We start from the raw sequence: 1,153,433 nt of genomic DNA on the forward strand, positions 1-1,153,433 counted from the left end.
TCAGCTTAAGAACCAGCCTGCACGTTCAGCCGATGATCTATGGACACGCTGCGAGGTTATGTGGGAACGCATACCCAGAAGCGAATGCCGTAAGCTCATCGGCGATATGGCCAAACGCTGTAAGGAAGTGATAGCGAATAACGGTCACCACATTGACCGTTAGAATGTGTTTTCGCTCTGTGGAACACCGCAACACCTCCTCCCAACAACCACTTAAACAGTCCTTTTCAGGGCTACCAAATATTTCTGACAAGAACTATGTCTTTCGGTCACAGAAAAAAGTTCCTATTTTTATGTCCAATTTGAAAATGAAATCTAAAAATTTCATTCTCTTTGTCTGTCGGGTAAGCTTTAACCGTCGACAGCGAGATTCAAATTCAAATTTAACCCTACCCGCAAATTTCCGTTAAATGCCTTCTAATCGCCTTGTAATCGCCGGCGAATTGAAGGCGATCAGCAGTGCATTTAGCAGTAATTAAATGCCTTTGAAATATGTCAATGAAAAAATTCGATTTTAATTTCAAATTTGAAATTGCAACTGTTAAAAGAAAACCTTACAAGCGTCTTCAGCATTGCACTGTTGTAGTGTTTCCAGATATGAGGGTGAGATTCGATAGCACGATTTCCTTGTTATGTTCTCTTGCGTTAAGCTCTGAGCTATATCACTTTATTAAAGATGGTCTGCATTGTTCGATTGTTAAAGACCAACCCGTTGAAAGGTATTAATATATCAAACTCATTTCGATAACTCTAATAAAAGGAGAAATGAGATACATATTTCCCCCATCCTGATAATCAAGGGTGAAGATCGAGTAATTATTATGTTGTTTGAAAAGGTATTATTTTTATTTTGCTTCACATAAATTTTGTTTGTATTAATTATAGCAAAAAAAATATTAATTTAAAAAGAAATAAACAAAGAAAAAATCACAAAAATCAGGATTTGAACACACGCTTTCTCAGTTTGGAACCAAAAGCGTTGTCACTGCTCTATTTGGCAGTTACATTGGTGAGGGTGCCAAACCAGTATATAAACAAGCTGAGAAGGCGGCAAGCTATCTGTTCTCGTTGAATCAAAAAGTTGAAAGATTTCGAAGAGAACCCGTTACAGCCGTGAAAGTTTCGGTTGAAATCTTTATTCGCCTTCTAAGGCGACTAAGGCCTTAAATGCCTTCTGAATGCCTTCAAAGCCGTTTAATGCTGGTAGGGAAATGACTTTCTTTGACGAGAAATTTTCGGAATCCACGCAACTGACATTTTCTACTTATTATGAACATTAAATTTTAACGGATAAAAAGTGCCAGGCAAACAAACTTGCATCAGCGCGTTAAGTAACAAATGTGGTTAACAATCCTTGAAATAGCATCCCAAGCGCCACAGATTAAGCTTAAACGACAAATATAACAAAATAACAAACAAATATCTGTGATTTTCGGTAGGATAAATGGAAAATCGGTAGTTTTAGGGCGGTCATCTGTGCATCGGTAGGCATATAAAAAATCGGTAGGAATACAGATAAATCGGTATTTCTGGTCACTCTGTTTCCATCGAAAAGCTTTGTTTACGTTTTTTCGCGTGCACACGATACAACAAATCCATCCCCAGTTTTCTGTACGTTTTCCCTTATTTTATTCCATCCGAAGCACATGCCGTTTATCGTCTGAAACACCGACCTCGTCAATCACAACCACCACAGTGTTGCTGTACAAAAATGTTAGAAGAGATGCGGTACATAAAGCTGCCGGCGAAAACGTACCGCACGATAGCGAACACAAACAAGCTGCACTTCAGCCTGGACGGGCTGGGGGCCCCGAAGCGCCACTTTGTGAAGGTGAACGTGGCGGAGTTTGTGAGCGAAATCAAGAAGCGCCCGATCCTGTACAACACCACCCACCAGGACTATCGGCGCATCAGCCTGCGGAACGACGCCTGGATCGAGGTGGCGCTGGCCATGAACCTGTCCGAGCAGGAGTGCAAGAAGCGGTGGCGCAGCATGCGCGACGCATTCATCAAAACGGTGCGCAACAAGAACGAGACGGAGCGGAAGGCGTGGATACACTACCGGCTGCTGGAGTTTATGCTGCCGTACCTGTCCTCCAGGAAGGAGTGAGTAGAAGGGGGGGTGGTGCGATTTTGCGAAACGGTATTATTACAGTCATGTTTGTCCCCCTTTGCAGAGACTTTGAGGCGAGCAACGAGTGCAGTCAGTGTATAGAGAATGACGAGGAAATCGATTACCTTGAGGTCGACAGTGACGACGAGCTGTTCGATGGAACGATCGCCGTCTCGTACGTAACGCACGACGGGAAGGAGGTGTTCCAAGTAATGCACGCACCCATCAAGCAGGAAATGCCCGTTGAGGACGAAACGATGCAGCAAGACACGGAAGAAGAGATTGAGGATGGCAATGAGGAGGAGGAGGAAGAGCAGGAGCAGCTGCAACCACTGCCGTACAGTCCACTGCCCGGCCCGGAGTATCTGCTCGCGACCACCACGGACGACGAAGCCGAGCAAGACGAAGTGGAGCTGTACGAAGAGCAACAGCCACAGCACAACGATTACCCGCTCGAGTGGCACACGGAGCACCTGGAAAGCGACGGGCGAGAAATGGACGACGATGCGGAGCTGAACGAATCTCTACCAAGCAAGCGTTTGAAGACCGAACTTCCCTCGGCGTCGGTTTCGATCGCTTCATCGTCCTCTCCCTCCCCGGTAACGGTGCAGCAGGAAGCAACTGTTCCACCTTTAGCACAGCAACAACCATCGCCGCCACCGCCACCGCCTCCACCGGTCCAGCAGGAGGAAAGCAAAGAGTCCGACGCACGGTTAGGCATTACCGATCCGGACGAGCGGTTTCTACTGTCCTGTGCACCGATCCTGCGAAGGCTACCGAACAAGAAGAACCTGCTGGCGCGGTTACGAATACAGCAGCTGCTGTTCGAGCTCGAGTACGACGAGAAGTACTGCTACGAGGGTACGTAAATGGCGGGGGTTTGGGGTTTAGCGCTGTGGTGGAAGAGAGACGTCCCTTCCAATTTCACCTTCAAGGCTGATAGGTTTGTGCACACACACACACACATTCGAAGGATATTTTGTAAAATAAATTATTAAACTTAGAACTACATATATGAGACGCTCTTGCTAATTTCAGTTGGTAGTTCACACCAATTTGATTCAATATTTTCTGAATATATGTTCTTAAATTACTGTTTTTTTTATTATTTAAGTTGTTTTTTATGTTTAAATTGAATCGAAATGACAAATTTACGCGTTCAGTAGAGCTCGAATACGATAGTGATGGAAGAATGTGTTAATGAATGAAGTGATTGATGATACCGTTGTTGACACGTTCCGATGCGGATCCCTACGACTGGCTGGTGAGACTTGCCATCAGGAACTCCATTTTATTGTGGAAATTCTTGCCCTCCATCTTATCAAACCGGACCTGCGAATAAAAAAATCACGAAATGCATTCAATAACATACACTTTCAAACCCCCAAAATTGCGCATTCCCCAACCGCACCTCCTTAAAATGTCCACCCAAATGCTCCCAGTGGCGGCCCTGCACCAACGAACCGGGGAAAAAGTCCTTCGCCGGGCTCTGGGCAATAAACACCTTCACGTCGATCTGCGAATCGCACCGCACCTGTACCGCAATCAGCCGATCACTGTTCGGCGACGCCAGCACGCACGAGCTCGCATTGCCGAGCGGTTCCACCGACCCAATGCCCAGATGGCTGCTGCTGGACAGTATCTGCCACGCCATGCATTTGGCCAGATTCTGCAAACACACGATCTGGTGCTGGCTAATCTGGCAGAGGATCAGATCGCGCAGCTCCTGCGGCTCGTACGACATGTGCATGATGCGCCCGTCGCGACAGATACACTTCAGCGAGCGCTCCTTCACGTGGATTACGAGCGAGGTGCGCAGGTTCGCATCGTACCCGTGCGAGGTGATGTTAATCTTGACGCACGACATCGTCGGACTGTTCATCGCGTTCCAGTGCGAGGTAATCATCGGGTCCTTCACGTCCCGCGCCACCGTATCGAGCACGTACTGCGTGCGGCGGCGCGTGAAAATGTGCTGCGCCTGGGCAATGATCTGCTCGAGCAGCGTTTGCGATTTCGTCATCTCGAGCAGCTCGTGCCGATCGTACGCCGAGGGCCCGGCCAGCATACGCTTCTTGCTCGGGCCCAGCGGCCCGCTGGCCGGGTGCGGGAACGGGTGGTGCGTGTTTTTGTGGTGAAACTCGCGCAGCAGCTGGTGCAAACTGTGCTCCAGCACGTGGTCGTGATCTTTGATCGGTTCCGAGCTGTTGTTCGAATCGGAGGACGTCGAGTGGCACAGGCTGATGATGAGCTGGATGCCCGGGAGCAGCGTCGCCCGGATCTGGTTGCCCACGACGACGTGCGGGATCGGTGCCTGCAGCTGGACCGCTTCCCGGGCCAGCTGGTTGAACAGCTCCTTGCAGAACAGCACGTTCTGGGCGTACTCGAGCGTCTGCTGCCAGGCGCCGGCCTGCGGTACCAGCTGCGTCGAGCCCATCATGTTGACCGTGGCGGTGCAGAGATCTTCCTGGTCCTTCTGCGTGATGACCTTGATGAACGCCACACCCTGCAGCTCGGTCGGCACGTTCACGCGCAGCGCCGAGTTGATCTTCGGGCAGGCGACCGTCCCGGCGGCCCCCGACCCGGACGGGCTGGCCGGCGGCGAACCGGACTCTTCATCCTCCGCCTTCGTCACCTCGAACATGCCCGGGTGCATAAACTTCGAGCCAGCCGTCCGGTAGCTCAAATCTCCGATGATAGTGTTGGAAACCTTCTTCAGCCTCCAGTTGCGCCGCAACCGCAGCAGCTCGATGTGAAAATCGGTCGAGTTGGAGCGGCTTACACCCTGGTCGCTCTGGACCGCTTTCAGCCGCTCCACCCCACTTTGCAGTATGTTGGCCGCACTGGCCAGCGCTTTCTTGCGTGCGTACACCAGTACCATCTGCTTCACTTCCGGCGGTTCTTGCGGAATCGGATCCAGCACCATGTAGCGCTTTTCCTTGGCAATGTTTAGTACGTCCGACAGTACGCACACTTCCGTCAGCGCTTCCTTCAGCTTGTTGCGTACCGAGTCCCAGGGCCACAGGCTCGACTGGAACTGTTCCTTCGGGTCTTTCGATTCTTCCTCCTTCTTTTCATCCTCCTTTTTGATTGATTGCTGCAGCAGATCGATATCGCTGGAGGTTTTGCTGAAGTCGATCTTGGTGGCACACTTTGCCAGATGTTCCGAGAGGGTCGGCGGACTACGTAGAGGAGTGGGGAAATGAGAAGCACGGTAATACGAGCGCGGGTTGTGTGTGGATTGGTCGCCGCACGTCTACTTACAGCTGGTAAATCTCTGTACCATCGTAGGCTATCTCCTGTATTTGATTTTCTATCGGTGCCTCGACACTTATATTCGCCGAGAGCGACATTTTGAAGCTGAAATGTTAGTAATTTTCCCCTTAAATTGATTCTAATTGTTTCCGGACTGTCCTCGTACACAAAATGCAAGCTATTTTGTTTTGCGGTTTTTGACAGCACCAACTCTACACAAAATGGAATTGACAGTTCACGCGTTTAGGAGAAGTAAGCAATTTTTTGAAAAGTAGCTCAGTTCTTCTAGTAAATTCCGTTGATGTTTTCAAATTGAATTCATCTTGACGAATTTCCTTGCCTTTTAAACAAAGGTAATTGGCATACCAATAAATAATAAATAACCGTACGTATGCGTGAGGTACAGATTGCCAGTAGCCGACCCATCGAACTTCTGGATAAAAAGTATATGGAGTTGAGGGTACGATTATATATTACCAGTACTCACATACGCCCCTGAGACATGGACACTGTCCAACGCTGACGAAACCCTCTTAGCCTCGGTCGAGAAGAAGATGCACAGAAGGATCCTTGGCCTCGTATGTGTGGAAGGACAATGGAGGAAACGTTATATCGACGAGCTATACGAGATGAACGGCGACCTAACCGTCGTAAAACGTATCATGCTCTCCAGGCTCCAGTGAGCTGACCATTTTTTACGGATGGAAACGGACGAACCAGCCTGTAAAGCATTTTAAGACAGTCCACAAGGACAGAGGAGGTGTGGTAGACCCAAATTAAGATGGCAGGATGGTTTGGAGGCGTTCGCCATAAGGGCCGTGTCTGTGCTCGATAGCATACGATTTTATCGCACGTACTCTCAAACGTTTTTTCGATTCATACTGCTAGTATTTGAATGATTTTAATAGTTTAATAATCATAAAAAAGTAATTTCAGTTTGTTGCTTCAAAACCTGATTGGTGCTACAAACAATTAGTTTGACAAATAAAATTGGATGCGGCGTCCGACGAAGTAAAAAATTTGATTCCGTTGAACGACGAAATCGAACGTCCGCCGTTATCTGTCAAATCCCATATAAAATTTTGACTGGCCTTCCGATAAAATCGTATCCGATGAAGCACAGACACGGGCTTAAGGCTGGGATAATGAATTGGCAGACGAAGGCGCGAGACGTGAGCGGTTTCGGACACTCCTGAGGCAGGCCAAGGCTGCATAGCAGTTGTAGCGCCGGATAAGTATGTAAGTAAATAATTGCCGTGTAGGGATCGAGAGCAGGAAGGAAAATAAATATATATCATAGATTCGAATAGTGCAAGTAACAACCATTTCATGATGATCAGATAATCAGATAATCAGATAGGAACATACAAATATAAGTTTATTAAGTAGAAGATGAAAACAGTTACGATAGAATAGCGATTAACGAAAAGTATCGGCGCATTCAAAATAAAAATCAAGTTAATCGCAGAGAGAGTGAGATAGCGAGATGCGATACATCCGTTCGTACGGAAGTGTCAAAATAGGAGGCTTTTCGAGGAGAGGAAGAAAATCGTCAGTCTTGTAATTGATCTTAGCAAGGATGGATACAACTACTAGATTGGACAAAATAAAAAGCTGTTATTAATAAAAGTAATATTTCGGAAATCACCACATGCCGCACAATTAAATTGTTTATCACGTCACAATTAAGTTAAATATTTGCAACCGGTGCTCAACAAATTTTGCTCAGTTTTGATACGCTCGGCAAGGTGCAACGTGTAGCGTGCACTTCAGCAGATTAGACAGCTCCGTCGCTGTGTAGAGTTGCTGTTGAAGCGACGCCCTTGACAGTGTAGACTTTCCTTCTCACTTGCCAAACAAGAGGGCAAGCGTTCGGTCGACGTTCAGAAGTGCTCCGTTCGTTTCAAGTGAAAAAGTGCATTGAAAACCATTTGCCATCGAGTAAAAGCAGTGAATACTCTCAAAATCCACCTCGAAACGTTTTAAAACCAGTTCGTGCTGTACCGCAGCTCACACCGACCCTGCTCAGTGTGCTAAAATTTGAAGCAGAGAAAAGTGAACACTCACGGGTAGCCCAAAGCAAAGCATCGCCATCTTTTTTTTCACACACTTTGTGGTGGTGGTGGTGCGCATTATCGATTTTTCACCACACATCGGATCAGCACGAAAAGGAAAAAGAACCCACCCGCACAGCGGGGGTTATTGAACGAACAATAGAACAAACTGTTTTGTCCGGAACTGTCCGGAACTCATCGCACCTGCCGCCCAGACTCCGTTTCTTCTTCGGCCGCTTCCGACGACATCGAACGTATTGCTCCGCTGCGCTCCACCTACACACATCCACCCTTCTACGCGCGCCATTAAGCCGTGCCCCGTGCGCCCGCCCGCTCGTCGACGATAATCGCCCAACCTACGACGACGGTAACCATTTCCACCACCACAAAAAAAACGCAAAATCTAGTTTTTCTCTTCGTTCGAAACGCCCAGCCAAAAAAATACCACCCGAACACCAGAAAACTACTATCCTCTGTATGATTTTGTCCGTTCCCGTCCGTTCCTCGATTAAAAGCGCTCTAACGACAGGAGAAAAGACGAACGAACAGGCCAAATGCAACCTACCTCTCCTCCGTGTCCCGATTGGCAATCACCACCTCGCCCTCCCATACTCACACCCACTGCGCGTGCTTGCTGTAACGATATTGAATTTTTGGGGAGAAAAATATTGATTCGATAATACCCCGAAAGCGCTGCCCAAGGACGAAGGGAAAATTATTTTTCAAATGACAATTCCTGAAATGGAACATTTTTGGTTAGATTTTTGTATCATTCGGTCGCAGCTGCTGAGTTGACGTGACTTAGCAGCAACACTCTACCGGGTGTTGGTTCTTAAAATAACGGTCTTTCGTGGTGTGTATGTGTGCTCACTCGCCCCCGGGTCACACATGCAATTTTTCATAACGCCTCCCGCGAGGGCTTAGGCCTGACACTCCCCCCTCCACCCATTGCTTCAATCTATTTTTTACCCCCTTTGCTGCTAATGCGTTTTGCAGCGCATTTGCGGCGAAAATCTGTGTGAGATTTGTGCGCAAGCGCCGCACGCCACACACCACTATCACAAACGACCTCCTTCCTACCCCTTTCGCCCCTAACTATTCGAACACAGCTCGTGATGAGGAAGTTCGTGCGGCGAATGAAATAATATTCGGTCTTTTCCCTTTTTTGCTTGGTTTTTCTCATTGCATTTCCATTGCATTTAATTTCCTTTCGTTCCTTTTTGGTTCGTCTATTCGCTTTACCTATTGCGTGTGATAAACTGGTCTGTCTGACCGGTTTCCTTCCTGTGTACAACATTTGGAGAGTTGTTTAATGGTTGGCATCTGCCACCAGAAGCTTTCCAACCAGGTCTCGGGCTGTGCGCTCTGATGACCAGAGCAAGAAATCTATTTTCGAACGTGTACGTCTCCCTGCCCTGCCTACTATGTGTTACTTTGGCGCAGTTTCGACACAGATGATTGAACACTGTTCGTTTACAGCGCACTACCTTTACTGGCACTTCTTCAAGCATTTGACTCCCGTTGGAAAGCAACAAGCTACGAAACCATTCGGGAAAAATCTTCTCTGGAATATACAGCATCCTAAAACTGATTGGAGAATTCTTCGAACCACTAGAACGATACCCACGAAAGAGCATGCCTTGACTGTGTGCGTGGTAGACACGTGATAAACTTCAAGTGAATAGCCAAAAAGAAAAAAAAAACAAACCACCGCCTGCTTGTCTGCTGTCCTATCGTTTTATCGTTTTTTTACGGCGCTATACCCTCCGAGTGTTGCTATACCGCTTCTCTTCAATGCTTCCTTTCTCCTGCTGAATGGGCACTGCAAAGACACTTCCCAGCTGTAAGCGAAGAGATTAAAATGCGTAATTGTTCCCGCTGCTACTACTATTACTACTACTGTTTTGGGCAGTCGTGCCGACCCCTGGACTTACTTCTTATACTACTATACTACGATTTTTTGGTAGCTTTCCTTCGCTTCCGCCACATCTCCCTCCAGAGCACATTCGACAAGAGATCCTACCATCCTACCGTCGTGCGCGTGTGTGTGTGTGTGACCGTCTCTTCTACATCGCATCTAACTTTCGTTCGTTCCGTTTCGTTACCGTTTATGCATCGAGTATAGTTTTGTTTTGCGTTTAATTTACCCGTGACCCGCAAACGACGAACCCCCCGACGTTCGATAAGGATGACATGAGGCCCCCGCCAGAACGACGACATATTAAAACACAACGTTCCAATCCTCTGACCGTCAAACTCAACAACAATGCATGGTGTTGGAGAACGAGCAAGCCGCTTGTGCACAATTAGAACCGCGTTCCTCCTATCTTCCTCGTAGAATGCAAGTCAACAAACACTCACTCACACACAAACACAAAACGACGATGCAACCAAACGCCAAAAAAAAAAAAACAACAACAACTGCCCACCGCTCATATTCATCCATCACTGCGCCGAGTACCGAGAAATCGAAATACACCCAGTTCAGTTTGTTGCAGTTTAGTTCTGGACGAACATTTCAAGCAAACAATCTCCAAATATTGCGCGCCATGCTCCAAACACCATTGCATTATCCTTCTGATGATGCAATGAAAATTCTCTTCAGAAAAACAGATTCCGACAAAAGCTTGACCAAACTGGCCTTCTGGTTGGCGCAGATGTTCCTGCTGTTGTGCTTATCTCGCTCCTGGAACCGTGTACAAATACCGCGCTCGCGCATAATTCTTCATTTATGGTCTCAACAGCACACAATCGCATTGCTCTCGCCCAACCAACAATCCGTTTTTTATCCGCGTGATCGGCTGCTTGCTTTCTGTAACGATAAAAAAGACCCCCCTTGGAGAAGATGCTACAACAACAGGAGTACTGCGCACCTACGATAACGCCTACAAGCGCGCTCTATCCGACTCTCTCTCAATCTCTCTCTCTTTCTCTTCTACCACCGCATAATCTTCAGTTTTCGTTCGACGTATTGGTTTATCTACGCAAATTATACTACAGCGCTTGCACCATGAAACTCATCACGAAACTTCCATCTTCTGTGATTTCTACGTTCTACGTCCTCTAGATAGTGTTTGCGTTCCTATCCTTAAACACGGAAAAGCTTATCATCATGTATCATTATTCGTTATCTATCCCTGTAAAGCACATCATTTTAATCTATTCAGAAGACGTGTTACCGTTCGCATGTTAATAGACAGAGAGATTCCATTTGTAAGATTTGCGTTTGAAGAAAAATTCCAATTTTTGTTTGAGTAGTTTATCGTTTATCTGTGTCGATATGTTTTCCATTAAATTTTGCAAAAAAGTGTCATTAAAAAAGAATGCACCAGGTCATTTAAAAATAGCCGTAATATCGTATGGTATATGGTAACTCTGTGTGCTGCATGCTTGATAATAAGACCTATTATCTGTATGAGAAGAGATTTGATAAGAGTTATAGATAGCGTCAAATTGGAATGTACTCAGTGCCTAGCTTTTTCGTAACGCTCCCTTCATAATTTGCAATGCATTTGTAACTTCCCTACATTACTTTTGATCCCTCGTTTATCTCAACTGATCTGTAAACATTACCTTTGCCGTTCAGAATTGGCGTGATACGAATTGATGTCGAAATCCGCAACCTGCTCGTCTTTTATCACACGTATTGACATTGCTTTTAAACCTAGAAAATTGAACTCTAAAAGCTACCCGCCCAATATACCCAACCAACAATCAAATCTAAAACCAAACAAACAAACAAACAAACAAAAATCTCATCATCTCTACCACTACTACCTTAGCCATTGTCTTACAAGTAATCTATTTCGCTACGAACCACTATTCTGATCAATTTCACAGTCAAACACGTCGACGAACTACTACTGCGCTACTACTACTACTTCCTACCACACGCAAAGTGCAGGGCGCTGTGCATTTGCATCGACGCGCAGTTGGCAGTGTGACCTCAACCTGTCCCTCTGTGCCCTCCCTGTGCGCGTGTGCGCTACGACGTTCTTCGAAGGAAGAAAGGAAGAGAGAGAGAGAGCGAGTGCTCTAGAGCAAGTAGTTAACGGCGCTATCTTCTGCGACAGCTTCTTCGAGCAACAGCAACAGTTGCATCGTCGACAAAGAGAGAGATAGAGAGAGAGGCAGATAAGAGAGCGTGCGATACGGAACACTCCTCACAGTCCTCATCGTCCTCGTCAACGCATCTTCCAGAGCCATCGTCTGCGATCCTGTAGCGTGTAAGCAAACCTTACTAGCGACTTACAAAGCTCTTATCCTCTACACCTAGTAGACGATACGTATTGTCTGTGTGTCTCTGTTTTGGGAGGGGTGGGAATTACTGAGTCAGAGAGAAGGCGAAATTTTGGGCGAAGCATAGGGAACTGTCTAACAAACCAAACCAAACAAAAACCACACACTGTTTGATTTGATTTAAACAGCGTTCAGCGACGAACCCCGGTACACACGCGAGCACAAGCAGCAGCGGATAGCGGAAGGCGAGAGCAGCAACCCTCTTCCCCGTAAAAACAGCAAGGGCAAATAACGATGGGCGATTCGAAGGGCACGCGCGTCTACGTCGGCAACCTGACCGATAAAGTGAAGAAGGAGGATCTCGAGGGCGAATTCACCAAGTACGGTAAATTGAACTCTGTCTGGGTAGCTTTCAATCCACCAGGTTTCGCGTTCATTGAGTTCGAAAACAAGGAGGAGGCGGAAACGGCCTGCGACAATCTGAACGGCCAGGACATACTCGGCTCGAAGCTGCGCGTCGAAATCTCGAAGGGCCGGCGCAACCCGCGCGGCGCTTCGCGTGGCTTCCGCGGGCCGCCGGGCCGCAACGGGGGCAGCGGTGGCGGCAGTATCGGTGGCAGTGGCGGTGGCAGTAGCTTCCGGAATGGGTCGCGCGGTGGCTTCCGGGACGGTGGCGGCTCGAGCTACCGGAGCGGCAGTAGTGGCGGCGGCGGTAGCAGCTTCCGTGGCGGGAGCCGTAGCTCCGGCCGGTTTGACGGCGGGTACGGTAGCAGTGGCGGCGGTGGTGGACGCTCGAGCGGTTACAGTCGGGATGGGGGCCGCGACGGTGGCTACGGCAGCAGTGGCGGCAGCTTCGGAGGCGGTGGCGGTTATGGTGGTGGTCGTAGCAGTGGCGGCGGCGGCGGTGGTGGTGGCGGTGGCGGACGTTTCCGTTCACGGTCGCCGGTTGGTGGTCGTGGTCGGTATTAAGGCGGAACCGGACCGACGACCGGCGGTTGGGCGCTTGGTGGTTCAAAGTTCTCCCTTAAAACTGTTTGCCAGCCACAGGCTCATGTGTGTGTGTGTGGAAGACAAGAAAAGGCCAATGATGATGAACTAAAGAGAAATAACTTCAATTAGCATTTAAGCCAAACTAATGGAACTGTTGTGTATATGGTTTGACAAGTGGCATCACAAAGGCCACACACAAATGAGAGCCTACCCCACAGTAGCACGACCCTATTCTAGATATATATGTGGATCTTTGGTTGTATGTTTTAAGTTCAAACTAAAAAGGGGTATGCGAAGGATAGCAGTAGAAGCCAAACTATGCGATGATTCAGTTTCGAAAGGAGATTAAGGATTTTAAAAGTGACAATTTTAGCTACAAACGAAGCGCTACACCAGCAGATCTTTAGATATTATTTGTAAAGCCAAGCGTTCAGAAGTGAACGGAAATAGCCTGACCGGCATGCTCTACTACAAACACCAGTATCTATTCCTCTTCGCCCCACATGTCTCGACGAAGCCATTTAGGCAATGAGTCTGTGTTTAGTGAACCTACCCCAATTAACAAAGTGTCTCGAAGCTGGGAGGCAATGAACAAGCCACAGAACGTGCGAAGCGAATATATATTAGCAATGTAAGCAACTTTCATTTTTGTAAACATTTGTCATAAGCGCCACAAAATGTGAACTACACACACCCATCGTATGGACAACAAATACTGTTGTACTCTCCTCCCCCATTTGTAATTACAATTATCGGACTCATACTCTGAATTATATAGAATGAAATTATCCTTACGCACTAGGAAAAGGTGTGAAACCTACGTTTACTAATTGGCTCGAATGTTTAGACCACTTGTTTTAGTCGAATTACGTTCAATTGATGTGTATCCCACAGGGTGTGTAGATCATCGTCACGAGGAGTTTGTTCCTTAGTCAATCCTTCGCCAGAGCAATAGGATATTCTCCTGAAAAATATAGATTGGCATGTGTGTTTTATTGTGAAGAAGCAAATGTAACACACCGTTTGGCTATGGCAGTCACAAAATCCGATTAAAGGAAGGGGAAAAAAGTAAAGCAATAGCAAAACAGCAGTAAAGTGTGGTGCGTGTGTGTATATTCGCATCGATAATCTTATAACAGTTTTAGGTTAAATTATTTATGTTGTGTGATCTAAATCTCCCATCCCCTACTCATCACCACTCGTTGCGGGTGGTGCGCACTCGAGGAGAGTTTTCTTGCTGCCAGCTGGATCTCAATACAAAAAGAGAGGAAGAAAGTGCTGATAAAACCACCGCCTCCGACACGTGTAATGTGAAAGAGCGATAGTTTGAGGGAAATAAGTAGGAAAATTGTCCTCGTTTCACAAACTCTTGCGTACAACGGTCGTACAAAGCAGAAGACGAAGAAGAAGGAGGTGAAATGGTGTTACACACAGTGGCTTCCCCTCTTGCACTAGTTGTGGACAAAAAAAACAGATAATCTCTCGTACTTTTTAGTGCATCATCCACACTTCCTGAGTAAAAACAAAAATGCAACAAAAATTTATGAAAAAAAGATAAATAAAAACATAATACCTAGAAATAGAATAGAATCTGCTGATTGGTGACCTTACTTTTATACAGGAATAACAATGGAAACGAAAGAAATGTGGCAATTTGAGAAATAGGAGCCAATCATGGATTATGTGACGTTAAAAAGGACATCTTTAGACACAAATCATCAAACCGGGAAGTAATCGATGTTCAAGAAACCTCCCCAGAAACGGACAATGATGTCACGAATTCATTGCGTAGAATCTCTGAAATTAAATTTTAACTGAAACACGAACAATGAAGAGATTTTGAGCTTAATTTAACGTTTTTTTTTATTAAATTTACAACGCCCTCTCTCTAGAAAACTAATCCTTCACTCTAGAAAACGTCACGATTCGCTTCCCTAAAAGCGTTACGTAATTTATGGATGGTCCTATTACCCAAATAAAAACGTTCCAAATATGGTATGAATAAGGGGTTTGACACCGCTGGATTCTATTTTCGAACCAGCCGCTGTCGCCGCCGCCGCAGTTGGTCGTTTCGGTTGACCTCATTTGAACCTTCCTTTACAACGGCGAGCCACAGCGACGACGCTGAGCGCAACCACACACACCTGTGAAAAGGAGAAGGACATCATATTTACATTCCGCTTTGGGGTTTTCCTTCGCCGTAGACGTTTTGTTTGTGGACTCGCGTTTGTGTGCGCATGGCGCAGGCGGGAAACATTAATAAAGGTATGCCTTTCATTAATGACGACCCGGGACGACGATGGCAGAGGCCCATCCGAGCGTGTGCCGTGTAGACAACACGTTGTGGTGCGACGTTTGCAACTGAATTTCCACTTCCGAAAATTGTGTTTTGCAGGGAATTAAAAGCAGTTTTGTGTAAGTATTAAAATGCTTTATATTGTTTGCCATACACTGTTTCAGGGTTTTGTGGGCCCGGGTGTAATTTGTTTTGTAGCGTACTGTACTGGCGGGCACAACTGCAACAGACAGCGATGACGTGATCCAAACGCTTGCTGTGGTTTTCAACCCATCCCCCCATGCACCCCAACTTCGTTCACGAAACACACACACACATACATACACATATGTGCTCTCCTCTCTTTTGTTTTTCGCTTCGCTCTGTTTTTCTAAACCCCAACAAAACTCCCATACACACAACATGCCGTGTCTCGCCGTGGCTTAAGCCCCCGAGCAGTGGAGGGTTGAAAACAAAAAGCCTCCCCTTTGACTGGAAAAAAGAGAGAAAGAGAGAAAGAGAGCGGGAGCACGGAGAGCACACGAACGACGCTCATCATCCCCTTCCTAGAAGCCGTGTAAGCCGTGGGTCCGTGTGCAGTACGTAGCGTAACGTAACGTTATTTCAGTTGCTTCAGCGAAGCGGTGCGTACGTACCTGCGGATCTCGTTCCTCCTTGTGACTTTGTAGACCGCGTGTGTGTGTGTCAGTGCCAAGACGCGCATTTGTTCTGTTTGTTTCACCCTTGCCACTTGCCTTCGCTGGTTGTTGCTGTTTTGATGACGACGACCGCACCCACAACGCACAACTGCACGCCGTTTTAGTGACACGCGGTAACTAGGGGCAAAGGTGACAGTAGTGTACCCAGACAGGGGCTACTACGATTTGTGTGTGGAGGATAGCTCAGAAGACGCAAGTGGGCTTGTTTAAGCCATAATTAAAAAGAAAAAAAAGGGTGGAAAAATTCAAATTGACAAAAGTAACGAGCAGTAACTAAAGTGAGTGATCAAACGTGTTCTTCGCAATTCATAAAGCAGGGAACGGAAAGTAAGTGCACAACGCCGTCTACAACTTGATCCTCCATCTTTAAACGATATTCCACCAAAGAAAAAGAGGGGAGGGGATGGCTGGAAAGATGGGAAGAAATGGGGTGGAATGAAAGCATCATCTTGGCGTTTGCCGGGGATAGTTTTGTGGGTGAGGAGTGGTATGTGGGCTTGAAGTGTGAAAGGGTGTTGCTTTTATATTGTGTTCCCTCCCGATACCTGTGTGTGTGTGTGTGCTTTTTTGCGGTCAGTTACGAAGGTGGCTCTCTTTCTTCTATTCAACCCCCCCGTCGATGGCGATAGAGCGAGACAGGACCAGAACAGGTTTTCCAGTGTTGTTCGGAATGTTGTGGTGATCCAACCGTCCAGCATGTTTTGGATCCCTTCAGAAGATCTTGGTTGCTGTGGCTCTAAGTGTGTATGTGTGTGCTTTTCTGTTGGAGATGCAGTAAAGATTAAAGTGTGGGGGGGGGTGGGGGGGGGGGGGGAAGTAAAAGAAGAAATCTAAGCTCAGCAAAAGAACACCACCAGTGATGCCAAACATGTGTGAGTGTGTGCGTCTTCTTCCAAAACGGGTTGAATAAAGTGTGTCTCCAAAAATAATCCAAGACGGCTGTGTGAGTTTGTGGAGTTGAAAAAAAGCTTCCAATGGGTTACAAACATATTTTACCGAGGTTCGTCGCTTACTGTCTACCATGTCTACCGGATTAAACCTCCCGTGTCGCTTAGTGTCAGTGTTGTAGCTTTATTAGCAGCGTGTGTCTTTTTTTTTAAGCGTGCTTTCGCAACCAACCATCATCAGACAAAGCCCTTTTTCGGATTCTGTACAACCGCGAGTAATGTTCGCGCCCCACCACCCCTAAAAAAACCTCACAGTCCGACCGCACCCCAAAACACGTTGCAAACCGTGCAATCGTCAGTGCCTGCAGTGATTTATACGTCATGCCAGCAACGTATTAAGGTCGTATGCCTGGGAGTGTTTCTTTCCACATTCCACTCTTACCGTGCCTTTGTCCCGCTGTTGTGATGCCCCCGACAGTCCTGACCTTGGTGGCGCCAATCTTGGATCGATGGTGTCGCGCGGTGTGTGAGTCAGAGCCACACGACATATACTATGCGCGCGGTAAAGCATCACAGTTGTCTACGTCGACAACGACGACGACGTTCGGATAGTAAGGGAGTTATTGAGGGTTACTATGGAGATGTGAACGAATCTAGGTCGTTGCGCATTGAATGTCCAGCAGACACACACAAAAAATCAATAACGACGTAATTATCTACGGGGAATGTCATGGTGTGTTTACAGCTGATTTGAAATGTTGAATGGAAGTTGAAGCAAATGTTGAATGGAAGAAATGTTGTATAAGGATTGTGGTGTGGTTTCTCCAAGAAGTAGTATTAGACGCTTTATATTCGTAATTTTAATTGAAATATCGAATCTCAAAACAGAATACGATATAAATGCTATAAAAGTCTCTGACATCTTCTCATAGTTATTGCTGGAAACTCATGGCTTACAGAGGCCATTATTTGCCATCAAAGTTTTGGATCTTTGTTATCTCTTAGTTAATCTATCATGTGTTGTGATACACATCAACCCATGTGCCTCATATATAGCGTGTATTCTTATCAAAGTACAGAGACATCAAGACAATATTGTTGGAAGAACAAGGACTATAATATGGCCTCAGCTGATACAACAAAATGTTTCAACATATATATCTAGTGATCAATTAAGTACTTGGCTAATGATTGATTAGTATTTGGCAGAATAAGTCTCATATTTGGATTCTGGCCGTTTATGTGTCTAGGGACTAAGAAGTTCTGAGTATTGGGGGCCAAAATTTTGTGAATTCAAGCACATTGGGCCTAGTAAGAGTCTACTTAGGCTCAAGATAACCACGTTGTCTCGCGATTGCGTTAAGTCCTGGCTATCCCTCTGAACCTTGAACGGCAAATAAAAATAGATTCCTCAGCAAATGCATTCAGTGCTGTCAGGTTGTTTTGGAGACACCACTACCCGATGCCACCGGCTTTCCCTTTTCCTTCAGCTCTTTCCCATAGAGCCGCAAACCTTTTCACTCCCTAGAAACAAAAACAAAGGCCTCCCTTTAACACCCACCAGCCTCCCCAAAAAAAAAAGCGGCAAGGTTTTACCATTGCACACGGGGGAAGTAGCTTTCATCAGTCTGTGTGTGTGTTAGATTATGTGTTCAACGGAAATGGGTATTGTTTTGGCATTTTCCCGTTGCTTTTCTGCCCCGATGCGAGCGACCAGTTGTTGGGCCAGCCCTACAGTCGTCCACGGTAAACGACCGGCTGCAATGCAGAATGGCGATGGCCGCCAGTTCTTTGTACACATTTAACGATGTTATGAAAGCACTGGCACAAACAACCACCATTTACTGTCCTTCGCTTTCTATGCTTAGCGTAAATTTCCATGCAAACAAAATAACAAAAGCCAAACAAATGTAGAGTGAGTTTGAAGAAGCATGAAGGCTTTTCTATATAAGGGTGTTTACCAATTATTTTTAGTAACCCGAAATCATTAACCGATCATTATTGAGCATCGAGCGATTGTGGTAAACAAAGCAAAAACCATTTAACCTTCCAGCCAAGGGCCTTAGATGCCATCCGGAGTGTTCCGAGCGGGCATCGGTCAAATCGGTTCTAATCGGACAGTATCCTAACGGACATAATGACGGCACCGCAGGCAATTTAAAACAAGTTTGTGCGCGGGCGCACGTTCGTAATTGCGCATGCAAAGTGTGAGCCTCTTGGGCAACCCGTTCCTTCACAACACGCCTCAAGCCCCGGATGGCGTACAGGCAAGCTTTGTGTGTGGATGCAACCAACGTTCGAACCACCAAGCAGGGCAGGGAATGGTCAACGTCCAAGTCCGTCGCTTGAAAACACGTTTCCAGAACGTCCCGTCTCCCTTTGTTGTGGCCTTCGCATAACTTGTTTCCCTCTTGACCGTTTCGTGTTTCTCTTTCACGCTCCCTTCGCACCAAGAAAGCGTCCTATATCAAGCTTCTTACGAGCGTTTCTTTCATTCTCGTTGCTTCTTAGATGCTCTGTAAGGAACGAACATGTTTGCAACGCGGGAATACATTAATTTGAATGTTCGTAACCGAAACATTGCAATAACCGTTGCCGATCGGCGCGTGTTGTGGGAGATCCGTTGATGTATTTTTTTGTTTTTGCACAAACTTGCCAGCAATGCCTGGAATGTGTCTGGTGCAAATGGTGATCCGAATTGTTTAGGTGGGACTAAATATTTAGAGAATAAATTGCAAATGTTTGCTCCGTGTCAATAAGACGTTAATTTTCGTAGCATCCAATACAATTGCCACAAGCTGTAGGTACGATCGTGAGACATTTGTTCGTTTCACTGTTCGCCCTCCCTACCAGACATCCGATGTACGAAGTCGTCGAGGTCATTGGTGTCAGTTTTTAATTCCATCATGTAGGAATAGGCCCTCCCCGCTATACCAAGGCACGTCCCACGGAGGTTGATTCATCCCTTTCGTGCAGTGTTGAGCGTTCAGACATTCGGGCTGTCGATGAAATACGAGTGAGGGAAGAAGCGATACTATTACGGAATGAAGCGTTGCACTGCGTAGACACATGGCACGGGACTTATTACTCATACGCGCCCTATGTCCACGTCTACGTTAGGGCGGAACAGTGGCAAAGGTGAATGTATGTTATATCTCGTTGTAGCAATGTAGCTTTTACTGTAGCTGATAGAGCTCAAAAGCGCGTCTGTCCCCGAGGCATAAAGAACTTCTGAAATGATAACATTCCATCACGCGCACCCAACAGACACTCGTCAGTTCGGTCTACTGTTGGTGGGTGAGAGTGTTACAAAGTCAACGTCTTCTGTCTTTCCAATATCTTATGGAGACGGACACCACGAGACCGCGTTGGGTGTGGTTTTCTGATCGTGTGTCTTCCTGTGGGGGAAACGGTGACCCACACAGGCAGGAAAGAAGAAATTGTACAAATTCGTTACCGGACGCACGGCCCGCAGCCGTTCGTCGTTGCGTGCGTGAGAAGAAACATGATCCACCGCCTTGGTCCCAGTCAGGCATCCGTTTCCTTTGACTGGATCGAGTTTTTATGGCTCCATCCAGTGTAGGGGACGCACGTACCTACATATCGTCGAATGCAAATCGAATTGTTTACGGGGAAACACTAATAACCCCCCCCCCCCCCCTCTCCTTCATTTGGATGACTTTCCCTACGCGAGCGACGAAAAGAAGACGCAAGCGAAGCTAATTTGCTGCGGAAATTATGCTAAATTTTCAACCACTTTCCGGAATGGTTTCGAATGAAACGTTCCAAGAAATTTACAAAAAAACTGCATATCTACATTTCTTTTTCGTTGAAAAGTTGTTTTTAAAAGTAAAGCTTCCTTTCCTTCATTCAAGATTAGATCACGCGCACTTCCACGTAGAGTCGTCTTCCACATTTTAAAACGTTGTGTTGTGAAGGGCTTTCAAGCATTTAGTTGCAATCTTTTCCTCCATCTACTGTGTCGGCAAACGCTGCTTCAGCTTTCATCGTTTTCAGTTTTTCGTGCCGAAAACACTCCCCCGTCCCATACGCCCCGGTAGCTTTTCATTAGCTCATTGTACGGATTTTTGTAAGCGCGCTCACGATCGCGCACGCTCTTCATTGCAACGCTGTTGCTGCTCGATTTTTCGCCTTTGTTTCTATTGCGGATAGTGATAATCGTGATGAATACATCGAGCGGTGGTAATGTGCATTTGTTGGTGCACTGTGTTTGCTTTCTTTTTGCAAAGCCAAAGTTGGCAAGATCACCGGTGTGGAGGATGGAAACTGGAGAAAGAAATGATTTCATTCGCCCGAGAGTGTCAGCTGTTGTGACTGTTACCAGCCGACTTTCTTTCGGCTTAGGCTAAAGTTCATGAGTTTAACACGATTTTCTGGTTTGTGGCTTTTTCTTAGTTTCCCACCAAATCACCGTTTCTTTCCATCTCGTATCATGATCGTATGGCATTGTGTGGTGGTCTTCGCTGAAGCTGAAAGTGCATTGAAGTCGTCGAAAGCGAAACAACCCCGAAATGGAGCCCCGTGTGGAAGTACTTCGAATTGATTTTTCACCGTCAATGGTCACTAAAATGAATAGGATGGCATTTTCGTTAGGTCGAAAGCATACGCTCACACTTTTTGCTTATCACCTTTACCACGGGTTCGTTAGCGGGCATGATTGTCATACTACTGTCAACAATACTTCACTCATGCTTCCAGAAAAGCACATCACGGACCACGGACGATCTCTTCTCCGAAAGCTTAATCAATTTTGGTTAGGTTTTGCCTGCGGTTAGTTAAATTGGTTCACAGACTGAGTTACGGCAAGACATTACGCAGGATGAGTGTGAAAGCGTGATGGTGGTGATCTCCAATGCGGTTTCACAATCACTTTACCCAAAAAGCTTCACGCGAGATTCCTCAATATTTATCCATTTGCTTCAGACTTATCCACTCACATGCCCATTTTCTTCGACCGATCGTATTTAGCGCCTCACCAGAAAGCACAACAAAATGGAAGGCTAAGATGGTTTACCACGCCACACCATGCATATATTGCGGGAGTAGAGTTGTTTTTCTTTCACTCCACAGAGACCACAGAAATCTCCCAACCTTCCACAAAACGCCTGGGATCTGGGAAATGATATTTCTGTGCCACTAACGCCACTCGGCATGCGCGCCCGATATTATTGCGTTAAAATTTCATGGCCATTATCAATTTTCCACACGGGTTTCTACACTCCCTTTCCTTTCACCCCGTCTCGATCTCGACGTCAGATCTGATCGGATGGAATCAGGTCAAGCTGACACCACCCTGCCCTGGAATAACTGGAAACGAATGTTTTGGGTTTCGGTTGCGCTATCCCCCTCTTCGGAAGAGAGGAAGCTTTTGAAGTGCATCTCAGCACAAATACCAACTTTGCCTGGGTTTCACGTAACCTAGAAAGCAAGAAAAAGGTGACGAAGATCTCAATATTCATCAACAAACAAACACATAGTTGCGTTCCACCACGTGGCCTGAAGGTGTTCCGACTCGCTACCCTCGCTCGTTTGGAAGATCTCATTAGAGACCGAAACCGGAGAGGCGATTCTCGAGCTCCGGGGCGTCAATCGTGCCGTCCATCATCATAATCTTCTCCGCAACAACAGTCGCAATTAGCAAAGCGTACGAAGCGTCGCCATCAGAGTGGAGGGATTTTTGTGGTGACAAAGTGAAGTCTGCCAGCAGGGAGCACAACCGATGGATGGATGGATAACGGATTGGTGACGGAATGGCAAAACGATGATCTACATTGAGTCTGCGGTCTGGTCGGTTGGCTGGTTAACCGTGTTTGCTTCCACTTCAAGGGCTAATTATTTTTGTCGCACATCGGAGCACATTAGTGCAGAGCGTGGGGAAGGAGTGTTATTTAGCTGCTTTAGGTTGAGGGGTTGGTAAACAGTGATCGTTAGCTGTTCGTTTTTATTTGCTGAAGGTAAGACGAGATCACATTTTCACGTATAGGAAGATATGTCACAAAAATTTTTTGCATAGACTTTTAAAAGGTTCAATAAATCTTTTCGAGTTCATTCTGTATCTTAGGCAGCACTAGTAGTAGTCTCAGTTTTTTTAAGGATCTTACCAATTATTTTAACAATGACAGATGTTCACTCCGTCTTTCAATGGAAAATATGACCAGATCACGCCAGATCTATTAAGGTTCTCCAACGTTTTTCTTCTATTATTGGAAAATTTGGTCAAAATCCAAGTTCAATATCATTATGGACGTGTCTAAGTTACCAAACATAAATGTTTGTCATTTTGTATGAGTGGGATTGAACCATTACTTTAAACATTCAGATTATTGAATGCACCAGGTGATCGATAATACTTAGGTCTATTTGTCGTTTTGACGTTACCTGTATGTTTTAAGAACCTGCACCTGTTTTACCTAATGTAAGGATTTTAATCATTTACTCTTATTACTAGTGTAAACTCTAGATTCAGCTACATTCCAAAAGGTCAGAAACAAACATAAAAACTCAACAACAAACATATAAACTCATGATCATGGTTAGAATCCAGTCCAATTTAATTGAATTCGCCCTGTCTTTCTCTATAACCTAGTTTAATCCACACCAGAGCGTATACCGATCCGTTTAAGGATTGATCTACGACAATTGTTGTAAGAGCTGGTGCATCTGTCTCTACACCATTGGTCCATTCTTGGCATGAGGCGATCGTTGCATATATAAAAAGAGAATTTTCAGAGAAAACAATAATACTCACCATGGATTGAAATTTCTTATGGGTTCTTGGAGTGAAATGAGTCAATTAACTTCATAATTTAATCCATTTACGTTTCATCATCACTGTCAATGAAGGGTCTTAATATATTATAATGACAATGCAATATCCGTTCAATGGATCCTTTATTTGGCTTTTCCTACGCCGTACCTTAATGCATTCATTTCTATCTGCATCTTCATCAGAAATCTGACAAAAACGCACACATTCTCACATCTTCCAGCTATATAATTTATACTGTAAACACAGCGCGCTACCGGTATTCCGGTTTCCGGTGTGGGCGCGGGTGAGAGTAAATTATGAAATCACTTCACTCATTACACCTTTCGCCCTGCAAAGCAAAGGGTACCGTAAAAGGGAGCTTGATGTTGGTTTTTTCTACGATTCATATGGACGCTTTTCACCCTCACCGTCAGCATCTTACCGGTGAACCGGTTTTGGTTATTTCTTACTCGCTTTCCCGATCGACACGCTTTACATCTTCACCCCGTCTTGGCTGATGTGCGTTGAAGGTGGTGGTAGGCTTTGGTTGTAATGGAAGTGGCACGGTCTTGCATCATAACCATAGCCAACAACACCTCACCAGCACAGGCGCATAATGTGGCACACATCCACGATTGAGAGCCGCCGTTTTGGGGTGTATGTCCGCGTGCAATCCATAGCCTAGCCCAGGGTGTGTTTGTTTCTTTATCGTGCTCTGGAATAGAGAGGGTTGTGCCGCAACTTATCGTGGCACCAAAGGGGGGGTTAAACGTGTGTTGTTCTACTGTTACTACTACTACTGCTACGTTATCGAAACGGTGTGTGCGAGATCTATGTGTGTCTCTAATTTCTGTTCCATCTCTTTTCTTTCCTTTCCAGGCCACCAACACACCCTACACGGATACAGGTGTGTGCGTGTGGGTTGATTACTACGATTTGATGAGTGTTCCCGGAGTGATGACGCTCCAAGGGTAGTGTGCTTTTCTGTGCCTTACAGTGAGGTTAGCAGATTTTGTGCCAGTGCGATGCGATCTCGAATCCCGTGGGAATGTTGCCAGTGAGCGCAGAGCCTGTTCAGTGGGTGTTCAATCAATAGTTGGTGTGTTTTGCGTACCTCGCAGGTGAAACAGTGTTACATTTCTCGTCGCTTTTTGCAGTTGAAAGAGGGTACCGCAGTTGCCTCTATGTGCGTGTGCCGATAGTGTGATAGTGCGATAGTGGTGAATAGAGTGCTCAATACACAACCCCCCCTCAAAATGAAGAGCCACAGCCGCACGCGGACTGTGAAACAGTGGAAAAATCGTCTAAAATATCGATCGGCGATGATGATCGGCAAGTTGCTGCCAGTGTTGTTGGTGGTGCTATACGCAAGTGTTCTTGTGCTACCGGGTCAGTGTCAGGTGGAGGATGTGGATGACTTCGGCGACCAGCTGCATCATCCCGATCGGGATGTGGAGCATGTGCCAGCGCCGAGTAGTAAAGAAATCATCACGAATCACATCGTAACCGACCACAGTGACGGGGAGGGAATGGGTGTTGGTGATTCACACTATCAAGACGGCGAGAATGGTGTGGACGGACCGGGCGGACGGTACACCGAAATTGGCGGAGATGTGGTGCTGGGCGAGAAGATTCTCCGTGCCTCGGAAAGCCCGTACTCGATGCGGACGGATCTGGAGGTGGAACGGCGTGCGCGACTCATCATCGAGGCCGGCGTTACGATCCACTTTGCACCGATGGTCGGCATTACGGTGCGCGGCTCGGTAGTGGCAATGGTAAGGGCCGATCAACCTTTCAACACAACGCTCTTCCTCTGTTATCTTATCTGCTTATCGCTGACTGAGTCGTGGACCGCTGGGACCCTGGGCTATGTGGGAAGCTCGTACACACGTCTCGTTGCGTTTGGTGAGGCGGTTGAGCAATGTTTGATTAATTCCACCTGTTTCGTTTACCTTTTCCGATTACGAAACCTCGGGTGCTTCCTCAACAGTGAGCGTGTTATCAGAGACTTTACACACAAACATGTTCCGTTTTTTTATCGTATACGATCGCTAAACTTACCCGAAATAGAATAAGGAAGGGTCGGAATGCAGTCCCTTTCATTGGTCACAACTTGCGAGCGTTTTATCATGATTTTCCTACGTATTTACACACAAACAAACGAACAGGTTGTACGCAAATAAAGCCCTTTTGCTGTGGGACGTGCCACTTTTCCTTATCCGAGAAGTAGCAAAGCGGACAATTGAAAGGAAAGGGAAAGGTTCACGAAATGTGTCATCGATGGTTCTGTACAAATATTGTTGAACTGATCTATTCCAATAAGACGTTATCAGTTCCATCTTTGATTGGTATATTAAACCAGTAGAATTATGGCTAGCTTTCGTTACTACAGAACAACTCTTGGATGTTCTGAGCTTGTTCTGAGCAGTTTCATGACACATAACTTGATTGAATTATTTTAGTTCAAAATACTAGATGTTGATGTTTACATCCGGAGAATGGAGATAAAAAACCATATAGCCAAGAACCATAACGAACCACATTCTTAGTTTGATTATGTCTGATCAAGCTGCTGGAATAACTTACACTGAACTCAGATTTCGTCGTTAGGTTATGATTTATTTGCTTTCTTGATATGACTTTTTCACAGAAAGGATGCCCCATTGAGTTCTACAGTCTTTTACTGCTAGGTTGGTTGAAAACCACCACCCTAAGCGATCTTTATAAGCAGTATCTGTTTATAAGAATTGACGTAGATTTAACTTAATTCAAGCTACTTTGCACAATATCATTGAACCTTACATTACAATTCGAGGGAAAACTTATTCCGTAACATACTCTTACTTCATCATCATTAAAATGTATGATCCAATTCAGTTCTCCAGAAAATCACTGCAGCGTAAACAGAATTTATGTCACCTCATGGGCTAGAATACGGCCAGGTGGTTTCGGAACTGTGCACCAACGGTGTGCAGTCACTCATCCCTACCGAAGAACCTATGCCCCATTTCCTTTGCCGGTGGGCGGTGGTGCAGTTAATCAGCTCACCGTCACGCGTCGATCCACTTTCGGCGCAGGCTTCCGGCACAGTGACACGACGCGCAGTTCACACAATTTTGCACGGCGCGGTGTTGTGCCGGTCAAAATAAAGTTCAACATTCTTGAGCACACGCGTTTCGCGCGGCTGTTTCAGACGATGACGATGGAAGAACTCTCGAAAAAAAAGACGTCCATCTATTACGATCGTTTCGGGCAACGTTCCATGAATGATTCTCAGCATTGTGGAACGATCCCATCGCCAGAGGGGGGAAACATTCGTAAATTCTGGTACAATTTCACTTCAACGTTGAGACAAGTGCCTTACGATTCCATCGCTGTAGAGTTCTGCGCACGAAGCAAAGCATGAAATTATTCACACTCTGCCCAGCGAGCAGGCACGTGCGTACCAAGTAAAAAAACAATCCATTGCTTCAAATGCGAGCTATCCTTTGGTATTGTCAGTTGACTATCCCATGGAGCTTGCTCGTAAAACGGTGGAGTGATATGCGCGGGGTAAATGAATTCGGAATTATAAAATTAATTAATTAGCCCCTGGCTGGAAGATGACTTCCAGGCGAGTTCGTTCGCATTCGTTCGCATCTAGCACGCGCACGGCAACACAAACACGATATCATATTTAGAAAAAAAAAACAGATGTGCTTCTTGCGAAACTTTCGTTCCTCTGTGGCCGAAGGACAGAAATGTGATCTTTTACTGTGGCGGTGGTGATTATTAGATTAAAAATGGTCCACCCGGTTAACCCTTGGGGTTAAATAATTGTTGGCGGTAATCGAGAGCAATCCTTTGAAGGAAGCGCGACACTTTCATATAGCGACACCAAAATCTTTTGTTATAAGGGAATCACTTGTAGGGTATTTACATGTGCTATTTTCAGAATTAAATTTAATGACGTAACGGTGTAAAAAAATTAATACAATTGCAGTTTTTCGCATAATTTAAGGTACATAATAAAATCAAATGTGTATCTTATAAAACCAGAGTATACTACATATAAAAGTTGAAGTAGAAGCTTTAATTTCTTTCCATAAGTTATTATTAAACTTGTTTATTACATTGAAGAGATTTTTTTATAAGAAAAGCTAGCAATAAAAAAAACTTTTACTCATTTTTATTATCTAATGAAATTCAAATTCAAGCTCGCTTTTCAACATCATCTAAAAGCCTTTTTGTATAGTAAAATCGAACTACATTAACCAGCGCTTCCGCGTTTCACATCTGGTATGTGAAATTTAATCTACTGCAAAGCGAAAAAAAACAACCGTGATTAAGTGCGAACTTCTCCGCGGCCGATTTATGCTGTGCTACCGCGGAAACAATGCCCCGCAGGGGCTTAAAACCTTTACCGGCGAGCCAGCCGGTGTCGATTTTTCGCGCATTTTTTGCCTTCTTTCTCTGATCGCCGTAATCGCGAATGAGAGTTTGTGAGGCGGTTGCGAAGATGACGAGCGTAAAGGAAAGTGCGCACAAGCTTTTTCGTACGCTCGCTTTCGATTGCCTGCTGACAAGATTTGGTAACGATGATTACCTCCGGAGCATTGTTCCATTCTTTCGGGAAGAAGCGCATGGGGGTAAGTGGTGCAAAATTATGTAATTTGTAGGAGTGTATTTATTTGGAAAATCTATATATAAACTCTACACGATGCTATAAAGTATAGTATCATCGCTTTATGGAAGCCCGTTTCCTGTCCAGTAACAGCGGTTCGTTCACGTCTGAGTAAATGACACACTTGTTCACACACGATAGGTGAGGGTTTGGATTTTCATTCATAAAAATGTTCAGTGTTTACGCCTTGCTGTAGTCGTAGTAGTAAATGGAAGTTCGTGCAATAGCCGCTGTTAATCAATTAACCCCTATCGCACGACCTTTCCGAGGGTGTGTGGCAGCAATGCCAGCTAATTCGTCGATCGGCAAGGGAGGATGATCACACGCATACGACAACGACGACAACAGCACGAGAACAGATTCTTGGAGAAGACAGACAAATGATTGAATTCATTGAAGGCGTCGCTCTGTAGGGCTTATCAAATGGGGCGTAGTTTGGAACGAAATGGTCATCTAATTGCCTGTTGCTGTGGTTACTCGAAGCGAGATAAAAGGGCAAACCGGTTGCTTAATTATATCCAACGAGGTTCACAATGGTCAAGGGTCGTTAATTAAGATCGAAACCTTTTCCTCTTTCTCTGGCAAATGCGGTGCATATTTTTCACTTTAATTCTCACTGTTTTGGCGGATGTTTGGTGGAACATTCACGAGAGGAAAAGGCACATAAAGACTGTTTTTTTACCTCCCAAAAAGCAAACACAATGGGAAAAGTATAGTCCATTTTGCAGTTGTTTCTCGTTCACAAACCATTGTTTTCCAAATTCCACCCCCTCCACCCCCCCCCCCCCCCCCCCGTATTTTGACCTGTTCCTGCAGCGGACCGCAGCACTGAACTGCACCTCTTTGCCAGACAGGTGATGACGCCCCATCGTGCGGAGGTTGTTCACCTGAGGTTCACCATCGCCAGACATTTGGCTACCACGATTGTGCATTAACTACATAAAAAATGGGCAACAGATGATGATCACTGGTGCGTAACTCGCGTGCCTCCGAATAAAACGACCCATTGAAGCGGGTTTGGCTGCGAACACGGTGCCATAAACACATCATCATTCGAAACGGAAAATTGACAATCGTACTACAATAAAGCTCCATAAGCCCCATAAGACAGCTGATTCTGGCGACTGTCCGTTCAGGTCAATTAGGCGTTGGCCTAGTCAGGCTGATCGTTCCATAGGCGGACCAGTCAATGGAGCTATTAGTTCGAACACCTTCGCAGCGGAAATGATCGTCATCGGGTCAGCGTTAGTCATCCGCAGTGAGGAGATGCCATGATTCATCCCTCCCCACCCAAAACAAGTGGCTTTTGAAGTTTGTTTGAATGAATGATGGTGCACACTACACAGTGTGTACTATGTGTGTTGATTCATTGCTTCAATTCGTGGAAAAAGCTCAGTTTTGTGGTAATCTAATCTCGCGCAGGAGGTTTTAGTAGTAGTTGTGAAGATGTTGAATATGATTTGAGTCTCTCTTTCAAATCTTTCTCTCTATCTTCTCTTATACAAGTAGGTTAGTTTGTTTTCCCACTCCTAAACGTCACCGCCTTACTGCATTCTATTCCGTCGTGACATGGATGCGTGGCGCCATATGGTTTCGATGCATATTTATGCTCAATGTCTGTGTCACTACACTAACACACCAGCCACAGGCAGCATTTGTATTGCATTAGAGCCGACGCAAAACCGCTCACTAAGCGGAGAACCGGTTTTTAGGTGCGAGTGCGTGTGCTTTGTAGCATAAATACAGGTTTTCCGCCGGGTGTGCCACCTGTTGCAGCACTTGAAGCACTCTTTGCTATAGAGTGTTTGTGTGCATTCTGCTATGTCTGATGGCTGATGTATGCATGTCAGTAAGGTTTGTTGGCGTCCCTACTGTGAGATTGTGGTTTTTTGTGGTGATAAAAAACGATGCCGCTTTGTACTATATGTTTTAAGCTACAACATCATGCTGAAAGAAAGCAGAAATGAACGTTTCAAATTACATTTGTTTTGTGGGATGAACCATATTTCTAATAAATAATTGGATAGGCTTTCTATTTCTCTATTTCCCTGTAGAGATACCCCTGCTGGTGATTGATGGGTTCACATTTGTCTTTTCTGTGATATGCGAGCAAACTGATCATACCAATTTAACCCATTTGGCCTCTGTTTTTTTTATCATTTCCCTTTCCTTGTACATGCTTTTTTTGCTATTTGTTAATGAGATACAGCGAGCAGGGTTTATCATTACACGCTAAATTGGAAACAATCATAGCCAAGTCATTATGCTGGTTGAGCGCAACGCATATGCCGCCCCCTTCAGCTTGGTTCGCGAAACGCTTAAGGTAATGGGGGTAAAAAATCACCACAAATAATTCACCGTCGTACCAGCATTTACACAACAAAAAAACAATTGCCTCCCGGTTTCCTCCGTTCGGTATACGGCATGCAATAAATGTACCGCTTTTTGCTTGCGTGACGCCCGTAAAGGCGGATCTTCGTTCTGTGGCTTGCCTAATAGTTCTTGATCTTTCACACTTAAATGGTTAAACAGTTTGCGGTAGTGGCAAAAAACAAAACGAAACACGGTTCAACAAAAAGCGAAAAGGTACTGTTACCCAAAACATTCAGCGAAGCCGCACTATTCTCATGCCAACAAAAAACTTCTGTCTGAAGCGGTTAAAGCTCTGCACGCCGACTATATGTACTTGCCAAACGACCCGTTTGCCGAGAGATGTGAAGCATTACCTCAGCGAAAGGGGCAACATACACCATTTGCGGCTGCATGGCGCCGGAATACGTTTTACGGTGGTATCGTTTTACAGCGTTCTCCACTGACCTACATTAACGCGCTTGTGTGCCGCAGAGAGCCGTGTTTGGTGCGCTGCCGAGACGCCGCAATTCGAACCGAACCGATGGGAAGCACGTTGGTAATAGAATTGTTCGGAATGTGCTGTACGCGGCTCCATGTACCACTGTACATGGAGGGAGGGATTTTCCTACGGCTGAAGGTTTGAGAGTGAAAATTAGTACCCGATTGCAGCTACGTGGTAGGGGATGGTGCAACATAAACAGTAGCTTAGATGCATTATGGACAGGGGAAGGTGTGAGTTGCAATTATTCAGGCAGCTTTAGCGTACAACTGAAAAGCTTGTTAACAAACTTGTTTATGTCCTAAGCGGGGGCAGATATTTCGCTAGTTGACTTTCTTTTTGGTTTGAATTGCAGTTGCTGCAGTAATTACAGTGGTAGGAGTAGTTGTGTGTTTATTGGAATAAAATAATAATAATAAAAAAATCATTACAAAGATTAAAATGAAGAGTTGGGTGATTCTTTACTTTATAATAAGTTTTATAATTTATTCTTTTATAATTTTACCTCAAACATCGGAATAATGATTTTTTTAATTTGTTTAGTACATCATAATTCATGAATTTAATTACACCTCCCTAGAACAGATCTGTTTTACAACAATTATTGATAAAATCATAATACTCTTAAAAGTTCTACTCTCTTCCTGTCTGATCGCAAAACTGATTCCCCTAATTTTCAGACACCGGCATTCCCACCGGAATAGCTCCCACTGACCAGTACCGTTTCTGACACCCTTTCAACTTGAATGGCAACGGAACCATCGTCTGTTTATGGTTTTTTTTTGCATTTGAAGCACAATAATTTGCCCGTTTTCATTATGCAACTGCGTGAGCGCGCGACGCGTGACGATGGTGGCAGTGCGCATTATGATCGGCAACCCCCTACTCGTTGTGCGCAAACGGAACTGACTCATACTGGCGCGCATCAAATGAAAAAGAAATGGCAAAAGGGGGTGTTGCAGGTGTTTGTGTTGGGTAAAATAGGAATAAAAAAGGAACGATGTAAGGCATATTTGATTCGATGCCCGTTTTGCATTCTTTTTGTTTTTTTTTTTTTGCTTCAACTTTTCCAACACATTGTTTTGTATGTTCAGTGAGTTTTAATTGCGTTTGTATGTCTGTCAGACATATAATTATGTTCTTCGGATAAACAAAAAAGGGACAGAGGGACATTTATTCACACTTTACAAACAAATGCTCGTGACGGTGTTGTGACTACAGTAGACTTTTATGGAATAATTCTTTCTTTTCGTTAACAAAAGGCTGTTCCTTTTTTCAGTAAAATAATACAAATGAACAATACTAATTGGTGCTTTGCGGTCTTGTTCCACAGGGTAATGCGGAGAATAAAATTACACTCACCACAATGCCCAACACGGGCTACAAGGATGTGCCTTCCGATCCCAGGGAAGCCGGCGTGAGATTGGTCGATGGTCCCAGCCCACTCGCTGGACGTCTGCAGCTGCTCAACAACGGCAAATGGCGATCCGTTTGTTCCAACTCCAAGAAGTAAGTTCCTTTCATTTATCCACAACAGATGCAAGATTCTCATTGCCATGTTCTTCATTTTAGCTGGACCATTGCGGACTATGAAACGACCTGCCGGCAGCTGGGCTTCAAGGGCGGTCGCTTCTGGAACTGGATGGACCGCATTGCCAACTACGAACCGCGCCTACTGTACGAGGAGCCTCGCTGTCTCGGTACGGAAGGTTCGCTCTTCGATTGTGCCTGGCCGTCGAGGCAGGTCGGATCGGGCGTTTGCGACTACCACAGTGACATTGGCGTGCAGTGTTTGCCACTGTTTGACCAGGTGACGCCTCACTGGCGCGGGCTGAAGTTCGAGAATGCCGAAAGCAAAGAGACGCTGTCCTACAATCACGTGCTGTACGATTCCATTTCTCTGTCCCAGCTGCGGCATGTGGACATTGTGCGTGCTGGCACAGGGCGTGGAGGATCGGCCGAAGCAGCGATCAGTGTGATGGGTGTCCCGCCGGTACTGGAGTTTGTCACGATCGATCACTCGTCCTACACCGGGATCAATGTGACGCGTCACGATGCTGCCTTCAGCTTCCGCAATGTAACGGTACGCCGGAGCCGTGGATTCGGTATCTTCATGAACTCAAGCTACGGATCGGCCCATCTGGAGGGTGTTACGGTGGCGGAGAATGGTGCGGACGGTATACGGTACGTGGGGCACGATTTGCGCGCCGACGAACGGACCGATCGTAGCAAGGTGTTTGATTTCTGTACGCTCACCTCAACGGCGTGGCAGATCTATCCGCTGCAACTGTCCTTCGAGCAGTCACCGTTCGCACTGTCGGCGAAGGAGTGCGCCCGGTCGTTCGAAACCGCGTACGGGTACGTGCTGACGATGCACTTCGTGTACTTCGAGCTGGCCCGGAACGAGTCCGCCCAGATCTCGGTGTACGATGGGATGTCGGAAAGTGATCGGTTGCTGGCTTCGTGGGATGTGAGGAATCAAACGCGCCCGCAGAGTGTTACCAGCACGCGGGAAAAGCTGTTCATCAAGCTGCGGGCTGAGCCCAGATCGGCTGTGCTGGCCCACTTCCGTGTAACGTCTGGCGTTACGAAGGCGTACGATTTGAACGTAACGCAGGGTACGATCGTGGATAATGGTGGGCGTGGCATTGCGGTGGATAATTTAAGATCCCAGGTGCATGTGCACGAGACGACGATCAGCAACAATCGGCATGCGGCTGGGCTGCACGTTACGAGCGGTGCCGGTGACGTTAACGTAACGCACTCGACGATCAACTACAATCAAGGCGATGGCATTAACATCACGTACTACGGTGGCAATAGGAACGTTTCGCGCAGCACGATTGAATCGAACCGCGGGCATGGGTTTGCCGTGTGGCTCAATCAAACGACGAAGGAGAGGCGCGAATTTTTGGAATTCAATCAAACAACTACGATCGAGTACTCGCACATCGTGCGCAATCTAGAGATAGGGGTGCTGCACGGTAATTTCTGCGGAGATTCTTGGGTGAACGTGACGGGGAATCTGTTCAACGACAGTGTGAGCGATGCGGTAGACATTCAGTCTTGCTGGTTTGAAACGCCGGACGGAAGACGGATGAGGTTGCAGATAGGACATAACAACTTCGAGCACTCTCAGCGGATTGCGGTCGTGCTTAACCCGATCCTGAATCTGGATGGGAGGATCGAGTTCAATCATTTCACCCGCGGACGATACGGTGCACTGTTGACGCGCAACAAACCACTGGAGGAGTTCCGACCGTTGCCGGTACGGTTGATCGTGCAGCACAATCACTTTATGAATAATGAGGGCATCTACGTGGCATCGTTGGGGTTGTCACCGAACACGGACAGCAAAACGCAGTGGATGCTGTTTACGCGCAACTTTGTGAAGGGAAATCGCGTTAAGGAAGCGTTCGGACCGTTGGAAGATGAAGGCGAAGGACTTGGAGGAGAGGGACGATTGAATCCACGATCGCGCGTTGCCGCACCGGTGGTAATTTCCTCCAACAATGTAGATGTGTTCCGAAACATCATCTCGAACCAGGAGTCCCGGTACGAGGTCGGTTCGCAGCTGTCCGACCAGAGCAAGGCACTGAACGTGACGTACAACTGGTTGGGCAATCAGGACGAGGAAAAGATCTACGACCGGCTGTTCCATCGGAAGGATCGGTATGATCTGGCAAAGATTGAGTACTTCCCGTATCTGTTGCACCACTCCAACCCGGGCACGCAGACGATCGCACAGTATCAAAAGTTTGTGCCGTTCTTCCACAAGGAGGGCAGCGAGCGGATTGGAGGTGAAGTTGATGGGCAGGAGATACTGCCCGCAGGGAGTTACACGGTGGAGCGGGACATTAATGTGAGACCCGGTGGTAAGTTGATCCTCAACTCGGGAGTAATCCTGAACTTTGCACCGAGCGTCGGTATGATGGTGACGGGTAAACTAGAAGCTAGAGGACGCGCTCCAGACGATATTCTGTTCACGCTGAAGCGAGAAGCGGTAATGCTGGAGAATGAAACGACCGAAGCGATCGTAGATGATCAAGAGTTTGCGATGGATATCGAGACGGAATCGATCGTGGAAAAGGTACCGCACGAACCACAAACTCCGAAAGTCCCCGTCCGACTCGTCGGTGGTGCTAACGACCACGAAGGTCGGTTGCAGGTGTACACCGAGGGTGTCTGGGGTACGGTGTGTGACTACGGGTGGACCATCACAAATGCGGCATTGGTTTGTCATCAGCTTGGATTGGCGTTAAATCCGATGGATTGGAGATTACAACGCTCCGAAGTTCCTGGTGCTGGTACGACGGAAGATGTTCTACTGTCGAATGTACGCTGTACCGAGCATGATATCGACATTACAAAGTGTCGTGCCGAGCGTGCATCGCAAGGGGACTTTGAGAACTCGTGCGGACATGAGAATGACGTCGGCGTAAGATGCTACGAAGGTGCCTGGGCTGGTCTTCGGTTCGGTGTGCTGGCAGAACGGGCGGACCTACAGTATGTTACGATCGAGAAGGCCGGTCTGTTCGATTACGTGACCAACACGTTCAAGCCCGCACTGCAGATGGATCTGGCTCGCCACAATCTGGACAGTGTGCGCGTAGTGGAGAACCTTCAGGACGGGCTGGGCATCATCTACTCCGACATCTACGCCGGATCGTCGGTGAACAATGTGAAGAATTCGGAATTTTCCGCTAACCGTGGCAACGGGATCAGCATCAAGCAGCTCGGCCTCAAGGTGCAAGGTAGCATCATCAAGGACAACCGCGGATCGGGCATCAATCACGATCAGGTGGTGTCATCGCTGGAGCAGCGCGAAATCACTAGCTGGTTTAATATGGTGCCCGACTTTAACGTGGACGATTCGGACTACCGACCGATACTGGTGCCGGAAGGTGGAACCACCAACATCGACATCGACCAGTGGCAGATCAAGCATCTGATCACTACGCCGGTACGCACGAGCGAACCGGTCGAACGGAATATCATAATCCAGTGTCAGCCGGGGTACGTAATCGGCGTTCAGCTGCTGAACCCGATCGAGAACCGATCGACGGAGAACATTTGGATACACGATTCGCTCACGGGCAGTACCGAGTCGGACATCTGGCAGGTGAAGCGTGATCTGTCGGTGTTCCCGCTGACGACGAGCAGCTACGGTGCGATCTTGCAGTATCGCAGCGGTACGAACGCGCTCGGTGGTGCCGTTTTAGTGCTTCGCTCGATCCAAGCGCCGATACAAAACATTTACAACCGTATTGTGCGTGGCCCGGTTCCAACGCTTCAGATAACGTCTACGAAGATACAGCGCAACTTCCGCGGTATTACGGGCACGTACTACAATCGCTATCTGGGCGAGTCGGGCGAACTGTATCTCCGAAAGGCAAACGAATCGATCAAGCTAATCAACTGCGAGATCAGTCACAACCGGGAGGAGGCCGTGTTTATCCATTCACCGTTCTGGGATGTGCACGTGAGTAACATTTCCGAGATAACGGTGCACATCAACAACAGTCTGGTGCGGGACAATGGGCGTGGCATACGGCAATTCTCGAAGGATTTGCGCTCGTCCAACAATCTGTTCCACTACGTGCTGCAGGACACGACGGTCGAGAGCAACTCGTACGGTGGGTTGGAACTCAGCCTACCTTATGTGTGGCAGTACAACGAAAACTTTACGCATTCCGTGTTTCTGGGTAATGATACGTGGGCCCGCAATCGGAAGTTTGGCATCCTGATCGATGGCCACTATGCGGCGGTTAACATCTCTTCGAACATCTTCACGGAGAACGTGTGTGCGCAGGGTGTGATCGGTTTCCGGGGGATGGAGAAGAAGATGAGGATTGATAACAATCGGATCACGAGGAACTATGGCAGCTATATGGTGGAGTTCCGGTCGGACAGTCAGAGCGAGATTCTGGGCGAGATACCGGCCCTGTTGGCATTCAATCAGATCGAAAGCAATGAGGAGCTGAAAGACACGCGATCCTCGATGCGCAACTTCATCCGGGGCGAACGTAACAATGCAAACGATCCGACGTGTGTGATCGGGTTTGGAGGAGTGCAGAAGGTACAGATCTATCGCAATGTGATCTCGAACAATCAGCAGGATTACGATTTGATTGCGGGCGTGAAGTCGGCCCGGTTGAGGAACTATCTGGATGCGCGAGAGAATTGGTGGGGTAGTGCGGACGAGTTGCACATTCGTAGGCGGATCTTTGACTTTGACGATTGGAACAATCACGCGGAGGCACTGTACCGGCCGTACCTGATCGAGGACATTATCGATGGCAGTGTGTCGGTGAGTGAGGGTCCGAGTCCGCCGGTCGATTTGAATGCGCTTGGTGGTCGAATTTTGGAGGATCTATCGATCTTCCGGCGGGAGTTGCCGTATGTCATTCGCTCGGACATTACCGTTATGCCCGGGGTGACATTAAGCATCTTCCCCGGCGTTGTGATGGAGTTTGCACCAAATGTGGGTATTCTGGTGCTTGGAACACTGCTAGCCCGTGGTACCAGTGATGCAGAAATTGTGATGAAACCAATCGAAAGTGCCTCGGAAGGAATGCACCGTGTGGAACGATCGTTGGAGAACATGGTCAACTACGATTCGATCCGTCTCTGCACCAACCGGAACTGCTCACAAGGTGAGGGCGAAAGCGAGCGGGCAAAGGAAGGCTTCCTGGAGTACTACAATCACACCACACTGCAATGGATTCCGATCTGTGATCGGCGGTTTACGGAGCGCAATGCACAGGTCGTCTGTCGAGAGCTTGGATACGATCCGCTGGATGTATTCTTCGGGCACGATCGGAGGATTGAGTTCCACACGAACTCGCTGACCCGCATCTGGTCGTGGGTGGAACCGATGGAGTGTCATGGCGACGAGCTGCGACTCGAGGAGTGTCCCGAGCGGTTAAACGGTCAGCTTTACGGCCGCCGTCACGAATGCCAGTGGGATTCGGAGTTTGTCTTCATTAGCTGCAATGGAGAGTCAGAGCAGCGCAACTACTGGGGAGGAGTACGCTTCGCCAATCAAGATTTCGAAGCGAGCATGTACGAACATCGCCTACACGATACGCACACCCACACGACGGCACGGCCAGTCGAGAGCGTGATGGACTTTGTGCGCATCCAGCGAGCGGGACTGCTGCACGGTGAGAAGTCACCGGCGATTCAGACGATAGCCAAGAACCCCAGCATCAGCTCGGTTTCGATCAGGGACAGTGCACATCACGGCGTGAATCTGATCTCGCCGACCAATGCTATCCATCTGAACCATCTGCAGATCTTGCGCAGTCTCGGACAGGGCATCAATGCGATTTCGCTGACGGGTGAGGGTCGCGAGAGTGACGAATCGAGCTACAGCCCGCTGAAGGATCTCGATCTGCCGTACAATCTGTTCTCGCTGGTGGACATCTGCGACACGAACAAGGAAATTACGCTCGAGGAGCGCGTGCTGGTGTACTACAAGTATGATAACAATCCAGTTAATTGTGTGAAGATCTTTAAGAGTGCGTACAGGGTGAAGCCGTTAGGCTTTCGGTTGCTGCAGTCCAATCTGTTCAACCACTCGAAGGAGTATGGACGGCGGGACATGATCCAGCTGATGGATGGTGATATCTATAATGTGTCTGCGCGCATTATAGGGACGGTCGATGCGGATTCGGACAATCAGAAGCGACTGTTCCGCACGAGGGAACCGGCGCTGAGCGTGCGGCTAATTGCTAGTGGAGCACCGGCACGGCATGGATTCATTGCGGAGGTGGTAACGCTTCCAATTTCAGCCATTGGATTCAGTAAGTAGAGCCTTCTTAAGATCATTAGGATAATGTTAGTAAACCGCCTTGCTTGTTCTTACAGATCGTGACGCACAGCACAACATTTCCAACACGGAGATACAGGGCTGTGTCGGTGGTGCGCTGCAGTACACGTCCGTTGGTGAGGTGTCCCCAATACTGACGCTGGAACGGAACCGAATTATGAACAACTGTCGACAGCTGTACGGTAACTTCTCTTCTTGCGAGTCTGCCATCAGGATCGATGTTCAGAACATGCAATCATTACATTTCAGGGTAGGTCCTCTTCAAAGCCATTTATTTCTCTGAGGCACTAAAGGATGACTTCTTTTTTTCAGAACAATTTAATCCAAGCCAATCAAGGAGGTCTCTCCATTCGGGCCGATTCTCGCGGCTCAGCTACATCGCTGCGTGGCTGGATCCATCACAACCTGTTCGCCCGCAACCGCAACCGACCGGCGATCTACGTCGATGGACGGCAGTCCTCCCCTTACCAGGAGGTGATCATACACAACAACTACATCACACAGAACGATGCCACCTTCCGGGATGTGGTGGTCCTGCGCCAGGTCGTCTCCAACTTCACCTACAACTACGTGCACCGGAACCGGGGACTGCGGATCGTGCAGGTGTCCGGGTTCGATCGTGTACGGCTGCCCATTTACCAAACGACGACACACAACGGATTTTATGAGTAAGTTAAACAGATCCAATAGGATGTTTTGCGGATGAGTACTGACAAAATATTCTCCCTTTTTTTTAGTAACGTGGCCACCGATTGGGAAGGACGGGCAACGATCGTCGCTGGTACGGCCGGGCAGCACTACGTGGACAATATTTTCGCCAACCCGGACAACGACTACGAAATCATCACCGTCAATCGTTCGATGTAAGTAATAGGCCAGTCCACTACGCCCAAATCTGACCTCAAACCCAACTAACCAGAGTAGCCAGAAGCAATTGTGAGATAGAGAGGAGTAGTAAGTAGTAGCGGTATACAGATGCGATGCACTAGCAAGTCGGAAGTGCCTCAGTTTTGGCGTTTGTTTGTTTGTATTTATTTGTTCCAAATTTGCATGCTATTTTGATGATCGTTATTTCTCTTACTCCTTCCCTGTCTGTATTTCTCTAAAAAAAAAAACAAAACCTCCAACCCACTCCTGCAACTGCTGCAACTCTGCGCTAACCGTGCGTCAATCGTGCGTCCTGGCAGAATTGACTTCCAGTACTGGAATAGGTAAGGTGCAGTTGTGTATATTTACTGTTTTTTGTTTGTTTCGCTCATTCGCAAATTGGTGTTGGCTCGCTTACTTCATAGTTTCTTAGCAATCGTGTGTGTATTTAGACGTAAATTAATCAAAATCACAATTACTAAACGCATTACTGCACCCCTCTCAACAGCACGCTGGACGTGTGGAAGACGAAAATCGACGCCCGGCACAACTACTGGAGCTACAACGAAACGCTCGCGGTTAGCTCGCGCATCCGCGATCGCTTCGACGATCCGCAGCTGCTGGAGGTGTCCTTCCTGCCGCTGCACATGAACAATCTGACGGTGCTGGACGGGAAGTGCCCGCCCGGCTGGACACTGCTCATCGATACCTGCTACATGTACGTCGGTGCACCGATGAGCTTCCGGGAGGCGCGTGACTTCTGCCGATCGGACAATGCCTCGCTGCCGTTCATCAGTGGCGATGCCAACGCGCTGTGGATGTTTATCGAGCAGCAGTCACGCTATCTGCGCAACTATGAGCGGGTTTGGGTGCAGGATGCGAACTACATCGATCGCTGCACCTCCTTCCTGTACCAGAGCGTGGAGGTGGAGGAGTGCCACAATCGGCACGCGTTCCTGTGCGAAATCGATCCAAAGGTAGGGATGGGATGGCAGCAGCGTTTAAGCAAAAAAGGATCCAAAGCTAACTGAACTCTTCCTTTCGCTTTCCAGGTGGAGATTGATCCACTGCACTGGACGGCCAGCATCGAGGTGATCGGAATCATTGTCGCGCTGGCGCTGGTCATTGTGCTGATCTGCATCGTGTGTGTTTGCTGGTGCCAGAAGTCACGCTACCGCCAGGCGCAACGGCTGCAGCGACGCAACAGCATTCGCCAGAGCATGCGCAGCCTGAACAGTATTGATCCGCAGGGGTCGCTTCGCAGAAGAAATTATGTAAGTAGTGCTTTATCGTGCCGGGAGCAGTGTTGTGGGGATTTTCAGCCACTTTAAGACAATTCATGGTCGGTGTGTGGACGTCTAAGAATGCTAATTTATATCACTAAACTCATTTTTGTTTTTGCTCAAACGGTGGTGTAGCCAACAGCAGTTTAACGTTTGTCGTAAGTGAATGGTTTTGTGTTTTGCTGTGCAAATGTTGTTCGTCTTACGGCTTTGCTGTTATTATGGAATGTTTGCGCGTGTTTTTACTGTTTTGCTTGTTCGTTTGTTTCCCCATTAGGAGGTTTAAAATGCCTATAATTGCTCAACATTTCTTATACTTTATCTGTGCTTTTGCACCTCTCCCCGTTTCTCTACCAGGCAATGTCACGATCGACCGACACACTGCGAACAGCCACAACGAACGACTACAAACGGATGGCCTCGAACGGTTCGATCGAGTCCGTCGACAAGAGCGTGCTCAGCACCGAAACCAGCTACGACGTGTACGATCAAAAGCAGAAGCAGCAGTACAGCAACGAGTACGCCGAGCAGCTGAAAAGCCAGCTCGGTTACAGCGAAAGCAACGGCGCCCCATCGGAGTACATCCAGGCGAGCCAGGCGAACGGTGCCGCCCCGGCCAAAACCAAAGTGTACGGTTTGCCCGAGTACAGCAGCCACGGGGGTAGCATCGCGCTGGAGCTTGCCTTCCGCAACGAAGGCTTCCGGGACACGTCCACCACCTACTCGGGCGTGACGCGCCAAAACTCGCTCAGCACTGCCATCAACGAGGAGTCGCCCATCATCCATGCGCCGGGCGGCGAGGAGGAGATGCTGGAAGAGACCGGCTCCGACTACTACGGCAACTCGAGCACACTGCCAATGCGCGTGCAGGACAAGCTTTCCTTCCTGCACGAGCTGAAGCAGCATCTGCCCGAATACGAACCGCCGACCGCTTCCGTCAGCCACAGCAGCTTTCAGCCTGCCCGCAGCTCGCAAACCGAATCACTGGTCGGCGGTGTGAACGGTGCCGCCATCCCGTACAGTGTGCAGCGAAGCCCACCGGCAAGGCCAGCGCCGCCAGTCGTCCCACCGATGGGTCACGTGTACCAGCAACCGTCGATACAGGTGCGCCGGCCAGCACCGCCCGAGCCGGAGCAGATGCGCCGGCCGGATTCGTACATCAAGGCGGTCAAGAAGTACGCCACACCGGGCCGGGAGCGTGACTCCATACTGCCACCGCCACGCACCGACAGCCAGCAGCAGCAGCGGCCCAAGACACTGTACGAATCGTCCGGCGAACAGCTGGACCCAGCGCCATCGATGCCACCGGCCGGCGGGTCGCGGTCGAACTACGCACGGTCCAAATCGGAAGCGCTGCTCGAGACGAACTTCGACGGTACGCCCGGTGTCGACGGGCAGCCGGTGCTGAGTGCGGACAGTCGCAGCTACTCGCAACCACTCGAAACTGCAATGTAAGACAGACAGATGTGTGCATTAGTTTGCAAATGCTGCTTTCTATTTTTTGTTTTGTAAACGAAACTGTACAGGATTAGCTTTGTAAGGTAACGAACGATTTAGCGAATCAAAAACGAACCCAAGCGAACAAAGTGGTTAGCACAAAATGAGGATTCAAAGAGAGAAAGAGAGGGGTTATAGTGACTTTGGAGGTGCTTTTATACGTAAGCAGCTTGAGCCGTTGTGTTTGAAAACGTTTATAGAAAGGTAAGGGATAATGCGAGAGGATCAGTGCATATACATTCTCTCTATCTCTCAGTAGGACAATCGTGATATGGACAGGGAAATCCCTAATGCGTAATGCACCAGCAAAGTGACTGCTGTGTGGTGCCTTAATGTTTCATACTGCACAAATATACTACTGCCCCTTCATATCGTAGGGGTTCATGTTAGGTTCCATGACCAATGAAGGCAAAACACAAACCCTTTCAACCGTTTCACATCGAGATAAGCGATGTGGTATCATCTGCGTGATAGAGAAGGCGTGTGTTCAATAGGAGCATGTGTTTTTGTTCAAAAGTTTTTAAAAGTGGAAAATTGATTTTAAGTACGTGTTAATGTTCTGATTAACTAAATGACAATCGATCGTCAAGTGACAAAAGCATACACCACAACACGATAAACGGAATTACGGTAGAACAAATCATCGAAACACTGTTGTGTTTGAATGCGTTTCTTTTTTTAAACTCTTCGTGTTTTAGGTTAATGTAGTCTAATGGAATGATTTTATGTTCAGCGCAATAAAACCAAGCAACATAGCCAAGAGGAGTATGTTGGATGATGAATGTTTAAGCACGTGTTTTAACTGTTATAGTTAAGTATCAAGTATACTCGAGTTTTCAGCTCTACAAATTCAATAATTCCTAATGATTGGCTTCAGCTCGACACAGCCAGTTCAACGAAACATTACATTTCGCATGCAAATTGTGTGTGTGTGCTTCGATGACACAATGTCGCTCTCTGATGATGAGACTGCCAGACTGCGCCAAACCGCCTTGAATTAGATCATCGACACTGCTGAAATGTGCGAATGTTTTAAAGACGAAAACTTGATTTTTTGTTTCTTTTCGAATTCGGTTGTTATTGTCGTTCGATCGTTTGTGACCGTCTTTTTTTTTGTTTTTAGGAATTATTATCCCACAGCATCCCACGAAGAAGAGATCTGCGCTCCAATCTGCCAGAAATGTTAATATTAGCCTTTTCTGGTGATTGCGAAAACAACACCACTGCTGCCCTCAAGGTCGACAACGTATGCAAAAGAGGTGTTTTTTTTTTGCTGGTGTTATGCCAAGTGTTTTGGTTTTCAGGAAATGAAGCAACCAAAGGAGACACGGGCCCCCGCGTGCAGTGATTATTATTTCAAATTCCGTTTTTATCCACTTCTTCTGAATTCTTTATGCAAATTCGACACCACCACAATACGGGGGGCACGCACGTGTATCGTGATTAGAAAATAAAATTGTGAAATGATTCGATTGCTAGCCGAAACAATTCGATTGGGAGGACAGGGAAATAGGGTTTTTGTTTGTCGAAGGGGTTGTTTATTTTGCCCTGTTCGATCAATTTCACGCGAAGCCGGTGCTCGCTTCTTACAGTGTGTGTGTGTGTAAACAAATGACTTGCAAAGTGATGCGGTGTGCGAACAAACAAATCTCACTTGGGTTGGCGTGTGTAATGTTCACACCAATTAGTGAAATGTAAATGTTTAAGCGTTTGATCAAGATTTTCTCAATCGAAAAAAATTGTGTGTTTTAAGCCCCGAATTTCATTCATATTTTTCTGACGAGCCAGAATTTAGTGGTAGACACACCGGTTTTTAGTACAACTATAAGCGAATCGTAAAAAAAACCCAAACGTCTTCAGGTAGCATGAATTGTATATGCAGACTGAAAAAAAGTTTGATAATATTGTACAGGACAGCAAAGGCTATACGGCTGTCTAGGTCGCGGCTCTTTAACCTTCATAAACTTCTTTGAATTTTGACACATTTTAACTAATTTGGCTCTTTACAAGTATTTTTTGTAGAATTTGGCGCTTCTGGTCGCAAAATGTGCCGACCCCTGGTATAGGATATGCAATCGGGCGTCTGCCATACTGGCAATACCTGATGTAACAGCCATCCCACTGGCAGTAATAAATTGATAATGTAGCTCGTCATTACAACTTGTATAGTTTTAAGACTACATTCCTCTGCAATACGTCTTAAAGGGAAGTTTCTTCATTCGATTTAGAGGCCCAGGCCATGTCTCATTGTACTGTTTGAAGACAATCTGAATGATCTCTGCTTCGATATTGGCAGTTGCCGTATGATCATTAGGCCATAGGTCACCTAAATTCTGCTGATAACAACAAAGAGCCACTACTGGACCTACTCTTCTGAACAATGCACTTAGCTCGTTATCGTTCTAGCTTCCCAATACCAATTGATTCCCAAAAGCAAAGCTACCATCTTTTAGATCCGAATGATGGACCGAGCAAGAGAACAATTACATACCTCTGATGTCTCTCATTGGCCGGATCTCGTACTTTTTGTCGCTGAACATTAAGTCAGTTCTTCAGCAAATTTTCTTTTTTTCTTCTCGTTCTATTGGCGTTGTGAAAGCATAACAAAGTTGGGAAGCATCTTGTGCAGTAGTTGGTGTTCATGAGCTCCCTCGTAGCAAGTGGTGTCCGATTTCTGTATCTTGCTCGGCCGTAGCTCTCTATCTCTCTTGCTGGCTTGCTCACGATAGAGCACGTCGGTGTGACATGGACCGGTCAACAATCATTCTTCAGAATGCTCGGTCCCTGGCTGCAGCCTCCCATCCATGTAGACACCCGATCTTCGACAGGTCTCGTTTCACCTGATTCAGCCATCGAGTTCGCTGTGCTCCTCTGCGCCGTATGCTGATATGGGGATCGCTGTCGAACACCTTATTGATGGGGCATAAGTGTGGCATCCTCATAACATGCCCCAGCCTTGGCCACCGTTGGGATGCTCGGTTCGCCGTACAGCTCAGCAAGCTCGTGGTTCATCCCTCTCCTCCACGCTCCATACTCGAACACACCGCCAAAGATGCACCAGAGGATGTGTGGCTCAAAACACACCCAGAGCGTTTGCATCCTCCGCTCGGATGGTCCAATACTCGTGTCCGTAGAGAACCACCGGTCGGTGAAGCCCATAGCATGTACGGTTCCCCTGCACAATGCGTCTCCGGATGTATGCTGCTGAAGTCGTTGTCCGAAGTAACGACCGTCCCGAGCTAGCAGAACTCCTTTACTACCTCGAGATTGTCGCCGTCAACTAATACACTGCTTCCCAGATGGTCTGAGTCACCGGCAAGCAGCTACTTCGTTGCATTGATTCTCAATCCAATTCTTGCTGCTTTGCGTTTGAGTCGGGTGTACGCCTCACACACCTTCACTGTTGTCCTGCCGATGATGTCGATGTCATCCGTGAAGCCAAGAAATTGGGGAAACCGGTAAAGGTTCGTGCCACGGATGTCGTTGTCTAGCCCCGCGCTTCGAATTTGTTGAAGAATTTGTTATGTGCCCACTCGTAGCAAGTGGTGTCCGATTTCTGTATCTTGCTCGGCCGTAGCTTACCACCCTGAAACCAAAACACATAATAAAAGATACTTTACAACAAGCACAAATCTAACAGCAAAACAACAAACTTACCTTACAGTAGATAGCATGCTTTACTGATAAGAGAGTACGTGCGAAAAGTTTAAAAGAAATGAGTCCGAACTTGCCCCGTACGCATCCCGTACGCGTATGTAAACAAATCGAAATTTTGACGTTTTCATTTGATGACGCACGCACACAGACACAGCCAGCCGTACGGGTTTAGCTGGTCGTGTTCAGTACTCATGCCAGTCCTTTGTCAATGCTTTATTTATTTTGACCAATCGTGAAGCGTTTCTAGGGATGGCAAGGGGTGAAGAAGAGGGAGGGCAAGCACGATTTATGTTAAAAAGCATTCAACAACAATATTGTGTTGTAAGTGTTTGATTTGTGATACCTTTTTGTGGAGCGCGCACACATCAGTACGGTAGTGTTTGTATTATGCACATACACACACATATACACACTTGCAGACAGCCTCCCATTCCCCAAATAATACATAGACGGTACACCCTGTCAGACCACCACCCCCTGTGCACCCTCGACACCCGTACCGTGTACATAAGCATGCTCATAGCACACACCACACGCAGAGCGGAGCATAGCCGCGTTTGCTTCGCGTTCGCGTTACTCAGAATTTGTTGAATAGCAGCAGCGTGAGGAAGTGTGTCCGGCCCGTGGCGTTTGTTGTATTTTGCCCGTTTGCCGTTTGGTGTGTGTGTGTGTGTGCTCCACCGTGCGTGTGAGGAGTAGTAGTGGCTGGTGGTTGGTGTTTTCGGCGGGCGGGGGTTGTGCGTTTTTGTTGTGCTCTGTTGTGGGTAAAGTGAAGTGAAGAAGTTGCGCGGGAGCACCGTGGTTGGTGGGTCAGTTTTGTCGTGCTGGATTGATGGATTGATGGACTAGGAAGCACCACCAAGGGTGGTAGGTGGTCATAGTGAGTAGGGGGGGAACTCGGGCGCGGTGGAAATTCTAGTTTTTACGGGCCATGGGGAAAAGGGAAAAAATGGGAGAAATAAGATTGCTTCATTTCGCCGTCAACATAAACCTTCTCCCCATTTTGCTCCGCTCCTACTCCGTCCGTTGCCCCAGGCAACAGTCAAACTTTTGTCAATGCCTTCCCCGTTGCCTTTCTCTTCGCGTTCTCCTTCCGAATCCTATCGCGGACACAAAACAGGCTCGATCTTGTTTCGGGTGGGGGAGAGGGAGGCAAACCTGTTCTAACCAGTAGTGGTGATGGTAGTAGCACCTTTTACCAGATTAATCCCACCAAAACGGACCGCGCGGTAGTTTTTCTTGCTGTGGTGAGGTGACTTACCAACATTGGGGCAACATGCGAATTTATTGTTCGCCCAAACATCCCTCCCTCCTAAAGCACACAATAAGCGAAAGAGTGCAATGGCCGTGACAGTGCCGTGCGTGGGGTGGTTCAGGAATTGGGACGGTCGGTCGTGTGTTGTGAACTCCTCCACCTCCGTCGATGGCCAGATTGCATTGATTGGTAGTGAGGGTGACGTGTTATTGGTGTTGTTGTTGTTGTTGCTACTGTTGCATTCTAATGACGAGCAAAGGCAGAGCGAGAGAGAGAGAGTGTGTGTGTGTGTGCTTTTAGAGTGGACATAGAAATACACACACACAGACACACCGTTAGATCAGGAAGCGCATCGAGAATGAAGTTTTTCGGGGGAGAGAGTGACAGAGCTGTCAAATGCAATTCGGTGTAATCTCTGTGTGTAATTGGCGTTATCTTATCGCACACACACACACACACGCGCGAACGCATACCGTGTTGTGCACGCGTAGAATGTTTTTGGTGTTTTCCAAATTCCGATTACAGTAATTCACAATCTTCCCAACAACAACCCCTCCCTCTCTCTCTCTGACTCAAACTCCAAAGTACAACGTGTATAGCGGTGGATTTATGGATTTCTCGAGCAAGGGAGGTGGGGTGGGAAGGAGAGGTAGTAAAATTTGGTTCTTGGCCGCCCCGCACGTGTGCGCGTGTGCGCAAAGTGAAATTATGTTGAGAAAGTCCTGATAAAAAAGGGGGGTGAGTGGTGGGGGTGTTGCTTCCTTATCTTATCCCCTCCCTATCTCACCAGTCCCAAGAATGCCAACATGTGCAACATGGAGCATATTTATCAAATGCACACACACACGCACACATCGTAGTGAGCCGTGAGAACCGCAGCAGCAGCAGCAGCAACTGTGTGCGCGAGCTTTGCGCGTGAGAAAGCTCTCCGGTGGGGCCCGTGCGTGAGAATGGGAAAATGAAGATGGGAAAAAAAAACGAACCGCTTCGTCTTCCGTCTCCGGTCACAAGGAAGTGTGTATTGAGCAAGTAAGGACACAAGCGCGCACACACACACACATACACACCCATTAGTCTGACCGAGCTTGGTAATAAAATATATGCTCCAAATGGTGTAGTGGCTGCAGCAGTGTTTTGACGGCGCGGCGTGCGGTGGCTGCTTTCGTGTGGTGTGTGGCCTGTGTGGCCCTTTTGTGTTGTTGCCGTTGTTGTTGGTGGTAGTGGTGGTCTCTCGCGGTGGCGTGGTTTTTCCGGATAGCGCACACGTTCAGTAGGCTTTTTGGCAGGGTGGTGATGTGTGTCGTAGGTTGTGTAGGTGATTGGAATTGGAAGTTTTCGGAACAAAAACCGGGACGAAATCGGGCTTAATTATCGCCTGTCCTGAGGCGTGTGTGTGTGTGTGTGTGTTTGGAAAAGTTGGAAGCTGGACGAAGCATCCAAGTACGCGTAGACGGTTGTTTCCCCGGACGATTTCCAGCGCTTACTTGATAGTTTAATCGCTGCTTCAAGCATTGCAGCGCATTCGTGTTCATTTTAAGCGAGAAAGATTATATTTTCCATAAAGTGGCATTTTTTTAGTCAACCCCGCTTCCCCTCCCCTGTAAAAAAGAATCAGTGACAGAGTGCCTAACAATCCCCTTGGTTGGCTTTTGCTCCTTTAACCGGTGCTTAATTTTGTGTGTAAGCAAAACAGGAGAAAAGCAAATGCTCTCCTTTTAATTCCGCGCTGCGAAATTTTTCCACCCAACGCGCTGTCGATAAATCAAACGGCTCGGGTTGCAGCAAAGCGCAGCGCCTGCACCACCAGAGCACATCTTGGCGTAGGAAAATTGAAAAATCGATAACATTTTATTGCAACTTGCCTACGCCATGCACACGCACACACAGATAGACACGCTCCAAGAGCAAAAGGCTCGGCTCTAGGCCGGCTTGTGAAACGGCTTTTGTGCAAATGTGGGTTGCGGCATGAGGGAGCGTGGAGAGGGATGTGAGTGAGTAAGTGAGAAGCGAGAGAAAGTCCGTAGTACAAATGCTACTAACACGGCTAGAGCAAGCGAGAGCAGGTTACTATGGTGTCGCTGGCGTATCCTTTTTCGGCCCGTTTGTGTGTGTGTGTGTGTGCTAGAGACAAAGAGCGAGAGAGAGAGAGGACACGCAATTTTGGAGAATATTCGTACATTAGCAGCAGCAGCAGCAGCAGCAGCCAACAGTTTGTTCTTTTCTTCCTTGAGAATTGCAAAAAAGAAAGAAAGGAGAATAAAACGTTGTTGCTCTGTTGCTAGTTGCAATTTTGGAAATGCCTTTTTCCCGGAATATCTTTTCGCGCTTTGTTTGAACCTTGTTGCCATTTTGTTTGTTTTTTTCTTTTTTGGATTTTTTATGTTCTTTTGTCGAGGGCACACAGAAAGCAATTGAAATGGAGTCACACAGTGACAGCACACGGGAGCTGTCAGGATAGCGATTGACGTTTTTTTTGTTATTTGTTTAAGGTAAAGGGGAGCAGTTGTTCTCCGCAGGTTGGGGGGGAGTTTACCTGTGCAAGAAAACATTTTCCACCGGAAATGGGTGTACAACGATGGTGGGGGGGGGGGGGGTGGCGTTGATGCAGTTGTCAAACTCTGTTGTGGGGCGTCACAGTCACGGCGTAACTGTCACAAAAGGCAGGGGGGGAGATATGATCCTAGATGGCGTGCTGTGTTACCATGGTTCCAACCATCTTCTTTTCCCTCCTTGTAGAGTGCGCTAGTGAGCAGCAATCGTTCGGAGCGACGGTGAAGTGTTGTTGGTAGTAGCGCGTGATGAAGGAGTTGCCGGAAATGCACAGATTGTGGCAGTTCGCGTAACCCCTTACTCTAGCCGGTGCCATCAGAAACTTTTCGCAATCGTATCCCTCTTCCTGTCCCTCGTGCAGAGCTTGAGAGAGGAAAAGAGAGAGAGAGAGCGAGCGCGCGTGTGTGTGTATGTGCAGTGAGCGCGGCCATCGTAGTCGCCGTCGTCGTCGTCGTCGTGGCTGTCTTATGATCCTGGAGCACGCTCGTCTGGTTTGCCGGTGGTCGTCGTCGTCGTCTTCGTACAGTGTAAAGTTCCACCGCACCGCGGGTGTGTGAGCGAAGCTGTGGCCGTGCAGTGTTTGGCAACCGTGGAAGTGGAAGGCACACGGAAAAGCGAGAAGCAACAGCAGCAGCAGCAGCGTGTTCGCGTTCGCCGGCACAAGGAAGGACGGTCAAAGTGTATCTTCACCGTGCAGGACTTTGGCGGTCTCGGCGCCCGCGAGCAAGGAAGCGTTGGCGGTGACGGAAGTGCGACGGCCGGTGAGGTAGCAGCAGGTGGAGGAGGGGCACAGCGAGGCACAGCGAGATCGGCGAGGCGGCGGTGCAAGGTGGCGTCGGGCAAGCGGTCAGCAGCGAACCAAACTATGCTCAAGTATCTCACGCACAAGCTCCGCACACAATCAATCAACGATGAGAATCAGGTCAATGAGAAGGTAAGTGGAGTTCGTAGTGCTATTTGCATGCTTCTAGCGATAATATAGCGATATGGCATATTGTAATCTAGATACATCCTCCGTTTAGGTTAGAAATGACATTTCACTGATTCATGGATGAAGTTCACCTTTCCGCTAAGTGAAAATTCGCCCCCTCCTTCATCATTTGCACCCATTAATGCAACCGGTTTGGTACACGGGGTCATGGTCTCTCGCTATCCTGCCCCTCTATCTATCTGCGTGAGTTATGAGATTGCACTCCAATTGCAATCTCAGCTCTCGGTTACAACTGCTCTCATTTCTCACCCAGCTCGCCGTACGGGACAGCGCGCTTGTCCGATTGGCACCGGTGCCGATCGGTTTTGCTCACCGGTTTTCTAACCAGCAGCACTGGACCGGAATATGCAATAGCGTGGGCAGTCAACATGTGCACTGTCATGTGCCTCTCCGAGGGAAGTGGGTCTCGTACTACGGCGGACTCTCTCTCTCTCTTTCTCTCTATTGCTGGAAAAAGATCCATACCATTCTGAGTACGACAACAAATCCGGTCCCATCTGTCCCCCAATAAAGAGAGCCGGTTGTAGATTTGTGCGTAATTCATGGAAGTGTGCTACGGGAAGGTTATTATTACTTCGGGCGCTAGGGTTACATTTGGAGCATCGGAATATTGTATGGGTGGTTTGATTCATGGAGTGTGTATCCGCGATGGGAGAACAAAGGAATATGGTTTCAATATATGGAAGGTTAGAGTGCTTTTTTCGGGACTGTTTGTCGGTTGCTGAATTTATTTGATACATAATTGAAGAACATTATTGAATTATTTATTTAGATATTTAATATGGGACCCTTTTGATAAAAGATTTGTATGGCTGTAGATGTGGTGTTATAGATTTCGGGTTGCTAATCTCTTACGAAACCCCGTATTGTTACTGGTTATGGAAAATCCAGAGTTGAGTCGTGGAGCCATTTTGATTTCGGCTTTGAAAAACTGAATCCGACTTTGAATCAATATCGGATTCCTTAGACGACTCCAAAAGACTTGTCAAGAGACGTTCGGGGTCGTCTGCAGTCGTCAGGAGTTGTTCGGAGTTGTCTGGAGTTGTCAGAAGTTGTCTGGAGTTGTCAGGAGTTGTCTGGAGTTGTCAGGAGTTGTTTGGAGTTGTCAGGAGTTGTCTGGAGTTGTCAGGAGTTGTCTGGAGACGTCTTTTGGAGTCGTTAAGGGGTCATTTTTAGTCGCTTGGAGTGGTTAAAAGTCGTTGAGAATCGTTGGGAGTCGTACAGCATCAACCGAAGTTGTCGAAAGTTATTACGAGAACGGAGTCGTCCGGATTCATTATGAGTCGTCTGGAGTCGTCCGAAGTCGTTGCGTTCAAACGACTCCAGACTAGTCCGAACGAGTGCAAAATTAGACTTTTCCGAATCAATTCGCACTCTTCTTCCCACGCTGTCAAAAGCCTTAGTAATTCCGACTCCAACATGGACCGAAATCGGATCAATCCCACTCCGGAAAAATTTATCGTTAGACCATCAGTAATTGCCGTTTCGCACTATAGTTTAGTAGGCCTAAACGTGCCTTTGTACACCGTCACTAGTGAGTTTGATTCTCTTCTATGCCTGGCTTGTCATGGCTTTAACAGTAGATTCTAGGTAATGTTCATGAAGGTTAGAGGCCGTATTGACTTAGAAAAGAGCAAAGCGAATCGATTCCTATCAGAGGGGCCTTTCTCTTCAGACACACTCACTGAGGATTCATTCTTTTTATGCTTTTTGGATAGAAATATGTGATGTGATAAAAATATATCTATGCATTATGCTGAGATAGACAGAAGTTGACTTTACATTATTTTGAATGATTTTCGATACTGCCAAGTGATCCTTCCAGATTTATATCGCCTACAGATTATGTCTTAACAACACAAAACTCGTCCACAACTAGGCAAGAACCTTGTTTCCAGTAAATTTACTCCCATTTTGTGAATCTGTTTGCTTCTCGCTAACAACTTCATCGGAAGCGGGCTCCATTTGCAATGGACACCTTCCAATTAACGAGTGGCAAATAGTCACTAGAAACCTTTTGTGCAAACTGGCAAAAAACGTTCGAGGAAACCTTTGGTACACCCTTAGCATATCCTACGGGCCAGCCAGTAACCTTCGGTGCAAAAATAACACCTAGCCACCAACACACACACACACATGGAGCGACACCCATCGTGAATGCCATTGTTGGCCTTCAATTTTGTTGCGTTAGTTGTTGCTGTTGTTCGTGTGCACAAGGACGAGCCCCGTCTGAGCTACACGCTTTGTAGCTTCGGCTGTGTGTCCTGGCAAGTTGTGCATATTACACAATGACTGCTGCGAGAGTTCGCAATAGCGAATCCTTGAAATCGAATCCTATTCCGCTGTTGCCCTCCACTACCTACACCTTCCATGTTTAGTGCGTGTGTGTGTATGTGTTTTCCCTAGACAATCGAACCAGTTGTTCGTGCTTTCTGGTTGGCTATGGAACCGAAAAACGGAGGTCCTTCCCGTGGTGAGTGAGTTACTTTGTGTCCTTTGTGTGTCCGGTCGATGGAGCTCGATATATTGGTACGTGCGTGGACCGGGAAGGGCGAAGGGTCGGACACTGACTTGTGAGGAGTGAAAGTGGCGAACAGCTTTCGGTTGGAGGTGCGTTTCATTCAATCACGTTACGCGACGGCAGGCTACACCGCATACGCGCATGACCCAAGTGTAATACCCAACAAAGAAGGGAAAAGCTACAACAAAAAAACACGAACACACACACTGGATCATTGCTCTGATGAGTGGGTGGTTTAGCGGGGGGCGAGGGGAACAAAACTACGAACTACTACTGTGGAAGATTTCCCTTCCTGATGTCCGCCCCTGTTCCGGACAGCTATCAGCTCCCGTGGCAAACACCGAAGCTCGGAAAAGCTCCGGCTCCGGGAAATGGCAATTTTGCAACAATATATTACACTGGTTTCGCTCGGCGTTTTACCGTATTGGTGGCGCGATTGAGTTATGTTCGCTGGATGCTACAGAGTGAGACGGAAAACGTTAGCTTGCTCTGTTACTCTTGGTCTCCCTCGCTCTCTGTCTCTCGTTTATGTCAGGATCGTTACAGCACACCCTGAGTATCGAGTTTCTGCCTTCCGGAAATAAACGTCCCTTCGTTTCCCATTCACCGGAACCGCTGTCCCCCTCCGCACTCAACGACGAAAAGCAATTCCTGTAACAAAGGACACTCGCGAGTGGCATCAACGGCGCCCCGCGCGCCTGTGTCCTTGTGCAGCACACGGGGGTGCTTTACGCTTCAAGAGTGTCAAAACGGTGATGCCGCGAGCTTAAAGCTCGCACGCACGGTGAGTGACAAAGTCACTGACCACTCACAGGACCTCCGTCGTGCGGGGGGAGGGGATGGTGCTCAAAAAGTGGCGTTGAAGAAGCGGGAAGAGTGCCGGAGTGGTGCACCGAACCCGACCACGGTGAGTGACCGATAAAAATGTTGAATGAGCAAGGACAAAACGGACGAGCGTAGAGAAAGCGGACTAACACACACACACACACACACGCACATACTCATGAAACTCGAAAAAAGGAAGCAAAAAAAACGGAAACACCAAAAGCTAACCGTACCAGAATGAGAGTGTATATCTCGCCGCGTATCTCTCAGGGGCTGTTTTGGGGGAATGGTGGGAGCTGCCGTGTAATGGTAGCGGACAGAAATAACTGGTAGAAAAGAGAGAGAGATAGAGAGAGAGAGCGAGCCTCCCTCAGTAAATGGATTGAGGGACGTAGTCGTCCTCGTCCTCGTCGTCGTCGTACGTCGTTTTGGTAGCAGCAATTGACGACAATGATTTGGGTGTTCGTCCTTCCAGTATGGTCCGGACCGTTCAACGGGAAAGCATCCCCGGAACCGAAGAAACTTGAAGCTTTTTTATTAAGAGCAACACAATATAGAAATATAGAAACGGGCACCGTTTTTTCTCCGTGGACGACGCCGTCTGTGTTCTGTTCCCGTGCTGCAGAAAAAACAGAAGAGACAGAATTCTTGATCGTTTATTTCGCTTCTCCGGTGCGGCGGCGAGCGCGTGCAGTGTGCAAGCGGGTTTGTAGCACCAAGAAATCCGGTTGCTATAAAGGAAAACCCTGACATACACACATACATAAGAACGGGAGGGTGAGACGACCCTTTTGTACAATCGTGCTGGGTAGAATATCGATGGCATCAACTCGACTCGGCTGGTTTCTGCCTTCATCGCTCGCTGGGCCCGGTGGCTCCGTGGGCTCGCGTACGCTGTCAGTCGTGTGCCGAGAACTCGTGCAGTGCGGTGTGCTCGTGTAGAGGGAACCTACCTATCGCTCAGACTCAGCCGATTGCACACCAACCGCCCGTCTGTCCTGCCAGGTTTGCCAGGTGTGCCGGGACAGGAAACCATTCTCTAGACCGCGCGTAGAGAGTGCAACCTGGCGAAAGATATGTGTGTATATGTGTGTGTGTGTGTGCATCTCGTAAAGTATGCTGACTAGTAGCTGACGCTGCTGCAACACTAGCCCTATACCGAGTGCCTTTGCGTGTGCGTTGGTGGCGTGTTATCATCCTCCACAGAAGTTCCTAAGCGTAGCAGGGTGAGCAGCAAGTTCCCGATCGATGTCGAATTTCCGATAGCATTCCTGCCTCAAGCACTCCCCCAGGCCCTATACTACCCGCTTTTTTCCGGGATTATTGTGTATGATTACTCGGTGTGTGTGTGCGGCTGGCTGCGGAGGTCATCCAGTGTGAGTTGCTGATGATCGAAAGCGAAAGTGTCAAATCCGCCGCCGAGAGATGTACGCAGGAGAATCGTCGGGTTCTAGGTTTGTACGAGCATGAGCGATAGAGAGTGGGAGAGAGAGAGCGTTGTAGAAGTTCGTAATGCGTGTGTGAGAAAAAGAGCACGAACACGAGCGATAGATACTGACATCGGGACACATTACCGTTGGTGAGCAAAAGGAACCGTGCTTTCCATCCCTCAAACCAGGTCTCGAGGAAGATGTCGTTTGGAAGTCTTTGAAGAAACCATCACCAGGCCTGGCAGCGGTCGATTCGAATGCCTGAGAACGATGGGGGCACGATATTTTACTCTGAGTGGATATCCGGAAAATTGACGCGTGAATTCTAAGTCTATTACACCCGTGCTATGAAGGGCTTTACTCTGCGGCGTATCCTGCTCTAATGTGTGTCAGCTGTGAGTTTGCTGTCTAGTGTGTCCAATTCTCCTTGCTCCAGGAAGTGTGTGTGAGTAGGTGCGCAATTCCTGCGTAGGGATTACTTTGTAAGAATTGGAAAGGATCGACCAGCAATAGTAGCAAACCGTGCTCTCTAGTGTATATTTGGTGATGATGGACAAAGAAAAAGAGAATGCTAGAGAATAGCACGGTACTACTACTACTGCTACACACACACTCCCGAGAATCACCTTCCCGTGTTGCTCGCGGTACAGGAAAATCGAAGAGCGTGTTTGGTGACTGGTGAGCGTGCAGTGAGAACAAACTCCTACTATTCTTTGTTGTTTGCCGAAGGTGACTTTGGAAGTGTCGAGTCTGTGCCTGTGTGTGTTTGTGAGTGTGTGTATTATAGCACACATATACACATACCGGTGTTTTACTAAAGCGCTCCCTCCAGCCTTCCGGCCCCGAAACTACTTGCTCCTGAGAGGGGGGCTGAAGCAAATCTGTGGTTGCAAAATGCCTGGCCTGTTCCCATCGCGGAGGGTAAGTATAGGGCACTTTGGAAGAGGTCCCAATGTTGTCCCGAGGTGTGGGATACCCTTCAAAACAACTCAAATGTCCAAATCTAATCAAACGGGCTCAAAGGTGCTGCGTAGAAGAAGACGTTCACCTTTTCCCGGAGAACATCTCGCGATATCTTGACTGCGACGGAGTTACCCGGAGTTCGTTACCTTTTGCCCGAAAAGTGTGTGACATTGGAGGAGTGAAATCTTCATGCAATAACCGGAGGTACATTAGAACACACTTAGCTTTTTTGTGATGGGACGTACGTGTGTGTGTGTGTGTGCGTATGTGCGTCGTCTGAGGCCCCTTCGTCAATGTCACTTACAAACGAAGCTTGCAAGCGTTTGGTTAATGGAGGCTGAGATACGGACCGAGCACTGCCTACGCAAAACAAATACGGCCGACCGCTTGCAGTTGTGCAAATTCGCTGTAGAAGAATGATATCTACATCGACTCCGGGAAGCAGGAACATGGTTACAAGTAATTGGGTATAATTTGAAGCCTCTAGATTGCCTGGAAAACATCTCGCACTGCAAGCGACCCTGCTTTGAAAGTCACTTCCAAGTATCGATCACGGCTTTGATGTATGTGCGTGTGTCTGTGTGCTGCAGCTGCTTGATGCTGAACACGAACCAAACAAGAGGGGATGATGAGAGGAGATTCATGTTCTGCACGGTGACCTTGTAGCTAGAAGACCACCGCCAGGAACGATTTCATTGGAGATCTCCGCGAATTCTTGCATCACGACCAGAATTGGAGAATCTTACTGTGGTTACCTCCAGCTCTAGGGACGCTTCACGGTGATTTTGTCTGTGAAATAGGGGTGAAAGAATGAGCAGCATTGTGGGGAGGTTCGGGGATTGCGGCGGCAGCCGCGAAGATTAGAGCCGTACCTGGGTCGCACAGCTCCCAGGAACAAGTGGAGAGTAGTGAGCGGAGCGGTGTAGCATTTCCACATCGAATGTTCGAATCTTGTGCTCTTGAACACGTTCCTTCAAGCCTTCAAGCTGTTGGGCGGGTGTGGACGAGCTGCCGGGGGTTATAGATGTAAGAAAAGGATCTTTCATCGGCCTGAACCCTGGGAGGCATTCCACCTTCGCCACACTCGGTGTGTGTGTGTCCGTGTATGTCGCAAGACGTTCTCGTGTTCGACTATTTTGTTCGCAAGAGAAATTCGAGTACATTTTCCGGCATCTTCTCGGCGTACTTGGTGTGTGTGCATGTGGGGGGGGGGGGGGGGGGGGGGGGGCGATAGATCTGAAATACGCGGATGAGTCAGAGCGAAAGAGAGAAAAGGAGAGTTTGTGAAGAACGGGGGGTGATCGATGGCAGGTTAGTTGGTAGTGCGGCGTTGGCCCTTTACCCCCGTTCGTGGCCAACCATCAAGCACGTGTAGCGTAGAGTAAGAAGCGTAGCGTAAAGCGTACGACACGACGAACGCCCAGAGAAAGGTTCGAGGTGGGAACAACCTCTCCAGGAGACTTCAAAGTCATCCCCGTCGTACTACACACGTACACACAAACACACACTCTGCCCGATGTTTCGGGGTTCGGGTTCTCGGGCGTTCGGCTGCTGCTGCTGCGCTTTGCGCATACTACGCGATGGCGTAGAAAATGTTATTTCAGCATTAGACGACGACTCCATTCCGGGAGCGAACAAGAACCTGGTGGAATGGTGGTGGTGGTGGCCGTTCTTCTTTTTGTACAACCAACACACACACACACACACCCTTTCCCGGAACCCTCCCGCTGAGTGTGTGCGCGCGCGGTGGTGGTTGTGCTGCGTGGCTCCCAGTTCATTCACGGACCACTCCAGCCGTAATGCTCTAGTTCCGTAGAGCGTAGTTTTTCCTTTTTATGAATCGACCCGTCCACAACACCGAGTGTATGTGTATGGTCCGACTGGTGGAAAATTTTGGAACTGACTCTCTCGTACGACTCTCTCTCTCTCTCTCTCTCTTTCTGGGAGGGTGTCTCCCTCTCTTTCTGCTGGAATACTCTTTCTTGCAAGACGTTAGTTTTCTTCGGTTGTACGTTACGTATTTGGTTGTTTGGAGGATGTTGTTTTTTTGCTCCACACGGAGATCCACACACAGTAGTAATGGACTCGCCGAGCGTGTGTTATTCTGATGCACGTTGTTCTTTTCCAGATTGATCGTTGTACACTCCTCTTTGATTGTCTGTGTGTGAGTTTAGAAACATGGAAATAGAGGTTTTTGGGCGAGCAACGTAGTACCCCACCAGAAGATGGTTTTGTGGTGCAGGAATAGTCTTAAAAGGGAAACATGCTTTTACAATGAAAATGTCACATTAGTAAGGTGTAGTATATATAACACATAAAATGTAACGCTTGATGGCACTGTCTGTGGTAGAGATGGAATGTTTAGAAATAAAAAAAGCTAACGTTACTAAATACTAGTGATGGAAACTCCGGATTGGATTCGTGAATCCACTCCGACTCTGACATTCTTAATCCGGATCCGACTCCGACATAAATATGGCTTCGAATTCGGCTGCTCCGAACGAATACAGATTCAATTGGCTTCGATTGAATCCGGATTACTCCGATCGAATACAAAAGGCTCCTATTGAATCCGTTTCTACACCGTGCTTAATTCGTAGAGAAAAAATATTTAAAGTACACTACAAAAGAAAGCTTGCAAGCAATCCTAGCTCCTAACATTTCATAGCAGATAGTGCAGATAAAGGAATGTAAATTAAGAAGTGTAGGTATGAGTTAATGGTGTTGAATAATTGGCTAGGGATGGTGAAATTTACCCAACAACTTAAAAAAGGCTGAACATTGCTTGGGCTGAATTATTCCATCCCAAACAACCCTCCCTCCCACTAACACCGGAGTTGATCCGGAATCGTATCCGAAAGCAGTCCGAATCGGAACAACCCAAATCCGACTACAGACCCATTTTGCTCATCACTACTAGATTCTTTTCCACGATAAGCTCACCAAACGGCACGTCGGTAAGATGTCGGTAGATAACGGAGCGCATGACTCAAAGTAACAAACTAAAATAACGATTTACCGGTAACTAGTTACAGCTGGTTACATGTAACTCGCCCTTGTTTTGAAATGAAATAAAAGGATTAAACTAACTTGATATAACATGTAAACTTATAACTAGTTATCTATTACTAGTTACTAATGATTCATCAAAAGTAACTGGTCGTGGTGCTGCACTTTTCCAACCAAAGAAAGGTAAAATTAAACAGTAAAAATAACTTCTTAGTCTGATCACTTGTTGTTGACGTTCTACGAATTTGATCAGAGTTTGAGAAGCTAATGTAGAAAAAGTAACTCGATAGTTTTACCAGTAACGGTTGAATTACATCTCTAGCTGTGTAGTTAAATGTTGTATTATTCATGTGTTCGAGCTTTTGATGGATAAAAGATACCAAGTGATCCGACAAGTCCGTTATACAGTAAGAAGTACTCAACAGCTCTACAAATCTGAAGTCCTGAGGATCCTACATTGTAAAGCTTACAAAAAAGACATTTTAAATGCACACCTTTCGGCTCTACATTACGTCAATTTTGCAATCGTTCCTTTACATGCTTAATATCCTCTTCATCCTTTTTCGCAGAAATGTTTCGACAGCTCAAAAATTAATCACTCTGCTTCGCAGCTAAGCCTCCAAGTGTTGGCCGCTGTGGCGCCAGTACTGAGTGAAGCCCCGGTGCCGTCCCTTCCCGTGGTGCACAACCATGCGTATTGGGAACGAGCATGGAACCGCTCGCTCGCGCGTACGCCAGGGTTTGGATGGATACTTTTTCCGATCCGATGTAACATACACCTCCTGAAATCCTCCCCCTTCTGTTGGCACGCATTGTAACACTCGGCCGGTGCCCCCTGTCAGACGACATTTAAGCTAATCCCTGTCCGGAGTAATATTAGGAAAACGGGATAATCCTCCCCGTATGGGGTGGTCTTTTCTCTCACGCTGCAAAAAATCTATGTAGAAAAGCTGAGCTTAATGCACGTCGCAGTAACGCTGCTAAATGTGAACATGTTCCACGAGGAAGAGAGAAAAAAAACACACACACACACACACACATTTACCCAAACACGCCCACGTAAGCGCAGGGAAAGAAAATTAAAAGGGAACGAAGTACGACAACAACAAAAACATCGACCAACGACAAGAAAGTTTACAGGAAATTTAACTTCACTCGTGATTACCGTACCGTGAATGTCACGGGTTTTTGGAGCTTTCTCCCCACCCCCCCCCCCCCAGTTCGGCAGGAGTGGTTGGACCGACGCAGGGGGGGCTTTTTTACGCTCGCCGTCTCCAGCTGTCCGTGTCCTGGTTGGGTCCGTCCGGAGGTCCCCAAAACTTGCCCTTTTTTTTCTCCTCTGTCCGCTTGGTAACATAATCGTTTATTACACTGCCACCCACTACTACTGCTGCTGCTGGGAGTTGCCTTCTGCTCAAACGGTCAGCAGTTATTGGCACCAGGCTCCAATAACGTGCATCTATGCTGCTGTTGCCTCTCTCTCTCCCTCTCTGTCCCACGTTTCGGAAGGTCGGAAGGTACGGACACGTGGCGAGCTTCTATGTTTCTCTCCTAAAAGGGGATCGATTTTTGTCGCCCTTGAAGAAGGAAGAGAGTATCGGAAGTGGGTGGAGTTTGCAGAAGACGAACCAGTAACATGGACGGCTTTTTTTGCACAGTCAACGAGGGAGTGGGTACCTCGGTGTGGACGGACAAGCGGTGGTTTACAGAAGCCCGGTCGGAAATTTGATCGTGTTTCGATCGAGCACAAATCGGACCCTAAGGAGCAAACAGTGTGAGGGGGTCCGTGTGTGCACAAGGGGAACAGAGTGGTGGGCTCCCGTTGTAAAGGATACTTACTGTCCATTGGCAACAGCGAGGGCATGGGGGATGGATGAGTGTATGTGTTTTAAACGCTCTTGCTCTCTCCTCAGTGTTTGCAAGCGACATCAAGCCTATCTTTTAGTACGGTTAATTAATTTTAATAACCGACCTTTTCTTTTTTGTTGTTATTATTACAGCACACCCCACCGATTGACGAAAAGGGAAGGGGAACAGGGTGCGAATCGAACTGCGGAGAGGGCTGGTGGGAGATCGATAGGTGGTGTGGCAGGGGTTGTTATTTTTTTGCGTTTTTATCACAAAATTCGCGTTTGATAATATTTTCCACTTTGATGTGCCAGGCCGGGGGGGGGGGGGGGGGGGGGAAAGCGAGAAAGGATGGAGTATGCTCGATGCTTTGAAGAAGTGTGCGATAAAAAGCGTACCATTCGATCGTGCTTGCACACCGGACCTGTAATTAATGATGCTTGGCTGGTGGGTTGGTGGGAGGGGGCAGTCAATGTTTCTCATGCTGTTATGCTTTTTTTTTATTGATCGCTGCTTAGCGTGTGGTGCAATTAGTTTGTGGTTTAATTTTCCCCACAAGCAACGCCCTTGCATGTGTGTGTAAAAGGGAATAATGAACGCACAGCAGCAGCGGCAGCAGCGGCGGCGGCGGTTGTGTGGAAAAAGTGTCATAAAGTTAATAAGCCAATAAATTGTTTGAAACATTTCGTCCCCCCCCCCCCCCCCCCAAACCAAAGCAAAGAAAGAGAGGGAGAGAATGAAAATTACGTCCGTGCACGCTTTGATGTAGCTGTTGCGGGGCAGCAGTAACCATTCGATATGGTTTGGTTTGAGCCATTGCTTAATGCAAGCATAAAATATGCGCGCATGCATTCCGGTTTGTGGCAGAACGGCTCGGTCGAAGCTTGACTCGCGCTCGCTTGGCTTCTTCCGCGGTACGCTGTGCCACGGGTTTGATGATTTTTTTTTTTGAGCAGTAGGACAACATTTAGGGGAAGGTGGCCCTTTTCGGGTGGCCAGTGTCGAGGCAAACCGGACAAAAACCCAGAACCGGATCGTAACAATTTCGGGCCCAAAAGAATGTGAAAACTACTTTCAGCGTGTATGTATGTATGCATGTGCGTGCGCACCTACCGCAAATGGTCTTTGCAATCTCTCTCTCTCTCTCTGTTCCTTCTATCGCACTCTGCGCGCGGAAGACGAGCAGTAAGCAACGAACCTGACACTGTGTGTGTGTGCTTTTATACGGGAATGGAAGACGGTGCGTGGGTTTTCCTTATAGCCCGATTGTCTGATTAAGTACCCGGCAATCCATCGCCGATACGCGCACACGGCTGCCAACACCATACTCCCAGCCAGTAAAGGACGAAGAAAGGTTAAACCCCAAAGCTCTCAATCAAATCAAAGCGCACCGTGTTCGTGAGCATTTCCATCCAACCGCGAGGTAAGCGGCGGAACGCATTGTTAGTGCCCGGGCCCGTCTTTTTCGTTCCATTACGCGCTTGCTGTCTGTACGTCTCTCCGATTCCTCGCACTGGTTGGTGGTTGGTAAATGCTGCAATTTTCATTCCGCCGTTTTCCGTTTCTGCGGGGCCGGGTACGTTCTTACGCGCCTACTCCAGCGGTTGGCTTACTACGCGAGCCCCAAGAAACCGGTTACGCTGGCAGCGGCTGGCTTCGAATAATTCTCGTCCACTGCTTTTGCCTCGGTGTGTATCGGTTTCACCCTACACTAGACACTTTGGCCGCGGGCGGATCTAATTCGCGGCCAAACACACACACTCCGTCCGAAGAACACACGCACGCGGACAGCAGCAGGGAAGACGGTGGAGAGGACTCTTTTTACAACTAGATCCGTTCCTTTTCGTTAGGAAGAGAGAAGTTGCAAAATGTTGGACGCTGCTCTACAACCCTTTTAAGGGGGGGTGGGTGAGGAGGGTGGTTTACGTGTGCACACACACACGTAGCACATAATCGTGACCGCGTACGGGTTCTACCTAACCTCGAAATCTCGCACACCCCTTAACGAGCCCGGTCTCCCTCGGAGTGGAGGGCGTTCAATTGTCGAACGAGTTAAACCAGAAAATCAACCAAAGACGGCTTGCTGCTGCTGCTCCTTGCCTTCCCGGTTTTTGCTCCACTCCGGGCTCGTTTGCTTAAGCTGCCCCGCTCAGCTCTGCTGACTGTCGCTGGCTGGCTGCGGCTGTACGCGAATATCTTTTTGCGTCACGACAATGAGCGTAGGGAAGGGAAACGAAAATACCAAAACGAACGTCGAGTGGAGCACAACATTAAGCGAAGCAGCGAAAAAACGGCTGTGCGATGTTGGAAGGGGGGGGGGGGGGGGGCAGAAGGGGGAGCATTCTGGTGGCACGTCAGATCGCTGCCACCCAGTTGTGGTGTACCCCGGGTATCGGTAACCACACACACACACACACACACACACACACACACACACAAACTCACACAGGAAAAGGCAGAGAGAGACCGACAGAGTTTGGAGCAAGTAGAATAGGATGTAAGAAGGGGTGGGGTGGGGACTGGGCTGGGTTCTAGCGGAGGTTTTTCGTTGCAAGTTTTTCCCTCTCTCTGGAACGCCCTTCCCTCGTGGAAAGAAGAAAGGGTTTGCGAAGGGCTCAGGGAGATTGAGTTCATGATTTATGCGTTTTACACCGCTTCTCGGATTCCTGTGCCCTGTGGTTGTGTATTACGGTTTGTGGTTGGTATGGTCCGTATAGGGATTGCCTCTTGAAAGGGTGGAGGGGGGGGGGGGGGAGAGGACGTGGCCATTATTTCTTCTTGCGATTTTTTTCGTTCTGCGGTCGGCAAACGTGTTGCCGGTTGGTACTCCCGTGTTGTACTCCTACAGTCGCCACAGTTGCCTCCATCGTCCAATGGGTCCTCGTGGTACGACCGTGTAGTCATGCGTTCTTGCGTTAAGATCCTGTTTTTTTGTTCGCTTCATGTTCTGGTGTGCACGCTTTCTCGCGTGAGAGCAATCCCGCGCGTACACACGACGTACCTTCCAGAAAAGTCGGGGTAGTACGACTACGACGATTGCAATAACTGTGCCAGAGGAGCGTCTGGATCGGTTTCGGCATTGTGTGGAGTGGATTAGGTGTGGTGGTGCCAGTGAATATCCTGTAGTCCCAAGCTATTGCCAAGTTGGGCTGGCAGAGCATTAAACGATCAGGTAATCTACTGTGTGTAGAGCACGTTCCGGGTGCTGCTTTGCTTGAGCGGTTACACGTTTACAAGCTTGCCTGCACACGACGGAGGTCGATAACGTGGAGTAGTTTCAATCGACACCCAAAACCTGCACCGGATCAGGTTCTGCAAGGGGTTGTGCATGTTTTCATTTCATTTGCAAAAACCGGTACTTCTGGTGGGGTTACTGAAAGAGCAGCAGACCTCATAGCGCTACTGTTAACCGTATACGACTTCTGACCTATTTTGAGGCAGTAAAATCTTTAAACATCACTTACCAGAGCTGTCAGAATAGGGGAGGGGTCGTAAGACCTTCTGTATTGCTCAGCTTCTTAACCATATTCAAGAAGGTTTTATTTACAGCCGCACCGCAATGTAATCAGCACTGGTCTTGATCAGCTTCCAAGGATCGCTAGCTCTCTCCATCGTGTTTTGGCACCGGCCGTTCTGTCACGTTTCCATCCTCCTGCACACAGTCCAGGTGTGAGTCCCCAAACCCAGACGCTTGTACGTCGACTTGTAAATGCACGCTTGGCTTTCGGGCTAATGTTCAGAATTTCAAATTCTTTTCACCAAACCGTCGACCGATGAATAATAGTGAAGTGTGTGTGTGTGTTTTTGTGTGTTTGTGTACGGGTTCGGCAAGTTGTCCGATCAATGAATGATGCATTTGGGGAACCCGCCGAGTTGTGAAGGGTTTTGAGATCATCACGTACAAGGCAGCACCCTTAGGTTAGCTGCCCCTTCGGGCGGTGGTGGTGATGCCTCTCTCGTGCTTGATCACGATGAATAAATGGTAAGGTGACCTTAACTTTACCATGCGTTAAGTGCGTGCTTCTGTGTTTGTGTGTGCATGATGGAGGAGCGTAATCGATGCAGACTTTTTGACGGTGAACTAACAAACGCGCGTGACCGGTGTTGAGATCGTTCGCTGGTTTCGCGCTTCGCTATCGCTTCTCCGTTTTGCGATCTTGTCGATACACGAACCACCGGTGGTGGAATCTTCTGGAATGTTCTTACGGTACCGATGGCTGACGTTTGTGCGTGGGGCTATTAAACATGTTACATAAGCTGTTAAATTCGTGTAAACGATTGACAGTATTGATTCGAGACGATTTTGTTTCTTTACATACATTCAGTGTTGTTAATTGTCGACATCTTTTTATGATATTCGCATTAAGCGGGTTTCAAAATCATTTTTTGATCATGATATTCATGGTTACCATGACACGACTTTCCAAAAGCGACAATCATTTGTGCATTAACAATCAATGCTTTTGCGATGACATGATTGCAAAAAATGTAGAATGAATGTCATTTGACATTTTTCATGAGACGCCAGAACTGCTTAATCATGCATTAATCGATACTTAGCCATTAGACCACTTGATATTTTCACTCAGTCAACCAGGAAAATGATGTTTTCTTACAAGAGTATAGAAATTCACGCGAAAACAAGAAAAACGACCTATTTTCGATGAAGATCTAGTTCACTTGAGCTACGGGAAAATCAAAAAGTCAAATGATTGTAGCAGAAAAATATCATGAAACGATGATATTTTGATATTTTTCCCGTGATTGTCGAATGAATGCGTGGATCTAGAATGCGATGCTTCTAAAAGAATCATTTTGTAAAATTTTATGTCGACGACAATCACCGTTCGCAACACTGCATACATTTTCAAAAATACAAATAATTACTCAACCTTATTTTATGCCTTAAAGAAAGGATAGATTAGCTGCTCTTTTAATTATTATTTTTTCAATAAATGAAATAATTTCGATAATGGATGAAGAAATAAAAACATTGATAATAATACACGATATGCAGCACAAAATGATGGAGTAGTTCAACCGTTTCGAATAATGTTTTAATTGATTAGGGGAATCACACAAGCATACAGTGGATATTAAAGTTCTTCTATGATTTTTCGACGAAAACAGCTCCAAAGTGGTACTGGTGCTGCTTTCTAAAAAAACCATAACTTTAAGTAGTTATCCCGTGACATACATATGTGTACATGATAAACTAAACAAATCCTGCAGCAAAGTTTTAATGAAATACTACTATTGATTCATTAGTAAAATTAATTTAAAATGGTGTTGGCTGCTAGTACCGTCTACCACAGTCAACTGCAAAGCCCCACAGCCAATTGGCAAAATTCCCCTATTCGTTTGACACATTGCATTATATCATTGCAAACTTCTACAGTATGCTTGCACAAACGGCTAAACGTTTGCCATAATAATCGTATAAATACAAGAAATGAAATAATAATTGGTTCTTAAATTCAACAAAACATTACGAAAGTAATGTTTTCAGTAATTTTTTTTTTGCACAATAATTACGTAACAGCTCAATCACAGTTCTACATAATGACAAATATTATTAAAAAAAAAACAACATTTTAATAAAGAATGTCCAGTCCAATGACACCTGTACATGCTTTTGATAATTATTTTCTTTTTTTTTGTCGCAAGAAAATTGTTAGTTTTTAACATGTTAAATGTAACATTGCAAAAGGGGTTTTAAACTCCTCCATCAATCATTGCATGTATTTTGCCCAAATCAAAAAAGTAATCTAAAGAAGGGCTTAAAAAAACTTTTTCAAAATGAAAAAAAAACTATATTGAACGCAGTCAAAAATCACACAAGGGCACAGAATTGTCACCAAGCAATGCTTGGCAACAACAACGACAGTACTGATAGCACCCTTTAGCACATTAGCAGTTCCTATTTCACAACCTTGACACGTGCCCCGAGCCGTTTTCAAAAATCATATCGGCGTGGGAAATCGGAAGCGTCTTAATCGGTCCAAGCAGACGCTTCTAAATCGCTCCCGCCCCGTCCCGCTTCCCCACTGGATCGCTCGAAAGAGTTCGAAAAAATCGAGAGAAAAAAAAATCATATCTTATCGGCAGCCCACTTATCGCTCGTTAATGAACATAAGCTCACACACCGCTCTCGGGGGCTCATAAAACATCATTCCAACACCACGATGATGATGGGTGCACGGGGTACGCCGATAAAGCCGATCACCCGCACGGCCCGGCCATATCGTTCCGCTGCGATCCCGTGCGATGAGACACGCTGGGGCAGCTCGTCGTGCCCGTGTGTGATTTTGCTCCTCGCAGTCTCGCAGTGCAGTAAAGCTGACGCAACCCCACGGCGGGGCAGAACAACAAGCACCACAACATGTGCTCGAAATGTGTTTCACGCATGTGTTTGCGTCTGATTCCGCCGGTTCCGCTGGACGGATGGTCGGGCGAGTTTGGGCCACCCGGGAATATGGAGCTGAATGGGTGGAAAGTAATTAGAGAGAGAGAGAGAGAGAGAGAGAGAGAGAGAGAGAGAGAGAGAGAGAGAGAGAGAGAGAGAGAGAGAGAGAGATAGAGAGAGAGAGAGAGAGAGAGAGAGAGAGATAGAGAGAGAGGAAAATCGCAACATTATCAAAGCACACACGCAGCAAAAATGGTTCGATATGACCGAGAGGGCGTGATTGATATGTTGATGGAACTTGGAGAGCCGATAGCAAAGCACAAGAGGGTGTGTGAAACTCCACTTTAGCAGCTTGAATGAATTGAAGCAAACGAAAGAGGCGATGTATGATGCAAGATGAAACATATTTACACATCGTACAATAATCGCCCGAAACAAAAGGCAACAAGACAACAAACAAACAAACAAACAACCCCCTTTCCGAGCTGCTCCGGTGAGTCCGTTTTACCATGCAGCAGTACACCCCAAGGCATGGGTTTGTTTGCCTTATTTGGTGTGCCATGGTAGGCTTGGGAGGGGGGGGGGGGGGATGAAACTGTGTTATTTTTGCTTCGCACACTCGAAAAGGGCAGGTTCCTTTCCCCGCCGTGTGTCTCGTTCTCGTTCCCACAAATCGCTGCAAAACGGCCCAGTTCCGCGCCGGGCCGGGCGAGACACAAGCCCTGATCCATCATGTGTGTGTGGAGCTGCTGGTGTGTGAATCAAACCTGGATGGGATGGAGCAAATAAAACACCAGCAACGCTCTTTCAGTTGGGCAGAATGAGAATGAGAAGTAAAGAGGCATTAATTACCGTTTTAAAAAATCGTAACATTCGCGTAACAATGCACTCTTCACCGCATAACATCAACAACAACGGAGGAAAAGAAAACCTGGTAGGGTTTTTTTTTTTTTTTTTTTTTTTTTTTGAGAGAAGGAATGTGGAACTGTGAAGAAAAAAAACGAAACTAACCGCATATGAATGGCGAGATGTGGGATTGAAGAACGATCGTGTAAAAGACAGTTCGAGTGGCGAGCATGTAGCAAAGTGGGCAGTGCATGGCAAGGAGAGAATGATGGAATAATAAATAAAAACTTATCATCACTTAGAAGACGCAAAACTGAGTTCTCTTTCATGCCTCTTCCGAGTTGTTACAAAGGCGAACCGGGTGAGAAGTCGAACGGCTGCGTGAGGTTGTTCTGTATGCTTTATTTCTTTACCAACTGCACCGAAGAGACACAGCGAGTTGTGGGCCTTCGGTTGGGTTGGGTGGACGTAAAGTGCCTTCACGCACGTCCCCCTTCACATGCCCCATTAACAGTCTGCACTGCGTGAGGGCAAAACGTACGGTAAGCTTGCCGGTACTTCCCTTCGGTGTGTTACTTCTGCTCTTCCGAAGGTACACCACCATGTTGTGTGACAGTTGAATGGTTTGTCACAAACGCTCCGATGACTCTTGGTAGATACCACCGCAGTCAGAGCAGCAGCAGCAGAAGAAGGGCAAAAAAGCAAAACAGAGCGACAGAACGAATTGCTCCTTCCATCCGGGAGGGGTTTTTTTTGTTTGCTTCGGAATCGTTTCTGACACGAAAATGCATCGTTAGAGAGTAAATCCATCACACCCAGCGGATCGTTTCGTTCCCCGTTTCGTGGTGTTGGTCGGTCGGTCGGTGCATTGATAAGCGGATTGCTGCACTTTCTTGATGCATCCTTTCATGTTTGTGCAAACGTAAAGCATTGACAGGAGAGAGAGAGAGAGATAGCGAACGAGAAAGATTGCCGTGATGCATCATCGTTAGGGGTGTTGATACAGATCGGACGGCGGGTGTTGTTTATGTGTGTGCATTGTGTAATAAATGCAATTGTGAATGCGATTCAATTGTCGGCGTGCGTGTGTTAAGTGCTGTACCGTACGTTCGTTTCCTGCAGACAGAGAAAGGTTGATTTGAATGGTATAGGCATATTTAGTTGTAGCGGGAAAGCGGGGCAAAATGGCTCTGTTAAAGATTTTCGGCTCTGTTCCTCATTAGGTAAACCACTTTACACTGATATTTTGTCGGCAAACAGTATTAATCGTATTAACAACAAATATAAATGTATGAAATGAAATTAAAAAAAAAATCATTAAAGATCATAAAAATTTATTGTGCGGGGTAAAATGGTCTCGCTATGGGGTAAAATGGACCACAACATTGTACTTCGTGCTTTGGTTTAAGCCCTTAAGCATCTAGGTGAAATTGTAAGTGTAGAGAATTATGTTTTGCATGTAAGTGTAGAGAATTATGTTTTGCAAAACATACGGATCAGTTTGCCCCAAGCTGGAGCGACTGTTTTGTCCCAAGATAATTTTTTTAAAAGCTGTACATTTAAATTAAAATGCTTGTTTTTTTCACGAAAATTATAGATGAATGCCATGTGCCTGGATACGTCATGCGCGCATCCTTTTTATGAAATCTTATTATCGAGATGATCAAAAACACATAGTTCAATCACTAGAAGTCATTATAAACGCGTTACTTTGCTAATAATGCATCTAACCATTTTGCCCCACTTTCCCCTACAAATATTGATGCGCAAATGTATAGAAAAATAAACAAAAAAGGTGTTTATCTTTTGCCTGCTACAATTGTGTTTGTTTTTTGTTTTACGAATTCATTCTGTTTACGTTTCATGTTTTTAAATGCCCTTAGTTCCGAGTGAAATATTTCAATTGCGTTATTTGCATATGCGTTTCACCGATAAACGAAACGATTGACAGGTGCTGTTTTTGTGTGTATTGGTAGGGAATTAGATCGCGGGAATAAGCTGCCATAATGATATTCGTTCTTGTAACCGACCACGAAGGAGAAACGGCTCTCGACAGCGCGCGTTAAATAAAGTATGTAAAATTGTGAAAGCGTGTTCTGGTTTTCTTAAAAATATAACACAACGTAGGGATTTGCGCGATCATAAATTGGTGCCGTGACCAGGATTGCTGCGGAAATTTAATTACATAACTTTTGTGCCTGTTTGTCCGTTTATTTGGTGCTCCGTCCCTTCACAGTACCGTCTTTCTGTGAACATTTGTGACACTACTTTCTCCTTCGTGATTTGTGAACATTCTTTTCGGTTAAATCGTGGACCTTACACATCGTTATTTCGCTAGTTGCTGATTCGCGTTTTTTGGTTTAAAGTGTTTGTGCGCCCGTGTTTTGTCCTGCTACGTCTGTACGTTTGCTGCGTAGCAATTGCGACAGTTTTTCGGCCACACCTTTTTTGGACACCATTTTCAAAAATCAGGACTAAGATTTGTGCGTTACGTTTTCCGTGAGTGTTTGATTTATTCGTCGTGTAAATCGTCTTCTACGTTAGGATACGATTCTTTGAACATTTACGCGTTCGTGTTGTAACCCCGTCCCGCGTTCCGCGTCTCGCGTCCGATATTTCCGTATTCTACACGTCGGTTAAAGTGTCGAGTGGTTTCGCGCGCAAAATCGTCATCTTAGTTCATCGTCCTCAGCGCATCAAAAATGGCCAACATGGAGCTCCTGCTTTCCCGCCGCTTAACCCTGGAAGAGAAATTGAACCGAGCATCTGTTTTCGTGTCGAACTACGTTCCTGCTAGAGACTTCTCCCAAGTACCGTTTCGAATTGCGGAACTTGAGAATCTGGCGGCCGAATTCGACAATGTTCAGCAGCATATCGAAAACTTGGCAACATCAGAGTTACGTGGAGAAGAAGGCCAAGTTCGTGCTGCCATCGAAGAGAAGCTGTACGTCACGAGAGCATCGTTAAGTGCGCTTTTGCCGCACGCGTCCTCCGCTACTTCATCTGCCAGCAGCGTGGCAGTGTCCGGCATAAAACTGCCTACCATTGCCCTACCGGAGTTTAGTGGAGACGACATGCATTGGGCTGCTTTTCGTGACACGTTCGAAGCGCTTATACACAACAATTCCGAAGTAATGGAAATTCAAAAATTCCATTATCTTCGCGCTGCATTAAAGGGTGAAGCTGCGAAGCTCATTGAATCGGTTCCATTATGCGCAGGAAATTATCAGATAGCTTGGAAGTCTTTGGTGGATCGCTACGCTAATGACTATCTGCAAAAGAAAAGACACCTGCAGTCAATATTTTGTATGGCCCGTGTAACTAGGGAATCTAATGTGGCCCTGCATAAGCTCGTGGACGATTTTGATCGTCATGTAAAAATGCTGCAGCAACTCGGTGAGAAAACGGAGCATTGGAGCACCATGCTAGAGTATGTGCTGTGCACCAAGCTGCCAGAAGAGACCCTAAAAACGTGGGAAGATCATGCCTCCACATTAGAAACGCCTGACTACAATACTTTGATCGAGTTCCTGCAACGAAAAATGAGAATACTTGAGTCAATCTCCATGAACCATCAATCGAGCAGAGAGCCTACCTACCCACAGATGAGACGAACGCCAACGCATCTTTCTTCTTACTCGTCTGTTGCGAGTACTACGAGAAAATGCCCACACTGCCAACATGACCATCTGCTGGGAAACTGTTACAAGTTTATCCGCCTTCCGCTGTCTGAACGTATGCAGATAGTCCATACGAAGAGGGTATGTAACAATTGTTTAAAGGTAGGACATGTAGTACGTAGCTGCCCTGCGGTACATAATTGTAGACATTGTGGAGAGAGGCATCATTCTTTGTTGCATCGCGGTTCGAATAGCGCACCCGAAAGCCGAACGGAATCTAGTATGGCGATGTCAGCCTCTCCCGGTCCTCACAAAGCCATAAATGAAACTGTCGTGCACAGCCAAAATGCCGCTGGAGACATCGAGATAAATGAGCATGTTTTTCTTCTCACTGTGCGATTAGTTATTGTTGACGCATTTGGCCAGGAACATCCGGTTCGCGCTTTGCTGGATAGCGCGTCGCAGCCGAACTTAATGACCAAAAGGCTCGCATGTTTACTTCAACTACCACGAGAGAGAGCGAATGTAAAAATCAACGGTGCTGGCAGTTGTACATCTCATGCTCGAGAAGCGGTCGTAGCTGAAGTGGTGTCGAAGAAGCAACCATTTAGTTGCACAATGAAGTTTTTGTTGATGGACAAGTTAACTGCTAACCTTCCTGCTCAAGACGTATCTATCGCTGATTGGAAAATACCAGAAGGAATCGTGTTAGCAGATCCTCAATTCAATAAAGCGCAGCCAGTTGACTTGATCATAGGGGCTAAACACTATTACTCTTTGTTCCCCTCCTCTGCGCGTTTGCAGTTATCTGATCAACTTCCGTGGCTGATTGAGAGTGTATTTGGTTGGATCGTAGCCGGCTCAGCAACTGCACAATTTCCTCCTCATTCTCCTGTGTCACAAGTATCTGCAGCCGTGTGCATGTTATCGCTGGAAGAAAGTATGGAGCGGTTTTGGAAGATCGAATCGCTGCAAAATAAAGATGGATACTCTCCCGAAGAAAAGAGGTGTGAAGAGCTGTACCAGAAGACGACGGAGAGAAATGAAGAAGGTCGATATATCGTACACATGCCACGTCATCCTGACTTTGGACTGAGGCTTGGCGAATCTAAGTCAGGAGCACAGCGCAGATTTCACCTTCTGGAGAAAAGGTTTGAACGCGATTCAAAAGTGAAGGAGGAGTATCACGCGTTCATGAGAGAGTATCTGGATCTTGGGCACATGACTGCAGTACGTAAAGGAACGCCGGAACCTACAGAATGTTATTATTTGCCACACCACCCTGTATTTAAAGAAACAAGTACCACGACCAAAATACGGGTAGTATTTGATGGCTCGGCGAAAACCACAAGTGGCTTCTCTCTTAATGAATCGCTTTGCGTTGGCCCAGTGGTGCAAGATGATTTGCTGGATCAATTGTTGCGTTTTCGCACATACCGTGTTGCATTAGTTGGAGACATTGCCAAGATGTATAGGCAAGTGTTACTGCACCCTGATGATCGGGCTCTTGTACGCATTTTGTATAGATTCTCACCACAACACCCTTTGCAAGAATATGAGCTGAATACCGTAACGTATGGACTGGCTCCTTCTTCGTTTCTTGCGACACGAACGTTAGTGCAATTGGCAGAGGATGAAGGTGCTGGCTACGCTCTTGCTGGATCCGCGCTGAAGAAGAATTTTTATGTCGACGATTTTATCGGTGGAGCGCAATCCATCGAAGCTGCCATCCAGTTGCGGAAAGAGTTGAGCGTTCTACTGAGCAAAGGAGGTTTCGAGCTGCGAAAATGGACGTCCAATCGTCTAGAGGTGCTTGAGGGTTTGGATGATTCGCAGATCGGTACAAAATCATCGTTGTGTTTCGCTACCCATGAAACGGTGAAAACCCTTGGCATCAGCTGGCAGCCTCAAGAAGATGTGTTGCAATTTGATTGCATGATACAGCCAGACAGTGCAGTCGCAACAAAACGGTCAGTACTTTCCACTATAGCTAAAATGTATGACCCTTTAGGAATGATGGCTCCAATAATCATTCGCGCCAAAATCATCATGCAGGAGATGTGGGTGTCTTCGTGCGATTGGGACGATCCTTTGCCTGATTGTATTGTTGCTAAATGGAAGCAGTTTCAACGCGAGGTATCTTCTTTGACCAATTGTAGCATGGATCGCTATGTGTTGCTTCCTAATGTAACCAAAATGGAACTGCACACGTTTGCTGATGCGTCCATCGCTGCGTACGGAGCATGTACTTATGTGCGGTCGGAGGAAGCTGGTGTTGTTCGTGTTGTGCTACTGGCATCGAAGAGCAAAGTAGCGCCACTGAAGCGGTTATCCATCGCTCGACTTGAGCTGTGTGCCTGCGTCCTTGCTGCGCACTTACATAACCGCATTAAGCGTGCTATCGACATGAGGATAGATGGATCGTGGTTTTGGACCGATTCGTCAATTTGTCTAAATTGGTTAAAGATGCCGCCGAATACATGGAAGACATTTGTTGCCAATAGAGTTTCCGAGATACAGCATTTTACCGCCGGATGCAAATGGAAACACGTTGCTGGAATTGAGAACCCAGCTGATTTAGTATCTCGTGGTATGTCAGTTGCTGATTTTAACGAGAGTCGATCGTGGAAACATGGGCCTTCGTGGCTCGCGCTCTCAGAGAAGTTTTGGCCCGTATCCGATCCTTCTGAAGGAGATGATGAAGAGAGAGCGCTGAAGGTGTTGCAGACATCGATTCATACGGCGCCGAGTTACAATTGGTTTTTCCTGCGTTGGTCATCGTATACTCGCCTTGTAAATGTTGTTGCATATTGTTTACGATTTGCCACGTACCTTCGGCAACTTGTTCAGCAAAAAAGGAGCAACAATTCTGCGGATATTTCGACGAATGAAGTGAATGAGGATGCAATCTCTGCAGAAGTGCTCACCGTTCAAGAGCGAGTAGAAGCCGTCAACGTTTTAGTCCGTCTTGCGCAGCGTGAAGTATTCGCCGAAGAATTACGGGATCTAAAAGAACGAAAGCAAGTGAGAAAACGTTCGGTTTTAAATCGACTTACCCCGTTCCTTGACGAAAAGGAAATCATCCGAGTAGGCGGTAGGCTAAACTTTGCGCAACTGCCCTTCCAAACCAAGCATCCTGCGGTTCTCCCAAAACATCACCCGTTGGCTCGTTTGATTGCTGAACATGAGCATCGTGTATTGCTGCATGGTGGAGGTCGTGTATTACTTTCACACATCCGTGAGGAGTTTTGGCCGATGAATGGACGAATGCTTGTCAAAAGCGTTGTGAGAAGCTGTTATCGATGCAATCGTTACCAACCTGCACTTGTGGAGCAGCAAACTGGTCAGCTGCCATCCGGAAGAGTGCAGCCGAGTCGACCATTTGCAGTTACTGGGGTTGATTATGCTGGACCGTTCTACTTGAAACCAGTACATCGTCGTGCCGCATCGTTGAAGGCGTACCTGTGCGTGTTTGTCTGCTTTGCTACAAAGGCAGTCCATTTGGAACTTGTTGGTGATTTGTCCACGCAAGGGTTTTTAGCTGCCCTAAGAAGATTCTGTGCAAGGAGAGGCTTACCAGAGCATTTGCACTCAGACAACGGGAAGAACTTTGAAGGAGCTAGGAACGAATTGAAGGAGTTATTCGAGCGGCTGTCCAATGAGGCCGAGATGGGCGCCATCGCAAAATCATGTGCTGAGCAAGGTATCCGATGGCACATGATACCACCGCGAGCACCACACTTTGGCGGTCTCTGGGAGGCTGCCGTGAAGACTGCAAAACGTCATCTGTTTCGTCACCTTGGGAGCACACGCCTTTCCTTCGAGGGCTACTATACGGTGCTGCATCAGATCGAGGCTGCCATGAATTCTCGTCCTCTATTGCCGGTATCTGATGATCCTAATGATTTAGCTGCACTAACCCCGTCTCATTTTTTAATAGGCACGTCCATGGTTGCCTTGCCAGATCCCGATTTCCAACACGTACCTATGAACACTTACGAGCACCTGCAGAAGCTTCAACTACTAGTGCAGAAGTTTTGGAAGCACTGGCAGAAGGAGTATCTCCAGGAAATGCAGAAGGTCCCGCGATCGAACGCACGAGCTGATGACATCCAGCCTGGAAGGATGGTGATTGTGGTCGACGAGCTACTCCCTACCACACGTTGGCCGTTAGCGCGTATAACTGATACTCACCCCGGACTGGACGGACTTGTACGAGTTGTAACGTTGCGTACCGCCAAGGGAACGATTAAGCGTCCGATTACAAAAATTTGCGTTTTACCAACTAGTAATCACACAGTTTAGAGAACGTTTAGCGGAGAGCACATGTTTATTAGCAGCGGAGCCGCCTTGACAGGTGAAAGTTTGTTATTGTTTTGCTGTTGATGTCCCATCAAGGCGGGGAGTATGTTTACGTTTCATGTTTTTAAATGCCCTTAGTTCCGAGTGAAATATTTCAATTGCGTTATTTGCATATGCGTTTCACCGATAAACGAAACGATTGACAGGTGCTGTTTTTGTGTGTATTGGTAGGGAATTAGATCGCGGGAATAAGCTGCCATAATGATATTCGTTCTTGTAACCGACCACGAAGGAGAAACGGCTCTCGACAGCGCGCGTTAAATAAAGTATGTAAAATTGTGAAAGCGTGTTCTGGTTTTCTTAAAAATATAACACAACGTAGGGATTTGCGCGATCACATTCTTTTTTCAAAACGTTTTCATTGAAGAAAAAAAAAAAGATTTTTTCGGATGAATATACAAAAATAATTCACATAATTGAACATAAACAACCTCTGAAAGGCAATTATTTAAGTTTACTTGTCAAAATAAATCCACGTCTCTGGGCTATCTTCGAAAATTGTTCGAGTAAGGCCTTTGCATCATGTTGTCGTCATTGCTTGCCGCTGCGAAATTAGTGGACGCTTAATAGTGTATATGTTTAAGTTTCACAGGTACTTTTTAACTTTTTCACCGGTTGCATCGACCTCCCGGTTGCATTGATCTTCAGCTTCCTTGGGTGCTTATTGTCACTCAGGGTCGTCGGCCATTCGGAACTTGGCTTTCCTCTGATGGAGATGGTGCCTTTCTTTGATAGTGGACGCTGCTAAACGAAGTTGCTTCACTTGTTAGGCTATCATTATTGAAAGTGCAATTAACGTTTTGATAGTACGGGTGAAGCTAAACGACAGTTTTTGTCTATTTTTTTAGTGCAACGTTTACCATCTTTTCATGAATACGAACAATTGTTATCATATTACACACAACATTACTTCTACTTAACACAATCGCGCCCTCCCCCCGGAAACACATCGCTTCGGCTATGAGCTCTTCAATCAAGCCAAACGAACCGTACGTACAGCTGTGTTTCCACCCCGACCGTGTATCGTCATGTAACATAATTACCTGTCAGTTGCCGGCTATTTTCTGTTCCCCCATGTTCGGCCCCACCAGCTTTTCTCGCGCTTTCGCTCAATCTCTACGCCCCGGCTGTAGACGAAGAAGCGAGTGCGCACGGTTTTTTTTTTTTTTGCGTGAACGCCGGTTGCGTGAGCGATGATCGTTTTCGGAACGCGGCCGAATGGATACGTGCCAAACGAAGCAGCAGCAGCAGCATCATAGCGTGGTATAGTAGTAGTATCAGCAGTCGTAGTAAATGGTGGCAAAGAAGCAGAAAACCTCCGCGGCAAAGTAGAATTCCGTAGCAGCATTCCGATCAAATGACTATAATACACGAATCTCCGTGGTGGATGAGACGGAGGAGGCTCCGATGGTTTCGTCGTCGTCTCGCCGCTGCTGCATAATGATACACAGAGCCTCGTCGGGATTTTTTTTTGCACGATCGTGTACAGATGATCATCATATCAGTCGATTAAGTGGACCGACATGCCGGCACGTAAATAAAAATTGCGTACGTACCAGCCCGCAAGCCATTGAGTTATACACCGGTACACGGTGAAGCGTGTGTGTGCGGCTGGTCTCATCCGCACACAGCCAGTTAAGAACTGTCGAACCATCGTGCACAATCGCATCCAACGGGGGTGGCCACTCCCCTGCAAAGGGTAGGACGGCGAGAGGGAGCGATCTATTGTTGTACATTTTACATCGATGCTGCTGCTGCCCCCACTGGGACCGGGTGTGGTGCTCTGACACGAGTTGTGGTAAAAGTTGCCAATCTACATACTCCTCCTGCTGGTGTATGACCGCTCTTCTACCCCTTTTTTCTTGTTTGTCTGCTCGGGACTTCAGCCCGGTCACGCTGTGCTGGACGAGAAAAATGACCCGCATTTCCCGTAAGCAGGCAAGAGCGAAGCTCTATTACGTATCGCTGTGCTTGTGTGCTCAGCATGTAGCCGAGAGTTACTGCGGAGCAACATGGAACATGCACACACCGTCTCACAGCGAAGCGAACAAACAAACAAGCAAGAAAAAAGGGTCAGCCGTGCCAAAACGCGCATTAACCTTGACCCCTGTGCAGTGCTGGACTGCACGGGATGCATGCAGTTTGTCGCTTTATACATGAACGCGGTCGGTTTGTGAAAGGGTGCACGCGTTGCATTACTTGTTAAGGAATGAAAATGGAGTTATGCTTTTGTGCGAGTTTTTGGTGGTGTACCATTTAAATGGTGCTGTGCACCGAACTGTCCTTGGGAAGGAAGTTAATTGTCTGGGAGTGGTACAGCGATGTAATAGTTAATGTAAGCGAGCAATTGGACTTTTTCGTAGCAAAACTGGAGCTTTCACAGTGCAAAATTATGAACACTCTTGAAACAATTAACAAAAAAAGGAAGAAATATAACGAAAGGGAGAAAAGGGTAAAGTAAAGTAAAAGTAAAGATGGAATTTGAAAGGAAAATATGTAATAATATGTGTCAATTATGCGAACAAATAAAAAATGAATTTAATACCAGTATAAAAGAACATAAAAAAGTTTCAATTTAAGTTCATACATTAAAAACCTCTGCATAAATAAGATACATATAAAAAGATTAAAAAACGTTGAAGTGCTAAAAGAAGTTTAAAAACGTGAAAGTAAACGAAATAAACAATAAGTTAAGCTAAAAATCAACAAAGAATAGAAGTAACCAAAATGAAGGATAAGCAATATACGGATAGTAAGAAGCTAGTTTAATAGAACAGAATATCGCTTTGAATGGTGGGGAATTTATGCAAGTTAAAGTGACTAATATTCGCGAAAAAAAGTTATTTAAATATTAATACTTATCTAAACCCTCAAGATCTAATAGAAAAAAAAATCCCAGTCCACTCGGGATACTATGTGTTGTTATTTAAAAAAAAAAGGAAATAATACTAAATAATAATACTAAATAATACTGTTACCTCTTATGGCAACAGCTCAAGCAGACACGGTAGGCACCTTCTGGTAGCACCTTGCGCCAAGCGAAAACAGTAATTTACTGTTTGACATTGTTAAAATATCAACCCCACATAGCGGTAGGAGACCAGTTCCTCCCCCCAGGTTCACAGCCCATGCAAACCGTAACAACCGACAGACAGCGTACATTCATCTTCGTCGTGCAGAAGCAACCGGCCTTACTTGAATGCTCACCGAGCTGAGGTTGGTACACTTGGAACGGTTGCTTCCACTGTCTATCGTTTCGTCCATTGCGCCGTCGTTCTTCTCCTTTTCCAATGGACGTCATACGACGCTTCTGTCATACGACGGGGGGGGGGGGGGGGGGGGGGGGGGGGGCGATAGTGGGGTTTTGGTGCGGTTGACTTCTCGAACGGCGACACTACTGCCTCCCACTAGCAAACGTAAGGCCTCGCGTCGAGAACCTACCGCGCGGATGCTGAGCCGGTACACTGCAGCGTCGTCGGTACGAGTGTGCGCTAAACGAACGAACAGATGATTGTGCTTGCGAGAGTTGTTGGTTCGCGTTTTTTTTTCTTGGTACGGCAGTCTTTCCTATATCTTACCAGTCTGATCAGTTCTGTGTGTGTGTGTGTGTGTATGTTTTTGTTACTGTCTTCGTCTCCGGCAAAGTTTCACAGTGAACTCGGCGCAGTGTTCGGTTTGTAAGGCCAGCCAACTTACATTCCATTGCTGTAGTAATAGTGGTCGGGGGTCGTAGTAAAAACAAGCCGTCCAAAGTACAACCAAAGCGAGAGTAGTACGTGGGTTTCGGAGCACAATTCCACTGCGAGTAGCACACTCGAAAGCGGTTCTGTTCCGTTCTGGAGGAACGCGAGCCGTTCTGCTCGCTTCGCGAAATGGAAAAGGTGAAATAGAAGTCACTCGAGTGAGCAGTAGCAGCAGCAGGCTGGTGGAGTGAAGGAGAGAGCGTTAGGTGAAAAGTGGCGATAGCAAGGAAACAAAAGCCCATAAGAACTGCTGTGCCGTGCAGGTGGTGCTGGGGGGGAGCTGCTTTCCCCGTCGTTTGTTGCAGCGCGTAAGTCGTAATGACGCGAACCGGCGAGAGCAAAACCGCGAACGCCTCGAACTGGTTCTTTGCCCAAAAAAATACACGAGTCAACCTTGCGATTCAGTTTTTTTGTACTTTCCGTTCATGCCATTCTATATCTCTATCTCTCTCTTTCTGTCTCTTTCGCTCTCTCTCTCTTCACCCTTATTGGCGTATTCCCCGGCAAAGGGAAAGGTTGATCGTGCCAAACCGTAGGTTTTTGCTGTTCTTGGAGCGTTGTAAAGACAGTTGAGAGCGACAACCGGCTTTGGCGTTTTGTTTCTGTGTGTGTCTGTGCAGCGGTGTTGGGTCCGTAAGTAAATAAACCGTGACGACTCAAAATGAAATATAAATACGGGGCAATATAATGTATTCCGTTACTGCATCGGGAATGATAGTCAAACACTTGAGCACCGGGAATGTGTAATCGGCCACCATCTTCTCGCCCCGTGTTCCGTGTCTCGTGGTGGACAAGAGCATCGTGTTGAACATTTTGAGTATCTTGGAAGTGAGGAGGCTCCAGGTCCAAGTGGGCCTGTCCGGCAATGCTCAAATAGCTGTGGCATGTCGTTCCTTGGCCGCATGCCCTGCACTAGAGATGATGACGGTGTTTGCGGTTTTAAAGTTTGGAGTTCCCTGGGACCCTTTGGAATTCGCAGGCATCCCACCCTCTCCACGGGTTTGTCGATCGATCTTTGCGAAAACTGGAGGAATTATTCCCGCAAACGAGAAGGTGTTCTTTTGCATACAGTTCTTATCTAGCAAGCAGACTCCCGGGGAGTGGATGTGTGTGTGTGTGTAATCCAAGGTGCTTGGAGATTAAGCTTACCCAGTGAGAGGAAACTTTACGTAACTTTTGTCGGAACGGATCTTCGGAGGTGTGGTGTGAAGGAGAATCAAGAGATACACAAAAACCGAAGGACAAAGTCGTCCCCTCGCGCGCCGGTTGTGTTGCATCACTCGACGGCTAATGCTGTAAAGGCGAAATATTACACCGCCTCATGATTACAATTGTCCCTGGCAGTGCTCCAGCTGGCGGCAGCGATGCACGAGCCAAGAATGGAGCGATTACCACCCCACTATGCTTCAGTTAAAGTAATGCGCTTCCTCGTTTGGCATTTACTTCCATGCTCACGTACCCCAGGTGCTGGCAGCATTACTGCTGCTGATGCTGCTGCTGCTGCCGCTGTCTGCTTAAAAGCCCGCCCGCGTTCAGGACAATAACTAACACGTTCTTCTCTTTTTTTTCTTTCTTCTACTCCCTCTCCCCCAACAGATTGACGGTCACGACTCGGGCACCGAGTCGGACGGTGACCTGGAGCAGGAAGACGACCTGATACAGGAGCACGAGATGGAGCTAAGTAAGTAGTTGCAGCGTCGGTGCTTTTTTTTACATCATTGTTTTTTTCCCCCGCCTCTCGCCTTCTTATTCTCTCTCTTTCTCTCTTTGATCGTCCCTGTGTGAAAATTCCCTCCAACTGCCGTCGTGTGTAGGCAGACACACCAGGCAGCATCAAACTTTTCTGGTCCGGTTTAAGTTGCTTCAGTTTTACGACGACTGCAACGTTTTGTCGTAGCGTGCCCCGTTTCCGTTTGCTTTGCTCCGGGGGAGGAGGAGAAAAGCTCTGGCAGGCTTTTGGCCCCGTCGTTTGTGTGCCGCTGTTTGTGTGTGTGTGTGCGGTGCTGTGTGTCCTTTGGCGTAACTTTGCCCGGCACATTTTTATGGCACGTGCTTGGGAATACAATTTGGCAGGATGTAATAAGGCGCATGAATTGTATGTGCCTTGCCGTACAAACCCCAAAAGAAAATTTCTCCACCAAGGGAAGGGTGCTGTGTAAGGTGTGTAAGGGCTTTTGGGGAGGTAATGTTAGCAAAAATGAAAAAAAACCGTTAGTAATATGTAATTTTGAAATTTATGCATCCAAGCAGCAGGGAAGAACGATGAAAAGTATGAGCCATTTCGCTAGGGACGTGATTCTCCACTGTAAAGGTGAATATAGATGTGATTAGGATTTTTGTTTGTTTGTTTGACTCGTTGCTGATGGCTCTGTTTTTTTCTTCTATTTTTGATTCGAGCTTTCAGTATGCTAACAGAACTATTTGGATGATACAAATTTGCACCGGCGAAACAAGGCTAGACGGGGCATAATTAACGTTCCGCTAACATATGAATGACTTTGGATGATTTGGAAATCATTATTCTGTTTTTATTTGGTCTGTGACACATCATAAAAAGTGTTAATTTTGTTACGGTGAGTTAAACTTGTCACTAATATGATTACCAAACCATGCCTGTGCTTGGTTTGAATGTGGTGTGATTCGACCGGATGATACGAGGCACCGTTTTTGTTTTTGTGCCAGTCATTGTGATAATGATGCGTTTGCCAGTAAAATTCCCATTAAAAAAAACGTGGGTCAATGAGATTCTGATGTTACCACTAACCTGCAAAATAAATCTTGTTAGTTTGTCAGACAAAAAAAAGACAACCCCACATCTCACGACTACCGACTAAACAGTTGGCTCGCGATGTTTTGTGACACGAACAAAACACGCTCTGTCGATAAAAAGTGCTGACCGAAAACTCTAGCAAAATCATCCTCCACGTCACAAGGGGTGTGGCGGTTAAGGCTGTTACCACAAAATTGCCTGCGCCCGATATGAGCACACGTCGTCGCGGCTGTTCGGCATTGGGTTGGCCTATACCGCCACACGTTGAAATTGCACACTTGCTGAGCTGCATCTGCATCAGCTGTGTCCCAAAAGAGGCCAAAAGAGTGCCACTTTTGTTACGCCACCATGGTGCCGAACAGGAGGGAAAGGGAATGGGTCCGGGGAAGTAAAACGATACAAACCAAAACAAAAAGCATGCCACTTTTGCTGAGGCTTCAAGGCGGAAGATCCATGCCCCCGGTCCCGGTTGGCGCGTGTGAATTACTCTTGCTCTAGGCAGCGAGCGCCACACTCGCGAGGTCTTCTAACGGTGTCAGAGTTTTGGGTTGATTCTTTTCCAATGGGCCTTCATTTACCCTTTTCAGTCAACCACTCGAAATTGAATGAGACAAATGGAACGGGGGAGCGGTGGTGTTGTTGGCGATGGAATTGTGGTGAATTGAAAGAAGTAGATATTATTTGCAATCATTTGCAGTTATTTTTAACGAGCCAGCACGCCAGTGCTGTCGTCGTCATTGTTTTGCGGGAGTTTTTTTTTCAAATGGAATGGCTTTGCATCAACTGACACTGCGCCAAATGCTGCGTCACCCACACTGCGCTTGTGGATTGTGCGAAATCGCTAGCTTGCTCAAATTTTGACGCTCTCAAAAGTGTTGGATAATTTGGTATAGCAGCTGCTGATATTTAGTGGAGCGGGATCATGTTTTGTTAGCGGTTGTGCAAATGTGCAAACACCACACGTGATTCAAACGCTCGTGTGATGTGGATAGGCTTTAGTAAGTAACTGTACTAGAAGGTCAATGGCAAGATGTGTTAATTGTTCAATTCGAATCGAAATAGGTTGTTAAGATCAAATCCCGCTCTCTGTTTAGGATTTGATCTTAATGTCCTTATCATGCGTATTCTTTTTGTACTTACCCTTGAATTTGAGAGGAGATAGTTTCTAGTTTATTAGATATAGTGCTGAACAACTATACAAGTATTCATCATTTCTTGGAGCATAGCACTGGCAGATTTCTGAATATTGGACAATCCGCCTCATATCAGTACCTATTGAATGGGCTCAGATCTAAAGATCTAAAGGGCTAGACTGTCCGATTGTGTGGAATATCTGATTAGTCTTAGAAGCCTTGTCTGGGAGCTCTTTTACCCTCTTTTATCTTTTTTACTGGATACTTCTTAGTACCATCATGCATTTTGATGTTGAGTTTATCAATTTGGGGTTTTACAAGGAACATGGAGCTGGTAGTTGAAGATAATTAGTCATTGTTCAATCAATATTTTAGATCAGTGTACTGAAATTGATGGAATTGACGATAATTGAGCGTTGTGTGTATTGCCAAATAGTATTTAAAAAATCGTTTGTAAAGAATGAAGCATCTCACATCCGGTTTGATTTGCGTCTTCAGTAGCAAACGGATATTTGAACGAGTATCATTTCTTTCATAAACAGCACACGTGTTCTGGAACTTCTGGAAAGAAAACGAATTGTACAATCGTATACGTACATTCTTGTGTTGGTCTCACATGTTTGGTCCTTCGAACCGGATTTGAACAGGGCTATAACATGTTTATGATATTGTTTTTCAGTTTTTAATCTTTCTTGAAGAAAACTATACAAAATCTAGAATCACAACCTTTTTTGGAGTGTTGAAATATTGTTAGTATTCAAAAATCAAACTTCACATAAAATACTAGTTGGAATCGTAAAAAAAAAATATTGCGAAAAATATCAAATAACTTCTGTTTACTGCCATCCTCAAACTATCTTCGGTCCAGTTTGTGACATTGAAATTGCGCGACAGTGGCCAAGCGGAAAGATTTACTCGTTGCATAACACCCATTCCAGAGCGACTGCTCGTACGCGAATTCGGACTGCAATTTGGCACTTACTGTTTAATAAATCGAGCAGACAGGGGAAGCTCTAGCATGCAACAGAGAGACGCGCATGTCCTGCTGGTTTTGTCCACTAGAAATGTAAAATTCATTCCCTCTCAACTTCTCAGCATCGCATGACGCAGCTGTCATAAAAACATGCACGAAAAATGGTGCTCTTTTCAAAGTTTTGTAGGATCAGAGCTCTGCAAAGCGCCAATACGCTTCGGTCATTTTTGTGGCTGTGTGTGGGAAGTTTCCATTGCACGCGGGGTTTTGCGAACTACACATCTTCCCCCCCCCCCCTCGAACCTTACTAACTTAGGACCGGGGCGACTCTGCAGTCCGAGCAGTCTGCTCTCAAAATTATTAACCTTCTTCCGCCAGGGCTGCCTCCCCGCAATCAGCCCGCCCGCTGGCGCAATCTCCACTTCACAAACACTCACGAGCGCCGGCAGCCCCCAACGGCGCGGCGCCTCAATAAACAAACTCATCTTGGCGGTAATTGTTGCTAATGGTTGGCGAAACAATTTGTGCTTCGGACCGCTTCCCCATTTTCCCCCAGCAGCAGCATCAGTATTTCCCCCGATTGGTGGGGCTTCTTAACGGAAGCGTGAAAATTGCAATGCAGTACGCCATTTCTCTTTTGGAGCGTGGTGAATGAACGAGGGGGTGAGGGCTGTGGAACGGGGGCATCAGAATCTCCCGTACCGGCCAACTGTCCCCGGATGTGTTTGACATTCAGCGGAAAATCGTTGGGAAACCCTCTTGCGCAGTCGTTCCGCTGTGAGGTTCTCGCTGCCGCCCCCCCCCGGCCTTTTCCGATAGGCGCCAACGGGTCGAGTGAGTTTGAAGTTGATTTGCTGCAATTAAAGCAAACGTCCAAAACACACACACATATCCAGTGGCACACACACACATATCCAGTGGCACACACACACATACGCTAACAATTTCTGCCCAGTGTATCTGGCTGTGGCCATTCCGAAGGCTGGGATGGGGATGATTACAGCTGCAGTAGCAGCAGCAGTGCCTAAGCTTGCTTTCTAAGACTCTCTGTCCACCCCGAGGGAGCTTGTGTGGTCAAGCTGTGTGTCGATATGTGTGTGTGTCTGTGTGAAAAATCTCTTTTCCGGGCAGTTTCGCTCAAGACTAAAAAGGCAAGGAAAGTAGCGAATGTTTGTTCCAACGGCTGGGACAGGCAACTTCTTCGAAAAGTCGCCATGGTTTTCATCACGAAGGATCTCCCGTCAGCAGAGGCAGTGTGCGCTTATATGTGTCCAGCATTTTGTGACGCCTTTGTTGCCTTTGTCGTTAGCCTTTGCTAAAAGAAACGGAAGCGGAAAACCGTTTGTTCGTAATTAAGATTTGTGTACGCGAGCTGTGGCCGCCGTAGTTGGGCCGGCGGGCACTATGTGCTGTGTCTGTTTCCGGTGGCAATCCTGGCTGGCAGTGTGAGGCTGAGACTGTGTGTGTCTGTGTGTGCAGTCCAGAATAAAGATTTCTTACGCCGCCGCCCCGTTTCACACAGACAGTGTGTCGAGAGTGTTAGCATGCGTTGGCGAAAGGAAAATGCCACATTTTCATTGCCCCATCGTACGAACTGCTGCTGAGGAAATAGAAACGGTCCACGGTCGGTGGCACACGCTTGTAGCGCACAATTTGTTTAGCGTCCTGTGCTGCCCCGTGCTACCCCGTGTTGTCCGGTACCACAGTTTGCGCCTGTGATCGTTTCCCGTTTTTGCTTGGGTTGAACAACAAAAAAAAAGAAACAAAACAGACAGAAGGTGTGGAAGGAATTCTACCCTTAACGATGAGGGAAAAACTGAGCGCACTTTGAGTGTACGAAGAAGGAAGAAAACACGCGAGAGGTGAGGACGCAGATCGCATTCTTTTGACTGTGAAATAACTCCCTTTAATTATGATATATTTTCCTCTTTACGGTTGCGAAGGTGTTTTCCAAGAAAATAATCCTTTTCCATCCGTTGTCCTCGCCGTCTCGCCGTTGTCGTCGTCGCTCGGTACCTCGGTGCGCTGTGTGTTGGGGCCTGTCTGTATTTGGGGCCCGAGAAACCGTGTGCGTTGCGAAGGCAGTGCCGGTGCTGAAGCGCTGGAAATGGATTTTTCATTGTAGCAGAACAAATGGCTGTGTGGGTTGGGTAGTATTTTATACCGAGCAAGAGTGTACCGGTAGCAGCAGTAGCAGCAACAGCAACCAGGAGGAGGAGACAGCAGTAAAAGCCTTTTGTTAGCCTTCAGCATACTCCGAGCAAGTAGCGAAATGCGGCTCACGGGTTGGCTGGCAGGTGGGACTTCTACTACTTCTTTTAATTTGTCATCTGTAGAGTATCCTTTGCTGCCCTCGCTCTCTCTCTCTCTCTCTCGCCGCTGAATTGTGATCCCTCGTTAAGTACACCGTTTACTTTGGCCCGACTACCGCCCCATTATACCTTTCGCTGGGCCCGAGCAGCATTCCGATCAGTGCGTGTGCATCGATTGTACGCAGCAGCGGCAGAGACACGACAGGTTTACGGATTAAAAGACATTTCGGTTGTTGTTGTGTAAAAAGGCTATATAGCCTTTTGTTTTACAGCACTTACCTTACCAGCAAAGATGATGGGTAGATGTAGGCAGACAGCTCCACTGGGGAGGCAGCTAAGCGGGGGGAAAAGGGTTTTGGTTGAAAGAATGATATTCTCTCAAAAGCTCCCCTTTCCCCGTGAGCCCTAATGATTCTCGTTGCCTTTTTTTTTGCTTTTGTTTCTTCGGGGTAGGTTACCGGTTTTTGTTTTCTGGAAAAATACTGTGAAGCTATAGTCGGGTGGGGATAGAACCTTGAAAGGACACTCGAAGGACAACCGGTACCGAAAACGGACCGACGGGGTGTGTTGCCGGATGACTGACTTACTCTCTCCGCCCCCTTGCGGCCCGCCGAAAAACGACGGTTCAAATCATATCATTAGGCGCACAAGGAAGGTCGAGGATGGAAGAAGTGTATATCTTTTTGTCTGTATTTTTGCTTTTGCAGCGACGGGTGATTTGCTATTATGGGTACCATAATCCGCAATGCAATATAGTTGAAATTAATGGCCGCCGGAGCAAAGGGTAAAACCCGGCTCCCTTGCAAATCGCATCTCATTTTTATTACATTTTATTACAACACACAACAGTTCGTCCTCGGTGTAGGTATACGCTTCTCTAATGCTGTGCTGGCCCGGGGGTTGACGTCCTTTTCTAACTGCTCTAGGGCGGGTGGTATATTCAAAATTGTTGTGAAAAAGGTAAAAATATAGGAAGGAGAGGCATTTAAAAAACGGTAACTTTATGATTGCACGTTTAAGAAGGGTTACGGGTGCTAATGATGATCATGATCGATTTGGAGAAGGAGATAAAGTTATGATAGATAAAGATTGTTTTTACACCTAACTTAATCGCCAAATCAGGTGAATGAGCACAATCAACTTCGTGCTTTTGCAACATGCGTTCTCTACTTTGCATTGACGAGTGTTTATGATTGTGCGTTTGCTTGCAAATACCTTTACGCAAAGGCCCGTGTTTGTTTCCTCGACTGCTTCTCGAGCCGCGTGTACGACGCGTAGTCTTTAGTGTGCGCAACAAGCAAACGATGCAAATAGATGGATTGATTCGATTGCTTTGCCGGCAGGTAGGATATTAATAGAACTCTACCGGATGGGAGGAAGTAGGCTGTTGGTAGGTGTTCTTATTTGTGCTGATTAGTGCATGATGTAACGCGATCGTTGCGTTTGAGTGCTCTCTTTTCTGGCGCGATAATGGGTGAGCGTATTTAGCAAATATTTAGATTCATTCAATTGATTGCAGGGCGAGTTGTAGTATGAAAACATGTGTACTCTTTGGGATTGTATGAAATACAACCAACAGGGACGTTAATTGGCCAACTTAATTATTGAATGCAACTTGAATTTTATGTGTTTGAACTAGTGATGGGTAACTTTAGCAAGCTTCTACTCAGATCCTACTCCAATAATTTCGGAACCGACTCCGGAAGGTAGGTCCGCTCAGCATTATCCGGAGTCGTTTGGAATCGTATGGAGCTATTTTGAATCGCCCTGAGTCGTCCGGAGTCGCCTGTAGTTTATCGGAGTAGCTCGGAGTAGCCCGGAGTCGGAGTCATCCGTAGTCGTCTGGAGTCGTCCGGGGTCTCCCAGAGTCGGAGTCATCCGGAGTCGTACGTAGTCGTCCGTAGTCGTCCGTAGTCGTCCGGAGTCGTCTGGAGTAATCCGGAGTCGTTAGGAGTCGTCCGGAATTGCCCAGAGTCGTCCGAAGTCGTCTGGAAGTCGGAATCGTACTAACAATAGGGGGAGTCGGATCGGAGTCGTGGGTACGCTCCAGAGAGCACATCTCTAGTTTGAACAATCTAGACATAAAAAAATGTTATGTAGCTCTAACACATCACAGATCAAATTGAAACAATTTTGATCTTGCTAAAAGAATTGTTTCTTTTTAGTAGTCTAACAATGACCCTGGTTCCACGTTAGCCGACATACAGATTTGTAGATGTATGTAATGGACTCCCAATTACTTAACTCCGATAGTATATCTGATACTTACTGTCAATTTTCAATGTAACACACTCAAATCAATAAAAATGTAACCAGTATTTCTGATGTCCAGATAATCAGATGACAGTAAATTTATCAGATTGCATGTATTCTTACATTACTCCACCTCAAATTTGTATTTGCATTCATCAAATTTTCGTACAACTGCCATCTCTTATGATCTTACAAGTCCTGCAGTTCAGTTCATGATCGTTGGATTTACTTACGTTCAATCTCCTCATCAATTTGGCACTATTTTTAGGAAAAAATCATTTATCTTAATCTGAGTTTCATAAGACATCATAAAGCCTAAAAGGCATTAAAGTTGAAACACTTTTGCTAAAATACCTATTCCTTACCAAAAACATCTTCGCCATATCCTTTCTGTGGGACCTATTATGACAACTTCTAACTGAGGAAAATCGAAATAAGACGTACCATGAGGATGTTCACACGAGCAAAGCGTGTGGCTCTAAAGCAATTCTCTCGCTCTCTGTGAGCATTACCATCACAAAAGGAATGAAAAATCCACCAAGAAAGGAGCGCACATTTACGCTAAGAAAAACACTACAATTTCTCTGACGCACGCCAGCGACCACCATCACCGCTACCAGGTCTCACACACCTCCTCGTCACAACCGTGACCGTGGCCCCGGCTATGGGGCACCCCGGCCATCCATCCAACGGTAACCTCCGTGTAAAAGGGCGTACGATCGTAAAAAGGAGCACTCACAGTTCGGTGGGAGCTTGCCGTGTGTTGTACCCTATTTTTTTTTGTATTAAAAGTACTACACCTGACCACTCTGCTCTGGTATACCAGATCGTGCTGAGTGGTGGCACTCGCCGCCACACTCGCAGGCCCGAGCTGAGTGACGCGAGTTACCGCGCAGTGTGTTAGAGATGCCAACACCAAAGTTCATTGATAGTGTGTGGCCGGTTGTGTGAGAGGCTGGGGTCGGTGTTGTACAACAACCCCCACGACGGGGTTGTTTTTTGCTGGCGGAATTGGGAGTGGTGGGACGGGGGAGCTGTGCTCGAAGGTTGCCCCTCACAGTTCCCTACACCCTGTTTCCTTCGATGCTGTGAACCTCACGAGAGAGCGTGTGCCTCGGCTGCAGTGAGAGCGCACCGTGGAAGCGTCTAAGCAAAAACTACTCTTTATGCATGAGCGTCGTCCGTACACCGGAGAGAGCGGAGTGTGGGGGTTCGTGGCGTGAAAGTGCGGTGGAAGAGGAGGAGAAGGGGGAGGAAGAGGGGGTTTGCGATATCGTAAAATTCCTCCGTGCTCGTAGCTGTACGGTCGCGCACCCGGGGGCGCATGCGTCCGCTCGTTCATTCACATTTCTCCACACCGGCTTTTTTGAGGGCAGCGCTCGGGGTGGGAGGGAGTGGAGGCATGTTAGAGGGGGAGGTGGTGGTAAGCTCTGCTACTGCTTTGCCGAAGGTATGGCCGTCGTAGGGCCATTACGATGAAATTATACGCGCAGGCGCAGGTTTTTGGTTTTTGCGAAACGAGACGTTGGGTGCATTAATGGGAGGGGGGGGGGGGGGGAATGGAATGGTTAGGGGGGAGGTAGTAATAGGGATTCCCGAAAACCGAAGAAATTGTACACCACATACACATACACACACACACATAGTCCATTGCCGTACAAGTCCGAATTTCCGTACGTTTCGCAATGCTGCTCTCATTTTTCTCTCTGTCTATTTTATCGTTCTCTCTCTCTCTCGCTCACACGGCCATCTACATCCTGCTGACGCCGTGGAAACGTTGAACGGGAAGCTTGCTTTTATTGGTATTTTCGCGTAATATTATCGTAAACACATTCCTTCGCCCTTAGGTGTCGAAAAGAGGCAGCGCAAAAAGAGAACCTTTCGTGCGGTGTTTGAGAGAGAAAGAATGATTAGGAAAGGAAAAAAAGGTCAAACAAATGTATTCTAGTAGATACACTCACACACATATATAAACACACGCGTACACATACACACGTACGAAGTACACAAACAGCTCGCGATGAGCAAGCACTTTTGTGAAACGATTTGCGAAACCTCCACCCCAGCCCGGACGGGAGGCAGAAGAAAAGGCTTCTTTGCAGCTAGGAAAAGGCGATAGAAAAGAAAACAAAAATTCCTCGTCCCAATCGTCCCCAGCATCTCCTCTCCGTTGGGCAATCGCGTTTCCTGCCGTTGCGTCGGCGGCTAACCTTCAAAACCGATCCCTCCGGCGATGACTCCCGGGTGATGCTGTTTGGAATGGATTTGTTTGCTCGATCTCTCTCTCTCTTTGCCTCTTTCCATCTCTCTGGGCTGAGCTTGTGGCATTCAGTGAGGAGTGACCCCCCCCCCCCCCAAATCCCCCTCCGAAGGAAGCCAGAACTCTGCCCAACTGCGATTGTTTGTGAATGTGTGTGTGTGTGTTTGTTCATCTAAAAATAGAATTGATATTCCGGGAAGCGGGCAAAGACGCTGGGACGGCGAAAGACATTTACTCTAAAGTTCTCGGTTTTTTTTTCACAAATTTAAGATTTTCTTTTCGCTCTCTGGGTTACCTCGGTTCAGGTAAATGAACATTACGGTGCAGTGAAGAGATGCTTTTTTCCCTAAAGGTGAATGGTTGGTTTTAAGGTTTTCCGACCTCTTCCATTACTCGTTCCCCCAAAAAAATCTCAACCCGTAATGGTGGGCTTACAATAACAAGCATCATTATCAAGTGTTTGTACTGCGAATGATTCAGGTTACAGCTTTTTTTTCGATTCAGTTACACCGATCAATTGCGAAACGCAGCATATTTTCCACTTATTTTTGTGTGAAGGGCCAGGCGTCTCCATCGAATTTTCTTACGCAACGCAGCAAAACGCAAATAATTTAAAAAAAGTCTTCAGAGAATCTACTTTCGGAAAAAATCTATACACCTTTTTATAAAGTGTAGATTTATTATCAATTTTATGAAATCGAAGCTATTACGCAGTTATAGCTTATCAATTATGCAAACTTCTTTTGCTGGAAAATCAAAATAGATAAATTCATTCCTTCCTAATCTCATAATGCTTTTTGAAATATCACAAAACTTAATTAAAATCACTCACCCTATGAGCGCTCGATGTTCGTTTAGCTAAACGATTTAGTGCTGCATCGTTATTAAGCGAGTAATGGAAATTATCTCTCTATGCACGGAACAGAAAGCAAACAAACCCATTGGAAACCATTGCCAGCAGAAGGTAAGGAGGAAAATGGTTTTGAAAAAATAAAAAAAAAAAACGAATGAAGACAACCCCAACAAACAAAACCTTTGATCGATCAAATTGAAGCGCAACTAAGCGGCTAATATTTATTACGAATAATTACATTACGACGCTCCTAACCGCCCATACCGAACATCGAATGGCTTCTTCACCATCGGTTCGGTGAGGGCTGTGTGCGCTTTCGCTATAGAAATGTGCACCGGACCCGGAGAACCATCATCACCATGTGTTTTCCTCGGGGGTACGTACCCCTCGCCCACGTTGGATGACAGCATTATTTCGCCCGTTTTGCTTTTAGCGGTTTTGCAGGCAACGGTGGTGACTAAATTATTCAATTAACATCAATTATATGCTTTCGCTTGTTTCGCGTTAGTTGACTTTTTTTTATCGTTTCTCAACTGCCGCCATCGCCGCCGCACCGCTGATGGTGGTGGTGTCCCGATGTGCATTTTGGTTTGCTCCGCCACCGTTGCTGGGTTAGTAGGAGTGAGCTGTAGTAGTGGAACGCTCGCTCCGTTTCCTGCACTGGAATGGACAGCAGCTGGAATGGAAATTTTATTTTCCACAGCCTTTTTATCGCCGAGCAAACAACACACGGATCCACTTGGGTCTGCTCGGGTCTTTGATCTTCCAACGTGGGAAAGGGACACCACCCAGCACGCCATGGATTGAAGTGTGGAGCGCAACGCTGGCATCCGTTGCACCCTTGCACACCAAACGGCCAGCGATCAGGGTTTGTGCTGTGTGTCTGGGTAATATGGGTCTGGAAAAAGGACATTTGCCATTGCATAATTAAAAGCAACTGTTGTTAAATTCATTCATTTAAGGATTTTGCTGTGGAAAGTTTACGCCGCCACCATTACCGACGTACGAAAGCATATGTATTGGTTTTATTTCATCTTATTTGTTTAAGTAATCTTAGCAGTAGTTTGATTTTTACATCAGGCTTTGATGAAACTTTGATCCTTTTCCTGGTCTGTTTTATATGTTCCCACCATCGATTGCTAGCCGGAAGTTCGATGTTGGGGCGTGTACGGCACACACCATCATCTTGCCCGCCCGCCAGGCTTTTGCCCGATGGGCGGTGTCCTGGCATGGCGTGGAAACTGTTCTGGTCAAGGACTTAACCGAAAGTTAATTAAATTTCCGCCAACTCACTCACACCACCGCTGTGGTTACTCCGGCCGCGGGGATGGGGCGGTAAGACAGGGAAGATTCCCTTTCGGCTGTTATGTATTTTTCTTCCGTCGGTCGGCTTCCAGCACATTCTTTGGCCGAAAACTTCGCTTCGATATTGCGGCTCGGTGGCAATTGCTGCTTTTTGCGACTCGATTCAAGACAAGCTTCAGACGAGTAAACTTTTCCACCGGGTGCGTAAATGTGCCTGTTTGTGTTTGTGTGTGCCCGGCAACATATAAGCCGGTTAGGGGAAGGAAATAGGAAAATCCTCCTGCCCAAGCATACCTAATGCCCGATTTGGATGTGGTTGTTGTTGTTGTTGTTGCTGATCGACAGCGAACGAAAGAATTGATGCCTAGAAAGGTTTTGCCAGCTCAGAGGCGCTTGGCTTGATCCATCGGTGATGCATTGGCGGAGGCTCAGCTTAATGAAGAAGCAAACGGTGCGAAATCTTTATTGGAAAATCCCATTCGGCTTTCCGGTGCGATTTCCAAGCCAAGCTCTCTAAACTGCGTGTCGTCCGGCGCGGCGGCAAAGCGGTAAAAAGTTTATGGGCAAATTTTTATCGCTCCTTTACTCGGCAAAGCTTTCTTCCTGTTCTGCCTGCTGTGGAAAGGTGAACAGAAAAAAAGAAGCTTGGCAAAGATTTGGCCCAGGGTCAAAGATTATCGAGTCGTACTCACGCGAAATTCACGGCTCATAAAAAATATCCACTTTGTGTTGTTTGCGTGTGTCTGTATTTTGTAAGAAACTCTCGTGGAAGGTAAGCTGTGTGTGCGTCAAATAGCTTTAGACACGATTTTTTTTGTGTTTGCTTGCATGCAAACGAACGTGTGCGTCTTTCCAGAAGCCTCTTTCATTCACTCTCTCTCTCTCTCTCTCTCTCTCTCTCTCTCTCACACTCTCTCTCTATCTCTATCTCTCTCTCTCTTCGGTCGCGATCGATGGCATTAGTTGGATGCGATTTTTATCCGTTTGAAATTTAATGTCAATCCTAAACATCATTTCAGAGTTGGAGTTAGAGTGGTAATGGTATTGCGGAACGATACCGACCAAAGGACGCGCGTAATGACATTGACTTGACTTGTGGGAGGGGGGAGGTCTTTTAGGCGGGGAGGCCCGAACGACAGCCCGAGCACCGGGAAGTTTACGGGGACTGATTGACTGGAGAATTACCGGCTGAAAGTTTGATGAGCAAATCAAACTGTAAAATTTGGACCGTCTAATGACAGAACGGCGCTCCCTCCAAATCAGTTTCGTGTGCGCCGCACCCTGGTGACATTGTTGCAGACAGCCGGCACAGACCCGAAAGGGCGCTCGGTGTAGCAGCAAACCCGGCAAGCGAAGGGAAAATGATTGCGCAATCATGCCGAAAGTGAAGCGTTTTGTTTGTTGGTACAATGTTGCCACTAAACGCAACCAGGCTGCAGGATCGAAAGCGGATGTATTCGCTTCATTTGATTATCCGCGGTGAGAGGGACTGGCAAATGTCTGGCAAGGGTATTTGTGAGCAGTGCTTGAAGTTGTTCAATCATTCCTACCGTTCTACCGTAATGAATTTCTTCGAATGGGGGCAGGAACATTTACTTTCGAACAATCTGTTTCCGTTCGGTTTTATATCCATAGTCCCTTACGCTTGGCGCAGGTGGGCGATGATAAATGATGCTAGACGGACGTCAGTCCGTGCTACAATTTAATAATCTATTAGTCGGATTGATTACCTTGGTTGTGTGTTGCACGGGACATTAAGAATAGTGTAGAAGAGGTTTTCATGCAATGCTTTTATTTCGATTCTTCTTGCCTTTTCAAGGATTTCATTAAGAAAATACAAGAATTCATTCATGATACTGTAAAATGTATCTACTAAAGCATCCTAACCCGACAACAACGTTCACGAGAATCGTTCCATTAGCTGACTGAAAGGACGACTTCGAAGTGACTTCCAAGATTTGCAATCAATTTGTTCGTCCCTTTTTATGCAGAAAATTAACGGTAATTGCTTCTTATCTGCCAGCTGATGTAGCTTTCGCATAAGCAGGGGTTGGACACGTTGGAGAAGCTGAAAAGTTTTAGAGAGCTTGAGATAGAAGAAGAATCGGACGTTGTACGCATTCGATTTACGACAGCTCTAGCTAGAAACTTCTAACTCGTTTGCAAATACGAATTCAAATGAAAGGTGGAGTTGAGCGGTATTCCAGGCATAAGGGTCCAAAATGTTTTGAAAGGTCTGACAAGAATGTTTATACAAGAGAAAGGATTCCGAATTTAGAGCATCCAGATTAGAAAGATGACATCTGTAGTTAGCATATTGAAATCTGTAATTACTGTACGAGGTTTCTTGGTATCCAAGGTTTGATTATGTATCACAAGACGGTGGCAGCGTTATTCCAGTCATTCAGAACTCATGACTCAAAACATCAAATTATTATAAGTTTGAACTGAATACATTCTATAACAACAACTGGTTAAACCTAGATTCTAGATCTTTGGTGTGGCCGGATCATTCAATAGTAGCTGAACTTGCTCAAATAACGGCCAACAGTTTCATTTTGTTGCTAAACATATTTACTGTTTTTCATATAACATTTCATATAACATTAGAACATCTTTCGATAGTTCTATGGTTCCATAGATTCTAGAACAAACAATGTAGAAATAAATTTCACTTTATCCTCCACAACTTTACAAAACTTTTCCTCCAATCATCGGCCTCGAAACCGATCCGAAACTGAATTTCACACGCATGATGCGTGTGTGGGTATTTGATGTATGTGCATGCATGTAATCTTATCAGATGGGACGGTATTCTACACTTGACCACCCAATTACATTTGTTGCAAAAGAGATCGCCCCGGTTCCGAAACCATTGCCTGCCGCTCGATTAAGCAATCAATCAAGCGCAAGCCCGTAGGCGTCGAGCAGCGTTTCCTCCGATGCGACCTATCGAGGGTTCGGTTTTATGTTCCTGGTCTATGCATATTTCTTTTCTTTTTGTTTTGTTTGCTGCTATTCCTCCTTGCTGTATATTTTGTTTGCCATTGTCTTGGCAACTTTTGCTCGCACAACCGTAAACTCTCTGACATACGCACCACAGGAGAACGCAGGCAGAAGGAAAGAAACTCCCGAAGACGAGGTTACTGTCTGGCGAAAGACGGGTATTGAAGGATATCGCCCTCTGCCGCCGCTGTTACAATTCATGTCCCTCGGATTATGCAAAACTGTGCCCGCCGCTCCAAGCACGCACACTCTCCCGCTGTAGCTCTCACTTCCCTGGGCGAGTAAGGCGTGGGCGTTAAATTTCTTCTCCCCTTGCCTTCCCGCACAGAAGCGCCACCCCGTAGTCGCCGACGCCGTCGTCGTCGTTGCCGTCTGTCTAATTGGAATAAAAATGTGAGCTGATGAAATATGTATGCGTCCGCTTTGCCCGCTCCGTCGCGCCCCGGTGCCTCGGTGGTGGTCCTCCGATTTTGGGTCGCTTGTCGTACTGAATGAACCGAAGGTCCTCCCTGGTGTCCTGGCCAGTCCATTAGGGCAACGTATGAGGCAAGCAGACAGTGTTGAGAGGGGAAAAAGAGATTCGCATGAAGGGCGGAGGCTTTCATTCTGTGCTTTTTGAAGTAGTTCCTGGTGGTTGTATCGATGGTGCAGACGGGCTAGTTCCAACCGCAAAACACAAAGAGACATGAGGTTGAAGTCTACCACAGGAGGGGATGGGTGGCTTTTTTCGCCATCCCGGTACAGAACAACGACTTCCGACAACGGACAACAAAGTTGCAGCTTATGCATTGTATATGCACCGAATCGAATCGAACCGGACAAGCGTGTCCTCTATCATAATAAAACTCGTCCGATCCCTGTGGCAAAAGTTGTCGGCTGGCGAAAGGGGGTAACACTTTCGTAATGGCTCTTAGGAGCGTTGTCCTTTTGCTGGCAGCTTCGAGTGCGAATTAATAATGAATCGTTCCGTTCGGTTTGAAGTGCAATGTTGGACAGGTTCGGGGTACTACCGTGCGAAGCTGCTTGTTGCACATTACCACCGCGGAGGAACCTGATCCAGCACGGCTGCTTCAGCTGGTAGCTGGTCCGGATGGCTTCTCCTTTTTTGCGTTTAATTGAACTAATTACCCGAACAAGGTGCACGGCCGTCATTACTGTGGCAATAGAGTACGATTGCATTCTCGGCACCCGATAGCGATCGCGGCGCTAGGATCGTTTCATATTCAATGGCAATTCCCCTCCATCCGAATATGTGGTGCTGGAAGACTCAATCTCATTAAATCCGAAGGCGGCTTCACGCATATCCGGCCTCATGATGGCGCGATCGGGGTGAATCCTCCGTCCGCCTGTGTCGATGTCGCTGTGCATGTGCGCCTTTATTTGCAAATGATGTCGTTTCAAATTAACCTTATGCAAATTTCTGCCAATGGTTCGCGTTGTGTGCGCTGTGTGTGCTCAGAAGAAAAAAAAATGTAGTCCCTTTTGCACCACGATTGCATTATTCAAATTTTGCCATAACAGCAAATATAAAACTTTCAATCTCTTCGGCTGGTGGATGGTGGATGGGTGGCCGGTTGCCGTGCCTCTCTCGCGCAACGACACTTATCATAATGAATGTCGAAATCGTGGATTAATCACTTATGGGGCGCATAATCGGATAAGCGGCCCCGGATATCTCTCACTCTCGCCGCGTGCACGGTAAATCATTGGATGGGTTTGGCTATTTTTTGTTTCTGCACGCCGATCCGCGGTTTCAGCATTTCATTAACAAATGAAGCCCCAACCTTTGTCTACCAGGAGCAGCAACAATAATAAAAAAATATAGATGCCAATACCTTTTAAAGAACGCACAAGGATGGCACAGACAACCAGAAATGCAGTAGGGGGGGGGGGGGGGGGGGGGGGTGGGGGAGGGGGGAGTTTGGGGCGGCGTTTTTCGACGGCCATCCATCGTGATTACACACACACACACCCACACGACGGAATCGGAAATCGAACAAGCAGCAAAGCACCCCATTAAAGTCCTCCCAGGGTGTACAGAGGATGCGTTCGGTGGAGTAATTTCACTACAGAAAGGGGGAGACAAAGAGTTCATAGGAGGGGCGAATAAAATTACCGACCACTTGGTGTGTGTGTGTGTGTGTGTGTGCCTGCCCGGTTGCTACGGGGGGGGAGCCCATTAATTTCGTGGTCAATAGCTACAAAGTATTGTTGCGAGTAGTATGCGCGAGCTGCGAATGGGCCGGAAAAAGACGGATCCATTCCGTGAGAGGTGATGCCAGTTGCGGCCATCGATAAATTGTGTTCAACTTCTGTCTGTATGTGTGTGTATGTTTGTGCCGAACAATAGGAAGCATTCATTTCCTGCTGCAAGGGTGATGTTTCTTTTTATGAGCTTTTTTTCAGGTGGATTATTTGTAGTCAGGAATCAGGCTTTTCCGAGCTCAAATAATGGGGTTTACTGGCTTGATGCGCAAGCTTGCGAAAATTTCTTTCCCATTCTCTGTGCTGTGTATTTTAAATCAATTGGCCAAAAGTCCAATAGTACGAGACATTAATTGCCCCATTTCTCCCTTATCCTTTACAAAAGCGCGCAACAAATACACGAATGATGGTAAAATTTGCTGTTAATACAATAGTTAACAGTATATTGCATACCTTCAGGCGCTAAGTAAGGCAAAGGCAACAAATTCCTTCAGGAAGTAGTGATTAAATGGATGCTTTCTAATAAACTCTATCATTCGTAACTTTATAACATTCGAGAAGGCCAAGTCGTTTACAGGGTATCATTTGATAGGAATGATGTAAATGTACAGGGAATTCAATCACTTCTTAATCTTTGATCTTAGTCTGGACAATGTACTTTATATTTTAACATGTGTTTAGAAACAAACAAAAACATGCTAGTTTAATTTTCACACTACCTCTATTTGCAGCTTAAGCAAGATCAAAAAGCAAAGTTAAACGACTTACTTTGACAACTAGATTGATAAAAGGTTGACAAGAGAACCGCAGTACGTGATCAGTTCTATTACAAATGAATGATCTGATCTGGTTCTTCCCCTATAAATAATTGTAAACACTCTCATGCAAGACCAATCCTGTGCCAAAATGCGATAACGGTATGGATTTGGTAAAAAAATAATCTTCAAAGCTCGCTCATTTCCTTAACATTCTTTATAAGAACACTAAAATGTATTTTGAAACCTATTTATAAAACCGTAATCTGGGAAAATGTATTACTATCATCAGCCCATCTAGTAGTAATTACAATAGATCCGCTCCGATAGACATCTGATTAATCTGAGCAGAGAGGAAGGTATGGCCAGTTTTACGATGGAGTAGCAGTAGACATTTTCTAAACTAAACATTCCAACGGATTAGTACTTCCGAGTAATCGCTCCCTGAAGGTTTATTGATGTACATTAAATCGCTTCAGCGTAAACACAGAAGGTTTGCCATCGGTGGTACTGCCTATGCGTAAAACCTCGTCTGTTACTAACGCTTCCGATTTGTTGGGTCGATTAAATATTTACGCGTCCATTAAAACTTTCGGATGGATTTAAAGCTTAACAAACACTCGTCCAAGGAGCTAACTATCGCTTCTTTTCCCTTCCAGTAATGAAGCTAATCTTGATGCTTTTGTAACGTTAAACACATCAGTTGTGATAACCTATTGTTCAGTTCATTCTATTCTGGAGTATCCGTTGCATATATGCCTACACACTCATTGCGAATAATTCTATTTCCCTAAATAAAAAGGTTTCCTTTCAAAGAGGTGATCGGAGCGGTGTATAATTAAAAACAGAAACCGGTTCTTCGGTTAATAATAGCCCGGCCGCAACCATTAGCCGGTGACAATGAATGAACGAGCCTGTAAATCAAACGGCCTAGCTATGCTAATAATGCATATTTGAATGCACAAATCTTGGGCATTCGCACGTACTGCTCGCACTCGTACCCCGTTGGCTCCATTTCGAGCTACATTTCAGCGGCATTGCCGGTTATGACTCGGCAGCTGACGGGGGTTGATGGAACGACGAGTGATTTGAGTTTGAGAAATTGCTTTTAAAATACACTTTGAACACACAGCTCCCACCGCGGTATGATGTGCCGGTGGTGCACCGAACGAACATATACAGTTTGGTGCCGCCAACACCACCGGTCACCACCAGGGCGCCCCCCCAGCTCGTCACCTTATACAGCTGTATGCGGCTTGGTGTTTTGTTGGTCTATAAATACCGTTTTATGACGCTATTGCAATAGGTGTTTACGCGTTTTACGATAATAAGGAAGGAAACCCCGGGGCCTGGCAGGGTGCTAACTTCTAATGCTTACTTTGCCTTTAGCACACTTCCTCGCAAGTTTGTGTGCGCCATCCCCTCCAACCACCCCAGCTGTGTGTGTGTACCGATTAATTCTCTCCTTCTGCTTCAGTGCGGTTCACGCGGTGTGCGATGGTTTCCGCGTGTGTGTGTGTATGGACCAGCGAAAATCAGCTGTTTTTGATAAGCGGTGACGTGCGTGTTTGTACACTCGCTACAATTTCCTGTCCCATTTTGCAAAAACAAACGTCTTTTGAACATGAGTGATCGTGTTCATGAGCGAGGGATGGGTTTATTGTCTGGCTAATATTTATTGTAGGCTGTGTTGGTGCTTTACGCCTGCTTTGGTGCTGGGCAGTGGTGGCATGGAAGGTTAGAAAGCGGCTCCATCACGCTCCCGTTTGACGATCATCATGCGTCGCGTGTGTGCGATCGGGCAAAGCGCGAAGGCGGCTGTTGTTATTTAACCTCGGGGCTGGAAGTCGTTTTTTTTCTTTCTTTTCTTGTCGTGTTGTTTGGCTGTTTGTTTGTTTGATTTAATGCAGCTTAGACAGACAGAAAATGTACTCCACTCTCTCAAGACGCACAGAAAGATTGCATCAATTTTAACGACGATGTTGTTGGTGGTGTTTGTACGCGAAGCCGCCACTACTCACTACAGGAGGTCAACCAAATATGTAATCCAATCATCCCCCCATGGATGGTGATGATAAGCAGACGTGAGTTGTAGGAGGAGATGCATCGCCCGAGCGCTGGGGGATCCAACAGAAGTGGAGCTATCGCCTACTTCCTATCACAACCGCCATAACTCACGCGATAAGTGGACGAACGACAACAAACAAGGGTTATGATTTATCTGTCAATTCACACCCGTCAACGGGTAGCCCGTTGGCACGAATCGTGGTTGACCAGTTTGGAAGCAATTACTCTTGTGCCGATTGGGAGAGTCGCTTTGTTGATCCGAGAGAAGCAGAGGGTACCCTTCGACCTCCCTTCTTTCTTTGTGCCAAAAATATATACTTCGATAAAGATGCAGATTACACGACGGGGCTGTACCGCGAGCCACGTACGGGAGACTACCATGTCCACATCGCGACTCGGGGGGCCCGTCTTAAAGTTGTGCTAGGCCAGGTTCAAGGAAACTGGTGGGCTCATGTCGTCCGCCCCATTATCGTACGGTCCCGGGACGGGGTCGGGCGAGTTACACACGCTGTTTACTCGCGCCGAATCGTAAACAACTTCACCGGCAGTGGCCGGTGGAGTACGTTACCACCTTATCTGCCGGGCCGGGCCTGTCCACTGCGCTTACCCGCTGTGTGTATCGCGAGATTTGATTTCGCACGCAAACACAGCACCAAACACACATCAAAGCTGCGCTGATAAGATTACGATTGCTGGTGATTAGAAAGCGTTTGTGCCTGTGTTCGCCGTAGCACGGTTTGGGTAGACATCTTCATCGTTGAACCAACACAAAAAACCCCTCGTCCGATTCTAAGTGTTGTTTGTGCCCTCTTCGCAGCAGCTTCTCCCGGAATATTGCTTGCGCGAGGAACTGCCCATGCCTGTTTTGAATGATACATCCCCGAAGACGCCGCCGTAAGAGTGATCGGATGCGTTTAAGCCCCGTTCTCTCCTTCTCGCTTTCCCGTTCGTTGCTGTTCGTTGCGTTAAAAGCAAGATAAGACATACGACGAGGTGCTCGCTTCAGACGCGCGGCGCACGGAACAGCTGATGAAATTGGTGTACAAATTTTCAGCACAACCCATAGTCCTCGGCCCTGTGCAGCTGATAAGCCGGGCCCGATGCCGCATGCCGCTTCAAAACTGGGGAAAGGAAAATTCCATCGTAAGATGATGAGCCGAGCCGAAATTCGGCTGAATCTTCTGGAGTTCTTGTTTTTCGGACATTCGATTAGAGCCTGAGGTTCTTGCTGAAGTTTGTAGAAGAAGACACCGAGAGCTGGTAGAGGAAATCAGGGATGGACACATCGTGTTTTTTTGCCTTTGTCTGGTGTTGTCTGTGGCTCACTGTATGTGTAACCCGTCTGGCGGGTTATTAGATAATGGTTAAATAATCGTGATAATCGTGGCGCGACATCTCTCGAAGCTTCCCAGTTCCTGTTTGCAGGTATTTACACATTACACACAGATACACAAAGCTCGCTCTCTCGGCAGGAGGTATAGTGTGCAGCGATTGCACATTACACGCTGATGCATTCTAGTAGGGTGTGAGTGACGTGTACACATCCCCCCCCGTTTGGCCGTTACTATTTACTATCTCCGCTCCACGGTTGCGGCTGGTTGGAGTGGAGCGCCATCTTCTTTCACGCCTGTGTTTGTCGCTGTTTTGGAGTGTTTTACGTCATTCCGCGTCGTACTACAGAGTTGCAGTAGGAAATTCATAGAGAGTGGGAAGCAAGGGATGTGTGTACTCTTGGCTGCTATGCTCTATCTCTCTCTCTCTTTCTCTCGGACACTAGGCAAGAAGGTGGGCGATAGTTTTTTGCGAAAAGTTAACCTTGAACGGGTACGTAAACCTCTCCCTCACCCAAACCTGCAGCAATAGCATCAGCATGGAGAGGGGAGAGACGAGCTCTGGGCAAAAAAAAAAGGGAATATCGCAGTCCGTAGGCGACGCGCGCCGTATCTCCGTAGCAAAAATTTGCATACATCGATAAACAAGATTCCAATGGCGAGAGTGAGTGCGTGGGGTTAGGTAGGAATGGTGCGGAGAGCGTGTTGAGCCGGTGTTGCAATATTTGCATGCATTCACTGTTGCTGTTAGCATTAGCAGCCGCTGATGGCTGACGGGGAAGGGTAGGTTTAGGCTAGGCTTCTTCTGACATATCGCCGCAAGTGTGCGTGGGTCGTTGGGTGGAGTTGACCAGCTGTGACATTGAATTAGGCCTGGTTAGGCCTTTCCCCGGTTTCAGGCGAGAAAGGACACAATTTCTAGGGAATTCAGTTTGAGATAGGTCTGATGTGTTGGGTACTCGTTTGTTCCCCTTTTCCCCTATTTCTATGATGGACCAAGCACAGAGGCACCAGTCTCGATTGTTCGGACGATTATTCTTCCAAGCTTTGCACACGCCGTGTTATAAATTTGGAATTCCCAGAATGTACTAGCGCGCTAGCCCTAACCTTGAGCGCAGGATCTACAGCAGGAAGACACGCAGGTCCTAGAAGCGACACCACCTTCCTACCGTCCAGGTTCTCCCACGGGAGAGGGTAAACCTTTTGCCGAACACTTTCACTGTCGGACGGGTCGGGACTGATCTCCATCTCCAGCGCAGGCCGCCGGTAGATTCTGTGGCGTGAGGCACGTTGTGTGTGTGTTGCGCCGTTTTCCAGTCCAGCGCGCTTGCTCCGGTTCCCAATGGCAATGGGGCAAAAGGGCGAAAAATGGAAATTTTTCAGTTTCCAGTCTGCTGCCATAGCTACTAACACACAAACAGACACACACACCAATGGCAGTGGCGGGTCAGGGATGGTTTCGGCTGGCGTTGCCTCGCCCTCGGCGCACCATTCGATCGCGTATGCATTGTGCGAGGCGATGAAATGGAAAATGAAGCCTCCAGTGGTGCTAGAGCATCGCTTTTCGCCAACGGGCTTTGGTTGGTTGGTTGGTTCCAAAAATGTATTCCATCGTTCACTTTGTAGCTCAGTTTTTTGCTGTTGTCGTTGCTTTCGCCATTTCGCCTTTTCTCCGGCCAAGAATTGATCTCGTCACGTAGGACTCCCAGAGACTCAGTCGTCCCCTGAAAGCGAGATATAAATACTTTGACATTTGAATACGATTGCTATTTTGATGGGGGTTTCGGTAGGACACACCACGCGCGCGCGCCTCCAAAACGAGCGATCCGTTTGGTTTGGCTATTATTCAAGAAATAAAAAGCTTCTTTCACTCTCCTCCTCATTCGCTTTCGCTGTGTGCCCCATTGTGGATGTGTGTGGAGGGCTGAGGATATAGAAAAAGCAGTTTTATGGCCACGGTTTGTGGCAGCTAGGGGAAAGCGGGGCAAAATGGGCATGTGGGGCAAAATGGGCACCCTCTATTTAAGCATTATTTGACTACAAAGATACTTTCCAATGCTCAAAATGTATTCATTAGAGTGTTCTATGAACACCATGTAAGTTTCATAACCCTTACATAACAAATAACTAAGAAAAATGCAAAATAAGGTTTAGCAGCATATTGTTGTAATTTTTGCCACTTCGAAAATAAGCTTAAACTTATGTCACAGGGATGCGTTGAAGTTTTTAATGATATATTTTTAAAGATATGATATTTCTTTACAATTTGTCTGAAGCAATCAAGGCGATTGAATTCGTATTTTTACTAATATAACAAAAAATACAAAAATGCTACACGTGGGGCAAAATGGGCAGTTACTCTTGGGGCAAAATGGGCAGATGCTTTTGACATACGGCGCTTGGTGAGGCTATGGTGTTGTATTTGTCGCCTCAATAATGATAACAGGCACAGCTTCAAAACATTCGATTTTGTAGATTTAAACGTGTAAAAACTGTTATAATTTTGATAACATATTTTTGGAAGAATTTTAAGGGCTTTTCTGACCAGCAAATCAAAAGAAAGAACGAAAAATACATTTCACGAAACGTGCGCAAAAGCATAGACCATTACCTAAGCGCAGTTGTTGTGGCCCATATTGCCCCAGTGTTTTGACGTTTCACAGTTTGTTTACATATGCCCATTTTGCCCCAGGGCTATGCCCATTTTACCCCGTGTGTCAAAATAGCTTCTCGTAAAACATCAACTTTTATTTTACATTATTTTATTGTTTTTAAGTTGTTTTCATTCTATGTGGCAATTTTAATCCATAGATAAATGGTGGAGGCATACAATAATGAAAGAAAAATTGTGTTTTGTGGCATATTCAAAGGAATATTCAGTAAACTGCTTAACATGCCCATTTTGCCCCGCTTTCCCCTACTTCACGTTCGATGGTTCGACATGCGCCGATTTCGGTGTAGTGCGGTTATACCGAGAGATTGGACGGCTTCTTCATCCATGCGTCGTCGTCGTCGTCGTCTGCCGAACGAGAGATGATGGTGGTGGGCGCTGGTTATTCACAAAATAGCAACTAAATATTCTACCGGCGTGTGCTTCTCGTCGGTGTGCCGCTTGTCCAACAGCCTTCTCCACAATGGCACTGGGTGGTTCTCGACCTTGGGGCGCGCCTCGAGGACGACGGTGCTTATTTCGGTGTTTGGTGTGTTCACTCTCCCACCATTCCCCCCCCCCCCCAAAAAAAAACAAGTTAAGAGGACACAACAGACGTCCAATAAAATAAAAAAATAGATAGTTGATTATAGCAACAGGTGTGTGTGTGTGGCAGCGGCACAAGCACCACAACCACACCCGCTAGACGATTGTTATTCTCCGTTTTGGCACCGATTTTAACGACCGTTTTTGCAAATTTAGACAGGCGGTGGAGCGTATCGCCCCACCTAGGCTCATCTCATTTCAGGTTTGTTGTTTTGGTCTGTTTCATTTCTTTTTTGTGTATACAGATTGTTTTTTTTTCTGTTATCATTTTCAAACACGTTCTTATCTCTTTAAGGAAGTGCGATTTATACAATAAAAAGCGTTTCCATATCTTTGCCCGATTCCAACCAACCAAAAACACGCTCCTTCGTAGTCCCACTGCAAAAATGGTTTTGCATCGAGACGCCGTAACTGTCATCCATTAAAAGGGTGCCTCTATTTAAGTGACTAATAAAGTGTCCATTGGTGTGTTTGTGTGCCCCTGACCCCTCGGCCCCTGCCGTCCTGGTTCGATGGGGTGCGATGATCTCACCAAAGGGATGAATTATGAAACAAACTACACAAACTGTGGCCTCGGGCCGCCTGCTCGCTGCGCTTTGTTTTAATCGGGCAGCCCCCCTCTGTTCCCGATTGCTCATAGCACTCCGGCAAAGCACTATACATGCCACTAACCTGTGTGTTTGTGTGTGTGTGGGTAGGATATTATAAAATTAGATCGATCGATGCACCCGGCTCGATGATGCAATGCGCCCGAGCGCAAGTGCAGGAATATCGGGAAGATCGCGATCGCGTCAAATGAATGATTGGGAATATAATCTTTCCATTGGTCGGTTGGTAGAAAGCACACAGACACACTCATGTAACGCCCATTCTCGGTCTATTTCGAGTTTGCTTCGAAAGGGACCACTTCCTTCCTGTGGCTGTGGCCCTCCGTCAAGCTGCCCAACTCACATGTCTTGCTTCAGGTGTCGCCACACGTGAGGTGGGAACGCCTGCCTGCCTGCTGGGAGTGGGAAATCTAATCATCATCATCGTCGATAGATACTGTCCACCACCAGCAAAATGCATCTTTGTATGGATGTAGGCGCACTACACACTACCGTACGGTCCCGTTCAGTAATGTTCCCGTGGGAGCGGCGAGATCACTGCTACAGCTGCAAAATGGTTTCTCGTTTTTTCCCATTCTCCCTAACCTACACTATTTATAATCGCTTTATCGACTACATCCACTGCCACCGCACTTGGACAGCTGCTTTTTGCGGGGGGGGGGGGGGGGGGGGGAATGGGGAGCGTCGTCTGACTAAGTAAACTAATCAACGGAATGATTGCACACACAAACGAAGGCCACTTTTACTCAGGCGTGCGGTGGCGGCGGCAAAAATCACGTTGACATGGTACACTCATTGTGCCCGCGCCAGATGGAGCGTTGTAACCTGTAACACTGCCACCCATCCCTCCGCCCAACGCTCAAACCCATACAAGGGAGAAACGGACGGGTGATGCGGGGCGCAGCTTAGATGCAACAATGTAGTGACACCACCGAGCGTTAGTTATAGCGCTAGAAAAGGCACTGCACTCGTTCAAGGTCAGCCGGACAGTCGCTCGACGAACATCCCTTTTTACAGTGGCGGCAGTAGCAGAGGTAGGGAAGCGAGCGATGCAACACAGTAGTGTGCAGCAAAGTGCAGTGTCCACCAACACACACACACTCATTCGTGCTGCAGTGGCGGCCGCAGCAGCACCGGAAGGGAAAGTGACATATTCGCACGTCTATTGCACGCACACTGTACACTACTGTACAACGGGGCAGTGTAGTTTGTGTTGGTTTTGCATTCGCCGGCTGCTGCTTCAAGTGCAGCACACACCCCGACACAAGGAAGAAGGGGGCTCGTCGTCTTGTGCCTCGCGCTGGGGAGGACCGGCGGCAATCCTCCCAGGTCGCGTGAGGCACACACGGCGGGCGGGGGCGAACTAATTGATTGGGATTGATTTTCAGAACTCGACGGACGACGACGTCGTTATGCGCGTTACATCATCCCCCGGCTCTTGTGATGTGTGTGTCTTGTGTAGTACATGTGTACATACATACACACTCGCTAATGGGTTTGCTTTAATAGAGGAGATTGCAAGAATATGACCTACCTCCCCCTCGCCACACACTACTTAGTATTGTCTCTTTATTCCTGGAGCGAACAACAATGTCAATGTACAACAATGGAGAGTGCACACACCAAGAAAAACACCTTTCCTTTCATTATTTTCCAATTAATCCATTCGCGGCTGTAATTGAGACGTGGAATCGATGTCGTGCGCGTCGTGTCGCAGGCAGGTGTGCGTTGCACGCTTACCAACTGCTCTATTCTGCCCACCGTCCCGTGGCTCCCTTAAAAGCCATTCTTATTCGAAGTGACACAAAGTGATGTTTGTTTGTTGAGGTTCATCGAAGCGTTTTCCATTTTTTTTTCGTCTGCTCAGACAGGCTCTCGCTGTTAATAAAGCACTGTTCCATCATTCTGCAGCACAAATTCACACACGCTTCCCATGTCATGGAGAAGCGAACAGACTCCCCACAACCCCGATGGGCGCTTACGACGCCCCATGACACACGCACATGTCAAACCGTTTTCGCCTAAAATCATTCCACAAATGCACCAGACACATGGGTACATTTACAGCAAGTGTCCCCCGTATGCACGTATGGGCACAGTTTTAGCACGCATCACGTGGTAACATTCCAGCGCACCGAGTGCAGCAAATTGGGAAAATGTGGGCCCGGTGACAGTTAAAGCGGTAGCACAAAAAAACCCCGCTCAAAAGCGCATGGCACGCATCGGGAGCAATCGGCAACGAACCGTGGCCCAGACAGACAGCATGCAGCGGGGAGGTCGTTTTTGATGCAGTCGTTGCAACATTGTTGCAACACACGAATTGTGATCCTCCAACGGCGTTACTATCTTTCCGCGGGGATGCGGAAAAATTCCCCCTTTTCCGGCACTGCTCCCAGTCAATCATTCGGGCGGGTCACGCAAACTTGCCGCCGCTTGCCGTTTCCTACTGGGTGTGTGTGTGTATGGAAATGCAAACGAAGTGTGGCGGATAAAAAGCGTGGTTCGCTGTCGGCCCGTTACTGTGATTTTGTCCGTTTTGCAACAAAGTGTAAGTCGGGTGATTTGCCCAGCTACACCATCCTTTGCAAAGTAATCGCAAAAATGGCACACGACAGAGAGCAGAAGAGAAGGAGTTTGTGAGGGCTGTGGATTCTCTCCGGTACATTATACTGCTGCGTTACTGCGTGCATGCAAATGCATTTCCCCACTGCTGTTGGACAGTGGAAAGTGGTGTTTGGAGTTTTCGGTTACCTTACATATTTCGGGTTCGTTGATATCGGCCACCCGGACCTGACCTGCCGTCCTGATGCAATAGGAAACCTACTGGTGCTCCATGGGTAATACTATGCTTTAGAATTTTCCTACCTGAACATGTCTTCCGGCGTGGCACGCGATTGTGCTCGCGTGACCCCGCCGAAACGCTGCCCGCGTTGGGTGTTGGGAGAGATTCTGACTCGCCCCCCTTTCTATACTGTGCAGCAGCACCATGCCACCGTTATTTACTCAAATGGTTCGTCTTTTTCTCGTTTCGTCTTCTCCACTGTTAGTTGTTTCAGTTTGCAAATGGTGTGTGTGTGTGTGTGTGTATTGTCGCTCCATATCAGAACACTGGCAATGCAAAACAATTTCAGTTACACCGATGTGTTGGACAGACGGCGGGCGATTTTTATGAGTTGAGTGGTTCCGTTACTGCGAGCTTTCATGTTGTTTTAATGGTTCTGTCACGGAAAAAGAACGGGAAGCTCAAAACACACACACACACACACACAGCACAGGAAAGGGAGGAAGGGAGAAAAACGTGTAAAGAGCGAAAATCGTTCTGCCACGCTCTAATTGGGTGGCAAATAGAAGAAAAAGAAACAAGAAATTTGAAGTTATGATGAATGCTATACTTGTGTATGCACACATTAGAAGAGGGCAAGCACACACACACACACACAAGCAGAAAAGGAACCGAGGAATGGTGTTGTTTGCTACAAAGTTGCACCAGCACTTCCAGCAGTGGTGGGGAGCAGCATGTTTGTTTGTTTATTTGATTTTTTGTTAGACGGAAAGAGGAAGGCAAGCGAGTGAATCAAACAAAATGCGTCAAAATGTAAGCTCGGGATAAGCTCTGATGCTAATTGTGTAAGTCAATATCCCTTCCGTTGATACGAAGAGGAATGGTGGGGATGCATTCTTCCTAACGTGTCACAGTAAGTATCGTTCCTGGTACTCGCTGTCTCGCTATCTTTGCCCTTCCCTTTTGGGCAGTAAATCACTTCAGGCAGAGGGCTCTGGCAAAAAGCAAAAATACCGTCCCTGAATGGTGGTTTGGCGATAAAGATAAGCGGCGAACCCAATTTTAATCGATAATTGTGTGTTTCTAGAAGAAGATGAAGAAGAACGCAGTCGGGGTGTGTATAAAAATAGTATCGTCTGAAGGTGGAAAAGGGAAAAAAGGGCCCCGAGACCTTATGGCGCGACCCGAGAGGCGCTTCCTTTGTTAAAGGGGTACTACCAGCTATGTAATGCGACTCTTCGTCCTCTCTTTTCCTCTCTCTCTCTCCCCCTCTCTCTTTGTGCTCTGATAAGTGTCGTTATAAATTTCATTCTACGAGTGCCGGGACGCGTCACCGCCGCCGCCACCTCGACATTGCGATAGTTGGGCCGCGGCCGGCCGGCCGGCCCTCGCGCGTCGTGACTCTTTTCACTGTCAGCTGTTTCGGCAAAGGGGGGGTGGTGAAAGGCAGAGAGAGGTTTATACGTGTAATCGCCGCCCAACACACCAACACATACGCACACACTACCGTCTTACGTGTGACAATTATCATCATCATCATCATCGGTGCACCCTGCGCCGAACGAATACAGCCTCGCGATCCCTCCAACCCCATTAGAAACACGCACACACAGACACGCACACATCCACTATGCACAAAAAGGGCAGTAGTGTGTATTTTCTAACACATGCCGCCGTCTACACGTTTTGGGGCGTTGTTGCGCTTGTCGTCGTACCATTTCGCGCATTTGCGTTGGGCCGCTTTCTGTGGTGGTGGTAGTGGTCGTTGCGGACCGATCCCACGGGCGCACACACCGCGCTTTTGCCACACAGATGATGTGTGTTCACATCTATAAAAGCAGTACGGCCGCACGTTCCGAAGGCGACAAATGGTCTACACGACGCCGGTAACGCATCGCGCTCCTCCATCGCGTGTGAGTGTTCGGTAACGTAACGCAGCGCTCTCGATCGAACGAGTTTTGGGAGGCCGTTGTGAGGCCCCAACCGCCGTCGGTTTTTGGAGGATGAAGTGAGCAGTGCGTTTGTTTTGGAAGCCAATTTCTGTGTCGCCTCAGATCTCAAAACGACAAACAAATTTGTGTGCCACAGAGGGACAAAGAAGTTACTCTGTAAGAAAGTGGCTGTGTGTTTAGAAAAAAAAACTACGTAAGACGACTCAGTGTGTGTTAGTGGCTCAATTGCTGCTGTGTGATCTCGTGCTGGAAGGAAAAATCTAGTGACTTCTAACAGCACGGTCATCTCTCTAAAGATTCTCTCTCTCTTGGTCTGCTGTGTGTCTCTCAGTTCTCCCTAAACCCTACAGCAATGCCACCGCAGCGCAGCATGTGGGACGAGGTGTTAACAAGTAAATTATCGTTCCCGACTTATCTCCCTTATCTGCACGTTTTGTGTTCCGTGTGTGTACTATCTGTGTGTGTGTCCGTTTGCATCCCCCCCTCAACAAACCATCCAAACCGACGGGAACTGGATTTTAGTGTCCAGCCGGACTTTAAAAAAAGACGCGATTAGTAAATGGCGTCCTAAGCCCCGAGCGTGTCGAACATGTGCCGGAACCTCTGTGTGTTGGATGCATACGCGTCGAGGCACACGCGCGCTTGGGACATTTGCGCACCAGAAGATTTGCGCATATTCAAATACAAACTAGCGTGCTTGATTGAGTGACGTATGTTGACGACGACTTACTTATCACCTTTTTTGTGTGTGTGTTTCTTTTCGCCCTTCTGCTAGGTTTAAGCTCCCGGCAGGACACGGTTTCGCCGACCGATACGGCCTGCTCGTCCGAATCGCCCGCCTTTCTCGGGCCGCCCTCCTCCTCCTCCCACCTGCTGGCGTACGATCAGAACAGCTCGGAGGAGGAGCTGGAGGTGATCAATGGAGGTGGCGGGTCCGCGGGCTGCGATCTCGTCGAGGTGGGCAGCGTGAGCGGTGTGCCGAGCCGGCTGAGCGGGCTGCCCATCCTAAGCAACCCCCACACGGACGAGGAGACTGAGGAGGAGGAAGAGGAGGAGGAGGAGGAAGAAGATGATGTGACCGAAGGTATCGTGGACGAGGTGGAGGAGGAGGAGGAGGATTACGTGGCGACACCTGGAGCAGCACCGGCGGGAACAACGGCAGCAGCGACAATCAGCGAAAGTACGGCGGGCCAGTGCGGTGGCCCCGGCGCCATGGACACGAGCGGCAGTATTGTGCGGGGCCGGGAGTTCATGGTGATCGGGGCGTGCGGCGCTGACGAGGACGACGGTGAGGCGGAGCCGCTGGACGATTTTGCCGAGGAGCTGTCGAGTCTGACGGCGATCCCCCAGACGATGGCGGCGGCGGCGGCGACGACAGTGGTGCCGCTTGCACCGGCACCGTTAGCGACCAAACTGATCTCATCGGCGGCGACCGCCGGCAAGCGGTTGGGAAGTGTGAGCAGCTTTCTGGAGAAGCGCAAACGTTCCCTGGCGCACAATTCGGATGATGAGGTAAGATGTTCGCAGTGATAAAAGGAATGTTGGGTAAAGTTGGCAAAAATCCTGGGTCGACTCCGAGAAATAGGCAACCGACTCCGGAAAGTAGGTCCGTCCAGCATTATCTAGAACGAAATCGTACGAAATCGTATGCTTCCGTTTTGAGTCGGCCGGAGTCATCCGGAGTCATCCGAAGTCATCCAGAGTCATGCGGAGTCGCCTGGACTTGTCCCAAGTCGTCCAGAGTCATCTGGAGTCATCCGGAGTCATCAGGAGTCGTCCTAAGACGAAGTCATCCGGAGTCGTCCGGAGTCATCCGGAGTCATCCGGAGTCATCTGGAGTCATCCGGAGTCGTCCGGAGTCATTTGGAGTCATCCGGAATCATCCGGAGTCGTCCTAAGACGAAGTCATCCGGAGTCGTCCGGAGTCGTCCGAAGTCATTCGAAATCGTCCGAAGTTATCCGGAGTTGTCTGGAGTCGGCCGGAGTCGCCTGGAGTTTTCGGGAGTCGGAGGAGCTAGTGGTTCTGATTTTGCCGGAGACGAAATCGGACTAAAAATAGTCAAAATTGGATCGGAGTCGGGGATGCGCTCCAGAGAGCACACCACTAAAAAGAAGCTTCAACTGACTCTAACCGTGTTCTTCTTGTATTTCAGGTACGCTATCTGCTGGAACAGCAACAACCACCGAACCAGCAGCAGCAGCAGCAACAACCGACCCATCATCATCATCATCCACTCGCGCATCAATATCATCATACGTTGCGCCACCATCACCACCACCACCACCACCTGCAGCACCAACAGCAGCAGGAGGAGCTCCAGCCGGAGGAGGCGGCGCCCCTGTCGGCGCCGGTCAACTTCCGCACATCGCCACCACTAGAAGCTTTAAAACCACACCGTGGCCATATACTGCAGCGCTCGACGACCCCGCTAGTGCTGGGCGAGGGGTGCGGTGCGGCCGGTGTTGCTCCGACCGCACCGAGCGGGCTTCGGCCCTCGTCCGGGTCGTCGCTGTCGTCGCTCGGCGGTGGCACCACCGGCATTAGCGGTTTCTACGGCACCGGTAGCAACAGTAGCTGCAGCGGTAGCAACACTAGTACGACCGTAGGAAGTTGTGTTGGTGGTGGTGGTGGTGCCGGTGGCCTTCGTTTCGGTCTCGGCCGACGCCCCATTGGCTGTGATAGTCCATTGACTGCGGTGTGCCATCGCAACAGCACCAATCCGCCACCACACCACGGCGGTGGCACCGGCAGCCTTGGATCCGGGCTTAGTACAACAACCACTCGAACGTCATCATCATCATCATCGGGGGCGGCGGCGTCCCTGTCGTCGGCACCGGCTTCGCTAGTACGGCTCGGGGCGGGCAGCAGCCCGGAACCGGCCGGCGGCGGCGGCGGCAGTATCACCACCACCACCCCCCTAGTAACTAGTATGGACGTGAGCCGGTCCGTTAGTCCACCGGCGAAGATGTTCCACTGTGCCGTGTCGCCGCGCCGGCGACAGCCCCGCCACCAGCAGCAGCGGCTGCAGCGTCCCCACAGGCCCTGCCTAGACTTTGACAAGATGCAACAGGTACGGATTGGAGCGTTTGGTCCAACAATCCCCTTTTTACTAACGGATGTTTTTTTTTTCCTTTTTTAGCTGAAGGCACGCTCCGTCACCACCTGGCGGCACAGCAACGAGCACTCGGGCGAGCTGTCCGTCTTCTGCTGGTGATGATGAGTGAAGGACAGTCTCCGCCGGGCGTGGCCGTCAGCCGCCAGCATTGCCACCGCCATCATCCTGAGCGCGGTGGACTGTCTGTGCCGTGGGCTGTCCGTGCCACCAGCAGCAGGAGTTGTCATGCGGAAAGCGGAACAACACGAGCGCGTGTTTGCATCGAACCGACCCGACGTGGGGTCGGCGATGGTTTTATTACTGGAGAAGGACGGGCGGCGCTGTCCAATCCTGGCTGTGGCTGTGGTGTGTTTCCTGTAGTTTCCAGCCGCCTTTTGCGACGACGCGACACGATGACGACGAGTTTGCGGCACGCGCGAAGCGGCAGAGTCAGGTCGCTGCGTGTGGGGCGGGGGCTTTTATTTGTTAGTGAGCGTGATAGTACAAGCGTTTCTTTGTTTCAATTTTGTACTCGGAAAGGAGTAGCAAAAAAGGATTCGCTCCGTTGATTTGTCCCCTTGGCTGCGTGCGGCTCAAACAGTTTTAGATATTAGTTTCGAAGGAGCAGGCCCCAAACACGGCCGGGCAAACCGTGTTCTTCTTCGACGAATCGTCTCACACACACACACAGCGTGCGACGTGTGTTTATGTGTGTGTATAAGTGCACATTAAGCGATAATGTGTTTGTGTGTGTGTGTGTTTTGTTTGTTTGTTTTTTAAAACTATCTTTACACTTAATGACATTTTCAAAGCAATTTTGTGATTTTAATCGTTAGCAATATCGTGTATTAAGTTTGATCGTTTGATAGATGTACTTTCCAATTTCCTCTCAGTTTGGACGAAAGGCCAATGCGGCGCTATGAACCCTTGTTTTCCGTTCTTCCTTTTCTGCAACAGTTGTGCGGGAAGCATGGTAAGGAACTAGCGTTACTACTGTGTGTGCGTGTTTGTTTTGTTTTTTTTTTTGGAAAAGTCAATCTGGAAACAAACTGGATTCAATCAAACCAGTGTACCAGTAAGGAGATTAGGACGATAGACACAGCGAGAGAAAGAGAGAGAGAGAGAGCGAGCTAGTTCTTCTCAGGGACATACACATACGAAACACGCACACACACACACGCACGCTAATAAATGGCGGAAGGATATGCAATTGGGTAGGACAGAGGAGCGAACGTTTGGGAAGTGTTAGAATTGGCAGCTGGCGCTAGGTGAATAGAACCGAACGCTACCAAAGAACGGGCGCCGCGCAAGCAATCCTGGCGCGGGAGGATGGGCGAGTGAAAGAGCACCTGCTTGAAGCAAGCAAAACAAACATAGTGCAACATAGGACAATAGGGCAAAACAAACAAACAAAAATCATCATCCGGAGGCACATGCAACAAGCGCGCTGTAGTAGCGCTGGATAATGCGCTAAGCGTTGCAGCTCCATTTTTAACCGTTTTCCTTCCGCTGGTTGGGGGAAAAAGCACAGGCTAGTGTAAACATCGATGTGTTTGTATCGATCGGACAGGACAGGGGTAGGAGCAGTCATTCAATTAACCACATAAGACATCCATTTACAAACACAATACACACAAAGAAGAAAAAAAACAATACCTGCCATGGTCCTTGTCCGCGTGCGCGTAATAATAACAAAACCCCAAACATACAACAAATCTCAAACGTACTCCAACGTACGCTAGTAGAACATCAATCAATAGAAAAATATAGAGAAACATAAAACAGCAGGAAGAAAAGAAAACAGAACAAACCCGTTGCGTTAGCCGTCTCAGGTGGTAAGGCGGGCGGATCGGCACCTTTAGGCAAAACAAAGCAAAACAAACCACTTACAAAACAAAAATGTGTTCGCCGATTCGACCCAGCACAAGCCCCGGACCACACTGGGGACGGCAAAACTAGAGAAAGTAATAGCAAAAACCAACCTACACTCTCGCCATCGCGCCACGTTGCCGTATGTGCCGTGGGATCGTCACCATCAACCATCAACCATCTGCATGATCGTGTACTGCAGCAACCAGCAGCAACACGTTGTTGTAAATCTGTGTGCATGTATAAAGAAGTATATTAAAATGCTACAAACAGACACCCATTTATTGAAAACGGCGTTACAATAATTCATCTGGTAAAAAACGGGGGAAATAAAACATACCACAAGCCATAATACTGCCGCCAAATGTGCGAAATCACGAACCCGACTTCACCGGTTAGCTCCGTTCGTTCATACCCGTTTGTGTGGTCATCGTGCCGAACAGTGTTCCTTTGTACACAACTGCGAGAAGAAAGGGCAAAAAACAATTCCACAACACACCGTACACCAGGACGGTTCTTTGCGTGAGCGGAAAAACGGTTCCAACGCGTCCAGTTAACCTACAGTTATTGTTATGTTCTATTTCGATTGTGGTTCCTGTTTTTTTCTTTCTTGTACACGAGAGAAGGACATAGACATTGTGCACAGAAAAGAGGAAGAAAGCTCGTTTAACATCAACTACTGCCATCCCACCCCGGCCGCAGGTTCGCTAGAAGCAAAACAGTAAAGATCATCGTCGCCCGGCGAGAAAGTGCATTTTAAGGTACCAATCTTAGTCGGAAAGGGCAAGCAAGCATCTCATTTGAAAAGAGGATTCCAATTTGGAAAGATTTGAAAAAAAAACACGGAAAAAGGGAAACGAAACTGAGCAGACCCAGTTAGAACCAGCGAGAAAACGAAAGCAGAGGGAAGAAGGATATCAAACTAGCATTTTACAATTAACTAGTACGCAAAACAATAACAAAACATACGAACACAAAACCATTGTAGAAGTACATTTTTTTTCTACCGAAACGCGCAACAATTAGCATGCAAATACGAAACTTAGATACAGCAAAGATAAATTAAAAAAAAGCGCACCCAACATTGGCAGTAAGGAAAAAGCAACCAATCCTCCCAATTGGAAAAGGAGAACAAACACACACAAAAAAAAAACGATGAGAAATGGAGACTTGTTTGGAATTCGGTGAAACTAGCAGCGAGCGTAGCGAGCTTTACGTTTTGTTGTGTCGTACGCCTACATATATAAATAGTGACAAATTAATTAAGGTAACGTGTTTAAACCATTATTCAACCATTTAAGAAATGATGATGATGATGAATAGTAGCGCGCAACACGTGATGTGTGGTGGGCAGTGTGCCAATAATGGAATAGGGGGCCTGGAGCATGATATGGTGGCTCTGTCTGTAGTGTGTGAGTGTGGTGTGTCATTAGTAGCGTTTAAAATGATGGCTTAAACAGGGATAGGAAAGGAACGAATCGTTTAAAAAGCTTTTGTCATTTCCCCTCATTACTTTGTAATGCTGTTGTTTGAGCTGTTTTTTTTTTGTTTTACTTTATTAATGTTTATTGAAACGAGGAAACTTATGACCGTAAAGAAGGCTTATGTTTCCCCCTATAAGTCACGTGATTCTGAACGTGTGTGTGTGTTTGATGGGCCAATCTTTACATCGATGTGGCTGGGTAGTAATCGATTTAGCATGCTGATTTAATCCCCGATTTGGGTGAGGCTGGACAAACACACGCAGTGCGTAGCGATGGACAGGACAGGTTTTACAAATTTGTATCATACGCTAAACTAAACTAACAAATTAAGAAAATAAATTTAGATAAAATCGACCCGGCTCGATTGTTTGTGCAAACGGGTAGGGCAGTTTTGGAGAAAGAGAGAGAGAGCGAAAAACGCGCCTACCAACCAGGTGTGCTTTAAGAAGCATTCATGTGGTGAAGGGATACAAACAGAAGGGATACAAAAAACAAACAAACCATTGACTGTGCAAACACACCTACACAACACGTTTCGTCTCGTCCTTCTCACACTTTTGAGAGGGGCAAACGATAGAACAAACGACTTTTCTTCTACAGCGCGAAACAAACTCCCCCGCGACACTAACTAGCATCATCCAGGCAACAAACCGACAAAGCAAACAGAAATTGGAGTGTGCATCATTACACGAAGGTTAATTAAACATTAAGATTGTAAGTTAAGTAGCAGAACAAAACAATTAATTGCTGAAGCCCCAGGGAGAGTGGAGAGTGCCGATTGTTGTTCTCGGTGGGGGACTGTGTTTGTGAACATATTAATCAAATCGAATAATGGGCAGAACGGTGATGAAAGACTCTCTACACCACATGGGCACACATACAAACACACACACAGACATAGACAAAACCGAATAAAAAAAACCATAAGCATAAGTAGTAAAGCAAAGAAAAGGGCGTGAAAGTAGAGAAAGTCATCGTGCAACACGATCACTCTAATCACTAGAAGGAAGCATTATTTGGTAGTAGCAGCGACGTTTGGAAGGAGCAGTCATCGAAGGTTGTTTTCCTTCTTTATTTTTTTTTACAAAATATTCTCTTATATGTTTTAGTAGTGCCCGATACAATTGGAGATTGGTGAGGTTGGTTCTGGGGTTTTCACTTCTTTTTTTTACTACCCCCACTCAAAAAGAAGCCACCCATTACTGTGAATGTGAACTGATTGAAGCGGCGCCGTACATGGGCGAACAGTGGTATTGAGAAAGAGGAGGAGTATTTGAAATACAAAAAGAAAAAAACACGCGAAAGCTCCATTTTAACCGTGCGCTTTTCTCTGCACGGCAAATGTACATATTAATGATAGCAACAACAACAACAAAAAAAACAAACATTTGGTAAAGATAAGGATAGGAGGTGAGCATTAAAAGGAAAGAGAAAGCGGAGGAACGAAATGCACAGGAACAGGAGGGAGCACAAGAAAACGCTGCAGGACGTGTGATGTGTGAACACTTAAAGGAGACGAAAACGAACGAGAAAGGGGAAGCGGATAAACGTAATGGACGTGCATTTTGAAATGGATTTTTTGTAGAATTTTCGAAACTGAATTAATAAACCAATCACCAAATGAGCGGTGTAAAATCGGTCAATCGGTGAGGTAAATAATGAAATAGAACAGCAAACACACATACATACACACAAACACACAAACACGAACAAAGAGAAGTGAAGGTAAAAGGAGCTAATACTGTGTAACACAATTAAGTAAACTATTGGACTGGATTTAAAATGGCCACAAAAGCAAGAATAGCGGAATAGAAGGAAGGAAGGCGATTGAGTTACTGGATGAGGTTTTTTTTTATTTGTTGTTTACTTTTCCGTTGTCATTGGCTGTATTGTACGAAGGAGTTTTGTCCCTTATTGTAGGAAGTTTGATGAAGTTTATTGAACGGTAGTTGATAATGTGAAATTTGTCGTTAAACACTCTACACACACACACGTAATGCTAAACCTCAAAAAAGGTATGTGAGTTTGTTTGAATTAAATTACAAACAAATTATGAAACAAAACAGAGAAAAAATCAGCAAAAAAGAAAATCCGACTTTCATCAAGTGGATTAAGTGATATGATTTGTTTTGTAACACTACTATAGGCAAACAAGCTGTGAAGCGAATTGTGCTTTTGTTGCCTCAAACTGCAACTGAGTTTGTAACGAATTTAACGAAGTTTTTGTTTTGCTAATTTTGTCCCCATCGGAGAAGATGTAAAGTTATCTCAAACTCAATAGAAGGGAGAGGAAAAAACACAAACGAATAAAACACACACATTTGTAACTAATAAAGACGGACGGAACGAAATGAAGTGAATCACGAAAGTGGAAAACAATTGATGGAACAGTTTGCATCATACTTCTAATGGCAGTATATCAACACACAACACATAAGCGAAACGTGAACACAACACTAACAAACAACAAACAATGGTCAAATTTAACGAGCAAGTGTGTAAAGAAGAGGGTCAAACCTGGAACTGAACGAACAAAACTAATGGATACAAATACAAGAAGAAGAAGATGCAGAAAAGAAGGGGAGAGAGAAGTAAACAGTGCAGCAAATAAGTAGTGAAACAAACAAAAAACGAAACAAGAAAAATGAAAACGAAAAACAAAGGTAAAAAATAAAACAAAAGTGAATTAAAAAAAACTTGCACATTCTGTATTTTCACTTTGTGATTTCTGAACCATTTGATAGTTTTTTCTTTTATAAAATGGTGGGTTTTTCCTGAATTGGAAACGTCATTGAGGGAGGAAGATTCCCTCTCCTCTTATCACGTCATTCCGTGCTTGTATGCGTGCGTTTTGTTACACTCTTATCAGCACATTCGTTCAATAGTCGTGTGCAAAACAGTGGCAAGTTGCAAGCACGGCTCAGTTATGTGTGAACATCCTCAGAAGGAAGTGTACAATCTTTGAAGCAACATGAAACATACAATCATTCTCATCAGCACGCTGTTTCTAGTAGCGATAACTGTATCAAGTGATCCGATTGAATCAGCATGCAAACAGTTCAACCGACAGATAAGTATCTATCGTCCCCAAGGAGTGGTGGTAAATCAACGCGTCAGAAGAAATTTAGTTGGCCTCGAGATGGAGGTGTACATTAATCAAGAGGAACGATCAAACCCGATGTGTGACCTTTGCGCCAATGCTACGATGTCGGGTCGACGAAGAAAGCTGCTGCAGATTAACAAGCCACATGTGCTGGTGCTTCCGGGCGATAACTTTCAGTACACGGTTACCAAACGCTACCGTAATGGGCCTCCGGCCCAATTGAGCTGTAAATTTAGAGTTAGTGGTGAGTTTGTTTTGGTGTTGAATCGATTCGCAGCAGCTAATGATACTCGTCTCGTCGTTATTTCAGGTGATCGGATGATACATTCGCATCCAGCAGTACGCCATTGTCCAGAGAATGCTCCGCGGAGCAATGTAGTCCGTGAAATCAATTATGCCGCTGAAAAGCGTTTACTAGAGGACACAATTAACGAACTGCTAACAGCCTGTGAGGCTGCTGGAACAACCAAAATGCTCATCCTGCTCGGTAACTACCAGGACATTGAGTCGGAAAAGGCTCTGAAACGTTATGTGATAGGTCGGCTAGAATCTCTGCTTCCCTCGGTCGAATGGGACGGTACGGTAGAGAACGTGTACCGCTCAAATGGACGGTTCGTTTTTGAAGTTAAAACGACACTGATGAAGCTGAAAATACTTCACCTCGTACGAGGTGCTGAGGCAGCCGCAAGCATCGTGGATTATGACAAACAGGCCCGTTCGACATACGATCGTGACGACTATTTTGATGAGGATTACGACGAGCATGAGAGTACGACGGGCGTAGTTGAAGTGATGTTTTAAGGCAGCAATAAAGTAGAGTAGGAAGGCAATGCAAAAAAATGTATGAGTTTTGTCGTGATTTTGAGACACTCGAATATTTTTCTCTAATTCTTTTACATGATTATAGTAGTAAGGCAACGTTTTCATTTTTCAATTTTTTTCTTAGAAATTGTTCCTGCGAAATTAGTCCTGTATAACGAAACTGTTCAAAGGATCCACTGTTACGCCTGGTTGTATGCAATCTGCTGTACAATTTCTTCGTTCACTGTCTTTTCCCCTGGTGGTATGCAACGCACATTATTTACACCGATGGAGCACGTTCGCAAAGCACGTGAAGGAGGCCGGCGACTCGCTTTCGTTGAGTTGAGTTCCTTCTGAATGTATTTTCGTTCTATTAAGGATTTTGGTTTGAAAAATGCATTTAACACGAAAACATAGTACAAAAAAAATCCCATAATAATGCTCCTTGTAAGTCCAATGATAGAAAATGTTATACATATATTGTTATTACAGAATTACAGCTTCAAAATTATGTTTTGTAGAATTGCTTCTAGAGTGGTTTTTGGTACGCACAGATATGCGCATTAAATTTTCCCAACAGTCGTTGTACGTCAATAACTGAGTCATCGAGGTTTACCCACCACTGATATGCTGAAGCTTGTTCACGATGACTCGTCGTTTGATTATATTTGTTCCGCGATTTGTACAATAGGAAGCGGTTTCATTGCTGCACAAGGTAATCTGTACGGAAGATGCCACCACTACAGCCTCACACGTTCGATCGGTTCTAGAAATCCCCATCATCTCCGTGCTCTTATCAGCCACCGGTCAAACAAACACCACTCTCTCCAATCTCTCGTAATCGTCACACAAACCGCCTGATCAAGCCAGACCGATCGCTCGCACCTCATCCGCGCCAGTAACAGTGATCAGCTCGTACCGTGAAGATGGCTGGAGTAAACCGTAAGCATCATCTACTAGCAACGATTGCCCTGCTATGGCTGGTGGCCGCCAGCTGCCTGCTCGAGTCGGTCGACGCTCGCAAAAGCCGGGGCAGCTCGAAGCGTTCCTCGCGCCGACCCAAGGGCGTCAATATTGAGATCTACCATCCGAAGGGTGTGATGGTGTGGTACCCGTACCGTGCCGGCATGGAACTGTTCGGCATCGAGATTTTCATCAACAAGGCAAACCAACCGTCGTCGTCGGGCGACTCGAGTGAGGAAGAGTCCACACCGCCGGTGTGTGATATCTGTCTCAACACGACCGAAGTGTCGTACGGCAAGTTTATACTGCGCAGCGAGGACGCCGTGATCCGCAGCCGGGACCACGTGTACTACAATGCGATCGTGAAGAAAACCAGCGGCAAGGCGTACGTGTCCCGATCGAACGATTTCTACGTGTCGGGTAAGTGAAAATAAATGTGCCATCTTGAAGGGGAGAGTCGTTCTAACGCGCCATTTTGCTCTCATTCCACAATAGAAAGTCGCATTCTGCTGGGTGATATGACCGAAAAGGCTAGCTCGTGCAATGGTACTACCGCCGTTGCAAACCTTTCCGACAACGATAAGCGGCTGGCGGATGAGATTAAGCTGCTGGAAGCGATTCTGCTCGAGGTCAGTGATCAGTGCCAGGCCAATCGTACCAAGCAGTTGCTGCTGAGTGCGGAAACACCGACCCGGTACGATGCCAAGCAGCTGTACCAGTATGTGGCAGGGCAGCTGGAACAGAAGCTGCCCGCGATCGACTGGAACCGGACGCTGGTGGATGCGTTTTACGCCACGAACGGTATTGGGTTTGAGGTGGCTTCCACCATCGACAAGCTGAAGGTGTTGAAGTTGGCCAAGGCGCTGCCGGACCATCCCATTACCGATCTGGACAGCTTCCAGACGGAGGATATGACGAATGATATTGATTCGTGGATGTAATGCGTGGATCCCGCGTTTGTGATTTGGAATATTTTTAAACTAAATGTGGCTTTTACCCAGATGATAACTTTCGTTGACCATGCTCGGTGTGAGAGTATGTGTGTGTATGTGTGTAATAAATTGTTTGTTTTGTATGATTGATAGCAATTTGTTTACTTTTCCAATCTGTGGAGGGAATTTCCCAGCTGTCTTCGTTATCATGCTTCGATGGTTTGCGTGTTCAAGTTAAGACTCGTTTATACGGCAACAAAGAATAAGGAAGACATTCAAACAGGATTTCGAAGTAGTTTTGTAGACTTCAGAATGTTATCGCCTCCATTCATAACGATCACATTGTGCGTTTCTTGAATGAATGTTCCGTATTCCTCCAGAAGGAATATGATCACTTTAACTGATAAAATGAAAGTGATCGCTATCATTCCCATCGCTTCCTCAAGAAACGTTTCTCACCCATCGATACTTCTCACTGTCCTTTCTTCATGAACAGCATAAGCAAACCATTCTCTATCCTTTCACAATTTCAATAAAAACCAATCCCATCAGCCTAGGTGCAAGTGGCTAGCTAATGCACTTTGCGCTCGACTGCGCTGACCTTTAAGGTACTTTGCCACTTTAGCATACTGGCTCTCTCGTTCTCTCTCTCTCTCTACCGATGCCCGTTGATATTATAATCCTTTTCTTTGGTGATCTTTTCCTTCGACGTACAATGGGTGCTTTCTTGTACCCTGGGCCTTGCCTTTTTCGGTCTTTTCTTGCAGTGAACAGAAGTTTCGTAGTCTTCCACAGCCGCCCGACTAGGCTGCATAGAAATAATAAACAGATTTTACCGATGTTCCTAAGCTTGCGAGCGGTTTGTGCTCGGTAAACGGCAGGGCAGGTGATTTGCGTCTTCTCCCATCTTTGCCCGTGAATGAGGTTAAAGGATTTGCGCCTAAGAACTTAATGAAGAACAAACAGCTTTATCGTGCTGTTGAGCGTGTGAGTGCTCAGGTTCCACAAACGACAATCGGTCCCAAAGGTTAGCTCAATCGACGAGTGTGGTTGGCAATGCACTCCTTCCCTTTGCGAGCTAAGCGGCACCACAAGGGGACCGGGGGCACCTTAAACTGGGCTCTTTAATTTTAATGAGATCAAAATATTTAAATACTTTCACCTTACGGGGCGAAGCTTATAAGCACGGAGAGGAGATAGCGTTGAGCAGGGCAGCGTGTTGAAGCCGCTGATCACTTGTCGAAGGGATCATCGAAGGTTGGTTGGTTGGATGGATGACAAACCCCGGACCCAAGGGCCAAGGAGCGATGATCCCATTTGGGTTTTCGTTATCGAGTTACCGAGAGCCACTTTTTCCTGCCCCAGGGATAAAAGGTTAGTCCTTTAAAGCCTTTTCTAATGCTATTTAGGCGGTAAAGATGAACCCATTACCACGGTGTAAAGCACATCAGCGGCGGCATTGGCTGAGCAGGCACGATTTGATGTCGGGCAGCTCCGGGAGATGCACTGGCAGTGTGACATTACTATTTTGAAATATAAATTGGGACTCAAAGTTTTAGCACATCATATGTAAGGCTACCCTAGCCGAGAATCGTTGCAGTTTCAATAAGCCACATTCGGACAAATAATATGAGGCTTGGACATAGTTTGTATTGAATAGTATAATTTATCGACAGCTTTATAAAGCCTAAAAGATCTATTAGAGACATGTTCTGATGGACACTTCATTTGCCTTAATCGAGGTCTAACTTGTCTTGCATAATAAACAACGCGGCACCATGACGATTAGGTACTGTTTCAATAATTTCAGATTTCTTTCGACCGGCCTATCTTTCTGAGTTAGAATACCTGAAGCTCTTTCCCATAGAAATATAACTCTAGTTGCTTTAAAATCAATTTCATTTTTCAATACAACAATGCAATGATATCTTCATACAAAAAAACAAGATCACTTTACAAATAACTTCGCTCCAGTCCTGGCTAGTGATTCTCACCCACAACTTGCTGATCATACTGCATCATACAAGCGCATGCGAGCTCTAAATAAATAAACGATCTTTCCACAAACTTCATCACCTTGAGGACAACATAAATTACCAAGCCACACGAATGCCGCTTTTCCCATGGTTCGATTGTGTATCTCTCCCCTTAAAAGGCATCACTTAAACACTGTGTCACACGCCCGCCATCCATATGGCGCTCGTCAACTTCAACGTCTGCTCGCACAAAGCTTAATCCTGTCTGTCTGGTGGTTTATCTGGTTTTGCTTGCTACCAGAAAAACTCCGTAAACCATTAGACGATGTTTTATTGCCTAGCGATAGTTTGCTTCCTTCTTCCGCTCCACAGAACGCTAGCGTTAGGGAGTCGCATTTCTCTGTTTGATTTATCGTTATGTGCTCATAGATCCAGCATGGCATCTAGATCTAGATTTCTCCTGCTTCGCTATTTGCTATTGAGCCAACAAATTTTCCAAATATTTTCCACCTTCCAGCTAACTTTGAGGGGAGCAAAAGGAAGAGAAGAAAACGGTGGTACTATTTATGTTTATATCGGTTTGGGGAGTGTTCTTGGCCAGATTGTGTGTCAATGATCGTGTCACGCTAATCCTTGTCATAATTAAGATCTACGCGAGTGCGTTGACAAGTTGCATAAGGTAGCTTCAACGTTAAGCCACGCATTGTATGTGGAAACTGGGAAGCTTGCCATCTCTTTCCTAGAGAGACACTTGGTTTTGTGTTCAATTATTTACACAACACTGACTGTGAGCTTCTAGAATGTTTTGCAGAAAGGTCACAAGTCTCCGTGGTAACCGCTTTCTGAATGGACAGCTGAGCTATAAACTGCCTGGGGCCTTTGAATCGATTCCTTCATCCTTTTTTTCCTTCTCCCTTTTCCCTGTATCAATCAGGGACTCGCGCTAATGTTTCGTTTATTGCACCTCTCACGGTACAATTTGCATCGATTATTCCCTCCCCCAAACCGGAGGTGGTCTTTGTTTGGCACTGTCTTCAAGGCTGACACGACTCAACTCTCGCTCTCTCCATGGTGATAGCATGCTTCAATAGGAAATCGACACCGTGGTTGAGGTGAACCAATTGGTGGAGGGAGACAAATAAATCTCCTATTTAGCTAGTGATCCGTATGTCTGTCAGGTCACGTAGAGCAGCATTCCACCACTCGTGATGTGGTGCCGTTGATCTGCCCGCATAAACCCGGAGTTACGAGCTACGAGAACACGCGGAGAAAAGAAACGTTGTTTTATGTTTTTCTATTTTTTTTACCTTCTACACAAGGACTGGCAAGAAAAACACACACACACACACAAATCACTGGGAAAATTGTGCTGACTTCGATGAAGTTGATGGGTTTTTGGGAGGGGTTGCCCATTAAGCACGAATTGCCCACAGATGGGACCCACATCACGATCGAACGAACGAGACGGGGAGGGAGTGAGTGGGAGGGACGACACCCAGCGTGAAAACTGTTGGAAAATGTTGTCAGACAGTTAGGAAACAGTTTGTGCTAACATTGAGCATAACAACAACACGGCACGGCACGGAGGATGGGGATAGGGATGGGCGAATATGACGCCCTGTCCTCATTAAAATCTGCCACCAGCGTGTGCCTGGCGTTTTGCGAGTAGGTCACGTAGTTGTTCGGTGGAAAATGTGCATAACGAGCAGTTTTTTTTTTTAATTTTATTGTTGCTTTCTTCTGTTGTTGATGGTTGTTTGGGCAAGCACTTTTTGTGGTGAAAGTGAATATACGAGCGTACACGTTGTATTGATCGAGAATTGAGGATGCTAAATAACAGTGTTTACTATTCGTAATTTACAATAGTCTTTTTATATACTTTCGATTACAGTTGTGTTGTTTTTGCGGGCTTTATCAAGTGTCATTACTGTAATTGTTGTCATTGTTTTATGGCTAGTTTAGTGTTAAACAGCCTGACGGACATTTGCTATATTTAGTTCAGTTGCTTTATTGAAGTTCAAAGTTTATTATGTTTAAGTTTGGGTTTTTTTTCGATTTCAAATCGACAGTTCTATCGATTGTTTATTGTTTGAATCGCTATATTCCCTCCATTTTACAACATTTTGATGAATTTAAGCATATAATTTTATCTATAAGTCTTAGAATTTTAATAACAACTTTTCGTGATGTTAGAAATACAGGGTTTTCGAGGATTATATAGACATGTTCAGCGAGTTGTAGATTCGTTCAGGCATATAATAGACTCTTTCAGCGAGATATAGAATTGTTCGAAAGTATGCGTAGACATGTTCAGCGATTCTGTAGAGCTGTCATTTGTTTTGTTTACACACTGTGCCGCAGGGTTCAATTTTTCATTCTTAAAAGTCCTAAAAGTAGCTAATAATCATTCCCCAAGCTGTTTAATACATAAATTAGTTGAAAATAGCTTTTTTTTTCGAAAACTGTTTGTTTATCTCCTGATGAGAATGATCCAAGCTGCAGTCCAAGGGGCACGAAAGTGACAGCTCTACAGTATAACCGAACATGTCTACACCTACTTCCGAACAATTCTATATCTCGCTGAAAGAGTCTGTTATATGCCTGAACGAATCTACAACTCGCTGAACATGTCTATATAATCCTCGAAAACCCTGTATGTTTCAAAAGTAATGATCCTACAGAATCTAAAATCCAAATAAGTTATCCAATTTTGACCATCACCGTACATCCATTTCGTCCACCGTACCCAAATCACTTCCCAATCACTGATAACACAAAAAAAAGTGTTGCCTCTGTTGATACTGCGCCAGCACAAACTGTTTCTATAACGCTGCTGTAAGTGTTGGGAAACAGAGTTTTCCCCCGCCTGATGTACCCTTCCCCCCTCCCCTCCTTTTCCGGGCAAAAGCCCTGGGGTTTGCATTTTTATCCACCCCAGTTTTGCCTCCCCCATTGGCGTTGGTTTCCCGGTTTGGTGGCGCGCAACTCTTCGCTCGAGTTTTGTTTAGCCATCTCGAGAAAAGCTCCACCCACCATCAGCATCATCATCATCATCGCCATCATCATCGTCATCGGTGTGCAATGTACTACTCTCTCACACGCCAACCCGGGATGGGAATGGGTCTTGTTAAGGGTTGATACTACACGGGCGGGAAGGTTGGCAAGGATAAACGATAAATATTGTTCGTTCGCGATAGGGAAACAACTCTTTGCTTGTTTTGCAAAAGAACAACACAAAAAATAAAACGGACCGATAAATGGGGACAGTTTGAGAGAGAGAGAGAGCGAGAGAATGGGAGCTTCCATGGATCCCCCTCTTTTTTCCGCCTCCCCGTCCTGAAAAAAAGGACGTGACTTGCGCCGTTCGGTTTTCCGCGGCTGCATAGCTGCTTGCCACCCATGCCATTGCGGATGCGTGTTTATGCGTCAATTGAAGCAATTACGCTGTCACTAGGACTGGGATTGGACCCAGTCTAACCGTTGTGTTGCAGCATGGGGAGGCTGTGAGTGTGTGCCCGAAACCAACGTTCTTCGCAATAATTCATCAACAGCGAATTGGAACACGAAGTCCGACCGAAAAATGAATCACTTCACAGCAAGGGCTTCATCGATGCAGCGTTTTAATTGAAGCCGTTCCTCTTTCCCGTACGACACAAACAAAAAGGACAATGTTGGCGTTTATATTTTTGAAAAACACTAAAACAATGTACCGTAACAGAGGCATCATAAATAAAGGAGTAAAAGCATACTGGAGCATTCGATTCTTCACTTTATGGGGCAAAGGTTTGTTTATTTTCGCTCTCTCAAAATGGGTTGCTTTTGTACGGTTTATTGGAGCATTTATTGCACTTGTTACATGTTTGTTACACATTCCGTACCGAAACGAGATCATGTGAAAGGGTTGCACTTGAAATTGCACCATCTCGTTGGGACGTCGTAACGGAACTCCGGGTGCAAAAGCATGGAACGTCATTAAATATTGAAAAAAATGATCAATTTTTGTCAACTTTACAGCTTCTAAATAATTTTTTATTGTATTTCTGTGACACAAAAAGGCTTGCTAGGCCAAGTTGGGGGGGGTTAACGTTTCTTTAATAAAAACAAAGCACAAACGTACTCATTTATGGTACCTACGCTCCCATAAAAGTCCCAAACAAAAACAAAAAATAGGATTGCACCATAAAAAACCAACTTACTCTACATTACAGTGACTCGATCTGATTTTGTTGTTACAGTTTTCGTCCCTTTTTTGTTGGTGACAATACACACACACACACACCCAAAAAAGGACAATTTAATGCATCCACCTGAACGCAAACGGGAACTACGACATATGACATGTCTAGCTATGATGCTAAACTTAAATAATGAAGCCCTTTTCTTCCCATCGCTACGGCCCATCGGCTTCCTCAATAAACCACTAAATGTGTAAAACAATCAGCTCTGATCTGATTTTATTGGCCCTTTCGGGTGTGGGTGCTAGTTCGTGGCGTTCGTTCGTTCGTGTGATGCGTACGCAGATCGTACGCCCAAGCAACGAGTCACAAGACTGCAGTCACGCGAATACGGTTCCACACGAGCCACACACGCTGGACGGGCGAAACGCGCGTGGAGTTAATGCAGGAATTATCATTTTTATGGAAGTAAGATACATTTTATTTCTTACATTTGCAACACACGCTGCATTTGGAGGGTGTAAAGGATGCCAACACCTCTACTCACTTCGTGCAGTGTCCTTGTGTTCAAGTAAATACCGTTGCCCGAAGGGATCGGCCAAAAAAACAGGCAATTCTCTTCGACGGGATCTATTGGTTGGTCCTCAGTGTCCTTTATCCTTCATAGTTCGGCTGTTGGAACCATTTATGGTACCCAATAATCGTCACACACATCGGGTCGGGTCAAGGGCAACATGTACCGAAGGATCTTTCGGGACGAGCAATTACTAATTACTGCTCTGTTAATGGTTTGTTTTCATTGTAAATCGATAAAAACATTATGGTGTGCTGGCGGGAGTGGCCTCTTCCGCTTTGGCCTCTCACTGACTGACTGGCTCTGTCTCTGTTTCCTTGGACCAGGACGAGGAAAAATGTCTGCCAATTGGTTCTATCGCCCGGTGGGGTTCATACTAGAAACCTGGAACATGCTCAACCAATTCCTTTAGGTCATCTCATCCCATCAGGAAGATGATCGATGAAGGACGTATCGTGGCAGGAGATAGATAGATGCTCATTCTAAACCGCATTGCAGGAGGTTTTGGTTTTTCAAGCAAAAATGTAAAATTTCACAACCTCGAACATAATCGATTCACAACTGTCCATTTACCCATGCAGTAACCCCGAGGGGAGGCTGACCTCAATGCGTAAGGGCAAGCAAAAAAGGATCGTTTCATCGCATGCCCACTGGCCCCAGGAGGGGGGTGAGGTTTCCGCAAGATTAAGCTGCAAAACCTCCAAACCAAAAGCCGGCGGGTATCACCCGGGTATATTCGTAACGCCATGGCCTTTTAAAGAATGCACAGCAAACCTCATCAATTGAGAAATGTTAACAAAAAGGGCCAACACTCTCATCTGGCGCTGGGTGTGATAGGGAGAACTGAGCTGAGAACAATACCTACAAAAAAAAAGCGCGCCAAAACCCTGGAAGCAGCAACAGCGTCGACTTTGAAGTGGAAAATAGTTGGTGGAAAACAACCATACAAGAACAATCAATAGCGAAAACAAAACACAGAATGAGGAGAAGAAAAAAAGAGCTGCAAATAATGCATTTCTCAATTCAAACATTCGGCCTGGCTGTTAGCTAGACCTCATCAAAGGCAGAATCCCTGAGGAATCTGGCCTAGGTGCCCTGTTTTTCCCCCTAATTCGCCAAAGGGCAATGGTGGAAACACTGCACCAAAAAACAATTGAAATGCACTCCCAAAAGCGAAACAACAGACCACAGAATGCTGTATTAATATCAAATCGATTGTGTTGCCAGCAGTTTTCGGTCAGATTTTCCCAAACGGGGGCACGGGTGTATGTACGCAAACAAACGGCCTATTTCAAAAAAAAAGTCAAAGCCGAACGAAACCGACGAAAGGGTCACCAATTGGCGCAAACGTACGATATCGGGTATGCAACACAATGGGGAGTTTTCCCGTAACCAGCAGGGAATGCCCCGGCCGACAATCGGGGTTGGAAAAACCGCGAAACACCCGGTAACACCCGGAAGAAGTCATCAGCGCCCCGAGCGCAATCACAATGGGAAATTGTGTGTGTGGTCTGTTTCTGTGGTGCCTCTGGTGGATTGTATGGTGTGCGTATGCATGCATTGTTCGCTGCCTTTCGCTGCTACCAAGCAAGCAAGCAAGCAAGCAAATTGGTGGATTAATTAACTCCGTTTTCGCGCTCACTGCTGGCACATTTTGGTGCCCCGGTCTTTGGTTTTGGTCGTCGATGTTGGTAAAAAGGCGTTAGAAGAAGTCAAGACGAGGTAAAAAATAACAACAATCCTGTTCAATTGTGTTGACGCTCCGGCAGCAACGGTTGGAAACAATCGACACGCTAAAAGTACGCTTCTGATGGGGAGAAACTGTTTAATTAATTGACAAAATATTGGCAAGCACTTCAGCTGCTTGCGCTCAGGCTGTTTGGCGCAATTTTTTTGATGTGCTTTGGACGTTCTTTGAAGAGAGGTGGGCAATGGGTGAGGTAGCGATTTGGTGCAATCAATCGGTTGGTATGGAAATTTGATTTCAATCCTTGAGGTTTAATGTCAATGGCAAAGGCTCAAGTAGGTTTCAATGCAATACGTTTGACTCTATTGCTAGTACAAGCAAATTGAAGGACGTCTTGCTAAGAGGGTTAAGGCTCTAGCATATAACATTGTTACTTTTGATCCTAACATTTTAGTTGATGAATGAGTTGAATTCATTTTAAATCGTTTTTAATGTCTTTCAAGGTTCTTTCAATAAAAGATAAATGAACAGTCAATTTTAATAGAAATTGATATTTAGTAAAGATTTTCTGAAATCAGAAACTATAAGCTTCTTTGATTGATTTAAATTACTTGGGTCAGCTTACTTGCGTCGGGCAATTGTACTCGAGTCTAGACCTCCCTTGAGCTATTATAAGGTTTGATTGACTATCTGATTGACTATGCCAATTCAGTTCATTTGTTTGGTCATCATGGATTTGTGCCTAAACCGAGTATGATGTTAAGCTAGTCCTACCCAGAATGAGCGTTTAAGAACTCTTTACTGTACCTCATTACCTCTCGAAATGCATACACAACTCACTCAATCCATGATTCATCCTCGTCCTATACGCAGTAGTTTCAAGAATCAATTTACTGATTATTAAGACAAGCCACTTTGTAAACTGGTTTCGCTCCTATTAAATTACTCGTAATACTAACAAACACCAATCATTCTGCTACCAAACATCCCCCACCAAACAACGGATGTTGTCAATGATCTTGTAAGCAGCTAGCAAAACATCAAAATTCCCCAACACAGTCAGAGATGCCTCTTAGAGCGTCTAGTAGTTACGCGTGGGCTCTCTTAGGTCATGTATTGGTTAGGTTTTCCCTAACGCATACACACAAAGGAAGACAATCAGAACTGGCAGACTGAGGGTCGAATGATTCACTCAAGACCGCGAGGGAACCATGGCTGTGAGTTTAGATGCTGCTGAAGCGTATCATCTTTGAAAACAACCACACAAACGACGATCGATGGCGGTGGTGGTGCTGGTAGTGGTTGTAGTGGTGGTGATGAAGCATAAATAAACAGCAAACACCGTCAGCAAAACTGTCAACGGTCTTGCTACACGGTATCGATTTACCGTGGCCCGTGGGTAGGGACCGCGAACAAGCTGGAACAATTTCCTAGCTAAGGATCAACTTCCGCCGTCCGCTCGGATTAGTGCTGGAACGTTTTGACAGGACTTGTGATAAGAAACATAAGGTAAGGGTATCGTGTGATCGTAGAAGCAGTATCGGTAATTAGAAACATATTGGTGAGATGGTTTTTTTTTAAATGTTGAGTTGTGACATTTGAGGAAAGAAAGAAAGAAGAGACTAGCAGAGGGAAGTAATTGCTGACTTTAATGAGCCGCTGGTGGCAGTAAGACGTACAAATTACCTTAATTGAAGACATCCAATGGTCTTAATGGCTTTAATTGTTGAAATTTGAAATAAAAAAGGCAATTTTTGTTCCTTTAAGCAATTCCGTAGGAGTTATTAGTTTATAATTTTACACCACTAAAAAAAGCACACTCAACTCAATCCACACTTTGAAGGATGTAAATTTTGTAAAAGTTGTTTTCCATGCTCGCATGCTCTCTTTTCACCACCGGAAGCTGCGCTCAAGTGTTGCACTTCTCCTGTTTCCGGGCCCATCCCTCTTCAAACAAGGTATCAGCAAAAAGTGTCCTTCTGGGGGACACACACCAGCATGTCAGTGCAGCCGATTCGATGACACTTTGCGGTGTGGTACAGACACACACACATAAAAAGCCCGCGTTGACGAACCGTCCCTTGCAACCGTGCGCACGTGCGCTTCGATTGGATAGAATTTACATTGTTAAGCACGAACTGCACCAGAAGCACCGATTTTCCCGCTGGTGGTAGCCTGCTTTGGTGCGATAGAAAATACACGTACCCGTGTTCCGAAGCGCAACCATCGGGAAAGTGCCAGCAAAACGCCAACTTACAGTGAAGTCACTGACTCTCCCACTCGAAACAAAACAAATTCCGCTTCCAGCATTTTATGTGGTGTTTCGCAGAAATGAAGTTTAGTTCAGAGGGACGAAAAAACGAACAAACCGCACCAAAGTACACCACTTCCGAAATATCCGCTGATGCATCCTGCACGAAACAGGAGACACGGGGAAAGATTGGAAAAGGCAGCAGGCCAACAAAGATTGGAACAAAATATTGATCTTCTCATTGCCGCCCGGGATCGAGGAGACGATTTGTCTGGCAAAGCCGGGAGATGCTTTTCTCTTCTGCTTTGTTTGGTACCACAAATACAGCAGCTACACACCGGAGTACACTCGAGCGCGCATCGACAGAGCCACTTCAAATGTTCCCGATCCGAGCACTGGGAATTCCCGGAAGGGAAGAACATCAAACGAAGCACCGATTTGTTTCCTGCTCTTTTTTGTTCCATGTGCTTTTGGAGAATGTGAAATCAATCCACCTCGTTCACCTGCTGTCACGCGGAATAAACACGATTAATAAGCAATCTTTAAAGTGTGCCGCAATCGCCTAAAAACGGGACTGATGTTGGCCTAGACCACCGCCACCGCCGGTCGGTAGGGAGTCTCTCAAACGCACACGCCCGTTCGGTATGTTGTTTGTTTAACCTTCAACATGCCACTCGGTTTTCCTGGAACGGGAGAAAGTAACCCACCCGCAGCAGAGGGTGGAAAACGTGACGGAAGAAAAACACTTCCACCGGCGACTCCCGGAAGATCAATCCTGTCAGCAGGGCTTTGGCTGTGGCCGTTGCATTCGGGCGCGTACTACCGTTGCCAGTTCCAGCGTCCTGGTGGAAAGTGGTAATTTGTTTGATTGGAATGTTAAAATAAATCATTTGTAACTGGCACTCTGGCCGGTTGCCTGTGCCTGTGCCTCTGTGTATCGATACCGTGGAAATGGGTGTGTATTTCAAAATCGGTATCGAAACAACAAATAAAAATATCGGCAAAAGGAGTGCCTCCTCGTTTTCTGTGAACGTGAAATGTTTGTTTAAATACGGGGTTCGGGAACGCGTCTCGTACACGCTCATTACTGGCGGTATGTTGCTGTTGAGTGTTAACTGTCGATTAGGTTCGATGCTTAGTCGTTTGATGATGATCCACTCAACCCCAGGCAAGACCTTGGAAGCTAGATGATTTATTATCCCGCGGGATAAAGGCAGCACAAAACGTGTGATTATAAATATTGAGCCGGGTTTTTTTTCCAGAGAATAGCCTAGAATGTTGCGATAGATGGGGGTAGCTACTACTCATTATCGGCTGACATTGAACGGGTGTTGTGTGGAGGTGATATTGATTGCAATCTATTTCTTATGAATGATTTGATCAAGCACGTTGAAGAGAAAGGCATATTAAAAGAGAATCTCCTTATTGAAATTAAAAACTAACTATTTATGTTATTGATGTTTAAGTTTCATTCTACTAATACTGGACAAAACGTCCCAGGCAATCTACTACATCATCACATCGAGATAAGGTATCTCATTTAATTCCATGTAAAATACTGAAGACTCTAAAGACTCAATATCATATCTAAGAAGCTAGAGAAAGTGAGCCAAATGTTATGTGAAAGTTACACAATCATTTTGGTTATGTTTGTCTCTTTATTTCAGACATGGCGTAATATGGCTCAGACTACAACAATTCGGTAGCGCGTCCGATTCCTGTCTGCAACTTCACATTATTGTAGGCTCTCCGAAAGAGAATACTTCACTTAGTTCTTTTCAAATGTTCTAACCTTTTAATGCTTTATGCATCCAACGAGAGATCATATACTTCTCCAAAAAGTAAACTTAATTTCCAATTAAATTAATGTGACTTTTATGATTAATTTCATTCTTCGTAAATTCCATACAAAACTCGGAGTAACAATCATAAATATGAGTGATAAAGAGCTCAATTTGATTATAAATTATTATTGTCATTTGAAGAACTCAAATAGTTCACGTATGATCTGTAAAGTTTCATAGGTCAGCCCGTTTTGTTATAAATACATGTAAGACATTATCTAAATTTTCACGTTTTAACTAAGCCACTGGTAACCAAAGCTTAAGCAAAAGGTAATATTGGAAAAGACATAGCATTATTATATTGTAGATAATATTTGAACAATATTTATTAATTTTAAGTTTAATAACCACACCGTTCAAGTAAATCGACCGTTAAGAATTGTGCATAAGAAGCAAACCACCACTAGTTCACCTTTGCCACCTAGGCCATCTGCTTTTAACTACTTATTGTATAGAAGGCTATAAACGTTGTGTCTAGTGCACCATTCACGTTCTCAAAATTACCACAGAGCTGTCAATAATAAAAACTTAACGACAATCAAACATGAATAAGCTTGTAAAACCAACGCATCGCCTCGTAATTTGTACAATCAATAAAAGTCCCAACGTGTGTTTGCTGCCTTTGCAGCTCTTACCACCATCAGCCTACCATCATTAGAAATAACTGTAACATGGTGCACACTTAGTACATACAACCCATTAAATGAGGTAGGGCCCCCTCTGTTAACAAAAAAAACCCTTTACCATCGCTTCACATTTGCTGCATTACGTCCGGCAACAAATAAACGTAACGATGTGATCACGTTTTGCTTGTGCGCCTTCTCTACGCCAAAGACACATGCCTCTTCTACAAAAGCAAACAGCAAACAATTGTATTTAATGGTTCACGACTGCCTGGGAAAGTAGTTACTAATTTTTACGATTGAAGCTGTGAGCTTTGTGAAATTTATTAACGTCGCCGATGAGCTACAGGCGCCTTAAGCTGAAAGCGGCAAACAAAAAGAACGCATCAAACAATAATAGCTGAAAAAATGAATAGAAAATAATGACAGTTTGCCATAAAGTTAACCATCGGACACGGCAGCATTGACATGTTAACGGCAATCATCAAACACACGGAGGTAAAACAGAGGTGCTCCAAATTAAAACCCAACTTCGGGCATATTTAATAGAGCCATTACCGGCGTGACCGAGCGAACCAGGTCCAGCACGGGTTCTGGTTGGCGATATGTTTTATGTTGATATTTTTCATACACCGTGAGAGGTAAGGTGTGAGATCAACTCTTCGTACACCAGTGCCGCAAGTATCGCATCAGGCCTGTCGGTTCTTCCCGAAAGGGAGTATTAACGCCCATTAACGATTGTAATAAAACGCCCTAGTCTGGCATCGTCAAGGTGAAAAAGACACATCGGTATTAAAAATTCGATAGATTTTACGAGATTTTAACGAGCCAAAACGGACCAACGTATTTTTTTCTGTTTGCTCTGGATGTGGTAGCGATTCCGAAAGGGGTTGAGCGCTGACTGTGAACCATTCCGGGGTGGCGCCCCAAAAATTGTGTGCCGCCGCGGCATTAAAATCGTGTGAAAATCGATGCTCTTACCTCTTTGGGCGTTACTTTGGAGGTTTGATCGTAAAACCGATTTACATGGGTTTTTGTTAATGTTGATGTTAGGAACTTGGTTGGTAGACTTTGATGCAGCTTTCAACAGTTACAGTTCGGTGAAGATCACAAAAAAACAACTGACATGGGTCAGCAGATGTAAATTGAGTCGTTTACCTTCTTCCTTTCCAACGCTTGAAGCCGAACGATCCAGCCGGCAAGGACTTCATTAGGCTTAAGTCTCCTGCGGGCACCTTCTGCAACCTTCCAACGAAAGCGTCCCGTGGGGTGAAGCTGAAAGCCAAATCATTAACTATTTCTTATTTCGATTCATTCCACTTTTGGTTCAATGTTCAACCTCTCCTTTAGAGGCCGAGAGGCATTTGATGTCCTTGGGCAGCTCCGGTACTCCTGAAAAAAACTGAAATAGAAACGTCAACTAACCACCACAACACAAACGCACAAACGTCAAACTTGCCTTCCGTCGCTGTGCTACTATCTAGGCTACTATGATCCAAGCACACCGTCGGGGGTTTCTTTACCCCGTCGGGATATCCAACCCGGGATCAACAGCGCACAAAACAATGCACCGGTGTGTGTGCATGTTGGGTGCACAGGATACGTTGAAACCTGCTGGAAAGCTGCACGCCTCCCGCCGGCAAGCATTTGGTTTGTGAAAAAAAATAGTACGGCTGCCAATCGGCCATTTCGGGCGTCCCAGAACAATCGAACCAGCGGCGTTCCGATCATTGTTGTACCGTCGTTCATATTCCAGCTAAATTAAGTATTCAGCTTCACCCTCAAATCCTGGGGTGAACAAATGAACACAGTGCGTTGTTGTTGTTCTCTTTGCTTGTACACCAGCAGCAGCAAACACCGGTAAAACGAACAAACAACACTGGGATTACACAAAAGTGAGCGAGAGTGAGGGCGCAGAAAAAAAGGACAACTACTGGCGTGGTACGTACCGGGAAGTCACTGGCAGTTGGGTTGCGCTAATGTCCCATCATTATTTCCCTGTGCGCCGCCACAATGGTGAAAAGAGAACTTTGGTGCAGAGGGAGTGTAGGACGCAATCACAGCAGATCAAACACAGAGGAAAAGTAGGGACACCATACGCACCACAAACAACAGCTTCACCAAAAAAAGGAACGAACGCATTATCGATTGTTCTTTAACGATTGTTTAAAGCACTGCCGTGATTTGTTTCCCGAAATGTCAGCAAATTTCTGACCAGACAAAGCGCACACACACGTGCGCCCCACGACCGCTCTGTGTCACTGGACCTAGCCGACCGTTTGTCAACTGACGTATGGCTAACGTCGGCTCAATTTCACTCCGACAAGGATGAAAACCTCATCCAAGACGGCCTCGCTTTCACGCCCCGGTAAAAAGGATAAATGTCTCGTTTGTCGGGAAGTAAATTAAGTTGGCTTTGAATTGCGCTCGGGGAGTGTGTTTCATTATTGTTGTCGTTGTTTGCTTCTCCAGAAGGACCTAAACACAGCCCTGCGGCAAGAATGGATGTTGTTTTGCATCCTGCGGAGAAGGTACCGCCGCGCAGGTGGGTGAATTGGATCAGTTACAGCAGTGAAGCAAGCTGGCCAAAGGAAAAGGTGTGTTGTGGCATCTGTTCACAAGAAAGCAATGTGAGCTGTTAGGGGGCATGTTGTGTGCCTTCTTTCAATAGCTTGTTCTATCAACATCAATTTGGTTGGTACAATTGAATAAAACTCTATCTACAAACATCCTCATCATTACTCAATTAACACCGAGCTGCTGTTTCCAAGTTTTCGGTGCTCAACTGGTACACATATCATTACCAACATCTTACTGACCTCAATTGGTGTACTTGCGTGTTTGTGGGGATGACATTTCACCGAGCAACCCGGAAGACACTTTTTCCCACTTCACTTGAGCCTTCCCATTCCTTGCTGCAAAATTATTACGTCCCACTGCGGGGGGGATTATCTTCCAGCGAAGAGAGTGAGTCCCTATCTTCCAGTTGCTCAACAACAAGTGTCGATGCTGAAGTACACATATGCGACATACACAAATTAAGATTCCCACCGAAAGATAGCCAAGACCTTGAAGACGCACCGCCCGGAGAAGGGGTTTGCTTCCTTTTGTGGGAGACAAATCCCTCATAATATCACTCGTCACTTGTTTTCGGGCGTGACGTTCACAGTGGAGGATTAAGTACAGCCAATTTACCCAACAACCCAAGAATTAAACAAAAAGGGTACAATAAATTACACATCTCACTTGCTTGCGGTCCCATCAAAACGAGCTCCGCAGAGCACTTTGGCTTTGCTCTGTGCGATCAACAACTTGCTCGGGAAGATTCTTCCCCAAGACACATAAGTACCATGTAAAACAACCGATTAAATTTATTTATAGTTTTATGAAAGTCTTATAAGGCAAACTACATCTCTCTATCTCCCTCCCTTTCCCAATGGCTCAGGCAAAGGGACCATCAGGTCTGAAGAAGCATGCTCTTCTCGTGTCGTTACATACCGCTCGAGGGTGTTCCAAAAATGACGCGTAGAAACACTTTTGGGATGATGAAGAAGTTAATTATTTTAGACCCTCCAGCTCGACACTCCTCCACCGAAGGAGAACAGAGAGAGAAAAAACAATAACATAAATATGTTTTACCATCGTCACTGCTCCAGGGCTGGGACACATGGAACCGTCACCGCCACGGAAGAGTTTAGCCACGCGCCAAGGCATGGTGGGGAGAGTTGGATGTTGTACTCTTAGTATCCACTCGGTAGCACCAATTCCAGTCTTTGAGCGGGGGCATGTGGAGTGTTCCCTTCAGCCAGAGTGAGCTTGCGGTGTGGGTTCATTTATCAAATTGTTTACGATGGTGTTAATTGGATGTTAATTAGGCGCTGCACTACAACCACTTTGTGTGGTTTTCTATTTTCGAGGAGTGCGGTTAAAAGGTCATTTGCTCGAGGGTGGTGATGTTGCGCTGGAATTGGGCGGTGTCTCGTTAGCTAGGTGACAAGCATAAATTTGTAAGATCAGTTTGGATCAGCAAAGTGATGATGGGCTTTTGGGCTGGGCGCGATGGGATGTCTCTAAACCGTTTGATCAATGATCATGCTTGTTATCTTGATGGTGCTATAACGTGATGAGCGCGCGTTATTGAGAGACACTACCATTAAATCATTATGCTGGAACTCTCCAATTCAAAAAGACCCAAAAGTGCGGGATGTAAAATTCCCCCATGCTTTGTGCTGATAGGAATGTTTGTTCCATTCAATCCTTCCTGAGAACTTTTCCCTACCGTTGTTTAGCGTCATATTTCGCGATCATAAACCATCCGTTTCCTTGGCAACGCATGATCTTCTCGCTGTGGGAGCCACACTGTCTGGCGTGAGGGATTTACGCTGCCTACATAAGGCAAAGGAACAAAAAGCAAGCAAGCTCTTTTCGAACAACGTCGGCGAAAGGACACTGTTCTGGGAAAAAATGTGGCAGAACAAGTGGTTTTTCCATTGCGTTGCGCCCCGTTTTAGTATGTGAAGGTTGCCTTGTTAAGTTTTACAGCATCATATTTCGGCGTAAGCGTCACACTGTCTGGCTGTGTGTGCAGACGCGCGCTGCAGTTTTTTGTGCATTGTTGAATCCTGGAAACGGGTTTTGAGATAAATTATGAGCCTGTAAAAACGCTACAATCTTGCTAGTTGTGAGATAAGTTTACGATCTAGAACCTGGAAAGAGACCATTTCCCCCAATGCACCAGAATAAATTCCAGCGTGAAGGGTGTGAAGGCAATAAATTAATTAAAAGTGTATCACTATTAAACGAACGCGTTACGCGTTTACAATCTGACAAAAAAAAACAACCGGACCTCCCCTGATCGTCCGTCCCGTTCCGCCCCGTCCGTGTGCTAAACGGTTTAGGCTGGTGGGAAAATTTAAACTTCAAATAAAAATCTTCTATTTCATCGGTTTTATGATGCGTGTAAACACCCCACGCGGGCCAGCAAACCGCGATCCTGTGTTCGATCTTCGATTGCGGCCGGGAAAACTGCGTACTGCTTTGTGTACATTACGGCGGGCCCAACCGACACTCCCCATCACTTGAAGCAATCAATCTCATGGGTATGGGTTTTCAAATAAACTTGCTTGCGTGGGAGCGTCTGGGCAATATCACACCGAAACGCCTCTCCGTACGCTCCGAGCACAGGGAAAATAATCAATGAACACGATTGTGCTGTTGATGTTTCGCTTCGTTTCGGGGTGTAGTTGTTTTCACTTCGCTTACGATTGGGTTGCGAGCGCGCGTCGTGGTGTTGGGGCAACGGATTGTTTGTTTAAAAAATAGTAAAACAATTAAAGAAAATTTAATTACTTGAGTTTAATGGAGAGAACGATGCTTTAATACACACAACAAAGAAACACAGTGAATGTCCCCTGTAATAGAGCCGATCATCTAGATCCATCTACCTTTGTTTGTACGAATGCACGCGAAAGGTGTTAATAAATTTGTTCAAATAAATAAACCATTAGCATCAAAGTGGATTGCTTCCCCGAAATGATTACATCCCAAGTTCGATCGGTCATCTTGACACTTCGGATCCGCATCAAAGAAAATCCGCTATCTGCCGCTGGAGTTTTTGTTTATCGCCTTCCGCACACGATCGATGTTTACCAATGTTGTTCACAAATCAAAAAACTACCGCCTTTCGCCGAATCGCTTACAGTGTGGGTTACACATATTCCACTTGAAGTACGGCGCTCCACGACTTCTTGTATGAGACCAAGGAAAAATTAAGGTCCTACACCAATCTCGGTTACGAAAATGATCTCCACAAAAGTGAGATCTGCCCCAGCATCGAATGTTCGTTGCTTTGATCAGCTGACACTTGGTGGCGGCCTCTTTGGAGTTTGGAGATCCATGCGGTGCAATTTATGAGTGCTCACACATGGGCCCAACCGTTCCCTGGCCTACGGCCCAATACGGGTAAAATATTGCTCCCGATTGTTTGTTGATGAATCGATGTTTCCCCCGGGTTTCCACTGCACTTTCTTTCTTTTTCTCTCAGCATCTGGTATGTGGAGCTGTGAAGGTTTCTTGCTCGATGAAAGCTGAAACGCACTCGAGTGCTCGTTAAATGTGACGCAAATGGGACGGCAGAATAATTGGGTAGCGTTTAAACCGATTGCCGTGTTCAACCTAATGTTCTATGCAGGGAGAATTGATTTTGTATGAGCTTTTCCAATGCTTAGAGTGTGGAGAGTGGAGTGATCTTTAGTAACTATTAGTTTTTAATAAGCAAGGGAACCCAGTCACAGCGAGAGCCCGTCTTGGATGAAAGAGTGGCGCCTAAGAAATTAATTCCCAAATCAAGCACATCTTTACGACCACCATTTGCTGCGCCACTTCATTACCGTGAGATGAACATCGCCCCCAGCGGGGTGTTAAGGCGTTAAGAGTTAATCGTCACAGTTTCAGAGTCAAATGTGATCGGTCGGAACCCTTTCGTCGGTGCTCGGATATCAAGTAACATGCGCTGGGACATCCCGACATGCCGGCAATCAGCACAACACATGCTGGCCAGTGGACGTTTGCATGTGACAAGGAACAGGGCTGTGATTCTTTCGATATGGGAACCCGCCATTACCGCGAGTGTCTTGATGGAATTCTCAATTAAAAATCTGTAATTCGATTCCGTGGTGACTGTGTGGTGTTGTCGTGGTTGCCCTTCTTGCGGCTAATGATCGAATCAAACGGTGGTCCGAAAACGGCCGTATGAGGCTTCGTCCGATACCCGTTCCGTGTACTGCGTGCACCATGGGCAGAGAGCCACAATATGATTGTAATTGGAAAAATAAACACCATCACCGTCAGCTCGGTCCCTCGGTTTCCGCTAATGAACCCGCATCATTAGACGAACCTTAGGGCAAGAAGGGGGGAAACTGAATGTTTCAGTGAGGTTTCAAAGGGACGTTGTCCGAAAGAAAGTTCACTTAGAAATAGACGATGGTCATTTGTTTGGTTTGTTATTATTGTACTTTAATTCATATTGATGTGTTTAAATCTCTTGGCTCTACATGCAGGTCCTGCCTTTCAGTGCGTCGAGGGAGTGTGTTCTGGTGTGCTTCAAGGCATAAGGGTACCACCGGAGGACGTTCTGCTGGCTTTGCAGGGGTTTTTGAGAGGTTTCCACTTCCAGGCACCAGAATGCACTGTCATTGCCATATTGAAGGGAGTGTGTTTTAAAAATGTTTGCGGTTCCACTTTCTTGTTAGCATGAATCTTCCTCGCGCTAGCTGACTCGGGGGTTAATAGATACTTAATGAGTATGAATTGGAGTTTTTGAACGATGGCATCAAATTGACAACATGTTCCCCAGTGTTTCATTTAACGCTTGTTACACATACCGGTTAACGGTCGTTCAATTTGTGGATGTGTGGATTTGTACAAATGTAGGTCAAATTTTGGAGCCAAGTTAAGTAATGAAGACATCATGACAACGAGCACGAAAATTGATTTTATCCTGAAACAATAATATCACTGAAATTCAACCATATGTAGAAGTCCTAGTTAGTTGCTGGTCGGAAAATGTCCTTTGATCAAGTGACACATTCACAGCCCACAGCAACCATCAACAAATATTCGATCCTGTCCATTTCCAACTTGTGGTCGTAAAACTGACAGCCAGACGGACAACTCTCGCCCATCGATGCGTGAAACGAGAAATTCAATTCCGTGTATCAGAAACTGCTACATCCTCAGAGTCTCAGAAGCACCACAAAAGAAAGGACTTTTCCCCCAAGAGAGTGTAATAGCATCTTCCACAAACCCTAACTAGCAGACACACAAAATTATCCTACAAAATCATTGGAATCCTGTTGTCGCGCCTCCCGAACATCCTTAGAAATGTACCGATCTAATCATAGAAAGAAAAACACACACACATCAAGAAAAACCAGCAATGTCCTGCGCGACTCGTTTGACCCGACTCCTTGCATTTGGGCCGAAAGGTTCGAACGTTGTCTAGCGAGCGTAGAAGGACCCGCCGTTTGTCAGCAATCTCACATTTGTCACCCGGGAACGGGAATCGAATTTCTCGACTACTGAAGGGAGAAAAAAAAAGCCCAATCCCTGGTCCATTTCGTGGAAGCCGTTTTCGTGGTCCAGTGCGAGAGTGTCCCCGCAAGGAGAGATGATTAGGAGCGCAAAGGAGCGCGCGCGCACGTCTCAAATGTCGCCAGCCAGGAACAGAAGCGAAATGTAATTAATATCACAACTACAGGTTCGAACTGTGGCCAGCAGCAGTAAAAGGTTGGATTGGTTTGGGGCGATCATATTGAATAAGCATTTCGTTTGCTTTCCCTTTTGCGAGTGAAGAAATGCGCGTGTTTGTAATTCGACCACCGGTTTCGAAAACAAGTTTGCTCAACACATTTAATGGTCGCTAGGAGAGCGGGCAGCTTCTTCGGCTCGGGCTACGATAATTTAGTGTCCCTGCGCGACCAATCAGACGGACAATTGCTCTATGAACCTGAGCTGCTGGAACGCTGGTGCGGTATCTCGTTAAGGATAATGTGTGAAAACGAGTACAGTGGACAGGTTCAACAGGTTTGGTTTGGCGATGGACGTCATGCATATAGAGAACAGGCAAGGATAACTCTGTGGCTTTTGGAATCAATGTGTTCGTACATTACTTTCAAAGTCAATAAATTTAAATAATGATTTTATGATACTACAAATTGTATGCAAAATATCATTCAAAGGACAACACTTCCAAGTGTAATAAACGCACAAACTGACATTGAACTGGGAACGTGTGTGTGTGAGGGGAAATATTACCGTATCGTGTGGCCTTGCTAAATTATGAGCAAATTATACAGCCAAAAATCGTTCAACTTTCACGTGTTTTTGAGGAATTTTCAACAGAAATTGCTCAACCAAATGCGACAAAAGTCCTCTCTTTATCGTTTTATTGTGGCTCTCTTTTCGTTTGCAATGGATCATTATCCCACAACTCTTATTTCCCAATGCGCACACGCCAACAGCATAAAAAGTGCTCAATTTCTGCAGAGACCATACCCACACACGAGCCCTTTTCTCATGTTGTCTCAGGTGCGTTAGGGCCAATTAAATCAAGCACTGGCTGAAATAAGTTCATTATCGCTGAACTCAAACTTCAGCACCATTCACACCTGCCTCAAAAAGAACGGTGGTGTTCTCCAGGTGCTTCACGACATTCAAATGCAGAGTGCAATATTTTTCTTCAATAAATTCATTATTTGCTTTTCATCAACTCCCACCCTAAGGTTGATTATTTAGTCCAACACACAAAGCTCGGCGTGTTGAAATAAAATGCTCGACTTAATTGAACGGTCCCACTACCTGCCGTCCACTGGGCAAATATTTGCATGTAAAACCGAAAAGAACACAAAAAAGTGTCCAAAATTTTACGAAAAAAATGAAGAACTGAAAACACGACACAAAAAGGAAATACGGGGACAAGGGATTATAGGTTGCACTTCCGAAATTTTACAGGCTCTCACAACAGCAACCGGAAACAAACCAGTTCGAAGGATTAACCGAACCGCAATGGAATTGGGATTTGAAAATTGATTTTCAATTAACTGCCCACAACTCTCACGGTTATTGTGCCCGGTTTCGGTTTGCGGAACTGCGGAACCTTTTGCTTTGCTTGCCTCCTGCCGATCGGTTTCTTAAACAATTTATCCCAAAAACAATCAACTGCCAAATGCGTGTGGAAAGGGATTTTCGTTTTTTTCTTCGGTAGCTTCGGGGTGGGAGGAGACAAACAAAAAAAAAATCCCTCCACAAAGTGTTGACCGAAGAAAGACAGCCGGGCGTCATGACCCAACCGAAACCTTTCGTACATTAATTAATCTGTTCCGGTTCAATTAAATTACATCACGCATTGTGTATGTGGTCACGTTGCGTCCCGTTCTGTTACGGTGGCACACTGGGGGCGCAGACTTGTGATTGCTGGGACGCAAAAAATAAACCCAAAGAGAGAGTCGAGACCAAAAAAAAAAAACGCTTCAAAGACGAAGATGGCAAGCAAAATGTCGCGGCCGAGTACAATTACTTTTAATTGAGATTAATAAGAAACTATTGCAAACGGGAAAGGTTTCGTTTGCCTTCGCCGCTTCGTTTGCTGTTTCTGCTCTTTCTCTCTCTCTCAGCGCAGCATCGCAACCTAACATTACGATTCCCTTTTTCGGGTTGTAGGGGTAGTGTGGCACCGTTCTGCTTCCCTTATGAATGAACTACGCTTTCCCGCAGTGTGGGGTGAAAGATTTGCGTAAGACATAAAACACGCACACAGCAAAAGGGCCTGTTGGAGGGGGGGGTGTGCGATGGAGTGCATTGATCACATTTGCTGTGTGTCGTGTCGTGTGACGTGATAACTCAGTTGACTTCTCAACTTCCCGTCCCAATTGACCGGCGACCGGGTCAGCGAGACAATTCCACTGTACACTGTACGGGTTTGGTTCGTTCATTCAAGAAATGAACGCGTCGTTGGCGATGACGAAGATGATGAGACACGGTGTCGGATACGTGTGGTATCCGACACAACCAAGACGCGGGCGGACGGTTTTGTGAATGGAACGGCCAAACGCCAAAGTGTAATTGAAGAGAATTTTACGAAACGCGTTCTCCGCGTGTTTCAGTTACACAGCCACCAGGAGTCTCGACAAATTGCCGGTCTGAAAATGGTAATAAATTTAAATAATGCTTTTGGTGGTTCCATTTTTCCAACCGGGCAGGGCCACGCTGCAGCATGCTTTCACGATTAATGTTTTGTGGTTTTCCACGAAGACATTCAAACAACTTGTTGCACTTATCACTTACTCATGCGTGTAGAAAAAAAGGTTTGTTTCAAAAAATCAATAATTTTTCTCTCGCAACGTGCAACAGCTTCATTTGAACTGTTAAATAAATTACTCTAAGAACCTGTTAAAAAGCTAAAAAGAGTTGCACACATTGTTTACTTTGTCCAGGGTCGTATTACAACATGGGTTTTCGTGCTTCTGGCATGCTGCTACCCTTAGTAGCGAAGCAGGTCCTACCAAGAACATACCCTTTTCTTGGAAGTGAAAGTACGCGACATCGTACATCGTCTGTTTTATACATTTTTCTCGCTCCCTTTCTTTAGCTACTGTCCCATAGCGAAAGTTTCCAACATTCGATCAAATTTCACACCAAAATCAGCACAAACGTTGCTCCTGTTGCCATGCTTGTTCTGAGGGGTTTGTTACAACGGGTCGACACATGATGCACTTTTATGATCCAACTGTAAATGTGTGTTTTTCATGTAACAGTTCTGCGAAAAGAAAGTAAACCACAGAGCAGAAGGAAATGCCACCTCTTGCTTTCTCTCTCTCTCTCGCTGCAGCACGCATTAAATCATCCCCCGACACTTTGATGATAAAAATCTCGAATTGAAAATCATCAACACCCTTTTGATACGCGTTTTATGTGCGTGTGCGGACGGGGAGGACGTGCGCGTGACCGGAGCAGTTAATTACGCGACACTTCTGCGGCCGTGCTGCGGGTCAGACGCTTATGCTTTATCACAAGCCCATTAACACGTTGCGTTGCATTTTGATGAACTCGCGCGGGGTGGGGAAAGGAATGGGAAGGATGATGGGCCTGTAGTAGTGCACCAGCCGTTCATTACGCATCACCCTTTAATAATCCGTTCGAAGCCATCCGTCGTGGCGCGAGACATCGTTAGGTTTAATAATGCTCAATTAAACGCAAACGTAACGTTCGGCCGGAACTGCCAGTCGGTTACTGTGCGGCGGTCTGGGGGGCCGAGAAGCTGGAGAGGATGGAGAAATTGTGTTTTAAAGATAAGAAAGTACAGTGGAACATATGTGGAAGGGCTTAACAAAGTCTGTTTCTAAGTACAATTTTGGTTTGATTTTGCCATTCTAGAAGGCAAAGAAAGAACAATATGTCTTTTTTTTGTTGAAAATACAATATATTTGGAATTGGAATTGTTTGTTAGCAATTTTATTGAAAACACTAATATAGAATAAGAAATGCTTAAAAGTGGAGTTTTAGAAGTAATTTTTACCGTTTTTTATCAATTAAAACATACCTCACATACTAGCTACTCACATATAACGTTTACGTTTGCGTGCTACGTTTTAAATTAATTTCTTTCTTTTATGTTACTACAATTGATTTTAATTCATCTTTTATTTGTTTGTTTTCTTGCACACGAAAGCAAACAATTTGTAAGTAAAGAGAACAAAACAGCACGCTTTATGAGCGTTCACATCAAAAACCCGCTTATCGATCGAGCACCCGTTAAACAGATAAACGGCGTACTTAAGTGAGTCATTTCAATGGAGAGATATCTTCCCCAAGCAAGCGAACAAAAAAAAAAAGCGGATAGGCAAATGTTTCACCAAGTGTGTCACGATCAATCTCCGCTCCGCTGCCGCGGCCGGTTACCAAATGCCGCGTGAAAACACGAACACCGGTGCTTGTTGGTTAAACACCGCGATAAGCACGTGCGGCGAGCTGGGAAGCAGGCGTTTGTTATCATTAAGCCCAGCATCGCAGTGCATCGTGACTGATTTGTGGGAGAAAGGGAGTTTTTGTGTGTTTGTTAGTGCCATCCCGGAAGCTGGCAACCCCTTTCAATTGCTGTGCTCCCTCTCTAGCCACCATCATTCAAGGCCACCCGCAGTCGTGGCACGAGCCGCACGCGTATCCTTAAAAGCGCACAGGAATAATATTGCAACATAAATATTACTCCTCATCAGCAGCATCCAAATTGAAGGCACGAACAAGAACATAGGAAGAACAAAAGCAACCAACCGGAAGAAAAACCACCCCGAAACGGCACGAAACAAAAGGGGTGGCGGACAAGTGGATGAGCTGTGCGTGCTCACAAAAAAAACCAAAGCCAAGGGGAACTGGGAACGCAAAAAAAAAACACAGGCACGGACCACGCACATCACCGTTAGGACCACCAGCAATCACGGGAACGGTACGGCACGCCAAGCAGGAGAACAAGGAAAATACAACACTGGGGAGGGGGAGAAGCGATTTTGGGTGGGCAGCAAGGAAGAAGAACACAAAAGGGATGGAAAGTTTTGCAGGAAGTGGGCCACAGCATCTCGAGTGGCCGCACCGCCGTGCTGTTTCCCCCTCGGAGCGTTTTGTGTTCGCCAATAAGCGATCAACGGTGTCAAACAAGCGATGAATACAAATCAGGACACGTGCACGTGACGCCACAACGGCTGAGCTGTGGCCTTTTTAGCAGGGCACAGGCAGGAAGATAGGAGGTAGTGGGATGTAAGTGATGTTTTTTTCATGAAGGAGCATGGAATTATTGAACGATTGTAGGATGCAGAGGTTAAACGGTTATTACATGATTGATTTGATGCAGTGATTTATAATCAAAATGTGTGTTTGGTCCGATCATGAGTTAATTATTCCATATTGTCATTGAAACAGAACTCCTTTAAAATGATTTGATACAATTGCACATTCAAACAAACGAAAGATATTGCTGCATTTTCCAGAACTTCATATGTATTCCTTTGACGCATAATAATCCTGAACCAAAGTCTGTTTAATGACGATATCTAGCAAGGGAAGGATTGAAGGCTATGGTCACAAAACCCTTCAAATTGACAACCCCTTACGTTCCTCAGTAGTGGACACACTTGTGCAGTGGACCAAAAACAACACTACGAGCTTGTTAAACCCAAATCAAACTTCTGAACGCATTAGGGGATGTCGTCCAACAAGCACCGAATGACAGTACACGTGACTCTGTACTTGTTACTCTTCCAATGAAACACACGAAAACAACCACTCACTCTGGAGAATTCAATCAAACGGAAGTGAAACAGCGCTCAACCAAATAAACAACTCCAACAACTCACCCCCTTAGTTTGAGACCCTTCAGTATCGTCCACCTTCATCGGACTGCTTTTCCACTGTTCCAAGAATTGACATCACTTTGCTGAAATGAATCGCGCAAAACATCTTCGTCCCCAGCATCGCAAACTGTGCTGTAACTATGGGCAGCAGCATCTTCACCGAGACCGCACCACACCACATCAACCATCTGACGGATGATAGTGCGCTTGCGATGAGCAATCAAATTTATTCCATTATTTCAATTACCGTCAATTAACGGAACCTCGCGCACTAGTTGAGGTTAAATATTGTGACTTTTTGCTGGTGCCGGCGTGGAAGAGTGAGACGGGGACGTTGGGACAAATCTTCGGAGCGTGAAGATGGAAAGACTCCGACTTTTTTTTGGTGGGAAGGAAATTGATTCACCCGTGTGCACATTCACGTTGGATGCAGTTGATGTAAGTGATGCTCACGAGTTCCCAGGAATTGGAAACGAGCAAATGATTCGTTGCACACACTTCTTGCAAATAGATGTTTAGACTTCCGGTGGAGAGTCAAGTGTATACATCATTATACAACTGTTGGGAAAGCACATGTCGACTGCTTTTAATTTGACAGTGGGGAAGAACAATAATTCATATAAACTCCTTAGAAAATCAGCCCTCAGTCCATGCACCCAAACAATTGCCAAAGAAACGCCCCATCAATCATCATCAAATTCCAAGCTATATTCCGAGTGTAGTATAGTCACCTAGGACGCAACATTAAATGAGTATGTCTGTCTTTGAGTCAATTTGAGATTAATTTTAAGATGGCATTGTCAATGTACACAAGTACATGATCACTTACATCTATCTACGAGATCTATGTGTTTCGATTTCTATGACAAGACGTATTACCAACTTACTCCTTATGTCCTCCAACAGAGCCGGTGACATCTTAAACTCATCCTTGGCATAAAGTCCTCTCCCCAAGTTTCTCTCACACACACCGCCCGCATACGTTAATCGGATCGACAGCCTTTTGTAGCGTCTGCCGGCAGTGATCGTTTGCCGAAGCAAGATCACGCACCTTCGCACACTTACCGCCGCCGGTTGATCTTTTTATGTGATTAAAAGGTTGTAAATCATCCCATCAACGGAAACTGGATTACAACTCAGCTCGAGAGTGTCCCTTTCAGGCGAGCAGTGGCCGGATAAGTTCGCCGGCACGCACGCTGCCGGCCGACCTTTGAATCTTGTTCCCGCAAATTTGCTTACCGGGCCGGGCCGATAATTGAGATTTAATTAAACACATTACGGCCGGATTAACTTAGGCAGTGCAGGGAAGCTGCTCGATGCCCCTGCACCAAAAAGGGTCAAAGCCTCTGCCCCCCCGAAAAGGGGCCAATTGGGTCTGGTGGCCTGGTGTGGTGCGTGGCCGGTAAGCCTCCAGAGCGAAAGTGATCGCACACTACCGTAACCCGAAAACCGGATCGGGCAGGATTTTCGACACTTAATCTCGGGTCACAGTGGCCCGACACGACGGGCGGTGGGCTGGCTGGTCGCTAAAAACTAGAAGGCTCCCCCCCAGGAAACAAACTGTCGCAAAGATCGCTTTGTTCCCGTTGTTCCCGAGCTGTCCTTGTGTTTCGCTCTTCTTTCTGCTCCGCTTTGAAGCCCGTTTTGTTATAAAGGTTGTGCACTGTTTCGCCACTCCCGGGTGATCGGGTCGTCGGGATTTGCCCTTTAGAAAAACAAATAATCTCTTAAGCGGCCTCACCCGGTACACATCGTGGGCCTGTGGGGGCCAATGCTCGTGACAAAGGCACTGAAGAAATCGCTCTTGCCTCGCTGTTGCACGGCTCAAAACTGCACAAAGCCAACCTGCGACACAGTGACCGCCATTTGGGCCGGACACAAAAAGCGGATTATTAATCCCGATAATTGGCTCTGAAATGTACACCCTTCAAAGGTAAATTGGTCAAAATATTGTAGCACTCGGTAGAGGTTTGTTGTGTGGACAAGGATTTTTTTGTGTTGTTTCCATCGGACAGGATAGCCAGCAGCGCGCGCATTTACGGACACGATCTTGTGCGATCCTGATGGTTGGTTGCTGTGCGTGATTCTCTGACCGGCCGTATCGTTTTCGTGGCTGGGATGATTGGCTGCTGCTCTTGTTGCTGGCGATTATGGTGGGCAGAGTATGGCAAACAGTGGTCATAATTAACGAACAACACAGCCTACGCATTGTAAGCTATGGGGAATGCTTTGTGTGGAATGCTGTCGAAGTTGATTGTTTGTGACGCGCAGGTAAGCTGAAATTTGATCCTGTCCGTTGTAACTGATTCGAAGCTAAAGGAATGTTTAGTTGGGTAGGATAAAAACGGAGACAAGCAAAGCATGTGATTAAACACGTGACGAGAGGTCGATCATAGCCATTTTAGTGATCAACGGACAATCGTATATTAGGCTATTCCATAAATATGCCTTATTGATACTTCAAATGTCTGGTTTATTGGCCTTGATTAAGAGAGATTTTTTTTTAATGTTTGAGTTTCTTTACAAGTTCTTGAATGTATTGAAACTGCTCTGCATATTTATCCATTATCACTTATTTCTGTACGTAGAACAGATGTTTATTATTACGCTTTGGCTTCAGGCTTAAGCTATTCAAATCTATTATTCATCTTTGAAGATTCATACAAAAACATACCACACTAATCCTGCACCATGTTGTAGTGACTGAACAATTCATCTCTTTTTCTGATTCTTCGTAGCAACTAGCAACCCAGTTTTTTTGCAATTGAACTCATTTACACTCTCTTCTGACTAGTACTACACGTTTATGTCATTCAATTCACCCTCTGAATCGATAATGCTCGAATATATGTGGATCTCTCTCATCACAAATAATATTCTAAAATTTCAATTTTGACTAACGGAGACACATCTTGCACTGAGTCACAATGTATTCAATCGAAACAAACGCAAGCAAGTTGTCAAACCCCTCGAGTGGAATGTTTTGTCTGCTTAAACGATTTATTTACCTTCATTTATCGTGGAGCAGGTGAATTGAAAAGGCAATATTTTATTCTTCTTTCACGAGTTAGCACCACGGCAACGACATCGACATTCATGGCACGACACAATAGAAAGCTGTTATCCCTTCGGCACCGAACTTTTCATTCGCCTCAGTAACTCCACACAGCCAGGACTCGATAACCAGCCCAAACCCTGGCCCTGATTGAACGCGCAACACGTTCATTAAAACGGACTTCTTCACCCGGGGGCGCGTGATCTCATGTGGCGCAACACCGGGTGACATTCATACATACATATGCGCCCAATGTGCCGCGTACAAATCCAAGGCCCCGGGATCCCGGGCGAACCCCTTTTTCCCTATCTCTCGTCCTGTGTGCTGCTCCCTAACGATGTCCCGCTGAGATGCGTAACGTTCAGTTGTTGTCACAGGACGCGATGGGTGAAAGTAGGAGTTATTAATGTTGTTCAGCGGGTGTGTTGTTGTTGTTGTCGTTTTTTTGTGTATCCAAAGTGATGTGATTTGCCGTACGTGCGCGAGTTTGTTACTTGTCGCCGCTGGTTTGTTCCCGAGCCCGGGAATTCGGGGTGTTTTAATTGTTGGGAAAACGTGAGAATCATAATTATATAAACAACGACCCCGATGCAGTTATCCCCGCAGCCAATGAAACATCTTTTTTTTGTAATCAGGGAAACGTTCGAGTTTGCTGCAAGATACAGGAAAGCAACGGACAATGTTTGAGAGGGTGGACCCATTTTTTGTGTATCCTTCTGGGCGACCCGTGGACTTGATCGTCGTTCGCGCTGCGTGTGCTTAAGGATTAACACCTCACGTTGGCGATAATTGATGGTTCGTTTTGAGCTGGGAACCGCTGGGAAAAGTGTTTGTTAGTTTGTTGTTTGTACCGTCCCCCGCAAACAGGACACTGTATTTGCTTTTGTTTTTGGGAAGGTGAAAATTCTGCCCTTTTTCTGGAAAAATGAGCGGTTTGACCTTGGTTAATTGTACGATGCTTCATCGGCACTGAGTGACGAGAAATTGTAAACTCATTATCACACGATAGGTGAAAGAAGGATGGTGCAAGAAAAAGGAGACGACACAATCGACAAGGACATTTTGTGAGCAATCTCTTTTACATGTTCTTGTACTTGATGCATGCAAAACTGAGCACTATCGTTGCTTGTAGACCAACAAACCAAGACAAATTCAAGGGCTGGTGTTTCGTATGAGGTTTGCCTTGGAAGAATCGATTTTGCTGGAACGAACCATTTGGCCTCGATCATATCTGGGAATCAATTTACCCTGAGTTAGTCATGGCTGTTGGCTTGCGCTCTTTATCTACAACCCCTAGGACAAGGACTCCCCAGGACTTGTGGCTTTAGACGTGGTCTCTGCTCCCCGTGGTCTCGATTATGTTTGCACTTTATGTGCGTAGTGTAGTGCAAATGAGCAGTTTCATTGCCAAATGGCGAACCATATACTACATGCGCCTTGTGGCGAAGATTATTGAGCCATCATGGTTTCGACGGAGAATGATCTCCCGTAGGAGAAGGAACCAAGAAAACTATGTTAATTTCTTGCAGCTGGATGAAGCAGGGAAGAACGAACTGGTGCTGGGCACAAAATGTGAGCGATTCACTTAAACGGTTAGAGCTCAAACAAGGTCCAAATCCAAATGTAATCCACACCTTCCATCCTTGCCCAGCGTACCGTCTAAAGTGTTCCGTGTGTTTTGCTCTTTTGCTCGGCATGTTTTTACATAATAAAACGTATATGAGCAATTTAAAAGCGAGCCGCATTACCTTTTTTCTGCTCAACGCCAACGGATTAGTTCCGTTTGCTTAAATCGACCGGAATGAAGCTTTGTTTTTTGTTGTTTGTCGGCAGCCGTCGCTGAAAATCCTTGCTGAAACTAGAATCCCTGCATTAGCATTAGCTCACACATACACATACACACATACACAAACGCACATTGTCCTGATGGAAGATTACGCACGAACGCACAATCGTACCCGGGGCTCGGTAATCGATATGCATGTCGCTGTAGCAGGATACCAAAAAAAGCCTGTGCAAAGCAAAAGTGCAACCGATCGGATGCATTCTCCCGGGCGGTCGGTGCGTTTTTTGTTCTTCATGTTTTTGGCTGGCGTGACGAAAGTTGGCAGGTTTTCTAGCTCACGGTCCACATTTGCTCTGCTTTTTTTATGTTTAAGATTAATGTCCGGTTGAGGTCTTAGGACCCAAAAAGAGATTTCAAAGATCGATTTTTCATTTTGTGTGTGTTTTTGCGTGTATGTGAACCGTGGAAAAGATGCAAAATATAATATTACCAAGGCCAGGATTATGCATAATTATTGATGCACACGTTTGGGAGGTTTACCGTATCGGTGTCTAGCGGATCAATGACGGTACGAGGACAATGGTCGCTAACCTCATTACAACTGACGAGGATTCTGTGTGACATGATCGTTGGAGCTGGAAGACAGGGAAGCGTTCGATTGTTTCATTAGAATTTTGTGGATAGTCTTATGTTGTTTGTATCTAGATTTAAGAAAAAGATACATTCTAAATTGTGCAAAACATACAAAGATCTTTTGTTAAAGGATGTACAATAAACGATACATCGAGGGTGTCAAATGTGATCAGTGGAAGGCACATTTTTTCATTATTTGACGCACCAATTGTATTGAGTAGAGGTAGTTTCTATCAAGCTTACCATCTTCGGCAAATTGGAATATGTTCGTGGTAATAGAAGCAAAATTTGTTTGTATTATTCGATGCTAAATCATCTTCCACTAGATCTCAGAATCCGATGCATCCCCTAGTTATTAAACGATTAAATTATTTCTCCAGAATTACTCTGGCCTATTCTTCTTTCATTTTGATGCGATCTTACTTGAGAAAGGAACTTCAAATTGAACTTTTGCATACACATACCAATCAAATGCCGATGCCTTGTGATTGGAATCTCGGCATCATCTACCCCGTATACAAGAAGGGAGACAGGTTGGACTGCAACAACTACAGGGGTATTACGGTGTTGAATACTGCCTATAAAATATTCTCCCTGATCCTTCAGGATCGCCTTGTCCCGCACGTCGAAGAGATAGTCGGAAACTATCAAAGAGGATTCCGAAACGGAAAATCAACCACTGATCAGATCTTCACCATGCGGCAGATCTTGGAGAAGATGGCTGAATACAGAAACGACACATACCATCTCTTCATTGACTTCAAAGCCGCATACGATAGCATAGCCAGGGTAAAACTGTACGACGCTATGAGCTCATTTGGAATCCCGGCCAAACTGATAAGGCTAGTTAGAATGACTATGACCAACGTCACATGCCAGGTGAGGGTGGATGGAGAACTCTCAGGACCTTTTGCTACCACCAAGGGTCTGCGCCAGGGGGACGGGCTTGCCTGTCTCCTATTCAACTTGGCGCTAGAGAGGGCCATCCGCGACTCGGGGGTGGAGACTACGGGAACCATCTTCTATAAGTCAACCCAGATCCTGGCATACGCTGATGATATAGACATCATTGGTCTGCGGCTCTCCTATGTAGCAGAAGCCTACCAAGGGATTGAGCAGGCGGCAGAGAACCTCGGATTGCAGATAAACGAGGCAAAGACCAAACTGATGGTGGCAACATCAGCGGACCTACCAATAAATAATCCGAATCTACGTAGGCGTGATGTACAGATAGATGAACGCACTTTTGAAGTCGTCCCAGAATTCACCTATCTTGGGTCAAAGGTCAGCAGCGACAACAGTATGGAAGATGAGTTGCGCGCAAGGATGCTGGCTGCCAACCGGTCATTCTACAGCCTGAAAAAGCAGTTCACCTCAAAGATCCTGTCGCGACGGACGAAGCTGGGACTATATAGTACCTATATAGTACCAGTACTCACATACGCCTCTGAGACATGGACACTGTCCAAATCTGACGAAACCCTCTTAGCCGCGTTCGAGAGGAAGATGCTCAGAAGGATACTTGGCCCCGTATGTGTGGAAGGACAATGGAGGAGCCGTTATAATGACGAGCTATACGAGATGTACGGCGACCTCACTGTCGTACAGCGTATTAAGCTCGCCAGGCTCCGGTGGGCTGGCCATGTTGTACGCATGGAAACGGACGACCCAGCCCGTAAAGTCTTTTTAGGCCGTCCACAAGGACAGAGGAGACGTGGTAGGCCCAAATTGAGGTGGCAAGATGGCGTGGAGGCGTCCGCCATTAAGGCCGGGATAACGGACTGGCAGACGAAGGCGCGAGACCGTGAGCGGTTTCGGACACAGGCAGGCCAAGACCAGCCAGGCCAGTTGAGGCAGGCCAAGACCGCAAAGCGGTTGTAGCGCCGGATAAGTAAAGTAAGTAGTACCAATCAAATTGATATCTTAATACCTCCAACAAGATTAAAACAAAAGTCCATAAATTGATTTACATCAATAAACCTTGTCCAATATTTAGCCAAAATTAAAAGAAATCCGATTGAGATGAACGTTCCATTCCACATATGCCATGCCCTGTCTTTATAATCTTGTTTGTTTCAAGGCATGCGGCGTCACATCCTTAAGAAAACTTTGAAGAATATTAATATGACAAATGATCTACCGTACAAAACATTTCCCCGAAAGGCTGGGCATTGTTTCCTTTTCCTCTTAAAATTATTAACCATATTTGCTTTCTATTTACCACCAACAACGCCACTGCCACTGGTTTTACATTTCCCTGCGCTTCGGCCGTCCGGAGGGAAAACTAAAACAACGCTTTCACTCCCTGCCGCCCCTTTCAGAGGAAACTGTCCCGAAGGAGTGAACTGCGCCCGCACAATGGGCGTCCTTGGCACCGTACTTTTGCTACAGGATCGTGCTCAAGTGTTCAAGTGCGAGCGCGAATACGAAACCTGGCCACCCTGCAACGAGCCACAATTTCTCCTGAGACAGCGCATCCTCACGAATGGTTTTTTTCCCCCGAGAAAAGTCCCCGCCACGACACAGGACATTCGATGCCTTGCTGCTGGCAAAGGATTGCCCGTCTTCAAACATTGGCCCGCGGTGGCAAAGTGGCAAAGAGCGAAGAAGACATTTTCTATTGAACCAAGCATTGCTGACGCTGATGATGATGTTGTCCAGTCCAACGGAGACAGCGCTCTCTCCTGCCTTTGATGCCGCACCGACCGTGCAATCTTGACTCGGTCGCTGAAGAAAGAAAAACAATGTAACCATCATTACCACCAGCGGGACGTCGGCGGGGACGTGGTGTTGCAGTGGCTTCGGCACGGACCCGGGCCGGAGTAATTGATACACGGGACGAGGGGCTGGGCTCGTACTAAGGGGCTAGTTAGCCGCCTGGGACCGTGCCGGGCGATGAAGCGCAAAAAATTAACTTCCCGAAAAAAAAGAAAAGGACACAGCCAAATCACTTTAAATGACAAAATTTCCAGCAAAAAGACAAACAGCAAATCCCCGATTCCGTGACCGAGGGCCCGAGGATCAAACGGTGCCGCACGATCGGGCAACGCCTTCGGTTGCACATTCCATTTGCTTGTTTGGACGCTTTGTGTGTGTGTGTGTGTGTCTGTTGTTGGTTGTTGTTGTGTCCATTCTCCATTTCCATTACCGGTCGGCAATTTGTTTGGTCCGGGATGGTTCCGATCCGGCCCTCCTGATCCTATCGATCCGATGACAGGCGAAGAAAAAGCTTAAGGGAAACCGGAGCCAAGTGACAACACACGGCCTGAAGATTGCTGGACTGCTGGACAAACGCGTCTACCCTTGTCCCTTCTCTACCCTCCCGGGAACAACCCCATTTGCTGACGTGAGTAATGATCCTCCCTCCCAACGGGGTCTCCTGCACTGTTTGAAACAAGTATCGTTCTACATTTTTTGACCAATTTTTGTTTTTTGTTTCTGTTCTTTACCGATGATGCTGCACAACTGCGCGGCGGTAGAAGATGTCTTTTCATGTCCTTTGCCTACGTCCCTGCGATTGTCCTGTACACGTTTGCCAATCGGTACCGCGTGCGCGTATCCTGGTAGTCGGTACACACATCCCGGAAGGCTTTTATTTATTTATTTTGTCCCGAAAAAGAAGCCTCGATCGTGTGTTTGTGTGCATGTGTGTGTGTGTGTGTGCTTGGGGTTGATGTGACGATAGCTCTATTATCACAACATAACGACGTGCACTCATCATAATAGTTGGGAAGGTTTTTTTTTTGGTTCTTCTTCTTCGTCTTCGTTGGCGACTAAACGAAGGCACCAACAAAAAAGGGCAAATGCCGCCAAGAGCCTGGGTGTTGTTGAAGCACAACAATAACTCGGATAAAAAATCAACATTGACAGTGTGATTTTTGTTTCCCGGGAATCGGAGCAACATAACTTAGCCACCAGTGTTAGTGTGTGCTTTTCTGGCTTTTGAAGATAAACCGACTGGCACTGACTGTCCCGAAAGTTCGAACTACTGGAATTGAGTATTTCCTTGAAATGGGCCCATGCAAGCGGTCTGTTTGTGTTGGCGGTGTTTTTACACTTGTTCACTTGTGCACGGCATACGTGAGCAAACTTTTGTTATTTGTCGTACGTTTTTCGAGCATGACATTATTACGTTATTTGTGCGCTGGTGAGCTGAAAATTGGGAAGTCAATGTTTTGCTAAGTATTTGTGTAAACTGAAACATGATTCAAATGTTAGACTGTGTTTCCTAGAGGAAACAACATTAATCGCTTCATTGCAAACGAGAACATGTTTATGACTTTATGATCTTTATTCAAAAGGAAGTGACTGATGTTAATTTACTCACTACATTATCTAAAAAGTCTAAGAATCTGAAGTCTAAGGTCCTTATCCTAAGACTTTAACTCTTGTACAAAATCTTACATTACTGATTGACCCAAGAAGAAATCATTAATTTAGCTTCCACGATAGGATATCACTTTGGAATACAATGATAACAAATGTGATAAAAAATCCAAAATCACAACAGGAATTTAATCCGAACCTAATCAACCATGCAACGCGGCAGGCATACTGCATTCGGTTTCCACTTTTGGATAGAAACAACTATATCAAATCTTTCCCATCCTCCCAGTTCCATCTGTTGATCGACTTAAGCGTTTCACACATACGATCCCCCTGGTTCAACCTTTATTTTCTCACCTCAACCACACGGGCCCGCGGGGTTCAGACACTTGCCTAATTTTCACACGAACCGATTGTAAAACACTTTATTCGCTTCACAGCTTCACACTCGCTGCCGCACTGACAAATCACAACAATGCAGCTTTGAACGACGGTTGTCCGGGTTTTTTTTTATTGAGTGCTACAAGGATCAACCCACGACTATCACGCCGGCAAGATCGTACGACTTGGTCAACTCCTTTCCAATTCCACGTTTGATTTCTTTCTCCAGTTGAGTCCTTTTTTGTAACAGAGAGTAGGAGAGTGAAAAAAAAACACATCAAACGATCATAAAAAACGAAAACATCTCAATCAAGGCTCATAAATTGCTGTATTATGTTCGGTTCGGTTCTTTTCATCTTTCTTCACTTGGCTCGATCGACTTTGAGCATCGGGCGGCCGATGTCCTTTTTTCATTTTGTTGACTGTGTCCAATACTTTGTACAGGTCATCCCTTGGGATTGATCAGTGGATCAAAACCAGGAAGGAAAAAAACACACTTGAATCTACTTCACCATAAACCAAGCACCTTACGCAACGCAATACGGCAAGCGTAAGAAGGTAGCCAAAGAAAGTAATAAAATGCATCTGAAGCGAAGTGATCCCAGAGTGCTGGGAGTGAAAGAAGAAAAGGTCGTCAAGAGTGTGATGAGTTTAAGATGTCTCCTTCATTGATGTGTGAAAAGATCGTGCCTAAAATCTTGTATTAGGTGTGAAACTGTGAGCAAAACAGTTATTTTTAACTCAATCTCCAGTCTATTGTGTAGACATGTTACTACAAAATACACTGTCACACATTATGTCCTTTTATACACTGCCCGATGCACTATATCCTTTTATACGAACTGATGCGTTACATGGTTTCACATAAATACGTGTTATGGCCCTTAGAATACGTAATACTTAATAGAAAATTTGTATTATTCAATTAAGTAAAAATTTACACATCTCAAGATTATTTCACCAAAAGGGAGAATATTAGAGAGCATTTGTATGTGCAAACATCACGTACAATCATGTCCCTTCGCCTTAACGATTCAGGTAACTAGACAGTGCAGTGTACAGTGTCGCTTCCTTCACTACGCTTCTCATTACCATAAAAAGCTGTATCCGTGTACGTTAAGCACCCTCAAACGTCTAAGCATAACTTTCGTTTTCACTTTTCCTGAGACACTTTCTCCGTGCTGTAAAACCTGATGCAAAAAAACGACTAAATAAAACAACTGCCTTAATTATTCTCCCAAACAATAGGCTTCATTCGATCCTGTTCCAGTTTATTCGTTTGCGTCCCGATGTTTATCTAGTACATGATGGTATTGTAGGTACAGCTCAAAAAATACATTAGAATTCTATTGCACTTGTACGGACTTGCAATTGGTGCAATAGAGAGAACCCTTTGGCCGTAGACGGTCCATAAAACGACATTTAAAACGAAACAAATTTAATAAAATAAACGCACTTCTTCCTTTCAATGCTAACGGGTTCTGCAAACGTTTCGTTCCGGGTGGGTTGAACACATTGCACTACATTACAGTGTTGCCTTTCTTTCATTCACTTTCACCCTCTCCAGACTCGGGTGACTCGGGTTTGGAGAATGTAGAGTAATATTTTCAGTGCAATAGGCACTGGCAAATAAAATGTTTTACAACTTCTAACGGCACAGACGGTCTGTGCAAAGGAGCAAACCGGGGCCCCGATGCAATCCAGAATCCGACGCCATTTGAACTAGAAATGCACCGAAGCTGAAATACCGTTAACCAACAAACATATACACACACACATACACACATGGTATGGTTGTTTTGTTTTCAAAACAGGCCATAAATGGTAACTTAATTGGGCTCTCCAAACTCCCGCCAGTTTAAGTTTTTGGCAGTTTGTGCAGTATTTCGGTAGCGTTTGTTCTACGGAAAGCGGGCAATAAAAAATAAATGGTGCAACGAAGTAACGGTATCGTGACGCATTTCTTAGATATGATATGCAAACGACGATCAGTCGATCGCTAACACCGATAACATGTTCGTTCAAGCCACCATTGTCTTGTTTCGACAGTCGTTTTGGCCCAGCCTCAAAACAGCAGCAGCTTAACGAAGCTCAAAACATAAGCTCACCATAGAAGACTGTCCCTACCATGCACCATAAAAGTGGGTGATTCCCGCCTATCCATTCCCATTTCGCTTTGCTCGTCCATTAAACGCTCGTCCACTCGATTGAAGGTGCAATAAAAGTATTAAACGTTGGATTGCAACCGAACCGCTATTTAACCCTTTCTTCGGTTTTGAACCGATCCTTGATTCCAGCACACTGCAGGCTTGGGGTGTAGTGTAACCCTTTTTGCGGTAAAAATAACGTCACAAACACTGCCTGCCCGGGCGATGATTGTCATAAATGTATGTGTTTCAATGTGCCTTTCCCTCCGATCGTTCCAGTGTTCGAGAATGAACCTTTTCCATCCGCTTTGAGCGCTCCCAGCAACTAAGAACCGTGCGTTAAAGGGTTAAGCGCAATGTTAAGGCTTGTGTGCGTCGTAATTGACGGCTCAAACTGGCCGAAAGGGACATATTTGCCACTTTTATTGCACCTACACTGTCCCGTTCGCTCTGGTTTGCCCATTAAAAGGACCCGTTGGACAGTTCTTTCACGTTGTTGTCGTGGTTCGGCTCGGTACAATGAGGGAATGCATCTCGCAGCATCTTTTCACCTCAACTCATTCGGTAGGAGGTGTAGAAGGGATTAGGAGTAGTGAAAACAAATTTTTATTGCTTCCTTTGTTTTTGTCCTTCTACTGCCCTGCCATATCCACGCCAAACCCGGGCGGGGTAAGGAACGGAATGCTGGGACGAAAAGGGTTAGCGCGGCAAAAGCACACTGGACACCGGGAGACACACTGGCCGATGGGGTCCGTCCTCGGGGGCGGAATTTCCACAAAATATTGTCCGTATTTAACGCTAAATTATAAGCATTACACACACACAGCGGTGAGCGCTTTCGCTACCGTATTGTCCTGTTCGATTTCCCGTTTTTACGATCCATGGAAACCTCAACATCGGCTCCAATCGGTTACCCCACACCGGACGACCTGGCGCAGAGAATCCTGCGCATCGAACAGGATCAACGAAAATCGGTTTTACTAGCTACGCACTGCGTGCAGGCTTTTGCCAATCCGTGATCCGTGATCGTGATCGTGATTTATGGAGGCAGATAATGGTTTTATCATCGATCCATGACGGGGGTCTATGGGCCGCATATTAAACGGTCGGTTTGACGGATTTTAAACGGACCGATCCGCCAACGGACCAGATGGTTCCAGCCATGGCTTTCTCTAGCAGGATCCTTACCAGCGATGGAGGGAAATTTTGTACGGGCAATATAAGCACGGTTATGGAAACAAACAAACATCACCTGCCCGTGCTGGTAAGCTTCGAAGGATAAAGATGTCTTGCGGCAGCTTCGTATATAAAAATTCGCTAGTCATCAGGGGGGTGCAGTGTCATCGTGCTGTAATTTATCAACTCTATGGCCACGGCTTTCCTGGGATCCTGCTTTCCTGGGACCTTGCTATCCTGCAATGAGATTAATGAAGCGAGCACGCGCGCGGACGCGATGAAACCAACGATTGATATCCTCTTTGCTGGAGAAGCCTCCTGCCTCACGTACCTTGGGGAATAGTAAACATCTTTATTGGAAACTGTGTTTTTGGGTTTGGGTAAGGCATCTGTATTCCCGAAAACAAACAACAAATCGACAGCTGAATGTTTTGCCGTTTTGTGGGTATTTCTCTTGTAAAACATGTTTTGTTGTGGTTAGTTTGTGTGGTAAGAGTTAATTGATTAAATCGGTGGGTGGTAGAAATGGTGGTTCTGGGAGACGAGGATAAAAAAAGCAATAATCATGGTAGCTTTGAAACAAACAAAAAACAGAAAGGGATCTCTGACTATCTTTTCATTTCACTTGTTTGGCTTTATTCAGATTGTATTTTTATTGGTTTTGAGTGAGTGTCTCATATTAATTCATTTGTTTAAAATATTTTGAGCTTATATAAGATTCCCCAATATTTTATAACTCCTTCAACACTTATACCTAGACATCGTTTTTATTTCCCTACCCGTGTCGCTTCAGCATCCGCGATCAGTTACAAACGGTAGCAGCACGATCGCACAAACTTTCCGTTCAATAAAATCTAGCCCCCCCCCCAATAAAAACAGAACAATGCAAAAGTCAACTGTCCGTATCCACCCTCGAGCCAACCCACCATTTCCAGCGCATCACTGTATACAAGCTGGCTGCATCGAGAGCAGCAATAAAACAGTAATATTCGCAGTGCCGGCCAGGCAACCAGAAGAGGGAGAAAACAAAACCACTACCCACTACCAAAACTGCACCGATCCTGCTTATGATGCTGCTGCGTACACAACACATGTACGCCCCGTCCCATCACAGTGAGCTTACTTACCCTGCTACACGGCATCTCATCATCGCTCCGTAACCGTTAATGAAATTCAAATATTTATTCAGAAAGGTCGAGGATCTGTTGCTGTCGCATGAGCAAATCTTTCAATCAAGATCATCCTACAGCTTGGTCGGGAAATGTGCCCCGATGGCGATCCTCCGCCGTTCGTGCTTTGCTAATGACACTCGATTTGTCCCTGGCCGGCCCTTACATCGTTGCTGCAGAGGGAAAGGATATTTAGGAAGATAAAAGGGGTAACACTACGATTAAGTCAGTTTCAAGGCCATGAAGATAATGGGAAAGCAATGGTTGGTGGGTAGCGAAAATTACGATGTAGGATGACATTCTTGAAAAGTCAATTTTCTCTCAATTGAACATACAAACAGGGGCATTGGGTTTGACATACCTAACGATGCATCTTGGATCGCCGGGTACGATCGGACAGGGTAGCAGTGACCTCACGATCATGATCATCATGTTTGGACACTGTGCAGGGTAAGGCTGGCCGAAGGGATAGCCAACGATCGAGGGAACATCAACAAACAACGCTCGTTTTGAAGCGTTTAATTCTTAAAGTTCGTTAGATCGCTAAACAGAACTGATGCCAAGTGTACGTACCTGTGAAAATTTGAAAATTGAAGTTAAAAAAGCAACCAGGAATCAATTTTTGACACTGTACCTTGGTTTGAAATTTTGAAAGATGTGTTAATCTATATTACCCTACGGAAACTTGTATATCTTGAATGTAATGCTTAGGTAACATACCTTAACTGTACTAAGGAAATGAAAGTTACTGTTAAGGATGTGCAAGATTCTAAGACATTGAAAAAAACAGGAACTATACTGGAAGTAATATATTTAATACCTGAAGGACGAATTAAGTTCTAGTAATTCAAAATTTGGAATCCAAAATTAAACAAACGTTGCACAATAAATTTGACAAATCTTCATTAGACAACATACAAAAAATCACTTATTGGCGACACAAATCCTTTATGATAACCTCACTTAAGGTCTCAAGAAGACCCACCAATTTGAATGTTTAATTATGCACACAGCACCCAGTACCTCTATTAATAAATTACTTCAATTACCCTTAACTCTTTCACCAATAATGTATTCCTCCCCCTAGTACGGACTTGTTCCCTTTCCTTTCCTTAACTCCATCATTAACACGTCCCACCGAAGAAGCTCCCGCTGTCATCACGCTCAGTGTGCTCGGCTGCCGCTTGTTCCCCCGGTTGCCCACTTGCATTTCGGACGCTCATTATTGTGGATTATCGCATCAAAGTGTCACTGCCCCAGGGGAGAACACAATCGGGCAGCTTCTGACAGCTTTAGTCTTTGCACAGCTCAATTCATTACATCCCTGGCGGTCCAGCTATCTGTAGGACGAGTAAGAATTCGAAAAAAACCCAGTGGGAAACCAATCCATTGCATTATGCAGTTGCTTAAGAACGTCTTCACATCCATCTCTCCTGCTGGTACAGCTCGGTCCGAACATCCGACTTAGAGTATCGTCTCGCCCTAGCTGTAGGGCTGGACCACACCCTGACGACTGGTTGCTGGTTTCGCAAATTGATTTGTCACAAAAAGTGTTCACTGCGTATTCACTGCGTTTCCCTTCCACGGGTAGGTTCAGATTTTCACAGCCAAAATGAAAAAAAAGTAAATTTGATGGTTCTTTTTTTCTTGTTCGCCGCATCACACTTTTGTTCCAACCCCCCTCAGGCTGGTCCGGCCCGAGACACGCAACACGGTGATAATATTGTCATAAAACCTAATTAGATACGGTGTCCCTTTCGTGCGTCCCTTTTCTCCGTTTTCTGCCGCTTAGCTTTACTTGCTCATTCCCTGTTTTTCCAAAACTGACTTTCATAGCTGGTCTAACAGTAACAAAAAGGCTGTTCCACTCTGCCAGGGCAAACCAGCACATATAATCCAACGACCCAAGAAGAAAAAAAGAGGAAAAAAAAACGTCCAAAAGCGGGAAGGAAATATTTGTGCTGAAAATTGAAATGTTTTATTAAAATAAAGTCAAGAAATCTCCGCACCGCCGTAATGAGCGTAACGAACAGCGCGTTTAAGGCGGTTTACGGCGGGGCGGTATGGGTTTCCTTTAGTTGTTTTTTTTTCCTTTTCCAATCGATGATCTGTTCATTTTGACTTTCAGTTCGTTCCTACTTCTACGTTCTTTTATGTTGTACCGCTCTGCTGTCACGATTGCGTCCCTAAAACGTTGGCAAACCCGTCAACGGCGGCCCAAAACACAGAGCAGGAAAATGGCATTATTGAGAAGTAAATTGAATGGTTAGTTCCTTTTTTCTTTGCTGCATTAACTTATTTAGAGACACATATTACCTTCTCCCACGCCATGATCTCCCATGATCGATAACTAATCGTATCGAATGCGTTTATGACAACCCGGTGGAAGGATAATTGAACTGTTTGCTAGTCTGTGGAACGTTGCTAGGTAACAACACCAAAAAAATCCTGCTGGGTGAATTATTAGAATACGGTTTTGCAGTCCCCGTCCCATCACGACCGACTGTGACTAACGCGTTCCTTCTGTGTGCGCAAAAGATGCCTCTAAAAAGTCGACTCTAACACACTCTCCCGGAGGTCCTTTTTGGGAAGCACGGTTCTTCGTTCTATCCCAAAATGTCCCTTTTCACGGTACATAAGCGACAATAATGGCACACTATTGTGGGGACCTCCAGGAGTCATGCGGGTGGCTGCTTTCGGAGCAAGATCCTTTCAAAAGTAGCTGCACGGTAAAAAGATCAACAGCGATGCAAATTGATTTTCCAGTGCATTGGCACTGCTTGGTCTACGGGACATTCACCGATCAATGCACGAAGGCTCTGGTGTGGTCTCCGGGTTTCGAGCTCCGGGATTGTTAGTTAAAGACTGTCCAAGATCGGTTGATTTAATATTTCGTTCCAACTGGTTCCGATACACCTCCATCGAGGGTAAATATCAAGGACAGAACTGATCACTCAATCGAAGGACAAGCATGTGGCCTGAGGCTGTTGGATGTCGCACCAGGAATCGATGTTAACTGTGGCTAAGGTCACGTTTGAAGGATTTGATCGGTGTGGTTTGTTGCATTTTCAGCTCAAGGCTGTGTGGTTTAAGTAATTGTTTTTAAGCTTTGTGGAAATGATTCGTTTTTACGCTACGAGTCTTTCTAGTCGATGACAGCTTTTGGCCACAAATGGCCTTGCTGTGAAATGAAGAATGGATCAGGGTCAAGTTTCTCTGCACAACTGCTGCATTGTAGCTGGTCACTTCATAGTAAACAAGTAATTTTCAGCTAAATGAAGTACAGTGCAAAGAGGATTGTGTTTTAAACAATTGAGAACAATCGTTTGCTGTATTCGCAATTTTGTAACAAAACCAAAACAAGTATTCAATGTGACGGGGATTCATTTCAATCAAACTTAATTCAGTAATGTCCCTGTGGCATTTCACCCTAGGCTTTATTCGAAATTGTAACTTTTTGCAATGAATTGCCTAATTTCCAGCATGAAAATACACATTAAAAATGGGGTTAAGCCAACAGTTGCCCGGTAGTTAGATAAACAACTTACAACGACTTAATTTTCCTCTTATTTCCTCTTTTATCTCATGTTTCAAAAGTATGGTTACAAAAACCTAGGTGAAAAAACGCATTCCTTTGCTCTTTCGCGCACACCCAATGCACTAATATTGCTACCACATTGGATATCCGGGTAAATCAATAAAAAAAACAATCGACAACAATTAGAAAAGTCAATCACTTTCATTTGTCTCACGCGTGTTCGGGTGCTACGTGCCATGTGCACGTCATTCCATCCTGGGCAGGCAGGCAACTTTCAAATCACCGTGAATTGCCAACTTGCCCTGTAAATGTTTGCTGCATCGATACGATCATTCGCTTTCTCTCTCTCTCTCGCGCACTCGCTCCGTATGATCCCAGCCCAAGTGTCATAAAACCACGGTTAAACCACGGCCATTAACGGGTTCCAATTTTGAGTTGGCACTGTTTAGCTTGATTGCTACTGCAAAAACGGGGGAAAATCTTACTACCCTACCGAGGGATCGTATATTGTGCCGTTGTGATCGTGTATTGGACTGTTGGTTGATGTGGAAAACATTTTGACACGAAGCAGCGTACACACTACGCGGGCAAACCCCTCCGAGCCCAGCTGCGATCAAGGCCAACACGGCCTGGCCATGTGGACAGAACAATAGCAAGAAATTAACTTTAAAATTGTCGATCAACACCTCCTCGTTTGGTTGAACTTCTTTTCGTTGTGGGGTAGTTTTTGCTAAAAGGCTGAATCGGGAGGGCACTGAGGTACAAAAGCTGAGACACTAAATGTGTTGTTATGAAAGGCTCATTAACTTTTGAAGCAAAATTTGTTAAACAATTTCAGCTGATTAACACTACGTTCTTTAAAATATGAGGTAGAAAAAGATGCCTTGTAACGTATGCTTTTTTCCATACATTAGAAATGAAGATTCGTTGCTTTTCACCAAACAAGAAAGATCCTAGGCATCTTTCCTTAGCGTAAAAAGTTTTCAAAACTACTACATTTACATATGAAGAAAATGATATCTTCGACACGATAATATGTCATTGTTATTTGGAATCCGTTATCTATTTTGAATTAGTAGAATTTAGTTTTCAAACTTTTGTACAGTATTTACTGGTCTGGTTACATAGTTAAGTATATTTCAATGTACAGGATGCAGCAAAATATCTTATAAATAAACATTGTCCCACAAAATCAACCCAAAAATCTTCTAAAAATAATCTTTAGTCCAATAACAAGGATTTTTTTTGTTTTTAGCCACGTTATTTCTATTTCAACCACAAATGTACAACAGAATCCTATTTAAGACAAAAAATTTCATCGCTTCATTCTATTAATGGATATTTGCAATGTGTAGAAGGTCAAATTACAAAAATGTAGGTATATTGATTGTGTATTGATAGCCGGTCCCGTAGTACAGTCGTCAACTCGTACGACTTAATAACATGCCCATCATGGGTTCAATCCCCAAATAGACCGTGCCACCATACGTAGGATCGACTATCCTGCTATGGGGGGAAATAAATTAGTCACTGAAAGCCAAGCCCACAAGTGGTACAGGCAGGCCTTGACCGACAACGGTTGTTGAGCCAAAGAAGAAGAAGAAGAAGGTATATTGATAAAAAGACATATTTAAGAAAATAAATAGAAAAAAACAAAGGACAAATTTGTCTCTATAGTTTAAAAAATATTTACTTTGTTCCCTTCATTGAATGGAATGGAATGTCCAGTTAACAGTGTCCAGTTGCCACCTAAATCATTAGCCTAATATTACATCGAAATCAATCCCAAAAACAAAACAGAACAAATCATCACACAACATTAAAAACACAAGCTGTATTTTGCAGTCGAAAATACGCCATAAAATAAAGCAATTAATTTAAATAATATTTATATGCGCAAGGACAGTCATAGGCTGTTTTTAGTCACGCCATAAATATTCAGATCCTTGGCAAATCGCATTGCGACCCTCGTCAAATCAAGCATCTACCTACTTCAAATCAAACGATATTGTATTGTAAAAAAAACCCGATCTCATAATCAAATTGAAATCATCAAAAACAAAAAAAAAACAACGCCGCACAGTTTATGCGTATGAGTGTGTACATTAATAAAAAATACAATATTTTCCAAACAATGTTTCAGCTGGTGCTGTATTGTGGTTTGATTTGCCGCTGTCCGACACATTTGTTGCGGCACCATTTTGCACGGCGAGAAAGAAAAATACAAACAGCATCAACAGAAAAAAAAACAGTCGCATTAAAGCAACCCCTAAACCGTGCCCGCGATAAAGCGAGTGAAACGAACAACCGAATGAGAGAGCGAAACAGCCAGCCACACGCACACGCAGCAGCATTACACGCATACGCTCACACGCTCATACCTCACACTGAAACTATTCCCCCTCTGCACAACCCCCGCCTGTTGGCAAACCGACCCTACAAAGTTTGCAAATAAAATTGCATTTATTTATTTACGCTTCCATCCGCTTCTTGTTGTGAAGCAAGATGTGTAAACAAATTGTACATCTCGCGCGTTTACAAACTGGTTCGACTGCTATTTGCCCAACAGAGGAGCGCTCGCTCGCTCACTCACACGCACGCGCGCTAGCTTGCTTGCTCGCTTCTCCCCACTCCCGCAAATCGGGCCGCAAGGGCGGAGTCTGGTGAACGAGTCTGCACTCACGCACACTGCTTGTGCACATGGCTGCTGTGTTTGTTTGGTGAAAATTGTGCACACGCACACAGTTTTCTCCATTTCCACAGCAGATGCACTTTCCATGCACTCTGGATGCATTTTCCATCAACATTCTTTCAATGTACCAGTAGGACTCGCTCTCTTTCTCTCTCTATTATGCTCGTCCTGTACATCCTGAAAACTGTTTACCTACCTATACAGCGAGAATGAATTTGACTTCTTGCCCTCCCACAACACCCCCTCACAGTGCCCCTCTTCCTGCAATTGCTACCCTCTCAACATCCCCCTCACACTCATTACCTCCTCACGATCAGCAGAGTGAGTGAGATGAAGCATGGACGAAATGAAACTTTTCAATGTAAACTTTCAGGCTCGCTACCTGCATCCCAAGGACCAAGGACCTTCTGGTGCATCTTCTGGGTACCTGGCTCGGCTAAGGCAACGATTGCCCGTACATACCCACCGTACAGACCCCTTGGGCCAAAAAGGGGTGTGCTTCTCAAAACGCCCTCATTCAACCCTCCCTTACACTTCTTCTCTTACCCACCATCACCACCACCACCACCAACAACGAGCCAACCTGACCATGCGCCTTATGAACGAACCTTTTTGGCCCAGCTTCCTCACGATTGGTAGAAAAGTCACCCCTCTCGCCACGGCCAGGGCTGACGTTCAATGAACGTCGTGGTGTGTGTGCGTTCGAAACCCATTGGCCGGACGGGGCCGTATAAATACGTCCGGGAGGGGAAGCAGTGCCTCAGAACGACCTTAGCTCGCAAACGTGTCACATCACGAACCCTCGTACCGCGCTCCGAAATTGAACAGTAAATGAGTGTTTGCAGCGCCTTTTACTCGGATTGATTTTGTGATTTAAGAAAAGGCCATGGTGCAGAGAACGCTTTTAGTGAAGTGAAACAAAACAAAGAGAGAGATTGTGTGTGTGGAATTTGAAAACGAAATAGTGTGTGGAATTTTCGTTTGCTACTTGGATTATAAGCAAGCAATCAAGTGTGATCACGCCAACTAGATTGTGCACATGAAAAAAGAGATTCTGTGATTTGAAGACGAACAACAACGTGCCGAGCGATCAGCTCGCTGAAGTGTGAAGAAGAGTTTTGCAGTAGTTACAGTTGTGCAGTGAACCCGGTTCAGCGAATGCTTTTTGATGGTCGTTGAAAGTATGGTTAAAATCGAGCCCACCATGATGAACGGTCAGACGATGTTCGGCGTGGCGCGGGCACCGCTCAAGTCCAACTTCTCCATTAACTCGATCCTGCCCGAAACGATGAAGTCCTCCCCGTCGCCCACACCGTCCCCGACACTGCACTCCTGCCCATCGCCGATCGGTTCGGAGGAGCAGGATCACGATCTCACCGACACGGAAAGCGATCTGGACGTGACGGGCACACCGCCCCCGATGGATTGCAGCAGCAAGGACAAATCGGACGAGACGGAGGGCGATGGCGCGAGCGGTAGCGGCAGTCCCTCATCCAGCCCGGCCAAGGACGGCGAGAAGAAGGGCAACGAAAAGCCACCGTACAGCTACAACGCCCTGATCATGATGGCCATCCGGCAGAGCGCCGAAAAGCGGCTCACGCTGAACGGCATCTACGAGTACATCATGCGCAACTTCCCGTACTACCGCGACAACAAGCAGGGCTGGCAGAACTCGATCCGCCACAACCTCAGCCTGAACAAGTGCTTCGTGAAGGTGCCGCGCCACTACGACGACCCCGGCAAGGGCAACTACTGGATGCTGGACCCGTCGGCGGAGGATGTGTTCATCGGAGGATCGACCGGAAAGTTGCGCCGCCGTTCGACGGCCGCTTCGCGTAGTCGGTTGGCCGCGTTCAAGCGATCGCTCGTTGGTCCAATGTTCCCCGCCCTCGGCTACCCCCAGTTCGGCCAGTTCCTGTATCCTTCCCATGCGGCCCAAGCCCAGACGGCACTGCTTGCCGCCCAGATGTACCGATACTCGCCGTACGCACCGAGCATGGCGCCGAAACCGCCAACGATCCCGCTGCCCCTGCCGCTCGGTGCCGTCGGGACCGGGTTCGGCATGGACCGGCTGCTGGGGGCTACGGCGGCAGCCGCCGCCCAGATGCACCCCCAGTCCCCGATGGCCAACAGCCAGCAGGCGCAGCAGGCCGAGATCTACCAAAGACTCCAGTACCATCAGCATCTGCTGCAGCAGCACGCGGCCGCGCAGCAGGCGGCGGCAGCCGCCCAAGCCCACCATCAAGCAGCCGCCGCCGCCCATCATCAGCTTCAGCAGCAGCAGCAGCACCAGCAGCAGCAGCTAAGTCCCACCGCCAGCGAAGGAACGCATCCCGGTTCACCGCACCATCCGCATCAGCACCCGCAGCACTCGCCCCTTGGCTCGCTGCCATCGCAGGGCTCGCCGACCGGGCACGGGTCACCGACGGGCCCCGGGCCGATGATCTTCAAACCGATCACGCTCGTGTCGCGCCAAAGCTAGGACGCGCCAAGTGCAACACACAAACATACACACACAAAAAGGGTGGCAAACGCCTGACCAGTGATAGTAGCAATTCGTTAGATTTTGTTTTTCGTTAAGCAAGGTAAGATAGAGATCGGCGAGCGTAATTGTTTCTGTTAAGAAAGCTTAATGTGGCCCCTTTAGAGATGGCAAACCCTGCCCCCGCTCTTAAATGCTGTGACTTAATGCGCTGAAGCTGTGGTGGTACCGATCGGATTCGACGATGTATACCGGGTACCGTGGGGGTGGGGAGAAGGAAGCCAGTTGTTTTTCATGTTTTAGTTAATTTTAATTTAGTTTGCAAGCAAGTAGGGACACAAACGTTTACCAAAAGTGTTAGGGGCGGTCAAGCAGAAACGAAACAAACCTTGAAAGTATTAGAACAAATCTGTAAGCTTCGGTTCGGAAGCAGAAGAAAGATTTTGTCTTGCCTGTACAGATCGTTACACTTAAGAATTGTTTGTTTGTAAGCGACAAATTGTACATAGATAGCGCAGTTAGGGAGATAAATTATAAAAGAAAATCGCAGTCGAAGCGGAGGTTGGAGATGAAAACAGAAAATATAGTAAAAAGTGCAACCGGTCCTCCGGTTGCATTCTTGATCCGTCAGCCCTGTTTGCGTGATCACGCGGCAACGGCTTATCGGTGAGAAAATTTAAATCCTTTTTTTGTCTTTATTTCTTTACTTTAACGTTTCAATTTACAGTGAAAAACAGTTGATGAGAAAAAAAAACGAAAGGGAAAATGGAAAAGCCGTCGGTGTAGGTTCCTCTTCACATTGGAAAACTGTTCATCATTTTGTAGGACAAATTGATTGTCGTTCTCCCCTTGGTGCGATGCCGTTACTCCCCTAAATGACCCACATTTGCGGGTGGCAAACAAGTGGCAGGAAAAAGCCTTACAACTCTGGTCGTGGGAAAATTCGTTCCCACTGCTCCAAATGTCTCCACCCTTGTCTCTACTAGCGCGCAGTCAAATGCTATTTTCTCGCTCATTTAACCAAGGATTAGAGGGTCGGGTTTGGCGGAGTTTCGCTGAGGTGCTGGAGGAGCGTGTGGAGAAGCGTGTTCAACCATAAAAACGGAGGGTGATTCCTCCTTCGTGCTCCCTGTTCATCCTGTACGCCCCACCAAATGGCAGTTAAAGCTGCAGCCCGCGGGAGGAAAACCGAGTCCTTTGCTCGGTTTGTGAATTATCCTTTCCGCTTTTTGTGTTTGTGTTTCGACCAGCCAAAGCGACTCGTTTCGTCCTTTCCTTATCCGGTTTTTGGGGGCATGAATTTGCGTACTTTTGTACGGTTTTGTGTGCTTTGTGCCGCGAAACATCCGCAGCGTTTGTGTGTGTGTGTGTGTGTGTGTGTGTGGAGTGTGAAGTATTTTGACAGGAAGCATACGCAACCTCCCTTCCAGTTTCAATTAACACACGGCCCACGGAGTACAAAATGAATCCATTCAGATGCACGCTGGCAGAAACGTTCTTTCTCGACCTTCGGTTTTTTTTGTTGTGTTGCACTGGCCTTACTTTTTTCCGGACTTTATACTCTTCATACTAACCTTGTCGCTTGTTTTTACAACCAATTTATTGCCAACATATCACGTTGTGTTGTGTGGATGGTGTGGTTTTGCGCACCGTTTTCGGATATGCAGATTTTATGGCACCGTTGTACCGGCATTTGTCGGTACATGGTGTGTGTCTTTGGCTTTGTACAGCAAGTTTCAATGCGGTTTTTTGCTGTTTTTTTGTGCTCATGCAGAGCGCGTTGGCGTGAAGTTTTATTAGGTGAAACATTTGTTTTTGTGAAAGGTACAACAAACACAGGCAACGCAAAAACTCTGTCATCGTCATGGTTGATGTAGTTTCAGTTAAAACAGCGGAGTTAGTGTTAAATAATTAATAGTTTCCTTTTCACCTTGAGTTGTCCCCGGTGTGTGTGTGGCTTGAGTGATTGAATTGCATTGTTTCATCGTGAATGTTGAATTTGTTGTGTATTGTGTAGTGTATGAACGATCAAACACATAACACACAACACACAAGCAAATGATTCGTCATTTTCTGTAATTGATTATTTGTGTTTTTCACACCAATTTAAGGTTTGTTAAGTCATTGGAATGGTAAAAATGAACTAAACATATTGACTTTGCAAGATTTGTTAATAAGATGTCTTTTTGTCCTAGCTAAGTTTTACGTCATTATTTCAACTGAACTGTTTGATTCTGATTGTACAATCATGTTATTGCTTTACCTATATTCAAATTCTGTTCATGTCCTTTCCACGTCTTCCGCCTACCTCCAAGAACAAAGTACGAACACGATGTCTTTCTCATGATCCTTGCCAAACACACACACACACAAACAAACACACATACCATCAAGCGTTCGTTCAAGTTGTTCCGATTTCCACTCCGTTCCTTGCATCATGTTTGCATAAAAGACGATTCAAATGAATTAGCGATTCCAACAGCCTGTTCTAATAACGAGTACATTCTGGACGAAACGGATGAGTCCTGCTCGTTCGAGTTTGCTCGATTTGTCGACGAATGAAGATGAGGAAAGAACCCAAAAGATGGATTGGATTGCCTTCCTACAGGATGAAGGATTTTGATTATTCCTTTTGTTTTCTTCGTTGTGATCGTTGTTGGTATTATTTAGCCGCAACAAGGAAATAGAAGAAAAATCTCTACTTCCTGCCGTAAGGTTACTTTGTTTACACCGTTAAACACTAGGGTGAATTTAAAACGGGGATGTTGCGTTTGAAATATTATGACATTTGACCAGCAGTGCTGTGACTGTACGAGCTGAACGTCTGTACGACTGTACGTTAAGGAAGAGGGCGGTTAAGAAGCACAGGTATACATCCGGCCGAAAAAAGATTAATTCCCTTTAGGATTTATTTCGAGAGGTTCCAAGAGACTCTCGTCGTTCAAGCAGATCCTTTTATAATTATTTTTTTGACTGTTTCAGGACAACACAGCAAGGTGGGAGGTGATCAATTTTAACTACAACCTCAAACTTCCTACTCAAATCAAAAGGAATTAAGTTATTATTTTGATGAACTACTTAATTACGTTCCAGCCCACAAATGAGGGCATTCTTTGGAGGAATTCTGTCTAAAAATAAGGATGAAGTTGCACCGTTATCCTTACGACGGTAAGATCCGTAATTAAAGCATCAATATTGACATCTCCGTAATAGTCGGTTGTCGGCTTCCTTTCCAAGTCTGCCCTGGGAAGGAAAGGAAATATAAATCTCACCCAACTCGAGACAACTCAATTGAAACTGCAGCAACAGCTTTCATGTTCAGGTGTTTCTTTATCAGCTGTACCGAAATATTACCCTTAAGATTTCCTATCCACAACGTGGCCACGTGCTGCGTGGCCTTAAAATAGCAACGCTGCCGCCACGATCATCTCACAATCATCGCTGATCGCGCACAGAAGGCAAAAACGCCACTGTTTTAGAGCGTCATTAGATGAATTTAAATTTATTGAATTGTTTTCATGCGAAAATATTATGATCCATCTGGTGGCGGGCCGACCCGGAGGCCCAGGCGCGATAAGCACGTGCTGCGCTGTGTTGCGCCACACAGCAGGCCGGATTGTGCAAAGCTGATAACACGCCTTCCCCATCGTCCGCTTTTCCCACCCTTTTTGACTTTTCGGCCTGCCAGCTGTTTGGCCAGATTGATGCTTTCTGTGTTGCTGTGTTTTGTTTTGTTTTTGCGCAAGGCCGATAATTTGATGGGTCTGGGTGGATCATTTTTCAGGCCACAGTTTCACTTCATCCAGCGCCGCGCCATCAACGCTGATCATTTGTCGCAGCTGTCGGTGGACGCATTGTGCACTGCGAAATAGATTATGGGCACACACAATTTCGGGGCACACACACACACACAGTTTCGCACAGTTTTACCATAGAGTGGTCAATTTTTACGTCTGGTTGGAGTGATGCTTCGCAGATACTATCGCACAGTTGTGTTGGCTGTTTTTTTTGTATTTGGTTCAAGCTTAATTTATTGTGTATGCAAACAAACGAAGAAAGTGGACCGTACCCGGGCCCGTCATTATTCAATTTAAGTGTCGTTGGATCAGAGGCGTTGACAAGGGCGTAAAGAGAGAAAAAGTCAGCGCAACGTTTGACGGCTTGACGCAGTAAGCCTCCAAGGGGGGAGGACAATTTTCGTGCTCAATTGTAAGCCCACGGGGGGAGCCGAAGAGAGAATGAGAGAGACAGTTACTTGAGTCACTTGTGGCCCGGCGTAAACAAACCACGCAGAAGCACTTAATCTGCTTTACAATTTTCTTATTAAGTCGATCGAAGAACGAGGGAACCAACCTGAAGTTGCCGCTCGCCGGTGCAAGAGCAGAGACCTCATTTAGCGTGCATTTTATGGGCACCGCAATTGAAAAGTGTACTCTTGTTTTCGTGACAGGAGAAAGGAATTTTGTGATGATTTGTTTTACCCCTTGTCACGGCACTTTATACGGCGACATATTGCACAACTTGAGTCAGCTTGTTTTTGATGTTTAAAAATTCAAAAATTAAACCAAACCCATCGCTGGCGGATTTTAGGGATGCAATCCATTACAAAGAGCTTAGCGTCTGGGCCAGTGTCTGGGCCGGAAGATTCACGTACGCTCGGGGGACAAAACGTCCCACCGCCGACTTAATTGAAACGGATGATTCCATTTCACGGTTCTGCACCACGCATCTACATAAAGCAAAAGGGAGCACCAGGGAGGAGAAAGACATGCCGTTTTGATGCAATAACGGGCAAGCCTACGCGTACCGGGAAGCGTGGAGAATCACCCGCGACCGCTCGGTCAGTGACGTGCGATGAGCCGATTAATGCTTAGGAGGCAAATCTCGCCGGTCGCTGGATGTAATCGGTGGTAAGGGCTTCCTGTGTTGGGGCGGTGGCGCGTGCTAACGTTGGGTAGAATTGTTTGAGTTTTTGGCGTGCGGTGCCGCGAGAGTTAACGAAGGAAACCGTCTCTCATAATAATCGTCGTCGTAGTCGTAGGGCAATGAGTGCTTCCTTCATTTGGTGGTAAGATGAAAAAAAAAAACGCGAGAGACGATTTGCTAGAGACGTTGATTGCTTGTGGTAGGTAAACAAATAACAGAGGCTTTCCCTGGATGTTGCTATCGTGTGTGAAGAAGGAATTCAAGTATTTCGGAAGAACATGATGTCTCCAATAGGATTGGTCCATCTTCTCCTATAAAATAGAAATAGAAGTAAGTGAATATACGTGTAAATAAAGCATGACAATTCATAGCAAACTTAACATAACATTGTTTAAGTCAAGGATTAAGTATAAATTCAGATAATCTTCCAGGATTTTAGTCGTTATTCCTAAATTTAGCCTGTGATATACCGATTTTTTATATTTCAGATCAATATTTTTTGCCTTGAAATAATCTATTTCTGCCCGATCGTAAATTCTCAATGTATTTTAAGATCCTTGTATGTCTTCATTCATTATTTTTCGTAAAAAATCTTAATTTATGCGATGCTCTGTACCTCAAAACTCTAAACCAGGGGTCTCCAAACTACGGCCCTCAAGAGCTTATAATGCGGTCCACGATGACTTTGCGAGAATTAAAATAAATATTACGTTATTTTGATTTTTTCAAATAAAATTGTATTTATACTTTTCTTAGACAAAAATCAAGCTTTAGTAACACGAAGCTCAACAAGTATCGTTAGTATTTTGTTATAAAAACGAGATTTAAACGTTTACTCATCGGTTAAAGGAAGCGTCAAATAGCCCGCAATCATAGTTATTTTTGAACCAATACGGCCCGCGAGCTGAAAAGTTTGAAGGCCCCTGGTCTAAACCAACTGCTAGTTAGGGCATTCGCAATCTTCATAATAATGATAACATTTGACGTAATTTTATTTATACGACTTAACTTGATGAATATTAGGCTATACAGTTTCAGAAACCATGAAAAACATGGCTAGATTGACTTATAATGGCAAAACTGACGTTTTAGAAGGAATTATTGCGAAACGCTGCTTAAACTTGGGGCATTAGACACAACATTTGATTAATTTTAAAGTAAATTTAACAACAACTGAATTTTTACTTATTGATTTATTAACAACTGAACAAAAAATCATTTTACTGTATTAAACTACGATGTATGGGTTGAAACTATTTTACAATAAACACTAAAATATTTCAATTTTGTTTTCACACACAAACACACACACTCTCAACAACTCCCTGTGCGAAGGGTACAATATTTTCCAACAAATTCCTCCACTCGAGTGGCGCACTGTGGCGCGGGAAAAGCTGCTGGTCGCGCGAATGTTGCGTCTTGTTGCGTCTCACGCCACTTCACCACGCTTTCCGATCGCTTCCTTCTGCGATGGTCGCCCGGAGTGAGATCCTAATTTAGGTGGCGTTAAGATGCGACAATTTCTCGAACACATACACAAACACATACACAAATCCAAAGCCAAAGAAATTCGTAACCGTATGGTGAGCGGTGGATTTCTTTCCCGCGGAACCCCTCGCGTGTAATATGTGTCCTCCTGCTGCGGGGTGACTTACGGTAAGTGATACTTGAATCTGGTGCCCGGAGAAACCCTGCAGCCCAGTTTTCCTACCGCCGTATCGTACGCCGCGTGCGGTCCGCCGATTCCCAGTTCCTTGTGCGTTCCCTCGGTTTTGCGGCACACGGAACCTCGTGGCACTTGTAAGTGACCTGCTGTGCACAAACGCGTGGAGGAAAATCGCCCGCAGAATTAGTTGGCAGTAAGAGGAAAGAAAAAAAGAAAGATATGAAGAAAAAAGAGAGAGAGAGAGAGAGAGAGAGAGAGAGAGAGTAACGTGCTTGATTTAAGGGTTTATACAATCCCGAGAAAAAACAACCCTCGCTCAAGGAAAAGTGACGTGAGAAACGTGCCAATCAATGATCATCCTCATTCGGAATGCATTCGTCGTAGGTAGATGCAGAGCAAACGATTGGCACGGTTTGAAGTAGTTGTTGGGCTGCAGTTGATTTATGAGAAAAATAAAAGACACAAAAACAATTGATGTCACCCTTATGTCAGGCCGTCCTGTGCCGTCACACATTTACGAGCTCCAACAAACCATTACCCGCTGTACTTCAGCACTTCTCGGCACTGATCAACGCGCCACGCGACACTCTACGCTCTGCGCTGACCTACTAAGCCTACTAACTGGTCACACATGACACTTGGAGGCATTGTCCCATAATGCCTGCACTTGCCCACGGTACCTGCTGCTACTCGTGTTTGTGTGCGAACGCAACGTGTACATTCGCGGAGTACGTTGATGCGTAAATTGCAGTCGCGATTAATTTAAAGAGAATCCAAATGTGGCTATACAAAAACATATATCCCCACCGGCCAGTGCGTCAAGATTGTGACCGATACGGCCGCTGCGGTGCAGATAAGAGCATAAGCATGGTAAGAAAAGGTCAAATTATTCAATTGACCGACTGATTCGTGTAAGTTCATGCCACACAGGGAAGACCCAAGGAACCCGTAACGAACGCGCTTCCTCAAGTACAAGCACGACCAAGCACCGACCTGATAATGCTTAACCCTACTTTACATCTTCGTCCCACGGTGTTGACGGAAGTTGGGCGAGTTTGTTGGGTGGCCAACGTCTCTCTTTATTTTTTCTCACCAACCGGCCAGGAAGCATTCAAGACGGGCGACCAATCAATTTCTTCCGTCTTGAAGATCAGTGCCAACTTGGCAGTTGTCTGGCCGCCGACGACTATTGACAGATTCGACACGGCGGACACACCATTCGCACACTCTGGAATTGAGAGCAGCCACCAGCAAGCAATGTCTTCGTCTGGATGCGCAAATAAGGAAATCGCAAGGTCAAACGGGATGTTATTGTGGTTGCTGTGTGGGATTGTGCGTTTTTTTCGGGACACACAGGACAGGAAGCCGCTTATGCAAATGAACGGCATAATTGAGCCGTGTTGCAATACACGAAACGAAACGACTGCAAACACGCGGGAGTTAACTGCCGTTTGCGAGAAGTGCGTGTGTTGGACTTGTCCGGAGCCCATACGATCGGAGCTCCATAAAGTCTAGCGAGGGACACATTTTGGGGAAGAATTAATTGTGAGTTGCTCCGTTCTGGTGCACGAGACGATCACACAGTTCCGTTCCGTTCTGTTGCGGACACAGTTTTGATTAAGTGAGATTTTCTTTTTCGGGGTTTGCTTTTTGATGAGCTCGGGAAGAAAGGCAAGGAACACTTAATCTAGATCGAGACGCATGAATGCATTCATAAGTTAATTCTTCAATTGTTGATGAAACATGTGATCGTGGTTGTTGGATGGCTCGCAGAAGAGTAGTCTTTCAACCACGAAAAGGCAACGATAAACATCCGGTCACTGCAACGAGGAGTGAATGGAGAAGTTGAGCTTTGGCTTGTGATTTGTATATCATGCGTTGAGATCAAGTATAAGGCACTAAAGCAATGTCTTTTTAAGAAATTTTACATCAGATACATTGAACTAGCAATATTTTTTGCTATTGATTGCCAAATTCATCTGAGAACCCAAGATTTTCGATACACATACACAAATTAATTTGTAATGATCACTGCACTATTCATATTTTTTTTTCTAAAGGCATCAGATATGAATGCTTTATGTTTTCCGAGCTCTAAGAGAAATTTAAAAAGCCCCAAACAAAGCAACAGGAATCTGCTTCACCAGATGGTTTTAAAGGGCATTTAAATTTCTACAATAGAAAATCTGTAAATGCTTGTCTTACGATAAAAATAATTGGTTGAATAAGCGAATCGTTGTAGTCAATTAAAGCCCTCCCTAGGTTACACCTCAATTCTTAGATTGTTTTGCAATCGTCGCCATTCATTCCGTCCTTTCCTCCAAGGAAATATAAACCATCTGATGTCTCCCTAGCAGTACGATTTCCTTATTGTTTGAGAATTGGCGCGCGAATACCACAATTCTTTCTTCCTTAAACTACCCAAATAAAGACAAATTTCCACCACACTTCTTGTTGTTATTAAATCCAACATCTGACTCCCAAGAACGCCCGGTGCTGCGCTTCCGGTAAATTGATCCAGACGAGTGGCAGTGCCTGTGTCTCCCTCTTGGGATTATTAATTTAAAAACCCTCAGCCAGCGAACAATCTTTCTCTCTCGCCGATCATCGGAGCTCAACGGCTCGCGAAAACAATGGACAATTGATTTAAAAAACACTTCTAAAGGCACGGTATAAGATCGGCTAAGAAGGGAACCGACGTCCTTTTGAAAGAAGTGCATTCTGGGAGGGTTCGTTTTTTGTTGTTGTTGTACAATTCTTTGGTCCTGGCCAGCCTGGGAACTACCCTTGCGGACGATTAATTTGGCTTCCGTGTGCGTCAAATTTAAATCACCCATCGATTCACGTTTGTTTTTAACAAAAAAAGGATGCTTCTATTGAAAGGCGGCAATCATTGAAAGCAATTCAAGCGAACGAAGTGCAATGGGCAATGAGTCCCAACAAGACGACGTCCGCCCGGTGGAGTGTGTAAGCATTTCGATTGAATTAGAAGAGGCTATTGCAGTGTTCGCGAAAAAAAAATCAATTAGTCAACAAATCATGCGCCCAAAACCGAATCCAACCGCGAATGCGAATGGAAAGAAAACGGGGGAAACAGCCTCACACAGTGGTCTGCAGTTTATTTATCGTGTGAACGTTTACCGTACAAGGGAGCAAAAACAATTCAACATTTGGAAATGCAGTTGCACTTTTCACGATGCACCGAAACACGCACATGTAAATCAGAATGCTTCTCTCTTTTTCTCTCTCTTTCTCTTTTTTCTCTCTCTATCTTAAACCCAGAATGGTTCCAGCGACATCACATGTCAATGATTTCCGAGTCTCGTTTGTGTGCAGCATCACGGCAGGTTGCTCGTCAGATCAAACACCCAAACCACTACTGCCGGCACAACTTTACCCATCTTTTACATCGACGATAACGCTCCTGCCCTTCCCTCTCCCTCCCTTCTCTTCTTTAAGATACAAAAAGAGGGCGTCTTATTTATGTTTCCAAACGCCGGCCGGAGTGTATTTTGCAGTGTTTAACGTTCTGCTCGACATGGAAGCGCGGCATGTTTTGCTTTCCTAGATGCGATCTTCGACCGCTTCATGCACGCTGCTCGTGTGTGTGTGTGTGTACGCTCGCCCATCTCTCATGCCTTCAACCCGCGTGCCTGTCACGTTTTTCGATCGCGATCATCGCGATCGGAAATCAATCTGAAGTTCGAACGCGCACTCCCGATGCTCTTCCCCCACCCCAGCTGGAACCCGCTGACTCAGCAGCTTCTTTTGAGCGCGGGCATATGTTTGGCACACAGGGAAGCGGCTGGATGGATGGATGGCAGGGGTTAAAAGTTTTGAGTCGGGAGTTTTTGATGCCGACTACTAACTACCTTACCGACACCCTTTCACCGGTGCGGGTTGGGCTTGGGGAAATGATGGGTACCCCACCCGGTGTGAGTGTACGCATAAACAATCCCGAACGATGGTGATCAAGATTGACATCAATATTTATCGATCGGTCAGTCTGAAGAGTAAGCATGGTCATTCAGAGCTGAACGATTATTGGTTGGTTATTGGTATAGATTATTGGTAACTCCTCCAACCAGTTTAAAGTTATTTGTAGCAAGTTTTACTTACCTCCATGAAGGATGAGTTTAATTCAAACTGTAAGAAATTGAATTAGAAACAGACTATAAATTTTATTTAAAATCTGTTTATATCCAAAGCCATGATAAGTTAAGTAAGCTGACATTCACCTTCAAATCTTGGAATCTTCCAATCTTGATAAACATGTAATAATATCTGGTTGATAACAAGTTTAAATGTTGCATACTGATTGCACAATTAGTGTAGTCATGATCCACTTTCTACTCCCTATACACTTGCCAACATACACCTGACAGACAGACAAGAACTTTTCTTTAATCGAACACATTCAGCATGCCCTTTACGTATGCTTCAAAGCTAACGACTATCCTCTCTCCCCTTGGCACAAACCGTTCACAAGACTCGTGTATATTTCACAGTCGCATTTTGCTTTTCGCCCAGCAAACCCCCACCCACCAACCTACCAGTAGGGGGGAGGGAATGGTGCCCTTTTACGCATAACAGACCGCAGGATCGTTCGCAAGTTTAGATTAATTGATATCAGATCAAAAGATGAAAATGAGAAATTAATCGTGCGCCCGATCGCGGGAGCTAAATGAAAACAAACTCGAGGGTTGGCGCACCCGACCAGGTTTGGAGGAGGGCGTGCCACCGGGCGGTGGAAATGATTTGAAATTGAACAAGTTTCGCGTCACTACCTGCCGGTGCTTCCCGGTGCTTCCCCCATGCTGTATCACGACCCCGCAAAACCATTGGATCGAGGATCACCCGCGAGAAGGTCGCCCGGCATTCGGCGGTGGAGAAAAGGAATTGGATGCTTCCGTCCGAGAGGCAAGTGAAATGTTGCGAAGATGTTACATTTACGTCTGCCCAAATATCAGTTCCCCGAGAACCGGGTGGAATGGTGTAAAAGCAAGAAACTTGACTCCCTTACCCACCTACGCTCAAACTGCTACAAACTGGCATGCAAAACTGCCCTGGCAGCAATGCGAGAGACGCCAGCGAACACCGTCCCATTTGAAGAAGCCGCCACGGGCCTTGCTTTCATCTTCTGTTTGGCGGGTTGTCGCTGATGATACTTTGATTTTCGTTTTCATTTCATTTGTCGATCGATCCGTATCTCGGGGACGGGTTCTGCTTGCGGCAGGGAAAGACGGTGAGTGATTGCTTGCCTGGTGAATGTGAGGGCCGAAAGGTGGAGGTTGAATTTCGAGCGCAGAAGTTTGAGCGCACACAATCGCACAAAACAGTTTGTGAATTAATTTTTATCGCCGATCGATCCAAAATCGAGAAATGGGTTTGAGATTTTCATGAGAAATAATTACACAACGGTTGGTGCATTGCAGGATTTAAACTGAGAATTTCTCAGGCAACTTGTTAGTTTTCCTTAAGAATATAGCAACAAAGCCCTACTGAAGCTATACATCTAATAACATATGCACTATAGACAAACATTCATAATAATAAATGTTATCATTTTGATCGGCAGTTTGTAATGAATTGAAAACATAAACAATTGATACCACCAATCATTGATTCACTTTAATATAGTATATATATATATAGTTATAGTTTTAGTTCACAAACTTCTACTTTAAAAAGGATCATGATTTCAAATCGTTTTTATGTATAGAGTTTGGCGTATTACGCTTTTTCATAGAACTGTCACCCTAGTGAACTAGTCAACGAGTCAACTAGTGAAAAACCAGCTTAAGAGCATGCCAACTATGGGGCCCTTCACGATTCTAATTAGTTTTTTTGTATGGAGTTTGACAGTTGGAGGCTGAAATCATGTAAACACTCAATACAAAATCACGTACAAAACTAGCCTGCAATTTTCAGTCTAGATTATTCTAGCCTCAAAGTTAGAATTAGATTCGAGTACCTGCTCGAAAAATGGCAAAACTAGGTGTAGTTTACATTCACCCCAAGGTGCATTAAAGAGGTCTCGTGGTGGAATCTAGAATCAAAGTGTATGTAGTCCAGGTGCTCTCATAGTATGTTATTAAAAACCAAATTTGAATATCACTTTTGAACAGGATGGGTGAAAACTTTTGTTCAAACAAACTTTCTAGAAGCTTCACGGATACTCAAAACACTCTTAAAATCTTCATTCAGAAGCAGAAGCGATAAAAATCAGCCTTGTCAATTCATACACCTTGGGATAAGCCCACCTGTACATTATACCCACTTAGATAGCTGCTCGAAAACTGCCATACAATGCAAACAGCTAACAGGCTGAAATTTCAGCCTACGAACTTACAACGGAAAGGGCCACTATAACGGATTTAACTATTGAATTCCGACTCTAGTTTTATTGGTTACCGAAGTATTTCTTCATTTGGTTGACTGATAGTGCATTTAAAAAATAATAATAATAATCATAATAATAATAATAAAAATAATAATAATAAACTGTCAATAAACATTTGACATCTGTTTGTGACATCTGTCAACCCCAGTGTGACATTTTTAGTAAATGTATAACTGATTTGTGGCATAAATGTGGAATAAAAATTTAATATTTTCGAAGTTTCTTGATAAAACATGACATAATTTCAATACTTTTGTGGTAAAAATATTAATAAAAAAATGCTCGTTCATTCTTTTTGTCTCTGTCTAACAACTATAATATGTTCATTATTTTGTTTTGTTTCTTCACAACTACCACATCCACATCAATAAACCTGTATGTAACCGTTTCATTTTGAAGTAAACCGGCGTATCATCTAGCCACAAACAGAAGACCTTTCAGTGACGACAGCACGGCAATTACATCAAACCAGCAATGAATAGCTTTTAATCGATCAATAATCGTCTAAAAGGGAACAGGACGTGTTTCCCATGGAAAGTAGTTCATACAATCACCACTAAAACAGACAGGTTGACCATTTGATCCACCCGTGCAGGACATCAAACATCAAACAATGTCTTCCTCACTATATTTTTGAGTCTATCACTATAAAACAAGTGGAATCCAATTGCCCCACGACCATCGGCAAAGAAAATAGGGACGAAATTGCATCCCATTCACTCCTCGTTGCGGTCGACCAACTGTCCTCATGCGTAAAAGGGTGCATAAGGAACCACACAAATAGTGGCAATTTGGGTGAAAAAAAAAAACATCACGGAACGCACCTAGACGGGACAGCACGTCACGACCACCTACGCCTATGTTTGGTAACAAAATATTAACGAAGCCAGGTAATTACAGTGCTGCGGGTGCTGGAAAATTGATTGTTCGAAGAAAGAGCCTCCCCATTAAATATGTACGATCAGCTTGCGCTGTCTTCCGCGGCGCGTGTGTGGCTGTGTTTTGTGTCCTCGGCTCATGTCCTGTTCCGCTGTGTATGTAAATATTTTTTCAAACAAACCATCCGTTTGTATGGTCCTGTGTGGATATAATTGGTGAGAATCTGTGCAGATGTTTGCGCGGCCGTGTAGTTTTTGTGCCACATCGTGCTGTGCTAGTTGCAACAAGCGTCGTTCGATTGACTTTGTGATCAGTTTAATTTATGATGAGCGGAAGTTTCACTATTATTATGATTGTGGTTCACTTGACCGTAATTATAGTGCTCGTCTGTCTAAGACGTTGCTGTCATGTTGCTTGAAACCACAATATAGTTCATCTACTGTAATCCTCGTACACTTTAACGGAAGTTTTCGTCTTCTCTTCTTGTTTCACTTAAATATTTATCTTTCCTAACTATCCGACATCAACTAAAAACCACATTTCCCTCCACACCGGGTGCGTGATGAAACTCATTTTAATTCACTTTTCACCCCCCCTTTGCCACGGTCAAACTTTCCACCGATGGTTGTTAATTTCGCCCCAGGACTCCAGGAATCGATCGATCCCCGCGATCGGCCCCGCATACTCTGATCGATCATACTGCGCGCGCGCACACACAGCGCTTTCCATCTCGCGTGCCCAGAAGCTTCTAGTCGCGACTAACTGGCTACTGGGCGCTTTCGAAACGAAATTACATTTCACACCACGCGAGCCATTTCACGCCTCGTAAGCTTGCAGGTTCTTGCTCGGCCAGCTTGCGTGGTTATTTACTTTGCCCTGCACAACAAATTGAAAGCCGGGCTTGTGGAAAAGCCTACCAGAGCGGCCATGCGGAACGCACTGCGATAAATCATCGGTTCGATCGGCACAACATGACGTGCGCCAAGCGCGGGAAGCCCGGGAATGCAGCAAATCAGGGTCAGTCGCTAAAAAACACGATCGTGCCCAATCGAAACAGCACGCCACCGGCGGCAAAACCATCTGTGGCTCGGTGTTCCGAGTTTTGAAAGAGTTAGAAATGCGTGCCAAAAAAAAATAGATTGTTTCCTACCGGCCATCCGTTACCACCCGAGAGCCGAGAAATTGCCGTTAGAATCGATTAGCGCTTCTTCCAGATGGTAATTTTAAGAGTGTTTTTTTAGGTTACTGTGGTTACACGGCACTAGGAAACGTCCTAGATTATGGAAACATCCACTTCCTAGAATCAGTGCATTCTTGGGCTTCTTTGTGTGGCTCAAGAATTACGATCGGTACACCTTTCCGGGTGGCATGACCTTCGACGCGGAACTACAGGGGAAAAAAATTAAAAGCAAAATCTGTCAATCTGCGCTCCTAGACGAGCCACTGCACGTGACAAAAACTTGTGCCGGCGTCACTAGTCGCTCCTAGATCGATTAGATAACGGTAATAGAAAGAGTCAACTGTCATAGATCGATCGGCCGTCGGGACCGCCCATTAAATTAGGGAGAAGAAACCCACTCAAACATAAGCAATTACCCAAATGAGGGCAAGCATTTAGAGCCTTCTGGGCCGTCTCGTGGTATCGAATCGAAAGGTGGGGGTGAACGAAGAAAGATCTTATGAGGTAACCCACGGTAACACGATACTTCTCGACCCGTTCACTCCGAAAACATTGGTCAGTTGCGTCGGGACGTGTGTCAATCCGAATCTAACCCAGAATTTTTCTCCATCAAGCACACAAAAACTAAACTCGAAGGCTCAATGCCATCTCCAAAATAGACAAAAAGCTCTGGAGCGTATCTAGGCGGGATCGATTCTAGGATGTCCGCTGTAGGTTCTACTTTGTAGCAAAAACAAACGTCAGGGTACGTGCCTCAGTGGCTCGCGCGCTACCAACACGAACGGTATCCAATTTCGGACGGCGGTGTCTGTTGTTTTATCCCATTTTTTGTACTCACTGTCTGAGAGATCGCATGTATCGAGGAGTGTATAGTTTTTAGACAGCGTTATGTAAGGTGCCTAAAATTGTCCTTTTGTGCCGCCCTACATCACAAAGAAGCTCAAGATTCCACCTATTTCTAACGGTCACTATATAGTGTTTGCACTACAAGAAGACAAAACTTTCACGCACGCGGGAATAGCCGACCAGCATCACAGTACATTCGCTCAATCAACGAAAACGGCTACTTTCATTTCGTAGCATGCTGATCCAAACTGCTCATAATTAATCACCCACCTTCGCTTCCCAAAAAAGCAAGTGATCAAAGGGCTTGCCGGCAAACGCAAGCTACCGGCCAAAGGATTGGGGACTGGGTTTCCTGGGGTTACTACATTCCACCATTACCCAGCACCAGCGCCCGATCGATCGAATGGATGGGAACTCGTCGAATGGGAGGCACTCGTCGGTTGAGCTGAGGTCGTCACTAGGCAGGTTATAAATCATGCCCCGATCCATGGGAATTGGGTTGATGCTGCTGTCATCAGCTTAATCTGGGAATATGGAAAATATTGAATAAATAGTATAGAATATCTGAGCTTCTGTTTCATGTTTAAACGATGTCTATCATTCAAATGAACCTTAACATACAGTATACAATAAAAAAATGTTGTACTATTGAAGAGAATTACAAAAAATACCGTGGCATACTGTGGCTCGTCTCCATCAACATCCGTACAGTACATCCCACTAGCAAAGTGCAAATCAAAAGCAAATAAAACAACACTAGACCACAACACACAAGTCAACAATTACTCAATTACTCGATTGACATGCTGACCTAACCCTGAGTCCGATCGGTTCACTACCTCCACGCACTCCGTCTGCCCTCAGACTGCCACCAGACTAAAGTCTATCGCGTAACGAATGTTGCCCAACAGTGGAACCAAAACCTCCAAACACTCCCATCTCGAGGCATACGTTGCCGTTGCCGTTGGAACACTTCTAACTCAAGTTTCTATTCCGCACCGTACAGTGCAATTAAATTTAATTAATCCCCTTCTTCCTTCCTCCGATCTGTTTTCCCAATCATTCATGGCCATGGGACAGTTGACACAGTGGCGAATGGAGCTTCTTGCCGAAGAAGAATCACACATCGGAGTGCAACAGAGGCACAGGGGTATCATCACTCCGGTCCGATTCTGCTGGACCATTATCAATCTCGTTGATGTATGGCGATTACTTGGCCCCAGGGTAGGCATGCAGGAACCATAACGACCGAATCAACTTATTCCACACACAGACGCTAGTCAGGCAAGTGTCAAGACACACACGCGCACTCGCTGAAGCACTCTTACCGAGGTACCGCGACCGGGGTTTGCATGTGTAGTACTTTACCGTGCGTAGCATCTTCGCATCGTCGCCGGTGATCGGCCGGTCCGAGAATTAGTCCACAATTGAAACCCACGTACAACAGGCTGATTGAGTTAAGGGTCAAGTGGTAAATATTTTGACCTCAGAATCATTAGAATCAAACGCGGCAAAGCGTGGTAGCGGCTGTGCTTGGATGCGCCAGAGAGAGAAAGAGAGAGGAAGAGCGATCAGATCTGATGTTGTCCACTCTCTGGCCGGACATAGGCACACCACCGTACCAGCATAATGTAGCATTTCTTCGATGTGCGATGCGGGGCCCCCGTCATCTAGCATAATAGAAACCACCGTAAACTACCACTGATCAGATTCAGTTGTGGCTGTTTGCCGTGCACGTTAGGTCGGTCAATGGAAATTCAATTAGCTGATTGTTGTGGCCAAAAGTGCTTCGATCAAGAAAATGTGCCTAGAGTGTGGGCCAGTATGATAGGAAGTTGGTTAGAAATGACGGTGATTCGATTTGGTCGAGCAGAGGTCAACAGACAAACGGACGACTGGGGACCAAAATCACGGGGTAGCATAAAATCTTATTGATTTCTCTCTGTACAGAGTAATGGCTTGATGCGATATGAAGGAAGTGCATCGAAAAAAAGTCTCTATTGTTGAAGCTAAAAGACCCAGATAATTATCGGTATATCACATTTCGTCTGCACACCAGGGTTCTTGTCTATGTAAAACATGTATTTAAAAATCTCTTACTTGTAAAGAGACGTCTACAGATAGTGAATTAAAGTAGAAACATTTATTAAACGCAATTTGAGGATGAATAGTTATCAAGTAAAATAACTGTAAAAGTAAAATTAAAAAAATGAATTTTTGGGTTTCTAACATTTTCATGATAAAACAGATTCTAAATATATAACATTAATTCTAATATACTTGTTTTTTACGAATTTACATTATTAGAATCTAAACATAACTTAACATCCACGAGGTAACGTGAATTGCAAGGGCGATATGCCTTTAAAATGCAGAATGTTAAAAGTTGAGTAGATTGAAAGACGTGAATATATTAGGTACGTTCAAAGTTTCTAAAAAAAAGAAACATACATCAATCAAGACATTTAACAATTTCTCTCTCAAAATGACAGAGTTCAAAAAACCCTTTCCTGTCCCAAAACCAAGCAACCGTAAATGATAGCTACACGATCAACAAATTACAAACATAAACAAAGTGGCGTCTTGCCGCGGAATCCAGCCCGCGATTGCAATTCCAACTGTGCGCAGAGTGATCAGTCATGTGAGGTGGTGCGTGCGTTTAAACTGCGAAAGGTTTAACAGATTCACGCCTAGCGTCGGGCGCGTTCGATGCTGTTATGCTTTCCGGCAACCCGAAGGTGCCGAGCGGCAAGTAGCAGGCAATGGAAGCTTAAAGCAACAAATTAAAGCACGGGGGAAAAATCCACCCAACAACGTTACGACATGTTTATGGGATTAGAAGTTATGAAATTAAGATCGCAATCCTGCACTGTGCAGAGTGCGGCTTTCCACTTTTTCCAGTGTAAGCAGCCCTGACAACACAGCACGCTGGATGCATGCAGAGGCTTAATAATACATAAAACCAGTTTCCATGTTTCACACCAAACAGTTTTGGCGACGACGTGGAACAGAGCGTTTTGAAAAACACTTCACAAAATACTTCCCCCAACGCACGAAATCAAACTTTCATGAGCAGTAAAACGTTATTGTACCGTAACACGTGCGCATAGGGGGTTATTTTGAGGGAGGCTAGGATGTTGTTACTATTGAGCAAATAAATACAACTCTGTTTTCGGTTGTTGGTTGTTGATTTGCCACAAATAAACCACGGCAAATTGTTTCGAGAAGTAAGCTGTACGCTTCGAAGAAAGAGAAGCTGAGCTGAGAAAAACACAATCTATTTCCGCTTTTAATTTATTGCAAACATGTGCCGTGTTGGTGCAAACTGCGATTAACCACTGTTGCTGAGGGGTTTGATGCCAGCGCTTTGTTTTGTTGCTTGTACGATCACACCGGACATGGAAGCTTCCTTGTGTTCGCTTGCAATATACATTCATACCGATCGGCTGCGGCGTAATCCGCCTGCCAACATCAGCGACATCTTTCATCGCGTCCATGTCATACCAGCCGAGGATCGGACACGATTGGAGTTGGTTGGTGATTGAATTAATTTATTTACCATCCGTACCGTGTCTTCAGTACGGCCTCGTAAGCACAACCGTCTGACAGTTGCATCGCTACCAAATGCGTTCAACGGGCAAGCCGCGTAGTAACTTGAAACTCCAATCTACGGCCAGAGCTGGCGAAGCAATCCTACCCAGAACGTAAACACACACACACACAAAATCCTCAAACCTGTCCATCGAAACACCGCCCGACGCTGGGAACCGTAACCGTGTCCTCGATAACTCGGGCGGGTGATGAAAAGCGAACGGGAAGGATCATCAGGGCGACGTCTCTTTAGCTTCATACCGAAACAAATTAAAGTCGAAGAAAAGAAACAATTAGATCCATCAAATCCACATCCCCACCTCCAAACCACCGGCGTATGTCCTTATCTGCATTACATGCAAACCTCTCGAACGGGAACGGGCTTCCCCACCCGGTTTTGTTTGGCTGCTTTTTTATCAAAGGCACTCCGATCCGACCAGGAACATCCAACCCCAAAACGGGGCAAGTCTTGTGACAACAAGGAACGGCGTAGGAGGGAAGAAAGGAAAGAGACGGAGCGGGGGACGTGTACGTCAGGCGGAATTAAGTCGAATTATAATCCACTCAATTTGAGAAACAGATTAAACTGCCTTGCCCAACTCGCTCACCGCGCCGAGACGGTCCTGTGACGATCTTTCCGAAGATCGATTCCAGCACACAAAGACAGGAGCAGCACTGGCAACGTTTTCTGAGTGAGTGTGGCTCTCCTACAGCGTCCCCAGCCGGGGGATGAAAAATATTCCAACATGATATTCCAACCCCAGTCTGCCAGTTGCCCTGATCCGATCGGCTGAACGACAGCAAAGCGGGAATTAGGTGAGTACCAGCGGGGTCGTACGGGACGGGACCAGGAAGGTGCAGAGCGGCAAAGCTTATCACGAAACAAAAATGTCAACATAAATATTTGAATGTCCCTCGGCGGGACTCGTGTTCATGACATATTTTAGTATAAATAATAGATTACCGATACAGCGATCGCGGCTCCGAAAACTCGACGCGATATCGATCGCGCGTTGCTCGTAGGACAGGGAGAGAGAGGGACCGAAGGGCGAGAGGAGGCTTGGGATTGGGCTGGCAAGTGTGACAGGCGGCAATCCGGCCTTTGATGCCCCTCCTGGTAGTGGATGGTGGAAGGAGATTTCTTGCTTTGCTTGCTTTATGCCGCTGTTCGAAGCTTCCGCCCCTCAGACGCTCAGTGCACGATATCGGATTTATTGGTGTGTATTGCTGGGGCTTTTGTGTGCCGCTGCTCGCTACAAGCAGTTAAGCAACGAGATGAGCTTTCTTTGGACCGCTGTAGATTATCGACAACCGGTGGAAGGTGGAAGGCTGTGAGCTGTTGATGAAGGTGATAAGGCGATGGGTGAACGCATTTTACATAGACGCAAATGGGTACTGGTGGCACGTAAGCTTAATCGGGGGAGTCAAATTACACCGCTGGTTTATCTTTTACATGATATGATTGAGACGTTTGGAGATTAATTTTATTAATGTTACGATGTGTAATTATGTAAATATTTCCTTTTTGAATGCAATTTACATTTTTCGGGCATTTCTTCAATGCTCGTACAAACATTTTGGGAGATATCTGTCCTTGGAAAGGCGATTGAAAAGGAAACTATAGAATTATTGATCAGTTCAAGCTTTTAATATATATTATTTTTTAATATAAAAACTTCTCCCATTTCCAGCAGCCATAAAGCTCTTTTATCAGACCCAACCTATATGTATTACACTGTTTTAAAATGTCTTAGTCTGATAAATCTAAACAAAAAGTTCTACAAAACAGGCGTATATATGAAATCTAGATAGTCAAAATAGTGAAATCTAGATCTATGGCCGGTCTGGTGGTACAGTCGTCAACTCGTACGACGTAACAACATGCCCGTCATGGGTTCAAGTCCCGAATAGACCACGTCCCCATACGTCCCCATTGGACTGACTATTCTGTTATGGTAACAATAAGTCTCTGAAAGCAAAACTCACTTCACCAGTGGGCTTGGGCTCTGAAAGCCAAGCACATGCCTGTGGCTTTGACCGACAGCGGTTGTTGTGCCAAAGAAGAAGAAGAAGATAGTCAAAAGCGCTATAAAACTTCCTATAAACCAATATGAACTGACTTTCATGTAAAGACTTTGAAACATTGTGTATTCATGGCTCTAATTTTGGTCGTAATCATGGTTATGGTTTGATATTGATATTGAAACTTTGTATTTATAGCTCAATACTTTGCATAAAACCGCCCTCTCTCTGACTGTGAAAGTACTCTCGACCTGTACCATCCTTACTTTCAATTCCTTACTTTCAAATCTGTTCTAGCCTACTGTAAAATAATAATTCTAATGAATCCAAACCAATAGTTCCTTAATTTTACGGACAAAAAAAAAGCAGTAGCGAGAAAAATCCAGTTTACCAAAGCGATATTATCACTCTTGTGAATGTCACACCTAACTACAACCAGCACAGCACTACAGAAAAATTATACTCATAAAAATCCTCCAAAACTATCCGATCAAAGGGTGTATCGCGCATTGCACCGCCAACAGCTCAAAACAACACGAAACCAAATCAAAACCCACCGGACACCGCCCATTATCGGTAGTCGCAACCGGAAAGCAGTTCGAAAATGTAATCTCATTATACGAAACAACCTTTTAATAACAAATTTCCATAAATAATTCCTCGAAAAACTGCCTCCTGGCTGCCAGCCTGCCTGCTGCAGTGAAGATGTTCACCAGCAGACAGCGAACTGGATTTAAAAACTTTTCCCTTTTCTCTCGATTTAAAGATGCATTTGCCGGCTGGAAGACGCATTGCAGCGCGGCACAATGTTGCTTTGAACGGAACCCGTTGTCACCGGTTGTGGAATTAATTTGTCTCCTTCTGGTTGTGCAGAGTCAGTCGCCCGAGTATCTCAACACACGGCGGCACAAGGCTCGGGTGCGCAAAGTTAACAAATAAATAAACCGCACCAAGAGGCCAAATCAAAACGTTGCCGCTCCGCATGTACGTACGTAGTGCAAGGGTGGAAATTTATACTGCCCCATTGCATATCGTGCCTAATTATAATTATCGCTCCACCGTCTTTAGCGACGCGGTGCGTTGCTGCCGAATTCGGCGATTATTCGGCATACAGCCCGAGCTGTGCTGTTTTCGCTCATCGAGCTGAAGAAATGTTTACCAAATAAAACGAAGCCGCTGAGCAAAAGCAAAAGCATCCGAAACAAGTATCGCGCTCTTTGTCGTGGGTCATTCTGTCCCAATCGGAAACGATAGCGAGAATTAACTCCGACTGGATTGTGGCACCGGGAAGACAAATTCGATTAGCATCCTGCCAACCGTTGGCACGTTTGCGGAACGGATTTTCGTGCCTGTGTGTGTGTGTGCGGAGTTATTTTTGAACGGCTTAAAGCTGTGCCGAGGCAAAGCGAACCGAAGCGAGGCGAGTGGTCCGAACACTCGGGGCGGGTGGTTTGCGATTTGCATAAAATTAATTTACGGTTTGTTATACTCATTAAACCATTCTGGCCCGTTTTTATTGGACCGTGTGATCTGTCGTGCCTGGAGGATGGTTGCCATACCGCGTTGGCAAGAACCATTCAGTGCCTAATATATTGATCTGTGCCGAGCGGCGGGAAAACAAATGAACCCGTTGCACCGAACACAATGAACTGAACGCGCGCTACATGATCGAGAGCGAACAAAACATAGTACCAATTTGTTCCACACCGATTTCAATGTGGACGAATTAATTAGACGAAAGGTAGGTATGGACGGTGTCTACTTTGGTGATTTAACGATCCAAATGTGGATCGCTGCTTTTCTTATCCTCCATATACCGTATTAATTGATTGCAGAATGCTGGTTTGGAAAAGGTTTTCAACACAAAACGACACGATCATCACATCACATCACATGATCACGTTTTGTACATTTAAAACGCATAACCTCACTCCCAGCACGTGCTGCCTAGCGTATCACAATCACGCCCGCAAAGTCAAATTGATAGATTCATTACTAATTGCATCCATTAACTAACAGCGATCGATCGTCCCATTTCGAAGATCATCATTCATCGGCGCAGCACCGTACCGAATAGGCGACAAATTCGATTCAATTTACCTATCGACAAGATCCACTTAGGCGAAAATGGGGATGGGATCATCCAAGCAACCAAAAAAAAAATACATTCATCCTATCCAGCCGCTTACCGCGATCAATTGGATCGCATTACATCGCCGATACACCCAACGCAGCTGCAAAGGATAGAGAAATCAATTAGCCTCCAGCCACCACCTCGTGAGCTTACCGAGGTGCAGATAGGCTGAAGAGGAGGGCAGAGAGGAATAGGACTTTAAAGCATCACCATCCGTTCAAAGGACACACAAAACGGACCGAAAAGCGCCCAAAGCCAGCAAAGAATTGAGGCAATAGCAGTGATCGGTGGAAGACCGCGAAGACGCAAAAGAGGAAAAGGCTTCACGATATTCAATCAGTTAAAAACCGGACCGCGTTCCCTGTGAACGTGGACGCCTCAAACACCCAACCAACCCCGCCCGGCATGAAGGGAAGATCAGATCCAAACCTAATTGATTTGTTACCATCAATAAAACATACCATCAACGTCATGTTTTGATTTCATCATCATCACCCGAAATGAGATACGATAGAAATATACATAAATTTTTGGTCGTTCACGTTGTCGGAGCCTTTTTTTCTCTCTCCACTCTCGTCTTCCGCCTTCTCATTATCCCCCTCGCACACACGCATGCTTCTTCTTTTTTTTGGTGGATGAGTCTTCCTTTGCTTTTGCTTCTTCTTTTCGGTTTGGTTCGAGATTGAATTGCCGATTTTCGTTGCCGAACAGGAAGGTTCGTCGCTTACGGTCGCGGCTCCATCAATCGGAGTCGCTTCTCCCACACGGCTTTCCTCCATCGTGCGGACCGCGCATGCGTACATTGTGTTGTCCGTCAAGTCTTTAAAACCGTTCAACACGCTTCTCATTTTTTAAATTCCACCGAGTTATGCACACGGCACTGGCTGGATGTGAGCCAGGGCGCACAACTGAGTTATCGAGGTTATCGGTGTGCGTCCCGCAGCTTGTCGGTAAGCTTTTTGGGCTGGCTCGTGTTTTATTGGCGTGTGGTGTGCCGGTCCAACCACCTTGACGACATGGTCCTTTGGAAATGGTCCAGCCCCATCACTCTGCAACGCACAGCACATTACTTATCTGCATGTTTGGTGCGTTTAAACCGCACAAAAAAAAAATCGGTTCGATCGCGCTCACGTTAACCAAATGGAGAGCATCTTTCGGTAGGACCCGCATCGTTGAGACATCGGCCCCCAAAAAAACACACACAGTTTACCGCCCCATCAAGCAAGGTTATCTTAATCTTCTGTGTCGTTTTATTCGATTTTATTCCTCTCTGGCGGCACGGCGCGCGCGCTTTCAGTGTCCAATAAAATAAAGAATCCAATCGTGACAGTGATCAATCACTGGAGCTGTGCGGACCATTTTACTTCTTCGTCGAGGCATACGGCTATGTTTTGCTGGCTTCCACGGAAGGCATACCGGGGAGCTGCCTGATCTGTTTCTTCAACAAATCTGTTCGGAGGTTTGAAACGTTCTGCCAAGCGAGCCCGTTTCGATGGAACGGTTCGGAATTTGGAAGGATCAAACGATGAGGAATTCTGGAGAGGAGAGATCGAGATTAAGACATCTCTGAAGTAAGAGACAGCGTTACCAAATATTTACCAGATAATCGGGATAAGTTACATTCAAGATGCGATGCTTCTTGCGATACAGTCAAGAGAGAATTTCTAGGAGGGCTTCGAGGAATGAAGATTTTTGTTTTGGGAGTTTTGGGGAGAAACACCGAGTATTGGTTACAAATCCATGCATTCGGGATAAGGTAGATAATAGTAGTGATGCTTCTTTTATTTATATTTGAAGCAAAAGAAAGGGAAATTTCAAAGTAGGAAAAGAAAATTTTTAATTTAATTTACCTCAAAGGCTAGAAAACACTTAATACATTGAAAATCAGAGACAACATCTGTAGATTACACTTAACTTGAACAGGTCTATACAATATTTCTGAACATTTTCTATTTTTTATCCTTGTGTTTGGGAATTGCTCGACAGACCAATTGCTAGGTTTTTATTGTGAATCTCTACATCTCTATTGCGGTAAAATATAAGTATTTAGAATATTACAATTAAACCCGTTGTCGAGTGACACTATTGCTAATATCTAATAACATAAATTAAAAAAATCTCCTTATTTTCCAAACGTCCGACGAATCTTCAAAAAGAATCGTAAAAAGCAAAAATATTAAGTCATTAAGTTATATGTTTCCACTCTTCTCCTGTTCATCTCAAACCAAAAGTGATCGATATAAAAAAGAAACAACCTTTCCACACATCTGCAACTGCAGTCCCGGTTTTGGTGGCAGCTGCCACGGCCCAGGCCCGCCCAACAATGTGGCGCAATGTGTACCTTATCTGCGCTGCTCGTTGTACCTATTAGTGACGGTTGCATTGATAATACTTGCCGCATAAATTGATAAACAGCCAAACAGCGCTCGCCCATGAAAGATCGTTCCGTTCGGTGCAGCCGCACTCTCATTCTTATCTGCCCAACAGCCAGCCAAAACAACGATCCGTAATGCGTAATGCGTCCGGCTACACCCTAGCTCCCCGACTGCACAGCTAACGATGGCCCGTGGCTAATGGAAACAATAAAAAACAAGGAAGGAAAAACCTGCCTGGCGCGCACGAGTTGCGTACCATATGCTAAAATCCTGCCTGCACGTGAGCCACACATGAAGAAGCTTCATGACCCGATCCCGGGCTGGAAGTGTATGTGTGTGTGTGGTATAAGTGGCTATCGAGTTTCGGGACATCATCTAACGATCGAACATTCTTTCCTGGAGGAAATTGATACCCTTTGCCTTCGCTTTTTTTTCCTACGCCCGATTGATGTGACAACGGCATGCGTACTCGATTAGTAACGCCCTGCTATTTTGTTCTCCCTTCCGTCTCGTAATGATGAAATGGTTGATCAAGCGTTCTAAAAACAAAGCCAAAAGCCGACGTCACTGCACAGGAAGGAAGAAAGCACGATCGTACGAAAGAAAACCCACTTCAAACGGAGGAGGAAAAGGATATTCCCAGCGATAAGAAATGGAAGCGACAAACGGACCACAGGACACACAGGACGCAGACACAACCCATTGGAGAAAAAGAACATAAATTACTCTATTACTTCGAGTGTTCGTGTTGTGCCACGGTTCTGAACTCTTGATGGCCAATCGACACGGCCATTCGGGCGGCACATCGACAAAGCAGTGAACTGGCCACCGTTGACGTTCTGGCTGAAGTAACACAAGAACGACGAACAATCGAGTGAAGACGGCAGTAAAGTAAGGAAAAAAGTTTAATCCAATCAACCTCCACGGGTTCGTCGCTTAACGACACGCTTTCGACCTTTTCGCCTGTTTTTGACCTATTTTTCGACTTTTTTCGCCGTCATTTCCATGGCGTCCATCGGAAAGCGTGATGTGATGTTTGGTGATGTTTTAATTTACGAGAAACAAGAGCCCGCTCAGTCGCCCTGTCTTTCTCTTGCCTTACCACCGACCCGGTCACGAATGAGTGCGATCGCGTCTAAGGGATGCAGACTCGTAAAAGCATTAGCCGAGTCTAATTGCCCCGGTTTACACTGTGTGGTCCGCAGTACAAGGGCGCCATCCGCCTTACCGCGCCAGTAAAGAAGACGTTTTTGGTTCCCACTCACCCACTCTCTCTCTCTCGCTCTCTCCCCGAAAAAGGAAACAGAAAGCGTTCTCCTGCAGGGCAAAACACGGGTCGGGACGTGCAATGATAGGGAAAGGAAAATGGCGTTCGATCGGGTGGGATACAGTGTGGGTTGGTGGTACATGAATGCAGCAGCAACAGCCACAAAAAAACGCTCTCACACACACGCAAAACGAGCGCAAAAACGGAAGCTACGAAAGTGACGAACGGTTCGTCGCTTTCGACCATTTTTTTGCTTGTTTTACACCAAACGGTGCACGGCACGCGATCACGCGATCAAGCGATCAGCCCGGTTTATGCGGCTCTGTGTCTTTTATTTATTTTTTTATTATTTTGCCTTAAGTTTTGTTTCACATTTTGCCCACAGTGCACGAGGTGGATGAAAATCGCAAAAAAAACTGTCCTGCACCACGAACGTTGGCCGTGTAGCCCTGGAGGAAAGGTAGTTGCATTTTTAATTAAACTACCAGATGAACACCACCGCCAGCGATCGTGCTGAAACGCTTTTCGAGACGCACAGTGGCAAATTGCAGTCCCATAAATTCTGTTTTCCCTCCCATGGTAGAGTTCTTGTTTTTTTTTTTGTTCACCCCTACCCAAACGCACTTGTGTCGAAAGTGCGCTTGTGACTAGTTTCCCGCTTGCACATATTTAGCAGGCAGGCAAAAGCTCCGTTAATTTTTGCACTCCATGCTGCACACGGCAGAACGCGTGAAATGCTGCCCGGCACGGTATGGGCGCCTCTGACATGTTTATAGACGTTCTCGTTTCATTTTCGCTATGAGCGGGCGTCTTTGCATTTTTGTTTAGATTAAAAACATGCGCCAAACAGCACTAAACACTGGCTGGGCGTAAAATGTAGCAAACGGCACTGCTGGCGAGTTTTTCTTCTTGCGATGGGAGCACAAAATGGGCGCATTTAATGGTGCGCACGATCACGGGCAGAAGCCATGAGGAAAATAAAGTTGTCTAGTCGTACATTATCACAGGAAAAAACGGTCGCCGAGAGCAGATTTCCTTTCAAGTGTCAATGTATTCCTGGGTGAAGTTTTATTGCGTACCTTTCCTTCCAATTTGTAGCAACCAACACCTTTCCCATTGAATATGCATTCGTCATTCCGGTATTTCCTCTCAGCAGCACTTATTGCTGAAACGTACGAATGCAATAGAAAATGGCGCACACCGAAAGCTTCGCAGTGCTCTATCGTAGACAGCAGCTTGATTTACGAGCTTCCACCTACCCACCCCAAGCAAATGTTAGAGCGTTTTGGGAAAACAAAAACTGCGAAAACATTTCCACTCGCTCGTGCTCTAATGGATGAAGAATAATTAATAAAGTATGAAACAAAACCTACACCCCCCACACAGACAGCACTCGGTTGCAGCTCCATTTTGTTGGGTCATCTCCTCAAAATAACAAAAAAATAATAGAAGAAGATTCAAACAATAAACAAAACCGTCACGCGCGTTGAAGATGCAAGAGTAATGCGCCCGCTATCGGACCACCGGTTGGATCGACATCATTTATTCATCATTTTGTTTGGCTGGCTCTAGGCACGGTGGCACCACAACGTTTTTATGTTCGTTTTTGCTTCCCTCGGCCACACCGACTCCAACCAGATTGCGTTCCGGGGGCTATTTATACCAAAACATTTTACCGAAACAACTAATTAAGCATAATATTTATACAAATCCCGCTCCTCCCGTACCAACCGGCACAGACGATTCATCTTACGCTCGGGTTGAGGTGTCTTTCTTTTTCCAAAAATTTACACTTTGCCACATCTGCTCGGAGAGCTTTAATACTCACTGTCCCCCCCGTCAAACAGAAGCAACCACTCTCGATCAACGCAGGCCAACACTTACCGCCCTTGCGGCGCCTAAAAAAAGCTCAAAGCCTCCAACACAACTCGCTTCCTTCTCGCTCCGGGACGGTTAGCGTAAATTAGATCTTATCTCTAATTTAATTCAATCTTTCCTTCCATCAGCTAATTTTACTGCACCCCGCGGGTCTTCTCCACTGCGCACGATCGGCTTACCCAGCCACCCTCGCTCGCGAGCTAACAACTTTCAAAACATTAAAAGAAAGAAGATAAACGCATAAAACCGCGAAACCCCCACCGGTACGGCGTGCAGAGCACTTCTTTCTTATCAGTCAAAAAATAAGCCGTCATACAACGGGACAAACGGTGGTTGGGAACTAAATAGGTGCATACAGCCACATGCAGGAAGCTGCTGCATAAAATGTACTTTTTTATTAATAACATTATTACACGATGCGGAGAAGGAAGTGGGGGAGGATGAGCAACGAGACCCGTGGAGGGGTGAAGGCATTCATAATTTCTCAATTAGGAGTAGCTTTAGAATGGAGTTATAAATGCACTGCCCCGCACTAAAGCGATGCGGGTGTAAAGGGGAAGCACCAAACGAAATTGTGACGGCTGCAAGCAAACAGATAGATGTATGCAAATACAGTAAAACAAAGGCCAATGAGATGGAGTGCTTGCGAGAGGTTTCACTTCCCACAGCAGACAATAATTCATTAACCAATAAATGACAAAAGGATGCCTTTGTCGCTTCGCTATTGCGAGAATTTATTGTTGGTTTCAGGAATTTCTTCTTCCACTGCCTTCATAACATTTAAACAAACTAAACTGAATTAATGAATAGGGCTCCAACGTGTATCTTAAAGTTTCAGTGTTGCTTTTTAAACTTTATGATAACAGAAAAGCTTCAAATATTAGTTAAGTTTAAAGGGCAGTGTGCAGTTATGTACTATTAATATTGCAACGATTACTTCATTTATTTAAGAAATTCGATGTTGATGCGACTTCTATTACAATTTCAACTAAACTAAAATCCCTAAAGGATCTTTTAGATACAAAACTTCAACAACTTTACTTCGAAATACATCTTGGTTATGGTACAAACACGTCTAATATATTGGAGCTACATTAAAAAAAGACGAAACAACAGGACCTAACTTTATAATACGCCAATGACACTCCGGAACTTCATAAGTGCCTGCAATTCACGTAAAGCAATTATTAGTAAGGTAGTTGTTATTTAATTTGTACTAAAACTATGTCCAATGCATGTATATTCAATTTCCTTCTATCTCATAATAATACAGACATTCCACCATCAACCACGACAACGACGGCTGGAAGAAGCTACTGTCGGTGATGTTTCCTGCTCGAGTTGACTAATTGGGTTGTATTTCGCACGTTTAATCTGGCTGCTGCTGCTGCTGCTGCCTTTAACGCACCGTAAACTTAAACCCATTGGCTAAAACCTCGGGAATCCCTGCAGCTCTCAGCCACCATATAAAGATGATATCTTCCTGCATAAAACAGCCCAAAAACTCCGGCCCCGTTGCGAAGACGGAAAAGCGATAGTTTGTAATAAAGACATAAATTATTTAAATATAAATCTCACCCATCCCCGGTGCAACTCACTGGGAAGGGCAGAGATCAGAGCAATGGAGGGAGGAGGGAAACAGACAGCCCAAACCCCAACATGATGACAGGGACACTGAACCGGGCTTGTAAATGGCTTTCCGCGAGCTTCATTTCTAATCGGCACCATTCGCCGTCAGCCAAATGCAGCGATTTAGATCGGTATCGCCAGGGCGAGTTGACCGGCCCGAACCCCATGGATCTAAATGTTTGACCATTTAAGTCGAATCAAAACATTTCTCAACACATTCCTGCCACATTGTGTGTGTCTGATTATGGCTATGTTTTTTTTTTTTTCTTTCGAATTCCCGCACCGTCTGTATCTCACTCGCACGGCCCAACCGAAATCTGATAACTATAAATCAGCCTAGGCGCGCAGCCGGGCAGCAATTATCGACGCTAAAAACCCATCCTCTGCACGGACCGAACGGTTTCGGACACCTGGACACCACGGAAAGGATGGTCCAAAATTGGGGACGCACGGTCGCCGTCACCTTAGGGGTCCAATGGGGGTCGCTCCCCGTACTCGAATGATCAAGCCCGCTGGCCGTTGCAGGATGCGGATCATTAGTAGACCCGATTTTTATCTCACTCTAATTTGCTTGCGTAGTAAATTTTCGTTCGGGGTTGCTAGCTTATAACGCGCTCCCAATCGGTGTTTGGTGGAGGCATTTTTTTTTAAATTATTGTTTTAGTGGTGAACGCAAAAGCACATGCCTCCCCAAACCAGCACCAGCACCTTAGGATCGATTTCGTTTCGTTTTGCTTCCACGGCCGACAGAGAATAGATTGGGGTCCCGAGCCCACAAAACGCGCTCCAGCTAGCCTTCGTATGTAATTAATAAATCAAACCAATAAATCTAAACATTTATAAATATTTCATTAAACGTGTCAGAATGTTAAGTCAGATTCATGCCGCACGGTGCGCAGGCATACGAGGGGTGAGGGGGCAGACAAGAGACCGTGTATGAGTGCGTGAGAAGGTATTAACATTGTGTTTCCCTTCGCTTCACGCCGTCTCGAGCTCCGAAATCGGATTGAGATAGCAAACGGTGGGTGAAGCAAGGATTGAAACGTTCACGCATTTTGAGCTTCAAGCACGGCCCCGTCTATTTGGGAAACCATTACTAATGAAGATCCTTTTGTGTGATCATCGCACTGCTGGAGCGCTCTGGAAGATATTGTAAGTGGAGCCCGTGAAGCGTTTCCGCAAACAATCCACGGAAAACGGCCACAACATCAAAACAACAGGGCTCAAAATACACACACACACACACACACACACACACAAAATCGAAACCAGCAAAGCTGCCCCTCACGTGTACCCACTTCCTCTTTTCGTGTGACGTGTACGTTCCGACGCATTTCTGGAGTAAACAGAATTGACAGCTATAAATTTCCGGATTAGTTTCGCTTTGCACGTCCCAGTGTGAGGTTTTTTGTGTGGCCGTTGTTGTTGTTCGTAGTGATCACACATTAACCTTACCGGTGTATGAGCCCACTCCTTAGTGGATCTCTGCACATTGTGTGTGTGTGTGTGTGCGGCTTGTTGTGACTGGCGGTTTTACTAATTTAGATAACACATGCTGATAAGGTTAAGAGGTTTGCGAAAAATACAACAAAAAACAGGTAATTTATTTAGCCTCGCGATAAACTGAAGCCACCAACATAACGCTACAACCCGCATATGCATCAGCCGGGCGGCTTGTGGGGAGGGTTGACGGTGATTTAGTTTTGGTATTTAAATTTTTTCCAACGATATGGTTTTTTTTTTTTGTTGTCGGAAAACATTTCGTTCTTAATTTCCAATGCTGATGGCTAAAAGTTTCCACGTCGTTCGTCGTTCAAAGAGATGTGTTTGCGTCATTCGTAAAAAACGGAGCCTTTTATGGTGAAACCGTAAGTTTATTGGATTCAGAGCGTAAACATTTCGCATAAATTTCCACAATGTATATTAAATAACGTCGTATTAGTTCGTGATGCGATAAAGTAATGATTTATTTGCGTTTCTTAGATTTATTGACATCTCTAAAACATGTATGTTAGTATGAACTTGTTAGCTTATCACAAGAATGGGTTTGATAGTATCTTTATCTAGCTCATAAACTCTTAGCTCTAGTTTTGTGAATATTTTTAGTTTTTTTTTATTCCCTGGACAGTAAAGTCTCGATAAATTTTCTTATTTTGATAAGCTAAAATGGAAAACATAAAATTTGATAAAAGCTATCCCTTTGTTGTAATGAACATCCGAAGAATAACAACCAAATAAATATTATTGAATACTGTGCCTATCTTCTAGTCATACCTGGGAACTAGGATGACCACAATCAAGATCTAAAATATTGTCTTCTCTCGAGATTAAATGTATTTCATACTTTGCATGAACCACTTTTAAACAAATTTTATTCACGTATAGGCTTTGTTAAGGACAGAACCAGATTTACCGAGTGCTAAATTGCTGCTTTTATTCGAGAGCCAATCACATTCTCTTGTATGGTATCAGTTCATCCTGTCAGCATTTTGATATAAATCTATGTTTTAGTATTCAAATGCAGAATTCTAGGCCTTTTTTGTAGGGATTCAGATGGGATCGGAATCAAGCTAATCCAAATCGATCTAAATTTCAGCTTATCTAGAGCTAAACTTATCGAGGGCTAAGTTAGATGTAATTAGAATTAAGTCAGGAAGTAAGAAAGTATAAACTATCTCTTTGATCGACAAACCACCGAGTAGTACGGTTGACTGTGTGAAGTTTCCATAATTTCTTCGCTTAAACTACTGACAAGTTCTAATGCCAAGTGTAAAACTATACCTCGTCCTCACTGGTTATCACTGATTAGAGTACATTTAATGTGAGAGTAACACTATTTCATCGATTGAATAACTATGAACAGAAAAAACAAATAAAAGTAACAATTCAACTTTCATTCCATTTAATGCTAATCAAGCACAATAAAACACATATCTTAATAAATTGAAGTTGCCGTTTAAGCTAAACAATAATAACGATTGTATTTTGCAAATATCTCTTTATTATTAACCATCCCGCACCATAGCTGTAGCCCGTCTTTGGTCATTAAATTAAGCCTTACATATTTTACACATTTGTTTTTCTTTCCCTCCTCCTCCCCCTCAATAGAATCTCATCCACATTCGTCCGATCGCATACGAATGCCGCCAAAGTGAAGCGTTCCGCGTCTCATGTCTTATTCAAAATTATAATCCCAATCTGTTGAGAGTCTGAATGATCGTGGTAAATATCGTATTCTCCTCGGATTGCAGTTTGCACTAATGAGTCACCTTGCCCCCTGCTCCTTCCCCTCACCAGAATCTGCGACCTCAAAAGGCACCACCAGCTCTACCGAGCACCCTTACCGAAACGAAATGGAGCCCAGTGGCTGCTGCTTACACCGCGTTACCGGTAGTACCGATAGAAGATGGACTTTGAGTCAAGTTGTTTGGCGGCGTATAATTTTGATATATGAACACGGTCCCATTCCCGCCGCTGTCCCCGGGCATCCCAGCATCCGAGTTTTTCGTTCGCTTGCATCCGCGTCCCGAGCATGTGGAAAGAATTTATCTCCACCAGTGACAAGCGGTAAGCGATATCAAAGCCTCTTCTTTCTCTCTCTCTCTCTCTCTCTCTCTCTCTCTCTCTCTCTCTCTCTCTCTCTTCCATAAGCTTGAACACTTCACACTCGCTCCACAAAACATGGCTGTAGGCAACACAGTGAAAGGCGAAATAAAAAGCTCATAAGCTTCATTAAGTAACCTCTACCGGTTGCACTTTTTTTTTCATTCTCGTTGTGCCCGTTGCAGTCGGTATGCAAATCGGCACGAAAGAGGAAGGAAACAACCGGCAACAAGCAACGCACCAGTTTAGTGCCATAGACAACTTAATTGACCCAATCGAAGGCAGCACATCGTAATCACAACACTGCTAACCGCAACCAATTTGGCGGCAGCGGCGACCCAGACCCAAACGATATGCCGCCATATGCCCGCACGGGATCAAGTTGCGGAAGCTGCTCAACCTAACGGCGTTGATCTCTTTCCCCTGTTTACCATTCCCTCCATCCGCCCCCATCTACTCCATGGCAGGGCAGCAAAATCACCTTCCCTCTAGCCTCGTTTGAATCGCCTTGCTTTTTTTTTCTCTTATTCGTAAAATATTTCCGAACCGGTTCGTCGCTTGTGCACGCTAGAGTCTTTCTCTCTGAACGCTCATTCCGTCGCCATCAGATCGCAATGGATTTTGGCACGGTCGGGAGCCAAAGCACGCAGCAAAACATGCCTCCCCCGCCCTCAGCCCATGTGGTAGGGATTGTGCTTCCCTTCCCATCGTCTCGTTTGTCTTCTTCTCCATGTGCTTCACGCTTAATTTAGCGAGCTCTTGTAAAGTTTGTACTTTATTCCATATTTTCATCAATAAATAATGCGACGAAGCAAACGCGGCCTCGAAAGCGCAGATAATTCAGTGACGCATCCTGCGGTTTTGTGGTTGTCTTTGCTGGGTACGGTATTTCCTTCCTTGGCAGTGCAGTTGCCTTTGGTTTTGATGCATTTCCGCAGCGGGAAGGGACCTAGGGACGATAATCATGCCAGGTTGGTTGGAACAGCTTTATTAATCTGGCCAGAAACGGGACCTTTCCGTGTTCGCCAACAGTTTGCTGCATGATGATTCGAAACAGTTTTCTGTAATTTTACATTGTCGCTTAAAAGAAGTAACAACATTTGAGAGCGACAAAGATACAAAAAGTAAATAAAGTTAATTGTAAATAAAAGTTAATTGTAAGCAACAGTTTGACATCAAACTAAAACTAAATTTATCTTATTTAAGTGACAAAAAACAGAATTTTATTTATCATTTAGAAAAGATGGAGGAACAATATTATGAAAATAAATTAATAAAAAAATAAATGAATGTATAAATAAATAAATAAATAAAGAAATAATAGTCATAACGCATTATTCGCTTAATAGCCTAGTTTCTAATAAGTTTTGATTCCACAAATATTACAGGGCATCAAATTATTTAAATATTAACTATCATTTTTTACCTTTTGATAAAACTCTTTAAAAGATTAAGTCAACTGCTCTAGACACTTCAAACTACCCCAAAGCTACTCAAAACAATTTAGCACATTATTTCACTTTATTAAAAACATCCTCATCCTCCTCGCTACATCGAATCGGCCCTTCAAAGACGATATCTTCCTGCTTTAACAGCATACAGTGGTCGAATGCATTCCACTACATGCATTTTCACGAGCGGCAGACAAACATAATTGGTTAACAAATCTCCCGCTGATCGGTACAGAATTTATACGCAAAATAAGAGATAATTCAAATCCTCTCTTTACCGAGTGAAGCAAACCGAGAAGAATATGAACGAAACACATCGCACAACGTGATAAAATGTGGAAAGGATCGGATGATTTTAATGCTTAGTGTGTAATGCGTTGTAACTTTTAGAATCATTAAAACAAATAGTCTGTACATAATTAGTAACAACATATTAAGTGCAATATACCTACTACATCTTTGTGATACTGATACTATTAATCTGTTTAAACCTTTTTTCCCCCTCCATTTTGGAACGAAATTGGCCTTAATTAGTCAACGTCCGCAAACGAAAACTGTCATCGAGCATGACTCGAGTGGACGGCAAGGATTGGCAGCGCTCCCAAAATACGATCGACATATCAATCGGCTCACAGCGAATGATTGGCCATAGCATTCAGTCTCTAATGGATTTATGCCAACCTTCCCCCCGCATTAGCGACTGCTACCCTTCTCGCCAGCAACTGCTTTATCAATCTTGAGCCACCGCCGCCGTCACCGTTATCGGAGATCAGACGGGATATAGGATTAACAAATTTATGAATTGTGTGAATATGTTTTGTCAGTTTCTCAGTTTATGTTCCACCTCCACACCTCCAACTGTTGTGTATCCACACGGGAAAGGCAAATCCACTCATGCGTCCGTCTGCCAAATAACGGCTGCCAACAACAACAGTAACAACAGAAAAGGAGATCGATCGAGTCGCGATCATTCGGCGAGTGGAGTTTTGGGAACGGTTTTATTTTATTTAAATTTTTCATTTTTCGCTCTCCATCTCTCTGTCTTTCTCTCCTTATTTCTCTCTTCCTCTCTCTCTATTTTACTGTTGAATAAGGGGTCGGTTCCGTTGTCTCTTGTGGCTTGTGGCGGTGGTGGCATTTAAACTCGGCGTTTTCGGTTTGTTTCGGAGCACTTAGAGCTTTGATCCGTGAGCGTTTTGACAGCTTCGGTCGGCAGTTTTCTTCGGGGGCAGGGGTGCAGAAAGCTGGAAGGCAACAAGAACAACAACAACAACAAAACGAGGGAACAGACGGACAGAGAACAACAACAAAAAAACCTCCCGCCCGTAACTCGAGCCGCGCGCCAGAAACGCGAGCACCTTCTTTATGTATGGCAATGATGATGTTATTAGCTGTTTATATGGATGTCCACATTTACATACGCATTGACCCGCGACCGTTTTCGGCCAATCGTTTGTGTATCAACGCGGCCAGGTTGGGGATGGCTCGGGGGCGAACGTTCCAGCGATCCATTTCCATTCCGATTCGATTCGGATCGCCATGAGTTTAATGCACACATACACACTCACCCGGTAATGGGTCATTTTTTAAACCATTTTATTTCCCCCAAAAAAGAACGCCGGCTCGGCATCTTTTCACTCGAGATGGGCCTATTGTTTCCCTTTTGTACTGGTCGGCCGAAGCACAAAGGAGCAACATGCTTTTTGATCACCCAACAAATGGCTCCCGGTGGAACGTGTTCGAGGCTTTAATCCCGATCAACGACGAGCGAACACATAAAAATATAGCAAAATTAAATATAAACCACCAAAACCGATCCGATCAAATGTAACGATCACGAACGCTGCCTAACCGGACCCAGCAGGTGTTGAAGGATGTTTATCCCTTCCAAAACAGAGCAACAATTTCACACCGCACGATGGTGGTTTTGCGTTTAAGCTAAGCATCCAAGGATAAACAAGCGAACGATGAAGACAAAGTAAGGCTGTGACTTTGTGAAAACAAAAGGCACGACCATTCGCATCTTCTTGGCCGCGTATCGCAAACGAAAGACTCACCCGTCAAGCGACGAACTGGCTGCATCTGCATAGAAATTGCTAACACTGCGCGATAAGCTTCATCCGCTTGCCGTGGCCTACATTAAGGCCTACTTCTCGCTTTAATGTTTCGCGCACATAAACAAACGCGACAACATTTCAAGGCAGAGGGAAGAGCAACAACAACAAAATCACAATGATAATCCACTTATCTTTGCACATCCCGCGGCTCCAAATGGTGTGCCGGGCCTGGGACTTGAGGCCGAACGGGGAAGTTGTCGTTGTCTACGGGTAAATAAATAATACAATTAATTAATTGAATTCCATTTCTGCGCATACGCAGCCGGTAAGCGTAAGCAGGAGCTGAGTATCTTTGCTTTGAAAAAAAAAACCATTTGCTGTTGCCACTGAACTCATCTCTTATCAGCTGCTGTTACCGGCTGGGAGTGGAAATATCGCGTAAATAGTAGTAAAACTGTCGCTGTTGTGAAGCTTGTGTGTGCGAGAAGCAAGTCGCGGTTTTTGTTTGTGCTCTTTGTTCTTATTTGCATAGTCTGCTTTAAAAGGATAATAAAATTGTTCAATGAACGTGCCTCTGTCACTTAGTATCTCTCAATTAGTGAAGCATTTTATATGCGATGGTAAAACAAATGGTTTGATTTCTTCGCCGATGGCATAGAACTTCTTTTAGTTCGAAAGGTAGCTGCTTTTTGTATTCGATCGCTTGATGCTTTCAATACAGTGTACTAAAAGCTTACTAAAAGATTATAATCTAAACTGAAATTAGAAAGCACTCAGACGTTGCGCTCGTCAATCTAAAATAGTTCATTATTTTAGTTATCCTTCTAGTTCATTTGCACTTTAAAGTGCTACTTATAAACTACTACCAATTACAATAAACATCAACAAATCACAGATAGTCATCTAATATTGTCAACTATGTGTTGTACGCTTCTCAAATATTATGATTTCTCCTACAGAATGTTTGCCAAGTTTTATAAGTTATTTATTTCAAAAAATGATTCAATAATGCCAATCAATCGTGGGAAAGTATCGAAAATATCAAGTATCAAGTGAAAAAATCATGAGAAATTATCAAAAAATCCTTGGAAATCCCTTTTAAGTGCATTCTACGCCTGTGCTAACGAAATATAATTCATTCAATCCGCTTGTAATGGCCATAGTTTTTAGGGTTAACTGAGTATCTTTAGTTAAATATAACAACAATAATTAAACGACGTACAAAAAATCAACTATTTTAAAAAATATAGACTAATCAAATCGTAAACTTCTATATACAGAAAGAAAATAGAAGGAAGCAAATAAAGAGATCCGAAAGGCGGACTCGCTAATTAGATCCCAAAACTGTACAAACTTACAAAAACTTAACAAATTTTGTATAATTTCTACCGCAGTACTGTGTCTCAACATAAACGTCTTTACAACACAATTAAAAACAACTAAAACAAGCACAACTAAATAATCATAGACGAAATTGAACAATATATAATATAAGAATAATCAATACAGCGCAAATTTCAATAACCAAAACAAGGGTAGTTTCATACCATAAGATTGTTATATTACATAACGAAACGAGTTCCATGCCATTCTTTTTCTGTTGTTTCTGTGAAGAACAAAAAAAACACAAAATGCATTCACTTCTGCACTGTGCTATCCAATGGCCGCACCGATCGCCGCGGATGATGATGGATTTCTGCCCCGAGGACAACGCAACGCAAAACAGATGCCCGGATGCTGTCCATTTTGGTTAACACATGGGTCCCGGGTTTGAAATCGCACGCACGCGTTCCGCTTCCGTGGCCAGGGCGAAGCTGCAAAACAAACAGCAAAGAGCCAGCACAACGCAACTGCACGCCCATGCCGTCGGCAAAATTAAATTGAAACAAACGATGTGATAAGAACTCGCCCTGGGTTTTTTTCATCTCTCTCTCCTGTTCAACATATAGCGCTAAAGGGTGGAAGCTAAACGAAGCGAATTGGGTGCACCGTCGTATGTTCTCAAGACAGTTTCGAGAGGCGGGATCATTTAACTCGGTGGTTTGTGTTTTTTTGCCTGTGCACCCTCGTTGCACGCTTTTCATCGCCCAAAGGAATTAAGATTATAATGGAAAGGAAGCGGATTGTGTATTTTTTTTGTTTTTGTTTTGTGTGTACATCGAAAAGGATGCACTCTGAAAAGATCGCACACATATTAAGAACCATTTTTTATGTTTAAAAAAACGCCTCGAAGGGTTAGGCGCCTCGCGAAAGGATTTCTCAAAGCTGTAAGTGATCACCCTGCGATCGGTGCGATCTTCTCATTGTTTCTTACATTTACCCCTTACAGAAAAGACCATCGAAAAAAGGACCCAAAATGGATGGGGCAATTGTTCAGCGCAGCGTGTACTTCCAACCACCAGAACCATTTCTAGCGAGCCGTGGAAAACTGGTAGCGCACAGGAGCAAACAATCCGAGGACCACTACAAAAAAAAAAAAACAACACGACGCAAGAAGTGCAAAGAAAAGCACAACGGGTTTGGAGTGCGAAAGTGAACCACAATCCTTGCCCCTGCTTTCAAGTGAGTCCAACTGAAACGAATGTCTTTCAATAGCGATCGAATAAAGGCACCTCGTTTGCTCCTGTAAAAGTGTTTTTTTCTGCTCTCTTCTAGTGAGGATCTTCGCAAACTGATCAAACTGATACGCTGTTTTCCGTTGTTCTTGTGCGACCTGAGCTCCCACCCAAAAGGATCATCTTTCTTCGTCCGGTGTGGGTGCACGCTGGAAAAGGATATTATTTTTGCTGCCTTTCTTCTGTTCACTGCCGCTCAGGTGTGCAATTTTGTCTTTCGGCAACTGGCACTCAATCCTCGATTTTGTTGTTTTTATTTCGATCCTTCGATTGCATTTCATCTTCTGCGACCGATCGCACCCCAATAAACTGGAGTGCAACGCACAAAATCACACAATTTTCTGGGGATTTTTTTTTGTTTTCTTTTAAAACATTGTGTGGCTTCTGTTTTTGCACAAAATAAAACTAGGCTTTTTGTAATGGAGTGGTGGGAAGCCTTCTCTTGTTTGTGTGAAACAGATGCCGATGGAGGATAGAGCTAAGAAAACACACACACGGTAGAAAGGAACACTGCTCACCACAAGCCAACCGCGAATTTGGCTACAAATGGCCTGGATGTAAGGATCTTGCACGTTTTGGATCGATGCGTATGAAAAGAACGCTGATGAAGTTTTGCGATAAAGGATGAAGGAGATTTTTGTAGGTCTCGATCGTCTTGCTAATGCATTCTGTACGTATACGATCATTTAAAACTACTCAAAAAAGAGTCAAAAGCTATTGCAAGTTTTTCCCTTTAAGGTGTGTTTTATAGCACACACTAATGTTTAAAAACTAATAGCTAATGCCTGGAGGCGTTGAGCAAAATTCAGCGATGTGCTGAGTCTCACCACACCTCCAATTCGTTACGGTTACGGATGGATGAAAAACGATCGATGTAAATCACGCTCCAGCAGCAGCCAACCGGCGCCCTTTTTGCCAGCCATATTTTATTCATTAGCTACAAACGCGACACACCAACCACGCGGTCACCTAACCTAGCCGCGAAAGCTAGCCACTTAACCACGCTTTTCTATGCCGATTCTGTATGTCTGTGTGTGTGTGTGCACGCGTTTGACTGTGGGTAAGTAAACGGCGGTAGAACGGGGAAAAAAGTTCAGTTGCTGCATCTGTTGCTTCGGTTGGCAAGTAATTGCATTCACCTGGAATTAACCCCGAACTAAACCCCCCCCCCCCTTCGCGGACCCCAATCAGCCACCGAAACCACCGTACCGAACCGAACCGGACACGCTCAAACAACTGTTGACAGCTCATCTTTCTCTCGCGGCGACGGGGCAGGCGGCCCTTACTCTTCGTTCTACCGTCTTTATTTACTTCCAATCGAAGAAACAGATAAATAACAATGGCACTACAACGGACACGCTGTACGGACAACATGAAGCTGTTTAACGTTATTTTTTAAGCCCTTCTGTCCGTGCGCTAACTTTTTTTTCCAGAAGCCGATCCCGGTTAGTGCTGTTCTGCTACCTCACTCGCTCGCAAAACGGGCGAGGAGCGACGCGATCGAAATCGAAACAAGATAATTTAAATGTTTACACGCAAATTTACACCACATGTGTGTAGTTTGATTTGATTGGATTTTATTATTTATGCTTACCTTCTCACCAACGCACGCACACGGGATGCGTTTGCTGGTAAAAGCTCCCTCCGTAGCTGCCATTCATGCCGACCCTGCTGGCTGCTGTTTGCTGCACTCTCCCGTGATAAATCGTTTTAATGAGTTTTCATTATCCACACGGTTTTGGGTTCCGTGGTTGCTCGCTTGTCCGCTGGCACGAAATCACCGCCACACTCAACACGGGAAGCGCCCTTTCGACGGTGATCACAGGTAGTCTAGGCCTGCCCCATTCCTCCTACACTACGCGCGTCCAAGCAAGCCCTTAAAGTTCAACCAGTTGCCGCCAGGTTTATAATGCACCAGCTCGAGCCCGGTTGGGGTGAAAATTGTTTCCATTGCCTGTGGTGCCCCATCCCGTGGGCACGTTTAAGAGCTCTGGGGACTTTTTTGTGTTGCTGTGCCTCCTCTCTCGCTCTCTAGATGATCAATATTTTCAACAACGGCACGCAAACCGCCCTTCGTTTGCCATCTGTTTTTGCGCACAAGTGAAGTCGGTGGAGCCGCACGCAGCACGAAACGGAATCGTGTGGATTATGATGACAAGTGCATGAATTATAGCATATTTGAAAAAAATATCGTTACCCAGCGCTAAAACTAAAGGGGTGAGCGTGCTATTCCGCAAACGAAACTCTCTTCTACCGGTTGTTGATGGGAAGAGTAGGGTTACTTGCTGAAGGAAAATAATGTCTTAATTGCAAAAGCGCGGTTGTATTTATTTACATGCTTGATTTTTTTTTATTTTGAAATGTCGTTTAGTACTCAATAGCTTATTTCGCTTGTGAAACAAAACTTAGACTTTCAAAGATTGTCTAGAGCGCTCACGATGATACCAACATTTTACACAGTTATGTATTTTTGAAACGATTTGATAAATTTAACGATAAAAGCATGTGTTTTCGCCATTTCGATCTCAAAGAATTGTTTATTTCTAAATTGGTTCAGACGACTTAGACATTTACTAGAAATCAGATCCTATAAACACCCTTTTCGTAGAAAAATTGAATAATTTACTGGTTACTGCACAGGAACGGTGGAAATAGGAATTGAAGAACGGTCCGGATTGTTTAGAAGTTAGTCTTTAGGATCGTTTATTTGTTCGACTACAGAGCAACTCGTCATAGCATTGAGTTCGACACTAACATATTGACACCAAATTGAACCACGAAGGTTCCACGAAAAGAACAAGAAAAGCAAATACAGGTACAGGTCCTCGAGACATGCGGTACTTCTTATATGTGGTTTGGAGACACAAATTTGACAGTTCTTTTAACAAATTATACTGATTCGACACATAAATTGTGAGATGCAAAATAATTTCCCTTTTTAATCGAATTTCTAAAATCATGCGAAAAGGTTTCAATTTGTAATATTCCGTCGCAATCAAAACTTGTATTAATTGAATGGCTAAAACCACATCCTACATGCAAAATTAAATGTCTGAAACGGTATCGAGGATTCGGAAATTCGAGATACGCGGACAACCTGTACATCAAATCTCATCAACATTTGTATTCTCGTCATTCTCGTCACTGTACAAAAATCTCATCATATTTAGCAAAGAAGAAATCAATTCGCATGAATCGAGGTTGCAAGCTGTTTCTGGATTATCTTATTATCCAAAAATCACTTCGGTGAGCTTTTACGAACGGTAATGAAAGTGTCCAACAAACACCTTTACGACCAGATTTGCTCCAAACCATAAAGCTCCATTATCGAGAGTTTTGCTTTAAAGAAACGCATGTTTCCCCCCCCCCCCCCCCCCTTAACAACCACCGTTCCAAATACCACCCCACCTAATGACACACACCGAGGATCGGGGGCCACATGGGAGCAGAACGGTGAGCGATGCTTTCATTTTTTCCAAATATTCGCCAGCTTGCTATTTCGCTACAGGCTGCCACTACAGAGTCCACTATCGCGGTCAATCTAGCTAACTGGCTTCCCATTACACCCCGGCTCGCTGACGCTGACAGCTCGGTTGGCAAATAAAGTCATAAATCCGTTGCTGAGATCTCAATCAGTGCCGGGCAGTACCGAATACGTATGAGGTGAGCTTAATCCTCCACCCTCCACGGTGGTACGGTGCTACACAATCAAGTTTCCCCGTACACCCCCGGGAGCCACTAATGACCGGGGTCGCGTTCGCGAGCGGACCGTTTGCAACCGGTGGAAAGCCCGCTACAAAGTAATTCAGCAGCCAATTCGATCGCAGTCAACACGGGGCTAGATGCTCATAAATTTTCACCCATACGATGTCAAAATAATAACAAGCAACCAATAACGCGCCGTGCGCGATCGTAAAAAAAGCCCCTGGCCGTCGAATACTTTTCAATTCGCCAAACGCGGATCGGTGGGATGGAAATATGGCTGCCACGGGGCCAGCGGGGACAGGACCTGCTCGCGGGGGTATCATAAAAACAAATCAAGCCATCGATCGCTCGCAATCGGAATAACTTCATTTACAACAATTTTTATTAGCACCGAAACGATCTGACGACTGATCGCGACTTCAATTTTTGCACTGCGCAGAGCTGGTTTTCTTCTTCGCTCTATTTTTTTGTTGCCTCGTTTCATTTCCCTCGGCGACTTTAATCCTTCAGAATCCTGTAGCACGAGCCGAACCAGTCTGAAGGCTTGTCTGACACAACATATATACACATACATACGTTCAAACGGAAGCCGATCGCAAGACTGGCTTACTCGAGGTGGGAGGGGGGGGGGGGGGTTAAAAGTGTGGTATGGGGAGTGAAAATTTATTTCGATTTACATAAAATAAATAACAATAAAATGGTATAAAAATTCCACCTTCTTTCACGCACGCACCTCCAGCACATTCCAACATCGAGTCGAGCGCTTGATCATTTCGATACCGTGGAGTGTGATTTTTTGACGGTTCCATGTTTTATAACACCACCCGATTGGTGCTTCCTTGGTTCGTATTCTACGAGTTTTCTGTTCGTTTATGTCGCTGATTTGAATTGAATTTTAACCGTTTTTTGTCTTTGAAATTCATCCTGCTTTCAAATTCAATATCGGAATAAATGCATGGAATATACTCTGGCATTTTATTACGCGTTTAACATTCAAATTCAAATGTCTTAAAAAATGTAGAAATAAAAAAACGACCTATTTTCTATTCAATTGCTACCAACAACACTTTTCAATGCACCCAATATTTACCAGAATTATGACGGCCTACCACTACCCATCTGCGCTATTGAACACTTTTCCAGCTGTACATTCGCACCGGCAAAAACACGAGGCGAGTGCACGGAGAGCAAAACTTGAACCATTCAGCGATTTAATCCTACCTCACCAACGCTTCTCCCGTCTCGCGCTCGACAACCGATCGACAGCTTTCCCGATCACCGGGATCGTAACATCAGAAGTTTTGCTACAAATTAAGAGGTGCGTTTGTGTAACTTAATACACTTACCCATTCAACCCGCCCCTGTGCACTGCCTGTATCGCCTGTTTGCCCATACATACAGATGCAGCCAGTCATACTTTTAGCCATAATTTGAAGCACCTCTACACCGAGGCTACCGAGCCGCCCGGAGGGAGAGCACTAAATGCTGCACAAATTGATATAGAAATATCTTGCACCCCTTGCACCCTCACACTCAACTCCTTTATTGGGTTACAAAGGGAACGGGAGAGAGAGAGCGAGAGAAAAAAGTGGAAATGTTTTAATAATAAAATTGCAATTATAATCAAGCGTCAGCTCACAACGGGCCCCAAGAAAGTTGCTACCTGTTGCGAATTGCACCCGCGGCTTGGGAAGCTCTTTTCGCAACATATATATTTTTTACGATTCCTTCCTTCAATCAACTGCCGCATCCAAACGCGCTGCTGGGATGCAATCCCCTTTTCCGTTCGGTTTGATGATTCTCGATGGTTAAACGACGATGAGACGATTAAAGTTAATGCGAGCCTGCGATGCAGATGAGATGGGATGGCTGTCGCGACTGCCTGGCCGTGCCAAACAGAAGAGGGGCGACTTATAAATGTTGTTGCCATTGTTGATGATTGCATTTATGCTTCCACGGAGTTCCACCGTTCGGCTAATCGTTCGGTGGTACAATGCCGGTTGCAATTCTCGTTTGAAAACAGCATGAAAAAACAAAATACGAACACTACGGGCCGTTTAACCGGGTGCTTTGCGGGGGAAATCGTAAACCGGCACAACAACACGGAAGCAACAGCGGCTGTGCGCGTTATCATATCGCGCTGGAAGCCTTTTTGTCAATATCTGTTTCGTGCCCCGAGGGAATCATTACAGCGCATTCTCGCGCTTGCTTCTCTGTTGTGAGGCTAAAGGCGCAACGAACGATAAAGTTGTCAGAATTCAAATGAAAAACTGGAGGCAAAAGGCAAGGAAAGTTTTGCTCACACCGAGGAGAGGTAAAGGTTGAGCGCCCTTGCTTGCGGTTTTGACCCATTCGACACGAGAGAGAATATCTTAATGTAGGTGCCCCATTCGATTCCTCAACCCCAGCCCATCCGTACTCCGGGCCACAGCAACTGTGGTTGCATTAAGGAAATGGATTAATTTATTCCATCCTTTCAGATCACCGCTCGTGAAGCCGAGTCCCCGTGTCTGTTGTTGAAGGTAAGCATCGCAAGCTGGACCAACAAAAAAAAAAACAGACACAAACATGCATACACCCCCTAGCAACCGGACCGCTGAATGGTTTCTCCCCGCCAAGATTCCGCACCATGTTGGCATGTTGCCACAACAAGGACCGGGGGCTGCATTGATCAACACAGTTCCTCCAGCACGGACACGGGCGGAGAGGGCGGGAAAAGGCTGACGGCAAGTCGAAGGTTGCGCCCAAGGTGCGATTAATATTTTTCTCAGCTTCGCCTAATAACAGAGGCCTTCCAGAATGCATCGCTCTCAGCAGCAGAAGTACAGTGCTCTTCTACAGTCGCTTAAGTAAGTGGCGCGCAGAAGCAACACATATAAAGTGACCGCAACAGCAACCGCGACAACACGACACGACAAAGGCAACCGCACCGCCAGCCACCCTCTCGCCGGCGTGATGACGAAAGGGTGGAGTTGATAGTTTATGATGCATAGAAATTGTTTGAAATTACCAGCCCCGTTGCAAAACAACGTTCGTGTGATTCCGCCTCCGCCCGGCCCGGGTGCAATCAAAGTGACCGATGCATAATGATTGCAATGCACGGACTGTTGTTGTGTTCTCTCTGCTGCCGCGTTCAGAATGCAATGCGCATCAGGAGAAAGGAAACCCTTGGATGGTAACGATTTTTTTCTCAATTCTCGCAGGTGATTTTGACGCGGTTTTTATCAAGGAAGGAATAGATGTAACTGTATTTAAGACAATTACAGATGGACTTTCAACATTTACGTTTGTCTCGATTTCGGAATGGTTGTATAAGCTACGATTAATTTCCATGATTGTTACAAACGTTTCACAAGGATGATCGATTTTCAACACGTGTCACGGTTTTTAATGTATATTAATGATACACTCTAATATTCAACCGGACAAAAGAACTAAAGAAAGGCGTACGAAAATTGTTTCATGTATTGATACCAATCTAATGATGGATAGATACAATAGTTTGCATTTGTTCCGAACACAAAAAGATGGTTCCGTAGAAGCGTAAACTGCGCTAGAAAGAAGTGCAGACAAAACGGGCTTTAAGGGCTCATGAAAACCGTTACAAATTGCATACACCTGTTATAGTGTTTTGTTAATGTTCATTTTTTCATTGATGAAAGACGAAGTTTGTCGAATAATATTTAAAATAAAACAGAAAATAGTAATCGAAGTTAATTTCTATAAACTGAAACATATTATACGGAAAAAAGAAGAATTAAACTAAAAAACTAATACCATAGAGATTAATGTAATCATAATGTAAAAGCAAATCAGTGATAAATTCATTTACTATAAACTTAAAAAAAGAAAAAAAATTAAAACACTTTTTAAAGGTAAATTTTATTTTATTTTAGTACATTAAAAACGTATTCTATTTTTCTTTTTTTTGTATTATATCTGATCTATCTTTTCTTATCTAAATATTTTAATATATCTCGCAAAACCCAGCAATGTGGTGAGCATTACATTTTCATACCCAAATAAGCGACTTCAATGAAAAGTCTATGACCTAGTACTAAAAAGAATTAGAAAAAATTAAAATACTATGTAAAGCACTAAACACAAACAAATATCCTCGAAAATAAGACTAATTGATTGAACTGAACTAAATGAATTGAAAAACATAACAAAATCATTTAAATGACTGTGTTAAAAAATCGCAAAGAACCATAAAAAGTACATTGTACAACAAGTCTACAAAGTAAGCCTATTAACAGCCTCAAACGGTATTTACTGCACTGTCCCGTCAAGTGCATGTATTTAACATCTCATCGGGTTTTATTTTTATAATTTATCTTTATTTACATGTTTTTTGTTCTCCTTGTTACTCCCACCGTTCTGTTCCAATCACGCTTTATAATGTTTTTTTTTTTCTTCTTCTTGTTTCTTTATGGCCAATCACGCAATCATCCTCACGATGAAATACCATATTATACCGTTTTTCCCGGTAGCATTCCTGCTCAATCTCTCAAACCCTCCCCCAACATACAGACACACACACACACAATCCACTCACCATACCAGCATCCACTCCCAACCAGCAGCAGCCGTGGCCCGGTGCTGTGAGTGCGTAAAAACGTGCCGCTGACGGGTGACGTTTATTAATCTGGAAGTTGATGCTGATTTCGTGAGCGTTATTTGATCACCTCGCGCGATGAAAGTTTACCTTCAAACTATTCCCTACCCTTCCTACTCCCTCTTGCAAGGGCGCATCTTACAAAACCGACCCTAAAAAAGATCGGAGACTGCAGCCCACGGAACACGTCAGCCAGCGGCCGGCACAGGCGGGACAACAGGAAGGCATCAAAACCCCTCGGTCGGATGTCCCGCTGAGTGCCGCGTTTGCTGCGCTGTGCGAAGGCATTTGGCTGGTTCGGATAAATCATGCGCAAGCTTAAGCCGACAACAAACCCCCCTTCTGCTGCGTCTTGTCGTGCCACCGAAACAGCTCAATCGGGCTGGACCGGGGCGGTCGGTCACGGTATTTTCCAAAGTCGTCCCATGCCGACGTCAAATGCTCTACCGAAACCGGCCAGAGGCCAAGAATCTTCCGCCCGGGTTCGGGCCGGTTTCTCGTTTAGGATTCGATCTGCCCCATCCTGCCAGGGCAGTGGAGTCGTCCGCGAATTGCTCGGAAGGGTTCAACTGGGAGACGCAAACTGAAATGTTCATAGAATATTTAGAATGTATTTGAATTTCTATCAATTTAATGCAGTATCTTTGCTTAATATTTTACTTTGTAACATAGTCTCTGCATATTATCCGTCACTCTCGAGCTGTCAATCAATTTTGATGGTTATTTCGTACCAAACACTTCTCAATCAGCACTTCTTAATCAGGAATTCGGTTTTGCGGTTACCTGGCTCACCTGGTAACTCTCAGCTCCCCCATCCCGCCACTCCTTCCCAAAACGGAAAGGGTTGTTTTGTTTTCAATTTCCATCTATTCCGATTAGATTATGGTTTCCGACGGCTCGGGAGCGCTGCCACCCGACCCCGAAACCGATGATGCCGACATTTTATCTAAATATTTTTATCTGTTTATAGGCTACAAGTTAATTTCCTTCCACCCTTGGGCCGGACCCGTCCATCCAAAAGGAGGTGGGGGAGGGGGAGGTTTCAGGTTATGATCACCTCTTCCCGTGGTGCGAGTGATTTCGTGCCCAATTCCGAACCCTTCCACCTCACCCGAGCGGGCGTTCTTTTATAACGAATCGATCGCTACACATCGCACATCGGTGGAGTTGGCTTTCAGGCCCGACCCTTCGACCGACCATAATCATAGACCCCGCTAAGCATATTGCTCATTTACATATCCTTCCAAGCGTGCCGCTCGGGGGTTCCTCTTGTTGTTTTACCGTGCCGTCTCTCAGAGCCAGAAGTGTTGCCCGATGGTGATATCTTTATCACACCGTGAGTTTATGGCAGTTGTTTTGCTACCTTGCCCCAATAACTGCCTTTGATTGCTCCGAGAGGCAACAGCAGGCTGGATAGGAAGGGACGGAAAGAATTTGGTTCTGGATAATATGTTGCCTTCCGAGATTGAAAGCCGATGTATATGCATGGAGCATTGATGAGGCTTTCGTTTAATCGATCAATGAACCTTAGCGAATTGGATTCGGATGAGTTTTGACGTTGTTTTTTGCCGATTTCCATAAATCAAAGTGGTTTACGTAGACTTATAATACAGTCTATGATACACAAAATAAATTGGTGATTTTTTTTATACTCTTTTTTATACGATTACTCAATCTACAAAATTCCTCCATCTGGTTCAATCATTTTCACCCGATTCGCTTCACCGGTACCGTACAAAAACACACTCACATTCTAACCTCAATGTCTGCTAAACATGGCGCACACCCACCGCAACAACGTGTCCCTCTTTTTACGTCTGCCGACAATCTGCCCGTGTAATCGGAACTGCCCATTTTACCATTTCCCCCTTTTGCGAGTCGACAGAAACAAAAAGAAAGAAAAAACTCGACAACAAGCACGTAAGAAAAATCCTTTTCCGCTCGTTGCATTTCTCCGATCTGATAACGGACAACAAAACATCTTCATTACGGCACACACAAAGCACAGGTCACACAGCACAGCATATACGGAGCAAAGACGGCAAAACAGTCCTCGGACGTAATAGGAGATTTATGTCGAAAACATGTTCCCGCTGCTTGGCTGGCTTTGCGCCACTTAAAGGATGTTTCCTGACGAGTCGTTCCACGTAATAACCAGAAGCTGCACAGGGCAGTGAAAGCAAAATATCAGATATCAATCTATCAGAACCTACGCTTCAATCCTTACGTCTCCGCACAACCCATCAGTCCCGGGGATAGTTATTACCAGGGAAAGACACAATTTCAAACAAACCTAAAGCACAAATGCCGCCCGTTCTTGGGTCCTGGATCTAAGATTCCTTTCGGTTTGTTTATCCTTTCTACCTCCGTGGAATGCACTCCGATGTTAGTGACAACACACAGGAAAAAGGAGTCATCAGGATGCGCCAAAACGGTAGCCCTGAACAAATAGTGGCAACCTACCGCTCGTTATCAGGTTGATCGTGTTGAAGCTAATGCACGGTATAGAGGACAAACAAAAATGAACCGGTGGTCACCAACAAATCTCTTACGCTACTTCGCGGTGGGAAATTCATTCCAGACGGCAGCTCAACGACCCTTTTCCCAATTCCTTAAGAATGCCATTTAGATTAAGCGACCCAACCTTAAGGGATTGGTGATTCCGATTCCGGAGATGAGTGTGAGTCATCAGTTGATTGTTCGGGTAGGTGTTTTCCGTAGAACCCACACCTTGTGGTGTGTTAGTAGGGGTGCTGCGAGACCTCACGACTGGTGGTAATTAATGTTTGAACCGATCAAGGAAGCTCTAGATAACAGCTCATCTTAACTGGTCGTTTATGAGCGTGGATGAGCTGCATCGTTTAGCGTTTCTGGGTGGTAAAACTGTACAGGTGGTCATTGAATGTATCTAGCCACTGGAACCGTTTTGGATGAACATATCAAAGTATAAATATATTGTGTGACTCATTTGAGATGTTTTGGAGATTACTTATTTCAATTGGATGAAGAATTATATCTGAATTATTGTCGTTGTACAAATGAGTTAAAATTAATAGTAAAAGAGTAGTTCATAATTTCAAGAGTTGATATTCGTTTTTCTCTGTAATGCTCTGGATGCAAAGATCTAGTAACTGTCTATCGCGCGTTGATCAAGCAAAGAAGGATGATCTTCAATTCAGGAAATCCAACTTTAATCATATCTCACTAGGCAACGAAAAATCTTTACGTCACAAAAAAAATACTCTCCATTCATGATCCATTCTTTTGCTTCGTTTTCCTCCCAAAAACTCCCACAATAGCGGTACTGCCAAAGAACCCCTGCCCCACCGCTGACGCACCGTTTAATTACCGACACCATGTGCTGTGCTGTGCTGTGCAGTAGCGCAACATAATTGCATACCGCTGCAATGTTTCAATTACTGACCCCACGGATTCATTCACTTGCGTATTCATTTCACCGTTTCACCGGTACCGGCAGGGCAAATCTTATTCACACGCAAACCCCATTCAGCGTAAACATACACAAATACACACGCCTAAAGCAAAGGGCGGCTCACCGCCACCGCGTAATGTCAGAACATAACATTGTCTTCTTTGCTGTACCGCCCAACAGAAAGAAGAGAGGGGAGGAAAACACACACACACACGCTCCACCCGAAAAGAGAGCCGCCGTGTTTGTTGTTTGAGTCCGTGCCAACGTCTTAGCGCCATCTTTCCGCGCTGGGTCGGTGTGCTTTGGGTGTGCGCCACCGCCACCGCCCCTACGCTGCTGCTGCCATGCTTGTGTGCCCTCTTAATTAGTCTATAATTTGTATCAGAGCGCCACAGTCCCTTCCCCGTACCCACAGAACCACCCTTAAACTGGGCTGAAACGGATCGAGGAAGCAACCCCGGACAGCAAAAGCATCCGACTCATCCTCGCTAATCTCGCTCTGCGTTCTCAAAACGCTTGCAGTCGAGAAACCCGGGGTCCGCTGGAGCAACTAAACTAACGGACACGGAGTGACGATAAACATGCTGGCCCCGGAGTTTGGGTGGATTTCCAACCCTCCTTCCTACCACTCGGAACTACTTCGATCTTTTCGAAGTTTTCGAGCCGCGGTTCAACGATCAAACGCGGTGCGCGATCGGCTCGAAGCGAGGGATTGATTATTTTGTTGTAACGTTGCTCCTGAATCATGTAAATTAATGACCATAAACCGAATGCAATTTAGTACAATCAGGCGATATGGAATGGGCGAGGCGGGTGGAGAAAGAATAAGGCCATCTCTTCGATGTTCAAGGTGTGCAGCGCGAAGCCAGGACAGGAAAGCGATTTGTTTCATGCTTCATTAAATGAACTGTTTTCATTTGTTATTCATTAACAACGATTCAGTTTACTTGGGAATTGGAAAGTAAGGCTACAGGAACAGCTTCTATTCTTGTTTATATATTTCAGCTACAAAAAGGTATGGCTACTGGAGATTCACATAAAATCTTACAGAAGAGGAGATAAGTCGTCGTTCAACGATTGTTATAAACTTACATTTAATTACTCGAGTCATGACATCATTGTTACGAGGTCCAGATAAGTAAAAACTGTCAAAAGGCTTGATCAAAACTATGCTATAGAAGAATCCCACACGTGGAAGGGTATAAAACCGAGAAGAATCCTAAAAAAAACTCATCATAGTAGAAAAAATACATTTTTCTTCCAATTACGAGCTCACGTCACAGCATGATCGATGTCGTCCAACAAGCTTAACATCGAGCTATATAAATTACCACCAAGCCGGAAGCTAGCCTTCACCATCCCGTATCAACATGTCAAGCCCTCGCTTGACTCGATCGTTTTTGATCCTCCATTTCCGTCCGTTCGGTGCAATAAAATTGCTTCTCGAAACAAGCGTCCCATCAGCTGTTGTAGCAGTGCACACCTATCATGGACATACATTTCAAGGACATTCTCCCGGAACATTGTCACCATTCGGGTTAATCCGCCTGAATTGATGTTTACTGTCTCGTACCGGGAAGCTTTGTTAGGACAGCTTTATTTGGACAAAGCTTAACTTTTCGCCGAACTGATATGTCCACCGATTAGTTTGTAGTTTGCAGAACGGATCTAAAGGGAAGCTACTGAGGAAAGCGATTCTCAGCAATGGCTCTATACGTACGGTTGTTTGACTTTCCGAAACTTTTGTCCCACCAATGTAACGAACATTGCAAACAGCAGCAGCAACTTACTTTCTGAGCTACGCCTTACATCTACTTCATCTACCTTGTTTCCTCCGTTTGCTTTCTAACACTGCGAGAAAAACCTACCGAATCCGACAATCTGTTTGATCAACAAATTGTCAATAATTCGATCTCATTTGGCTCTCACCCGGCTGCCAACGTCCGTGGGTCGGGTTGGTAACCATTTATCATTATTATATTACCTTTTAATATTGATTCCGATCACCGCTCGTTCCCTTGGTGGCCCTTAGTCCGCACCACCGAACCTAAGCTCGACCATTCTTTTCTACTTCTCCCGGGGCTTTAATGCTGGGTTTCAATGACAATTCGCTCAGCAAGCTTGAAACGTTTCTATTAGGACTTGTTTTTTGTGTGTGTGTTTCCATCCCTTGCTCTCACTTTCACGTTAATCCTGGACGCATTTTCCCCTGGTTTGTGTGTGCAGCGTGTATACAGCTTACCCCTTTTTAATTCGCTATATCCTTTTCCCGATCGAGCTCTAAATACCCTTTCCCCGATGGTAACAAACAAAAAACGCGCTCCGTTGCAGCCTATCCCAGCAGGTCCTACCGTAGACACCTTTTCTGTTAAGCCGCCGTCATTACACCTTTCCACGGACGGGTGTGATACAGTGGAACCACCGCTTCCCTTCGGTATGGTTTAACACGTTTTTAATTCTTGTTTCAAACTTGTTAAATGCTTCAACTTTTTATCCCTCTCAATATTTCATCGCACCGTGAACGATCATCATAACGAGCCGCAAGCCGGTGGATAGGATTTTAAAAGCGATCATCATCTCCTTCCATACACTAACTCTGTAAGCTCAAAAAATGCAGTTTAAAAAGTTTTAATAGCTTAATATTCTTATCCATCCATTCAAGTCTGAAGTGCAGACAGAGAAGACAGGCACACACACACACACACACACACCTCAGGCTGCCACTCCAATGCCATCTGCCGCAATAAAACCCTGCAGCAGCGCAAAAATCGAACATTTCAGGTTCTAAAGCCAGCACCTCTTTGACCATAATCCGTACACCTAAACTGCTCGACCTACTCGAGGAGCGAAATTCCACCGCTTGAGGCGATGGTTTTGGTTTTGGTCACCAAAATCGGACGGGGTTGTGTTTAGTGGGCTTTCGTCATGCTGTTGCACACAGGGATACGGTTTAACCTTCACAGCACAGTGTCCCGACCACGCTCAGCACCAAAGGACACAAATTTCTTTGGGAAAAAAACAAACCCGCATTCGCAACTGCGTACTCTAACGAGCCCAATTGAGGTTCGTAATCGATTCTCAATTGGATTCTTCACGTCACGGCGTCACGGCCAACATCTTTGCGACGGAGGGCGCACGGGCACATTCAAGTGCAAACCTGCAGAACGGCATACCAGCTGTAATGGCTCAGCAGTCAGCCAGCTAATCAGCCGACTGAAGATGTCATAAAAACAACTTAAAATGCAATCCCAAAACCCAAACGTTCCTTAACGGCACTCACTGACAGGGCAGTGTCTTCTTGGAACACGCGGGGAAATGTCCTTACGGCCCGCACCCAACACATAATGTGCTAATCCATTCTCAATGACCCCGTGTGTGCGTGTGTTGTGTTTTCCTTCCAATTGCCAACAATTGCCCTGATTTTGCGGGCCAAACTTTCAACGTCCCAACAGAAGAAAAAACATCCTCACAAAAACCGTTAATACTTTGGGGTGTTGTGCAACGAGCTTACGCGAAACGTGTATTCAAATGGTGAGGTACAGAGTGGTAGCCCAACATAAAAATCGTTACAGTAAAGTGGTTTACGTGGAAGAGAATGCGGGTTGTTTATGGTGTAGTTTGGTGGTGTGCGCTGTTCCTGTACCTCACAATGCTGCTTTAATCCCTTAAACCTTGGTAAATACCCATGCGACAGTACTTCAATATTGAAGGAGATTATGTTATTGAATTAATGTGAGAAGTTTGTGTAATAAAAACGAAAACTAACAGCCCTGCATCTGTGCTTGAGTCTGCTGTGGCTCATTCACTGCATAGTGTAAACATTTCAGATCTGTTTCTAATTAAACTGTTTGGATTTAAATTAATTACGTTGAAATAAAATCATAAATATTTACTCAAACTTCTCATTGTGCGCACAGAAAAGGTAGCAAAAAAAAGCATAAAATAATTTCATGCAAAACGCCACAAAAGTACTGCCACCACGCAACGGGCGTGCAAACGGAAACGGATGTGCACGGATTTTATTTTGCTCCAACTTCAATTGCTCTGCGCACGAATCGTCCCATCACCAGCACGGTCGGCCCCATTATTCTTGACCCGTACCTGTCATTGCTACTGCTTCCGCCTTCAAACACCCCGCCGACACAGGGCCGGCCATTGTTGAAAACGGCAAAAAGTAGTGCTATAGCTCTTCTTTTTCTGCATGCTAATGCCGTTCAAATTGCAATACCATCCGACGATTGCAGTGGTTTAGTGCAGGGCAAATAGCGCAAAGAGAAAATAGCGTGTTTTGCGGGCACACAAAACACATCGCAAACGGGCGAAGATCGTGCAGTCGGCGAAAGAAAAGCCCCATGACAAAGGCTTATTTATTTACGGTTGTGGGGCGCGGGAAATGTTGCTTTACGGTGTAAGCTCGCTGCGGAAAGCAAGATGGTGGAAGGAGTGGAAGGAAAAGGGAGCTTTTGCCCGTACGCTCCCCCAGGCGTAAAGGTGCGATGACAAATGGCGGCTCTGGACGGGACAAAACTGCGACACCTTAGAATATGCAAGCGAGTCACACACACACACACACACACACACACACACACACAAAAAGAACGCAAAAGAAAGAAAAATAAAACAATTCCAAACGCAATCGGACCATCTTGAACCGTGGCGCAAAGAACGGAAGAATAGAAAACCGAATAAAAAACGAACTTACCTAAAGACGGGTGGAGCGGGGGGCCTCTTCCGATTGGTGGTGGTGATGGCAGCCATGTGTGTGTGTGTCGGTGTTGTGAGAGAAAATATTTTCATCTAAATTTACATACATTTTCACAGCCTACTGCGGTTCGCGTTTTGTGCGCTCTGTCGGTACGCTCTTTGGCGAAACAGGAAGTCCTGTCGAGGGGGGTGGTTTTGCGTTGGCATCGGTTTACACGCTAACGCTCGAATTAATGAGGATTTGTGGCTTGACCAAAGTCCCGTCCCGTCCCGTCCCGTACCGTCCTGTCCTGTCGTCCCAGTCGCTCTTTATTCATAACCGACACACCGTGCCGTGAGGCTGAATGCGGTCGAGCATAAATTTATGAATCGAAACACGGGACCTCGATGTAAGTACGTTTTGGCGCTGCTTTTGTTCCCCTGCTGGTACTGTGGGTTGTTCCATTTGGGACACACTCACGCTCGGACGTCAGCAGAATAACACTTTGCGCACACAAAAAGATGTTGATAAATAAACAAACAATAAAAATATGCAAATATAATGTCCGCAAGCTTCACCCACAGGCCAACTGTCGGTTGGATGGTACGGGGAACGAAAACAACGACCTTTCATACTTGTTTAGCCTTCTTGTTATTTTAGTCGTACTTGACACGATTAATTTTATGAACTCGAAAACTGTTCACACTTAGCGACCTAGAGGGTGAAAACGAGTCACCAGAACCCGTTTATAGCCCCTTTCCAGTAAGGACTTTGCTCGTACTTTCCTTCCTTCCAATCAAGGACTTTAGTGCTACAAATCGCTCTAGCTTCCCTTGGCAAAAGCAGTTCATTTTATGAGCGACATTGACACAGGTGTTAAACTGCGTCACAACAACCATTGCTAGACTTAGGATTCTATGTTTATTTGCATGTTTGAATAACTACAACACGCTTGACGCCATTTTGCTTCGTGTCATTGTGGGGGTACGCATATAAAACTAACGCCTTTCAACATTGCCTCGCTTGTCACGCGTTTCATGTTTAACACGGAAAAGTAAAGAAAAAGAGCCACAAAATAAAACGACAAAGCAGCAGTACAAAATCAAAGATGCGATTTGATTTCATTTGTTATGGGGCCAACAAAATCGTTCCCCCGAAAACAGCAGTGAAACAAAACACACACACACATTGGGGACACTGTAAGAAACAACAACACAAGTGAAAAGCAGACCGCAACGGTCAGTGGACGAAATAGGCGGCAGAAAGCGGTACAGCGACAAATAGCCATTGTTTGATGAACAAACACAAAACATAATTCAAACAAAGAAACACGACAGAACGAATTAAAACGAACCTGCGGGGACAGCGACGGATGTTTGCCGGGTGTTTGCAACCTGTTCTTTACCGCGCGTTGGAACGAATCGCGCCTGTTGGCCATTTTCTTCCCGGTGGTGGAAGAAAAGAAAACACTCAATCAAAACGTAGCGTCAACGATCAAAACCGCAGCCGAAACAACCGGCCAACGGGATCAACAAATACAGGACGCCCGCCTCCGGAAGTCGCACTGCTGTGCTGCGTTGGGCTGATTGCTTGCTCTTCCTGCTAGTTTTCCCCAATCTTTACTACCATCTCAGGTGTTTTGGGAAGTGGACTGGATTCGTTCAGAGAGCATAACACAATATAATGAAGAGAAAAAAACCTTTGCTCCATAAAATGGTTTCCCCGTCTCGGACGAATAATGACAACCAGGTCCAGCTTTTATCCCTAAATGGAGCTCGTTTTAATGAACGATTGTCCTGCTTTACTACGCCGCTTTTGTTCCTGGAGGTCAAGTGATAGTGAGCATTTACATTTCTCGACCGGAACTGCTGGATGCCGGATGCCTGGACTCGAATTAATTACTTCCTGCATCCTTTCTGCGTGTGTTTTTGCTGCCCGATGAAGTTTCACACATCACAAACACAAAGGAGCGACCGACTGGAAGGCTTTTCCTTCCCGGTTGAGGGAATAATATTTGGCACTTTGGTAAATTTGGGTTGAACTAGATTTTTTTTGTAGCTAAATGGATGACTGAATGCATTTGACGTTGATTTTTTCCCCTTGAAAACAATTTATCATGCATTGTCGCGGGAAATTTATCGAATGCGCAGTAACGAAGGACTCCTCCCTTCAAACCACCATCATTACTCATAAAAATACTTCGTGTTTTTAACCTTTTTCAATCCAAGAAAGAAGAATATAACTACAATCTGTTCAAATTTCCTTCCTTTTTCCGATAAAAAAAAGTTTTAAAATGTGTGCAATAAAACCCACACACAATGCATTTCGCACACCCGTCGCTACCGCACGGCCGAATCAGTATCGATAGTTCCTCTTATCGCCACCAACCCAGCAAAAGCACGTGGCCATGAAAAACGACCGTGTTACACTGTTCATAGTACGGCAGTTTTTTTTTTCTCCTCACTTTCCCGTTTTACTCACAAAACTAATAAAATTACCCGATAAATAAGCCATCAAATGCAACGAATGTCATCAATGCAGTGAAAATGGGATGAAACGATTCCCCCAAACCACAGCGTCGGTGCACTTTGTTTGCACACCACGAAAAACGGCAAAACCTGGGGGGGGGGGGGGGAGGGAAGACGGCAAAACACGCCCGTTAATCTTCAAACAGGAACGGTTTGCAGTGCTGCGTATGGTACCGCACATGCGGATGCAGCAAACGATCGAAGTTGTGTCAGCTCGCAGCGAAAACGCATTTCGCAAATAAAAGTGTTCCCGTAATGGCGTACACATTTGTTACCGTTCGATTTAGTTGTTGTCCTTGGCACCGATGGCTTACGGTTTGGTGCCACTAACTTATCAACTTACCAGGACAAACACACGCACGAAGGATTTCCCCCTCTGCATTGGATCTTCGCGGTTCGTGTGTGTGTGTGTCCCTGTAAGCCCTCGAATTATGACACACCGTGTAGCCGATACATACGGAGGATTTCGAGGTCGGCCTTGTCGGGTGAAAACTACGCTCCCTTTTCCCTTCCCCTACTTTACTGTTGCCACTATTTTTCTCTCGCTCCCTATTCCAGCACCAAAATGCTGTTGATCTTTCCAGCCGAACGCTGTGACACTGCGCAACGACGCACCTTCCATTTAACATCTTAATCCGAACCTCGAACCGGAGGGAATTTGACTGATAATGGCCGCACTACATTCGCTACAGCTTCGTGGTTAACTGTTTGCCATTATGGAAGGTCCTTATTGTTTCCTTTTGATCGGCTGTAGGGCACACACCGACACGCACAGACACACAGACAGTACACAAACAACACAGGATTTCGGGCAAAAGCCAAGGGCAAATCGGGAAAACGCATCATAAATTACTATTATCATCAACAGTCGGGCCGTTATTGTCACCAGTTTTCCCATACGATCGGAAGCGATTGGCACAAATACACACCCGATTTTTGGGTCGAAAACCCCCGATTTATGTTTCACGCGGATACATCCCTACATTTTTTTTTCGTTCAATGTACAGACAATAAAGGAAACAAATTTACACAAAATATTTCCCCGTTTCGTACCCCCGAGCTGGTTGAAGTGCATTCGCATGTCCGTGCCAACGTGGCAGGGTGTTGTTTGTCCGGAACCGTTGCAAATTCGCGAAATTAATTTTTCTCGTTTTTCATTCCATGTTCACCGGGATGGAAGGCATAGAAGAGGGATGCCATACGGTTGTTTTGCAAGCCATTTCTAGGGCACGTTGCAGAAAAATTAAACGACGAATCGTAACTAATGATAGTTTTGAGCGAATGTTGTGTGACACTGATGGGTTTGTGGGTAATTTGCATACAATTCATAGACTTTTGGAGGGACATAAATTACTGCTAATTGTTGGTAGTCCATTTCCGATGTAGAAACTGTTTCATTACACAGCAACTTCAATCCATGTTACTTTCTTTACTTAAATTTATTAGGTAAGAAGGCCTTCCTGTGGTCTTTTGAATATAGTCACAATAATACATTCAATCAATATTATAAAAAATATATAAATTATGTGTAAAAGTGTGTGAAAACGTCAAAAAGACGTCAATATTAGCTTCTTCATAAATCCAATAGCTTCCATCACTATGCATCCTGGCACTCAACCGACTCACCAAAAGCCACCGAATGATATCTTCATTATTGATACAAACAACAAAAGCTGTCCTCAACCCGTGGCCCGTGGCCACAACATCCGCACTGAAGGCATTCCTCCCCGCAGCAAAACACAAACAAAGCAAGAAAGAACGCACGACAAAAACCCCTCTCTAAATCACACACCAAACGATCGATCGATCGAGCTTTACGGCAGCGACCTTCACCCGACCCGAATCGACACGGTGCGGTGTCGGAGACGATTAATCATTAGAGCCAATGCATCCTGGAGGATGTTCTGGTTGTCAACGATAGCCGCACAGCCAATAGCCGTGAACATGTGTGTCCGGTGGCCAATTCGGTAGCCATTGTTCCACGGCCACAAGAAGAAACCGTGTCGGTCTGCCGCGCTGCCTGACGCTTGCGGTCTCAATTCTCTCCTGGAGCCCTCGAGGCAGACACCGCCGCTTTTGCTGTATTTGTTTCGCTTCGGTGTTTAAGGCATTGAGGGCCTGCATTTAGTTTCATTCTATATTGCTCTATCTTTTTTTTTCTTCTTTTTGTTTCCTGCGGCACTGGCGGACGGCTGCACTGAGCAAACGACTGCACTAGGAAGCCTCTGGGGCCGGGCGATACATATAATATTGATACAAAATGGCGCAGCATGCACCTCGGGGCTGTTCGGGTGCATGTGTGTATAATGCTGGCAGGAGTCGGTAGCAAGGCGACAGCTGCATCCGTGAGGTGCGAGAAGCAAAGGCAAAGAAATCGCCATCCAGATACATCTTTTGTGGTTAGAGACTGTGAAAAAAGGGGTCTATTTGTTAATGTAGATTCTACAAATCGATCAATAGCTTAAGATCTTTGCTTTAAACATGAAAAGAGTTGGACTGAAAACCAGTCTGCCCAGCTACTTTTATGTAGTTCTTTAAATTTATAATGCTAACTTAAATATCATTTTCATGAAGATAATCAGACGTATCAAAACTTTAAAAAAAACTTATGCTAAAACTATTTATAGTAAAACTTTGATAACATTTGGTACTTTTACCGTGATTTGTTTGAATTTGATCACATCAAATGTTTGGGATTTGTTATGATCTGCATTTAATGAAACTATAAAATTACTCCTCGCTTTAACCTCAAACTATAACCGTCTATCTGTACGTAGCGTTAAACTTTCTTGAAATACAGTAGCTCATAAAGATAATTCTGCATTAAAGCTCTAGATCAGCAACTATGCGAACAGTTCTAGATCATTCTTCTCTATTGATTTTTCCTATTAACTTCACACTAACCACTATCGAGCTTTCCGATCTTCGTGAGAAGAAGAAACAATCCTAGATCGTAACACGATAAACAGCTCGGACGCACACCTTCAGTAGCTTCTATTGATTTAGACACTTCAATGCTGCTACTTCCACAGCTTCCAACTTCCACCGCTGCACTGCACACGATAAGACCCCTTCTTGCATGGTCATTTTGCACTGCTGCGAACTCTTGCATGAGAGCCGGTACCTTCCGGCTTAACTTTCAGCTCACCAGAAGCCCTAATTTTATCACACTTGAACCACTCGACGCTGGCTAATGCCATAGCGCAGGCACCCGCAACCTGGTTACGGAAGCACGAAAAAATAACAGACCACAGGCACCCACGGTCGGGAGGCGGGAGTAATTATCTAATTATTTGCAACTACTACGGTACTGCTCATCCTCCTCGGTGCTCCTAATCCTTCGCGCAAGCTCAAATTATCATCCTTTCAACCTAGCAGCTCGTCTTTCAACCTGGTAACTACCGGTAACGACAGGCCGTAGGGATTCACAATTATCAGCTTACCTCAAGTGGCGCTGCTGCTGACTGGCCACTTCGGGTCAAAGGGAAAAACTGGTGCAGGGCGTAGAGCGAAATAGAATCGTCAACTCATTGCTTCTGGACACAGCTTCTCAAGGCGAAACCAAGAAATCAGAAGCAAAGTATCATGTTGTCCCCGAAGAGCCCCTGGTCGGTGGCTTATCGGTGCGATACGATCTAAATCCGTTCCACGAAGCCTAACCGTTGCACGTTTCCCTATCGGTCCATCTTCCAGCGCTTGGGATGATCCAGAAAAAACACGGTAATTATGGCCGTTTGCTACCAGTCCAGGTTTAATGATGCGTTGAGCTCACCTTCACCAGGTGGATTAGTTGGCGAAAAAACAACACCAGACCATATTGTACAATCTTGTTATGCTTTCCGAAGAGTGCAAGCGACGAACGTGAGCTAGAGAAAAGCAAAACAACGCAACCACAACTGACCGTAGACGTAAATTGAGCGTCTTCATGAACAATATGGTGGCTGCTGCCACGAGTCCTTCGAGAGGTCTGGCGAGCTCGTTTAGTCTTTTGCAGCATTCACCGCAGTGCCGCGCTTAGTGCGTCACTTTGCGCATGTAATTTTATACTCTAGAAAACTAACAACAACGCCTTTGGTACCGTTCCGTTCCCGAAAAGGGCTCTTTGCAATAATGGGAAAATTGAATAATTGCGTCGGAGCTTCTTTTCTGCGCCGAGTGGAGGCTTTGCATTTTGCTCGGTATACAATTAAAACACACACACACAATTGACGAATACAAACTGCTCCAAAATGGAGCAAAAAAGGAAGAAGCGCACATCGTTCCCGGCCCTGTGTCGTGCCAGTGTGCATGCGTCAAAACAGTTCGCAGCTGGAGGGTCGTGCCGATGCCGCGGTACGCTACAAACGAAATTCACGCACACAAAACCTCCGCTGGACATCTCAGTCTTTCAGGGCCAGACGCTGTTTTTTTTTTGTTGTTGGTTGGTGAAACCTGATCCGCGCTGGTCAATAGAATTAGAAACGACGGGGTTCGTCGTTTGTGTCTACGATTTGCGTTGCTGTCACTGGAGAAGCTGCCGCGTCGCTTAGCGCGCTTGCTTTGCGGCAAACAGTGGTGGAACAGGGGACACGGAAGCAAAGTAATCGCAAAACGCAAAACAAGCAACACCAAACAAACTAAGCCGCCTGGGAAAAGGATCTTTGTTGTCTTATTTTTATCATTCTTAAGCTTGCGTTGCGAATGCTTCTATAGAAATACTACAAATGAATACAATTTAACACATCCAATGTACGCCATTATGCTTTTGCTTCGTGTTACAGCGTGTCCACGGTGTATTGTTTCACTGGAACAACCCCCCCGATATGGTAACATTTCCGAACCAAACGGCACACCACAGGACCACCTCCTTATTTTGCTCTGTTGACATACAAACTAATTTTCGACACATTCTTCTCACACACAAACATCTACTCTGCTCTGCTTCCGTTAATGTGATCCGCGTTTCCCGCGTGGTGTATCGCCTGGAGGGGGAAGCACAGTGTGACATCAACATGATATCATAATTTGCCCATCCTTCTCCAGCAGGCTGCTCGCGCAAGCTGATGAGGTAATTTTACCTCATTAATTATGCCCCCGTTGTGGAACATGTGGACCAGAGGAACGTATAAGCAAAAAAACACCGCCCAACAAACACCCCAAAAGGTTCGAACAATGCTTACCCACCGATTAGCCCCGGGGCTTGTTTCGTATTCGCGTGTGTTTCGTTTTTACTTTGTCATTGTGGTATTGTGGCTGTGGTTTACCATCTCCCAAGCTAGCCACGCGAGAATTCCCGGCCCCGCACAAAATGTTTCCCGCGCGCAGCAATGCTCTTTTGCGCTACCGGGCCGCTTTTCCCGCAACCAAACACTACCGCTGGTTGTAATTTCAAACCGCAAAACATTGTGACTACGGTGCCACAAACTTACTCCGCCCGTTCTGTTCTGGTACGGGAAAATTCGCCTTAAGGCATCCAGGCGACATCAGGTCCTCTTACGGACTAACGACTCTTCACAGCAAGATGTTGCGCGGGAAGGTTAAATCTGTCATCATTTTGTTTTCACCATTCCATTCATTAGCTGATAAACCGTTCTCCGACATCGATGGTCCCTGCGTTTGGCCAATTTCCAATAACAGCCAACGGGATAACCTCTGCAGCCCATTGCATCCGATTGCGCCAGATGAGCTGAAATCTGAGCGGAAAGTGTACGGAAATTCTTCAGAATTATCTCCGAAATTGGAACCTCGGAACAAACAAAGCTCTCGGAATACATCCACTCCTGCTGTGGTAGATTATCCCGCACTTCCTGGACCACAATTGTGTGTGTATGTGTGTGTGTGTGTGTGTGTGTTTGTATGCCATTTGTTGGGTAAAGCTAGGAAAACGAACATTCTGACATGTACTTGGTCTGATGCGCTGATGCTTATCGGGCAAAGCAAACGACCAACGTCGCAAAGGCATAGCGGGTACCGACTTCGTAAATGGATCGTGAACAAGCGTCCAAATGGTGATGATTATCTCATACGGTCATAACCGCAAACGTGCACCGAATGACACGTTTCACCCTATTTTTTTCCTTGCAACGATACCATTGAACATTCATTGCAGTTTGCATTTTGCACGTGTCAGGCCGGGGCGGAGTAGTACAAGTGACCGTCTTTACAGTGCGTCTGACTTTGGCAAACGATCTATCACCATCGCACTGGTGCGCGTCACGCGTTCTGTTTGTCGATAGTGCCGATATGATGCGGCCAATAACGATAAATATCGCGAGTGTGTGATATCGTGCTGTGAGTGTGAAACGCATTCAGAAAAGGGCAGTAACGAGAATGTCTACGCGAATTGGCAAAATCAATAAGCGATGGTGTATGAAAAGGTTGACAGGGATTGGCATTGAATGTTTCTATACACGATAGGATTACGATTTTTGCGTCTCTAATGCTTAGTGTGCTACACCCTGCACAACTTCAACATATTCCAGTAGTTGCACACATAAGCTAACATCTTCCAAGCATCTTTTTCTTATCTCCAATGCTCACTCTCAATCGTTTGATCAAAATGATCATAAAGATCCTATCTGGCTGGCTAACAGGAACTCACCTCAACATCATCCCGATCGATCACCGCAAGATCGATGAAGATATTGAAAAGCAATGCCATTCAACAAACAAACAACAGACGCGTAAATGTACATCGGAATGAAATCGATCAACCAACAATACATTCCCATCGCTCACCAAACACTCCACTTGACCAGTAACATCGGTGCCAGTGCATACAACCCGAACTCGATCACTTCCTCGATCATTCAGTCCGAGCGAAGTCCTTCCGCGAACGCGTTTCGGCACACTTTTCACCCCGTTTGCGTTGCTGATGCGACGATCGATCGTGTCTCTGCCGAGGAAGAAAGACACAGTTTGATATCTGTTCACATTCATCATACGCACATCTCGCACACTCTGACCCACAGGTCTGGGCTCTCTTGGGTGACCTTGCAGCCGGGACCGTGGCACCCTGTGCCTCAGACGATCCTTATTTGGCTGCGGACGTCCATCCAGGTCCAGGTTCTTGGCATAGTGACTCGAGATGATTCTCGATAACTACCAGTTAACATGGTACGTGTGCTGCTCTGCTGGCTGCTCCTATGGTGCCCGAAACAAGACGTTGGAACTTACGGCGCAAATGAGAATGGAAGCCTCCCGCGGGCTATCATGTGGCGTTCTTAACCCAGAACAGCCACCTCCCGGTGAAGGAAGATGTCTTTCAGGAGAGTTTCTTTTTTTTTGAGAACCTTTGGTGCCAGAAACATGATGTTCGCACCGCCAGAGCTCTGGAGTGTGACGATAAAGAGGAAACGACGACAGCAACCCAATGCATTGCATCGTTCAAATCGAATGAATGAAGGATTCATCATCCGGCTGTCAAAACTATCCATTGTTTTGTCTCTTTCCTTCAATTCTCTTCAACCGTCCGAAGATTCTCTTGACATGTTTATCTTCTCGCAAAGAGCAATACAACGTTTGGTGCGAGACAACAAGGCAGACGCGTTGCTCTTTTCTACCGAACGGATGTCACCACGCATCGGGCGGTCCCAGTACGGGCCTGTGTCCCCGTTCGGCGGGGGTTCGTCAGCTTTTGCAAACCACGCTTGCCTACTTTCACCTAAATAAACATGAAATTGGCTAAGGCAGTGAGTGTAGCTCGTCAGCAGTAGCTCCCGAGGATGACCCACGAGTTTTGTTTACCCGACCGCCCGCTGCTCGTCACTGCTTCACTGTCACTGGCTCTCTTTCCTTCTTTCATGATTGCCAGTTTGGGCTATCCACAGGGACCTACACAGGGAAGCATCGTCAACGGATCCGTTGACACGTCACACATTACGCGCCTTGATCGTGCAGAGTATCTGTCGGGTGATAAGAACGGTTGACTTCTTTGGAACGGAATTGCGAAGGTGCAAATGCAAATTGGTGCTACACCCAAACTGGGCACCAAACCGGGTGGTCGGTTGTATTTCAGAGGAATTTCACGGAATAGTTTTCTGCTCGTGTGGTGCAGGAACTGCAGCTCCAACTGTGAAGGCGTGTGGCCAACACCGAGCACCGAGCAGCACACAAAACACTTCCAAGTAAAGTTGTAAAACCTTGCACAGAGAAAGTTTATACCCGTCCGACCACAGTTTGCTAAACAACGTTGTGTGTACATTTTATTGACGAAACGAACGGTTTAGTGTGTAACTCGAGAACTTGCAGAGAACGAACATTCAAAACGCATGCAAAAGTATCGATATGCTTGAATGTTACATTTCCCACCGGAACAATAAGCATACGTTAACGAAATTTGAATCCATTTTTGTTTCAAAATCGGCTCGTTATCTTAGATTAGATTTGCATCAGCAATCCAGAGCCAGAGCAATAAACAATGGCTCACATAAATCAGAAACAATTACACAGCACACAACCTCGCCAGGACACCACGGTAGAGCGGCAAAACCAAAACTAAAACCCCTCTTTAAAAACGGATCGATATCACGTACAGTGCAAATACACTGTTGCAATTTTTATTTACGATCAAGCTGATGTAATTTGATCTGTCTGACAAACCGAGTGGTGAGAGCGAAACAGGCCATCTTGACATTTCTAGGTGAATGCTTACTGGTCAAACAATCGATACGTTCAGCAAATCCGTACAATCCATTAAGCTTTTTACACGATTTTATCAATTGTAGAGATCATTGTAGCATGGTTCTTTAAAACATAACCCTCCTGGGGAATACTTTCAATCGTAAAAGCGACTAGACCCATATGTTTCAATCGAAGCGAACAAGGATCAAAGAAGTTATATAAAAAAAAGAGAAATATATATAAAGAGAAATATATATTCTCTTATATAAAAAGAGAAAAGAGAAGAGTCAGTTTGAGGTGCAAAATTGATAAAGTGCATATTTAAAAAACCTTGCTGTTTGGTGGTGGAAAAAATGTCCCTGGAGATGCTGGGTATCGATCCCAGTACCTCTCACATGCTAAGCGAGCGCTCTACCATCTGAGCTACACCCCCTTGGTGAAGGGCAGGCGATAGACAGCAAACAGATACACGTGTACAGCGCTCAGAATCAATAGTATGTTCAAGTTTTCCAATAAACCATAAAAATAAGACAACCTTTGCATAACATTTGAAAGCAATGTTTGAAAGAAAGAGTAATTTCAAGATTTAATTCAATTTTAGCTACTTTGTCGTGCTTTCTTTGCCTATATTCGTCAGCTTTTGTGCTTTTAAAACACACGTACAATTTGTTTTGAAAGTTATGTTTATATAGTGCATGAAATATATCGATGCTACCGAATTCGATGAACCAGAATTTCATATATTTACAATTACAAACTAAATCCAACCAAAACCATAGCTTCAATAAACATATTTCACAACAGCTCAATTTACCGTTGTGACCCAACAGTCTGCTACCTCGCTTGCCCTATATCTTGAGCCAGCCATCTAGATACGCAACCAATCCTGCCCCCGTTTGGCTCTAGCAAACATCAAACATTCATGTACGATTTGTTTCATGGTCGCCATTATTACCCTAACCGTTGCCCTTGGATTATCGGCCAAGATAAACTGGCCCCTCCTGATTGAAATCCGATACCCGGTCCAATTGTGTTTGTTTTTGTCCACTCGGCTACCAAATCCGTTGCAACCCTCCATTTCGTCACCATAAATTTAACGTAACGATTCAACATCCCGAAAGCAAACGTTACCGTGCGAGCGGGAAGGGAAAAACTCGCCCCGTAATCAGCTACTTTGTATCAAACTTTCTATTTATTATTCTAACAACCGTCCCGGAATGGCCTTACGCCAATGTCAACAAGGACATGATAACTGTTCTCTAGCCTGTAGCTGTTCGGGAGGGACTTCCAATCCTGAAGCAGTTTGTTTCGTTGCTAACTGAACATCACAAATTAATAACATTGTCACGAGACATCATACGCTCATGCCGTTACCCCGCTCGTATGACACAAATTCGGCTACAAAAAAGGACATAAAACACACCGAAAACAAATCGAGAAAAACTCGTTCCGGAAGTAGCGGCAAACGGTTCCGGAGTAGAGAGATGGCGCACCGCGCCATCAGTTGGCGGCATGAGCGCCTTTTGTCGTCCCTTGTTGCTGCCGGTGGGATAGTTTTGCCGCACGCAGGGTGACACAATTCGGCAAAACATGAAAGCAAACGCCGGCACCAGAAACGCATCCCGCCGTATGCGTGCGACATCCGAGCACGATCGAGACATTACAAAGTATCGCATTACGTGGAGGGAATGTGTTTCTTCCTGTTTTTTTTTGCGCGGGACACAATCCGTTCGCAGTCCAATTTCCGTGCTTTGGTGTGTGATTTGTCCTGGCGAAAGGACGAATGTTTTCGATGTGTACGTTGGAGGCAAAAAAGAGCGAAAGAGGCGTTGTATTTTAAACCGATGTTTTGCATCATTCGTTCCGTTGAATTCGATACTTTCTAGCTGTACCTTAAGAATGGTAAGAAACACGTTTTTAGTGTATTGTTAAAACCATCGGTATTGAAACAAGACAGCAAAAAATATAATTATTTGTTTGTCTTATCATCATGATCTTTGCAACGGCCTAAGCTGTTTGTAAATATACTTCTTACGATTTTATTACCCTTCCTTCAGCACAAAACGCTTGCATGAATAGCCTCTAAATTGTTCCATTTCATCAGCCCTCTTTCCAGCGACGAATTTGAACAACTGTGCCACAAAGACATGGGAATTAATTCATCAAAAAACTCCTTTGTACCGTGTTACAATTTTTTGTTCAACCACAGTGTTGGTCGGAAGCCTCGGGAAGCTCGGGCTCAAAATCTTGTTGCAAACGATCGTTTTATAACCCCTCCAATCATAGCCTTTTGCAGAACACTCGACACAGTGCAGCATAAATCTTTAGATCCTTAGGATACACGTCACAGCATGACCCACAGTGCAACACGTAGCTGTACTGTCCTGTAAGTCCTTCCGGTACCACGGTGACACCCTCAATTTATGATGGGGTCAATTACATCGCAGGAAGCCCAACACCAATCAAACAAACAAACGATCGTTCGTCAAGCCTCGGCAACGAAGAAAATAGGAATACGCCTGGCTTTGGCTATAATTCCTTCCAAAGAAATTCCTAAGAAATGCACCACAACAGCAAATATTTGTTCAAATGTATTCCGTTTCACTCGAAATCACAATGGCGCGAAAGCTCGTGTTTTATGATCGTGTTGGGTAAAGGAAAGGAATCCGGTAAGAAAACACTGACGAGACGAGTCACACCTCGACGCTGGAATTGCATTGTTTCGGACATAACATAACAGATGCATTTACCCAGAGGTTTAGACATAGTTGCCATGGTAATGTATGATTGAAAAGAGGACTTTTAAAACCCCAGTAAGACATGAGATCAGCACTCGGTTGAAAAAAGAGCGCCCTCTGTGTAGAAAAAAAGCAAAACAACGCAAACGTACTTTCTTGTGAACGATCATCTGTCATTTGACCAAACAAACAAACACGCGTAAACAGTATTCCCTGTAGCAGCGCAGATTATGGATGACCTTCCTTTAACTAAAGTCAAACTAAAAGCTTCACCGTACGGGTAAAGCAATGTTGAGTGATGGAGAAACTATTAGGTTCCTGGTAGAAAGAAGACCAAACAGCTCCAAATATCAAATTGTTCCCCCAATGCCCCTGAAGGCCGTCGAAAAGAAAAGCCTTCCTCTTCGGTAATCTTTTGATTGCAAGCGTAGTAACGCTACACAATATCCACAATTTTGACGCTTCACACGCAAGAAAAATGATGATTGAAACATCAAACAGGCTCAGGCCGGTGGGTGTGTGTGTGTGTGTATGCGTCGTCCCATCGTTACCGAGCCCTGCCGTCGTCAGTGTACACCGTCGTTGAAATGACGAAATGAGAAATTGAAATAAAAACGCCATATATTATGACATATCGCTATTGTATGGCTTAATATTTATGATGTGTAATTTATCTTGCCTCTCTACCTCGCTACCTCCATCCCATCCCCGATCACCCGGGTTGTGGGTGAATCGGGTATAGATTTGTTTGTGCTTCCTTCAGCTTTCTTGCGTCTTCTTTCCGACGACCGGCACCGGACTTTTATTGATAACTGATGGGGTGTCGTTCGTCTCCCGTTCGATGACGTGCCGGTGCTGTTGTTGTTGTTGTTGTTATGGGGCGAATATCTCGCCCCGGGGAATAAAAGAAAACGTTCGTCGTTCTATTCAGAACAAGCTTCAGAATTGCTTCACCGAGGGTGCACAGCGTGTTGCTTCGTTCTCGCGCAACGGCTAAGACGTTGGACGTTCCTTTCGACGCTAAGAATAGCTAAATGCAACAGGTTGCCATGGAGATGGCTCGGCATGGGAACGGTTTTCCGTTCCCGAAAGGTAAGGAATTCTGTTGAGATTTATGACGCGTTGCGTGTAATTAGATTTGTGTCGCAGGGAAGCTTTCCGGAGAGAATTATGAGTCGCGAGGTGCACGAATAGAATTCCAGGAGCAGGTCGATGAAAAGGGCATACCGTTTTATTACAATAAAACTTTTGTGATGCATCACGATCAATCCAGTGATCTGAAAAAAAGTTCTCAATACTCGATCATTAAATTAATCATTCTTGGGAATTTTCGGTACTAAAAAAATTAACAGTCTCTTTATTAAATTGCTTCATGCTTTTGTTATTTATGGATTTCAATTTAAGGAATTTCTGCTACAAATTCCACCTCCTTGTCCGGTGCTTCTCTGAAATGATCTAAATATTTACTTCATTAGATCTCCTCCTTAACAATTTCCGCTCCATCAACGCTGCACGTGTTCTTTGCTACGCGAAGTGTTCCATCATCCGTTTGTCATGCATTGCCACAAGAAACTGCATCCAGTTTGCGCATCACAAAGCGGTAGCAACATTCAGCCCCGTTCGAAAACCGTTCCAAACGCAACACGACAACCCAATCAGTCCGTGCTCAATCATGTGTCTCAACAAATCAGTTCCTCCATTCAATGCACTCATCCAGAAGGGAAAACAAAAACCACAAAACCCGTCGATCGGAAGCTGCATTGCATTGCACCTCGAGCTTTGCGTTGCTGCATTCTGCCCGTGCAAAGTACGTCCATCCGTCAAAGCGAGATATCCCCGTCAAACGTCTCGATCATGTTTGCTCGCTTCGATACCAATTTCACTCGAGGCACACCCGGCACACCGAATCCCGCTTCTTGCGAAACCACCTTTTGCAGGCCCAGGTCCACAGTCCGGCTGCGAAAACCGGTGTATTAGCAAATGGAGAAGGACAAAACAAAACCCGCCCAACTACAACAAACTCTCGCCTACTTGGCGAAGTAGGGGCTGGCAGACAAAACATAGGGAGAGGCTTTATTATTATGGTAATGGAAGCAAATGCACCCGAAAGCGATGCATCATCTGGATCGATCGCATTCAAACACCGGGGTGCATTCCCCGGATTGGTGACAAGCGTACAAATAGCATGGAAGCGTACCACTGGGCAAAACCGTCATCGAATCCACTAATCCATACGTGTGCATGTGGATAGGTCAAATTGCTCACTATGACAGAGTACAGGGACAGGATGGGGTAGGTGAAGTTGTCAGGCTTCGTTCCACTTGCTTCCAATCAACGCCAGGAAGCACATTGAAATGTCGCTCTTTTTTAACATGCAAAATCGATCCTTCTCAAGCACCAAGCGTTTGTCTTCTTCGAGCAAGTGAGAAATCTTCAGGTCTCACTGCTAATTATCCCTCTCTCGCTCTGTCTCTCTTTCTCTATCGCTCTCCGGATTGTGTGTATGTATCGCAAGATGTATCGCAAGTCCCCGGGGAAGGGCACACGGATTGAAGTCATCCCTGCCGGGCGAACGAATGATGACGGACGCCCGGTCCCGGCCGGGATCGGGCAAGCTGAGTTCTCGGTAGCAACGCATTGTTTACCTGTCATGTCAATGCAAATTGCCAATGCGATGACCGGGAACGTAGATGATTGAGTGCTCTCCGATGCATTTGCGACGCAAAACGATGCCGGATGCGTTGATTTTTCAATCGGTTTGAAATTGACTCACCTTGACGGGGCTGAGCTGAGGTAGTATTACGGGAGCACGATGAGTTGTGTGTAATTGATGTGTATGAGAACATATTTTATTGAACTTCAACGATCATCTGAATATCTCCGTTGCTGCAAGCTAACTTGGCCCACTATTTATGCCCTCCTTTCTTTTCACATTCATCATCCCCAAAAGAGCGCTCGGATCTCGCGGTGTCGAATTTCCTTTGATCTCATGCGGCAGCTACGATGACGGCTCATTGATCCTACGCAATTGGCATTTATTTTCGGGCCCCGATTGATGTACCGCCGCACTTAATGCATACTTATCAAGCATGAAAGTAGGAGCAACTTGTGGTGCTATTATTGTATCATGGCTAACGGAACTGTTTGCTGCTTCTTTAGTAACATTTTCGAAATAGAAACAGAGAAACTAAGTGCAAACAGTTCTAGAATTTGCTCACAGATGGCGCTTAAAGCTACTATACTTGTTGAGTGATCTTTTAATGAAGACAGCATTCAGTTTTTTCGTTGCGTTTTTCACCAATGTTAACATCAAAGTTGAACTCCCCAATTAATGAGACAGAATTTTGACTTCTCGAACAATCTCCAACGTTCGTCAAACATCAAAAGAAATTGCTTCGTGGCGCCATCATGAAAGCAAAAATCGCGCCGCCATCGCCGATAATTATCAATATTTTCACAACAACGTAAACCCATTCAAAGGTACATTGGGGCTGTCGATTTCCTCCACGATCCAGCCCGTTCCTCCCCTCCGTTCGGCGAAACACCTTTTCATTGAACCACACGCCGCACCCGAAAGATCATCGGCAACGCCGCACAGGAAAGGGCTTCAAAAACCAACTAACCAACGAACGCAAACACAAGCTCCCGGGACGGTAGTGAGTGTAGGAAACAATTGTTCGACCATTCATTCACCGGGCCTTCTGTGTTTTGCTGCCGAAAAACCGCTCACTAATTTGAGTGGTAAGGTAGGAGAGGGGTGCTGTAGCAGATTGTTAGCCCCTGGCCGGCCCAAAACCCACAATGATCCGTTTGGACATCGCATCATCGTACGCTACTATCGGTTTCTCATCGCGAAGCTTCGGGCCAGTTTTTCATTCATCAGCAGCAGCACAATGGATCCATTACAAAAGGGAAATTGCTACGAATGTGTGAAGCAGCAAGACGGGCAACAAAACCGCACCGCATACGATATAACAGAAAATTACATACCGAAAGTGTTATACGCCATTTTCAAAACATTAATGCCATATAACAACAAAAAGATGCTGAAGCAAAACAACCGTCCACGGGAGTCGGCGAGCGGAGCGAAGGGGATGAAGAAATTGCAACTCCGCAACCGAATGAGCATGGCGGGGCGTGCGGGTTGTGCGTACCGGGTAGTCCCGGTTGATGGGGAGGGAAGATCAGTGCTGACAATCTGTAATCTAGCGCGATCTGCCGCCACTACCGATGGCTCCAGGCGCTAGAAAGTAAGCTGTACGCCCACTCTGCGAGGGAAGTCTCTAAGCTGGCGCACTGGATAACTGGTTTGATCCACACTGGGTGGACAGGCAATAGTGCCCCCTGCTCCCCCGGTAGGTCGACCGAAAGTGGGAACGTCCATTGAGACCGTTGACCGTTTGCGCTGGTTCGGTGGTGCGATGCGAGATGGTTCATTAAGTAATGGATCTTATGATTAGGACCAGCGTCCACCAAACGCGGCCAGGCTTTTGCGTCTGCCCAAGTTGCCAATAAGTGCACCAAGCAGCTACACTCCTGTGCCTGCCATCGCCAACTGTTGCTATTCATCAATGAAGCTTCACAATTCCGTGTTGTGAAAGGGGTTCGGCGAGTTCGTCGGTTGCGGGCTTGATCGATACCGTTCGATCGACACAATTCCACGTACGATACTTTCCACCGGACTGTGTTGTAAGCGTACGAAAGTTTGTTATAAATATAGCTCACCCTTCGGTCGGTACATACGCGGCGAATGATTAGCATGACGCTAAGTTTACTCTAAATGAGTGCACCAGTTGCATCGATGCCCAAAGTACGCGATCGCTGCCGTGTCGGATAATTGTCGAAAGTTGCTTCGCCAGCTCGCTAATGATGAGTGAGTTATGACACCGTTTCTCATGCTCATGCAGGGAGTTGATTTTCACTCCCCTCCGATAGGGCACAAATCGTTGTTCCCATTGCTGGGCTGGCTCAACCGACTGGGAGGGCATGCAATTGGCGACGCGAAACGATCACACTCATGTACAACAATTATCTGACAGACTTGCATAAACAACGAAGGCATGTTGGATGCCATGTTCCTCAGGTCTTATAACTCTTTGTGCGGTGTCTCTCCCGCGCGTAGTCATTTTACAGTTATTATTTGTCTGTAATTTGCCAACACCTTCTGGTGGTTAGGTCATTCGTAGTGATTATTTGGAAAAGGGTGTTTTTTCTTCTATTCAATGTCTTGGCATTAGTGACGGGAAAGGGTAATTTATATTATTAGCTAGCGGGCACTATTTCGACAGCTCCTCAAGGTGTGGACAAATGGGACGTACAACGTTGACATGATGGCAACATAAATTGCCATCCAAGATGTTGACGGTAATGAAGTTTTTTCCAGCAAATTTCGCAAGTTATAACTGAAAATCTATATCAGTCCACACAATCTCTGAAATTAGTTTTCCTTATCTATTTAGAAAGGAACGATCTGTCTACATAAAACTAAGTACAGTAAATTCCCTTATCAATCCAAAGACCGTAAAAATAAATAAATCACAAATTTGCTACTTATTTCCAACGCTAAAGGCAAGCTTGTAAATGGAAGTTTTTTAAGTTTCAATCAAAAAATATCCTTGAAAAAACAATTCTTAAAAATCGGCATTCACTAAAATAACTAAAATCAAATCTTCAAACGATTGTCCCTGAAATAAAAAGAAACAAATTACATTAATTTCAACTGTACGATTGCTTGGTGGTTTATTTACGTTCAATACGTGATTAAACAGTCTAAAGTGCTTACAGCATTTTGCTCTCAACTCTCAAAACTCCATTTCTTGACACCCAACCGAGCTGCATCGTCTCGATATCCCTGGATGCAGTTTAAAATTCGTAAAAATTTCCCATACACTCTCAAGTGCATCGTCAAGATGGCTTATGCGTTCGATCTCCCATGGGCAGCGTTTAATTGCACGCACACATATCCGGCAAACTACACGGAGTTTTTTTTTCATAAATAATCAAATAAAACCAGCATACCCTATCCCACGAGCACGATCGATTCGATTGATCCTTTCCGATTGGTGGCCGGTGTTCCGTTCCTTGCGCCCGTTCCCAGGAAACTACTCATCCACGACCTCCCACCGGGCCCACCCGAGCTGGTCGGGCGCGGCCCAATAAAGCAGCCACTTAAGCGCAGCTTCTAGCCACGTCGTTCAGGTGAGGGAACGACACCGAGCGCGTCCCGGCGTCAGGAATAAGGGGGTTCGCACTCGCACGCTTTCCCGCGATTCCTTCGTCTTCTTGTGTTTGTGAGAGATTTTTTTTGTTTGGCGCCCCCCATCGTGTCGGCGACTTGTCTCCGCCGTGGACGAGAAAACTTTCCCCAGGACGGATTTTATTGCTCACAGCCGGCACAGCGGGGACACCCTTTTCCGGTGATCCTTGATTTCTCCGTTTGCCGCTCAAGTGTTGACAAAACCAATTGACTTCTCAACGACACGCGTTTCTTCGTTCGCGATGCTGCGGAGCCGTGTGACGGGCGACGTCTAAATCGTTCTTCTGCGTTTTCTCCCTATTGTTAAGGTAGTATGGTAGGGAGATCTCAATCACAAGCACACTCTTTTGAATCGATCACTGGGAAATGGAAATGGAAAATTGTTTCCATACACTCTTTCTTCAGCGTTTGAAATATATTTAAATCTAATTGCTCAAAAATTATGTATATTCTGCTCTACAGCAACCCTCAAATCCTTACATGTCGAAAGCCTCAATTAGTTAAGCGTCACATCACACACACACATCAGCCGCCTATAATTACCCGTTCAAAAGCGTGTGCGCGCAAAAGGAAGCAACATTTGACGTTGGAAATTGTACCTTAACAAACCCTGGGTCAATTGCTTATAGAAAGAAAAAACTTAAACCATGCACTATGTAATTTGCAACCACCAGTACAGGATCACCGGTACAGGACGTGTGGGCTAGAAAAATAGGACTTTTGTCTACGCCGACTACCAGCACCTTTCTCTTGTTTGACACTGGACTGACGCTATCCTTTCTCTATGCCCAACTCGAACGACTCGAACGCCCCAAAACACCGTCCCGGGGCCGCTTGAAACTCCTTCCCATACTCCTCAGCACTCCTGTCTTAGCTGACCAAACGGCCCGGCCACCGTTCTCGGCCCGGAAGAGGGCCTGGGGCAAAAAGGAGAGTCCGACAGCCCAAAACACAATAGAAACATACTTCAAGTTGGCCGCCACTTCTTTCTTAACCGTCACCCCGTGTCGGCTTCCCATGTTGAGCTCTCCAAAACCCATGTTTTGGAGGTACCTTTGGGTTTAACAAAAGAGACCGCCACGGACCGATTCTATCGCGCGAACAGATTCGCCGGTAAACGCCAACAGTCTCCGCTAGCTTCCGAACAGCAAGTGAAGAGCGCGGGAATGGTTGAATCGAAAAAATAGAAGGTGTTTATTTATGCACCCAACCGGATGGTGGCGATTCCAGGGAACAATGGCGCCGCTGGCCGCTAGGAACACGACGGAACACGGGAGGAATTGCAACCCACCGAACGGAGCGTCATACACTCACAAAAAAAGCAAAGCAGCACAGAAAACTGACCAGTCACACACATACAGTGCGCCAGGAAGCCAACCGTTCAGGGCGGCTATGCCGGTGGGACGGGCCCCGAACATCATCCCGGCTGTCAGCCAGCCCGAGCGCTTGACTCTTTTGACTTTGTGGCCGGCGCAACCCGAATGGGACTGGGAATGGAGGGTGGGGGAAAAAGGCGCCCCGTCATCTTGTTTAATTCGCACCTGTACTTATCTTGTGCGGGTTTTCCTTAAGTTTTGTTTACCTAAACGTGTTATTAGGCTGATACGTGGTTTTGTTTTCCTTCTCATTGTTGTCAGCAGTGGGAGTGTTGCCGGGGGAAGAAGGCTGCTGTTTTCTGTTTTTTTTTGTGAGTTTTTTTTTTATATTTTCATATTGTTTTTCTTCGTGCGTGACTGCACACGCAATCGAGCTTGATGTGTGTTTCAGGAAAGGAGACGTTGAATCACGACGGTAGCTTTGAAGTGTATTGAGCAGCAACCATTTGAAGCGTGCTTGTGCCTACCTATACTTTCAATATTGCCGTAATAAAACGTTGATTGCATTGGCTGAAAGGTGGCCAAAAACTTTAACCAAAGTCAACGCACCGCTAAACACTGGTGAGCAATATTGTGCAATACCATTTCACGAAAACAAGGGCTCAAAACATGGTTATCATTTTTTTTTCTTTATTCAAAAATAGGGCTAGCCATATCCCGCAAATGACGTCTAAGAGAGCAGTTTGTATAATGTATTTCCCAATAGTTACGATAAATTAAGAGTGATAGCATTAGCAGGGCAAAATGTAAATTTTAAATTGATCGAGGACTGATATAGTTCAATTATTCCCTTAATTAACGAACATATACGTAGCTTCATTATTGGGGAACCGTGGTAAACTCGTCTACTCGAACAGCTTGCAGTCATAGGTCATGGAGTCACAGGTTCAAAACTCATATTAATCATAGCAAGAACTGCGTTGTACTTAATAAATCTCAAACGCCTCATAGGCCAGCATGGCACACGCACATGTCGATACGCCAACAACAACAACAACAAGCTTTTCTGGGTTTTCCAAGTCAGTTTCGAATGTAAACATTGTTATTCACCGCATCCAAGATGTTTTTCAACAGCTTTAAAATGGTTTATTTGCTTCAAAATGAAATTTCTGTTTCAGCACATGATTTTCAACACATAACAAAGAACTGTCAAACTCAATCCAGCTTAAGTCGTGTTGAAAATCATGTTGGAGAAATTAAAAATTATTGTGATGGAAATGAAATGTCAGATTGATGTGGATTAACATCTTGTACGCGGTGAAAAACAATGTTTATATTCGAAAATGACTTGTAAAATCCTGTATTATTCTATTAAATTGAATAGTTTGCTCGTTATTACAACTCAAGTTGATGTGCAGAATCGAGTATAATAAAAAATAAAATAAAATAAATGAAGCACGAATTTCAATAACCCAAATGGAATTGTTGACAACTTAAGCTTAAAAATTGTATTTTAAGATACCAAAGGAACCATAAAAGCAATATAAACGCTTTTAAACGTCTTCCAAAATAGTGCCATCAAGATTACTTGAATGATAGAAAATAAAGTCCAACATTGAATTCACAAAGTAATGATGAAAAAATTACCGTTTGATAGTCCTGAAATTGAATTTACTCTAACTTCAGCAACGATTCTTCCGATTCTCCCTTATTTTGAATACAAAAAGACCTACTTTAGAGTACTTTTCTTATTGACTGTCAGCAAGACAATCCTCAATCAGCTACTCATCAGCTAATTGAACACGTCCCAATCGTCCTGTTCAATCGTACCAGCCACAATCTTCTTAACGCTACAAAACATGGCACTGATCGTTCCAATATATGTCTCTGTCTATGTGTGTGTGAATGTTTGGTCCGCCATCACCCAACAGCAAAACAACGACCTCGGGAGGAAAGCAAGCTGCAAATACCGTGAACACTTACTGCAAGGGGGAAAAGCGTTACAGAATTAAAACATTATTGTGCGACAGTCGCACATAAATCAAGTGCCATAATTCGATTAAAGTCGACCCACCCCGTACACGGCTGCGGCAAGAGCGGTGATACTGCTCGGTGGTACTACCCCTAACACTACCCCGGGCTGTGTGCACAGGATTCCACCAATTCCACGCACTGGGCTCGTTCCGATATCGATGCAGATGGATGGTTTTCCGAACCGAATCACTTCCCCTTTTCGGAAGTGCAGCATTCACTCACGCTCTCGCTCCTCTCTTTCTCTTCGCCAGAACGCCGAGAAAAACGTGTAATTGACGGCTGCGGAAGCAACATTACGGTGTTTCCATTGTAACACCCGGGATAAAACCCTGGTCGCACACGCAATGCCCCGTGGAACATGGCGAACGGAAGGAGACACTCCTCTATTTTACACCACTTAGGGAAGGGCTATCAAAAAAAAACACCCCGTTACCCTCCGTTCGCTATCATTCGGCAACATTCTGCACACAGATTGTACCCCGCTTTTTCTCTCGGGGGGAAAGCTGCCGGCACCGGAGTGTAGCGAAGCATCTTTTTCGGCAGGGCGAAACGCGTGTTTTCCGTTTTTCTGACAGCGACGACTTTCAATATTGATATTGAACACATTTTCCCGCGCGCGTCATTGCGCGGATCGCTTGAACGGTGGGCATATTAGCCACGTTGGGCCGCCCGTTTTGCGCGTCATTGGAAGACAATTAATTTTGCGCCACGGGGTGGCTGTGCACGAACGGTGCGCGATGATGCTTGTTACGCGAATTTATTTGGACGTTAAATTCGCCACAGTGAAGCGATTAAATTTAAATGTGAGTTTTAGAATGTAGAATATTTAGCTTATTGGTTTTGTATGCTATCGCGCTACAGCTTACAGAAGCACAACAACAACAGACACCTCAATCTGACAGCCCGATGTCACATGCGGCTCGACATGACTTTTGAAAGCGGGACAAAACTGTCCATCACATTCATCACCCATGACCGGCGTACGCATTTTATTTCCATCCTTCTCCCTAAACATATTACACGTAAAAGGGGTTTTTCTTTCCACATTTTTATTTGTGTTGTCCGGGGTTTAAAAAAAATGAAGGCCATTCCCATCTACCAGTAACACACACCAGCTAATAAAGCGCACGAAAAATGACTACGGAAGGGACACGCAAGCAGCTCAAAAACCCCTTTAAGATTGTTTCTCCCATAGAAATGTTGTACCGGTCTCCCCCGGTCCTGTCAACCAGAACGGATCGCGAGCACTTCAAACCAAACAAATATTCATAAATTGTTCCATCGAGCCGGGCACCAACGGTGTGTGGAAGTGGGACGCTTAGAGACACAAAAAAAAAGAAAACACAAAACCAAACGAAGCATAAACTCATCCTTCAAAAAGGCAAAACTAAGCACAAACGGCCATTCAACGGCCTGGGAATGCATTCGAGAAGCGGTGTGCAAGAGTTTTGCCATCTATCGGATTCAGAACGCATGAAAACATGCATTTACCGTGCGATTGGGACGCGCTCCGGCTTGTCAACCATTGCCCAGGTGTCGGGAGCGATGAACCGTTTTTCTACCGGGCAAAAAAGGATAAAGGTAGGCTAATAAGTGTGAAAATTTGTGCACGCATCGGTTCACTTGTGCGCTGGGCAGGGCAAATGGATGACAGCCAAAGGTAGGAGTTAAAAGGTGGGCATTTTTGTAGGCCCTTTTTTAATTTTTGCATTTTTATCCCACCTCTTGAGAGAAGAGTGTCTATTTGAATTCTTTTTTAATGAATAGTAACATTGATTGAAGTGTTGGGTTTGGTAGCTGTTAACTGTTTTCCAGTTGGCAATTGAACTCGGTGTGCCTCCTCTCTTGGTCTGAGAGCTCTCCTCTCAATGTAAGTGAACGATGTAAAAAACAATACAAATTAAAAATTAAATACAATTTCAGGGTTTGCTTGTTAGGCTATAGCTGAAATGCTGAAAGTATTGTTTTAAATGGACCAATGCTGATACAGTTGCACAAAATGTTTGTTTCTGTTACCAACATGAAGATAATAATCCAAAGATATAATGTGTTACATATTACAGTCTTTGCCGCTAAATTTCGACTCTAAGACATCAATTTTTGACAGCGCGCATCAGTTTTTAGCTCTAACGCTCCTATTTTTGTCCGTAAAGCAACAATTTTGACTTCTGTAGGAAACATGGTAAATTTATAAGATTTTTGAGCAGATTTATGACAACTGTATGTTTTTACATTATCAACACACTACCCAAATTGTGTAGTTTATTTATTAATAAATTTAGACAACACAATCTCATACATAAGGTTAAATTTTGTAAACAAAATAATTAACTTACAGTCAAAAATTGACGAATAGGTGAAACAATTATGCGCACTGTCGAAAATGGATGCCTTAGGTACAAAACTAGGTGTGCTAGAGCCAAAATTTAGTGGTAACGACTGTAATCACAATGAGGTGACTGAGTCACCAGAATAATTTGATTTTTTATTTCATTTTTAATGCACCAATTTTTAATTTTGCCCAGGCGATAACCACTTTCATGTAAAACCAATCACCCACGGACTGTGTTACATGTTTAAATTAATTATCCTCCTTTTCCTCGCCAATTGCAACCACATCACACCATACTGGCACGATGGTTTCATTAACTCATTTCACAAAATAATTATCACCAACGCCAAGTGTCAAGTGTCTCGAACGTGCTGAAACAAGCCTCCATTCTGCTCTCGAAAATTCCCAGTTAATTCACTGTGAAAAACACATCACATAAATTCCGAAATGAATTTATAATCACGTCCCAGCATTCCTTTGCTTTCGTTTTAATTTACCCACCACAGCAAAAATGTCAACTTTAAACATCATAATGTACCGCCAGAATCACTGCTTTGTTTTCGACATATTTCCTCTCCCTTTGTGCACCTGAAATTCCGTTCCAATTCTCATTTCCTCCCGGGATTTGGCGGTCCCATAGCGATCCCGATACTAAATAAAAGAAAATAAACCGACACACTCACAAGCAGCGAGGCACAAATCAAACGAGCCGGTTAACAATATTAATGAAAAGTCAATAAATTATCTCCTTCTTGTGCGGCAGTATCCGTTTGATCTTGGCGCGAAATAGGCGAACATACCTTGGTTTCTTTCCATTCTGTCTCACATTTTCGTATTCTCTCTCTCTATTTCTCGCTCTCATGATCTCTTTATGAGACTTGGATCTTTCATGCTGGCTTCTGGTTAACAAATCACATACAAGATTTATTCTGTGTTGCTTTATTCTTACTTCAACATTATAAACTGCTCAACTTGAACGGTGGTCAAGTAGAAGGAGAGGTAAACCGATAAATGATAAATACAGCCACAAGCAGCATCTTACCACTCAGTATGTACAAGAAACAACTTGAAGGAAATTAAGAGAAGGAGAAGAAACTAATGTTGACAAAAAAAATTAAAACCCATCACACTTAGGAACATGTCGTCCTAACAATGATGTCAACATTGCAACGGTCGTTCGTTCCCGTTCCGAGACGTTACGGCGACAACACTCCGGCAGGAAGATCACCAAACCAGAAAGTGGAGAAAAAAGAAGATTGCATATACCAACCGAAACACACTTTTTTTTTCTTTGCTCAGAATTCAATCTACAAAAGGATTCTGGTTTCTTATTCACCGCCATTGTTATGAGCCCGTCTTCTCATTCCCGGTATAGTGAGCGATCCTTTCAGCTGCTCACGACCAAACCCTCAAAGGTGAGTAAAATGACTCACCAGAAACTAGAAACGAAACCGCTTGGCGCTTTCCTGTCGGCAAAGTAAAATGCTTTCCCTTAGAAGCCTTTCACTCCGTTGTTGCCGTGCCCGTGTGCGGCTTTGATCCTTGGGCGGCTTTCCTTTTTCTCCCATTCAGCCACCCGTACATCTCACTCCACGAAAGATATCCTTTGCGTTGCCGATCAACCTTTGCCAGACACAAATCGAATTGTTCTTGGTGCACAATAGAGCAAAAAGAACGGCACTGCATTCACCGGGGACGGAACGGATCGAAGCGCTTTAAAGCGGATCTTTGGCGAAGAAATTGAGACCTTCCGAGGTCCCGTTTACTCCCGACGCACGTATTCTTGAATTGTTGATTGTTGAACTAGAAAAGTCACACCAATGCCCGGCTGGCGGCATCTTTGACCGATCTTGGATGACAATAAACAATAACACACAGCTACAAACCGATCGGTAACAGGTCCCTTTTGCGGCACGCTAAAGGCCAGTGGCAGGTTGTGGCAGGCAACACGTCATCGAACGATCGGCTTTGTTTGTTTAGCATTTGAGGACATTCCCCGGACATGGGGGAAACATTATCGGAGAAAGCAAACATGTGAATGAATTAATATTAAGCGTTCGTGTGGGAATCGTGTTCCCGATCGTGCTGTGATCGCTTAAGTGTGAAAGGATACATGACTAGTGGAAAGTAGAAAATCTATCCAGAAGACATTATTCCTGTGACCCTATGAATGACTTTTCATGTATTTTATATAGGAGGAGATTGTTTGAGCATCTTATAAATGTGACCTTGGGAGTGAAATTGATACTGGAGCATTTCCCACGAGCCCGCCATCTTTGTGATCAATGAAATGAAAGAGTCGTGAATGAAAAGCTAAAATCTTAAACCATTCCCAAAGAAAGCTTCATTCATATATCACTGAGTAAAGGATAATAATGTATGAGGTTTCCAGATTGAGATGTTTCTAAATTTACAATGAGCCCTTATGCGACTCTTTGTACCATCACTTTCATCTTTATCATCACCTTTATCTTCCCCAGCATCAAATCCGCGGGAGAGAGAACACAAATAAGCAGATGCAGAAGAGTCGTTGATTAGGTTTCGAGTCCACACAAAGCACACAAATCGCTCTCATTATTTAAACATGAGTTCCAACTGTTGCCAAACTCACCATTCATACTCATCTTCATCACATTCATCACTCCGCCCTTACGGCCCTTGCCCAGCATACACCCTTGTACCGAAAGCATCAGAACAACACGATAATCGAATGGATTTCGTATGAAAGCGGTACAGTTTGTCATCATCAGGCATAAGGAAGCACACACCAAGGCGGGTGGTGGAGGCAAATATTTATCCTTCCTAATCCACCTCCCCGCTACTCAATACGCGCCAACTTGCGCCTTGTTTTGTTAAAGTCGCTGCTCTAGTCGCGCGACCTCATATTTTATGCCCGTCCCGATCCATTCCCCTTCCCCACTCACCACCAACAACAGATGCATCTCATCAGCGACCGTCCCACCAACTGCATTGGGAAAAATAACAAAAACCCTGCTCCGAAACCCGTCCGCGGGCCCGAAAACGCACACGGTGATTGGATTGCTCCGAAGCCCGAGCGTGGCCCAAAATCGCTCTCTGCTCACCCGAACACAAAACACGTACACATACAGCCATTTAAATATGCAAATTAAAACCTCCGAACCGCCATTTATCGCAGTTGTCAAACAAAAGCAGTATAGCACAGACACACACTCACACACAATCGTACAGAAACACGCACTAGCCCTGGTAGGGAAGTGTCTTGGGCATGGCCTACGTATCTTTTATTCTCACTTCAATGCTTCAATAGAGACCATGGGCACCAGGATGAAGGTAATCGTATGCAAGAGTGATCGTACAACCGTGGCTGGTTAATATATGCACCGTTGATCCCCTTTAACTGATTGATGACACAAAGCATGAATGTGGGCCAACAACTGTAAAACTTTGCCCAAATCAGCACAATTATGAGCGGGGAAAATGGCATGAGCAAAACAATGAACGATGTACGATCAATCACTGCAGTTGGATTGTGTTGGACAGAGTGTGTCTAGAACAGCGATAAACAAAGTAGGATGTGAATATGATCAAGTAAGAATATGCTTATTTATCTGTTATTTTACAGTCAGCAGGAAATCGATTGCAATTATGTTTACTTTATTTGGATAACTATTAGAGTATTGATTGTTTGCTCAATTTTCTCTGCTGCTCTTTTACAAAAATTTTATATATTATTTTCCACTAATATATGATTAATATTTTCCTACCAAATTGATTTAACAAAATGGAAGACTCCTATTTTACTTAAAGCTTTTATTTCTAAATTATTGTTTGTTTACCTTTCACTGAAGTTATTTGATAAAGATATTGTTTACTACTTTTATTGTGTTTATTTATTTAATTGTATCATTTATATATTTTAATACTACTATTGTTGTTTAATATCTTCTGATTTTGAAATTTATTGGAATTATCGATTTTTAGTATTTATGTAACGTTTTATGTTTCCTAACTTTGTTGTTTTTTTCCCTTCAACTATTCATCATGAAAAGTGTGTTGTTTTTTATGTATTCGTTGACAAAATCTGTTTACCAAAAATTATGAAATGTTGAACACGAAACACGACGCACCACCCCTTTTCAAATCGCATCAGCTACACCCAACCGTCCCTACAACAAAAAACCAGTTCCAGCCGCGTGTAAGCGCCTGCCGCCGCTTCCCTCCCAAACCAGGCAAAGGCTGGTAATATTTACAAACGAATTTGTTCCACCCTGGTGTCGTTACATCTGCATTAACGCAATACCCTTTTTCCTTTGCAAGCGCGACTATTTTTTGCTTTCTGTTACTTCTCGCCGGCCCCTTCTTAATTCCGCACTTCTAACTCACCATTCGGCAACTCTTTGCTCTTCCCCCATTTTGAATGTTTAGCAGCGTGCAATCTTTTGTATCGAATTTATCGCGGCCATTAAACAAACGAAAACATTCACCCAAAACACGTACGCGGCGCAATGGCAATCCGTGGCAAGATATTTCCCATTTCCCGCACAGTACCGTGCAGTGTTCGTGTCATCTTCGTCCTTCCCTGTAGCCGGCCTGCCCTTGCGGAGCTAAATCTCTGTAAAACTGTCAAACTCGACTCGAGCCTGGCGGCTAGCACGGCAAGGGATTGAGATTGTGGCGATAGTGTAATGCGAACAGGGAAATCCTTCGGTCGTAATTCGCTAATGAAGAGGTTAGGATTTTTTGTTTGACATTGAAGTTTTTTCCCCCTGGCAGGATTTCTTTGCCCATAGGGGGATGTGCGAGGAAGGACTTGTGTAGTGTTGCTGGCGCAGTTTGAACAACTGCTGTAACGGATAGATGGAAAGAGTTGCAACTAGGCTAGCTTGTACAGTGGTGGAGTAATGTTGGCTGCGGATTATGTTTCTAGAATAAATTTAGTGATACAGATTGAATAAATATAGCAGTTAATGTGTATTACTCAGGAGACTGCTGAGCTCTCTTAAAATTGCTTAACTTAAGTTAGTTAGTCAGTCTTTTTTGTCATATTAAATCCCATTTTTATGTACAACGGTTTGAAGTCGGACTGGCAGACGAAGGCGCGAGACCGTGAGCGGTTTCGGACACTTCTGAGGTCTGAGGTTTGAAGTCTTACGAGTCAATGGGTACGAAATTATGTTCGCTCCTCATTGAATTCTATTGTTAATAGCAATCTTGGCTGATGGAGCTAAATAAATGTCCAAGATCTTAACTTCAGTTTATATATGAAATCCTTCATTTAATTCTTCAATCATTATAAAAAAAATGTTTTGAATTTATTCTAGTTCAGGTTATTGAACGAACAAATATTCAAATGTTTAAAAAACTTTAAATTCTGGATTTTTGTTGATGATAGTGCAATGAAAATGTAGCTTTGGTTTTAATTAGGACGCTTGAATTATTGTTTAAATTAAATTAAATTATGCTTTACAAGAATAATGTTTGCCCACGAAAGTGTCAAAAGTAGCAGAAATCTATTCTTGTCGCATCAATGATTAAACGGGTAAGTGCTACAAGTTAAGTAAATCCTTGTTTTTTTTTATATTGGTTCCATATTTGCATTTTTCATCATTATCTCGCCCCTCCTTGCTCTGTCTGTAGCTCAACCTCTGAAATGAAAAATGTATAAAAAAAAAAGCTTACCACATTTAAAATATCAACTTCATCTAGCTGCACTCATTTTCTGCACATCACTGTAGTGAATTTTAGCAACAGGCAACAAACAACAGTAGCAATAATGAAGCACAACACCAGCCGGTACTCTCCGCTCTACTCGCCTCCCCTAGCATGCCCCTCAAATATTGCCGATAACATCACTCGCACTGTCCTTGTTTGTCAACGGCAAGGACATTGTCTAAAACGGGAAATAACACTACCAAGCGATATATAAAAACAGAAAAGGCGAAAAAACAGTACAACTCATACGCGTGAAAAACCCGAAGAAAAAAAACCCCTTCTTTGTTACTGCCGCTGTGGAACATTAGACAGAAACAGAAACGAAACAACTAAATAAATAAATACCGCTCTTGCCCGCGTCCCATTGGGAAATGCAAACGATTACAGCCGTAACTGATTCCAGCGAGAATAAACATAAATAAACAGAGCGAACAGAGCGCAGCGTGCGGGCTGCGTTGTTTTGCGTCACCGTCATTTGCGTTCGCCGGGCGCAAAATAGAGGCTTGGTTGCCCTAGCAACGTTTGATAGATGTGTTGTTTTTTTTTTGTTGCATGTTGATCCTAATGGGTGATAGAAATATGGCCGCCGACTGCAGCTCTTCATGTGCTGAAGAAAAATGGCGCATGACTGTATTACAGTGCAAAATGTTTTATTTCAAATAAAATTTGATACATTCGCCGTGTGCAAATGTACACCTTTTACTGTACATATTGCCGATGTCATTGCTAGCATCTGTTTCATTCTGTTGAGTGCCTTAGCATATTGACTGAATCGCACTAATCCAATAGAACCTTTTTCATCCCAAAATAGAGATTGTTTGCAATTTGCTTTTCGCCCACCCAAAACAAATCGTATTCCACACGTAGGCAAAGGTTTGACAAATGGAACCAATTTCTTCGTCTGCATTTTCACAATAGTTTCCCATCAAACGGCACTACCCCTGCCCGCACCACACATACACACACACACAGAACACTCAATTTTGCTCTATTTTCCTCCGACAAAACCGATCCGCAGTCAAACAATCAAGCTTCGCTAGTGAAAAGAAAACAACCCGAAACAATGATCCAATTACTCGTTGTTGGGTTCGCAGTGTCCGAATTGGTTCCTGGAGGGTCCTTACAAATTTTGCAGCAAGAAGAACAAAAAACTATATCGGAACTAATTTTACCAAACGAGATACCTCCTGATGCCGTACCTCTTGACTTCCGTGCCGGTGCCGAATGTTTCCAAATTTTCGGACACATTCACATGAAGGCATTGTTTTCCTTGCTTTCTGCCCCAAAACCCAAACAATCCCTGTATCGGCCGGCATACTGCTGTGCAAATGTAAAAGGTAAGTTGCAAACACGCAAATCGGATTATCGTACCATCCGCAAGAGAGTTAACCAAAATATATAGAAAATTTCACATGCTTCCTTCAAATTTTGTTTCCTTTCCTCATTTCATTTTTCCATACGCAGTGACAAAAGGTTTGTTTGTGTAAGGAAATTAGAGCTTCAACTGAACGCTCCATCGAAAGCTGGTGACAATATTGCCCTTGCCGTCCACCGGGTGGCGATCATCATCCGATTCCAGTGGAAGAAAGAGCTGTATACAGAGCGGTTTTAAGGGATTAAGCGGTCCGAAATGAGATCAATTTCTCACACCAAGCACCGAACCGAGACTGGGGAGCAATGTGCCCCTTTCCTGTGCCATAAGCAACGGCGAGTCTCGTTGTGTATCATTTCCATGCGTTAAATCAAACATCAAACTCGCTCGGAAAGCGCAACAAGATCAAAGACCACCGAAACCGAAACCGCGTGGCGATGGAATTTCAAAACCCCCCCAAAAAGAAAAACCGACGAGGGAGAGTGTGTGCTAAAGGAGGAGAGTGGACGAAAGCAGCGTGGACGGAAGCATGGCACTCGAAAGCGCATTCCAGGGCAGATAAAAGTCCGATAAATATAGCACATCAATGCTACAGCGCACAGCACGGAACCTCAATTTACTTCCCGCAATTCGATTTTCGGAACAATTTGCAATCAATTCAACGCGCCCCCATACGCCACCGGCTCCTAAAATTGAATGTTTCCCCCGCCACAAGCGCTTTTACCACACAAAATTGTGTCACATAAATTCCGAGGCGCCATTTTGTACTCCGCCATTGCTTTGGCGCTGATCGCCAGCACAACAGATCGAACGGATTATGAGCCGCGTATCGCAGCGCAACGCAAATCGATCAACAATCGAGGAGGCTGTGACGAACGTACGCCTAATGCACACAGTGTGCAATCCGGTGGACAGACAGACTGAGTGGTGAACGTGAAGGAGATCACCTATTCGAGGGAGAATTATTCAACTCTCCCCTCCGAGAAGGAAAAAGCAAAACGAAACAAACCCAAAGTCCGAACGTAAAGGGGGAGAAGGTATGGTTCCAAGTTGTTTTTTGTGGCTTTTTTCTTTTTTTTCTTTTTCATTCGAAGCTTTCGGCTTTCCTTTTGAAACCATTAAAGACGCTTACACGCGCTTACACCATCTTTCACCGGCCGCTAAACCCCGTTAAACACTTCATTATCCGCCGAATTGATTGCGTGCGATTGGGAAGGGAACGTCGATTGGAGATTCGTTTTTTTTTATTCCATGTTTTTTCTTACTAACGTGTAGCGATGGCGATGGTAAATTATTGACAAATGATTTAAAGAAATGACAAAAAGAAAGTGATAACTGGTGTATAATAATGAAAGAATGAAAAATTATAGCAAAAGCTTTGTAAGACTAAAGCGAAAAATGATATAAAAACTAAAAAAAGTAATATTGACTGAGCAAACATAGTAAAATAAAACTGGAAGAATCATTAACTAGGAAAGTTCAAAGTTATTTGATATTATGATGTAAAATGTGTATGAAACATTCAAAAACAAATTAAAAATGCCATCAAAACCGTATCTGTACTATTTTACTATAACACTTTTAAGGTTTAATTAGAACTAAAAAGACACTTTCAAGCAACCAACAAAAAAACGCAATCTTACCTACCATACCGCACATGCTACGCCCATTGAATGGAAAAAAGAACGACACAAACACACCAAACAAATGATCGCCGATAAAGATCATCAAACCCGTTCGGTGCTGAATTGGTGCGCGATTTAAGTAAGCAATTTTCCATTCTTGCTCGATCGTGTCGTTCCCGTCTTTATGTCCATTCCCTCCCGCTGCTCGTCTAGATCGCGTTGCAAGCGGCTCAACATTACCATAACGATACACCAAAAACTCGATCGCGATCGTTTCGATTTCCGATTAGGGCTCGCTAGAGATGAGGGGGGGATGAAAGGAAAACAACATATCTAGTAGGCGGCGGCTAGTTTTGATCCTCTTTCTTTTAATCGATGCCGCCACCAGAATCGTGCCGAATCGCCCGATTGTCGTGTTTCACAACAATTTGTTGCGACTTTGAAAACGATTGTTACGATAATGAACCCACACCCCGTTCCACAGACCATCAGCATATAGCCCCAACTGAATGTCTTCTCGTTTTCGGAATGGGTGATGGTTTATTTATCTCCCCGCCATAAACGCGCTATCCGGATAAGGTTCGCCTTGCAGAGGGCAGCTGCTTGAAACTGTCTCACTGATAGGCATCTATTCAAAATATTTCCCTCCCATCAACACATGCCGGACGGATGGGCACCTGTCCGGCATCCGGCGGCAGGATCCGAGCAATCATTGTGTTGGACACGAAAACAGATAAAATATATCGCCTCCCCCCAAATTGGCCCCGCTGCATTGTGGTGCAAAATAGGATTAAGATGGTTTGGGGTTTTGGGGGAGAAAAGTACAAAAAAGCAGCCGCAGTCGCATCAGCGCCTATCAAAAATACCCCGCGCTGTGATATCACAATTTAGTGTCGGTCTTAATGGTCGTTTTTCTCGCACGGATGAGCGTGATCACCACACATTCACATTGTGTGGAACAAATAACATGCATACAAAAACGGTGGACACACACACATATACACGACTAGCGGCAGCTTGTCATCGGTTCAGGCTAATGATGAAAAAATCACATTAAGCTGTAAAAAAAATTAGAAAATGATAGCTTAAGTATAATTTACACTTTTCTGAACAATAAAGCCTAGACTGTTCTTTAAAGGCTAGTTAAATGTCTTTTTAAAGGCTTGTAGCTTTTAGATAAAAATCCATTATTATGAAAATGAAAATGAAATGTTATTTCGTAAAGACGACAATATCGGAGTATTACAAAAACCATATTTAGTACTATACATTATGCTTGGTTTTAGGATGTAAAGTAAATTCTCGGAGCAAAGACGAAAAAGTTTTGAAAATGGTTTAAACATTTCCATTTCACGATCCACAATAAGCAACACACTTCATAGAATAATCGAGACTGTATATCCAACGCGCGTCACGTTGTGCAACGGATTCATTAAACCGACTGCCCCTCCTTTTCCGAGCTTCCTTTAGGCCAATCAGAGAGCGGCTATATCGCCCTTCTCATTACGCCTCCTCACGCAATCCCGCGATGGAAGTACGTGCAGGGCTGCTTGTCGTAGTGGCATTTTGTTGCAATAAAGATTACTTTTTTTCTTTTTTAACTTAACCTTTCAATAATTAATTTTCAATAAATAAATTAACAATTTGATTCTGAAATTTTATACATTTTATCTTTTTGGGTTTCCATTCATTTATTCGAAGTAGGATCATGTTATACAAGATCGTAAGAATATTTTCGATTAATCTCTCTATTTTCGATTAATCTCTCTATTTTTTCATGTTTTTTAAACATGTTGTGTTTTGCCTGATCATCTGCCATATCATTCACAATAAAAGACACCCAACTGGAGCGCGCTGACACGACGGCACAAGATTCACGTCATGCCGATCGATCTTTACCGTCTTTTTAGATGCACGCTCCAACCCACAACAACAACAAAAAAGGCATTATTTTTAGAAAGCAGTCAGCACACGACAAAACGAGCACCTCGAAAAAAGAAACCCTCCCTCAAAAGAAAAATCAAAAAATATTAACTATCGACAGCTGCTGGTTCCTCCGGTTGCAGTTTCGTACGGCTCGAGCCATAAAGAAGTGCATCTTGCGCTTGTGGCGTGCCGCAAAATAGATCCAATCCGCCACAACTGTGTGGGGGAGAAGACGGTCCAACCATAAGGCAGCCGATAAGGCGGCAACTGTAAAATAGCATCAAAGCCAAAGATGGACGAACAAAACCACCAAAGAGAGAGGACATCTTGGTTTGTGCTGAAGAAATTGACTTTTATCGTCTTTCTTGTACCCCACCCGAAGAAAGACATCAAAGAGTCGACACGTCATCGAGCCCGTTCTGAGTCTGGTTGGATCGGAAGCCGTCAAAGGGAACGATTGGGATCCATCCTTGCACAGATGCGCTTCTATGCGACGCAATCCCAATCACTACACAATTGAAGACACGCATGCCGTTGTCCTTGCGGAATATGTCGTCAATCGTTCCTTACTCTCAACAACAACAAAAGAGGGGAAAAGACACCTCTGCAGTAAGGATGAACACTATTAGCACCATCATTGTTTGGTTTGTGGTAGCGTTTTTATGCGTTTGGACCTTTTTCGGCGCAACTTTAGAAGTCGAAAATGGAACAAAGGTGACGATTGCTAAGACACCAACGAGCAAGCTCAGCATCATGATGACGATGATGATGTTTGTGTTTAGCAGCATTCGATCGATGGTCGTCACACAGTGGGATGGTCTCGTTAGGCCTGGTCCAACAAGCAGCCATCATTAGATGGGATAATATTTTATTCAATTTCTAGCCGCTTGTCTCACTCACCTCACACTGAAACTGATCGCTTTCTCCCGGCAAATCCTCGGCCAAAACAAAACAACAAACAAAAAAAACCCATACCCCGGGCGAGCAAAAACAAATCGATCGTTTAATTATGATTTACGGTGCGAAACATTAATCAAGCCCGGCCGTGGACGGTTTTTAATTCATAATTCAGCACCTAACGGAGCACAAACGGAAAAAGGGAAACGAAAGGAAACACAACAAAGATCGATCGTTGAAGCAAACCGATCGTGTGATAATTTCGGTGGTTTGTTTTTGGTTTTTATTTTGAGCAACTCTTTCTCTTGTTCTTGTGTCATTTGGACATTTTTCTTCGCCGCAATTTATTCACCGACTCCGATCGGTACCATCTGTGAGGACAAACGAAGCCTTATTTTTCACTCTTTAATCCACGACACAGCTTCAGCACGGTGGCAGCCCGATGGCGGAAAAGAATTAAAAACATATTTGAAAACAAATCAAAAATATTGTGATTCAAATTGTAATAACAGAGCGCTACTATTGTCGGGGGCCACAATTAAGATCACCTCCTACAAAAATCGTGCTCGTCCTTTCGATCCCTTTTTTCTAATCAACGCCACCGCGCTTCCTTTTATCCTTTTTTTTCGTTCTTTCTTTCGATCAAACACTGCTCCTCCCTGATGCGTATGGCGGCGTTGTCCCGGTAAACGCGGATCCGCTGCGTAAGGAAGGTATTTTCATTTCATTATTCAATTACGGCACAGGAAGCAGCTAGCACATCCGTCCCGGCGGTTCAGGAGCGCGGGTTTGCTTGCGCATCGAAATTTTCGAATTAACCTTTCTCCAAACGCAGTAGGAGAAGAAATCGCACCGCTCACCATACCTTCCATGCTTTCCCCGAAACGGTGTGAAAGTGTCAAATGTACCAAAGCAAAAGGCCGCCCCGCTTTGTTACCCTTTTCTATTACCCTTTAATTTCCAATTCTGCGGCATTGTGCCCGTTTCGCGTACGTCAGGTTACGGCAGAACTTTCGCTCCCTCGTTTAGCGTAGTTTAGCGCAGCAGTTGCTTGGGTTCGGGTTGTCTTGCCGTTAGCGGCGAACTACGCAGCATGGCTAGCCAAACGGCCTTCTTTTGGCGCAGGAGTTAACCCTTGCATCTGCGTTGCGTTGCTTAGCTACTTCACGTGTCATGTGGTTATTCGATACTTTCTTTGAGCATATCAACAAACACATGTTGAGGAAGGTATCGTTTGTCTGCACGGATGTACAATCAATTAGGTTAGTAGAACACCAGGAGCTAGTTAAATGATTGAAATGTGTATCAGTAAATCTTCCAAGGTCAACGTAAATTCTACAAACAGATCATCATTACCACAAGTAGAAAAGCACTGGTAAAACATTCATGTTGGATATTTTACCATACTGCAATTCACATACCATAACACGAATCCTTAAAAACCGTCGAAAGCTCAACGGTAAAGCTTTTCAAATTGATTTCAATTTCACCCCTGCGATGTTTCAGGGCTGCTCTCGAGCCGAATGAAGCGCTCACCATGAAGCGTTTTAAGCGTTCGTCGTTATTCCAAGGTTCTTATATAATGAATGTGCATGCTAAAGACCATTTTACACGGGAAATTTTCGTTCAATTCAATACTTGATTGTTCAAAAATGTAAAAACATAATCTTCAGACTGCATCAAACCAAATATTTAATTTTGTGATGAAACCCTGTCAAATCAAGAAAAATAACACAACAAATAGCATTCCTATTTTTTTCGAGTTCGACATACACAGAAATACTGTTGGCACGATGGCTGGTATTATTGAATCCGTTCGTAGCGGGAACGTACGGCGCTCACATGAAATTCTAGGGATGGCAACACATTTCTTGAGCCCAGTCCTAGAACGCCGCGGTGAATAACTGTAGCAACCATCTAGTACGTTAGGAAAATGAGTGTCGGGACGTACGCCGCCGCTACGAACGGATTCAATAATACCAGCCGATATCTACCTCGTGCAGAACAACGGCGGTAATGTTTATCAAATCAACGAGCTGTCAAGGACAGCTCGAATAATTTATTATGAAAACATCAGATGGCGCTGCTGGACAGACAAGGTCAGAAAGATAACCCTTAACATGAGACAACTATATTAGCGATTTTAGGGCCAATTAAAAATTAGTCTGTCTTCTGTCGCTTGACTTTTGCTACTGCCTCGAAGGCGCCTTTTTGTTCAACAGCTGATCTATGTTGAACCCAACATGTTGAACGTAACAACAAATACCATAATTCAACGACAACCTGTAGTTTTGGGTTGGCTATTTTTGCTATCTAACTTCTTCTGGACTCTTAAACATTTCAGTCCACTAGAAAAATATGTGTGCTTCACATGCTAAAATTGGAAGGTAAATGTTGTCCAAATTATTCAACGCCCGTTACAGCATACATGTTATTATTTTAAGACCCATCCGCTAAACTAAAGCTGCATAGCTTCACTGGTTTGCTCAATTAATGTTGCTTTATAACTCATCATAATACAGCTGTCCTTTTCTAACGATGTGTATTGCCTAGCTTCATATGTCACTTGTCACTTGTCACTCAAAGCGGCTGGTTGTGCTCTCTCACTCTCCTATTTCCAAGATAATTTTTTACCGCGATTTTCTTGTTGATTAAGGCTTGAATTGTTTTAGTTCGGTTAATTTACACTCGCGCGTTCACGTATCACAAATTTGTGCGGCACCTGTGAATTGTACGGTTCAACATATAAACATTGCAATCCGCCTGCGGTTGTTGTGATCACTCACTGTTCAGTCGAACTTTGGTCTATTTTGCGATGGCGTCTGTGATCTGTAAGAAATGTGAAGGTGCTATTAGCAACGATCCAATTCCGTGCTTCGGTCTTTGTGAACACTATTACCACGATAAGTGCATTGGACTTTCAACCCCGCTCCTGCGTGATATTAAGAAGTCACAAAATTTATTCTGGGCTTGCGCGGATTGTGCTCAGCGTTTGCGGGCCGTTGACGCTTTACGCTTCTCGCACGGCCTTTCTCGTGACGCTGCCTACCTGTTGGAATTGTTGCAGTCCGATTTCCGCGATTCCTCACGTTCTGTGCAGGCGGCATTAGCTGGCTTGCGACTTGAACTTTCCTCTTCACAGGATTGTTTTAGAAACGAGATAGCTTTGATGAAACAGGAATCAGCATCGTCAATTCGTTCCGTGAAAGATTTCATCGACTCACTTACTGCTTCTCACTCAATGGAACGCAACTACTCACAGGCTCCACTACTCACAACGCTTGATGAAGTTAAGCATGGCATCAAGGAGCTTGATCTCATGCACCGTGAGCTTCTCACTTCCTTCAACTCACTAATGAACAAGCTCAACTCTCATCTTGCCACGCATACCACTACATCGAATGCTCACCATTCTGCGATTCCTGCTACGCACTCAACGACCACGATTCCAGTTGCGGCCTCTAAGCTCACCCATCAAGCTGTTGGTGAGAATTCTTCTAAACGTCGATTGTTGGATCGCTCTCCCGACCCATCGCCTACCAATACCGTTACACGCGCTATGCTTTCATCGGGCACAGGGTTGTCCTGCAATAATATTACGACCGTTCCTGAACGCCCACCCCGTACTTGGGTCTTTATCTCCCGTATTGCTCCTGATACTCCGATTGAAGCGATCCGCGAAATGGCCTGTTCTAACATAGGGACAGACGACATCTTGGTATATAGCCTTGTACGATGCGACCGGGATCTTTCTACGCTCTCCTACGTATCTTTTAAAATTGGTGTACCGGATTCGCACCGGGCTATTGCTTTGGCTGCTTCAACCTGGCCTCGCGGGATCTCTTTTAAGGAGTTCATCGACCTAAATCCCCGCTCCGTCAATGTTTGGCGACCCACTACTGCAGCATCCCTTGCACCTTCTGCGCCTATTAATCGTGAATCGGATCATCCTTCCTCGCCACCTTCTATCAACCACACGACACAACTGCGAAACGCTGATTTCACTATTTCGCCAGATCATGGCCCTATGAGCTTGCCTTATACGCAGTACTTTCAGCAAGCGTAAACCGGCTGATCCGGCTGAAGATTCTCATGAACTACCGACTTTACCCGAATTGATGGAAGCTAACCCTGCATCTAATACACATAATCCGTCCGACTCTCTTTCGCCGTTAATAACTTGCAGCGAGAGCACTCCCGGCGCATCTCGCTCTCTCATCCCTTCGATCGATCAACTAAACATCTACTATCAAAAAGTATGAGGATTGCGCACAAAACTAGACGAGTTACGCCTCTCTGTCTATCTGAGCTTGATATGGATGTGTTTGCATCGTGCGTTAATCACTTCATTCCTACTGGTGTATCTCGTGAAAATGTTTCTCTGCTTGATGGAATGTCGGTAAACGGTTTGCCGCATTTATCTGGCATAAAAAATATACGCGGAAGTCAATTGGACCTTCTATTTGCCAATGATGCCAATGCTATGCCTTCTTGGAGCGCTGCTCCCCCGTCATAGCTTCACCTGTTCCACTCGTCGCGCTAGACAATCATCATCCTGCTCATGAGACAAGTGTGCTCCTTACGCACTCTCGCCCTGCATCCTCTCAACGAATACCTACGGCTCGTATGTTCAATTTTAGGAAACTGGACTACCAAAAGCTTCACCATATTTTAGCCGGTACCGATTGGTGCTTTACTGATGATGACATAAATCAAGCTGTAGCAGCGTTTACTAATGTAATCACTTCCGCCTTCCCTTCCTGCTGTCCTCTCCTATCCTGTCTACCGATCCCGTCTTCGCTCCTTTTCCGTACCATAAACTCCTTCCTACTCCTTCGTGAATAATTGTATACTATAGTCAGTAAGTACTATTGCTGTAACCCAACGTGGCCGAGCAATTAATAAAATAAAAATAAATAAATAAATAAATATAATCATAGCCTATATACGCTTCTAACTTTCCAAACAAAAATCAATACAGGGATTGCAATGATCCCAAATAAAAAAAAAATCACTAAACGACCACTTAACGGGTTCCAAATGGCTCAAGCTCTCAACTTCAAAGTAATCTAAAAAGACTTGAGATTAGCAGACGGAAGGATTTTTGAATTGTATTTAGTATTTAGTATTAAATTTTGGCAGCACGCTCGAAAAAATCGCATGCGAAAAAGCAATGGCACTGGACTTAACAAGTCTCAAGAGTCTGTAAGCCAACATGAATATGTAGGTCGTGACATCAAAAAGAAGATATTTCCTATCATTGGCGTCTTTTTTTAACTGCTAAAACATGAAAAACAGGAACCATAATTTGTGTGATCTATCGTCAATATCTCATCAGAATAGGCGAATGAGGCCAATTGGCTCTAAGCCTCAATTTAAAAAAATAAAAAATAAAAAATCGCATGAGAAGATTAAAAACAAAATCCTTCAAATTTCAAATCGATTACACGTGTACACATGCCTTTAGGACTTCAAATTTGGCAACTGTCAGCTCGGTGACGGCACCCCGTACCCTACTCACCTTGGTCGAAATCTCGAAAACGTCACTTGCGCTTCGGGAGAAAATGTGTGTTTATTTTCCGCTATTTTGAAGATTTTCTGGTGTACAATTTCCATCGCCCGTGCAAAATAGCAGCTCGGCAAGCGTGCCCAACGCTTTGGGCGGCAAAAAGTGCGCGTAAAACCACTCACCGTATCGTCCTGGCCGTGTAATCGGTGTGCGAGCGGGGTTGAATTTCAGCTCCGAAGGGCATTGCGTTCGCCGTTCGTCTTTTCAGCACGGTAAGATTTCCACCATCATCATCATCATCGTCGTCGTCGTCGTCGTCAAGCATCCATCACCTGGCGGCGTTGTTTTGCGGGGAGAGCAAGTCGGGTTGATATTGTTTTTGCGTTACATCGTGTCGAACCTGCTCCTTTTTGCAGCGTAATTAGACAAGGCCCCGTGTCCAGTGCGGATCTATAATTAATCCGTGTGCGCCATTTATAAATGGCTACGCTGAAGTGAGTGTTGCAAATGTTGTGATTGTACTGTGTGCCGTGTTTCCTCCATTCCTCTTCCCGCCCAATGTAAAACTAAGGGATTTGCGGTTAACGGAAGAAAAAACCGCGACGTGTGTGCATGTGACACAGTGACGTTGCGCCCGTTTTGCGTGCAAAATAAGGGCATTTTCTTGTTGGCGAACGTTGATTTGCTGACATTGACAACCAGCCCCCGATATTGCGTGTTCGCCCTTCGCCTGAGAGAAAGAAGAACCCGTGCGCCATTGTTTTTGGGCCAGCGCGAGTGCTGCCCGACCCGCGTGGTGGTAGGGAGCTGGCTGGTGTGTTGGCTGATTATATTGGGAAAGTAATCTAGCAGAAACGGCTTGTAAATCGACGGCGTCTGGCGAAGGGTAAGTAAAGCGCGAAGGTCGCCGTCGTTGGGTAATTGGTGCGTTCGCTTTTGTCTTTCGCCATTCGTGTGTTGCGTGTGTGCGTTGCTCCTTCTTGTAATGCAGTTTTGTTGTAGACGATTTTGTTTCGTTGGTTTATTTGCTTCTTTTTACGCGGTTTATGAATGAACGCTCGCGTGAGAGTGAACAATTGGTGAAAGAGAAAGAGAGGGAGAGTGAGCGTGTATGTGAGAGAGAGGAAGTGTGTATGTGTATGGGTGTGAGAGAGAATTCTTGGTGAGAACATTCATGAGGTGAGAATGCGCGTGAGAGAGAGAAAGAATGAATACGAGATTTTGCTATGAAAACACGTGAATTTTACGTTTTTGGGTTCGAAAAATATCAAACAGGAAATACGCAACACGCGTTCAGCACAACAAGCATCGTAAAATGCTCATTCGCTCAATTCTTTATTTTCTCTTCGTCAATATTTATTTTCTACATTTACTTGATTACATTTCTATTTTTTCATGTAAAGTTTTCATAATTGTGTAGTTTTGGTTTATACGCGATATAAATGTTTACCTATTTTTGTGTTGCTTCTGCTTATTATAGAATATTTATTTTAATAATACTTTTTTGCCAAAATACCATCTATTTTTACATAACCTTAAAAATATTACCTGAATTTGTGCCTGACATTAACTATGATTGCAAAATGTATCCAAATCTTCAAATTCAAATTCAAACTCAAATCAAAACATATTACAGGTCATGTGATTCGATGTAATTCTGATGATGCTGATATTTCGTCTTATGGGAATGTCCAGAGCCTTAATTTTGGCCAATACATCAGAGAAAAACATGGGTCTAACTCTTACAATGGCCGATATTTCCACGTTGTTCTGACTTTGAAGCTTGAACAATCCAGTAAGATATCCTTAATGTTTCTTGATATCTGAAAAGACTTTAATGTGATTGCCTATTGACAAACATAAATATTCTATGAAAATAATTTATTTGCATTGAAGATATTTGGCTTCAGCGAATATTGAAAAATGAAATGAAATTCAAACTATATTATATAAAATAGGATTAGTTGGAATATAACTCCCGATTTAGTTGGATTCTGTATAAGATTTAGCATCTGTTTCGAAAATACCACTTCGAATCGAATTATGTTAGATTTTTCGAAACATTCATTCATGATTTTCTTAAATCTAAACAAGAGTTATGCAATTCAAATTAAGATTTGAATAGGATTTTAATTATTTTTGGACGATGTAGTAATACCAATTTCAAGTGAAGGGATTATTCGCATTCATCAATTTTAATTTTAATGATTTTACCTCTGAACTAACCACGCGATCACGCACCACCCAATTTAGCTCCAATTTCGTCCCCATTCGTGTTCAATTCCCATTTTTTTTCTGTCTTTCCCGTTGTAAAACCATTCTCCCAAGCGCACACTCATAAATCGCATTAAAGGAAGAAAAAAAAGCGACAGAAAAGACATTTTTCTCTACCCACGCACACCTTCCGCTTGGAAAGGAAGATTGTTTTTCCGAGTTGCGATCGGTCACCGCCGGGTGATCTAATGCGCTTGGAATGGAATTGGCCCTCGGACATGACGACACGATCGCGTCCTGCTCCTACTCCTCCAAGCCCGCGCCCGGAGACGAATATGAGTTTCTTTGATTTTTCACCGGACATTCCACAAAGCGGACGGCTGCGACCGGCACAAACAATCTTAACGCGAAGCAAAAACAAACCATAGTTTACCCCAGACCAAGGGAGCAGACGTGCGAAGACGTTGCAAGCCAAAAGTGTAGGATGGTTATGATGCGGACGGATGGGGGTCTCCCCTTTGCGTAGGAGTGCTACTTATGAGAAGTGGAGACTATGATTTTTGGCCATTAAAACCTCCTATAACGTTGTTTATAAGCAGTATGTTGATGATGACGACTGCACTGCACTTCGTACGTTGTGCCACTAACGGCAGTAGAAAAATAAGTGCACAATTTTGGCGATCACTGGTTTTATTTCCGTCCGCGGCAGCCCCACGAGGAAGAGAACGCCGCGCGTACGGAATTTCCTTTGTGTGTGGGAGACTTACTAAATTTACAACACGGTTTCGAATTGCATGATCAGGCTCGATCGCCAATTGCCGCGGATTAGGGGGTTGTTTGTGCGTGTGCAATGCCTTTTTGTTTGTTTGTTTGTGTAGCTTGCAGAGGCTTTGTTTTTGGGGCTAACCTTGATGCGATCGGTCAAACGGGGGAATGCAAAAAGGCATTTTACGAGCACGTAATTGCATCGATTTGCAACAGTTTGGCGCGGTAACGCGAGCCGTGGGAAGGGAAGCGAGCGATCGTGAAACACATCGTGCTTCTCGTTGATCCTGATTCCGATGCGTTTGCGTTTATCGATTCCGATCGTGCAGCAGCTTAAAATAATAGTTGGCAAACAGATGTGATTTAAAAAAGGCTCTTAAAGGATGCATCGAATGTTAAATAATAAATTAATGTAAATAATTTAAAACATTTTACATCAATCAACAACTTCTTTTATACCAAAAAGACTGATATATTGATAAAAATAGAATCTTATAGAATGGTAAAAATAAATAAATAAATTACTAAAATGGAGAAATGATCGCAAAACGATCATCAAACCATTACTCTTATTATTATTAATAATAATATATGTTTATAAAAAGAGGGAGCTCTCGGAAGTACCAGCAGCTGCTTCCTAGTACCAGGAAACTGTTGCCCTCTCTGCCTTCCCTTTCCTGCACCCACCCCGACTCGCAGGGAGATTTTCCGGGTCGGTTCTTTCACCCCAATATCCCGACGCCGACGACCCCGATATTTTCACGTTTTGCCATCGGTCGATCACAGGAAAGGGCAGTGCGACAGTGGTGGGTGATGGTGGTATATTTTGTTTCAGTTTGTTTGGTTACCACTTCGGGCGATAACCCCACACACACACACCGCGGCGAGCGGGAGGGTCCTTGCATGCTCAAGTGCGCCCCCGTGGGCAAACGCGAAACACAATCGTTTCCGTCGCTCTCCTTGGTTACATCCTTTTATGTTTTGTTTCGATTGCAGGCACTATAAGGGTGAGACAATCCTCCCCTTTCTGGCAAAGTCCTCACGTGTGTGTGCGCGCTTGTTGTCGCCGCTCGTCAAACAATTTCTTCCGATTCCGCTCGGCGCCACTTGGGATGGTATCTATCGAAACATATTATTTGGTCACCCATTTCCGGCATGCGTGAAGAGGAAAAGGAGGAAGAAGACCGACCCGAACTGACCGATGCTTTTTGCACTTACTAGAAAGATAAAATAAGCAAGCTTTTGGGTGTTTTCGAGGGAGGCAAGAAAAAACCTGATGCATGTGCCAAAACGGTTACACCGACCGACCGAATTTAAACTCGCGAGGGGGTTGAAAAATGCTTTTCAAATTAGCATCACCCTCTTCCCATTTTTCTCGATCGTTGGGTTGCCCGTTCCCCCAGACACAGGGGGCGTGGGTAGCAGCGGCAGCAAGCTCTCACCCGTCGCGAGCTCACGCGCGAAACGCAAACGAAAAGCCGCGCGCAAGGTGCAGGCGCAAAAGCATCGCGCGCGCGACCAGGATGAAAGCAGACGGTTCGCCTAGTCAGTCTCGCCGTGGTCGTCGCGATAGTTGCAGGTCGTCGTCGTCGTCGTGGTGTCGCGTTCGTTAGTTAGGGAAGTGATACACAGGTCCGCTTCGAAAGTGCACTTCGTGTCATTATTTTTTTTGGATCGGAAAGAAATACTTTTTGCAGAGCGTGGAGAAGCGTATTTTGGATAATGATAAGCGGGGGCAACTGGGAAGCCCTTTGCTCTAAACCCTTTGCAAAATTTTAATTAAATTATAGTGCTGTGAAGTGCGACGCGACGGGGGGGCGAGTTCAGTTAAGGGGAAAAGCCTGCTGGACAGAGAGATATTATAGTTCTAGTTGAAGCAAAGCGAAGGAAGAAAAATAAAGAAGAAAATGGAGCTGTTTTAAAGTGGATAAACGTAGCAAATGTATTTTTAGCTGTTTTTAAAACGCGTGTAATTGAAACGTTGAAGTACTCAAAACTACAAAACTTTACAATGTGCACAACTCCGTAATACAAGACAATTAGAGCTTCTGGCAGAGAAAGTGTTGCTAATCTTACGGTTTAATATAGAGAGGAATAGAAGGAACAAATCACGCCCCTTATCCAGCGATAAAATCTTCAACCATCCCCAAAACTCTTCCCACCGTTTTAATGTTGGTGGTGCTCCGTGTTTGGCAGTGAAATAGTGTCACCAATAAAGTGTATCCTTGCCCCCATTTACGTTACGCTGCTGCACTTACTTGCAGTCGCGAGCAGTGTGCCTGTTCCGGTTAAAGCAAAGCCGAAACCGCCCCATCCGTAGTCGTCCTCTTAAGGGAGCGTGAAAATCTGCCACAAGAAGTAAAGCAAGAGGCGTTAAACGATGGCTTGTCACGCGAATCTGTCCTGCGTTTGCACCTACGTAAGTACCGGCGGCGGTGTGCCGTCTACCCCGTGGGGAGGGGCGAAGTGTGTATTTGTTCTTATTACAAAGTAAACCTTCTTACTAAAGAAAGGAAGGGCAAACAGAAAAAAAAATATTAACACAATCCTGCCCTATCCCGAGTGTGGAGCGTGCTTGAAAGTAGCGAAAAAAGTTCCCCAGCGTTGCCCTTTTGTTTTGGAGGGCGCGTTTTGTACGGCGTCTGTCCTACAATTGCCTGCAATATATTGTATTTTTCCAACTCGGTGGAGCGCAAATGTAGTAAATTGTGCACATAAAAACAATCAGAGAGAAGTGTAATTCGGGGAGGTCGGGGAAGCTACTTCAAGTGCTCCTTTTTGTGCTGTTAAAGGTCTAGGTTTTCGTGTAAGGATCCTCCGTCATGCTACCGCAACAAGGGACGATGTAACCTTTTCGTATTGATCTGCTTAATTTGTTGCAAACTGTAGTGGTTCCAACTTCGCCGGTGAAACTATTCAGACAATAATTGCAAACTATTTGTTTCCCCCCCTCTTCAACTGCAATGCAGGCAAAGTGGTTTGGTAAATATAATGCTACGATTTTAATACTCGCAAAAACATAAACAACTTGTGAGATATCTCCGTTCGCTTGAACAATACCGAACAAAACGAGGTCTGACTCCTGGTCACGGCACCAAACGTGCTGACTGACGCGCGTGTCCCTCGACCCGATTGGTTCTGTGTGTAAGTTCGATTGCTTCGAAAAATGGTTTATGGTGCGTACTTGCTTGCTTACTGTGTCTGCACAAACCTACGGCAATGACGACCTCCTGGGCATGTCAAACAGGGCGCACACACACATATTAAACGTTACCCTTGATTGCTCAATGTTACTTGTCGGGTAAAAAGGATATTATTTTGCATGGGGCGGCGTTTTTCCGGGTTTTCTGTTTTGTTGTGTGAGTTGGTGTTTAGTGTAAGGCATGATAGCTCATATGTGCGGACATGGGAGGGGAACTGTTTTGTAACAGGGTTGCTTTTAAGGGGCCTTCTAACGCTGTAAAATGCAGCTGCTGCGGGCAGGGCAAACAAACTCATCAACCTTTTTGATCGAGAGTAGGTCCAAAACCATGCAGTTTATGACTAAAGGGAATAATAAATTAAACCAAACATCAAATCAAATGGCTTGGCCTGTGTGCTCCATGGATGATTGGGTCGATATTCTGAAACCAAATAATGAATCTGCAGTACGGCAAATGTTCCAATAAAATGCGTTTCATTCATGTGTTGCAAGCGCAGCTTGACTACCCGTAACGATCATTTCCTATTTCCACTATTTTAACCCAAACCATGTTATGGTGAATAACCTTTAAATAGGAGCACGAAAAAATAATGCTCCAGACGATAGCTGGTAGACTAAAGCCGATAATAGACAAGATAGAAAAGTATCCAATATAAATCGGCACGCCAACAGCTTTGAAGCTTTGAACTGTAATAGCTCTGCCAATCAACACCTTCGATGCATATTGAACAGGACATTTCAAATAGTATTCCCCGGCTACCAATGTTAACGCTTGCTCATAAAGACAATGCTATCTTGCTCGATTTGTGTTATCGCTACATTCCAGCAGTTGAAGTAGAAAGCGGAACTGATGGAAGGGTGTTAAAATCGCTAAAAATAAAAAGTAAGGAATGTTTAACTCTTTCAACGAAGTCGGCCTAATAATGAGTTTGCGAGTAGCATAAAACACAAAGATATGAGGTATTGAGGGAAAGAGGAACGGTGGTGGTAGTACTACGTGCAAAAGAGGTCACACTTTATGCCACCTGTCAATAGTCAACACCAGGAAGGAGGAATAGAGCAACAACAAAAAAAGCAAGGAATCACGAAAGCGCAGAGCCAGCAAGGCGAGAAGCAGTCAAAACACTCGTCTCGGTGGAGTTTTATGTTGAGGATGGTTTCGGCTTTCGGTTGTTTCATTCAAGCATTCGTGTTTGATTTAGCTTTTTTGGAGTTGTCTGGCAGTCTGGTGTGCAAATAGAGCTGTATATATTATCTGGATAGAACGAGCTCCAACGACTCGTCGGTTGTACCATAGACGTAGCATAATAAAAGCGACCATAAAAACGAATGACGGCGGCGTGAAGGATTCGCCTCTCGGTCTGTGTACTGCAGGATCACGAACCACGTACACACACGGACTAATGATGGCTCCTTATACCGTGTTCCGTTTTGTGCGCTGCCGGGGAAAGCTCAACGCCATGCCTGCTCACAGTGTGATAGCTTAATAGCTGCTGCTTTTTGCCATACCAAAACGAAAGCAAATGGTTAACTGAAACGGAAGCGGTAGCTTGCGCCCGTACTCATACACTGCACTGCACTTGACGCCTTGGGTGATTTGTTGATTTGCTACCACTTCCGTAATCCACAAAGTGTGTGTGTGCAAATGGAAGAGTAGCTACTAGCGTTTGAGTTTCATTTTACTTCTTCACACGCAGTAGCCTAGGCCCGTCGACATTTTGGAGCATGAACATGTTTGGGGGAAAGGCTCACGGCACGCGTAAATTAGGTCACCATCACCATCACCATCATCGTCATCATCATGTAACGCTGCACAATCTCTCCAATGTCCCTACTTCACCGGTACCGGGATGATCCCTACCATACAAAGGTGTATCGGCTGTAATTGACGGGCAGGTCATGCTTTGGAGGTCTGTTTTGCCAATACTGCAGCACACTGCACGAAGCCGTACATCGTACGGTGGTGTGTATGTAACATTTGAACCACATAGGTGGCAGGCCAGAAAGGTGCACTGTCGGTGTTGCTAGCTGCCGGAAGTTGGATTTACAAGCATTTCATATGGTGCTGCTGCTGTTCGTTAAATTTCAACAGCTTGATGTTATTACACATTTAACATGCCACATGCCTCCCTGTCATGCCACAGTGGCGTTAAAGTGTGTGATGGCTATTATTGGGCCAAGGAGACGGCTTAACCACAAATCGATACTGGTCGTTATCGAACCATTCGTTCCGGGGCAGGGTTTGTAGTGCCGTCGGTAAGTTCTGTGCCTACTGCAAAGAGGGTCTTGAGTTCGAATCTAATCTAGATTTGGATGCGCGTGACATCTGTTGTGGCATTTAATAAAAATGTTGTAAGTCTTATAATTTAATTCGTATTAGTATAAACCATCCTTACAGAATGCTATGGTGTAAAAATGAAAAAGTAGAAAAATAAAAAATATGTACGGAATTATAGAGAATGTCTTAAAAAAAAAATCAACGAATCTTACATGAACATTATATAGAAGACAGTCCTTCAAACCATCCCAACTGTGCACTTTTTATCGCATTGATGTGCAGCCCGAGACAGTGCAGCTTAACTCGCACACATTGTAAAGATGCCCTGGTCTGTATGGTGCCTGCGAGAAACGGTTGTGCCCAATGTGTGTGCATCATCATCATCACAAGGAGGAGGATGGATGGTGGATGGGCAAACCATCGCATTTTTATTGAGTTCGAATATGCATGGCGCAGTACTAAATTACTGTGTCGTGTCGTTTGGCCCGGGGTGTCCTCTCCACCCCTGCGGTAATCCAATCGCTATCCTTTTCTACCGCACTTGACTTGGTGCGGTACGCTTTTCATTGCTGCAGCGCCAGGGAGGTTGAAAAGCACTCAACCACTTGCTTCACGTGCGCATTCATCGGATGCCGCGTGGGGTTTTTGCACTGTCGGTGGATGATGGTAGAGTGTGTGTGTGTGTGACTGTGGGCATTTACTCCGAGGCCTAGATTTGCAATCAAACCGGGTAGGACCAACCAGATTGACAGTGTGTATATGTATGGGTAGGAAGATTACGCTCACACAAGCTTCAAAAGGGCACAATGTCAGGCTCATTATCCGCCAACAGATGCTGAAACGGAAAAATACTGGAAGGCATAGAGCGGATTCACTCTGGAGTTTGCTGATGAGTTCATCCTTCGAGTGGGGAACGTTGACGGGGTTTGCTGTGAATAATCTACACCAGCTTTGTTTGCCCACCAAGGACGAAAGCGAAAAGTGTTACAGTGTTGACATTAAATATGATGAAATTAAGAAGCGTTTTGAAGGAATTTGTTTATGGTAAATTATGATTAATGTTTAATACATAAAGGTTAATAAGGATAAATCATATCGTGTTAATTATACTGCTTGTTGATGGTAGTACAAGCCCTTCGAGTGTACTCACAAAACGTGCTGCTAACCGTGAAAGGAAATCCAATTACTCGCTAGCTAACGCGAACCTAAAGCTTACTGCCATAACGACCACATTATGCTGTTAAAGGTACCCATGGGACAGTGTGCCGGAATCCTTGAACGTTCTCCTGAGTGTACGTGTGTTTGTTTAGTGTGATTGTATCGTCCCTCTAATGGGGACAGTTCGTTTTTTTGTCTATCAGTACACGTAAGGGGAAACCACATGGTTCTATGGTTCTTTCTCTTTCCACCGAGCGGCTCTACTCAAAAGGGAACATAATTGGTTTATAGTGGTAAATGGCAGGTTATGTATGTGCTTGGATTTGCTGAGCGTTAGGTTGTTGCGATTATGTTGCTTACTGGCAATATGATGCTACTAGGTGTTTACAATGTTTAGTAACGTTCCTGATACGTTTGTTCATGTTTCCTAGGTACTATTGCACTGTTTGCGCCGGTTGTATCGACCTCTCGGCCAAGCCGAAAACAGCTATGTAGCGGCTTTTATCTTAGCCTTCAGCTTGCTTTGGAGCTTCTTGTCCCTCAGGGTCGTCGGTCATTCGGAAACGGGCTTTCCTTCGATGTTCTGATTGTTGTGTAATAGTGTCAAGATGTTGTAGATGCCAGAACGGAGTTATCCGACGTCCACAAACTGCTGCATGATGTTCGTTTTGGTCGTGGCGTTGTCCTTTTCTTTAAACGCGCACGCTTCTTAACGAAGTTGCTTCACTTGGTTGGCCATCACGGTTACAGTTCGACTGATAGAGGTGTTAAATTTTGTCTGCTGACTCATGGTACCATTATTGAAAGTGCAATTAACGTTTCGTTAGTGCGGGTGAAGATATCCCCATGCCAAATCGACAATTTTTGTCCCTTAATTTAAAAAAAAAAACGAAGAGTAATGTCCGATAATTTATTCCAAGAATGGACTGTCTACAGAAGGAATGAATTGATCTTAGTACAACATAGAAATAACACAAACATTAAGAAATTAATTAAGACAGAACAGTTCTTTTAGCAAACCCTTATCTTTGCGTTAAAGCAATATTGTTTTCATGATTATTTAGAATCTCAAATTCCTTTAAATTTACTCCTCTCGCCCAACCAGCGTCATAAATTGCTTCACACCTCTAAAGGGGAAAACATTTTTATGCACGGCTTTCCATCACCCAGAAATAGTTTTGCCGTGTGCGGTAAACGTGCGGTTATGGTTTTTATTTGTCCCATAAACCGCTTACCTACGCGGCGAGGATCGTGTGAAGATCGGTATTAATTGTGTAGCCCAAGGGAAGGGATGGAAACGACACTGCGCAGTCAGTTAAACGACCTGGCGTCTCCATGGTCCGCCCAAACCGGTGGCGAAATAATCCAGCAACAGTCCCACACTCTTCGCGGAAACATCCATACACAAAGCAAAGAAGCATTTTTCTCGTGTTGTTTACGTGCATGTTTTTTGTAATGTTTCTTAGGTGTGTTCTACTGTGCTTAGCGCGCAACACGCCGCCCCGGTCGAATGCGTCGTGCTGAAAATGATTCCTAATTAATCAAGCAGAAAAGAAGAACGAAGGAGAGCAGTGACTGTGGGTGCGGAAAATGACAAGCAGATCCCACCGGGGATGAAAATGGGGCGATTATTGCCACACACCACGGATCGTGCATATATGCCGCGCACCGGGGACTACAAGGATGTGAGGTGCTGTGCGTAGGTTGTTAAGTTTGTTTGTTGTATGTTTCAAGGGTCTTTTTTGTTGCTTTGCTGCAAATATTGCTATGGTTTTTGTTGTTGTTTCTTTCGATGGATGAACAGACGTGAAAATATAGGAACATTTTTGGTTTATTTTTTGGGGGAATATTTTGTATATTCCATCCTTAGGGGCCAATGTCGTGCCTGGCAGAAGCCATTTTTCTATTTTCACTGTTTTTATTTGGAATATGTCAGACAGTACGAGGGTAAGATTAATGTGGTTTGGCTTTTTCTTAGGAAAGTAGCTTGGTTTTCCTTTTATTCCGATTTTCATCGTAGGGTGATTGAACACAGTGAAAATCTTGAATCATTTCTAGTAATGTGTAGTGTGTACTTTTTCAATTATAATCATAATATAATTTAAGTGGCTCAAATTTGAATATTTTATTTACAGACAGCCTCCACATTATGGGAATGCCTTAGAAAATTTACAAAAATATCTAGTAATGACTAGATCTAGTAATAATCTAGTAAAAATGTTAATTATTCTACAAAAACTAAAAAAAAAAACAAATCTAAAATGTGGAATAAATAGTGCAAAAAATTGCACTTCTTTCACAATGATATCATTAAAAAGGAAACATTCCATTTGTTCTTTATTTATAAATATCGCCAAACTAACGATGGAAACGCTAATGATGCACGGACGGAGCTAAGGCTTGGTGTCATTAGAATGTTTGCCTTAGCTGTCCGCGCGAAGAGATTGCAAAGACGATTCGTTAGTCCCCGCTACCAGAAGGCACCGGCTTTCACTCTCACTTAGTGACACCTTTCCTCTGTCCCATCTTTACGGATTGGATTGGAATGCGAGGTATGAAAAAATACCAAACCATCAACACCGTCCGTCGTCGTCGTCGTCGTCGTCGCACAAGTTAACCTTGAAATTGAATCGACTTCCATGTATATATCCAGCTTAAAGGGGACCCCCCATCGAAGGTGGAATGAATACGGGGTCGGGTGAACAGCGCGCACAAAACTCAACCCCTACCACCGCGAACGCCGCCACCACACGGACAGAGAGCAGACGAAAGACAACTGTCACCAAACAAGCCTTCGATAAAGCGCGCGCTCGCTAGCACACACACACACAGCACCGCATGCATAAACGCGGTCAATGTCGATGGCGGCGCGACACTCGGCCGGCGGCGGGATGTCATTCCTCTCGCGCCAAACGAGCCTACTGCTGCTGCGCTTACTCAGGGGGTGGATGACTGTGTTGGCTGTGTTGAGAGATAAATTGTCGCCGCCGCCTGGGTGCGCACGATCGCTCTACAAACTCTACCGATCGCGCTTGTTTGCGCTTAATCGTTCCGATCGGGCAGTCAAAAGTGTGAGCCAAATTTGTAAAATCCGGTCACTCGAACTACTGCGGGGTTGGGGTAGGGGTGCGGTCAATTTCTTTGCCAGAGGGGGGCAGCCAACCAACCCGCGGCCCTGCACAAAAGCAGCAGCAGGATGAGAATGATGACGCGATGCAGCTGTTGTGCGGCGGCGAATGGGCGAATGAATCATTGGGATTCAGCTTTCATAACATCCACCCTAAGAGTGGTGGGTAAAGTTAGCAAAAATCCGGAGTCGACTCCGATCCGACTCTGATAAATTCGGAATCGACTTCGGAATGTAGGTTCGCCCTGCATTATCCGGAGTCGTTTGAAATCGTCCGGAGTCGTACGGAATCATTCGGAGCCGTCCGGAATCGTCCGGAGCCATCGTTCGGAGTCGTCCGGAGCCATCGTTAGAAGTCGTCCGGAGTCGGCCAACTCCGAACGACTCCGGACGACTCTGAACGACTCCGGGCGACTCCGAACGACTCCGGACGACTCCGGACGACTCCAGGCGGATCTAGTGGTTCCATTTTGCCGGAGTCGGAACCGGACTAATTATAGTCGCAGTCGGATCGGAGTCGTGGATGTACTCTGGCAAGCACATCACTACAACACTCACACACGAGAGTGAGGAAACAATGCTAATCTTAACTAGTTCCTATAAACAATGATTGTGTTTGTTCAACAGTAGAAGAATTATGATCGTTTCCTCGAAACGTTGCCTTTAAATAACCGAATCTGGCGGGCAATACGGTTCCGGTTGGGTTCAAATGACTAATCTCTCTTTTTCTCTGTAAACGTACAAGGTTACCATACTTGTAAACCTCCGTACACCCACCTTGCACACTGTGTACCTCTCGTGCAATCCCGCACTACTTCGGTGTGGATCGAATTTCGCACACGCAAAAAAAAAAACAAAAAACATAGTCAGCACTGACGTATCGACGTATTTCGCTGCTGTCAATTAGTAGGACATTTTACACGCGGTCGTTAGGTTCGAAATTTACCTTCATTCCGCACACGAATGCGTGTTGTGTGGTGCGTTGTTGTTGTTGGACTGTCCTCCCGACAGCTTTGGTGTTGGTGAAACATACTGCAAACCGACACAACACACTAAGACCCTGCCGCCATTAGAAGAGACCTTCGGGATCAAGTGGTGGCCCAACAACTGCTCGAGATCTGTTTTGGGTACGAGTTTCTAATCCAGAGCGAACGAAGAGAGATAGAGAGAGGGAGAGCAATAAGCAAAGCAAGGCCCTAAGCACGCTATCATCGGGTCATGGGTTTGATTCCGTGAGTTGTTTCGTTTCTTTCTAGTGTTGTTCCCGTGCATCACCGTCAGGTTTGCGCGCCTCGTGGTTATATTATTTGGGCTGTCAAAACGAGCGCTCGTCGACGTCGTCAGTTTTACACGCACCCAACGCGGCTCAAACGCGCGATAAAAGGTGTTAATCGTGCGCGCAGTGCAAAACCTCTCGTACAGGTGAATATAGAAGTAAAGCCCGTAACGTAGGTAGTGTAGCCAAACACCGCGTGTGTGTGCTCTCTTGCTTCGTGGACACACAGTGGTCAGGGTCAGGCTTCTTCCGCCTTCTATTTTGTTGCGCCGTCGACGCCGCCACGATCTGCGAGAGTGCGCGCAGGCGAACGAGAGAGATCGGTGTTGTTGTTGTTGTGGCAATAATCGGTCAGGTTAGGGTAGCAAATAGCGAAACAAACGCTATACACCAACATGTGCTGCCAGGAGCGGAAAGGCACAAACACCAGATAAGAGAGTGATGATGATGATTCTCCCTCTCCAAACGCCGGCTCGCGTGTGCGCTTGTGTGTATTATTGCGCGTTTGCTAGTACGGCGCGGGTTCCACGCAGTTCACCATACGGTCGCGGGCCGACCAGACCAGCGCGATTCGAGCGGGCGACGACGTGTTGGGGTTCCGTAAAAAAATAAGAAAAAACCGCGTGGTGTTTTTTTACTTCGTTTTGCGGGGTTCCAACCTAAAAGTGCGCTTAGACCACGTGTTTTTCGCAAAGACACACGCACACTCAATCGGTGTATCTTCCGGTGGTGCCGTCACTCCTGTTCGGGGGGGTAGGGGACAGGTCATAACGGGCCCGCAAGTCATAAGTGTAACGGGTGTAAGGTTTTCGTCATCTTCCCGCACTCTCGTGCGCGCCTAGCGTGGTTACGCGACCGGGCAAAGCGCAAATCACCACACCAGCTTCGAGCAGCGGCGTGGACCCGATAATATGGTCGAAAGCATTCTTAAAATACTCGTCACGCTGCTGTACTCCTGCTGCGTATGGTTGCTGCAAAGTGTAATGAACGAACTGTGCCTTTTTGCTACTTTTTAATTCGCTTTTCCCTGTGTGTGTGTTTTTGGCGTGAAAAAGCATACCGGGGGTCGGCGGCAAGCAAACACACGATCAGTTGCCAATGATGCTAATGAATGTTTCTCGTTGTTTGCATCCATTTCAGATAACAACTAAATTTGCCACCATAATGGACTTCAAACAGAACGGGTCGCCAACGGCATCAGCAGCAGCAAGTTCCTCCCAACAGCAACAACCGCTCGTCGGTGGCGTTCTGTACGGTAGCGATGCGCGCAACGGAAGCTCCACCGTTCGCTTGCAATCCCTAAAGCAAAACCAGCTGACGGGGCCAAACCCTTCCTCGACCGCCGGTCCACCGCTGCGCCGAAGATGTCGCAGCGAAAGTCTTCCAATGGCACCGCTCCTGTACGGTTCGGCGGACCAGCAGCAAAGCCGATCGAAAAAGAGCACCCTCCAAGGTCACGGCCACCATCCTGCGCACCTCAGTAGCCAACATAGGCAAAAGTTCGCCCCGGGGCAGGATCATCATCCTGCCGGCGGACCGGGCGGCCTGTACATCGAATCGTTCGCCCTGCAGCAGCAACCACACCCGGGCAACCGGAAAGTTCCACTGCCACTAGCGACCCACGAACTGCTGCCCACGATCGCAACGAGCGCTTCCAATGCTATCGGCAGCAACGGGCAGCAGCAGCAGGCGAAGGAAAACGTCGCACAAAACCATCTGTACGGGGCGGGCGTGAACGCGAAGGATGTGTACATGAGCGAGCTGGACGGGCTGCGGAAGGATCGGCGCAACGGGGGCTACTACGTGCCAAACGAGCTGCAGCTCGAGTCGCGCTTCGCGCGCAACCTCGAGGCCAACTTTGCCACGCGCGCCACCATACTGGAGCGCAGCAGCGGGCGGAAGCTGCGCGCCCGGAGCGAATCGGAACCGCAGGAGTTTATGTACCACAGTGCCCACAGGAACGGTGCCGGCTTCAGTGCCGGCGGCGGCGGCGGTAGCAGCTTGCTCGCGGGCCAGCGCACGGCCGGCCACCACCATCACCATCACCTTCATCACCTTCGACACAGTAGAGATGTGAGTGTGAGAAAGAGGCAGGCGAAAAGAGTGCTTTAGCTGTGACAGTTAACATGCCTTTTCTTTTATTTCTAGAACACACTGAAACGAACTCGTGACACCATCTCGCCAACACTCGAAGCGGACGAATCGTACGCCATGCTAACAGGCGAGGAGGACACGGCCCTCGGTAGCGAAGCGTCTTTATCGTCTTCAGCAGTCATCACGTGCGTACCGGTGCACTGTCCGAAAGATTCACCTCCCTCAAAAATGGTAAACGCAGCCGACGAGATGGATGTTAGCGGTGATCATGTGCTATCCTCGAGCAGAACCGTTGCCGACCAGCAGCAGCGTGTCAAACCGGCAAAGATCCTGACCGGCACTGCCACCGGCCAGTCCCGAACGGCCAAAGTAACCGTGCGAGCGAACCGTGTCGGCATTAACAGGCTAAAGCCCAAACTAGCCAGCACACTGACCAGCACCGGCGTGGTCGGCACGTCCGTCCCGGGCGAAACGAAACGCAAATCGGCCTCCCCGCAGCCGCAAGCAAAGGGCACCGCCGGTTCCTCCATCATTGGCGTGGTGCACAATACGGGCAGCTCGTCGCCGACACCGTCCGGCGTTTCGGTCGGCACGAGCGGCGGCGAATCGGTCCACACGCAGGACCTCGACGCGGAAACGATCGACCAGTCGGATGCGGGCGATGATGACGATCTGGACGACGAGTGTAACGGGGAGGATGACGATCTCGACGACGAGATCGCGATCAGCGGCGACGAGGTGCTGGACGACTCGCTGACCGACTCGGAGGATAACTATCGGTCGTATCTGGCCGCGGCCTACCAGAAGCCAAAGTCCCACTCGGGCTCGCCGTCGCCGTCGCTCGGCAACAGGGCGCCGGCCGTTACGTCGATCGGCAGTGTCGTGGGCGGGTACGCACCGGCCGGTCCGCTCGCACCGAGCCTGTTTCCCTACGTCCCCCCCTACCTGACGTTTGCGACGCACGAGGAGAAGGGCCCGCCGATGCCGCCCGCCATTCACAAGGTGTTGAAGTGGAAGCTGACGCTCATCACACCGATCGTCGTGCGCAAGGTGCTGCTAAACAGTGGCTTTAGGTTATTGAAAAGTAAGTGGCGCTGTGGGATGGAATGTTTGCATAATTTTACCGATTTTATCTATTAACATGTTGCATTATCTATCTCTCCCTTGCTCACAGAAACGAACGACTGGATCGGCATCTGGGGCCGGCACATGAAGAGCACGCTGTTCAAGACGCTGCGACCGTACCAGAAGTTTAACCACCTGCCCGGCAGCTTCCAGATCGGGCGGAAGGACCGGGTGTGGCGCAACCTGCAGACGCAGATGAACCGCCACGGCAAGAAGGAGTTCGGTTTCATGCCCCGCACCTACATCATACCTCAGGACTTGAAGATGCTGCGCCAGATGTGGCCCCGGTACAACCAGCGCAACTGCAAGTGGATCATCAAGCCGCCGGCGTCGGCCCGCGGCACCGGCATCAAGGTGGTGAACCGCTGGTCGCAAATACCGAAGCGGAAGCCGCTGATCGTGCAGCGGTACATCGAGCGGCCGCTGCTGATCAACGGCAGCAAGTTCGACCTGCGCCTGTACGTGCTGGTCACGTCGATGAACCCGCTGCGGGTGTACATGCACACGGACGGGTTGGCCCGGTTCGCGTCGGTCAAGTACAGCGAGAAGTCGGAAACGCTCAGCGACCGGTACATGCATTTAACGAACTACAGTATTAACAAGCTGTCGAACAACTACGCCCAGAACGAGGATGCGGACGCGTGCCAGGGCCACAAGTGGACGATCAAGTCGCTGTGGTCGTACTTTGCCGAGCAGGGCATCAATGTCGACCGGCTGTGGGGGGCACTGCGCAATCTCGTCCTGCGCACGGTGCTGGCCGGCGAGGGCTCGATACACGCGATGTCGAAGGTGAACGTGGGCAGCAAGTACAACTGCTACGAGCTGTTCGGCATCGATGTGCTGCTCGACTCGGAGCTGGTGCCGTGGCTGCTCGAGGTGAACATTTCCCCCTCGCTGCATTCGGCATCGTCGCTGGATCTGTGTGTGAAGGGGCCGCTGGTGAAGGCGCTGCTTAACACGGTGATGTATCAGGTTGGTGTGCTTAAGCCCGTTTTGGGTGTGGATGGAAAACATTCAATTGGTTTCCGCTTTCGCAGGTTCCCCCGAGAATACCGATGGCAGAGCAGAAGGAGATACTGAAGGAGCAGGGACTGGAGGGCCCGCTCTGCTTCGACAAGCGCATCTACACGACGGGATTGTCTAAGACCGAAAGACTGAAACACACCCAATTCATCCAGAAGGACATGGCGCGGGAAGATGTAAGACTTCATCCAATGTATCGCTCCCCCCCTCCCAGTGAGCTAACCTTTTGCTGCCCTCCTTGCTTTTAGTATCTCAACACCATACTGGAAGAGCTAACGCCCGACGATGTGCGCTGCCTGCTGCTGACGGAGGACGAGCTGGCGCGCAGTGCTCCGCTGGAGCGAATCCTGCCGGCCCCGAACAGCTACCGGTACATTGGGTTTACCGAGAATCCTCGGTACTACAACCGGCTGCTCGACGCCTGGGAGCACCGGTACGGCCATAACCGGTCGGAGGGTATCGCACTGCTGCAGTCACTCTGTGAGCGAAAGGTGCACCTGCAGGTACCGCCCAGCACGCTAAAGAAGGTAAGTACCGACGGTGTAGGGTGTACGCTGTCCACAGAGGGCATTCGCGCTACTCTCCAGGAGGTATCTGGATCGTCTCGTGCTTCGAAATCACTCAACCAAAACATCCGGCCTTTTCAAATCCAGATACTTGTTCGCAGGAGGGCACATACATACATGTAAAAAACATATTCTCTATTGTTCAACACACATCCCTACATACCCCGTTTGTTAATACACCCAAAGAGATCACACACACTCACACACATAATACCATGGACACTGCTAATCCTAACACAATAGCAGCACTACAAGCACCTACACATACCGTGCACTCCCGTGTTTACTGAAAATGATTTGCCAATATGCCACAACTCTTAGTGTGTATCTAACTCTCTTACGGTTGGACTTGCCGATAGCCAACACAACACGCTCATACATTACTCTTACTTACTTCATTTTGTAAAGATCCTCTCAACACACACGAGTTCACTTCTTTACTTATTGCTCTTATACTTGCTCTCTCTCTACTTCTCTCTTTCTATCTTTGTTACTAGTTTTGAGACTTCTTCTTTATACAAATTACACATTCTACTCCAGTTACGTTTAATTTTTATCTTTCGAAACAATTTTCTTGTTATATTTCACCGTTTTCAACTATATATTCTACAAACCCTCGTCCTCCTCTGTACATATGCAAAACAAACAAAAAAACAAAAACACACAAGTTCTCTTTCTCTCTCTCTCTCTCTCTGTTTTCTCTCGCTATAACCGTCCAATACTGAACAAATTCAAAATTACATGCTTTTACTTAATATTTCTTTTTCTCTTACTCAAAAACCCATTTCGATGTGTATGATGGGGGTGTCCAACAACTCACCACCCTTCTCTATTGCGCCTCCTCTTGTTGTCGACGAATCGAACCGTTTTTCGTATGATGCGCATCATTTTGCGCGTTGTCGCTTTTGCGTCTATTTATCAAAACGCTTCAAACAAAACCAAAAAAAAAATCAAATTCATTCACAATATCTGCGTGACAAAAAAAACTATGCGCCGCCAACTATGTGATCTCTCAAACAAACGCACTGGGGGCGGGCACTTTCGTGTTGCTGTGCACAACACGATCACACAAACCGCCGATGCGCATGCACACGCGATGCGCGCACTAAAAAACAAATGTGTGAGCACAGGATATTTGGTCAGCGTTCCGAGCTGCGTACTGGCGTTGTCGAACGATACAGGGTCGTAAGTGTGACATCACCTTTGTTTGTTTTTTTGTTTACAGGTTGCTTTTCATTTTTGGCATCTTTTTTGATGTTTTTTGTGCTCTTTTTGTTTTTCTTTATTACACTTTGTTTAATTTATTTTATTGTTTTGTAACCCTCTTGTTTTTGCGTACCCCACTCCGCACAGAACGCGGCAGTGGTTTGGTTTTATCATTGAGTTTTCTTTTTTTGATTTCCCTTTTGAGTGAATTTGTTTCTTTGAATTTTCTATGATTTTGTTTCTTTATCTTCTTTTGCTTTTTCTAACCATTTGAAGAAGCATTTTTTGGCAACCGAATAATTGTGTTTTTTTTTCTTTTAACTGTCGAATTGAATTCATCCCGTTCTAGGAAGCGTAGTGTTGTGTTTGGTCGATTTGGAATCTATTTGCGATTTGTTTGAATTGAACACTAGACGCCCGACTTTGTAAATCCAATAATAATAATAATCATATCGGCAAGCTTACCCGTTGCAGTTTGTAAAAATTTTTTTCTTATAGTGTCGTTTGCCGTTTGTGTTTAAACACTCCTTAGATTGTTGCTAGTAAGAATGAATTTGCCGAGATTTAGTGCGTGAGGTAATTTCGTTATTTTTGACAGTTCGACACACTCTTCAATGATATTGTTATTTAGCAGACCAGAGTATAATATAGTTGCTCTGTGTATTTTCCCTTAGTTCTATAGATTCGTTTCATTTTCTATTTCTACTACACTACGATGAACTTTTATGTATTTATGCTAGCTTACATTGAATCGATTCTACCTGTGCGTGCATCTTACATTAAAACAAAATGTCACTCGATAAACTTCAACCGTTGATACTAAACCGATACAACACGCCTAGCAATTGAATAACAATTTCTATATTGTACTTCCTCAACACGATCGTGTGCCACATATTTCTCATAATCTCTTTTTTTTTTTTGAGGTTAACAAACGACTAAACCTCGTTGATAAACGATTTCTCTTTTCTTCTTCCTTTTTCTAAACTGCACTTCTACAATCAAATCTCTGCTCCCGCTGTAGGCGATCGAAGATATCATCGAATCGATCAATAACGGCGGTAACAATATTTGGGGTGTTGCAAATCCCTACTGTTGAGCTGTTTCCAAACCCACCCCCCAAAGCCGTACAACCCGATCCCCCCCTTCCAACATCCCACGGAATGCCCACCTTCGGGGAATGAAGCGATGCGATCACACCTCGTTCTGTTACGATCAACCCTTTTATCGTTCCTGCCGTTGAGTCGAAACCTTTTAGTTCCATACTCGCTCTCCACATCGTTAAAATACGCCCTTACGTTGCCCTGTTGAGTCGCTGTTGAATTTGAACACACCCGCCACACTTGTTGCGTTCCTTACTCCCGCAAACACTTCCTCCCTTTCTTCTCCGATCAGGTAATATCGATCGTGTAATGTGTGTAAGCTACTCCGTTGTTTAGATGCGCAGTGAATAATACGCTACCCAAACCCGCTAGCCCTGTTTTCTTCTCGTATTGTATGTTACTAGCCCTTTTTTGTTCTTGTGTTGGACAGTTCTGAATTCTTCGTTCTCTGGTAATCGTTCGAAAACGTTAGAGCAATGTTGGAAAAAATAGTTTTCCTTCTAGTGTTGAACATTTGTTTAAGCGTTTGGTTTGGTTCGTCACTACTATCTCTAGCTCTGTAGCCGTGTGTGGATCTCTCTTTCTCTCCCACTCCCTCTCTTTCTCTCTATTTCTCTCTCTCTCTCTCTCTCACTCTTTCTCTCTCTTGTCACTAGACTTTCCCATCGATCTTTGTTCGGTTGAACTGGATTCATGCCTCCGTGAGGGATGATAATACATTGATTAACAATTAACAATTTCGAACATCTTTACGGAGGTATGAACAATCCAGTCCTAGAATGGTCATGTGTAACAACGAATCTTTCTAATTATCTAACAAAGAATGATGGTGTCCCGGAAATAGTTGCAATAGTTTCTCTCTTACTTCATTTGAAATCATCATCCCCGTGTCACGATCATCACATTACATTTTATATATCTAGAATTATAACAATAATGAATCACTCATCATCAGTGCTGCAAAATGTCAAGAGCATCACGAGATGTTCACCAACGAAAACAATGACCATATCTGTGGTAGCTTGATGCTCATTGCAGATACTCAATGAAAGTGTGTCATTGTACATGCCGAACATGACATGCGAGGGCTTGAGTCAAACCCGATATTCTGACTGACAAGCTGAGCTTAATGCTGGCGCAAGCATTATCAGGATTTTTTCTTGCTGTGAACTGTGCTGCCAAATTGCACTATTTCGGTCACCAACACTCATGGCTGAAACGATGCTCAAATTAGCTCACGTAAACAACTGAGATGATCAGAGGTGAGACTCAAACAGTTACTGGATCAATCACATGCTTGGTGACATTTTGTTTAGCGTCCAGCTCTTGGTCATGATATTTTCTGTCGGTGATAATCACGACATTCTTGGAATATACTTGGCGTGTGATCCCAAGTACAACAAAATGATCATGCTTTCTCGCTCTGTCTGCTTTGATTATCTGTCGGGTCAAACAGAGCGAGAAACCATGCTCATTTTGTTTCATGGAACCACTAGCACGCACCGCATATCTCTCATGACTATCGTGATGATCACCGACTGAAAATGTCGCAACTAAGTGACTGACTAAGAGTTGGTTGCACACAATGTCATCAAGCATGTGATGGTTGCAACAACTGTGTGAATCTCGTCTCTAATCATCGCAGTAGAGCTCGTGACGCTGATATGTTTTTGTTTTAGCCGGAATTTGTCATGATTATGTGAGTGACATTTTGCAGAACTGATCACAGTAAAAAAAACGTCACGAAAATGAGACTGGCCAAGCTTTGGTCGCACAAATGTCACGAAGAATGCATTGGTCACACCAATCGTTTTGAGTATCACCTCTGATTATCACAATTGAGAGCGTGACACCGACATGGATTTTCAGATTCAGATTTTTTACAACATTAACAGTGGCATTTTGCAGCACTGCTCATCATATCTCAATGCGTATCGTACTCCCTGTTTGATCGATGTTGTGAAAATATTACAAGTGGTGGTTACTTTCCCAATACCATAGCACCGTCACCATCAGTATTTGTCGTCCAAATAGTCGAATTCATTTCATTTCATCGTATGTTACCAAACGTCATCATCATCATCACCATCATGCTAGGACGTGTTTGTGTCCTTTTTTGTCATTAAAAAAAGCTGTTGTTAGGATGTTAAACTAAAAACCAACCAGCCACTCCAAACCGTAAAGCTCTCGCATCCTTTTCTAGACCACCTACTTCTTAATGCACAAACAATCATTTGTAACATTTGTTTCCTTTTCTATACCTTTCTTTTCTGCCGCTATGCGATGCGATATGCCTTTGCTCCCGGACGGACAGGACTGCAACAATAAACCACAAACGGATAGTACAAACAGCGAGAACGGCTCGCAGGACAGTGGCATCCACACGGAGCAGACCAGCCTGTCCGAGCTGCCGTCCCAGGAGTCGTCCTCAATGTACCAGTCGCAGGAATCGATCGACCAGCTGCCAGAGGATACGCCCCGCCGCAAGCCGATCACGACGGCCTCCGTGACAACCACCACCCCCAACGGTACAGCTGAACCGCCGGCGACCGCGACCGACGAACCGCCATCATCGCTCGTCGTCACCGCGCAGCCCATTGTAATCCGTGCCATTTATCCACCGGGTAGCAACAATCTGCTCAGCACCCAGACGATAGAGGTTCCGGTCGCGGTCCTGGCACCGGCCGCCGAACCGACCGGTGCATCGCGCGACCCGGCACCGACGATCGAGGGTGACAACGGTAACGACGGCATTCGGTTGGGTGACAAAATTAAGCAAATCCTAGACGACGCGTTGCTGCTGAAGCAACAAGAGTGTGGCGGCGATACGGAAAACACGATAATCGTACAGGAATAGTGGTGTACTACAACACCCACCCGGGGGGCGGGTGTAGTAGCAATGGATGGGGACTCCCGTTCAGTTCGAAATAGAAATAGTTTGCATGCTTGTTAAACACATACACACACACACACTCTGTGTTCAAAAAATCATTGTTCTCTCCTTTGACTGTAGGCGATCTTGCTCTTCTGCCCATGATGTACAAGGGTGTGCGGTGTGTACTCACCCGTTGCCCTTGTTCGGGGTGTGTTCGCTGTCGATGTAATAATGGGCCAGTTTATACAAATTGTGATCAGTAAGGTGTTTTCTAATAATAGTAGCGTGAATCTGCCTATAAACTTATCTACTAAAAACGATTTTATGAGAAAAGAAAACGCAAAGCCCTCCCCCCAACAAACTCTACTTTCCACGTTCGCGACGCGTGGTTCAATGCTGCACTCGATCGAGGAGGGAGCGACAAGGTAGGAAAGAAGCAAAACCCCAAGTAGGCTAAATTAAAAACGGGCTGTAGCGTGCGACAACCGACATGTGTGCGTGTGTGTATGTCTGGTTGTTAAAATATTCAAACTTAAGCGATTGATAGTAATTGGCAGTCACTCCGAAGGGTGACTGTGTCGTCCCCCCTTACTTAGTGACACACGCGCTAAGGTAAACTGTGGACTCGTGTGTTAGATGTTAGACGATCGCGTGATGTCGTGATTTAGAAGGATACACACAACTCAAAACAAAAACGAAAGTAAAGACACAGGATGGTAAAACTTGGTTAATGTTACTAGGAAGCGATTGAAAACAAACAAACAAACAAACACATTGATTGAAACTAGAGAGACCTATAGGGATGATTTTGTTGTCCCCATTTTTTTTTATTTCAAATAATCCGAAATTCATTAATTCTTCGTTCGATGCGTTTCAAAACTTTCACAACATATTTCAAACTCATGTGGTTCTTTTACAGATACTTATCGTCAAGATTACAAGAACAGAAATTCGAAATAGCTTCCGAAAAGTCCGAGAAAAAAACCCATCTCTAGCAGCTCGTGTGCGAGAACTACTTAAAGGTAAGGATAAATAATACGATAAACAATGGCACCAACACTTTCCCTGCACCTCCCCCCCTAATGCTCTGCGCTTACATTTTCCTTGTCGTACCAATCGGCTTGATCGTCCGCCTGTTTGTTGGTGCGGGCTTTCTCCTGCCCGCCCATCCGCTGCCGGAGCATCTTGTTCTCATCTGCACACTTGTTCGTGATGACGCCCCGCACATGGCATTCCTCCACGTTGCACTTCTTCATCACGTACTCGACAATGTCGGCCACCACCTTCGGCGGCAGAGCTCCCTTCACCGGCCGGTCCACCTCATTAATCCGGGCCGGGCACGGCCGTCCGCTGAGCGAACAGGAGGCCAGCGTTTCGCGCGTGAACAGCATCTGCAGCAGCTTGCGCGTACCGAACTTGTAGCTGTGCCATCGGACCGCTTCCAGGGCACGCTTCGGCACCAGCGTGTTGTTGCTGCCGAGCGGGACCTTCTCTGAGGTGGGATCTAGGTCTAATATCACCTTCGCCGGTTTATTTACGCTGCGGCGGACTGCCGTACTGCTGGTGCGCGTTCTCTTCCCCTTACCGCCGCCGCCCTGTTCGGCTTCACTGTCCTGCAACGAATCGTTCCAATCGTCCCGGATCAGCTCCTGCACTGCCACCGCCGACGACGAGTTGGGGCTGGAGTTGCCGATCGTACTGACGATCTCGTCCTCAAACTCCACGAACATGGTGGTGGTGGTGTTGTTAGCCGTCGATTCGGAGCACGATTTCGCGATCGAATCGTCCGCGGCGGCAGTGCTCGTCGTGTTGTTGCTTGTCGCGGCGACCGAAGACGATGCCCAGCTCTGGTTGCTGTTGGAAGTGGTGTGGTCCGGTTGCTGCCGATCCACGTCCGCGATCCGTTTTACGCTTTGCAGCTTGAGCCACTGCTGCGAACCGTTCTCTTTCAAACTGCTCACCACAATGTGGTTGTTGTTGGTGCTGGTAGTCTCGTAAGAGAAGACGGTCCCATTGCTCTCGGGCACCACATTTGCCACCATGACGTCACCCGAACGTCCCTGTTTGCCACTCGGCTGCTGTTTCTTGTGCAGCTCCGTCAGCTCCTTCCGCATGTCCGCGAGCAACGCATGCTGGTCGACCAGCTTCTCGTGCAGCTCCTGCATCACCTTCCGGTTGTAGTCGCTCTCCATCCGGCAGCTCTTCTGCTCCGCCATAATGCTTTCCAGGTAGGACAGAACGCGGGCAAAGTGTGCATCCTGCTGCTGCGAGCCGTACGCATCCGACGCCGCGCCGGTCGTTTGCGTTTGCTGATCGAACGTCATCGGCGGTGCTTCGTGGCGCGATGGCGCCCGACGATCGGCGTGCGTATAGCGGGCCATTTTCGTGCGCATCGGGGGCGGCGGCGGTGGTGACGATTCCGTTTGGTGCGAGCAGTCGGAGGAGAAGGAAATGGAGGCCTCCTCGTTGCCTGCTGCTGCTCCACTCGGCTCCTGGGTCGTGGTGGTGGTAGCGGCAGTCGATAGTCTCTTTCCAGCACCGCCATTATCCTTGCTGTTGGTGACGGATGAAACAGAATCACGCCGCTGTCGTTTACCGTTGCTGTTGGACTGTAGGATAAAGGGAATAATGGAAAATGTTAATACAGAATGTCCCTTTTCCCTTGTATTTTTCCCAAAACACTTACAATCCAATGCTCATCGCCACCGTACACCCGCAGTCCCGGTTTTTGGTGCGACGGTGTGAGACGATCGTTATGTTCCGGCCCTCCGTAGTACATCAGGGGCGGTAGATGATGCTTTCGCGACGAGTGCGTCTGGTTAACCGATTTCGTCATCAAACAGTTCGCTACCATAACTCGTAGCTCCTGGAGTTCGGTTTCGAGGAACTTTCTATCCTCTGTAAAAAAAAAGGACATTTTGGGTGTTAAAACTTGTTTAGAATTCACAAAAAAAAAAGATTCTACAACACTTACCCGATATCATCACGATCGTGGCCGGCATAATGTATCTTCCCCGTCGCACGTGCACCATCTTTCCGGTGTACAGTCCGGCATCTCGCTTCCGCTGCGGCCCATTGTGGTTCTCATCCGACCGGCCCTCGTGCGAAGGAATGTCCACGATCTGGGACGACTCGATCACCGTGTACGCGTTCGGCTCTTCATTGGCCGTGTCCCACTCGATCAGTGCCCAGCACGGCGGATCCACAACCCCCGCACCACCACCACCACCACTACCGATGTCGTCTTCCGTTTTGAACGATGCGGCCGTTTGCTGCTTCTCGGAGGGATGGTAATAGGCCGTAATCGGTCGGTTGCCGGTTGATTTCACGGTCTCCCCAGAACCGTTGATGGCGGAATTGCTACTCTTTAACACTGTGGCAGGCGGCTCATCGTCACACGCCGTTTTGGCGGGCTCGTACGGTGATTTCACCGCCGCGTCACGTTCCTGAAATGTGTAGGGCGCTTCCATCGTACACGGCTGCTATTTGGCACTAGCTAGCGATGCCACTGAAGAACGAAATGGTAATGACACAAACGCGGCCTTTGCAACAAAAAGGAATGATCTTTTTTCTGTGAATAAGCGTTAACGCATTACAAAAGGCAACTCGCACACAAACACACACACGTACTGTACTAGGAGTGAACAAATAAGAAGTGTGATGTGTTCCCCCTTTCTGAACTCGTTTTATACACCATCTATGGATTGCTTTGACCCACTGCATGCGGTTGTGTTAGTGCAAGGTAAGGGATTTTTGCTCGCAGTTTTATTCGTATATACCACCGGGGTACGATATGATCCTTCCTCAGTGGTGGTAAAAAATCTCAGTTAGAATCTCCTTGTGCTGCTGGTAGTGAAGGAAGAACCTGGGTGGCGCAGGTAGTAGGAAAATACGTTGCAAAGCGAACGGCTGGGTAGGTAGAATCACGAAACTGGGAAAATAAGGGACTTGCAATTCTCCATTCTCCTTCCATACCAACGAAGCACACGAACCGGTTGCGACAGAGCGAATGCAGTAAGAATCCTGCATCATTGCGTCCCTTTTCGTACGGGTAAGCCCGAATTGAGGGTTGTCCCGGTGAAGGTCCCTATTGGAAACATAAATTACCTGAGCTTTTCTTAGCTCTTGCTGTCTCGGTCTCTTTCCCGGAATGGAACATCTATATCGTGTCCTTTTCGTTTGGCTGTTTCTGCTATTTCCCACTTCGTTTGGGTAAGTCTGTGTATTGGTATTTCTTTGTTGTTTTTACAATTGGGTGGTAGAGTATTCTTATGGGTAATAAATCATACACGCACAAAAAGGTTTGAACTTTTACCACGGTCTGCGACGTAACGAAGATATTATTAAGATAGTAAGACAATCTTTCATTTTTGTATGATTTAGGACAATATTTATTTGAACGGGTTCCCCTCCTCCCGTACACTTTTTGGGACGCATTGTATGCCGAGAATGTAATACTTTGGAAATTTGAAACCTAATAGGTAATAATTGCATATCCTCCTAGAAGCTAGATTTTAAATGTAATCTCTGCGCACAGCTTAAAAGGCGTTCGTGTGGTAACTGTATGTACATGTGTGTGTGTGTGTGTGTTTTTTTTTTCTAACGTGCATTGTGTTCCGCTTGTTGGAACATTTTCAAACTAGTTAGCCACTCTCCAACTGGTTCATCTAATATCATTTGCTGTACTTAGCAACGACCTCCTTAAGCAGCGCTTGCTGTGAGCTGGTTAAATCCTGCCGCTCACACATCTCATCTCGCACCGCCGTCAACGACTCCACATCCTTCGCTTGACACGATACGACGAGCGACTGTAGCAGAAAGACGAGCTCCTCCGGCAGTGGGACCGGCTGACCTCCGTCCGGTCGACTCGACTCCCGCCCGGCATCACCGACGGTGGAGTACCGCTCGATAAACTTATGATCGTACCGCACGGACGGGGGCAGCTGCAGCAAACACAGCAACAGCAGCCGGGACACCTCGATCCGTCGCATCACGTCCTGATAAAGTGCTTCACACTTTCGCTCGGTAACGTCGTCGTAAATCTCGGACAGCTTCTCAAACGCACCGACGTAATCGCGCCCGGCCAGACTTTCCTCCGCCGACCGTTCCAGATCGGCGATTCGATGGCAGGGTGAGCTGAAATCGCTCGTCAGCTCCACGCTCGGGCTGATTTCCTTCAGCTCCCGTATGATGGCCGCTCCGATGACGGATTTGTCGGGCAGGCGGGATAGGGCTTGCGTGTAGCAGCGGAACGCACCCTCGTGGTAGGCGTGGGCAATGTTGCTCACCCGCAGCCGCTCCTGCTTAGCGTGCGCGGTGCGGAAGGATCGTGCCGCACGGAGCAGTGCCTCGACCTCGCCCGTATCGTTGCCGATAAGCTTTTCGCATTTGCTCTGGCCGATGTAACATTTCGCTGCATATTCTGGCTGGAATGCTTCGTTAAAGCTGTTCGCTAGCGCACCGAACTCGTCCGAAACTTCCGATACACTTGGTCCGAAGCGTCTGAAAAATGGGTTTTTGTGCTTTGCAATGAATGTAGCAGAGGAAGATGTTTTTGGGGCGAACGCACTTACTTGATCAATACTCGCTGTATCTTCTTCAGCTTGTTGCATGTCGTTTTGTACTGATAAATCAAATCAGAGCTGGCCATTTTATTTAGCAGCGGCTCCGAGATGGCTCGATTCGACCGAATCTGTTCACTCGCTCGGTGCAATTCTGGTTGCTTCAATTGCTTTTTCTTGTGTTTTTTTTGTTCCCCAGGATGATGTAAACAAACAGCTGTCACTGGGCCATTGCGAAAGGAAAACAGAGAAACGTGCACCGAACCGATCGTACCTCTCGCTGGGAGCGGGCAAAAAGTTAGGAAAATCTGTGTAAGTATCTAATTGGAACCTGTTTTTCGTGCATTGCAAAGAAAACTGAGGCCATTTACATTACTGTGAAGCATCGGAAAGCACAGTAAAACGTCTTGTTTGGACGTTTCCAGCACTGCCCCGTTTCATTGTTTATGCAATCTCTGTTTCAGCTCCGGTCGTTCCAAGGGGAGGTGAAAATGCGACACGCAAAGTTTATCGCACGCACGGTGCTGGTGCAAAACAACAACGTCGAGGAGGCATGCCGAGTGTTGAACCGCATTTTGGGCAAGGAGGAGATTTTCGATCAATACCGACGCACTCGTTACTACGAAAAGCCATTCCAGGTACGGTAATCCAGCTCCCCGGCCCGGTCCCAACGTTGAGCCGGTCCATATCTGTTGCTGAAATTTCCTTCTGATGTATGATATTTCTGTTGCAGACTCGACGACGCATCAACTTTGAACGCTGCAAATCTATTTACAACGAGGACATGAATCGCAAAATCCAATTTGTGCTCCGCAAGAACCGGGTCGAGCCGTTCCCGGGATGCAATTAGTTTGATCGGTTACAAAATATATTTGCTGTAGTCTGGTGAAGATATCGTTTGGTACGTTTCTTTATTAATTAGAATCATGCTGTGAGTGAGAATTAAGCAAGCACAAGCGAATACGATTGTTGGCTTTTGTTCAATAATTTATTGAAAAAGTAGTGAAATTGTGAAATATTTCAACGCGCCACCCAGGAAGACCTGCATCCGACACATTGCACGAGCGCTCTGAGAACTGAAAGCGGTACCGTAAACCAAGCGACCCGGGGCGGCGATGTCAACTGTCAAACAGATGACACGACAGTGTGGGAGCGAGCAGGCAACAGCACATAAAAAAAGAGGAGTCAACTTTTCTGGGACCGAAAGAAGCGAAAATTCCGTGCCGATCGTGTTTGCGCTTTCCTGGATTTTTCACGCCAGGTGCAAAGAAAAGTCGGAAAATTGGGTGCACCGTGCAACTACATCGTTCGCTACACAAGCGCACACACACGGCCGCCTACGCAAACCGATAGATCCGGTGCAGCGAGCGTGATTAGCTTTCATTTCCCCCTCCCGACACTCTCTGCACGGACCTGGAACTGCAACGCGTTCCAACCCGGGGGTAGTAGTAGTGGTTGGTTGTCCCTTGGCCTGATAATTGGAGCGGTGCCGCCGACCGTCGAACGTCCTCCCGGTATTGACCGACCGCGAAGACCGCGTTGAAGACGTCCTGGTGTTTGTGTGTGTGCTGCTGTATTGCTGGAGCACGCCAAGGAGACGGTTTTATCGTATCTTTGAAGCGAGCGTGTTGTGTGTGTATGTGTCAGTGCAGTGTGTATGTGTGTGTTGATGTTGCGGTGCGTGTGGTTGTGCGTTAGTAAAAAAAGTGAATCCAAGTAGGCAGGGCCCACACCAAAAGCGGGGGTCGTGCAAAGTCGTTGTCCACAAGGCCCCGTTGTTCGTACCATCTCCCCACGGGAGCTGGCAGAAGTTGTGTGCGTGGAAAAGTGTTTTTACATTTAATTTGTTGGTGCATTGAAGTAAGACGGGCGGCAACGTCCTCGAGACCCCACCCCCTACCAGCGACACACAAGGGCTCTCGCGAAACGCCGCTGACGATCGTGAGATCACGCGAAAGGAGTGGCAGCACAAAAAAAAGAAGCGCCGAAATTGGGAAGTGAAGCGAAGGAAAGTCCCATCCCTTCCCGGGGTTTAGCGAAACCAGCAAACAAGACAAATTTGACGTAACTTACCACCACCATAGCAGGGGCAAAGGCAATTTGCCAGTTTTGGATGAGCAAAAATGATTCTGCTAGAGATCAACAACAGAATTGTGGAGGAAACGCTTACAGTGAAATTCAAGAATGCAATCGCAGGGTGAGTAATCCGTCGCCGCGTACGACCGACTAATCGTCATCATCATCACGTCATCGCCGGGCATTGTGCGGCAACGTAAACTCCCTTCTTTTCGCTTCTTCCCCCCTCAATGGTTACTGGGGATGAAAGCATAAACAAATTGCTTAGAGGCACTAACCACATTAATGAGATTTGTTTGCAGCATTGAAGCGCGGCAGTTGTGTGTTCCTGCATGGGAAGCATAATGTTGCTGGCCTAAAATGGAAACTTGTCCCTCTCCGTGTTGCTGCTACCCCGTGTTTTCTGCTCGGTGACGCATCGTGAGTGCGTTCCGCAAGCATGAGTCTTTAGAAACAGCCTTGCAAAACCCTCCAACAGACACGTTTCGCATGCACAGCCTTCCTCCTATGCTTCCGATGTCATCGACTGTGGACGGATCGTTTGGCTCTTGTTTCAAAAGCACCGAGCCAACACCCTTTCCGAGGCAGATAAATGTGCTGAAGAGACAGAAAAATGCTCTGCCTCAAAATGGTCTGCGGTGGTTGCTGTTATCGCGCGCGCTCGCCCGCTTATCGGCGCAGTTTTTGGTCGCTTAAGTCCACAGACGACGACTACGACCACCCGACACATACACAGAGACTAGTGCACCGTTTGAAAAAAAACGCACCCCATTCGATGATAATTTTGGGAGTAGGGGGGAGTGGGGGCTTTTTTGGGGTGTGATGATTATTAATGCTTGCCTTATCTTTTCCCCTTGGCCGTCCACCATAATCGCCCCCGGCAAAGGCAACGTACTGAAAATGATGGCGCAAGTGAATCGGCTCTGTAATGGTAAAGGGGCTAATGAAGTGATGTTTTAAGATTTTCATGCATTTTGTTTATTGATGCATTGCAGAAGTGCATGTTTATATTTCGTGCAGGATGCATTTTAAATATAGAATGCGTTCGAAAGGCAGGAGAACGAATATTTGCCCGTCTACACACACACACACTAACCATTGCTCGCTTTGTGGGGTTGATCGTTGTTGCCGTTTCCATATCGAACCGTCATTGTATCTTATCTTGTTAGGCAACTTCGTCGCAATTTTCGTTATCGATGAAGTGGTGGTGTCACACCTGCATTTACACTAACACTTCAAACCATACTTGAATTCATTTTCCATTCGACAAGTCAGCAATATTTATGTCTTAGTTTCAAATGAAAAATCATAAAAAACGCAATGTACTCGTTACGGCGAAACGAAGAGTAGTTGGTATAACAAAATAAGAAAACAAATAGGACAATTCGCGGCTTCATGCCCTTTTGCAATCAAGGTTTCCTTTCCTGTAAACAAAACTACCCTCAACTGCAATTGCTGCAATTCACACAAATGCTTCCACACTACAAAGAATTCCCCATATGATTCATTTAACTCCCGCGCGATAAGTAAAACATTTGTCAGCGCCCCTCGAACAATGTCATCGTCGTCTTGGTGACGGGAAACTTTCCCCCGTCCCGAGCGAGTAACATGTCGTCTCGTTTAATTCGTACCCGTTTACTGTCGTTTTGCTTGTCTCTTCCGGACAATATACATCTCCAATGTACTGATGCATTGCCTCTTTTTGTATCTCTTCTCCATTGTAGGAACAAGGCGGAATCCATCGATGTGACGGTAGCAGACTTCGATGGAGTTTTATTTCACATCTCGAACATAAACGGCGATAAAACGAAAGTGCGAGTAGGTATTCCTGTACTGTATGGACGTAAAACTAGCCGACAGAAGAAAAAAAACAATGTTGCACAGCAGAAAGAAGCATAAAAAAGAATACGTCCCCCCTCCCCATCCCTCAAAAAGGGTAAAAGTAGAGCAGCGAGGATGGGGACTAAAAATTGAGACAATATGAGGACAGTGGCCGGAGCGAGAGCACCATTATCCAATTGATTATCGGCAAAACTATACATGTGTCTCGACGCACTGGTCCGTGTGGCGCGCGCGGTGTTCGAGTCGCTCGTTCGAGAAGTAGTGTGAATGTCCTTGTGACGGGCTGATGCCAAGAAGCGATCCAAACGAACGATGCCAAACGCGCACTAGGCCTCTTATCATTTGCTGCCACTTTTGTTCGTTCGCTGCTCTCTCCCGTCATTCAGCTATCTAAAATGCTACATGATTGTTTTATTTATTTTGTTGCTGCTTGTTCCCGTTTTCTCCCGCAGACGAGCATATCGCTGAAATTCTACAAGCAGCTACAGGAGCACGGTGCCGATGAGCTGCTGAAGCGCGAGTATGGCGACCTGCTGGTAGCCCCCGAGGACGGGTACAACGTGTCGGTGCTGGTCGATCTGGAAAACATACCGGAAAACTGGGAGGAAACGGTGCGAAAGATCGGCCTGCTCAAGCGAAACTGCTTTGCGTCGGTGTTCGAGAAGTACTTCGACTTCCAGTCGCAGGGCGAGGGCGAAGGCGAGGGCCAGAAGCGGGCAGTAATTAACTATCGTAACGATGAAACGATGTAAGTGTGGGTTGGGAGGGTTTAGAATCGTACGCCATCCTTTCGTTTTGAACGTTTTAGCTAAATTGCCTACTGTTGAATGGTCAGGAAGTGGTGAGCCTTTCTGAGTGCGAGCAAAAGGATGGTGAAAGCGAATTGTTGCATTTGATAATTAATAACATCTTCTTCCCACTTCCATTGCAGGTACGTTGAAGCAAAGCCGGACCGTGTGACCGTCGTGTTTAGTACGATATTCCGCGACGAGGACGACGTAGTGTTAGGGAAAGTGTTTATGCAGGAGCTGCGCGAGGGCCGAAGAGCTTCCCACACGGCGCCGCAAGTATTATTCTCCCACCGGGAGCCACCGCTCGAGCTGGCCAATACCGGGGCACGGGTCGGCGAGAACATAGGCTACGTAACGTTCGGTAAGTGATTGAGCAATCCGACGGGGGTTTTGGACTCGATGAAGTGCTTTATTTCGACAGGCTATTTATCGATTTTTGGCATTTTGCTTTTTCTCTTTGCAGTACTATTCCCACGGCATACTGCGAAGGAAACGCGCGATAACACGATCAATTTAATTCACATGTTCCGTGATTATTTGCATTATCATATTAAGGTATGTTGGACAGGGAATGGGGAAAGCAGTGCCAAACCAAAGGCAGTTGGTGATTATTGTTATCTTTTTTTATAAACTACCTCTCCCCAGTGTTCGAAGGCATACATCCACTCCCGAATGCGGGCAAAGACGACGGAGTTTTTAAAGGTGCTCAACCGTGCTCGACCGGAGCCCAAAATTACGGAAAAGAAAACAATAACGTAAGCATTGTAGATTTTTTCATACCGAACTCTGGACAACATCGTGATAAACGTTTTTGTTCATACTTTTGCATACTTTTGCAGCGGCCGAACATTCATCAGAAAAGAATGATTCTAGAAGTTGTCGGACGCGTCTAGTTGTTAAATGTGTAAGTATTCAAAACGAACCTAATAAAAGGAGGAAAAGAGACGGCACGAGAAAAGCGCAAACGGAGGGAAAACCGATGGCAGGATTCCCAACAGGTCTCTCTTGTTTCGGAAGGAAGTGTAAGTGTAAAGGAAGTGGGTTTTGGGCAAATTCTGCTATCGCCGCGAGGACAAAACAGTGCAGTGTCCGTGATTTGGTAGGCATAAAACCAAACCACCATCCCCACTCTTCTTCGCCGAAGCATCGTAAGCAAATAAACCATTTTCAAGCTGGTAACCGATTTGTTTTCGACAGTGTGTTCCTCTTTGGTGGGGGCGGGGGTACGCACACCCACCCATCGGTGTAGGAAACGGCCAACGAAATAGTAATTGTAAGCCACAGCAAGAGCAAATGGTGCATAGGTGTGTGTGGTATATATAAGCTAACATCAAACAAATCCTAGCCTGTTGCAATAGAATTCTAAACTTTTCACCCGAGATAGCCCGAGAAAAAAGGGGATAAAGGCCACCACAATTTAGCCTATTACAGAGTTTGACACACATTTGATAGTTAAAAATTAGCCGAAAATATACACTTTCGAACCAACCCACATACCCACATCCCGCAAAATGGATGCAAATTCAAACACACCATTATAAGAGAAAAAAAAACAGTCAGTAGCATTCATTCTTAATCGTCGCTGCCAATGTGAAACAAAACAAGAAAAAAGCTGTATTGTGTAAACAAATAGAACTCAACAAAAAAACGTTAGGAAAATAGGGCCAAATGTAAGGACACTCCTTTGCAGGGGAGGTGGGCAATTCTTAACGGCTTTGCAACAAAACAAGAAGAAAAAGTGTAGAAGTGGTTCAATTGAAAGAGAAAAATAGAGCTACGCTAGTAAGGAACGGGGAGGGGCAAGTAAAAAAAATTGCAGTATAAGCTAAGGATAACTAATTTTATAAAAAGAAAGGAAGAGCAAAATTTAAAAAAGAGGGCACGAGTCAGACATGGCAAAAAAACGCGTGGTGAACGGCATAAGAGAGTAGAGTAAGAAGACGCATTTATCCGGAAGCCACAAAGCGCATGCAATGCCAGACACACACACTGCTAAAAAATAAAATCGCACAAACGAACAGAACCACAATGTTCAATGCTGCTTGAAGTTGTGGGCGCTGTGGTTTGCTCTGGTTGGTTCGGACAAAAAGGGGGGGAAAAGGGCGAGAAGCAGCAAAGAAGAAAAAGAAGAAGAAAACGGAAGACACACTAATCAATTTACTAATCAATTGCGAATGAGATATCAAAAAGGAGAGCTCTAATGGACGGCGCGTGATCGTTTGTTACAAGAAACCGATCCGTTAGAGATGATGGCGCGAAGGATCGATTGAAAAAAAATGAAGCAAAAGCTAGCACATTAATATGCGCATTAATAACCCTCCATTAAGATCGGTCACTAGAGTCCGAAGAGAAAAGGGATAACTCTTCTGGATAGGAATGAAAGCAACATGAATGCAATATACTAATCGATTGAGAGAAGAAAATGGTAGTACTAAAATCGAAAGGGACGAGAGAGAACGAGAGAACAAGTTACGTGGGGCATAGATTGTTTTCCTCATCAAATTTTACCAAACTACACACACAAGAAAAAGAGCCGTTGTTTACTATTAACTACTACAGCTAATATTATTATTACCTAGTAGCCTTTAGTGCGAAAACACTGTCGGTGAAGTGAAACTGGAGGGAAAAACATGACTAGAGAGAGAGAAAGAGAGAGACGAAATGAGTACTAAGAACAAGCAAGCCTAGCAAACGAACAGATAGTTAAGAAATGATCCTCATTTATAGGTAGCGTTCGCGTTTCTGGTAGAGAGAGAGAGAGAGAGAGAGAGAGAGAGAGAGAGAGAGAGAGAGAGAGAGAGAGAGAGAGAGAGAGAGAGAGAGAGAGAAGAGTAACGGTAGGATTGGGTTACGGGGGATGGCCATTAACCTGGAATCGCGGCGATCGAGCTTCTAAATGCGGTTTACTGTGGTGATGATGATGATGATGATCGGTGGATCATATTCTTCCAGTTGTTTGTAGTGAATGTAGAGTGAGAGATGTGTGTGTGTGTGTGTGTGCGTGTGGTCGTGCCACCCAAACCACGGCCCCCGGAGTAGGAAGGGAGGAAGACCAGGAGCATTACTAAGAGTGAAATCCTGCAGTGCATTTATATTAACTTAGTGGGGCAAACAGGCAAACAACACAACACACCACAACACCATTAAACCAAGCAAAGCGAAGCCAAATACCATGCCCTTGCCTTGCTTTTTGTGTTTGGTTTTCCCCGGTTTCCCGCTAGCGCAAACGTCCCTTTTAAAGGGTGCTGCCGTTGCGGGCGGGGATAGTACTCCCTGCGTAATGTGTCGTCGCCAGCCAAAACACTCCTCCCTCTCATGGAATGTAAAAAGAAATCCATCTCCCTTCTACTATAGCTAGCTAAGCGAAAGGATGGCCACCACCACACACCGATATACACAAAATTTACTTTTTGCGGAAGGGGGTTGCGCGGACAAACACACACGCCCAAGCCCGTTTTTACCATCCCAATCTTAAAGGCAGTAGCAAATTCGGGCCCCATTCGATAAAACTTCCTACATCGGATAGAATGTGATATCCTCCTTTGCCTCCTGTAGCTTTCCGTTGCGCTATCAACGGTGTGCGTGTGTGTGTGTGTCCACCTTTAAGCTCTCGTTAATATCCCTCCCAAAAACAAGAAGAAGAAGAAGAAGAAGAAAAAACGCATCGTATCTGGTTTGCGGTAGAGCAAATGCTTAGGAAAAGGTTAATAATCAAACTTTGAACGTGTTTTACATCCTCCCCCCCAGAAATCAAGGCTCTCTCTCCAACAAAACCTAACATGTGTGTTTCCACTTCAAACCGGTACTGTCGGTCGGCAAGACCCAGACCAAGACACAGTGGATGTAGGGGCAGAGAGGGGTTAAGATTCCTCGAAACTTTGTGCAAAAGTGAGCTCCAAAAATGAACTAAAAATCGAGAAAACCGAAAAGAATGCAACCAATCTTCAATAAATCCAACAAAACAAAGCAAAACGCACGTGAAACTCGATGGATGTGGATGGAATGTGGTCGTTGCGGTGGATTGGTGTGAAGCAAATGAAAGAAATGTACATTTTACATCGAATTGCACCCCTCGACCTTTTTGCTGGCTGAGCCACCGGAAGTCATCACTTTACTGAAACGCATCGTATCGCTTTACATCGTTGGGTGTATGGCCGCCCCAATCGTGTTTCAGCTCTGCAAGTCGACGCCATCTTCCAGTCCCCCCCTCCCCCCACTCTTGGCATAGGTCATCGTGTCGAGAATGTGTCACTTCCTGTTGAACCACCTCCGACCCCGTTCTCCTCCCGATATCGACGATGATCTAAACATGTTTTTGAATAGCAAACGTTAAGATAGGGAAAGCTCATCGCGCGCCGTCTGGAAAGGGGATGAGGATTGGGGCGGTTGATAAGGGTGTGGCTGGGTGTGAGGGGGTGGGTGTCATAAAATGAGCAGCAGGTGGGACACTCCTTAATTCCACCAACCACCTCGGCCTGAAGGAAGGGCACACCCTGTTGCTGCTGGCGGGCGCGAAAAGGATATGAAATAATAACCCGAACCGGACCGAGGGTGGCGTTCTCGTTCGGTTCGGGTGTTGGTGTGTCCGCACACCCACATACACGCGGGAACGACTTTCGCTTGGTTAAGGCGTACGCTTCCCGCAGGTCGAGCTTCAGTCGTGTGGCTTCAACCGTCCCAGTCGATAACGGTTTTGTGTGCGCAACCAAGTCCTTCCGTGTCTTACCTTTCACTAGTCCAGCAAGTCCTGTCCCCCCTGTGACGCGACATCATAGCGAAGAGACGATGGGCGACGAGATGAGTGTCGAGCAGGAGGCGGAAGCGATCCTCGAGGCGGAAACGAGCTTCGGGATGCGCGTGTGGCATCTGCTGTTCCTGTCCTGCGGCTCCGTGCTCGGCGTCGTCATCATGCTGTGCTGCTGCATCCGGTTCCGCATACCCCGCACCAAGCAGGACATCGAGGCGGACTACCATCGCAAGAAGCTGACGCGCAAGTTTCGCGAACGGCTGGACTGCATGAACAATGCGGACATCGACGAGATGGACCTGATCAAGGCGCTCGAGCGCGTGCGGGAAGAGTACGCGGCGGAGCAGGAGCGGCAGCAGGCGGGCAAGGAGGCGGCCGAAAACAAGGACAATCAGGCAATCGTGACCGTGTGCGATCAGGTTTGAGGCGTGTGGTGGCGGTGGAGCACGTGGGGTTAGTGAAGGTGAATTATGTTTTAGTTCCTTGTACTTGAGCGTATTGGCTGATAAGGTTTATGTAAGACAATTGGAAGCACTTGATGAACTCGAATAGTTTTAAAATTGATAAAAATCAATTGAAACGTAATTTGATACAAAATTGACAGTATTTATCGGCATACTTGTGTAGTAAGCGGTCATACGAGTTTTATCAACATTTTCTTAAGTTTTGTTACTTATTTGAATGCTGTAATCGAAGAAAAATAAATTTAAATAAAACTAATTTCGTAATCGTTAATCGACTAGCCGTTTTTGAAAGGGAAAATGCATCATGAGGGGATTGAATGGCGAATAATATTTAATAATCGAACAATCCTCGGAATACATTACCAACAATTGAATTTTCTTTCTTCCTTGAGCAATTGCTGAGAAGTTGTATTGCTAAAAAGAAATTCAGTGTAATGTAAAGTATCTTATAATAACTACTTTACAGTTAAATAAGAAAGTAGCTTCTATTATCCAGCTTTCTACGGTCAACGGTCACATTTGCTCCATTTCAAATCAAACGCCCGAATAATCGGAGCGCACGGATTATTTAAAAAAATTACATCCTCGACGCCTCTACTGTAACCTGTCAGGCAGCCCCCGAATCAGTGTGGCCAGATTATTTTGGCGGTTTTCGGTAGGCGCATCAAAATTTTATCGGTAGTTTTCGGTAGGTTAATAGCTAAGAGGTACGCCGCTACGTAGGTAGCTACGTAGGTAGCTACGTAGGTTGGGCCGGTCTGGTGGTACAGTCATCAACTCGTACGACTTAACAACATGCCCGTCATGGGTTCAAGCCCCGAATAGACCTTGCCCCCATACGTAGGACTGACTACCCAAGCGCCACAGATTAAGCTTAAACGACTGGAAAATTGAATATCCATAGAAAAAAAATGAAAGCTCCACAGCTTCATTGGTTTGATCAATAGATGGCGTATTAAAACTGATTATTATATTGCTATCCTTTTCTTGCAATGTGTTTCGACAAGTTTCATCTTATCATGACCTATATATAGCCTTCAAACTTTCCGAGCAAAAATCTATAATGAATGGTCGTGTGGTCAGATACGTGGGTATCAACACCAACGACCATTACTCAAATCTCACTTGCTTCAGTACTGGTGGTTTCCGTTGGAGTTTAGTATTTAAACAATCGTATCGCCGTTCTAGTTCTAGCGATGCATAACTTCAATGCGAAACCATACAACAGTACAGAGGAAATGAGAAAGCTCTCCTCCAAGCGATGAAGCTCAACTGGTTGGGGTATCCCACCAACAGAGAGCGCCACCAGCTTTTTTGCTATTTTTAGAATGCATGAGTCGTTTGCCGTCTGCTAAACGAAGTCTTTCTATATTCCGTTTAGGTAGAGTGCTTGAGTCGTTTAGAAGCCGTTTAGTGGTCGTTTAGTGGATTTGTGGCACTTGGGTACCCTAGCAAGACGTGCATACAGCGAGAACGACCCAATGACTGCGATGGCCCGTAAATTTAATCAGCGTTACATTTCATTTGACTGACACCTACCTACTAGATTTTGTTGATCCGTTTTGTCATTGTACACTGCGTTAGTTATTTATGTTTTAGTTTTAATTCAGTGATAAGGCCGCTTGTTTGGCCAATCACTTAATACAATAAACAATACAACAACAATACCCTGCTATGGTAACACTAAGTCACTGAAAGCCAAGCTCACTCCACTAGTGGATACTGGAAGGCCTTGACCGACAGCGGTTGTTGTGCCAAAGAAGAAGAAGAATAGCTAAGATCGGAAAAGCTTAAGATCGTCAGCGTACAATAAACATTCAGAGTTGCTAACAGCCGAAGTAACATCATTGAAAAAAAGTGAAAAGAGTAGTGGTCCCAGGTTGCTACCCTGTGGAACGTCAGAAGAGCTCTCAAACAAGGTAGAAAAGAAGCAATCAACTTGTACGCGGTAGCTACGAGCTGTTAGGTAGGATCTAAACCACTCCACCATGGAAGCAGACCCAAACGCCACAGATTAAGCTTAAACGATTGGAAAATTACCCACCCAAGACGTTATATAGGCCAACTACATATATATATATATATATATATATATAGATATATATATATATATATATATATATATATATATATATATATATATATATATATATATATATATATATATATATATATATATATATCGGTATTTCTGGTCACTTTGCCCACAAGGGCAAAGCGAGCGAGGCGGCCACCGTCGCAAAACCGTCGCGAAACGTCAAAACCGGCGTCGCATGTACTGCAAACCGACGTCGCCAGCGAGCGAAACTCGCAACGATTTTGAGGCGCTGGCGACGGTCGTTTTTGACGTTTTGCGACGGTTATTGACCTTTCGAGTGAGCTTTTGCCCTGCGGGCCAGTATGGCCAGATTATATTGGCAGATTTCGGCAGGAGCACTGTTGAGAACGCAACCATTTAACCTTCGTTTCTAAGACCAAAAATACACCCTCATCTTTATGATCACCTACCCGGGAACTTGAACTTAATTATTGAAATAACTTTAAATTTGCAGGAAATCTGCATGTAGAAAATTGGAGGTGCATGTGAAATTGGAGGAAAACTTGTGATATTTTGGGAATAAGAAAATAACGTGTAGACGGTTGAACTTTCACTTTGCTAATGTTTATTCACTTGTCTGTTTGAGATCATTTGTACATGCTATAATTCATTACATAGTTCAGTTAATCCTCATCTAGTTCCTTCCCAAGCGCCACAGATTAAGCTTAAACGACTGGAAAATTGAATAACCATAGAAAAAAAATGAAAGCTCCACAGCTTCATTGGTTTGATCAATAGATGGCGTATTACAACTCATCATTATATTGTTATCCTTTTCTTGCAATGTGTTTCGACAAGTTTCATCTTATTATGACCTATATAGCCTTCTAAGTTTCTGAGCAAAAATCTAAATTAATAGTCGTGTGATCAGATACGTGGGTATCAACACCAACGACCATTACTCAAATCTCACTTGCTTCAATGCTGGTGGTTTCCGTTGGAGTTTAGTATTTAAACAATCGTATCGCCGTTCTAGTTCTAGCGATGCATAACTTCAATGCGAAACCATACAACAGTACAGAGGAAATGAGAAAGCTCTCCTCCAAGCGATGAAGCTCAACTGGTTGGGGTATTCCACCAACAGACAGCGCCACCAGCTTTTTTGCTATTATTAGAATGCATGAGTCGTTTGCCGTCTGCTAAACGAAGTCTTTCTATATTCCGTTTAGGTAGAGAACTTGAGTCGTCTAGAAACCGTTTAGTGGTCGTTTAGTGGATTTGTGGCACTTGGGTTGTTATCCAGTAATCTTCAGATCATCATTTTATTCCAAGAACTGGCCGTCGCGTAGGTGTTTTTGGCTTCTTTCTTTGTGCTACGCCTGAGCAAAACCACATACAATTTTTGCGAGATTTTGTTTAAACTTCAAGGCATACTAGATTTTGTTATGGAACAAACCGTCAAATTGTGTGTCGATGTATTAGTGAGAAAGAACACCATAAGCCCACCTGATATATACACTCACTTTGGTTAAATGGTTGCGTTTTCAACAGTGCTCCTGCCGAAATCTGCCAATATAATCTGGCCACACTGGCCCGCAGGGCAAAAGCTCACTCAAAAGGTCAATAACCGTCGCCAAACGTCAAAAACGACCGTCGCCAGCGCCTCGAAATCGTTGCGAGTTTCGCTCGCTGGCGACGTCGGTTTGCAGTACATGCGACGCCGGTTTTGACGTTTTGCGACGGTTTTGCGACGGTGGCCGCCAAAAAGCTCGCCTGACCTGCGGACCAGTGTGGCCAGATTATATTGGCAGATTTCGGCAGGAGCACTGTTGAGAACGGAACCATTTAATTTTAATCAATTATTGTAACGATTAATTTCTTTTTACCCTACTAGCAAAAAGAATGAAAAAGTGTGCGTCTTTTATAAACCAAGTTTGATGTGTTAAAGTTTTTCTTTTGATTCGGGTGCACCAAGTCCGTGTAAAGGAAGGGGTATAAGGAAAATACAATGAAACAGCGCGAGCGAGCGTTCTTTTCAGTGAGAGCGCCTCGCGCATTTTAAAAGCATGCAATAGAGCGCATTCTTTCCGTGGTAACGCTCCATCCGCCATTTTTAGCCCAAAACAACGGACTTCGGATCCGATCTTGGGCCGGACCCGCACCGTGTGTTTCTACTTTCCCCTCGCCTGAAAATTTCATTCTCTTTGTCTGTCGGGTAAGCTTTAACCGCTGACAGCGAGATTCAAATTCAAATTTAAATGATTTTCTTTGACGAGCAATTCTCGGGATCCACGCAACTGACATTTTCTACTTATTATGAACATTACATTTTAACGGATAATAATAAAAAGTGCCAGGCAAACAAACGAGCATTAGCGCGATAAGTAACAAATGAGGTTAGCAATCCTTGAAACAGCATCCCAAGCGCCACAGATTAAGCTTAAACGACTGAAAAATCAAATATCTGTGATTTTCGGTAGATTAAATGAAAAATCGGTAGTTTTAGGAGGCTTATCTGTAAATCGGTAGGCATATGAAAAATCGGTAGGAATAAAGATAAATCAGTATTTCTGGTCACTCTGCCCCGAATGTGACGTCCATTTTTCATTCGCTTCGCCGTTCCTTCGTCGGGCACGAAAAGTTGTGTGAGGAAAAGCTAAAAACATTCCATCGACTCCATTTCCAAAGTGCAGTTGGGATGTTGGTTGTGTGCTGCGAAAGTTTCATTTTCCCCGTAGTTGATTGCAAAAGTAGCTCGCGCTAGTGTGGGTGTGTGTGTGCATTAGAACCAGAATATTTCCGACTCAATTGTCCAGCAGAGGAGCGAAAAAGAGAAGAAACGAACGAAGGGAGGGATAACAATTTCACAACAAAGGCGGCGGTCAAGTTTTTCCCCGAGTTTGCCGTCTGTAGCAGACACACACGCACGCGCTCGTTCGACAGTGTGTATTGGGTTGAAAATTCGTGCGGCAAAGTAAAGCGCAAAAATGGTCGTCGTCACTAAACCGGCGCTGAAAAAGGTGGAAAAGTCGATTCTGCCCTTGGTGCACCCACACCCGGACGCCGCCCCGACCGCTCCGGCCGTAAGTACAAACGCACACGCATACACATGCAGAAAAATACCTTCCCCTCCCGCAGAACCTTTGCGTCGAGCCAGCGTACATCAATAGAAGACGCAATTGTTCTATTAACATGTACATACATGTACACAGGTGCACACATTTTCATCCACCCTCAATACACCCCTCATTTTGCTGTCGTGGGGGGGAAAGAAGTCCGATTTGCCAATTTCCGATTGGAGGGGACACCCCCAACCGTCTCCGTCACTATTGTACGGGCTCGGAAACAGCAGTGCGGGGAATGGAATGGATAAAATGTGTCCAGCACATTCCGACCGCTTTCTTCCGGCATTTGCGCACGAGCGCGTGTCTCTTTGCTTCCTATATTATTCGCACACAATTGCCCCGTGGAGGAAGCGGGTGGTGCCGATGAGAAATCGAGCGTGTAAACATTCCGAAACATCATCATCATCAAACGTTGACCCTGGCAAGGCAAAGATGCATACCCACAACACCATAATGGAGATCCGCCATTGCGTTGCACATTCACGCACGCTCTCACTGGCCGCGGGCGCGTTATCAAACAAAATTGCTCGATGTTAGGGGTGGTGTACAGGCAGGGGTTGGGCTGTGGGTGCACTAATTGTGAGGTGGCGATGTGCTCCGTGGTGTTGCCACTACGGTAACGATTTCATGAAAATGGCTACTCGGATTAAAGCACAGCTTTTACTATCTCTGCGATGCGTGTCTCACCACCCAGCGCCGCGTGCGATTCTCCCAAAAGGGACCCTTTAACCTTTGCATAGCGAGCAGTAGACCCCGGGGGAGAAAGGTTCATGGTGTATAATGGGAGAAACATTTTTGTTCATTTAATGAATTTATTACTCATTTTTTGTTTGTATTTTAGACACTCATCGCAGCAAGAGAAAAAAAAAAATTCGCAATAGAAACGAAAATTCTCTCCACGCATCATCGTACACACACACACACGCACGCACCGCCTTTCAGAGTGCAATGAAAACTTCTTCATTTCCACGACGCAATTGCGAGACGTGATATTTGTTGCTTTCGAACCTATTAGAGCCTCTGTCTGCCTACCTGCCTCCCCAAACTCTTCCTCTCCCCCCTGCCCTCCGGTGCAACCCGGCGTGAAGGTTGCGTGTTGCTCGCAATCGGGGGGTGTTTTTTTTAAATATCGTTTTCCTTTTTTTATACCGCCGGCAGCTAGTTCGCGGCTTGCTTCGATTATCTTGAGAGTGTGTGCGCGCCTAGGTGGGGTGTGTTTGGCAACACAACCACAAGGTGCACATAGAGAAGAGGGTGGCAAAACACCAATGTAGTATCATCACAACCCGGCTATTTTCCGGAAGCAAACAGTGGTTCGGTGTGTGGTTCTTGGATTCCTAGATTGTAAATTTCTTCTTTTTTCTGGGGAGCACATTCCTAGTACAGTAGGTGACCGCTAACTGGATGTGTTTTAACTGGAGTGCTTTTTAACTGGAGGTTCGCTAACTGGAGTTACTCTCAGTTAACGAACACTTAAACGTCAAAACATCAAACATCCGGAATCTCATGAAGAGAAATTTATTGCAAATGTGCATTTTTCAAGCAAATTTAGGGTCTTTTGCCTACGTTTGCCATTAATTTATGTTATTACACGAATTACCATACTTTATATCAACATAAATGAAAAAAAAGTTTGGTATGTTTATTCCAGTCAACGCCAATCAAAACAATCAATCCATAGAAACGTCACTCCAGTTAGCGAACATTGTTCGTTAACTGGAGCTTGTTTACCTCTCAGTTAGCGGTCACCTACTGTACTAGTACTATTCCTAGTATACTCCTTCTGGGTGAGCTTTATTAACCTTGCACGAAGTGCGAACATTTCGCCAGAATTGTGCATAAATTAAAAAAAAGTGATTTACCACTAGCCTACTAAGCTACATGTGTGTTTAGACAACAGCAACGAAACCCCCCTGCGTGTGTGTGGTTCTTAGATTTGGCACCACAATGACGGGGCGCGATACAATGCCATTGGGATGGGCCACACAACCACCCCAAATGCCGCCCCCTAACGTAGCGTGTTATCTTGTGCGTTTATCCAACCCACCATGTGTGTGTGTGTGTATCTTCTTCAAACACGCTCCACGAGCAGTCATCGTCTCGCTATTTGTATTTTCTATCCCAGGGGGTTTGGGTGAATGCATCTGGCCCGGCCCGCTCGTTCACTAGGAGCGAAAAAGGCTCAAGATAATGCTCCTCACAATAAAGCACGACTTGCGTGTATATTGTGTTGTTAACCGGCTTATCTGTCACAAGAGTGTTGTTTAAACCTCAGCACAGGCTCCAGCTGGTGGCCGCGCATTAGCACGTTCTTTAATATAGTACAGATTGCTAGTAGTGCTTGCTTGTTCGTGCGTGTAAAATAACAAAACAGATTGGAACGAATTTATCAAAAGCATTGAGTAATCCCCCTGCAAACTAGTAGGCTGTGATATGCGAATAGACGGCGACGTCGAACGTTGTTCCGGGACACTGACTCACTTGTCCTTGACCTCTAGACCACACATAGCATAAAAAAGAGTCTTAAAAGTGTGTAAAAAATTAGTTTTTATTTCGTATATCATTGCCTATTCGTTTTGTTTTTGTTCGTGACGGTACTTTTCATGACTTCTGCTCTGACTGGTGGTTAATGTGTCACTGGTTGGTAATTCCCTCTTGTTCGCCTGTGCGTCCTTCGTGTTCGACACATTAGGAAGAAGGGATGAGTGTTGGTCCCCCGCCGCTCCTTCTTCCCATGTGTGTGTGTGTGGCGCAATGTGGTGCAACATCATCACACAAAACAACATTTCACAAGTGGCGCTTTGTTTTTTGGGGCGGTTAATTCTTTCTCTCCCACCATTCAACTCCTCCTTTGAAGAGAGTATCTGCGTGTGTGAGTGTGCCTCTCATCAATTTGATGCTTCCGATCAGGGGGGTTTTAACCAGCTTTTTGCGTAGCAACGCCAGGCCGAGCCGAGGTAACGGTGACGGTGTCCATGTAAACGTAACTCGTCAGCGTAGGCGTTACGGTGACAAGCTTCGTAACGCGCTGATCGAAGGCTATCACTGATTTGGTGCGGACGGCGGCACCACCACCGAGCGCTGACGTGGCAGCAACAGCATCCTTGGTCACGGTGTGCTCCTTGGTCAGCGTAATCGGGTCGAGTGTTTTCGTCACCGTCACGGACACTGTCTCCTTACGGGGCGGCTCTTTCGGTGGCAGAAGATCCTCCGGCAGAACAGTGTTGCTTCTCAGCCGCTGTTCGGCCTGCTGTTGCCCAAATGGTGGCAAATAATCGTTGCTTGGACTCGGTATGGGCAGATACTCGTTGTTTAGTGGCGGTGGTGGTGGCGGTGCACAGGACTCGGTAACGGTGGCCGTTTCCGTGAGCGTACGCGTCGCCCGGATCGTCTCCGTGCTGGTGCGATAGACGGAGGTCGTCTCCGTTTGCGTACGGATTTGCGTACTGAGCTGGGTGGAGGTAAGCGTGCGGTAGGAAGTTTCCGTCAGGTAGGTGACATCGGTCACCGGTGGCGCGTAGCTGGTGGAGATGTACGTGCTGTAGTAGGTGGTGGGGAACAGCTCCGTCACGGTGCAGGTCGAGGTGCGGGTAACGGTGTCGGTCCGGTACTCGACCAGCGGGTAACGCTCCGTAACGTACTCCACGCGTACGACCGGGCTGGTGACGGTTTCGAGCCGTGCGATCGTGGTGGTTAGCGAGGAGGTGTGCGTTACCGGAGGCAGTGTGACACTTTGGGTGTGAGTGGTCGTGCGGTAGCTGGTTTGCGTTTCGACCGCCTGGCGCACCTCGGTCGTGGTGGTCGGAACGATCAGCGTGCTTGTCACGGTGGTTGGCTGCTTGATGAAGGTGACGATCGTTTCCGTAACGTTTATTCTGATCGGCACGGTCAGGATGGTGGCGGAAGCGGTACAGCTGGGCGCCGGTGGTTGGTCTAGCAGTGGACAGCTCGGTGTGGTGTAGTCGTACCCATCGAAGGTGGAGGGCGTCGGAGTGGGCGTTGGGTAGACGTAGCCATCGAACGATGCACCGGAAGCGATGGAGCAGAAGAGAAGCAGAAAGGCAACGGGAAGGAACGCTTTATGGTGGTTCCTGCTCGAATCGATTATCACGTCGCTTAGCATGATTGGTTATTGATGAGCCTATTTTTAACGGCCACACGCTATGAGTTTACGTCAAATTCGTTTTTTTATTGCGTTATCGTTAAGGGTCACACAAACATCGATTTTTTGGAGGCTTTTTCACACACAAACACGTCGTACTATGGCTTTTCCGTTTGATGAACAACACATGCCCCACAAAAGGATCATAATCACATTTCTGGATCTCAAAACTGTTACTTTCACACTGTGTTATTATGTTCCAGCAGATGAAGAAACTTCCTCTTACAACATTCCTTTACGCGCAACACGCGCCACCACCGATATATGGACCCGCGCACAACCTTTGACCAACTAATCGCGCACCCGTTTGCTGGCAGTCGTTTTATTGAATCGTTTGGTGGCCATCTTCGGCGTCCTCCTCCTCCACCCCAAGAAAGCTCTGCCAGACTGACGAAGAAGATTCGCAAACGACCGGTGGGTGAGGTGTTTGCTGGAATCCGTCATCCCACGCCCGAAACGCGCCCGCCACGCCAACCGGTCAGTATTGGCCTTACCAAATATAGGACCCCCGGTGGTCGTCGTCGTCCGTGGTTTGAATTAGGGGCATCGGCATGGTGTGTGCTCTCTCCCTCTCTCTCGTGATCGCACCGTGAAACTATATCGAAGCATCTTCTAACTACTGCGCAGACCCTCCCTGGTCACAGAGCGCCACGAAGCAAAACATTGTGTGTACGCATAATTCCGGAGGAAGCTTTTAGGCCCCTAGGGAGGCGCGGAATCATCTTCTGCTCTTCATCTTCCTATACACACGATTGCGTGAAACCGATTGATAGGGCTTATTTGGGAACTTGTCAAGATCAAGTTCACCGTTTTGAAGCAAGCTCTTCTCATCTGTTGTTGTATTGCAGAGGAAAGCTCTCGCTCTGTCTGTCCCACACCATGGATGGGACTGGTGGTGGTGGGATATGTTAAGCATATCTCACGTATGGCATCGCCTCCCACCCGACTCACTCCAACGGCTCGAAGTTCATTGGCTGGACTGGCTGTTTGCACTGATTTCACTACGCGCGGCATGCTTCTGTCCCATTCCATTTGTAGCCAATGGTGACATAAGAGCTTTTTTTAACGGATTTTCATCCAACAAGAACGATAGCGTATGCGTGTGTGTGTTTATCGTTTGGCGTGGGCAACGATGGGAGAGAAGCTCCTGCAATCTTTGCGAATCTTAATGCGTTCCTCTCGTTAGAAACAATCTTTAAAACTGCTTGATCAAACCATCAACTGTTTACCTTTCTGATGATCCCCTTATCCGTTCTGCTGTGATTGTTGATGCCACATCATTAAAGTGCAGCTGCACCTTTCCGTTGTTTTATAGAGTGGATGAAATATTGTATTTGCGTGTTGATTTAAAGTAATAAAATAGAAGGCTGTGTTGGGATGGAACATGTGGTTTGGTTAGTTCTGTCCGTAGGACTTCAGTATTAGATCATCACACATTGAGGCGACAGTTTGCGAGGGTGGTCTTAGAAGGAGACAAAAAGGGTCAGATTAAGGCGGACGATGTGCCTGGGGTGTCTACCGTTTCCTATCGGCCGTCTTGACTATTCCACATCATCGAAGACTGCCCATGAATGTGTAATTAAGGTTTCGATACGAAGCCTCGATAAATGCATGTTGTTCAACGATCGTTGTATTATTATAACACGCCGCTGGGGGAGGTTGACATGACGGGTTCTGCATTCATTATATTGAAATTAGTACCATTTGCAACAGTGCTGTGTTAAGAATACTAAATCACAAGCTTTCCTCTACAAAAGTGTCTCGTTTCACCCGCTTTAAACGATAATAACGACCACCTTCTTCTTGCATCTGTCCACTTTTAGGACGATGGCAACAATTCGACCGCCTCGAACATCATTCTGCTGCGCCGCGGCCGCCAGCTGAAGCCGGCCACCGCCGCGATCCTGCTGCTGGTTGCCCTGCTCGGCTTCTCGATGGGTACGATCGGCGGACTGTTCTACTACCGCCAGTATGCGCAGGCCCGCAACCACATGCGCTACCACGGCTTCTGCAAGATCCCGTACGATGCGAGCAACTTCGAGTCGCTGTACCGCTCGATGAATGCCGATCGCGATACCGAGCTGCTGCGCCAGTTCCGCATCTTCGAGATGCCGCGTGCGCTGAACCAGGACGCCTCCGGCTCGGACGATTCGCAGTCGAACGAGAACGGCGCCAGCAACAGCGACAACGGCAACAACGCGGACGAGTTCTTCCGCGAGGAGTTTGAGCTGGGCCTGTCCGACGAGGAGAACTACTCGAAGATCGATGTGCCGGTGTTCCGCGGCCAGCGGCCGGCCCGCTTCCTGCACGACTTCACCTTCAACCAGTCGGGCATCATCGATAGTGTGGCGCGCCGCTGCTTCATCATGCCGCTCGATCGTGAAACGGTGCTGCCCCCGCAGTCACTGCGCGATCTGGTGATGAAGATGCAGCTCGGCTACTACAACATCGACACGAGCGTGCTGAAGAAGACGATGCGCGTGGTGACGCCCGAGCTGACCGACTTTACCGACGTGTCGCCCCGCATCACCAAGGAGTGCGTGGATATGAAGATCTACCAGCTGGAGAAGGTCGTCACTGGTGGTAAGTGTGTTTTGGGGGAGGGTTAAACAAAAGGCTGTACATTAATATTGCGATTTCATTCCGTTCCGTTCTGCCCGTCTACAGTGTACAAGCGTTCCACCGACATTCAGGAGCGTGCCAAGTTTGCCGAGTTCGGCGGTAACCACATCTCGCTCATCGACATCGCCAACCTGGACGAGCTGAACTAGAATAGTGGTGACGGTGTGGAAGGGATTGTATTATTGTAGGGGGAAGGATCGTCGCACGGGGAAGGAGGGAAGCAGACACACAATGAACGACTTTGCGCAAAACGGAACGCATTTGTGGTGTGTCTGTGGGGAATTAGCGTTGTTCCTAGTGTGTGTGTGCGAGCGCGCAAGAAGGGAAATAGAAAAGGATAGTATTTTATGTGTTTTTTTTTTGTTCAGAATATTCAGTAAATGACACATTAATGCAAGTATTAGTACACACGGCAAAAAGAGCGGGGGAGCGGGCAAGGGTAGGAGAGGAAGCCACATGGCTCCTACTCTTTGTTTTGCATGTACTGTGGTGTTTTCTTCGGGTGAGAATGCAATGCCCCCCCCGGCGACAGTTTAAAGGGGCAAATGTTGAAACCATATAGATTACACTCTAATGGCCTCTAAAGCAACGACTTTTTATCTGTATTTTTGTGTCTGTGTTCGTTGGAAGAAAAAAAAAACAAAATGAAGAGTAACGTAACAAACGTTTCACGCTTTCATCTTCACATCCAATTTGAAACTGTTTTGTTTGTTGATACATAGAGCTTCTTTTTTCTATTATAAAACCATGTTTTGTCTAAACTGGATATAAATTTGGTTAAAGTTTTTACGAATCGTATGTAAGGATGATGAATCAAATATTTAAGAATATGAAACAAACACACACATAACATTGGAAGGTGTAAACATATGCTTTCGGTCCTGGTGGTTTCGCTCCCCTTGTACTCTTGTCCTTGTCTAATGACAAAATAACCCTTTTTAACTGGAATTAATACTAACATTTGTAGAACAATAATGTCCTCCGTCGCAGACCGACTTGTGTGTGTGTGCGCTGTGTACAATTTTATAAATTTCATACAATATGCATACCACATCATGCACCAAATTGGTAACACAACCTTGCTCCTCTTCCCTTTCCCAAATCACAACCCACAGAGACATTTAAAATTAGTAAAAAGACACATTCCTTGCTGCTTGTAGTAACGTGAATCAATAACCAACCCTCCTCCTCCCCATCCGGCATTGATGTGTCTTTGGGCAAAAGAAGTAAATGAAAGTATCTATTTTTACTATAAAAATCCTAATCCTTCTTCTGCAGGAGCGAAACAGACAGACAGAGTATATAAATGGTGGGATTACTTGCAAACTCTAGCACGCAAACAAACAAACAAACAAAAAGCAAGAAAGACAAGAGAACGGGATAGGAGGAGAAGGGAGGGGTGTGAAACATAATAACAGAGATGGCGAGAGAGCAAAACAAATTAATTATGTTTATTGCGATTGTAAAGAATAAAACACACTATTAGTAAAAATAGAAAGTGGTGTGGTGGGTTCTGCAGATTGAGATGACCAAAAAATCGAGAATTCCCGTTTTCGGATGATCATTGTAATTCAATGTGTAATGCAACGTGAGAACAAAGAAACTTCCTCTCTAATCATTGTAGTAGAAATCCATTTTTGTGTGTTTGCTTTATTTTGTCATACACATTAGTTCTGTATATATAAACCATACAAGCGTTGTCTCTGCTTGGTGTGTGGTTTGTGTGTGTGTGTTGTATATAATGTTCTATATAGCATGATTAATGATCGTACACCATACACCGATCGTGTACATCATATCCATTACGCGATGATTGGGAAGGTGTAAAACTGGGTTAAATTTGCACTAGCTAAAAACGAAGCTCCTTTATCCGGCAAAATGATCCTCCGTTTTTTCTTCTACTAAACGGCATTGTTTTTTTTCAAAAAATCCTAGAAACGTCCCTTCTGGCCCTTCGGTGGTGCTTTTCTCCTACCGGACTTTTGCAACCCCCGCAACCCCTATCCAAGTACGCACTGACTTGCTCTAATGCTCCACTGGAAGGGGGGTCTTCCTTACACACTAATCAGTCTTATGTTTGCCGGCTAGAGAGAGAGCGAGAGAGCACACACACACACTGCCGAGCAGATCGGAACGTTTCCATGGTGCTAACACTACCACGCCTGCTGTTTGGTGTTTTACAAAAAAGGACTAAATTTTGTCACCACTTTTCTTCTTCATCCCCTGAGGTAGCTTATAAAGTTCAAAGTGTTTTGTATTAGAAAAAAGCCAACTTTAAATGCATTCATTTTTGGTTTTGCTCTTTCGAAAAAAAAAAAACTATTTGGCAGCACTATTGTTGTATTAGTGTGTGTTTATGTTTTTTCTACGTTAAGTTGGTAGTAGTTGGCAGTTTTTAGGTGAGTGTGTGTGTGTTTTTTGAGATAGTAGTTTGCATTCTCTGTAGTTGATAAGCCACCAACAAAGGGGGAAACTTAAATTAACCCAAAAAAGTGTAAAATCATTCCATTTCCTTCCGCTAAAGGGACACCTTCTTATGTACAGGTGTGTGCTAGCCGACTGTTAGAGCTTCCGAATTATCTCGCTAATCATGAAGAAAGGTACTTTGGGACTGAATGCATCCTGCAACAACCACTACATTCTTTGATGGTGTTGCTGTTGCTTGGGGATATCATACAATAATTCTTTTGTTGAAATTCCGTTTCCGTTTTGTCGCATTTCTTCGCACCTTTGGTTCATCTCGTTCGTACGCGTATCCGCGTATTTGTTGCTCCAACAAACCAATCTTTTAATCTCTAAATTGCCCTTTTCCTCTCTTCCTTTGCTTACTAATATTGCGCCTCATGGTTTAGTAACATGTTTTGCTTCTCCTTTTTTTTCTTGCTTTAGATTAAATGATGAATATTTCTTTTGATAATCACAATGTTTTTGTTTTCATTTGCTTTCTCCTTTCCGCTTTCTCTTGATTTGATTTGGTGGTGGTGATACTTGCTCCTTTACATGAGATTGGGTTCTAGTAGGTCTCACCCCCTAATAGAACGGATCGACTACATCCCAGATCGTTACCATAACAACAGAGGTGTTTGTCTAGGATAAAATAGCAAGCAAAACCTATTTCTCTCTAGTCTCTCTTTCTCTTCGCTCTCTGCTCCGTTTCTAAATGCTACTAGAAACTAGATTCGATATTTACTATCACTACCCAGCAGTGGTGGTGGCTAAATACTACTACCTATTATTATCATCTCGACCCTTTCATCATCATCATCATCATCGACCGATTATGTTATATAGTTGAGTGGTAGAAAAATTTGGCTATCATCAGCATTATTATTATGATTGGGATTATTATCTTTAGCGTGGTCGTTTACTCTATTCACTGCTATTCTTCTTTTTTTTTTTGTTTTTGCTACACAAAACAAATAACACCACGAATTCACTATTTTTACACCCACCTCACTGTCTTTCGCTACATATAAACTCCCAGACACGAAATGGTAAAAACGTGCGCAGAGAGTGCAATTTTTAGAATAATTCAAATAAATTGGTAATAATAATAATCTTTCGCTAATTTCACCCATGGACTCAAACTAACATGAACGTATTGATCGTCCCTTACCGGGGTTGGAACCCTACAACTTCTACTACCACCTAGTTTCATAATCCATAGCCTTAAACAAGGTATACAGGGAGGGGTTTCCAGGGGTTCTCAGAGTTGTGCGACACTTCCTTGACTCTTTCTTATAGGAAATGAACTGGGCATGAAATGAAATGAACGATGGAAATTGAATTCATCCTATTAGGACAGGCTCCTTAGAATTTCTTATTGGATTGGGCCAACAAGAGCGCTATAGAGTGCAATTCCCATTATATTAAGTTCATTTCCAGTAAGAAAGCGTGAATAAAGTGTCTCACAGCTATGATAACTCTTGAAAAAACCCTGTAATGTAATCATCATTATCATGGTATCATTTAATAGATGCAATGTGAGAAAATTTTCACACCACTTCTCCTTTCCTTCTTGTCTGTTAAATATTTCGCTTTTCTCTCTTATTTCACATCTATTGTTCTACAGTTGTATTGTGTGTGTGTGTTTTTTTTTTCTGTTTGTTGCTGTGCTTTTGCATACAATATGCGCTCCTGTGGACGGTATTGAGTTAGTTTGTACTGTTGAGATTATTACGCTCGCTCGCAATTATTTCTGTTCCAATTGGATTCGCTTTTCTCTGGGGCTCTATCGCTGTGGCTGTGTTTGGGTTTGCTATACATCTATGTTTAATATACAGCCAGAATTCGCCTTTTAATCGTGGCATTGGCGGTGGTGTGGGTTTGAAAACAAACATAAATCAAAATTAAATAATAGTTGAATTCTGACTGTACATAAAAGTAATAGACTAATCTTCTCCCCCTTTCTGCACTGTTGGTGCGGTCCTTAAACAAACGTTTTCCTAAAACTAATTGTCTATTGTTAGTGGTAAAATCTTCGATCCTTCGATTCCTCGAGCAGTGTTGAATGATTCCCGTTGGCAGATTATAACGGCGCATACATATATACATGTGTCTATGTAGTATAAGGAAGCGCTATATTATTGTTTAATTATTTCTCCCTACCCCCCTTCTTTTGCGTCTTTGTTAGGAACTTCCCTCCCAGTTTTTCTTACACATATATGTTTAAAGCTTGTTTCATTTTTCTATAAAAGGATTCATTTGGTTTTTGGGGGAGGGGTGCAGACTCCCCGCCCCGATTCAGTTGTCTTCTGAAGCGACGCCGCCTCGATCCACCATCACATGCGTCTGTTCTGGTTGATCCGTCACCTTGCCACTGCACAGCTTCTCCTTCGCTTCATCCTTGGCGTGCTATAAAATGGTCGTACTAGTGCTGCGAGCGTTCACGATCATCGTGCCGCCGCTCATGCCGAGCACCGATCCGGTCGGCGACTGGGGCGAACTTGGGCCGGCCATCGCACCGAGCGACGTCGTACAGTGGAGGGCCGTGGTGGGTGGCACCGTCCTACCAGCACCGGTGCCGCCGCCACCCGCAGCACCACCCGTCACGATCGTCGTCCCACCGATCGTGACGGTTTTGCTCTTCCCGAACCCAAACATTGGCACGTAGCGCAGCAGGCTGTTGTTGCTCTTGGTCACCTCCGTGTCGCGCTGCAGCAGCGGCTCGATCGGGTTGTACACGTTCAGATGGTTGGTGGAGGTGGTTTGCCGTTGCGTCGAGCTTGACCCACCAAAGGGTTGCCTTCTTGCCATCGCCGGTTCCTCCTCCACGTAATCGTCGAGCGGTGGCATCGGATTGACGGTGGTAAAGTCTGTCGCCACGTTCAGATCGTTCAGATTGATTGCCCGGGCGCGGTTGTGCGCCCGCTGAGCTCCTCCCGTCGACATGATGCTGACGTTGTTGTACCCATTGTTCAGATCGTTCATCGGTTGCGTGCCGACGAGCAGGTCGGCTGTCGGCTGCTGCGACTCATCCTTGTACTTGCGCAGCCCGGGCAGCAGCTCGAACTGATCACTGCCCGTGTCCACCATCTCGACCGAGGCGAGCGGCACGTCCAGGCATGGGTTGAGCAGCCGCGGGTAGTTGGAGATAAACTCGGACACCTCCGAGGCGGAGGGTCGCTTCTTGTAGTCCTGGTTCCAGCACGCCTTCATCAAACCCTCGAGCTGTGGCTTAACGCCTGCCGGTATCGTGATCGTGTTGCCGTTCTTCAGATGCTCCAGCACCTGATTGTTGGTCAGCCCCTGGAACGGGAACGACCCGAAGGTGATGATCTCGTACAGCAGCACCCCGTACGACCACACGTCCGAGGCGGGCGTAAAGATGCCCAGTCCGAGCGATTCCGGTGCCATCCAGCGCACCGGCAGCATGCCGCGCCGATTGAACCGGTAGTAATCGTTCTCGAACGTTGGCCGGGCCATACCGAAGTCACCGAGCTTGACGACACGCTGCGCATTCACCATACAGTTCCGGCAGGCCACATCCCGGTGGACGTACTTCTGCTCGGCCAGGTAGGAGAGCGCCCGCGACACATCCAGCGCCATCATCGTGAGCCGCTTGTTCGAGATGTCCGAGTCTTCCGACTGCTTGCTATTCACCAGATGGCGACGGGCGAGCAGGTACGTCTTGAGATCACCGTACAGCATAAATTCCATCACCGTGTAGACCGGTTCCGACTGCAGGCACACGCCGAGCAGCCGGACGATGTTGTTGTGATCGAAGCGCTTCATCGCCTCCGCCTCGGACAGAAAGTCCACCTTGTCCTCCGTGGTCGAGCCCACCTTGAGCGTCTTTACCGCGACCGCCGTCCAGCCTTCGTCCCCGATCTGTGCCTCACCGCCGTACACCGTGCCGAAGGCACCCTCCCCCAGCCGGCGATTGATCACGACGCGATCCTTCGGTATTTCCCACTTGTCCAGCGTGTTAACCGGTCCGGACGTTTGCGACAGCAGATCGATCCCGAGCTTCTGCAGATACTTGGCGGACGTTTGCATCTTCCGGTCGTACCGCACCTTCCAGAACAGGAAGGACGCCACCGACAGGATCAGTATGCTAATGATCGACACCATCGAGATGACGATCATCGTCACCTCGTCGCAGGAGATGCCGAAAATGCGCACGAAGCTCTCGAGCGCACACACCGGCGTACCATCGTCCGGGATGTGGCCGTCCCGCGTCATCCACACGATCGCGGACTCGTTCAGCACTAAATCACCCCCGAGCAGCTTGTAGTCCGGTTCGGAAATGTTGGGCGTAAAGTGGCCCACAATGTTTGCCGTCCCGTTCACAAACTGCAGCACATTGACGATCGTGTACCGTGAGCCTGCCTCATTGAACTTGATCCTTCCGGTAACGCCCTGGAAGTCGGTTTCACGGATCAGCTCCATCAGCCGTTTGGTGGTGTGGCGCGAGTGCAAATCGCTAATATAGGAAGGATCTTCCCGGAGCAGTCGATCGAAGGCTAGCGCATACACCCAGACAGCATCGTACGCAAAGCCGGCGTAATCCGAGGCCATGTAGTTGTACTCGGACAGGGAGACGTTGTACGCCTGCTTCCAGTCCCGCACCGTAGCGCTTCGGTTCACGTCCAGGATGCTGTCGTCGTCGGCGTACGGGGCGTGCGAAAGGGAGAAGTGCCCGTTCATGGCGCGGAGCAGCTCGCTGTTGGTGCAGCCACGCGTCGTTCTGTTGGTAGAAGTTGGTGGTACGGCGGTGGCACCGTTTTCACCGCCCGGTACCTCCGAGCTGAAGTTCCACACGTTCGACAGCCAGATGGGCAGGAACCAGATGTACCCATTTTCGGCAGTCATCTGTCAAACAAGAGATTAGATGAGGTTAGTAGGAAGAATGGGAAGCAATTGGTTGCTATTATTTATGCTTTACCACACTGGGATCTACTCTGACGGGAGAACTAGTGATGTGACGGGAGAACAATGTGGTGGATTTTGAGGATTTTTTCGATGTTTTCATCCAGTTTTTCGCTTACCTACACCTTCTAGCCGTTATTCTAAGCATGACTCGTCCTACCATCTACGATCATTCCTATGCTACGATCATTCCTACGAACCTATTCCTATGATAGGTACATCAATCTATAAGGGTTTGGACGAGTTCCTGGCCTCTACAAATCCGTCCCAACCGTTCCAGGTCTCTATTTGTCTCGAGAAATTCTTCAAATTCGGCAATAAATCATTTTTGAGAAGTGATTAGAGTAGTGTAAGGAACATCAAAGCCCGGATAAGTTCTCTTAAGCCTGAGATCTCCGAGAGCTACATCGAGCGTATGGAGCGTACGGAGCTACATAGAGCTCTCTCGTCTAGTTTAGGTCTTTGATCAGATACCTCTTGGAAAAGAGCCGCTTTATACAACGCTAGTAATGTTGTGTACGAAGTGCAGCAGTGCCGAACTCTCGATTTGCCGTAGCAGTTGCGCTGCTGCTGGTCAACATCCAGGGATCGACACTGCGCTCACGCACAGTGTGCAGAGCACACCTAACCCAGAAGAGTGAGGGTGTTACAGGCTACCGGTCGAGCAGGGCTCCCGGTAGGGCTCACGGTGCGGCTTGTGCGCGCGGCCCCATACTTCATTGTATTGTATTGTGTTTTGTTATTATTTATTATTGTATTCGTTTTAATAAATGTGTGAATGTTTCAAAATATAAAAAGCAGCAAAACGGAGGCCCTCTGAACTAGAGCTGAGCACTGAGGTTAAAGAAATTGATGAGTTATTTTGAAATCAAAACGGAGCATGTAAAACGGAGCATTGAGAAAGAGTGAACAGTACAAACAAAGGTATATAATGCCCTGCAGAGTAGCCAATAATGCTAAAATGAATGTACTGAGTTACATTGAGCGCAGAGACCTTTCGCCTTTTATCTGATAGATATCGCCAGGTATCTGTAAAAAGCTAAACACCGACTTCAGATGACTTGGTTGTGCTCTATTGAGATCAGCCTTTGCAGAGCTACAGATCATCAACCCGCTCCAGTAGATGAGCGAGAGCACTTCAGAAAGAGAAAGAGCACTTCAAACGACTAAAGATAATTCATGAGTATGATCACGATATCTTAACGATATGCGAAACATAGCGAACAAATGCTAATCAATTATCATCCTCTTTGGAGAGGCACAATGTATGCACCGTCAACAATGCTACCCCCTCTGCAGTCTGCAGTTCTGTATTCCAATTCTTACAAGTGGGCAGCTTCACACCTCTGTTCAAAGCTGCCGCCTAACAGTCTACAACTGTTAGTGCATAAACTGTAGAAAACAAAGCAAAAGGCTAAGTGGAGGTACCGGCACCCTTCAAAAAACAACACAATTAGCACGTACGATGGCGAATGTATGTGACGACTTGGTGCAAGCAAATGCCGATAGTGAGCGGGGTCCAGTAGTCTAGCCAGCGGTGATACGCAGACAGTACAACCTCCTTCTCCCCCAAAACGGGGCTAATAATGTTTGTGTTCCTGTTCTTGTGTGCTGCCGTGACTTACTTACCAACAAACGTTACAAATCAAACAAGAAGTTCGGGAGAAGCCGAACGGTGTGTCAATATTTGCACACTGTCAGATAGGCAGTTTTTGTGTGCTTTTGTGTGTCAATCGTTCGTCCGACCAAACTGAAGAGAAGCGATGCAGCTCCCCTGCTTTATCCGGTGTAGTCTCCTCCCCGGAGGGGCTGGATGGTCAATAATTGACAATTGTCTGTTGGAAGTAGTTAACCGTTAAAGGGCAACATTTCCTTTGCCACGTACAATACATTTGCAGTGTGTATTTGAAGGTTTGCATAAAGATTTGCACATGTTATTCGCACCATTTCTTGGTAAACATCAGCCAGACAGCTCAACAAAAGCTCAACCCACTTCATGCCGGGCCAAAAGGAAGGTGCGCGAAAATGTTAGCTTGCAACAATGTTGCAAGCACGTTGTTGTTTCTGCAAAAAAAAGCTCCTCTCCAACTAGCTAGCTAGCTCAAGTTCCGCAATTACGTACGAACGAACTTCCCATTCAAATTATCGGTCCGTTTGCTCGGCCGGTCGTCCCCATGACCTTCGTTACGCCACTGTCACTGCCACTGGTCCCGCAGTAGTAATTCCGAGAGCTCGCTCAAGTGTGCACGACGTAACATGACTCCAGCGTCCACAAACAGTTGGAAGCTATCCAATTCCACTGGGCAGGACACAAACCTCTCCCCCTCATATTGGTGTGCTTGAGACGGCGCCAACAGTGACCGGCCCCGCTTGGAGTGTACTTCCCTGTGACCAACCCCCACCCTCCTCAAACACACAGTGACAGAGAGGGTATTATGGCGCATAAAATCGATACCGGAATCCGATTACTTTCGCAACGGTGTCCACACCGCTTTTTTGTTAATTTGTTTTCGTCACCAATGGCGTGGCACCCTTCTTGACCACTGGCCATGTCCCATGTGTATGTGTGTGTATATGTTTGTGATTAAAACCGATTCTTGCTGTCCCCGTCACTCACCGTCGATTGATCAATTGAACGAGGAGAACGCATCATAAAACAACTCTCGGGACTGTTTTATAATGCACCACGTTTCAGCCTGCTTCAGGTAGCACATTGGCATACAACAAAAAAACAACATACATTGCAACATTTGAAAACAGCGGCCAGAAATGCACAGTTGCACCTTTATTGCAACCCACCCCCTCCCCATCCCTCTTTGGGTTCTCTGCCTTTCCCTGTGCCATGTGGCGTACGTGCGCACGTCAACGCTTCGCCATTTCCGGCTACGATAGCGAATTTGCCGAACATTGGGGACGGATAAAGAGGCGCCTTTGAATTGGCTGTCTTATTCCTGATCGCTTGCAACCACCAGTAGCAGCAACAACAACCAGTTTTTGACGTGGTATGCAGATTTAACTTCTGTTTACCGCATAAGGTACGGAAGGTTTTGCAAAGCGTCCTGTGAGTGTTTTTCCCCGACGTTGAAGTAGTTTATTGATGATGGGACACATTTTTTGTATCGGAAAGAGAAGCGCCACCATCGCCGATATGTGAGTCAATTGCTGGGTGTAAGATGACTCCTTCGCAAGGTGTCGGAACATGATGATTCGATAGAGTAAGCAGATTTGAGTGCAAAATTACATAATAATCGATGGATTTAGCAGTTAACAATGATATAACAAGATGTCAACTGATAATTTTGATTGATGAAAAGAGGAAGATTTGTATTCCGTGCTGTACTTGAAGAATAGAGCCTATAGCTCGGGACGAGCCGTGGTGTATACAGTGAATCCAAAGAGTATTCGTCATGATGAATATTTTCCATAGAAAGGCAGAGTTATGCTAACATTCGGAATGGGACGGTAGAGGCAATGATTAGGTTTGATCGAACTTTGAGGTAAATTTGACAAATTCTTCTTCTTTGGCTCAACAACCGATGTCGGTCAAGGCCTGCCTGTACCCACTTGTGGGCTTGGCTTTCAGTGACTAATTGATTCCCCCCCATAGCAGGATAGTCAGTCCTACGTATGGCGGCGCGGTCTATTTGGGGATTGAACCCATGACGGGCATGTTGTTAAGTCGTACGAGTTGACGACTGTACTACGAGACCGGCTAATTTGACAAATATTTGGTGTGTAAACGCTGATCAAACGAAATAGGATCGAAATGATCTAAGGGTTAGGGCCGTCTAGATGTCTACGAGCCTTCTGCAATGGTTTATATCGACTCTGCGTATAGTTAAATTACGGTTATGGTTAAATTTTGACATCAAGCCTCGTCCCTTTCAACAGAAAAGAAGTACTTTTGTATCGAGTCACTAGCAGATTGATTACGATAAATTTTAATGTGTGTCTACGTAGTGTTTGGTCCTTGTAGATGAATCAAACAACCTTTTGAGTATTCATCTAATGACTTATTTTTTCAATTTCTTTGGTGTTTTTGTTGCTATTGTATTATTTGAATGCTTAATTTTTGGGAAAAGCATGTACATTTATGGTCTTTCTACCAAACATACTCATTACACTAACCGTCTCATTCCTATTCGTGGTCAGCATTTGGCCTTTTCTGTAAAATATACAGCTAAACTCACTTTAAACTCACTGTAGGACAGAAGTGATGATGCGTACCGTCTGCTCAATTCTGCTTCTATTCTATTCTGCTAGCCTAAGTAAACTTTCCCAAATAATTCTAGTAAGCCTGTTCACAGTCGGCAAGACTGCGTAGATTGTTACACCATGTCGAAGAAAATGTTGGGAAATTGATGTTGTCTCATTTCAAACGTGTCATTAAAAACAAGAATCACACTCAAGTATCGTTTAAGAAGGACAAAGGCTTACCGCTTTAAAACCACCCAAAAGACTCCTGATTTCTGTGGCGTGTCTTATGCTTAACACACACATACACAACCACAGCCACACGCACATCTTCATGATACAACCCTACACCCGGCCGAAAGGGTCAAGACCGGGTATGAATATTCAAGCGAAAACAATCAACCCCAATCTATTGTGTGGCGGGGTCTTGGGTTCTTCTTCTGCCCGGCGCGGGCGTCAAACATTTGAATATTAAAGGCAGACGACCAGTACCCGAAAAAGGTTGACCGAACCCATCCCCCAACCCACAGAGACCGTGCTTTCTCCGGAAAGCGAACAACTGTTTACACTGGGCCGAATGACTACCCAAGATTTCCCTTTCCGCCTCTTAAGTTTGCTTACCTCGAGTTTGTACGCCTCGCACATTATCACCCGTGCCACCTTATCGTCCACGTCGGCGATGATGATTTTAGCACTTTTGGACTTTAGATCTAGGAGATACTGTTTTGGAAGATAGGCAAAGAGCGTATGAGTTTAGGTTGTGTACAGAGAAGGCAAGGAACCCCAAACATTGAACAAGAAGCTTACCTGGTTCATTTCGGTATCGGTACGATCGCGCGGGAACTTTTTGTTCGAGATCAGCTCAATCGAGCGCTCCTTGAGCAGCGTTTCCATGTAGGAGATGTACTCGGTCGCCTTCTGGCCGTCCTCCGTCAGGGCCGCTACTCGGCGCCAGTTCATGCGCTGCAGCAGCTGAGCGTACACGTGCTCGTACTGACGGTTTTCGCCGATCGTGCGGAAGAAGAACGGATACTTTTCCCGATCGGACAGGAAAGCACCTTCGGCGGAGTAGGAAATGACAGCCATCCGGAAGTGCTTCGAAACACCTGGTTTGGAAATGCAAGTAGAATGATTTACATTAACCGTGTTAACTCACAAAACGTGGAAGATCCGACAATGTCTTACCAGCAATTGGTTCGACCGTTTCACTGCAGGCAGGACCCAGAATGCCGATCATGCGCGTCTGCTGGATGTAGTAGCTGATGAACGACTTCATCACCGTGTCCGCCCGGCACTGGCCATCGTTCTGCTGCACCGTCAGCTCGTAGTTTGGCAAGATCGTACCATTCCCATTGATATGATCCTGCGCTAGCAGGGCGGCCGGTGCAATCCCCAGATACGACGGTCCCATCCCGGTCAGCGGAAAGATCCCCCCAATGTACACCTCCTCCTTCGGGTCCTCCGGTTTCCATCGCATCCAAGTGCTTTCCTGCGCTCGCATCCACTCGCACGCAATCTGATTGTAAATCTCGGCCACCCGCGTCTGGTCCGGATCGCCTTCCTCGCGCACACGCATAATTTCCGGCTCGTGCGCATCGTACAGGTCGAAGATTTGCTGCATGCTCTGCTCCTCGAAGTGCGTTAAGATGAGCGAGTTGAAGGCGTAGTCCGCCTCGCGGAACTTTTTCCCATAGTACTTGAGCAGCGGCGTCATCTCGTACTTGCAGCCCGTATCGTTGCTCGCGATCATATCCTCACACCGGGGCATCGTGATCGGTACGTACTCCATCGTGCGCGTGTTGATCACCTCCGACGGCGTCCAGTGAAACACGAGAAACTTCTTCCCATTCTTACGATCGCCCCCGTACGTATTCATCAGCTGCCGGATGCCGAGCTTTAGCCGATCGCCCAACCAGATCACCTTCAGCTGGAAGTTCATCTCGGTGATGTGCTGCACCAGGAAGCGCGTGTCCTCGTAGTGTGGGGCCAGCACCAGCGCACACTTCACGCCCTGGGCGCACTGGGTCGGCACAAACATACCGTAGTCGTCGCAGTCGTTGTCACACTTGCGCTCCGCATACCGGTAGATCGATTCCAGCACCGGCTGGGAGATGTCAAACTTCTTGATGAAATCGTAGTACCGATGGTTGTTGGAGTCCTCCTGGAACAGGGTGTAGATCAGCGGCTTGGGGAAGTTGTCCTCCTTGCGTATCAGCGCTTTCGGCAGGAACAGCCCAAATCGGCCCGGATTTGCGATGGCTCCCGCTTCGCGGATCTCGCCCGGGATGTAATGGTAGTCGGACAGTAGCCAAACCTCCAGATCGATCGTTGGATCGGGCCATTCACCTCCATAGCTTCAAGGGTGGGTAAAGAACCAAATAAAAGATACATTGTTATTGGAGGTTGTAGCTAACTTCTAAAATTAAAACGCTCACACGTGCACGGGGGTTGTGAAAGTCCCCATGTCACATATTGCTTAACACCTTTGGCGTTAAGGTGATGATGTACTCGGGGAGGACCACAGAACAAGAACGCAACAAACGCGCGTCGTTCGGTCAGTGAAAAGGGAAAATATGCAGGTAGGTCGGGGAAAACAATCCAAACATTTTCAAATCAAAACAACAGCTTATGTGTTCTCTTTGAGCGTTAAAATGTTTCTTGTTCTTGCAGTTTGGTACGTGCGCGTTATTCATCCTCTCTGCGACAAGATATCGGATCCAAATATTGCAAGATATCGAACGAGCGAAGTTGTTTGTACAGGTTGGACGACTAGACGGCGTCTTGTGTGTGTGTGTGCGCTGTGTCTTACCAAACCTGCCATACCAAAAGTACCCCTACCGATACATAAACCCGATTATTGATACAGATGTTACTACGGGTTCGAGCGTGAAATTTTTAAAACCCTGGAGAAGGATTTTGTCACGTTGCACACCAAATAGGAGTTCTTCGAATGCCCTTTTTTTCGTCAGCAACTCGAGGTTTCCGCTGAAGGACAGTACAATGACACAAAGTGTCGACGCAAAAGGGAGGATGATTTTTTTGCTGTTGTGCTGCAGCTTTATCAAACTCAAATCTTAATTTCAGACCAGCAGCAAAAACCAAACCCATCTAACTCGTCGTGTGTTGGCCAGTCACCATGACACAGAACTGAGTCACTGCTGCTTCGATCGTAAAGATCGCGAAGGGGGAACCACCTTCACACACGATAATGTTAATGGTTGGGTGACTGGTAACTGTGGTAACGATGGCTAGAAATAGCTTCACCTTGGTAATCAATCAATTTCGTTTGTTTTCTGGATGAAGGTTCCTTCATCCGGATGAACGGTATAGAATTTCTGTTGACAGTCAAATTTGTCAATAACTACGGATCCGTGAGCGCGCGTTCCTTCTTACATACAGAGGACCGTTTGTTGTTGTTGTTGTTCTTCTCGTAACTCTACACCGACTTGTATGATCAAAAGAAGAAAAAAGGGAGAAAAATATCAAACTGTTACGAGGGAGCTTTTTATTTGGGAAAGACAAATACAAACACACACACACAACGCATTTGAATGACCTTTTTTTGCTTTCTTCTCGTTATAAATGGTTTGTCTTCATCTTCCACTCTCGCAAAGCCCTCCCCGTGATACTTCGTAAAGAGTAAAGGTGTTCTGGGTACATTTCCGTACCATCGAACGAACGTGATCGCCATTCGAAAATAACCAAAAAATTGCTCAAGCCTCGAGAAACGGATCGACCATTTGCTCGATTTCGTAGTTCGCGCTGAAGTTCGTGGTGAAGGTTCGTCACCTAACAAATGCAAAAAAAAGTTAGCCAAAAAGGTCCCCCCACTTAGGTGGGCACTTAGGGAGAAGGACGGCGAATTCTACGAAAGAAGGTCAGTTGAAAGATGGGATACGATACATTCGCAGGTCCTTTACCTAGCGTTCATGATCGATAAAGCCGCGATCCCCGCTGTTGGCTGTCGGGACACAAAGACACAAACACGTGTTCCTTCCCTTTTATTCTTCTTTATTTCAATCATATTTTTCTCCTATTTCGTGTTCTTTGTGCCAACCTCCACAAAAAACCGCTCCAATTAATTAAATAAACGAAATCTAACGCGTGGCTAATTATACAACGCGCAAACGGATAGTAACCGTGGCATCACTTAAGACTATGGTCACCGTAATTAAAGCTTCACCGCTTCACGCTTGCCATTTTTTTGGTGCGGGGGGGGGGGGGGGGGGGGGGTGGAGTAACGGTGCATATCCTTGCCATTATTATAGGCTTATAATATCAGCTAAAATGAGCGCCATATCTAATTATTGTAATTAATAGATTGCAGAGGTGCAGAGGTGGAACATTCAATCTTCCGCTCTTCCGTTGAGTGTCAAAATGAGCCGTAGCGAGAAATTGGACACTAATCCGAAAGGGGGCGCCGCTCTCATTAGTGGTAACCCCGCTGTGGGTGCATGTGTGCGTTTGTGTGTGAAGTTGGTGTAAATTCGCGCATAGCGGATCGAGCGCAGATCGGGGGCTCGATTAATGGACGTTCGCTGTTTCAGCGGTTAGCGAGTTTTCCGTAAACCTCCGCAACGAAAAATCCCTCCAGTTCTGATGGATTTGATGGTTACGGGTTGATGCACGTTTCCTCATGCTGCATGGTGTTGGCGCAAAACTAAGCCATCACCACCACCACCAGTCGGAAAGGCAGGTCTCCACTCAGGCAGGCGCACAACCTGTTGGCGTTAATTGAAAGCTCGACAGAGCCGCTATCGCCACTTGTTTTGGTTGTGATTAAGTTTTGGACCAAGTATTTTTTTTGACGAGAGGATTAGTTCCTTCACTCCTTGCTTTGTCTGCTTGCGGAACTGTATATCGTCTGTTGCCCCAAAAACCGAACCGGGTTCTTGCAGCGCTGGTAGTGCATTTTATGCCACCGCTCACGTTGCTTTATCCCATCCATCATGTCAAACCCTCTCCTCCGTGTCTGGGAGAGCTTAATGACTCCCGGGGACTGGCTGTGTGCTTGCAGACATGAAAGTAACTGCAAAAAATAATGCGTTAGCCTTCCATCCGAAGGGGGAAACCAAACAACCCAGGTAAGGCATGAACAGTTTTGCAAAAACAAAAACAGCCGCGCAGTAAACAGCAAACAACAGATACGCAAATAATATGCGTTTGGTTTGGTGCAGTCCGCGGACACACGTTGCCGAAAAACATTTGAGGGCAAAAGACGGCGCGCGTACCTTCGCGTGCGCGCGCGCCTGTATTGTTGTCTAGTCAGTAGGAACAACGGACGGTGGATGAAATGATATTATACACCTATAAATATGTGTTTCTCCTTTTTTACACATTTTGTTGTTGTCTTGGTTCACTTTTAGATTGCGTTCACTGCTAATTATTGTCTTGGTGTGGGAAAGGCCGGGCGGGCGGACGGGCGAGCGCGAACGAGATTCTATTTTTTACCATCACCCACAGTGGCGTTACACCCTTGACAAAAGTGCCCCCAAAAATTTTAGATATACGATTTGCCACCCAGGAAATTTATGGCACGCGTTCCCAACCCTTGCCCCAGCTGCCTCCATCCTGTGCTGCTTTTGTCCCCATGCATTGAGCGGAGTAGTTCGACTAAGACATTCGAGCGTTTCACAGCTGCGATCACCAAACCTGTACTGGACACTAAAAGAAGAAGAGCAATGACAAAACGAAACCAAACCTCGACAAACGTTGTACAATAAGGTGGAACGAACAAACCCTCTAAACTGCCCTGTTAATGGCTCGAAACGAAAAACCGGTGCTAAGGGATTGGTGTGATTTTTTTCTTCTTCTTCGAGTTGGGTTATTTCATTTTTTTTTCTTCGTTTTGCTACAGAATGTGTCACTGAACCTTTCGCGTGTTCGCACTGTGTGTTTGATAGAGCGATTTTTTGTTGCTGTTCTTGAAATAGTGCGTTATAACATCGAAATGAGGTGATCCACGCAAAAGTGAACTACTAAACCCTCTAATTAATGGCCGATTTCGATGCCGGCCAATGCGCTAAGAATCACACCCCACCCCGGAGGTTCGGTTTGATTTGCTTGAAGGCTACCGCATGGAGGAGAATCGATTTTGTTAATTACTAATTGCATATTACTGGCATTTGATTTGGAGCGTTTATGAGGTGTATTAAACGCTTGATAAAGATTTAGAGCTGATTAGCATTATTACAAGGTTTCCCTTGGTAATTTCCCTTGGTTAGGAGATTTGTAATTACATTTCACGTTTTCAGTTGTTTTATTCACAAATGATACGATGATACGTTGATATTATAATCCAAATTGAAGAACATAAAATTATTGCCAGCTTTAGGTAAGTATTTTCCCATCTTTTAGTAATATCAGCGCCATCTAGTGGCAAACAATCAGTATGGGATTTTTTTAAGATCATCTACTTCAGTGGTCGGCAAATTGTGCGCAATGAACCACCAAATCTAACTCAATTGTATTAAGGGAGATCGCACATGTTACTTGTTACTTCCTTGCAGGCAAAGTCAGATAGTTAATCGGAGTATCGTTTCCTGAAGTTCCATCGAAATAAAGCAGGGAACGATAAAGTAGGAACAGTTCCAGGTCCGATTTATGTTTACGATCTATTCTAGGACCGAAAAATGGTCAGGATCTATCCCAGGACCGGTATGGGTTCAGGATCTATTCAAGGACATATAGTTCTGGATCATGTTGATGATCTATATGGGTTCGCGATCACTTCCAGGAGCCGTAAGGCTTTATGATCTATTTCAGAACCATTATGAATTCAGTATCAGTTCCAGGACCGAAATAGCTTGAGAATCAATTCCTCGACCGGTAATGGTTCTGACTTAGTTTTTCGGCATATTGGATATTAGGGGCACCTGGGAATAGCATTGCACAGTTCTGTAAATGGACCAAACTAACTAGCTGTATAAAAAAAATAAAGTAGAGTAATTCATAAACTCAACTTCTTGAGATGGCTTGCCTGATGAATGTATGTTTGCATCATAAGCCGCAAGCCGCAATTTGTCGACCATTGGTCTAATAGATCGTTTCAACCAATACATTGGTCTTGAATAACACATTTCATTAAAAACACCTACAAAATTTAGACAACAAATGTATGCAATACGAAACAATAAATCCCATTAATCACATGAGTTGCCTCATTTAGAGCACTACCACACACACAATGCGTGGGCATTGCACGTCGCCCATGCTGTCTACCTACCTCGTCAGATGCTCGAGCGTATGAAACATCCTGATGCGCTCCTTCTCCAAGATCGGCAGCTCGTCCGAATACTCCACCATCTTGACGTTGCCGTAGCCGAGCACCTCGCGCAGCAAGATTGCGTACACGCGCGACACAATCTGATGCGTGTAGCGGCGCGACACCTGAAGCGAGATCGAGTCGTTCTGATTCGAGGAGGCAAAGCGTGGCACCAGATTAGCTGTAACGAAACCAAGCGAGATGCGGTTGATGGTGAGAGATTGGTAGAATAAAACAGACGCTGTCGCGGGACTGTGACAAAGTTTCAACCACTTGAGGCGAGACCAACCAGACGCTCAGGGGGGGCATTACTCTCTCTTTCTTTCTCTGGTGAGTTTGGAGTTAAAATTAGATCAGGTGACCTTGCACCGCGTGCCGATGCTGTGCGGTGTCGATGATCTTTGTTTGCCTTCACACAAAAAGAAGCTTCACATGGAAGATGGATTAGAGTGCATTCATATGGCGGGGGCTTGCATTCGTTCTCTTCTGCCTTGCTGCCCAAAAAGTGCACAGCAACTTCCTGTGTTGCGTTGGTCTGGTCGTTTGTTTATTTAACCGCTTTGCACCGCATTTATTTGGACGGTCGAGTTAGGCGGCGGCACGAGATGTTATTGTGGCGTGTCCGCGTCACAGTGCGATGGTGTGTGCCCAATTTGTTAAGCTAATCTGTGTCGGGGGTAGCAATGATTTGCATGCTTTGGCTGCGCGGCCGACATGGGATGCTCGTTGAAGTGTGATGATAGTAAATGAAATCTGGAAAATTGAATTCAATTGAGAAACAAAACTATTGAGCAATTTGTGTGCAATGCACGTTTCGCTTTTGAGGAAATAGACGAACTATCACGTTTTATGGTGATCTACATCAAGTTCGTCGTGAAGGAATATTAAAAATAAAATGGATTTAAATACATTTGGATTTGTGCTTCGGTGCTGCATTTCCATAATAACTGTAAACGCAGTCTTCGGTTTCACAATGAACCATCGCATCTAATATTTCCTCATTATGTTTCGCAAATTGACAGGTTGGACAGCCCTGTTTTCTTTCGCATAAAAATGTAAATTTACGACCATTCAAGCTAAATTTTTTTCTGCGTTCAAGCCTGAGAAAATGCCAACCCCTTTGAGACGGAAAGAAATCACAGCCCCAAAATACATCGTACGTTTCCCCCAAAGCTACATTATTTATTTCTTCCGGTTTGGAATGGATCTGTTTCCGGGCTGTGCATCGTCTTAAGCACACACGCTCAGGAAAATTTAGGCTTTTGATTCATCTGTGTTTCATGTAATTCCAGCCTCAGTCAAGCCGGAAAGGAGACAAACTCGATGTGTGTAAATTTAACTCGAAATGAGCGCTCACAACATGAATCATTTAAAAACAAAACTGTCTACCACAACAAAAAGCCTCCCTTGGGCAGGTCTCTAATTTTCGCCAACCGAAGAGAAAGACAGTGTGTGGTCTACTATGCCACCCAAAAGAGTGTCGGCAGACAAAACGTTCGGAACGTTAGGGGCATCCGAAAAAATTAGACAACCAAAGAAAAACGCATCATTGGACAGGATTTATGGTTTGGCGGAAACTTATTGGATTTGCGAAGAGAGGTCGAAGTACGAGCGGAAATGGCGCTCACCAGCACCAGCACCAGCAGCAGCAGTGGACTTTCGTCACGGATCACGACGACAGGGAGGCACAACACAAAATCGCACACAACCGAAAAGATCAAACGTAATAAAAGCAGTATCATTCACAAACGGGGAGGGCCTTCGAAAGGCAACGGAAATATAAGTTCGAAACACACACACACACACACACAATCTTAAGCGCAAAATGGTGTAAACAGCAATCCCCTCCAAATGGGGAGGCGGATATGCTTGGACGGAGAGGAGGAGGAGAACAACCCCCTCCGGAATGGGTAACGTTTCCGTTTGGACCATTTCTTTCCGCTGCTTTCCGTGTGATTTTTGTTAGAAGTCTGCGTTAGACTAGCCAAACACGCACACACATACTAAATCTTAGCACTAATACCCGGAGGACGTAAGCGAAGATGGGGGGAAGAAGGTTGTTATAAAAAATAGCCCCCACGGCTATGGCGTTTTCTTCCCAGCGGCACAAACAGATTCATCGCCGCTGGGTGACGATGAGACGACGGTCGGCGAGCAGCAAACATCTCATCGTCCACATCTGTAGGAATTATTTTGCGTTAAGGGAAGAGGGCAGAAAGACGCTGCCTGTGTATGTGTGTGATACACCACAAATGTCATAGACGATACGCGAATAGAATCGCATCGCGCAAAGTTAATTGGATGGTTTTTGGGGGTAGAAAGCGCGTATGTGCGGAACCACGGCGGTGGTACTCACAGTTTAAGACCAGCACTAAGCCCTCTACTGTCTGCCGTAGCACCCCCTGTGCGCTGTGGTTTTGGGAAGGGGGAGATGATGTTGCTAGAGCACAGCACCGTCTCCGCCCAAATGAGCGGAGCGCTGTGAAATTGTACAAATAATTTGATAAGCCGACTCGGACAATCTCTTGGATGGTAGTGCGATGTGTAGAAATGTTGTGTTTGCACGCCATCACACAGAGCGCGACAAAGCGCGCTGCTGCAGCGCTAAATTCCATTTGCCATTCCCCCGGTTTCGGGTGTCTGGCTCCCACTCCCTGCCAGTGCCAGTGCCAACTCGGGAGGCCCGTACCGCCATTATCGTACAATGAACTCCCGGGAGACGAGGAGTTCGATTGTCTTAAGCTTTGCACCGTCTAAGACGGCCGAAAACGTGTATCCGCGTTGAAAGAAACAAAAAAAAAAACGTGGTGGCAGCATAATTATTGTGCACTTCCCTCCTTCAACCCCTCCCATCGTACTCAACACGAATGAACACACCAGTTTCGTGTGTGGTGGTTAGGGTGATGCCTTTTCAACGCCAGCCAAACTTCTAGCCACGGTCAAACGATTAGGCTGTCAACTGGAGCGTGTACCCGCAATCGAACGCCCCATAACCGTGTGTGTGTGTGTTTGTGATTGTAGCTTCAGCACAGCATTCCGCCGGTACGATCGTGGCATTGCGTGAGGATCATCCATCCGTGCCGTGCCGCAGTTCCTTCGCTAATCCAACGCACACCACCAGGGGGAAAAGAAAAAAAAAACAGGAAAAACTGAAAGCGATTTGAAGCGTTCGTCGCTGGCCAGCGGCAACATTTCGGCCTAAGACCGTTTTACTGCACAGCATTGCAAAAGGGGCAGGGAGCTTGAAATTGCCCAAAGGGGTGTGTTTGAGAAGAACTAGCGCTATCCAGCACACAACACGTTGGCAGCGTACACTAGTCGGGCTAAAAGTAGTAATAATAGAATATCTTTAACATCTAAATGGCTTGTTCGGTATAATTCATGGTTTCGGGTGCTGCGAAGAGTTCAGGAATTTGCCAGCAGATGGCACTGCCAATCATTAGTACTTTCAAAGTCAATTGCGTTAGTGGAATTACAATAAAGCGATAAAGTGTGACTATTTATGTGTGTGTGTGTTTGATGGCATAGAAGAAAGCAAAATGTAGCAAATTTGCACTTTATTAATTCATTTTTCGGTATCACTCCTCCCCCGGAAAATGCGTAGTAGCGGACGTTGGATCTAGCGCTTTGCAGCAAGATAAATTGAAATTAATTTATTATAAATTAATACAATTGCCAATCTTCCCCCTTTTGCTGGCAAACAGCTAATTGGCAGCAAGGAGGGGAGAATCTTTCATTTGGGTTTCAGTTCAGTAAGTTCCAATAAGGCCGCTATCATTTGGCTGAAACTCGCAGGTCGTAGTGTACTTTCGGTTACCGTAAACCGTGCACTACCAGCATCATCACAATTGGCAATAAAATAAAATTAAAAAATAAACGGTGTTCCCAAAACAGAGTGTCGGAGGATAGCAAAATACAGCACCAAAACCGTTAAAATGGCTTTATATTGCACCGACGGCATTACTTTCGTGTACACCAGGTATGTCAAACTGGCGGCCCGCGGGCCGCATGCGGCCCTCGTCAATGCTGAATGCGGCCCGCGAGAATATTTTGAGTTTTGCTAAAATCACTTCAAACCAAAAAACTGTTATTACCATTTGTCGAAGTGTATTAAATTTTCCAGAGAAGAACAATTATTTTGATGGTATATTTTTGGAATCTAACATAAATGTACCCATATCATCCGAATTTTTCTGAACGGATTTGCACGGCTCCGACCTTAGAATGTTACATCTGTGATGTTCGATTGAAGCCACTTCTTTTTTTCATAATTATGCCACCATAAATGTTTATAAAAATGATTGTAGTCAAGTTGAATTTATTTGCATCTCACATTCTACAAGACAAATTGTACTTTGCAACCTCCCCAAAAACCAAGACCAAAATAATATGATTACGCTTAAGCCTAAAGTATTTAGATTAAGGATTGAAAAAGTCGAAATGCCGAAGTCCAGCGACACATAGCTTATTAATAGATTAGCTCACACAGTCCATACCTCAATTCGCGAATCCTCTCCCTTCAAGTGTCAAAAAAAAAAGATTTGCCGATCTTTATTGGATCACACACCACGAATCTTAGTCAGATAAAATTATCGTAATTTAACAAAATTATTCGTAAAATATGGGTTCTTGTAATAAGAAATGAATATACCACCATATACTCATTAGAACTTGGAAATTAGCGAAAAATAATGTTTAAACACGTTTTATTACAATTTTCCTCTTGATCTGTCAACAAATTTCAGGCAAATATTTTTGTTTTTCATCCAGCGGTGGATAGCTCAGATGGCTTGAAAAAGATTCGCAACAGGCTGGTAGACTTCCCGTACCTCAGTGAAACTGAGGGTCAGCATGAATCAACTTGGGCTATCCAAAGCTAAAGGAGGTCTAAATCTGCTTCTACCAAGCATAAAGCTACCATCATTACTGATCAATAGACATCTTAAAGAAAAAACTAATATGCCTTTTACCTCTAAATTCATGCTAAAAATAGAAAACCCTCCAAACATTCAATCAGTGCCCAAATTCTATCCATGTTTGGAAGTAATAACAAAAGAATGTGCTTATTTAACAGATGCAATAATTCAAAAACCCACAGCTAGAAAAATTCATACGACTATTTTAGACTTTCTTCCACTTCCCCCTATACAACTAAAAAACAGCCAATCAGTGGAATGGAGAAAAGTATGGTGAAATTTGAACTGCAATAAGCTTAATTCTAATCAAAGAAGTACATATTATCTATTAGTAAATGAAAAAATAATTTGCGAAGAACTGAAATTCAAACAAAAATATAAAGAAATAACTGACCCACATTGTACTTTTTGTGGAAACAAAGACAATTATGAACACAAATTTAAAACATGCAAAAAAATTGAACAATACTGGAGGATGTTTTCAGAAATAGTAGTATTTTATAATATAAGGCTCCCTACATTTGTTGAAATGTTAAGACCGGAATTAAAAAACTTGAATTCAACAAAACGTGCGAAGGCTATGAGTCTATTCGTAAATTATATAGAACTTATAGAAAACAGATATTTGAGGTATCGGATAAACATGAACTTAAAGCTTTGATAGGATAATTAGTAGATAAGAACCTCTATTGTATTGTTTTAATAAAAAAAAAGTGAAAAAGTGTGGTTGAGCGAAATTTTCTAACAGAATTGCCGAGTTAGAACACGACTAATGAAAAATGTCCTATTTTATTAATAAGGATAAACACTATGCATGTGACTTTTAAAGTACATTAAACGTTTTTTTTTAATAAAAAAGTGAACAATGAAAAAAAACCATAGCAAATTTGTATTCGAAAAACTACTCCAGCTTTGAAGTGAGGAGTACAAAAAGTCAATTTGTTTAACAATAATGATTTTAAACAGTATTTTATATAAATATTGAGGTATATTTTTATTCTCAACTTTGCGGCCCACGATTCACTGAAAATCTGTACTTGCGGCCCTCTGATGAAATGAGTTTGACACAGCTGGTGTACACGAATTAACAAGCCATTTTCACGCCGGTGAAAACAAACAACAGTAAAGGTTGGTGCGACATTGGTTCCCCTTTCTGTGCCCCCCCCGGGTTCATGTTTACGTTGAAAGACAAATGGCTTACGGCCCATTGATCACCGCCATTTCAGGGGGGGTGGCGTCCGGGCCGGGAGACACATTTACCCGATGGTGGATTATTTAACACATTTTAGAAAGGACCGTCTCGGATGACACTCAGAGACACTGGGCAAGAGAGATAGGGAGACGAAATAACATATCAGAAGAAATATATTGCAGTCGATCCAAATGCGCAAAAATGATAGTGTCGTTGAGCCGTTGATAGCGAAAGCCAGACAGCCCCACAGCTGATGGCAAAGAGTGTGAAGTTGTAAAAAATACATCACAAATACAGACACACACACACACACTGAATGTGTCAACGGTCAGCGCAATAGATAGTGCCTGCTCTTGCCGGACGGAATTTCATCATCTCGACCGTCGTCGTCGCGCCTCGACGTCATCGACAGTTAATTTGGTTCACTTTCGTACAAACCACCCTCTTCGGTCCACACAGCTTCATTCACCCCGATTTGGCTGATATTTTTGGCTAGAAATTGTCCAAAACTAGACCATCGCGACCAGCAGCGGCAACCCAAACCAACCCAAAGGACCGTAACGTCCCCCCCCCCCCCCACCCTCTCCCTTGGGGGATGAAAGACGCTCGGAATTTGCGCAGTCTGCGTAGTGTATTTATTTATGCCGTCTAGCTGTCGGTTTGTGCGATTAACATAATTTTTTTATGATCATCGCTAATTTTACTGTGCTGGCCCCCTTTTCCTTTGCTTTTTGCGTGTGGCTCGACCCTCGACGTGGCGTGGACGGTCACTCTTTCGACGTGCTCTGTAATCGGTCTAATTTGAATGTGTCTCGGGGCCGTTTTTCCCGCACTCCTCGCCCTCCGATTGTACGCTTATCTCTCGGGACGGCATGGTAAGAGTGGGAAACGATGAATTACAAAGCACAGAAATATGTAAAAGCGCAAACATCGAATTTTCAAGAAGGAAGCAACAGTAACAACTTCAACAACAAAACACAATCTTGTTCGCTCGCTGTTGTTGTATGCAGCGGTAAAAGGATATTCTCGTATCACACTAGACGGTGGAAAGAATTGGGAATTTTTGTCTTGTTTGCTAATTTTATATCCGACCACAAGGGAACCCAAATTCATTCAAGAAATGGGCACACAAAATACAATTAACATAGCCGGCTAGACACGGCACAGCTTGCGAGCCGAAGATTCACACTTTCTTTTGACCTTCATCTCCTATCGCCCCTCCCCCCCTTCCTCCCCCTCTCCGTCCTAGAGAAAGTGGATGATCTAACGAGTTGCTGCTCTTCAAAGCGCGCGTATCTCATGAACATAACGGTGTCGGGGGGACAGGTGTTGCGTTTGGTTCGAATCAGGGATTTAGCTTTAGTTTGAAATTAACATCTCTACCAGCTAAACCAAAATCTTTCTTCCCCCCCTTTATAGGCTGGCTGATCGAATCACTTCTTCGATGGTCACTTTCGCGCATCGTTGTGGGAAACCCCCCTCATCGGCATACCCCCCCCCCCCCCCTACGGGTAAGTAAATTAGCATATTTTGGGGACCAACTTTCGGGGGACAGTTTTCTGTCCCGAACCACCGGACAGCAAACAACAAACAAAACACGCTGGCAAACAAACAACCACGAACGCTATTGTGTCCGTTCATGCGGACGTTCGGCCAGAACGCGGGACCAAAACAGTCGCCGGAATGGGAACAAATAATAATCAAATTAAGGTGCCAACGCCCCATCGTACAAATGTGGGCAGCGATCGGTTTGTTTGGTGTGTGTGTGTGTGGTTTGTTTTCGATTGATACCATATTTTATTATTACGGCACGGTGGGTTGCGCTGTCTTTGCTGGCCGTGAAGCGGATGGGTGAATTTTCGCAAACGCCCAACGCCGAGCAAACAAAAATAATCGGACAAATTATCACCAATCAATGATCTAGCTGGGTCATTGATCGATAGTGAGTCGACAGGGAGGAAAAAGGCAAGGGAGAATGCAAGTTTGAATTAAATTCGAATATTTCATGAAGCTCTAAACCCCAATCGAAAAGGAAAGAAAAAGGAGGAAATCACAAAACACGACTGTCTTCGCACGACACTTTGATTTCGGCATGCAAATTACGCACACATTAATTGCGCATTAATCGCAACTGTTGGCCACTCCAAAGCAAAGTTCTAATGAATGGCTGCCCCACTCCAAAACGTCACTCTTGCTAATTTCCGGCCCCTTATTTGATTTCTCTATACCCGCTGTAAATTGACACCGGGTTTTTTTTCGTCCCCCTCTCCCGACTGATTGGGGCGCATAAATTCAAAAGCGGGAATCTTGTAGTAACACACACACAAAGACACACAAAAACGCTGGAAGACGGATGAGCTCTCCAACCAAGCGTTTGTGAGGCGCTGTTTAATTGCCATTAACCGTTTACTGTTTTTTCCTCTTCTGAGTGTCTCACAGCGTGCCCCATACCGTTGTTATACTGTCTGTCTGTTTGTAGTAGAAGTCGCCCTTACCATAAGGCAGATAAGACCGCTGGTTTAAGTATGTCTTGGGAAGAGGTAAATATTATACACCGAACCAAACCGTTTCTACCAGTAGCGTGTGCCGTGTGTTAATTGTTGATGTAAAGAGTATCGCTTTTTTCCTCATTTGGCTCTCTCTCTCTCTTTCTCACCGTCCATGATGAACAGTGTTTATTTATTTGTTTTAATTTTATGTATGTTTACTGCCAAAGTGTTTAAAACCATGTGTGTCTGTGTGTGTGTGTGTTTATGTTTGTTTTCTTTTGGGTTTTATTTTCGATCGTTATTGGTGGAAATGTTTCATTGCTGTCGTTTTGGGGAAGGATTTTTACACTCAAACACCGTATTGTCAACATTTGATGGGAAGGTTGTTTTTTTTCTTGTTACCTTTTTAAACACGTTTGCTTTATGTTCACAGACCTATTTTTATTTGCATGTTTCTCGTACATAACATACAAAGTGGAAAATAAATGCAGAGAACTATTTTCAACACAGCCAAAAACGGCGATCAAAGTGCGGTTCGAACTCATGATCACATCTATAAAAACCTCCTCACAATTCGATTCGGCTACAAAGCTCACAGCACGTGCCTGCGTTTATACTACCTTTCGTTCGTCAACCTTCTGCAAGGACACATTATTCCCTTTCAATCACGTACAGCGAATTAATAATCTGATTTAACTTTCACAAGACATTCGCACTTATCCCCGTTATTAATCCTTCTATTTCTGAGTCTGCGTGTGTGTGTGTGTTTTTTTTTTGCAACGGCCAAACTTGGCTCGGCTACTGCCTTCCCCATATTACACCCATTAACTGCGGCATGATTGTAATTCATTTTTATTGAGTGTGTCCCTCTGCAAAACGAACAACGACGAGCACTGCTGGTGACCGTGCGTTGCTTTTCAAACGAGAACCGTTCTTGGCAGTACGGACGGCAGTCGTTAGCATACGATCAGCTTTTCAACAATTACAATTGCTGGGGACATTACCCCCAATCGCCAGTCAGTGTAATCTTTTAACCTTTGATTTTATGTTTTTATTGCCCGGGCAAACGGAAAGCGGAGCGGACACATATGCCTTACACCCCCGATCGCTCCATTACATCGTAAATCGTTGTTCAATTTATGTTCCAAAGCATGTAGAACCCCTCCACGCTATAGCGCACACAACAATTCGGGTGACAAATCACAGACGCGTTTCTTCTTCCGTATGCGCATAAATATGAAAGAGACTTTCCGCCGTTGCTGTTGGCATCGCTCCAGCCCAGGACCTTTGACTCTTGGTTTGGGCACAAGAGAAGTTGTCGTTTCATTTTTTCTCCCATCTCGGTTGCCCGTGACTGTGTTTGTAAGAGAGATTGTAAAATGTATTCTTTTCTGTTCGAGCACAAGCAAACATAAGAAGCAAAAACAATCGTTTCCGCAAACGACGGTACAAGCTTGTTCCTCCCGTTGACTTTGGTGCTGTACGAACAAAAGGGTGACCACCCAAAAGGGAGAGACAGTGAGAACATTAAACGGATCCTCAACTGAATCTGTTTCATCTGTTCTGTTGAGGCACCAAAAATCTTCCCCGACCTTCGCAGACAGAAGCCCCGTGCCCGTGTGTGTATGCGCTTGCTGCTGGCTGTAATTTCCATACAAATGTTTGGTGTGTCGGCAGCAGTACGTCGACCTCTCTCGCTTGCTCTATGTTGTCCCTTTTTACTTTTGCTTTCCCTAGCGATGTCCTTGTCGGAAATGGCAATATGAAAAATATGCGATGCGCAATTTCGGCACCAAACCCAAACACACAGCAACGGAACGGAAGCAAAACTAATACGCATATATTCCCCTGCATTAGAAAAGAAGCGCCTGTGCTATGTTTCCCCCGTCTTCTCGGATTCCTTTTTTCTCCCCCGGTTGCCGTTCAGCTCCATAAATTGTACTTAAAAAACAAAGTGGAGCCAATTGGAATTATAGAAACATAAACAGTCCGATCTAATTACGTCGCCTGAAATCCATATGTGTTTGTGAGTGAGCGGAACGTGCCCCCCCTGCCGGGCTTGGGGTTTCTAATTGGCACGGCCCGGCGGCCTCCACCCTTTTTGGTATCGCACACCGGGACCAAACCAAGGGGGATGGGAGAGAAAAGTAATTGAAAACAGAGCCCCACGACGATGGGGCTATAAATTATTTCATTGCGATCGTAAAATATGCTGCGTTTATTCACTGGAAGGCATGCTGCCACCGGTTAGGCACAAATGATGTTGCGTCAACATCACCGCCAAGTCACACACACACGCGCGCACATACGTGTGTCCACCACGTATATGGCATGGGGTTTTGTATTTTAACGGTCAAGACACGCCACGTTTGGTGGCATTCGGATGAAAAGAAAAAAAAACGAACAGAAAACCAGTTCTTCTGTTGTTAGATAATCCCAACCATCAAGGACAAATGTTCATTTTTTTAAAGGGAGAAAAGATAGGGGATGAACCCGGAAACCCCCGGAAGTGCTCAAAAAGTACTTGAAAGGTAATTTGAGTGTGGTTTCCTTTTTTTGTGCGTGTGTGCTGCTGCCTGGCAGCTGGATTTAACTAAGCACACGGGAAGGGAAATCCCTGACTCAACGTGATAAGCGATAGGATGGGATGGAGGTCGCCCTTTCCAGTAGCTGCTTGGCATCGTCGTGACCTTGGCAAAGGGTCGAACGGAGTAACGATACCGCTATTTTTCAAGCGTGTACTGCTTGGTGCTGGTGGTGCTGGTGGTGATGTACCTGTGCAGATAAACTTGAATCTTAGCTTTGCCTTTTGCCGATCAGAAAACGGTGGCAAAACGAGATAAGGACAGCACGGCTTGCTGTCCCGGGTCCACATGCGTGTCTTGGGCCATCAATATTTAGACAGCGTCAGGGATAAACGTCACCAGCGAATAGAGCGAAATAAAAAGACACGAAATACGCCACGCAAGGGTTTGCGGCGTCAAAACTGGTTACACATCTGAATGGTTCTTTGGAATTAAAAGCACAAAAAATGATAAATAAAAACATTTATACAGAACAAAAGAAGAATAACAAAACTTTTGATACAACATTTTAGAAATACTTTAAAACCTAGCAAATAAAAGTGAATCAGTTTAAAAGCAGTTTCAGCAGAATCAGTTTAAAAGCAGAAAAAAAAATCTTCAAAAGGATGTTAGGTTTGTTGGAAAATTCTTTCATAAAATAGGACAAGCACAAATTGATACGAATCAGTTTGCTTCAAAAATAGCATAAGTTATGTTGGCTATGCGTCGGAGACCATCACTTAAGCCGAATTCCATTATTTTCAGGAATTTTCATTCCATGTCCTGAGTTCCAATTTCGAAATAGAAAGGGTCTTCCATATTTTATTCGCATGTGGTCACGCAAGATTTCTAACTAATTCAGTTGAGGTATTGAGCGTGGTCTTTTCAGTAATATATGAGTTAGCCATAATTTATTTGAAATGAAAAAAAGGCCATTTTTCATGAATTATTTGATGAAAATTTCTTAATTTCAATAGACCCATTCTCTTCAATAGACCCATTAAAATTGCTATATATCTAACATACTTTCTTACACAAAATAAAACACACAACAACTTAACGTAAAGCGATAAAAGCCCATCCTAAAACACTGCTTTGCAAAACCCCTGTAGCTGTAGCAAAGAGCCCTGGCCAGCAGAAAAAAGTTTTCTCCCTTCTGGCGCTCTTTTGCCAGGCTCTTACTTATGATTTTTTCCTTTTTTGATAAACCAAGACGTATGCGACGGGGAAGAGAGCTGGGTAAGGGAAAACTCTCTGCCCCGGCAAGCTTTTCCGACGGCACGTGCAGCCCGTGGAGCCCCGACACTACCGAAAACTGCGTAACTGGCGATGCGCAATGGAGCAAAATGAACGAGCGCGCTCCATACCGTAGTCGCAGTGGCAAACGAATGAAACGAATGTGGAGAGCGCCGGTAGAAGCGGCCTGCGAGGGAACGTGTTGCTCCCTTCACTTTCCTTCCCATATCCTTAGGGGCACCCCGGGCACATCCTCATGCCAGCCGTATTGCGTGAGTCAGTGAGGACCCGAGTCACCAGCCGTAATCACACGGTGACGACAGAGGCAGAAGCATAAACGGAAATAAAAGCACGGAGGCCCCTTTTTTTGCATTCCTTTCTCATTCCAAAAACCAGCCTGTACAATAATGAAACAACAAAAAAATGTGTGTGTAAATGAAATAAGACGGTTCCCGTCGGTTATTTTGTCTGCGACTGTGTGTATGCGCGGGTGCGTTGGTTCACAACAGTTTTCCGCACTCGTTTCCGGTTTCGGTGCGGCCAGCAGGAGGAAGCGTAGGTTGAGTTTGCTGCTTTCGTTTTCAAAGCTGCTCCTTTGCTGTAAGTGAAACCAGCACTGGATTCGGTTGCAGACTGTGCAAACAGAGGCCCGGGAGCCCTGTTGAGAATGTTGTGCTTTTGTGCCTACGCATTCAGCCAACATTGCAAAACTGACCTTAACCCCGTGCACACGAAAAAACACGGGGAATTGGTTGGTAGGCGACCCAAACAGTAGCAGCAGCAGCAGCACTTTCCCATTGATGAAACTTTGAAGCGTATAAGGATTCTTTTCGGGGGACCTTCTCTCCTTCCACCCCCTCTCTAGCATTCCTTTAGCAGTTCGCGTGCGCTGGCAGGGAAAAGGTAGATCCCAAGGTAAATCCCAGCGCCACCTTACGCTCGCCAAGGCTCGACAAGTGTTCTCCGGCAACGGTCCCGCGCTCCTACCGGGACCTTTCGTAACGATCGATCGAAGGAAGAAGCTAGCACGAGGAATAGTGGGAAGGAGGGTGAGAGTGCGTGTGTGCGTGAGGGAAGAGGGTGGGCTGAATTGAAAGCTTTTGCCGCGTGCCGAACTTACGCTACTGCTGCGTAATACTTGCGTACGGCACGGGGGGGAGCACGAGGCCAACGCAACGTTAAACCCTCCAAGGAAATGCGGGTATTCGTGGAAAGCGCCTTTTTTGGTTTGATTTTGCTACTCACACAACTGCTTTCTAGGAAGTATGCAAGGGGCAATGGAGTCGTTTTGTCAACCCCCGGCGGGTTTCTCGTCTGTGTTTTCTGTGTGCGTAGTGTATCATTCTTTCATTTTTTTTTTGACGAATTATTCCAGTACGGACACGATAAACTGGTTTTGCATGACATGGGATTTGGTGGTAGCGATTTATTTTGATGTGAAAAATTATTTTCCCACCACGCTTGTGCTGTGTGTGTGGAAAGCCATTCTATCGCAGTATGCATACTTTTTGCTCCCTTTTACCTTGTGTTTCACTATCTTAACCGAAGTATGCGAATGGTGAAAGGGTTCCCTTTTGTGTGCGTTGAGGACCCGCCCCCCTTTTGGGAGAGGGTTAGATTTTTATCCAACCGGTGGTAAATTGTTTACGGATGCAAAAGTTGACTCAACTTCCACAAACCACATTCCCCCTACCACAGTGGTGGGTGGTCCCTTTTTCCTGCCGAAATATGGAGAAAATGAACGTTTCCTGTCCTGTTTAGCCACGGAAGCAGCGACTGGGGAACGATACACTCAAATTTATGCATACCGCATACACACACACGCACCCACCCACCCAAAGACACATTGTCGGAGATAGTCAAGTTGAGTCAAGTTGACGAAAAGGGTACATTTACTCCCCTGAGCCATCTTGAGCCTTGCTAAGTGGAACGTGGTACGGGGTCCATTTTATCACCGCTGAAACATTTCATCTTTTCCAGCGCCATCTCTCCTCGGAATGCCTCGGAATGGGTGTTGTTGAAAGTGAAAGGAAGCCAAAAACACACACACACACACGAACGCTACATTTACGTTGAGATTAAACATTGTTTTCGTGAGCCACATTTTCTTTGCCTTCTCTTCTCAGGATGTTGCTGTTGAGTTGTTGTTGTGCGTTATCATTTTTTTGCATCATTTTTTCGTTTGTTTCGCCTTCTCCGTTGTGTCCTTTTTGGTCCTTGCTCACACCAAAAGCTCCCGCGCAAGGCAGGCAGGCAGAACTAATGTACGGTGACAGCACTAAATCGGCCCCGGCCTGCGGAAGGCGTCGAGATAAAAGGCAACAAAAAACACATTTTTGAGGCTAAACCAAGCCAACCAAAACAAAAAAAGGGCAAGCTTTTTGGGGAAGTAATATTAGCATTCCATCCTTGCAGCAACGGATCGCATAACATTAAACGCTCTCCAGATTAGCCGCTTCATTTAGGTCTTTAGGCGAACGGGGGGAGCGAGATAATAGCTTTCAAAGGGAGGGAAAAGACAAAGGGATGGTGGTGGATGGATAAGGCGGGGCATTTATTTAGAGTTATTAGAATTTGTATCCACTTATGGGTTATGGGGCAGGCTTTTTCGTGATGATATACTGGTTGCGGTTTTTGAACGATACGCAGGCTAACCCAAAAATATATATTAAAATTGGTAATAAAGAGTGCTAAAACGATGCTTTCCAACCAGATAGACCAGTAAACCAATGGGAAATAATAAACCGAAAATTTTTAAGGCACCGCACGATAAATCATTTACAAAATCAGTCTTCATGTTTCAAATCATCCTTCTTTAACTCAGTTGATATTTTATTCATTATTTATAGAATTAATATTGATGAAAATTAACTTATTAACTTACGTACCAACTGCTAGAATATACTTTATATGGGTTATCGTTTAGGGGGGAAATTGTTTCTAATTTTGGTACGAAAAATGGCTGAAAAAAGATTGACAAATCTCGTTTTTGCAGTGGGAACAAACGTTTGTTTTAAAAAATGGACATAATTTTTAGATTTTTCAAAGGTTTATCTTCACCCGCACCAACGAAACATGAATTGAACCTTCAATAATAGTATCCCATGAGTTAGCAGACAAAATTTGACACCTTTATCAATCGCACTATAACCGTGTAGGTCAACCAAGTGAAGCAACTTCATTTAGAAGCAAGCCCGAAAAGCATCACGCTATGACTAAAACGGACATCGTGCGGTAGTTTGTGGACGTCGGATAAGCGTGTTCTGGCATCTAGAACATCTTGGCACTATTAGACAACAATCATCGGATGAAAGCCAAGTTCCGAATGGCTGACGACCCTGAGCGACAAAAAACTCCAAATGAAGCTGAAAATAAAGAGCGAGGAAAAAGTCGCACACATTGCTGCGCTTAGGAGGTCGAGGCAACAGGTCAAACAGTGAATTAATACATGCGCAACGTGAACAAACATATCAGGAAGCAGAAATCGCATCCACTGGCTGCTAAGCGGCACCAAAACTAAATGCGACCATTTTAAGCGAACTGAACTGATCCATAGAATTGAAATTCTGGCGAACAGCTGTGTCCGATAGAGTTTTTCTGGACAAACATGATCCAAAAGCTCTATTCCAACAGTTTTGTAGCGAAAACTTAGGAGAGATTGATAAAAACAGGCCGATAGACATTACAATATGTCTATAGGCATTTCTACGCCATGGCAAAATTTCCGTATAACTAACGACATGGAAAGAAATTACCTCGCTTAGTTCTACAGCCAGCCGAGAAAAGACAATTCCTTTTAAATGCAAATCAACTCCAAGAACTTCATACAGTTCTTACCTTGAAACGGATTAAAATCATTAAAATTATTCCTGAATAGTTCACTTTGATCAGGATATGACTGAAATTAATAAATGCATACCTTGATAAGCAGAAAAGAATGATGCCTAAATCAATCAATGTCTTTAGCCTTCATTGTTTGCAATTCAAATTTCAAGCATAATTGAACGGCATTTAAAGCTTCAGAAGTAGAGGAGAGAAAAAAAACGACACCCTGTATGTGACTTGCTGTAAGCGGGAAAACCCCACGGCCGTGTTTTATACTCTCGCACCGGTTCACGCCAATCACGCTGCCTCAACGAGACTACGCCATCCCCAACGAAACCCCCACTCTCTTCCCTCACCCAACAAACGGTGGGAAACCTGAGCAAAACCATTTCTAATTAGATTAACAGCAATCAGCAATCGCAGCCATCTACTACTAAAGCATTTAGTCGCTTCTCCGGGCTGAAACACACAATCCGGCCGATAAATCATCGCCATCGCAACAATCAGTGCTTGATTGTGCTGCTGGAGGCTTGCCAACCATCAAAACTCCCTTCTCCTTCCCTTTGGGGAAGGGGGTTGTAAAAAGCAGAACACAAATTAAACACAACACACCAAACGATAAAGTACCGGGCGCGCTCCGACTTACAGAGCCAAGCGCGATGGCGAAGATCCCGAGATGAAGATAAAGCCACTAGCGTAGCGCGGGGCAGGAGGGACGATCGGGAGTAGCTCTCACCGCTCATTTACGTAAAGCTTTCATTAACGAACAGCCAAACAGCCCCGGCACCAAACAGAACGCTAGAAAGCTAAACTTGCGTGCGGGAAATCCCCAAGCAGCAAATACGCGGTAGTGATGGTATCCCTCATTTTTAAAGATCACATTCGTTCGTCATCACTAAACGCGCGTGTTTTGTGCAAAGCAGGCCCTTGGCGCAAGCTTTTGTGTCCCGCTTTTGCGATTCGAAGTTGCGATATACGCGCGCGGGGGGGTTTTATTTCCCCTCGTAAACGTCCAAATGATGAATTGGTCCAGAAGGGATGAATGTGCCATATCACGATCGGGGAATGCTGCGGAATCTCCTCATGGGGCAGCTACGTTTTATTTAATTTTGCTATTTTTAAACAACCACTTTCCGAAAGTGGTGTTCATTTTGCCTTTGATTGCGATAGGTTTGGGAGGGGTTTTCCATCCACCGATTTCCGAAAAAACCAATCGTAAAATTGAACCAAAAGGCATGAATCATTCCGATCAGCGTTTCCAGCAACGGAAAACATTCGACTAACGAACATTATTTTTTCTAAGCAAACTGTGGGTCGTGGCCACTCGCTCGTACGAACCCGCCGATAGGAAAGTGTTGTAAAACACACACACACACACACAACAGCGAACAAATTAGACGATGAAGCTGTCAAAACATATTAGTGTCGAGCGTGGAGTGAAAAATCACCGTTCGGTGTCTAGAGGCAAAACGGAACCGCCGTTCGAGGAAGGTGCAGCGCGCTCTGTCGTACGGCAGTTTAATTTACACACTCTCAATTCGGGCCCGCTGGAACTAGGATGGCTACGTTTGGGCAGGGGAACGCCACCACTGTCACTCTTTCCACCCAGCCTCTTTCCCAGATACCGACAACACACAGACCCGCCGCAGATGGAATGATAACGGGCCGCGGGCTCATAAAACAGTCATTTTTCACACCGATTTGATCGTTCTGCGGTGGCGAACATGCCTCCTCCTCTCCTCCTCCCACCGCTCCAAAAAGACCTGAGATATCGTGAACACGGCACCCTCCCCCCCCCCCACGTGACACCCAAAGTCAAGTCGTCGGAGTGTCAAAACTCTCGTGTCATCTGTCAGACACTTCAGCGAGCGCGCACGCAGCAGTACCGCCGCGGGTCGGTAATTGTTGATTGATGACCGGTTGAGTCGGTGTGCCGTGTCCAAACTGTTTCCTCTCCTCTTTTGGGCGCCAGCGGAGGAAGCAACAGCGGGCAAAACATTGCCGAAAATGCTTCTCACCACATAATCAGTGGTGATGCGCGCATGTTTATTGGCAGCCGTGTCAAACACAGTCACCGAGACAGCGAGTGAGCTGTCGGAGTTGCCCCGGGGAGGGGGGGCGGGAAGAAAAGAAGATGCCGACGGCAAACATATAATAACCATGCAAAAGTACGCTTTACGCTCACGTGTCGGCGGCAGCAGCAGGGACGCTTTTGCAGGGATGGACGGTTAGGACGATCCAATTTTGCTGACTCACAGAAAAGGAATAGGGTAATATTAAGCCGGAAAAATGTGTACCTCATCCAGAAAAACACCCACAGGGCAGCTTGCCGAAGGAGGACGCCTCTCTTGCGGATAACTTGTGGACACCGTTCAAATTGCGCTTCAAATAAAGAAAGAGAGAGCAATCGAAGCGGCCAGAACGGTAGTAATGTATGGTAGTGCGTGACTTTCTCACTGTGGTCTACCGTGTGTGGCCCTACGTGGTGTGAACGGCGTCACGGAGCACGCGAAATGGGCCACTATTACATTCGTTCGCCGTCCATAAATCATCATTTCGCCATACAGAGTGGAGACGGTGGTGTGTGCAATTAAAGTGGCACGGTGGCATGGCGAAGCTGGTACGTGTCGCTGGTGATGACAGTGCGAGCTGCAAAAGTGACCGTAATTGAACTAACGATCGATCGTTTATTATTTATTATTGTTGTTGCTCGGTTAATGTAGAAAGATGGAGGAGAAAGATGATTAGTAATAAAAAAAGACACATTCAACTACATCCACAATAGTTTTTCCTTTGTTGCAACAACGCTTCCTGCTTTGAAGTCTCACTAGATGACTTTGTTTGTATTGCCATTATCTTGTTTGAAAAGCACAGAGTTAGATTCCGGGAATCTAAACAGACGCACATCTCTGGCCAGTTGCCAGACCTGCAATCCGGAAGCGGATGGTCTAACGGTCACGAGCTGACGTCCCTCGTGGCAGAAACCACACGTCGTCGTGCGTTGCAAACTCCAATGACGCCAATGCGCGCAACTATTTCCGCCACTGCACATTGCGTGCACCGGGCGGGGAGGAGATAGTGTTCGAGCCAGAAGGCTTTTGGCACGTGCGGTCAGGGTCATTTGCGTACGGAGAAGAGGCGGCGTCATAATTTCACACAACACTCAGTGGCAACTCTCCGCCCATCGAAACGAAATATGATCTGGTACGCAACGTCGAAACGAAGAGTAGAAAGCTGATATAGCAAGAGCGTTAAACATTGTTGTCATTAGGTCGTCGTATCGTACAATTCCTTGGAAAGTTATCGCTCTGCCCTTCTCGGCGAAAGGAATGTCAATGTCAATGCAGAGAGCTGTGTGCCAGCCGCGCTTCTTCCAGTGTTGGAATTTGTTCGCATCAAAACCATCTGTTGCGCGCCCGCAGTTTGTGAATTTGCCTGTACATTTCTTGTTAAAAATAAAACATGATAATTTCCTATCCCACGCAAAGTGGAAGCTTTTCATTTTCCGCTTCCGAAGACTCGAAACCGCAGGAGAGCGTTCCCCTTCAATGGGAGGAAGAGAAAATGCGGAAATATTACGTTCCGAATCACCCGGGCGCATAATTATTGACGGATTGACGGAAGCGCAGAAAAATGGTTTTATCCGTCAGCGGCAGAGGGAAAAATTTCAAATTTATTACTTTTGGTTCTTTGGTTTTTTCCTCCATTTTTCTCTCTCCCGGTGAAAGGTTGATGGAAATCCGGGAAGTAAAATCTCACCACATAGATGGGAGGGAAAGCGCTTTAGGCACGAATCGCGTAGGGCAAAGATTTCAGACCGTAGCCAACCGAACGGAACGAGCTGTAAAATCTGGATGGTGGTACGAAATGGAGGGAACGAAATAGCGACAGCAAATATCGATCCATCGGCGGCTTGTCCGTCGTTGACTTTTACGCACCCGCGTGATGAAGAGGCCTCTAAACATTAATCCCTATTGGCGATTACTTTTACCTCAACATCAGCAGCGTGGTCAAGCGTGCTCTTAGAACTCGAAATTTTTACAACATACTTCTGGGCTCAACAGATTTGAAAGTATGCCTGTGCGTGCGTATCCGTGGTTGTTTGGCGGGAATATTGCAAACTCCGATAAGTTGTTGATTAACTAGAAGAAAGGCAGAGCGTTAAAGCCCGGGCCAGAGCAAAAGTTTGATCGAACAGCCTGAGGGAGTTGTAAAATTTGGTCGTTGCGGGGATAAATCAAAGCTACCGCTCGTGCTCGTTGGGAAAATGTGAAAGTAAAGTGGATACGGTGAAATTTAATGAACTAAATCATAATGCTTCCGTAGGACGGGGATTAATTTGCCGTTGGGCTTCTTTAGCACCCTCTTTAACAACACAGTCCATACCAGGTTTAGGCACTGCAATCACAACTAATTAACCTCAAAAAATGGCAATTCTTTCGACTGCTTCTTTTGCTATCGGCATAGAGCTAGGCATTTATTTTTTTCCTAATTTGTTGTCTTGTTATTGAATACCACGATAAATGCTGCGCCGTATCATTAGCAACGAACACGCGAATAGGTTTCCCATGACACTCATACCACGCAGCAGCAGCAGCAGCAGTAGAACGGTTTCAATAAACCGACCAAATTTGATCCATTCCCACACCTCACGCCTCTATGCTCCTCATCTTCCCACTTTACATTCTTTAGATGATCATCATCATCATTTAGCTCTGGAAATGATCCCAAAAATGGATGTGGCGAATGTGGAAGTTGTGCGGCACCGGCGGCGATAGCGGCAGCAGCAACCCCCTAATTTATATGCATACAAATGGAAATTCCAATCGATTGTTAGGATGGGCCCATATCAACCCGATACGAGGGGATTGGGAAGGAGCCAGATGATGGTGGTACATGTGTGAGACCTATTTTCGTAAATAGACCTCCCTTCCGACGTATGCAGCCTTGAAAAATTGGGGGGGAAATATAGAAATTACATTTTAACGTAGTCACTACACCACGAACACCACCATCAAAATCGTTTCGTTGTTCAATACAGACACACACACATAAACATCTGTTTCATATATCACCCACACAGAAAAGACGACGGTTCGATTACAAAATAATTCATCGTTAAGAGAGGAACCGTTGGGACGTGGAGTGAGGTGTGGCAGGATATCCACCCCTATCTATCCGTGTGTTTATGTGTGTGTGTGTGGTAGTGTTGTGGAAGTGGAACAGGTGATGTTTGAGGGTTGAAGCAAATGAATTATGCAAACGATGTCAACGACATTAGGGGGGAGAGTTTCTTTTTGCATAAATATGCCTTGGAAGGCCCATCCCTTCCGATGCCACACAAATTCTTCCGCACTCGCAAAACTCAACCGCCACAAACACACGCAAAAAAAAAACACTGTGCAATAAATTAATCCCGCTCGTTTGCTGAGTGCTACCACCACAACGCTCCGTTGGAATCTCCCTCAGCCTCTTCCGCGCAGAGCCGAAGGAAACCAAAACAAAAGCAATGGAGAAAGAGTGGAAAAGTGCGAGAGAAACACGTTTTTGGAGGAATTTATTTCAAAATGTTTTTTTTTCTCAAATCGAACTCGAAATTGACATTTCGATGTTTTGAGCAAAAGAGCGATGGGAAGAAGACAAAAAGATCAACACAAAAGGGTTTTCAAAAATTGCGACTCCGCGTGCGAGTATGGCTGGAAGGAGCCGCACTCCTTTGCGGACATTGAGTTATTTACACACGTATTAGTTACCTTTTGCCTCCGGTGGAAAGCATTCGTACTGGAAGTGTTCGAGGTAGCGGAGCTTCGACAGTGGCTGCTTGAAGGCACCGACCGTGCCGATCGTGCTGGCGTACAGCAGCAGCAGTATGAAGAGCCGGAAGCGCACTCCCGGCCGCATGGCCAGCGTCATCTTTGGTGGGAATATTTTCAGATGCTTTAAGAGAGCTTTCATATCTGTAGATGTATGGATGTAGCTTTTAAATTATTGCTATTTTAGGTGTTCTTTTTATTCCACTGTTGGCAGTATAGTTCACAATTTCGTTCACTTAGAGTTTCGTTCAGAGGAGTAGTTCTGTAAAGAGAAGAAGAAAAAATGGACTAGATAAGTATTTCGTAAAAAAAAAAACTATAATTTCATTAAAATAAATTGATTTCGAAAGAGATAGTTATTCGAATAAATTCCTTTACAAATGATCCACAAAAGATTCTATCAGAGAGCACTATTATTGGAATAAGAAGGAATCTTTCATCAAGTGAAATAGGTTGATGAAAAAGCATTTTTTTACATCTATTAAAAAGATTCCAAATATAATAACCAAATAACAATTTCCATTTATTAAAAAACGGTTACATTCATAATAGAATCAGCAAAATAAGAATATTCAACAAAGGAATTTGTTCTTAATAGACGATCATTACTAAATGTTGATATCATGCAATACCACCTAACAGCATTCCTAATTCCATGTCACTGCAAATTTGAATATATGCTAAATAAAACGTTCCACCTTTCTTCCTTCTGTTGATTTAACTAAACAAAAATCGATTCAATTGAACAGAAAGGAACAAAAAATAAAATACACACACACACTCCCTTGAGGATGATAAGATTGTCCTTTATCGGAGTGGTTTTCTCGAGTGCTTTCCAGCACACGCTATCGATCGATCTATTTTGCGCGCCGGATTGTATGCTACACGCTGCGCTCTCGAGTGAATTTTTCCGCTGTAACCAACCACACACACACACCCACCAATCGATACACCGGAAGAAGCATTAGCGTTGACTTTCAAAGCGATAGCAAAAAAAAAGAAAGAAAAGTTCAACCACTTAGCATGAGCACTTTTGTTGCTGGCTGCCACGTTAGATTAAACAGCAAAGCAGACGACGTTTAAAGAGAGAGAGCATCTCCCACCGTAAAAGGTACTAATTAGCGATGGGAATGATGATTTATGTACGCCTTCTAAACCGATCGCATAAGCATGGACAAATCCTACGCTCCGTGCATGACGTTCTGCTGCTGGCCGTAATGTTTATGGACGTGTCGCTTTCGCAACCTACGCGACTACGCGTTGGAAAATTTAATTGGCATGTAGACATTACACACCACCAGGCCCAGCAGTTGGCTGCTGCTGTTGTGCCGGCTTCTTCCAACAGCGAAGAAAAAAGAACCACAAGATTGCAACCGGGGAACGCAATTGCTTAATCTACATACAGTATATACAGTAGCACGATGCCCTCGCTCGGGTGATCTATTTGCGGCTGGTCGGGTTACGAGTCGCCTGTGTAAGGGGTACATCACATCAAGGACTATTCCTTACCACGCACATTCCACCACGCGCTTCCTATTTCAACCACACATTGAAGGAGGATATTCACCTCGCATCATCGTTGAATGGAAGGAAAATACGATCACACAAACACGCAGCCACAAGGCGTATCACGTACTAATGCAGTGGGTGGATTAACAATGATTAGAGCCGGCGGTACAAAGTGAAACCCCAAACCGAACCCGGCAAGATTGGTGCAGTGTGTGTGTTTGTGTGCTCTTGTGTGTGTGTGGTGTATCACTCCTTTTCCTGCGTCACTTTTTTGCGGTGTGGTGAGAACATGTCAAACGAGAACATGCTGGTGCCGCACCGGTTGGTTAGTTCACACGCCTCCCCATCGCTACATGATAGCGTGTTGTTTATGTAGGTGGAGTGAAAGAACGACGACGAAACAAAAATCTTCTCGTCAACCATTTCTCCAGAATCGTAGCGACCGCCAGGTACTGTGGTTACACTGCGTACAGCGCGCAACAGCGAAACACGTGCTCCGATGGAGACGCCACGTTGATCGTACCTTGCCATCGGGGTCGGATTTCGTTTACACTTTCGCACGAAAGCGAAGCAAGCGTAGCAAGCGTAAAAACAGTCAAGTGGACGCTCTCATTCAAACGCACCCGCTGGCCTTTCGCTAGTAAATAGTATCCATCCAACCCCGCTCGCTCTCAAAAAGGCTTTCTAATTAAGAGGAGTGAAATGTGTTTCGTCGTGCCAGACCTCCCCTCTAACGGGGTTCCTCCATCGGTTTTCGGTAAGATATGCCGCGCCAAAAAGGTTCACATTTAATTAACCAACCGAATCAAATCGTCCTGGTTTTTCTCTTCATTTGTAATGCGAATGGATTGATGATGTGTTTTTTGTTTGTTTGCTATTGTTCTTTTGGTTTGTTCTAGTTCGTCGCTGTTCGAATGGCGGGCCGCGCGCATTCATGCGATAGTGTGCGTATAGGATACGCACAAGGCGCAGGGTTGTAGGCACGTTTTCCTCACAAGAAGGCAATGAACAGAGAAATGTCCCATCAAATTAACAGGAAAGGAGAACGCTATTTTTGTCGCTTTCTCGACTGTCATATCTGTTAGTTTTGAGAAAGGAAGATAATAAGCTTTGGCAGCTGATGACGATAGCACGTCGCACTTTTACTTTTCATTTTTGTTTAAAAGTAAACAATTCGTTTAAAAAATATCAAACGTGGAAAGCCTTTTTATGTTTTACCTGCTTTGCAGTAACTAAGTTGCCTTTAATTATTTAAGCAACACAAAACGTGACAAGCTTTTTTATCTATTTTACCGTTTAACGGTACGAAAACAATCATTAAAAAAAGAACTTAAAATAGATTAATTACAAAGTACATAATGCTCACTGCCTTTTCCATCCTGACCCACCGAGTTTGTGTTGTACAAAATCTCACCATGTGCTAATGTGCCGGCTCTCACGCGAACGAGATAATTAGCAAATGATTAATGAATGTCAATTGAGGTTGCTTAACTCAATGGCCCGCCTCCGCACCGGAGAGGACAGGGAACTGAGGGGAAAAATTAAATCAAGAGAGCCCAAGGGAAACTATCAATTAAAGCTAACCAGCATTGGAATTGCAAATGTTGGGGGACCACCACTCGGTGGCTTGCATGGTCTTTGCCCTCTCTTCGTACCCTTCACACACACATACACACATACACACACACAATATGAAAATGAGAAACAACCTTAAGAGAATCGATCACACTGCACGATGCGGGAAGGTTTAGGGGGCTTGTCAAACACGTATTAACTTTATCAAGCAAATCAGCAAGCAAAATAATAAAGAAGAGAACTTCCCTGAAACCCTCTGGGGCACGAGCAAGAAGAATAAAAAACGGCAACAACAAACCACTTATAAATCCTTCCAAAACCCTCTGATATATGACGTTTGGATGTAATATTTCCGTTCAGAAGCTTTTTTTTGGGAGACTTTATGCTTCGTTGGTTCGAGCTTCGAGCACGAGGCTAAATGATACGTGAAAAAATGGCGCCATCTCGACATCCCCCCCGGAAGTGGCAGTGTTTTACGATACGCACCACATTTCGTTGCTCTCTGTGTGTCTGCCGACCTGAAAATGGAACGATAAGGCCTTATTTTTAGACCCTACTGGGCGCCGACCGCGTGCCTACCTTATTCTTACGCACAGGTGAGCACGCAAGGACACGTGGGAAGCGCACGTCGGAATACGGTGAATAGAATTTTACGATTTCCAGTCACGAGCGGGCGGGCTGGTCGGGTTTTTCTCCCAGGACGCGTTTTTGTGTGCATTAATAAAAAATATTCGGCCGAAAGCTAAAGGGACGGGTTTTATTGTTGCTTTCCTTTTTGTTGGGGAATTATTTCGAATCCTGCGATGTTAAACGGTCCGACAAAAAGGACCAACAAGAAAACGGTCAAAGCTTGGAACGTTTTTGTTCGTTTGTGTGTGTGTGTTTTGTTTTTCTCAGGCTAATATGTTTTGAAAAACATGAACGTTTCTTGGGCACGTTATTGGACGGCATACACAATAACAGCAACAAAACCAATTAAATCAAACACGCATGATAATCATCTACCTTTGAACCGCCGGCCGGGGCCGTCCGAGTGTTGTTTCGAAAAGGGTTGCTTTTCTAAACACCCCCGTCGTGTGTGGTGTTGGTTGATTTTAATCAATTCCCGGAAAATCGCCCGGGAACTTCGAAACCGGCGTAAACATAGTGTGTTGTTATGATCGAATGGAAAGCTTGACCCATTCCGTCACCGGCTGACACCTTAAAGGGCAAACCGAGCCGTCAACAGCGTGATCGATTTAGAAAGAAAATAAAATTAGCTCATCAATGGACTATATACATTGTTTACAGCGCGCAATTGAACAATTGCCCGTGTTGAATATGTCGGATGACGCGTATTGTGTTGCTGATTGGTCTGGCCTGCAATATGGAGTGGTTATCATTTTGTTTTTGTTTTGTTCTCTCTCCCTTGAAATCTCACCCTCTCACACGATAAGATAAATTCCTGCTGCCGTATTTATTTTTTTGCTCAAATATGCGGAGTGAATTCGACAGCATTTCCCGCATACCTTCCGCTACCACAAACAAATAGCTTCAATTAACTCCAACAGCAACCTTGACCTAACCGAACTGTTATGCGGTGGAAGAATAAGCAAAAGCAAGAGCAGAGCAGCAGCTTTGCAAAATGTGCGCGGGAAATGAATGGGAGCACCGAAACGGAACGAACCAACCGGATTGGCCAGGACGTTCGATTGCGAAGACCACCGCCGCCGATTGACATTCTGACCCCGCTAACTCAATCAGCGGCCATAAACGTACGCACGTACGCCGCATGAAAGCAAGAAACCCGCCACCGCCAATATCGACTCTTCAATAAGGTTTTGTCAAGCCATTGGGGGGGTTCATTGATTCCGGGCTGTCAGTAACCTTCCGCGTGCAATGAAAGCAAAGCATCGTGGCCACGTGTACCTTTGACCAATAATTAAGTGGGCGGCGGACGGTCGCACAGCCTCAAGGATGTATTTCGCAAATAAATGGAGCAAGTATTTCTTCATCAGCAGCCTTCTACATGGAAACATCCAAAACACAGAAAACACCCTCACCTAGTGTGCGCTATCGTCGAATAAATTCTAATCAAACTGAAATAACCATCATTATGGTGGTTCGCACAAGCGAACACTGTTCTAGCAAGGGTCAATTAAGGTGACGTGTTTGTTGCGTCGATCGAGAATAGGGTTCGATTTTTGGGAAACAGTTTATTAAATTAATGGTTGTGTGCTCCTTTGGCGCTATTGTCATTGCACTGTCAGTGCCCCTTGAAGGTTTGCTTGTAGATATACAGATGCAGAAGACATATTTTACAGTGACTCGGTGATACTAGAAGGCACATATACATAGTAAGAATAAACGATGACTCTGCAACTTCCGATACGTGTCAATGCTCTAAGAAGATCTTGTGGACAACAACAAGACAAGAAGATCTTGTATGAAGAAGATCTTGTGGACAACAACAAGACATGAAGATCTTGTATGAAGAAGATCTTGTGGACAACAACAAGACAAGAAGATCTTGTGAGAAGAAGATCTTGTGGTTCTTCAAAACGATCCCAATGAATAGTTATGTAGTATATCCCTGTTGGCATACATGTTCTAGGTCCACCAGACCGGTTCAGTTGTTAACTTGTACGATTTATCAACATGCCTGTCATGGGTTCAAGCACCGAATTGACAATGCCACCGTATACATAGGACTGACTATCCTGCTAAGTGTAAATCAGTAAGCGTTTAAAGACGTTGAAGCTGAAGAAAGTATTCCATATCTGCTAGCCTAATTGTATTGCTAGGTACGACAATGAGCATACCTAGGTATGAATTAATGAGACATTGGGATTTTGACTCAGAAATTCAGAATTTCAGTTCTTAATACTTCTTCGTCTATTTGGTGTAACGTCCTACGCAGACTTGCCGACCTATACAGACAGGCAGGCTTTCACGACCAGCTGGATAGTCCTTGCTATGGGCTCGGTAAATTTTAGGCTTAAACCCACAACGGGCTTGCTGTTAAGTCGTGCGAGTTGACGACTGTATCACGGGAATGCCCCACCGTGAAGTATATAACGGTCTATATAATTGAGATAAATCCAAAGTTTGGATACACCTTCAACTCAGATTGCTTTTTGGTTTGTCCAACACTGTTTTTGAGTCACCTTGGACATCACATCGTCACATCGGGAACGCTTCAACGTTTGGATTTTTGTTGTTTTTTATACCCAATTGTACAGTTTCGATCCCAATCATACATGCTGCTCGTAACCGGGGGAGTAGATCATAGTGATTCGTTTCATTTTATTACGCAAGATAATAAACCGTCCCCTCTCCCGGATAAGTGCAATAAAACTCTGACGCAGCATTGCGTGCGTAAGGTGCAATAAAATTTAAATAGCAGCTACCATGGCAGAGATCGTGCACAGATCGAACAGTTTGGCGGTGCTATTGAGGCCGGTGGGAGAACGCCAGAAGCGGTGTATCTACGCAGCAAAACAAGAAGTGAACCCATCTACCCATCGAACCACATCATCTTCTGCACCTCTTTCTGGGGGATGATTTTAGTGGTTAAATACGACACCAACCAGCCAGAGAGTTTGGCTACCGCATAATCCGCTTTTCGGGTGCCCGTTCGAACAGGGGCCAGGTTCGATGATCGCTTCGGAGGTTAGCAAAGTTGTTCACCGACATTGACTGATTAACCTCCTCCCTCTGACTCTTTCCTTCGCGTTTGTTTCTACCGGAGGCAAGCGAAAAACAACGTCCCGAAAGCGCTGGCGACGCAAAACTTTCTTGGGTCATCGTACAGCCCCGTGAGATACAACAGCACAACGGCAGGCGAATGTTTCTGCGGGAGCCCGCACTGAAGCACACGACAGGGCAAGGGCTATTATTTTATAGAAGTGCATTCATGAGCAACCTTTAAAATGAATTATTTAACCTTCCCCGCGGTCGCCTTCTATCAAGCTAGCCCTGCCCACTGCACACTCCGCTGAAAGAAAAGGCAGTCTAGTGCGGACCAGTATAAACACACTCACGGCGAGCGCGTAAGAGCGTTCCCTATGAACCGGTTTCTTCTTTTGCAAACTGAAGCAAAACAACAAAAAAAAGGAAAAGGTAAGAACAGCAACAACAAAAAAGCATCTTTTTTTGTGCAACGAAGCAAAAAAAAAAACAACCGAAACGTGTATATGCAAGCCACAAACGCTTATGATGGTGCTTTAAACAGCGTTATCGTGTCCTCCTCCCGCTTATTACGTGTTATTAATAAAGCGGCTAGTTTACTGGGCAAATAAAATAAAAATTAACGAGAGTGCGAGCGAGAGGGTGATGAAAACAAAGCATTAAAAAAGACGATCTTTTCCCCCTCCTTGCCAGCAGCAACTGCACTCACTGAAAATGATGATAAACGGATAGGAAAGGCACATAAAATTTCCGATCAGCAGCAGCAGCAGCGTGAAGTGTTGAAAAAGCTTGATGTTTCCTGTGCCATTTTTCCTCTCTTTCTTTCGCTGGGTTTGTTTTTAATTCTCCATTTAATGGCATAATTTAATACACTGCGCTTGATCAGCTCAAGAATGTGTGACAGTTTTTTGCTTCCCCATCCCTTTGCGTTGTTTTGTTTTCTGTTTCCTCTCGTGCTGCCGTGCCCAGTGCAGTGGTTTTCAGCGTCCATGTTTTATGGTGTTTTAATTTGAAGCGTGTGAGGTTAAATTTTATTGCAAAAAGGCAATTCATGGGCTGGTGTTTTTTTGTTTTTACGAGCTGTTATATTTGACACTCCTCGACTCGGTTGTTTTCCGTTACGATGGGAAGTTATAAGGTGTGATTGTGCAATCGTTACACCTACGCAGTGTTGTAAGGGGCAGCAAAAGAGGACAGTTTATTAGCACTCCGTTTGACACTTTGTAGCTGCTCAACAACTCATACAGCATTTTGGATTTTTTCTATACACAAACGACATTATCAATAATGTAATCGTTGCACAAAACAACGTTTTTATCTTTCAAATAAATTAGGAAAGACTATTTAAGGGTCATTTTGCAGCACTTAACTTAACTGCTAGAGTTGTCATAAAAAAAAAAAACAATAATAAAATTATTAAAAAGAGTTCAGAAAGTAAATAATTTGTTTTTGTTGCTTTTGCTCTGGTGATAATGAAATTATACTGAGTAAAAATGAAACCTAATTTGCAGAAAAATAATAAACAAAAATGAGAATCAAAACCACCCCAAACCGGGCTGAAAACCACTGCATTCCCCAATTGCCTGGACGACTTCATCGAACTTCATCATGGATAATGAGTATCGAGTGAAGCGAAACTACCGGTGGTGAAAGGGATGCTGTTTAAGAATAAATTTGACTCTTTAGCTCCCTTTCCATCATCACCCTTTGGGGCACTTTGCAAACCACAATTGATAATTGGGAGCTTTTTAACGAACTCGCGCGCGTCCGTCTTTATTTGGCACTCGCGCGTATGTATACGCATGAGTTCTTGCGCAATACACGAACGCACGCACGCACGCACCGTTTGTTGCTGGTAAAGCCCGTTGCTGTTTCATCTGCATAATTTCAATTCAGCCCGTTCGCTTCCGCGTCACAAACCGCGGCCCGAAGCGTACCATCGCCAGAACAGACGGAGAGTAATATTATTCCTATCCCATTCGCATACTTTACCGACTTTGGGAGTGTAGTGTAACGGTGTTACGAGAGCGACAACACGCCCCAGGACGACAGAATCTCACAGAAGCCTGCCACCACCACATCACATCACATCTACGGCGTACGTGGAATGTGTGTAATCTGGCTGCTTCACCGCTTTCCTAACCATCTCTCACACATACACATGTGTAAGCAAGTGCTTTCTTTTCATACATTTCATACACCCATCCACAATCAGTATTATCGTGGCGCGTAATATTGGCCCCGAACCACCGCGCGACGACTTCGCGACTCAATTACCAAAACGCGAATACCGCCACCCGCCGATAAAGTCGTCTCTCTCTCTTGCTCCTTCTCTCGCGCCGTGCGGGCTTCATTGACATACACGGCGCACCCTTCCCTCCTCACGTTAGCCCCCTCACAACGTCTCATTTTAATATGAAATTGCCCCAAATTTTTGGGAACCACAAGCGCGGTCCCAAATTTATGCGCCCTTCATTTTATTCATCACGCTCGCGCGCTCGTACTTTGTCTCTCCTTCTGTGTGTGTGAACGGATGATAGTGTTGTTGTTGTTGTTTTTCTTGGGTCTGGGAATTTGTGTGCTTATTTATTTCTTTAATGTTGCGCGTTTCTTTCGTTCTTCTACCGCTTTTTACAACCATCTTTTGGGCCCAAACCAAGGGCCCCCTTTTGCGATAGGAACACCGTAACGTACCGAATCATGGCATACAACAAAACCACTCACACTTGCCCGATGTGTGCGATCGATGTCGATGTTTGCACAGATTTCTGATCCTTCAATGTTTTAGTGCAGCACTCCTATGTGTGTGTGCCTTTAGTATGGAGCCACTGCGATTTAAAAATAAACGCCAACAAGTAGCAACCGAGTTCCCCCCATTCGTTGATGCACTTTGCTTGATGACGCTCGAAACGCTCGTTCCAAAATTCGGCAAAAACATCGGAATGTTAACATGTGAAACGTGTAACGTAACGGTGCTGTGGTGCTCGGTTATCACAACAACCGGAATGTTTTTTGTTTGCCATTTTTGTACGCTTCTCGCGTGTTCGTGCCGTGCCGGTACCACACACAAACACTGCAGATTAGCTTTCTCGGGATGGATGCTGCCGAAAGTCCTGTCACTCAACGACAAACGGCACAGAAGAGAGAGAGAGAGAGAAAGAGAAAAAACAACGAAAGCGCTGTCATTGACTTCTCCCAAAAAATGCCAAAGCTCGCACAAGCAAAACAAAAGAACAACAGCAGCAGCAAAAAAACCCACGCAAAAGAACGAATGAGCTACGACAGCATAACAGCACGATGGCCTATAGCATAAGCCTTCACATGAAGCCCACAGAAATAGAGAGTGAGTGAGAGAGCAAGTGTATACGACGAGAATGTGAATAACACTAATGACCTTGATAAGCGAATCAATATTCTTAGCGTGGTTGCGTTGCTGTTCTTCTTCTTTTTTCAGCGTCTCTTCATCGAGCTTGTTCTCCGTTCTCCGCTTGTTGTACACGCAGGTTGTACACGGCAGAACACCAACCCTCGGCCCATTATACGCGCGAACCGTACCTTTGACGGTTGATGAAGGGTTTCCTTTTCACGAGTTCGTCTTCATTCGCCACAACACGACTTTAAAGATTAAGCATCAGCACTGGAGGCGGCATCGGGAAGCGCCAAAGCAAACCATGCCCAAGATAGCGAAGCGATGCGTCAGCAGAAACAGGTTGCAAGGGGCTGTAAAGGCAGGCAGTGGACGAGGCCGTAGACAAGAGGATAGCGATAATTGGTTTATTAGATTTACATAATAAACAAAGCCAACATTACTCTAAACGTCAAATAAAAACAATGCATAAAAGTGGTTAGATGTTTACAGTGGACTCTCTTTAAGAATCATCTCTTCAAGATGAATTGTTTCTTGAAGATGGACATTTTTGAGCGTCATATGCCATATGCATTTTGTGTTTCTTCAAGATTAATGTCTCTCTAGGGCGATTTGGCACCACAAATTCTCCATGATGATTCTCCTCTCTCCGTGATATGGCACTCTCAAATTCGCCTGTTGGTTTCTTGGCTACTTTATAGCAACACTTTTACCTAGTTGTTGTCCCCTACATGGATATCTGTCTAAGCTGACGAATCTTTGAAGATACATCTTAGAGAGCTCTCACTGTAATGCATACTTTTGATACATCAAAAATAAAGTTAAATAAAAAGCTAATGCACAGGAAAACTGTGATAAAGAAGCAATCATTACAAATAGTACTAATATTATACAAAAAAAACCTAAACAAAACCATTCCCCTCGTGTAGTTGTAGTACCGCTTCGTTGTTAGCATGGATGTAAATAAACATGTTTTTTTTTTCTTTTCTTCGTCAAGCTTTGCTGCCAAACCAAACATGCTACAACGTTATACACTTATCAAAAGTATGCTTCCCCTTTTTTCGCTATGCGTGACTAACTGTGAACGCGTCTTATGATTTGCTATTTTCATCACACATTTTCTGTTGTTTGTTGTTGTTGTTGTGTTTGTGTGTGTGTGTGTGGGAGAAGTGGGTTTGTATATAAATACGCACCACACATCAAGCTTCCGCCGCGGAGTGTGCTGCGTACGGTGAGAGTTGAGTAATGGGGGGAAAGGTCGCAGGGGGTCGCGATGAATAGGGGGGCCGGATGAACAACATCATGCGAATCAAAGTTGACCGCACGCCATCACCGGTACGTCACCGCACTGCCGCATTCAACGGGGTTTAGCCAAACAAACGTTCACACGCACTGCCAGGGCAGGGCGGTATTGTGACTGGATTAACATGACACCCCGCCGGAAGTGGGGATGATCCGAAAGCAAACCTTATTTCAACGCATGAAGGCTTGGCAATCAAGTGGCTGTTTTTTATTTAAATCGATTTGAGTAAACCTAAAAGAGAGTTTTTTTTATAGCGCAAAACATACTTTTCGCCCTTATTGCAGGTTACGTTTCCCTGGCGAAAGAGAGGAGGCAAGGCTTTAATCATGTCGCTGATAAGTTTACGCGCCGTCACTCGGGGAACGCGCTCGAAGCAAATAATCTACAGGCTGGCCTGGACCGGACCTCTCGAATGCGTAAGTGGCTTCTTATAAACAATTCCCAAATAGCACCGACTGATAGGCCACAGCCCCTGTGACGCGCACTGCAACGCACCGCCGCATCAATACCGAACCGGTTTGCCACCGAGATTAAGCGCAACAATGTTGCGTTGTGTTATCACGGGGGAAAAAACGTTTTCAGTGGTGGATTAAGTGCAGAAGTTTTATTTATACGTCACATTTTAACCTTTGGAAAGGAATTGTTTATCTTTCGCGGCGAGTAAACGTCACATAAAAAGGTCTTATTATGGTGTTTGTTATTTGTCTCTGCGGTAAATATTATTCTTTTATGTATAGGGTAATTTGCCAATTGTTGCACACTTAAGGGAACAGCCAACGTATTTCATATGTTTGAGATGGATAAACTAACAATATTCTGGTTATGAGTGTTTATTATATATTATTATTGTTAAAAAAATATTATGTATATTTTATTTGAGGGATAGAAATGATGAATAATGGCAAGATAAAAAAAATTGAACCTATTGAATAATCCAATTGTTGCACACAACTATACATTCTATTATTGCACACTTTCTAGTACACTGAAATAAACAAAAATGAGCCTTTAAATGGATGATTTTCTATCGAATAATGTCAAAGACAATACGATACACTGTTACATTTTACGTTTGCCCTTTGTTCAAGCCTGAATTCCGCAAAATAAGTAGCAAATTTGCACCTACAACCGCACGCCAATTGTAAACAAAACGCTGTCAATATGATAGCACGGTGAAAAAAGGAGGCTTTGGGCTGCGCAATAAATAGGATCGAAGCACTTTCTTTGTTCCAATGTGGATTAAAATAAGTATTTTTTACAACAAGATAAAAAAATTGCTACCGGATCGTGGGATTTACCCTTATTTGTTTGATAACAATCAAAATATAAAGTGTAAGTTGTTCACAGGGCCAAAAAAAACTTACTTTGTGAGGCACAATTCTTAGCGCTTTTGCTTTCGATTTGATCGAAATCAGTTGAAATATTTCAACTGTGTTTAAAAATTTGAAAAAAATGCTCTTTTTTTATTCAGGAGCAACGGTCCAAAAAGGCCGAATTGCTTAAAAAATGCTCTTTTAAAATAATAAAATTGTGGAATAAGTGGCAAAAATGCTCAAGATTAAAGGAAAAATGCTAGCTTTTATCAAAGTTTTATAAATATTTGGATAAACAACAATTTATACGCAGTGTGCAATAATTGGGTGGTGTGCAACAATTGGCAAATTGCCCTGCTTTGTTAGGTTTATTTACACTTTTGCAAAAAAAAAATAGGGATCTTTCAACATTTAGAACAATGTTTGCTTATTACAATCAATTTTCCATAAATTGTTTGACTAGATGGGTTTGTCATTGTAACATTGAACTGATCAATTTGACGATTGGTTAATTTTTTTTATTAACTTTTTTATTATAAAGCCGATAAGTTAATTATGTTATTCAAAGTACAATTGAAGAACCAAATTCATTTTCTGTAAAATACTGTTTCATTTAAATGTTCTTAAACGCGTGATTTAATGCCTGGTTTAATGCCATACTCTTACAAGACTAATTTATTTTTTTCCCTCACAGCCTTGCCACTAGTTCCCCTCACAAGTCCCAAACCCCATTAACTACAACACGCTAGCACCCCAACGCTAAAAAGGGTAAAGTACGGACCAATCACCATCCAGCAACTGTGTGTTTTAGTGTAATGAGTCATTGGACCTTGCCCAATTCTCAGCTCAGCGCTACTTACGCACCGAGAGCAAATGTAACCAAAACAACGCAAACCGCACCGGGTACGCATTATCCTTGCGCGACACGTGCCGCTGTAAACACAGGCCGGCCCACGGGTGAAACACAAGGCGTCTCCATCAGGAGAGCGGGAGGTAGACCGTAACGTTTACAGCATGTGATTCCCACGTCCGGGGACGGCGCGTATGCCGTGGGGAGCAGGGCAAATAGGAAAAACACGGTGCACAGATTTTGCTCAGTCACTCGCTTGCAAGCGGTGTGAAGGACCTTGGGGAGGCAGGGAGGATTATGATACCAAAAATAATACTCCAAAGGAATCGGAAAGCGCGTCGTGCTGTTGTGCGTCGTGCGCGTCGTTGGTGGATCGGCATCATATCTACCAGCAAAACACGCACACACACACCAAGGAAGTGTCGCTGTGCTTGGCATCGCACAGTTGATGCGATCGGACGGGGGAAGGTTTACTCCAGTAACCGGCAGATTGCCGGCTGTTAGCCTATGTTGCTTCGATAATAAACAAGGATTTCTTCACTTTACGCATGTTGTAACCGGCAAAGGATGGTAGGACTGCGCCAGCGGCAACCAAAGATAAATATAATCAACACAAACACACACACACACACACACCAACGTACGGTGCCGACGAGTGTGTGTTTCTGCCCGAAATATCCATATCTGGTCTGCACCACACACCAGTCCCTCGAGTGGGATTTGGTTCGTTTTGTGTGTGTGCAGGGGCTTTCGTTAAGTATCTAGCCCTAAAAACAGTGAACGAAATTCGGTGCGCCACAAAAACGAAAAAAAAAACACGCTAAACGTAGGTGTATCTTGTTTAGGTAAAGAGCACGATATTGAGCCATTTGGGGAGAAACATAATAGTGGGAAAAAGCACTGACTGATATCGTATATTTTATGAGGCACGAGAAAGAGCCAGTAGAAAGTGCCGTCCCTACAGAAGTGTCTAAGCGGACGACAAGGGCAAATATTAGGAACTTCCAGAGTGCAGTATTTGAAGATAAATTATGTTTTTAAATCTTCAACACTAAATTCTTATAGTACATCGCACTTTAAAGCCTAATTATTGCAAAAGATAATCTATTTCAAAATGAATAACAGTAAATAGCGTTTGCATTCGAACAAAAATGGACAGATAATTTGTTGATTTTTCATGGGTTCACGTTAACGTCTTTTTACAAACTTTCTTCCACATTATCAATATTAATATCCTATGAGTTCCTGGAAAAATTTGACACCCTCTAACAGTTGAACTCTAACCGTGATGGGCAAACAATTGAAGCACCTTTGTTTAGAAGCGTGTGCGCATCCAAACACTGCATCCCGTAGCGTCTAAAACGGACTCCGTGGGTCAGTTTGTGGACGCGTCGTGGAAGCCTATTTCGGTGTCTACAACATCTCGACACTTCTTCTTCTTCTTCTTTTAGGCTCAACAACCATTGTCGGTCAAGGCCTGTCTGTACCACTCTACCTGTAGGCTTGGATTTCAGTGAATAAGTCACTCCTATAGCAGGATAGTCAGTCCTACGTATGGCGGCACGGTCCATTTGGGGCCTGAACCCATGACGGGCATGTTGTTAAAGTCGTACGAGTTGACGACTGCACTACGAGACCGGCCTAACATCTTGGCACTATTAGACAATAATCAGAGCACCTAAAAAAGGCCCGGCATCGAATGACCGACGACCTTGAGCGACATGAGGTTCCAAAGGAAGCTGAAAAGGTAGACCGGCTTAACTTCGATATGACACCTTGGTACGCGAACTGGTCCAACATCCCCTAGCTGAGTCCCATCCAAATTTGCTGGAATCAATATGAAGCCAAAAGCTCTACGCCAACAATTTTGTAGCGAAAACTGAAGAGGAACTGTTCAGAATCGAGGTACATCTTCAAAATATATCTACGCAGATGTCTTCGTCCGCAACGGCGTAAATTTTGGATAACTGAGGAAAGGCAGTTCGTATGGCCGTAGATTTATTTTTGCAAAAAAAATTAAATAATTTCCTTTCAAAGGATTTTCATAGCCTCAAACACTTGGAATGAAGATCAAGAAACCATCTCTGCTGTTAATTCATTTCAACTAATTTACATCAATTTAGAGAACGCTTCGAATACCAAAATAGGTACAGTAGATGCTGAGATAATTAAAACAACATCAAAAACTAGATACTGTGCCTTTCCGCAAATGTATTTATGGCCACATCGCATTCACTAAATTCCCCAGTGTGCCTCATTCCCACCGGAAGGTCCTTTCCCTTAAAGAAGATGGGTTTTGATGTTTGATCTGGTGGAAGAATCACCCCCTACAGGCACCGGGGCATGCTTGTGCTGTTGCGTCGTGGGAATTTACGCACACAGACACATAGACACTCACACACACACCCACCACATCATATGCAGATTCTCTAGAGCCTTTCGCGCGCCGAGTTTCCCGGGTGTGTGTACGGCAAAAAGCAAGCCAAGGAGAAAATTGCTTTTCGACGTCCCGCCCAAACGCCCAGGAATGCCTCCCGAGCAAAAAAGAGGCCCGTGGGGCGTAGTGTGGTGTGTATCATCGCCCTCAAATTACCACCGGGGAGGCCAAGCTGTGTGAAGAGATACGCATCCTTTCTAGAGCGCGTCTTGTCGGTGTGTGTGCTTCGGTTTGCGTGTATTTTATCGCTTACGCTTCAACACATTTACGCGCCTCGACCGTCGCCGTGCAGAGGCGGCCCGGGGTTTGGATAGCGCTTTTTTTTGTTTATTTGCCGCCAGCTTCGCTCATCCTTCCAACCAGTGTCCCTCGACCTCGGCTCGGCCAAATTTCGCTCAATGTTGACTTATGGGGCTTTCGGGTTGTTTACAGCGAACCAAGTTCTCTAGCGGACGGAAGCGTGCGTCCCGGGCCGGCCCGGGATCGTTTGTCAATAGTGAACGGCCCCAGCCAGAGCGGACGCGCGCTTTTCTTCGTAATCGAACCGCCAAAAAGTGTGGAAGATAAATAAAGCACGCATTATTTATTTTTAAAGTGTTCACGACCGAAAGCTTCGTCCGTGAATGGGACGATCGGTCCGTTGCAAGGAGCGCGTTTTTGTGTGTTTTACACGACAACGCAGTTTCCTTCGCCATAACGCAACCGACATCTAATAACGGCAACACAAATCAGTTCAATTGTGTCGCCACACTTTGGACGCTGGCTAGGCGTAGCGGAAGTTGTTTGAAGAGGGAGCCAAAGCGTGTGTTGTGCTCCATTTCTGATAAATGTGTTGTTGTATCCGCCGGTGCGTAGTAGGCGCACTTGTCTCCCGTTGCCGAGACGTTTGCTTAGATGGTTCGGTTTCTGCGAATCACAAAACATCTGCCAAGCGCAAACGAACGAGAACAGACGGATTGGGGTTGGCTGTCCTGGCCGGCTCTAGAAGCTGCCGTTGACGTAAAACAATGTACGCATTATTTCGCAATGATTGCTTGCCATGATGTAAATCACGTACAAAGTGGGATTCGGTCACTGTTTACCGGGCGCTTTATCGGAACCGTGGAGTAAGTAGTGTTCGATTTTCCATTTGCTTTCCCTCTACCGTACGGTCAGATCAAAATCTCCGAAAAGCCGTAATCAATTTAATGTTGTTCATTATCAAAACTCTTCTTTTTTTTCTACCGATCCGAAAACAATATTCTCCCGAGTCACAAAACACTATTATTTTCATAAATAAAGGCAAAACATGGGCATTAGGGTAGGCCCAAGCATACTCATTTTGATTAGAGCTGCTCGATTTGCGATCGGTAGGGACTGATAAGCGCGATGAAAAGGTCCCGGGCCGGGTCACGCTAATCGAGATGAGAGCGGAAGCAGGTTTTTTTTGTGGGCGTTTCTTTTTCACGCTTCTTTGAACCGTTCAATGACGGCATGGAAGAAAAAAACATCCCAATTCCTTTTTCTAACTAACGAGAAATCGTTCCAAGCGGGAGCAAATAATCAATAAAATCTGTTCGATACGCCCGGGAAGCAAACCTGCCCGAGAGTATCGCTCAATCTGTGCAAACATCTGTTTTTGGAAAGGGCCCGTTTTCGCAAGAAATGTGTAAATTTTCTTTACGACCAAGAACGGTGGAAAGTGGTGCGTGCGGACGATGACTTTACTACGCCAAAGTCTCGTCCACTTTTTGTCAGTTCTTTTTGAACCAACACCATTGCTGCAGTGCCGTTTGGTTTTGTAATTCTAAATACGTTCTAACACGATTTAACACGATTAAGCGGCAATGTATTTTGTACATTTGTTTCCCCGTTTTATCACCGATCCACTGTGTCCCACGTGTGAGAGAGAGAGTGCTATCTATTGCACGCTGATGACATTCCATCAAAAGTCGATTAGCAATTGGAGTCGTTATTAGAGGTCGCCAGCAATTGAAAGACGCCAGAGAGCATTAGCTGTAAATGTAGTACGCTGGCCGGAGAAGGCAATGGCCATGAGATTGGGATATGTGATAATAATAGCTCATTTGCTTATCACACTGCGTGCGAATGGGCAGGCCGAGGAGGGGACCGGAGTATTGAGGCAAAATGATTGAAATTCATCCATAAATGCATCCATCGCTCGCTTACAACTACGGTACGATTGGACAGAGCATGTATTCGCGCTGGTATTCGCTTCCATTAGCTGCGATACATTCCATCAATAAATTATCTTTCCCCTTTGCACTTGCGGCAGGACTGTCAAACCTGTACTATGTTGGATATAATGAAGCAAAGTATAAACGATCGATAAATGCTTCGTATACGTTTATAAAAACACATCCTTTAAGAGCTCTTGTCTTAGAGTAGCTCATATCTCTATCTGTTAAGACTGTTTGGACGCATGAATCACTACCAAATTGATGAAAGCATGGTCCCGCATCCGGTTCGAAGGACCAAATATTGTAGTACCCATAGTACAAGCTTTAACATTACAATTTTTTCAACCAATTATCTGCGTGCTCTTTAAAAAGCGTCAACAGTATTCTCATGGTACAGCTGTCAAACTAAATTGCTTCAAATTGCATATTTGAGAGCCTTTAAACACACTCCATCAAGCAGCGGTTTGACATTCCTGCATCGAATTACCTTCACAATCCACACGATGCACCCAAGAGCAGTGCACTGGATTGCGTTCAACCCACAGTCAAACGCTCTCCTGTCCCCTCACCTGTGTGCAACCAACGCTCTTCCAACAACGGCAAAAACGATTAACATATTTTCCACCACCCGAGATCGACCGATCAATTCCAGTCCTTTCTCCGCCACAGAAAGGGTGGGTCGAAGAGGCCCCTTCTTTTGGGAGAAAAATGCAGAAGTCACACAAACTGCCGCTTCCTGAGTTTGTGCACCGAAAGCGACCTTTCACTTTTTGGCCAATGTGTGGCGGTTGTGTGTATGTGTGTGTGTGTGTGGTTCTCTTGTTATGTGTTTTGTATTATTTTTCTGTTTACGAAGCAATTTTCCTTCTTTTTTATCAAAAAATGGTGCAGAAAATGCAGCGAAGACATTCCTTCTTCAGACCGTTTAAGAGAAGCAAGAATTTTGTGCTTGCCGAAGCACATTATCAGCACGAATCAATCATGCAGCTTAACTGCAGCTTCAGCCGGTCGGGCGAGCTGGGAGGAAACGGAGTTTGTTTCTGCCAAAGAAAGGCAACAAAAAAGACGGTCAAAATAAAATAGCGGCTCGACTTGTAACGTGACACTCGATCCCAAACCACACAATCACACACATACACACACACACACACGTGCAATCTGATGAGGACTGACCGTTGTTTGAGTGTTTTATTTTATTTGTTTTACTTCCTTTCTGTTGCTCTCTTGTTGCTGGTACGTTTGTTTTCGTTTGCAATTTCTGCTCGATCGCCCTCTGCTCGCGATCCTTGTTTTCACGATCGTACACTTATTGCGTTAACGTTTGCTTATACGTGTGAAGATACTTTGGCAACTTGGCCAGCGCCGTTTTCTGATTGTTAGAGGTTGTTTTGTGCTTCTTTTTTTTTCCTTCTCTTCTCTATCAACTCAACGATCGTAGCCTAAGAGGCGGCCGTTTGTTTACTTCCAAGCGGCCGCCAGCGAGACTTTACGCGAGACGTACAGGGCGCGCGCTATTTTTAAATCACCCAACCACCCCCGGGTGACAATGACTGATCGAGGATGTGTGTGTGTGTGCATTGAACGATCTTTGTGCTCGCGAAGATGCATGACTGAATTAAGCCCGTCATCGGCGGCACCGATTCAAACGCAAAACCAATGTGGGTGTCGTTATATATATGTGTGTGTGAGTGTGTGTTGGCATACATTTATATGCAGGCTAGTAGACACGATGCACCGAACGTACCCCACAGGCAGTGGAAAAGGGGAATAAATAAATGGATAAATCGCCAGCAAAGCGCCACAGGAGTCGGGCCGAGCCAACTGCCGACGACGGTGCGACGGGCTGGATGATGATCACGCAAACCGAAACCGATTTGCGCCATGCATGCAGCCGTCGCATTGCGGTTCTTTCCAACAGCGACCGGGGAGGAAGCGGACAAACAAAAACAATGCCCGAAACCGGAGCACGGGAAAGGGGGGGGGGGGGCATTAGGGGCAAGCAACAACGCACACACACAACGTAAAAGGGTTTGAAAATTCAACCCAGCAAAAGGGGGAACGGCGAGACTGCCCAAGGTTAAGGAACTTACCGTCGCTTTTCCCCCGGTGCAGCATAAAACTGGTTTTATGGTCGATTTTTCGCAGTGATCCACGGGCACAGACGGTCGTTTGGATTGGATTATTTTATTTTATATTTTTGCACTACTTCTTTCTCGCCTTTCTTCTTGAGGGTATTTGTACGAAATTTTTTGAAGTGACTTTCACAGCCACAGACAAACACAGAAACACACGAGCAGCGCACGCACAGACGGGGTAGAAATCGGACACACTCCGCACCACACTACACTACACTCACTCACGGACCTTCACTGCAATCCTTTCTGCTGATTTGTCGTCCCCTGAGCGGTCGTTGGCCACAATTGCCGTACATCACCATAGTAACACACACACACACGCTCGGAGGCTAGGTTTCGGTTGGAGAACGCTTGTCGTAATAAATATTTTACTAATTTTTGTTTTTGAGCTCTAAGAAAAATAAAACAACACATTAAACGAATTAATTAAATTCACTTATTTGCTCTTTTAATTATTAAAATTCACTTTTGCACTTGTTTGCTCCTCTCTCTCTCTCTCTTTCTTTGTTAATTAAATGTCGCAGTTGTCACAGACTTTCCTCCGTGCACTGTGCAGCACACAGCCTGCTTGTTTGACAACGAACGATGCTAAAACAAAACGCAGCATTTCCGTGACCTTTTCTCTACACATCTCGGTGCATCTTGTCTGTGGTTTCCTTCCAACCACGTTCCATTCGCGTGCGCGGCCCACACACACACACACAAACGATGCATTCGATGCACTTACGCCTTCCGTACTGCCACTTCCGCACATCGAGCAAGGGTTGCTCGTGCAGCCCTGCCCTTACTCAACATGTTTCGTGTGTGAACGAAATGGGAACCAACCAGAGCTCGTCTCGTTCGCTCGCCATGCTGAGTTGCATCGCCGTCAAAACAAAACAGTGGGAAAATTCATGGCAAATTTGTTACCCCCTTTCTTTGCTGCTCGTTCACTTCCGTTACAGGGTTTTCCAGGAGTTCTCATAGCTGTGGGACACTTTACTGACTCTTGCTTGCGTGAAATGAACTTAATGTAATGGGAGTTGGACTCTATTGCACCCTTGCTGGACAAATCCAACAGGAATTTTCAAGCAGCCTGTCCAAAAGAGTCCAATTACCATCATATAAAGTTCATTTCCAATAAGAAAGAGTCAAGGAAGTGTCCCACAACTATGAGAACCCCTGGAAAACCCTGTATATGTTCTTTTTGTTTTGCTATTGTTACCTTCCCCTTGTTTGGGGATTTGGATAGCTTGTAAACAACCTCTTGCCGCAGTGCAGTTCAATTGGGCCTGCAAAAACACACACACAGCAAGACAGTGAAGCACTTTCAGTTTTTTGCAAACGACGCCGCGTTGTTTTTGTTGTATGGCTTCCTCTGACCCGACCGCGTCTGTGTTTGCCGAGAAAAAGGAGACAGCCTTTGCTGCCACGACCCGGTACACCGCTGCAGCTCGATCGGTGGAATGCACTCTGTATCTGCACGGTGCACCAACTTTAAACCACTGTAAACACACATGCACACACACCCTTAGATTCACTGTTTTGATACGAGCGCATGTTTCCTTTCTCTTTTCCACGCCTCTCACGCGCAGCAGCAGCATCCACGCTCATGCACTCACGCGTGCACACGGTGCGCGCGCGCGCGTCCGGTAATGGTCGCGCCTTCACCTAAACAACAATAACAATCCCCCCCTCTCTCCAACTCTTTTCCCCTTCGCCTACTACGATCGAACTGCTTCAATCGGCTCCCCCCCCGCTAGACGGCTTCAATTTAATTTGTTTACACCATCGCTTCTTGAGTGGCGCTGGCGCTGTGTTTGTTGCCGATTTTTGGGGTTTCGTATGTTTTCTAACCTTTCCCACCGGATTAGCAATTTGCAATAAACATCTTTGCCCCATTTTTTGCCATTTCCATTTTTTTTTTGCAGTTGATGCGATCGCATCCCTTCAAAGGCGAGTGTGTGTGTTTTGGCTAGCTTTTTGCAAAACAACACCGACAGCTGGCGCGAAACGGAGCGCCGCGAGAGCGAATCGTGCCGCAAACACGCTGCGCGTAGAATAAAGAGCGAGAGAGCGAGAGCTCTCAGCCAGACGGCGTTAGCAGAAATTGCGCCGTTTGCGCTTGTGTTGTGTTGAGCGCCGGGGTCTAGAATCAAACACGGTGCCGCACTCGAAGTGATAAATTAAATTCGCGCCACACCACCACCACGACGGCCGACTACTACTACCCCGTTGCCTGCGGCACGCGTCCGTTGCGACAAACCCACCACCACCATTGGGGATGGAGACGTGATAATGAGAAAACGGGACAAGCACTTGAGATTTCGGGGGTGAATGAAACTGGGACTGGACAGCATTGAAGATAAAGCTAAAGTGGGGTTTAAGTCAGATTTGTGCAAAATGTTTAAAACATTTTAGAAGAAGAACTCCATCCTAGCCTCATTCACCACACACCAACATCAACCTGATTCAGCCCATCGCCCGGCGGACACAGCTGGCGCGTATTCTATGCCTGCAAGCAACGCACCAAAACTCTCACTCGTTCGCAGGCAGCTCGTTCTCACTCGTTGCCGCTAATTTTAAACTGCAATACAACAAAGTGTAATTCCGATCTATTTCGAATTCGATGACACTCGCAGAATAAATTTAAAATAATCCACACACTTTTCTTTTCGCGTATAAACACGCACGGACACACGCACGCACACACACCCGCAGTGTGTTTCAATGTTGCCGCCGCGAATCAACAGCAGCAGACGGACGACACGACGTACGTCCGACGCGGTTGAGGGTTGGATTTTTTTTGACGACGGGATGCGGTCGGAACGAATTCAAAGGAAATCGTGTACACTCACTCACGTAAACGCGTGAGAGCGCGTCAGCGAGAGAGTTGCTGATGTGAGAGCGTGTGCTTTTTACCCAGGCGGCTTCAGGCCACTCACATGAGGATGGCTTAATAAGAGAACGAGTGTATTAACGTGTCTTTGAGGTTGCAATGTTAACGCTTTTAGCTTTTTTTTAACGTTAATTTAGCAAATCTTTTTGATTTATGAAATAAAATTCATGAAAAAACATTCCAAATTTTGTAGGTTTTGACATTTGAACTTGCCGATTTCGATTAAATTATAGTTATTCAGTTCATTGAATTTAGTTTTATGTTTTTTGTTAGTGTTGATGCTAGTACAGTAGAACGTCGATTATCCGGGCAGCTCGGGACCAAGCGAATGCCGGTTAATCGATTTCCACGGATAATGGTCCAAGAAATGTCAAATTCATATAAAATTTTAAAAATTCATTGGTTTTACTAGAAATTCACGTCAAAATAATCGATTAATCACTAGTAGAATATTTTTTTAATCAATAACATCAATCAATAGATTTAAAATTGTCTTTTATCAAAAATGAAGTTAAAAAGTATCACTAGACACTAGATTGCTGCACAACAAATGTTTTTGCTAGCCGGTTCATCGCAGAAAATGTTCGCCAACTATCAAGTTCATACGCACGGTTAAGCCGCCCGCCGGTTAATCCGTCCCCGGAAAATCGACGTTCTACTGTATTATCAAAAGCCATTTTGATTTTAAGAACCGCCATTCCCATTTTGATTGACCTTTGATTAGTCTTTCTGATTGCAGATCATTCTCAAGTGCCTGAAATTTCCTTTCATCCTGTTTATTCGGTTAAACGCAATGCACTAGTTATACATGACACATTTTAGCAATCCTTGATAATCAATGCATAATCTGCTTACTTTAAAGATCATATTTGGATTTTTCAAACGAATATGTTTACAGTTGTTGTGTTATGTCTATGCTAAAAATATTTAATTTTTCTGCATTATACACAATTTCTCTATAAAACAGATAAAATCATTCATACTAAACTGTTCAAATTATCAGCTAGATGCTCGGAATCTGACAAATTGTTTTTTTTTTTTGCGTCAAAGTACTTTTTCGAGCTCTACCGTAGGACTAACAAGTTTGTATATTTCTTCAGTTGGGCTATTCTCTCATCTGCAAAGTTTATTTACTCTTTAAGGCACACTCCCCTGTAGACAACGCGTTTTATACTCAGTCACGCACTCTGAATAGGCACTCCTCACCTCAGTGAGTGACGATTTCATACTGAGATCAATAATATGAGCAAAATAGTGAGCTTGGTGAGAGTTGGTTGACGGCGAGTGTGGGAATAATTAATGTGAGTTTTTATTGTTATTACTTTGAAAGGCCAATTCTTTGCTAATATTATTCAATATCAAATTAATGATAAAACAGCAAGAGAAGTTAACGAATTGCTTTTAAGCAGCTAAACAAAACGGAAGGATGACTTTCCTAATTTTGCTAACCGATTGCGTACCATTTAAACGAACATGTCATTCGAGAACGGGTTGGACGCATAGAGGTCACATTGTGGCAGCTAGAAAAGATAAAGAACATTAATTCATATTGACGCCTGCACTGCAATCTTAAAATAAACTATCCTCCATTTGTCACACATTTTTAAGAGCGACAGTAGAATACTGGTAACGTTACACTGATGATTTACAACAAGGACAACGTGAAGGTGAACACAGTATTAAACCGCGTTCTCGAGAGTTACGCACAGGTCAAGAGCAGTGTGTGTGTGATGTACGATCGTCCTACTCCCACCAGCGATCGGCTACATCGATTTTTAAATATTTGCAAACACTTCTACTAGCTTCTACAAATAAACAAAAACAAAGCAAAGCGAACGGGTGAGGTCGCTAATTAAAAGTCCAACGATATGTGTGTGTGTCGGGCCGGGCGGTCATTAGCTTATCAGCTTGTATCGGCGGAACCATTTGCCGGGTGGATTGGCGGGTGTAAAAGCATATATCCCTGCGATTCGATGCTTCGATGGTATCAATTTGACAACAAATGAAAACAAACCCTCCTTAAACCGGTTTGCGGTTTCATCGATCTGCAGAGTGTTATAAGCTTGATGTAAATTATGTATCGGAGGTGCAAGGTTTCTAACAAAGTTTAATCAAAATCACACGGCTTCTTCTCCATTTCAGGTCTACGAACCGAAGCGTGAGAGCTTCTTTCTCCCATAACTCTTACTTAAAACGCTATCGTGATGTAAATTTCGTTCGATAAAGCTTTTGTAATGCGGTTCTGTTTGTTACTCTATATTGTATATAAATCGCTTGGTAAGCCTTATTGACAAACAACCCTCCATTTATCAATAAACAATGAACATAAACAACACACACACACCTTAAAACCTGTGGAGTGCGGTACAAATTAGTGGTGGGAGCTCGGAATCGGACCTACCTGATTCCGATTCCGTGTTCGGAATCAATTCCGGAGCCGATTCCGATGCTGGAATCGATTCCGATTCCGGAGCCGATTCCGGAGCCGATTCCGGAGCCGATTCCGGAGCCGAGTCAGGAGCCGATTCCGGAGCCGATTCCGGAGTCGATTCCGGAGCCAGAATCGGAGCCAATTCCGGAGAAGATTCTGGAGCCGATTCCGGAGCCGATACCGAAGTTGGCTCCGGAGCCGATTCCGGAGTTGGCTCCGGAGCCGATTCCGGTGTTGACTCCGGAGCGAAATCAGTCCGGGAATCTCCATGAGAATGGATCTTTTACAAGTAAATTTGGATTTTTGCGGTTATCAATAAGTAGTATGATTGGACCCAAACGCCTTTTTTTATGGCGATGCCGAAACTGACTCCGTTTGGTAGCCGATTCTAATTTATGAGCCATTTCCGATTCGAGAGCCGACTTCGATTTCGAATCCGATTCCGGAGTCGATTCCGGAGTCGATTCCGGAACCGACTTCGATTCCGGAACCGACTCCGATTCCGGAACCGACTCCGATTCCGGAGTCGATTCCGGAACCGATTCCTATTCCGGAGCCGATTCCGAAGTTGATTCCGGAACCGATTCCTATTCCGGAGCCGATTCCGGAGTCGATTCCGGAACCGATTCCGGAATCATCTCTGGAGCCGATTCCGGAGTCGATTCCGATTCCGGAGCCGATTCCAGAATCGATTCCGGAAACTGATTCCGGACCTACTATCCGGAATCGATTCCAGAAAACTGCGGAGCTAGCCGGAATCGATTCCGACAAAAACTTCATTTTTCCCATCACTAGTACAAATGTTAGTGCACACACACACTCACAATACATTGTAAAACGCGCTTTTCTCGCATTTTGTTTTTTTTTTGTGCGATCACTTTTGCTAATTCCTCGCCACAGGAGAAGCCATGCCCGTCCGTCCGTCCGTCCGTTGGCATTCGGAAAACATAAATTAGCGACCACCACTGGGTGTGCATAATAATATTTTCGTTTTGTTTTGTTTTTTGCGTTTGCTGTTGCTGCTTTGTGGTATGCTTTTATGCAAATTCGGCTAGAATTAGGCAGGCGAGATTTGGTTTGGTGAGTTTGTAAAAATGGACACATGTGCTTCTCTGTGTGGGGGTTTCTCTTTGCTTTCGTCCGAAATTCAATTAATTCGTCCTCGAGCGCGACCTTCCCCTTCTGTGCGTGAGCGTGTGCGAGCGATGGTGAGGCAGGACAGGAAGAAGATCGCCGCTTTACGCAAAAACATGATGATGAAAGTTGTGAATGAAAATAATACAAAACGGGTTTTGGCTGAATCAGGGATGATTGGATGGGGGACGGGTTTGAGTGTGTGTGTGCTCTTACCTTACGCTCATCCATTGTGAAATGGATTTATTGGCTTGTTTACTTCACTGCGTAGTTACATCATAATAATACGCAGTTTGAGCACAACGTAAGCACAGCAAAACAATTAAAACACTAAGCGAACAGTTAAGTGCGACCATTCGCTAACGGTGATCCATCTTCATTCAGGTGACGCTGAAAGGAAACTCTAGAATGAAACCTTTCGCACGTGCTCCCTACGATCGCGTTTAACGATCATGCTAAGTAGGCGTCGGAGCGGTCGTTAAAATTGCTGTCTAAAGCGTCAGCATACGTATAGATATCAAGGGAAAAGTAGAACACTCACCGCCCTATCATTTGATACCTCTGCTTAATCCGACCAGAGGGAAGGTGAAAACGAGATTGAGCGCAGTTTTTTTGTTTGGTTTTTATCGTTTCATCCTTCAAACGAAGGATCGGCGAAAGAACGGCACGTTTCGAAAGGCGTTACTCACCCCTCCAAAAACCCAACAAGGCAATCTCCAGGGCAGCATAATAAATTCGCATCACCGGTCGCACATTCCATGGTCTTCAACCGCCGTACGTACGCGTATCTCGATCAGCGTGTGGGCAAGACGGATAATTGATCGCGATTCTGTGTGTGTGGTTTGTTTGTTGCTTTCACTCTATTTTTTTTTTTTTTGTTCGGTCCGTAGTTGACAAAATCTGTGAAATGCAGTGAGGTAAAATAAAATAAAACAAATAAAACAGCAGTTGAACAATTTTGGGTTGGGTTTTAAACGATCAACTTTCACCAACTGATCTACACCGCTCTCGATTCTTGCATTTTGCTATCGTGAAGTGTGTGTGTGTGCGAGAGAGAAAGGGAGAAAAAACTGAGTTTGTACACCTTCCTGAAGGTGATAAAATTAAATGTCTCACTTGGATTTGTTTTATTGCGTCGCAGCAAAAAAGGTTTTATAGGACAAAAGGCTTTCGATAATACGGTTTTACTGGTTTTAGCGTTCAGTTATTATTGCAGGGAATTGGTTGGATTGTGCCATGTCCACATAAAATTGTACAAAGCAGGAAAGTTTTCTTGCTCAAATAATTTGCGTAATTTTCTTGAATTTCGAGTATTCAATTCAATCTTATTTGGCACAACAACCGCTGTCGGCCAAGGCCTGCCTGTACCGCTAATGGGCTTGATTTTCAGTGGGATCTTATATCTGGATTATGCCTAGTCAGTCCCACGTATAGGGACATTCGGTTTATTATTTAGGCTGAAGATTGGTATGATTAATGTGCTTAAGGATCCTGAACAGACACTCTAAAGATTTTTAGGAAGTTGTTATTACAAAATTAAATTGTTTTAGAAGTAAATGGTCGAAATTCCTTGCTAATCAGACTTTCCACTAAACCTTTACAGTTTACTGCTGCATCTAGGCGCTACAGTCACCTCACGACCTTCTGACCGAACGCAGGATAATGCGTCTCCTGTTTCCTGCCGCCGACCCGTATGGTAGATGCATTTACGCATTGCTGTTCACCATAACACGTTCCTACAACGTCCCTTCTACCCGTATGGCACAATAGACACGGGCAACGATCTTAAAAGTACGGGTTTCGAGCCACAGCCACGCAAAGTTTGACGACTTCTGAACTAAGCAGTCTGGTGCTATACGCATCCGATAGTCGATTCACCCAAGTTCGTCCCTACTTCATTGTTAACATTTTGCCTAAACTGAGCTCCATTATAAAGCTATATTTATTTATTTATTTATTCATTTATTTACTTATTTGGAAATAATATATCTGCCTCAAGGGCTACATATATGTAACTTAATAACTAAATTTCACTACATTAAAACTAAACAACACAAGAAACGCGAGCTTATAATAGGCTTACGTCATACAATAGGCCCAGCAATACGTCAGATTGGACACTTAGACACAACACAACAAAGGACTAAGGAGGACTGGGTAGGAAAGAGTTGAAAGACTGGATGAAGAGCTGGCGTAGGGATTGATGAGGAATGTGGAAGTCAAAGGAAGAGGAAACATTATTGAAAGTTAGGAAGCACTGTAGTAAGGGATCGCTTGCACCATACACGCGTTCGTCTGGCGGGAATGAGTAAAACATCTCGCTGACGAAGCCCGCACGAGAGAGCGTAAATCGGGATTTCTGATCGAAGCATAAGAGCAACTATATCGTTCCTTAATAGGCCACTTACAAATAGAGCTTGTGCAATGGAGGAATAAGGAGGATAAGGAGGAACAGGTTTATGTGTTCGGCCTAAAAATCGCCTGACAGCGATCCTAGTGAAATTACGCTGTACACGCTTCACTCTGAGAATGGAGGCAGCATTTATTGGGCTCCAAAGAATACTGGCATATTCTAGAATTGGACGAAGTAGCGAACAATAAAGAGCTTTAAGACACAGAGGTTCCCGGATGTCCTTAGCCATTGCACAGATCATGCCTAGAACTTTATTAGTTCGGTAAACTATTGAGTCTATATGATCCCTATAAAGAAGTGTTGAGTCAAGGAGAACCCCATGGTCACGAATGACATTTACACGTTTTAAAACAACATAATTTAAGCTAAAATCAAATGCAATAGTTTTATAAGAGCGGGAAAAAAGCAAAGGCGAGCACGAGCCGAGACAAGAAACCGGGCAAAAATTTTCAAATCGTCAGCGAACATCAAAAACCCTCAAGAGGGAAGCACAGAACACACATCGTTAACAAATAAAAGAAAGAGAAGAACACTGCCTTGAGGAACAACCGACGTGCAGTGGAAATTCATTAGATCAGTTGTCGTTCAATTTTACTTTACAAATACGATTAGCAAGAAAAGAGTGCAACCATTCAAGGATGTTAGAGGAAAACCCTAATTTAGCAAACTTAGCTATGCGCAAAGCGTGTGGAATCTTATCAAACGCAGCTAGTCGGAGTCGGTGTAAATTGCGCCAAATTGTATTGTACAGGAGACCGTCGACATGCAATTCAGCAATTGTAATGTAACACTTAAACGAGAGCAATTTAAGAAAAAAAAAACAATTTAGACGCCGCAACGAACCATCGTGTTGCATGAATACTGTAGGAAAAAAAACTGAAAGGAAATAAAACAAAAATTTCTTCAATAAAAACAAGGAACTAAAAACCATTAAAAGCTCGAAATTCTATATTACAGGTATTCCCCGATATTCGCCAAACTCGATATACGCGATTTCGCTATACGCTATTTTCTAAATTTAACAGTTCTTCGAGCAAATTGTACTGATTGAGACACATCAAATGACAAAAGCAAAATAAATTCCCTTTTTGTCGAATTAAAAAAAAAACACACACACACATTTTAAAAGGTAAAAAAATGTGATCTTTAGTTGAAATCAGATTGAATAACTAATTTAGTGGCTAAAACCTACCACTTCAAGCAAAATTATACGAAAATTAGCTATAATTTGACTGAAAACCTCGAAATTCAACTTACCCTAAAATTCGAGATACGCTATTGCCTCCGGTCCGCATTAATAGCGTGTATCGGGGAATACCTGTATGTTTACAGTTTGTTTTTAAAAGAAATAAAAAACACGAGTCAAATTCCCTCGGTTGAATGAATACGAAGCCGAACCTACTGTGCGGAACACTTCGCACCCTGCCCGCGGCGCAACATTTGTAGCGTTCTGCGTGCCGTAGCGGCAGTTTGACAGCAAAAGCACGTGGGAATCGATGTGTTGTTTACGAAAACGGTTCGTTACCGAGAATGCGGGGAACAGACAAAAGCAGTATCGGTACGGTTCTTTCCCAGAAATCCAGCATATGAAGAAAGCTGCCCAATCGCAACATGTGCATCTTTTTCGAGTGCAAATGCAGCAACAAATCGAGCAAAAAATTTATGTTCTCTAGAGAAATGAATGGTGTTAAATCGCACCGTGCGCGTGCACGTGTATGTGTGTGTGTGTGAAGGGAAGTGAAGGGCTGGCTGCACATCGCTAGCGCAGCATGTGTGCGTTGAGTGGGGTGGTTAGATGTTTGGTGTTAGAAGGTAAGACTGTGCTTCATAGGATCATTTCTATAGGCAAGTTTTCAACTCACTTTCACTCGAAAGTCGAGCTATTCCAACCCACGATGATGAGGTGTAGTGGCTGTCCTGGAGCGTGAAACTGTCGGATCTCGGCTGCGTCTCCGACGCGTCGATCTGTGCTTGATGATCGTATCCAATTGCAAAGGGCAGACACATTCTGAGTGGTTGTTTTCTACACTTCTTTATATTAATACAATATCTGTCAAGAAAAGAAGACATTGTCTAAACTACTAACACATATCCTTGAAAAGCGCAAGGGATGACTGTAGATGCCACTTTATAATTATGGTGATAAATTAAAAACTGGGTATTAGACTTATCTACTTCATTTCAATTCATTAATCATCTGCTTCACCGCACGCCGCAGTATCTTCCCGGACGGCGTCATCGGGAAACTGTCCACGAACCGCACCCCGCCCCGCAGCCGCTTGAAGTCCGCCACCTGTCCCTCGACATGCCGCACAATGTCCTCCTCCAGCAGCGGCGTCGCACCACCACCGCCACCCACCTTCCGCTCGACCACCGCCATCGGCAGGTCGCTCGACCCGTCCGGCGCCGGCACACCGATCACGCACACCTGCTTCACCCCGTCCATGCGCTGTATGATGCACTCCAGATCGGACGGCGACACCTGGTAGTTGTTGTACTTGATGATGTCCTTGATGCGATCGACCACGTACAGGCTGCCGTCCGCATCGATGTACCCGATGTCGCCGCTCCGGAAGAACCCGTCCTCGGTCAGTGCGTTCGCGGTCGCTTCCGGATTGTGCAGGTAACCCTGTAAAAGAACGCCAGTGTTATTCCATAATTGCCTACTTTGATGTGCATTTTTTAGGGCCTACCAGAAACATGTACCGATGGCGTAGTACAAGCTCGCCGGCAACTCCTACCCCGACCGGTTGGCCATCCTCATCCAACACCCGGCACTGGACGTTCGTGGTGAGCGGACCGACCGAGCCCGGCTTCACCGTGACGTCATTGCGCGTGATAAACCCAATCTCGGAGCTGCCGTAGATGGAGCGCGTGTGCCCCTGGGGAAGCAGCTTCTGCAGGCGCAGTGTCATTTCCGTCGGTACGCGGGAACCACCGAGCTGCCACTGCCGAACGCTGCTCAGATCGGCCCGGGCAGTGCGAGGGTGGGCCAGCAGGGTCGACACGTACGAGGGAGGGGTGAACAGATTCTCGATGCGATACGTTTCAATCAGATCGAGCAGCAGGTCCGGCTGGTAGGGTTTGCTGGTGAGAACGCGCGGCCGGCTGTGCAGCAGCGAGGTCATCACGGCAAAGATGCCGGTCGCCCAGAACAGCGAGCTAAAGTTGAAGATGGGACCGTCGGAAGCGTCGCTACAATAATGGAAAGGACCGCGGTCGATTAGAATCTTATTAGATTATTAACGGAGCAAAGACTTACGTGGAAAAGACCATTCCATCGACAAAGTGCGCGTGCGACAGACAGACACCCTTGGGCAGGCCGGTCGTGCCGGATGAGCACAGCACCATCGCCAGCAGCTTGGACGCGTCGCCCAAATACTCCGCCCGAAAGCACTCCTCCCCGTCGATCGGTTCCAGCAGCTCGTCCACCGACCGATGAACCCCCTCCGCTGCCGGTCCCATCGCGAACAGTTGTGCACCGTGCGTAATCGCTTCGTGGACCGCTTCCCGCACCACGCCCGCATTGGCCGGATCGCAAAACACCAGCCCCGATTGCGTTTGCTTCATCATGTGCACAAAGTCGGCCTTCTCGAACACGGGCGCAAGGGGATTGACGGCCAGCCCCAGTACCCAGCAGCCGATCAGCACCGGCACGACCTGCTCGCCGTTGCCGCAGGCAAGGCTGACAAAGTCACCGCGCCGGTAACCAAGGCGACGCAGGCGCAGTGCGACCCGAACGATGCGCCGCCTCATCTCGCCGCACGTCGTTTGCCGGCCCGTGTCGGCATTAATCTGGATGACGCGGTCGGGCGAGCGGGCGAGCACATCGAGCACGATGCGGCCAATACCGGCGGCCGGATTGAGTACGGACGGTAAGCTTTCACCGTACCACGTCTGTTCGGTTGGGTTGTAATGACTTTGCATCGTTTTGTTTTTTGTTTTTGCTAGGGAGAGGAACGCACACTGGTTTTGATGGACACACACTTTAACGACCGGACACAGCGACGGTCACGGAGCAACTGATCGTAACGGCGCACCGCTTATTCGCTTATCAGCTGCGAGATGAGGCGCACACTACAGTCTTGTGCAAGTCATGATAGAGCCGGCACACACTCTTGTAAACGTGCGTAATGACATAGGTTGGCAGGAGGAAGGTCACAAACGGGAACGCTGGGGATTGTGTGTGAGTGTGTGTGTGTGTGTGTGTGTTTAGTTATAGATTTTTGCGCAATCAAAGTGACCCATGGCGAAAAGCGAGAAAGGGAATACGACGGTAAATAGGGATGACAGTTGGGCCATCATCTGGCGCACAGTTACACAATCCCTTCATCATCATCATCATCAAAACAATAACTGATGCGCGTTTTGATGCAGTTTTGAATGGGAGAGATGATGATAATATACGCCCCTCCAAGTGAGCTCAATGTACGAAGCACAGCAAATGATAAATTGCTTGCAATAACAAGGCTCTTTGCACGTGTTTTTGCTTAAACCTGTTTGATTAGCGATAAACGAACGGTAAACTCTCGCTCCGGGAAGGGCTATTTTTAAAAACAGGCCGTTTGTGTCGGGAAGCCCAGCGAAGAGGTGAATTTAACATACGAAAAACATCGGCAAAAATACAATCTTAATTTTTTGCAAATTTGCAATGTGATATTATCATTTTAAAAAATTACAAGAAAACAGTTAATACTAAAAAAACCGTTGCGAATTAATGCTTCATCGTATCATTTCGTATATTGTATTCTTGGTTTTGTTTTACTGCGCACCAACCTCATTTTATCATTTCTTCATTCTTCTTTTCCCCCATCCCCACTCGTGTCGCCAAAAATTGCGAGTTAGTCGTAAAAAGAGAGAGAGAGTGGGAGAGATTCAGCGAAAGTTGTTAAATTTTCTAATGTTTTTTTTTGTTCCAGTTCAATCCAATTTTGCTTCCATATTTGCCAATTTCACAAACAACGGACAACGGGCGAAAAGGGGTTGTGAAATGTTTTTTTTTTGTTTGTTAAGCTATTATTATACTCTATCGCTCTAATTCTCTTCTTCTAATGTTAGTGTGTGTGTGTGTGTGTGTGTGTGTAGGGGGCTTTTCCTTTCAATGTTGTTTTCTTTTTGTAGTTTTTTTTGTTTACTGTTACTGAAGTACTAAAGAGAAGTGAATAACGAGTTTTTTTTGTGTAATGCTTAGCGGGCTTTTTCTTCTTTATCTTCCTGTAGCTCTGTTTTGTAACCTATAATAGAGTTGTTTTTTAATATTTGTTCTCATCTCTTGTTCTACTCTATACTTGGCTCTTCTAAGAGGGTGTTTTACCACTTTTTAATGCAATGCTACTCTCCGTTTCTCTTTTGTTTTCGCTTTTGTAGTTCGCAATCTGTACTAAACGTTTTGTTTTTTTGTTATTAAAGGGTGATTAAATTCTCTGCAATATTATCTATAGGAGTCGTCTATTACTATCAACTTGTGTGTGTGCTTCGATACTTTAACGAGCTTGCGTTTTGTCGAAGGATAAGAAAGGAGGGGGACAATTTTGTTAAATCTTTTTTTTTCATAAATGACAATACATTTCTCCTTCGTCTTCTCTAATACGCTTTTTGCCATACATCATCAGTTATCTGGTTGCTGAGGTCTACCGTTACTATTTTAAGGGTTCTTTTTTGTTTTGCAAACACATTCTAATACCTTCTTCTTCTGCTCTTTCTCCTACAATTGTGGTTCGTAGTGCATCGTAGCTGTGGCGTGTGTGGGGGGAAAGAGGGATTCGCTTCTCTATATGCTGCGTGCTGTTATGCTGTTATGCTGTTTTGTTGTGTATTTATGTATACATTTATATTATGCCTAGCGTTTCTCTCTGTTTCGCCCTAATGCGTCGGCACAATTCGTTAACGTACTGTGTTTTTTGTGTGTGTGTGTGAGTGCAATTCAATTCAATCTATATATTTATGTTACGCTGCACTAAACGGAACAGACAATGAGCAAATCAATATTATAAAAAAACCATTCGGCATTCGGAAACTCTTTTTAAAAAGAGAATCAAAAGTTGCAAACCAACCAAGGACAGATGTGTGTTAAATGTCCTTTTTGAAATTGTCAAATAAAGGTACAAACTGATCGACAAAACTCGGATCAAAACTAGGAACTGAATGAATTCATTAAAACAAGCGTACGCGCTCTCTCTCTCTCATCCTCTCTCTCTACAACTGTGAATAAATATTGCGTACGATAAAAGATCATCCCGACGATCGGCTACTGCGGCGGATCATATGCAACAAAACACTAATTTTAATAACGAAAAAGAAAAAATAAAGACCAAACAAAAATTAAATGGTTCCAGTCCAATGTGAGTTTTTGTTTAGAGGTACGCGTCTTGTGGGGCGGCTACACCGCACACTACCACTGTGATTAAACTAAGAAAGCAACTTAAAGAGAGAGGGATGATATAATTCTTATCGAAACAGAACAGAACAGTACAGAATAAACAACATCTAAAATGTTATATTACGTACACGGAGGAAGGGAGGGAAGGGCGCCCGTGTGTGGAACGGTGCAAGCACACGAACAACACGAAAACAGCGCGCGGCTAACAAACTAACAAAACACTAAAAAAAGTGCTAAAGTGTTTCTTCTTCTCTGCTAAGCTCTTAGCACATGTACATATACATACTACCAGGGGAAATATGGGTTCGTGCGCCATTTTAAACACTAAAGGAAAAGCGAGCTCTCCTTCTCCTCGCTTCTGCTGCTCTCTACCATAAGATATACCTTCCTCTTCTTCTATATATAACGCAAACGCTTCTTAACCACATTTATACACATAAAAAGGGGGGGGGGATTGGGGGGACAGTTTTTTTCTTCTCTTGCTCGTATTTGTGTTGCCTTTGGCCAAACGAACGACAATTGTGGACAAATTATTTACAAAATCTGTACCTGTTTCTGGGCTTCAGAAACAGAATGCTTAAACACAGAGATACTACTACCACCCACCGAAATTCAACTTCATATTCGATCACAATGCCATCAAGGATTCTCTCTCTGTCTCTCGTCAAATACGTCTTGCTGAGGCGTTCGTTACCGCGAAGTAAACAGAACGCGCACAACCACCATCTCTTTAAAGGCTAAAGAACTTAACATATGAATCTGTGTTAGAGAGAAAGTGTCCCTCTAATTGCGGCTCTCTCTCTCTCTACATAGTCGGGGACAAAATTTGCGTGTCTTGAGAGATTGCGTTCTCGAAATTTGTCTATATATCATCAAGGTGCTAATACTACTACTACTACTCCTACTGCGCTTCCATACAAACACAGCGGTCGTCGCTTAGATGACGCTCGAGGAAAACTTCTCGAACGTGGCCTGATCGATCGTTTCCCTTCGGCGCGGTAGCGTACCGCTGGCGGAGAACGGTGCCGGATCGGTACAGCCCAGGCTGGTCAGCAGCTCCACCAGGGCCGTGGTCGTTTCCACATTCACGTGGTGGGGCGAATTGTTTGCCTGCTTGGCCGCCGCCAGCGAGTTGGCCGCTTTGGCAAAGGTTAGACAGGATCGGCCCTCGCTGTCCACGTGCTTCAGGTTGGCATGGTGCTGCAGAACAAGAATGAAACGAAAAGGAAAATGTTAAACATGCTTTCTTTTTCTTTATTAAAGCAAGTAAAGTGCCTGCTTACCCAAATCAAGAGCTGCGTGATGGCCAAATTCCCGATCGCACACGCCAACAGTAGCGGCGTGCGCAGATCCCGGTTGCTGGCGGTCGAGTTGATGTGCTCGTTCGACGCATTGGCGAGCAGGATGATGATCGACTTCATGTCGGAGCGCACCACCGCCTCGCACAGCTGCTGGCCGATCGGGGGCGAGGGGTTAAAGTGGGGCAGAAACTCTTTGCCCTCGTACTTGCTGCGGATCCACGCTTCCTTCTCCTCGCGCGAGCTGGCGGGCGTTGGTTTTACCCGGCCGCGCGTATTCGCCTCCCAGACCGAGTTCGCTAGGCTGTTGCCAATCGCCAGCATTACGCTCAGATGGCCCGGACTGGAGGGTGAGAGAAAATGAATTAGTACATGAATGAGTGTTTATAAGAAATGGTTAGAACAATGGTTGAATACTTACGGCCACTCATCCAGCCCGAGCGATCGCACCTTGCTGATGTGCGAACCAAGATTTCGGTGCACCCCGGAGCACTCGATGCACATCAGTACGCCCAGATTCAAGCTGGCCCATTCGGGATCTACAAAGAAAAAACCGATTAGAAGAAATTCCTTTTTTTGCAACACAAGTAGGTTGTGCACATAAAAAAACAATGCTTACTTGGTGAGTCACAGTCCACGCAGTAACCGTTGCCAGGGACCCGGCTCCGGATCGACTGCATCGACGCAATGTCGCTCGGGTTCAGTGGTTTCGACTTGGACGACTCGATGCCCTGCAAGCTCTTGAAGATTTCCTGCTCTATCACCGACACCCACTCGTCCCGCTCCTCCGAGTTGGACGCCTCGAAGTGCCACTGCTTGTTGTCCAGCGAGACGATGTAGAACTCGAACCCGTCGGAATCTGTGTTGTTTTTTAAAGAAAGAAAGATAAATGTTAGTCATGTTTGGACTCGTTTCGTCTCGTTTGCGCAGTGCTACAAAATGTCACTGTCAATGTTATAAAAAAAATTTGACTGAAACTAAATCCATGTCAGCGTCATGTTCTCAATACATGCTTCATGACATTTTTGCGACCAACACTTGGTGTCAGTCACTATGTCATGACTTTTTTTACTGTGATCAGTTCTGCAAAATGTCACTGACAGTCATGACAAATTCCGGCTGAAACAAAATCATGTCAGCGTCACGAGCTCTTATATGATGATCAGAGACGTGACTCACGCAGTTGTTGCGACCATCACATGCTTGATGACATTGTGTGCAATCAACTTTTGGTCAGTCACTTGGTTGCGTCATTTTCAGTCGGTGATCATCACGATAGTCATGGGAGACATGCGGTGCTTGCGAGTGGTTCCAAGAAACATAATGAGCATGTTTTCTCGCTCTGTTTGACCCGACAGACAATCAAAGCAGACAGAGCGAGAAAGCATGTTTATTTTGTTGCTTGGGACCACATGCCAAGTCTATTTCAAGAATGTTGTGTTTATCATCGACAAAAAATGTCATGACAATATGAGTGACCAAGAGTTGGGTGCTAAACAAAATGTCACCAAGCATGTGATTGATCCATCAACTGTTTGAGTCTCATCTCTGATCATCTCAGTTTTGTACGTGAGCTGATTTGAGTGTTCGGTATAACATGTGATGCACTTTCATTGAGTATCAGCAATGAGCATCACAGCTATTGTTCATTGTTTTCGTTGGTGAACATCTCGTAATGCTCATGACACTTTGCAGCACAGCGCTCTTGCGTTCCGACACTCACCATCGTACTCGCTGTTCTTCCCCACGCCGCTGCTCTTCATGCGCCGGTGCCGCTTCTTCACGTTCGGCGTCTGCGCATCGATCTTGCTGCCGGCCGCCGCGCTGCTGCTGTCCCCGAGGAAGCTCTGCGAGTTGCTGCTGCTGATCACGATGCCCTCGTCGCCGCTCGTCTGCGAGTTCGACTTGACCGGTTCGCGCAGCGTGTCGAACGCGGTCAGCAGCACCTTCTCCGTGCACTTGCGATCCTTCGCTAGGGATAGCCCCCCGATCCCCTCGGTCAGCCCGTTCGAGCCGCCGTTCGTGCCGTTGGTGGACGATGACGCTTGCTGGGCTGCTGCAGCGGCCGCCGCCGTCAGCGCACTGTTCGTGATGATGGACTTGGTGCCGCGCGGCTTCTGGCCCGGCACCTTCACCGTGACGTACTGCAGCGACACCTCCTTCCCGTGCACGTCCTCCATGTAGTCGTGCAGCGAGGGGTGGTACGTGAGCCGCCCATCGTCGCACAGCGTGACGTACTTTTTCTTCCACTCCTTGTTGAGCGATTTGCTGCTGCGCTTGTACAGGTAGCCCTGCTTGATCGGGATGGCTCGCCCCGACCCGAGCTCACCGTTTTTGATCTTCTCCTGCTGCTGCTGCTCCTTCTTGGAGGAGGACGGGATGAACAGGTTCGATCTTCGGCGGCTCTTGCGCGATGTGGTCGGTGTGGAGGTTGGCGTCGGGAGTTCCTTCCCTTCCTTGCCGTCCTTGCCGCTGCCGCCACTGCTACTGTCCTTGCCGGACATGGCGGTAAGCGATGCACCACCGTGCGGTTGCAGTAGCGAAGAATCGGTTGGTGGTGGCAGCCCGCTCGACACCGGGTGCGTTGGGGGGATGAACTTGGAGATGTTGTTGTTCTCGTTCGTTAGCGCGAGCAGCGTCTGCTGGGAGGTGCCGTGCGAGATCGTACCCCACCTCTGGGCGTTTGCCCCGGCCGAGGACGTGTGGTGGTGGTGGTGCTGTTCGGCCCCGATCAGCTCCTGGCTGATCTTGATCGGAATGTGATGGCTCGAGGCGGACAGGACGTGGTGCCGATGGGGCAGCGTCATAGTGCCGCCGGTTTGGTGGTTCTGCTGCTGCTGCTGCTGCTGGTGGCTGGGCGATGCGTTGCTGCTGCTGTGTGTCACGGCCGAACCGGCGTACCCGTTCGTCGGGCTCGGAACGGACGGGTGAAAGCTGGCCACACCGAGCCGCGTGCCTTGCGGGGTGGTGGGGCGCGAGTTCGTTGGCGTGATCGTCGAACCCGTCGACAGGCGCTGCTGGACGATCTTCTGGCAGGCTGTTTTGCGGTACGACGATGATGATGATGATGGCCAGAGGTGCAGATGGAAATTAACCAAAAAAATGAAAAGAGAAGAGAAAAAAGGAGGGAAATTATTATTACATACGCACTGTACGACACATGCATAACGAGGAGAGGGGCATTTGCGCACAGGCAGATGGTTTGATTCTTTGCCGCGAAACACACACACACACACGCGCTCTTTCTTATGCTCTGCTTTCTTTCGGAGGGGGACGTGAAGGTTAGAGGGTAACTCGTTACACGAGGACAATAATTACAGTATCTCCTGTAGAAAGGCATGCTGCTGGTGGTGTTGGTGGTTGCTGTTTGCGGTTTCGGTGCTAAAGGAGTCACACTACCATCAGCAGCGTGGTGGTCGTCGTCGTCGCCTACTGTTCCTCCACCGCTGGAACCGTTCCTGGTGGCGGATGCTGTGCCGGACGCTTTTTCGAACATCAAAGCCGACTTTGAATCGCAAAATACACGGCTGTAGGCTCTTCGGCTTCTACCGACACTACAATAACAAAAATCACGTTTTTCACAAAGTGCACAACGGAACTAACAACAGCAAACAGCCAAGCAAGTAGCGCTGGTTTTGGTTGTGATGACACTGGAAGGCGCTTGGAAGGCTTTCTGGCCCCTGGCGGAGGCTTGTCCGTGTGCCCGATGCTGCTGCTGAGAATCGACAGCCGAAAAGGAAAATCCGACCAAATGGACCTCCGAAATCGAAACGGGAAGATGAGGAAAGAGAGATGATACACAATGTGCACGCGACACACACACCGAGACACGTTGCTGGACCGGTCTCCGTGGCCGAACGGGATAGTAAAGCGGCAGGCAAGAAAGTGAAGCATAAAGCATAACACGCGGAGTAGTTCCCGGGGAAGGGAAGCATACAGCATACGCACACTGCCCGTCCGGGGGTTTGGAAGCAGCAGCATAGACGTACGAGGCGGTGGGAAAGGGAGCAAAAGAGCCCGAAAGGGAAAAAACACACATGCAAACAGGCGCACACATACACACACGCACACCGAAACGGCTTCTAGCTGTGTGTGGTTGTTTTTTGGCTTGCGGACGCGGACGGACGGACTAAAGCGAGCTGAGCCCAACGCGTTTGGGCTTTTGTTTTGGTTTATGCTTTTTTCTCTCCTTCTTCTGCTGGTTGTGTTGCGTTCCCTCTTTCGTTCCCTCCTTTGCTTGCGACCTGAACGGGGTATAGATCGTTTTGCCCTTTCTTCATACACTCTCGCACACACACACGAACACTCGTCTTACCCCCAAAAAAAAGCTCGCTCCGTTTCGTTCTGTCGTTCGCTGAGGGGTTGGCGGCCGCTTTTTTACGGGCTTCTTGCGGGATTCTTTTTTGCGTTCACTGTTCGCTGCTGCTGCTTGCCCTTCTGTTGTTGATACGGAACGAATTGCGTGCTTGCTTTGTTGGGTTGTGTTTCGGTGTGTGCGTGACGGCGGCGATAGCGCGTACAGTGTTGGCAGTGTCGGTACCGGCCGCCAGGTGGCGCACTGTGCGATTGCGTGTTATCCTTGCCACTTTGACAGGTCCTTGTCGTTTGTGTGTGTTGCGAGGGGTAGGGCAGTTTAAATGGGTTGTTTTTCTTATTGCAATTGGAATATTTCCCAAATAAGGGATTTTTATTTGAAAAAGAAGCGGCAAATTGGATAAAAACGAATCAACTCGTCGGTAATCTTTCGTGTGGTTTTAAAATATCCTTCCATCCAAAATACCCCTCCCAATGGATGTGGGTTTGTGTCTTCGCTATTTTGCCCTGCATTACACTTACCGTCCTGAAATACTCGTTCCACGTTCAGTCCGTAGGTGGCGCAGGTTTCGTAATAGGTGCAGCGTTTCAAATCTTGCGCCAGCTTCCGAGCCCGCGCATCGTCGATGACTCGCGGTGCCCGTTCACAAATACCGTCTAAAAAAGAGTTGAGAAAAAAAGCAGGTAGGGAAATTTAGCAAACTGTCCCGAAATAGCAACGTCCTCTGTGGCTCTAAACGAAAATCCCACAATCCCAATTCCTCATAAGTCGCGCGCTCCCTCGTTACCTTGTGTTCCGACGAGAATGAACGGTATTTCGGCCGTATTGCGATGGTGCGCTATCCGGTTGTAGTAGGTGTAGATCGCATTGAAGCTCGACTCGTTGTCCAAGCTGAAGACGAAAATGACGGCATCAACCCAGGCGGCAAACTGCAATTTGAAGAAAGAAGAACAAAAAATCGTTAGTTAATACAAAACGCATAAAACTGACCCGCTAATGATATTTCAACGCACAGCAACACACCCAAGCGCGTACCAAACCAATCACAGAAAGCGGTTTATGTGCAAATTTTTCTGCAACCCATCAACAATAGAAATTGCCCAAAAGGGAACACCCAAAGGACCGCACAAGGCAGAGGCAGTGTGAACAGAAAGAAACCAGCAATGTCTTGCAATTGATTTGTCACGGTGAACCAATAAATCAAAACCAAACTACAAAAACCCAAACCACGTTGCCGAGAGTGTGTTTGAGCGGGCTTCTTCCTCCTTGTGTGGACCAGGACCAGGACGGAGAGAGCGGGTTTTTGTTGATATGTTGCGTGTTTAAATTACGCTTCCGCTTTTTGAGCATTTTTGTGCGAAAAAACCGGAAAACGAACGAAACTGGGTGTTGTTTTGCACACACAAAAAAGTGGGAAAAGCAAAACCGTCATGTCTATTCTTGATGGTAGGAAAGAGATTTTTTGGGGTTCTTCTAAAAAAAAAAATCACACACACACAGTAGGATATTTCCTTTTTGACTGTCTGCAAAACAGAAAAATTGCAGAAAAGGGAAGAAATGTACCGGAAATTCGGAAGAATCTGTGCGCTGTGTGGCGCGCAGAAGTCCATTAAAGTTTGTTTTGTCGAAAAATTAACTCATTAGTGCCAGGAGCCAGGAGGGGACACAGAGGACACATGCATTGTGGTAAAAAGTGCGCAAAATAATCGAAGGGACGCACGCACCGAACATAAGAAACGCCTTGAAATCCCTTTGGAAGGTGCAGCAGCAGCAGGATTTCGTTGCGGTGCGGTTTCAAGGTTCGCTTTGATTGATAAAGGCGAGATTTACGGGCATTTAGAACGAATTTTATAAACTAGACGACCTCCGAGAGAAAAAGGGAGACAATTTTTCGTGTTTTCTTTTCGAGCCATTTTTCCCAAAATATTTGACGAGATTTTTTTCGTTTTGACGGTTTTTCGTCTTTCCATTCGTCAAATAAAAATGGACCCTTTTTGTTGACATTTGCACACCGAGGGAGGCTTTTCGTTTGGCAAGAAATCTGACTTCCCTTCCCAAAAGTACAACGGCCTGATGAGGTTTAAGGTTGCAAAACTAAAACAAAAGACGTTTGGGTTTTTTTTTTCTTCTCTGTGTCAAAGAGTTTTCCCCACGCACTGTAAAATCAGAGAAAACCGTCTGGCACAGCATGCGGCTGGTGCGGCCCAGTTGCGTTAGTTCATCTCTGCTGGCTAGCGCTGTGTGTAACTGAAATCTGTACAGACCGTACAGACAAACAACAGGCAGGCAGACAGGGCTCTGGTTGCACAAAAACCGTCCACCGCTCAGTCAGAGGTCACCGAAAGTATGCTGAAGTGAGGTGAGTTTAAATCATCCGGCGAAGAAACAGAGAGTCGCATTGAGAGTTGAAGAGTCACTTTCTCTCCCCTGGTTGGTGGAAAACATGCGGGAGAAGTGAAGTAGTGTGTGTGTGTTTTTTTTTGCAAAACAACAATGAAAAACTATCCCTCACTGATAATAATGATGTCACAGTACGTAGCTGCAGAAAAAAAACCCTCAACTGTTTTCATCCGGAAAAATGTAATGAAAGTTACGATTTATTGTCCTGTCCATTTACGGGACTAATTTCAGATTGCAGATAGGAACAACAAAACAAGAAGAGAAAAAAACCCTAAACAGTACCGAAATTATCTCTTAAGCCCACGTGCCTTGTGCGCTGCGTATCGGCGTTACGCCACGCCGAAGCGCACTGCCGCCTAATAGAGCTGTCATCGAGCTGCGCGCACGGTAAAACACACCACGTGCCACATACACTGGCTACGCGTTGCTAGCAAACGGGGCAACACACAATAGAGGAAAAACCAGCGCGTAACCACGTTGCTTAGCACCACCGGAGAGAGGTAGAATTAGATGATGGAAAGTAAAAAAAAAAAAAAAGAATGTAATCGACATCAGTGCCGAATGGTGCCCACCTTAATGGCCTACACAGTGATTTAATTTATGGCGGGCCGCGGGATTTGGTAGGACACACAACAAACGGCGGCGCCCCTGCCCCCTACCGAACGGGAGTGAATTGCGCAAAGATAGCGCGCAATGCACTGCTACTGCTGCTGCTGGTACACTGCCGAGAAGGGATGATGGTCGGTAATGGGCGCACAAAAACAGTGCGTCCAGTGCTGTTTTGCTGTCTCTATTTCGTAACTATAGAGGGCTTTTTTTCTACCTTGCAACAGTAAGTGTGCGTGTGATTTCATGAGGGTTTGCAGGTCATTTTTGGGTGCAAAAACTCATTTCCGTACTCTTGCAAAATTACCGTCACTTGGCGTTTACAGCCGCTCTATCGTCATGGTTCTTGACATTCGCGCGGTACTGCTTTCACTTCACCACCAGCAAATGTCTCCAAGCTGTGCTTCTAGCTTGCACGGACAGAAATAGAACTGCAGCACACTTCCTGCTGATGCTAAAACGGTACACACAATAGACACGTTGTCATACGGGATGCGGGTTTGCTAAGGCCACAAACGTCCCGAAACGCACTTCTAATGCACAAACAGCATGCTGCAGACGAGCCGTGAAAAGCGTTAGAACCTGCTCCCGCATGCAATAACCACAACAACCACAACCGAGCGAGAGAGGAGTCAAGTCCGAATGCGTCCAATTCGCACACTGAGCGCGGTAGGATTTTTGCACCAAGCGCGAACCATGCCCGTGGAGGCACTAGGCAATGAACTTGATTTGTAAGCCATGTCCTGTCCTCCGAGTGCCATACCAAACCCCCGTCACCGTCTAAGTTACACGTTTCTTATGCTTCGCACCCACTCCATTCCAGTTTCCTCGCGCCCCACAAGAAACCCCATAGGCATAATTTCAGCCAGCCAGGCAGGCGAGGCTGACGTGTACACGGCGAAGAAGTTCAAGAGGTCGCCTGCACACGTCAGGCTGTTTAGAAGAGTGCGCGCAGGCGCACAATCGCGTACTGCTCCGTGCACCACGACGTCCATGGGTCCAAAATTCAATAGCAACAACGCGCCGTCGGTTGTTGTTGTGCCGTACGCCGCAAGAGGAGACATCGCAAAGGGGTAGAATTTGCGTCGCCGACGGCGACACTACTTCCTGCTGTCGGTACCATACGGTACACCGGTGCTGGAGAACAGTGCGACGTTGGGGTGTGTATTGCGCTTGGCCTACCTTTCAGGGGGGAGCACAACACCGGGCAAACTCCTTGCACAACTCGGTCGCTTGTTAATCACGCAAACCGACGCAAGTGGAGTGGCGGCAGTTGGGGGACTTTGGGTGTATGTTTTCGTTCCAATCTTGAGACGTCTGTAAGGGGTGGGGTAGGAGGGTAGGAGGGTAGAAGGCGTCTCTTGAGGCACATATTTTACAATGCTGCTTCTTTCTGCCGCGCCGGTAGGTTCATTGAAATGGAAAGCGATTTAGACGACGAATGTCGCCGTCGTCCCCAAAGGGTGTAAGGGCGTCCTTATTTTTTCCATCTCCGCATAGCCAACTTTCTTCCACAGCGCACACGTATACAAACACATTCGCAGATGCCACAGACGCCTGCAAGTTATGCAAACATCGCAGCAGCACCACGCGCGCTGTCAACAATCTCGGCCATGAATGTGCAGCGCCAGGAAAAAGAAAGCACCCTGTTCACGTGTGTGCGTGTTTGTGTCTTACTGCATCCTGCGGGCATTCGGCGGCATACATAATAAAGCATCAGCTGCCTGCTTACGCTCTGCAATTACCATTATTTATTCCAACATCCAAGCCGCCATAGAAGGTTGATGAAAGCTAAGAAAAGGATGGGTTGTGTGCTGTGTTTCTTCCTTTTTGCATTTGCAAAAACTTTCCACCACCGTGCGCAAACGATGGCGGCGCTTCATCCTTTTGCCGCTTCACAGTCACACAAACTGCTTTGCCACAGGGAGAAATAATTTTCGCATCCTTCTGGCGACGCTTTTTCTGCAAACCGAGAGGGCTGTGATGATGCTCGCATACACACATTCACAAAGGATGCTCTCGCCCGGGGTGGCCGCTTTCGGGTGGAAATATGAACCGAGACTGCATTCAGGACATGAAACCACTGCCCGCTTTGAAACGTGTACGCATGCATGTGTATGTGCGCACTTAAGTTCATCAATTGTTTGATTTAATTTTCAGCTAAACTTTACGCTCTCGGGGGATGGCAAAAAACGGCAAAAATACACGCAAATCATACATGTCGGTGTGTACCTTGGCCACATAATTAAAGGGGTGTTGATGATGATGGCAATGGAAGGGGAGGCCCGGCCGGCGGGTGGTAGGACTGCCGCGCTGGCATAGAGTGTCACCGCTTTGTGGCGACAAGCAAGCAATGCTGTTTGGCCCGTCCGAGAAACCACTTTCAATGCTGTCGTTGACGGCATTTGCAGTGGCGCTTGGCGGTGTTTTGTCACTCCAGCAGCAGCAGAAATAAAAAGGGTTTTTAGCTGTTTTTAAAGGGCGCATTATGGAAGGTGTCTCCGGTCTAATTTCTCTTGTCACATTGGCGGGAAAACAATAGCGCTTGAAGTTGGAACAATGCGAAGGTAGGTACGACGAGGTTTGGTGAGTTTTAGAAAGGAGATAGTGAGGACAATGCAGAAGAATGTGTATGTTTAAGTAATTTTAACGATATTTGTTAATACAAATTTAACAAACAAACAGCACACAGCTATTCAATTTAAATAAATAACGGAACGGAGCTGCTTTTGTGCGCTAAGTAGACCCGAGGACCCAATGCTGGCGTGCGTAAACTAGATCCCTTGCTAATGGAGCGATAAATAATAGTAACGACTTGTCCTGCTTATGACTACAAACTAGCGCTAGCGGTTCGTCGATACCATTTCGATTCGAAATGCAACGATAATATTTACATTACAATGACTTTTACAGCTGATACGCGAAGGAAACGTACGCCACCCCGGGACTCGCTTTATTCGCGCTGCCAGAACCGAGGCAGGCATGCATACAAAATCGACGATTTATATAGCTCGATACGTTTGATCTTCCACCCCTAGCGCCTAAATCGATCACTAGACAACCATCCTGTGTTTTTTTGCTTGATGAAGAGTCAATAGCGTACGGTGTGTGTGCGTCTGTCCACCCAAAGAATCAATAAATCGTAACGTTGATACGAAAACAACCCATTAGCGGATTCATCGTACAACGCGTGTACGCTTTTTTCGCGTTCTCTCTCTTCTCTTTTTGCTCTGCAAAAATTGCAAATTAGATTAACTGTAACGGGTTTGCAGACACCCTCCTCCCCTCCCCCCTTTCCAGCAACGGGGATTAGAATGTAGCCGCCGCATACATTATCTTCTAAAACTCGATGCGAGATCGATGCGTCCAAGCAAATCAATCGATCGCGGGAAAACTGGGCTGATCCCTGGGCAGCAAAATCGAATCCGCGCTATCAATCGGCGCACACTAATTAGCAATGCAAATGAAGGTGCAGTAGCAACACCCTTTTTTCCGCTGGAGGGAGACCTTCGCTACGATCCGGGAGAAAGTCATTAAACTGCAATCAATCGCTTTACGCCTCGATAAACGCCCAAGTGTAGCGCGAGCGCGCTGACGATTTGGCATCTAATTGATTAGTAGCGAAGAGGCTGGGGGCTGGCGGGGTAGGCACAAACCGTTAATCGGCCGTTCGGATCCGATTCCCGGATCGGCAGGCAGGCGGCCTACCGCACCCTACCCAGTGGTTAGCTGACCGGCATTGTTTGAGGTGCAGAGTCAGTGCCAAAGCAAGGGAGAAGAAGTAAAAGAGAGAGAGATGAAAAAGCCTCTACACACTCTGCAAGACCAATTATTCACGCACGCTACTACGCTTATGCTGTTGCAGAAGCCGGCGGGAGGTATGCAAATTTTTGCAGCAACCTACCACACACAAAAGCGCACAGCAATCGGTGATGCATCGATTAATTGTGAATAGGCGCTGTTGCCTCTGCCTGCTCACGATCTCCCTAACGGACGGTTGGGTTATTATTGCATTGTTGTTGGGCTGCCCGGGATCTTCCCGGGAGTGGTTGAGAATGAAAATATTTGCAACAATTAGGTTGCAATAATGCTTTCCACTGCCTTCCTTTGCTGCTGCTGCTGCTGCTGCTGCTATATCCTTCGCTGCAGAAGGGGAGGATAGAAAAAAATTGCAGCCGATTTTACTGATAACTCATCACGCGGGGTGAGTTTTTTTTCGGGAGAAGGAAGAATAGACTAACCAGCAAGTCATGCTAGACCTGTGCAGCGACCTTTGATTGTTCTGCCTTTCGAATGACTTTTAATTGTTGCCGACATAATGCAGAAATTGCAATCAAAATCAATGCAAAATTACCCCCTTGGGAGAGCTATTATAGGGAGACAACAACTACAAAAAAACGCATTTCGGAGCAGCTGCAGCAAAATTGAACTCGCTACTCTATCCAAAAAAGAATAGGAAGTGATGAGACATTCAATTCGTTCAATTTTTTAATGGTATTCCATTTCCAAGGTCCTCATCAAAGGCTCATCTTTGAGTGACGAGGTGACATTGCTGCCTACGACGACGATCGCTATCCATACTTTTGAAAGCTCCAATCCCATTCAACTCCAAACAAGGCCCGCTCTCTATCGGATGATCTTGGCGCCACCGCACTAAAATATACAGACGGAACCTCCAGCACTGCTGTGTCTACCGGCCAGAAAGGGGGTTGACGTGTAAACAGCTTCACCTGACGACAGGTGTAGGAAACAACAAAACCACCACCCTTGAAAACATCCAAACCGACATCGAACGTACATGGAGCCAGCCGCCATTCGCTCGCTTTGTGGAGGTGGTGTCTGTCGATGAACGTTCGAGTGGAGGGACCATAGCATGCCACCCGCTGAGAGCCGGTTTATGTCACTGCGCATAAGATTTTTTTCTGTTCTGTTTTGCTCCAACGATTCGCTTACGCAATTGCAGCACACGGCGCTGGAAGCATAATTCCTGGCGAAGTTCAGGTTTTCCAATTCCAAGATGATATTTATCTTTCTTTTCCTGCTTAGATACTAAAGGTATCTGTGTGTTTATATAGCTATCCGGAAGTTGCAACACAAGAAATGGGATGTCAGCAACAAATTAAAAGAGTGAAAAATGAAGCTGGTACGAGCTATGCTTTTGATTTGCTGGATTTCTGAAGTTGCAGTCATTGCAAATATTTCCAATAACTGCAAAAAAACACATTCATAACTACAGATAATGATAACAACCCTTCTGACTGCAATAAAAAAACGCCGCACTACTGACACAGACACTGCACCACCTTGACAGCGGTGTTTTGCAACACAAGCGGCAGCAGACGGCTGTCACTTTATCAGGAAAGTTAATTATCAAACATCCGTCCGTATCCATTAACCTGCTTCCCTGGCTGGCCTTGGGGAGCGTTCACACACCCATTCTGGGTGCAGTTAGGTCGTCCGAGGTCAAAGGATACAAATTGGAGCACCAAAGAACGTCCGCTAAGCGTCCCCAGGCTGTCTTTGGTCGCTGCGAGGCCCCATAAACGAAGGCTATCGTTCCTCGTCGTCATAATGGAGGGATCCACCCAGTCTGGTCGACATATATATATTTTATTACCACTGTCAACCCAACCCAGTAGCCCACGTGTTTGCATGGCATTTTAGCAGCCATCAGACCCGGCGTGTCACTCACCTGAATCTCCGGTGGGCCACCTTCGTCCCGTATCAGCAGCAGGTAGCTTTGATTGTCGATCTGAATTTCCTTCTTGAACCGGCCGCCCTCGGGCGATTCCTCCTGCATGTACGTGCCGGTCAGATAGCGGTGGACCAGGGCCGACTTGCCCGAGCTCAGGCTGCCCACAATGCCGAGCCGGATGTCCGGCACGGATCGGGAGATGGTCCATTCTTGGCTGTTAACGAACGAATCTGCGAAAAGGGAAGAGAAACGAAGACGCATATAAGTAAAAGCTGCAATATATTCACATTCGATCATTCACAATGGCCCCTCGCTGTCATATTTGTTCAAAAATTTGCACATGTCTGTCCAGGGGAAGAAAAAAAAATGGAACCCACTTTTGGTTTTGTGTTCCACAGTGTGGAAGTGTTAATGAAACTTTTGGTTGGTAAGAGCCAGAAATAAAAGAAGCCCTGAGCACCAACAAAAAAAAAGGAAGCAAACGGCAACTAATCCCATTTCTGACAGCGGGGATTTGCATCTGATTGGCGCCGGGTGGCTGGAGAATTTCGCAAGGCACATTATATAAAAGGGGAACACTCGGAAGGAACTGACCTTCCGAACCTTCCGTGCCAGCAGACCCGCGCGCCGAGTTTCATTAACACTTCCTTTTCAAGTGTCAATCTTGAACGTCGCCGCTTCGCCGAGCACGGCCAAAGTTTGCTTTAAGGATAATAGAGCTATTTTTCGGCCCAACCCGGGGGAGCGACTCGTCCAGCTGATTCCCGCAAGAGCGCGCAAGCCAGTTTGCTTTTCTTGCGAGATCGTTTAAATTAAGAATTCCTTTTCGTGTTTCCCGAAAAAAAAACAGGGAACGAGCACGAGAAGAATGAAAACGGAATTAGATCTCATCAAAATGTCATTTCGGGTGACATTCCGGCAAACTTGACGGTTGCCGGAAGAAACCAGCAAAGCAGACGGCCAGCATCCCCGTCCATCCATCCATCCATCCATCCGTCAGCACCCGTGTAGCAGATTGTTTTCTTTTGGGGGTATTATTTTTATTCAAATCTGCTTGTAGTTAATCAACGAAGGATTACGTTTTGATATGCATGTGAGAAGAGATTTTTTTTTGCGCTCATCACCAGCACGTTTTTGACAGCGGAATGTCGCCGAAAACTTTGGTAGCTGGGCAGGACACCCTTAGGACACACTCACCACCATCCTGTCGAGGAAAATCTTGTTCTCTTGTTGAAATGACCGATTCGGTCTGGTTTCTCGCCCCGTGATGATTTTGTTTTGTGCAAGCAAGTTAACAAAAGCTACACAACAACACAAACAGTACACGTGTACCTTTCACGGGCTCAATTTGATGGATTGGCCATAGCGAAGAGTATTTGCTGCTTTATGTCTGAATTCAGATGATTTTTTATCGTTCCATCATCTTCAGGATATCGATTTTACTTGAGCGCAATCAATAGTTCACTTCATTAAATAAAAAGAAAATGTTACCACGAAAAAGATAAATAAAAGCAATACTCTCGATAGTGACACAACCGTCCATCCGTCATATTTCCCAGAAAAAAAAATAAAAAACTTTTCTTCCTCTTCAACCTGAATACGAAAGCATGACTCCTTTGGAACATGGAAGGAACATAAGACTACTTTTATCCTTCTTTTCCCTACCAAAGAAATAAAAAAAAGGTGTTGATTGATTGCAAAAAGATTAGCCACTGGTGCTGGTGAGGTCCGTGAGGGAGACAAACACATGGCACAGGATCTGAGGGACTGAGGCTTGTACCGAACTGGTTGTGCTGTTGTCGGGAAGACGAGACACAGAGCGTTTGATTGATGTTATCCCGACTGTATTCCGGTGGGTCTCTCGCCCCAGTACCGAATTTGACACACCACGAAAAGCATGGAAATAAAATTGCCTCATTTATATATGCATAAGAAAAAGGGAGCATCAGGGAGCGATCCTTCTGCTCTCTAAAAGTCTCAATAATTCTGTACGACGGGAAAAGGAATGGAATCAACATCAACGGAACTCGACACATACCGAGTTCCAAAACCGTGCGCTACAAAACATCAACACACATCAGTAATGTCGGCGATCTGTGATGACACCTCGGCTGCAGCCGAATTCCACGAACACATTGTGCACATTTGCATCTTGATTGATTGCAGCAAGCACGCGGCGTTCGCTCTTTGCCGACGAATTCTGGGGTCCTCTGGTTGCCAGAAGACAGGCAGAGAGACGCCGCCGCCAACCGTTCCCGAGGGGGAGGGGTATAAGATTGCGCAAGATTGATTGCATGTAAATTAACACCATTTAGGCAGCGCCGTGACGACTCCCTTGGGAGTGGAAGAAAGGGTTTACACCGGTGGAACGGGCTCGGCCCACTCGGTGCGGCGTGAGAAATCTGTCCACCGCTGGTACGCTTCCGCCCGATCCCCGGCATCGCTGGAACGGACGGCAAATTGTCATTATCCGGTTGGAATAGGCATCACACAACTGTGCCTCCTGTCTTTTCGGTGGTGTCCCGAACTGGGTTTCGGCCATCGTGTGTGCGTCCGGACAAATTAGCTGACGCATTTAATCTTCAAATTAATCACCCGAACCGCTGGGGCGCTCGTATCGGAATGTGAGTGTGTTTTTTTTATAATTCGGCGTACAGTTTTAAACGTGGACGTGGTTTGTTTACAAAACCTTTAACTATGGGGGCAATTCTCCTGGTTCGGGGCTTGCTGAAGGTGAACCCGTAAACTCTGTCATTTTATAACCCGAAATGAACGGTTTGTTTTTATTTCTGTCTCTTGTGCGTTGATATTGCACTCCAAAAAAGCAACGTGTTTCGATGAAATAAATATAGTTTTGGGTTGTTTTTTCTGTCTCTCTTATAAATTTCGGCTTTTTTGTATGGCACACCCCACACCAATTTGCCAATGTGGGTGCATTAAAAGCTTTTTTCACATTTTTCCTATCACGTGTTTCGATCACTCACCGCACTGTGGATGTGGTGTGTTTAAATGTACGTGTGAACACGTAATTTATTTGGCACCGTTTTTCTTCATTTATGCCATATTTTTCCAATATCCGTTGATGGAAATTGTGTGTGTGTTCGGTTCGGGCATTATGTGGAGATGAAATCTCACATGAGCTGAGACTGAGAAATGTGGGTAACCTGATTCGTAACACAAAAAGGGTTGCATAAATATATAATGGAATTCATTCATGAACGCGTTATGTTACATTATGTTTACATTTACGTTGCTCTATTTTTGCGAAAAGTGTTTCAACTTCGATTAGCATTTAATCTGGTTGCTGAAGGCCACGCTTTCGATGAGTATTCCAAACATTTTAGTGAAGATTGCATAAACTGTTTGCCATGCGCAAAAGTCGACATCGACAATCACCCCCCCTGAACAGATGGCTTTAGCATTCCAAGCACAGAATGTGACGGCTTAATCTTATTTGCATATGCGTTGGAGAGATGTTTTATTTCCATTTTATTTGTTTTTGTTAGCTTGTTTTACATTTTGTTGCTGGTTTGTTTGGAGTGCTTCACTTCCACCATTGCTTTTCTAAAACGATTTTCAGCTCCGTTTGCTAACTTGGCACAATACACAAGAGCATGTTAATGACCAAAGCCAGAGCCGTAGCTAATCAACCGCGCGATGATTTCACTCTCGACGACCCGATTTTGTTACGACCTTCGAACTTGTGAACTTGTGAGTGGCAACAAATTGGAAGTCAAAACGGCCGCTGACATCACATTATGCTACCGAACTGAAACATAGAAGCAATCACGCAGTAACAACAAAAAACCCACAAAATAGTGCACAAGGAAGGAGAAAATTATGTGTCGAGAAAGAATTATGATATAATGGGCATGGCGAGACACTTTATGGTTCAAGGCAAGGCACAGCTGCGAGAGCAAATGCCGGCTAGTGCAAGAGCATCGGAAAGGAAGGGAAAACTATCATCATTGGCTCCAACACCAGAGTACCAGCAGTAGCTGCGAAGGTTTGCGGGACGTGCTGCGTTCCAAATTGCTTCATCTACACGTCCGTGGTACACACCATTATGCTCTGTCGCGCTTGTTGGAGGAACATTATGGTCATAAATAAGCGCGTCCAACGATGCAAACAAATCATTTACACCTCCCAGGTTCGGTGCGACACAGGCGACGACCAGCGTTGGCACTACATGACACAGCGCGCCGTTTAAGTTGTCGTCACATCTTGGCTGTTGCCACGGGGCTGCTAACTTCTTCCTTCACACGGTGATGTTATCATTAGTCATCTAGAAGGTAGAGTCAGCTTGCAAGTGGCAAATGAACTGCAAACCTACTAAGCAAGTGTGATGTAGTGGATGACCCCACGACGCCGACGACAACTGCACCGAAAGTATGTCCGCATTTTCCAAATGAAGATGTCGTCGTGTTCCTTTTTTTGCAGCATTACCAAACGACCCCCTTGTTCTTGGCACACCGGCACACCATATCGTGACATAATGCATGCGTGAAAGTAACTGTGACACAGCAGCATTCAATTAGAATTGCTCCACGGCAAGAAGAACACCAAGGAAGCGTTTTGTGTGTGTGTTGGAATGTTGGAAGCATCTGCGTTAGGTCCGAATATCGACAACCTAGCAACTGTGACAAAGCACGAGACGCTAGTTCCGTCAGAACGATCAACTCGCTGCGGAATGCGTGCTTGGAACGGTTTCGAGCACAGGAATGGATGACTTCGCCAATGCCGGTCGTAAAGCTAAATGAGCTTGGAGACCCCGTCGAGCTATTTCCCGCGAGCCGTTTGCGTGCAGTCGTCTCGACAGAGCGGCGTGTGTGAAATTAGTTCGCCAGAGTTCGAGAGCCACAGTAGTCCAAAAATATCGCTGACTAACAACACGAGCTGCACCACAGTAAGCCAACCGATGATTCGAATTTGCTTTAAGTGTCTCCTCCAATGATTGGGTTGGTGGTTGGTTGATGAATTTTGAACATCGACAGGGTATGGCTCCCACGATCGAAAAACACCCCAAAACCCAAGCCAATTGTGTACGCGCCAATGATTCTAGCCCTCTCTTGGCAATGGGACATCATCGCGTAATGTCTTTCCCTTTGAGCGCAAGGGATCCCTCAAAGTTTGTGTTACATTATCGCTATGCTTGTCATCACCATAAAAACATTTCCCCTTTTTTTCTTGGAATGGTCGTTAGCGTAAGCGATGCGCAAAACTGAAACAAGGGAATATTTTATACAAAATACCGAGCAGGGATGTATCTGTTTTTTGAAGAGGGTAAACACGTTTCGCTTAAATGCTTCCGCATCGTAGGAGGACGCAGAAGACGCTCATACACACCTGACCCCGAAGCGTTTTGCTTGCCCTATATAGTTTGCCTGGAGGGACTGGAATTTGGGGTACGGTTCCTCATGTTCATACTGTCCCACAAAGCGCTTATCGAATGATTAAACCTGATGGTTCCCGGCGGTACACTTTGACCTTCAAATTCCTTCGAACCACATCCGGAATAGGCAATCGATGTGGGCATTCGGCCGGAAAGCACGTAAAATGCGGACAGGTGTGTAAATGGAAGCGCCACCCGAGGAACATCCGTAGGAGCTAATTGAAAATAATGAACCAGAACGTAATGTTCTGCTCTTTCCGGAATTCGGAATTTTCGGTGCTTTTCGGACATCACGAGTTTCTAAGCGAAATATCTTCCCACCCCTGGGATTCCGACTTCTTCAAGCTTCTGAGTATATTGTGATCTCTATTGGCCAATAGAATTGGAGCAGGAAAAACTGGTAGAAACAGTATCATTTATATCGTCTTCTTCCAAGCCCTGAGGCACTGGATCACGGCTGAGTGACCATTCACCGGTTAGGAAGAACACAGAAGAAATAGCCAAAAAACGGCGGAAATGGACTTCCCGCTGATTATGCACCATCTCCATCGTATCCCAAAATTTCCATACGATGAGTTTTCCTTTCGACCCCAGGAAACATCATCATGTGTTTCCTTTTGTGCGCTGGAGGTAGGAGGCATTTATTGAAGGTGCTCATTTTCCTTGTGCTTCTTTGTTTTGATCGATTTATGCACCGGCGGCGGCGGCGGCAGAGGCGGAACGTTGAAAAGCTAGCCAACACATAGGTAAAGATGATCTGAACGTGCATATATTTATTCTATCGCTTCCGTTTCCGCAGGAGCTCGCCTCATCAAAACACAATCCCCCCCCTCCAAAGCCAAGTGGAATAAATTAATTAAACATGCAAAACTGACTTGATCAAAGCTTGGTGAAGGGAGTTGTAAGCGTCTTGAGCACACGAAAAACTACCCTTTTCCCGGAAAGTTTATCAAACACAAAACGAAACTTCTTTTCTTCTTTCTCCCTTCATCTCGGTTTAATTGTATTATTGTGCTTTATAAAACAAATAAAAACGGCACCATTTAATATCGCCCCTCAACAAGGCGTCGCACCTGAATGTTACCCACGGGGCCCACACCTTTCCATTCGTAATTGCACCGTTAAAAGCAAACTACACACCTTTCACCTTTCCGGCGTTCTAATCTTCATTCCGGCACTTTACACACTCAAAGCAGCATCTAGCATAAGTATACAAAACCCCAAAACGAGCACATTTTATGGTTAATCTGGTGCAGCGGAAAATGGACAAAAACGACAGACGCTCTAAACTTGCTCTAACAGCCGTGTTAGAAATTCTGCGCCGGCTTTTGTGGGCAGCAGCGCGCTCAAATTATCCTCCAGTGGCCACTTGTCGGTGGAGGTTAACGAACGCCTTTATGACCACTCGTGCGTGTGTAGAGCCGCTGAAGAGCTTTTCTGGAAGAAAAACGTCCGTCAAGCAAAGCGGGGCAACAAGAAGCATAGAAAACCGTCGTAATGCGATGAGTTTGATTTCCTGCCCCCGGGTGTGCATAGGCATTGGTGCTGCTGTTTGTTTACCATTCTTGAGCCATAACATTGTGTGTGTAGTGTTTCTTTTCGGACGGGATGTGATTGTTCTACGAACTACAACAACTCCCATTCCTATTCCGATGATGACTTCCTTATGTTGAGCGGCGTGTTAATCGTATGGTGATGATCATTATGTTAATATTCATCAATATTCAACAAGCACGCATGGACACGCGGTGGTACACACTCACGAGTAGCATAACCAAAAAAGAAACAACGAACTCGACCCAAAACATATGCTACTGCTGTCCGCCATGATCGAAAATGGTTCGCGCTGTTCTATTCGATTAGATTTTAATTTATTTCAACCCAGCATAAACGCACATCCGCACACTCTGCCGTCTGTCGATAATTGTTGATCGTTCAAAGAAAAGAAACAGCTAATCGAAAATGTAACCAATGATGCAGTTTGTTTACGGCGACGTTGTGCATCGTAATCATGTTCCACTTGGGCCGTTTGACGGTGATTAATTTAGACGTGATTTGATTTCGAACGCTTGCAGGTGTCCGCAAGGTTTGGAAGCTTGCTTGATCTGTAATGAAAACGTCGTCTATCGCCACATAGTTACGACAACACACCGGCGTCCGTCGGCGGGTCCGTTTTTGTAGCATGCTCCAAAACCCTAAGCGACCTCGTTGAAAGGAAATTATAAATTGGTTTCAGTTCGATGAGCTTTTGATTGAGACTGAATTGTAGCATTACACGACAGGCAGCGGAGCAAAAACAACAACAGAGTACACACTACGTTTCTTCACGCTCAATACTTGAAGTCTCCAGGGTCCAACAAACAATTGCGCAGAACAATTACGCTGTGGTTTGGAACTCGTTTTTCTCTCGCTCTCTTTAGATTCGAGTGTAAAATTATGCAATCCACTCCCTGTTGGCCTCCCGTGAATTTCCTGATCGTTACATTTGAGCGATTGTGTGTGTCAAATAGGATTCAAACTGCCAGCGTCTATCTGCAGCGACCAAAAACGCAGCACAAGATTACACAATCCCCGTGGGGCACTGGGACACTGCCGTGTACCCGCCCGGATAAATCAATTAGTTCGGTAAACATCGATGACACGTGCAGTGAAATGCGCTCCCCGATCGATCGATCTAAACGCGCCAAGGCACGCAACGTGGCTGCTGTCCCAACCGAACCCTTCCACACACACACACACACTGCGCATATATTTGCATGCTCTCTTAATGGGACACCGCCGCACCACCACACGTTCCCGGCGACCGAGTTTATGAGCTGTCGGTAAATCGATTAGCTGCTGCCTGCAGCAAATTTAGCTCTGCAGCGATTACCACATATTATGGCGCCACACAGTGTTTTTACCAATTTCCTGTTTCGTTGCTCTGCTTAAAACAACCCGACTCCGACATAGCCGTGCCCAAAGGAGCCTAATGTACTGTGGACTTTGTGGGATAAGCTTTTGAATACCGATGTGGAGACAAACATACCCCGAGCGGAACCAGATGAAAGGGTAACTTGTGTTCGCTGTTAGTATCGCTCGTTTGACGATTGCCGGTTTCCGTTTAAGCGTTTAATAGTTGCGTAAACAGCACAGCAGGACCTGCAACCGCTGCAGGGAGTAAAAAATCAATTACGTTGGCGTCGAATGAAGTTGCGGAATCTTATTGGAATAATGGGAGGTGAAATAAATCAAACAAACAAACGTTGCGCTGATGCACATTCCTCATCGGTAATGTGCGTTAAATCAACAGTACCATCACAAGTTCGATGAACGATATCTGGGGTCTTGGGGCAGGTGTTTTTGCAGTGTACAGTGTACTGTAGTATTCAAACAACACTAAGTTCGTTCGTGGAAGTAATAGATCCTCGTAATAGCACAACAGTTTTCCAACAAGCCAAGGGGCTAAATTCTTGGTAGCAAATCCAAACCACAGTAGCGTTGAAATTGAACCTGCTCTCCCGCGATGCCTAATCGATTGGAATGCGCATCTCAATGTGCGAGATGTTTGTTTGGTTTCCGAACATCGGGATAGCGATAAATCATCACCAAGAAATTGGAGTAACATCCGACCAACATCCAGTACACACATTCCAGCATCTACCATTCGGGGAGTCAACGGTCATATCTCGGTCATATGTCTGACCGCGGCTTTCACGTTCTTCACACTGTAGAAACGGAAGAGTTGACGTAAGACGGCTAAATCATTACGGCTCGAGTTCGATCGAGCAGCATCCAATTCCGGAGGAGATCCGGAGTTTCCGAGAATGTAAGACAATGCGGACGGCCCTTTACAACGTCTGATACATCCGGCCGCGCCATCACACTTTCGCGTGCTGCTGAAAGACGTACAGTTGAGCAAACTCCAAGCCGGAGCAGTATTGATGCGATGCCTGCCTTGGGCACATATGAATGAAGGTTCCAAAATGTTGTTGTTTTGACGGTCCTACTGGAACGTAACAAAACAACACAAACTGTAACGTTCTTCACCATCGGAGCGGAGAGTTGTCTTCGTGCCAGCCGTCGCTGGGCAAACAGAACAATCTTTTAAGTAAGCAAAACATTGCTGCATAAACAGAAGAAAAACTGGCAAGAAAAAAAAGCTACCCAAAGAAAGGGCAAGGTTTTTTTGGTGTTGATGTTTGCCTTAGTTTTCCAATCAATATTTTATTTCTTCCCATTTGCTTGCACGCTTCTTTTTTTCTCTCCTCCAATATCGCACAAAGATGATTTCCAAGACAATATCCTGCTGCACTGTGTGTTTGCTCGTGCGCCAGCAGGCAAGAAGCACGAAAGGTTTCGCCCTCAGGTTTGGTGTCAACTGCAACTGCAACCATGGTCGGCTGCAGCAAGGAAAGTTACAGGAAGAATTATGTGCGCTCAAAAAACAGGTCGCCGATATGGTTGACGGGTGGAGAAATGAATCAAAGAAAGGCATACCAATAGCACGGCCAATATTATGCTGTGCACCCTCGCAAATAGAACGGTAGAAATGGAGAGCAGAGGTAGAGACGAAAAACGAGATATGGTTCTGATTTTTTGTTAGTTCCCTTCCTGCTCTGTTACCCGATGGAAGTGAAAGGATCGCAAACTTCTTCCCGCCGTACGTAGGACGGGACCTGAGCCACAGAAGAAGAATGGCGCTGGTAAAATGGAAAGGTGGCTTCCTTGGGTTAGCTGTGTTTGCTCTAGATTACGTGGGCATGTGCCTTTCGCCAAAAAAGGGATCAAAAGAACACACACATACACACATACACATACTTCTAGGGCAAACAATCAGTCTGAAGGTCTCCGAAGGTCTCAGAAGAAGTACGGGAAGTGTTGGAAAAGAAATTCGGTGCAGCTGCCCATTCTATGCGTGTGTGTGTGTGGGTATGTGAGACAGTATTTGCTTGGAGAAGAAAGTTCATCAAGATTGCTTCATATTGCAGCTCACCCTCGCCGTACGAATCATCACCCTCACACTTCAAGCCCGTGGCCGTGCTTTATTTACTCTTCGGCGAAACGATAGCGATCGCAAGAAGCCCGATCCGGGAGCCCCCTGTGCCAATAAATCTCAGCAGGGAAAGGTTACGAACCCCTGACAGACAGGCGGCTGCTTCCGTCCAGCTACGGGGGCACGGTGTCTGACCGGAAGATGCCAGCAGCAAGCAGGATATGCCACTGCTCCAGTTTTAAGCGATTTTGTCCAGCCCTGCCATAACCGGACCGGAACATTGGCCCGGAAACCAGTGGGACCGATATCTTCGGAAGACTAATTACGGTACGATTGTGTTTCGTTGGATGACAAAACACATATCCCATAGGCGAAGACACCGGATTGTCGAGCATTGTTGCGGCGTTAAGACGGGCGGAACGATGAAATAAAAGGTGCAAGTCTTTGATTTGCAGTCTCATCTCACGGGGTAGTAGCCTGATTGTTGGACCTTGAGGGCCGAATGATGCAGCAAATTGCATTTCTTGTTCTCCGGCACCGTGAGGAAGCGTCTGATGGCCTCTGTAGAAATGACACGGTTGAGATGTTGCGTTTTAATCGTACCAAACCGGTAAGCGAAGTGGCCGTTTGGCGAATTTCGATTCGTCATTGTGTGGTGTCCCAAGACGTTGGGAAAGGATACAATCACACAAAAGTGTAGTAGAAGCTATGCATTCGATGCTAGCCGCAAACAGATAGAGTTAATTGGCAACAGGTTTTTAACAGCTGAGACATATGCCACTGGATTGAATAACCTTTCAAATTTAGCTTGATTGGAAACTAGTTCATCATTTACATTTTCTCACAGCATGTCCCCGCTACCGATCGTTTGCCGGACACTTTCCCAAGCAACGGGCAGCCACGATCATTGACATTGGCGGACTTTAAAAATTCATTTAAAAGTAATTGAGTTCTTCATCTTAAAACAGCTATCAGGCGGCCGCCGTCATTCATTCCATTCAAATTCAAAGTTTTTCGCCCTGGGCGGAGTTTCCTCCAGTTTGTGTCGCACGCTCCGTGTCCTTCCTTCTGTCAGAGCTTGGCGAAAAGATAAATTTTTGGCAAACGTTTGTACTGCAGTCAGCAGACCCCCCAAAAATAGCGGAAGAAACCAGTTCAAATATGGCATGTATGGCGCATTTCAGATGTTTTTTTTTACATTCTGCACATGAGGTCAGCAAATCTTTGCTTTCTGATGCAAAATCAGAACGAGACGACGGTACATGGACGGACCTTTGGCACACGTAACTGGCGCAATAAGAAGGGGTTTTGCAGAAGGCAAATGATGATGATTTTTTCGGTGGTCTCGTGGTACGAAAATGAGCGCCGGAATATGTTTGGCAATAAAACATACGTTTTACCCCATCTTACAATAGGGCGCAGCACACTTGCATGATAATGCGGCAGGAGAAGAAGTCCTGCCAGCGAAAAAGAAGCAACAAGAAGCAACATACATGCCAAGGGAGATTCCCGTCACTTCCGTTGGCTACAACAAGGGCGCGTCTGACTCGTTTATCCTTTTTATCTTGGTCGAAGTGAAGCTTCCTTTTTTTCCTGGCAAACGAACGTGAAATCTTCCTCCTTCAGACGTTTGCTTCTTCCTCTTCCTCCCACCACTTTGCTGTGAGTGTGCCATCGGTGCAAATTTGTTATGAATGGAGGGACGAACCATACAAAAAAAAACACAGAACAGAGGATCCTTTTTCGCGGATTTTATACCCTTACAGTAAGGGTTGCGCGCTACGTTGACGTGTGTGTGTGCGTTGTTGCCGATTGCCGAAAACAGTATGTTGCTGATGTTTCACGGGCGATAGAGCATTGTGTTTGCAGTTGATAATATTCTGTTTTTCTAGCATCGCATTACACAAACAGATAGATGTGCAAACACACACACAAGGATGATTATTCATTGCCGAAAACATCCGCGAAGAAGCGCGAACGGACGATCGCCGGAGCGCAAAGTCCACCAAAGGGAAGGATGTAGAACGGAGTGGCACATACAGATCCCAAAGCTTGAGAGACGTACACCAAGAAGCCCACCGGGGAAAAAAAAACATTGTTGTCCATGGGAAAGAAACGGACACATACACGCACTCGAGATCGCGCGATACGGTTCCCTGGACACGATGTCCTGCCGTGCTGCAACGGCGCGTTCACATTTTTTCCCAGATCCGCACGGCCACACGTTCGTCGTATTAGCGTTCGTCTCCTGCTCGATGTCAGTGGCGCCTTTGTAGGCACATCTTGGTTAGCCTTTTCCTTGCCCCCGGTTGCACGCGGGCAGCATGCCACACAGCGGGAGGTGACCTGTTTGCACCGGACTGCTGGTGCGATGCTTCCACGCTACGCTTTGGTGGAAAAGATGTGCAACCCGGAATCGCTAATTCAGGTGACAAATTTAAGGACCACGATACTGCTGGCTCGCCCTTGGGCATCGCGCCCTGCTCGGTGTGCGTTACATTGTAGCGAGCCCCCCCGCCGGCGGGAGTCTTCCCGGATGGCGTTAAATTGAAACGAACGACAGCCCGACCGGCCTTTCAATTAATGGCCCCTTGTTCTGTTGAAGGACCTGTTTTTCCGCTACTGTTGCAATATGCTGATGAAGCTGTTTATGTCACCCCCCACTGAGAGGGAGAGATGGCAAGAGAGTGCTCACACTCGAGTGGTGATGAACACAATTGATCATTTGGGTGTGCATTCCTTTACATTACACTGGCCCGGTCGGTACGGTGTTTAGCCCTTTTCAAGGTTTCCAGCTCGCTCGCTCGTTCGGATTTGCAACATTTTGCTCGACAGCATACACAGTTACGGCCGGCTACTATCGTCGCTTACCTAAAACGAAAACAAGAATAAAACGAGAAAAGAAACGCATAAGAAAAGAGCCATTGTAAAAAGACACCATTAATAAAAATTACCCTACACACAAAACAAAAACACATAAATCACAACATTTGCCACAGTGTCGGTGCCGGTGAACCAAAGCAAAGGGAATGAGCGACACAGAGCAAAGGATCGGAAAGGAAATTTAAATTACGCACAACCCAAAAATTATGCATTAATGTTTTTGCCAAAAAAATAAGAAACTTTGCGCAAAAACCCCTTTTCCCCCAGACGATGGTGACCATTTATCAAACCGACATAATGAATTGGACTCGGTTTGTACGCGAGCAATTTTTGCGTTTTTGCGCCAAAGTGTGTCCGGAGGACACATTACGGCCCAGCCGAGGGAATTCTTCAACTGATTCTTTCGGTTTATTAGCACTTTTTTTTGCGGCTAGATTTTTTTACTACTTAGAGGAAGAAAAAAAAAAACTTCTGGGTAAAAGAATTGTCACGCCGTACTGGCGGCTCAGTGGCTAAGCCTGACGTCCTCTCCTCTCCGGTACGTTTTCCACTTGCCTATGTTACACCACCGGGCAAGTTTCACAATTTAACGCATCTTTAGCGCCGTACTAACAGTAGGTATGATAATGAACGAATCATAAATTTAACGGCGTTCCGATTTTTTTCTGTCTACGCCTTTAACCCTTTTTTGGGATCCTCTTCTAGGCGCCCGACGCTCGCGGCAATCTGCAACCGAAAGAGTGGCGGAGGTCTTTGCATTGGAGCATATCTTTGCTCTTAGCTTTTTTTTGCTGACGAGTTTCTATTCCAACGCAAGAGCAAAAAAAAAAGGAGAGTTTTCTTCTAGGTGCTCTTCGGCAATGAATCCGCTCATAATCTCATTGTAACTGATTTTTCCTCGGCAAAGCTTGTGCGCGAGAGTGCGAAAGGCTGCGCCGCTGCAAAATCGTTGCTCCGTATTCTTCCGATCGTTCGGTACAGCTTAGACTGGGTGATCTTCTTATGCCCTTTTGCTGCTACACTGCACGCCTTGTCATGGTATAATGTTCAAACTTTCCAACACACACAAAAAAAACCCTTCATCCGTTCTTATTCTTCTGCACACACACACGCACGCACACATCACACACTTGAGGCGAATGCCGTGCTACGAGTGCCCAAAAATTAGGATCGTACACCACGCGCCCTCCTAAACTGGTACACCACACCGTGCGTGGCGCGACCGGCGTCTAGGCAGTAAAACTGGAATTTAAAAAGGCTTGAAGCAATTCAATTTAAAATTTATATTTTTCGCAAATTAAATTCCACTCAAGACGCACTGGCGCTGCCTGCTGCTGGCCTTTCCCTTTATTTTTTGCTTTGCTTCAAGGATGAATCACGAAATCACGCTATCTGAATGCATATTCACAGAGGTATGGCTGTCCATAGCCTTGTTGCTACCTATTTATACGAGGAACACTTTTCCTTCAGGGCAGGGACTGCCGCGCGGATGATGTCTGTCGGATAGAGCAATTTTGCAATGCTATCCGTACATGCCGGCGATCGTTATTCTGGGCGTTTTTCGGGTCGCAAGACCTTGCGCAAGCAGGATTCGGTTTCATTCGCGGCCCTCGGGCGGTTTTTGCGGAAGCCCCTTTTGCGAGGAAAGCGGTACGCAAATAGGTTGATGTACTGGTAAGGACTATTTTTTATCGCTCCTTTCGTTCGAGGAGAATGTTTTTTTTCACTCTCGTTTGGTATCACTTTTTTCGAAAAGATTTGCAAACATCTACGGGATACGCAATTCAACAAGTTTGGCGCAAACCAGCGAAAGAGGTCGCAACTCGAATGCGAGACCGATGGAAAACGTTTTTTTATGTTGTGAGGCGCTTTCTATTCAATTGTGACCCAATTCTATCACGGATTGCAATTGAAATAACGTTGAAGAACGTATACATCCGATCAAACCACCAGCAAAAACCTCCAGCAGTACCGTGTAGGTGACCAGGGAAGTTTGAGTTTTTTTTCTGTTTATTGCTGTGTGTTGCGTGTAAATATTTACCTCAAACAACGATACTGCAGCTCAGAAAGATTTCATACTGTTCAAAAATATCATAAAAAAGATTAAAAAAAAACTGTACACAACACCTCATAACGGATTCATTTTTTCCGATTGAGGGACATTTCTTCCGTTGGCTCTGGTTCTGTTAAAAAAACGTCTTCCATAAGATAAACACGGAAGTAACAGGGCGACAATCTCACCATGGCACTAACTAACTCAGAGGTTCGTTGTCTATCCGTTTGCGGGGCAGCAAATCAACGAAGCTGAACAGATTTAGAACAAGCAGAAATTCCAGCAAGCAAAAAACGTTCCAAAAAACATCAAAAAAACGTTACTAATGATTTAAAATTTATTAACCTCTTTCTTCAACAGTCCCGCGCATTGCTGTGTTGCCTGCGCCAACTAATAAAATATCCCTCTATCTCTACAGGGGTTCAGGCCTTCTTCCTATCTCTGGTCGGTGTGATGCTTGTCCCAAAGATTGACACGACTCCGGGACGGACGCAAGGACGAAACACCGCCACACGCTACCCAGCACTGATCGCCTTACGCTCTCTGATTGAGCGATGAAAAGTGTCTCCCGCTGTCGGAAAAGGGAGGAAACGACATCACACCGAATTGCGATATATTTTGACTGGCGAATGTACTTTCACTCGGCACCGTCTCAACTCTCTGCCGAACATTAGACAGTTGTGCAGGAGAGTGCATAAATTGTACAGAAGTGAAGGAAACAACGCGGAACGTCGCTTTGTCTCATGCAGGAGTTGTCATCTAGCGATGCGTTTTTTTGCTTTGCTTCTTCCTTTTCCCTAACTATCTTTAACCCTCGGCGGGACAGGCTCACGCACGCATCGAGCCTGTCACATAAATATCACTTTTCCTGGAAGGGAAGAGGGAAGAGATCACCACCCAGTCATCATGCCCGTCAGAAGGGAGCAAAACGCAAACGAAGGCTAGAAGACGATGATCGACATTAGACGAGCGAACGAGTGTGCCGAAGATGATTTGAAGGGAGTTGTGATATTGATTTACTTTCTTCCATCCTTGGGTTGCATGCTACTGCTCTCTGTGTGTCTTCTCTGTGTGTGCACCTTTTTGGATCATTTCACATCCAAAAAAAGGGGGCAAGAAGCGTCACCGAAAGCAAAAGGTACAGTTACGCCGTCTTTATGTCCCTTTCGGCTGTGATCGGAAGGTAAAGTTTTTCCCTGTTTTGATAACGTACGTTTGATTGAAGATTGAGCGTTCCTGTTTCGGGCCCGTAACTAGTAATCGATGACTTCGTGGATAATGGGTGACGCAACACGCACGGTGCGCGCAAATGGGCTCACCGTGGGGTGTTGTAAAAGCACATCCCAGTGCAATCCTCGTACGGGGAGTTTCACTTTCTTTCACCGTTGATTGAAGAGTCCGGAATCAGAGACGGTGTTTTTTTCTTGAGGTATGAAAGTGTGTAGCAAAAAAACACCACTTCCTGCAACATTGATTTTGATTATTTGCTCAGAATGTGCCTCTTTTGGGACATACTTTATTGCAATTATTCATTAACGCAGGCTGCCAACTGAGTTCGGCGAAAAGGTTTCCCGACACATATTTGACACACTTCATTTCTCTTGATTTTGTGTTTTTTCTGAGTTTATTTTTTGAAGCAATTAAGAAAGATTCAAAATTATGGTTTTCCGCGTTTTGGGAAAGAATTACTCGATTGAAGTTTATTGCTCGCTAAGCTGATATGAGTTATGATTTGTAAACAAGAGCTGCTTGGAGCCGTTGTAACGTTTTTTGCCTGGTACAAGAAGCGATTTTTTTGGTATACTCTCACTTTCAACCGTTTGTAACCAAGGAGAGTAAAACAAAAGCGAAAATGTTTGCAACAAACCGTTAACACCCTATGCAACTGCTGCCCGTACCGATTTAGTGACACCTTTTCCACCTTTCGTGCCATACTGAGCCCATTTTGAAATGTCAAACACCGCCGTTTGATTTGTTTGCCTTTTGCATAAAAAGGCGACATTCGTTTAACATTCGATTTAATCGGCTCGTGTCGAGCGCGCGCAAAAAAAAGAACAGCAGACAATCAACTAACAGAGAAAGAGAGAGAAAAAAATTGGCCCCATTGACTTCTCAATATGCCTAAACATATGCTAAATGACTTCCCCCATTAGCATATGTCAAATATTTGACAATAATCACCTTCAACATTCGCTTTGCGTTCGGTTTTCTTCCTTTTTTTTTGGTAATGATATGTTTGCTGTGTGGTTCACCAGGAAGGTGGTGTTCACCCGAGTGTACATCAGGGCGGGCGGGTGCAACACATGCACACCCGAATTCGACACGTTACTGCAAGTTAATGAAATGTTCGGCAAGGGGCAAAACGATTGCAGGCCGATTGCCGCTAGGCGCAATGCCGAGTGTCCCGGAGAATGACTCATTATGTGACAACCGCGTCCAGGTTAAACTGCGCCAGTTGACAGTTATTGCGAAAAATCATGTGCATTTCACCCTCTGTGTGCGAATGGCGAGCGAGCAGACATTGTCTCAAATGCGAGCGAGGGGAAAACGGCACGAACAAATTAGCACAATTATGCGCGAATCGAATGGTGAAACCTGACCCGGTCCAATCGCTTGCCCAGCACCCGCCGCACGGGGATATGGAATGCAATAAAGTGCAAGCATTAGGACGGCGTGGACGTGGACATTGGTGGTTGCTGTCCCGCTGTAATGAACCATCACACGGCGCTTGATGAAATATGACGTGCGCGGCTGCATGATCTCCGATCAAGCCAACCGTCAAGTTGCACAGTTGCAGTTGCAACCGGAGCGGGGACGGACGGACGGTAAGGAGGAGAGAGGGCAAATTATGCATCCGGATCCGGTTTTAGACCAGAGCAGAAACCATTTATTGCCCAACCTAATTTGGGGCAGAGTTTAGCATGCATTGTGTCGTTTTTATTTTTTCATCGCTTTGGTGTGGCTAGTAGGTAGCTAGGACAATCATCGATACAGCGGACACGCGCGGACACAATGAGGGAGGTTAGATAGGCGGCAGGGAGGCAATATTTTAATAACTGTAATAATAAAATTATAAACCTACCGCACAGCTCCCAAATGGGAATAAAGGTGGACGAAAACGTACTGGAATGGTCAATATGGTTTTTGTGTGTGTTTGGAGGGGTGACTTCTATAATGAAAAGGTTGCGAGGGTACATCAGCTGGACCTGAAAGAAGGGACACAAGGGGCAGGTCCCGGGCAGGACGATCAGGCCCAGTGTCCACTGTTGGGCAGCGACGATGGACGTTTCATCAAAAACGAAACTGTCACCATAAGGTGGAAGAAAAATGATGTGCAGCGAATGATGTGTCGGAGGTTCCCGAACCCTTTTTGCTGTAACGCGCGCGCAAGATTTGCTGCCACATATGAAATATGAGCTAATTTTTCCTCCCCAGGCGCAAACAATCGCACAACGATAAAGAAGCGATAAAAAGATTATTTGCAATTGAGGAGAGAGGACCAAAAAAAAAATTGCCAAGAGACCGGTGGTGCTGATGCGGAACTGACCGTGGAATTGAAAGCCCGAGAGCGGGTTAGAGACAGGCTGTGAAACAAAACTGCATCAATCAGGAGGACGATAATCGTATACGCTCGGGCCTGCGAGCTGGCCACGCAAAACAGTACATACAATGGGACGCAAATGTCATGCATTTTGGAATGTGAACGAAGGCTCAAGAACGAAGGCACGCTAAACGGGGTTACATTAATGTCAATTTGCCCCGGCGTCTGCCCCGGAAACGGAGGGCTGAAGAAGATTGAAGGGCGCCTATTTGCGAAACGGGGTTACAGAACTTTGCACATATCCTCTTCTTCCCGCGTGCGCTATGGTCAGTTTGTTATCCATCATTCATGTAGCCATCCATCTCAAGATGCGGCATCTTCATCGTTTTTGTTTGCGACTCGCCAGAATGACAAGCCGGCGGACGGGAACGATTAACCGCGAGAACGTGCATCCTGCACAGGAAAAAGATGTCAACCGTAATAAAATGTGATTGTATCTTGTATCGTGAAGTACGTGTTGGAATTGGAATGCACATTCCGCTTTTTTTCTCCCCACCGGCTTTCCGGTATGCTGTGCCGTACGCAGCAGCTGCTTGAATGATTTGATTAGCTGTACGCAAAGGATACTTTATCTTCCGCAAACGTGCACCGAACAGGATTCGGTCGACGATCTCGTGACGTCTGTTTTTTTCTCTCTACATCCTCTCTGTTTGCTACATTTGCATCTCAGGCAACGTCGTAATCATCCAGCTTAAATGCACCACTTGAAAGTTAATTAGAATTCAGTTGGAACCAAGAGATCTCGAAACCAAAGGATACCGCGCAGGACATGCTGCTCTCGGGGAGACAAACGCAGCGAAAGAAAAATGGGAAAACCAACAAATATTCATCTTTATTCTAACGATTGTGATCCTTCCGAAGACGCTGCCACGCATGAATGCTCGCGCTAATTGAAATAGATTGAAATTATGCTTTGCTGTTACACGGAACAACTTAGGCTTCATTTCCGGAACAACATGTTATTTGTGATCTGTATAGATCTGTCAAATCAAGCGGAAAAGGAAGACAATTACAAGCTATACTCTCTATACTCAGTATTGATATCAATGTTCCAAGTCATTCTGGATGCCACTTGATCCTCAATTGTAACATCCTCCGACAACTTCATATGTTCTTGTCAAATTTAAATAGCTCCTATCGTGTGCTTGTCTTGCAAGTGTCGCCACATGTGGTGCCTCTCCGATCATGATGACCTTTCGTCTGTCAACAGTACAACTCACAGGCAACGGCAGGATCATGCCCAGTCAAAATGTTGTCTTTAGCACAGATCATCTATCAGTCTCCCGTCATGTCGCCCTGTCAGTCATCGATGTCGGGTGTTGTTGTTGTGGCTTTTGCTTCTATCGCACCCGTGCGGAAGACACGTTTCTGGAGCGGAAACGAACAAGCAAACAAACGTTCAGAAACAATCGTTCATCGCATACTCTAATAATAAATCGCAATTTCCTCCCCGGTACTTCTGCATCGTTGAGCTGAGGGTGTAGTGCGTGAGGGAAGTGCGCAAAGTGAAAAGCAGACTAATTAAAGATATTTCTTTGGAAGATGGTTGTTGCTGAGAGTGTTCCTGCAGAAAAGGAGAGGATAAGAGTTTTCTTTGATAACAAGAATGTAAGATAATGAATGCAGATTTCTCTTGACTAATTTCCGTAATTGTTAGAAAACATAAAGCACAGCTTTAAAACAGACTCCAACTAATACACTCATCCGGCCCTAGACAGTCACAGCTGCTGTCGCTCAACTTAAGCTGTTCACTCGAGCCGAATTTCGATATGGGGATTTGGATTTGCTATAAAAAATCTCGTGCGAGAAAACTTAAAACCCCTAAACACTTTAATCCCATCCCCCGAAGGCATGCGTAGGATTTCGCTTTCCACCACAAAAAACCCAAATGCAAAACAAAATGAACTCGTCAAATCTCTGCGTCTAGTCGTGTGTGTATATGTTTACCATCAAACACGACGGATAATCCCCACTTCTCACAAGACACAAGATATCATCATCATCAGCGTAGTCGTCCCGCACACACACACACACACACACGGCCAGCCAGATGGCCTATGGCGGCTGCATTTCAGAGCATAAATATGCAATGCGATCGGGTTCTTTGGTTGGGATGCACCCGCCACCAATGCCAGATATCCCCAGGGGCGCCTCCCGAAGAAGTAGTGCGTGAGTGTGTCATTGATGAAGGTGTAGTTTTTTTCCTTTTCGTTTTTTAAATTAGCATCTAAATTGGCCTGCTGGTATTCTTGGTCGCTTGCTTCCCTTCTTCCCTGTACTGTAGCACTCTGCTGGTGATTCGCCGTATTAAGGTGTTCGTTTTTTTTCTTTCCGGGACCCGAAGATCTACTCTTCACGATCGCTTGGAACCACCCGAAGAAGCAGTTACGGTAACAAACAGCTGCACCCGCTTCTTCAAGGGCCGCTACTTCTGGTGCGTGCGCAGACCTTGGACACGTGGGTCTTCCTTTTTTGTCGTCCTTAATGCCACGCTTATCCCTCGTGTGCCTGTGCCTGTGTGGGGGGGTTATACCTGCGTGTTAATGCGAGCACCTCGCACACTCGCCTTTAAGAATGGACATTGAGAATTGGTTTTGACCTTCTTTTATGCTGAGTTTTTCATATTCCCTTTTTTCTCAGTTTTAATTCTAGTTTCGTTTTTGCGGTCTTTGACCATTTTTATTTTGCTTCTTTTATTGCCCGGGTCTTGCTTGAGCCACCTTTTTAGGTGCAGTTCATGCGCTACCGTCTTGGTGTTTTTCCCTACTTCTCCGCTTAAGAGCACTCACACACACATATTAAAACTCTACCCACGTGATTCAAAAGGGCATGTGAAGGGACACAAGCAGGAACAGCAAAAAACACTTTAAAAGCGTTTGATTTAAATGCTTCAAATTCGTCTCATATTTCGTGCCAACAATTGGGTGAAACATTTCAAGCACAAACGCGCGCGCGCGCGATGAAACATTTCACAGGTGTACCGTTACGATCTTTTTGGCAGTACGGGGGAATAAAGGTGAGGTAGAAAATGCCATCACATAACCGATAGGGAACGCTTGCACTGGAGGAAGCGTACATTCCCTAGCTAAGAAATGAATGATGCATTGCTGTACAGTATTCCTTCGGTAATGCATTTTCATTCCTTTCCGAAGGGGTGGAGCTTGCTGCGTCTAGGTGCTGTGCACATCACCCATCCGATTTTCTTCCCTCGATTTCCTCCCGAAGAGTTAGCACTGCTCGCAAGGAAAAACCGGTCACCAGAGATTTTTATGTCATTGGTGCAAGGATTGCACGGCAACGTCTCAGACAAAACGAAATGGCGGACCGAATTTCTGCCTTTTTGCAATTAACGATACAAAAACGCTGAAGCTGAACGTCGCTCAGGTACTTTTCACTTCACCATGAGGAAGCCTGCACTGGGCAGGCCAGCCAAGAAGCATTGGTGAGGATTTGAATGTTTAACACCAACCACCAAATATGCGTATCACAATTTCTCACCTCACGGACGAAAGAATGGATCGACGCGAGTGGGTGGGATTCGCCGCAACCATTTGCGTGGGTAGCATTGGACACATTCAAGCGGTCAGGTTTCACCACCACTATGTCACCCACCCCACGAGAGGCACACGTTAAGGAACCCGCAAACGCGTAGTAACCACCATCCAGCAAACGCGCCACTGATTGGTTTAACAGCGTGGGAAGGAAGCGAATAATTTTAGCGATTCCAGCACTACGGTGCGGTGCCTTGGTGTGTCCGTTGTCAATTGGAGCGGACGGTGTGCCGTGTGTACGAGAGCACTCTAATGTAGTTTCAATTTGCTGAATAGAGCACGAAACACAGGGCTGCAAAGCTGCGGGTAGGTTGGTGAGTTTAAGGTCAATGAGATTAGTTCACAACAGCCGGTGGTCTTTCGGATGGTACGGAGGGTATGCAAACCAATCCCATTGGAGAACCTTCATCGCGAATTCGAAACGGATCTCGCTAAGGAGCTCTGCTTCTTCATGCACCATCGCATTGAAGGGCCTGCCAAGGGAAATACTCAATTTTGAGGGAATCTGCTGGGAGATTCTGCAGAAATCATCTTGTTTCTAGTTACCAATAATCACGATTTTTGCAAGCAAACTGCGCATAGCATTACAATATATATCTTCTTGAAACCCACACACCACCAGTACACTTCTCACTGTTTGGTCAACAGCACGCTGAAGCGGCACAAAAACAGGATCATTATTTTGCAGCACAAAGATAAATGACCAGTACGCGAGTAAACTATTTTGTTTTCGGCTGCCGCATTCTAGCCGCGGTCCCGCGGGGTGGGTTCCGGGCTCCACCAACAATTCGTTTCCATTCCTCGCTTAAATAAATACGGCTTCAAGGCGAGTGACTTTCTATTCCTGTCGTTAAATTTACGGTACGCAGCGGACGTAGTGCGCGCGCGGTAGTTCGTTCTTGCTGCTACATTAGACCAACACCAGTCCAACCCCACCAAGCACCACTTTCCTACGAAAACAACCTTTCTCTTTGGATTAAACTGCTTTTGCGCTGCTTTCGGGGGTTTTCGCTTCGCTAGCCTCTCCAAACTAGAACAACGACGACGACTACGGCGACGATCACGTTCTCGAAAAAAAAGGCGAATGGCCGTAAAAACAGGCCACACACTGTTTCCTTAAGCCGGCTGCAGACAGCAAGTCACGTTTCCCTGTTTACTTAGTTGGGGCTTTGGACGACATGGACGATTCGCCAAGTTTAACCATCCACGGTATTAGTATGGGAGGAAGAGAGAGAGAGAGAGAGAGAGAGAGAGAGAGACAGAGAAAAGAAAACACACTTGTGGTTCTGTGTGGAAAGCCACAAACCTCAAGCAGCTGTAAAGAAGCTCCATAAAAGGGCGGACGACCAGGGGTCTCTAAAATAGCGATACATTTATAGTTTTATGTATACGTCCACAATTGAATTTAGTGCTACCGAAAAATAGATACTGCGGGCACATTCGACAATCCAAACCAACCCTCTACAAAAGGAACCAAAAACAATGACAATCGGATAACGGATGGTGGGCGACGGTGGGCTTATAAGGAGAAACGGGTCAAGAAATTCGAACGAGCCGCGCGAATCCTCACAAAACAATGGCCAACAGAAAGGGCTAGGAATTTCACAACCCTCGCGGGCGCTAATATGTGTCCATCAATGTAATGCTGTTCCAAGGACAGGAAGTCCACACGGGCGTACCCTGCAGGGAATTTCATTACGTGCCGTTTTTGCGCGTTAGAACGATTCCTTGAGGTGCTATCTACGACGTGCCTGTCTGTCGCGTACGTAACACGCGTAGCATAATCACGTATGCGTAACACCATGCATGCGCCACGTCTATGTGAAAGAACTCGAAAAGAAAAGGAGAGAGAAAAGGCCTCCCACCGTCCATTTGCATCGCGATCCTCGCCCGTTAGAACCGTTTCCTGTTTCCTTTCGCTCCGATGTTCGATTGGCGAACTCTATGCCTCAACGAAGACCCTGAAGTCTCGCCCGAAATGACATCATCTGGCGGGAGTTTTCGGGGCCACCACAAACCAGCGTGCGATGATGATACCGCCGTTCGCCATCACTGCCAACGCGTAAAATCGAATCGGCCGCTGTATGACGCAAGACGAATCGAGCGAAATGGGTTCCAACAAAACTGGAACACTAAAATCGACCGATATTGCACGGAAATATGTCGATCAGGCTATAAATTTCCCTTTTCACACCTATTCTCTCGTACCACGACCTCCTAGATCAAGATCCTTTAGATCCAGCTGGACAGTCTCCAGTAAACGGTATGAGAGGGTGCTTTGTAGGAGAGTTTCCGAAAAGCTTTCTTTCCGCGCCTGTCAGAAAATTTGTGGGTCAAAATGCACCGGAACAAGATTCACTTTCACCCCTCCTGGCCTGTCCGCCCGCTCTCTTACGTGCTCTGGTCTGCACAGGAAGATTGCCACGGGAATTTGCAACGGTCAGCTGATGCTGGTTGGGTTGAGAAAGCGGAAGGAAAAACAGTTTCGTTCTCGTGCATCTCGTTAAATAAGTGTGAAATTCGTTCACGCCGAGCAAGAAATGTGCATGCTGAGTGAGGTTGTGTATGTTGTACACATAGGTTTCTTCTCTAGTGTGCATCTTCCGACCCGGATCTGCGCGGGGCCGAAGAACGCATCAAACAAAACCTGCCGGCTGTCCCTAATCTCCTACGAGCATTGTTTTTGCCGCTTTAAACTCCAGCTGGCGGTGTGCGTACGTGTGTGTGTGTGTGGGCTCCGAGAGAAAGTTCGGTGTGAAATAATTCAACACACACACATTGTGCAGATGAGCGTGTAACTTTTCCATCAAGGTTATTGCCGGGGCCGCGAAAGCAAAATCCGACCCGCTGGAAAAAGGTTTTTCCCTTTCTCGTCTTTTCCCCCGACACTCTTGGTCCCCAGGGGGGCTCCCCACCGGCGAGGAAGGAAAAACAATACAGAAAAAAACGGAAATCTTTTACTTCTTCACGCTTCACGGGGAAACTTGAGCCCCAAAACGCACGTATCGCTTACGCGTGTTGCTGTATCGTGCGTCGTGGCCGGTGAGCAAAGTACGAGAGAAGGTATGATTTTTGCTGGAAATAATGGTCAGTCAGAGCTGATAACGCGGTGCGCAAATGGTAAGGTGAACTGCCGGGTACTGCCCGCTTCAAATGCGCTTGTTACCGATACGGTACAGTGAAGGTTTTAATCTTATCTTTGCAGCGGTGCGTTGTGGTAGCGGGCACACACAGAGAGGGAAAAAGCACTCCTATCAAAATAAAACCACACCTAGGATTTTATCACGCAACCGAGATGCATCGGGCCTGCTTTTTTAGTGTGTTTATAGCATCGGACTCTTATCATAGATACACACAAACGATAGTAGCGCACGTTCGAGGCTTTGCTGTAAACACCACCTAGCGAGTGCTGAATACGGTTCATTGTTAAAAAAGGGTTTTGCGCATCAAAATGCATCTAAATCCATGCTCTATCGTTACCAGATGCTGTTAAGAAGTTTATCCAATGTTTTCTTCAAATAATTACATTGCTTATCACACAGAACTAACACAAGTTGTATGTTTTTATGAGACGCAAAACAACATCCACAGAGCATGTGTATTGAGAGCATAACAGTAGCATCATACGCTCGATTGGTTTACTTCAGTCACACGCCGGCTTATCCCGCACATCGTTGCGTCACCCGCCAACATCTTCATAATCATCATTTCCGACCTGGGGGGAGCGCCCATGGGATGTGTCTCGCCGATTCGCCGTCCGAAACATGTGGACTCCATCTGGCAATGAAGATGCCGCATACAATTTGCATACACATAATCGGATGTCTGGCAAATGTCTCTTCTACCATCAGTTTGTCGTTGGTTGTCTCGTACCGCGTTGTCACGCATCTAATCACCACGTAGATGGCGAAGGAGATTATACTAGCAGCATCCAAGACGGCAAAAACGCAGGACCCCATACGAAAGGATGAAAATCTAAAAATGGCAACCAAGTAATATCGCTCATTGACGGGCATCCATTAAGGAAAATGAAGCTCTCTTGGAAGATGACAGAGAGGGAGAGAAAAAAACACCTCCATCAACCCGTGGCTGTATGGTCGGGGGTGATTAATATTCATTAAAAGTGCCATTTGTGATGACACCTAACCAACAGACAACAGAGTCAGCACACAGTGGTGCTGGTGTTGGCGATAAGCCCTCGGAGCGCGGTTTTGGAAGACGTCCATGGCCTTGATGGTGAGTTTCGTGTCATTTCGCAATTTGTCATCAACTACAAATTGCTTACTTTTTGCTCATCCTAAAACAACCTTTTTTTTTACTCCAATCTACTACAGCCACCCCACACATTCACTATTATCAGTATACACATCTTGTCAAACGTAAAAAAAAAACCAGAATGGAAATTTGTTTTAATTACCCGATTTTCGTTTCTCCCGCTCGACGATGACCGTTTTGGGACGCTTGATGCGAAGCGACCGGCGCCGGATAGAGCGCAGGAATGCTTCCGGCATGCGGCTGAACTTTGGCGTTTCCGGTGGCGCTTTCCGCTCCGGGAGGAAGAAATTTTTCACCGCAAGCATCGTCATGTTTGATTTGTTTAGTTTTCCCCTTTCTTTTCGAGGGCGTTCAGAACAATTTGTTTACGTGTTTCTCGGCTAGGGATTTCACTGTTTCTTTGTTGCCACAGTACCAGTACGATAAACAACACACAATTTACTCTTTAACTCACTTTTTTGCTAAACCACACCACCTTTGTTATGATGTAAAATTTAAACTATTGACGTAATTGAACACTCGGTTTTATTTGGCTACGAAATAACAGTGCAACAAACTTCACCTAGCACACAGCGCAGTTAGGTTTCTTAACAAGGTAACACACAGATAGCGCTAATAAACTATTATTATTATCATCATTTTTCTTTGGCTTCAATTAATGCACGTTTGCATTTGACGGATGCTTCTCCAACCCTGATCGCACCCTCCACTATCATCAATTTGGCAAACTTTATACACGACCTTCAGCGAGCACCGCTTGTGTGTCTCACGACATCAACATCTTAGTTTCGGGCACAGACACACACACATACACATCCCACAGCAAAATCAGCTGTTTGACGCTCGCGAGCCAGCGGATTGATGAGCCAACAACACCACGTGCGACGTGGCTGATTAATGTCGACACATTCGGATAAATTTGGCACCGATTTTCAACGACACCGACCACTGGCACACACACAGCAACTGGTCACTTTTTTTTTACCGCGGATGCATCATGCACACGAACGGCACCGGTAACACGGACAAAAAAAAAACAAATTTGGCCACCAAAATCGTTGGTCGGTTTGATAAGTAACCTCTGTGAGGGGGTTATTGGGCGCTGCTTACTGGTTGGTCCACATTTTTCACAACAACTGCTGCTATCGGCACAGAGCTATTTGGCAACAAACGTGTGCACGCACAGTCGGACACACCAAGGGAATGTACGTGTTCAAGCACTGATGGTAAACATCCTGTTCTGCTGGATCGAGCTAACCCGTGAATTGCACCAAATTGCAACGATGCACTGCCGACACACAACACGAAAACACGTCCGACCGGCACGGTAGCTGCTGAGAGACTCACGAGCATGCATAGCATGTGCGAAGCATAGCACGAGTGAATGATTTCAAGAGGTAAACTGGGAGAGAAATTGGTCGCTCAGTCTGTGCTCTCGTGTTGTAGCGTGCTCTATCCCCCTATGCGTGCTCGTGGGCAAGCGAGACACGAAGTTTAATACTGACGTTTTGAGATGTTTTTGAGCTAAATGTGCAACTGTGAATAGATTTAACTAATTTTAGTCGCCGAATTCGTGGAAAATGTAGCCTGTATTTATGCTTGAATTTAGATTAAGCAAAGCGGTAAATACAGTTCAACAACACAACAGATTGTTAATTGGCTAATACAGATACGGATTTTCCAATCTGATACCTAAAGAGAAGGTTCTCTTGAATTTCCACGATAGTACCTGTTACTATAAACAAAGTAATGCATTTTTTTTAAAGTTTATTGGATATAATACAAGTTCCATTTATTAACGTACCCAATGTGGTATCTGTTGCAGAAGTTTTTCCAAATATTATGTATTTTCTGGAATTGCTAGAAAAAGGTAACTCAGCCCAACAACTCTCATTTCATTCCAGTTTTCTCTCCGATGTTGGACCTCGCAACATATTCTCTCTTGCTCTCGGGGATATGAGACACAGCACGAAGTCAAACTGAAAGGAGAAAATTGAAGCGTTTCGGCACTCACAAACCCCGAAGCGTTTCCATGCTTACTCACACATGTATGTAGTATGGATAAATACGTTAACAGCGGTATCGAAGAATGAAGAAATCAGTACTGATCTGCATAGGTTTTTTATGATAAATTGTAATCCTTGATTTATTTTGCAAGATGTTTGCAGACCATAGTATAGCAATTATAGACTAAAAAACATCAAAATTATGTTTCTAGCTGTCAAGACCGTCTTATTGATCACGAAGAAAAACACCGATATTTTGTCACTACATAGAACAAGTGCTATTGGGTACTAGCGCTTCAGGTAGTTGTTAATTATTATCAAAAACAGTCAATTCGGTTATTGATGCTAGATATTCTCATTGAATACATTTGAATCCCGCTATCCAGCTTCCAATATTTGTGCTGCTACTAGACTTGCTCTTGAAAAATCCCTCCATGCTTATCTATTTCACCGGCTGACCTTTCTGAATCCCATGCCCAATCACCACACAAGTTGACTCACGAACCGGTTCCGGCACCGGGGTGAAGCTTCCAGCCACCATATCCAAACAAAACTACAAGCATCAGATACACTTAGCGCCAGCATCGACATACTGCATCGTGCATAGAGTTTACACATTCCAATCATAAAAAAAAGCCAGCGCTATTCCACCGTCTGGAAGAAGTACATTAAAATGAAACCACAACAACAGCAGAACCCACAGCAATGAAGCAAACCGGAGTGGTATCGAACGTTCATTACCATATCTGGAAGCCCGATAGTACTACGCCTACGAACGAATACCTGTACGGATAGCGCGCCAGAACGATGGTGGCGATCTTCATCCAGCAGCAGACCACGGAAGAACCCAATTCCAAACCGACCGAGCGACAACATTATGCTTCACGATCATACTAACTAGCCTTTACGTGCTGTGAGCCCAACGGTGAAGGTTTGCGAGGGAAGCAGACGGAGAAAACGCTCACTGCGAGATGTCAGGTCCTTGGGCAAGCGATAGGCGTGGGTCGTCGCTGCTAGAAGCGTGGACACTGAATGCTATCTTTCATAGCTGCGGTGGGTAGATTGGGCTCGTTTCGTGGCGATTTCTTTTCCGGCCTCGACGGTGTGCAGTGTACGCGCACGAGCTTCGTGTGAAGCGCAAAGGAAATGTTAAGGTTCTGGTCGGAAAGCAAATGGATGAAGTGTTGCTTTTTTACCATTTTAACCCGCCAGCAGTACAGATAAAGTGGACGGTGTGGAAAAGAAAAGGGTCTTTCTCTTCTTTTCAATGTTTGAAGGGCATACCGCCCACGAAAGGAAACATTTCCTTTTGATACTCGGTGGTGGTGTATGGCGATTAACAACTGGGTGGCTGATAATAGAAAGAGTAGGAAGTGAATCATTTCGAAGAATACTTTGGGCAGCCATAACGTTTTAAAACTTGTGAACAATAAATCACGCGAAGCAAAGTATCATTAGTAGGTGTTTGAAGATTGAAAACACTTACAATTCATCATAATCTGTACAGTAGACAGCCCCAAGAAATTTCTTCGATTTCGTACGTACCTGGAATGATAAAAATAGAACGTAGTTTAAGTACACAAACATCTCTCAAATAAATGGGACTTTGAATTGGAATAGTTTTAAAACATTCAACAAATAACCCCATGAATTAACCTTCCATTTGTACTAGTAATGTCCGTACAGAATTGCTTCCAGCTCTTCTTAAGACCTCTGCTTCTGGGAATTGTGAACGTTCTGGCGATATTTCATGCCTAATTACACCGATAAATTGGACCCGACAGCTCGCCTCAAGAATGACCCAGTGAAAGACACTAATAATCCCTTCGAGGCAAACCAGCACCCTTCAGCGCTAACAACAGCATCACACAAAAAAGGGTTAACTAGCAGATTCCGTGCAATTCAGGGGCGTTTTCTTTCGGTCATTTCGGTGCCACAGTGGTTAATCAAATTTAAATAATTACGAGATACGAGACTTCTTCGCTTCGATCGCATGGTGGCCCAGTGCACTACTCCAAGCCAACCCAAGCTACCTGTATTACCTCGCCGGACCGAAAGAAAGCGACCCATCATCATTCGCGTCGCTCGCTAATTCGCGTAATTAATCTCCCTGACGATTCATAATTTATCTCCATTTTGTTCGTTCACTACACGTTATCGGACGAATTTGATGTGGCTTTAGTAGAGCGACCGTGCTTATGTGTGTGTGTGACAATTCGTCTCAGCTGATGGGTGCATAAAATATTAACTATCATAATCAGACGCAATAACGGGTCAATCTCTCCACCTTCGAGCAGTGTGGAACGAATGAAGGTGAATATTGTGGTAACATTATTATGAAGCTTGCCAGAGCAAAATGGTACCGATGACGACTACGAAAATGTGACGTAAGCAGGGTAAAGGCACCACCGGCACCATATTACGAGACGAAAACGATAAGAACGGTAACAAAACGTGTTCGCGGGGTGTGATGGCAGCAGCACCGGCACAACATAAACGAAGATAGCAATGCACAGCAAGCAGTGCATAATAACATGTACATGAACGCTACATCAAAGTAGAATTGCAGCAAAAAAGGCACGTTGGACTGAAGACGATAAAAAGATAGGAAAAACGGCTGGCGCTATGCTTCGCTGGCAGCAATAAACCAGTAAGAAGAGAGGTGATACAGTGATTGCACTGCAGAAGCGTAATGCAATGATGCGTTCTGGTGGTGCAGGAGAGATGTGCAGACGTAGCATCGGCAGCACCCACCTTGCGCCGTACACTGGTCACGATAAGGGCTGGCACGGGCCACGGGTTTGTACGTGCGTGTAATAAACCGAACGCAACGCACCACTAATGAGCAAAGTTGCGAAGCGAACCCTGAAGTAGCAACATATTTTAGCCAATGAACATGCTTAAACGAGAATTTATTAGCCAGAACCATTCCTTGCAAAGCTTGCTTTTTCCTCTGCAAAGGGACGATGATAAAAGAGGGGGAAGGAGAAGAGAAAATCAAATGGAAAAAGCTGCTAAACCCAAGATAATCTAGCTCCATAGAGATAGTTTCGCTCGCAAAAGTGGGGGAGAAAACATTTTATTCTTGGAAAAACTACGATAACACTGGGATAATTGCTTCCCAATCGACCAAGGGAGGATATGGAAACTTCTGTTCGGCACAAACTTTGCTATATCGATTTGTGAATAATAATAGCAGCTCTTTTCGATGTTTGGAGAGGGAGAGGGATAGAGGAGTAAAGTGCTTCGAACTTTATTATCTTTTGTGATTCGAAGAAATCTTATGCCATAGAGCGAAGAGCGAAAACTTTTTTTCCTTTGGTATTATAGAAAGTTTTCCCAAACATCAATACCTATTAATAACACTGCTACAGCAAGGACACTCTTCGCAGCGTGGACCTCGTATTGGCCGTGTAGCCAAAAAGGAGGGAATGAATACATTCAAAAAGGATTTAATAACACACTTTTCCCATTTCTGATAGGAAACGAATTCGCTGTTGTGATTGATCGCCATCGATACGCACCGCTTTAACCGTACCGAAAGAGTCAAGAACAAAACAAACTTCCCTAATGCGCGTGTGCATATGCATCAACGTTTCGATGTTTCCAGCCCGTCATTTGCTTCTAAATTTGGCTGTTAATTGCCCCGGCGGGATTGATTTGTTTGATGTTACTGTACTGTGTTTTTTTGGGCAGGTTTCGATGTTCAATTTCAGTTCTTTCCCATCCTTGAGCTGCGAACCCTTTTCGCACGCGAAAAAAGGGTTGCAGAAAATGGCATTCCTATACACGAAGATGCTTATCGAAGGATGCTGCTGTCTAGCTGTGTCGGCTGCAATTGAGATCGAGCGATATGCCGGGCAATAATCGAAATCGATTAGTTCCAAATTGATGTACAAACAGCGGTAAATTCATCCCCGGGATGACATCTTCGTGTTTTTGGGAACAGATTACTCGTTGCAGGAAACGGCAGGCTAATGGGCGATAGGCACAGCAACATTTAACCCGTTCGGGAAGCATTCTGAAATGGGCAATAAACGTTACCCGAGGGCAAAAAAGTGTTCGTCTTGTTTTTTATGAGACGGTTGCTATTTTTACTGCCGTTGTTTCAAGAGTTGTGCTTTGCTTAATCGGGTGCGGATGAAGCTATCGATTGACCCAGTTTGGCACAAGAGCTACAAGAGCTACAAAAAGGGTTAACTGATCTAGACGATCTCGCGAAACCATCCTTCGCCGTCACCCGGAGCGTTTACGCGTTCGCATCCAACAAGCACCAATCGCAAGACAAGTCGCTGTCAAGGACCAAAGGGGCATGTAGTTCTTGAACCTTTCCCGGTTGGGTTGTAAAAAATTAATTTCACGCACATTTGCAAGCCGTTGGGAGATTTTTTTTTTTGCGGGGCACTATCTGCTACATTTACTTCAAGAACGTTAGCTCATTCGTACTGGTTCTAAGACTGCTACCAGGTAGTTTTATTGCCCTTACGGCAGCCAGTGATATACGCACCTTCCTCCTGATAGGCATGAAGTTTTATTATACTTTTGTTGACATTTATGTGAATTTATTTACTTTATAAAATTGCAACAACAAGCCACGTCTCTGCCATCTCAACCATCGACCCGACGACTTATGTACTCTTAGAGGTTGAACTTTTGCGCCACATTCGCACACTCCTCCCGGGAGTTGGAGGCCAGGCTAGCGAAGCTCAATAACCTTATTCCCTGACACAGAGAAGAGCGGTCATAAAGTGTCAAAATCGATCGATTCCACCGGAACCGAAGCGGATGGTATCGTAAATTTTGGCACAGTTTGGTACTACACGACGGAATGATAATGATGAGGCTTCGTCGCTAAACCGACACGCTGCTAGCATTCTGATGGCGGTAAAGACGTCACGCTCATCCGACGAGTGTGTGTGAGTAAGAGAATTTCGCACTTTTTATGATGCCAATGTGGCCGCACGGTGCAACTCCAAACCGTTGAGCTTGGAATGGCCCCTTGTCGACATCTTCTTTCACGCCCGTGTCAGAGAATCGAACGTTGGAATTGCACAAGTCGTAAAAATTTGTGATTTATATAGCAGCTCGGTTCTAGCATGTTTCGGTTGGAACATTCGCACATGGCCGGTACCGAGAGAATGGCATTCCATTTATTGGCATTCTTGCCAATGCGGCTTCACCATCTTACCGATGCTCGAACTCGTCCAGACGCTCGTTTGGCGGCCGAAAAAGCTCGTGAGAATGTCGATAGTAATGTTGCCGCATGTCGCGCCCTCCCCCCGGGTCACTAGCAATCCACGGTAGCTTCTAAACTGTTGGGCTGTTGACCCAGTTCTTCGATGCCAAGGATGTGTATGCCGGTAGCGTCAAACTGTAACACACATAGTCGTAATTCACCTTCATCTCCCTGCGGGCATGAAGAACACACATCAGCAAATTGGGTTCGAAAGCTGCCTTAAGGGGTTGTAACCTTTTACAACGGGTTCAAGAAATTGAACAGTTGTCTGAAACGGTGCTACTGCCGAGCACCATTGGTAGATAATGTTCCAAAACACTCGTACACCGCAGTGACACATATGCACAAGTGATTATTGTGTTATTCGGGATGAGAATTTCCATACCGTGGCGTAACGGGGTGCCATTGGAATCGATCGAAAGGGTTACTGCGTTTGGACCCATGTTGGTTGCGCAGAGAAAGGTGTAAAATTTATGACTAGATCGGATCGTTTAGGCTTACTTTTACTGCAAATCGTCTAATTATAGGGGCAGAATGTTGTTGGGATATAATCTTTAGTGTAATTGAAGATATAGATCACTGAAATGTATTACCTAAGAATGAATTAAATTGAAAATACAAGAACAATTTGAATCCCTTCCCAGAGTTGTATTTAATATTCAGAGAAATTAATGAATTCTTATTAGGGTTATACTATTTTTATTTATATTAAAGAGCCCTTAAATGCAATCATTAAGCCTAAGAGTTTCTCGAGATGTTGGAAAAATCTAAACATAGCATCTGGGAGAGAAGCAGTTCACGAGGAAATATAAATTCAATTTCTGATCAACACGTTCCTGTTATTGGGCAAAAAAAATTACATTAAAAGTTGTTTTGGTAAGTCACAACTAATAATTTTGCTTAGATCTATGTAAGATACATTTTTTAAGGTTGAAGTGGCGCAAACGACTATGCTACAGCCCCCTAAGTTACCCCTTCCAGATATTGAAGTAGAGTTTCACTGACCTAGCGCGACACCCCAATATCTAAACCCCCCCCCCCTGTTTCTTAAAAGCAACGAAATATCGCGACTTAACATGACACAAGATTACGCAGCCCGGCGCCCTAGCGTGACGCTTTTAACAAGAAATCTATGCTCGTGCGTGTGCGCACTGAGGCCTAGTTCCGGAGTAGGTTGCGTTAGAGCCTGCCCTGCACGCGACGCCGTTGTGTCATCGTCATCTTCAGCAACGCTCCGGTTTTGGGGCGGACCTGTTTCTCAACAGGCAAAACAGAGATATGTTCATGTCTCTACAGAAGAGATAGACGCCGGCGAGGTCACGAATGCGCGTACCGTTCTTCCGGGTGCAGAGGTCGCTGGAGGTACACCATGATACGACCCCGTGCGTGGGCCCATCTGCTTGGGCCCATTATCTGTAGTTCGTTATCGCCGGTTCGCTGTTGCATGCACGTCTAAGTGATAGTCGTGTGCGCACCTTCCGTACAGATTAATCATAAATGCAAGACATGCGGGGCGTTTCGGCGCTGTCATCCTCACACACGTACCAGGTGACCAGGGAGGGGTGGTTAAACAAGACGCAGCACAATGCGGCGATACCTTTCAAACTTCGAACCAGGAAGCACTGGCGGGTTAAACGATTCCACCACAACAATCAACCCCGAGAGTAGCGAAGAGCTAAAACCCGACACAGGAACATGTTTATTCAACGGTACATCGGTGGTGTCTGTCACTTTCTTCAAAAAATGGATCTAATACTTCTTCAAACAGCCATGCAGTGTCAAGACAAATGCAATAGTATCCCCACTCATGCAGTCACGAATTCTTGAACCATGCCGAAACATTCACACGAATGCTTGGCTAATTAATGGGGCACGCGAAAACTGAACATACCGTGGTGGGCCTGCCTCATTGGAGTTCGTGAGCAGTCTCACCATCGGGAGTCGGACCACCAACTTCACGTGTTTAATCGGTGTTTTGGGAAGCTACGGTTTTGCTGTACCTCCACCTCAACCCTCAGGTTTAAGATGGTAAGCTGCCAGTGGCAAAAGCGGAAGCTATTGCCGATTCTATTGTTGCCAACGAATGTCCCTCCCCCCCACCTTGAGAGAGAACAATGGCGAAGCGGAGAAACGGCAAAACTACTAGCATCGGGTTTCTCTCGGGATCTCTACTAATCGCATCGGTTTGAGGTTAGCCGACCGCGAGAAAATTTACGATCCCTCACCGATAGCATAACCCTCCTGCGACGGTACTGTCGGTGTGTGTATGAGAAGTGGGTGTTAAAAACACTCTATTACGCGAGCATATGAAAGTTCAGCGGGGTGGCATAAGGTGATATGATTAATGTTTCTATTTTGCCAGCTAATCCAGGAAACTCTCCGACAGAGTTCAGGCTACCACTACGCCGAGCTCTTGCGGTGGCAACTTCTTGTGCGCACGAATAGGCATAGACAATGTGCGTTTGTTGTTCCTTGTTTTCTTTTTGCAAGAGGAAAAAGAGATTAGTTTGCATAATTTATGATGACTTTATTGTAGGTGTATGTGACCTGAACCCGCTAAGCCTGTTTGTGGAGGTACTAGAAGGTCTTGTAATATTCAATTAACCGATTATCAGAATAGTTTGCGATAGTTTTAATGATTTTTAAGAGTCTAACCAAATGTTAGGTTGTTTATGATAACTGTTGATGATTCAGATACATTGTTTATATCATCTGAGTATCAATGACATGTGAAGATAACAAAATTAGATGACAATTTTCGCTTAAAAGATATTCAAATTGAATCAAAATTCTATTTTACTTCCCTCTTGAGTAGAACCATTTATTTTGAAGATCTCATACAGCATACAATTAAATCTCAATTACCCATTATGCTGTGGAGTGGACCTACCCATAACTGGACACCTCCCATAACACCTGGTTAATGTAAAACAAGCCTCTTTTTATCGTGACAAATGTTGAACCTCCGCCGTAATTACCTAATCGCCTGATCTAGGCTGTAATGTGTAGATATATTACTTTTTAAAATGATTACAACTTCATTAACCACTTATGTCCTACGACGATCCCGGAAAAAGGGTTCACACACACACACCGGATGTACTTATTTTGTAGTTTTCAACCGCTCTCGTCCGGTGATCAATATCATAGTTTCGTTATCGTCTCCGGATATCGTCGCGTTTGCGTGACCATACTTAATCAAAACGGTACGCCACCGAGACCGTCCTAGGCTCGTCGGCAAATTAAATAGAACAAAAATAAATATGAAAACCCTTTCCCCTATCGCCCCGGGAACGCACTGGGTGGATCATTAAAATATAATTCGTTTGCACTCACAAAACACACACACACGCATCTCAACTGTCAACTGCATCGCGGTGGTCAAAAGCCGTTTGCTCCGTGTGTGTGTGTGTGTGTGATCGGTGCATGATATCGTGTGGTGCAGTTTTTTTGTGTTCATAGGAAAACGTGAAACGGACACAAGAGCTCACCATAAATGGACAGTGCCGGCGCCAGGTGCTAGTAGCGAGCTGTGTCCGATACCGATGACCACCACCACCACCATTATCCTGCGCTTGCTAGCTGCCCTATTCAACCGTATCCCAATAAACTAATGAGCCCTTCGGGCGATATTCCTTCCCTTCCCCTTTCCCTTGCCTTCCGTACATTTTTCAGTCCCTTCAGCTGTGGAAGTAGTACGTCACCATCAACGCCACTGCATTTAGGTGCGGGCCGGCATGTATCGGTAACGGTTTTCTCGCGAATACAGCGACGAAGTGCTGTTGGCTGGCGGTGGTCCGCAGCCCAAACAGTGGTGGCGCGGTGAAAGTGAAATGAAAATATTTGGACAATCGGTTTGACCGGTCAGTTTGTTGAGCCCGGGTTTCGAGTTTTAAAGCCACCCAAGAGGGGGTGAGTTTGTTAACCCCATTGATTTGGTTTGCGCTCACACGCACATATACACACAAACACACCAAGCATGAAAGGGATGAGGAAGGATTCTGTTTGATCCCGGGTGCAGATAATTATTCTTCACCGCAGGATGGCAGCAAAATTGCCATATCATGCTAGCGTGTGCCACATAATTGAGTGGAGATACGGCGGGTAAAAGTCAAGGAAGTGGGAAAGTAGTGTGTGTGTGTGTGTGCGGTATAAGCTGACGCGCCTAAACGGTCATTTTTGCACCATCGATCTCTCCGGTGTGTCAGTTGTTGGGTGAGTTTTGCACGTCCGGCAGCTAAGTGCGGCAGAGTTTTTCGGAAAAAGGGACTTTCTCACTTTTGCTAACGAATTTTGGGCAAAAGAGCAAACAGCAAGCAACTGCAGTACTAAGCCTTCTAAAATGTATATGCTGGTGGTGCTTTGTGGTGATCATAAATTTGCTTCCTCTCTATTTCTCTATACCCGGAAGGCAAATAAATTCGCCAAATGACCTACATCTGATGCCGGTAGATCGGGGTAGTTTTATGTGTGATGTTTGTTTGAATGCAGCAACAAATGCAGGGTGCTGCAAAAAGCTCATAAAATCACCTAAAAACACACCGGTAGCAAACAAATTCGAAATACCCCCCCGGGGGAAGATAATAAATCAGGTTTTTGTCGAAAATAATAACACGCTTTGCTTGCTCGTGCATGCATTAATACAGTCAACTAGTGCTGGCTGGCGGGCTATCGAAATAAAGAATTATAATTAAACCGTCCAGTTTTGACTGCTTACCGCTAATCTGTCCGCATCTGCACGAGCCATGATTTAAGCCATCATAGGCAGCGCCACGACACGAAACCGTATCAAACAACAACCGTACCATATATGCAACTAACACAAAAAAAAGAGGAAACAATAGCATCAACGACACTTCCTGCATGAAACCACAGGACATCAACAACATCAACGACAAAAAAAAGAACTGTAACCAAAACAGAACCAGCGTGATATCTTCGCCCCGATCGCCCCGGAAGCCAGAAAATGCGACAATCACAGTGCGCCCATGTCACCGGCAAAATGCACCGCGGGTGGTGGTAAAAAGGGATTGCAGTGACGGCGCTGTTTTTTTTTTACTCCTAGAACACGCCACCCCAATTCTACAGGCACCCGCATTTCGAATCCCACCCCGACCCGTCAGGCCCTGGACCAGGATGGTTCGGTTGGAGAGAAAAAATGATGCGACGATGATGCGGCTCTTTAATAGGCGCGAAATCATTACGGGACCGCGGTGGATGGAGGATAGTGAGCGCAGTTTCTTCATTATTATTATTATGTTGCGCTACCTTCAGGCGCAAGCCGATGCAAGCTTCATTTGTGCTTGTGCATAAAATTCATTATAACGCTCGCATGCGCATTACCGCCGACCGAAAGGATTCGACCGACCGGGTTGTTTGGTAACAATGGTTCTAATCCTTTCATTCCTGCGATAACCTGCTGAGTTAACCCTTTTTTCGGTCTGCTTATGCGAGAACTCAACTCTTTCTTTTTGGTGCATTTTGTTTTTTTTTTTCGTTGCCGTTGTTTTCAATTCGAGTCTATTCAGCGCGACTTTGCATTATCTCTTCGCCTGGGGAATGAGATGCATTTTAATTAATTTGATTTGCACCGGCAATAAACACAAAAAAACGGCAAACCCGAACTAACGGTCGGAGGTAGGCACCGAACCAGGGCCTGATAAAGCACTATTTTGCTTTTGTTTGAATTCCCTGCAAAAAGAAACGGTCCCCTTTCCGCGCTAACTGATCCCGTTAGCAACGGCGAGAGGATCACGCGATTCGTGTGTTCGTTTGAATCCTGGACAAGCCGGTGGATAACAAGCGCAGCAAAGCGCAACAAACGCGACGCGACCGGCTGTAATGTTGTTGTTTCTATTGCTCTATTTATGCGTCAGCCCTTTCCACAAACAAACACTGGCCTGTGCACAATGGACGAGTGAAAGCGAGCGAGCGACCGAGCCAGTGAGAGTTTAGGGCCAACCGTGGAAGGATATCCATTTTTATGACCATCGAGTCCTTTCGGTCGGACCGGGCCGGCTGAAGTACCGCCCGAGAAGTGGGTCCTTCTTTCACCGCTGGCGGCACGTGTGTCTTCGTGTGCTTCCTGGCGCCTGGTAATGAATGAGGCCTAGGTTGAGGGCAGAGTGGCGGTGAGTTTGCCGAAGGATTCGAGTGTCCTTATTCGCTTCAAAGGGCCCCGGTCGTTTCAATAATAATCATAACAACAATTCAGCATTCTGCTAAAGGTCGGTATGGAAATTGAAACGCACTCAAGTGGCACACAGTGGTCCGTGTTTCCCGGGGATGGAAATGGCGCGTGTGCTGATTGTTTTAGGGCGTCGAAGTAGCGCGTTGGGAGCTCTCGCAACGTTTCAGCGGATAATAAAAGCACCAATAGCACACCACGACAGTGCTTGCCGCTGCGGAAAGTTCACCCTGAGAACACAGCCTGAAGTGCTGTGAGGGATGAGGATGGCGTTCCTGCTGAAGTGAAGAGTTACAGCACACCGTACTGCACAATCTACTCTGGTATATGTAGATTGTAGGTCACTACTACTGGGCGCTGTTGGTCTGGATGCTTTGGGCCCAGGTGTTCAGGTGTTATCTGTCCCGAACCAAAGTTCATTTCAAGCACGATTTATGCAAATAGAACGGCATGTGGTTTTTAGTGTCTAGCGCAGTGTGGTTTTGAGGTACGGAAGGAAGAAGTCGTTACCTTTGGAAAGTAAGCTAATAAATCTAACCAATGTTGGAGGAGATATGATTTATGTAGAGAGAATATTAAGAAAAAGTTCATCCTACAAAAATCATGGTTTATATGTTTAAACATATATGGATGATCAACGAATGAAGGATTATTATTGGAAGAAATTAACCGTATCGTGTTTTTGTTTAATTCCTTCAAATAATAATCCTTTACGCGTTAAACAAATTGCGTGAGGGTTTTGTAGAAAATGATCTTTACGATAATGTGTACAAGTTGAACTCAAAGAACCTTTCAACCGCTAACCAGCTAACAAGACACTATAATTGAAAATGCATGCACACCGTACCACATTTGTCGCTGCATTGGAAATTACCACCAAATCATGTCATTACGGTTTACCCCTACACCGTACAGCCTTCTTCCTACAGCAGCACATCGCGAAAGTGGAGTACGCTTGTTTTCTGCCCATTAATTTCGATGCCGTGGTCGATAAATTTTCTCTAATAATTTTTCCTCTCTTGCGTCCGCTCCGGCCGAGCCGCTTACACCTTCCCAGATCAGACAGCGATCGTTTAGCACTCAAGCATACTTAGTCACCATAATCAAGCATTAATTAAACCAGCTCACTTTTGGTCCCTCGAGTGCGCGCATTGTGGCGCAATGTCCTTAGAGTTTGGAGGACAGGAACAAAACAGGGAAAGAACGATGACGATGCAACTGCGCTGAAGAAACGCCCGAAAGTAAGTTCTCGGAGCTCGTTAGGATCTGCCACCAGCAGCTGCCCGATAAGTATAGGGCGCCGAGTTCGCTTAAAAAGGCCACTTATCATGCATTCTTACACAGCAGACGTAAGCAGGAAACTCGTTTGCTTCGTCGGTAGAAGGTATTTTAAGGTACTTTTCCTCGATCCCGGAGAGAAAGTGGGCCCTTGTGAAGTTGCGGAAGCAGCACGTGACTTTCTGTCAAACGAGTTGTAGAGCGGGAGAGAGAAAGCCACGTGCCGTCCTGTCAACAGCTCTCGATATCTTTTTTCGGTTTGAACATGTTTCGGGTGTTACCGTAGCAATAGACGATGCGCAATCTCAGATTGCGCATATATTTATCTGTCAAACGGATCGGTTTGATATATTTATCTGTCAAAAAATATTTATATATCTCGGACATATAATCTTGAAAATTTATGCGCAATCTTGGCGCAATCTGAAATTGTATGGAAATGACGTTTATAGCTCAGGGTTGGCTACGCGAAATGACATATGTTTTGATAAAACGAATATATGCGCAATCTGAGATTGCGCATCGTGTATTAATACGGTTATGATTTGTGATGATGCTTTGAACAGTGGTCCACAGTGGTGGTGACAAAAGAAAGCAAAAGAAAAAGCTGATTCTTCTCGCACACATCCGCAACGTCCAAGGTTGCGTAATGGTTTGTAAAACCTACACATAAAACAGATCCCATCATCCACCGTAACAAATGTTCGTTTAATTTTGTAGTCCGCTGATTTACGTCGCTTGTTTGCCATTTGGACAATTGCCCACGGTTATGGGTTATGGTGTGTGCCATGATGCCCGTAAAGCTAACATTTGATCATTTTTTACAAGTCGCGGTCGCTATAAAAATCGCCACGCGAGTGAAAGGGTCTCGGCTGAAGCCCGTGAGCTAAAAGCCTGAGGGCGCGTGCATGTGTCGCGTGTGTCGCCGCTTGCCTAAAGCGAATAATTATTGGAAAAAAATATTTACGCTCATTATCGTGATGTCTCGGTGCCGCAGCAGCGAGCTCACAAACATGTGTGTGTGTGTGCAAAGGGTGTTTTTTCGAATTGATTCATCATTAATCATAATATGATTTGCTTGGCGAAGCTGTTATGCTACTGCTGGCAGACATTTTTCCCCATCCTGTTGCAGGCTCTTTTTCTCCTGTCTGTTTCTGTGTTGCAGTGCTACGAGGAAATCTAAAACCATTACCGCACCATCATTGACTTCAAATGTACAATTGCATGTGCCAATAGAAAGAAAAAAAACATAATTAATAAACCATTTTCAAAGTTCAATCAATTATATTGCATGGAAAATCCCAATGGAAATCCGTCATTTTTGACGTTTCATTGGTCTAATAGGATAACGAATTCTAATGATTTTAAAGCCCAATTTCCGTTGGTTTTGAAGCAACATTAAATTGAACTTTATGTGGAAAAATTTGCAGGAGTTTTCATGTGATTTTTCGATCCTTTTAACGGCTTTTACGTAACAAATGTTTTATTACGATCGTCATAATTTGTTTTATTTAAACGAACAGTTTGATGCCTACGGTTTCTCTCAATTCTTGTAAATAAAATATAATATGTTCTTGTAGTAAACACTATTGTCACTTTGTTTCTGCATGAAAAAAGCATTAAACTCTTTTTCGTTACACTATTATCCCACAAATCATTAAGCGAGTTAATGTTACAGCTTCAAAAGCAACGCTCATGCAAAATAGAGCCAATTCCCGGTAACTGTTTCTCGGCTTATAAATTAAGCCCCAATCATTAAACCCTTTCCGTTACAACCCGAAACCATTTATGAGGTGCACGAGGTCAAAAAAAGCACCGTTTGTGTTAAAAATTATCTTGCCGAGTGTGCGTAGCGAAAACTAGAACACGCCGGGCACAAACGAGAGCAGCACGCATCAGACCAGTGTACCACATATTCTGGAGTTTGTCTGCTCTATCTTAATTATTACATCGACATCGCGCCTTGCGCACGCGATTCGTGTCTTGCAGTGGGGAACAATAGGAGGTGCCGGAAGGTGAGGTGAAGGTGGTGAAGGTAAGCGCACACGCGCTCTAACGATTCAATCCGGTCGTAAAACCTAATTTGTAAATTATGGAAAGACAGAACCGCTGAAGCTCTCACGGCGTAGAGTAGGAGCCTTGCCTGTACCTTCCCTATGTCTAGCGAACGCTTTCGTTCGATTTATGCACCCGTATGCAAACACACATTCGAGCATAAAACAATTGTGTCGGGTGGTGTGAAATGACAGCAAAAGAAACACGAGATCGGCGATGATAACGGTGGTGAACGAAATGCACATAATGAAATGAAAATAATCGAAATAGGGGTGGGTGCAAGCGCATGTCGTTCGTTTTGGACGTTACAGCTATTTCGGGTGCATTTTGTCATGTCCTTTTTGGTCAAGTCGCAGTTCTGTGTTCCCGCTCCCCTTGGCTATTGGTTTACATATAATCACATTTATGCGTCTTTCACTCTGCTGCGGGGAACCAGAAATATGCAATCCATGCCAACACTAAACAACTTGACAACACGTGTGTGTCTCTCTGTTCTGATTTGTATTATGCCCTTTTCCGACTGACTAAGCGCACGACCCCGAACAGAACGGTGAGGTGTTTTTTCATTGGCAGCAAAGTGTGACGGGGGCTTGCGAAACACGCGTGAGCGGTGAAATTGAGCCAACGAATTCGAAGGTAAAGGGAACCATCAGGTTTTTTTGCCACCAAGAGGGGAAAAGCAAACAATTCTCCACACGAACTCCTACTTGAACTAATAAAATTTCGGGTGCAAAAAACGAAAAGCAACACACGCAGATGGTAAAAGGACCAGGTGGATGGCCTTTTTGCTGATTAGCATCACGCAGCAACCGTGTTTTGCGCAAAACACTTTTACGCATCAGAGCTCGATGCACGATGTATTTGCACACTTTTTTTGCTTGCAAGACGACCACACCAACCAACCACGTGACTCATATGTGTGTGTGATTATGTGAGTTTTGTTGTTCGCCAAATGCAGGAAAGCAAAATCTCGACTACAGCCAAGTCCACTCGAATGCCTGCAAATCCGTACTTGTGTCGGGACTGAGCAACGAAAAAGCATGCAAAAACCCCCCCTCGCACCAGAATCCTTTTTCAAGTGGGTACCTATAACGTACTTCTGTCAACGCTTCAAGTACCCGATTTGCCTTTTTTCGGGCTGCAAAAAAAAATGGAATAACGATGCCAAATAAAACAACAGAAATACAGTTGGTGCAAAAAAAAGGGAGAAGAATTGCAACCTAAATATCACACAATTACGATGTTTCTGCGTACGCGTACAACATTTACGTCGGGGAGAAACAAAAAAAAAAACAAATGCGTCCTACAAATCGGTATGCAATTTGTGCCTGCGCTTTGTCCTTGTCGGCAAACAGGCACTTGGCAGTTTTCCCATTTTTCCCCACGCTTCGCAGGATTCAATTGCTGGGAGGCTTTTTTTTTGCACACGTCACTCATGTCACTCAAAAAATGCACTCGCGCAGTATAGCGCGCACCAGCAATTGGGTGGTGGAACAATGCACATACCAACAAAAAAAGGAAGCTTATGTACAAGTCGTCTAATGAAACGACCCTTTGGGTGGATGGGAAGCAACAGAGCCTTCGGTAGTGATGGGTACGACGTTCGCAATCCCTGCGTTCAACCTTTTTCATGTTTTTCGCATGAATGAACATGAAGAGGATCACAGGACGGGTACGATTGAATGTAGTGCATTTTTTTATTGATGTAACAGATGAAAGCATCAGAAAAAAATGATCAAAAGCAGAGAGATTGTACAACGAATAGGAGGACTTGTAATCAAAACTCTGATGTGTAAGTTATTTTTATGCATTTTTAAAATACAAGTAAACTCCCGCGAAAGGTGTTTAGATGCTAAAACGTCCCTTAAAATGGATGAGCCATCAACGAATAACTCAACCAAACCTTGCCAGTTTAGCCGTATCAAAGCAATGACGCGATCATATCATTACGAAGGAGTTTTTTTTGTCCACTTCTCTATGCTTCAAATGCTTTGTGTATCATTTCACGTTGCAGCACGCTGAGCTATCATTCGCAGGCTATTGAAACTATGTTGTTGCCTTTTTTGTGTGCTGCTCTTTGTTCCTCCCATAACAGCTCCTTTCCGGTCAGTGCCTGGTACCGGCGGGTTCGCTTCTACGAAACAATCAGATTAACCGATTTCGAGAGGGGTCGAAGCATATCGTCCTGCGAACCCGCTGAGGGAACACGGCGAACGCATCCTCCTCTTCTGCGCACTGTGTACACATATTGGACAGTAGTGTCATTTCCAACATTGTAAGCGATCAACCGGGGTCCACCCGATGGTTGACAGGATGACAGGACAATGACGCTGACAACGGAAGCGCACGGGGTGTAGTGCGCATATCACTGCTGACGCACGCGTGCCTGCGCAGGAGGAATTCGTGCTCAAGTAAGGTGAGGCGTCGGCCTGTATGCATAGGAATAGGAAGGGGTTAAATGAGGGTAGCGCCGCGTAGGGTGGGCTGTGCACATACAACCAGCATTTTATTGTCAGAATAAAACTAGAAAAAGGGACATAATGGAGGTTGAGATCGGTGATAAAAATGGAAAACGCACAACTCACGCTGAATGACAGATTAAGGATAAGCCAACATAGTTTTGAAGGTTTCCAAATTTAACGGTGTCGATTGACCTCTAGCATTGGGGGGTTTATTTAAACCAAAATTTGAAACCTTTTGCGTGATACAGTCCGATCTTTACAGCACAGATAAGCCAAAAACAGTACACCGCAGCATCGTTTATCTAACCAGTAAAATCAATACACGCGAGAGTTCCGCTCCTGTACGTTTGTAGCTATTTTTTTCTCTTATTTAATCAATCTCATCCGGATGCTGAAGTTTTTTTCTCTCCTTTCACCATTCACCACCCAAAAAAGACACTAATGTACGGAAGCACCAACCACAATTTGTAGCCGCACTGTGGCGGAACGGAAAATTGATTGTGGTCACCGCAAAGCCGTAAAGAACTCGATTTGTTATTGTTTCGGATGCCGGCGGTAGCTGCATTTGTATTTTCTTTTATTTTGTTTACATAAAATTCTATTCACTTCCCATCTTTACTACTACACCCCTTCCGTTTGGGGAGGAAAAGCTGTCTCTCCTGCGCTAACCTCTAACCCCTACTTCCGGGACTGGGATTACGGCACCGCGAATGCGTAAAAAAGGGTTGCGAATTTCGGGAATTTTGCGTTCCATCCACGCGTATGCAGTAATTCGCACAAATCATGTCAACCCGTCCGTGCTTATGTCGAGGGTGCAAAACGGGAGACTCGTTTATCCTCCTGGTTTTTTTTTTCGTTGTTGCTGTTGCTCTCTGTAGCGTGTGTTTTGTGCCTGCAGAATGGGGTTTCCTTTTTGTGTCTGCATTCTTCACTTTGTGTACATCAAAGTCAAGCATTTTGCGGTGCTTGTTAATCGCGTTTTAAACGGCCAGAACCACATAACCCGATGTTGCTCGGCGGTGGTGGTGGTAGTGGTGCTTTTGAAGCTGCACATACAAACACATACACACTTCTGAAGAGTGTCTTTGATGTGCAAATAAAGGGCTAGTGTGGGATGCAAATTTTGCGCCGAGTGCGTTTTTCCATACCTCAACGTAAAATACCACTTGCCGGCTGAAAACAAAAAATCAGGGGAAAAATACAACATTTGAATCGTGTTTCCGTTTTTCCAATGAAATTTGGCCCATAAAATAGGATTTAGCATTGACGAGCAAAATGGATCAATAAAGCAACGTGCAAATAACGCATGAACGCATGGTTGCAATTGTTCAATTCTAATCCGTTCGCGTTCGATGCATCGATTTGCTACTGTTTTCCTTTCCCTGCTCCAAAAGTCGTTCGTCCCCTTTTCTAATAGTTTGTGTTTAGAACACGAACTGGTATTGGCACGAGCAAACGATGGTATTGTAACATACAAATGCGGGATGCATTATTAGCGCAAAAAGCTGGATCAACCTTTTCACCCTCTGCCAATTTCGATACTTCACCAACTCCCTCTCTCTCGCTCTCTAAGCCTGGCTGGCGCGAATAAACAACATTTCAGCAACAATCAAAACCTTGCTAAAGCCGGCTTCAGCTTTTTAATTATTCTAATTATAAATTGCAACCGGTGCGTTGCGTTATCCTTGCTGATGCTGGCCTGCAGGCTTGATGGGTTACGATTTTTTTTAATGCTTGCGCTACTTTCCAAACGATTTACAAACGATTTGTTGATTCTTTCTCCCGGTTTATTTATTTATGAAAAGTGTTTTTTGTTTCCGTCCCCTCGCAACGTCGCAACGACCACGAAAGGTTCTTTTATAATTTTTTAGCGGATTAGAGCGGCGAGAAAGAAATTGGGAATTATGAGAGCTCGCGGCAGCGCACCGGTCGCGGCGCAGCAATACGAAGCCGGAGCACGTGCGCAAACCACCGCCGTGAGTGCGCGCACGCGATAATAGGGGGAAACGTCGCTGTAATGCGTTTTTTGTGTTATTTGACGTTGCCAGTGGTAACCGGCTCCCGATACCGTCGGGATAGCGTCCATTTAATCGTTGAAATGGACGTTAGGCAGAAACGAACAAAAAAATAGATTACAATCGTTCCGTAATCAGAGCTGGAGAAGCATTTGCTCCTGCTACTAATCTGCTACACGATACTTGAGCCATGGTTGTGTTGTTCTGCGCCCAAGGACGGATGTAAAAATTAGAATCATTTACGTTCCGAGCCTCGGTTCCCCTGGTTTATTATGCCGGTATGCTTGTGTGCTCAAATTTACGATCCATTTCGGCATAATCTTTAAGTTATGATCAGCGCTAATCCGGAATTATGTGTTTTATGACAACGAGTGCACGCGGAAAGGATACGTTTGCAGGGGAGCTTGGCGTATGGTGTGGAATTTCAATTGAACGAAATTGCTGCAGGTTTTTATCGAAACGAACGATAATGAAATAAATTCTAATTTTAATTGCTGCTTTGAAACACGGATTATGCTTCCATTCAGCTGGAATAGTGTTCTATCTAATTTATTGAACGTGACATAAAAAATATGGCACCATAACTATTTACTTTTATTTTTAATGTTTTGAAGTTGACAGTTTCAACTTCACATGCAACTATTAGCAGGATAAATTATTACTCGTAAATTGATCCCAAACAACTACTCGGTAATCCATTTAGCAAACTTTGTGCATTCATCATATTCCCCAAATACTGCTTTTTCATGACGTCACACCATGCAAACGTAGCGCAAAAGCTACAGTATGGTTTGCTTTTGAACCATTCGCTTTTCATGCCTACGTCGTACAAGACCTCCTCAGGGTTGGGCAGATGTTCTTGAACTTTCGCCTCCAACAATTCATAAGCATGAGCTTTCTTCGAGCTAAAAAAGAAGGTATGGAAAACATATTGAACAATGTCCCCGCACTCAGCAGCACACAGACAAGGAAAGTGTCGAGCCATTGTGCCTAACGCGAACGTTGACCGATCGAATGTATTGATTTCGTATTACATTATTCAAGCACACTCGGGACACGTTCGTTCCTGAGGCTTCCTCGCTGATCCGTGGGTGAGAGTGCTGCCATTCGCTATTTTTAGGACCGTATCACTGCCAGCCCATTCCTCTGCTGATGTAATGCCAGTAATGTGTCCGTAATGTCCCCATAGTAAAGGACAAACGTTGATGGGTTTGTGTCATCTTCGCGCAACGGCTGCTAGGTGCTATTTGCCATTTATTTTTCGATCAGCTAGACGACGCCAATCGACACCGGCACGAGTCGTCACCGTCGCCACCGCAGCGTGGAGGCTTCTTCTTCCGGGCGAGGCCAGATTTAGGGAAAGCCTCTGTCGCTAATACTAATGGCATTGCATTTGCTTCTCTCTGTGTCTTTATTTCTGTGTGCGATGATGAGTCGTTCGATTTTGATGGCTCGCATCGTAAAAAGCGATTACAGTTCGCCAGGAGCGAGATTGGATTTCTACGGGCAGTATTAATGTCCTACTACCTCGTCGAGCCTTTGAAGAGACACTCAACAGGGAATCATTAGCGTGCATAGGCGAGTAAAAGGGACCACCGTTGCGCCTCTATAATTTGGTAAATAAATTTCCTCGCGTGGCTCATTGTTTAGTTGTCACACCGGTGGTATCGGATTTTCGTCCAGTGTTTTATTTCCTCTTTTTTGCCAATGGATTACGCTCCATTCCCTTCGCTCACTCTCTCGGCAGGACACTTGCGCTAAGCCGCCCATTGCAACCGTCGCACTGTTTGCGCTGTGTTTGTTTAATGAAATTCATTTATTTGCATTATCGCTTAGTAACGAGGGAATGGGATTAGGGGCGTGAGTGTGTGATCGGGGTTGCGCGGGACGCGTAAATCTCACCGTCGCGACGAGTGCACTTTCCGGAGGGGAGGTGGTGCGCAATCGTATCGCTCGTTTCGCCGCATAAATACGCCCGGTGGCAAAGTGACAAACAGTGACACAAGCGCAAACGGTTCGAAGGGCAGCAAACATAAGAAACGAAAACAAAAATACACTCCACCGTGACGGACGATTCGTTACCCCCAAAAAAAAGGTACCATGTTCAAACTGGAACGTTTGGCGTTCAGCTTAGCCCACTCGTACCACCCCTCCTAAAGAGATATGTCGCGCTCCGACCCTCAAATGCACAATCGTGCGGACAGTGGTCAAAACTGCATTTGGTTGCATCGACAATTTCCTGCGCGGTTTTTTGTAGTTCCTGTTGTTTGGTTTTCCATCATCCCCCAGTCCAAATCATACGAAACCGGATCGCTGGATGACGGTATCACGAGTGGACGTATTTAGCAGCCGGTGGGCAATTTGGTGACAAATCCTTACGGCATAATCCGACCAGTTCTCGGATTCGGCCCAGAGTCTGACTCGCCGGTTTTTGGTGGTCTGGTAGCTTTTGCGTGTGTAAATAGTTGACGAGACAGCTTAGGTCGGGGTGCTGGGGCTGTCGGGTTCGTTATGCGACTTCACTATTTGATTAGCTTAGGCAGTGCCGTTTGCTTTGTGCACTGTGAATGGTTGTTTATGATACGATGCGATTAGTGAGCAGTGCTGTTGATGGCACAGGCAGGATCAGTTATAATTGGTGGCTTCGGTTGATGAAGTCCGCTCAATAATTAACAGTAGACAGTTGTTTGGTAGATTATTCGTGTACCGTTTGTGTTAAAAGAAGACAGTCTCAAATTTACCTGTGAAAGAAAGAGCAGAAAAATAGAAAAAAAACATAATTAAAACATATTCGAATGGTAATTCAAGGTTCAATAGTGATATTAAAGCAAACAGTTGGTTAAGCTAAGAAAGAATATAAAATATCTTTTTGCGATTGTGATGCATCTGGTTACGCCACCCATGCAACGGTTACGCCATCCATGACTTATTGATTAAATCATAACCGAATAATCATCCTTTTGCATGAGATTGTGCCAAATTTGTGACTAATCGTGAAGCATGAAGTCATAAATTGATGACAAATAAGTATACTTCCGTTCTAGCGTCAACGTCAAATTGTCTTACTTCACGCAGTGAGGAAGAACAAAAAACAAACTGCTGCAGCAGTGCCACGGGCAACCAAATTGCAGCTTAACTTCCTACCAACGTAGACAAAACGCACTCTAAATGAACACATCAAAGGCTCCGTGTGGCTCGTCACGGTCGTTGTGCCATGCTTATCGCAAGGAGCTGAAATTCATGAAAGGAAAACAACAGCCTAGCGGCTCCTGTAGAACAAACGGAGGAGCGAAACAATTGTCTTGCCCCGACTTCCTGACGTACGCCGTAATTAAGTTGCAAAACGGATCCTCTTCGGCATGCAACACGGAATGAATTTTCATTTCTTTGCAAGCTGTCAGTTTTGCTCAATTCTGCATCTTGTGCACTCCTGGGGTTCCTGGAGGGTTTTGTTGCGCAGCCGAATTGCCATTGTGTGTTCCTTACCGAATCACCTACACAACCGCACAAAACGAGATATACGTAAATTCTGTAGCAAGAAAGGCGCACTTACTGCGCTAGACGCGCTCCTCTCCGCTCTGGCACGTGGCTACAGTGGGAGATCACAGGATGGCGTAGCCTCCCGACGCGATGACCATCGTAAATTTCAAACGCCTTCAAAATTATCGTCCTTTATCTTGTAATTCTGAAGATTGGTCCCTTTGCCCCTGTAAGTGTTGCGTGCGGAACTCTTAGAAAGCAAGAAGAAGAAAAAAACCTCCAGACAGAAGGTGGCATGCAGCATAAGTGCGCCTTAAGCATTCCCCAGTACCTTTTCCCTTTACACCGTCCTCCGGAAGGCAGCCTACAAACGCTGCCATAAGATCTGCTCATTCGGCAAACATCAATCGTCAACTGCACGCGTCTGGGTGTACGAGTGTGTGCGTTTGTAAGTGAAACTACGCAGCTTCTGCAGAAAAGAAGTAGCCAAACAGCCGAAGAAAAAACCTCATCGTCCAGGAAAACAGAAACCCAAGAAAACGTAAGAGGACCTCCTGGAATCTATATCCCTTATCCTTCCACCAATCGCCTTTTTTGTCGGAAAGGTGTTCAACGGTCCCGGCAGTCCTAAGGAGAGTTGGCTCACGTGCCACCAACACCAACAGGGATCATTGGCCTGTGCCTGTGCATGTGTGTAATGTTGCCCCTTTTTCTTTGCTTCAGTCCTTTGCAGGAGTTCCATACACACACACAGACACAGTGTTACCACCGGTGAACAAGGTGCTTATGTGTTTCCTCTGCTCTTCCACACGCTGGTCGAGTAGTCGATTTCTGCAACTCCGTCTACTCCTACACACCTTCTCCTATCGTCTGGAGGGCATCTCCTGTTTACCAATGTCTTGTTTATTGGCCGGCCCTTAACAACGATGTTTTCTTCGGCAAACACATGTAGAACATTTTGACCGATTGAAAAGCCTCTCGTCGTCCCGTCTGGAGCTGGAGCGAGGAATGCCCATATAAAGGCAGGATTGAATTGCAGCAGTTTCTTCCACTTTTCCTCCACTGACTGGCTTCGTCTAGCGATGGGAGAACGAGACTCAACCTTCCAAAGGCTCTATACACACTGCAGGTATAATTTTTCATCATTATTTATTCATGCATCTCCACTTCACACGGAGAAGAAAAGCGGGGATGAGTGTGTACACAGACGATAGGCCAGCTTCGTATCGTATTTGGAATACCAAGAAGCGTCTCCCGGTATCCGTTTCGTTCCAGAAACGCAAAGGAGCGCACCGGAGTTGATAAAGTACGCTCCCAGTCCCAATCGGTCATCTTGGAGCTTGGAGCTCTCCAAGTGGGGATTTTCCTAAAATGGCTTTTTCCCAATTGCCCACACTTCTGGTCCGATGGGACCCATGCTCAGAACCGCACCGCAAGGCGAATGACACAGGCAAAAATGCGTCTTGGCATTGCACACATCCCCAAACAACGGCCGATGCCAATCGGTTTCGGCCTATCCTTGCAAGCCTACAAGCCACAACAGGGAAGCCTTGCATAATTCAGATCTTCAATAGCATTAACCGCATGGCTTCGATTTCGTTGAAATGATTCCCTATCCCTATATCATGCCAGCATTTTCCACTCCCAAGACGCTCGGGCGGCGACTCCCAAGAATCCCAGAAAGGAACCGCCTTCACACTCCAATTCCAGGTCCAATTGACTACGAATGCTGAATCATGTCCTCGGCGACGGCACAGAAGAAATGGCTCGAGTGGCGCACCAGTAATTCTATCATTTATCATCATCGCATTTTTGTCACCCGCAACCACCATTCTTCTTCATTGTAGGTAGGTTTTTTGTTGTTGAAGAAGAAGAAATTCTACCTAGATGGAGAGATCCGACACAAAAAAAAATATGCCACATAATTTTCCATTCTGTGAGATTGAATTTATGCAATGCAGTTGCAGATGGCTGTCGCTCTGATTGTGAATACTTCTTCTCATCTTCATGAGCTTTCTTTTTTCGCCCAGCACAGAAAGAGAGTATGCACATGAGTAGGGGTGGATGAAAAATGGTTGCAATTCAATTTGGAAGTAACTTTTTTAGATTGACTTTCCGCTGTACGTGTGTTGCCCGGCGAACACACTCAGACAACGGCTCTCAAGATGTTGTTGCAGGCGGATGAGTTGTACATTCTTGCCAAGTTGTTTGCGAGAGCGGACGAGAGCGAGAAAAGTGCAACAAGATAAATTGGTAGCCATCGGTACACGATAATGATGTTGCAAATCCTAGATCAACAACTGCAGATGCGCAGGAGGACTACGTGAGCGTGCAGTTTAGCAAATTGGATATACACGGTACGTTTCCAATCAAATTGGACAGTTTACAAGAATGCTTGAAGAATAATTGCAATACGAAACAGAGAGGAAAGGTTCAGAAATAGTTGAACCCGAAGGAAAGGGAAATAAATCCAACATTAAACATTTCAAATATTGTCTTCAACCCAACCTGCCAATCCAGCAATTAGGACACCTGCGAACGGGGTTTAACCTAAACAACAGGACGGTTCCTTCCAAACAACGGTTCGCACACGCTTGTGTGTCGGCACATCTAATCCGATTGGTTTAGTTTTCAATAAACAACCTGCTTGGGACGTATTTAAAAAATAATTTTCGATAAAGGAAAATCCTCCCGCATAAGCTGGGAGCTTGATTTACGGATCACGTTTTTGGGTTCGTTAGGATCGGATGATTAAATTTCTTTCTCACGTGAGGGAAGAACCATCACTATTGCACAGGTACAAACCCTACGAACGCTGGTACGGGGAGTTCGTTTGCCTAATCCTCACGTGTAAGATGTTTCGTTTGCGGTGTGCAAATATTTTCGTTTGCAAATTTTCTTCACTCCAGAGCATTTGCCACGGCTGGAGGGGAATTATTATTCGGGGTTATATTTCCCATTCCGTCCGACAACTTCACCATCGTCCCATAGCTAAATTTACAACCGATGTCCATCGCCTTGACTGGACACAAACACATACGCCTTTAGCAGCACCTTGTAGACGGTCCAAAAATACTCCTCGATCCGATGTGTGAGCCCTCTCTCCTCGATTGAAAAAGCATTCGGTAGGAATTTCATCCAATTAACCTAACACCTCCTAAGCAACACAAGATTCCAGCGCCTCTTCAATCAGTTCACCGTGTTGAACAATTTTCCATCCCATTTCCATCCAATAACACCCTCTCGGGGAGGCGACGATCGTACGACGGACGATGGGTTATATGGTTCCGATTATAAAACGAGTCTAAATATAAACTCCCTTCCCAGGAATGCTTGCCTCTTTCTGGGGTCTTTTGGGGCACGGTTGCCGGTTGAAAATACTCTCAAATCATCCAATCATTGGACTGAGAATTGCACAGAGGGTGGAGAAAGGTGAAAGGCACAGTTCTCAGTTGTCGGTTGATCTTGATTTCATCGCCAGGAACGGACCGTACGAGACTGCATCGAACGCTAGTAGCTAAGCCGTTCCTTCCTACCGAAACCTTGACACGGTTCGGCCTGAAACTATCCAGAACAGCAGAGGACAAGACAAAGCGGCAGTGGTTTGCTGATGCTAATGAGGGTTTGATTTCGTTAGGTTAGAATCGCCCGCCCGATCGAGCTGATTTATGTGCGACGATCTTTCTTGTTTTGCTAGCGCTGTGGAATCTGAATACATTTCATGACTTCTAGGAGGAATGTTTCCTACGCAGCAAAACTCCCTCCGGAGACATGCAACCACACACAGTTACCACATCATTACCTGGTCCAATTCACGGAGGACAAGAGATTTCATGCTCTTTACCGATGTCGATATGTGGCGGGAAAACAGTACGGTTCTTGTTTCATTTTCGTACTCCAGCTCCGATCAATGAGTCCTAGAGCTCGTTGTACAACAATACAAGCAACATGACACACAATTTCCGCCGCATCGACATTGGAAAGCGGGCAAAGCAACAGGGAGTCAGGATACGCTTTCCCCTTCAAAGGCGGTCCGAATTATTATTTATCGGCAAATAAATTATAAATAAACAATAAAAACTAAAGCATCCTGCAGCAGGGATGTAAAGCAGGGAGAAGTTGCCAATATCGATATTCTTGTCTTGCGTCTTCGGGAATGATGCTTTCAACAAGACCAAAGGTGTTCCAATTTTTGTTAGACCAAGTACATAAATTTCTCGTCCACAAACCAACCGTGACAAATTCTTCGGGGGGAAATAGCATTCGTTTCTTCTTGCCCGAATATCGCTACGCGTAACAAACCATCGAGAATTTCGGGCGAAACAATGCTGGAGGAGGTAACCATTGGTTTGCCGGGAATTTTTTGCCCCAAATAGCGGACACTAATTGGAGGGTTTTGCAAGTCGCGTAACCAAAAAAAAACATCCCAAAATAATTCATAAAATAGAATGATATCTTGCTTGAGGGCTTAGTGTTTTTGTTTTACCTGTTGTGCTGTATTGTTTTCTTGAACTTGAAAAAAGTACAGGGGAAAAATCTTCTTAAGAATTATTAATTTAAGAGCTATCCTTTTCCGGTGTAGAATGGTCGAGTTCTATGGTGCGAATATTCATGAAAAGTTCCGTAAAAGAAAACCCCATCACCGGAACAATCGAAATAATGCAATTATTTGTGCCGTGCTTTTCATCTTCGTGCCACCTTTCCTCCTCTAATTATATGCTATCAACCTCGAGCACAATTGCGGCGAAAGAAAAACCAAACCGATTCGGGCGGTTCACATTTCATGCTTTCGATTACACGCCTCCAGATGACAGGAGGTTGGGCCGGCCCGTTTCAAGGATGGCCGAGTCGCATACCGCAGGACCAGCCCTCTTCTTTTCTTTGCCAAAGGAGAAACGAAAAAAGCGTCCAATTCAATTGATTCCACGGCACGGTACGTTGAAACACCGGTTGCATTTGGCCAATTTACAGACTTCCTGGCCCGCCACGATGACACGGTGTTAGAGGAGAGATCCTGCTGAGTGTAATTCGGGTACCGGGTACTCGACATAATGAACAAAACCATAAATATTGTTATCCGGATTTTTTGGTAAGAAGTCAAGCGGGATTGAGATTTTTTCTGATGCAAGAACAAAACCATATTTATAAAGAAATAGATTTTGGAGAAAAAAAAAACTGATGAACAATGAGTGTTTGAGATCATATAATTATGACATAGGGTAGGTCTGCTGGGTTGTATTGGACTTAATTCGATAGAGCGACAGTGTGGTAAGTCAGGAGTAAGTTCCTTGCAGTCGCAAGCAATAGGAATTACAATATGGAAGACATGTCTTAATTATAGCCACAGGGGATGTATGAAAGGATAAACGATAATATGTACTTATTATTAACAATTGAGTTCTATTTACTACAAATATTTGTTCCTTAACCACAGGAATGACGCGAGTAGGTATCCATTTCATCGTAACCTACTCCATAACTCAACTGTGAGTCAAGTCCTCTAGCAAATCGTAAATAGGATCAAAAATCGGGATAAGTTTTACACTCTCCAATGATTCAGACGGTATGTGAATCTCTTGACAAGGTATTTCTAATGTTTAACAAATAAGTCTGGGAAGTTGAAAATAAATACATATTAAGCAGAAGACTTTAGTATAAAAATGATACTCTTCATAGAATACGTACGTTGATTGGAATTCCAACTACGAAGTCTTCAAACTTCATGAACACAAATTATTCCAGATGAGAGAAAAATCAACCATTCTACGAATGCAAGGAATCACGTCAGAAAAATTGCAACATTCGGTAACGAGCAAAGTGGATTCAGCATAATAATTTCATGCTACTTTGCACACCAAAACACCACTGTTGCATATTTACTGCTAACAGTAGGTCACATCTAACTTAGCATTGCCAAAAGCCAGGTAAAAAGACGTTAACCACCAGAAGCGCAAGCGCATAGCCAAAAGCCAGGTAAAGAAACGTTAAACACCAGAAGCGTAAACGTTCTCGTGTTTTACCCCAGAACATAAATAAGGAAAACGCGCCACAGATAAGCAATTAAACTTCCGTAAAACTCAGGCATAAACAGGAAAACGTTCGCTACATCCACAATGCACGGATAGTTGATAAAACACAGGCACGCTAGGTATAATTTAAGAAACACCTGTAAAAAACCCAAACCCGGAAAACCAAACGAAAGCTCACATTTGACAAACATCTGGTTGCCAAATGTGTCACAACTTTCACACCATATTTGTTATAAATAAAGCTCGAACTGATGGAGAAGTCAGTTCACCTTCCATAGACACGTAGATCACTCGTGTTCTGGTGCATCTCACCAATTTGCAGATTCCGCCGAAGGCTCTGCTCATATTTGATAATCATTTTTGGTTATCAGCTGTTCAGTCGGTTGACCGATCAGCATTACCCTCATCGAAATAAAGTGCACGTTTGCACTAGTTCCACCCAACTTCTCCCACGGTGTCCGATTCCGCCTCGGTCATCAACTCGACGCGCAAGGTCGATCCAGTCCGCGATTCCGCCGACGTAAGCAAGTGCTTCTTTTCGGACTTAGCGTAAGTGTGAACAGGTTGACGTAACCGATACGCGACGAATGTGTTTACATTTTGGTGTCGCGTTCCGTACGATCCCCTTCCTCGTCCCACACCCTTTCACTGTGCTCCGCGCATTGACTCACCGAAACGGTTTGAGAAGCGCGGCCGAACCTACCACACCACCAAAACATTTCATTCAACTCTTCATGCAATCCTTACCCACTATCAGACCGTCCGGACGGTGGAGGTCAACCAAGTTCTTTCAACTCGTCTTCTTCTCCGTCCAGCAAAACCGCAGCAGCAAATAATCCTCCAACATTGAAGCAAAACATTCCGGTCTTGCACGGGATGCTAACGATCTCCCGATGCTATCCTTTGAGAGAGACTCGGGGCACGCTTAAAGGAGAACGACCCGAAACGAGCGAAATCTTCTAAAGCGGTGTGGGCGAGCAACCTTTTTTACTTTGACAAGCGGAGGGTGATATCTTTCTTCTCGCTTTTACCGGCGAATTTCTTCACATTGCTTAATCCCACCAAACACACCAAAGAGCCAGTCGTACTCTTTACCGCGCGGCACGGGCATCAGGTTAATGGCACACGACCGGCAGCGGGTGTGAATCAGCAGCCGACGCCGACCTACACGATTCCGAACGACGCACGTACCTGACACTGTGCTCGGGCTTGTGTGTCTGGGGGTGGTCGCTAACCGGTGACTTTGCAGCTTGGCAGTAGTTTCATCAGCATCACTCCCTATCCGAAAGTAGCATCAACCGAATGATTCACGGATTGCACCCAGCCAATGAAACCTGAGACGCAGCAGATCGGAGGAGAGTCTTTTGATAGTCTGCTGTGTACGGGGAACGTTTTTCTTAATGCCATCGATGAACTTTCCTGACACGTACGTCATTTTACTCCCTAGAGCAAGATTAAGTGTAATGAATGAGCGTATAAAACGGGTTAGAGAGCAAAGTTGGATAGACATATTATACGCTAGGATGCAACAAAATGTGAACCTTGCAGAAGTATTAAAGTTACTTAACTTACATATCCAATGTCCTTCAAAAATTATAACAAGATCAATTAAAAACAATGTCGGGACATCTGGTCTCAAACGCCTTACAGCCGAATTACTGTTTCAAAAAGGATCTTTTCCACAAGATCAGACTCTTTACAGGGCCGGTATCTTCAAAGTATCTCGTAAAACGGTTTAGATTGTGAAACGGCCAGGAAAGGATCTGATTTTTACGAGCCTCTTTCGTAATGGGTCAACCGCCGAAAAAGCCTTCCTGTTACGTCTTGCTGTTGTACCCAACCAAAGGCTCTATATAAGTACATGTAGTATCACATTTTATGCTCCTTGACAATTGCAGCAAGGGTCATTGGTTTGATTTCGCTTTGCTCGCAACTCAACATTCTGGGTTAAGGCTTCATTTTTTTTGTTGTTGGTGACTAAAAGTGGCCACATGATGCAAGGCTGTAGTGATCAAGGAAACAGTCCCACTTACGCATTCACTCGACCGGCGCATAGAGCATCAAAACAGTTTCGGTACGCCACACTATGGGACATTAAAAAGTCGTAAAACTCTAACTTTGTTGTAGATTGATGCAGGCTGCTGTTTTTTTTTTCTTCTTCGTATGTGTAGAACGTTGCCAGAGCATTGTTTATTTTGATGATGTTTCCTTTTTCATCATAGATGGGATGAAAACTAAACGCAAGAACCTTGAAGCTCACGCAAGCTTTTGTGCAGAAATTCAGCTTGAAAAACGCAACTAAATTGTTTTTTTCCATTTCTGAAGACGCTTTAAACACACGAACAGTTGCCTTTTTTATCCGGGTCTCGTTATATTTTTACGATCCTGTACTCACTCGCAAGCACTTAGGGGTAAATTTAAAAACGCCTCAAAACGACGATATTCTTTGATCGTAAAAACATACCATCATCCGTTTCCCGCATACACACACTTAAAAAAAAGCCGCCTCCGGGCGGTACAAAAATACTTTTCAATTTTCAATTTTAATAACCGCTATAATGTATTGGAAGATACCGCAAACGGTACACTGTTGTGATGTGGTTGACATAATTTATCGAACCTTGGCGCTTATTGGAAGGATCGACGGTGTGCGAATGTCGGTAGTACAAACAGTTTCGTATGAATTTAAATTGAAGATGACACACATATTTTTATTCAGAACCACAGATGTACAACCGTTATTTCGAAGGCCATACTTGTGGTTCGAGGTGTGTGATTCATATGGACGATTTTTGTTGTATATCGCAGACGGGTGGGTGGTTTCACCCATGATGTCATTATTCAAATTGCAATCTTACTGCAGTACTGTTTCTTTTCCGTTCTCTTTGAGTCACCTGCCACGGGATCTTTACTTCCGAATCGTCAGAAAGCTGCGCATGGTGAAATTTGAATGGCGAAACGCTAAACAAGCGTACCAAAATAGTTTTTAAGGTCATACGCATGAGGAATGCGTGATTTTCCAATTAGACTTGATAGCGTGAGCTGTTCGTTTTCAAAATTCGATTCATACGAAAGCAATCTGCGACAGAGAGAAGATGGATTGTTCGTTTTAACACAAACGTCATGCAATGACTAGTACTTGAAACAGCAAAACAAAAAAACCAGAAATCACAATGCAGCACACTTGAATGCAGTATCTACGCCACTCCTCATCTTGACACTCGACAGAACCTTCTCTACGAGAAAGGCCAACGACGCTTCGTAGATTTGCCGCAAAGGACGAAGGCCCCCGGAGGCTTCTTGACCGAACTCTCCATTTCCGATTGTCAGTTCCAGCGAGTCGTTGCTGTGGATATATTTATAATAACATTTTGAAATATGATCCCCTGCACGTACACACTGTTGCATCCGCCGGGCAAGTTAGAGGTAGAGGAAAAGTTTCTGCAAGTCACTCTCCTATCCTCCGTTTTACTTCTTGCTTCCGCGTCGCGCACAAGTAAAGCACAATGGAATGACACAAGCATACACACCCCATAGGGAGAAACTGCGCGTGGTACCAGCAAAAGAGTTCCTGCGGTGGGACTGCACCATCGAAGAGGCACGTTTTGTTTCAACGGTGATTCGCGTTCTTTGCTCTGCTCGCTGCTGTTGCTTGCAACTATTTATTTATTTATTTATTTTCGTTCACAGTGAGGGAGACTAAGTTCCACTTTTCGACATGTTGCAATAAACGATTTTCAAATTCAATTTCAGCAAAAGCAGTGCACCAAATGGGTCGTCCATCGGACGGACGTGTCCTTTGGGGGATGGTTCTGTTTTTGTAAAACTGTCATTGCAATGCGGCAGTGCTGCTGCAGGCTGCATGTTGTATTGTTGTTGATAGCTTTCCCTAAGGATCCCAGATGGGACGTTTATTTGTAACGACAGAATGACAGTTCAATTTTTATCTCTCTACGAACCGGTTTCATGTTTTGTGATGATAAATGAGAAAAGAATATCGTAACTGATGCTTTTCAGTTTTTGTGGAGCTTAGTTGCTTTGATGCAGTTTTTTCTCCTAATGGTATATAAACCATAGAAATTAGTTATGGTAAAAATGAAGTTTTGGTTGGAATCGATTCCAACTAGCTCCGAATCGATTCCGGATTTTTTGTGGAATCGATTCCAGATAGTAGGCCGGAATCAGTTTCCGGAATCGGCTCCGGAATTGAACCGGGAATCGGCTCCGGAATCGGAAATTTATAGATTGCATAACGTAAATTCACTTCTTTATTTAACAAATAATAACATACTCAAATCAACCTAACTGTCTTGCCTAGTGATGGGTAATGTTGGCAAAAATCCGGAGTCGACTCCGATCCGACTCCGATAAATTCGGAACCGACTCCGGAAGGTAGGTCCGCGCTGCAATATCCGGAGTCGTTTGGAGTCGTTCGGAGTCGTTCGGAGTCGTTCGGAGTCGTTAGTAGTCGTTCGGAGTCGTCCGGAGTCGCCCGTGAGTCGGAGTCGTTCGGAGTCGTTCGACTCCAGATGACTCTGGACGACTCCGGACGACTCCGGGCAACTCCGGTCGACTCCGGACGACTATGGACGACTCCGGACGACTCCGACTCCGGGTGCATCTAGTGGTTCCATTTTGCCGGAGTCAGAATCGAACTAACAATAGTCGGAGTCGGATCGGAGTCGTGGGTGCGCTCCATACAGCACATCACTAGTCTTGCCTCATGCTCAGACTTCACATCGAAAATATTTAGAATGGAAATCCCGGAGCCGATTCTGATTTCGGAGCTGTTTTCTGATCCCAGAACCGATTCTGATTCCTGAGTCGATTCCAATTCCGGAGCCGATTCCGGTTCTGGAGTCATCTCTGATTCAGCTTCTGGCATCGGTATCAGATAGTTCCGATTCCGAGCTCACACCACTAATAGAAATGGCCAAATTCATATTCTTTCATAATATTATATATTTGACGACAAATGAACTTCCTGTTTACAGTTCTGGTGTGCAGGCAACATTCGTTCGAGAAAAAAAAACGATTTAACCAAAAAAAAGTCATTGACCCTCTTTAGTTTACTCCCACTGACATTAAGTACCACCTCGATCGACAATCGTTCAGTCGGCCCACAAAAAAAGGGCTCACCCTCATGTTTTCGAGTGACTCACAAATTGATTTAGAAGGTTCAACCGGGACTAAAAAAGGCATTTTGAACGGAAAGTCGTTCCGGATCCAGTAGGGAACTACCACTTCCGGCATAACCGGGCTAATCACATTTGCATAAATAAAAAATCTGGCTATCGCATTATTACCCTCTCATGGATTACTTTTTGGCGGGGGTAACAGTTGAACCTGTAATTTTTTGTTGCTTTCTTATTTATATTTCAGTGGACTAATGATGTTAGCTTCATATTCGTTTTTCTCCTGCCTCTTGAATGACGAACGTCCCCCCATGTGTCATGTTTGTGTACACAACAACCTTCACGAAAAAAAAAGTCAGACGGAAATTGCATACCTTATTATTACCGAGCGTGGTGCACAAAACTAGGCGTTGACGGATGTTGTCTGCCCGACAGCAGAAGTGCATTAACCCTGGGCCGACGGGGTGGCACTGCTGTGTGTGTGTGTGACTGTGCAAGAAAAACGCGCACCAACTAAAAGGCAGCGCCTTTAGAAACAAGGGCTAATTAAACAGTCAAACAAGAACCTCCGAAAGCTGGAAAACGCTTTCTCGTTATCTTTCGGCTGATGAGCAGCACTGGGGGCGGGTGCTGATTGCGACGGTTTACTTTCTCGCTAACGAAACGTTAGAGCACGAAAAAATAAAGTTATCTTAACTGCTGAACTGTTTACTGAAATTAAGGCGCTGTTGGTGCTCGGCTCGGCTACTCAAAGAAGAAGATGGCCCAAATTTCTTAATTTTATCATTCAAAACTTCTACACGTGCCGAGGCAGAAGCGTTTGGCGAAGAAGCTTTCTTTTCTTTCTCCCCAAACTCTAGCGCGGTCATTAACACTTGCAGCTTCGGAAAGCTTTAAAGTTAGCTATTTTATTGTCTTTGATAGTTCGACCAAGTGTGCCGAACCAGAAATTATGTTCAATTGTGTGATCGCGAGGAGTGTATTGTGTTTAGTACCGACACTGACCCGCGTCCACACTCCCCCAGAGCTAAAGCAAGAACCAGAGAAAAAGCGTCATATGTTTGGGTAAGGGAAGGATGAGTTTACGATGCGATGGTGTTGATTTTATGTTGGAGAGAGAGTCGGCTGATAAGCGACGGAAGGTGAGCTGCTAATAATAAAGCAATTAAAAACCCGTCAACGTGCGGCGTTTGGTGGTTTTAATTGGCACTTTCCCTAGGAGCGGAAGATACGAGGAGCACGCGCACATTGGGTTCTGTGTGTGCGTTTGTTTGTGGTGGCGGCGGACTGTAATTATGCTGTGGCGTAGTTCGGGGTGAGCTTTCACGACAAACGGTTTGTTAATGAGGTTTCAAGCTGACACGTTAGGCACTGTGTGCGTTCAATATGAAAATGATATAAAATTAGACCACGATCGAAGGACTTCGTGGAAAGGTCAAATATTAAATTGCGTTACCGTTTCACATTATGAAATTACCAAAATTATACATTGCAAAACAAAGTATAATACTATTTAATTTATAAATTTAGCATAGTTTGCGATTCATATGGTTTAAGATTATTTAGAAGGTAGTAAGAAAAAAAATAGGCATCCTTTAAAATTTAAGGTCTTTATAGCGGAAGATTGGAAATATAAACATAAAACCTCGCCAAAATAACCTTTTTTCAACAAAATTTTTGAACTCAGAACAACAAAATTATGAAGAAAGCTTTGAAGTAAAAAAAGTAAATTAATTTGTAAATGAAATTGTTTAAAAAAAGATTAAATCGTAGAAAAGTTCATTGGAACATTGAAAAAATTCAAAATAATACATTCAAATTAGGAAGATCTATAGAGCCGATCAATCTTGGCAATTTAACTTACGATAATTCCAACCACATTGCACCTGAATCCTGCACCAAAGTGTCATAGTGAGAGATAATGTTCAGCAAAGAAAAATTACCTGCAAAGAAAGAAAAAACAAAACAACAATTAGAATCCGACCACTCTCTCGAGCGAACATAGCGCGCCATCGCTTATCGCAATCTGTAGGACCATAAAATGTTCAATCTTATTACAGATAGGTACAAAATGCATTTCCCCCTGGAAAATGGGGAACGAACGCGGCTTACCTCACGCGTTTGCAGTGAGTCAAGAGAAAGAGCGAAAGAGCGATCATTATCCAAAAGTTCTACATGCCACGGAGTTTGTTCGCGTCCACGCGCATAAATTGTACCGCAGGGGTGCATCTTCACAACAACTATACTCTTTTTCTGTTGTGCTCGGTGGGGTTAGTAGCAGCAGCAGCAGCACAAAAACACATGCAAGGACATCTACGCGTGCGGTTGCCGATCGCGATAAGACGTGCCTGCCGATACGATCAAAAATCACCCTTGCGAGAGACGAGGTTTCATTAGAGTGAAGGGAACAACACGGAGAACGTTTTTCATTCGTGCGTAAATGAAAATTTTGGAAATTTGAAACGAAAACTGTACAGCATTGCGTTTTTTTTTTGTTGTTTGCTCCGTTCTACATTTTCTTACCGAATCATGCCTTCAAGGAGAAACTCAAATAAATGGAGAAAATCTGCAACAAATCACATCAAACTAAATAAACACACGCGGGGTCGCTCTAATCCTTACTGGTCCGTTTCACCTTAGCGAAATTCTTTCTTCTTTCACCCTGATGTGCGTTTCTTACCACAACATTTCCCGTTCTTTCCCACATTCTATGCTCGTTATATGGTCATTTATTATTCCCCCTTGTCCAGCTCCGCACGGTGTTCCTTTCCCGTTTCTCGTTGACCTAAAGCCGGGGTCACATATCGTCGGTGGCGGTCGGTACGAAAAGCGTTCAAATCGTTGGGTTTTCCCAAAATTCTACAGTCTTGGGATTTGCGGTGCGCGCTTGATATTATTACGCTGCCATGGCGGATTAGCCATTTCACCGACCGGAGAAAGACGGACCCTGGCGCGAGTGAGTGATCTGGAGTTGGGCAAGCTTCCCTTTTTCTTGTCCAATTCCTTCTCACGCACCGTTATTCCTAGGGCACCCGTACCGTATACACACCCCTTTGCACCGTCTTTGCCTGTCAATGTTCAATCATTTTAAAATAACAATATCGATTGCAGCTGCAACCGGAGCTGTGCGCTTTCGTTGCACATTCTGCATGTCCGCACCTCCTCCTGCAGTGCAGCTCTTGATCTGAGCTGTGACTACGGTAAACTTGTTCCCGAGAAAACTCAAATGCCATTGTCAGGGAAGAATCGCTACAAGGATATCTATGACTGTGTGCGGAAGAAACTGAAAAAAGCAAAGATTTTGTACAAAGAGTAACCGTTTTTTTGCTTCTTGAATTTAAATTTTAACAATAAGAATAATAGACACAGACACTCCTGCCGCATCACGGCAAAGACGAATTGCATTCTAACGATCGGTACACCCGTGTCACATGCTTTCTTCACGATACGAACACATCCTCCAAGAAGTCGAACATGTCGGAAGTGGCAAACCGAGGCGCATGAAAGAGTAACATAATTGTTTTTTAACCATTGATGAGTATGTGACTTACATTTATGAGAAACAGTGTGTGAAAACCTCCGCTCCCTAGGCTTTACATGTAGCCCTTCCCCGACGTCTCTTTTCTTCATGCTCATGTGTCCGTGTACAAGCTCAGATTGTTGTGCCTCATGAAACGAAAACGTCAAAATATGCAAATGCAGCACATCATTATTGACGGATTATCGATGGATGGGTTTTAAGTTTCTCTCGTCTTGCCATTGTGTGTCTCTTCCCGAGGCGTGTCATCGATCGGTTTCCGGGGCTTGTGGTGTGGTGCGGTTCTGGGCTTTTTTTGGTCTATTATATCCGGTTTTGAATAACCAGACTCGAAGGAGCGTAAAAAAATTGTCAATCGATTTTTTATACCCTTTTGTGTATTGTGAAACATGTATGAAAAAATAAGGATGTCTACTTGAGCAATGATAATGAGCAATCTTCTCATGGAATAAGCGACAGGAATAGGGTCTGGGTATCGATTACGCTTGGCCACATCCTGTAACAGTAGATGAAGCAGTACCATCGAATACATGAAGGACTATTTGTGTAACAACTTTGGAAGGCAATTTTGCAAAAACATCAAACTGATGTATTCTTCCATTCCATGTTTAGTTCCGAGCTCGAAGGATTCACTTTTTCAATTCAGCTCATTTTACCAAAATTTAAGTTAAATCACATTACAAAAGTCGGCACATTTATCCGCTCGCTATTTGACCAACTTCAACAACAAAAAAAAGATCATCTGATTTCGTTAAAAGTGCGCGAACTGAATACGAAACTAGAAATGAAAATTTAATGTGATTACGGGAACGTTTACAGAGTCGAATCCCGAAAGCCAGTGCTCATTCCAGAAATGGCAAAACGGCAGGATCGATACGGTAAGAATCAGAACGTTCTGCGGCATCATCGCCGTAATTGAGAGCAAACTAGATCGAAATTGGGACAACGAACTTTGCCGTACCTTTATCCTCACTAGCCCGAGTCTGTATTTTATAACGAGTTCATCAAACATGCAAGCTCCACGGGACGCTTTTACGCATCGGTTTATGTGTGTGTGCGAATGTGTGGGCCCATCGGGGAATACGATGACCCGATTTTGTCGATTTCATCCCAATAATCGATTTTTGCCAGGCGCAGAAATAGAACACTACACCCAGGAGAAAATGGTAAAACGGATTTTTAGACCGAACGCGATAGGTGAAAGCATATACTAGAAGAATAATTTAACATGTGTGTGTGTCGATCCGGACGCGTACAAATCGAATTCCAAAGTAGCCCTCTGCACAATGACGGTTGAAAAAGGCTTCTCGTTTTACTGTAAGAATTATTACTTGAGAAAGCATTTCGAAATAATTGAAATGGCATGAATTGCGAGTTTTACCCAATGTTCACACAGAAAATTGAATTGTTACAATTGTAAGAGAGGCAGAAAAAAACCTAATGAGTACTTCCTTTTTTTCTAATGCCCCAAACTGAAGTGCTTCCTGTTCGGCACATCAAGATCGCAAATCAAACTCCAAGTTGCTGCCTTTCCTGGTTGGTCATATTCAATATTTACGACTCTGAGAAAGAGAGGATGTTTAGAAGATTCAATTAAAAATAGACAAAGGAAAGGACTTTCTCGATTGGGAAGGATTCCTTAGCCCAAGAACGTCCTTTCACTGTATTTTGTCGGCCACCGTAGAGCCACGGATAACGACGGGCAAAACGGAGGCTTGCTCAGCGCAGATCAATAAGAGTCACCCGGGAGAGAAAACCCAAAATTAACCTTAAATAAGGGATCAACAATATCGCCAAAGAAAGGAAGGCTCATAGGGCGCCATGCGAAAGTGAAAACGATATTACTTTCTTTGGGATTTATAATGGTAGCATGGTGTATTTTTTTCTTGGGGGGATGAGTTAGAAAGATCTTAAAATTATGAGGGAAAACACCCAGTTTTTTAACAGAAAAAAGGGCAATGGAATATTTTTCGTACTTCTAAATGGGATCGCGGAGAGAAAGGAAAAACTGTATAACGTTGAGCCAGCTTTTATGACTTTGACCAACCGATTTGACAAACAATGTGCAACGCGTACCATTTCGGCGGGCTAATCTAGGGCACGGCGGACGGGATAGTTCACCTTTTGTTATAAAATTATTCAGCACAAAAACCCAACTCAAATAAAGCTGTCGATCGGTCGAGTGAAAGCATTTTTTTTTTTTTGAAGGTTTTGCTGCCAGTTTTTTACATCGATTCTTGAAAAAGAGGAGGAAACGGGCATTATTAGAGGCGTTACTTGCCAAAAATTGATCCTTGTAGAGTAACAATACATATTTCTATACTGCTGAGAACGATCATACTGTTCTTTCAAATTCTTTTGGGTTAAAAAATAAAATGAACGTAACAGTATAATTGGATTTTAAAATAAAAGAAAAACTGTGACGCACATAGCAAACTCTTTTCAATTTTGTTAATGCGCAGTAACCCTCCAATGTTTATAATATTTTCTATTTCATTTGATGAAAATGAAAGTTGGTGGAAGGAAAAAAAACCATTTCATCACACTCAGCGTACAGCACAAGATGCGTCGACAGATAATGATTAATCTTCTCGATGACACCCGTTTCAGGTACGAATGTACATTGAGAAAAACCACTGTTATCACCATTAATACTGTCATGACTCAAATCTTTGAAGGTTTGCAGCCCATTAAGGGACACCATTAGGACATGCAATACCATTCCCTGAAAAGTACATTCAAAGTCATACGAACATATTCTCATAATAGAAGAATTCAAAAAAAAAAAATAAACGGAAAAAGCACCGAATGAATCCTTTAATGGTTTCTTGCCAACTGAAGCAATCCATTATAGGTGCAATTAATGTACGTACATGGAGAGAAAACATACTCCACAGTTATACACCGAAAGCCATATGGGACTGGTTCTACTTCTACTCTGTTGTAGCCTTACCAGCCGCAAAACCACCGAAAGCAACAAATCGTCCCACAGCACAACAAATCTAAGTGTGAATTAATATCCCAAATTCCCTAATGTTTATATGGCGCACCTTCTCCAGCACCTTCCAAGGCACCAAGGCGAGATGGAAGAAAGTGAAGCTACGTTCGCATCAGATATTATGGAGCAATTAAAAGACACTTAAAGTTATTTATGATCGTACTTCCTGCTGCTTCGCGCGCTATGTTGAAGTTTTGTAGTTGCGTTTTTGTTCACCGCGGGCTTTTCACACAAATCCTTGCACACTTTCTAGGACACATTCATCAAATACCCATAAAAGTGTTGCCTAGCACACAAAACTTGCTCCCTGCACTAACGCAACACTGGTTTTATACTGTTTTATGGATCGCTTTGAGCCTCAGCATCACACAAAAAGATGCTTAATTGTTCGTGACAGTTCCGTGCATTTCCGCATTGTCGCTGGTGATTCGCGGATTTTTCAATTCCCAGGATTTGAAGTGCGCATCAAAATCCTGTTTTTGGCGCAGTTTTTTTTTTGCTGTCCTCAGTTTGTTAATTTAATTTTACTGTTGCCAATTCTGCGTCCAGAGCATGTTGCATTTCCAACTTCCCAAAATCTCTTTCACCCCGAAACAGGCTTCGGTGTGGTGATTCGCGCCCAAAATCCGTTGCCACCGTAGGGAAAGGTCAGCCGTACGCGATGCTCTCGCCATGTCCAGCGCGGTATTGCGCACATTTAATCCATCACTTCCGCATTCGGGCATTGGGTAATGGGAATTTAATTTTGGCAAGGATTTTCATTAATCCCCAATCCCTCACCCTCCGGTTACAATCCATAACCGACGCATACATTCGCATGTGCAGTGCCGCACACACATGTATCGAGAGCAACATCTTTGAACCGGTTTGCCAGTGGCCAATGGAATGGCAGCCGCGATGTTGGATATTTAGCCACATTTACTGTGGGCTTTTCACTCCTCGAAAAGAATGCGAATGTGTCCGTGGTGTGTTTTGGGTACAAACGGTACAACAATGGGAAAGCCGAAAAGAATGAGGAAACTAATTGGATGTGGCTTGTTTTTCGCTCACTGCCTGCCTGTCTGCCAAAAATTGCATGAAAAGAAAGCTAATAACACGGAAGCGCTTCCCTATTTCTTGCCGGTCTGCACACAGCGCTGTAGGCTGCAAGGATGAGCCGAAAGGTGCAATGAAATAGATGGTAGGAAGCGTAAAACTTTGGACCCGACTCCACTTCGGTGGCCTTGTGCGTGTTCTTGCACACACACACACACACGCAACACAAACCGGAAATAAATATTTTGGTTAACCTGGATGTGCAGATTGTGGCTTTTCATGTTGTTTCTATTCGACGCTCATTGATACAGTTGTCCATTGCGCAACCGTCCTTGAGCTTCCGGATGGAAAGGAAGAAAAAAAAACTTTACCCAACAAATCCTTCATCAGCCATCAGTCAATGGCTGTTACACAGAGTTTTTTTTTTGCTCAAATTCCTTTTAGTTCCTGCACATATCCATCACCTGGTTGACATGTTTTAGGGATTTTTTTCATTCCTCTCAAAAATTTTGCAATTTTTGTCACAAAAAAAAACACATACGACACAACCGCTTGTCTCAGATTCGTTCTCAAAAAAAGCCCCCAAATCTTCAAGCTGTTGCGCGCCCGGGTCCGAAGGATTGTGCTGTGCCCTGTTGCTGAGAGAGGACTTTGTGGCTTTGATGCCTTTATTTGAACAGATGTCTTTGGGCAGGCTTTAACCGGTGAAATGGTAACTGGAAAGGAGAGTAGCCAAAAAAAAAAATCCTACACACAAAAAGGATTCAATTTCGATTAGAAGACGGATCAAAACTGAAACATTAAATACAGGAAGAAAGTAAAACCGCAAGCAAGCATGCGAACATTTTGCAGCCGTTGCGCAAGATTGCAATCTATTTGTTGGTGAAACTTTGCCCACAGTATCCAATGTTTGCTGCGGTCCTTGGCTTGGGGTTGCGTGTTGTTTGTCCTTGAAGTAATTTCTTATCTGATTTAAGGAATTGATGAGTTTTAAACGAGTTAATCCTTCCTACTGCGGTGGCTGACGAAAGGCTGCAGATTACTCTGAAGAAAATCACAGCTGCGTGAAGCGATACGGTTGAGATCAGTGAGCAAAAAACCACTGCTAGGAACGACATGGTACAAAAATGGTATAAGTTTTAAAGTAAAATTGTAAATCAAATGAAATATTAACTGGTTTTGGAAGTAAATTATATTTCTTACATTTGTATTGTATTGTTTGTATTGTTCTGAAGACTCCTATTCTATTTCGCTAGATGTTGTGTAACTTTGATCAATTTAATTTGTTTGTTTTTAAAGCGTTAAATCATACATATCATATATTTATTTGCAGACCAGCACAAGCAAAACAAATGCTCAACCGGTTTGAGGGAAGTGAAAAACTATTCCACTCAAAACACATGACCTATTTTGGGTTCATCTTTTTTAAGGATACCTGCACCTATTCTATTCACCCATTCACGGGAGGTACTGACCAAAACTGACCGATGTATCCTAACGCTTTCTAGTTCCGTTGCTAACCCCAAACACTCGATAGTGCAATATGACGTCCGGTTGCAGCCAACAAGCTTGACCACATTTCCCTCGCCGGTCCTGAGCTCATGAATAACATCATCGTCCCTCTTGGCTAACGTTAGCTAATAGCGCATTGCCTAGGTCCGGACGTTTCTACTGGACGACTTTATCTGCCAATCTGCACGGTACAATCAATCAACTCACTCAACAACGAAAAACGGTGCCCAGTTTTTGAAATTTGGACTGTCCCAAAAAACTCAATTTCATCGTTGACCCCTTTTCTTTGTGGAGTACCGACCCGTACGACAATCGCAGTGTTCTACGAGTCAAATTAAAGCTAGCCGTTCGTCAGCTAAAAAAAACCAGTATGTTGGACAACGGTCTACAAACTGCTTTAAGTCGTGTTGTTATCCAGGGTTTAGAAGTAGTTGTAAAAATGCACTGCTTTTATTTGAGAGAAGTACAATCCTTTTTCCATCGGTGGCTCAGGTAGTGACCTCAGTTTGGATCAAGAGCATTATCAGACGTAGATTAAGGGTTAGTCGGGACTTTAGCGATTCACGGGAACTGACCGTGATGGTTAGCCAACGTAAATCTACCCGTGCATTGAACAGTTGGACAGCCACCACTGACAGTCTACAGTTCCCACCGTGACAACAGTACGTTCATATGGAAAAAGTCCTGCAATCCCACCATAGAAATTCAAACTAAAAAAAAGTGTTGGAATACCTTCAATGAATAATAGCGTGAAGATCAACAACCCGCAGTTAGAATCAATATTAGTTTTGCACTCATTTAGCGTCCATGATTGGCGTTTCGGTGCATCCACACCAGAGAAAACTAACCTAATTCTTGACATCCAGTACTAATGTCACCGCCGGCAGGGGGAAACATTGCGCTAAGATTAATCACGATACAATTTATCAACCTCACTCATGCTCTCTATCTCTCCCTTTCGAGCTGAAACTGCAACGCTGCATCGGGTAGCTAAATCAAATCCTGCTACAACCTGGAGCCTTTCGGAAAGCCGACAAGCCCATCCTAAAACATCGTTCCGAATGGGAGATTTGAAACGATCGTATGACAAATGTTTACCAATTTATCAACGATTCGATTGACCTGGATTTTGGATGTGTGTGTGTGTTTGTGCCTCGCTTAGCACGGGAAAGGACCCCAAAAGCCAGGCGCATCGTTGGTAATACAACCGCATCGTCTGTCCACCAGCGAGAAGAGAGTGTTTTGCGTACGCAGCAACACCGCTCAGAGAATCCCTGATTGGACGTAAATTATGGGCAGGCAAATATTTGCACAAGCGAGAGAAAGTGAGCTGAACCGTGGCGAGATTAGGACATTGGCAATTGGGCACAACACACTGCCGGACGCGCTTATTAGGGTGCCCGATTGGATGGGCGTTTGCGTGTGCAAATTTTGTCACGTAAACGATACATGCCTCATTATGTGCCGGCGTTCCGAAGGCTGTGCTGGAATTTTCACAAAACAGACATTGAATAATTAGACCAATCGATCGTTGCGTTTTGCGGGAATACAGCGTGGGAACGTTTGTTTTCCATAAGCTTGGATAAAGAAAATGGCCTTCTTATCACACGCAAACAGACCTCCGTCCATCGTGCTTAATTCCGTCTGTTTGAGCGTAAATCCCTGCCAGCGCGTTTCAGTTTGTTTAGCATCTACGACCAAAAACATGACTATAAACCTATCAAAACCAACGGATTAGAAGGCATTAACCATTCATCGAGTTGTCATATTTAGTTGAATTATGACCGTTTGCCCTTTTCCTCCTTACCTTGAGTGTCCGCTCTGCTCCGAAGCGAACCGAGTACTTCGTTCCAGCCGTTCAAAAGCGCGAAAGGAAGCGCGCCGACTTCTGAAGGAAGCTCCGTCGCCCGACGGAGTAATCACCCTTCACGAAACCAGCAAAAGTAACCGCGTCAGCTCATGCGTATCCTTCCACACAAACGGCAACACACAAAAGGGGTTCGCCTCCAGCCAAACACCTAATCGCCACGGCGCTCTCGACCTTATGCACAATTGCGCAACCCCCCATCGATTAGGCGCCCGAAAAGGGCCGAAAGGATTTCTCGAGCATCTTTCCCGTCCACAGCTAGTCTTCTGCTTTGTATGTATGCTGATCCGGGCTGATTGCGCACTGAAGAGCTCTGAACCCTGGCACAGCAAGCGCGATTCCAATTTTATTTATTGCACTTTAATGGTCGATTCACGTCGTAAGCCTTGCGCTCTTGGAAGTTGCCACACCAGAAGGGTTGAGTCTAGAGTACCCCCGGTGCACAGTAAGTTCAGCAATTGTGGCTCGCAACACAACCCGACACAAACCGGGTGTCTGCAGTACGGGAGACGGGGAAGTTGATTCAAATGCTTGTGGCTTCTAATCAGAATCAATCGGGTTTTGTGGCTCGAACTTTGTGCCCGAATACAGGCATCACAGTTGGTTTGTTGTCGGTCGATTGATTTATGGATGGCAATGGGTGGATTGCCCTCGGGATGACCTCGCACCACGATGGTGACAATCGATGGGGTTTGGTAGAGTTGGTTCCTTAAAGGATTAAATCTAAGCTGAAGTTCGTAGAGACAGCCCAAGCCACCGTTCCCGTTAATCAGCTTTGTCAATAACAATCCAAACAAATAGACAACACATTTTTGAGTTCGAGTATTGTGCAGCGGTATAATGGATAGCAAGTTTTGAAGCACCTTCCAGAGTGGTTAAATTAACATTTTTAAAGATTAACGACATCCCAAACTGCAACACGATGCCGAGAGAAGTAAACACACCTTTCCATGATTAATTATTATTCTATAACGTGTGAGGATTATTATCTGGAATTAGTTTTTCTGTAAAGACCACAAATGAAGCAGATTAAAAATGGAACAAAACGGAATGGCCTTGTAATACGTTTCTCCAACATCCGCATATTTAAAATGTAAATCAAGATCTTGTATAAAAAAACCGTTACAGCAGGCTAGTTTTAGGTAACAGCGATCCTATTTTTGTATCAGAAAATCGCGACTAAATAGACACAAAAGAAAACCCATGTCAATGTACGCAGGATCCTTGCGCCTTTTTTTTCATTCATTGAAAACTCTACCGCCCAAAAACGTCGCGAAATTCTTTTCCGGGACCGCTCCGTAGTAGTGTCCAATCCAACGGTTTAGCAAAATACAGCCAATAATAAAAACAAGTCGTGCAAATTTCACACAATTACATCCAGCAAAGTTGGGCGCACACATTTCGAGTAGCGCTACACACCAAACGCACCAGTTTTTTTTTTTTCTATAAACACACAAACACATACCATTTTCATGAGGAAGTTGTTGGTGCCTTAGTTTAGAAACCTTTGTATCCGCCGAAGCGACCAGCTTTTCCAACTAGAGCAACGCATTTTGCACAGCTAGCGACTGCCCGTCTTAAGAACACACCGTGACATGGGTAAGGTTTGGGATTTTCGGAAAGAAGGTCTGCCGTAACGTTACAGTTTTCTTACCTGCTACCTTACTTCAGGGAACGGGGCAAGATGTTCAGGAGCATCCATACCCGAGGAGGAGAACGAGGCAATAAAAAAAGGAAAATTCATACCCTCTCTCCTTGCTCTGTCCGGGAAAGGTTTGCTGTTGTCCAAAAATAAGATCTGACACAGTGTTCTACAGTGTTCTCCCCTTCATAAAAGTTGCAACGGGCGCTGAAGCACCTTGTTTTGCTGAGGGAAAAGAAAACAATAATCTTAGCACTCGGTTAAAACCAACGCTTCCGGAAGGAAGAACTTGGTTGGTTTACTAGGCAAGTACGGGCTTGCTTACGTGCACACACACACAAAATGGCGCAAAACAAACTATTAGCTAATCAAAGAGCAACTTTTATGTTTTCAAATTATTACTTTGACTCCAAGAATTACTATTTTCAGCCGTCATCAAAGTTGAGAGCGGAACTTTTAAAAGCATCTACTTGGGAAGAATGATGAAAATGGATTTGGAGCTGTAATAACTCCCCTGAGCTACAAATCTTTTCACAAAACTTTCAATGTTATTGAAAACTTTGTATAGCACTATAGCGGAAAAGCTTTACACAACAACGTAAACTTAGAAAACTGAAATGTTTTGTAAGATGACGGTACAACGAGCCATCTTATGAACACCCAGTTTCCTTACTAAAAAGAAAAATACTGAAAGACGGCGTAGTTTCTGTGACCTACTTTTCCTTGCTAGTTGGCATTCACCAAATGGTATTTCCGTATCGCTTTGCCAGATGGAAAACACTAAACATCATTTCCCAGGTGATACGCGAAAAATCCGCCGACGACAAACAGACCGAGTGTGCGTGGTGTTCGGAACGGGATTCACGCGATGTTTACGTTTACGGGCTAGCAACAATTAGCGAACCGGCTGCTAGGGTCAGTTTCGAAGAATTTAGACATTCTTAGCACACAAATGGATTTGGCAGCTTCGGGGCGAGAGCGAGAGGAGGTTTTACACGCCCGTCAAAAGTAGCTAATGGTTGCCGTGCCATTATTAATAATGACTGTGCTTAATGGTACGGTTTGTTCCGTTCCGTTGGCCGGCCTGGGAGTAGCGAAACGTTGCGGATTATTTTGATCGCAAAGAAGTTAACGCGTTAAGATCGAAGAAATTTATGTTTATTGGTTGAAATTAGATAAAGTGTAGTGCTTAGGGAAAGCTGTAAAAGGAATGGTAAAGATAACAGATAATAAAATCGAGACGGAAGACGGCGGAAGTTTCTTCATACTTCCAAAAGAACGATCTTCTATGAAGTTATCAATACGACAGCGATTGGAAGTAACATCCGACATTTTTTGGAAACTTTATCCTTTTCGTATCCCTATCCGAAACATCATTTTCTTAGTTCATCAATCGAAATGTACACTGTTTGACACACTGAAACCCATGCGACAAGCGCACTCGCCCAACAAAACGTCAACCCGGAACAGGCCTGCCAGCGAGACGAGACGAACCAAGACGAAAGCAAAAAAAAACTTAATTTCATTTTAATTGTGCACAATGCGCTTGTTTTGATTGTTATTTTAACAGGCATGAAATTACGACGGCCTTTTTTGCCTTCGCGCCGCACCTCTATACCCGTGCTTCTTGCAGCAGAAGTTCTAACCCTAAGCATGCAATCCTTCCAACAAGTCCTTCCAACACAGCAAAGATACGAACTTTAAGATACGACATACACCCTGAAAGCGCAAAAGGGAAAGTGTAGCCCCCAAAAAGCCAAACCCAAGACATGAAACGAAACGAAAATTGTGCTCTTTGATTCGGAGTCATACACACGCTCGGATACACTCTATGTCCGCGAATTCATCCTTCTCAGCCTATCGCATTTCGTCCTTTTCTGCTTCCTCGGAGAGCACACATACACACACACTTTAAGGAAATACGTTACGACACTAGCCTGCTCGACACTGGTGCGCTGTGTGACACAAGCGAAGCGGTATGCCGTCATGTCAACGTTCCTATCAAACGTACCGGAGAGAACGAAGGACAACATGTACGTTCAGGTGACGCACGATGATGCAAATGATTTTGTACGGAAGGCACGCCGCCGAACGCAAAAGAAGGGGAATCGAATTTCGGGATTCGATTTTCAGCACAAACGATGAAAACAACACATTTCTAACCTCTCGTAGCCTTGCAAGGGGAAGCAAAACCCCTTTCGGGTGAAAGCCGCCAAGTGAAAGGGTTACCCGACCCCTTTCCCAGCATCGGTCGGTGGAAGATGTCAAGCAGCAATGTGCACGACACGCCGGTCGTTGCCGTCATCGTGCCTTCTTCCTTCCGGGGCGAACCCTCACACACCTCAACTGCAGCGCAACTGCAATGCCGCCGTGATCGAATTCGGTGCGCGCAGGAGAGCGCATGCACGATTTGCGTAACAAATTTTCAATCAGCAGCAGCAGTAGCAGCAACCAACTCGGGGACCCCCATTAGCATAACAGTTATTGCATTTTAAGTAGCACCACCACCGGCTCTCGACGTTTGACTTTAAGAATTGTGTCGCCGTCTAGAGATTGCCGTCGTAATGTGTGACGCTATAAAAGAGAAAACTAAAATCAAGTACAAAATAGAAAGGACGAATGTGCTTAAATGCGCGGGGCGTTTTGCTGTCGGGCATAATTGCAGCAACATTGCTGTGACTTTTGCCCTCAGCGGGATATGCATTTCTATACGTGTGTGTGTGTGTGCATTGTGCAACTTGGATTGGTAATAATTCTAATAATTGCACCAGTTTCGGGGCACATTTTTCGCTTGCAATTCAACAGAGCATTTTAATGGGAAATGCGCACTCTAATTGACGTTCCCGCTTGTTGGCAAAATAGTGTTGCCAAAAATTTTTGCATAAATTAAGAGGCCGTCGTCCTTTTGTTGTCGCGCAAGATTTACGGGGTCAGCTAGTGCGTGAAAGTGCGCAACAGCAGCACGTTGGCTTGGGTGGTTGGTTGAACTTTAGCATTTAGGATTTCCCATGGATTCATGGTGGGAACAAAACGAACGTCCCGTATACCGATCATCTAGCGTTTTATCCTTTTGACCCTTTGATTTCACAATAAACACACAAATCATCTTCCGGCTAAATCCCTTGAGACGTTCTTCTCCAGAAAAAACCCACTTCCGCTTGCTCCGATCATCCGCACACATCCCATATCAGAATCTGCATGTTAATCGTACGCACAACAACATTGCGCCCGAAAAACAATATCCTCAAGCCTTATGTTGTGATAATTTGCCGAACAGAAGATGCCTTTCCCCATGTCAGCATTAGGATAGCAAAATTAACCCTTTTCCGAATCTGTCGATCCTTCAACCTGGGAATTGTTTGTTTTCCATTGCCGGTCAAATGAACAACGCAGCGTGTTAAAGTGTTGTCGCACCTTTCACCTAGATAGATCCATCAACGAATCAGCAGGATCTCATGCACACGGGCAGATTAAAATGTCCAGAACCTGCCGGCCAAGCCAAGGCCATCCATCATCTGCGTAGCGCAGCATCCTGTTTTCCGTTGCATTCTTGACCCCTTTCGTGCGGCTTCTTGACCGTTTGCACCCTCCGGGGACGTGACCCGAGCAGGGACAGCACCCCGATAGGAGTGGTCCACTACCTTCTGTCCGAAATGACCATCCTCCGGGATGGCAGTGAACCGGAACTGGACAATCAACAGCATCTTCAGTAGGGCCACAGTGCGATACAGGTTTTTGAGGGTTAGAAGAAGATTAGAAGCATTCGGGGAAGGAAGAGTGCAGCATCTTGTTGAATCCTTTTTTTGCCGCTGTTGTCCTCATCTAATGCACCTAACTAGCAACGCTCATGTTAGCTTACAATTGATTACAGCGGCGATTACAAGCGGTTTTTCGTCGGGCGTAACCAAACATCGCGCCTTTTTCTTGATTCATCTGCAATACGTGCTCGGTTTTTTTTTCGGGCTCTCTCGTACTGCTTCTGTTTGTGTAAGATATTGTGTATGCAAAAGATCCTCCACGAATGCAACACCTTAAAAATTAAAAAGGCTACCTTACCGTTCTTACCTCATCAGCGACAAGAAGGAAAAAAACTATGTCACGCTCAAACTTTCGGTAGCGGCGAGCGCGAACTCACATTAACAATCCTCGTCGAATTTGAATTTTCGCTTGTGATGTAAAGGGTTTCTTCTTCCCGGGACGAGCTACCCCTTTTCCACGGGGTAGCGGCGAATCGTCCTTCAGATTTCAATCTATATTATCTTGACTGTCGTTTCGTTCGCTTCATTATCTGGCTAATTATTCTTGACATGGCTGACTGACAGGCGCGACGGTGATCCCGGGCGACCAAAGATCCGCTTTTTTTTAATTCTTGCTTTCCGTGGCCACCCTCCTTTCACGCACGGGGCGCTTCCTTCCGATGCACAAGGTACGCTATGCCCCTGTCTACGCTTAATGTGAGATAAACCATCCGCTGAGGTGTGTGTGTGTCTTCCCGTCCGTTTGGCGGGAACGGGTAGTAAACCGCCGAGGATGGGCCACGATGGTAATAATCGACCGAAACACGTTCATCCCCTACCGCGAGAACCTTCCCTTCTTTCTTTGGGATGGAGAGTTTTTTTTCTTGGTTCTTCCTCAAAAAGGTAACGAACGAAAAAATGTAAAAGAAGATTGTACCCTTTCGACGCACTTCTGTTTACTGCTACTGTTTATGATTTGTTGTTGCCTACAAGACAAAACAGACACATTGCTGCCTGGTTGAGATGCCCCGTGGCAACGGGGCGGCCCTTCTTCCCGAGATCCTCCCAGTCCGGGATATCAGTTTGATTTGATTGCATATTGTACGGATTCTGGGAGGTCTTTTGTTTTCGTGATATGTTATGAAGTTCGGAAAGAACCAATTAAAAAAAACTGTTTCAACCTAGACAAATATTTGTGTCCTTTCCACAGCTCTGTTTTGCATGTCCTAAAACAAAAAAAAAGGAAGACACGGAAGTCCTTTTGAGTAGGAAAGCTTTTTTCGGTCCGAAGCGAATCGCTTAAGCAAATTGAATAATGGAAATTAATTCCTACGTAATCGCATTCAACCACAACGTTTGCTTAGGAAATTGATATGGGTTTTGTGTTTTTTTTTTTTGTTTCAAGAAATCTGATCCAATGCCATCTCAGAATACGGTTGGTTAAATCAAATCCCGGAACCGAATTCCCCATGTTTATCGTTTTCCTGGGAGTTTAAATGTCTGTTTTGTCAACATTACCCATCACGCTTTTTATTGATCCATTTTCCGACAACTCTTTTAATGAGATCAACGAGATATCGCATCTTAATGCCTGGAATCCTTCCATCCCACACGCAAAACGCAGGCCCACTTTATCCTGCCTGAAATTGACACGCCAATTAGCTAAACTAGGACACTACGCAAAGCCCATCCACCAGCGCCGACGGGGCAAACCCACGTGACGAGCAATCAAATAGCATCCGGAACGAACGAAAAGGCAGTCGTCCAGCGCTCGCCTGCATTCTCGAGTCCTTCCGCGACTTTCCGCACATCCGTTTTACAAATGGCCGTTGCACACGATAAGCATCGGGACGAAGATTCAAATGAGGCGGGGGTGGTCCGGGGATGTGTCCTACTTTCGCGTTTATCTGGAAGGCATCGCCCCAGTCCGCCCAGTTGCCAGCTCGGTAGTGCCATGTGAAAGTCTTTTCCAGCGACGTTCGACCCCAAAAGCCTCGATTGTTGGATTGTAGGATTCAACTGCATCAAGCGCTGCACACTGCTGGCGCATTAGTTTCTGCCCGGTGCAGTGGCGTTGTATTTCCGGGGAAAGAAGGGAAATGAAAATTAGGACACAGCTTCTGTGTGGAAAGTGGATCTTTGTGATGCACTGCTTGATAGTTCCGAGGAATACTATCACCATTAGAGCCTTTTGGATGTAATGCAAATGAGTAAACATTAAGAGGCCTTTTACAGCAATGTATCAAATTTAAACCATTTAGCGCACTAGATATCTTTAGTTTTGAGATAATTATATCTGGGTCATCATCACAAGAAGGCATACTTTACGTTGGTACAGATAAACTATACTCATTGCTGCCTAGCCATTACCAAGAAACCCCTTAACCGACCCGTTCATCTTTAGGACGCGAAAGCATCCTTTGACTTTCCGTGCTGTATTCGTTTCTATTCACCCTTTGCGAATGCTGCCATCGTTACCTCAAAAGCAAAGACAGACCACCAGGCCGTCGTGACGCTTCATTATGCAAATACAATGGGTTTCGGGCGTGATAATGCCCGGCTTCTCTGCGCTCGGTCGTCGTCGGACAGCCCGGGTCCGGGTCCAGGGGCCCCGATCGTTCGGCTGCATTCGCTGCGGCTTTCCGTTTGTTTAGCTGCTGCAACACACCATTGCTAAAGGATCACGCGCGCACCGCGCCGTAATCCGGAAGTTTAGATCGTGTTTTTATACACCTCATTCCTGCTGCACTACTAGGCGAGCTGAGAACTGTGACCTGAGAATGAGCTGTTTGTTTTCTTCCGATACGCTGTGCATGTCAAAGGGATGCGCGCGCGCGCGTGATGGAAAAAGTTTGGTATGGAAATGAAGTTTTTGCACCGCTCGGCGTGTTTTTAGGAGTAAGTGTTTCAATCTCCGCTTAGTGGTGGTGGCCCCGTGTTGTTTGACGTGCAGGGAACTGGAACCGGTGGTTCTTGGTTGTGGAATGCGGCAGCAGCAGCAGCAGCAAAAAACTGCCCCAACACAATATGAACAATGGCTTGGTGCGCCATGGTTTGACATCGCAACGCCAGAGAGGCGTTGTTGCGTGGCAGTTGCGCCGAATCGTTTGTGTTTACCTGCGGAAAACGGGGCAAGAGAAAAAGAAAACAAAAGAAGAAAGATTAAAATAACCATCATTAGGCAAATGGTGTGGCGATGAAGCACCCTTTTCTTTCTTGCAAAAAAAAAGACTCGATGCAAACTGAAACCATTCAAGAATTTGCGCAAATTGCTCTGCCACAGACGGTGCGTGAAAATTGCCCACTCCATTGTCAAATGGGCCTTGGAGAGGTTGTCGTCACCACATTTGACAAATTTGCAAGCTTTTGGACAAGCCGTCTGCTGGTGGACAAGTTTGTGGGCAGGTTCTTGACGGCAGTAACCGCAAGGAAACAATTTGCATCGTTTAACAAAAGGTGATCTTTTGCGGTATTTTTTGATGATTTCAGTAATTCATCGGGTCGGGTGGCAACGACGAAGTAATGCATTTGATGATTGATTTTATGATTTTTCTTATAAACTTGTACAGTTTTAATGCTACATAAAAAAATATATATATAAATTCTTTCTACATCGATTACTGAGATAAAACGATGAAATGATTGTCTTGGTAATGAATGCACAACAATTCCGAGATGAAGTCATTTAGCAGGACTCCCTGCTGCTATTAAACGATGCTGCTTCCTATCTTCAAACAGTGTACTTTTCGTTCCTAATCGTTTTACAAACAAAAACACACGCTCGCGTACCCCACATTAGATGCATTTATGAATGTATGATCCAGCATGACGGATAAGATACCGCGCGCGTGTACATCGGGGCACATCGCTGTATATCGCTGCTCCCTGCTTTTCCCAGGTGGCTGCTCAGCTCGCATCAATATTAATAGCGCACATGTCCCACGGGTCGACCACGGACCACCAACGGACCCTTCCCGCTGGTGTACCGCTAATTAAACGGTCACTTCAGACCGGCGGCAAAGCGAGCGCGTGCACAGATCCTTCGCGAACGCACCCGCCGTAGCGCAGCGCACCGCGGTCTTAGGGGCCCTTTTTTCTGCACGCATTTCATGCGATCGCGCTACCGATCATGCCCCGTCAGATGGACGTGAAGAAAGGATAGCCAGGAAGAACAATGCCAACAACAAAAAAAGCCCTTCGGAACCTTCGAACCATCTTCTGCAGGACGAAGGTTGTCGTGCGCACTGTGTAATTTATCTTCCACGCATCACGTGCCACACACACACACACACAGCCTGCGCGTAGTATAGTGGTGTTCGGGTTAAGCGTATTCCCTTCTCCAGTGCACGGTACTTAAGCATGGCTCGCGATCGCTTATCGTGTCGCGTGCGGAACATTACCAGAAGTTGTCGAAATTGTAAGCAATTTCAAGTATAATGTTATTCACTTCGTCCTTCGGCTCACGCTTGCGTTACTTGAGGTAGTTTTTTTTCGCTTGCTCCTGCTTCTTTGATGTTTTGATGAAATGAAAAACTTAAACCACTTTTAACCACCTTCACCCTGTCCGTCAAGCAAAATTCCAGCCATAAAGGATCCAATTTGTTTGCCCCGAGCGTTCTTTACATTTCTTCTCCGGTTTCTTTGTTCGCGTGGAAGGATTTGCCCCCCACACACACACGCGTTGGGCAATACAAAAAAAACCTACTCCAGCTAGGGTGGTTTAATTGTTCGTAATTTGAGGTTACGTCAACCAAATTTGTTTGACGAACCGCACCAAAGAAGGCGAAACCGAAACTGGAACGGTTCAATGCCTCGCGCGCCGCGCAAGGATAAGCAATCGACGGAAACCACGAAACGGAATATTATCCTTGGCCGCAGAGGCCCAAGGAAGGAAGCGTTCGCGTCAGACTGATAAAGCAAGCTTTTAATTCAACTTAAAGGCAATTACTTGACCTTTCTTTATTGAGCGATATTCTAACGCTATTACACTTTTGTGGGAGTTGGTTTTTTTGGGGTCGTCATTTTGCGTTAAACATTATTGAGCGAATGATGAGTCATTATGGACTTTTGTGTTTGTTGTTTAAAGTCATTATCGTCTTTCTCGAAATGTACACCAAACCGGTAATGGCCATTAAATGCCATCACAGCTGGAGCTATTTTTTAGGAAAGCTGTTTGTTTGTGTTTTTTTCGTTCATATGTAGCATTTTTTGTGACATTTTAGTTTCAATTGCCAGGAGAGTTGAAGTAATAATTAAACGACCGTGCCTCAAAACAAATAACCGATGGTCCAGATGACGATGGAATAGACTTTAACTTTATTAAATAGTATCACCTCTGCCGGGGCTTTCACTCATGTTCCCTCATATTCATTTATGATCTGAACATTTCATTGCGGCTATTGAGAGAATTGAATGATTTCCGACAGATACATATGTCTAATCATTAATCAAATATTTAATAAAGCCGAGTACATTAAATTGCCTAGAGCGTTTGTAATATGCTGTATCTATAGGTAAATCAAGATTCTAACTGAGAGAACTCAACAATGAAATCTAAATGTTTGAAAATCTAAAACATTTCTCCAAAACAGTCATGGGATTCATGCAATGAATGAATGTTCTGCTTATTAAAAGTGTGTAAATGAACCTCGAATCTTACGCATTGCAGCGAAAAATATTACAATGAGTGTTCACACTTAACGGAGACCGTTTTACAACAGCATTGCGCAACCATCATTCACCCTTGAATTAAAACTAGACCCTCTGAAAACGCATTTGACGAAAGTGATTGCCTGTCGAACGCGTGAGATGTTGTTTGTTTGTACGATTTAATTCGATCCACGTCGAACCGTCCCGTCCGTCCGTTCGTCTGTTCCTGCCAGACCGGAGAGGGAGCTTCACCCGCCAGTGCTAGCCAACGTGCGTTGGTCCCTGCACTACCTATTTACATATTTTATGGAACTTTATCAGCTGCCGACATCATTAAACGGTGCATTCGCGTTGGACTGCATGTGCAGCAACAGCAGCCGCGGTTTTCCATCTTTGGGACACTGTTTTCCCCGTAGTTGTTTTAATTTCATTTACCCCCTACCATGTCATTCGTATTGCGTGGTCTCTGCCTGTCCAACAGTCATCATCATCGAAATGCGTAGAGAATGAGAGATGGAAAGTTATTGCTCTTGGTGGAGAGTTCCACCGCCCGGTACCGTATGTATGCTTCTTTCCCCCACCTTCGGGATTTAAATACAATAAATACACATAACGTCGAACGTCGGGGTTCAGAGTTCAGTAAACGAATCACAAAAAAGGATAACGCAACAGAAATAAACCGCCACAGGATCGAAACGCCACAGCGGTGGATAGGCGGCACACGCATTTACCAACCAGCCAAAAAAAAAGAGTATGACATTAGCATGTACTTTATTGACACACACCACTTCTATATCCTGTCAACCGGAGAAATGAGATGCATCGAATGAGGATTCCTTTTTTGCTTTCGCTCTCTACCATACCCTTTCGTGGTTTTCCGCATCAACGATCGCGAAAGAATAAGATCGCAATCGAACCGCGATAGCGTATGTGTATGTGTGTGCATGTGGCAGTCAACAGCCACAGTTGGTGGAGTGTGTTTGTTCAAATAGAGCGATGGTAGAGAGTTACTCTGTTTGACATCCTAGTGTTTTTTCCTGTTTAGATTTGTACTGCCATGTTCCAAATGGTGTTATTTATTGCCTTTTAAACATACACTCTAGCAGCTCATTCGTGCATAATAAATGAGGAAGCATTTTGTTTCGAATCCTTCTTGTCTATTACGTGTCGATCCGTTTGGCCGAATAAAACGCTCTCATTTTAACGACGTTACTGAACGGCAACATGTGTTCGAAGGGATTTTTTTCTATTTAGACAACATAAAGCATGCACAGAAGGACACCACATGGAAACTTGCAATGTGCCATTTAGATGTTCAATATTTGATCAACGTTCAAAGTAACACGATACCTTAAAAGCCCGGCCAATACACTGAAATCCATTAGAAAGTGTGCTAAAAGGCAAAAGGAACGCACCTCCAACACGGACAGGTTCAACACGAAAAGACATCCAGAGACACGAACAATGATGATTGATTTCCCTGCATTGCGGAGCCCGAAACCCACCAAATATCCCACAGGAATAAAAGCATTATCACACAATAAACAAAACCTCACAGTAATGAAGGGCGAACGCGGAAACATAGCATCTTCAGAATCAATGTGAGAAAAGCAATAAAACAGAAATCTTCTCAACGACCACCACGAACCACTGGCGCTGTAAAATGCAGTTTATGATTGTAATTTATACACTCCACTAAAACTGGGCATAATAATAGGCCATAATAGTAAACACTGAACATTCCTTGAGCAGCCTCTTTCTTCTACCGGATGAAAACGATGCGCAAACATAACGATAAAGAGGGACGTTTTCCTGTCCATGTTGTCCATCAAAGTGAAGCCGAGCGTCCCCGAACGAGATTCGTTATTAATGCAATTTTTGAAACAATTGTTCTGTTCGATTGTGCCACCCTCCCTGGGCCGATCGATTTCCTCCTCTCAAGTACATGTCAGTCAGGCTTGCAATTTATTGAAATGAGAACATTTCGTACTACAATGTCCTGTGCACGTTAAAATCCATAAGGAAGAAGGAGTCCGCATAAGAGAGAAGCAAGAAACATAAAGGTGCACACTATTCGAACATGGTCCTTCCTCACGGTAAGATATCGCTTGAAGAGCGCGATCCTTCTGGCACTTCAAAGCACACACACCCATCCCAGCATGACACCCAGCAGCAGACGATCGATCGATTGTCGAAAAACGGAACGGGAAAAGAATGTGTCCCATATTTCCCTCGTCACCGGCACCAACACACATCACACCACAAAGCGAAGATCCCGCGATGATGTAAGGTCGTAAGTTTTGGCGAACAACTAAAACTCGAGCACCCTCCGGCCGGCACGTCGTCTCGGGATCCCAAGAATTGACCAGTTGGGCAATTATTTATGTACCGCGCCATTCATTTGGACCTCATTTTGCTTTTTGCATAACTTTTTTTTGTTGTTGTCTTTCTCTCATACCTTTTGCTACTTTTGGCATAGTTCAGCTTGACATCGGGGACCTTTATTTCTTCGGGAACAATGAACGAAACAAGGAAGATGTGTTTCTTTCTTTTTGGGAGTGAACATTTCCTTACAAACAAGCATACTTTTGCTGCGTTCGGTCGAGGAGTCCATCATTGTTCCAATTGTGTAGCGCATAAATTGCAATTACAAAGATCCTCTCAGGATCGAAGTATTTAGCGTACATCGTTGAAGACCAACGGCACATTACATGATAACAAGCGTCATTGTGCGATGGACGGTTTATGGGCGCTGATCAGTTTTGAAATATTTTCTAAACACTGTCAGTTACTCGAAGATACCCAAAAATGTATCTCAAGCCGACATGCGTCCTACAAAAGACTCAACAAATCAAAGAGGCAAAGAGTTTACATGATATGAGAGAAGCAATTGAATGTGGAATATATTGCAAGACCAAGCGGTATCTCATCAAATATTGATTTCAACGCAAATATGCCTTCAATAGGAGAATGTTCCAGACAATCATTTTCCCAGGAAAATAACACTGTCTATGATGTTTCTGGTAAAGATCAATCAGACGAACTACAAAGCCAATGTTCAAAGAGTTGTCATACATACTTTAACTTCAAAGTAATGCTCTATGGTATGTCCTTAATTACTCTTATTACTGGAAATAGACATGTTCAGTATAATTCTACGAACATTTTGTAGTTCTGACGAACGATACACAAGATAACGAGCTAACCATAGTTTCAAATCACAGGGAAAACCTGACTATTTCCAATTATTAGCTCCTCTATCGCTATCTCAAAAGCTACTGCAAGAGCAATAGTTTTTAGATAAGCAAAATGCAAACTTGCGTTCTTTGTATTCTGAAAATGATTCGAAAATGATTAAATTAGTTGATATCGCTTGCAATCATAATACCGTGAATGTTATCTAATTTTAAACCATTTCACAACTCACTAACAATTTGCCATTAAAATGGACCAATCCTCCACATCAACAGCGTATGTTCCAATCATTAACATTTAACGATGATGCCTACACAGCACACTACTCCCACAACAGCCGGTCGTTAAATCCATCATTTTGACACACACAAAACATACGCCAGTACAACATGCGTTATCATTTCAAGCAGCAATTGCAATACCCATTCGGGAGGGTTGTTTACTCCCTCTGTACCGTGTCTGGGCCCGCCAACACAAGCAGCTAAAACCTATTTTGCATTTCCACATAAAATAATGCTAAAAATAACGTTCATGTTCAAAACACCCAAACAGACACCAAACAAAAAAACCAGTAGCCGTAGTATTATCCTATAAAAGGCGCATCAAAATTGCATACGGTAGGTCTGTGTCTGTGTATGGGTATGCATTTTTTTCGCCTTTTTAACTCTATTTGCAATTGCAAACTGCGGTCAACGGGTGCAACGAGCTGTACGAGTAGTGCGATCGAAACCATCTGCCAGCTGTTTACGGCCGTCAGCACCAGCCGACCGTCCTGACCTCGTTGCAGTGGATGCATACAAATATGTTGATGTGCTCTTCCCTGTCCCTTCTCGCTCTTCTTGCCCCTTGGACTCATTCCGCGGGATGGACACATTTCGGTGGAGAACAGACTGTTTTAATAGCACGCGCGGACATCAATTTCTGAACCGTTCATGAAACGGTCGAACGAGATGTACAGTTTCGCGAAATGTCCTTCGTGTACAGTGTATGCCACGTTGCTGAACAAAAGGTGGACGAGCCAGGACGCGCACGATGTGACCGTTGGAAAATGAAATAAAATTGTAAAAGGACGCGTGGATTGAGGACAAAAAATGACGATCGATGACCTCATTTCATGTTTTATAAAAGTCGTTTAAAAAAAGTGTCTACGAACGATTTTTTGTTTTGTTCATCCATTTCCGTTGCAATGTTTCCGCTAAGCTGATCCTAATGAATACATTTTCACACATTGGCACAGTTTCCTCACATTTGTCAATCAGGTCATCGATCGCTTCGGTCCCTCCACACTGCTCGCGTACTGTTTCCGATGTCCTTCACTCTAATGTCCTCCCATTAGGCCGTTCGGACAAAATCCGATCGACACTTGAAAAAACCATTACGATGACGACCACGTAGGTCGTCTACGCCACGGGCTGTTTGCTACCATGTGTCTATCATTAATCAAAATTGATCACCACACTGGCTCGGGCGCAACACCGGCACTTGAGATTGATCGACAATTTGTTAGCGAAGTGTCCGTTTTTCGCCTTTGCCTTGTATGTACCCAAAATGTCCACAAAAATCCGTTTCGAAAGGACGCACACACACATGGAACAAAAGGCTTCTTCAGGACGCCAGTACTGCCCCAGTCTGCGACCACAAACTAATGTCAACGGGTGAGCAAATAGTAGTAGAAGCTCAGACCGTAGGACACTGTGTATTTCCTCGTCATCACGAATCGTACAGGGTGTTTCGAACAGGGTTTCAGCAAACAATATTCGATGTTTGGTTTCCTTTCCGACAGAGTTTATCGACACACACACACACCCGCTCGGGCAGTCCTTCGAACGGAATTGCGCCGTACGCAGTCCGGACGCACTAAAGTGTCATTAAAATTAATTGCATGGTGTGAAAAAAGTCATTTTGCATCATCCATCAAACGATGGTGCAAGGCTGACGGGATGGGATAATGTATGTCCAGCATGTCGATCTTTTTCTATCAGGTCCGCAAAAAGAGAAACACAGAAACACGGGGCGACGATGTGCAAATCCAACAGTGAGCCTCTTGTGTGTGCGCGTGCAAATCTAACACATGTTTTTGGTCTACCGCTTACCGCTGATTCAACTATACGAAAAAAAGAGGGAAATAGGTTTTACTGCGTTGATTTTGCGCAAACTTGATTCATTTTTCACCAGGACAGGGAATATTAATGTACGTATAGAGAACAAACAAACACTCTGAAAAGGCAACAGAAATCATAAACGAAATGATGAATGTTTATTGTCAATATTATAAGGACTAGAGCGATCGATACTTGACCAAAACCTTACATTTGGAGTAATATTACCTTAGGATATTCCCACTTAACGATACTATGCTACAGAGATATATGCTCCAATCACTGAACAAACACTCGAATTAATTATTTTCCGATTTTAATTAAGATTTAAGCCTTTCATTATGCCAAGTTATATCATTTTACTCTTTTTTAATTTTCATTCCTAGACACAAAAAAACAATTCCTGTCCATCTGTGTCTACCAGAGTGTTGAAAGCATACAAAACAATCCCTTCCCTGCCCTTCCTTATGGACAATTCCTCAGTGATGAAAGTGCAGAGGAAAAATGCATTCACCCTCGCATTTCGATTGCACTGCTGTCAATGCACGAACAGTCACTCTAGCTACTCTATTGACAGCTTCAACTGAGGTGAGCTGTTTGACATCCTTTTGATTGTCCGTTTGAAAAAAAAAAACAAAAATTGACTTCAATTCAAACAAAACTCTTGCGCCAGTTCAATGTGCTCTCACTGCCCACAGGAAAAAGGGTTATTATTGTCCATAGGGTGTTTGTTTTGTTTAAAAAAAATATCAATTTCCATGTTTTAAAGAATAACAAAACGTTGAGTACTTTCCAGTGGCAGGACTGTTTTTCCTTAACGCTCCTGAACGATGGTGTTTTAGTTCAGAAGACCGCTGCTCCTGCCTGTTGGCTTTTACTATTATTATTACACCTTTTTCCATCGCTCTGAAGTATGTTTTTGCTTTTTCCGGTCAGAAATTCAAAATTGAAACCTTTTTTTTTCATCCAATCCGATACTTCAACGCTCCGAATACCCACTCAACGTCATCTTCGTCACTCCGGTTTGGATCCCGGGCATCCTTCTGGTTTCTCGCGACGGTTGACGCAAAAGGATAACGGTCAGATGTTTTCATTTTGTTTAACTTTTGTAACGGACCGCAACGGGACGACTCGATGCGGCAATTCTCCCACGGCTGGACCGTGCTGGAGCAACCCAGAAATACGGCATAACGATCGTATCCAACCCACACATCCCGGGGACCGCGTTTCGCTTGAACTCAAACGAGTCCCGGTACGGTAAAAGGCGATTAAATCATTCAGATCAATCATCACCACCATACCCGCCATACCAGGACCAGCAGTAGCTTCTTTCTACTCTCGTCCAGCCGGTTAGTGGGCCTACAGTAATGCTTACCGTGGCGAAAGAAAAACGGTCCAATATCCTGCGATTTATGATCGCCCAGAAGTGCGTCGGTCGGTCGACCCGGTTCCGTTGTCCGTCAAGCGCAACTAATTCGATTTCGATACGAACCTTCCAGTGTACCTTTCTTACCGCTTGCGAACTGGTGCGTAATTCTTTGATCGAAAAATCATCATCCATTGCTGATCAAATACCCACACACACACACAAATACCCAAAGAAATCAATAAAGTTGTCACCAGAAGCAAGAAAAAAAGAGAAGACATTCAAACGGATTTCAATCGAACATAATCGAGAAGATCATAATTTATCGAAAAGAAAGTTACGACTCAGTTACGGAAGAAAGCACAGCTCAATCCGGACCGTTCATTTGTGAAGGCATCGTGTCATTCAAATGTCACCAGGATCGACGCTTTATCGCACCGGGAAAAGGTCATAGCCGGTAGCTGGCGTTTTAAAAGCAATCCTCCCCGTTGTGCCGTTACTCATTGCCACGCCAATAGACTCCTCCAGAGCAGGGGGCATCATCTAGACTTTCCAGAGCAGGAGTCGGTCAAGAGTGTGGCTTTTTCTTGTTGGACGTTTTTACGACCCATAAGGATGGTTTTCAGACGGCATTAGAAAATGTCACCATTTCCGGGATGAAGAAAGTTGTACACATTATTGCCGCTCATTGGAACGTTCTTGCTGTGGTAGAATCTTTACGACCCGTTGGGTAACTTCTTCTCGCCACTAAAGAGTTCATAAATTGTCCCACAAATGACTCTCGGGTGTGGTGTTGTGACCTTTTTTTTTAAACCACCAGTTTGACCGTCTTTTGATATACATTTTATCCTACAAATTTTACCAAGCCTATCAAGTAAGTATTTCCACAGGCTCTTGTTCAAGCGAAAATAGCCTAAAACCACCACTTTGGGCACAACCGATTGGGCCACGGCACAGCTCTTGCGGTCGTTGTTGAATAATTGACGCTTCTCGATGGAGTTGCTGACAGTTACTTCAAGCATAACATAAAACATTTATATTTCATTTACTGCTAACCCCTCAGTGCGTCATCCCAACTGGCAAAGAGGCATAGCAACATCATCAGCAAACAGAGCCCGCAAGGATCTGAGCCCGGACAGTAAACAAAACCACGCTTCGGAGAAGCTTTTCCAGCGTATCTTCGTGGGCAGCTACAGGTACTTCAGAAATCAACAACAAACAACAGCAAACCCCAATACCAAACAGGCTAACAAAAGCTATACACCCCAAAGACGGTGAGGAGGATAAATAAAACTCGATCCCGGGATCCCCTTTTTAAGACTCGCTCGCTGTTTGGCGAATGCAAATAGCGCCATCATTTTCGACGGCCTTCATCTGCCTGCTGCAAGGCCACGCTAAAGTTTCCTTTCTTTTTACGGGCTTCCAGGAAAAGCCTTTCTTCGCAGGAACTGCCTTCTGCTACTTGTAAATCCATTTCAAATCCATGCAATAGACTATCTTTGCAGGCTTACACGCGCCGTATGGTTTGAGCACGTCATTTACGGGCTCTGTTTGTGTGGAAAATCGTAAGCGCCTCCACACCAGATTCTATCTAAACAACAAACCGAGAGCTCTCCAAAAAGGAGATACACAATGTGGCTGTGGCTTATGTTTCAAGCGCATATATAATACAATAACCACCACGAAGTAGGGTCTAGTCTAGCTCATCGTGCTCCAACAACAAGCATTTAATGTTGGTTTGTGAAGCGAATATCCTGCATTCTTGCTGGTTGAATGTTTCTTCTTCCCACACGGAGCATCGTCAGAGCAAACGCCGTGACCAACTTTTACCTAACGAGACTTCTAACGAATGTGTCCCACACACACACATGCTCACACATTTCGATCCATACACTTTGCAGACACGTGCTTCTGTCGGGACAGTTCTGTATGCAGAAGCTTCAGCGCCAAAGCGCAATTTAAAGCAGCAGCACCAGCCTAAAGAACATTGGCCCAATTTTGCTCAAAAGGCAGAAAAGCCTCTACGATAAAAGATGAAGGTTGTAGGAAGAAGGGGACACTTTCCCCCATCCTGAAAAAGCCAACTAAGTAAACAACATCGCAGAACAGGGAAAGACGACAGGGCGGGAAGGAAGAACATGAATTTTCCTTTTGCTTGATTTCAAACGCCCCTCCGTTCAGAGCAGCCCGCAGCACCAGACACAATCGGGTGCGTGTATTTTTGGGCTTGGAAACCGATGACTCATCGCTCAGTTCATTCTCGCAGGCAGACTGCCAGGACGATTACGCCAACAGTGCTCCTACGCATCGTAATCAGGGTGTCCCTATTTTATTCACCTTCTGGCATCTTCTACATCCTTGCCGTTTGTGAATGTGCACTTTTCTTATTGGAAAGAAAAATCAGTTCGATCATGATGATGCCAGGAGTGGTGTAATTATAAGCCTGGCTTCACAATAATAATCACCGGCCAGCCATTAATACACCCTAGCGCCCTAGCTGCCCAATAAAGACACTTGCTGCGTGTGTTGCAATTTAATTACAATCCGATAGAACTGCTACTGCCTTTGTTTCATTTCCGCAACGGCACCTGGGATGTGCTTTGATTGACAAGTAGCACACAATTGTGGATAAAAATTCAATTAACCACACGTGTAAGGAAAAGATACTGATGAAAATAATTTAAGTAAGGATTATTAAATAATTCACCAACTTATTTATTGTGATTTGATTGTAATCCAACAGTTTTTTCGGGAAAGAAATGTGAAAAAATATGACAAATATGAAATTGGAATATGATTCATATGTTATGTTACTTTATTAAATAGATAAAAAAGAGGAAAATAGATACACATAAACCTAAGGACATCTGATAGTGGTTCTACAAGTAGGGGAAAGCGGGGCAAAATGGGCATGTGGGGCAAAATGGGCACCCTCTATTTAAGCATTATTTGACTACAAAGCTACTTTCCAATGCTCAAAATGTATTCATTAGAGTGTTTTATGAAAACCATGTAAGTTTCATAACCCTTACACAACAAATAACCAAGAAAAGTGCAAAATAAGGTTTAGTAGCATATTGATGTAATTTTTGTCACTTCGAAAATAAGCTTAATCCCTAGCAGGGATGCGTTGAAGTTTTACATTATATATTATTAAAGATATGATATTTCTATACAATTTGTCTGAAGAAAGCAAGGCGATCGAATGCGTATTTTTACTAATATAACATAAAATACAAAAATGCTTCACGTGGGGCAAAATGGGCAGTTACGCTTGGGGCAAAATGGGCAGATACTTTTGACAAATGGCGTTTGGTGAGGCTATGGTGTTGTATTTGTCGCCTCAATAATGATAACAGACACAGCTTCAAAAGAATCGATTTTGTAGATTTAAACGTGTAAAAACTGTTTTAATTTTGATAACATATTTTTGGAAGAATTTTAAGGGCTTTCCTGACCAGCAAAACAAAAGATAGAACGAAAATACAATTCACGAAACGGTGCGCAAAAGCATAGACCATTACCTAAGCGCAGTTGTTGTGGCCCATTTTACCCCAGTGTTTTGACGTTTCACAGTTTATTTACATATGCCCATTTTGCCCCAGGGCTATGCCCATTTTACCCCGCGTGTCAAAATAGCTTCTCGTAAAACATCAACTTTTATTTTACACTGTTTTCATGATTTTAAGTTGTTTTCATTCTATGTGGCAATTTTAATCCATAGATAAATAGTGGAGGCATACAATAATGCATGAATAATTGTGTTTTGTGGCATATTCAATGGAATATTCAGTAAACTGCTTAACATGCCCATTTTGCCCCGCTTTCCCCTATTGGAAACGAAATGAAAATGCATATTTGCTTCAATTTTCTACGTCACTGCATGACGTTTTTAGTACAATCAATGCAGATTGCATACCCTGTACATCGATCGGGCTAGCTATTCATTGCATACTTTACTGTAGCGTTACAAACAAAACATTGCATACCATCAGGGGCGTACGAAATGTACAAGCGCAACACCATGTGAAGCAGATTGCATACAACACAGGGTGACTCATACTGTGCAGCGCCATCTATGAAATGATAGCGTAACTAGATACGTCGGTTTTAGTACTAGCTGTTGCTTTCCTTTTCTATCGATATCGATGGAACCGATAAATTTACTTTGTATTTCAACTTCAAATTTTTGCGCTAAATTAAACAAAAATGTGTTTAAATTCATGCTATATAAACATACAAATCATACTCAATTCTCCTCCACAATGACCTACTAAAACAACCCTGTTTTCTTAGTAGTACCCACCGTGTCGTATCGATCGATGCTGGGGAAAACCTTCTAGTCAGCTGTGCTTCATACAGGGTTTCCCACGATTTATTGGTCAGTTCCCATGATTTTTTGGTGGGTTCCCATCAATTTTTGGTGGGTTCCCATAGATTTTTAGTTTTTTCCCATAATTTATTGGTATCTTCCGATTGGATATCAATACAATTGGACCAACAAATTCTGGGAGACGGCCAAAAAATCGTGGGAACGCACCAAAAAAATATGGGAACCCACCAAAAATTGCTGGGAACCAACCAATAAATCGTGGGAAACCCTGTAATGCGACACTCTACCGCCCCGATGATTTATCACTTCTACTCCTTTCGGAGAACGGCGAACCTCTGGTTCAACTTTTGGAAGTGATTCCACGAATTCGACAGCCCGAAAACAGGTACCGTACCTCTAACGGAGCAGCAGCACCACCCCTCCTCCGCCCTTCAAGTGGAGGATAATGAACGGTCCAGAAAACACAACCAACCACATCATCCCGGTCCTGAGGGGAAAACTTTAAAGGAAAGCAACCGCGTAAGCAGAAAGGAAGCGAAACTATTCCCTCATCCTGCGTTTCTCGCTTCGGCAACATTGTGTGGCCAATACCAGGAAGAATAATTTTCCATCCCCATCCTGGCGCTTGTTTTCCACCGTAACCTAGCCCAGCCAATTCCCCACCGGTTCAGCCAGCCACCCACCGACAACCGACAATTAGATTGATGGAAAACATATTTTATTCGCTTCAGCGGAAAATCAGTCTCGGTTCGGCGGCTGCCGCCCGCACTCACACCCCCGGGAATCTAACCATCCGGGCTGGGAAACGGGCTGGGAAAGGGGTTGAGAAAATTGAACTGCAAAATACGCCTATCGGTTCCTCCCTGTGTTGTTTGTGTTGTTTGGGTGGTGGCTCGTGATTTTCCACCACCCAGACACTGAAACACGGCAATAAATTTCCGGAGCGAGAAATAAAAAAAAACGCACACTCCCACTGGTAAGGACAGACACAGATTTGGTGGGATTGGCGTTAGGGAAGGGACACGCAGAGGGACTTTACACGCAACCGTTTTGCCGATAAAGCAGCACAAAATCAGCAGATAAAAAAAAATGTTGGAGTTTTAACAGTGAATGAGTTGATTGCTCTGATGTATGTTTGTGGGTTTTTTTTTTGCAAACCAATCAAAAGCAGGGATCGACAAATTATTGTCAGGAGTTGTAGGTAATAATTTTATCCCAGATTATCATCAAATATATCAAATATACTAATACAACCATGTTTTTCTGTTATTGTTTTTTCTAATTTTATTACTTATTTTATGTAAAATATTCATTGTTTTCTTCTAGCTTTTCCACCTGAAGAAGATTGCTGACACCTGGAGAACGTGAACTGAAGCATCAAAAAGAACATAGTTCCAAATGTTCACTATTCTAGCAAAAACAAGTCGAACAAACTCACAAATTAAACAACTTCACCAAATCCAATTAGCTTGTGATTTTAGAACCCGTCGAGGACTTGGTACTATGTTCACTGCCCAATGGCCCTTGTCACAGAGATCAGCATCAGCAGCTTAAGCTTTTCGCCTGCCATAGAAAAAAAAGGATATCGTTAGACAAAAAAGTCTGAAGGTGATTCAGACACAAAAACTAACCGAAACCAAAACGTCCAGTCGAGTGAATAATGTAAATCAGTGCACGGACAAACCAACCGAGACAAGACTGGGTAATTATTACGCTACTCTCTTTCATTACGAACTTGCGACCCCTGCTCATGATCCTTTTGCTTTCCCCGTCTCTCACAGCGCCACAGACTGCGGCAGACAGCTATGTCACCGTTGCCCGTACACCTTTTTTCCACGCAAGTCGAGAACGGTTTTTCACCAAACGGTAGAGGAGTAAGCGTGATGTTTTTTTTTCCCTCGGCCGATGATAAGCGCCACCACCGTGCGGTAGATGGCGTAATCCCCATTACCCGCCTCCCCCACACTTCCACTACGCCCAAGTGAAGGTCGCTAGACAACGACAACGTGCCGCCTGTGGGACGAATTACTCTGTCACAATTTCCGTGCCCCGTGCGACACGTGAAAACGAATCGCTACGCCTGACGTAAAAAGACAATTGTGCGGAAGTAAATTAAACCGCATGAGGGGAGAGCTTTTTTGCAGCGCCAGTTCCTGCCAATGGCACGTGGAGAGATGTTTTTACCTTGAAGCTCTCGCCCGTATAATGCAACAAGGTGGCGTTATGAACAGCAATGCTGTTGTCATTCACAATAAAATCGCATATTATGACACCTTTCAACACTGCTGCAACTGACTGGTGCTTGGTCGGCCGTTGACAACCTCAAAAGTATTAAATTAAATAAAAATAACTAATTATTGCCGCCGCAAACACTGTTGAACCTTTCATCATCTTTCCAGCGCTCTTGCAAGTATTGCAAAAAGCGAGAAATAATTATGATAATGATGCTCCAATCGGTAACGACCCGATCCGTAGCCGCAGGTGTTAATTGTCACCGACAAGCATCCTTCAGCTCTTCATCAACGGCACACTCCTCGAGGACCGTACACTTATCACCTTCCGTGGCAAAAGAAGCAGCGAAGCAGAATCATTCGCCCTCTCCCATCTGCTGTGGGTACAAAACCAGACAGAGCCTTTTGATTACTTTTGCTAGATTTGTTTACTTCTTAACTAAATGGTGTGAAATAATCAAGGGCTAATCAATGAGTTTGCTTTGAGTTGAAATTGAAAACAGTTGGCTTGCAGGGTAGCTGAAAGTTTAAACATTAAAAAAACGGAGCACTTGATAGTGAAAGACCGAGGGCAACATCCACAATGGAAGCTGTCACAGATGGTCCAATAGGTTCAGGCTTCAAAAGAGAAAAAAAACCAAAACGTGCCAAACTGATAATAGATTCCAGTGCTTCTTTCTGCAGAGCCAGGCTCCCTATGTAATGGGAACATAATACGGTCTTATCAACTCGAAGGGGCGTTATAATGGAGTGAATCATTGCTGAGTTTTTGTAACACTTTGAACAACAAAATCATTGAAAAAGTACTGATGATAGCACAAAAATGAGTCATTTAATTGCATGTCACTGTTCCAACCACCATCAAATGTATTTTTCTGCATGGAAAATGAAACCAAATATACAAAAGGACGACCACACATCAGACGCCACAAAACCACCGCAATCAAGTCATTCTGTTAAATTTCACCAGCAGCTTTTTTGCGTTGCTTCTCATGATCGGAAAGCCAATTAATCGGATGAATGCTCGTTGGCAGTACTGCGTGCTACAAATATATGTGAGCCTCTAAAAAAAGTGTCTTCCTCCACCACTTGGATAATCGATTTTACTAAATTATTCAAACAGTGAAACACCACAGGGAAAGCGCGGTTGCACTGCAAAATGCGCTTCAGCCTCCGAACAGTCCGATAATGCAAAATATACACACATCCGAAACCGGGCAGGAAATTGGAAATGCATCACAGTCGGCTTTTTGTCGCTCCATCTGATCAGGAATGGGTAGCCTTTTCCTGTGTTCATTTGTGCAGCTGTGGGTTAAAAAAAAAACAATACGAGCACCATAATTTGCATACAGAGCAAATGTAGCGCGCACAAAACAGGAAAGCATTATTTGCGCGCTTAAGTGATAAGCAACAAATTTTCAACCTCGACGGGTCCGCGGATGTCCGGAGACCATTTTTGGGGCATGATGTGGTCAATTAGACTCATTAGATTTCGCAGAATATAACACTTGGTGGTGTGCTAATGATGCATCATTGACTGGATGACTGTGGAGTATATAAGCTTTTTTTTTTTTTTAAACAAACATTTAAAAATGAGAATAAAATAACATTAAAAAACAACCTAAACGATTCCATCCACTGATGACAGCTAATCCCCATTTCATGGGGTTTCTTTGTGGTGGGCATATCATTTGATAACCCACCCCTCACCGTACACCGCACAAACTGTAAAATCCCTTCTGGTTCACGGCTTCTCAGGATCGGAGCAAAACCGACCGAAGGAGAAGAATAAAAAAAAAACCCGGAGCAATAAACAGAGAAAGACTGCCTCATGACCCGGGAGGTAAATATTTTACTTCCATTTCGCTGCTCATATCCCGGTTAAGGCGGAAACGGCCAGGATAATCCCCGGAAACGACCTCCAACGTGACAAAATACAAAGCACTAATCGGGAAGCAGGAGAAAAGGCCAAAGAGAGCGTGTACGAGGAACAAAAAAGCGAGCAAAAAACAAACTCCGGATAAGACCATTTCCTATCCGTCGACCACCCGGGAAAAAGGGAACGGAAAAATCGATCGATCCCCGCGCGTGATTGGAAAATGCTCGCCGCAGAGATATTTGCGCTTAACATACTGGCACTTCCTCGCCGCAGGAACGCGATACGATGGCTGCACCGGACAGGCATTCGATGAATGTAATTCCTTCCATTCCTAACGCCAATGATACGGCACGTATCTGGAGGAAGAGTTTTTAGAGGGAGAGGAGCGGCGAATGCTGGATTGAAAATCCTTTCGGTAGGGTAAAAACAGAACGGATTTTCGTTTCAACAGAGGAAAATAGTCAATTGTATTCCAAGGACAACGCGAAGATGATCCATAAATTGAAAACCCCAAAGGGAACGACAAAAAACGATCGATTCAATTGCTTTCGAGACATCTTTATTCATACTTTTGCATTAAAAATCATTCTCCAAGGAACGATAAGGCATATTCAACCACCACAGTTCTTGGAAGCTCTAAGAGACTTCGGTGGTGCAAGACAGTTGAAGGAATGAATTATTGCGATAGTTTGCCCTCTCCTGGAAAGTACCTCTTCCCTCGGACAGCAGAAAAATATTCTTCTTAATCAAAATGTAATATAGAACTCAATCTGGATAAATGGCAAAGACATCAAAGGGAATAAAATAGCCATTACCGCGAGCGTTGTTTTATTGACCGATCGGTCGAAACTTGAAGTGCCGTTTGATGACTTTATGCAGATATAATCAAGCGGGAAGATGGCGTGTATTTTTTATTTCCCCCGTCACTTCAACTTAATGACTCCTGAAATCGATCTTGCCACTTCACAGAGAAAAACTTTGTTGAGCATCTCGAGACGCCTGTTACAAAGTTGCTGCAAAGCTCCTCCAGAAGGACTCCCCCTCAGTTTAACCAGAGAGATCTGATTTTTCTTGTTAGTTTTAAGTTCCGGTAATACGGACAAGATACGGACGGTAATTCGCTCGCTTGGTGGATACTGAAAATTACAAAACCGATAGGGTAATTAGGTAAAGCCTTCAGCCTTCAACAAACCATGACGAGAAGCGAAACAAACGGAAAATCTCCATAGCAATCTGGCGACGGCCGAAGTTAGGGATGAGGCTACCCAAGGTAGGTCTCGCCAGGAAATGGAATTGATGTGCTGACCGACCGAACCGCACATGAAACGAACCTCATGCTGATTGCTCAGCCTAAACGAATCTTCAATTCCTGCCGTAACCTCTCGCCACGATGTGACCCAAACTCGGTGGGCAGTTAAACGTCAGCCGGCATTGATAAGGGTGCCGCATCCAATAAAAACGGTCGGTTCGGGATAGGTAAAGGAGCATGGTTCTCAGTCACAATCAACATACAAAAGACCACATGGTATCTCGTCGGGCACACGTACGTATCATTCTTTCATGCCTAGCAATCCGACTTCTAGCCGGCGGTTTTCGATTTCTGGTATGTCGGCAGAATTCAGCTCCACCGTGCATCCAGACTGTGCTCTCAGCATCCAGCCTGCTTCAACTGCTTCATCAGCATCGTTCTCGATGGCATCCCGAACGAGAGCATACCTTGTACCGTTTTCTACTAAAGCTCTCGAAGCACGTCTAAATGCTTCCGGGTATCCAGATGGTATGCTGAGCGACTGTGTGAGCTGATTCTTGAGCACGAGTGACGATGATGACGATTTAAGCGAAAGGTTTGGTGCTGGAGGTACTGCCTAACGCTTGACATTTTCCCCTTTCTACCTCGCACAGCTTATGTCACGCGCCCAAACATACTTGAGTAGGGTAGGGAGTAAGGTCTTCTTAAAAACGCGACGGGGGCTTACGAAAAGCCGGAGCAGCCGGAACGAAACCGGAGATTAAAGGCGCTTAAACTTCCGTTTCTAAAAGGGGGCTCCTGCTGATGCTTTGCTGCTGATTTGCTCCATCATCACATACGAAAGCTTGTAGCGCAAAAGCAGGATTTAAGAGTGTTCAAACATCAATCACAACACCATTAGGGTATCTAGAAAGATGTTACACTTTTAACACACATTATTGTTTTGTACCTGGTTTGATAGTACACATATTTTAATTGCACTTCTTGCGCAAATCGCTTCCCGCTTTATGAGGTACGAAATACCGCCCACCATGAAACACAAATTATCGTACACTTAGGGGCCAATCCATTTCGTTAATCATAACTATTGAATCATTATTATTGCAACATGCTATCTCCATTCAAGTATCTCAGTACCCCGTCTGAACGCACCCAACACTTAACCTGCAACTGTAGTGTGTGTGTCTGACGGCGGCGGTGCAACCTATAAATTTGCCTCCGCAAACCACAATTGTCTCCCTCTCCGTGTCCCGCTGTACTTCAAAACATCATCCTCCATCCAAATGCAGTCGCTCGCACAATAGCACCCGCCGCATAGACCTGTCGACCGACCTGACCAAATTGCAATTAAACAATTCAGGCCATAATAATCTCCCTCGCCATCAGCCTCCCCTTGACCGACCGGAGCATATATCCACACATCAACCGATCATGGTTTTGGCATCGCTAAAAGTGCATGAACACGGTGGTGAGAGATAATTTCGCATGTCGGTAATGAATGATAATGAGCAGTGTTCTCGCAACGCAACGAGAGCCACGCGCGCCGCATGGTGCGCTTGATAATGTTTTGAAACATGCGCTCACCTCCAACAGATCGTACGCGTTGTTGCTCTGTCGGATGTAAGTGCGTAAGTATCCCCCCACCAACCGACCGACCGACCGACTCGACCCTGAACGAAGGGGATGCCAATGTGTCGCTACGATTTAAGCTCCCATTGAACAGTTCCGTCGTCCCTTTATGCTGATCGTTGTTGAATGTTTTCTCATTCAATTAAGAACAACAAAAACAATACAACTAACAAGTTCAACCGATACACACTCACAAAGCTCACAGCTAATAAGAATCGATGGCTTTTAACGTTGAAACTGATTCGCTACCTGATTGGTATGCTCGTAACAGTACTCATTATCATCACCATTCATTTTGGGGAGAAACATAAACACACGTTTTAAACACTAATTTGATGGGCATTTCATGAAAAAGTATGGCGAGTTTTAATACCGTACATTTTTGGACCGGAAAGACGTTTTCGCTTATTTAAGTTTGCATTTTTTGACAGTAGAGCAGACATTATCGACTCCATTACAAATATTAATTAAAGTTGAATAAACGTCAATTTGTATTGATGATGACAAAACATTGAGAAGAACATGTTTACCATTTAATATGTCCAACCGTCAACTGATATTTATGTCATACGACCAAGAAATTGTCGGACAAGCAATGCTTTGACGTTACGGAGTTCAATTTCACATGTTCTAATTACCCCAAGGTTTTGTATTTTGGGGATTTTACATTGATTAGCATTATAATTAAGCAAGATATACATTATTGTAGAATTCTTATTGTAATTTTACTGTACAATAACAAACTGTAGCGATATAATATTTATAATATTTATCACCCGCTTCAAAAATCCTTTCTGCTACTTACAGACTATGTAATAGAACCTTGAAAGCCACCTAATGTACCAAACCAAACAGCTATGCATACCTGAAAGAAAAAGCAAACATAAATAATTAATTTCACTTCCCAGAAGGGCTTTGGTGGATTTATATTCTCCGATAAAGGATTAGATAACAAACCCCCCGCTCCATCAAATCACATCAGACTGGCACATCACAGACCTGCCTAGCATTCCCTCTTGACTCTACTGATCGATAACTTGCTTTCGTTTCCCTGAACGCTATTCGATTACCAGCTTCCACAAACAAATCCAGCTAAAAAATGTAACGCTCGTCCTGCCCAGAGCACATTTTATCCTCACCCCAAAAAACCCGGCAGGTCGAAGAGCAAAGCTATCTTTACACCCAAAACGAACATCCTGCGAACAATAATATCCGGTAATGTTGATCTCGTTTGACTCAATTTTCTCCGCTCGTTGGCTCGTTGGCTAACGAACAAATGGATCAAAAACACAGCAGAGCGCAGGGATGCTGCTCCCTTCAAAGCTTTCCCACTCGAGAGGAGCATCATTGCAGATCGTAATTCCGTTTCGCCCAATGTCCGGGGAGACCCCGGGAAAGGTGAATCTGGTCATCATCTCCACACAGTACTCCACGGACTACGGCAACACACAAAATCCCCAAACGAGCCATCTGTGTGCTTGGTAGAAAAATGGGAAGGAATTCCATTTTAACGTTCCACCAACTCGCCCGGGTACTGCGGGTGTATTTTGCCCTTTTTCATGTTTTTATTTCCCGATGAAGAACCACCACCTTCTCGCTTTTTTCACGGAAATGCACAATTTATCGTGTCTCGGGGTTTGCGTCAAACGTACGATTGCTTATCGGAACAAGGTAGATTAAATTTCACACTTTATGCTACTCCCTCCCACAGTGGGTGAGATTCGGTTCGCAACGGAACAAAACAAATGCTTCATGATGATGTTTGCACACACGCCATTTACCTCGGCCAGGGTCCATCCAGTGCCTCAGACACGTCAGAAGGCAGAGGCGAATTAAGGAGGTATTGGTTGTGCTTTGCCCAACGTATACTAAACCCACCGCTGGACAGGATCAAAAGCTTCCAACAGTCCCGATGCGACCCGTAATGTTATGGTTTTGCAACCGATTTCTTGCTTTCTTTTTTTCTCCCACAACACAACCACCAAACCAATACCATTTAGCTCATACTAACCACGGGGAAAAAAGAGGAACTAAACAAAAACTGCCCCCGCTGGCTAGAGCTTACGAGGACACACATTTTTCCAACGAGACATTGTGCCCCGTCGGATACGTTAAATAAGCTTCCATTCGATGGAATTTTCCACCTTTCTAGAAAGTGTTCCTTTCTGCATGACTCGCTCAGCCCAGAGCGATCCTTCTTGCACAACTCCAACCGGCAAAAACGTGCGCAAAAAAAAAACCCACCCACCCAGCCAGTTCCAGACCGGGCAAAAAGGACTTTGTTTGCCGTATAATTTATTTAGCACAAATTGCTATCCATTCCATATACCGGTGTGTCTGCCTTTTTACAGTTCCTTTTTCCTTTTGGTTGCTTAGCCCTCCAGCAGTAGACGACGCCGTTATACGTTGGCCCGGTGGTATCCTTATGGTACGCTGGCCGCCAGGAAGGAAGAAAAGCACTACCATTCGATGGGCGCTTTCCGACGGAAAAACCGTCGCGGCCGGAAGTAGCCGCGACGCGAAAGGTGAATTGGAGGATGTAATTGGAGAACTGAAAATGTTGCACTTCTTCAAATGATTACATTTTCTGCCACACTGGGTGCCACCGGAGGGTTTGAGGATGGAAATTAAATTTTAATTTTATTGCCCCACAGCCGGGAGTGATTTAAGGGACGAGAAACGGCTCAGTTATATGAATAATACTTTAGGATTATTATTAATAGCGCAAGAGCAAAATATTTTGCAATCTGTGCAACTATTTTGCCCATAAAGTTAACTAAGAGACGTTCACAAAACACTCCAACAACTCTATTCAGTTTGCCACAATTTTCACAGTGATACAACAGAGTGGCAACTGGAGTAGAAAAAAAGGCTGCTCTACGTGGGTGAGATCCTTTGCTGCTCGAGTACGGATGGCAGCAAACCCAAAGGCTAAAAAAGCTCATCCTTTTTTCAGCTACTTTACCGGAAAATTTTCCCATCAGGGTCATGTATAATTAAAATTATGCTTTCCTAGTCCTTCCAAGCCACCCAAGAGCTCTCCTTTTTAAAAAGGGTTAAAAGTACACACCCTTTCCCTTACCCAGAATGAAGCTAATGAAGTTCGGTCTACTGTTTGGAGAAGGGAGCAATGTCGCCATGGGTCACCGCGACGGACCGAGCTGGAAAGCTTACCAGTGAATGTTACAAGACTTTGTAGAACATGCATTTATAAATTAAGTAAAGGATTTCCAGCGTACCTCCCCGCAAGCAAAAACACCTTTTCAAACACCATTCAAAAAAACCAAACCACAAACGTGATGGAAAGAACAAAAAGCGAAGCTATACTTCCTTGCTTTTAAAATTGATAGCCCTTCTTACATTCCAACTCGTCCGTGGTTCGATGCTGGTGGTAAATTTCTTTTTTATTACCGTCGGTTTTTGCGGTCACATTCGGCCACCGAATGTCACTTTTTATTGCAACATGCACTGGTACGTGGGAATAGAAATGTTCTCCAGCAGCAAAACTTTGCTATAAACTAGACACACACACACACACACGCATTAAACAACGAATGAGCAAAGGTAAGTGCAGCGGGCCAAATTGTAGGAGCGAATAAACATTTTAACGACAACACTGTGAACTCCGCGCCCCGTCTGACTAGCGAGAGTCAGAGCTACCGTGCGGCAAAAGGCACTGCCTGATGGCACTGATCGGTGAAACACTCTGGCTCAAAAACTTCACACTGCTACTGGGCCCTGTGTGGCAATTGACGGTACTACTTTGTTCGAAAGTGTAGTGTAACGTCGTTAAGTAAAACCGCAAACGCGACAATGCACTTCCGCCATCCGCTTTGCACCGCTGGCAAGTGCAGTGGATGCTGAAGTTGTCCGAAAGGTTTTACGCTTCCCTTTCCACCCCAGTGAGTACACTCCAGAGCTTGCGGGGGAATAAAAACCAGACAATAAGCAGGATGCTTCCTGGCGATGGTATCGTAAATAAAGCTATCTACATAGCATCCAGCGTATCGCGACAAAAGAAATGCAGCGCCAGCTGAGTGGAAAACGTTGTAACAGCTTTCATACGACCTGTGTGCGCTTTCGAGGACTTTCGAGCGATGGAAATCTATCGCTGGAACGGAGCAGAGAACATAAACTAGACACTGCCAGATGTTGAATGTAAAAAGTATACTATTACAAAACAACAGAATAAAACAATTTAATCATAAAATAAACACCTAAACCGAATTAGGACATTCGTTACAGTAACATCTTCAGGTTTTCGCGTAAACAACGCATCTCCAGGAATCAACTACGCCAACCAAGTTATATTTAAACGCTATGACGCTTACAGTAGTCAGTAGTTACGCTTTATCGCTATAAGCGCTACTTAGCCAGGACCAATAGTTTATTTTCGTCAACCAGTCTTAGTGTTTGTCAAGCGTTCAAATCCAATTATTGAAAGATGTTTGACAAAGCGTTTCGTTGTATGGCTGCAATTACACTGTGGAAGCTTAGACATAAGAAATACTGTTGTATACATTTATTTGATTGATGTCTAGATTCGAGAGCAATCATTCCGTACATCTTCAGCTCCAAAATATGCAGGTGTAAGTTGAATTAGTCGTAGAAGTAGATTCCACAAAACACATAGAACTTACAATGCAAATGTATATTGAGTACAATTTGAAAGCATGGATACATCAAATGGACTACATCCAAACTTATTGGCAACTATTTAATTAATTTTTAATGCACTGTACACATAATAAATGCATGTGATACTTCATTTTCAGCCAATTCTTTGTAGACGACCACATCATTTACAACTCCTATCCAATTACCATCATAAAACACCATACAGGATTTAAACTCATTTCAATACATCTTAAACACTTAAATCTCCTGCGGCTTCATCAAACTCCACACAAGTCCATTAGCAGCGTTCCAAAAAATAAATAAAGACGACCAGCGTTCGAGGTAAACCCATTATTGGCGCACGATAGGTTTTATCACCGCAAGCCTAGGATGGGTTTGAAAGCTATTTGCAAATTAGCTGCCAATCTCGCTTTTCGATGGCTAGGCTCCATCGTCATGTTCACGCCGGAAGAAGATGCTTCGGAGTCGGGGGAAATTAGCTTTCTCTTACGCCTGTCACTCTGCTCTCTGTCATACGACGACACAGGCAATGATGTCTAGGCTCGTCGGTTCGGCGAAATTCTTCGCATGAACTTTTATTGTAAAGGCTGTTTTACATTTTGCATCTTGGAAATTCTTGGAAAATTTCAGACATAATAAATACCAACAAGTACAAATACTTGGGAAAGGCAAAACAAACCAATTACCCATGGAAGGATACACTCCGTCTGCTTCTGCAGCCCTTCGTTCTTAGCACGAAGAGTGCACGTGTACTCCTGATACTAGGAATCCTTAAACATAATTCTACTATCTTCTCTTCTAGACCACCACCAACCACAGTCTGGCAGGCTCTAAGTGGTTTCCCTGCTTTTAAGATCCTCCCCATGAGGAACCTACCGTGTGCTGCCAAGAATAACCGCAGACTCACCGCAAGATGTAAGTGAAGCAGCGCACGAACCGTACAGAAGCAGAAGCTCACAAACTGAAGCACATGAAGATGCGATACGAAAGGAAGAACACGACACGAAAATATGGAAGGAAATGGTACTTTTTAGACGTCCAATTTCCACACCATCGGTTTCAGTGTCTGGGTAGAGTGTCTCCAGAAAAGTTACCAGAAAAGCATTAAAACGTGATAAACGCACACTCCATCAGATGGAGTTCTCTCATCGCTACACAACACACCTTCTTATACTGCTGTTGCTGATGCTACAGTAATGTTTTCGTCAATATAGCTCGCAAAGCGACGAACTGGTTGTTCCTCTAAAAAAAAACCTTCCACACTTTGCTAATCAACGTGACGAAAATGAATGAACCACCGCGCTATCGGACGAAAGTGAAAGTGCACTCAAACCCGTTTCGGAAGGATGCATTGTAAATGGGTAACGGGTCGTCGTACCCCGATGTGCACGCTACCCAAACAGCAAACCAACTCACCCCAATGTACGGTGACCCATTTAATCACCAAACACGTGATGCAGAGCAAGCTCCAGTAGGCTTCGGTGCTGAAGTAGGTGTGTGTGGAAAAGCGAAGGAAAAGCAAAAGCGCGAATAACCCTGCCCCACCAACTAGCCCCATGGTCTTGTGGTGGTACGCTCGTCAAAAGTAATTTATAACAGTACGTTGCGTGCATAAATTAAAAAATAAGCCAGAATGAAGCCGCGTCGGCCAACCGCGTTCGAAAATGAGTGCGATTCACGTGCTCGTTGGTTTTTACGATCGTTCGCTATTGTCGAGGAAGTGTGAAGGCGAGTGCAGGAAGTTTAAACATTATTTACAGCTTCGTTTTATGTCATTTTTTACTATCCTTATCAAAAGCTTAACGCTTAAATAAATCAAAACATTAATGCTTTATATGCATTCAGAAGCATTCATAGACAGTGTGCTTCACTGTTTGACAAGCATTCAGCAGTTTGCAGATAATGCACAACAACACCGTCTTCTGCTTTGCTCACCGCTTCTGAGGCGTACTCTTGAAACATGACCTTGCCACTTGAAACTGGAAACGACCCGCGATGGATCGCCGAAAGCGCCCTCTCCGCGACAGTGGTCTGAAATCAATTCAGGCTCGCAAACAGACACACTCACTCACACACACCTTTTAAAGACCCCTTTTGCCGATCTCAACAACCCTCGAAACCCAACGAGTCAACGTAAATACACGGGGCGCACGCGGTCTCCATTTCGATCACACTTCACATCTTATGCTGCGTGTCGTACCACCGTTTTGTGAGGTGTGCAAGGGGTTTAATTTATGTTTATGTTTGCGTAGTTACTTTTTTGTACAAACAGGAGACACACACACACGTGTACGCCAAAGTGGCACTCTACCCATTCCTCTAGCACACAGTTCGTTCTGTTTCGCTTTGCTTCAATTTTGCCCGCGAGGGTTCACTGTTTTGCACAGCGCAAGAGCGTAAAGCTCGTATGCAAAAACCGAAAACCTGCTCTGTGGCGCTGGGTCGGTGTGTGGGGATTAAATAACAGCAGGTGAGGGTTTGGCGAAGGTCGTACGCTACTTAGAGAAAGTGGTCGGGTTGCGCCCTTGAACTACAGGAAACTAATTCCAGCTCGCCCAGATCGCGCCGTGTGCAGAGAGACAGAGTGCAGAGTGCCCGTAAAGCTGAGAATGTCGAAATGTGAGGAAGCAACAAAAAAGAGGGCCACGAGGGAACCGAAATGGAGTTACAAGAACATACGGTGCGCGCGGCCCAGCACCGGGACGCCCGGTAGCGTTATGCTAATGAAGTTGCTCGACGTGGTCATTCGTCAGTGCCACTGCGCGCTCGTCTCGTGTGCCGCGAGCCACGAGACGTCAGCTTGAATGGTACTCCAAAATTGCTGTCGGACTGCTGCAATAAGCCCACTTCTGTTTTTGCCACATTAGCTTGCGATGGTAGGGGGGAAAACAACACTACCGACGATAGAGACAGAATATTGGATTTCTACACCAATACTCTTCGTCGCTTCTCTTGAATCCCTAAAGTGCGTAAAAAAAACTACCCAAACCACCAAAATGTGTAGTAAAAGGACAACAAAAACACTTGCAAAAGCAAAATGCCACATCCATTAGCCATCTTTTATTCAGACGTCAAAATGTAAACTAAAGAGCGCAACAAAAACACAACCACAAAAGAATGCAACTCGCAAAAAAGAACGGGCACACGGCGACTCCTGGGTTTTATGACGTACATCAAACTGTGCCCTCTTTAGTCGGGAAAGAAAAGCACACAGCCATACGCTATAACAACTTCAAACAGAACGATGGTACGCAAAACAACTCGGTCAACGCTGCTGAAAAGGAGAGGCAGCAACATCCGCAGCATCAACAACCCCAACATCATCCGGGACACGTCCGCCGAGAGAGAGTACATGATATGGTGGAATTTAGATTACTTTTTCTACCCCGAAGGCAGTGGTTTTGCTTCATATTTTGTTTGCCCTCTCCCACTTCCAACCGAAACTGGGTTCCTTGTGGGTGGTTGTGTAATGAACACAAGGATCCATATCCCAGCATATATGCATGTGTAAAACATTGTGTAACGTTGCGCAAGCTCCTACACCACACGAACTTGAGAACGTTCCGACTGCTGGCGACTTTAAATGAGTTAAGTCCTACTTTACACGCAATAATCCGTAATAGCATTATCATTGATTCCCTCTCCCCCTCGGCGTGGCAACGACGGCAGCGGGTTCTCTAATCAAACACTCTTTCATAATTCATCATCATAACGGCAACACTTTCTTCCTCCGAGGGCCGTTTCCTAAGCCTGGCGCCACTCGGCGAAGGTTCCCTTGTTTGTATGGACGCATCCGTCTGGGATCGCATCGGAATGGATTGCATCATGCCTGGCGTATGTGGTTGTGTACCATTCATGTGGTCCGCCACAACCAAACAGCTGCACACGCTGGAGCTGTACTAGTCTAGATGCACATCGGCACGGTCGGTCGTTTGTTTTTCAAACTACTCACAATGTCGTCCAATTGCTAGGTACTAATACGCATTCTAAGGCCACCGCTTCGAACGGCGGCTGCTGGAATTTTCATATGCTGCAGAAGCTCGGGTTCTAGTGTATGCAAATGCAAATGAAAATTATCACATTGCATCCAGTGCATGCTCTGCAACGAATCGTACACTCGTTTGCAGAATTTATGCACCTCCCACACTCACCGGAGCCGGCAACGGCCTGCAACAAAACGAATTGACGTACACTTGAACCCATCACATAAGTCAAGTACTTTCCCAACCTCCCATCATCTTTCCCCCCACGCTAACATGCATCTTGATGACCCTGGCATACGAGAAATGGCGCCAGAGAGAGAGAGAGAGAGAGAGAGAGAGAGAGAGAGAGAGAGAGAGAGAGAGAGAGAGAGAGAGAGTGAGAAAGACAGAGAGATACAGTTGCTTTTCAGCTCGAGCCGCAAGAAGCTTATTGATTGCGTCCGCTTATCTTACCGATTCGAGCGTCTGATTCGAGCGTGCAGCGTGTCCTTGGATGTCCTTCCGCCGCTCCGTTCCGTACACAGGACACATTCGCTTGTCGTGGCGACCTTCGGAAAGGGCAAAAGCCGGTTCAATTTGCTCCCAAGCGTCACCCAGGCGTCCGAAAATGGACGCAGCGAAGGCTCGTTGTTCTATACACACACGCACACACCCGCAGGCGATGCAATAAATTGACCAATTATTTAGCCGAAGCTTAGAAAACACCGTTCCTTACCCTGGGGTGAGTAGAACGGGTTTTGGGGGTCATTCTGTCGGAAAATTCTACCAATCCATTTTCATTCGAATCATTGGTGTCCGCCCTGTGTGGATGATTTTAGATTGTCTCCTCCCTCGTTGCATAATAACGACCGGGCAATCATTCAATTTACCTCAATGTTGCATTCGATAAGGGAGGAAGAATTCGGTCGTCGAACGTCATCGGTTCTTTAAGAAGTACAGCCCTCATGGTTAAAACAGTAGCCCTTAGTTCATCAAATATGTTGTAAACCTATAAACATGCAATGTCCCGTTCGTGCTGACATTTCAGATGAACATTTAGAAATTTAAGACGTCACAGTTTTATTTTACGCGAGGGAAGTTTTAATTAAAAGAGCACACTATCGATTGAATAGGGAGTTAGAGTTATGACTCACTAAAACTGATAAATGGGAATCAAACCATAGAATCTTCAGTCAATTATTACATTACGCGAAACAACAACAGCAAAGCGATGTTTCTTGTTTGAGATCTAACGAAACGTATACGATGTGGATAATAAATAACTTGAATTCATCAATTAAAAGGGGGAAGCAAATGAGTCCGACTCTTATTTTATCATCTTAACCCCTTAAAATATGTAAAACCGTAAATTCAGCAAGTAGACCATATCATATTCCCTAATTAATGTGTGTCCCGCAGGGTGAATTATTACGTACACACGTCACAACAAGCTTACAAGGTAATGAAAATTTCAGTTTTATGTTGGCTCAATGAATAGAAAAAAAGAATAATTATTTGAAAAAAATCAGAGATATTCATATGATTCATCAAACCAACGCATGTCATAAATATGAAGAAAGATTAATTTAAATCCACGCAATAAGCAGGTTACTAAATATGGAATATATGAATCATTTTGTTGTATATTCTCTTCACTGTTTTTTTTTTGTTGATCGTACCACGCCCAAATCGATCAATAACACCGAGCACTGCGCAACGAAACCGGAATTGCGGATGAATATTTCATCAATAGCAATTAGAACGTTATTAGCCGTATGTAAATTTGTTTATCGCAATTAGACAGCTTTCCAAATGTAGCAATACACGTGACAGGAATATTCCCAATTCGTAGTGCCAATATTTTTCCGTTGTTGTTTTGTTGTTACGCTGCTTAGAATAATTAACCTATCCTCTTCTCGCGTATCGGAGGTAGAAGAGTGTAAACGCATTTACAAAGTAAAAAATAACTATTAACATTATGCTCGAATCGCTTTCAGTATCCCTATCTCTATCTCTTCCCATTGCCACAAACAATCGCAACCAACTGTGTATAAACAACCGCAGCGAAACCGTTCAGTACGTACTTGAAACGGGAAGAAGAAGTGTTCAATCGACCATAAAAAGAAATTGTTAATATCCTCTTCTAATTTGCCCCGAGACCACGGAACACAGGGGTTGAGGAAGGTGTATTTATGTGTTTCTTTTATTAAACGAAATGTGTGGGTTTCGTTGTTCTGCTTTTTCTACCCATTCTGTAAACGCTCAAAAAAACACATCATAGTCACTTCTTTAGCAATTTCTTAGTGGTTACGCAGCTGTTGTGGAACTGTTTGGTTCCTCACTCGCCACTTCAGCTCAACCGGGCTCTTCAACTGCTTCCTCGCTGATGGTGGACGATCTACACAGTCTCTGTGTGTCTGGTTTCCATTCCATGTGTTTTCCCAGCACAACTGTTTACAGTATTGCACACCACGGAAGGTGTCTAGTGCAAATCAATCAATCGATAGAGTGTTTCTATTCTTTTTGTTATGCGCCTTACAGCTACTTCTATTGTTTCAATTGTTTTTATTTGCAATATAAAGTTCTAAATACCTCTCTCTCTCAACCAGTAAACACACACCGTCGTCTTGATAACGCAAAACAATAAATTATATCTGTTTGATTGAGTTATTCGCAAGACCAGACAGACACGCGCCAACAATTACTTCATCAAATCGGCCAAGCTGGTGGTGCTCGCTCTGTCCCGCTTTTCTGATATTTATAATTGTTTTACGATGCCCATGCCATGTAATGCCACCGGCTTTGCTGCCCTTGCACAGACAGCGGTCGATTTATGTTCCAGCACAAGCTCACACAACAAAACACAGCCAACAAACGGCTACTTCCCCTCGTTCCGCCCAAAAGGTGCTAATTTCTGCTTATGAATAGCTTTATTGCTCCATTGTGTTGTGTGTGTGGTGCTGGCGGGAAATTCTACGCTCGACACGCTCGGCTCACTTCGCCGCGATTGCCGCGGGTGGCCCCAAAAACTAACACCCTTATGTCCCGTGGCGGCTGTGCGGGCGCGGTAGGGCTCGCGATGGCTTTGCTCCATAAATCTTGGACCCAGCTCCCGGCGCTCCTGGGAATTTCAAGCGATCGACTTCTTCCCATGGCCACACACTCCCATAACAATGAGGAAGAAAAGTTCGCACACGTATGTCCACATGCGCGGAAAGATCAGACACGGCGTGGCGCGGCGTCAAGAAAATCATGTCATGATCGTTTCACTTAAAAGCTCATTAATTCAGACGCTTCTTCCTTTCCCGTCCAGCAAGCGCACAGTTTTGCTCATCAATTTGTACACTTGTGCATTTGAATATTCTCTCTCCACGATTTTTTTTTATCCACTGCTTGATCTGTTGTTAAAAAAAAACCCAGATAAATGGAACTGCGATTGTACAGCTACATTTTTGAACTACACCGAACAATGCAATTTCACCAGACATAAACCACTGTAATACATATTTAATCACAACCGTTGACGTGTAAGTTGTACAACTTAAAACAACATTATCGCAACCGTCGGTAAACTTGGAAAGTTTGCTGATTGCACAGACGCTATAGCTTTCCTCTTGGGAAGGCATCCCCCTTCGGCATACGCGCCAGTCGGAAATGCTAATGAAGATACAGGCAACAACGAATAAAATCACGAAAATACATCTCCGCAGCGAGAATTCCCCCTCTTCTCTGTCTCTTTTGAATGTCTGCATTCACCCCAGGGACCGTGTAGTATTTGCTCGAGTGAAGCTCGAAGCAAAGAAACTTTAACCATCAAGACCGCGCTCCTCACAAAACAGCGCAAGGTAGTAGTGTCCAATTTCTACAAGAAAAACTTTCTTCCAGAATTTCTTCTTGCTACTCCCTGACGCTATCTGCTGGCATGCAGGACCTCAGGGCTTGCCTTGCGTCGGAAAGGCCGATTAGAGAAATGGCACGCTCTGGTACTGACTGCGTTGCGCTGAAGTCTGCATAGTGTGTTTTATCATGTTTAGCGAGCGAACTAAATTAACGTTGAAATAAATGCTAAAGCATTGTGCCATGGCGAGATGGTTGCTCTTGGCTGGCAGTAATTCCCATGCCTCACGCAAGCAACGATAACTGCCTTCAATTTCTGCACCAAGTTTGGCCCGCTTGCCTAAGTGGAGCTTCCCGCGGGGAGCTAATAAAGTTCTTGGCGTAAGTGTGTATGGCGTTTTCCTCGTGAGTTGGGGGCATTGACTTGAAGAGGTAGTGTGGGAGCACATGGCAGGAAGCCATTCTTCTTTCAGCAAAGTGGTAGAAAGAAATATACACATGATACGAGATATAAGTTCCAAGGAAGAAGGATATTAAGCTTGCTAAGCGAGCGAGACGCAGATGGGTACCAGGAACATCTCCGTAATTCGAGTGGGGCTCCATGATTTGCATCTTTTCAATTTTGGAGAGCATAGGCTAAACGTGTCTGAAAGTTTGGGTATTCCACACATTAAATAAACAGCATTAACACACCACAACCACATCCAGAAGATGTTGGGAAAAGGCAAATTCTACGTTAATTTCTGCAACCATCTTTGCGTGCATTTAAAGTACATTCTCTTACTTCATACACGAACTCAGGATGCTTTCATCGTCTTTATCTTAGCCTCCTCTATCTATACGCCCATATATTACACTGTTAATGTTACACGAAGCAAAAAAAAACGAATACACACTCGCCCCAAAACCCATTCTCTTCACGCCTGCAAATTCGATGCGAATGAATGAACTCACGCTCTCGTCCGAACCGGCTAGGAGCAACCCAACACGAAACAGCCAAAAGCCGGTGTTTTGACCCACTTTTAATCGCCCAGAGCAGACCTGCAAAACTGCCCATCCAGAAACCCACGTTTCCCGCACGCCACACGCCACCTACTGCGCCGCAAGGACATGGGAGGCTATTCCAAAAATGGCTATCCACGGGTTCGGTCATTGGATCACTTTCGCGTGCCGTAAGACATAACATTGCAAAAACCCGTCCCGAAAACCGCAAGGCACAGACACACACACACACACACTCGTGAATACAGATCGCTTGGTACAACAGTCCACCCACGTGCGATTTCTCCCGTATTTGGGCTGTTGGGCCGTGTAGGTTCGGATCTGGTTCTACGGGACGCACGGCTAGGAAACCCACCTACCCTGGAAAGGTGCCTGGTGGGCACGCGCGTGTGTGTGCGAAGCGTAACGAGCCATATCTTTGGCGTAAACACCTCTATATCCACACCCATTGGGCAGCACGTACAGGCACAGGCCGGTTTCGATTAGCTGCGGTTCAGTGACCGCGCGCCACCAGCGAAAAGGAAGACAGAAACGCCGTTTAAAGATGCGTAATCATGAGCTACAAAATTGTCCACCTTTTTTTTTTTGCTGCCTAATTCTAAATTCGGCCGAGCGCTCGTAAGCGAACACTTTTTCACCTCGTTCCATGAATAATGTTGTTCCGTTGCTTTGCGCTTTCGGTGTTTTCGTCGTCGGAACGGGATTGATAAGTTTTGGGAGCATCAAGAATTTAAAAGGAACATTGAAATGATGAGCATGTAAACATGAAGTGTTTGGAACGAGCAGATTGGTCAACTTTACATATTACAACACCCTTATTTTCAACGTTTGGGCCATCAACTGTAGGTTTAGACTTGTTAAGACATAGTCGAACCTTAGATAAGTTCTTATGACCAAGGAAATTACATTTTCATCATCTTTTCTTTACGAAAAAGAAAGATTCACGATCATATGCCATCCACTTTTCCGCTTTCATAGATAATTACTTCTTCTCCATTATGGTCCTTCGAGCCGGATGTGAACGCCCGAAGCAGTACAACATGTCTCCAGAAGTTCAAAAATAGCACATCTCTTCCATGTCTAGACTATTCGGACGTTAATTCTTGTTGTTGTGATCCATCGTTATACTGTTGCTGCGGCAGCAGTAGCACTAACTTTTCTGCTGCACTTGACATTACCGACTAAAAATAATTCCATCTGGTAATTATACACACAATTTGTCTTCTGCACACCCTTTTTTTTCAACACATAGCACAGCCGAGTCTGTATTGGGTGTTTGTTTTTTTGTGTTCCAGCTTTCCATTAGTTATTTTCACACTTTGCTTTGCCAACCTATGCAGTTATTAGTAGCATCAGAAACGTCAGATTTACTGTGAAATGTCCCACACAATTCCTACATCGAAATTTAGCAACCATAATGGGGGAGACAACATGAATCGCCCAAATGCAATTCGACGATTATGATAATGACCTGCAATCGACTTTGATTGCACTTGATTTACTTATCCGTCCATTTAGTCGAGCATATTCGTCCCCACAGTGCCTGAATTGTTTCATTATCCCACACAGCATTTCAACACATAATCCGATTACGTGATTTGCAATTCCTTCACATGCAACGGCAGAAGCTGTTGCCCATCGCATGCTACCGTGTTGACTAGCTGCTGCTGCTGCTGCTGCTGCCAACTCCTGACAGCCTATGTGCAGCACATAATTATCAATTAAGTGATGGAAACCATCACTGAACCACCAATACAGCTTGTTACGAAGAGGGGTTGGTTTTCAGACGTTAAACGAATGGCGTACCTAAAACGAAAAGGATACAAAAAGCAAACATTAATTACATGTCATGTAAAAATCATACCATTTCAGCGGTAGGAAGAGAATAGTGTGGATAAACGCTACAGCTACTACTCCATTACCCAGCGAAATGCGAAAGTAACCCATTTATCAAACGCTTCTCAACAAAAACCCTCCTAACGAATCGCACAGGCACATATACACGTTACAAAGGTAGCAAGCACACCAAAATGGCAACACCGCAGCAGTAAAACATGGCCGACAAAAAGCTTTTTAGCAGTCGGTAATCGCATGACCATCGTCGAGTACCGGGCGCCCTACCGCGCCGTATCGTTAGATGCGCGCACAAACACACACACATACACCTTCTTATTGGAGGCTAATTATCGTCTAGCACCAAACTTACCCCTTTTCTTGCTTCTTTGGTTGAAACGGGCCGAAAACAATACCCACAACAACAATAACAACAACAACAACAACAGCAGCAAAAAGTGGCCGTCCACCGTCGAAAAACGAAAACCTGATTTCCGAACAATCAACGCCGGAAGAGGAGCAAAATAGGAAAGATGTTTCAACAACTGCCGACACGACGCCCCAACTACTGGGAGGCGGCCGCAAGACGTCCACCAACCGCGCTCACTCTACACCACCTGGCCGTGTGCGCCGTTTCTATTTCACTGGACTGTGTATGTAGCCTTTCTCTATCTGCCCTCTCGTTCTCCGGGGCAGGTTGCTCCAAAGCGTAAGCAAAACGCACACGCAAAAGGAAGCCCGACGCCTGAGGCAGTGGCAGTAGCGCGATGGGCCATAATTCAGTAGCTACGAATGCAATTACGGAGCATGATTTTTCGATAACGCTACTGTGTTCATGTGTTCGCGAGCTAGCGAAGGAGTACTGTAAGATCTAGGAGTCGAGCGCGGATAAAATATGACAATGAGGGAAAATCCCAAACGCACACACGATCGCAAACGGCGAACGAAAACATAACCCAATAATTACTGTTCAATAAATGTCCCATGATTTTGCTTTTATCGCAGTTTTGATATCTGCTTCTTTTGCTTTCTTTGTTGATATTACGATCCCTAAGAGAACTTTACATAGATCAACCTTTAAACAACCGGTAGCCACCGATCAAAGCAGGCAAATCTTTGCTACTGGGAGGTTTGTTGTAGTTGGCCACAATGGGAATTGATTTCAATCCGGCCGATACCGGAAGAAAATGGGCAGCGGCGTATCGCGTAGACCATCGTACCGTTCGCGATCCATCACATCTAATAGTGTATTAAAGCATTGAGAATGTTTTGCACAATCAGAATCGAAATCTGTTTGTGCAATTGTGCTCTTTCTTTTCCGGTTATTCATTTCTATTCGATAAACGATAACCCATCACATGCCCTAATAATAGTGATCGGTATGCATACCCCAACACAATAAAGCTCCTTGTTTTATCTGTGATCTATCGCTTCAATATAGCGAAGCCCAAAACGCAACGCAAAGTAAACAAACAATTGTCAATAAATCAAACTACCGTAAACACAAAACAAAACACAACCGCACTAAATATCTGCAGTCAGTAATCCAACCACTGGTAAAAAAAATGGGTCACAAAGCTGCTGAAACCGCGTGCTCTAAACACGCCACCCACAAGTATGGCTCTTGCTTTTGACCCCGGCTTACCCCTCTCAGCCAACAGGCACAACTTATCAATTCTGTTCATATTTTTACGACCCATTGAAAAGCCGAACCACGAATAATAATGATGCCACGACGCAGCGGCCAAGGTGATGACGACCGTTCTCACACACACACACACCGGGATGGGGCCGAGAATCGTAAAAAGAAAGGTTTCTTCACTCGCTTTGTTTTGCATTTATCACGATCGCACAATGGTGGCGAAAGAACTTTAATGAGTGTGTAACTGTACAACACCGCGCAGGAAGGCTGCTGCTCGTGGCTCAGAAGATGTACACGTTTCGAAGGTTACGATGAGAAGGTGACGCGAGATACGGATGAGCTAGTTTGTTGTTTTTTTTTTCTGCTGCTTGTATCCATGTTGGAAAGTTTTGAAGGTACTTTCTTTTTTCCCCCGTTTCCCTCTGGGTGGATGGCACACGGTGATGCTTTTTCTGGGGCAGCCCTCTGGGTAAGGCAGCGAAAAAAAAACCTGACGGTGACAGAAACGAAGCAACAGAGCAGAAAAGGAAAGAACTTTCTACCAAAGCGGCAAAACGTTGCTCGGTGACATGGTTGCATACTATGGGCAAAGTGTTCCATTTTGTTCTGTTCCTGGTCCGGTGAGGTGATTTATGGATCACTCTTAGCGATGCATAAATCAACCCGTATGCCCGAAGGGTGGCCCGGACCGTATGCACACAACAATGTACAGTGTCTCAGGTTCCGCTTAGTCAAACAGACGGATTATTAGATCGGGCCCCGCAAATGGGTTCGAACAGTCTGAGCTACTGATGGCTAACTTTGACGGCGTGCAGGCACGAAGATGCGCGCCGCTCTCTCTCTCGCGCGTACTTATCTCACGCGGTCACGAGTTGTTCGACTTAGCACATGCACACACCACCGACACACAACACACAAAAGGGTTGTACGGACAGGTATTGAGCAGTCAGTTACACATCAGAACAACCATCTACCAAAGCCACCCGGCCCATCTCTTCTGCGCCATCGAAATGGGAGCTTATTAAGCGCACGAACTCGGAAATTGAAATCGAGCCCCTGCCAGTTTCTTCCCTTACTGGTCGCTTTCTATGTGAAACGGCGCATTGCCCCCATAAAGCTCCCCAAAAACGGCAGAACGGCCGTCGATTTCGTGAGCAGTACTCGTTCTTTCCTCTTCCCGCTCCAATGAGCTAAGCTGTCTTCAGCTCCATAAAAGAGCCTGAATATCCGAAACGTTCCAACTCTGGGCTTTCAGCTCCAGAAATCCACGGATTGTTCCCAGCCAACTCCAACAGTTCTTCGATGCTTAATTCGTGCAGTTCTTCATCCTCGCGCGCGTTCGCAAAGGCAACTTGCGAATCTGGTGGGGAGGCAAAGAAAACCTACGAGATGCTGCCCCGATCGTAACGGAAACGTAACCGGAGCTATAAAACCAAGATCACTTCATTCCTCCAACCGGCGCACAGGCACCGGGGCCAGCGGCAGAGAGAGTGTCTCGGGATGAACCTTCTACTCTTCCCGCTCTGGAACCCCAAGCGCGTCAAGGATGATTGGCTTTTTGTAGGTGATCGCGTTCGTTCCCTTTCTTTTTTCTTTCTTTCTTCCTCGTCCGGGCTTGCAAGCCCGAGGGGTAATTTTGCCGAGGCCAACGAACTTTGAACCGAGCTTCAAAGACGCGCCAGCGCATGGAAGACATAACCTACTGGACACCCAACGGGGGGCATCGATTGGTCAGCGATTTATTGTGCCTAATGTACCGCGCGAACAACGAGCCCCCAATGCGCAATCGTACCCGTACAAGGGGACGAATTTCTGATCGCTTCAAAACGAATTGGAACAATTTCAAGCTTTATTGTAGAACCACCCTCCCGTTGGCCCTCGTCATCCTCGCAGAGAATGATCCATTCGACATGGTTTCAATTGCCGCCCATACCTCATAACTAGCGTGGTTGGGATTGCACTCAACATTTCATCATTCCACTCGGTCAGACATTCGAACATGCGGGCTCTGTCTGTCATGCACGGCAGGACATGCTTAGCAGCGTGATAATGATCGTGTAACTACACCTTCCGATAACGATCAACACGATTCCAAAACGGACCGCAGCTAACATCCAAACGGTCCACCACTCCGGATACCGCTGACGGATAAGATACTTCATTAAATTTCTTCTAAGCTAGCCCACCGCATCGCATCGTTCACAGCACTAGCATGAAAGAAACTGCGTGCTCATCCGTCAGCAAAATCGTGACACTGCATCTAAACGCTTACGGCTTACCATGCCACAAGCAATGGGGTAACATGCAAGGGTTTTTTTCTTGTGTGTCATTATTACTCGTGTTCCACACTGGCACCACTTTAAGAGTGTCCTATTAAAATGATATTCTTGAATATTTTCCTCATTGCGCCTTACAGCCCAACCAACCAAACAGCTCCCTGTCATCGATGCCCCGAGGGTCTCATCAGCGCGCTCTTTCGTGCTTGTTCGGGGCGAGATAGTGCGCTACATTCTGCACAGTTATTACATCCTCCCGCGAAGAATATGATAGCGAGATACGGTTTACCCGGAAACTCCCTTATAAAGTATGTGTACATGATAGCTTGTCTCCAGAAGAAATGAGACGCTTGGTTGATATGCATACCAGGCTACGTGGTGTCTTGCACTAATTATAAATCTTTATTCAGTGCAAATTCTTTACTAAACCTGATTGTCTGCTGTGTTGATCGTTTCAGAAGTTTAGTAAAATTTTACTAAAAATAACTTTGTTCTCAAATGTCAAAAACAGAAAGATATTTAAGTATTTATTACGCAATTAACGGAAATGATAGGGACAGCCTCGTTGGCGTAAGCGTCACACGGGCGACTATTGATCATGTCTGTCCTGAGTTCAAATCTTGATAGGGACAATCCCTTAGAATGTATAAAATAATGAAACGAAAATTTCTGAAGAAACTATTAAGAAAATTCAAATTTTAATATCGCTTGTGTACTACAGAGCTGTAAAAACGACTTGCGTAGAAAACATTGAGACGATTTCGACCGATCGCGCATACAAGGTCGCACACCAGTTGACGGGAAGGAAGAGGAGTTCGAGATCAATTTTCATCCTTCAATGAATTCAGTCCTGTCTCGCATTATATTACTTCGCCCGCCTCGTAACATACCACACATTTGCGGTTAAAGATGCTACACACATGCCCCCGGACACCACACCCACCCGTCCCTTGGTGAAGGAAGAAATCGATATTTAAATTAAAAATTCATTACCACCCACAACCTGGCACAGTTGCGTTGTGCCTCTGCTCGAGGTTATCCCCTACCGAGAGACCCTCACCGAAGCCTTATGACAGGTGCAATCGAACCGATCGAAAGAGGACCTGCACACTGCTAAGGGAGCAACCGGCCCAAGTACGTCACCACCACACATACTGTGTACATTATTAGCTTTGGTGTGTGGAAGGTTTTACCGAACGTGTCAGCACCCCCCTATTCGCCCCGAAAGTGTTTCCTTTTTGCAGCGATCTTCACAAACCAGCGCCTCCTATCAACCGGATATGCATGCACACGATGCCGCTTGGCAGCACCACACATACAGCAACGACATCCGCACATCCGTATCGAGGCCGTGACTTCTATTTTTATGTGGCTTTACTCGCTGTCAGATGCACAGAATGCCCCATTATCAGCTGGGTGTACGCGAACGCCTTCGGCTCGCGGACCCAGCGGCCACGAGGGTGTGTTGTGTTGTGCGCACGATTTCGCTGCCAAGGCAATGCACATCGAGTGGCACACTGTTGGCTGCTTTGAGCAAAAAGGCACCCGAGCACAAAACATGGCCATTCGATGTCGACGGTTCTTCGCCGCTCGTCAATTTCTTTGCAGCTCCCCACACGTTTTGTTTAGTCCGTATCTTTTCGTTTCCATCACGTTTTTTTTGTCGTATGCAAGCCTTCCTTTCCGGCCATTTCTCACACAACGTTGGGCTGTGCATGCATTCAATTCATCACACTGACTCACCACCCTTCCTTCTTTCTCTCTCGCTTGCTCCGTTTTCGTGCTCGGTGCTGGGATTCGAACCGTACAAACATAATTCGTAATCGAGCATAAAACTGTGTTTCAAAAACTGTGGGGGGAACTACGCCTGCAAACTCCACCAGCAGCACAACTGCAATGGAGACGGGCAGACAGCGTGGCTTAAAATACGAGACACATTCGCGCGACTCGCACCAACAGCCACACTCACTCGCCGGTGGTGCTAAGTGGCTGCTGCCCTTTTCGCGTGCGGTACGTGATCGGAATGAGATGCAATTTTCATCAAGGAAAATGGTGACGCAAGCGAAAAAACACATCACACCTTTCAGTTTTGCCACCTGTCACCCCCATCACGATTGGTGGCTAACAATTGGTGGAGTGTAGCGAAAAGTTAACATGCATTGAACGGGATGCAAATTTGTTAGGGCCATAATGAGTTGAGGCCTGGGTTGGAGTGTGAAGCTTTCAAGCGAGATCCAATTTTGAGACCTGCACGACGAAAAAACTAATTTCAGTTCAATGTTGAAACTAAGTCATAAAATTAGTTTGGAGTGCAAAAAAGACAAAGAAGAACCAAGAGTGAGCTCTTTCTATTCTTCTTCTCTAACTTCTTCTTATTTAGTAGCAAAACTACATACAATAAAGATCTTCACAGCTGGTGCTACCTAACAAATCGATCCAAATCAGCATAATGAGGAATTTCTGATGTAAAAAAAACTTCAACGATTAATTTCATTCTAGGCTTGAACCAAGACCACATATGTCAACGTGTCGACGATTTACCCACAACACTACAGGAACATCGTGCAGGAGGTGCATCTGGTGATCGACAAGGTTCTAAGCATTGTTCTTTCTATATAATCCTCTCGTACTACAATATGTTTTGCTGATATATTTTCAACAAGAATCAATAACCAGAACAAACGTGTTATACTTTACCTTACCTATACTTCACCTCCACAAACGAAGATACACGCCTGGCAGCGCCGTAAGTGAATTCGCCATAACGACATTTTTGTATTTCAGTCCTCGCCCACTGGACGTGCCGTATCCGGAATAGGATGTAATTCCAACGAGAACACTTTTTCCACACCTAAGCTTCTTCCGCGCAGGTTCCGGTTTTTGTCTTTACCCTCTCGCTTTAAGTGACACGTCATCGTAAAACAGCGCCACACGATCTTCATTTTGTCAACCCGACGTGAAGGGTTCAGTAATGCCCTTTCTCCAAACTCCGGCCCCCTGTTACAGCACCAAACGATTGATCGAATGGGCCAAAAAGGCCAGCAAACACACACACACACACACACACACACACACACACACACACACACACACACACACACACACACAACTTCCTCAAAAAAGTACCACCAACATGGCGGGCTCTTCCTCCTTCCATTCACCATTCCATTCGGCCACCCGTCTTGTTTGGCGTACTTTTATTTCCTTTTTTGCGACGGATGGACTTATGCTCACTCGGTACCACTTGCTATGCTGTGCAGGCAGTTCACCACACACACCATCAGCGCATTGAATGATGGTACTCGATTATTCAGCGGTAGCAAACGAAGCTTTGTGCATGTCGCTGAAGAGCTGCTTTTGCCGAAGCAGGAAAAGCGCCGGGTCGGGTTTCATATTGCATCAGATCACATCCGAGTAAGGGTGGTGTGGATATAGAAAAATAAAGCCAACCAACCGACGACACTGCAGATGCGACACGTTTTGTTGGTTCATGGAGTGATATTGAAGGTTTTTGGGGGGAAAGGGCGAGTTGAATTTCGTTCGGGCCACTTTATTCGCTTTGCGATCGGTGTGTGAATGGCAACCAGCAAGAGCAATGGAGGCTCGCACGAAAGGGCTTCCCGTCTGACAGCTGAAAAATGCCTGTAATTGTAGTGACAAATTTATTAACTTGGATGCTTTACATGAGGCTCAAAGCCGGGTGGATGGTTAAAGTGAAGGAAATGTATGCAGGAAACATTGACTGTCATGTGTCTGTGTTGCGGAATAAAAGGCCAAACAACAAACGATTACAATTTCTTTTATTTCTCGCGTATAAATCAGACAGATTGTTGCAAGAGCTAACACACAAAAACGCTCAACATGAAAAGTGATTAATACCGATCGTGTATCCGTGCTGTCACTCTGTGTTCCTCACAAAAAAGTAGTAAGCTTTTCAAACTTTCACCGAACCGTTTGACATTTCAATAACACAAAGCAACCACTGGTAAAAGCATACTGCCAACAGCATGGTGTAACAAATCTTTTTGCCGTCAGGTACTAATACAACCACTATCCTCCGAAAAACGATGTCTAGAAATAAAAATCTCCAACTGAATCTCTACAGCAGCACCACCAAACATCAGGAACCGTGTTTTGCTTTGACATTTCCGTATGTCAGCTGCTTCCCTTTCCTCCCCCAACAGTGTACCAAAAACATTGGTTACAAAACTCCGCGGAAAACCCCGGGAGAAGAGGAGCAAAACCCAGCAACTCCACTGCCCAGTACCCGCGACATTTGGTCGTCCGTCGTCCATGTGCTTTTCATCTGTACGAATTTTCCCATTTTTGCTCGAACCGATCGATCGCGGAAAAAATGTTCAATTTCCGTCCCCTCGGACCACGTCCCGACGGTGGGTCACATCGTCCCTCACCTCAGCCTCAGCCGATTGTCGCGGATCGTTTCGGTCCGAAGATTGAACCGGTTTTGCTGTCGGTTTCTAACTGTGTTTTCGTTTCAAAATTGACACGAACCACACTTTGCAGCCGTGTGGCGTGCGGCGCCGGCAAGAAATGCAAGGAAAACGGAGCGTGTGGCAAGCTCCGAGTCGAAAACGTGAGCTTCATGTGGAAAACACATCTCGCGGGGGTCAAAAGACGGAAAGAATTGCTACACGAGAGGGCTGTCACTTAGGAGCGTGAACGCTAGACCGTCCGAAAACTATTGGAAAACGTGCTCGATTTGTACGGGGTGCGGGCAGCTTTATGGGTTTTTTTCGTGCGAGTTTTTCTTCTTTTTGCTCCGAAAAAAATGGGCATATCCGAGGAATATCCTTATGCAGGTGGTAAAAAGATTCCGGTGAAGCATAAATACATTTTTCGAAAAAATGGAATTCACATTATTATTACATTACTAATTATTAAATACACACTTATAAAATCATATATTGTTCTCTATTCAATACTATGTTCACTCAATGATATTTATTGGCTATCAAACATACCTTATAAGACACGAATGCATGGTGCCGTGGCTAAGGCTCCATCCTGCCACACTGTCAATTATGAGTTCAAATCCAATCTCCATTAATTCTGCCCATATATGATTTCTGCTTGAGCCCTACGCTTAAAACGTCATTTTCTCAATATCTTACTGATAAGAACCGCCTGAATTGTGAATTATGTTACGTCTTCAAGCTTCTTTGCAAAGGGCCTCATAGAGAAGGATCGTCATCATCATCATCATCACCATGCTTCATGAAAGCCAATGCGGAAAGCAATCAAAATATTTAAATTGAAGTACGTTTTATCATATGTATTTACTTTTTTGTTCCTACCAACTGAATCGTATGTTATTGTAGTACTTCAGCAAATTTCATGCGTCAATATACTCAAATACTCATCCACGGGACGTGATCCAAACACTCCGATGGGTGTTGGCTGCCGTAAATAATGTATGCTTAGCTTATGACTTAATGCTGACACCCAAGCTGTCACTCGATAAACACACACTCGAACCAATCATTACCAAACACATTACGCTTTTGGCCCGATCCCATCCAGCAATGATTGACATTTTCAGTTAACATTTAATACCTCTACATCGTCGGGGTGTCGACGTACTACATCACTTTTTGGGCATGAATATTGATAAATGAATCCGACCCATTCGATGGACGGCGACAGTGTAGTAACGCACAGGGCAAAACGGGAGTACGTTCTATAAATAAGTATCACCAGAGTTGCGCAAAACCTAACCACCAAAAAACTCTTCCCTCCTGGCCAGCCAGATGGAGCACATGTATGAGCACTATTCGGCCCTCTGGGGGCCCCCAAACGGTACACGCCCCCTCGATCGATGCTCGCCCGACCCAAGGCACGAGCGCGAACAAGTGAATGGTTATGACATTTTGTCGGCCCTGCTGCCAATACGCAACACGGCGACGGTATTTAAGAGCACTATCGACAGCATGCTGCAGCAGCACGTGGTTTGGTGGCAACATTGGCAACAATAATAACGAACCGTGCACACTACCTACGCCCCCAGCCACCGGTCGGTTCTTTGTCAACCTTTCAATCTGCACATAACCGAGTGTTTACACAACCATTGATGATGTTGATATGATGATGGTGATGATGATGACGACGATGGTGCCCAGAGCATTGCAGAGCATTGCAGAGCATTGAATGGAGCACTATAAATAACTCGCACAACACCACTCGATCAGCGCCTAACGCGCGCGCCCGGTTTGGAAAATGACGCCTGGGAAAGCAACCAGCACCCGCACAACGGCCTCTTGACTGTCTTTCAGCTCATGAAACCGGGTAACCGGCGCAGTTTTTTTAATTGAAAGCGCACTAAAGCATATGCTGAGAGTTACTGGGTGAAAAAGGCGATAATAACGAAACGAGCAAAGCTGCACAGTATCACATTGCAGAAATAGTTGGTTCACATGCACCAGGCGCAGCCTTTTTCTTCCTCAACACCAGTATGTAGTTCAAGGTCTAGCAGATAAAGGAAGAAACGATGCTATGCAAATATGCTTTGCCATTTTGCTGAACTTGATTGGAAAAACGCGGACAGGAAATGGAATTTCAAATCAGTTTGCTCAATCCGGTGCGTCATAGAGTACCATCTCATTCAGCACACGTCATTAGAGGTTGGAAAAAGGTTTTAGCAAAGCCTTGGAAGACAAACATTGTAAGACTTTGTAGCGTCCGAGCTACGGAAAGTGCAACATGATCACTATAACGATAACATCGCTTTTGCTGTTCTATTTTTGCATCAAATGTGGTCATTTTTGTACACAGACGAACGTTTACTTGTGCGTTCCAGCACGTACTGTTTTTGCTGTTGCTCTTCGGTGCACAAGCTTAGACCATATCGGATGAGCCAAAAGTAGTGAAGCCATACAATGAGGTGAAGTTTGTGAGATTGTACAGTTTGCATTTGAATGGTTCCAAAATAGACGAAAAAGGAAAGAATAATGTTAACAAAAAATTTTATTTTTGTTTTTCTTTGCATGTTAAGCATGCAATATTATGCATTCCAATGCATTCCACACAAACTTAGGACAATTTATGTTAACTTAATGTGCTTTTACTTAGTTAACAAAAATAAAAAAAAAATTATTTACCCTAGAATTCTTGTATTGAAAATGTTGGTTCTTTCAATACTATGAAACTAATTAAAAATTGCCCCTTTAAAGTCAACATTTAACACGACGTTGCTGAATTTGTCGTACAATTCCCATCACCCCTTCTTCTTTTACAAGCCAACTCTTTATCTAGTCCCTTTTTTCCCCGCACGATGGTAGCCGTTTAGTCGCCCCTGCGTTGTTTGCGTAAAATTTGATTCTGTTTATCTGTTCACTGCTCTATTCCCTGCTCTCCCCCAATAAACCGTACAGCCAGCAGAAGCCGTACGATACCCACCCGCCCAGAATGCTCGTAAAACACCACCACCATAGCGCCACGCGGTGTAAACAAACCGACCCTTTTCCCAATTAAAAAACATCCGTCACAGCAAAAGGTCCGGGGAGGAACTGAGAGTTTGTGTGTGTGGTGTAAAGTGATATAATTAAAATAGGGCACAGAATCGAACGTCGTATCTTTTTGACTGGCGCGAGCACACATTGCAGACGACGAACGCGTTAGGATTCGACCCCAAAAAGTGCAAACAAACAGAACAACCGACACACCGCATTCGGTCACATTCCTGGCAATGTTACTAGTGTCGGGGAGCTGCCGTTCAAGCTGTCGTGTTACTGCGGCTTGGTGAATGCCATCCTTCGGCCAAAGCATGTGTTAAAGGGAGCGATTGTTTACAAACAATTCGATGATCGTGCTCGTCGTTTGCATCAACACTCACTTCACGCCAATCGATCACGTTTCGTCAGAGCTCGCGCAAACACGCGGGCCTCAGCATAGAAACCGGAGGTCTGAGCTGATTGCATCACACTAAGGTGAGTGGAGATCTTGCGAAAAAAATGACCACAAACCTTCACTTTATAGACGAAGATCTAATTCTCAAGTGTTAATTGTAATCAAGAAATTACTACACCAGATGTAAGCAATGTTCTAGCTAGTGATGTGCTCTCTGGAGCGCATCCACGACTTCGATCCTATTCCGACTATTATTAGTCCGATTCCATCTCCGGCAAAATGGGAACCACTAGTTCCGCCCGGAGTCATTTGGAGTCAGACTCTTCCGGCTCGGAGCCGCCCGGAATCAGTTGAAATCATCCGGAGTCAGTTGGAGTTGTCCGGAGTCAGTTGGAGTCAACCGGAGTCGGAGTCGTCCGGAGCCATCCGAAACAATGTGCCTGATCACATGGCATTATTTTGATGTTTTTTTTTGTCTTCACACTTTGTATACAGACCTTTGAAGACCCTTTTTTCGAGACCATGACTTCGAACGACTCCGACTCCAAGTGATTCCAGACGACTCCAGACGACTCTAGACCACTCCGGACGACTCCGGACGACTCCAGAAATCTCCAGACGACTCCGAACGACTCCGAACTGCTCCAGACTACTCCAGACGACTCCGGACAACTCCAGGCGACCCTGGACGACTCCTACCCCGGGTGACTCTGGACTGCTCTAGATGATTCCGAACTACTCCGGATGATGCTCGGCGGACCTACATGGCGGAATCGGTTTCGAAATTTTTGGAGTTGGATCGGATTCAGTTGTAGTCGTCCGGAGTCAGTTGGAGTCGCCCGCAATCGGAGTCGTCCGGAACCGCTCGATACAATGTGTATGTTATCAGGCATTTAATTTTGATGTTTTTTTTTTGTCTTGACACTTTGTATACAGATCTTTGATGACCCTTTTTTCGAGACCGTGACTTCGAACGAATCCGACTCCAAGTGATTCCGGTCGACTCCGGACGACTCCAGACGACTCCAGACGACTCCAGACGACTATAGACCACTCCGGACGACTACGGACGATTCCGGACGACTGCAGACGACTTCGGACGACTTCGGACGACTCCGGACGACTCCAAGCAGCCCTGTACGACTCCTACTCCGGGTGACTCTGGACTGCTCCGGACGATTCCGAACGACTCCGGATAATGCTGGACGGATCTACCTTCCCGAATCGGTTACGAAATTTTCGGAGTAGGATCGGAGTTGACTTCGGATTTTTGCCAACTTTGCCCAACACTACCATCCAGCAACTGCTACCTTGACCTTGTCATCAAACTTCCTGAACCCGAACCCTATTAATGCCCGCTCAATCTGTCATCTGCGCCAAACGGTTCATGCGTGGGCGCACGCGACTCTCCAGACACTCGAGAGATGAGGTAATGTTTCACCCGCTTTAACTATCACTTGGTTTCCACGTGAAATATAACGCCCCCGCGGGCGTGCCATAGACCTAGCGACACATATGGAAATAATCGCGGAACTCGCGCGAAGGCGTCAGCTCAAGTGCCCGAAGGTTAATGTAGCCGAACGCCACACTCCCTTCCCCTCGACGCTTCTCAAGTGAATTCCACGCACTTGATCCGGTGGTGCACTCCAAGCAGATAATAGCTTCAGCAAACGAGGTGAAGTTCGAGCTATCGGAGGATATCGATACTTTCTCGCCTATTTGAATGACGTCTCTTCCAGCTCTCTTCCAGCCTCAAGTGTGTTAGTATTTCGGTTCCTCCCCCTCACAGCATGCTCTTTCCCTCTTTCAACCAACATCAAACACACTTCCCCCTCTGGCAGCAGCCATCTGGCAAACGGCGGGGTGTACAGCGAACGGAATAATGCTTTTGCTTTTGGTCCTCCACCTTAGCAGCAAATAAAAATGTTACCCCAGCCGGGCAACGGGAAATACCAAACAAACAAAACTTCTGCTCATGTTGCCTTCATCTGTCTTCTCTTCCTTAAAAAAAACCCCGACTTAAAACCAAAAAAAAGGAAATGTTGGAAAATAGTTTTTGAACTGCTCGGTAGTGGCTGTGTTTGTTGGAAATTTTATTAGTATGATGATCTTTTCGTTCCCTTCTGCGGCAGCAGCTGCTGCTGACAGGCAGCGCTAGAGAAAACCGCGTGGCCAGTTTGTCGGATGATTTGTTTACAGCAATCCGTGGTCAAATAAAAGCGCGTCTGCCAACGAGGGAAAAACTTGGCCTTGAGCGCTACAGATTCCGTTTGCACAGGCACGCCGCCGCGCATGTGAGTGTCTGTCTTCAGCTAGCACAATTTCAACTTCAAACTGGCTGCCCTAGGGCCAGGAGATGTGATGCCCTGCCCTGCCGTAAGATTGACGTAATGGTTGCGCGCCGGCCAGAGCAGATCGCTTTGGGCCCCGTGGGCAGAATGAAAGTTTTTAACTCAAACACAAATGAACTTCACCAGCGCCGCTGTGTTGGAGGAACAGGCGAAGTTGAAAGCTAATGGCAAGCTCAGCTTGTGATTAAATATTTACAGATGCAATTCAAATATTTACACCAAAACCTCCTGAGCTGGTCCTCTTGGTGGTGCGTGTCTACGTCATTGTTTAGAGGATGGGAATTTACGTCCAGTTTTTGGGTTTGTACAAAGCAAATCTTTATCTCTTACAGTGTCTAGCTGTACTACTGCAAGACCACATCAGCTCAGAAGATTATCGCTGTTCCTAATATATCGTTTGTATTTGCATACTTTTATTGCCTTCCGAACTCTACCGCCCTTCTCACCTTCAACACACACTCCTCCTCCAATAAAAAAACGTATGCTTTATGCGCAAAAAAATAAAATTCTACCAGACTCATTGAAATTCAAACCCCATGGAAAGTGAAGCCCCGACACCATTGCTGCCCAACATTCATTGCTTCATGTTCCTTCCCTTGTTTTGCTGTACCGGAAATGTGTGTGCCTTCTTCGTAGGTAAGTTTTATTACAAACACACATCTCTCGCTCCACATGCACAGCCTTCTGGACTGACCTTCTCGGCGCATCTCTCATCCACTTCAAAAGCCTGGCAAAGGGTACCAGTACGTACTACGGGTGAGAAAATTATCACATCATAAAAACCCTACTACAACATCATCCTCGACCCGAACGCCGACTGGAGGAATAAAAAAGAACAGATAAGGAACAATTTCTCTGCTGATCCGTACCAGAAGTAGGGAAGCTTTCAGAGGCGCCTTCGCCTTCCTCCCGGAAGGCCTCATGTCAATGGTTTTGTTTTTCCACGCAAACTATCCGGGAAAAAGGTCGAACGGTTTGGGCTGTGGGGGACCCGTTCGATGTGGATTAGTTTTTACTGCCCACGTCCAACCGAGCGGCTTATACACACACACACGCATACGTTCTTCCAAACAATTCCGTTTTAGATGCGAAGAGAGCCTTACAATGAGTTGTTTTGCAGGTAGTGTGCTGCAGCAGCCGTATCAGGTAGAGATTATATTACACAAACACAACTTTCTTGCCAACTTTGCGGACCTTTTCCACTGCGGGTTCGTAAAGAGATGCTGGAGTGCGGGAGCCTGCTGCATATGAATGAAGGTGTCATGTCGATTTGCGCTCCGTACCGAAAAGAGGGCATAAATCGTTCAACCGTGCCGAAGAAATATGATCTAAAAGTGAAGACAAAATTTGCACATAAAATCATCCCGGACGAGCAGTCCGAGGACACAACAAGAGCACACTGAACTCTATTTCTCATGGGCCCAGCCATAATGTGTTTTTCCCTACTGCAAAAAAGGAACGTCCTTTTTCCCTTTGAAGGTTTCTTTTGGGCCGCTGTTGTTAAAAACGCCAATGTACGTCAATTTAAATGTAAAACAGTGCCAAGCTTTCAAGGACTCATAAAACATATTTAGGGGAACACAAAATGCTTGTCAAGAAATTGATTTGTTTGCTCATGGAATCTCTTCCCGCACTATTGGAACTGTTCAATGCCATTTTCAATGCCGTTTCGAACTCAGTTGGCACACTTTTGGTTCAATGCTAATTGTTGCACCAAGCCCGCTTGGGAGGGGCGGGAATATGCTCTACATTTCCCACTCGTTTGCAACTCTCCACGAACGAAAAAGCGCAACCTTCGCAGTGGGCAGATTATAAATAGCAATTCGCCACTTTCGCCTAGAAGAAGCCTTTCCGGTGCAACTGTACCCTGTTTGTGTGGGCAGAACCTTCTTCCCCCGGGGCCTCATTGCAATGCAGAAGAACTGGGCACACACGGAAAAAGCACTCCATGGTACACAGGAAGCAATAGAAAAGTATAAAGCTACACCAACAAAATTGAAACGGACAACCTGAAAAGGACAACCTGTGATCGATAAAAGGGAAATTAGATTCTACCTAGGAAAGCTCTCACTGCTCGGTGAAGCTGGCTGACGTTGGCATGAAGTGCTCCCTGACACCCGCACACAGCCCACTTATTGGCCTGCTTTCTTCAGCAGTATTGTGCGCTTGGGTGTATGACAAAGCCTTCATAAGTACAAAATAAGCTTGCCCTAAATAAGAACTCTATTTTCGCTCGCAAACAATGGGCGGGTGCCGAGAGGCAAAGTGGAAGAAAAAATGGCAAACAACATGAAACATTGTTGGTGCAAAAATTAAATCCCTTCTTGATGAAAATAATGCCAACATTAAAACCTCTTTACCAAACCAACCAGATCACAGAGCAGAACGCAGCAGCAGGGAAGAGGTTTTTGTACCTTCCCAACTAAATCGAACGAAAATCAATCACCAAAGAGAGCCACGGAAGCGCAACTGCGCTCGGTACGACGAACGGGAAAAGCCCACGTAAGTGCACAGAAAAAAAGAGAGAGAGAGATAGAGAGAGAGAGAGAGAGAGAGAGAGAGAGATAGAGAGAGAGAGATAGAGAGAGAGGCCCCGCTACTTAAATGCAATGTGACGTAATCTGATTTTCATCTACATACAATTTATGAGTGCTTCATGGGGCTTTCGGCGCTCCAAGTGGCTCTGTCAGGAGCGAAGCAAACGATTCCGCCGTTCGAAACGATCTACTCTCGGCTCGATTCGTTCTACGCCACGCGCACAAATCCGTTCCTACACGTTGGAGCATAAAATAGGGCTTCCATGCCTTCCCATTTCGGTTGGACGGGCTTTTTCGACTCGCCGAACCAGCAGCCAGCTTCCGTGCAAGCATCTAAGACGGGGTAAAATATATATGGCGCACAGACGGGCATAATGTGATCCGGATGCGATTGCAGTGGAACGGTGTGCACGAGAGATGTTACACGATATGTTTTGTGCCTGTTACATGGAAACAAATCTCTATGTGTGTGTGTGTGTGCTACACTTACTATGACAAAGCAGATCATAAAAATGTTCTCTAACTTGGATGTGGCGCGTTAAGACGCTTCTTGTTAGTGAAGTGTGAAGTTGAGCGGAATTTTGTGATTATATATAACGGCCAATAGCGTTATTTCAAGTGTTCAAAATGAAATAAAAATATTAGAACTGAGCTAATAACGGGATGCTGCAAATAGATTGATTGTATACTTCAAATTATTGGTATTAAAGGTTATTCATAACTAAATGAACGAATGAAGACTAGGACATGTTTGTGCCAATTATTGCACAACTTTAATGTTGCTCCAATGAAAAAAAAATACAAGAAACACCATGATGCTACAAGTGTAAGTGTAGCCGTTGGCATGAAATTCTAACCTTCACAGAATCCGTAAATATAGATTCTGAGATCAGATGACGGGAAAATCAGGCAAAGACGAAAATCAATCAAGCATCGAAAAAAACATGTGTATCGTCATTTTTATGGCAACAGTTCGCTTGTAAGGATTCTGTTAGCATTTATCGAAAAAATGGACGGATGTGGGCAACCAACATTGCCTTCCCTTTTTAGAGACGATTTACTCTAAAGAGGGTTTACTGTAATTAAACACATATCGGTTTTTTGTTAACCAATATTTAGATTACTTTGGTGCAAAAAGTAAACGATCTAAAATATTGATTGATTGAAATGACCGGCATAATTCCTACAAATAAGACGTCTTGGTAAACGAAGAATCTGTGGAACATCTTTATGAAAAATATTAAAATATTTAATTTATCCACAAAAATCGCATTGGAGCACTACAGAATTGAAATCACACACACAAAACAATCCAATCCATTCTTTTAATGATTGCAAAATACGGTAAGAACATTTCAAGCTGCCAATAAACACCTCGACCAGCTCTCGAAAGAACCATTAGTTGTGAACCGCGTCACCATAAAAAAGCAAAATCAAAACCCTCCCCTTGCCCAAACACCCGAAGCACCCGACGTCGCACCGGGTCCGGGGAAATTGGGTCACACAGTTAATGATTTTAAAATGCTCAATCGTCGCGCACAAATAATGCCCTCCCGCCGATGCCCAGTTCGCGCTTAATATGAGCGCGCCCCAGAGATCGCTTAATATCGCTCGACTTCGTGCAAACACCAAAAGGGAAACCAAAATCAAAAAACCCCGCTAGCCGTTTGGCAAAGCCGTCTAATTTTAGCTAAACCGTAGCAGCGTCCATTGCATTAGCATAACCATAAACGCTCGCATAACCCCCCACGCGCCTCATGCGTCTTCTGGAGCACCGCCCGGGCCGTCGAACGCAGCGCAAAACCGGTATTTGTGGCTAGAACGTTACACCCGCAGCTACCGTACCATAAGTGAGCAAAGAGTCAAACAAAGAAAAGTTGAAGCAAAGATGATCGGACCGTACCGAAAGCATCTGGTCGCTCTCTCTCTCTCTATGCTTGCTAGATCTTATTCTGCGTACGCAAATGATGGGCTTCAAGATGTTTTACCTTCCTTTTTTCGAACTCCAATTCACGTTCCCCGTTCGGTGTCTACCAATGAATTAAATCCTTTCCTAAGCCCCATGACAGTCAACCGGTACACTACAGACCCACAAACTGTCAACAAGTATGTATAACCCCTAACGTTGATCATCCCTTTCCTTTTTTATCACGCCAATCAGCTTATCATCAGCAAATTAAGGCGCCCCTTCGCCCGCTTGCTTGTCAGCAAGTATTTGATTTTGTTTTGAATTTATTCTACAAACCAGCCGCTCCAAAATGCTGAAGTTTGATGCAGTGTCAGCATCCCCAAAAAAAAAGCCCCAAACACACATTCAACATTTTGCACAGCTGTTCTGCATACGTTAACTTCATTCAAAAATGCTATATTTTTGGAGGAGCATCGGCACACACACACACCAGCAAAAGGGCAATAACTTTGGCTGTGCAAAAAAAGGAACAGGAAAACCTGCTCACCATAAGAAAATGTACGCAAGCAAGCAGGGCACATTGGAAGACAAGACAAGAGACGACATCTGACACCCGGGGGCCACAATGTTCAACGAGCGTCGCTTTAATTGACAAACGCAGCACCACCATCCCCTTTTCTCTCTTTGTCTAGAGATCTTCCCAGTGGAATACATTTCATCTTACATGTTTCTGCTGTTAGGACTCTTTCCGCGTACCAGAAATAAAGCAAAAAAAAACGCTGACAGACACGATAACAGCAACACACGTTGCTGCTGCTGCCGGCTGGTCGGTCGATCGGTCGCGTGGTGATTTACTTTTTATGGGCCACGATTTATTTCGCCTCTTCTTGTCAGGTTTGCCTCCCTCTTTCTCCGGCCGGTTCACACACCGGGCTCCCTCCCGTCGTAAATCATAATTAAATCCACACAAATTAATGGAGCGCTCCGTGTGGCGCAGCAAGAAGGTCACCGAATTGATATTAGGATGGTTTTATTTATTGAGAAGTCGATTCAGCGCCTACTACGATGAGTTTGGGCCTGTTCGGAAGGGGCGTGGGAGTGCTTGGCCAGTAGCATTAGCCTAATTCAATAAGCAGCAAACGATCATCAAAGGAAGCTTAGCTGAATTCCAACCCAAATTTAAAGGTGGATGTGATGTTTTAGGTGAGGTTTTAGGTAGAAAACATAAAGCATAGAAACATGATGCACTAAATTTAGTTTATCAGTGATTACCATATCTTCTCCATACAAGTCTAGTAAATGATAACGCGAATTAGTCTTGTGTATTTCTGCTAGTAGCCAGCTAATGAGGCTAAATTTCTACGATGGATGTCGATGGTACATTTAACAAAACTGCTGCCGGAATGGGTCATTCGCAAATATAAGTGCAGAGTCAGTTGCTGGATCACGGTAGGTAGATATAGTACCTGAGATTCCTGAACCAGAATAGTCTCGCAATCCGTTTAATCCGCGAGCCTGGTCTAAGAACAATATTTGAATTGGAATAAAAAAAGATGCAGTTCCAGTAAAGGTATGGGTTGGGAATCAGTTCCTGGACCGGTTGGATTCAGTATCAGTTCCAGGGCCCATACCAGTTTGGAATATGTCCCAGGATCGATATGGGGTTTGGGCAAATTCCAGGACCAGTATGGATTCAAGATCAATCTAAGGAACAACATGGGTTCAAGACTGGTAGGAATTTGGTACCACTTCCAGGTTTGGTTTAGGTCAGTCCATGGCTGATATATGTTGGGAATTAGTTCAGGGATCAGTTTTAATCAGTTGTATAGGTTCAAAATCAATTCCAGGGGATCCAAATCCAGGCATCTGGGAGTTCCGATCCTCGAATTTGGGAGACAAATCCCCGAATTCGTTTTTCGTAACTCTGTAGCCGGGAACAATTAACCAGTTTTTACTCAAATGATTTTGTTTTGTGATTCGGTCGCAGGCTGTTGACGTTATCGTTATCTTTTGTAGGTACTAATCTATCTCTTAACCGTTTCCAACGGATTCTTATGCCTTGCATTTGATCCAAGTCTAAGTAGCCATGTTGAAACCTTGGAACATTAATGCCTAACATCCATTGCTCCAGTTCCTGACAACTCTACGAGTTAGATGAGTTTCAGAATTTCCTCCTTAATGTCCCAAGATAGAACAATTTTTACACTGATCCACTGAAGGAGATGTTCTTCACCATTTTACGTCAATAAACGGAAAGAGCAAATTCTAGATCGACTGCTCGTATGCTTGTGGTGTCTCGTTAGACCTTTAAAATGAGCTTTAACATAATTAGGCAATTATTTCCCATTTTAAAACGACCAAACTCATTAACCACATTCTCACAGGTTGCATAATCCGGACCTGAACCACTTCCCGCTGAAAATTCTTCCCGCTCCTTACCTTCTATGCAGACGACATGATCGCGGATCTGCTGCGCGACCTGCACGTCCGGGATGAGGTCGATCAGGTGGTAGATGGCGTAGATTGACGGATGGACGCTCTCGAACCGCTGTATCTCCTGGCGGATGGCCAGCGAGTTGTTGAACATCCAGGGCAGGTGCGTTCGCGAGCTGTTGTTATTCATTTTTCACACACAATTTTTTTTTATTCCGCCACAAACAAAACCGAAGCAAAACGAAAAAACCGAAAACCAAACCTCCCACCACTACCACACTTTCACTATCACCACCCACACCTCCACACAGGAATGATGAAGAGGGGCGTTGCTTCTCGCCAGGCACACCGTACTTTACGTTTGTGCACCAGTTTTGCTTTGAGCTTGGACTTTACACAGAAAAAGCCCACGTACAAACACACACATGCACATACACAGAGAGCGAAACACTATCGCACGTGCAACGCACACCCATACACACGCACAGGAGCAAACCCTTTTCACCGCATGCTCTGCTCGTGGAGATCTTGGATCCGTGATTTTATCACTTCGCGGGAAACAGCGCTACCTCCCCACGAACACTTTCTTCTTGCCCAACAGCGATTATGTTGATGTAAATGGAATTTTACCAAAAAAAAACTTCAAATCACACAAAAGCACACGGTAAGCATCTAAGATCTTTTTCTTATTTTTTAACACAAATCACACCGCTTCTCACTGATGATTTTCCACAGACTCTTGCCTATACGCTTTCCGTTGTTTTTTTCAAAAGCACACACCAACTAAGAGCACTCTTTCGCTCGCCCTTCACTGCTTTAATTTTGTTGGCTCACTTGCATCGCTTGATGCTCTACCATCACCACTCCTCCGCAAAGGGGGTGGGGGGAGGAGGAAAACCTGTCGTTTGATGCCTTGACGCGATTTCGTGCTGCGAGCAAGGGAATTCGAGCGACCGCCTTCAAACCCCCACACTTGCACATGCACCAAAGGCTCGTTTCCTTGGCACTTGAGGATGGTTAAGATGTTTTCGAAGTTAAGACGCTCCAGCACCCGTGTCACATCGTTACACTGTTGTAAACCCGTGTACCGTTAGCTTCTTCACCGCAGGTAGAGAAAGCTGTATGTGTGTGAGGGGTGGGGAGAAGTGGGAGAGAGAATTCACGCACGAAAACAACACAGGCACGTCCGATGCGTACGGCACGACAACACTTTTTGACAGCCCGTGCTCAAAACAAAATCGCCTCGCGCACTGACGTACACGAATGGTGCGATTGTGTGCGTGTATGTGTGTGTAGCTATGCGACCGGGTTGGTGCAGCAACAGCGCTTTTGACAGTTGAGAGCCGTTGCTTTTCGAACATCGCCGTTGCAGTTATTCTTTTTCAAAAATCAGGCAGTATTTTTTATGGTTTTATTCCATCAACATTATCTAAATGAAAAATTTATTTTTTCGCATTAGATTCGCGTTGAAACCCGTTACGAAAATGAAAAATCATAAATTATTTTTTAATCATCTGCTCCGCCATATCTCATCAATATACACCTTGGGCTCTAGCTGTCAATCAAGCAAACGCTACCAACACCAATAATAATAACAACCACAACAAATCCTCATATTTTCTGGGAAAACAGAGGCTGTTGGTTTTTGTTTCTGGTTTCCCCGCATTTTGCTGTGTTACAGTTTCGTTGAACACATCGAAAACATTATCCTTCGGCTTTCCAATGTAAGTAGTGTCATATGTGTAACGCATATCAATGTTTCCCTGCGTTCTAATCAAAAATTTATTGTCTTTAGCAACTCGATTTGTTATCAGCCGGTAAGACAAAAATAACGCACACAGCCACACAACAGCCGCCACATAAACTGTACGGAAACCGATCGAAATGGTGGCCAACGTTGCAATTCCTTACGGTAAGTGACGCTGAGCGGCACTACTGTTGCCCAATTTGCTCGAATTTAATTCGTTTCCATTCCAATTCTCTCTTTCACCCTCTTCTAGATGCGAAACAACTGTCCAACGTGCGGGTCAATCTGCCCAGCGTGGTCCGCTCGGTTGACCTGCTAACCTCGGCCCTTATCAAGCGCGTCACCGATGCCGAACTGCTGCAGTACACGCTCCGGGCGCTACAGCTCACCGACCTAACCACACTTGCCGGCGACGATACGGAGTCGAACGTTGCCCGGCTCTGCTTCCGGGCGGCGTACCCCTTTTCCAACCTAGCTGCCCACGCCCGCATGAAGGGTAAAGTGCACACGGCAGCGGTATGCGTGTACCCGAGCCGCGTAGCCGATGCGCACCGCGCGCTGACGGCGCTGGGCATGGTGGACCGTATTCAAATTGCTTCCGTTGCGACCGGTTTCCCGTCCGGTTCGTACCCGCTGGAGACGCGCCTGCAGGAGATACGGTACGCCGTCGGGCAGGGAGCGACCGAGATAGACATTGTGATCGACCGCAGCCTCGTGCTGACCGGTCGATGGCAGGAGCTGTACGATGAAATTGTCGCCATGCGTAACGCGTGCGGCGATAAGGTGCATCTAAAGGCGATCCTGGCGATCGGCGAATGTGGCACAATGGTTAATGTGAGTGTTTTGAGGGAGCAAAAGCATGAATGGGGGTCAATTTTACTAAATTTGATTACAAATTTGCAGGTTTATAAAGCCTCTATGGTCGCTATGATGGCTGGGTCGGATTTCATCAAAACTTCCACCGGCAAGGAGGCAGTGAACGCGACACTGCCAGTGGGCCTGGTCATGATTCGTGCCATACAGAAGTTCTACCGTCTAACGGGCAAAAAGATTGGCCTGAAGCCGGCGGGCGGAGTGCGTACGGTGCGGGATGCCATCGCTTGGATGATTATGATACGGGAAACGCTCGGCGAAGAGTGGCTCAAGCCGGAACTGTTCCGGTTCGGCGCGTCCGGGCTGCTGGATGATGTCGAGAAGCAGTTTTACGCCGTCTCGAAGAGACTTTAAAGAGCAAAGGATGAAGACCAGAGCAGTTTTTGTTGTTGCAAGAGTTGCAAAGATAGGGAAAGCTATCGCAAACATTCCCAAACTACCTCCGCTAACCCACTACATACTACTTTAACGAAGAAAAAAATACATCCTGTTGTTCTGTTTTGTAACTGCTTTCGTTCGGATTTGAAACAGAAAGAACACAACCGAACATTATTTTAATTATTCAAACTAATTTTATTTGGCTTTCCTCTTCTCAGTTTTGCATTTGTTTGTGGAGGTTGACCATGAGTAAAACGGACGGATGGCTATTAGAACCGATGTGTGACGAGAAGAAGGCTGCAAGATCATACTGGTAACGTACGTAAATAATAAATAAAACACATAAAACAGGTAACTAATGATGATGTTTGTTCTTCTGCAGGGTGTCCTCTACGGCTCTATCCGGAAGCCCGTCTCCGGCGAGGAGCTGTAGTTGACGATACGGAACTTGCCCGAACGCATGTAGTAACCGTAGCGACCCCGCACGTTGCCCTTACTATCGCGCTCCTCTACGTGGAACTGACGATTCTTCCTGCAAGGTAAATGGGAGGATGAAACAAAATTATGAAATTAATACTCTATAGATACAAGCTTTCAAACACATAGATTTGTAAAACTAAGGGTGCAAACACACACACACACACACACACATCACACATCGGTGCAGTTAGTCACAGGAAAATCACCACAATTACCCTTCACCCGTGTCATAGCCAAACTTGTAGCTGTTCGGCCCATGGTGGCCATGCATTTGAAAATCGATTCTAGCACCTTCGTCCTCGCCGGCGACGCGGCGCGTATACTGGTCCACCCGGCGGTTCCGGCTCGGCACAAACTCGCCCCGGTTCAGCTCCTCCAGCCGCAGCGGCAACAGCGAACGGGCGGACGCCTCCGACTGCGCATCCTGCTCGCCGAGCAGTGCACTGGCCAGCAGCTTGTCCAGATCGATCGCGTCCAGGAAGAAGGTATCCTCCTCGCTCCTCGCTGCCTTACCGGCGGCGGCCACCTTCTCCCCCTCGGCGTCCTTTTCGGCCGTGTCGGGGTTCTTCAGATTGATGAGCTTCTGGGACGGGATGTACTTTTTGCCCTTGCTTTTCTTTGGCTTGATGGCGTAGTAGTTGGGTTCGCTCTGCTCGACCGGCGGTGGCAGCAGCGGCTCGGTCAGGTCGTCCCGCGATGGGCTATAGGAACCGTAGGAGGTCGTGTGGGGAGAGCCGGTTGATGCGCTGGGCGAGCCGGTCTCCCCATGCGCGAAAAAATCAACCAATTTCGATAGCTCCTCCAGCTCCTCGTCCTTCGGCATCACGCGGATCATATACTGCGGCTTGTCCTTCGTTTCTTCTGGCGCGACCACATCGGCCCGGCTCGTCACGAGGGCGCGCGGTTTGCTCTGCTTGAGCGGGGAGGCAGCGAGCAGCGTCGCTCCCAGCAGACAGGTTGCAATCTGCAGGAATGTAACGAAAGAAGAAATTAAATTATTATTAAAACCGTATTTAAAAGCAAAAACAAATTAATTGTCCACAGTTGAATAAGAGCAATAAGTGTCAATGCGTGCACGTAATACCCCAAAACGTCCAACGCTTATTCTGTTCAAAATTCAGCCCGATTGCGTCCGGGGCGTGAAAGCGAAGCGTTGCAACAATCGGAGCCCGTTTGAAAAACATTTCGCTTCCATCTCGCCTGCTCGCCGCACCACAGCCGAGGAAAACTCGACACAGCACATAACAAGCCTCCTCCAACCACCCCCACCGTACGTTACAAAATGTGCCAGCTGATGGCCAAATTAATGCACTCTCGGAACGCGTTCGCCTTCTGTAAAGAGGGAGGCGGCTGTGATGCAACGGTTCGTGATGTTTATTGTGGCGCTTTTCTTCTCCTGCGCCCTCTTGTTTTGCCTTTTGATTACATTCAAAGCATCTTCTGTTTGTTATCAAATACATAAAAATAGTATTCAAGAGAGGAAGAAAGATTGCATCCGGCGCGCGCTTTCCGGAATTGAAAAGAAAGATGTTTGCGCACATGTAAAACCACATTTCCGGTACAACGGTGTTACATGCAACACACATAATAAATAAAGCGGTATTCGTCGTGTTTCTTCATTCATTTATTGCTTTGCGCATACGAACATACACGAACAAACTGAGCATAATTATATGTTGTTAGCCCACTGTAGTAGAAGAGTGCTTGTAAACGCTGTGAAAAATTGTTCTTTTGTTACAGTGAAGAGCGTTGAGTGATATTGGGGGCTCGATCCAATAACCTGTGGTATGGCAGGAATCGTACTACATGATTGCACCAATGGAGCACTTTGAAAATGGATCGTAACGTTACCATCAGTATCCAATCAAGGTAGCCTACTACGAGTTTAAATCTTCACAAAATTCCACTAAATCCTAGAAACACTTAAAAATACACTAATTAAGTCCATAAATAGATCGAAACAGTCAAAATAAAAATAAAATAAAATAATACTCGAAATATTCTTTACCACAATAAGCAACTTCATGTTGTAAGAAGGCTGGGGGTTTTGGTTTTGGTAAAATTTCACCAACTGATCACTTTCACACTGTTAATAACACTTTCTTCCCGCTCTCTCGGTTTCTCGGACAGGGAACTCGCTACGCACCAAGTGGTTTCTGTATCACAAGTGGCTCACAAAATCTCACCAACTCAAATCGAAACGATTAAACAACTTCACTTGCACTTTTCCACCGCTTTTTTTTTCGATACGATCCGACCTTGCCAGCTGATGTCTGTAAAATAACCTTCCACACCGGCGTGCAGACGGTACTTATAGAACACCGTTATGCCGAGCGGCGTCACTTTCCCCACTGCGCTAACAGCGCCAACCACACTGGGGTGATCGTGTGGCGGAGAGGGAAACAACGAGGCGAATTTTCCTCCCACTCGTTCAGTGTTTCCAATGCAAAGAAGTGTACAAAAACCAAAACCAACTCGATGCCGGCAAGCACGAAAAAGCACTTTTAAAACAATTTCAAACCGAAAAAAATTATGATTCGAACCGTGAGCCACAGTGAGCCTCCCCGGATCCGATCTGTCCGAGAGGTGTCACTGGAGTTTGACGTTTGACGGCACTAAACGGCCGCCTTTATAGCGGCCGACAGGACCTTTTGTGCCTAGCCCTTTCTTGTGTTCAGAAAGCCCTTTTTGCTCTCCTTCCACCTTGCAATTTCCGTTTGCGGGGTTCGACAGCTCACATATCACGACGGACAAAAAAAAAACTGATCATCCCACCACCGCTTGATGGATGATGGCATGAGGAAATTGGAAACCAGTAGCTCCAGTGGAGAGAGAGAAGAAAGGAAAGAAAAAGAAACACATGCAAAAGGGAATGGAAAACCTGAAACCTCTGGACAAGGCGAGGGCGAGATCTTTGGCCGCTCAGACACCCGGCCGGATCGATGACATAATGTTCCTTATTTTCCGTGGCGGGAAAGTGGATCAAGCGCGCACCATAAACGCAAAAGGAGGGAAGTTATGTTGAACTCGTTCCGTCAAGATTGTGGCATTGTTGGAATTTATGTAGGTTTTTAATTACAAAACTATAAATCAAAACACTCTATATTTCAAATTCGTCTTTTTTTGTACAAGCAGAAACAAATAAAACCGTCGATCATCGACTCAAACTCCCTCATGGGAAGGTTAACGCTTCTTGTGTGATGCGATATGGCAATAGGAAAGCCGACCTACCATATAACCGAAACCGACCCAATCCATCTCATATCATCATCATCCCCTTGTGTGCAGCATCTCGCCCAGACCCCTCGGGGTGGGTTGAGATCGTTGAGGTGCATCTGGGCCAACCATGTCGTGCATGTTTCGCCACCGCCACATGGTGAATGCTTACTCACCGGTTTCACGCTACGGATATGGATATGTAGTTCAATATTGCCGGGTTCACACACAGACATACAGCTCGCACAACCTGTCGGTTAAATAATTTAACTTCCGCGAGACATAATTGTCATTATTCAGCGCTCTTTCGCTCTCGGAGCAGGTGCGCAGGGTGCGTTACATGCACTCCCTTTTGGTGGCACATGCACATGCAGCTGAAGCTGTGCAGCCCTTGCTCGCTGAACATGGGCAGGCCAGGGATCATTTCCTGCTGATTATGTGACAAAAGTCGCGCACATTTGTTGCCAATCATTGGCTGGATGTGTGTGTGTGTGTGTGGGGCATGGGAATGGGATTTCAATCCAATGATCTAAATTATTGGGTATGATCACCACATGTTATGGGTAGTAAGGTCGATGTGTTAATACTGTTCACATCATTATGTGATTGAGAGACAGGGGAGGAAGTGTTTTCCACGCACAAAAGGGAAAATACAATTTACTTTCCAGCACCTCTCAGCACTTGGTGAGAGGCATGTAAATGCCAGTGCGCCACCCCGGAAGCTGGGGGCGGATTGTGGGCCCTTTCTGTGCGCTGGATTGATATAATTTTATCTTCCACCTGACCGGACTGACTGCTGGAGGACTATTGTGCGTTCGGAAAGGTGATCATTAAATTCCCGTCTCCATTTTCTTCCCCGTTGAGTTCTTCATGATCTCCATGTAGTTGGCAAGCTTGTTAAAATCGATCGCGATCGGACGGCATGCTCCACTCCACTCATCCGGTGGGCATAACGCTAGAAGCAAATGGTCCATGCTCTACGTACAGGTGTTTATTTTCTGTTTTATTCCACCAGCCGCATAATCGATTAGTGTGCTTTCCTGCCATTCGCTTCTGCGTTCGCGATGCTTGAGGACATCGCACTGAACGGGGAGTATTGAATATGTACATGGTGTGTGTGTGGCGGCGTGTGAGATGAAAAACAGCGAAAGCTGGAGGCCCAACTTGGCCGCAAATGAGAGGGAAATTTGCACCGGGCTTGATGGAAGGGGGGAAATTGCTCTTCCTACCCCTAAACCGGGTGCAGCCATCCGTTTGACGCGTCGATGATAAGCGATGCCACAGCTGTGCCAGCCCGAGCGCCCGAGATGTGGAAACCACCGATCGTGTGCGAAACGGGAACGATCGTCGTACGGAACGAAATGGAAAACCCGCATCGGAAGGGATACGCGCGAAAGCGAGTGCGTATGAGAAATCTCGGACGCAGTGAGAGCCTTTCCCCCCGTTCCGTGCGGAACAGCTTCTTGATTCGCGGTTGCATAAGTCGCCACGGGAGAGGAAGCTGCATTTCCCGCTGGACTGTTCGGTAGGATCGGTAGGTTGGAAGTGAAACCGTAGTTGGGGGGGTTGGAGGTTGCAACCCATATTAACTCGGTTAATGGGTGCACGCGCGGGCTGGGTAGTATTACACCTTTACGACCAGTTCCTGATGGGGCGCATGGTGGCCCATAAAGGCTTCGATCAAGTGATGGAGGAGATCATTCGTTTTTTGTTATAAAATTTCTAAGATAATTTATAAATATCAGCAGAGTGACTGAACAACGTTCCATCGGTTTGATTGGGACAAAGAAACAGTATCAGTTCGAATAAATTTCTTATATTTTGGTATCTTTTTGCCAATTCTCGTTCCTCCTTAGCCTGGAATTGAATTTGAAAACAAAAATCAACGTAATCAATGACTCTTTTTGGTACAATTGTACAAACGCCAATATCGTCCAGTATCATGACATGATCAGTGTCACCGACCAGTGGCTTTCGAGCGGCGCTCTCCATCTTATTTAGGATCTCGAACCACTTTTGGCTTTTAAAATACATTTGCCGCGACCCACATATATTAGGAGCATACATTTTGTGGACTTAGTTCAAAGTTGTTTGTTCAAAAATATGTTTAAATCTTGACATGTCTGTTGAATACTTAATCTTATTTGAGGTAAAAAATATACTTGATATGTATTCTAATAAGCTTTTCTTTCAAAAAATCAATTATTTCGTGGACTATTTCTGTGAACGCCACGGACCTCAAATGGTCTGCGGACCACTGGTTGTAGACCACTGCTTTAGAGGATTCTTGAATCTGACAAAATAGAGAGACATCTGATAGACATACATATTTAACTAGACAACAATTTATATCTGCGTCTTTATATCCTACAGTTTCTAATCATATTTTTTATGTTCCTGCTGTAATAATACTAATTAACTGATATTTTGAAAATATTTTTTTTTTCAATTTATCTAGATCTTCTAGTAGGATTCATAGGAATTAGAGGGAAGAAGAATCAAACGAGAGTTTAAAACAAGCGTTTTGTTCATTTTCACCAACAAAATAAGCAATTATGCCGTAAGTTATGCTATTAAACCATTGTCATCCAGATGGCGCCATCGGTTTATGCACAATTTGATAAAACTCTCCATTTTATCCAAACGAAACTACCGCACACGCACCGTTTAAATAACAATTAAACAATCGATGTAAAGAGATAAGCCGCTACAAAGTGACGATCATTATCCCTTTTGCTTTTGGTAGTGTTTTGTCACAAAACGGCACCTCTACGCTAAACTCTGCCCGCCACAATCACATGGCGTTACGCTTTCTATACGTTTTCAGTGCGCAAGATGTAGCGTGCTTTTTGCTACTACTTTGCAGAATGCATCTTCCAGCCGAGACACACACACACGCCTGTTCTTCAGGCTCAATTAAACCTCATTAACCCCTGCGGTGACATAACCCGTGCGATGAGGATTCATTTCAAGTGAATAGAGAAAATGGCTGTGTGGTATTCATAGCTCATGCCACATGCTCTGATCTAAGCGTTAGTTAGATTACACGCGGGATATCAGCTGTGTACTACTGTTAGTATTTAGTCATTACTCTCCACCCCCACAGCAATATCATAATTAACGGTGGTGGCAGCCTAAATGGCGAACATGACGACGGCTATGACGGCACACACAAACATCGGAGCAATCGGACTCGCGGGAGTCGTAACCGAAATGGTCACGCATCAGTTCCGCGCCTCTGTGCGCAAGCGTAGGCTACCATCGCACAACAATGTGCCCAAGGAGTAATTGAATTATGACCTATATTTGCAAAGCATTAGAGTGTTGGGGCATGAAGCTGGAAGTGAAGTCGCCACCAACCGCCACGCGACTACGTTAACATCTCGTTTCGAGCGATCCGTCAAACGCTTAACTCCTGCGTGCTCCATGCTCCGGTATACGCGAGCGCGCTCGTTATGTACGTTTTGCGCCGGTGGAAAATGATCGTAATGTTTCGTTCTGCTTCGGAAGTCAGCTGGAATAATGTTTTTGGATGGTTTTATGTTTGCATGTGGCGCTTGAGCAACGGGAGAGTTAAAAAAGGGAAAACGCTGATCTGATCACAAGGCTCGAGAAAGGGGATTTCGGTAAAAGTCTAACCTCTTGTGCCAGTCTCTTCTACTGGGTTCGAGGCTAACATGTAACCCCCCGCTTTACCATTGTGATACAACAAAAGTGACCGCATTTTTGCACATACTTTCACGTAACCCGACGACTGCTGCTCAAGCTTTTAGCACACAAACAGCGCTATGATCTAACGGTAAGATCAGCCGTAGTAGCACACACAACGCCGCCCACAACGCGGTTGCGCTCGATTGGACACTGTAAAAGTGTATTATTATTGACACGCTGTTTAACGATCGATTCGAACGGCTAATTGAGTCGAATCGTTGTCTCCTGCTTAGTGCCTCATTTAAGCCTCAAGGTGTACTGGGTAGTCTCATTCGTTTCTTATGATTGTATTTATTTTCAAAAAATATTATACGGCACAGCATAATAATCCGATCAATCATCTTTAGCAAGCATATATGTAAAAAATCACGCGCCCTAGTATAAGATAAAAAGCGATCCCTCATCTCCCTTGAGGTAATGGAGTTGTAGTATTATCTGGCTCTGGCTCTCTCCATCTCTGTTATTCAGTTTCCGTGCGGTTCCTACGCTGCTATCCCTGCGCTGCTTCAAAAGCATTCGATATTGTTTTTAATGTCGTCGAATATCTTCTTCTCGATCGACGGCCGCACAATACGATCGTTCGGGACGGACGAGCCAAGACTCAGGTACACCTGTTTCTTGAGCCTTTTGGCCAGCCGCTGGGCCAGATCCTGCGCACCGCTACCGTCCGGTGGGCCGATAATGGTCGTGCCCAGCACTTCCGTGCCGTTGTTTGCGTTCGGCATCGCTACCGCCATCTCGTCGAACGTTTCCGCCTTGTTCTGGCCGATGTAGAACAGGACCGAGTCCTTCATCTTGAGCACGCGTATGTTGTACTGCACCTCGCACACCTCTACCTGGGCGAGATGGGAGTGAAAGTTTGGGGCGACCATCTGAAAACGGGGAAACGATTGTTGCGGTTATCTTTATTTTATGCTGTTTTGTAGAAGGAAAGGTTGCGTTTTTTTTTTCTATACCTTTTTGTAAAGAGATTTGAAGAGTTTTCGCCCGGCAGTGGATGTAAGGGCGAAGCTTTTCGCAGAACGCTTTGTGATTGTCCTTTAAAAGCAATCGATTTCCTTTATTTAAATGACCTTTTTTCGAGTGTTGAACTTGTTTTATTCCGGCACCGAACGGAGCGCGTTTAGTTTGTTTGGATGACCGGAAAATAATTTGTTTACGAGCGGTCAGATTTGACAGCCGCCACCAATCACCAAGGGAGACTGTGCGGACATGTAGAGTAATAAAAAATATATATATATATATTTTTTTTGTTACTGAAATTTAATTATCGATTGAATTGTTTTGATGAAACGAAATTGAAAACATTTTGGATGTTTTAAATAAAAATTAGACTGGCACGAAAACATGTAACGAAAATAAAATAGACCAATTTACTGCTCATGGGTAGCTTCCGCTGTGTGAAGGGCAAAATGTTGGTGAATTTAGCCTGGACAACTTACTTCGTATGGTGAACCAATAGATGCCGCTAGTAACCAGTTAGAAGAAATACGGTGCATTGAAAATGGTATGGAATTGTGCATTTTAAGTGCATTTGGGATTTACAAAATAACCTTACTCTAACTGAGACTACGAATCAATTAAATTGATTAAATGATTAAATGGATTAAAAGAGAATCTCATTGTCTTTGGTTGTTTCATATCAAATCAAGAACATTAAAAGCTTAGTGCTTTTGAAATTGATGTCCTTTTGAGGAAGACGCTCCACCATCGAAAAACTCATTCCTAGTAACAACCTCTTTTTCCAGTAATAAAGAGTGTAGAATTTATGTATCCACCACCCACTGTTTGAGTCGTCAGAATGATGCGCAGGAATTTTTCCTTTTCTTTTTCCCTGAATGAAAATTCAATTGTGAAAACAAACCCGCACAATAGTTAAACACAATTGACACACTTTCTCAAAGGGCCTATTTGAAACGTAAAACCATTCTACTCTAATTTTGTATTTTCGTATCTCCTCTCACCTCTCAATCTCGTTTGCAAAAGGGAAGCACCATTGTAGTAGCGTTGTTTCAATTTTCACTCAACATTTTCAACCATTTTCCCCCCGAACTCTCAACTCAATTGCTTAAAGGCTTCTGTTTCGCGTGTCTATACATTTTCTACCCGATCAGGGTTCGACGGAGTTAAAGAATATTTCTGCGCCTTTCTACCGACACTTTACTTACCGTGGAAGGTTCATCCTCCACGTTTTGTCAGCAGCGCGGAACGGAGGCGAACATTCCGCACAAACTTCCACAAACGGAGAACGGGGAAAATGGCACGTTGGAGAGCAAAAGGACGATCTCCCTGTTCCCCAGATCCATCATCCCACACGGAAAGATGAAGATGAAGATGATGATGTGCTTTGAGGCCGCCGAGAAGGATTGCCTCAGCCCGCTTGCCTATGAAACGGCGTTATCCTCCAGCGCCTACTGCTCGTCTTTCCTGCTGCTCTCGTCTATTTAGTGGCTTTCTGGAATCACAGCGGAAAATGGTGGCTTGCCGAATGATGGGGTGACGGGATAAGACGGGAAATTACGAAGAAAAAGGATGCTCGTACCCCGTGCAATGCGCTGGCAAACAATAGACAGAGTTTACTTGCCCTCCGTGGTGCTGAAGAGAACGCACAGAATAAAAGCCTTTCCTGCGATGGATGTAGGCGTTTCGCGCAAAATGGGGTAGAAGAAAGCGTGCAGCACAACACAACAGCAAAGACTGCCAAGAAGCGTTCATCTCACGGCTTCATGCTTCGGCCGTGCCCTGCGGGGATAATGGAGTTTTCGCTTGCTTTGTTTGCGAAGCGGTTCTCCATTTTCTTCTCGATTCTCCCGTAAAGGGGGTGTCTTATGGGGAGGAAGCAGGAAGAAAATGGAGAAATTGAAATGGTGAAGGTAAGTTTTCTTCAACCGATGAGCTCAACCCTACGTTGACGCACACACTGGGAGGCGCAGTCACACTTTTTCCGGTGGGTGAACGACAAAAGTTCGCTTTCATCCTGTCGCAAACCGACCTACCGTTCCCTCCCTACCCCTTCTGCCCCCTATGCTCCATCCTACCGTCTTTTCAAAGGCGAACATTCCGATGAAAATGCGTTTTATTAACCATCAATTGCGTGGATCAATTCATGCGCGCGAAAACGGCGTGGCGTGTGTCCTTTTGTTCGTTCGGTGGGGTCCTCCCGGCAGGGGTGGTGGGGAGCGAGCGTTGGTTTGCGAAAGAAAATGACGTTAATGAAAACGATACAGGTTGTTTGGCGCGTTGAGTGGGCGCGTGGGTGTTTAAGTAGTGTGGCTTAGAATAAGACGTGGCGTAAGGAAAGGCCTGAGTGGGTTATCAGGTTTTGTAGCAATCGGGGAAAGATGATATCTACCGTCTTCTTGGCGGCATGACGTTTATGGGAGTGAGGTGGGGGATATGGATGAGGTAAATAGATAAGTGCTAAAATGAATAAAACACATTGGAAACAAAGAAGTATCGCTCTTTAACCAACGTCTTCATTGGAATAGATTTAGATAAGTTTAGAGCTGCTTGAACTTCAAATTGAAGCTTCAAAAATGTCATTGTTTGTTGGTGTAAAGTATAACTTAATTTTTGTTTTTAATTTACTATTTACTGAGTACAATATAACATGATGCTAAACCTGAACTTTAATCAGCAACTTTAATGTAAATAAATAAAATGTTCCTCTAAAACGTAATTTTTGTAATTTGTTGTCAAAGACATTTTGGTCATTTTTTTTAAATATATAGTAATTGAATGAGTTTTTGCTTCATATTAATTTATGCTTGTATGCGAAACAAGATTCTAATCTGAAATTCATAATATGGTCTACTCGTAACGGGCATTGAACACTATCATCTCATGGACCAGTGGTTAAGTCCGAAGTCGGTAACACCGCAGATGATGCGATCGAATCTCATCTGATGAAAAGATTTTGCAACACAACAACACAAGCAAACAGTGATATTTCGCTTGCAAATTAGGGTTTTTAGGGTAAGTGTACCAATTGTGGTTGTAGCGCCAATTATATATATGGCTTATAACGAACACTATTTTTGCTCTAAAAATAGTCTATTTGCATTCTAAAACCACGGAAGGATTTTTCATTTCAAATATGATCATTTTAACACATTTGTGCTTTATTAGTTCCGTACTGCTCACTTCCGTTTGTTAAATATCACCCTTTTAAAATGTGTTGCCAAGATGTTTGGTATCTCTTACCATTTTGCTAAGAGCAACACTGTAGGTTATTAGCGATTTTCAAGCACCTAACCATATTTTTATCTCAAAATCATTATTTTGGTGCTAAATATTAGTTATTTAACGACTCAAAATCTATCTAAATTTCATCGAAAATATTCCTTTTTTCCGTATGTTCATAATTGGTACAACTAACCTTCGATGTACCAAATATCGTAGTATGCTATGGATACTTTCTTGACAACTGTCGTTTTGGTCGCAGTGCTTAGATTACAAGTGAACAAATCGGGGTTTCTCGTTGTTATTTTCAAAATATAAAGTGTTATTTTGTGTTTTAAGCATCATTTTCTTGGAAAATTATACAACATCGAATAAGTTTCATCAAAATAACGCTGTCTTGAATGACTTTCATACGAAAAAAGGTGAACTCTGAACGCCACTCGTGTCGTACTATTGCCAAGTGCGCTCTTGTTCTTCTCTGATCGATAATAAGAGCATAATTGAAGCGTTGAGAAAATGAGTTCTAAATCCGACATAACTCTGAACATTCCCAGTATCTCAGTGCATTAAAAAATTAACACCGAATTTAAAACAAAGTAATGAATATGAACACATAAAAATCTTGCGATCTTTCATCATCACTGCACAACCTTTTACAGCTGGAAATGGGTCATTAAACTAGAAACGGGAATCAACGGCTGCCCCACAAAACACTTGCCGGAGAGAGAAAGTAATAATAAAAGGCAAAAAGACGTAATAAAAAAAAAACACACAACACACACTTTGCACAATAATTTGTCCATCTTTCAGGCATCGCTGAGCAAACTAATTGCAAAAACCATATGCAAATACTCACCAGACCCTTTTTCCAAATCCTAAGTACCACCCCATCGCATCCCATACACAGCAGCACCCCTTTCAGTCGACCACATCCGTTCCAGAAACACAGGCGGGAGAACCTGCTCTCCGTGTCGAGTGGCAAAATATTAAACACAGCTCCTCTTGTTGCGCTAGCTGCTGGCGCAAGGGGATTGCTTCTTCCCTTACGGCGAAACCAACCTCGACACCCACCGCGTAACTAATCTGAATTTTATTAAAAAAGTAAATAAGCAAATAAAGGTGGCAGAACGGGAAAACAGTGGGAGAGTGACAGGTTGCAGGAAGCTGTAAAAGTACCGGAAAACATCACCCAAACCCATCCGCATCGTGCTGCGGGGACGGATAATTGTTTCGCTGTTTTGGTCGTGCTAGACATGCAAGACGAGCAAGTGCAATATTCCTTCCACGTGGTACTTGTTTGATGGGAGGGCTAAACACCCCCTCGCAACGCTCAGCTGCAACTAGCAGGAAGCAGGAGTCATGTTTATCGGTTTGCTCAATTGAATGGAAGGAACACGGGGTGAAAAGAAGTGGTAAACACGTGCTTGCCCTAACCTTCTACAAACTTCAGCCTATTGAGCATCACACCACGCTCGCACACTCATTGATCCTTTCGAACCCTGCGCCTTTAACGGTGTAACGGATAGGGCGAATTAACTTTTATTTAATAACCTCCGGATTTTGAACCCTCCTGCCTGTCGCAGGAAGGGGGCCACTATTGATTATCCTCGCTCGCAAGGGTTGTGTGTTTTCCCGTGCCATCCTGTGAAGAGATTAGAAGCAAAATACCCATCAGGAACAACACCAACAAAAAAAGCGTGTCACAAGAACTCCTCTCCAAGCGCTTGTGCACGTGCACTTGTACTTGTACCATGCAGAAGATGATGATGATCATGATGATGATGATGGTTGTCGTTGCGCTGACTTCCAACATATTGCACCCAGGGCAGGAAGCTGCACCAACACGGAGCTGGTCATTTATCTTTGTATTAATTTTACGACAACGATGACGACGACAACGACGGCAACGACGGGGACGACTATTAGACGCGTCCACCAGTGAGGTTATGAAAATTTTTATTAGCTTGTCCTCTGTGCACCCGCACACACTACTCCCCCTCTGGTGTTAGAAAGAAGGGGCGCCTCGAACCTTTAGAACGGTTTTATCATAAGGAGATAATAATTTTCCATCCCCTTGTGCCCTTCCTGTTGCCTATTGTGACCGTGTGCACAATTTATTACCGTGTGCGCACCATTCAATGGTAGGGAGACGTCTCATTCCGCCGGATGACGAATGGGTGTTTTGTAGGGCCCGGTACGTCCGGTATGCCCGGTTCTAGCGTAGAATTTTGCGTTAAAAATAGACACATTTTATTATTTAACCGATGGGCTGACTGTTGGCGCGACAACAAACCCCGTTGTGGTCAGTTTAATGGGGGTGGGTGGGAAGTTGGGAAGCTGGACAAGAACGCCTGAAATGTGTTTTAGTGGTGTGTATTGTATTTTGGGAATCGTTTTATTACCATCGTAGGTCGCAACTTTGTACAACCTATTTTGAGTTCTTATATTTTGAAATAGAAGTGAAAAAATGGGTTTTTAATGGAATATTATTCCTACACTTAAATCAATAGTAAACAATAAGTACATTTACTAAACTTTGTTAAAACTATTAGACTTGTTTATTATTATTTTTATTATTATTATGATTATGGATTATCATTATTATTATTATCATTATTATTATTGTTATTATTCTTCTTCTTCTTTGGCTCAACAACCGTTGTCGGTCAAGGCCTGCCTGTACCACTTATGGGCTTGGCTTTCAGTGACTAATTGATTCCCCCCCCATAGAAGGATAGTCAGTCCTACGTATGGCGGCACGGTCTATTTGGGGATTGAACCCATGACGGGCATGTTGTTAAGTCGTACGAGTTGACTACTGTACTACGAGACCGGCTCATTGTTATTATTATTATTATTATTATTATTATTATTATTATTATTATTATTATTATTATTATTATTATTATTATTATTATTATTATTATTATTATTATTATTATTATTATTATTATTATTATTATTATTATTATTATTATTATCATTATTTTTATTGTTATTATTATTATTATTATTATTATTATTATTATTATTATTATTACCATTATTATTATTATTATTATTATTATTATTATTATTATTATTATTATTTTTAATTGTATGCAACGAGGACTGTACAACAAAAACTTAAAGATAAACTAATTTAATTCCCATTTGTACTGTTATTACTTATTTATGGATTATGGCAATTGATACAAAAGCAGAATATAACAGCAAAAAAGTTAAGTATATTTGCATAACTTTAGGCATTATACATGCTTTAGTAGCTAAAGCACTAGATCCAAAATGTGTAGTATCCTTGCATACCTTTAGGCGTAATCTATTATTTAGTACGTCCTAGACAACTGCTTCAGTGAAACATTTGCTGCTGGATTAAGGTAACAGAAGATTTGAAATTTAAGCAAAACCTATCCATTTTTACTTACTGTTATGAAAATTGTACTATATTGTTCTATTATTCCTTTGTTTCTTACATTTACCATTATATCTTTAGTATAATCTCTATCACACCTCACCCTCACAGAACATCCTTGGAATGTTTATACGTGTTCCAAAGAAACAACTGCCCCTTATACGATTAACATACATAGTAACACCACCCTTCAGATTTTTACAATTTATTCCACCGAAAGTGACATTCGGGCGGCGATTTTACACACTTCGTCCAAGAACCGTACAATCTCCAAAGCCCTTCTCGCTTTCTCTCTCTGCGAAACATCGAACCATATCTTCGTCTGGACGTGTCCGTTTTTCCACTCCCGCTTTGACCCGCCGATCCCAAACAGCAGTCTCTATTGTTATGCTAGAATTTTATTAAAAACATATGAATAGCGATCGTTTTCAAAATTACTAAAAACCCACCCACTCAACCCAACCATGAACGTGTGTGTGTGTATGTCTTTGTCGACGAACAAAACTCTGCATCTTCAGCAACGAACCGTGTTCCCCCACGCCGGGCTACACTTGTTCCCTGTTTGTCCCGCCTGGCATCCTTTTGCCAGTGTGTACTTTTATTAGATTTTATTGGAAAACGTTTACCCTCTCCAGACAGCAACGAACCGGAAAGCATCCTCCCCTCCCCCATGAGGAGCACATGAGGACCAGAGGGGTGGTGGAAAATCATTCAGAGCACGAATCGTACCAGGAACCACTTCCGAAAAAAGGGTCAGTTCCGTTTCGAAAGCAAAGGATCCGGTAGACAATGCCACCCGAAAAACGACAGTTCGGATACGGTTCAATGCGACGTGTATCGCACATACAGCCATGTGTTTGTATGTGTTTGTGTGTGCGAGTTTGGGATATGAAGGGCAGACAGCACACTAGACAGCCCGGAAAAAGGACCGTTGTCCCCCATTTATTTTTCGGCCACCGGGAAGACTGTGCAGCATCTAAGGGAAATGCACACACACATACACACGCATATGGACATGGTAGGATTTGAGGGTGTCGATTTCAATAAATTTTGCCGCTCGAGCAGACGGAGAGATTGTCATCGTCACCCCGCCAACCCCGGTTCGTCTCGGTCTCGGTGCCAACGCCAGAACATATTCAGCAAATAGGAAAACTATTAATAAAAAAAACCCAAAAAGCGATTTGTCCAACTGATTATCCCTCTCACTTACCGGGGCGGGTGGAAAAATCAAATAAGCACTTCGCCCGACCGTCCTCCTCCATTGCTTCCCCGGCGGTACGCACAATAATCTCGTGACGCGTGAAGCGATTCACGTGTTGTCAGGATGAGCCGGCAAGCCCGGGCAAGGACCTGTTCCTTCGACAGGAGACACCCTTCTTCGTAGGCAGCGTCTAGCAAAAGGGGGCGATTTCGATGCGCTCGATGTGCCATTTGTCATCGGAAGTTATTATTAAAATGAAGAGTGATTAATGTTGGATTTTGTACGCGGGAATGGGCAGAGAAAGGTTCGCGTGTGTTGGGTTGGGTGGAATTTATGGGAAAAAGCACACAGACACTTCATGGGTGTTTGACGATAATGTAAGAAGGAAACAGGTGAGAAAAGACCATTTTTGGTGTAGAGATTATGAGAGCTTAATGGAAGATTAAAAGGAATAAAAGGCTGTTTTGTAAGAGGATACCCAAGAACTTCCATGACACAAGAAAGAACCCCAAAATCCACAATTAATGTATAATGAGACAGCAGGCTGAGCATAATTCATATAAAAATTAAATTAATTATTTAATAAAATCCCGAAATTGGAATTTAAAGAGTGTTTTTGCTTTCACGAATCACAAAACACATATCCCTCCTTCAATGAAGCTGTCAAAACCGATACACTACAATTTGACAGGAGCGTTAAATTACCATGCAAATTACATTTCAGATTTAAATCGATCGTTACATCCAGCACCTTGCAAACACTGGAAACCATTCCTACCAAGCTTCCCAAACGCCTCAAACTCATTTAGCAGCAACCTGACAACACCTCTGCGTGTTCCTACCTTCCATCATCGATTTAATTGCGCAAACTTACCCATCTCATTCGACAGGCAATCATTTATCCTTAATTCCAATGCCGCCAACCGCACGCAAACACTTTGGCGCTCGCGCGAACTGAACGATAATCGTCAACGCATTCGACTTGCCCCCGGTGGGGGGCGACGACACGACACATTCCTGTTCATGAAATTGCGAACAAATTGAATTCACCCATCGGCAAAGCGGAGATCCGGCAGAGGCCCAAACGTACAAAAAAAAACCAAAATATAAATACCCAATTCCGCGTTCGAATCGCCTTTACACTACACCCTGAAAGGTATACCCAGAAAGATCATTTAAAATTCAAATCAGGCTGCTCCGGTTCGTGACAGCCACCGGTGTGGTGGTTTTGGAGCAAACCCCACTCGCTGGAAGTGGCAGTGGATTTATAAAACCCATTTCGAAGATGTTTTTGTCTTTTTGCACAACTCTCTCGCATAAGCTCTCCTCTTATCATCATCATCCCCGGTGTGGTACGGCGTTCGATTGCTGCATGAGCATTTCTGCTTCCTGCGGGAACGCGATTAAGCAGCACTCTTGCTGAATGCATCACCTAAAGGCGCTATAAATAAAGCAATAAAGCGGCATGATTGAAAGCAAAGGCTACTAAACGATGCCGAGTGAAGTTGGAGGTCCTTGAGTCTTCATGCTGGGTTCCGTTCCGAGACCTACCACGAAATGTTGGATGGGAAATCTTGTTAGCACGAAAGCTTCCGCGTTTACACATGCACACACCTACGAAGCAAGCCGCGCGAACGGAACCTGGACACCTGGAGGAGGGCATGGGAATCCGCTCAGTGCTAATAAATATTTACCCTTATCGGCGAGCCTTTCAGCGAGCTGCAACAACAAACAGCAAAGGATAAGCTCCCGGCTAACAGAAGCCGATTCCGATAAAGCTTCAAGTGGCCTCTCTGGTCGCAACACATACCCGGTCCAGCCATTCTTCTGAAAGCCCAAACAGTGCTAACAAGAATCACCCTCGGCTTTGAGACCGGAGACCGAGCGACTCCAAAGAATCGACACAGAAAGATCCACCAACAAAGTCTTGTGTCTTGAGCACCGCCGCCGCTGCCCGCCGTCCAAGAAACTTATTCTCCCGCCCGATCGGTCGTTATCATAATTGAGTTGATAACAATTTTATTTGATTCCAGCGGGCCGGCACCCTCGCCTCGGTTCGGACGGTAAAACCCATTAGCATTTGCGTACGGGCTTACCAGCGGTGCCGAATTTATTGATCTCGAATGCTTTACATTTTACGTGCCGGTAGCTTAGATATTCTATCTTATTCGGCCGGTTTGTGCCGGACTTGCCGGATTGCCACCCAAGTAGCGCTGTTTTGCTAGAGGGAAGAGTGTGGCGAAGAAAAAGAATGTTGGCTTCGGGCGGTTGCCATGTATTGTTTGCAGGCGGTGGGGTATCACTACCTTCGACGTATCGTGTTATGTGTTTTGAGCGTTTGACTGAATTTTTGGGAGTTTTCCCAACGAGCTTCACTGATAATGGAGGTCGCTTGATTGGCTTGCTTGCCGACGGTGTGGGATGCTAGGTGCGTTAAGCTTGTTGATTCTTTGTTTGTAACGGGAGGATCATCGGGGCGATCGTGTTGGGTTTGATTGTGTAAGAAAAGGGAAGTCTCCGAAAGATGGATTATTTCGCTTACGTGAAGATCTTCAATGTCGAATATTTTTTAATTAAAGTTATGTCTCTTGTAGTCATAACAGCCATGGTGGAGTCTTTTTAAGGCGAATTTCTAAGATTCATAGGTCATTTGCATAGGCATAGTCAGATGCATAGGCTATAACAATCATAAATCATACGCGATAATTAAGCAAATAAGGCCTTATTTTAAGATTTGGTGTCTTGGACACCCCAAGCGTGTAGTTAGAGCTAGGGAGACGAATTTCTCTCTAAATTGCTGATCACTTTAAGGATCACTTTAGAAAAACTTTACTGTATATGAGCCTGAATAAAAAAACTGCATTTGCCTTCAATGTCCATCTTTTAATCTCCGATTCTGAAGCCAAAAAAAGTCCCTATTTGATGGCGATTGAGCCTGATTTCTTATTCGATGAAGTATCCCATAGATCCAGCTTGGTATCGTAAATCGTAATTTGGAAACTATCGATACATCGGCCCAAACAACAAACAACAAACCACAACAATCCGCTTGGACCACCCCAAACAGTCCCGATAGGTGCCAGGTTCTGGGTGATCGTGATTGTCAACCAAAGACACACCGCCACTAGAGAAGCAGCTCTCACGCAGCTGATACCTGAGAACATCTTTAAAAAAACGAACAAAAGCAAAACAACCATCAGTAAACACAGAAGTTAGCTGCGGCTAGCTTCTGGGTTCTTGTTGACCGCCGGGTGCTTGTGCTACCGATGAATGCCAAAGAAAACCCTCACAGAACCTATGGCCCATTAAGATAACGCCGCCGGAAAGGTCCGGTCACATAAGCATATACACGGGCGGCTAGAGCCCGTAGTCAACGGAACGGTTTACAATGTCTCTCTCGGTTGTCAGCGAGAATTAAGATACTGCTCGGTTCCTCGGTTCTTCACGGGCAGGTATAAAACCGCCCGAAGATGCATGTCCTAGCAGATCTAGGAGCAGCGGTCTGGTACGGGAAAAGCCCGATAATTAAATTAAAAAACGCTCCGTAAAATCGGTCGTTTTGGGCTTCAACGGGATGTGTGGTCAAAAAGCCACTGCCACAGGGTTTGGGTAACCTCAAACCATTCGTCTAACCCGTTGTACCTTTTTTGGGGCGGGATTTTATGATATGTTTCGGGATATTTTTACTACATTCCAGTTTAATTTTAATGAGAGAACGGCTGGGATAGGTGAAGACGTGCGTTGGAGTTTGTGTGTGCTGCTGTTGCTGCTGCTGCTCCTCGTGCTGCCGAGCGAGTACGCGCGACCACGGTCATGTTAATTGAGTAGTTTGAGACATTCCAGCGTCCCGCGTCCGGTAAAAAACACACATACGCACACATACCGGCCGTCCGTTCAGTTGGAATCGGAATTTGAAGCAGTTCATTTTTGATAATTTTCTGTCACAAATGTACACGCTTTCTGTTGCTGTTGCTGCGTAAGGTATGTAGTGGGTAGTGTGAGTGAGTTAGGGCGCTTAGCAGACATTCTTGCTCGTCGCACGTCAAAGCCGTGCCAGACAAAGCGGGACAAAGCTTTACGATTGCCGATATAAGGAAGCGAAAATAAGGGACTTATTAAATTGCATTGTATAGTTTATTATGAAAAGCAAAGATGAAAAATAGCAAAAGGAAAAGTTATCTTCAGAGTTCAATGGGATTCAGAACTCAAGAGATTATTTTAAACGCATTTCATGTGCAGAGCATCAGCTCTACTTAGCTGGATGCTATTTTTTCCTCCATATTTCCTGTCATTTTCTAAAAGGACACTATCTGTCATCTTATACAAAGACTGATTGGCAGTAAGAGCCCTCTAGCGGAATAAATTACAGGTCTGTTTTGATCTTCTGATATCTTGACCCCCAACACACGACATTTTCCACAATTTTAATCATCATTTCCTATTTAATTAAGCACGTTGTAATAAAGCTATTAATATTTGCTCACTGCGATAAGATTGTATTTCAAAGTTGAATTTTTATTCATTCCTTATCACTATCATAACCCATACCCCCTCTACAACCTATTTTATGATTTACAACCTTCGACCCCTATCAGCCCGCTATCTATAATTGTATGCTTTTCAACAGCGCATTAACGCAACCTTTTCTTATCAAAACTTGCTGCACCGAAGTCACAACTGGAAATGAAAAATAGCTCTATTAAACTTCGGTTTTCCATTGGTTGAGTAGAACTCACCGAAACGTCACGCTCCGGTAAGCGCTTGTCGGTGGGTTGATAATACCCCCAAAAACAGAGCCCTGCTGCAAGGGTGCTTAATTTTCGTGGAAAACAAACACCCATTTGCGGGGCATTGAAAAACAACCACCATAGATGAGAAGAAACGGGGATTATGAAAGCATACCTAAAAACACTCATCCATACACCTTCATCATTCGCTATTGGTCGAATCGAACAGCAAATGAGAAAAGCCTTTTTCAAATTGCATTGCTGCACCAGTGCACATAACCACTGAACCCCCTGTGCCGGGGTGCAACGCTGGGGAGAGAGTTTCGAATGCACCACGCTTTGCTGCACTGGGGCCTAGAAAACTGGGACCGAGAGCGTGTGCAACCCACGGACGCTGTACCCGCGTGGTAATTAAAAGCAAACAGCAAATAAGAGAGCTGTGCGCACTAATTAGACGGTTGTTGGACATTTTTGTTCATGCTGAGGGGCCCACTGTTAGTTTCTTCTCACCGCGAAGGGATTTGTCTGTTTGTGTGCTTGATGTGGGGCTAACGCTTATTTTTTTATGGATTTCTTTTCTCCAAGCACACCGAGGGAGCATTTTCGCACGGCCATTAGACGCTTACGCGAAAGTCACGCGTAAAAACAACCCTTGCTGCTGCTGCCATTGACGCTTTATTAAATTTCCCCACAGAAGCTGGTTCAGTTTTCTTCGTTCCCAGCAGCTTCTTGCTCCAGGCAAGCGGGAAGCGATTAAAATTTTCGCAAAGACCCGGTCTTACACCGGGGGGATCTTTACCAGTGAAAAGTGCGTCACGATTTCCTTTCCTTTCGGGACGATAATCTCAACGAGTTAATGAATTTTTTAACTACTTAGCTAAGCTTAGCTACCAGTGGAGAGTCCATCAATCATTCAGCCGCAAGAAACCGACCTGCCCGTTTTGCTTTTATGTCACCACGTCCTTAATAGTGGACGGCCATTAGCATTAATGCATAGCTCCAAGCGGCTCACGGCAGCTCCTTAAATTAGAATATAATTAAAAGTCACTCAAATAAAAGTACTCCTGACAGCAGCAACGGCAGCAGCAGCAGCACTGCCGTCGAACACAAGCCCCATACAAGGATTGACATCCTTCGCTCGGTGTACTACAGCTCTTTTACGAGGCAAGGTACGACACGGCCACCATTTTTATAGCACAACCCTGTGGCGCTGTGTTTATTGTTTTCCCTCCTATGGCATGGCAAAAGGTCCTTAAACTCTTTTCCCCAACCCGAGCGCAAGGACAAGCCCGTGTGCTGCTGCTGGCTGGGATCGGGGTGAGCTGGCTGTGCGCAAGTGGCATGCTCCGTGGTAGGGTTTCCGTAGAAGAATTTATTAAAACGACCAAAAAACCGCCTTGCCGGGGGGAAAGGTTGATTTTATTTAATTATCTAGCGCGGCGCTACTTGGCGGGAGTTATGAGTGCTAGGGTGAGCATGTTTTTTTACTTCTTACCTCTTCCTTGGCTTATTCCATTTCTTTGCTTCGTGTGCGTTGTGTTTGTGTCCTTCCTTTAATTACTTCTCTATGATGCTCTTCCATACCCTTTTGTTATACAACGCTCGATTTTTTCCTTTTTTCACTGTTTTTTTTTTTATTTCTTCGCCTGCTACCACTGTTAAAGATTCCTTATCACTCTGCAGGGCCCGGACGGAGAAGGGGTTTAATTATCATGCTGCGCCCAATGAGCGCCACGTTCGACATTGTATGGCGATTTGTATCCTTGTTTCTTGTTCGACATCATCGTACCACGGGAAATAGCATAAAACCAGCAGTGCAGGATACAGCAAAAGAATGAGCCATCGAGTCATTGTCGCACTAATGAATTGCTTGTAAAAGTCGGAAGGTTTATTAAAGGTACCAAGTAAAAGGGATACAAAATAATAAAAACCAGTCCAGAGCATGTCTTTTGAGCGTAAAGGAAGCATGCAACGGTTTAAAAAAGACGTGCGTTGTGTGCAGATTAAAAAGCGCCCGTTTTACATGGCCAACTCGAGGACGGGTTCCTTAGTACAGTTGTTAAAAGCATGGCACCTGTGAAACGACCTTCTTGGGTTCAAATCCCTAATTTACCTACCGTGCTTCAAACATTATTCAAACTGCCAGCAATTTGATGAAGACATTCAGTTTTAACATTGTTCAAATTATGCCTCACATAGAATCGATTATACCATAGAATCTCAAAGCAATGCACCGATAATGCGCACACCGATTGATGATGCATGTTTGGTCGCGGAGGGAACCCTTGTCCAACAATTTGCATTCAGTCTCAGGCATTTCAATCGATTTGCCTTCATCGGATCAATTACGTTCCACGAATTTGCGCTCTCCTCTACACAAGAAGACAATTAGACACCCGCCAAAACACCGCAATCGGGTTGCCCATCATATGTGTGTGTGTGTGTGTGTTTGATCGACAGCCATCGTGTTGCTATCTAACACGGGCGCATCATTAGAATCATCATATATATGTGCTGCATTATTGCAAAAGAGATACATCTGCTTAATACGGGCAGCAACAGCAGCATGGCTTTTGTGAGCATTTTCGTCGTGCTTCCGGACTTGGAATTTGGTTTGCAATTTGCAATTGCACATACCCGATGATTTCGCTGCCACCGGTCTACCATTGCCAGCATTTGCGATTGATTTGTCTCATGCGTGCGTGAATTGTAGGTAGATAAATCATTTCCCAATTCAATCGCTTCGCCGTTTGATACTGTTCTGGCAATGGCAACCCTGAGGGCTCACGCCTCCTCATCTAATGAACCGGATGTGGGTAAGGAAAGTGTAGGTTTTAATTAAAATTTCACCAACACCACCCCAAACTAGGAAGCTCCATTTCGGATGGCTTACGTTTGCTGCGCAGCTGCACCGATGCAGTTGATCGATCAATTAGGAATATTAGGAATTTTGTCTTCGCTTGTGTGTGCTTGGGTGCCTGGGTGCTCGGAGGAAAACGCTCGTCGTATATGGTGTGGAGGCAAAGCCGTCGCGCTTTGGAGTCGGTTTCCAGCCCTACGCGGGGTGCTAGCTAATTTGTCTACGGACGTATGCGTGAAATTCTACTCCTTTCCTTACGTACGCCTTGTTTGCAGCTGCACCTGCATTATATATGGGCAGAAGGTAGAAGACGACAAGGTTGAGCGATGGCTGCGTGCATGTAGGCACACTGTAGGTTCGGTTGGATGCATAGGAAAGTAATGGATTTGGTCTGTTTATGAAAGAGGATTTTAAAACTGGAAATTAATTAAGTATGGAATAAAGTGGGGCACATTCCTACATGCAATCGATATGGAAATTATAAAATAAGGGTGTTTCGTTGTGTTATTTTCCCGTTTTCGTGTGGGACTTAAGAGTTTGTAAAATAAATATATTAAATATGTCATTAATTTCAAAGTACAACTAAACATTGGCCATAACAATGGAATAAATAAATAAGTAATCAATGTAGTTATTTCCATTGCAACTAAATCAAATTTATGAATAAAGTGGACCGATAAACAAATAAATCAATAAAAGAAACTTACATAAAACAAAATAATAAAAAAAACTAAGTACAGTAAATTCCATTCCCTATTCCACATTCCATTTCCAGACCGTATTAGCATTTATATTCGTTTTTAACTGGTTAGGCTCCAATGTTCTCGCTATGATTGGTTAGGTTAATTAATTGTAAGACTTTTTCTTAAGCATAATTGGCGGAAAAATTTTAATTAAAAAAAAACAATTAAACAAATAATCAATCATTCATTATTATCGTAAATATTAGATACATAATTGTTGGTTGATTATCAAAACAATAGGCATTTAGTTGGTATGATGCTTGTCCGGTATTTACTCAATTCATTTTATTCGGACAGAAGTTTCCATAATCCAGTACAGTAGTGACAGATTTTCGAACAAACTACATTGAATTGTTCCAAAATTTGTGGAAATTTAATTGCATTGATTAAAAAAACTCTAATATTTTATGATTAAGTTGCTTTTAATTCTTCTGGAATGGTTTGTAAGGGAACGGAACCATACCGAGGCAAGATTAATTCGGTATCGAATGACTGAAAGGCTGCCCAGAAATACTTTAAATTTCAAAATAATTTAAATTTTGCTGGAAATACAACAGTCAGCATTTAAAAAAAAAAAGCAAGCTAACTATTTTTATAGACATAAAAATGTACATTACATACTTTTGCTTGAAAAATTTACACATTGAAAATCCCCATTTTTGTGTAATATCCACATTTTCCTGAATATTTTAATTTGGATTGATTCTCAAAATTGAAAATATCCGGTTTGATACATCTCTGGTCAAAAGTAATGAATAATTTTGCTCTTGTATTGAAAATAAAGACTCAACACGAAAGCAATATTTTGAACAAAATGATGCTAATGTACGCAGAGCACCGAAAAGTGAGATCATATTTCGACACTGGCTCAATCACTGGCCAGAATGTTGTACCCCCCCCCCCCCACACACACACACACACACACACACACACACACACATGACCAGCATTATGACATACTGCTAAAAATGTGTACTTTTTACCATGCGAAATTGCAAACAGGACATACCATTTCAATGTATTTACACAGTGAATTAAAATATTTTACCGTTCTGCAAAAGCACGCCCTTCCGCCCATCCCTCCGCCCTACTGTGGCACAGGTCGCACCCCCTCCCCCCTCCCCCTTAACCACGGAACAGAGCACAGCAATGATAAAGATGCATAAGAATATGCGCACACTTCGGCACGCAGCAGTGGCGCCATCTCGTTTCCTGCCGCTTGCTGACGAAAGTCTTGCCATCTCACGTCCGTGTGTACTGCTTTGGGCGGGGGGCAAAAGGAGCAGCAACGACATTTGCCGTCCCATTTCGATTGGTCCTGGGCGATTATCCTTCTCCGCCTGCTGCTGCTGCTGCTGCTGCTACTGCGTGCTGCTGCGGGCAGGTGTGGTACGGATGTACATAAAACATATTTACCCACCAAAACCGGATGACGAAATGGCATCAAGCTGTGGCTGTGCCCTGTGGTGGGGGACGGCGGTGTGCGGTACAGCGGTGAGAAAAATTATTACTAACTCTGGAATATTTGATAAGTTTCATTAAAAATACCAACCAAACATACCAGCGCGTCCGTACGTACGCTTTTCCGCTGCGTATCCATTTGCTGTATCTTTCTCGGTTCGGTTCGGTTGGTCTGTGATTGGAGGGGAAACGAGCTTTGTGCGGCTCGTGCTCGTGGGAGTAGGTTTGGGGATACAGCGCCACACACACACACTCCAGGTGAAAAACTCCTGATAGAAAAATTGCCCGTGGAAAGCGTTTCCTTTTCCTCCCCCCGCCAGTGCTTCGTGGAAAATGGTTTTCATTACATATTTGTGTCATATTTTCCTTGTTTTTTTTTTCTTTTTTGGTACCTTCTTTTTTGGTTTTTTATGTTGTTACTGATCCTGCCCGCTTTTTTTGTTGTTGTCAAACAGCTGCATTTATAGTAGGAACACAAACACCACGTACAGCAGATATGCCGACCAGACGCTTTTAGGGACATCATAAATTAATTATAGGCATATTTCACAACCTTTCCGGCATTCATTATTATGGCAGCCCTGGCAGACTAGGGCGCAGTAGGGAGGGAAATCTCCAGGCTACTGAATGCTGGCAACACGTTTAGAGACATCTTCCTCTTTGGATGTCATCATTACTTTTCATGCGTGTCTGAAAGATGGGATTTTGTTTTGGACTCCCTCGGTCGATTAATAAAGGTTAAAAAGTCGCTACTAATTTGGGAGTTGTTTTAGATGTCTGGAATTCGTCACACTCCAATAATAAAAACAGAGTTTTGTGGGAAATTTTAATTGTAACATCATAGAAATTGAAGTATAAATGTGTTTCAGTGTAAATCAGTGATTAAAACATTTTATTTTTTTTTGTTTTGATTGTTCATTTCATTCAAACTTTCGTTTATTTCTCTCTTTTGCTGGTTTTGCTATTCAATCCAATCATTTTTACGTTTTCAATTGTATTTCTCCTTTTTCGTGCATGTTACTTACTTGTTTGATAGTTTACCCTCTTTACTTGTTCATTCATTGATCTCATTCATCTTTTATCTATTCCAATGTTAGTTTATGTTTTTATGGATTTTAATACTAATGTATCTTTTTATGTTTCCTTTACATTCACATAATACCAATGGTGAGTTATTTATATCACCTCATTGTACTCTACTCATTAAATGACGATATTATCTCCGGAAGTACTTTCTCAACTATCTGACTTCTTCCTCATATGATTAAGAAATTCAAATTTCCCCAATTGAAAAGCACCACTTCCTTTCGCTAGCATTCTAAACACTCCTTGAACACCACTGGTGGAAAACAGACAAAATTAAAACGTCGCTCAACTCACATCATTCAACAGGACTTGGCTGGTTTTGTTTTTTGTGTACTACCTTCACCCCGCAGAATGTATTTCCATTTTTATTTGCACCGAATGAGCATTTGCAACGTTTGCGGCTGGTGCTCATAAATAATTGATTCGGCCTTCCCGCCCGCCCGTTTCTATGAGCATAATGACACCGTTACTTATGCACGCATGATATGATCATGTAGTGCTGTCATCATCGGCGGCACCACAAACCGATCCATCCAAGCAAAACGGGAGAACAAAGTGGAAAGGCAGCTTGGTGCAAGGAGGCAGCAGAAAAAAAGCAACGGATGGCAGCTTAAGATGTGCAATCGACAATGAATTCTCAATTCCGAGTCCTCCTCGGAAAAAGGTGCCCGGTCGGTTCAATTGTTGTGACATTCACGTTTCGCAGTCTACTCCAGCGCCCGCGCTGCTGCCGTGTGTGTGTCGTTGCGCGTGGCCAGTCTGCTTTGCAATTCAGTAGGTTAGCCGTTTCTACTCCTGCACTCCAGCTCCCTCCAACATCCATCCAACTCCAGTCGAAAGTGATCCGGATGACTTCCGATCGTCGATAGCGACGCGCACAGCGTTTGCCGTTTTTAAGCCTTTGAGTGATCATTCGTACGAAAAAAAACGACATCAATACTCGGCGGTGGTGGCCAGGTGGCAACCGAAGACACGCGTTTTCCCCAAAGCTGCTTTATTTTTTGCTGTTGTCATACATCCTCTTGTTTTGTGTTTTGCTATGCTTAGTTTTGTGTCATTGTTTTCGCAAGGATCAACCTGCACTGTTTGCAACAAATGGAGGGAACGATCTCGGTGACTGCCCGTTGACTGGTCGACATCTGTGTACAAACACCCCAGGTTGCAGGTTGCTGTCAGAACGATAAATATTCAGCAACGATGATGGGCAGTTTTAACGGTCCATAATTGCTGTCGACTGCGTTTTTTCTGTTTTTTTGTTCAACAAAAAGATGATCAACGAATTATCATCCATAAAGTTTATGTGTTTCTGCTTTAGGAGGTTCCGAGAAAGCTATTTGGTGTGTTAGCTGCTGGGGCGAAGATGTCTTCGTTTTGGAGCTCTGCTTCATACAATTTATCCAACCAGAACAGAGCTCATTGTTTACGACGGTATCACCACTGATCGATTCCTCGGAAACCGGAGATCCCAATCCATAAACTAGACCAATTATCACCTCACAAAGTCAACAATAGTTAAGTAGGGACTCCGTCCTTCACCCCTGGTGGCCTATGTCATAGGTCCGCACGCTCGCACGCAGACCTTTTTCGAAGGTCCCGAGGGAACCCCGAAAACCCCGTGATTATCGGAAAACTCGTAAACTACCCGGGCCTGCGGTGATGCATCCCGACTGCATCCCCAGAAGTCGTAAATTGGGCGTTCGGTTTGCGTTAGTAGGAGGTTTTTAGTCGAATGTTCTATTTTACTTTTGCTGTATAGTAATAATTTCTACTTACTTGATTTACAACCGACCATATCGGTTTTGTTTTCGCTTTCCAATGACAAAATAACAGTTTTACGCACCACTCACCCGTCTTGCCTCATTGCTCCACTATGGGGATCCCTATATCCAGAGGTCCTCCGTTGTTTTGCGGTCTTCCCCTATAGCCCGTGTTTGTTGTTGTTTGCGTTTTGTATCGTAACGGTTGGATTTTCGGGGCTCTCCTTTCACTACTGCCACGTGTGACCTCATCACACTATTCTATTTCAGTTCCCGATCGAGAATGTCTCCTTCTATGTTTGTACCAAAGTAAAGGTAATTGTCATCCGGCTTATAAATAGCGAGGGGGTAAAAAAAAACACACACACACACTTCACCAACGACACACTTCCAACCCTGGATGGAGTCGGTCGGATGCGGTTGCGGGTACTGCACGCTGGCAAGAACATTAAAACTACACCCAAATAGTATCATTGCCTCAGCGCAGCCTCGGCGCACGCGACTTTCCCGTTCTTCTCTTCCCATGCCGTTTTGCGTGCTACAATGTGAAAGTGATGCTAGACAAACAATACAATACCCGCTGAAGAAACTGTGTGCTGCTGTTTCTGCCGAGGGCCCAACCGCCAATGCAACGTGATGGAAGGGACACGGATCTACACACCACATCGTACACCGGCCATCAGTCCCGGGGACAAAAACAACAACGACAACAGCGTCGTCGTTGTCGTCGCGGCGGAGGCCGCAATTTATGCCGCGGTGAAAGTCAGCTGACGCTAAAGTCACACGCAAACACACCGTAATGAAACGGGGAAAAGCCGTTTGCCGTGCGCGTTAGCTCACTAGACAGCTAGAGAAACAAATGAACGCGCAAACTGTGCTCCCCGTGGCGGGAAGTGGACTGGAGGACGGGGATTGATTGTTGGATAATTTTCCACCACTTTTCCACGGGCACGTGGTGGGAGAGGCTCTGAAGGAGGAAAAACTTAGCCCGAACCGATCAACCTTAGACGACCGATTACTGCGGCTATTTGTAGCCTAAACCTCCGGCTGTCGACAAACCTTGGCGGAAGATCGGCGGAACGATGAATGAACGGTGCTGGCGCACGTGAGATGTTGAAGTGCCGGCACGGAACGAGTCTTCGTACGACTCGTTGTGATGAAGATAAACGGCTCGCTTAACACTGAATTATGTTGACAGTCTCCGGGATTGGGCGCTCGGTACCGATCTGGATAGGGAAAGGGACCAAAATTAAAACACAATTAAACCAGGCAAATGGAGTGACGCGTGATGTGATGCTTTATAATGAATTGAGCTCCTAATTTTGGTGCTGGGGTGGTGAATGAAAGTTGATCTTTTGTTAGCAACAACATATAGACTTTGGTACCGAATCAAATGAATGTTCGATAGTTTTAAAGATAGAGAGTCTTATCAGAGTCAAAATGTAAGCTAGTCGGAGTCGTAAGTTTCACTCTACTAGTCTGAATTTCATTATCATTCAGAGTTGGACGAAGGGAGAACTAACTCCAGAAAATTCAGACTTTAGAAAATCTGAATCTGACGCATATTATATCCAAACAGCATAAAGTGGACATTAAGAATCATAAAACCACTACATGATATTCTTGAAATCATCAACTGTTATCACGTGCTACATTATTCAGAATTCAAAAGAATTCAAAAGAATGGAAATGGATGCAATATGACAGACGATGGAGTGATAATTGACCATCGCACTGTGCCAATTTGCCATTCATAAATACTTCAGTCTCTAATCAGTTTAGGTGAATGATGTGCTTTATTTCAATGCATAAGAACGTTGGAATCTCAACAGGATGAATATTGACTATGTAGACCTCTAAACTTCAAAGTTCTTTGTAGTTGAATGATTCGGAATAAATTAGGTACTGGCTTAGATATTTCCACACGATTGCTATCCTTTCTTTTCACTAATCCTCTTTCACTTTAATTTCACCACTTCTCGTAAGCCTCTGCGAGCAGTGTATTAACTACGCCGGTTCCCGGTTAACCTGTCCATTCTGATGTGTCGCCCAACCGAAACGGCTTTTGCTGTGGACAACTCGCTTGCTCACGCCCTATGACTGGGTGGAGGGAAGGGACAATAGCGACACCGACTAGACCAGTGGGAGACCCAACCCGAGCGTTCCTATCAGAATTCCTCGCATCGTCAAAGGCTGCACTCGGCGTGCCGGGCGATCCACACGAACATCGGTGACAATCCGCGCGGTTGTTCCCAGCGTCATGGGTTGCATCTCACCCCGAAAATCCGATCGAACCGTTTTCTAATTTTACCTCACCTCCACATCCAACCAGTATAGCAGCAGTTTGTGCCGTTTGAGGCACACTTTCGATGCGATGCGAAAGGGGACAGTGACAGCGTCTTCAAACTATTCAATTTTTACTTCCCAACGAAGATGTACGTGCAGGAGTACTCCGTTCACATCAGGGAAGGAGGTCAGGACGATGCACCGTACACTAAATATAGCGAAAAGTATAAAAAGGCGTTAAAGAAGCGTCAGCGTCTCAAATCAGTTCAGTGGACGTGCGTCACTTTCGCTGGCAATTGGTGAAAGTGGAAAAGATCACAACTAGGAACATTGAAATCGATTGCTGTTGTGTTTAGAGAAAAGGTCTGGCAATTTTCCCCTCAGGGATCAAGCCTATTGCACGTTGGAGCAAAGAATGCCAACATTTTTTTTGCGTTTTATCTGGAAATAGTTTACTGCGAGAAAATACTACCAAAAATAGAACTAAATCGCACTGCTTTATAACACAAACCATACCAACCGAACAGCTTCAATCAATTAATCAAACAAATTGTTTGTTTCACCGATACACAGACAAAAAAATGAGCTCATTATTTAGAGACGATGAAATATTTCTAATTACTGTTCCCTCCAGCCCAAAAAAAAAAGAGAACCGGGAAAAATGTCCCCTACAATCTATGGCGATCACGGCAGTGCGGTAGTGTTGGCTACATCACAGGAAATAATCAGAACAACTCTCAATAATTAATCAAATTAAATAATATGACAGAGCTGGGTATGGTTTGCATGTCTAAAAAACTGAAAATGCCTGGAAAGTGGCCAAAGAAACGAGAGACAAAAAAGCCCTGCCGGCTATAGATGAATCAAACAATACATAGTTGTGAACATGGGGCTCGTTTTCGATGGCTCTGTGGACACAAATTGTAGATAAAACAAATTAAGATTGTATACAATTTTCTTACAAGTCACACAGAAACGTTATTTAGAGAGTAAAGCTTTTATTCTTTAAAAACTATTCTAAATTAAATACATTTTATTTTATTCCCATCACTCCCAAAAACCCATCCCATAGTATCTCCCGGCCTGGTTTCACTGTGCGGTTCGGCTAGCTGTGAACGGAACCAGATGTGACATTCCTGCCTAGCAAGCCAAGCGTGCACAAGCATGGCAGCATATTTTTCATAACTATCGCTACGACCAGCAATGACGAAAAAATAAATCCCTCCTAAGCACGGTCGGTGGACACTGTTCCGATGCGATGCCTTCCAACTGGAAAGGAAACAGTGTGAGCACACCACAGAGAGACATCAAACTACAGCAAAAAAAAACTCAACCCAACTACCCGATCAATCGATCCTTTCGTGACGTGGCCACTTTAAACCGGATAGGAAAATCGCTTTCCTCCGCTGGGCTCCGATCGCAAATATCTGATTGATGGTTGCCGCCATTTGCCGGCAAGCGGCCGGCTACCCTACCGTCCAACGCCGCGCCACAACCGCCACTAATGCGCGCGAATCATTTCATTTGACATCGATTCCTAGAATGATTCCTCCCTTCTCCATGGCAGCTTCATCTGGTTTAAGGGAGAGAAACATTCGCAGCGACGACCGATTATCTTCACCATCCATCCATCCACCACCCCCGGGGGTGGGAGATATCGACAAAAAACCCCTTCCAGCAACGTCACGAATGCGTATCGGCATTCACCGGGATCAATAAAGTAATTACGGAACTCCGCTCCGGTAGATTACACCGCTCCACCCCTTTGGTATTGGATAGTTTTCCAGGTCCAGGACTGGAAAGTCCAGCAGAGAGAGGAAAAAAAAGTCGTCCCGTTAGCTTACGGACGAAGCTTTTCTTGGACACAGGTTGGACACAAAGAAGGGACAATGTTGCACCGCTGCTGGCTGCAGAGGGCGCGTGAACGTGATCGAGCTTATCCGTGTGGCTTGCCCGCGATTATCTTCAATTAATCGTCAAAGCTTAATGATTCATCCATCAAAAGTTGTTTGTGGCTGGTTGTGGTTATTGTCTCTCATCTGCTCTGCTCACACCTTCTTCATAAAGACGACCGATCAGTTCGGTTCCCATGGTTCCGATGTTGGAGCATCAGTTAGAACAATGGTTTTTGCACATAATTTACCCGATTTCGATGCGTTCGTTCGGGTTCGCGGATCTTCTCATCCAAAGCATTCGATGAGAACCAAATCTGTTTACTGCTGCAACTCTTTTTGGCCAAGCCAAAAGACTTGCCTTATTCTTTGTCACAGAGCGGTGACAGGGTTACTCCGCGTGGAATTCCTCTGGATCTGGGGGGAATTGAATGGATCTTTCGTCCCCAGAAAATCGATGATTCTTCACCTTCCCAAAAGGACGAAGCAAGTAAAGACTGGCCACAAAAAAAACAAGCCCCAAGAATACAGATCTCCTTCTAAACGGTCAGTTACTGGGAAGCGAAGAATCGATATCAGGGTCATTTTGGGGGAAGGATTTCAAAGTGTTTCAAACTTCTTCGCTGAAGATTGTCTTAGTTTTGTGGCCCGCTGTTTCTTTCCCTGGACAGAATACATCCAAACCGTTCGCTAGATCGTGGGAAAGTGTTTGGAAAATTGCCGACATTCTTGGTGAGCTTGTTTGAATTTTATTGCTACCAATGTCCGCACACACACACACCCCGCCCTTGATCGGCACTCTCATTTTCATGTCGCACGCTGGTTCCCAAAGATGTCCCAAAGATTCATCAATCTTCAGAGTTTGTTGAATTCGATGAATCTCAGTGTATTTTTGGATGGGCTAAAGAATAAATTTTCGAATCCTCATAATCATAAACTTAACCTTCCCACCAGTTCACGTTTCGTTCGTCATTTTAACCAGCAGTACGCTGTTAACGTTTGCGCATGACGCTAAAAGGGGTCATAATTACGCGTTCGTTAACGCGCTCCTTATCTCCCGATGGCCCTCGGGATCGTTATCTTCGCTCCGCCCGACCCGTATTTGGAGACAATTATTAATCCCAGATGTTCGCACCTTCCGAGATTCGGTCGGAATTTTGCAACGTAAAACATCTTAATTGATGATCCTGCGGCCCTCAAAACGAACCACTGCTGCACGCCGCGTGGCCTTGCTCGATTAGCACTGGTGGGGGGGTTCCGCGGGACTGCTGCGCCCGATCGCTCGTACCGATCGTTTGTTTGGTAATTCTTCTCCTCTTTGCACGCAGTTTTGTGCGATTTGCTTGCAGTTTGCAGACACAGCACACTCGGGAAACAAATTCTCCGAACGCGCTGGAATATCCACACGATCGGCCCGGGATGGGTCGCAAAGAGAGTCATCAGATCGGGCCGCCCATTGGCTACCACGCCAATCTCGGTGAACCGCGTGCGGCTGACCATGTCTTCTCGGCAGAACAATTGAATCAGATAAGAGATGATCGTGTTAGATCTGAAATATTACTCGCTCACCCTGGGGCAGCGTGCAGTGCACAGCGTCCACACGTGCACACGATTGGAGTGGTACGCTTTTGTCCACCCCGGTTTTGGAAACTACACTCCAGCGGAGTGTGTGGAAGTACTTGAACGGTTTAACCAAAAGCCACGAAATACCCGCAAGATTCGTTACAGAACGGGTTTATTTAACACCGAAGTTGTTCTGCGCGCTCTTGGATGCTCTTGTGGCAGAAGCAGGCAGGATCTTGCTCCAACTGAGAAAAGACTGCTTACCATATTCAGTGCATTAATGGTATTCTGCCACCGGTACTGCTAGAGCAAACGCGCTGGAAGAGGAGCAAATATTTTAATAAGACAAAACCCTCCCAGCACTCTCTAAAGCGTACGTACGTAGTTCTGCTGTTTGCGCTTGCAGCACCAGTAGCTTCGGGTTAGTATTTTGTAATTATCTTCAACTATTTCCTCCATCCGCCCCACGGTGACTCATAACATTCAAAGGCCTAAGCAAAAGCAACCACCATGCTCTCTCTCTCTCTCTCTCTGTCTCCTTTGGTGCACTTGGTCCATTCTATCGAAGACGAAAGACATTGCGCTTGGTTTGGAAATCTTCACTGATTCCGGGTATGGGTCCAACTACGACGACTAAGATTATAATGTTTGTTACTATCGGCGGTAGATAATTCCAAGGCGAGCAAGCCGCAAGGGTAAACCAAGCTAGCGAGTCCTGCCGTTCCTTTTGTCCATACTGGGCCAAAAATCCTTTTGTACCTTTACCGACCGACACCGGCGCTCCCGGTACGCTCGCAGCTGGATCGTGTGCGTTCGATAAGACGTCCAACAAACCAAAGGAACCAGGGCTCGACTTCTTCGGTGTCGAGCTCCTTTGAACCGTACCAGTGATCCGGGCGGGCGGGCGGTCGGTAATGTCGGAAACGTAGAAATCTTTATTGAAATTGTGTGTAAATTATTTGCCCCATCCTTCTCATGCGGTAAAGATCCTTTCCCAGCCATGCAAAATGGAGGAAAAGACGTGGGGTAGTATCGGCAATAAGCTGGGGCTAAAATGCTACGGATTTCTCAAACCCTCAAAGCAATGCTCCCGTTCGGAAAGGCCGTTTACCGACCCCACATCATCTGACCACCCCCTTTAGGTACATTCATCAAACGTGCCACCGAACGATTGTGTGCACTCGATGGGGACTGAAACCGAAACCGAAACGCAAAACCCAGTATGGAGTCAATGTTTTAATTTATAGACTCCGGTCTGTCTGCAGTGCCTTCCTGCTAGCTACGGCTAGGAAACGGAACATTCGCCCGCAGTGCAAAACCGACCACTGCAGATACCGAGCCCATGGGAGGTATATCCACACTTTTTGCCGGGCGTAATACCAGGCGCAAGCCAGGAAAAGCCTTCCACACTCCGTGCGAAAGCGAATGTGCATGATTGTGAGGATTTTGCCGAGTCGGAGTCGGCCCATTTTGCTTTTGCTATTGCCGGGATTTCTCCCCCTGTCGGTGTTGCAGTTCCGGGATGCAGTTCTGCTGCATATCCAGTACATCAACATCAAACGGATACCTCAGGTGGTGCAGATATGCTAGGTTTTAATTGAAAATCGGCCTAGCTACGGTAGGCTTACCAAAGGGGGTGCCCAGGACCCTTTGGTGGGTTGATGGTGGTGTTTTGTTTTATTTGCTCCGCGGTAGTTCTTCCCGTCCTATTTGGTGTTTGGTGTGCTATTACGCCGCCAATGGGCGCTTCATTATTAGTGGTTAGGTTTGTGCCGACTGATAATAACGGGTGCTGGGTTGATGATATGATTTCATTGCTATTTTGCATAAATACAACACTAATGAGACTGTAGTTTCAGAAAGGTTTTACGAGCATTTGGTGCTTGTTAAATCGATTCGAATGATTGGGGAGAGATAAGCTTTCAAATATCAAGTATAAGCGTGTGGGTTGATTTGTATTAAGAATTTGTTTGTGATTTGAAGTTTAAGGCTTCTTATTTATTCATTTAAAACTTGTTTGCTTCTCTCTATTATAGCATTATTTCAAAATTTGATGAAATTATAATTGACTTCTGTTTTGTTTATTTTATTCCAAATTTTTCAACATTATTGTTCGGATTACTGTTCTGTTAAATAATTTATTAGTTTATATTAAACATTTTGTATCTTCTACTTGTTTTATATTATTCAACCTTTTAGCTGATGGTATGTAGTCTTTCTGCCTTACTTTTGTTACTGTTCATGTTCAAATCCCTTAGCACAAACCTTAACAATTTTGATTGAGCTGTACCAGGAAAGCTACAATCAATACAACCATCCCGGATCGCCAGTAATCCCCAAATATGCTTTATTTGAATGTTCGGCACACTCCGCTTTTCGCTGATCACGCTGATCAAGCAGCTCCACTCGATGGGAAAGCGTTCCTTCAACCATTCCCATTTCAAACCGACGTGGCGTACGACTCCATCTTCTGCAACCATCATCTCTTCCACTCCCTTCGGCGTTGTCGGTTCGTTCTGTCGGCATGTTTGTGTACACTGCATTAACCAAGCCGCCAATCCGTGCGATCTCGACCCCGCGGAGAAGCGGTCGAATCCCGGGACGTGCTGTAGTACCTTTCGGCTGTGGCCCGGGACACGCGGTATTCGCCTGCAATCAATTAATGTATCAATCAAAATGTAATAACACAAATTTATTGAATGCTTCGATTCCCGCCCTCAGCGGTACTACTACTACTACTATGGATGGGCGATCGACAGAACGCTGCTTGGAGTGAGTGTTTGGCAGCCGCCATATTGACGCACGGGCCGACGGTTCCCACCTCAACAGGTACCCTGGCAGGCAGTCCCCCGATGCGCCACAGACGCTTTACCGCACTCTAATTGAAGCTTGCAATCAAATAAATTGATTATCGTTCAGCTGCCACTGCCACAGCACACATCATCACTCTCTCCCGTTTCTGTGATTCGCATGCCGCATGCTTCGGCGACATTATAAATAGCGCACCCGTCAAACCAGCGAACGGAGGTGCGTCGAATCGAATCCTGGTGCCCGGCTCGGCGGGCCAATCGCTTTTGAAATAGCTGAAATATTAATGCACGAGTGTGTTTGTCACGCGGTAACACCTTTGTGCAGCTGGGTCGCCAAGTGCTGGCTTTGCTTGGCCCGGACAGACCGGAAGCCTGTCAGTTTTTGAAATCCGCTCGAGATCTCTTATACATCCGTCATTGTGGTGTAATTACTCAGCACTGTGCGGTTCAGATGGTGCCGGTATGCATGTGCTTCAGAAAAGTGTTACGATGCTTTGGATTGCTCTGCTGTCACTTTTATTATCCCTTCCCTTAATCCGACTCTGGATGGTTTTTGGACGAGTTGGAATACGATTTTGGAACACACAAAAAATGATTTACTGGTGGTGTGAGAAGTGTGAAGTACAGTGTGCGTAAGTTGATATTGATATCCGGTATTTTGAAACAATTGCCGGTTTTTTTACAAGCTCCATCCAAGAGTTTCTTAAGTCTCTAGTAAGGAATGTGCTTTTAGCAGCCTAAAAGTATGCAATAAGCAGTGCATGGGAGTGCTTAAAACACTGCAGACACTTAGTAGTTGTCGCAAAATCAACTTGTTGAGGCGAAATTGAAAGAAAACGTACACATACAATATCAAGCATCGCTTACCATGTTGCTGACTCCATTTTGTATGTCCAAAAGATGATTGAACAATCGACAAATTGAGAAAAAAAAACAAAAAAGAGTCCCTCAAGCCCTCAAGCCTTCGCTTCACTTTCTCACACTGCTCACGAAAACATTCCACGCTAAAAATTCTGACCACGAACCTTGAGACCAGGGAGGAGTGAGAGCAGAGAGGAACTCGGTAAAGCCTACAGCTACAAACAAACGGCGGAGCGTAAACGAGAAGAACCCAACGGCGAATTACATCTAATGCGATTCGGACGGAGTTCCATGGCGGCCCAACATCAAACGGTCGGATTCGGTCGAACACAAGTCGGCGGCGGCATCATACCCGCCCGACCCTCGGGGGCAAACGCTTCGTGACGCGTCCGTCGATGGCCTTTTCTCCCCCTCCCCTCCCCTTCTTTTGGCTCCCCCTGTATACCTTGTGCGATCGAATAGCGATCGGTTGAAAATTGCCCCAACCAATGGCGGTGCCGCGTACGAAGTTAAGACAGCAAGAACAACCAGAAAAAAAGGGCCCCGACACAGCACTGGACCAACTGGACACTCTCCATTTAATGAGTTTTGCTGCAGGCACACCTCCGGCACACGGCAGTTCCTAAAGTACTCGAAAATCTCCCCGCGAGCCAACGCTGTGCTCAATTTGGTCGGCCATTTTTCTCAGTCTCTTCCAGTGTGCGGGACGCATCCAACACAACACGGGATCCCATCTTTGCGCGATCTTGCGTTCAAGGGAAGGTGGACCAAAAAAAAAAACCGCTCCATTCTTCCGAACCTTCGAAATGGCATCGCGGTAAACGGTGCAAATGAACCGTCCGCATGGTCCGCGGTCAATACAAGGGCCAAGCGAGGCCCTTTTTACTCGCGACTCGCTTTCCCTATTCCAGCTTCCCCTTTTGTTTTAGCCCTCTGCTGAGTATACAGTCCACCGCCCGATGGGCAGCTTATCATTAACATCTCCAATACGGCACACACCACAGCGGCCGTTCGGTTTCCAGGAGTTCGGGCTGTGGATTTCACGGAAATCGGTACCGGGGCGCAAGTTCAAAAGGAATCCGTTTTCGCAATCCTCGCGCAAGATGCGGTACGATTTTTAATTTGTTTTGCTTTTGCTGTTGGGCAGATAGCGGGCCAAGACCTGCCGGACAATAGCAGCAAAGTTTCGATTTAGTCGTGTTTTCTGTTCGGTTGATGTAGCCTTTCTGTAGGCTTTTTTGTGCCGAAAGAATAAAGAGTTATACCGAGTGGAAGAAGAAGTTGTGATCGATCGCTTTAAAATACCCTTCTACTGGAGGGTTGTGTAATGCTCAATTGGTGTGTGTGAGTGTGTTTAGTAAATGAGCTCGTACGTACACAGGTTGAAAAAGACTACAAGAAAACTTTGATAAACACTCGTTTTTCTCTACCCGTTTTACCCCTCGCGCCCATGTTTAACATCAATTAGGATTTGTTCCCTGTGTATGATGAAAAGATAAGTCACACCGACAGCTTGAAACGAAAACAACCTTCGCACGCGAGAACCGATTACTCTTCCGCCGGAGCAGCTCTAAAGAAGACATCGTCGTCTTGGTCGCACCAGGCGCCGGTACCATCATTAATCCGACCGACCGACCGCCTTAAGCCGCCGCGTCAAGCTGGCTCAACCGACCGTGGGGATAATCGCGTGCTGCTTTAAACAAACCGAACAAATGAGCCTCATTTGCCATTCCCTTCCACCTCCGTTTCGTGGGAAGTTCATGGGGAAGTTGCCGTATCGCGTGTATCTTGTTAATTCTAATCGAAATTGATGTACATCACTTACTCAGACACCTTTTGGGTGAAAGCTACCAGTGGGGAAAGGTACAAAACACCTAAAGGGCTCGATGTGTGAGCAGAAGACGATCATCATATCGCCGTCGTTTCATCTGTTGACACCTTCTTGTTGGTGGTTTGTCGTGTCGTGTGGCCAGCACGACCCAGGAAGAGAACGTCACTATTTGGAACCCCCCTCACACGCCTGTTTCTGAGGCAATCGTCACAGATGTTCAGTGAGAGCACGATCGCGTGCGTGCGTGTCCGATCGTTGTCATACGCTTTCCCTCCCCCCGCTATCCCTCGTGCTCGTTTGTCTGTTGAAGCATCATTATTTAATAGCCACTTACGTCGGTTTGGGAGTCTTCCCGAGTAGCATGCGCCCAGTCAACACGGCTCGCGTCATGTGGGTTTATTTTTGTCAAACCCAACTGCTCCCACCACAGCTCCTCCCATCGCTTGCAAGAGGTGTCAAGAGGTGTAATTGATCTGTGACGTGACTGGCACGATGGCTTGTGCGCGAATGGGTCGAGTTCACACGCGTCCCTCCAGGGAACCGCTGGCGCGTAATGTTTTCCGGTAACAAATTTACAAAACCATGCTGTTGAGCGTGTGTATCGGAAGTGTGGAATAAAACGGTGGTCTACGAGGTATAAGTTTACCTCATCAGCCACCAAACGCAGGTCGTAACTTTGATGGCAAATATGAAACGGAACGAAAATCAGAGTTGATATGTGCGTTGCGGACAGTTTAATGTGGTGTATGAAGCTCATTCATGCGTTCAGTAATATGCAACAATACAGTGAAGAGTTTTGGTTTGCAAACCACATACATTGGTGAATCCTCATGGGAAAATGGTCATGTTGAAGTGAGACAAATTTAACAGTAAATGCCTATTTTGGCGCATGTACTTTAAACTAATACCACAAACAGAGGCGAACCTTCCTATAAGCGACCTAAAGAGACCTTAATCTGAATGTGCTTCTTCTTCTTCTTTTTGGCACTACAACTGCTGGTGGTCAAGGCCTGCCTGTACCCACTAATGAATTGGGCTTGGCTTTCAGTGACTTTTTGTTACCGTAGCAGGATAGTCAGTAATACGTATGGGGGCACGGTCTATTCGGGGCTTGAACCCATGACGGGCATGTTGTTAAGTCGTTCCAGTTGACGACTGTACCACCAGACCAGTTTCATGTGCTAGTTCGCTTTTATTCGCAACTGTTATTTGCATTTATAATTGTTGTGGTACGTATCAACGGTGAACCTAAAATGTACTACATACATTTACGTGTTATGTTCATAGCAATCATATAATCCTGTTTACTTTGAAGAAAATAGTTCATGTTCTTAACGGCATTTTTAAGATTTTTTACTCTACTTTTCATACAACCAAACGCTACAATCAATCGAAGCTGCAGATGAGACTATAAATACTTGATACTAGGAACACTTAGTATTCAAAGTGGGATTCTTCGGCTTATGGTACCCCTAAACCTTCAGTAAAATGGGTTTCTAGTAATTTCATATATGGCCGAATGTTGTTGGAAACCAATCTCATACTCATACTCAGTACTAAGCTTTGGTACGTTCAATGAGAATGTTTGCAATCAATGCTGGCATTTTCATTGATTTGATGTATATGAAGAAAGAACTCGTTCAAAAGAGGGTTAAAAATACTCAAATTTAAGAGCTCGAGTATAGAAACTCAAAAAATCACCAAATAATTTGCCAAGAATAAGGCTCGACAAAGACATACTCAGGGTCATGATTGTCACAATTATTAATGAGAACTGGGATTGATTGTTGAAGTAGATTTGAAATCATTGAAATAGTTTTGGATATTGATATACCTTAAGGCTGCAAGAAGAATAAATCTGCCGCTGACCACAAACCCCCTTTCATGTACGTTATTCGCAATGTCCCATAACCCATTCAATTAAGAAGACCCGTGTTATAATACTTCTAAGGTACCATAAATCATTAAATATTAACCAACAAGAATTGTACGTTGAAGTTCGCGAAAACTATGCTGTTTCTGCACCCAAACCAAACCCATCTCAACGCAACTAAACCAGCCAACCAAGACCCGAACCCGGCCACACCAAGCGCCGGACCAAAACGGAAGTAATTGCGGTAATTAATTGTGTTTTGATTAATTAACGATTAAAGTCAAATACACTTTGTTCGGTCGGCTGGACTTTTGATGAAACGGGAACACGACGTCGGCACTCGGACACACCGCTCGGATGGACGGGATTGCATCCGTTTCGAGCGCCTGCCTGCCAAGCCGACCGACCGCTGTAATGGGGCTGCAGAGTAGCCCGGGATAGTCATTACCCTGGAAAGGGGGCTGGAAGAGAAGGGGATATGACGGGCAATCGATTTAATTACGCAATCACTACCGGCAAGCCAGCCACCGGTAGCAGCGAACGTCGATAACGATCGCGACCCCAAAGCGCGAACGAGCGGCCATTCGGGAAAGCTCTTTGATTTCTACCGACTGCGCGAGCTGTCGAATGTCTTGAGAAAACAATCAACCATTACGACCGGCTAGGCCTGGAGGCCAGGAAAGCCCGACAGGAAGTGATGGGGTGATGCGGTCCGGCCACGGTCCAGCAAATCCCGCCCGATGGGAGAGCTGCGATGTAATTAGTTCAGGCCCATTCCACAACCGACCGAGAAGCCGCCAGCCGCCGCAGTACGTCATGCGCGTCGTGCACTCGGAGATCCGTTTGGTCCTGCCTGGAGGAAGGGCCCTTCTTCCATACTTTAGTATGATTTATTCGCGTGTAAAACCTTGGTAATAATTTCTCCCACTTCTTAATGGTAATAGCTTTATCCGGTTGTTTTGCAACCATTTTCACACAAAAGATCCTTTTTGTCTGATGACCATAGGATAGCCTCCAAACGCTAATACCCATCCAAAGTTTGAATAGCGTCCACCCAGTTGGGATCTGTAGAGGGTGATTTATGCGAATCTGCTCCAAAACCACGAGTCGGTCCCACCGATTGGAGCAGGTTCCAGGGAAAAAAACGCCCAGCTTCAGCTACTTGATATCGAATCGCATAAATATCAATTAATAACCGATCGATCGAACGCTTTTGTGTGCGCGTTTTTGTACTGTCTGGCCTCACAATAAAAAAAACGCTAACCACTGTTGTGGGTTTTGGAGGGGTTTTGCCTGGGTCACGAGACCCTCGCGCGCTCATCCCGCTCATTTCGGGCTGTAGGAGCATGAGCCACAACCGAGAAACAACGGGCTGAAATTTATGACCCATTTGCAGTCGATTCATGTCCTCATTTAGTCACACGGTTCACCGCGATCGAGGCTACCACACAGGTGCGATGTCTTTTTTCGTAAATTCCTGTTTAGGGGTGTTGTTCTTTTTTCCCTCGTTTCTTTAATCGAATCTGCTGTGCCTTTTTTACAATCCGCTGCTTTCCACTTCCCAGCGTGTTCAGCTCTAGGAAACGTTCGCTAGAAGAGAAATACCCAAACTACCCCGTGAAGAAGTTTGTAGTTTTGTATGCAAGTCGTTTAAGAACAGCGCCTGATAGCTCCCTTATTTACGGCCCTCTTACACTCCCATCCCTACTGGATCGCATCTTTTTTTTTCTCCTTTCCACGGTGGATGATTTATTAGATCAAGACACCAAGCCCGTCACGTTGCCAAGCCTTCTCTCTTTGTGGTTCCTTTGCTCTTGGCTAACCTCTTCCTACTCGTGGCCTCTCCTCTACCGTATTGTTTGTTTGGTGTGCTTTGTTTGTTTTAACCTCCTTCAGGCTTTTGCCTCCGATCGTGTTCTTCCAACTGCCCAGGAAACCTCCGCCCAGGAGGAAAGGAGCAGGTTTCCATGGAATAGGCTAAACGCGTTTATGATAATGACCATCGAAACTTATTAGACACACATGTCTCTAAATTAGACACGATCGACACAATCGATCGATGCTGTGATTGTGGTTTGCGTTGCATTCGGCTTAGGTTTTTGGCTGACTTACATGCGAACGGAAATAGAGCCATTCGGGGATTTTAAAGAAGTTTTGCAAGGAGAATAGAGAAAAGCCACCTCTTCAGCCGAATAGTACAACGCCTTCCCAATTCTAGGAAGTGGAAGATCACAATACTGTATCTAGAAAACGCACAAGAACCATAACTTCTATCGGGGTGCACCGTATCGATCGATTTTTCCTGGTAAATAGTGGTGGCGACATCATTTATCTTGGTCTAACTCGTTCATCTTCGTGCCCGTTTGCCTGTGCCTATAGGACCAGGAGTGCAGGCGTCTCCCAAACCATAATACCAAAAGCGCCCGATCGGTCCATTGATCTTACAGATTCCAGATCGGCCGCCGACGGTGATCTATTTCGTAGATAACGCCACGGTCAGTGGAATTGGGCATTGATGCTAGCTGATCGGGACATACATTTTGGTCAGATTTCTTCGAACTCGTCGGCTAGAAGGAAATCGAATGTTTGATGCGTGTGTCTGTATGGTGGTACACATCCACAGCGATGCTCCCGGCGATGTCTTCGAACCATTCGAATACCCGCCAACGGTGGACACGAACGAAATATTTAAATTATGTAATTAATGATGTTTATGAATTTATTGACAATTTACTAGGAATTTATTGATTTGCTGCGGGTGGACTGGAACGCTCAGCTGGAAGCCTGTGAAATCTCTGGGCCTGCAAGATCTGGGCTGTTCGGTTCCCCATTCCTCGCTTAGAAACCCTGTTCGCCCATGAAGTGATCGCCCTACACGTGATTTATTTGGCGCTCAGTACAACTGATTTCGTGCTGGCAATTGGGGTACACCGTTTGGGAACAGGCTCTCACCAACAAAGTGCTTTATTCTAGTGAAATATTGCACCGATAATTAAATGAGCATCAGAGAAGGACGGAAGAGCAGTGTGTGTGTGCAGGACAACGACGTCGTGCAACATATGTGACGATATTTGTCTTGTCCCCGCCCCGCAAACAAGCAGTTTAGTTTCTGGTGGCGCCCTACAAAGACACACAAAGACGAACTGCCTATTACACTTCTTGGGTGAGCGCCGAACGAAAAAGGTCTGCCGGAATTAATATGCTGCCTGGAAGAAGCTCTACTTACGGCTAAAAATAAGCTATTTGAGTGTTGCGGCTCTGCAGTCACACAGCAATTCGTCATTGTTGAGCGTTCCCTCTGCGTTGTGTGATTTATTTCCTCAGGTCTCGGTTTTGATACTGCGACGAGGCTAATATCTACCGAAAGCTGACGCTAGTGGTTTTTAATTAGAGCCAAATGTTAATGTATTTTTCACCGCTCAGCTCAGTTCGGGCCCAATGGCACAGCTGATTCGATCACACCCCACATGATCAATCCCGGTTTGGGAAACTTTATCCACAAAAGGCACTGCAATGCTTCCCAGGCGTGTTGGGCCGATCGAGCGAACGACGAAACAAAACAAAACCCCCATGTCAAGTTTATTGGTGGCAGACCCCGATCGATGAAATCAATAAGTCACCCTCCAGTTTCGATCGAGAGTGAGCCGGAATGTAAGTCTGTGCCACAGATAAATGGCACCATGGAGTCGATGGAGAGTCCTAAATCTTGCCTGCGACTGGTTTTTTTTGTTGGGTTCCAATAGAGGTGCAACAAAGATTAGACAACGAAGGTCCAGTTCCTTCCGAAATTGTGTGCTGTATGGGACACCGGCATAGCCGTGCATCGTTTATTCTAATGAGCTCCAACGATTGTTTCGGTTAACTCTTGCTTGGATCGCCACGGTTAGCCAGTCCGGTGGGAAGGATGTGCTGTTATTTACGAGCGTTTTGACGGAGGAGTGCTTCATGGGAAACAAACACACGAGCAAGATAAATTTTTACCCACCCAAGATAACACATTTTGGATAAGGGCTGAGATTGTAACGGAAAGCACTGAAATTTAAACGGTCAGTTTGACAGCTGAACGTAGTCGCCCGGTAGCCAAATGTCAGGCGGGGCGCATTCTTCGACCATGTTGTCAAGCAGGCATCGTGTTTGTTTACGTTGTGGCGCGTCTAGTATTGGAGGAAGCGAAAGTGTACGGAAAACTTTAATGAATAGTTTATCGCGTTACAATATGATAAAATTAACCAATACTTTACATGAGTCTAGTGTCCCAGTGTGTACAAACATAGTTTACTTTTAATATCTGCTTCATTGCAATATATCAACTCACTGTTTACTGTCCTTCCAGAAATTCTGTGTCATGTTCGGATCAACGGAAAGCACCACGCAACAATAGTAAATTGTTCTTTAAAAATCCATCATAGTAGCATCCGCAAGCTGAAGCATGCAATCCCGAACCCAATCGTCTACCGAACCGCACAAAAAAAAACCTGCTAGAACAAACCGCGAAGAAGCAGCGCTCCAAACTCCCAAACAACCGTTCGTATCGATACTTATCGTCGTCACGTTGTTATTTATTGCAAATCGACCGGCGGGAATTATATTTTCGGCATTTTTCGTAGTAATTTTTCTCGTTTTCGCACGGTCAATTAAATGGGACACAACTATTTCCTGAGCGCAGGCGAGGATAGCAGTGGAGGAATGAAGAAGAACCCATCGGTGTGTTGTGCCCAAACCCGAAAACGACTAAAAGGCGACCAAGGCGAGGTATGTATGACACTGTTTGAAACGGGAAGGAAACATAGTGTGTGTATACAAAAAACTGAGTCGTTCGCTAAAGAAGTCCTTCGTTCATTCCGTAGCCTCCCGTAGCCTTTCCTCCTCGCCGTTCGCCGGGTTCGCGTTTTGTCGAGTCAATCGGAACATGGTTCCGTATGGTGGCGGCATCGGTCTCAAAAAGGCTGCGACTTTTCCCACACTCTTGCCTCACCAGCTTTGGGATGAAGTACAAGAAACAGCGAAACACAAACTAAAACGACTGGATCGACCTGAGAGTAAGAGAGAGAGAGCGGGAGAAGGCGCGCGCGCCCTCCGAACACTTTGAGTCGCGCCGTTCCCGGGTTTCGATGATTCTCGAGCGAAAAAAAAAGCGAAAACATACACACCAAATCGCAGATAAATAGATAGTGGTGAAGATAGACGCAGGCGAAACACGGTGCCCGCGCACGGGTACGTATGGCAAGGGAACGGTGCACGGTGCGATCCGGGACGATTCGCAATAGCCAGCGATCGAAAGTAGCCGAATCGCCCCAACCATCGAGGTTGTGCGGTGCGGTGACACCAGCAAGCGAAAGGAACCAGCAGCGCAAAGTGAGATACCGCGTCCTGGCTGGCATCGGTGTCCCATTGTGTCGCGCGGGAGTGCCCTTGTCTTGTTGACCTTGTCCCGTTGCTGCTGGTCGGACGACCCGCGGGGTTCCTATTTAACGCGTCGTGGTTGCAAGTTGAAAGAGATTTGCCGCCGTCGCTGCTGGTGCTGCATAACGAAGCAGGAATCAATTTTTAATGGGCTGGCGGCGTGCTGGTACGAAAAAAACCAGGGAAGCAATGCAACGGTGAAACGGTAAGGTATTAATTAAAATATGTAAAATTTTAATTGCTACAAAACAGTGCGGTAAGTGCGCGTGTAAGGTGTGAACTGTCACCAAGCGGTAAGGGATGCGCTCGATGGGAGCTAATTTACATTTAAACCCAACATCCATAGTACAATGTTCTAAACCGTTTCTGTGGCAGCATTACACATTCTTACCGTAGGAAAGGTGTGCAGCGTTCGAAAGTGTAGTATGTTGATCGATGTGTGTGTGTGTATGACGAGCGGGAGCGCAACAAAACCTTCATCGGACACGGACCACGTTCTACCGAGAACCGAAATCTCAAAGGCAGCGGATGCGCGCGCGCGCCCATACGCGATGGCGGAAGGCATTCGAAAAATGCTATCCTGCTGCGTTTTTTCCACTCATCGTACGCGTCACGATTATTGATATTTACAAGCGCCTTGTCGGGGGATCCCGCGAACGCTTACGTACCCAAGCATGGACCGGGCAAGACTCCATGCCCGGCCGCCTATGTGCACGATAGTGCTGTGCTGGTTTTGGTTTTGGCTCTCGTCGACTACGACACACACACACACACACTCGAACGCACTGGAAACGCGATGGCCACAATCAATCAATATCATCTACTGCCGTCGCCGTCGTTCCGATTGCCACAATGATTAATCTAATGTTGTCACGGAGCGCCGTGCCCGCGTAAAGACTTGCGCACTGTAGATAGATGCTGGACCGACCAGCATACCGACGGACGGCGACGACGACGACGAGATTGTTAAACTCTGGCAAGTTCGTGCTAGTTGAATTTTTTCCGACAACCAAAAAAATTGAGATCTCGTTCGCGCGAGCCCCGTTATCGTTCTAGGTGCTAGTTGGCTAGTTCGAACAAAAGCGGACACAAGGAGAGCGTTCCTAGCATACCAGACTTCATTCTTTCGTAGCGTTGGATGAAACTCTCATCCATACCACATCCCCTCGTTTGCTCGAGTTTAAAAAGTTGGCACTTCCAATCCGATTCGCACTAAATCGGTTTCGATTAATAACCATAATCGATAATTGGTTCGAGCCTCCATGCCATGAAACTAATGGACGGCGATTAGCAGAGCGTACGATATGCTCGGCACCGGTGCCGAAACCTGTCTGTTCGCTTCGCCAGTTCCTGCCGCCTGCCAAAAGGCGCCCTTACGAACGCGCCCAGAACACACATTCCATAATCCATTTTCACAAACACCGAACTAACCCCGCGCCTCGACTCTATGGTGGCGATCAGTTCAGACATTCTCGTGGCTTAAAAGCGGGCGGTACGCCGCGTGTCACCGGACAGTGCGTTGTCCGTCCGTGTGGGGAGGAAGGCGGCTACATCGCTCGGGAGGATTGATATTTGGCAAGATAATTCAAAGATTTCGGGCGGCATCGCTTAATCCTGCGCCACGCTGTACGATGATAAATATGAGAGAAGGCAAGCGCAGAACGTGCGTGCGAAGGTTCTTGTTTTTTTTTTTGGGGGAGGTGGAAGATGGCATGGATGAGGTTTCAAATATTCTACATCCCCACGCCGTGGTGTGACACCGCTTGCCGCTTACGGTTAGCGCCGAAGTAGCCAGATGTGCCGCTCGGCTGCGGTTCGCGTCGTTCGCAACTTTCTTAATGATGTCAATTAATGGGTGAAATATTGCAGCGATTTTAAAAACTCGTGTTGAGCGAATTGTATTTAACAGCTGGCCTGGATGGTGCGGTTCCGTGAGCTGTTCGGGCCCCTGGCGAGCATGGCGTTTTCCCACGCTGATGTTTCACTTCAGGGCGCATTATTTGGATGTGGTAGGAGATTATTCATATCATGCGGTATGATTAAAAAATCAAAGCTATATGCCTGTCCCTTTCCAATTGTCCACCCCTGACCAATCACCCTCCTAATAACGCAGAGTCATTGGCTGCGTACGTATACCGGTACACCGCAGCCGACTGGACAGATGCTGTCATTCTACTCCGTTGCCATGGTAACTGTCTAGTATCCCGCGCAAAATGCTCTTTATTTGGCAGTGGCCAAGCCATTCATTTTCAGTACGTCAAGTGGTTCAGTTCAGCTTCCGTGTGTGGGTCAGAAATTTCGCGAAGAAAGTGTTGCTACCACCGGCAGGCAAAATGTTTGGACTAAAGGCACGTGACACCGCCAAGTCTGCGGTGCATCAAACTACGGCAAAGACGGAGCAGCGGAAGCCGCTGCAGGGTAAGTATTATGCTTTGGCACAATTGGATTAGGGCGCATCGATTGCGACAATATTAATGGCGTCCATTTTGGATTTTTTTCTTGTGTGCAGATCTTGACGTTAATCGGAGTCGCTATCATAAGCTTCCGTCCAAGGATGGAGCGATTGGAGAGAAGGGGCTCTTCGCCTCCGGCTTCAAGGTGTACGGAGATGGAGAAACATGTTCCCGCAAGACAGCTACGGCTTCAGCAGACACGAAAAAGATGACCGGCCAGAAAAGCGCACTCCAAACGAGCCACGGAGTGAGTAAGGACAAATCTTTACCCATGAGTGCAATGGCACAGGTTACGTCAGACGAATCGCTCGTAGAACAGCTTGCTAAGATCCGTATTCAAAAAGTGCCAAAGAACAAAGAGAAGTGTAGCGATGAGGACATTGCTAAGCAAGATGCGCCGACGCCACACCCGGAAGACGCTAAAAGCGCACCATTATGGGACATAACTAAAACGCAGGAACCAAAGCCTGCTAATACGGAAGAGACTATCGGTACAGGCGCGATTCGTAAGAGCTCCATCTACGAGCCTCGTACTGCGCAGGATAGCGTTGTTCGTGAGCTGAAATCCTTTCCATTGAACGCATTGGCTGCTGAATGGAAAGCTTCTTCCGCTGCAGTCGAGCCTAACACCAATACCATTGCTACAGCTGACAGGCCTGGCTCGGACAAATCTCCGGAAGGAACGCAACCTATCCCAACGTTTTGGGACTTATTTGCGGACGTTTGTCCGGACGTGCCGACGACGGGCAGGAAAATTGTGGGCCGGCGACAGTATTCACCAGTCAAGCCAAACCACAGCCGTGCATCGACATCATCATCATCGCACTCATCCACATCCATTTTGGGCGAGCTGGATGATCGGTCGGGTGAGATTCTGCGCTACCAGCGATACAAAGAGGCGCGCCGCCGAAAGGCGATCGAGGCGATGCGTGTCGAGCAGGAGCGTCAAAAACGCATGCTGGACGCACCGGCCATCCCACAGCCGAAAGGGCTGTACCCAAATTCACCGATAGGTGTGAAGGATCAACGGCAGATGTCGCCGCCTACTGTTGCGATTGCCGCTGAAACCTATTCAGCCAAGAACGGACCCGGTGCGAATGGATATCAACGGAATGGGATGTACAATCAAGTTGCAGCACCGTTGCGAGAAACGAACACCATAGCAACAGGGCCCATTGAACGTTCCAGTATCTGTATTTACAAGTATCCAACACCGCCGAACTTTCCCATACGCTACGAACCGGCCGAGATTTTGAAAATGAACTACCAACAAAAACATACCGGCAAAGGGTATGATGACGTGTTTTGGTAGCACAGGAACTCCTTTTTAATACAGCTAAATGTTTTCTTTTTTTTGTTCCATTTTTAGTATTCTGAAAAATCAAGTAAAGTCAAGGAAGTGACTTTGAAGATTTTTTTTCCTTTTTTTTTCTTTTTCTAATATGGAACATTATTCTTATATTTACATTATCTTATTGAAAGCAATAGCCGCAGTACGAAACTTCCGAGAATAGCAACTAGTTTCGATAACACTCGGTATCTAAATGGGAACAGAAGATTCCAACTATTTGTTTTTAATTATTTCAATAAATTTGTTTCGCAAAACCAACTGTTCGCGACTGATGTCTGTTTCTGTTGCCTAAACTCTAAACCCAATACGGGAATGTGTTCATAAATGTTTATAAAACGGGTCGTTGCCTTCAATGTATGCGCTTTTTGTATGCAAAGCGAAACTCCCCCCAAAAAAAACTGTTGGAGTCTCCATGTCTACCGTGACACCGTGGGAAGATGCCATTCTCAGAAAACGGAAAACTTTGCTGCCAAGTGGTTTTCGCATACATTCCCCAACGTGCGTACCCTGCAGACTACGCCAAAAACCCTTGCTTAATGGCTTAGCAATCAGTTCATAGGAGGATGATTTGCCTTGCTGAGCCCGATGGTTCCAGCTCATCATTCGCACACGTTCAGCAGAAAGCAAGTGGAATGGAATTTGGTTCTTTGCAAAGAATGCATCCTTGGACAACTGTCTACAGTCATCTGTGTTGCTCGTAAATTGTATCTCCATTTATCTACTTGTGTAGCAAAAAAAAAAACAGTGCTATAAAACCATCAGTTAATGATAAATGGCCACCACGGGCCAACACAACACATGTTGTCTGCGGCGAAGTCAACAAGGGGAGAAGGTAGCGGCAGTTTAATGTGAAGTTTCGTTTTCCCCGATTTAAATGTGTTCTTTGATTTGATGCCACAGACAACTTGGCTCATCTAACATGTTCGTACTAGTCTGGTCACAATATTTCCAACGGACGAACGGCTTGTTTTTTTGTTGCGCTACTTGTTAATTGTGCATATTGACAAAGAATTCGCGTCCCATGTTCCACAAGCGTCCCCGTCCGGTGATGTCACAAAGGCCCTCCGCACATTAACACCCTTTTACTCGTGGAATGAGATGCAGTCAGTACTTTTTGTTCGAAAAAATGCCACGGGGTGTGCAATAACAAAATTTGATAACCTAATCGTTACGTCTCCGCGCTGAATGGATGGGAATGTGCTGGAGTTGGTGCACTCGTTTCTCTTGTTGTATCGCACATTAGTTCAGGCCCTGGGTGGAATCGTGATCAACGTGAAAATCTATAATGAGATGTTGTTGGTAACCATCCGTGGTGTAATATTCTGTCCGTTTTTTTTGTTGTATGTCACATTTATCCTTACGGGTGTGTCTGCTTCCTGCTTCCTGTAGCCCAAAACCAGAAACGGGATCGTAGAGGACCAACTCTATTCCGCCACAGTACAAGCCAACACACACGCACACACTCATACCGCTGACATGCGGGACGACGTGCCTTTCGGTGTTCGCTACGCGCACGCATGCATGCCTGCCTGCATCAAACCGCGGGACGGTTCACCCAACCATAATTAACATGTTTTGGGCAATAAATCAGTTTTTCTGACATCTGACAACGCATTACACTTTATCAATTAAACGAGTATTAATTTATATGGGAATGCGGTTTCTGTTCAGCGGGGCGGATGCTGGTGCATATCCTACTCCTACAGGAGTTTAGGTTTTTTCCACTTTTGTCTTCCTTTTTTGAATGTTCATTTTTTCTACTCCACACTAGAGAGTGTATTAGCTTGGAGTAGCTTTTTTTCTCTCTCTCTCTCTGTTTCTTCGCGATCGATGTTCGATGGGAACGCAGATGAGGCTATAGAAGGGACCCACGCAGGGACACTCGAAGGCACCGAGGGCAGGACACCAACCTGCCACCGGAAAATGGTACAGAAAAATGATTAATGAGCGGATGAAAGGTCGCCTGGTGGCCGTATCGAATGGGAAAGGTTGTCCCTTCTTCCCGTGCACTTCTCTCCGCTTAATTGGAACGTTTGCTGGTGCGACTGAAAGATTCTGTGCAGCAGATAGACATGGTAGAGTACTGGCGCTAAGCGTGACAAAACATTGATGAGAGTCTGTTTTGTGTTGATTGTCTTGAGGATGGAAAAGAGGCACCAAAAAATAGAGATCTTCTTTGATCGAACATGCTTGTAGGAATCTTTTAGACTTTGTAAACACATTCAACAACACTTTCGGACATTTACAGAACAAAGCAACAGTACTCGAGCATCTTCATTTCCGAACGTCTTTTTCATTTATTTCTCGTTCTCATATACTTGCACATTTTGGATGAGTGATAATAGTGATTGTGTGTTTGTGTGTATATATATTTATATGTATAGTTGTGTGTGTGTGTGTTTTGTGAAAGTTTAAGTTCGAGATTGTGCCTTTTTCGCCCTTCTAATGTTAATATCATCGTTTTACATGTTGTTCTTCCTGTTTTTTCATCGCTCCTGGTTATGTACGAAACATTAGTTAGAATTTAATCAATTTGCTTATGTTGAAGATGGTTGGTTCACAATTAAAATAACTAAACACATTACACGTACCTTCACCCTTTCTTGAGATTGGTTCCGTTCTGTGTAGATTGTTGTCCTTCTTCAGACAAAACAGACAAATTTTCAAACATACATTCGCGCTCCAACGCGTTTAATGCTGTGCGATGCATTTGACAATGATTCAAATTCACCTTCCCAAACAATTACTATTGTGGTGCAATGATTCATGCGCAAGCTCAGCTAATCATAATGAACAATTCTTCGCTTTTTCTTCTCCTGTTTCTTTTCGCATTTTGTCCGCTTTATTACTTACAAACTGCTGTGTTGGTTATACCGTGGTAAAAATAACATTAAATTAACAAACTTGTTTTCTTATTTGCTGTTTCGTTCATACGCTTATCGTTACGGTACAATTTATCATATGTTTGTCTTGTGTTTGTCCTGCTTTATTTACACAATCGGTTCTAGTGTTTCCCATGCATCACATCACCGACACAGGGTGTGCGACTCAATCGAAAAGAAATAAAAGGAAAAAAAAAACATTCTAACGTAGATTTTAAAAAGCATAAAAACTGACTCACAAAACGGTGCAGCGAATGAATAACTCTTTCTGAAAGAGGTGATTGCTGTCGTGTGGCCCCAAAAAAGAAAACAGAACAAGATTTGAGAAAGTATTTCATTCACCATTATATTGGAACAAAATCCCACCATCTCTAGAGTAATACCTACAGATTTTTCCACCTTTTCGCTTCTCGTCTGCCATGATGCACTGGTAAGAAGAAAAACAAAATAAAAACACACACACACACGCTTTTTAAAAATATGCACATTTTCACGCACATTTTGGTTTGCTTGTCTTATTGGTTCTATACCACATTTCTATCGCCTAGCTTAATGATTCATGCCTTCTTTATGTCTTTTTTTTTCCTCTTCTTCAACTTTCATGATGATCGAGCTCATTCGATTTTGATTATACATTTCTCGGTGCATTTCTTTTTTCGCTGTTTTTTTTTTCTTCTATTTTGTTCTATTATGCTTATAACTACTAACACCATTGTCGAAGCAAAAGAATACGATGCTAGGAACTAGGGGCGCCAGATGGTGTGAGCGAAGCGAAAATAATACCGAGAACTCTGTATTTGCTTTGTAAAAACAAAGGACAATTGTCTGCGCTAAGGCACGTGCGCGCTTTTGGTGGCCGATCGGCCTTTCTTAGAATTTCATAGGTTAAGCGACAAACCACAGAAGTTTGCTATCATGAGCGTATGAAATAAAAGGGCAGTCCATCTTTAGCACTCGACGCGATCGGTCAAAATAAAAGAATTTTCACAGCAGTCCAAGTTTTAATGTTTAAATTCAAAACATTTTTTGGTCCTTCTAACCGTATTCGAACATTTGGTTACTCGAAACGAATTCCAACAGCAGTTTTGCTTAGTTCGATTCGAAACCTAATGCTAGCTACAATCACTATCCGCGAACGTGATTGTGCACAGTGAAAGTGTTGATGAACAATAAGAACAATGTCAGTGGAACGCACGCCGGTAAAAGTTGCCGATCTAGTGGGCGACCATGAAAAAAGTGTCACACCAGGTGAACAATTGCCGTCGACGTCTAAGATGGATCTCTCTGACCCGTTCAAAGGTTTCGGAACGGGAAAAAGTGACATGTTGGAACATGAAAAGGCTTCCAGAGTGCGCGATCATCTCGATCGAAAGATGAACCGACTGGATACCATTCTAAGCGATGCGGATCTGGAAATTTCCCAGCTTAACGAATGTGCGGACCGACTTGCGGCGGTGCAGTCGGAATACGAGAAAGTGCATGTGAGCATTTTAGAAGTGTCGGACACAATCGAAGAAGAGGAAGAAATTTATGCACGCTTCGAGACGAAGTTGTATAAATTAATGCGAAACGCAAAGCAGCGAATCGCAGCTGCTACAGTGAAAGAAGTGTTACCTTCTAACGTTTCGAAGCAAACATCGCGAGTGAAGCTACCGGAAATCAAATTACCGAAATTTGACGGTTCTTTGCAAAATTGGACGACGTTTCGTGATAATTTCAAAACGCTGATAGATGCGGCGCCGGAGCTAAGTGAAGTGGACAAATTTACGTATTTGATTTCATGTCTAACGGAAGATGCAAAGCGCGTGATTGAAGTGATAGAAGTTACCACAGCGAATTACAGCGTTGCTTGGGATTTACTATGCACCAGATATGAGAACAAATATCTAATAGTGAAATCTCATGTGGACTCTATTTTTGCCATCTCTCCGATTAAAAAGGAATGTCCGGAATCTATCATGCGTCTGGTGGATGAATTTGAGCGAAATTTGAAAATGTTAGAAAAGCTTGGTGAACGGCCTGAAGGGTGGAGTACGTTGTTAGTGTTTCGCTTGTCATCGTGTTTGGATCCGGCTACTTTGCGACAGTGGGAAACATATAAGCGTTCGACTGAAGTTCCTACCTACGACGAGTTAGTGAAGTTTCTCCGAGATCATTGTAGAGTGTTACAATCTGTGGAATCAGTGAAATTAGATCCGTCGGACAAACCCTCATCACAGTTTCGACGCAAACCGGTCCAGAAGAACACAGCAGCGTATTCGACAGTGTCCTTAGGTGCAGCGGAAAAGTGTGTTTTTTGTCGTGACGTAAAACATTCTCCTTACAAGTGCGTTATGTTCCGAAACATGGCAGTGAATGATCGAAAGGATTTAGTGAAGAACAAGAAACTGTGTTTCAATTGTTTATCATTGGGTCATACGGTTAAGGACTGTCCATCAGGTACATGCCGTATTTGCCACAAGAAGCACCACACCATGTTACACGAACAATCGAATGCCATGCCAGTTCAGGAAGTATTGCAACAGCAAACGATACCCGAATGCCAACCCGGTCCTTCCACTCCTGCTTCGTCTAATCCAGAAACTCCAGCTTCGTTAAATCATTGTTTTGTGAATGTGCCACCGGCTTCTAATCAGGTATCTTCAACGGTCTTGCTTCAAACGGCCGTGGTCAAGGTATGTGACTGCAACGGAACGCAGTATTGGGCGCGAGCTCTGCTCGACTCAGCATCACAATTGAATATTGTGACAGAACGACTAGTACAACGTCTTCGACTCCCTCGCATCAAGGAAGTACACTCGATCGGCGGTATTGGTGAGTCGAAAATCATGTCTTACTCATCGGTCATGGTGAGCATCAAGTCAAATTGCAGTGCTTTTAGAACGACATCCAAATTTCATGTGCTCAGCCAAGTCACAAGAAATCTACCGGTAAGTGCAGTCGATCTAACAAGGCTAACCTTACCTCTAAACATCGAACTAGCAGACCCTAATTTCCATGAACCCGGACCAATCGACATGATAATCGGCATGGACCTGAATTATCTAATCTTGGAAGAGGGCCTTTTGAAAATGCAGTCAGGTGCATTGGCAGTACAAAAAACTGTGCTAGGATGGGTCATAGCTGGAAGAGCCACCGTTTGCCAACCAAGTGAGCAAACATCAGTAGTGGCTCATGTGAGCAGCAACCTCGACGCACAGCTTAGACAATTTTGGGAACTTGAAGCATGCCAGACTAACAGCAAACTATCAGTGGAAGAAAGCAAATGTGAACAATATTTTGATAGAACAACAAAACGTAACACCGCAGGTCGGTTTGTGGTTTCTCTACCAACACGCGACGACAAAATTGCCCAGCTGGGCGAATCCAAATCTATTGCTTTGCGCAGATTCCTAGCATTAGAAAGACGTTTAGAAACCAGACCACAACTTAAAGCAGAATATTCACAGTTTGTTTCAGAATATATAAACCTTAACCACATGGTACAAATAACAGAAAACACCACAGGACAAGTTAGCCCAAGCTATTACATGCCGCACCATTGTGTGCTTCGTCCCGATAAAACTACCACCAAGCTTCGGGTGGTGTTTGATGCGTCGTGCTCTTCCAGCAGTGGAGTCTCATTAAACGATTGTTTGATGGTAGGCCCAATCCTTCAAGACGATCTTATGTCTATCTTACTAAGATTTCGAATGCCAAAATTTGTACTCGTGGCTGACATTGAGAAAATGTACAGACAAATTTTGGTAGCTGACGAAGACCGTCCCTTGCAACGAATTCTATGGCGAAATAAACCAACCGATCCAATTTGTACATTTGAATTGAGCACAGTCACTTATGGTACTTCTTGCGCACCATACCTCGCAACTAAAACTCTACAACATCTAGCAAAACTAGAAGCAAATACTTACCCAGAGGCAACAAAGGTTTTAGCTAACGACTTTTACATGGACGACATGCTAACAGGAGTCAATAGTGTAGAGGAAGGGCAGAAACTCAGTGACCAATTATTGAATTTACTTCAATCTGCTGGTCTTTGTCTTCGTAAATGGACATCTAACTGCTCCGAACTACTAGAAAAAATTCCCGTTGATCTTCGGGATGATCGAACTGTTTGTGATCTTGATTCGCCAACATCATGCATCAAAACATTGGGTCTGAAATGGCAACCAACAACCGACAATTTTCTCTTCGAAACACCTGAGTACAGCAATCATGACAATCCAGTTACGAAACGCATTGCTGTATCAGACTCGGCAAAACTTTTCGATCCTTTAGGATTGGTCGGTCCTGTGATAGTGGCAGCTAAAATGTATCTTCAAGAGCTTTGGCGCAATGAAACGTCTTGGGATGAACCTCTCAACCCACCACTACAGAAACAGTGGAGAGATTTTCGTAAAAATCTTGCAGAACTTAATAACATAAGTATCCAACGTTGGGTTCTTTCTCACACGCCTGTAAAACAAATACAGCTACACGGATTTTGCGATGCGTCTGAAAAGGCGTACGGCGCTTGTATTTACATCAGATCTGTATCCAGCGATGATACAGTTACAGTGAATTTACTAACGGCTAAATCTAAAGTAGCTCCTCTGGCAACTTCGCGTAAACAAAAACGAGTTTGTTTACCTCGTTTAGAGCTATCAGCCGCATTACTCTTGGCACATCTGTATGAAAAGGTTTCCGGTGCCTTGAAAATTGAAATAGAACCATATTTTTGGTCGGATTCAAGTATTGTCCTACACTGGTTGGCAGCAAACCCATCGCGCTGGAAAACTTTCGTTGCGAATCGTGTATCGGAAATACAACATCTCACTGCAAATGGAAAATGGAATCACGTACCCGGTATAGAAAATCCAGCAGATATAATTTCTCGCGGAATGGATCCAGCACAGCTACAGCATGCCACATTATGGTGGAACGGCCCGAATTGGCTAAATGAAGAACCTCTGATTTTCCCTACAAAGGTTGCAAGTAAGGTTGAACTACCTAAGGAAGATCTCGAAGAAAGAGTTACGTTGGCAGCTCATTCTATTGAACCGAGTTTCATTTTTAAACTGCGTTCGTCATTCGGCGATTTGAAAAGACTTGTAGCATGGATACTCAGATTTGCTCACAACGCAAAACTCAAAAATCGTGATCAACGACGATATACGCATCTGACCACTGAAGAACTAAACGATTCAATCAAGTGTCTCGTCCGTCTTGCACAACATGAATCATTTGCGGAAGATTTTAAAAATCTTGAAAAAAATGGTTTCGTTGCAAACCATTCCAAATTGAAGTCGTTAAATCCATACATCGAAGCCGGCATACTGCGAGTAGGTGGCAGGCTACGTCATGCAGAAGTATCTAACGATCGACGACATCCTATGATACTTCCATCCAGTCATCCCCTCACCGACATGATTGCAATGTTCGTTCATCTGAAAATGTTGCATGCCAGCCCTCAATTTCTGACCACGAGCCTGCGCGAAAGGTTTTGGCCTTTGCGAGTCAGAAATTTAGCCCGAAAGACAGTGCACTCATGTTTGCAATGTTTCCGCTGTCGACCAACATCGCTTCAACAAATTATGGGCGACTTACCAATGGAACGCGTGTCTCCAGCCTTACCATTCGTCCGCACTGGAGTGGATCTATGCGGCCCGATAGCATACCGCTATCCCCATAGAAAATCGCAGCCGCTAAAAGGATACGTGGTCATTTTTGTATGCATGGTCGTGAAAGCGGTGCACATCGATCTTGTTACAGACTTGACCACAGACGCCTTTATTGCGGCCCTACGCAGATTCATCGCGCGCAGAGGTAAGCCTTCATTAATTGAATGTGACAACGCTAAGAATTTTGTAGGCGCATCGAAAGAATTGGCTGTCCTAGCTCAGCAATTCAAGGATCAGGCATGGCAAGGCGACATAACTCGGAAGTGCAGCGATGAAGGCATCGAATTTAAGTTCATCCCCCCTCGTTCTCCGAATTTTGGCGGCCTATGGGAGGCGGCTGTCAAATCCTTCAAAAATCATCTTAGGCCTACGATGGGAAACGCGTTGCTGACCTACGAGCAGCTCACCACGCTTCTAACGCAGATCGAGAGTTGCATGAATTCTCGACCGTTGACTCAACTATCAACCGATCCAGCTGATCTTGACGTTTTGACGCCGGGACATTTCCTGATCCATCGTCCGCTTTCTGCCTTGGCCGAACCATCCCTGGAAGCGGTTCCAATCAACCAGCTGAATCAATGGCAGGAAGTACAAGAATATCTTCGAAGGCTGTGGAAACGTTGGAGTACTGAGTATTTGTCCGGTCTACAACCACGGACAAAGTGGACCCGTCAACGCAACAACATCTCCGTCGGAACAATGGTGCTTGTGAAAGACGATGGTTTACCACCCCTGAAATGGTGTTATGGTAGAATAGTTGAGATTTTTCCGGGAAGTGATGGGAACATAAGAGTAGTTACCGTCAAAACGAAAGATGGTTTGTACAAGCGCGGAATATCAAAAATCTGTATTTTGCCTGTAACCGAAAACAATTCTGTTGAATTCAATAATTCAACCGGGGGGGAGTATGTCGAAGCAAAAGAATACGATGCTAGGAACTAGGGGCGCCAGATGGTGTGAGCGAAGCGAAAATAATACCGAGAACTCTGTATTTGCTTTGTAAAAACAAAGGACAATTGTCTGCGCTAAGGCACGTGCGCGCTTTTGGTGGCCGATCGGCCTTTCTTAGAATTTCATAGGTTAAGCGACAAACCACAGAAGTTTGCTATCATGAGCGTATGAAATAAAAGGGCAGTCCATCTTTAGCACTCGACGCGATCGGTCAAAATAAAAGAATTTTCACAGCAGTCCAAGTTTTAATGTTTAAATTCAAAACAACCATCATTTCGTCGATACACAGTTCATCAGGATTTTCTTGTTGTGTAAGGGTTTTTTTCTTATGCTTCTGCGCGCTAGTCGTTGCTAGAATTGTGCAAAGATGTATGCACACCTTGAGGCAATCGTAGGCTCGAGAATCCTATATATTCTTTACATTCTACTATACACAGCGATTGAGGGAAGGGGAGGGCACAGAGAGACAAAGGGGATTTCCACTTGTTGAAAACGAAACTGGAACGGGGTGAAGTGTACAAAATAAGGACGAAACGGGTGCGCTTTCCATTTCGTTCTTCAGTCGTAAGAATTTCCAACCTTCGCTTCGCTTTCGCTACAACTTTACGTCATTTCGATGCTTTCCTTCACTAAATGAGTCCGGTCTAAGCACTGTTGTTTTCCAGTTGTTTGTTTGCCGTTTGTACCGAAAAAAACACGCTTATCCTGTTTATTCATACTCTGCAAGGGTGCATCGTTGTGTACATTTCGCATGCAGCTCTCCTGTTTTGTTTTTTGTTTAAATGTTTTCCTCCATTAAATGATAGTTTTGTAACTGTAATGCCTTCGTCGTGTTGGTTATGCGTGCAAAAGGTTTTGCATCTTTCACTATCTAAAACCAGTACAAATCCTTCGACGATTCCTGTACTTGTGCTTCTAGTCCTGTAAAGAAATTGGTAAGAGAAAAGGTATAACATACGGTCAGTACAAATAAGGAACCATTTGTTGGGGAGTATGTACTAGTATAAACTTGGAATGTGTACAATATTCAATTAAATGAATGAAACTCAATGAACAAACATTTATTTTCTGGTCATTCTGCACATTTAAAGATTCAGATGATAGATAACACTTTTCTGTGTAAGCTGTTTCAATTTTTACAAAATTATTGAATATATTATTGATTATTCTTATATTTCTGATAACTATGCTGTTTGACAACTATATCTTTCGATTGTTGATTAATGTTGTTAACTTTGGAAACTGATTTGGAGAATAGTATAAAGTACAACAAAAAATGATGTGACAACTGTCGAATTTCCCCAATAAGACGAAACCCAATTAGAAACATCAACCACCATTGGGATTTTTTGAGACAGGCACATAGGAACAGATTTTGTTTACAGTATCAGTCCTAAACGCACTTCCCACTAGATGGCGCTGATCGTTAGCACTTAATTTACTTAACAACTACAGTCAGTCCAAAAAGTATTCGTCTAGCTGAATATTTTGCAGAAAAAGGGGAACTATGGCCGCAATAGGCATGAGGTGGTAAAAGTAATCATGGGGTTTTATAAAGGGACTATCAATACACACGTTTTGCAAAAAAAATAAGCATTTAAATAGTGCAATAACAACTAAATTATTTTAAAAACTAATAAAAGTCGTTTGATGGGCGCGCAAAAAGTATTCGTCTATCAGACTTTTGGCATAAAATGCGTATGAAAACAAAGGTTATGGAATCAAAAAAATTCCTGATCTTGTTTCTTATTGCATTTATGACTATTGATGACTACGTGCACAATTCAAGAACTCATTTGAACCTTTAATAAGGCGTATTTTTGATCCACTCATCCTACAAGACTTGTTACAATTATCCTCTGATAGAAATATTGCATTTCCGGACTACGTGGCCAAGTTCCATTAAAAAATGGCAACTGATATCATATTGAGAGTCTACTAAATCATTTTCATCAGTTTGGTTTCAACTGGTTTGGCGTTTTGGGCAAATGACAATGCCGTGTTTGTTCTCCAGCTCGACTATTCTGAAACATGTGATACATTTTAAGTACAATTTCTCAGAACTGGGACTCAAAGTACTTAAAAACTGCATAAATATGTTTCTCCATCTCGTCTCCTATCATTTTGAATCATTTTTCTAGCTCTCCTTACCGCACTGAGCCCTAGTATCATGACTCCATGATGCTACCATTACACGAGATTTTGATGTTTGATCTTAGTAGGCTGTTTTCGCTATGGTAGACGTCGCCCGTATGACCTTGGCGATTTAAACATGTTTTAATATGTTAGTAGAGCCTAATTTGAAACAAATTCCTGAATTATTTGATACAACTTAACAGATTTGGCCACTTTCTGTGTATGGTATTATTCAAACAAAACATGTTTGTAACAACTCACTCATTCAAGCTATTCCATGACCAGCTACGATGAAATGCAGCATGACCCATCAACCAAATGTGACCCATATCTTTTCCTTTTCTTATTGGCCATCACAAAATGCACTGATTCCATGGTAAAATTTGATTCTTTGGACATTAAACCGCTTCTTTCGTTAGATTAACCGTCAAGGATGGCTGCTTACATGGCAATTTGTCACACAATTAGTGTCAAAAAAATGGCCAAACTCTGATCAAATGAAGGAACAAGCCCTTCCACACATTTTGTACCCTTCAAAAATGGGTAGGATAGGTTATGCATAAGTTAAAGATACGTTTTTCGCCATCATGCTCCAATCATTTAACTCCCCCGCCTTTAGTGCCTCTTTGACCGCTTGAAGTGCAATTAAAACAATAGAAATGCATTAGTTTAGAAGGAAGTCACCAGTAAATTGATAATAATAAATTTAATTCACGTCAACGTTGTGTTTGTCCAGCGTGAACAATTAAAAAGCTAGATGGACGAATACTTTTTGCGCGCCCATCAAACGACTTTTTTTAATTTTTTTATGTATTTTGGTTGCTATTGCACTATTTAAATGCTTAGTTTTTAGCAAAACGTGTGTATTTATGGTCCCTTTAGCAAACCTCATCATTACTTTTATCGCCCCATGCCCATAACTCGCCTTTTTCTGTAAAATATTCAGCTAGACGAATACTTTTTGGACTGACTGTATGCTAGGGAGAAACTCGGGTTCGTTTGATTTTTTGGATAGGTGGATTCTATTTAAAAAAAAACATAGTTGAAAGAATTTTTTACAACAGCATTTTTTTCTATTTTTTCAAATGCCAAAAAATAGTAAATAGTGAACGAAAGCCCTATTAATTCCGAATTAGATGTGTCACCCTGGTTACTACCACAACAAGATTACGCATACGCACGAAATATAACCCATATATAACCTCAATTACAATCAATAACATTTTATCACCCAATGTCCTCCAAAAGGGGCAACTCTACATCAATCGAATGTAATATCAAAAACCCTGGCCTGCTTCGTATAAAACTCACACGACGCACGGAAGGCTCTCCTGCTCCACGCCCGTACCGTTGGGTAGCTCTTTATGGCCTACCCTTCCATAGTGCAGTGCAGGGGTTGCACCATCACTTATGCGCCAACATACACACACACAGCACCACCACCACCATCAAACGAAGGGCGTGTCCTCGCGTAAAAGACACGGCAGCAAAAGCGTCGAAAGCAAGCAACCCCCTTCTTTGCAATTGGTCGAACGCAAAGCCCGTAAATTATTTATTTCCTTCCCCCATCGGGCGACGGACGACTGCTGCACCACACCGTCGGGGGCCTGGTCTAGTGCAAATCTTTCCTTCCTTTTGTGCACTTTTTGTGTGTGTTTTGTGTTTGCTGCTCGGACTATCGAAGCCCATGAAAAATGAGCATAAAAGGGAAGAAAAAGATAAAGGGGCAAACATTTTGAAAAGTTAAGCAAAACGGCCCACGAGGGGAAAAAGCCAAAGTTCATGGGTACAAAACTCTGCGTCCATCGAAGTATAGTGTAAACCTTACAACACAAAACTCTGGTAGCTTTGATTATGGCTTCTGGTCTTTCTGGTGTCGCGGGTGAGATGTGTGCCAGCCAGCAAAGCCTACTTACATCGATCTATCTTATGCTGGCGTGCCTAGCCAAGCGGCAAATATATACCATTAACCAAATTAATTGCCGACGCTTTTGCGTGTGCCGGAAGGTTCCGAAATGGCTCCCATCAAACATCTCAAACCCCAGTCATCGCCCCCGATCTCCAGAGCGCGTTTGATGTGGTATCAAAGTTATAGTAAAAGCAACCGTCCTCCTCCCCCTTCTAAAACCAAATGAATAATTGCTGCAATTTCGAACCAAATAATAAGCACGAGAGCAGGCGGGCAGGCCGAAAATGAATTTGGGTCGCAAGAATTACCTACAATTTTTCCTTAGGTTTCTTTCCACCCCGTGTGGGCTTCCGGTTAGGAAGGAAAGGGAGAAAAAAAACTTGGCACAAATGAGCAAAACGAAACTAGGTGGACGGGGGTTACAAGAAATGATGCACATTAAATTAAACTACAGTGTTCCACACGCTTAATTCTTCGACTCTTTGCAGGGAGGGAAGTAGAAAAAGACTCCCTGCACACTATTGTAAAAGAATTTTCCCGTAATTTTCGTATAACTTTCCGTAAATGAGATTTTTCCTTTTTTTCCACCACGTTCGTCGTTTGCTGCTTTTACATCTCACCTCACGTCCGTTGCGTTTGATATGATGGACAGGAAAATTATTTTGATGGACACCCGCAAATGGGCGGCAAATTTCAAAAGCCCCCAAGAAGCCACAGGAGGGGAAATAAAGGGATTTTTGCATAAGTTTTTTCTTCTTTCTTTGTGTTCTTCACGGCATTTTTCCTTTTATCTTTGGTTATAAATGGTCGTCGTTGGCCGATGGTTTGTCTTTTTTTTTTGGGAATTATTTCGTACAGAAAAATGGGGTGAAAAATGGAAACCCTTTTTTCTCTTTCTATGTTCACCAAAAACAAAAGAGGAATGATCTGCAATCATCACGATGAAAGCTTATGAATTTAATTGTAGTGTCATTTATCTGCTGCAATATTTCTTATGCAAATACCGTAATGCGGAAAGTATTGTAATTGAAATGAAATGAATGGGCATAAAGTAGCTCCAAAACTGGGGAGTGGCATCGATCGCTCATAAATTTACCACATACCCAAGCAGCTCCAACGCTCTTGCCTATTTTGCAGCACCAAGAGCTTAAAAGCGCAGCTTTTGGAAAACCCCTTTTCCCGTAGCACACTAAGTGCATGCAGTGTTTTGATTTTAGGGTAATTTATGACCGCCCAGTGCGACCGACTGCGATTATTTTTGGTCGGCGGCCGCTTTTGAAATGCTGAATGATTTAAAGCACGAGAGCGCACACGACAAAGGAAATTCGAGTGTAATTTATGCTCGAACTGCTGGCGCAACACATACTCGAAGAATTAATCGATATTAGTACAAAAGAGGTTGCAGGTTGGTTTCATTGCTGGGAAGCGATACTATCGTACAACATGCCGTAACAACACTTCCAATGCCGTAAGGACACTATAGACTATGGTCCCGATCCTTGCCGTTAACGTGTTGTTTGACCACACAGAGAGAGAGAAGGAGAGAGTGTGTGAATAGCTTACAAATCATCCATCACACATACGCACTCACACACTCAAACAGAAGCCTAGGCTAGTTCCCCCACAATACAAGGGCTCGCACATATAACCCCATCTTACTTTCACGCAACTGCCTGGACTGGCTAACACCGGCCACCAACAGGAGACCAACGATGAAAACGGTTGACGATACACACAAAGGGCCAAATTGTCCTTTTTGCAAAAGCAGAGCAGCACACCCATGGCAAAAACTTCCTGGCTTTTTGCCCTGGATATGTGTGCTCCTTCTTCTCCACTCCAGAAAAGGACACCCCGACAGATCTTCACACAAAGAGCAGCAGCAGAGAGCGAGAGTGGCGCAGGGAAAGGACGTGGCAGAAGTTTTCTTTCATGTGTCACATAAATTTTCCCGCTTTTCTTCTCTAACTCACCTCCCCCTCTCCAGGCGAAAAACAAGTATTGCGCATTGCGTTCGTTCTACATACGGGCAAAGTTCCACGGGCCTCGGAGTCAAGTGGATCAACGCTACACGAAACCCCGAACCCTCGGGGGATGTCAATGTGTCTGCGGGTGTGTGTATGTGTATGTTTCCTGGGGGATATATTAGTTTTCATCGTTGTGTATAATCTGTGGATCCCTTTCCTTCACTTCACTCCGCCTTTGGCGTAAGGAAAAACGGACAATACAAGGACACATCAACAGCACGGAGCGAAACCCGGCTTCAGAAGAAGCTTCATGGGACGTCCCTGGCTGGACGGTCGTCGTCCCCCCACTTTACTTTGCATCCTGGGTCAAAGTTTATTCATGATGGGAAATGGAAAATGCAATTATTTATGTCCTGATGTGTGTTGCTGCCTTCCCGCAGTCCCACACAACAGCCCTGTTGTCGTATGCCTTCTTCCCTCTCTCAACCATGTCACTTTATTCCGTGTGCTTTGGTCCTTCAGTTTCTTTTGCTGCCACCGGGGACCAGTCCGACAAGGACCAACTTTAGATCAAACAGAGAGTCATACACACAACACAGCAACTAGCAACGCTTTGCCTTTGAGTGTGCTGATAAGGATGACTTCATGCGTTCATGTGTGTGTGTGTGGATATAAAGTACTGCTTTGTACTTCTTCCGAGTGAAGAGTCTTCCATACGCCAGAAACCCCCGTTCGGTGATATATGAGAACAAAGTTTTGTCACCACCTGGGCATGCCGTGTCGGGCGTAACATTGCAACTTTAACGCACCGCTTGTCAGTTGGCAATGCACGTACGGTAAAGTGTTGTAAAGACCAAACAAACTTCCCCATCAAAAAGACAGATGAGGTCTGTCACAGTTGTGGAATCGAAATAATATGCCAACTCAATACTTATTAAATCATAATGCCTCTCCTCTCATATTGCCTCCGTGTTTCAACATCATCGGAACACCAGTACCAGTCGTCTCCGCTTCAAAGCGTACCCGCGCACAGCAGCTGTCAATCCCGAAACGCTTGCAACTTTTTGCTTTATCTACTTATTTGACAGTTTAGCAGTTTTATCTGCTGTCAACAGGCGATTACCTGTCACTTCATGTGCTCTACAGAGCAGCATAGAAAGAGAGAGAGAGATAGAGGCCCGACCCGTTCAATGCTGCGGGTCGGCTTACAAGTTAACACTGACCGCATGCCATCCATCATAATGACGGCCAATCATACTCTCGTGTCCGTGGAGAAGATGGAGCAGCCAGCAGCAGCAGCATCCGAAGGCCCCATCACAAAGTTGCCGCCAGAAAAGCGCCGAAAAAGCGTCCGACTCCTCAACTATGCCCTAATCGTGCCCGCTGATGTCCGCCCAGAAGCATTTATGATAATTTATGATGGAAACGTCGGCGGACGGGCAAACGTTCGTTCCTCATCCGGGGAACTCATCGCCCTCAGAAAGGCCGCCCTACCATCGCAATGCTGAATGTTATGTTTGATTTGATCGGTTTTCAGTGCTTTTTTTGTAACATTATCGATTAGTTAACCTTCTCCCTTCCAGTTGGGATGGGATGGCTAGAGCTAATGTTTCGGCGGCGGTGACGAAAACGGCAAAGCAAATGCATTCCAAAGCCCAATTTCGCTCGCCACATTCTCGGCCGGACCGGTGAGGTGAAGTTAAAACTGGGTCCTGGCGGCGGCGGCGTGCGTGTGTACACACCACACATGGCACACACCGACACCGAGAGTGCCTTAGGAACACTCGGCACTGAGGCAAAAACCCCCAAAACCCTCTCCTCAAAGAAGCAACAACAACAGCAACAAAAAACCAGTAGCGTAGAGATGTCATCGGGAAATCTGTCGCGATCGACAACACGACCGAACCTGACGACGGCAACGACGACTACGACGACGACGACAGCGATGACTCCCGGGTTGACATTCCTTCGATTGCTGCCGACCGGCCGGACCATTCGCGACGATATATGTTTGCTCTCGCGCACTTTTCGGCGCAAGGTTCGCGCCAACAGCGGGACGTAGAACACGTACAGCAAACAAACACAAAAAAAAACCACCACCCCGCATCTCGTGATCTGCTTTCAGCCAGCACTCACTTTCGTGCACTGCTCCCGCTGGCTTGGAAGAGGGGTATGGAGGGATACCGTTTTTTTTTTTTGGTGTTCAAAGCGGGCGATTTTAGCTTCATCGTATAGTCGCGCCGCGCTTGTTTCAAATCGCATTCCACACATTCCGCTGCCAGATTCGGCACTGCGTATCTTCTGCGTTAGCGGGAACAAAACACACCACAGAGAGAGCCGCGTGTGGACACCGAAAATAAGAAGCGCGTGGTCCGTCCGTCCGTCCGTCCGTGTGCCCGTGTGATGATGTACCCTTAGAGCGAAAAGCTAAATACATGTCCGTGTCCCTTTGATCGTTTGGTGCCACTCGGTGACGAGCCTGGTGGTACGTGTACTTCGAGTGCATTAGAATAAGAATTCGGATGGTTCAATTTAACAGCATTGCACTGCTAAAGTATGGGATGTATAGAGAGAAAGAGGAGGATATATGCTTAGAGGATTACCCTGGTTGTATGTTTGTAACTAAGGGCACTGGAGTGATTCAAGCTTAACCCTCCTTAACGGACCAACCGCTAAGCAGAAGAGCATTCATATTCAATTTTCCTTTCTGACCTAAATATTTACGTAACTCCCTATGGGAAATGTAGTATCAAAGAGTTAAAATCAATATCTTCAAAAGCCGGTCATGTCGTTCGAGCACAAACTATTACCACCACAAGGCAATAAATATCGGTAGATTACATCAAAACAATAATTTCAATCACAATGTCCAATAAAAAAGCCCTTTGCGGCTTTGTGATAACGAATCAAGCCGATGGTCATGCTGAGTTTTACATCTCATCTGCATCGACAACGTCATGATTGTGTTTGTTCCTGCCGACGGCCACTGCAATACATTATGGGCCTCAAAGACATAAGGTACACCTACATGGACAAGCGCTTAATTTATCATTCAAATGACTGGTACCACATCATCATCAATGATGTTCGCCCACCCCACCCAAAACGAACGACCCGAGATACATGTTTGATAACGGACGAATGTGTCCGTTGCTTGTAGCTACATTGAAAAACTCCAACGCACCCAAGCTGTGCATCTGATTCATTTGCCCCACGGTAAAATCAACTACGTTTCCTTTCCTAAACGACCCGCCAAACGACTCCGGCAATGTTGCACCACCGGGCAACATTCGGTTCCTCTAAGTCATGGGGAGCTGCTCAATCCCCACACAAACACAGATAAAACCCCGTCCAGAAACAAAGCACAAATTGCCGTCGGAATGTTTCGGTGCGGAAAGGCACAAAAAAGAGAGAAGGATTTCAAGTGCGCCGACAAGTGTGGTACGTGAACGTAAAGAGACGAGATGATGAAGTTGAGCCCTAAACTGTTTGGGAAGTCTGTGGGGCTTGTTTTTCGTAACTCCGTGTGTATCAGCGAACGGTTCCAAAAGCATTCGACATCAAACAGGCATCCCTTCTGAAACCGGCATCAGTGCATCATCCCGTTGGATAACTCCAAGTATAAGCGATCTGTTCGCAAAATGAAACACTTCACACCTAACTAGGGGAAAGCTAAGAATGGAGAACGTAATACTAACCTGCCATCGTTGGATAGCTCGTGTACGCCGCTGCACTTTCTAACGCATGTGCCGTCTGTTGGTCGTGGTGTAACCTGCGGATGAAGAGTCGATGAAGAAGCCATTAGTACCGTGGCAGTTGCATTCCCCTTCAAAAGAGTTTGTAAACCCAATTCTTGTGTGCGTCACAATCGATCAATTTCATCGATGTTGTTGTTGCTGATGTTGCTCTCCCCTCCCCTTACCTGGACGTGTGTCCGTACTGTTGCGGTAACCTCAGTAAGCTGCCATATTGGGCCATATTGTGGTGGTACGCGTGGGCGTGTGCGGCATGCGCATGGGCAGCGTGTGCGTACGAGCCGTAGTGTGCCGCATGCCACGGATCCGCCGAATAGCCACCGTCGGTAGAGTAAAGGTCAGAAACCTACGAAAAAACAATGGGGGAGAGAAAAGAAGAATGTTTTGGCCGTTAAATCGATCCGTGTTTTCAGAAAGAATTGGAAGAACTGATGCTGATTGTCCGCTCCTTTACCTGGTGATGCGTTGGGGCAGGTGTTGGTGGAACATAGTTGCTGTTCCAGAATGAGGGAGGGAAGTTTCTACTCGACATCGAACTGTATCCTGTTTGTGGAAGAAAGTGCAAAAAACATTAAAAAAGTATTAGTAGTAGTTTGAACTGGTTACTAATTGAAATATTTCAAACAGGGCGCAAACGATTTAGTAACACCGCTCCTGCTGGCAGTTGTTGGAACTTTATAAATTTAATATCAAAAACCTGACTCCGTTCCAGAGGAATGTAATAAACTCTAATTGCTGCTCAGCGGAGTACATGCTACAATGACCTATGATGATGCTCTGTAGCATTCAACTGCATCCTCTCCATACCTCCCTCTCCTCCACTCTATCGGTGAAACACTCACTGTGTGCACAGTTGCAATTGTGTATGCAACTCCGCATACATGCAAACATAATTACAATCAAGACCTTCCTTCTTCCCGCGGGAACGTTGGTTGGTGCTCAACCTGTTTAACAACTTCACATCCGGGACCGATCGCCGACGGGGTTTCGCTTCGCCTCTTTGGTTCATCCATCGATGGCTCACCCCTATCTGGCATGACCTTTCCCCCATCCCACTCATCCCCTTGTTCTGGTCCCTTGCGCGCCTTTCAGCCGAAAATTGTTGGAAAAATCTAATTAAACAAGCATCGACATTCCAACTTTCGATAATTTCCCTCCCCGGTGTGTGTGTGTGATGGCCACGCTCCAGGGGGGAACGCGCCTGGGGGACACGCCGCATCGCTCGGCATTCTTTGCCGATCCGGCAAGGTAAAACAGAGCGAGCAAGAGAGTTAAAGTGTGTCCTTAAAAGATTGGAGTAAAACAAAAAGAAACAACCATAACCCAAGAAAAGCAAAGAAGAGGCGCACACAACGTTTGCCGGGGGAAAGAAAAATATCACGCGAAAATTCTCCCATTACCTCCCGGTTTTATTTCCCGAAAAAAAACAAGAAACCGGCAAAGCTGGCCAACCTGGTTGGCAAAAACGATTTACGAGAAGGCTTCATCAGCGTTGTTGTGTTTTTTTCTTCTGTGTATGTGAGTATCTTCTTTGAGTTCGTGGCAAGATGGTCAAAGGGACACATACCGAAGCAAGGGCCCCAAGAAACGCTGCACTCTCGCAACGACACTGGGGGGAAAAAGAGCGGCTTTTAGTTCCTTGCCGGCATATCCACCAGCCCCGGACCAAAAAGGCCTTTCGAAGGGCTATGGCCGGCGGCGGCAGTTTGCGATTGGTTTCGCAGCATCTTTCCGATCGCTCGCACTCTGTCTTGCTCGCTTTTGGACCATTGGTCAGGAGAAATAAAGGAGGGCAAAACACAACCAAAAGGACTGTGTCGGCACCGGTGCGGCAATTGAGTTTTTATTTTATCCCACCACCACCATGCACGAGTGATGCAAGTCGACCGAAAGGAATTTCTACTGGAAGCACCGCATCGCAAGGATCGGATCTTTCACACACAGAGGGACGACCAGCGTGCTGCACTCTATCTCGCACGATCTCGATCGGTGTGCGGATGTGCGAACACTTGAGAGTTTAAAATGGCAACCGTCACCGCGTGTTCGCAAGTCGTAAGCATTGGGGAGGGAAGTTTTATGCATGTGCCGGTGGAAATTAGCCACCAGAATTGGATACTAAGAAAATAGCTTGAAGTCTTCATGGATCGCTATGATGCGTCCTTGTTGAGTTGTAAAGGGGTTTAAAATACAAAAAGTGTTGCAAAATCCTAGCTCTAGCTAGTTATTTCGTCTTAATTCCATTAGCCCGATGGTGGAATGCAAAAGATGCTTACTCTGCCGCTTTCCAACGTTGGCATTCCCAAAATCTTGTTGATGATGACCGGGCAACTAATTTACGCACATTCATGCGAGTGCGTTACGATACACATAGCAAAACAAACACACCATTTTTCTATCCTGTACCCCTGACCCCGGGCCGCAACTTACCAACCAACAAGTACGCACGCGGTCAACGAAATACTCTATCGACAATAATTGAAATTTCAACAAACCAACAGTGGCGGACGATATGATCCTTCCAATGAGAGAGGTGGTAGGGTGGGATTTGTCGAATTTTTACACGTTGCTTTCCTCGAATAGCTTTCGGTGGCCACACCACCCAATCCTCTTTCCAACAGGTCGAAGGTATGCTCGAATGGGGATGAGCAGACTGATGTTGAGCAAACAACAATTTCCGACTTTTTTTTCTTCTCTCATTGTACATTCTCGATGAATCCACTCTGGGTCACATACAGACAGAACCCAAATTTATCTACTAACAGACAGCGCGCAATGTACACGCACACGGTCTCCTCTCTTGCGCTCTAAAATAAAATAAATAAATTAAACGCACATTAGATCGGCTCGATCTGTGTTGCCGTTTCGGGCGCTTGCTGTTGCGTGCCGGTGCTATCTAAAACCACCTCACCAATTGAAGGCCAATGGGAAGCTCTTAGTATATCAACCACAAAATAGAGACATTTAGCAACACCCTGCTGCCGGTGCCCCTGGTGCCCCCAAAAACCGACCGACCCGACGCCGAGAAGAGAGCATTACTATTTGGGAATTTTTCAAATAGTTTACATGCATAATTTAAACCCCCAAAATTCTGCCACCCCACCCCACCCGGTACGGAGTGGCAGCACGCCATGAGCAGACGAAGAAGAAAAAAAACTCATCCGCACACTAAGCAGCTGCTGCCATCTAGCGGACGGTGTTCGTACTACCGTGCAACCACCAATCGTTCGTGCGCATGTGACGCGAGCCAAAGGCGGAAAATAGCTATCACTATCTCGCTCTCTCTCTCTCTCATTCTCTCCACCTTGCCTTGTCCACCCACCACATAACCTCTTTCTATTCACAACCACCCCAACCCACCCCAGTTTTCTAACTCTGCTCCTTTAAACTCACCACCCCAAGATGGATGGTTAACAGTGGACAGATATTTCGACTATTTCATGCATTCGAACGGTGCAAATATTTTGAATAGCATTATCAAATAGGGCACCACACCATCCAAGCAAGATGAGTGTGTGTGTGTGTGTGTGTGACTGTGTGTGTGATAGCAGGTGTATCTGTCTCGTTTCAAGGGTGGCACAAGATGACAGCAAACCAGGCGTCATGATTCGCGTGCGTGATTCAATTCGACAGCATCGATCGAAAACGGCAACAGCGAGTGATGTTTAACCACATTAAGGAAGTACGAGACATTCCCATCTCAGAGACTAAACACAAACGGTTTCATAATAACTGAATTTAAAACGCTACTCGCTTGTTAAGGTTGCTAATGAAAGGCGCTCTCGTTTAAGGCGATGCAAGAGGAATTATAGAATTAATAGGAATGATTCAAATTTAAAGAGCTTTAAGGAGTATTATTTTATTCAATAGGTAAATCTTTGCCTAACGCTCTTTATGGTTAACGAATTGGACTTTTTCAATCGTTAATTTGAATACTAAGCACTAAGCAAAATGATCGACTTAGATACTTAGCTGTCATCCAATCGAAAGCGCCTGAAGGTATGCAAAATTTTGTACATTTTGTATTTAAATGATGTTATTTAATTCCTAACAAATTTTACCTTAAGATGTTATACATTGTACATCATTTGTGCGCTCCACAATCTGAACAAAACGCAAAAATTCTTTTTTGAATTTATTTCACTAAGTTCCAAATGAAAAAAAACCCTCCCTCGGTAGGTAAAACCATCAATTTTTCATTCTCTAAAAGAGAGCTTTAAGGAAGTGTACGTGCCAGCATCGGCGTCGACGCGGGAAAGGGGGGGTTTTATTAGCAAATTTTGTCGCGGATCGTTGCGTTGTTTTCGGCTTTCCGGCTCGTTGGAAGCTTGGCATGTTTCGCCTGTATGCCAAAAATTCATTTTTCATCTTTTTCGCGCTTTTGTTTTGTATCTGTGGTACCGTGTTTAAAATCTACGTTTTGACCTATGATGCTTTAACATCCTGACAATAATGTGCGCCTTGATGTTGTTGTATATTGTTGACTGCGTTTTTTTTCTCTCTCTCCTGTTTTATACACATCTCCGCTTATGCGTAACACATTTTTGTTGACATTGGTAAATGTACCTCTCACACCAACACTCACAGGAATCACAGGAGCTGGTTGATGCTGGTGGTGGTGCGCACCTCTTGCTTTAGAATCCTGCGTGGCATTGCACATGTTAATGGTTGACGACAAGGGCCATCCACACCAAAACGGCAACGGGGCCTTGCGTTTCGGGAAAAAGATGAAACAAATAGACAGCATCGCGTAAACAACAACAGCAACCAAACAAAAAAAAAGAACACATAGGCACCCCCTCCCCCCACATACTAGCATCCTCCTTCCTGTACCTTCACTCACAGTTCGGTCGGTCGGTAGTTAGCATGCCTGGCGTGCACGGATATCAGCAAAGCATGCCCTCAAACATTTTTCCACCGAATTGGTGGCATTCTTCTCGTGTGCGGAAATTATTTTCGGGTTCACCAGCACACCAGCGCGCAGACATTCGGCCCTGTGTCAGCCGCCGCCGTCCCGACGCACGCAGCCGGATTCACTCCAAGGAGCGCCGATGAAGTGCTCTAATTTAAACGATCTGTATAACACCCCAAATTGATGAGATTACAACAACTCGCGCCTATATAATTTATCTGTGTGCTCATCGCTGTTGGGGCGAATCGACGAACAGAACAGCCGGGTAGGAAAAGCGATATCGAGGGCAGACGAGGAACGAACACACCCCGCACGACCGCCCGAGCTCATCTCTACTATTTGTTGTTTTGCATACTTTGCCGCAGCCGGGTAAAGGTTAAGAAGGATAAATATTTCCTTCTCCACTGCCCTCCCGGCGGGGACTGTTGCTTTCCCTTCGCATTGCTCGCATTGCTCGATGACTCGTATGAATTTTGGGCAAATTTTCTCAAACCAGCGCTAAGGATTTATACCACTTCCTCCATCGTGACACTTTTTCAAACACGCTAATTGATGCGCCTATCGGTTTTCTCATTGGCTTTTGCTGCGAATGTCACCCATTTTGTGTTCCATTATCGGTGTCATATGCGTGTCAGTTTTTGGAGCAACGACGTCGACGCGATCTCGAACGCACAGAACAACGGGTTAATTTGTTCCCGCCTGACAGGGTGACAAAATGCCACATGACAGACGGCTGATGACTTCTTCTAGAGGCCGCTTCAACACCTTTTGGGGAGGACACATCATTTCGACCCGAGCCGGCGTGACATTGATCCGCACCCGGCTCAAGAAGTCGTCTCGTCTCTAATGTCTCTCGCTGCTGGATGCAAACGCCGTGCTAGCCGCTGTAAGAAGCGTGTCAGGTGTGGCTTATTATGTTAATTAATATTTTAATTACCACCGTTTGACGTACCACAACACCGTACAGCGAACCAATCGTCACAGCAGATGTAGAGAGGACGTCCTTCTGTGAAGAGAGTGTCACAGCGCGCTACACAACGAAGCGGGTGCTAAATGCAGCTCTAATTAAACTCGATTATGATGACATTAATGAGCAATGAGATGGGTGTTTCCCAAGAAGAGGGTGTGATGAGGCCATCGTGCTATTTCCCAAGGAAAATGGAAAGGCAAATTGCATCCGTTAACTGTGTCGTTGTGTGGTGGATTTTAGGGTGGAAAATTGTTGAACCTAACCTAACCGCAAAGTTCAACTGTTCTACAAACTTGCATAAAGCAAACATATTAAACGATAATTTCGCGTTTAATGTAAAGCGAAATAGGTCGGTCTACTAATTAAATTTCCAATAGGAAAGTTTTGCTCGTCACTGTAGCATACTTCGCCAAATGTTGCTGCTGCAGCGTTTTGGAATGATGGAGCTTACCTTTGGCTCCGCATAAATCATTCCAGCTCGACGCAGTACTACCACGCTGCGAAAGTCTCCCCTGTAGACGATTTTGGACAGCTTTGGGGGGATCGAGGGTTGACATTTGCACGAGCAAAGAGCATCTTCTCCCGAACCAAACGTACGCCAGCGAAGAAAGCCGTCGCTCGATGTGGGTAGTCCCTATAAATTGTCTGCCGTCTTGCTTACGCGGGCAGATCCGAAACACCGCGCCCGAAACGCTCCCACAATGATGATGATGATGATGCGTCTTGGGTGTTTTTCCTTCCTTTCGGCAAGAGGAACCACACCCACCACCCCGTACTGATGAAGCATGATTTTAATAGTCCTCCACAATCATCGCAGGGTTACGCTTCGCAGCAACCTTCCGGGGCCTGTCTGCTCTTTTGCTCTTCTACGGGCGGTTCCATGCAGCTGGCAGCTCGCAAAGGCGACGTCGTGGTACTCGCTACCAGGCAAAACTCCGAGTGAGTGAGTTGCTTGCTCCTCACTCCCGCCGGCACAAGAAGTTAAACGAGTTAATGAAAATGCGTACAGAAATCATAAATTATCGCACGTTTGATGGCAGCGAGGCGAGCGGTTCTAGGCAGCCAACCGAAAACCAACGAAATAAACCCACCAAAACACCCCTTTTTTGCTGTCATCCGAGAACGCCAGGCTCAACCTTTCTTCTTGTACTACACCTCTCTAGCACGGAGAAGGCAGTACGCGCCCGCGCACTCGCGCGCTGGTGTAAAACATGCGTTAAATATCCGTAGAAATTAATTTGATACTGAGGCAAGGCCCACCGAGGGTAAAAAACGCTCCAAGACTAGCCGTACCGATGGAGGAAAAATATTAAGCCAGTAGTACCCAGAGCCAAAGATAAATGGTTCCGGTGGAAGGGAAGATTGAAACAAAAAACAACAGCAAACGCCCATCTTCCCCGCTCGATGATGGGCCGCGGAAAAGATGGATGAAGAGATACACCTTTGCTGTGTTGTTTTGTTGAAAGGGTTTCATTATCCCACCCCTTCTAGCGGCTTTTTTTGGTAGAAAAATGCAGATGGTGGTGACGCTTTCGATAAGGAGCAGTGTATTAGAAGGAGTGTAATAAACAAACAGAAACAAAAAAACAGTTGGATACGCATGTCACGATGTAATGTGACGTGAAAAAAGGTCCCAACCCGTGCACCCGGACCCCGGTGTAAAAAGTTCATAAAAAGGGTACAATAAGTTCCAGGGCACGTGTGTGTGTGCGTGTGTTTTTTTTCTAAGCGTTGTTTTCTAGTTTTTAATTTGATCCTGTATTTCCAAAGCACCAAGGAATGTCTCATGTGTGTGTGTGTGCCTGTTTACGATTCAGGCATCCTTTTCTTAATGATATTGTCAGGATGTGTGTTTGCTCCTAGTTGGTACAAATTAATGAATCCTAAAGGGAGTAACGTCATAAATGGTTAAGAAATCAATTAACAACATGCTTTAATTAATTTCACGTGTTCGAGAAAGGAACAACCATGTTATTCGCTATCTTGTTAATTCTAGAATCATGTATGACGGTTACGCCAAACTGTTAAACAGCTTTAGCTGGAATTTGTCCAATAATACTCTTAATACAACGTTACAATCTAAATAGATTTTGTTTTTAATTCCACGGGACAAATAAACAATTAGATAAATTTTCAAACTTCAAATTCTTCCGTTCAAATGGCTATATTTAACTTGCTTGTTTGTTGATCAAATTTAGGACATATTCATACAACTCTGCATTATTTTTCAACCAAATTCCAAACCAATATCTATTGAAAATGTATCTCTTCTAACGTCTTAGGAACAAAGATCTTTTTTACTTTAAATCCCACAAATGACCTTGAACACGTTCAATACAGTTACATCTCCAACGATGCTCCACTCTTTAAACTCCTTTTCCAAAAAATACCCTTTTGTTGTACCGTTTTGCAAACTCCATCGCACGACAAATTTTATTCCTTTTTTTTTCTTTTGTAATAAAATTCCCACAGGCAGCTAAGTGCGGAAGTTTGCCACAAACCCATATTTGTGCGACTTTTTCGTCGTCGTCGTCCCCCCACTTCGAAACTCCAATTGAAAGAAACAGTTACGTCCTCTCCTTCATCACAAAACTGGCGACCGAAACTGTCCAAATGGAAACAAATTATTTCACAACATTTGTTCCGCTCTCCCCCGACGCTTGGAGCTTAGGTCCTGCAGACGTTTGTGAGGAAAGGGCGGCGAAATCCTCATCCTGATCCGTTTGCTGCTTCACTGCGAAGCGGTAGAATTTTATCCGATCGCGGAACGATCGCGATCATTTTACGCACCTTCGCACATGACAGAATGGAAAAGGAGATGGTCCATCCACGAGCAGAATTACACACATACACACACACAAAGGACACAAAGGAAAACGAGCAAAGCAAAGAGGGACGAGAACGTGTTGCAGCTTAATCGAAGCGAGCATGTTCAATGGTTCAATCTCGTTGTCGCTCCAATAATCGCTCTCGATCGGGTGATTTACTTAATACTTCTGTTCTGTCATCCCACTAACCACCGGTACGGCCAGAGTAATAGTGGGGAGGGTCACACGATGACCATTGGAATGCTTGGTGAGGCTAAACACACAAATACGGACGGCGAGGGTACGCAGTACAGCTCACAAAGAAACCGGTGCCGACACAGAAACAACGCATCGCACGGCCGTTTTAAGGGAAGATAAGGGCAGACAACAGACAGAAACCGATCCACCAGTCCGTCGGGGTGGAAAAAAAAGGATTCCCTGCCACGGAACCAAACGGTGAGAACCATTTGCTTCTTTTCCTCACGCCACCCCTTTTTCGGACACCGACATTCGCTATGTTGGGGATATGGCAAAATCCAAACGAAAATCCCCTGCGACTCCGCCGAACCCGCAACAAAACGTAGCAAAACAAAACATAACAATTTCCAAACAACAGCAATATCCCTCGCCTTCACCGTCGTACCATTGCAGAATTTGTTCGACTCAACTGTGTGTGTAGGTTCGTAGAACGGTCAGCTTAAAGGGCGAATGCCGCCTCAAAAAGGAATTATTTGCTGATTTCATCGACCCGAAATGTGTGTGATTGTTTAGCTGTGAAGTTGAAGAATGGAGAATTACGCTAAAACTGACTTTCGCGCTCCGAACTGTTTCTCACACTTTGGAGCAGAAAACAAAACAATAATAATAATTTGGAATCGATAAATGTTACTCTCTCTCTCTTCTCAAATAAGGTGAGAGGAAACATTTTGAATTTTGAGTTCACCGCACTCTCTCAACAACGGGATTTGAACTGTGAACAGAGATGTGCGTACTTCAATTGAACATACCATTTACCTACTGCACTACGAACGTTATCCGGCCGATTGAATAGTATTTGCGCATATGAGCAACGTTTCCCATGACTCGCAACACATAATATAAATATAATTTCAACAGTTTTTAATCTGATGCATCACCTATAACATGTACAATCGTGCACACAACTTCCTTCAAATAATGCACTTAAAATCCAATTCCTTTACCGCGGGGCGGGAGGGTTTTATCAACGGAAAACCCGCCACCAGCCTGTCACCGTACAATGATTTACATCGCTTTCGCGGGGCCCATTCTTAACAACCGGTGGCTAAAATTAAACTGATCGAAAAACGGTTTCCCGCTACACAACCGCACAACGACTTACCGAATGGACCGCGCGGGCTGCCCAAAATAAAACCACTCTCGCCCTTCCCCGGCGTCCCAACGTCCTAGCCAGACTGGTCTAGTTTTTCAATGAAATTTTAATTAATGTTTTCTCGTTACATACGAACCTAAAAGAAGAGCACACACAAAAAAAACGCACAAGATCTAGCCAGCACAAAATCAGAAACAATGAGAATGTGCACAAACACATTCCGCTGGTCCGCTAATACACGCGGTATTGTTAGTGAACCTGGCAGGGAATACCCTAGAGGTTTAGTGTTAGGAGATGGCCAAACTGGGACTTTAAATTAAATTAACAACAACATCCGACCGAGTAATTCGGTTGTGTAAAGCTGACGCTTTACAACAGGACGGCCAACCAGGCACAACCCAAACCCGAACCAGAAAACCTGAAACCTTTCAAAGCAGACACCGAAAACGTAAAGATCACAGCAGCAACAGCAGAAGCACCAGTTATTTGGCTCCTTTGGGGGGTTTCTTCTTTTTCTTCTTTTTTTTCTTTGGTTCTGTACATTGAGAAGATATGTCTCAAACTCAACACACACACACACACACAAACAAAAATACACAACGAAACGGCAATGCGTCTTACTCCGTTTGATCGATATGGAATGCGAGCTATTCCGTTGAATGGTTCTTCGGGCAAAGAATGAAGTGAGAGTATTTTCCACACCGCCTGTCCCCCCTCAGTTAAACTTCCTTCAAAAGAAGTTACTTAAAGCACACATTTCTCCTTTGAACACGCGGGTAACGCGAGTTCTCTAATGCCGGTTAAGCAGCAAAAAGGTAACAACAGTCCCCCGTCGGGGCTCAGGGGAGAACAGAGATCATGTTCGGCTGCCGGATGGAAACCTCCCCGCACGAGATGGAAAAACCTTTCTCTATAGCGCTCCTGTACAACAAGAACGGCGGTTTTCCCCTTTTGGCCGCAACCGGCGCAACAATGAAGTTGGCTGTGTAGCGCACGACTCTTGCTTGTTGGGGTTCAAGTTTTAATTTTGTTTCGTTTTACTTTGTGCCCGTAATTAAAAGAGTTACACTTCTTGGTGCTGGGAAAACGGATCCTCCCATCATCCCGGCAGATTCACGTGATGGAAAACTTTGATGATGCTCTCCCCAATCCACCGCGGGTGGGAAAATTGGTTGAGATGTTGAGCGGATGCGCAGAGTGCGTTGTGTGACAGAAGAAACGGAGGAAAAAATACTTTCCACCGGTGTGGTACCGGTGTAGTCGCTTATCTTAAGGATGGATGCTTCTTTCTTCCTCCTGGTGTAGCGCGCGCACTACACCGAAACCTAGACGACGTTCAACTGGCGGCTCGTGCACCACCGCAGGCGGCAGTACTTATTTTAGCGTAAAATTGGTAGCTAAGAAATTAAATTTATTATCTTCGATCAAAGAGCAAACGGCTAAATTAAGTTCGCCAGACATAATTTGGCGTCTAGCCGGTGTTGTGGGGATAGTACTTTCCGATCGTACTCTGCAGGACCATCACACAACCGTCAACCGCCGCTAGCATGCCTTTTCGATCCACTGAAAAACCCAACAAAGTCTTCAAAAGTGTAAGGGTAAAGCACGCAAAAAAACGGGTTGAGCGTGCAATTGTTTGTTTTTCGCTTTGCCAACCGCAAAATTTACGATGCAATTTTGGGCGAATTTTTACCAAACGCCCAAACGATCTGTAAGGAATGTGCATCAGTCACGCGCGTCGGCTTCTTTTCATTTTTTTTCAAGTCTGCCGTATGATCTGAATGAAGATTGACCTTTGAACGAAAACAATACGCTGCCTAGAGAACTGCCGAGGTGACGTGATTTGCGGTAATTGTAGCATATTTACCACTTTGTTAATGATCTCTCATTGTGTGTGTGTGTATTCCACCCAATTTCACGATGGCGTGATGATTTTCATATCGTAAATTTGTGCGTAATGCATCCCACAACAATTCGAAGAATAGACGTTTGACGTCACATCAGGTGACATTAGCGTTTTTCAGTATCGTTCGTGTGAGCGTAAAAAGGGCTCGGTGTAATTGTAGCAGAAATTTTTTCATATTATTAAATTAAATTTCTAAAATATTAATATTGTCTAAATAGGTGAAGAAAGAAACATTTTTGGCTTAGATTTATAAAACATTCGTACATCTACAATGCGGTTTAATTAAAATTTAAACGTTTAATTAATTAAAATTAAAAATTATAAATTACTTTAACTTGATCCCTAAATGGGTCTTTAGTAACTATGGTTGATTTCAAATTGTTTCAAGTTCAAATGTATTCAAATTAAAAGATAAATTTAGTCAAAGAATGGAGTTTTGCTTTGCAACAACGACATTTAAACACGCCAAACTAAAATAGTTGAAGTTAAATCGGTAAGAAAAGATAAAATATTGTAAAAAAACGGTAAGAAAAAGCTAAATTATTTTCTCTATCCTGCACAATTTGAGTATTGCACAATATATTTCCTCTATCCACTAAACATTTTTTCAAAAATGATAAAAAAAGTAAATCATTCCGTTTTCAACGTCTAATCTAATTTGCAAACCACGCAAGATGTTGCTCGCTTCTTCGCTTCTTAATTCTTAACCCTATCGCCACTCTTTCGTCATGCACTGTGACGCTGCAGCCACATTCCTTTAACTCCTTCATTTTCCTCGATTTTCTTTTGCGAGCTTGCGCGTTTAACGCCTAGTGAATTTTAAAAGAAGTTTAACCCACAGTCGGATCCTGACGCCTCGCGGAAGAGCCTGCTCGCCCGCTCGCCTCTGCCATCCTGCCCCTCAAACGCTGGTGCGAAGATGATGTGGTCGCACCTTACGTCCGTTTGTGTGTGTTTCGAGCGGTTTTGCACGCGTATTTTTTGACGAATCACGCATTTCATCCGACACATCCAAACCGGGCGGGGAGAGTCCCTCCCGTCTTGTAAGACGACATTCCAACGCATATTAGACGTCCGGCGGCGGCAGCCTGTGCGCCAGTCGCGCCCGTCCCGTGGCCGTGGTGGCGCAATCGGAAACCAAACCGAACGCAATGAATTAATTATCTCATAACGAGTTCGTTCGGGCCAACGAAACAATTCTTATTCCCTCGTTCCGCCCTCCATCCTCGAGCGTGTGTTGGACCGGCGGGGCGACAACGGTACAAAAAATTGGGCGTGACCCTCACAAAAATAGTAGAATATTTTCACAGCAAATGAGGCGCGCTAGGAGTGTAAAGAAAACTCGGCGAAACCGCTGACTCATGGTGACGATTTTTAAAAGGGTTTTTGGTTTTGTTCTCGAGCTACAATGCCACAATATTAACGTTTCGGTCTGTAACGGCCCCTTTTATAAGCTTAAACTGCAATATATAGATCTGCTGCACCGCCGGGACGCTGCAGCCTGCCACAAGGACCTGCCAAGCACGCAAATCCGAATACAAATAATTATCATCAGTTTAATTTGCATCATTAGAGATAATTTACGAGGCTGGTGCAAGGCGAGCGCGTAATAAGTCACGCATTTTATTTCGCTTCCTCATCCGTGCGATGATATGCACTGCAACACAGCCCCCCACCACATATTTCTGGTGCATCCTTTGCGCCAAACGTACCCGAGAACCAGTGTCACCATAACAACAGTCTACCGACCACCATCTACCCCCTCCCTTACCCAACCCGACCTGTGCGACTTTGTGGACATATGTTTTGATGCTTTGATGCTTTCGGGCTGCCGCCATTTATCATGCAACCATTTAAATCTTCCCGTGTCTTGCCATTACAGAATCTTGCCTCTCACAACACCCCTAACACCAGAACATCCTAAATCACACATACACCACACACACACGCGGGCAAACGTCGCGACACATCGTCGTCTCGGCGACTCCACAAACGAGGCATTAATCATCTTAATTTAAATTTAAATGACGCCATTTAATCTCCTCCTCCTTCTCCTCCTTTTCGGCCGTGCTCCAAATCTCGGCAACATCTCGGGCACCTTGTCTTATGCTACCTTCTCTTCCTCTCCCCTTTCCCCACACACCACAAACGAAACCGGATTTATAGTGCCAACTTGTAATCCACCGTGTGCGAACTGCGATTAGGCGAGTAGCTTAAATTCAGCTCACAACATTACATCAATTTCTTCAGCACCCATCAAAAAGGGATCGTCTCAGCGAACGCATCTACTGTATCAAAATGGCCACATTAAAATTGTTGCAGAATGAAGCATTTCGCTACAACTACAACAGCAACCCCCATTAGCGCTTGTGGCCCTCCGCAAAACTCAGCTGCTGAAAGGGAAAAGGTGCATTGGAGAATTTTAATTTTTATGGCCACTTATAATACTGACAAACGCATCAACCCTGCCCCTAAGGCACCTCCACTTTTTGCATGTGTTAAAACAACCATTAAAATATTTCGTACGCATCACTCGCCGTGCACAGTGCAGAAGGGAATAGCACCACGGAGAGAAATTGACCGTGGAAAAGCGGCAGTAGTTGGGTTAGGTCTCCGCGATAAAAACTTCCAATTGAAATGCGCGTGTTTTTGTTGCTATCTGCACAACCGGATGCATTTCAGCTGCATTTGCAACTCACCACACAATAGGGCGAAGAGAGAGAGCGAGTAAGGTGTGAGCAATAAAAAATGTTACAATTTTATTGTTACAACTTACGACCCGCGTTACTCCATTCACATTAAGATATATTGCGGGCAGGAACTGCTGGAGTTTATCACACCGCCGCCACGCCACCTTCATTAAACTGGCAACATTAAATTTTATGGTTCACACTTTAAACCCGCTACACCAAACCAAACGTCTTCGTTTCACACCTGTTTACACAAACCGGCCATTGTTGTGATTAAACGCGCTGAGGCTTAAGGTTCGTACCATTTACTTCCCATTACTTCCTTAATGGCGGGTGCAAATGTTGGGGAAGCGTTGAAGCCTTTTCGGGGGGTGATCATCGTAAAAATCCGAGTAATTTTTATGGTGCCGTTTGGACCTCCCAGGAAGGTAGTAGAGAGCTTACTCTTTTGAGATTTTGCTAATGAAGTTGTCTTGGAATTGAGGAAAGTCGTTGTTGTAGAGACTTATTGCACATTACAAAATAAACCTTTCAACTACTCCAAAGGATTTTTAATTGTCAGCTCCAAACACATTTGCGAGCCTCATTTCCAAGCAACCAATCATTTGAATCAGAAGATCATTTGAATTAAAACTCGGTGTATGCGAGATTTGAACCAATCCCGGACATGTTGTTAACCAGAACTACTTGACAACTGTACCTCGGTCTTCCAATCAATAAGTCAATCAAAGTTCTTGTTGTCATTTTCAAACTTATGTCTAATACAATCAATAAAGCATCTTCCAGCCTTCTGGAGCGACTTCTCCACGGGACACAGGGTTGCCGTGTAATAACCATTGGGCATGCATAACCATAATTGTCCCATTTGTAGGTTAATAAATCATTGACCTTATGCCGCTACCTGCTGGAGCAGCAGCAGCGTCTGTTTGTAGTTTGTGACTTCTGGCTCAACAATAACACAAAACACAACAAAACCCTTTTCTTACATCTTTCAACGATTCTTGCCGTTCCGTTGCGCTTTATCTTTCTATCGCGCACCCATAAAGGAACCCCGTGGATTACGAAAACTCCCCCGAGTTGTTGTTTTTTTTTCTTCCTCTTCTGGTAGCATCGACGTTCGGAAGCAGTTTGTTGTGGCCATAAACTTTTGTGGTTCCTCTTTTGATGATCTTCCCGAGGTACTGCTTGTACACCTTGTTTCCAAGAATCATCGTGCGCTGTTAGGTTCCTCGGTATACGATCGCTACGCTGACAGACTACCTTTGACCCAGCGCAAACCAGCGCAACATCATTATATTCCACGCCTGCCGATGACATCCTTGGTGACAAGAAAACAATGGTATTTGCTGACCAGGGAAAACCCCCCGAAAGCCTATCGATTGAGTCAGCGTTACGTTTTGGGAGGAAATACTGCGGGCGAATGATGCACGCATTCCGCATGAATCAATCATCGTCGTTGTGTTGAATCAGCTTCCTTTAATGTTAATTTATAGATTACATTAAGTGGTACAGTGGCACGTTTTGTTACATTAGCCTCATAAAACAAACCAACATTAACATTATTAGGTGAAAAAATAAACATTTTTTTTGTATCCTAATAACAATCGTCTTAAATGAATTGGCTGTGATAAACCCACCAAAACTCATTCCAATCCGATTTCTCCCTCTTAATGAACCCGTTTAACGTTTAACACCATCTCAATCCTATCCTTATTGCTTGTGACATATAAAAAACCACTGAACTATAAAGATGTCAAATAAAGTATAACCGCAGCGTAACGCGACATCTTGTTATTGCGGTTCAAATTCTATCGATTCTCCCCCAAAATCCCGCCAGCAGGAAAATCCTTATCCCAAATAGGCCCCTAAAACCCCCGCACTCGATTGATTCTGGGAATGTCAAAAAGCAGTAAAAGGGCTGTGTAACAACACACACGGTGACATAACCCCGCCAGCTGAGCCTCACAAAAGAGAAAAACCATCCCCCCACACACACACACACTTCCACTGTGTTGTTATCTTCGCGTGACAGCGTTGTTGCGACAACGACTCCTTTTCCGAGCGGTTGTGCGCCCAGATTTTCATCTTCCCTTCCGACACGATCATCTCCTCTTCCCGTAAACGCATAAACTAACATCTTTAGCCCTGTGCGTGTGTGTGTGTCCCGCGCCCTCAAGAGATGTCCCGTGCTTTTATGGGCCCGCCTGTGGCTGTGATTTATATTTACGACCCATCGGGCGCTCTAACCTTAGGCCTAACCTTATGTGTTTATGACACAACCGCTCCACAAACACAAAACAACCGCCTGTGGGCGGGCGGGGAAAGCGCTGCACTGCTCATAAAAACTCATAAACAGCTAATTAAAACGCGCTGACGCTTCATGGGGATCGTTAGTTTAATGGGAGTTGCGCCTGGTTTTTCACCGATTCCTGCTGGCGCCTTCCCCCAAACGCGCGTCGTGATCACAACTCTCACGTGTAGATCATTTGCAGTGTTGTGTTTGCAGCTGGAAGGTGGCGGATGGAAGCGCCTTTTAAATGGAACCAACAAGAGTAAAAAGGAAGGGAAATCCCCCCACCCCGGTACACTTACCTTTGTTATTCTTATCGCTAAAATTTAACGCCCTAGAAAAGTGTTCGTCCACCACGCTGGCCGCATCGCCCGAGTAGTGCGTAAACACGACGCACGTCGCCGACACGTACTGTGCCCGGCCATTTCCGCTACCGCCGGCCATCAGTCCGCCGGACGATTCACCGCTGCCACCGCCACCACCACCACCACCACCGGCCACGGCAGCTGCGGCCGCTGCCAACCCGCTCGCATCGGCCTGCTGCTGGTTTAGGTTGTGCGGCGAGTCCGGGCCGGAAGAGCACGAGCTATCGTTGTGCGCACCGGATATGGTTCCTTTGGCAGAGAGAGAAAGAGAGAGTAATGGAGAACGTCAATTAATTAGGCGTTAAGGTAGAGCTTAACAGGGTAAGACTATACAGGAATATCGTGCGAAAGTAATGCGGCTGGCATATTAATTACGTATCGAATCAGTACAATTAATTTGCTCACGTTCATCAAACCGTTTAATTAAAAGTGTAGTGTGTTCGAAGGTAGATGAGCCTCCTTGTAATGAGATCGGAATAAATTATCATTCAGATTTGAAGCATTCGCACACTCGGGCCAACAAGCAGCTGGAAAGCAGCAAGGCCAGTTTGGCTTAACAGCAACTTTAAAAGTTGAACAAAATGCCTTGTGTTTCTAAACAAATGATTGCTATTCCAATACCAAGCTTTCATTGCTTTTCCTTTTTTTTTATTATATTTGCTATTTAAATCATCTGCTCATCATCTGCTGACACCAATAAAGCAACCAGACCAACAGTATCACTTTCCTAAGTACAGGAAGAGAAGCAAAAACCAAACAAAAAAACCCGCACCAGCCGGTTTGTGTTTGCGCGGGCTCAATGTCAACGCTTTCCCGCGATGCCAAACTCACTTTCAATTTCCACACCACGCTTCTTTTTTTTTTGTTTTGCCACACTACACGATTATGCGATCGATTATTTTATTGCTTTCCATTCGACTGCCGGTAGCGGTGCCGGACAGCGGGAACAGCTCCAATAGGTGGTTGCAAACGCTGGTGATCAGCTCTAACCGGCATGCCGATCTCTCGACCGTGCTGCTGCTGCTGCTGCTGCTTTATTGTTTCTGCAGGTTCATAATTTATCTTTGATCCGTTTCGCAACGCACAAAACAAACGGACCAGCGGGTGCCGGATCATAACAATTCATACACATATCTATGTATATGTATTGCAAAACACAGCAAAAAAAAAAAACAAACCGCCCCTCGATGCAAACATGCATGCCTGTCGTCACCTGCCCTTTTTCATTGGGCTGTCATCGGAAAACGGAACCCAGTGGCAGCCCAGCAATAAGAAGGGCCCAGTTGCGCATCAAAGGAAAGATGCACACCGGTGCCAACCGTACTGCTGCGGCTGTCCCATATGCACTGTGGCCGATGCAGGAACCGGATCGAAAAGACCAATAAATAAATTGTCCTTCGACCATTATCAATCATCAGAATCATAAATAATAAATGATGCACCATCACCATCGAGAAATAGCCCTCTATTCCCTGAGGGTTGCAATAACAGTCGCGGGTTTTTACCTCCGATTGCGATTTGTCAGCATCGGTGGAGCATTGGTGTGTCCTGCCGATTGGAAAGGAGTCTCTGTTTTGAGCGTTCTAAATTTGACGTTCGCCAGTCGGCGGCGATATAATATAATATGCTGCTGCTACTACATACCTTCCGTGTCACTTCGGGCGGTGCTGATGTCTTCCTCTTTGGTAATGTGCCTCTGCAGCGCACCGAGCGGGATGGTCGGTATGGCGGTCTGGTTGACGGACGTCACCGTCGCCGAGGAGGTAAGGGTCGAGCTGGACTGTGCGGCGGCGGCCGCGGCCGCTACGTTCGACGGTAGCGACGGCGGCAGCAGCGGGCTGCACGGCGAGTGCGAACCGGCCGAGGTGCTGGACGAGGCGGCCAACGGCACACCGGACGATGAGTAGAGATCTTGGTTGAACTGTGTTTTTTGTGGAATCAGAGAAAAAAGAAGAGGAAGAAGAAAATTGTAATTATTACAAAAATAATGTTTCTAGACTGTTCCTAGAACCTACGATCAGCCATAGAGCAACCATGACATCGATGACGCGACCCAGAAGGAGACGATAGTGCATGACAACATAATGAGGGTAGTTTTCTGAATGCCACCGAAACGTAATGCCCGCATATGATGACCATTCCTCCACCTTACACTGGGACACGAGGAAGCAAAACGGAAGCTCAAACGAACGCACGTTGCACCATCTCCGTATTGCGTGGAATCGCGCACTCGAACGCGTTGGCACCTTTACCGCATTCCAGCAGTGTACTGTACACTCCTGTCAAGGGTGTATTAGTGTATCGGTTGCGATGCACACAAACTGTCTGGGGCAGTGTCTGTGTGCGAGTGTTTGGTGTGGATTTATGTAGACGCTGGAGAGGACGCTTTGGCAAAGCATCCGAGCGAATGCCAAGTCGATGGGAAAACGTCGTCGACGTGTGCTTGTGTGCGTTTTTGTTCGCATCAGAGCAACGTCTTATGAATTGCATTCCACGCCACATACCGATGCTGCTGCACACCCCCGTGATGTGGAGCAGTCGACCTCCATGCGTCATCCCATGCGTCATCCCATGCGTATCGATCGCAAAGTCGATCGGTGACGATAACACTCTGTTCTCAGACCTTTCCTTTTCGCTACCGTGTCGTCAGGAGATGGTTACAACTTTTTTAAAGGATTTTTAATGTTGCATAATGATAAGCTATGATTCCCTTTTGCCGCAAGACAAAGTTGTATTTTAAAGGAGCTTTTTTGTTTTTTTTTTTTGTTCTTGTTGCACCACGATCACCTTTTTTGCTGCCCCTGTACTGTATCGATGCATCGTTTGTAATCAATCACGCTTCAACGCGAAGGTAACAAATACAGGGTTTTGAAGCGCTGCAGGTGCTTGTTAAAAGTCAGCACGAGTTCTGATTTTAGAACCACTCACTCACGCTGGTTTTCGGTACGATCGGAACGATCGACGGTTTGTCTGCAGAGCATGCCTTTCGCGACGGGATGCCAGAACTCCAAACCAATAGGTTTCATGGCTCTCCTGTAAAGCCATAAAAAATGAAAAATAACTTCGATCTATGGTTTGCACCGAACCATCCGAAGGCCAAAGAGAAGGTTTTGAAACGGTGGAAAAAGATGTCAGTAAACCGTTTAACTGATTATGCGTGTTTGAGAGTCTGTAGGAAAGGAAAGTAAAGACTTTCACAAAAATTAGAACGAAACTCACTTTTTTCTTGCCAATTCCAATTTGTATTTCTATCACGATCACGATCGGTTGTGGATGAGCGAAGGAAACTGCTTACAACTCTACCCAACCATGCCCGGCGTCGGTGTAGAATGTGACGATCGTGCTGACAGTGACATCAAAAATAGCCCTCGAGGGACCCCGTCGGCCGCGCACTAATCAAATCAACAACATCATTGCAATTAATTCGATACGCATTTACCCCGAAGAGGGCACAAAACACTCCCGTTACGAGGCCACCAACCGGCGGGCCAATCGGGACGGATTGTTAATTTAGTGAAGCGTTGCACGAGATGCGCACACCACCAGCAACGACGACGCGCGAGACGCGAGACTTTCACCAGTCCTAGCCATATCGGTATCATCCGCAGGGTGTCTAGTTTTTGTGCTGCTGTCGATTTTATTGTGCCGCATCTCTTGCACACCCATTTGCAATCATGTACGCGATCCACGGGTTTGCAGCTGATCGACGTTCGACGGTTTCGTTTTTGTACTCCCGTCCTGGGTGATGGAGATTCGCGCATCGATTCTCGCGCTCGCGTGCGTGTAGGTGCACCGCCGGCCATTGGAAGAGCTGCGGTTTGTTGTGTCGCGTTCTTCAATTAGATTCGCATCCTGCGATAACCCAGTCAATTAGTCAATTATCTTGATTAAACGATGACAATCGCTGCCTCACCACAGTGCCTGCACCAAGAATTGCCCGTCCGGGGGCAGCCACAGAACAGCAGCCACCCAGCAGTTGAAGAGGAAAAACTGGTCATCCAGCCTGGTGGGACCAGCTGTGGTGCGTCTCCGCGAGAGGGCTTGAACTGAATTGATTATTGCATCGAAAACGGGGCCATCCAAGGGGTAGCTGCAAAACCGCAAGAAGCCGCCACCGCGATACCAGCGCACGATACAATCTCCTCCATCAAGACTGTGCCTCTGTGTCGTCTGCAAAGAGTTTGATCGATGCGCGATACCCGTACCGTTTGATGGATTGATTGAGGTTTGACGAATTTCGAGGATAACACATCACACGCTACTTGAAGGTGGCGCTTTTAGCGAGTGTTTATTAGCCAACCTTGCTTTCATGTACGTTTCTTTAGGGTAAGGTATAGGGAAAAAGGGTTATTACGAAGACATATCGGTGTCGTGGTGTGTCATGCACCCGAACTCGCTTTTGATTGACTGATCAGACGCAAGACGACCTTCTTGCAGGCAGCATGGCAAGCAGCAGACATCAGCGCAAAAACGAACACGCACAAACGATATCGACAAAATTCCCTCCGGACTTGTTTTCCACCGACTTGCCCCTGGGCGTACCACATGGAACTTGTTGTAACCGTACTTTGTCCCATCCACACATCCATACGATTCTGCTGAATTCGTTATGCTGCATGGTTCTTGGAAATGAACTAACCAACCATAGGGGAATAGGCTACTTCTCTGTATTATTAAATATAACTTCCGTAGTGCAACATGCTTTGGACATGCTTACATACTAGAACATGCGCCATAAGGCAACTAGAAGCGACCGAGACGAGATCAGTCACTCGACGACGGAAGCTTTGTAAGACAAATTATCAATATCGTTTCATGCTTAAATTGCGCCGACAGGTCGATACAGCACGGGCTACTTAATATCTACGTATATTGTAATCATGTAAGAAGCAAACACATCCATTGAAATATTTCTTGGAGTAATGTTAAAAAGCACTTTTCTCTACATAAATGTATTTATAGACATTAACCAAGAAAACTGAATCACCTAAGAAGGCTCTAGGAAGGTACGTTGGTGTGCATAATGGATCTTTCGATAGGTTCCATTTCGACGATCACTTGTCAGAGTGCGATTGGGGCCGACGTGTGACTGTCACTCACCGGCACCATTGGCTGCCGTAATTGCAAGGGTACCCGATACACCCGACACGGCACAGAAACACCTTCCCCGACACCACCGCCCGACCGACAGCGACCGGTACCGGTGGGAGGCGATCTGCAATTCATATAAGGAGCTGGGTGCGTATTGTACGCTCGCGATCGCTTATGCTGCGTCGGTGCTGCGTCGGTCCCGGTCCACACCACACGCGGGAGTCACCGACACCATAAAAATATACCTCAGGTGCCAATCCTTGAATTGATGAAACGATCAAACTCCTCCCTACTGCGCCCTTGCTGTTGCCATTCATACCTTCACCCATGCGAGTGCGCCCTCTAGACATGATGGTAGGAGATACCAAAGAACGTGACTTTGAATCGCCACGCAACGACAGCTTTCCAACACACAACAACTCTCGCAGCAACGTGAAGACTTTGCCCAGGCGAATGGAATTCTAAGCGCATGGAGACCCGTAGGTGGTAGGTGATAGGCTAGCACTTCGGACCACTGCAAAACCACACGCGCATCATCGCAGCAGTTCATCTCAATAGACCTTACATAAATGGAGATCACAACACTTCACGACATATCGGCGCGGGAAGGTACTAGAGCAATAAAAAAGTGTATATAAATTTCACAGTCCACACACCCATCTACGCGAATAGGCGTAAGAGCGAAGGTAAAAAAAAACACCGTTCCACACCGAAGAACTTCGTAGTGCGATCCCGTAGCCGGCAGCAAGAATTTTGATTAATTAATTAAGCCCCGGACCAACCAAAAGTGGTCAGCCCGCGTGGTGTGTTGTTGCAGCTCGCGTTGTCGTCTGCAGCAACGTGTCCAACGTGCGGAGAAGCATGGAAAATGAAACTATCGGCAAATATGTGCTGCTCGTTTGGGTTCATTCGCACGGCTTTAATGTACTCTCCAGCAGCAGCAGTACGTGCATGCATCTCCTTGAGGATAGAGTTTTTTTTTGCATAAATTCCACTGCCTTATGTGCAGAACAGTCCAGACAGGGGAGGGTATGAACAGTAGTACCCCCGTAAGATATTGCAACCAACGACAGCTCATGCGCCTTAAAAAGGTTGTAATTCATCAAACTCAAACATACAGCACGATTGACAGCAAACTTCGTGAAGGCTTCCGTGAATTCTACAACCAAAAACGGTGTCTCACAGTAAGGGTTTCGATAGGTAAACTCTATCTTGGTGACCAGAGTGCCAGAGCTAAATTAATGTTGAAATTCCTTTGCAAACCTTTGCGCGGTAAAGCAACAAAGTCCTGATTTACAGGACGTGAATATTCCAACACCGACGTCCGAAAAGAGTGATCAATTATTTTCTCACTTACCGACCAGTTGGCTTTAATTTTCGACGGCTCAGTTAACGTCGGCGGTATTCCAAAGTGAATGTACCATTAGTGTAGTAGCTCCCTTTTAATCAACACCTTAAGTTCTGGAACAAATCTTGTGACCACTTCTTGCAGACTCCATAGCTAACATGTGAATAAACGTAGTAATCGGCACACGCCAACTCTAGAACATTGTGCTGTCATGTTGCTACGGCCAGCTAGTACCATAGCAACGTACCCAAATGCGATCTAACCTCACTGTACGCCTCGCCATCGATTCCAGCTCTAAACAAGAAAAGTAGTCCATGAAATGCACGATTGACGCGGGTCGTGACGCTCCACCTAACCCGAAAGCACTTCAAAATGTCCTCCTCCGAAGGTTCCGGTGACTCCGAAAGATCTACCACCTCGCTAGCGTCCGGCGTTGACTCGTTCCAGCAAAGGGTGGAAAATTTGCGTGCAAAGTATCAGGATATTTTGCAAGAAGGATTCTTTCGAAATTTGCAGCACGATTGGTTGGGGCAGCAGGCAGCCGAACCGAACCTTTCGCAATCGCCATCGGACGCCTCAACGCTCGAATGTGTAAGCGACACAAGTGGCAGCTTTATTGTGCTGAATGGGCGAAAGTTTCCCCTGGAGCTTTTTCGTGAACGTTCTCCGAAGGTTGAAGGAGATTCTCCCATCGTGAAGAAATCGATTAAACGTAGCAGTTCAAAACAGTTGCACGAGTTGCAGGGTGAGTTGAATGATTACAACAACCCTTACGTCGTGCCAACGCCGGACCAGATCGCACAACGAAATGCCCGAAAGAGTCGCTTCCACACTGCACGCTCCCGGGGCTGTCAGGATGTGCGACAGCGCCTGCACGTTGAGGAGCTTCCGTTCGATGCGGAAATGCTGGGGACGAGCAAATCGGGCAAGTATCACTCACGCCTCGCCACCCAGCTCGATGCACACTACCGCAATGAGCTGACGTACCGGCCGCGGATACGAAACTTTGCGCGTATCGACGCGATACACAACTTGCGCGAATCGGGATGCCGCCAGTTTGAGACGTACTACCGCGAGGAGTACATCGTGGGGCAGACGCGCAAGCAGTGCATCGAGAATGAGTTCTACCAGCAGCTGGCAGAACGTTGCAGCGAGCTCCGGGAAGCGGTACGCACCATTCGGCAGGAACGGTTCAGTGCCACGATGCGTGTGCTGGACACGGTGAAGCCGTACTTTGAAACTTCCTCCCAGCTGGAGTCGCGCCTAAAGCATCTGCAGAGCCGTATGACGAGCCTGTGGAACCAGGTGGTACGACTCGAAAGCATCTGGGTGCAGCGGTTGAAACTGCAAAACTTCCTCTACCTAATCATGCCCAAAGAATGGCGCGAACGCAACGACTGGATACATCAGGACGGTGATGGGCAGCTCGAAAGCTACCCCGTTTCGATCGGTCGGCGTGATGTGGTTAACATCCGCAACATCGACGAAGGCAACGATATCTGGGCGGTGAAGCGCTTCTTCGAGACGGAGTACCTGGCGAAGCACAAACCAGTCCACGAAGCGTTCTCGACGTCGTCCGAACTGCTCGAGGGCGTGGCGGAACTGAACACCAACTCCATGACACTGCTCTCCCGGCTGGACCTGATGAACTGGGTGAAGTCGAACGCTGAAACAGAATCGGACCGGGTGCAGCGCGATTTCGCCAACCAAATACAAGCGATCCGATGCTTCATACAGGACATGGACGAGCGGCGCCGGTTCTACGAGAAGCGCACGGTGGAGTTGAAGCAACTGTTCGATAAGCTGGTCCAGGGGCCGCTCAAGGACGCCATCCACAATGTGCGCAACCGAGAGATCGAAAGCTTGGTTGCGGTTGTGTACGGTAAGCTACTGCCCGCGAAAGACCGGGATGAAGGCTCATCCACCGTTCGCCTATCCGGTGTCACCTGCTTCGGCTTCATCTTCGAGATGGTGCTGCAAGTTTTGGCCGATTTCGACCAAATGCCCGCCCCGCTGATACACTCCGTCGAGCAGCAGGTTCGGTTCCGCCGGCGGCGGCGCAACATCCTGGCGGTCCGGGCCGCCGAAGAGGAACACCGGATCAGTCAGCTGGCGGTACAGCTAAAGCGGGGGCTTGCACCGCCCCACAAGAAGCCGGATCACAAGGTGAAACCACCCCGGTCACGGCTGCGCCGCAAAGAGCAACCGGTTGTGGAGGTGAAGCAGCACGTGCCCAAGTTGGACCAAATCTTCCGGGTGGCGTTCGGGGAGACAGCCACGATGACGCCCGACGAGCGGCGCAATTTTGAGATCGATATGATCTACCAGAACTACTGCTCGGTGCAGTTCGACCACTTTCTGCGTGCGATCGGGTACGAGCCGGACTACGACATGATGAGCCGGGTGGAGCAGCGCGACGGGCCGGAGGAGAACTTTTTCAAGCGCAAGGAGCTGATCCCGCGGGTGCTGAAGAAGCTGCAGCACTGGCAGCACATGCAGCAGCTGCTGAGGGAGCGGCTGTTCCAGCGCATGTCGGCAGAGTTGCAAGGTGTCGGTCAGTAATGTATTGGTGAGCGATTTTAAGAACGTTTGGTTTATTGTTTACAGTTACATTTGGGTGTAGGACCTTGAAATTGTGCATAAATTTGTTGCTTTAAAGTACATTAAAAACTTATTAAGTGCTGACATGTTCTTAGACGACTAGTAGCAAGAACGGATCTTCACTTTGTTAAGGGTTCGTAACTGTCTATTCGTTGGCGGGCTTAGTGGTCCATCGCATAGGCTTTTAAAAGGCCGGCAGTATAACAATCTTATTCGGATCATATCTTTGTGATAAGGATTTTGATTATTATTTAGTTGCATAGTGTAAAATAATTGCGCATAGGCTTTTTAAGACGTCGTTACGCGAAAAAAAAAGAAGATCCAGACAAGGTATTCTAGTTCTCCCGACCAACAGTGTTCATTACAATACTTTCCCAGCTCAGAAGAAGCAGAAAAGAAAAAAACAATTCACATAAAAATGCAAAACTCTCTCCGTCACAATAGTACCTGAGAAATAGTATCACCTTCGTCCATGTTAACTTCCCTCTCAGCACGCCCTTGTGTCATGTTTAAGTTTTTGTAGGCTTTGTTAGACTTCTCAGTTCCCTCGTCCCGACATAATTTCCTGTCGATGAATGAATAATTGTAACATTTATTTATTCCATCACACGCACACACATTATACAGTGCTTCTCGGTTGTTTTTCTTCATCCTCTCAAACACTTCGCTTCCCCATCTGTTCCACGTGTGTGGCCAACGGAAAGTGCACACGTTTTCCCGCACCTTTCTTACGCACCAGGGTGGTTTCTTGTCCTACGTTCATCAACATTCCTGCCTCTCAAGCACAACTTGTGACTCATCCAGGTGCATTCACCGCGCCTAGAATGATCCTGTGCTTCTATTGATGTGAGCGATGTACAATCAGCCTACCAGTGGGTAGTGTGCGAAGCCGAAACAAACCTCACGAACCGCGCGTTTGCATGTCAATCGCCATTCTCGCCCCACTCCACAAGTTACCGGCAAAAGCTTAACCACTTCCCGCACTAGGACAAATTAGCAAACAATGGCCTCCTAATGTGTGTATGTGTGTGCTCTTGGCTGTGATACAAGCTGATAGGCAACATGTCGGCTTTACCAAGAACAGGGCTCTTCCCGAACATTGAAAAGTCTATTGACGCGTCCGCGCAATGGAAGATGGCCGATTCCGTGCGTCTGCCCTTAACTCCAACGTGCGGGTTCGTGGAAATTACGGTGCGCCCGTAATTAGAGCATAATTAATTCCCTTCCACCTCCCCCACGGGACGGATGTATCAAGAAGCTTCAAGTGCAATTATACTGTGAACGGATGCGCCCCCTTCCTGTGCAACACAAGGGCACACGCAGGGCACGGTCCCGCGCGCGGTCGTTTGTGGTCGTCATGGTGATACGGTACGCAACCGTGGTGCGCTTACATCAAAATGGCGGTGTGCCTTCCTGGGCCCCGGGGCGTTCTGAGTGAAATTAATAATTAATTTTCTCATTAAATATTAATACCCACCAGTACCACCGCTTAGCCCACTGTCTACAGGCCCGGGGTCTCGTGTTGAGCGTCTCGGAACCTTCCTTACTGCAAAGGAGCGTAGACCCAAACTGACACCCTTTCGTCTCGTTCTTCTCCGTTTCGTTTTTCGCGTCGCTCAAGTGAAGGCGTGTGAAGTTTTGCAACTTCACCAACAACGGCGCTCTTCTGCCGTGGGGCGGCCAACGATCCGTGGTCGAGAACCGAGCGACGGCCCCAACACATCAATCAAAACTCTCGCGACTTGTGCGCGCGAGAAACGGGGGAGCCGTCGTGTTTGTCTAACCGGACTAGAATTACGGCAAGACATTCGGACAAGGTAGATTTATTTAATCAATTCCTAGACGAACCTGGGGAGCCGTTCAAGGTAAATCATGACAGTCGTTACCATGGTACGGAACAGTAGCAACGGAAAAATACTACACTAGTGGTGTACATCGGCCTTAATAAACACAATTAACCAACAAAAAATAACCTCCCATTCATTCCCCATTTAATCAACGGGTTCGTCCTCTGTATCGCTCGCTCGTTTTGTGATAAATTGTGAAAAATTAACCCAATCAACCTAAGGGAACAGTGCTACTGTACGCTGTCCCCACCCGCGCGCTCTCAACGATCAAATGAGGCAGTAAATTTGATAAATTAAAATACATAATTGTCTGGTTTTATTTCACGAACCGCGTACAGACCGACCTACTCGACACTCCCCGCTTTGCTCCCCGCCCAGGTGCATCAAATTGGTTTGGTTTTGTTCGATGGTCGTTGTTTTTCATTTCATACCAATTTAATAAATCTCTACCTACCCGGATGGTCTGCAGTTTGTTTAATACTGTTTTTTTGTTCTTTTTTACGAAATGAAAAAGGGTTGTTTGTAAATTAATTTAAATTAAAATGCAACAAACGCGCGCGCGCGCACAGCACTGTTATGGAGACGCCCAATCATTCATTAGCCAAATGCTGCATACCCGGCAAGACATTCCAGCGCGTTGCGGCGCGGCTACCGAATCCGAAGTCGCACAGTAGTAGGCAGCGCAGCGCACACTATCGATATCCATCGGTTGCTATGATCGGGGTGGGCTAATGATGTTGGCAGGGGAGGTTGAAACTCCAACAACAACGTTACCCGTTAGCGAGAGAGGTAGCGAAAAAACAAACAACAAACAACATTGGTGGAATTGTTGAAGCTACTGATAAATGCCCGTAGTGCAGTCGATCGAATGCTGACGGTTTTCACGCAGAGAAACGGTGCAGAGAAAACCCTGGGCTGCCCCCTCTCACGCGCCCTGAGCATACTTTATGTACCCAGCTTGCGCACCGTTTGCTCATTACTTTCTGCTGCTGCTGCTGCTGCAGGCTGCCTTACAGCTTTTGCAGTGTGCGGGGCTCAGTTGGCATGCTATGCTCGTGTGTATGTGTGTGTGTTTGTATGTGAGCCAGCGTGGCAGCTTAGGTGCGTAACGAATGCAGGTTTGTTATTATACGCATCGGGTGGCCTAAGAGTCGTACGTGGAACTGTAGGGAAAAAAACACACGCACCAGCGATAAATGCACCTGCCGTACCACCCCACACACACCGTTACTGGCTGGAAGGGACGGCAGGAGAGTTTTATGTTTCGTGTTTGCCATTCAGAAAGGCAAAGTGGTTCGATTTGTGTGGCAGACAAATAGGCACTGGAATGGCGGACTTTACCCAAGGTCTAAGCAACAAAGCGGATTCATGCGCAATGTTACGCGTAAAGGGCTGCCAATCGTTTTCCAATAAGAATAAACACACTCACGTTTCTCGCTTTAAATACATTAAAGACTGTAATTAGAAAAAAACACAGCACCACACGACCACACATGAACACCAAACAAATGGTAATTCATTTTTATGTCATCGTTTGTCACACGTCGCGCGCGGCCCTACGCAAGGTGTGTGTACGGTACCGCCCGGTGTCATCGCCGGCTGACGACAGTGGAGTGGATTATGCGAACGATGACGGTGTGTAAAGCCGTCAAGGTTTTGGCCATAAATTTCCACCCGGGAAGGGACTGCATGAAGATTTATGCATCTTCTCGCCCGTTAGCAGCACCGGTTTAAATAAATTTCGCGCTAAGGTAAGGTGGAAATGCTCATGTGGAGCAGTAGATACTAAAGAGCGCGTGTGATTGATGAAACGGCTCGAGAACTTACTGCAATAACCTTCACGGAAAACCTTCAACTTCCTTACATAGACACAGCGAGCGAGTTCTGTTCTGTTTCTGTACGCCAACTTTATAGAAACTATTTAAATGCAAAAACCAACCTCACTCATCCTTTTGCTTATGGGTTAAGGCATCAACGGACTTCAGCCTTTGGCGAAATCAACCGAACCGAAGATCAAGAGTTGAGCGAAATGCTCCGGAGAGTGTAGTGCCCAAACGGGTTAGCAACATTGTCGTGACTAATCGCTCTGGTAGCATCTCTTTTTTTATTATCTCCCTTCCCCCGCGATACGGCAGCATCGTTAAACATCTCCATATCGCTACTGGAATAACATCCATCCACTCCAACCGTACCTTACCCACCGACGGCCCCGAGAGTGGCTCTGCCGGACGAACTGGTTCACCGTAGCTAATAAAACCTGCTCCCACTGCACTCTAGCAGGCCATGCAACGCGAGGTTTACAACGGGTACATGGAGAGGAAAATAACCATTACAAAAGCAAATAAAACGAACCTAGCACCGGCACGAGTAAAAAGGAAATTTTAAGAAACAACTTTTAACAGCCGCTAGCGAAAAGGCCCGGTTGTGTTGCCCGTGGTCTGGAGCCGTGCCAAAGCCCGACACACACACACACACACACACACTAGCACTACTGCGGAGAGTGTGGTGAAATTAGTGCCTACCTTTAAATGGCACAAAGTGATTAATTAGCCTTCTAATCTCGCACTTGGTTCCCGGTACTAACAATAACAATAAATCATTATTGATAGTCACTATTGCTTTATCAAGGCGCTAGCGTACTAGTTTGTACGCTAGAACCTGCTTTATTGCTTCATTAGTTGCGAGAACTGCTGCAGTGGTTGTAAATGATTATTGTTACTAACTGCGCGCGTCGGACAGTGTTGCCAGCCATGCCACAGTTTTATGTCGACCAATGTCGACATTCGTTAAAAAGTTATGACATTCGTTATTTTTATGCTGATTTTTAACCTTATATTTCTTCAACACACACACACACACACAAATGAAATTTAATCAAATAAGTGTTCCTTTTCTCTTCTATGTTGTGCAGCATTATGAGTTTTAGTACATGCTAGGCTTATCAGTAGCACATCATGAATAATATTCACTCCTCATTTAATTACCCTTTTTGCCATCAACTTCTCGGGCGTCGTCATAAAACTTCCCCTTGTCAGCGCGCCCACAAAAACTTACCCTTTCATACTGATAAAATGGTCGACTCGGTCCGGCACGGCCGTACAAATAAGGATAGTATGCACCGTACATAACTTCCGGGCAGGATACTGCCATTGCGCTCGTACTCGCCCAGTCCGCACCGAAACACCGCGCTCCGGACACCAGATGGTCGAACCGGCACTGGCCTAAAGCACACGGACACCAGACCGTGGACTACTAGCGTCACACACACACACACACACACACGCGGACACCCTAAAGCACACACACACAAACACGCACTTCACACAGCTCCACTAACTGTCGTGGCAGGATACACGATAGCTTTTCCGAGAAGTTTACCGCGAGTGAGAGAGAAAGAGAGGGTGTAGAAGTTTAGCGGTGGCACAATATAATTTCACACACCCCACACACACGCATACACTACACTACCACACATACACACACGTACACAGTGACACTAAGGGACACAGTGTGGAGCTTGTGGAGTGTTCGCGGCTAAGGCCGACGGCTTCGCTTCGATTGCAACATTCTCTCTCTCTCTCTAAATCGTGCACAGCGTACACAGGGAATATAGTGGACGGATTGCACAATATTCCATCCACTAATTAGCGCACGGTTGTCACACAGAAGCGGCCGACAGCCTGTGCCGTGCTCGATATGAACAGATTAGTCGCCCTTCACCTCCTGAGCGCACAAACAGCAGCAACCTTCCCAGCAGGCACACTCACTGCTCACAACTGGATACAGAGCAGGCGATGATAATGTGACGTCATATCATAGTTGCACTGTCGCACTGTGTTTAATGCGTTTTGTTTTTTGCTGTTGTTTTTCCCTACTTATTTCTTTTAATTCAACAACTGTGCCACTTTTTCAACATTTTCATTATTTCACTTGAACACTTTAGTTAAGTTTTGAAAGACACTTGACTTGTTATGTTATGCTATTACATTAAATTATTGCACCTTGGTGTGTGACAGCTGAAGTCACTGATGATGGGTAAAGCACCTTTACACACACACATACATATCAATTTCAACACTCGCACGCACGCACTTTGTTCACGTGACGATGGACAAACCGTCTTGTCGTGTATTGACCACCACCAGCCACCAGTTCCGTCCGTTCGCTTTCAGTTCCGTCTGCCAAGCTCTCGAGTGTATCCTCGAAAGTAAGTCACCGTTCGCCGTCTCGCCGTTGGTGCGCTGAAAGTGAATTAAAAAGAGGTAAAAAAAGAAGTAGTGAACGATGGGTTTACAACAAAAAGTCATTGCTGTCCCTCCGCATTGATTAGAAAGGTGGGCTTTTTTGTTGTTGTTGTTGTTGTTGCTGTTGTGCGTCTCGATGCTCCATTGACACTAACGGCTAGGCAACAATCACCAATATCGATCAATCGATCGATTAGACGGAAGCAAACAAAAACGATTAACAGCGTCCACCGGAGGTTGAATCGCTTAGAAGTAGCTACCGGACCGTAGCAGACGCAACAAAAAAATAAAACACCAAACCGATTGCAAAAACCGACGTGTCTACACACGGGACAACGCACGACGTGGTGACAAAATGGTTGCAAATTTATGCAGCCAAGCGCACGAGAGATTCGCGCTTGCCTGCGCTGTATTCCATAAGGGTGTGTGCACGGTGCGCTTCTCTCTGCGCAAGCATACAGCACCTGTGGTGGTTGGCATTTTTTTTCCGTTTTACCGTCGGGAAACTGTTTTTACTGCTTTTTTTTACTGCTACAGTGAAGGAGAAATATGTCGTTTTACAATTAAACAATAACAACAAGACCTCACTTTACGCAGCCGTGGTTTCAGACAAACATGTAAATTGCTATTTTTATTTATTTATTGGCTCTCCTCGCGGTGGTGCGAGAAAATGATTTGCAGTTTGCCTAGACAGTTTTTGTCTAGGCATAAATTATGTGTCACCCGCTGACGAATCCCTGACCGGGGGATGGTGTTAAGCTTCTGCAAACACAAGTGATTTTTGATTGATGCTACTTTTAATGTGTTGTTTGTGGTGGCCCTCTGAATGTAATACGAAACAGCAATGAGGATGAGGAATTTCGACCGTATGCTGTACGTGACAGTATTCACATACGAGGGCTTAAAAGCTTCCCGCAGAGGAAGCTAGCAGAGTACATCAAATGTAATTGAAGTCAACATTTTGGGGTTAATTGGTTGCTTCTGAAGGTGAGCTCAATGTCTAATGGTGTATATAATGGTTTTTGATGAAGCAAACTCTGGTTCATCTGCTTTTTCTTTAATACTCCCCACCTCCCCCACCTCTGATTCGGGAAACCTCTGAAATACACGATGCATTAAATCGCATATACTGTTTCACTTAGTAACCTCTGACTAATAACGAGTTTATAACATCTGCTTTAATTCTGAACCTTAAAGTTTACAGAACCTAATTCTGAACCTAAAAAACTTTACAGTTTGTTATAAGTAACTTCCTTCTAAGACGAAGGCTATTACGCAAAAGTTTACTGAATGTAAGGGAACAAATAGACGGAAATGCCTCTCTACGCCTTCAGTACGTTTTTGACGTTTGGGTTCACGATTAACTGTCAAAATGTCTTTAAAGCCTAAATTGATAGAGAATCTTTTAGTTATCTGCAAGTTATCCAACAACGACAATCCAACTATGAAATAGAACAAAAAGGGCAGGTTGAAATAACTAACGCTATTTAATGTCACATCCTACAATAATCTCCAAAAAATCAAAATAGCACAAAGGCAACCACAACAATACGTTCTTGAAATGTAATTTGGTGGTTTTGAGATTGTACAATGCTCCAATGTTGTGCCACGATAATTACAACTTCCTTTCTTGCTGTATTACTATTGCTCTTTGTAAACCTAAATCCTCGCCAAGATTTTTGTCTTTCCTTTCTATACCTTTCAATTCCGTAGCAACAAAAAAGCTCTCACCAAATGTTTAAAAACCAACCGATGTAAAAAAAATCGGCACACTAATTAGTATGCAAAAAGCATTTACCCATTCCCCCCCTCCTAAGCGTCGCAAATGAATGGGAGCTATAAAACTGGAAGAAAATTGCAAACAAAGACATTTCCCGGTTTGGTCAGTTCGGTTTCGGGGACTGCTGTTGCTGTTTTTCCTCGTCCATTTTCACCCCCAGCAGTGAAAGCGATCATGCAAATCGTGATTTTTATTTTCACACCATTTAAAAGTGCACTGGCAATGAAATGAGCTGCCGTGAAGGGAAGAAGACACAGAGGGGGGGGGGGGGGGGGGTTATCCTATCACCATACCGGAGGAAGGAAGCCGTATCTGGAAAGTGATGGGGCTAGTTGAAAGATGGGAATATATCTGCAAGACCGATTTGATGCGCACTTTTCCCTAGAGAGCGTGATGCACCTGTGTGACGGTTTCCAAAGCTCCCATTACCATGCGTGCTCCATACGCTGTGGAATGGAGCGCAAATGGTGCGTATCTAAGTAGGCAGCTTTGCAATGGATCGATCTATTGCGCTCGTCCATAATTTACGCAGTTGCTGCGCAGTGGAACATAGCAAGGAAGTGTGCAAGTTGGATTGAAACCGCCAGGAAAGCCATTTTATGTGAATATTTGTTGAGGAGAGCCCTACTGGAAAGTGTTTTACTGTCAGTCGATGGCATAACTTGTTCATACGTTTGATGGAGGATTGCATTGCTGCGAGGAAGGTAAACATGACAGGAAAGCACTGTTTGCACAATCCTCACGTGCAGTGATACTGGTGCATTCTTTGCAACCACAGCCACACTAAAAATGCAACCATATCGGCCCCATCGAATCGTCCTGTGCAGTCTTGCATCGCTTAAAACATCAGTGCAGTGAACAGTTTCTGTTACATTCGTGACGGCGGGCTTTGCTGTGCAACGTCATCCTTGGCGCGTGCTGTAAGCGGGGTTTTACTTTCAACCCTTAAGGCGTATCTATCAACCTTCACCCTGTTCTGGCATGCACGTATCATCATCGAGCCCAGCTAAGACGCAATAATTCATCCAAACCGCCACTGCGTTTAATGCGAGGTTTGCTGTTTGTTGGTTGGTGGGTGCAGGCTCGCTCGCTGCTGTGCGTCGTTAGGCGCATACCCAACCGCCTCAAGAGTTGCCGATCTATGCACAGTTTTGTGTGGCCCACGGTAACGCTACACTGAACGCGTTATATTTCGCACATACCATCCCCGGCCACGGCCCACGGTTTAGTTGTAATGGATACCACTTCGGGGGATACCCTTGGGATGCTCGTTAGCACGGGCCTGGCAAGCGAACCTGGCACGCAGCAAACGATCCATTTTGGAATTTCAAATCCTGGCGGCCTGGTGGAATCGCCTAGTGAGTTGGTTTTGTCAAACAACAACAAAAAAATCCTTGAAGTTCACGAGGCGTATCGAGCGATGCACTTTTTGGATGCAATTTGGAGTAGTGGGACGTTACAGAAGGCCTTTTGGTGAAGTCTAGTAGAGGATTCTAAGAGCATCTACGGAACAAACTAACATTCTTGAAGATATTTAATTTGAATTTATTTAATTGTTCACGTCGCATCTTCGGAACACTGACTGACTTCCTTATTCTACCTAGTTTGGAGTCTAAACTTAATGCAGCATGATATGATGAACGGTCGATGCTCCATTGGGGAAGATACATATTATGCTGCAAACTCAGCGTAAAATGTGATTTGCGATCTTTTTACTATACAGAACAATGGGGAGAGCCCTACGACAATCGTTAGGGGAGTGAACACAAGACACACAAGCTGCCGCTTAAGGCGTGTAATGTAACAATCATATGTTGAGATATGGCCTTCAGAATTTGCTTTGAAGAGACATTCATCTTGATGCAACTTCAGGTAGTCCCCGAGAGACGCGGTATCTCTTGTACGCGAATTCAGTTTTCTAAATTTGACGATTCTTTGAGCAAATTGTACTAATTATACATATCAATTGTCAAATGCAAAGTAGATACCCTATTGGTCAAATTATAAACATCATTCAAATAGGTACGAAACTGAGATATTCAGTCTGAATTATATCAAATAATTGATGAAGTGTATAAACGCTCATCTTAATAAACCTTCTTCCTACTCATAAACCAGACTGAAAACTGCGAAGTTCGACTCATGCAAAAAATGAGGTACGCGGTTTCTTCTCTGTCCGCTTTAAAGCCGCATTTCGGGGACATCCTGTACAATTTACAGATACATTACTGTAAAAAAACCTGTATAAATCAGGCATCTTTACTGGTTTCTTTAGCCATGCTCAACATCATAAGTTAAATTTTCAACACGCTAAATTCCATTTCAACTCCATTCAAATGTATACCGCTTGTACTAGTCCAAGCAACCAATGGCAGAACATTCGAGTTACCATTGGTAGTGTTGAAATGTGTTTTACGGGTTTGAAATATTTGCCAATGGTGGTGCCTATGGTAGATAGAGAAACCCTGCAAATACATGTTGCTAGGCATCCTTAACATTTTTCTCGATGGTCTTTTAACTCTTTGTTGGATGTATGATGCAAGCCAAACACTGCACTATTAAACCTCTTGAAAGGGTCTTTTCTCTTTATACGAACTATTCAAACTCTTTCAAAAATTGCCCCACTGCTAACCTCTACTAACCCACGCAATCCCGACCATAGTTATGTTAATCTGTCGTTGTGCGTGCCCCGAGCGTGCACGTACGTCAATGCACTGCTGCATCATGAAGCGAGTTCAACTAAATCATCCCGCATCAACCGAAATGTGCGGCCGAAATAATCTGGCACATACTTGCGCCGAGCATCGAATAACATCGAGCGTTTGAAATAACTAACTCCCACTCCCACTATCTCTTTCTTACTCCCCCCTCATCTCCCTCCCCCTTCATCAATGGGGTGCGGGATCGGGATCAGCGTGTCATCCTTAAAATTCACGCGCGGTTTTAAATTCGCCCAATTGCACACATCGCACACCAACCCCCGCTGATGGTGGGTGGAGCGGGTACTTGAAAAAGGCATCCCACAACTAGTGGTGGCGGCCTCTCCTCGTTCGGCACTAAAGAATCTAGACAATCCCGCGCAACAAAAGGAATGTCCTGGTGTGAGGGAATGGGGAGCACCATCACCTTCTTCTCCCTCCCATCAGTCACGCTCAAGTCAAAGGGCACATTGCGAATAATCGATCTTGAGAGGGGGTGGGGGAGTGTGTGGGAGGCTGATGGGGAAGGGGTAGCTAAAGGGCGGTGCTGGGGTTTGATCGACGTGTGCGAAACATCCTGATGGTTTGTTTTGAAAATGTCACCACGCACGGAATGAAAATGTCAAACGTCTCGCTCCGTCTCTATCTCTCTCTCTCTCTCTCTTTCCCTCGCACATACGCACTTACTTATCGTGAGGAAACGGTGAACAGTGGAAGATGGAGATGTTCGCTCAGCAGGACCTGCCGCTACCTCACGCGAAGCTGCCGCGTACTTCTTTCAATCGCACGGCCTACTGATAATCCTTTTCGAATGATTCCAGCACACTAACGCACTGTGGCGGGTATTTTGTTAAAAACACATCCACTTGTTTCCTCCTGTTGGAATTTGTGCCACTAAGAGACCACAGAAACACACACACACATTCACAAAACTCTTTTTGGTAAGGCTTTTAGCTTCATCTTTCACCTTTCGGCGCACTCCTTTTTTTGTGGTTCGTTTGGCGTTTTGTTTTATCGAGAACACCCACTAATCACACACTTACAATCGCCCGCACACTCACTGCTGATCGACCATCGTTACAGATCGGTCACTTCATCATTAGGAGCAACACTAAACGTCAAACCATTGGCAACAGACACCGCCAAACATTCAAGCACTTCGCGCTTCTCTCAGTATGGGGATTTTTTTTTTGCCGAAACGGATTCAAACATTACACACCCGAATGTGGTTGAGGATGTGCAAAAACCCAACACTAACAACACAGAGGATGATGGGCTGCTCTAACTCGATGGTGGTGCCTACAGAAGCGCGCCGTTGTCTCTGCGCTAACGCTAATCACACACGCACGCAGAGCGCTGGGCAAGACAGGAGCACTCGACGCGAAACCGTCCGCATCGCACGTTGTTCAAACCGAAACAAACCCCCGACGAGAGCAGTGTGTGGCACGCTCGCGCTTCGAAACGCATCCCAACCCCGCCGATCTCGTTCCGTGCGTGCGCGCGTGTGTGTGTGTGCGCCTGTATTTTAAAACCGGTTTGTGCTCTCCCTTTGGACTATGCCGTATGGGGTGCACCCGCACCTCCATTTTGAAGGACGTCGACAACACCGCCGCCGTCCAATCGCACACGCCGAATGGTTTACAAAGGGGCGGACCTATTGCAATCATCCTACCGACACGCCCCCTTTTCGAGCGGTAGCGCTTCGTCCTTTCCCGCTCTCTCCCGGGTCGCGTTGGAAAATTGATTGCTTTTTTCACTCTCTCTCTCTGTCTCTCTGTTTCGCTTTAGCATCGTTGCACAAAAAGTGCAATTGTGTTGTTTGTGCTTCGCGTTCGCACAAACAATGAATGCGCGCGCTTGTCAGTGTATGTGTGTGCGCATGACCGGAACACGCCATTCAATATTCAGCGATACTAGGCGATACTGCTTCGAGGTATGTTTGTGTGTGTGTTTTTACTGATAGTATCACTCGTATACACACACACTCACACAGCAGGAAGATTGTTAGTAGAGTGTTGGTGTACATGTTTCGCCCTCCCTACAGGTACACCCCTTGGTTTTGGGTGCGTTTGTGCACAACACATTGCACAAATCAAGCGGGCTTCGGGGGTTGATTTTTTGATTAAGTTATGATACAGTCGTTATACTACACAGTCAGTCCTGGCTGGAAGGGGGGAGATGGATCCTAGAAGGCTTTGCAAAATGTATAGAGAGGCAAAAGAATGCACGCCTTTGCTTAGGACGATGGCTAGGAAATTCAGCATCTATCAGCAATCGACCGTTCGACTGAATGTGCGTGGATGGTTTTCTGTACATTTTTTATTTTCCTCCAATGCTTCAATAACTTCATCCCCGTACTGCTCACTGCAGAGTCGCGTGTATTTCCCTACCAAACCAAACATGGCCCAAGCAAATCGATAACTTGCAAAGGGAGGCACGAATGTACTTGGAGTATGCTCTGTGCTGGTTGATAGGGAATCTTCGCTTGAGTTTACACGCTCATCGTGTAAACCCTCGAAAATAAAAACCGGATTGCAGTTCCAGTGATTCCACTCTCCTGGCCGCAAGCGGTACAAGAAACAAAATGAAGTATGAATGATTTTTGCAATGGCATTCTTTCGTACGCTGGGGTTGGTTGCCCATGGCCCTTGTGTAGCTCCGAATTTCAAGCTATGTATGGATGTTTAAAAGCCCGGATGAGATAGAATGAATGCAATCCATTTTTTTTTATTCAGTTCATCAAATTATGAAAATCTCCCACTTCTTCGTCTCGTTCACGATAAAGTGTAATTTATCGTCCCCATCAATCGACTGACAAGCACCCGGGGTCGACAATAAATTAAATGAAGTCTACCTACTGCAATATACATCCCCCCTCCCACAGGAAGGCACCCCAGACTGCTGGCTCTCCCGCTGCTGCGCGATACTTAACAAGCACATTATTACACTCATTTACATAAAACAATAAAGTGACATTCACATAATGACTCCCTGCCATGGTGCAGAGAGCTGACGCTCATGACCTGACGCTTGTGGCAGAGAGCGACAACGGCAACGGCGACTCATTCGTCATCATTTCGAATGGCTCCAACACTTCGTCCTAGGTATGTCATCATTTCGTCAATATAACGCTCCCCTTCCCATCGCTCCCATGGCTTTTGGAGTTTAGTTGTCCACTTGGGTTGGGGGGAAATTATGATCCTGGTAGCAGCTAGAACCAGCGCGTTTCTCTTCCTGCTCCCAAAACACTTTCGCGCTGGAATGAAATTAAATGCAAATTGAGCGATTGTGGGAGGAAAATCGGGGCAGCAAGAGGCTACAGTGAGGGTGGAATGGGTGGCAAAGGCTCCGTTCTCGGAGGACTTAATGCGTGGGGCTGTGTGTGGTAATGTGCAAACTGTGTCGTCATTCCGGGATAGGGTGGGTAGACTGATGTGAAGTATATTATCTCTAATCGATTAATAAGGTTGGCAATTTTTCGGTGCAACTGCGTTGCTCGAAATTGGTTTATTTCCTTCTATTTGTTCATTAACTAATGGATGTGGTATATTTGACCCATTCAATTTTAATTTAATTCATTGGATGTTGTAGGTCCTTGTGTTAGAAGTCGGATGAATGAGATGTACCGGATTAGAAAGGGCCTAACATAACGAAATGAAGTAATAAATTGGTACAGCATTTGCACCGATTTTAGTACCAAACGAAGATGGCAAAACGAATGCCAATGCAATATCCATGGAACGACCCAGTTGGGCAATGGTAAAGAGAAAGAACAGCAATTTAAGCATTCAAGTGAGTTAATGCAATAATCACAACCTTTAACATGGACATAGATCTTAATATGACATAGATTTAATGTTGATGCAGGGTCAAAATAACACAAACTAGAATTGAACGACCAGGATGGTGTAATGTTATAGCAATCCTTCCGTTCTACCAGTCGCCATGTTACCCACAACCACATTAAACCATTTCCTAAGTCGCCTTCCTTTTCTTGAAAGTCGATATAAGGGTACTTTTTAAAAGATTTTCAGCATACCTGAATTTATGATTTATCTAATCAATTAAAAAGAACTCTACTTTGTTGTAAAACTAAGTATTTTAATTAAAAACCTGTTGTCGACATTAAACTACAATAAAAGTCGACATCCAGTCCTGTTTGAAGTCAAATAACGGCCCCATACAATTCCATTTGATTTTGACACGTGTAATCGCGGCATGAGAATTGTCAAAACACGGTGCATGCACATTTCGTTGTTTTGTTTACATCATTATTTCGTGTAATCGGCTCAAAAATTTAATAACAGTAAGTATAATACATTTTTAGTAATAAATGATAACACTAAAAGAGTATCGATAATATCCAATGCCCCGGATAACATAACGAAAAATCAACATACAAACAAACAAATCCTCAAAAGACATTACCAACAAGAAATAGAGTTTTTTAGAAAAACAAACACAATTATTTACACGGATGGAAGCAGAACAGATGACGGTTGTGGTATAGGTATATACATCAAGCCACACAACAAAAATATGTACTGGAGTTACAAATATAAATTAAAAAACAACACACCCATTACCTCAGTAGAACTGACTGCAATAGATAAGGCACTACAAATAGCAGTGGAAAACAACATAATAAATCCTATACTATATACGGACAGTAAAGCGGCTTGCAGCATCATCAAAAGGGAACAATATAACAACAATATAGAGGAAAGTACATACAACATTATTAAAAACAGTTTAAAAATAAATGCACAAATCAGATGGTTACCGGGACATATCGATATCGAAGGTAATGAAAAGGCGGATGCCTTAGCAAAAAAAGGAGTGACGGCAGACAACATTATGGAAAACAAATTAAGAAAAAGTGACATCAAACTTATGTTTCAACAAAGAATGATTTTTGAAACGCAGGAATGGTACACAACGGAAATACAACATAAAGGGAAAAAATTCGCAGAATACCAGAAAGAATTCAAAAGAGATAACTGGCATAAAACGATAAATATCAATGCAAATGAAATAAAGACTATGAATCGGATACTAACAGGACATGACTTCTCCAAATACTGGCTAAAAATACTTAAAATAGAAGAAAATGATATATGCGATGTTTGCCAAGTACAGGAAACGGGCAAACACCAAATATTTCACTGTACAAAATACAACAATGAAAGACAGAAATATCCCAACATCCAAGAAGACCTATTTCGCAAACACTGGAAAAATAATGATGGAAAAATAATAAAGGAAATAATTAGATTCATACAAGACACAAAAATCTCCCTATAATGGAAAAAAAACCGCAAGTTTGAACAGCACACAAAAACATAGATAACATGATCATATGAACTTTGAAAGACAAATCATAAACACAACATAGAAATGTCAAAACCATCATCAAGTAAACAACACAAATACAACGGTACCAACATTGGAGAGGTATATGACTCAGGCAGTCGAAAACCTAAGAGCGGTACGTCTTTGAATGTGGCTTTATTAAGCATAGGCTTTATAAAACATAGAAGACTACATCCTGCTCCACAAAAGAAGAAGAAGAAGAAGATAATACATTTTTAGACGAAAGTACAAACCTTAAATCACTTAAATTTCCAAATTATTTTCCAGCCATGGCGTCTGCAGTGGCCGAGCCGGGCCGAATAGTTCCTACGGCAGAAGAGCAAGCGGAAGAGCGACGAAAATTTCGATACCGAGGTAACCACGGTGGAAAAAAAATCTACCAATGCACAAACCAAAGTAACCAGTGCTTTAAACTACTTTTCACCTTTTTTCTGAATCAACAAAATCAGCCGGTGCATTCCTAGCAGCGGTCGGTGCAACGTCAGCAGTAGCAGGATTCAGCAAAGCAATCATGTCGGCGAAAAAATCTGACCCAAAGTACTTCGACAAAGGGCTGCACGGTAGCTTAGCGCTGCACGAGGCCGGCACCAGCCTGGCGCTGCGAGCCCTCGGCTGGGGCACACTGTACGCCATCCTTGGCACCGGTACGATTTGCTTCGGAATATGGAAGCTGAGCGGCGCAAAGAATGTAAGTAAAGTGGGTGAAGGGAAACTCCCCTGTTAGTCCGGTAGTGTAATCCGATTTCTGTTTTCTTCCAGATGGAAGAGTTCCGGCAAGCGGTTGGCAGTGCTTTCCCTCGCGTCCCACGGAACGATCCACCGACCAGTCGGACCGAGTTCGAAGGATTGACCGATCTGATGCAGTACCTGTCAACGTGGGGCAAGGAGGAGAAAGCCGTTACTTCCCTAGCGACCACACAGCCTAGTCAGTAAGCCGGTCTTAGCAGGCAAGCAAGCGGGAAATCAGCCGCACACTGTTAATTTGAAGCCAAACATGTAAATATACACGCTTCTGGTAGTCAAATAATAATAAGAATACATTTATTTTGTGCGATATGATGATCCTTTAAATAATCAGTAAACAAAATGATTTCCTGGTAACAATCCGTAACAACAGCTCTGAGCTTCCTATGGCCGGCAGCATATGGCCACATGTTTCTAGCACCAATTTTGTCGCTTCCTCCCTCAGGCACACATCCCAACGGGGATAGGGAGGAAAGAACTCACAATTTTCTCTTAAAAACTCTCCAAAAGACAGCACCTTATAACAATAATAATCTTCTTTAGTTCCGCTTCTTTTTTTTTGGTCGCACGCTCACTTCAAAATCAAAAGGCTGTCCGATAACAGATCGTTTGTCCTGCGAATGGGAAAATAAATCAGAATTTTGTGCTATGACAGTGACAAATAACACGAAACAACTTACGTCATAATTAACGTTTCGTTGGCGGCTATTAGCTCATCCACGTTCGGACCTTCCTCCTCACGCTGGTGGCTCTCAATACTTCCGTTCGTAACGGTAGAAGGGAGTGGCGTCATTGGACCACCGAGCAGAAACTTTGGCGTGCCATTGCTGCTGGCGATGCTACTGCCAGCGATGCTACGAGTCTTGGCGGACGCAAACACGGGCACCATATCGTCAATATCGGCAATGCAGGGACCGTGTGGCGTGCCCCCGCCGTTCGACAGTGTTCCGTTAGTGGTCACGGCCTGACCGTTCGCATCAACGCTCGACAGCATCTTCCACACCTCGTCCTGATGCTCCAGCGTCAGGCGGGCCAGTTCGCGCTTGTACTTCTCCGTCAGCTCGACCACCTTTTCCAGCACCTTCTCAATCTCCTGCATCTCGTGCCGCACATCGAGCAGTTGTCTGTGGGAATAATATTGTATAATTGTCTAAAAAAAGCAAAGACTTTCCATCGCTTCTTCCAAGTCTTACCGTTGCAGCTCGAGAAAGCCGGCATCGCGCAACAGCACATCGCGCCGCTTGAGACACTCGTACACCGCCTGCGACATGTCCATGTGCGATTTTTCGTTGGTAATTTTCTCCAATATCCGTGCCCGCGTCTGCTCGTACCGGCCCTCGACGGTTTTCAGCCCGAAGTAGTCCTGCTGCTCGTACTCCTGCAGCAGCGCGTGGCGCAACGCGTCCCGGCTGCGCTTCAGCACCGACTCGTACCGCTTGCTGATCTTGTCCGCCATTTCCGCCAGCTTGCGCACGTTCGTCTCCACGCGCGAGCACTTTTCCTCCCACTGGTGGGAGGCGGTTTCGAACGAGGCGGACGGTATGCGCTGGAAAATGATAAAAATAGAAGAAAATTAGTGAATTGAGCGTGTTTCAGTGGTCTCGTACGCACCTTCCCAGCATTGAGTGCGTCCCGGGTATGGGAAACGGTAAGCTTGTGGTACTCCACACCCCCCACAATGCCGTACACCACTTTGTTCATGCGGCCAATCTCCTCCTTCCGCCGGGCAATGGCATCATTCAGCGTCAGCCCATAGTTCCGCACACCGTCCAGCAGCAGCACGTACAGCCGCTGCTCGTTCGCGATAAAGTAGTACGCGTTGGCAATGAACTGCCGCAGCATGTGCGGTTTCAGCTTGACTTTGATGTTCTGAAACACATCCGTAATACTTTTCGGTATGCGCGGTTTCAGATCCCGCTGGACGATGCTTTCCCGGCTGGCCCGGTGCGCCACGTACACCATCGGTTTGCCCGAGGACAGGTCGGCCAGGTACAGATCGTACGGGCGGGTATCGGACCCGACGCGCGGTTGCTTCTGTTCCAGCGGGAGTATAAACTCGATCTCGTCCACCGGTATGCCCGTGAGCTGATACACGTGCTCGCGTACCACTGCCATGCTTGTGTCCGGCGTCACCTCCAGATCGATCCAACGGCAATCGTGCAAGCTGAACAGCACCAAAATACGCTTGTCCAGTATTTGATCAAGCAGGGAGAATATCTTCAGCACCGTCGAACCACCCGGTCTGCTGTCCTCGGCAAACGTTACACTCTTTGGCGGTGTGTCTTCCGCCACCGTTGCACTGTACGGGACGTAGCCGCGCTGCTTCGGGTTCCACTCCAGCGCCAACATCAGCCAACGTTCCAGCTGCTTGCGCAAGCAGGTGGAAATATGGTTTTCCGCAAATATCTCCGTGTGGTAGGTGTAGTTTTCCCGATTGTCCTCCGTGATCGCAATGTCGGCCGATTTCTTCTGCTGCACGTGCATCATCCAGCGCGTGATCGGTGCGTGCGGTATAAAGGGCCGCACGCCCGTCACAATCTCGAACCCGATCACGCCCATCGACCAGTAGTCGACCGAGCAGTTGTATCGATCACAGTAGATGAGATCCGGCGCAATGTACTCCACCGTGCCGACCAGGCTTGCGTTGAGACTCTGCTTATCCAGCGCTTTGGCGTAACCGAGATCTGTTAGCTGGACAATATAGAGATACAAAAAACACCATTATTTTCCGCAAACCTTAAAATTACCCCATTCCGAACGCTAACACACACACCTTATAGATAAACCGATCCCCGTGCTGCTTCAGCACCAAATTTTCCGGCTTTATATCCCGGTGCGTTATTTTTAGACTGTGCAGGTACGCAATGGCACTACGCAGCGAGCGCAACACGTCCCGCACGTCCTGCTCCCGCAAGCCGGAACAGTTTTCCACCCGATTAAGTACGCGCCGCAGATCACCACCCTCACAGTACTCCATGCACAGCACCGGAAGCCCATTAGCGGAGCTGCGCAGCAGCTCCTCGATGAACGCCCGCGGCTGCACGTCCACCGTGCGCACGATGTGATCGTTCTGGACCGTTTCCGTCATCAGCTTTACCTCGTTGCGCCAGCGCTCGCAGTGCTTATCGGTTATTTCGCTCCTGTCCTGCAGAATGTGAAACTTCTTTATCGCTGCGAGAGAAAAAAAATAAGACAAAGAGGAAACAAAGTTCAGCGTGAATTAGTGGTTGCAAGGGAACGGCAGTCCCGTGATGACTTACCCACGGCCTGCTGCGTCTGTTTGTTCCTCCAGAGTGTGACCACACCGAACCCGCCATTGCCGAGCCTCTTCTCCCGGCACCACTCCCCGATCTGCGGTGGATCTTCGAAGGGTTTTATCATTTTATTGGCAAATTATCCAGCCGACAGGTAGCACTAGACACACGGGCGTTCCCGGCTGAAACATACACGCACACTGCTCACTGTGTTCTAATTTGCCGGAGGAATGCAGCCGCATTAGCTATATTTAACCTATACACCGTACATCCCCTTTTCACTGTCTACGGATCGGGCGGGCGATCTTGCGTTCGCGTTGCTGCAGCACACGAGTTTGCAGCGATTGTGAGCGGAAATGGTACACACTATCCTCAGACGAAGCTTTTTATTGCGTTCTATAAATAAAGCGAATGGTATTTTCCCCCTGTTTTCCGTACGAACAAAAAATGTCAACAAAACAACGATAGCGTCTTTGACAGCTGGTGCTGATCTTGTGAGGTGGTTAGACGAAACCGCACGGTGACAGTTGGAAAAGGGCATGTGCAATAATGGCGTTTTTTAATTGAAATCTCTTCTGTAATGCACTAATTTTTACATTATTTGAGATCATTCATTATTATTCTACTTGTTACATATAATCTGGCACGTTTTTGATAAAAAATAACATGATTTGCGGCAGCTCTTTTTGACGGCCAAAATGCCATGTTTATAGTACATTGTTGACAGCTTGACGTCTAAATGCAGCCCAATCCACCTAGCGGTATGATTCGATTTGTATTTATGAATTTACACTTCAAACAACGTTTAAAATCGACTACATGCATTCAATTTTCCAGTTTCTTATCCTAACCACAATAAAAAATCTGATTTTTCTAACCCCTCTACAAAACTACCACTTTAATTTCAAACTAACGGAAAGGAATGCCAAATTTTCAAACAAATTACAACACTTTTCCTCTCCCGGCAAAACAGTGATGGAATGTGTCGACCCCCTGTGTGTGTATGATGGCATCCGCGAGCGAAAGGGAAGCGCAACACAAGAACACCAAGCATCGCCGAGTGAAGAAAGAATCCGTACGCTGGCCCGGAAAGTGCCACAGCGGAACGCCTGGGCCCGTTGCTAGCACCACAGACTTGGCCACCGCCGTCGGGAATACAGTGTCCGTAGTGGAGAGGTGGTGCAAAAGTTCCTCTCGCCGTGGTTCTGGCGAAAAGCAAGTGCAAGTGCGGACTGTTGTGTGGATGAAGTGAATAATCTGTACACACACGGGCATCATCATTTCCTTTGCATCAAACGATAGAGTGTAGCCCCAGCAGCAGCAGTACAAGAAGCAAAAGATGTAGAAAAAAGCAACAGCAACAACAACACACGGGCAATAGTTGTGTCGATTCGTCACACTTGTCCCCGAAGGCAGGGTAAAAGATTCGTGTATTTTTTTTTAGTTTTTGGTGAAACACGGTGTGCGTTTTGTTGGGTAGGAAGGGTAGGGGTGTATGTTCATTAGCATCAAGCACCCGTTTTATTGGGAGAATTTAATGCTGAGCGGGTGTTGTGGTGTGCGTTTGGCTGTGTATGGTGTAGTGGTGATGATGCTGGAAGCTGTGGTGTGCTTTGATATGCCAGTTTGGTGACTAATAGAATGTCCGGTTAGCAGGCGGTGGGGCCGATAGACCGAAAAGAGTGAAGCAGACAGCAACAACAACAACAAAAACGCTCAAATCCCCTCCGCTCGCGGCATACTTTGGTCGCGTCGCAATATTACACACCAGAATCATCGGAATCGAGGCTTCATAAGATAAGATTTCATTGCCCCCCCAAAGCGGTGGGATAACATTGCTCCAACATCCTTCTCCCGTCTCTGTTCGTCTTCAATCATCCTCGGAAGCTCGCAGACAGAGGCCGCCGTCGTGACACGATGGCTTACATAAACGTCGCCGAATGGAGCACCGACATGGTGACGGACTGGTTGAAAGGTAAGCCAAGCGAAAATAAAATTAAAAAAAAGTAGAACGGGAAAAAACCGTCGAGATTAGCAGTTGGCAAAAACGAAACATGAAAAGGTGCAACTGACACCCTCTCCCTCCCTGACTGGCTGGCTGGTGGTCGCGTTCGATCATCAGGTTGGCTGTGCTTCTGGAACAGCAGGAACAGGAGGGGGAAGGGGCACGATCGGAAGTAACGCACCCCGCGCGTTTGCATACTTTTGCACGCGAAGGCACAACACATTCCTGCTTCACACCACCGTCTGCCCTGTGTCATCAGTTTTCAGCTCGCAAAATAATAAGGTCAGCAGCAGGGGTTCTGCCCTCCGCGATTAAGGTGGGTGCAGTTTTGCGCTTGAAATGCCATCATCCTTCGACCATTGGCCACACGCGGGATGATAAGGGGATTGGCACCGGTGGTTGCTTCATCCCGCGCACATGAAATCCTCCAGTGACCTTTCAGCTCTACAGGGTGTGTCCTCGGGAGCAGCAGCAACAGCAGCAACAGTAGCAGCAGCACCAAGGAACCAGGACGGAACGGAAGCAGCGCTCTAATTAGTGGAGCAACAACTGTCAACAGACCGCGCTTCACTCCGTGTAACGTGAACGCATCGTCTCAATTAATGATTTATGCAACTTTCATATGCTCCAAAACAGTCCACCATCTTCCACCATCCATCCCCAGGACGTTTAATTGCAATTATAATACAATGATGATGATGATTTTAATGGGTCATTTTTGTTTTTTTGTCTCTTCCTTAAAAAACCGCACACACACACACATGTAGGTCTGCACGACTCGATGTACCATTATGTGAAATCGTTCACCAACAATGGGGTCGGCGGAAAGCAGCTGCTCAATATACGGCCGTACGAGCTCGAGCAGCTCGGCATGCACGTGATCGGCCACCAGGAAATCGTGCTGGAAGCGGTGGAGAATCTTAAAAACTTTGTAAGTGTACCGGCCTGTGTCAACCGGCCAACTAGCTTTGGGACATGTTTTACAGGCATTGATAAGAGCAGGGAGTTCATTTTATGTTTCATTCTATGGTGATAAATGGTCCCGAAAGATGTTCTACTAAATTGAAGCTGAAATTGTCACACAATTAGTCAGTTGTGTGTTTTAACTACATGTCTGGTATTTGTTTATTAGGCATATTCTTTTAAAAGGCGTTAAAAGGCATTTTCTTTGCATTTGCACCCGTTTTGTTTTACTTTCCGTAATTGATATTAGCACAGCTTTCCACTCCCTACGTTTTATTATGATTGTTCTACCTGTGCCAACCGATAAATTATGAGCCGGAAAATAAAACAGAAAAGTGTTGGTGCTGCCAGAAGCAGTTCCCTTTTGTACGCTTGTAGCGTCATGTTCCGATACGAAAAGTTTTACAAAAATACGCCGCTTTTTTTAAAGAAAACATCACATTTTCATGTTTGTCACAGTTGTAACGCAACATCCTGTGTGTAAGGGTTGTTTTTGTGCAAGTTGTTTTTAAAAACAACTTAAATTTCTTACCTGAAGCCATCGTCTCGTTTCGAAGTGTTTAAATTACACCGACTTTAATTACTTTTTACCCCGGCAATAGTAAACAATGCCGGTAATTGTTTAATTGTGAAACGTTTTTTAAACTGGCATGCTTAAAGTAATTCGCTTGCTTTTAAGTTCCTTTAAACACATAGGGTATGGAAAACAGGAATGAAAAAAAATCCTTTTAAACAATTCTAAAGATTGATGTTCCGGTGTTCTACTTGGCCAGGTGTACCGTCTTTTTGGGTTTGACTTTATCATGCAAATCACCGTCCAACAAAAATTCAATTAGTACACAATTAAACCGTTATTAACTACACCTTAACTACGGACTCTCCAAAACCAATGACCCTTAGACTCGGACATCACTAAATCTCACACTCCAACCTTCACTTCCATAGGGCACCAACACGCCACACACGATCCCGCGAAAACCTTGGCTCTATTATTTCTCCTCGTTGGGAAAACACACACACACAGCGAACCATTTCGCGCCCCTCCGCTTTGCGCACATTTGTTGTGCCACTTCAAACGGCCGCGCACATGCTGCATTGTTGGGCATGCTGTTTGCGCTTGCATCCGCTGCATCGTGTTGCATCATGTTTTATCTTGTTGAGTCTCTTTTGTTGAGCCACTTGCCACTTGGAGTGGTGCGAGCAGCCTGTTTCTTTATTTTTTCCCCTTTTTTTGTTGTTGCTTCCAGCATTAGTCAGCAACAAGTTTTGCCATGCTGTGTGCGTATGTGTGTGCGTCTGCCTGACGATGGAACCGAGGGGACCTTTTTCCCCTCAAGGGCTGACAAAACATGTGCTGCACCGGCACCGAACCTTAGAACCGACCGCACACACGGTGGCCGCTTGTGTGCTTGTTCATTCTCGCTGCCCGGGCCCCGTTTCATTGCGCAACGCGTTTTGGAGCAGATAAAAACCGCAGAGAAACGTTCTTATGTACACAGCAACGGCAGCGAAGGCAGCAAGAAACGCCATGCCTCTTGTCCCTTCTTCCGCGTTCGTGCTCGTCGTGCCGTTTGCTGTGTGTGTGTGTCTTGTTTGCGTTCGAACCGTGCGACTTGCGCCATGCGATTTAGGCAACCGGATTGCTTATCGGGATTGCCCGGAAGTGGAGCTCACTTGTCCCCCGATGACATGGCAAACAAACAAATCGCTGATCGGATAATTTCTGGTGCTGTCAGTGCTGTCCCCGTTACAATACTGGTGACAAATCACGCAATGAGAGTAAACAAACTACTTCTAATGCGTTCTTCCCTATCTTTCTCTCTCTCTCTCCACACGCAGAACTACAACCTGGATAAGGAGAACCTACAGTTCCTGGCGCTGCACGTTGCAACGGCGGCCCATTCGCTGGGGAAGCAGCTGGAATTTTCCGACCAGGAAAAGCTGGAGACCGCGGTACTGAAAGATATTACGCGCACGATCACGCACCTGAAAGCGCTAATCGAATGGCTCGATCGGGCACCGTTTAGAGGTAATTATTTGCAGACGGAGCAACCAGCATCTCGGACCATTTCCCGCTGGGCGATCGCGAAATGTTTACATTTGCTAACACTACTTTTTTGTTTCGTTTGTTTGTTTGTTTGCGCACCCAACAGGTCAGAAGAAATTCGACGAATTGCGTAAACAGTGCATGCGGTTCGGGCTGGAGGTGGCTACCGTAGCGATGCGCGATCGGTTCTCCCTAATGCCAGTGCAAGCGGTAAGCCGGCGGACAAGGGGGGAACAACATCATCAGAGCGCAATCAATAAAATGCGCATTGCACAACACGCTAATTGGATGTAAACGCCACTCTCTCTTTCTCTCTCTCTCTCTCTCTTCCCCTTATTTGCAGATTCGTCAAAACGCCAAAAAGCTAGAAAGCATCGGAGAGTACATCATTAAAGATATTATGGATCCGATCATACTGCAGCCAGCCTCGCTGGATCTAGTGACGCTTAAGAAGCGCGAATCGGACCTAGGATTTCTGATAATGCGAAACTTCCACGGTGTGCACCGGTAAGTTAGCCTTGCGATTACCGGCTTTCCTCCTTTTGCTATCGCACAAAAGAAACCAAACTGCAGTGGCAATCAGTGCTGCAAAATGTCACTGTCAATGTCATAAAACAATCTGACTGAAACAAAATCCATGTCAGCGTCACGTACTCAATAGTGATAATCAGAGGTGATATTCAAAACGATTGGTGTGACCAATGCATGCTTCATGACATTTTTGCGACCTGCGCTTGGTCAGTGACTATGGCATGACTTTTTTTTACTATGATCAGTTTTGCAAAATGTCACTGACATAGTCATGACCAATTCGGGCTGAAACAAAATCACGTCAGTGTCACGAGCGCTGTGATGATCAGAGGAGAGACTCAAAAAGTTGTTGCGACCATCATATGCTTGGTGTCATTTTGGTGAGGCCAACTCTTGGTCAGCCACTTGGTTACAACATTTTCAACCGGTGATCATCACGATAGCCATGAGAGATATGCGGTGCTTACGAGTGGCTCCAAGAAACAAAATGAGCATGTTTTCTCGCCTTGTTTGACCCGATAGACTATCAAAGCAGACCGAACGAGAAAGCATGCTCATTTTACTTTGCTTGGGACCACACGCCAAGTATATTCCAAGAATGTTGTGATTATCACCGACAGAAAATGTCGTGACCAAATGAGTGACCAAGAGTTGGGTGCTAAACAAAATGTCACCAAGCTTGTGATTGATCCACTAACTGTTTGAGGCTCATCTCTGATCATCTCAGTTGTTTACGTGAGCTGATTTGAGCTTCGTTTCAGTCACATGTGTGTTTTGGTGACTGAAACAGTGGCATTTGGCAGCACTGTTCATAGCTAGAAATAAAATTATTATGTTTGCTCCGACATTAAGCTCAGCTTGTCAGTCAGAGTATCGCGTTGGACTCAAGCTCTTACATGTCGTGTTCGGCATGCCATGACGCACTCTCATTGAGTATCAGCAATGAGCATCAAGCCACCACGGATATGTTCATCGTTTTCGTTGGTACACATCTCGTGATGCTCATGACATTTTGCAGCACTGATGACGATAATTAGAAATGCATCCAAAGCTTCCCTAGTGTGCTCAAGCCCCCCTACGGGTTATTTTGACCCCCTTTGATGAAGGTTATTTTGACATCAGTTGAAAACAATGAACACAGCAGCTAACAAACTACTGTGATTCTTTCTTTCTAATTATCGCCCACAAAAAGAAACACAGAAGGAAAAAACACATTCTTTACTAATAACACTTTTGGCTCTTTTCTCCCCCTTTCCTTTCGTTCCATATGTTTTTTTTTTTTCGATGTCCTTTCAACAACACAACCGGCGACACACGGACGGCGGCAACGGCAACTCGGAACGAGCAGCATTACCGAAATAAAGTTCAACTCACCCGCCCACAACTCCGGCAAGGTCGAGGAGGGCGATGAGATAGTGCAGATCAACTACCAGACCGTGGTCGGCTGGGAGTACAAAAAGGTCGTGCAGCAGCTTCAGGAATCACCGCCAGGTAATAACGAGAGAGAGAGAGAGAGAGAGAGGGAGGGAGAGCGAGGGATCCTAGGACTTTTTTTCTGTGTGTGTTCTTTGCTGTTGGTTTTCCCCTGCCTTTCTACTCGAGCCGCTTTGCTGCTGTCCCTTTCCTTTGTCCGCTTTTCCGCTCTCATCCCGTTCAGCGCGGCTCGAGGTATTTATATTTATTATATCCTTGTCGGCCGTTGGGCCGGTCCGCACAAACCGCACGGGGGCGGCCACAACGGAGGCGTTCAATCATGCAGCAATCGATCGCCCAAATGAGCGGCAGCAGGCAAAAGCAAAAGCAAAAAAAGGCAGTAAGAGGATCGGAAAGAGGATTAAGCCACTCACAAGGGGATAATTATTGCATATTTTTCGTTGCTACAAACACTCTACGCACAACGATTTTCCCTTTTTGCTGATGCCGTTGATGTGTGTGTGTGTTTTGTTGTTTTGTTTTACTACTGCCTTTATGCTTGTTTTTTGTGGTTGTTACAATAATCGTTTCCCATGTTTCCCCCCGTTTTTTTTTTCCTACAGATGTCCTCTTGACGCTTAAAAAACGCCCCAAGCACATGAAAATCTACGGCCAGATCTACATCAAACCGTACCGGCTGCCGAGCAAGAAACGGTCACTGCCGTACCGGTGGGGTGAAAGTTTGCCCAGTCCACGGGCCATGGATACGTTCGCGCTACAGGACTTTACGCTGCCGCTCGAGCGCGTCCCGGAAAAGCACGTCCCGTCCGACAGCGAATCGGAGGGCAGCGACATCCTGACGGTGACGGACGCGAAGGAGGCGGAAAAGGAGATCCGCCTGTACCTGCCGAAACCGCGGGCGGTGCTGCAGCGGCGGCACACGCTGTCCAGCTTCAAGGATCTGGTCGGCGTGTCCTCCTGGCACGAGCCGCAGGGCGGCAAACCGTTGCCGTCGAGTGATCTGCAGAGCTTGCGCGATAAATCGGTATCGTTCGGGTTTGGGCTGGAAATGGCACCCCGACCGACGACCACCTGTCTCGGGCTGGGCGGCGGTAGTGCCGATGGGACGGGAGCGAACCACGGAGCGGTGCCGGCCAAGTGTAACAGCTTCGGGGGGCTGCAAAGCTCCCTGCCGGACATTGTGCCGCAGGAAACGGAAGCGGTGGCGCCACCGCCGAACGATCTTTCGATCGTGGGTGCTAGGCCGGGAAGTGGTGGTAGCATCGAGCATGGCGGAGATAGTGAGGCGTACAAGGCGGGCGTCTCGAAGGTGGTGAGGTTTGAGTCGAGCACCAAAGCCGACCAGTGCCATGTGGATACGCAGTACACGTGCCAGGTGGACAGCACGGTGCTAGAAACGTTCGAGCCGATACCGTACGTCGACGAGGATGTGCCGGCGACGGTCGTGCAGCCGCCACCGACGGTGACGGAGCGGGTGAAGCGGTTCGAATCGTTTGCATCCCGCACAACAACGACAGCGGCGACGGCAGCAACGATCGTTTCCGTTAATGGTCAGCATGGTGCAAGGTAAGAAAGGTTGTGCAATACAGCTATGATATTCAATTAAATATCCGTCTTTTCTTGTTGTTTTCCACCTATTAGCGACAACTCTGGCACGTCTAACAGTGCCCCGGGACAGACAGGATCAGGAACGGGATCGAAACCAATTCCCATGCAACGGCACCTCGCAAAAGAGCCGGAAGTCGCCGAAGCCATCAACACCGTCGTCGTTAACAGGGAAATGGTCAAGCGAGGGCGGTTGGACAAAAGCTACAGCACGCCCGCCTACGACGACGAGCATTCCGACGTTCCACCGGCGATCGAGCCACGCAAAGAGCATCTGCTGAAGGCACCGCCAGTGCCGCCGCCACGCCCAAAGCGTTCGCTCGACCCTGAAAAGCCCCCTGCAACACCGGCATCCGCTTCACAGCTTCCCGAACCAACCGCCGCCGCCGGGTTCGTCTCCTCCCTCAGCAACGCGCTCGACAGCCGTGAAGACAGCCCGAACAAATCCAAGCTAGCGAACGTGATCGACCTTAAACAAAACCGCACCCAACCGCCACTTCCCGCACCGGCAGTAACGCCACCGAAACCGGCCGAACGGACGGCAGTCCCGCCTGTGCCTGCCGCGCGACCGGACGCGAAACCGGCCGCCATCACGCCTCCCTCGAGCGAGCCCCCGACATCATCCCCAACGTCGTCGGCTACCGTGCCGAGCATCGTACCGCCGACGGACACCAGCACGGAGCTGCTAACGCCCAACAAAACGAAGAGCCTGACGCTGAAGAAGAAAAACTCGCTCCTGTCGAAGCGGCGCAACGTGTCGCTGAAAACGCTGTGCGTCAGCGACATCCAGGGCCACCTGTACCGGCGCACCAAGGACCGAAGCGGCATGTCGTACTGGGCCAAGCACTACTTCGTGCTGATCGAGACGACACTGTACGGCTTTCGCAGCAAGCAGTCGCCGAAAGCGAACAGCATGATCTTTCTGTCCGGCTTTACGATTTCGCTCGCCAAGGAGGTCCATTCCCGGCCGCACGCCTTCAAGGTGTACCATCCGCACAAAACGTTCTACTTTGCGGCCGAAACGCAGGACGCACTGGTGCAGTGGATGGAGTACATTAAGCAGGCCACGCTGAAGGGCGCCAGTACGGTGGTAGCGGGCGGCAGTACCGGTGGGGGCAGCTCATCGGCCGACCATCATCATAACGCCCGGGAGCTTTATTCCGAAACGGACAGCTCGGACGACGAGATCGGCATAATGGACAGCACGCAAAGTCTGCTTTGCACCCCTTCGCCCCAGCTGTCCGGTGCGGGTGGTGGCAGCGGGTCCCACGGAGGCTCCGACACCACACCGACCGGTTCCTCGTCCAAGCACGACCATCGGTACCACCTGAACTTTGGTTCGCTGAAAAAGCTAACCAAGCTCGGCTCGAGCGATGCAGGCCACCACGGGTCTTCTTCTGCTGGTTCCGCTGCTGCTGCTTCAGCAGCTGCTTCATCTACCGGCAGCGGCGGCAGCGGTACGGCCAGCGAGGGAAGCAAATTCTTCAGCTTCTTCTCCTCCCACCGCAGCGTGGAGAAAAGCAACTCGAGCGAGGTGCCGGTCCCGACGTCCAAGTTCAAGAGCTACCGGAAGGTGCCGGGTTCCGCCGGCGGGCTCCAGATCGGGACGGCCTCCGTGCCGCCGGAAACCGTGTCCACCGTAGTGAACGGCGTAACTATCCGGCACTTCAAGGGCGGAAGCTTCACCGGCAGCACCGTGTCGCTGCTGACCGCGCTCGAGCCGGGCGAGCTGGAATCGGTGCTGGCGGGGTACGATCAAAGCTTGGAACCGCCCACGCCACCGCCCCTGCCGCCACCGCCCGTGCCGCCGGTAAAGTTTCGGCTGCAGGGCCCGCCGACCATCATCGAGGCGGCCAAGCGGCTGAAGCGCACGCGCAAACGCATCTCGCCGTACAACTACATCCACGCGTCCAACCCGAACCTGGTCGAGTTCGACTTCCAAACGTCCAAAGCGATGGACTTTTCCGTGCCAAAGATACACGCCGGCAGCACGTGGGACAATGGGGCGCACACGCACGGCGGCAACCTGCAGTCGATGATCACGCTCAAGGATCTGATGCTGCAGAAGCAGGCGGAGGAGGCGCAGGACATGTACAACAAGCGCGTCTGCCTCGGCGTGGAAAAGCTGGACGATCGTAAGGCGCGGTTGGGTGGTGGTGGCGGCGGGATGAGTGGGGCGGAACAGTTTGCGTCGGGTCCAGGTGGTCCGGCTGGGGCGGGGCCGCCACCGCAGCCCGCCATCCCGGAGGAGGTGAACAAGATACAGCGCCGGCGGCTGCCGAACACGCCCGACTACGCACAAAGCTTCAAGCTGGACGATGCGGACATACTGTACACGCGCAGCAAGGAGGGCCAGAAGCTGCGCGACTTTGGCTACGAGATGATCTCCGGCGACGATCCGTTCGATCAGCGAAACAAGCCGATCCGCTCGACCGTCGGTGGTTCGACCGGTGCGTCGGTGCTGTCGTCTTCGGTGGCGGCGGGAGCGAACGGGAGTGGCGGTGGTAATGGAAACAATGGAACACATGCGAACGGAACGAGCACTGGTGGCGGTGGTGGTGGTTCGATAAAAAAGAAAACTTTCAACTGGATGAATTCCGAGCGTAAGGGTTCGAATGCGGGCGACACGACGATCCACGATGGCGCCGCTGCTGGTGGTTCCTATCCGATCGGGTCTGCATCCAGCTCGTCGTCATTGTTCGCTGCACCATCGGAGCATCATCGAACGGGGGGCGGTGGGCTGGTAGCCTCCCTCTCGCTGCGGGACAGCTTCAAGCGCAGCAAAAACAAAGCCGTCATTGCGCGGTTTGACAACATCAAGGCTAGCAGCGAGAAGCTGTTCCAGTTCAAGCAGTCCAGCGGGACGGGCGGAAGCAGCGGCAGCAACAACAACAACGACAAGGAATCGCTCAAAACGAAGCAGCTCGACAAGCCGGCCGCACCGGGCAGTGCGGTGAACGTGAATCTGAAGCACCAAGCAGCGGCAGCCAGCATTAGCGTCGGTGCGCTGGGCGGGAAGAAGAACAGCAACGAGCTGAATGCAACGCTGGACAAACACATCGCACTGCTGTTCCAGCAGCAGCAGCAGCCGGCGGCGGCTCCAGGAGCGGCGGCTGGTAAAGTTGTTGCCGCTTCGCACAGCGCATTGATCAAAAAGTCGAACACGTGCAACAGCTCGTCGGATTTTAAGGAAAACTCGGCCAAGCTTCAAAACATGCGCAAAAACTCGGCCCCCGAGCGTGGCGCAGCGGGTGGCGGAAGCGGTAGCAATGGTGGAACGTCCTACTTTACGAAGCTTAGCTTTGGGTCGACCAAAACGCCCAAGGAAAAGAAGCTGCTCGGTTCGCCCGGGCTGCATCGGGCGATCTTTGGGAAGAACCATCACCACCAGGGAAGCGACAGTCAGCCGACAGTGATCGATCACGAGGTGTTTTCACCGATATCCTACACCAAGGTAAGCTTCTGCCGCTTCGGAGCAATTAGAAACAATCAAAACATGCTGTTTATTAATGGGATTTATCCTATTTTTTAGGCACCAGCCGCTCTACCAACGGACGCGGGTGGTTCATCGTCGTCGAGCACCGCCGCAACAACACCAACCGGTACGGGGCCACCGGCCGTCGCGACTCCCGGCTCCTCGGCAGCGGTGCTAATACCGAGCTTCGGGCCTAATTTCCCGCCCGTCCCGCGCAGCTCGCCGGACTACCCGAACATGGAGTATCCGCCCGTGTTTGAGCCGGAAATGTATTCGCTGAGCGATCCGAACGCGAGCCTGACGTTGCTAAAGCGTCGCCAAAATCATCACCACCACCATCAGCCTCATTCGCATCATCCCCATCATCAACATCATCATCAGAAATGACGTCATGGAAAACGGCTCGCTACGGTACGGGAGCATGAAACCGGATGAGCGCATATGTTCGGTTCTTGGTGCTGTTTTTAGGACAGGTTGAAGAAAGGTTGTTGAGCGCGAAACCACTCTAAAAAGGGATGTGTAAGAGTTTAATTTTATTAAGATTGTAGTTGCGTAGAATAGTTTAAACAATTCTGCCATTTCTGTTGGTTCGAAACCAAAACCACACAAAAAAACGGTGCCGGTACGCCATTCGGATCAGCGCGGACGTCGTCTCTCCCCAGCACGGGTTGGGCAGTACGCGCGCGGTGGATGGTTCGCCCGTTGATTTAGGATTTCCCCGTAGCGCACAAACGCACATACACATACACAACAAGGCAAGGCCATTACGAAACGAACAAATATTTAAGCAACATTGATATTGTACGATAACATGATAGAGCAGAGCGGGCGGATGAAGGAAGTAAGGTATAGTTTTGTGTAAAGTCGATCGGAGCGTAAAGGGCGAAGGAAAAAGGTGAACAGGAATAGTAACAAAACAACAAACAATATTGTTCAAATGTGATTTTAGAACCTTATATGTGTAGGAATAATTTCGATGTTGATGCATAGCTATTCTATGGTGTCTCTAGAGACAGTCGCGCTTCCGCCGCGTTAGTAGCAGTGTCGTGTGCATTGGCCACACGTGCGCTTATGGTGCACACGCGGAAGCGGTTGTCCTTTATTTAAACAAAAACAACGCTAGTAGTGCACAACTGCACAAGCTCGTGCTCTACTAACTTATGAAGAAGCATCCATCGTTCTTATGGTTACAATTAGACTCAATTTTGTAGAAAAACAATGTGAAAGCTGTGGATAGAAAGTGAGCGATGTAGTAACGTGTGTAGTAATATTTAACAGAAAGCTGTGTTTTTTTGGAGATTGGTTTTAGCAAGGAACAGAAAAAATAACACCAAAAGTTAAAATTGTTTGCAAAATCGGCTCACACACGCACCACACACCCATGCTGTTTGTCAGGGTGTATGGTTTACAAAAGAAGGCAATTACACCAGATGAAACAATTCTGCAATGTATCGTACACACACGCACATTCCTATGCTGTTTGCAGATTGATGAGAGTATGCATATAACCTGTTAAAGTGTACCAATATACCACTAGTTCCTCCCTCACAGGCCAACATAGAGTTGCTAGTATTGATTATAGTAGTTGTGAATGTAGACAAAAACACGCCGCTAATTCCTGTGCGCTTGTTTCTCGCAGTGCATTTGGTTAGCGCCGGGGTTTCTTCCACTAAACACCGGGGACACACATAATAAATAGTGCCTTACGATTAAGAATAATACCAAGCATATTAATAATCATTCTTTTCATCCGATTATCGTTCTGCGTTTGTCAAAATAATTCTTGTTCTGGTTCTTTTGATAAACGTTTCATTAGTGCTCAATACCTGCCCAACGAGTGCGGCAAGGAAGCAAAACTAATTTAAATTAATTTCTGACTTCCGCAATGCTGCAGCTCTTGCAACGGCTGTTGAATTTGAATCATAAGTCTGTTACGGTCAAACTTTGACCACGAGCGGTTACTTCCCTTTCCCAGTGTGAGGTTTTAAAATGCAAAGAAAAACCTATAAAAGTGTGTGTAATTTATGACACTTTTACTATTGAAACTCGATATCTGCAACGTTTTATCAGTTAATATGTTACAATTACAAATACTTGATGAAATGGTATTAAAAATCATCCGAAATAATCAACCACAACTGTTCTACCACCTGTTCAGTTTCGTACAGCTCATGGTCGATGGTCAATCCGAACCATCCGGCTGAAAATCTCATATTCCATGTAATCTATTTCAAGCGAATATGTAGACCACCCAAGCGATCGAATAAATAAACGTTTGCCGTTTTGTTTTGTACGGAAAATGAGTCAAAAACCACAAAAAAACTATCATTAATTTCAGATCATTTCTGTTATACAAGTATCCCACCCGCCTTCTATAAACATCGCGGACAAGCTGTCAAAGCGACGGCGCACACACACCTTCGCCCTCCATACACTTTGTTCCAGCGTACGAGGGGAGAGCGAAGCAGCAGCAGCAGCAGAAAAAAACTCGCATAGCAAATTTCAATCCGCGCTGGGAAGGAGGAGACTTTTCTTTCGGGTCGGTCGGGTCTTAATTTTCACAATGTTCTCTCTGCACCGCCCAGCAGCAGCATAGTGTTGATAGCAGGTGTGTGCATGTGTGTTCATAGTGCGAACCGTGGTGGTTCTGTACAAGTGGTCCCTGCCGTGCGTGAATTATATTCCTCGGATCGAACTAGCGCGTTTGTGTGTGTGTGTGTGTATGTGTGTATTTATTGTGGTTTTATCCCCGCGGAGTTGAGAAAAAGTCTGACACGACAGCCGCTCCCGTGCCGTGCGGTGGGACTGTGGGGGGGGGGGGGGGGGGGGTGTTCTCGGAATTCGGTGCAGTTTCACTGTTCGTGACGGGGCTGGGTCATCGATCAGCTTCCGACTATCCAGTGGCAGGCGCGTTATGATCGAAGGTTTCGGATTCTGCGAGCGGCAGGGTCTGTGCGGTGCGTGTAACATTCCGCGTGTGTGTATGTGTGTCCGGGATTGATAACCATAGAAAGCTTCCGCCCCGTTTTTTTTCTTTCGTTGGTCGATGGAGATGGAAAGAAATTGACCATGTGCGTGTGTGTGTGTGTATGTGCATGACAATCGGCGCTGTGCTGTGTGCGTCCGCACAATGTCAAGCATAACACACATATCCATCCCGTCGTGCAGTGATTGTGGGAAAAAGAAACACCCTACCCCTGTATATCCACCCTTTTTGGGCAAATGGGCAAATTGCTATCACAATTAGCCAAATTCGCCACCCGACTACACACAACCCCACCCGATTATTGCTCCGTTGCTTCGCCGTGTATGTATGTTGCTGGTTGCTGCTGCTGTGGCGATCTCTCGCCGTCGTGATTCATTCCATCACTGTGTATGTGTGTGTGTGTGTATAATGCGTGCCTTTAGTAGGACAGCATTGGAGGAGTAGAAGGGAGGGGACAGCATCAGCACCAACAAGAGCGAATCGAGGCCAGCATAATTTGCAACCTGTGCCCGTCACTGTCACTGTCTGTCGTCACAAGCTCTCTGGACTTCTGAATGGTAATCGGCACTGGACTCTGACGAATGCACGAGTCAGCGATGCTGCGCCCGCTCACGCGTACCTATAATGGAAAAAGGGGGAATTTCCCACTATTGAAAGGGAGGAAAAGCGCGTTAGGCGTGTCTCATAACGCCCCAAGAGGCCGCACTGTCCGTCCAATCACCAGTCCAAGCAGTTTTGCGAGTGCACTTGCCTCTGTTGCCCACCCAATTGTGAGTGTGCATGTGTGTGTGTGTGTGTGTCTATGTTCCACACGTCGTCCTCTTGTCGCCGCGTTTCATGTAACGCGCACACAATCACACACACACACATGCACAGACGCGCTTGCAAGCGGCAGGTGAAGGTGGAAAATATCGAGCGGAAAACTTATTGATTTCCCTTACGAGAGTGTGTTTTTTTTACGCAAGGCGGTGGTGGTGGTTGGTCACTGTTCGTTCAGAGGGGAAGGGAGGAGAACAGGGTTTATGTGTGTCTGTGTTTCTGTGCATGGTACACTCCCAACTAATTCGCATAAGAAACCAGCCAAGGTTTCGGAAAGGAAAATGTACAAAACGTAACAGCGTAACAGCAACAGCAGCAAACATTAGATGTGTTAGTTTTCGCTTTTCCGGCAACGTGAGTGTGTGGGTGGGTGTGTGTGTGTGTGTGTGTTGAAAGAAAGCCTTTTGTGGGCCGGCCACTGATAAAAAACCCCCCCTCCCAGTGTACCGGTTGTTGTGTGGTCACGGCTTGTGCGAGGAAAAGCGCAGGAAACTACTGATGCGTGCAGGAAAATCGTCTCCAGTGCGGCGCGGTTGGTCGATGCAAAAACCCCACCCGCCCCACAACCGATCGAAGCAGGCTGAAAGTTACGCGAAGACACTGTACAGTGTACATTCCTTCGAACTTGAGGCCCTATTCGGTGGGAAATCAATCTACCGATTTTCTCACCCTGAAACAGGAGCCGGGAAATGGGCAACACTCGACACCTGTCATCGGGCCCATCTGTAGAGGATTTTTTGATTTGTTCTACTGGATGGGAAGGACCAGGAAGGGAACTGAAATGCCCTGTTGTTGTGGCAATGTTCGATGTTTTCCAAAATGACCTTGTGCTGAAGCGCTCGGTTTAAAAATACACGAGCCAGTTTGTTGGATTTTATTTTTAAACCCATTGGTGCAGATCAGCCAAAGATTGATAATGGCTTATTTATTTGCTATGTGAAAATATCTAACGGGCAACATTTTGCATTTTTCCTTTTTACAGCGTGTGGTACTAATAGTGTGCGTGAGCGTGTGTGTGTGTGCGTAGTGTACAGCAAATGCGTTGTGTAAAGTTAGCATAAAAGCAAAGAATACACTTAAGCTGGTAGCAGAATTAGGCATTAGTAGGCATTCACTTCAAGCCAGTGTGTGTGTGTGTGTGTGTGCGCGTGTGAAAGAGTGTATTAGTGGCAAAGGAAAATTGATCCGCAACGAGTTGCAATAGTCCACACGTGATCGAATCGTGTCCGTAGTATAGCACACACCCTTTGCATTTCCGTGCACGTGTAACCAGGGGCAACGTGCACAATATCGCGTCTCCCAGAAGCCCAGCAGGCGGTCCGGTTCGGTGTGTGTTCGTAATGTGGCGCGGGTGTGCAGTTCAGTGATTTCAGTGTGTGCTGTTTGAAAAGAGTGATAGCATTTTGCACGCAAAAATAACAACCCAAGATCAAATCATCGTCGCACCTGCTCTGCTTTAAGGGGAAGCTGGCGCTTCCGGTTCTGAAGTACGGAGGTGTTAGCGTAGAACGGGTGTGAGAAGGCGCGGGCGTACGAAGGCGCACCATCAAAGAGAGAGGGCAGAGGACACCCTTTTTGGAGTGCGCAAGTAAGGGGCAGCAGCAAAGACAGGGCGCGATGGCTTCCGGGGATACGGCCGCCATCGATACGATCGATGTCGAGTCGGCCCTCTCAACGAAAAATTCCGAGTTCACCGCCAGCAGCAAAGATCAGCCACTGGAGCTAGACGAATATGGTAAGCACCGGCGTTGCGCGCCAGACTGTTCCTACGTCTGATCTGTGTGTGTGTGTGTGTGGGTGTGTTACTGAACTGATTTTCTATTCCCTTGTCTCTCTTTGCAGGAAAATTCATTAAGGACACGCCGGGAAAATTCATCATGGCTGATGGGGTAGGTTTTGAGCGCCTTTACTGTGTAGAGCGATAAGAACACTGATAGGAGCAATCATGAATTTATTCATTTTGTAAAAGAGTATACGGCACAACACCATTTCTCCCCTGCGCCTAGTATATGCAAAAATGGTGCGCGTGCTGTCGGCCAACCCCTCTACTTTGTACAGACTGTCCGATCACGGGGCAAAAGAACGTGAACAACAACCGAACCGTGGCACTGGCATTAAGCAAACGGAGCAAAGAAATGGGTCGAGAATGTTGAGCGCGAAGGCCCAAACATCATCGCCACGCTGCTCCCCATTTGGAAGATTCACCCCGTTTTTTTCTGGACCTCTTGCTGCTCCCAGAAAGTGGGCAGAGGAGAAGGTTCACTCCGAACCTGCAAAGTCGGCGCCGCCGGTGACCACCATCATATTGATTGACCCATATTTTCTGTTCCTCCCTCTGCGTACATCACTTTCGTTTTCCCTTTTCCTGAGCGGGGACCTCCTGGTCGCGTTGGCGTGTGGTGGTGGAGGCGTTTCGTTGGGAACGTATACAATCGCTGGCAAAGCACGATTTCGATTTCGTTTTGCTGCGGCCGGTGCGAAATTTACACGTTTCTCTTTGTCGCGAAGGCAAAATACCCCTGGAGGGGGGAGGATTGGAGGGGTTGGATTGTTGTTTATCGTTTCGGGTTAGTTGCTGCTGCTGCTGCTGATGATGATGATGCTGCTACGCCGGATGCATAATTTAGTGCTACTAAATATTTGTGAAGCAATTTGTTGTGCCACTGGCCGGCCGGCCGTGTGGGGGGGGGGGAAGGTTAATGGATCTGGTGTCCTTTTGGCACAAGGATGCACTGCAATTTCATTCAGCATTCTGCATGTGTGCCGGTCATTGTACCCTCCGCCCGACAAGACCTTGTTGTAACCCGTTTGCGCGTGGGAAGACAGCAACATTAACTTACTCCCAATGACATATTCGATTTATCGCAAGGAAAAGGGCATTGGGATCGTTTACTTCTTAAACGGCAAGAACGACATTCGATCGTAGTTGACAAAAAGAATTTATGCACAGTTTTGAAGTCACAACAGTTTCGTAGCCGCGTTTGTCACCTCCAAAATGGCAGGAAAGGTCATGCCAGGAGCAGGGATAATTATCATGTTATGCCTGTTACATCATTAGTTGGTTGATCTTTTCACGCAAGCCCTCCGGATTGGTTTTCGGTGGGCAAGTCGATAACATCGTGTCCTTTGCAATATTGAACCACTTACATCCCGGGAAGCGGCCGTAACAACAGGAGCTGGTGAAAGCATGTCACCGGAGACCATCCCCCCCACCCTCGGGCTCTGGTTTAATTTAGTGAGTGTATATCGCTATAATTAAACAGATTTGGGACCTGTGTTTTTAGTATTCCCTGCGGGTAGTTTACCAACATCTCCGAGACACGCACACTGCTGCTGATGGAGGATGTTGACCTTTTCCTTTCTTTTTCCTTAAGCTGGATGGAGGTCGAGTCGGCGTAGAAGCTGCTTGCCACGGCACTAATTAGAATTTTGAGCAAACCCTCTCCCCCCCACCCAAGCTAGACGGGGGTGCAAAAAACTTTGTTTTCCGTTTGGTGTTTTTTTAGACAACAAACTACTGATCGGTGAATTTGTACTTAGCCCGACAACGACTTTAGTATTCCCTGTGAGGTAGTTTTGAAGTTGTTCGTGTTTTTTTTTTCTTTACTTTGACATGCACAACTTCTTCGTGATCGGTTTTGGGGCGATTTGCGGGAAACATCAGTTGGAAGTAGCGGATGGCTTCAAGAATTCATCCAGCTCGATGACCCTCCCCAGTTTGCCGTGGGAATCAACTCACGGTTTGCGGTGTGGTTGGTGTGTTCTCAAACAGCAGCCAGCTCGTGGCGCGCTGAAGGTTAAGCGCTGAAGGTTTTGCTCATTTCTTCGAACGAAAAACCAAACGAACCCGCCCCAGGAAGGTTTCGTTTCCACAGAGCCACCCCCCCCAAAACAAGCTTTTCCATTTTCGGTCGGGCACTCGCTTTCATTTTCCACGGGTCACACCAGGGTGTTTTGTGGCCCAATGGGAGTAGCGGGTCATGTCACGAACACGCGCGCGCTCACTCTATTGCATCGCTCTATCAAACAGGGAAGCCCGTGCACACTCTGGGCCGGTTTGGCCAAATATCTTCCAAAGCAAACGCCGTTTTATGCCTTTCGGTCAACGTTTGAACGTGCCGCCGCTTGGTTAGGAAGGCGCGCAGTAGCATGATTGAGTGAGGAGGTGGGCTTTGCGTTACGCCTTGGAGCTATTTATGGAATGCTGTGCGAGCTAGTCAGTTAGCGTGAACAATAGTGACCGGAGAGGAGAGGGATGGGAGGAGGGAGCATTAGCCAGGAGGAGGTTATCAGGTCGATGCTACCAGTTGCGCGTTCGCGCCAACCAACAACTTCTTCCGAGAGGTTTGGGTACATCCATCCAGCAGACAGACCGGGTGAGTATCTTCAGGCAATCATCAGAAATTCCAACCCGGTCGTGTTTAGATTCTGGAAACTAAATGCCACATCAAAAACAAAGCAGTTGGATCAGTAACGCTGACAGCACTTTGCCGTTGGCCCTCAGACGTTTTATGAGGAATCTATTTACTGTTGTGTTGTGGCTTCTAAATGAAGGTTGATTGTATCTCGCGACGAGCTCTCCTCTGCACACGTCCAACACTGTGCTGGGGAGGTCAATTATTCTGTTACCTAAACACACAGCTCCCCTGTCCCAGACCAACAACCGAATGAACGAAGTCAATGAATTCGTTAGCAAACACGCGCTTTGGTCTATTGCTGCTGACCTTTGCTCAGGATAGGCACTGACAGATGTTTCGGGTGGTTTTGGTGTTCCCTGCATACGGACAACCTGCATTCTTGAACCGTTCCGGTGGTCCCAGACCCCCAGTTGCGCGCATACCGTTCTCGGGTGGGAAGTATTATCTTGACAAAAACCTGCTCCATTCCCTTCACAACATTCTACAAAGAATGTTGATACTGCAGGGAGCGAGGGAGCGAGAGATTTGGAAAGCAATGTTTTCCAACACAAATAACTCAATTCCAAGCCAAGACATTGATATCGTTTTCCCATCGTTTGTGTGAGGAAGCCGAGGGGGAGGCATATGCCGCAATGTGTGCATTATTTCACTGCACTCGCTTTGCTACCTCGCTGAGAAACAAAAACAAAATCGTGAGGAAACACAGCAGCACAATGGCAGTGCGCGAGTGCACCCGGTGAGAACTTCGATGTGGACGAGGTGATAAAATACACTTTGGTGGAAAACAAAATCAAGAGGAAAAGCCGTGTTGCTAAAGCTGAGAAGTGAATTATCATAATAATCGTGTCAAAGTGCTTCGAAACAAATAGCTCTTGTGATATCGAACGCGCGCGCGCGCTCTCGGAAGGGCAGGAGGAGGGATTGTAGTGGCACAAGAGAGAGTGCACAACTTTAATTGGAGGAGCGTAACACCTTGAAATAGGAGCGGGAGTGAGGTAGGTTGTGTGTCATCAAGACAGTGCGCGCTGCTTGAATGCAAAAGACTAGTAATTGATTTGATAGCTTAATGGGCACGATTTCATCACCCTCTAATTGATCACGACCGCGTCGGATAGAGGAAGTTTAGCAAAAGGTTGACACCGACAGCGTGAAGTGGGCTACGGATAGAAGCATCATTATGATATAGTTAACGGTTAATGATTAACGACGTTCGAAAACAACATTTACATTTAATTGTTATAAAATTAAACGTGTTTTTGTGTACCAAAAATGTCGCATAATACGAAAGTAATGTTCACCAACACATATTTACCTCGATTATTTTCCCTTCAGATGTAGAATTTCTTCAGTTTTTGCTTCGTTGCACTAGCTAGCAGCAACAGTCTGAAGCGTCTGCTTGACCTCTTCAAGAGCTTTAGCTGCAGAAGTGCACTTCTGTGCTCATTAGTGCAAACAGCTTCATCTTCTTGCCCCCTGAAGTGGTGAAGTATGGTCAAAGTGGTGGCTGCATAAAAAGAAATTTCCACTTTTACGAATGTATTTCATACATTTTCTTGTAGGTTGTGTAGGTTTTATGTGCAGCGGGTTCCATTACCATCGGTCTGATTTCACCACAAATGATGAGGTGATGGCGTTAAAGCATCTGCAAGATCACTAAGGGCCGTCCCTTTGTAAAGTGTGCTCTGTATATATGATACATACCCTCCATATTGTTATACCCAACAGCACATCATTACCACGGTTCGAAACAAAAGATTCGGAAACCCCAAAAAACCATAAAACATACTTGTTTTACTATCTGCCTCGCTCAATTTATGTACCCTTTCCCCTTGCATAGAGAGGGAGAAATGCACTGCTTTCTCACTTGTTTCATTGCTACTTTCCAAACAGCCAAAGATTTACACGTAAAAAAGGTACAGAAAGAGGATCACAAATATTTGCCTACCGTGCTCGGTGCTCTGTTGTCTCTGGCATTCTTTTTTAATCCTTTTTTGTACTTTGGAAGAAAGTAAACGCGGCCCAGGTCCTTGTAAATCCTCTCGAGTGTGGCATAGACTTGCACAATACAACATCGAAAGTGTGTGTGTGTGTGTATGGCAGATAAAATCAAGATCATCTTCCCTTCATCACCATCATACCGGTTGTACTCTCTGTCGCGGCCAAAAGAAGCTGTGCAAGATTTATTGGGAACCTTTTTCCTATCCTCCTCCAGCACACGAAAAGGGGTACGGGCTTTTTTGGGACAATATTTGTAAAATGAGCAATTTTGCGACTACTATAAACCCCCCTTTTGGGGTGTTAGGATGCTCTACATCCCATGGAGAAAGCGGTAAGGATGAGTTGGAATTTTGGCGTTATTAAATTATTCAGAATCGCCCATCGGGGGGCGTCTTTGCCATTTGTGCGCTTTGTGTTTTCGTAAAGTCCATAATGCATATTTTGGGAACTTTATTTGGTGTTGAGACTCCTCAAACTCCACCAGTCTCCTTCCAGAACTTGTGGTACATTTCTAATTCATTTTAATGCTATACGGTGATAATTATCTCAATTGAGTGTACAAAAAAATCCCCAATATTGTTTGTTGTCGTGTTAAGCAACTCCCCGGAGCAGGGGAATTTTAGCGACATAAACACTGGTTGGGAAGTTTTCGAATAAAAAAGCACCTCTTTTCGTACGCGTCACTCAAAAACGTTGTTCTACGCGTGTGTGCATTGTGGATTGCGTAGATTGTCGAAATTGCCTAGCAGAGAGTGAAAAAAAGCAGAACAACAACTGTAAAGACCACTGCAAATTGTGCACATATAAACCACGATAAAAAAGATAGCCGCGGGTGCGATAATGATGCGGGCATGTCCGCTAAAGTATAGCCGAAATTGCTGACCGTCTCGTATAGCTCGCGAGAGCGATGGAGTTTGTCGGTGGTAATAAAAGGTTTTAAGAGCCGGGGTGACTGTGGCCGTCCAGTAAAGTTCCATGACTTTTCGTTAACGCTTGCCATCAATTTGTAAGTGTCTGACGAGGTTGTTTTAGGCGGTAGGATTGTGCCAATATGTAGTTTATGTTCGTCCGGCCTGTCGCATCTCCTGTATTGAAACATGTGACATGTGAACATGACGAGTAGCAAAGCAAAAACGTTCGCAAAATATTCGTCCTCGTAAGATAAGCAACACACGACCTTCCTCCCCAGTTTGTGTGTGTGTGTGATACCGATGGCTTTTCATCACATGACATAATCTCGTTTGTTGAGTTTTTCTGAACATATTCTGTGCTCGCTGCGAGCGAAACGAAATTGCTGCAGTTGGTGTGTTCCAGAAATTGCTTTTTTTTATTCACACAGCCACACAAACACTTCTCAGTGTCCTAGAAACTTTGCAACTTGCAATCAATCCCTGTCGACCGACCGCTGGTCCCCACTACACAGTGCTTCCCGAACAGCTGCTCCCTAATCAGCAAACAACATTCCGTCGTTGGTATACTGTTCCTCCGCGCTTATTGCGAGGAAGTTTTGATAAAGCCATATACATATTGGAGCACAGATTGTTGCTGTAGGGTGTCTAGAGCAATACGAATGAGTTGGGCCGGTGTAAGCTGGCCCCGGTACCGACTAGGGGGCGGTAGATACTTTGAATGGTTTGAATGGGTGCGTGATTTTCGCAAATCCAACCAACCCACAAACACTCACACGGTTTGTAATACACTTTGGAGTTGGTATGTATGTGTGATTAGGAGGCCCTAGTGGTTGTTGTTGTTGTTGTTTTACGCTCACGATAGCGGGCAGCTGGTAGTGATAACGGGGTAGTAGTTTGATTACTGGATGCAAAGGAATGTCGGGGTATACTTGGCAGATCGGGTGCGATGACGCATGTGAGTTTGGAAGCAAAGTTCTCGAAGTTCTATTTGAAAGGTTTTTGTTTTATCAAAAGTTGTGTTAATTGTGATTATTTTGTAAACTTATGACTCATGACAGTTCGTCCAACAAAGAATATTGAATCGAGTACAACAAGTGTTTCGATTACATTTCAATTAAAAGCCAAAGTAAAATCAAAATCTAAGACTTTAGACTGTCACAATATTCTTCATTCTGTTTGACTACCAGAACTACTCTGCATGTGAAAGCTACGGTACCAGTTGTAAGCGGTTGTCTAGTCGTCAGCCCGGTGGTCTCATGGATAAGTCAAGCGACACGTGTTTCGTGTCTCATGGTATGATACGTATCGAATCTCATTTCGATAGGCGGCAATGCTCTGCAGTATGAAACGATTAAGATGAAGGAATTATAGTAGTAGGTAGTGTGTCCTTGTTAGAATCTAAGTCAAAGTTCTTCAGCGTTGTGAGGTACTGTTTAGATCTTTTCAAGTAGGTTTTTGGTAATCTGTGGACGCTCTAAGCGCTTTTTACGAAACAGTTATTTACACAATACATCTCCTTCATGGTGCCAATGTGGTCAAAAGGGTTATCGCCTCAACAAAGTGCGAATAACCATAACCAACTCCACCACCACCGCCACCACCGTGCTTATATTCTATTAAACATTCCCCTGCTGCTACAGCTCTGCTTAATCTAAGACACAGGCAGCTCCAAAGACCTCTGAAACAACAGCTCGTTATATACGGAAAATGCGCGATGTGTGCGATGTGTCACGTTTTAATTCCTGTTCTTCATTATTCACAATTACGTACCCGCTTCCCGTTATCAAAACAGTACCCAATAACCTAAAAGCGGACGATGGATGATGTGCCTTCGAAAAGGGTTATTACGTAGTCGTAGTCGCCGCCGTGTATTATCACTGCGCCGTGCACTTGGCGGCTGGTTCGTATCACCGAGGATCCCCCCCCCCCCCCCCACCGTGTCGGTGTCGAATGGGCGCGTTCCATTGCCGTGATTGAATAACGGACCCGGGGTGTCTCCAGTCCGTCCAGGGCACGGCGGTTATCATCATCGTCGTCGTTCGAGACGGTTCCTTCGCGAGCAGCAGCAACAACAACACAGGGCTGGCCTACCCGAGCGGTCAGATATGGATATGATATTCTCAATCTGTCCACGCATGATTCGGTTTGATCCGGTTACGCCGAGACGCTGTGGTAGCGCGTAGCAATACACACAGAGCCAGTGTCCGGTAAAGATCACACCCGAGAAAAACGATACTGAGGGGGGAAGCGTTTCAATTGGCATATGTACTCCTGCGGCAAACGCGGTCACGGCAGAATGAAGCCATTTTATTCTGTTATTTAGTTTATTACAGCATCAAAAATAGAATCGCCCCAACAACTGGCCGCGCTAAAACAATGACCCCTCCCGTCCCTCGGTAATGCGTTGCGAGTAATTCGCAAAGCTTTCGCGGCCAATTAAAAAAACGGTTGCTTATCCCGTACGCATGCTCCCGTGTACGGGTCAGTAGGCATTTTCGTGTGTTGTTTCTCTTCTTGCTTTCAAAGCTTCCATAATGAGTTTGCATTGGCGAAACACTTTGCGCAGTTTCTTCCCCAAGTTTTAAAGCCAAAATCACCGACGGCTCCGTTCGTTCTCTTCCCTTTCGCACGTCGAAAAATAATATTATTGCTATGACCGGCACAGCAGGTCCCCCCGCGCCCTACTCATTGCCCGTGTTTGCAGCTCAGAACGGTACGGAACTGGGCACGGCCTGCCTTGCCCGGTGGTATTGTAACGGTAGCTTCTCGCGGTCGCTGTTCCGGATAGCTGCTGTCAGTCAGATTCTGTTCCATTCTTGTGGTTCCGCTTCGGGACCGGGGTTCGTGCTGCTTGTTTCTACTTCTTCCGCCACATCCGCCATTCCGTGGTGGTTTCGAGTTTGGGCAAGCTTTTCACCGTTCTGTAAAGCGTTTGCTTGTTTGCCACAGCCAAAGCCAATGGCTCGGTGTGAGTGTGTGTATGTGTGTTCTAGCGACTGCTTTGCATTGCGAATGGAATCTTGTGATGGCTGGATAAGAAACGTTAACCGAGATATACCAGCCAGAGCTCGTCCGGTTCAATCGCCTTCTCGCTTGAGAGAGTGCACCGAATATGTTTTGAGCATTTGAGGGATAGAACAAATTAAATAGATTACATCAGGCGAGGACGGTACGGGCGGAATAGAAATCAGAACACTCTGTACGGTGCTCTGTGCCATGCGCCGGTTTTTGCTCCTGTCAAATGTAGTCACGTTTGTTTGAACGAGAAATGGATTTTTTTTTGCTTCGCTCTGTTCGATGTCCTTTTGAAGTTTCTCACATCGGCGTTTGACGTAAATGGTAACGGTTGGTTAAACCGTGCGATGATTTGGAGTGGAAAAAATGTCCCATCCCCCACCCTTCGTCGTCGGGACGCCTTTTGCGTTCGTTGGAAAGAGTTCTTTGAAGTGTCGGTTTCGTCTAAGCTTTAAATTATTACCGGCTTTTTAGTGCAGTTTTCGGTGGAATGTTGGTTGAAAGTATTGAGACAAATTTGATTTCTTCAAACATAATGTACGCTTTAAAAATATACCATGTTTTACTTAAACACCCCAATGGGTCGTATTTTGAACAGAAATACATCAATTCAATTTAATTAGTAATACGGCCCCTGGTGGCAAAAAAGCACAGTTTTATTGCATAATAATTTATTCCGGTGGGGTGTGTCATCAAAAGGATCAAAACATGGAATATTCGCACAAACCATTTAGAGACGGTTCGTTCTTCCCCGTACCGAGATGAAAACACATAATTGATGTCATCCGTCAAATCTGCACAACAAGCGCACAACCTGCCCGCTGCCTGTCTGGCCCGTCCCGTGGCATGATAAATGTGGCGATGTCATAGCAACAACCACAAACCGCCTTCGCCGCACCACACTCTGCATGACCGCCGCCCCATATCAAAAGAGCACAATTAACAAAACTAATGAATCATTGCTAGGGTGCGATTTAGTGCTTACAGTGAATGGGTGCGAAAATATATGTGTGTAATCATTAGTAATCCTTATCCTATGGCAACGTTTTGATCACAATGTAGCTACATAAAATGGTTCCGGAATTGAATTTAATCGTTTGTTATAGCCTAAGTATAGCAGTAATCTTAGTGAACAACCTTCATGAGCTATCTGAGGCAACTTAGAGGTCTAGAATAATTAGTAGTTACATTGGAAACACTCAAAGAATCTGAATAATCGTACACAGCACTGCATCACATAAATGTTTACGACTTGTCAACTCATATCCTTAAATCAATGGATATTTATTCCCCTTCCAGCATGTCATGTGGCAAATATATTCAAAAGTTTTTGTGCGCCACTTGGCGAACTTGGACAGCATTTTCATTTAAACAATCCCTTTTTTGCTGTTGCTTCTGCTGCCAGGCTTCGTCTCTGCTTCGTCAGAGGCGGCTAATTTGTGCCACAAGAATACGCAAACCCCTTCCCCTGCCCCTCTCCGTAAGATTTTGGGATAGGCGCCAACAGAGCAAAGATTTTGTTCCGGTGCCCGTGACATCCATCGATCCGAAACCCGGTCCGGATGGTGCGGCAGCAGAGCGACGCCGATGATGATGATGATGCTGCTGCTGGAGCTACTACTACTACTACTACTACTACTTCTACTACCGGTGATGATACTGCCGTTTCAAAGCAGTTGCCCGGAAAAGTCGTTATTTTGGTTGTATCATTCTGTAGAGGAATGCGCTGGAAGTGCTCTTGCTGCTGTTGCCGGTCCATGTCACAAAAGCAATCCAGCATCCAGCAGAATGGGAGACACCACAAAATGAACTGTCATTGTGGTGGCACTGTGTGTTTATGTGCCGGAGAAAAACTGACGACTTGGAATAGAGGATAAGGAGAATAGGGGTTAACCATAAATTACGTAACTTTGGCGTTAAATTCTCCACCGCATCCACTGAAAAGAACGAACGTTTTATGGAAAGATCAGTTGCTGGAAAGAATTTCTATATTTTTATGTCTATTAAGTACCAGTGAACGTGTACTAACCACTAATAATCAAATGTTCATGCAATGATCAAACCGTCATTAGTATTAGGATCTACTATTTTACCTTCCAACAACATCAACGATTGAGCAGAAAAATCACAATTCATCATCAAATCTCATCTCACACCTGTCTGCACACACAAACCAACGGCGCAAATACTGATGACTCATACGGACGCGGTTATGGTGTGGAAAACACCGTTCCTGCACAGATTTATCGCACGCTTCGGTGTCATGTTTGTCAGTTCCTACCGTTGGTTGGTCAGACACACACACACACACACACACTAAGAGGCTGACCAAGGGATGAAATCATCCACTTACTTTCTACGACATATTTTAACACGGTGAAACTATTTGCGCATCCTTCCGGAAGGTATACTCCAGCAAGAATGCTGGAATTTCCCTCCATGGCTTTGTCCGCTGCCATTCAGCCACTCGTGTATGTATGCGCTCATGACAGATTTATTTTTAATTCATTGTCCACTGATGACGGTGGAGCAGGCGTCAGTATGTGTGTGTGAGTGTGTAAATTCTCTAGTGCACAAGGACGAAAATGAAATTTCCATCCCGAAGGACATCTGGGTTGGTTGGGGGGTGCTACCTTCTGAACAACGGTGTGTCTGAACATGTGTGTGTTGCTCCAGCCAATGTGTGTCTCTTGTCCTTGCCGACAGCCTGGCCAATGGTATATCTTTCGCTCTTTGTTCCTTTTGGGTTGGGAAGGAAAATATTTTCCATTTTTAAAACAAAGGACGATTGTTCGATCAAATGGTTGGTTGGAATGTACGTTGAATGGTGGCAATATTCCAAAGTTACACGGCACCGCAGACTATTAATAGCAACGAGCTGTGTGCAGTGATATTGTCCGGGTCCCACCCAGTGTATGTGGGCATTCGACTTTTGTACGGAAAGCTGTAAATATTACATCAAGGTCCAAAGGTGCAGGCAAACGACCTATTGGTATCTGATTTGACTTGGTAAACGAGTTGTTGTGTTATTTTGTTAGACATGCATTTGTCGCTACCCCTTCACACGCGCACATTACCCTTTGTTTGTTGATTGTGAGGTGTGTGTGTGTTTGTGTGTTGGAATTGTCACCATAATTGACATCATAATTAGCACCACGTTGGACACAGACTGGAGCTGGAGATAAGAGCACGACACTCGGACACTTCCGAGGGAGATGATGCACACAGCCAACCAGCAGCACATATGAAGATATGAAATCAACCTACTGCTGCTCCAACAACATACGTCATAAGCTGCTTATCACTAAGATAGGACGCAGAGCAACGTGTGCGATATATTGTCCAGAGCAGTTTTGGAGCACCTTATCGACGTTATGATGATCTGGAAGCATGGTGGAAGTAGAATTCGCGCGCTCCATTACTGTGGATGGTGGTGTTGATGGTGGTAGTAGTGTTGACTTGCGTTTGTCGTCCATTCCAGCCTGCTGTTTGAACAAGGCCAATAATGCACGACAAACGTATGTGAGGTCGCATTTTTGTGGGACTTTCGGTTGAGCCTCAGTCATTTAGTGGTGGTGGCAATAGATACTTCTTGACGCGCAAGATTAACCGAGAAGCGGGCGTTACGCAATGAGTTGTTAGAGAGTGCATCAAGATACTGAAGTTCCCAAAGGCACGAAATGTATCTAGTAGGCGAAATGATGTTGGCGCTTGATTTTGTGAGTATTCTGCAGACATCTGCACAGAAGTGTTTTGGGGATACATCGTCGACATTTTGTGCGTTCCAGTCTGTGAAATCTAAGATCTTCTACTAACGATTACGCGAGATGTCTGAATATATTCCTTTCTTTACATCTAACTACTGCCCGACGTCTCATATCAAGCCTCTCTATCTTTATCTCCAAACGTGCACCCGCAAGTTTTATTGCAAAAACCACATCCCCAAACACGCCAGCCAGCTACCACCTACCAACTGTACCGACTTGGTCACGATTGCACAAACGTTGTCCATTTAAAGCGCCTATGACCGCGGAAAAGGGAAGGGCGATGGGTGCGGAGAGGATTGCTATGCCAAGCGGAAGGTGACACTCACTGGCAAACTCAGCACAAGTACTACGGGGCGCGACAAACGGATCGGTACCACCGTACCTTGGCATGGTTTAAACAACGCGCATATACTACCCGCCCGACCCGCCACAAGCGGCACAAACTGCTTGTCTGTCACTCGTCTCCAAGGCAGTCATCATCACCTCCATGGTCATGCTGTGTGTTCGGCCGCGTGTGTGTGTGTGTTTCGTTCGCCTTCTCTCCACTGTGTGAAACCTTACTGTGTTCTGGCATCCCCGGTTGAAGGTGCCCAACACATATGGAACACGTGGGGAAAGAGGAAAGGACACAGTGTGGTACAAATGCGGCTGGGTGTGCGTGCGTATGTGTTTACGTTGTAAAATAATGATCTCCAAGGATGTGCACACCTGTGTGTCTGTGTGTGCATTATCTTGATCGGCAAGATAAACATCTTGCTCTCTGGACAAAAAGACGCGATAAGAAACAAATCAAATTTGCCACAACGATGCAAAATGCAAACAGCAAACATCGTGGTCCTCACTGTGCGTATCGCAACGAGAGTGTCCTACACGTACCTAGGAGTACAAGCACACACAACAGTAGCTCCTCTGTGGTGGCACATCGTCGTCTGTTCGAATCTCCCACGAAACACGGTGTAGGGGGGGAAAACGTTCGATTGCGCACGGAGCAACAAATGTGTGCCAACAAAAAAGGGAGTCCCTCGAGATATATTGGAGGTAGCGATGATGGTGGATGGGAGAGATGAGGACCTGCCTTTCTGCTGTCTGATGGCCCTTTCCGAGCTTGATTTGACGTGAATGCATCTCGCATATATGCAGCGTTATGTGTCATATTGATGGTATATGGCAAGCGAAAATATTCGCCTACATTCCAATCGCGCACCGTATGTAGGGGAGCAGTAGACCTGACGAAGGGTGACGTTTTCCCGAATGCCTTTCAGCTAATGCCTGTCCAAAGTTATATCTAACAAAACCACATCACATCGAGCTGTGTTTTGTGGATGTATGTTGTCAGACTCTGCTCGTTTGTTATCGCACCAGCGTTCGACATGTGCTGAATTGCTGGCAAGTGTCTCTCTATCGGTGGTATGTTTTTCGCACTTCCACTGATAACTCGGCTACCCCCGCGGGATTGGTAAACGATTAGGCGGAAGGTGTGTGTGTGTGTGTGAAGCACTGGCACAACACCCATCCTACTCGTGCTAAATCGATTACCTATCTAAACCAGGCACACACTCTTTGCGAGTTTGCGGGTTTGGGCGCATCCGCGCCTCATCATCGCTCATTGCCGCCGATGGGTGTGGGAATAAGCTGCGCTAGAACGCAAGCACAACCTTCTCCCGTTCGTGGGATTATTCATGAATAATTGATTGAATGTATCATCAAACATCATCAAGGAAATCAGAATGCCGTAGAATCGCACAAACCAGAAGACGATTTGTTTGTTGCCAGGTTTTGCTACACCTTTTTTTTGTTTAATTGATGCATCGATGCCCACCAACACTTAATGGGTGGGCGCTCGAGATATTGCAATCAACTGGTGGTGGTAAAGATAAATAACTCATTTCCTTAGTCTGCCGATCAATTCCCCTTCCCCTACTGTTCTCTGGGCAGGTGCAAGCGTGGAGCTTTTATTTGCAATCGCAAAACAACGCGGGCGGGGGATTATGGTGATAAAGTTTTAATGAATGCTAGTCTAGTGTCCGCTTGCTGCTGCTGCTGCTGCTACTGCTACTGCTGGTTGCAGTGCGGGAGATGAAATTCCAATGATGCAAGGCAGTGCAACTACTGCGTCGTGTGATCGGAGATTAAAAGATGGAATTCGCATACCATTTCGTTACGATTTGAATCGATGATCTCTCCTTAATATGGTGATCAACACAGTTTTTGTATGAAGTGTCCATCCAATGAGTGGAAGACAATTATTGAAGCCGTTGGTCTTGCGTTTGAATTACTTCACTTGCCACTTCTTGCTCTTTATTTTAAAGCCTTTTAGCGTTGTGCTTGTGTCGCTTCAATGCTCGAACACTTGCCCCATCGGGCAGCACTTCGTAATTGGGTTGCACAAATAATAAACAATCGCCGCATTCAAACAATCTCCCAAAGTGTACATTGACAGTGGTATCTAGTTTAATAATAATAATAATAATAATCACAACGCTACGGCAACGATTGACGGCAACCCATCATCGTCATCATCACCGACATCGCCAGGTCCAGTTGGCAACAGCATATTGAATCACACTTCACCAAGGGGCCACATTTTGTGATCCAAAAATATTTATCATCAACAACGTGTTTTTATGGACATAATCGCATTTTGGGAGCGGAGGGCTGCTGTAGGAGCTTGAGGAGGGGATCGGTCGGTTGGTTGTAAAATATTTATCCAAATAGAAGCGGTGAGTGTGCAACTTTTTTCGCACCCAATCTCCCAATCCCCACACACAACAACTCCCTTCCAGCCTCTGGATCTTTACTGTTTCCAATTGCATTTACAAATTTTATTTACCATTTTATCTGCCATCCATGGCTGACTGACGTGCGAATGGCGGGGCCCCGTTCAAACCATTTCTGTACAATCTGTGTATGTGTGTACATCATCGGAGTCTAAGTCGTCCAAAATCGGAGTCTCCGCGGTATGTCTTGTTTTGGGATTTTATTTCTCTCTCTCCGCGTCTCGTTTTGGGCCGGCCAATGGGACCGATGATCGTGACTGGAATGATGAGAAGATGTGTTTGGTTGTTCCATTGCATAAACTTTGGGACGAATTCCGCAACTAGAAGAAAACGACTCGTGTTTAGGAGCGACGGTGGAGAGAGAGGAGGCGCCAAGCGCCGCCCTCCTGTAAACGCTTCATTTGCACTATCGATTTAATCCCGCGTGCGTCTTAGTGCTGCCGTCTTGGCGATATAGCGCCTATTTGCGTAAAGTAGTAGTTTGCTGACAGGGTGGAAAAAATGGTCCAAACTGGTAGGCTCTGCTCCGCAAAACGGTCGTCGCCCATTCGAGGATGTAACAACACGTGTGTGACCGGCGAGGTTAAGTCGTACGCACGGAGTTGACGCGTACTCGCCAATGTGAGATAGGTGCGGAAAGCCAAGAAGATGTGTGTGTGTGTGTGTTGGTGTGGCATTGGTTATTACGCAAGGCGCTAGCGCAAAAACGTGACACAAACGTTGGGTCGTCTTTGCACAGGAGTAGTGGAGCTATAAACTCATCGCACTGCATAAAGGAATAACATTTTGGTATGGAAAAGGTTTTTTTTTTAATTTTTAGTGTGAGTCTATTTCGGGCCTGAAAGGCTCATTAAACTAATTTTGTATAATTTTGGTCAGATGTTTACAGTATTTTCTACTATCTCTTTGACCAATATCCAACATAAACCTTTGATGTATGTACTTCTTGTACGCTTAATAGACAATTATTCACACAACCAAGTAATTTGTCCTGAACAGGAATTGCACCAACAGTAGTGTCTGAAGTGATTAGTGCGAGCGCTTGACACGACTCTTTCCGGCGAAGCGCATCAACCAGACCAGAGTGACACATTCTACCAGCAACGACTTGCTGGCACGAGTGTCAAGGTTAATGGTCAAATTGTAATGTGAATTGATCGTGGCCGGGCACGGTTCAACGACTTTTACTATCGCTAGCAGACGTGACCGTGATCAAAACGCGGCCCTCCTTTCCAATAAATAACTCAAACATCGCCCGATGGAAAGGGTAAACATTGGGAATGATTGTAAAACGCCCGTGTCGTCCTCTACGATGCGTCGATGTGTATTGATCGCAAGCATCATCACCAGCAGCAACAGAAGCAGTGTAGTTAAATTATGTTGTATGATGTTTTTGATAAATATTTCAAAAAATTTGAAATAATTTGTAGTCTAATTTCACCAATTTTTTTAAAAGTGAAACAGAACGAAGACTCTTCTATCTTTGAAGCAGCTTTTCTATTTCTGAACCGATTCCACCAACGCCAAAACATCGTCAAAGTTTGTTATCAGCCGTTCCGAACCGAAACGCCCTCCACCCACAATGGTTGCCTCCGCCTTGCCGTTGTGATTTTGGGAAACTTATCTACAAACTAATCTATTTCCGATGTTTGTGCCGTCGCGCGCTACCCACCCGGTGTGTAAGTGTGCCCCATCATCCAGCCTAATATTTGTCCAAACGCCGCGTGTGCATTAACTTGCTTCTCGCCCTTTTTGCTAAGCGATGCGAACGCGCCCGGATACGATAGGCAATGGTATGAGGACAGGGTGCGTTGGTAGTTCGATTGGCATTGAAGGATGTTTACAGTGGATTGATTTTTGCTTGCTTTTTACACACCTGTCGCCGGAGGAGGATCTATTACCATTTCGTAAATGGGTGCGTTGGTGGGCACATCTCTCGCTCTCTCTCTCTATCTTCGCTCGATCGCGTGGGTTTGTCAATGGGGCGCAATCGTCGGCGTCGTCGTGTGGATCAAAATAAATATTCTGATAGGAAATTGCCACGAATGAATGGGATCCCGGCTTTATAATGCAGGTGAAAATAGAAACATGCCACATGCTTCAGCATCAAAATTGGAATGGAATTAGCGAAGAAACAGATTATTTTGAGACTTGGGCTATCCAATAGACTGTGCAAAACAACGGAACGCGAACCCAATAACGAACGCTTCCATTGAAAAGCACTAGAAATTAGCCAAATAAAAATTCCAATTTAATCTCCAAGGGCACACTAACTACACTGGCTGGTGGTGATGGTACGGCGACGACAATACCAGTGCTGGAAGCAATATTTCATCATCAACTGCACAAAATCCTCCCGCTCCGTCGTTTGTGCGGTGGCGTACATCCGCACACCTCATCGTGTTGTGCACCACCATTCGGAACACAGGCGCATATTGAGCGTTTTGCCTCATTGTAAACCACTTGTTGGTTTATGCTATTTTGAACAGCAGCAGCATTCCCGAAGGTAGCAGAAGCAATGCTAGATGATGGTGAATTTAATTTGCTCCAAAGCACCCCGGCACACACTTACTCGTCGTTGGCCGTAGTCGATGGTCATGCAATATTTATTTAGGGCTGTGAGGGTTTTGTTCTCCCACAAGCTGAGCTTTCCGGGCGGTTTTTGGGGGTGAAATCGGTTTGCATGCATAACATCCACCCACAGCAAAACCCCTATACACACAGACACTCCTAGGGATCGACACGTTATGGCGGGGTTGTACAGGGAAAAGCTCTTTCTGTCGTTTTGTGAGGTCCTGTTGATTCTGGTGGAACGAACGATGTGGAAGTGGAGTTGTTGAATCGATTATGGTACTGGCTAGTGTGTAGTTTCATTTGTGCGCCTCCGTCCTGCTGCTGCTGTCGATTGTCAGGTGGTGCCCCGATCGGGTGGTTCGTGCGGTCTTCATCGGCTTATTGTGGTGTTTGACCGTACCGATGGACACAGCAGCACCTGAAATCGACATAAAATTCGTTTACTTTGCCTGTGTGCCGGGACTACGCTAGAAAGGCTCGATAAAGAGGATACGAGATGGGCTGTGTTAGCCCAACTATATTATGGTTCTGCCACAGCATTATGGACGTGTTTTATCAACTGAGATTTCTTCGGACCAGTGCGGGGTAGGAGTTGTCGGGCGCAATGGTAATGCGTACTCGTTTTTGTATCAATAAAGTAAACAGTAGAAGAGCACTGGCTGAGAATTGATTTCTATGAGCTTATACATTTGGATGGTTTGTTGGGACGGAGACGTAATGTTCAATTTTACTATTGACCTCCACAACCTGCTATTACCCTACTACCTGCTCTAGTGGGCATAACCTGTAGTACAAACTCAAGACAATTGTTTGGAATAATTGATGTTTTTGAACGCAATTTCAAAAATACCTTTTTTGTTTATCCTTTTCGATTCCCTTGCCTTTCGTTCTGAAAATGAAACGGTAAATTATGCTTTTCTCACACCACGGTACTTCGGAAATGCAATACATTGTTGGGGCCGCCGAGTGGTGTGGGCACGTGCCGCGTGCACACACACACACACCAACCGGTGGCGGTTGCTTCCGTTGCATTATTCATCAGGCTGGTTTTAAAAGGTTTAAATTTTGCGCTACACTGCTGAAAAGAGCACTCACACCCTCCCACACACACACACACACACCGAGCCACTTAGCATGCGGAGCAGCCAACCCTAGATAGGGCGTGTAGCTTCCAGTTTTCTTAAATAGCATCACAGGCGGCCGGTGGGGAGCTGCTATACTTGTAGCAGGTTAGAGTTGCAGCATAAATTGCCTATTCATAACGCACAATTGTTTGCCGGCTACCACAAGTCGTTTTCTCTAGGGCTTCACACATCCACTCCTGCTCCTCCTAAAGTCGAAGCAGTCTCGTGTCTCGCGCTTTGCTCGGTAGAGTCCAATTAACGTAATCTGCATTTCGATAAAGTGAATTGAAGGCAACTTATCAAGTCGAATACATCGTCGTCACCGTTGTCGTCATAGTAACCCGTTGGTGATTGGTCAGAGAGCGAGCATTGAGCGGGAGTGAGCAGGGATGATTGGACGATTTAAAATTATTAAATAAAAAAAAAATATGGAAACAGTCTTTAAATGTTCCGAGAAATCGTTTCGATACAGCAGAGCATATTGATTTGTCCCTGTAGTGAAATTACATCAATGAAGAGAGGAATATGAATGATCGGGTGCTTTAAAATCATCGCATTCCACGAAGTTGTCCCATGGAGCCGTGGTAAAGTCGCCAGTCTAAAGCACCACACGACTGGGTTCAAATCCAAATCTCGTGCGAAGGAAGGAGTGCGTATCGAGCAAAAAGGTGTATAACAAAACATATAAGTCGTGAAATACTATTATACAGCCATTAAAAGAACCTCACCTACGTTTATGATGTCAAAGGTAGAGTAACAAAGGAGAAGAATATAAATCTCGCAATTGCTGCTATTGTGTTCATGTAACGCAAATTCTGTAGACACTTTTTTGACACTGAAGAGATACAGACCTCTTAATGGCAATTTAAAACTCATTTCACAAACGTCGTTACAAAATATGGTTGTAAATTGTCTCCTTTCCTTAACTCTCGCCAATTTAAATTCCATTTCATTTGTGTAAATCGTGCGAAATGTTTCTTAAAACGATTGCAATGCTGTCGACGCCATGTGACGGCGAATCGAAAGGACAACTGAAATAATTGTATTACTTCTACTACTACTACTGCTGCTGCTGCTACAGAACTGTGCACACACCAGCGCGCTACCAGCAGCATCATTAAGCGTGCGAATGTCTCGTGTCCTCCCGCTGTCCTTGAAGAAGAAGACAGAGTGAGGTGTTGGGCTGTGTCGAAGCGAGATTTGCTAAAGATAAAACGATAGTCCTGTGTTGCCTTTTTTGTACTTTGTTCCATCTTTTCCAGTTGTTTCATTTGCGTAACGCTGTGGGGAAAAATGAACGCTCTGCCAGAGAGGATTGCCAAAGCGGAAAAGTTAAATGGCTGAGATTGTTGTCTCGTTTGCGCCATTTGGCTGGGGTCCACTGATTGTGTCGACGATGACTACTACCTTCCACTTGTGTTTGAACGATTTTAAGACGCTCGTTATGCACACACATTCACTAGAGTTTCACGATGTCGTCCTTGAAGGACATTTTCGGCACACGCCAGCTGTCGCCTCACTTTGGCCAGGATGGGGCGACACATGTGCTCTGTTCACAAGCGGTTACGCGAATGTTCGAAACCCTGACTGCTCAATTACACAATTTTATGTTATTTAAGAAAAGCGTCCTTAAAATCGCTCCACCTCCGTTTAGGAAAAGTGCCTTTCCTTGGAACAGTTTTACTCATGCCACGCTTTTTTTCGCTCTTTCTCCACAGATGTCGGGCGAACAATCGCTGGCGCCGCGGCCGCACCGGCCAAAGTCGGACAAGGAGCGCAAAATCGGCCATCGGCGGGTCGGCGAGGGGGGCGAAATTACGTACAAGAAAATCCAAACCACCACGATCATGGGCTCGATCCAGCTCGGCATCCAGCATACGGTCGGCAGCCTGGCGTCGAAACCGCGGCGCGATCTGCTGATGATGGACTTCTGGGAGCTGGAGACGATATCCTTCCCGCCGGAGGGCTCCAGCATGACACCCGCGCACCACTACAGCGAGTTTAAGTTTAAGATCTACGCGCCGATCGCGTTCCGGTACTTTCGGGACCTGTTCGGCATTCAGCCGGACGACTTTATGGTAAGTGGTGCTGTTCTTCGTTTCGCTTTCCGAATCGCGTACTAATGGCGTTAATGTTTCCCTCTCTTCGCAGATGTCCATGTGTTCAGCCCCGCTGCGGGAACTCTCGAATCCGGGTGCATCCGGTTCCATCTTCTATCTGACGGACGACGATGAGTTTATCATTAAGACCGTGCAACACAAAGAGGGAGAGTTTTTGCAAAAACTGTTACCAGGGTAGGAGGACCGCTCTTCCACCAAAGCTTCTTAATGTGCTTTTAAAATACTCAACAAACACCTCGTTTCTTTCCCTCCCCAGGTACTATATGAATCTAAATCAAAATCCCCGCACGCTGTTGCCGAAGTTTTTCGGTCTGTACTGCTACCAGTGTAATAGTAAAAACGTTCGACTAGTTGCTATGAACAACTTATTGCCCTCCTACGTGAGGATGCACCTTAAGTACGATCTCAAAGGGTCGACCTACAAGCGAAAGGTATGGTATTACGGTCAGGGGATGGACAGAATGCCATCAATCAATTATGTACGCGCTAAATCTGCAACACTCACCCTCACACTCTCTCTCTCCCATTCATTTTCTACTCCTAGGCCAACAAAGCGGAACGATCGAAATCGTCCCCGACGTACAAGGACCTAGACTTCATGGAGCAACATCCGAACGGGCTGTTCCTCGAGGCGGAAACGTACAGCGCGCTGATTAAAACGATCCAGCGTGATTGTCGAGTGCTGGAGTCGTTCAAAATCATGGACTACTCGCTACTGGTCGGCATCCATAATCTCGACCTGGCGGTGAAGGAGAAACAGGAGGCGGCCGCCAAGGCACGATCGGAAGGTGAATCGGACTATGAGGACGCGCCGGAAGCGGACCAGTACATGGTGCAGGAGCGGGAGGAACAGCGAACGACAGCCCTAAACAGGAGCAGGTAGGCCCCTACATCCGGCACCGAACTGGGAGTGCGTGTGTGTGTGTGTGTGTGTATGCGTGTTTATATATGCATGTGTTCGTTTGAGAGACTGAAGGCAGCTGAAATCACGCCAATGTGTAACGATTGATTGCAAGAGTCACGCGTTTGCTCTTTGTGTTATGGTTTTGCTGTTGCTGTTGCCGCTGTTGTGCCCAGCTAATGTTGCTATTATTTTGTATCAATTTGTTTTTGCACTGGTGTTGAAATAGTTTTTTTTTTTGGTAATCCCATAAGCTGCATTCGCTTCATGAAAGTTTCCTGGTGATGATGTTTAAGAGCTTTATCACTTTTAATAGCAGCTGCACAGATACAATTGATACGCTTTTTTAACATTATTTCGATTCAAAATCTGTAATTAAATTTATTTATTTTGTTAGAATACTTGTTTGCAAGCAGCATCTACATAATACGTTGCTTTATGTGTTACGGTTACAGTGGCAAAAAGAATCGCTCGCATGAATCGTTTCGATTGAAACGATTCTGTTTCGGAACTGAACTGATTCGCCAATAGTTCTGCGCTAAGTACTGTGAGACTTGTTTTAATCGATTTATTATGTTTTCATTTATTGCCACATTTTGATCTGTCATTAATTGCTGCATATTGTGTGTTAAAGCTTCGCATAACTCAAATTGTCCACAGTTAGAGAACATATTTTCACTTCTTACTTATGTACAGACACAGTACTGTGAACAGTTGTAAAATATGTATATTAGAAGCATAGGCAAATTTAATTAATGGTACATGTTTAGAATAGTAAATCGTTTTGCACCTACACTTCCAAAAATGGAACACAAAACAGTAACACCGAACAACACTATCTTCGGGGTTTGTTTTTAAACCTAGGATAACATTTAACCTCAAAACCCCCATTCGATGCGTTACAATAGTTACTGGATCAAGCAATGATTCGTGGTTTTGAATGGTTCGATGTATGCCTCAGCCACTAACCATTACTTCCCTGAAAATAGATCCGTAACGTTGGTGGAGCAAAATTAGCAAAGGAGCATTAGGGGGGAGTTCCTAAAGAAATAGAAATTTACATGCATAAAATAAGAAGCAGTTTTGCCCTTGTTAAAAGCGACAACGATGTAATTTGTGGTAATGGGAATCAATGGAGAGAGACGATGTTACAGTGGAAAGCCTTGACCTTAGTATTCAAGGGCTGTGTCGGAAACGGACTTAATCAAAATGCAAGTGTAATCGATCGGAAAATCCAGCTGAATATTTTGCAAAACACTCAGTTGCATACTACACTTACAAATAACCCATACCAAACCACAATCCACCAACCACCACCTGCACTTGATGTCTTGAGTTCCCAGGATGTATTTGCATACGCATCTAAACCCTTCCTCGCCACATTCCGTGCCATTTCCATTTTCCGTCGGCTGTTTGGCTTTTGTTTCGTTTTCCCGGGTGTGTCTGTCCCCCCCCTCGTTCCGTATAATGACCACCGCCATCGCTGTAATGTATAATTCTATCATTTATTTACGAACGCAAGCACTCGTGTCCTTCCAATCCTGCATTTGTTCTTCTGTCTTTGGTTTCGTTTTACTTTGCTTTTTTAGTTCTTGTCTATTCATTTTTATGGGATTGGCCATGTGTTTTATTTTTGTATGACCTACACGGCAGTAAATTACATTGTAAAGTGAAGATAAACTTTGTCTCGTTTTTTTGCCGATTCAGTTTCAGTTTTACCCTCCTTTCCATAGCGCGATTATTCCACTAGCTGTTTTCAATTCAAACTTTTTACTGTTAGATGTAGCACGAATCAAAGGAGGGATCGTGTGTGATCACGATGGTCGGTTAGAGTCTATATACCAGAGACATAGCAATTAACGTACGAAACATACTGACCGGTTGCACCTTGTTCGTTCTCATTCTTCTCCCAATTTCCATCTTCCTCCCGACACGGTATAATGGATATTTATTTTATACCTACGGTACCCACAGGCACACAACCTACGGAAAGATGCTGATTAGGTATGATGACCCGTCTAGATGTGTTGTTGCAGTGTTAACAATTTGTAGCCTTATTACACCCATTCAAACTGATTGTAATCGTATCATTTGAATTGAGTAACATGCAAAATGATGGACATGGACTGATGTTGCTACCATACTGTTGCACCATTTTCGGATGGGGTTTGAATGTTTCTAATTTGTACTGTCCCACGAGTGCGTAATGATAAAATGCTTCGGTGAAATTATTGCCAATAGTTGCAAACTATGATGAGCTCTGCTTCCTGTACCAAACACACGGTGCATTATTTTACACGACAAACTGCATTGCGCCTGAGCGTGTGCTGTATTTTAAACCAAGTTTCAAAGCTGTATCAAACAGCCGGAAGTGTAGAGGCGAGTTGCTAGTTTATTCATTATTGTATTTCAGCGCGTATATTACGCAGAAGTGTGACTCGATAGGTTTGATACGTTATAAACATGTTCCTGTTTTACCAAATTCTAATACAATATTGCACACTCTCATCATCCCTTGTGTGTGTGTCCCCGCTCCTAGGTCTATCAACCGGCAAAGGCTTGTTGCGCATTCGACAGCAATGGAAAGTATTCAGGCTGAAAGTGAACCGATCGATGAAGAGGACGATGTCCCGTGAGTATTTAAAGCAACATCTTTTCAGTCAGTGGGAAAATCATTTCATTAACTCTTCAAACCGTTTTCCTTCTCTTCCCGCTTGCTTCACAAAACACAACAGTCCCGGTGGAATTCCTGCGCGCAGTGAAAAGGGCGAACGGCTACTGCTGTTCATCGGTATCATCGATATTTTGCAGTCGTATAGGTTAAGGAAAAAGCTAGAGCACACGTGGAAAAGTATTATCCACGATGGTGTAAGTATTGAGTCGATCGTACGAGTGGACCCTCAGTTGTCGATTTTCACTCAATGTGTTGTGGGTTTTTTTTTGTTTTGTTTTCCTTTGCATATTTTAGGATACCGTGTCGGTGCATCGGCCTTCCTTCTATGCACAGCGCTTTCAGGAGTTTATGGCCAAAACCGTGTTTAAGAAAATTCCCTCGCGTAAGTAACATCCACACAGCTTTACCGCAGCTCCAGTTATCGAAAACCAGGCAATACGAATGTTGTACACACGTTTCTCTTAGGGTGCTAAAACAATCAAGTTCATTGTAAGGCAATACTTAACAACAGCAACCTAATCAGGGATTATATTTGTGCTCTCTTTTTCAATTGTCCAACACTCCCTACCTAAAGTACACAAAAAATAAGGACAACAAATTCACAACCATTCCACATGCGCCTGATAATACGCTAATATGACTCGTTAACGTTGTAGCATATTTTTTTCCGACCAGGGACTAAAACCTATTTTACTCTACTAAACTCTATACCTTTCTTCTTTAAAAAAACACAAAGCAACAACCAAAACTTCATTGCGCATTTGGCAATCTAATAGTTTTCTTTTTCTTGTGAGTGTCTTTCTAATGTTAAACATTTGAAACCCCATACTCTCCTATCCGTAGCGGCTGTGCAGTAAGGAATGTAAAATATGTACTTCTATTGGCGAAGAAGTTCGGCTGATCGACCGTTGACAGACAGCGTGAAATCATTAGCCAAGAAATTGAAGCTTGTATAATGCTAACGCTCCTTCTTTACCTTCCTGGTTCAATGTTTAGCGTGTCCACGTGTCATGTATCCGGATTTAATTCATGTAATATTTAGAAGATTATTCTGTCTGTCCTAAATTTGCACAGCATCAATCTTGGGAAGGTAGCAATATCGTGCCGTTTTTCCCCTCTTATAAATAGCTCTCTGTTTAGGGTTGTTGGTTGTGGTCTACTCATGCAGATGTGTTACTATATGTTGCCATCCTTTACTGTATGCAAATGGTACAGCATCATTACTAACTAAACTAAAAAAAAACACAGTACAACACATCAGTAAGGAATCATTCACTCGTACACAAATGACAGGGAATACAAGATCCATTGCGTTGTATTGCCTATATTGCCTACGTTTCGCGTCACCGACAATGTATACCAAATCTCTGATCTATATTTCTTCTCTTGCTTCTCTTGTTCTCTTATCTCTTTTCCTCTCTTTTCTTACATATAATGTGTATTGCAAATATGAAATTTCTCTCTCAACGCGCTCTAAACTATCTCAACGCAATACCACAATCCGAAAATACTGACACAAAATCTCGTTCCAAAATCAACTGCCTACCGGCGCGGGGCGGGCGTGTTAACATCACACCAAACCCGCGATAATTGCTAAATTGCCCGATAACGATTTGTTTGTGTGTCAAACTATGAAATGTACCAACTACAACAACGACAACAACGAAAACTATTTAAACAATAATTTCTTGCCACCAAATCAACCTTCAAATACAATTAACGCAAACTATATACATACACACACCAGTGGATCTGCCCGAGATCAAGGGCAATCATAGAAAATTTCGCACGTTGGTCACCAGCTACATAGGTAATCTAACATCATTCTCCCGTTGTTTGTTACGTGTTTGTTTGTGATTGTTTTTCTTTTTGTGCTCTGATATATTTCCACTCTTTCCATTCAACCCCGAGCTACATTGTTCCTGTGGCAATGCTCTCTTATGCTTTACGTAGTGAAGCTAATCTTGTTGTTTGCTAATCTTTTGGCTAACTGGCTATCTTTTTTTGTTTTTCTCTAGAATTACACAAAATTACTACGCTCTTTGCTCTATTACTTGCTAAACGAGTTTTCTATTTTTTCTACTTATTTATCTTCTTCTGTCACCGCAAATGATACTTTCTAATAAATTCTCTCTTCTATTCAGTGAATGTGTATTCTGGTAGTATTTCTATCTAACAGGATTGTATGCGAATGGGAATGCAATAGTACACGTGTTGCGTTAAACTTATTCAATGTTATTGTAATAGTTTGTTTCTATGCCATTTTCTTCGTATGTAAAATTCGGTGTGTGTTTATTTTGTGCGCGATTGCTCTCTTTTCGTTTTGTTTTTATTTATCGGCTTCAGTTGTAAGTGTGTATGTGTGTTTGTTTGTGTGTTTGTGTGTATTTAAAAGATAATTTGCACCCTTTCTATGTTTTGCAATGAGCAATTGTATGTTTTCACTCATTTCAGTAGCTTTTTGTTAATGTGTGGTACAGCTTTTCATTGGTTTTTGATTATGTTTCAGTTTGTTTCGCTACAGAAACATTTACACGTGGTTTTCAGTATGTTAACCAATTTACGGGTACCAATTATATGTTCGCTTACTCGAATCAATTGGGATGCTCCTCACAAAATGGTCATATTTTTTATGTTTTTCTTGTGTTCTTTCTGTTGTTTTTTTTTTTTACTGCAGAATGAACCATGTTTCCTTTTATCGCACCGAGCTTCCTAACGCAAACTGTCAGTCCTTACTGCTGGTCCTTCGCTTAATGCGTTTTAACAAGAGCCTAAGTAAAATAAAGTTAAAAGCTTGTGCTTTGCTTTTCGCTAACCATCATTTCCACTCCTATTTTTAACAAACAAAATAGCTCATCTTCTATCTATTTCATTTTATCTCACATATTTTTTGTACATTTTATCTGCTTGAATAGACATGTTTAACTGCAGCATTATCATCTATTAGATTTTGTTTCTAACATAGAATAATCCTCAACTAGGATCCTTTATCATGTGTTGCAATCACATTAACAAGCCCCAAAATGCTATCAATCAGGCATTGAGTGAAGATGATTGTAGAACATTTTCCTCTAATCCATGTAAAACTATCATCAAGTTTTTGCATCATTTTTAATCTAAAAGAACCTCTAGAGCTTTAGCTTTTCTGTTCTGGATTTTTCTTCATTTTGTACCGTAATTTTTTTGTACCTCTCTGAGTGCGTTTCCGTCACACTACAAAAAAACAGTTTAAACGTTTTTTTTAAATTGTACTAAACATGTGTTGGATTGAACTTATTAATCGATAGCTCAGGAGTGAAATTCGTTTGTGTTGCTTTTGACAAAACTATAAATACGCTGCTAAACCCACGTTAGTTGCTCTAGCGTTAAGGCTCTCCCTTACCCGTGTAAACCATTTTGTTCCCACTTCACTCACGCCAGCGAGAAGAGGCGGAAAAGTGTGTTTTCTGAACAAATCTTAGCATTACGCCATATACTTACATATTCAACAATTTCTTGATCGTATTGTTTTTTTCTCTTTTTCTTTCTATTTTTTTCTTTTTGGTTTTCTTTACCTCTCCAATCTCGAATCGAATCCGTGTTTGTGTGTGTGCTCTTCTCAACCTCAACTACTACTACTACTACTACCGCCACCACCATCACCACCACCAACTGCCAACTACCTTCCTGCGATCCATATGCGATCGTGGCCACTACCAACCAACCAACCAACCAACCCTTCGACCACCATCACCACCACTACCTTTACGCCATCTTCTACTTCTCCAATCCAAATCAACGTTCGACTCTTGTATGTTGCGCTTCCCATTTTTTTCTATCGGTTTTCTATGTTTGGTCTGAAACCCAAAATGGCAAAAACAATGAATCCCTTGAAAAAAAAAACAAACTCCACATATAAAGCGCTAAAACATTCACCATCCAAGAGAAAAAGCTTATCGAAAGCAGCACAGAGAGCAAAAAATGAAGAAACAGATAGTCAACGTAAGTGTTTACCATCTTTGTTTGAATTTACTTTTAAGTTTTCTAACCTTAGAGCGGGTTGTGGCCTACACTGGGTAACACCGGGGTTACGATGGTTTGTGTTATGTTAAGCTGGTATCTCCTCTCTCCGCCACCGAGCTGCAAAATTGAGCTCAGTTTTTTATTTATCAAAATCTGGTTTTGTTTTTTTCTTTCTTCTGTTTGTTAAAATCTCATTTAATCTACCTTTTTCTACTGTAGTCGTTGATCGTTCCAACACCTTCGTGTTGTCGATCGTTAACTTTGCTTTTCCATTATGTTGTACTCGAGTGCCACCCTGAGTGTGTGTATCCTTCCTGTAATGTGTCTTGTTGCAGAACAAGTAATGAAACTCATTCGTGTGTGTACTTCACGTGTGTGTTTGTGTTTCTGTGTGTCCCCTTCTGCAACAGGAGCGGGGGCTATGTTGAACATCGTTCATTACCATTTATACTTTGTGTACGTGCGTGTGTGTCACTATTTGCCTCTTATCCATTCTGGAATGCCTTCTACTCATCATGGCTATTTTTACTGACAAAATTTGTGTTGTTCCCTACCAACTTCCCCATCATCTTAACGCCTTCGCATAATGTCATTGCTGGTTATTTAAATAAAGCATTAATAAACGTTCGTTGGCATAAAATTAAACTAAACGCCTTATCCTCCTTAGCGCCTGCGTCCTCTCTCTCTCTCTTTCTCTCTCTCCCTGTCTATCGCATAGTGAAAGCGATTAGCATCCGTTTAATGGTTAATTTTGTTTTATTGGTTTACGAACTTACACCGTGCATGAGCGCGAAATGTGCCGGAATTTTTCTTACTCTTTTTCCAATACGCTACTCGTGTTTCACCGTGTCTTTCATTTTTTTTATTTCTAATCTTCATTCGCGCCACTCACCACCAATTCAGTTTAATCGTGATATAAATGTTCAGTACTCTCTATCTTTTCATACTCTCTCTCTCTCTCTCCCTTTCTCTTGATATTCATTTGTATTTCCCCCCGTCCTGAATCTCTGTATTCCAAGCTTTTTCTCTAATACCAAGGGCACACTAATGTGTAGCTCCGGTAATACTTAAATGTTGTGCTGTCAGTCGTTTAACGTCTACTACTACTACTACTACTACTACTACTACTTCTACTCCTTACCTCATTTCTCAGTGTATCGATATGTGATGTCACGGTTTATACTACTTTTCTTCTACTGTCCCTTCTCGTCAGTTCTGTCCCTTTTCCTTATGTTGTATCCTTCTACTTTCTGATGTTTACTATCATTGTTTACTTTCTTTACCCTTACACGCTCGGTTCTGTTCGGTTGGGACCACTCCAATGCGGAGTGGATCCTTCCAACAATAACCATTTTTCACCGGCTAAAGCAAATGTAGAAGGCAAAGCATTTTAGCCTTTTGTAGTGCAACACCTGTAGCAATTACGACGCCGTTGTTTATTGCAATGTTATTAATTTGCTTTCCTTTTTAATCTTCTCCCGGACCACCGACGTGTGTGTGTGTGTGCAGCTGTAGCTGGCAGTTCCCATCAGCATCATCACCAAAATCAGCAGTTCAACCCGACCCAGACGCATTTCAATCAGCAGACAACGGGGACTCCTAAATCAGGTAATTCAGGCTGTGCCGGCCAATCGGTGTAGTACCGCTATCGAAAGGAAAGGAAAGGAAAAATGAACGCTTTTGCGTTTTTGTGTTCATTCAATATGACAATTCTTTATTTCCCTCTCTGTCTCTCTCTCTCTCTCGTTAGTGCTCTAGTAACACGTGTTAATGAATAATTGTGAAATTTACAAAACATTTGTGATAACCCATACTCTTAAGCTAACCACTGTGCTAACACGATATTTGTATTTTTCTTCTTCTTCTTCTTCCTCTGTCTACACTTTCTCCATTCGCTGCGACGGCTTCTTTGGATTAATCAACTAACCAAAACTACCTAACCCCGATCACTGTACAAAACCAACCGCAACGTTGTTGTCTGTGTGTGTGCGTGCGTGTTTGTGTATGGGATTTTTCTGGGCGTATTTTCGCGTCACACTTCCACGCGTCAGATGTAGATACTTCCTCCAGCGTGCATACGGCGGCCACGATCACGACCACCTCCAGCAGCAGTGGTGGTGCCGCTGCCGGTGGCAATGGTGGTAAAGCGGGTGGTCTTGGCACTAGGGCTGCCGGTGGCGGCGGTGTTGGTGGGGCCGGTAGTGCCTCCGCAACGCCGACCAACATGCCACCGCTGAAAAAGAAAACGACGGTCGTAAAGCAAAGCGTCCCACCGCCGGTTCCACCGCGCGGCTCGCCCAAGTTCAACAAGGCGAGCGGTGCAGGGTCGGGCCGACCCGGCGGTGGTGCTTCCGGTTCGCTACCCAGCCAGTCCAGTGGCCACCGGGGACGATCCAGCGCAGGTGTGTGCGTGTTTCTGTTCGATTAGTGTGTTGTTGTTGTGCCCTTTTTTGTTTGTTTGTTTTTTTCTCCTCCAAATCCGTTTTTGTTGTCATTTTGTTATCGTAGATATTTGTGGTTTGAAAAAAAAAAATTGCTCCCTTCTTTCTCCTCTAGTCGTATTGTAGTATTCGGTAAATATTTTTCTATCGTTTTTTGTCACATCGTATGTATTTTATTCGTAAAATTGTGATTAAAGTTGTCAACGATCGTTTCCGGTTTGAACATCGGTTTTAATTTTTGCATGCAAATTCAATTATCTATTGCAGTAGATCGTAACACAAAAGGTGGGTTCGTTCATCCATTATCTCAAAACGTGGCTGTCACCCTTTCCTATAACATTTCGCACACTATTATGTGCAAAAAAAACGAGAAAGTATGCCACCTTCTTGAGATGAGTAGTGAAGATGGACCACCTGTAAAGTCTTATTTTCCTTCTGTTGGTCCAGTTCTTACTCTAGCGCCACTTATCCTCAAGCATAATGCGAAATCAATTTCTTAGATCTTTTACTTTTATTGTAATCGTTCATTTCGACTCATTTGTTTCAAGCCTGATGAAAAAAATCGTTCTTCACAAAGAAAGGGTAGTGCATTTCTGAGTTTTCTTGGTCTTCTCGTTTGCTTGGTTTTGAAGTAGGAAAGTAACGAGCTATATAGCAGTAAAGCTTCAGTAATAATAAAGAAGAAAGTGTTAATACTACTCACCTAGAGGGAACGGCAAACGAGAAGCAACGCAAATAATGGCTTTGATAAAATTATCCCCTCTTTCCCATGTGGGAAATAGAACCCTTTTTTGAATTTGAGTTACAAAAACTGATTCGGCACCTTCTCGTTGGTCTTCTCCATCTAATTCCGTGAGCGCTTTTTGTCTGTGCGCGCTCTCGGCGCCTTTGTTCTTCTGAGATCGTACCAATCGAACCATCAATAATCCCCGTGCGCAGGTAAGAGGCACCGCTCGTCTCCACGTGGCAATGGCGGCATCGGCGGGCAGGGTGGCCGAAGCACCAATGCCACCAGCGCTCCCCCACCACCACCAACCAAGGATAGTCGGTCTGGGGTCGGGCTCGATCCACTGCAAGAGAATGAAGCGGTCGAGCTGCAGCTGCTACCCTCCCCCAACAAAGTGCTCAGCTGGCTGAGCAGCAACGACTTCCGGGTGTCGGAAAATGGTGACATACTGTCGGAGGACGACGACAGTCGTCCTGCTGCTACTGCTGCCGCTGTATCGATACCCAAAGTGATTGCCGTCAAACGAAAGCCATTGACCGGACCGGGGCCAACATCGAACGTGAAGGAAGCGACGAAAGCGTTCGAGCGGTTGTCGAGCCGCAACGGCAGCGGGTCCTCGGTGCAGCAAATGATTCGGAATTTTGAACGAACGGCCGGTACGGCGACGGTGGCTCGGTCGGAATCGATGTACTCCAGGGTGCCTAGTCACGGTACATCGAAGGAACTGCAGGTTCCACCCACGGCGGTACAGCGGTCCACCCGAACGCTCCCATTGACGATACCGGTCATCAAAGAGACGCTCGTTGAGGATGAAAATAACAATAATCGTCTCTGTGTGACATTTGGTGGTGACGATCGCGAGATGTTCATCCCCATGGCGCAACGGTTGGAGCAGGACGATGATCTTACCGCGCACGAGAACGATCAGCTTGTTTTGGCGAACTTGAAAAACGTAGTCAAAGCACGGCGAGAAATGTTCAACACCTCACCGAATTCAACAATGGAGCGTAAACCACGAGCGTCCATGATCGTACGGCCCACTCCTCTTCCTAACGGTGCGATCGCACAGGGAGACGAAAGAGCGCCCACTGAACGACATACAATGACACAAACGACGACAACAAAAGGAAAACTAACGCGCTCGGTCACGCAAGGCAAGCGTCAGCCGCCCGCGCCGTCACGCATAGATCCGGACGAGATCCAGCGCAAAATTCAGGAAATCGAAGCCGAGATACGGCAGAACGAAGAGCGGCTCAACCGAATACCCTCCAGGCGATCGATGCGCGATCGAGGCGATCGAGGCGATCGTGAAGTCGCCGTATCGGTCAAGACGGAACGTGCACAATTCCAGCCGGGACCGGTGGCCCATCTTGCCCCTTGCCGCAATGAAAGCTTCCTTTCCCGTCTGAAACCGAAAATGCATCGCAGCTCGATGGCAAACGGCATGGTTACGGGTGGGGTGGACTTTGGTCCAGCGGCGCTAGTACCGGATGACGTTCGGTACATGGGGCAGGAGGAGAAAGCTTCCATCATACGGCAGATCGGGCTACCGCTGGACGAAAATCACAACCTCGAAAGCTACCTGGAACAGTTCAGCCTGGAGGGAGAGTTCGTCTAAAGCGCTGGAGCGTAGGGATCCTACCGGCCCCTCCACCCCCCCGCTCTGGAATCCATTTCTTCTGTTCTCTGTAGCGTTTGTTGCTCATCTGTTTCAACTGTCATTTCAGACAATGATCCTCCAATTTCCCCCCAAAACATTTGTGCGTGCGCTCTCTTCCTCTCTATCTCTCTATCTATCTATCTATCGCTCTACTGTCTTGGACCAAGCATGGTCAAGCTTTCCATTTAATCTTCTTTGCTTCTGAGCTTGGTTGTGATTTTGGTTTTTCGTTCGCTGGTATCGATTCAATCAGGTTGTCGTTTATGACGCGTATGACACGTGGTCGTATCGTTCGTTGCCGTGATGTGTGTAGCTCGTATGCCTTCGATTAGCAGTAGATCCTTAAGTTTCCGTTCCGTAACCTCCATTTTATTTCCACTTTTTTGCTCTCTCTCTCTCTCTCTATGTGGTCCTTTTTAGTTGGTAACTGGTGGTTTAGTGAGCCCTCCTTTATCTCAGTGTATTATCGTTAACTTGTTTTATATGAGTTGCCTTCTATTAGGTCCTTTTTTGTTTCAGTTAAGTAAGTCCGACTGTTTTGTTTTGCTCTATATATTTTCCACCTAATGCCATGAGACACTTTCAGTTGTACATAAGTTTAATGAAGGCGCTAGCAATCTTCTTTTCAATTGGTTTGGTTTTGTCTCTGAGTGTGTTATGTACATAAAAGACAAAAACAATGTATCAGTTCACTATCCGCTTTGAGATATAAAGTCACGCTACTATACATGGACCCCTTTCTGTTGGTTAATTTATTTATTTCCCCATTCGGTTCGGTTCGTTTGGATGTGTAAAAACAGTCCACCACACAAGTGTAAATACGATCCAGTTAAGCTTTTTCGTTAAACTCTACTTTAACTCGAATACAAACAAAAAAGAAACAAACAAAAAACCAACTTAGACGCTTCGTATCTCGTATCTGGCTAGGCACATCTCCTTCCTGTTCTTCCACTCCTCCTCCCGCTTTTGACGACATCTCCGAGCACGGTAGCAGTAGCCATCGACACTCGTCGGATGACAAAACGGGCAGCAGCAGCGGAATCGGAAGTGCCGGCGCCAGCGGCTTCGGAGGCGGCGGCGGTGGCGGCGGTGACGGTATCGGAGGCGGCAGCGGCGGTGGTGGCGGCTCCGTCGATCGGCGGAGCGCATCCTGTCGCAGTGATAACTACAAAGAAGACTCAATAAGGTAAGGTTTCACCGCGCACAATCCGCGGTAATCCCCTCTCGATTGCGGGAAATGCCACCAGTGTGCAGTGGCAGGGGTGGGAGGGGGTCGTTTAGCTTTGTGTTTGGGAACTCTACCCTTCTATGGCAATCGTTTCCTTCACCCTCTTTCCCATCACCACAGCATTTTTTTGTTTGTTCTTCCTCTGTGTGTTCTGTGTGGCTGGCGAACCCGTTGAGAGCGGGAGTTCCTCCCAAAGTGTCCCATTTTTTGTGTGTCCTCTCTCTTGTTTGTGTGTGCAATGCACTCTGTAACGATCGAGTGTCCGTGCTGTGGTTGTGCAATGTAACTTGAATGCATTAAAAAGTGTTTTTTTTTTCGTTCTCCCCATTCTGGTGGCATTTCAAATCGAAACGAAATTACTACGAAAGATCGCATGGCATGGCATGGAATTTCTTATCCTTTATATTTATTTTTCAAAAATAGGGAAAGTATTTCTTCACATCTTCTGCTCTGTGCATGGGGTTATTGCATTGTTCTAGGCATGTTACCTTTTGTGTTGTTATTTATTATTGTTTAATTTCTTTTTCATATTTGTATTTCTGTTTAATGTTACTAATTCTCGTACGAAACTAACCGTGTTCAACTTTCTCCTGTCAGGCCGTTTTTTTATTGTTTGTCACTTCATTTGCTGTCTTTCTTTTTTTTTCTTTTTCTTTAATGTTTTTGTATTGCAGCAAGCGCCATGTATGTGGTGAATTGTCCTTCCGTCATGCTTTTATCTTCTCCGAACTTTGTGTCGTCATGAATTTACCGCTCCATATCTGATTCATTTTGTTTTTAGCAAATGCTTGAAACGTACCGACCATTTACTTATTTATTTTTCTTCTTTTCTTTCTTTTCTCTTCTCTTATATGCCGCATTTGCCGCTCTCCTGTGCCTGTCTGTCTGTCTTTGTGGCCTATCTGTGTATGCCTGCCCACCCCCTTCATCCATCTTCACCGTTTCGGGAATGCTGCCGCTTATGCTCGTGTGTCGGTCGGTGCATCTTGGTAATGCTGACATATGATCATCGTTCATTTTGATGGCCCCCTTTGCACCTCACGATACATCCGATGCACACACATGTACGCTTGCCCTTTTGTATCCGGCCCCAAAAATGATACCACAAACGCGCGCGAACTGACCCGTACGCGCCGACACACAACAGTATATCAGAAATAAGATTAGAAAGTCATTTAGCAGTCGAATCATCATCCAATAGCAATTACGGCTCGCGGGGGGCCCTAGCGTCGGTCGAAGGATCGACCCCAACGTGGACTGAAGGAACGCCCAGCTTTACGGATTCGAGCTCGAGCGGTGATATTGGAAGTGAGTGGAGGCTGGGTGTGAAAGATAACCGAGGCGACAAAACAAAACTAAAAACCGCGTTTGTTTCTTCTCCCCCATTTTGCAGCATTCTCAGGCCATTCCTCTCCCATGTCGGATCGGGATCGCCACAAGCCCACGGTCGAGAAGGCGCTGAACTCGCTCACATCGGAAATGGTAAGCTTTTCGAACAAGTTCCACCAGCTTCATCATCACCATCTTCACCAACACCAGTACCAGTACCACTCCTCCTCCACCTCATCGGTGTCGTCCGCTTCGGGGCATCATAACCTGCGGAAGCAGCAGCAGCAGCACCTCCACCAGCAACTGCAGCAGCAGCAGCATCAGCTTCACAAGCAAGTGATCTATGTGAAGAACAGCAGCTGTTCGAGCATAGACCAATCGGTGCACCTTCTTGGCGGTGGCGGCGGCGGCAGTGGCGGCGGCGTCGGTGGTAGTGTTGTTGGTGGTGGTCTAATAAGCAGCGGTGTTGGTGGTACCGGTAGCGGTACCGTGCTAGGGATCGGCGGCAGTGGCCGCTCCAGTCCGCTCGTCATGATACGTCGTGTTACATCGACGAAAATAAGCGAAAGCACTACCTCGCTCAATTCTGCCGGGGGCGGAAGGGCGGAAGATGATACGGCCAGTTCGCGTGACCAGCTTTCGTCCGCCCACCTCGGTGCGGCCTCTTCCGCTTCTCTCCGATCGTCGACAGCTTCGGATCACCACAACCTGCACCACCGTACGACCGAGCTGCTGCAGCGCCATAGCGATGAAGGTGCGCCCGAGGCAGACACGAACGGTGCGAGCCTATCTTCCACCTCGGGCCATGGTAGCGGCGACAGTAGCAGCAACGGATCGCTCACCGAAACCGATCGCAACGCTCTGCGCCAAGCCCGCGAGGAGTGAAGGGGGGGTAGCGGTTGCGAAGTTCGGTCGCCGCCGTCCTCCCATTTCTGCCAATTGATGTTCGCGTTTCACTTTTTCTTTGGACAAATTGTTTGATAGTTTTGTACGGATTTCATTCACGATCGATTGCAACGATTGGCGCCACACTGTGTATGTGTGTGTGTGTGTATCTACACCTCAAAGATGAGCTTCTTTTTTGTGTGATGCGAACAAGTGCAGTGAATGAAATAGATCAATAGAACTGAGAAAAGCTGCATCTGATATTCCGGGTACGGTGCGCTAAGGAGATTATCATCCTCTCGTCTCGTTCCGTCGCGTTGTTGGCCGATGTACAGTTTGCTGTGTAGATAGTTATTGACAATGTGATTTAGTTTATGTATTTATTATTTATATAATCATCGCCAAACCCGAACAGAACGCCACCAATAATGCAGTGTGCAGGATATAGGCAAGGCCGAGGCCGATACAGCAATAATGATTGCGGCGAAGAATAAGCAGCAGCATGTTAGGACTGTATTTTTGCGCGAAATTATACTTAACTTCCAGCTGTGTTTGGTAAATAGTGCGCAATTGAATTGTAGATACGGAAGAAGATGTAGGTTTTGTACATGAGAAGCAAATGCATGTTGAATCATGGTTCAAAGGAAAAGAAAATTTGTTTGTTCTTCCTCAAAGCACAGACATTGATGCATCACAACAATCTTTAGGCCACGTGCTCCATTTCTTTCTTTTTTTTTTTTGCATATCGAACACACTTTAGATGTCATTGCAACTAGCGAACAAAATGTTGTTTTTTTCATTAACGATTTAAAATGAAACATGTAAATGTTTCTTGCGCACGTGGATGCCTTTTTTCCGATACCGAAATCATCGGAAGCTCAGATTTCCTGTGCAGTAGGTACGCTCTACTCGGGGCAGTGTGCTCTAAACCGGGCCAAAGGATGATTACTTTTTGGCCAGAAGCAAGCAAACAAAATCCACTCACACCAAGATACGTATGGGTCAGCATAATCATAGATGGGAAAAGCTATATTATTTTCCACACAGCATTCTAAACTAGCTAGTATTGAGTTTAGTGTAAGAGTAAGTAGAGGCGCGCACTGTGTCGTCGTCGTGTGTGTGTCTGTGTGCTGTTTGTGTGTATGGCTATACGATCATCGTATAAACACCATTAATCTCGTGACGACATCGAACTGTGTTGTCATTTGCAATAAGTATTGGGGGAAAGGACCAAGACGGATATAGGTAGGAACAGATGGGGTTTAGCAAATATTACGCATTAGAATTTGCTTAGGAAGAAGGTTTGTTTATTTTTGTTTCGGACTTCCTTTCCTTCCCTTTTGATGATAATTTATATTTATTACCCTTCTTTACCCTTTGAAGATACGTTTAAAAAGTTAGGGCAAACAAGCACACGTACACGTTCACAATTTGTATTTTTTTTTTTCTTCCTTTGTTAACTACACAGACATATTATGCATTATTATTATTATTATTACTATTATTATTTAAAATAAATAAGACAAATAATGGAAAGTAAAGACCGAAGACTTTTGTGTCGGGTTAACAACAGAACAAATAGCCCTGCAATGGGACAGAAAGAGTTTTGCAATGTCTCTCACGATGTAAGTTTTTGTTTCTTAATTATTTATGATTTTATACTAATAACTGATAACGTAACAACTGATTTGTAAACGGTGCCTTCCATCGCATGGCGTGGGGTTTTTGAATTGTTTTATATTTAGCAAATCATATACCATACTAACAGTATAGTGCAACCTACCTCTCTAAAACCCACCCTACTACTCCCTTCGCACTGCTGATCAATCTGCACTTGCTGCGCAATTGCAACAAACCCCACCACCCCTATTAACAATAATGCATTTGTAAATGATTCATCTCTTTTTTATCTTCTCTTTTTTCTTCGCGCTATCATCTCCATTCGCGTGTGCGTGTGTGTGTGTTTGTGTATATGTGCATATGCAATCTACCGCCCCGTATCTCTTCCCACCCTCGCTCAATTGGTTTGCGGGGACGCCTTCACATCGCCACCTCTCATCTGCGCTTTTGCCGGAACATGGGACACACGCTACTAACCAAAACGCATCATCTTTCGCCACAATTTATGCTTCGTAGGAAAATTTACGATATCAAGTAGATTACGATTACAACTAATAAGCCGGACGAGGCCGGGTTAATCAAGTGTAAAGGGTTCTGTGTGGTGTCGACAATCGTGGACATTGTTGCTAGTAAGACCAGTGTGGAATAACGCGCGTTACGCCGCGCACTTTACGCAAATAATGTTGTTGCGCAGACCGATACGAAAGGAAGCGGGGAAAAAGAGGACTATGTACATATGTAACAAACCGTATCATCATCAATCAGGTTGAAACCATACAGAAGGCTGACGACGTGTGTTTGTGTGTGCGTATTGCACATTAGGGAGAAAAGCGAGAACGGCGTACCACAAAGACAATGAACGCGCGGAATGGCGAAGGAGGAGAAATCAAAACTCTTAAAAAAAAGACACTTACATTAGCTAAATAAGCGTTAATATCACGTTAGAAGTTCGTAACACGATTCGCCTACCATTCCATAATACCGGTAGAAGAAGAAAAAACATCCACGGAAAACGGAAAGAGCAATATTATAGAATGATCATCCGGATTCCTGTTTCTTGTAAGGTTTTTTTTTTATTTTTTATTTTATTGCCTAACCCTTTTCTAACATCCTCTATGGACTATACCCTTGTAAACCTTGTCATCAAATCTTTACCCTTCTAGTGCTTCCAAGTTTTTCGTTCGTTTGAGGCAATAATCGTTCATCGAAAACGGGATAGAAAAGAAAATTATTGGACGTATAAATGCCACCATCCTTCTGCAGCAAGCAACTATCGATTGTTAATACATATAAGAAAGTATGGAAAGTTATATCGTTCGTTCATTACCTAATCCTTCTTCTTTCACGTTCTCCAAGCCTTAATCAATCCAACGAAAAAAAGCTAAACAAAAGGGGGTTCGATGAAAGCTTCAGTAAGTTGACGGTAGGAAGAGTTGACTGTTCCGGTAAAAGAAAAACAAGCAAAGAGAATGGAAGCAGATGAAGGACAACGTTCAGTTCGAAACTTTGGAGTTGTCACCCGGTACAATTAGAGGCCTATAGCACCAGTAGTAACCAAAATTCTAATTAGATTTTTTATTAATGATTTGTGATTTTAATAAGATTTCTAAGAATAGTGATTTTAATTTGTTACTAAGAAGATTTCTATTTCATGATTTGTGATTTTCCCAATACGAAAAGAAACAATCACATTATTTAAGCCAGCTCTCCTTTATCAAGGTTTTTTTGTTTCGAATCTCATTAAATCGCATGCATAATTTGTCCAAACAGAATCAATAGTAAATTAAATAATTATTTTTTATCAAACTTAAAAAATGTATGCAAAATTCTTCCAGTATTGTTGATGAAGGAAAAGGAATTAGTCGATAAAGAAAAAGAAGCGAACCGTAAGGAAGCGGAATGACGCAACAACAACAAAAAAACACAATAAATACGTTAATATATTTAAGCAAGAAGATGTACAATAAGCAGTTGTAGGCACGATGTTAAAGCAAGAGTTAAACCATACGCATTTACCGTATTAGTCTCCCACGGGGTCTACTATACACACAGACCCCCCCATGCCACCACCACTAAAATCATTAACACACACCCCTTATACGAGTGGTGTACATACGTATATATATATACACACATATATATATATATATAGATATACATAAATATCATCCTAATTGTAAAGATAGCTACCATTCAATCTCATACCAGGCAAAGGGTTTTGTCTCGTCGCCCATCATTGGAGGGAGGGAGGAGTCTCATTCAGCCGCTAGTTTACTATTCGGAGTAATATTATTACTATTTATGATAAATATATAAATGTTATTCAATCGTGTTACAGAACCACACACAATAATGGAAGCGAAAAAGTTGTATAGGAGACGGTAAAGCGTGACGCATTCACGCATTTCTGTATGCAAACAAACACGTGAAAAGAAGATGATTTCAGAAGATGATGTATAATTTCACGTACTTTCTCTTTGCATTACGAAACAGCAAGCAATCTTCTTGTTTTTGCAATTTCTGAGAGACGCCCTAGTTGAAGGTTTTTGTGGGGGGTTTTATTTTAAAGCAATTTTGCACAGCGGTAAATGAAACATCTGTATAATCAAAACACAATATCACTTACTTACATATACGAAGGGATGAAGAAGTGCGTTAAAGTTCATGTTCATCGGGTTGAAGGCAAGCAGAAGGAGGGAAGCATTATAAATTCATATATTCCAAATCTCCACTCGGTAGTGGTGGTACGGATAGACGCGTATAAATATAGACAGCAAACAGCAAATAGAAGAAGAGAGAAAAAAAACACCGTACACAACACTATAAATCGAGCATATAAATGCGTTGTGGAAGGGAGGATATAGATAGATAGTAAAGAGAAAAAAATAGGACAAACCCGATGGCAAAACAAATCGAATCGAATTAGAGCCACAACAAAGCGGGACGACGACGGGACTCGTCGATCGTTAGTTCGACCGCGTTGTAAAACGCGTCTACATGGTTTATCGTTTGACATGAGGAAACAATAATCGTATATATAGCATAAAACACACTCCCCCTTCTTCCCGCGATGGGACGATAACAGCAAAATGAATCGTATCGATGGTATAGGAAAAAGGCATACAGAAATGAATGAAAAAATGAGCGTAAAAAGCAGACACACACACAATATATCCCTGAGGCAATAAATCGGAATGCAATAATCAACGTGTTAGTGGAACCGATCCTTGTCAGTTACTGTGCGCGGTACAACAAGCCCGAAACAATCTTTAGATAGGGAAAGTGATACGGCACGATTTAATAGGGACACATTTAGGCAGACAAAAGATTGAGCCCTTACTGTGTGCGGTTTATGTTTTTTTTTTGTTTTTTTGGGTGGATTAGGGTGATGTAAACGTTATCGCAATGTGTGCAATGCCAATACTCTCTATAATAACCCTTCGAGAACGTAAAACAGCAGCAAACCTCCCTCTCTCTGTGTGTAAACTCACTACTTACCGGACACGTGCATACGTATTCGCTCAATCTCATCTTAACGAAACGCAAAAAAATGAAACATTTCATTACTAGACAACCCAACACTCTCCAACCAACACACCATAATACGATTTTGTCAGACTTCCTTAAACCATGCAAAGACGTTAAAAGAGACGTTACTGTAAGAAACCCGTTAAACATGTTTTGGGTCACACGCGTATATAGAGAGGTCACACGCGGTCGTAGGTGAAAGACACAAAACAATGTAACAAATCTGAATTGTGAATAGTGTTGTAACGATATGCCAATCGGGAGTGGTAGTAGTGACGAATAATAGTGGCTGGATCAAATCAACCAAAAAAGGGGGAATAGAGAGGGCAGGACGAATTCCAAAACACACACAAACACACTAAACAACTAACTGAACTGAACTGCAACAATCCGCGGGGAGGGGGCAACACACACCGCGTTCGTGTGCGCGGGACGGGGCTAGATGAGGTACGAAATGCATATAATAAAGAGAAAACAAATACAAACGAAATTACAGCAAAGAAAGCATATGTAGCAAAAATAGTTGGGTCATTTAGAGATACTAACTTCATACTTTGTGTGTTGCACTCTAACTCCCTTTATATGTTCTTCATTTTCTGTATGTCAAGACTAACATCATCTGTACAACAGTCATGTTCTCTCGTGTTCTCGCGCCGAACCATTTCCAATTAGAATTTCATTATTTTATAACTCGACTTTCCTTTTCCTGTTTTTTTTCTCCCCTTTCATTACAGACTCATCTTTAGTAGTGCTGTTAAGCGGTAGAACAAGGATGCATGGTTCCTTTTACGCTTAACCAGCTGTAGATACATATTGCTCGATTGCTCGTCAACCGATTTGTTCCATTATTTATTTATTGTTTAGAAAATCAAAAGCGCCGCGCGTTGAGTGGGAATGAGAATTGAGAAAGTGGACCACAATAACCTGGCATGATAAGAAAGAGATGAAAAAATACTTTTAATTAAATTGACTTTCAGGTAATTACAGCCAACCAAGCTTCTTTACTTTTTGAACAGTAAGTTTATTTTTGTTTTCCATTTTGCTGCACCTAAACTCGATCGCGTACAATTGCTACCAAATTCTCGAATAAGCGCACATGCACGCAACAACATCAGCAAGCACGCACCAAAGGGGCTACGCCGCGAGGCTTGTTTTAATTCCAAAAAAAAAAAAACATAATAATAATAATAATAAGTGCGGCCTTACACAAATAATAATATAATCCGAAATTTCGCTTCTCATTTCACGCCTCACGAAAACTCAAATGCTCAGCATGCAATTACCGATCAGAAAGATACTTCGCACTCCCCAGCCCCCTCAAAAGGTGGTGGTGCTAAGGCAACATTAAAACGAAAGCTTCAATCCGAGCGTCTTGTACATGAACGTAAGGATGTCGGTCGCTTCCTCGATCTTCTTGGCCGTCGGTTTGCCCATACCGTGGCCGGCCTTACTGTAGACGCGCAGCAGCAGCGGATTCTTTTGGTGTTCACTATCCTTGATGGCATCGTGCAGCGCCGCCACGAACTTGAGCGAGTGCAGCGGGCTGACCCGATCGTCATGGTCCGCGGTCAGCACGAGCGTGGCCGGATACTGGTCCTTCTCCGAGGTAGGTGTGCGCACGTTGTGGAGCGGCGAGTAGCGCAGCAGATTTTCGAAATGCTCCTTCTCGTTCATATCGCCGTAGTCGGACACCCAGGCGCGGCCGATCGTGAACTTGTGGAAGCGAAGCATATCCATCACGCTGACAAGGGGGGGGTGGTGAACGAGAAGAGGAATTAGAATAAGAAAGCAGTTGGTTGGGAATGCCTTTTTGCCTACTTACCCAACTTGCGCAATGGCGGCACCGAACAGATCGGGACGCTGGTTAATGCAGGCACCGACGAGCAGCCCTCCGTTCGAACCGCCCTGGATCGCGATCTTGTCGTGCGTGGTGTAGCCGTGCTCCACCAAATACTGGGCAGCGTGCTGGAAGTCGTCGAACACGTTCTGCTTCTTCAGCAATCGACCGGCATTGTGCCACCGTTCGCCATATTCGCTTGAGAAGAGAGAACGCAGCAAACGGTAAGATTTGGGAGCATTTTTGTGAAGGGGTGGGAAGGACCCCTTCGAGGATAATACCTACCCACCACCCCGGATGTTCGGGTACGCCAGTATGCCATCGAACGAATCGATAAACACCAGCCCGGTGATGCTAAAGGACGGCTGCACGCAAATGTTAAACCCACCGTACCCGTACAGCAGGCACGGTTTGTGCTCCTTCTTCTCCTGCTTGCGCTGCACGATAAACATCGGCACCTTCTCGCCGTCCTTGCTGTGGTAGAAGATCTGCTCCACCGCGTACCGGCTGTTGTCGAAGTCTTCGATCTTCACCTCCCGAAACACGGTCGGTTCCATCGCACCGCCGGCGGCGGCCTCCGTTTTGCCCTCGAAATCGTAATGGTAGATGATGCCGGGCGTTAGGAACGACACGAAGTGGTAGAAAATCTCCGAATACTTCTTCTTGCCACTGAACCCGGCGACCGTCCCTATTTCCAGCGGGAACTTCGACACGAAGCTCCCGTCGGCCAGGCTGTGCACCACCAGTAACGATTTCACATCGTCGATGTACCCGAGCACGATCCGATCCTTGTTCACGCACGTCGTCCAGTCGAGCACGTTCTTCGGATGCTCCGGCACGAGCGTTTTCCAGTGCTCCATCTCGGGCTGCTCGAAATCGATGTTCACGATCCGGTAGTTCGGGGCGCCCTTGTTCGTGCGGAACGAAAAGATGTTACCCTCGTTGGTGACGTACTGTAAAGAGAAGGAAAGCCAAGGGGGAATGAGACGCTGGCAATCGGGTACGAGAGGCTGCCACACTCACGTCATAGTCACTGTCGAACTCGGTGACCACCTTCACGAAATCGAGCTTCGACTCGAGCGTACCGGCCTTCTCCAGATTGCTAAAGTACAGCAGCATATCCTTGCAGCCCTTCATGATGAACAGCATCAGATATTTGCCACAATCGGACACTTCCGGCATCCTGCAGAGGAGAGGGAGAAAAGATGCGCATTACTTCCTTGTTTGCTTGTCCGGTCGCGTTCTATACTCACAATCGCCACGATGGTTCCTCCGGGAACTCGGCAATCAGCACATCCTTGTCCTGCGACTCGCCCACCCGATGGTAGTACAGCTTCTGGTTCTCGTTGGCGGCCGTTTCCGAACCGTCCGCCTTGCCCGCCACCACCGGGTAGCGTGCGTAGAAGAAGCCCTTATTGTCCTTCGTCCACGAGGCGGTCACGAACTTGGTGTGTTCGATCGTTTCCGGGAAGTCTTCCCCCGTCTCAACGTTGCGAATCTTCAGCTTCGTCCAGTCGGATCCGCTCTGGCTCAGCCCGTACGCGTACAGCTTGCCGTCGTCGGAAAAGCGCGACCCGACCAGTGCGATCGTACCGTCGGTCGAGAGTGTGTTCGGGTCGAGAAACACCTTCGGCTCACCGTCCAGCTTATCCTGCACGTACAGGACACTGGCAAAGGAGAGAAGGGGAGTTGAAACAGTTTGATTACATCATTGACTTTACTACGCCAAAAAGGCGCTGCGCCCCGTACACTCACTCCTGGTTCTGCAGACCGGTGTTCATGAAGAAGAAGTACTTGTTACCGTGCTTGAACGGGCAGGAGTACTTCGGATAGTTCCAGCGCTTTCGCAGCTTCTCGTTCAGCTTCTTCCACTCCGGGCACGTGTCCAGGAAGGGTTTCGAGATTTCGTTCTGCTTCTCCACGTACGCCTGCGTTTCCTCCGCGTCCGGATCCTCCAGCCAACGGTACGGGTCGGCAATCTTCACGCCGTGGAACTCCTCCACCACGGACTCATCGCGCCGTGCCGCCGGGTAGACGAACTGCCGGGCTTCGGCGGCGGCTGCTGCTGCTTCGGGCATAGCAAGGCGACCGAACTGCGTGCGGCGTAACGCGCTGGAAAATAAACCTAAAAAGGTAACGCACAAACAATAAATCAATTTGTCTCTTCGCTTTCGTAATGCCATCCCAGCAAGCGAACAGGGCCACACATAGCAACACAAAAAGGCTGCCGACCGGCTGGCAAACTAACGATACAGACGCACGCACATAGCCACACGTCAACCGAGTCTACAAGCCAACCCCCCTCCCCACATCGACGGCGAGACCTACAGACCCAGTTTTGTGTTCTTACGTGTACACCAAGTCCCGTTTCGCCCGGTATACTCCACCTCTCCCCCCGCTTCTTCTCCCTGCCCCACCATCACTCACCACTCTTGGCAGCTACTTGCAACGGTGGCGAACGTTGGGTGAGAACGGCTCGGCAGCTACGCACTAACAGGGAAGTGGCCAACTTGTGCATACACACTTTGCCGGATGTTCCGGAGCTTGTGGGAAGGGAAAAGGCACAGACGCGAGCGGCACCAACTGCAAACGGTTGCAACTAAAATCGATCTGGACTAGAAAAAAAAGGAAGCGCACAAGACTCAACTTCAACTTCGGGCAAAGCGGGGGTCCACGTAGAATGGGCAGAGATTGGGGCTGCGCTGTGTTTTCCGAGCCTGCTACCCGTTGTTCTTATCACCACCAGCAACAGGGTGCTTTATTTGCCGAAAACGATAAAAGAGCGGAAAAAAGAGTTTCGCGACCGTGTTTGCCTGTTTGCCGAAGCCGCCCGAATTTGATTAGGTTTGTTAAAATGACTTTCAAGATTGTAGGTGCACCAAGGTTGCTGCAGAGCGGCAAGTGGTGAAAACCCAAGTTACAAAACAAGGGTAACGTTGATGCGACGTCAGTTTACGAATATTTGACTGTCCTTCTCCGATTTTAATTCAGTGATTATCTTTTGTAAGATAAAATGAGGATGCTCCGTAGCGGAAATGTCTTTAATTTCGAGTCTATCAATTATTTTGCGAAAACATATTTTATCTTTTGCCATCGAACAACTTTATAACGTGCCCGTCGTAGGTTCAAGCCCCATATGGACCGAGCCCCCATTCGCAGAACTGACTATCATGTTTTGAGTACTATAAATGTGCGATATATGTTTCATTCAATTCACTCGCGAAAATGAATGAATTGGTTCACACGAAAAGAACTTCTTCTTCTTTGCCTCAAAAACCGCTGTCGATCAAGGCCTGCCTGTAACACTAGTGGGCTCGACTTTCAGTGACTAATTGATTACCACAACAGGATAGTCAGTCAGGTACGTATGGGGGCACGTTCCATTCGGGGCTTGAACCCATGACGGGCATGTTGTTAAGTCGTACAAGTCAACTTACTAATTAATTTGTAGTTCTACCCAAGCGCCACAGATTAAGCTTAAACGACTGGAAAATTTAATATCCATAGAAAAAAAAATGAAAGCTCCACTGCTTCATTGGTTTGATCAATAGATGGCGTATTACAACTCATCATTATATTGCTATCCTTTTCAGATACGTGGGTATCAACACCAACGACCATTACTCAAATCTCACTTGCTTCAGTGCTGGTAGTTTCCGTTGGAGTTTAGTATTTAAACAATCGTATCGCCGTTCTAGTTCTAGCGATGCATAACTTCAATGCGAAACCATACAACAGTACAGAGGAAATAAGAAAGCTCTCCTCCAAGCGATGAAGCTCAACTGGTTGGGGTATCCCACCAACAGAGAGCGCCACCAGCTTTTTTGCTATTTTTAGAATGCATGAGTCGTTTGCCGCCTGCTGAACGAAGTCTTTCTATATTCCGTTTAGGTAGAGAACTTGAGTCGTTTAGAAGCCGTTTAGTGGTCGTTTAGTGGATTTGTGGCACTTGGGTACTGATTTTTAACATGAATTTCTAGACAAGAACCCTGAAATAAAACATTTTTTATGACCACCGGTGAACCAGAAACCAAAAGCAAAAACCACCAAGAAACCAAAAACGTAAGCCAACCCACCCCCTCCTTATGAAATGTGATTTGATGCTACAGAAAAGAAAGAATTATTTAGATAATTTGATACTTTTTACAGACATTTCTATTTGTTAATGAACACAAGAACCCATCGCACGTACACGTTCAATGTGATGAGTGACTCCCAAATAACCACATTATTTTCAGTTCGAATTTGCTACGCATTACCAAATTACCAAATTACGCAAATTACCAACGAACCGAACGTGACACTTAGAACAAAATAAGCTTCAAAAGTTGTCTGAAAAGGGTATCTCTTGATAGTAATGTGTTATCTAATTCTCACATCTTTTGTTTTTATTCTCACATCTACTCATTCAACATGCTTTCTCGCTCCGCCATGTTTGATGACCTGTTGAACAGAAAAAAATATTCATCTTGTTCCTTCAAATAGTACTGAATCATCAAAAAAAATCTTACAATTGAAAAAAAACCCTTACTTGATTCATTTTGTTTCAAAGATAGCGACAAATTTATCATATGAGAAATTCACCACTCACCACAACCTGATCCTTTATGTCAATTGGTCCAACGTCAATTTTTTCCACATTTCACCACCTCTCGAGGTGTTGTAATCACCTTGAGCACGTGCTTGCAACTGTCAAAGTTGTACCCAAAACAAAACAACTCCACGCCACAGCCGGTTGGTTGCGAAATTGGTTCACTGCAAGGATAAATTAGAACCTTCCTGCTCCACGATGGACGATGGAATATGCCACATAAAGGCGGAGTAAGTAAATCAGCACGAAATGTGCGTTAAGACCACTATGTTATTTACCTATAAATCGCACCATCCTCACGGCAGATTTCTTATTCCGCGTATTGTGGAGAAGCCGGTTGAAAAAACGGTAGAAATCGTCGCTCCAGCAGAAAAGGAAGGTAAAGCCGAAGATGCAAAGGTAGACGATACCAGCGAACCGCCCGAGAAGAAGGGCCGCATGGAGGGCAATGCAGAGGAACCGCAGGGTAAGAAGAAGAAAAACCGTGGCCAGAACAAATCACGCACGGTACCGTTCAAGGAGGAGGACGGGCTGCGACTCTGCAAATCGCTGCTGGATGGGAACCTGGGCGAAGATGCGGCGAAGAAGTGCACCAATGCAAACTGTCGCTTTTCGCACGATCTGGACAAATTTTTGCAACTCAAACCGAAGGACATTGACGGCACGTGCTACATTTACTCGACCAAGGGTTACTGCAACTTTGGCGTAACGTGCCGGTTTGCCGGTGCGCATCTGGATGAAAACCGTAGAAACATTTACCCGGAAGATTTTAAGCCCGACACGTCGATGCTTGTTTCCACCTGGTTGAGTACTGGTAAGTGTACCTCACGAGCTACACGATATTGATTTTAAAATACTGTTTTTTTTTACTCTCCCTACAGATTTGCAGCACATACTACGCAAAAGGAAGTATAATTTTAACAAGTCGACTAAAATCGTCAACAAGTTCGACCGACTACAGCAAGAGGAAAAGAATGAGAAAGCTAAATCAAACGAGCAGGAAAACGGGGAAGCAAAGGATGATGGCGAGCAGAAGCCGGAAGAAAGTAAACCGGCCGGTGCGGTAACGGACGAAGACGTGATAAAGCTGCGCAGCGCGGAACGCAAGCGCATCGTGTTCCGCGACAAGCTGTACCTCAGTCCGCTCACTACGGTCGGCAATCTACCGTTCCGGCGCATCTGCAAGGAGTACGGCGTCGACATAACGTGCGGCGAGATGGCCTGTGCCATACCGATCATCAACGGTGCGATCCAGGAGTGGGCGCTAACGAAGCGCCACTCGAGCGAGGATCTGTTCGGGGTGCAGCTGTGCGGCCACAACCCGAAGCTAGTCACGTACGCGGCCCAAATCATTGCCGAGAAGGCGGATGTCGACTTTATCGACCTGAACACGGGCTGCCCGATCGATCTCATCTTTAACCAGGGCGGCGGTAGTGCGCTGCTGCGCCGCCAGAACGTGCTGAAGGTGATGGTGCAGAGCTGTTCGCGCCTGTTGGCCGACTACGGCAAAGAGTTTACCGTGAAGACGCGCATCGGCATCTACAACAACAAGCTGATCGCGCACGAGATGGTGCCAAAGTTTGAGGACTGGGGAGCGAGCCTGATCACGATCCACGGGCGGACGAAGGAGCAGCGCTACACGAAGCGGGCCGACTGGGAGTATCTGCAGCAGTGTGCGACCCAGGCCCAGTCCGTGCCGGTGTTTGGCAATGGGGACATCTTTGGCTACGAGGATTACGAACACATTCGCACCAAGTGCCCTAACATTGCCGGCGTAATGGTGGGCCGTGGGGCGCTGATAAAACCGTGGGTGTTTCAGGAGATTAAGGAGCGGAAAACGCTCGATCCGTCCAGCGGGGAGCGGTTCGAGATGCTGAAGCGGTACGTGAACTACGGGCTGGAGCACTGGGGCAGCGATACGAAGGGTGTGGAGACGACGCGGCGCTTCCTGCTCGAGTGGCAATCGTTCCTGTACCGCTACGTGCCGTACGGGCTGCTGGAGCGGCCGCCGCAGCGCATCAACGAGCGGCCGGATGCGTACCGTGGTCGGGACGATTTGGAAACGCTGATGGCATCGCCCAATTGTAACGATTGGGTGAAATTAAGGTAAGAATTGTTGTCTGTTGTCGTTTTCACGTTAACGTTGTTTCTTATTGGATTTGTGTATTTGTTTTTCAGTGAGATGCTGCTTGGACCTGTACCGGAAGGATTTAACTTTGTGCCGAAACACAAAGCCAATGCCTACTGAAAGGGGGAAATGAACGTAAGTGAATGTTGTTTTGCTTTCAAAATTCCTACTTCTCTTTCGAAGGCAGCAAAGGAAAGGATGTAAATAAAGTTGTGCAAATGAACAAAGCGAATCAGAGGAAATGGTCGAAAGAGAATATCACAGCCCTTCGAACCTGCTACTACGGAGCGATACATTGTGAGGAATTTTTTATTACAATTAAACAAAACGGACAAACAAAACCACCACATGCACAACCACCGGGAACGGGACCAGCCAAACGCCTACTTGATGTAGCTGATCGCTTCCTCCACATCCAGCTTCGAGCCGAGATAGATGGGCGATCGCTGATGGATGGACGTCGGCATCACGTCCAGTATCTCCTTGCCCTTGGTCGCGTACGCTTTGCCGCCGGCCTGCGTCACCAGGTAAGCCATCGGGTTGCACTCGTACAGCAGGCGCAGCTTACCATTCTTGGCCGCAGCCGTCGCCGGATAGATGAAGATGCCACCGTACTTGATCGTGCGGTGCACATCCGCCACCATGCTGCCCACGTACCGGGCGCCGTACGGTTTGCCCTTCGCCGGGTCCTTCTTGTCCTTCACGTAGTTCAGCACCGACTCGTCCCACGTGGACGCGTACCCCTCGTTGATGGAGTAAATGTTGCCCCGCTCAGGAATGCGCATATTGTAATCGGTCAGCACAAACTCGCCGATCGAGGGATCGTACATGAAACCGTGCACCCCGTTGCCGAGGCTGATGACAATCATCGTGGCGGAGCCGTACAGTGCGTACCCGGCGGCCACAATCTTGTTGCCCGGTTGGAGTGCGTCCTGCTCCGAGGGGGTCGTGTTTTCCTTTACCTGTCTGTCAAAAATAATCATTGCAGCGTTATTGAAGATTCTTTCTGCAAAATATATATTAAAGCGTTGCAGCACTACTCACTTGGTAATGGCGAAAATGGACCCAATCGACACGAGACAGTCGATGTTGGAGGAACCGTCCAGCGGATCGAACGACACCACGTACTTGCCCCGCTTGTCCGTCTCGATCTCGATCACGTTGTCGTTCTCCTCCGACACGAGCAGACAGGTGGCGTACGACGATTTCAGCATGTTGATGAAGATTTCGTTCGACAGCACGTCCAACTTTTTCACCTGCTCGCCCTGCACGTTCGTGTCGCCTGAGATTCCTTGCCTGCAAAAAAAAGGGTTAAAGGACAAATTAAATCGCTGCAGCACACACACACGGATGAATTGGGCGTGTGCGGCGTTCCTACTTACAGCTTAGCGATGCCCGCCTTCCGCACCGCCGAGCTGATCGCCTTGATCGCGGTCTGGATGCAGTTGAGCAGCTGGGACAGGTCGCCGGTCGCATGTTTGTACTTTTTCTGCTCCTGCAGCACGAAGCGCGTCAGCGTCATGCAGTTCGAGTCGAAGGCGGGTCCCTGCTGGGTCATGATTGCGACCGAAGCTAAATAGCCGACCGAAGCAATGGTGCATGATTAGTCGGAAAGTGTTTTCGGCGGAGTGGAAAGTAGAAAAGGCAAACGTGTGTGGTGGTGGAAATATTATCAGCATGATAACGATCGTGTGTAACGGGAACGTGTTTGGCGTTAGTGACTGGCAGAAACTAGGCAATCCTGTATGTAACATATGTCTTTATATACAACGAAAAGGGAAAGTGTGTTGCTGGTGGTGCTGGCGCTGGACACACATCTGTATGCAGGGAGAGTGGGGGATGTGTTATCATGCAACTAGAAGCCATCATCATGCCTTTTGGTGGTTGTAATAGGAAGAACTTTGGTTGCAATTATCACTTGAAATCATTCCATCATTGGCAGGCTATACTACACAGAGACAGCGGTGCCCAGCACACGGTTACGTACGATTAGCCATTGCCGTTTCCCGTTGAACCACGCCTCCCCGTTGCTATGGTATCGAATGAGAGGGACGCCCGGTCTGTGCACACCGTAAGAAGAAAACAAGATACCGTCGTTTATTTTGTGGCAGTAAAACCGCGCTTTGCGCTTTTCACGCTGGCAACGGACGGAGATGGACGGAGAAGATGAGATTCCGCTAGGGAGGGCCCCCATAATGATAGACGTTTATCAATGGAGGCTTTTGGGAAGGTTGATAAGGACAGTTTCTATGGCTTTGAGGAGTTCGCGCTATGGTTTGCCGGTGGTACTGCTGCTGCTGCCAAGCCAACCAACGTAGCCAGCGTGTAAAGTTTGTTGCTTTCCTATCACTACAGCACAAACACACACACACACGCGCGGTTTTACAGCTTAGGGGTCAAAGCGGGCGGTCAATGTCACCGGTGTGGTAGACACGGTAGACAACCCGACATGCCGTTTTTCTTGTCCGCGTTGTCGTGCTTTTTCGGTGGGGAGGGGAGAAGAGCTGTGCATGAAATTTGGTTGCGGCACCCCGAAGCGGCCTGCAAAACTGGTTGCTGCACAAGTAGGCGATGAAAACAGGAATCAAAAACCCCGTCTCGATTTGGCTTTTTGGGGGCGAATTTACGGGCAGGCGAGGGGTAACTGCTAAAAATATACCCAAACTCAACACCAAAACACGTAAGAGTGTTGTGTTATGTGCAACCGGGCAAGTGAAACCGGCAGCATGACACGTCGAAAAAGCCAACATAAACAACGCGCCGATACGGTTTGGGCGGGTGAAAGGTTAAACCCCCCCCCCCCTCCCCCCTTTGAACGCTATTGTTTGCTATTGCTAGCTAATCCTACACAGATCATTGTACCTTTGATCGCTGCTAAAATCACTCTCAAATTACTCTCCGTTGATCGCAAATTCTTACCTGATTCTTAGTAGACCGGGAAAGAGTGTAGTCTAGTAGGCACGCTGCGCGATCGACGACCGAACGTTTAGCCACCTCGTGTGAAAGTGAACCGTTTTGCGTGGATGCTGTAAGCGCAATACCTGAAACAACACACCCAGCGTACTGTAGGGCCACCGCAAGACTGAACGACTCACTGGCAGGCAAGAAGGATCGTAACACACACGGCCGGCAGCAGCAGCACCACTACTACCACGAGCAACGGTAGGGCAAGATCGATGGTTACGTCCATCCCAGCGCTACCAAACAAGAAAACCGGCATGGCGCCACTCTCCCACTCTCTCTCGTGCGTTGCGTTGTACGTTACGCTCGAATCTGCGCACACGCTCTCTTTCTCTCGCGGGCGGCCCATTAGAAAGAAAACACATCGCGGGCACCACACCACGTGTGTGTAGGTGTGAGTACGACACGCAAGATAAGTTGCACATCGGTTGCCTGGGTACGGTTCGTGACGTGTTGGTGAAAGGTATGTTAGAATTCGCTCTCACTAATCCTATTGGATACACTCCCGTAGTGTAATCTTGTTGGAATCTTGTTCACATTGTCAAGTAAGAAAAATCATTTAGCACGGTTTTCATGAAGCGAGCCTCCCTTATCGTGCACTTCTTGCTTCATTACGCATTATCACCTTCGCTCACTATCTCTTGACTTTCTTGATCGTCTATGTTTTTCTTGCTGCTACATATACATACACACACATCCGTTGCAGACAGAGGCCAAGCCTCCACTCTAAATGACCCTTCATGTGACGCACACTACCAACAAAAACATCATGTTGTTTACCACCGTTTAATCACCACCGAAATGCGGGCGAATGAGTGTATGTGTGTGAGAGCAAGAGAGCGAGAGAAAGGGAGAGATTGGTGATTGGTATTTGAAGTGGATCATAAACACGACTGTCCCCTTCTTCGCTTGGGAGGCCAATAGATAAGAGACAGTGGTTACGCGGAGACAACCCTCGACAGATACAGACAGGCAGAGCATGGCAGTGTGACCCCTGGTGCGGTTAGAAACAAAGTTGGAAGTGCTTTTGATTACGCTGTTGTTAGGGATTCGCCAAAAGTGAGGGGCATTTTATTTTTAATTTACCCCCATTTATCTTTCAAATACCTTTTGCTTCTAATTTCTTTCACGCACACAATGTAGAGTACGCTAATGGTTGCATATTTTGTTATATAGCTTTTTCGTCTTTATGGTGCTTTTGCAAATTTGTATTACATTCTGGCACACCGTTCATCCCCCCATTTTTTTTTTGTTTAGCAGCAGTACGATAGCGACAATATGTTGGAATTAATGATTATACTAAGGTTTGAAATTATTCTGTACACATCATGCTTCTCTTTTCTTTTTCTTTTTTGGTTTCGAACATAAATCATAAAAACAAAACAAATTTTCCAAGGCCCTATAATTTGAGCGAAATGGGAAAAAAGCGGTGGAGAACAAAAGATAAAATTCGAGTACAATGTAAAGTGGAAAACACCCTGTTGGAAACTGTGATAATGTGTCGTTTGCAAACTTTCTGCTCCAATTGTTCCCTCCTCGCTAGTAGGCACATAAATCATACACTCGCGCATGCAGACACGAAATTCCCCCCCAAAAACAAAAACCAGATCCCCTAAAATGTCCCGGTGCTTCCTAGCTTTTTCGTGTTACAAACTATGCAAATGTCCAGATTGTATTTGTCCAGCAGGCAGGGCTCGTGGAAGTAGTGCCTACAGTTAAACATCACGATGTCCGTTTTCATGTTATCTGCAATTGAGAGAGATTACAAACATTTCCACATTATTACCCATCCTGCATTTGCTGCACCTCATTCCCTCCCCCAAGGCCTTACCCTTCACGATAATATCCCGCCGGCACACGCCACACACGTGGTCGGGCGTCACGCACAGCGCACCCTGCTGCACCCGCACCAACCGCTCGTGCATGTCGAAGTAGTCCGCGCCCAGTATCTGGTTGCAGCCCTCCTGTATCGACACCTGCAGGCTGTACCCGCACAGCATCTTGATGATCGACTCCTTCAGCCCCTCGATGTCCTGGCCGGGCTTGATCTTGTCCACCAGCAGCTCCGGATTGATAAACCCGGCAATACTGTTCAGCAGCTTCGTCATCACGTGCGGCTTGTCGACCGACTCGTTGATCAGATCGTTCCACAGGTCCATGTCGTCGTGCTCTTTGCAAAAGTCGATCGCCATCGGCACGTCCTGCAGGTTGTGCATGATGATGTTCAGGGCCTCCCGCGTGCTGCCCATCTTGTCGAGCAGATACACCATCTCCGGGTAAAACTTGAGCCCCTGGCAGATGTCGTACGCCTCCTGGATGGGGTAGCTGTTCGAGCGCTTCAGAAACGAGAGCAGCTTTTCCGGCTCGTACCGCGCGTACAGGTTCACCAGCCGCCAGTGGAACTTTTCGTTGCTGGTTACCTTGTCGTACGCGTCCAGGTAGCGGTACAGGTACTGCTCGCAGTGTTCCAGCTCGCGCACCACATCCTCGGCCGGGATTTTGTCCTTCAGCAGCATCGCGATCGCCCGCTCACTGTCCAGCTCGATCAGCTGCACGATGCAATCCTTCACCATACCGTACAGCTCGTACGTGGTGATCAGCTCGAACACGTCCTTGTGCTGCAATCTGTATGGGGAGTTTTGGGGAGTGGAAAAAATGCGGGAGCAAACCATTTAGAACCAATAGCCAAGTTTCATGCCCACACAAAGCCCCGCCACTTACTTCAGATACATGGTCAGTGCACGGTCAAACTCCTTCTCGTGCGTGTACAGTATCGCCAGCGCTTCGAGCAGAATGTTTGCATCCTTCTTGTTGAAATGGTCGTTCACGGCGTTGATTACCGCTTTCGTGTTGTACAGGCGCGGCGGCCAATCCTTTACCAGCTGCAGGAACCCGCTCGGATCGAGCTGCAGATACTCGTACAGCACCATCTCGTACACGTGCGGGTTCAGCTTGCACGCGTCCGTGATGGGAATGTAGCTGCTGACGGAGCGCAGTTGCTTCACCTTCACGAACTTGTACACCTCCTCCTCCCACAGCTGCTTGTCGGTGCCGAACACGCGCTGGCAGAGCCGGGCCGCCTCGTCAAAGTGCTGCAGGGAAAGCAGATGGTCCAGGTAGAGCCGGGCGACGGTAATTAGCGAGTATTTGCCACCGTGCGTTGCTATCACATCCATCGCTTGTTCGAATTTGCTGCACAGGAATAGAATAGAACAATCGATTAGAAATGAATTCAACGGTAGTTTTCGCGGATTTTAAATCTTTTGAAATGTTTCACCCCCGTACAGCGCTGCATCGGATGAAATATTTCAACGCTACACCTGTTTGCCAATCAGCTGGCACGCACACTACGACAGCGCGCAGTGCGGGTTTGACAGCAGGCGTACCTGTCACAGCGTGCGACAGAATATCGCACCAGAAAGCAAAACACACACACCAAACAGTTCGAAAACGCATCACACACCAAAATGCAGCTATTTTACAGCCGCGGCTAGTGTGTTGCAAGTGGTGCACAGTTCCTCATGAAGCATTGCTCGTTCCTGTTCCATTGGGGAAACCAATAACATCATTCTACGCGAGTGAAACAAACTACGCCTGACTCACGGCCGCCCGTCCTCGGCGTCGCGGATGCCGTCACTGCGTCGCACAATGGCTCTCACGCGGTACCATCTGCACAAGCGAAACTGTGTCGGCATCTTTCCCCTCCTGTGTGCCTTCCTGTGTGGCGTGCTGCTCACGGCACTAATTGCCAACACCAGCCCAACCTGCAGCCCGACCGGGCGCGTGTATGATCCGGAAAATTCCTACTTCCTCATACTGCTGATCGTGACCGCGCCCGAAAACTTCGAGCGCCGCAGCACGATCCGCGAGACGTACCTGAACCTGCGGCCGCGCATGATCAACGAAAGCTACCAGGAGGAGCTGATCCACATTCCGCCGCTCAACGAGCGGGGCCAAGTGCAGCTCGAGTCGGTCGCAACGCAGCGCCAGCTGCTGGGCAACTATCGGGCATGGCAGCAGAAGCCGATCAAAAACATCAAGGTGATTAACTTCAAGATCAAGCCGCTGTTTGCGATCGGGCTGTACGGGCAGCCGAAAAACGTGCGCCGTGCCATCTACGAGGAGCAGCGCGTGTTCGGGGACATTCTCGAGCTGGAGCAGCTGCAGGATTCGTACGCGAACCTAACGGTCAAGGTGCTGCACAGCATGCGGAAGATAGACGAGAAGTATGACTTCAAGTATCTGGCCAAGCTGGACGACGACACGTACGTGAAGCTCGACCTGCTCGCGGAAGATTTGCTCAGCTACTACGAAAAGCTGCACCAGGTACAGCAGCAGCAGCAGCATAAAACCGAGAACCACCCGAACAACAACAACCACCACAAGGGCGCTCCACTGCTGGAGCTGTATTGGGGCTACTTCCGTGGGGCGGCCACGATACAAAAGCACGGCGTGTGGCAAGAGACCGACTACACGCTGTGCGATCGGTACGGACCGTACGCGTTGGGCGGTGGGTACGTGCTGTCCAAGGGGCTGGTCTCGTACATCGCGACGTACGCCGAGCAGCTGTCGCTGTACAAGAGCGAGGATATTGCGGTCGGCACGTGGCTCGCACCGTTCCGCAACATTCACCGCCGGCACGACGTGCGGTTCGACACGGCGTGGAAAGCGCGCGCCTGCAAGGACTACCACATGCTGCTGCACAAGCGTACCGCGCGGCACATGCGCGACCTTTACGCCGGGGAGCTGTGCACGCACGAGGAGGACCAGCCCGACGGCAAACCGGCCGCACTACCGAAGGAGTATTTCTACGACTGGACGCAGCCGCCGAGCTCCTGCTGCAAGACGGCAGTATAGGGTCGCCGATGGCCATGGCACAACCAGCACGCAGACGAGACGAAGTAAGATAGTAATGCACTGCAAAGGCGTTTGCATTGTGATGAGCGGGGTTTTGTACATAACAAACACACGCGAAGAGGGAGCATTTTGAGTTGAGGTGTGTTTGGAGGCAGTAAATCTCTCATTTACAAGGCAAGGCTGCCGGTCACACTTAGTATGTAAGCATTACACACACAAAAACACACACACAACAAAACCGACCAGCTGAGGCAGCATCTCACCATTAGCGTTAGCGCGAGACACGATTTAACAGTAAAATCGACAAATCACATCGGCAGCAATTTGCGCACGAACCAGTTGACTTAATGAAAAATAAATTATTTGTACTAAAAAAAGCCCCCTTATACTTTTCCATCCTTCGAATATAAAAGGAAAATGTAACTTACCCGTGCTCTATCAACCACTGGACACGATCGTCCGTTTCGTACAGGTTGGCCACCACGACATCCTTTGGCGACACGATAAAATACTGGTTTTCGTCGATCAGACAGTCCAGATGATAGTCGTCACACTTGTACTCCTCGTAGCTGTCCAAGACAAAGGCAGACGAAAAAAAGGGAGTGTAAAAACGAGCTTCGGGGCACCCTGCCGAATCCTTACTTACCCTCGCATCGATAAGCTGTCGGTGCAAATTTCAATGTAATCACTCGCATTGTACTGCAGCACGCACAGGATCGGCCGCAGGGCTTTGTTCGTTTCGGAGTCGCGCTCCTTCGCATAACCCAGCACGACCAGCTGGTTCGTTTCCAGCGGCGCGATGCCACAGATGAAAAAGTCCGTCTGGAATGTGGACACTTCAGTCGGGAGCGGGAAAGAAGAGAACGATAGAAAGTTAATAAATACATCACAGCAAGCCACTGTGTCGGCACACTGTGTGGGTCACGGCTTACTCGGATCGACGATGTGCACGGGAAGGTTTCTGGTGGACACTTCGACGGCGTTTCGCTTTCGTATCACACATATTCGCACCGTGTCGACCCATCCGATCAGCAGCGTCGTTGCGTTGGACCAGTTTAGATTGCATCGGTAGTCGGTTAGTTTTCCTCTGCGACAAAAAAAAAAACAAATTAAAGGATTTTAATTAAAAGGAAGCCCCTTATGGGTCGGGCTTTGTGGGGGACGACTTCCGCTTACTCTTTCGGCTCTTCCCATTGGATGAATCCTAGTGAGCATTTTTCGTTCAGATCGTACACGTGAATGCCAAGCGAGCTAGCCCACGCGACAAACTGTCCGTTCCATTTGATCGCCGTCACCTGACCCTCCGAGTCGCTCAGGATGGTTGACTTTAAGCCCTTCAGGAACGTTTTCTCGTACATTACCAATTTGTTATCGCCTGGCGGCAGAAAAAAAGGGATGAAACTCATATTAATTACACTATTACGCGATATCTTCCACACCCCAAACGGTGCTTACCTATGATGAATCTTTTGCCCGATCCGGACCGATTGTGGTTCGGGTCCAGCTCGACCGCCTTGATAATTTTGCCCGTCGAAAGCACCTGATTGTTTTCGTCCGTGTACAAACCGCTAATGATAACCTTCCCATCGTCCGAGCAGGTCGCGATCTGTTCGCCCCGACTGTCGACGGAAATGCGGTTCACGGACAGGATGTGTGCATTCTCCTTCCGGTTGATGACCGTGTGCACACAGTTGCCCTGATGGTCCAGCATATGTATCCGGCCCCAGTGTGTTCCTAGGCAGAGAAACTATAAAACCATCATAGCGGTGGTTGTATTAGGTGTTTCGCCGATTCCGATTTCGCCCGATTGCCGCGGAACACCTACCCGCGGATGTACCGCAATGCAACTGATCGCTTCCTCGCTGAGTATGTTCTTGATGTCGTTCGAGAGGCGAACGTACTTCAGCTTCGGTTCCACATCGTCCTCGGTCAGGCTGCAGGACTCTGCCGACTCCGGATCGTGCTGGTGGGAAGGATGAGCACAATTTCGGGAATTATCATATTGTGTGCGGGGGAATGGGATAGAGTTTTTGCTTGCGCATTCAGTTGCTTTACCGAATCAACCATCGTCCTCCGTTTTACAGTGGCCAACTCCTATGGTCATCTGATAGGGCGAGTTGCCTGTTTTGCTTTTTTTTATCCTATCGGACACCGTTGGCACACACACACACAAAGCAAAAGGCTTTCCTGGAACCGAATGGGCGGTGGGAGTCAATCCGGAGTGCACGTAAAACAATGAGTAAGAAAGTTTTGCCCTAAAAGCAAAATAGAATCCCTTTTGCACTGCACTGACAGCTGGTAAGATGTTTATTTTGATTGTATCTGGACAGTGGTCGGCGACATAGAACTGCGACTCAAACATGCGTGACAGTATATAAAACAATTATTGTTATATTTTTGAGAAACAAAAGAGTTAAATTAAACTTAATTGTTAAACAGGTGTGATTCTTTGATTTTAACATGCAATTAAAGAGCTTTTCAATTCAGAAATCGAATGTTGTTGTTAAAATTTCATTGGGAGTGTGCACACTGCGAACTTAGTTTTGTGAAACGGCAAAACATTTTTTCGTGAAATATTTCATAAATTGATATAATAGCCGTTGGTGGTTTGTGTCTATGGTTATGCTAGGGACATGTACTCCCCGATATACGCTGTTAATGCGGACCGGAGGCAAAATCGAGATACGAATAGTGCAAGTCGAGATTCGAGATTTTAGTGCAATTAAAACGCATTTTCGTGTAATTTTCCTTGTAGTCGTAGATTTTAGCCACTATTTTTTTTATCTGATTCCAATCAAAGATTAAAATTTAAATATATTCTCTAAATTCAAGTTTCACGGAAAAAAAATTCATATCCAAGAATGAGGATTATAAAACTGGGCTTGAAGCATTAATTTGGTAGCTATGTTATTTTAAAAGTAATTTTAGAGTTGATCTTTCTATATCCTCCAGCACTTGTGGCGACTTAATAAAATTGCCGACACATTTGAAAGTTGCACTTATTTTATTTGTTTTACTAGTTTAAAAACCGGTCATATTCCAGGCTTCAGAATGTGTCGTAAGAAACGAATGTTTGTAAATTTCCTACAAATTACCAATCTACAGGCTTCATGCATGCTAAGGGAGGCTCTAATTTCCAGATGAAAGTATCAATAATAAACGGCATTTTATTTGAAGCAAATGGGATGAAATCAATCATTCCATCCCATACAGCGCGTCGTTACAGATTTATTTGCGTTATCAAGCGTCTTTTTTGTTGTTGTGTGCCCTACACTGAACCGCTCGCTGAACTGCAATTATCAGATGGTAGTCCCCCAAAATTGCACCTTTATCGCACTAAAAGTAGACTCCTCCAAAAAAAAAAGAAGCAATAAAAAGAGCGAGGCGTCCCGTCAACGAATCCAGCGCTGATAAGCCAAAGCAGCACGGCAAGTACACACATCGAGCGAAGAGGAAGGAGGAGATAGAGCCACTGGTAACCCTGGGTAAGATGCGTTGGCTACTATACCGTTGCTAAGGTCAAGTCCGTTGGCGAGGACGCATCGGACATAAGGTACGACGTTCGAGAGAGAGTGTGTGTGTATGTGTTTGTATGCGCGAATTGCGAGCTACTTTAATTACCACGCCTGCTCGATGGAGACGGCTGGTAACTTGTAACTGCTGCTGCCGCTGCTGCTGCTGCTGTGGACTAACGCGACAGACCAGGAAGAACATCAACAACATATCAGTATAACACCACCACTATCACCGCCATACTTCGGTATGGTGTGATAGCTTGCAGCAACAGCTGATTCTGCTTGGCCGGCGCGTCACGCCGACTACAGATGATCACCGGACCCGTCCAATTTCGGCGCATCTCATCGTAGGGACAATGTTGTTTTTTTTTCTCGTTTTGCTTTTTGCTACCGCCTGTTCTTAAAGCCGTTGATTAACATGATAATAATGGTGCAAACACACACACTCACACACCCCATCGTACGATGTGCAGCACAATTGACTGCGTGGCTAGCAGTCGAGCTAATCCACTGCCATTTAACGGCCACAGTGGCAAGTGGACGTTCGGGATGGAATATGCAGTGGCATTGAAAGGAAGTTAGATTTCGGGAAGTCCCCTCTTCGGGACACATAACATATTGAATCTTAAATTTGCTGATTGATTTGAAATTCACTAACCACATTCATGTTTAAACATCCTCAGTCGCTGACGTCAAATCGAGGTATTCGCTTAGCAGTGAACTTTGCATATGGATTCATCCCCCAACCGTCCTTCCTTTCGCGCTTTTTACGTAGATTGCACTCATCCCTTCTACCCACATGCACACAGGGAAACATGCAGGAAAGTTTTCCAAACACATTCCCACCAGTGACGTACACGGATCGCCGACGAGCGAAGCATGCTTTGCGGTGAAAAAAAAAATGGTAAACATAATAATGTTTCTCATCCCACAACCCTCGGGGACGCACTAAAGTCACATTGAGACTCGCAGGCCATCGTACAAACGCGAGATCGTCGAGTTTCGCCGCCGATCGTCGAAACAGCTGATAACGGGGTTGTTGTAGTTGTTTTTCTTTTACGTTACGGGATCACGCCTTTAACCTTCGCCGTGCATCGCTGCCGGGCATCATCTCTGGAGGAGGTTTGTGGGTTCCTTTTTTGTTACAATTACATAAGGCATGGAATTGAATTGAGCAAGACACGAACCGGGCACGCTCATGCGAATGATCGGCTGTTCCGAATAAGAACGGGCGAGAGTGATATTCGCGTGGCTTTCTGAATTATCGGCAGGATGATGAAAGATGGTGAGTTGGGTTCTTAATTCAAGCACAAAATTTTACAAACAAAAAAGTTTTAAGGCCTTCGAGACTGTCCGTCAATGTCCAGGTACCAACTCTTGGCAGAGTGATGCACGCCTCCTATCAGGAGATAGAGATCCTCTTGATTTTGCGTCTTTACGGGCGGTCGAGTTTTAGGTATTTTCCAATTCCAGAGATTTGCCAGGCAACGTCTACTAAGATCCAGAGTCCGTGTAGGAGAGTTTTTTACTTCAATCATTGAATTTTAGTGACAGTGTATGTGCTTCAGTTAATGCCAGACTCAAGCCTCAGTCTGTAGGACGCTTGTCCTGTTTCGCACTGTGTGAAGAGGTGCGCTGTGAGCTTGGGGAGCAGGATCAGGTGAAACAGGTGCTGTAGGAGTTAGTTTGAAGCCAAGCACGGAGAGTTGTAACTTTGGATCATGCTGTTTCCTGAAGATCAGTTAGCATCTTGGCCATATGAGCCAATCTCAACAAGCTGTATTTTCTGGAATTCTTCTAGGTCCATAGTCATCTTTTTGTAAGACTTTGAAACCAATTCTGCTTTCCTTCTGTGTGATATGGACCTAGCAAACTGGAAATCTGATGAGAGGTCGGCCTAGAAAGTTCAAATGAAAGTTATTATTAAATGAATTGCCTGCAAAGCCTTAGCTTACTGTTTACGCGTGAAAATTCTGCAACGGTACCCCGCCGCATGTACTCGCCAGTAAGCGCGACATTGAACTTGAAAGTGGCTGTAAGTTCTCCGTCTCTTTCTTTGCGCACCCTTTTCCCACGGAGGCCAACAAAACGAGAGACGTTTGTTTGCTCTCTTTCTCTCTCCCTCTCCTACACTTAAACTCTCCAACTGTCCAACTTGCACACCGGCTAGATACACCTGGCCTACTACCATGAAACAATCACGTTGTTTGTAACAAAAAATGCTGCTTTTCTTACTTTTCTACGCTTTTTCTCTTCTTGTTCGAAAAAAAAACAAACATTTTAAAGTTGTGAAAAATTCGTTAACTCAAAAACCTGCAAAAACCCTGATTTTATCCGAGGGCCGGGAATGTTTTCCCAGGTCGGTAGGGGATGGGGGACGCAGGGCGCACCCTTTCACGCCTGTTGCTATTTCATCTTCGCGTCTCTTTCGCGTCAATCATATGATTTCCTTTGGCACAGAGAAAAAGAGGGAGAGAGAACGGGGACAATTGTAGCCCCTCGCCATGAGGGGAAGCCATCCGATACATAACCTACAGCAAGAGGAAAAGAAGCACGCACCACCAGAAGCACACAGTTCCAGACACAAAAGAGCGAATCTTTGTGCCCCGGCGTACTCTCTCGAACCGTCCTCACACACTCTCTCTTTCTCGCTCGAGACCCGGTTTCGGTTGAGTCATGCGTGCTAGTGTGCGAATATCGCGCGCATATATTCACAAAACCAACCTACCTTCCGATTGGATATCGGGCAGTGGTCTGACATCAGGCGGCGTCTTTCCCATGCCTTCCCGTTCCTTTGCCACCACCACACTGCCGGCTCCGGTGCTGCTCCACCTGGTCGACCGGAGACCAAGCGTCAATCATCCCCGGTGCGCGTCGGTCCACAAAGCTAAGGGGAGTTTGTGGAGGAGCCTTCACTACGTCATTTGCCAAGCAACTGTTTCTGCTGGTTTACACGCGAACACCGGTTCAGTATCGTGTACTCTCTTCTCTTTCGCACTTACACGCATTGCCTACCATGGCCGGTGGTGGTGAATTGCATTTGGGTTTGCAAAACACGGGGTTGGGCGGAAAGGGATTGGACACACGAAAGCCCTTCAACTCCTGATATGGCCGAGTGTCCCGGCTAGTAGCGTCATTTTCGGCCGTAGGTCGCCGGTAGAATGTCACCGCTATATGTACATTGTTCGAGCGTGTGTGGCCTGCTGCTATGTATGGTGGAGCTTCGAATTGCATCAGGAATTACATCAGGAACAACGGCAGCAGCGTCAGTTTGGGCATCAAAGCAACGGTTGAACTAGTTTGCTCGCTGCGCAGGGGGTTGTCATGGTGCGACGGTACCGTTTTGTTGGGTGTTTCCTCGCCTTGAGAAAAGTGATGGACATGTGGCGGGCGGTTTGCGCATCATATGATTCACAGGCGCTTTACCGTTCTTAGTGCTATCAAGGGAAAAGTATGTTGTTTTTCGTTGTTAGTTGCACCATTTTCTCTGAAAATGAAGCAGTGTGTGATTTAGAAAGAAAGCAACATTTTATGTACAATAATTATCCAATTTTGGGAGAGATTGTAAATCGTGCGTTTTCTTTGAATTCTTCACACAGACACACACACACACACACACACACAAAACCGGCAACACGCGCGCGTCTCTTCAGCATCTTTGTTGTTGTTTGCCGATTTTTTTTCTTTCTATTCTTCACCAGCGCTGCGAGAATTTTAGCATCACCACACCGCGGCGCGCCTCTACTACACACGCTTCTCGCTTCCGTAAACTGTGTCGCGGCAACACGCGCTATCTCTGTGTTGGTACATATCGTACGATATTTTCGAAAGCACTCCATCTCGCTTTGCTCGATACGGCGGGCCCGTTCGCACGTTCGCACGGTTGCCTGGAGAAGAGAGCGAGCGAGCGAGCGAGATAGGTGCAGGTGGAGAAAGAAATCGGCTTCTCGCACTGTCATTTGCTCCCGCTCTGGTGTGCGATGTTTGGGGGAAAATTCCGTCCCTTTCTTCGGGTTTCGTCCGCCTTGCTGATGACCGCGCTGGTCGTTGCTGTTGGTGCAAGCTCAGCATATTTCACACACCAGCAAGCGGGCTGGAAAACGCACTCCAGCACAAGTATTCACCGCCGGCGGAAGCATTTTCCCGAAGCGCTGCTGCTGCTGCACACGCCAACTCTCCAAACTGCAAAGGAAGAATCGAGGAAAAACGCAGATGAGAGCAGATCTAGTTGCAAATTGTTTTTTTTTGCTAAGAAAGTGTGAAAATAAAAAAGGTTGAATTTCTTTGAAAAAAAGGAAAAAGACGCGGAAACAGCAGTGCACGTAAAGTGACAAATTAATCATAAAAAGAGTATTGTAGGAGAAAGTACAAGTACAGCACCGAAGTAAGGCCACCCCCCAGACAGGCCCAGTGAACGTTGGAAGTGAAGATTCTGCATCGTAGTAGCCTGTTCTGGTTCTTACCTTGGGACACAGTTTTCCGTTGAACCACAAAAAGTTAAGTGCGCGTGTGTGTGTTTGTTTTGTCTCTTTCGACCGGAAGTGTTGCCGGAAATTGATTGTCTGCGGTGAACCAAAAAGAAAAAAGGACTGCAAGTGTGCAAGTACAATTATCCAGTGCCTGAAAGTGCATCTAACACCCCCTGGAGATGGTGAAAGGTTATAAAGGCTTTTAGATAAGTTTGAATTACAAAAAAGAATTCAAAGACTGACACTGTGCAACACACAAATTCATCGTCCCAGCTGAAGGAAAAGGTGGTAAGTGCACGAAAGGCTACATTCGCTGCCTAAACTGCTTGAATTGCAATTGCGTTCTGTGGGAAATCGATTTTCCCTACCCCGAAGTGTTCGTCTGGCGTGGGCGTTGGGTGTGTGTTTCGTAACGAAATCGATCATTATAAACGCATACAAAAAGAGCGATGTAGGCTCCTCTCTGCCCAAGGGAACCTCTTGCCTCTAGGGTTCCGCTCTGGAACGTTCGCAAAAATCGATTGCACCGCGACAGCACATTGGAGCAGAGCCCAGAGAGATCGTTCAGCGTGTGATAAAGTGGCCGTAAAGTGCCACCGATACATCGAGTTAGGGAGTCCATTTCCACGGCTGGAGCTCGCAAAGCCTCACCGCTTCTTTTACCTCTGCCAGACGAGTAACCGTCTCCAAGATGCTCCATCCTCAAAATTGGAGGTCTTTGACCCCTGCACCGCAGGTTCGGTTCGGTTCAAAATGTGGTGTGTTTTTGTGTGTTAGCCCCCCCTCTCTCTTTGCTTGGTCGCTCTCGGGCCGACGCATATGAATGAATGGGAGAAGTCGCTGGGCAGCAAAAGGAAGGAGGAAGACAGGAAGTGTGCAGATAGCAGGCCGGCAAACGCCTGGTTCTTTGATGCCCGCACCCCTGCTCCCGTGTGCACTGGGTTAGGAAATATGGGAAAACGACGAAGACGGACGAAGTAGGCCGCACAACCGTTTCGCAAAATCCGTAATTAGTTCAACCAAGCCCCCTTCTTCCCCCACTATGCCCCCTACCGTTAAACACACATACATACTCGCACACAAATACACCATTTGGTTTAGTGTCGAACCACAGTTGCCTTCGTCTGTTCTGTGCTTCTCAATCGATTTACCTTTTTGCGGTTGTACGTGTGTGTGTGTGTGTCTGTAAACCTTCTATTGGGCGATGTAGTGGTGGAGAGGGGGAACGAAGGAAGTGGGTGAGGTTGGTCAACATTTCCATTTCGGTTGGTCGGTTGGTGGTTTGGGAAATCGATTTTAATTTTCCTCCATCCGTTGCCTTTCTTCTTGGAGTTTCGTCGCTCCTTCATGACCGCCACACACCGCGAATGCCGATCTGCAAAATCACAGCCATCCCTCCTTACAATCTCCTCTGGCACACACCAGTTGTGATTGTGTGTGTATGTGTGTGTGTCACATAAAATAGGATCGGATGATGTTTTATTTGGCAACTTTCACTTTCACAATTTTATTTGTTTCTTCGCCGTAGGAGGGACGGCCACACACGGCCACGTCTGGAAAGTTCGATTGTGGGAGCAAAAGTTTTAGCAAAAGTTTAGAAGAAAAAAAAAACACTGATAAAGCAATTCACAGCAAACACAGCCAACAGAAGGCAGTTGCCTTTGATAATGAACAGTGAATTATGCAGCGGAATAGGCAAACGCTTTGACACCGATTAGGCGCATCACACAATCAGCCCTCAAAAACACGCACAGGCTCTGCTGTAAACAATCTGACTACTTGGATGCAGTTGCGTGGACCCTGTTGCATCATCTCTGGTAGAAAAAGAAAGAAAAAAAGATTGGTAGCTGTTCTTCCCGATGTGTTCCAGCTGATGGAGGGATGGGCTGATCGAGCAATCAGCAAGCGATCGCGTGTATCGCGTTACAACAATGTGAAGCGGAACGGAGGAACCGTTCGAGCACGCGCATTACACGCTATACGACTGCTGTGGAGTCGTGTGTAGCAGGAGAAGCTTGGAGATTGTCCCAACCTGGACCCGGGGCGGCCGGCAAAGAAAGAACGCACGGACGGGAAAGCAGAAACAGAAACGTCACCAAATGGGACAGCTTCATCATTATTCGCATTCCGCCGCACGCACGCAGGTCGTACTAGAGCGTTGCACAGGATTTGTTGCCGCATTTCCTACACTCACACTGCACCTCCCTCGATCTGCGTAAGAGCAGCAATTGGCTGGACCGGAGCCTGGGTGGTTGGAAAATTGTTCCACAAATGTCGCGCAATGTCGCTAATCACTTGCGCACCTAGAGCGTGCTCTCTGTCATTTATATGCGAACGTCATGCGAGCATTGGTAGAAGATTTTACAATTGTGGTCGATAAATGATCTGAATGATTGGGTAGTTACTACTTTGCTATTGAATATATTTGTCGTTCTCTCCTAGTGCTACCTAGTAGATCGATCAACTGATTTAAACACCTGTCATACGACTAGCGACTTCAAGGAGTGGCGAAAGCATGGCAAAGGCTCATACAGAGGTGGCTGGATGTCATGAGAATTCGTGGATTTAACCCCAACGATGCTGACGCAAGTGACGCAAAAATCTGAAACGATACGACCCACACGCCTAGCCTTGCGCATCTGCACCAAGTGCGCAAATGTGCTCCCCGCATTGCAATGGACACCGATCGCGTGATCTGTGAGCCGTCCGCAGCTCAGGCGCATGATATGGTATGATGCTTTCGGCGGGAGCAGCATGGTAGCAGATGCTTGATCTCGTTGCCCTTTTCCGACTCACACAAACAAAACAAAAACGTGTGTGCGCGCACACACACACACACACACACACATGCACACACCATGTGCCCACCCACAAATATGCACCGGCGGCAACTGACAACAACGCACGGCGCAGCAATGATCCACCAAAACATTCCGCAAAGGAGAAAGAAGGGCATTACACCAAACGGACCAGGGCCGAGGTACGACCAGACACACACACACACACACTCGGCGAGGTGGAGTGTGCGTGATTCGCGATAAGGGTTTAGGACACGTTCGTGTGTTTGCCCGAAAGGACGGAGCGAACGAATCGGGCGGCGAGCCCATGGCGCTCACGAACACAGCGATAGCAGCAGCAACAGAACCGCATGGTACGTCATGGGAGAGAGAAAGAGAATGAAGAGGGGGCATGGTGGAAGGACCCCATTTCTCCAGCATAAGTAGAACCCAACGGCCAAGGGCGGAAGCCAGTCGAAAGCGAAGCTTCAGCGCGTTCGGTCCAGAGTTGACCTCCGGTTCCGCCAGTTCAGCCGTTCTTCCCCAAGAAACGACGCCCCAAGCAGCGTTGGTAGCAGGCGCTAATCAGCAGATCTCGGACCACGCGACGCTTCACCAGCATCTCCGTCCAGAAGATCATCCGATTCTTGACGAGCGAACGCATACATCAATCGTGTGTGTGTGTTGTTTCGGCGGCTTTTTGTAACAAAGAGGTGAGCAGAGAGAACGAGCGATTCGCGGGGAACGTATTGTTGCTGTGGACACTGCAGAGTGGCGTGTTTGGCTGCTGCTCCACGCCGTGGAGTGGAGTGAGCGAAGCGTTGTGTGAGAGAGGAGACGTGAGTAAGATGCGCACATCACTGCAAAAGCTCCTTCCTGTTCCCGAGATTCGCGCACCGGTTGCAAGCGACTCTTGGTTTTGATCTGACCCGCAGGATGGAGCATTCGACTTCGTCTGGTTCTAGAGAGCGGACGTGTAATTTTTGGGCAACCGATCGAAGAACAGAGTAGAAGGGAGCCGTGTGTGCACGCGTGTGCAAGTATATATGGTGTGATTCGTTACATCCCGTGTTTTCTAAGACGCTTCCCCACAAGTGTGTTACGACCCAAACACCCGCAGTGAGTTAAGCCCCTATAGGGTGATGATAGTAGTGGTCCAGTGGGAATTTGAAGTGCGTTTGAAGTAGTACACACAGTGCCAACGAAAAAAGAAAAGCTTACAACGTGTACCATTCCAACGGTTGTTATCAGAACTCTTTACACTGTTCTGTGTGGAAGAGGGAAGGCAGGACAGACAGGTTGTTCGTGTGAGCTGTCTCGGTGCAAGAGTTTGGCAAACATTGAACAAATATTTACAGTGCAGCGTAGTTTAACCAGCTGCGCAATGGTTTGCCACTCTATTAGCACTTCGAAATAATAAGCTGATAATGATCTGCACAAGATCATCGTTCTCCCAAATATTGTGGAACAGGGGGAAAAGAACGCAGAGGAAAAGTACATAAACAAACGGATACAGGCAATGGTTCTATTAAAAGGCTGCCACCTCATACCGGGACTGGCCTGTCCGAAGTTGCCAAGTGACGAAGAGCTGGAGCAGTATATACCAGAGGCTGTCAACATGTCTCTTTCGACAGATGATAACGTGCATAGCTCGATCAGATCAAATAAAATGCATAATGCTAGAAGATTACGTGGAAGAAGCCTGGAGACCTGGAGTGCATTTGAATTGCGTGTACATATCTCCATGGAGCTTTTTTCTATTCGTTGTCGTCTACAAAAGATAAGCTTTTGTCGTGGAGAAGAGAGGACCCTACTGCTAATACTTTCTATCTATTTTAAAACACACAGAAACACGTTGTTAACATACAATCTGTTTCCCTGCACGGTTAGACAAGCGTGACGCGGCTAGGTGCGCAAGACCGAAGAAGCGCGGCCGATCAACGTTGCATCGCACGTTGCAGCAGCAGCACCGAACCACGACACGCCACCTATAGTAGCGTGTTCAGAGCATCGGAAGTGTGTAAACATGAACTTGAACGAGGCAAAACATTAAACAAACGATCCCGCCGCACCAAGATCGCACCAAGATCCAAGGGGATAGTAGTTGCTGCCTGCCCCGACCAGCCTAACACTCCCTCTAGCGGTCAGGGTCATTTGATTTGATAGGCCGGCCTGTCCCGTTGGTGATTGGTTAATCTATGTTTTTTTTCTTTCCATTCCTGCTCTACTGCTGTTTCTTTTTAGAGTAATGGAACTGCAAAAATTATCAACACCTCGTGGAGATTTGTGTGACGGCGCATCCATGCATGAGTGTGTGTGGAATGCATGTTGAAATAAAACCGGAAGATCGTTGGATGGCGTGATCGCCGGTAGACGTTAATGGGCAATAAAAAGGCTTCTCACGCGGAGCAGGATCGAAGAAGAGATCTCGACACAAGAAATTGTGGACCCATTTTTGGCTATTTTAAATGCACAATTGCATTAATAATATCATCATCCTGTTGCCCTGTATTCGCCGGGAATGGTTTGTGACATGTTGCCAACCGTTTTTGGGACCCGGCTTGTAGATTCGCAGACATTACGCTTTAATGAAGGTACAATAGAATCTCCGCTTGAACCTGATGAGAATGATACTGATTTTGTGTGATGTCGTCTCTGGCGTGTAACACAGTGAAGGAGCACACACAAAGGCCAATTGCTTGCCATTGCCTGTACTTGTTGAGAGCACGATCATCATCAAACCCCGCGTGTCTTTTTGCGAGGGCCTTGACCATTGTTGGCAGTTTGAATTTACTTAGGAACTGCTTTTTTCGCTTTTTTTTGTTGCTACTGCCTCTTCCCTTTTTTCTTGGAAGCTGCATCCACTGCTTCACGTATATATTTACGCCTCCGGGAGGCCCCATCGAAGCCCCCTTCCCGTATTTCATCTTTTTATCACTACGGTGAGACAACGGTTACTGTGTACTGGCTGCCGGACCCCTACACAGGTATTGGCCAGTCATGATCATTCGATGTGTGTTTTCGTGTTCTCTTTTTTCCGTTGTTTCATAACTTACATTCGCAAGGGTTGACGTGGTTTTGTTTTGTTCACTTCCAAGTGATCTTTTTTTTACGTGCATGGTGTGATGATCATTTTGCCAGCCTAGCCTTCCCTTCTCCTGTTTTACCGGTGGACCGATGAATGAAGAAGGGTTTTGTGTGTTTGCTGAGCAACTCGCAGCTAATGTGCGCCAACGGGGAAGGGAGTTTGGTAATTTTTAATGCGATGCTCTTAATTTAGGTCGCTGAGAGTTGAGTTGTGGCGCAATGTTTTCGCTTGGCGAAAGGCTGCTGCTCGCAATGCTGTGTGCGCATTTCCTCCGCATTCGTCAAGCTCGTACGATTTTTGGGCGAAATTTTTGGCCAACGAATTCCGAATTCCACCGAGCAGTAGGCACCATCACCCGAAAGCAGAGCGAATGAGCGCGAGGAGGGTTTTATTGTTATTATTATTGTGTACACCAACTGATTTCCCCCAATCTTTCTCCACTTTCTTCAACGTTGGAGCGATAGGATGCTCTCTGCGGTTCGTTGGAGATCCGCTGGAGCCTATTACTTTGCTTCTTCGTTGCGTTGCGAAAGCCACACACACGTGGAATTACCTATCAGCGAGATAAAACTTGCTTCCCTTGTTGAACCACCATCTGTCGTTACGTGTGTAGTGTTGTTGTTGTGGTGGCTGTTGAAATTGTTTTGTTTTTTATTTGCGCAAAACAACAATACCCAAGCATTGTTTTCGTTTCCCACAAAGAAGAGGAATAGTGCCTCTGTTGTGTGGTTGAACTTTCAGCAAAAATTTCACCAGCATAAAAGCAGGTCCACTTCAGACCGGATCACTTAACGACAGAGGGATAGCAGAGGTTAATAAACGTTGCAATTTTGATACTGACGGGATTAGCAACAATACTGATAAAGAATCGTAAGGATCTTTCAGACTTCCAGTCTTTCTCAGCCGAAATGAAGTGCTACCTGGCCTCTTCTCTTGAGGTACGTCCTCGGTGTGAAATTCGATGCTGTTTCGCTTCTTACGTCAATGCCTCCAAAAACGATCGTCATGTGTATGGTAATCGGTATTTGAGGAGTGCTTGATCATTCGTCACAAACTCCCCATTTATTTCCCACATTTTTTTGTCCGATCGATACACATACAGCAAGAGGATACAGCGAGACTGGTTTGTTGAGTATTGAGGGGCTTGTCCATCGTTCGCTTTGACCGCTGTTGCCATGATAGTAATTCCAATCGACATTTACTGATAAGATTGCCACAACTCGGTGTACAGCCAATCGGTTAATTGCTTATCTCGAAGGGAGGGTAAGGATGCATTTCCTCCCTATCACTGTTGCTATTATTGGATTCGTTGACGGATTCGCGTGTGGGGCCTTATATCAGTCTATCAAAATCCTTATTAGTTAAAATAATGTAGATAGTGATTGTGGTCGCATTTGCCCCTTCTTTATCTTTTGTCTAGCGTATACGATATCGCATATAATCTTTGTATGACGTCCATTGCCGACACTTTTTTGCGGTATCTTATCTTGGCGTAGCTCGTTGGTATATCCCCTTCGTACATAGATGAGGCATGCAGCGCGTGCCAAAAATCAGTTCCATCGCTTCATGTATGCACTTGGCACCGTCTGACTGGCCGGATTGGTTTAATCGAATTAAATTTCAACTGGCATGGCGTGCGGCGGCAATGAAACTCTTAAACGTTTCCACAAACTCCCTCGGATAGGATGGATGGATGAGAGAGATGGATGATCACGACTAGCTTGTACGATACAGTAGATAACAAAAAAAGAGATTCCCCGTTGATTGTAACACACACACTGCAGGACATTACGCTTATTGTTGTTGAAGGCTTTTGTAAGGATTCTCATCTGGTCTTCGATTTAATTAATTTACTTTTACTTCAATCTTGCCCCAACAGACATCAAGAGAAACCAATGAAAATGACTGACTTTGTGTTTGTTTGCACCCTTTTCTTTTTTTCCCCTTTTCACTAGCCACCAATTAGGCGCTGCTTGTTATCCTTCCAACAAACGCGTGGCATCCAACCCCCAGGACTCCGCAACAAACGCAGGGCATCGTCAGGAGCAAACGTCAGCGTTAACAGGCTTCTTCAGACGTACCGTCCTCCCCCCGTGGTACATCGCGTACAAGCGCCGCCATTCCTTCGCGAGGCAAACGTTCGAACAGACGCAAACAACGACGCAATCAAAGCAGCTCGACCATGCCGGCCCGCTTCGAGGAGGTGACCGCTGCTGACACCCGCCGCGGTGTCCCCATCGATCTCGCCGGGGGACACTACGATGTCGGCGGTGGGGTGGGTGGCCATGGAGGCCACCCCCGGCCCGCCATACCGGACGACATCTGCATCACAGGCTTCTCGGGCCGGCTGCCCGAAAGCTCCAACATTGAGGAGTTCAAGCGCAACCTGCTGGAGGGCGTGGACATGGTGAACGACGACGATCGGCGCTGGCCCCGCGGCCTGTACGACCTGCCGACGCGCATCGGCAAGATCAAGGACGAGGATTTGATGAAGCTCGATGCGGAGTTTTTCAAAATTCACCAAAAGCAGGCAGAGTGTATGGATCCGCAGCTGCGCATGCTGCTGGAGTGTACGCACGAGGCGATCATTGATGCTGGTACGTATACCCCCGTTGTTTGCGGATGATGGGGAATTGGGGTGTGTGTAGTGCATTGCGCGCAAGCAGAAATGTCCAAAACAAGAACCAAAACAAAAAAAACCCTACAGGACGCTTAGAAAAACCTGTTTCGTCAAGAGTTTGCGCTCAGAAACGTCACACAGGCTTGTCCGTTATTTTTTGCCTATGTTCCATTTAATGATTGGCGCAAACGTTCTCGAGTCCCGCCGATCGTACGATCGCTGCCAATATAGGTATTCTGTTTGATAAGAAAAAAAAAAGCCACCCCGCTCAGGTGTACTTGTGCGCACAGGTTTCTTTCCGCCGACCGCAAATGACGCACGCACGCGGAAAAGAGTCACACATCTCTTGCCCCCCCCCATTGCGCGAACGATTATTTGATTTTGCCACACTACCCGTACGATGGTCTGATCGTGTACTGGCTTGTGGTTCGCTTCTTGACTTTGGCGGAGGGCCGGATTTTTGTTCACAATTGAACGTTTCGTGCAGCGCTGTTTGAAGAGTGGCGAAGAGGGGAAGCAATTTTTCCGCTTTTTTTGTATCAGTTGCAGTAAAATGGTACTTTTTTCTGTATGCTAAACTTTGATGTAAGGTGCTAGGAGCGTTAAAGAACAAGTATCCGTTTCGTCACGCTCCTCTTTTAACTTCCTTTGCCCACACAGCACCATTTGCGAAGCATTTCCAGCCAATTGGTCATAACAAATAATAGCTCATTTACGTCGATTTTTAGTGTTGCGAATGACGACGGCACAAACACGAGCAAAAAAGTGCGTTTGAAATTGAATTGAAGGAAGGCAAGAGGAGAGGGGGCAAGTAATGTGTAGGTTTCAATGTGTGCCGGACAATTGCGTCACAAGGTTAAACGACAACTTTTGCGAAGATTTGCGTAGTTAAAATGTTGTGAAATGTTAAGCTCTTTTCTGTCTTAGCTTTGTGTGTTGTAACTGTAGGAGTGATTTTTTCTACTTTATTTCAATTTTAACAGGTATTTGCGTTCTGTAATTAACGTTTCGCATGTTTTTCCACACAATTTGCCAGGCATCAACCCACAAGAAATCCGCGGCAGCCGCACCGGCGTGTACATCGGCTGCTCGAACTCGGAAACCGAGCAGCACTGGTGTGCCGATCCGGACCTGGTGAACGGGTACGGACTGACCGGCTGCGCCCGTGCCATGTTCGCTAACCGCATCTCGTTCACGTTCGACTTCAAAGGCCCGAGCTATGCGGTCGACACGGCCTGCTCGAGCTCGCTGTTCGCGCTGTCGCAGGCGTTCGCCGACATGCGGGCGGGCCACTGCGATGCGGCGATCGTGGCCGGCTGCGGCCTCATCCTGAAGCCCACCATGTCGCTGCAGTTCAAGCGACTGAACATGCTGAGCAAGGACGGCATGTGCAAAGCGTTCGACGAGTCGGGCAACGGGTACGTGCGGTCGGACGGCTGCGTCGTGACGTTCCTGCAGCGGGCCGCCAACTCGCGCCGCATCTACGCGAGCGTGCTGAACGTGCGCACCAACACGGACGGGTACAAGGACCAGGGTATCACGTACCCGATCGGCGAGATGCAGAAGCGGTTGATTCGCGAAACGTACGAGGAGATTGGGCTGAGCCCGGCCGACGTCACGTACGTGGAGGCGCACGGTACCGGCACGAAGGTGGGCGACCCGCAGGAGGTGAACGCAATTACGGACTTCTTCTGCAAGGACCGGAAGGCGCCACTGCTGATCGGGTCGGTAAAGTCGAACATGGGCCACTCGGAACCGGCGTCCGGTGTGTGCTCGATTGCGAAGATCCTGATCGCAATGGAGGAGGGCGTCATCCCGGGCAACCTGCACTACAACAGCCCGAACAAGGACCTGTACGGGCTGATGGATGGCCGGCTGAAGGTGGTCGATCGCAATCTGCCCTGGAACGGTGGCATTATTGGGCTGAACTCGTTCGGCTTTGGTGGTGCGAATGCGCACGTCATCCTGAAATCGAACCCGAAGCCGAAACCGATCAGTCCGAAGGACGGTGGCTTCCCGAAGCTGATGGTGGCGTCCGGCCGCACGACCGAAGCGGTGGAAGCGTTCCTGGACCAGGCTGCTAAGAGCAAGGATGATGAGGAGTTTGTGGGGCTGGTGAATGAGATTCACAGCCGCAACATTCCGCTGCATAATCACCGCGGGTACACGGTGGTGGCCGGCGATGGACAGTCGCAGACCGTGCGCGAGGTGCTGGAGGTGAATGCGGATGAGAAGCGCCCGGTGTGGTTCATCTACTCCGGCATGGGCTCGCAGTGGGCCAGCATGGCGAAGGATCTGATGCAGCTGGAGGTGTTCCACAACAGCATCTACCGGTGTGCGGAGGCGCTCCGCCCGGAGGGTGTCGATCTGATCGACGTGCTGACGAAGAGCGACGAGACCAAGTTCGACAACATCCTGAACTCGTTCATCTCGATCGCGGCGGTGCAGGTGGCGCTGACCGATGTGCTGACGCACGTGGGCATCACGCCCGACGGTATGGTTGGCCACTCGGTCGGCGAGCTGGGGTGTGCGTACGCCGATGGGTGCTTCACGCCCGAACAGACCGTGCTGGCTGCGTACTGGCGTGGTCGCAGCATCCTCGACACGGACCTGATCGCGGGCCAGATGGCGGCGGTCGGCCTGTCGTGGGAGGAGTGCAAACAGAAGCTGCCAAAGGACGTGATCCCGGCGTGCCACAACAGTGCAGACAGTGTGACGATTTCCGGCCCAGTCAGCTCGGTCAGCAAGGTGATTGCGGACCTGAACGCACAGGGCATCTTTGCGAAGGGCGTCAAATCATCCGGCATCGCGTTCCACAGTCGCTACATTGCGGATGCGGCACCGAAGCTGCGCAAATCGCTGGACCGCATCATCCCCAATCCGAAGAACCGTACGCCGCGCTGGATCAGCACAAGCATACCGGAGGAATCGTGGCCGACGGCTCTGGCCCAACAGTCCTCGTCGGCGTACCACGTGAACAATCTGCTGTCACCTGTCCTGTTCGCGGAAGGGTTGAAGCACGTGCCGGCCAATGCGATCTGCATCGAGATTGCACCGCACGGGCTGCTGCAGGCGATTTTGAAGCGAGCTCTGGGAAAGGATGCGACCAACTTGAGCTTGATGAAGCGCGACCATGCCAACAATATGATCTTCCTGCTGAGCAACCTGGGAAAGTAAGTAAAGGATGGGGGAGAGATGTTTCAGATGGTGGAGCATTTGGAGCATTTTTCTAACACACTTCTTTCATTTTCCCTGTAGACTGTACTCTTCCGGAGCGCAACCACAGGTGCAGAAGCTGTACCGCCCGATTACGTACCCGGTGGGTCGAGGAACTCCCATGCTGAACTCGCTGGTCAAGTGGGACCATTCCATCAATTGGTTCCTCGCCAAAATTGGTGTTGAAAGTGAGTTTGCTTCGCTGCTTGGAATCGGATTTTTCCCTCCCGTCGATATTAACCATATTCCTTCCTTGCCTCAAAACAGACAAATCGGGCGAAACGATCATCGATGTCAACCTGGGCAAGGATGATGACGCCTACCTGGCGGGTCACACGATTGACGGGCGCGTGCTGTTCCCGGCCACCGGCTATCTGACGCTGGCCTGGCGCACGTACGCCAAAATGCAGGGCGCCGACATCGAGAAGACGCCGGTCGTGATCGAGAACGCGGTGTTCCACCGGGCCACCATCCTGCCGAAGGACGGTTCGGTCAAGTTCGGCATCAACTTCTTCGACGGTACCGGTGCGTTCGAGATCTGCGAGGGCGGCACACTGGCCGTCTCGGGCAAGCTGACCATCCCGGAGAAGATCGAGCAGGAGGAGCTGCCGCTGAACAAGCTGGAGGCGGACAAGTCCGGCCTGCCACTGAACATGAGCGACGTGTACAAGGAGCTGCGGCTGCGCGGCTACGACTACGCCGACATGTTCCGCGGCGTGACGCGCAGCGACGGGCGTGCCATCACAGGCGAGCTGCAGTGGCGCGACAACTGGGTCAGCTTCATGGACACGATGCTGCAGTTCAGCATCCTGGGGAAGGATTTGCGCGAGCTGTATCTGCCGACGCGCATCGAGAAGATTGTCATCAACCCGGCCCGTCACCTCGAGATGGTGGCCAACCTGACGCAGACGGGCGACGATCGTACGCTGCCGGTGTACATGTACCGGGAGATTAACGTCATCAAGTCGGGCGGGGTGGAGATGCGCGGACTGCGCGCAACGCTTGCGCCACGCCGACAGGGCACGCAGGCGCCGCCCACGCTGGAGAAGTACGTGTTTGTGCCGAACGCCAACGAGAAGGAGCTGGCGGAGGGCAACAGCGAGAAGGCACGACTGCGTGCGATCACGGCCGCCGTCCATCTGGTGATCGAGAACAGTGCTGGCGCGCTCAAGATCAAGGTAGCGGAGGCAAGCTTCGAGCGGTCGCCCGAAAACACGATGGCAGGCACGGTGCAGGCCATCATCGAAGGCGAGCCAACGCTCGCGAGCGATGTGGCCGTGGCGACGACGCACCAGCCGGACAGTCTGGTGCAGCACTACGGCGAGTCGGGCGTGCGCGTCCTCAGCAAGGACGTGGCGGCGGGTGCGATCGAGCAGAACTGCCACCTGGCGATCGGGTACGACACGTTCGGGCGGGCCGATCCGGACACGATCCTGCGCAATCTGCGCGACTCGATCAAGGCGGAAGGGTTCGTGCTGCTGGAGGAGTCGCGCAGCACGTTCGATGCGCGCTGCCGGGCCGCGCTCGTAAAGGCTGGCTTTACGCTCGTCAGCACGCAGGTGTGTGAGAAGAAGGTGTTTGTGCTGGTGCGGCCGACCATTGCCGAGCTGGCGCAGCGCAAGAGCGTCGTGATCGCGCTGACGGAGCGCTCGTTCGGCTGGGTGGAGGAGCTGAAGGCAGCGCTGGCGAAGGCGGAAGCGACCAGCACGTATGTGTACATCGTGTGCCAGGGTGAGGAGCTTTGCGGTGCGCAGGGTTTGATGAACTGCGTGAAGAATGAGGTGGGCGGCAAGTTCGCCCGGCTGTACTTCATCCAGGACCGCAAGGCGGACAAGTTTTCGCTGACCGGCGCCATGTACAAGGAGCAGCTGGCGAAGGATTTGATCTGCAACGTGCTGCGTCCGGCCAATGGAACGCCGGCGCCGGCCTGGGGCACCTTCCGTCATCTCCGGCTGGATAGCCAGTCGAACGCACCGTCGCTGCCGGTGGAGCACGCGTACATTAACGCGCTCACGAAGGGCGATCTGGCGAGCCTGAAGTGGATCGAGAGTTCGCTGTCGCGCGAGCGGCCCGATCTGAGCGCGCGCGACGCACGCACCGAGCTGTGCACGGTGTACTACGCGCCGATCAACTTCCGCGACGTGATGCTGAGCTCGGGCAAGCTGGGGGCGGACGCCCTGCCCGGCGATCTGGCCACGCAGGACTGCATCCTGGGGCTGGAGTTTGCGGGCCGCGACTCGAACGGACGGCGCATCATGGCGATGGTGCAGGCCAAATCGCTCGCCACGACGTGCGTGGCGCAGCGCAACATGATCTGGGAGATTCCGGACGGCTGGACGATGGAGCAGGCGTCGACGGTGCCGTGCGTGTACTCGACCGTGTACTACGCGCTGGTCATGCGCGGACGCATGAAGCGTGGCGAGTCGATTCTGATCCATGCCGGGTCGGGCGGCGTTGGCCAGGCGGCCATTTCGGTGGCGCTGGCGGCGGGTGTGACCGTGTACACGACGGTCGGCTCGAAGGAGAAGCGCGAGTTCCTGAAGCGCACCTTCCCGCAGCTGACCGACCGGAACATTGGCAACTCGCGCGACTGCTCGTTCGAGCAGCTGGTGATGCGCGAAACGCAGGGCCGCGGTGTCGATCTGGTGCTGAACTCGCTCGCCGAGGAGAAGCTGCAGGCGTCGATCCGTTGTTTGGGACTGAATGGGCGCTTCCTGGAGATTGGCAAGTTCGATCTAAACAATAACAGCCCGCTCGGCATGTCCGTGTTCCTGAAGAACACGTCCTTCCACGGTATCCTGCTGGATAGCGTTATGGAGGGTGACGATGAGACGATCGCCGAGGTGGTGAAGCTGGTTGCGGACGGTATCAAGAGCGGTGCGGTGCGGCCCCTGCCGACGAGCGTGTTCACCGAGCAGCAGGTCGAGCAGGCTTTTCGCTTCATGGCTTCGGGTAAGCACATCGGCAAGGTGGTGGTACGCGTGCGCGAGGAAGAGAAGGCGAAGATTGTGCAGCCGGCGCCGAAGCTGATCAGCGCGATCCCGCGCACCTACATGCACGCCGAGAAGGTGTACATCCTGATCGGGGGGCTCGGCGGGTTCGGGCTGGAGCTGTCCAACTGGCTGGTTTCGCGCGGCGCCAAGATCATCGTGCTGACGTCGCGCAGCGGCGTGCGCACGGGCTATCAGTCGCTCATGATCCGACGCTGGACGGAGCGAGGCGTGAAGGTGGTGATCGACACGAACGACGTAACGACGCTGAAGGGCGCCCAGAAGCTGCTGACGGACGCGGCCCGGCACGGCCCGGTCGGCGGTGTGTTCAATCTGGCCGCGGTACTGCGCGACGGCCTGCTGGAGAACTCGACCGAAGCCGACTTCCGGGCGGTGTGCGTGCCAAAGGTGGACGGCACGAAGAATCTGGACTTGGCGACGCGCGAACTGTGCCCCGAGCTGGACTACTTCATCTGCTTCTCGAGCGTGTCCTGTGGGCGCGGTAACCAGGGCCAGGTGAACTACGGGCTGGCCAACTCGGCGATGGAGCGTATCTGCGAGGCGCGCCACGCGGTCGGTCTGCCGGCGACCGCCATCCAGTGGGGCGCGATCGGAGATACGGGGCTGGTGCTGGAGAATCTGGGCGACAACGACACGGTGGTGGGCGGTACGCTGCCCCAGCGCATGCCGTCCTGCCTGCAGACGATGGACCTGTTCATGCAGCAGCCCTCCCCGGTGCTTGCCTCGATGGTGATCGCCGAAAAGCGCAAGACGGACACGGGCGGCGTCAGCCTGGTGGGCTGCATTGCGAACATTCTCGGCCTGAAGGACACCAAGAACGTGTCGGACGGTGCGACGCTGGCCGATCTCGGCATGGACTCGCTGATGGGGGCGGAAATCAAGCAAACGCTCGAGCGCAGCTTCGATTTGGTGCTGAGTGCGGCCGAAATCCGGCTGCTTACCTTCGGCAAACTGCGCTCCTTCGAGAAGGGTGGTGCGGCGGCGGCCGGTGATGTCGGTGCGGCGGCGGGCGGTTCGCCCGCGGCTGCGGCTGCGAGCGAAAACGCGATCGGCGACGGTACGCAGGTGAAGTTCAGTGCGGAGCTAATGCCGAAGGAGTGTCTGGTGCGGATGGAGTCGGCGGCACCGGCCGGCAGCAAGGCGCGGCCCGTGTTTGCGGTGCACGCCATCGAGGGCGTCATTACGGCGCTGATCCCGCTGGCCCAGACGCTGCCGGTGCCGGTGTACGGTTTGCAGTGCGACGAGGCGGCCCCGCTCGAGTCGCTCGTGCTGCTAGCGGGCTACTACATCAAGCAGATACGCACGGTGCAGCCGCGCGGTCCGTACACGATCGTGGGCTACTCGTTCGGTGCGTCGATCGCCTATGAAATGGTTGCCCAGCTGGAGAAGGCGGGCGACACCTGCCAGCTGCTGCTGGTGGACGGTTCGCCCCGGTACGTGAGCTGGTACACCGAGGCGCAGAAGCAGCGCAACGCGAACGGCGAGGTCGTGCAGGCGGAGGACGAAGCGTACGCGCTGGCCTACTTTGCGATGGTGTGCGGTTCGCTCGACTACGGCCGCACCGCGAAGGAGCTGGTCGAGGCGAAGTCGTGGGAGGAACGGGTGGCCAAGTGTGCGGAGATGGTGCACGCGAAGGCACCGCAGTACTCGCTCAAGCTGGTAAGTGGCCTACGCTGCCTGTTGCTTTACTTTATTACAGGGTTTTCCAGGGGTTTCTCATAGTTGTGCGACTCTTCCCTGACTCTTTCTTATGATGCATATTGGGCGTTATGGTATCCTGTTTGGACAGGCTCATTGGAAATTCCTATTGGATTTGTCCAACAAGGGTGAAGTAGAGTCCAATTCCCACTGCATTAAGTTCATTTCATGGAAGAAGGAGTCAATAAGTGTACCACAGCTATGAGTACTCCATGGAAACTCGTTTGTGTGCAGAAATTTGACCTTTTCCTTCTTCTTTTTTGTTACATTCCTTCAGCTCGCCACCACCGCCAAGTCGTTCGTGGGCAAAATCGTCGCCAGCCACATGTACAAACCGGCGTCCAAGATCAAGGCCACGGTGAAGCTGGTGAAGCCGACGGAAAATTACGCCAAACTGCAGGGCGACTATGGCCTATCGGACGTAAGTATTTTGAACGGTTCGTTTGGGCAACCGTTTTGTGAGCGCTGAAGATATCATGTTCTAATTGGAAATTGTGTCTTCTTCCACCCCACACCTACAGCTCTGCCAGCAAAAGGTGGAACTCTTCACGGTTGAGGGCGACCATCGATCGATGCTGCTCGGCGATTCGATGAAGAAAATCTCGGACGTGTTGCAGAAGCTGCTCTAAACAGGCGGTGCGGTGCAATGCCCGACTCGACGACTACTTCAACTCTCTTAAGAGCTCCTGCTGCGTAGAGAAAGAGGAGGCCCTCTGCTGCGCGAGCGCGAGTGCTGTAATTTATGAAACATTTCCGCTTCTAAACGCGTTCTTAGCGCGCAAAGAGAGAGACAGAGCTTGCGTAGAGATAGATGGCCCCAGTGATTTCATTTGATCGCCTGTTTTAAGCAACCAACATTCCAACAGAATCCAACAGAAATTCCAACAGAATTAGCCTTTTAGTAATAATAGTAGTGGTAGTGGTAGTAGTAGTACTTGTTGCGCTCAAACCATTATCATCACTTCAATTGTGCACTTCAATCCACATTTCGAGAGAAACCCAATGCAAACATAAGGCCTTTTCTTTTGTACATAAACTCAAAAAAAAACGGGGAGAACTATTGGCTTTTGTTTTAGAGCAACAACAACTGGCTGCTACTACCACCACTACCGCGGCCACTGTAAGCAGTGGCTTCCGTAGCATCCCGTAGCAGTTAGCAGCCCCAGCTCCGGGATGAAGGGGACGATTTAGCCGGAAGCTAAATAAAAACAGCACACGTGCGACATGTGACATAGATGTGTAAGGAGAGAACATTTGGGAAGCGGATCGTTTTGCGTTTAAAAAATGCAATCACTGCTGAATGTTTTGTAGAATAGATTAAGCTTTAGCAGGAGTAAATTTGAAAAATGCTTGCTGCTTATGTTAGCATGAATATTTTTAGTTTTTAACAAAACACTCTTTGTCGATAAAAACAAAACCAGTTAACAGAAAACATCACAATTTAAATTAATTCGACCCTCTTTTTCTCTCGATCCCTTTTCGCCATTTCTCTATCTCACAATTGTTGAGCCGATACGGATGACAAGGGGGGAGGAAAGGGAAACATTGGAGGGAAATGGGTTTTGCTTTCGTTTTTAAATGTAAGAAGTGCAGTTTTAAAACTGTGAAATTAAATTAACTGTTCACCCCTGCCAAGCGCAGGTTTGACTTTGTTCTCTACTATATGTCGAACGATGGATGGACGGGAGGTGGGGTACGCTTTTATAAAAAGTTACTCTCCCTGTCTGAAGGAGCGAAATGCGAGGGGAAATGGATCGATGCAAAAAGGTTGGCAAAAGAAACAAAAAAAAAATGGCATGAAAGGGTAGAGAGCCAGTGGCGATAAGAAGGCAGAACGGGGACGCGCCAGAGAGCGTTGGCAGGATTGAGAAAGCTATAGAGAACAAATACAAAAAAGGACATCCAGGTTTTAGCTATTAAGGTGAAAATAAATAAAATAAAATAACATAAACACATACCTACACAAAATCAAATCCTATCTACTATTAGAAAAGGGAGAGCAGGGAGAGCTGCAGAACGGAAGTAACATCATATTAAAGAAGCACTGTTTATTACAAATTGTGAAAAACCCCATGAAATTGACTCACACAAACTGACACAATATTCTCATTGGTGTGCTATACGATACAATTATACCTATTAAACTTTATACAAATGGTAAAACAAAACATAAACCAATAGTCTGCACAAAACTGCACTTACACCCTCCCCTCCCACTAGCGCACCATGCCGTCTTATTAGGCTGGATGGATTCTTCTCCTTCCTCTTTTGCACAGTTTTTATCGCGCACTTTAGTGAGCAAACTTTTGCCAAGAAGCAAACAAACCTGCAACACAATGGAATGGAATAAAATCGTTGCGCCGAGAAAAGGGGGAAAATGGAGTCGATTCAGTAACAAATGAAGAGCTTTTGGCACGCGCCAATCGAGAACGCATGGAACCATCACGTGGCTTATGTGACCGAGGCGGGCAAAGAGAGAGAGAGAGAGAGAGAGAGGGGTTGAGATCGAGACAGCTGAACGTTTTGTACATATATATGTGTATGGAATAAAATGGCAAACAAAAGCAGGTATAGAGTGGTGTGGTTTAAGTCGTTTTAATTGAAATACTTTTTACTACAACGTTGAGAACATTTTTTTTAATATTTTAAACTCGTTTAAAATAATCCTCTTTCGGCATTGTAAATTGATGAAAAGCACACTCTAAATTTGAACTCACCGGAAGCATAACTCACACGCTAAATGTACTGTTTATTTTACACACACCCACGTGGCTCGCTGCTACTTTTGTGTCATTTTCAAAAATGCACATTTAAACTTACGCCTATCGAGTAGGCCTTTGATCGCTCGCTTCCCCTTTCATTTGGTTGCTATGGCAATGCCACGTGCTGCTAGACGGTGGTAGTAGATGTTGAAGTTAAAACTATCTTTGTTCGTATTGCTGTTTGCTTTTGCGCGGAGAAGGGCGATTGAACGGTGTGTGGCTACAACAGTGCAGTGGCTGATGGCTTGGAGGATTATGCGATTACAAATTAAAGCGGTGAAATGTGAAGCAACATCTCAATACTGTTTTTTTCGCAATACTTTAAATCATAGCAATACTATAATACAGCTTCCATTTTGGTTAAAACTAAAAAAAACAAAACAGCGTCTCTCTGTAACGTAGGAAGAAGGAACATAAGGAACACTGGAACGCAACATGGAATGTAAGCAGTCGTCTACGCACTAAACTCCTCCAGCGTACGGATCACTAGCACCGTGTCCGCCCTATCTCACGGTTCGGCCGATCTCTCCTCCGCGTTCTGATCGTCCTCATCGTCGTCCAGCGCAAACTTCGGATCGGCCATTGCGTACTCCCGGTCGCACGTGAACGAAATGGTGATCGCGTACCGCACCCCACCCGTCACCTGCTCCACGTGGTGCATATTTTCGGCGCCGGACGTGAACCCACTGACCCGGGCCCGCTTCGGCTCGATGTACACGTGCGTCCGGTTGTGCTTACCCTCGTTGTCGATAAACACGAACCGACCTCCGGTAAAATCCTTCCCATAGTCTGTCAGGTACAGCAGCGTGGTGTAGTGGAACGAGTTGTACGTTTCCTTGTCTACGTGCTCGTGCCAGTACTCGTCGTGGATCGTTTTGGCGGTCGCGTTCGTCAGCCGGGAGAAGAAGGTCGGATGGGTGAGGTGCAGTGCGTCCGCGCTAAGGCGGAAGTTTTCCGCCACCGCCTGCTGCACCTTCGCCTTGACGTGCCGGTACACGTTGATATGTTGGCTGGTGAAGAGCTGCTTCGCTTCCGGCAACCGGTACACGTTCACGAACTGCGTCCCCTTGGAGAGGGCGCCCGAGTGCAGGTCCAGTATGGAGGCGCCGCCCGCCGACTGGCCGAGGGCGAAGCCGGCCCGGGCGAGATCGAGCAGTATGCCGGCCTCGGCCGGCGAAACGATCTTGTCGCTCACGAACCGGCCGCACCGTTTCGGGATGCAGCCGGCAAACTTGGATATTTCCTCCAGATAGGGGCGGGAGCAGTCGAGCGGCTGGGTGCGCAGCTCGAGCACCTCCCGCTGGGTGGCAAACTTTTTCTCCCGCGTGCGGAACGTGGTAAAGTACACGATGGCCGCGATGCCCACCATCAGTACGATCCGGGCCCACATCTGGTGCTGCTGGGCGGCACTCGGCGTGCTGCCGGAAGCGGTGCTGCCCGTTGCTTTTCTGCAGGTAAAGAAATCAAATACACACACACACATTCACACACGAATATGCATTAGGAAAGAAGGATTAGAAGCTTGCTGATTCGCGCTTTACTCTGTGGTTTTGGCTTACGATTTGCGTGCCCTGGTACCGGTGCCATCGCCGGAGCTTTTCTTGCGCTGTCGCACACTGCCACCACCGCTTCCGTCACTCATGGCCACGTTTTCACCAAGAAACGGGAAGGGCTTTTTTCACTCCTCCCTTGTACTAACTCGCACCAGAGATATGGAAACCAAAAATCGATAAAACGAACCGTCCCTGCTGGCTACGGGGAACGGCAACCTTTGTTTTGTTTACCTTTTTTCTCTCTTTCTTTCATACTGTCCGACTCGGCTGTCAAACGACTGACAGGAAAGGTTTCAAAACGACCGGTTTCAGCTTGGAAAGCAGAGGAAAATGTTCGAGGAAAGATGAATGAGTGCTCACTTTAATTTCTACCATATAATCACACGTAGCAGCAGCACGTGATGTGTCCGATTCGCTACAATACATAATTCGTTATCTATGTCTCCTGTTCTCTGGCTAGTTTCTTTATCTCTTCTCTTTTAACCGTTTCACTATCTTACCTAAATCCACCTTCATTTCGAGACCTGCTCCTTGTTCGCCTTATTCGAAATCGATCACAACCTTCCCGCGTAAATGCTTCTGCGCGACGCGCTCGTACGCCTCGGGCGTACTGCCGTACGGGAACACTTTCTCCACCACCGGCAGCAGCTTGCCCTTCTCGGCCAGGCGCTGCAGGTAGGCGATACCTTGCGGTGCCGGCACAAAGTAGCCCCACTTCACCAGTCCCTGCCGGGTGCTGAGGGCGGCCGCATTGTTGCGCACCAGATTGAGCGCATTTTGGTACATCCCGGCCGCGAAGCCATCGGCGTCAATGTTTTTAAGTACGGGCGAGTTGAACGTAATGTACTGATCGTACAGCCACGGTACCTCGTTGGCGTATTCCGTGCCCTTCCCCGCACAATCCAGCACGATGTCGAACCTGCGATTTAAGTGATAGTTTTTTTTTACACATCGCGTAAACACGCTAAGTAGTACGCTCCACGTGCCCGTCTTACCTTCCAACGCTGGCCACGTTCTGCACGTGCGCCGGGTCCGTGTAGTCCAGCACGTACTTTACACCGAGATTGTTGACCATCTGCATCGCGTCCGGGGAGCAGGTAGCGAACACTTCCACCCCCTCAGCCAGCAGCATCTGGACGGCGAGCGTACCGACGCCGCCGGCCGCCCCGAGCACTAGCACCTTCTTCCCTGCGCCACCGCCGACTGGCGAGATGGCACCGAGCAAATCCCCTAGATGGCCGGTAATGTAAAGCCCCGACCAGGCCGTCAGACCAGCGTACAGGATAGCACTCGCGTCTATTTTGCTCAGGTTGGAAGGTTTCTTGAACAGCTGCGGAAAGCGGAAAAAAGGGCAGAGATGTAAGCACAGGCGATTCACACAGTAGACCTCTTGCTCTCTCTCTCTCACACACACGTACACAGTACTTCTCCACTACGACGTAATCGGCATGGCAACCTTGCAAGTGCACCGGCACGACGCCCCACACCTCGTCGCCTACCTCGAGCTCGCGGCTCGAAATGCCCAGCCCCTTCTGGACGATCTCGCCGCAAAAGTCGCGCCCGAGCACGAGCGGAAACTCGATGCCGCCATCCTTGCAGCGCATCGCATTCAGCACCGATGCACCGTATCCGTCTGACGAAAGAAAAAAGGAGAACGATGATAACTGTTTTCAGCCAAGGCAGAACGTAAAAGGCAAAGCCCAAGGCGAAGCATCGCTACTTACTGATCATGGCCACATCGATCGGGTTGACCGAGGCCGCTTTCACCCGCACCAGCAGCTGGGTGGGTGACTTTAGGATCGGCATCTTAATCCCGTCGCTGAACTGTATCTCTTCCTGCGGTACCCCGTACGCGTGTATCTGCCAGCCGGACATTTTGCCGTACGAAGCATGCTGGCGCCGTGGCTGCTCCCAGCCGGACGGTGAGGAGGTGCTGTTGGTGCTCGGTGTTGATGCGACGGTAGCGGTTGCTAGGCTGCGGATGTTGCACAGTAGCTCCCGCTGGCCGAACTTGCCCGCTGCCGTGGCCGTGAAGCGGATGCAGTTTGTAAGTACCATTTTCCCCTGCGGCTTGATGAGGTGGAATGTGCAACGAGACGGGACGAAGAATTGCAACCAGAAACACGCACTGCACCACACACCACACGCAGCCCAATGCGCTCGGGAGGTAGCCTTTAGTAAACAATAATAAAGTGTGTGGCTGTGTGTGCTGTTTGACAGATTTCACATGGCGAAGCGATTAGCTCGTGGTTACACTATTTTGCTGTTCTGGCAGGTGTCAACGATTTGCGACGATTGAATTTTAAAATATTTAAAACGAAAATTAAAAGAAATCAATCTTTAAAAGCACAAAGATCTTCCTTACAATATGAAAATCGCGAATGTTTATTTGTTACCTAACCCACACGCCCTTACGCCTTGATTCCCTTCTTTTCTAAATTCTGAAACTTGGCCCGCAGCGATTTTTGTTTCTTCACGAATTTCACTTCCTTTTTCGTCAGCTTTTTGGGCTTCGGTTTGTCGAGGTACCGGTCCGGAGGGGGTACCTTTTTCTGCAGCTTGGCCGGATCGGGCACGAGTGATATTTCGGCCGCTTTTACGCTTTTTCGGTTGTTCTTGCGCAGCTTCAGAATTTCGGCATTCTTCTTCTCGAGCAGCTGGATGCGGGTGGCGGACTTTTTGTTGCCGCTTTCCGACAGATTCACGCTGATTTTTCTTCCATCCAGGTACGACCCATCGAGCAGGAACGCTTTCTGTTGAGGTGAAGGGGTAATTGAATGAAGAGTACACTTAAGACAATGAGACACGCCTACGCACCTGAAAGCCATCTGCATTTTGCATCTCCACAAAGGCGAACCCGGACGAACGGTGCTTCGGTATCCGCACACCCTTCACCCGGCCGGCCTGGTCAAAGTGTTCCGCGATCTCTTCCTTGGCGGTGGAAAAGTTGACGTTCTTCACCAACAGCACCAGGCGCTTGTTGTTCTTGATCGTCTGCAGGATGGCATCGATCTGGGCGGTGGTCAGTGTCGGAAGCCCTTCGCCCGTCTCCGGCAGGCTTTCGTCGTCCGAGGAAGAGTCTTTCCGGCCACGGCGGCCCGACTTTTCCAGCTTCTTCGCGACCTGTGCCGGCAGAGGGAACTGTTCTGCTTTGGTGACCTTCGGCGGGGTCGGTTTCACCTGCCATTCCACCTCGTAGTCGGAACCATCGGAATCGTTCCCGTACGCGGCCGGAGCGGGTGTTTGTGATTTACGTTTTCCCATTTCGGTTGAAATTCGGTGGACTGTTTCAGGGTGAAAACGATGCGGCGGATTCCGCACGTGTTTTTGTTGGGAGTAGCGGTGTTGTTGTCGTTTTCGTTGACGTTTGCTGCAAATTCCAAAACATTCGCCTGTTTTCACCACAGCGGAAGATTGATATAGGTGCAGGTGTGTCAAGTGACAGCATTTTGGAAGTTCACCACGGCACGCGGTAAAGAAAGAACAGAAGGTAGCCGATTTTTCTGCAGGAATTTTCAGCTTTTCTGGAGTTAAATTTCATTAACTGGTTTCCTTTCAACAGCCATTTTGTTGGCTGATAAGTTGAATAATACACTGAATAATGAACTCTCTCTTATTTGAGACCTCTTTAATTTGAAAACCCCCTCTTATTGGAACATTTTTGACAGTCTCTTCATTTTCAGTACATTTTAGAACCTCTAATTTGGAAAACCTCTGAAATCTGTATCCCTCTTATTTGTGCATGGTATTTCCATGGTTATTGAATGATTTATGTTCAAATCTGCTATTGTGTTCGCAGTTTCCTATAGCAACAGTTAAGGCCGCATACTAAATGTTCTCTCTCTCTCTCTCTCTTTCTAGTTTGTATGGACTTTTCATTAACTTTCAACCTCTGTAACAAGATCTATTAAGGAGAACAGGTCGATGCAAAGCCCGTTGCTAGGTTGCCATTTTCAGCTCGCTTTTGACAGTTTCATGAAAAAGTGTTTACAAAAAAACGGCTAAAAGTTAACGTGGAAATGTGGACGAATTTACTATTAGGAAGATTATATTGGTTAAATTTCTTGCGGTCAATCACTTCTGGAGAATAAAGGAGAAGTAATTGCAGTCTACCCTGTATACAGCTAACCTCATTGCTTGCCATTCAGTGGCCACGAATCACTACCGTTTGCAACGGTCATGCTGGAAGAACGAAAAGTTTAACAGGCATAAAACAGCACTTTACATGTTCCAACTGGGTAACAGAAGTCCTATTTACTTTCATTTAAACACTGAGAGTAACATGAAACATCGTATCGGCACATACATGTACAATATGTATACCGTCTTCTGCTTATAACCCGACGTCGAATGATAAAAGAGATCCTCGTAATGTATCAGCCATGTAATATTCCAACTGGATCCTAGTTCTTGTAATATTCTAATAGGAAATGAGTGCAAAATGTTGAATAAAATTCTTATTCACTCCATAGCAACGTCCATCGCTAAACATAAACAATGTTCAATTAAACTGTCAAAATTTTCCCATGGCTTTCTGTCAATTTACTCTAAACGCTTCGACCTGTTCTCTTTCAAAGACTTTGCTCTGTAATTTGAAAACCCCCTCTTCGACTAACCCATCGCATCTCAAATAAGAGAGAGAGTTGACTTTATTTAAATCAGTCGTGCAAAATTATATCAACGTAAACAAAAGTAGATTCTTTTTAAGTTGCAGTAAGAAAAACTAATTGCTTAAAATATTAAAGATTTGTTTGCAAATAAGTAATATCAATTGCAAGGGAGTGTCCCGATTAGATCAATGCTGCTTTTTTTATTGTAACGGAATTTTGTCATCATTTTTCAAGTTTGACACATTTGTCAGACCCTCATACGCCTGGTACGTTCACTGAAGTTTGTTCAACGCCATATTGAACAAGCAAGTGATGCAGGCAGCATACGTGTTATAACTTTTTCAACATTAATTTCAGAGAAATATTCCCAAAAGTGTATTTTCAAAGGATACAAATGCTTGTGTTACAAATTATTCGAAAGCACTTTTACCAAAAATGAACGCAAAACAGCACATAAACACCCATCCACACGCTGGCGAGGGCCACCTTCTCTAGCCACCTTGGCAGCGGTTGATGTGCGCACAATCTGGGTACCAACCTGGCGCTGTACGCTCACTTTGTTTTGATCTACCCCCTCTCACACATATATCGAGTGAGTGAAGTCCGAACGGTGGAGGTGGTCACTGCACACGAACGAAAGTCACGCGAAAATTTACACACGAAAAAAGGTGAAACTGCAGACTGCGAATCGCAACACAGAACGGCCAATGTAGGTAGCACCAGTGCGTGCAGTAGTGTGTTTTTGCAGTGTGTGGGTGTGTGATTACAATTTAGCAGCTTTTGGGTTAAGCACAAGTCGTGGGGCTGCTTTGCGACGGCATTTTGCAGCAGGCAGAATACAACAGCAACAACAACAATAAGAGCAGCAGCTCACAGGCGCGGCCCATATAGCGTACGGGATTTCCCCGTGTGTGGCGTATGTGAATGTGTGTGTGTTGTGTGTGCGGGTACGCAAGGCAACAGAAGAGCTACTCGAGAAAATGGGATCCGTTGTCTGTTTTTTATTCCGTGAAAGGGTTAATTCCGCGAAAATTCGTTAATTACTGTCAGCACTGTCCAAAGGCAAGCAACAACTTCCCATTGCTGCCTCGCTCTACCCCCTCCGATAAAGGTTGTGCGAATTGTCCCCGAGAATTGCCAGAAGTTTGCGATTCGCCCCGTGATCGATTGTGGTGTAGTGGTGGGTGGTGCCGTGGAAGAGACAACCGTCTGTCCGTGTGTGTGTGTGTGTGGGAATAATTTTGCCATTTGCTTTGGAAAAGAAACAAAGAAATAATGTTGGAAAAAACGCACAACGCACAACGATCGAAAAGGAAGAGAAATTAGAAGAAACGCTCGGTCTCATGGATCAGCATCAGAAGGGCGAAAGAAAATCTATCATTGACCGTGCCCTTGCGTGTTGTTGGTTGCTGTGCTGTGTTGATCGATTACCCCGTCCCGAAACTGTGTGTGTGTGTGTGTGTGCGTGTGAGTGAGAGAGCACGCGCGTGTGTGAGTGTGGATGTATGTGTGTGTGCTGTTATTTATCGAGGCAATTGTGAATGCGTCGGTGTGTGCTTTATTTCTTTTATTTGCTATTTTCTACACTCCCTTCCTCTCCCCCGAAGTGCAGGGGATTTTTCTTCGAGTGTTTCATCCCCCCCCCCCCATTGCCGAACAAACCACCACCCAAGAAGAAGAATACTATAGAACGCAAATCATTGTAGTAATGGCGGTGTGTCGTCGCACAACACGGGAAAAGGCAATAAAAAAACAAAAGGAAAAACGGAACAAAGTTTTTTTTTTTGTTGTGTCGTGTCTGTCTGGATGAAAGCATACGGAAGGCGATACACAGTTGAATTGAGTTGTTTTGCTCGCTTCTTCAACACCACAGCAAACCGGGCCGAACGGGAAAATTCCTGTTCCTGTTGTTTCTGTTTTCTCACGAGAACAGACACACATAGATGCACACACACACACTCGCTGTTCGAATGGTCAAAAAAAAGGAAAGGATATCTCGACCGAGTAGCGAAACTGTGTCTGCTTCTTGCGTTAGAAAGCAAAGTGCACAAAAGATGGAGAGAGGGACAGAGAGAGATAGAGCGCACGCGAAAGAGAAAGAGCGAAAAGCAATCCCTCAACAAAAAAACAAGTGCGCCTGTGTGTGAAGGAATGCGCGAGCAACACAAAAAAGAACACGGAGAGTGAAAGAGAAAAAGAGAGAGGGAGAGAGAGAGAGAGAGCGACACCGACTCTTAGCTGTGCGTGCGTGCGTGCGTGCGCGTGTGTGCGTTGCAAAGAATCGAATTCAACCTTTACTGGTCGCGGGCGTGAAGATGACAGACAAAAGCAAGAAAAGGCTGAAGGGGGTGGGGGGTGGTGTGGTGGAGCCCGTTGTAGTTGAAATGTGTTGTGTGTAGATAATAATAATAATAATCGTTTCGTGTGGTTCGTGTGCGGGAAAAAAGAATCAAATTAAGATATGGGGTAGGGGGTGGGCCAGGAAAAAGCAAACAAAAAGAATAATATACACTAACAGTACGAAAAGGGGGGTACGGAGAGGAAAACATACGCGCGACGACGAGAGGGCAAGGAAACGGAAAAGAGTTTTCACGCGTTTAATCGGTTTGGTGTGTGTGTGTGTGTCGCGTTTTGTACTGAATTTTGGAGGATGGGGGAGAGCTGTGGGAAGAAAAACGTTTGTTGGAAAGGGCGGGGGGGGGGGAGTGGAGAGGGATAATGACGTTGGGCGGTGGTGGTGAGTGATCAATTTTACGAGGTATATGAAGGAAGCAAAGATCTGTCTGGCGTGTGCGTGCGTGCGTGCGTGCGTGCGCCTACTTACACACCGCCGTGCCGTGTCTGATGTTTGTCTCTTTGGTGCAGCAGCTGCTGCTAAACGTCGCCCATTCGCTCTGTTGGTGTGTGTGTGTGTGTGTGTGAGTGCGACAGGTTTGCTGCGGGTTGCTGCGACTGTGTGCTTGATGTGTGTTGTTGGAGTGAATAAGAGTTTTTTTTGTTTGTTTTGCGGAAAACCCGAGGCGACAGACAGAACGCGAAATAATCGAAGCAAACAGTGTGGGAATGTTCGCTGTTTTGTGTGCCTGCGTGAACAATGTGAACTTACAAGAAGCTTGCTCGAAACATGGGATGCGTATTGATATGTGTGTGTATGTGCGTTTGTGATGTAGCATAAGGAATTAGAAGTTTTATTAGAGAGAGAGAGAGAGAGAGAGAGAGAAAGGAGAAACAGAGAAGAAAGAAGAGGAACGATCGGTTCCCCCGGTGTGCGTGTGGGTGTGCGCCGTTCTGCCGTGCGCGTTTGTGAGCCTGCGAATGTGTGTGAGAAGCGAGCATTAATTGTGTGTGTGTGTGTGTGTGTGTGTGTGTGTGTTTGAGTGTATTGAGTGTGTGTCTGCTAGCTGTGTTGGTTCGCCCGTACGGGAATACGAGTTGGTGAGAAATAGCACAATTTGGAAGCTTGGGAAATGTGTATGTTTGTATTGTTTTTTGTTGATTCTTCTTCTTCTTCTTCGTCTGGGAAAAGTGCCTGTGTGTGTGTGTGTCTATTCATCTTTTATTGCGCATATCGCATCAATGCGAAGAAGACCCGTATGCTCCGTCATATGATGGAATTTGCGTTGCCAACCTGCAACCACCCCCTTTACCTCCCTTCCTCCCAACCCTCCCATTATGCAAGTACAATCAAAACCGTCATCTTCCGTCTGCTGGCAGCGAGCGCACGCACACAAAATGGAACGCGCGCCTATGTTTGTGTGTGTGTGTGAGTATGTGCTAAGAGCAAAAATGGTTCGCCCTGGCTCTGTGTGTGTGTGCGCGCGCGTGTGTATCGATGTGTTGTTATTGTTGTTTGTTGTGTCGAGCTCCTTGACCGTGATAAGGGCATCCATTTAAAAGTGATGCGTATCGGTGCGAAATGCGGTCTGTGGTTGCCGTTTTCATTGCGCGTACGGCAGGAAACAATTGCCGCAACAATTGCGCAAACAATAGGGGGAAAGAGCGCTGAAACTGAAGCTTGCTGCGAACGGCAGCAGCATGAAAAGCTGCTCTGCTGTGCGGTGTGACGTGTTCTTTTGTGATTCTTGCGTGTTCCGTTTGGCGTTGTGTGTTAGAAACACGGCAGACTCCGCAGCAAAAACCACACATGTGCAAATGTGGTTTGTGCACATCGTGTTTTTCTTTTCTTCTTCTTTGCGTCCGTCTCATTCTTAGTCTCACTGGGAGAAGAAAGCAAAGAAAAAAAGGCTAAGCCAAAAGACGGTAAAGACACACCCAGCCCGGAGACGTGTACTACGTGTAAATGGTGTGTTCCTCCATAAGAAGTGTGCTGCACATGTTGTTTGGCTGATGTTGCTCGTTTCCTGTTATTGTTTTTGTCTGGACGCATCGTTTTCTCGTCCCTCGGAGGCAATGCCAAAATGCCTAAATGCCATGTATGTGTGCGAGGTGCATTGTGCTATGATTACACATTTAAAGCGTTCGTGTAGAGAAAGTCGTGTGGTGATAGAAAATCAATGCTGAATATTTTTCAGTCCCCGGACAAGTTGCCAATAGTAGGCTGTGTCAGTTGTGAAGCTATTTGTTCAGTGGTTGGCAATTTTATCGGCTAATTTAATAATTAGAGGGCTATTTGCTTATGGAAGGACACGGTTATCGAAAAATGCTTATTAAGGCTTTATTTCGAAGTGAAATTACATTAAAACCCCTTCGATAAATTCTGAACAGTCGTAGTTAATCATCGTTTTCTTTCCATTTTCTATTCTCGGCGCCGAACACCAATAACCCCAGCACGGAGTGAAAATGTTTATCGCCGCAACAATCAATAACAGCAAGCTGTTCAGGCTTTGATGGCGCTTACACCAGCCGCCTCACCAGCACCACCAGCAGCAGCAGTATCAGTAAAGGTGTTGTCAGTGTTGCCATCGTCGACGTCGTCACTGCAGCTGCCGGCGACCATGGTGCAACGGGTAGTAGTAGTCGCCACTGCCGATGCCACCGCTGTCGCCGCCGCCGACTCCACCCTTCACGGATGATACAGCCCGGACGGACGGACGGACGGACGACGACGGATGAGGCCCGCCCGAAACGGACGATGACGAGGGTGCCGGTGCGCCTCCTGCCCGTTGTGTGTGTGTGTAGTGTTTTGCATATGCCGTTGTTGTTGTGTTGTCCTTGCTTGTTGGTGATCATGTTACAGCAGTGCCGGTTGGGGCCACTTTCTTCTTGCGCGTAAAACAAAGCCTGCCGAGGATTGCACATACTCACAACACTCTCCGTCTATCTATCTCTCTATCTCTCTCTGTCTGTCTCTCTGTCTCTCGCTGTACATCTGTGTTCCCGCTCCATACTGCACCGGATTCATAGTTCGGAAAACTTCACCCACTTGGGAGTGTTGTGTGAGCGTACTGACGAAACGCCGACAAGTGTTTGTGCATGCGCGTGTGTGTATGTGTGTGGGACAGTGGTCCAACATTCCGGCAGTCCCGGGTGTGCGCCGCGATTAGCGAAGTGATTTGTGGTCACCGTTGTTCCTAATAGAAAGGAAGTCGACAAAAGCCGGCAATCGTGTGTGCGTGTTTGTGTTGTGGCACATTCTGATCTGAAAGATATCGGCGAAAACGAAGCAAATTAAGGTGATTTGAAAGTGAAATTTAACTAGAAAAGTAAAACAGTACCAGCGGAGGTGGTGGCTCGTCCTGCACCAAGTGCGGCGACTGGCGCAGAGAAAGAGAAGGCCCGTGGCATGTTGTGTTGCACAGTGGCTTAGCAACCGCGGCCAAATAGCCTACTCTAAGAGTGTGTACTGGTGCCACCACTTTGTTGCACTCGCCAAAACAAAACAAAACAAAAAAGCGGTCCGGTTTGGCACACGTCTTGGCTGGCAGAAAGAAAGAAAAAAAAACCCAGCCACAGCATATCCTGCAAAACATAAAGTACGAACAACGTGTGCGTGTGTGTGTATATGTGTCGTCTGCCCGGGTGTACGCACTGGTCCGGTGCCGAAGGCTAAAGCATGTTCTCTGGCAGTTCGCATGTATCGATCACGGATGCGGCTGATTACGATTTCGAGAATGCGGAAAATGCGGCCAAATGGAGGGGCTTGTTCATCTCATCGTTGCGGAAGGTAAGTTTGCAAATCTATGGATCTGTACTAATCGTTGGTAAGATGTCACAAATTACTGTGAAGTGAAGAGAAAACAAAAATATTATAGGTAGAAACAATTAGCGACAAAGCGCTATGTACGTTCGTCGCCTACTAAGATGTCTGTTTACCTACGTTTGCTGCTTCGATTAGTGTAGCTTGTTTATTTGATAACTGTCCAATAATTAGGTTTTTGTTTTTGTATTTTTGTTCTTATTGGCGCAATTTTGTTTGGAGGCTCTGGTATTCCTAGTAATTTGCTAAATTAATTAAAAAAAATAAACAATGTTTTCTGATTGACTCATTAGCATCAGATTTTGCTTTGGCTTTGGTAGTGATGCAAGCTAAAAATGAATCATTATTATTCCAAGTGCTACTAAATCGAATCTCTCTCTTTCTCTGTCTCGCTCTGCGACTCGATGGAGACGCCTTATGACCCACCGTCGCCCGTAGATCAATCAATTGTTTTTTAAACAAACACATCTCGCTCCTGTGACTCATGGACAATTCTGACAACATACGATTGTTGTGTTGAGTCAGTGCTCTTCGTGCAGGTTGTGTTTGTTTTTTTTTGCGTCCGCTGTGTGTGTGTGTGTGTTTCGTTCGCTATTCGTCACACACGCGGTGCACGGGCGGCGGGATTGCAAAACACATATCTCTGTGCGAAAGTGAGGCAATATTTTGTGTTTATCTCCACATGGTTCTCGGCGGTGGTGTAATGGTGGTGTTACTGAGGGGTGGTAAAGGGGTGAAGGTGCTGTGTGAGCGGGCGCGTTAAGCAGTGGTGTGGCTTATCAAGCCGTGTGTGACGAAAAGGGTTTTTTATTGTTTTCCGCGTTTCCCACCCGGTATGTGTGTGTTTTTGTGTTGTGAAAGGGGAAAGCGGGGGGATATTGTGATGTATGAGACACACCGAACCTGCTGGCACTGCTGATAGTCGTCTCGGATACCGATCGATACCGATTGTGGGATTGGTGCAGGGTATTTTTTTTGTTGTTGTCACTTTTGTTAGACGAAAATAATTGGCACGTTAATTTGCAATCGATATCGAGCTCGAAATGATAACAAGACAAAACGGTACCGAATGGAAGACAGTTGCAGAATCAGATTTGCTCAAAAAGGGGAAGGGAGGTGGACTTTTACAGTGCTTGTCGTTAAATTTTACTTCTAAAGCCCGCGTTACAGCTCCAGTGAAATTGTATGTTAAATGTTGAAGTTTTCTTATATATTTTATTCAATTTTAATCATAATATGATTTATTGTACTCCAATAGTAAGGAAATTCAATTCCTCAACTATTTAGACTGTGAAACATACTAAAATAAGAAATTAAATGCATTCCCTTGTGATAACCCCGCTTTGATCACGGTGTAAAAATAATGCTCCACGGGAAATCACTAGGGAATGCATTTAATACATTCTTTCAATGTGCTGTGCCATCTAAATTGTTGGAATAGATTTGAATAATCTTTCTTTTAGTGTGGAAAAGCTATTTTTTAATAAATATTTTATATTTAAAATAATTCTTCAGTTTTTGCCACGTGGTCACCGTAAATCAATGTTTGGCTCTAAAGCATCAATTTTGGATTGTAATAGCTTTCTTGACCAAGTTTAGCCCTTATTTCTGAAATTGTGTGCTCCAAATTTTAGTCAATTTAGGCGACATAATTAATTATTTAGATGACAAAATTTGGAAACACAGGTATTCCCCGATATACGCTATTCATGCGGATGCAGCAGCGTTATTTCGAATATAAGCGTAACTTTCAAGGCTGTCAAATGACAGTTAAATTTCATATATTTTTGCTTGCTGCTGTGGTAGGTTTAGCTACTAAATTAGTTAATTGATCTGATTTCAACTGAAAATTACAATTTTTTTTCTTTTTAAAATGGTTTTTTAATTCAACCAAAAGTTGATTTTATTTAGCATTTGACAATAGATGTGTCAAATTAGTACAATTTTGTCAAAGAACTGTAAATTTTTGAAAATATATAGCTAATAAATAAATATATGTATAGCGTATATTGGAGCGGTCGGCCTGTGGTACAGCCGTAAACTCGAACGACTCAATAACATGCCCGTCATGGGTTCAAGCATAGAATGGATCATTCCCTCCGTTGCAAGAATTGACTTTCTAGCTGCGTGGTAGTGAATTAAGTCTCGAACGCCTAAATAAGCCGGCTTGTCCGCGTAGGACATTGCGCCAAAGTAGAAGAAGTATATTGAGGAATATCTCTTTATTGAGGAATAGAGTTTCTTTAGACCTGGGGATGGTGGATATCGATGCAATGCAATAAAGGCGGTGAGTCGATAGAGCCATTTAGCAGTCCAACGATAAAAGATCACTGTGCATTGCGTCTCCTAACCGAGAGAGGCTCAAGGCCTAGAAGACGCCATCGCGCAGCATACGGAGGAAGATTATTGCGATCCTGCCAGATGAGTAGGTGTAGGGCATATCGCGTGAGCTTTCGTTGAATCGCCTCAAGTCGGGCTCCAAACTACGCACCAATATTCCAGAACCGAACGAACGATACTGATGTAGACAAGATTTAATGCACATAGGATTGTGGATATTTCAAGATATAGGCCTAAATTTTACAGGAAAATAGCTAAAACGTATCCTCTACGACGTGTACAGAATGATTTTCAAAATATGGTTCAAACAACTGAGCACTTTTTAGTTCATAAATCATGGCTTTTATGACTTAAATCATGGACACTTTTCCTAAATGTTCCTGCTACAAATAAGCATACAGGAAAAACGGGGCCTAAGACTGAGATGGACACTCTTCAATTTGTCGTTCGAGTAGCACGAACATACTGGTCTATACAGGCTTTCCATACTTTATTCAGTACCAAGCAGCCGGATAGTCACTCCTTGCTAAGGGCGACTGGACTCATTCTAGGATTGAACTCACGAAGGGCATGTTGTTAAGATGTAGGAGTTGGCGCTGGCCCTGTGTAGGTTTAAAACCAACTCTAGGACCTAGCATCTGATTCAGTTCCAGTACGGATTATGTAAAAGTTCCTGGAATTTATTTGTGCGCGCATCCTGATAACCTCACAATTATATTGTATAACCCTGTAACCGGGCCAAATTAACTAGTTAACTCAAATTGACGTTTTACAAAATATACAAATAATGTTAAAACTCAGATTTTTTCCATAAGTTTGGTGATCAATAAAAGAAAAAAAAATCAAAAAGAAAAAAATTAGCTAAAAATACACACCAAATTAGGCGCAACTTTAAACTCTTTTGAAATGAGTGCTGTAGGTCAGACAGACAGACTTCAATTGAACAAAACAATTGAACAAGTGTACAAAACACACGTTACATAAAAGCAACATTTATCCTTCTTCTTGCGTTTCTACTTTTCCCTTGCATCTTTTCTAATTCATTTCGTTTTTGCTAATTTTCTACCCATTTTTCTTCACGTAGGTGCTCGAGCAGGTGCATCCTTCGCTGCAGGCCCGGGAGGATGCGTTGCTGTACGTCGAGAGCCTGTGCCTGCGATTGTTAGCGACACTGTGTGCGAAGCCACCGCCGCACACGGTAATGGTAAGTACGAGTACCACCGACCGACCGCCAAAGAGCGAGCGAGCGAGCGAGCCTTTCCACCGGGCATCAGCAGCAGTGTGGCAGCTTCCGTTTTCCAGCTGGGGTGATTGTTTTGTTACGCGCATATCATGTGAGATGGGAATCCGGCGCCGCGGGATCCGCCAGTAGCGGTTGATGTTTTTTTCTCGTTTCTTTTTGCTATGCATATGATGCAACAGGGTGTCGTGTTTGATGACCTCCGGATCCTTCCCTTGTGTGTGTGAGCGCCTCGGTTGGAGGCAGTATTGTGCAACAGTAAAATTGACATTTAAAGAGGAATTGTTTGCAAGGTGTCGGTTTGTGTTTTGCCAGCAGCCGGCAGTAGAAAAAAGGGAGGACAGGAGGAACACTGTCATCATCTCGGTTGCTTCTAGATTTGTGTCCTAATTGACATTTCCTACCGCTGCTGCTACATTCTGTGGCTGTGAAAGAGGCAAAACTTCAACGCCTCTTGGTTTCCTTCCCGGAAGGCATCGCCGGGTTCTGGAAGAATGAGCATCGTACATGGACCTACATTCCCCTAACGTCTAATGGGTCAGTTTTGAAGGGATAACAACAACACGATAGCAGAACTGAGTTTTACCGGGTTTGCACACCGGCAAGAATGGCGAAACACACATATCCTTCCATCCTCCGGGAGGCTCGCTTTTAGTTGCTTTTGTTTTCCGTGCCTCAGTTTGCTGCCCTCAAGAGGAGTCCCTCCCCCCACCCCTCTCACATATATGTCCTATTCGTTTGTAACGACACACTGCTGGGGAACGGAAGCGCTCGAACCGACCACCTGTAACCGTGTGTGGCCATCATCTCTCGGTGGAAATGTGGAGCCTGCGGTGTGCAATAGTTGTTCTTCTTTGTGTTTTATTGATTTTGATTCTCATCCCCATTCCATTCCACCGTTTCCAGGACGTGGAGGATCGTATCATCCGTACCTTTCCGACCCCGATCGATAGGTGGGCACTGGGGGAGGCACGCGAAACGATAGACAAGTCGAAAAAGAAGAAACCGGTGCTACCAGTTGATCGTGTGCATACGCTACTGCAGAAGGTTTGTAAAAGCGGGTTCAGAGAGGGGGGCAAAGGGATGCAGCAACATGTTGGATTCTAAACTTTTGCTTCTTCTTCTTCTTCTTCTTATCGCTTTGCCCCCGTCTGCTTCAGGAGGTGCTGCAGTACAAAATCGACAGTTCCGTATCGCTGTTTCTGGTGGCCGTGCTCGAGTACATATCCGCCGACATCCTGAAGCTGGCCGGGTACTATGTGAAGAACATACGCCACATCGAAATTACCCGCGAGGACATCGAGGTCGCCATGTGCGCTGACAAGGTTGGGCCGAATGCTTCTTTGTCGTCCGCTATCTCTTCCACTTTTGCTATCATGCCTTTCTGTCTCTCTCTCTCTCTCTCTCTCTCTTGTCTGTCTTTTTCTTTCTAATTATTTCGATATCTCTATCTATCTACCTCTACCTCTACTTCTATTCTCTCTATCTCTCTTTCTATCACTTTTAGTTTTCTATGGTGTGCTTAGTGTTGTTTGCTTTTTCCTTTGTTTCTTTCATATCTTAAACATTTGTTTTTTACTTCTATTTTCAAGTTACTCTTTATCTAATGTTATTTGTTTTTTTGTTGTTGTTTATTTGCTTTCATTTCTTTACTTTTACTTTATCTTGCTGGCGTGTTTCCTTTTTTTCTTAATAACATTATCTGCTTTGTTTTTTTTTAATATATCTTTAAAACAAGCTTTACAAAGTTAGCTATAACTATGAAATTTTATCTTCTTTTTAAAATATCAATTCTTGTAAACTTTGAAGTTTCTATTGAATTGTTTTTCTATTTGTACTATATTTTGCTGGCATAATGTTTTTGTTTGACGATTTTTTAAACACTAACACACACATACAAGACACACTTACACACGTACTCACATAACGATGCCGTATGAGTGTAATTGCAGAAAAAAGCTATCTAATCCCCAAAACACCATCCAAGCTCTCTCATGCATACATTTCTCGTCATTCAACTAGTCTGTTGTGTTTGTTTATTTATCGATTGGCTTTGCTTTACATATGTACATAAAGCCCGTTGCAAGACGGGATGAGGAAAGGATGTGGTGTACTTTTTTTTTTTAGATCTTCACTTTGTAAAGTTTGCTGCTGCATAGAATAATCGAACAGATCACGTCTACTTGTAACTAATTGAAGCATTGTTATTCTCTGTTCTTTGAGCTTTGTTTTAACTTTAGCGGGAGGATGAAAAGTAATTAGTAAATGCTTTCATCGTACCACACATGGTTTATGGTAAACAATGTGTTTTCTTACAAAGCTTGCGATGGTGGCGTGCAAACACTTTGTCTGTTGGTATTGTCGTTTAGCAAACTATAGAGTAGCTCGAGTTACAACTGCACGTTGCTTCAATGACAAATGGTAGAGGTTCTGCTAACAGCGGAGTGATTATTGTACCTTTTGTTTATTTTTAACTGCCATCATCAATTGTAAACTCATGCGGCGTTATATTACAACGATAGAGAATTTTTTGTTTTTTTTTTCGTGATTTACTTTATTATAGAGTAGCAGATGATCGTCAGAAGATTTCGCGAAAAGACAAACAATTGGAAAACAGATGTTGTTTTTTGTTTAGTGTTGCGGTATATATTCTCCTTCGGTTTTGTGTGCAATAATGAAAGTTTTTCGTATTTCTATTTTGTGTTTAAACACAACACCAAACACTTTTTCTTTATTTATTGGTTTGCTTTTTGATTCCACTCCACTTTTGGGCTTATCAAACCGATTTGTTTTTATCTCTCTACAGTTAATTTCTCTGATTTCTGAGTTGATTTCTTTGTCTTTAATTTGTTAAAAACGATTAGTTAAGTTTGTCTTACGAAGATCCTGTAAAATGTGGCTGGATATTAGTTTCCGTTTCAGTAATATTGGTTTATTTAGTTGATGTAGAAATTCCTCCTATTTATAAAAAAACATTTTTCGTTTATTTCACTTTTCAAGCTAAATTCGTATTACTCCTTACACCTCTCAAACTGTCTGTTCTAAGTTTACTATATGTGAAACAATGTTATTTTACGTTTTTTTCATGCTGTCCCAACAAACAAACAAAAAACTAAACTAAATATGCATTCAAATCTTTGCTAAACAAATCTGCAATTTTGAAAAAAAAAAAAACAAACAAACTGCACAACAATAACTGATTACAAACAAAAAAAAACGCGCTAAAATAATTCTTCCGGAACCGGCTTGAATCGGTTCGGCGTTCCGTTCACAATTCAAAACTCAAAATCCAATCAAAACAATACAAAACAAAAAGGTGGTACGTAGATTGTCCAATTCATAATTAAGTATTTACATTATTTTACGACCCACTTCCCAACCATCCCATATCACGATATTATAAACAAGTATATTGCTACATATATACTGCTCTCTCTCTCTCTCTTTCTCTGGTTCGTTTAGTTGAATGTAATTCAACTAATTAAACAGTGTTACGATGTGTAATCTCATCCTTCCATTCCTTCCTTTCAAACTGTTCTCAGAAGGGCTAGAGTGTTTTTATTGCATTTTTTTTGTTTGTGTTGTACATAGGTATTAAGAAATTAGTCAATTCAGAGATCTGGATCCGGGATCTTCTGAACTGTTTTTTAACCTCTCATATTTGTGAGTTCGTTCAAAGTAAATGAGTCGTCATGCATCACGATTTTATTTGATCCCTTTTTGTTACCGTTGAAGTCTTTCTATTTCTTCCATGTGTTTGCGTATCTTTTACAGTAGAAGTAGTAGTATTAATAATTAGTAATAGTAGTGTCGATGCGGAAGTAGCTATTGAAAATATTATTATTCTCCACTTCTTTCTGCCAGATGAATGCGTGGGCAACATATCCTATTTCATATGGTTGATATCAATTCGATCCCGTTGAGTTGATACTTCATTTAAATTAGTATTTTAGCTTATCTTTTAAGAATCTGAATGGAAATGATCAGTAGCAGTGAGATTATTCGAATCGCTATAATAAATATAATAAATGCATTTTCAGTTATCTTGTACTAATGCAACAGTTAGATTACTTTTGTATTGCCAATAATATGCTGCGTTGAAAAGTTACCCTTTTATTTTAAACTTCAAAACATTTGTATGTACGTAGTGTCTACCTTTTTTTTAGTGTACCTAGTGTAAGTAGCTATTTTCAAATTCTTGTTAAGTTCTTTGCAATTTACATACATTTCTTCTATCGAATGTGTTCGTAACAGCAGCAGACCCTTGGATGTATCCTTTTCCATCTTTGGTTTAAATGTTTGTCCATCTATGTACCAACCAATTCAGCAGGGAGTTGAAAAAAAAAAACAACAGTCAGTTAAATCCCTCTACACTACGCAGATATGGCGCTATGTTAAACATGCTACATAATCATGTTTTCACACCACTACGTTGGGACTGGCTATGCATTTTAGTTTTGTTCTTGTTTGTTCACTTTACGTTGGTTTGGTTTAATTTATGAAATCTTAGTGCATTATTCTGCTTTAAAAACAGCCAGAGTATTTCATTTCTACTTTATTGTGCCACGAATCGCATTTATAGATCCGCTGCTTGTGTTAAATGTAAATTTATAAAGCATGCTTTACGTTCTGAAATTGATCTATTTTTTTAACAAGTGTGTGTTTTGTTTTTTTTTATTTAGGATTTTTATACCTTTACATTTGTGTGTCCTTTCCCACAGTGTACATCATTTTGACGATCATGATCATCTGCAAGAAAGGAAAAAAAAGACATTCGCTATGGTAGATTAGATTGGTCGTGTTTGCTTGAAATTGGTTTTAAATTCTAAATTCATTACCTTAAATTGATATGTACATCCTTGCTCCCTCAAAAAAAAAAGTCATCAATTGTGCAAATGATCGTTTTGTTGCCATCGTGTATAATTAGTCAGTGATAGTGTATTTAAAAAAAGCCCACCCATCCTTCCACCCCGATCATATCATTTCACCACCCACCGTATGCTTGCTTCCATTGCGATGGACGTTTTGTTGTTGGTTTGGTGCATTGCGTTCGTGGCCGTTTTATTGACCGTTTGTCCGTTCTGCTTCTTTCCTCCCTCGATCGATCGCACCAGGTACTGATGGACATGTTCTATCAGGGCGAAAGCTCCAACTCGATGGCACCGAGTCCGCTTCCACCGACGCCCCGCGCCAGCCTCAGCTACGAGGAGGTCGTGAAGGAACTGATCCACGACGAGAAACAGTATCAACGGGATCTGCACATGATCATCCGAGTATTCCGGGAGGAGTTAGTTAAGATAGTTAAGGATCCAAAAGTAAGTGGATGGTCGGTTTTTTTTTTCTCCCACCGCGGAGGGCTCCAAGAAAGAGCAATTGGGTAAACTGTGTTGTTGTACATTTCACAGGAGCTGGATTTAATATTTTCCAACATAATAGACATTTACGAAGTGTCGGTGACGTTGCTGGGATCGCTCGAAGATGTGATAGAAATGTCCCAGGAGCAAACGCCACCGTGTATTGGTAGCTGTTTTGAAGGTAAGCTAGTCGGATGCCAGCCTCAATGATGCTTCGTTTTGACTGAGAATAATGGTTTTATGTGTGTGTTTCTTTTCCTTTGTAGAACTGGCAGAAGCGGCTGAATTCGACGTGTATGCAAAGTATGCAAAGGATATTACATCGGTGACGGCGAAGGAAGCGCTAGCCAATTTGTTAGCCCGACCGGAGGTAGTAGTTATCGATCCGAGCTTTCTCTCTCTCTCTCTCTCTCGATCGCTTTCGGAAGACTTTCGATCGGCTGAAACATTTCGCTAAACCTCTGTTTTATCTTCTCTTTGTCTACCGCAGGCCAGTTCACTGATGTCAGCCGGGCATGGTTTCAAGGAGGCGGTCAAATTTTACCTACCAAAACTACTATTAGGGCCCATCGGGCATGCGCAGTTATATTTGGATTACATTAAGGTTTTACTACAGCTTAGTCCCTCGCAGGAGGATAAAGAGAGCTTTGAGCAGGTGCAAGGGTTGCTGAAACCGCTGCAGTGCGAGCTGCAGAGCATTTCATCACTCCTGCCGAAGTGAGTGATCTCTTCACGCTTATTTTTGCATTGCATTGAATTGCTTATTAATGTTGCAACTGCTCTTTCCATCCCCCCCACCCCGACAGAGAATACTTTACGCGCGTGAACAGCCGTGCCCGGCGGCAGTCGGCGATCGAGAAAACGCGCGACCTGCAAAACACGGTCGAGCACTGGGACAAGGACGTGGGCCAGTGCTGCAACGAGTTCATCCGGGAGGATACGCTCGCGAAGCTGAGCTCGGGCAAGCGGCAGACCGAGCGGAAGGTGTTCCTGTTCGACGGGCTGCTGGTGCTGTGCAAGGCGCGGCGCCAGATAGTGCCGGGCAACAACTACGACTACCGGCAGAAGGAGCGGTTCTTCATGCGCAAGGTCGAGATCATCGACCGGCCCGACACGGACGAGCTGAAGCACGCGTTCGAGATTTCGCCCCGCGAGCAGCAGAGCGTTGTACTTATCACCAAGAACGCCCAGCACAAGAACGACTGGATGGCGGACCTGATCATGCTGAACACGAAATCGATGCTGGAGCGCATACTGGACAGCATCCTGCTCGACATCGAGAAGAAGCATCCGCTCCGGCTGCCGAGCCCGGACATGTACAAGTTTGCCGTGCCGGACGGGCCGTCGAACATCGTGCTGGAGGAGCGCGAGGGCACGGGTGTGCCGCTGATCAAGGGTGCGACACTGTGCAAGCTGATCGAGCGGCTGACCTACCACATCTACGCCGATCCGATGTTTGTGCGCACGTTTCTGACCACGTACCGGTCGTTCTGCTCGCCGAAGGAGCTGCTCCAGCTGCTGGTCGAGCGGTTCGACATACCGGATCCGGCCGTCGTGTACGATCCGGCGGCGGAAAAGGAGCTGGCCGGCGACACGGACAAGTTCCACAAGAACTCGCAGCGGGAGGACTGGAAGCGGTACAAGAAGGAGTACGTGCAGCCGGTACAGTTCCGCGTGCTGAACGTGCTTCGGCACTGGGTCGATCATCATTTCTACGACTTTGAGCGGGACGGCGAGCTGCTCGAGTCGCTCGAACGGTTTCTGGAGACGGTGCGCGGCAAATCGATGCGCAAGTGGGTTGATTCGGTGATGAAGATCGTTCAGCGGAAGGTAAGCACAGTGAGCTTCTGGTGTTTATGTCGGTTTCTTATTGAATTTGTATTTTTCTTTGTTTCTTTTGCAGAACGAAAGTGAAGACAATCACCGGCAAATAACGTTCGCGTTCGGGCACAGTCCGCCGGCGATTGAGCACCATCTGCCGCTGAACGGTGAGAACGAGTTCAACCTGCTAATGCTGCATCCACTCGAGCTGGCGCGACAGTTGACTCTGCTGGAGTTTGAAATGTACAAGAATGTGAGTGAGAAAGGAAGTTGTACAGAGCCTGTTCTAGTGGAAAATGTGTTTTATTAAATCTGCCGTACCTTGGACATTTCCTCTTTGCAGGTCAAACCCTCCGAACTGGTTGGCTCGGTGTGGACGGGGAAGGATAAAGAAACAACTAGTCCTAATTTATTGAAAATAATGCATCACACCACTAATGTAAGTGTGCTACTGTGGTTTGTATGAGTGGAGCATTTGTGATTAATTGTCTGATCCATCCCCTCCACAGTTTACACGCTGGATCGAGAAATCGATCATTGAGGCGGAAAACTTCGAGGAGCGCGTCGCGATGGCGAGCCGCGCGATCGAGGTGATGATGGTGCTGCAGGATTTGAACAACTTCAACGGCGTGCTGTCGATCGTGTCCGCCTTCCAGGGGGCGGCCGTCCATCGGCTCAAGCTGACGCTGGAGGACATCCCGAAGCGCCACCAGCAGGTGCTGGCCGAGTGCCGCGAGCTGAACAATTCGCACTTCAAGAAGTACCAGGAGAAGCTGCGCTCGATCAATCCGCCGTGCGTGCCGTTCTTCGGCATGTACCTCACCAACATACTGCACATCGAGGAGGGCAATCCGGACTTTCTGCCCAACACGGAGCTGATCAACTTCTCCAAGCGGAGGCGGGTGGCCGAAATTACGGGCGAAATACAGCAATATCAGAATCAGCCGTACTGCTTAAAAGTCGATCCTAGCATAAGGGTAAGTGCGTGAACGCGCGGGGGCCATGTCTCTCTCGTAGGCCTGATGATTCGATGTTTTAACTCGCTTTGTTTTCGTCCCGTGCGTGCTGCAGAATTTTCTAGAGAATTTAGATCCTTTTAAAGGAATGAGCATCACGGAAATTCAGAACTATCTGTACGAGGAGAGCAAACGGATAGAGCCGAAAAACTGTCGCCAGCCGTTGAAATTCGTAAGTATACTGGCGCCGTTAGCGCAAGCAAACCGAGCCACTCACTAATCATATGTTCAACCGCAGCCCAAAAAATGGCCGGACATTTCGTTGAAGTCGCCCGGCATTAAGCCGTCGTCGAGGCGCAACAACAGCTCCGCCAACTCGTCGATGACGCTGCCTGGCACGCTGCCGTACAGCAAGACGTCCCTGCTGGCGAACAGTGACACGGGCGAACAGTCGCCGCCGGCCTCCTCCTCCTCGTCCGTGCACGACTACTCCATCTTCGCATCGGTCAACATTCACTCCTCCTCGTCCGGGACGTCCTCGCTTTCGTCGCTCTACTACCAGCAGCAGCAGCAACACCTACAGCAACAGCTTCAGCAGCAGCAGCAGCAGCATCACTCCGGTTTCTACCACGGCCAGCAGCAGCAGCAGCAGCAAGGTGGCGGGGTTGTCGCTGGCAGTAGCAGCGGCTCGTCACAGTACTCACATCACGGCAGTGCGCACCACCATCCACACCAGCAGCAGTACCTGCCGCATCACCATCCGCATCACCATCACCACCACCATCACCATCCGCATCACTACCATCCGAGCTTCTCGCAGTCGATCGCGAACCTGACGACGGCCGGCGGGGACAGCCAGATGGCGCCGGAGATACCGCGCCGCTCGGACAGTATTATACTGACCAACACGAACCAGCTGCTGGCCGGCAGCGGCTGCCTGTCGGAGAGCAGCGGTGGCAGCTACAACGGCGGCAAGCTGCTGCCCAGCCCGCGCTACCCGTCCGCCTCGATGACGACCCTACCGTCCTCGTCGTCCTGCTCGGCGGCGGGTACTTCCGGTGGCGGTACCGGCGGGATGGCCGTCGGCGCCTCCAGCTACTCGATCGGGGGCAGCCTGTACAGTGGTTCCAGTAGCGAAGGTAACACACATACACATACACATACACATACACATACACATACACATACACATACACATACACATACACATACACATACACATACACATACACATACACATACACATACACATACACATACACATACACATACACATACACATACACATACACATACACATACACATACACATACACATACACATACACATACACATACACATACACATACACATACACATACACATACACATACACATACACATACACATACACATACACATACACATACACATACACATACACACATACAGACACATGCTCGCGGCATTGAGTACCATTTTTAAAATTATTTTTCTTTCGCGTGTTTGCAGCATCCGGCTACGGTACTGCCAGCTCAGTGACGTCATCGTCGGCGGCCAGTATTGTTTCAATGTCGCACAACGATGCTACGGTGCAGCAGCAGCAGCAGCAAGGGTCGGCGGTGGTGATCCCTCATCCCGACATTCCACCGGCAATCAGTCCACGCACTGACAAACCACAACCATTGCATCCACCACCACCACCTCCACCGTCCCTGCAGCATGCAGCTAGTGCAAGTCCGGGAGCTACCGCGGGCAGCGGCAGTAGCATCGCCGGCTCCTCCATACTGGCCAACATGGCGGCGGTAGGAACATCCATCGCCAACAGTACTAGCAGTAACTTTAGACATAGTGCATCCAATTCTATCAAGTAAGTTCCGTGCACCACCTACAGGCCTGACGGCTGACAGGCCTCCATGGGTTCATTCCTAAATTGTTCTTTCGGTTTTTGTTTTTTGCAGAAATCAAAACTGTGATTTTACTTACACCATCCCGGGCGGTGGTGGTGGTCCCACGGGCAGCAGTGCGAGCGGCGCCCCTCCACCGCCGACCAATTCCAGCGGACGACCGTCGTCCTGTGAGCATTCGCCCGTCTATCCTTCCAGCCCGAAAATCCAGCTCCAGCATAATCATCCCACCGCGGGAGCGGCTCTGCCACCTGTCTGCCCGCACCACCATCACCATGCCGCCCATCATCATCACACCGATGCGGCGGCTGCGGCCGATGGTGGTGGGCCGGCGGCCAATTCGATCCAGTACAACAGCAGCGTGTCACCTTCCGCCAGCAACCACCATCCGTGTCACCTGTGTGCGGGCGGTGTGGACGCAGGCGGCAGCTTGTCGAACAATGCCGACATTGGTCCGACACCGATCTCACCGCACGTCAACGTACCAAATACGCACAATGTGCTACCACCCCCGGCGCCTCCACTACCTCCTAGGGCTAAGCGAAAAGAATCTTCCATGGATTCGACCCAGTCGTCGCAGATGCGGCAGGCGCCGGACGCACCGACGGTAAGGGATCGCGCAAACCTCCGCGGCATGGTGCAAGTAATAGACGGGGAGCGGGAATAATTGTTTGTTTATTTTTTGTTCTTCGTTTCCGCAGCTACCACCGAGAGACGTTAGTCCGCCGCCACTACCGCCTAGGATTTACACACAGTCGTCACACTACCAGTTCGGAGTGTCCAGCCAGGCCGGCACGACGCTGCTACTTAACTACACGCAAAGTCCGAGTGTGTGCGGCGGTGGTGGTGTCGCCGGTACCGGCGGCAGCAGCAGCTTTCCAATGGACAGCTCCAACTGGAACCATTCCTCATTCCATGCGGTAAGTGCTTGAGCGATTGTTTGATTGCGTACATTTATACTAATATCCGACTACTCCGCACTGCAACAGAAGGATGAATCGACGTCTTCGTCCTCGTCCTCGTCGACGCTAACGCGGGACAATTTGAACCAGCACAATCAGCACAGTGTCGGCGGCACGACGGCAAGCAGCAGCAGCCAGAACAGCAGCAGCATGGAGCAGCGGCTGCTAATGCTGCCCCATACCAGCACGATCATGATGCGGCGCAACTCGGCGATGGATCGGGCGGCGAAGGAAAACATTCCCAACATTGCCACTTCGAGCTCGCTGTCCGGGCTGTCGACGATCGCTGGCGGCAGCGCAGGTGGTGGTGGTGTCGGTGGAGCGAACGTGGTCCCGGGCGTTGGGGTCGGTGGCAGTGGATCGACAATGAACTCTAGCGGCGGTCCCAGCGTTTCCGGTTCGCTCGGCAGCAGCGGTGCGTCCGTCGGCAGTAGCCCGTCGGCGGTGAAGAACAAGTCGGTGCAGAACTCACCCATCTCGGGGCAGGCGCAGCAGCCGAATGTACTTTGCCGAAGGGCCAGGTAAGTCACGGTCAAAGTCACGGATTGGTTTTTGGATGGATTTTAGGTCGATTTAATGAAATATTTGCATTTTCGCCTTTTCAGTACAAACATTTCGCCCCGCTTTTCGCCCGGCGAAACGACACCAAAACTACCCCCCAAACCGAAACAGAACAGTATAAGTTCAGGTATGTGTTGCACGGTGTTCGACGGCTTTCGAGTAGAAAGTATGCTTACATTGTGTCTCTACAATTCAAATTAACGGTTGTGTTTGTTCCATTATTGTTTGTTTTAGATCGTACAATGTTTCCCTATCCCAGCACGAACTGACCCAACGGTAGTCCCGGCGGTGGGCGCTACTTCATACGCTAGCCCGATACAGCACCGGTGCAAATGGACCCCAAATGGACAAACGGTACAAACGTGACAACAACAACAACTTTGTGCTGTTGTGCTGTTTCAATTGAATTGAGAAGGAATAACGCTTACACAAAGTGTTGCAGTGGAATGCTGACAAAAAGGGGATCATCTCGGGGCGCCTTCTGCGCGCTTTAGTTTACACAAGGGACGGGCCAGTGGTGGTGGTGGTGTTGTGGGACTGGTATTATTTGTTGATGCCAAAAACATCTCAATCCGTACGAACATGCATAATGATTCGCATTTTACGAATGTGTGTGCCATAGAGCGGAAGTTTCTTACGCCCCAGAAGTTTCCGTTTTGTTTTGTTCTCCTGTTTCAATTTGACCTTTTTTAATCTTCCAGCTGCCGCTGTTGCCCGGTCAAGAGTACCCCTCCTGCAGCTTTTAGTTTGATGTTGTCTTAAGAAGAGGGGAAAGGGAAGGGAAAGGGAAGGGAAAGGGAAGAGTTTTTAATGTGTGACTACACTTTGCGCCGACGATGTGTTGTGCGTGGCAATGGTGGGAAAAAAAGTATTAATTCGTTTGAAATTGGCACGCCACAAAAAAGTGCCGCGTGAGAGCGACAAAAGAACACATGATACAGGTAGAGGCAGGGTTGTTTAGCGGGTTGATAGAGATTTGAACACCTTACCTATCACATGCATGTTGGTAGTACTTGCACATGGTTGGTTAATAATTTTTCAGTTCCAATTTCAAGTGCCACGACGAGAGGAAGCTGCATGGAATGATTTGACTTGCGCTGTCGCATTTGGCGTGTTACCTCTCTGTCTGTTCGATGAGGATCACATAGTAGGCATTTTTTTTTTTTAATTGTAAATCGAAGACGCACTGTATAGCTGGAATGCAGCAAAAAAAAACAATACAACAAAACATTACAAAACAAACATTAGTTCGTTCGTGCGCACGTTTTGAGCTCGCTCGTGCAGCAGTGTAATGTTGCTGTAGTGTAAGCGTATAAGATGAAGATGATATGCATTATATAGCACAAAAGGGAAAAAAAGAACCATTTGAAGAAAAAAAACACACAGCTACATAAACACATTTTGGAACAGATAGAGCAGATAATTTGATTGTTGTGTAATGTAGATGTTTTATATGGATGATTAAAAGAAGAAAAAACAAACAAACAAACACATTATTCTAGCGGGATATAGAAAGAGAGAGAGAGAGAGAGAGAGAGAGACAGAGGGGTACCTAGAAGCAGGAGTAAGGAGTAGTGTAACACAAGTGGTTGTGTGGTGTGTAAATATGCTTTTTGTGCGACCGGAACGGATCGAACCATTCACCGAGCTATTAGAGTGTGGGAGAAAGAACAAACACTCATAACAAAAAAAAAACAATAAATGTTACTACGTTAAGTAAGTAATACACCGCAAGCGAACCAAATCAATATAGGAAGCAGTAGACGAAGAAGAACAAACAAACCCCAAATACCTAAATGTGTCGAAACGAAACAAAACATCACAACACTCACTCACTGACTCACACATACACACACACACACACACACACACACCATCCACGTGCATCTTCTCTGCGTGGTGGCAAGAACAGAAGCACGCAGGACATTTGCTCCTTAACTAGACTGTGCAACTATCGCTTGGCATTCCGCGTAAGTGGAACTGGTCGGAACTGGTATTACTGTATAGGGAAATATCTCCTGTTTTAGTAGTCGGTCGGGTAATGCTAATTCTTCCCTGTTGTATTCTCGGTCTCATCGTGATTGATGGTGGTTGAACTGTCTCTCTGTTAGTGCGCTAACGCAGACGACTGAAATAGGCGGATAGTTGACTTTAAACAACAATAGAAAAAGGAAGAGAGCAATGTAAAAGACCGAAATCGTTTGTTTTACGTGTGTGTCTGTTTTTGGTGTGCAAAAGGATGGAATGCACAATTCATTTTTTGTTTTTGTATACAAATAAAGGATGCACATAACGTCCTGTTTTTTTCTTAAAAAAAAAGGGATCGCAACTATTGATCCTACGAAACAAGTATTAAAAGTCGAGAGGAACACATGGTGGTTGAGTTGCGCAACAAGCACGCGAACAGACTAAACGCAAACAAGCAAACAAAAAATACTATAAAATGTAGACTGGAGCATACGCGAGATGATAACGGCCTCTGATATGATTAGTGGGCAACAGACAGAGAGACACACACACCTACTAACACCTAAACAAACAGGAGATATTGTGTAACAAATCAATGTGTTATGTACATAAGAGTATGCATGTTATACAAGGCAAACAAGTAAACGCATAATAACCAACCTATGCAAAACAGAAAACACAGAGAGTGGAAAGTGTGGAAGAAGGTGTAAAACTAAAGAAACCAAACTCTGTGGCGCATTTTTTGTGAAAGCTGTAGAACCTTCGATGTTGGCATAATTATACAGAAACACACACACACACACACACACACACACACACACACACACACACACACACACACACACACACACACACACACACACACACACACACACACACACACACACACACACACACACACACACACACACACACACACACACACACACACACACACACACACACACACACACACACACACACACACACACACACACACACACACACACACACACACACACACACACACACACACACACAAAACACGCACACGAAGGATACCATTTCTACACTGGAAATGGAACCAACACAAAAAAAAACCCAGTAGATGATGAACAGAAACATGTCTTAACCGTGGTTAGTGGTCGATGTTGTCAAGTGTTGTTGTCGAATGGGTAGTGGAGCATTTGGGGTATGTAATTAAATTTGGACCGCAAAGCGAAAGTGGACCTTGATCGGGCCGAAATCGCTGTGCGACGTTGTTAGTGGATGATCATATCCCTTAATTGAAACATTCAAGTGCACACACACACACACACAGCCGCGCTTTGGTCTGTTTTTTGTTTGTTGGCAGGAGTTGTTGGGTTGGGTTGGGCACAGGATTAGAACGGAACGGAGAAGGTAAAACAAACAATAATTAAACGTTTGGCACCACGTGTGAGAAAGTTTGCACCCGAAATCAGGCTCTCTGTGCGCGTGTAGGGGTATGTAGAGGTGCGAGTTGGCAGTTGTTTAAGCGTTAGTGTACAACACAGACAATGCTACACACACCACACACGGTTTGGGATGGAAATGAAAGTAAAGCAGGAGGTGTGTTAAATATATTGGCGGAAGAGGGAAGATGTTGCAGGAGTAGCAGCAGCAGGATATCACAGGTTAATAATGCAAAACGAGATATAAGAGTGTGTAGAAAGGTGGAGAGTGGAAGAGGAGCCGTGTGCAAGCCGAGTGTGTTAAGGGGGATGATTAGTAATGATTTATCTAGTGTAAAGAGAAAGTAGTAGTAGTAGTAGTAGTAGTAGTAGCAGTAGTAATAGTAGAAGTACTGGGGCAAAACATGAACGATGGGAGGGAGGAAGAAAAAGAAAGTAAACAAGAAGGAACGTGTGTAGTGTAATGGGGGCTGCTAGCAAGTAGTAGTTGTGCGATACGTATGAGCGCTAATCCTATCGCAAACATGTTGTACTATATACAAGATTTTATGTAAAACAAAACCAACCAAGCAGTTGCAAGAACTGTGTGTAACAACTGTGTAAAACAGAGTGAAGTGAATATAGGCCAGAGATAGAGGGAAGCGCGTGAACAAAAGAGATAGAGTTATATATAGATATATATAGAGAGAGAGAGAGAGTAAACAAACATATTATGTATGTAGTACCAACGGAGAAGAGAAAAGAATGAAATTCGTTGAGATTAAGTGAAAAGAGTGCAACAACAACAACAACAACAAAAAAGAAACAACCAGAAAATGAGAAAAGTGGATTTGCTAAGAAAAGTTTATATATAATAATGGTTGAACGGTAGAGAAAAGAGAAAGATGAAAAGAAGGTGTACGAAAACAGAACGAAGTACGAAAACAACAAGCTGTGAATGAATGAAAGAAAGTGGAACCTAAATGTTTGAAATAATGTATAAAAAAAAAACACACACACACATACACAACAGAACAAAACTGAAAACCCAAAAACAAAACTTCGTCCCCGAGAGAAGAGAGCTTCATTTCGGAAAGAAAGTAGGCATTGCGACAAAATGAGGTGAAAAATAAGGTAAGAGGTGCACTGTTGTTTGTTTTGTTTTGCGGTTTTCTGGTGTCTGGCTGGCAATGCGTTTTTTTCTCTTTATTTATTTGTTTGTTTGTTTGTTTTTTGTTATCTATGAAGTGTGTAGGTCCTTTTTAGCGTATCCTGGTCACATTATCCTTTTTGTATGTGTGTTCTCATGTTCTCTTTCTCTTTCGCGCTGAGCCTTTTTTTCTTCTTCTAAGGGGAAATTCAAATTTAACGTTTGCACACCGACGGCATGTGGGGGCTGCTCCGCTACTTACGGGGCCTGCTATATTTGTTCTGCTTTGTAAAGATTAATTTTGGGTCGTTTTTGTGTTTTTCAAAGCCTTATTACATGTTATTATTATAATTATTATTACACATCGAAAAGTACAGCATTATTTACTGGTTCATCAACACTGTGTGAGTGAGGGGGTCTGTGGGTTTAACGTATAACGCGTTACAATGGGGGGAGGGATCCCTCCTATCCTCTTCTCTTGTCTACCGTACATATGCTAAACCTCAAAACGACGGGGGGTGGGGGGGTAGGGGTGATGTAGGGACAGGAATTGTTGCATGTCTCTCTATTCTGGTATACAGGGGATTTTTTTATCGACTTGCACAAGCGAGACATTTGCAGCGCGAATGTAAAACACGTTCAAATCGAAATTCTTTACATGCACCCACGTGTATTTCCCAACTTTCTCTAACGCGAACGTGGCGCGCGTGTTTGTTTGAACAAAATGCTTCTTGGCCTATGTCTTTCAATAATGATGATGATTTTGCATGCTGCTCTTATGCTTACGCACTGCCAGAGAAAATGGATACAGACAGCAGCGTGATCCGATTGTGCCAGAGAAACAGAGAGCGTAAGAGAGAGACAAGTGTGTCAAAAAACCCCAAATCGGTAAAGCAAATCATACTGGGTGTGTAAGTTCTCTCCTAAAACGAAACCTTCAAAAATCGACTGAACTAAAACAAAAAGAAGAAAAAAATAAGAACACTAATTTAAACTACTCTAACCACTAATTTGCTTACTATAGACTCCTATAGACGTACAGTAATCTCGTAATAGCCATTTCTTTCCAACTTCATTCAATTTTCCAATCCAGGCCTGCCGCTACATTCGTCGGCTTTCTCTCTCTCTCTCTCTCTCTCTCTCTCTCTCTCTCTCTCTCTCTCTATTACTAACATAAAACACAATCGACGGACTAAAATGATAGCAAAAACATTAGCTGTACAATGTGATACAGTGCGAAACAGGCGATAGATTAGATGAAACGTCCGAAGACGCGACACGACGCACTTTGCAAGCTTTTCGCGCATTTCCCACACAACATCAAAATACAACCTTATACACGTCTAAAACACGCACTTTGGAACGCTTTCCCTTTCATGAGAGGAAAACAAAAAAAATAAGGCATTATAATTAAAAAAATGCGCTAACGGTTATTAGTACAGGGGAAGTATGTGGGGGCTGTGACAGGAGATAGTTGATAATGTAATGTAATTTTAACTTATTTCGTCTCTATCACACTATCTCTCTCTCTCTCTCTCTATCTATTTCTCTGGCTATGTATCTCTCTTGCTTCTGTATCCTTCTATTCTTTGTCCTCGCTTTTTTCCCTTTCTCTTGTTTTTGTAATCCGTTTTTGCTTCGTTTTGCGGGGGACCCTTAACAATGTAATAACTATATAGCAGTCTCCCAAAGGGCAACACAGGAGTTCGAGCATACATTCGTACACACCCGATTTCGTCGTGCTGGAACGAATCGGATAATATTAACAGCATTCTTCTTCCTCCCGTGCACACATACACACGCGCGAGCCTATAAGCAGCGGAAAGACACACACACACGCAGTACGCGGGAGAGCGGAGGAGGCAAACAGGGGTTCTCAGGCCGAATCTCGAAAGCTTTTTCCTACACGCACCCATCATCATCATCATTCACCCTGGCCGCGAGAGTTTTTCTTCTAGTTGGATATCATTTCGGTGAACGATTTCACGTACGCTTCGTGCAGCTTCCGCACAAAGTCCGGATCGTGCTTGATCAGGTAGGAGACCGCCTGGATGAGCTGGTTCTGGGTGAGCGGTTCCACACCGCCCGCCGCCGTGACCGTTGCAGCATTGCCGCCGCCGCTGCTGCTGTTGTTGTTCTTCAGGTTGCTGTTCGCTTCGGACATGAAGTCGAGCAACGCCTTGCTGTTCGATGTGACCGTCGTGAATGCTCCCTTCGGTGGAGTGGTTCCGCTAGCCTGCTGCTTACCGCCCGCTGACGACCGGTGCTGCTTCCCGGTGGACGAGAGCGGAGTACTGCCCGCCGCTGCTTTCGTCTGACCGCCCGGTGTACCGTTGCCCTGCTGCTGCTGCTGCTGCTGCTTGCCGGCACCGGCCGGAGAGTTCGTACTGCTCGGTGTGCTCGGTGGGCCGAGCAACAGGCTGCTCAACGCTTCCGTCGCTGGCGTGGCTGCCGTCGCGGTCGGCTTAAACATGGTCGGTGGCATCAGGGCCGGTTTTACGACCGTGGCCCCGCTGCCCCCCGTCCCCCCGATCGGGTCCGACTTCTTCAGCAGCTCGTGGAGTGGCGTCTGCTGGGGCTGCTGCTGCTGCTGTTGCGCATTCTGACGCGATTCCAGCTCACTGATTTCGATCAGCTTCGTCTTCGGTACGACCGGCTGATGATGGTGGTTGGAGCCACGCATCGCTGCGGACAGGTTGGCCGCATTGATGAACGTCGCCAGCGGCGAGGTGCCGAGTTCCGGCATGCCGCCCGACGGTGTCTGCGGTCCGTTGTTGTTGCTTCCACCGCCGACGATTGGAATGCCCATCCGCTTAAAGCTGCTCTCGAGCTCGCTCACGTCCGGCGTTACCTTGCCGGTTGCCGTAACCGACGCCGCCGCCGTTGTTGTCTCTTTCTGCGGTGTGGTGGCCCGGTGCTGCTTCTCGATCTGCTCGAGCGTATGGACCGGGGCGAGCGTCTTGAACAGTGGCACCTCCGACGCGGCCGGCTGTTTCGCTGCGGCGAAAAAGTTCACCACACTGCGCGGCGCGTTCTGGTTCGTGATTGGCTGCTGCTGCTGTTGGGGATGTTGTTGTTGTTGTTGTTGCTGCTGCTGCTGCTGCTGGGGAATCGCAATGCCCTGACCAGGATGGGCGCCCATCATGACCCCTGCGTGATGGTTCAGCACCGCCCCACCGTTCGGCGGTACGGCTGCATTGTTCTGGAAATCTTCCTGCGCCTTCGTGAGCATCGTGAATATGTCCACATTGGTGCTTTCGCCTTCACCGCCGCTGCCGTTCGTTACGCCACCACCACCACCACCAGGATAGATTCCAGCAGGCACCGACGTGTCTGCTCCATTCATCGGTGGCCTTGATTCACCACCGCCACCACCACCATCACCATCGCCACACTCCGTCACCAGCTTCTGGATGACCTCGCCGATGCGATCGCACTCCGTGTTGTTGTAGAACCAGAAGCCCCGTATGCGGGACCGCTCGTTCCGGTACAGCAGAAACGGTGGTTTCGACTGCAGCTCGATCTGGCCGCGGATCGGCTCGACCAGCGAGTTCGTGTTGAGCCGATTGTTGATGAAGATGCTGTGGTACGGTTCGGCGAAGCGGCTGTAGATGAACAGCGCCCCCTCGATGTCCGTCTTTTCCCACTCGTTCTCTGCATTGTTGAACACGTACAGGGCGACGTGGGCGGACGAGTTGACGATGTCCTTTGCGTACGGGTCGACCCGCTTGATCGCCACCAGATTCATCCGCAGCTCCGTCTGATCTGCCATCCCGGAACGCTTGGTGTGTGGCTGGCTGTGTGTTTGTGTGTGTGCTGGGGGAGGTTGAGCAGGTTAAGATTTGTGTCGCCAAAATCCTTCGCACGGCCACGGCCACAAACAAAAGCAAACAAACGCGTGTCACACGAGCAGACGACGGTGACACCAAGAGGGATCAATGGTGTGTGTGTGAGACAGATTGTGTGCGCTCGCTCGTCCGCGCGCTTCTGTGTGTGTGTTTGTGAAGGGACACTTGTTCCGCTGCTGCTGCTGCTGCTGTGGCTCCCGTGTCGACTGGACGGAAGATTTTCGTGTTCCCACGGCCCTTTTTTCCCCGCCGAGACGGGGGGACGCAAGCGTGCGGGTTGACGGCGGGAGTGCAGCAAAACTGCAACTGCACTGCACCTTTTTTTCCGCGTTTGGAGACTTTTCTTTTTCGCTTCTGCCACTGCGTTCTTTGCGCACCGAAAGGTAGCTGATGGGGTATTGTCAGCTTCGGATCGTGTTCTCTTGGTTCGTTTGATTTTCCACACAAACTCAAGCTGGCGCTTCCCTATTTCGCTCACCCGCTCGTACGGAGTGCGTCCATTGTCGACGTCAATGGTAGAGTGAGCGAGATGGGGGGTAGTTGGTACGCGTTTGACAGCTGCCGCGACCGAGCGAAGGTTGAACCTAGGTGGCAAATTGATATAAATAAAGACAAACGCGTTTTCAATCGCAATTTCAACATAAAGGAATTACATTCGATGAGAGAAATAGTTCAAATAAGTTTGCGAATAAAACGGAAATACTTTATCGTTTGAAAATTCATGGCAGAAACTGTCGAAAAATGCATTCAAAATTGAGTAGCAAAAGCTGGCAGCCCGGTTTCCACCCGTCAGCTGTCAACTGCAACTGCATAAAGTTACATCTCCTGGTTGAGTTCTAGCACCGTAGCAAACAAATGTCTGTTCAGAGCCAAACCATACCTGAACGGGGAACAACCGTACAAAAGCTTCCGTTGCCGTGCTCACAGCAAAGACATCCGGAACGAAACGGTCACTCGTTTGTTGTGTGTGTGTGCGCGTGTGCACTCGTATGCGTAATCTGCGCACACAAAGGGGAACAGCACAAAGCAAAAACGAAGGGCTGCTGCTGCTGACGAAAGTGACTCGATCCTGCTGCTGTAGGCGGACACACGGGAGAACTGTGGAGCGAATTTCGTAGTCGTCGTTGTTGTTGTTTGGTGCAAATTCGAGTGTGTGTGAAAAACCGTGCCCGTGAATCATCATCATCGTGTGTTGCGTGAAGAAAACCTTTTAGCAAAAAGAGCATGCAGCAGTGAAAATTCGGTGCGACGAAGTTTGTCCATCGCTCGGTGTGTATTTTGTGTGCGCTTGTTTGTGTGTTTGTGTGTGTGTTGCGAGTTTTCTCGGTCGCTCGAGGGGTGGTAGTAGTGTTGCTGGGTGGAAGTTGTTGCACAAAGTGCACCCTCCCCCCCAAGGGTAACACGAAGGGGGTGAAACGGATGTGAAAAGGTGAATCTTGCAAGCCAGTCAGATGTAAAATCACACACATCTTGCAAGGAAAAACGGTGAAAAGTGTTTGGGGCGAAAAAAGGAGCCTCCCTTCCCCCAGCTGTCGGGTGGTTGTTCTTTGGTGGTGTGTTGATTATCAGTGAAAAAAATGGACTGCTTTGCTGCTAAATGGATGTGCGTATGGAACAGGCAGGGGTCGGACGGAGGAAGGGAGGAAGACGGGGAAATGTTTGGGGTCAATCGCGGAGGTCGATACGATGAGATAGCCTCGTTTTCTTCGCGATTTGCTTTTCCCTCTGGCCGTAGCTCGAACAGTGATTATGCGATTTTCGATCTTTTGTTTTTCTTTCTTTTTTTTTGCAAATGTGCGAGCTGAAAGGTTAAATTAAATATCTATTTTTACCCTTTGCGTTGTTGAGGAAGAGGACCTTCTGCGGTGGTCACTGGCTGCGTGTGTACCAGATTAATAATTAATAATGTAACTCTTTTAATCATATTTTAGGTGTACCAAGCATTGAAACACATTTTGCTGAGTTGAGTTGGTGGGAAAATACGGAAACGAACGTGAAAATTCCACTTCCGGAGTGGGTGGGCGAAGTGATTTATACTCAAGAAGTCTCCCCTCGAAAAGCAAACCCCTAAACCACACACACAATTGCTGCTGGACTTAAAATTCGATGTAAACTTGTCGATTTACCATGCCATCCACGTACGCACTGACTGATAGACGGTGTGTGCGTGCGTGTACGTCCGTGTTGGAGACCAAAAAACCCGATTAGTCCGTCGTCACGCTGTCAAACGATTGCGGGGCGTGTGGGCAAGAGAACGGTGGGCTGAGGGGCGGAAACCTCAACTCCAAACACAGGCAACACAGGCAGGCAGTCCGGTGAAGGTGAAGGTGTCCGGACGGCATTTAGGGGTGGTTCTACTTGAAGCTCTCCCACCCGTCGCTGCACTGTCGCGAAGCACACCTTGTCTCACCATTTTCCTCATAGGAGGCTGTGTGTGTGTTCGAAACCGGGTTGGCAATCAAACACAGGGAGGAACGGGAGGACGAGCGAGCGGTATAGAGTAATATGCTTTATTGTTTATTACCACCACACCATTTACACCCTCGCCAGAGGGCTCCTGTGCCACCTTCACACGACGGACGATCATCCGTTTTAGGTGCAATTTGTATAACAACCGCTTCGCTAATACTACCACATCCCCGCTCCGCGCGCAGTACGCGATGCGCAATTGCATCGCGATCGCATTTTTAATGTGCCGTCACTTTGACAGCCACTATTTTTTTTTAATTTTACACCAACGAGTAAAGGGACACCCAAAGCCTAATGTGTGTGTGTGTGAGCTGTTTCATCGTGCTCTATGCATCATCAGCTACAGTCAATAGTCATCCCCTAGGCAACGAGGGTTAGGGCAGAAACGACGATCAAGATTCAAATGCAAATGATCATTCCCGGAGATTGGGTCAATTTCGCCATCCGAGAATGTGTTTAGGTCACTTCATCCCCATTGGAGGGTTGTGCCGTGGGAGCGCGAACGAGAGAGCGCGCCGTCGGGACGATGCGACGAACGAAAGTTTTATTTTTATCGTGCCTTTATGACGAACATTCCAGAGGCCAATGATCAAAACGGTACAACGGTCCAAACACAGGCAAACACGCGAGCGCCAATATGAACACGCAGCTCGTGGGCCCCTTTGGCGCGGTAAATATGGGACTGATATCGCGCGAAAGCGCATGTTTATCTGAGCTTATCGCGCGCCTACGCCGCGTTGATACGGGGAGTGGATTATGAGGTGATGATTGTTTGGGTTGAAATAGATGACTTTTTGGGGACCCGGGTGGGATATGCGAAATGGCCCCGCAAGCATGCGCTTCGGAATGGAATAATATTTAATTCTTAAATATTTAACCTTTTCCCAAGATACCAAAGATGCATCGTTTCACTGCACCCGAATCGAAGCATATAACAAGCCTTTAACCATCAAAAGACAACGGAACGGAACCGTTTTGCTTTCAACTATCCCCTGAAACGATCCTGGGCAAAATAATTGCCTGCACAACCTCCTTCCCATTGTCCCAGAGAGTGTGGAAGTATTGCACCTCCTTTTTTGTTTGCTGTTGGCCATTAACCGTTTAATAACAGCGGCATTACCTTCGACGAGGTTGACACCTTACCAGTAGTGATGGGTAATCCGGAGCGGAGTCATGGATCAACTCCGACTCCGGTGCGCATAATATGACTCCGGCTCCGGATCATAACTGAATTCGACTCCGGATCAGTCCGGATCAGTCCGGATCACTCCGGATCACTCCGGATCAGTCCGGATCACTCCGGATCACTCCGGATCAGTCCGGATCAGTCCGGATCAGTCCGGATCAGTCCGGATTACTCCGGATCACTCCGGATCACTCCGGATCACTCCGGATCACTCCGGATCACTCCGGATCACTCCGGATCACTCCGGATCACTCCGGATCACTCCGGATCACTCCGGATCAGTTTTCGTATATTCGATGTACGACTTGAAAGTCAATGAACTCATCAAGAATTGTCTAAACGATAATTCCGGAATGATCCGGAGTGATCCGGAGTGATCCGGAGTGATCCGGAGTGATCCGAGGTGATCCGGAGTGATCCGGAGTGATCCGGAGTGATCCGGAGTGATCCGGAGTGATCCGGAGTAATCCGGACTGATCCGGACTGATCCGGACTGATCCGGACTGATCCGGACTGATCCGGACTCGGAGTCGATGAGTCCGAGGGTTTTCGCGAACGCACCCCCCCCCCCCCCCCCCCCCCGCTAAACAGTCCGGAGCAACTCCGAGTCCGACTCCGAGGGGTGCCGGAGTTGGATCAATCCGACTCCGGAAAAAAAATGTATTTACCCATCACTACTTACCAGCCGTGTATAATGTGCAAAATTAAAGACACACCAGGAGTGTCAAACACATGATCGTCGCTATTCGTAGCTTGATCGTGATTTTTGGTCTATTATTGCTTATTATTTTTAAGTCTTTTATTTTAAAAACATTACTTTTTTGTGATTGTCTATGAGTTAAAATTACATTGAGGTAGCTTTTGCACCAATATTCGAAATCAAGGGAGTTGGGAACATGTTTCTGGAACAAATTCAAATGATACACACAGATTTACATTAGACGAAATATAAATATATGTTTCGTTTATAACATTTGTCAGCAAATGTGACATTTTCATCGACTTCAGCGGAAATGTTGAATGAAAAAAGTTATGGTAAAAAATTATGGCGAAAAAAAGCTTTAAATTGTCACATTCTGGTATCAAATATGTATACCACAATTCAATATTTAATCAGGAGTTTACCAATTCACACCATAATTGTGCCCATAATTATGTGCCATTGTTTTCTGTTGTTGTAATAGCATATATGCAGTCGTCTTATACAGCATTGTATTTCTCATAGTTGTGGGACACTTTCTTGACTTTCTTATGGGAAGTAAACTTTATATGATGGGAATTGGACTCTATGGCATCCTTTTTGGTCTAATTGACAAATTCTATTAGATTTGTCCAACAAAAATGCGATAGAGTCTATTTCTCATTATATGAAGTTCATTTTCCGGAAGAAAGAATCAATAAAGTGTCCCCACAATTATGATAACCTCTGAAACCCCCTGTAACGTGCATATTTTATAGAGATTGAATCTGTTCTTTTAAGTGAACGTGAAAGAACCGAGTCGCTCATCCTAATGAACGTGATTTCGGTTATTTTCTTTTTTTCACAAATAGTACCTGTTAGAGTCTATGAATCGGTACACTATGCGAAAATCGGTTGAACTACAGATCGGGTGGCCTGTTATCGTGCAATCAGATATATACGGACCCCGAGATACACGGTTAATGGAGAACGAAAACGGCTGCAAAATATATCGAGATTTTCAATCAAAAATATCATAAATTTTTGTGTAATTTTGAAAGTAGTGGGTGGTTTTAGTCACTTAATTAATTATTAGACATGATTCTGGCTGAATATAATAGATTTAAACCTTTAAAAATTGTTTTAAACATTTGATCAAAAGGTAAATTATTTGGCATTTGACAATTGATGTGTCAAATCAGTATAATTTGCTCAAAGAACTGTCAAATTTAGAAAACCGCGTATCTCCGAATCCGCGTATAAGAGGTACCGTGTGTCTTGGGGACTACCTGTAGAGATCATTTCACGCCGTGAAGCCGTGAAAAAATAGCCAAAATCAACATGGCTAAAACATTTCACGGCTAAATGTATTTACCCAGCTGTCATTTTGTATGGCGCGATGACATTCTATGAAATGCCAAAAATTTCACGTTCCAAAATATTCTCCGTGAAACAGATTGGTTTAGTATGGACCTGTCATCGAATATCATCGAATGTCATCGAATTTAGCTTCACGCTTCACGGTGCGACACTATTTGGCGGGATGTCTAGTTGCACGGTTAGCCTGAACAGCAAGCCAATATTGGCAATCTCTCATTTGACGCTAGAACGCATTCTTGCTATTCTTGTGAATCGGTTAATTAATTTTTTTCACGTGAATTGTATGAAACGTACAGGTCCGGTTCTTTTTGGCACACCTTGTAGTTCAGAATCCATGTCGAGTTCATAATCGGTAAAAAACCTATTAAGGTGCGAAATTTTACTGACCCAAAATAATTGCATAATAACGACAAATGGACGTAAACAAACATGAGTAAAAGTGTACTTAAATATTAACAATCTAAAAACGTTTGAAATAGATTATAATTAGGTAATGGCTATTTATCTCAAAAGAAGCCTTCAATTCAGTGTGTGTGTGTTTGACACCACTGTTGCGATGCTATTGATCGGTGTGCACTACTGTGCTCTCGAGAAATCGGGTACACGCGTACTCGCTGAAAGGAAACAGCAAAAAATAAAGCAAATACACAACACACACATTGTATTAGGATCGTTAAGTGGTAGCACCCGCGCGAAAGCCGAGTGCAATTGTACCGAGGCGGCTGAGTATTGGGGAGCTTTAGTTCCATGCTGCTGGCGGGTGGTGTTGTTTTTCTCTCGTTCCTCCTTCTTTCCATTAGCCACACACATATACACAACCCGCTTGAAGCAGGAAGTAGTACCACAGCAGTGCGGAGAGGGGGATAGGGGTGCACTTTTGTTGTCAATAGGTTCGCCACCATTTCTTTCACTACCAACGGTGCAGTATGGGGAATGCAACTCAACACGCGACATGCAATGCGCCACCATCTCACCAAGCCCGCGCACACTTTTCCATTGTGGTAGGGAATGGTGTAAATTGCGGGTGGCCCATGCATGGGTGTACGTTGCAAATTGTGTGGCCACCGCGCGCAAAGAAGAACCACTTTCAATTAACCCCCCTGACACAATACGACACGATATACGGGTTGATAGGTGGTCATGCCGTGCACTCAGGAGATAAAATCAATTCAGCAAAGTGATGACCATAATGAAGTAAAATGTTGGCAAAAAAGCTTTGTTTTAAAGTACGGGAGTACAGGTCAGTTCTCGGGCGATGAACTGAGTACCGTCGCTATATGCTTTTACATTCATTCACCGGGTTCTATTCACGGCCCCGGCACGTGGCGTAGTTATGCGTTGGATCGATTTCGCCCACGTGCATCATCGATGGTGGTTGTTCTTGTGGCTTCCGGCGCTTCATACGCCCAGCCAAACGTTTGCGTTACGACCTTGCCTTTTTGGCCAGGAGCATTGATGTGCGCCTGTCCTTATTTTCACCTCATTACGGAACGGGATAGTACTTAACGAAAAGGTTCATTTATTATTAATTTGCTACAACAATTATGTACCTCTGAGGCGTAGAGTCACGACGACGACGACGAGTCACTGACGCCAGTGGGTAACAAGTTTGTCCCTTTACCAAAATGATTAAGCTGGCTGTGCTCTGGAAGCGTCTAGTTTCCTTATGACTCTTGGATGAGTTAATGGGTCTCGGTGTAAGTTGTCGAATTAAATATTTATTGAACGTTGTTTTGTTTGGACTATTTTCCTGGTCCATTTGAAATACTCTTGCCGCTGTCAACACTCTCCACTGTTGATGAATCGTCCAAACCGCTAAATAGTATCAAAAAAGCAGGGACAGACCGCTACCATTTGTGCGATAAACTAGTTCGACCTTGGCCAGTCGGTACACAACCAAAATAACACACATCTCGGGAATGGTCGGGACGGTGGACGGGCGTGTTAGGAATTAGAATGGAAATTAATGTTCCCGCTAACGGGCTAACGGGCCGCGAAACACAAACACAAACGCGTACATAATAAACAAAAAATCCACTCAGCTCGCTTGGGTGTTAGTTTGGGCAATTGAAGCGCGTATAGGTCGCTATCAACTACCATTACATTCCCGGTTGCTTCTAATTGATCAGTAGAGTGCTCAACCTCTAACTCATTTTTTTTACGTTTCTATTCCCTTTTACAGGTCTCTAATGTAATAGTATGGTATCACGGTTCGAACGCCTAATGGGGTGCTCCTCTATCCCGATAGGAGAGACCTCGCCTGAGACGGTGGCACAATGCTCAGGCCGGGGCGACTGTCTGAATGGTACGTGCCTGTGCGAGATTCGCTACAGTGGCGAAGAATGTTCCGGCTTTAATCTACCCTACCATGCTGGTAAGTGGTTGCTCCTGTCCCGAAGAATTGATCGGTTTTATTGTTTTGCTTCAACTATATTCATTAACTCTGTCCTCCGCTTTCCTTCCCCTCTTCCTGCAGGCATTTCGGCCGTCTTCTACTTCGTGGGCTTTGTGTCGCTGGTGCAGCTGATGATCTGTATCATCGCCGAGTACCAGCGGCTGAAGCAGCCCAGCTTTCTGGCCGCCTGCCGGCTGACCACCCAGAAGCTGCTGTACTTTTTCGTCTTCATTGCAGCGGTCCTGCGCGGCGCTTACTTTACCACACCGGTAAGGGGACAGTACCTTGTTTTGAGGTCGTCGTGGTGGTTATAGTGGCGTTTTCTTTATTTTATGCTAACTTTTATTCCCCCCGTTAACCTTTTCATCACACATACATACACAGGAAACGCTACAACCGGCATGGGTGTCGTATCTGATGTCGCTGTACTATCCGCTCGTCATGACCTGCGCCTCGCTCGTGGTGTGCCTGTGGGCAGAGGTAAGTGTAGAGGCGTGCACGGTTCTATTTTATGCTCTCGCCTCCTTGCATGTACTGTTGTGGGATGATTTATTGAGGGGAAAACAAAGAAATGCGTTTTATCTCGCACGTTCCATGACGTCAATGCTGTCGTCAATATCGAACAAAATGCTATTTGGGAGAAAGTCAATCGTAAATGGTACCAAACAAGCATTCAAAATTACTTAATTTTAATTGTGTTTTTTTTGAATTTTTCAAATAATTCCCTCGATAAAGTGCCATTAAGTTTATTGGGCACAAGAACACATTTCATTTCTGTTAGTAGTCCCTTCCCTTAGAGCGTTTTATCTCTGACGCGTCTTGTAATGAACTCGAGACACTGATAATGATGCAGGATAGGAAGCTGCTAAGCTCCTTATTGATATGGCGGAGCTGTAATTAGGTCACCTAGTTTTAACTGTTATACACACACCGTCTTAGGGGCGGTCTCGTGGTTCAGTCGTTAACTCGAACGACTCAATAAAATGCCCGTCATGGGTTCACGGGCTCAAGCCTAGAATGGACCGCGCCCTCCCGTAGCAAAGATTGACTTTTTACCCAGCTTCGTGGTGAGGAATAATTAAGTCTCGAAAGCATGTATAGACATAGACCTCCGGCATGGCCTCGTAGGAAGTTATGTCAAGTAGAAGAAGAAGAATACTTGCACAGACCTAGGACAAAACCTTTATAGACAGACAGACAGAGCACGGTCTCATTACACTACACGTCTCTACAGATTTGTGAGCACTTTGATGCCTACCTTTCCGGCATTATCAGCTGTCAATGGTGATCCGGGGCCCGTAAAATAAAAGATGTCCCATCCCTTCCCGAATAGGTTCGTAAATCACGAGCTTCGAATGACAACTCGCGTGTTTGGTTTGGTTTCATTTGCTCCGGGAATGCATTATTGGAGTGGCGTTACGAACGTCCCGTAGCAGCGAACGAAGGGCCCCACTTTAATCTTGTGCGGGAAACAGTGTCAACAGTGTCCACTTGAAAGGGCGCATACTATCTGTAAAGGGGGAGGGGGGCTGGTCAAGCTTTAAACTGTATGGTCCCCCGGCACTTTCAAGTATTGCTGCCCCGTTTCCTCGCGTTCGAACCACATTAATGACGATGATGCTGATAGCCGGCAAATACGCCTTTAAAGTGCAACTGGCCAACGAGGCTTTACTGCTGCGCGCATTATTTGTCCAACCGTCGCTCCGTGCGTTTAGCTTCCCCTTTTTAGTCCGTGTCTCTCCGCCGGAACGGAGTCTTGTCCGTGCTCTGGTCCGCGCCATTTGTGCTGCAAAGAAGAGGTTGGTAGGTAAGGTAGTACGTGCCGCGATTGCGTTGTGGTTTAGTTGGTCTGCCGCCAATGGGAGTTCCGCTCCGGATATAGGTTGGCGGGCCCATTATTCTTCCCAACTACCTGCTCACAGTGAGTGAGTCGAGGCACACAGACCGCATATACATATTAGCATCATTAAACAGTCGGCGGGAATCGGTTAACCATTTGTGGCGCACAGGTAATAATGCTTTCTTTATTGCGCCAGGCTTGTCCTTGACGTTAGTGTGTCTAAGATTTCGCATCCGATACTTATCTGGTAATGGAAGGATGGGGTACGGTACAGCAGAGGAAGACACAACGCTGGAGGTGCTAATTGAAAATGCAATATTTAATACGTGTTGTGCTAAGTTTGTAGTAGTTTTTGATCAGCATATATCCCACTCCTGCTAGCTAGGTGACACTATAGACCACATTCTAGTGTGGTGTGTTTTAAGTGTTGGACGCTTCAGCGCTTCGTAGTGATAGAGTCCTCATCCGCTGCTCTGTCTCGCATTCGTTCCAGATCTTCCACCTGCAAGGCATCCGCTGGGAACGGTCCCAATTTCTGTCGAAAAGCTTTCTCGGCTTTCTGGCCTTCAATCTGCTCCCGTACAGCCTGTTTCTGGCGGAGATTGCGTACTCGCACCTGTTCACCGGCCGCAGCACATCGTTCTTTAACGGATGCTACGCGGTGCTGCTACTGATCGTGGTCATCTTTTTCCTCATCTACGGTGTCGAGGTGTTCTTCAAGGTAGGTACTTTCAGTAGAAAGGAGAAGGTTAACACAGCCAAATTGTGAGTGAAATTTATGATCTTTTTGCTTCATTTTCGACTAAAGGCTTAAGTAATGGAGTGTTCTTTCAAACAGTTAATCCTATTTTTTCCTCTTCGTCCTTCCTTAGGTTCGTGGCGGCTTCGTGTATGACTTTGGTGTGGTGCCAAACAGCGAAAATGTGAACGCCTCCCAGCTGCACCAGTCGCGCTTCGGTTTGCTGAGCCAGGCGATCATGATGATAGTGATCGTCGGGTTTCTCACCTCCGAAACATTGGGCGATTTCTGGAAAAAGAAGTAAGCTTTTCTTTGCCGGTGCATACAGCAACGAAAGGAGATGTTAACCGGTGCTCCCTTCTTCCTCCTCCCCAGGGTACCGGTATACTCGCGCAACTGGCACGACATCGTGTTCCGGCTGGCGGAGGTCGGCGTTGCCCTGTGGTTCCCGTGCTGCCTGTGGAACTCGATGGCACCGGAGCAGCTGTGGATACTGAACCCGCGCAAGCTGCTGACCCGCCAGATCGACCCGGTCGCCGGTGGCAGCGGATGCGGGGCCGGCACCGCCGAAGCTCCGGCCGACCCGTCCACCTCCGCCAATGCGGAGGAGGGCCAGTCATTTTTGGCGAAGAAAGATTGCTGGATCTGCTACGACACGGACAAGCCGGAACCGCTGATACAGCCGTGCAAGTGCATCGGTGACGTCAGCTCGGTGCACCACGAGTGTTTGCGCCGCTGGCTGGTGGACAGCTGTGCCAACAGTGATGCGGTGCTGAAGTGCAAAGTGTGCGACTCGCCGTACGAGATCGAGCGCTCTAACAGGTACACCTCTGTTGTTTGCACAATGATGCTGACGTGTGTGTGTGTGTGTGTTTGCGTCTTATTAATACAATATTCTCGGTTTTCTCGGTTTTGCTCGCAGGCTCGATTGGGAGAAGGGTTTCACGATCCAGCACTGGGCCAAAACGATCATCATCGTGACGCTGATGTGCATCACGGGTGCGGGCGCCTGGGTCATCATCCAGCTGAACGAGGACTCGTTCGTGCGCGTCCTCGTCGCCGGGTTCGCGATCATCATCGGCTACATACTGTTCAAAATGCTCGGCGAAAACACGGTCACCGCGATCCAGCGGGCGAAGGTGAGCTCGATCTACATCGTCACCTCGGTGAATGATTTGCAAACTTAGGTGCAGGGGTGGTGATGTTTTTTTTTTGATTCGCCGAAAGACTCAGAATGAAACTGTGGAACACACATGTATTGTGTGATTGTGGAATTGCGTGCGTGCGTGCGCAAGAGTAAGTGAGTGAGTGTGTCCGCGAGACGCTGCGCACTTATGCGCTATTTACATTACGTTTGTGTGAGCAATAGAGAGAGAGAGACAGAAGGAGAAATGATCTTTCAGTTTGTTGGACGCCAAAATCGAAATCGAAGCAAGCGGGTGCAGCGCTTGCAGGTTTTCTAGACAACAACAACAAAAAAAAAGCTGCAACGAACGAGTTGCAGACCGCCGCACGTGTTTGACAAGAAACAGGAAAGAGATTGTTTAAATCGCACACCCGCTTTATACCTTTGCGCGCGCGTGTGTGGCTTTTGGTTGCAAGTTGGAACGAGGAACGTTATTTACTCTGCATGCTCGGGCCCGACCGAGCAAACTTACAATACATACACATATATTTACATCCACACACATATATTTAACCGTACAGCAACAGCGAACCTTCTTCACTGTTGGTGTACCAGGCATGGCGGTTATGTTTTTGTTTTTTTAATGCTGTGCGCTTATGCTATTTACATACAAGTATGTAAGCAGGAATAAGGTACAACAGCACAGCACCGACACCCACACATGCCGCCGTAGGCCGGATACTGCTGATATACTCCACGTGTTTTGTGGTCATCTTTGTCGTCGTCACCACCCGGTGGCTACGGCGGCCGGTTTCGGACCGGTTCCCTTTGCCCTTTGCCAGATTCGATTTCGATTAGCATTGCTTTTGGTATTGGCTTTAATGTTTTAACAGCAACAAAACACACACGCAAAAAAAAAACAACAACAACCATGAAACGATCGAATCAAATCAGTTTCAAATCTAAAATAAAAACTGTTAAACGAATCAATCGTGGTAGGAAGGAAGGAGAGAAACGACCAGCAGACACCAGGTGCAGGAGACGTACAGGGGTGGCACACAACACGTACCTAGTCTTTCCCATAAAAAACACACACACAAAAAAACGAAAAAGAAGCAGCCCCATGTTTGAGCTCCACATTTGGAAGATCAATAATTTACCAAACAATTTCCCACCACCACTTCCCGCTTCTTACTCTCCCCGTCTCCCCCTGTTTTCCCCCTTCGTTATAGTGAAGAGTGACCGTGTGTGTGTGTGTGACTTTTTTTAAATTTACATACATATATCCATGCAAGTGATATTGAGTTAATGCGTGAGCGTATTTTTAAACAAACAAAAAACGAGAAATACAAAAACATTATAATTGTAAGCATATATAGAAGCATTAGGTTGGAGTATGTGTAGCAAAAGAAACAAAATGTACTACTGGACAAAGTATGAGGGAAAAAGTGTAGAAAAAATGGGAAAGGGAAAGAGAGATGGCGTAGAAGGATGATACAAAAGATACTTAGAAAGAGGCACGTGCGCAAAGGTCAATAAGTTTGCTATATTGGGAAACACGATTTATTTGGCAAATTCTGTGGAGAAGCGTCGCCAAAAGTTTAGAAAAAAATAATGGTTTTGTCACATAAAATCAATGATGAAGGTGTTGTTATCAGCCCGGTTCGGGGAGAAGATCACCCCAACCGACCGATTAACCCGGATTCATTTTATTTATTGCAAGTGTGAGTGCTTCTCTTGTTGATGTCTCACGCCGCCGTGAAAGCAGGATTGAAAGATTGTTTGCGTGTGCGTGTCTGTGTCTTTCGTTAGAATGACTGCAAAGGGCGCAGTGCCGAACATTAGCACTAGTGATATATGATTTAGACGTTAAGCATTTCATATTTACCAACCTCTCCCATCCCTCCCTCCTTCTACCTTTTGTGGGTTTAACGGCTTTATAGTTTCCTTTAATAACAGGATATTCATTTACCTACAACACTCATCATTAAAGTAAGATACCGTAAACGGTCGACAGTTATTGTACACATGAGCGAAAGGGTGATGGGGGTTGTGTGTGTGATGGAACGCCGGGAGAAAAAAAACCTGCTCCATTCTACTGATTAATGTCGATAAATTAACGTCTACAACGTGAAGAGCAACACTTGTTGAAAGGATGTAGTTAATACGCGCAAGAGGTTATTTCAAAAGAAAAGTCACACCATCATCTCGCTAAGTTGTAAGTAGATCAATTTCGGTACTGAACAAACGAACAAAAAAAAAGGATGTCGTCGATGTCGATGCAGAAGAAGAAGAAGGTACTTGAGATCTCAAACAATTTCACCATCTTCGGCAGTCCTCCCCATTTTAGACACGATCTTAAATAAAGTACGGGGCGGGAATATCAAGTGGTGAACGACACACACACACACATATACACACACAGACAACAAATGTATAAGGTTGTGCGCACGAAAATGATCCAAACTACTACTGCACTTAGAGAAAAAAGAAAGTGAAACAGCGAACGTGTTGTGTATATCCGCTTGAGCTGAACTGATTAGCACAAATGCAAAAGAGAGAGAGAGAGAGAGAAAGTATTTAGTTTACAGCAAATTCAAAAACATTAAGTAATTGAAGTCCCGGCAAATGACCGGGCGTACTTTTGGAGAACGTACCACTGGATGGCACAATGCCCCAGTTCTCCTACGCGATAGGCCAAGGCTATAGGCCAACGAAGAGACATCCATCTACTCTATCCCTCTATTGCCGCCCCTCTCCCATTCATGTGATGTTTTTTTTCAATTATTTGTGTTATCTTTCCCGGTTGTTTGTTTTTTCACCTCTCTGGCTGTATACTGTAAATTTTTAAACTAATGTTTTGTCGTGTAAGATCCCCTGTAACCGATTTACCTGCTAAAAAGTGTCAATTGCGGAGTGTTTCATTTTTCAAAAAAAAAAAAAAAATACCCGCACTCAAATGAAGCAGAGTATAGGAGGTCAGCGTGGTGTCCCATTTAGTCATCAAAGTGAATGAAAAAAAAACAACAACAACAACCTTTTGTTAAACACATATTAAAAAAGAAGAGAAAACACGAAACAAATTCATGCAAAAAAAAACAAAGTGAGCAAAATTAGTTGATACACAAAAAAGAAATATAAGCAAAGGAAGTATAAGATGTAAACCAAAAAAACAAAAGAGGAAGAGAAAGCTCTAAACCCCTTAAACGAAAGCACTGAAAGAATTTATAAATAAAAGATGCTAAAACATATGTATTTTCTTGGCAAACAAAAGCAAACACAAAATCACCGAAAAGGATAAAGAGAGAAACAAAACAAAACACACACAAACACTTCCCTAAAACACGAAACGCTAGCTTAAGAAGAAGTGAAGCAATACGAAATTGATGAAAACTAATTGGCTAATAGAAAGCAAATGTAAAAAAAATTGTGCATTATAAAAAAGATTGAAGCAAAACAGAGAAGAAAAAAATAAATACAAAACCAACAGCCTCAAAGGCGAAGTGTGAAGCACGGACATTAAAAAAACAACATGTGGATACGGCAGTAGTAAACAAAATTAGCTGTTGCTGAGAGACCACCCTATAAAAGGTGGAACGCTTTCATAGAGCTCTTTATGAGGGCTCGAAATAACTCGCTCTTGAATTTGACCATTGCAACAAATCGATCACCCAGAAACAAGCACACACGCAGAGAGACCCAAGAACATATGTACTTTTTGCAGTAGTAATTTTAGTGACAAAAAATAGTGGCAAAAAAAACAACAACAATTAAAAACTGTTGTACTGTCGAGATCGCATTAATCTTAATTGGAAGAGAAACTGTAATTATAATCGATGCAAGCAAGAAAACAGAGTGAAAATATAATATAAATGAAATGATCCAATGAAAACACAACAGTGCAAAGGGATGTTTCTATAACCGACTTTTTGAATTTGGCATGGTCACACCGAACGAACTCCTCTCGAGAAGAGCAGACGTGATTGAGGTTTTTTTTTTGAAAATCATAGTAGTCTGCCGTTGAGTATGGCTCAGCCTTCGAGAGGCTGTTTCATTCTCAAAACATAATTCAAGGCGTTTAGTAGTAGCAGCAGCAGCAGCAGCAGCAGCATCACCACCATCGCTTAATTTTCTGTATTCGTTCCTGCATTTTGTTTCTTTCCAAGAATGCTTTTAAGTGAAAGGATAACGGCAATGGAAAAAAGTAAGTATTGAAATAGGATTTCAGTTTTTTTTTTGTCTCAATTTTATTCTGTTTTGGAAATTTATGTGGAGCGACTTCCTTACATCAAGTCCACAGAGTTTGTGGTGTGTGTGTGTGTGTGGTGAGGTGAGAGTGACAAATGTTTTATGATAAATTTTCTTGCCTTTCTCTAAATGACGCAAAAAACTCGATGTTTCAAATTGGAATCACACAACAACGGCTCTTCCCGCTACTCCCCCCGCCACGTGTACTAGCCGTCCAGGTTGTGACCTTTTCGTTTGCTGTTGTCTCCGTCACCGGCTCCTAATGCCTTACACCCCCCCCCCCATCCCCCCATATCTCTATCCTACTAGTGTTCCTCTATTTTCGTTCCACTTGTGTAACGTGAACGAAAACGAAAAAAAAGCCAACTATTTCTTCTAATCCTCATTTCTAACGTTTTTTCTCTCCCTTTCTCTCTCTTTTGCGCTACAAACCGTGCGCATAGTGTGTCTGAGTAATAATTGTCTATTTTTGTCGCGTGTGTCTCTCTGTGTGTGTATGTCCCTGAATCAAGGGGTACGTAGGTGGAGGAAATCGGCCCAAGCGCACGCGTATGTGTGTGTGTGTTGAAGGTGGAAAACATCGAGCTAGTTCGATTGTAGAGAAGAAAATAAAGAAGAAAAAAAATCCAAAATGGAAAAGAGAACAAACAGAACGATGAAAACGAAGCCCTAAGAAAGCTGTGTGTACTTTGATGTGATGGAGCCGTTTAATGAAAATGCGTTCGAAAGCGGATTTCGTCTTCCGGTTTGCTAGCTGCGCGCGTCTAATTCTATAATTGTATCTACTGGAATAACCGTGAGTATTATTATTGTGTGAATTGATGGTTTTATTTACTTCTTCAGGTATGTCGATTTGCGCTGATCTCTGCTTTTCCATTTGCATTTTCTCATCACTACCGGAAAGTGTAGAGGAAGTGTAGTGAAAAAACAAAGTAACAAAACAATTCTTTACTATTCACACACATACACTCACGCACACACACACAACACAACGTGTCTCTGTTCTTATTATCTCATTTATCAATTATTACACCTCTCAGTCGCTGCTCTCTGCTTACTATCCCTTCGAATGTAGAGTAGTAATAGTGTTAAACGCCTCTCTTAAACGCTAAAACGCTAAAGGAGAATTATGAGCTTAAATTAATTTTTCTTTTTATGTCCCGCGAAAACAAAGTGGGTGGGGGGGGGGGGAAGAAGGGGAAAACAAGAGGATGATAGGAAGATGGGACAAGTAAAACGGAAACAAACTAAACAAAAACTCATGTTTTGCAACAGAAGAATCGAGTGTGGAAGGAACTGGAACGATGACGTCAGATAAGGAAAGGAGAAGAAGAGGAAGGATGGATGTGATGAGGGAAAGGGGGTGGGGGGAATTGAAGCACCACCTTAAAACAGTAACGTGCCCATGCCGCCCATCTCGGACTGCTCCTTGACGAAGATCTCGAAGTACTGGTAGATGATGGTGACGGCCAGCAGGATACCGGTGCCGGAGCCGATCGCACCCATGAAGTCGGCCAGCACGGAGAGCGCCCCGATGCAGAGGCCACCGAATGCGGCCGCGGTCGGGATGTAGCGGTTCAGCTCGTGGATCATCGAGTTCTCGCGGTGGCCGCGCATCACCATCTGCTGCTCCTTCAGCTGCTTCGCCACGTCCTTGGCCGAGCTGCCGGACACGTCGATCCACGTCTTGGAGAAGAAGGCGCACGAGCCGAGCATGAACACGATGTACAGCACGGCGTGGATCGGGTCGGCCACGATGTGCCCGAGCGACTCGGGCGGCGACAGGTAGTAGCAGAGGCCACCGATCGGGTACGAGCGGGCCGGGCCGCCGCCGCCCACGTCGGCCCACACGCCGAGCAGATTGATCAGGAAGTTACCGTGGAACTTAACTGCCAGCATCTGCGAGATCACGTACAGGTTGGAGACGAGCGCCGACTGCAGGATGATCGGAATGTTGGACGTGTAGAACAGCTTGATCGGGTAGCTGCTGTACTGGCCGCGGTAGCGGGCCGACTTGATCGGTAGGTCGACCCGGAAGCCCTGGAAGTATATGACCACCGCAAACACCAGCACGGTCGCGAGCAGGTTCATCAGGTTGGGCAGGTTCTGGCGGTAGAAGGCTTCGCGCAGTGCCCGCACCTTATCCTGGCGGGTGGCGAGCAGGTGGAACAGCGCAATGACCGCGCCCTCGAACTCGGTACCGCGGCCCGTGTTGACTGTGGCGGGCGAGAACGCCTTCCACACGATCGTTTCGCAAATGTTGGTCGCAATGAAGAGCGAGATACCGCTGCCCAGCCCGTAGCCCTTCTGGAGCAGCTCGTCGAGCAGCAGCACGATCAGGCCGGCCACGAACAGCTGGATGATGATGAGCAGACAGACGCCCGCACCGATCTCGGCCGGATCGCCGTACATGCCGGTCATGACGTACACGATCGCCTGCCCGATGGTGATGACCATGCCGAACAGCTTCTGCGCCCCGTTGAACAGCGCCCGGTCCTTGGGCGTATCGCCGACCTCGATAATCTTAGCGCCGGCCAGCAGCTGCATGATCAGGCCGGACGTGACGATGGGCGAGATGCCGAGCTCCATCAGCGTGCCGCGGTTCGACGCCAGGATGACGCGGATCCAGTAGAACGGATCGGCCGAGTCCGAGCTCATGATGCCGAACAGCGGGATCTGGCAGCAGACGAGGAAGATGAACAGCGTGATCGCGGTCCATAGTACCTTCTCGCGGAACTGGATCTTGCGCTCCGGTTTCGCGATCTCCGGCAGTATGCCGCAGAACGGTTTAATAATTTCCAGGAATTTTACTGCAAACGGAAAATGCGGGAAAAAGTGGGGTGGAAAAAATTAGCGAAAATCCACGATATTAAATCCTTTCGGTTGGCAATAATATTCGAAAAAGGGCAGCCCCAAAAAATGGGAAGGAAATTGAGTTCAGCATTAATGGGAACGCATTCTCTCCGGGTGGTGGTGATGGTGGTGGTGGTGTTTCGTTGGAGGCGAAAGTTCCAACCTGGAGCTTTTGCCTTGTCTACGTGTACACACCATGCACGTTGTCAGCAATCGGGGGGAAAGAGACGGCACGATACGTGTATAACGCGTTGGAAGGAGATGAAGGCGGGCGAGCAAAAACGGGAATACATGCCGGGGATAGTAACAGAGGGCGCACACACACACACAAGCACACGCACACCCGGGAAAGGCGAAGGAAAATTGCCACAGCCACGGTTTAGCCCCACGGGATGATGCAGTTTTTCGACACTTGGGAAGATTGCCAATGTTTTTCTGCGCCGTTTTCCATTACTTTACACACAAAAATACACGAGCAGCGGGGCGATACTTACTTCCCATGGCGGTGCAGGTCGCTGGGAATTGGTGGGTTTTTCTTTTTCACACACACTCAATGCAAAAAAAAACTCGCGCACGCACGGTCGTCCGGTAAGCTGCAACTCTGTTCCTCCCTGATTGCGGTTGCGTTTCGTTCTGGTTTCCAGCGATAAATAAACCGTTTTCGTGTCGTGTGTTGTCGAGCTAAGCTAGCTGGACAAACAACACCTTCGCTGCGTTGGTCTCTCGGTCGGCAAGTAAAATATCCAACGAGCCAAACGCACCCGAAACCGTCCCTTCCCGTTCGTTGATTTGTTGGCAGCCACGAAGCGTAGATCTGTCAGTGAGCTGTCACAGGCGCGGGCCGGCCAAGGTGCTTAGAGGCGGTTTGACAGCTGGTGGCTGACTGCTAGCTGTGCGTACCTTGTGCGGTGCTTGTCGGAGTGCGGATCGCATACAATGATGAGGTATGGTGTGCTGCGGCTTGCATAGCAGCAGGCGCCAAGGTGAGAGCGGCATCTGTACATCAGTGGGAGTGCGCCATCTGTGTGTCGAATTTGAAAACTAAAGAGAAATTAAAATAACGGATAATTAAAGCTGACAGGGATGAAACATGGATCGAATGGAGGGAAGGTTTTAGAAGGGGTTTTTTTAAGGATAACTAATTGGACCAATCGTGGAATACGGTCATTTGATGGAAAGAATTGTTGTGCTTAACGTCACTCTACGGAACTGACTAGTGATGTGCTCCTTGGAGCGCACCACGACACCGATCCGATTCCGGCTATTGTTAGTTCGATTCCGACTCCGGCAAAAGCAGAACCGCTAGTTCCGCGAAGGAGTCGGAATCGTTCGGAGTCGACCGGAGTCGACCAGTGTCGGAGTCATTCGGAGTCGTCTATAGTCGATCGGAGTCAACCGGAATCGCAGTTGGTCGAATTCAACAGTCGGTGTAATCAGTCAGGTGCAATGTGCTTGTGATCAGGCCATTTCATTTCGTTGTTATTTTTTCTTTCATTTTGTGCGTGCACTTCGTATACAGGCCTCTGTGTCGAAGGTCGACTCCGGCTGACTCCGACGACTCCGACGACTCCGAACGATTCAGAACGATTCTGGACTGCTCCGGACGACTATAGATGACTCCAAATACAAACGACTCCGGACGACTCTGGACGACTTCGGACGACTCCGGACGACACCGGAAGACTCTGGACGACTCCGGACGACACCAAAAATGCTGAGAGGAAATACCTTTCGGTGTCAGTACCGAAATTATCGGAGTCGACTCCGAATGTTTGCCAGGTTTACCCTAGAACTGACACACCATGCTGCTCTATGTTTTTACTCACACTAATCACACATGTTCACTAACAAAAAAAACTTCCCAGTGAGAACCACTCTGTATCATTGCACTACACACACGCGCGCCCACAGTGATCCGCAGGAAAACAATGAACAAAACGGAACGTATGATAATGGCTTCCCCCTACCGCGTCCTCCCGCGTGCCTGTTGATTAGCATAATCATTATGCTTGCTAACTTCATCCAAACTACCTCGCGAGCTGACCACCACTGGCAGCATTGTACTCAACTCGCGAGTTGTTTGGCTTGTTGTTTTTTCCCCTGTTGTTGCATGCTGTTGGCTCACTTAAAAGCGCGGGCGCATTACCACCGCCGTCCTCGTCAGAAGCAGCTCGGTTTCAACCTGCGAGCCAGCCAAAGAGAGTGGCTGCACTTTTGAAGCAAAAACACTAACCTCAATCTCCTCAGCTACTCGGAAAAGGTGTGCTTTGGTGGTGGCAGGAAACGGCAAACATAATCAACCAACAATTTGCCGTGAGTTGAGCGTTCCACCACCGCAAGCACATCATTCGCAAGGACGCCTCTGGGTAGGTTTTGCGCCGGGTGCGCATCTCATTGTGGCCACTTGAAGTGATTGTGCAATTTTTTGCCCTCTCATTCTCTCGCTCGCTCCCTTTCTACCTTACGTGGTCATTCACCGTTTGCAACGTTTTACGATGCAACTGCGTGGATGGAGCCCTGACTGAGATGGATTTTCAGAATTGCTCTGTGTACCGGCAATGTACCGAAGGCACCGTCCAATGGTCGTAATTCTCTTTACCAATTCTTTTATCACTGCTAAGGTAAGGGTGCTAGAAGCTGATGCTGTACCGTCGACCCGGAATGGTCCCGTTTACTGTGCTGTGGGTCATTGCCATTATCTTTTTTTTTATGTGTGTGTGTGTGTGTGTGGATGTGTTTGCGTGTGTACTTAGGCACAACATTCCGGGTCGGGACGTTTCGGGGTGAAAGGTACAACCATTTATTCTGTTATCATTATCATAAAATTATCATGAAATTAAATCATCACGGTGTAGAAATGAGCCGTACCGACCGAGAGTGGTGGGTACACTCATGCATAAGCATCGAGCTGGTGGAGCACACATATTGGGGAGAGTGGTATGAGTGGGTCTGTGTAGTATGTGAAGAATAACCTAGATTAAATATCCGTACACCGTAAATCATCAGAAAAAGCAGAATGGAGTGGAGTACGGAAAAAGAGCGGGAAAATTGGAGATGGAGATTTGAGTAAGGTTAATGTACGTATCTGGGCCGTCGTATTGGATGAGTGCATAAATAGTTTGTTTTGTTTTTGGAACACATTGCTAGGGAAACAGTAGAACATACTTGGGCAGTCGTTGGAAGAACATGTGGCCTGATATATATTTTAGGAGGTGACTAATAGTGAGACATGCTGATGATTTCCTGTGTAAAAAGAGCATTGCAACATGTGAAGTCATCGTCGGCGGATCTTGAATTGTATCTTTGTGAGAACGTTTCAATTTTTAGTTTATTATCTGGAAGTCCCTGGAACGTGTTACAAGCAGCTAGGTCATACAAATCTGTGACTAAGCACAATCACACTTTCCATCTTTAAAATCAGCGTATTAACATTGACGTCATCTTACGTTCGAACAGAAGACGCACAAGATTCCGAAAATTCAACTATTGGATTAACGAGCAATTTATTGGAAATCGCGTAACAAGTCGAGGCTGTACTGTTCGAAAGCCTCTCGGCCTCAGCACAATTTTTCGATCGAAAAAATTCGATAGATCCGGCTGTCATTTTGGTGTCATTTGACACTCATTTCGCCGCCAAGGTGTTCATTTTACTGGTCTTTTTGAAAACTGGTATACCATGACACTCACGAGCAAAATGAACTATGCTACAAAAATTCGATCGTTCCGCTTTGTATGGGGTAAAATCCGCGACGCATTGAGCTGCGGAAATTATCGAATATCAGAAAAATTCCGTAAATCAAGGTTGATATTTTTGAAAAACGATATCTAAAAGCAAGTTGGTAGATGTGTTGGTTCTTTTTCAATATTTTGGCTGATAAAAAATTATTTATAAATTATTTTAAAAATTGTTTACCTGGGGGGCCAACTTCATGTAGGAGTATAAAAGAAATAGTTATACTGTCAGTTTTACGTGAGCGCCTATCGAATTTTTTCGATCGAAAAATTGTGCTGAGGCCGTCTAACTCTAACTCAGCTTGAAGCCAACCTCTCCGATGATACTGTCGTTCCATCAATAGAGAAGTTCAGTTGACACCTTGCAGTCACGTAAACATGAAATGCCCATCGTTCTAATGTGCTTACCTCACACTCTTATGACCATACTTCGAGCATTGATACATCCGGACAACTTCGAAAGGTTACAGAGAGTTTCAACTTATTCTTCTTGCCGAAATTCGCCGTAAATGCCTTGCCTACCTTTGGGCAGCCAATAATGTGAATTATATTTGGTGGTGGCGAGTGCTACGCAGATTGAGCAGCGCTTCAACGCTTTTATCGGCGACTTTGGTAGAAAGGGTTCAAACGGGTGCCGATACACGTGCTGAGCAGTCATGCTTCCTAGAAGGATGCTTATACAATAGATCAGCTGATGCCTAGGGTAGATGGATATAGTCAGACTGATGTGCCGGCTGCCGCCATGGAACCTGAGCAACCAGTGTCGTTTAACCAGAGTTGATCATTAATGAGCTAAAAAGCAGAAAAAAGATGTTAGGTAAAAGCAATCAACTTTCACCCAACGGTTTTATCGTCTTTTGAACGCGCCAGTTTAAAGTGAATTAAAAATGCAACATTTTCTCATTAAGAGCTAGGAGAAGAACAATACCAAAGTAAACTGCGGCTATATTCTAACAAAGACTAGCTTTGCTCTACAAATTGCATACTTTCAATTGGCGTCACTATGTCCACGTTTGGCCAAAGGAAAATTGTACTAACTCTCTGCGTATATTTAGAAGATTGCACGGAGACAGCTCATTTGCAAACGTGTCCCTCGTCGCTGCCAGCATCTTTGCCAGCTTGTCAAATGCACGTTGAAATGGATCATCATGAGATCAATTTGAGAGATAGGTCGTGCCGGTAAGTGAGCGCATTATACAAACCATGCGGAAGAATACCCACCATCCCGGTCAAGAATTTCGTACTTGTGTGAGTGTGTATGTGTGTGTGTGTTAAGTACGCACGTGACGCTACCATCAGGTTCATTATTCTTCGTGTCCTTTTACCTTTTGCCACTTCCATTTGAGGCGAGGCGCTTGTGTACCGTGAGGCGTTTTTCTTCTTCCATCTCTGCTGACCGTTGGTTGTTTGACTGTTTTCTCTGCTATTTATCGACTGCCAGCTAGGTGTGTGTGTATGTGTGTGTAGTTCGGAGGAAGGTTAGGCGACAAAGCGTACACGTGTACACCACCATTGTCCGTAGCCGGACGACACTGCGGGAACATCATCATTTAAACATGAACACATTAGTGGAACACGGGGGTGGATGTGCGCCCGTGCTATGGCGACCGATGGCGATGCTTCAACCGAACACGCCGGTGACGGTGAACTCACCGCAGGACAATTGCGGTCGGTTTCGCTAACGATATGATAATTTCATGCACAAACTCTGGCGGCCCTGTGAGGGGGCGGGTGGCCGCTGGAGCAGGCATCGCTGAGTGACCGTTTATCCGTTTATGGGTGTCGTTTTTTTTCTCTCTCCCCTCCTTGGGGCGTCGTCGTCCTTTGGAGTGGTTAGTGATGGTATCTAACTGGGCGCGTGTGGTCGAGCGGGAGGTGTCCAGGCGACGAACTTCAAAAAAAAGGAAACGGTTTTTCGATCCATCTTAAACACAGTACCTGCAAGAAAGCAGAAGAAATCGAGTGGTTTTTGTTTGTTGCCCGCCTGCTTGCTCGCTTGCTTCGGCATGCGATGAAAGAGCGACGCCCGGGGGGGGGGGGGAGGATTTTCTCCAATCTCCAGTGAACACAAAAAAAAAACAACAACCGTTCGACAGTTTGCTAAAACCACAAGAATGGTTGCGTTTCTTCCACCACGAACAAGCAAATTTTAATACATTGTGTTTCTATTCTCTCTATCTTGGTCCCGGCTTTTTTGGCCTTCTTCTTTATTTTGGCAAGAGCATAAGGCACAATGCAAAGCATATTATCATTAATCATCAAAGCGAACCGGGGTTTAAATTATCATTTTTCATGTAGAAAGCCTTACGTTTGATGCGGTTCTCTCCTTCCCCCACAAAGCAGTCGGCAAACTGTGCGCAGTCGGTTTTAAAGTAATCCACAAACTGCGAGATGTGTGCGGGGACGTAAAAATGGGATTTTGGAGATTTTATCGCTGCGTTTATGCGTGATGCGACCACATGCTCTGCTTGTTTCGTTCGTATTGAGAGTGTTTTGGTGTTCCAATAATAGTCTTTGTGTTTAGTGGTTTTAGTATTTTTTTTTGTTTTTGTGTGCATTGCTTTGTTTGACAATTAAGCTGAAGTGCGTTACGTTGCCAACAACATGGCACAACAATAGACTCAAAGTTTTTGCTTCCAAACCAGGGCGAGGAGAAAAAAAACACCCCTTTCTCCATGTGTGCTATTTGCACAAGTGCCGCTGCAAAATGCATTAAATTGATGAACTGCCGACAAAGCTTCCCCGGGCAGCGAGCTCCACCGACGCGGGTACAATCAATCTCCGGCAAAAGCCATTTATATTAATCAAATCTCTCCGGTTTAATCGATGGTACCCTGGGGCGGTCGCGTGTGTTCGCTTGGCTCGGCCCAATCGGTCCACCCGGCCGGAGGGATAAAACAAAATTGCTGCACAAACGCCAAGGCAGAAATAAACAGACACACCCGATCACCGGGACAAGGTGGGCACATTGTTGGTCGTTTTTTTTTTTAAATATAATCTACATTTGTTGCATTTCAATTTGAAATGCTTTTTCACCACGGATGGTTGGGGAATTTGGGTTTTTGTTGTTGCTAGTTTCAATTGTACTATTCGTACGAGGTCCGTGCGGCAACTTTTAGTGGACAGCAATTTGATTAATATGGTTACCATTTGGCAATTTTGTGTAGTGCCTTTTCGTTTTGCTTTTGCTTTGACATATTTATTTCACATTTGGATGTATTGGTTTTTTTAAGTGTTATGCGTTTTTTAAATGGCAAAAAGGGTTGGTCTGAAACTGTAACACTAAATGATTGATAAAAATAAAGTAAAAAAAAATGTCAAAATTGCAACAAAAACGAGGAAAATCGAGTATAAAAGTCTAAAAAAAGTATTCCCCCGGGAAGTAGTAAAACGCGTGTGCAATTGTTTTTAAAGAGCCTTCCTGGGGGGAACCACGGCGGCGTGGTGCACAAACCATGCACAAACATGCACATGCGATGCGCAAAGGTTGCACAGCTGATGGTGGCAGCCAAACACTTATAAAAAAAAATGAAAAACGCAACGGGTTGATGCACTCGGCGCGCTCACTTGATGCGGCAAAAATCGGGACTAGTTTTTCATTACCCTTTACCGTACCGGTGAGGTGGGGCACTTTGCTTGCACGGGCGCCTAAAAACGGGCTTGTTTGCGTAACATTCGCCAGCAGGTTTTTGTTCACCGCGTGCTCAGGCTAGAGCAGTAGTGTGAATGGCTAGGCCAGGAGAAAAGTGCAAACGAGTGAGCAGCGAGAGAGCAGCTGCCAAGGGAAAAATCACGCCGAACGCTTGCTCAGCTAGCGAAACATGTTTGAATCATGGATGGATGGTGAGGTTGGCAGTTGATAAACGCTACGGGGCAAACGTTTATGCGTGAGAGTGTTTAACCCTTTTTAGGCGAGATTTGGGCAGATTTTTCGATAGCTATTTGCGGTGGTGTGCGTTGGGGAATAAAGCTGTATTTTACTTTGAATAATGCTCTGAAGTACAACATGTAAATAGTGGCTGAAATCATTACAAAGTGAAGCAGTAACGTTGGTATTAACCAACGCCATTTAAATGCATCAGTTACAGTGAGTTTAAAAAAAAACATTTTTACTAACAGGTGGTCATAGCAACAGGCATTATAAAGCCAGGAATACTTTCTAGGAATAGTTAGTTACGTTTTGCTAGTTTTTGGTGGCCATGTGTGGTGGCGTGTTGTTGAAACTTTCGCTGTAAAGCTGTTGCCTGGGAGTCGGGCTGTACATTCACCACGAATGAGCTCACGAATGACCAACATACGGGTACGGGCGAAAAGCTACACACTTTTGTCTGTTCTCGTGCGCCTTTAGCTTGTGTAATGTGGATGATGTTACTCGCTGGGTTATCTAGCTCGATAAAAACAACAGAAATGGACGGCTTCCTCGCATAAGCTTTAGAGAAGTGGTGCGAAAAACCGTAAACCGTTTGTTTGGTGTATTATTTACCCGGGTTCCTTTGCTAAGCAACAACATCAGCAACACAAGCGCGACAACAGCGCCGATGTTTAGCCGGGTACTAGGGATAAAGCGGATATAATAGCATCCATGCCGTGCCAGCAGTAGTGATGCACAGTTAGACAATGCGAAAACTACACGGAATGAGAGGAAACGCTTACAAAAAGCCAAAAAAAGGGAAAAATAGCAGGAGAGATACATTTCATGTTTTAACAGAATTTACACAACACACCGCGGAGGGAAGGGAAGTTTGCGTTTTTACCGCACTTGCACAACGGAGTGCAAGCGAGTGGAGTGGTGGAAAGTGTCAGAGGAGAAATAAAAGAACAGAAAATGTAATGAACAAAATGGCAGGTTTCGGTGAAAGCTGTGTTTAGATTGTTTTCAATTCTCGTTCGTGGAACTGAAACAGAGTTTATGGTCTTATGCGATGGCTGTTATGACATTAGGAAATATAGTATCTGCTGTAAAACTTTTGTCCACGTGATGTTACGGGTACAATAGCTGGAAAAAGTTTGCGAATTTCTAGGCAACAATGCAAGGCAAAGTCGGGTAATATAACTAACAGATGCATTTTTATTGCATGGTGGTGAAAAAGCATTGAGTCTATTAAATTATTAATGATAGTGTATTTGTACAATGGTGTTATTTCAGCATAATAGCAAGCCAACGATACATACGACTCATTTAAACCTGCACAGTTCTGATCAACTAATATTCACAATTAAATTAAACACACGCAAGTTCACCCATTAGAGCATTAGTCACTCAAATGTGTTTTTTTGTGAAACAATTTATTCACATTTTCTACGTCTTTTTTTAAAGAGCTTGGAGGGTGTTAATTAATAGAATTACCAACCATGTTACCCCAGCTCAGATAATATTAATTTTGCCCCAACGGCTAACAGGATACTATAGCCGTGTTGGTTTCGGTGGTTTCGCGGTGGATACGTAATTAATGTTCCCTTGATTTGATTAATTCACTTTATACCCGATGAAAAACATTTTTAAACACTCTTGTTTTTTTTTTGGTGTGCCCTATATGCATTCCAGCAGGTAGGAGTTATCCGCATACGATGGTCATTTCATCAGTGATTTGCTAGTGAGTGCAGTATTTCTTTTGAACTTCATTTTATACCTTTTGCCTTCCCCAATGGTTTATAGTTTGTTTGAGTTCATGGCGGAATACCATTTAGTTGCATTGGAAAGAAATTCGAAAACCCTGAACACGTAACAGTAAATCGGGTCAGTTGAATGAGCACAGCACAGCCGACTGGTTGGAGTTGATGGAATGATTTAATTACGATTTAAATTATACGTGTCACACGGTCAGCCAGCGAGAGAGTGTGGTAACGTTAACAGTTTTTTTTCATTTACATTTACTCACCGCTTTATGCCTACATGGTACGATGTGAAAATGAAAGTGCCCACTGTTAATTCTATGTTAGGCTATACTACCTTATCACTGTGTTTTTTCACAGATTTTTTTTATTTAATCATTTTGTCATCAATTTAAAATTCTGAAAAAAATACAGAAAAGATAGTCTTACCAGCATATGCATATTTTAATTTATTATTTTTTTAACTATTGCACAGTTTTATGGAATCGGTGCTGTTTGTACGAACACGAGAGGGATTTTAATTTGTTTTCAAGTGAGCTGAAAAAGCCGTCGTATTGCTTAAAACAGAAAAAAAGCACACAATAATTACATTACTTTCTACCGCTCGCAGCATGATTAGCTGTGCGAGACAATTAATTTAATTTTAATTTCACTTACAATTGAATGTCATTTAAATACACCGCAAGCAAGCGGGCCCGCAGATGGGATATTAATTGCTTGCGGGGTGCGATGTGTGGCCAGCGAAAGATAAGCACGTTATGGTGCACGTCAAAAAAGGCTTTCAGTACTGAGTTGAGTAATCAACGGTTGGAATGATTTTCGAGCAGCACAGCAACATGCTGAGTTAATTAACTTTCGATGGATAAGAATTAATTAAAATTTACTTAATGTTACCAAAAAACAAAGATCTTTTTGGAAAATGTAATTGTGAGAAAAGGTTTTACATTGTTTATTTGTGTTATTGTAAAATATTTAAAAAAAACTTCAAAATTGATATTGCAGATTCGAACACTGAAAATCAAATAATCAAATTTATGTGTGAGATAGAGATAGACCTCTTCGATCAGAAACTCTGTACTAAAACTCACCATATCTTCTTTTATCCATCTTCGCTTCCCCTAGTGATTTGATTAGCCATCTGTTAGGTTTTATGTGCGATTCATTACAAAAAAAAATCACCATGTACCTTCTACATGGGTTCACATTCTATTGCGTAATAAATATGTTTCGTTTGGCTCTGAGTGGGGTTTTTGAAATGCTTGCTCTGCAATAGCATAAAGCTAAAAAAAAGAAGCCAATGTGCCCTTCAAGGGAATCTGCTCGCGAAGCGAATTATTTCCTCGCGAAAGGTATTACGAGTGCAGTACTTAGCAGAACCCAAACGGATCGACCCGGATCGACCGTTGCGTTTTCCCTTTACTCAGTTTGCTCTCGTTACTGCCGCGGGAGCTTGTGGAATGTGGAAGGATGATTTCTCATCCATCGCAAGGCAGAAAGAGGCTAAGAAGATGCAGGCTGGGTGTGCTTTTCGTGGTCGAGATCTTATCTTCTCGTTCATCGCAAAAGGGAAACTGAGCACACAGGCACACAGGGCAGCGGCCGGATGCTCCGTTGGGAAATCAGTCTCTCGATTGCTCTCGGCCCCGTTATCTTGTCGCTCTTCAGCGTTCGCGCGAGCCATCGAATTTGCATTGAATCGTCTTTTCTGGTGCCCGGGAAGATGTTCGTTACCTCCCGTTCTGCTCTTATCTCTATTTTTGGCCATGTTTTGCAAGGAAGTATCGGAAGCTCTTCGAGCTGTACTTTGTGTGTGTGTGTGTGTGAGTTTTGTTCAGCTCAGAACTAAATTGTTCATCGCTTTCGTCATGCCATCGGTACCGGTTGAGTGTTTATTCAATGTTCTGCTGGAATCGTACCGTTCGGTGCAGGATAATACATTCCAACCTTGTTTTAGACGTGCTAGCGAAACAAGTTTTCCCTGCTTCTCGATATGTGCTTTTCTTTTCACTTGCTCTGTATTCCTTGGATCAAATAGTTCAATTGCAACAGGCTATCGGGAAGGAAGTAGAAGCGTACTGCCACAACTGAGGCGTGTTCTGTCTATAAATAAATTAAATTAGCTCCGTACACTTTACGGCCAAAATGGTGAAATAATTGAACGATGGCAGAACGCAGAGCAACGTTTCCTTGCCGATTGCTGCACGTGCAGGTGCGATCCACCTGTTCACTGTGGGTGGCCAACAGTGACCGGACAAAAGGCGATCGTACTTAAGGCGGGCAAGCAATGGTCTGATGTCAGCCGAGACGCCTTTTCTACATCTGCAGCCCACACAAAGAGCTGCATTAGTGATGGGATGAGAATCAGTGTGATGGGAAGGAGACTTGTCTGCTGTGTTTGGTGGTTTGTGCTATTTAATCTCGCACAAACATTTACCTTTGAGCGGTAAGCAAAATCGTAGCTAAATTCCATCATTACTGCCACACTACTCCGGTGCCGGTGGTTCCGGTGGAACGCCGCCCGTCGCATGCTAGTGAAAACACAGTGGCACAGCAAAAGAAAACGTTGCTTCCGTAGCTTTTCCAACAGCAATGTCTTTGTCGGCAAGGGGATGGCAAGAGAGTGGTGCTGCGCTCAAGTGGTTGTATTTGATTAAATTAATTTCAGCAAGGACGGATGCTACGGTGCCTTTGTGCCGCCGTTTGATGTGTTTGCGTGTGGCCCGTTTACTACGGCACTTGAGGTTGTGGGTAAACTACTGGGCGCCTCACTGCCATTTTCGCTCCGTTGCCGAACGGTAGAAATATTTTCCCGGCAGTAAGTAGAATAGAATTGTTCAGGGCTAGTGTTTTAGAAATAATCTTCTGTTGGATTAAAGATGGAGATCAAATGGAATGTTTTTTTTACCAAAATCTTTTCAGTGCAAAAATGTAACAATCATTTTTGAAAATCAGTTTTGAGATTATTTTTACCACTACATATTTCTTCAAATGTTGCTCTCTGAATATATACAAGAACAAATGCGTAAATAAAGCTTATAAATAACTTGAACCTATTGCAAAAATCACCTTTCGCTTCAATTCATACTCAATGGAGGCGCCCGGTACTTCATGACAAATCACTCCATAACAAATAGTGACAAGAACGTAATCAGCAAAAGAAACATACGTCAGACGAACAGACTGATTTTGAACTGAAGACTAGCTTTTTAATGTGTTAATAACAGTCTTCTTACCTATACATATTACCCCACCAAATTATGGAGACGCCCAGTAGCTCATCATTTTATTGGAATTAAGATAGTAGTACGAGTCGAAACGAGTTTGTACAACTCGTTACATACAACCCTATAAAAATTCATCCTTTTTATCTTATCTGCACTTTGTTGCATCCTTTCTAGCTCAATTCCTAAAACATCTTACGAAAAGGAGACGCCTAGTAGTTCACTAGCAAACGTTTGCCTTCATGTCACATCTGTCCCTTTACATCACCACATCGATCGGTTTGGTATTGTGATAATGGAATTGATCATCGTACAGCTTCTCACTCCAAAAAGCACCGATAGCCGAGCGTTTTGTTTTCTTGTAATTCCGAAAACCCGCTTCCCACCACTCTCTCTCTCTCTCTCTCTCTCCTCCACTCGGTCCTTCTTGAGTTGGGTAAATAAAACGCGATGCACGCGCACGCATATATCAATCCGATTTAGTCAGTCGGTGACTGAAATTGAACGGAAAATTTATGGGATTTAATTCAATCAGATTTACGCTGACAAACGCCTCGCCGCTGTCGTCGGCTCGGTGTGCGCTATCTGTGTGGAATGACAGGCTGTGCGCTCGTTCACACTTTTCGCCCGTTTTTCCACCGAAAGCATGACAGGCAAGAAAGTGGTGTGTGTGTGTGTGTGTGTGTGTGTGTGTGAAACATTTTCGTGGAAGTTAAGCGCAACAACAACACACAAAAAAAACACAGCCCGTAAAGGAAAATTCCGAGTCGGAGAAATCAGTTAAACGCAAACTATGCCTGGCACGGTGTGCGGATCCTTTTAGTGCGCTGTGTTGTTCGTGTGTGTTTTTTGTTGCGTTTGTTCTTGTCGCTCGTTTTGGGCTCAGCTTCTTTTTATCTCTATCCAAGCGGGAGCGTTTGTTTTTCTTTCGTTTCGGTTGTACCGGCTTAACCGTACAGCGACAACGGTTGACAGCTTAATGTGCAAAAACTGTAAACCGGAAAATGCCGGGTTAGTGTTGAAATGCTCCACCCAGCTCCCGGTGGTTCCCAGGTGGTGAGGGGTGCAAAAGATTCGGTGTAATGGAACGGGACAGCACACGTCTGACACGTGGCCGACGAGGAGGAGGAGGAGGAGGAGGAGGAGGTTGTGGTGCCCATTGAACGGTGGAGCATGGAACCGGTGGTCGGAAATTCGGCATCGGGAAAGGAAACTGGAATCGTTTTTACCCGATTTCCACCGGCAACACCAATGCCGCGTTGGGGTGAAGGGGCAGGGGACAGCGGAAAGCACAAATAAAATATATGTACATATAAAGCGATCTACGACGCAGCGCATCAACAATAGCCGTGGCAGCAGTGGCTTACAGTGGTTCGGGATTTTCTCCCAACCTGCGCGCCGGCGGAACCGGCACCCCGCAGCGATACGTAACGATCGTGGCCAATAATAACACTAATGATAATGGGAGGAGGGGTGTTGCCGGGTCAAAATGAAACCAACAGCAAAAAAATAGGGGGGGGGGGGGGGACATTGGTCCATAGCACCGTATAAACACACACACAAACACACACGGCCGTGTCGAAATTTCCGCCGTGCCCGCCGTGGCTTTTAAAGTTATTTATTGCATTTTCATCCTGTTTCGCTCTTATCTTTATTGCTTTCGGTATTGTTGTGAAGCATGTTTTATGAACCACACGAGCAGCAGCAGCAGCCACACATCTTACACGCTTTCAGGAGGGGGGTTTGAGTCACCTCTTCTCGCGATTTTTGTTGCTGTTGATGTTGGAGCAACCAGTCCGCAATCACTACTGCCGTGTATACATTGCCTGCGGGTAGTGAGCGAGTTGCGTTGTTTGAATGTGAATGGTACTAGTGATATGCATAGGAATTGAATCCGCGGCAATATGGGAAAAAAGAACGCTCCCTGCGTGGTAGCAGCCGTGCCTGTTATGAGTGATCATCATCATCATCATCATCATGGCAACCGGTAGTGTGGAAGCAGCGGCAAACGAGTAGCCCGCGGACACTGTTAAGAAAATATCCAACGATGAATCTCCATGTGAAAGGACATTTGTTCGGGGGGTTAGGTACGTGCTGCTGACGAAACTCCACTGTATGGGCTCAACCCTTAGCCTAGTTTTTGTACTCCTCGTGCAGCGGCTTGGATCACGGGATTATGTAGAGGCTAGTGATGGGAAAAACGGCTCCGGAGCCGGTTTTAACATAGTGCACCAAAAACGATTCCTTGTGGTAAACAATGAAGTTTCAAACGGTTTCAAAGATCCGTTGGAAAATGCTGAACGTACTTAAGGGGTGGCCCAATGATACAGTCGTCTGACTCGACTTAACAACATGCCCGTCGTGGGTTCCAGCCTAGAATGGGCCGTCCTCCCCGTAGCAAGGAATAAAGGCTCGAAAGCTTGCATAGGCCGTCGTGTCCGCGTTGGGCATTTATGCCAAATATAAGAAGAAGAATAAGGAGAAGACTTACGTTTGAGTAAAATACTGATAGTACCAACAACTCAAATCAATAGCTCAACCTGTAGTGTACGGCACCGTACAGGCACGGAAATGTACTGTCGGAAACCTCACAACTTTTCATTTGAGGGCCCGTTTTTCAATTGAGTTTAGACTAGCGGCATACTTGATTTGAATCGTTACCAAAAGTTCTTGGCGAGCATACTCTTATTTAACGTTGAAACATAGATTTAAATGTGTTATTTCGTGTTATGTCGTGAATTTATTGTATAAATCATTGTGGTTTCGACATTTTTGAGGACAAAAACTAAAAAAATCATTTATTTTTCCTATTTTAACATTTATTCCTCATTACTCCTCTCCTACGAGACACATGGCCAACTTAAGTGATGTTAGAACTCTTAATCACACGATTTTAAATTTCGTTAGTAAAAAATCATCAAAGCTTTTATTAATATATTTCAATTTTTTCGATAAAATCAATAAACATACAACAATGCACGTGGTAACCAAGAAATCTGTTCTATTTGCTATACTTTGTGTTCGGAAACCAATGGTTAACGGTTTTATAATGACGTAGAGTCCCTCAACTATGGCGACCCCCCAAAGGCCCTTTGCTACCACCTGATATTTTTAATCCACCTTGGATTTCTGCAGGCCCTTGCCAGACAGCCTAAGAGCGTCGCATTTATAACATCAGGTGTGACAAATTGACGTGCATAGTATTCTGTTGATAATATTTAATGTTATCCGACAATTAGTTTTTGGCTACCTCGTGGGTAGACCACTTTTTTATTTGGATTCCCAAGATGTCACAAAATACAATTTTTTACAATGTTTTTTATCACGGGTTACGCAGTTACGGGAGCACGTCCACTAGCGGATGAGAACGAAAAGAGAAGAGAACGCGTGGTGGGAACGACGGCTTTTTATAATCTTTTAACGGGAAATAGTTTAGTCTGGCTAAGTTGGTAACTATTGCTCGAATTAGGGTGCTCGAATAAGGTTGCTCGAATTAGGGTGCTTGAATTAGGGTGTTCGAATTAGAGTGCCCGATATTTTGAATTGACGGTTGACGTCAGCTCCGGACTGTGGTGAGGCTATAACGTGGTCGCCACAGTGCTCCCCTGCTAGACTGGAGTTACCGGTAACGAACGGGGATGATGACACGTCGCTGTGAACGCGTAACTCCGGTCGAGAAGTCGTTCGGAGGTGACGGCTCTGTCGGTGGTGTTGAAGCTGGTGGTGGTGGCTCTGATGGTGGTGAAGCTGGTGGTGGTAGCGCTGGTGGTGGTGGCGTATACTCTGCTGCAGATGGTGGCGTAAGCTGTGTCACTGGCTCGGGTTGCTGGAGTGAGTAGCACGGTTTCAGGCGGTCAATAGAGATGTTAGTTGCCCTCTCGTTGATCAGGACTTCGAATGACTTGTCACTACGCCTAAGCACCTTGTAAGGCCCTTGGTACGGCGGGGTAAGGGCTGGGCGGACGGTGTCATTCCGGACGAAGACGTGGCTGCATGTCCGAAGATCCGAATGGACGAAGGGTGTTGCTTTGTCATGCCAGGCCGTCTGTGTTGGGCGAATGGTGTTCATGGCATACTTAAGCGACTTGGTGAACTCGGTGGTGTCTGGCAGGCTGGTCATCGGGCTGCTATTGAAAAACTCCGCTGGGATCTTTAGCGTGCTTCCATAAACCAGCTCTGCTGGCGAAGCTTTGATGTCGTCTTTGTACGCTGTGCGCAATCCAAGGAGTATGATGGGAAGGTGGTCGGTCCAATGAGCGGTGTTTTTGGTACAAATAGCTGCCTTCAGCGTACGGTGCCATCGTTCTATCAAGCCGTTGGCCTGCGGATGATAAGCCGTTGTGCGTAGATGTTTGATGCCCAGTAACTGGTTCAGCTCCGCGAAAAGCGTCGACTCGAACTGCCTGCCTTGATCCGTGGTGATGAACGATGGAACGCCAAAGCGAGCTATCCATCCACTGAGTAGGGCTGCGGCTACAGTCGTTGATGTTATGTCAGGGATGGGAATAGCTTCTGGCCAGCGTGTGAAGCGATCGATGATGGTGAGGCAGTAACGATGTCCATTGCTGATCGGGAACGGTCCAACCAGGTCCAGGTTGATGTGTGCGAACCTAGCATCCGGTACCGGGTAGCGTCCTAGAGGGCTGCGGGTATGGCGTTGCACCTTCGTAGCCTGACACGCTAAGCAGTGGCGGACGAAATCTCGCGTATCTCGGCGGATGTTCAGCCAGACGAATCTCTCCGTCATCAGCTTCGTGGTAGTTTTCGCTCCGGGATGACTCATCTGATGAACCGCGCGTAGTAGTTGTTGACGAAACAGTTTCGTGACATACGGACGAATGATGCCGGCGGGACAATCGCAGTACAAAGCCATGCTGCTGCCAGGTATTGGAACTCGTTGAAGGACCAGGTCCGTCCTTGTTTTCCCGCTGAGGATGTCGGCGAGCTCGGGATCTCGGGTCTGGTCTTCGGCCAATTTCTCGTAGTCGATGGATGTTGATGACTGGATGGGTTCGATTCGGGACAGCAAGTCGGCAGTGACGTTTTCCTGGCCTTCAACCTGTCGGATGTCGGTGGTGAACTGGCCAATAAAGTCAAGGTGCCGTGCTTGTCTAGGAGAGGCCTTATCCAGCGACTGGCGGAAAGCATAAACGAGAGGTTTATGATCCGTGTAAATATGGAAAGAACGTCCTTCCAACTGATGACGAAAATACCGGACGGCCAAGTAAACAGCTGCTAGTTCGCGATCGTACGTGGAATATCGGCGCTGTGCGTTGTCGAACTTTCGGGAGAAGAAACCGAGCGGCTGCATCTGCCCGTCGATGACCTGATGTAAGGCGGCGCCGGCAGCGAAATCGGAAGCATCACACCACAGTGATAGTTCGGCGGATGGTACAGGGTGTACCAGCATGGTAGCCTGTGCAAGTTGCCGTTTGCAGTCCTCAAAGGCCGTGTCGGTAGCTGGGGTCCACGTCAGCGATGACTTATCTCGCCGTTTGTTGCCGGGAATCATCTCCAGGAGCGGTCCTTGTGCTCGCAGTGCGTGGGGGATGAAGCGCCTGTAGAAGTTGATCATCGCCAAAAATCGCTTAAGCTCCATGACAGTGTTTGGCTTCGGGAACTGACGTATGGTGACGACTTTCTCTTCCAGTGGTAGGATGCCTGCAGACGTAACACGGTGTCCCAGGAAGGAGATCTCAGGCTGGGCAAACTCGCACTTCGCAAGGTTGATGGTCAAACCGTGCTGCGTGAGGCGAGCAAATAGCAGTCGCAGGTGTTCGCGATGTTCTTCTGGTGTCTTCGAGGCCACTATAATGTCGTCGATATAGGGAAACACAAAGTTCAAGCCGCGTAGCACATCGTGGATTAGCCGTTGGAACGTCTGCGCCGCATTGCGTAATCCGAAGGGCATCGTCACGTACTCAAATAGGCCGAAAGGAGTGATGATCGCTGTCTTCGGAATGTCCTCTGGATGGATGGAGATCTGGTGGTAGGCTTTCTGTAGATCCACCTTTGAGAAAACGGTTTTTCCTCCCAGTTGCATCGTGAAGTCTTGTAGATAAGGCAATGGATACCGGTCAGGGGTGGTACGCGCGTTGAGGGACCGATAATCACCGCACGGACGCCAGGAACCATCAGCCTTTTTAACCATATGCAGCGGGCTGGCCCAACTGCTACTGGACGGTCTGCAAATTCCTAGCTGCACGAGTGAGTCGAATTCTGCTTTGGCTGCTTGGTACTTGTCGGGTGGAAGACGACGCGAACGGGCGAAAGTTGGAGGACCCGTTGTTTCGATACGATGTACCACCTCGGATTGCATCCTCACACCCGGTGAGTTTGTGATGAGTGTAGGAAACTCGTTCAGCAGGTCGGCCATCGGTGAATTTGCGTCGCACACCTTGACGGCGGTTTGTCGAGTGGTCCGGAAGTCCTGGCACACGTAGGTTGGTTTGGGCATCCACCAAACAGCGCTGTCGAAGGTCTACTAAAAGATGGTAATGGCGAAGAAAGTCCGCTCCAATGATAGCAGAGCTTACGTCCGCGATAATAAAATTCCACACAAAGGGGCGGCGTAAACTAAAATCAAGTGTACGGAGGGACTCACCAAATACCATGATCGGAGTACCGTTGGCTGCAAACAGTCGCATGGTGGACGGCGTCGGGGGGGTGTAGTTGGCTGGCTTCGGTAACACGGAGACATCGGCACCAGTATCGATCAGGTAACGCTGGTTGGTTCGTCGGTCGATCACCATCAACCGACTGCTCACAGGTGAGATGGTAGCCACCTGCGATCCGATATCTCCAGCGTATCCTCAGGCTGAAGACGACGGCTGGCCGACGCGCTGGCTGACAGAGGCTGGAAACGAACAGGGCTGGCGGCAGGTCCGGGCGGCTGTCCCGTAACGTCGATGGTAGTAGCACTCTCCTTCAGATGGTTCTGTACCGACACGAGATGACACTGGTGGACGTGGGCGCGGTCGACTTTGGCGTTGGTCACGGTTACGACACTCTGTGATGAAGTCGTTAAGTTGCTGTGTGAGTTCGTCCACCTGGCGCGAAATGCGTTGCTCGAAATCGTTCGGTGTGGTGCGCACCCCGGCTACGGCATGGTGCACACTGGTGTTGTTGGATGCGGACAGGCACTCCACCATAGTATCGGCGACGGCAGCTTTCTCAGTTACACTTCCGGGTGCAGCAACGACGGCCGATTGCACATGTGGCGGAATGTGGAACATGTGGCACATGTGTTGATCCAAAGGTCGGTGAGGAGCGTACTGGCCAACGTGTCGCTGGAGGCTCGGTGCATTTCAGCTAGCAGCTGGGATGGCATGCGGTCCCCTAAGTCCATGCCGTTTAGGAGACGATGGAGACGGCTACGCTGGGATTCCCCGAAATGCTGGAGGATGTTCCGCTTGATGTAATTGTACCGTTCCGTTGCAGGTACATTCTCGATTATCGGCTGGATCTCGTTATACACTCGAAGAGGAATTTGGGCCATCAATACGTGGTAGCGCTTATGGTCCATTTTGGCGGTGATTCCGGTCGCGGCGAACCAATGCTCCAGTGCACAAAAGTACGCAGGCAAATTGTGCAGGTCCATTTCGGGTACATTCAGTCGAACGGCCTGTGCTGCTTCCACTCGAGGATCACTTGCCGTTTCTGCTGCTGTCATGGCATTTGTTGCTTGGGACGTGCCAGTTCTCTCCGTGTTCACCGGAGGTGCATCGTGCGTTGCCGCTTGGGGAGCGGGTTGACGTTCTGGACTATGTTGCATCATCTTTTATTCGCTTGCGAGCACGTGGTTTCACGAGAAGCGAGAACAAAAGAAGTGACGTGGTAGTCGGGAGTTGGGCTTAATTCAGCGAGACAAAAATGGCGGCTGTCAATGGCGTCGAACGTGCAAAATGGCGGCAGTCAACGGCTTTACAAGGAGCGCTTTCTTTTGTCCGGGCTGGAACGATGGAATCGTTGCTCTTCCTTCTCTTTGCGGACGGCGATGTAACCCGCGGCTCGATCCTCTGTAGCGATGCGGGTTCACGATGCAAGGGAAACACGTCGGTGCGTATGGAGAACAATGCACTCGGGACGGGACACTCGCGACACTTACGCACACACGGGCGTGAAGGACACACGCGACGATTACGCACACACGGGCGTGAAGGACACACGCGACGATTACGCACACACGGGCGTGAAGGACACACGCGGGCGTGTAGGGCACTCGCGACGATTATGCACACGCGGGCGTGTAGGGCACTCGCGACGATTATGCACACGCGGGCGTGTAGGGCACTCGCGACACTTATGTACACGCAGGCGTGAAGGGCACTCGCGACACTTTTATGCACGCGCGGAAACCGATCGAACACGGTTTTTGTCCTTGCGAAAAAAAGAGGCACGACACTCGGCGACGCTTGATACACACACTACACGTACCGATTTTACTCGCGGCGTTGACGGACCTGGGCGAACGGGAACCGTGTAGCGTGGAAAGGCGAAAGCGGGCCGATGATGAATCTGTCGATCGGGGAATCTCGGGAATCACGTCGGGGTCACCAGTTTTGGCTACCTCGTGGGTAGACCACTTTTTTATTTGGATTCCCAAGATGTCACAAAATACAATTTTTTACAATGTTTTTTATCACGGGTTACGCAGTTACGGGAGCACGTCCACTAGCGGATGAGAACGAAAAGAGAAGAGAACGCGTGGTGGGAACGACGGCTTTTTATAATCTTTTAACGGGAAATAGTTTAGTCTGGCTAAGTTGGTAACTATTGCTCGAATTAGGGTGCTCGAATAAGGTTGCTCGAATTAGGGTGCTTGAATTAGGGTGTTCGAATTAGAGTGCCCGATATTTTGAATTGACGGTTGACGTCAGCTCCGGACTGTGGTGAGGCTATAACGTGGTCGCCACAAGTTTAAAGGATTTGTTTTACTGGTACATAAAATTATTTCGGTGCTATTGTTTTGATTTTATGAGTGCACAATCCAAATCAAAAGCACTTAACGGATAAATTGAAGTGTGTAGTAGTGGACCCATAGGCATAACCTAACCATGAGTTGGATTGAGCAAGTTGTTCAGAGTGACCATATGTAGCTCTATCAATTTTCGATTGAATACCGGTTCAGAATTGAGCACATTAAAACTCCATTTTTTTAGCCATTTCTTTTACGTATGTAACCTAGGTAACTATAAATTTGGACTTTAATGAATTTTATGAGTGAATGGAAAGCTGTTTTCACCGACATTTACCGATTTTTCGTTACATTTCCTACCGATAACCGCAAAAACAGTCTGGTCACTCCGCGCTCATAGTTCAACATACAGGATGCTAGTAAAGAATCTATTGCGACAATGCAAAAAAAGTATGCTGCTAGTCTAAACTCAATTGAAAACCCCTGTAAAGTAATTTACCAAAAAAAAAAATCGATAACAAACTATAAAGTTGAATATCTTGAGTACGGGTGTTCTAATCGGGGCGAAATGTTATAGGTAAGACGGGATCAATAGATCACATTAGGTGTTAGCTTTCACACTTAGATTCTTGTGACGAAACACAAAGCGAAGAAAGATTCCTTTTTTTACGCTATCATACACTGCCGTCTCTATTGAAGCGTTAGCCCGGAGCCGTTAGTTCGAAACCGGAGCCGTTGGAGCGCTCCGAAACGCCCATCACTAGTAGGGGCAAACAAAAATCGAACTTCAGTTCCTCTCTTATATGCACCGAGCTACCAATTATTGCTTTCGATCAAACGGCCCCACCAGCATGGGGCACAGCACAATCCGGCTAAGCGTCATCATACTTCGGGGTCCCCCCGGGCTGAGGGATGTCTGATCGATAGCGAGATGTTAGGTTTTGGTTTCATTCCCCTCTTTCACCGCCTGTGTATCCTAGGCGACCAGGTGACGGCCGCTGACAAGTGTACCGGGGTGGCCTGGCGACATCGTTCCGCCATTAGCGACACGTGCGCACGCGGTCGATGGCGAACAACAATTTGCGACTTTCCGTGCGACAGCAGAACACAACCGGAAATGTTGCCGCACACTTTCCCATACTCCAGTGATGGGAGTGTCACCGTACCACCACCTCCCTTTTGCACACGCATATGCCACATATTGGTATTAGTAGCACGAGTTTTGTTTTATTTGAGTAGTCTTTTCCATCCCCTCGCTCGCTTACGTGCAATAAAGGTTACACGATTTGAAAGTGGATGTACGGTTGACAGGGGTACACACATCGAATGTGAACACTTGACCTCTTTTGTTTTGTTGTTCATTGTTTTTCTGCAGGCTCAGGTTGAAAGACAAATTTTTAGAGAGTAGGCACCATTAATGTGTTTGTGTTGTTTGTTTCCGCTATTGCGCAATCCACACCCTCCCTCAAGTCGTGTGCACATGTGCCACTCAACATCGTGTGTGTGGATGTGGTAAGCCAATTTGGATGGAACACAGAACATAACGGTTATGTTTGTAAATGTGTGAGTGTGTGTGCCTTTTTCACATCCCCTACCCATACACACACACCTGGAGAGATGGCCAAGCGATTGCAGAGAAGCAGCGTGTTAGCAATTCCGGAAATGCTGACTGTGCGTGTTTTTGGGGTGTACGAACATTTAGGTACGAACGGATTTCGCATTGTGTGATGTTTATTGTGTTTATTTGAAGGAGTCATTCTGGGCAAGCACCACGCGGTGTGTGTGTGTGCGTATGATGCTGTGTGAAGATGATGTGTGCTGTATCAGCACGTTACAGCAGCACGTTTGTTTGGGCTTGTTTGTTGCGTCGTTGAATATGAAAGTTGTGTTTAAATGCTTGCATACTGCTGCATACCAACTGGAGTTTGTTTTCGTTTCATTATTTTGTTGTTTTTTTCGGAGTGTTTGACTTGAAAAAAGTGGGTGAGTTAATTTAAATAGCGTTGACTCACCAGGAAAATCATACCAGGTTGAGCATGAAAAAAAAAAGGAAAAGTAAAAGCGGCAGGATGTTACAAGCAGACTTTTCCAGCAACGATTTTTGCATGAAAATGTAAATATAGAATTATTAAATAATAACACGCTTTCCATGCAATTGTCTCAAACACACGTTTCGCTTTAATTGGTAACTGCTCGTTGTGGAACGTTCTCTTGTGTGTGTGTGTTCATCTTTAAAATTTCCCAACCCAATTGTATCACAAGTACACAATGATCTTGATGAAAGCTCTTCCGGGATACGCCATGTGATTGTTGCTGTTGCCTTTCCGGCTCTTGCCCAGCGAACCTACTGGGCCCCTTTTTGCGTTTTCCAGCCTCCGTTCACACACACACTGTTCGTCGCTCGTACGGCCAACTGTGGCATGAGTTATGCATGGTACGCCTTTCGGCGGCTAATCATTGGTCACGTCGGGCGGAAATTATGTTTTCCCGTCCCACATGGCTTACCTTACCCATTTCGCGCCCGTCCCGAAGCGGGCGGTGCTTCTGTTTAATGGTTAATTTCCCGAGTGTTAACGTGAATTACAATTGATGACCAACGAAACCAACAACTCGCACTGCCTCCTTCCTTCCCGCCTTCCGAACAGGTGATGAGCATGTTACCGTGGGTGCGCTCGCGTTGGCAGCTTGATTGCGGTGTGACACACGGTGGGCGTGTGTTTAATGTCGTTGTTGCCATAGCCGGGAAGGGTCGTTAATAATGTACCGTGAGTGTATGATAAGACGCAAGGGTGTATGTTGAATGTTCTTGTTGGGTATTTTTTTCAAGGATGTGTTCTGAAGACTTGTTTTTAAATGATGAAGACAGTAGATACCAGGCACTATTTCCATTTCGCTGCTGATTTGTGTGTTTAGAAAGTGAGGCCCAATCTAATGCCCTATTCATTCTATGCGTTTTTAATGTTATGATATATTTGCTTATAGAAACATAACTTTCTTGTATAAAAAGCATTATGAAAGACATAAAAAGTCAGTTAATGGGGAAGGTAGGTAAAGACGGACACATTAAGGTAAATGTTAAAAATTAAGAGATATATAAATACAGCGACAAATGAAAATGTGCATATATTATGCTTAATAAGCACGACAACTCATTCATGTAATAAAACTTCCGAAAATATAATCAATGCATGTTACAGAGCTTAGGATCCGCAGCAGTTAAATTAGATCCACAAGGGACCACACAGTTGAAATTTTGTTTTGTTCATGAATTTAATCAATTTTGCATATAGTATGCCAACGGTCCTAGAATATATATATAAAAGTACTAGCACAGTATCTGTAACTGGGCAAAAAGAGTCCTATTAACTTTAAATTGAACACTGAGAGTAAAATGACTCATCCATCCGGCATACACAAGCATAATATGCATACCGTCTTGTGCTTAAGATCTGGAGAAGAATGATAAATGAGATCCATGAATTGAATCAGCCATAGAACATGGAATTTCTGCAATTCGGAGCAATAAATAAGTCCAAATAGTAAAAAAAGAATCTCATTCGCTTCAAATGGTTAAACATAAACAATGTTAAATTTGACTGCCACATGTTCCTATAGCATTTTGTAAATTTTCTCTAAACGCATCGTCCTGTTTCTTTCATGGACCTTGGTAGAGAATTTATCCAGATCGCATATGCAGCTTAGAGAATACAATCAGAATTGAAACAGTTGAACACTTTTTAGTTCGCATGCTTTAAAGCTGAACGTTCGATAGAGTTGGCTGACAGTTCAATTAAAAAGCATGCGTTTGTATAGTAAATTCGGTTTATGAAAAATTCACAAAAATTTCCTCTCTACAGTGATCGCTTATTTCTGATGAGAACAATGGGGCCCTTCCCGATTCTAGTCAGCTTTATATGGAGTTTGACAGTTGGATGCTTTAGTCATGTTAACACTCAATACAAAACCACACACAAAACTAGCCTGCGAATTCAGCCTAGATTCATATTCATATTCATATTTATTTGTCTACCTTTTGGTTACACAAATGCTTAAATAATACTTATTACCTATGTTCCTAACCTAACAAAAATTAACACGAATTATCAAAAATTTGAGAAAAAAATTTTTTTTTAGAAAATTAGAATCTAAAATTTAAAAATTAAAAATAAAAAATTAAAAATTAAGGCAGCACGGGATTATGGAGGGTTCTGATGCGGGATCGGAAAGAGGATAAGGGAAGGTTGAAATCAAACATAGTTACACAGTTATACACAGTTAAATCGACGAATTGCACGAAGAAGGGGGTCATTACGGCCCACTGCAGTTCGGCGGGAAGGGATCACTAGGGGAGGGCGGTTTCGAAGAACACGGTTAGGGGCGTAGAAAGGGATAGAAGAAAGAAGGGAAGGAGAATCAATATTACCAAGGAGTAATGCGGCAATAAAGGAGGATTGGGCATGGGAACGGCGGTTTTCCAATAGTTCCAGGCCAAGCTGCCGACACCTGTCCTCGTAAGGAGGTATGGGGGAGGACAATCTACCCAGGATTTTACATATAGCAAACCTGGTGAACGATCGCTGCACCCGCTCGATACGTTCCACGTGGGTTCGAGCTGTAGGGGACCAGACTACTGAGCAGTACTCCAAAATCGATCTGACCAGAGAGCAGAACAGAGTCTTCAGGCACATTGGGTCGGAGAAATCGCACGCAATTTTCTTTAGGAGACCCAATGTTTTCCGCGCCTGATTGACAACTGAGTCAATGTGGTGGCTGAAGGTGAGGCCTCTGTCAAGCAAGACACCGAGGTCTTTTACGACACAAACACGATTGACTTGTACAGAATTTAGGACGTACGAGTAAGTGATTGGAGACTGCGAACGACTAAACGAAATGACGTTACACTTATCAGGACATAATGTGAGGGAATTACTAGAACACCAAGACGAAAAACGATCAAGAATATTTTGTAGGGAAATGCAATCTCTAGGAGACGAAACTGGGAGAAAGATTTTGAGGTCGTCTGCGTAGCAGAGGAAACACTCAGGAGGGAGGGTGGTACGGACATCATTAATAAAAATTATGAACAGCAAAGGACTTAGAACACTACCTTGCGGTACGCCTGCACTACATGAAAAGGGAGTCGAAAACATATCATTAAATTTAACACTGTAGGAACGATCACATAGAAAAGAACGTAACCAAGATACAAAAAGATTATTGACGTCAAGTTGTGAAATTTTATTTAGAAGTAAGGAATGAGGAATACGATCAAATGCAGATTTGAAGTCAGTATAAATAGTATCAACTTGTTTAACTGACTCTAACTGGGATGATACGAAAGAGGTGAAGGACATAAGGTTAGTTGTTGTAGAACGGTTAGGAAAAAAGCCATGTTGCTGAGGGATAATAGTAGAAGAGGTGAGTTTAAACACATAGGTATGGATAATATGCTCAAATACCTTGGTTATTGCGCATTGTATTGAGATGCCACGGTAATTGGAAATGACAGACGGGTTACCTTTTTTGTGAATGGGAACTAGCCATGCTCGCTTCCACAATAAAGGGAATGAAGACGAGGACAAAGATAGGTTAAATAATTTTACCAATAGAGGGACGAATAGAAAAGGTGACTTTTTTAAAACCGAGGCTGGTATTCATTAGATTATTCGATTATTCTAGCCTCAATGCTAGAATTAGATTCGAGTACCTGATCGACAAAATTGCAAAACAAGGTGATGTTTACATTTTAGGAGTTGATCAGGTGATGGAATCCAGAATCAAAGTGTATATAGTCTAGGTGGTTTCATAGCATGTTTTTCAAACCAAATTTGAACATCAATTTTTGACAGGACGGATGAAACCTTTTGCTTAAACAGGCTTTCTGGAGGCTTGACAAATACACAAAACATTCTTAAAATCTTCATTCAGAAGCAGAAGCAGAAGAAAAATTAGCCTTCTAAATTCATACACTTTGGGATAAGCCCATCTGTATATTATACCCACTTAGATACCTGCTCGAAAACTGCTATACAATGCAAACAGCTGACAGGCTGAAATTTCAACCTACGAGCTTCAAACGGAAAGGGCCCAATTACAGATTGTTTTTTGTATGGGAATACGTGCCGACTAGAAAGCACATATTCAACAGTTGGCAAGGTATAAAAGTTCAACCAGTGAGTTTAGACTGTATTCGTTTTAGGGAGACATTCATCTTGAAGTGACATAAAATGTATGGACCGTAAAGGTGTTGGTCATGAAGAAATAATTCATCTTGAAAAGACTACATCTTAGAGAGATTTTACTATATAGTAAACATTCCCATCCTAAAGGTCGGTAGTCTTACCTTGGCTAAAAAAGTTAATATATGTTTTTCATCTAGCAACATATATGAAACATATTTTTCAAAGTTTGTTCTAGCAATTCCTACTAAATTTTGATGCTTTACATTTGTGCTGTTTTGAAGTTAATATCTACAATTAATTGTTCAAAATTAAAAGTCAAAGCATTTTTGTCTTGACACGACGTCCAATATGAGATTAATAACTTTAAAAAAACCACAACGAGCAAACAACCTTTAAATTTCACTATAGCTAATAAAGCAAATCAATAAAGGCTCTGAAAGATGGTCCGCTCCAATCGCCCAAAACCATTATGCAATTGATCGGACAGGAACAGATGTTATCGCCCGCTGCTTTACATTTGCCCGCTCACTTTAAACACAGCCTGAAACACACCGGTAAGCTAAACCAAAACGATCGGTTGTCGGAAAATACATTTCCTCCAGCCGGTTTTTGGGACGGGGGCTTGGGCCGACACATTGCCACACCCGACGGGATATCGCATTACAATCGGCGGCTGCCATTCATTAGCTTTGGCGCGAGACTTACCCATTATGCCCTATTAGTGTAGTCCAGTGCGATACACACACACGTACACGAAACGATTACCTCGCATTCAAGGGTTTCGATTGACTTGAATTCGGCCGGAGGCTCACGGGCGAAGGGGGTAATGATGGCCGTTAGGTTGGGAACCAGACCCGGTGCGAGTTTAAATGAGAGCTGTCGAAGCTGGTTAAAGTGACGGTGTCGGTGGCTATAAATTGACTTTGAAGTTAATTAGAAAATACCGAAACCGATTGGGGTTTTTGGCAGCGATGGCTGTGTGGGTGTAGGGGGAAAGGGCGGGAGGGGATACTTTTGCAATGCATTCGCGTACGGGATGGTACAACTTTTCACGCACGCTTCGCAGCGATGGTTTGCTAAGCCGTGTAGGGAGTGTGTGCTGGGGATTGGATGTGCATGTGTGCGAGTGTGTTGTGTTTGGACGATTGGTTAGGTAAATGAGGAACGGATTGGGCCGTCCGATCCTGCGATCCTGCATTGCAACGCATCGCTGTCCTAATCAACCGATCGATTGCGGTTCGGTTAACGTGCAGTTGATTCGGTTTAATTATGGGTTTGCCGGTCCGGCACGGTACGGTTTACACTTTCTGCAGCCTGGGATGGTCGTAAAATGGGCGATTCAATGCCGCCCGCACCAAAACAGGGTACAGCGTAAGTGCGCACCGTCCTTAGACGCAGCAGCAGCTTTTCCGTGCGATTTAATTAGTTGATTGAGAATGGAAGCGGAAAGTTTTGCTAACCGCCACGCGCATTTCAACCGTAAAATGTTGCCCATCAGTTGTGTGTGTGTGTGTGTGTGTGTGTGTGTGTGTGTGTGTGTGTGTGTGTTTAAAGAAAGGATTACATTTACGATGCACTGCGATCGATTTGTTATTAATTCGATTCGTTAATAATCATTTGAAATGAGCTACATGTTTGAATGTTTGCCATTTAGGTGCAAGGATGACATATATTTCAATGCTTTTTTGATAGGCAATGACATGTAAAAGCAAATGAAACAATATTTTTCACAAATCTGAGTGTTGGATATCCAATCTTGATTTAATACAACCAGGTGAATTGTACAGAAAACAACAAAATTTAGCAATTTTGGACAAGTTTGTTGAAAATACAATAAAAAATCGAAGCAATTATTTTATACTCTTTTACCAACAATGAATTTGTAACTTCTCCTTGTACCGACTATCAAGCGTTTGGGTGAGGATCGAACCACTAACGTATAAACTATTCAACAATACAGTAGAACGTCGATTATCCGGGGGCGGCTTAACCGTGTGCATAAATGTGAAAGCTGTTCAAACGTACGGCGAACATTTGCAGCGATAGTCAAGTGGGCAACCAGTTTTTTGTGCAGCTGTAGTGTCTAGTGGTATTTTCGAAATTGAGTTTTGTTCATGAACAGTTGTTAAACCTACAGTTATTGATTAAATTAATATTCTACTAACGATTAGTCGATTAATTCAAAGTGAATTAATTATAAAACTAGTGAATTTAATAATTTTTATATGAATTTGACATTTCTCGGACCATTATCCGTGCAAATCGATTAACCGGCAACCGTCCGGTCCCGAGCTGCCCGGATAATCGACGTTCTACTGTAATTCTTTATTTGACTCGCCTGCCATGCTTTAAAGCGAAGCAGCCGGTCGTACGTCAGTCACTTTATGTAGCATGTTTGAAAATTGTTTCACCGCTTCCCCATGGAGTCTCCACTATTCCCCGGTGAAAAACCCGCACCCAAAAGGAATGCAATCGACCCATTTTAGGGTTGCGCGGTGCAACGAACGCGGTCTGCGTGCGAAATCAAGCACACACCCGGTGTCGGTCGATAGCACGGTGCGCAATGGACAGGAGGTGGGGTGGGGTGGGGACGAATTATTTGCCACAATTCGGCACAATCACCGTCAAGCCACACACAACATATCCGATAGTCGATCCGGTGACAACCCGAATCTAATGAAGTTGAGCTCTCTCATGGGTTGGCTCACCGTACGCCCCGGTTGGCCGTATTCGCCCAACAACATTCGTTCCGTTTCGTTCCTGCCGTTGCTGTGGCGGAGGGTTTCGAATATTTGGTCCGTTTTGCCAACGAAGAAGCGAAAACCTGGTGTCTCAAAATTTGTCTAGAACACACACACACACACATACATACAAGGACACACACACACGGGCCTGAGGAAACGTACCGCAATTCCGTTGCATCTGGTCGGGCAGAACGGGACAATAAAATAAATAAGGTTCGATATTATACTTCCTCCGGTGGAGGGTTCTCTGACGTCCGAATTGGTAGCCCCGGGACTTTCGGGTGGGAGTGGAAGAGGAATAGAATAACACAAAAAAGAAGAAGAGAAAATAAGAAAGGAAAGGGCGAGCTTGTATAAGTATTCCGGCGTTTTCTTTCGCCGTTAGTTACTCCTTCCGGCAGCAAGGGCTCGATTTTCGATCACACGATATTATGTTCCGAGTCCGCTTTGGCTTGCGCTCACCCGGCGTTGGTGGCCGACCCGCTTAAAGTTTATTTATTTATTCTATCATGCGGTATTGGTGTTGTTGTGCAAAGCACACGTGTGTGTATGTGTGTGTGTATGTTTTTATGCCGGATTTATATAGCACGTCCATCGGTGGCTTAAGCGGTGGTTATAGGATCGGAACGAACAAATGGGATAAGAATGGAGTTCCCCCCGGCACAGGTCCGGGTAGCAGCAGCAGCAAAGCATGTTGTGTGGGTAGATTGCAAAATATAGAATTTAGTTAAAATTGATTTTCAATTTGATGTGAAGCGGTTGCGCGCACACACACACGCACTGCTGCAAGGTGGATTCCTTTCGGTTGCTGCTAAGGGGCGACGAATGGGGGCAATGAGCGGTCACGAGCTCGAGATTAAAAGGGCGGCAGCGTCGAGGAGTTTAACCGAAAATTGAAATTAAATTTCTAGTTTTGATTGTATTTTTCAATAAATTGCCATCATGTGAGGGTTATGGTGTTTCGTGTAAACAGTCGTGCTCAATGGATCAGTGTAGAATTATATTAAAATTTGTTTTTGAATGTTCAGCACTCGAAACTCTTGCCCAGTCTTGTCAGTCAGTCAAGGAGCGTTTATGGAATATCCGGACTGTCATTGCACTTGCACTAAACATTCCAGTAAAGAAGCCATTCCTCGTCAGTACTTTGTCGTGCGGACAATAAAGCGCCATTACAAAACGCCGTGCCTGGTGACAGTCGTTCGTCATACAGCCTGTAAGCAGCACCGTATTGAATCTTATAAATAGACGCTCGTCGTTGGGCGGGCAGGTTTCAAAATGCGACCGCGGAAAAGCTGCATTGGCTTTTCGCACGAAAACGACTCCTTTGACAGCACACTTACAATGAGCCGTGGCATGCTGCGTTCCGCGAACGGAACGTACTTCAGGCTCATGAACCTGAGCACAGGCTCGAGATAGGAGTATCATTATCTTCGCAGGCGGGTGCTCCTTGGAAGAAAGGATGCTGTCAGAAGCTTGATTTTGATGGATCGTTCAGCCATAATGCGGTGTAGCGGCGTAATAATTTTGCCCGCGCCTCATGTCCTGGAATTTGCTAGTTAACCGAACGAGTTAATTCCGCTGCCAACTTTGTCTTTTGTTCTCGGTAATGGATTGTTTAAAAATAGAAAGAGCCCAAACCAGAGCGAGCCGAAAAACTGCCTCATTTATAAGCTATTTATATTGATATTATCAGATTTCATAAATGTTTCCGGTTTGTAGAGTCTGCTTTCGTTATAGACAGTATATCTCTGGAGACAATGTATTGTATTGAACCGTTCAAAAATGTCGCTTATGATTTGTTCCACTACAACCAATTCGATAGCATTTCCTATGGTATGAATCGGTTCCATCTATGTCGTTGAGAGGTTCTCAAAACAGACTTCACTGGGTTTGCCGTGAGTGGAGTGGGCTGCGAACAGGCGGAAACAAAAGAAAGCAAGTCTTAGCGAAAGCATCTAACGTGTAAGCCTCTTGACGTTAGAGTCTTAAGCCTACGGTACACGGGCCAAACCCGTCGGCGATGGTCAGTCGATTGTTTCCCCATTTACGATCATGTCTGTCTGCCGACGGGATTGTTGCTTTCAAGTGGACCGTAAACGACAGCGCTCGTCGAAGTGTGTGTTAAGGCTTTTAAAGTGGAAGGCATCGCTTAAAGAAGGTGTAGCCATATTTTTGTGAGCCTTTCGAGTGCTTTAAGAATTGATAAATAAAGGTAGAAAAACTGCTTGTTGATAATTTGTGATTAAAAGACACTAGGAAGTCCCCATTAAGATGGTTTCGTATTGCGGATTGCATAAATCGAGGCGTTTAACTGAAATGATATAGACAGTCATTTGTTTCTTTACGCTTTTGCAGCAGCCCAAATATTATCATTTAGATAGTATTTGTATCAGATTGTTTGAGTTTTCTTTCTGGCATATCAAAGGTTTTGGTACTTATGTCTACATTGATTAACCTGCTTCACCATGGGAAGAATTATTTTCAAAGACTTTTGTCGGCTCTACTGCTCTATTTTTGAGCTTAGCCTTTGCACGCCAGACATGATTACGACTTTAATGGCGGCGGCTATCAAAGGTGCTGAAAGTGTGCTTTACTACACACATTTTACCAAACTCCGATCGCATTTTCTTCGAGATCCCCCCACGGTGAGCGGCACGATTTGTAAGGATTACGGGAGTCGGTGCGAGACAATTGTTAAATAATTTATAACCATCATTTAGAGAGGATTATGCTTCACACTAGCAAGAACACACAAACAAACGCCGACAGCTTAGCGAAGGTATAGTAGTGTACGTTCGTTCGTTGAGTATGGAGCTTTGTTAGCGAAAAACCCAACGGCGCAACAATGTAAGGTCACCGACGACGAGGAGGTCCGATACGATTGTTCGCCTTCCCGCGCGTCCCGCGTGGCGGTGGCGGTAGGCGCCCGCTGTAGTGATTGTGACAATTTCCACGCAAAATCCCCACTTAAGCCGCTGATATATTTCGCTAATTATGATAAAGATCTGCTACAGTGTTTCTGCTGGGTGTTGCTTTCACGCTCGGATACCTCGGATTCTCGGACGGCACGGGCATTCCAGCTGTCAGCCGGCGGGAAGCAACCGCACCCTGCTGGGCGCACTTATGAGGTCGAGCTGTCTCGATTCTACTTGCCTTTCCGTTGGGTGGCGCTTTTGAAGTTGTCCCATTCATACATCAAGATGCTCTCGGGTCTTATCAGCTAGTTTTTACTACTTTTTTCTCTCCCTCTCTTCCCAACTACGGTTCCTGGCTGGACGATGGTTGGACTTCTTTTGGCGACGTTCCCAAGAGAGGCAAGCAAAATGCCGCCTTTCTTCCTTTGCCTGTACACAATGGCTACGGGCAGCGCGCACACACGCACACACACAAGAAGAGAGGAAATTTATGAGTGAAACAATTTATGGGTATTTCGACCCCGCGCGCATCACACGCACAATATGCTCAACTGCTAGGCAAACGGTCCGGATCTGATAAGACGGCCGTCGTCCACTGTTGTTGACCCTTACACTTCCTTCGACAAAAGTTGTGTTTAGAACGAATGCGTGCAATAATTATGGTGCTCCACCGTGGCCCTGCTACGTGCGTCTAATTGTTGGTGCTTTAGAGGCAATTTTGTCCTCACGGAAAAGGTACACGGCTTGATTGAGACAAACGATAACAGACGTGCTAATGACCTGCCCTTCTCGTGCAGGTCCGGTGCTGTAAGAAGCGGAGAAATGTACAAACACTTCCGTGCTGTTTTTCGCTCCTGTTTTCGTGTTCGAACGGTGTGGTAGCAGCTTTGCGGTTTACGTTACAAAAGAAAGGAAGTGGTGCCGTACCTTGCTGTACCTTGTTTATCGCGTTGCGTCGTAACCACAACACGATCTCATTTACCCGATAAGGCGACAAGTGTCCTGGCAGCGTAATGAGTGCCTTTTGCTGTTAAGAGGTACAGGGAGAGCTCGAGTTGATTGAATTATGATACGATCACTTGCCGAGATTGACAAGTTTATTAGCCTGGTGCGTGGTCGTTCGTCTCTGTACTGTTTTGTTCCTGTAAGCGTGTAACCCTTTGTGGTAATGCTTTTTAATAGGTGTAGAAACAACAGGAAAAATTCCTACCCTTCGCTATCGTATGCTCAATTTGCAAAAAAACGCGAAATTAAACCACTTACAAGTTACCCCGATGGTGCTTTCAAAAACGCGCTTTTCTGTACGCGTTGCTGTGTGTGCCAGTACAGCGTAACGTCTGAAAAGAGGAGCTGTGGAACGTTTATCAAATTTCCTGCTCGGAAGTGTGTGCGTCAAGATAGTGCGTACGCCCGTAAGTGGGGACTTTTTTTCCACGTACAACTACCCGTAAACGGTGAAGTGCTTCGTTGGGCTTGATTTCTTTACAAGTTTGCATAAAATCTTGAAACCTCTGGTAGTTACTGTGGTGCTGGCATGTACTTATGATGATTGTTTAATGAGAAAGGGTGATTTACTTTTGGTTACAATTCGGATTTTATGTTAAGTGATTTAGGTGGTATAAATTTAAATTTATTTGTTAAATTTTGTGTTTATTTTATCATGAAATAGGGTAATTTCCCAATTGTTGCACATCACCCAATTATTGCACACTGTGTATAAATTGTTGTTTTTTTCTAAATATTCCTAAAACATTAATGAAAAGTAGCATTTTTCCTTAAACATTGAGGATTTCTGCCGCATATTCCACTGTTTTATTTTTTAAAAGAGCACTTTTTCCTTTTTTTAAACACATATTAACATATTTTGGCTGATTTCGATAAAAACTTTATATTTTGATTGAAATCAAACAAAAATAGTCAATTCTCTCGATACGGTAGCACAATTTTTGACTTATTCTAAAAGACACTTATTTTAATCCACTGTTTACTAATTAGAGGAAAGAGAGTACTTCAATCTTATTTATTACACAGGCCAAAGCCCCCTGTTTTCATCGTGCTATCCTTTGACAGTTTTTTGTTTACCATTAACGTGCGGAGGCAGGGGCAAATTCGCTACTTATTTTTGCGGAATTCCGGCTTGAACCAAGGACAAACGTGTAATGTAAGAGCGTTTCGTATTTTCCTAAACACTATTCGATAGAAAAACATCCATTGCATGGCTCTTTTTCGTCGGTTTCAGAGTATTGGTGGTATGGTAAAGTGTGCAATAATGGAATTTGGAGTTTTTGTAAGTGTAAAACAATTGGATTTGTTGAATCTGTATGTTTTGCCATTATTCATCATTTTTATCTTTTTTATATATTTTCATATTAAAATAAAATATACATATTATTTTTTAATCAATAATGATGTATGCAAGACACATAGAACAAGAAAATTGGGGTTATAAGAATCTAAAATCTATGAAATACGTTAGCTGTTCCCTTAAGTGTGCAGCAATTGGAAAACTACCCTACAAGTTTTATAAAGAACTAGTTAAGGCCCGGTAAAATATATCGGATGTCCTCAAATTAAGAATTATTTTCAAACTCTACACGTTCAGTGGCAACAACCATAACTCAAAGACCTATTTGTTCTTATGCGTTACACCACAAATGTGTTAACCTTGTAACTTCTTGGACAATTACTGTACTTTGCAGAAACGTTAAATATCGTTGAGGCTACTTTTGAGCCAAGTCACGCAATTTTGTATTTTCGAACTGATACGTTCCATGCCTCTGTTGACATAAATGTATAATTTTTTGATTATTATTTTTTAGTTATCGGCGTGATTTTATGGAAAGCATCGCTAAGTAGTAACCTCAACAACGCGTTCATTGAATAACGTATTGTTGTGCAGTGGATTAAAACAATTAGGATGCCGCTAATACATATACAACATGTTTAGATCCAATCCCAATTGCGTACTTAAAAACATACAATTTTTGAAATGCTCACTTCTGCTTCAATTCATTTTGTGTTTTTTGTGCCCATAGATGTAAGATTGAACTATAAAAATATGATATTGCACGTGGTTCGAATTCCATTTCTACTCTTTTTTTCGACTTATGTTTCATACGTTAGGTAATAAGTAATCGATGCTAAGAACATTTTCAATGCAAATTTTCCCGGTCTTAAATTTCAAAAAGGTCATTTCCAAAAATGCCGTCAAAATTTTATATTATTATCCTGAAACTGGTTTTGAAGAATTGAATGGAATTGGTATTTGTGTATGAGACAATTGTTATTGTTGCGCCAAATATCAAATTTCAACTGTGAACATATCCCCTCAAATAACCATTCCAAATGTGTAGTTCTAATATTCCAATCTATACTGTTATAGAAAAGAATGGTTCTACACTATTATAGCCTTTCCAGATCAATTAACTAAATTCACGTTTACTTGCAAACTACTTTATTTACTCTTGACGACCCACATTTGTCAGATTTTGCTTCTAATTTGACGTGTCCTTAATTATAACGTGGCTGTTCTTAATCAACACCATAGTACGGTGATAGCATCACATGGTAGATATCGCCATCACTCTTGATAGATACAGTCAGAATCTTTTCAGCCTTCTTGGGCACGTTACAGTAAGCATAGCTTCATTGTCGATCATTCTGCAGTTGATGCTGATCCGGCTAATTGCAGTGCGGTTGTCTCACCTAACGCGCAGTATGTTGCAGTCATGTTGCACAATGAACCATCTCTCCCTTTAGTGCTTTGTTCCGGAAGGACATCCTGAAATAAGTAGTTCTTCCCGCCCGCGAGCAAATCGTAACAAATTCAATTTTAACTTTCAAGCTATCAACATCCGCCGCTTTCTTGCTCGGAATTTCAGCAAGGCTTTTTAGCATATGGCCGCTTAGGGTCTTTCGGCTACATCTGCCTCTTATTGTCATGCGTTGTCCTTGTCCCGACTCAGCCAATATTGTGGAGTAGTAGATTTGGGGCGGTCCCGTGGTACGTGGTCGTCAACTCGAACGACTCAATAACATGCCCGTCGTGGGTTCAAGCCCATGGACCGCCCCCCCGTAGCAAGGATTGACTATCCGGCTTCGTGGTAATGAATTAAGTCTCGAAAGTCTATACAGGCCGGCATGTCCGCATAGCACGTTAGGCCAAATAGAAGAAGATTTGAGGGAGTGTACATGTTCGACTTCCTGGGTATAGCCACCCGTTTTACAGGATATTCTGTACCACACTTATCTGCCGATGACGACGGTGTAGGTAGTATTCGAGGTGCTTAAGCACGAATAATGAGTATGGTTGGCTTTATTAATGATTGAATGAATTGGAATATCAACCATTTCACAATTAAGCTAATTTGGATAGTTTTCATGTTTTTTTTTATATTGCCTTGAATATCTTGATTAATAATGGGAAGGGGTATGAGATGGGAAACTTTATCATCAGGTGGCTAATTTGCAACTTTAATTATTAAAAAAAAACATTATATCCAATACCATGTGTTTTCAAATCGGTTTGTGTAAACAAAAAATCTAAGTAACCATTGCCCTCATTACCCGCGGGCTGGCAGTATTGCATGGAGCAAATCCTTTCGCAGCAACGCGCGTTGCTAAGAGAGCTCTGCTCTCACCGCTTTCTCTCTCTCGCTGAATGTTTACTCTCACGTCATTGTAGCGATTTTCGATTTTATATATAGTGAGAAGTGAGATTTTATTTGTTCGGAGAATACAATCGCATAAAATATGCTAACGGAAGGTACTCTCATTTTGGCAGCTCTGTGTTGAGTTGGACTTAGGACCAACCCTTTGAGATAGTTTTCTGAGCACATTCTTATACGTTTTCAAATACCAGTAGCATTTCAAACACGAGTAGAATTTTGTGTGTGATGCATATGCGTTGCTTCACAGGAATACCACAAAATGATTACAGGGTTTTCCAAGCCCGTTTCGAATGTAAACATTGTTATTCACCGCGTGCAACATGTTAATCCACATCAATCTGATAGTTCATTTCCATCATAATAAATTTTAATTTCTTCAGCATGATTTTCAACACGACACAAGCTGGATTAAGTTTGACAGTTCTTTGTTATGTGTTGAAAATCATGTGTTAAAAATGAAATTTCATTTTGAAGTAAATACATCATTTGACAGCTGTTGAAAAACATCTGAGCTGCGGTGAATAATCATCAGAAAATCTGTTTTGCATCAGAAAAATCATCAGAAAATTGTGGTTGAAATATTTATATTTAATATTTCAAGTCAAAACATTTTAATCAAGAACCAATTTGGCAGGTATAGTTGAGTGTGTGTGTGAATTTCAGAAACTTATGTCAGCTTTCAAACAAATTTGCTTGGCCAAAAAAACCTGTAACAGCTCAGTTACGCACCCAGTCAGGCAAGTAAATCGTAATTTTTTAACGTCACCTTTTTTACTCCTCCCAAACCCAAGACCGGTTATTAGACACAGCTTTTCATGGGAGATGATCCACCACCACCACCCATCCCATTACCGCGTGTGACCGTGGGACGGTAGGGGAGAAAAAAGCTTTGCTCCAACAAAACATCGGACAAAACAAATTAAGAGTTCGGAAAAATTGTACCAAATCCATATTGTCACAGCATTAGCATAGAAGAGGAGTGTGCCAACGAAAAAAAACACGTGCCACCCGCTCGAACAAAAACCATGCACCAGCAGAAGGCGTTGGAAAGGGACAAAACAAACTCTCGCTTACAACCGAGTGATTTATTCTGGCGCTTTGACAAATTGTGTACGGTTTTTCTTGTTGCTTCTTGATGACGTTTCGTTCGTCTAGCTCTTCGGGTTCCATTGTACGGCGGGGGGAGGTTTCTTCGTCCGGCTTCAGGTTTCCAGCGGATAAAGGGCGATAGAGATCGCGTCTTTTTTCCACATCCATCCCTCCCACACCACACACACACATATTCCCACAAACCCAATTGCGTTGGGTGGTAGCATATTCTATCGAGAATTTTGTTTTTGATTTTTTGCTTGCGTTGCTGGCAACTGCGTAGCGTTGTTTGAGCTTGGGCTGACACAAAAAGTGACAAAATCGGTGTCTTAATTTGATTCCACGAACAGCAAAAACATTATGATGCTAATTTGTCAAAACGATCGCGCCGCGAATTGTGTGTGTGCGCGCATTCGGGGATTGCCGGAGAAGCTTGCGGTGTTTCCGTGCAACCACCGAGAACGGGCACAGTGGAGGATTGACGCAGGGCGGAAGAACCACTGCGTCCAGAGCCGGTACGCGGTACATACTAGCGCGTAATTAACTATCGAGTTGTTTTCGGTGTTGATGCGGCGAAAGCGGTCCCAAAATTGCACAAATTAAAATGACAAAGCAAAGGCGTTTCGGGAATCTTGTTCAGAGGGTTTGTTTTCTTTTCCGCTGGCTCCACTTCTTTGGGAGCTTATTTCGATTAAGATTCCTTTACATTTTTTGCTGCTGCTACTGCTGCCGCCAGTGGTGATGGTTGAGGGAAAATATAATTTAGCGCCTAAGTGGAACAGGCCAAAAATCAGGCCAGCATTCCAGTGGCAGTACGGCAAGGCAAAGCGGCCGTCAAGAGTATGCTTTGCTGCAAGGGAAAACGCGCAACCACACAGCACACCAGCAAGCGCAGCAGCACATAAATACAGAATCACTCGGCGGCGCAGATAAGAGCTAGGGAGAACCTTCACCGAAAGTAACAAGGCGAACAGGGAGAAGAATAAAAAAACACAAACTCCTGAGCTTGTCATGATGCGGTGGGTATGCTTGCTTTTCTTCCCGCTCGCGCTACATCGAATAAAAAAGAATGTTCTGCATGGAGGGGCCACGGTCGAGGGGGGGGGGGGGGGTAAAGAATGTTCCCAGTTTTTGGTTAATTAGAGCGTTATAAATTTTCCTTTCGCGCTCTCCTTTGTGTGTTTGCATCTTCCGTTCCGGCCGGTCCCTGGATGGGATGTAATTTTTTGGGCAAAATGGTGATTTCGGGTGCTCCTCCAGCACGCACTCATCGTTTGGGCGGTGATGTCGTTATTAGTTGATTAGGGATGTTTATCACGGGTTTTTGTCGGGCGAATGAGACGGGGTAGGGGGGAGGGACCAACAGGAGAGAGTAGGCGAGAGCGTGGCGTGGCTGTGGCTTTGGTTAGTGCCCTAGCCAGTTGGTGTGAGTGGGCGTGAGTTTGGAAAGCTTTTGCTCGCTTTGTCCGTGGAGGGAATAATGGTATTTGGTATCATTTTTTCCAGCGATAATATCACCTTCAAAAAAACAACTTTAAAAGGCAAATTTGATGGAAAAAGAATGTACAACTGCTTGTTGCAACCTGACGTTAATTATGTTAATGACGTGTCGAAATGGAGCTTTAGAAATCACTTCTGTATCAATAAGTTCGTTTGTTGATTTTAGATAACCAGTTAGCTAGATTAATAACACACATCTGTACACAATCGCTAGATGAAGGACAACTGAAACTTTCGTGTCATAAAGTTGGTGATGTAGAGGGGTAGTTTATGAAATGTTCATTGTTTAACTTTAAATGGATAAAAGATAGTACCGAATGCAATGCAGAGAGATGTAGAGAGGATTTGAGCTGTCTTAAAAACTTTTGATTTCGACTAGTTTGTCACTATTTCGGAAGAATGTTATATAAATTGGATGAAAAAGATACCTGACTAAGTTAGAAACCAAAGCTTTTACAAACTACACCGCTTTAGAGCTCAGATAAACAAGGTTAAGGTGCTTTAAAAAATTATTGTACTGTAAGTAAACATCTGACGTTCAACTGAATTGCTGATACCTTTCTGATCATTAGAGTTTATCGTTTAGTTTTTGCCTACACTTACAACAGTAATTAGAATTAAGTGTTCTTTAATCTATCTGAAAGCCTTTAAAATTTATCATTGATTGATTGAAATAACTTGTTAATTACGATTCAACAAAGTTCAGATAGTTAGCAGCGTTTCAGTTGAACGTCAAATTTTTATTTACAGTCAAACAATGTTCAAACGCCCCTTAAGGTTGTTTACTTCGAAGCGAGAACGGAGCTATTATAAATAATAGCACTCAATTAAACTAAATAGCATTCGTCACATTCGTACCGAGCACTTGCGAAATTAAATAGAAAATGAATAGCGGAATACAATCGACGGAATATGCAGAGTGTCAATGATGTAAACTAAAATCTGTTGCTGTGTAAAATACCATATTACATGCTCTGTGTGTGTTCTCAACTGTATAAAGCGAAAGTACTTTTACTCTAGTTTACTGCACCGTTTTTTTTATCTTCAAGTGCATAGTAGAAAGGTTGTGTTGAAACTCTGAACACATCCTGCCCTGTAAAAGGAGCTGCAAAAGAACCAGCAAAGACATGAAATAACTTTTCCCTCTGCTGCGTACCGGGAGATTGACCGATGAAAAGGACGGCCACGGGTACATCACCGAGCACGTTGGTTGAAAATTAATTAACCGTCATTTGTGAAGCGTTCTGGGCTGGTGGCTGGCAGAAAACTTTCACCAAAACCTTCGCCCCGTCGTGACGTGTTACTGTCATGAAAAAGGAGCGCTGTTCTTGCTGCGACGTGGCTGCTGCGTGGTGCAGGATGGAACCTATTCTTGGTTGAGGTTTTTGGTGGATTATTTCTCCCCCATCTCCGAAACGTTTCAACGGCACGAGGAGTGTTTTATTTTTCGCCGCTACGAAATTGGTGCAGAAATAAAACTCATTCATCCACGCGCTCTGCATCGACAGTTCCCCGGATCCCGTCGAACCGGTTGATTAGCTGTTATGCCGCAACGCATCAGCGAGCTTGGAGCACGACAATTACACCGGCCAGCCCTTGATTGTTGATCAATCTTTTGTGCTTTTGTGTGAAACCGGGGCTTCGTAGCTGTTTTTATGTGTATGGAAAGAAACAAAAAAATAAACCTTTCCTACGGTTCTTACGGTTTTCCTCTTTGATCCCTTTTGATAACGGTGCTCACTGTTTGGGAACGGAGCCGATGCGGAGTGGTTGTGACGCGAAATGGACTTTGAAATATGGAACGTAAAAGAAATTATAAGCAGTATCAAAATGTGAAGGGCTTGCAGAAGGTCATAGGCGTTACATTTTGATTTTCTTGCAAATATGCTTTCACCGTATCAATCGGTGCCGGTTTTGTTTCGAGTCGCTGTGGATTGAACTGTGCATTTAAAATTTGGTGTACAGTTGTTACTGTTGGAAGCTTCTTGTTCTTTAGGCCGGGGTACATTATCCGTACTCGCTAGTGTAATTTCGATTTTCACTAGCGCATCTGGCGACGACTGACCGAAGCATTTTGCCAATAAAAATTAAAACCGCTTCAAAAAATATGTTATTTTCCGATATTTTTGACTTAAAGTGGACAGATAAAGCTTTGTAAATGATAGATAATATTGTACAAGTATTTCAGTCATTTTCGCATAAAAAACGATGAAAAACTACTTAAATTTGAGACACGGCACGACCATTCCCTCAATGTCCATAAAAAGCTTCCACCATTAGCCGCCAGATTCAAACTAGCGAGGTTTCTATGATTTACAATAGTTACAGGGTATAGCAGGAATGCTCATAATTTTGGAACGCCTTTGTTACTCTTTCTTACGTGAAATAAAGTTTATGTGATGAAAATTGGAATCTTTAGTACCTCTTATTGAACAAATCCAATAGGAATTTAGAATGTAACTGTCCGAAAAGGGTGCTGTAGAGCCCAATTGCCTTCACATAATACATACATATAGTTCATTACCCCTCTGAAAAAGAGTTGCGAAAGTGTCTCAAAATTATGAGAACCCTTGAACAATACTTTATTAGTGATTGGTAGAGTTCAGTTAGAGTTCAGTAAAAAGCAACGCACAAAATAATTAAGGTGGAGCTAAGCAACACGCGGTGAGAGGTGTTGCTGTGGGGATAAACAACTTTTCCCGGGCAGACTCAGACTAAAAAACGGACTCGAAAACGGGCAGACTCATCTTTTCCACCTTCTAGACGGGCGCATACAGCACGGTGGAATGTCATCTTGGAGGTTAAAACCAAAGATCATCCGGCCAAAAAGGGGTGTGGGAGGCACTGCTTGCGTACAAACCTCAACCTAACCTTATCGGCGGCGCACGGGTCGAAAAGGAAATCGAGCGGCCCCGGATGGCCCGTCACACGCCGGCAAAGCTAAAGGGTGTAAGGTTATTTCATTTTCGCATTCGTTTACTTGTCGTCGGGTGTTCTCCGGTGCTTTCGAGCTGTGACAGCTGTGCGACCACGAGCGCCGGGCCCTACGCCACTGCGAAGACATTTATGTGACGGCGAAGCCGGTTTAGTCGGTTAGTTTTCCCCGAGCATGTTCTCAATTTGTCATACATGGCATGGTGTTGGAGGGGGGTGGTAACAAGGGAGGGCGGGCAGCGGGCTGGAAGGTGTCGGCCAACTTCGAGTGGCTTTTTGACTCTTGTCTCGCCGCGCCGGTTAATATTGGCAAAAGTGGCGAACGCGTGTCGACAGCACGGCGGCAGGCGTAAGGATAAATGGAACAACTGTCAAAGTTGGGCCACCGATCGGTGGCAAGTAATAAGCGGCTGACAGCGGGGACTGTGCTGAGCTGAAACGAAAACGAGAATGAGAAAACGGCTGCCAGAAGCGGAGAAGCAAGGAGCACGCAAAACATAACGCGCTGAAAGAAGCAATGAAAAGAGTTGAAAACAAACACATTCCCAGTAAGATGGTAGAAAGAAAGAAGACACTTTTCATGCTGTTTTTTTTCTCCCGACAGAGGCAGGCTGGAAGAGGCAGTTGAAGCATTAAAGCTCAGCTCAGTTCCCATTCTTCCCTCCATCTTGCCGTGGGGAGTTGCTTCCCATGCCACCAAAAGCATCAACATTTTCCAATTAAATCCAGATGCGAAGTAATCGATGTGTGTGTGTGTGTGTGTGTGTGTGTGAGTGTGCACGAGATGGAACGATCTCACGGCGTTCCCTTTTTCCATGCAATAACTTTCCCCGGGTTTTCTTTGTCATTTTAATTTCATTTCTTTGCGATACTTTTATCGCGATGCCTGTGTGTGTGTGTGTGCGCGTAATGTTCGGGGCTGCCCGGAAGGCAAACGGGCGTAGGGATCTTTTGTGTGGCTGTTCGTTATCAAAAATTCTTAACGCTTTTTTGTGTGATGTGCCCCTTCTTATGTTTGTGCGTTTTTTTTCTCTCTCTCGTCTCTCTTCATTGTTCACATGTTCTTCACCCAAGTGTCTGTCGCTGAAGTGGTGTTTCCTGTGTGTTAATAGACGTGTGTCTGCAGCGGAGAAGGAAGCAGAAGCACATGCGAGGGTTGTACCGCGGTGTTACCGTGGGTGTAACGAGCTGAGGTTTCGAGATAATAGGATCGGCGGTTGGCGCGAACGATCACAACCTGTCATTGCAAAGGGGGGGGGGGGGGGGGGATAAGTGTGTCTTGTGTGTGTTCGCGAACGCTGGTTGTCGGTGTACTTGCTGTGCTTGTTTTGTACTCTCGTTTTACATTTCGCTTCGCTTTCCTGTCTGCATAATTGACAAGTGCTGCAGAGAATGATGTTCGGGTCACAAGCCCCGCAGAATGGGGCTGGAGCGACAGTTTGAAGAGGCAGGTTGAAAAAGTTTCATAATGGTGTTGAGGGCAAATTTCATGGAATGTGCGCTGCAGCTGACTGATTGGCTGGTAGTGCTCCATGGCTCTATGAGATTGAACAGAGAGAGAGAGAGAGAGAGAGAGAGAGAGAGAGAGAGAGAGAGAGAGAGAGAGAGAGAGAGAGAGAGAGAGAGAGAGAGAGAGAGAGATGGAGAATCGGTAACATAATTAAAAACAGTACCACATCGCGCGCAATGTTCGCAATGCTGGTTGACATTAATCATATGTATCGGTGCTAGGCAAAATTGTGCGGAGCATAGCATGTTGAGCGCCTGAAAGTATACTGTTGTTATGACTAGATTGTTATGCCTAGTTGCGTTTTGGAGCTTCTTAGAACTGGCGCTCGCGTATTATACGTTTTCACCGCACAGTTTAAAAATTGGTCTGTTTTCTCTCGATTCTGATTCGCAACTGACTTTCTCGATGGCGCCTATTCTTCGTCAGCTGAACAGTCTTGACCCCGCTTAACCCGCTTGTTTTGCTTAACCGCTGCCAAACTTGTTTCTAATTAGCCCTTTCCTAGCGCCATCTGGTGTTATCTGCTGTATCTATTCGAGCTGTCCTTGACAGCTCATTGTTTTGGACAATTATTGGTGCAGAAGCAATCTGCACGAAGGTGATATCGTGCCAACATACGGGCAATCATCTTTTTCGCGTTCGCTCGTAAGCTTGCTAAGCTTTTTGCGTAAGCATTTTTTTACTTATTCCACATACTTTTCACAGTATTTTATTGGTGTACGATGGTTTAACGCGAGCGGTCCCGAAGTACAGTCGCTAACTCACACGATAACATGCCCGCCATAATACAACAACTCAATAACATGCCTGTCTTGGGTTCAAGCCTGAAATAGACAGTCCCCCCGTAGCAAGGTTTGACCGGCTGCGTGGTATTGAATTAACGCTTGTACAGATCGGCATGTCTGTGTATGACGTTACGCAAAAAAAGAAAAAAAAATGACGATGGTTTAAATAATATTTAATAATCTATTTCAATGCTTCTAAAGGAAAATAAAAGAGCACAGTAAATAAATAAAGGCCTGGGAACATTGTCCGTACTCGCTAGTTTAATTTCGATTTTCACTAGCGCATCTGGCGGCGGCTGGTGGAAGCTTTTTCCGGTCAGCGAGGGAATGGTCGTGCCGCATCTCAAATTTAAGTAGTTTTTTTATGTGAAAATAGAATGCGAAATACTTGCACAAAATATTTATCTACTATCTGATTTACACATATTTATTTGTTAGCTAATGTTAATTAGCCACCTTAGTAAGTTGTTAGCAGAGTACATTTTGTTAGCTAATCTCATCCATAGTTGCCTACCTGTAAGCAAACAATACGGTTAATATTGTGGAAGTTTGCTTTTTTTAATTCAAACATTAAGATGTCATCTCAACGCAGCAATGCTATAACCCATTTTAGCGACGATTCCTATCAAACGAATGCAGCCTTTGTTGATCCGGCAGAGCAGTCTGCTTTAGCGAAATCATTAAAATACCAGCATCCATTTCATTTACGGCAATCGATTCAACTTCAACCCTGGGTAAGGGTGGGTGTTCTCTCGCATCGTGTGTGCGCTTCGTTTTGTCTGCAAAGTCTGCTGGAGTTAAGTAGTTTATTTCGGGATCATCATAACCTGGACTGCTTTATTACGCAGTTCCCGCACTCCTGCAGTGAGTGCCTGTGTGCTTATGTGTGCGCGTCCATGCAGGTTAACATTCGGGCAAAAAAGGGTCAGCCTCAGATAAGGATCTTGCCGACAGTCCGAAGGATTCCGGCTTCCATCGTGTGTTCTGTGAATGCGGATACACGCGCGCACCGGAGATATGTTGGCGTTGGCGTGCCGGGTACCCTTACCCCAGACAGACCGGACAGCCGGAAGCATGAAACAAACTGCTGTGCTCTAATCCCTGCGAAAGGAGTTAATGGAGGTTTGGTACGGCGCACTGCCTGGACGGTGGATTTTGCACGACGCCGGGGCAGCACCGGCAGCAGAGCGTGAGAAAGAGTGATACGTAGAGAAGTACCCATTCTTGGGCAGGCCGGGAACAGCACGCGGCGGTAAATCATAAATGGAAAATCCTGCTTAAGTGCTGTAAATAATCTGCCTAATCCAGACGCCGTCCGAGGGTTTCGTTGGTAGCTATGTTCTCTCTTTGTACGGTGCTGTGTATTTCAAAATTTGGGAAGGTTTTCTACCCTGCAGCAGTGCGATTGCTTAACTTTTAGCTGATTTTAGGTGAAGAGAAGACATCACAGTGCGTAGTTCAAGTTAGTGGTGTTGGACAAAATAATACACCGCTTTTGGAAGCAAGTATAGGATTTTATCAAGCTTGTGCCGTTTTTTGATGGATTGAATTATTGCAGGATTGGTAAAGATTTGCTACCAAAGTACTTGTATCAGAGACTAATAATGTATAAGAAATCCTTACTAAGTAAGCACACACTGCACAGTGCACCAGCACATGATTCCATTTTCAGATTATGACCATCCGGCAAGAACCTTCATGGCAAGACATCAAAACTCTAGTGCAGGTAAATCCTGCCGGTACAAATACCGTGGCAGGAAATGGCCATTTCGACATTTCAGTCAAGAAGCTCATCCCCTGGGCACTGGCGTACAGAAAGCGAGCGGAAACGCACTCAATACATTCGAAATGGCCCCGGGTAAAGGAAGATTAATCCTTATCGTTCCGGTGGCAAGCAAAGCCAACTGCCGGATGGAACGTTAAGATAGGTAAGTTTGGCCGTTTGTTTTTTTTCCGGCAGTGCTAAATTCCCTCCATCACGTCCATTCCATTTGGACGCATGCTGGACCGGTCGAGTCGATACAGTTCGGGCTGGGTAAGCTTCTTCTGCCTTGGTTTGCTGGAGTAGCAGCAACAGCTAAACCGGCTTCAATTGGCAGGCAATAGGCGTGGAAAGCGATTTTATTTTTCGCAAAATCATCATATACACAGCCTTATTGAGAATTGGTTATCGTCGATGCAGCTCACATGTGCTCAGGACGCAGGTGTACGTTGCTCGGAGTAGGAGGCGAAAGTTTGCTGAATTGCAATCATGCCCTCGATGTGTTTTTGGATGCGATATAGCTTCCACTTCATGCTGGTTGGTTTGACTGTTAACTGTTTGCCTACGGATTCGTTTTACAACTGCCAATCTGTGTGTGTGTGTGCACCTCATCGAGATATTGTTGTTGGATGTTGTGATTTTGGAGCTCTTCAGGTCTCTTTCAGCTGTAATCTTTATCGAGATGAAGTGGATTTTAAGTTTGTTTTAGTTAATTTTGATGTTGAGCTTGTTTTTGCACTTAAAACAACAATCCCTTCCATTGAGCACCAAGTGGATGCTTATAACGATGTTTATTAGTTATATCCAAAACCCTCAGTCAGCCATATACAATGCAATAGCTTTCCTGTACTGCCTTTGCACCCCTTTGATGCATTCGCTTTCATGCGTATCGTTTAATATTTAAACCGAACTGTAGTGCGCTCGCTTCGCATATGGCTAGGCAAGATACATATGGCAGGTAGCAAGAGAAAAATCACGAAAAAACGAACGAAATTTGAATCGTTTGTTCGTGTGTGTTTGCGGGTTGTGGAGTCTCGCAAAATAAATTTATTATACACAGCCGCATGAATTTGCATATATTTCATAGGGATTGACATTTGTAGGCTCTTTAGTTTCGGATTATTACGGTTTCGGGCGGAGGAACAGTACGGTGAACGGTGGCGAGCACCATTATTGATAAATATCGCTGATACCGGTGGCAGGAATAGTGTGTAGGTAGGTAGTTTCACTGCTTGGTATATTGCAAATCAATACGGTACAATATTCTAGAAATCATATCATGCAGCAAAATAGAGCTATTGAAAATGTAGATGATGAGTTGCAAATAAATTGGTTGAAAATGAACAGTAGCAAACTGAACAGATACAAAACTTATTGATGCAAATGAATGACAAAAACCTTGTGCTATGAATTGATATATTTTACTTCTTAGAAATTTTCGCCTAATGATTTACTACTCTTGCACGGCTTTACTGCAATACAGCTACAGTGTTTACTCACTGCTCAAGCATACACACGTGACGCAATGATGAAGCACGTAGCACGTTAAGCTGCCAATAAATTTTCGCTGAAGTTTAGATTAGTTTTGTGACCCTTGCCAATCGTTCGAGCCGGCCCGCTGGCCATTCCAAGTCCGGAAACCCCGGACCTGATGGGATTGGCTGGCACGCAGGAAGACTCACGGGCCGATGATCAGTGCCCGTTCCTGTGCGTCCCAGGTGAAATTGACACAAACGCACGCAACTGACCTCAAAGCGAGCGAATTAGGCGGAAATGTTTTGCATGCTTCTGTGTGCTTGTGTGTGGGTTTTTTTCTCTTTTCTTTTGCCTGCACCACTCTCTCTCTTACTCATCGTACTGCTACCGTTCACGCCCTGTGCTATTGTCGCTGAATGTTGTTTTGCTGTCAGTACGTGTTTCGCAGCAAGGCAGACGACACTTTCGGAACGTGGGAATGGCAATTCGCGCACTGGCAGTGGAGCACACGCAGGAGTATGTGACGTGCTTAGAACGAAATGCGACACTGAGTTGAAGGGGGTGAGGGTTGGGTTTTGTGATTGCAATTCTAGCAAAGGTTTTTGTTCGCAAGATAATGGAATCAAGGGTGCAAAACTGGGAACGAAGGGGCTAAAGTTGAAATGATAGAACAAAAATCACGAAATAAAAATGGGAATGTTTTTTAGCTGCTCGTCGCATATGCGGGCTCATGCGTGGCCTGATTGTTGATTGCAAATCATGCCAAGGCACGTCGCTGCACCGGTCCGTTTGGAAGTTTTCGAAGGGATGCTTTGTTAGAGTCCCTGCTAATCATTGTTCATTTGTGGGATTAGGGGGCATTGGAACAGTGAACGATGAAGATTCCAAAGGGATTTGTGCCCAATGACAGAGGTCTTTCATTATTGTGCTCTTTTAAAGTTTTGCCAGGTTCGAGTGCCTAGTGTTGTTAACAACATAATGACATGAAATGTTTTGTACCTCTTATAACTTATAACTTATTTGCAAGACAAACTGCATTAAATAATATCATTTGCTTTTTTAGTTATTAAACACAAACTCAATCTCAAAATTGAAGCAATGAAACATATAGGGGAAGGTAAGTAAAGACGGACACGTTAAGGGAAATGGTAAAAATCTAGAGATATATAAGTGCAACGACAATGCAAATGTGCATACATTATTTTACACTCATGTTTTATCAGAAAATGTGAAAAAGAAACTTTTAAGTTTCCATCGATTTTTACGTTTTTTCATGAATGAAAAACGTGATATTTTTCGTGCAGTATTGAAATGTTCGGGTAAGACGGACACCTGATATGGGAAAGATGGACACCATGAAGGGTAAGAAAGACACCTACAAAAAAACGTTGAGAATTGTAGAAGTTTATAGTATTTTAACATATTTCATTGATTTCCACATCACGGTACGTACAGAAACCAATTCTAGGCCAATTGCAACGACGATTCATTCAGCCATCAATTTAGAAATTATAAGCGACGCTTGTGAATGCAGCATCTAAAGCATTAATAAAGCGCACTAACAGCTGACGTTGCTCCAGCTTACAGAACAACAGTCTAGAACTACCTTTTAGGAAATTACTCCGCAAAAAATCCACAACCCCAGTATTTTTTTAAGGACTTGTTAATAGTTTAGGCCATTTTCCACCATGTCTGATTGGTTTATAGCTTCGAAATACCCTTATTTAAAGTATTTGAAGAAATCTATTCATCACCAATTGATATAAGAAGTAAAATAAATCAACAAATTCGGTGTCCATCTTTCCCTACGACTAGGTGTCCGTCTTTCTCGCTTTAATCTCAGGATACTTAAACCACCGGAAAACAATATTTTGTATTGCTTTCATCCTCGTTCCTTCGCCAGTTTTTTCATTAATGATCACGACAACTCATTCATGAAATAAAACATCCGGAAATATAAACAATACAAGTTGTCCAGCTTAAGATCCGCAGTAGTCAAATTAGATCCACAAGGGTGCACACGATTGAAAATTTGTTTTGTTCGTGGATTTAACCAATTTTGCATATATTATGCCAACAATGTTCTCAATTGTGTTGTTTTAATTTCAGTTTGAATGCTGCATTGTTGAAATATTCGAAAATTACCTTTTTCATGCATTTATGAGAAGTGTCCATCTTACTCGCAGCGTCTGTCTTTACCTACCTTCCCCTATTTGAACAGTAGCTTTTAATGTTATATTTTCAGCTAAACTATTAATTTAAAATTAATTTATAAAATTTGAATAGGATTCAATTCAATTCGTTTGCAATTTGCCATATGCATAATGCATATGATTTCCTGAAAGATAAATTGCTTTTGTACATTCCCACTACAAAGTGCAATATCGATGTGAACTCCATACCACGCAATTGCCGTCTGTGAAAGACATACGCCAGCATTTCCAGGAAAGTCAAAGAAACATTCTATCATCTGTTCGTATTGAAGATTGAAATTGAAAGCAGGAGATATGCAGCAATCTAAGGTTAAATGGTCACATGGCTGATTAAACGACCATTTCTTTCGATTTTATTAGCTACCCACGGCATCCGTTTCAATACAGCACACAGTTGTGTGTGTGTATTGCATAACGATTTATTTGTAACATTGTGTATTGAAACGGAGAAATGTTGCTTCTTGATTTGCAAATATCCTCTTCCCGCTTGGAGTAAAGCCGAGAAAATAGCAAACATGGTCAGTCGACTATGCTTGCCTGCTTATTCTTTTATCTCATTTTGCTCATTGCTCACAGGCCAGTAAGTAAAACCATTCAAATAGCAACAACAATAAAAGAAAACTACCACCGAGTTGTGTGAGGATGCTTGGGTTTTCTTCACTAAAGGACCTTTACTATCGTTTATTTTAGCCACTGTATGTGTGTGGATAAGGTTTTTTTTCGTCCCAACTCTTTCTCATTCTCTCTCTCTCTCTCACTCATTGCCAAACAAATAAGCGCATTTCTACGCCACAGGGAGTGGCGAAGGTGCCCTAGGCGCTTCCGGCGATTGGGCCACGACGGCCACAAAGAGCTAAGCAAACTCTCCAGCGTTGGTAGCGAAAACAGACTGGGAAGTAATATAGTGAAGGGCCAGCCAAAAGCAAACATAATAAAAGTGGTTTCCGAAAATGAAACCGAAACGCACAATTTCCTTTCACCGGTCCGACCCGTTTTTGTGCACTTTGCTTGTGCGATTGTGCGATTGCGGGAAGGAAGGGTGTATTTCCTTGGAAGCCATATAGTGCTCCTACTGCCGCTGCAAAATGCACCACGTTAACAGGGATGCGTTTTTGTGGTTTGAAAGGCGAATGAAATGGGGGAAAAAACTGCCAAGCAAAATGGGAAAAAAAGGATGTTAAAAGGTCCAATCTTTGTGTGTTCGGTGGACGGTTTCTTCTCAGTTCGGTTTGTGCGGGTAAAAATGCAACCAGTTTCCTACGCTTCTTTGTTTGCAATAGAGCCGGGGACATTACACAGGAGCTCTGAGCATGGCGTACGGTGGTAGGAAGAGGAAAATAAAATTCACTTCAAAAGCCTTTGCAACGTTTGATTATGTTGCGCTGCTTTTTGCTCACTCGCTTAGAGAATGGAAAATAATCGAATAAAAAAACGCAACACTGGACGAGAGAGTACCGTTGACGAAGATCGGGTTTTATTTCCTTGTATCGGCAAAACAACTCGACCTACTTGTCGATGGTTTGCTTCGCTGCTCCGTCGAGTCGAGTTGAGTGAAAACCATGTATCACAAAACTGAAACCCAATCTTGTCCCTTCTATACGACGGTGGCACAATAAAAATCTCAACCCACCCACTTGCCCACTGCTTTTGGTGCGGAAAGTGCCAGAAAGTGCAGGAGACAGGTGGCTTTTTTTTACTATTATTTTGCTATGCTTGCGTGTGTTTTATTTTGTTGGCAGGATATCTCCTGCTCCCAGCAACACCCGATGCTCACGACACACAGAGAGTAACAATTTATACTGTTTGGGGTTAGTTTTGCTTTCCCACTTCCATTTCCGCAAATAGCGGCTTTATTCGTGGGAGCTCCATTGCAGTAAGTTCCATTTCATTTTCATGGTAGGAGTTGCTGGAAGTGAAGATGTTGCTAGAGTGCATGATTACTGGGAAAAGTATGATGTGTGTTTCTAGAAGCCGGTGGCTTCATATGAGCGTTGGTGCTATTGGTTTGTCACTGTTTTTCCCCCCCGTAGTTCTGGCAAAGCTTGAAAATGAAGAGTAATATTCGTACCAAGAATAACACCCACCCACAAAAGTTGTCAAGCTCCCACGCTGCTCGATAGCTCGATAGCGCGCTTCGTTTCACCGTGTACAAGTGGGCTTTATTTATTTATTTATTTAGTGGGCTGCATCTATGTGATTATTAACACTCTCCATCTTTTGCGCGGACAGGCTTGTCGTGAAGCATTATTTTTCTTCCTAGCTCATTTCAGTGCAATTGTTTGCTTGGTGTGTAGGGGGCGGCGGCTGCTGGTTCTTAGCGTACAAGGACGCATAACGGATGGGTGTCAAACGTTACGACGGCGCACATATGTTTGGACAGCGAGGAAAAGTAATATAGAAATTCCGTGCCCGTTCGACTGTCCAACCCGACGGATCGAGCTTGGCCACTAAGCAAATTCTTCGGGTGTACTGTCCCCCCCCCCCCCCCCCATCCCCCATCCCAACGCACGTTCGCTTTCGTAAAAAGCACTCAAGCTAGACGACTCGTGGCATTTTGATGAGCCATTTTCTTGGAAGGCGCGCTTGGAGTAAGTTTATGAAAAATGTGCTTGCCTAACCCCTTCCGGCGTGATCTTCGTTGGTGATTTGGTGAATAAATCTTTTACGGCATTCGTGATAGAGGAGAGAAGCAGAAAACCCATCATTTGTAGGGATGCGAAGCAAATTTTGCGCAATAAGGTTTGACATAGATGCATTGCTATTTTTTGTTTGTGCGGAAACACTTGGGGATCTACAATGTTGTTGATGTTTTTATATTTTTGGAGCCTAATGAATTTCTATTTATAGCTCAAACTCATCTGAAATGAAAGGTAAGGAATGTTTTATTAAATTTAAAATTAAGAAGCAATTTAGAATTTAAAAAAGCAAATCCTTATAAATACTTTATTTATTATTGCGTGTATTGCACTGCCTGATGAATGATACATTTAACTTCAGACTCGTATTCTACAAACTGTGCGTATGTTAAGGGCTTGCTCTATTTCAAGAATAATTCCATCCGCTGTACTGGGAATAGTTTCCTTTATAATGTTAAATCTTTATAATGTATAAAACTGCTGTTCTGTAACTTACAGGAGTTTTCAGGGGTCCCAATAAATTTCGAACACGTCAATGACTCTTTCTTACCGTAAACGAGATTTAAGTGGCGACAATTCTGTTTTTGCATGGCATCCTTTTCGCACATTGGAAATTCCTATTGGATTCGAAATGCGCACTGAATACGCAGAGACTACTGAAAGTTCGTCTTTGATGAAATTTCTCATTTGTACAATCAAATCATGCCATGAAAGCAGGGTAGCTTATTTACATTTACGAAATGAGTATGCACCGATTTCTGTGGACTTCTGTGGGTAATGGGAACTGTTCATTATTTGAGCAAGCTCTGCAGAAAACTGCAATTAATTTAATTACAATTGTAAGATAACTGATCATTTGGCTGTCCTGGGATGAATGAATATTGATGATCATGTATCATGATTATAGAGATGAATCGATTGCAAGGAATCAGGAGTACTAGAAAGGAATGATACAATAAGACCAGACGGGCATTCTTTCAAATCACTAAAACATACTTACATACAATCAATACATTATCGAAACATTACAAATTTAATAAAAAAGTAACAACCAACAAGGCAAGCATTGCTTAAAATCACACGGTGCTAAATGTAGTAAGCATTTGATGAACATAATTACTTTATCAAGTAAACAATCCAGTTGTTAGCCTGCTAGTACAGTGGGTTGGCACAGAAACTGCTTCAAGCGTACCATCACTGCTCTTTGTAACGACCTGACAAACAATATCCACTCCTCTTTTCGCAAACGCTCGAAACGGCCAGGCAATGCCCGTTTTCTGGACACCTGCAAAATCCAGAAGCCTAGACTATCTGGAGTTTAATTCTATTATCTTATCATCATCACGATTTCCAGCGTCGTTAGCCATTCCACACGACTCGAGCGTGTTCGCACGGCTGAGCGGCTGAGGGAAGGAGGAGGAGCTTTCGGCCACGGGCAGGAGTTTCCAATCCAATCGAAGCATTCCCAAACGTAACGAAACGTAATGAGCTCTAGCCTACTAGTCTGGTCGTTCGTTGGACGAGGTTCATCGATAAAAGGAGCCGTACCGTTTGCCCGGCACACCTCATGAATTTGGGCTCATGAAGGAAGCGGGCACATCACTTGCCCCTCTAAACACCCCCCAACCCCCCCTTATTATCTCCTAGTACTCTAGAGAGATAACACATACACACACATGCCTTCAAGAACCTACGAGAAAGGAACTTCGAGCCCGGGCTGATGGTATGTTGAGAAGCAAAAAAAAAAAAAGGAAAATCAAACCTGGGCTTCCCGTGAGTAAGGATACGCCTTTCGACTGCTGAATATCAGCAGAAACTGACAAATAGATGGGGAGGGAGCGTAAAATTGGATTTCTTTAGCCTTTGCACTGGGGAGAGGTGTTGCACGGACAGAGGGTGATAGAGGTTTGGTGGACTGCAGCGGATACGGTGAAGATTCCGGATGCCATTGGTGGCCATCGGGTGGGAGTTTTTTTTTTCTTTCTTCATTTGGTCTGTGCAAGCGCAAAAGAGAGCACTTTTCTCTTGTCTATCCATAATTGATTCGATACTGTGCGGGCGGAATGAAGTGTTTAAAGATGTTCGGCAGCAGCAGTTCTAGAACGTTGTTTAGCAAGATCTACTAAATGTTATGTGGTACGCCGCAATGATATGGGCAATTTTATTTGGGAAAAGATAATAAATATAATTAATAGGTTAGATGTCAGATAAATTTTGAATTTATACAAAAATATTAGTTCAAAATTGAGCCATTATACTAAGACTTGTGAAAGAGCATATAAACAATGAAATAAATAAATTTGTGAAAAAAAATAGTGTACAGGAACTTTACCACACACGCTTCACTTTTCAATGCACCCCTTTTTGGTGCGTTTAAACTGGAAGGATTGGAAAATTGCTGTCAGTTCGATTGCCAAAAGTGTCCATTTTCACTCACGAGTCGCAGTTGTAGGGTACAAAAAACGAACGAAGGAGGCAATGCCTTTGCTCATCGTCGGTTGCCTTTTTTTGTTACGTCGATGTCCCTTTTTCCCAATCTAGTATGGATTTAACCGGATGAATTAGGACACGAAATTGGCTGCACGGTAACATCGGTCTAATCAAACTAGCATCCCTGGAAGCGCTTTTTGGGGGGAAGCATACCGTACCGAGCAATGCGAAGAATTGGTTGAAACGTGCAACTGGGCTGCCGGAATCGGCAGGATGAGTTTAATAGCATTTCCTCTGGCATGCTTTGACAGTTTGGGTTTAGCGTGATGGGTAGTTTTCATTACCAGAACGGCTTAACTTATTTGAAGAAGAGTTTAAGATGCTTAATGAAGAGGATTTGTCGTACTTTTGGCGGAAGAGTGATGTGATGTTCCATTGAACGTGCTTTTGAATGGCGTCATTTGAAATAAAATTATGTGCACGAAGGGAAACAGTGTTGCAATGCACTTTGCATACCTTTGGGCGAATATCATGTACAACCAGCTAGTAAAAAAGATATATTGCTAACTTTCTGTCTACATTTCCCCATCCCACTTTTCGGTAATGTCAAACCATTGACTGGTAACAGTGCGTAGCAATCAAAACTCCGCCACCTGGCTTGTTCGTTACATTATTATTCATTATTCAACGCACCCTGTCTCCTCCTGTGGTTGGTTTCAGGCGCGTTCGGCGCGCATTTTCACATTCGTCCTTCATCACGCTCCAAAAATCAGGCACCACTTTCCGGCCTTCCTGGAACATGCGTTCTCGGTTGTACCAGTTTGCTTAGCATGCGGATGGAGGGAGTAACTTTTGGCTCGTAAATATTTAATTAAAACATACGGCATTAGGAGAAAACGCGCAGTCTTGTTTGCTTGCTTTTGTGCTTCTTTACCATTTTGCAGTGAATCGCACGCAGCTGTGTGAAAGTGTATTAATCCTTAATGAGCGATTCGCTAGAATCGAGTCGAGCGGGGAAGACATGTCTGCTTAACATTGATGGAATTTGAGAACACAAGCAGTACAAGCAGTTGAGCATTGGGGATTGCATTTTATCGAACGGTTCATTTACATGTTTTTGTTCTTGTTGTTTTCATTGAGTAGTCCGATAGCTTGCAGGTGAATGAAAACTCTTGGCATTGTTAGGAGTGGACAGGTATGCAAAATGTTTGCGTTCTGACAATACAAACATTATACTGGAAGGATGCATTTGATGAGTATCCTGTCTCGTCAGAATGCTTAAAGAGCAGTCCAACTATTTTTCAAAGCTATTTTTGCTCAGAAAACATTTGGCCTTAGAATTTAGACACAGATCAAATATCTCGCCACTACACCTGTTGCGTTTGCTGGAACATTTTTGCATTCGAACTATGCAACGAGCGAGCCTTTTGGTGCAAACTCCAACAGAAATAAAAGCTCGTGAACAATCAGCCTCTCTAGTCCGCCCCCTTCCTCTCCTCTGGGGCTTGGCTGACCCGAACAGAACGGTCTGTTTATTATAGTCTATGGAGAACATAAATATTTTCTCTTCTTATCTTCTACCCCGTGCTTTCCGTTCTTTGCATTCGAGCCTATTGTTTGTGCAAGCGGCCAGTTGGCCCCTGTCGATAAAGAATGTAGAGTAGTCATGCCAAGAAGTATTGTCGATGCATTTTCTAAAATACCGCCCCCACCCCTGGGGGTAAGGTCTTGCGGTAAGCCGTTTTCCCCGCTCGACCCAGGGGGCGTCTAATGAAGTACATTGTACGGTTTGCTTTAGTGCAAAAATTTTATCTGCTCCCACGGTGGCTCAAACGCTATCGCAACCGCAGCAGCAGCAGGTCGGTAGGGACATTTCCCGAGGTGGTAAAAACGGTAAAAGCTTCCCCGTTTGCAGGAATGCTGCTGACAATTCATAAATTTGCACTCGTTGCTCGCTGTGCCATTGTTTAGATGGGGTGGTATGTAGATATACATATACATATTTTTCTCTCTCTATTCTCAGTTAAATAGTAGGAAACACCGTCACAGGAGAGTGGTTTTATCATACCAAGATTCAAGCGGTATTGGATTCTCTCGTGGGTTGCTATCGTGTGGCGTCGAGCGATGGAGACGCCTGGTAGTTTGTGAAAAAAAGTTGTGCATCGTGTGAATTAGGAGTCCTTTTTTAATGATCCAATACCAATTTGCAATGGTCAGTGCAATTACTGTTTTTGCCTGTTGTGTAACACAACGCAGCTTTACAAGTGCAGATTATTCCGCTCCGCCAGAAGTAAACATTGAATTTAACGTATTTTAAACCACGTTTCACGGTTCGCTGCTGTGTTTGGTTAACAGGGCATATTTAACACTTTAAGATCCGTGTCATATAAATTCGCATGACGGTTTTGCTCACCGTTCAGCTTTGCATCTGACGCTCTGTGATTCTCTTGAGAACGAATGAGTTGGGAAAGAGAGAACGAGAACGACATGTGCTACGCCGCTTATCGCAATGAAACAAAAGAGTGATAACAATGGCACGAAAAACTGTCGCTCTCATCGCTCTCTTGCCATGCGCTACGTGCTCACGCAAAAACTGTGACGTCAGGCCGGCGGTCAAAGTGTTAAATCCTGCCTACACAGTGCTTGAATCGATACAAAAGAGGAAAACAGTAATTAAACCTGTTTTATTTAGTAAACTGTTTTTTTTTCTGTTTGTTCTCTCCTCTCGTCATTTAATACCAAAATCGTTTTACTAGCATTTGTTGTTTTTCAACAACCTTACTAACAAAAACCACCCTCCATTGAAGCCGTGTAATGTGTGTAATGCGTGCTTCAACTTTCACTCGAGTGATACACAATACGCGCGTGTTCTGCTGCTGTTCTGACTGTTTTCGCCATTTCAGTGCAAGCTGGACACCAACGGCGAGGGTTGGTTGTTGTGTTGCATGTTGCAAAAACCAACCCTGTACTACTGTTTTCCACCACATTAAAGCATTTTTCCGATCTGTTGCGCGTTGCGATCGGTTTGTGCGAAACAATCTGACCGGGCCTGGCCAGGGTGTGCCGCTGCCCGGATCGATTTGGTGGGAAGGTTTTTATTGCTCAATAAAAATCATCCCCGAAGCACTCAGGCCGGTCCTCCCAGCTATACCTCACACACACACACACACACACACACACACACACACACACATACAGGTCAAACCAAAGCCGCCGCAGGGAAGAGAGGGGAGGAGCGCTTGAAGCAAATTGGACTCGGGCAAAGGCGCGCGTGAAGCAAATAACTGTGCCGGTACGGACTAATTGCAACATTTTGCTGTCTGGCCGGAAGATAGATAGTGAGCGTGATAGAGAGAGAGAGAGAGATAAAGAGAGAGAGAAAGATATCAGTGGTAAATCAGGAGAGAAAAGGGAAGGAGGGACCGATTCTTTGAGGTTTGCTGATGAACTCTTGGCGCTTTCCGTCTCGCCCACAATTTATGTCCTTCATTAACGCTATTGATTCATTGGTTTTGGGTTACGTAGCTGGTGCGTGGCCTACACCGCCACCGATACACCGACATGGGGTGACCGTCATGGACGCACTCTCGAGCGCCGGTTCAACCTGATGCAGCACATTTTATCCTTCGCTGCGTGCTGAACCGATTAACTCCCCCACGCCGTCCCCGACCACATCTTGCGCTAAAAAGCTACAGCGGCTGCAATAAAAGAAACCAGCGGCCCGACCGTAGTGTGCACGCCGCCGTCGGACATTGTTGAATTCATGGCGAAAGGTAATTAAATTAATTTCATTCTGCGGTTTCACGGTCGCGGTCCGCAAGGGATAAATATTTTCACAGCGCTGAACAAGTGGCGCGTCGTCGTGTCAGGGGCAGGTTTTTCAGGGCCCCGCAGGTCGCGTGTACGGAACTCATTTTCCGTAGCAAAAGAGATTTACTGTGTGTATCTACAGTGGAAAATCTAATCACGCTCGTAAAAGTGAACGATTTCCGGCAAACTGTGCGCTTTCATGATTTCGCGTCGCTTTGCTTCGCATTGCTGAATCTGATACTGGTTAACCTCTTGATGAAGCGCACCGGGAATGTTGAGCCTTCTGGTTGAGGTGAATTCTTTCGTCGAATTGAATGCTTGAACGGGAATCAGGCAAAAGTAAGCTACGATGAGTGAAGGGAGCTGCTGTAGAATTCCAAATGGTTGGAATGCATTTTACCGCCCTGCCGTTTCGACCGGATGCTCCCGGGAAGGAATCACGGGAAGACAGTTAATTACAGAAATGTTTCTGGTCAGTTAGAAACAGCCGGTTCGGTGGTGAATGGAGTGTTTAGAATTATGGGAAACGAGTAGCTTTGAAGCAGTCTGATGACCAGCACCTTGAGTTCAGAGGAACAGTTTAATGAAGTGGAGAGGTACATTCCTCGACAAATATGCGGCAGTTACAGCTCGCTCGGTGGAAACGATCGCCGATAAGAAATTATTATTCATTTGCTTCGTTCAATTTATTTCAGCGTTTCAACGTGTCATGCCGGCGGTTGACCGGTTTGACGAGGGTGCTTCTTTTTTGTTTTTTGTTTCAAGAACTTATCCGGGAGATAAAAAGGGCAAAGCTTCCCGAAGTGTTAAATTTACGACGCAAACACACACACACATACACATTCACGCACACCAGCAATCAGGGTGTAACCGGAAGCAGTGCTCCGGTGCTTTTTGGAAGGGAAAAGTGAGTTGTCATCGGGCAGGCGGAAAGGATAAGGCTTTAGTTTTGAGCTGTTGAAGCGTTTTATTTTATCAGGACCCAAGAGGTTTTGGCAGCCCATCAAAATCCCGGAACTCGGGCTCGACCGGTTCACACTGTAAGGATGTAGTCGTAGTAGTAGTAGTAGTAGTAGTAGAAGGAGGAAGTGGCTCTTGAAATTTAATTAAATCATTTTAAACCATGATGTCGTTTTTACGGACGAGAAGAGAAATAGAGAGAGAGAGAGATAGGGAGAGAAGCGGTGGGCTAGGGACTGGGTGTCAGGAAAGAAACCGGACACGAGTTCGACATCAATTACTGGAATGTCTTAAAGTTTGAACAACGAGCTCGCTGTACCGAAAAGGGATTGAAGCTGGCAACGGTTGGAGAGATTCGGGATTTGGATTTGATGAAGGTACAAATTTGTGCCGGCTTTAGTGTGTACAGGTGTGTGTCTTTGTGTGTGTGCTCCGTATGGTTATTGTATAGTGCGAGGGTACTCCCGTAAGCCTTCGACATGGTCGACAGTTGGACGACATTCAATTCGGATGTCTTTTTTTTTGTTGGTTTCAACTCGCTTGGGATGGAGGAAAAGATTTAATTACTCAAATGTTAGGCAAGCCTGACAGGAAACCTGCACCGGTATTTGCAGCACGCTACGGTTTAACACGGTTCCGGTCGGGTTGGTAGGTTAAATCGAAGCACTATTTGAAGCAGAACCCATATCTTTGAGCCGATCCCAACACGGATACGATCACACAGTCTGATGCAATTGCGGCTCCCGTTGCCTTCAGAGGAAACGTTGCTCTTCAAGACACACACACACCGAACCCATTTTCATCACCAACTCCCATTTTAGATGATTTAAATTAACGCTCGTTGTATCGGTGGAACGGGGGGGGGGGGGGGGGGGGGGGGCGGAGAGCCATTTCCAGCGGCACCAGACCAGACGAGATGCAAAAACTATCCTATCCGGGGCACCGCGACACGGTAAATGGGAATTTCGGGTCATAAATTAGGAGCAGGCAACGGCTTTTGTGTTGCGCGCCCGCCTGTTACGGTGCCTGATTTGCCGATCATGGTTGCGATAAGAAGAAGCAGCAGCTGAAAGGGGGTAGCTTCCCCAACCGTTCGCCCACCGAAACTCATTTGCATTTAGCCGTGTGATGTTGTAAGTTTGGGTTTCGGGGGGTTTGCGAAGAAGTTATGGCTTTTATCGTTTTGTCGTCGTTGGAAGACGGGGGTTTGTGTGGGTTTTTCTTTTCCCTTTCCTGCGGGCGTTTTAAGCTAAGGTGGGTTGAGTGTGTAGGCTGAGTTTTATGGGATGTTTTCAGTGCAACATTTTACTGCTTCGATCGTTCGCAGTACGACGAGTGTGCGTATGTGTGTGTGGGGGGATTGTAGGAGCTGAGTTTTATTGCACGTGTGATATGGAGCGGGATACATTTATAGTCAGCTATTTATGGGATAATCTATTGGTTGGCCGGGTGCTTGTTGGAAAACCCGATTCCACAATCCTTTAGCATGAAGGAGAGCACGAGCTGCACGAACAATGATAGCTCTGAATGGTATTTGTTAGTGAGTAGTTGCCTCAATGCATTTGATTAGTTTTCAAGTATTTCATAACTATAGCAATAACTGCACAATTGGACATAAAAATTGAGCCTAACCTTTCCAAAATTTAATGCCTGTAACAATAGTTATAGTTTTTTAGCTTTGCGCTTACCCAATTGACATTTTAGAGCACGAATTATCGGGAATTCGGGCAAATTCTCTTAAACTGGAGCCTTAAACTTCCCTTAAACTGCACTAGTTTAAGGGAATGTAGAAAAAAGCCTTTAAAATCAACTGTGATGCGGCTTTTTCGTTGTTTTCTTCTAGATTCGCTCGGAAATTATGTTTCCTATAGTTATAGTTGGTTGTTAATTGAAATAAGCGAAATGATTCAAACTATAATGCGGCACTGTTCGGTGGGTTTTTTACGATGTTTTATTTGCGATCAACTTTCTGCATGTGCTCTGTTCTCGATCTCCTAGCGAACACACACTCACACAACTCTTCGGCTTGTGGTTTGACAGTTCAAAAACGCGGTAATCTGTCAGAGCGCAGGTTGCGTCACTCGGTGGCTGTCAGCGGCCATGATACCAAGCATTCTTAACATAGCCGGCCCCCGTGGAAATTGAAATTTCCACCACTTATTCCGTGTTGGAATGGATGGGCAAAACGCAGATCTTCGTAATTGCTCGTTTGTATTCGCCGTCCTTTGTCTTCACCGTGACCACGCGGATGTTGCCGTCGTCTCCTCGGTAGATTTGAGTTACTCGTCCATAACTCCATTTCAACGGTGGCAAGTTGTCTTCCTTCATCAACACGAGAGTTCCGATATGAATGTTGTCCCGTTGTTTCGTCCACTTCGTGCGGGGCTGCAAGCCAGACAGGTAGTCTGTACTCCATCGGTTCCAAATGCGTCTCACGAATTCCTGATTCTGTTGATATCTATCCAGGCGATTAGATGGCACTTCCTCGTATGAAGGTTCAGGAACAGCAACCAGAGGACGATGGATCAGGAAATGCCCTGGAGTAAGCACCTCCAAATCCTCGGGTTCCGTGCTGATTGGGGTCAAAGGGCGCGAATTCAAGCAGCTTTCCACCTGGGCGATGATCGTTTCTAAGTCGTCTCGACGCAGGATCGAAGTTCCAATAGTAGCTCTAAAATGATGCTTAAAAGACTTGACGGCGGCCTCCCAGATTCCACCAAAGTGGGGAGACCTAGGAGGGATAAAACGAAACTCTATACCTTCTGGACCGCAATACGACGAAATTGATTGTTGAAATTGTTGTTGCTGCAGTTGTTGATGAAACACTTTCTTTTATGTTCTTTAACACGTAAATAAACAATCCGAACACCAGGATAAAAAGTACTTAAAACACTATATTACAATAACGATGTACAACGCAATAAAACTTTACATACAAAAAACCTATACGCCCGCTAGTCCCTAATGCTCGCGCTCGCACCTCTTATCGCGGATGGCCTGCAGTGAAGTGTATGTCAACGGTCACCCCGAGGTCGTCGTCCCGACCTCGGTCCTCGGAAGGATCGCGATGGCTGCGCCCTTTAGCTGCACGTGGTTGTTGACAGCTCTAGCGTCTGAAAACCGTCGCACGTAGCGAGCGGCCCAGAGCACAAATGTTGCGCAACTTTGATTCCGTCCACAACATCTCCCCCTGTTAATATAGCTGGTACTGGTCCAACCAACGTGAGGGTCTTATATTTCTAGAAGACCTACGTGGTACTTGTACCAGCTGTTCTTCTTCCTTGTGGTCATCTAGTTCATCTGTTGGAGACTCTTCAGGTGATGTAGGTGAACAGGAAGTGTAGACTGAACCCGAATTGGACGATGACGATGGCGAGGACGCAGACGATGTGATAGCAGACTCAGGCGGTATTGTAGACGATGGTGGAGTCGACGATGACGATGGTGACAAACAACTCGGTGATGGAAGAGACGTTGTTGGAGCCAATGATAACGATAACGGTGGCGCCTGAACAGGTGATGGAGTGCACTGATCGTCAAGCAACGGTGGTGGCTCGTGCATTACATTCCATGAATCCAGAAATACATCCAGAGCTAAGGGTTTCGAAGAGCGGCTCTGCTGATGACGATTTCCGTTACGCCTACGCATTTGATTTACATGCCTTCGAAGTGTACGTTGATCACCGGTTACAACTTCATACATAACGTTGCCACATCTTCCGGTTATGACTGCTGGCTCCCATTTCCAAATGTTTCTGCTGTATGTCTTGACGTACACTAAATCTCCGCAGGACAACTCTCTCACCTTCTCAGGTACACTGTGTTTAAATGGATTTAAGGTAGGACGAAGCAGATCCAAAGTTGTTCGCATTTTACGACCTAACATGAGCTCAGCTGGTGATTTCTTTTCTTCTGTGGACGGATTTGGAGTCGATCGATAGGTTTGTAAAAATATGTCCAATGCCTCCGGAAGTGATGTATCTTCTGCACTAATCTTTTTCATCGATCTCTTGAACGTGTCTACAAACCTCTCAGCCTGGCCATTTGACTGAGGATGAAATGGTGCTGTTCTCAGATGTTCTATGCCATTGTGAGCGCAAAAATCAGCAAAAATCTCGCTAGTAAACTGCGTGCCATTGTCACTTACAAGCGTGACTGGATTTCCAAAACGTGAAAATATTCCTCGTAGAATTGCTATAGTCGCCGATGCCGTAATGCTTGATGTTTTTACAATCTCTGGCCATTTTGAGTATGCATCCACGACAATTAAAAAATAGTCCCCTTCCAGAGGGCCAGCGTAATCGATATGCACACGCTGCCATGGTGATGAAGGTTTAGGCCAAGGAACAGGAGCTGAATGAGCAGGTGACTTTGAAACAGCTTGACACCTCTCACAAGAGGCTACGCATTCGCTTATGTCTTTATCGATGGATGGCCAATATACGTAGCTACGAGCTAACGATTTCATTCTTTGAATGCCAGGATGGCCACGATGGAACTGTCGGAGGCATCGTTCCTGAAGGCTGTTTGGAATTATGACTCTCTCGCCAAATAATAAACACTCATCCACTGCTGATAACGCTTCCCTTCTTGCATAAAAACTTGCTAATTCTCCTGTATAAATAGTATTATGTGGCCAACCGTTTTGTGTAAAATGTAGTACCTTTGATAAAATTGAATCTTTTCCCGTTTGTTTGGCTACTTCCGTAAAATTGATTGGTAGGGATGAGATGTTGCTGATGACTACTGATTTTACATCCTTCTCTAGCTCCAAATTGGCGATTATATAGTCTTCATCTGGCTTGCTGTGCTCGCTTATCAATCTTGATAGGATGTCGGCATTTCCAAATTTCTCCGTGGTTACATATTCGATTTCAAAATCGTACATTAAAAGCGTAAGGGCAAAACGCTGTAACCTGTTTGCAGTGTAAACAGGAATACCTTTCTTGTTTCCAAATATTCTTAGCAGAGGCCTGTGATCTGTCTGAAGACGGAAATGCCGACCAAATATCATCTTATGAAATTTGGTCACTGCGAAAATGATAGCTAGCCCTTCCCGGTCGATTTGACTGTATCTTTGCTCGGCTTTTGTAAGAGATCGTGATGCATGTTGTACAACCTTCATACTGCCATCAGAAAATTTGTGACTTAGAGTTGCTCCCAGACCAACGGAAGACGCATCAGCTGATACCACTATCTCAAGTCGCGGATCATAGTGGGTTAATAATAGGTTTGAAGACAATACTGACTTGAATTTTTCAAAAACTTTCTGGCATTCTGCAGTCCACGCAAATTCTCTCCCTTCTTTTAGTAGTGCATCCAGTGGGTACCGCAAATTTCGTAGATTTGGAATAAAGCGCCCATAATAATTGATTGCTCCGAGGAATGACCTTACTTCACTGACATCTGATGGTGCTGGCAAATTGGTTATAGCTTTAACTTTTTCCGGATCTGGTCTGATGCCTTGATTATCGATTATGTGCCCTAGATACCGTATTTGCTTCTCATTAAAAAAACATTTTTCTACGCGAATTGTGAAACCATAATCTTGAATTCTAGCGAGCGTTTCATTTAAAATATCATCATGTTCTTTCTGATTCCTACCTCCGATAATGATATCATCCATGTAACTGGAAACTCCCCGCAATCCAATGAGCATTTTGTCCATCAACTGTTGAAAAGCCGCAGGAGCTACCTTGATGCCCGGTGGTAGTCGGTTGTAGGAGTAAAGCCCTTTATGCGTGTTGATGGTTAGAAACTTCCGACTCTGCTCAGCAATTTCGACCTGAAGGAAAGCATCCGATAAATCTATTTGTGTAAAATGAGTGCAATTACCTAGCCTGGCGAAAATATCTGCTGGTAGTGGAAGCGGGTACTCCTGGGGGTGCAAGGCTCCATTGAGACCGGTCGAGTAATCTCCGCAGATCCTTATCTGACCGTTTGCTTTCCGCACGACGACAATTGGTGCGGCCCAGTCAGAGAAATCGACCGGTGTGATGACTCCTAGCTTCTCCAGCCGGTCCAGTTCCTTGTCGACTGCATCCAGCATAGCGTACGCAACTGGACGTTTAGGGCAGAAAACTGGACGACACTTTTCTTTCAGCTGCAGAGTAACGTTTCCCTTTGTACATAGGCCCATGCCCTCTCCAAACAGCTTGGGATAACGTAGTCGTAGCTCCTTATTCGTTGATGATTGAATGGCGTTGCATATCTGGTCAACAGGCACTGACCATAAGGAAAAGGCCTCGATTAGGTCGGTTCCCAACAGCTTCAAGTCCGCTTGCGAAACATAAACCGTCTCGACACGCTGCTCTTCTTTGATGGTGATGTTGGCACTGAATTCGCCGATTATATGCAACACTGCTCCCGATGCTGTTTTGGCATCGACTGTTGGCGGGGAAAGGGGGGGTGCTCCGATTAGTTTCCAGGTATTTTTGCCAATGACTGATATGTCAGAAGCGGTGTCGAGCTGTAGCCGGAGGTGAATGCCATTGATGCTGAGAGGTACATACTTCCTTCTCTCCTGAACGCTGTGCACATTGACTGAGACCGTTCTAGTATTTGCTTGCTGACGATTGAAATTCGCTTGGTTATAGTTCCGACGATAATTGTTGTACGTTTTGCAAAATCCTTCTTTGTGGCCTATTCTTCCACAATCGGCACATTTGTGAGTACGGTACGTACAGTCTCGAGACCAGTGTAGTCCTCCACATAGCCAGCACGATCTGCTAGGGGGTTTCGAATCGTATGGCAGGTTGCTTCGATAATGCTGGAACTGTGTTTCCTTATGCTTCACTGCATAGACTTGTTCGGTGTTCTCTCTTTCGATCATTGCGCTGTCGTGTCTTAAGTTGATAATGCGTTGACATTCGGTTGTAATATGCTCCAGGGTGGTTTCAGGACGTTCCTCGATCCGCACTAACAGTCTTTGACGAATTTCCACATCCTTATCATCTTTCAACCCGCAAACAAATACAAGGCATTTAAGCTGTTCCTCCGTCAACTTGCCTAGCTCAAAGTTGACTACACCCCGGTTGACGCGACATGCGTACGCTAGATAATCTTCCGTCTTCCCCTTCACCGTATTTAAGCATTTGAACCGTCGATGTAACAGGGACTCCTTAGTTCCGAACAAATCTGTCAGCTTTGCGACCGTCTCTGGTAATGAAAAATCTCGTGAGAACTTTGGCAAGATAAAATTTACATACCGGTCATGTTCAAGAGTTCCTAGCTTGCGCATGAGAAGGCGCACTTTTGCTTCGTCGCTCAACCGGGCAGCATCTCTTTCGAACAGGTCCTCATAGCGGTTGTACCATGCGGCAAATGTCGTTCCAGCCTCAGCATCGTATTTAAATTCTTTAATGTGGCTGCACAACGAATCCAAGATTTGTTCCGGTGTTGTGGATGAACTTTGACCTGACCCTTGCTGCTGCATTAACTGCGCCAAAATGTTCTGCTGCTGCGCCATTTGTTGCTGCATTAATTTCAAGATCTGCATCATCGACGAACTATCCATCGACACCGATGGCGGCGTTTGTAATGGAGGTTGCTGCACTGATGGTTCTCCAGAACCATTTTGTAGCTGGTGCGTCGGTTGCACATTAAAACCCGCACTAGAGCGCCTTTCTTCATCACCACTGGTATTCATTTTATAAATTATTTGCAGAGAGAGAAAAAAAAAAATTGTCCTCGACAGAAAAAAAAATAAAACCGAACTGTACACGAACTTTTCAATCAAGCTACTGAGCTTAGCTATCCTACTACACACGTTCTGATGATCCTTTTTATATACTTTTTTTTCTTTTACACTCACTGAATAGGTTTTTTTTTTTTTTTAATTATTAAACAATTTCACTGCACTGCGCGTTTTTTTCAGTTAGAGAAGGAGCAGTTTTTTTTTCTTTTTTTTTTTACAACGCAGGTTCTACACACTGATGAGGAAAATACTTCTCGTCGCCACTTTTATGTTCTTTAACACGTAAATAAACAATCCGAACACCAGGATAAAAAGTACTTAAAACACTATATTACAATAACGATGTACAACGCAATAAAACTTTACATACAAAAAACCTATACGCCCGCTAGTCCCTAATGCTCGCGCTCGCACCTCTTATCGCGGATGGCCTGCAGTGAAGTGTATGTCAACGGTCACCCCGAGGTCGTCGTCCCGACCTCGGTCCTCGGAAGGATCGCGATGGCTGCGCCCTTTAGCTGCACGTGGTTGTTGACAGCTCTAGCGTCTGAAAACCGTCGCACGTAGCGAGCGGCCCAGAGCACAAATGTTGCGCAACTTTGATTCCGTCCACAACACTTTCAATTTTCGTTCCGCTCCACGAAAATTTTTAGCGTTATCACACTGAAGAAGAGATGGTTTTCCCCGACGAGCGACAAATCGTTTCAGTGTTGATATGAACGCATCCGACGACAAATCAGCTACCAATTCTAGATGGATAGCCTTCGTGGCCAGGCACACAAATACTGCAACGTAGCACTTCACCGGAGCAGATTTCCTGGACGCCGAACGATAAAACAGCGGTCCACAGAAATCGACACCAGTGTTCAGGAACGGAAAAGTTGGAGTAACTCGTTCTGCGGGTAAATCTCCCATTATCTGTTCCATTGTCGATGGTTTACAACGGAAGCACTGGATACACTCGTGTACTACTTGCCGAGCAAGGTTTCGAACGCGTAAAGGCCAGTATTTCTCTCGAACAGAAGCAATCAACAGTTGTTGTCCGGCATGTAAGGTTTTAAGATGATAGAAATCCATGACAAGACGTGTCAATGGATGTTTGTAGGACAGTATCATTGGGTGTTTCCGATCGTAAGCAACAGGAGCATTTCGAAGACGTCCCCCAATGCGTAGTACACCGTTTACAAGCATTGGTGTCAATGATCTTAAAGATGACGATGTTTTGACTTCTCCAGCAGTTTCGAGAGACCGAATATCATCAGCAAAAGATTCGTTCTGTGCAATGCGTACCAAATTCTCTCTTGCTGCATGTAGTTCAAATGTTTGAAGGTAGCCTTGACGACGATTGTTTCTATTAACAGGTTTACAATTGTAGCTAAACCGTTGCATATATGCCATCAGTCTAACGAGTCCGGAGAATGTCGATTTTAAGCTAAATATTGGATGATGAATATTAGACTGTTTGTTAATGATCAGAACAGTCTTCCGTTCTTCAAACTCAGAGGGTGGGCAATCGAGTATTGGATGATGTAGCTTCCAAGTATTGGATGGTTGGCTTAACCACTCTGGTCCATGCCACCATAGGCATGATTCTTGCAATTGACTCGGCATCATTCCTCTAGAGATGATATCAGCTGGATTTTGATCCCCAGGAACATGATTCCAATGTCTAGGTTCCGTCAGATGCTGGATTTCAGACACCCGATTAGCAACAAATGGCTTCCAGCGTGACGGGCTACTGTTTATCCAGTGAAGCACGATGGTCGAATCCACCCAGTAGAAACACGAATACTCGTGTTTAAGACTGTCTTTAACCTTTTGCCAGAGATGGCATAACAATAAAGCTGCAGATAATTCCAGCCGAGGTAAAGTGACGTTCTTCTGTCGTTTGCTATTTGCGAGTGGAGCAACTCTGGATTTAGAGCACAAAAGGTTAACAGAAACTTTTCCATCCTCAGAGACCGATTTCATATATAAACAGGCTCCATAAGCCTTCATAGACGCATCACTAAACCCATGGATTTCGATGCGATGGGTACTTCCTACCACTCTACGTGGGATACGCATGTCTTTCACAATTGAGAGCTGTTGGCGAAACTGATTCCATTGTTTATGCAATTCTTTTTCTAGCGGCTCATCCCATGCCTTTTGTAGTGCCCAAAGATTTTGCATAAAGCATTTGGCTATCATTATTGTTGGACCTATGAGTCCCAATGGATCGTATAGACGCGATGCATCTGATAAGGCTATCCGCTTTGTTATTTGTTCATCTTCTGTCCAAATCGGTACGCAGAATCCCAACTCATCGGTCGCTGGGATCCATTTAAGACCCAATGTCTTAATGGAACTATTTATGTCAAGGCTGCACAATCCAGAAGTATCGCGTTGGTCTACGGGAATACTTTGCAGAATTTGGGAAGAGTTAGACGCCCATTTTCTCAAAGTAAAACCAGCACTCGACAACAAGTCAGTTAGTTGATGGCATAATTCTTCTCCTTCTGTTTGAGTTTCTACTCCGGTAAGCAAGTCGTCCATATAAAATTCATTTGCCAGTACTCTAGAGGCTTCCGGATGAGTAGAAGTTCCATGAACGGAAAGCATTTGCAAACATTTGGTTGCTAAGTAAGGAGCAGATGCAGTGCCATACGTAATTGTTTTTAGCTCATATATTCGAAGCTTATTTTCGGGACAATTCTGCCAAAGGATTCTTTGTAACGAGCGATCCTCTTTTTTAATCCATACTTGTCGGTACATCTTTTCGATGTCCGCTACGATTGCAAATTTGGGCAGACGAAAACGAATCATAATTGCGACCAAATCATCCTGAACAACTGGACCCACCATTAACGCATCATTCAACGAGAGGCCGGAGTCGGTAGCACAAGACGCATCGAACACGACTCTAAGCTTTGTAGTTAAACTGTCAGGGCGTAAAATACAGTGATGCGGTAAGTAATAAATGGGTGTGTCAATGTTCGTATGTTGTTCCGTGATTTCTTCCATATGTCCCAATTGAACATATTCCTCCAAAAAGGCTATATAAGCAGCCTTAAGGTCTTTGTTTGATGCAAGACGACGATTTAGCGAGTTCAATCTACGTTTGGCGATTTCAAACGAGTTTCCGAGTTGTGGAACGATATCCTTTTTCGTAGGAAGCGTTACAATAAACCTTCCTTGATCATCACGCGTGGTTGTTTCAGAGAAAACCTTCTCACATGATGTTTCTTCAATAGACATGGTGCTATTTGTATTACAAGATTCGATTTCCCAAAATTTAGTTAGTTGATTTTCTAGGTCTTGATTAGTACATACCAGATTTACTATAGAGGATGTAGGACGACGTTCGAGCTCAACCCTGCCAGAAACGATCCAGCCTAACTCGGTGTTCTGTAGCATTACTTTCTCGGGTACCAGTTTAAGAATACCTTCTAGCATCAGCTCATCATAGCTCTCTCTGCCGATCAATAAATCGATGGATGATGGTTCATAGAATTTGGGATCTGCTAGAGTACAAGTGTTGGGAATGCAGTAACGTGTTTTGTTCACTTTCTCTGCAGGTAAATTCCAAGTAATGTAACGCATTACATGAAATTTCCAATTTGCCTTGAAGCTAGTGCAATGAGATTTTATGGTAAGCTGTGTCGAGTGCGATGATACATGCTTGCTTTGTCCAACTCCGCCAATTGGATGGTTCTCTCTCTTTTTAATGACCTGCAATCGCTGACACAAACGCTCAGTTACAAGATTAATCTGCGATCCTCCATCTAAAAGAGCTCGTGCCCAATGCAACGATCCGTCTGGTAACTCTATTTTCACCAAAGCTGTGGGTAATAGGATAGTAGATGGTGTTTCTATCGAATTTGTCAGCAAAGCATTGCCACAGTATGTGACCACGTTCTGATCCGCAGGTGGATCCGGTTGCGTCACTATCTCCCGGTCATTAGGAGATGCTTCAGCTGAATTACTGGTTTGTACTGGTTTGTGCAACATAGTGTGATGTTTTTTGTTGCAAACTCGGCATACACTAGATGTACAGTTCTTCATAATATGCCCAGGCAACAAACAGTTGATACAAAGCTTCTTTTCTTTGACCTTGTCATAGCGCTCTTGTACTGTCCAGCCACTAAACATGTCACACTTAAAGGGCGAATGTGAACCTTTTTTACAAAACGAGCATATCTCCATAGAAGAATTTACCACGTGCACCTCACTTTTCGATCGCTGCTTCCACGACGATGTATATTGTTCTTTCTTTTGGCCTGGAGACAGCATTGCCTGCAACACTAACGCATGACTCTTCAAGAACGTTAGAAGTTCATAGTATTCTGGAACGTCAGTACTGCGATGGTGAGCCTCCCAATGCATTTGAGTAGCCGAATCAAGCCGAGAATGTAGCATATGCGCCAGAAGCACACTCCAACCCTCTGTTGCCACACCAAGCTGCTTCGTTATGTTGACGCTTCTCTCGAAACTATCTAAAATGTGAATGAGCGACTCGTACGAATCCTTCTTCATTACCGGTATCAAAAACAAAGCATCAATATGTCGCTTCACCGCTAGCTTTTTGTTTTCATAACGAGCCTTAAGAAGCTCCCATGCCACTATGTAATTAGCCGAAGTAATCTCAATGTCCGCAATTAGCTTGTTTGCTTCCTTTGTCAATGCTCCCTTCAAATACCGCAATTTGTCCACATCTGACAGGCTTGCATTAGCATCAATCAGGCTACTAAAAGAATCGCGAAAAGGCAGCCAAGCTTCGAGAGAGCCATCAAACGTTGGCAGCCGTAATTCGGGAAGCTTTACACGAGATTGCGAAACATTTGTAGTGATCGACATACCACGTTCAATCCGTAGCAATAAGTTGAAGTGACGTTTTTCGAATCGTGCATATTCCTCCTCACCGTCCTCAAAATTCTCCATATCGGCCGTTTCCAAGACGGTTTGATGCCATTTTTCATACTCCGACGCCAGTGAGGTAAGCCGATTTGCACATCCCTTCAGAAACGTCGTGTCACCCAACGATGTACCACTCAATGCTTCTTCGATTCGCTGTAATTTGTTAAGAAAATGCTTGCGTATACATTGGTTTTTATCAATAGGCCGATGCACTTCCTTTGCTTCATCCAAACCCGCAGGGATTTCCGATGACGGTCCAGCTTCTTCCATGTCAATGGGTGCAATTTTCCATTCCTCGGATTCCGCTGGCGTTTTGTGCACATCACTTCTCCTGACCGACATTTTGTTGAGCTATTTGCGCCGACAATACTTTTTAAGATGCTGCTCTTCAAAATGGCTGCGAAGCGATCTCACCAACACTTCCAAACAGGTACAGCCTGACGACACGTACACGCACACCAATGTATCTTTTCCTAAAATTTGTCCGCGTCTAATACAGCATACCCGATAGCAAGCTGAATTTGCACAATATCACACTCAATTGTATGATATTCAACAAAGTATCCTCTAACAGGAACTGTCTTCAAATTATCACCATAGATAATAACAACAAGATAAAACTCCACACGAACAAGGCGCATACAACGAAAGGAACACCTATGAACAACGCATACGATAATGCTCGACTGTTCACAAAGGCGTACGAATGTTCACGAAAGATCACCATAGATCACGATTTTCAAACGATATCCGGATTTGAAGGACCAAAATGTTAATTGAAATAAGCGAAATGATTCAAACTATAATGCGGCACTGTTCGGTGGGTTTTTTACGATGTTTTATTTGCGATCAACTTTCTGCATGTGCTCTGTTCTCGATCTCCTAGCGAACACACACTCACACAACTCTTCGGCTTGTGGTTTGACAGTTCAAAAACGCGGTAATCTGTCAGAGCGCAGGTTGCGTCACTCGGTGGCTGTCAGCGGCCATGATACCAAGCATTCTTAACATTGGTAATGCAGCCATGTTATACTAAAATAGTATCGATTTTTCATAAAATAACGTCACACAAAATTTGCTTTTGTTTTTCATAAAAAATCAAATCTACGAATGTAAAATGAGCTCGAGGGCATTGTCAATCGATAGAAGAAAGTCGAATTAACGATTTCACCAAATCTTAGCGCTTTCAACATACTTGTTCACACACAAATCCACAATTTCAGACGTATCGAGTACTAATCGAGAAAATATGGGAAAACAATTTCGAGCAAATGTCACTTGGGTAGTATGCAACTTTCATTGCATTAAAGTGTTTGATGTTGTTGTTTTCTTTTGTATAGCCTCACCAAATGATCCCCCTCGAAAACACAGAATGCAAATCGAATGTTTATTTCCATTTTTTTTAAAGCATCCTTCACCTCGTTCAAATCCGCAAACTTCTTCGCAACAAGCGCTCTCGCCGCAAGCAAAACGGACGCTTAGCTGCTTAGCTATAAATAAGCTGTCAGCTTAAATTAAGCCCATGCTCGTCTCGGACGGCGGTTCGGTATGTAGCCAGCGGTCTCCGCCAGTCCCCCCCACTCCCCGGTACGTCACAAAAAAGGATGTCACGAAACATTTGCATGAGAATCGTAACGAAGACATATTGACGCACCAATGCGAAGTATCCCGTCCATCATTTTCAAAAGCACCCGAAGACCTTCGGGTTGGAAATAGGAGAGGTGGGAAGGGGAACGTGTGCTGCACGGTTTCGAGGACTGCGTAAGCAGTAAAATCAAACACACACATACACACACAGACAGAGAAATCCATGTTCGGGGCATCGAGGAAGCCGGCAGCTAGTTTGACTACTCCATTAAAGCAGTGAAAGCGGAAGCGGAAGAAAGCGTGGCACCGGAAATGGGGAGCTATCGGGTGGGGCAGGGGGGAAGGATGATGCCCAATTGGGTTGTCAATCTGGTGTGGTGTGCAGCATTCGTATGCAATCAAACAAAAAAGCCAAACACACACACACACACACACACACAATCGGTGGTTTCTTCGATTTGATGGACAAAAAAGGAACCGCTTCCGGCGTTTTGACTGATCAACATGGTTTATATATTCAACCTCGGGGGCACCGTAGGGCTGGGCCTGTTTATTTCTCCCGTCCAGGCTTCCGTCTCGTCAGTTTTTTTTTCTCTTCTCCCCATCAAAAAAGGGAACTGAATTTCACACTAGCACGGGTCTACCAGCACCCGTGCACTGTCACTGACTCGTCGGTACGCATAAATCAACATCAACCAAAATCTTTACCCACCCGAAAGGCAGAGTGTGAGTGGGAGGATGAATGTGATAAAGAGAGAGAGAGAGAAAGAGAGAGAAGGTGTAAAAGAGAGACACCGCTTAATGGTTGTTCCCGGGGAAAATGTGATTTCGGGAGTGGATTTAGACCCTTGCCCCGGCTATTCGGAGCGACCGAGCGGCAACGGGCGGCAAAGGAAATTCGATTTACCACCAACGGGACGCCACAACGTTCCCCTGCTCGGTGGACGATGAAGATGGTGCTGTCCTCGGGACATGTGGTGACAAATTTTCCATTATTCAATCAGAAAGACATCTTACGGCTGCAGACCGCAAACGACGAACTTGTCTTGCCCTTTGTGTGGTGGAAACTAGGGGGGGGGGGGGGAGGGGGGAGGAGCGGGTTAGAAAAGGCTCCCGTGGGCTCACTTTTCCCCGTCGGTGCAAACGTTGCCTTTTATGATCCCGAACCTGGAAACCTTTCCTTCCGTTTGGGTGGTTAGGATTCCCCGGACGGCGGATGATCGGCGGTGGTGTTGGTGACCGTGAGAATATTCTTGTCAGGGTAGACTTTTGCAGTGAAAAACAGGGCTGTTCAGTGACGTTGAGCACTGTGAGGAGAGCGGTGGTCATGATGCTGTATTTAGTTATTATCTAAGCTGCAATATCGAGTGGATTTTCGTCATAGACATGGTTCAGAAAAAGAAACAAATGGATTTTTTTTCTATATATTTTAGTATGATATGATACAAATCACGGACAGTCATCGTGTTTGAATTGAATTCCCAGTTCCTGGCCATGCTATTTTTTAACTTTTACATGATTGCACCATGATGTACTATTATCAATGAAAAATGTATCTGAGAAAATTGTGATTAATTGCATAAAATTATTATTTCAGACAACGATAATAATAATAGTTCAACGATAGATAGATATGACGAGTGCATTAATGGCCGTACGGGGAATATTGTCGTTATAAACAGCATTACTTCGGTTCAATGCTTCTACGATTACAAAAGAAGAAACAGCACCCAAACAAAGTTGTCCGTGGTACCAAGATCTATTAAGGCGAACAGGTCGATGCAAAGCCCGTTGCTAGGTTGCCATTTTAAGCTCGCTTTTGACAGTTTCATGAAAAAGTGTTTACAAACAAACGGCTAATAGTTAACGCAAAAAAGTGCACGAATTTACTATTAGGAAGATTATATTGGTTAAATTTCTTGCGGTCAATCACTTGTGTAGAATAAAAGAGAAGTAATTGCAGTGTATTCTGTATTCAGAAACATTGATAACCTTTTTCTTTGCTTGCCATTCCATGACCACGAATCACTACCGTTTGCAACGGTCCTGCTGAAAGAACAAAAAGTTTAACATGCACAAAACAGCACAGTACATGTTCCAACTGGGTAAAAGAAGTCCTATTTACTTCCAATTAAACACTGAGAGTAAAATGAAACAACCAATCGGCAGACACTGGTACAATATGCACACCGTCCTTTGCTTATAACCCGGCGACGAATGATAAAAGAGATTCTTGGATTGTATCAGCCATGCAATATTCTAATCGGATTCTAATTCTTATAATAGTCTAAAGGGAAATAAGAGCGAAATGCTGAACAAAACTCTCATTCACTCTATAGTAACGTCCATCGCTAAACATAAACAATGTTTAAATTAACTGTCAAAATTTTCCCATGGTTTTCTGTCAATTTACTCTAAACGCATCGACCTGCTCTCTTTCAAAGACCTTGCGTGGTACTATCGGTCCAGGAGGTCACCGACACTCAAAATATAGTTTTGAGACCTTAAAACAAGTTAAAAACTATAAAGGTATAGTGTGTGTGTGTGTGTGTGTGTGTATGTGTGTGTGTGAATTTGAAGATTATTGATCGAGCTTTGAGATTGTCCGTAATTCCAAACAAAACGTCCCTAATTTGAAACATGAGCTCGAAACTGTCCGGTATATGAATAAAAAAATTAGGTAAACACGAATATTCGAGTAAAATTATAGGCAATCTTTAGTTTTTCTCGAATGTAGAAGGTTCGCTTCAGTTAAGTGAGTTATACAGAGGTATGATTGTGTAAATTTGAATTAATAAGAATGAATTGCATACCAAAAATGTCTTAAGCGTCCGAAATTCGAAGCAATACGGTATTATAATATCATGGTTTTGTTGTTTTAAAGGTCTTTACTTCTAGATTTGTATCGTTTGCATATACTTTTATCCTCTGTCAAAATGTAACAATATTTTAGCTGAAGTATTTCATTCGTATGTATTTATTTTTTTAACATTTTATACGCTTATTTTGCAATAAAAATGTATTGTTTTATGTATGTTTTTATTTTTTAAACAATTTATACGCTTACTTTGCAATAAAAAACGAGAATGATTGTTATATACGACGAAACTGGCACAACACACTCACGAGTGGCATTTTTACACTGTGCCGTCTTGGCGGCTTGCGATACCCGGGCGACCTCCGGCATGCCCGTGTACGTGTTGACGGGTACGGTTCGGCTTACGAATTCCAAGTAGTGCCTTATTTCCATACCGTTTGAAGTACCTTTTTCTATCCCTGCGATTGGGTCCGTTCGATGAATGCCGCCCGTGGTGGGAAGGTGGGCAGGTGGAATGCAAACCACGGCCGTACCGGTAGCGGAAGGCTTACGGTGTTGTGGTGCAGTTCAAGGACCGTGTGCGTCCTTTTAGTGCGTTTTACGAGCCATAAAATTAAATTTTCAAATAAGCATTTAAACCCCGATCGATACGTAGGTTCGAGTAACAAAGAGGGAGATGAGCAGGAAAGGGCCACCGTGGGTCAAAACGTTAAAGCGGAGAAAGTGAAGCCCCTCCCCTGTTAAGTAGATAAACAAATAAAAATTCGTTAAGCAACCTGCACTTGATAGGCGACTTGCAGGGTATCGCTACACGACAGCAAATAAATAGCTCAAAAGCCAACCGAACTGAACACAAGGAAGACAAATAAATGTGCGAATAAATAAATAAAAGCGTCCAAAGGGTGCGCGGGGGTCCAACTTGTCATCATGGTGAAATTATTGCGATACTCTCCACCTACCGTGGAGTTGCATGCTACCGTGGGGCGACGGGAGTCACAGTTGGAGAGGATAGTGTGTGTGTGTGTGTGTGTGTGGCCAAGCTCCGGTATGCCCCGCGGCCATTCACTTTTCAACACCTTGTAAAACGGTTTTATTGGTTTGCGAGTTGAAAAGCGTACGGGGAAAAGGATTTAATCGAAGCCGAAGGGTTATTTCTGTGCGTCTCTCTGGCTTTTTCTTTCTCACTCTCTCTCTCTCTCTCTCTCTCTCTGTTTCTCTGATTGATTCCACAGCCGATATCGTCGGGTCGGGGTCAGTACGATAAAAAGCTGGACAAACAGACCATCAGGGGGATATGAGACTGGCGGATCGGATAATTCGATTTTGTTTGCACTCTGGTTTCATGGGCGTTTTTCCACCCATTTAAGACCATTGAAGGGCCCAATCCGATCGATGAATGGGTAGCTTTTCTTTCAGCATTGAGCCTATTTGTGCGCTGGAGAAAAATCAGGATAAACGCTGACGTAGTGGCAATTCCGGCGCATGGTGTATGGATCATTCACTTATCGAGCCGGGTTTTTCTCCAATGATTTGGGATATGGTATTTGTGTACGCTCTTTGTAGTTTGTTTGCCGAGCTGACGAATCAAGCCTGGGACAACCATTGGGCTGCAATCAATATCCTTTACATATTTCCTCTCCGTTACATGCCAACTGATTGGGGGAAAGGGGGTTTTTTTGTTGGGTGTTTGCTGTCCATCTTCTTCTCCTCCTAGGGAAGATAAATGACGACACTGATCGAATCGGATCATTCCATGGAAGAGATAGGTGTTCCTCTTCCTTTTGACCAGTTCGACCGTTCCATACCGTTTCGCAGCCAGCAAGGGGTGGGTTGGGGTGTAGAAATGTGGTAAAGCATTCACCAGACCGTCGTCTCATCCGGGTCTGTTTGCTAATTTTGCACAACCGAATCGGAAAAGCGCACTCAACCGTAATCGTATCTTGGCCAACTGGGTTCACCCTGTTCACGGTAAGCCTGATGCTGCGGGCGAAAATGAGGCCATCGGTTCCATCCGATGGTTCCCGGGGCGCTGTAAGTTTCCGGTGAATTTTCACGCGCCGAGTGTGGGATGCTGCGGGATTTTATTGCCAATCGTCATCGTCGACGACGCCGTAACGGTGCTCGTGGGGTTTTGTTTGCGATTGTTTGCCAGCCGCCGCCATTGATTTGCGGTGAAATTGTCAACAATGTTTGCGGTGTTGGAACGGAACAGGATATTCCTCACCTGATATCACACACCGGGATGAACGCTGCGGTAGATGGTGCACACGGCCGGGCTAGGGAGATTTAATCCTTCTTCTCCAGCACGTTAAGCTGTTTGCTCTGGTTGTGTCATGTACGAGTGGTGTTTGTTTGCCAAGGTGTACCTGTTCGTCGCTCGCTCTTTCTTTTTGCTCTCTTTCTCTTTGCGAGAACATGTTTAATAGTGGGCCTTGAATCAATACAGCGTGTTGAGGTTGAATGGATGGGGTAGTTGGGAAAACAATTTCATTTTTTCGCCTGTTTGCATGGCGGACTGGTAGATCAAATATTGGCAAAATGAATGTTAAAAATTGATACAAAATTATATGTTCTACTCGAATAGCAATCGATGTGTCATAAAATATATTTTTCTCTGACGATTGAAACCTCAATTTAAGTTTAATTTAAAGAAACTTCAATCTTCAATGATTGTTGATAAGTTGTCGCCCTGCATGCAAAAAAAGCGTTTGATCATATCGAAATCAAAACATTCCTACAAGATGTATTCACTTCAGCACCTGTTCCGAAAAGGTTACAAGAAAAGCTTCTCCTCCGCTTTGATTACATCAGTACACAGCAGGTAGCTGTAACTGAGTACCGTTGAATTTTCAGCAAATGTGATTTTTGCACACATTATTTCGTTTGTGAAGCTCTGTGTGTGTGTTTTTTCTTGCTTCTCCTCGCGTTCGTTCTCTCAATTTCTCCGGAAGCGAAAGTCGAAAGCATCACATTCCGGCAAGAACTTCACTACTTCCGTAGGAGCAATTCTAGCGAAGCCGTCACCCTGCCTGGAGCGTGCTCTCGGTCCTCGGCTCGGCTCGGCTACCTGTCCTAACGGAGGTGAGAATGTGACGGAACGAAGTGCGGGAAGGAATTGAATTTCTCTTGATTTACTTCCCCCGAAACCGTATGGTGGACTTGCTTTTTGTGTTTTTTTTTTTTTGGCGCAGTGAATGTATGTTTTATTTTACGGCACACGGCGCTAAAGGATGGATCGTTTTTTGATAGCGCCTGCAGTGAGTAATGTAGTTTACCCGGTATTACCACGGTAGCTTACTACGTCTAAGTGCGGTTCCGTGTGTTATGCCGAGAACGTGAGAACGTAGCTTCTTATAATTCGAGGCATTGTTGTTGTTGGGGTGCGTAGCGTTTGCTTTTGCCTTGTTCCGATTATAGAGCGATTTCGTGGCAATTGTTATATTTATATATTCTGATACAATTCTGAGGATGTTTTTGTTCGGCCGTGACATTTTTTGATAAGTTTTTAGGAATTATAGGAATTGGTAGATACTAGCTACCGGTTTCGGAAATTCAGGTTTTCAGGATGGGATTTGATTTCTGTAGAAAACGGCGTATGGAAATATTGCGAACAACACTATGAATATTTTGACTACTGCGGTCTTAAGCTCTGTAAATTGCATTGTATATATTTTCGAAAATTATATCACATAAATGATTTGTCGTGATTATTCAACAAATAACTGGCGAAAGAACGAGGTTGAAAGTAGTAAAAAAAAATCCTGTTTTTTGGTGGCTTATGTATCCTGACATCAAAGCGGAAAAGACGAACACTCTGTCGTAGGGGAAGATCGACACCGAATTTGTTGAGTTATTTAACATCTTATATCAATTGGTGATGAATATATTTCTTCAAACACCTTAAATAAGGTTATTCCGAAGATATAAACACTCCAGCAGCTAGATAAAGTATTTAAATAAGCGAGAAATGAAACACCGATCAAAATAGCATTCATTCGTTATGCTATTACACGCTCGATGCTGGTGAGGCACTTCATGGAACCAAATATCTTGCCATGACTTAGACATCTTTAACCAACACAATAGGAAGCACTGATATGAAATCGTTCAGGAATAGATGAGAGATACTATAGGATTACATATGTCAAAAAGTTCAATATTCAATGGAAAAAAATGGCATGACCTATTAACAAGTCCCTCAAACATACTGTGGTCGTGGACTTCCCACGGAGTAATTTCCTATAGGGAAAATTTAGACTGTTGTTCTGTAAGCTGGTGCAACGTCAGCTGTTATTGCTCGATATTGCAATAATGCTTTAGATTCTGCATTCTTCGAGTTGTTAGAAGTTGCGCTTACAATTCCTAAATGAACGGCTGAATGAACCGCCGTTGCATTTGGTCAAGAATTGGTTTCTGTACGTACCAGGACGTGGAAATCATTGGGATATGTTATAATACTATAAATCTCTTCAATTTCCAACGTTTTATAAAGGTGTCCATCTTACCCTTCAAGGTGTCCATCTTTCCTATATCAGGTGTCTGTCTTACCCGAACATTTCAAAACTGCACAAAATAAACTATGGTTTTATTTCATGAAAAAACATAAAAAGCGATAGAAACATAAAAGTTTCAACACATTTTCTAAAAACATGAATTTTAGATAATGTATGCACATATTCATGGTCAGTTTATTAATATATTCCAAGACTTTTAACATTTTACTTAAGATGTCCGTCTTTACCTACCTTCTTTATATCTCTTTTTCTAGCTGGATTTGTCATGAATTGAATGAATGAAATTGAATGAAAATAATAGTAACGTACAAATATTTCTACTAAAGCGAGGATGGAAATAGAACTATTTTCTATCATTAATCACAACGTCCACGGCAGAATACGCACATTTAATAAATGACGCAGCCGATGATACATATTTCAGCAATGCAAAGCTGACTGCTGGGCAGGAAAGTTTTCCCTCACCCTACTCCGTGCTGGCCAAATTTATTAAGCTGCCCATCACCCTTCAAGGATGCAAACAGCTGAGAAATAATTATCTCTCTCTCCCAGACAGTGCCTAGCCCTTCGTTCCGGTGCGCGGTGGAAAATACGGTCCATAAAATCCTTTACGCCTGTGTGCCTTTCGCCTCTCGTTCAAACAAAACCGTAGCAAAGAACAAAAAAAATACTAAACTCTGCACAATGCTTCGAAAGCGATAAATACCATATTATACGGTTAGGATGGATAAACGTAGCAGCAGCAGCAGCAGCAGCAGCAGCAGCCAAAGCAGCTTGTTCCTGGCGCTGCTGTTCGTGCCCAGTGCATTTTTCTTCCAACCGACGGCGGGTCAGATTTCGATGCTGCTGCTTGTTCCCCTGGGCGGCGTGCGAAATATACACTCCTGTAGAGTGCTGCTTTGCATCTCGGCGCGCGGGCAGATTCTTTGGAATGTTGTTGCCGCTTGCTGCACCGCTTTGGCGCCACAGGCAGCATAGGATAAAACAGTACACCCGGTACATCCGGCTGCTGAAGCTGCTCCAGCAAAACCGATCCATCGCGTATCGCGCGTGCACAGGATCTCCCGTTTCAAAGCACACCAAGCAACCGAGCACTGCAAGATGGCTGCACACTTGTGCAAGAAAGCAACCGTTCCACAACAACGCAAAACGGCGCGCTTGGATCCCCGTGCTGCTGCTGCTGCTGCTGCTGCCGGCGTGTGTAGTTGGCACGTCCATTCTCGTCGACGACAACGATGGGTTTTGGTAGGTCGAGCTGCTTAATGCATAATCACATCATAAATTATTATGGAGCGAGTATTTTTCATCTCTTATCTACTTTAAAAAGCAGCTGTAGCACACCGTGGCGCACACTGTGCAACCGGCATTAATCGGACCAACCCGGGAGGAAAGGTTGTTGCGTTGGTCTATGCCTTTTTTTGTTGTTGCCCAAGCCCCGATGGTCGACGCTTCGCAAGGGTTGACCTACTGGGGGATGCTGTTGTAGCTATTCGTGTTTTTCTCCCGCCGTCCCCGTTTCTCATAAAAGCCTCCGCATGATAGTGAGCAGTGAGGCGCGCAAACACAAACCGCAGCCACATAATCATATTTTACAATGCTCAGTCGCAATCTGCTGGCATGTATGCGCTCATACCATCGTGTATCTGAAAATCAAGATCATCGCAGTGTCTCGCACCCGTACAGCTCGCACGGGCAGCTCACGTGGAGAACCGCACCGCCGGTCCGGAGTGTTTCGGTTGGGTATGTGGCGATAAAAACTTTAGCCCGGCTGCCTGCAGCAACGCGCAGCGTAAAACGATAGCAAACTTTCTGGAAATTATTTCGCTCCCCCCCCCTCCTCCCCCCTCTCGCTCTTTACCATCCATCTCGGGGTAACGGGTTGAGTAGCGGGAAAATGGTCCTTCAAAGAGGTGATGAAATGCCGGTGCTTTATAAATATATTTTTCTCTCGCTATCTCTCGCTTCTACACTTGAGGCAGCCCCACTTGCTGGGAGCGCTTCGCGCCGCTCTGCCACCGGATTAACAAGGAGTGGTGAGCTTCATTTGTGCAGGAAAGCTGGGGCGAAAAAGAGGGGGCAGGTGGGGTGAACGATGGGAAAAGTTTTGTCCCGCGTTCCGGCGCCCGAAGCCCGGGCACTTGTCGTTTCCGGCCACTTCAAACCCCTCGACAGTGTGCGAGTGTTTTTGACAAGCGAAAATAAAGTGTGACATTATTTATGTTTCGCTAACGCTCTAGCTTTCGCCCTCCCCGCCAATAGAAGGCCACTTCTGCCCAAAGACACACACACACACACACACTCACCCGGCGGGGCTTTTCTTAGAACATTAACGCAAAACTATGAAACTGCCGAACGCCACCGCTGTCCCCCCGGGGTAAAGGTGGGCGAGAGGTGGGCGCGTTTTGCGAATGAAATTAGTTTCGGCTGTTAATTAGAGGTGATTTATGATACGCGCGCATACCAGGGCCACATTCGACGAGCGGGTAAAATAGTGTTTCGCGCGTGTGATGGGCGTACAATTTCAGTGTTGCCTATCGCCCGTTTCGCCGCATTGGGTGGCGTGCAGATGGTACAGATCTTGTCTATGGCATCGCTTAGATAGCGGCGTATCGTTCAAGAAGATTGGGCGAGGCTGTGAAAGATGGTAAGTTTACAGTTGGTGAATTGTTGCGTGGATGGATTTTTATCTGTCTAAAATATTGCACGAAAGGGTTTAATAAATGCTAATTGGATCGTGCTTAGCCTTTGCCTATTTTTTGTTGCCGAGCATCTGAATGTATGCAAAATGATGCGTAGCATACCTTCAGGCGTCTACAATATATAAGCTCAAGGTGTGTGTAGAAATGAGGTCTAATATTAGCCAAAATCGGTCTGGCCATCTTCGATGCTATTTTATAGAAAAAAGCCCTTGCAAATTGATCAAACCGTCATACAATTATTGTTGCAAGAGGCATGGAAAAATTTCTTGTAAAATTCATGAACCAAATAACAACCTTTTTACGATAACTAGACCCGATTAATCATTATAATCGCATTCAAAACTTGAATCGTAAAAGGCTTTCAGTTGTCAACCTCTAATGGTCAATTCATTCTGCATTAGAGGTGGGCATTTCAGTTATTTTAAATGAACGTGAGTGAACCAAGTACCCCAAGGATCGGTCCCGTGGTACAGTCGTCATCTCGAACGACTCAATAACATGACCGTCATGGGTTCAAGCCCAGAATGGACCGTCCCCCCGTAGCAAGGATTTGACTAAGGCCTGTATAGGCCGGCATGTCCGCGTAGGACGTTACGCAAAATAGAAGAAGAAGAAGAAGAGTGAACCAAGTCGTTCATTTCTAAGAACGTGAACGTGATTTCGGTTCTTTCGTTCTTTTACAAATATCGTTCCTTCGATCTTTAACAAATGAAAAGTCTATAAACCGGTACATTATTTGTAAATCGCTAGAACCATAGATTAATCCGTTGGTTTGATCGCATCAAAAGCAAGCCAATATTGATCATCTTTCATTAGATCCTGGAAGGTGATCCACACAAACAGTTTAAAATCGACTATTTCTTGTCTTGTCTCGAATTTTGCAATGTTGGAAGGTTTTCTATTCATTTTTTTCAAAACGCTCATGAATGGTTCGACTCATTTTCATGATTTTTTTTTTAAATTTTGTTGTATCAAAAGAACTATAGCGTTCTTTTCTTGTGAACCGGATCATTCATTTCTTCACGTGAACTGAATGAACTGTACGATTCTGGTTCATTTGGCACACCTCTATTATACATTCCTCGTTCCTAAACAGACCTTGATAAAGGCCTATTCTTTTCTTGCAATCAAGATGTATCAATGGCGAGTTGAAATCAGGTCTACTTTGAGTTAAACTATCTCGAAAAAATGGAGTACCGATTTGCTTTTAAAATTAATTCAATAAAATCATTTAAACACCAGTAAAATCTAATCTAATGCAACAACCTTAAAACAATAGTAAATTCATCGACATTAGATGTGTATGAATGATTTACTTTGATTATGTATAAGGATCAATATTGATTATCTATCTTGAAGACAAATTTCTTGACTCGAATCGAATCGAGCAAAATAATAGAATAAACCAAGTAGTTTGGGCAAAAAAATGAAACAAAAAAATGATTGACTAATATAAAAATTTCCCCTGAATCACAAAAGCCTAAAACATGACATTGACCTACCAAAGTAGAATTTAGTGTGTAAATTAAAACAAGTAATAATGTAGAAATTGTGTACCAGCTCACAAATAAACTAGATTAAGCAACAATGTTCAAACAGAACAACAGATCACACAAATCAAAGTTGAGCGCACAGAAGAAATCATACAGTAATGTGAATTATGCTGGCACACGTATGAGGGTTTTTCTCCTACTTCAAACTTTAGCCAGTTTATATGATTACCTTGCGCCACAAGCGCAAAACTGCACTCCCAGCAGCGAAACAACAAAAGTCGTTGAAGAAGCACACTTAAGCAAACCTAAAGCCTGCTTAACACAGAACACAACCGTGACTTTTAAACACATTTGATACCGACCCTTGCTGCCCCGCCAGGTTCGTGATCATTGCGTGCTATCGGAGGATGATCCGTGCCGTGTGTAAACATTTTGTTGAACTTTAATCTCAGACTAATATCGTTTGGCTGACAAAGGAATGTGTGTGTGTGTGTGTGTGCTTGCGGTGTCAAAGGCGTGGTTAGAAAGATTGGCACAAGCCGGTACGTATACGATTGCCGCACATAAGCAGTCACTCAAAAGCTTCCTTTTTCTACTTCGTTACAACGTCATCGCCCTGATTGAAGCTCCTACTTTTGAGCGATTTTCACGACGGATGTGCAGCGTATCGGTTTGATGTGAGCGTTACCATCGATAAGTATCCCGCACCGTACCGCCGCTGCGGAAAGCGGGGGTTGAAAGTTCGCAACTCGCACAAAGTCACGTACGGTGGAAAACTTTAGCGTGTGAGCGAGGGATCTTACCCCGCATGCCACGTTCGCAATTGTCAGCTTTGCAACGGTCCTCCGTACGCATCCCGCATTTGAATATTGCGGTCAGGGTACCGTGGATAAAGTGTCAAGCGATTTCCCGCGCCCGCAGAGTAAAAGTTCGGGCACGCCCGTTCCGGAGCGGCTATACTGTCGTAACGGAATGCTGTACGAGCGGGCCGTGTCAGTGCGGGCTTTGGTACGTCGAAAGCTGCCCGGCGCTGGTATGCATGTGTGTAGGTCCAGGCTCCCCTTTTGCTGGGTGGTACGCGGTCATGAAACCGACCGCAATCCCTTTTTCCTCGGTGCGTTGATGTGCATCCCCGTCGGCGTGATCGTGAAGTTTTAATTCACTCCACGTTCGGTTCATAATTTATGAACACTTTTGGACGGTAGCATGTTACGGGTGTGTGTGTGTGTGTGTGGGAACAGAATCCTGCAACCGATTGGTAGGTGCAGCGACCGCAAAACTGTATGTCTGGCGGGTCATCCCTGAAGCGGGGGAAAAAGCTTTTGCGTTCGATAGTAATCGGTGAAACGCTTTCGGTTTTGGAGTGCCCCGGTTGAGTGAGTCTGTTGACGATGGCTCTTTTGCGTGCATAAAGATACGGATGCATGATTAATTTTTGGTAATGGAAGGGAAAAGTAGAACGATTGCAGATACGTGCGACTTAGTAGCATGTGTGCAGCATGTTGTTTGAGCACTTAAATAAATAGCTGCGAAATGTAGCTTTAAAAGGGTAATTAAAAGCGTTCACTTCTAGCTCTATGATAGTCGGAAGCTTGTCAAAGGCTTTAAGGGTTTAGTTGACAGTTTTATGAGAAATGTTTATACAAAGTAATATATACAACATTCTTAAAAAGTAAATCAGCATGATGGATTGATATGCGATAGTAATTGCACAATAGCTCGACAACAAAGAGCGGTAAAATGTGAAAGAAGTAGAACAAAGGACATTCCAAACAAAAAAACTCGCTTCCAGCTGTAGAAAATGAAACATAATGACGGAGAACATTGTTGCACTATGCACTTTGTACAATTGATTGAACAACCGTCGTCATACCGTGAATACAAATGCGTAGTATTCATCAATGGCCTTCCTTTTTTGCTCTCTACTGGCATTGGGTACTTCATTGCTATTCTAATGACAACGCTAGGATCCATGGATGTATAGTTCTCGTTGGGCTGGATTTATGAAACATATGTATAGGACTGTAAGTATGAATAGAAATTATGACAAACCATACATGCCGGCAACAGCCATGGTTTGAATGATTCTCTGAAACATCAGCCAGGCTATAATAAGCGTCGCAAAAAATATTAAAAATAGATATACGTCAAAATGTAAATTGACACAATACTATGCCGACCTTGAACTTTGTGACTGCTCGTGACTGGCATGGTACGAGGGAAGCGTACAGTTGCAACTGACAAAGCCTATTTCCTGTGAAAATGGAAACTAAATTACTTCTCCATCACCGGCCCATCTCCTACGCAAGCCATGGGGCAAAGATCAAATTAACTTTTAATCATAAATATTACATTAGATTCACTTGTACGTTCTGGTTTTGCACAGCAGCAGCACACAGTCGCCTGATCACCGACCGACAGACGTTTCTAGCTAATAATATATAATACTTTAATCAGCATAATTTAGCTGCCAGCAAAGCTGGGCCACACAATACGGCCAGCTAACAAATTACTTCTCCGGAGCGCACAGTGGATGAAACGGAAATGTGGAGCAAATTTTCCCGAATCACTTTCCCCGTCTGGGTTTTGTTGTGACGTTTTGTCTCACTTTGCTGTACGCTTCGGGCACAGCCCCGTCTTTTGCTGACAATCTGTTTGATCGGATAAGCAAAGCATCCTCGCTCACATTTAACACCCGACTGCCTGTACGCGAGAAGGACGCTGGAGGGTGTGGTGTGGTCGGTCGTATCGCCCACACTCTCCGAACTGTACTCCCGGTGTCCGACAGAATTTATACAACTACAATCTCATTACTCAAGTGGAAAGAAAATAGTGAATCGATAAGCCGGAGCAAAACGAAACCAAAGCCAAAACCAGCTTCATATACGGCAAACGTTTCCAGTGGGTCCAGCCCTTCTCTACCCCCAACCGGTGCCCAGTGCTGTTGGTTGGGATCCTCTTGCCGAACTACACAGAACTATCTCGCGTTGAGCGTTCAGAAAGATAGCCCGCCGCATTACGGTGGAAGCGCTCGGTTCACCTTTCCGGCTGGCTGCATTGCTACACACTGCTGCATCGGTCCCAGCACCCACATCTGTAGCCGCAAACTTCTAGCCGAACCCACGGCTCCGGCTCCGGTAGAAAATATCCTATTTTTCCGGCTGGTAAACAACCCAATGACGCTGAACCCGAGTACCCCAACAGAGAGCAGGGGACAAGTGGGCAGGGGCAGGGATAGAGAGTAAGAGAAAAAAGAAGTACCACAAATCGTTTGTTGTTTTCGATCTTGCCGCTTAAGCCGACCCGGAGGGGGGAGGGATTGGGCACACACAGCAACACACAGAGGCCGGTCTGCGAGACAAAGTCTTAACGCCTGTAGCGGACATATTAAAGGATATGCAATAAATTAATGTATTTTCTGGCCTATTGATCTCGTTACGCTGTGCCGGCTGTCTCTGTGTGTGTGTGTGTGTGTAGTGAAGATTGCAAACATCCTTTGCTTCGTACTGATATCTGTTCTACCCCCCTATCAACACTAATGAAGGTGATGGTGGGAAGGTTGCACGCAAGGCAGGAACAGTTTATCCCGCAAATCCTGTGGCGTGCGGTTGGTCCCTTCTCTATCTTTGGTTGGGTCTGATTTTAAAAGCATTAAAACACATTCGTTTATATCGATGGGGTGTGTGTGTGTGTGTGTGTGTGTGTGGGTATATGATGAGAAGGTTACAGTGTTCAGAGGAGAGGCAGATGTTCAGTAAACTCGAAGGTTTACATCCTTTGGCCAACAGTAAAGAATGGTTTGCAGTGAAGAGTGTGTATGTTTGTGATTTTGGTTTACAGGCTTTTGAGTTTACATGAAAAGCGATGTTACTATATCGGACACTGAAATGGGCTAACCCAACCGGGACCATTAATGCAGCAGCAGTTGTTGTGTAAACATGGTAGCTGTATCTTGTTACGTTTCTTAACTATTTTCAGAATATTTATTGTTTTGTGATGAAAGCTACACTTTCTAAGCAATACGGCAAAGCCGTCCCTACTGAATAAAAAAAAAGCTACACTTTCTTGATGCTTATCTTTGTAGTGGCTCAGATTTTGTTTTGAGCCCCAAGTCACACTTTGCAAAAACTTCTACATACATCGACTACCATAACTATATGGACAGTCGTTTTTCGCGATTTGTGGAAAATCCAGAAGAGATCGATAAAAACAGTGAATGTATGAGTTGTGCCGAATACTTTTTTACATCTTCGTATATATTTTTCACACGTCTAAGAGAACATCGATGGTGAAGTGGGTGGTGGGAAGAAAACAATTTCAGACAAGGATTACATTCCTCAACTATGTATGTAACAGCAGCAAAGATTTAGATTTTGATAAAAAATCGTTGTTGAGCTTTTTGTGTCGCTTTTGTTTAATCGGATCAATTTTGAACCGTTGTTCATAAAATTGATAAGGTTCTCATGGCAATTTCAAAATAATTTTTGAAAAACTTTTTACATACTTTGGTTTGCATTTTCAAAACAATCATTACAGGCAAAAAAAATGAAATTTTTTGATATTTGAAGAAAATATATTTTGATAATTACTCTTATAAAACTTATTAAACCTTAAAATAAGTTAGAAAAACACTTTTTAAAAAACGTTTAAAAATGTGTTTTCTTAAAACCTTGCTATAATATGTTATTTATATTTTTGAACGATTTTTAAATGCGTTAGTTAGCACATAAAACCTGTTTTTCGAAGTGTCTTTATAGTTATGGTACGACCATAAATTTGTTTTTTGATCATAAGTTGTGTAGAAATGTGCTTAAAAAATACACAAAGATGTGAAATAGTATTCTGCACAACACATACATTTACTGTTTTTATCTATCTCTTATGGATTTTCCGCAAATCGCGAAAAACGACTGTCCATAGAGTTGAGGTAGGCGCTGTAGTTTTATTGAACAATGAATTATCGAGCAAAAATTTCTACTTAGTTCTATTGAACAATGAATTATCGAGCTATAAACAAATATTTTGAATTGTTCCAGAGTGAAAGGTACACTGGTGGACATTAAAATAGGAAAAAAAATTTTGTGTGTTTTTTTTGCATACACTAGGTGTGTCATCGCCAACAGTTCGAGGCGTACTGAATTTGTAATAGCCGAATTTTGCCTTTTATACTCTCATTTTTGGTGCGCTACTTATCTGAGTTTTGAGTGCCGGCAGCGTTTTGCGGCAGTATAAAAGGAGAGCCAAACCGTGTTGTGCTTCATTCTTCCATCAGTGGTCAAGGTGAAAGGTTGCTATTTAAAAATTCCACAAAATCATCATGGGTCGCGGAAAGCACTGCACACCAGAGGAGCGAAAACACATTCAGGGGCTGTATCGTGAGAACGTGCCAATCAAGACAATCTGCAAGGCGTTCGGCCGTTCGCGGACGTTTGTGGACAACGCCATTCGTAGCGAGGCTACGGGTAAATCGACAGGTCGTCCGCGAAAAACAACGGCCGACGTTGACGCGCGGATTGTTGAGATGATCAGGGCGGATCCTTTCAAAACTTGCACTCGTATCAAGCAGGAGCTTGGTTTGCAAGTTTCGGCGAAAACGGTGTCTCGCCGTTTACACGCCGCTGGGTTCTGTGCCCGGAGACCGAGGAAGGTTCGTAAGCTGCAGCCGCACCACGTAGAAGCGCGCATTCGGTTTGCCGAAGAACATTTAGCTGCATCCATCTTTTGGTGGAGCAAAATCATTTTTTCGGATGAGTCCAGAATCAATCTGGATGGTTCGGACGGCATTAAATACGTCTGGCGCTTTCCTAATCAGGCGTATCATCCGAAAAATACGATAAAAACCCTTAGTCACGGAGGCGGCCACGTAATGGTGTGGGGTTGCTTCTCCTGGCACGGCACGGGTCCTTTGTTCCGTATCAACGGGACACTGAACTCGGAAGGGTATAGAAAAATACTTAGTCGTAAGATGTTGCCATACGCCCGACAACAATTCGGAGACGAAGAGCATTACATCTTTCAGCATGATAACGACTCTAAGCACACATCGCGAACAGTTAAATGTTATTTGGCAAACCAGGATGTGCAAGTTCTACCGTGGCCTGCGTTGAGTCCTGACCTCAACCCGATTGAAAATCTGTGGTCAACTCTCAAGCGTCAGCTTAAGAACCAGCCTGCACGTTCAGCCGATGATCTATGGACACGCTGCAAGTTTATGTGGGAACGCATAGACAGAAGCGAATGTCGTAATCTCATCGGCGATATGGCCAAACGCTGTCAGGAAGTGATAGCGAATAACGGTCACCAGATTGACCGTTAGAATGTGTTTTCGCTCAGTGGAACACCGCAACACCTCCTCCCAACAACCACTTAAACAGTCCTTTTCAGGGCTACCAAATATTTCTGACAAGAACTATGTCTTTCGGTCACAGAAAAAAGTTCCTATTTTTATGTCCACCAGTGTACAAGGACAGGAATTGGGATTCGTACCTGAAATCCTACACAAATTCTGGAGGCAAGCGGGTGTGTATGACAAGTGTCTGCTACACAAGTGTACTGAACCTAAGACAATAAACTAATTCAAGAATTGAAAAAAAAAAATGAAAAATTATGGACGAGATTAACACTTTAAGCGCCGTGTCATATAAATTCGCATGACGGTTTTGCTCACCGTTCAGCTTTGCATCTGGCGCTCTGTGATTCTCTTGAGAACGAATGAGGTAGGAAAGAGGGAACGAGAACGACATGTGCTACGCCGCTTATCGCAATGAAACAAAAGAGTGATAACAATGGCACGAGAAACTGTCGCTCTCATCGCTCTCTTGCCATGCGCTACGTGCTCACTCAAAAACTGTGACGTCAGGCCGGCGGTCAAAGTGTTAAGCAAAGGGGCAGAGAATACGCAGTGAACCAGAAGTACCAGGCTGGGTAACGAACGAAAGTTTAATTTCTCTGAATTGGAGCTGAAACTGAAAACAACTGAAATTCCATATTGGCAAACTCAAATAAACCCAAAACTAAAGGGTATAGCTCGTTAAACCAAGCTGTGTAATTCTTGGAATCCTTGATACAAGGAAAGGGTCTCTACACATTCCCAGAAAGCTGAAGCGTTGGAGAGATGCTCCATAATTTCTGTTATTGTATCCTTGCAATCCAGTGATCTCGACGTCGAGTCGATTTTGTTGGGAAAATTTCACTCTGGAGTTTCTTTTCCCAACTCGCCTGAATGCTTGGTTTTGTTAATGTTCCATACATCTATCATATGTGAGAAAGGATTTTGTCAATGTTTAGTAGATGTGGTACAATGAACTTACTTGGTATGGTTCATACTATGGGTTGTTTGAAGGGCTATCCTTCTCGCTTGACTAAGTTTTTATTATGAAAATTACGCAGTTACATACAAATATTCTGCTACAAAGATTTCGGTACATTGCACACAATTGTATTAGTTTCTCGCAGCTCCCCTGCTTCACCCAGTGCATGTCCATGCGAAAACAAAAATCCCCTATTCAACACACAAAGCAAAGAGCTTCATTTTGTGCTACTTTTAATTGCACTTGAGTTTGCACATAGTTTACATGCTGGATCGAAACAAGCGTTCGAACAGCATGTTCCCTGTTACAGCGATTTCCCGTGCTGTTACTACCACATTCAAACACGGGTTACCCAAGAAACACAATACTGCTGAGGATGGGTGGCACAATAAAACCCTTTTTTTCCTGCGGAAGGGCACGAGGGTTGTGCGGTGGATGTTTGAGTTGGGTCAAAAGCTAATCGAGCGAACGAACGACGAACGCAACACAGCGTTCCGTTCGATCGGCCAAACTTCTGGCGCTTCTTTCGGTGTATTGTAACGGGCTCACTGAGCCGGAACTAAAATAAACCGGTCCCTACAGAGAAAGGCGCTCGCTGTGGCAGAGAGTGCTGGTGTGGTCAGTGTAGTAATTTTATGTTTCCGGATTGGAGATGAAGATGCCCGCCGCCGCATGGTGCGCGCTCGGCCCCGCCGCCATTGTTCTCCTTTGCACTTCATCGTTCTTCGATTTAAGCTCGCACGGCGAAAGGGGTTAAAGATGTGGAAAACTATAAAACAATGAACGTATGGCTGGGTGGCTTAGAATGTGGGGTTTTTTTTTCTCTCCATCCTATTGTTTCCGTTGACCTGCCAGTTCATGTTATGCCTGCGGATTGAGGCAAAATCCTGGGATGGTGTCGATCTTCCCGATTTAAAAACTCGATCACGGGCGGATTACATCGTGTCGTGAGCAGCAGTTGGCAACAGTTGGCTAACAAATACTTTCCCCTCTTCTAGCCCGGGCACAAGAAAGATTAAGCGAGAGAGTCGTATGAAGCGAGGACTTTAAATTTTTTAACTCGCACAAATGGTTGAGGTGGTCAAGCAATGTGGTGTTGCGAGAGGAAGCAGTGCGCTTTATCTTTATTGTCGCCACGAGGGTTGTCGGTGTGACGGTGTGGGTTTGTGCATAGGGCACAGGGTGTGGCCGGGTTTTTTGTGTTTTTATTGTTGGTGAGCAAGAAGGATTTTGTTTTTAATCCTTTCGGCAACTCCCAAGGGAACGGCGGAGGCATCAGGCGCTCGAGGACAGAGAGAGAGAGAGAGAGAGCGAGAAAGGGATTCATTTAAAAGGGATTAGAGAGGTAGAAAGTTTTCCCCGGCGCCATTGGTCCGCGGAAAGGAGAAACAACATTCATTAAGCCGCATCGTGGCTCTGTTCCGGTGGGGGGGGGGGGGGGGTGGGAGCGATGATACACGGATACACGTTTGTTAGTTTAGGCTCGGCAAGCGTAAGGATGGGAATGTTTAATATCATGTCTTAATTATCTTTCATTGCCGTTTCGAGCCGTAGGTTGGAGCCGAGCCGGAAAGGATCGAAGGATGGTCGGGCCGTGAAGTGGTTGGATGAAGTTGACGATGAAACGTGCGCGTGCACGATGGTTGCAAAGGTTTTTGGCAGAAATTTGCTGGATGGTGTTTTATGGCCATGGTTAATTAAAACTGTTTCGTAGTTGGTTGGCACTATTTTGTTTTGTAGTAGTTTTTTTTAAATATTAATAATAGCTCTGGTAAGCTACGCAACAGGCAGTGCTATGCAGTTGACTATGCAGTTCACACTTGAAAACGCCTGAATTTATGTGAACAGCTTAGCATTAGCATCTTAATCAGAATTGATCGAGTTTGTTCTATGATACTGTGAAACATAAACAGCATTTCAACAATTGTGTTTGCATTTTGAACTTATTTCATAGTGATTGAGAAGACTATGCTAAAATATTGTAAACTGGAATATGTTTTCAGTTCTTTATGCAAATAATATTTCCTCATCGATGCTACCACACTTCCTCAATAATTTAATAAAGCGGGATATGGCGTTACTTCTCCAAATTGCCAATCACTTGCTCGGTAAGAAAAAGCCATATTAATTAAGCATCGAGGTTTAGAAAGTTTGGTTTAATTACGCTGTGATGCAAACCATAACCGAGAAAGCGTTCTTTTTTCTTCTCCCTATAATCTTCCTTCCATGATGCAATTTACATTCTTTCACTAGTTTTTGCCGGCAGCTTCGAAACAACTGAAGAAGTATAAGTTTGCTGGGCTATTTTTTAATCAGTAACGTGCTGGTCCACCTACCAACGGAACCAGCACAATCGTGATGAGCACAAGCTCTTATGCTACGGAGGAACAAAATAGCCAGCTGGCCTCTGGCAGCGTAGCAAAACTTTCCTTAATCAGTGCAAGAAAATTGCTCAAGAAACTGAACACAAACCACCGTAAGCGGGTTTGTATCGATTAGCTCCGGGCATCGGGGTCAATCAGTGTAATTTTTCCTGGTTTCATTGTCCACGGTACGGTCACGGGGGACGGTGTAGCGAACGCTAGCGAGAAGGGGAGGTGGTACCAGTCAGTGCCCACGCTGCAGCTAATTGTTTAAGACTGCTTGCATTTCTTCTGTCGCTTTCGCTTTTAATACCAGCCTGGCCGAAAGCTTTCCAGCGTCACTACTTTCTCATTAGTGGGGTTTCTTTGGGAAAAGACGATTGAAAGCTGTAAGTAAGAGAGAAAGATGAAGCAGTAGCAACAGCAACAAACGGACTAGAAAGCGATAGAGATAGAGTAGTTGATAGTGGCTGAGGAAAATGTAAAAGTGCATCCGCTTAACTATGCATGGTGCATTGTGTGTAGAAAAGAAAAACGGCAAAAATAAAAAATAAAGGCAAGTAGTAAATACACGACAGCAGAATAGGCTCCTGAAGGCACAATAGCTAGAGGGATAGAGAATCGGGAAAGATTTTTAATTATCTTGGCATTATGGATGACTTACAGAGCGCAATGGGAGAAGCAGAGAGTAAGACCGAACGAACAGAATTGTTTTCCATCAGCAGGGAGCAGTGCCGTACGGGAATCCGGAGGGCAAACACACAAGTTGCGCTACTGACCTTGGAACGATATATACGAATGGTGCACTGCTGTGCTTAGGACAATTATAGCATTCTCGTGAAACACACTCATTTGTTGCGTTGGAAAACGGGTCCTGTGTCCCCGTTAAAGCGCGTGCTCCAAGGAATTATGGGTACTTACGGGCTGCTCGGAACGGTACTTCAAGCGTCGAGGTCTTGAAGGCAATGCAACAGCGCCATGTGTACCGAGCAAGCGTCCGATCGAGCGCGTCCTGCTTGGGCGCACACAACAAAACGATAAGCCTTTTTGTATGGGAGCGTAACCGTTGGGGGGAGATGAAAAAAAGACCGACCAGGAGGGCCCGTTACTGACGGGGTAAACTCGTTGTTAGCGTTCTCCCACCAGAACCAGCCGATACCCGGGTAACGCTCGGCAGAAAGGGGTAGTAAGAAGTAAAGCAAATGCCAAACCGAACGCAAGAAACGAATGGCAGACGAAACCATTAAATACGGATGATAAACGAAAGTTAAACAAAGGACTTAAAACTTTGCCTATTGTGTGTGTGTGTGTGTGCGTGGGCCTGCGGGTGGGCTAGCTGTAAAAGAGGCACGAGCTTTTAAGCTTTCACTCGCTACGCTTTCCTGCACTGCGCTCGGGGTGAGTTGGACCTGGGAGACAAAGTAGGCCAAACGCGCGGTTGTCGGATGCCCAACGCGTGCCTTTTCCGGCCTGCTCGCGAGAGGTGAAGCAGTGAGGGTGGTGGTAGAGTTTCATATTTCTTCCCCCACATTTCAAACCGCACCGCAGCACCGCATCTGTTCTACTTTTGCATGATCCAGCATTTTCCAAATGCCATTCTTGAGCGAACAGGAATGGAAAGCTTTTTTGCAGTGCTAGACGGAGGGACCGAGAGCATCGTTCTCTATCTGCCAGCAGTAAGCAATTTGATTTTAAAGTTAAGATTTGTCTATATATCTTCTCGGTCGTTCCGGCGTTTCCCTCGAGTGGGATTCCTCAGTAAGAAGCAAATTGAATCAAGCCATATTTGGTTCAATATTTTTTAACGCTTCGCAAATGTTCGATTGTGCGAATGGTGGTGGTGGTGGTGGTGAGGGTTTTGGCAAAGTTTTCGGACGGGATAGAGCCCACTTTAATTGGCATTGGCGAAAGGTTCTGCATGGTTACTGCAGGAGGGTAACCCAAGAGAAACCTTTCGATGTTCGTGTATTCTTTACAGATTTGTGAGTTTTCTCGATGTGTCGATAGAGGGTAAACAGCAAAGATGGCATTCGCTCTTACACTAGTAAACGAACGGGGAAGAAAGAACTGAATTGTAGAAAATTATCTTGAGGTTTAGTGTGTGCTACCCAAGAGGACCCCCAGACTTGTTGGGTTCTTCTTCTAGTAAAAAATCCCATGATAGTTCTGACGTGCTTTTGAAGCGAAGCTTCAGATTTTAAGAGTGTGTTTAAAGTTGGAAAAGTGATTGAACTACAAGTTAAACATTCAAGTTAAAATCTGTTCCGAAGAAGAGCTCATTGTAAGCATAAAGAGAAGTTCAATTCGGGACAAATGTCACGAGGTTTCATTGGTGGGTAAATGAACTACCGCTGAGAGCCGCTACCTATTAACCTCGGTAAGTTGGAAAAAGCGCACGATCTCGAGAGACTAGCTCGTAGCATTAGAGATAGAAATGTAGTCCTTGAGTGAAACTTAGTCACTTAGGTGGCAAAATTATTCTTCATTATGCTGGTTGTATTCACACGTCCAAACCACTGAAATGGAGCAGTAATTCTACAAAGTTACTAGCTAGCAGCTTCATAATGCTTACGGTGGATAGTTTCGGGAGCAGAAACTTGTTAATTCTGTCTAATGTACAGCGCATAACGGAGTTGTTGTGCTTGCTGGAAAACCTTTTGTCTGGCTTTTCCCATTCACCATTAAGCGGGTGGCTGATCCCGTGCTACCGAGGTGAAGAATGAGTAGCTGGGGAGCTTTGAGCTAGTTTTCTTAGACAGCTGCAGTACGTGACAGTAGTGTAGTGGGCAAAAATCTTTACCACCAGTGTTACTGCAGCACCCCGTGCTTCCAACTGCGGTGCGGGAATGGTAACGGAGAACGGAGAAATATGTTTACACCGAAAAAAGGTGTCACGGGGAGTGGTGCCGTGGTAATTGCCTACTCGAGCGTTCGACAAACAAGCTCGTGTGTTCACCCCGCAACGACGGTATCATGTCCCGGTGGAGCATGTTAAATTTAATTTACTATACATACGTCATGTTTGTGACGGTGCTGGATGTTTTTACTGGATGCTCCAAATGGCCTGGACTGGCACCTGGCCGGGGCTTGGTAACATACCATTTTAAGTTCACCAGCAACAGAAGCAAAAGGTTCAAGCGGGTCGCAATAACTTGAGACCGGAACTATCACCGTGCAGCGGGGTGTTTGCAATGCAAAATCGGGGCCTAACTCATTTCTCAGCCCAGCCCCAAGGTGAACGAATTTCCCCGGACACTCATCAATAGTGTCAGCAGAGCGTGCTAAACCACCGGACGCTTGTATTATTAGTGCCACATGCTTTGCTCTCCTCGTACGAGCGTCTCCGTTTGCATAACTCTTTCCTGGGGCAGGGAAGGTGCAGGCCTTCCTGTCGACACCCATCCCGTGTGTGTGTGTGTGTGTGTATGTCTGCACTGACTTCTTCTGCAAAGGTGGCCAACAAAGGCTCCGACTGTGCCTCCGAGGAAGGCTTGTACTTTTTGACCTCACACTGCGTCCCACCGGGACAGGAAGGTGGAAAGTTTTAGTCAGTGTCGGTGTACGTACTGCTGCTCGACTGCAAAACCGTTTCACCACCACCTGAAGGCAATTCAAACTTTCGAGCACACACACACACACACACTGGGTGAGTGGTGCTCAGGAGTGAAATTTGTAGCATGTGCAAATAGCTTTACCACTCGTTTAGACGCGGAACGGAACTTGAGGGGGCAATGGTGGGCCAAACACCTGAGAGTTTGTACTTTCCTTACTGCACGTGTTGTAGCATTGGCTCTGTTGGAACATACGAGGGACGCACTGAGGAAGCTCATTAGGAAACACAACATAGCCGTGGTTTGGGGAGGGCGCAACAAGAAGAAAGTCGTGTGCAAGGCCCTAAAGCAAAGCTGCAAAACTGGTTGGCTCAAAAGTTTACCCCCATTCACCGCACGGACACCGGGAAATGGTGGTTACTTTTCACCGACACACATACGTAGCAAAATTGTGTGTGTGTGTGTGTGTGTGTGTGTGTGTGTGTGTGTGTGTGTGTGTGTGTGTGTGTGTGTGTGTGTGTGTTGGGCAGAACATATGCAAGTTTGTGCCCGGTTTTGGCCGGCAGAAACTCCCGGTGGCATTTTTGTTTTGTTGCTGGCGCAAAGTGACATAATTTGCACCGTTTGGGCGATTGTTTTGCCTGGCATGCAGGAGGTTTCCCGCTCTGTTTCGTCTTTCTTCCTCCCGGAAGTTTTGCGTGGTGAGACTTTTAACTTCTTGCTGCTGTAGCAACCGAAAGCACTGGTTCCCCGGGATAGGTTTCTTGCACGCATTCCGGAAGTGTGTGTATGTGTTAAGACACGCTCTTTTCAACACGCATTCAAAACGGGTTTACTCTAAAGGAAGACAGTACCCGTTTAACTAGGAGCTTGAGTGTTTCCGACCGGAGAAATCTGTAATTAAAGTGCAACTTCCATCAGAAATCAGTGTTTTTGTCATTTTCTTAAGTGGAGCTTTTGCCACATAGAATAAAGGAACAAGGGAGGGGAGGGGATTGGTGCAGCTCTCCTCTAATGGGTGCACCGTGTGTGTCGACAAGAAGATGTTGGTGGTTAACCAAATAGGATTAAAGTTTGCTGCTCGAGAGTGAGTGAGAAGACGTTGATTCCCAGTGAGGCTTGCATCGTAGAACAGTAGCCTCCCCCCTCATGATACGGTGTTGAAATTATGTGAAGAATGAAACCAGAATCTTGAACCAAACCATAAGTGCACACTCGTGAGGTTTGGTGAAGATGTGATTTTGATTGATGAATGATGGGTTGGGGCGGAATTTCGGAGCGTGCACAGTGAACGAAATGTTTACGTCGTGCAAACATTTGGTCGTCCGCCGATGCACTGACATGCATTGGCATCTTCAGGGAAGGGTGGCGAGTGTGACTGTGTGTCAGCACGCATACTTACAGACAACGTCTGTCTGTCGATGCACTCGTGGCAACTTACTTACGCTGATGATAGTACATTCCGATGTCGTTGATGAAAAGAATTCACCACCCCGTGGTACGTGTCATCTTTGATCTCAGGTGTTTCGCAGGGCAAACCGGCTCCGGGGTAGCATCGGGAATTTCTTTTTGATTTGCTTGGTAAGTCACGTACCGTGATTGTCAGCATTCGATTTAAGTGCAGCAGTATGTCATTGCTCTTGGATGGTACGTGGTGTGATCTGTCCGGGTGCAAGTACGTACGAATTCCGAAATGCATATTGAGATGGTGTAGTTTAGATGTCTTGTAGGAGTTTTTATTCTTCGTGTTGTATTGACAGATGTGTTTGGAGCTAACCTATTTGCCAAAAGTACAAAAAGAGGGAAGTGTGTTTTTACCGTGAAATTGTGTTGATCTTGTTATGTATGATTAGCTGATTGCATAGTTGAAGCAAAAACGAGGGTTTTAAAGCAAATTCTTAACTTTTTGTGTAATATTTGGTATGTCTTATTACGTTATTGTGTATTTTAGACTAGATTTAAACTGTTTTGTTGTGCGAATAGCATACTTTAAGGCGCATACTCAAGGTTACGCAGTATTCTTCCACCATTCAACACGCCAAAAATCATCATTGTGACATCTCAGTTTTCCCTCTCAGCCCGGTCGTAACCGAAACAAGCAATGCAAATGTTTGTCGGGAAATAAACGCATTAGTTCCACCGGCTGGCAGCATACTAGCACTTGCACCAAATGGTCGTCCGGGAGGACATGAGAAGCATTCGAAATATTCTTAATGCATTCTGCCGAGTGTGGGTAGCAACTGAAATAAGCGATGCTCAAAAATCTGTTCTCGCTTTCTCTGTCGTTGAAATGGTCTGTTGAGCCTGGTGTCTTCACATGGAGTGGCAGTGAATTGGAAGGAGCTTGAGAGATGACTAAGCGTGTATGTGTGTGTGTGTGAGTGTTGTTCGACTGTCGTTTTGAAATCCATTTACGTGCTTATCTTTCCATTTACGTTGTTACGTTAAGTACACATTTGCACAAAGTCACAGTCAAACAAAAAGCATCTGAACCCGAGATGTAACATCTTGAAAGGTATTGCCCAGCCCGGCGTGACGTAAACATGAAGTTTATGGCCGGAGCGCAAATGTTTGCGTGCTGGCCAACATGTTGTATCTTGCAAGCGATGTGTTGCTTACCTAACCGTTCGAACAGTTCTGTTTCCACTGACAACGATCCTTTTGCTGGCTTACTGATGAAACGACAAATGATGATACATTACCGACCGTAGGTTGTGGGCTTCTTTGTTTTCGCTTGTTAATTGTCACGCAGTTAGCAGCAGCATCAAAACCAACACGACCGGCTCGGTTGCGGTATGAATGTATGCAAAGCTGTACGCAATATCCTTGGAAATCTTGATCGCCCGAGTGCTGCCGTCGTGTTGTAGTTGGACGGAGCAGCGATTTCAACTTCGGCACACAACAGTTCGGATTGTTCAATGGTATGAGATTTGCGTGAAATCTGTTTATCGTCACCGGTAATGTCACCTCAGCTCGGCTGTCGGTCAGGACAGACCGTAAAGGATACGGAAACAGGCAGCAATACCATCATCTGGAAGCTGGCTGGAGGCCGCCTGGATGGCGAATGTACGGTGGCGCTGCTAGTGCTTTGAGTCCCGGGCACGGTGTGATACTAAAACCGTAATTTGCTTAAGCTTAAACGGATTAATTCATAAACAACCCGTCGAGGCGGCTGAGTCGGGATGCTTATTTGCTGTCCGGGACGCTTCACCTCGGGCGCTACTGTTGATGGTGGCGATGATGATGATGGCTCCTGATGGGTGGGGTGGGTAGGTAGTGCGAAGTGGCCAGTGGTCGTTGCGGGAAGTTTGTTCCGACCGGTTTAATTCGATTTTGACCAATCGACCCCAAACCCGTCACCGCAAGCTCGTTCAAAGATGGCTGTGGTTGAGCAACTCAAAACACCAGCGCACCAGCGTCGAAGCCGAGGTTTTACTGAGCTGACAAAGCAGTAGCAGCAGCAGCAGAAGGAGCACTAATTCACCGCATGATGAACCTTCAGGACAGGTTCTGGAATGGTACTGATTCCACTGAGCGTACGTTGAAGCGCCTTGTGCAGACCATCTGCACCTGGAAAACTTACCTTTCGCTCCCAAGAGCCAATCGAGCGTTGACGGGCGTCTTGAGGTTTGAGCAAAAATGTCTGATTCAATTAGAAACTTCATAATTTCACGCTCACCAGTAAATGCGAACCGGCCGGTGTACGTGATCTTCATGGACCTGGTGCGCAGAAATCTGGACCATTGCTGAGAGGCTGCTGGCGCTTTGCATCGGATGTTGTGGAATGAGATTGAAATAAATTATTTGCAATTAACTCGCACGCAGCAGATGGATGGTAGCATTTAATTGGACAATCTGGAAAAGTCACCTGGAAATTGATAAGTTACAGTAAATAATGGTCGTTGCCTGATTCGGTGTCATTTGTGCGGGAAACTGGTTTAATTTCTGCCCCAGCTCTATTGTGCATGGACGGTGGCAATGCTTGTACGGTGAAAATGACCAGCTCTGACGATTAAGGTGATTGAGCAAATGCAAACTTGACGCAGAAAGACATCAGAAAGAATCATCAGTCAGGGGCGAAGTTAAATGAGAGTTGTTATCGTGGTTATTCGAAGGATTAGGAAGTTTGAGTTGCGTTCATTAGCCTTTCGGTCGTTTGCTTGCGCTTAATGGTTTCGGAATGGCAGCTTTGATTGTCAGCTTATCGAAGAGGCCCTTTTTCTGCGCCAGGTTTGCATTTGTTGCAGGAAAAAGGTAAAACGAAAAATCTTAATGCGCCTACAGTTATGCAACACGCAAGGAAATAGTTGATTATTAGCATACCTTGATAAATGTGTTCGGTTTGACAATGACGTTCGCATCGACTGCACTGCATTGAAACGTAAACCCCATCCAAACATTCACTTCACACATTCGAAGTATTTGGAAGGATGAAAAATGTCAAACCCTTTGGTCTATCATACCGTGAGCAAAATGCCATCAACATCTTTTACCATGGTTTTGCACGCGGTGCTGCAAATGGAACCCCTTCAACATACGTTCTGCGAAGCAAATCTGCCGGTCTGTTCGGTGTGAACGTACTACGCTTTCACTACTTACACGAACGGCGAAATGTTCCTCATTTCCGGCAGCACCTCTACTGCGAGCGCTTGGAACAACGCTGTAAGGGGGGGTGCACGTCGTTGGGCTTCAACCATCTCGTGCTTTGTGTCAGGCCAAGTGAAAGCCTGAGGCTTCGCTGATTTTACGGCCCCGAAATGGCTTGACTGTCCGGCGCCCGGGGCCAAAGTGTGATGCGCGCTGCCAGAAACATGGCCAGCAAGCGCCCTGGATCGTCAGAATGCAGAAACGACACCCATCGAGTGGTCATTACCAATATGGAAGGATGGAGAGGAGGATGAATGTGTTGGCGGGAGATGTTATTATAACGAAGCCCATTGTCCAGCCCATTTCGTGAAAGGGCTAAGCAGCTTACAGCGTATTGTGTGCTCCCGCACGTGTGTGTGTATGTGTGTGTGGGGGGGGGGGGGGGGGCATGATAACGCTTTCAGCAGAAAGACATCGAATGGTGTAATGGCCGTGAGTGGCTAAGTGTGGCTGGGTTTGGGTAAATGTACAGCATCAATCGCTTAGGAAGAATGAGGCTGCAATTGCGAGAGTGTAGGATGCAAGGATGCGTTTGTTCTTGGAAGTTGCTTTTAATAGCAAGGGAGAGACAAGACATAGTACTCCAACACATTGTGTGGTATTTGTTGCATAAATATGGTTTCGGATCATTGTTGTACTGGGTAGAAATGTAAATGGGTACGGTATTTTTTCACAAAATACTGAACTATGTTTTAAATGCTACCGCTTGAGTTTGATGGAAATGTAAAAAATCCATTTTTGATTATATAATTTATGTTGATAAATGGATTTGAACAATTTTGTTTAAGCCAATATTGGAAGATTAATTTAAAACTTATCTCAATGAGAGCAGAGGATTAAAAAATGTAATTTCAGGCCTAAAATCACATAATTTTTTTGTAACCATCTTCTATTTCTATTCCTACTATAATATACTGATTTGTTAAAGGACGTTGTTAAAAATATGACACTTATGAAACGATCCTAAACACTCCGCGCGCGACAGTTACAAATTGCAAAGCCTGCTACAAATAAGGTCGGCAAACACATTCGCTTTCACGCTCGGCTGATGGGCACAGAGCGGAAACCCCAATCAATCATAGCATGGTGAAAAATTGTACATCCATAGCGCATCCCGAGGCAAAATTTATAAGTTTAGCAGTTTGATGAATTTTAAAAGGCCGTAAATAAAGAAAGCGCTACATTTTTCACGAAACAGTTCCTCCTCTTCCACCCCCACTCCAGATATTCCAATAGCTCGCCCTTTGTTGGTTTGGCAATTTGCACTCGAATGATTTAGCAGAGCGTGGATGGAAACTGACCAATGGAGAAGAAGCAACCGTTTGAAAGCCCCATAGCCAGAAGATTTATTTGCTGTTGTGACGATCGTTTATTTTGTTTATTTTACAGTGATTGAATAAGGTTCCAGGGTTCGACGTGGGATGTTGCATTCCTCTGCTTCCTCTCCAGCGCTGTGGAGATTAGAAGCGCTCAAGGTTTCGATGTAATGCGCGCGCTCTCTCTCTCTCTGTCTCTCTCTCCCCTACTCTTGAAATGATGGAGGGCTTACATGGCACGTTTAATTTTCGATTAACTTCCCATCACGTGCTACGGGCGATCACACATCTGTGTGTGTGTACTAGCATTCGTGGCGTGGTGGTGGGAGGCCAACGCAACCGTAGGCGTAGGAAAAATGGATCCGATTTCCGAGAAGCATGTTTAACGTCGAATCCGCTGTCGGATCGATTTCGGCCTCGTCACACGTGTGGTGCGTGTGTTTGGATTTTGTTCCTCTTCGTTGCCTTTCCTTCTCTTCATTGGTTCGTTTCCTGCCTTTCTGGTGCGGAGTGAGTGAGCGGGGATATGTGCGATGCGTATGCTGAGTAGCAAGGAATTTATGGGTTTATCCAATGGGCCGTTGGTTAGGCTGTTTATAAGATCTAAGCTCGCTGCCTCGTGCTGCTGCCCATTGAACGACGGTGGTGTGCTCGTGTCTTCCCGAGCTAACATATTTCAAACATATTTCTGGCTCGGTGATTTTTGTACCGCACGCAAATGCGTTGGTGCGCCTGTGTTTGTTTGCTGATCTGTTTTATGCTAACCATTGGCCTGTGGCGCCTACCAATATAGGTGATAGGATTTTACTGCACTCTGGCATCGAGCGGGGATCGATTCTATCGGCAACTGGTGGGGGATTTTGTTTTGTAGATTCAATGATTGATGATACTGGTGGGTGATTTAAAAAGCGTTCAATCAAGTACGGTCGGTTTGGGACGGCGTGCCGCTTTGAGAGTGCGTCTAAGCTTTATTAGCAGTTTATTGCGTACGTACAGTAAAGATTGAATGCTCGATAGCGGGGAAACAAAATGGCCTACCGTATAGGACAATGGAAGGCAATATTGGCGTTGTGTTGTGTATCATAATGGGGTCATCTTCGTTGACATAATGTTAGAGCCAAGTTAACGTTTGATTGTGTTGATAAAGTGTGTTTTGTTATCGTTTTGAGTTGAACAAGGCGATTGTAAACTAATCGATTCTAACTGAAAAATGACGGCTACAGTTTGCTATCCATTTCACGGCGTGTTTTATCATCTTTAGTTAGAAAATAGTTTCCAACAATCCCTAATTTCAACAACAGGAGCATTTAGTATATCAATGCATACAAAACAAATCTGAGATTATCTGAGATTAGTTTAATGGGCAAAGGAAAAAAAACAATAATTCCTTCTTCTGTTTCTCTAAAGCACTTCAATTTTGTCTAATGTATTTTTCTATTCATATTTAAAAACTGAAATAAGACAATCGTTGTAAGCCGAGCAAATCTCCACCAAAGGTAAAAATAGAGCGTAAATATTTGCTTCTAACCATACTCCACGAGTATCTTGTTAGAGCATAACCGGCGCACATTATTTCACGTTTAGAACGCATCTAACGAACCGGAAAACGATGGAAGCGGGGAATCATCGGTACGGCCCGCCGTACGCCCTTTCTAGCCCACTCAACCGTGGGACCATTTGGAACCGGCGTAGGTGCAGCTCATTTAACGCGCCACTCACCTGACAGCCGATTATCCGGTTGCCGGTACCATCGCTCGTTGCTCGTGGATGTCAACGCTTCGCCAAACGGTCAGCCTGAGGTGGGAGCCTGTGACCTCGGGTGATTGGTATGCATCGAAAGCCACCGGTGTGGGAAGCGTTGGAAGCGGCCAATCCGTTGAACCGAGCGACAAGTTTGATTCGCTTTCCGGTACGTTAGATGCATTGAAAGTTCCGGGATGGAGGGGGAAGGGTCGAACCGTCTTGCGCTGCTCCATAAAACCACACGTATAGCAGAGAAAAGCAAGGTGCGTGTGTGGACCGTTGTGATGTTGGAACTAGTGCCTAGCTAGTCCTGGGAACTTGTTTTACTCAAAGATGTAGTAGATCAGCAAAAAAAGAAGAAGAAGACGCGTAAAGATGGCACTGGGAAGAAGGAAAAAAAAACGACTGACAAGCTCGGTGCAAAGAAAATCCACCCTAGCGTTTAGCAATTTTCCTCCTGACTGGTTGCTGAACTGATCGAACGCTGTTAAGCGCTGTCGCTCAGCACCGTCGCAAAGGGAACGCTGGACGGCTGGGCGTGCAGAATGCAATCTAGAAATGATGGTGGTGAAAATATGCAGACGTGAAACCGTACTCCGAGCGCGGAAGCGTTGCAAGTGCAGAAGCAGAAGCAGAAAGCGAACAAAGCAAAAGATCCTGCAAATGGTGTCACTTTAGCGGTAATTCATGCACCGCTCACTGCACAACGGTCACGACGGTTGCACAGCAAAAGGGTTGCATTTCCGAATCGATTTCCGTGGCAGATCAAAAAAGGGGTGCGCGTGAGAGAGAGAGAAAGAGAGAGAGAGCGAGCTTCGAATCGAAAGCAAAATCCCTGACAGAATGGAGAAACGGAGTGAAGAAATGCAAGCGAAAAGGATCTTTCTTCATTTAGCATTCTTTCGCTGTGTGTATGAGGTTTTGCCTTCCCTTTTCACACACTTCCCACACACACACACACGGGACGAAAGGGTGGTTTGCAGCGCGTTCTTCCACGGTGTGTGTCCCGCAGTGTCATCATAACGCTCTGTTCTGGGTATCAGCATCGACTTTTGATTGTGAAAATTGCGCACCAAAACGACAAAGCTGCCGTAAAGGACACCTGCCGCGGATGGTGGAGTGGCAAGAGGTAGGTATGGCGAGGGCAGTATGAAGACCGTTCCCAACCGTTTGTCGATGGTCGATGTTGATGGTGGGGGCACCGTATGTAGCTGTGTTTGAATGGAATCTTCTTTCCCTTTTTGTGTAATCTTTCAAAAAATGTTGATGCACTCTGCGCTTGGTGTCGTTTGGTGGAGTTGTCGCCTGGATGCTTTTCTTGCTGCTTTGTTATGGTGGGTCTGTTCAGACTGTCTATTTTTTTTGGTATGGGAATAGTATACACGTTCTTTGCTGTGCGTGAGTGCAGTTGTTTGTTATCTTTTGCTGGGTATGCAGACAGTGTTACTTTCGTGTTAACACTCTTGGCGTTGCTAACAATTGATACAGTGCGTTGCAGTAGACTAAAAGACACATGAGACCTTTGATAGTTTTGTTTGAATTTTTATGCAAAATGTTTGCTATAAAATGTAATTCAAATATTGAAAAGTTTGCTGCAATTAAAGGCAGGCGAATTGATTTATACATATAATTGTAGACCTTAATGGCATAATTAAACCGACTGGTCTTGTGACTTGTAGTATGATTAATCGATGATTTAAAACATTGATTTTGTCTTACAAAAAATAAATAAATAAATAAAACATCCTATGCTACCTACTGTAAATGTAAACGTCACCGACTGTATGCACCAGCCTTCAGCATCTGTAGCGCTCCGTCCTACTGCTGCTCTCCGCATGTGCCACTCACACTCATTGCTGGTCTTATCCTGGGCGTCTTTAGATTCGATTTTGTCATTGCCTGATTGACATTGCCCCACACTCCGCCACCTTATTCCCAGCAGCGTATGTGTTCCCTTCTAACAAGCCGATCGTTGTCCTTGTCACACATATTGTCCCTGCAAGTGTGTGTGTGTGTGCGCGCATTTCCAAAGGAAAGGAAGTTCAATCAGCAGCTGTTTAAATTTGACGTCCAATATATAGCGTTACGGCTGAGAGAAGGAATTCATAACTGCTGATGCAGTTTTCTGCTTCACTGGTGGCAGCAGCAATAGCGCCAGTAGCACAACAATGCCATACGCCGAAGCAGCAGAAGGCTCTTGAGCTACAAAGTGGAAGAAGGAACCAACAAAAAACGAGACAGAAGAAGCAAGAAGCAGCCCTGGGAATGGACCACATTCCCAAGGAAACCTTCGTGTCGTCCAGCCTTGTGTGTGTGTGGCGCTGTGCTATGCTCGAGCAATCGACCACTCTGATGGAGATGGAGGAGGAGGTGGCGTAGCGAAGGATGCCTGTGCGTTCAGTCGCAGCAGCATCACACCGACGGTCATGCTCATCACCATCATCGGCATCATCATCTTCTTGGCCGTCTGTTGGCTGTGGCTGTGATGATGCTGTTTATTTTGCGGCGTTGCGGTTGATGCAGTTAAAATGGACGCAGACGGATCGTATTTTCGGGATCTCGGACGGATATCTACTTGAGCCAGGAGCATACCGAGCAGACCGAATGATGTCATAATACCTTGCGCTTCATCGACTCTGGAGGGCTGAATGGCGGTCCTGCAGCTGAATGGCGCTGGTGCTACGGGACAAAGGTACATTGTTGAAGCGTTGATTTTTGCAGCTTCCGGCTGGAATGGAATGGAACAACCGTTTTCTGCAAACGTGTGTGCGTTTTCCCTGAGATACGCAAGAGATACGGCACAAGCATCCACTTGCATCCGCCCGGAGATCTGGTCGCTGGCTCGTATTAGACTGGGTCGTGATGTCAGCTTTAGAAATTTGATTCGGTTTGGAATGCTGTGTGTGTGTGTGTGTGGCATCTGCATCCAATAATGATGTCATTTCGGTAAGTGAAAGCTGAGCAAGCGGGACAAACCAGGATTCGATTGAATCTCGAACCTGAGTCGTGCAAGGGGAAAACCATGTCAAGTTTTACCAGAGTCAAGAGCATACATTTAATTATTTTGCTAAATCCTGATTGTGAGAAAACCGTATCACAAACCCTGTGTCGCTTTAAACGGTTAAAGGCAAAGTGTTAACTTGATCTAACCTGCTAACATGACAAGCTAACGAGTATGGGTAAGAAAACTAATCCCACAGCTTCAGCTGCGACACCACCGACGCGTCAGACCTTCCGGCGGGAGGGGTAAAGTTTAATGAATTCATTCCGCCTATTCGCTGTTGGTGGCGCACACACACATTACGCGTTCGTACGCCGTTTTGCGCTCCCGCTACCACCACTTTCGCACGCTGAGGGCACTGCATTCGGAATGAAACGTTTGTGATTCAGATTCGCTGACTGTGTGTGTGTGTGTGTGTGTGTGTGTGTGTGTGTGAGGAGGATGCTGCACGCTCGGTTCGGTGCGCTATTTCGGGCTTATGTTAATGGGCAGCTCGAGCCAGCCGATCATATGGTCCGGGCGGGCTAAATGCCACAACACGCCAGCCAGCCAGCCATCGGCAGTGCGTTGCCGATGCGACACATCAGCAAAGTTTTGGCTTAGCGCATGTTTTGCATGCCGGCCAGCGTCACGGGGAACGAGGGGAACACGCATCCGCCCACGGAGGTCGTTAAAAGAGCGAGAGCGAGGGGGGGGGGGGGGGGGGAGGGACATTTAAAGCCTTCTTATTACGCTCGAAAGCCCGGTTACGCACGGGGCACACATACGGGTGCATTCGTACGGAAAGGCTTAGTTTGACTTCCATTTGCGCGCGAAATTGGGACTCGCCGCGGGTAAGGATACTGCGGGGGTATGGGTTAAGTCTTTGCATAAAGTTGACAATGCATAATTTAGCCATTGTGTGCGCCAGCGTGCAATGGCTGTGTGCGGGCCCGGCTTTTAAGTGGGTGGCAGGCCATTATGATTTACATACAGACGCTCAAATAAATAAACATATGCTTACTTGGTTCCATAAGCTGTACGATTGCGCAAATTGCTGTTCAGTGCTGGGTTGAGCTGTGCAGCAGCAGCAGCAGCAGCAGCACTGCTTACTGTACCGTACATCGCGTTTCTTTAATCAAACCCGTTAAGACGTGCAATTGAGTTGAGAGGGTGCATGTGCTTGGTATTATCTTTACTGTTGAACGGTATAATTGTTGTGTCACCATTTTGTCACCACAACAACGATTGGGACAGTGTTATTGTTTGAACTTGAAACTAATAATAAATAATTTCACTATACAAGCATTGGAAATTGAATTTAATTGTTTGCAAGCTGATTCTCAACAAACAGTATGTTAATTAGTTCCATTTTCACTGCACAGAAAACTGGAGCTTTTACGACAAAGCTGCCCTGACAGTTGCTGGTTTTTCAACGCATTTCACCTCCAGTGGATACAATTATTCGGATTTTAAAACCCTATTAATGTACAGTGGCTGAACTCATTAAGCGTAACAAGCGTGCGTGTTTGCGTTTGTAATGACATTCGTTGTAGCAGACGAAGAATTGTAATTGTAATTCCAGTGCAGAGCCAGCGACAAAAAAGGGCATTTGTACAGCTGCATCAACTGCCTGAATGTGTCATAAAAGTTGAAAATTAAACATGACAAAAAAAACTCACTGCTCACATTCACATACAGTACAAACGAACCGAATGAACAGGGAGCAGTGCCCGCACTGCACATTGGGCAAACGCCTGTATAAAAATCGAAAAACCAACTTCATCGCAGGTTAACACCATAATCATTTTCTTAAAATAGATACTTAAACTTAGTTGAAACCAAAATATTTCACGTTTTTATCTTAAACTTACTGAGATATAGGCCATCAAAGTGTAAACTTTGTGTTTTTTGTCCCAAATTTGAGCTATTTTTCGACCGAACATAAACCATCATATTTTAGTATATGATGGTTAGATTTTGATAATTAATGTGTCATTGGAAAGGTTTTTTGTCATACTTTGATGTAATGTCTGAATATTTTGCAAAAACTTGTTGTTAAAGTTCATAAATGATTGAAAACCAAACATCCCTGCTGAATTTTTGGATATTTTCATTTTGGAGAGTGAATTTTTTTATGATTCGACTCGATTTCACTCGTGTATCGTATATCATAGGAAAGATCAACATTTTTCCTACGTTTTGACGTTGAAATTAGCTGCGACCTTCTGCGACCCCGAAAATTATTAAACTTTTTCTTGAAAATAGCGCGAGCGATTTTGACGTGTTGTTGTATGAGCCATTAACCACCAGTATCCAACTACCTGTCATAAACGGGCATTTGAAACAAACAGGCAAAAAACAAAGCTGAAGAGAGGAAAAACAGTTTAAAAAAGATCGTAAGATAGGAATCAGCTCTTTTCCAAACAAACCATAAAAAACACAACTTTTTTAGTGCGTAATACTTTTAAAATTCATGTTCAGTCAGAAACTTATTGCACCTTCGTTTTAATTCCTAACACTTACTGTTGATGCTGTTAACTGATACGCAAGAATGCAATGTTGTGAGCGATAATTATTAAGTTTTATTCGCTGTCTTGACGATTTTAGTGTAGGACTACCCTGTATTGTAAGAACAATTGTATTAAATGAAGAAAAACTGCAATAGCACGAGGAATTGATTTTCATCCCGGCGTTTGTATGGCCGTTGCCCACTGTGCACTGGGGAGAGGCATTGAAAATTGAGCATCATTGGAAATATAATTATGGCTGCAGGGAAACATGATTTCGAAGAGAAGTAAACGGGATGACAATGGGAAAAAACAGACAAAAGAATGCATACACTGAAAGACCTCAACAGTGTCCCATCCCTCTTCGGAAACAGGCGTGTGCTAGTGCTGCGCCGTATTGATAGCGGAATCCTTTTAAAATGTTCAATAAATTGAGGCGGAAGGATCAGTAAACATAACAATAAACGATATACCATTTTTGGTTTTTCACCATGGTGTGTTGTTGCCACTGCTGCTGCTTTCCTACGTTTCGCGTTAATGGCACCATACCCCCCCCCCCCCCCCCCCGAAGCGGGAACGTCTCGAGCGCCTCGAGTTTTATGAGGCGAAAATCCAGCGGATGCTATCGGGATGGGTAGCGAAATTATGAGTAATTTACGATGCTTAAGCTTACAGCAGGCGGTGAAAATGTAGCAGCAGATCGGAAAAGGAAAAACAAAACAAAAAACATAACAGCAGAATTCCAATTGAGCTAAAACAAAGAACCATTTGTGCAGGTGCGCCACCCGCGGAGGAAAGGGAAGCAGAAGGCCTGAAAAGCTACCATATTTGTCACCGCAGTGAAACAAAACGGGTGGGCGATTTATGTTGCGGCAGGCCACCATATACAGTTCGATAGTCGTTCGAGTGATGGTGTAGGACCGGTGGGGTTTTGTGGTTTTTTTTCTTTCTTTGGTGTTTTATTTTACTCAACCTACTCATTAAACGGTATAAATAATCATGAGCTGCACGGGGTGTGGCAGCCGGGCCGGGAGATCGGACGGCTTGCTTAAACGAATAAAAGGTTCATTAAAACACCATTAATTAGCAAAAGATAATAGCTCGGCCTCGGTCTTCTGTCGCTGGAGCGCGCTCTGGCTTTTGGAGTCCGTTTCGGAGTCGGAGTCGGACCAGGTGGACCAGTGAGAGTAGTACAACAAGGGGTAATTGCTCGTTGGCGCAGTGAAGGTTAACAAGGTGCAGGGATGTGTTCAATGTGGCTTTTTTCGTTCTTTTTGCTGCTTTCTGTTGTGTGAGAAAACTCCGAAAATGGATTTGTTTGCTTAAGTATCGATCTGGAGGGTTTTTTTTGCTGTTGCTTTTGTGCAATAATGATTTTTTTTGCATTGTTAATGCTTCTTATCTTAGCCTTTTTGGTTTGTTTATTCTTTTTATCTAGTTAATATTTCATTCTTTGGGAAAATCTTAAATCTTTACATATTAGTTTGATGGTGATTTGAATTGAAAAGCTATTGATAGATGAAAATGTGTTGTAGGCTGCTTTTCCAAAAATTTTAATGGTTTTTTGTCGTTTTGTCGTAGAATTATGTTACTTTAGTTACGTAAAATTAGTTAAAAATCAAATTCTAAAATATTTGAGACAGTATTGTTACTTGCAATTATTTGTACTTGCCTTTAATCTTAAAAAAATACATTATTATTAGCAAAGTTATTAATTGCGTTAATTTTAGTTAACAATAAACTTTGGCCAGGAAGCTTTAAACTCTCTAAATTAATTTTAAAACAAATAAACAATTTTATGATCTCACAAAAAACAACATTCAATGTAATTAGCAACATGTCAATGATGCCGCTGGCTTTCTTGTCATTTTTGCTATGGTTGGGCACGTCAAGCATTTGCCGAGGCATGGTCAATGGAACGGACCAGTTAGCTATGCTGCCGCCGGGCGAGTGTTTATTAAATCGACGGCGATCAGTGCACACGCGCAACAATGTATGGAATTTGGGTGAAGTTCATTAAGGTTCAAAATGCCTTCGGGCAGGAGAGATAGAGAGAGAGAGAGAGAGAGAAAGAGGTGTATAGATTTTCAATGAAAGCTATGTACGTGTCCACGCGAAGCCACAATATGCTATACAAAGCTTTATCGAGCATCGTTTGACCGTGCTGGACTACGTTGGAGGGGAAAATGTATTGAATGTTGAAAAAAAATCATAAAGCTAGCTAAAAATTTCTATTTTCTGTGAATTATACAGAGTTAAAAACCTTAATAATGAAAAAAAAAAATCATTTTTACGTCATTCTGAACATAAAATCACATTTTACACCCGTTCACGCAAGGTTTTGATTAATGTGAAGCGGGCCCCCGTGATGGGTCGAGCAACAAAATCATTTAATCAAAATCATCCATCACCGGGCTGGATGGGCGGTAACAGATGCTGGCCACGTTCCAGCAGCTCGGTGGGCTCGAAACGGTACACCATTTTGTAGTAGCAAGTAGGTTTCTAAATGGAAAATCAATACAACTGTGGAAGCCGATCGGCCGGCACTGCCGGTATGTGGCAACGGTTCTCCCGGAATCTGCTCGATGGCATTGAAAATTGTTGATTTAACGTAGTTCTAACGCAATCGCGAACTTTTCATACCCACCGCCGATGCGGGGTCGGAGGCGGCTGTTGGAGATTTTCTCAGAAAACAAGCAGAACGGGAATGGGATATGGAGGAGGCGTACGGGCGCGCCAAACGCGGCACCCACTAGCGGCAAAGTTGCGGCAAAAATGCTTCCGTCGTAAAGTTTTATTAATCATTGAGTGAAGGCTTCTTTTCGAGGGGGCAATATTAAAATTGGCTACACGGGCGAACGACAAAGAGAGCCTCCGGAGGTCGTGTGTCGCTTGGTAAGCAATGCTGATCCTTCTTTTTTCGTGAGCACCAGGCTTGCAGGCCGTCAGTGCGCGTGTAGATAAAGAAGCATTAAACGAGCACGGAAGAAGCAAAGTTGTTTTGTGTTGCCTATTCTAAGACATCATATAGCCTCACCGAGCAGCTCGAAATGGGCAACACTGGTGAGCGGTGCGCCGTTTGTGTCTTCATTGTGTCTTTCGCAGCAAAAGCAACACAGATCTATCACAGTTTCTCGCTGTCCAGGAGCACCATATTGGCACCCGGGTGGGGCACAAACAACTGCTACACCCCAACACTGGGAGGGATCGCTTCGGTCGCTTCGGACTCGTCGATAAAAATTCAATAAGGCAGGCACAGACGACAGCTTATTACAGCACAGAGGGCGATTCTTCGAACTTCCGCCCTTACTGTGTAGAATAAATTGAAACCACACACAACAAAGTATAAGGGAAAGAAAAAGCAAAAAAGGTTCTTTTTGGAGGAAAAGGAAATGGAGCAGCCTTTGACCGCGCCGTGTCGAAAAAGGTTGTTAAAAACTTTGCAATTGACAATTGACCACCGGTTACCCTCACGGACATCCGGCGCGTTTGCACAATCGCCAGCGCGTTTGCACGAGAGCAAATTTGCATTTCCCGCACTTTCCGCAAGCAGAGAGAGGGCAGGCTTTTGCAGACACGCGCCGCAGCTTTGTTGCCGAGATAATTCACTCATCAGAGCAGAGAATGAAAGCAGAGTGCGGTACACTGTGCATGGGAGGGCGGGGTCGGAGGGAAACTTTCTGCCTCCCTCCAACTTTCTGACATTTGATCCCCTCGGACACATTTCACCGGGTGAAACTCGGCTCCCAGCTCTGGCCCGTGCGCTGGTGATGGAGTGTGATGATCGCACAAGTTATGCGTGGAAAATTAACATGCTTTGCGGGTGGTGGGGGGAGGGAAGCAAATTTTCCGTTTTCCCTCTGGCCGCTAGCATGATCCATTTTATTAACATCACCTTGTGAGAAGCTCGAGCCAGTTTGGTGGGGGTGGGGGGGGGGGGAAGGAAGCACTTTTGCAAGCACTGGGAAGGGGGGTGATGATAATTTTTCTCCAGGGGTCGTCGTTTGTTGGGCTTGTTTGGGGAGGCGCAGGCAGGAAAAACAGGCAGGCAGGATTGCCCAGCTCAGCAGGTGGTTGTTACGTTTCAGAGCAGGAGAGTTTATAATGAATTTTATTTCATCCTCGTTTATGGCGCATTCGTGCACATAATTTGATCCACCTTTGGGTCGCTGCACAATTGTACACCAGGGGTGTAAACGTGGTTTGGTCGCGGTGGTTTTGATGGTTTGACATTGTAATTGAAATTCAATTTTTCATGTTGATCAGCACAGTTAGTTACTGGGTGCTGACTGGCAATATAAAAAAAAACATAATTAATTCTACTTATAATTGCTTAATCGGATTGAAGCTATAGTTGTATTATTTATAGCATTTACTCATCACCAACCAAACCAGATAGTGTGTGAGACAAAGAATATACCCATATCACATCACAATTCCCTACAAAGAGTTTCTGTTCGTCCCTCGGTTATGGGGTTAAGTTAAGAGGGCTGGAGGATTAAGCGAAACAAAAACAAGCGACATAGAATGGCGATGAAAACTTCATCTTAAGCTGGCCAGCTCGGCGATAGCGGCCCTTCCCGCGTCCGGGCAAGTGTCGGTAAAGTTTCTATAAACAGACACAAACTTGTACCCCGACCCGACGGCGGAAGGAAACGCGACCAGAAACAAACAAAACCTTACACTCCGTTTTCGCAAAAGCCGGGTTACGGGTTTGACCGGCTGCTTGAACAACGCACCAAGAAAGTGCACCGCACCGTGCCATGGCCCAGTCGACCAGTGTAGAAAATACAATTATAAAACTTTTATCTTGTTTCCATTAGTCACCGGCAAAAGGATGGAAGATAAAATGGGATAGAAAGTTGTGCCATTTCAAGTGCCCAATGTTTAGTGCCCGTGGGGTCGGTTGGTTCGTGGGTGGGAGACGCTGAGCCAGACTTAAAAATGGGCAAATTTTCTCGTTTTCAGACGCAAGCGCTTGTAGGCAAATTAAACGGGGCAAACTAAAAGGGTCAAAATAATTATTTAAGGTGAAAAAGTAAAGGATTCAACTCTTCTTACAATAATTCTTTGGGAAAGTTGTAGTTAAATAAAATTTATGCGGTGGAAGTAATAGTAATATAAACAAAATAAATCTTTAAAAATTAGTTAAGACAGCTTTGTGGCTATGTATATTTGTAAATCATTAAGGCCAGAAGCATTTTAATCAAATTAATATCTTAGGCAAACCTTAACACCCTTCTCAGTAACATTGTTTTATATTTTTAAATCAATATAAATAACTTAAAATGATAGTTATTCAAAACACAAACTGTTTGTGTGGAAAATGGTAAATGATTTAAGATAAATCTGTTAAACAGATCACACTTTCTAGCTGGCGTATAAAGCGCACTTTATTGTAACATAGAACATATAGGGGAACGCGGGGAAAAATGGTTTGTTGGGGCGGAATGATCACCTGCAATATTGGCAAATAAACACGTTTAAAATGACTTATAACGATTGGAAAACATCAACTACAATTTTTAATACACAACATCAACATTTTAAAATCTAAGATTTTTAAATAAATGAATAAATCGGGGAATAACATTTTTGTTCAAAACCATGTTATTTTTACTGTCTCGAAAAACAAGCATATGAATTTAATGTAATGCTTTTAAAGTTAAAATGTGTAAAATGTTTCGTTTGGGGCAAAATAGTCGTTGCAGCTTGGGGTAAAACTATCCGTATGTCTTGATAGGCGCAAAATGATGAGGCTGTGGTGCAAGCAAAGGTCGCTACAATATATTTGCTTTAAATAATTAAATCAAGGCTGTACACTCTATTGATTAGAACAATTGCTGACCACACGTGATCATTTAAAATATTCCAGCAAATTTACTAAATCATTTAACGATACACTTTAGATAAATAGATAAACAATCTCTACCCTTACCATTCTACCTAGATGCAAGAGCTTAAACCAAAGCCTAAACTCTAATGATGAGGTCCATTTTGCCCCTCTTTAATGATGTGTTTTGACATTTGCTATATGACCATATTGCCCCATAGCGCGACCATTACGCGACCCACACATTGCATTTTCATGACTTTTGGTGTTGATTTTTAATTTCCGTTTTCTACGTTTATACATGTGTTGTTAATACGTCAACTTCTTATTGTTTTTCATACATAAGATAAGCATCGATTGCCGTAAAAAAACATTGTATATTGATTTACCCCATGGGATAGAGAGCAAAATCTCCTCCTATATAAAAAAGAGGAAGAACAAAACTAAATCAGCTCTGCTCTAGGGCACCAGTTTGACAGTTTTACGTTGGGAGTGTCGGAAGAATGCTCAAAACTCTTTTTTTTGGTTACGTGCACCCCGTTAAACACACGCCAGATGACAGATGGTTTGATCGAGTACGCTTGCATCGTCCAAAATGATCCGCTGTATACGCTTCCCAGTGCAGCAGCAAGCGGATGCTCCGAGAATGAGTGCGCACGCAGCCTCTGAGATAGGCACAGAAAACGGTGAACACAAATCAAACAAGTCAAACGCCAGCTGCGTACGCAATGGCCGCGGCAAATGGAAAAGAAAAGTTCAATTTTCTCCTCAACTTGACTTTTCCAAGTCATTCGCTCCTGAGAGTGCGTGTATACGTACATAAATTTACTGCCGTGGCCTGTACAGGCCTGGCGGTTGCTCTATGTGTATGGGTGTGTGGCGACTGACTGACTGAGGCTGGCATTGAGGTGAAAGTAGTTTGAAACTTTGCTCCCATCGCACGGCACTAATTCAACTAGTTCAAACGCCAAGGTTCGTTAGTGCGGCCGTGCCTAATGCGGAAGGCCCCGGGTAGCTGTACTCGGGCCGGGCACGGCTGCTAGAGTGATTGATGCATGTTTGTATGAAATTCATTTTCCACTTGCCCGTCCTTGGTTCTTGGTCCAAGCCAGCGGTGTGGTGTGGGCTTTTTTCTCCCTTGCTAGTTGGCATCTGACGTTAGCCTTTTGATAGGCAATTTCTTGCCCTGCTTTTCAATCCCATTTTCCCGCACGGCGGATAAGAGGACATAAGCGGAGCGAAGGGGGTAGGATATTTGCTGGGGAAAAGTTTTTCCTCCGTTTTGCTTGCTTCCCGGCCCAGAAGCTAGAAAGCAAGAAGGTTGTGAAGCATTCGTTATCTTCGTGAGGTTTTGTGTGTGTGTGTGTGTGTGTGTGTGTGTGTGTGTGTGTGTGTGTGTGCTTTCTCACCGTTATTGTATCATCGAGCTTAACCTTTCCGGAGGTGAAGGGTGAGCTTTCCAATGGGGAAATAGCGGACGTACGCTTTGGGGTCGTGTTTCTTATGAGGTTCATCAGCCGGAATATCTTCCCCCATGCGCTCGTAGCGGATGATGCCACGTGGAGTGTAATCCCGTCACTTCCGTCGCACGTTGAGCGTCGTTTGAAACGGGGGAAAAGGGAGGCAGACGAACGAAGACAAAAACATAAAGGAGTATAGAAAACAAAAACGAACCGACGCCAACCTGATAGGATCGCAAACTTTAGCTTCGATTTCTAATTGGAAAAGTTGCAGCAGCAACGCAACACCGTTCTGGGAAACGCAGAGCTGAACACAAACCTACAAAAAAAAAAATCCCCCGGATAGAAGACCGAATTAGAAGAAAAGACAGCAGCAGTAGCAGTACACACACGAAGTCGTGGTGCCAACACGAAGCTAATAGCAATACCTCGCTCCTGAGAATGGGGCAATGGCGGGCAAAACAATGCCACACACAACTGCGCACGAAAAAGTCCCGCAGGCAGATGAGATGAGTTTTGCTGGTACGACGATCGTACGTGTACCCCCTTTACGGCTCGTATGGCACAGATAACGCAAACGAGTTTGCCTCTCGCCTCTGGAGTGCGATTTCTATTTTATTGATGGGGGCGTGGTGGCGCGTTGGGTGTGTGTGTTTTTATTTCGCGAGGTTTGTGAACTGGCATGTGATTGTCAGATTCATTGCCGACATGTTTGGGGGCGTGAGAATGAGGTGGATGAGCAAAAAAACTGCGATAAGTGTGCCGGTGCGCCGTTTTTCGATTATTGCCAAGCCGAGGACATCAAACTAATGACTTTGCGCAAGAGTCATCGATGAACCCGTGTGTCCATCCAGATTCGTTCGCGATTTCCCCGGAAAGGGGATAAATACATACATACTCACAGATACAAACCCACAATCACCACAGCAAACGATGGGCGAAGCGTTAAGCGACATAGGTTTAGTTGGTTGTAGTTTGGAAATTAAATTTTAATTTTGAAATTGTTTCGCAGAATTTGATTACCCGCCGCTGTTGGATTTTGTTTGTGCTGTCCCAGTATGTGTTCACAACGGTTGCACTTTATTGAATGGTTGGAGTAACGGTGCGGAAATAACGATTCGTGGGTTGTAATTGTTGTGTGTGTATGTGTGTGTGTGTTTATCTACAAATTTTGTGGACAATTATAATTGTGTGCTGTTCTCTGTCGGTTCAACGTTTGGTTGTCCCTGGAATGTGAAACGCTTGAAATTTGGGGAATATTTGGAAATTAGCATATCATATAGCTTTGAGAGGCTGTACACATTTGAAATATTTGAAGAGCAATTCAAAAGATTTTTCATTCGGAGTTGAATGTCCTCTGTATGTTGGTATTTACAGAAAACACGTGCAGGGCTGTTTAAATTACAAAATGTACACCATTTTCCGAGAACTTTTTTGCAAATGCTTCCTTAATGGATTATGAACGCAATTAGGATTTTGATCTTGGTCAGTTATGTCATTTTGTTGATGAATGAAACCGATCGGTTCAAATGTTATGATAAATATAGCAATAAAAGCAAAATAAATTGTTGCTGGTTAAGTTTTCCGTTTTATAATCATAAAATGAACCTTTTTTACTATGTAAAAGTCATCTATAACCCGCCCTACATGCACCAGCCAGCCAAGAACAGATTTACAGTGTGAAAACAAATTTAAAATAAATAACATTCCAGACCATTCAATGTAATGGCGGTCAGAGGATTGGCCCGAAAATAATTACAAATTTTGCAACCGTTCGTTTCGAGGTTCTTTTGCATACACGGCAGCTTGGTGTTTCTTAGTTTTTTTACTTGTTTCTAAACGTTTCCTTGGGATTGGGCTTTTTAATCGCCGCTACTAACGAGGAGCGATGCGCATGAGGTAACTTGTAAGCACCGCCCGGGGTACTATCATTAGTTTGAGTGGAAATGTTTAATTTTTGAACTCTCCATTAGTGTTTAATGGAACTTTTACAGGCCTCTGACGATGGAGCTTTGTTTAGGCCCAAAGTTGATGTTTTTAGTATGTCTCAAAGGTTATTTTTCCAGTGAAGCTAAATTTAGTCAATTTTTATCTGGTTAGATGTATTTAATAAAAAAAACTTGAATCAAACATGATTACAGAAATGAATTCGGCCAGCTCTGTTGCTATTTCCCGTACATATTAAGATTTGTGGCAAGCCATCAGCCCGCATTTTGAGCAGCATTACCATCAATTCCGGCAGGAGATTACGCAAGGCAAGGCAAAATCCAGGAATGAAATGTCATCACTAGGCGTAATGGTGTGGCCTTGCGCAGTCAAAAGGCGCAAACGCTTCCGGTGCTCGAAGAAATCACAGCACGAAGCGAAAGTGCGCATAAAACGCCACCAGAAAACGAAGATTATAAATGAGCACGGGATGTCAGGTTTGCTCCATTGGGAAATCCTGATTTATTACCGTGCTTTTTAAATGGGACGAGCGAAACTCGTCTGGAGTCCTTTGTATTGTGTACGTCTCTGCACGCTGGCGTTTAGCTTGGCATGGGAGTGTGAGTTATGCAATGTTTTGGGACAGCGCAAAAAAAGAAGAAAAAAGCTGATTGAAAAGGCAATAGAAATGAACAGCAAATGGAGCAGGACGTGGGAAGTGATGAAAGTACCTGCGTGCAAGGGGGCCGAACGAACGGTTCGGTTTGATCTCAATTGAGACGATGGCACGGTGAACGCGAACCGAACGAAATGACTTTCCATTATTTTAAGTTTGAAGAAATAAATGCAGACAAAGGCGTAGGGAATTGGAATGAAGAGGTTGTTTTACACATTTTCATCAGAAAATGGCTTTTCTATTCCTCCGGGGGGAGGGATGAATGGATATTACAGTGTGTTTATTTATGGGGGATATCGTTCACCGGTTTGCTGGTACCGCTCGTTGTTCGACTACAAAAGCAACTACTGAACGAATTAACAGTATCAGTGTGCTATCTCGTATGGCCAACATCATTTGCAGTTTCTCAATTTCAGCAGCACTGTTCGATGTTAAGTCGTTGAGCTGTGGAGTAATTTTACGATCAACCTGCTGTCTCCAATCGCACCAGCTTCGGATATGATGGGGACGCCTGGTAGCTCTTGAAAAGGGTTGGGCTGCGTACGTCCTTCGCATGAGCACGCAGCCAGCCGGAATGGAATGGAGCGGAGGGTTTATTTAAATTTTATGTGACGTGACTTCCATTGACATTTCTTCTCTTTTTTTCGATTTGTACCTTTCCCATTGGCATGGGCAAGACGCAAAACATATTTCACAACGTCACAGGTCGCCGGGCTTTCGTGCTTGTTGCTGCAGCTTTTTGCTTTCCCCCGAGTTGGCGTTGGAGTTGGCGTCCTAAGGGCTGATGGGATTTTTTGTTGCTGGGATCGGTGGGTGGAAATATTGAACCGAGCTGGAAAAAGGAGCAGACCTTTCACTCACCCACTGTTAAAGAGCTCTCAGCACGGTCATCACGGTTAAGCGGATTTCTTTGGTTTCATCGATGATGGGGCCAGTCCGGGTGGTTTTCTGCATACAAATGCTGCGTTGGGAGATCATGCAAAATATTGCTGCTTTGTCACACTCTTCATCGCGGGCGCTGTTTCGTTGTCAGATAACTCTTGCTTTATTCCTCCAGCTCAAACCGAAACAATGGTCCCGGGAGTGCAAAGGTTTGTCAAGTTGTTTGCATCGTCCATTACAGTTTCATTTTGCCTGGTCCTTCTTTTAGCACGGTTTCATCAATACACACAGGTATCCGTACACAAACCACAAGAAAAACAGAAAGGTGAAGCAACAAACTTTCCCAGATCTATCGAACGGACGGGAAACGGGGACGGCACCGGGAGCAGAAGGGCGAAGAATTTATGTTGCACTCAAACAAGATCAAGGGATTTGTCGTGCGATGAAGAAAAACGGTTGCGAATAGATTTAAATTGATGGCTGATCCGGCGTCGGTCGTAAATAAATCGATGACCGGTACGGTGTGATGATGGAGCGAGAGGGCAGGGAAGCAGTAAAAGCAGCGGTGAGATACGGGGCGGGTGAAACTTTTTGTTTGCATCGGGTTTCTTTCCGTGTTACGCTTCTGCCGGCAAGAAGCGACGGGTAGGGCAGTATTATCATTTAAAATTGATTCACGTTGACCTTGGGAGGGTTAGCGTGTTTTTTCCTTCTATCTTTCTCTCTCTCTCCCCCCTTGTTGCAGCTTTTGTGAGGGGGACGTCCGCACGTTGGTTGGAAAAGTTTATTTTATAGGTTTATTTTACGAGAGTGCTCCACTGGCGCGAGTTAATATCATTAAGGGTAGGATATTGAACAGTTGGTTGTGATTTGATTGGAAGGAAATGGAGGGAACGCGTCAGATTGCCCGGTGTACGGTCTGCTTTACAAGCTGATTGATTAAATAGTTTTGCGAACGAGCGAAGCCGAGCATTTGGTGGCTGTGCTGTAAACTACACTTTAATTTTTATTGCCTTACTTTTGACTACCGCAAATGATTGCATTTTAGAGTATAATTAATTTTACAAAACGTTTTTGATTTGTTGGGATTGATTATCGATTTATTTGAAATCTTATTTTACTAAATAAAAATAGTTTCAACATGGTGATGGTATCATTAATCCTGCAATCATTATGATTAGAATGATGGATGAATATGGGATGATAATGTTGTGTGTAATTATATTTTAATGTCGTTCAAGGCAATAGTTAAAAATGTGTTGCAATGATTTCCCAGCACAGTAATTATTGTTGCTAGCAGCATACATCTGAACCGCCCCGTATACTGTAATTAGTGAAGCAGTTTTCAGTTGTTCTACTCCCGCCTTCCTAGTCACATCCACCCGAATTCGGCACAGAGGTCACAGAAGGCAGCGTAACGAGCGCGTTTCCTCCCGAGGATGCAATGCACACCCCCGCTGTCGTTGTGTGTGTGTGTTGGATCAATTAGAAGAAATTTTAGAGCAATTATCATGAGACACGCCATCCCGTAACCGTAACCGTAGCTAGCAGCAAGCCATTCGCTGTCCCTTTCATAACCGTACTCTTTCGGTCGTCGCTTGGGCTACCCGAGCAGCAGCAATTGGGCTCATCTTCACGTTGCGACTGTTAGTGGCGCGTTGAAGCGTCACGCTTGTGAATAATTTTCCATATTAAATAAGTCATTACTCTTGGCGTGCCTTTCAAACTCCCCTCGAGGGAGGGGGGTAGCAGAATGACACCCTGTCACCCTCCCCCCGGGGGAAGGAAGCGCGTTCCAAGCGTAAGCTTCCTATCATCTGTGCGTTCGCAATCATCCGTACATTCTCGGTAGAAGGTGTTCATTTTTTTGTTACGTGCCACACAAACACACGGATCCGTATCCGTGCAGAGTTCTAGCTCGTTGCATATTCTAAGCACAAAGTTTCATTTTCTCACTGGCTGCTGCTGCTGCCGCTGGGGGAAGTGAACAGTCAAAGCTCGGTACAGAGCGTGGCACATTACAGCAGCCGAATTCGGAACGGCAAAACGGGGTGCCCCGATACAGGCGTTGACGAATTTACCCATTAATCATATTCATCAGAAGCTGCTCATCTTGCCGAGAACCATAACCAACCCCTCCCTCCCGAAGGGTTGTTGAACTCCGCCCGCTGGTTGGCTTTCCTGTACGCACAGTGTTGGATTTCCTCTGGTGGAATAAGCAAAAGGAACGGTTCGGTCTCATTATCATTGCAAACCGATTCTGACTGTCACCGCTCCACCCTTTGTCCGCTACCGCTTTTGTCTGCCTTTGGCCTTTCCGCCGAGCTGAAAGCTTTTGCCGAGAAAATGTTTGTTTAGTGACAAATTTCGGAAAGCATTTCGGCAGCAACCATATGGCATTTCATGTGGAAGAGCAAAAAGGGCTTCGTGTAATGAAGAAAAAAAAAACACAGAGGGTTGGTGATTCATAAGTGGATGCATAATTCCTTTTAACGAGCTGAAGAAAAGCGAGCTCCGGATCTGTCGAGGCAGGGCGTGGAGCAAAAGGGTAGTGCTTCATTTTGTCGCGCACCAGCAAATGCAAATAGAGCAGAAATTGCGCTTGTTTGTTGAATGAAAAATGAAGCTTTCAGCGTACATGTGTATAGCTCCGCTCGCTCGAATTGTGCAGCTACGCTTCATTCACATTCGAACAATGTCAGCATACAAAGGCGCCCGACAAACGGAGCTAACGAAATGAAGGGAAAATATTAACCGGAATAGAAAGGCCCCTCGTCTTTTGCAGCTTCCGTGGCGCTTTCCGTCCCTGGCGATAACAAGAAAATGGGTTTGACGTGATGCTGTGTGAGCCAGCCCTGTGCGGATTGTGATTATTTTTACTCCGTTTTTCGCTGTCTGCTGTTATTGCTTCATCTATCCACGGGCAGACATATCTGCCGTCGTTGGGGCTGAAAGCGGATGAAGATGAATGCGCACACATGCAGTGCGAGTGTGTACCCGGGTGTCAGAAGTAATTCATCCTGTCTTACATCCGGGAGTGTGTGTGTGAGAGACAGTGAGAGAGAGAGAGAGCGAGAGAGAGAGAGAGAGAGAGAGAGAGAGAGAGAGAGAGAGAATAGAAAAACAAAACCCTTTCACCCATTACGGCATCACGTATGATCATTACTGTTAGGTGTTGCTGGGGTTCGTTGTTGACTTCCGATGCTCTTTTCGTTTGCGCTGCTCCTGGGACGGAATAGGGTTGATGCGAATGGAAAACAAGCAGGTGGAAATTAATTTCCTCACGGGTAGGTTTGCCTTTTTTGTTGTTGCTGCTGCTGCTACTGTTGCCACCATTTCACGGTCGCGTTCCTGGGTGAGAAGATTTGTTTGATGCACGGTCGAAGCTCGCCGCTTGCAATGGATAAGCTACTCTTCCATGGAAAGCAAGTAGAAAAGCAGTAGTTTGGAGCGAGCGTCAAGATGCTTGTGATAAAAGCGTGCTAGTAAATAAATTACTGAGTGGATGTTTCGACTATAGTTTGAACGGAGATAAGTCACGTGGTCGCCTCTAATGAATGGTGAATAACAAATCGTGCTTTAATTATGAATTTATTTAATACGTTACCATTAGTTTCACTTCTTGATGTTACAGCGATTTTGAACAATTTGGCAAAAAAGATCACATTTATTTACGAGTTGAATGCTTAAAGCGCCAAAAGGTATGCAAAACAAACGCATGTTTAAGCCAAAGTAAGTGTTTTTCCTTTTCAGGCCTAGTCTAAACGCCTGAAGGTATGCAAAATGTCAATCAAATGTTTCTTAATGTCAATTTGTTGAATGTATATTTAAAATACATTTTTTTCAATGTAAAAAGAAAGATAATAAATATAATTTTCTATATTTATAATAAATTGAGCATGATTTCAGTGATCTTCTTTGTAAATGCGGATGAAAAGGTTGAAATATTTTGATCTAATTTTTTTTTAAATTTTTACTTTTTTTTATTTTAAAGTCAATGAAGCTAAAGATAACTATGTTATGACAAATGTTTGTGAAATTATTTTGAGTAAGCAAGCTGTCACTATGTATCATTCCTTTTCACTACTTTCGGAATAAAACATCAGCTCTGTATTTGTTGGCCGACTCACAATCGTACATTTTAATTATTCTATTGTTTTTCACCATTATGCCACAATTAATGATGAATTATATTGCTGTCAATAAAACTGTTCGCAGCCTCCGCTACCCCCGGTGCCAACCATTCCGCCCCATTGGGTCGCATTAATTATGCATGCGGCGTGAGCTAAATTTGGCGCACCGAAAGCTCCAACGAGCTCGACGCTGACATAGTTGCATGATTTGATCCGATAACGCAAGGGTTCGTTCAACGCGCTGAGGTTTGCTGCGTGTGTTTTTTTGTTGTTGTCCTCGTTTTCGTCGGTGCAATGAATAATTAAGCACGGCGCATTGTGATACGACGGACGGTGGCATTTTATGGTTACCCTGCCATTGTGTTGGTATGGTTTTTTTTTCTCCGGTGAATTGCCGATTATTTTAGGGGAATTTTCTTTTTGCCTGCGTGCCTGCGGGGTAATCGGGCAATAGCATCGATAGCAGCGTTTGACCGGAAACGCTGTGTTATGATTGGGCAATAAATTGGGTAAATTATGCAAACACTCAACCGTGTCGAACCGTTTGATCGGCAGATCGGTGTCGCTGCAAGGATTGGCGTGCCCGTGCAAGGAGCGGCATGTTTCCAATTTTACCAATAATAAATGTCTTGTTTGAGGGTTAACGGAGTTGAGGTGTTTTGAAACAGGGTCAGGTACCAAAAAAATGTGTTGATTTATTTTTCCACCTTACGAAACGCAAAAACGCCAACCGATATCGATGCTAGGCGGTTCGCTAGGTGGATTGGTGGCTTATTTGACGTTGGTTTTGTTTTGTCTTGACGTGTTACAATTTTTGTTTTGCTTGTGGGCTGCTCACATTCGCATACCCGCCCCGGGCCTTCCGTAAGGGCACGCTCTCGCAACCGACCGAAAATGGGAATGGCTTTCCGCTTTTCCGTCAAGCAAGCAGCGGTATCACGGTATCACGTCGCCCGGCACTCGACATCGGCAGCAGGATGGCACGTGTATGTTTTTCCAATTAATTTTCACTTCCTTTAAACACGCAACGGTACGAAAGCAAACTCCCGGTGGATGAGCTTCACCCCGTGCCCACCAATTACTCCTCCACACAAGCCAGCTTTGAGGAAAGGTTTGTTTTTGCTCCAAAAGCGACAGCTTCACCAACGGAACTGAGCACTCCTCGGTAGAGGGGGGGAGTGAGATAGAGAGCGAGAGGGCAGAAAAAGGGGTACGATTAGCGTGCGATAGGGAGCGGTGTGAGGTGTTTCGTGAGCTCTGAGGCGGAAGGATCCGACCAACTTGAGGGAGGCAAATACCGCCACGCTGCTTCCGTCCATTACGCGACTGCTGCGGACTGCTGGGAACAGGCACACGGAGTGGAGACGAGCCCGGATTGTGTGCTCGCGCGGATGTTTGCTAGAACAACAACAATGAGATGGCAGGAAATTGCCACCAAAGCTGCTACAGTGCCTTTGCACGAGAGGGCAAGCAAACCCGTAACGGGTAAGGATGGCCCTGAGCAGGGTGAGAAAAGAAAGCAGCAATAAGAAAAAGATTCCCCATTTTTTCCTCCCTATTGTTCTTCGAGGGCTAGCTGACGGCTTGGGGGATTTTGATGTGCGATTTTTATCCCGCTACAGGCGGCGGGTGTGTGTGTGTGTGTGTATTCAAGTATTTGCCGTGAGGAAAGAATAGACGTGAGCGTATGAGCGTCTCCGGAGCGTGTTCCGGTGTTGGTTGGCTATGGGTGGGGGGGGGGGGGGGGGGGGGTTTGTTTTCTGCAAACAATTGCCACGGGGGTGCACGGTGGTCGGGCGGGTTGGGCAGAGTTGGGTTGGGTTGACCTCCTCTGGTGCTCCTTTTAACCCGGTGCACTAATTAAGAGCAGTGAGCTCGTGAGAAAATGTACTACTCCCTTCATTGCGCGAAAGCGATGAAGCTTCTGGTAAGATTCTACCCAGGGAGCAAAACATTCCTTTATCACAACAAAGTCGCTCAGAGGGTGGTAAGTGGCCTTGGTAGGGGGGAAAAAGAAATGCAAGGAGTGGGATCGGTTGTTTGTGTTTGCAGGTGATGTGAATGTGGGATTCTTGTGATGTGATGTTCTGTGGTGTCTTTGATAAATGTTTTGACATGATGGTGAGAAATAGCAAATTTAGGGTTAGCAGGAGATTTTCTTAAACAGTAAAAAGAGAAAACCAAAAACTAAAGATACTGATACTTGTAGATTATAGTTTTATTAACAAATTTGTGAAGTTTTTTTCTATTAAGCTCAAGAAAACGTTTGTTGAGGCCTTTGTACTAAATGTCTATTAAATTGCATACCTTTAGGCGTTTCTTAAATTTCAAATTAAAATTTGCTATTTATTTTTTAATTATTTACCAAAAGGCATATGGTTACATTTTTATATGATTGAATATCCAAGTGACATTTGTCCTTAATCTTTAATTAATCATGATCTGCTCGAATGGTGATCATAATACCCAAAAATGTGGATTTATGTGTGATAAACTGTGTTGAAAGCGCCAAAATATGTGATAAACCGTGTGATAAACCGCGACAAGCAAAGGCACATTTTTGGCGTTTTTATGTGTAAATTCTGTTTTTAAATGTTAAATTACGACCAATTATAAGGATTGGAAACATGATTTTCCTAAGGACAAAGAAGAAAGCAACGAAAAAGACCCATTACAGTCGATGGCTTGTTGTAAGACTCACTTAAACTGGTACAGTTTAAAGAAAGTTAAAGGCTCCACTTCTAGTGACATAGCTCAAAAGCCCGATTTTGTGAGCTCAAAAATGCCAATTCGGTAGCTTTCTTTACCACTGCTTTGATTGATAGTACTCACACGTTCATTTGTAACTTTAATGAAAGTACCAACCGTTACTAAAATAATAATATTGCATAACTTCAGGCGCTCTATCATGCCATCTGGAGCAACTGTTTAACTTGACGCTATACACTGCAATGCAATCTGACGTATTTTCCCGAAGCTCAAGGGAAAAGCTTCAACTTATGAAATAAAAATAAATAAATAAAAACAACGCTAGTATATGCACCACGTACATGTTACACTGGCGTTTGTGGGAATGCTAGACATTCTTGAGCCACGTCTTGTACCTTCTAACTACAATCTCAAGCCTACTTCAAACTCAAGGTTGATGATGGTGCTGATGGCGATGGTGATGGTTGAAGGGGTAGCTTGTTAGCTTACTTTGTTGCGTAAAGCTCCAGCTTAAGTTTTCTCACCCCTGGTCCGTCCGCTCCTGCCGCCCTCTCCTTGCACGCAGAGAAAGTCTGCTGCTAGAAAGTTTACTTTGCAGACTATCGCTGCCGGTTCGCTACGACGATTGAACCACCAGTGGCACCATTTTTACCGTGCCTTATCGAAGGGTGCAATCGATGTTTTCGCTTAAATGGTCGACCGTTTTGGCGCTACAAAGGCTCAATGCTGGGGCGGCAGTGGGTAATGATGTTATTAAAGCTTGAATGGTGTACTTTAGCGCCAGGGCAAAGGCGTTACCGGTGTTTTGTGTCCCGGGCTCGCCTTACCTTTGCTTGTTTAGGGCACGGGTAAACGGGGCAAAGTAGGGCAAAGAAAATAGAACGATTCTGTCGAGTGCCGTTGAGTACAATAGCTTTGGTGTTTAATAAGACCATTCACGAAAATGGAAAATAATATGAAACATCGGAATCTCGATCTAAGAAGGTACAGAAAGTGACTTGAAAGGATTTAAATAATTTGTGATCTCCAAAAGGTAAATATTTCAATTGAACCCAACTTATGTGTTTATAGTTTTCTTCCACATGAAATGCGCTTAATGCAGGCCAAGAGTATCGCAATAATGTTACCACTGCACCCGGGCTGCAATGTTCCTTAACACTGTTCCAACACCTTGTCGATGTCGGTTTGCATTCCGTGCTGCTATTACAACAGCTGTCAACTGTCCACTGTCACGTTGTGTGCTCGAACCAGTCGAAGCGCCACACAATCCCGGCAGAGCATCGATGGTTCGAGCATTCGAAAACATGCTCATTAAACGCACCGTCATTGACACATAAGCTCTTGTCATATTGTCCATTAACCTCTTAGTACGTTCGGGTGGGTAACGAGCAAACTAGCGGGCCAGCGGGCGCTTCCGTTCTTGGAGTATCGGTAGCCGAAGAGGTGCGCTGCTCACTAGGTTATTACGCTCCACGCTTCTCCATGCAAACACACACACAAACACACTCATACATAAGAGGCATTATCCGTATCGCACTAATCTGACCAGCAGCTCAGGCAACACTGCCGTGCGCTACTCTTCGGACAACACCCTTTTCGGAACGTTTAGCATCGCTTTCGAAACGGTCCTGGTGTGTGCCAGGTCATTTGCTGGCAGGCGTTCGTGTCAATAATTGGGTTAGTGTGTGTGTGTGAGTGTGTAAAGCAGTGTGTCAAGGCGACACGCACTGGAAGGAAATGATACCAGGGCGTAACGCTATTTATCTACACCTTCCATGGAAGCTTTGGGCTAAACAGTGGACGTGCAAGCCGTTTTAACGGGATTTGAATGCTGCGCAGATGCAATCAATTTAGGTTACAATTGCTCGTTTAGAATAGTGTAGGTTTAAGGTCATAAAGATGATAAAATTAGATTTTAATGGTAGTGAATTATGTGTATCTATGCTACAAGATTAGCGCTTCTGAAGCTTATGAAAAAGGTTTTTATTTTTCTCTTCCGAATTATTATGCGAGCACTGTGGCTCTCAATCGGTCGCTGACTGTGCCCGTTTGCATGGTTTATTGATGCGCCAGGAAATGACCGTGTCCCGGTGGCACTGCATTCGACTGGCCCATCCAATATTGAACGAAGGGAGGGAGCAGTTATTGGGCTACCGGCTAGAAACAGCCACCTAAGCACTGGCGACTGGCACCTGCAGTGGCTTTCGTGCCGTGTCGTGGTTCCGGCACACCATTTCCACTCATTGTCATCATCATCGACGTCGTCGTTGTCGGTATCGGTGTCGGTGTCGGTTGATGCGGCAGCAGCCCCGAAGAAATGCTGCAACTTAATCTTCTATCAAATTAATTATCGTGACAATATCGGAACAGCACAATCCAATTTCAATATATCGTCCGCTGCCACTGGAACGTCCTTTTCGTACCCGGCGGGGGTCCGTAATGCTGATCACTTCCGTTTTGGATCGTTACCCCGTCGGTAAGGTGGGTTGCTTGTCTTTCGAAGCTGAAAGGCACCGTTTGGTGTGCAAAGTAAAGGAGCCAGTGGAGATGCGTGTTTTTTGTTGGTTTGGTGTTGAGTGTTTTTGGAGGTCGGAAGTGAAAACAGTGTCCCGAAACTATAATCATCCCAGGTACATCAGACTGATCGATGAGGACCGTTTTGTTGGGAAACAGCGGGGATGGGGTGGTGAAATGGGTATTCTTTATCGTGATAGATTACGGGAGTTTTTTGGGAGTGATCGGTACAAGCGAGACCCTTCTCCCATTACGTTGGGGTTTAATCGGTAGGGTAATGAAAGGGGCGCTGGACAGTTTGGTGATTTGTCCCCAAGAGGTGGTAATTTATAATGGTAAGGGGTTTGAATTTGGGCTTTTTAAGCGATTGGTTATGGAGTGAAGTTTTAGGATGAACAACAGATGATCAACAGATGAACAACAGATGAACAATTGATATGTAACCACAAACGTCTAATTTGTTTCGTTAAGTATGTAGTCACGCTGTTCTCTGGAAAATCTTTCCCTTTTGTCTTTTATTATATTGTATTTATGCGCTAATATGTTAGTATCTCAATTTTAGCATTACTTACTAACAACATTGTGATTATCAGAAGGCATGTCTTTTCACACTGAATAACGAGAGAGTGTAATGTGTTGTTCTTGTTGTTTAGTTAATGGATCCAAACCCTAATTTGCTGGTATTTTGACTTGACTAATTGTAGAAAAAAAAAGATAAATAAACCAAAGCATCGTTAAATATTGGCCGTTAAATCAAGCACACCATCAATCCAGGCTACATCCAGAGTAGCTTAGTACCAGTTTTAAATGAAAAAAAAGGAAAACACAAATTCAAATCACTCAACCCTACCACGGGCCAGTTGCTTTAGGCGCCGCACCCTGTGAACCGCGACCGTTCGGGGTACATAAATTTCCATCATTATCTCATCACCGTCAACATGGTGCAGATCAATCATTTCAAAAACCGCACCCCACCGTAACCCTTGATGTTCGCTCCGTGCCACCGAGCGGGATATTGAAGGTCCCCCCCCCATCCCCCCCTGTTCGTTAGTGGATGATCGACTTTAGCCCTGCCTTGACTGGATGATGAACTGGGATGATGGTGCAAGGATTAGACGAGCTACCCAGCCCGGTCCCCAACGGGCGGCAGTGGGGGAGCGCAATGATGCGGCGGCACTCATATTGACGCATCCGCGTGAGCGAATGGTACGCGGCACCGATTCATCAAAGTCCTTCAACATAATCGTCATAATGGTATGGTGGCATCGTTTGCGCACATATGTTTGATGTCACGGGGCGCCAGAGTTGATAAGCAGGAGCAGGAGCGAGACGGCCTGAGAGGAGCGGCCTAAAAACACGCTGCCGTGTGGCGAACACGAACAATGATGATGTCGCTTATGATGTCGAAGTTTGGGAAGTGTTTGTTGAAGTCGTTCGTGTCTTGTTTTTTTTTTCACTTGGGCAGAACTGTTGTTGGCTGTTTTCCTTTCCACGATAGGGTATTTGTGCGCTCTGCTTTATTGAAGAATACTGATCAACACACAACTACAGACACACATGCACATCTCCAGTAAGCACTCCGCACAGGGGAGACAAAAATGCCGAAATAATATGGATCATTTATTTTCGGCCTCAAGCCACGGCACAGAAGCTCGAGAATTATCGCGTCGATTGTGCTAGGATATTTATGCTCTTTTTTGTGTTCTTTCCTCTCTTCCTTTGCACTTATGAATTCAGCAGACTCTGGGTAAGGACTGGCACTGGTTGATGTATGGAAAAACATTCATCTGCCCTAAGAATGGAAGCTTATGCGACACACATACACGCATACAAACGCCAAGTCACATTGCTTGCAGTAAGTCTGATTTGCGAAGCACGATTCCCCCGGAATCGTTTGTATCTACTTATGCGTATGATATGATGCTTCTTTTTGCTTCTTTCAATCGTTGGTGCGCAGTCGTTTTTTTTCGCTCTTCCCTTCGCTCATCACACCAAACAGCATGATGAATGGCTTTCGTCTCAGCTTCCGCGCGCAAAGCATTGCCACTGTCGGCATTTCCTTCCATTTTCCGCACAGCCCCAAAACGGCTCCTATTATTGTGTTCGATTGCTCCCTTACGGGTTGCCGCCGGTTTATTGTCCGCGCCGATGATGTTTTGCAAATTGGATCAATGCAATTTGCGTATCATTATTTCGCAAGCTTCACAAAACCGTTTCCGCTTTCCGTGGCATGGTCGCTGCTGGGGGAAATGAACACATTCGCCCGCGACAAACAACTGGGCTGGAATTGAAACCGCGTTGAAAAGAGTAATAGTATTACAGTACAAGATTATTCAGAATGTGTTTTGAGTGTGTGTGTGACGGGGTAATGCGGCCGAAGAGAACGAGAGATACAGGGCAGCTGAAGGGGGTCGGCAGGATTTGATGATGAGTGAGATAGGGAAATAAGTTTGTAGAAAAATTGATTTGTAAGCATGTTCGATGTTTTCGCGTTGAATAATGGATCGCGTGCTGTCCGTGGTAAACAATGACAAGGCGGTTTTAAAGGGATTTGATTTTGGGTGCGATGGGTTGGATTGCTTTTTCTGCACCTTCATGGGCAGCGCTGGGTTGGCAGGCGTAAACAAATCGAACAGTTTGGTTGTAATTTTGAGTCAGAATCAGAGAGTAGTCCTTTTTATAACCAAAACAACAAATTGATGTCGTTTGAACAGGTTGTTCAAGCATCTTAGATGATTAGGACAATATTGCATGCAAAAAGTATATATTTAGGCGTATAGTGGATAATAAAGATTATATAAGCAGTAAAATCCCGTAAAGTATCTCGTCTTCTCGAGCCTGATTGGCGTAGATTTTCTTGTACCGTATTTACACTTGCACTACACTTGTTTAGTTTTTAACTTATTATAAGTCCCAAATACCCAATTCTGAGAGAAGGAGTCCTCCTAGACCGACCGAACGACGGTCTTAAAAACAACAGGGTTCGAGTACTGTTTTCTCTTGTACTCGTAGTATAGAACCGAAGAACTGCTACGCGAATTGACGGTCTTTCCCGTACGGCCGTTAAAGCATTTGTCACATACATCTTTAAATATCGTTGTGTTCTTGTTAATATCACTGTCTAAAAACTACCGGACAGTATTAAACATATATTTGAATGAAATTCAGAGCACAATATGATAAAACAGTGTTATTTTTACGTTCATAACTACTTCCACAATGGATTATGATGTTTTTCAATGCACGTGTATGCGTTTAATTGTGGAAGAAATCACACTGGCGTCAATTTTTAGCAATACTGCTAATAATGCCTCCGGAGGGGAGCAGACCGACAAAAAATCTTTATTTATTGTGACATCAGACACATTTTTCAGTTTTAATTGAGTGTAATACATCACGGCAATTACATAAAAATAAAAAGCGGTATGGCCAGGAATAAGAAATTCTAATTGGTTCAGCGGAATTTGAAGCTGTCCGTAATTTGGATCATAACAATATGCAGTTAACGATCGATAAGTCATCGAATATGATGCAACACACCCGTATACTCTGATGTAAGGCAAGATCTAAGGTTTTGCCCTCTAAAGCAACGCACGAGCACGGATAGAAAGCATTTCCTTCGATTTCCGGGAACCGCTGGGATCGTAACACTAGCTGTTTGTATGCGAAACGGGGTGATGGCAAAAATAAACAGATGGCTTAAAATTAAACTTCAACAACCGGCACACATCGAATTGCAGAGTGCAGATGCATTTGCGCGACCCTGTGCGTCATTCGTTGTGCCGAGAAGCACGAAGGATGCACTTGCCGGGTTGAGCATCTTCTTACATTCAGGCAATATTTTAGAGTGTAGCAAAATATGGTGCTCCTCGTCGTCCTCGGGGTTGCACGCGTGGGCCGTATATGTGCGCGAGCGCGCGGACGTATGTGTATGCAAATTTTGCACAAACTTGCGTTTGCCGATAAGTTCAGCGGGCGTTGTATTTCGGTGCCAGTGGAGCTCGAACATCCTGCAACGCGCTTGCCCCTCGTCTAAAGTGTATGGTGGAAAAATATTTTAAAAGATTACTCTTCCGCTTGATGGTGCTTTTACCGTTGTTGCTGCTGGTGGTGGTAGTGTTATTGCTCACTTTGGATGTGCCAACCCATGGCACAAGCAAAGGAAAGATTCCGTGCTCGTAACTGAGCCAAGTCGAGGTTCGTTACGTTTTACTAGGAATTTTCCTTTGGTGGCGATTGGGGGTGAACTACGATGAAACTTCGTAGGAGGATGCATACGCATAGCTGCTGGAGCCTTCTGCCGGACCGTATATTACGTATCTGTACGGTTTGAAATGTGTATAGAACTGTAGTCTCATTTGCATACGACAGTTGACTGTAAGCTCGACGCCAAAACCCGCATTGGATGAGGGGAACAATGGTGGAGTGAATCATTATTTGTTATGAGAATCGGCAGTCTTATGTTTTAGTTTTATTCCCTTGTTTTTGCTTTTAAGCCAGTGAATTATGTGATGTACGCTTGAATAAATATAGATATTGCTCATGGTTGAAAGTCTAATTTTTTTCCAAAATTTAGTGCAACTCAGCTTAATAACTTTTTGATTATTTTGTTGGATATTCTCTAACATTTTCTCTTTCTCTAAATGTTGTATAATAACCTCGAAATCTTCACTGTGTTCATCCTAAGCGCCTAAAGGTACGCAAGACTAGTATTCTCTGATTTTTTAAAAATAAAATAAAACTTTAAAGAATAGTTCTTGAACATACATCACATTTTCAAAGCGCATAATGCAGCATAGAACCAAGTCGTAAAGAGTTATGCCAAACGTACTTACGAAGACGTTTGTGTAATATTAGTTTAACGCTGCGGCAACAAAAAAGCCACTCCATCAAAGGAGCAAACCAATTTTCCACGCACTGTTCCCGGATGTGCTTAAGCTCCCGGGCGCAACACGTGAGTGCTTTGTGCTCAATGGTATGATTTGACTATGAGAAATTGTCTTTCAAAATATGGTTTTCGTTATTACTAAATGATATATGATGAGTAAGCGTTTGCCCCCCCCCCCCCCCCCGCGCAACACCGGCAGACGGTTTGCTGTCGGAAGCGGGACAGAAATATGGGCACCGGTGGAATAGTGGATGCTGCCCAGAGAGCTGTAAATGGAACGAGAAGTACCATTTCTTCTCCGCAAACGCCCGAGCGCCGGTCGGTGTTATCCTTACATCACCGGATAAGTTTCTCGTTAGGCGAAAGTAGTTTACATAACTTGTTTGTGTGCATGTCGCCGTGAGCCGTATGCGCTCGCACGTCTCCATGCGCTTCACGCTTGCTCACACATACGTACCCTTGCCTTTGGTAGTTGCATCACCGGTCGGATGAAATGGCTCAAAACCGGGTGGAACTCAGAACCGCGCACCGCCACACTCGCCAGCCCCAACGTACCCAACCAAGCCCGACCGGGATAATCGTTTTAGCGAAAGCTGGAAGCAAATAGGAGCGTTTTCTGTCGGCGTGAAAGGAAGGGTTTCCTTTTTGCGCCGGCTTCCCTGGAGCTGTTGCTGGAAATCTTTCACACCGCCTGTCCCATTTTCCAGGCTGCTGGGAAAACCGCTCGCTGCGAATTGCCTCGACTGTGTATGCGCACATTTGCACGGCTGCGGGTATAGTTTCCAGTCTAGTGTTGCGCCTTTACGCTTTGCGTGCGTACGAGTGTGGTTAGCTGCACTTATGTAAGGCTGGCGCACAACGGGCAGAGAGCAGGCGGACCATCGCTATAGGGTTTGGTTTCGTTCTGGTTGGGCATGTGGTTGGTGTTTCACAGCGGACGATGGAGCAGGAGGTTTTGTTTACTTGTTGGTTTTTCGCGCAACGAAAGCCTTTCTGAGAAAACCTGGCAATGCATTCAAGTCGCGCATTAAAAACGGTCTCGTTTACGTGGAATCGTTTAATCAATTTTAAGCCGATTGTCTCACTTAGGTGTTTTCTTGTTTGCTTTACGCCATTATGGTGGCACAGGCAAAGTACATAAGGGGAGAGGAAAATGAAGCTGAAAACTTCAACAACTAAAGCTAGAGGATAAAATGAATTTCTCGAAAAATACAATTCAAAGGATTAAACGCCAAAATGTATGCAATTATCATTTCAATAATTACTTAAAAATACCAATAAATAATCCGAATCTACGTAGGCGTGATGTACAGATAGGTGAACGCACTTTTGAAGTCGTCCCACAATTCACCTATCTTGGGTCAAAGGTCAGCAACGACAATAGCATGGAAGCTGAGTTGCGCGCAAGGATGCTGGCTGCCAACCGGTCATTCTACAGCCTGAAAAATCAGCTTCACCTCAAAGAACCTGTCGCGACGGACGAAGCTGGGACTATATAGTACTGGTACCTATATAGTACCGGTACTCACATATGCCTCTGAGACATGGACACTGTCCAAATCTGACGAAGCCCTCTTAGCCGCGTTCGAGAGGAAGATGCTCAGAAGGATACTTGGCCCCGTATGTGTGGAAGGACAATGGAGGAGTTATACGACGAGGAGTTATACGAAGTTATACGAGATGTACGGCTACCTCACTGTCCTACAGCATATCAAGCTCGCCAGGCTCCGGTGGACTGGCCATGTTGTACGCATGGAAACGGACGACCCAGCCCGTAAAGTCTTTTTAGGCCGTCCACAAGGACAGAGGAGGCGTGGTAGGCCCAAATTGAGGTGGCAAGATGGCGTGGAGGCGTCCGCCATTAAGGCCGGGATAACGGACTGGCAGACAAAAGCGCGAGACCGTGAGCGGTTTCGGACACTCCTGAGGCAGGCTAAGACCGCAAAGCGGTTGTAGCGCCGGGTAAGTAAGTAAGTAATTACTTAAAAAACATAAATAGAGCAGTTTGTTTTTTTAGTGTACTGTATATTTTTGTTATTCGAACAGGGTTGCTTTTCATATTGCTCACTTTTTTTGTGAACGATATAATTGCTTTCCGAGTGACGTTAGTTGGCAGATGTGGCAAGAATAAAAAGAAACGAAAAGCTAAAGGTCACCGGAAACGCTCAACCCCGCCTCGGTCCGTAAAAGTCCGCCGCATGAAAGCTGGTTGAATGCGAGCGCAGCTGCGGCGACCGTGACATTCCTTACCACCCACAGCCATTCCAAATCGTTAATTTATGGAGCTCATTTCGGTTGGCCCATTTGGCAACCTACCTACAAATCCGTGCCTACACACTCACAAATGGACGCGACATTCGCCCTAGCCGAGAAGTGGACAAACATGGTACGGATGGAAGAAAATCGCACATGTTCGGCAAGCGTCATATGAAATAGAGAATAGGTTTTTATTCTGCTCTACTACAGCTACGATATAAATGAAAGTCTGTTGTAATAATAATAATAATGACGATGTCTATAAATGAGTGCTGTGGCAACAAATTAATTTGCACAAAAACACGTCTGTCTGTTTTTGTAATTTGCACAAAAACACGACACGTCTTGTCACTTGTCACTCAAAGCGGCTGGTTGTGCTCTCTCACTCTCCTATTTCCAAGTTGATTTGTACCGCGATTTTCTTGTTGATTAAGGCTTGAATTGTTTTAGTTCGGTTAATTTACACTCGCGCGTTCACGTATCACAAATTTGTGCGGCACCTGTGAATTGTACGGTTCAACATATAAACATTGCAATCCGCCTGCGGTTGTTGTGATCACTCACTGTTCAGTCGAACTTTGGTCTATTTTGCGATGGCGTCTGTGATCTGTAAGAAATGTGAAGGTGCTATTAGCAACGATCCAATTCCGTGCTTCGGTCTTTGTGAACACTATTACCACGATAAGTGCATTGGACTTTCAACCCCGCTCCTGCGTGATTTTAAGAAGTCACAAAATTTATTCTGGGCTTGCGCGGATTGTGCTCAGCGTTTGCGGGCCGTTGACACTTTACGCTTCTCGCACGGCCTTTCTCGTGACGCTGCCTACCTGTTGGAATCGTTGCAGTCCGATTTCCGCGATTCCTCACGTTCTGTGCAGGCGGCATCAGCTGGCTTGCGACTTGAACTTTCCTCTTCACTTGATTGTTTTAGAAACGAGATAGCTTTGATGAAGCAGGAATCAGCATCGTCAATTCGTTCCGTGAAAGATTTCATCGACTCACTTACTGCTTCTCACTCAATGGAACGCAACCACTCACAGGCTCCACTACTCACAACGCTTGATGAAGTTAAACATGGCATCAAGGAGCTTGATCTCATGCACCGTGAGCTTCTCACTTCCTTCAACTCACTAATGAACAAGCTCAACTCTCATCTTACCACGCATACCACTACATCGAGTGCTCACCATTCTGCGATTCCTGCTACGCACTCAACGACCACGATTCCAGTTGCGGCCTCTAAGCTCACCCATCAACCTGTTGGTGAGAATTCTTCTAAACGTCGATTGTTGGATCGCTCTCCCGACCCATCGCCTACCAATACCGTTACACGCGCTATGCTTTCATCGGGCACAGGGTTGTCCTGCAATAATATTACGACCGTTCCTGAACGCCCACCCCGTACTTGGGTCTTTATCTCCCGTATTGCTCCTGATACTCCGATTGAAGCGATCCGCGAAATGGCCTGTTCTAACATAGGGACAGACGACATCTTGGTATATAGCCTTGTACGACGCGACCGGGATCTTTCTACGCTCTCCTACGTATCTTTTAAAATTGGTGTACCGGATTCGCACCGGGCTATTGCTTTGGCTGCTTCAACCTGGCCTCGCGGGATCTCTTTTAAGGAGTTCATCGACCTAAATCCCCGCTCCGTCAATGTTTGGCGACCCACTACTGCAGCATCCCTTGCACCTTCTGCGCCTATTAATCGTGAATCGGATCATCTTTCCTCGCCACCTTCTATCAACCACACGATACAACTGCGAAACGCTGATTTCACTATTTCGCCAGATCATGGCCCTATGAGCTTGCCTTATACGCAGTACTTTCAGCAAGCGTAAACCGGCTGATCCGGCTGAAGATTCTCATGAACTACCGACTTTACCCGAATTGATGGAAGCTAACCCTGCATCTAATACACATAATCCGTCCGACTCTCTTTCGCCGTTAATAACTTGCAGTGAGAGCACTCCCGGCGCATCTCGCTCTCTCATCCCTTCGATCGATCAACTAAACATCTACTATCAAAAAGTATGAGGATTGCGCACAAAACTAGACGAGTTACGCCTCTCTGTCTATCTGAGCTTGATATGGATGTGTTTGCATCGTGCGTTAATCACTTCATTCCTACTGGTGTATCTCGTGAAAATGTTTCTCTGCTTGATGGAATGTCGGTAAACGGTTTGCCGCAATTATCTGGCATAAAAAATATATGCGGAAGTCAATTGGACCTTCTATTTGCCAATGCTGCCAATGCTATGCCTTCTTGGAGCGCTGCTCCCCCGTCATAGCTTCACCTGTTCCACTCGTCGCGCTAGACAATCATCATCCTGCTCATGAGACAAGTGTGCTCCTTACGCACTCTCGCCCTGCATCCTCTCAACGAATACCTACGGCTCGTATGTTCAATTTTAGGAAACTGGACTACCAAAAGCTTCATCATATTTTAGCCGGTACCGATTGGTGCTTTACTGATGATGACATAAATCAAGCTGTAGCAGCGTTTACTAATGTAATCACTTCCGCCTTCCCTTCCTGCTGTCCTCTCCTATCCTGTCTACCGATCCCGTCTTCGCTCCTTTTCCGTACCATAAACTCCTTCCTACTCCTTCGTGAATAATTGTATACTATAGTCAGTAAGCACTATTGCTGTAACCCAACGTGGTCGAGCAATTAATAAAATAAAAATAAATAAATAAATAAATAAAAAGTGTCTAGCTAGTCTATTGACCTTCATTGCTTCTCATGAAGGACAAAGTTGGTAGATTGTGCATGCAAGGAATTTAGAAGGTTCGAAGGGAGTCCTGCCATGCAGGAAAATTAACAAAATACGAGACAGAACGATAATCAATATCATAAAGCAAATGGGTTTGATTGAAAGTCAGAACGAACGAAACAGCGATACTCCTACAGTACCGTGGCTTTTGATGTGTGCTGAGTGGAAGAGTAAACAGTTAAATTTCCCCCCGCTCACAGTCTGTGGCGAAGGGAACACGCTTCAGCGTTGAACGTGAGTGTACTGAAGTTGAAGCGATGCAATTGATCGTATGGTGAGCAGACAGGGGTGCATAAAAAAGCGAACTGTATGAGCTATCACGCCGTGCTGTAGCTTCGTTCTCAGCAAGAAAAAAAAAACGAACGAACCCGCTGAGCAACCTGATTGCTTAACGTTGGTAGTGAAGCGATTTGGCAGAGTTTGTGGCAGTTTGCCAGCGTTCTAGTGATGGTGCCATTTTACTTTCACTCGTGTTTTTTTCTTCACCACCATCAATCGTAGGAAGTTAGGTGGGATTCGTAGCAAAAAAAGGCTGTAGTAGAAGCTATTTTATGCTTGGGTTGATAGTACGTTAACTGGATCAGCATTTGAAGGGCTGACTGCGGTTATAACTCAACCCGTTGCGAAACAGATGAATGGTGAAATCGTGACGCGGTGATGGAAGTGTCCCTGTTGGGTTGGGCCCAGTGGATGGTTGTTCTTGCGTACGTAGTTCACGTTTGGTCATTCTTTAGATGGGAGTTTCAGGCAATTATTTGTGTGTTTTAGTGGATCTGTATCTTAAATGTAGTGGCTGAGCATTTAGACTTTTTTTTTTTATTTTCAATAAAAACGGAACAAATTTTCTTTATTTGCCAAATGAGAGGGAAAGAGCGCCTGAATGTAAGCAAATAGCGTATCATTTATGCATTTTTCCACTAAAGAATGTGCTACAAAACTCAAAGAGTGTGCTTAAAACGGTTCAGATCCATTATATAAGTTAAAAAAAATGTTCAGTTACGCTGAATTACCCTCAAATAAGGCTACAAAAACCTGGCGTTGGTTTTTGTGCTTTTAAAAGCTGCCCCAACTTTACGTTGCACAAAAGTTTATCACACAGTTTTTTGTTGTTGTATGCTGCACAGGTACGCAGCCTGCAGCCCCATCGCAACAGCATTTCACCACTACTGCATGTGCTGTGATGAAAAGTCGTCCCTGACACAGTTTTTTTTTTTGTTTGCAAATGTTTTGTACAAAAGTTTTTGTTGCCGGGTTTCGTGCTCGCCGCTCGCCCCAAAGAGCATTAGTTTCTCGACCGACAAAAGGCCCAGCACTGCCCAGCCCCGAAACCAGGCGCTTGTCCGATGAAGCGCAACAGCAGAAGGATTAGTTGCGCGATGACAGTGTTTTCGGTGTGCCAAATGTTCGAGCTATTTGCCGGTCGGGCGGGCGGCCAGGGCTTGCAGTTTTTGGGTGTTGTGGTGGAATTTGAGGCATTTCAACAATTTGCTGGACAGTTTGGGCAATGGGTGCATACCTTCTTCACACGGCCGGTTGCCCGCTTTGCATTGCATTGGGTTTTGCTGCGGAAAGTATCGATTGGTCCGCTGGAATGTGGGACGATCGAAGTGCCGGATGGGGCGAGAGCCGGGCAATCGGGTGCCGCTTGATTTAATGCCAGACTTATTGTGATCAAACGCATTAAGCCAACCATTAAACGGGCGACCAATGGGATTGTGGGTGCGAGCTTTTTGTGTGTGTGTGTAGGTTGTGCTGGTGTTTTCGATGGAATGTCGCAGCTAGAAGCGAGCATATTAGAGAGCTTAAAGGATGTGCTGCTGTTGACATTTTTATCCTTGATCCTTAGAAAGCGTGTAATGGCGTAATATGTTATGCAATCTCGTTGTCAATTTGCGGCTCAAGCGAAATGTTTCCAAAATGGTAGAATCAATGCCGTTTTTTCGTTTGGAAGTTATGCACACCAAAGCATTTGGGTGATATTTACTTTATTCTACAAAAGTATATTTATTTTATTAATAAAAATATAAAAATAACATTTGCAGACATGTCCGTTACTGGAAACTGACCTTATTCACTATACATTCGGTCTTAATTTATATTAAATGTTTTGTAAATGCTTATTGTTTTTTTGCTACTGTTTTCAGTTTTATTTGCACGGTCATTTCCTGAGCATATTGGCATAATACATAGAAATAATCTGCCTAAAAAAGAACTTAATCTCAATAGATCATCTTGTTTAATATATTTATTACATTTTTCAACATCAACACAGCCATAAAGTAAATGAAATATAATTAGACTCGTGCACATAGACTTCCATCAACTTAGTCAAACAATTACGCAAACCTCATTATCCTTTTACACGTGACCTTGAACAACATCACCGCGGGCAATGTTAATTAAAGACCAAAATTCTAATTAAGTGCAAATACTTGAATCATTCCGCAGACTAACCGCTCCGCATGCTAAACCACTAATCCAGCGCTGGTCGCTGGTCGGTTGCACTGCGGTTGCTGGACGATGTGGTCAAGTGGCGCATTGGTGCTGGTTCCTATTTTTTTGTTTGATTTCTGATTTTTTCGTTCCCTTTTGTGCCATTTTAATGGTGCCCTTACTTTGGGGCCAAGTTTTAATATTGTAATTATCAACCCGCCTGTTGACCAGTGAGGCAGGCGGTGCAATAAAAAAGGACCTGAAAGCACACTTAATATTTCATACCACGAAGGCAGGCAGGATCCAGGATGGAGAACAAAAAAACCCACTCAAGCTGCACTCCAGGAACTTAACTCGCACTACAGTGCAACTCAATCACACAAAAATCGGTCCATTTCCTGTTTTGTTTCGTACTTGGAACGATGCGACCAAAACTTGATTTTTTGAAATGGTTGCCCCGAACTCGAACAGCTCCTAAACGGAAACCATTAAAACCGGGGAGGAGAGTTTTTGTTTGCCCCTCATTCACGGGTTTTCCAAAAAGGAAATTTTCTTTCGTTACGTTCCTGAAGGAAGCACAACATTTGGTGGATGAACATTTTTCATCGATCCTCCACCCGTCCTCACCTCGTGCTTGTTGGTTTGTCAAAGAGCCCTCTCCGATGGATTCCAATCGGTACGAATCGGTACGGAGTTGCTCGAGTGCTATCGAGAGCCGTGGCCGGAAATGGGAAACGATCAACTTCAACGCCGCTATAATGACCACCGTTTCTTGCGCACCCTCTACGCCACGCCCGCCGACGATGTTGCCAAAGGCAACACCCCGAAATGACGGAAAACGGGATCCACGCGGGAGGCAAATTCAAATTGAACTTTTATCCGAACGAATATCATCTTCATTTTGGGTTTGCAAGAGGGGAGAAAACTTTTGCCCCCTAAAAACCCTTCCTTCACCCTCGTTGTGCTTTGGTCCTCGTTTCTCTGGTCCCGGCTTGGGTGGTATTGCTTGGTTTGTGCGCGCGGGGAAAACGATATTTCCACTTCGTCCGCACAAAAACAAGAAACTTTTAATTAAGCATTAAATTTTATACCAATTCTTCGGCTTCGCTTGTGTGGTGTAAGGGGCAAGCAGGGACGGACTCCTTCAAGGGAGAATGTGTTTGTGTGTGAGTAGTGGTAGAGGAATCGTTCGTAAAACGACCGGTGTGGTTAGGAGTCACAGTTAGGGGCCTCCGAAAAACCTCCGGATAGGCAATTGAAAGGAACCGATGGTTGTCAGCAATCCGAATCAGCAGCCGAATTGTAATCGGTTAACCGAAAAGTTTTGTTAATCCACATTACGATTAATGGAGGCCGTTTTCCCCGTCGATGGCGTTCTGGTGTCGCTCGCACGGTGCTTAGGGGTAGTCAATGAAGTGCCTGCCCGTGATGTTGCCGTCGTTTTTGCCGACACAATTTGCCCGTACGCTAAACTTCCACCGGAGAAAGTTTGTACACAGCGCGCTGAAGAAGCAGAAAGGGGGCTGGTGTGACCGAATTTCGGGGCCGGCTGATTGCTAACGGTCACGAACCTTTGGATTCGAATCCGTTACCACCGACTCGTGTCGAGTGGACTTTTGCGGGTGCCTTTAATTGAATTACCCGCAAGCTGGCAGGTGGAAAGTGTAAGCGACAAAACAACAAAAAAGTGTACCCATTACCCATTAGAACCGAACACTCGTCAACGATGGATTAGCTAATGGGCATGAAACGTGTCGTTAGGGTGCGGTAGCAAACGGGGCCGCCGAGACACCCATCAAGCAATCAACCGACATTAATCGTGATCGTGACGGTGCGAGATGGGTGTACTTTTAATTTGAAGAGTTTAGCCCAAACGCACCAGGAAGCTGGGAGTTTAATTTAATTTGCTACAGATCGACCACTTCAACGGGCGGTTGAGTTTGTTTGAAGATTGGCTTGAAGTGTGTGAAACGACACGGTGAGCATCGAAGGATGTGTTGACGATTGATGGTTGTTTCCATTGTTGTAAGCAGTGGTTAATGTACTTTTGAACCGTAACATTGGATGGAAACTTCTTTTCGCCGTGAATCATTTGACTGTTGATTGCACAGAACAGCTCTTGATAGCTTTGTCTCGGGCTTATTTAGGTGTTGAAGCTATTATTCAGGAGAATTTCATTTGCAGTTAGGAAAACATTGTCAATTAATCTTCCCTTCTGGATTTACACCGAATGGAAGATGAAGCTTGGAAATGTTTCATTAAATTAAAATTGAATTCATAATTAAGATCTGAGTTTCAAATGACCTTTTATACATTGTCGACCTTAGCTCATGAAAAAACAAGCATGAACCATCGGGATGCCAGACAGTTAAATTGCTGCAAGCCGTTCCTAGCTGCTGGAACCGCCGATCAGGTTCTTTAATTCAATTTACAATCATCCCCATTAAAGCTTTAAGCATTCGCTCTCGCACAGCCTGTACAGCCTATTCCAGCATCTGGCATTTTTCGGCAACCGTACGGTTAATTACCGGCAAGCAATACGCACCACGGCCCCGTCCAAAACCGTCCACCCTGTAAGACGCTTTGATCCTTTCCATAGCCGTTGCGAGCGTCTCCGGGAACGTTTTACTTACAGCCAAAACCATTAGCGGCTCATTACGGCTAATGGTCAGGGAATGGTCAAGTTCGACAGGAGAGGGGGAAGTAGGTGGGCTAGATAAGGCGAAAGCTGATTCTGTAGAGCGCGTGGTGGAAGGAGAAACCCTTTCCCTTTCTCCCCGAAATTCTGGGGCCGGAACCGAACGTAAACGGGTACCACATCGTTTAACACTTTTATCCTTCCGGTTGATTAGTGGGCTGCTACTGCTGGTAGCGATGTGGAGTAGGGTGTCGGGAGAAGCTTTCGAATTCAAACGAACGCCAACTGGGGATGGGGCTTTTATGGGCTGCGTGGTGCAACTTTTCACCCTCGCGCACGTCTCGCAGTGTCTGGTCCATTTCAGCTTTTGAGGCTTGGCCCAATTGATCGTTAATTCGACGAAGTAGGCACGGTCGATGTTTCGCGCTTTGAATGGAAAAAACAAAACAGAAAAGCACGAAGCACAGCTTTTGAAGCGAGATTTGAAAATCGCTCCGCAATTAGAACGGCATAAACGGGGAGGCAGTCACGGGTTGAAATTGTGTTTTAAACGCGATAAAAAGGCTCATTTTTCGGCTAGCTAAATTAAGATAATTATTCTCACGGGCCTTGAGGAGATCGGTGTTGTTTTGGACTGGTTTTTCGGCAGTAGGCAATAATCAAATGGGGCGAAATTGATAAAAGGCGCTTGCATTAGGGCAAATTGGCTGCTGGTGTTTCGATGGAGATAGGGGAGGATAATTTGTATCCATGGCTCAATATTATTTGATGTAGCTTCTATTAAGGGACGGTCCCGTGGTACAGTCGTCAACTCGTACGACTCAATAGCATGACCGTCATGAGCTCAAATCTAGAATATGCCGTCTTTCCCGCAGCTAGGATTGACTATCTGACTGTGTGTGTAATGAATTAATTCTCGAAAGCCTGTATGGACCGGCATGTCCGCGTAGGACGTTAGGCCAAATAGAAGAAAAAGAAGAAGAAGCTTCAATTAAAATTGCAAGACAAAATCCGATTCGAGTTTCGATTGTCTTTTCGTTATATTGATTTTCGTTCAGTGAAATACAAAATAAATCGATGCGGTCATTGCCACCACATTATGCCTCTAAGGCGTCAATTTTTGACTCTTGTAGGAATAATCGTAATTTTACTAGGCAATTGAGCAGATTTTTGTCAATTGTAATTTTCCATCACATAAGCAATATAAATCCGTATCATTAGGTTATTTTTAGCGAAATAATAGTGATTTTTTTAAATTCTGAACCTACACCTGAAAACGTTGTTTTTTTTTGTTTACACCTGAAAACGCATACCAACTTTTTTCTGTTAATAAACATAATTTCTGTTCTTCACTCCATTTTAACTTCCAAACAGACATGCAAATTGTTCTATTTTAAATTCTATAAATGACAATATTCACAACTTAACTTAAATTCAAAATTTTGGAAACCACAGTTTCAGAACTTATGTAAAATTTTAAAAATAAAGCGATTAACTCACAGTCATAATTTGATGCCTTAGAGACAAAAAATGATGTGCACTGTCAAAAATTGATGCCTCCGAGGAAAAGATTGTGACATGCTGTCAAACAATGGTGTATTAGAAACCAAAAAAGGTGAATTAGAGTTGAAACCTAGCGGCAACGACTTTAAGATTGGCAATCTTTATTGCATTATTAACAAGAGCTGATTTGGGGGAAAAATAACAATCATTTCGTGGCTTTAAGTAAACCTTAGTTATATTGGCGTAATCGTTACTGTTCACTCACACAATTTAACTACATCTACTAACGAAACGTCGGACAGAAACAGGCTGCATAATGAACGTTACCGTGGTACCAATTTCCAGTTAGAATTTTTGTACGCCATAGTTTAATCGGCCAACGGGTCCGGTAATTGATAGCAAAAGCTTACTCGGTAATCGGTAAGCTTTAAGCTAAGGCGCAAAGGTTGAACCAAATTAGGTGAAATGTATTACCCGCGCGGATAATAAGTATTGCTGCGCCACGACGAGAGTCGGCCTATAATTTAAACAGATCACCATAAATTTCCCACAACATCCGACCTCCTCCCCCGGTGCAGCAACCGGGAACGGTTTAGCCGTGCTGCAGTGGGCTTGAGGTTTTTTTTACAGTCGAAACGTGTTGTGTTAGTTGTGCCGGTAGCATAACCCGCGTCCTAGAACGAGCCACTAAATTGGTACAAAACGCTTGGTTGGGTACGAATGGAAGGTTCTGTGTATGTCTGTGTGAGTGTGTGTGTGTGTGTGAAAATGGTATAAAAATAAGCGCACCCTGCGCAAGTGGTTTTCGCTTGGAATGATGCATACTGCATTAGTGCATTGGTTGCCAGATGGAGTGCAATCAGTTGCACCTGCACCCTGTTTGAAGAGCCGAGCCGAGCTGAGGTAAACGCGAACGGGTATTTTTCTTTCACTACTTTGCCGACCACACAAGGACAGTTTGGTTGCCTTTTCGGAGACAGAAGTTAGCGCCGGTCGACCCAGCTTCGGCTAGATGGGTTCATTTCATGTTCTTTTTCCCACTCTTCAAAATCTCCACCTCACCACCGGTTTTACCTTCTTTTACATGGTTGATGTATGCCGCTTTTGTGGGGGGAGGCCACTGCCACCGTCCTGCTGGTCCGCTTCGTGACTGGAAAATGAATGGTCAGATATGATAAATATTCTAACCGTGTGGCCGTACCCGCGTTGACCACGGTGAGCTTAGCACACCGTCCGTTCTATCTCTTTTTGCACACACTCACACACACACACACACACACACGCACCATCAAAGTTGTGGTCAGCTTTTGGGTGGTGTGTCGTTTATCATAATCCGGAAAACATGTATCATGTTTTCAGGTGCAATCTTGCCCCCCGCCCAAAACACCGGGAATGATTCAGTGCTTCGCGTGCCTCGGTGGTGGCCGTGCGAGCTGTCCCAAAGTGGCCACTGCGGGCATACAAGCTGTGAACGTTCAACTGGTTGTTGCTGGAAATGCGTGCGCTTGTATCTGTGTGTGTTTCAAATTCGTGGCAAGAGGAAAATATAAAACACCGAAACATTCTACAAACGGAAGCAAACGGTGGGGCCAATAAATTATCGGCCATCGCAACATGCGCCCACACTACCTGGGAAACGCTCTCGAAAAGCGGTTTTGGGTGTACCAAAAAAAAAGAGTATGCATTGTCCACATTTTGTGTGCACCCAAGGCAGAGGAAGAGGGCTCTGTGTTTTGGTGATTTTGGTTAGAAAAAAGGCAGCAAACTACATCCACCCTGAACGCAGTGTCCCCAAAGTGGCCGTAAATCGCAATAACGCTGCGTTCCACCGAAACTAGGCAAAATTGGTGGCATTGGTGTCAAAGAATGGTTCTTTCGATTAGTAACCGATGGCATGGTGGGGAGTTTTCGGGGAACTGAAATTTTGGGTCGCGCAAGTTCGAACGAGCTTAATTCGTGGCAATTTAGCTGTTACAAGTTAATTTCCACTTAATGGTCACACTTTTGTGTTGATGCGCAGCGTGTGTGTGTGTTTGCAGGGAACGATAAATCTCGCTAATGTTGCATCGATTCCGATCACCGGTTAATACCGGTGGGTTAGGGTGGAAAGGGCGGAGTTGTTCCCGAAATGAACTTTATCTTGTACATTGAGCGTCTAATGATGCATGTTTTTCGGAAGTAATTTATCGTGTCACTTTGCGCTTTGTCGATTATGGAAGGGAAAGCTGAAAAAACAGGTTTTATTGCTGGAGTTGTCACCAAGATCATTTTAAATTACTTTAAGTCGCATAAAAATAGAATATGTACTTAAAAGGGATAGATTGGAGTGGAAGTAAATGTTACAAATCAATTTTTGTACCACATTTGCATACCTTTAGGCGCTTTAGAGCGGTTAATGAGAAATGATCGGGTGTTTACATTAGAATTCGAAGCATTCTTTTTTCTCTGACGTAATCAGGATAAAAGATGAGCCAAGGTAAATAACGCAAGAACAGAAAAAGAAGCACTAAACTCCATTCAATGACACGTTTCAGATAAGGTGAACTAATGCGCATCGAATGGTTGCCGTGTCGCCGATCCGTCCATCACCGTCGTCACGTGGCAAACGGAGCATTGACACGTAAAACTTAATGATGCAACCAAATGCAAACGGCTTCTAGCTTTCATCGTCTCCCGTCGTCTACCTTGCACCTTGGCTCAGTGCATTCGGGGCCGCTGGGGCTGTGTAATCCGGCTGCGGCAACCACCACCATGGTAAGGCAGGTAGCAGCAGGAAGAGACGGAGACCACCATTTGTCGGACGTAAATTGTGTGATGGCAGGTCTTCATCATTGAATGCGGCAGCGCTCGGTTGAGCAATCAGTGAGCCGCCACCTGACGGATGCTAATTTAACACCCTTCGGCACACCCTCAAATCGCCCAAAAAGCTGCAATCCTAATGAACGAGAGTGGACAAAGCTGCAAAAAAAAAAGGAAATAGGAAAGCGTTGCAGGCCGGATTGCGTCCCTCCAACGTGACATCTACGTGGTTCGGTTTGAAGCGGGACTGCACGCACACATTTAATCGGAGGGCAGGCGAATTTAAATCATGCTGCTGTAAATGGATGTCGATGAAACACAGATAGAGAGACAGAAAGAGAGCTGGAGAGACAGAAAGCGGCAGCGATTTCGGATGGGAGAAAGTGGAGGCGACGTTTGCAACATTAATACAATGGAGATCGTTACGGAAAGCGTAACCTAATTTCGGGGATGACTGCAGGGGCAAATCCGTTGCGCGAGGGCAGTAGAATGATGCTACCCATTGCCGGCGGCCATTAGTGGAAGTCATTGCGGTGGAAATGATTATGCCGCTGTGCTGTTATTTTTAAATCTATTTTGTTTTCGTAAGCTCATCGGTTGGCAGTGGGGCAGACGGGAGGAAGGATAACAGGATGGGGATGGTGCTTCGGGGGAGACAAAATCGATGGATTGGAAACCTCTTTTTTCGTAGTTTGATAGGGAAGCACATGATATGCCCTGAAGGGTCATCCGATTTGAAAAGAGCGTAATTCATCAGACCAATACTTTTAATTCAATTTTTCAATTTAACACTGTAGGATGCTTCAAAATGTATGCAAGACAAATAAACCTAGGATTGAAGGAAACTATTAAAAACCGCGTTTTAAAATATGCAGCTAAGCGTGCCAATGCATAACTGATTATTGATGTAATTTGCATACATTTAGGCGAATGGTGTTAAGAGAGCGTTAAAGCGCCTGAAAGAATGCAATAGGCAATACATAGTGCCCCAATAAAGAAAATATTGATGCTGTGAACTTACAGAAAGAGTATTAAACCACATCAATAGCAAATATTTATTTCTAAGCTTCCTTTCTGTACGTGTGTATGTAGTGTCCTCGAGCGGTTGGACGGTAATGTTAGAACGACTTTTGTTTTTAAACCTTGGAGCCATAAGTATATCATAAGCCCTTTAAACATGGTACATCTGTTGCCCTGTAATGCTTCTGCTATGTCTTGCCAGTAGCGAGCATATAGTTTGTATCTTTTTTTAATTGCATTCCCTTGTTTAAAATATCAAACTGCTTTGAAAACCGCAAAACAAGCAGTGCGTGATCAAATAATGCATGATGGGGCGCGGGAAAATGTTTGATTTATGACAATCTATGCGTTCTGCATATTGGACAGTGAATTATTTCACTCAATGCCTAGATAATAAACCTAACAATAGTTTAGTGTGGCAGCGTTGTTGTTTTTCCCCGCTCGTTCCCCGCTTCGCTGGCAAAAAGCAGTTTTTAGCAGTTATTTATTTGTGATCAATCGCAACCAAAGTCACGAACCCCGGTCCGGCGGCCGTAGCTAATAAATATGGAAATCAAGCTGGACCCTTGTGCAAACAGGTCCAATCACGACACGATTGTGTCGGCTGGACCATAACAACTGCCAGCTAATCGGATCCCTTGCCCCTCTCCCTATCGCATGCGGAACCCACCGATAAATGCCCGTTTCCAATAAATGTCAACTCCATCGCCCCCCCCCCCCCCCCCCCCCCCGCATGTCAACCGGGTTCGCTGCCAATGTATTAGTGAATTAAAATTAATGATAAACGTCATCATCGTCCCGCTAGGCAGCCGAGAGCGATTGAGCGAAGCTGCATTCCCGTGCGTGTATTTCGCATCCCATTGCGCATCGCCATTGGCTTGTGGTTACGTGTTGGGCAGGGGGGAACGAAATTTGTCACATACATTAAATATTTGTTTTGTCGGTCAGCGGAACGGATTTTCGATTCCGACCTACCAAACCGCCGTCGGCCCGCGCTAGAGCTGTGCAATGAATAATGGATGTATTTGCATTTCGTGACACCGCGTTGGTAACGGCGGTGGGTGGACTGTGAAGATTGTAGGTTTGGTGGAAAATATTTAGCGCTGGCTGGTTGGATGGGAAAGATCTGCCCGGTCCGGATGATGGAAGTGGACGCTAATTTGTGACTACAATCAATCGTGCTGAGGCATCGTCCGGCCATGGAGGATCGGTTGATAGCAATATACGGATTAAATTTGTTGCTTGGCTGCTGCCGCTGCATACGGCTGCTAGGCAATTGAATTTTTGGCATTCTCGAAAAACGTTCAAACTGGAGCTTACTACAATATATCGCTCCGAACGGTGCTGTTGAGGCTGTGGATGAAATGACAGCAAAAGTTACATTTTACCGAAGGCTTCTGGGACAAACCGATGCGTGATCGAACGGATGGTAAATTATTGCCAGGAGGACTGGTACGGTTTAGATACGGTGGCAAGCCTTTTCCGTATAAACTATCTAATGCTAGCGCTGGCAAAAAGGAACGATTCATCCGGAGCAGTTCCATATCCGATGGCAAATGAAATTCGTTTCATGCTTCACGGGATGCAACGGGTTCGAGTACGAACGGTTTTCATATTAGCACAATATGTAGCCTTTCCATCGGACACAGAGCGCTCGAAAGCGATGCTGGAAGGGAATATAATTGAGGGAATTAGAATGTACCATGTGGATGCAGCTACGGGTCAAAGGATATTATTTATGGTACGATCGTAGGCACCGATGTCATGTGTGTTAGCCGTTGGCCCTCGTTACCTCTGGGTAGTTTTATGGTTTCCGTTTTCAAATCACTAACTGTTGTTGACTGGCAAATTACTCCGGGCGATGCATATTGAATTAGGAAGCTTCCTGTAAGATGACACGCTATACATGTAGCAACCCTTGGCCAGAGCCAGAGGCCAATGGTCATGGGAAGAAATCAATCAGATAGAATAGGTTCCCTGCCCATTGGATGGTATTGGTTTTAATTGAGATGAAGATGCTATAGAATCCTTTGATCTGGCAAAGGATGTTTTCTTTAGAAAGCTTCAAAAGAGAAAGGTCTCTAAAGGGCGGTTAGTGTTGCACGATAACGAGCATGTCCGCTTGGTCAAGAACCATGTGTTACACGAGACGTCACAGAGTGGTAGGGACGTACAAATACAGTCCGGTCTTCAGATGCCAATGACTAAATGAACTTTTGCTTTACAGTGTGCTGAAGAGAAGATTAAATAAAATACAAGAATCATACCAAAGTCGATTGAATCACGTCCCGTCTTGTAGCAGCTGTAAATCATTCAAAGAATCAATACGTAATACAACTTTAATTTTAAAAAGAAAATTGTGATATATATTTAGTCCAACTAAGGGGAGGGTAACAGATCCATTTCGTTCAATTTAATTTGTCTGCTGCACATAAATCGTGTCAGGCCAGTGGAAATTCATGGAAACAAAAAATGAAAGCAGACACTAAACGTTTTTATTTGACGCAAATTAGGCAATGAATATTCCAACCAGCCTAAATGGTGCACGTACCAGCCGGTAGCACTGTCACGAAAGCACTGGGTGGCTGGGAGTAATGTACCTGATATTTAACGTACATTATACCGAACGGTTTCCTCTTTGCTCCGATTAAGGACAAAGCAAAACGAAAGGGAAAACAAGAAGTAAAAAACAAAAAAAAAAAAAAACAAAACACTCCACAACTGCTTTCCAATGACGGACGTCCGTTTGCATCGTAGGACATTTATTCTGCAATTAGTTTCTGCTACCTAGCCTTCGCAACAGGGAAATCGTACACGCGAGAGTCCGTTTTGGACCATTCCGGGACACAGGCACACGGACAAATGATAGGTAATGGTGCCTTTTTCCCATGCCAAGCTTTGCCTAATAGGATACAGCGTTCGTGCCGCAACAGCAACCGATTTTTTTGTTTTGTTGATCTGCTCGTGTGTATGTGTGAGAGTGAACACAGTGATGATTAAAAAACAACACAAATACATGCCAAATTAGCCACCGGGGAGTATGGGACCAGGGGTATAATGAAATCATTTTCAAATGCGGTTCCCAAGCCAAATGTTTCCAGTGGTCTGGCTATATATTTTTTTTAATGTTTGGTTGTTGCTTCACTCTGTCCCTCTGCGAAAATCTGCCCGGGAGTAATCGGTTTGCAAATGATGTTGTTACCCTGGTGGGAAAACAGGAATTTGAAATCGTTTTTCAAGCGTCCGGAAAAAAACGGATTGCCTGTGTCGGATGGCTGCGAGACTACGAGGCTTAATAGAAAAATGTTTACCGGCGGGAAACGGAATGGAGTGTATGAGTTTAATGCAAAAAGTAGTATATGGCGGCGTGTACGTAAGGCACATACGCTTATGGGACACTATACGCAGTGGACCAGCGAAATCAGAACCTTTTGAAGGTTGATTTATTCGCGTTCATTAAAATTTATACGCACAAAGTTGGGCGAGCAGAGGGGATTTCGTTGCATGATTTTTTTAAAATCGTTTCTAGAAAAAGAGCATCGTTTTTTTTAATTCAGGAGGGACGGCTTTACCGTATTGCTTGAAAGAGCATATTTTATATGTAGGCAATGTAAATGTAGAGGAAAAAATTAAATTAAATATTGGTAGAAACGAAAAAAACGCTTAATCTGCTGTTATAGAAATAAAAAGCATTGCAATAAAGCTTGAAACATTCGTATTCAACTCCGTCTGACTTTAATTATTCACGGTAGGCGCCTGAAGGTAGGCAAAGTATAATTCTTGTATTTCGTAATCGTCTAACTACTTTTCATTATTTTACAGAAATACTTTGTCTACAGGGCAGGCTATAAAGGTTAAAAAATAATGAATATCGCCTCAAAAACCTCAAAATTATATACAGCATCAAAAAACTATAGCTTACGAAAAACAAGAACGAATATGTATATTTACATACCTTTAGGCGTTCTAACGTTTTAATTTACAAACCCAACAACACAATGGACAATCTAGCAACAGCTGGGGAACGATCCCAAGTTAACTTTAAAGCCCTTAATGAAGATCTTATAAGTGTCTACGAATCATTGGTAAACATAAAACAATAACAGTAGACACTTGAACTCTTCTGTAGCTTACTGTAGCTTAAATGCACAACATCGAAACACGCTAGAATCGAGACGGTAATCAAAAGTGTCTTTAGCCAAAGTGTTATCATCAAAAACGTTCAGTTCGGCCCGTTAAGCTTCAAAAACATCAACATCAAATCATCAAACTTTCTGCCCGACTTTGCAAAATAATAACATCCTCGTGTTAAACGATTTTCGAATCAAGAGGTCCACCGTTTTGATCATGTTTATCTTTAAAGTTTATTCAACACAAACACACACACACAAACAGCTCCTGAAAACACTCTCGGGTGGATAAACACTTACGCCTTCGGGAAGCTACTGCCGCAGCCGCTGCTAGGCAAGTTGCTCCTTGCGGGGTAGAACTAGCGCTGGAGCGGGAACGGCGTACCGCTCGGGTGCCAAAGATAATCTTCTTCAACACTACTCAATCGATGCTTTGGCACCGGAAGCTGGCAACCCAGTGCGGGCTGCTTGCCCGTAGTAAACCGGAGTGTCGATTAAATGATTATCTAATAAACAGAGCGAAAAAGGCACGGCAGGGAGCCTCCGGAAACCACCCGCTTTGGAAAACTTCCTGCCAACCAAGGTGCCAGGTTTGTTTTGATGATCCCGAAATGGGCTTACTTCCAGCTCGACTGGCGCTGCCACACTCGGGCCAAAGAAGGTGGACTTCCTCGTGCACGGTGGTGCGGAAGAAACTTCATCGAAGCAGATCGCTTGCCAAGGCGGATTTGCTTACGCCTTAGCCCGGTTGAGCTGGCTCTGGCTGGCTTAAAACACTGCTCGGTGCTTTATTTTGTGGTCATCCGGGTACCCCACAGGCCAGTTGGCAAACTTCCTGTCGTGACGTTCGTGTCCGTGACGTTATTGTTACGGTATAAAAAGACAATAAAAAACTGGCAAGACAACTAATAAAGCGTCGCCGTATAATTAAGCTACGCTTGAGCTCACTTTTGGAACAACTTTGCTGGAAGTCGTTTTGGAATCGGTTAAATCGTTCGGGTGACCATGCGGACGGGTTTGGTCGATTAAAAGCATTCACTGTAGAAAGTATGCATGCATAAAATCAAGTATGTAGCCTTGCTCGCCTGACCGATCCGCTGGAGTGTTTGGAATTGGGTGTTGTTGGGGGTTAAGGATGTGGGTCAAATGTTTTCCCTGGTTTTGGGCGGTTTTGTATTTTTCGCTTTCTGTTTACGAGAGGGTCAGAAACTGACCATTTGCTCAATCTCCCCCGTTTTTTGCTGTTTTTGTGATGGCTGGACTTACTGAAAGAAATCGGAACATGAACAGACGAAGGCTGACATCACACTATCTGTCATCCTTCTCAACTACAAAAAGGGTGGTGGCCACAAGGCCGATTAGTTTGTAGGCCGAAAGCACCGATCGGGCCATATGGTGCGGCGGTGACTGACAACGTGGCCTGAGATTCAAATCAGCGAGGCTTGGATAACAATGAAATTGAAAGTGGCAAGCGTCAAAGTGGCTATCAGGGGACCGTTCTACTACCGGGAGTGAAGTGGGGACACGGGCTAAAAAGGACAACACAACTGGAGCACTGTGGTAATACGACTCTTGAAACCTTAAGGGTGAGAAAAATGTAAAATCTATTTCCTCTTTCTCTCTCTCTCTCTTTCACTCTCTCTCAGTGGCAGTGATGGCTGAAAAACGGGCAGGCTGGAAGGTAGGACGAAAAACAAACTTAACCATTTTCTCTTTGACAGTTGATTGGCACAACTTGAATCTATATGCTAATCGGGTACCGTGCGTGTACCGGGTGTAAGCAACTGACGTTGTGGCCATTGTGGTGTCCCTTCTGCAGCACCACCGACGGCAACCACCACCACCCAGGTGTATTGGTTCGAGTGGTACATGTGTGTGTGTGTGTGCAAAGGATAAAGTTGGCTGGAAAAGAGTGCGTGAGAAAAGTGAGATTCGTTTCACCTTCTGTCAAAGTCGGTTATTTGAAGCAGGGTGACGGAATTTCCGCAAAACCCGCACCAGTACCAACGCAAAATTGGGTGCCAAAAATAGGATCATGTCTGGGTGAAAAAGAGAAAGGCACACTTAAAAAAAAAGCTCCCACCCGGTGTATGACGGCACCGAACACCAGGTGGTGCGGCTGGTGAAACGTGGTAGTACATTATTTGAAAAGCCGGATCGGTTGATTCCCCACGTTGGGCTGTCTGCTGCGTAAATGGTGATGGTCTATGTGTGTAAAGTCAATTTGCACCGTATGTTGAAGCGTTGATGAACTGTAAACCGTGCACCATGTTGACGATATTTGCCGATCAATATTGATGCTGTAAAAGGGAATGGGGTGTGTACTACACTGTATCATCGTAAATATTTGCATAAAGTAATAATTTTATGACTACACACTGAAGAAAACGGTAAAAAAGGATCGTTGGTTTAAAGCAGGTTAAAAAAGAAGGTGATTTAAAAAAAGAAAAAAAAGGATTTCGAATATTTTGGCGCCTAAAAGTATGCAACGTATAGTACGGGACAAGGATCGGTTTAAAAAGAATGCCTGCATACTTTCAGGCGCTTTGTACGATTGGTTGGGCAGTTAATATGTTCAGCTACGCTTTTTCATTGTCATTCTACTTTGCTGTTGATTAAATCACACAGAATTGAAAATGAACAATTTGTTATTCTATTGAATTCATTGTATTTAAATTCTCTTTCAAATCAAAGATTTAAAAGGCTGCAAATTTACTTAGAGCCAATGACACTATTTTGGGTTTTATGCACATAATGTAAGGAAACACAACACAAGGAGGATTCCTCTTGTTCCGTTACATTGTTAACATTGAGTATCGATTTTTATGCAAATGTGCACTTTACCTTTCTGCGTATCATCTGCGCGCTTTATTTTTTTTTTTTAACGTTTTGCGATCAATTTCAAGGCAGCAAAATTGCTTGCGAAAGCAGCTTCCCCCGCCAGCAAGCGCAGTGCTTACGCCGAGACACACTTACCGTTTTCGATCGGAAAAACCTCATAATCGATAAATTCACCGTAATGCCATTCGCCGGATTATTACATTATCACAGTGGCTCTAAAGTACGTCCATATCGTATCGTCTGCTTCGTGTTGTTGTTGTTCTGTGCTGTTCACGTTTCCTTCTTCAAATCGTCCCGATTATTATGCATTGGAATTGGAGTGTGGCCTTTGGCAGTCGGGTGGGAAAAAAAACGAAACAAGAAATGTGTGGAAATTGCTAACAGCAGACATTTGGTGAGAAGGAAGGAGAGCTTGTCGAGGTGTCGAGGAACGAGCTTCACATGGGGATGGAAAGGAAATGTGAAAATGTGTTCTCCATTGGCTTACACTGCGAGAGGTACTGGTGCTGGAGTCTTTCAAACCACTGGCTGGGGGGCAGGTGTAAGTGAGTTTGCTGTGGAAAAAGAATATGTTCCAAAGTACGCTGAGAATGAGGCCGATTTGAAAGAGCTTCTGGGAGCTTCGGGAGGGTATGGATTACAGGTGTGTGGAATCGGCAGCAAATGTAATGTTTTAGATGTTTGGGATATTGTTAGGTTTGTTTTTATTCAGCATTTATCCCCATGGTTCGTTTGCTTTCCAAGCAGAACTGTTTTGGAGGACGATCGAAAGAAGTAGTATGGTAAGCAGAATGGCAAATTTCATTTTAGGGAAGTCGAATCACATTGTTAACATTGGCCACTGACACTGGTTCATCGTTCTGTTCCTTTGTACGCTTGACGCTTGTCAAACGAATGCCAATTTGTACAAAAATATGAAACAGAAATAAAACAAATTGATATTCATTTGAAGCAGCTATGCGTATCTTTGTTGTCATGATTTTAATGTTATTCTAAACAATAACAAACCGCAATCTGTTAAGCTGGAATGGTTTCAGTGCAAAACAAGAAGTGCTTTTCAAAGGTATTTGATAACACAAAAAGCATAAATTTAGGCGCTATGTGAAGTGAATTGCATACTTTAAGGCAAAAGAAATTGAAGGAACAACATAGTAAATCATTCTGCAAGTATACAGCCATAAACAATCATCATTCTTTCGGACGTTTCAATCACGCTTGGGTGGGTGTAAACACAAGAGAAAAGCAACACACAGACTTAATCCAAATATATTTACCTTTATTAAACCGCTTTTATCTCACAGTGGTACACGGATGCTTCGATTTGCACCCGCAAAAGAGGGAAAACAGTTTGCCTGCTTGCCAAACCGTGGCGCTTGGTTGGCGCAAGGTGGTTTTGTCCCTTTTTTCTTCCTCCATCGCTCACAGGGTTAGGGTTGTTCTTGCGTTATTTTTTGTTCTTTGTTCTCACCGCTTCGTTACTTTTCACTGATTCCATGTGTCTTTTTTGTTGTTGTTGGTTTCAGTTTGGAGAATTTCCACGGTATTACCTTATTACCACGGTAGGGAGAGTTTTCCTTTCTCTTCGTGGCATCATTAACTGTTATTTGTATTTGGACATGCTCGTTTTTTTTCTCTCTTTGTCGGTTGTGTTGTCTTATTTGCTGGGCATCGTTTTTTACTTCAACTTTTTCCTTTCTTTTTATATACAATCTTCCTACCGTCAAGTGAATCAACCTTCTGCACTTCGGCGACGCGTTTTGTTGTAGTTCTTTGTGTTTGTGTGTGTGTCTGTAAAGTGTAGTTTTACTTTAGAAAGAATGCTTTCAGTAGTTCTGTTGGTTTGCTTTTGAATGTTAGTTTTCTTGTGGGTTTTTTTTTTCATTTTTTTTTTGCTTTGTTCAACCAGCACCGACTCTACACTTAGCTAACAGAGTTTTTGTTTATCATTTTCAACGTTTATTCTTCACAAACAACGCTCATCAAAGACGGGCAAATGGGTTTTACAGTTGGGGTTTTTTGTTTTTTTTTAATCATCGTTCTTGTTCCCTACCTATTACGCTGTTCCAGCTCACCCTTAACCGTTTTAGTTACGAGTTTCGTACTTTATTTGCATTGTTCCATCGGCATGGAAAAGGAGTGTTTTGTTTTTGTTCTCATTCTCTCTCTCTCTAATTAGTGTTTTAAATGCGTACCGTCCCGCTCTGCTTGACTTGAAAGAGTGATTTTCTATTAAATATTCCATCCATGTTGGCTTACCCTCGGTAAACTAATTTTAAATGTTAAATGAAGAGCTTTAGAAGTGAAATTAAATGACACAAACAGAACATCCAGCAACTTAATTCAAGTTTGCGTTACTGACAAAACGAAATTTATCTCTGTTTCGTTTGTGGAATGTGGAATGATGTTGGAAACGAATCGGGCAATCGGGTACGCCTGCCAGTTTTAGCCCCGATGTAGTTTTTATTTTATTTTATTTACTAGCTTTTACAAATACCATACAAAGTTACATCAAACGCTACGTTAAATTTGATTTATGCCATTTCGTTTACCTATATGTACAATGCGTGGTTCCATGCTGGGCTGTTCTTAATTAATCACTCAGCGGATGTACGGAGTTTCCGCTCCGTAACGCTGTGCTCACTCGACCGTGAGCTAAACGTCGATCGTAATTACTTTACACAAAACTGCAACCCCTTAGCCACCAGGGTTCGGTGAGTGGGGGGAGCTGTTTTAATGTGCACATTGAACATGGCTCGATTTGTATTCGTCTAGTTTTTTTTTGTTTTGTTTTTGTTTTTTGTCATTAGTTTGTCCTCCCGGATTCTCGAGCTTGCCAGGTGAACAGGAACAGGAAGCAGATTTCTCTGCTCGAGGTTCAACGTTTCGTCTGACTATCGCTTGTATCCCACTATGCTACAGCATACCTGTTTCTGTTTGTCTGTGTGTGTTGGTTTTGTTTTTGTTTTTGTTTTGCAGCTTCCGTCCCATCCGCCGTTCTACGTACAACGGCGCGTTAGTCGTTGGCATCGCTGGCCTCCTTGTGCAGTGAACTCAATGCATATTTAAGACGAAATTGATGACCTGATATGTTACAACTGCCAGCGGCAGATGAATGTGTGACGCCACCAGGACCGCATTCCCATGGTCACCGTGCTGCATGGCGGCCGGGTTTTCACCTGTTCCCGATTTGTTTGTGTGTGTGTGTGTGCGTGATATGACAGTGGAAAAGAGAGAAAGAAAGAAAAAGGCATACCATGAGAGTTTTGCTGCTGGCGGCGAGGTTTAACAGGGGAGGGAGAAAATGTCCTAGGAACACACATTTTATCAGAATGCACTGACAAACTCATTGTATGGGACAGGTTGACACCAGCAACCGGGGAACAAAAGGTTCCCGATGAGCGTTGTACGTCATAGCATTATGCAATGGTTTAAAAAAAATCAATACGACCAGTCGTGGCAAAAATTTGATTAGATGATGAAAAATTAAAAGTAAAATTTATGATTGATGGGAATATTCGAGGAATAAATTTAACACTCTTTTATCAGATTATCAAGCTAGTCACGAACGACATGCTGTGATTCTGTTCCATAAGGTTGCTAAGAAAATGTTTCATAACCACTCCTGAAGGTATGCAATATAGCAATTTGGTACTGCGAGGTGCCTACCAACCACATAGTATACATTTAGGCGCTACACACTGTATGAACAGTAATGGCTTCGCAAGTGCTGACTCGGAAAGATTTTTAAACAATGTTTAATAATTTATAAAATTTACTGTCATTATTGTGAGGGAATTGAATTGTTCAGGAGTAAAATTCTGACTGCTTTTTTATAAATCTTAGAAGATGAAGCGATCTATAAAGGTAATGTTTTGTAGAAACAAATTTGAACGAACTATCTCAATGGAGCAGACGCAAGCAAAACTGTCCAACATGCCCCATTCCATTCGTTCATTGAAAGTTGTTGGTCCATAACATGCTTTTTTGTTGTTTACGTTAAAGCACCAGCATGCAGTGCTGGTTTACCTTTACTTACCGTTCAGAATATGCACCAGCGTAGAAGCAGCGACAGCGTTGTTCGAAACGCACGAATAGTTCCCCGAGTTGAGTGTATTCGTGTGTGAAATGACAAGCTCCGAGTACCGATTGTCTGTGGGACGAAAACAAAAAAAAAGCAGAGCAGACACAAAGAGCAGAGAGAATGTGTTAAAAAGATAGATGCTTAAGGAGCAGCATGAAGGAAGACGAAGGACTGCATGCGAATGTAAAGTTGCCGTACGGTTGAGTGCTGGCATTGCTTTATGCACCGTTGAAACGGATACATACATTTATTCAGTCAGCTGCACAGATTGAACTTCACCCCTCCCACATACATATCTGTATTCAAATTTGAATTTACATAAAGAGGTTACTCTGGTGTAAGTTTATCGTTTTGTCAGCGTGTTTGTGTGTGTTTAAGAATCACAACCTTTTTGCATTCGCTGTTGATAAAGGATAATGTGAGGCGGACGGCCGCAACCTACTTACCCGCCTCCGTTGACACGTTCACGCCCCGGTGCGCATCGTAGTTAATCATGCGATTGTTGTGATACCAGAATATGTACAGCGGTGGCTCGTTGCTTTGCACGACGCGACACGTTAACCGGAGCATCGAGCCCGGTTTGAGATACTTTTCCGACGGTCCAAAAATCTCTGCCTTTGCCTCTGCGGAACGAGAGAAGCGGAAGCAGGAAAGGGAGAAAGGGAACGAATGTGATAAATGGAATGCTGGTGGTGCTGATGGCACCGACGGCTGGGTGCTACTTACCAACCACGTCCAGCTTGACGAAGATTGACGTCGGCGGATGGGTCGAAACCTGACACTCGTACAGCCCGGCGTCCCGCAGCTGGACGTATTTGATCTGCAGTGGCCATTCCTGGTGGTTGAGAGAAGGGAAGGTAGAAAGGTGTTTTGGTTAAGATTTTGATGAAAATCGAATTTATCCCAACGAAATCATTGATTGGCGCTAGTTGGAAAATGAGCAAGTGTTTGAAAAGCTTTGTTTTGCCAGTTTGTAATTGGTTCAACGAACCTTTTATTTTATTTTTGTGCTAAAATACTTAAGAAGCTGCACTAGAACAATAACAAGCATGCTACGTAATGCAGATTGCATAATGTTAGGCTGCCCCTAAATTGCTTTAGCACCTGAATGCAGGCTTTCATTTCATTTTCTGACTGTACGTTTGCTACAGAACCTTTTATTCATACATATATTCATTGTTTGTATTTTTTTAAATTTGTTTGAACTGTTTCGGTGTAAAATACAAAATCTTTCAACATAAAATATCTTATACAGATTTGGACATTGACAAAAAACGCATTTTAGCTGAAGAATCATGCATACGCTTGCAATCAATTTACAGCAATGTTTTTGCCATTGCATTTGCTTAAAAGAGTTGTTGCTCCGTTGGCAAAATCGAATGCTCGCGACTGCAATAAAACCAGATTCACCGTCATGTTTTGATTTTCTCTTCTAAAATAATAAACTTCGCCACCACCGGCCACAAATGTTTATAGCTCAATTCATCAGCAAGGTCGTAGAATCGATTGATGTGATTGTATTGACCATGCATATTGAGATCCATTGCTGGCAATATTTCGGTTTTGATGTTTCAGCATACGGTTCGCTAGCCGACAACAACAAAAAAACGACAATAACCATCAATCCCTGAAGCCATAGCCGAGTTCTAGCCACGCGCACTCTCTGTCGGCCGCTCGATTGTTCCATCAATCCCGTCGGCCATTATTCGTCGGTGCGGATCGATATCGTGCTCGCAGCAATAGTCTATGCCGGTCACGACTTAGCGCGCCTACCGCGAGGGCACCTTTAAACGATGACCAATGGGACATTATTGCTCTCCACGCCTTCAACGTGGAACGTGTTTTCTTCGTTTCTCCCATTGTGCTATTATCCGCTTCCCCCCAAAAGGCTTCCCCCTGTTGGGATGCCCTGGGAGGAAGAGGACGATAAAAGCAAAACTTTATCTACCACCATGGCAAGCGGGCAGACACGACGAGCGGTGGACGAATACGAAAATTAGCTCAATTGGGTCTCCCGGGGTGCAATGGGTACCGTCCCGGTCGTTTAGGGAACTAATGGTCCTGCTCCGGTCGTGCCCGTTCCCTCCAAAGAATTGGTCCCCACAAAGTTTTGCGTGTTTAGGGGGTGGAGGAGCGTACAAACGAAATCGAATGGAAGAAAAAAAGCCTTATAACGAATTCATCTTCTTTGAATGCTTCCGGTGAACGCGTGCTGCTGAAACCATCCTATAAAACCTACCCCAACAACTTACCCACACTGAAACGGGGAAGGTCAGCGAAAAGAAGAAAAAAAGGTCCTCCAAAATTCACTACCACAGCCTACGCCAACCTCAGCCGGCGCTAAAAGATTGATAAAACCGACCGCCCATGGAATTTCCCCGACGGAATTCAACAGAATATTGTCGAACGTGGCAGCAGCGTGCTTTTCTCGTGCACCAATATCCCGCCCCTCGAGTCACGCGACCGTTTCTTCCCAGTAATTACCGGCGACGTGCCAAAAACAAATAGCTACCAATGTTTCGCAAAAGCAAGCATATTCCGCTGCCACGCCAGGTAATGCGGAAGCGCTACGGAAGCAACACATTTCCCGGGAGAGGTTAGACGCTTAAACGAGGAACGCGACGGTACGTGGTGATGGGTAGGGAAGGGAGGGGGATAATGTTCCCGGAAAGACGTACAGTGCGTTTGCACGTACGAGTGGCTTTCCGTACAGTGGTTGACAGAGTGGTAAGAGGTATTGCATTATTTATGAGTTTTTGTGGATGGGCGGCTTTTTCCCAAAAAATGTTTATTTTTTGTTGTTGTTGCGAATTCTTTTTCCTTTTTGTTATTTACTTTGTAAGACGTCCAACATACTTTTATCTTCAAATGTAAGTAGTGCATTTTTTCTAGCACGCACTGTACCGATTTCACTAAATTTTTCTATCGCTTCTAAAACGTGACGAGAACACATTTACATTCACGCAACAGCTCGTAACTTCGTGACTTCCGCCCTTTTGCCCCCCCCCCCTCCAAAACAATAGTAGCAGCGTGTCTTTTAAAGCATTCAAGCAACACTGGCTTCGATTTGTTTGGATTTGTTTGTTTGTTTCGGATGGTTAAACTTATCGAAAGCAAAAGGCAATCACGTTTTGCTAATGGCATCCACGCAAAAGCTCCATCCATTTGATGCCTGTGTGTCGGCTGCTTAAACTGTTTGTGCGTGCTGGAATGTCTTACCGAAACTTTGGTTCAGAAGAAGCCAGCAGTTAATTAAGCGAGGAGTGAATAATGGCTGGCTTCGCGCAAACACAGCACAGCCGCGCTTCTCAATTAGAAGAAGTGTTTGAATGTCTTCGTCGGATTGTTTCTAATGCACGGTCGGCACGCGGCGGAACGATCAATGCTGAACAGCAAAATTAGAAAGAAGAATGGGAGTCGGGAATTTTAATTGAAATCTGAATGGGGAAACAGAAAGGGCCACGCAACTCAATAGCAGGATGGTTCACGTGGCGATTAAATTATTTACGCCTTATTGCTGCCAAACGTACCACAAACGCAATACAAGTCCGGATTGTTGATTAAACTAAAGCCGAACCAACCATACCGCGCGTCAAACTCGTATCGTTTTCTGCTGCACTGCTACATGTGCTTGAAGCATGCGAGCCATTGCTCACCGTTTCCGAACGTTCCGAACACACTCACTCGCTAGCTGCAAATGGACGGCATAATGAACGAGCCTGGAGACGATGGGAAAGTACCATGCCACGGTCACACCCACCGGCAGGCGAGTACGAACCGAGGTTGAAATTTATTACAACCGATTGACGGTGAATGATGGGCTTTGCGCTTCCGCCTCGATGCAGCTGCGGTTTTGGGCAGCTAAATGCATCCGGGTTTTGCAAAATGCAGCGTGCACACTGTTAGCCATTTCTGCTGCTCGATGGTGTGTGCGTGAAGCGACAATGATGATGATGATCATGAGCATGATGATTGAATTTGCACACACAACCTGCTGCTGGAGCCTGCAAGGAGCACTAGAGATGGTTTGTTGAATAATGTAACCCAACTGAGGATGCGTTCCGTATACGGCCCGGAACGGATTTACAACTGAGCACGGCGACGGGCGCACAGTGGACAACGGTCGTAGCATAAGTGGTTAAAATCGCTTTTTGTTTTGTTAAAGATAAGGATTTACTCCCTAAGGTATGCAAAATTGCCTGAAAAAACGCCTGAAGTTATGCAATCATGTGGAAATGTAACGCTTTATTGCTTGCTTGTTTGTACTGATCACCTTAAAATGCTTCTTGCGCTGTTGCTTTTGTCCTTTTTTGACAGTATTTTTCAAAATGGTTCAAAAGATATAAAAGACCTTCCGATTAACCGAAATGTTAAGATAATCGTTTTCCCAAAACGAAGAAATCAAGCATATTGTCCAAAATTCTAGAGCTCGCCAACGATAAAACGCAGATGCTACCGGCTAGATCGTATTCCCTCCGAAGCGGCATATGAAATTGAACTTGTGAGTAAAACCACAGACACCGCAACGATTCCTGGGAAAGCACCGTGCACGCCGTGCGTCCCGCAAAGTGCTCCGAAGTGCTGTTCGGCATCGCAAGCGGGAGTGTTTTAAGAGCGAAAACGAATGCCAAATGGGCGCTGAAAGGTTCCATTGCAGTTCCACCCAGCGCACTCGCGATGGAAACGGATGGATGGTTGATTGATACGATCGTACAGCTGGTTTGCATGGTGAACAGTGAACAGTGCTGCAAGGTGTGTGTGTGTGTGTGTGTGAGAGAGAGAGAAAGAGAGGGAGCATAAAACAGCATTCCTGGTGCGGGGCTTTGCAAGCACACTTCATGTTCGAGTGAGCGGTAAGACTAAAACCACTTCCGTCCCTGCACACAACTGCGCACAAATGGATTCAGATGAATTGCTTTAATTTCCACCAGCACGTGTGTACGTGTGTATGTGTGTGTGTGTAAGTAGTACCGTAGTGAGTAGTGTGTGGAGCACTGGGGAACACTTTCTGCGTGCGTTAAAAATGACTTCCCATCTAGTACCGGGACCGAACGGGGATTCCGGGCTGCACAAACGTCTCAAGCATCTTTCATCTGTCTCTCGAGCCATGAATAATTTAAGCTCAACCGTCACTTACCAACCACCAGGGATACATTGGTTCGCGGAGAGAGGGGGAAGGGGATGAAAACACGCTGTTGAAACGAAAAATCAGACCACGTGACACAGCGTCAGCGTGCTGTTTCCTCACCAAGAGCACTTAATGTGCGCCAAATCGGCCAAGTGTAATAATTTCGTTTGATGCACCACGGTCGGAAGGGGCCCCCATGCCTGGTTCATTCCCACTTCATGCTGCACTATGCTGGCGACGGTTGTGCGCACGGTTATGCTGACGGTATATGTGGAACATTTTGCGTACCAATGACTGACGAGGAGAGAGGCGCAAAGTCATTGAATTGTTACGCCTAAAGCACATGCCGCGATAGGAATGGTTTAATTGGCTCTTTGCTGTGCGCATTAAAGCCCGCGCTAGAGCTCCAGTGAAAATGAACGTGAAATTTTGGGTTTTCTGCTATAGATCAATAAATTTGCATTAAAATTTGGATTATCGTACATCAAAAGAAAGGATATTCAATTCCCCAGCTATCTAGACTATACACAATTGTGTATTGATAAATTAAATACATTTACTTGTGATTCCCATGCACGCTTGTAGTTTTGTTTTGTGTGTGACATTATTGCACAATTTTATCAAATACATCCTTCATTTTTACCATACAAAAAAGGGGTGTCAGCGAAATACTTTGTTGAATGTTGTAGTTTTGTGAGATGTCAGTCACATGCTCAATGTTTCATTTTCACTTGGGCCGTTTTAAGGGACAACGAGATGATTATGAAAAATTAAACATTCATGTTGCAGTTGTTGCCAGACCTATCATAGTGATGATATGTAAATTTCAATACTAAAGTATTTGAAAACGGCTTGACAACAACTTGACTTCCCTTTCAGACAGAGTACCTAATTCACCTGCACTTAAGCGCTTAAGCCGAATGCTGCACCTCCCATAGCAAGAAGCTCGACCGAGAAGCGATGCCATCATCCATTGCAATCAGATCCAGTTCCGGCACGTTCCTGCAGGATGCCTCTTTAAAATCCCACCGGTAGTTCGGCACGTAACACTGGCTCTATCTCCGGCAGCCTCAACACTGCGGTATTTTTCGAAAGGGAAGGGTGGGTAAAATCACGCCCGAATCGTAAACGTGGCTAACCGTAAACGTGGCACTAAAACTGCTTTACCATCACCTCGATACCTTGTGTAAGCTGTAAGATGTCACAGCCAGTGGTAAGATTCATCATACACCGCTTGACACACGGGGTGTATCACCCTGGAGTCACTTTGATGATGAAGTGGGATTTCTCGCATCGTTCCAACAAGCCCAGCGTTGGTGTGTGAGTGTGTGTTTTCTTTTGCACATGCTCAAAAATTCTGTTCATTTCCTAATGGAATCGTCCACTCGGATCGTTGAGAGCGCAACCGGGCAGCAAAGCAAAGGGTGCTTAGCTCGATCAAAGAAACACCGTCACCCAAGGGAGAAGAGGGGCATAAGAGCACGTTTTGTAATACCGTTTTTGCGGGTGCTTCTAGCAGCAAGCAGGGTTTTTTTTTTTAAATGAAATGCTGCGCTCAGCAGCAAAAAGCTCAAAGATCTCAAAGCAATGGAGGCGCCTGGTCGTTCACTGTCGCGCGCGCACATGGTATCACTTACCTCGGTATCCTCCGAGTGGATGATGTTGAACCGCTCGTCACTGCTGTAGGTGGTGAAGCCGATCGTTAGCAGGTGATAATCTTTCCGCCTTATCCACGACACCTGCGCAGTGCGAGAGGGAAAAGGGCGTAAACGTAAAGTCCGTCCAGCACCACCTCCAGCACTTTTTGCCGTGGGCCAAAAGGGTAAGGGAAATCCAACGCACACACACACACACACACTTACCACGCCTTCGCCGATGTTGCGCACCGCGCACGGCAGCACCGCTATCGAGCCGACCTGGGACGCGATCGTCGTGTGGTTATCGGTTTCAAAGTACATCTTGCTGAAGTTACCCTCGGGTGTGGTGGTCAGTTCGCCACCCTCGAGCCGATTACCGCTCGGCTCCTGCTCCGACGCGGCCAGTGGTCTACTACCGGCCGACTTTCCGGCCGCTGCAGTCTTGGCGGTGCTGCTGCTGCCCGAAAATCCCACCGGCACCTTCTGGCCCGGTCCAATCTTGGCCGACTCGGCACCGCCGCTCTCGGCGAGTATTAGATTGGCGCTAGAGATTTTGCTAAAACTACTGCTGCCTGCAGCGGCCATTCCAACCGGTGCGATGGTGGTACCCGTGGCCGCCACCACCTTCGACAGCGGTGGTGTCCTTCGGGAAGCGGGCGAGTCATAGCCGCTGGTGGTGGTGCTGCTGCTGCTGCCGTCTCGGTTACTATTACTACTGCCAGTCGGGCCACGCTTGCTTCCCTCGAGCGCCGGCTGGGATGGCGTTACCTTGAGCGCACCCGAACCCACCAGCGGGAGCGTTTTGCCCCGGGAGCTGTTGGGGCTGTCCTGCACGAGGGCTTCGAACCGGGGCAGCGCCTCGAACGCAGGAAGCGCGGTGGCTGAGGGCGAAGTGTACGGACCGCCGCCGGCACTGGAGGGACTCGTACTTTCGAGCCAACTGCTGCCAGTGCTGCTGCCACTAGTGTTGATGATGGTGGTGGTGGTAGTTGTACTGCTGCTGCTGCTACTAGTGGTGGTTGTTACAGTGCTGGCGGGCGTGGTGCTGCTACTGGGTGGTGTGATCAAACCTGCAACACAAAGAGAAAATAGAAATGGCTTTATTAGTGATGCAATTGCCGGAAGATTTCGTCCCGGAAGAAAGCACGTTTGCAGTAGCAATTTAAAGCCATTTACTTTGCAATTGAAACGAGCGTCTCCCAAGCGTCTTGCTATCAAAGGGCTATCAATTTTGAAAAGCGGCCATATACCAGGGAAGCAGCGGCACCATTAATCACACCGCGATGGGCGCCGTGTTGTGTGCAGGCTTCACAACCCCTGGTCCATGATTGTATATTTTCATTTCAATTAGTGCTATTGCTCATCCCCGGCTCCGGCGCCCTCGGAAAAGTTGCGTTAATTGAAATAAATCTTGTGCAAGCTGCGCCTCACTTGCGCGCGTGTAATTGTTGCACGCAAAGGGGCCTCGGTGGAACTCGTGACTCGCCTGAAGAGCAACAATTTCCTCATCGATCATCGAGCGTCAAGCTATTACAGTGTATGGTGTAAGGTGTGCCTGTGTTTCTCTCTCTCTCTCTCTCTCTCTCTCTCTCTCTCTCTCTCTCTCAGTGTGGAGTGTATATGAAGCGTTGTTTCTAGCTCCTAGCTCCACACCTTCTGCCGGGAACGGGTCGATGGTCTGGTGGCGTAATTTTGTTAAGTAGTTATTTGTCTGCCCGGTTTCGGAAGGGGGAGAGAATGTGCTAAATTTTTCAATTAGGCAAGTAATTTTCACGCAAAACTTTTCGCCAAACTGCTGTCGGGCAGGTGAAGGCGAATAGGGAAGGGTGAAGTGAGGGTATAGGGGGTATAGGTGTGAAATGGGGCGTTTTGCGTTTTGGCCTGGGGTTGCTTTACTCGGGCAGTGCAAATTTTAATGTGGCTTCAAGTAAGACTAATGGTAGCTAGAGGAACATACATAGATGGCTCGTTCTAAGGCTTTGAATGACTTTTTGTTCGCAGCAAGAATTTTTTTTTTGGTTTTGGTTTTGGTAAAGAGTACAAAATGAAAGTTCATTCGAATGTAATTGCCTTCATTTATTATCAAAGTTTACACCTAAATAATCGGGCATAAATGAACAGGTTTTTTGAAATTCATTCATCTTACTGTTAATTTTCATCTAATTTTTCATTCATCTTACTGTGTTTACCATATTAGTCAAGGTATAAGTTAGAAAGCTAAGGCTATTATTAGTTAGAAGTTAGAAGTTATTTAGAAAACACTATTTGAAAATTTTATACAAACTAAGATACGTCGAAGATCCATTTGTTTGGCATGTATCTATTTTAAATGAATTGTATTGCTTTCAAAAACGTTTTAAAGCATCGTTTCAAACTTTTCAGACCTTCTCTTAAGATTTTTATGATATAATATCTAAAAACCTGTTAATATAGAATTTTGTCTTCTAGTTTTATATGAATAGGATTCCCAGTGGTGCTGTATGATTTTCTTTTCATAGTTTTTTGAAGGTATTGAAGCACACTATAAAATTTTGTAACATATTTTACATGTACGTGCTTGTGCTGAATAATTATCAACCTTAGAATTCTATTTTATGAAAATAAATAACAACCGAAATTTATTTATTTTAACTTGGTTGAAAATATCATATTATCAAAGCATGATCTATTGTATCCAATAAAAATAAAAAAAAATGTATTGTGAAGAAAAATATCTCGGCAAATTGAAGTAATGACAAATTATTGGCAGGCGCAGGCACAAACAATTGGCCTTTATAACCAATGATAAAATAATCTCAAACATTTCTAAAGAATGATTTGTGGATTAGTAAAAATACAAATATATTGAAATGGCCTGTTAAAATAAAATAAAAAATAAATAGAACATGAATCTCACTATATATAAAATCGAAAATCGCCGCAATGACGTGAGAGTTAACATTCAGCAAGAGAGAAAGAAAGCGGTGAGAGCAGAGCTCTCTTAGCAACGCGCGTTGCTGCGAAAGGACTTGCTCCAAGCACTATTGCTAGCCCGCGGATGTTGCGGGTAATGGTTACTTAGATTTTTTGTTTGGATAAATCGATTTGAAATCACGTGGTATTGGATATAATGAACATTTCTTAAATAATTAAAGATGCAAATTAGCCACCTGATGATGGCCCATCTCATACCCCTTCCCATTATAAATCAAGATAATCAAGGCTATATTTAAAAAACATATTTGAAAACTATGCAAAATAGCTTAATTGTGAAATGGTTGATATTCCAATTAATTCAATCATTCATAAAGCCAACCATACTCATTATTGGTGCTTAAGCACCTCAAATACTACATACATCGTCGTCATCAGCAGAAAAGTGTGGTATATAATATCCTGTAAAACGGGTTGCTATACCCGGTACGTCGAACATGTACACTCCCTCAAATCTTCTTCTATTTGTCGTAACGTCCTACGCGGACATGCCGGCCTTTACAGGCTTTCGAGACTTAATTCATTACCACGTGGCCGGATATTCAATCCTTGCTGCGGGCGGTCTGTCCATTCTGGGCTTGAACCCATGACGGGCATGTTATTGAGTCGTTCGAGTTGACGACCACGTACCACGGGACCGCCCCAAATCTACTACACCCTCAAATCTGCTACTCCGCATTACAGTCTGAGTCGGCACAAGGAAAACGCATGACAATAAGAAGCAGATGTAAGCGAGAGACCCTAAACGCCCATATGCTAAAAAACCTTGCTGAAATTTTGAGCGAGGAAGCGGCGGGAGTATTGATGGCTTGAAAATTAAAATTGAATTTGTAACGATTTGCTCGCGGGTGGGAAGAACTCCTTATTTCAGGATGTCCTTCTGGAACAAAGCACTAAAGGAAGAGATGGTTCATTGCGCAACATGGCTGCAACATACTGCGCGTTAGGTGAGACAACCGTGCGCACTGCATTTAGCCGGATCAGCATCAACTGCAGAATGATCCACAATGAAACTATGCTTACTGTAGCGTGCCCAAGAGGGCTGAAAAGATTCTGACTGTATCTATCAAGAATGATGGCGATATCTACCATGTGATGCTATCACCGTGCTATGGTGCTGATTAAGAACAACCACGTTATAATTAAGGACACGTCAAATTAAAAGCAAAATCTGAAAGATGTGGGGCTTCAAGAGTAATTAAAGTAGTTTGCCAGTAAACGTGAATTTAGTTAATTGATCTGGAAAGGCTATAACAGTGTTGAACCATTCTTTTCTATAACAGTATAGATTGGAATATTAGAACTACACCGTCGAAATAGCAATGTGAGGGAATATGTTCACTGTTGAAATTTGATGTTTTGCACAACAATAACAATTGTCTCATACACAAATACCAATCCCATTCAATACTTCAAAACCAGTTTCAGGATAGTAAAATAAAATTTTGACGGCGTTTTGGAAATGACCTTTTTGAAATTTAATTGGGATTGGATCTAAACATGTTGTATATGTGTTAGCGGCACCCTAATTTTTTAATCCACTGCACATCAATACGTTATTCAATTAACACGTTGTAGAGGTTACTACTTAGCAATTCTTTCCAAAAAATCACGCCGATAACTAAAAAATAATAATCAAAAATTATACATTTGTGTACAGAGGCATGGAACGTATCAGTTCCATTGAAAATAAGTAGGAATGCAGCTACTGAACCTTCTATTTTATCAAAATGGCCATAAAACACGCCAATCATGATTATCATTGTTATTACTTACAAGTGTTAGTAAATAAGATTCATTGGTACTTTACGTGCGTAACAAATAGCCTTAATTTTTAACACCGGTAAAAATAATTACAAAATTGCGTGACTTGGTTTTCAAAGGTTATTTAAGATTTAAGATTTACATCAGTATGGCTCAAAAGTAGCCTCATCGATATTTTACGGTTCTGCAATGTACAGTAAGAACTGTCCAGGAAGTTATAAGGTTAACACATTTGTAAGAACAAATAAGAACAAATAGGTGTTTGAGTTATGGTTGTTGCCACTGAACGTGTAGAGTTTAAAAATAATTCGAAATTTGAGGACATCCGGTAGATTTTACCGGGCCTTAACTAGTTAATAATAAATAATTATAAATAATAAATACGTAGTAAAATAAAATGATACAGAAATAAATAAAGAATGTTACAACAAATAACAAATAACAACAAATAAAAAACTAAAAAAAATTGCTATAATAAATAAATTTCGTCTACTATCAAGGGTAAAAGTGGGTAAAGAATTGACTTCTCTTTCCTTTTTCTTCTTCTTCTTCTTCTTCTTCTTCTTCTTCTTCTTCTTCTTCTTCTTCTTCTTCTTCTTCTACTTCTTCTTCTACTTCTTCTTCTTCTTCTTCTTCTTCTTCTTCGTCTTCTTCTTCTTCTTCTTCTTCTTCTTTGGCACAACAACAGTGGTCGGTCAAGGCCTGCTCTCTAATACTAGTGGGCTTGGCTTTCAGTGACTAATTGATTTCCCTCCATAGCAGGATAGTCAGTTCTACGTATGGGGACACGGTCCATTTGGGGCTTGAACCCATGACAGGCAAGTCGTACGAGTTGACGACTGTACCACGAGACCGGCGCTATCTTTACAGTCGCGAAGTTTTAATGATAGTACAGTCAGCTACAGTATTATAACTGTACTGAATTTTGGTAAAAGGTAAATGATTAAAGTACAGTACAGTAAATTAAACCGAAATTGAAAAACAACCATTAAAACTACTAAAATGGCTTTACAAATTGCATACAACTAGAGAAAAAAAAAAGCAAGATAAGATATATCGGTTGTGCGGAATGAAATAAAAGGCATCGAAGGATAAGCCGTTCCATTTATCTGCACATAAAGTTTTTTTTTAAATATATTTTTCAATGAAATGTGTGTTCAATGAAAGATATTTTAGTGATCTTTCGTTTGATGCCAAAATCATTTTTCTATGTTGAAAATTGTTTGTTTTACAGCCTCTACTAAGTGACCAGATTCTACCATAGAAACAGGTCCTCATATGATATTGAAAAAAGCTTCTTTTTTTTTTTGGAAAACATACTTTACCTTTCCCAATTAATGTGATAGCAACATTTAATAACGAAATGTAAGCGTATGCGTAATAAAAATTGCCACAGTGAATCAACCAGCTACCCTTACAATCTTACACAATTGCTGGAATCGATTCATGAAGGTAGATAAAGAAACATACACACACCAGTTAGCTTCACTCTCCTGCACCATTGATCAATCGATGAAACTTTGCCAACAAAAGCTAACTCCAGCCGTTTCTGCTGATGCTGGGACACGCTCAATCAGGTTTGGAGCGAAAATTTTCCATCGAAACCCATCCAATCATCCAATAGAACCAGTAAGCTTCGACAGGACTGGGGTGGGAAGAGTTGTCAAAAGAAAAGGAGACAATAAAACAGTGCGATCGAACTTTTCGTTCGATCCGTTCGGTTGGGTTGGATTTAAGGATGGTGCTAGTTTTTTATTGTTTTATCTGAGCCTTTTCCCCCCTCCTGACAGTGTAACAGTTTGCAACACTTTCCCGAACGGCGATGTAAACAGACAGTGAAACAGTGTATCTGGTATCCGGTCCGATCTTCCTTACTCTCTCTCTCTCTCTCTCTCTCTCTCTCTCTCTCTCTCTCTCTCTCTATCTCTCTTTATCTCTCTCTCTCCCTCTCTCTCTCTCTGTTCGCTTTCACTCTCGGTCCTCGACAGCACACTTTCTCGATAATCGATGAGATGGAAAATTCAATTTCACCAAGTACTAACTCGACGTTGAGGCTTGATTTTTCACCCCTTCAGCTCTTCAGCCCTTCTCACTCGACGCGGGCTGCAACTGGTGCTGATTGGCCGGGCGTTCTGAAACGCGGCCAGAAGTGTCCTCGCATTCGTCGCACCGTCTCACCGTCGCTTCCATGGGCAGTTGAGTTTCATTTTTATATAGTATCGATGCTTTCGCATCATCGGAACATTTGCAGGGTTTTTTTTCTGGTACGGTTTGCAAGCTTTTGCGAGGCAGTTCAGCGAAAGAATAGTCTCACAGCTCATGGCAGACCAGCCACTGTGCGTCTCCTTATCTGTGTGCTCAGTAGGTTGGAATATCGCACCGTACCAGTACACCTAAAAAAGCAGCAGCGCAACTTCCATTCTCGGAATCACATTTTTAATCATTGCGACGTTTTAAAAAGCTGTCACTGGTTGGATCTTTGATGAAATACGCATTACGGAGAATTTGGGAGATTTCGATTCGAGCTGAGAGGGTCATTCGGCAGCTACTGTCATTGATGCCATTTTGACAGGTCGGTATCTACGAGAGTACAGCAAGCAAGGCTCAGATTTGCTGGGTATCAATTTGAAGAAAAAAATGGTTGGTGGGAATAAAATGGTTGGAAAATAGAAAAAGAAATCCATCGTCATTCAGGATTGTTTTTACATTACATACATCTCATAGCTCTCCTGGAACCTGGGTACGTTCTGTCACAAATACACTCACTGTCAGCCACACTCGTAGACCATTTTGCTTGCGTTACACTTTTTTTTCGGCTTCCACAGTACATCCCTCTCATGACGTTCCCTCCCAATTTAAAGCCCAACGCTAACTCCGAGACGCACAAAACCTAAGCTTTCGGAGGAAAATGATGTTGGTATTTGTGGGGCCAAAACACTGATTACCCACAGCTCCCTCCCTCTGCTCGATTGCACTTATTGGATCAAACCGAGCGGAAGGTTAGACTCGTTGTCCGACTCCACTCTGGTGCGACAACTACGCCCTACTACTTTGCGAGGAACGATGGACTTGAAAATGAATTTTACGTAACATTGCCCTAACCGATTCCCGAAAGCGGAAAGCGTAATGAACCGTTCAGCATACAATGGAAGCTTTCAGTGGAACACGCAGGATAATAACAAAAACAAAACAATCCGAAACAATAACGTCACTTACCGCTTCCAACGCTCGTAGACTCTAAAATGATGAACAGGGTGCACCATTTTGTCAGCTGCGCTAGCCGTCGTCGCCGATCCAGGATGGTGTTTGTGCGGATGTTGTTGCTGCTACTACTACTGCTGCTGCTGCTGCTTCTTCTGCTGTTGCCGCCGCTGCTACACATTTGGTCCAGTTGCTGTTGCGTTGACCGTCGGGATGGGCGATCGTCTGTCTGCGGCCCTAGGCCTTTAGTGGGAGCTGGAGTGTTTGCTGTCGTCGCGTGCTTCACACAGTGTTGCAAATGGTGAAGGGTTTTGTATCGCCCGCGTTGAATTTGTTTCCCTCCCACCACACGGATGTGTTATCTTTGTTTTTTTTTCTCCTTGGAGGGCCTTTCTTTTCTCACTTAATGTTGGTGTGTGAGGCCAGCGGAAAGATAGGGACAGGCCAGACGAGGAAAGAAAGAAAGAGCGATGCGTAGGTGAAACCGGGAGAAAGACACAGTAGCACACAGCGGTAGGTCGGTGGGATGGGGACGGCCGACTAGCCGCAACGTGGCAATGCTCTCGGACGGCCCAAAGCAGTCACTCGTATCCAGTTCGGTGGATCCATTGTGAAAATGGGTAGAAAATTCGCTTTGCTTTCTTTAATCGCTGCTGCTGCTGCTACCGCTGCCGTCGGAAGCTTTTGTGCCTTTTGTTCCGTTCCGAAAAAGGTGATTGTTTCTTGTTTCTAGCGTCTCTTGTCGCGGCTCACGCTGCGCATCATCACACGCCGAGTCTGTAGCGTCAGCACTGTTGGGTTGAACGAGTCTGAAAGGAGAAGTAAGTTTGTGGGAGAAGTGTTAGAGCAAACGTTGTTCAAGAAGAGGAAGAATGACGTGAAGGCGATTGTATGCAATTGGATTAAAGCAGAAAAATTGATAGTTTAATATGATTGAAGTATTTCTGCCAAACAGCAGTTTTAGTGTTTGAGCATATCTTTGTGGTAGAATGTTGTGTGGAACCTAATTCTTTATATTTATTAGATAAAGTTTGCCACTTTCTTGAGCTTTTGTTAGCACATTGGTGGATGGTTTTGCGTAACAGTAAAGCGGTACATCACGCCACGAGCAAAGCTGTCAAATCCATCAATGGGGCCCTTTCCGTTGGAAGTTCGTAGGCTGAAATTTCAGCCTGTCAGCTGTTTGCATTGTATAGCAGTTTTCGAGCAGCTATCTAAGTGAGTACAATATACAGGTGGGCTTATCTCAAGGTGTATGAATTTAGCAGACTGATTTTTATCGCTTCTATTTCTGAATGAAGATTTTAAGGGTGTTTTGAGTATTCGTTAAGCCTCCAGAAAGCTTGTTTGAAAAAAAGTTTTCACCCATCCTGTCAAAAAGTGATATTCAAATTTGTCTTCAAAAAACATGCTATGAGACCACCTGGACTTCATACACTTTGATTCTTTAATGCACCTTGGAATAAATGTAAACACCACCTTGTTTTGCGATTTTTCGAGCAGGTACTCGAATCTATTTCTAGCTTTGAGGCTAGAATAATCTAGACTGAAAATTGCAGGCTAGTTTTGTGTGTGGTTTTGCATGGAGTGTTTACATGGTTTTAGCCTCCAACTGTCAAACTCCATACAAAAAACTGACTAGAATCGTGAAGGGCCCCAATATTTGGGCTGTGGCGTAGCCACGTGTCTATTGCAAATTTGGCAGTGAATGCTGAAAGCTGTCAAATCATGACAAGTGATTCAAAGACAGGAAAATGTGTCTATTATTTAATATTAAAAGCAACCGTGTAAAATCCATCAACTGACTCGTCATTTGCAAAACTGTTATTTTCGTTTTTGGAAGTCTGACATGTTTAGGAAGTTTTCCCAGCAATCGACACACTCTCACGCCCGTGCCCGGCCTTTTGCCTAGCTGTCTTTCTATTAGCTTCGATACGCGTCCAAATATTTCCGACAAACCATCGCAGGCAAATCGCTGCAAATATTCGTGTGGGAAGCAGTGATTGAATTTCAACGCGCGAGATGTACGCGTTTGGCATGACAGTTGGGCTCCGGGCGGCTTCCCCATGCGTTTGGCGTTTCGGGTATTTTGTATCTATTTTCGGCCGTTGACTTCCAAGAAAATAGGAACACAGCTTTGTACAGCATCCCTTACCGAGCGACCGAGTGAAAACGACCAAGGAAAGAAAACACGACGTATTCTATGAATTTTCAACTTGGATTACAAGCAGTGTATGCAAAGTTGGCGAGAGGACAAATTTGAGATAGCGTTGCGGGGTAGCTAAAGCAAAATAAACCAAACCTCCGGAGGGGAGGTTTGGCGGACACGTGCAACTTTTTACTCAAAGCACACAAAAAAATCGCCTCCCTTCCAAAAACACAACGTACCAAAAGCTTGTTGAGCAAAGTCGGTGTCATTGTTACACTACTGCTGCTTTTTTTGTTTGTGGACATTGTTTGGTGATTGTTTATTTTCTCCTTCCATTCCATTCCAGGCTGAAGGTTTTGCGGTTGTCAAACAAAAAAGCACTGATTCGGCGTGATACGTCACCTCAGATTACCGAGCGAGCAGGGATTTTTTTCTTCTATTTTCGTCGTGTTGTTGACCAATTTTTTTCTCTGCCAAAAAACGAAAAGCCCAACAGCATAATGGACACGGAGCGGAGTCGGATTAAGGATTATGATATTGGATGAAATAGCTCCCAGGATCGGCACAACTTCATCCCCAAGCTTGGTGAGGAGTTGCTGTTTGCTTGCTTGCTTGCTTGTTGGTTTGTTTGCCGTGATTTAATGCTGATCTGTGTTGGAATGGGAAATTATAAATCTCCTTATACCCGTTGCTTTCATTTCAGCGCAAACGGTTTTATCCTTTTTGCTAGTGCTTTATTTAGTGCTGCAATTTGCGTTTTAGATTACTTGCGCGAGCGCTAGCGCTCTCCCTCTCTGGTACATTCTTCATTCATTCATCCATTGTCTGTTTGCATAAACAGTTGCTCTGAAATAAATGTTGGGACAGTTTCTGTGCAACCAAAAAAAGCCATTCTCTGAAGGTCATGAGAACTGCCCCCGAGAAAGGTTGCAAAAGGTGACGCATATTAATTGCACCTGTTCCCGTGGGTTTGAGCTAGCAAGAAAATTTCCCTGCCCCGGAACGTGATGGATGGAGCCAGTCGAGTGGCAAAAACCGAGCGTGTAAAGCGACCATACAAAAAAGCGAAACTCTTCTCACGTCTCCACGGCCAGCTGTGTTATGCTGTATCTCCCACAGGGGAGGGGAGCCATCATACCGCAAACGGTTGACGCAAGCGAACACAAACACCACCTAACACCACCAGCACCTACGCAACGTTTGCTGCTGCCCGAAGTTGCTCACTAATTAAGTCATCCATTGTCAAACAACGTCTTGGACAGGCACAGTCAGCACCTCTGCCCTTCTGCAAACCACCACGCACCTTTTTTGCAGATCTTTGTTTGGCGGTGAGGTTGGTTGAAAAATGTCCTGATTCGGAACAAACTTTTGCCATATCTCTTCGCTCACACACGCTCATGCGAACCCCGCTACACAACCTTACGTTCGGAAAGCGATAAACAAAGCACCTGCCGTCAACTCGTTTTCCCGCTGTCCGCTTCCCGTTGGTTGTGTGTGTGTGTGTGTGTGTGTGTGTGTGTGTGTGTGTGTGTTTGTTCTAGCGTCGCCAAAATTGCCACTCATTAGTCAAACTCGACAACTTTGATGCGTCGTACCGTACCGCCTGGGCTGTGATCTGCTGAAGGAAGTTGTGCGTGTCTTTTTTCTTTCTTTTGCTTGCTTCTCTCTTTTCTTTCCACTCCCTTTTGACAGCGCTGTGAACACCGGTTCACCACCCGGAGCATTATCTTGTAGCGGTGACATCTCCATAAATCAAACACCTGGCCGAAAAATAATGATCCAATTTCGTCGCTTGCGGCGCACGGTTACGCAATGCGGGCAAAACAACGGCCGCAAAGTGGGATGGTGGCGCGGGCACGCGTTGGGAAATGAAACGGGAAGGAGTGGAGGGGGGGGGGGTGGTAGGTGCTGTGGGAAGTAGTTAAAATTTAGTGTCGAGCCACTGTTTGCTAAAGTGTGTTTGGGATGAGGTAAGAGGTAAAGGATGGTAGATGATTTATTCTCCGCAGTGGAATGTGCACCACCACCAACGGAACAGCACACAAATCAGCTTAGCATTTGGAAATCTATTTAACTCATTAAGCTCCTTTTCGGAAGGCTGACGATGGCAGATGAGGATTATCAATTTAAAGTAACTTATCGTGCTCTATTTGGAAGATGTGATCGGGTTATTTTCTGGGATCTTGTCATGTAATACTCAGAGCTTTTTTTGTGTATTGTGTTTGACATTTAATAATCGAAAAGATGTTAATAATTTTCTAATCCTTTGATGACTTTCAAATGAGTTTTACTTACAATAAGTCATGCAAAAAATGGCATCAATATCAAAATAATCAATGGGAAATATGCAACAACTCGACAATTGGGTTGTCACAATTAAACACATTTTCGTAGTTTTTTTTCTCTTTTTTTGCTTTATAAACGATGTTTTTCTTACTCAAAAGATTTCATTACTTTCAAACGAACTCTCTCGTATCGTGTTTGCAGTCTCTCTTAGTAACTGGCAAATTTGCATTTAATCTGTGTGGTTGAATACATTCTCTTCTATCTCCCTAATGAGCGGTAGAGCTTTTCATCTTTAGAACGTTTCATAATGCTAAAAATCCTTTACAAAGGATCAGTCAAGTTTGTAGCTTTTCCGACAGTTTAAGACATGAGTTGAACACAATATTTTAAATGTCTCTGTTCACGCAGAACAGAGAGGGACAAAAGGGTCGATCGGTCGTTCGGATCGATAAGTGGATAAGTGGTAATATAATGATAACACGGATGACAACGATCGCAAAGCTACCATAAAACGTTATTAACGGGAGAGACGAGAAATTTATATGCGATAGAGGATGCTGGCAAGGGAGGCGAGAGAGAGAGAGAGAGAGAGAGAGCGAGAGAGAGAGAGAGAGAGAGAGAGAGAGAGAGAGAGAGGAAAAGGAATCGCGAAAGGTCAGTAGTCAATTGAACATATAGCGAAACAGAACGTAGGAGACACACACGCCACTGATAAATTCGCGCCAATAAAGTTTTTGTATAATTCACTGCAATTCAAATCTCGCGTTAAGGCATTTCGGAACTAGCGCTGAAACAGTCTCTTTAACTAAATTAAAAACTGTCGAAAAGTGTGACTGTCAACCCGAAAAGGTAAGATTAAAAAAAAATCAGAGAACCTGAGTAAAATAAGTGAATTGAAGATGAAATAACGTTTGCATTAAAAATAATGGACAAACATTTTTGATATTTTATTTTCACCCGAACTAATGAAACGTTGGTTTCATTTTCAACTATAGTATCCCAGGAGTCAGCAAATAAAATTTGATACCTCTATCAGTTGAACTCAGTGATGGTTATAACAGTCAAACAACTTCGTTTAGAAGAGTGCGCGATCAAAGAACGGCACCCCGTAGCGTATAAAACGGCCGCACGGAGGGCAATTTGTGAATGTTGGATAAGTCTGTTCCGGGGTCTAAAACAACTTGGCACTATTAGACAATAATCAGAGTACCAGAAGAAAGCCCGATTCCAAATGGCTCATGACCCTGAATAACTTGAGACTCTAAAAGCAGCTGAAAATGAAAACCGAGCGAAAAGCGGAGACATCGCTGCGTTCCCTTGACCGGGAGGTCGATGCAACCGGCCAAATAGTGCAATAGTCTCTGGGGAACATATACCAACATATGGATGTATATCACGTTCACAGGCATCGGCAAGCACTGACGCCACAACTCGATGCGATCATTTCAAATGAATTTCGGCGAAATTTTGATATGACACACTTGTCCTCGAAACGGTCCAACATCCCTCAGCTGCGTCGCATCGAGAATGTCTGGACCAAGACGATATAAAAGCTCTATTGCAACAATTTTGTGGTAAAAACTGAAGACAGATTTATAAAAAAATAGGGAAGAACTTGAAAACATGACCAAGCGCTTGTCGTCGTCCGCCATGGCGTAAATTCCGGACAACTAACTCCTAAGATCGTAGATTAATTGTTGCAAATGAGCTTGAATAATTAGCTTTCAAGGGAAGTTTATCGGTCTTGGTTTTTTTTCTTCCGCCATTCGAATCGCCTTTTTTCAATGGAAACGTATTTTTATATAAGAAATGAGATCAAAACGACCCTACAAATGCGTTGAAATCAAAGAGATAATAAAAGTGGTAAAACCTTCTGACAGTCTATTTAAAAAAAACAGCACTGATTACAGACTAAGATAACAAACCGTGGTACGAAAATCGTACGATCTCCCCGGAGCACCTGCACCAAACTTAAAAAAACGACCGCTCGGCCTAATGATCCTGAGAACGCTTCACACTTTATAGAACCAAAATCAAAATTAACACGCAACATTCGGCAACATTCGCTCTAATGAGCTGCCATTGTCTTTTGCCAGCCTAATTTGCTAATGCGCTTCCACTCGAGCCAGCTCTCCTCCCGCCCCTCGAATACCGCCTAGCCTAAAGCTCAACCATCAAAGCTTGCGAGCCCGAACGACGACACCTAACAATGCTGTAAATGAAGTTTTAACGACCGAAAACCGGTTGGCGCCATCGGTCTGCTGTCTGGTGAAAAAGGAGTTCACCATGTTCCGCCGCCGCCGAGCCGGAATGCCATCCTGTCAGCTTTCACTTTCAATTAGCAACATTACTCAGACCGACTTCGCCTTCGTCCTGGTGATTGAGCTCGTTTGCTTCCTCCGCGTCAGTGAAGTGTCTGGCAGTGATGTAAAAGAGATGCTTGAAGGAGAAGCGAGAAGAAAAAACGGAAATGGCTAACAGCCGGTCCAAAACCTCCGGTACACGTCAATCGTGAACAATTGGTGCTGTCATCTTTCTTGATTAACTGCTCTCTCGCTAGTGCTTTGCGAACGGTTTCCTTTCGCTTTTTTCCCCATTGCTCTCTAAAACTCGTTTTCCATCAGACAGAGGAAGCGCTCAACACGGAAGCCGGATTGCGCATATCCTTCGAAGAGTACGGTGTCGCTGCTGATTAAACTGCTTCAACCGCGATCGGGCACGGGAACGGGCCTTTCGCCACCGACATTGGTACACAGCAGGGTGGGAAAGGTGAACCGTTTTTCCGAGAAAATTGTACCCCAAACACACCAATCACCCGTCCTTTTACTCTCCATAAAAACACACACACACAGGCACGGAAATCTCGGGGCATTAGCACCGCAGAAAGTTAGCACACGGGGCTCGATTTAGCAACTTTGTTGCTGTGTCTCCAAGGCGAAGACCATTTGCCATCATCACGAGCCCCAAACCCCCACTCCTGTTGGCGTGTACCACGTGTCTGTTTGTGTGACGAGACCGCACAGACCGGAGCGTTTCCGGGGACCAAGGCAAGCAACCGAACGCTCCAGCTCCACATGAAGAGCGAGACAAACATAATTAATCAAAATAATAAAGTCGTCACATAAATTTTCCTTTATGATTACACAACATAATGAGGGAGGTGCAAGCGGTGCGGCTGTGTGAGAAGAAGAAGCCAGCGTGGGTGAAGTTTTACGCCACTGAGAAGGCAAGGCGTTTGGCAGCAGGCAAGCCGCTTGCCCCAGTTTCCCATCCGGATCAGTGGAGCCGCCCGGCCGATTAAGTGATGTTGAGATTTGTTTTTCTTTCAGCTTGCTGAGTCTGTTTTGTCCGGAGAGGGAGGTTTGTCACTTGTGCAGTGTAGGCACTTTTGCTCTTTTCCCTCTGTAACTCACTCCCCTGCGCCTCGTTTTAATGCGAGTCTCGTTAATGCTGGGCGCGTTTGTCTTCCCGTTTCGTTTGCTCCCGTATCTCCGGGGTCGTCCCTGCGCCGGGGTTCGCATCCGTGCGCATCCCACGCAAACGTGTGCGCGTGTGAGAGTGGTTTTGTTCGTTCCGGTTCACTTGGTTCGCTGGTTCGGTAAAAACGGTAAAACAGATCACTGCCAGGGAGGAGCAGCTTTCACTCACACTTGGAGTTTTGGTGGTGGTTGTGGTGGTGATGCTTCCAGTGCGAAAGGCTACGATACGAAACACAAACAAAAGCACACGCGAGCACGTACGTCCGTCGACTTTTTGGTGCGTTTTGGGGCTTTTGTTTTGTTTTTCCTAGGCTTGGAGAGCAGTCGGGGTGGTTGATTTGTGATTTTTCCCAACGAGCGCTGCCGCACGGTGTGGGCAGGACAAGCAGATACTCGGGCAGCTTCCGCGTGTCCAGGCAGGGCTGAAAGGTCTGACATTTATGACAAAGTTGACATGGCACGTCATCAAATTTCATTAATCATATCCCTTCTTCGAGTGGGCGGGCCATCCATCCGTTTAACTTCCATTTTGAGGCGCGCACGGGCAGGGAATGAAATCTTAGCCCTGAAGTAGCGGTGAGGGGGGGGGGGGGGGCAGTCCCCTCAAAGGCGGTGTGATGTCTTTCCACAAAATGAAAGCAAATCGGCTGAAGTAGCGGAAAATAAGCGCTATCTTGCAGCTACTACTACAGTAAACAACGCAGACAACTTTTGATACACATTTTGATCGGTGGCATCGGTTGCCACGCGCAATGTGGAGGGCGCCCGTCTGTAGCACTCAGGATGAACTGGTCCACCAGATTGTGGGGTGTTGCGGGGGTTTATGGTGTTAATCAGGCGTCGTTTAGGTAGCGGAAGAGGCAGGCAGCGATCACTTCGGTAGGAAAGCTTTTGTAACGCCAATTTATTTACATTCCACGCAATGAAAGCCAGTGATGTATTGAGGTGAGATAATCTCATCTCATTAGTTAGGCTTACGATAGGCGGAAATTGGTGGCAGGGTTTGCGATGGTTTTTTTTAACGTCTTCCGAAATTATAGGAAATCGTTCCAAGTATTTTTGAATGTTTCTAAAACATGTATGGGTTTTTCCTACGATGTATTGCTGATGATCAATTGAACATTGAAGATGCATTTTTGGGTGACAGTCAGTGTTGCAAAATGTCACTGTCAATGTCATAAAACAAATCTGACTGAAACTAAATTCATGTCAGCGTCACGTACTCGATTGTGATAATCAGAGGTGATACTCAAAACGATTGGTGTGACCAATACATGCTTCGTGACATTTTTGCGACCATGGTCAATCACTAAGTCATGACTTTTTTACTGTGATCAGTTGTGCAAAATGTCATTGACATAGCCATGACAAATTCCGACTAAAACAAAATCATATCATCGTCACGAGCTCTACTGTGATGAACAGAGGTGAGACTCATACAGTTGTTGCGACCATCACATGCTTGGTGACATTGTGTACAACCAACTCTTGGTCGTGATTATCACTGACCGAAAATGTCACTCACGCGACCAAGTGAGGGACCAAGAGTGAGGTGCTAAATAAAATGTCACCAAGCATGTGATTGGACCAGCAACTGTCTGAGTCTCACCTCTGATCATTTCAGTTGTGTACGTGAGCTGATATGTGCTTCGTTTCAGTCATGAGTGTTGGTGATTAAAAAAGGGGTATTTGTCAAGTCTTTTCACAGTCAGAAAAAATCCTGATTATGCTTGCGTCGACATTAAGCTCAGCTTGTTAGTCGGATATTGCGTTGGACTCAAGCTTTCGCATGACGTACTTTCATTGAATATCAACGATGAGCATCAAGCTATCACGGATATGCTCATTGTTTTCGTTGGTGAACATTTAGTGATGCCCTTGCCATTTTGGCAGCACTGATAAAAGCTATTGTTTAAAGGATGCCATGCGTTTCCCGTAGCTTCTTGGATACTTCATAGCAACGCGTTCATTAGTTTTCCTCAACACGAATATCTCTCTAAGCTGACAGTCCCTTGAAGATTCACCTTAGAGAGATTTCACTGTAGTTATTTCTTTCAGATGAACTGAACTTAAATCGCGGTTGTTTCCTCCATTACAATTGATGAAGGTATGTTGTATTGCAGGAAATGATTGACCTGGATTACTAGGAAGTGCTTTTTGTGATCTTCCTGGTATTACGGTTTACGTTAATACATGTATTGGACGACCTGGCGGCCCAGAACGTGCTTAATTTTGAACTATCGCACGGCCTTTTTTGTGAACCATTAAGCACATTATGATCAACAAAGAACCGATGAACGTTGGTTAAATGAACGAAGGTTGATCGTTCTTTCAAATGAATTCGAATAAATCGTTCGGTTTCGGTTCTTGAGGCACTCCTTTTAAAAGAATGTGAGGGGAAAAAAATCATGGAATTCATAAAAAAGAGAAATGACATGTAATTCGAGCGAAGAATCTAGGGCAGCATGATAAACCTTGGAATACGACACAGTTCACTTAATAATTGATGTTGAATATGAAACCACTTTCGCTGAATCCCGGGTGATCCTTTGTAATCCTGCGCAATGTTATACAATTTATTGTTTTTGGAAAAAACAAGCACACACCAATTATCTACCAGCTTTATGCAAAATGGCAAACAAGCAAAACTAAACTTACGATGAAAGCTCATCATTTAAAAAATGCTTTCAAAATACACAAAGCAATTAATAACGCCAGTCAAGCCGGCCGGACAACGGCCCAAAGGTTAAAGGGATTTTTTTACCGAACAGGGCACGTTCGAAGATACATCGTGCAATAATATAACCAACACACACACGCGCGTGTGATCTCAAATTGCTTCGTCACAAAATATTCATCGAACACGAGCATTTCAACAGTCGCACAGTCGCACGGAATGTTTGAGTTTTATTTTTTATTTTTGAGAGCGCTTTTCCGTTTGAAATATGAGCAAACAAATTGTCCCACTTTTATGAAGGACCGTGGAACCACGGCACCCGGCAGGCAGGTAGTACGACGATGGGAAACAAATAAAATACTCACATTGAATTCGTTCCATCGTTGGAAAATAAAGGAAACCAGCAAATGAGAACACGGCGTATATATTTTGCTTCACCACAACCCGACTGACGGTGATTGAATGTGTGGCAAAGTCCCGGTTGTTGTGCCGAGTACCGCGCAATGTAGGTCGTGAGAATATTATTTTGGGCAAATGAAACGACAAACGATCTGCCAGCGCTGTGTGCCCTTGGTTAGCCTGGCAACGCATTTTGCTGCTGCCATTTACGCGGGAGGGAATTTATCGGGTCAAATTGAAGCCGTTTCAGGTCGCTGGTAGAAAACGGACGGCAAATCGAGTAAAAGCAAACCAAAAAAAGAAAACAAAAAACGCTTTAAAAGCTCCTCACATTTTTTGCACTACTGCCAGGCTGCATTGAGGACACCAAACTGTGATATCGATATTATTGCCAACACAGTCCCAGGACGCGGAACCTTGCCGATCGAAACGGGCGTCGTCACTCGAGCGTCATTTGGAGAGTCGCTAGGCCACGAATGGCACGAAGGCTTTACGTAGAAGCGTGTACATCATAAATATTGATCCACCCCGCTTGTCGCTTATGGTCGCATTTGCAACAGACACACACTCACACACACACCAACACACTGTGGCAGTGGAAAATGAAGGCGAAAACGAAGAACCAGACCGACGCCTGCGGTTCGGGTCGTCGTCAGTCTGTGCGCTTCGGCGGCGTCTCCGTACATCCGGTGGGCTGCCTCGCCGCAGTTGCACAGAAACGCTTCCGCCCGCTCTGCGCTATGCGGAACGCCCAAGTGGAAACGATTATTTATATTAAAAGTTGGGACGCGTTCCAAAAACCCCCTAGCAAAAGCCGCCCGAAGGTTAAAGCACGCTGTACACATTGCCCCCCGCCCCGTTTGCCGTTTGTATCCCGAACCCCCGGTCACACTGGAACGGGTGCCAAACGATGGGTGCAAACCAAGAGTCAGCTGAGCTGTCATGCAAGTTATGGAGCTGAGGGAGGTGGGGGGGGGGGGGGGGGATGTAGATTTCAGCAGTACAGCTGAGGAGGGCGCCTTAATCGGGTGATGATGTGATGCGCCACCCCTTTTTGCTGGCAGGGTTTGCTGCAGGCTTATTTCCATTGCTGCTGCTGGGACTAAGACTGCTGCAACCTATATGACAGCCTGTGGGTATGTGTGCGTGTGTGGCTGTAGTGCTTTCATGCTAGTTGGCGCACGTACTCGCACTTCACCGGCTGCCAACGCCCGAGAAGATGACCCGGAATGCGAGCTCCGGAATTCAGGGCTGGGGTGGGTCGATGACGTGACTCCTAACCTTCTGACCTTGCTGGCGTCGTTTCTGTTGTTTCTTTTTCCACTTTCTCTCTCTATCTCTCTCTCTCTCTCTCTCTCTCTCTCTCTCTCTCTCTCTCTATCTATCTATCTATCTCTCTCAAGTGTGTGTATATGTACTTTTCACAATATGCTACGATGAGGTACGCAATACAGTTTCTTTCGCTTTGCCTCATACCGAACGCTTCATGCATGGCGCACAGGAGGCACAGATAATGCCAGGATCGGCTCGGCGATAAAAATGCGGCAAAGGGGAATATTTGGAGCGTAGCGTAGTTCCAGTGTTTTGCATCGGCATGCAGGATGAACTGACTGTTGGTTGTTGGCTCGGTTGGTTCCAAGGAGCAATGCATTTTTGCTCGTTTAATTAACACTTTTTATGCTTTTTCATATAAAATGCTTGTGGAAAAACGTGGCGTTTTTAATAACAGAGCATGGCATATTTTTTTTATAAAGATTTTTTTTGTGAAATTGAAACCAATTAAAAGTAAATTCTGGAATCAATTTAAATATATATGCTCTATAATATATTTAAATACATATATTATACATGAAAATGGAGTTTTTTTTCTGAGTGAATAAGTATTTTCATTTTTCAACACAATTTCAGTGCTAATGTAACAATGATTTTTAGATTGATATTTTAACAATTTCAATGCAGTAGTACACACATCATTTTTAGAGAATCTTATAAGAATTAAAACGAGAACTTATTTGCGTCAAGATAAACGACACAAACTTTAATTAAATTTGTACTTCCAAAACGGAATAAGACGCCTAAATGTATGCTTTACTGTTGCAAAATAGTAGCATTGAATGCTACTGCATACAATTTATATTAAAGCGCATAAATACTCTTTTAGAAAGAGCTAATGTTAAAAGGATTCAACATCTTTCACACCAATATGTTCCACTATAATCGTTGCTCTGAGAAAAACACTCTGGACTGGAAAAAAAACGCCAAAGCGTAGTGTGAAATAAGTAGATCGTGTGAGAAATCACTCCTGTTTCACCTACTTTCACTCTCTACAGCAAGGCAGCAAGTACAAGCTTTACGCCTACAAAGCACCTGCCCATCAGCATAAGAACTTAACATGAGATGCACACATATGCAAAGACACACACACTGACACAAGAGAAGCACTGCAAAAAAGCACATTCAAGACCATCATTAACCGGTGAAGATAATCATCATCGCATCATCGTCATCAGCGTCCTTCCAGCAGTACCGGCAGGGAGGGAGAGAGCATACTTCAAACCTCATCAGCAGCACAACAGCACACTGTAAACTATGCAAAACCCCGGTGCTGACGCAGTGCAACACGGTGTGCATATGCTCGACAGGCCAAACGGTGGAGCACCGGATCATCAACAGGACTGGCCGGAAGGAGTAAAGCGATGGGTCATTTCCACCGCTCGATTCCACCAGTTGAGTGGTTTGGTGTGTGTGTGTGTGTTCGTGTGTTTTTTGTTGCTGCTTTTGCCCCCGATCTTTTGCGGTTGTTATCATCCTTGCATCCGGTCCCACATCAAGTGGCTCCGGTTGGCTCGGGTGTTTTGTAGCCCAGCAGTGGTCCCCGGCAGCGGCTAGATCGTTACCGGAGTGATTGAATTGTCTGGGCCGGGCGGCAAAGGGGGGCCAAGCTCAAACCTCGACCTGCAAGAAAGCAGCGTTATGGAACACGTTGTTTATCCTTTGCCATGCAAGCGCCGAGCCTCACTTGAGTGCCGAGGTCACTGGAGCGCCATTCAAGTGGAGCGCCACACTACACACTGCGAGCACCACGGCAGGGATGAGTTGTGAAAATGGATAATCCCGAGCAAAATATTGACAAACGACCCGGCTGAAGTGGACAAGTGTGTGTGGGGGAGGGGAGGGGTGGTTACGGGAACTGGGAGTTTGTCTCTTTTTTGCCCGTTGGTTTCTGTTTTGTTTCTACGAAGCTGCCGCAGCTTAGTGCTGCATCGTCCAGCTGGGAACCGTGAACGGGTTTCATCTCGCACCGTGTCATGAATATTTCCGCAGGGCTTTGAAGGTGACTTGTGACCTCGCTGCGTTCTTCTTTTGTGACGTTGGCTTTGAAGCACGGTCAAGTACGGTTATCGCGCTCCGTTCGCTGGAGGTGTTTGTCGTTCGGTGAAATTAAATAAAAAAAAAGCAGCACGACATTACGTAAGCAATCTTCTGGAACAGCTTTAATGATTGCGTTCGGAGAAATGTCTTATTAAAATCAAAAGCTCTCAGTAAAAAAAAAAACAAACAAATCTCTCTGTCTCTCTCTCTCTTTCTTTCTCTATATCTCTATCTCTCTCTTCCTTGCACACACACACATACCCATTTACTTTCCGCAAACGTTACGATAAGCTTAAGTGAGCTGTAATCGATTGCGTTTCGCCGAAAATGTTCGCGCCGCGTTCGCGAGAAAAGCCATACCATAAGTACGCGATTATATGCAATGAAATGAAACAGATACCCAGATTGTGCCCGAATTCTGCCGAAAATGTCGGCAAGTACGTCAAAAATTATCAAAAACTCCTCCTCCTCCTCCGTGCCAAGCCTCCTGTTAAGCAAACCTGGACCCCGGCAGACGCAGAAGCGCTGGAAATGGAAAGCTAATAAAATGGGAATGTAAAAACCAACCATCCACCTATCGACCGTTCATTTCCGGCGCCGTGCTGCCAACAGCCGTGGAGCACCAGCGGAACGCCATCCGCTCGATGTGTGCCGTCAGTTTGAATGGTCCGTCTGCTCTGTTGGTAGCAACAACAGCTGCCTGGGCGCAAACGCTTTCCGGCCGCTCTGCGAGTGGCTAATGAAAATTGGGTTTGCTCTCTGTGTGTGTCTCGCTTTTTTCCTATTTTTTTTAAAGAATCTGATTGAATTTTCTTCGACTGATTGTTGAACAATTTCTCCACCATGATTGACGCAACGTCACTTCACTTTCGTCTGTGTGTGTGTGTACGCCTCGTTTACACGTACATCCGGGGAAATTCATTTGCCAGTGGCAGTGCCCATCTACACGCCCGCTGCCAGTAACAGTCGATTTCAAAACTGAACCACCAACAATGGGATGAAGGAGAGGGAGCGGAAAATAATTGGAAGAGTAAATTTTTTTATTGCAATTTGTTTTTTTTTTTTTTGGCAACTCGATCGGATGATGAGCGAAAGCATTTTCTAGTGCGTGTTCTGGTAGCACGCTTTTAGCGGGGGACGGGGAAAAACAATGCCATGCCATGAGGATGTGTAATTTGATTTCACGCTACGCATTAGTTAAAATTGTGCTTCATCGACAGTCCCGTGCCCGGAAGGCTCTGGGCGTTTGGGTGTGTGTGCGTGAGTTGGTTGCCCGGCGTGTCATACGGCGATCGAAAGTGACGCATCAATTGGTTTAAGTACGCAGCAATTCGATGAACGCGTTCTGACACAGCGTGTGCGTAGAACGTTCGGTACGATGTGGATATGGCAACTTTTTGCTAGAATTTTTCGGGAAATTGGGAGCTATTGACGTTAGATATAATTTGATTTCTGGTTGATGTAATGTTGTCGAAGCTTTATTGTCGTGTTGTAATGAAATGTGAAATAGACTAATAGGCTAGAGTGAGCATGAAAAAATGCATGAAAATAACTTAGTTTTTTTTTTATACGGAAAAGTGTGTCTATTACGTTTTAAATGATATTGTAGTCCTTAACTTATTTGGTATAAAATAATAGACGTTGTTTAAATTGTTTTGGATACTATGTTGATGTCTCCGGCAGACGGTTAATAATTTTAGGCAACTTTAGAGGTAAGTCTATTTACCGAAAAGGTTCGATTCAATAGAGGCATTTTTTTTTTTTGTAAAATTCGGTTCAATTTTATAGTTATTTTTTTTCAGTTTTCGGACATTTTTTGATTGAATATTTTACTATCATTTTGCCATATTATGCTTCCATGATCTTCGGTTCTTTAAAGTTAATTTACAAACTTGGTTCACCACATGTATCATGTCGAATAGCATACGAAATATACAAACCTAACCCGCAATTGTTTAGTTTAGTTGAAATCCTAATGGAACACAATCCAGTCGGAATTACAATCAGCAATTATCTTTCTATAATCAAATTAGATCAAATTAGATTAACCTCTCATCGCTCAGCCGTAATTATCAACCAAAAGCAACACATTTGACCTCCAAACAAAACATGCTCTTCTGGCACAAATCGGAGAAGTGATGAAAAAATCACTTAAACACAAACAAAACACATGCATTGCTGCAATAAAATCATTTACGATCTTTCGAAGAAATCCCGCCACCACCGAACACCAACCCAGGTTCATGCCCGGTTGCCGAGGAAAACCGAAAATCCCCAGACATCAGCATGTATAATGTATCTTCGCCCAGCACTCGGCAGCAGCACCAACGAAGCGCCTCCTCCACGGTTTCATTTCAATTCTCGCCCCGCGCACACTGAATAGCTTCTTAAATATCAATTACACATTTACGTAATGCGGCCTGAGCCCCTTTGCGACGCAAGTAGGCAACACGAACCTCGATCCGCCGCGCGCTGGGACCCGGAGATGTAACTGAAAGCTGCCGTGTGCAAGAGTAAGTAAGTAAGTAAAAGCCACTCGAAATAAACCAGACACACACACACACAAACTCGCCGAATCTCCTATCCCCCATGGGTTGGGAGTGAGTGTGTGTGTGTGTGTGAGAGAGAGTGTGCAGAAGTCACGGGACGGATTTTTGCTTTAAGACATTCCATTTCAGCACTTTCGTCTTCGGTGCGCGGTGGAATCGATCCTCGGAAGAAGAAGCAGAACAAAAAAACCGCCCAACACGTTTCGATCGTAAATTCCAAACGAAGTTTCCCACGAGTTCGGGTGGGCGGATGAACAACAAGACAAACAGAACGTGAACACCGTGCGCCAGTCGTAGCTTCTTCCCTCGTCTGGGGATGTCTAGCGAACCGGACTCCATACCGGTTGGTGTTGGGTGTTTGGAACACAGCCGGACAGGAATCTCGTGTGAATTTCCCACTTTCTCTCTCTCTCTTTTTCTCTCTCTCTCTCTCTATCTCTCTCTTCTCTCTCTCTCTCTCTCTCTCTCTCTTACACACACATACACCTATACACACACTCTGCATCATCCCAGGTGGATACCATGTAGACGTGATGGCGTCTTTGCGAAAACTTTCACCTCGAGCTTACCGAAATTCCAGCGGTGGTATTCCAGTTTACTCTCCGCCTCTTGCGCTGATCCCTTCGGGGCCAGTGGAATTCGGCAAGCTCATTTTTTTTTTTGCTCGGAGGAATAGATGGGACAGCGTTCACGGTCGACGCGCGAAAGGGATATCGATTCCGGAGGACACTGCCTGTGGACCCTCCGCGTCTTGCTTCGATGGCTTGAAGGACACTTCAAAGGATGCCTGCCGGGACGAAGGGCCGGCGAAGTTTCCGGCGTGCTCGAAACTCCAAGTAGGCTTAGCAAAGTTTTGGCCCGGGCAAAGGCATAAATCCACTCCCCGCAAATCTTTAACCACGGCCATCCTGCCTACCCAAAGGGGCTTTGTTAAAGGTCTCGAGGAGAGGCAGGCGAGGAATATTCAGTGATTGTATTGACATATTTACATTTTTACGCCTGACTGATCGGTGTGAGCGGGTGTTTCGTCATTACTTCGCAAGCGTACCCACGTGTCAGCCTACCTCGGGCGGCGTTTTTTCGGCGATGCCACGGTTCACCCTCCCCGACGTAACGTGGGGTGTTTTTATACACCGACATTATGCTCGAAACCGCGCACAGTACCAAGGTCAAATTTATTGCATTACCATACCTCCAGGGGTGGTGTGTGTGTGTGTGTCTATGTGTGTGTGTGTGTGTGTGTCTATGTGTGTGTGTGCGGGGCCAAAGAATTATGACGGTTCGCATGATGGGTTTTGCATGCTGGCGCGAGCGTGAAGAGCTCTCGGGAGCAGCAGCCGCCGAACCGGAGGGGCCGAAAGTCCTTCAAAGTGTTCCACAACAACAACAACAACAACAACAGCAGCAACAAAAAAACACTCACACACCAACACAAGCGTAAAATCTTGCCTTTTTGGCTAAGCGCGTGGGGGAGTTCGTACGCTACGGAGCACACAATAATGGGAAGCCCGCGAGTGGTCCACTCACAGATGTCAGTTCCATCGGTACGTGACCGGCTCGCTTTGGTTATCTTACACATCTTGCCCTTTGCCTGCCTGTTGGCTGCTGGCCAAATACAAACTCCCCCTGTTAGTTCTGCACGGTGTGAGAATTTCCACCAATTCCATTTCCCTGGTTGCGTGAACGGTCCTCTCCGCGTTGTTTGAGTTTTGTTGAGTTTGAGCGCAAAAATAAACGATTAGAGTCGCCCGGGCGACTAAGACGCGCTCCTGGGAAGTGGTTCCGCTGATACGAAACCTTGCTGTCTATTGAGGGGAGAGAGAGAGAGAGAGAAAAAAGGGGAGCGCAAGGAATGGTAGAGAAAGTGAAAAGCGCCTCGGTGCGGCAAACTTTACGTGGCAAAGTTGTTGCTTGAGAAAATTAAATTTGCTGCCAGTTTTGTGTCGCACTCGCTGTGTGTGTGTGTCTTGGTTGCTATTGTTTGCAGAAACGAAGCCGAAGTCCTCTTTCGGTCTCCCGCGTCCCCCGCCGGTGTAGATTTCAGCCAGCAAATTTTGTGGATTTTGTAGGGGAACAGGGGGAAGGGTGGGAAGGCGGCCGCGAGCGATGGAAGTGATTAATTCGAGCGAAAAGACAGACCGCAGCTCAATTTATCAAGATAGGCGAAAACTTTGCGTTTGCGATCGCTTTCGACGGGTTTTTGGCGTGGAACGTTTCTTTTCTCACCGAAAGGTGCTGAGGGGCAAACTACTCGCGGCGTGGAGGGGAGGGAAGGTATAGGCGAAGAGCGGTTCTTCCAAATTTACTGAACTAGCTTTAAGCGATTTGTGTGAACGCGCAAGAAACAATTGCCCAAATTATTCGCCTCCAGACACCAGCGGTTTAAAGTGACTCCGTGTTGGATGGAAATACAAAGAGGGAAAGTGCACCCTCTGGTTGCCCTTCGCTGTGGCGTAACATTCCGGTCCGCATGACCCGAGGTAAGACAGTGCAGACGTACTTCATTCTCCCCTCACCCCTTCCTTTTTAAATTTCCCCACGCTCGCAAGAAGCAGATCCTGACGCGATAGGGAAAGTTTTGTGCCGTATCTAAACGTCGACTTACTGCGAGCCAATGGCCCAACGGCGCGATAAGAAATGTGCTTTAACAACAAAGCTGGTCGGCGCCCCGTCCGGAAGACAAAGGAATGGATGAATAAATTTAACGCCTCCGTCTCAACGCCATTTCTATTTGCACAAATCATCAAAGATTGCCCATCAAAGTGCGGCCAGCCAGCTCCGCTCGAGGACAATTATTCATCGGGAGCCACGATCCGGCACCGGGACAACCGTGATGAGGCTCAATATTTACCGATGGGCTGGCTCGATGGGCAAACACAAACTGTCCCCTTGCTGCTGCTGCTGCTTCTGTGGCTTTTTTCGTGCTAGTGGTGGGGCATTGCTGGTCTGGAAGCACACAGAATTATGATTTATGAACTGGGACGTTATCAGATTAATGTTTAATTATGGGAGAGCGCGCCGGAAATGCTGGATCAGCATGGCCGTACGGCTCAGCAGCTTTTCCGGATGGGGGGAGGAAATGGGAAAGACTCCGTTTTTATCGTAAGATGCCAATGAGATGGATGAAGCATTCGTGGAGTGGAATATTTATGAGGCGCTTGCGAGTCGGCGTGGCGTGGCCACGCGCTGGCAGGAATGGTTGAGAAACGATTGGTGATGGTTTTTATTTGTGCTGCGCAAAGGTATTGATAATCCGGTGGAAGCGGTGGTTTTTGGATGGGTTTAGCTAGTTTTTCCAGATATTGATGATAATTTAAACTCGATTGGAGCGTTTGTTTCATTACGAAACGTTGATTAATGTCTTGATTGTTGATTTATATTCTGCTGTGGTGATGATAGGTAGAGCTAGCAAGGTAAGAATTTACCGGAGGATTGTGGAATGTATCTCTTTACTTTTTTTATCAATGTTAAATATAATTTGATTAGCCAAAACGTCACGTGTTTAAGAGTTGCAGTTAAAAATAGGATTTTTTTGCTGACTGTAGTAAAACAAAACCTAAACGAAATAATTTATTTCCATTACAGGCTTTCCCACGATTTATTGGTCAGTTCCTGCGATTTTTTGATCGTATCCCATAGATTTTTGGTTCGTTCCCATAATTTATTGGTATTTTCCGATTGGCCATCAATACAATTGGACCAAAAAATTCTGCGAAATGGCAAAACAATCGCGGGAACGCACCAAAAAAGTATGGGAACACACCAAAAATTGATGGGAACCAACCAATAAATCGTGGGAAACCCTGTAACGGTGAAATATGAGCCATTGCGGACGAAGACATGCGTGTAGGCTTATCTTTAAGATCGAAACTAATTTTTTTTATGATGTCCGTTTATGAGTTATTGCGACAAAAGTTGTTAGAATACAGATTCTACATCATCTTGGTCTAGAAAAAACTCGATAGGATGCAGCTGGGAGATGCTGGGCTAGTTCGCAAACTTGCTTGTCATATCGAAATTGCGCCGAAATCAGCTTAAAATGATCGCTCAGAGTTGTGGCTTCATTGTTTGTTGCTGCGGTTCCCGTGTACGCAATTTATACTTATATTTTTTCATGTCCCCCAGAGACTATTGCACTGTTTGGCCGGTTGCATTGACCCACCTTGCCAAGCAAACGCGCGTGATGTAATCGCTTTTTCCTCGGTCTTCATTTTCAACCTCGTTGAGAGCCTCAAGCCACTCAGGGTCATCAGGCATTTGGAACCGGGCTTTCTTTCGATGCTCTGATTGTTGTGTTGTGTTGAGTGTTGTGTTCGATGCTCTCTAATAGTGTGCTAGATGCCGGAACGCACTTATCCGACGTCCACAAACTGCCGGACGATGTTCGTTTTCGTCATGGCGTGCTGCCTTTCTTTGATTGCGCACGCTGCTGAACGAAGTTGCTTCACTTTTTTGGCCATCACGGTTAAAGTTCAACTAATAGAGGCGTCAAATTTGGTCTGCTAACTGCCGGGATACTATTGTTGAAAGTGCAATCAACGTTTCTTTAGTGTGGGTGAAGATAAACCCATGAAAAATCGACAATATTTGTCCATTATTTGTAATGTAAACATTACTATTTCTAATGTAATCTAATAAAAACCGCTATATTGGACGTGGTTCCTCTGATTTTGTATTAAATATTTGAAGGAAAGATGGACAGAAAAAACAATAAAACAACGTGCTTTAATGTTTCTCTCCATCGACAACATAGCTTTCACAAAGTGCATCATGCTACAGAAATCATCTTCCATGAATATAAAATACATCAATCACTCTTGTACGGAATGAGGGTTTAGTAGCTCATAATAAATTGAAGCATCCGCTACTGCTGAAGTTGTTTGTAAGTACAAGGCAAGGCAAAGTCTCCATGCTATGTATCACAATAATAATAAATGCTTCAAAACTTTCAGTAGTAACGCTCTTCCAGCAAGAATTACGGCCAGGGCATTATTTCAAACTTTTTACATTATTACCAACCATCGCAAAATTCTTCAAAAAGGCAACAACTTTTTGGAAAAATCAAACCCATGTCCACCGAAAAAGCGCAAAAGCCCATCAAAGAGTTGAAGTATTAGTTCTGAAATTTTAATAAACCACACGCCACAGGGTAAGAGCGGCGCAATGTATTACTACACACCGCTTCCCAAAACGCACCATATGCGCTAGCGGATATCATGGTGAGGAGAAGCTATTTGGCGAAGAGCTATTTCCACCGAATGGGAAAGTCCCAACAGGACGGACCGAGTCCTCAGGTAGCTACCGCAACCGGCGGCCAAAATGGACTGCCCCGGCCAAGCGCTTTGGTGCGATTGCAACCAGCCGGTGCAGTTGGGAAGGTTAGTTAATTGTATTACAGCACAGCTTCAGTCCCTGCTTCCGGCACTCGCTCCTTAATAGGCACGAATCGGATTTGCATGTTGGCTGCCGGCATTTAAACGATATGCTCGCTTCAGCTTGCCAGTCTCCACATATCGCCATAGAACATCTGTCACTGCGCGATTTAACTTTGTCTTTCCCCGGGGGCAGTGTGTGGGCTTACAGGTATGGTCGTTCCTAGCTTTTTCAGCAATTGCAGTTGTCGAAGCGTAAGTCATTTCCCACCATGCCGAGTTGCACACCAGTTTTCAATCAAATTAAACAAATTCCCACGAAAAATCTAAAAGCTAGCAGGAGCCAGACCATGCAACCCACATGACATTTCCAGGGATAGTGTAGCATCAAAGTTGAATTCAATTGAAGCAGCAGCTACTTCATCAATCGGCAGGGCTTCAATCTCTAACGGGATGGTAGTGTTTCGGCGGGAATGAAATTTCCAACTAAAACCTTAACAAGAGCGTTGTAAATCTTTACTGGCTCAAACATTGCACCCAAATGTTAACGACTCGGTCGAGGTAAATTCCGCCTTCGTTGTAGAACTGTAAATGAAAAATGGATCGACTTATTTTGCACTCCAGTGCCACAAGGCAACGATCGTTCGTTTTGAAATCGATACATGAACACAACAATTCCACGTACGCATCTCATGCGTACTTCCTGCTGCCGGATAATCTGCAGAGTTGTTGTGTTTCCGTATTTCAACTGTACTGACATGGGCATACCCCAGCACCAAACATAATTCCGCACAAAACGACACGCGCAAAGTGGATGCACATCCGTTGCGGGTAAAGTCGGCAAAATTGCCGTAATGAGAGCCGTGCGTCCCCGTTTCGATGCAACGAAAGCCACCCTAACCACATCAACTCATGAAAATGCATTCGGAAAAGTGAATGCATCGCCCAGAGCGCCCACTACTACGCTACGCCCCTTTCGTGCATTATTCAAGTGTGAGTGGGAAAAATATTGAAGAATCCGTTTCGTTGCATTCCATTTCCGGTTTGCGGAGTGGTGCGGTTTTTGTTGGGCGGTGTATGGTATGTGCTATCCGCCGGCTGGCGGCTCGACGCACGTCCATTAGTGGTGTGCGGATTTTATAACATCCCTGCCGGAGTCCGGAAGTCCCGGCGCTACATGCGTCGTGCTGCGGCAGCGCGTTTGTCCTACCGCTTGCACAGACAAAAGAAGCACCAAGGGATGTTGGTTTTGAGTCCCCCATCCTTTCGCTCTTGTTTCTGTAATGGCAGCCCTGCCCGGGCTTCGAGCATCCATTTGTGGCACTTTACGACGCGCAAAGGCGCGTCAGGTAGGAGATAGCAAACGGCTGCATAAGAGCAGAAGCGACATAAACCCCACCGTTCCCCGAACGTACATCATCTTAAATGCTTTTACACTCTCCAAACACATACACAAAAAAATGGAAAGATAAGGTGCAACGCAGTGATGCAGTGATTGCAGTGGGTGCGGCTCTTAGCTGTTCTTTTTTGGTATTTTTATGGCACTGCAAATGGAAATGGTAATAACAGTTGCGGTGCGGTGATGCTGCGTCAGTTGGTTAGGCAGCTGGCAGGACCGTTCTCCTGATTTAAGTGCACACACACATACAGATAAACCCAAAAACAAACAAAAGATGTGAGATAAGACTATGTTTGGGGAATCTATTTTTACTGTCTGTAGCATACATTTGAATTCTAAATCGGGCAATGCATAATGCATGGCTGGGGCGAACCAGCAACAGTAACAGGTTTACAGGAAGCACTACAAACCGGGAATCGTTGCATAATGCTCTCCTCTCTCGTCAAGTTCGTTTGTGATTCTACTTTTTATTAGTCGTTTGGAGCCGTTCAGTTGTAAATATAATGCAAATATAAGTTTTGTAGGTGTTAGGATGGAGTAGATTAACCATTGTGATGTGAGGTCATAGCTTCACCAAAAGATCGGAGACGATTTTACATTACAACTGGAAACTTCATGAGCTTCGTTTTGTCATCAGTTGTTGTGAGAAAATCTCAACAATTTCAAAATATTGGAATAAGAACCTAGACCTAGCATTTCGCATTTTTAGATGTTTAACTTCATGTTGTAAATGGTGAAACTGCTTTAGCTAGCTAACATTTTATGAAAGCTTTTTTCTATTACTTCCTTCTATTCATTTTAGGATAGGATAGGTCTAATATTAGTGTGTTTTTCATTTTATTTGTAGCTAATCTCATGTTTAATGATAAATGAATAATTAATAAAGTTGCACTATATTATCGATTCAGTTAGGATTTAGAATGCAATTTAACATTTTCCTTTCACTCTCTCGGTCCACAATATTTTTCTCTCTTCCTATTTCGCTCTCCCTTACTCAATCTCTTTCTCTTTCTCTCTCTCTCTCTCTCTCTCTCTCTCTCTCTCTCTCTCTCTATAAATCCCGCTATCTCTATAGCACTACCTGTTTTTCTCTCCATCTCTGGTAATTTTCTTCAGCCAGTTCATTACGATTTGTGACCGTGTTGTTAGGCTTACAAACGTATGATAGTTTAGCGAGTGGTTTTGTATGGAGTGTTGACCAGCCGTCCGAAAATGTTCCTGCAACAAACAAACATGAAACCAATCCATTTGTAAAAAACATGCTTCCGCAACAGTAAATTTGACAGTTCGTCCATACGATTTGGCAACAAATGTTCCCGCATCATTTTCATAGACCGGGGCCTTATGGAAAACGCAATGTCGACTTAGTTTCTAGTGTTTTGAAAGGTATGGAGAAGAATGAAAGAAATTACAACAAATTCTGATATATTAACGTTTTCAATGGTTTTCGAGACTTTTCCATAATTTTTAGCTGAAACATAACTAAAAAAATTTAATCTACGACGTGTAAGGAAAGTTTTCCAAACAGTGATCCAAGGAACTGTTCAGGAAGCCTCAAAGTCAGAATATAGATGTACTATTTTAGTAGCCTGAGATACATGGAAATGTTGTGACAACATTTCAACTATAACGTTGCTGCAACAAATAACCTTCTTCTAGAGGTAATGGATCATGCCGGCCTATAAAGGCTTTCGAGACTTATTAAGTACCACGCAACCGGATAGTCAATCCTTGCTTAGGGCAACAGTCCATACGAGGATTGAACCCAGGACGGGCATGTTATTAAGTGTCCAAATAGAATATAATACTTCGGGACCTCCACTATGCAAAAAAGGAAAACTATTGGACTGGATAGCTTCATGACTGAGACAGATGTAGGTACTATGGTTGGACCCGAATTAAAAAAGGGCGCAGTATCAGGGCGTGAAATGGGGTCTCGAGCAGGACCAATATTTCCGTCCTTATCAGTTCATTGACCAGTAAGTGTTTGGGATCAGTTCTAGTATCGGTAGGTACATGATACAGGATCTGGTATGGGGTCAGGGTCAGTTCCAGAGTCGGCATAAATTCTGTGTAAGTTCTGGTATGAGTTCGGGATCAATTCCAGGGCCAGTACGGCTTTGGAAGCAGTTACAGCAGCGGTATAGAGTCAAGCTCAAAATGGGTTCTGAGTCAGTTTCTCTGAATGTGTCTCTTAAGAGTCACCAGGAAGCCTGTAACCGATCCAAATTAACTAGCAGTACAAAAACGTTGCTTTAAAATATTATTTACTCTCTTTATATATTAAGAGGAAAATTAACAAAAACTTCCAAATGTACTTTGACCACAAAATTTTAAATTGAAAATGTAGAAAACATTTTTAAATATTACACTGATTTATTTTTGTGAAAGAAAAAAATTGGCAGAAAACCTGAAACCTTATATGACATCTGGTTTTGATCAGACCATTGAAATATTTCTAACTATTTAAAGAAACATGAATCTAACATGAAAAAAGAAACAATTTTTAGTAGTATAACTTTACTGATCTATATCTATGTGGTATCTACTGATTAGCTAAATTAGTTTAATTCGTTAATTGCGTTAGAGTATGGTGTTCCTTTTGCAGAAACACTATGCAACTCTATACAAGCATTTCTCCACATTCAGTGAAAAGCCAGTTAATCAAATGCAATCGAATAATGCACACCCTTGTACGAAGTACATTAGCCGTTAACGACCACAATTGAGTAGTGTGATGGTTTTGGCTTTCGCAATGGCTGTACTCTGCGGCAAAGTGATGCTTAACTTTTGCCCATACAGTACAGCCATACACACAAAACAAACAGAGCCACCGAGAGTTGGTTTTAATCTCACATTAAATTTTAACGCCTGCCCCTCCTACCTTCTCCTTTCTACGAAATTAAACACGCCCGGGGGCAGCTTGTTCCCGTTAATCGTCACGTGTGAAACAAAATATGATAACATTTTACCGGCAGGTTAGCCCCCCCCCCACTCTACCACTGCACTGAAAACAAGCGCCTTGGGGGAGGGTTCAGAAAAAAAACATGTCCCAGCGGGTGGCTGATGTGGGTACGCGTACAGGGGATCGTTTTTCCTCTTTTTGGTGTTTTATTTGCGTTGTTGTTGCTGTAACGAGATTCACAGCTGGAGAGCTTCACAGCCGGCACCGTAAAGCAGCCGGCCTGTAGGTACGCGCTTTTTGTTGGCACTCCCCCATTGGCCTCAACATATGCAACCGGTAACCGGTTGTCATCTTTTTTTTTGTTTGCTATAGAAGCTTGTTAAAAATGTGTCAATGCCACACACAGACACAAATACACTTTGTCACGCGATTGTATTGTCGCGCTGCTGGCCGCTGCTAGCAATCCAATTACCGACCATCTGGCGATGCTTTTCTCCCCCCACCAACAGTGGGACACGGGGAGTAAGCGAACCATTCGTACAGCAAAGAATAAATAACTTTTCACCTAAAGTGTCCTCCGAGCCCGAGATACTGCTGCCGGCCCGAGACCGGCTTCGGTTTTTCTTTCAATTTCGTGTATTAATTTCGCAAAAAGAAAACAATCCCGACCGAACCGAGCTCTGGCACGGACAGTCCAATTCGGTGGATCTGTGCGTTCGATGCTTCCAACCTAATCTGCTGTAACAATAGCCATGTGGAGAGCAGCATTTCGATCGTCTCCTGGCATATTGGGTTTCGGGTGCCAGACGCTACCTTCTACTCCAAAGATGTACCTTGCGTGGAGTGGATACTGGAAGGCCGTTGCGTGGGCGCTCGTCCCGCTTGTAAAATGGAAAAACATGCCCGCGGCTATTGTACACGTCCCGGCGGAGACTGAGGTTTTATAAAATTGGAGCAAGGGAAAGCAAAAAAAAAGTTGTGTGTGCCGCCCCATCTGGCCTCGACCGAAAAACGGAGCGAGCCTTTAACGATGCTGCTCGTATCTGTGTGCTTGCGAAACTTCCCCTGTCCCAGCAGTGGGAGCGTATGAGAAGGATGCTCCAGCGCTGGAGAGCTCAAGTTTTGATTGTTGTTCTTATTGTTTTAATAATAGGACGATGGTTTTGCTGTGTTTGAAGTTTACCTAACCTACAGCCGAAGGTCAATAGTAGCTGAACTCGGGAGTCAAAAGTAAGAACACACGATTAGGGCGGGGGGAAAGAACCGAGTTCGGTACTTCAAAGTTCTCAAAATTGAATCGAAACCAAACTGTGCAGCAAAAGAAACCTGCTGAGAGTGAGGGGTTGGGAGTGGTCCCAGTGGGGGAGGGCTAGCCCTTAAGCCACTTAGGGGTATTTCATTCTCAAACTTACCTTTGTTGTTGTTGTTGTTCTTGTTGTTGCTGGTTTTTATATTGGTTGGTTGTTTTCGGTGACCTTTTCGATTATTTCCCTCCTCCCTCTTTCTCAGCCAGCATTCGTCGGCTGGAAAGGATGATTTCTTGTTCCTTTTTTTGTTCTTTTCGTCCGAGCCACTAGCGATGCTCACTGCCGGGTGTCTCTAAGCACACTGGCGCACAAGAAACAAGCACTACCTCGCACACGGCTCACACGCCTACTTCGATCCGGGCGGCTTTTTCGTGGCAGAAACTGAAGCTGGCACAGACCTACCGGTGTGTGGTGTAAAGTTTGCCACACGTCTTGTTTTTATTGGGGCGAGGCAAACAGAAAATAATCAAAAATGGGCCATTTTCATTGTGACCTATCGGAAGGGTGGGAATGGAATGGAGCCGCCCGGTTGTTTTCGTCGCTGCTCCCTTTTTTTCCGCTCACTGCTGCTTCATAACGTTCACCACACACTGTTTCGAAACCTTTGAACTAACACACACACTTACAAACGGGCTGCTGTTGGGAACGAAAAAGATGGGATGAAGAGCGGTGGCAGGAATGTTTACAAACGTATCCTTCCAGTGGGCCAGCAAACGTAGAATAGGATTGGCTATGGAGGGCGGACAACTACCCACAAGCTCGCAGGGCTGTTTCCCCCCCAAAAAGTTACCTTGACGTTGTTTCTTTTGAACGGTTGGAAGATTGGAATAAGAAAAAAGGGAAGCCCAGTTACTCGTTAAACTATTTCACACATTAAACACACACACACAAACAAGGAAAGTCGAGACGACCGTGACACCGTCAGGCATTGCTGCGTTTGCTCGTGAAGCAACGGCCAACGTGGCAATAAATTCAACACACACGTTCATCTCACACGTGGGGAATGGGTTCGTCGCTTCGCCCTTTCTAAACTACTTTCATTTTCCATCTCGCCGTTATTACACTCCTTTCCCAAGCCCGTCGAACGTGAGAAGATTTCATTCCCCTCGCTCCCACCCCAATGATGTCTCGTTTGCCCACATAAAGGGAAGACGTTTCTTTTGCAATGGCTTTCCATTTATCACTTTGACTGGTGGGAAGAAGAAAAAAACACAGCCAGAAAGAGGAGCTCATGCGGGCTGGATCATCTCAATGGACGTACAAAAAACGCACACACACCCAACACAGCGAAAGACGGGAAAGAGTAAGCCTGTAAAAGTGACAAACTTTAGGATGGAAGCGACGAAATGAAAGCAACAACACACACACACACACACACACATACAAACCCCCAGCGAACGTGCCGGATAGGACAATCCAGCAAATTACACCCGCAGGTGCTTCCGATTGTGATTTTTGTTATTTAGGTTTTATTTTTGTAGCCTTCCGGCCAGACGGCTTCTTGCTCGCAAGCTGTCTCTCACGCTTTCCCGCTCTATCTGTCTCACTCTCTCTCTATCTCTCTCTCTGTATCTCTGTATCTATCTCTTCCGCTCTGTCCTGTATTGATCTAGCTTCGTGGCCGGATGGACCTTTCGCTCACGGTCGGGGTACGAGATGCCTTCCCTAGTGACATAACGCAACAAAGCGAGCGCCTCTTGGTTGCTGCTTCGTTGACCTTTAACCTTTTCGCAAGCACAGCCAACGAGCTACGAGCGGATTGGGCTGAGCAGGATCGCTGCTGGGTGTGAATTAAAGTGAAACGAAACGGTTTCTCAGGTCGGCGAGAAGCAGCAAAAAGGAAAAAAAAAAAAAACGAATCAATTGAGCTCAAATTTCAAACCAGTTAATCTGGCAACACCTCGCTCACAGTGTAACAGATCAATGTGCCACTTTTGTTCCTTAGAAATTGGTGTATCAAATGTCGAAAGTGGCTGGAAATTGGAGGCAATCGAACGGATAACTTCACGATTAGCTCGCTCGCTGTTCAGTGAACTGATTGGTGGAAATTGTGTCTGGTCAATGTCTGAAAGCATCTGTTTTGTCGATTGAGTTACCATTTCTTATCGTTCACCGTTGCAAGGATCCACTTGATAAAAAAAAAATGATTGGTTTATGCACCATGATGAGGCAAGATGGTTACACTTTGAGTTTAATTGTAATAAAAAAATGCATTAAAAATGAATCATCACCGCCGTAAAATGTACGACCATTAATTCGTTCCATGCTCAAGAATTGCTTCATCATTATGCCTTCCAATTGTGTCCTGTCCCTTTTCCCATCCGGCCAAGGGACGGTAAATAAAGCAATCGTGGCTTAATCTTGACAGCATTGTTCCTTGCGCTAGAAGTAAAGTGAAAACTTTATGCCCTACCCAAGATCTTGGCAAACACGGCGAAACATGACGAAACGGCACAACTCAGTGCTCAATAAAATAGCAAACAAAAAGGGAAACGAAACGATTGAAAATATTCAAAAAAAAAAAAACGTGCCTATAAATATAGACACCAAACAGGCGTAAGATAGCTTTCCACCCAGCTGTACGAAACTTTGATTGCATTGCCCAAATACGGCTAAAAGTACACGAAACACACGTTTCGTTTGCATGGAAAGTGGGAGCCTTTTTTGTTTCTCCCTTTTTTTTTGGTCCGCTTTCGGATAAAATCATCCAAAGCTGGGGTAGGAGGCGTATTCTGCCCTCCTTCTTCCGGAGAGCGCTTACGGTTTGGCAAGCGGAAGGCGTCAAGGGCGTTTCTTGTACTTTGCACCAGTGCACCACCACCAGAGAGAGAGAGAGAGTGGTCCGTGGGGTCAGTTTTGACCAGTTGGGGCGAGGTAATTGGATTTATCCACTTTCCCGATGCGGTTGTCGGGTGATAATGATGAGATGATTTTGTTGCTGTTTTCTTTTCATTCCCTCTCTTCTTCACACAGTGTGTTCCGATTACATTTTTAGCACAACCAACCCGCCCACTCTCGTAGCACGTATTTATCCAAACGGGATGAACCTTTTTCGCTGTACAACAAGCTGTGGGTCGAAAAAGTTTGAACACGCCAACACGCAAAACTTTCCCCCAAAGGGACCACTGCGGGAAACACAACCCCACCCACACACACACAGCCACACGCACATGTACAACCACTGATTTTATCTCTCTCTTTCTCTCTCTCTCTCTTTCGTCATCTGCTTCAATGTGAAGCGCTGATGAGTGATTTAATTATCAACACGCACACGGTTTTGGGGTTTTGCTTTTTTCGCTAACAAATTCACGCACTATTCCCGACACACTACGGCACACCCAGAAACGGGTCCACACGGTACGTGACATACGTACACAAACACACGCACGCACAAACACTAGCGCAAGAACACCATAACAACCGTACAGCGTACAAGCTTTGGGCCATCGGTTGTTCCTTATATCTTTTGCAAACTCCCATTTGGCTTTCCTATTTTTCGCTGGGCTCGCAGCGATTTGTTACCTTTCGATTATCCATCCAGTGGCAGGTAAGACGTCACACGCGTAAACGAACAATATATTTCCAGCCCAAGCGGAAAGGAAAAATCGCACTCCGGATAGAGTGTTCCGGCGTTCAATTTGGCGAACAGGGGGAGGGCCACGCACCAGCGTTTGCTAACAAGCCGTACCGAAACGGGTCGATTCTCGTTGGCTACTGAGAAGCGGCGTGGCACCGGTTCGCCAGTGTACGGTCGGCAGCTCGGCAAAAGTCAAAGCCTCTCCAATAGGCAGGATGGCCTTCGCACTACGCTGCTGGCCGTCATCGTCGTCGTCGTGGTCGTCGTCGTCGTCGGTTGCGCAACCGTTTTCGTGAAAAAGCCGAACCTGCTGAGAAACGGAGTGTTGTTGTGCTGCTGCTGCTGCTGCTGCGAGATGGCCGAAGCGAGCAGAGCAGCTCCCAGAAAACCCGAGAGAGCCAGCAACGTGCGTGTTCGGTCTCTAAACCCCCCGTGGAGCTAAATACGAGAGAGCTGTTGTAGAGACCGGGAACGGCAAAAGAGCTGTTGCGAGCGTGAGAGAGTGAGAGCGGTACCGCGCTCAGTGAGTACGAAAGCAGAAGCGCTCTCTCTCTCTCGGAAAGAAGGATGCTGCGAGAGTGAATCATGCTCCGAGGGATGTATGGAGGAAATGCGTTATCTCTGTGAAAGTTTGACCCTTCGCCACTCTCGCTGCAAGGATCGGTGGCAGTCTCGCGAGCAAAGGCAGCTCCCTCGTGGCGCAGTTCGTGGTTTCGTTTGGGCCGTAGGGTTAAGTTGAGGTAGGCAGCGAGCGCAGACGGCTAGCCCCAAGGACCCAGTTAATCCCTGGCAACCGCAACCGAGCAATTGGGCGAGTAGTGCGGACCATCCAAGGGCAAGCACCGGTTACAGTATCCGCTTGCTTAGCAGGAAGGATGAACGGATTTGGAAGAAAAAGATAGAGAGAGAGAGTTTGAAGAGGGAAATAAGTTGCACCTAATGCAAATTATGTTTAAGAAAAGATACAGTAATGCTTGAAGATGTATCAAAACTGTTGACGATGTTTATGCTTGTCTTTAAAGATTCAATCAAACATACTGAATGCGTAAAGTTGATCGATTTGAAGAATATTCGCCTACCATTACACAACCCTATCTCGCAGTCGTATTCGTTATAAAATAAACGCAATAAACATTCCTCCGCAACTATTGGCCTGAAAAAACCAAGCCAACACACGCCTTAAAGAGCATCGGAAACAAAAAAAAAAACAGGAACCATAATCATACCATAAATGTCGTACAAAAATCACATTAATGGTAAATCGTGCGCAGGGAAAGCATGGGAAAAAGTATGGCACAGAAAAAGCAGTAAAAGAAGAATAAGAAAAAAAGGAGAAAATCCCCCCCGCCCCCCCCCACAACACCATAGCAACTAACAGCACGGTGTAACAAGGGAACAGGGAGAAGCAACAAAAAAAGCGCACACGACTCAACGCGCGTCACGAATCAGGAAACATAAGAAGCGCGAAATGGTGTAACGGGAATGCCGCTGTTGGAGTTGGGTGGGTTTTTGCCCTGGATTATCGGGGTTTTTTTTTTGCGTGCGTTTTTTTTTTTGCTGCCCACCCTTCATCCCCCGCTCGCTGGTGCGCGCTGGTGAAAGATTATTGGAGCCGGTCCGCTGACTGACGACTGCTGCTGCTGCTGCTGCTGGTGCTCGCTGCTACCGGAAATGCTTCATTTTCTACCGACACTCCCAACCTTGCCCGGCTTGCCTGCCCTCTTACGACGAACTGGGCCGGAAAACAAGTGCGAGTTTGATTTATTTGTCATTTCTTTTTCTTTTTTTGTTTTGCTGCTTCTCCCCCCCCCCCCCCCCACCATGCCTGCTTGGGCCCTGCTGGTGGCGTTGTTGCTAGGCATGGTGGCAGGTTTTTCCTGCCTACTTGTGCGGTCCCAAGCGCTCATTGGATTGATGATTGTTTAGGGAGACGATGGATTGGATGGAGCTCGTGCAGCAGCAGCAGCAGCTGGTAGCTGGTAGCTGGTACGCTGCTGGTATATAATATTGTTTTCTTCCCTGAGTACTTTGATTGCTAATAAAACTGCAATCACTTCACTGATATCTGGCTCGATGCGTGTAGTTCTGTGAGTGGGTGGGTGTTTGGGTGTGGGTTGAACATGAAGAAAGACGGTTGAAACACAATAGGCCAGTTGGTTATAAAGCGAATGGTGCGTATAATCGGCCAATTACGGTTAGGAGCGAATCGTTATTGCTGTTGGTTTGTGTTCTCTTCCACTTCTTACGCTACTAAAATCAAGCAGCAATGAGCAGCCGTACGTAATCCTTAAAGTCAGGTGCAGTTCAATTTTCTTTTCATAAAGAGTCTTACGCGTCAAAACGATCCAAATAAGGTGTTGTTAGGGCAATTTAAATTATTTCAGCAGTAGATCAATCAATCCGAATAAAATAAAGGATGACAGCTTTTGGATGGTTGATGATAATATTAGCTCTTTTAGGCTTACCGATTGGATAAACTGCAGTTCACATAACAATGGTTATATCCTTTGTTAGTTTTTTTGCTGCCAGATCGTCATGAAATATTTACTAAATTAACTATCAAAACTTTGAATTGCGTGAAATCTAAACAATCATTTTCTAAAGCTAATTCTCTTTCCGCGCCTAGCGATTTTATCTTGAATTTTATTGTAGGGGAAGGTAGGTAAAGACGGACACTGCGGGAGAACATGGACACTTCTCATAAATGCATGAAAAAGGTAATTTTCGAGTAATTCAACAATGTAGAATCTAAACTGAAGGTGAAACAACACATTTGAGAATATCTTTCGTGTAATATATGCGAAATTGGTTGAATTCATGAACAAAACAAATTTTCAACCATGCGCACCTTTGTGGATCTAATTTGATTACTGCGGGTCTTAAGCTCTGTAACTTGCATTGTTTATATTTTCGGAAGTTTTATTAGATGAACGATTTGTCATGATTGTTAAGCAAAAAACTGGCGAAAGAATGGGAATGAAAGAATTAAAAAATCGTGTTTTCTGCTGGTTTAAACATCCTGACACCAAAGCGGGAAAGACGGACACTTTGGCATAGGGAAAGATGGACACCGCATTTTTTGAGTTATTTTACTTCTTATCACCAATTGATGATGAATATATTTCTTCAAACACCTTAAAAAAGGGTATTTTGAAAATATAAACCATTACGCAACTATAATGTAATAGCAATAAATAAGCGAAAAAGTAATAAATAAGCGAGAAATGAAACACCGGTCAAAATAGCAGTCATGCGTTATGATATTACTCGCTCGACGCTGATGAGGCACTTACTGTAGCCTGATAAATATCAGGCTGAAGTACTGATAAAGTACTGATATCAAATCGTTCAGTAATAGATGAGAGATTCTATTCTTTACAGATATCAAAAAGTTCAATCTTCAATGTAAGAATAGCTGGACTTATTAATAAGTCCATGAAATATGCCGTGGTCGCGGTGCAACTGGTGCAACGTCCACTGTTAGTGCCCGATATTTAAAAAAATGCCTTAGATTCTGCATTCTACGATCTATTAGAAGCGGTGCTTACAATTCCTAAATTCACGGCTGAATGAATCAATTCGTTGGAAGTTGAATCGTTGCAATTGGCCAAGAATCGGTTTATAAACGTACCAGGACGTGAAAAGTGATAGAATTTTGTTAAAATACTGTAAAACTCTTCTACTTCCATCGTTTTCTAAAGGTGTCCATGTTAGCCTTCATGGTGTCCATCTTTCCCATATCAGGTGTCCGTCTTACCCGAACATTTCAAAACTGCACGAAAAAAATCATGTTTTTCATTCCTGAAAAAAAAACGCAAAACACGATGGAAACTTAAAAGTTTCAACACATTTTCTGATAAAACATGAGTGTAAAATAATGTATGCACATTTTCATGGTCGTTGCACCTAAAAATTCTTAGATTTTTACCATTTCCCTTAACGTGTCCGTCTTTACCTACCTTCCCCTACATCATAATATTTATTTATTTAAATGAAAATGGTAAAATAAACCAACCAACTTCAGAGGAACATCCTGCAAATGAGCTAATAGCTATTCCTCTTTTACTGTACAGTGTGGCTTAAGGCCATTTATCATGAAATGGTCAGCAAATTAATCATTAAACAATAAGCTTTAGGATGGTCTCGTCTGTACAGCTTTACATGCAGCCTATCATGGATTCAAAGTAGTCATAAACAACATCGTCTTAGCAAAACTATTCTGGCTATGAATACACCAATCAGTCTTACCCTTTAAGCCAGGGGCCTCCAAACTTTTCAGCTCGCGGGCCGCATTGCTGCAAAAATAACTATGTTGAGGGCCATTTGACGCTACCTTTAAATGATGAGTGAACGTTTAAATCTCATTTTTACAACAAAATACTAACGATACTAATACAGTTTCGTGTTACTAAAGCTTGATTTTTGTCTAAGAAAAGTAAAAAATACATTTTTATTTGAATAAGTCATAATAACGTAATATTTATATTAACTCTGGCAAAGTCATCGTGGGCCGCATTATAAGCTCTTGAGGGCCGCATGCGGCACGCGGGCCGTAGTTTGGAGACCCCTGCTTTAAGCGCATAAAAGGCTTTAAAAATACAAGACTCTCTACGCAGCTGAGGCAAAACATGAGAAAAATGTTCCGTCACGGCAGACAAGCTTGATTTTATCGGCGAGTTTTAGAATGATTTAGGTGCATATTACAAAATAAAGCTTCAGAACGTCAAGAAGCAACCCAAAAACAAAAGCTGGTAGTGTTTTGGAATAAAAACATCAGCAACATATTTCGTACATTAACGCAACCAACCATCGCCACGGAACGAAGTCAGTGGGCAGGCAATTATATTCCTGTGAACCGGGCAGCAAACTTCTGGTGCGCTACAGGAAACAGCCAACCTGTCTCCGCTCCGTTGCACCCCGGAAAGTGGATAGCCCTATTATGGACCAGTGTGTTTCCTTCCGATCACGCCACTGAGCGCGATGAAAAATCATACAGCACTTACACTCTCTCTCTCTCTCTCTCTCTCTCTCTCTCTCTCTCTCTCTCTTTCTTTCTTTAGCAGAAGCACAGCCAAGATGTGAGGCCCAGTTGGACGTCCTAAAATGCGCGCACCCCGGGAACCACTTGGCGCACTTGGACCTAATGTGTGCGCCGTGGTGAAGGTGAACCGAGGTGAGCCGAGCGTGATGATTAATGCCGCAACGCGCTCAGCGAAGCGTGTACGCACAAGGACACGTGGTGCCGGTGGAAATGGGCACACTTCACTTTCGCTTCACCTAGACGGCGTTCCAAGCCAAGCCCACAAGTGGGTACAGGCAGGCCTTGACCGACAACGGTTGTTGAGCCATAGAAGAAGAAGAAGAAGACGGCGTTCATCGGGTTCAAATAGTACCCATGCAAATCCGCTTTAAAATTCATCATTTTCCTGTACCGATGCTACCGAACTTCCTCCTTCACGTTCACGTGCTGGGAAGGCTTAAAAGATGTTGATCTTTGTTCGGTTACCTCATCGCAAAGGTAGATGAAATGTGATACGAATTTAAAGCGAGGGCATCGGAAATTAAAGAGAGAAAAAAAGGACACTAAGCTTCACTTTTCATTACTTGCTTTTTCGCCCTCCTTTAACGTTTTAGTACAAAGTAAAATGACCTTTTCGGGTGTGGCTCGTAACTAGGCCAAAGTAACAGTTCGAAAGTGCCATGCTCCCACCCAACAATAGGGACGCCCCAAGAACTTTTAAATAACCGAAAGCAATCGTTATCGCTGCAAGGTCAGGCGCAGCAAAAAGTGACAAAAAAAAAGAACAAAAAACAAAACGGTTACAAATTATTTTCAACGGCATAATGTGACTCTTGCTCGTCCTGCTTCGATTCTTCTTTCCGGCTTTAATATTCTAACCTCATTCAGCATCATTTACAGTGGGGCCATGGGTCGGGCAGAGCACATGAATGCGGTGAGATTGAGTAAAGCAACCAGTCCCTTTCCCTTTCTCTATGTCCGAATGTTTACAATTTGAGCAGCAAAAAAATATCAAGCGGCAACACTATTTGTGGGTTTTGAGATGGAAAGGTTTGGCAAAGGAGCTTCTTGATGGTTTTAAGATGGAAAGGGAGCAAAGGGAAACCATGTACGTGCGAAACAGTAAGTGTATATGTGTCTGTGTATACGTAGCGTGTGGATAGTAGTTTCTTATTATGCGCATAATTTCATAATTTAGCATTTAGCCAACAGTTTCCCGCAGAATTTGTGCTCCCTGCTCCCTTACCGGCTTTAGTAGCGTTACGCGATGAAACAAAAGCACCCCCAGTTCGCGGTAGTTTGGCACAGCGGGGATGCATTAGGGGTTAGCGGCCGTTTCCGGCAAGAAATCACTCTCCTTTTGTAAGATAATTTGCTTCCACCGTACCATACCATACCAGCACCACCAGGAAGACGGGACACGGCTTGGGCAATGGCGGGATGTCATTAATTTAAGTCTCAAAAGAAAGGCTGCAGATTTGATGTGCCCGGTTCTGGGCGGACGCCGGCGGGAACATTCCAGCCGTATTACTTTGCAGCAAATTAGCTCCCCCGTGAAAAACGTGAACCTTTTGAGAGCGAGAATCGCTGTTTGTGTGTGAGTGTCTCCGAAAGAAGAGCAGTTGCATGGATAGGGCCATAACTCTTGCCCCCGCTAGTCACTACGCTACTCGGCACGAAAACAAAAGCTCAAACATGTATCTCTTTTCTTGGCCATGCGGCCAACCCGAGCACTAAAAACGAAGTAAAATAAAGTAAGGGAAAGAGAGAAAGAAAAGCGCAAGGAAACGAAAGAAAGCGTTCCCTAATGAAGGCACAGCATCGCACTCACAGCATCAAACCCTTTTTAAATGTGAATCCATTGTTTTCCGATTCCCCGCGTGACACTTTGCTGTTGATCGTTAGGGTGAAGTTTTCCGAAGCAGATGAGAAAGAGACATCTTCTGCATGGTGTCTATGAAAAAAGTAACGAAGGTATTGTTTGAGCTTCTGAAATGTTGTGTGTGTGTGTTTTTTTTTCCTTGGAAAAAGAGTATTGCCAAGTGTTTTATCTGTTTGAGTTTGGGTTTTTGAGGAAAACATTGGACAACAGCGGCCAGCAACATTAGATCCTGCCCGCCCAAGGGTTTGCCTGATTCAGAAAGATGGGAACAACTTATTCGTATACAAATGACTGAACTGTCTTTTAGTTTAACATTTCATACTGAGGAACTCTTCTTACTTTGATTATCATCATATGAATTGACGGACTAGTCGTTATGGTTAATGTTAAGAATGAATTCCCAGTATGCAATACTAACATTGCGTCTACACGACTATCCGATAAGCATTTGAAAACAGAAAAGATTTCTTAAATAAAAATATACTGTTTTTCTTACGACAACGACGATTACACGCTGTGCTTTTTAACAACGATTGTCAAAAAGCTTTTTTCACAAGGAATCAGTGATCAAGTTGTCTGAAACAGCATTACTTAATTTTAACGAAATGTACGTTTGTCTCACTAATGTTTCAACTATTGGAGCTTTTGAACTTTTTTGAATACCTACAAAGTTTTGTGGAGCATAGAAGGGTCGTCATAGAGCAGCGATATTGCTCTTGTTTTGTAGTTTTGATTGATCATACCTAGACACACATTTCATCTGCAACTGAAAAATCTTGACGATTATTTGTATAATAGGAACTACACATTTTGAGCCGTGATTGGATAATATAGTTACAAAATTTAAACAGCAATATTATCAATCGCATTATTTTATATGATTAAGCAATAATTTGATTTCTAAAATTTTAAAATATAATAATTTAAGTTGGAAAGCAAATTAAACCACTTCTTTCTCCTAGCCCGCTGTCCTCGATCATTTAATTTATTTATCCCTTTACCTCAAAAATTAACCTTCCGCTCCTTTACAAGCTCTTCTTTGTATGTATATTTTTTACAAAAAATGTTCAATAAATAACTTCTTTGTAATCTACCGTTCTTTTATTTATTTTCAAAACTGGTAGGACGATGTTAAATATGCTGAAGTTATTAGTTTATATTAAAGACTACATAATAATAGACAGATCATGTGAGCTATTTGTAAACATATTTGCACAAACAATTCCGAATCCCTTAAACCCTAACATCCTTACCGCCTTTAAAGTCAAATTCTCACACTACTTTGCAGCACATTTATGGCACCTGCTTGACGACCATTGACACCCATTGACACACGATAATTCGGCTCAAACAAAACGCGTTGCGAGATAGTAATGCACACGAAGAAGAAGGTGAGCATCGGCTTCCGGGCATGAATCAGATTATCTGCCCAAGCCCCAGCCCGTGCTGACACAAGCTGTTTGAAAGTCATTACGATGACGTATGGGCCAATCGAAACATTGCTCTTTAAGCTCGATAGGTGGCAACAATGGTACGGCAATAACTTTTACCTGTGAGCTGTTCGAACGGTTGACACGGTGCCGCTCATAATCGTTTCGCCGCACGGAAGATTCGACGCTACCGCTACCCATCCTTACCACCGCCTGGCTGCAGGCGGGAAGCGAGGGCCATTAATTTATTTATTCCTACGTTACGTAATCTTCAGCACCGCGGCTCAAATGTTTTATTGTGTGTGTGTATGTGCGTTTTGTGATCAGATTTTACGATATCGGGTGTAAAGATCTCCCGGGGTCTTTGATAGTCGCCAGTCAAAACAGTGTAACAATAAAACGCACCCACCCACGCGGATATGTGCGAGCTTGATCGGCAGTTGGGCGGACTGGGGGGAACATATTCGTTTGCCAAACAAATATGACACATCATTAGGCGCGAGCTTAGTGAACCTTGGTCACGTAAAGCTCGTTATTTTGCGAACATTCCGCTCAACTACCCTGGTGGTGGTGTTGATGGTATAGCAGTCCCGATTAGTCGCAGCGATCAAAAGGCACCAACACCGCAAGCCCGTGATGTTTAAGCTTCAAAGAGCTTTTTTGCAAACCCCCTCCCCGGTTTCGTTCCCCATAATCGCTTGCCGAAAGTTAAGCTGTGGCGTAAATCGCGCTAACGAGCATAAATCATAGGTGGCGGTGCAAAAGCTACTCTTTTACACTGCGTACACCCTATCGGAGTGCATGGAAGGCGGCATTGTTAAGAGGGCTTAAAACAATCAGCCAGAAGGGGCACCCACAGGTGTAGTTTTTTTTAACAGCGACTAAGTGGCTTTAGTAAGTGTTTTTTAAGTAAACAATCAAAGTGTGTAATTAAAACATGCTTTGTCATTTCTCTTTGGGCTCAAATGCAACCTGCAAATAGGGCTAGAAGCTTTCAACACGTTCTAGACACCGGTAGTATAACAATTTTACTAAAGTACATACAAAGATTTAGTAATGTTTTCCTTAGTGCATTTTTGTCATTTAAACTAAACGATTGTACCTATTTTCAAACTACAATGTTATTCGTAACGCGATATAGTCGCGATATAGTTACAATGTAAAAAGCGTTGCAATCTTGTCTTGATGATTAAATATATCTTTGACTCAATTATTTTCTTAGAGAGATGCTTCTTTTAACATGTTAGACACGTGTTTTAAGGCTTCAAATTTGTTTTCTATGATTTGAAATGTATAAAATGATTGTCCAAATACAAAGAAATTTCATTAAATATTTTATACCATCTTTTCCGTAGCTATTTCTCCACTTTCCAATATCACTCTCAAACCTTACACCGCTGTTCTCCGCCACCGCCTTTATTATCATGCAAATGTCGCAAATAAACCATTTCAACCGTTGCCGAACTTATCTTACCCGCATCGCAACCCGCACAAAACTCACCACAATCGCTCCCCTGTGCCCTGTTTTGGCCGTGCGGCCCACCGTACACCTTTCCCGCCCGTCGTCACTTTTTGCGTGACTTTATCTAGCCGCCACCGAACCGAACCAAACCAGAAAGTCCACCCAAACAAAACGCTGCCATAGCGAAACGCAATAAAAACCCACACCATTCGCTACCACCGCGGATACCCTTCCAAATGCGGAGCGAACCGCGAACCCTAAAACCGCGCCAAACCAGGTTAGCGCAAACGCATCTCCACCAAACCGTCCGTCCATCCGTCCGTCCGTCCACCATTGTGTATTACTTTATGAAGCGGTCCATTATGGACAAATTTATTGTTCGCATAAAATCAAACAAAAAATGGTGCTCCATCGACCCCTCCGCGTAAGGCTGTGAAGGAAAGAGGAAGAAAAGAATAAGAAATAGTGACCCCTTTCTCCCCCCCGCCTGGTGCGACGGTAAGTCGCAGTTGAAGTTGCACAAAAAGTCTTAAAATCTGCAACACACTAGATTAGGATCACTTAGGGTGCGAGAGAAAAGCTCTTCGGGGTCAATGCTTTACCATGCCCGTCACCGTGGGCGAGTCCAAAAGCACTGCTCAACGTAGTGTGTGCAGCACACTTAAAAGGCTTTCCCGCTCCCTTGGTTCCACTGGTTGGTACGAACACAAATGGGCGAACAATATTTGCAACCTAATTGAAATTGATTCGAAACAAAATCAAGCAAACGCAGCAAAACAAAGCCAGCAAGACGCAGCAAGAGGAAGAAAAGTTCCGATGGACTGTTGGAGTGTGCCAGTAAAAGAGTAAATGAAACAAAGAAGAAGAAAAGGAACAAAAGCGCAAGACATCTGAGAGCGGGCGAAAAGGTGAAGGGAGAGGAAAAACATCGGACCCCAATCTACCGGTGGATGAAACCGTAATACGAAATGGCGTCATGATGACAATGCGTGTACCCCTGTGTGTGTGTGTGTGTGCGGTCCGAAATGAAAATAAATGACTTTGCGCGGACCAAATTGCCGCATTGCTCAACGCCAGCTTCCTGCCAACGTTCAACAGTACGTTCCGGGGCCTGCCTTTTTTTTCTTCCTCTCTTACGGTCCTTACCCGGTGCTGTTGTTTGCCTAATGTGACAGTGCCATTTTATTTTATTCCTTTTATTGAAGGTCATTGTGCTTGCAAATGGGGCGCAATGTTTAAAATCCATTCCACCGGTAAGGCATGAAGAAAAGAGCGAGAGAGAGAGAGAGGGAGAGAGAGAGAGAGAGAGAGAGAGAGAAAGGGGAAATAAAAAAGAGAGCACATAAAACCAGTAAGTAGCATAATCGTATAACAACGCGCAGAACAGTACTCGTATGAAAGGATTCACGCCACACTCGGCATCACTACACCAAAACCAAAAAAAAGGTGTGGACGAGTGAAGTGAGTAGCCATTTTTATAATCCATCCATATAAATAGATAAACTCGCAAACACCCATACATTCCCATCGTACATCGTGGGTGTAAATATTTATGACCTGGTTTGCGCGACCCAAACCATCGGCTGGTGCTATTTCGGCTGAGCGTAAAACCTTGTTACGGGTGACAATTTTGAATGGGTTATTTTTAGGCCTCGGTCCCTAAATCATACTGTTCTTGCCCTCGGCTTTCCATCGCGGTGGTCCGACAGGGGTGGCCCGATGAATGGATGGTTTTATTTATCGTCCCACTCAAGCCTAGCCTAGGGTGAAATAAATTTGATGTCGAAGGATCGGCTTGGGCCGCAATTGCGGTGACGTTTTGTTATGGCGCTGGGGCATTTGCATTCCGCGCGATAGGATAAGCGTTTACGATGCTTTTGGATAAGCAGTGTAGCGGAGAAATTACAGCGTTTGTTTGGATATATGCTGCTGCGGTGTCATAGAATGGTAGGCATGTGTTTGTGGATTTGTTATACTTTGTGGAGGTTTTTGAGAACAAGTAACGGTTCTGAATGTATCCGCTAATTTTCTGTTTCACATTCAACCGTTAAAATTTGTGACCGATTTGAGGGAATGTCATTTGCGTTTGCTGCCATGAGCAAAGCTTTGCTAATTGTAAATCATTAAACTCATAGCCAGCTAAGCAATACGGCAAAGCAGTCCCTATGAAATAAAAAAAAACTCATAGCAAGCGCTTTCTCGAACAGGCTTTGTTTATCTTATCTACTGGGCCATGTTAAGAGTAGTGCATAACCTTTCGACGTTTGATATGCGGTACCATTTGATCAAAGGGCAGGGCCATAGCCTTTATCACAAACGGAAATGGAACTATCGCTAGAGGCATTCGTCAGATCAGACAATTGCGTATGAAGTATCTGCTTATTCTCGTCTCTACAGTATTCTATCCCCCTGCTATAACACAAGTTCCATTTTCAGCTTCGAAGATGAATCAATATCGTTCAATCCTTGCTTTGTTGAATAAAAAGGCTAGTGCTGGTGCTTGCAAGTAATGCACAGCCGTTATCTGATGGCCACTGGTTTTTGCACTTCATGCGGCAGTCTGTTTCTTAGATACAGGTGGAACCATCACAATGCAAATGATTGAATACATTACAGGGATACAATAAGGAGGCTTTATGTTTAATTCGTTACGGTATCTCATAAATTATAATCGTGGAGACGCATGGTCGTTTACGTAAATGCATTGTTGAATAGTTCATTAGCCCTTGTTACATATTTACTACTTCTACTACTTATGTTTAATTTTATATTTTCCTGCTTTATATTATGTTTTTAAAAACAAATTTAATATATTTTTTTTTGTTGAGGACTTAAAAGATTTATTTATTTTTCACGAATATTCAATGGAGACGCATGGTCTTTTTCAATAAATGTAATACAAATATAATGCATTATGAGGTATTATAATTAATGTAATGTCACTGTGCCCAGCAATTTAGGCAGGAAATCCTGTTTCACTCATTGATACAATCGCAGCATTTCTTTCGCCTTTTTATCTTTCCCATCAACAGTACTTTAATGCACTTCTTACGAAATACGAAACCAAGCTCATCGTTTATTACCGGCCTCAGCACCATTTTTCGATCGAAAAAAATCGATAGGCGCTCACGTAAAACTGACAGTATAACTGTTTCTTTCATACTCCTGCATGAAGTCGATTCCCATCGAGTTCAGTACTTAGTGTAGGCAAACCATTTTTTAAAATATTTAATAAATGATGTTTTATCACCCAAAATATTGAAAAAGAAGCAGAACAATTACCAACTTGCTTTTACATAACGTTTTTCAAAACCATTAACCTTAATTTATGGCATTTTTCTGATATTCGAAAATTTCCGCAGCTCAATGAGTTGCGGATTTTTCGCCATACAAAGCGGAACGATCGAATTTTTGTAGCATAGTTCATTTTGCTCGTGAGTGTCATGGTATACCAGTTTTCAAAAAGACCAGTAAAATGAACACCTTGGCGGCGAAATGAGTGTCAAATGACACCGAAATGACAGCCGGATCGATCGAATTTTTTAGATCGAAAAATTGTGCTGAGGCCGTACATCTTTGTTTCTTCAAAAGCATCCATGCACTGTGAAAATTACACTAAACAAAGAGTAAAAAACACCATCACTAGTTGAAATCCCTCTGCTGCAAAAGAGAGTTTGGATCTACCGGAAATGTCCCGCTCTTAGCCAGTCCCACTGTAGCCAATTCCAGCGCGTGTATTCCCAAAGTACAAAACAGTACAGCAAAAAAAAAAACAAAAAGTAAAAAAATCTCACCCATCTCCACCACTTACCATATCATTGCAATCTTTTGTTTCGATTCACAGTGTAACTTGGGTCAAAGTTCGCGTCGAATTATTTCCTTGCCTCGTTGTGCAATAAAAAAAACCTTAAAATGAAACAAAACCCTACAAGAATTGTGCATATCGGAGCCATTACACCCGACCCGGCGCACAAAAGGCACTGGAAAGAAGAGCAAAACAAAACAACAACAAAATAACCGGAGACGCGCGTCTTCGTGACATAATTAAATTATAATTAACAAAATACAAGTTCCGGAACGGTGGCGTTTCAGTTTCCGGGGCACATATTTTGCCCACCATGCCGCTTTGTGCTACCGCTTCCCGTCTTGTGCTCGCCCTCCGGTTGTGACGGAAGCGTGGTAACAATCGTTTCTTTTGCTCGGTTTTGTTCTTCTGCGCGCGCGGGAAGGGGGAGGAGGGTTGGCCATTACACTTTGCAACCGGCACCGGGACCGGGAGCATGACGCTAGCAACTTTGCACGCTGAGGATGGACCGCTGGGAAGTAATTGAAAAATTTAGCTCATTCAAAGAAGCAAGTGCGCTGCAAAAGAGCGCTGGAATGGAAAGTTGTATCGGTGGGTGTAATGGGATGAAAGGAATGGAGCTTTTTTTTGTGTGTAAACGTGTGCATTCTGCACATTATGATGAAGCTCGTTAACGTGCGTGAATCGGGGCTTTTCTCTCTCTTTTTCTCCCTGTACCTTCCTTTCAAAAAGAGGCACTGTAACAACAAGGCAATGATTTAATTATTAAATAATGAATCCATTGTGTCCTGTTCTCTACCAACAGACTTTAATTTCATCACGGTAAGTAAATGAGTTGAAAATCTACCACAATCTCTGACCATTCCAATGGGAAAGCTGTATTCAAATCAAATTATTTGTGTGAAAAGCTCCTACAAGTAAGTTTAGCACTGATTGCATACTTTTAGGCGTATTGTGGCGCATGGCGAACGTATAATATTATACTACACACTTGTTTGTGAAGCTGTATACAAACAGGAGGCAATCAGCAAACACTCCAACGTATATCATAATTCATTACCAATCGGTAAATATCCACTTTTAGATTTTCACTGCTTGACAATTTGCTGAAGTATCATTCGCTTAATCGCGATCCGTTTTAATTCTATACCAACCCTCCCGAAGGCTTTTGTTAGCTTAGAGCACTCCGTACAAACATTGTTTCAGTCAACAGATTTTGTTCATTCGTATCACATTGATTAGTGTAATCCACATCTACCGGACTGACAGTGTTTGTTTCAATGTGAAGCTTCTGTAGAGCCGTCGGCAATGGGCAAACATATCGTTATGCCCGCAAGGTACGCACCCTATCGCACTCGGTGGTAGTTGCGATGTGTAAAGCTTTAATTATGTGTACCCTACTCGTACGAGAGGTTTGGTTTAAAATTCAATCCACATATCATACACCCCTCCTTTGGAGTGTCATTAGAAACGCAAATGACGTGAATCTATGCACAGCTTGTTGCTTTCTGTGAGTGTGTGTGTGTGTTATCTACTCGCAGGGGCCAATAGCTTTCTGGCGAGGTTGATGTTGGCAAATCACAATCGCTCCCTGCTCCCAGCAACAACCGGCTAATTGAACTGATTGAAAACTTCCGATGCCGAGAACCTGTAAAACCGGCATCCCTGTCGGCAGATGGGACGAACAATAAGCACCGGGTCCAATAAGAATTTGCATTACGAAACAAATAGTCAAACAGTACATTGGAGGGCCAAGTTGGATTGAAGTTGGAGAACGATACAGCGCTCCCGCAACGAAAAAGGATCGGGATGAGCCCAAACCCGGCACTGTTGTTGTAGGACTCTTCATTACAACTAACCCAAAAACCGGCAGCAAATGCTTAATTTATGCTACGACAACGGACAACCCTTGGACAAACACACACACACACACACACACACACACACACACACACACAAACACACACATACACCAAGTACCTGTGCTGGAAAACAATATCGGTCCGGTGAGGCACAACATACCGAACCGTTGATTTGTCGGTTTGGGCACAACCGGAAAGCAACTTCTCTCGGCCGATTGTTTCCACCGAGCAGGTCTGCGGTTGCTCTGGCTTCACTTCATTTTGTCAACGGAAAGCATGACCCAAAACCAACTGTATGTGTGTGTGTGTGTGTTTCTGTTTGTGTAGAGGACGGGGTTTGGGTGTAGTGTTTGATTTCGAACAAGATGTTATTGCAATCTAGTTTCGTTTCGTCGAGTGCGGCTCTCGGTAGGCGAAACGGAACCCCCTGCCCCTCGGGTTTGCGTTTGGCGTGGGCGGGGGAGGAAGTGTTTTGGTTGTTTTTCCCAAATCCAGTCCAAGCTCCAAGCCGTGTCATGCCATTGACCTCTGCCACCAGTCTGCCTTCTTCCGGCACCGCCCACCAACCTAACAAAAGTGTCAAAGATCACGGGCTGGGCCGGGACCGATCTACCGTCGCTGTGTCTGTCTCTAAGGTTTCTAAGCGTCAGGTTTGGAGGTTCAGTGTGGAGGGGTCGGGTTGGATTGCGACAATGTTTTTTACGGGCAAAGGGAATGGTGCGGGGAAGATTGGGGCAGCATTTCAGTAATTGCATATGCCATCTGGGTGTAATGTTTGGACTGGTTTTAGTACACACGCACGGCTTCATTTTGGGAGCAAATTATTCAGGAACGGCAGCGACAAGTCAAGCAGCAGCAGCAGCAGCAGCAGCAGCAGCAGCAGCAGCAGCATCGGTATACAGCAGGATCTGATCCGTGACTGTTTGCGTACAAGATACATAGCTCAAAATTGTGATTTAACTCATGAATATGAATGGGCTGCGGGTGGCAAGACCACTACAAACAATGCACGAGGCTTAGGCTTATCTTAGAAATGGGTAAACATGAAGCTTGAAGAATATGTTGAAGATTTCAATCGGATTCGTCATTATCCTCAAGGAAAGCATTAAGAAAACTCAAATATCAATAATTCGCTGCAAACTAGTCTTCTATCTCTTAATTTGTATTATAAAAAACTAATTTTTATCATTTTTATCAACTTCATACGATAGTGATGGTACAACACGCCTAAATGTATACTAGATGCATTACAAACCAAGTGATACAATTTGTTCTGATAACTTTTTAAACCTACATCCTGTCCACTATTAAACTTTTACATGAACTCACTCTACACAGGGCACTTTAAATTTCATTACCTTCAGCTAAAAACTTTCACTATCTAATGATCTAATAAAACGGTTCACTGTACGGTCTAACCTTTGCCTCACACACGCAACACACAGGCTCGACCATTACGTATAAATTATTTTTCATTTCCTGCTCGGGAGTTTATCTCGCGGTCATACAGCCGTGCACGCGAGCGCGCGCGCCCAAGCAGAAAGGGGACGAACTTTCCCCGTGCTCCGGAAGTTCCGGCCCGTCGGCCGGACCGGACAGCGCACTGACAGCATCCCGAACCGCAACACCGGATGTCATTTTGGTGCGGTTGGTCAGCGGCCCTTTCCAAAAGAAATTAAACAAAAAACCCCGTCGGTCATAAGATTTGACTCAATAGGTTTGCCATTCCATCGTGTATTAGAAATGCTATCCTCAGTTATAGTTGTATGATGATTGGAATTTGTGATGAAATTGTGATATATTAAAATAAATGTGTTAGAAACAGCAGAAAATTGTTCTAAAAAGGAAAAATATAACACAACAAAAAATGATTTAGCTACTTTGGAAATGTTTACACTCAAACAGAAACAACGACCTGCATCAGCCCCCTGCCATGGCTCGCTTCTACCCGTTAACGAGCTTGTTAAATAAATTGACTCTATTTACGCCTTGCGGGACAAATTTTTCCCTTCGCCACGGTTGTCTGGAGAGCAGCTTGCTTACTGGCCCGATCCACCAGCAGCGCAGGATGGAAGCGTTAAATCACAGCACATACCATCGATTTGACCAGGTGCCAAAAAGGACGACATAACGAACACACACACACACGTACACCTTCCCGTGCACAGTTCATTGGATCGCCCCGGTACGGTACGTGGCTTACGGAATCATAAATCGAAACGTTGCGATATGCTGGCATGCTCCGCTTGCTGGGGCTTAGGGCGAGTTTTCAACAACTTGCCAACTTGCCATACTTGCCATGCTCTGCAAGGGAAAGCGCGAGCTGAGGTAAAACGCGAACAACGGTACCGGGGAGGAAGCAATGGGTATCTAGATTGCGTTGTTGTGTAGCGCTGCCAAACCGGCCGGCAACTGCACAGCAGTAAAAGATATCATATTTTAATCCTGCTTAGGCCGTGATTTACACAGTACCATCACGTTGAAGGTGAGTGCCGGCTGGGGGCGAAAGGGATCTGGGGGTGGGGCGGGCTGGTTTGGCTGAGTGTAAAATTTCTCCCCGACAGTGTGGTACCCTTAGTTTTTCGCGCGCTTTGTTGCACGGGTACGCAAACGGGTGTTTAATTAACTGCTCGGTTTTTGGCAAGCAAGTGACTAACTTTTTCTGAAATTTAAACAAAATGTGAGGAGAAAAAAATTGTACTAAAAACCATTCAGGATGCTCATGACATATTTTGCATACTGTTAGGCGTTGGGCAGAAGAGAAAATCAATGGTAAAAATAGCATTCGTATGAACAAAACATCTGCAATACATACGGTTGAACAAGTTTTTAAACATGCATTAAAATACATCCAGCAACTGTTCATGTCACTTAAACTAGTCATAAGAGTAAATTTTGAAATGCCTTACAAAATCGCCTAAATGTATGCAATTCTCATAGCAATTAAGAGATGAATGAAAAGAGGTGAAAACTTATTCAAACTTAAAATTCGAGTTAAATTATTAATCAATAATGAAATTTCGTTCGTTTTCTTTCCATGTCCTTCAAAAAAAAAAAAAAATATTTAGCTTTATTTACTAATTTCACCACACCTTTGTAAAGGACTGCAAAAATAAGCTCAAACAGTTCCAGCTCCAACAGTTCCACAGCTCCAGTTCATTTCCGGCACACACTGTAGCCATAAAGCATCTTAAGCTGAAACCATATTTTGGTAAATTCTTCACTTTATCTGCCCTATCCCCACCCTCCCCAGGCGGAGTCGATCGCTGCAAAAGGTGTAGCAGCTCTAGTTGATGATGATTTACACGTCTTCGAGCGGATGGCCAGGCCGCGACCGACCCAACACGATGTTGTGCGCGAAAATCCTCGGATCTAAATCGACGCGCTCATAGGCATTAGCAGGCGACTGTGTTTATTGTGCTTGTGTGTGTGTGTGTTTGTGTGTGTATATATGAGCATGAAAGGGGCTACTCATATGAAGAAGTGCCCTTTTATCTCATTTTATTTCAACCCCCGAGATTCCTCCCTGCGTAGCGGCACCACTCAATCAGACACTCGGGCGGTGGTTGAGCCGTGAAATATGATGAATTATGTTGCTGCTGTTTCGTGTTGTGGTGGGTTGAAGGGGTGAGGAATGAACTAGGAGCACCAAAAAAAAAAGAAAGAGTAGTCCGCTCGAGTGGCAACTAAGAAACTCCAATGAAATCTACTCGTGCCCTTTGCCCCACGAAATGGATCCCAAGGCCCCCGGGTAGATCGCACGTTTTATTACCGAATGCCACCGCTTAACACACTCACACTGCCTCCAGTGCACGGGTAGCCGTACGTAGCGGAGTAAAGTACTCTCATTCTCGTCGCAGTGCGTGAATGTGTGTGTCCGTTGTACAATAAATTTACCGCAATCAAAAATTGTTGCAAAGACAGGCACCGACTTGGGCTTGTGTTTGGGAAGATAAAATGGCCGGGTTGTTCCTTTTTGTGGGGCTAGAAAAATAAGTTATTGAAGCTGCGAGTGACTGGTGACCGGGCCAAATCGTATCGCGACCACAATGGCTGACAAGCGTTCGCATTGCGATTAGAGGTGGCGGGTGGTTTAGATAAAACTGTGCTGCCTTTTAAGATGCCGCTTTTTTTTTTGCTGTGCGAGCGCGTCTCGGATAACAAAGGCCAAGGTGCAGGGCGGGGGGAAAACAGCCACCCTCTACCAGGAACACGGTCCCGCATTGTCTGGCCGGCCGGTTTTCTCCGAACGCCCTTATTCATTTATCGGCCCCTATTTCTACCCACGGCTCCTATTTAAACAGATCTCCCCTGCGCAGCGTGGTTGCTAACATTTTCCGAGAAAAGTTTAGCCCATGTCCTCGGCGAACACACACACCCATTATCTGGGAAATTGTTCACAGCACAGAACGCAATCACCGTTGCCGAAACAGACGCATACCGTGCAGCAAAGCCTCTTCGGAGTGAGTGAGTGTGTGTGCATGAGGAATGTTTGAACAAAAATCCAATTGATTGGGTTCCGGGCGAGGGCAAAACAGCTAAAAAAAAGACGACTTGCGAAAAACAAGTAGCATGTTGATTTTCTTACAACAACTTCAGCACACGAACAGCAATCAACGGACTTATTTTCAACAATCGAACCACTACGAACCTCTCTCTCTCTCTTTCTCACTGCTCCGTTTCAACTAACGTCAAACTTGTTTATCTTGATACAAAGTCTCCACACGATCTACCTTCATACATGGCATGGGGCAAAAAGTTTGCAAAGTGTTTCGCGTGCACTTTGCCAATCTTGGAACAGTTTTGCTCAATCGAACTCGGTTGCCGACAGCTTTCTTTCCCTAATCAGCTCCCTCAGATTGGTGAGCAAGCCCTCAATATCCCACCCACTTAACCACTTTTGATGATGCCCGATTGCCGATCTCCGACCGACAAGAAGCATTGCGTTCATGAAGCGTTATGAACTCTTTGCCAATTGGTTCAATAAATCACCATTCCCCTTGACGTTGCGTCCGCACAAGCCGCCACCTTTTCGAGTGAGCGAACAAAAGAAAGCCACCCTGTGCTGCCAACCTGGCTTTGATGATGGGTTTGCGTTTTTATTAAATTTTTGTCCATACTTGTCGATGGTGGAAATCCGAAACACGAACACGGCTCTCAAGCCCTTTTTTCCCTTCTCCGTTCCATCGGTATCGGTTGCGATCGGGATCGAAAGCCACAGAATTCCGAGAAAGGAAGAGATAGAGAGAGAGAGAGAGAGAGAGAGAGAGAGAGAGAGAGAGAGAGAAAGAGAGGGAGATATATAGAGAGAAAGAGAAAAGTTGTGTGCCGTACACTGAAGCGCGTAATTGACTTCCGATGAAACGAGGGGGGCGAGAGCATATCACTCCCTCCAAAACCCGGTACGGATCGAAACTGTCCGGGAAGGATAAACATAATTGTAATAAATAAAATTCCTCAACCGTTTCCCGTTATTGGCTTCCGGACTAGGGAGCAAGTCGCAAAGCATGTCTCGGCTCGTCGCCGGTTGGCAAACCGGTGGCTAAATGCCGATGCTACTCAGCTTTCGTGCTTCCTAATTTTCCACCGAAAACAGTAAACGAATGTGTGTGAGGACGGGCAAAAGATGAACACTGTTTGAGAATTACTTTTTGGGTTTGGAACAGAGAATTGATGTTTAGTAGTTCTTGGATAATTTGCTGTTCCTTTGACGACCTCAAGCGACTTGGAAATGCGAATGTCTATAGAAACATATAGAAAATTAAAGATACTGAGAGGTTCGGTACGATTCTTCAGAAATCTATCGCTTTCTGTGAAATGTGTATTTTGTGTGTTCGATTTCGAGTTTTTGAGTTGAATGCATACTATTATGCCAGATTAAGCACAATGCTTCGCTGACATTTCAAACAGATAAAGGCAAAAGCAAACGTTTTGTTTTTCATTTAGTCTTACATTCATGCCATGCTTGGGCAGCAAAATGAATTCCAATCTTTGTTATTTTTAGCCCTCTGAGAAGGATGTTTTTCTTATGCAACAACCCAAAACATACACAGAGAAGGCCACCGATGGGGCTCATTTGCAATTGATATTTTGTACTCTGGTGATGGAAGCAGCGGGTCGTACTAAAGCAGAGCATTTTGCGAAACATGAACAACGACATCGTAGGTTGATGCATTGGGTAATGGTTGAATTATTATTCTGCTTTATTTCAAGGTTCACTCGTCATTGATGCCGTGTATCGTATCATCTGTTTGATCCCACCAACACTATCAGAAATCAGGGCACCATGTTTCACGTAGGTAAGGCAGAATTGAGGATGTAAACAATAATAAACAGCCAAGGGAAACTACTCGCAAACGGGTAATGTTGTAGGTTGTCGATCTTGAGCAAAGGAGTAGGTTTTTTTCTGCTGGTTCAAACAAGCCGCAGGGCCAGAAGTAAAACGATATTAAACAAGTACAAAAGATAACTCATGATTATGTGTCACTTTTTTACAATAATTTGATGGTAAATATTACTAAATTCAACAAGTAGAGCATAGGATACCAGTTAACTTCAAAAATTAATATCAATGTAAACAACAACGCAAATAAAACTCTGCCACAAAGGGCAACAGAATGGTAAAGAATGTTTACGCCTAAATGTAGACTAGGTAGCTGCTAATCCAGAGGTTTTCAAAGTGTGTTGTACTTTTGACACACGTATGTTTGACTCTATTCTGGAGTAATCTTTTAATTATGTTTTCAATATTTTGTTAATAATTTTTCGTTAGTAATTGTGTTTTTTAAAATAATTTTTACTCTGAATTTGTGGGAAATTTGACCTTTCAATACGGGTGCCATCACATCCACATGGCGCCCTACAAACTCCAGAAAGGTGACATCACTACAGAAAGAGTCCAGAAAATGCTCCAAATGTATCGAAACCGCTGAAAAATGCTATGCTACTCCGTCTTTCATTGGCATTCCCAAAAAAAAAAACACACCCCCAAACGAGTTCCAAAAAACCCACCCGGTATGTGCATAATGCCACACTCCAACCATAGTCGCAGTAACGAAACATCCAATAATATGCTAATAATGCGACCAACACCTCACCAAAACGCTTCCCGTTCCCTCGCAAGCATTCCATCGGACAGGCAAAAAAAACCGGCATTCCTTCTTCCAACTGCAACTGAAACGTACTGAAACGTGTCATCAGAATTTATTTCGGCGAAACATATCGACCAACCCGCCTCGCGCGCCAACACACTGCTCACGTATGCGATGGTGAGCGCAGCGAACGAGCAATGCCTGCTTGGTATGATTTATTTTTATGTTTTTATATGCTTCCTGTTTCTTCCCCACTCGCTACTGTTGACTGTGCAACGTGGGGGAGATAGAGGAGCGAGCAACCAAAAAAAGGGAAGAACCTGCTCCCTACACGATTGTTACGACACGGCAGCGACGACTGAGCGACGACGACGACGCAACACCGAGGATAATAATTTACCCACTGTCATCGTCTTACGCTCCCATAAGCTTCATTAATCCAACGTTGTTATTGTGCAAAGCGAAAGCCAGACCACAGATCTCGTAAGAAACCACAATGAAGCGCCTAATAAAAAAGCGTTTCCTGCTGCACACAAAAAGACAGAGGAGGAGGGGTTTTTTTTGGCAAGAAAAAATAATCCAAAAGTGCAAAAGAAGATCCTTGCTGACCGGCCGGCCGGTATCCGACCATGGGGCTGAGTTCATAAATTCTGGCCCAAGCCGACCTCCGGTGCAGGTTTTGCATGGCCGCAAATCAACGCCACGGTTCTACCCATCCACCGCCGCCGCCTGGTGATCTCTTGGATGTGCAAGAAAAGCGCAAGCAGCGGTGGAAAACGGTACAAGAAAATAATAATGCTGCCACTCTGCCATTCTGCCGCTCATTGTTAACCATTCTGGGGGTTGGCTGTGAAGTTCTGGAAGCGGAGGAACAGCTCGGGGTGCGATGGTGAGCTACCGCAAGCTCACTTCTTCTCTCTTCCCGCTTACCGTTTCAGCCCCAAGAAATGTGCTCTTAATGCTACGCATATTGCTTAGAAAACGCTTTTTTATGACACTCTTGCTTTTTTTTTTTGAGTGCCAAGGTACACCAACCAGGTCCCATTGTTTCCATACACACATTCGCCCGGGCAATGGGAACACAAAGGGAAGGCACCGGTAAAAGAAGAAAAAAACTCGGAGCACCTTTCGCCCTTTTGCTCACACCGCGCACCCAAAGACGCGTGGGATTTAAATACTGGAAGTGGAAATTACCTCCAGCGAATAAAATTATCGTAACGAGATCAGTGCCCGGTGATAGCGTAATCGGTGCGATTACGCGGCTGCTACTTTTACGCGCGCTCCCGTTGTGTGTCGTTGCCGGTGGTGCGTTCGTGCACCACGCGTTTGGCGCTTTTTATGCGACAAAGTTGCCTAATCTTCCACAATTCCTGCCCCTCCCTGGTTTCTTCGTGCGTTTGGGGATTGGGGTACGAGCTCGCTCCAAGGTGTGTGCCGAAAGGTTTACGCTCCTGGCATGTAAGATTGTATGCCTGAATGGGTTTGTGTGGGCTGTGCTGTGTTTAATAGGGTTTATAAACGCCTCACCTTAGCGTTAGCGTCCAACACACACACACACGACCGGGGTCGGACCGGAAACGATGATTATGCTATCAGGGCTGAAATGTTTATTCAATGCCAATTTCCATACATCGTTACTCGGTTCGGTTTCGCGGCTCGGTGGGGCAGAGGAAAGACGGGCCAAGGAGGAGGAATTATTAAGCACACGTGTGAGTGTAAGCAAGAAGGGGGATGGAGCAGCAGTAAAGCTCAGTATGGTTGAATAATTTGAGAGACTTAAGGCTAGAAAAATGTCTAAACACCTTTGCTTAAGTTATGTTGCATAACTTAGGGCGCTAATTATTACTAGTGTTGCATAACTTAGGGCGTTGCGAGGAGCGCAACCCCGAAAGGGAAATAAGATGGGAAACAATTCTTACGTTGGTTTTATTCTACAGTCCTTGTACGTTTCTACGGCAGACTCCGTCTCGTGGACTGTATTAAGTGGAGAAACAGTACTCCCGAGCAAAAGTCTTGAAAAAGGCTGGCACCCCGATGCAAACTTCCGCCAAGCTAACTACGGAATTTGCCAAAGAGGTCTTGCCACTCTTAATGAGAATCGAACTTCACAATAAGAGCACTGCTCTCCAAAAATTTGGAGAAAACCTAGTATATTACATTGGAATTCTAACTCGATTTATTGGTAATTTCTGGGGTGTTCTTATCAGGAGCCTACGTGCTCCGTTAACGATCCATACATTTTCTTGTTTAATTCTCGTTGCGTTGGCACTATTCCATCTGGATTCTAGTTTAAATGGGATTTCTGTCTAATAATAAAATAGATGTAATGCGTGTTGCCTATGCTTAGGCGTTATTAATTCATTGCCTAACTTAAGGGTGTGTTCTACCTATCTCAAAATCCAACAGTCACTGTACAGTGGTTTCTTGCTTTCTTTCTTGATCTCTAAATTTCCCTAATACATTAAGTTGAGTGAAATATAATGTTTAAGGTATTATGAATGATCTATACATATTTTCCTGTTAAATATATACCATGATATTTTATGTCTCCATTTCGGTAGCAAACTGTTTGAAAGCAAACGGTAAGCATTAAGAATGCTATTTAAATTTTCTATTTCCCTTTAGACGAGACTAATGACTTTTGGAGTTAATCACTTGTTCGACATTTCTCAGATGCAGCTAACCTATGCTTTACTGTTAATGATACAGCTCCGACGTCTAACAATCTTCAAACTGTCCCTTAAAGGCTCCACAATTCCTGGAAGTGCCACATTTCTCGACCCGTCTAACTATGCAGCTAGTCACCCATCTCCCCCTAGCAGTGCCAGGATCGTTGCCAGCCCGAACAATTACTTAAACATCCACCAGATAATCAAATAAACTGATCCTACTCCAAACAGTGCCCAGTTTCCTCGCCACCGCAGACACAGAAACAGATCAAAGCACAAACAAACAATCAGTCGACCGCCGCCGGCGTCCAATTATCCACAGGCCACGAATTGTAGCCAATGGGAAAATCGGCAAGCCGACCGGTCTGATTGACCGTGTGTCATCGTGCCAGAAAGCTGCGATTATGAAAGCGTGTAACGCGTCCAGAATGTCATGCACCGAACGGCTTGCCCAGGTATGCGAGGTTCTAACGCCGAAACCGTGCATAAGTAAGTGTTCAATTATGGATACACGCTGTACGGTGGTGGGTTGATCGCACGTTGAGAGCACGTGGGAAGTTTATCTTTGCCTGCATCCTCCGCCCGAAGCTTACGGAAGCATGTAAATCAATTTTGAATCCATTGCCGGTAGCCGGTTGCGTTCCGTGTTGCGCGCTCGAGATGCTAATGACTTTTATTAGCGCAAATCATCGCAACGGGCAATGCATTATGGCGTGTCGCCGTCTGACACGGACCACTGTTTCACTAACTCTAATTAATATTGACAAAGTGACAGGCAATAGAAGGGTAGCGCGGCAACGGTTTGTGATAACTAATTCATGACCATGACAAAGCTGGCGGTTATTGAGTGGAGTATGTGGGTTCGGTTTCATTTGATTAAATCTGTTCTGTGTCGAGGAATGCTGTAAGTTGCTCTCATATTCCACAATAACATATACAATATTCATCTTGTAAACCATTTTGATGTTTCAGCTGTACACTTGCTGGTAATCGTTGTTGAATTTCGGATAATATCGGATCAAATTGCTAGTAATAGAATAATGTTGCAACGGTTATGAATTTGAATTTTACATTTTTTTTTATTTTATGTTGCTGTCATAAGGCAACTTTTTCAATTTACTTTTGTTTTTAAATTGCTAAAGCTTATGGCAAACACCATCAATGCACTATAACGAAGTGGAAAAATAAAAAATTAAAAATATAAACATTTTTCGAACAAAGAGCCGGCGCGGCATTGCTCGATGCGGTGCTACGGCAACATGTGACATTTTTCACCCCAAAAACCAATCCACCTTTCAACCGCACACGAATCATTGCCGACTGCATGCAGAGCATGTAGGTGGCTTTCAGCATTTTGTTTTGCTCGGTTACTATTTTTAATAAATTTGTTTCTGTTTTATATGCGTTGATGAGTTCATAAATCAATAACATATATTTAAAGCGGGAGGGAAAAAATACGGGGTCACACAAATATTTTCCTTTCGCAGCGCATCGAGAATGTTTCGCATTTTGTTTGATTTTTTTTCTACTTTTTTTCATATTTGCAAACCAGTAAACAGGTTTGCAGGAGTGAAAATGGCAACAGTACCCCGGTTCCCGTGTTGCTCCCGGTGTGCGGTGCTGGTTATTAATTTATGCGGTCGATCGTTCGTTTGAATACAATTAAAACTCATAAATCATACGCAGTGGACTAATTGCGGGGAATGCAAAGTGTGAGTGTGAAAAATTGGTTGTGTGTGTGTGTGTGTGTATGTGTGTGTGTCATAAACAAACAGATGCAAACGCGAGAACAAAAGATACATATGGAAGAAAGGTTTTACTTTGTGGAGGTAAAATGACGGAGACACGTTTGAACGGAGCATTGTTATAAGTTGTAATCCACAAAATTGCTTTTTATAAAAATACGTTAAACTACAATCGAAGTATACCAAATGTTAAACTACTTACAACCTTTGCTTTGTTTATCAGTTCTGATAAAAAAGGTTTCCTTTGGATTTGTTATTAATAACCTTTAATTTAACTACCTATACCATCAAACGAGCTGTCCAAGCACAACCACCATGAACATCACCGTCCAAATGTTATTATAAACTATCGGGGTTCCGTTATGCTTGAACCGTTCCGGGAATAAAAATAATGCATCAAACATACTCATTCCCAATTTCCCAATCGATTGCCATAAATCACACACAAACCCAACATCAATCGAGCTTCACTTTCGAACCTTCCCGTCCCGGTCCGCCAAATCTGGGCCAAACCGAAAGACCCACAATTGCTCCACAATATATTAAACCTTAATTTGTGACCGTATCATTATCATTCCGGCATGATCCTTCGAATCGGCACCATTTGTCTCGGATGCCCTCCGATGACTGTCGGCTTGCCCGGGGGGGGGGGGGGGGCCCGAGCCCCAATTTCTATGGGCTGCTGTTAAAGGATAATCATTAATGGATCTTTTGGGTACAAACGCATACACACAAAAAACACCGGATCTCCCATAAGGGATCTGTGCCAAAAGAATGTCCAGGTTCCGCAAAAGCCGCACCACAGCACGCAAGCAACGGAGCAAAACGGCCGAACCTCAATCACTTTCCAATCGACAACGCAGTACCGGGAAGAACACCGACTATCCGGGGCCTTACTGAGTGTCGATTAAACTGTGTTACTCTGTGTTTGTGTGTGTGTGTGTGTGTGTGTGTGTGTGTGTGTGTATTTTGCTATACTTGAGTGCGCTTCTAAACCGGTCAGTTCCTTCCCAGTGCGGCTTCCTGTTGCAATTCTCCAATAACCAGACCTTCCGAGCCGGGCTCGAGCTTGAGGGGACGGGGCGTCCCGACACATTATCGGGATTTATTGACACATAAAATGAGTCATTAAAATGAAATTAACTTATAAAATCTGGATCGCGGGCGGCTCCCCGGATGCTTTATTGCTTCGTGCGCCCATTACTAAGCATTAATCCACTGTTGACAGATTTTCTTCCCGCCCATCCCGGGAGGGTGGTTTCATGAAGACGGTAGCACCGAAAACGGTGTCACAAAAAAACGGCCCTGAGCTGAAAAGTAAACTAAATTATCTGACATCCGTGGTCCAGCGGGGCAGGACGGGGGAGTTTTGCGTAAAAATGGGATAATCCAACTTGTAATGATGTTGGATGCGTGTTTTTTTTTTATTAATTGTAAGCCTCTTTAGAATGTAAAACCGTACCAGCAACGCAAAGGGTACTAAAGTTTTCAAAATAAGTCGGATGTTTCAAGAAGTCTATTGTATTTCCATTAAAAGGTGAAACTTTTCAAAATATTGGCTTGAAAACCAAACATGGGTTGCCAAAAAAAGGTTACTCAATTGATAAGTAGGCTTTCAAAAAATGCAAAAGTTCATAAACATTTTAATGAAATAATACGGCATGATTATTTCAATAAAGAAAAAAATAGTTTTCTTTCAGATAAAACGCTTATTGGCAAATGCAATGAAGACATTTGGATGAACAAAACGCCAAAAGGTATGCAATTTGCAAAACTCTTAACAAAGGTCTTTTGAGGTATCTAAAAAAGGACATTTTGATGCATTTTTGTTGCATTCAGAAAGCTATAAAAAGAAAGTTGTTTTGTGGATCATTTCATTTTAATTAATTTAAAAATTTAATTTCTATTAGAGCAATAAAATTCTTATATGATTATAACGCCCGAAGGTATTGAATTTGTACAACAAAAACGCCCTTACTGCTCTACAGGCACTTTTAATGAGTTATCAATACTTGAACATGGTACACAATGAAACAAGCTTACTAAAATTAACCTTCTCTTTCAGACCATCCACCTTGAGCTGCTTCTTGAAGTGAAAACCAATTATGGTTTAAATTGTAAGGACCTATCCCTATACCTTCCACGCTACCAACCGAATTACCGGAAATGATGCTCCACTGTCAATGTGGTTTCAAATTTACATTTAGAGTAGTAATTTTATCGTTGCATTCCTACTGTCCCACAGCTTTTCCTTCTCCAGCACGGTATGTACGTACGCGTGTGGTCACACTCGGGAGTAACACACTCACACCAATTCATAGTGAAAAATATGGCAAATAAATTCTAGCAAAATTTTCTTCCTCCACCACACCTCGGCCTCTTCTACATTCGAAATTCGCACATTATATCATATCAGTGGTTTTTGTGCTCTCGACGTTCTGTTCCAAGATGTAAGGAAAGCATTCGGGAACGGTTTCCTTCCGTTCCGGTAGCGCTGCCACCAGCCAGCAGTTCCTTCTAACGCGTGCTGTATTGCTTCCCACCAGCAAGATCCACACATTCAACGAGGCATTAAGGCAACGTTCCGTCTCCATGATAAATGTAACAGCATTCCTGCGCACATTCCACACTCGGATGAAATTGCTAATTCAAACCCCACCCGAAGTTGGGCGGGATTAATGAAGGGCACTGTATGGGTCTGTCTCTCCCCTGCGCTGTGGATGTAATTTTTGGAATATCCAACTGTTTTGCTGACGTGCTGAATTGAGAGCGCGTGTTGAGCTGCGAAAGCCTGCGTATGTGCTCGATGATACGCATCGCATCGTGCGGAAGGCGATGCGCACGACGAATAAATTGCTGACTTCATTCGGTTTTTGCTTGTTCTTCGATGCTAAGACACACGAGCACCAGGAAAAAGGCGGATAGGAAGTAAATGTTGGCAAAGCGTGTGCTTATCCACTGCCACACTTTGCCTGTCAGCGAAATTAGAATAATCCATTTTGGTAGGGATAGCACACATACGTCATCGAGCCAATTTTTGGATTGATAAATCAGGATCCGATAATGCATCGTGGTAAGCGATTGATAATTTGAAAAGTGTGTACGCAGCGTATCCGTGAAATTGATGACTGATTGTCAATAGGAAAGTTGGAAGGAAAATTAATATGAGTGCTTTTAGATGATAGATTAACATCACACGTACGGTAGTGTGCAAATTCAAAACAATACGAAATATTTAGCGAGTTTTGGCGAGTTTTTACGGCCTAAAAAGTCAGATCAAATTGAACCAATCATCTTTAACCAGAAAGTAAAGTGAAATATAAATTCCCAAACTAAATAAATATTTTACCATAAGCACTGTGTAATATTCAAGTATAAAAAACTTTAATATAATACATATGAGTTTACGTTAGCCTGTAACAATTTGTACCACACGTAACAGCAACGACACGCCACTACTAATGCCACATCGCAGTAGGCTAGCCCAACTTCATCCCTGGCTAAAATCTGTCACCCTTTAATGGGATACCATTACCGGGACCTTTCATTGCAACAGTTCCGAGTAACTGATGCATTTATTCTCATAATATGGGTGTAAGTGTGTTTGTGTTATCATGATACTGGCTACGACTCAAGTAGAAGGATGTAACGCCAAGCGGAAGGTCTCCATCGATCGATCAAAACCAATGCTACTGCTGCTGCTGCTGGACTGCTTGCGGCAACCCGGTACGGTGAAATTGACTGTCATTTGTTGCTTGTCAAGGGCCAACCTGTTCCTTTGTCCACTGTGAAGAATGATGAGCGATATAAGCTCAACAAACAATATCTCTAGAAAGTGAAGAACAGTGCCACACTCTTCATATCTTGGCAGCAGGGCGTGTGATAGGGATTGATTTTCAAAACGCAAAAGTGTACAAACTGTTTACCATGCTCACACTTGTTGAATGTAGCGACCCGCATCGGAGTGTGTCGGCCTCATTCACTTCTCATAAGCAAAAGCAGCAAAATTATAATTGCTATTGCTATACATTTAATTATTTATGTCTTGCATGCTGCCCTACAATTTCTATTGCTATTCCGATTAAATATTCTACCCTTATGCTGTGCTGGCAAAAGGACTTGCCCCGGGTCGGTGGAGTGAAGAAGGCAAACTTCTTCTTCTCACCGGACAATCCCAGGCTGGGACCTCGTCGCTCCCGTTCCGGAGACAGCTTTGACCGATCATCCCTTCACTCGTGGTGGGACAAATGCGCCCACCAGCAGCAGGAAGCAGCCGCTACGGCAGCAGCTCATAAAGTCATGATATTTTTATAGGCACGTTTCGGATATAAATCTACCCCTTCCGTTGTCGCATGCTCAGTTTCTACATTCAGCTTGTCTCACACTCATTTCACACCGCGCCGTCCTTCCACGTTCGTCCTTTGTCGCTGCTATACTTTGTTCGGAAGATGACCGATGGCCGTGCTGTGCCGTGTTCTGCTGCTGCCGTTGCTGCTGCTGCTGCTGCTGCTGGTGGTGGTAGTGTTTTTACTTTATCAATTTAGTGCAGGTGTGTCCGAACCCTTTATTTGTCCACGGTTGCGTCCACCAGCCAGTCCGTCAATGTGCGCTTTCAATCTGCAATGAGCAGTTTCGGGCCGAGAAGGGTGTCATTTCCGGAAGCTGGGAGAAGTTGAATTCCTGTGCACAGCGCACCCGATCCTGCACGAGTCCAACAAAAGCCCAGTTGGTTTGTGGAGGTGCCATAAAGAAGACGAATGGTGTCGCTTTTTTCCCCAGCTCGGTCTCTGACACGAGGGAGGAGCTAGGTGGATAGGAAATACCGTTGCCAGGGCGACGTGCCGACACGTGCCTGGCGCAAAGTTTCATCGATGTTTGATGGGTTTAATTTCGATTGTCTTTTACGGTGGCTTCCCGCTCTGGCCGAAGGATTGTGCGGGGCAGTTAGCGCGGCATGGCCTAAGGCGCTTAAATACTACCATGTGTGACAATGCTGCGATAGGGTTATTGTAATTGGGGTAGAGTAGTAATATCGTCGGAATGTTAAAATGCGAAACGATGCGAAGCAATTGCACATGTTTTAGCATTTGAAGTGGAATTAGGTAGAATTATTTTATAACATTAAGTTCCTTGGGATTGAAACTTTTCCTTTCAACTTCGAAAGACGAACGAAATACTTTAATATTGCAATACAAAATTTATTATCATTCACAATAATCAATCCTAATTACATTAAAATAAAACAGCTCTTAAACTGAAGATTAGCGAGCATGATCATTCTATTTTTTGCGGTTGACAAAGGTTTTCAATTCAATTTTTTTTGCAATGTTTTAAATTTTACACTATTTTGTTCTTGTGAGACACTTTCTAATGTTATCTACTCTAAATTATATTTTTGGCTCTTTGTGACTCTTTTGAATTCTTTCCTTGTTTAGCTCATTTCAGTACATTTAGCATATCTTCGATGTACTGGATGATGGTTTCTTTTGGTTATCAATACATGGATGCTTTGGAATAGTGTTTTGGTTTTACTGTACATCACTTCACTACTAGTTACCCTTTCATATTCTTTTTTAACTTTCAGTTTACTATTAGTTATTCCATCATATTCTGTTGAGTTTTCTATAAGCGATTCTGTCCCTGATTTCAGATGCTCTTAGTTATTTCTGTAGACATTTAAGGATAATTGGCTTTTTACAGAATTATTTAGCTTTAATTGGCTTTTTACAGGATTATTTAGCTAGTTTAACATTATGACGGCTTCGGCTTCATTATGAAAACATTTTTTTTATTTATAAGGAGTACTTACTTATCCGGTGCTACAACCGTTTTGCTTGCTGAATAAGTTTAGAAGTTTGCTAGACTTAATTTTTCATGCAACGCAGTTATCAGTCCATGTTACGAGGGTACACTTCAAATGGGAATCGAACCATCGTTATATGTCCTTACGTACGTCAGTGTTTGTACCATTATACCATCAAGAAGTTTGTTGTGAATCATATTTTCTCTTAGTTTTTTGTTTACAATTGTCGCTTTAATAGTCAGAGGGAATAACTTGGATTACTAGTATTAACTAGTATTTTTATTTATATTTATATTACCAACTAATATATCTATTCATACAGCTCACACCATTGCACGAACAAGTGAATTATTAACGGAATTCAAATTAAACCTCTCTGCCATATGATTGGTGTTGCAAAACAAAAACCCTCAATGCACATATCCTACTATTTCATCCTGTAAATCATGAATTCCATTCTGTGAATTATGGTTAAATTATTAAAAATTAAAAGCAATATAGACCATGTGCCTGCAGCTTCCCATTCACCCAAACTACATTGTTAGCTCCACCACGCTTTGCTGCGCACTTGTTGGCAATAATTTGTTCATGTGTGCGTGTTTTTGTGCCTTTTCTGTTTTTGCAAATTAAGTATTGCACTAGAGCGTGCCGTTTGAATTATTCAAATCATCTCATCAATATTGTGACCACGAACGCTTCCCAAGCTGACCACAACTATTTAATCATATCACGTGCGGGAAGCTGAAAATTAATTTCAAAACTCCCCCCCGCTGGATGGATCGGCTTTGGGTCAGAGCAAATATTAGCACGGGGAAAGAAAAACGAAAACTGAACGCGCTGGAACAGCTTGTGCAATAGCATACATTGCACCAGAGTTACAATAATACGCAAACAACCCCGAAAAACAGCCCGGTAATGCGCTTACCTGTTTACGTTCATCATCAAATGAAACTTAATTTAACTTCCCTCCCCCACATCTCAAACGCCAGCTAGGGATCTTGTATTTGCACACATTCGATAATTACTTTGCAAATGAACCTCTCCCATTCCTCTTTTCATTCCAGCAGGGGCCACATCTTTGCACAAGTGCACTCGAGGGCGAAATGATACCAAAACCTCGGAAGTGGGTCGAAAAGCAGACTCACGTCAATAGAGGACGCGAGTGAGTGCACTCATATGATGATGATGATGATGATGATGATGATGATGATGATGAACAGTTCACGAATGTATGCCCCTGCAGGCAAACAGGCACAAAAGTTTTCGACTCACCCGATAAAACCTGTCGGAGGTCTTGTGAAGGCTGGCGCGTAAAGCGACAAACAGCTTTTGGCGTAATTTGAAAAGTTTGCCCGTGGTGCTGATTGTGCGGTTGCCGTTTATTGGATGAGATAGTTTTCTTTTTGCGATGTTTTTTTTTATCTGCTGTTTTTCCCTTTTTTCCTATTACTCTATCTGTAGTAGCCAGATTGAATGCAGGCGCGTAATTACTACCAGCCCGCCCGGGTATGATTAGTTTCGTGAAGACGTTTAATCAGAGCGACACACAATTATCGAATGCAATTAAATCAGGCTGCACATGGTTGGTGGGTGTTTGTGTGTGTGTGTGTGTGTGTGTTTGCTTAGCTTTTGGCTAAAGGCATTAAGATGTCTGGAACTGAGCATATACTCCGAACGTCTGTTGGTAAAAATGTGATTTTTATTCTAAAAAAGTTCGTATGACGAATAAAGTCTAAACCGTGATCATTTGTGATACATATTGCATAAATTACGGCACTTTTCCTTCCCATTTTGTAAGCTTTCTGGTTGCCTAGCCGTTCTTATTTGCATAAATTATTTATAATTTATCGCATTTCTTTAATGACAACAGCCATGTTTAAAATTGATGTGACATCAGCTTTATATATTTCGCCTTACAGCTTGTTTGCGCTTGTAGCATGACAATCTGAGAACGACTAGCGATACACTCGCTCGCTCGCGTCGTGCCGTGCCAAAGCTAATGTAACGTAAAGCCTTACGTTTGCCGCCCGATTGACTTTTCTCGAGGAGTATCAGATTTCGTTCTATCGTCACACACAGCCAACCGACGACATTTCCGATCCATTTATCACCACAAATGCCAATACAAATCGGTAAACCACGGAACAGGGGCGGTGACCGGCTACAGTGGGAGTGTTTTATATTTTGGCTTTTTCGTTCACTGCCCCTTCCCTGCCCCGGTGACCAGTCAACACATTAGCGAGTGGACCTTCCCAGAACGTTGGATATTTTTGTTCAACACTGGGAATAACTTATTCCAGAACATTTTCCAAACGTTCGCCAAACCGACTTCTGGGAGAAAATATTGTCCCACCGTACAATGGGCATGCTGGACATGCTTTCTGGGAATCTGGAAACAACGCTACGTTTTGTGGCCTGCCTGAGCTACTGTTCGATTTGGGATGGTTTGATCACCAAAGAAAGTGACCACAGCCTGATACCCTTCCGACCCCGAATTCCAAAACGATACATCCGCCGGACTCCTCCCTGTGTGCTGTGCCAAAAAGCGAAAGCTTTGCTAAGTTTGCTACCAACATGGGGCAAATCTCGCAAACAAATCCCTGATCGGATCCGAAACCAGTGTGCTGGCTCAACATTTTATCCCAACAATTCGAACCATTGTCTCCGTCGTACAACGTCGTCGGTTCCCGCTACCATTTGCCATCCCGTCCCGGTGCCCTTGGACCTTTCGCTCCCTGCCCTTGCCGCACGTGTCGGTTCCCATTTTATTACACGCTCAATTAGTGACAGAAAAGTGGACTTGCTTACACATTCAGCCGCCTCTAATGGATTGATACTCGGCCGGGGAGGGTGTGTCTGTGTGTGTGTGTGTGTGTGTCGTCCTTTTACTTCTCTCCGAAAAAGGGAACGGGAACTCCTACTGGAAGCATCCGTCCATCGACATTCACAAAGGACCACCCGTCACAGGACAGGAAGGAGTCGATGGTTAACATATAAACAGGACAATCAGATCCGGGTTTGAGTTTCGGGGGAGAAGTAGTAGTAAAACTCACTTCACGCTACCCGGAATAGACCACTTCAGATCGGCAACCGATGGCAACCGGAACGTTGCTATCCATTTTCGCCATTGCTAGCCGGAGTTGGTAACGCACTAGTTGCCGGGAAGCGTTTTATTTTTGGGATTTTGCCTGAAGCTGCCGTTATGCCCCTAAGGGATCGATCGTGATGGCACTCTACGGCGGCACGGTGGCAGGAGTGAGGAGAAAATGGGAGGTTTACCTTCGCCAAAGAATAGTGGGAGTGGGAGGCAGGAAGGAAGGGGTTTTTGTCGAGCGGCTTGTTTGCGGCTTAGATGGTGATTAATTGATATTGGAGCGTAAAAGGATATTTCCGTTAGCGTGTAGGAGAAGACCGGTAGCAACCGGAGGTCGAACAACCAAAAAAACCGAGCACACCGGGTGCAGAAAGCTCGACGAAGACCGTAGTGGGTGGGAAAGAGTAAGCGAGAAAAGATGGCAAGATATTGATCACGATCTCAGCCGCGGCTCGCACGCCGATGTGCCATCGATCTTGACCGGGGATTAACTTCTTTTGTGTTCGTTTGGGATTCGATTTCCGAATTCGCGAACATTCAAACATGCTTCCGTGTCTGCAGTTTAGTGAAGGTGAAGGTTGCTTTTCCTCCCTTTTTTATGCCAGAATCGTTTGGAAGGAGTGAAATTTCGCATTCCACTTCTAACAGCTCCACCACGGCCGAGATCTATCGTTTTCAGAGGCCGTGTAATTAGCGACCGGGTGATTGATGGTGCGCGTTCAAGTGAGATGGAGACGGTGGAGTAAAGAAAAGGAAAAACAACTAACACCGGGAGTCCAGTAGAAAGTTTGACTGCTGTAGAGAGTGTACTACAGTGGGTGAAGTTTACGCTCCAGCTCGAATGAATGAATTGAAGGAAATGTGGGATTTTCAGGAATCATGCTGTAAATGGTTTTTCGGTGAAAAGTATTCTAACAGAGCATAACTTTTATATTTATAATATGAATTTCTAAAAAGCTTACCCCAGTGTGAGTTTTGTTGTGGTGCTAGTATGACTGTCATCAGAATTCTCTACTGCATTTGTTTTTTTTTGTGTTGTGTCAGTAAGACAGTAAGGATTGTTCCGAGATCTTCAATGCATAAACTTGATTCCGTTTTAGCTTTCAATTTCAAAAAAATCATCAGTAAAACATGTAATTTTATACCTTGAGTTATCTAATTTATTGTTCATTGCCTTGTTCCAATCTTCTTTTCACGTTCTTTATTTTATTATAATTATAAATTATTATAAATTATTTTATGCTTCCGTTTTATTTTTTCTTTCTCTTTCTCTATCTCACTCTTTCTCTTTTTTTTCTTTCTCTTTCTTTCTCTTTCTCTTTCTCTCTCTTTCTTACTCAATCTCTATCTTTTTTCTTCTTGTCTTTCTTTCGTTACTTCGCGCTCTCTCTGGGGTTTCTCTCTATATCTTTCTATTACATTTCTCTTGCAAGACTTTTCAAGACAAGGCATCGATGTTTAGCACACTTTCCATTTTATGCACCTGTTTATAGATATATTTCTTCTCTTTCCTCTTTTTTGCTCATTTTTATTATCATTCTTTATTGTTTCATTTTATATATTATTATTATCTTAATTATTTTATTCCCACGCTAGCTATTTTATTTATTCTTAATTTAATCATTAACTTTTATAAGCTCCATTATGATTATTGACATGACTTGATTATTTTAGTAATTCGCTGCATTCGTTAGACATTTCCAAATCTGAATCTATCACATAATTCAAAAATCTAATTAGATCACTATGATTGCTACTGTTTGTCCTTCCGAATGAACTATAAATGCATATGCATGGCCTGCACGAACTAGGATCGCATCACATCACAATATCAATAATTCAGTACCGTCCCCTTCCCTCTCAGGTATGCCTTTCAATCCCACTTTATAATGCTTTATTCCACCGCTCGTCAACGTTTGTGCAATGTTCAGTGCTGGTGCCTATTAAAATGCATACCGAGCAAATTCATCACTATAACAATCAAACATTAAAAATAGCGCGATCGACATTAAGTCGAAATTAGCATTACCCCATTCTCGCTGCTACCCATCCTAAAACACACCCCTTGTGCAACTGGCTTTGTTTGGAAGCACCAAACAGCACGTCAGTCGCGTTCAGTCCACCCTACAGCTCCGCCTGGGTGCATCGTCAAACATGCCGATCCAGCTGTGCCCAGTACCAATGCAACACAGCAGTAGCAAAAGTACACACAGTAGCCTGTGCCTTCCCGGGACCACCAACAGTGACAGTTAGTGCAAATGACAACAGAATCGTCATCCCTGCTCGTCACACACACACGCAGAGTTCGGTCAACTTCCAGAGAAGGGTTTTCTTCGAGTGTCCACGCTTCACGTCATAATTGGATGACGAATCATAAGCGATCATTGTCGCCCTCGGGCGTTTCGCGCTGTCGCTCGTTCGCACTGCCGGTGCTCCGTGCTAGTGGACGGAATCCTTTTATCCCCGACTCGACTCGTGTCATCAGTTTGAATGGGTTGACTTTCGTGCTGTTGTCGTGTACCGGCGGGCAGGCGTGGTACGTGTTGGCAGTGATTTTTTTGTTTGTGTTTTGTTTGTTCCCTACGTTCCTAACCTTCCCGCCGTTCGAGTGCACTCTGCCAGGAAGTGACTTTGTCCTGTAGCGAACGAGTTGAGGGAACCAACAAAAAAAAAGAAGAAAAGCACTACCGCGAGATTGGTGCAAAAAGTTGAAACGAAAAGCTCGGACCTGGAAGCTACACTGGCACGCGGTACACGCGGTAGTGTAGTGGGCTATTCAACCGACCACTACTCATCAGTTGTGCTGATGAGGCTACTGGGGAGAAGCAGAAACAGAACAGAAAAAAACCAACACTACTGCAAAAAGTTAGACACCACAATGCATCAATGTTGGGTGGGTTGGTAAGTTACAGGCATGTTTGTGCTTTGATCTTTCGTTTTTAGTTTTTGCACCATAATGATGTTCTCATGATAAGGATAACGCTTCAATGGTGTTGAGCTTTGTTTTAATTACAAAGGGTTTTTTTATGAAAAACGTTACACAAAAGATTTTGAAACAACTAGTTATGATTAAATGGCTTCAAAAAACAATTCATCAAATTAACATTGCAAATTTAAAAATCTTTTTAACTCTTCCTTTAACTTAAATGTATTTACCAATCAAATGCTCTCCACAACAATGCTCCCGATGGAAGAACCGATCACAGCCCACTCCAATGACGGAGGAATACGGGGTACGGTCGCTGACAAAAGATTGCATTCGGGGCCAACCAGACCGCAGCCGAGGGTTTGGCCCTATACACCACGACCAACGTCGTGTGCAGCGACGCACGATGACTCTTCCGGTACAATGTGTGCGCCCGCCTGTCGGGACGAGCGCTGTTCTGGGAGAAAATTCATTCAACGTTGCAAACGTGAAAGCCATCATCCTGAACGGCGCACTCCACGCCGGCAAGTTGCAAACTGCATGTTGGACGTGTTCGTGTAGCCGAGTGACCGGTATGTTTTGATAACGCACACACACACGCCCGGAAGGGAAACGCACCGACCGGATTGCTGTCCAGGGCACTGTTGGCATGTCTCCTGCTTTTTATTTCTGTTTTGTTGTGCCTTGCAGTCAGCGCACCACCGAGGCCAGGGCGGCCCTGTGCACGGCTTGTTGATAATTTGGTTATCAAATTAATGGCGATGGCTTTCGGGAGTGAGGAGAGCGAACGATTGCGATCGAATGATGATGGTGATTGATTTTATTGGACCAGCACAATCGTTAGCACATAGCTGGGAGGAGGGCACTAGGTCATGCCCCATCGGGGTCGTCTGTAGGCAACAGTAGGCAGGCAACGAAATGGTTCGATCGGTAATGAAACGATAGGAACGGTTTTCTTATGGCATTTGGATACAATTTTCTAAAAATAAAGCAACAGGATTTATCGATATGAAATGATTTACAAGGGTTTTCAAAGGACGTGGTGGTGAAACATCTCTAGTAAAAATATAAAAACTTGTTCAGGAATCATTTGATTTCAATGAAATGTTTGTTAAATGTTTGTTGATTTAAGCCCTCTGAAAAACGCGGTTAACCAGTTCAACAGTGTCTTACTCAAAAAGTTTAAAAAATGCATTCACTTAAGAAAAGAGGCACTAATCTTTGTGGGCTTGTTGCTTACATAATTGACAGATGCAGACTAAAAAGTAAAAGTTGTTCCTTTAATACGTAAAACTACCGAATGTTTGCTATGTGCCGTTCAATGAACGCTTGCATACCTTCAGGCGCAGTGAAAGAGTTAAATTCCCTTTTTTATGTCTTAGTCGCTTTTTTTAACTTCAATCTTGTTATCATGATTCATAGATTCAATCACGCCCATCTTTGAGCATCTTTGAACCAACTCCGCTTCTTATCATTAACCTTCCGAGCGTAGTTACTTTTGCCATTTCTTCCCAATCGTCCCAAATGCCCACAAGAATTCTCATATCGCAATAAAACATAGCCGGTTTGGTTGTGCGCAGAATGTTCTTTTACTGATGCGTTTTCTTTTTCTTCTTCTTGTTAGTAGCAGCAGCAGTAATCTTCACCGGCTAAGCCGAAAGCTGCTGCCAGCCACTGCCACTGATCCTGTCTGTAAATATTTATTAAAAACTTTCGTCTCTTACATCCTACACACACACACACACACACACACACACACACAAACACTTTCTTCCATCTCTAGGCACTAGCGAAGCACGTTTCGTTTGGCTTTTTACTTCACTTTCTCCCCTTTTGTTTCCTTTCTAATCCAATCAGCCCTTTCCCCGGAACTGGGGCAGCTGTGAGCAGCAATAGTATTATTACGCGAGTAAGCGAGAGAGGGAGAGAAAGAAAACGAGAGGAAAGTTTGCGTAAGCGGATATCGTTAGGACTGACGCTGACTTGAAAGACAAACACCGGATGTCCGCATGGGCCCGGCGAGCGAATTTTATTCCACCGCTCCACTGTTTCCTTCAAGGAGCTTCGAAGGGGGGGAGGGAATGGGATCGAGGAGCGATTCCGGTTTGCAGCACGCCTCCCACGGTGCCGCACTTGAAATATGCTAGGCCAATCGCCAGCGCGCCCTTTTTCGGATCGCATCAGATAGGACGTTCGAAAGCATCGGCAAGCACCGGCACCAGCAAAGTTATGCTGCAAGAGATCATAAATATTTCACCAGTTTGAGCCAAAACCAGGCTAGCCCAGCAAACAGGCAGATACAGCACTACAGGCTGAGCGAAGATCCAACGGGGGTCATCAAGGGAATATGTTACGAATGAACTTTAAATTTCGACGCTCCAGCAGCGTAGATTCACTTCCGATAAGATGTGAAGCAAACAGGCCCTCTCCCACATCACTCGGTGCAAGAAATCGGTGCAATAATTCAAGAAGCGTTGGAGCTGTGTTTGCTTGTAGTTACACGAATCTGTGTGCTGAGAATGTTGTTTCTTTGCGGGGGCCAAACGGTGAAGTTTATGTAGTGCCTACGAAGCAACTAAAGAGTGATGCTCCTTTTTGTTATTTCCAATTAAATCACATTCTCTCACTCTTCGTACAATGTTACAAAGTGTGTCCAAACATTACCACCAAAAATGACTTTTCACTCATGAAGCACATTTTATAGCCACAGCAAAACAGCACCGGGCATCCCATTCCATCCACTACACTAACGAGTTCCGCCGAATTCCGCCCCGCGATAAGCCTATTTGCCGCGGGCGCTCACAACTCACCAGCCCTGCGCGAATCAAACCACCATAAAGTATGCTTAACGCTCCATCAGCTAGCAGCAGAGCTGAAGGCCGCACCCCAAAGACCACGACTGGACGCACTGGGTTTGAAGGAGGAGAAGGAGAAGGAGGAAAAGGAGAGGATGAATCCTCTATCGGGCCCCCCGAAACCCGATACGGTGAAATATGATAAAGATGCCCATAAATATCGTAACAAATGGGTTTTTGATATTTGTATTTTATTTAACATTGGCGTTTCTCATCCACCATTTCCATTCGCTTCCGTACAACCAAACAGCCAGAGTGGGCCACACAGTGCTGGAACAAAATCGAAATGAGCCCACAGAACGCACTCAAGCGTAAAGGGTGCCCACTATCCTTAATATGCCATTCGATCATCACTCAACAGTTGATGCGAGTGTTATTGGGGAGCAATAGTAGCAGCCCGTACAGTTCTCGGGAAATTTAATCACCAACCTTAATCAGCAAATGCACACGGATGCGTGTAAACGCTAATAAATACAATTAGTTTCAATTACATACATTGCATGCCTGTTAAAGCGTTCCGACAGCGGTCAATTTCCGTAATTTATAGCTACAATATTGTGGCTCAGCTCGTACGAGAAGGTCAAATTTGTGGACAGAAATGAGAACTGCGATCACAGGAAGTGCTATCAATGAGTGGCTCTATTGAAAATTCTGTTCCCGACATATCGATTGCTATCGTTTCATTTGAACCTTTTCATCATCTAACCGATACGGCGAACGGATATCTGTAAAATGGTGGAAAATGATACCGACATTTTTTTTGAAAGCACGCCGGGCGTTTGTGGTCTGACACCTCGGGTTCTGGATCGATCTTTTAGATTGCCTCTATTAATAAGTCCCTTTTGTTGGTACCAGGATCAAAGGACGCGCTATTTAACCATTCATGGAAACATTCTTGTTTTGGCCAAGTGGTGTACAATGAGGGCGATGAGAGGGTCACATGGGTCATTGATACGTTTTACAGGGTTTCCCACGATTTATTGGTTGGTTCTCATCAATTTTTGGTGGGTTCCCATATTTTTTTGGTGCGTTCCCATGATTTTTTGGTCGTTTCCCAGAATTTTTTGGTCCAATTGTATTGATATCCAATCAGAAAATACCAATAAATTATGGGAACGAACCAAAAATTTATGGGATACGACCAAAAAACCGTGGGAACACACCAAAAAATCATGGGAACTGACCAATAAATCGTGGGAAACCCTGTATATTAAAACGAGGGAAATCGTTTGTAATTGCAATGGTGGTTATTTGGAAGTTGTTGTTGTTGTTTTATTTTTTTACGAGGCTTTTTAGCATTCGCCTCTCGTAATTTAAAATTCAGAAATCGCTAATACTATTTGAGATACAAAAAAAAGAATAAATTAAAAGTTCAAGAAAAAGAAGAAAAAATTACAAGAGTTATTATGGTACTGGTGAAAGTTGAAAATGTTTGTTAATTCTAGTGCTTTTTTCATTTCAATTATGTTTTTATAAATATTTTTATCCATATTTGCTATACTTGTTTGTAGAGATTGGTTTCCTTTAAAAAATTCAAAAGTTTTTCAATTTCCTTGTAATTGTTGGAAAGTACAATATCCAAATGATCTCCAAGTCTGTGTTTCTGCCTTTCTGCGGAATATCCAAAACAATTAATTAAAATGTGTTCCACCGTTGTATCACACCCACAAAATGGGCAGATTAACGGTGATTCCTTTTTTAGTTTGTATGTATGTGTAAGTCGGGTGTGTCCAATTCTCAACCTTGTTACCACTCTTTGATCACTGTGATCTAGTGGATCGTTCCAAGGTGCCGTGGTTTGTTTTATTTTTTTAAGGTTGGTAATGGGTGATTTGTTCCAAATGTTTTGCCAGCTCTGATTTATTACCCCTTTCCACCACAAGGATGCATCGCTTCTAGAGATAGTTCCATCTACATGATCTTTGATCATCCTACCTTCATTCGCAAGACGGTCAGCTACTTCGTTTCCTGCGATTCCTTTATGCCCTGGTATCCAACAGAATTCGATTGACCTGTCTTTTGATAGTGATTCGATAGTTTGTATGTAGGGGTTTCGTAAGGATCCTTTCTCTAATGCCTTCAGAACACTAGCGCTATCTGTGAAAATAACGTTAGGTCTGTCATTTACGGTCGCTTCTTCAGTTGCTATCATAATAGCAATAGCCTCTGCTGAGAATATTGATGTGTTCTCCGGAAGCTTAATGCTACAGCGAGCATTTGGCGATGTTATGCCACAGCCCGCAGAACTGTTGTAGACCGAGCCATCAGTATAAATTTTGTTATATATTTTATATTTGTTGGCGATGAGCATTTGATAGTTTTGTACTATTTGTTGTTCGTGATTGCTTAGTTTTTGCAATGTCCAGTCGATTGTGGGGATTTTGTCGTACCAAGGTCTAGTCGAACAGCTTGTGAGTCTAGCTATGTTGGGCATGCTGTGACCTGTTAGTTGTTTTAACACCTTGTTGGCTCTATCTACAAAAGAATTTGCTTCGATTCCTTTTTCAATGAGTCTGCCAGCTAGGTTTACTATTTTAAGTACTACAACATGGTCGAGAGGTAATTGTCCACTTTCACAAAGTACTGCGGTGTTTGGGCTAGTGATAAAAGCACCTGTAATTTTTTTCAGAGCAGAGTGGTACATTGGGGCTAGCTTGCAGCCAAAGTTGGCATCGCCCATGGTAATGAATTCAATGCCGTACAATAATTTTGGAACAAACCAACTGTTAAAAATAGTGAGAAGTGTGCGTCTTGCCGATCTCTTATTTCCACAACCTAACATATGCAGAATATTTAATCTGCTTTTGATCATTTTTTTGACGTAGAGAAGGTGTTGTCGAAATTTTAACCTTGAGTCAATGATAACTCCTAAAATTTTGACTGCTCTTGCGTTTGGAATTATATCGTATTTAATTTTTATAGGTTTAAGTGTTCGTTTGTGTGATTTATTGCATATATGTAGAATTTTACTTTTTGTTGTTGATAGATCATGACCTGTCAAGCAGCACCAATGATGAAGTTTATTGAGTGCTTTTTGTAGTTTGGTTCTATTTTTTGTTTCAGATTTGTCCGAAGTAATTAGTATAATGTCATCAGCATAAATGAATGTGTCTATATTAGTAGGTATCGTTTGTAATAAAGACTCCATGCTTATTAGAAAAAGCGTAGGTGATAATATAGCACCTTGAGGGACACCGTTCTCCAAAACCTTGATGTTAGAGGTATATGATCCAATCAGTAGTTTACAGGTCCGGTCTGTTAGGAAATTTTTTATAAAGCGCGGTAAACTTCCTCCAAATCCCCACTTCTTCAATTGCTCAAGGATCGCCGGACGCCAGGTACGATCGAAGGCCTTTGATAGGTCAACAACTGCACAATCAGTGTGATAATTTTTATTTTTAGCCTCAGTGAGAACGTTTTCTAAACAAGCAAAATAAGTCTCTGTACCACGGCCGATTCTGTAAGCGTGCTGTTTGTCACTTAACAGATTTCTGCTCTCTAGCTCCTGAATTAGTCGTCGATTGACTAAACGTTCCAGGACTTTACTCATACAACACAGCAAAGAGATTGGTCGATAACTGTCTACACTTAAGCTGTCTTTTTCTGCCTTTGGAATTGGGACGATCAGACTAGTTTTCCAATTATTTGGAATTTCACCTGTCCTCCATATGTTGTTATATATTTCTAGAAGGCAGTGTAATGCACGCTCAGGAAGCTGCTTGAGGAGTGGATAGCCGATATCGTCTATACCCGCAGAGTTTCCTCTACATTTTCTCAAAGCCCAGCTTAGTTCTTCTGTGGAAAATGGTTTGTTATACGATTGATTATTTGTATCAACAAATGATATGGATGATATAGTTTTAGATTTGTGGCGTTGAATGAAGGTAGCTGAGTATTTAGAAGTTGCAGATGCCTCATAGAAATGTTGTGCAAAATGTTCTGCAATGCAGGATGGAGAAGTGATTGGTTCGTTGTTGTTCAACAGTGTTGGAAATGAGAACTGACTATTTCCTGTCAAATTTTTCACCATACTCCAAACTTCTTTGCATGAAAGAGATGGGTCAATGCTTGTGACGAATTTTTCCCAACTTACTTTTTTTGCTTTTTCTATTTCATTTTTGGCTATCTGGTTTGCTTCTTGGTACTTCAAAGCTAGGTATGAAGTATTCGGGTTGTTACTGATAGTGCTGGCTTTCCTCAATTTCCGTAGAGCTTTTCTTCGTGCTGTTATTGCTTTTTCAACCGAGTCATTCCACCATGGTACCGACTTTTTGGGAATTTTGCCTGACGTTCGTGGGATGCTTAGTTCTGCTGCCATAAGAATAATACTGCAAAAACTATCAACCGAAAGCAGTGTTGACCCATCAATAGCCCTGTCGATAAGGAAACGATAACTAGACCAATCAGCCTCATTATATTTCCAACGTGGTCGCAACTTTGGCCGCGTATCCCCATGCTTATCAAAAATGAGGATGGGGAAGTGATCACTACCGTGCAAATCCTCCTCTACTACCAAGCTGAATTGTTCAGTGGAACAAGACGACACAACGCAATGATCAATGCATGATCCTGTGCCGTCGCTTGGAGATATGCGAGTGGGTGACGAGTTTTTTATTACTTGTAAATTGTTCAGGTCAAAAAGGTTATGGAGAATTTTTCCTCTAGTGTTAGTTCGTGTATTACTCCAATACGTGTTAGAAGCATTTAAATCGCCTACAAGTAGTATTGGGCCATTTATTTGGTTAAGAGTTTGTGTTAAGTATAAAGAAAGTTCGTTTGTGGGGTGCATTTTATTAGGGAAGTATGCAGAAACTATGGTAATATCAAATGGTACTTTTGTAGAGATAGCTATTAGTGGAAGGTCGGATGAGATGTTAAGCTGTGTGTGCGAAATGTTCTTTCTAACACCTAGACACACGCTGTGTTGAAGTGTTGGTTTGTTATGAAATCTCCACGTGTAATTGTTCAGTGGACTATGGTGTAGAGTATTAGGCATATGGTTTGTTTCTTGAAGAGCGATGAAAGAGGGATTATGTTTGTTGATTAATATTTTAAGTTCGTCAATATTTTTGTTCATGCCTCTGATATTCCAAGAAATAATATATGGAGAAATATCTATATTATTATTTTTTGAATCGAATTGAAAGTCATATGAAGAAATAGCAAATCATTATTATCAAAGGCTGATCAGATATAAATTTCAAATTAGTCCGTTTTGCGATTTTTCGGGCGTCTAGTTGTTTTCGGTTTAACAAATTCAGAGCTGTTTTCGTCCGTATTCGGTATAGATTTATCGCTGTGTTGTTCGTCTGTGGATGAGTATGAGTCAACTTTGCGTTTTTGTATCGGTTTATCGTAGGCATTGTCTCCGTTATCAGTATCTATCTGCGTGTTAAGGTTGCTTGCAAGGTTTACGATGTGTGCGTGGGATCGCGTCGGTGCAGTATTTTCGTTATCTGAGCTGTCGATGGGTTCGGATGTAGTGTTAGTATTAGTTTTTGGTTTGATTGTTTGCAGATACATGTGTTTGAGCTTGTCATTATCTTTTTGCAGTTTGTCATTAGCTTTCAAAAAGATGTCCATTTTTTCTTCGAGTTGGGCTACTTTTTTTTTCAAATCCGCTATAATTTGATCTTTCACAGATTCTTGTTGTGCGTTTTGTATTCTCTCGTTTACCGAATGGGCTCGTTTGTTTTCAAAGACGGATTTGGCCTCTGTATAAGAGATGCTGTTGTCGATTTTAATTTTGATTATCATTTGTTCGTCTATGTACGTTGGGCAGGATCTACTAAGTGAAACATGGCTACCCGAACAGTTTTTGCATTTGATGGGAGAAGAGCAGACTCCGTGTTCTTTTTCACCGCAATTTGCGCAACAAGTTTCATGATTGCATCTATTTTTAGTGTGGCCTATGATGAGACATTGTGTACAAATCATTGGTCGAGGATAATATGTTCGGGTTTTTACAACCAAACATCCTACCCGTATTTCATGTGGGACTTGAACAGCGTCTATTTTTAAAAGGAAAGAGTTAGTTGGTTTAATTTCACCATTTTCCTTACGCAAAAAACGCTTCACTGACACTACTTTTTGTTCCTTCATTTCAGATAGGATATCATCGTCTGAAAGACCTTCTAAGCTGTTACATACGATAACGCACTGAACATTGTTTAAGTATGGGTGCGCTATAATATTGACACTGGTACCGTCGATGAGTTTTGTTAAGCTTTGAAGCTTTTCAAATTGAGCTCGGCTTCTGGTCTTCACCAGATATTTCGAACCTTTGTCGATTGGCTTGCAGGGTTCAATATTCCCGGCGTGGTTGGTTAGACTTTTTTCAATTATGAATGGATTTTTCGGTAAAACAGACTTCTCGTTGGGACTCAGAACAAGGTATAATAATTCTCCCAGTCTATCTTCTCCATCCATCCATATAGGTGCTTGTCTACCTCTAATATTCGGTGGAGTTGTGGGATATTCCCCCCAGGCAGTGCCTGGTCCTCCCATGGTGTTAAATCGTTTGAAAAATTAGATAAAGTGTTTCTACTTACAATATCAATTAGAAAGAGAAAAAAAAAAAAAAAAAAACCTGTTTCAGCACTTGCTTGTGCGCGCCACGAGAGGCAGCGCTGTTTAAGCGAGAGAAATTCTATACTCTTCAATCTTCCAGTTTCCAGGTGAGTGTCTCTTTCTCTCACCCAAAAAAAAAAAACAGCAACGGAGGTCGTTGCTTCAAACTAACGATAGCTGATAACACTGTGTATTGCCCTCAGTAGAGTCTCTCGTAAACACGTCCGATCGGCTCCGAGTATCGCACAGAACTGTTATTTGGAAGTGGGAAAAGTATTAACAGCAATGAATCATGTTACATGGTGTGGCCTGGATAATTTATCATTTCGGAGAAATCTGTTAACGAACGGTCTCGTGCATGAAATTGTAATTTAAGGTGTAGTTTTTAGCCTCCGCCTATTGAAAAGAAAGTATAGAGAATCGAAAACATGCAAGTTGAGTGAAATATTGACATTTTATCAGTCTTAAAAGACTTAGACTTCAAATGCGTTTAATTTACCAACCTTCGCCATGCATGACCGAAAATAGCCGGAGAAATATTCGCACTTGCTTTCCATTTTTTGTTTTAATTTCGTACAAATAGGCAACAATTCGACGAGGTCTGCTTGACAGCTTAGCTTGAATATCATCCTAAATATAGGGCAATTATGTTGTCATCTCGTCAAGTAAGGGCTACAGAATGAGTGAATTCTCGTGCAGAGTTTAGATCAGGGGTCTCCAAACTTTTCAGTTCGCGGGCGGCATTGCTTCATAAATAATGGTATTGAGGGCAATTTTTCCGTTGGCTGTAGCAAATGCGAACGATTAAATTTCGTCTTTATAAGAAAATACTAACATATAATACAAAAAATTCTGCTTCTTTCTATTATTTAATTTTGTTATACGTCTCTGAAATGCAACAATTACATTTTCTTTATAAATAGTCACAATTATTGACTATTTATTTTAACCTTTACAAAGTGGCCACGGGCCGCATAATGGGCTCTTGAGAGCCGTAGTTTGGAGACCCCTGGGTTAGATAAAACAGGTACCGAATATGAACAAAAATCTCCCATTGATTTCTTTCTAAAATATGATGTCTTTGTAACGTTGCGTGAATAGTGCTTATAACGTCACAGCCAAACTGCATTAGTGCCACTGCATATCATGTTACGAAACTTGTTTTGATTTATTACAGAACGAACACTATTTCCTACTGTCCAGTACCAGCAACAGAAAAGTAAAGCACTTTCGCTTGGCCTACCATCAGCATCAAACTTTTCTGCCGGCCGAAAAGCAAAAACAAAAGAAAATCTACCCCCCATCAAAAAGCACAACGTATCAAACGGGCAGTGGTGTTTTTACACGTGGCAAGTTTATGTCAAGGGTCCATCAGAAACCACATAACAATAAACATTGCCGAGCTTAGCCGGCGGCCGGTCCCAGGGAAAGTTCATAAAAATATGATCGAGCTCAAGCTGCGGCGCTCCGAACGGTTCCGAAAACTTCCTCCGAACCGGACACTCCACAGCACTCGAATATCCCGGGGGCTAGGAATTTATATCATGTTCAAATTCGGCCACGATCCTCTCCATCAAAGCAAAGCAATCCCTGCCACGACGAACCATTGCTGTGAGCCCCCGGTTTGCGAACGCTTTGCGCAGGCGAAGCAGACGGGGTTCGTCCGGGTGCATCGCCGGCAATAGATTGCACGATCCGAATGCCGTACAATGCACTTGCCTCGCGGAGACACCGGCCACTGGGCTATAAAAATATTTCACTATTGGAATATTCGAGCGGCCAGCCAGGGTTTCGCTCACCGGGCCAGTTCGTGTCGCCGGGCTTAAGGATACATCCGGCCTTGCAACCGCAGCTAAGGCTGAGAGCTCTACGGCATCGCTATGAATATTCATGAACTCACATATCGCCATTACAGTCACCAGTCGCCTGCTCGGCATCCTGCTGCCCCTGTCCCGGCACGAGCAATATCACCAAACGACACACACACACACACTGCACAGGGACCAAAGTCCGGAACCATAATTTCTCTTCAATTGTTATTACAGTCCATGGAGCTGCTCTCTGGCCCAGTCGAGCTTAGGTTATGCTTGCTCAAATGCCAATGTTAACGCAAGCGAGTGGGCAGGCAGGTTTTGTGCATGGTGAACCAAACGCAAAGGATCTCGTCTTGTGCTGGGAAACGGATTGCACAAACACACATATCTCTCTCTCTCCCTCTTCGTCGATCGTCCATACCCGCACGTACTTTTGAAGCGATGAAAATGGTTGTCTGATGAGTGTAGGAAACCTTCTGCCATGCGAGCTCGTTGGTCAAGAAACGGGGACGGTGAAATTACTGGATTAATTTACAGTTTATTTTCAACTCGAATTAAAGCTGAACGGTAACACATTTGCATGTTGCGAACAGCGGGAAGAGATTTCACTTTGCACAGTATCAACACAACCGACAGCTTAACATATTCACTATCGAACGTTGAAATGCTTCCTCTTCGAGCGTAACTACTTTATTAAGCGGGATGCGTTACGCAGTTGCCTACATTTAGGCGTAAAAAACCCATTTCGAGCTGAAATGCAACAGCCATCGTTTATTTATTTGATACACTGTTAAACATGTATTAATAACCAGGTTAATCGCATTGAAATGACCACTGATAACGGGCAAATTGACACTTGATAAATCTTTGATTGATTCGTTTCCGGGTGGAGGCTGCTGGCGGGCCAGAACCGCTGACAAGGGCGGCCATTTGCATGCTGATGAGCTTATCGCAGCCAAACTGTGCATTTTGCTGTGTTTTGCTGGCCATTTTTTCTCCCTCCCATTTCCGCTTTACACTACACTCGAGCGGCTTCTTCCCAACCGGTAAGGGTTTTCATCCCTGTCGACCAGAACGTGGCAGGGCTTTTTTATATTTCGCCCCGCTTTGCTATAACGCTTATTGTAATCGTTTCCATAGAGGTTCTGTTCTTTTTCGCTTATTTGCCTTCGCCTTTCATTCGTTACATTCCGCTCCGCTCAATATTGAGCGCGAACCATCAGCGAACGTTAAACTCGAGTGATTATGTTGCGTCTTCCGTACCGTTTCGTCTTTGAATGCCGTTTTGTGCGACCGTCTGTCTGGCTGTCTGTGGTTCGTTTTTGTGTCCCCGTACGCTCTCGTTTCCCGCTCATCCTATCCCGAACCTTCGTCAAGCTATCGCGAGAGGAGGTTAGCTGGTGTTTTGCGACTTCACAAAAAGCTTCTCAACCATGGGGATGTAAATTTGGTAGCGGCGAAGCTTTCCCCCCAGGGCAGCAGTGGCTGAATAGAAACGAATCAGAAGGACGAGTTTGGTGTCTTTTTTCTTGCGCTTTCTTCCCTTCTCGAGCCGTACTGCTGCGGCAGGGTTTATGAGAGCAGTTAAAATATTTTACGATACGATTGATCCATAAAGAATGCGTTTTGCCACTTATTATGCCACGCCCCTGCCCTGCTGCCCGGGGTCCGTGTGTATCCGTTTTATAGTTCGCTGGTTTTTCGTTTATCGGCATGCTAACCTTGAGCCATGCTAGCCGCAGCTCAAGTTAAGCGCTGCGCTGAGGACGAAAGTTATCGCTTGGAGGGTTGTGTATGATAAACAAATGTTTCGTGGTTTCAGTTCTTTGCATAATCGAGCGAAGCGTGGAGATGCAGAGCATTGCAAACAAACCAAACTAGCTAGATATTATTTCGCATTGTGGGTCCGAGAACCTACTGCCAGATCTAACAGAATGGATGGGTAGTAAAATGTTGACGGCGAGTCCTTGGGCCGTTACATTATTGTGTAACGCTTCGATCAAATGCTGGCAGCGCCTAAATGTATACACTCGCGATTACTGTGCAAAGTTGTACAGCGTAAAAGAGCAATGCATAACGATAGGCGCATATCGAGGCAAGCTACGGAAGATGTCTTGTTGTATTCTTTTTTTTTGTTTATATAAACGTAGAGCATTTATAATTGAAAAGTCCTGAACCTGCAAATCAGCAATATAGTATTTATTATGACAAAATGATCAAATTGACCACAGACCTCCCGGACAACCGGCCAACATCTCTGTTCATCTCGAACATGTTGCATCAACGCTATAAGTTGCAGCTAAAAAAAAAACCACCGTTGCCCTTGCGTCACAACAAAACGGCTCTTTATTGGTGCTGCAGAGACATCGACTGCACCCTGCCTTACCTCAACCCCTTCCTCCCACTCCCACTGGGAAGCTCTCGGCAAAGCTTTCAGTTGCTGTGGCGTAAATTTGATTTTACCACCGCAACGAACCGCAAACCAGTGTACCGCGCACCCCCTCTCCCCCACAACATTTCTGTCACCCCATCCGCTCCCAAACCACGGGTAAGCAAAACCGAGTAATCAGTTGAGAATTTTAATTATCCCCTCGGGGCGATAAATTATTCACTTTAATTTGCACTTTGCCGACCGCCATTGCCAGCGCGACCGACAAAACCGGTCGTTTCGTTTGCCACTGTCACTGTCGCACATTTATATTTGGACCAGACAAGTAAAACTATCGTAAAAATAGGGTCCTAAAAACGTACGCTCCAACCTCAGCATGCTTGTGTGTGTGTGTGTGTCCGTTGATTGTGCGTGAGAAAGAGAGGAAGAGAGCGAAAGAATGACGTTGTCTAGAGCAAACTTATTTTCCCGTTCGGAAAGGGTAGCTGCAGTGATGCTGGCACCGCCAAAACGATTGTTCGTTTCGTTCTGCTTGCATTGGTCTCACAATTTGAATATTGCTCGCGTCTTGTCGGGCGGGCAGGATTTGTTTAGAAAAGTTGCATCTCTTCACCGGAAAGCTTGTGCAATTCTTTGCTCCATCTTGGCTTGTTTGTAAACTCCGCTGGGAGTTTTCGTGGTAAAGTTTTGCAATTTTGTCACTCGTTACTGTTGTCATTGTCTCACGCACGAACGCAAAACTAAATACTTTTAAACCTTCAGGAGAGTAACACAAAAGTATTATTTTAGTTTGATGGTAATGGAAAAAGCTTCATTCATTAAGTTCATGAAATAAACATGATTGCATGCGCACAAAGTTTGTGTCAATGATGCATTAAAAGTATTAAATTTGTCTTCTTTCTTTGCAATCCATATGGCAAAAACAACTACTTGAACCCTTTCTTTCACTTATACACTACCTGTGTTGAAAGGCATGAGTGGGAATCTCAACAAAATTACCACACTCGGACAAAACTGGAGAACCAGTGCGAACAAAACAATCAAATCTTCTTGATGCAAGAGCATGAATCACGCTGTACAGATGCAAACTTCATCGACCGTCAAGCATGTAAACGTGCCTCAAACGTCACACGTCGCAAATAAAAGGTAAACTTTCAGCTAACTAACGAGTCCGTCCACCGTCCTCGGCAGTACGTCGACCAAGGTGGTCAGCAATGCGAGCCATCGAGTGGTGAACATGCCGACCCTGAAGGACTTTCCATCTTTTTTTCTCCCACCCAGAGAAAATGTCAACCCTTTGCCAATGAGTACGGCACAGAAACTCAGCTCCCGCTCTTGGTGGTATCCTCTTCGAACCGTTCGTTTGACAATGTATACTTTTTTTATAAAAAAAAGGAGCGTTGATGTGTTCAACCGTTCAATGTCCAAACGGAAAGGGTGAAGGAGGCAAGATGACGGCTAACCTAAGCTGCCAGGGCCACAAACGAACGGCTCGTTTGTGCGGTCGCCCTAATGCCGGAAGCCGGAAGCATGATTTCACCAAATCACAGTACCCCGTAGCCGCGCAGGCTACGGTGAGTGTGCTTGGCCAAAGTACTAACGAGCAAACTTTACGTTTTGTGTTGAATTACAATCGAGTGCCACACTTCAGCAGCTACACACTGCTGATTTTAGTGAGTGGGCGTCCGGCAAGAGGTTTTTTTTAACTGTGTACTTCTATGAGTTCCACCAGTGCGACAATGTAGCTAGGTGGAATGTTGCTTGAAGTGTTCTTATTAGTTTCTCCACTGCCCTGGGCTGTAGCACCATGGTCGTACCGGATGATGACACAGGCTGAATCTCATTAAAACTGAACCACTCAAAATCGCCAATAATAACGATAAGCTTTTCAAGCGGCATTAAGACCACAAAGAGATGGCAGAGGTGGGAGTATCGCTCGAACTGGATGAGGATGTGGGCATTTCTTCTTTCGACTAGTAATTGACAGCTCTGCCAGCCACACATTCGGAACAAAATGACAATCAAAAGCAACAGATTGGTCAACATTGCTGATTGGTTGGCGAAGCATAGCAAAAGAGATTGTTTTTTGTCTATTTACATTTCGAATGTTCTGTGCATGGGTGGAACGTGTTTACTGTTGCAGATTAAGATTGATACACGATGAATTAAATCAAACAAGCCACTCTAAATCTCAGTGTTTGCGTCGCTGTTGTCCGAACGCCTAAATGTATGCAATGTGTGTCTCTTAACAATTTTTAAGCTATTGTTCATTCATGAATGAAATGATGTATTTATAAAAAAGATAATTTGAGCTAGGAACATATTCATTGCTAAATTGCAAAAAATGTTAACATATTACTTTATTTCTTGTATCGATTTTTCCACACTCAAAGCACTATTAGCTTGATTTTTGACCAAAAACTTCATATTCAAAACCATTGACAAATGATAATTTACTGAAAATAGGAAAGAAAAAACCCCTCAACAATATCCCCACACACTACATCGCTTTGCCATTGCTTCGGCTACGGATGCGTTCCCTGTGATGGTGGCGTCAATCGGTTCCGGTTGAATTTATCGCTCCCCAAATTGACATAAATTACAATTTCATGCAGTTGCTCACCGCTCAAAGCGGTGATTATGATGGTATTCGATCCATCGTCTTCCACCAGCCAAATGTGCTGGTTAGTGGCGCTCTGCATGCCGGCATGAAATGGAGCTTATCCCGGTGGTTGAAAAATGAAAGGCAAAAAACAGGGGGGGGAAATATATATACATACACATACCCGCACGCACACAAATCCACCGGATAGCTCGTTTCTTTTATTGTGGAACGGCAACGTACTTTACTATCTCGCTCTGTTTCCCATCCTGTTCCTGCACGATTTCAATACCAACGTAATGGTAAGCTCACGCTCAGCAGGACAGGAGGTAAAACAAACACAGAAACGTTTGTCTTAGTTTCATTTTTTTGTCCGTGTGAGTGTGGGTCTGTGTGGAAGCGCGCTCAATTTGGGATCAGCGGGATCAGTAAACCGCTCAAGTGTCGTTCTGCGTTCCGGTGGGAAAAATATTCGTAGCAAAATTTGACCCAAACGCTAGCCATTTTCCCGTGAAAATGGAACACCACGAATGGATGCGCTTAGCTCGAGCGGGAAAAAGGTAATTGGGTTCGTGTTACTCGCGCCTTCAAGTGGCCACAGCCTGCCCGTAATATGATACTTCTAGCTGGAGGTGTGGGTGCCACCGATGGGATGGGACGGGTAAGTATTGCATAAAGTTTTTTTTTTTCGGTCTGAATAAAAGAGATGTACACCCCGGTGAAGCGAAAGGGAAACCCAATGCTGCAAGAAATCGTGCACCATTTGGCCTCTGTGTTTAAGTCATTCAATTTAAGATACTTAAGCTAATAAAATCGAAGCAAGCTTCTGCGGTATTTTTGTAACAAAAAGATGTTAAATTTTAGTGCAATAGCTATACACAAATTACATCATAATTGCTTGATAGTTAAAATATTCATTATGCATAATACGCTAAAGTTGAAAAAACTTGCATACCTTTAGGCGCTTTTCTTGGAGTGAAGCGATTTTAACTTTTGTACATGTTTTTAAAGGTTGTATTATTATTCTTGTATCGTATTTCTAAATGTATGCTTCATTTTCGTGTAAATGAGTTTCATTAATGAATTGAAGAGTCGAATGCATTTATTGGATTCTGACCCGCATTTCAACGTCAGTTGCGTACGAAATAATCTTCCTTTTCGCATTCACAACGTTCAAAGTAACAATTTCAACCTCCAGTCCCAGCTGTCCACGTTTGCTATTGTTTTCCGAGCGAATTTTGGTTCCGTTGGTCACTTGCTCCCGACACCGCCTGTCACGAGAAGCCATTTCCAGAAAGGGGTTTTCGGTGAAAAGTCGACAAACCGCCTGGCAATCGTCGCGCATCCCATGCAGACTCCCGTGCAGCAATACAAGCGTGTATCGTGTATTTGTCAACATTTCACCTTCCGAGCACGCTGAAAATGCTGACGCAGCCACAGTTCACCACCAGCCGGGCATTGTTTGGCATTGCACTGCACACTGTTCCCACTGAAACACCTCCAAAATAGGAGAGACGCTGTGTCTCGATACAGTGCGGCACAGATCCTTTCGCTCTCGACCAAAAACCAACCGAACGCTGAAACGCACACACAAAAAAAAAAGAAAACCAAAGCCACACCGAAAGGCTTTCCCGAGTGACCATAAATCCTGCCCCCGGGGCGGGACTGTCCAGGTGAGCATGAATCATGAACAGCGAATTCCGGTACGGCACGTGCAACGGTGAACCTTTTCAGGGCAGCCGGGTTAGGGTTGTGTACGGTAAACAAAGCTAATGCACAACAGCAACATTCCGGCGTACGCGTCCGCATTCAGCCGCAGGTTGGATGGTGGTGGTTGACGGCTCAGGTTCACCTGGTGCTGGATGGTGTTGGCGATCTGATGCGACCCATCCCGCCAGTCTGCATCGTACGAAACGGTTTCGGCTCCGAAACCGGGACCACTACCACTAACCGATCTGAGTGGACAGCTTTGGCCGAGTGCAAAGGCCCCGCGGGAAGTAATATATCGTCCGGCAGGTATGCTGAACGGTGGAGCGATATGATACACTTAAAAGTTGACCCTTCTGGTGCGCGCCCCGGGGTGTCCCAGCGTTGCATCGGACCAGACCGGACCGGACAGGAAATTGTTTTTTGATAACTACAGCACTGTCACGACTGCTAAATGACTAAATAATTGTCATAGTTTCAAAGCCAAAGTCTGTTCATTGAGCGTCTGTCTGGTCGAGCGAGTGTTCATTAAATGTTGCCACTGGAGCAAGCAGTAACGGCCCGGGAAAGCACAATAGCGTGCTTCGGGATGAGTGTAATATTCACACTGATGTGCTGGTACCGAGTAATTGCTTCAACGGGCTATCAACGTATCAATAAATTACAAGAGCAGTCTTGTCTACCAGGCTAACTGATTTTCTTAGAACGAGGTCTAATAAACCTGAACACTTCCCCTTGTTCCGAGCAATATCTGAGCAACATACTACAACAATCACGATAAATCGCTCAAAGATATACTTTTACCTTCGTATACACTGAATAAAGCTATCTTACTGAGATTGCCATTGTCTGCAGCAACAATGTAAGGGCACATTTGTAGCAGGGGTTTCCCATTGAGGTTGAACACTTGCTTTAATTTATGCATCGGCATCTTTTCGAGCTATCGCACCATCAACATCCAGACAGAGCGTTAACACTCACATTCGATGCGTTCGAGTTTCATTCTGGTTTACCAGCAGCTTCCAATAAATACCCTCACACCTCAAGAACCACAATCCCGACAAAGTGCTTAGTCATCTCGGTTCAACGATGGGGCAAGTTCTTCCAGCTTCCTGGAACGATCGTTCCCTCAGAAGCCAGCGATAGGATAGGTTTCCCGAGCAGTCCGTTGCCCTTTTCCCGGCCCCGAAATAGGAAGGGATATCCCTTACGGAAGCCCTAGCTTAGAGCTAGGGATTATGCCGGCAGTGCTTGCTACAACATAATCTTAGATCAAATTAATTATCGAAGCGCCTGCGAATCGGACCTCCACTTGGATCCAGGGGAAGCGAGGGAAGGGAGCGGGGAGGGGCAAGGCCCTCTCGGAAACTCTGCAATGGTCGGTGTAGTAATAACGGTGCGCAGTGAATTGAAATCGTTCGCACCTACCGGTACGCTCGTCGTCGTCGTTTCAATTGATGAGATTAAGATTATTTGTGTGTTTGCCTTACACTTCAGCATGTTTCAAAAGGGGTTAGTTCTTGAGCAAACTTTTGCCAGAAACTCTTGCCCAGGCGTATACGATGAGAAGAACGTGACGGTAGGCAGATGTTGTTTAATCTTTCTGCCGATTTTTAGTGTGATTAAAGAAGGAGATATAAATATTACAGTAGTTCACGCCAAAGAGCAATGCCAATAGTCTCATTGTGATGCAATTTGCATACATTTTGGCGCTTAAAAAGGGAAGTAGCATTAATCGCATGGTTTGCAGGGGTTTATAAAAAAAATTCAACTATGATTTCAAATTGTAAGTTAAATCTTTTCAAGAACATAAAACATATGCAAATACAATATTAATTATAACAAACAAAACTAAAATACACATACACGTCATACAAGATGACAGTTGTGTACACACATTTAGGCGTGAAACGTTTCAGCCATGTTGGTTTTAGTTACTTTTTCCTGCTTCTATGTGTGAAATATTTGGTTGCACGGTAAGATATCATTCATATTGTTATTTCTTCTTATGCCAAGCGAGACATGGAAGAGCTAAGACATTTTTCTTTTGCAGTTCATTTTATCTACTTAAATCTGCAAGCATCCTATATTTAAATCACTGTCGTGAAATGTATTAACAACACCGCAAGTATTCATGTTGTATTACTTTCCTGTAGATGGATGATCGTATTCATTTCAAGTTCACTCTCAAGTATGAGCAATTTGACTATTTGTTACTAGTTATGGCATTTCGATAATCAAAAAATCATTCCTAATCTTCCTAATCATGTATTTTTCCTAACCAACAGTCAGCACGACAGCCAACTTTCCAATCGTACCCCGTTGGCAAATCTTCATCACCGTGAACGTGTCAATCGCACCGTGCAGAAGGAATGTTTTCCTGAATCTTCCCGAAACAGAATCATCATGCCTACTTACCGCCACAAATTCCCTTCGATGAAAAGCAGGCAGAAACACTCAGGAAGTCGTTCGAACGCTACTTCACCCAGCCCAAAATAACTTGGCACACTGCATTTGTGCTAGAAATGGTATAACCGTAACAAACAAAAAAACAGCAATCCCACCACCCTCTCCCGCACACGTCACTGCCATTAATCACAGCGGAACGGGAATGACTACATATCATTTCCGTCTTAGTCAGTGCCGTGCACGGATGCTGAAACGGTTCCAGAAGAAGCTAACACCGCTTGCCTCTGCGCTGAAAGAAGAAAAAACCGCTCCCACCACGCCAAGATACGCAGCAGCGCACTGCCGGTGACGAATTCATACCCCCGGACTAAACATTGTGACAGGTTTGAATGCCGCCTTTGCGAAGGGGCGAAAAACTTCTCGAGAGCACTCCACCCCGGAAACACCGCAGCGCAGCGAGTGCAATCGATTCCAGGGCGCGGCAGTGACCGGGGTGACACATTTACCAATAACCATTCATCATTTCCTGACAGAACGCCATCATGAGCTTCGGCGAGAAGGTTCTCCCCAAATCCACCTCCACCCCCGGGAGCTTCCAACGTCTTCCAAGATGTTGTCATACCGTTGACGAAAGCGCTTGATAATCCTTACCCTCGCTGCGTTCGTTCCACCGCTCCCGAGCGAGTGTTTGACGAGAAGTTTGTTTTTTTTTCTTTCTCTTTTGTTCGCTTCTTCGTCCTTCCTAGGGCGCTAAGCTTAATTTCATTGCCTTCTGTCACGGGGACATATTTTTCTCATTTTCGCATGATGATTAGACAAGCATGAATAATGTATCGACGAGGTTGCACGAGGTGGCAGGGCCCTGCAGGGGCTGAAGCTGCACGGGCCACGAGCCAATGATTGAGTGGTTTCTTGTTCCATGCGTAAGAATTAGTTAATCGTTTTCGGAGTTGTCGGAGTTTGTTTTTCTATTTGCAGTAGAACGGGCAGCACGCGCTGTAGCAAATGCGTTTAAATAAGCTTCATGAATATATTGCTCGCTGGGTGTGGAAGATGAACTGACGCTGTGGATGAAAGAATGATGAGAGTTCTGGCAGTTGGGTGCAGTGCAGAGACCTTCGAACAGGATTGTTTGGAAGAAACTGTGGTGCAGAAACATTATTTTACCCAGGTATATCATTAATCTTTTCTTTAAATATTGCTCTTGTCCCGGTTGCAATTGCAATCGATCACAAATCGCCGCTAAGACCGATGAAGTTGTTTACCATGTTTAATGAACACTGTCTTGAAGCCTATTGCTAGTGTTTATCTGGAAAGATATACTATATATAAAAAATGCGGTTACTGTACACTGCACACAATTTGTGCTTTGGGAAATAATTAACTTTAATTAATAGTTATGCTAGACAAAAACTACTCAGGTTGTTATCACTATAAGAAATTTTTAGAAGTGACCATTTCCAGTGTCTATTCCAAGAAAAATACTACTTAATAAGATACGTAAAATGAAATCCTTGTGCGTTTTGGTTGATGTTGACATTACTAGCCCGTTGGATAAGACATTGCATACTTTCAGGCGTTTAAATCATTTTAAGTAAATGGCATACCTTCAGGCGTTCATCGACATCCAACATTGGAGCTCTTCAGCTCCTCATCGCTAATGTAGCAGCAAGCACTATTAATTGGCCTAACGTTACTTGTAAAAAAGAAAAGAAATACTTCTCTACCGTTACCATGAGAGGTTTGAAATAGCTTATGCTCATTTAAACCAGCTGCCTTATTTATTGATATAAATAAATTGTATTCCTTCAGGCATATCAAGCAAACAGTGGATTTTTTTTTATCAACATTTAGGTAATCTATTTCAACCTCTCAACTATTTTTATACTAAAATTGTGCCACTTGCATGCCAAACCAAGTGTGCTGAAGGTGATACTCTTTCTCTTTTATAATTGCCATAAATAGAGGAAAGAATCTTCAAAATTTTAGCTTCAACGTTCAACGCTAAAAGGTCCACTTTCTCACTACTGACGACGCAAAAATAATGTACATTTCCTTGAACCACCAATCTGTTCAATCAAACTCATCTAAAAGAAAAGCCTTCGTCTTTTTGCAACACATTTCTCTGATGCAAGTGCGGCAGAACAATCTTTTCCGCGAAGCAACAACACCAAACAACAGCGACGACTTTGCTGACAAAGGAAAACACACCCACTCTTGCTGCCTACATACGGTATCTCTTCCGCACGCTGGCACAAATCTGCACTCCTGAATGGCAATCGAACAGCAACATCAACAAGAAGTTGTGGAAAACATATTTTTTCTCCCCTGATGGGCTTCCTCCTGAGCGGGAGGAAGAAAGATGGACAGAAGAGTTCGCAATATCGGTACGCACCCCAAGCTCGTACAGTTCGCGAAGCATAACTCTCGATGTTTCGATAAATATTGCGAAAGTAAACATGAACTTCTTCCACCATAATGGTGCAACAGCGTCTTCGATGACACAACCATCACACACACAAGAGCAGATTGCCATCCGCAAAACTGTTGAAATGGAAGGGAAACGTATGACAACGGCAGGAAGCAAACGAAAGAACAAAAAAAAAAGACAATAGAAACGAATTATGTATTTCGTGCTCAATGCCATTTTGCCTAATTCAATGCAAACAACCGTTCTGCCACACATCCGAGCTCACACGAGACAATTCAGAAGCGCGCGTGGAGAAAAGCACAGAAAGTTTTGTCTTGGGTGCAAAACGCTCCGTACAGGGTCGCGTCGCTCGGTTCTTGGCTGGCTTGCAGAGGGACAAAACGAAAGCGGGAAGGTGAATTTCGACTTCCCTGTTCTGTGCTTGTTTGGTTGGTACCGAGGAGCCCGTAGAAGGAAAACACACACACACACACACACACACACACACACACACAAGTTGCGCTCGAATCGTATCGACAACTTCGCCCGTATCGATGGAGATGTTGTTCGAATGTGAGCGGTGCGCACCACACAACACTTCCGCGCAAGACCGCGTTCGGGTTGCGCCTCAACTTCACGTGGGTTGGTCTTTTTTTGCTCCTCGTTGGTCTCTGGGTGCATGCTGCCGGCAGCCAGCGCGATCATAAACAAAAGCTTAGTAATGAGCTTTACCGTGCCGCTTGTTCTACAGCCCTCTCCTGGGACTGGGTAAACGATCTTGTCGAAACCGAGCAGCATTATGAACATAAATTTTGCTTGTTATCTTTCGCTGCCATCGCCATCGAGGACAGGCGATGCCGAGGACGCTGCCATTGATAATCGGCGCGCGTGTGTGTGTGTGCTTTTCTTTATGTGGACAGGGAGCGGGGGAACCTTGGATAGAACACATGTTTGGAAATGTTTTAACAGCCCCATCGGTTGATTATCTGTGCTGTGGTTGTTGCAGGCGTGCCTACCGAGCGTGTGCAAGTGAACGCATTTCGCATGAAATTCATGATCGTTTATCGGAGCGTGTCGCAGGTGGGGAAAAAACGAAACCTTTATGGGATATTTTAATCATTGTTTCCTAGAACTTTAAGACTTTGTAGATTTCAATTTGCCTGAAATGTTCACTCCAATTGTGCGAATAATATATAGCAGCGAGCGTCTTTCCAGGAAAATCGGCAAAGCTCCAAACCATACGTAGGTGACGAACGTATAGGAGAGCTCGCGTGCTTTTATTGACCCCATTTCTAAGATACATCATAAACAACGACGCTCAACACATTCCATCCATCAAACAACTTTACATCCCTCAAACACAACCATCACTTCACCCAGCCACACACATACACACCTACGTATTTACGTTCGCGAATGTTTGCCGTAGTTTCCTGTTCCTTTTTTAAACATCCAATCGCAGCTGTTACACCAGCGAGTGAGTCTACACCCAACTGGCACTGCTGCGACTCGCGACTCGAGCGCGATATGGGACATTATGCCGTAACGGGAGCGATGAAGGGGGAGGCCAAGTAAACAGGATTGTTGGAAGAAACACACGAGCCGCCAGCCTGCACGCCCGCCCCGACCCAGTAGTAGGTGGGATTTTACGCGGAAAATTCAATAAACTCCCATACCCATTGTGCCTGCAGCTGTTGCACGAATGCATTGTTTCCTTTCCGCGCGCGAGCAGACTGGATGCCGTTGGATGCGTACCGCCTTCGCCACGAACTGTCACCGAGTATGGCTCGGTGTCGACCAAGTGGGTGTGTGTGTGTGTTTACCACTGTCATACAATTCGATATGTGATGCAAAGAACCGTACCGTACTCGTTCAGCAGCGAGCAGAAATCGATGACGAGCCATAGCCACATTGAGTTACGTTGAATCCAAATGTTCGCTTCCCACAACGATTTTATCGTGCCGGGGTAATTTGATTCCGCAGCGAGGTTTTAAAAGATCTTTGCCTAAAAGATAAAAAAAAATGGTTTTTACTAGACAACATGAGTTTGCAGTGCAAAAATAACGTGAAAAATTCATTCAATGGTCTTGTTATTGAGTGAGGAAACACCACTAGGAACTGTTTGCCATTCACATTGCATACTTTTAGGCACATTGCGTAATGCAACCTTGCACAGTGTAAGCCGCTTTAAAAGATGTATTTTAGAACCTATGAAAAGTACCAATCAGCTTAAAACGTTCAACTCATCAGCTACTCATTATTCTATTAGTTATTGTTTGTATTATTTTTTATGTATAGATTTATTTATTTATGTATTTATTAGTTTATCTATTTATTGAGATATTAATTTATCTATTGATTTTATTTTAAATTGAACTGTCTGAAGAATTACAAAAATTACAAATAACGCTTAGAAAATAACGTAAACTAACTCGAATTCTTCTCGTTTGGCACAACTGCCGTTTCAATACTGAATTTGGCTTTCAGTGACTTATTGATTACCCGTAGTAGGATAGTAAGTTCTACGTATAGATGCACTTGGAGGCGGGAATGATATTAAAGCAATGTATGACTTACTTATTTTACCACGCAACACTCTCAATATGAAGTGTCATTTTTAAACATTCAGCTTTACTATTTCGCTACACTGGGTACAACATGGTTTGGTATGCTCTAAAGATGAAATGTTTGTGAAGAGTTCTACTTCTCTAATGACTTTATGAAGAAAACATGTGTCGAAACCCATCGTAGGCAGGTGGAAATGTATGATAGCGATGCTCTAGTCGTTTGATTCCTCGGTACCAACCAACCAAGCACAGAACAGGGAAGTCCGTTTGATTTACACTAACGAAGAACGTCCCAGAGCGTCACAAAACTTTGAACAAAATGATAATTGGAGTCGATACTCTATGAAGAGCTTGCATAAACACTTCCAAAAGACACTTGAAAGACACTTGCCTAGTCATTTCCCGTTCGATTAAAAGCAATATGTAATGATCTGCAAGGTGAGGAATTGGGTTCCAAGTGGAATGAAGGCGATAGACAACGGACGTCGTTTCTTCAAATGTGAGTGTTCCGTAACTACAGACTAATAAGAACTGACCTTACAAGATCGACCCAATGACTGCGATGGCCCGTAAATTTAATCAGCGTTACATGTTATTTGACTGGCACCTACCTACAAGATTCTGTTGATCCGTCTTGTCATTAAGTTTAAGTTATAGTTTAAGTTATAATTTTAATTCAGTGATAAGGCCGATTGTTTGGCCAATCACTTAATACAATAAACAACAATACAATAAAACAACAATACAAATGTAAGCAAATACTTTACTTTAATACGCCACCTGTAAAAAGTACCAGGAATCACTACAATCAGATTCCTCTATCGATTCCTGTTGATGAAGCATATTCTGTATGGCTGAATTGGCAAGAGAATATGGGGGAAAAAGAAATTATCAATGCATTCATATGCAAGAAAGTAATGAACCAGCCTTTGAAACAGTTGTGCAAGTCGTTCCGCTGTAATAATATCAGGAGCAAGTGCCGTATGGAAGCTCTTTGAGATGTTGGAGCATGTTGTCATCTTTTACCGAACTCAAAGGTACAATTCCAGTTTGCGCTACAGCAATTTTAAACCAACCGGCCTTAACAAGCAGGAAGTTCTGCGCTCTTGCCATAGAAATGAAGGTTGGCAAATGTTACACAATCGACAAGACTCTGTTAATCCAATTAAAAAAATATGGTAACCTTGAGCAAATTGTAACGACATCTCCGGTACATCGACCATTCACCACAGTCTCGGCGTTTTCTTTCATCGTGCAGTTCTTTGAAGTGTTTCGTCTCATTCATTCTAGCAACACTTCATTGGAGAGACGATTCTTTGAATAAGTCACCACCGTTATTAAACAGATCACTCGGCGGATGTGACTCTTCGGAGCGGGTCATTCTTCTTTGCGAAACCGGTAACGAATGGGTTGGTTGGTAAGGTTGTTGTTGTTGCTATTGTGTGTGTGTGTGTGTGTGTGTGTGTTTGCTACGACGGGTGCAACCCCGTTCGGTTCAGCCGGTGGTGCACCATCGGACGCTTGTTAAGCTTTACCCATTAAGCAAACCGGCAGCAGGCACAACACTACACTCGCTTCCTGGAAGGCGCAAGGATCGTTAGTGAGTGAAAACGAGCGGTCCAGCCGAAATGCACCCACGGCAAGCGTACGGCAAATCGTAGCAGAGGGTTTGATCAGAGCGAGCGAATAAAAAAAAACCCACTCACTCGCTCAGCGAGCTGTAAAATGCATAGGAAACCTCCCACCGAACACCCATAATGACTGACTACCGCGTTGTAGTACTTCGCTAGTAGTGTTTGCTAGCTCCACTTCAGCTGCTGGGCTCGGTCAGATTTTACATTTCTTTAACTCATTATTTGCTTTGGTGATCCAATCCACTCTCCAGGTTTTAAAGGAAAATGCCCTTCCCGTGCGAATGGTACGCGGGTACAATTATAATAACATCGTAAAAGTGCGCTGGCCGTTAATGGGGTCAGTCGGTCGTAATTACATTTCCTTTTTCGCTTCAGCCGCTACTTGGTTGATTTTCTTTGCAAATCGTCGTTGGACGTTGTGTGACAACGGTTCTGATGGCAGGGCAGGTTGGTTTTTGTGCCGTTCATTACGTCCCGAACTTCTGCGTTAGCTAAGCAGTTTTTTCGCAAACAAAAAAGTCAGGCACTTTCATAGTAAAAGGGAAGGCATTCCCCGCAAACAATCCCGGAGAGATGAATTTGCTTTCGCTGGAAATAATAATTACTTTCCTTTGCTTTGTAGTCCGGTGCAGAGCGGGTTAAGGTGCCTTGCTTTAATTAAAATCCCGTAAAATGCATTCAAAGCTAAACCACCGTTCATTATTAATACTGAAAGGTAAATTTAACATTATACTACCTGATCGTATAAAAACCTTGATAAAACTTAGAAATAAATTTAGAAAAAAAAGACACAGATTAGATCCTTCATACCAAAACAATTATTATTTTCTTAAACGGAAAATTGAATACTTAATAACCCTGGAACGGAATAAGGCATGGGCTAATACCCTAGAAAGTATATATCCCCGTCATAATAACACGAATCGCTTCTGGAAGCTCGTAGGCACTATAAAAAACCAACAAAGAAATATTCCTATACTCAAAAACCACAACCACTATTTACTTACGACTAAAGAAAAATGTGAAGCTCTTAAAAATCATTTTCAAAATGCGCATAATATAACACATCATAATGTTAGTCCCATTGAAAGTAGGATAGTTAACAAAAATGAAAAATATTTGACTTCCAATATGAGAAAACAACCACATTCATCTGAACTTATTAAACCAAGCGAGCTTACGAGATTAATTAAAAACTTAATAAATAAAAAATCAACTGGTTGTGATAGAGTCAACAACAAAACCATTAAGCATCTCCCGAGAAAAGCCGTAGTCTATCTAGTTCTTATTTTTAACGCATGTCTACAACTAGGATATTTTCCTTCTGAATGGAAAATTGCTAAAATAATTGCTATTCCTAAACCTGGTAAAGACCATACGAATCCTGAAAGCTACAGACCAATCAGTCTTCTAAGTTGTTTGGGAAAACTTTTGGAAAAACTGATTGCTATCAGAATTCTCAAACATGTCGATAACAATAATATTATAACTGAATCTCAATTTGGGTTTCAGCCTGCTAGATGTACAACACATCAGATCCATCGATTAAAAAATAGCATTGTTGAAAATAGGGAATTAAAAAAATCTACTGGTTTAGTGCTTTTAGACAATGAAAAGGCTTTTGATTCGATATGGCACCAGGGACTACTTTTCAAACTTAATAAGTTTAATTTTCCTCCTTACATAACAAACATAGTAAGATCATTTTTGAATAACCAGAAAAACTCCAATTCAAAAAAAAATCAAAAAAAAAAAAGAAATTTTCCAATGTGTACAGGAAAATCCAAATCGAAACCATACCATAATGTAGCTGGTGTACCACAAGGAAGCGTGCTGTCTCCTCTGTTATTCAATATTTACATAGCAGATATACCAAACACAAGATATTGTTCTAATTTCCTTTATGCTGATGATTTCGCTATCACGTCCTCAGCGAAAAATCCTAAAACAATCATTAGACGCTTAAACATCGCACTAGAGGCGTATGCTAAATATTGTATAAACTGGAAGCTCAAAACCAATAATACCAAGTCAGAAGCAATCTTTTTTACAAGGAATACGTGTATGAGAAGACTTCCCCAAAGAGATCTAGTGATGAGACAAGAAAACATACCATGGAAAAGGAGTATAAAATACCTTGGTATGCACTTTGAACAACGTGTAACATTCAAAACACAAACTGAGAATACCCTTATAAAATTAGACAAAATGGTTAAAACTATGTATCCCTTCTTAAACCGGAAATCGAAATTGAATTTAAAAAACAAATTACTTATTTATAAGGCATTTTTTCGGCCAGTAATGACATATGCTGCACCAGCCTGGAAGGAAATTGCTCAGTCTCATTATAAAAAGTTACAAATTAAGCAAAACAGAATCCTTAAAATGATTATTAATGTCCATCCATGGTTTAACACAAGAGAGCTTCATAGGATTACAAATATGGCTACAATTAAAGAATACATTGAAAGAAGCTATAGAAAATATCACGAAAGTTGTGAATCGAGCGAAATTCCCATATTAAATCAATTGGTAGCTTAGCATATAATTTAGCTAAATTTTAGGCTTAGTTATAGGTTATGGTCTTGTTTGTAATATATAATGTAAAGTTAGTGTTAGTGTAGTTTGCAAAGCTAGATTAGTTAGTTTAGTTAGCATATTTAGATAGGATAGTTTCTAAAACTAAATTTGTGGGTTTTTTTTGTAAATTTTTCCCACGTTACTACTCAACATCAGAACAAAATCGAAAAATCCAGCAATTGCTACACAGAAAACATTAATGAGGAAAGCTTAAGAGTCGAACCCATTATCGCAAGGAAAATTTGTAAAACATAATTACATTTAATGCTTCGAATTCAAATAAACTACTACTACTACTACTACTATTAATACTGAAAACGAACACACCACCGCCAGTTTTAAATCATAAACTATCAGATTTGCAGTATCGTAATCACTACCAAGCAAACCGTACCAAAGTAATGCCGCGTTTTGCCCATTTAGCAACATAAACAACCCTCCGGCTGGCTAGCCATTTGATCCCGCTCGAACACGCTTCAAACTGCGCCAAAGTTCAGTGCCAAACGAAACGATTACCCAAGTCTGCACAGTTAAAGCTTGTGGCTTCCACGCAAGATAACCGGCAGCAGCAACAAATAGCCCACGGGGCCCGCAACAGAACTCGAGGGCTTCTCGTGCTTCTCGATTTTTGACGCCTGACATTCCCCCACCCGGTTCGCGTCCTTGCGTCCAAAGGCAATGTTGATGGCTTGCCTCCACCCCCCAAAGAACAATATAAAATCCCCTATCCACACCCCCCGCCCCCCACATCTGCAAGCAGAAAAACGTTCCAGGTAGTTGGCAGGTGGCAGGCAAACTACAAGTTGTTTATTTAGGAAGTGTTCCCCACCATTCCAACCCCTTTTCGGTGAAAGGTGAAGGGAAGAGACTGAGAGGTTTGGGTGGGGGAGGGGTGGGAGAAGTTTGTTCCGAGTCATAAGCGTTTCCAGAGCCCGGTCTCAAGCCCGGGTTGCCGTAGCCAAAACCGGTTAATTATCGTAGGCTGTTTGTCACGCTTAGTAGCGACGGGATGGCCTAGAAAGGTCGACATCGCACACAGGTGAAGCCACCGAAATGTCTCTCTTTGTGTGTATGTGTGTCTGTGTTTACCTGTTTGTGTGATGGAAGACCATGCAATGCAATGCCTTTTCTTATCCGCTGTGTTCAACGATGAACGACCTCGAACGGGTATGGTATGGTGAGAAATCGCGCCTGTGACGCAAGCGGTTAATACCGGTGAGAATTTACCCATCCTCATCCCTGCTCGGTTTTGGTTTGCCTGTCCTGTGCATTTCGATGGACAGTGTCTGTATGTGTGTGTGTGTGTGTGTGTGTGTGTGTCTGTTGCATAACACTGCACAGTCCTTGTCACACTCGTGTCCCGGGTACACAAACTTAGCCTAAGCGACGTTAAATATTTGCACTGTTTAAAAAAGTTTTTATCTCACCACCGACACACACACACACACACACCTACAACCATCAGCAAAGGTGTGACATTAAAGCGATACCACTAGACACACACACACGCAGTATCATCCTTAGTTGCATGCGGTTTGGATGGAGGGAAAGGAACCCAGGAAGACATCCGGTAAGCAGTGAAACAAATCACACCACAAACACAACAAATCCGACCTTCTCGGCAAGCAGGCAAGCAGGCAACAAAAAAAAACACCGACACATCTCCGTTCTCCCGAAGGACTCGTCAGGAACGTTCAAGTTGGCAGCAGTAGCAGCAGCAGCAGCAGCAGCAGCAGCAGGAGTAGCATCAGCAAGGGAGCCAGTGTTTGGGTCCGTGTACTGCGAAAACTGCAACAAGCAGCAGGGCCAACTTCGGTCTTCGGCCCGAGCGGAATGGCTTTGCAAAACGCTGACGCATAGCCCCGGCTCCGATCGAGTGACTTTCAGGTGGCGGCGTGGGGATGATGGCAAACACGATGGCGAAACGATATTTACGCTGCGTTTTGTGCGCACCGCACCACAACTGCCCCGACCGCATCGACCGCCGCCGTCGGAAGCGTAAAGGAGCACCGAGGACCGGAAATATCATCCTCCTTTTGCCTGCAGGATGCGCACCGGAAATGTCAACCGAGCCGCTCCCGTTCAGCTGCAGCAACGGGTGGATGAGAGGCACTCACACACACACACAGTGAGACATCGAGTACGCAAGCATGCGGAATGCGCCATCATGATGCGTTTTTCGGTCGTTCCGTATGGCACGTACCTTCCGGGAAAGGCTAGAAATGGGCTAGAAATAGCAAATCAACTCGCCCCTTTCGCCTGCCTGTCCGCCTGCACACGGAGACACGGACGCTTTCAGATAAGCGATGAAAAATATTCATTTTATAATAATTTATTATGTGATTATGCATTTAAGTACTGGCGCTGGCAGGCTAGCGCGCGCTACGGAGCCACAACGGCCACATTCTGGCCCGACCGACTGAATGCCGCCCGGTCTGCCGCTCTCGCTCTGGATGGGGTGACACGGTGGCAGCAGAAGCACTAGTAGTAGTAGTATTCGTTGTCATCGCCCGCTGACAGGCACCATCTCGACCGTGGCTGAGAAGCTTCGCCACGCAAACTATCTTTCTTCCGTGACGGTGACAGCGAACACTCGAAAGCCTGGAGTGGGCTGCGTGAAGAGGGTGAAGTATGACAGCATGAAAGTATTAAAATTAACATTTTCCAAGACGCATCCACAGCCCACCCGAAGATGATGCGGGCGCGGGCGAGTAGCGCAATCTGCATTCGATGTGGCGGAGCTGGCGGGCAGGAATTTCATCAAACACGCTTTTTAACTAAGTTTAATTTTCTTTCCTCGCCATCTTTCCGCCGGAAGAGTGCGCGCCTGACAGGGCAAGGGGACGAGCTGGAACGTTGAGCGGATCAGCTTATCTTTTCCCTTGTTTGTGCTGCACTCGTCGAGAAAAGAATTATAAATTAAGGGCTGATGGGGTTAATAAAGGAGCCACACTGGTGTTGCCGATGGATTTGTTGAGTTATTTGCAAACAATCGTCTAGGATAGAAAACAAGCGAAGTACATTGAATGGATATCAGCAAACAGGCATGCAAATTATCAAACAAATCCAGGTCTAAATGTAAGAAATAATTTCCGTACATACATTCAGGCGCTTAGCATTGTAGTTTGCTGTGATCTTTGCTTTCGCCAAGTGTTTTAAGTTTATTTTATTAAATTTATGTTTCTTATCTGCTATATTTGATCAATTCTATTTCATGGATGTTACAAAGGTAACTTCTACTGAAAATTAAGCAATAAAATAAATTAATTATGATTTTGCATACCTTCGGGCGTATTGCGCAGTCATCAGAGTTTAGTTTTTCCGAATGAATTTATTATGCTTTATCCGTTGGATCGTCATCTTTGTTGCTAGAAGCAAATATAATTACCGTTTTCTATCTGTTCTTTTTGTAAACGCATCTTTTTTAACCCTTAAAACCTTACTTTCATAATTAAGCCGGTTTCTTCAGCACAATTCCACTCCGATCTGTCAAACACCATCCGAATCAATAATCGTTTGTCTCATCCAGCGTGTTTCCTTTGTGTAGGCTCTTTATTTTTGCGGCTGTAACCCCACCTCAACCCCGATCGTGTTGAGATTATGAATAATTCAAAGCAAACGTTCACGCCTACCAAACCAGCGTTACCAATTAAGCAAATCGACGTGCGTTTGCCGACAAGAAACGAAACCCGAACCGATCACTAGCGAGGAATCGCAAACACCGCCCCACGCTACCGCCAGCTAGTATGCTGCGAAAACTTTTCCACCCTCACATTCAGCCTACCCGCCAGCAATCTATCGTCATCTATACACGCTGTATCGCGTGCCGCGTGGGAATCCCATCACGACCCACTTTCTGTGCTTCATTCAAACTGCCCACTTCACCCCCGATGGTAAGTCTTTTGCCGGAGATAAGCCGGAAGGTGCGCGGCAGAGTGTTCAATTCATTAAACAATCGTTAATGGATAGTTTTCCTTGTTCGCATGACATTCGCCCGGAGGCTTCTATTGATAGTTATTTATGCCATCGCCAATCAAATGCTAGCCGGTAGCGATGGAACAGTATGAAAATAAATTGACCGTTCTTCTGTTCAGCTTGCTTCCTAGTGACGATGCAAACGTAAATGTATAGGAATTTAATTGATTTAAAGTGATTATGTAGATAAAGCCATGAACGGAAATCAACTGACTGCGATAGAACGTTGATAAATAGAAATGGAAACTTCATAACGCAACTCCCAATTTTAACAGCAGCAACGAAAAATTTTAAATATATCAAACTATCGAAAAAAATTGCCGTTTTAGGATTATATAAAATCTTTGTGTCATTTATCATTCCTAATAAAAAATCACTCTCACTGTCTCCATTCCAGTTTCACAGTTAAATTCGAAGTTAGAACCGTGCAACTAGACATATAGAGACAATTAAACGCGTGAAAAAATAGCCAATATCAACACGGCTGAAACAGCACACGCCTAAATGTATGTACCCAGCGGTTAACCTGGGGTATGGTGCGTTGAAATTCGATGAAATGCCAAAATTTTCACGCGCCCGCACATGGCGTGAAATTATTCGCCCTGAAACTGAATGTTTTTGTATGGACCTGTCATCGAATACCATCGAAAGCCATCGAATTTGGCTCCACGCTTCACGGCGCGACGCTATTTGGCGGGATGTCTGGTTGCACGGTAAAAATTAGGTTTTTGTGATGATGATTGCATAAAAACAGGCGGAATGCAATTAGATACGTCGTTTTCAACTGAACAATATTTTAGCATTTTAATATCGGAGCAAACAAAAGCATTATTCTTTTAGAATGCAACATTTTTTCATGCAACATCAAATAGATTTGATAACGTTGGCCCACTTTGTTGGTTTATTTGTGTTACTTACATATTTCAAAGTATTATGCTCTATATTTCCTGGTGCCACCCTGCGTAAGCTCGAGCCACTCAAGCTTATCAATCATTCAAGCCCCTTTTAACCCTTTACGCGCCCGCTACTTTCCCAAGCTCACACACACATAAACTTCAAAGTTGCAAAACACAATTAACGCTCGCAAAAACGACACCTTTCATGACGTGCCGCACCCATGCCTTGGCACACACTCGATCACAGCTGGGTCGGTAAAGTGATAGCTAAACTTTTTATCCTACAAACAGTGTGAGTCCGTGCTTTCCGGGAAGGAGCCATCGCCCCGAAAGCCTATCAAATGTCAATGACACGTTGCGCTACGGGAGACGGTAACCCCTCGCAGCAAGTGGTCAATCTTTGTAATCAAAAAGTTCACCAGACGCTGTTGCAACATGACGAAGGGTCTGGCATAGGAAAACACTGTACCCTTGTGCCCTATTTGCTACCGTTCCCCACGCCCTAAGCATAAGTATAATCATAACGGAGCCGATTTACGGTGCAAGAAAGAAAACGGGCGTTTTTTGGGCACTCAACATTGGAAAGAGTTGCAAAAGTTATAGATTGATTTCCGAAAACATCAAACCTGCGTGACGGCCGCTTGACGACATCAAATCTTATAAATCCGCCCACTTCGTCGGTAGGACAAAGGAAAAGGTAACCACCGGACCGGAGCCGGCAGAAAAAATTGCCCGCATCGTCGAGTGTCGCGCCGTCCTACCATCGTGGGTTCAAAATTGACCAAGTCCTCCAATCCTTGGATGTATTTTTTCGTTCTCTATTCTTTTTTCTTTCTAATCCTTCTCACCAGGAATCGGACGAAACCCTTATCAGAGAAAGAGGCGGATTTTGAGAAGGGTTGCGCACTCGCCCGGCCACAATCTACCATAGGTTCGCTTTTATTGGGTCGACCCGTCCATCGGGTGAATTCATTTCACATCGACCCAAAAACCTTGCAGACGAGTACTGCGTGGGCTGGCTTTTTTTTCTTCAGTTCGTTACAGCATCCCTTTCCGCCTGAATGTTTGCTATGAAAATAACGATTAACGATGTACGACGACACATCGCTGGTACAGGTAAACCGCGACCGAACGCAACCGAACGGAAAGGGAGCGGTGGGGGCCGGTTGGACTCTCAGCCGTGGGTGAAGATTTTCCACAGATTTACCTCAAAAACCGTAACCGAATCGACTGGCGATGTTAACGATTTTACCTGCAGCATATTTTCGTAGTTGGGGTGTGAGTGCGAAAAAGATTCGAAAGGGCAAACCCTTATGCCCCGACTCCCGCTGTCCACACATACCTACACACTTACAGTACCTCCAGGAACGCAAGGGTTTTTGGGTCGGTTTTTGGGGACCTTTCCGCGTTCCTGAAAACCAAATGTCAACGAACTTTTCTATCAGTGTTGACACTTTGTGACGACTTATGACGCGTACGTGCACGCTGATGATATGATTTATGCATCCAGCTGATGCCGTTGCAAAGACTTTTGGAACTTTTTTTGATATCGTGTGTGTGTGTGTGTATGTGTAAAAAGGGTGAGATAGCAGCGAATTGGACATTTTTTTACCACAAACTTAACACCAGCTCATGTTTCAGTTTGCAACTTCGGTCCCCAACCGGAACGGGACGCTCAGAAAATGGGAAAGGATTCACATTCAACACCGAAGGAGACACACACAAAAAAAGCAGGACAAGAAATGGAACGGAAAATATAACTTCACTCCTCTCTCTCTCTCTCTCTCTCTCTCTCTCTCTCTCTCTCTTTCTCCTTCCCATCGCTTAAATCACATTTGGCATCATCAATCATTCGTGCTTCGTGACACAAACGGGGTAGATTGACTTTTTTTTACTCACGCCAAGCGAGTCACTGCTGCCAGCTATCAGCGATAAGGTAGTGTGAATGATGTTTTAAGTTCGTTTGAGCGCATTTGTCCAGCGCTTTAAAAGTAGCATTTGCGTGCAACTTTAAACTTAGAAAACAGAAATGAGCTATTCCCATTAACGGCTCAACGGAATGGACTGACGCGATTGATGTATTCGAGAAAAAAAATGATTTTAAATGTGGAAGGCATATGGTTATGGTAACAATCATTTTTTCCCACTTGAATTCAGTTTATTTGGAGCTTCGAACGATACAAATAAATATAATTGCAATCAAACTCTTAATAAATAGAGCATCATTTACAGATAACAAATGCTAATAATGGAAATTATCAGCCTGAAGTTATGCAATACACGTGAAAAAATAGTAATATCATGAATGTAAAAACCATGTTAATCACAAGCAGTTTAAAGAGGTTTCGATTGCATTACATTATTAAATACAAAATAAAACTGTATGATGGAAAGCGAGTGAATGTTGCAATGTAATTTAAAAAAAATCAATAATAGTTTTGATAGAAAAATAAGTATGATAAAGAATGAGGGATTTAATTAAGATTGTTTTCGTTTTTTAAGGAATCTTCTATCTTTAGTATATTTCAATTAAGCCTTTCACTGACATTCTAAATTGCAATCAACTGAAGTAAAGACACACAAACTTTTTTCAATTTTCTCCTCATCATACTCATACGCTGATATAATCTGCATGAAAATTTACATAATAAACCATCCACAACTACAAACGTGAAGATAATGATCAACCATCTCTGATTGAAAATAAAACCATACATGTCTTAAGCAAAACAATTGCTATTTATGAATTCCGGGACCAAATCTCACTGGGAAAAATATTCCATTTTGCTTATATTGAACATTATATACCACGGCCTTCCATACCATTTGGGATAGCTTCCGAAACGAAAGCAGCCCGGACACCCAGCGGCTATTGGAATTCATTATTTTATTCATTGAGTCCTCTCAATGAGCAAAAACAAACACACAAGCCCTTACAGAAAAAAACGACACACACTAAAATTAAGAATGCTTGCTTTTCTTACCCCAATATACAAATCCCTAGGCTGGATGAAATTGCAATGTCTTCCGCACTGTGTTTACATTCTTTCTCTAGTCCAGTTTCGTTCCAGTGATCTCGAAGTGAAGACTGAAACGGTAAGGCTGTGTGACTGAAATGGGAAAACGACACTAGGAGCAAGAAAACCAAACACTCTCAAGCAGTATAAGCGTTGGAAAATATTATTTTCCACTCCCTGCTGGACGGGAGGTCAGACCCCGCAAGGGCGAAGCCCTTGGAGACCCTTGTCTATTGTGTGTTTACAAATATCGCTGCCGTGTGGGTTTGATCTGGCTACAAATATCGTTTCTACGGGACGGTTGATCAAAATTGAGTAACTGATTGCTTTTTTTAGATATTTGCATGGTGTATGTCATGTTTTAAAAAAAATGAAAGCTTTAAAGTGCTTTTGCACGAAATTGAGCATAATGTTGCATACATTTAGGCGCTTTTACTATAATTGGATCACTACGAGAAATCCTTTTGCCGATGAAATTATTTATTGTACCTATCTATTAGGAGGTAGGAATCTGGCACTTCTCCTGATATTTTTTTGTTTTATAGAGTTTTCATTTTAATCAAAAGTCAAAAAGCTCCCGCAACAATGGCACAAGCAGGTGCAATACAGGGCACATCACATGCTCCCCTGAGCAACAACTTTTTCACGCTTCATTCTCATCAACTATCCGTCCCGTGATTGAACTGTATAGCTTTGCTTCCCAGCCCTCCCTGTAAACCATTGCACTTTTGCTCGTGTTCAGCCACGTATGTGACACCGACAGACAGCATCTAATCAATGTGCATGAACAGAATATTCCTTTACTCTTCATTTCTCCCCAGACGAACACGCTACGAGAAAATTGAGTACGAGGCGAACAATTTGCAAAGCTGGCAGTGAGATGAGGCGGGGCTGATGTCATATTTTTTGTTCTCTTCAACTCATTTTCCCATTTTCGAATGGCAATGATGAACTTTCCAGGCGTAACTAGCACAAAAAAACAACAACACAACCCTTACATACATTACACTTTGAGCTGGCAAAAAGTTGACAATTTGATCAAACGTGGCAGCACCGATCCCCCTTCCGCCCCGTTAGACTTTCGGAGCTCCCTTTCAGTAAGCCACTGCGTGTCTTATCAAAAGTGACATCCTCTTTTTGCTACTACCAGGCGAAACCCCAGACTGCGATCACTGCATCACTCCATCATCATGCACTCCCGGCACCGGCAAACAAATACGTGATTCAATTTCATGGCAACATTCGGAATTTTACTCCTTCCCTTTTTATTTCCCTGTCCCTTTTTAAGGCGAGGATGCTTTAGGATGTTCGGTCGGTGTGTAGAGTAGAGTCGAAAAGTCCTTCAATTGATCGAACTCAATTTTTCCTAGACAAAGTTTTTCCGCCCGCCCACTTCTTCCGTCGTTCATTCTAAATGCTTTCCAGCTTGTCATGGAATTGAGTGGAGGGCGTTTGCTCTTTCTCTCTGTCTCTCTCACACCCTCTCGCTCTATCTCTCTCATACACAGACAACAGGAACTTTCTCTCGGTTTCACATTCACACACGGATACACTCGCTATTCCCAAAAGCCTTTTTAGTTGAAATATGTAAAACACAAACTCACCAAACAACGAATGGTTTAAATGGAAATCTTAAATAAAGGCACGCTTGATTCCTTTCCAGGGAAGAAAATTGGAAGCTCACAGCTGGATCGAGCAAATGGGAAGCCTTTCCCAGTGCCCTTTATACTCGCATTCGAACTTACTTCCCAAATCCATTCGAACGGCTCTATTTTAAACTTCACCGTGCTCGTGCTTCCCTCTGCGACTGATGAGTAAGCGACATTTTGCCATTTTGTGCTGGGGCTTTGCGTCTTGAATTGCTTCTAGTTTGGTACAGTTGATCCAATCTCGGTTTGCACTATCCACTATTCGATTGGCATAATAACGCCCCGGAACGTCTTTCTTGGCAATTGGTTAAGAAGCGTCTAGGAAGTCCATTTTAAAGAAGTCTAGCCGGGAGATGAGTCTTTCATTCAAATTACTCCTAATTTAATCTTATTCCGCTTCCACTTGAATCGATTTATTCGAAATCTCATTCAGTGCCGTTCCGAAAGCACACCGTAGGAGGTTCGCCGGGAAAAAAATCAAACCAATTTCACTACGAAGGGCCAATACGATGTGATTTTTTTTTTCCTACAGATTCTCCGCACTTTCAGCCCTGCGTTTTTTTGGTTGGTTTCTTTTACTCCCAAAAACGGTGGATTTTCCCAAACGCAACCAAAAACCCTGGTCGCAATTCGAATTGAATTTCACCGCTTCGATGATTATCGATGGCGGCAGCAAAATTGGTCGATCGACGGCAGCCAGCCCACCTTATTATTAGCGGCTGTAGTGGAACTACTTTGCGCCAAACAACACTTCAGACCCGCTGGCTGCCCTGTATTTTCCATAATCGGGCTTTTTCCCCTGCTGCGCTTAGCTGAATTGCTGGAAATGCTCCACTCCAATTACTAAACGAGCGATTTGACGGGCATGGCAGGCAATTCACCGTCGGCTCATTAGAGCCACTTCCGCTTGTCCCCGAATCGGTTGCGCCGCTGCAGATACAAACTTTTTCCCCCGTTTTCGTTTCCCACCGCACATGCAAACGGAGCCACTCGAACAGGGTTGGGGGCGAATGAGCTACCGGGCAAATGAAAGGTTTATTCATCCAATTAGTTTATTGATATAGAGATTTCGCTGAACGCTATTCACGCTGCTATCATTAGGGCCACTCACAGCGCAAAGAAGCACAGAACTCTCTAACCGGCTATTAATGCAAGCCTCTTCTCCCCCTCCTCTCCCGGGCCCTCTCTCGTCTGCCGGAATCAATACTGGCCTCAGCTACCGGTCGGGAGGTCCATCCACCGGCTAAAAGAGCAGCCACCAATAATGATCAGCCGCATCAAGTGTGTGCATCACCCGTTTCGAGAGGAATGCTGCGGATTATTTAACAAATCATTAGCGTGTGGCGTTGGAGCGGTTTGGTTTGTGAGCGTGCGATAAAAACGGCCGCTAACTGGAATCGGTTAATGATGATGCACTTGATGCAACGGTGGCACATTTATGGCACGAGCTGAATGGATGCTTTCGGAGGAATCGTGAAATGGTTCTGCGTATTAAGAGTTATTGCGAACCGGTATAGCAGAGTGAATACTGTAGAAAATCGGGAAAGCATTTCCATTTTTCCCCCCAAATTGCAAAGGGATTTGTAAATGGAGTTTGGATAATATGGAATGAAAAATGTTATATATTTTCGATGCCTGCTATTTTGTTTTTAAACTATTCGGTTTTTGGAAGTTATATACAAGATTTTTTTAAAGAAAAGCTCATCAATATTCTAACAATTGTTTAAAACTATTTTTTTTTTTCATTTCTTGAAGTTAATTGAATCGAATGCAGATATCTTCGGACGCACTATTGGTTTGGCTTTCCTAGTCGTTTGATGAGCTTCATGATAGTTCTGATGGTTGATTATTCCTGGCTGGTAGTGTGTGCAATTCCATAAATGCTGTACTGTCAGGTACTGTAGGGCTACTTTCGTTTGACCTGGATTTTATTTAGTAGTGTTACCATAAAAGAAGCCCAACAGAAATGGAAATTATTATTAAATTGCTCGGATACAAAAGATGACTGATCAGACCAATGTTTTTTTTTTATTATTCAGAGGCTGAATTTTAAAACTTCAGTACTGGGTATTCAAATTTGGACATCTGAATTTCGATCGTTCTTCCAGAAATCCAGACTTGTTTCATTAGCTCCCTATTATTTTCTTGAAAAAGAGTATTTTTTATTCTCTTTTCACATTTCCATGTAGGATGAGAGTATCGGAAGCGCATTGCACAGTTTACATGACACTTTACATGGTTTTACAAGTCAGAATAGAATGTCAGCAAAACAATTTCAGAAGCTCAAGATTCACTTTAGCTGTCAAACGTTGTTGTTTCACCGCACCGATGCTATTTTCAATAGCGCAAATTGATTTTTAAATCGCTTAAATCGCAAATGGTAAAAATGGCGATTTTCTGTGCAAAAAGCTACATAAACATTGTACATGTTTACATACGCAAGTGCTCGTAGCTTTTTGCACAGAAACACTCATTTTTTACAATAAATACGTAATGTTTCATAAATATAACGCTAGAAATGCACTAAATAATTGATTTGTATACAAATAATCTCATAATTCGTGTTTGAATTTGCAAAACGATGCGAAAGGCCTCTAAAAAAACAACTTGAGCGATTTAAAAATCAATTTGCGCTATTGAAAATAGCATCGGTGCGGTGAAACAACAACGTTTGACAGCTAAAGTGAATCTTGAGCTTCTGAAATTGTTTTGCTGACATTCTATTCTGACTTGTAAAAACCCTGTATAAGTCTAGGAAATTAATACATTGCATTGCAAAACAGGTTCCCAATGCATTGCAAACAGGTCAATACCCAGCAATATTCCCAATACCAATACCCTACAACAAATCAACATCATTTAACAGGATAATGAGCTAAATGCCGGGAAATAAATAATAATGAGTGTACAAATAACTTCACAGGCTAAGGAAAAGCATTAAATGTAGAAATAATACTAAACCCAGAAATAATACTTTACTTTGCGTATTAAAAATATTTTATCCGGCAAGGTACTTTTTTTACAGTCAGTTCTTGCAGTTCTGTTTTTTTTTGCACGAAATCATAACATAACGATAACGATCACGATCATAACGATAACAAATAATTGATATCTTCATTGTAACATTTCATAGCAATTTACTAAATTAAATCAACTTAGTTTTTTTATTAAAAGCTATTATTTACGAGATTATTCGTGAAAACGCCAGTCTTACGAGGTATTTTCTTACTATTTCCCACTCTTGTCCACATAGCTAAAAGAACTGGCTTTGATATATACATTGCTGAATACATCGAGTACTCGAAATTTCCTTAAAACAAGTCGTTACGTGCACTACAGTCGCCAAACTGTCGTCTGGCAAAAGTAAATATTCCTGGCAACGACCACTTCATCAATCGACTCATTTTCTAAGTGTATATGTATGTGTGTTGGTGTGTGTTTGTCGTGTTATTCATATACACAATGACCCCATCTTACAAAATCCCTACTTCGGCACACTGTGACTCACAGCCCACTTACTTACTGTACCAAATCTTGCCCAAGCTCTCTTATCCAGCCCGCACCACCGACAGAATGTGAAGTGAAAAGCCACCAGCTACTACCGTTGCATTACTTCTCGCACTGAGAAAATATTTGCTCTGCCAACAAGATCCTACCCCCACCCCGACCACCCCAGACCAAGCTGGGAAGATTTATTTCTGATAAACACCTCATCAATTCAATCAACACATAAATTCGGCCACTCGGCACCGTAGGTCATGAGCGTGTGCAAAGCCAATAGGCCACACCAACACCGCCAAGATGATGCGAGGATTTCTAAACTCATCCCCGAGGGCTTAGCAGTAACGAGCCCGTTCGTACGTACGTTTGTTCGTGTGCCCAGGCTTTGGTGTGGCATGTCCGAATAAACCAACGCCGCCCGCGGAACAACTGGCAGCGGTGGCCGGATTAACGTTGACAGGAGCGTCAAGCGAAATGTCTGGGAGCTACAGTGCTCTCGAAAAACGAGGACATCCCGCTGGTAACCACCGTCTAGCGCTGGGAAGAAAAGTCGGGGATTAAGAGACACACGATGAGGTAACCCAGTTAACGACTTTTACCGGACATACGTCACGTCGGTTACGTGAAGCTGCGTGGTTTTTGTTTTCTCGGAACCGGTGCAAGGATCGATGAAAAAACCGTTCTGCACCTAATCAATGACTAGATCACGATCTGGACCGGGATGGAGTATAAGATGGAGTAACGGTTCTTGGGAATTCCTGGACAAATTTGATGCAAGATAACGTAACGATGTTAGTAAGCTATCCTCCGGCAACGTTCTTGCCCATGTTCTAATGTATGCAAGATGGCTTGAGTGCACCGTTTGCCGCACTCTCGAGCAGACAGCTTCCTTCTTTAACTTTCTGCAAGTGATACGGTATGTGTTACTAGTTACTAGTTTTACAAATTGATTTTCCATTGTTTCCTGAAGAAATGCTGCCTGCTGGACCTGTGTTGACGAGCATATATTTCTCCCATTAGTTGCAGTGCCCAACAGTAAGTGCCCTTGCGGACAACGGCACCCACACACACACATCGATTGAAGACCGTACATTCATCTTGCATACAGCATGCAACAGCAGCAGCGTAACACATGTTTATCGAAAAGATTATGAAACTTCCACCGTACCGCACGCAGCTCCTCAGCTGTCACATCACCACATCCTGACCATCGGGCAACTACTGCATCATAACTGGCGTCACCGAGTGCCGAGGATGGAGTAGCCGGCGGTTTCCGGGGGTTCACAAAAGTTCCCCCTGAACCAGTTCGTGCTCCGGGGTACGCCCAACAGCTCGGTGTTGAAGTTTCCTCTAAACCGAAAGATCAACGCGCACCATCGACGTTTACCGTTTCGGTGGAAGAAGCGGTCTTGGGCATTAGATGCCGCACACGAAACAGATGCACACACACACACAGTTTGGCCGGTCGCAGCCTGGAAGACCCCATTTCTTTGGGGACGAAGTTTTCCTAAGTCAACATCGAGTCGGGTTAAATCCGGTTCACTCTCCCGGTATGCCGGAACCATTAGCGAATAACGATGGGGCTTGGAAGTAATAGCAACACCCTCCCACACACCCAAGCGTCTGTACCTACCGACCTGCTGCAGGACATACTTTAAAAAAATGGCGCACAGATCTTGTATAAATTTGCGGATGAGCTTTTTCCATTAAACTTTCATAAAACCGATCTAATAAAGATGGACAAAGTTGGGTTTGGTACCGGTGCCGTCTGTATGGCTACCCCACCCATCTGGTCTGCAGTAAAACCGCGCATACCGGACCAACACATGCAGACACGAGGGCCGGAGATGCCAGGCACATCAAATTATCCCGCCAGAAACGTACATGATACTTGGCCGGAACGAGATTGTGAGCGGCTACGGCCCTACGGCTACACTTGCCGTGTGCATTAACAATATCAAATCCTTGCGATCCATCGCAAAGTCAAAGTTTTTAAGCTCTACAGGAGCGTTCCCATAGGGGACGATAGTGTCCCCGGGGCCCGGGAGTGTTTACCGTTACACTTCCGCATTACAGCCCGGCCAAGCACTGGACGAAGTGCTGCGGTTATCTCGTGCTCATCATCAGCGATGGCTGCGATTGCTGCTGTCGCCGGCTTAGCGAACTCTCGGTCCCGTTTGTGCTGATGATCATCTGACCGGGGCTTATAAATGGGGGAGCTGGAAAATCCGGACAGCCTGTGTGTGTGTGTCTCAGAGAGAGCTCTTGTCGGCAGCAGAGTTTCTGCCGTCATCGCGTCCGGAGTCTGTTAAACCCGGCCAAATGACTTCCCGCCGATCCGATGCGAACTTTTATGATTGGATTTCACATGCACCAGCTGCAGCTGCAATGGTGAAAAGGGATGCACTGTTCAAATAGCGAACGGGCACGTCATCGTACGCAAAACTCGTCGCCCTTCATTTGCGCCGAGGATGAAAGTGCATCTAAGGGTTGTTTGTTTTTTGTTTTGTTTTGCGTCGAACAGCGAGGGAAAGTTTTACTCGCTAGGCAGTAAAGCTTCGGTAAAAAGCAAAACGGTCCACCGTCAACAAGTTGCACATTCCGTGCACGCAAACGAGCGGCCCACTCGCCGTGTAACACCGAGTGTCAACAATCCTTTTCAGCTCACATTCCTGGCGCCGGCAGGGGCAAGGGCTCACCCGTTAATATGTCGTTAAAGTAAGCGACGCATTTTCGGTGCATGTTGCTTCTACCCTTTTTTAGATTTGGTCTCTTCATTTGCCAATTTGGCATAATTATGAAAGTTGGTACAAGTCGGCGGACGGGAACGATAAATGTGGGATTTTGCATTTCCAACCGAATGTGACAGAGGTTTTGAGAGGATGTGCTTAGCATTAGTTTAGTTGAAACTCGGTCATGCCGAGATGGAAACGATAAGAGTTTAATTGGAACCGGGGTAGGGAAACATTATTATGATGAAATTATTATCGGCTTTAGTCGTTTGGGTCGTCCAACGATAACAGTGCTCTATAATGTTCTAAACCAGGGGTCTTCAAACTTTTCAGATTGCAAGCCACATTGCTACACAAAATCATTTTTGAGGGCCATTTTAACGTTATTTTTTCGTAATGGGACATTCTTTAAATCTAGTATTGATAATAAAGTTATCAAAGATCATCAAATCTCTACTGCTTTCTATGTTTGAAGCTTGATTATGGTCTTTAAAAACCAAAATTAAAAATTTTATGAAAAAAATCCATATAATAAGCTTTTAATAATAAGTCTTCTTAGGTCGTCCACAAGGCCAAAGGGGACATGGTTGGCCCAAATTGAGCTGGTAAGATGACGTCCGCCATTAAGGGGGAGATTAAGATGACGTCCGCGGATTGGCAGACGAAGACGCGAGACCGTGAGCGATTGTAGCGCCGGATAAGCAAAGAAGTAAGTTTGGTAGCGGCCTGGCTATATGGTTACAATGCAATGGATGACGATAGACAAGACAGATAGACAAGACAGAGAGAATATCATAGTTTGTTTGTATGCCTGCTGCTGATGCTATAATAAGTTTGTGTTCTTACCTCATTTATTTGCAATCAAAGGTCTCTTCCGACTGCTCGTGCCCTTGCTAGGCTTCACCAACGTATGAACATACAGTCTATTCCCGAGTTACGCAGTTCTCGACTTACGCAGATTTGGAGATACGCGGTTTTCTAAAATTAACAGATCAAAAGTCAAACCAGTACAATTTACCTTCAAGCTCAGTATAAATTGCATTTTTGCTAATAAACTGAAACCGCTAAAAAGTCAGAAATATGAAAATTTTCTACCCGAATCATATCAAATAAATGATAAAGTGTATAAAAGTACTAAATTTAATCAAAAGCTCCGAGTGACTCGATAGTATTTTGGTCGAAAAACGTGAAATTCGCCTTACGCGAATTCCTCGGGAACGCATAAACCGCGTATCTCGGGGACAGACTGTATATGTAAACAAAAAAGAACATTACGATTTGCAAAAATACTCGCGGCACACGCTGATAAGACCGACATCATCTTTTCAGTACAGGTTGTGTTGAATATTGGAATTCCCACGGAACTGATAAGTGTGCAGTTGTAGAATTCTGCTCGAATTATTCGCTTCCAACAATTATTGATAAGCGTTACGTTTGAGATGATGCTGCTGCCGTATAAAAGCATCCTGCATAGCCCGTCGTTATTCAGTACCATCTTTTGAGAGTAAAGTCTTTGGCGATAGCTCACCATGTTCGCTCATAAAGTGATCGTGCTCCTAGCCCTGGCGCTTTGTTCAACGACCATAGTGCGCGGTACAGAAACAAATGGCACAAATACGTTCACCGAGTTCGCGTTCGGGATAATCTCAAACAAACTGCAAACCCTGCAGAAACAGCTGTCCGAGATGGAGTTCACCATGAAGCAGACGAATCAAAAGCAAACGACGCTGTTAGCTCGACTCGACCAAATCAACATCGACCACGAACGGATGCGGAAGGAGATGCAGCAGTTGGCATCGAAGAAAGATTTAGATCTGTTCATGATCAATTCGGGCATAAATCTTCGCAGCGTCTCATTTCCATCGTGCAAGAAGAATCCATCGAAGCGATCGGGCAAGTACATCATGCAGCCTGCCGAGACGGATGAACCGTTTCTGGGATATTGTGAACAAACGGCGTACGGCGGTGGTTGGCTTGTGTTTCAGTATCGTTACGATGGATCGGTGGACTTTTACCGCAATTGGACTGAGTATCGGAACGGGTTCGGCAGCATGGATGGCGAGTTTTGGCTCGGCCTTGAGCACTTGCATCGGATGACCTCGGCCGCAAAGCACGAGTTGCTAGTGGAGCTGAAAGACTTCGATGGAAGCTACATGTACGCGTCGTACGCTGAGTTCGCGATCGGCAGTGAGGAGGACCAATATCCTTTAACGAAGCTGGGATCGTACACAGGAACTGCCAATGACTCGTTGTTAGTCCACAAGGGCAAGACGTTTTCTACCAAGGATCGGGAAGGCTCGTCAAACTCAAGTTGCGCCGTACTCTATAAGGGAGCATGGTGGTACGCCAAATGTTACGATTCAAATCTTAATGGAGTTTATAGGAACAGTGAGAATGCAGAAAATATTGTTTGGGGAAAATACAAGCTGAAAGTAGGATTGGCATTCTCTAGAATGATGATTCGCGAGGTATGATGTGTCATTTAAAAACCAATCATGGTAAAGTCGTCCACTTGTGCACGTCATGACCGTCATGGGTTCAAGCCTCGGATGGACCGTCCCCGCGTAGTATTCGGCTGCCTGATACTAAATATGTCCCGTAAGCCCGTATAAACCGGCATGACCGCTTAGGTCGTTACGCTAATAAGAAGAAGACGACAAAATGGAACACAAACACTCACTCCAAGGTCAGATGGTTTTGCACGACTGATTGTAATAAGCTCGTGTTGTAATTTGTTGGAATAAACGATCTTTCTAGTACATTGATAAACCTAACTGTCAGTGTTAACAGCCAGCATTTCAACTGAATGTAAATTCTTATTAAAAGGTTTTATATCCGTCCGTATGATATGGTGAGAGGAAACAGAAACATATACGAGCACAAATGATATAAAAAATAAATGATATTTACGTTGCTTAACTCAACAGATGCTTAATTCATCGATACGTATGGCACGCTGCCCCGGAATTCAGAGCACCTTGCGAAACAACCGAACGATCCTCGCAGACCGATCGTTGTCAGGTGGTCAGGTGGGCTGCATTATTTCATACAACCATAGAGAAAGAAAGCAATCTTGCAAGGTGTGCTTTGAAATAAATATTTTTGTTTTGTTTTGGCGGATGAAGATCCAACAGGAAGCCAACGACAAAACAAATTATTGAAACATAAATGTCGATTGTGAGATCATTTAGGTGCTGAAACGGTTCTAGGCACACACTGTTTGTTATTATGCAATTGCATTAGATTGCGTTATCGCTGGCTGAGGCAGCTGTCACGACAAACAACCGGCTGATTCATGACTTTCAGCGAAAGTTCGAAGGATTGTTAAGCCCACATCAAACAGCATCAACCCTACGTCCAACGCAACCAGTTTTTAACACCGGGAGAATACAATATGTAACGATATCCTGTGCTGAACTGATTGCACAAACGGTTGCCCATCGCAATGGGAAATCAACGCCAACATTCGTCATGCTCATACTTTGTTGCTACTGGGTTTGATATAAACATGGGCAAACTGATTCTTTGCGACGAATCGAGCGAGTTGGTTCTTTTGCTAACTGCAAATCACCAGTGAGCGGTGCAATTTATTTATTTCTAATTTGCCGTAGTTTGGAGAACCCTGTTGGAAACTGTTTAACACTTTGACCACAGGGCTGATGGCAGAGTATTTCGAGTTAGTACGTAGCGCATGGCAAGAGAGCGAGGAGAGCGACAATTTATCTTGCAATTGTTGTCACTCTTTTGTTTCATTGCGATAAGCGGCGTAGCACATATCGTTCTCGTTCTCGCTTTCCTACCTCATTCGTTCTCAAGCGAATCACTGAGCGTCAGATACAAAGCTAAACGGTGAGCAATGCCGCCATGCGAATTCATATGACACGGCGCGTAAAGTGTTAAAAGCGCCTAAATGTATGCCCGCTGAGCAATGCTATTCTATTAGCAATGTCGTCGAAATTTGGGGCCCTTTCCGTTTTAAGTTCGTAGGCTGATATTTCAGCCTGTCAGCTGTTTGCATTTTATAGCAGTTATCCCAAGGTGTATGAATTTAGAAGGCTAATTTTTATCGCTTCTGTTTCTGAATCAAGATTTTAAGAGTGTTTTGTGTATTCGTCAAGCCTCCAGAAAGCTTGTTTGAACAAAAGTTTTCACCCATCCTATCTAAAAGTGATATTCAAATTTGGTTTGCAAAACAAACTATGAGACCACCTTGACTACATACACTTTGATTCTAGATTCCATCACCAGAACTCTTTAATGCACCTTGGGATAAATGTAAACAACACCGTGTTTTAGAGCAGGTACTCTAGCTTTGAAGCTAGAATAATCTAGACTGAAAATTTCAGGCTAGTTTTATGTGTGGTTTTGTATGGAATGTTTACATGATTTCAGCCTCCCACTGTCAAACTCCATACAAAAAAGTGACTAGAATCGTGAAGGGTCCCTTTATCAGTTTTTTTCGACAGATTTTTCCACAATAATTTTACGCCTTTTCATTGCTATGTTTGTTTTTACTAAACTTTCTAATGATAAAGTAATTTTATGAACACCGAAAAGAACATTGCATTCATTAAAAGCTTAAAAGATTTCATTGTATTACATAAGATTTAAGTTTCATTTCAAAATGTTTTTTTTTCATTTCAATTATACACAATATTTACGATATTTCATTTATTTATCTACCAAATTTAGTATTGCAATAATAATTGTCATTAATTTATAATCTTTCATGCATAAAGCTGAGTGTCATATAACATATTTCCTTAAAACCCTAGCTGAAACTAGAATTACATTCTCTATATCTAAAGCCATACGCTTTTGACGCAGCTGTCAGCTCGTTGCAAACCACATACACCAAACCATATATACACCAGGCGCACTCAAAAGTCCCCTTCCCACGCGATAGTTTCCGCCTGCAACATACTGTGGTTCGGTTTTACAACGTATCACAAACCAACACTGCCGAAGCGATGAAGCAAACGATACGAACAAACGCCGCACCTAGCCAACACGGTACTCCCCCACCACCGGAATCGTCTTAAACTTTACGACACCTTCCGTGCCAATCTGGTACAGGGTGTGCACTCCTCTGCTCGCTCCCAGGGCCTCAGCCGGCTGTGACGCAGATGGTAATTTGGCCAACCGTGAGCGAACGCCAGCACCCCCCGGACGATCGAGCGCGTCAAAAAACCCATCACACAATTTGTAGCCCATAAAAGCAACACGGTCTTCTCGATTTTCCCCCTCTCTTTCCAGGCTTCATGCGTGTTTTTTTTTTTTTTTGCTTATTCGAAAAAGTGTACCCAGCGGCACAATGTCTCGAGCGAAGCCAACTGACAAACTACCAACAGGTGTGCCGTTCCGCAGGTTGCTTTGTGAACCGGAAACCGACGACATAAACGCGTCTCCTCGGAACGCTTTTGTTGCCCAATGTGCTATACGTGTGTGTGTGTGTGTGTGTGTGTGTGGGTGCCCGCGTTCTGTGGGTGCCAGTCAACCAGTCAGGCCTGCCAGCGGCCTAACGATACCGGTGACGGAGCCGCTCGTCAAACTGGAAGCTATTTTTGGTTTATAGCATTACGGTTGTCAAACGGTAGAAAGATGATGCTCGTAAAAAAAAAGCTCCGCCGAACCTCAAAACCGTCACCGTTTACATCGGTTGAGCGTGAGGCACTGGGCGTCTCCATTCGCACGCTTTTGGTGAGGCTGAAGGCGCCGGAACGCGAATATCGCTCCGAAGTTACAGATCGATGAGAATAAATCAAGCAAAAATGGTGGCTCACGGTGATTAAGATTCTGCACAATTGAGCCACGGCTGCATGGCGACGAGACAGACGGTAGACGCCATTTAGATTATGGAAGCATCGTTTGCTTTGATGGGGCAGTTAAGGAAGGGAGAGAATTAAATTATCATCTCTGCTGAGCGGCATGGTAATGGTGGAAGCTGTGAGCTGTGCTAAATGCAATACAATGAGCTGGAAATGTGTTGTAAAAGGGTTTATTTTAACAAAAGGAAACGATGGATGACAATTTTGACAGCTGTTTGTCGACATGAGAGTTACATTTCGCAATGCCATCCGATTAGTAGAAGCTTTTGTAAAAAAAATAAAGAATCGAAGCTCTTGAAGCAAACTTATCAAAAATAACCTTTTCAACCATGACATTTACAGATAAATCAAACAAAAAAAGAAGCTTTTTTCCCTCAGGAATGAATTAAACCGTAAGGCAAACTCTGTATCCACACAAACTAAGCTTACCCAAAGCAACGCTGTAACCCGAAAACAGCTCGATCACTCTAATTGTTTGAACAAGCTTCCCCTTAAAAGCCACAACCGCAAATCGCTCGCACCAATAGCAAACGCCGGCACGGAGAAAATTCGGCCGCACTGTTTACCGTTTATTCAACTTGCGCCAACACAAACACGCCACGCAAACTTTCCTCCAAAAATCAATAATTAAAGTACAATCAACAATTAGACTCGTTTCGCGGAAGAGGCGCACAGCGGAAGTAAAAACAACCGGAGCCCGCGGCCCACAAACGCACTCACCCGCTGGCCAAAACGAAAGCAACACAAAGGTAGTCCCCCCATCCCGCTGTTGAAGCTTTCAAACAGCCATTTTCGTTCGAACAGCGAATTCCGTTTCTGGCCGCACGGCGGCTTTCCTCTGCCTAACGGGTAGTGCCGGTGCGCGGAGGTTGAAGAAAAAGCTCAAGGCATGGCAGAAAATAACAATAATAATAACATCCACAGCCCCGTCTCTCGACCAGGTTTGACTTTCGGTTCGGTGCGGCCGTGTCACACGACTCGACCGTAAATAAAATATTTATCTTTTCAGTTTTATGCTAATCATTTTAAAATTGCAAATTCATGTCATTTGAGGCGGGCAGTTCGGGGGCGGATGAGGGGGAGAAAGTGGGGCAGATGCGCTTCCTATCAGTAGTGGTGCAACCATTTTGAGAACGATGTTGTTTTTACCGCCCCAAGAGTGCACCGCACATTCATGTCCGATATTGAAACGGTAGATACTGTTTTTGTTCGTTTCTCGAATCTTGCTCGCATTTTCCGGAATTTCCAGCAGTTGCCACAGCGTGCTTAATGAACGATAAAACGAGAAAAGAACCGATAGGATAAAATGCAATTTTCCCGTTCAGGATTGCACACCCACCACTCGCCACGCCACGCCTTCCCGTCAGATAGTGTGCCGTTAGGAAACTTTCCAGGTATCGGTAATTACTGTTCTTTCTGCTCGATGAGCTCGATTTTGCACATAATTTATCAATCGCCAGGATTTACTTTACCCTCCACTTTGCAAGCGTGCCATTAGCGCACAACTGGCGCGATGGCAACGGGTTAAAAATATTGCCTTCTTGGAACCATTGGCCACAGTTTGCCAACTCCGGCTGAACGTAATGAATTGCAGTAATTGAAAGAAATCCATCGGCTGCTTTTAATCAGTATGCAAATTTCGGGTTCAATTTTCAGCTCGTTCGAAGAACAGCTCGCTGCAAATGGTTCGCATAAAGTTGATCGCATCGGTAGGGGCTTTGACACTCTGCTGAGACAGAGTTGGAAACTTTACTAAAAAGAGGTTTGTTTGTACTACAATTAGGGGCACGCGTGTGTCACGGCAGGCAAACACGAGACGCCCGGCTCAGCAGTGGCTTTGATCCATCCATCAGCACCCTTCAGCAGCGCAACATCCATCCATCCATCCATCCATCCAGCCAGCTACCCAGCCATCCATCAGTCCCCGGTGGCAATCGAATTTTCTTGTCAAGAGTTTTAGAACTTATGCCTCGATCGGGCCGTTGTTGTCGTGGTGAATGAAATTGAATCGCACCACGAACGTCACAACCCCGGCTCGGGACGCACTCAGAAAACTGTGTATCGAAAACGATTTTCCCTGCAGCCTGAGCGTCACTGCACTGTGTCGGGACGATTGTTGTACTGTGCCACTGGGATTGAGTCCAAATTGGTGACCGCGAGCACTAGAGTGGTTGAGCGAACGTTTGGACATAATTATTTTTCAATATTTATTCTTTCGCGGTGTCTTTCAGTCTATTTAGTATTTGAATTTAGCGTAGAATATAACGTAAGAAAAATATATTTTACCCTCAAAAATAATAACCACATACCAGGTAAACATTTATTAACCCCAGTTTTTTATGTAAAGCACAAAACAATTATCTTACAGGGCTTCCCACGACTTATTGGACAATTCCCATAATTTGTTGGGCTCGGCTCACGATTTATTCATCGTATCCCACAGATTTTGGGTTAGTTTCCATAATTTATTGATATCGTTCGATTAGATATCAATACAATCGAACCAAAAAATTCTGGGAAACGACAAAAAAACTCGTGGAAAAACCCTGAAATATGTATCACCTTCATGTTGTTATCAAGAGCTAGAAGAAAATCAAGCATAAAGGTACGACAATACCCAAGTAACATTTGCTCGAAATTGTTTTTCTATATCTGCTCGAATCGTACTCGATACTCCTGAAATTGTGGATTTGTGTGTAATCAGCTGTGTAGAAAGTACCTGAAGTTTGTTTATTCGTAAATTAGACTTTCTTCTACCGATACCCGATGATGTCTAGCTCATTTTACAGCCATAGCGTTGGTTATCGATGAAGAACGCAAGCAAACCTTTTGTGCGACGTTATTTTGTGAAAAATTGGACTATTTCTCAATTCCCTCGAACTGGTGCAGTTTAAGAAAAGTTTAAGGTGCCTGTTTTAGGCAAATTGATCGAAACCCCGATTTTAGAATTCGAAAATGTCAATTGGGAAATATCAGTTGGGTTGGATATAGTTATTTATTCATTTATTTATTTATTTATTTATTTATTTATTTATTTATTTATTTATTTATTTATTTATTTATTTTTTTATTTTTTTATTTTTATTTATTTATTTATTTATTTATTTATTTATTTATTTATTTATTTATTTATTTATTTATTTATTTATTTATTTATTTATTTATTTATTTATTTATTTATTTATTTATTTATTTATTTATTTATTTATTTATTTATTTATTTATTTCTACAAATGTCCGCTTCGAAGGCTTAACAATGTTTCTTAATTCCTAAGGAAAGGATAAGGAAGAATGAAGTTATGGTTGTGTGTTTCGGAATAAAATAATACATTGCATATCTTTAGGCTTTTATATCGAATACGCCTAAAGTTATGCAATTTTCTAATCATATATTGTTATTGGGTTTTTTTGCAACATAATCAGGGTTTTAAAATGGTTGAATTTTCGTTTCAAGCAAATGCTAAAGGAGGTAAAACGCTGAAAATATATTTTTGCATTATACTTCGTTGAAACTATACCACTTCAACCGTTCTAGTGCTCCACAGGGACCCAACGTGCAGCACTCGCACCGTTTTTCGGCAGCTGACAACAGTTTCCCGGCGCAAGCGGGGCAAGATAAATGTTTCAGAAAATTAAACAAGTTCCTAAACATAAACACACACAAACACGCGCTCGCTTGAACCATGTCTTTCCTGAGCTGCCCAAAACTTGCACGCAGGCCCAAACTTCCACCGAGCGAAACACATTCACCCGCTGGTGGCAAAGAAAATATCGTCCCCGGTTTGTTTGATGCAACCGTTCGGCTGATCGAAAGTGGCTACACGACGAGAGTGGTTTTGCCTCGGATTGAATTTGGTTAGACCCCAGCCACCTCGCTCTGCCTTTCCTTGCTCCTTGGAGGGCTTGGGCCTGCTACGGAGCAGATGCAATTTTAAGCCGCTCCATCTCCACGGAAACGAAGGGGGACGAACGCACGGCCGCTAAATATGAAACGCGCTCCCCCCCCCCTCCCACCGCCAAGACATTGCCACATATTTTATGTCAGCGAACGATAGGGAAGCTACGGGCGGAAAATTGCATTCATCGCCAGCGCGTGCTCTGATTTTGCGAACCGGTCGTGCCCGATCGTAGGCTTGCGGGCGGCAAAGGCAATGCATCGCACCAGGCGCACAACGCGGTATTGCACAACACCGTGTTTGGGGTTTCATAAGAAACCACGCAAACACGCGCACATATAAATACACACACACACACTTCCACCAAGAGCAACGGAAACTTGGACGGACGGAGTTGGTTATGTTGAAATTGCAACGGCTGGCGCGAGTTTCTTCCATTTTGGCGTGTGGGCACGGTGTAGGAATTTTCATTTTGCCGTGAACGAAAGCATCGCTAACGCCTACGAAGGTGGCATTGATTATAAAACCGTGTGCAACAAGCACCTTTTACGCGTCGTTTTCAGCATGATGGGGAACTGCTGCACTCTACCCTAACAAATGTTAGAAGGTAATGTTAATGTCTTGTAGAACAATTTTACAGCAAAACCGGAAACAACAACACTCAAAACTGTGTTTGCCAAAGCTTCAACACGCTCTGTCTTTTTTTTAACCAAACAACTACTTCACTTTAAAAAGGGATTTAAATTATTAAATGCGGTTAAATAACGTTGTTTAATTGATTATTATAAAACCACACGATCTTGCACACCAGTTATTTTTAGCTGGAACAGTAATCAGTAGTAAACAGTAATATATCATCCATGATATATTAATTAGGTCTATGAATTACACGAATTAACGCGCCACCATAATAACAGCTCGCTGCTATAATGACGATTCAAGCTCTCCCAAAATTAATTATATTTATTAAATAAATTAATTAATTGCATAGAGGAAAGATTCCCTCTAACACAGTTTGATATTTCAGAAAGCAATACAAGCATACGTGGTAGTGATTCGAAAACATTCAAGCATTTAATAAAACCGACGATGAAACGGTGCTGTTGCATACCTTTAGGCGCTTTACTCCTAAGCCAACACGTTAAAGTTTAAAACAGCAAAACTAAATCTTCATTCCAAATTGTTTCAAATGTTTCAGATAAATCACCGCTATTTTCAATCATCTATTATTTTCACGAGTTTTTACAGACCAGTGAAACTTTGCGTAATTTATTTAACGATCTCATGAAACAAATGATCATGGTCCAAAAAACCAAAAAAACAAACGCTCCTGTTTTTGTCCCACAACCTCATCCATATCAATGCCACCGGTCTACAATCATTTACTTTTCCCACACCCGGTGTCAATCACGTGGCTCCACTATGCAACTGTTTCTCTTTCTTTCTCTCTCTATCTTCTCTTGCCTTTCAAATCAAACCAGGGCAAACACTAACCGTGCTTATCCAATTGAATTTTATGAACACATCCAGGCTGACGACCTGATGACCAACCGTTTGGTAAATCCCATTCGCAATCGCAACACCATTTTGTGAGTACGACCGCCATCGGCAGCAGGGAAGGTGGGGAAATCGCACCATCATCATCGTGCGCCAGTGCGCTGCATAATCCGGCCGGGAACGCAACGCACCAGCAGCAAAAAGCACCGCCATAGCGGAATGAATATTTATGAATGGAGACAAAAAGCGAACCATTCCATTTCGCTGGACCAGTGCAAATAAAAGCGATAAAGAAAGAAAGAGAGAGAGAGAGAGAGAGAGAGAGAGAGAGAGAGAGAGAACAAATGTCGAACCAAAGGAAGGGCAGCACGAACAAACAAACAAGCAAACAAACAAACGCCCGCAAGCAGGAGGTAGAAAGTGCAGCAGACGACGAACCCCGGCGCTTCTGCACCGCACCATTATGAGCGTTAATAAATGTGCACATTCAGTGACGGTTACGGTTGCGTTTAAGGCAACAGCAGCCGGATAAATGTATCGCTTTTAGCCTTTTCTTGCTCATTCACCGTTCGTGTCATCGTTCGGTTTTGCCTTTTTTCCCCCTTTAAATCGTAAGCTATCGTTTGTACAATTGCTGCTTATCGTCACAGTTGCGTCCGATGGCAGTTGAAACTCGAACAAAACCCCACAACGTATGCGCGGGTCGGGAATTGTCCTTCGGCACTACAGTCTTTTACCCTTATAATACCTTCCAGTATGTTGGATTTAGTTAATACATTGCTTTGAAAAGGACAAAAATGACGTTTTCTTAAACAAGGAAAATGTACAGCACATTCGTTAAGGATTATTTCAGTTTTTCTGCCAGCACACCACATACAACACACTATGGTACGGCAAACAAAAACTTCCTTAAACCCACACTTCACTGCAGAAAAATAAGATAGTTTCTGTAGACTCATACACCTCCCAAAACCGACCCAAACTCAATCAAACACGCTTCCGAAAGCGTTCCATTTGCCTTAACAAATAGCTCCGCTCGCGTCTGTCCGGACATAACATTTACAAAGCTCAATCAAACGACGTTGATCAAAAGCCTTTAGCCGTGAGGGAGGGGGGGCGTGTCATGCGAGCAAGTCTTCCGCCCACCAGTGTGTCGCAGATACCGAAAGACAAGGATGCTCACTTTGACATTTTAGCATGCACTTTGCGTTTTGCTGGTCGGTTCTGCACCCTGCGCGAAGGGAAGACGCAAATAGAGGATATCAAGTGTATCCGGCTGATTTGCATCGTGCCGATCGTACGAAACTCCTCCTCGGCAGCAGCGGGCGTATAGAATGTCGGGCTGTAAGAAATGTAAGCTCCCTTTTCCAGGAGTGAGGAAGAAAAGTTTTGTCCCGCTGCTCCAATGGTTTTCTTTTCCAGTTTGTTTGCATCGCTCTTTTCGAAACGCTAACAGTCACAAAATGCATTGCTCTCAATCAAAACTGCTACCATGCCGAACCGAGACCATGTACAAAAGGACGCACTGCAAAATAAAATGTACAAAAAATCACCCAGCTTCACGCGGATTGCAGTGAACGCTTCCCGGGGCAGGTTCGTTAAAATAGTTCCAGTGCCGGTTTTAGTTCCCTTCTGTATTCTGTTAAAATCGAATCGCTTGCATTTGTGGTACGCGAGCTATTCGCGTTCCCAACAAGCTCCAAAATGTCACAAAGTTTGTAGCGACGATGGCAAAAAGAAAACAGAAATGTCCTAAAATCCAATCGAATTTGGAGCTTTAATTTTGTCAGTAACGGATGTTTGTAAAATTTTCTTAACCAACTGCCAGCAAGCACCCGACACGCTTTCCGACCCGACAGCACACACCAAAAAACAAGCCCCCGAAACAAAGAAATATCCTCGCTTAAACGAAATACCATTGCACGGGGCAATAAATCTGGATGCCTTGCCTGGATGCCTTGCCGTGTACGAAATGCAACCCGTAGTGAAAAAGCCAACCCAAGAAAACAAAAAGTCACGAAGCTTCAACTGAGCACAGTAAAGAAACGATACAAATGACATCCTTTCCTCTTCCGGTTCCGCCAATTTTCGGAGCGGTGGCTGCCGGATTCGGTGCCTCTCCGTTTCGCTGCACTTGGCGATGCACTTTTCGCCGTCCCGACAGACGCTCGATCGCTTTTACGGAGCAGCTCGCCTTAAAATTCCTTCCAATGTTTCCGGGATTTTCTTTCCGCCAGGGGAAATAGTTTGTATGTGTGTATGTGTGTGAGACTCTACTGTTGACTTTCATACAAACGATCGCCCAAGCATTGCAAGACGGCCAGATTTTAGATTTTCTTTGCCGGTGCCGTCGCGGTGTGAAGGCAAACGGCACTAAAGCAAGCAGGAATTAAAGTCTCAAGACAGATGAATGGGAATTTCGGTAAAATAAAATGTGCTTTTAAGAGTATGTATATGTGTGTGTATGAGTGTGCTAGTTTGAGGTAGAGATTTTTTGCCCCGAACCCTGGCAGAGAATGTGATTCTAATGATGTTAAATAGGTAATGCAAGTACTCATTTATTTTCAGGTATTTGTGTGAGCCCTTTATGTATGAGCACTCTAGATGATTATTCAAGACGGGAGGTTATATTACTCCTGAAATATTCATTCAAAATAAGACTAACAAGGCTAAGACTAAAAAAGAATAATAATTTCGTATATTAAAAGACAGAAATCAATAGGTTCTTAAATTGAACTAACCGTTCCACCTACTCTAAAGTAGTTAAATTGCATATCTTTAGGCGTGTTGGGAATTTGTCATTAATTTGCAAACATTTGGGCGTTTCTTAAGAAAACGCTTCATGGAGTCTCTTTCACGATTAATTCATCAAACTATCGTTTTAAAATATTTTTTTATGTGAATTTATTGATTCAAAACTCATTTGGGTTTTAATATTCTAAAACAATTCCTATATGCTGTTTGCATTTGCCTCATGAAGGGGAATCTCAATTTTCTATCCTTCTTGAGCACATAGTTACCCTGCCAGACGTTAAACATCCTGAGTGAAATGTTAAATTAACCAACCGAAACCCTAATAAAGACATTAAAAATCCAAAGATAATTAGAGGCCACAGTTTTAATTAGATGCTGACTTTTCTACCCATCCCCAACCGCAAGATTTCCATAGCACGGTCCGGATTCGAGACGGCCGGATCCCTTCAAGCTGAGCTTCGCTTACCCGAAAACGGCAAATTATTCGTGAGCAACCAGATTGACCCATCCGGCCGGCTCGGCGACCGAAAATGCTGATCAACCGCTCCGACCTTAACCGATCGTCCCGTAATCTACGCCCTGCCCCGATCCGTCCATTGACCCGATCCGCGAACCCTTTTTGGAAAGTGCACATGCTTCGGGTGCGAAATTTCGGCGCAGCATTGGCACCCTCACCATACGGCCAAGCGCCCACACAAACCACTGCCACAAAACGCCCAACCACCAGCAGATCAGGCCACGTGAGTCAGGTTGTGTTCTTCGGTTTGCGGTTCGCCAATTTATTATGCAAACGAATAGTGAATTAAAATTAGGTTCACGGGTTTACGGGCTCCGCAACAACAGGCTGTGCGGCCTTGGTACGGATAGGGCTGTTTCGCCATTTGTTCGCCTTTTACGGAGAAACGGAGGGAAAATGGACGACACTTGGGATTGGGATGGCGCGGCGAGCGATTTGACTGCCCAAAATCCGCAACCCGTTCGTTAAATTTGAGTTCAATCGAAATTGGCTAGCATGTGTACGATTCTTATTGTGGCAATCGGTGTCCTGCCGCTGGCCGGCGAGAAATATGGTGAGAAATGAAACACATAAACCAGCGCCAACGCAGCGCAGATGGTGCGCGCGATGGTGGTTGTGGTTTTTTGGCCGCAAATACAGTGAAAAACAAAAATCACATCCCACCACAGGCACGCCGAAGTGGCACACCGAAACCGAGCAAAAAAAAAACTCGTCACCCTGAGGTTTAAACGGTGGGCAGAAATAAAAAAAAATAAAAAAAAGAGTTTATTTGGGGAATCTGCTAAAGCTAAAGTCGTACGTTTGAATTCCTGACCGGTAACACTCTCGCGGAACCGCAATCAGTGGTCAATTCAACGTACGCAAACTATGTTGGCCACGATTGGAAGAGCATTTCAGCGATTATTTCACCGTAAGCAGGAGATGTAAAGTCGCAGTGCTGCCAATACTCGATTGGCATTTAAGAGCAATGTACAAGAGGAATCTTTGGAGTTTTTGGTTGTATGGTCTAGTTCATACCGGTTTGCCGGTCTCGTAGTACAGTCGTCAACTCGTACGACTTAACAACATGCCCGTCATGGGTTCAATCCCCAAATAGACCGCGTCGCCATACGTAGGACTGACTATCCTGCTATGGGGGGGAATCAATTAGTCACTGAAAGCCAAGCCCACAAGTGGGTACAGGCAGGCCTTGACCGACATCGGTTGTTGAGCCAAAGAAGAAGAAGAAGAAGGTCTAGTTCAGCGATCGGCAAAGTGCTCTTAGATATAGAGATGGCGGCTTTTAACAGTTAATACATCTCAGATAACTTTCATACATTTTTGCTCTTGGTTAAACAATTTGGCTCTCCGCGTAAAACTCTACGAACATTATGGTAGAATTTGGCTATTTCGTTTGATTAATGTAACATTGTTACATGTCGGTTTGATCTAGTTAGATTGGCAGTTAAGTGACAAAAATGCTCTTTAATGTGTTTTTAAATTCATTTTATGCATAATTTTCATACATAGACATAGAGGAAATATTTGGATGTACAAGTTTATGAAAGAGTAATTAAAGCTATCATTTTGAAAAAGAGCCATAGCATAACGTTCAAAATATTTTATAACAAATCAAACCTTGTCAACAGATGCATAAAGCTCATTTTCACCGTATCATCACTTCCATTCCAAAGTCCATATATCGCGAGCGCATGTCTTGAAACTAAGCAGTCTCTTTCAATTATTTATATTTTTTATCTACTTTGTTTTGACGAAGTAATAAAAAAACGGTTTTTATATTTTCTATAATTCTTAATCTGTCAATTTGACTAAACTATGATCATCATCACCAAAGTGCAACACAGCAATATAAAAGACAAAGCGCATATTATACAAAAAACACAAAAAAAAACAACAAAACAGCAACATAAACACAAAAATGAAAACAGATAAATAATTGATTAGTTAAATATACAGTTGATACAGTTCTAAAGTTAAAAATTTCACTTCACATGCGTCGAACATAATCGCTTAAAATCACTAACATTTTATGTACTCCTTTAAAAAACAGCAAAATTCCACACGAGTTTGTTCTCATGTTTGGGAGTCTGGCTATTTCTGCACTTCTTGTACCGTAATTATGGATGCCAGAGCCTCGTACAATTTTGTACAACAGTACAATTTGTAAATAAATTTTAAGGTCATATAAACGATTCTCTATTTTGCAGACATCCCTTCTAGTATGGTCAACATAGATTTTGGAGAAACAGTAGAATGTCGATTATCCGGGAGCGGATTAATCGGCGGGCGGCTTAACCGTGCGCATAAATGTGGCAGCTGTTCAAACGTACAGCGAACATTTCCTGCGATAGTCAAGTGGGCAACCAGTTTTTTGTGCAGCTCTGTAGTGTCTAGTGGTATTTTCGAAATTCATGTTTGTTCATGAACAGTTGTAAAACCTATAGTAAATGATTTAAATAATATTCTACTAACGAATAATCGATTGATTCAAGGTGAATTAATCATAAAACTAATGAATTTTATAATTTTTGACATTTTTTTAACCATTTTCCCCCAATTTTGTAGTCTTTGGAGATGATGCCTTTGAGTTTCCGTTGCCAAGAACAAAATAGTTGAACAATGAATCTTTCGAAACAAGTCTAAATTAATTTTATTCTGATTCTGACCACACTTTTTCACAATTTTTTCAATGTTATTGTTGTTGTGTAAATTTCAGCCTATCACCCACAATAACTACTAAGTATTTTATCTCATTGGCTAAGTCAATATTGTCTCCGTGTAGTCTAATGTGTGGAAATTTTCAATCGAATGAAAAATTAAAATGTTCAATCAGTTAATTAATAATTCGTATAGAAAAGTTGAAATTCCACAGCTCTCTTGGGAATATAGTACCCTACGGATTTAAATTCGCTTAACAAGTTGCAACCGTTCCATAAACCCATCTAATTCCACAAAATGCTGCTACTAGTCAACCGTAAATGCAAAACTAGCATAAACTCAATTTCAATACACTCTAGCTCCAAAATTGCAATTTCTAAGTGCATTGAAACGAACAGTTTGTATGTTGACTCATTCAAACTCGAAAACTGTATAGAAAGCAGTTGCAAACATGCACAAACACATGAGCACCGTTCAATCCATAAAGGCCGATGAATTGCTAAAACACACTGGCGTTCACTCTAGGCATCGCTCCCATTAAAGCCCGTTTCTGCAGCATCGGCAGCTTCCAGAGTTGTTGTTTTTTTCCTCCTCCCGTATGTGGGTCACCGTTTCGTTGGCTGACGGCAAAAAAAGCGAACGAAAGAGTGAGAGGGAGCGACCAAGCGTACAAACAAAACAGCACACACAAACACAATCCCCCCAGGATAATGATGATGGTGCACCATCAAGATGCTGCAAAATTTCGATAGAAAATACCCGCGCCAAGCGGCCCACCATTCCTGACGATGGCGTTCGCCACCGATGATGGCTACTATTATAATGCGGATGACGATTATGGCTTCGGCGCGCAAGGGTCTCGAGCCGGCAGTAGCAATGGCAATGGCTAAAAGCAGCAATATTCAAACAATGGCTTTCAACTTTTCACCCAGCGTTTGGGAGAGGGACAGCGGCTCAGGGTTGTTGTGCGAGGTGGATGGGGGGGAAGAAATGGTTGGGATATTTACCCCTAAACTGGGTTCCTGCTGGGCAACAAGGGACGGACGAGCGTTGGTTCGGTACTTCATTTGTGCTTGACTTCACGCTGAGGTTAGTAGCCCTTTACGGCGTGGCGTGCACCGTAATTGTAGCAATGAGTTTGAAGCTTAAGCCCGCTCGATGCTTTCCTCATCTACCTGGCTGCTCGTGTGGAATGGGTTCTGTAACACAGTCAAAGAGAGAGAGAGAGACAGAGATACAATGTTCGCTTTTCTGGGGGTTTTTGGGAGTGTAAAACTCAATTATGCATTCATAAAATCATTAGCAAGCGGCATTCCATTGTGTAGGAAAGCACTTTTTAAAAGCGGCATTAAAAGTACATTTTGAAATTCAAATAGCAGCCAGCAAAGCCAAACCAACGTACGCCGAACCACCACCGGGTAGCACCACTGGAGCTGGAGCACATTGTCCCCCGACATTGGTGCATGTTGTTCGCCCTTTTCTTTTGTTCGGGCTCCCAGCCGCTCTTGACTCGCTGCCAGCGAATCAATTGATTGGAAATAACGCTAAAAGCTGCCAAAGACGCTGCCGCTATCCCGATGTTCGATATTAGCCCGAAAAGACAATAAATTCTTCACCAGTCACGCAGCTGCCTGGCAGGCTCCCTTTTACTGTCTGCCCCGTGTCATCTACAGGACTCTTCATCATTCCGCGTGACAGTGCAAAAATGTGGTTCGCCGAGCAGTTCGCCAAAAACCGCCACCGAATGGAACGAAAAAAAGAAAAGCGCACCGAAACATAACGGAAGATGAAAAAAAAACCAACATGAAAGCTACCCCAACAAGATAACAACTTCGAGTGAAATTATTCTTGCATTGCATAAGGTTTGCATTGCGATTGCGAACCAATCGAAATGCAGACTGCACACACACAGTGATCGAACGAAAAAGAACAACCCAGTTTGTAAAAGCCGCAGGTTCTTGCTAGCATCTTTCCGGTACCGTCTATTTGTCCGGGCTGTCCGATAGCCATCAACAGGATGGTATCGCTGGTGGATCGAATTCTTAACACTTTACCAACCCCCTCTAAACACGGCATGTTTCTGCTGCACATGGGAAAAAGCGAACAAAACAACAAGCAAATCAAAAATGTGCTCTCCGTCCCAGAAGTGACCATTTTCTCACCCCTTCCCCATAAGAGATTCCCATTAGATCAGCTATCAGGTTAGCACAATGGAGGAGAAAGACAAAATGTCCTCCAATTGTCGCTTCCCGAGCGCTTTCTCCTGCTGCGCCGACCCGTTCAACCGAACGATTGCAAACCCGATTGCCGTAACAGCATACAGACACAAAGGCACACAAATTGGAGGAAAAATCACAGCAGCACGCAAGAAATGATAAAGCAAAAAAAAACTAGAAAGTCAGTAGAAAACACCACCAAATGACAATAACAGCAGACAAAAACGGTTCCAATGCAAACAGGGCAAGCACAGCCTACATGCCCATGGTGTGCTAGTAGGAGAGCATTTAAGCGAAGCGAAGTACGGAGAGCAAGCGAGAAGCGATGAACAAAAAAAGAAGTCCCCAATCACGCCAAGGTTGGGTTGAAATTGCACCGGACAGCACCCGGACAACGGGTGTGGGAAAATTTATCACCCGTCCAATCCAACAAACGCCAACGGGTGGGGGAGAAAACAAAGCGAACGACAGCAAACTGACTGCAACATCTCGGTTGTAGCTCGGCAAGCGCCCAGCACACCGCAGGACATCTTCTGACAGGCGATCGAACTAGGGACGAACTTGGGGAATCGCCCGGGCAACGTTTGGCGTGTTTGTTTTTGTTTGCAAAGAACACGTTCCCGTGCAACAGGGCGCTGCTGGGAGTTGGCTTTCTGCTGCTGCTGCTGCTGCTGCTGCTGCTGCCACTGCTGCTGTTGCAATCGTTTTCCTTCGACACACAAGGTACGGGTCACACTGCCGTTTGCAAGATTAGCCCGCATTATACCGGGTGCAACTGCAATGTCAGTTCAATTAAAGTCTCGCATGTGATCGATCAACGACTACGACGACGACGACGACGTGGTGGATTGATGAGACCGTTTGGTTAAGGTTGCCATGTTAGAAAATAAGCAATATTAGAGCGTGCGTGTGTGTGTATGTGTGTCTGAAGATCGATCGTTTCTTGGTGGCTTGCGGGAAAGTAGTTTCCTTATCGCTTGCGAGATGGATGGTTTGGCGAGTGTTGAAGGTGATACACAATCATGTTGAGCAGTATGCTACCTTTCACAGCAATATTAAACAGTGTTCCATAGTGTTGTTGGTTATATGTTAAGCTTTGGCAAGCACAATGCGCCGCGAACAATAAATTATTCATAAACCAATGTAAAGCTCCTGAAAGTATACATTTTGCTACACAGCCTGCAGATATGCAAAATGCCCTACAAAACAGTTGTAATTACGCAATTAACTCATTGAAGCTCTGATTTTACGCATGCCATACATTCTGGCAAAGCAAACAAATAAATGTTGTAAAATACTTTAGACATCCGGCACCCCGCCAAAGCAATAAACCTTCCGAGCTGTCCTCAGCATGATGCATGTTTGTTCTAACTTCTCAATCGCAAACTTACTCCAATAAACAACAAGTGCTTCATTACAAAGCGTTTGAGTTTCCCATTCACCATCCCAGCACCAGGTACACGGCAAAGCAAACGCCATGGCTCAGTTCCTCGTCCCCACACACTTTTGCGCATACTTTTGTGCCATTTTCCAAAACAAAAAAAAAACGGGTAGGATTTACTCGAAATCCGATACGAAACATGGTACGCAAGAATTCAGATAGAAATACCCGAAACGTAACCCAAGCTTTCACCCCATCGCCGCACATGGCTAACGCCCCAACCAAACGAAACCGAGAGGAAAACAGATTGAAAAGTTTGGCTTCTCTTACCTTTTCGGAATTTTCACACATAAAACCTAAACACCCGGCGGATTGAAATTCGCTACAGAGAAAAGTATGAGGAAATGGCGCGCGCACACACACACACATACACACCCACCCACGGACGACTTGGGATCTTTCTTCCTTCTGCAACGGGATACCGCCAGTGGCTGGGGTGCGCGTGTTTCTCATCCGACTTTTGCACCCGACGTTGATGGATGAGAAACGTGATGCGTGGAATGTGCTGCCCAAAAAAAAAAAAAACAATCCCCATTCACCGCCCAGTCAAAACAGCCAACCCTGCACCTTCGCTTCAGCACCCACCCAGGGCTGTTTGGTAGAGTGAGAGCTGCCGTAAGCAGATAGAAATGCGCGAAACTTACAGGCATAAAGCATGGATAGTATCCCGTGTGGAAACGTCTTAGCTCCAGCCCAACTTCCCTGCGACGCTACCGGGCCAGCTGTAACGTGATGGTGCTGACGGAATGCAGAAGCTTTCGGTGGTACTTTGCTGCTAGTCGATCCTATCACGAGCGACGCGAAATTAAAGTAGAAGGTTTAAGTTTCATGCTCGCCCAAAACTTTCGTCTGTTTTTTTTGCGTGAATTCTCCACTTTGGAAGTTTCGTTCGACAGGGAATGAGACGTCTTGCTAGCCTGGTTGAAGATTACAAAACTACAGAGGAAGTGATAGCTCGATATCTGAGTCGTCGCTTCCAGATTCTTTACATTCCAAGCCGTTCATAAATGTTTCGCTGATATCCTAGCCGCCGAACTAAAGACACTCATTTTAAAAGAAATAATTTTGAAGTTGTTTAATCCTATGACAAATCATGAAATATGATGAAAGTTTGTTTTTATAAAACATACTTTGTGCAGTATTTGGAAAAAAAGAATAGAATTGAATTCTTTGTTCACCATGACTGATGATGATTTCTTTTGCAAATTTAAAGGTATGAATTAAATTAATTAAATGTTATTTTATAAGCGACTTTTAACGGGAAACTGTATGTGAACCACAGTTTTACTGTCCCAAATATACATTAAAGTTAGTTTATTGATTTGTAGAATATATTTGTGTTAACCAGTGCTACAAAATGTCATGAGCATCACGAGTTTTGCACCAACAAAATCAATAAACATATCCGTGGTGGCGTGATGCTCATTGCTGATACTCAAAGAAAGTACAGCATCATGACATGCTGAACACGACATCCGAGTGCCTGAGTCAAAAGCGATACTCTGACTGACAAGCTGTGCTTAATGCCGGCGCAAGCATAATCATATTTTTATCTGGCTGTGATCAGTGCTGCCAAATGCCATTGCTTCAGTCACCAACACACTCATGACTGAAACGAAGCCCAAATCAGGTCACTCAGAGGTGAGACTGAAACAGTTAGTGGTCCAATCACATGCTTGGTAACATTTTGTTTAGCACCCCACTCTTGGTCACTCATTTGGTCACGTGAGTGACATTTTCGATCAGTGATAATCACGACATTCTTAGAATATACTTGGCGTGTGGTCCCTAGCAGCAAAATCAGCATGCTTTCTCGCTCTGCCTGCTTTGATTTTCTGTGAGGTCAAACAGAGCGAGAAAATATGTTCATTATGTTTCTTGGAACAACTAGCAAGCACCGCATATCTCCAATGACCATCGCGATGATCACCGACACAAAATGTCGCGACCAACTGACTGACCAAGAGTTGGTCGCTCAAAATGTCACAAAGCATGTGATGGTTGCACCAACTGTTTGAATCTTGTCACTGATCATAACAGTAGAGCTCGTGACGCTGATATGATTTAGTTTCAGCCGTAATTTGTCATGACTATGTCAGTGACATTTTGCAGAACTGATCACAGCAAAGAAAAAGTCATGACATATTGACTGACCAAGCGATGGTCGCAAAAATGTCATGAAGCATGTATTGGTCACGACAATCGTTTTGAGTATTACCTCTAATTATCACAATTGAGTACGTGACGCTGATATGAATTTTGGTTCTGTCAGATATTTTATGACATTGACAGTGACATTTTGCAGCACTTTTGCTAACCGCAAACTGCTATCAAACGCCTAAAAGCATGCAAAGCTTTATGTTTGATGCAAATTTCCTCACTCAAAAATAATAAAATAAATAGTCAAAAATAAAATCTTGTGAGATAAGTTTCAGAAATTTATTATTGATAAACTTTTACACGGTATCAATGTTTGGTAAAATTTTACGCTTTTGCAGTCTATAGGCAACAGTTTTGTACATTCTGAATGCTAGAAACTTATTTAAAAAACAACACTATTACGCACAAAGGTTTTTTTATTACAACAGAAAAGATACCCTATCTGCTATGATGCTCTTGCCTATGTGGTAGGTACTATAATTAACCTTTTTTTGCTGCTAGTTTCATAATAATGACATGAAATTGGGGTTTTTATAGAACATGCCGTACCATACTTCTATGTGCAATGTTACAACAACAGCACCACAAAAACGACTTACAATTCCAATCCCTTCCGTTGAATGTGAACCTTTTCAAACTTGTATTGTGCTCATTGCAAAAGTAGCACTGTCACCATACTATGTCCACTCCTGGCTCATGAAATAGAGCGCCAAACAAACGCACATACCAAGAAACAAAAAAAAACGTGAAAAAGCTGCTCCATCAAACTTTACCTTTGTCCCGCATTGCTGCCGTGCTAATTAAAACTTTACTACTTTACATTTCATACCGACCCTGAAGCGGCTTTTCAATGTTCCGTCACATTCGCTTCGGCATTCCAGTTCAATGCAGCCCGATAGTGGTCCAAGTGTGAAAGAGAGAAACGCAAAGGAAATTCTTCACCACAGTCCACATGAGCACACGATTGAAATTTCTAGCGAAAAACTCACGAGCAAAACAAATAAAACAATCCTACTTGGAACTGTGAACAGTGTTACAAACAAACAAAAAACTCCCTTCCCCAACACTGCAAAAGCGGCACAAAAAAAAACCGTCCAAAAGTCTCGTGAAGTGAAGCGCTTGCCACAGAAACATGGTGGATGGGTCGATTTATTTTTTATTTTGCTTTTTTTTTTGTAATGCCTTTTTCCCTCCCAATCACTCCCAGCGGTCGGGAGGGGTGACCATTGGAATAGAAATATCAACAAACGACACCAGCACCTAATGGGGGCAAATGGACTCGTACACTTTCGCTGAGTTCATCCACAAATATTTCCCTTCCATTTGTTTGATCTTCCGTTTGCCAAAATGCCCCTTCCATTGCGGTCGCTCTCGTTCTCTCGGCTTCGCTTTTCTAATGCTTCGCTAAATCCACTTGTCGGGCAGTTTAGCCACCCAATCCGCTGCCCAATGCCATTGGCGATTTGCTGGCGTCCCTTTTCGCTCGGACCCCATCATTCGGCCACGAGCACAAAATGAGGATAGAATTCAAAAATGTCACGAATTTACTTCCTCCTCTTGGTGGCTCTCCTCCGTGCTCTAGCGTCCTTTCGGGAGTTTCGGGACCAGCCCAAGAGATCGCTTCCAACTTCATCGGTCACCGTTGGAAGCGCCCAGCAAGGCGAATGGAAACATCCCGACGAAAACACTTCACTTCGCCGAGCCCCACCGGTCGGTCGGTTAATTCTTGTTTCGGGCTCGACGGCACGTTCGGACCATTTCAAATGGATGAACGCCATTTTGCCGCCACAGCGCGAAACCCACAAATGACTTCATTTTCCAAATTTGCTACCGAATTTGCTGGAGCCGGGCCCCGGTTTCGGGCCCGTGGTCAATGAGTCATACTCATTTCACGCATTAACACACCATGTCCGTTTTTAAGGCGCCCGGTCCCATTCCCCATTATGCGGGATGGCTTGTACGCTTTGGCTCTATTTTTATATGCGCTGCCATCGCTGATTGGATAGTATGCGCGCGGCGTGGTAATCAAACGTACGCCGTTGACCAACACTCTCGAGTCGGGAATACGCGAAAAAAAGGGACCCCATTCGGCACGTGTCACGGTCCGGACGGTGAGGTGTCGAATCATGGCCTCATCCCCCGGGTGGTTTATAAACGTGCGCTCGGTGCTTTTGTGCTATTTCACCATGATGGCTTAAATTTAAATAAAATGTCAACAAAATGGGGTGAGAAAAGCGCACCCCGGTACCGGTAACCCGACTCAAGGTCGGTTGAGGCGAAATGCTCGTCTCACGGCCTGCTCGGGAAGCTTATCGTTTTGTACTGGGCCGCTAGAGACCGGCTTCAT

General features: G+C 45.1%; 44 protein-coding genes, 2 long non-coding RNA genes and 2 other non-coding genes across 117 annotated transcripts; 26 read left to right on the top strand and 22 right to left on the bottom strand.

Annotated features, from left to right (window-relative positions):
• The first annotated feature begins 1,534 nt into the window (after positions 1-1,534).
• Positions 1,535-3,226, top strand: LOC3291909 (uncharacterized). Its single transcript, XM_061657252.1, has 2 exons — positions 1,535-2,106; positions 2,178-3,226. The coding sequence occupies exons 1-2, from the start codon at positions 1,712-1,714 to the stop codon at positions 2,980-2,982; spliced, it is 1,200 nt and encodes a 399-aa protein (XP_061513236.1). The 5' UTR covers positions 1,535-1,711; the 3' UTR covers positions 2,983-3,226.
• On the bottom strand, positions 3,192-5,576 carry LOC1280098 (mediator of RNA polymerase II transcription subunit 17). The gene is made up of 3 exons (XM_319901.4): positions 5,375-5,576; positions 3,525-5,292; positions 3,192-3,445 (listed from the first exon to the last, which is right to left on the bottom strand). The coding sequence occupies exons 1-3, from the start codon at positions 5,461-5,463 to the stop codon at positions 3,365-3,367; spliced, it is 1,938 nt and encodes a 645-aa protein (XP_319901.2). The 5' UTR covers positions 5,464-5,576; the 3' UTR covers positions 3,192-3,364.
• A 1,615-nt stretch (positions 5,577-7,191) lies between these two features.
• On the top strand, positions 7,192-14,238 carry LOC1280099 (RNA-binding protein Rsf1). 2 transcript variants are annotated; one of them, XM_061653652.1, is made up of 3 exons: positions 7,192-7,786; positions 11,260-11,645; positions 11,847-14,238. In XM_061653652.1, the coding sequence occupies exon 3, from the start codon at positions 11,953-11,955 to the stop codon at positions 12,625-12,627; it is 675 nt and encodes a 224-aa protein (XP_061509636.1). In that variant the 5' UTR covers positions 7,192-7,786; positions 11,260-11,645; positions 11,847-11,952; the 3' UTR covers positions 12,628-14,238. The 2 variants fall into 2 exon arrangements, with proteins under 2 accessions (XP_061509636.1, XP_061509637.1); XM_061653653.1 differs by lacking the exon at positions 11,260-11,645.
• A 1,306-nt stretch (positions 14,239-15,544) lies between these two features.
• On the top strand, positions 15,545-43,082 carry LOC1280100 (protein bark beetle). Of its 4 annotated transcripts, none has more exons than XM_061653648.1 (11): positions 15,545-15,969; positions 24,178-25,073; positions 32,146-32,321; positions 32,385-38,620; positions 38,685-38,896; positions 38,959-39,314; positions 39,384-39,509; positions 39,834-39,857; positions 40,022-40,490; positions 40,566-40,787; positions 41,154-43,082. In XM_061653648.1, the coding sequence occupies exons 2-11, from the start codon at positions 24,555-24,557 to the stop codon at positions 42,249-42,251; spliced, it is 9,438 nt and encodes a 3,145-aa protein (XP_061509632.1). In that variant the 5' UTR covers positions 15,545-15,969; positions 24,178-24,554; the 3' UTR covers positions 42,252-43,082. The 4 variants fall into 4 exon arrangements, with proteins under 4 accessions (XP_061509632.1, XP_061509634.1, XP_061509635.1 ...); XM_061653650.1 differs by having other exon boundaries at positions 15,545-15,755; XM_061653649.1 differs by having other exon boundaries at positions 15,551-15,627.
• LOC133392737 (uncharacterized) lies at positions 39,655-46,129 on the bottom strand. The gene is made up of 3 exons (XR_009765788.1): positions 45,951-46,129; positions 44,785-45,879; positions 39,655-42,240 (listed from the first exon to the last, which is right to left on the bottom strand). It is a non-coding gene; the product is annotated as an uncharacterized LOC133392737 (long non-coding RNA).
• Positions 46,130-46,476: 347 nt separating this feature from the next.
• Positions 46,477-116,950, top strand: LOC3291910 (protein disconnected). 12 transcript variants are annotated; one of them, XM_061659218.1, is made up of 6 exons: positions 46,477-46,714; positions 49,942-50,689; positions 81,916-82,000; positions 112,916-113,652; positions 114,294-115,211; positions 115,281-116,950. In XM_061659218.1, exons 2-6 carry the CDS (start codon positions 50,621-50,623, stop codon positions 115,353-115,355), a joined length of 1,884 nt encoding a protein of 627 aa, XP_061515202.1. In that variant the 5' UTR covers positions 46,477-46,714; positions 49,942-50,620; the 3' UTR covers positions 115,356-116,950. The 12 variants fall into 12 exon arrangements, with proteins under 12 accessions (XP_061515202.1, XP_061515207.1, XP_061515205.1 ...); XM_061659223.1 differs by having other exon boundaries at positions 46,487-46,751; XM_061659221.1 differs by having other exon boundaries at positions 46,491-46,608.
• Positions 116,951-121,463: 4,513 nt separating this feature from the next.
• LOC1280102 (uncharacterized) lies at positions 121,464-122,531 on the top strand. The gene is made up of 2 exons (XM_319905.5): positions 121,464-121,935; positions 122,002-122,531. Exons 1-2 carry the CDS (start codon positions 121,560-121,562, stop codon positions 122,490-122,492), a joined length of 867 nt encoding a protein of 288 aa, XP_319905.4. The 5' UTR covers positions 121,464-121,559; the 3' UTR covers positions 122,493-122,531.
• A 630-nt stretch (positions 122,532-123,161) lies between these two features.
• Positions 123,162-124,543, top strand: LOC1280103 (uncharacterized). Its single transcript, XM_319906.4, has 2 exons — positions 123,162-123,875; positions 123,951-124,543. The coding sequence occupies exons 1-2, from the start codon at positions 123,419-123,421 to the stop codon at positions 124,394-124,396; spliced, it is 903 nt and encodes a 300-aa protein (XP_319906.2). The 5' UTR covers positions 123,162-123,418; the 3' UTR covers positions 124,397-124,543.
• Positions 124,544-173,062: 48,519 nt separating this feature from the next.
• LOC1280105 (fork head domain transcription factor slp2) lies at positions 173,063-175,481 on the top strand. Its single transcript, XM_061658796.1, has one exon. The coding sequence runs from the start codon at positions 173,487-173,489 to the stop codon at positions 174,798-174,800; it is 1,314 nt and encodes a 437-aa protein (XP_061514780.1). The 5' UTR covers positions 173,063-173,486; the 3' UTR covers positions 174,801-175,481.
• A 67,770-nt stretch (positions 175,482-243,251) lies between these two features.
• Trnaa-agc (transfer RNA alanine (anticodon AGC)) lies at positions 243,252-243,324 on the bottom strand. The gene has a single exon. It is a non-coding gene; the product is annotated as a tRNA-Ala (tRNA).
• A 31,332-nt stretch (positions 243,325-274,656) lies between these two features.
• LOC1280107 (tubulin monoglutamylase TTLL4) lies at positions 274,657-299,391 on the top strand. Of its 8 annotated transcripts, none has more exons than XM_061654821.1 (8): positions 274,657-274,862; positions 275,007-275,084; positions 289,751-290,683; positions 290,759-291,788; positions 291,879-292,801; positions 292,867-293,028; positions 293,101-293,379; positions 298,042-299,391. In XM_061654821.1, exons 3-8 carry the CDS (start codon positions 289,775-289,777, stop codon positions 298,582-298,584), a joined length of 3,846 nt encoding a protein of 1,281 aa, XP_061510805.1. In that variant the 5' UTR covers positions 274,657-274,862; positions 275,007-275,084; positions 289,751-289,774; the 3' UTR covers positions 298,585-299,391. The 8 variants fall into 8 exon arrangements, 7 of the variants coding, with proteins under 7 accessions (XP_061510805.1, XP_061510807.1, XP_061510802.1 ...); XM_061654819.1 differs by lacking the exons at positions 274,657-274,862; positions 275,007-275,084 and adding exons at positions 288,405-288,461; positions 288,591-288,756; XR_009765835.1 differs by lacking the exons at positions 274,657-274,862; positions 275,007-275,084 and adding exons at positions 289,103-289,590; positions 295,649-296,019 and having other exon boundaries at positions 298,042-298,131.
• LOC4578401 (uncharacterized) lies at positions 299,381-302,388 on the bottom strand. The gene is made up of 3 exons (XM_061654830.1): positions 301,577-302,388; positions 301,289-301,500; positions 299,381-301,211 (listed from the first exon to the last, which is right to left on the bottom strand). Exons 1-3 carry the CDS (start codon positions 302,070-302,072, stop codon positions 299,682-299,684), a joined length of 2,238 nt encoding a protein of 745 aa, XP_061510814.1. The 5' UTR covers positions 302,073-302,388; the 3' UTR covers positions 299,381-299,681.
• Positions 302,387-305,055, top strand: LOC1280109 (small ribosomal subunit protein bS21m). 2 transcript variants are annotated; one of them, XM_061654840.1, is made up of 4 exons: positions 302,387-302,515; positions 304,363-304,475; positions 304,628-304,801; positions 304,897-305,055. In XM_061654840.1, exons 3-4 carry the CDS (start codon positions 304,655-304,657, stop codon positions 305,011-305,013), a joined length of 264 nt encoding a protein of 87 aa, XP_061510824.1. In that variant the 5' UTR covers positions 302,387-302,515; positions 304,363-304,475; positions 304,628-304,654; the 3' UTR covers positions 305,014-305,055. The 2 variants fall into 2 exon arrangements, with proteins under 2 accessions (XP_061510824.1, XP_319913.3); XM_319913.4 differs by lacking the exon at positions 302,387-302,515 and adding an exon at positions 302,636-302,814.
• LOC5668113 (40-kDa huntingtin-associated protein) lies at positions 302,970-304,391 on the bottom strand. The gene is made up of 2 exons (XM_001689167.3): positions 304,176-304,391; positions 302,970-304,104 (listed from the first exon to the last, which is right to left on the bottom strand). Exons 1-2 carry the CDS (start codon positions 304,250-304,252, stop codon positions 303,276-303,278), a joined length of 906 nt encoding a protein of 301 aa, XP_001689219.2. The 5' UTR covers positions 304,253-304,391; the 3' UTR covers positions 302,970-303,275.
• Positions 305,056-305,282: 227 nt separating the features above from the next.
• LOC1280110 (probable actin-related protein 2/3 complex subunit 2) lies at positions 305,283-312,844 on the top strand. Of its 2 annotated transcripts, none has more exons than XM_319914.4 (8): positions 305,283-306,360; positions 307,964-308,057; positions 308,534-308,829; positions 309,013-309,233; positions 309,336-309,427; positions 309,518-309,627; positions 309,712-311,617; positions 311,668-312,844. In XM_319914.4, the coding sequence occupies exons 1-7, from the start codon at positions 306,287-306,289 to the stop codon at positions 309,737-309,739; spliced, it is 915 nt and encodes a 304-aa protein (XP_319914.2). In that variant the 5' UTR covers positions 305,283-306,286; the 3' UTR covers positions 309,740-311,617; positions 311,668-312,844. The 2 variants fall into 2 exon arrangements, with proteins under 2 accessions (XP_319914.2, XP_061510817.1); XM_061654833.1 differs by having other exon boundaries at positions 311,674-312,844.
• Positions 312,845-312,981: 137 nt separating this feature from the next.
• On the top strand, positions 312,982-314,347 carry LOC5668111 (transmembrane inner ear expressed protein). Its single transcript, XM_061654839.1, has one exon. The coding sequence runs from the start codon at positions 313,658-313,660 to the stop codon at positions 314,042-314,044; it is 387 nt and encodes a 128-aa protein (XP_061510823.1). The 5' UTR covers positions 312,982-313,657; the 3' UTR covers positions 314,045-314,347.
• Positions 314,348-318,708: 4,361 nt separating this feature from the next.
• On the top strand, positions 318,709-327,528 carry LOC1280111 (uncharacterized). Its single transcript, XM_319916.5, has 3 exons — positions 318,709-319,204; positions 325,232-325,991; positions 326,076-327,528. The coding sequence occupies exons 1-3, from the start codon at positions 319,109-319,111 to the stop codon at positions 326,177-326,179; spliced, it is 960 nt and encodes a 319-aa protein (XP_319916.4). The 5' UTR covers positions 318,709-319,108; the 3' UTR covers positions 326,180-327,528.
• Positions 326,617-390,035, bottom strand: LOC4578387 (uncharacterized). Of its 4 annotated transcripts, none has more exons than XM_061654814.1 (8): positions 389,879-390,035; positions 387,188-387,623; positions 366,835-367,156; positions 344,821-345,040; positions 338,781-339,949; positions 338,403-338,701; positions 338,217-338,315; positions 326,617-333,344 (listed from the first exon to the last, which is right to left on the bottom strand). In XM_061654814.1, the coding sequence occupies exons 3-8, from the start codon at positions 367,034-367,036 to the stop codon at positions 330,885-330,887; spliced, it is 4,449 nt and encodes a 1,482-aa protein (XP_061510798.1). In that variant the 5' UTR covers positions 367,037-367,156; positions 387,188-387,623; positions 389,879-390,035; the 3' UTR covers positions 326,617-330,884. The 4 variants fall into 4 exon arrangements, with proteins under 4 accessions (XP_061510798.1, XP_061510797.1, XP_061510796.1 ...); XM_061654813.1 differs by having other exon boundaries at positions 389,754-390,035; XM_061654812.1 differs by having other exon boundaries at positions 389,742-390,035.
• Positions 390,036-397,902: 7,867 nt separating this feature from the next.
• Positions 397,903-398,105, top strand: LOC11175539 (small nucleolar RNA U3). Its single transcript, XR_003025265.2, has one exon. It is a non-coding gene; the product is annotated as a small nucleolar RNA U3 (small nucleolar RNA).
• A 140-nt stretch (positions 398,106-398,245) lies between these two features.
• LOC1280115 (uncharacterized) lies at positions 398,246-400,282 on the bottom strand. The gene is made up of 3 exons (XM_061654831.1): positions 399,351-400,282; positions 398,782-399,283; positions 398,246-398,717 (listed from the first exon to the last, which is right to left on the bottom strand). Exons 1-3 carry the CDS (start codon positions 400,013-400,015, stop codon positions 398,265-398,267), a joined length of 1,620 nt encoding a protein of 539 aa, XP_061510815.1. The 5' UTR covers positions 400,016-400,282; the 3' UTR covers positions 398,246-398,264.
• A 520-nt stretch (positions 400,283-400,802) lies between these two features.
• On the bottom strand, positions 400,803-556,732 carry LOC1280116 (centaurin-gamma-1A). Of its 3 annotated transcripts, none has more exons than XM_061654824.1 (9): positions 555,643-556,732; positions 416,779-417,011; positions 408,868-409,009; positions 408,602-408,736; positions 405,489-406,802; positions 404,385-404,624; positions 404,187-404,304; positions 403,751-404,108; positions 400,803-403,667 (listed from the first exon to the last, which is right to left on the bottom strand). In XM_061654824.1, exons 1-9 carry the CDS (start codon positions 555,824-555,826, stop codon positions 403,404-403,406), a joined length of 2,988 nt encoding a protein of 995 aa, XP_061510808.1. In that variant the 5' UTR covers positions 555,827-556,732; the 3' UTR covers positions 400,803-403,403. The 3 variants fall into 3 exon arrangements, with proteins under 3 accessions (XP_061510808.1, XP_061510811.1, XP_061510812.1); XM_061654827.1 differs by lacking the exon at positions 555,643-556,732 and adding an exon at positions 443,654-446,801; XM_061654828.1 differs by lacking the exons at positions 408,602-408,736; positions 408,868-409,009; positions 416,779-417,011; positions 555,643-556,732 and adding an exon at positions 407,084-407,972.
• On the top strand, positions 526,453-672,357 carry LOC1280122 (transmembrane protein 242). Of its 3 annotated transcripts, none has more exons than XM_061654837.1 (4): positions 526,453-526,457; positions 671,589-671,675; positions 671,771-672,009; positions 672,081-672,357. In XM_061654837.1, the coding sequence occupies exons 2-4, from the start codon at positions 671,591-671,593 to the stop codon at positions 672,252-672,254; spliced, it is 498 nt and encodes a 165-aa protein (XP_061510821.1). In that variant the 5' UTR covers positions 526,453-526,457; positions 671,589-671,590; the 3' UTR covers positions 672,255-672,357. The 3 variants fall into 3 exon arrangements, with proteins under 3 accessions (XP_061510821.1, XP_061510820.1, XP_061510819.1); XM_061654836.1 differs by lacking the exon at positions 526,453-526,457 and adding an exon at positions 670,153-670,254; XM_061654835.1 differs by lacking the exon at positions 526,453-526,457 and adding an exon at positions 670,730-671,436.
• On the top strand, positions 556,878-558,762 carry LOC1280117 (deoxyribose-phosphate aldolase). Its single transcript, XM_319922.5, has 4 exons — positions 556,878-557,360; positions 557,432-557,548; positions 557,637-558,217; positions 558,287-558,762. Exons 2-4 carry the CDS (start codon positions 557,521-557,523, stop codon positions 558,608-558,610), a joined length of 933 nt encoding a protein of 310 aa, XP_319922.5. The 5' UTR covers positions 556,878-557,360; positions 557,432-557,520; the 3' UTR covers positions 558,611-558,762.
• LOC5668109 (uncharacterized) lies at positions 558,806-561,722 on the bottom strand. Of its 2 annotated transcripts, none has more exons than XM_001689169.2 (3): positions 561,123-561,722; positions 559,406-560,078; positions 558,806-559,166 (listed from the first exon to the last, which is right to left on the bottom strand). In XM_001689169.2, exons 1-3 carry the CDS (start codon positions 561,138-561,140, stop codon positions 559,144-559,146), a joined length of 714 nt encoding a protein of 237 aa, XP_001689221.2. In that variant the 5' UTR covers positions 561,141-561,722; the 3' UTR covers positions 558,806-559,143. The 2 variants fall into 2 exon arrangements, with proteins under 2 accessions (XP_001689221.2, XP_061510818.1); XM_061654834.1 differs by having other exon boundaries at positions 559,330-560,078.
• Positions 566,313-567,230, bottom strand: LOC5668110 (uncharacterized). Its single transcript, XM_001689170.2, has 2 exons — positions 566,998-567,230; positions 566,313-566,913 (listed from the first exon to the last, which is right to left on the bottom strand). Exon 2 carries the CDS (start codon positions 566,911-566,913, stop codon positions 566,548-566,550), a length of 366 nt encoding a protein of 121 aa, XP_001689222.2. The 5' UTR covers positions 566,998-567,230; the 3' UTR covers positions 566,313-566,547.
• LOC133393873 (uncharacterized) lies at positions 604,742-608,203 on the top strand. The gene is made up of 3 exons (XR_009766451.1): positions 604,742-605,110; positions 605,194-605,338; positions 605,434-608,203. It is a non-coding gene; the product is annotated as an uncharacterized LOC133393873 (long non-coding RNA).
• LOC133393874 (uncharacterized) lies at positions 608,216-609,884 on the top strand. The gene is made up of 3 exons (XM_061660780.1): positions 608,216-608,407; positions 608,499-609,732; positions 609,812-609,884. The coding sequence occupies exons 1-3, from the start codon at positions 608,323-608,325 to the stop codon at positions 609,843-609,845; spliced, it is 1,353 nt and encodes a 450-aa protein (XP_061516764.1). The 5' UTR covers positions 608,216-608,322; the 3' UTR covers positions 609,846-609,884.
• LOC4578381 (protein vestigial) lies at positions 620,052-667,390 on the bottom strand. 3 transcript variants are annotated; one of them, XM_061656008.1, is made up of 8 exons: positions 666,636-667,390; positions 660,280-661,466; positions 647,983-648,259; positions 646,276-646,587; positions 629,505-629,593; positions 629,218-629,396; positions 628,994-629,067; positions 620,052-620,207 (listed from the first exon to the last, which is right to left on the bottom strand). In XM_061656008.1, the coding sequence occupies exons 2-8, from the start codon at positions 660,373-660,375 to the stop codon at positions 620,158-620,160; spliced, it is 1,077 nt and encodes a 358-aa protein (XP_061511992.1). In that variant the 5' UTR covers positions 660,376-661,466; positions 666,636-667,390; the 3' UTR covers positions 620,052-620,157. The 3 variants fall into 3 exon arrangements, with proteins under 3 accessions (XP_061511992.1, XP_061511991.1, XP_061511993.1); XM_061656007.1 differs by having other exon boundaries at positions 660,280-660,585; positions 667,252-667,364; XM_061656009.1 differs by having other exon boundaries at positions 667,252-667,364.
• On the top strand, positions 651,308-655,448 carry LOC133393026 (uncharacterized). The gene has a single exon (XM_061656006.1). The coding sequence runs from the start codon at positions 653,150-653,152 to the stop codon at positions 655,337-655,339; it is 2,190 nt and encodes a 729-aa protein (XP_061511990.1). The 5' UTR covers positions 651,308-653,149; the 3' UTR covers positions 655,340-655,448.
• LOC3291915 (inhibitor of nuclear factor kappa-B kinase subunit beta) lies at positions 672,335-676,205 on the bottom strand. The gene is made up of 6 exons (XM_061654829.1): positions 675,326-676,205; positions 674,839-675,236; positions 673,677-674,756; positions 673,259-673,611; positions 672,746-673,189; positions 672,335-672,679 (listed from the first exon to the last, which is right to left on the bottom strand). The coding sequence occupies exons 1-6, from the start codon at positions 675,444-675,446 to the stop codon at positions 672,637-672,639; spliced, it is 2,439 nt and encodes an 812-aa protein (XP_061510813.1). The 5' UTR covers positions 675,447-676,205; the 3' UTR covers positions 672,335-672,636.
• A 955-nt stretch (positions 676,206-677,160) lies between these two features.
• Positions 677,161-689,098, top strand: LOC1280124 (uncharacterized). Its single transcript, XM_061654811.1, has 9 exons — positions 677,161-677,294; positions 678,092-678,255; positions 680,127-680,316; positions 680,441-680,544; positions 680,678-680,841; positions 682,214-682,356; positions 682,902-683,865; positions 683,941-687,358; positions 687,437-689,098. The coding sequence occupies exons 1-9, from the start codon at positions 677,237-677,239 to the stop codon at positions 687,764-687,766; spliced, it is 5,535 nt and encodes a 1,844-aa protein (XP_061510795.1). The 5' UTR covers positions 677,161-677,236; the 3' UTR covers positions 687,767-689,098.
• A 705-nt stretch (positions 689,099-689,803) lies between these two features.
• Positions 689,804-735,823, top strand: LOC1280126 (phosphatidylinositol 4-phosphate 5-kinase type-1 alpha). 29 transcript variants are annotated; one of them, XM_061661572.1, is made up of 19 exons: positions 689,820-689,987; positions 692,167-692,919; positions 693,027-693,073; positions 713,487-713,846; positions 713,920-714,062; positions 714,145-714,319; positions 714,433-714,767; positions 716,764-716,793; positions 717,329-717,421; positions 717,525-717,657; positions 717,758-717,845; positions 719,211-719,273; positions 721,364-721,444; positions 722,975-723,073; positions 723,517-723,867; positions 727,221-727,479; positions 728,669-728,829; positions 728,915-729,003; positions 735,618-735,823. In XM_061661572.1, exons 2-19 carry the CDS (start codon positions 692,802-692,804, stop codon positions 735,627-735,629), a joined length of 2,637 nt encoding a protein of 878 aa, XP_061517556.1. In that variant the 5' UTR covers positions 689,820-689,987; positions 692,167-692,801; the 3' UTR covers positions 735,630-735,823. The 29 variants fall into 29 exon arrangements, with proteins under 29 accessions (XP_061517531.1, XP_061517546.1, XP_061517559.1 ...); XM_061661571.1 differs by lacking the exon at positions 735,618-735,823 and adding an exon at positions 731,872-735,373; XM_061661565.1 differs by lacking the exon at positions 735,618-735,823 and having other exon boundaries at positions 728,915-731,276.
• A 60-nt stretch (positions 735,824-735,883) lies between these two features.
• On the bottom strand, positions 735,884-739,603 carry LOC1280128 (prolyl endopeptidase). Its single transcript, XM_319935.5, has 7 exons — positions 739,148-739,603; positions 738,476-738,845; positions 737,974-738,387; positions 737,744-737,903; positions 737,006-737,673; positions 736,706-736,918; positions 735,884-736,624 (listed from the first exon to the last, which is right to left on the bottom strand). The coding sequence occupies exons 1-7, from the start codon at positions 739,236-739,238 to the stop codon at positions 736,228-736,230; spliced, it is 2,313 nt and encodes a 770-aa protein (XP_319935.5). The 5' UTR covers positions 739,239-739,603; the 3' UTR covers positions 735,884-736,227.
• A 1,789-nt stretch (positions 739,604-741,392) lies between these two features.
• Positions 741,393-743,666, top strand: LOC1280129 (tRNA-dihydrouridine(47) synthase [NAD(P)(+)]-like). The gene is made up of 4 exons (XM_061653659.1): positions 741,393-741,541; positions 741,617-742,125; positions 742,193-743,417; positions 743,490-743,666. The coding sequence occupies exons 1-4, from the start codon at positions 741,510-741,512 to the stop codon at positions 743,557-743,559; spliced, it is 1,836 nt and encodes a 611-aa protein (XP_061509643.1). The 5' UTR covers positions 741,393-741,509; the 3' UTR covers positions 743,560-743,666.
• A 64-nt stretch (positions 743,667-743,730) lies between these two features.
• LOC1280130 (fructose-1,6-bisphosphatase 1) lies at positions 743,731-746,583 on the bottom strand. Its single transcript, XM_061653660.1, has 5 exons — positions 746,359-746,583; positions 745,427-745,499; positions 744,822-745,011; positions 744,484-744,735; positions 743,731-744,405 (listed from the first exon to the last, which is right to left on the bottom strand). The coding sequence occupies exons 2-5, from the start codon at positions 745,434-745,436 to the stop codon at positions 743,823-743,825; spliced, it is 1,035 nt and encodes a 344-aa protein (XP_061509644.1). The 5' UTR covers positions 745,437-745,499; positions 746,359-746,583; the 3' UTR covers positions 743,731-743,822.
• Positions 746,584-746,684: 101 nt separating this feature from the next.
• Positions 746,685-751,634, top strand: LOC1280132 (beta-1,3-galactosyltransferase 6). Its single transcript, XM_319940.5, has 2 exons — positions 746,685-746,863; positions 749,688-751,634. Exon 2 carries the CDS (start codon positions 750,028-750,030, stop codon positions 751,255-751,257), a length of 1,230 nt encoding a protein of 409 aa, XP_319940.5. The 5' UTR covers positions 746,685-746,863; positions 749,688-750,027; the 3' UTR covers positions 751,258-751,634.
• On the bottom strand, positions 747,564-753,566 carry LOC1280131 (vacuolar protein sorting-associated protein 41 homolog). Its single transcript, XM_061653658.1, has 10 exons — positions 753,313-753,566; positions 753,083-753,220; positions 752,713-753,004; positions 752,434-752,632; positions 752,190-752,344; positions 751,904-752,093; positions 751,686-751,826; positions 749,122-749,592; positions 748,232-749,025; positions 747,564-748,146 (listed from the first exon to the last, which is right to left on the bottom strand). Exons 1-10 carry the CDS (start codon positions 753,322-753,324, stop codon positions 748,013-748,015), a joined length of 2,526 nt encoding a protein of 841 aa, XP_061509642.1. The 5' UTR covers positions 753,325-753,566; the 3' UTR covers positions 747,564-748,012.
• Positions 753,567-757,472: 3,906 nt separating this feature from the next.
• On the top strand, positions 757,473-777,083 carry LOC1280133 (fatty acid synthase). 4 transcript variants are annotated; one of them, XM_061653656.1, is made up of 7 exons: positions 757,473-759,529; positions 767,062-767,703; positions 768,763-770,899; positions 770,985-771,130; positions 771,210-775,612; positions 775,929-776,072; positions 776,173-777,083. In XM_061653656.1, exons 2-7 carry the CDS (start codon positions 767,289-767,291, stop codon positions 776,278-776,280), a joined length of 7,353 nt encoding a protein of 2,450 aa, XP_061509640.1. In that variant the 5' UTR covers positions 757,473-759,529; positions 767,062-767,288; the 3' UTR covers positions 776,281-777,083. The 4 variants fall into 4 exon arrangements, with proteins under 4 accessions (XP_061509640.1, XP_061509638.1, XP_061509639.1 ...); XM_061653654.1 differs by lacking the exon at positions 757,473-759,529 and adding an exon at positions 762,294-762,731; XM_061653655.1 differs by lacking the exon at positions 757,473-759,529 and adding an exon at positions 762,469-763,137.
• Positions 777,084-778,357: 1,274 nt separating this feature from the next.
• Positions 778,358-780,214, bottom strand: LOC3291916 (2-oxoglutarate and iron-dependent oxygenase domain-containing protein 3). The gene is made up of 2 exons (XM_553109.4): positions 779,973-780,214; positions 778,358-779,861 (listed from the first exon to the last, which is right to left on the bottom strand). The coding sequence occupies exons 1-2, from the start codon at positions 780,053-780,055 to the stop codon at positions 778,922-778,924; spliced, it is 1,023 nt and encodes a 340-aa protein (XP_553109.3). The 5' UTR covers positions 780,056-780,214; the 3' UTR covers positions 778,358-778,921.
• An 85-nt stretch (positions 780,215-780,299) lies between these two features.
• Positions 780,300-782,200, bottom strand: LOC1280134 (reticulon-4-interacting protein 1 homolog, mitochondrial). The gene is made up of 4 exons (XM_319942.5): positions 781,691-782,200; positions 781,385-781,599; positions 780,962-781,296; positions 780,300-780,885 (listed from the first exon to the last, which is right to left on the bottom strand). The coding sequence occupies exons 1-4, from the start codon at positions 782,022-782,024 to the stop codon at positions 780,507-780,509; spliced, it is 1,263 nt and encodes a 420-aa protein (XP_319942.5). The 5' UTR covers positions 782,025-782,200; the 3' UTR covers positions 780,300-780,506.
• Positions 782,201-782,323: 123 nt separating this feature from the next.
• On the bottom strand, positions 782,324-783,361 carry LOC1280135 (uncharacterized). Its single transcript, XM_319943.6, has 2 exons — positions 782,784-783,361; positions 782,324-782,719 (listed from the first exon to the last, which is right to left on the bottom strand). Exons 1-2 carry the CDS (start codon positions 783,228-783,230, stop codon positions 782,378-782,380), a joined length of 789 nt encoding a protein of 262 aa, XP_319943.5. The 5' UTR covers positions 783,231-783,361; the 3' UTR covers positions 782,324-782,377.
• A 1,769-nt stretch (positions 783,362-785,130) lies between these two features.
• Positions 785,131-810,273, top strand: LOC1280136 (protein son of sevenless). 3 transcript variants are annotated; one of them, XM_061653662.1, is made up of 21 exons: positions 785,131-785,285; positions 789,365-790,700; positions 794,158-794,277; positions 795,220-795,360; positions 795,474-795,638; positions 799,428-799,628; positions 799,719-799,848; positions 799,934-800,040; positions 800,158-800,384; positions 800,474-801,497; positions 801,571-801,741; positions 801,832-801,927; positions 801,998-802,465; positions 802,560-802,676; positions 802,743-803,583; positions 803,937-804,294; positions 804,386-804,938; positions 805,033-805,251; positions 805,321-805,814; positions 805,899-805,981; positions 806,089-810,273. In XM_061653662.1, the coding sequence occupies exons 2-21, from the start codon at positions 790,590-790,592 to the stop codon at positions 806,121-806,123; spliced, it is 5,661 nt and encodes a 1,886-aa protein (XP_061509646.1). In that variant the 5' UTR covers positions 785,131-785,285; positions 789,365-790,589; the 3' UTR covers positions 806,124-810,273. The 3 variants fall into 3 exon arrangements, with proteins under 3 accessions (XP_061509646.1, XP_061509647.1, XP_061509648.1); XM_061653663.1 differs by having other exon boundaries at positions 799,934-800,037; XM_061653664.1 differs by lacking the exon at positions 785,131-785,285 and adding an exon at positions 788,023-789,009 and having other exon boundaries at positions 799,934-800,037.
• On the bottom strand, positions 808,166-814,762 carry LOC4397654 (mRNA-decapping enzyme 1B). The gene has a single exon (XM_061653665.1). It carries the CDS (start codon positions 814,133-814,135, stop codon positions 812,318-812,320), a length of 1,818 nt encoding a protein of 605 aa, XP_061509649.1. The 5' UTR covers positions 814,136-814,762; the 3' UTR covers positions 808,166-812,317.
• Positions 814,763-815,081: 319 nt separating this feature from the next.
• On the top strand, positions 815,082-829,931 carry LOC1280137 (uncharacterized). Of its 3 annotated transcripts, none has more exons than XM_061653667.1 (8): positions 815,082-815,480; positions 822,108-822,299; positions 822,402-822,589; positions 822,705-822,800; positions 824,654-824,881; positions 825,033-825,199; positions 825,275-825,721; positions 825,822-829,931. In XM_061653667.1, exons 2-8 carry the CDS (start codon positions 822,125-822,127, stop codon positions 826,084-826,086), a joined length of 1,566 nt encoding a protein of 521 aa, XP_061509651.1. In that variant the 5' UTR covers positions 815,082-815,480; positions 822,108-822,124; the 3' UTR covers positions 826,087-829,931. The 3 variants fall into 3 exon arrangements, with proteins under 3 accessions (XP_061509651.1, XP_061509652.1, XP_061509650.1); XM_061653668.1 differs by having other exon boundaries at positions 815,196-815,814; XM_061653666.1 differs by having other exon boundaries at positions 815,196-815,640.
• A 1,145-nt stretch (positions 829,932-831,076) lies between these two features.
• Positions 831,077-834,002, bottom strand: LOC1280138 (protein transport protein Sec61 subunit alpha). Its single transcript, XM_319948.5, has 2 exons — positions 833,621-834,002; positions 831,077-833,083 (listed from the first exon to the last, which is right to left on the bottom strand). The coding sequence occupies exons 1-2, from the start codon at positions 833,625-833,627 to the stop codon at positions 831,660-831,662; spliced, it is 1,431 nt and encodes a 476-aa protein (XP_319948.5). The 5' UTR covers positions 833,628-834,002; the 3' UTR covers positions 831,077-831,659.
• Positions 834,003-897,099: 63,097 nt separating this feature from the next.
• Positions 897,100-901,873, bottom strand: LOC133392867 (uncharacterized protein K02A2.6-like). Its single transcript, XM_061655162.1, has one exon. The coding sequence runs from the start codon at positions 901,871-901,873 to the stop codon at positions 897,419-897,421; it is 4,455 nt and encodes a 1,484-aa protein (XP_061511146.1). The 3' UTR covers positions 897,100-897,418.
• A 93,150-nt stretch (positions 901,874-995,023) lies between these two features.
• LOC1280143 (uncharacterized protein DDB_G0271670) lies at positions 995,024-1,012,897 on the bottom strand. The gene is made up of 7 exons (XM_061657506.1): positions 1,012,568-1,012,897; positions 1,004,840-1,005,684; positions 1,004,615-1,004,716; positions 998,576-998,684; positions 998,296-998,472; positions 997,805-997,918; positions 995,024-996,944 (listed from the first exon to the last, which is right to left on the bottom strand). Exons 1-7 carry the CDS (start codon positions 1,012,731-1,012,733, stop codon positions 996,820-996,822), a joined length of 1,638 nt encoding a protein of 545 aa, XP_061513490.1. The 5' UTR covers positions 1,012,734-1,012,897; the 3' UTR covers positions 995,024-996,819.
• Positions 1,012,898-1,129,452: 116,555 nt separating this feature from the next.
• LOC1280146 (fibrinogen C domain-containing protein 1) lies at positions 1,129,453-1,131,043 on the top strand. Its single transcript, XM_319956.5, has one exon. The coding sequence runs from the start codon at positions 1,129,649-1,129,651 to the stop codon at positions 1,130,591-1,130,593; it is 945 nt and encodes a 314-aa protein (XP_319956.4). The 5' UTR covers positions 1,129,453-1,129,648; the 3' UTR covers positions 1,130,594-1,131,043.
• The last annotated feature ends 22,390 nt before the right edge of the window (positions 1,131,044-1,153,433 follow it).

This window comes from Anopheles gambiae, chromosome 3 (assembly GCF_943734735.2).
Source record: "Anopheles gambiae chromosome 3, idAnoGambNW_F1_1, whole genome shotgun sequence".
NCBI lineage: Eukaryota > Metazoa > Arthropoda > Insecta > Diptera > Culicidae > Anopheles > Anopheles gambiae.

Bases quoted from the DNA above. Each gene is read 5' to 3' on its own strand.
- LOC3291909 (XM_061657252.1), top strand. From the start codon at position 1,712: ATGTTAGAAGAGATGCGGTACATAAAGCTGCCGGCGAAAACGTACCGC. The intron at 2,107-2,177 runs GTGAGTAGAAGG...CCCCCTTTGCAG, and splicing joins TACCTGTCCTCCAGGAAGGA to AGACTTTGAGGCGAGCAACG.
- LOC1280105 (XM_061658796.1), top strand. From the start codon at position 173,487: ATGGTCGTTGAAAGTATGGTTAAAATCGAGCCCACCATGATGAACGGT.
- LOC5668110 (XM_001689170.2), bottom strand. From the start codon at position 566,913: ATGGTCGCCCCAAACTTTCACTCCCATCTCGCCCAGGTAGAGGTGTGC.
- LOC1280137 (XM_061653667.1), top strand. From the start codon at position 822,125: ATGGTATCACGGTTCGAACGCCTAATGGGGTGCTCCTCTATCCCGATA. The intron at 822,300-822,401 runs GTAAGTGGTTGC...CTCTTCCTGCAG, and splicing joins TAATCTACCCTACCATGCTG to GCATTTCGGCCGTCTTCTAC. The intron at 824,882-825,032 runs GTAGGTACTTTC...GTCCTTCCTTAG, and splicing joins GTGTCGAGGTGTTCTTCAAG to GTTCGTGGCGGCTTCGTGTA.
- LOC1280134 (XM_319942.5), bottom strand. From the start codon at position 782,024: ATGGTACTTACAAACTGCATCCGCTTCACGGCCACGGCAGCGGGCAAG. The intron at 781,600-781,690 runs GTAAGTAGCGAT...TTCTTTCGTCAG, and splicing joins GATCGATGTGGCCATGATCA to ACGGATACGGTGCATCGGTG. The intron at 780,886-780,961 runs GTAAGACGGGCA...CTTAAATCGCAG, and splicing joins AACGTGGCCAGCGTTGGAAG to GTTCGACATCGTGCTGGATT.
- LOC133393874 (XM_061660780.1), top strand. From the start codon at position 608,323: ATGTTTGGACTAAAGGCACGTGACACCGCCAAGTCTGCGGTGCATCAA. The intron at 608,408-608,498 runs GTAAGTATTATG...TCTTGTGTGCAG, and splicing joins GCAGCGGAAGCCGCTGCAGG to ATCTTGACGTTAATCGGAGT. The intron at 609,733-609,811 runs GTATGATGACGT...TTCCATTTTTAG, and splicing joins CAAAAACATACCGGCAAAGG to TATTCTGAAAAATCAAGTAA.
- LOC1280116 (XM_061654824.1), bottom strand. From the start codon at position 555,826: ATGAATAACAACAGCTCGCGAACGCACCTGCCCTGGATGTTCAACAAC. The intron at 404,625-405,488 runs GTGAGTGTCGGA...AAAACAACACAG, and splicing joins GAAGAACAGCGAGTACGATG to ATTCCGACGGGTTCGAGTTC. The intron at 404,109-404,186 runs GTAAGTATTCAA...CTCACCCTCCAG, and splicing joins CTCGGGCTGGATGAGTGGCC to TCCGGGCCATCTGAGCGTAA.
- LOC3291916 (XM_553109.4), bottom strand. From the start codon at position 780,055: ATGAGTGACGGAAGCGGTGGTGGCAGTGTGCGACAGCGCAAGAAAAGC. The intron at 779,862-779,972 runs GTAAGCCAAAAC...CTTTACCTGCAG, and splicing joins GGTACCAGGGCACGCAAATC to AAAAGCAACGGGCAGCACCG.
- LOC1280099 (XM_061653652.1), top strand. From the start codon at position 11,953: ATGGGCGATTCGAAGGGCACGCGCGTCTACGTCGGCAACCTGACCGAT.
- LOC1280133 (XM_061653656.1), top strand. From the start codon at position 767,289: ATGCCGGCCCGCTTCGAGGAGGTGACCGCTGCTGACACCCGCCGCGGT. The intron at 767,704-768,762 runs GTACGTATACCC...ACAATTTGCCAG, and splicing joins CGAGGCGATCATTGATGCTG to GCATCAACCCACAAGAAATC. The intron at 776,073-776,172 runs GTAAGTATTTTG...CCACACCTACAG, and splicing joins GCGACTATGGCCTATCGGAC to CTCTGCCAGCAAAAGGTGGA.
- LOC1280143 (XM_061657506.1), bottom strand. From the start codon at position 1,012,733: ATGTGTAGCAGCGGCGGCAACAGCAGAAGAAGCAGCAGCAGCAGCAGT. The intron at 998,685-1,004,614 runs GTAAGTGATACC...CTCAACCACCAG, and splicing joins TCCACTCGGAGGATACCGAG to GAATGGCCACTGCAGATCAA. The intron at 997,919-998,295 runs GTAAGTAGGTTG...TTCGTCCCACAG, and splicing joins GAACGTGTCAACGGAGGCGG to ACAATCGGTACTCGGAGCTT.
- LOC5668111 (XM_061654839.1), top strand. From the start codon at position 313,658: ATGGGCGACGAGATGAGTGTCGAGCAGGAGGCGGAAGCGATCCTCGAG.
- LOC3291910 (XM_061659218.1), top strand. From the start codon at position 50,621: ATGCTCAAGTATCTCACGCACAAGCTCCGCACACAATCAATCAACGAT. The intron at 50,690-81,915 runs GTAAGTGGAGTT...CTCCCCCAACAG, and splicing joins AGAATCAGGTCAATGAGAAG to ATTGACGGTCACGACTCGGG. The intron at 113,653-114,293 runs GTAAGATGTTCG...CTTGTATTTCAG, and splicing joins CGCACAATTCGGATGATGAG to GTACGCTATCTGCTGGAACA.
- LOC3291915 (XM_061654829.1), bottom strand. From the start codon at position 675,446: ATGATAAAACCCTTCGAAGATCCACCGCAGATCGGGGAGTGGTGCCGG. The intron at 674,757-674,838 runs GTGTGTGTGTTA...TATATTGTCCAG, and splicing joins GGGATCGGTTTATCTATAAG to CTAACAGATCTCGGTTACGC. The intron at 673,190-673,258 runs GTAAGACTTGGA...TTATTCCCACAG, and splicing joins GGCTTTCTCGAGCTGCAACG to ACAACTGCTCGATGTGCGGC.
- LOC133392867 (XM_061655162.1), bottom strand. From the start codon at position 901,873: ATGAATACCAGTGGTGATGAAGAAAGGCGCTCTAGTGCGGGTTTTAAT.
- LOC1280136 (XM_061653662.1), top strand. From the start codon at position 790,590: ATGTTCTCTGGCAGTTCGCATGTATCGATCACGGATGCGGCTGATTAC. The intron at 799,629-799,718 runs GTAAGTGGATGG...TACATTTCACAG, and splicing joins AGATAGTTAAGGATCCAAAA to GAGCTGGATTTAATATTTTC. The intron at 804,295-804,385 runs GTAAGTTCCGTG...TGTTTTTTGCAG, and splicing joins AGTGCATCCAATTCTATCAA to AAATCAAAACTGTGATTTTA.
- LOC1280117 (XM_319922.5), top strand. From the start codon at position 557,521: ATGGTGGCCAACGTTGCAATTCCTTACG. The intron at 557,549-557,636 runs GTAAGTGACGCT...ACCCTCTTCTAG, and splicing joins CAACGTTGCAATTCCTTACG to ATGCGAAACAACTGTCCAAC. The intron at 558,218-558,286 runs GTGAGTGTTTTG...ACAAATTTGCAG, and splicing joins AATGTGGCACAATGGTTAAT to GTTTATAAAGCCTCTATGGT.
- LOC5668109 (XM_061654834.1), bottom strand. The intron at 559,167-559,329 runs GTAATTGTGGTG...TTTACCTTGCAG, and splicing joins GGCTATGACACGGGTGAAGG to GAAGAATCGTCAGTTCCACG.
- LOC1280126 (XM_061661547.1), top strand. From the start codon at position 692,802: ATGGCTTCCGGGGATACGGCCGCCATCGATACGATCGATGTCGAGTCG. The intron at 713,847-713,919 runs GTAAGTGGTGCT...CTCTCTTCGCAG, and splicing joins TTCAGCCGGACGACTTTATG to ATGTCCATGTGTTCAGCCCC. The intron at 723,074-723,516 runs GTAATTCAGGCT...TCCACGCGTCAG, and splicing joins AACGGGGACTCCTAAATCAG to ATGTAGATACTTCCTCCAGC.
- LOC1280130 (XM_061653660.1), bottom strand. The intron at 744,736-744,821 runs GTAAGTAGGAAC...TTTTTTTTGCAG, and splicing joins AAGGCGGGCATCGCTAAGCT to GCAAGGAATCTCAGGCGACA. The intron at 744,406-744,483 runs GTGAGTAGTGCT...TATTTTTGACAG, and splicing joins TCCATTTTCGCCATTACCAA to ACAGGTAAAGGAAAACACGA.
- LOC4397654 (XM_061653665.1), bottom strand. From the start codon at position 814,135: ATGGCAGATCAGACGGAGCTGCGGATGAATCTGGTGGCGATCAAGCGG.
- LOC1280100 (XM_061653648.1), top strand. From the start codon at position 24,555: ATGAAGAGCCACAGCCGCACGCGGACTGTGAAACAGTGGAAAAATCGT. The intron at 25,074-32,145 runs GTAAGGGCCGAT...CTTGTTCCACAG, and splicing joins GCGGCTCGGTAGTGGCAATG to GGTAATGCGGAGAATAAAAT. The intron at 39,510-39,833 runs GTAAGTAATAGG...GCGTCCTGGCAG, and splicing joins ATCACCGTCAATCGTTCGAT to AATTGACTTCCAGTACTGGA.
- LOC4578401 (XM_061654830.1), bottom strand. From the start codon at position 302,072: ATGGAAGCGCCCTACACATTTCAGGAACGTGACGCGGCGGTGAAATCA. The intron at 301,501-301,576 runs GTAAGTGTTGTA...TTTTTTTTACAG, and splicing joins CACGATCGTGATGATATCGG to AGGATAGAAAGTTCCTCGAA. The intron at 301,212-301,288 runs GTAAGTGTTTTG...TTTATCCTACAG, and splicing joins GTGGCGATGAGCATTGGATT to TCCAACAGCAACGGTAAACG.
- LOC4578381 (XM_061656008.1), bottom strand. From the start codon at position 660,375: ATGGCAGTATCCTGCCCGGAAGTTATGTACGGTGCATACTATCCTTAT. The intron at 646,588-647,982 runs GTATGTAGTAGC...TCTCTGCCAAAG, and splicing joins CGCCCGAAGTGACACGGAAG to GAACCATATCCGGTGCGCAC. The intron at 629,397-629,504 runs GTAAAGGAGCGG...GTTTTTTCGTAG, and splicing joins CTGCCCCAACGCATCACCAG to GTTTCTGACCTTTACTCTAC.
- LOC5668113 (XM_001689167.3), bottom strand. From the start codon at position 304,252: ATGGCCAGCTCTGATTTGATTTATCAGTACAAAACGACATGCAACAAG. The intron at 304,105-304,175 runs GTAAGTGCGTTC...CCCATTTTTCAG, and splicing joins ATACAGCGAGTATTGATCAA to ACGCTTCGGACCAAGTGTAT.
- LOC133393026 (XM_061656006.1), top strand. From the start codon at position 653,150: ATGTCCTCCTCCGAAGGTTCCGGTGACTCCGAAAGATCTACCACCTCG.
- LOC1280131 (XM_061653658.1), bottom strand. The intron at 753,005-753,082 runs GTAGGTGTTCCG...ATGGTTTTATAG, and splicing joins GCATTGCGGTACATCCGCGG to TTTCTCTGCCTAGGAACACA. The intron at 749,026-749,121 runs GTAAGTGGCGGG...CTCCCCATACAG, and splicing joins GCACTGACCATGTATCTGAA to ATTGCAGCACAAGGACGTGT.
- LOC1280115 (XM_061654831.1), bottom strand. From the start codon at position 400,015: ATGCAAAGTCATTACAACCCAACCGAACAGACGTGGTACGGTGAAAGC. The intron at 399,284-399,350 runs GTAAGTCTTTGC...CCATTATTGTAG, and splicing joins GATGGAATGGTCTTTTCCAC to CGACGCTTCCGACGGTCCCA. The intron at 398,718-398,781 runs GTAGGCCCTAAA...GTTCTTTTACAG, and splicing joins GCCATCGGTACATGTTTCTG to GGTTACCTGCACAATCCGGA.
- LOC1280128 (XM_319935.5), bottom strand. From the start codon at position 739,238: ATGCACAAGTTGGCCACTTCCCTGTTAGTGCGTAGCTGCCGAGCCGTT. The intron at 737,674-737,743 runs GTGAGTGTGGCA...TTCTCTTTACAG, and splicing joins AGTTCGACAGTGACTATGAC to TACGTCACCAACGAGGGTAA. The intron at 736,625-736,705 runs GTAAGTAGGCAA...CCCCCTTGTCAG, and splicing joins GCCGCCATTGCGCAAGTTGG to CGTGATGGATATGCTTCGCT.
- LOC1280146 (XM_319956.5), top strand. From the start codon at position 1,129,649: ATGTTCGCTCATAAAGTGATCGTGCTCCTAGCCCTGGCGCTTTGTTCA.
- LOC4578387 (XM_061654814.1), bottom strand. From the start codon at position 367,036: ATGAAAGCTCTCTTAAAGCATCTGAAAATATTCCCACCAAAGATGACG. The intron at 345,041-366,834 runs GTAACTAATACG...GTTTCGTTACAG, and splicing joins CTTTCCACCGGAGGCAAAAG to CTAATCTGGTGCCACGCTTT. The intron at 338,702-338,780 runs GTAAGACATTGT...TTTCCAAACCAG, and splicing joins AACGGTCGAACCAATTGCTG to GTGTTTCGAAGCACTTCCGG.
- LOC1280109 (XM_061654840.1), top strand. From the start codon at position 304,655: ATGCGACACGCAAAGTTTATCGCACGCACGGTGCTGGTGCAAAACAAC. The intron at 304,802-304,896 runs GTACGGTAATCC...TTTCTGTTGCAG, and splicing joins ACTACGAAAAGCCATTCCAG to ACTCGACGACGCATCAACTT.
- LOC1280124 (XM_061654811.1), top strand. From the start codon at position 677,237: ATGGCTTACATAAACGTCGCCGAATGGAGCACCGACATGGTGACGGAC. The intron at 677,295-678,091 runs GTAAGCCAAGCG...ACACACATGTAG, and splicing joins GGTGACGGACTGGTTGAAAG to GTCTGCACGACTCGATGTAC. The intron at 678,256-680,126 runs GTAAGTGTACCG...CTCCACACGCAG, and splicing joins TGGAGAATCTTAAAAACTTT to AACTACAACCTGGATAAGGA.
- LOC1280135 (XM_319943.6), bottom strand. From the start codon at position 783,230: ATGGGAAAACGTAAATCACAAACACCCGCTCCGGCCGCGTACGGGAAC. The intron at 782,720-782,783 runs GTGCGTAGGCGT...TCACCTCAACAG, and splicing joins AAAATGCAGATGGCTTTCAG to AAAGCGTTCCTGCTCGATGG.
- LOC1280122 (XM_061654835.1), top strand. From the start codon at position 671,346: ATGTCAAAACCATCATCAAGTAAACAACACAAATACAACGGTACCAAC. The intron at 671,676-671,770 runs GTAACCACGGTG...CAACAAAATCAG, and splicing joins ACGAAAATTTCGATACCGAG to CCGGTGCATTCCTAGCAGCG. The intron at 672,010-672,080 runs GTAAGTAAAGTG...GTTTTCTTCCAG, and splicing joins AGCTGAGCGGCGCAAAGAAT to ATGGAAGAGTTCCGGCAAGC.
- LOC1280098 (XM_319901.4), bottom strand. From the start codon at position 5,463: ATGTCGCTCTCGGCGAATATAAGTGTCGAGGCACCGATAGAAAATCAA. The intron at 5,293-5,374 runs GTAAGTAGACGT...TCCTCTACGTAG, and splicing joins GGTACAGAGATTTACCAGCT to TCCGCCGACCCTCTCGGAAC. The intron at 3,446-3,524 runs GTGCGGTTGGGG...TTTTATTCGCAG, and splicing joins TGGGTGGACATTTTAAGGAG to GTCCGGTTTGATAAGATGGA.
- LOC1280129 (XM_061653659.1), top strand. From the start codon at position 741,510: ATGGACGATGGAATATGCCACATAAAGGCGGA. The intron at 741,542-741,616 runs GTAAGTAAATCA...TCCTCACGGCAG, and splicing joins ATATGCCACATAAAGGCGGA to ATTTCTTATTCCGCGTATTG. The intron at 742,126-742,192 runs GTAAGTGTACCT...CTCTCCCTACAG, and splicing joins TTCCACCTGGTTGAGTACTG to ATTTGCAGCACATACTACGC.
- LOC1280111 (XM_319916.5), top strand. From the start codon at position 319,109: ATGGTCGTCGTCACTAAACCGGCGCTGAAAAAGGTGGAAAAGTCGATT. The intron at 319,205-325,231 runs GTAAGTACAAAC...GTCCACTTTTAG, and splicing joins CCGCCCCGACCGCTCCGGCC to GACGATGGCAACAATTCGAC. The intron at 325,992-326,075 runs GTAAGTGTGTTT...GCCCGTCTACAG, and splicing joins GGAGAAGGTCGTCACTGGTG to TGTACAAGCGTTCCACCGAC.
- LOC1280110 (XM_319914.4), top strand. From the start codon at position 306,287: ATGATTCTGCTAGAGATCAACAACAGAATTGTGGAGGAAACGCTTACA. The intron at 309,234-309,335 runs GTAAGTGATTGA...TTCTCTTTGCAG, and splicing joins CATAGGCTACGTAACGTTCG to TACTATTCCCACGGCATACT. The intron at 309,628-309,711 runs GTAAGCATTGTA...ATACTTTTGCAG, and splicing joins ACGGAAAAGAAAACAATAAC to CGGCCGAACATTCATCAGAA.
- LOC1280102 (XM_319905.5), top strand. From the start codon at position 121,560: ATGAAACATACAATCATTCTCATCAGCACGCTGTTTCTAGTAGCGATA. The intron at 121,936-122,001 runs GTGAGTTTGTTT...TCGTTATTTCAG, and splicing joins CTGTAAATTTAGAGTTAGTG to GTGATCGGATGATACATTCG.
- LOC1280103 (XM_319906.4), top strand. From the start codon at position 123,419: ATGGCTGGAGTAAACCGTAAGCATCATCTACTAGCAACGATTGCCCTG. The intron at 123,876-123,950 runs GTAAGTGAAAAT...ATTCCACAATAG, and splicing joins GAACGATTTCTACGTGTCGG to AAAGTCGCATTCTGCTGGGT.
- LOC1280132 (XM_319940.5), top strand. From the start codon at position 750,028: ATGCCGTCACTGCGTCGCACAATGGCTCTCACGCGGTACCATCTGCAC.
- LOC1280107 (XM_061654817.1), top strand. From the start codon at position 289,522: ATGGTCGAAAGCATTCTTAAAATACTCGTCACGCTGCTGTACTCCTGC. The intron at 289,591-289,750 runs GTAATGAACGAA...CATCCATTTCAG, and splicing joins GCGTATGGTTGCTGCAAAGT to ATAACAACTAAATTTGCCAC. The intron at 293,380-298,041 runs GTAAGTACCGAC...CCGGACGGACAG, and splicing joins CGCCCAGCACGCTAAAGAAG to GACTGCAACAATAAACCACA.